Genomic DNA, 1153433 nt, shown 5'->3' with positions numbered 1-1153433 from the left:
TGGTTAGGTTTATTTCTAGGTATCTTATGGTTTGGGGTGCAATTGTAAATAGGATAGACTCCTTGATTTCTTTCTTCTGTCTTGCTATTGGTGTATAGAAATGCAACTCATTTCTGTACGTTAATTTTATATCCTGACACTTTCCTGAATTCCTGTATGAGTTCTAGCAGTTTGGGAGTGGTGTCTTTTGAATTTTCTACATAAAGTATCATATCACTGGGAAAGAGAGAGAGTTTAACTTCTTCTTTGCAATTTGGATGATTTTATCTCCTTTTGTTGTCTGATTGTTGAGGCTAGGACTTCTAGTACTATGTTGAATATCAGTGGAGATAGTGGACAACCCTGCCATGTTCCTGACCTTAGCGGAAAAGCTCTCAGTTTTTCTCCATTGAGAATGAAATTCACTGTGGGTTTTTCATAGGTGGCTGTGAGGACATTGAGTCATGTACCCTTTATCCCTACACTGTGAAGTGTTTTGATCAAGAAAGCATGCTGTACTTTGTCAAATGCTTTTTCAGGATCTATTGAGAGTATCATGTGGTTCTTGTTCTTTCTTTTATTAATGTATTGTATCACACTGATTGATTTCTGGATGTAGAACCAACCTGGCAGCCCAGGAAATCCCACTTGGTCATGGTGAATAATCCTTTTAATGTACTGTTGGATACTATTGGCTAGTATTTTGGTGAGAATTTTTGCATCCGTGTTCATCAAAGATATTGGTCTGTAATTCTCTTTTTTGATGAGGTTTTTGTCTGGTTTTGGGATCAAGGTATGCTTGCCTGATAAAATGAGTTTGGAAGTTTTCCTTCCATTTCTATTTTTTGGAACAGTTTCAGGAGAATAGGTATTAATTTTTCTTTAAATATGTGGTAGAATCCCCATGGGAAGCCATCTGGCCCCGAGCTCTTGTTTGTTGGGAGATTTTAGATGACTGCTTCAATCTCCTTATGGGTTATGGGTCTGTTCAGGTTTTCTATTTCTTTCTGGTTCAGTTTTGGTAGTTTATATGTCTCTAGGAATGCATCCATTTCTTCCAGATTGTCTAATTTGCTGGCGTATAGTTGCTCATAATATGTTCTTATAAGCGTTTGTATTTCTTTGGTGCTGGTTGTGATCTCTCCTCTTTCATTCATGATTTTATTTATTTGGGTCCTTTCTCTTTTCTTTTTGGTAAGTCTGGTCAGAGGTTTATCAATCTTATTAATTCTTTCAAAGAACCAGATCCTAGTTTCATTAATTTGTTCTATTGGTTTTTTGGTTTCTATTTCATTGATTTCTGTTCTGATCTTTATGATTTCTCTTCTCCTGCTGAATTGAGGCTTTCTTTGCTGTTCTTTCTCCAGCTACTTTAGGTAGAGGGTTCGGTTGTGTATTTGAGACCTTTCTTATTTCTTGAGAAAGGCTTATATCACTATTTATGTTCCTCACAGGAGTGCCTTTGCTGTGTCCCACAGATTTTGAAAAGTTGTGTTTTCATTATCATTTGTTTCCATGAATTTTTTCAATTCTTCTTCAATTTCCTGGTTGACTCATTCATTCTTTAGTAGGATGCTCTTTAACCTCCATGCATTTGGATTCTTTCCAACTTTACTCTTGTGATTGAGTTTTAGCTTCAGAGCACTGTGGTCTGAAAATATGCAGGGAATGATCCTAATCTTTTGTTACCAGTTGAGACCTGATTCGTGACCCAGGATGTGATCTATTCTGGAGAATGTTCCATGTGCACTAGAGAAGAATGTGTATTCTGTTGCTTTGGATGGAATGTTCTGAATGTATCTGTGATATCCATCTGGTCCAGTGTGACTTTTAAGGCTTTTTTTTTTTCCTTGTTGATCTTTTGCTTGGATGATCTGTCCATTTCAGAGGGGGTGTTAAAGTCCCCTACTATTATTGTATTATTATCAACATATTACTATGATTTTGTTATTAATTGGTTTATATAGTTTGCTGCTCTATATATAGGGGCATAAATATTTAAAATTGTTAGATCTTCTTGTTGGACAGACCCTTTGAGTATGACATAGTGTCCTTCCTCATCTCTATTTATAGTCTTTGGCTTAATATCCAATTTATCTAATATAAAGGATTGGTACCCCGGCTTTCTTTAAATGTCCATTGGCATAGTAAATTGTTTTCCACCCCCTCACTTTAAATCTGGAGGTGCCTTTGGGCCTAAAATTAGTTTCTTGTAGATGGCATATTGATGGGATTTGGTTTTTTATCCATTCTGATACCCGGTATCTTTCAATTGCAGCATTGAGCCCATTTACATTCAAGGTAACTATTGAAAGTTATGAATTTAGTGCCATTGTATTGCCTGTAAGGTGACTGTTACTGTATATTGTCTCTGTTTCTTTCTGGTCCACTACTTTTAGGCTCTCTCTTTGCTTAGATGACAACTTGTAATATTTTCTGTAGGGCTGGTTTGGTGTATACAAATTCTTTTAGTTTTGTTTGTCCTGGAAGCTTTTTTTTTTTTTTTTTTAAGATTTTATTTATTTATTTGACAGAGAGAGAGATCACAAGTAGGCAGAGAGGCAGGCAGAGAGAGAGGGAGAAGCAGTCTCCCCACTGAGCAGAGAGCCTGATGTGGGGCTCGATCCCAGGATGCCGAGATCATGATCTGAGCCGAAAGCAGCAGCTCAATCCACTGAGCCACCCAGGTGCCCCTGTCCTGGAAGCCTTTTATCTCTTTTTCTATTGTCAATGATAGCCTAGCTGTATATAGTATTCTTGCCTTCATATTTTTCTCATTTAGTCTTCTGAATACATCATGCCAGTTCTTTCTGGCCTGCCAGATCTCTGTGGATTGAACTGCTGTCAGTCTAATATTTTTACCATTGTATGTTACAGACTTTCTTGTCTCAGGCTGCTTTCAGGATTTTATCTTTGTCAGTAAGACTTGTAAGTTTTACTATTAGATGACAGGGTGTGGACCTATTTTTATTGATTTTGAGGTGGGTTCTCTGTGCCTCCTGGATTTTGATGCTTGTTCACTTTGCCATATTAGGGAAATTCGCTACAATAATTTGCTCCAATAGACCTTCTGCCCCCCTCTCTCTTTCTTTTTCTTCTGGAATCCCAATTATTCTTATATTGTTTTGTCTTTGGTAAAACTTATCTCTCGAATTCTCTCCTCATGGTCCTGTAGTTATTTGTCTCTTTTTTGCTCAGCTTCTTTATTCTCCATCATTTTGTCTTTATATCACTAATTCTTTCTTCTGCCTCATTTGTCAAAGCAGTAAGAGCCTCCTTTTTTTTTGTAATTGTATGTCATTAATAGTTTTATGATTTCAGCTTGGTTAATTTAGTTCTTTTATTTCTCCAGAAAGGGCTTTTATTTTTCCAGACAGAGTTTCTCTAATATCTTCCATGCCTTTTTCAAGCCCAGCTAGCACCTTGAGAACCACCATTCTGAACTCTAGATCTTACATATTACCAATGTCTGTATTTATTAGGTCCCTAGCCTTTGGTACTGCCTCTTGTTCTTTTTTTTTTTTGTGTGTGTGTGTGTGTGATGAGTTTTTCTGCCTTGTAATTTTATCCAGATAAGAATATGTGAACAAGAGAATAAAATACTAAAAGAGTGGCAAAGACCCCAGAAAAATGTAAGCTATCCAAATCAGAAGATACTCCAAATCTGGGGTAGAAGAAAGGGGGTAAAAAGAAGTTTAAAAAAAATTTAAAAATTTATATATATAAATATATACATATCTATGTATATATTTATATATTTGACTGGTGAATAGAACAGAGCCACCCACTTGATTTTGCTATATTTTTGTCTCTCAAAACTTTTAAGAAAGAAAAACTTATATATTTATATATATATTTATATATTTGACTGGTGAATAGAACAGAGCCACCCACTTGATTTTGGTATATTTTGGTCTCTCAAAACTTTTAAGAAAGAAAAACTTATATATTTATATATATATTTATATATTTGACTGGTGAATAGAACAGAGCCACCCACTTGATTTTGGTATATTTTGGTCTCTCAAAACTTCTAAGAAAGAAAAACTTATATATTTATATATATATATATTTATAAATATATATTGATATAAATATTAATATATATTATATATAATTATATATATTATTATATATAATATATAATAATATTATTCACAATATATAAAATTATAATTAATACAAGTATAAATTATATTAATTAATATAATCAATTATAATATAATTAATATATAATATTAATATATATAATTTATATATTATATATATTATATAAATATAATATGTTTATAATATATATATTATAAATATATATATTTATATATATAAATAAATAAAAGTAAGGGAAAACATGATAAAGGGATAGAATACGACTGTAAAGATGAAGATTAAAAAAAATTCTAAAAAAGGAATTGATGAGGTAAGTTGGTTGGAAAAAGAAAGAAAAAGAAAGTGGAGGGAATTTGCTCAGGCTGAAGTCTGGAACAAAGCCCTGTACTAGATTTAGGGTATATTTTGATCTATTAGAAGGAATTGTATCCCAAAAATTTTTTAGAAGAAAAAACCCTATATGTATACAAAAAATAAAGTTAGATACAATGAAAGATAAAATATGATTATAATAATGAAGGTTTAAAAAGAGTTTTTTTTAGAAAGGTATTGTTAAGATAAACTAGTTAAAAAAAAACAAATGAAGAAAGAAGAAAAGATAAAAAAAATTAACTTCACAAGACTGGAGTCATGGGAAGAAAGCCATGAATTCCGTACTTTGCTTTCCCCTCCTCTGGAATTCTGCTATTCTCCTTAATCAGTGAGTTTGGTCTTTTCTGGATGTTCTTGGTGATCTTCTAGGTGAGGGGCCTGTTGTAGTGATCTCAAATGTCTTTGGCTGAGTTGGAACTGCACCACCCTTGCCAGGGGCCGGGATAAGTTATCTGCTCGGGTTCGCTTTTGGGAGCTTTTGTTCCCTGAACAATTTCCATAGAGCTCTGGAGGATGTGAGTGAAAGTGGCAGCCTCCCAATCTCCAGCCGAGAGGAGCCAAGAGCTCAGCACCCCACTTCTCATTGTGCCCTTGGAGAAAATAGTTCAATCACTCCCATCTCCCTTGTCTCTCACCACGCTCTGAGCTCACCCTGCCTGTGACCTGTGTCTCTGGCACACAGCCTTGTTTGGAGTCTCCAAACCCAGCAGATTCCTGATGCTCTGCTCTTCTGGCAGATGAAGGTGGGTGTCCCCGGATCTGTCACTTGTGGGGTCGCTGCTTAAAGAACTTTGGTCTGACTTTGCCATGTATCATGGTTTAAGGTAACCCCAAGCTGAGAGCTCACTCCTTGGCTCTGTCTCTGAAGTTGGCTTCCCTGGTCTGATACCTGCTCTGAGAGCTCTGCTACTCTCAGACACCCCGATCCTTCTGTGGACCCTTCTGTGGGACCTGAGACCACACTCTGGAGCCATGTCCCTCAGTGGAGCAGACTTGTAAAAGTTTGAATTTTGTGCTCCGTTGTTCCACTGCTTGCCGGGAGCCGGCCCCTCCCCCTGCAGTCTATCTTCCCGTCCCTTTCAGATTCACTTCTCCTCACATCCTACCTTTCAGAAAGTGGTCAGTTTTCTGTTTCTAGAATTGCTGCTTCTCTTCAGTCTCCTGTTGGGTTTGTAGGTGTTCAGAATGGTTTGACAACCATCTAGCTGGCCTCCTGCGACCTGATGTCATCTCAGTCTGCTACTCCTCTGCCATCCTGACTCCTCGCTGAAGAGACTTCCAAGAAAAGTATTAAAGAGTGATTTGGTTCCTCCTGACAGCTTATAGTAAAATGTGAAAGGACAGAGATTAATTGAAGAAGGAATTGCTGAAAAAAATAAAACAGAACTTGATGATTGGGAACATTTTCAAGCTATCTATATTGGAAAAACTGAGAAATCATATAATGAAGAAAACACCATGGGTGTGTCTACACTTTAAGTTAATAAAGAGCTTATGGGATCCTACAAGCAGAAGCACTGCCATTTTGAACCAAAGGAAGCAGAGGTGGGACCAACTGAAAAAGGTTTTTGGACTTCTTGGATTTCAGATTTCACAGTATGTGATACTAGAGCTAGTCTAACTGTGAACACGTGTTGTTCTTCAAGAAGAGGGAAATATTACTCTGAAGGAGATTCAGAGAGAATCAGGGCCACTACCTCCGTTTAAGTGGAGGTAGATCCATGAAAATGGCATCAGGTATGTCCGGAAGTAACAAATAAGTTGCATGATTAAGTGACACAAATAGGATTAAGAAAATAAGAGAGGTATGCCAGACTATCCAGTCTACCTTGTCTACTAAAGCATTTGACCACATAACTATCTTCAAACTTTATATATATACATATATATGTGTATGTATAGATATGTGCATGTATGTGTATATACGTATATATATATACACACACACACATACACACACACTTTATATATATCATATAGCATATAATTACTTTTATGTGATTTTCAAGAATGTAGAAATTAATCTACAGCAATAGGAATAAGAACAGTGGCTTTTGTTAGGAGATAATCAATTGGAAAAAGAAAACCAAAGCTACTTTGAATCTATAATTTAGGGTGGTATCATTGGAATTGTTCTGCATAGAGAAAGAAGAGAAAATGCTTAAGAAATTGATTATTCTAATGTAAAAATATAATATAGAATTGGACCACTTCTTTACCTATACAATAAAAACCATTCAGGTATATTTAATATTTAGATATAAAACACAAAACATAATTTTCATACTTTAGAATAAAAAGAAATCAGTTTTTCACATAGTCTGGTAAGTGGATAAACCAGTAAGGAATAGCTAAATGAAAGTGGCTAGATTAAAAATAAAAACTGTCCAAACTAATGCATCATCCCCAAGGAAAAAGTAAAATCACAGACTAGAGAAATATACTTGTGACATATATAACTAACAGTGGATGAATGAGCAGAATGCATTTTTTTAAAATCCCCAACAAATTAATAAGAGAATAACTAAATAGAAAATGGGTAAAGGTTATTAACAATTCACAAAAGTGACTAAAGAACATAAGAAATTATGGTAAGCTATGAATAGTCACTAAAGTGAACATTAAACAAGAGTAAGATACAATTCAGCTTCCAGCAGATGTGGGAAATATATAAAATCTGCCAATATCAAGCACTGGTGAGAAGTAGCTCAAGAAATTCTCACTTGTGGTGATGATATAAATTGGTGTAATAACCCTTGAGGATGTTTTTTAAAAATCTGATAAAAAGCATATTCTACACTTGTAAAACCCTTGCATACTTTCATTTGGAAGATTATTCTAATGTTTATTGTGGAATTGTTTGTACCAGAAAAATCGGAGGCAACTATAATATGAGAATAACTATATCCAGGCATATATATTTGCATAATTAATTATTTAGAAAAATGACAGAGAATGAACTCATGCTACACATGCACATGAAATGGATACATCTGAAACCACGCTTTAAAAAAAAAGCCAATTGCAGCATAATATCATGGGTATGATATATGTCAGCTTTAAAAAGCACTGTAATTGGCATACTCTGTTGGAGACCCATACATATGTAATATAATTCTAAAATGCATGGTTATGAAGGAAATGCACTGCCTTCTTGGTTGAGTTTGTTATTGAGATGACAAATGATGAGAATAAATGTGATGTGGAGCATTACACAACACTTCAACTGTGTCTGTCATATTTTTGTTCTCAAAAAAGGAAGTTCTGACCACATATGACAAATGTTAGCATTCAGTAAACTTGGGTATAGGCACATGGGGCTCTGTTACACTATCTTCTTCTACGTATGGATCAAATATTTCTTTAAAAGATTACGTAAGAAATAAATCACCACCAACAAAATAAAACGTGGTACAACTGAATCAGAATCTAGACCTTTTAACTCTCAATATTGAATCACAGGGAGTAAGAAATTCAGGAATCAAATATGCACCCAGACCCAGGCGATAGCATGGAATAGAAAAATAGGTACTACAAATGGTAAAGAACATATAATCAATCTACATGGGCTCACATACATTCTTAGGTAGTAAATTTTGAGGCTGAAAAAAAGAAAACTATTAAATAAAATAGAAAAATTTTAGCTAGAAATTTTTTAGTTAGAGAAAGATTTTGGTTCTTCTTTAAATTTACAACTCAAGAATTAAGGAAATAAAAGCATTGTAAGTTTTAGAAAAAATGTTCTAAAATCATGGCAGAAAATTTTATAGATTTATATAATAAAACTTTTTTTTCTAAATAATATCACATCACACCTCATTAAGTTCTTGAACTTAACTTTCTGCTTTAGATTTACTGCTTCCTTTACTTTTGACATTCAAAATGAATGGAAATTAATAAAACAGCAGCCTGCTGACACACACAGTATTTCTTTCCTCCTCCATACAAATGTGGTTTAATATGAGTTTCAATCTAAAAGTCAAATGGCATTACACTAAGTTTAAATCATATGATTTTTGTTTTGAAGACAAAACTTTCAATCTATTTAAATACAAGGCTAAAAATGTCAATAATTCTGAAGATAAGACTAATCGTTTAAATGGTGGTGAATCAAGAAGTCTAACAGACCACAAGTTAGAAATGACAATTAGATGTCATCTTACTTGGCAGTTTCACTTTTAATACTGCTATGAAATGAATGAAATACTGTGTTTCCATATTTAACATTATAGGTGGAAAAGGATATACATTGAAAGGAAACTACCAGCAGTGTCCACAGTTGCCAGTATTACTTCACTGAAGAGATTTTTCTCTTTAAAATTGAAACAAGTGTGACCAAATTCGTGTTCTGTAAGAAGTATGAAACAGCTAAACGACAAAAGAGATCTTTGAATATTTATTAATTTTTCTCCCATATTTAATGTGTTGCCTTATGAAAGAAAAAGGAAAACTATTTATAAGAAGAGGACAGTATTGAATAGCCATTAGAGTTCTGAGAAACTTTGGTGAATCTTTAAAATCTGGAAGCTGCAAGTGAAGGCACAGGAGTGAAGTGGGATTAGTACAAAGATAAGGAGAACGTGGAGAGATGGAGAAAATGGGGCACCACACATAGAAAACTCAATCCAGTTGCTACTGTGCCACCTCAGCTGTATAATTTTCTGTATTGCCCATCTTCTCTAAACTTACTTTATTTGGTTGATAAATGCAGTAAAATGCTTTTTTATCTTATCTCACAGGGTTTCCAGATGGTTGCTATAATTGTTCAGTGATAATTTATATGGAAATATCAACATATTTTGAAAGCCACATGGTGTTTTGCACAAATGGAGATTAATATAATTTTAATCTCTTGTGTTTCTGGACACCTGTCAAATACACAAAAGTAAATAATATGCTTAGGAACAAAGCTATTGGGTTTAGTCGATGAATCGTACAATATAGTTAGGTAAGGGAGGAATTTGTTTTAAATCACGTTAAGCAGACTTCATTAAGGGGCAAGGATCATCAGGGTGACTACATATATGTTGTTATCAGGATGCTGAAGATCTGAGAAACAAGAATGTTTCCTGATGCTAATCTTTTGGACTTGCACATTCAAATATTGGTAAATTCTACTGAATAGGACTAGAAACAAACTTGATTTCAAACTCGTAGCCACTTACTGTTTCTATCACCTTGAGTGAAATTACTTGGCTCTTGAGTTCTATATTTTCAAATCTCAACAATTAAGATGCTAATAAGAATGACAATAATACTAGCAGCATGAGAAGCTAACAATGAATGCTGATTATAGCCGGTCCTGTATTCAGTGTTTTCTGTATGGAATAATCGTGTACAAGGTTGGGAAGAATGAAGAATATTATATATACAAAAGATTGCCTATACTTCAATACATACATGTACTAAATAAAAGGCAGTCATATTTTTTAAAATCAATTTGAGAAAGGCGAAGCATAGAATGGTGGCTGTGTTATTTGGCTTTGAAGTAAACAGATAAGGATTTGAATTCTGAGTCTGAACCAAAGTAGGTTATTTTAACATAATTAACTTGTATAAGCCTCAGTTTTCTTAGTTCCAAAAGATGAATAATAATAGCAGTGAGGCAGGAATGTTACATGATTTTTATAATGTTGATTTTTCATAATATTTCATAAAGATGAAAATAAATATTTGTACTTTATGTAAATGTGTATCTTTTTTCAGGTTCTAGATTTTGAAACACTTTGGAAAAAGTCAAAGAGCAGCATTGGACCAAATTCTGTTTGTATTGGGTATTATTTTGGAAGTTCTAAATAATGTTTTTTGTAATGTGATAAATTACTTAAGATAGGCAGTTTCATTTAAAATCAATAGTACTTTGTTTTCAATTCATTTTTAGACATATGACTTTAAAAATAGATGTATTTGTCAGTTCATTCTTTAATGATTTCTTAAACTCGCATAAATATTCATTTAAAAAATTTTTAATGAATATCACAGAAAAATTATTTGGAGAAAGAAAGTAAGATAATTTTCAACTTAATATTAATTCTTTACTACTCCAACTAAGACAGATAGTGTTTTCAACAAATGGTATAAAAACTAAAAGTAGAACACATGATATGTACCGAGGTGTACTTGTGCAGTTCAGTCATTTGAATATCTCAGCAGTCCAGAATCAAGTGTAATTAAGAGATAAGCTCAACCAGACTTCTGGTTGCAGATTGTACAATTGGAAACCCATCTGGAGTGCTCTGAGTATTGAACAATGATTGTTGGTCCATGTACATAGGTGCACAGTACAGAGAGTGACAGATTGACTCATTTGGCTAATAAGGAAAAAAATTCTAGTGGAGTAAAATCATGTTTATTTCAATTTCTAAATTAAAAAATACATTTTGATCATTTGAATGTATACAAGATGTAGAATACTCTGCTACCTGCTATTTTAAAAACAAGTATTGAGAGGTAAATCAAATATAGACCTGGTGCTTACCCTTGAGAATTTTCCTTTAGAGATAGATAACATTTGTGCAGACACCAAAAATAAAATATATAAAAGATGAGGACATGTAGGCAGTCAGGCAATCCTGGAAATAATTTTAAAGATGTTTCCTCTGGCCCAAAATCTGTACCAGAGTTTAGTGATATGTCACTATTGATGTAGTAGGCTATTAGTCAAAGTGAATTGACTGAAGCATGGATCATCAGAAAGACAATTTCCAGGGGGGAAAATGCACATCCAAGCATTATCCTTTCTTTCTTCTTCTTTTTTTTTTTCTTGGTGTCAGATCATTATAAAATGTTTCCAAAGCCTTCTTTCTATGCTTCTCCCAATCTTTATGCCTGAAATTTATTTCCTGCTTTGTATGCTGATTGACTCCCTGGATTTATGAAGTTAGGGGACTTCCTGCCAATGTGCCATTCATTCATAAAACGAGTATTTGTTACTTCTTCCTATTTGTGAGTTTCTAAGCCAGAAATTTAAAATAAGATACAGCCCTTGCCCTATCAAACTCAGAGTCTTACTATTTTTACTGAAGAGTAGAGAAGAAAGACAGTAGAGATGCTGAGAATGGAGTCAGATAAATTTTTACATAGAAGAGTTCTTTTTGTTTTCTTTAATAGCTGAGTATCGCTCCTTAGTAAGAGAATTTTAGAGAAATCTATTTTTCTAAAAGTTTCCAAGCTTAAAATTCATAATCTCTGAAGTACCTGTGAAACTGCAAGTAATTTAACATAGTTGGAACATAGGAGTTTTGAGGAGAGGCAGGATATAAAGGCTGAAATAAGTTCAGAGCATATATTAGTTTGAGCATATATTAGTTTGTTATTGCTGCTGTAAAATACTATCACAATGAAATGACATAGATTTACTATCTTAGAAATCTTTAGTTTGATGCTGAAGCTCACATTAAGGTTTCTGCAGGACTACTTTTCTTTGTGGGGTCTTAGGGATGAATCCATTCCCTTACTCACTTGTGTTGCATGTAGCAGTTTCTTATAGTTGTAGGGCTATGGTCCTTGTTTCCTGGTTGGCTGTCAGCTCTAGAGGTTGCCCATATCCCTTTGGCTCAAGACCTTTCTCCAGCTTCAAAGCTGCCAATGGTTGTCTAAGTCTTCATCATACTTAGAGTCTCTTCTGTCCCTATTTCCCCCTGTTGGTGTCTCTGAGAGTGCCTTCTGTTTTCTTTTCCACTCTTCCAGGTCCATTCAATTTCACCAATTCCACATGGAAAATCCGGGATAATTCTTTAGCAAAAGGTCAGCTGATTAGTAACCTTATGGGGTAAAGCTATAAGGAAAATGCATGAGAAACATGAGGATTGGAAAAGAGAATTTTTTGAAAATATGGTGTAAAAATGTGGTATAAAGTTAAGTGAATCAACAACATATGAGAAAACTCACCAAAGTGCTGGATAAAAGATCAATTTATGGCCATTAATAGCACTTTTTTGTAGCAGCAGAATAAACTAATAAACATTATTTAAGCAAATATAACTCAAAATAACAACAAAAACATTAAATGCCTAGCAGCCAAAATAAAGAGCTAACACTTTTATAGAGTAAATTGCAACTATAATAAAATCATAAAATACAAAAAGCCATAATAATAGATTTAAATAAATAGAAAAGTATACTATACACAGGTATGAATAGCAACAATTATGTATCTAATATGTCAGTTCCTTCCGGAATAACACACATTATCAGTACAATCAAAGTAAGATTTCAGGTTGAGCAACTGAGTTTCCTGAGACATTTGACAGTCTTATTCTAAAATGGATATGAAAGTACCCTGTTGCAGGTCAACATTGATAAGATAAGGAAAGATACTCTTGCTGACAAATATTGATGTGTTTTGAGAAACCATAGTAGTAAATTAGTACAAAAACAAGGAATTGACTAGGAGAACAAAATGGAAAACACAGAAACATATGTGTATATGAGAAACATACATGTTTATATGAGATATGGTTTATTACAGATGGGGTAAGGATGAGTTATTAATTAGGTAGTGTTGAGAAAACTAATGACTCATTCTATGGAGAAGAGTGCAGCTGTATCACTATTTTATTCCAAATGATGTTGCACTTGAAGTGTATTAATGTCCTCAAGTACAAGGAAAAAAAGTATAAAGATAATAGAAAATAATTAGGAAGAGCTTTCAATATTACCAAGGGGTGAGAAGAACTTCCTAAGTGAGACCTAAAAAGCACAGCAGACAAGATCATGAGAAAACAGATTTGATAATACACACACAAATGTTTTAAATTATCTTCACTGACATTCCCTATAACCAAAGTTATAGATAATAACCAATAAGCAACCAATGAACAATTTCTAAATATCTTCCAAATATTTAAAATGAAAACAAAATATTAATAATATAGATAAGAAAGTGCTGTAATTATAGGACAATAAAAAGAAAAGAAAGTGTATTTCAAGAATAAAACTGACACAGGGGCACCTGGGTGGCTCAGTGGGTTAAAGCCTCTGCCTTCGGCTCAGGTCATGGTCTCAGGGTCCTCGGATCGAGCCCCGCATCCGGCTGTCTGCTCAGCAGGGAGCCTACTTCCTCCTCTCTCTCTGCTTGCCTCTCTGCCTACTTGTGATCTCTGTCTGTCAAATAAATAAATAAAATCTTAAAAAAAAAAAAGAATAAAACTGACACAGAAATGAACAGTAAGTTTACAAAAGTTATAGCCCAGCAGCTGTGTAAACTTTCTAAGTAGTCGGGAAAAAAAGCAAATTAAAGCAAATTGAAAATGTTTAGATGTGGATACAAATTACTGGTGACAAGGCTGTGAAGAAAGGGAATCCTTGACAGTATCTAGGGAAATTAAGCATGCATAACCTTTAAGATTTAGTGATCCTAATCCTGAATGATGTGTTCCCAAAGGAAAAAAAAAAAAATTAGAGGACTTGAGAAGACGTATAACAAGGTGTTCATGAAAACGGTTTGCCATCACAATGTGTCTGTCTCTAAGTATATAAAAAATATATAGTAAAGCAGAAGTAGTAAAAGGAAAGAGACCACAGTACATACAGCACATGTTGCTCTTAGCCAAAGAAATAGACAAAGTAGAAAAAAGTAATTTGGCTATGGTTCTATGCTAATTTTTATATCAAGGGACTAATAAAAGCTAAACTCACAAATCCCAGTGGGAGTTTATGAAAACAGATGGAACTAGCTCTGTCACAATTCATAGTGAGCCCAGTTAGTCCTCAAACCCATCCTTTGGTTATTTCCCTACTTGCTGACTACATCAGATTCTATGACTCCAGAACACCTTGCCTCCTTACTAGTATGGTTTTATATAATCTCTATAGTAACACCCAACCTACTTTGGTCATTTTTCTAAAAAGGTAGACATTTATAGAATACTAACACTTTCAGAGTTTATACCAAGTCTTGCAAAGGGTTGATTTTGTGAGCTCTGCTGAATTGTCACAGATGGTGGTTGAGAAGAGAAGAATATCCTTGAGGTTATCCACTGTAGGATACTGTTTATCAATGATTATTGGTGAACATGAGTTCTTTTTTCCCCCTGTCCTCCCACTGATATGACACTGCCATTTCCCTACCCATCAAAACTAACTTAATAAGGAGAACCTGATTAGACAAATATAATTTTTAGATCTTTATTGTTCTGTAGATCTCTGATTATATATTGAGGTCTCTCTATTTTTCTCTCTCTCTACATATGTATATCCATATATAATCAGAGACCTACAAACAATAAAGATACCAGTGAGAAGTATATTCAGAAGATAAATGTAGACTTATTTAAAATTATTGTCATCTACGTAATGAGATTTTGGTAATTGTGGCACAGTCTTGAGGATCATGAAATGTGTATTAAATCTGTTATTTAATTTTCTTTATTTTGGTTCATTTGTTCTGTCAGATAAAAACTTTATTATTTTGCAAAGTTTGATTAATAAATAACAATACTTTAATTATTTCCCTAAAACTATAATGTATTCAGATTTTATTTTATTTATTTATTTTTTGCAGAACCTATAATCTTTTTGTTGTTGTTGTTGTTTTTCATTTCCAGTAGTGCATTTTTTGTCAAGAAATTTATTAACCTTTACAAACACTATTTTCACTCATTCATAAAAAATGATTTATGAAACAAGATGGGATTGGGAGGGAGACAAACCATAAATGACTCTTAATCTCACAAAACAAACTGGGGGTTGCTGGGGGGAGGTGGGATTGGGAGAGGGGGAGCGGGCTATGGACATTGGGGAGGGGAGGCGAACCATAAGAGACTATGGACTCTGAAAAACAACCTGAGGGTTTTGAAGGGTCAGGGGTGGGAGGTTGGGGGAACAGGTGGTGGGTGATGGGGAGGGCACGTTTTGCATGGAGCACTGGGTGTTGTGCAAAAAGAATGAATACTGTTACGCTGAAAAAATTAATAAAAAGGGAAAAAAAATGATTTATGATTAAATCTGTAATAAAACCATATAACGTTCATCACTGCATTCAGTAAGCCCAGTTTCATCCATGGAACATAATAAACCACTTTAAAACAGCAGTTTTCATTCACATCATATATGGCTGTCAAATTAAAAGTATCTCTTATAATAGGCTGTTATCCAAGAAATCCATTTCACTTCACGTTATGTGCTGAGACTGACGGATGGATCGATTCCCTTAGAATCTGAAAGTAGATTCTGCCCCTTGATATAACCCTTTTCAATGTCTCTCAAACAAGTTTCACAACAGGAAAGTATTTGTGAGCAGAGAAATCAAATTCAGGAGGAACCTTACATTCCTTTTTGTGTCCTCCTGCCAATAACTTCATGACCACAAAGTTGGGTTTGCCAACCTTTAAAATTCTATTGACCTCATGGTCTGGGTTTGGGATATTTTCCAGGATCATTTCTGCTTGCTGAAAGTGCTTACTAGCTGCCACATACAGTTCTGGAGACTGAGGAGGAGGGCTGTATTTATTGAGGTCAGACATTTCCTTGAACTGCAGATAGTGCACTGGCGGTGTCATTACACTGTTGAATGGAGCAAATCTGTGCTCATATCGAACTTGCTCACTATCAAGCTCAAACTTGGGTTTTCGTACTTTGCCATCCATGTCAAATGCTACCATGGTTTTAAACATCCCAGCACACATGTTCTGATATGCCTGGCTCATTGTAATCTCTCGGCTCAAGGGGCGAACTTTCTTCTATTTTTTTTTTGTTTGTTTGTTTTTTTACTGCTCCGGCCTTTCTGCTGCTCTTCCATGATCCTTTCCTCTGCCATCTGAGAGCCATCAGCACGACTTAAAGTCGACATCAACCACGCATAAAGGAATTCTGAGAGATACCAATATATGTAGTAGTACTCGTGCATGCTGTAGAGCTCCAATTCAAAGCCACTCAGAAGATACTAGATCATAATTCGAAGGTTATGATAAAGGACCCAGGTACCTAAACAGGCCAAATGTTGCCTTTGGGGTTCCTGTTTCAACAGCATAGTATGAAGGGCTGCATCAACCTTCTCTGCCTCATCCTGCAAGGTAGCAAATTCCTCAAGAATATGACCAAGCTTATCTCTCTGTCGAGCCCTATTATGTCCATGGATCTGTATAACACTACAGAAGGGCCGAACACAGTGAGTAACAAAGGAGTCAATACAGTCCTTCGCCTGGTGATTATTATACAGGCAGCACTTTGGGGAGAGCACCGGAGGACTGACAAAAGACCGGAGTGCATCCTTCACCATGTCTTGCATGAGATGGGTTCCAAAGACCTTTTTGTTATCCACCAAGAAAGTGGTTTGCAATAGAGATATTGAAAGAACACAAGGTGATTGTTCACTAAATTCACAGAAAAAATCCAGGATACAATGTAAATTTGTTAAATTGACCACCTCACAAACAAACAGTTTTTATTCTATTAATCTTGCAAAATAGTTGACCATTTCTTCCCTTTTAATTATTTTTGCATATCGAGGGAAGGTAGGTGGAAGTAGCCTCTGGTTAACAAGGGGCTCAAAACCCATCATAATTGGATGATCTCCTTTTGTAGTATCATTGTGAGCCTGGATGCCATGATGCAATGAATTATGAATGGCAGAAAGAAGATCTGCTGCTTGAACCATCAATTTTTGAGCTTCTGCAACAGCACTGGTCTCTTTCTTAGTAAAGGCTATAAGCACAGTCAGTAACACTCGAGTGAATTTCACTCTGCTGAATATGGCTAAACACTGTTGGTGTTCTAGTTCTTCTAGATCTCTTTCTTCTCCTTGTTGACTTCGAGTACTCTTTACTCTTCTTTGCATGCCATCCTCCACATCTTTTAGCATGCCTGTAACTCGAAGGTCTGTCACACTGTTAGCCATTTTAAATCCATAAGTCATTGATTGAAAATCTTCCTCTTCAAAAACAGCAGCTTTATTTACTTTTTCCCTTGCAATGTCACAGATTTTCAGGATTCCCAGAGCAAAAGCTTTCATGGCAGGATCTTCTATAAAGTCTGGATTATGAATGTAAAGGCACGTAAATACTGTCTGTGCCAAGGAATGGCCTTCTAATCATGTTATCAAACAGCAAAAGCAAGTATCCATTATCCCTATCAATTCAGGCAAGGTGAGGTCTTTAATTTTAATGGTGCCATCCTTGATAGCTTGTTCAAAATTGAGAACTTTTCGATTAACTTGGTTTCCAATCATGCCAGCATCCATCTTGGGATCCATCATTTCAATGGCAGACATGGCTTCAAAAAGACCAAATAGCTTATCATGAAGCAGTTCTCCCAATTTTAATTCTCGACAAGCTTCTTCAAAATCTTGGGTTATGTCCACCCAGCTTGTATTGCTTTTTTCCATCTTTTCTGGTATACTGAGCTCCCATCCCGAATCATCATCTTCTACAGAAGCTTTCATGACCATACTGCCTACTTCTCCCGTAGCCACCCGCGCCGCCACGAACCGTCCAGACCGCGGAAATAATGATGCCCCAGAACCTATAATCTGATATTTAGAAAACCCTAAAGACTTTACCAAAAAAAGTGAGAACTTATAAATAAATTCAGTAAAATTGCAGAGCATAAAATCTATACCATTTCTCTCCATTTTTAACAAACTACCAAAAGAATTAAGAAAATAATTCCATTTATAATTGATCAAAGGAATAAAGTATCTAGGAATAAATTTAACCAAGGAAGTGAAAGATCTGTCTCCTAAAATGTGTATACAATTGATAAAGAAATTGGAAATAATTTGAAAGACACTCTGTGCTCATAGATTGAAATAATTAAGATTTGTTAAATGTCTATATTACCTTAAGCTATCTGTAGATGAAATGAAATCCCTATCAAGTACCAAGCAGCATTTTTAAATCAAAATAAAACAATGTTAAAATCGGCCAAGAACAACCAAGATCCTAAATAGCTGAAGCAATCTTTTTTCTTTCTTTCTTTTTTTTTTTTAAATTTCTTTTCAGTGTTCCAGAATTCATTGTTTATGCACCACATCCAGTGCTCCATGCAATACGTCCCCTCCATAATACTCACCACCACGCTCACCTACCCTCCCACCTCGCCCCCCCAAAGCCCTCAGATTGTTTCCCAGAGTCCACAGTCTCTCATCGTTCATCTCCCCCTCCAATTTCCCCCAACTCCCTTATCCTCTCCAGGTCCCCATATCCTCCGTGTTATTCCTATGCTCCACAAATAAGTGAAACCATATGATAATTGACTCTCTCTGCTTCACTTATTTTAACAAAGCTTCAACATTTAAATTATCATGAATAATTCAGCATGTTTTTAACTAAGCATGCTCATAAACAGTAAAAGGACTTTGCTAGTTTTTGCAGAAAATCTCATAATTAAGAGAATGGCAATTTACTACATCTGTATCAGGATTCTTAGGTAGCATGCCGATAAATATACTAATTTTAAGAAGATAATGTAGGGGTGCCTGGGTGGCTCAGTCAGATAAAAGCTCTTTTATCTCTCCCTCTTTGTATAAGGGCATCAATCCCATCATGAGGGCTCTACACTCAGGACCTAATCTAACCCTTACTACCACCCAAACACCATCACATTGGGGATTAGGGGGCCAACATATCAAATTTTTGGTGTGAAACAAACTTTCAATCCCTGAGCCTTCATGAGAAAAAAAAATGGAAGTAAAAGATGTTAAAAGCACTCTCTTTTGGACAATATGCACTTTGAGGCTGTCATTTTCTTTATGCTCTCAAATGCAATTTAGAACAATCAGGCCATCACATACTTCTTGCATAAAGGCTAGGAAGAATTTATAATAGGTATTAGGTAACTTATTCATAGAAACAACTGGAGGGTTGGATAGTGTCTAAAAGCACATGGAAAAAATGGTATGATTGTATAACTTGGATGAAAAATTAGAATCTTTTTCCTTACCTTTCAATCCAGAATAAGTCCTTTCTTTTAAAGAAGTTTTTGTAAACTACTGCATAGATAAGAATGTTGTTAAATGGAGACAATTGCTTATTATTAAGATATTTTACTATTAATAAAAAAGATAGTAACAAGACCACTCATTTGTTCACTTTTCTATTGTATATAGTAGTCAAGATTCATCCAGTAGTGGAATTAAAAATAAAGAATTTCTCTAAATTGAGCTATGTGAGTATATATATATATACATTTTTTTTCATTAAGAAAATGTGGTTTTATCTTTTTGTTGTTGTTTATTAAAGGGTGGCTTCCTTAGGAAACTTCATAAAGAAATTTATCATTTCTGTGCTCTAATGAATAGATGGTTTTTTGGTCAAAGAACCAGCAGCTTTTTAAATATTTTGATATATTAAGTTGATATAATATACATTTAAATGAAATCTTTATTGAGACAATTGTATAACTGCATGCAGTTTTAAGAGTTTATTGTTAGAGGTTGAACGAAGAGATCGTGAGTATGTCTCACCCAGTTTCCACCAATGAAATTTGCAAACCTGTAATATCACAAACAAGTTATTGACATTGATACATTTTACTGACCTTATTCAAATTTCCCCCTTTTTACTTGTACTTGTGTGTGTGTGTGTGTGTGTGTGTCTAAGACCTATACAATTTTACCATATATCTAGGTCCATATATCCTCAGTCAGGACACTGAAAATTTCATCATCAAAAGGATCCCTCATTTTGTCCTTAAATGACCACACCTACCCTGACACCCACTTTTTGTCTCTAACTACTGAAATCCACAAATCTGTTCATTATTTCTCAGATTGTTTCATTGCAAATGTTATATAAGTGCAATTACATAGTGTGTAAAATTTTGTGTTGGTTCCCCATCCCCACCTCATGATTCATCCAAGGTGTCATATATTATGAATTCCTTTCCTTTTTTTTAAAAAAAAGTTTTTTTGTTAATTTTTTGGTATACATACAGCACAAGTTTGCTTAAAGATCAGTCTATTCACCTGTTGAAAGATGCCTCAAGTGTTCACATTTTGCAATTAGAAATAAGGCTACTACTATGTACATTGATGTATGGGTATTTGTGAGAACATAATTCTCATTTCTTTGGGATAAATGCCAAAGACTACAGATTCAGGATCATATAGTAATTGTAGAACTTTTGAAACTGTTTCCCACACTGGGTGTACCATTTTACATTTCGAATAGTAATGTATGAGTGATCCATTCTTTCCTCATCCTTTCTGGCCTTGGGGATTTTTCACTATTTTTTTTTTAACCATTCTAATGGGTTCATAATGATTATCTCCTTGTGGGTTTGGTATGCCTTTACCTGATGGCTACATCTTTTCATGGGCTTATTTGCTATTTGTATATTCTTTTTTTTTTTTTCATTTTGTACATTTTATTTATTTTTTATTTTTTTCTTTTTTTTTTTTTGTTTATTTGTTTATTTACAGCATAACAGTGTTCATTGTTTTGGCATCACACCCAGTGCTCCATGCGGTAACTGCCCTCCCTACTACCCACCACCTGGTTCCTCAACCTCCCACCCCCCCCCACCCCTTCAAAACCCTCTGGTTTTTTTCAGAGTCCATAGTCTCTCATGGTTCATCTCCCCTTCCAGTTTCCCTCAACTCCCTCTCCTCTCCATCTCCACATGTCCTCCATGTTATTTGTTATGCTCCACAAATAAGTGAGACCATGTGATACTTGACTCTCTCTGCTTGACTTATTTCGCTCAGCATAATTTCTTCCAGTCCCGTCCATGTTGCTACAAAAGTTGGGTATTCATCCTTTCTGATGGAGGCATAATACTCCATTGTGTATATGGACCACATCTTCCTTATCCATTCATCTGCTGAAGGGCATCTTGGTTCTTTCCACAGTTTGGCGGCCGTAGCCATTGCTGCAATAAACATTGGGGTACAGATGGCCCTTCTTTTCACTACATCTGTATCTTTGGGGTAAAGACCCAGCAGGGCAATTGCAGGGTCATAGGGAAGCTCTATTCTTAATTTCTTCAGGAATCTCCACACTGTTCTCCAAAGTGGCTGCACTAACTTGCATTCCCACCAACAGTGTAAGAGGGTTCCCCTTTCTCCACATCCTCTCCAACACACGTTGTTTCCTGTCTTGCTAATTTTGCCCATTCTAACTGGTGTTAGGTGGTATCTCAATGTGGTTTTAATTTGAATCTCCCTGATGGCTAGTGATGATGAACATTTTTTCATGTGTCTGATAGCTCTGATCACCAAGACAGCGTGGTACTGGCATAAAAACAGACACATAGACCAGTGGAATAGAGTCGAGAGCCCAGATATGGACCCTCAACTCTATGGTGAAATAATCTTCGACAAAACAGGAAAAAATATTCAATGGAAAAAAGACAGTCTCTTCAATAAATGGTGCTGGGAAAACTGGACAGCCATATGTAGAAGAATGAAACTCGAGCATTCTCTTACACCGTACACAAAGATAAACTCGAAATGGATAAAAGACCTCAATGTGAGACAGGAATCTATCAGAATCCTAGAGGAGAACATAGGCAGTAACCTCTTCGATATCAGCCACAGCAACTTCTTTCAAGATATGTCTCCAAAGGCCAAGGAAACAAAAGCAAAAATGAACTTTTGGGACTTCATCAAGATCAAAAGCTTCTGCACAGCAAAGGAAACAGTCAACAAAACAAAAAGGCAACCCACGGAATGGGAGAAGATATTTGCAAATGACAGTACAGACAATAGGTTGATATCCAGGATCTATAAAGAACTTCTCAAACTCAACACACACAAAACAGATAATCATATCAAAAAATGGGCAGAAGATATGAACAGACACTTCTCCAACGAAGACATACAAATGGCTATTTGTATATTCTTTTCTGTGAAATGTCCTTCATATTTTTTTTGCCCACTTTATAGTTGTTTTTTTTTTTCCTTTTAACTGTTGAGTTTTGAGTTTTTAACATATAGATACTAGTGTTTTTTTGAGTGTGTGGTTTGCTTATATTTTCTCTCAATCTGAGGCTTGTCTTTTTATCCTTTTCTCATAAATTTCCTGAAACATTTTAATTTTGAAGAGACTCAATTAATCAACTTTTCATTTTGTGGATCATGTTTCTGGTATCATGTGAAAATGCTTTGCATAGGGCTAGATATCAAACATTTTCTTTTGTGTTTTTTCATAAAAGTTTTGTACTTTTACACCTTTCTTTTAAGTACAAGATATCTTTTGGGTTACTTATTGTAACCCAATGTGAGATTTAGACTGAGATATTTGTTCATTTTTTTTCACTTTGGGTATCCAGTTTTTCCAACTCTTTTTGAAAAGGCTATCCTTCCTCTATTGAACATCTTTGGCAAGTCTGCATTTTCGTCAAACATCAGTTGAGTATATCTGCTAGGGTGTATTTCTGGATCCTCTGTTATGTTCCAGGAATCTATGTTTCTATCCCTTTAACACTACCACACAGTCTTTATTACTACACCTAGGTAGTAGGTTTTATTATCAGGTTTCTTTGAAATACAGTGATTTACTTTTGTTGTTGTTGTTGTTATGATGAAGACTATTATTATATAGCTGGTCTAGAATAAGCTCATCTATGTTCATTACAATCCATATTAGGATATTGATAGGAACTGTATTAACCCTACAAAGCAATTTGACATTTTTGAACACTGTTTGCCTCTCCATTTATTTAGATCTTTGATTTCTCTCATCAGCTTTTTATAACTACTAGTTTATGATTAGTATGTAAGTATAGTATGTAGATCCTTATATATCTGTTGTTAAGCATGTAATTAAGTATTTCATTCCTTTGGTGCCTTTGTTAATTACATTTTTCATTTTAGGTTCTGCATATTCATTCTTAAAGAAATATGACTGGTTTTATGTTGATCTTTGTATCCTGAAACCTGCTGAAAACCTTTGGCTTTTTTTCCAGTCTTCCTTTTCCATTTGATCTGGTAGAATTTTTTGGTTGGCTCTACATAGATAGTCATATCATCTGCATATTTGTTTATCCCTTTCCAATCTGTATTTTTTAAATTTATTTTCATTGCTCTATTTCAGTGGCTAACTTTTCCAGAACTATGCTGAGTAAGAGTGGAGAGAACAGCCATCTTTGTCTGTTTCTGATCTTAGGGGGAAACTATTCAGTCTTTCACCATTAAAAATGATAGTATTTATAACATTTTTTTGTAGATGTAATTTATCAATTTGCTGTCATTCATTTCTATTCCTAACTTGGTGATTTTATTTTTTAATCATGAATGGGTATTGGATTTTGTCAAATGCTTTACTATGTCACTTGACAGGGTCATATGGTTTTTCTTTTTCAAATTGTTTGTATGTGGTTTTTTTTGCATTGTTAAATTTCACTTGGTCATTGTATATGTTGCTGGATTTGGTTTCCTAGTGTTTTGTTGATGATTTTTATATCTGAGTTCAAAAGAGTTGTTGAATAATGTGATAACTTTGTTGGGTTGTGTATCAGATCCCATATAATGAATTGTTAAGGAATATTTTCTTACACACTGAAACATTTTGTGTAATTGTTGCTAATTCTTCTACATGTATTTGGTAGAATTTTCCAGTGGAATTATCTAGGCCTATATATTTATTTTTTGGTTTTCTTAAATTATGAATTCAATTTATTTCATAGCAATAAAGTTATTGAAATTATTCCTTTTAGTTTGCTTAAGATTTGGTATCGTGACTCTCACAGAATTTGTTTATTGAAATCAGATCTTTTTGAAATAAATGAATAAATAGAATGAATAAAAATGGCAAATCAGACATAATACAACTATAAGGCTGTTTTGGTTGTTACTAAAATTTTCAACTATAAAGAATTGATAAAACTTTTAGCTTAAAATTTCTATTTCCATAGCTAGTTAACTTGGTAAGTCAAGCCACCGCTTCAACTGAGGACAAGTAGAAAAGCTAGTAAGATATTTTAAAATCTGCCCCTTATGGCATGAAAATTAATAGTTATACATAAGATAGCAGTAAACAAAAAACCCAGTCATATCCCAGCATGTATTGTTCAGGAAAAAAAATGTGCTCACGGAAAATGTTATTGATAACCAATATTTTATATAAGAGACTGAAGATAAAATAAATGAATATTAAAGTAATTGGAAGATATAAGGAAAATAAAAATAAATTAAAAAACCTTAGGCACACTATATCCAAATGTGTCCACACATTTTTAAAATTCTAAAAAGGGAGAGAGGATTTATTTATGTATTTATTTATTTATTATGTTCAGTTAGGCAACATATAGTGCATCATTAGTTTTTGATGTAGTGTTCAGTGACTCATTAGTAGCATGTAACACCCAGTGTTCATCACAACATGTGCCTTCCTTAATACCCATCACCTGGCTACCTCATTCCTCATTGTCTCCCTTCTGTAACCCTCAGTTTGATTCTTAGAGTCCACAGTGTCTCATGATTTATGTCTCTCTCTTATTTCTTCCCATTTAGTTTTCCATCCCTTCCTCTATGGTCCTCCACTCTGTTCCTATGTTCCACTAAAGAACAGTTATGAAAGAAATTGAGGAAGACACAAAGAGATGGAAAAACATTCCATGCTCATGGATTGGAAGAATAAACACTGTTAAAATATCTATGCTGCCCAGAGCAATCTACACTTTCAATGCATCCCTGTCAAAATACCATTGACATTTTTCATAGAGCTGGAAAAAATAATCTTAAAATTTGTATGGAAGAAGACCCTGAACTGCCAAGGGAATGTTGAAAAAGAAAACAAAAGATGGGGGCATCACAATGCCTGACTTCAAGCTTTATTACAAAGCTGTGATCATCAAGGCAGCATGGTATTGGCAAAAAACAGACACATAAATCAGTGGAACAGAGTAGAGACCCCAGAAATGGACCATCAACTCTATGGCCAACTAATCTATGATGAAGCAGGAAAGAACATCCAATGGAAAAAAGAGTCTCTTCAATAAATGGTGCTGGAAAAACAGAAGAGTCACTTGCAGAAGAATGAAACTGGACCATTCTATTACACCATACACAAAGATAAACTCAAAATTGATGAACGAGCTCAATGTGAAACAAGAATCCATCAAAATCCTAGAGGAGGCCACAGTCTCTCACAGTTCATCTCCCACTCTAATTTCTCCCCCTTCATTTTTCCCTTCTTCTAATGCCCTCCATGCTATTCCTTATATTCCACAAATAAGTGAAACCATATGATCACTGATTTTCTCTGTTTGACTTATTTCACTTAGCATAATCTCCTCCAGTCCCATCCATGGTGATGCAAAAGTTGGGAATGCATCTTTTCTGATGGCTGCGTAATTTTCCATTTTAGAAGGGGTGGTGGTGGAGGGATGAGTGAACCTTGTGATGGGTGTTAAGGAGGACACATATTGCATGGAGCACTGAGTGTTATACACAAATAATGAATCATGTAACACTACATCAAAAACTAATGATGTACTGTGTGGTGACTAACATAACATAGTTAAAAAAAAATCCTAGAGGAGAACATAGGTCGTAACCTCTTCAACATCAGCCAAAGCAACTTCTTTCAAGACACGTCTCTAAAGGCAAGGGAAACAAAAGCAAAAATGAGCTTTTGGGAGAGGGGATATAAACTACAATAACTCATGTCTCAAACATAACCAGGACAAAAAGAATAATACAAATGTTAATGTACATATAAGTAGGGATGTTAACCTCCAAGATAAGCAGAGCCTGTCTGGAATTCACATTAGTTTGTAGAGTCAGACAGTGATTATTTAAAAAAAAAAAAAAAGAAAAAAAAAAAGAAAAAAAAATCCAGAATATCAGGTGTCTAGCTAGGACAGAACAATGTTAATTCATCATAGTCTACTGTGAAGGCAGTAATACTTAAAACAGAAATGAAAGATGGCACATCCATGTGCTGTTTTCTGGGCACTTCCTTGAAATAGGTTTAAAATTGCCCTTGACCCCAGGTAACAGTCTCAGGAAGGCATTAATATAAGAAGTCATTTGGAATGGGACATAGTAAGTGGAGAAAATTGTGAGTCCTGCAGAAACAAGAGAGAGTACAGAATCAGAAATCAACCCTCTTTTTTTTTTTTTAATGACATTTTCTCTCAATGAAGCCCAATTTCACTATACCAACAAAAGAGGTTCTTTTTGTTTGTTTGTTTGTTTGTTTGTTTTAAAAGACAAACATTCATTCCTTTTGAATGAAGATCCTAGAAAGGAACTCAGAACCTTCAAGCCTCCTCCCAATGGAGACATATCTGTTACAGCCAGTTTAGAAAAATTCAAAGCTTTGCATAATGAGCACAAATATCAGGAATCCCCCCAAAATAACTATTATGAGAATAGAATAGGCAGAATCAAAATGTTATTATCTGGTTAAAGTGCTTATGATAAATCAATCAAAAGCAAAGAAAAATACACTATACACTATAATTTAGAGTATTCAATATAAATTAAACAATATTGGAAATACTTTGAAGAAATGAGATAACTCCTTAAGTCAAAAGTGTGTACAAAGTGGACAAAACCAGAAAACTTGGGGCACCTGGGTGTCTCAGTTGGTTAAGGCTCTGCCTTCGGCTCTCTGCACCCATGCCTACCTGCCTCTCTGCCTACTTGTGATCTCTGTCAAATAAATAAATAAAATATAAAAAAAAAAAACAGAAAACTTTGAATACAAATTATTGGCAGAACTCAGTAAAGAATGACAACTGAAATACATTATCATTTTATAAATGGTGATTAAATTAGAATGCCCAAAGGAAAATAAAGTTTAATGAATGTATAGCAAGAGACATTAAGAAATGAAAACATTAAGAAAACAAAAACAAAATGAAAATAAAAGGATCAGAAGATATAGATATAAAAGATAAGCAGATTCTGACATGTACATAATTAGAATCTCAAACAAAAATAAAACATGTTTTGGAGAGGAAGGGGTGGAGGGTTGTGTGAGCCTGGTGGTGGGTATTAAGGAGGGCACGTAGTGCATGGAGCATGGTGTGGTGCATAAACAAAGAATGCTGGAACACTGAAAAGAAATAAAATAAAATGAAATAAAATAAAATGGAAAAAAATAAAGCAGAGATGAAAAATAGAAAAAAAACCAGAACATGAAAGAAATTAGTATTTTAACTATGATTCAAGAAAATTTCTGAAAATTAAAGTCCTGAAACTATTAATTGATGTTTACCCAGAGAAGCTGACATTGAACAATGAACTCTGTGATATTCTAGAGGACTTTTAGACATTAAGGAAATGAAGAAAAATATTTATGGGGCCTACATGCAAAAAAGAAGCAAGTTTGTTTGTTTGTTTGTTTCTTTTTTTTTTTGAAGCAAGTTACTTTCTGAGGAGGAAAAATAAAACAACACATGTTGGGATCAGGCATCTAGAAAATAATGGAAAAATTAAGACAACAGTGGAGTGTGGTTCAATAAATTCAAAGACAGGAAGTATGAGTCAATAATTTTATAGCTAGGCTATAAAGGATATAAAAATACAGTTTAATACCTATAAAAACTCTTGCAATAATGTAAACATGAAAATGCATAATATACTAAAGGACGAGTATCATCTAACCTAGAAGTGATTAGTAAACATTAGCTAAAGAACTGTCAATGAGACAAAAACAAGGTTGTGACAAAAAATTTACAAATGTCATCTATGCCAAAAAATGGAAGTAGAAGGAAAAAAGAAAATAGGAAAGTAGAAAAACTCATTGTTGAATAGATGAAAGTCAACTCAACTAATAGAAGCTTATTAAAGAAGAATAAAAAGAGTTAATAAGTGAGAGATAGTTCATATATTCTAAAGTGGAAATAAACTAATAGAAGCTTCACCAAAGGGGAAAAAAAGAATTAAAGGTATAATGAAATATATTGATAAGAAAGTAACTCCAAAGGCCATAATAAAAGTTTTCATTGTTTCAAAATAAATAAAAAATTAGTGATGAAATGCACCACCTCAAGAAAGAAGCACATATATCCCTCACCTTCTCCCCTGCCTCTATTTCTATCCCCCCAGTATTAATTATGGAATAATGGAAATAGAAAGTATAAAAACAGACAATAATGCAGTGTTAAGTATAGTCATATCAGACATGTCAATAACTACAAATGGATTTAAACACCCATGAAAAGGAAAAGTTATAAAAGATTAGTGAAAGATTTTTTTCCAGAAAAAAATCTGCAACTCTGTTATGAAACATGGGAAACACCTGTTTTAAAAATATGCTTCAGAAATGACATAAAAAGGAGAGAGATCTATAGGTAGAAATAGATGAGAGAAAGAGATTGAGAGAGACGCAAAGAGATAGAAGAGAAATGGAAATACTAAGCAGATTTTTAGGATCCAGGCCTCAACACATTAAAGTAGACAAAGAAGATCTTTATGATACAAAATGATGCAATTGACAATAAAGTGGAAAACCAACAAAGGTGTAACAGGCATTATTATGTATGTACCAAGTAACACAGTCACTATTTTTTTTCTAAAACATATTCAGGGAGAAATAGAAGAAAAACTTTAGGGACATTTCAGTTATTTCAAGTTTGTGTTAAAAAACCTCAAGTAGGCAAATAAGTAAGCATATAAAAGGTCTAACCAATATCAAAAGTACGTATAATATGGAAAATATCAAATATTATACCCTAATAATAACTCTTTATGTAAAAAAACAAATAGAACATCTAGTAAATGTATCATAATGTTGAAAACATTATTAACAATGAAATCATTATAAACAACACTTTTCAATCAAGATTTAATAAGACTAGAGATCAGTAACAAAATTGAAAAGATCCTTAACCTGGAATTTATATATTTTTTTTTTTGTTAGGTTAGGTTTATCATGGGTCTGTGGTCTAAATGTGTACTCTTCCCTCTAAAATTTATATGTAGAAGCCCTAGCCCCCAAGGTGATGGTAGTAGAAAGTAGATCCATGGAGAGGTGTTTAGACCATAAGAGCAGACCCTTTTAAATGGGATTAGTTCCTTTATAAAATAAGCCCTACAGAGGCCCCCTGACCCTCCTACCACCTTCAGTACACAGCAAAAAGATGCCATCTCAGAACCAGGAAGTAGGTCCTTGCCATCTACTGAATCTGCCAAACCACGAACTTGGACTTCCCAGCCTCCAGAATTGTGAGAAGTGTTTGTGGTTTATAAGCTATTTAGTGTATGTTGTTTTGTTATAGCAGTCCAAACAGACTAAGATATATGGTATAATTACATACAGTAAAATCCACGTTTTTAGGTGTACATTTCCATGAATTTTAATTTTGATAAAATCCAATCTATCACATTTTCTTTTATGATTCATATATTTTACATCCTAAGATTTTTTGCCAAACTAAAAGCTGCAAAATATTATTTTTTAAAATAGTTATAGGTCTAATGTTTAAACCTATGATGATATTAATATTTGAATATTATGTAAGACAAATACATTTTCATTATTTTGCATATCTATACCTACATGTTTCAGCACTATTTAAAGAAAGTCATTCCTTTATCCATTAAATTGCTTAGGTATGTGTATCAGAAATCAATTAGCCGAATACATATGGGTCTATATTTTGAGTTCATCTCTGTTCAGTTCCTTTCCTTCTTTAGATGATCTCAATTCTCTCATATTTTATTATACATATAGAGACAAACCAGATGGCAGCTTAACACTGTGCCTAGAAACCCCATTAGGTAGCTCACTCAGTTCAGTAAGTGTATTTCTATTCTCTATATTATTGCAGATGATACTGTTGCTAAATATTCTGCTACTGCATAACAGAGATCCTCCTTCCTCAGGTTTCCAGTGAGAGTTTTCACACTTCCTTATAAGCCCTCACTTCAACATTCTCAAAGTTTATAAAATTATACAGTTTCTTCAAGGGTCTTGATGCTTTCACAAACACTTTCCTTAAACATTTTTTAGCTTCTCTATCCACTCCAATAGTTTAGGATTTTGTTATGCTGCTGTAACAGCCACTCCCACCACCAAACCAGGTGTTCATTGTGTATAGCTTTTAAAGTAGTTGCCTTAAAACATAGTGACTTAAAACAGAAAACGTGGATTAGCTAAGATTTCCGTAGGTCAAAAATTCAGAAGCTTGACTGAGTGATTCTGACCCAGGGTCTTACATTCGGTTGCAGTTAAGATCTTAATCAGGGCTGCAGTCATCTCAAGGATTGACTGGGACTAGAGGATCCTCTTCCAAGCTCACTTACATGGGACTTGCCAGGAAATATGATTTCCTTGCTGACCATCTCCAATCAGTCCTCTCATAGGGCTGATTGGTTGACCTCACAAAATGATAGCTAGTTTTCCACAGAGTAGTGGTCCAAGAGAGAGAAAGGAACATCCTGCAGTGTCTTTCATGATTCAGTCTCCAAAGTGATGCACTATTACTTCCACCATATTTTATTCATTAGAAACCAATCACTGAGTCAGTGTACACATTGAAGAGATGGGAGTGAAACTCCACCTATTAATGGAAAGAGTCAAAGTTAAGCTGTACCTATTGACGGAAAGAGAGTTAAATAATTTGTGGACATATTTTAAAATAACTACAAGGCAGAAAGTAGAATATATATATACAAGTTGAATGCTATGGCAGGAATGTCACAGGTACATCTGGATAGAGGGATGTGAACATACTGCAGGAGTTTACCTAGATTGGGAGGTGCTGTATTTGGGGACATGGAAACTAGATAAGACAGTTTGTTCTGGGAGGCAATTAAAATGGGCATTAAATAATAATAAATATTATTTCTTTTAGTTCAAATCCTTAAAAGGATGGCAAATTCCTGAAATTATTTCAGTTTGCTTGCTTTAGGGAATATTCAGCTCATGGTGAAAAGGAACACAAGTTTTTTCTATCTTAGATTTCTCTTGAGCTCAAAAGCATCATTGAATAGAAAACAAACACACAGAAAAAAAAAAGAATAAAGCTAAAACATACAGAAAGTGATACTTAAGAACCAAAATCTGTCGGGATAAATAATTTGTATTTTGATACAGTCCATCTTACATGATTCATTTCTCCCAAAAGTTTCTTATGTACGGTGAAACAGCTAAGATTATTGTGGCTTGAGCAAAAATAGTACAGTGGCTACTCATGCACAGGAATAATAATACTGATGATAATTCTAGAGATAGCCTAGCATATTGAGCTGAATACTTATGTGCTAGGTACTCTGATAAGCAATTTATATTCATTGCCTCATTTAATTATCCCCCCAAATCACATGAGATTGATGCAACAAGGAAGCAATTATTTTCCTTAGGAGAATTACATTCTGGACTACGTTAATATACATTGATAAGACTCCAATCCCCTGAAGTTTGTCTTAGCACTGGGTTTTTTTTATTTACTTTCTATTTATTATTAATATTTTAATTGATTTAAGGTCTAGTGATTATGATGATGATGATTAAGAATTATCTAGTTTTTGCACTCACTGAATCTGCTCTTTAAAGAAAACTGATTATTATCATTTTAGGCAGTTAGAAATAAAACAATTATGCAAAAGTTTTACACAATAAGAGGAAGAAATTGACTTTTCTAGTGTTTGAACTATGTACTGGTAAACCATTTCTCTTAATTCAGATTTAGTTTCTCCTATTTAGACTAAATTAATTAATTAACTTATTTATTTATTTATTGTTTTCAATTAATTGCCCAAGACTTAGCTGACTTACATAGAGCAATGACAGTGCCATTTGTAAGAAGGTTAATCTTTTTCTCAATTCTAGAATATACATTTCATATATGAAAATTTGTATTAACTTCAAAATATTATTCAAATATAAAAGTACTGTCAAAGTATTCCATCCCTGCTATAACACATCTAAGGAAATACTGTTTTCATTATTTTCTTATGATTGGAAGGTACATGCTAATTACAGAACTGAGAGAACATGAAAAAGGAACTCAACAAGGAAATATTTAGAAATTTCCAAGGTTAACAATCTCCCGTATGTTTCTGCTTATATCCATAACTATGTAAAAATACATACATATATATATACACATATATACAAATATATAAACACATGTTTTTGAAAAATAAAATCATACTATATAATTTTATATCATTTAAGGTTTTTATCAAAAATGTTTCCCTGTACTAGTAAACATTTTTTCAAAACATAATTTTGGAAACTGCAAAGCATTCTTGAAAATATACATGCTACTCTTAATTTATTTTCGTGTTGTTGACAGTATAATTAATGAAAACTGACCATTTAAGACACTGGAATATACTTTAAGGGAATTCATGGTGTTGATATATGAGCACAGTGGGATGTCTTCTTAATATATTCCTCAAGAGAATTCATCAGCGTTCTTTATGATTGGACTTCTAGTTCCCTAAGGTTCTATTTTTTACTGGGAAATGTTTTAATATCTAGCAAGCAATTATAATAGCACTATCATAGTACCTGAGGCATTTAATCACACATGATTCTACCCTTTTCCCCCCACTATATCTGAATTATCGTTGTGAGGAAAAAAAATTTTTATTCTCAGCATGACTGCAATAAAACGAGTGAAAAAAAGTAATATAAAAAATTGAGTAGAAAGGACCTGGAAAGAGCAATAGAAATTGCACCTGGATTTAGGGGATTAGTTTCTACTCCCTGTTGAGTACTTAAATAGTTTTGTGCCCTGGGGAAAGTCACTTAAATTTTCTAGACCTCTGACTCCCCCTCTGATAATTTATCTTAAATAGTAATTTTTTTCTCTGAAAATTTTAATTTATCTTTAAAGGGGGAATAAATGACTCAATTGATGTAATCTTATTTCCAAGTGATCTATCTGAAACCAGGTAAAATTTACATGAATTAATTCCACATACTAGATAAGTTTAAGATTTTATTTACTTACTTATTTGAGAAAGGAGAAAGAGAGAGTGAGCAGGGGAAGGGGCAGAGAGAGAAAGAGAGAATCTTAAGCAGACTCCAGGCTGAACCTGTAGCCTGAAACAGGGCTTGATCTCAGGATCCTGAGGTCATGACCTGAGCCAAAATCAAGAGTCAGATGGTTAATCAACGGAGCCACCAAATGCCCCTTACTACTGAGTTGTTTCTTTTTTATGATTCGAGTCTGAGTCTGAGTTCTTGATATAATTTGTTGTCATCCATGGTCAGATATCAGAGCATTCTTCCAAATGTTATTTTTCTACAATTAACTGCACTAAACTCAATACATTTTGTAAAATATACAGTAAATACTCCCATTAACGTATTTTTATATGAATGTTAGAATTACACTTTTATCTAAATAATCCATTTCATATTGATCAGAAGTATGTTTAAATTAGAAATCAATTTAGGTAGAGTTTGTGTTATTATAATATTGAGTCCCACATGATTAGAATTTTAAAATTGCTCTGATTAAAAGAGTCTCTTAAATCTAATATTTTCACCTCTCAGAAGATTCACTGAACAAAAAGAGACTTTCCTGCCAACAGGACTAGTCCAGCTTGTTTTGTATGAGTAGAGAAATGAGAAGGAGCTTGCCTGATAATATTAAACCAGTGTGATGTTGGCCCCTGAATAAAAGCTGAGATCAAAGAAACAGAGATAAGAATCTACAAACCACAAGTCTGACATTAATAGTAAAATAATTAAATATTCAAAAATGAAACTGGGGCAATTTTTAGATACTTGGATCTAAACCAAAGTTATACTCTCTTTTTTTCAACTTTATCAAAATGAGTTCAAAGGGAATCAAAGTTAAAACAACATTATTTAGGAGTACCTGGGTGGCTCAGTTGGTTAAGCATCCAGCTCTTGATCCTCAGTTCAGGTTTTGATCTCAGAGCCAGGAGTTTAAGCCCCACTGTCAGGCTACACAGCACGGAGTTGGGCTCCACAGCATGGAGTCTACTTAAAAAAAAAAAATTCCAAAAAATAAGAGTATTTATAAATGTAAAATAAAACATCACAATTATTGGAAAAAGTTTTTTACGTATTTTTTATTATTACTATGCTACAGAATTACTTTCTAAGCAAAGCACAAAGAATAAAAATACATAAAGAATAAAAGTGGTGTATTTGACAGCAAAAGCTACTATCATCAAAATACAAGAGAGAAAGTCAAAGGTAAGATAAGAAAAACTAAAGAAAGCAAGTGCATCACAGCCAGTAAGCCATCACAGGTGAATGATGAGGTCAGTGTATTTAACAAGTAAGGAGACTTTATACGTAGTTAAAAATTTATGCATGATAAAGGAAAAATGACATAGATATGAAATAGATTAATTAGAAAACATATAAAGGCAAATAAACATATGTAATGTGTTTAACCACACTTGTAACAAGCACAAGCAAATCAAAGAAAAATATGATATATAACTTTTACCTGCAAAATTTCTATTATAAATGCTGTGGAACACTATCAAAGATTGCAGTGCCAAAGCATAAACTTTCTTTAATCCCATTTATCATCAAAAGCCTTCAAAATTCATGGCTTTTTTCCCCCAGTAGTCCACTTTTAGCAGTTTATCTTCAGCTAATAATGGGCAAGTGTGAAAAGGTGTGGATATAAAGACGTATTGGGGCAGCTTATACTAGTGAAAAATTGGAACTTAAAAGTGGTTTTCAATAGAAGACTGGTTAAATTATTCATGGCGTATTTAAAAGGAAAGCTGCAGTGGCCAAAATGGTGAAAATAAATTTATATGTTCATTAACAAGCAAGAATGAATACAATATATGCTTTCAGTACATCTAGTTATTTTTTATGTTGTTTATTGACTATACATTTAAATGGACCAGATTTAGATCCACTTGTTTCCCCTTAAACAATGTTGCTATAAATGCCACTTTATGAAAAGCCCTGTTAGTATGGACACACACACAACACATTTACAAAAATATAAATAAATTTTCTGTCATTTTTTTTTACAGTGTAAGGTAGTTGACAAAATTTTTCTATTAGTGTTTAAATTAATATGAATAGATGAGCGGTTATAGGAGGTCATTTTAGAAGGGAATATTAAACATTATGAAATAAGCAAGTCATTTATATAATTTAATAAATATTATAATTTAGGCCAATTTCAAGGAAATTAGACAAAGAATAATTTTAAGATATTACTGATATCTCCTATGTGCATTATGTATTTACTAAATGAACACTTATAGATGTGAAATTTTATATACTTCAGCCTGTTAATAAGTTGTCTTTAGACTGCATAAACACAAGCTCTTTTTTTTTTTGTAAGATTTTTTTTTTTAAATTTATTTATTTGACAGAGAGAGGCAGATAGAGAGGCAGGCCCAGAGAGAGAGAGAGGGAAACAGGCTCCCTGCTGAGCAGAGAGCCCGATGTGGGACTCAATCCCAGGACCCTGAGATCATGACCTGAGCCAAAGGCAGCGGCTTAACCCATTGAGCCACCCAGGTGCCCACAAGCTCTTTTTTTTAATTAAGATTTTATTTATTTATTTGATTGACAGAGATCACAAGTAGGCAGAGAGCGAGAGGAGGAAGCCTGCTGAGCAGAGAGCCTGATGCGGGGCTCCATCCCAGAACCCTGGAATCATGACCTGAGCTGAAGGCAGAGGCTTTAACTCACTGAGCCACCCAGGCATCCCAAACACAAGCTCTTTTTGATGCTTCTGGGACTAAATATCTCTTAGATGATGTTCAAAGTTATTTAGCCTTATAGTAAATTTCACAGCGAGCTGAACATTGTAAATTAGTTAAGTAATTGTATATTCATTTATATGCCTCTGACATTTCATTAAATCCTGTGTGGTGAAGTTTATATTTTAAAAAGGATACTTCTGGAGTGGACTTGAAATTCATTGCTGCTAAGGGGGGGAAAAAGTTTGAGTGGGAGTTAACTATTTTCGCACTTTTCACAGTCTGCTTTTTCTAGTAATGATACTTGAAATATGTTCGCTTAAATTCTTGGTTTGCACGTATGTCTCAGAAGTAGGGAAATTCCAACCTGGGTATACCTATCTAAAGTATTTTAAATATTTATCATTTTAAACAGCTGATGTTGGGTGTTGAGTCAGATAACTGAACAAGCTGTTGAAGAGCACTTGTTGACTACAGCAGGAATGAGTGTAAGATCAGAGACATGTGAGGTCCATCTACTTCAAGATGGAAGAATAAGGTGAGGAGAAAGACCAAAGAAGACGACACATAGAGGAGGCTTGACTGCCACCTTATCACTTTTTAAAAATGTTGTCAAATATTTGCTATCTAAATCTGTTACTGTGTAAGGTGTCCACAGCTTTCAAAGGGACTGCAACCACCCTGCTCTTTTTCTTTCAGTTTAGCCCTGGGTGGTAAAATGGACCCAACTGCGTAGTGCTGCTGGCAAAGCTGATTTGGTGACTATTTATAAAAACATCATGTAAGTTTTATAGCACAATGGAGGTGTTCTGCCCTTTATGTCTTTGTCTCCTGGATAGATACTTGTTTTTGGTTTTATTTTATTTTAAAGATGTATTTATTATAGAAAGAGAGAGAAAGAGAGTGTGTGAGTGGGGGAAGGGGCAGAGGCAGAGGGAGTGTCTCAAGCAGATTCCATGCCCAGCATAGAGTGCAGCTAGAGATGGCACCTCCATATCAGGACCCTGAGATCATGACCTGAGCCAAAAATCAAGAGTCTGCTATGACAGCTTGAGCCTCCACCCCACGCACCTCAAGCATTAACTCTTAATCCACATAAAAACCCCATGAAGTAGAAACCATTATTATCCACATTTCACAGATGAGAAGATTGCTATATAAATTGTCAGAGTGGGACAGCTGGGTGGCTCAGTGAGTTAAATAGCCACCTCTTGATTTAGCTCAGGGTGTGATTTCAGGGTCAGTGGGGGGGGGTCTGCTTAAGATTCTCTCCCTCTGTCCCTCCCACTGCTTGTGCATGTGTGTGCTCTCTCTCACTCACTCTCTGTCAAATGGATGGATAAATCTTTAACAAAAATTGTCAGAGTATATGAAGTCCTAGTTTCTTATCCTTTGAAGTCTATGCTGCCTCTTCAAATAATGAATTTTTTAAAGAAAAAAAGTCATTTTTGCTATTTATTCATCTTTAAACTTTTCTGGATTTTTTTAATTTAATTCTTTTTAATAAACATATAATGAATTTTTATTCCCAGGGCTACACTTCTGTGAATTGCCAGGTTTACACACTTCACAACACTCTCCATAGCACATACCTCAACCCCACCATCCTTCCCTGACACCCCTCCCCCCAGCAACCCTCAGTTTGTTTTGTGAGATTAAGAGTCACTTATGGTTTGTCTCCCTCCCAATCCCATCTTGTTTCATTTATTCTTTTCCTAACTCCCCAACCCCCCCCATGTTGCAACTCCACTTCCTCATATCAGGGAGATCATATGATAGTTGTCTTTCTCCGATTGACTTATTTCACTAAGCATGATACGCTCTAGTTCCATCCACGTTGTCACAAATGGCAAGATTTCATTTCTTTTGATGGCTGCATAGTATTCCATTGTATATATATACCACATCTTCTTTATCCATTCATCTGTTGATGGACATCCAGGTTCTTTCCATAGTTCAGCTATTGTAGACATTGCTGCTATAATCATTCGGGTGCACATGCCCCTTTGGATCAACTTTTGTATCTTTAGGGTAAATACCCAGTAGTGCAATTGCTGGGTCATAGGGTAGTTCTATTTTCAACTTTTTGAGGAACCTCCATGCTGTTTTCCAGAGTGGTTGCACCTGCTTGCATTCCCATCAACAGTGTAGGAAGGTTCCCCTTTCTCCACATCCTCGCCAGCATCTGTCATTTCCTGACTTGTTAATTTTAGCCCTTCTGACTGGTGTGAAGTGATATCTCATTGTGGTTTTGATTTGTATTTCCCTGATGCCGAGTGATGTGGAGCACTTTTTCATGTGTCTGTTGGCCATCTGGATGTCTTCTTTGCGGAAATGTCTGTTCATGTCCTCTGCCTATTTCTTGATTGGATTATTTGTTCTTTGGGTGTTGAGATCGCTAAGTTCTTTATAGATTTTGGATACTAGCCCTTTATATGATAGGTCATTTGCAAATATATTCTCCCATTCTGTCAGTTGTCTTTTGGTTTTGTTAACTGTTTCCTTTGCTGTGCAAAAGCTTTTGATCTTGATGAAATCCCAATAGTTCATTTTTGCCCTTGCTTCCCTTGCCTTTGGCAATGCTCCTAGGAAGATGTTGCTGCGGCTGAGGTCGAAGAGGTTGCTGCCTCTTTTGGCATTTTGATGGATTTTGATGGATTCCTTTCTCACATTGAGGTCTTTCATCCATTTTGAGTCTGTTTTGTGTGTGGTGTACGGAAATGGTCCAATTTCATTTTTCTTCATGTGGCTGTCCAATTTTCCCAGCACCATTTATTGAAGAGGCTGTCTTTTTTCCATTGGACATTCTTTCCTGCTTTGTCGAAGATTAGTTGACCATAGAGTTGAGGGTCGATTTCTGGGCTCTCTATTCTGTTCCATTGATCTATGTGTTTATTTTTGTGCCAGTACCATACTGTCTTGATGATGACAGCTTTGTAATAGAGCTTGAAGTCCAGAATTGTGATGCCACCAACTTTGGGTTTCTTTTTCAATATTCCTTTGGCTATTCAAGGTCTTTTCTGGTTCCATATAAATTTTAGGATTATTCGTTCCATTTATTGGAAAAAGAAATGGGTGGGATTTTGATAGGGATTGCATTTAATGTGTAGATTGCTTTAGGTAGCATAGACATTTTCACAGTTTTATCCTTCCAATCCAGAAGCATGGAATATTTTTCCATTTCTTTGTGTCTTCCTCAATTTCTTTCATGAATACTTTATAGTTTTCTGAGTACAGATTCTTAGCATCTTTGGTTAGGTTTATTCCTAGGTATCTTATAGTTTTGGGTGCAATTGTAAATGGGATTGACTCCTTAATTTCTCTTTCTTCTGTCTTGTTATTGGTGTAGAGAAATGCAACTGATTTCTGTGCATTGATTTTATATCCTGACACTTTACTAAATTCCTGTACAAGTTCTAGCAGTTTTGGAGTGGAGTCTTTTGGGTTTTCCACCTATAGTATCATATCATCTGTGTAGAGTGATAGTTTGACTTCTTCTTTGCCAATTTGGATGCCTTTAATTTCTTTTTGTTGTCTGATTGCTGAGGCTAGGACTTCTAGTACTATGTCGAATAGCAGTGGTGAGAAATGGACATCCCTGCCGTGTTCCTGACCTTAACGGAAAAGCTTTCAGTTTTTCTCAATTGTGAATGATATTTGTGGTAGGTTTTTCATAGATGGCTTTGATAATATTGAGGTATGTGCCCTCTATCCCTACACTTTGAAGAGTTTTGATCAGGAAGGGATGCTGTACTTTGTCAAATGCTTTTTCAGCATCTATTGAGAGTATCATATGGTTCTTATTCTTTCTTTTATTAATGTGTTGTATCACATTGATTGATTTGCAGATGTTGAACCAACTTGCAGCCCTGGAATAAATCCCACTTGGTCATGGTGAATAATTCTTTTCATGTACTGTTGAATCCTATTGGCTAGTATTTTGGTGAGAATTTTCACATCTGTGTTCATCAAGGATATTGGTCTGTAGTTCTCTTTTTTGATGGGATCCTTGTCTGATTTTGAGATCAAGGTGATGCTGGCTTCATAAAATGAGTTTGGAAGTTTTCCTTCCATTTCTATTTTTTGGAACAGTTTCAGGAGAATAGGAATTAATTCTTCTCTAAATGTTTGGTAGAATTCCCCTGGGAAGCCATCTGGCCCTGGGCTTTTGTTTGATTGGAGATTTTTGATGACTGTTTCAATCTCCTTACTGGTTATGGGCCTGTTCAGGTTTTCTATTTCTTCCTGGTTTAGTTGTGCTAGTTTATATATCTCGTCTCTAGGAATGCATCCATTTCTTCCAGATTGTCAAAATTGTTTGTGCATAGTTGCTCATAATATGTTCTTATAAATGTTTGTATTTCTTTGGTAGGCAGCTATGCTCACCACTATACCACCAACGCTGTTCTTATAAATGTTTGTATTTCTTTGGTGTTGTTTGTGATCTCTCCTCTGTCACTCATGATTTTATTTTTTGGGTCCTTTCTCTTTTCTTTTTGATAAGTTTGACCAGGGGCTTATCGATCTCATTAATTCTTTCAAAGAACCAGCTCCTTGTTTCCTTGATTTGTATATCCCACATGCCTTCTTTTTATATGGTGCATCAAAACCAGATATGGTAAAAGTATAGTCTTAAAAAATAACAAGAAGGCATAAGACTAAAAACAAATAAATGATGGTCAAGGGAAGTACAAAATTGATTCTGAATTTATTTACACACTCTGGGGGATATACAAAGCTTATCATATTTTTAGTGCAGAATAATATACTTGGGAGAAAAAAAAATCCTAACTCTTCTGAAAACCCAGACCTCATCATCCTTTGATAATGAATGGAAAGATAACCTTATGACTATTTCAGCTACAAGAGAGACTCTTTTGAGACCATAATACTCACAATCTATGCACTCTAAAATATAGCTTCCTTTTTTTTTTTTCTGGGCTCATTCATTCACACATTTACAATTCATAATTTGAAACGCACATTTCAGATGAGTTCCAATCCTCCTGACACTGTCACCCATCACTACACTCCCCAAGATAATCCTGGAAATTGTTCAGATCCAGCAGTCACCTGTCATACCAAATACCTTGTGTTGAACTGGGATGTTTGAGATTAGACAGTTCCAGCTGTATCTCTGACTCCATTATCTTTTTTACATCCTAATGGCAGACATTAGGGGATTTCCTTTCTGGCTTTCTGGTGTTTTATTGTCTGTTTGTTATTATTCCTTCCCCCTACATTTTCCAGTATGGAATCTATTTGCTTTTGTATTGGCTATTTGTCATCTTTCAGTAAATTCTAGTTTAACCACATAATTCTAAAACAATCTTAGTCTGAAAATCACCAAGTATTTAATATGTTTTGAGTCTTAGTACATGGTTGGTATTTGTTAAAGTTACATGTAACAGCATTCTCAAATTTGAGGGTGTAATTTTCTATGTTTGACTTTTGGGAGATCAGGTTTGTTAAATTTTTTGAACTTTTTTTATTATTTGCCTTTCAGTTTATTTGATGGATCACTTAAAGATGGATTACATTAAGTGAAAGTTAATCACTACTTTTTTTCCTCCACCTGAGTAACATATAGATCTTAGAATCAATTACATGAGATCACTGTCGTACTATTTAATGCTATTATTTCCAGGATCTTAATTCCACATTTAAGTTTTTCTTCTGACTTAGTCATTATTATTTTTTATCTTATCTGTGTTCAATTTTTTCTTTGAGGAGAGGATTCTTTAGAAGTTATTTCAGTGAAGATATTGGTGATAACTCTTTAAGTTTTATTTGTCCTAGAATCCCTTGTTCATCTAATTTCTTGCTCTTGAAGATACTTACATTCAAAATTCTAGTTGGCAAATTTGCTCAGGTCTTTGAAGAACCTTACTCAACTGTAGATTCAGTTTTTCCTCTTTTAAACTTTTCTCTCTATAATTGCAATTATTTGTGTGTTCCCCACCTTTAATTTTTTTTTTCTTTCTTTTGGGTGTTTACCAGTTTAATTTTGATGTGTTTAGGAGTGATTTCCTTCTTTATTATGCCTGGAATTTGTGAAGCTTCCTGAATCTGGTGTTATATGTTATTTTTCTCTTAAATATTTCCACTCCACACCCTCCTTGTTTATGTTTTGTTTGTTAGTCTTTCTTCTGAATTTTTTTAGTTTCTTCCATTTCATTACTTTTAAATTCTCATATTTTTCCTACTCCTATTTATTGCAATCTATTGTGAAGAAATGTACAGATCTATTTCCTAATGTATTACTGCATCAGTTATATCTAAACAGATGCTTAACCCGTTTTATTTTTTTAATTTGATTATTGCATGTTTCATATCTGGAAATTATATTTCTCTTTAAATTCTATCACTTAATGGCATATTACTTTATCATTCTTTCAGTTTCCCCTAATATTTTATAATGTATAGTTTACATTTTTCATCTATAGCCAATGTTTTTATTTCCTGGAGTTTGACAAAGTTCTAATTCAGTTGTTTGTTGTTTCCCCTGACTCTTTTTCATGGGGTTTTTCTTTTTGTACATTTTGTGATTTAGAATTGTGACTTTGTATTTTGTTGCTTTCATCAGTGGAAATCCTGTGAAATCCAGTTTGAAGAGTTTATAGTGGTGGAGCCTGGAACTGTTGGTTTTGGCTTGAGTCATGATTTCAGGGTTGTGAGATGGAGCCCCAGGTGGGGCTCCATGCTCCGCACAGAGTCTACCTGAGATGCTCTCCATCTCCATCTCCCTCCCCCTCTGCTCCTCCCCTCACTCAGGCTTGCTCTTTCTCTCTCTCTAAAATGAATGAATGAATAAGTGAATAAATAAATAAATAAATAAATAAATAACATCTTTAAAAAAGCATATCCTTGCAATTGTTATGTTTTCTTGCTTCTAGCCAGTGATTTAGGAATTAGGTGGTACAATAGTACATTTTGTTGCTAATATTCTAGATTCTTATTTGAATGATCACATAGGTGGTAGTTTGAAACTCTGAATCTGAAGACAGCCCTGTGATTTTGAGTTCTTAGAGGAGAATTATTATTATTTTTTTCTAATCAAGATCTCAGGTCAAGATAGACCTGCTTTAATCTCACTTCCCTTTTCCTATAGGCAGGTTTATTTTGTAATCCCCCTTTAATTTGTCCTGTAGATGCTGGGTATCCTGCTTTGGCTCAGGTGGCCCCAAAGCATTATCTTCCAAACTTGCATGGCCATTAAACTACCAGCAAAATCCCCAAGAGGAGCTGAAGTATATTCAGGGGCTTAGCTCTGTAACTTTTAGCATACTCTTTATTTTTGGTTCCTGGGAACTTTACTTCTTTAAAAATTCTCCTATTATTTAAGAAAATGTTTGCTAAATGTTTTTAGTAGTTTTTAAAATGTGTATATCTGTAGCTGTTACCTGAGTCTCTATCTCTTAAGGAATCCACTTTTCTTTAAGCTCACTCCAGTAGGAATTTTTACTTATTCTTATGTATCCCAACATAGAGTCAGGAGGAGAATTTTCATTCATCTGTTCTTGGAGCACCTGGGTGGCTCAGTCAGTTGAGTGTCTGATTCTTGATTCTGGCTCAGGTCATATTCTCAAGGTTGGAGATTGAGCCCTGTGTCAGGCTCTCAGTTCAGCACAGAGTCTGCTTGAGATTCTCTCTCTCCGTCTGCCCCTCCCCCAGCTCTCTAAATTAATTAATTAATTAATGTAAACATTTTTCATTCATCTGTTCTTCTAACCTTCTTCCCAGCCATTAACCTTCCAACCTCCTATCAAAGCTCCCTACTTGGAACCCATCTGACTAAGTCAACATAGTGATAGTATTAGTATTAGTTGTATTAGTAAGAGTAACAATAATAATAGTGTATCTAATATTAATCTAGGTAAGATTCTATGCACCTTGCACATACTGATTCATTTAATATAAGTAATAATCATATTACTGTTTCCATATCACAAAGAATCTAAGGTATGGAGTGAGTAAATAATGTCAAGAAAATTAATGATAAAGTCAAGACTTGAATCTAGGAAATCTGTTTTCAGAGCCTCTGATCATAATTGTTCTATGGGTTTTACTCCCCCACATTCTATTTTTTTCCCAAGACTAATTGATATGTAGTATCTGGTTCACCTGCTTCATCTTAAAACCAACTCTTTCATAATTACAAAATTTCAAAATATTTGGGACAACCCATCCAAAATACTAGGAAGGTGTCCATGGGCTTTTTTTCAGTATCAATAATTTTTACTTCCATTTTACTTCAACTACTTATGTCAAAGTTTCCATTGTGAACATTATTATTATTATTATTAATTTTAATTTTTTTGCTGTTCCCTCCTCTAGAACCTTAAACTCTAAACATGTTCTGTTATTGTGCCATATCTTTTAATATGTTATTCACAACAAACCTGTCATTTGAGAGAGATGTCTACATGAAGTTTTCAGAACTATCTGTACCTTAGTTTCCTCATCTGCAACATAATGCTCTTTCCCCAAATATTTATGACCTAAATAAGATAGTATGTGTAAAGCTGTACCATAAGTCCTAGATAATGGTTCTGATTAAAAGTCTAAATGTACTCCTTATTAAATGGTAAATTCTCTCATAGCCCTTTGGCTGTATCACAATCTTTTCTTCATTCATTGGCCAATTCTGGTTTCTTACAGCAATTATTTCTTTAATTATCTAGCTTATATAATTTACTTGCTTATTGTCTGACATTGTCAGCAGAAAGCCATCAGTGTTACAGCATAAAAAGCAACTGTTAACAACCACACCAACTGGTTAATGAACAGAACTAATGTTTTAAAGAATGTTTTGCATTGTAGCATGATAGATGTTATATACAGGTATTTATTATTTTTCATTCAAGTTTTAGTAAATTGTTTGAAAGTTAGGGCATGGTATGTTTTATAGTCTTCCCCTTCTGAAAATAGTGGCAAATAGCTATCTATAGCTGGTGTTGTGTGTCTGGTTGTCAGGAGCACATTATTAACATTAATGGGTCCATGTATTTGGAAAAGGGTCAAAATTATAAAGAAATTTTACATTAGTAAAGGACATGACCCTGTATCTGGTTTTCTGTAACATATCATTGAGGATTATCATGTTTTTTTCCTAATAAATGTTTAATAATTTGAGAATTGTGAAATATTTGCTTGGCACGAAAGTTGTTCTTTTCTTTTTTCTTTTCTTTTTTTTTTTTTTTTACAGAATTTATTTATTTATTTGACAGAGAGAGGTCACAAGTAGGCAGAGAGGCAGGCAGAAGGAGAGGGGGAAGCAGGCTCCCCACTAAGCAGAGACCCCGATGCGGGGCTCGACCCCAGGACCCTGAGATCATGACCTGAGCTGAAGGCAGAAGCTTAACCAACTGAGCCACCCAGGCACCCCTCTTTTCTTTTTTCTTAAGATTTTATTTACTTATTTGACAGAAACAGAGAGATCACAAGTAGACAGAGGCAGGCAGAGAGAGAGAGGGAAGCAGGCTCCCTGCTGAGCAGAGAGCCCGATGTGGGACTCGATCCCAGGACCCTGGGATCATGCCTTGAGCTGAAGGCAGAGGCTTTTAACCAACTGAGCCATCCAGGTGTCCCAAAAGTTGTTCTTTTTTTTTTTATAATAAAGTCAAATATTTATGGCAAATATATCTTAATATTTAAAAATAGTTTAAAATCTCTATATTTGTAATCAGAAGTACTTGTGTAACTTAATTACTGCAGTTAATTAGATAAAAGTAAGAAAAATAATCAAATTGTATTTTTTACTTGATTTATGTGGCATAACACAGGTCTGTTTAAAAATTTTGACATCGATAATATACCAGCTTATATTGAATTTTAATAATATGGATTAGATTTGATGCTACTTACCTTATATGCAGAGGGAATAATGGGAGCATTTTGGTAAATACAGTGAATACCAGGAGAATTGAATCCCTGATCATTGATTTATTCATTTATCATAAAATTTTATTCTCATTTTATAATTGCTATTACCCATGTCTAAGCAGAAAAAGAATATCAAGTAATGGGCTTATGGAGAGTTTGAAAAAAATGCAGAAACTATTTTTACCAATTACCAGCATAAGCGTTTAATTTACAAGTACTCATACTTCAGTTTAACAGGCTTGAATGTGTCAAGTCATAACAGGAATCCAACCCCTCAATTCAAATATTCTTAAAATTACTCTGGAGGTGTTAGTAATGCCAGCATTTTACCTATTTATTTATTTATTTATTTATTCATCTATCTATCTATCTATCTATCATCTTTCTATCTATCGTCATCATCTATATCTATCTATTTAAATTTATACCTGCAGGGATATTTGGTCTTCTACTCCCTAGGTGGTTTTATTTTGTGATGTGAGATAAAAAGACTATCTGAACTGCATATTTTACTCCTTCCTGAGGAAGAAGCTAACCTGATTAAAATCTTGTCTACTGTACTTTCAGGAATGTCACTTCTTGTTTGCTCTTCTTATAGTGTTATACACATACCTAACAGAAAGGGAATAAAAGAACCTGGCAATTATTTTTATTTTTGTAAAGTGTAGCTTTTTTTAATGGCTTATAGTCTACAGTTTAATTTCCAGTTTGTTCTTGTAACTTAAAATTGGTCAGCAAAAAAAATAAATAAATAAATAAAATAAAATTGGTCAGCTAATGATATCCCATTACAACTGATGTTGATAATAACAATGAAGGTAGGATCTTAATATTTTTCCTTTTCATTGTTAATTAATATATTAAATCCAAATTCCAGGGGAGTGTATATCTGTGGCAAAGTAAGAAACTGCATTTGAATGAGGCATATATAAAGCTGTTAAGATTGAATCATATATTTCTGTGCATTTTATGTCCATCAAAGTTAGAACAGTTTTAGGCTTAAATTGATTTTCTGATATTCGAATAAAGTGGTCATCAGTTTAATCAGGTCTGTGTTTAGGCAGAGACCCATATCTATAATTAGATATTGCTGTTTTTGCCTTACATTTTGTGACGTATCTAGTTTGTTTGAAGTTGAACAGTGTTGCATTCACATAAAACATTATTTTTGGATTATTTATTGAACCTGCATAGTCCCTCTAAATGTAGATATTTCTGACAGCAAATACACTTATCTGCAATTCCTGTAAGTATGGTAATGATAGATAAAATACTAAATGCAACGTGTGCGATACATTTTTAAATCAATCTCAACTTTTCTACTTGTGAACCCTAGCCCTCACAGAAAGACACTGTTGCTTAGACTAGAGCTGTTTCTTGGGATTCTTTTGACAATATCATAGCTGTATGCCCTTGGGGAATTTGTGGTTGCATGCAAAATTTGTTTGAGCAACACATCTTTTATTTAAATTTTTATTTATTTTTTTCAGAGTTCCAAAATTCATTGTTCATGCACCACACCCAGTGCTCCATGCAATACGTGCCCTCCATAATACCCACCATCAGCCCCACCCAACCCCCCACCCCTCTCCCCTCCAAAACCCTCAGTTTGTTTCTCAGAATCCACAGTCTCTCATGGTTCATCTCCCCCTCCAATTTCCCCCAATTCACTTCTCCTGTCCATCTCCCAATGTCTACCATGTTAGTCTTAGTCCTTATGCTCCACAAGTAAGTGAAACCATATGGTAATTGACTCTTTCTGCTTGACTTATTTCATTCAGCATAATCTCTTCCAGTTCCATCCATGTTGATACAAAAGTTGGGTATCCAACCTTTCTGATGGAGGCATAATACTCCAATGTATATATGGACCATATTGTCTTTATCCATTTATCTGTTGAAGGGCATCTTGGTTCTTTCCACAGTTGGGTGAGTGTGGCCATTGCTGCTTTGAACATTGGGGTGTACAGATGGCTGTACCCAGATCTGTATCTTGGGGTAAATACCCAGTAATACAATTGAAGGGTAGTTCTATTTTTAATAGAATAGAAATAGAATAGAAAATAAGAATAGAATAGAAAATAAGAAAAATAAGGTAGTTCCATTTTTAATTTTTTGAAGAATGTCCCCACTGTTTTCCAAAGTGACTGCACCAACTTGCATTCCCACCAACAGTGTAAGAGGGTTCCCCTTTCTCCACATCCTCTCCAGCACTTGTTTACTGTCTTGTTGATTTTGTCCATTCTAACTGGTGTAAGGTGGTATCTCAATGTGGTTTTGATTTGACTCTCCCTGATGGCTAATGATGGTGAACGTTTTTTCATGTGTCTTTTAGCCATTTGTATGTCTTCATTGGAGAAGTGTCTGTTCATGTCTTCTATTTTTTTGACGTGATTATCTGTTTTGTGTGTGTTGAGTTTGAGGAATTCTTTATAGATCTTGGATATCAGCCCTTTGTCTGTAGTGTCGTTTGTGAATATCTTCTCCCATTCCATGGGTTGCCTTTTTGTTTTGTTTTGTTGACTGTTTTCTTTGCTGTACAGAAGCTTTTGATCTTGATGAAGTCCCAAAAGATCATTTTCACTTTGTTTCATTTGCCTTTGGAGACATACCTTGAAAGAAGTTGCTGTGGCTGATGTTGAAGAGGTTACTGCCTATGTTTGCCTTTAGGATTTTATACCTAAATTTTTTAAAATGTTATTTGTAAGCAATTTATTAAACTTAGATAGGTCTAAAAAAGATTCAGAGTTTCTGCTGTTGTATATATTTGTCCTTTGAAAATGATCTTAAAATTCAATATAGGTAAACTCAAAAGTTTTTAAATGCAGTCAACATTTTGAAAGAAAATAATTTTTAATAAAACAGAAGAAATACTTGATGAAAACCTTACATTTACACTAGACTACAGTGTTTTGAGAGGAAGAATTATTATTGAGTTTTATATTCCTATTAATAGCTCCTTCAGCATCCTACATATAGTTGCAAGAAAATGAAGGTATTTATAGGGTATTATGGGCCTCATTTTTGTTTATCATTTTCTTTCTTTACATTATTATTATTATTCTTTTAGATTTTATTTATTTGACAGGGAGAGATCATAAGTAGATAGAGAGGCAGGCAGAGAGAGAGAGAAGCAGGCTCTGCTCAGCAGAGAGCCCAATGCGGGACTCGATCCCAGGACCCCAAGATCATGACCTGAGCCGAAGGCAGCGGCTTAACCCACTGAGCCACCCAGGAGCCCCTCTTTACATTATTTTTTAGGTCTGGCTTATTTTTTCATTTGAGACAGGATATTGAGGCAGATTACATTCATGGTCATTATTTCATTTACCACCTAATCATGAAAGAAGAATTTACATCTCCATTCCAGATTTCTCTTTTGAATTGCATACTTATATAGCCAATAGATTTTTCCAACTTATCTCTAGAATATCTCAACAGTACCTCGCATTCACTATAGATGAAACTTACCCCATGAATAAGAGACATTGAGAAAGTATTTTTCATTTCAGTGAAAGAAACCTTAATCAACTGTTGTTCAAGTCAGAAGCCTTATAATCTTGATGATGGTCTGCTTATAGAACAAGTAGTCTGTTACCAAATCCACACTATTTGATTTTCCAAATATCTCTCAAGAAATCAGCTTCTTACCACTTATGATACCACTACACTAGTTCAATGTTTCATCAGAGCAGATCTCTTCCTAAAGATAAGTCTCCAAATTAGTTTTCTCATGTCTACATGTCTCATTCAATATGGTCACTGAACTCATACCAGAGAGATTACATCAAAACTGCAAATCTGAAAATGTCAGTGCTCTTCTTCCTACCCCAAAGCTTTCTTATAGTTCAGAGTATAAAAATTCAAATTTTATATGGTTTCAAAATTCTATTTCATTGAGCCAATTTATTTTCCATGTGATCTTTTTGTTTTAACTATAACAACCTCTTAGCAGTTTCTCAAAAATGTTGAAACCAGTGCCACTTCAAGTCCATGAAATACTGCTCTATTCTCTCCCTACATGGCTACTTTTGCTCCTTCCTCTTGGTTAATTCCTACTTGACCTTTAGTTTGCAGCTCAGTGTTACTTTCTCAAAAGAGACTTCATTAAGCCTAAGACTAAACTTTATCCCCTAGTTATATGGCCATATAGTTCCTTGCAATTTTCTTTCATAGCACTTACCATAGTTTACAATTTAAAGTTTGTCATTATGTAAATACTCTCTGTTTACTACACTACTAAGTTTTATATGACCTAGAGTCATATCTTTTTTCCCATGATTGAATTTTTGGCCACAACTGATTGCCTGAAATCAACAAATATAAGTTGACTGACAAATGTTTTGCCAGAACAATAATCTTGAACTTTTATTGCTTTAATACCCATTCACAGCTACCCACACACCATGATTTCCAAAATATTAGTGACTGTGGTTCTGAGATTGGGTCTGTGGATCCCAGCAACCTACAGAGTTATCATTATTAGATTACTTACCTGTGATTGTACCAGTAAGAATATAATCAAGTGGTTTTCTCTTTTCTTTCATATTGCTTTTTTCTGAAATCACTGCTTTATCCTCTTTATGTCAGCATAGAACCATATGTCCTGTAAAAGTTATCACTCTGCACTTGATATGTTTCTTCCATTTAATTTTCAAAATGGAAATATTTTGTTTAAAAAAAGAAGAAAGAAGCTTAAGAGTTCAGAAGGAATAAAAAAGCAAGTTACAAATTGTGCATGTTATTACTTGATTAATATTCTTGTGAGATATTCTCCTAAATAATCAGATCCCAAACCAATTTTCTACGTGAACTACACAGTGAAGGTCACAGAAAATGTCCTTAAAGTTCTATTCCTATCTCACAGTGGTAAAAAGAGGGCAGTGCGTTGTGATGCAGATTTGCTGCAGTGTTCAGCCTAGTTCTCTAGCAGGCAGTTTCCCATGAATATCATTATCCTGCTCATAAAAAGAGGCATACCTAGTAATGGGTAAAACACTACCCACAGTAAGATGAAAGCCCTCACAGCTAGCAAACCCAATTACCTGACATTTGAATGTTTGGGAATTACCAACAGGTGCAAGGAAGCAAGACAATAAGGATATTAGGTGACAGTTTAAAGAATTAGGAAGAGAGTTTAGTATTAACCACTGAGAGATGCTGAAGGGAGCTTGATATTTGGCAAAGGTTATAATTTGAGAGCTACAATAAAATATCAAAGACTATGGAAATGAGTGTACTATTTAGAAGCAGTATCAAGAACAAGTCTTAAAGGTCTTTCCCTTTTAAAAAAAGGTAACATGCAATAAATGGGGCAATTTCCTATTTTTATGTTCTTTCAGGGAAAAGTCTTGAAGTGAAAATATATGTTCTTTATACCATTCAATATATGTTGTATTATGGCAGTGGTTTAATACCAAGTTGGAATTCTCAAAATAAAGGTAGATGCACATTTAATTTGTAACTGAATTACTTTCAGTGACATTTATTTTTATTATTTTTTAAGATTTTTATTTATTTATTTGACAGACAGAGATCACAAGTAGACAGAGAGTCAGGCAGAGAGAGAGAGAGAGAGAGAGAGGAGGAAGCAGGCTCCCCGCTTGAGCAGAGAGCCCAATGCGGGGCTCGATCCCAGGACCCTGAGATCATGACCTGAGCGAAGGCAGAGGCCTTAAACCACTGAGCCGCCCAGGTGCCCCCAGTGACATTTATTTTTATAACTTAATGTCAGTTATGTTCAGTTGACCCTGAACAACATGAGGGTTATTGGCACTGACCTACTGTCATACATATAACATATACATATATGTCATACATGTAACTTCAACTCCCTAAAAACTTGACTACTAATAGCTTACTGGCAGACTTACTGATAACATGAAGTCAATTAGCATATATTCTGTATGTGTATTATGTACTGTATTCTTTTTTTTTAAAGATTTTATTTATTCATTTGACAGACAGAGATCACAAGTAGGCAGAGAGATAGGCAGAGAGAGAGGAAGGGGAGCAGGCTCCCTGCTGAGCAGAGAGCCAGATTTGGGGCTCGATCCCAGGACCCTGAGATCATGACCTGAGCTGAAGGCAGAGGCTTTAACCCACTGAGTCACCCAGGCACACCTATGTACTGTATTCTTATATTAAAAGAAGCTATTGAAAAATATAATATTATTAAGAAAATGATAAGGAAGATAAAGTACATTGTGCAATACTGTACACTATCAACAAAAATCCACATAAAAGTGGACTCATGTAATTCAGTCCTGTGTTGTTCAAAGGTCAACTGTATTAAATTATAAAGACTATTAATAAATAACTTTTATCATAGCAAGAAAAATAAAATTTAGACCTAAAAATATGTAAACTTTGAATGAATATTAAACATTCAAGATTCTGACTTGCATTAAGTTCACACATGATTTTAATAGGAATATGCCAAAATAAACCTTCTTTATTTTTCTGTTTTTTATATTGTGTTATGTTATTCACCATAAAATACCTCATTAGTTTTTGATGCAGTGTTCCAAGATTCATTGTTTATGTATAACACCCAGTGCTCCATGCAATACGTGCCCTCCTTAATACCCACCACCAGGTTCACCCCTTCCCCCACTCTCCTCCCCTCTAAAACCCTCACTTTGTTTCTCAGAGTCCAAAGTCTCCCATGGCTCCAAAATAGACATTTTATATCTCATATTTTGTCATTGTGAACATTCTTAGGTTACTAATATTAAAAAGGCTACTAATTTAGATGTTAATATCCCTTATCGGTATTTTAAAAGTCAGTGATTATTACCTATTTTAAACTTTAGCCGTGTTGCTATAAAGAATTTTCATGTATTTTTCTGAATATATAATGTCACAATGATTTTGGAGAATAAAAGAATAATTATAAAATTTTGACAAAATATAAAATAAGACTACCTGAGGACTCTGCTGAGTAAATAAATATAGGGAGAATTTGGAAAGGAGTTCAGTTTTAAAGGAAGTGACCACATGAATATGTTTCCTGTTTTACAGAGCAGGTAGCTAAAACATCGATAGAAAGTATAGCTGCATTTTTTGATCGAAGAACCCGGATACCCCTCTCCCCACAGCACACACACACATACACACGCACGCACACACACACACACACACACACACACACACACACACAGACACACAGAGGAGTCTGGGAATCAGGGTTGCCAAAGAGTGACCAGGAGATCTGGGAAGGAAAGAAACTGTAAATTCTGTGTAGGAGTTTGCCAACATTATATATATTTGCAGAGAAAAATGAAAGTAGTCTTATTTGAGATCTGAGCTCCTCTATACCAAAGGTTCCATAGATTTGTGGTCCAGCTTAGATTTTTGCTGGACAAAAACATTAACTCTCTTCAGAACAAAATAAAAATAATTACAGACACCCACAATACAATGTTCACAATGTTCAAATACAATCCCAAATTACTTGATGTATAAAAAGCCAGGTTAATGGAATAATTTTCTCAAGGAAAGAAAAGGAGCATGCACTGAAAATGACTCAGATGTTGACAGTATTAGAAAAAAACTTTAAAGCAGCTCTTAGTATTTGTTACTGAGGTAAGTAAACTAAATTCAGAACATTTCATCAAAGAAATAGAAAATATTCTTTTAAATGGAAAATATAGAATGGAAAAATGCAGTCTCAACATATTTAGAGACAGAGCTTAATAGCAGGAAGAAAATGTCAGAGGAAAGGTTCAACAAGTTTGAAGAAAGATTGGTAGTGAAAATATCAGCCAATCTGAAAAAGAGAGAGAAAAATTAATGAATAAGATGTTCAGAGCCCCTGGCACAGGTAGGGTACTTTTCCCCAATAGGCTTTGACCATTTTAGTCATTCATTTATCTACATACGGGTAATTGAAGTGCCAAAAGGAAAAAAAAATGAGAGAACTGAGCATGGAAAATGTTTGTATGAATAATTGCTGAATATGCCTAAATTTGGAGAAAACATAAATTTATAGATTTATGAAACTTTGCAAAATCCAAGCAGAATGAATTACACACACACACACACAAACACACACACACACCAAGTTCATTACAGTTAGACCACTAAATACCAGCATTAAGAAAATTTCTTGAAATCAATTCGAAAAAGAATTACACATTAAAAATGAAGGAACGATAATTCCGTGTGTGTGTGTGTGTGTGTGTGTGTGTGTAGGAACAATGATCTCTGACTTCAGGACAAAGACCATGGAGGCAGAAAAGAGTAACAAAAAATTGTAATGCTAAAATTAAAAAAACAAAAGTGAAATAAATTTTAACAGAGTAAATCTAAGAGAAACTGTTGATGCCAGATCCAGCCTGCAAAAGAGACATGTTGAGTACATTTCTTAAGGCTGAATTAATTATTCCAGAGGTAAATTCTAATCTTCAGGAATGAATAATGAAAATAATAAATGGTAAATATCTTGTGAATATAAATATAAACATATATAAACAAATGTATATATGAAACTATACCTATGAAAATAAAAACACACTTTTAAAAAAGAGTAACAGATCAATTTTTTAAAGTGTTTAATTCCAGTATAGTATGCATACAGTGTTGTAGTAGTTTTAGATGTACCATGTAGTGATTCAACAATTACTTTCATCACTCAGTGCTCATCATGATAAGTGTACTCTTAATCTCCTTCATCTATTCCACTCCTTTCCCTACCCACCTACTTGCTGATAACCATCCGTCTGTTCTCTATAGTTAAGGGCATATTATGGTTTGTGCCTTTTTGTTGTTGTTGTTCATTTTCCCCCTGAACAAGGATACCAGTGTGGGGCTCAATCCCAGAACCCTGCATGACCTGAGCTGAAGAGAGATGCTTACCTGACTGAGCCCCAGGGCCCCTGAAGTATTTGTTAAAAAAGTTGGTTTTAAGTTCCTTATAGATTTAAGTGAAATTTTAAAAAAGACTGGCAGTACAATGATTTATTTATTTTTTTTAAAGATTTTATTTATTTATTTGACAGACAGAGATCACAGGTAGGCAGAGAGGCAGACAGAGAGAGAGGAAGGGAAGCAGGCTCCTTGCTGAGCAGAGAGCCTGATGCGGGGCTCGATCCCAGAACCCTGGGATCATGACCTAAGCCGAAGGCAGAGGCTTTAACCCACTGAGCCACCCAGGCGCCCCTGTACAATGATTTTTTTTTTTAAGATTTTATTTATTTATTTGACAGAGAGAGATCACAAGTAGGCAGAGAGGCAGGCAGAGAGAGAGGAGGAAGCAGGCTCCCTGCCGAGCAGAGAGCCCGATGCGGGGCTTGATCCCAGGACCCTGAGATCATGACTTGAGCCGAAGGCAGTGGCTTAATCCACTGAGACACCCAGGCGCCCCCCAGTACAATGATTTAATGAAGATGTGAAGCACCTAGGACTCCTATATTGATGATAAAAATGTAAATTACACACCAGTTTGGAAAATGGTTTGGTAATTTCTTAAAATGGTTTAGTAATTTCTTAAAATGCTAAGAAAATAACCTACCAAATAAGCCAGCAATTTTACCCCTAGTTATTTACACAAGAGACATAAAAAGTTTTGTCTACACAAAGACTTGTTTTTTTTTTTTTTTTTTTTTAGATTTTTTATTTATTTATTTGACAGATAGAGATCACAAGTAGGGAGAGAGGCAGGTATAGAGAGAGAGAGAGAGGAGGAAGCAGGCTCCCGGCCAAGCGGAGAGCCCGATGCGGGGCTCGATCCCAGGATGCTGGGATCATGACCTGAGCGAAAGGCAGAGGCTTAACCCACTGACCCACCCAGGCGCCCCTCTACACAAAGACTTGTAAATGAGTATTGATAGGAGATTTATCCATAATAGCCAAACCTGAAAAAACCCTGATGCTTCAACTAATGAATGGATGGAATGACTATGGGATACCCATGTAATGGAACAATAGGGATAAAGTGACCAGTCTCTGAAACAAGCCAAGGCAGAGATGAAACCTCAAAATCATCATGCTGCCTAGTAGATGTTACATGAGTGAATGGCGAATCACTAATTCTACTCCTGAGACCAATATTACACTTTATTTTAACTAACTAGAATTTAAATAAAAACTTGAAAAAATAAAAATAAATAAAATTTAAAAAATCACTATGTTTCTGAAAAGAAGTCAGATATATATAAAATTTTAGAAAGTTCAATCTAATTTATAGTGAATGAAAGACAACTAGTAGTTCGTTATGGCTGGGATGGAGGAAAGAGTAAAGAGTGATGAGGCATAAGGGATCTTTGTATCTTGAATCCAGTGGTGGTTTTATAGTAGTACACAATTTTTAACACTCACCACATTTTTAATTTTAAATGGATGCAGTTTGCTATATATAGTTTATATCTTAATAAAGTTCATAAAATGAAAGTTACATGAGAAGATACATTATTTACAAGTGAACCTAATTTGGGAAGATGTTCTTAACATAAGTGGATGCAATATAGAGAACTATTTTTGTGGTTCATTCTGTTCTAGTATTTGAAAAAAATTTTGATGAGTAACAGTCCAGTAAGTTCTTGTGAGATAAAATCTGGCCTGCTACAATTTTGAGACTAGGGTTGTGTATTGATTTCACTTTTAATAAAAAAAGGTCAATTTTTGTAACAATCAGAGTGCATTCCAGAAACAAATCACTAGCTGATTTTAAAAATTACAGATTAATTAACCATTAACAAGGAATTGGACTATTATTAGTTAGTAAAATGGCTCCTTGATAAAGAGAAGTCTGAGGAAGATAGGAATAGCTTTATAGGGATAGGTAGTAGCAGGATCGTGTGGAATAATATCTGATGGTAAGAATATCCTTACTTCATTACTTTGGACAGCAGATAAAGACAATAGAACAGTATACCAATTGTGAATAAACAATACACAGTCTAATTTCATTTTACATGGGAATTTTATCTTAATTTATTAACAGCTTGTCTTAATTCTTTATTTATTGTATTTCCATAAACAGAACAGATGGACATTTGACAGCACAGCAGCTGATTTTCAAATTTATGCACAAATGCTTTCTAGTTTTTCTTAGGTATAGCTAATTTCATTCTTATAGGGAGCCTTATATTTCTAGTTTTTAATATTACTTTCCATGGAGAAAAAAGATATATTCTGTTACACATTGTTTTATGTACTAAAGTAGAGAAGTTGTTTGCTTTCCTATAGCTACAGAATCCTGTCCTTAAGAGATCTCATGTAATGTAATCTCATGGCCCTATATTATATACCTGATTCCATTAAACTTGTCAAGCACAACAGTAGTTCTTTATCAAGTTCCTAAATGGGCTTCCTATTTCCATTACTCTCTTTTATTTTAAACCTAGACTTTCATATTCCAATTTATGTATGTTATTAGACAACATTACCTCATGTTAATTGGGATCAATATTTGACTGGTTAAGGGAAAACATTGGCTCTAGCAGGAGATACTTAACAAAGTTACAAACATTGTTTTAAAATTTAAAAAATAAAAAAGTAAATCCTTTCAATAATCTCTCCTAATGTTGCCTAATATGCTTTACCATTTCCAAAGTACATCCATAGGATGTCATCTAAAATATTCACTTGGGTTGTTTAAAGCACAGCATAATTCTAAAGACAAAAATAAAGTAATCTGAATTCAGAGTCATTCTAAACTTCCATTATTTTTCTGTAGTATTTTATAATTTTTGTCTTTCTGGTACATTTAGTTATATTTTTAGTAACTTGCTTTTATACTATAAATACAAAGCCAGTAACATTTACAGAACGTAGAGGACTTCAAGAAAATTGTAATTTTCTTTTTTTTTTTTTTTAAACTTCCTTCCATTGGCTTAAGCACTATTTATTTAAACTATATGATACAATTATATGTACAACTAACTTACATGATAACAAACAAAATAGAATTATGGTAAGCATATATTTCATTACATAGAACAGTTTTTCCCAAGCATACTAAAGGGTAACCTAAAGAATGTCAGCATTAGATACAGGTAAGTGCATGAATAGTGGTAAAAATGACAAAGTTTTTTGAGCTGAAATTGCTTTTCAGAGTTTCTGTTGACTTACAATTCCTGTTCCACTATACTACTGACTAAACTAGCCACTAACACACATAATGAGTATCTGCAAATATTAGCAGTACGAAGATATACAGCATGTTTTAGTGGGAAAAGTACTAATTTCAGAAATATTTACTTAACTATACGCCCATATAAACATTTGCCCAACAATATATTTAATCTCTTCTTGTTTACAGGGATCTGGGCTAAACATTGGGGATATGTAAAGAAGTAAAAAAATTCAAAACCTGGGTAGTTTCAAGTCCAGTTTCACTTACTAAATGAATGATCTGGAAAAAAAATCTAATCTTCAATGATTTTTTTTTTCTAAGATAGAAAGTATACATAGATCTGGTGAAAAGTAAATGAGTTAGTATGAGAATGGGCAACTCACAAATATTAATATAAATAATTGTTGGCAATACCTGTTTTTCTTAGTACACTGAGTTTTTAAAATGATGATCAGTATAGGTAAAGAGAAACAAAAACAATAAATGAGAGACAAGTAAGGACAATTTCAAAATATATGCAGAATTAGGAGACATTGAGCAAATATGAAGAATTAGAACACCACTTGGCCTTTAAAATACATTCTTGAAATTTCTGAAAGAGTTTGAGGGAGTCAGTTTAAGTTGCCTTGGTAAGCATTTTGTTAGTTTTGTTTTTATGTTTCTCAGATTTTTATTTTTATTTTATGTTTATATTTATTTTTATTTATGTTTCTCAGATATGATATAATTAATTATATTTAGAGGTAAACTTATAAGCATTGAAGAGAGGAATCACAAAAATTCCCTGGATACATAAAATGAAGGCTTTATTAAGTTGAGCTAACAAAATGTTACTTAAGCTAACCCGGGGTTTAATCTATTAAAACTTTCAAACTACTTAGCATTCATTAACTTAAATATAAAAGTTAATTACCAGAGACTGTTTTTTAGCTATTCTCCCCTGAAAACGCCACCCACGTGATCATAGGTGATAAAGAAAGGATGGATAATTCAAATCTACCGATAAGTCATAATTTTATTTCTTGGTAAAAACACTTCACATTTATTTCAGTTTTTACTATATTAAATTGGACTACATTTATTTTCAAAGTAATGTTTCAGGGGCACCTACGTGGCTCAGTTGGTCAAGCATCTGCTTTCTGCTCAGGTCATGATCCCATGGTCCTAGGATTGAATTCTGCATCAGACTCCCTGTACAGTGGAGAGACTGCTTCTCCCTTTCCCTCTCCTGCTCCCTTTGCTTGTTCTCTCTCTGTCAAATAAATTAATAAAATCTTAAAAAAAAATAATGACTCAATGTAAGCCTTCTGATAAAATGCTAATAGAGGAATATATACTGTTTGCTAGAAGTACATACCTTAAGTTTTAGCCAAAAACTGCTGTTGTGTAATTTATTTAATTTTCTGCATTTATAAGTTTTAGGGTCAAAGTTTTGGAATTTTAATTTCTTTCATTCATTTTAAGCTAATATTTTACCTATAGAAAATAATTTTATTCTACTATGTCCATAACAGATGACGTTGGTCTAGTAAGTAGAATAAGACAAGTGTAACAGAGGCAAGAATTGAATATGATGGGGTACATGTTAGATAATCATGTTTGTCAGGAATGTGTTTAAGTATATACAATAATTAAATCTGGAAAAGGAATTAATACATTTATTAAACATATATTCATAGACAGCTGTCCATGTGTCAGACACTTTTCTATACGCTGGAGATAAAAACAGTGAATGAAATGCACACACAAACACACACACAATTCCTTTCCTTAAGGATATTTTATTTTTGTTGTTTTATGAATTCAGGCTGATAAGTAGTAGGAAAAGAGAATATTGGAAATAGAACCTTCAGCAGGTTGTAGGTGATTTAAACCAATCTTATGGAACTGGATTCATTCAGGAACGGACAGATAGAAGTCCAACTCAGGCAAATACACAAGGTCAGCTTCCAAAGGCTAAAAATAATGGAGCAGGATAAAGGGAGAAAGAATGCTGCACAAATAAGGAGTAATGAACTGGTGGAAAATAATAAGTGCTAGATGCTTATGCTTCAGTCTTATTCCTGTCAGTGAATGAAAATTCACAGTGAAGCAAAGCTTACCACTAAGCTTTCTCCATGACAGAAGCAGCTGTATGGCAAGGGGACAGAATCAACTTGGCATGCTTGAACGTGGAAAAAAAAAAATACACACCTTCTTCCTTCAACCTATCTTCTAAAAATTGATTGTTCTGGATCATTTACTTTCTTATTTAAGATAATAAATTTTTTATTTTGTTTTAATTATCATTATAGAAAATTATAAAATATGCCAACTTTGTTTTTCTGTTATCAAAGATATGGAATTAGCATTTATTTCCGCCTTATGTCAAAGCAGGCTAAAATTACTATGAAAGCTAATTCATCCATAAAAGACTACAACTAAATAATATGAAACTCGGCCTTGGAGGTTCTAGGGTAAGACAAGATTCACTTTGTCCTTCAGATTGTTGCTTTTGTACAAACGTGACATTTTGGTTGGAATTTGCGTTTGACAGCTCTGTAATGTAATTTTCCAGAATGTGTTGAAGTGGAACCAAATGTCATTGGCTTCATTCAGTAGATTTTCTGCCTGATGGAAAACACCATTACTATTCTATTTATTTTTACAACCAATGAAAAAATTGATTATTTTGATTTGTGGAGTTTGTTTATACATAATTTTCCAGGAGATAAAGACCATATATTAGCCCTATTTATATATGTCCACCATTGAACATTAATTTACTTTGGCCTGTAAGAAAGTGCCTATGTTTAGTTTCATTTTAGCGTTACTTGCACTAGCAGTTAACAGGTAGCATATTGGCTTAAGAAGTATATGTGAATGGGGGGAGAATTCTGTGGAATAATTTAAAAGGTGTTTATGTAAAATTTATCCATAAGTACAGAGAATGAAAAAAAGGATTTTATAATATAAAACCAATTCATAATTTGAGAGTAGAAATAAAGCTTAGTCAAATACAACTGCCAAGTGAAAAAACACTGGCTCCTTGGGTACAGTCCTATTGGAGAAAAGGAGGGTTAAGGCTGGGGTTATAGGAGCTCAGAGGTCAGATATAGGTCATGATGTAGGTCAGAATCACACATCTGGAAAAAAAAAAAAAGATCTATAAGTTGTAGGTATTGGAATAAAGAAGCCCAGCCAGACATGAATTTTTGTTTTGTTTTGTTTTATTTTTAACACTAGTTAACTTGAAATCAGTATTTTAAAGTAAAACATTACTTAACTTTTTCTATCAGATTAATCAAAGTTACCTACTTTTATGACTCTAGGGAAGCTGTGACAACTTAGAAAAGAGGTTACTGGGGTGCCTGGGTGCTCAGTCAGTTAAGTCTTGGATTCTTGGTTTCAGCTCAGACTCAGATCATGATCTCAGGGTCCTGGGATGGAGCCCAGTGTAAGTCTACACACTTGGCATGGAGTCTGCTGTCCCTCTCCCTACCCCTTTGTTCCTCCCCTAGCTCATGAACTCATTCTCTCTCTCAAATAAATAAATAGAGTCTTAAAAAAGAAAAGAAAAGAAAAAAGAAAAGAAAAGAAAAAGGCTAAACTGGACACTACTGTAATTTTTTATTTTTTAAAATGCATATTGCTTTTATATCTCTTTTTCCATAATAAAAGGAGGAGAATCTCTCTTACCATGCAAAGTGTAATGTTAATTAAACTGTCTAGCATATTGACCTTGAGAATAAAATAATTTATTAGTATAAGAGAAATCTAAACCACAGCGAGTTTGTGATTTTCAATATATAGACTTAAATTCTTTATTTGCATTTGTCTCCTAACAATACTTTTCAGCATGAAGGTAATATATGTATGTAGATAAGAAATCAGGATGCTGAAATGGTAGGTGGGGAATGGAAATCTTAGAACTTCAACACAAAAGTCCACCATCTGATACAATATTGATTGTTTTGCATAGCAAGAGGATAGACATAAGATGTTAGAACAAAAGGTATTGTGAATCAAGTACCTGCACTATTTCCTGTGGTCCCAGACTATACCTATACATGGCCAAGTTTCTATTATTAATTTTCTTGCTTATCACTAGGAAATATGACAAATATTGTAAGAACCTCCTCTTACTTCTCAAGACTATCTTAATCAGCAGCTAGCTTTTCATGGGAGGTCATTTGAAAATGAACTGGGCTGCGGATCTTTTTATAGTATGACACATTCACTTTGCTTGAATCAGAGCTGTCTTTGTTTCCTTCTTCTAATGCATTATACATATAAAATGGTCTCAACTTGTCCAGACCTGTGAAAGTTGTTCGTGTGGCAATTGAGGCAGAGATTGGATGGATGCCTTGCAAGCCACTGAATACCAGTGATTGCTGGCAACCACCAGAAGCCAGAAAGAGGCAAGGAAGGATCTTCTAGAACCTTAAAGATAGAGCATGGCTCTGCCACCTCTATTTTAGGCCTATACGTTCCAGAATTGTGAGAGAGTTAATGTCTGCTGTTTTAAGCCACCAAGTCTGTGGTACTTTGTTACTATAGCCCTAAAAAACTAAAAGAATGTGCTACAGTGAAACACCTCCAGGCATAAAACAGAATACACTACTGACATATAATAAAGCATGGATGAATTTCAAAATACTATGCTAATAGAAAGAAAGCAAACTCAAAAATCACATACCGCATGATTTCAGTTATATGAAATGTCTGCCTATAAAAGCAGAAAGTAGATTAACAGTTTTCTGGAGCTATGGAGAAATTGAATGATTCTGATGATTGCACAACTCTGTAAACTTACTAGTTTCTATAACTTATTAATTATAATTTCTATAACTTCTAAATTTACTAATAATTACTGAATTGCATATCTATAGAAGTAAATGTTATGGTATGTATTTTATACCTCAATAAAGTTCTATTAAGTAAAAAGAAAAAAAAAAGATACTGTGAAGAACAGTGAAGGAAGAAATTAAGTGAAAGAGTGGTGGCCCTTGAGAATATAAACAGGAGTGATGGCATTGGGGAAAAAAGGATCTATAAATCCAGAATATTTATTTTTACCCTGGACATACTTCCAGGTTTTCTTTTTTTTTTTTCCCCATTTTATTTATTTTTTCAGCGTAACAGTATTCATTCTTTTTGCACAACACCCAGTGCTCCATGCAAAACGTGCCCTCCCCATTACCCACCACCTGTTCCCCCAACCTCCCACCCCTGACCCTTCAAAACCCTCAGGTTGTTTTTCAGAGTCCATAGTCCCTTATGGTTCGCCTCCCCTTCCAAATTTTTTTTTTTTAATAAACATATAATGTATTTTTATCCCCAGGGGTACAGGTCTGTGAATCGCCAGGCTTACACACTTCACAGCACTCACGATAGCACTTACCCTCCCCAATGTCCATAGCCCCCTCCCCCTCTCCCAATTCCACCTCCCCCCAACAACCCCCAGTTTGTTTTGTGAGATTAAGAGTCATTTATGGTTTGTCTCCCTCCATAGTGATCCGAAGGGGCATGTGTACCCGAATGTTTATAGCAGCAATGTCTACAATAGCCAAACTATGGAAAGAACCTAGATGTCCATCAACAGATGAATGGATAAAGAAGATGTGGTATATATACACAATGGAATACTATGCAGCCATCAAAAGAAATGAAATCATGCCATTTGCGACGACGTGGATGGAACTAGAGCATATCATGCTTAGTGAAATAAGTCAATCGGAGAAAGACAACTATCATATGATCTCCCTGATATGAGGACATGGAGAAGCAACATGGGGGGGTAGGGGGATAGGAGAAGAATAAATGAAACCAGGTTTTCTTTTTAATTATTAAAAACACATGTTCCATTTTTATATGTATGGTGTAATTGCAGAATAGATTGGGGAATTACAGAAGAGCAACAGGGAATTAATAACAGAGCTTAAATACTTTAACCTGTCTGTACCAGCCTGGACCTCAGGTTCCGATAATTCATTTAAAGAGTACTAGGTAATCTCAAACAACTTTTGCTGTTTTTTCTTTTTTTTTTAAAGAATTTATTTATTTATTTGAGAGAGACAGGGAGCAAACACAAGTTGGGGGGCAGAGGGAGTGGGAGAAGCAGGCTCCCCCGTGAGCAGGGAGCCTGATGTAGGACTTGATCCCAGGACCTTAGGATCATAACCAGAGCCAAAGGCAGGTGCTTAACCGATTGAGTCACCCAGGCATCCCAACTTTTGCTATTTCAGTAAGCATATTATAAATCACAATTCTGTTATAAGGACTTTTACATTTTATATGTTTATGTACTTTTAGATGCAATTACGTTAACTCCCTGTTGTGACAGCGTTTCTCTAGTGTTTAACATTTCTAATGATATATGTTTTGACTAATAGAAAAGTTAGTAAATTACTACTTGACACAGCTATTGTTTAATCAAAGATACTCTTAAGTACCTAATGTCTTCTATGAGAAGAATGGAATGAAATTATGGTGGTAAATAATTTGGGAACAATTATTTTAATTTACATACAGCATTGTTTACTATGTCAAATGTGTCAAACATATACAGAAGGGGAAGACAGTGATAAGTAATAAATAGGGTGTTGGCAACATACTTGTACCAAGATATTATGGAAACTATTAATCTTTTACAACCATTAAATATAAGTATAACTGACAACATATAATTTAATATATATTTTCAAATATAATAATGTAAACATAGACTCTCATTAATCTGACTAAATAAAATGATTTATAAGATCTAAGCAAGGTTTATATTACCTTAATTTTTTGAATGAAGACTTGCAGAATGCAAACCAAAGTTCATTCATTTTCTACATTCAGTATTTTCTCTTTAAAACAGAAAAAGTGTTATTTTCAGTACTACAAAATTATTGCTATGTATAGTTCTATGTAGGATTTACATAAAATATATAAATAAAAACAGTAATTTCAGCAATATTAAATATTTTTCATGAAAAGATTGTGAAATGAGTTTTATAGCACTCAATACAAAAAGAAATCAAGAATATTTTAACCACTTACCATATATCTTTCATTATTTTGAACATAGGGCTGTCATTTATTACATACCAATTTGCTGTAAAATCTGGAGCATAATAAAATCTCTTATATGGGATGAGAGTGTTCTGGGGTGGTACATAAAAGCAATCACACATCCTGTCAGCTAGATAAACAAGGGGGAGTTTTCCCCAGTTTATCAATATTAAATGTGAAGCACGATTTACGTAAGATCCTTCATATCCTTTACTTTCCATGTTTGCTTATTTGATATACTTGTTCTTTAAAACAATAACTTTTGCTTACTTTTTACTAACCTCTTCCTCTGATGCAATCTGTAAGTTGGCCTCAAATACAAACTGCTCTCTATGTTCTTTTCAGCTCTCTATTTTACATATATTCATATACAATAAGTTTATTTATATTAAGTCAGTTCAGCAAAAACTCCATTCAGTTTTATAAAGATATATATTGGCCACATAATTTTAAGTGTATGTTGACACCATATAAAACAATTTTTTTAAAAGATTTTATTCACTCATTTGACAGACAGAGATCACAAGTAGGCAGAGAGATAGGCAGAGAGAGAGGCAGAGAGAGAAGGGAGGAAGCAGGCTCCCTGCTGAGCAGAGAGCCCTATGCGGGGCTCGATCCCAGGATCCTGGGATCATGACCTGAGCCGAAGGCAGAGGATTTAACCCACTGAGCCACCCAGGCACCCCCAAACAATTTTTTTAAATTGAAGTAGAGTTGACATACAATATTATTTTAGTTATACAACATACTGATTCAACATTTATATATATTACAAAATGATCTACTGAATAAACTGAGTTATCATCTGTCATCATACGTAGTTATTGCAATATTACTATTATTCCCTATGCTGTACTTTATATTCTTAAAACTTATTTATGTTATAACTGGAAATTGTACTTCTGAATCCCATTGACTTTTTTCTTCCACTCCCTAAACCCCAATCCTCTGGCAACCACCCATTTTGAAATTTATCTCTGTATTTCTGAGTCTGTTTCTCTTTTGTTTCATGTGTCCATTGTTTTGTTTTTCGATTCTGCATATAAATTAAATTGTACAATATTTCTCTCTGACTTAGTCCATCCAGGTTGTTGCAAATGGCAAATTTCCTTCTTTTTTATTTCTGAGTAATATTCCTGTGTGTGTGTGTGTGTGTGTGTTTGTGTGTGTGTCTGTACGTGCCCCACATCTTCTTTATCCATTTACCTCTTAATGGACATCTTAGGTCAGTTCTGTATCTTGGCTAATGTTAATAGTGCTGCAATAAACATAAGTGTACATATATTTGCTTTGTATAAATAGGTGAGTTTTTATCTTCTCTGGATAAATACCTAGAAGCAGACTTGCCAGATCATATGGTATTTTTATTCTAAATATTTTGAAGAATCTCCATAACATTTTTCATAGTGGTTGCACCAATTTACATTCCCACCAAAAGTGCATGAGTGTTCTCCTTTCTCCACATTCTTGCCAACATTTGTTATTTATTATAGACATTTTGACAGGTGTGAGGTGATGTCTCATTGTGGTTTTGATTTGCATTTCCTTGATGACTAGGGATGAGCATCTTTTCATGTGTCTGCTGACCATCTGTTTGGCTTTGGAAAAATGTCCATTCAGGTCTTCAGCCCATTTTAAAATCAGATTGTTTATTTGTTTACTTACTTATTAACATTTGTTTTTGGTGTTCAGAGTTCTTTATATATTTTGGGTAATAACCTGATATCAGTTATACCATTTGCCAGTATCTTCTCTCATGTAGTAGATTGCTTTTTCATTTTGTTGATGGTTTTCTTCACTGTACAAAACCTTTTAGTTTGATGTACTCATGTTTTTGCCCCTCCCTGAGGGCATAGATACAAAAGAAAAAAAAAAAAGTCCTGCCAAGACCAATGTCCAGGAGAGTACTGCTTAAGTTTTCCTTAGAAACCTTATGATTTCAGGTCTTTAATCTGTTTTTAGTTAATTTTTGTATATGGGATATATGTCTAAAAAGTGGTTTAGTTATATTCTTTTTCATGTAGCTATCTAATTTTGTCTGCACCATTTATTGAAGAGACTTTCTTTTCCTTTTTGTATATTCTTGACTCTTTTGTCATATATTGTTAGCTATACAAGCATGCGTTTTTTCCCTTGGATTTTCTGTTCCATTATATTGATCTATATATCTGTTTTTTTTTATTACTGTTTCAATTATTACAGCTTTGTAGTATAGTTTGAAATCTGAGATCATGATACCTTCAGTTTTGTCCTTCTTTCTCAAGATTACATTGGCTGTTCTGAGTTTTCATTAGTTCCATACTAATTTCTGGATTTTTTTGTTCTAACTATGTGAAAAATGCCATCTGTATTTTGATAAGAGTCGCACTGCATCTGTAGATTGCTTTGGGTAGCATGGTCATTTAAACAATATTAATTCTTCCAATCCATGAATATGGTATATCTTTCTATTTATTTTTGATGTCTTCAATTTTTTTTAAGATTTCTTTATTTTAGAGAAAGAAAGAATGTCCACAAAAGTAAGGTGAAGGACAGAAGGAGAGAATCTTCAAGGAAATTCCCCACTGAACACAGAGCTGAACATTGGGCTCAATCTCACAGCCCATGAGATCACGACCTGAGCTGAATCCAAAAGTAAGACACTCAACTGACTGAACCAGCCAGGCACCCCTGTTGTCTTCAGTTTCTTTCATCACAGTGCATCGTAGTTTTCAGAGTAGAGGTTTTTCATCTCCTTAGTTAAATTTATTTCTAGGTTTTTTTTTTTAATGTAATTGTAAATGGGCACTTAATGAATTTCTCTTTCTGATAGTTTGTTATTAGTATATAAAAATGTAACAGATTCTTGTATATTAATTTTGTATACTGCAACTTTGCTGAATTTATATTAGTTCTAATAGTAGTTTGGTGGCATCTTTAAGGTATTCTCTATATACTATCATATCATCTGCAAATGTGACACTTTCACTTTTTCTTTGCCAATTTGGATGCTTTTTATTTCTCTTTCTTGTCTGACTGCTGTGGCTAGGATTAAAAATGGTGAGAGTGGACATTCTCTTGTTTTAGATCTTAGAGGAGATGCTTTTCACCATGAGTATGATATTAGTTGTTGTTTTGTCATATGTAGCTTTTATTTTGTTGAGGTATGATCCTTATATACCCACTTTGTTGACAGTTCTTTTTAAATATTTTATTTATTTATTTGTGAGAGAGAGAGGGAGAGAGAGAGTGAGCGCACAAGTAGGGGGAGCAGCAAGCAGAGAGAAACAGGCTTCCTGCTGGTCAAGGAGCCCAATCAGGACTTGATCCCAGAACCCTGGGATCATGACCTGAGCTGAAGACAGCCATTTAACTGACTGAGCCACCCAGGCATCCCTGTTGAAAGTTAGATTGATTGGTTGGTTGGTTGGTTGGTTGATTTATGTATTTGTTTGTTTGTTTGTTTGTTTATTATCATGAGTAGCTATTGTATTTTGTCAAATGCTTTTTTTTTCCATCTACTGAGATAATTATTGATTTTTATACTTTATTTTGCTCATGTGGTGGATCATACTGATTTATGTATGTTAAATATTCCTTGTTCCTTGTCATAAATCCCACTGGATCATGGTGTATGATCCTTTCAGTGTATTGTTGAATTTTGTTTGGTAATATTTTATTACCTTTTTTTTTTGCCTCTGTGTTCATCAGGGATACTCATCTGTAATTTTCCTTGTTTGCAATATCATTTGTCTGGTTTTGGTATAATTCCTTTTTCTTCAATTTTTTGGAATAGTTTGAGAAGAATAGATATTAACTCTTCTTTAAATGTTTGGTAGGGTTAACCTGTGAAGCCCTCTGTTCTTGGACTTTTGTTTGTTGGGAGTTACTTGATTGCCAATTCAATTTTATTACTTTTAATAGATCTGGTCATGTTTTCTATTTCTTATTTCCTGCTTCTTGAAGTAAACTTGTGTTGTTATGAACTACACTGTTAGAACTGTTTTTGCTGTATTCTATAAATTTTGAAATGCTGCATGGCCATTTTCATTTGTCTCAAGGAATTTTTTGATTTCCTTTTCAATTTCTTCATTGACCCATTGTTTTTTTGGTAGCATGTTGTTTAGCCTTCATATGTTTGTGTTTCTTTTTTTCCAATTTTTTTCTTGTAGTTGATTTCCAGTTTCATACTAAAATACAATTTAACTCCAATGGTGGTTGGGGCAGTTTTGCACATGATAGCAATACAATTAGAAGAAATTAGATATAAAAGTTGCTATAAACATAAGGAGGACATTTCATAGAGTTATTGTGTAGGTAAAGAGAAATTAAAGGTCATATTTTACATAATGTTGAAATATTTAAGGGTATTAATATCCATAGAGAAAGAAAAGTTAATAAAACCTCTTGGCAATATGATTATAGTCTATAAATTGCTAATCTGATGTGCAGACAGCAGCTGTGTCACTTTGCTGGGAGGTCAAGGAGCTGCAACCACTTTTTTTTTTTTCCCCTGCTTGAAGGAGAAGGCAAATGGCTGGCCAGCTAGTCTACTGCCACCAAAGAATTTTATAAACAAACACTTTGTGTGGGCACAGATGAATGAGAAAAAAAGAGAGATATTATGTTTCTAAGTTTGCAGTTTCTGGCTTATTACATTGAAATACATCATTTTGCAGCATGGTATGACTTGGAGAGTTGTTCTAGAAAAGGATCTAGTAATCACTTGAAAAACCATTATATGATCTCTAAAGTCTCTTCTGGTTCAAAACATTCTAAAACTTCATGCTTTTTGCTTTATACACACACACACACACACACACACACACACACACTATACATATGAAAATTTAAAAATTACAGTAGAGTAGTTTGAGAAGTTTTTCACAAATATAATGTTCTAGTTCACTATCAAATATTTCTTCAAAAGTATTCCCTTTTTCTTTTTCTTTTTTTTTTTACTCTTTTTCTTAAACATGAGAAAATATAAACACTACATTTGATGACTTTCTTTACAATAATGAAATAATCAAAAAATAAAAACAATAAAATAATTTAAAATAGGACATTTCATTAGAAACTGTCAAAGAGACAATGAACTGAGAAAGTTGCATAAGTAATTAAATAATCATATAAATTGTGATCCATACAAAGTAATAACTCACTTATATACACTTAGATTATAAAAACAACTTTAATATGCATATAATGAAGTCATTCATTCAGTTGAATTTTAATGAGAAATATTTTAATAAAAAATACTTCATTTTACAATACTTAAACATTATCATATGAGAACACTTCTTTTTTCACTTACTTTACTACATATGTGCCTTTGTATTTGTTTAAATTTTTAGAAGCTGCCATTTAGGGAGTAGTTTAGAAGCAGTAAGGAAAGACCAAAGTACATTAATTCCAAGATTGAAATAGTTCTGTTTAAGGATCTAACCATTACTCACTGTGTTCTTTATCCTACCTCCTCTTCATTTTATTTTCCTTATTTTCTCTTTGTCTCTCTGTCTCTCTTTTTCTTTGTGTTCTTTTTATGGAATACATAAGAACTCCATTTAAAAATAAAAACAACAGGGGCGCCTGGGTGGCTCAGTGGGTTAAAGCCTCTGCCTTTCGCTCAGGTCATGATCCCAGGGTCCAGGGATCGAGCCCCGCATTGGGCTCTCTGCTTGGCGGGGAGCCTGCTTCCTCCTCTCTCTCTCTCTCTGCCTACCTCTCTCCCTACTTGTGATCTCTATCTGTCAAAAAAAATAAAATTAAATTAAAAAAAATAAAAATAAAAAAATAAAAACAACAATGCATCTATTATTGCTCCATTTTGAATGGTATTCTCCTCACAGTCTCTAGCAATTACATATAGCAAATTATTTAATTTCAGAATGACCCAGTAATAAGCATCATATATCTTAGCTTTATTGTTAAGAACCTGAATACGAAATGGCAAAAGCAGACACAGCATGTATTCTACAACTGTGGTATGCAACTTTTCTCATATGCTTTGCTTTCCCTTTACACTTGCAAATTGGATAAAGGCAGCCATAGGTGTTTTGACAGCTAATTAAATGTGAATTTGTGCATTTATATGTCAGCTTACTACTACTATTTGTAGAAATAAGATAGAATTTGTATAATTTGTACAGAAATACTTTAAATTCAGTTACTTACAATTCTGATTTTAGGATGCATACTGAAACATTCAAATTGAAATTTCTATTGTGTATGTGTATGTGCATGCATATATATTATCTATGCACTTACTGCCTGTTTGAAAGTATACCTTATATATCCCACATAGCAACAAATCTGTGGGGAGCAAATAATGTTAGTTTGAAAATAAATTTGAAGGCCCTAGCTTTTTAATTATTCTTAGCCTTTGCGTTTTGTAAAATTCTTATGGAAAGTATGTACTGTAGGGCTTTTAGAATACTTGTGAGAAAACATCGTTCTTACTCTATTGGAGTTGCATTATCTTGGGTTAGTCACAGAGACTGTGAGTAATAATCCAGCCTTTTGAGTTATGATGGGAGATGCAAGTGACCCAGGATAATGTATTTATTAAAATACACAGTAAAACTGATCCCTAATTCAACAAAATATTTTAGATTTTAAACAGCCTATATTTTAACTGTGCACTTTACATTTTGCATTTCCCTATAAAGTTGATCATAAAATATATGGAAAATAAAAGTAACATAAGGTAACCATAAAAAGAGGAGTAGGGGTTTAAAATGGGGCATCAGTTAGGACAATAAAGGTGCATAATGTAAATCCAATATAAACAAAGAATAGACCTTAAATTTGGCTCTAACTTTTGGAAATTAAAATGAAATGAGAAATTGAACAGATTGGTAATGCACAATGACAGAAAAATATAAAGAAACCAATTGTTCATCTTAAGGTGAAAATTACTTTTTTTTTTCTTGAAGTTACCTGTAAAAAGAATATCACTGTAATTAGCAATGCCTTTAACAGTACGATTATAATTAACATTAAAATTTGTCTTCTAACTTTCCTCAAAAAAATGTTAATGAAATTCCCATTACATTCAACAAAAACATTAACCAAAGGGGCAACCATATAAGGCAAAATCAAGCTCTCTGCTGGCTGGGTTAAATTTTTTTGTAGAAGCTTACCAAATATCTTTCTATCATTTCATTTCTTTTTAAGATTATTTATTTATTTGAAAGAGAGAGAGAAAGAAAGAGAGAGCCCAGAGGGAGACTGAGTGGGAGAAGCAGACTCCCCACTGAGCAGAAAGCCTGATGGAGGGCTCCATCCCAAGACCCTGAGATCATGACCTGAGCCGAAGGCAGATGCTTGGCAGACTGAGCTACCCAGGCACCCCTCTTTCTCTCATTTCTTCATAAATACTATTATTTCTCAAATATTTTATATTATATACAAATGTATTCACAATAATTTGTTAATTTTCTGAACTGATTTTAGTTAAATAGTTCCCTAAATTACCTTTCAGAAAGCACTCATGTTATTTGGATAATATTTCCCATCCTGCCAGTACTCTGAAGGGAAGTTATTGGTCTTAAGCAGATAACTCTTACATACTTTTAGCTAAAAAGAGAGATTCAGGAAGAGGCATGCTTCCTGAGCAAAACCTGTGAGAAATTATGATGCTTGCTGAGATTTTGTGACAGAGTTACATGTTTTCCTTTTAAAAACAAATTTAGATGTATATCTTTTTGATATATTGTCACTAATTTTCATTACCACCATATGGAATCTGAAAATGACTCCCTCCTAATGTAGGACAAAGGCACCATTGGCTCTAATGTTATGTTTGGTAATCTACTAGAAACATGGAACTGATTACTGGTAACTTACATAAGTGAGCACATTCCCTTCTGCCATCAGTTAGTTTTTTTTGTTGTTGTTTTTTTTCCCTATAATTTATGTTTAAAAGTTCAATACTTACAAAGCAGTATATACACAAGGTAAAAATTTAAAGGGTAAAAATGGAATCAGAATACAAAGTAAATAGTTTTCTAACCCTGTTTTTTTCAACTCAGTTCTCTACCACAGGGGCAAAAATTTTTAAGACATTGTGTATGCATTCAAAAATATTCTATATATATACAAACAAATATGTTTATATTTAATTTATTACACAAATAGTAACATGTTCTACACTCTTTTTCTTTCAAATTCTTTCACCAAAAAAAAAGTATCTTGGAAATTCATCCGTATTATAGAAAAAGATTGTCTCATTTGTTTAATGACTTTGTAACTTATATAACCAATTCTCTAGAAAAGTCTGGTTAACTGATCTAATCTTTTGCTACTATATATAATGATGCAGTGAATAGCCTCATATATACATTGTTTTGTGCAGTTGAAAATATTCATAGATATGTGTGTATGTATGTGCATTATCTTGTGTCATTTTTATACATACCTGCCATTTATATACATACACACACACATAAAAAATTGTCTTCCATAGTGATTATACTAATTTGTTCTTTTACCAACAATTTATGAAAATACTAGTTTTCCTCTCCAACACAGTGTTTTACCAACTTTTGAAACTGATCATCTGAGAAATTAAACCACTAATTGAAATTTTTTTTTATTTTGAATAACATAAAATTTTCCTATCTTCCGGTCATTTAAATTTCTTGGTTTGTAAACTAACTATATATTATTTGCCAAATTTTATTAGATAGTTAATCTTTATTAGTTTTTCTTATATTTTTAAGAACGGATTGTGGAAATCACCCTTTTGTTGTAAGTTGCAAATTTGCACCAGTGTTTTGTTTCCTCATTTTGTATATGAAGTTTTTCTCCATAAAGATTTTAAAATTTGGATTCATTTCAAGCTAAGTTTAAATTTTCATTTGTTTTGTCTTTTGTGTGTGTTGCAATTTATAGTATATTTTGAAAGCCTTTTCCATTCCAAATTCCAAAAAAAACTTATATGAAATTAATTCTTGTTTCCTTTTATAAAATTTACATCTTTGATATACCTGATAATAAATCTGATAAAAGGTAGGAGGTATAGATCAACTTATTTTCCCAGAAAACTACTAAGTAATTAGCATTATTTTAAAAATGTTCTGCTTGTACCCCATGACTATGAAATCACATTTTGATATATTCTACATTTTCTCATCCATTTCTTGCTTCTTTTTCATGTTATGATACCACCATGACGATTTAATAATTTGAATAGTATTATATGATATTTATTATCTAGCAAGTGTCATCCTACATCATCTACTATTACTATTTGTCATTTGCTATTGTCATAATTTATATTTTCTAGTTTGTATTATTTATAAAGTTTGAAATCAACTAATATGTTCTCTAGGTAAGAGAAAGCATAGGTGTTTTTATTGGGATCTCTTAATATGTATACTAATTTAATTTATAATTGTTAATTTAAATATTAATTTAATTATATTTATTGTAGTTCTTTATTTTTTCCAACAATATGGTAGACCCTTTTTGTTTAAATATTCTTTCAGTTTCACACATCCCCATTTTAAAGTTTCTTTATACCTCAGTCACATAGGGGATATGTTTACGCTTGGATATTATTGTTTTTATTTTTTTAAAGATTTTATCTATTTATTTGACAGACAGAGATCACAAGTAGGCAGAGAGGCAGGCAGAGAGAGAGGAAGGGAAGCAGGCTCCCCGCTGAGCAGAGAGCCCGATGTGGGGCCCGATCCCAGGACCCTGAGATCATGACCTGAGCCGAAGGCAGAGGCTTTAACCCACTGAGCCACCCAGGTACCCCAAGAACCTTGTTTTTAAAAAAACAACGTTGTAGGTAGAATTCTAAGATGACTCACAGTTAACATCTACCTCATATAATCCCTCCCACATTTGCATTGAACCTGTGAATGTGTTGCGCTATCAATACCATGAGTATATTACCTTACATGGCAGAGGGGAGATTATCCTTGGGTGGACCTGATTTACCAGACAAGCCCTTTAGAAACGGAACTTCCTCTAGCTGGTCATAGAAGAGAAAAGTCAGTTATTTGCAGCACCAGAAGGATTTGACACTCTGTTGCTGGCTTGAAGATGAACAGGGTCAGCAAGTAATGACTCATGGGTCACCTTAAGGGACTGAGAGTGGTCCCTGGCCTACAGCCAGCAAGAAAACAGGGACTTCAATAAGATAACCACAAGGAACAGAACTATACGAATAACAGATATGAGCTCAGACAAGTATCCTGAGATTTCAAATGAGGATTCAGCAAGTTGACATCCTGATTTCAGTCTGAGCAGAGAATCCAGCTGTGCTGTGCCAGACTGACAAACAGAACTATGTGCTAATAAGTAGTGCTTTATAAGCCACAAAATTTGTGTTAATTTGTTATACTTCAATAGAAAACAAATACAGGCATGTATATCCATTTTATCTTCTAACGGGCTGTTATTTGTTACTCATTTTCTTTATTTTTCTTCCAGATCACTTCATTTAATCACCTCATAATTAACTAAAGGGGGAAAAATCAGTTTTTGTTCTTCAGTTTTTCAGGAAAATAAGCATAGCTTCTGCAAGTAAGAGTGAATTTGCCTTTTCTTTTCCATTTAAGATTTTTTTGTCTTGTTCGACATTTTTAACTGTTATTACAAAATAATTTTACCTTATAAAAGTAATTGCAGACATTCTTATACTAGATGCTCTTTTGAGCCCTCTCTATGTTAGGCTTTTATAGTGAACTCCTGAAACTTGCAGCCTGAGAGCTTTAACGGCTGTAGGAAGACTGCAGTCATTACGCAGGGCCTGGCATAAGTGTTGAGGATTATTATTACTTTCCTCTTGCTGCTATAACAAATTACCCCAAACTTAGTGGCTTCACCAATACAAATGTATTATCTTACAGTTATCTAGGTCAAAATCTGAAACAGACACACTGGGCTTGAAAGCAATTGGCAAGATTGTGCTCATTTCCAGAGTCTCTGGGGCATGAAGGATTTCCTTGCCTTTCCAGCTTGTAGAGGCTGCCTTCAACTTGGGCTCATGTCCTCTTTGCTCTAAAGTTAGCAAAGGTTGATTTTGCCCTTCTTACATCAGATCACTTTGACCTGACTTCTGCCTCCCTCTACTGACTTTAAGTCTTTTGTGATTACTTTGGACCCAGATGTACAATGGAGGGTAATCTTATTTTAAGACCAGTTGATTAGCAACTTCAATTCCATCTTCAATGTTAATTCTCTTTGCCATGTTACCTACGATATTCACAGAGTTGAAGATTAAGATATGGACATCTTGGAAGGGGTATTACTCTGCCTAGAAAAAAGATGCATTCCAGCTTCCCTTCTCCTTGGATAGTACAACTTGAAGATCTGGTCTTCATTATCATCACAGGTTACAAGTAGGACTGAACTTCAATTGCACCCATTCATTTTCTCAGTGTTCTCAAATCTATGTCTAAAATCTTTTTTCCCCTTTGTTGGGATGAAAGACTTACCTGAAACAATTAGTAGCATACATGACCTTAGGAAATAGAGTCTTGTGATAGAATTCTAGAATGAGATTACTCAATGGTCAAATGGTAACAAGGAATTAATAGTCTATTGTAACTGGGTGATGATTATGTGTAATAAATATAAACATCACCAATTATAAAGATTTTTACTGGAGCATGAGATACAAAGATGGAAGGGGATGCATTTTCATGTAGTAGATGAGGAACTTGAAAGTTAAGGGAGGAGTGGTAATTATAAGGATTGAGAGGTTGTTTGCCAGTTGTTAATGGCAGTAAATACTTTGAATGAAGAAAATAACAGTTCTGACATCAGTAGACGCTCAATCCAGGGCACAGTGTGAAAGCTGAAAGGCTCTCATTGCTCTGTTGAAAGAGGCACTCATCTCCTACAGGCAGGTGGCACACTATGATAGAAAACAGATTCAGGATTTGAAAGTAAATGTGGTGGAATTATGAAGGAAGCTAAATTTAAGTCTCCCACTCCTGTACTAAAACCTTATGGAAAAGAGAACTTAGAGACCTGGGATTGGTATTGGAGGAAATGCTTGAGAACCTTGAATTCACAAATCTTCAAAATGTTCTGGATTGGCAGAAATGATCCCTTCCCCCTTTCTAAAGGAAAGGTGTTTCATTGCCTGGAACTATGCAAAGCTCTCATCTGAGAAAGGTGTCTCGATTATGCTTATTCCCTTCATGATTTCCCGCTGTCTTTGCTGTTTCTACATTAATAGCAAGAGTGAAGCTTCAACATCAGCTGGCCATAACACATTGCCCCTGCTATGAGAGGAGAACTACTCATCACAGAACTAATGCATGTGGTTATTATACTGGCAGGAACTGCAAGATAATGCCTGGGAGTGGATTTTAATGAGGCTGGACTAGTGAGGGAAAAATATAAGAATGGATGGGGAAGTTTATCAATAGGGGGGCATTCTCTCATGACTCAAAGTTGAACATATTGTCAAGGATTCCTGAAGTTATAATATGCATCTGGAACAACTATTTGAAACTTGGAAATGATGATGTTTACAGTAAATGAGTTGGAGCTGCCATCCTCAGCAGAGTAGAGATTATCAGTTCATATGGCTTTGAGATGAATTTGCTATCTAAGACCCAAAAACCTGGTAGCTGAGAAGAATTCCCAAGATCATCCGGAAAGCACTCCTGCACAAAAAGATAAGAAATGTACTAGTGAGGAAGGCATTAACATTATCTGAAAAACTTAGTGGTGACTGTTCTCTGTGGGCAAGTATTGATTATAAGATAACAGCTTTGAATTTGTCTACAAAACACTAGGAAGACTAGGTAGGAACACTAGGACTCTGGAATAGCAGAAGCCAGGTGTTAGCATATAACCATTAGATGCAAGATGACCTTAATAAAATAATAAGTAGAAATACCAGAATGATAATCCATGTGGACCTTAACCACAGGCATCACTGACAGTGATGGGAGACCATATTGTTGCTTACTAGAGACAAAATAGATGGTCAATTACATTGTTGTTTGATGTAGATAACCAGAAAAGACTAAGAGTAAATGAATGTGAAGGAGATGTTAAATGTGACAACGAATAAGCACTGTCATTTGAGAGTTTTCTAGACTTTATTTCTCAGCCTAGAGCCCATTGATTGAACTGGAGGCCAGGTACTACTAAGGAAGTATCAAAAGGTCATAACAAGGATATACAATCACTGCTCTAACTCTTCTCTCAAGGGACCTACGCCCATTTGTGAGAGTACCTATCCATCAGGAAAAGAAAACATTGAACTTTCATATACTGTTGTATGAAAGAACTGAGTTGACATTAATATCAGGGAAACCAAAATAAAACTATGCTCTTTCCCAAAAAAGGCCAGGTGATAGAATAAAAGGGATAAAGCCATCTTATCATAGGTCCAGTGGGTCTACTGAAGAATCTGATCCCTTTTTACCCCAGACCTGATTTTACTCAACCACAGAATCATCACATATGTTCTCTGACTCATGAAGTAAAACCCATTATAATAAAAAAAGCCAATGAGAAATTCCTGAAACTGTGTCCTTTCCTTCACCCTAGACTGGTACAAAATGATAAATCAGAAGCAAGTCTTCATTTCAGTTTGAATAGCAAGGATCAGTACCATGTTCAGAGAATTAAAGGATTTAAGGGTGGTAGTCACCATCATATCATCTAATTTATAAAACTAATTTATGGTTTTAATATTTATGGAAACTGAAAGAATTGTATGCAGGTAAAGTGGACCTATATTTAATTTTAACTAAGTGGTAATTCTGATGGTAGCTGCTGTCCAAAGTTAGCATTAATTAATTAATTAATCTTTTTTTTAGAGAGCGAGAGAGAGTGGATGAGTGAGTGGGGTGAAGCTGGGGGAAGGGCAGAGGGAGAATCTTAAGTAGGTTCCATAGTCAGCAGAAGCCCGACATGCAGCTCAAACTCAGGATCTTGAGTTCATGACCTAAGCTGAAATCAAGAGTCAGATGTTTAACTGAGCCACACAGGCACTCCACACCTTTTTTTTTTTTTTTTTAAGATATTATTTATTTAACAGACAGAGATCACAAGTAGGCAGAGAGGCAGGCAGAGAGAGAGGGGGAAGCAGGCTCCCTGCCAAATAGAGAACCGGATTCGAGGCTCTATCCCAGGACCCTGAGATCATGACCTGAGCCAAAGTCAGAGGCTTAACCCACTGAGCCACCCAGGCACCCCACACATTTTTACTTTTTAAATAAATAATAAAAAAATCAACTCAGACTCTGGAATTTGCTATTAATCTAGCAAATATTCTCTTTATAATTTCCATAACAAAAAGAGAATCAGAAAGAGTTCTCACCTGAGATATATAGAAAAACAAGCAAACAAACAAACAAAAAAACCTCTCTTAAATATAGAGAACAACCTGGTGGCTACCAGATGGGCAGTGGGTGGAAAATGGCTGAAATAGATAAAGGGGGTTAAGAGAACACTTACTGTGATGAGCACTGAGTAATGTATAGAATGGTGGAATCATTATATTATACACCTGACTCTAATATAATGCTGTATGTTAATTATACCCCAATAAAAATAACTTAAAATATATACATTTACAATTTTCACCCAGGTTATGATAACTCTCCTACTCTGCTATGAATTTGGATAGTTGCAAAAAAAACAAAACAAAACAAAACCAAACCCTTATGGTCCAAAGTATACTGTCTGGCCTTTTTCAAAGACAGTTTGTTTCCTCTTTTCTAGTATATGCTGGAACATCCTCTCTAAGGTAATGAGAAATTATTTCAACTTGCAAGTCCATTAAAAAGAACACAAAGCTCTCTGAGCCTCTTGGCATTTTGAAGGTAATATATAACTCACTTAGTCATACCACTTCAGCCCATTTATTAGGTGAATCATAAAGCTACAAATTTTGAATGGGGACTAGCAAGAGAGTGTTCTGCTGCACATTCAGGCTGATGTTCAAATGACTGCAGTTTAGTCCATATGACCCAGCAGATGCCAGAAGTATAGAAGGAATATAAGGGCAGCATGTGCACTCTCTGGCCAGCCTAAATAGGAGAGTTGCAGGGTATGAATATACCCCGGGGTGTGATTCAAAGTCATGCTGCTGCAGCAAAAAACCGTTCATCATTTCCGTACACGTTTTGCATGGAGCACTGGGTGTTGTGCAAAAAGAATGAATACTGTTACGCTGAAAAAATAAATAAAATGGAAAAAAATAAATAAGTAAAACCTTTTTTAAAAATTATGAAATATTCAGGTTTGATAGGCCATGACAGACTTAAAGACCTGGAATGGGGCAGAAGTAAATACTACACACAGAGCAAATCCGGGTCAGGGGTGCGACGATACTCCTTGTACTGGCTGTAGTTTTGCAGCTCCTGCCCATTTAAAATTAATTCCAAATAAAAACTCGGTTTAAAAAAAAAAAAAAAAAAACCGTTCATCATTTGAAAATCAGCTCCTGATAAGCTATTTGGCCCTAGTAAACACTCTGTGTGACTTTCACATGTGATTTGATTGTGTCCAGAGTTGGGCACCATGAGCTGCACTTTGTAAGTTCCATCATTTCACAAGCTTGAGTAGGAATAGCAGCAGTCTCTTATAAAATGGAATTGGTACACACACTCAGGATAAGGTGCAAGCAGATTCAGAAGAATAATTCATTTTCAGAAAAAGAAGAGCAGCCCATCCTGACACCTATCCCTGTTACCTAATGCCTCTATTCTGGCTAATACTATAGACATCAGGTAGGATTTCCTACAAACAGAGGAGGAAACACCCAAAACAGCTTCTCTGTATACTAAAGTGAACTGAAAATAGACTGTGACTCCAACACAGCTCCACATAGTGGTGGCCTCAAAATGCAATATGAGAGGAATTCCAAATGTTTCAACTGGTCACCAACTCAATAAAGAGAAAGAAGTGGCCAAAGATAAGCACATACATTGACTCCCAAATACCAGGAAATTGCCTGATTGGATTTTTAGAGTCCTTAAAGTGCAGAGGTCTGGAAGGTTTGATGCTAGACCCATGGAATTTAGGACACTATGTAAAGATCTTAGGGTTTCTTATCAGGGCTCATCAGCCAGGAGACTTTCAGCTGTAGTAGCAGCTAAATGGACTTCTATGCTAGAGAGACATGGTAGTTTCACCACGTATGTGAAGAACGGAATCTACTGCTGAGCCTTTGAAATGATTCTGTTCCTTAGGAGACCAACCAGCTCTTGATATCAAGTTGATTTTATTAGCCGTCTATTATCGTAGAGATGGAAGTAATTCACCTTTACTGGGATTGATAGACATTCTGGTTTTAGCTTTGCCTTCTTACCTGACATGATAGCAGAGCCTTGTGAAACTCTAAAAGTACCTGACTTATTGACATAGAGTGTTACAGAAGAATACCTTGGACAAAGAGACTACTTTGTAAGAAAGAAGATGCAGCAGTTGGCTTATTGTTTTTGGGATCCGTTTTTTCCATTTAAACATTAGAATACTTTCTTTATAACTTTATATGGAATATGGCAGCCTGAAAGAATATTCTTTCAGAAGAATATTCTTCTTCTGAAAGGTTCATTACTTAAGGGGTGACACTTTGCATAACTGAGCAAGTCATATATATTCTGAGCCAATGGCCATTTTATGTTGCTATGATTTCAACAACTAAATTATGCTGATCCATAAAAAAAATTTAGAAGATAGTGTTATGTCTGCCTCCTCTAACCATTGATCCCAGTGATACCATTTTAGAAAAAATATATATAGGAATTAGGTTTCCAGAGTTTCCGGTTCTTAGAGGATAGATGCGGCAACCAGGCATAGCAAGGGTAGAAAGTGAGGGGAACACGTGAATTGTTCATTCCTGACAGATATATTTTTTATCACTGAAATTGTTTAGAATTGCTGGTGATTGTTGATAATAAAAAAATAAAAAAATAATAAAAAGTAATAAATAAATTAACTAGTTAATTATTGTTTTTGAGTTTTATACAATGCACCCTCTTACTGTCTGAACCTAGGAAAGGACACTTCCAAAACCTTTCTCCTTGGCACACCATTGGTTCACAGTGAAGTTTTCACTAAACCTGAAGCAGAGACTGCCACCTGATCATTTTGCAGTCCTCATGCCTCTGGACCAACAAGCAAAAAAGCAAGTTTCTGTTCAGGCAGTAATAGTTCATTGTGGGTTTTATAAGTAGATAGGGTTTGATTCTTTAGTGTGGGGGGCAGGAAGAATTATGTCTAAAAATCAGGGCACCCACTGAGCAGATGCCTCCTATTGTTTCATGTCCAGAGTTAATCATTAACAGACAAATGCAGGAACCAGGTCCTGACAGGGACACAACAGCCAGAGGCTAAACTCTTCAGGAATAAAAGTCAAGGTTTCTACATGAGAAGAACAACCAGACTGAGCACTGGCAGAGTGGGAGGGAAAATACAGAATGTGTAGTAGAAGAGGGAGATGATGTTTACAAATTCCAAATCTGGAACCAACTACAGCAATTATATCTATAGGTATAGCTTCTATCTCTAATTCCTTTGTAAGTATTTTTTTAATCAAAAAATTCTGACTGGCTGCTACCTTGATAAATAAATGATAGAATGGAATAAATGTATTATGGGGACATGAGTGGATCTCAGATATGCAAAGAATGGAGTGTAAAAGCATTATCAGAACTAAATAGTCACATACTTGCTTCTTAATATAATCATCTAAGACTTTATATGGACTTAAATATTCACCTCACTATAGGATCATGCTCAGCCACGGATGGGCCAGGATACAATTGCTAAAGACTTATTGTGCTTAAAAGAAGCCCCCAACTAATGGCAGATAAGAACTGGTGTATAAATACCCCAGCTTCCTTACTGTGGTAGGCAGATTAATCCTTTGCTCCCATCCCAAGATATACCTATCCTAGTCACTGGAAATGATGAATGTATTGGTACATGGCAGGGAGAAATTAAGGGTGCCAATGAAATGAAGGTTGCTAATCAGCTGACTTGAAAGGTTATCCTGGATTATCCAGATAGGCCCATTTTAATGACAAGAATCCTTTAAATGTGGGAGAGAGAGGAAAACGTGTCAAAATGATGTGATTGGAGAAAGACCAGCCAGTGCTGCCTTTGAGGATGGGAGGCACAGCAAAGGAATGGAGAGAGCTTCAGAAGTTGGAAAAAGCAAGGAAAAAATTCTCCTCTCAGCTGCCAGACTTGGAAACAGAGCCAATACCTTGATTATAGTCCAGCAAAATCCATTTTGGACAACTGACTTTCAGGACTGTAAAATAATAATTTTGTGTTGTTGAAAGTTTCTATGTTTATAGTAATTAATTATGGCAGCAATAGGAAGGAATATACTCTCCCTTTTTGCAAAACAGCTCTGAGGCTTGCATATTATCTCCTATCGGTGTCATTGTATAAGCTTGGCATTTGCTCTCCCTCCATTGGCTCCCTTCCTATTGCAGTTATATTTCCACTCTGCACTACTGATACTTCCTGGGATTACCTGCCAAATAAACTACTTACTTTTCAATCCCAGTTTCAGGGACTAATTCTGGGCAATTTGCCTCACAACAGAAGTTATTTATTTATTTATTTATTTTCTTTAAAGAGAGATAGATAGATCACAAGTAGGCAGAGAGGCAGGCAGAGAGAGAGGGGGAAGCAGGCTGCCTGCTGACCAGAGAGCCCCATGCGGGGCTTGATCTGAAGACCCTGAGATCATGACCTGAGTCGAAGGCAGAGGCTTAATCCACTCAGCCAGCCAGGCGCCCCTATTTTTTTTTTTTTTTATCTTTAGTGAAAATATTTGTTATTTCGTCTAAAACATGATGCGAGCTTTGTGGGTTGTTTTGAATCTTGCAATCTTAAATGTTCTAACTGAAACAAATCACTACCATGATATAGGGTGTTGCAAGTGAGAGTATCCCCCAACCCCCCACACCATCCCCCCATCGGTGGCATTGGTTGAATGAGAGATATGGTGGAGAACATTTCTGAGAGTTAGAAATCCTTATTCTAAGATACAAATGGATGTTAAACTTTAATATAACTTGGAAGTCAAAAAATGTGTCTACCAAGATCACAGCCATAGCAGACTTAAAGATGAAATCTAGATATAATCTATTGGCTAAATCTATTGGCTGCTTATTGTACCCTTCATAAAGATTCTCTCTGATTGTGTATGTGTGTGTGCGCAAATTTTTACTTAAAAAATAATGGCCTGTCAGTAATGCTCCATAAGTTTGCAAGTTCTAAGACAAGTCCAGACATCCCTAACCAGATGTAAAGAAAGTGGAGCACAAAATGCAGATTCTCCAAGAGTCATCTATTTCCAGCTTCTATCTGGTCATGAAGTATGGTGTATAAGAAAAAATTTCCCAGAGAGTAGATTTAGAAAAATGAAAGAAAATGCCATGAAAAATACGGCAGTGATCTGTGTTGTTTCTTCTCTTTTCTTTCTAGATAGATCTGCCGACTTCAGTCATCACGTTCATTTTCCAACACAATGAATGGGCTATGTCACAGGGGAAAGAGTTGATTACACCTGCCATTTATGCATTGGCTGCTGTACCCAGTTATCTATCAATAGATCTCTCTATACATCATCATCATTTTCTTCAATATTTCTTATCTTTGTTCTCTGGAAAACCTTAAAACGGGCAATTTTTCATTTTCATCAACCGAAAATATAGGCTAATCTTGGTATCATTCTGTTTGCATTTTAGTTGTTTCTGTAATAAGTGATGATTATGTCAATAAGAAAAAAGAAAGGTCTGAGAAATTGGAGACAGGATGGAAGAAGAAAAATTAATTTCCCTTAAGCCTCATTTACTTTGTAGTATTTGGCAACTTTAGGAATAATACAATATCAACTCCAGACTAAGATGCCAGAGAAGGACAAAGATTTTTTGTTGGTACACCTTGATACATTATATTTTAGGGAAGTTGTACTGTAAGGAGAATTCATTCAGCTTTATTTTTCTAGTCCAGTATACTATAGGGGTTTGTACTTTATGCAATAATGATTGAAATTCAACTTCCCTTCATGTCTTGTGAGCATGTTTTCTTTACAGCTCTCCTAGTAATGACTAAAACTTTTCTTTTAGAAAATTGGAAAACTATAACTTAACCCTTTAAATGATAAATATAAAACCCTAGAAGATATACGCAGCATTCTATAACATAAACCATTATTTGGAATATTTTTCTATAAATTATATATTAGTTATGTATAAAATGTAATTAACTAGTTAATGTTATAAATGTCACATTGTCATTCATTGAATTGAATTCCTAGATGGCATAAAAAGTGAGGCTTGTAAATGACCCCTTTATTTATCGAGATTCTAATTACTGGGGCACCTGGGTGGCTCAGTATGTAAAGCATCTGCCACTTGGTTTTGACTCAGGTCGTGATCTCAGGGTCATGGGACTGAGCCCTGTATCAGGCTCTGTGCTCAGCACAGAGTCTGCTTGTCCCTCTCTCTCTGCTTTTCCTCGTGCTCTCTGTGCTCTCTCATGCACTCTCTTGCCCTCTCTCCTTCTATCTCTAAAGTGAATAAATTAAAAAAGAAAATCTTTAAAATAATTCTAATTACTACCTTTTGCTATTGGTTTTAAAAAATTATTAAAAGAAAAATTGTTTCATTTTACTGTGCTGTACAAATAATTAGCTCCTTAGCTTAAAATTAGAATCTCGTGTAAGAACAGAACATTAAATCTAATCTACACCCCATATTTCACTGTCACTGATAATCCCCCACCCTCCCACTTTCCAAACATTTCTTGCTCATAATCTACCAGAGTTACTTCCATTTCTGTCATGGGAAGACTATAACTTGCATACGGAGGTATTGCTTTGTTGTAATGGGATAGTAATTGTTAGATAAATATTACTCTGTGTAATAGGCATTGGTTATTTTCTAATTAAAAATTGAACCTTCTGGGGCGCCTGGGTGGCTCAGTGGGTTAAGCCGCTGCCTTCGGCTCAGGTCATGATCTTGGGGTCCTGGGATCGAGTCCCGTGTCGGGCTCTCTGCTCGGCAGGGAGCCTGCTTCCCTCTCTCTCTCTCTCTCTGCCTGCCTCTCTGCCTCCTTGTGGTCTCTGTCTGTCAAATAAATAAATAAATAATTTTAAAAAAATTGAACCTTCATTACTGTTGCTTTAAAACTGCTAGGTTCTTTAAAAATCTATTGAGGTGACTGAGAACTGAGGGACATGAAATTCTTTGAAGAAAAAAAAGTACCTTGCAGAAATGGTCCCAAAGTAAAATAGGTGATCATTCACTTAGCTATGTTTATAGCTTAGTTGGAGATATGGCAATGAGCTGGGTGAATTACTTAAATTTTCTAATAGGCTTTATTTGACTCACAGGTAACAGAGAAATAAGTAAAACCCTTCTTTGTGGAGTAATTGTTAAGTGTTAAATAATGTATTTAAAGTTCTGAGGCTTTAAATTCCATGCCTGCTGTAGAATAAGCACACAAAACTTCTTCACAGGTAGGCTGTTATTATTAGGCTATTTTATATATTACACTTATATAATGTTATATGTAATAGACAAATATATTTCTCACATGACATAATATTAGATATTAAGTATAGATTAAATATATTATATTTAGATATTAACATAATATAAATATAATCTTTTTTTGGTATTTGTATGTATGTATTTATTTATTTATTTATTTATTTTCAGTGTAACAGTACTCATTGTTTTTGCACCACACCCAGTGCTCCATGCAGTACGTGCCCTCCCTATTACCCTCCACCTGGTTCCCCAACCTCCCACCCCCCGCCCCTTCAAAACCCTCAGGTTGTTTTTCAGAGTCCATAGTCTCTCATAGTTCATCTCCCCAAATATAATCTTTTTTAACAACTGATTTTTCTCTCGAATTCAAATGATAGCAAATTCAAATTCCCCAAACAGTGTCTTTCATTTATTTTGAACTCTAGTCCTCTTAATCAATAAAGAGTCAAATAAGGAACCTGACATAGACCTTGGCATACACTAAATGCTCAACAAATTTTAGCTTTATCAAAATCACCCTCACTGCTTTGTTTCTTGTAGCTCAAGTTTTGTCAACATAGACTGTGTCTTATGTTTGTTCTTCCACAAACATACATGCCCTCACACCTTTCTCCAAAGTTGCAAGGAAGAAGGGTAATACTAATTTATTTACTTTGGGGTCACTATCTTCTTTTTACATTCTCTTCCTCTGGCATAACACTTTTTTTCTAATCAATATTATTTTCAGCATCTTCTAAATTTTTTTAAATATTTTATTTATTTGACAGAGAGAAATCACAACTAGGCAGAGAGGCAGGCAAAGAGAGAGGAGGAAGCAGGCTCCCCACGGAGCAGAGAGCCCGATGCGGGGCTCGATCCCAGGACTCTGGGATCATGACCTGAGCCGAAGGCAGAGGCTTTAACCCACTGAGCCACCCAGGCCCCCCAGCATCTTCTAAATTTATTTTCCCCTCTGACCAATATGCCTAGGAAATCTTCCATAATTCATGGACTGTTTATGCTTAACCACATTACAAATTTATTAATAAAACAATTATGCATTATAACGATTAGGCCATTTTTTGTGCATTCCTTTCCAAATAGTGACAAAAATCTGTCAGTGTCTGTTTCATATGCTTTTTAGAGTGCATTCGAAGTCATTTGCTCAGATTTTTTCCTGAATGCTTCCTAATTTTTCTTGATTAATTTTAGATTAATTTTAATTTTAGATATAAACAGAATGAGATATCTCCTCTGTTCAAAGAAATGTTATTTACCATAAAAGCAGAACATGCAATAGCTGGTTGAAGAGAACTTATAATGAAGAATTATAACATCATAAGCAGAAAGATTTTCTTTCTTACTCACTTCTTTTGGTTTTTGGAACTAGTGTGCATTTCCTTTGAAAACCAATTGGGTGGCAGAGAGAGCATAAGCTATATTAGATCCTACTATACTGGAATTGGATCCATTTGGAATTCTGGCCCTGCCTTCCCTAACTGGAGGAACTTAGACAATTTATTTAACTTTCCTGGGCTCCAGTTTTCTCATATGTAGAATGGGTATGATATAGATGCATCTACCTTCTAAGATTTTTCTGTTTTTCTTTAATTGTATAATGTTTGTAAAAGACAACACAATGCCAGGGCATATAATAACACTTGTTGCAACTCTGAAGTGATTTGTCAGCTAGGAAAAACAAAAACAAAAACTGCTTATTTCACAGTGTATCAATAATTTTCCAGGCAACCACTTGGACTGACATTTTCTGTGCCTTTGAATTCACTGGAGCTCACACATGAGCTTAAGTTTCCCATATATTTTTGTAAATAATTATCCTAAGAATTACTTCCCTAACTTTAAAGTGCTAGCAAAATAAACAAACAAACAAACAAAAACACTATATTTTTTTAAAGTAATCTCTGTACCCAGTGTAGGGTTCAAACTCACAACCTCGAGATCAAGAGTGGCATGCTCTAATGATTGAGCCAGCCAGGTGCCCCATCACTAATTTTTTTTTTTTTAAAGATTTTTATTTATTTATTTGACAGAGAGAGACCACAAGCAGGCAGAGAGGCAGGCAGAGAGAGAGAGAGAGAGGGAAGCAGGCTCCCTGCTGAGCAGAGAGCCCGACGCGGGACTCGATCCCAGGACCCTGAGATCATGACCGGAGCAGAAGGCAGCGGCTCAGCCCACCGAGCCACCCAGGCGCCCCCCCCAACACTAATTTTTAAAAGACTTCCCATACTGAAAGATAATATTAAATTTGAAGTACGAAGTAGGAAAAAACTACAAAGTAGAATAATGAAAGAAAAACATTTCCTTTATATTTCACAAAAGTAGAAATTGGAAATCTTCAGATGTCCCTGAATGGTAAAATGTGCTTCGTGTTTGTGTGTGTGTGTGTGTGTGTGTGTGTGTGTGTGTGTGAGAGAGACAGAGAGAGAGAGACAGAGAGAGCATATGTGTCTTTTCTTTCTTTTTTTTTTTTAAGATTTTATTTATGTATTTGAGGGAGAGAATGAGAGAGAGAGGGAGAGAGAGAGCATGAGAAGGGGAAGGGTCAGAGGGAGAGGCAGGCTCCCCACTGAGCAGGGAGCCAGATGCAGGACTTGACACTGGGACTCCAAGATCATGACCTGAGCTGAAGGCAGTCGCTCAACCAACAGAGCCACCAGGGCACCTGTGTGTCTTACTTTTAAGACACTTACTTGAGATGTAAGACAGATTTGGTTCTATAAAAACAAAACAGGCAGATGTAAAGCATGGGTAAATAGTGATGAAAATTCAAATTGCAGGTTGAATGCCACTAACTATCTCAATTAGATTTTTTTCTGAAAATTTTAACTCCACAAAATTTTTTTTAAATTAAATATTATAGAAAAGTATAAATGTAAAATTACACAAACTTGGGACTGCTGTGATTTCAGGTAAGGATGGCAGTGAGGATACAAAACTCTGTCATCTACTCACACTTTCTGCTCTTTCCCCAACAAAAAAGATGTGCAAACAGAAAACATGATGCTTAACGGACAAGAAGCTGAGTTAAGAAAGCAGAATGAAGGATCCATGGGTGGTTCAGTCAGTTGAGTGTCTGCCTTCAGGTTGGGTCATAATCCCAGGGTCCTGAGGTCAAGTCCCACATTGAGCTCTCTACTCAGGCTGGGAGCCTGCTTCCCCCTCTCCCTCTCCTGCTCTCTCTCTGTCAATAAATAAATAAAATCTTAAAAAAAAAAAAAAAGAAAGTAGAATTATGAAAGTCAAAGTAAAAATAGAGTACAATGCTTAGTACTTTGTCCCAAAATTCTCTTTGAAATATTTTTTTTGTGGTCCTTAAGGGTTTCTCAGTTTAGTGCTGTGTGTCTTGGAAACATATTTAAAACTTTTCAGTTTTTTAGGAACACAGACATGCACATACACAACGAGGGATAGAAAGTTTCAGGTTTTAACTCACTCATATTTTTGTTTTGGATGTTTGAGGTTATGCTGGGTTACATGAATTGAGAATGCTGACTAATTGGGGAGTGTTTCAGGCCATTGTTCTGCCTTAAAAGATAAGGCAAATAGATCTCATATTTCATTCCTAAAACAGACAAACCAAGCAACCGAAACAAAACCTACCTCTTCCTCCATACACTGTAAATCTGAGTGAGAATGCATTTTTCTTACTGCATTTGGATGTCTCGCAGTTCCTTTTTAGTTTTTAATTACTTGGCCAAATTCCCTCTGAGTATTCTGAGTCAGGTTTACATTGTTCATTTTTAAGGCCTAAACTTATCTTGTCTTAGAATGAATGGTAAAATGGGACTCCATGCTCTCTAAAGTCTATTCTAGTACTAACATTTCATGATTCTAAGTTTTTATATTACTTTATTTATTGGGTAACAAAACAATATATATGACTGTAAAAGATACCATATTTTCCCAATGTCTAAATCAGTGCTTTCCTATAAAACTTGTTGCTCATTAATTTTTTTGAGGGGATATTATTTATTTATGTAATTTCTTTCAGAACAAACATGCAAACATATTACTGCTTTACATGAATGTTGTTATTAGTTATTCATGAATATCATTCTACATGATCTATTACTCTTAATAGGGGATTGTCTGTCATCCAAAACAGAGGCAAGGAAGGGAAATCATTCTGCTTTCCTATATTTATATCTTTATTGCTCAGAAACATTTATAGTCTAATGAAGAAAATATTTTTTAAATCCATTTTTTATGGTCTTTTCTTCAGAGTTTGATATACATTCCCTTTTGTACAATCGGTAAAAACCAGACCCATTTCTTGTACCTTATAAATTGGTATTCCTATTATGTTCACTGTCTTAGAGGAATAAACTACTAGTGAATAATAAGGAAGGCATTCAGTTTCAGCTGCTAATAGTTAAGACCTTAGCTCTGCTGTTTAATAGCTATCTGTTAACAAGTTACTCATTTTCTTTTTGCTTTGTTGTTTATTCATAAACAATGCTAATGACAAGATGTATTTCAAATGTTTTTTCCTCCTAAAAGGAGTAAATTAGTTTATAAATATAATGTACTTAGGCTGTTTCTGGAATATAGTAAGTATCCAGTAAATATGTAGCATTATCATCAACCTATTTGCCTGTGGATTAAAGATGTACATTCTATCTTAGAGATGTATGAAAAATTAGAGCTTTGTTTATTTCTGCAACTAATGTTTTCTCTTATGTGTCACCCTTCCAATCCCCCACCTAGCTAATTGTAGAAAAAACAAAATATATAAATATTTGTTGCTTTTTAATTAACTTTAAGTGTCAATTCTTCCTTTTGCATTTCTTATTTTAAATAGACTGACTTACGGGCACCTGGGTGGCTCAGTTCATTGAATGTCTACCTTGGCTCAAGTCATTATGGTCCCAGGGCCTGGAACTGACCCCTACAATGGGCTCCCTGCTCAGCAGAGAGTCTGCTTCTCCCTTTCCCTCTGCTTTCCCCCATCACATGCTCTCTTGTGCTTTCTCAAATAAATAACTAGAATCTTAATTTTTTTTTTAATTTAAAAATAAATAAATAGACTTCACTGAAGTAGCTCAGGGTCTTTTAAATGTCAGTTTGCTTACTACCCCCCTTCCATCTCCCCCATTCCCAAAATGTCAAAAGAGTATATGAGGTATTTATTCTCATGGCAAGGGAGAGAAGAAGACATCTGTGCTGATTGTAGAGGAATTTGTGTTGTCATCTTTTAAGAGGTGTTTTGTCTGTGATCATCTTTGAACTGAGAGCTGTTAGATATAACTTGTTCCATATAACTTTGGGGTTCTATGTTACACCTATGGTAGAAGACCATTATGTCTTTGGTATTCAAAGTTGCCCCCCTCACTGAAGCTTCTTTTTTTTGTCCCAGACATTTACAAGGCCACCAAGACATTTACAAGACACCATCTTTACATCTTCACAGAAAGGCAACCTGGATCTTACAGATCCTCTGCACATCACAGACAGGTCTTGGAAAACCTTAATCAATATTATACTTACGTTTATCTAACATAGGATTTTTAGCACAGCCAACACTGTGCTCCTCCAGAGGCTTTGTAATCTCTTCTAGCTATGGGGGAGGAAGCAGACTTGTAGTCCCCAAATATTTTTCCATTTCTAAAATCACCATTTCTAAGTTTGTGCCCTAAAGGAGAATCTAAGAGGTAAGTTTTTGGTGGCAAGAGCCTCACATCTTTCATTTTTGTGATACTTTTATTTCCTCTTTACTTTCTGATGCTATCTATTCTCTTCTCCCAGGATTGTTAAGACTTATAGCATATATTTAATGGCAGAATGTCTAATTTACATGGAAGGTATGTTTATTTGTAGCCTCAACCTAACCAAAGTTATCCTTTCTACTCTAGACACTGTGAAAGAGCCCTTGCTCAGCAATCGCTCTTTACTCATCAGATACCATATTCTATTTATTCTGCATCACATATATCTCTGGGGTCTCCTTGCTCCATCCATTGCATTTGTCATTGCCTTATCACAAGACTGCATTAGATCTTAACTAGGTTATTGCACTCATGATATTGTCACTAATCTACTTTAATGCATCTGTTTACCAAGCAATCTATCTAACTTGCTTAACTACCTATCAGGTACAGAGAGGAAAACTGACATAAGTACAGATAAATGCCCGGCTAGTAACATAAATGTAATAGAGAGCAAGGAATGCACATTTTACCTTAAAAGAGTAAGCATTATTCAGCTCCTCATGCAAAATTGTTAAAAGAATAGTGTTGCTAGATCTTTCGATTTTTCAAGATAAGATTGGGGTTGGTTATTGTGAGAAATTCCTCAATGTCTGTTGATAACTAAATCAGAAATTGTTAAACTAAGACATTAAAATATCTGCAGTTAAAATTCAGCCCAAGAGTAACCAGTTGTCAAAATCCAGCATGCAGAATAAAGTGGCCTTATTCTTGCAACTTCAATCTACACTTACAAAACCTCTTGCATCATTCCCTAACATATATATTCAACACTAAAATTAAACTGAATCCTTTACTGTTCTTGTACTTATTTGTGTATACCTGATTTTATATGTGTTGATCTTTTTGTCTACAATGTATTCCTCCTGGCAGAATTCCCTTTAATGTATTAAGACTGAAGTCAATGATTGTCTCCTAGTAGTCATGTTAACCAGCTCTTTATCTGGGCTTCTAAGATAATTTCCTATGAAGTTTTATTATATAACAACATTTATTTTGGAGAGTTATCTAATTATCACTTCACTAAACTATTAATACTTCAAGGCAGGGACCAGCCATATTCTCTATTTCCAAACTTTCAAAGAACATCCAATATAGAGAAAAAATACTCATCATGACAGAGAACAGATCTCCTGTGATGCTTGAACATACACTAATGCCTTAGAAGTGCTACTCTTCCTGACAGCCCTAGAGTAAGCCTTAACCTGTCGTGTTTGTTCATGCTGTCCCCATCCCCACCCTGACCATGTAGCACTAGTCTGTAAGTTCTAGCACTTTTCATAATGCATTTGTATCTCATTTTCTTTCCCACTGCCAACACCCTAGTTTAGTCCCCAAATTACCTCCCTTATTCCAAGTTGCCCATCTCCTCTACGATATTGTTAGGCTACACCTCTGCTCAATAATCTTTCTTGGCCCTAAACTCATCTCTAATGATAACTTAACCTTTTCTTGGTCCAGGACTACAGCATAAAATTGTACAGATCATTTTCTGCATAAAATCCTCTCTTTGAAGAAGTACTAGCAGGGTCAAAGTGCACCTTAGAATTAGTTATGTCACCTAAAAAGAAAAATCTTCTCTATTTAGTCTATGCAAAGGGAATATTTTTATCTAATAACTTGGGAAGGGGAATAAATTGCAATTTATCAATGTGGTAGGATAAAATTATTAAATTTACATAATAGTGTAACATGTATAGCCATGGGAATCTATTTTTACTGAATTCCTATCTTTTTCTCCAAGTATTTTCCCCCTTTCCTATTTTTTTGAGGTATAATTTGCATATAATGAAAGGTACAGATATTAAGTGAATAATTCAGTAAGTTTGGGTCTATGAATAAACAATACTCCAGTCAACACGTATAACATGTCTATCAATTTACATCACTCGCTTGCACTCCCTTCTAATAAATCCCCATCTTCCATGGAAAATCATTAGTCTGATTTCTATTACTGCAAATAATTTTACCTGTTATTCTTTATAAATAGAAATAATACAATATATATTTTTTAGGTCTAGTTTCTCTCATTCAGGATAATATTTTTGAGACTTGCCCCTGTGTTTTATTTATTAATAGTTCAATCCTTTTGATTGCTGTGTAGAATTTCATTAGATGAATTTACTAAAATTTACTTATCCATTCTCCTATTGAAAAGCATTAGAATTGTTTCCAGATTGGGGTTCTTAGGAATTAAGCTGCTGTAAACATTTTTCTATGAATCTTTTGTGGATATATTTTCATTTCTCTGGAGTAAAAACCTAGGAGTAGAATTGCTAGAGTATAGGGAAGGTTCAAGTTTATTGTATGAGAATGTACCCAACAGTTTTCAAAAGTGATTGGATCATTTGGTATTTACACATATAGTGTATCAGAGTTAAGTTTCTCTACATGCCTACCACCAACTCTTGATGTCAGTATTTCTAATTTTAGTCACACTAGTTGGGGTGATTTTGTACTTAAAATTTTAGTAGTCATTCGCCCAATGATCAGTGATATTTATCACTTTCAATATGTCTTTATCAAGTCTTTCATAAATTATCTACTTTTTCCATTTTAAAATATTATCTTCTATTTTTATTATACAAATAATATCTAAAAATTTTGTGTATTTTGATTATATATTATTTAGAAAAACTTTATTCTCCTCTTATATGTGTTTCTTTACTCTCTCACACTACTACCAGATTCATAACACTTCTGATACCAGATAGGTGTCCTAGAATTCAACTCAATTCTGATATTATCTACCTGGACATATAGTGTTAGATCCCACAGTTTAAGTGTTCAATCTTACAAGACTAACCCACCTTGAAACTTCAGATCCCAATTGCAAGTCCAGGTTGTCACCTGTGCTTCTGACCCCCTTCTTGAGTTCCATTAATTTGTGACAGTGGCTCACAGAATGCAGAGAGATGTTTTACTTACTATATTACTGGTTTATCACAAAAGGATAAATCTTAGGAATAGCAAGATGGAAGAGATGCATAGAGTAAGGTATAGGGAAAGGGTGCAGAGCTTCCATGCTCTCTGAGCCTGTGCCACTTACCCTGAACTTTCACGTGTTCACTAACCTGGAAGCCCTCTAGACATCATCCTCTTGGGTTTTGATGGAAAATTCATTACATAGGCATGATTGATTAAATCATTGGCCATTGGTAATTGAGCTGAATTCTAGCTTCTTTCCCCTCCCAGGAGTTTGGATGTGGGATTGAAAGTTTCAATATTCTTTTTGAAAAAAAAAAAATTATTTATTTATTTTAGAGGGAGAGGAAGAGAGCAAAGGGAGGGACAGAGGGAGAGGAAGAGGGAGAATCTCAAGCACATTCCGTGCTGAGTGGGGAGTTGGATGCAGGGCTTGATCCAGGACCCTGAGATCATGATCTGAGCCAAAATCAAGAGTTATACACCTATCTGATTGAGCCACCCAGATGCCCCTTAAAGTTCCAATATCGTAATTATTCTGTATTTTTTAAGATTTCGTTTATTTATTTGAGAGAGACCAAGTACACCAAGCAGAGGGGAGGGGCAGAGAGATAGGGAGAAGCAGACTCCCTACTGAGCAGGGAGCCTGAGGTAGGACTCAATTCCAGGACTTTAAGATCATGACCTAAGCCTAAGGCAGATGCTTAACCAACTGAACCACCCCAGGTGCCCCATCTAATTGTTCTAATTATTCAGTTGGTTCCCCTTGCCACAGGTCATTGCCATAAGTCACCTCGTTAACATAACAAAAGTAAACTTTATTGCTCTAATTAGAGGAAATTCCAAGATTTTAGCAGCTCTTTGCCAGGAATAGAGACAGACCAAATACATATTTCTTATAATATAAAAATAAAGTTATATATATTTTTACTTAATGTCTTTTGATGAGAAGTTTTTAGTTAAAATAAAGTAAATTTTGTAATATTCTTTATTTTATGGTAGTGCTTTTCATATTCACCCTAAAAAATCTAAAAAATTCTTAACCTTACCCCAAAGTTGGAAAAGTATTTTCTTTTATTTTTTAAAAGATTTTATTTATTTGAGAGAGTGAGAGAGACAGAGTTCAAGAAGGGGGAGGGTCAGAGGACCTCTGAACACTGGGACACCAGTGCTGGACTCGATGCTGGGATTCGATCCCTGGACTCTATCTTGGGATTCTGGGATCATGACCTGACCAAAGGCAGATGATAAATTGACTGAGCCACCCAGGCACCCAGAAAAGTATTTTTTAAGTCTTGTACTAGAATCTTTATAGTTTCGGTTTTATTATTAATCTGATGATCCATCTTGAATCAATTTTGTGTATAACAAAAGGTAGAAATTACGGTATATGTTTCATGTACTCATCCTTTTTCTCCAATAGATTTTTGCTGCTGTTATTGTGTTTGATTTCCATTTTTATTGTTGTTTAATGGTCTTGTAACTTTTAACAAAAATCTTAGGCTTTCAATATGTAATGTTATTTTGGCTGTTCTGTTTTGTTCTATTGACCTACGTGTCTATGTTTTTCCTAATATTACACTGTTTTATTTATTGTAATTTCTTAAGAAGTTTATCTACCTTTGCGGTTATATGAATTTATGTTTTATTCAATTTTTTTTCTTCTTTTGTGATTATATTAGGTATTTGTATTTTGTTATAAATTTTACAGTCATCTTATTAATTTCTACCCCCCGAAAAGAAAAAAAATATCTGTGGGGATATGGTCAGGATTTTGTTGAATCTATAGATCAATTTTGGGGGAATTAACATCTTAACTAGACTTCATAGCCTTATTTATGAGTGTATATAACTTTTTAAGGTCTTAGGTTTTTCTCAACAGTGTTCAGAATCTCAACAGTGTTCAATGTAGAGGTCTGTAATAACATATTTTGATACATTTATTTGTAATTATATTATGAGTTTTAAGTGTGATTTTTTAAAAAGAGATTGTATTTATTTATTGACAGAGAGCACACAAGCAGGAGGAGTCATAGAGGAAGAGGGAGAAGCAGGCTCCCCACTGAGCAGGGAGCTCCATGCAGGACTCTATCCTAGCACCCTGGGATCATGATCCAAGCCCAAGGCAGATGCTTAACCTACTGAACCACCCAGACACCCCCATATTATGTTATATTGATTGCTATAATAAATAGCATTATTTTAAATTGAATTTAAGATTTTTTTGTTTATACATACAAAACTTATATTATTGTCCTTTTTTTTTTTTGCTGATGTTTGTGTATTAATCTTATGTGCTGCTGCCTAGATAAATTGACTATTTAACTTGGGTAAATTTTCTTTAATTTTTAGAATTCTCTTTTCATATTTTCATTTTTATTTTTTGTTTCAGTGTTTTTTGTTCTACTATAATACCATTTCTTTTTCTTTAATTTTATTTTATTTAAAATTTTTCAGTGTTCCAAAATTCATTGTTTATGCACCACACCCACTGCTCCATGCAATATGTGCCCTCCATAATACCCACCACCAGGCTCACCCAACCCCCACCCTTCTCCCTTCCAAAACCCTCAGTTCGTTTCTCAGAGTCCACAGTCTCTCATGGTTTGTCTCCCCCTCCAGTTTCCCCCAACTCACTTCTCTCCATCTGACAACATCCTCCGTGTTATTCCTTATGCTCCACAAGCAAGTGAAACCATATGATACTTGACTCTCTCTGCTTGACTTAGTTCACTCAGCATAATCAACTCTAGTCCTGTCCATGTTGATACAAAAGTTGGGTATTAATCCTTTCTGATGGAGGCATAATATTCCATTGTATATAAGGATCATATTTTCTTTATCCATTCATCCGTTGAAGGGCATCTTGGTTCTATCCACAGTTTGGCGACTGTGGCCATTGCTGCTTTGAACATTGGGGTATAGATGGCCCTTCTTTTCACTACATCTGTATCTTTGAGGTTAATTCTCAGTAGTGCAATTGCAGGGTCATAGGATAGCTCCATTTTTAATTTTTTGAAGAATCTCCACACTGTTTTCCAAAGTGACTGCACTAACTTGCATTCCCACCAACAGTAAGAGGGTTCCCCTTTCTCCACATCCTCTCCAACACTTATTGTTCACTGTTTTGTTGATTTTGACCATTCTAACTGGTGTAAGGTGATATCTCAATGTGGTTTTGATTTGAATTTCCCTGATGGCTAATGATGATGAACATTTTTTCATGTGTCTGTTAAAATTTGTATGTCGTCTTTGGAGAAGTGTCTCTTCATGTCTTCTCCCCATTTTTTGACATGATTATCTGTTTTGTGTGTGTTGAATTTGAGGAGTTCTTTATAGATCTTGTATATCAGCTCTTTGTCTGTAGGTCATTTGCAAATATCTTCTCCCATTCTGTGGGATGCCTCTTTGTTTTGTTGACTGTTTCCTTTGCTGTGCAGAAGCTTTTGATTTTTTTTTTTTTTTTTTTATTTAACAGAGAGAGAGAGAGAGAGATCACAATAGGCAGAGAGGCAGGCAGAGAGAGAGGGGAAGCAGGCTCCTTGATGAGCATCGAGCCCGATGCGGGGCTCGATCCCAGGACCCTGAAATCATGACCTGAGCCGAAGGCAGAGGTTTAACCCACTGAGCCACCCAGGGACCCCAAAGCTTTTGATCTTGATGAAGTCCCAAAAGTTCATTTTCATTTTTGTTTCATTGTCTTTGGAGACATACCTTAAAACAAATTGCTGTAGCCAATGTCGAAGAGATTACTGCCTATATTCTCCTCTAGGATTTTTCCATCTTGAGTTTATCTTTCTGTATGGTGTAAGAGAATGGTCGAGTTTCATTCTTCTACATGTGGCTGTCCAATTTTTCCCAGCACCATTTATTGAAGAGACTGTCTTTTTTCCACTATATGTTTCCTACTATATCGAAGATTCTTTGACCATCAAGTTGAGGGTCCATATCTGGGCTGTCTACTCTGTTCCACTGGTCTATGAGTCTGTTTTTGTGCCAGTACCAGGCTGTCTTGATGATCACAGCTTTGTAGTAATCAGGCAATGTGATGCCCACAGTTTTGTTTTACTTTTTCAATATTTCCTTAGCAATTCAAAGTCTCTTCTGGTTCCATACAAATTTTAGGATTGTTGGTTGTAGCTCTTTGAAAAATGCCAGTGGAATTTTGATCAGAATGGCATTGAAAGTATAGATTGCTCTAGGCAGTATAAACATTTTAACAATGTTTATTCTTCTGATCCATGAGCATGGAATGGTCTTCCATCTTTTTGTGTCTTCTTCAATTTCTTTTATGAATATTCTGTAGTTCCTCGAGTACAGATCCTTTACCTCTTTGGTTAGGTTTATTCCCAGGTATCTTATGGTTCTTGGTGCTATATTAAATGGAATCGATTCTCTGATTTCCCTTCAGGTATTTTCATTGTTACTGTATAAGAAAGCAACTGATTTCTGCACATTGATTTTGTATCCTGCCACATTACTGAATTGCTATGTGAGTTCTAACAGTTTGGGGGTGGAGTCTTTTGGGTTCTCCATATAAAGTATCAGGTATCTGTGAAGAGAGAGAGTTTGACTTCTTCTTCGCCAATTTGAATACTTTTATTTCTTTTTGTTGTCTGATTGTTGTTGCTAGGACTTCTAGTACTATGTTGAACAACAGTGGTGAAAGTGGACATTCTTGTCATGTTCCTCATCTCAACGGGAAGGCTGTCAGCTTTTCCCCATTGAGGATTATAATCACTGTGGGTTTTTCATAGATGGATTTTATGAAGTTGAGAAATATTCTCTCAATCCCTATACTTTAATCATTTTAATCAGAAACGGATGCTGTATCTTGTCAAATGCTTTTCTCCATCAATAGAGAGGACCATGTGGTTCTTTTCTCTCCCTTATTGATTTGTTCTATCGTATTGATTGATTTGAAAATGTTGAGCCACCCTTACATGCCATGGGTAAATCCCACCTGGTCATGGTGCATAATATTTTTAATGTACTGTTGGATCCTGTTAGCTAGATTGTTGTTGAGAATTTTAGCATCCATATTCATCAGGGATATTGGTCTGAAATTTCCTTTTTGTTGGGGTCTTTGCCTGGTTTGGGATCAGGGTAAACCTGGCTTCATAAAAAGAGTCTGAAAGTTTTCCTTCTGTTTCTATTTGTTGAAACAGCTTCAGGAGAATAGGTATTATTTCTTCTTTGAATGTTTGGTAGAATTCTCCAGGGAATCTATCAGGTCCTGGGCTCTTGTTTTTTGGGAGATTTTTGATCACTGTTTCAGTATCATTACTAAATATTGGTCCATTCAGGTTGTCAGTTTCTTCCTGAATTCAGTTTTGAAAGTTTATAGGTTTCTAGGAATGTATCCATTTCATCTAGGTTGCTTAACTTATTGACATATAACTGTTGATAATAATTTCTGATGATTATTTCTATTTCCTTGGTGTTAGTTGTGATCTCTCCCTTTTCATTTATAATTTTATTAATTTGGGACATCTCTCTTTTCTTTTGAATTAGTTTGGCCAATGGTTTATCGATCTTATTGATTCTTTCAAGAACCAGCTTCTAGTTTCGTTGATATGTTCTACTGTATCTCTGGCTTCTATCTCATTGATCTCTGCTCTAATCTTGATTATTTCTCTTCTTGTGTGTGGGGTTGGCTTAATTTGTTGTTGATTCTCCAGTTCTTTAAGGTGTTAAGAGAGCTGGTGTATTCTGGATTTTTCAATTTTTTTGACAGAGGCTTGGGTCTGAGAATATGCAAGGAATAATCTCAGTCTTTTGGTATTGGTTGAGCCCTGATTTGTGACGCAGTATGTGGTCTATTTTAGAGAAAGTTTCATGTGCATTTGAGAAGAATGAGTATTTTGTTGTTTTAGGGTGGAATGTTCTGTATATATCTATGAGGTCCATCTGATCCAATGTGTCATTAAGTGCTCTATGTTTCTTTATTGATTTTCTGCTTGGATTATCTGTCTATTACTGAGAGTGGCATGTTAAGATCCCCTACTATTAATGTATTCATATCAATATGACTCTTTATCTTCATTAAAAGTTGTCTTATGTAGTTGGCTTCTCCTGTATTGGGGGCATAAATATTTACAATTGTTAGATCTTCTTGGTGTAAAGACCCTTTAAGAATGATGTAGTGTCCTTTATCTCTGACTACAGTCTTTAGTTTAAAATCTAATTTATCTGATATAAGAATTTCTATCCCAGCTTTCTTTTGAGGCCCATTGGCATAAAAGATGCTTCACTTTCACATCCTTTCACTTTCAGTCTGGATGTATCCTTAGGTTCAAAATGGGTCTCTTGTAGACAACATATGGATGGGTCCTGTTGTTTTATGCAATCTGCAACCCTGTGCCATTTTATGGGAACATTTAGGCCTTCACATTGAGTGTGGTTATTGAGAGATACATTTTTATTGACATAATGTTGCTTGTGAAGTTCTTGTTTCTATAGATTGTCTCTGAAAATTTCTGTTCTGTGACACTCTTGGGTTCTTTCTTCTTTTATAGAACCCCGCTTAATATTTCTTATAGTGAAGGCTTGGTGGTCACATATTGTTGTAAACCTTGCCAGTCTTGGAAGCTCTTTTTGTTTCAAGTTTTTATTTAAATTCTAGTTAGTTAAAATATACTGTAATATTGGTTCAGGAGCAGAATTTAGTGATGCATCACTTATACATAACACCCAGTGCTTCTTAGAAGTGCTTTCCTTAATATCCTTCACCCATCGAGCCCATCCCTCCCACCCACCTCCCCTCCAGCAACCCTCTGTTTGTCCTCTATACTTTATAGTCTCTATGAAAAAAAATGCATTTTATTTTTTTAAGAGTTTAATTTATTTGAGAAGGGGGAGGGTCAGAAGGACAAGAAGACTTCTTGCTGAGTGGGGCTCTGCTCAATGAAATGAGCCACCCAGACACCCCAAAAAAATCATTTTAAATATGTTTCTTTTTGTTTGTTTGTTTCATCATATTTTATTGGTTGGATTCCAGTACAATGTGTAATAGAAGTAGTGATAATATATCTTTGCGTTTTAGGGAGAAAGCGTTCTATATTTTAACATCTTACTATTAGCTTTAATTTATTTCAGTTTAATTTTTTAATAGATTTTTTAAAATCAGATTGAAGATAAATATTTGTTCCTAGTTTGCTAATAGCTTCATACTAATTGGGGAGTAAGATCACATGATTTTTCAGTTTTGTTAATCTGGTAAATTACACTGTTTTCCTAAGCTAAAATAAGCTTTCAATCCAGAGATAAACCCCACTGGCTCATGATGTATATCATCTTATATATTGCCAGATTTTCCTTGCTAATGTTATTAGGCATTTTGACCTCTTTCTTTATAAGGAATATTGACAGGCATTTTGTTCCTTTTGGTGTCCTGGTCAAGTTCATGCTGTTTTCAGGTTTGGCCTTTTCAAATAAGAAAGTATTTCTTCTCATTTATTATTCAAAGATTCTGTGGGAAATCATTATTCATTTTTCCATACATATATAAAATCAACCAGTGAAGCCATCTGGGCTTTGAATTTTCTTCAAAAAGTCTTCCTTTCTCTTTGACTTGGTTTTTGATTGTTTGCTTTTAATTTACAAATTGAATTTCTTTAAAATATGCCTAGTTCAGTTTCTTCCTTTCTTAGTTTTGATAAATTTGTCTTTCAAGGAAATGGCCTATTTCATCTAAGTGGTTTATTCTGGGATGAAATTTTTCTTCGGTTCTCTTCTTATCCTTGACTTGCATATAAAATTTCTTCTTTCATTCTTGATATTAGAAATGTTTTTCTTTATTTCTTGATTAGTCTTTTTAAAGTTTATGAGTTGTATTCATCTCTTTTAAAGAACCACCTTTTGCTTTATTAATTTTCCCATCATTACTCCTTTTTATTGATTTCATTTATTGATTCATTTATTGATTCATTGATTTCAGCTCTTTATTTTCTTTCTTCTAACTTCTCTGGACTTAAGTTGCTCCTTTTCACTCCTTTCTAGGATTATTTCATTAATTTTAATCATTTTTTCCTAATATAAAAATTTCATTTATAGCTAAGAATTTTCCTTTGAACACTATTCTACTGCATTTTTTAAAAAACTTAATTTAATTTTTTTATTAGCATATAATGTATTGTTTGCTTCAGGGATAAAGGTCTGTGAATCATAAGTCTTACACAATTCACAGTATTCATCATAGCCCATATCTTCCCCACTGTCCATAATTCAGCCATCCTATCCCTCCCCCACCACTCCCAGCAATCCTCAGTTTGTTTCCAGAGATTAAGAGTCTTTTTATGGTTTGTCTCCCTCCCTGGCCCTATCTTGTTTCATTTTTTCCCCTCCCTACCTCCCAAAAGCCATCACCCTGCCTCTCAAATTCCTCATATCAGAGAGATCATATGATAATTGTCTTTCTCTGACTGACTTATTTTGCTCAGCATAATACCCTCTAGTTCCATCCACATGCTTGCAAATGGGAAGATTTCATATTTTTGATGCCTACATAGTATTCTATGTATATACAACATACATAGTATTGTATGTATATACAACATCTTCTTTATCCATTCATCTATTGGTGGACATCTAGGTTCTTTCCATAGTTTGGCTATTGTGGACATTGTTGCTATAAACATTTGGATGCATGTGCCCCTTTGGATCACTACATTTTTTTCTTTAGGGTCAATATCCAATAGTGTGATTGCTGGGTCATAAGTTAGCTCTATTTTCAACTTTTTGAGGAACTTCCATACTGTTTTTCTGGATTAACTCCACCAGCTTGCATTCCCACCAAAAGCACAGAAAGGTTTTCCTTTCTCTGCATCCTCGCCAACATCTTGTGGTTTCCTGAACTGTTAATTTTAGCCATTCTGACTGGTGTGAGGTGGTATCTCACTGTGGTTTTGATTTGTATTTGCCTGATGTCAAGTGATATTCAGCACTTTTTCATGTGTGTGTTGGCCATCTGGAGGTCTTTGCAGAAATGTCTGTTCAGGGCCGCCTGGGTGGTTCAGTGGGTTAAAGCCTCTGCCTTGGGCTCCAGTCATGATCCCAGGTTCTTGGGATTGAGTCCCACATCGGATTCTCTGCTCTGTGGGGAGCCTGCTTCCTCCTCTCTCTGCCTGCCTCTCTGCCTATTTGTGATCTCTGTCTGTCAAATAAATAAATAAAATCTTAAAAAAAAAAGAAATGTCTGATCATGTCTTCTGCCTATTTGATTGGATTATTTGTTCTTTGAGGGTTGAATTTGTTAAGTTCTTTATAGATTTTGGATACTAGCCTTTTTGAAAATTAAAAAGATTTTTAAAAAGGTTTTGATAAAATAGTTATTTTTTTTCCATTTTATTTATTTTTTCAGCGTAACAGTATTCATTCTTTTTGCACAACACCCAGTGCTCCATGCAAAACGCGCCCTCCCCATTACCCACCACCTGTTCCCCCAACCTCCCACCCCTGACCCTTCAAAACCCTCAGGTTGCCCCAACCTCCCACCCCTGACCCTTCAAAACCCTCAGGTTGTTTTTCAGAGTCCATAGTCTCTTATGGTTCGCCTCCCCTCCCCAATGTCCATAGCCCACTCCCCCTCTCCCAATCCCACCTCCCCCCAGATAAAATAGTTAAAAACATTAAAACAAGAAAGAGGAAAAATTTAAAAAATAGAATAAGAAAAAAATATTTTAAAAGTTTAACTTTGAAAGACTAAAGAATCATGGGGAAAAAGACATGAATTCTATGTGCTATATTCCCATAGCTCTGATGTTTTGCAGTTCTCATTGATCGGTGTACTTGGTTTTGCCTGGATGTTCTTATTGATCTTTTGGGGGAGGAGCCTGTTGCAATGATTCCCAAATGTTTTTGTCCAAGGTGGAATTGCTCTGTCCTTGCCAGATACCAGGCTAAGTAATCTGCCCAGTTTTGCTATTGGGAGCTTTTGTTCCCCAAACACTTTCCGTACAGCTTTGGAGGATGGGAATGAATATGGAGGCCTCTCAGTCTCCAGCCCCTTAGGAGCTGAGAGCTTGGGGCCTCACTCCTCAATGCACCCTCAGAGAAAAGGAGTCAATCATTCCTCTCTCCCTTATCTCCGGCTGCACTCCATGCTCTCCAAGCCTGTAACTGAGTGTTTCTATCTCTGGCACATGGCCGTGTTTGGAGTCTCCAAACCAAGCATATTCCTGCTGTGCACTCCCATGCCACTCCCTTTGGGGGGAGGAAGGTAAATCTCCCTGGATCTGCCTCTTGTAGGGTCCCCACTCAAATATTAGTGGCTCAGCTGTGCTGGGGATCACAGTTCATGGCATCCCCAAGCTAAGAGCCCACTCCTTGGCTCCATCTTGCATCTGGATTCCCTGCTCTAATACCTGGGATCTCTGCTATGCTCAGGTACTCCCAGTCTTTCTTTCTTCCTTTCTTTCTTTCTTTCTTTCTTTCTTTCTTTCTTTCTTTCTTTCATATTTTTATTTATTTGACAGAGATCATAAGTAGGCAGAGAGGCAGGCAGAGAGAGAGGGGGAAGCAGGCTCCCTGCTGAGCAGAAAGTCTGATGTGGGGCTTGATCCCAGGACCCTGAGATCATGACCTGAGCTGAAGGCAGAGGCTTAACCCACTGAGTCACCCAGGCGCCCCACCCCCAGTCTTTCTCTGACCCCAAGGAACCTGAGACCACACTGTCCCCACAAGGGCTCTACCTCCGGCTTACCTCTGGAGTGATGTTCCTAAGTGGAGCAGACTTCCAAAAGTTCTGATTTTGTGCTCTGCTGCTCTACCACTTTCAGGGAGCTGGCCCCTCCCCTCATGATCTATCTGTCCATATATCGCCTCAGATTCACTTCTCTGCATGTCCTATCTTCCAGAAAGTGGTCGGTTTTCTGTTCCTAGAAATTCTGCTCTTCTTCTCTTTAATCTCCTGTTAAGTTTGTAGGGATTCAGAATGGTTTGGTAACTATCTAGCTGGACTTCTGGGCCCTGATGATAATTAGGTCGTACTCCTACTCCTCCACCATCTTGCTCCTCCTTTTCTACTGCATTCTATAAATTTTTATCTTTGTGTTTAAATTTCTATTCAAGTTGAAGTGATTTCTATTTCTCCTTGTGTTTTTCTTCTTTGGCATTTGATTTATATAGAAGTATGTGGTTAATTTCCAAATAATTGTGGATTTTCTAGATATCTTAATGTGATTTATTTATTATTATTTTTAAATTTTAATCAATTAATTATTTATTTTTAATGTGGTGGGGAGAGGAATGACAGAAGGAGAATCAGAGAGAGAATCTTAGGCAGGCTCTGTGCCCAGTGCAGAGCCAGACACAGGGCATGGCCTTACAACCCTGAGATCATAACCTGAACCAAAATCAAGAGTTGGATGCTTAACTGGCTGAGCCACCCAGGTGCCCTCTTATTGTGATTTTTAATTTAATTATGTGTGATCAGAAAATATGCTCTGTAAGATCTCAATCTTATAAAATTTATTCAGGTTTATCTAATGGTCTAGCATGTGGTTTCTATCTTAAAGAGTGGTCAATATACAATTGAAAAAAATGTGTATTCTGTGATTATTTGATGTCACATTCTATAAATATCAATTACATAAAGTTAGTTGCCCAGGTAATATGCTCAAGAACTCATGCCTATTAAAAGTCAGTGTCAGGTTTTATACCGACATGGTTTAAGATCTGAAGCAAATGTGCGTGGATGGGACCCATCTTTGATTTTTCACAAACATTGCAGCAATCTCTTTAGAAGTGAGATAGAGACTGATGTAAGAGCTCTGATTTATCCTGTTAACCTGCCAATGCCTTCACTAGGTCTGTATAAAGTTATTAAAGTGTTAGTCCTTGGTTACTACTATAGGCATACTATCCTTAAATAAAAGATTAGATAAATAACCAATGTAAATGCCATTTTAGTCATTAAAATTCCACACAGCAAAATATCTTGTCATTATCTCAGTGAGTAATATACTCCAGTGTCTTCATGTATATCATAAAACAGAGTAAAATGAATAATGGATATATTCCCCTTAATGCTATTGCTGCAATTTAAATTCCTATTTAATGACATGAATAGGAGCACATTTCTGTGCATAAAATAGTAAAATGTCAGATTATAGCTCAACAAAGAGCAGTATTATTATTTAAAGGGAAATTAATGAATCATTCAAATAGCATATTTTTTTCACATTTGTTTTCTATTTGAATTATTTCTTCCTACTCAAAGAACAGAACCAGTATATCCTACATCTCTCAGCATAACGTTCCACTGGAATGGTTAAAGGATATATTTTAACAAATTTTTGTTTAGAGATAATTTTTCTTGATTCTGACCATGATAAGACTCTTCCATTACTTTTCAAGATGCTACTAATAAACTAAAAATGGAGTATAAAAGCAAAAGTTTCCTATTCTTTATCCTTTAGCAACAAAAATCTTACAAGTATATAATATCAAAATCTCCCACAAAACAACAGCCCTAAAATGACAACCTAGTATACACAAGTTGGAGTTACTACACTACAAAAATAGCAAAAAACAAAATGTTCACAGATCCCAAATACAGTATCCCAAGGCATACTGTATTCTGTTTATGTCTTAAATAGAACATTAAATGCCTATCTGCAAAAGAAATCCATAGCACTCAATCTAAGTAAAGACATTTCCACGGAAACATTATAAAATCTAGTGAAACCTATTGCTGCGAAGTCACCTAGAATGAAGTAGCAACTTTGAAAAATTTTTTATGAAGTTTTCTTTTGTAAAGCTTTTTATTTTATGTGGGAAACTTTTACCAGTAGCTTTCTTTCTTCTGTGTTCCTCCTTTCTCTAAGAAATGTTCAGAAAGCATTGTAAATTCTATATAGTAAGATAGTTCTCTAAGTCACTGATATATTTCAAAATTTGTAAATGCATTGCTACTCATGAAAACACTGGTTGCATAAATGTATTTTTTTTAATTTTAAGTACTGATCATGAATATTTTCTTAGAAATATATATTAAACAATGCATGTGGTATCAGCAAAAGAGTATATGCACTTTTAATTTATTACTTTGAGCATTATTACTCGGATTTGGGTGAAAAGTGGACTAATAATTTCTAAGGTACATTTGAGAACTGATGAATATGTGCATATTTAGAGTCATAGAAAGTAGTCATGATCTAAGTAATTGTCAGCTGTGTGTCATTTTGTATGATTATGTTATCTGTCAGAGTCAGACACTCAGAAGTTATTTTTAGAGAATTTGGGGGAAGTAAATGACCTCATTGTTTTTTGTGTTTGAATTATTTTTTAACATATCTGTTAATTACCATATACTTATTCAACTTGGAGGGTGCCATTGCTATGTTTCTAAGGGAAGACTCCACAATGAAAAATATTAATCAGTCAGAACCACTTTAAAAGTGCTGGGGTCTAAGCTTATGTGAGTCTTTAGAAAGAATGATACTACCCTGACTTCCCAAATATGGCAAGACCAGGTGGAGGTTTGTTTGTTTGTTTTTTCTTTAATTGATTTGACCCCTAACATATTAAGAAGGCTTGTAGCCTGATGTTTAATGAGAATGTGACCTAACATGAGTGCCAAATGATTTTTTTTTAAATTTTATTTATTTGACAGAAAGAGATCGTAAGTAGGCAGAGAGGCAGACAGAGAGAGTGAGAGGGAAGCAGGCTCCCTGCTGAGCAGGGAGCCCGATGTGGGACTCGATCCCAGGACCCTGAGATCATGACCTGAGCCGAAGGCAGCAGCTTAAACCACTGAGCCACCCAGGTGCCCCAAAATGATTTTTTTTTAAAGACTAATTTCTAAATCTCAAAAGCTGGTATGATTTCTGTCACAGAAAAAGTTCATTTTGATTTTTTGAAAAAAATACATTAATTAACCAAAAATCTAAAAAAAAATTGTAATCTTCAAAGAATCCTGGGTCAGTAAATAAATATTATTGTACCAGTTTTGTAGATGAGGTATTGGTAGTATTAACTAATTTTTTGGAACTGTCATAGAAAATTAGAACTATTGCTAGTAGATAAAGATAATACTCCAAGTATATACATTTTCATCTGAGATGAATAATAAAATTTTATATTTGGATACAATTATATCAACCATCAACTATTAATTTTTTAAAGATCTTATTTGTTTATTTGACAGATAGGGAGAGATCACAAATAGGCAGAGAGGCAGGCAGAGAGAGAGAGAGGGTGAAGCAGGCTCCGTGCTGAGCAGAGAGTCTGATGCAGGGCTCAATCCCAGAACCCTTACATCACGATCTTAGCTGATGGGCTTTACCCGCTGAGTCTCCCAGGCACCCCCAAAATATTCATTTTCATACAATGTTCAACTGTGTATTATAATATTGGTCTTCAAATGTTTTTCTACTAACACCTTAAAATAATTTTGTAATGCTATGAAGCACCTCATACATTTTTAAATTGACATCTATTATTTTTCATCATAAGTTTAAATAGTTGCAAAAAACTTTCTTCTAGCATACTTTGTATTGTATATGCACATTAAATACATTTTCCTTGAAATTGTGAAGCTGCAGATTTCTTATTGAACTTATAGATAATGTCACAGAGTTACTTAATAGGCAAAGTAAACCTTCATTGCCAAACAAACCAGCCAAGTTAGTCTGTCATGAGGAAAAAATCAGAACTCATTTTCTATCCAGATAAGCCTGCTAATAGTCAAGCCCTAGACAACCATAGGACTTTAGTAATCTCATTGTAATGTAATCCTTAGCTTGAGGCAGTAGCCTGAATAAATAAATCACATTCTTGGCACAAATCCTTCCTTAAAATTCAAGTATTCTTTCACAAGGGAGATTGCCATTAGTGTAATCTGGAAGTTTTGACATGGAAAATGCATTTTTACCAAGTGGTTAGGTGACAGAGAGGGACAAATCTCTTCTGAAAAGTGGGGGAATGCCTACTGTGAAAGAGGAGGGAACAAATAGACATAAATCATGGCATGTTTTCAGACAGACCACTTGTTGGAAATTATACATTTGAAAGGTGAGAATCTAGATATAGATTTTTTAAAAATTTATTTGCAGCTGTACCACAATATATATGCTCCTTCATGCTTTTGCAAACCCGCTTTAAGGACTGGTGCATTATATCTAACATACACTTTAAATTTCCACTCTCAAGAGTAATTTTAATTAAATCTGTCAATTTATTATCTTTTAAAATTGGCTTATGTAGATTGTAAAATCCGAATTCACATTAAAATTTGAAAAAAAAAAAAGGTATAAGCAAGATGTAAAAGACAAACACAGTGGGCCTTAGTGTGCTAGTAAATTAAAGATTATCCCACCACACAACAAAACCCTATTTTTAGTGCTTCCCATGATGTAAATACTCATACTATAATCAATTTCAAGCTATCAAGTGAGAAGTTATGAAATAATGCACAGTGGCACTCCATTTTATACTATCTTCAACTTACTGACATAATATATATATACATGACCTCAAGCACTTAAACTTCAATTACTTCAGTGAGAGTAAATAGCTATTAATGATTAAAAAAGGAAGTGATGAGTCTTGAGTATTCCTCTTTCTTTTTGACATCATTTAATTATATGTTCATATAGGGTTTTTTTTTTAATGTCAAGTAGATTTTCAAAAGTTTTTAGGGATAGGAATATAACATTTATGGGGCTCTACATTACTTCAAGTCTAATGCAGAATCTTCTACCCCATAGGTTTTGCTATATTCCCAGTGACTAAAAAATAGTACAATTATAATATTAAAATGTTAAAAACAAATTTTAATAATTGTTATGTTTAATAACCAGCTTTAAAATTCCTGAAAATTTATGTGCTCTCATGAGCTGGTTTGTAAATAGACAGTAATAGTCAGTTTGTATTTCTTACCTTCTTGAGGAACGTAAAGCTATTTACCTGCTAAGAATAGCTAACACAGCCCAGATAGGCAGTCTAAAATATGGGTGGATGGATGAAAGATACAGCTTTATTTTTGAACTGAGGCTGAAAAACATGGGATGAATCTAATGCACCTGACATTAGATTGAGATGACACCTCACTATTAAAAACCCTTTATCATATACCCTTTAAATAAGCAGTTATCAATATAAAAGTGATTAAATATCATATATTATTGTGAATCCAATAACCTTGTGAATGAAACAAAAAACAAAATCAAAATCAGTGGTAATTCCTGCTAATGCAATAAGGCAAGAAAAGGAAATAAGAAATATATAAATTGTGAAGGAAGACCAAAAATATTTTTGTTTGCAGATAACACGATCATCTATGTAGAAAAACAAACAAACAAAAATGACAAAAGAACTCTTGAAATTAATAAGTAGTTGCAGCAAGGTTACAGGATACAAGGTTAATACATAAAAGTCAATTGCATTCCTACACTCTAATAATGGAGAGGTGGAATTTGAAATTTAAACATAATACCATTTATATTAATACCCAGGAAGGTTAAATATATAGATATAAACCTAATAAAACATGTATAAGATCATACGGACCCAACTATGAGAGTATCATGAACAAAATTAAGTAACAAAGTAAAGGGAGAGATATTTCATGTTCATGTATAGAGAGGGTCAATATTGTTAAGATGTCAATTCCTCTCAGTTTGATATATAATTGAACACAATTCCAAAATCCCAGAAAGTTTTATTGATGTTAACAACTGATTTTGAAGTTTATATTGAAAGGCAAAATACTCAGTATAACTAACACAATATTGAAGATAAACAAAGTTGGAGGATTCATGCCACCCAAATTCAAGATTTACTATAAACCTACAATAATTGATACTGTGGTATTGGAGTACTATAGACAAATAAGTCAGAACAGAATCTCATAAGTAACAGAACAGATATCTCATAAGTAGATTTTAATAAACATAGTCAACTGATCTTTGACATAGGACCCACAGACATACAATGAAGCAGAGTGTGCTTCAGTTCAAAAAATTTGTGAATTTTCCAGCTTTCTTTTTGTTCTTGATTTCTAACTTCATCCCACTGTGCAGAGGAGATATTTTGTATAACTTTTTTGAAATCTATTGATACTTGATGTGTGGCCCAACAATTGGTCTATTCTAGAAAATGTCCCATGTGCCCTAGAGAATAATGTGTATGCTGTGGTTGTTGGGTAGAATATTCTGTATATGTCTATTAGACTCAGCTAGTTCATTATGTTGGTCAAGTTCTATGTTTCCTTATTTATCTTCTGTCTGGTTGTAGCATCCATTACTGAGAATGGGAAATTGCCCTTTTCTCCCTTCAATTCTATCAATTATTGCTTCATATATTTTGATGATCAGTTATTAGATGCATAAATATTTGTAATTGTTATAACTTCTTTCTATATTGAACATTTTATTAACATATAATATCCTTCTTTTTCTTATAAACTTTTTTGATTCAAAGTCTATTTTATCTGATTTTGGTATAGCCATTCCTGCTCTCTTTTGGTTACTATTTATGTGGATATCTATTTTCCATTCTTCCACTTTCATTCTATTTTTTGTTTGTATCTAATGTGAGTCTCTTGCAGGCAGCATGTAATTGGATCATATTTTTTAATCCATTCTGTTTATATTGGAGAGTTTAATCCATTTATATTTAAAGTTACTTCTAATAAGGAGGTACTTCTATCATTTTGTTACTTGTTTTCCTCATGTCTTCAACAATTTTTGTCCCTCATATCTGACATTACTGTCTTTATCTGTTCTTAGTTGATTTTCTATTATTAACATATAATGCATTAGCCTTAGGATACAGGTCTGTGAATTGCCAGGTTTGCACTTCACAGCAGTCACCATAGCACATATCTTCCACAGTGACCATAACCCAGTCACCCTCTCCCTACCCTCCTCCTCCTCCTGGCAAGCCTCAGTTTGTTTTGTGAGATTAAGAGTCTCTTATGGTTTGTCTCCCTCCCAATCATATCTTGATTCATTTATTCCTTTCCTACCCCACAAACACCTCACATTGCCCCTCAACTTCCTCATATCAGGGAGATCATATGATAATTGTCTTTCTCTGACTGACTTATTTTGCTCAGCACAATACCCTCTAGTTCCATCCATGTCGTTGCAAATGGCAAGATTTCATTTCATTTGATGGCTGCATAGTATTCCATTGTATATGCACACAACATCTTTATTCATTCATCTGTTGATGGACATCTAGGTTCTTTCCATAGTTTGGCTATTGGAGACATTGCTGCTATTAACTTTCAGATGCACATGCCCCTTTAGATCATTACATTAGTATCTTTGGGTAATATCCAGTAGTGTGATTGGTGGGTCATAGGGTAGTTCTATTTTCAACTTTTTGAGGAAACTCCATGCTGTTTTCCAGAGTGGATGCACCAGCTTGCATTCCCATCAACACTGTAGGAGGGTTCCCTTTTCTTTGCATCCTCACAAAAATCTGTCATTTCCTGACTTGTTAATTTTAGCCATTCTGAGTGGTGGAAGGTGGTATCTCACTGTGGTTTTGATTTGTATTTCTCTGATGCCAAATGATGTGGAGCACTTTTTCATGTGTCTGTTGGCCATCTGGATGTCTTCTTTGCAGAAATGTCCATTCATGTCTTCTGCCTATTTGATTGGATTATTTGTTCTCTGAGGGTTGAATTTATTAAGTTCTTTATAGATTTTGGATACTAGCCCTTTATCTGATATGTCATTTGAAAATATCTTCTCCCATTCTATCAGTTGTCTTTTGGTTTGGTTTACTGTTTCCTTTGCTGTGCAAAAGTTTTAATCTTGATGAAGTCCCAATAGTTCATTTTTGCCCTTGCTTTCCTTGCCTTTGGCAATGTTCCTAGAAAGAAGTTGCTGTGGCTGAGGTCAAAGAGGTTACTGCCTGTGTTCTCCTCAAGGATTTTGATGGATTCCTGTTTCACATTGAGGTCCTTCATCCATTTGGAGTCTATTTTTGTGTGTGGTGTAAGGAAATGGTCCAGTTGCATTTTTCTACATGTGGTTGCCCAATTTTCCCAACACCATTTGTTGAAGAGACTCTCTTTTTTTTCCAATGGACATTCTTTCCTGATTTGTCAAAGATTAGTTGACCATAATGTTGAGGGTCTATTTCTGGGCTTTCTATTCTGTTCGATTGATCTATGTGTCTGTTTTTGTGCCAGTACCATACTGTGTTTCTTTGTAATAGAGCTTGAAGTCCGGAATTGTGATGCCACCAACTTTGGCTTTCTTTTTCAACATTCCTCTGGCTATTCAATCTCTTCTCTGGTTCCATATAAATTTTAAAATTATTTGTTTCATTTCTTTGAAAAAAATTGATGGTATTTTGATAGGAATTGCACTAAATGTGTAGATTGCTTTAAGTGGCATAAACATTTTCACAATATTTGTTTTTCCAATCCATGAGCATGGAACATTTTCCCATTTCTTTGTGTCTTCCTCAATCTCTTTCATGAGTACTTTATAGTTTTCTGAATACAGCTTCTTTGCCTCTTTGGTTAGGTTTTTTCCTAGGTATCTTATGGTTTTGAGTACAATTATAAATGGGATAGACTCCTTGATTTCTCTTTCTTCTGTCTTGCTGTTGGTGTATAGAAATGCATCTGGCTTCTGTACATTGAGTTCACATCCTGAAACTTTGCTGAATTCCTGTATGAGTTCTAGCAGATTTGGAGTGGAGTCTGGGTTTTCTATATAAAGATCATATCATCTGCGAAGAATGATAGTTTGACTATTTCTTTGCTAATTTGGATGCCTTTTATTTCTTTTTGTTGTCTGATTTTTGAGGCTAGGACTTCTAGTACTATGTTGAATAGCAGTGGTAATAATGGACATCCCTGCCGTGTTCCTGACCTTAGGGGAAAAGCTCAGTTTTTCTCCATTGAGAATAATATTCGCTGTGGGTTTTTCATAGATGGCTTTGATGATATTGAGGTATGTACCCTTTATCCCTACACTTTGAAGAGTTTTGGTCAAGAAAGGATGATGTACTTTTTTTCAGCATCTATTGAGATATCATATGATTTTTGTTCTTTCTTTTATTAATGTATTGTATCACATTGATTGATTTGCAGATGTTGAACCAAACTTACAGGCATGGAATAAATCCCACTTGGTCGTGGTGAATAATCCTTTTAATGTACTGTTGGATGCTATTGGCTAGTATTCTGTTGAGAATTTTTGCATCTGTTTTCATCAAGGATATTGGTCTGAAATTCTCTTTTTGGTGGGGTTTTTGTCTGGTTTTGGGATCAAGGTAATGCTGGCCTCATAAAATGAGTTTGGAAGTTTTCCTGCCATTTCTAATTTTTTGGAACAGTTTCAGAAGAATAGGAATTAGTTCTTTAAATGTTTGGTAGAATTCCCCTGGGAAGCTGTCTGGCCCTGAGCTCTTCTTTGTTGGGAGATTTTAGATGACTGCTTCAATCTCCTTACTGGTTATGGGTCTGTTCAGGTTTTCTATTTATTCCTGGTTCAGTTTTGGCAGTTTATATGTCTCTAGGAATGCATCCATTTCTTCCAGATTGTCAAATTTGCTAGTGTATAGTTGCTCATAATATGTTCTTATAATTGTATTTCTTTGGTGCTGGTTGTGATCTCTCCTCTTTCATTCATGATTTTATTTATTTGTGTCCTTTCTCTTTTCTTTTTGATATATCTGGCCAGGGGTTTATCAATCTTATTAATTCTTTCAAAGAACCAGCTCCTAGTTTCATTGATTTGTTCTACTGTTTTTTGGTTTCTATTTCATTGATTTCTTTTTTTTTTTATCTTTATGATTTCTCTTCTCCTGATGAGTTGAGGCTTTCTTTGCTGTTCTTTCTCCAGCTCCTTTAGGTAGAGGGCTAGGGTGTGTATTTGAGACCTTTCTTATTTCTTGAGAAACGCTTGTATCACCATATATTTTCCTCTCAGAAGTGCCTTTGCAGTGTCCCACAGATTTTGAACAGTTTTGTTTTCATTATCATTTGTTTCCATGAATTTTTTCAATTCTTCTTTAATTTCCTGGTTGACCCATTCATTCTTTAGCAGGATGCTGTTTAGTCTCCATGTATTTGGGTTCTTTTCAACTTTCCTCTTGGAATTGAGTTCTATCTTCAGAGCACTGTGGTCTGAAAATATGCCGGGAATGGATCCCAAAATTTTGGTACCAGTTAAGAACTGATTTGTGACCCAGGATGTGATCTATTCTGAAGAATGTTCCATGTGCACTAGAGAATAATGTGTGTTCTGTTGCTTTGGGATGGAATGCTCTGAATATATCTGCGATGTCCATCTGTTCCAGTGTGTCATTTAAGGCCTTTACTTCCTTGTTGATCTTTTGCTTAGATGCTTTGTCCTTTTCAGTAAGGGGGGTGTTGAAGTCCCCTACTATTATTGTATTATTATCAATGTGTTTCCATGATTTTGTTATTAATTGGTTTATATAGTTTGTGACTCCTGATCTAAGGGCATAGACATTGAAAATTGTTAGATCTTCTTGTTGGACAGACCCTTTGAGTATGATATAGTGTCCTTCCTCATCTCTTTTTATAATCTTTGGTTTAATATCCAATTTATCTAATATAAGGATTGCCACCCTAGCTTTCTTTAAATGTCCATTGGCATGGTAAATTGTTTTGCACCCCCTCACTTTAAATCCAGTGGTGTCTTTGGGCCTAAAATTAGTTTCTTGTAGACAGCATATTGATGGGATTTGGTTTTTTATCCATTCTGATACCCTGTATCTTTCAATTGTGGCATTGAGCCCATTTACATTCAAGGTAAATATTGAGAGAGATGAATTTTGTGCCATTGTATTGCCTGTAAGGTGACTATTACTGTATATTGTCTCTGTTCCTTTCTGGTCTACTACTTTTAGGCTCTCTCTTTGCTTAGAAGACACCATTCAATATTTCCTGTAGAGCTGGTTTGGTGTTGGCAAATTCTTTTAGTTTTTTTTTTGTCCTGGAAGCTTTTTATCTATCCTTCTATTTTCAGTGATAGCCTGGCTGGATATAGTATTCTTGGCTGCATGTTTTTCTCATTTAGTGCTCTGAATATATCATGCCAGTTCTTTCTGTCCTGCCAGATCTCTGTGGAATAGTATACTGCCAATCTTATATTTTTACCTTTGTATGTTACCGACTTCTTTTCCTGAGCTGCTTTCAGGATTTTCTCTTTGTCACTAAGCTTGTAAATTTTACTATTAGATGATGGGGTGTGGACCTATTCTTATTGATTTTGAGGGGAGTTCTCTGTGCCTCCCGGATTTTGATGCTTGTTCCCTTTGCCATATTAGGGAAATTCTCTACAATAATTCAATAATACAATATATTTTAATAATAATATAATAATATAGAATATATAGTAAAATAATATAATAGTAATTTAATAATATTAAATATATATTTAATCATATATATATATAAAATAAGGGTAAACACAATGAAGAGATGGAATATGATTGTAAAGATGAAAATTTAAAAAAAAATTAAAAAGTTGATAAGATGAGTTGGTAGAGAAAAGAAAGAAAAAGAATGTGGAGAGAATTTGCTCAGGCTGGAGACCAGAACTAGAACAAAGCCCCATGCTAGATTTAGGGTATATCTTTATCTATTAGAAGAAATTGTATCCCAAAATTTTTTAGAAGAAAAGATTCTATGTGTATACAGAAAATAAAGTTAGACACAATGAAGGATAAGACATGACTGTAATAATGAAGACTTGAAAGTTTTTTTATGAAAGTTATTGTTAAGAAAAACTAGTTAAGAAATATTAAAAGAGGAAAGAGCAAAAGTTAAAAAATTAGAATAAGAAAAAATAAAATTGGAAAAGTAATTAACTTTGCAAAACTGAAGAATCGTGGAGAGAAAGCCATGAATTTCATGCTTTACTTTCTCCTTCCCTGGAATTCTGCTGTTCTCCTTGATAAGTGAGCTTGGTCTGGGCAGGATTTCTTGCTGATCTTCTGGGGGAGGGGCCTGTTGTAGTGATTCTCAAGTGTCTTTGCCCTAGGCAGAATTGCACTGCACTTGCCAGGGGCTGGGCTAAGTTATCTATTCGGGTTCACTCTCGGGAGCTTTTGTTCCTTGAATGATTTCCGTAGAATTCTGGAGGACGGGAATGAAAATGGCAGCCTCACAATATCTGGCCTGGAGGAGCCAAGAGCTCAGCACCCCACTCCTCAGTGCACACTCAGAGAATAGCGCTCAATCACTCCCATCTCCCTGGCCTTAGGCTGCATGCCAAGCTCACCTGTCCTTGACCGAGTGTCTCTCTCTCTGGCACACAGCCCTGCTTGGAGTTTCCAAACCCAGCAGATCACTGCCGCTCTTCCAGGGAGGTCTCCCCGGATCTGCCACTTGTGGGGTCCCTGCTCAAGGAGCATTGGCCTAACTGTGCCACAGATCACAGTTTGAGGTAACTCTGAGCTGAGAGCTCATTTCTTGGCTCCTTCTCTGTAGCCAGCTTCCCTGCTTTAATACCTGTGAGCTCTGTGATACTCAGACACCCCCGACCCTTTAGTGACCCCACAGGACTTGAGACCACGCTGTCCCTGCCAGGGCTCCAGCCCCACTTAGCCTCTGGTGCAATGTCCCTCAGTGGAGCAGACTTTTAAAAGTTCGGAGTTTGTGCTCAGTTTCTCCACTGCTTACCAGGAGCTGGCCCTTCCTCCCATGGTCTATCTTCCTGTCACCTTGGTTTCACTTCTCCACAGGTCCTACCTTTCAGAAAGTGGTTGATTTTCTGTTTCTAGAATTGTTGCTCTTCTTCTCTTTGATCTCCTGTTGGATTTGTAAATGTTCAGAATGGTTTAATAAGCTATCTAACTGATCTCCTGCTACCTGAAGTCATCTCAGTCTGTTACTTCTCCACCATCTTCACTCCTCCCTTTGTTGATTTTTTAATGATATATTTAATAATAGTTTCTCATTTCATTGTGTATATATTCTATAGTGGTTATCTTTGTAGTTACGATAGAGAATACACTTAACATTCTCAAGTTGTAATACTCTATTTTAGATTTATACCAGCTTAATTTCAATAACATGCAAAAACTCTGTTCTTTCATAGCTCCATCTCCACTCTTCCAAGTTATTGATATTACAAAATTCCATCCTTTATACATTGTGTGTTCTAAAGTATAAACTAATGATTCTTTTAAAACGTTAGCCTCTTGGGGTGCCTGGGTGGCTCAGCGGGTTAAAGCCTCTGCCTTCGGCTCAGGTCATGATCCCAGGGTTCTGGGATCAAGCCCCACATCGGGCTCTCTGCTCTGTGGACAGCCTGCTTCCTCTTCTCTCTCTCTGCCTGCCTCTCTGCCTACTTGTGATCTCTGTCTGTCAAATAAATAAATAAAATCTTAAAAAAAAAAAGTGGTTCCCCCTGCTATCCTCTCTCAGAGCAACTTACACTTTAAAACGTTAGCCTCTTAAGTTATGTAGAAAGCAAAATGTAAATTTATAAACCAAAGTTGCAGTAATACCAGTTTTAGACTAATTATTCTTTAATGTGTTTTTTTCTTACATAATGTACAAATCAAAAAGTAGAGTGGCAGATCTGTTATAATACTAGCTTTTAGAAGAAAGGGCAACTCTCTTACACTGTTGGTGGTAATGCAAGTTAGTTCAGCCACTCTGAAAAACAGTATGAAACTTCCTCAAAAAGTTAAAAACAGAGCTACACTACAACCCAGCCTTTGCACTATTAAGTATTGATCCCAAAGTTAAAAATGTAGTAATCTGAAGGGGACTTGCACTCCAATGTTTATAGCAGCAATGTCCATAATAGCCAAACCATGGAAAGAGCTCAGATGTCCATGAATAGATGGACATGAACAGATGAGTAGATAAAGAAGATGTGGTATATATACACAATGGAATACTACTCAGCCATCAAAAAATGAAATCTGGCCATTTGCAATGATGTGGTTGGAACTGGAGGGCATTTTGCTAAGGGAAATAAGTCAATAAGAGAAGGAATTATCATATGATCTCACTCATATGTGGAATTTAAGAAACAAAACAGGATCATAGGGGAAAGTAGAGAAAAATAAAATAAGATAAAATCAGAGAAGGAGACAAACCATAAGAGACTCTTAATCAGGAAACAAACTGAGGGTTGCTGGAGGGAAGGGTAAGGGATGATGGATTACAGAAAACATATGATATAATGAGCACTGGATATTATATAAAATTGATGAATCACTGAACTCTAACTCTGAAACTAATAATATACTATATGTTAATTAATTGGATTTAAATTAAAACAAATAATGCTAAATAAATTAATAATACTAGCTTTTTAAAAAAATTTATTTTTTTCAGTGTTCCAAAATTCATTGTTTATGCACCACACCCAATGCTCCATGCAATACCATGCCCTCCTTAATACCCACCACCAGGCTCACCCCACTCCCCACTGCGTGCCTCCAAAACCCTCAGCTTGTTTCTCAGAGTCCACAGTCTCTCATGGTTTGTCTCCCCCTCTGATTTCCCCCAACTCACTTCTCTTCTCCATCTCCCAATGTCTTCCGTGTTATTCTTTGTTCTCCACAAATAAGTGAAACCATATAATGAAATGCTAGCTTTTATAATTGTCCATGCTTATACCTTTACTGAGATATTTATTTCTTCATTATACTTCAGGTTACTGTCTAAGGACCTTTCATTTCAACCAGGGGGATTCCCTTTAGCAGTTCTTTCAAGGAGTCTAACAGACTCCCTCCGCTTATGTTTATCTGAGAATGTCTTTTCTTTCTTTCTTTTCTTTTTTTTTTTTTCCTTAATCTGATAATGTATTTTGTCCCTCACTTTAGGACAGTATTTCCAGATACAGGTTCTTGGTTGGCAGTTTTATTCCTTTAGCAGTCTGCACATATCAGGTAACTGCTTCTGGCTTCCAAAGTTTTCTGATGAACAAATTGCTAATTGTTGTTTTGAGGATCTCCTCTATGTCATGAGTCCATTCTGTCTTGGTGTTTTCAAGAGTCTCTTGAAACTTTCTTTGGCTTGCAAAATTTTGATTATAGTGTGTCTTGATATGGGTCTCTTTGAGTTCATCTTACTTGGAATTCATTGAGTTTGTTTAATGTTTATTTTCATGTTTTTAATCAAACTAGAAAAGTTTTCAGCCATTGATTCATTAAGTATTTGCTATGTCTTTTCCTCTCTTCTTCTTCTAGGACTCCTACAATGCATGCATATATTGATTGGTTTGATGTGCATGTCCCCTAGGATATATTGACCATTTTCACTTTTTCACTTCAGTCTTTTCCTGTTTTCAAGCTCAATTTTTTACTGTCCTATCTTCAAGTTTGCTAATTCTTTTTCTGCCATTTAAAATCTGCTTTTGAATCCTTCTAATGATTTTTTTAAAAATTTCAGCTATTGTACTTTAAAGTTCTGGAATTTGGGGGGATTCTTTTTAGGGTTTCTATCTCTTTCTGATATTTCCATTTCAGAGATTATTTTCTTTAAAATTTCCACTTCTTCCTTTAGTTATCTGATCATCTTTTAAGACTCTATTCAGGCACTTGTTTTTAGTCTTTGTCTTTTATATTGACCTGTCATCAATTCTTCTACAGGCAATTTCTGCTTTTCTGTTTGCTCACTTATTTTTGAATAGGTTAAACTTTATTTCTTTTTATGCCTTATGATTTTTGTTGAAAAGTATATATTTGACTATAATAAAGTGACAAATCAGGAAGCCTGAGCCTGCCCCTTTACCTGGTCATTTGTGGTGACTTTCTAGTTTCTCCTGTATAAGTAGTTGCTTCTGAATGTCCACATCTTTAATATCTGGCTCTCAATACAAAACAAAACAAAACAAAAGTGGAGGAGTTGACAAAAGGGGTATTGATTCTTTAAATCCCTTGGAAGTCACTTCAGCCAGAGGGAGAGGGGATGGAAACACTGGGTGAGGTTCAACAATGGTTATCTGCCCTTTTCGCACCTCCGAGGTCAGAAGCAGCAATCAACATCAAAGCATAAATCCCTAGTATTTAAAGACAGAATCCTTTTAGTCCACCCTGACTCCCTCAGGCTGATTGCAGGATACTCTAAGAACACACACAGTTCTGCCTGCTGTAGAACTGAGGGGTAGCAGATGGGTGATTTTACTATGCCGGAACTCAAATTGCCTATAGGTTTCATTCCACACATTTCCTTGAAAGTTGCAAGCCTTGACTATACTTGGGATCTCCAATATAGTTACCACAGGTAGATCTTGTCTTGCAATTGCTGTCTAGGTGGAGATACATACAGATTCATTCCCAGTGCTCCTTACTCAATTTTCCCAGAACCCTCTCCTTTGAATGATCTATCCTGGTGTTTGACAAGAAATCTGGGCACCATCGATTAACTAAGTTGACATGTAAACTTAAGCATCACAGACTCCAACCAAGCAAATCTTAAAATCAAAGTCCAGTGGCTATTATTTCAGTAGTTTTTAGATGAAATTTATGTGTGTTGGACAGCACTCTTACAGCCTATCCATAGAAAGAATGTAAAAAAAAAAAATTGGGTATTTTCTACAAGATAGATTTCCTATGAAATTCCAGGTAGAATTGTTTAAAATTGTCCCAAAGAGGTTCACTGGAGTGACCTTGGAATCTTAACATAGTTTCTGGGTGGAGTACATTACCAAAGAAACAATGAAGTGGTGCAGGAAGCCAAAAAGAAAGAGATTGCTGACTTGCTTTAGAAACAAACCTTTTGAAAGAAAGTGTCAGCTTTGTTTTTCTGTCAGATCCAAAGACTATGAGTAGGTTTATGAAATAACAAATTAAGAACATCTTAGTTCCCCCTTATGTTTCCATTTTCCCCTGCTTCATTGCAGAGAGTTCAGAGAGACTATGAGAATCCAATGAGAGGAGTGATTCAGCAAAGAAAGTAGATAGAAAAAAGAAGTCATCTAGAATTTTCTTGCTGAAGCAAACTCCTGTTGCATGAGCAAGAGTAGCTACAGTCTTACATAAGGTTGCAATCTTGAATAGTAAGTGTGACTGGACCTAGGTATTGAATCAGATCCATATTTATGTCTTCAAGATATTATAAACTGCTTTGTGTATTAATCATGACTAGTCAGAGAAGGGGCATGAGCCTTTACCCAAGGGAAGAAGAACTTGTTCCACTTTATGCGTTTGAAAATTAGGGTAGGGAAAAAAGAGAGAGAGAGAAACCTTTCTGATTACAAAATATGAATCATGTGCTCAACATAAAATACAAATTTAAATGAGAATGTTTAAAAATAATAACCCATGTTACCATATATATAATTTATAACTGTACAAAATTAAAAACAACAAACAGGGGTGCCTGGGTTGCTCAGTGGGTTAAAGCCTCTGCCCTAGGTTCAGCTCATGATCCCAGGGTCCTTGGATCCAGCCCCACATCGGGCTCTCTGCTCAGTAGGGAGCCTGCTTCCTCCTCTCTCTCTGCCTGCCTCTCTGCCTACTTGTGATCTCTGTCTATCAAATAAATAAATAAAATCCTTTAAAAAACAAACAAACAAACAAAAACCAATAAAAAACAAGAAAGACATGGGAAAATCTAAAAAAATTGTTAAAAGGGAAAAAATAGTTGCACTTATTAAACCTTCCCCCACAAATCTAGCTAATTTATGAGGAATTGTGTAAAATTGTTCAATATTTAAATCTTTTAAATGTTCATTTCTTTTGACTCAACTATATACCAATTATAAACGTTTACCTATTTTATGTTCATTTGTTCTTCAGATTATAAAAACAAAATTTGTTATTTTAAATGAGACAGTCATGTGCTTCTGTATTATTAAATAAATGGGACTAAATTTGACTCAATGAATGTTACAAAATAAATTTACAATGGAAATAACAGTAAATTATATATAAAATTTTCTCATTATTTTTTATTATAATCCACATTTTGTAATATAAATTATAATGCTCTCTAGACAGAGTAGCAATAAAAAACATGAAAAAAGAAGAAAAATAGTGTGGAATTTTGGCAGAAAATACTATTGTAAACATGGATACATGTACAAAACTCATATCCCACATTGCTTACATTGGAAGAACATTATCACACACAATCTTTAATATTTTATATTATTGTTTCTTAATTCTGTGTAATACTCCATACTCTGACATTGCTGGGCAGAATGGATTGTCTATACATTTCCAAAGAAGAAAAATCAACTATTTGGAGAAAATATGTACAAGTTTGAGAAGGTCCTTGGGCTTAGCAATTGTCAGTTTTCCTGAACTGACCTAAAGTCATCCACTAGAATCTCATATGTCCTATCAGGATATGATTATAATATCATGCTGCTAAATAAATGTTTCCTATCAGCTTCAGTGAGTTCTCGCCTACTAGTCATCTTCCTGATTTCCACTTTCAAAGTGTGATGTACTCAACAAGCTTAAAAATGGTCAAGGTTACTAAATAAATGGTCTTTGGAGATGGATGCTGGAGTGGACAATCAAATTTTGACAGCAGAAAATGAAATACCTCAGATTTCTGACAAGTGAGCACTATTCACATAAACTTCTTAGGGTGTTAAGTTGCTGGAAGAATATCATCAACTGGAAACACAATTTTTATTTTAGCCTTTTTATTATTACCATCAGTTAACTGTTATACCTGAGTTTTTGTGTCTGAGAGACTACCAAGGAGCCAACACCAATGCAATCACATGCTTGGGCCCAAGTATACCTGACACAGCAGAGTAGGGACTTGGACCCCAAGCTTAGTTAAGGCAGGGGTATTTATGGGTTCCTGTTACTAAAGCAGGGTGGGGATTCCTGTTACTAAAGCAGGGTGGGGGTTTCTGGAACCAAAGCAGGGTGGGGCTTCTTGTTACTAGAGCAGGGTGGGGGTCTCTGGAACCAAAGCAGGGTGGGGGTTTCTGGAACTAAAGCAGGGTGGGGGTTCTTGTTACTAAAACAGGGTGGGGTCCTTAGAACTAAAGTAAAGTAATGGAAAGTTCAGCCCTTGGGCACAGGGGTCTGAGATGGCTGCCAGAGCTAAGATGGCTGTACTTATGCTAAGGCTAATCCTGAGGTGGGATGGCCTTAATTATTCTTGGCTTCCACATAACAACTCTTTAAGAATTAGTATGCATCTACATTACAAGGAGCATAGTGGTATTAAACTGGAATGGAAAACCCAGCACTATTTCCATATCATTTCTACTACAACATTCACAATAATGTACTTTTTCGTACAATGTGAAATCTTTTTCTCAATAGATTTAGAAGACTTGGTATAGGTCTGTTCTGCTAAGCTAACAAATATGAGTGCTTAATAAATATACCCAGACAAAAAAGATCTTTTATGTCTCTTGCCATATCATTTCTCCATCCACAAAGAAGGGTTACTATGAATTCAGTTTCAAGGACATTACAGTGAACTCAGTGTTTGAATCTTAAAATTTTTAATAAGGCTGTACTGTCAGTGCTCATGAAATTAGTTCCCTTCACTTTCTTGCTTTTTTATGATCAAAATGGTAAAGACTAGCACTACTCATTTAATAGACCAAGGTGATTTCTTTCGGGAAGAAATATTTTATCTTCACTCAGCATCAAGCACAGGCATTTCTGTGTGATCAGAGGTTTAGAGGGTGCAGCTTCAGCCTACTCTGGTAGCCATCAAGGCCCATTTAGCTATTTTAGTTGCTTGATTTTTCTTCCTGACTAGTGGTGTTAACCCTTTTTATCCCACTGACGTGTTACTTTCTCTTATTTGAATTTGTATTTTGGAGGTTGTGGTGCATGTGGGTGCAAGAAGGAGAAGATTCTTACACTAAAGGATATAAAAAAATAGATTAGAGGAAAATGTAATGCTTTTAAGAGAACATACTGCTTTTCATATTTCCTTATACTTGGCAAACTGTCATTTTCAGAGTCAGGACAAAAAACATCATTATAAAAAATTAAAATTTGTGGGGCATCTGGGTGGCTCAGCAGGTTAAGCTTCTGCCTTCAGCTCAGGTCATGATTTCAGGGTCCTGGGATCAAGCCCCACATTGGGCTCTTTGTTCAGCAGGGCGTCTGCTTCCCCCCTTCTCTCTCTGCCTGCCTTTCTGACTACTTGTGATCTATCAAATAAATAAATAAGTAAAATCTTTTAAAAACATTAAAATTTGTTTGTCTGAAAGCTAAAGAGAAAATTAGGTTGAGTGTGAGACTGAAAATTATTAGAAATTTTCTAATTTGATTAGATTTAGATTTAGACATTGATTTGCTTAAGAAAAGATATGTACTAAGGGAGAAAGTCATGACTTTTATGAATTTATAATTTTTATATTTTCAAGTTGATGTTTGTTACACATTTGAATTAAATTTATAACAATTTTGAAATGTATTTGAGGAGTGTAGTCAAATTTTAAAAATTAGGAAAGATGTGGAAATTTTTTAAACAATAGTTTGGTAATCATACCACTTGCAAAGGTATTTTATCAATCCATATACATAAAGCTTATTTAAACTGTTCTACTCAGCTGTAAGTTCTTTTCTGAACTATAAACTCCTTTAGGGCAGGATATATGTCAAAATTGTCTCCATAGCCTTGCTAGTACATTCTTCAAAGCCTTGTACTTACCAATTCTCCTCTGTAATATCTTGAATGAGTAAATGAATAAAATGTCAGCTTTCAAAATATCAAAAATCACAAGACATCCTCTGTCAAACATAAAAATGGCAAAATATAAATAATACAATAATACAACATATATGCAACTTCTGATAAATTATAGTTATCTGGATGTATGTAATTTAGAATAGATTTAGAAAATTAGGTAGAAAACTATACTTCAGGTCATTTAAATCAAATATAATTTTTAAAAAGCATGAAAAAATTTTAAATCAAATATTTAAGTTGAAATTATGTGCCTGGGAAATTTATTCTCAATTATCAGAATGACATAGAATTATTTGCAGATCAACCAGGCATTTTATTTTAAATTTGAAGATGGGACAGCATGCAATAGAAGAATAATTCAAAAACAAGGTATGATTTTAGGCACTCCTATTCAATGAATCATTTTTATGACAAAAATTATAATAAGCTAAGTTGGTATAAAATCCATCTCTTTTAACAAGGCAAGAAAATAGTATTAAATTATACCATCCTCATTACAAACCTAAGTCAGTCACTTCACATTATTTTTTGCTCAGGTTGATATGTGCATTCATAGTCATTGCCAGACTTCCATTACTAACTTTCCTTGTCATTTATCATTAGCGTAGGATAGAAAGCCAAAAAAAAAAAAAAAAAAACAACAAAAAAAAGCCCTAACGTGATAAGGAATATATAAACGAAATATAAAAAGTAAAATGAAGTGTTTCCAATAATATTCATTGCATATTCTGCTATAAGTTGAGGAAGATGATTATTTCTTTCATTTTTTCCCTTTCTAATAATATTATAATACAACCCACATGGGAAATATCCTAATAAGATATTATTAAACAATGTATGATCATGCAGCAATTATAAATTAGTAAAGTAAATTAAAATTTAGCCTCTTACCACAGTGCTTATCTCAGAACTCACGGAAACGGCAAAAAAAAAAAAAAAAAAGAACTTTGACTCCAGGCTGAAGTGAGGTTATACTATGTGGGGAACTGAAGCCTGAACCTGTGCCACTTTCTATTAGTGAGGCCTATTATCCTGAGAGCTATCACCTTTAGTTCATTAAGCTTTCTACTTAGATCAAAGCTAATCCTTAGAAGGCTGGGATAGAGACAAATTTTGTAAATATCTGGAAAAGCCATAGGGCTCAGTTAGCAATATAGGCTCTTTGAGGTGGTCTTTATCTTTATCCAGCATGATGGCCTAATTTCTTCCCCAAATGAAGTACTGTCTTTCCACATCTTTAGCTATCAAACCCACGGGGTTATTCTACTAGTTGCTGCAAAACCAGCAAAATGAATTTTAAGGAAAAGAGTAAAGTACAACAATGAAGCACCTAGATCTTCTGTTTAGTGTTCATAAAAATACCTCTTGGATTTTCAAAGAAAAATCAATTATACCATGAAAAGGAGGATATTTAGCCAAATTAAGAATAAGACTGAATTGTCATAACTGCATTTAAACTCAGAATTATGGTCTTTTGTAAGAAGGTTGTTAATTGCACTATGTAGAAATCAAAACATAAAATTAATCTTAACCTCTAAATTAAGAGGGGCACATAGTCAATGATATTGCAACCAGGATATAATAAGAATGCACATAGCAATTAGACCAAAGCCCAGTGTGTACTCTAGTCAAGATATTAGTCAATATTAAGAAAGTAGAGAAATCATCACCCGCAAGTGTGGATTTTCCTTAAAGTGCGGGGGAAAAAAAACTAATAGTCTTGAAAATGAAAGTATTTCCCATTAAAACTGAAGCATTTTGATCATGTTAGATGTTTTTGATTAGTTCTCAGTATCTCCTATGTGCCTTGCTCTACAGAAAGGTGATGTTAAAAACTAGAATTTTCCACACTCTCTTGCTGGATGTTCTGGATGCAAACTAATTTTTACCAATTTTATGAACTCAACAGATTGATGAAACAGAAGGAAAGCTGATGCCATCTTACTGGTGTTTTGATTTTTTTTTAAGATTTTTATTTATTTATTTGACAGACAGAGATCACAAGTAGGCAGAGAGGCAGGCAGAGAGAGAGGAGGAAGCAGGCTCCCTGCAGCAGAGAGCCCAATGTGGGGGCTCGATCCCAGGACCCTAGGATCATGACCTGAGCCGAAGGCAGAGGCTTTAACCCACTGAGCCACCCAGGCGCCCCTGGCATTTTGATTTTTGTCTAGCAAGAAAAGCCTATGAGGACATAGGTGTCTCCCTATTCTAGTCAATATCTCTGTGGACATGGAAGACAACTGCAGGTTCTGTGGCAGATCCTGGTTTTCTTCTCCCTAGATCAATAGCTTCAGCAATGGCCACCTAATTCCCACTAGCCTTTCCAATGATTTTGTTAAATCCCTGGATTAAATGTTTTTCAGTTTAAAATGCCTAGAATAGTTTTGTTTCCTGGATTAAAGCCTAACTGATATAAGCATAGGGAAAAAACAAAAAGAAATGAGGAATACAGCATAATTTGCTTCATAGTCCAGAACAATCGTAATTATTCTGCAGAACAAGCTAGGTTTACTTGTGGAACTGCCAGAGGTTCCAGGCATGTAAGCACAACAACAAAGTCTTTTTCAATATCCTGGTCTCATTATTTCAAAAGGCATAGCTCAAGCTCTATACAGTCACTATGTAACCATTAAATCTGAATTTTTTTCCCCTCAATCATTAAGTGAACAATTTGAACATGTCTTCAACATCACCTCCCATGAGATCCATTCTTTTAGAAACAGCAAAATGAAAGAAACAGGCCATTAAAAATTGTAGAGAAAAGAGTATTAAGCATGTATCACTGAGAAATGCAACATTTTTTTAAAAAGAAAGGGATCGTAGAAAAGTGCAGAGACTAAGTTTGTATCACTGAAAAATTCTACATCTTGAAAACAGAGAAAAATTTAAATCACTGATTATAGTTGTTAAAGGAAACAGAAACCAGAAACCACTGATTACATTTCTTATGTGAATCTTCTGGATTAATTTAAGAAAAAAAATCAACAATTTTTAGCAAATGATATGATAGTCAAAACTGTCAAGCAACATTAAGGAAAGCTCTACTCAGCAAAATCATTCAGACATAAGCTGAAGGACAAGATACCATCTCAATTTTTTCAATAGTTTGAAAATACATACATATGTATATGCATACATATATAAATACATAAATATATGCATGCTAATAAGGTGCTATTATCTATCAAATAAGTATTTTGTCCAGCAAGTGACATACATGCTTTTTGCTCACAATCCTTGGCCAGAAGTAGATCAGGGACTGCCTAAGAGAAAAGGAGGCCCTAGCTACTATTCTTGCAAATATCAGACAAAGGCACAACCATGAAGAGTTGGAAAACATGCACCTTACAAATGCACCAGGCACTCTACAAGTCACTGATATTTTTTTTTCTACCTGTTGTACTCCCTCTACAATTTACTGGCAGGTCTATTCTGATGTGGGTCAATTACTGATTAATTTTTTTGCTTGTTTGTCTGAAGGATAGTTTCACTGCAATTAGAGTTCTGAGATGATAGCTTATCATCTTTTAGCATTTAAAAAATGTTCTACCATGTTTTCTTCTGTTAAGAAGTCAAATTCAATCATATTGTTTCCTTTGAATTTTATTTCCCCAAGTTTATTTTCTCAACCAATTTCAAAGGACATAAAGCATACAGAGTGGATCTATGAAGTAGAATTAAGCTAGAAGTGAGTAACAAAAATAAAACTAGGTAACATGATACTTGGAAATTAAACAATATACTTCTACATATCTCATGGGTCAAAGAACAAATGATAGATATTAAATAATACTTTGAAATGAATGTTGATAAAAATATTTTTAGTTAAAACTTGACTGTTGTAGCTAAACAAAGCTTTGGAAAGATAATCTCTTTAAAGCATATAATAGAAAATATGACAAAATCAATGAGTTAAGCATTCTTCTTAAAAATTTGGAAAAATATTATTTTTCTTTGTGTGTGTGTGTGTGTGTGTTTGTTTTAAGAGAGAGAGAGAGTGCATATGCAGGGGGAGGGGCAGAGGGAGAGGGAGAGAGAATCTTAATCAGGCTCCACACCCAGCATAGAGCCTGATATGGGATTGGATCTTAGGACCCTGAAAATATGAATGACCTGATCTGAAATTAAGTCTGACATGGAACTGACTGAGCCTCCTAGGCACCTCTTTTTTGTTTTGACAATTTTTTTATTTGCGTATCGTTGGCTCACAATATTACATTAATTTAAGGGGTACAACTTAGTGATTTGAGATATTTATACATTATGCTGTGTTCACCACAAATGTAGCTACCATCTCTGTCCCATTGCATTGCCATTACAGTATTGTTGACTGTGCTCCTTATACTGTACCTTTTATTCTCATGGTTTATTCATTCTATAACTGGCAGCCTGTATACCTCTCTATCCTTCACCCACTTTGGCTAAGGGCCTATATACCTCTCCAAGGCAACCATAAGTTTGGTCTTTATGGTCTGAAAAGAAAGAGCAAACTAGGAAAAGTGTGGAAAGAATGAAATAATAGCAAAATGGAAAAAGTGTGGAAAAAAATGACAGTATGTAATTGGTAGATTTACTGTAGACAGAAACATACTACAGTTATTAAACTAAAATTGTTTTTTGAGATTAATAAAATTGCTGCATCCATAGGAACACATCAGGAAATGTATAGAGAAGGTATACATAAACTAATGCATGAATGAAACTAGTATTTAAAAAGTTACAATAGAACCTATAGCTATTATAATATTAATAAAGTAGTTCTATAAAAAACAATCTGGGATAAATTTGAGCAATAGAAATGTAATGAACACATTCCTAGATAAACAAGTATAACTAAAACTGACAAAAAGAAATAAAGACTGAATACACGCATATACACACAGACCTCTCAAAATGCACACACATGCAATCCATAATTTCTTACCAAAAAAACTCTAAGCTCAAATGACATGGTGAATACAACTTGGCATCATAATAGTATTTGAGATAAAGGAAGCTGAGAAAAAGTGTTCCAAGTCCCAGTCACCTCCTACCTCGTATTGGGAGAAATACCTGTTCACATAAAGATGCTGTCAAATTAAATAGAGAAGAAGAGCATGGTAGTCTAGGTTCAAATATAAGCTGGCTATTGTATTTATGTGTACATTAGTGGTGAGGAGTAAGTGAATTAAAATACTGAATGCACATATGATAGCACACTTAAAATTTCCAATATATATTCCTTTCAGGGACCTAATAAACTGCATCTTTGGAACTGTGAAGAGATTTGGACTATACAAAATTTGAAGTTTAATAAAGTTATGAAACAGAATCATCTTAATATCACATTTAAAGTGAGCCACTTATATGTAAATATATAGAAAGATTAAAAGTAAAGGTTTTATTTTTATCAAATTTATAGAAAAAGAAAATAAAAGGATTATAACCGACCAACTCTATATTATGTTTTTCTTCTCCTCCTCCTTCTTCTTCTTTAGTTTCCATTTCCTTTTCATGATTTTGGATTGATGGCCTTATTTATTTAGTGCTTTTTCTGTAAACAAAATAACACAAATTATATTTAGGAATTTCTTAATATTGAGCTATGTGAGTTTTAGAAATTGTTATGTAGTGTTTGCACTGGCGTTATTTGCTCTTTTTTCTTTTAATTTAAATTTGAAAATTCAAAAAGAAGTAATCATGCTACTTAAACCTTAAAATGCATATCCAATTATTCAACGTACACTTAATGAGAGTTTATGTCTAGTACAGTGCTAAGTAAAAATAAGGAATTAACATAGTCCTGGGGCGCCTGGGTGGCTCAGTTGATTAAGCATCTGCTTCAGCTAGGTCATGATCCTGGGGTCCTTGGATGGAGCCCCGTGTTGTGTTTCCTGCTTGGTAGGGATTCCCCTTCTCCCTCTGCCTCTACCACTCCCTGCCACTCACGCTTTCTCTCTTTCTCTCAAATAAATAAATAAATCTTTAAAAAAAAATAAATTAACATGGTCCTCAACATCAAAGGGCTTGCAGAATATAAGGGGTACTAATAAAAATTATAAATAACAAATAACACCACAAAAATATTTAAAAACTATTTAAAATTCAAATTTTATGGATTTTTTTTTCATTAACCATATATATATTTTTAAAGATTTTATTTATTTATTTGACACAGAGAGATCACAAGTAGGCCGAGAGGCAGGCAGAGAGAGAGGAGAGAGGGAAGCAGGCTCCCCGCTGAGCAGAAAGCCTAATGCGGGGCTGATCCCAGGACCCTGAGATCATGACCTGAGCTGAAGAGAGAGGCTTAATGCACTGAGCCACTCAGGCGCCCCTCATTAACCATATTTCATAGATAAAATTGAATAAATTAAAATTGAAATGAGTAGGGTACATTCAATGTCTATAATTGATACCACAATTCAAGGAATAACACATTCAGTATCTTATGACTTATTTAGAAAAATATATTATAAAATCCTCAAAAAGAAAAAGAAGAAATCAAAGAAAGTCAAGAAATCAAAAATTTAATTTTTTCAAGATACAGTATTTAATCTCAATTCCAAAATAAGAAATTAGTAAAAAAAAAAGTACTATTTTATATAACATTTGATTCAAAGGAGGAATTAAAAACACAAAAACAGAAAACTTAGAAAATAATATAAATGCAAATGTGAAGTGGCAATGTATGAGACTCTAAAAGTGAGAATTCTTGAGCGAATTCACTTATAAATGATCTTTAAAAAGAAGCATTAAATAAACATAGTGGGCTACTGTGATTTTGCAAGTAGAATTGAAAATAACCCAAAAGAAAATATGAATGTGATAAAGATAAAATTAGAAATATACACATACAGTAATATAAAATATAATGAAACATCTAAATTCTTATGAGAACCATCAAAATATATAAAGACTGTGAATTTAATGTAAAGAATCGTGACAAGAAGCAGAAACAGCAATATTTTAATAAAGTAGAATTAGGAAAATAAAATGATGAAGCCTGGGTAGTCTACACTTGATGAAGTTGATAGTGTCAATGTAATATATTCTTTCATTTGTTTTTATAATTCAAATTGGTAGTAACCTAGATTTCCAACAATAGCACTCCAGAGTAATTATTTAGCAGTTAAAAATAAAAAATAAGAATGTGCAAATTAGATACTAATTCTTATAATTTTACAATAACCTTTGGTTAGTGTTAAGTTCCTCTTGAAAATCAATAAAATATTTAAAAATAATTAAGTTTCAGGTAAGTATTCACCTACCTCTTCAGAATCAATGCATATCTAAACATTGTGTACCATCCATACCTAACTACTTCTTGAAATATATACAAAGACTCTTTTCTTACTCTTTTGTTCAGAAAAGTTGCTTATTTTCTTGTCATTAATAAGTATAACATATTTTCTGTATTAGAATCATTATTACTAGACTATTAATGGGAATATTAATTATAATTATGGAACACTTGCAATGTGTCAACAGTACTAAAATTGTATAGAATAGAAAATATCATTTTAAATATTTAAGATTTCCCATATTTAATTCTTACAACAACTTTGAGATTGTTACTATTAATTTCCACATTTTACAAATAAGAAAACTGTTGCAGGGAAGATAGTTAACATACCCAAGGTTATAATGTTCTTAAACACCAAAGATATTGCTCGAAACCAGATTTGTCTGCCTTTGAGTTCTGTGGTCTTAACCACCATAGCATGTTGGCTTGCCCACCTACCTTTTATTGCTTTCCTCAGTTTTCATGACAAGTATCTATGATGCTGTATTAAATAACAGCTTATTTCTAAATAGAAACAACCAAAGTAACTTTTTTTTTAAAGATTTTATTTATTTGACAGATGGAGATCACAAGTAGGCAGAGAAGCAGGCAGAGAGAAAGGAGGAAGCAGGCACCCTGTTGAGCAGAGAGCCCGACGCAGGGCTCAATTCCAGGACCCCAGGACCATGACCTGAGCCTAACGCAGGGGCTTCAACCCATTGAACCACCCAGGCACCCCCAAAGTAACTTTTTCATCCAAATCAGTTGCACAGAACTTGAAAGAAAAAGATAAATTGACAAGATAAACTACATATGTAGTTTATGTGAAGCCATTCCAGATCAAACTCCATACTTTTCAAGTATCCAAGCAGTACCATACTTAAGTGAAACTTGCTTTTTCCCAACCTAGTGACCTTACAACTAGCCTCAGTGAGTCTGGTTTGGGCTTTCGGTATTAATATCCTTCTTTTCTTTCTCTCTGTCTCTTTCTTTTCCTTTCTCTTCATGCACACACACATGCACACACACTCAACACATATGCATATATAAACTAAATATGCACACACATACACCCATATACATATATATGTATATTCTATGCATATGTATACATATATGTATATGTATACATGTATACGTATATATGTATATGTATATATACATATGTATATATGTATATGTATATGTGTATATATACATATATATATTCTTTTTCATCTATTAGATTATGTAGTGATCTTTGAATATGACCGAATATACTGAATAAATTCTGAACATTAGAAGGCTCTGTTGCCCATAGGATGGAGCTATATACCCTTATGAATTAAGTAGCCCTGTAAAGGAATCTCATATTTTTTGAGTGCTAACAACAGACCAGGCATGATACTGTCTGGCAAATGTAGATATGAGGCAGGGTTTTAATGTCCTTTTATTTATTTTATTTTTTAATGTGTTATGTTAGTCACCATACAGTAGATTATTAGATTATGATGTAGTATTCCATGATTCACAGTTTGCATGTAACACCCAGTGCTCCATGCAATCTGTGCCTTCCTTAGTACCATCACCAGGCTCACACATTCCTCACTCCCCTCCCTTCTAAGGTCCATAGTCTCTCACGGTTCATCTCCCACTCTGATTTCTCCCCTTTCATCTTTCCCTTCTCCTAATGTCCTCCATGCTCTTCCTTATGTTCCACAAATAAGTGAAACCATATGATAAGTGGCTTTCTCTGTTTGACTTATTTCACTTAGCATAATCTCCTCCAGTCCCATCCATATTGATGCAAAAGTTGGGTATTCATCCTTTCTGATTGCTGAGTAAAATTCCATTGTGTATATGGACCACATCTTCTTTATCCATTTGTCTGTTGAAGGGCATCTTGGCTCCTTCCACGTTTTGGCTACTGTGGTAGTGCCCTTTTATAAATGAAGACATTAAGTTTTACAAAATTAGGAGAACTGACTAGGGCCACAGCCAGTTAATAATAGAATTAATGTTTAAATTCTGGACTAATCCAAATATTTTTTCTACTAATATCTTATACATAGAGGGAATGTGCATGTGGGAGTCAAAAAACTTTGTAGTTGAAAATAAAGAAACTTTTCTCAACTGCTCTAATATTATTTAACATTGTTGAGAGAATCAAAAGTTCTCACGTGTGTGCAGAATGTTGTTTGTTAGTGACATTCATGAACTCAGGCTGCTTCACTGCATCACAGAGCTTTTCCAACAGTCCAAATCACCTTCCGTCATAAGTTTTACCCCGGCATTGATAGGACATTGCTATCTTAAATGCACCAAGAGAATCACCATCTCCCTATTTTCTCCTATGCTTTACACATGTGCAGGGCAGTACCAAATTTTTTTTTTTTTTTTTTTTTTTTGGTCTCTTCTTTACACTTCCTACTTTTTTACTGGAGGAAGACAACTGGCTTTGTAAACATCAGACTCACATTAGAGCTCTGTATTTTCTTCCAATTTCTCTTTATTTTACTAAAATTCTGGTAATCCCTATTATGCACTGTTTACCAACACCTCTCGTCATTCTAATTTATTCTTTAACCACCACCCACTGTTACCATTTTGTTTTTCTCATCCAATGCTGAGAATATTTCCCCATTTTGTTTTATCAGGCAGAGAATGAAATCACAAACTTAAAGACATCTTTCAATTCACAGCTTCTCCTTTTATGTGAGAGAGGAACTTGTACATGTCTGAACTATGGGAAGATCTTATTTGTATTCCTCTTGTGCTGAGCAGTTCCCTGCAGAGTCCTGAACAATCAATTGTATATCTCAGCAGAGACTAGCAATGCTCCTCCCATATCTGACATTTGGTTGATTATCTTACAGAATGTCCTTGTATCATTTTCTATTCTTGTTGATGAAATATCTGACAAATTGTGTCCCTGTTCTATTCTTTTCATTCTTTTTCTCATTATTATTTAGATGAGGAACATGACATAAGCTAAATTTTTTATATAATTTTTCCCTCTTTGTATCAATGGTAAACTATATTTCCTTTTGTGTGTGATTTTCCCAACATATTTGGATTCTGTCTAAACTTGTGATGATTGTTTAATGTGATACAGAATAAAGAATATATCTAAGCCAAAGGCAGACACTTAACAACTGAGCCACCCTCGTGCCCCAAGCATATATCTAGATAATTTAAAGTAAGCACTTAAAATATTAATACTTCAGGTAACTCCCTCATGGGATCATTTATTTCCTCCTTCAGCTAGACCAGGAAAGATTATTAAATTGGTAACAAAGTGCAGTTATCTTTCTGTGGCTTCCTTTAATATCTGCTAACAGTTATATGTAAATGTATCTTATTTAGATTGGAAAGCTTTTTTACTTCCCTTGATAATTCTAAGAAGTAAAATATTATTCAAGGAAACAAACATATGTCACTTCATATTTAAACAGAGAAAAGTATTTAGAAATTTATTATAAAAATCCATCAATTTTAATGAGATGTGGGGCTCGATCCCATGACCCTGGGATCATGACCTGAGCCGAAGGCAGAGGCTTTAACCCACTGAGCCACCCACGCACCCCACTGTTATGAATTTGTTAAACTAACACTTATTAAGTGGAGAACATGGTGCTAGATGTTTATTAAATGACCACAAGAGGAACTGAAGCTTATTACTCAGTCCTGGAGAAAGAACACTGCATGCTTCAAGGGGCCACATGTATGGTCAAGTCAGAAGGCAGAGAGAGAGAGAAAGAGAGAGACAGAACTTGGGGCATGTGCCTTTATGAGGATCCATGGTTGGAGTGTTTGGGGATTCCCAGGCTAAAGAGAGATTAATCAATTCAAACCAATAAAAGTATGGTTTTCATAAGCTCCATGGGGTCTTATCCAAGGGGAACATAAGCAGAAGGTTTTGGGAGGCAGGGGAGATTGTTGTTCACAAGGGCTATTGAGGAAGCCCTATCAGGAGCTTGCATTTGCTTGTGATTCTGTGGGTTTTTATCCAGAGATATGCTTGCATGAGGGGCTAGTATTAGTTCAAGGTCCTTGCAGTCCACTTGGCTAAACAAAATGGTGTCCGAGACAGCAGTATCATGAAATAGCTTATATAAACACTCAACAGTGATAAAATGAGTGTGGTTTATGTGGAGGGAGAAAAATGGAGGAAGTAAACTTGAAGCAAAAGTTTGTAGATTATGCGGAAGGCAATGTGCGTACATGTTAGGAGATTCTAAGAGGAGTTGGGACAGGAGATATGGAAGGAAGAAATTAGTTTAATTTTAGTTTGTGTTTTTTTTTTTTTCTTTCTTCTTTTCCAGGAAACCTTGAGATTTGGGGTAATGAAAAGTTCCATGGGCAGCTCAGGAAAGGTTAGATGCTAAAATAACATCATCAGATATAATTGATGATTGAATCAATTCGGTGATATTTGCTCAGTTTTCCTGAGGTGAAAGTAGAGAGAAGTAAAGACAGAAGTCTTGAGAAAAACTTAACACTATATCAAGTAAGACATTAACATAAATATCTACATAAAACTGTATTTAAACTATTTCACAGAATTAAACAAAATGAAACATGATATTTAAATTATAACTGTGGCTGGCACATTAAAAATATTTCAACACTATCATTAATATAATCATCATCATTATTATTTAAATAAACTATGCTTATTATCTATAAGTCTGAAAGTATTTTAGGTTGCTAGACCATCATATTTTTTAATAAAACTTTTGTGTTAGGGTTATTTTACATTTACAGAAAAATGAGAAGATGGTATAAAGAGTTTCCATATATTTCATTCTCTGTCTCTTCTGTTATTAAATCTTACATCACAATGTTATATCTGTCTCAGCACGAATTAATATGTTATATTAATTATAATTTATAAATTAAAATATTTTCTTTGCTCTTCTTTAATATCCTTTCACTTTAGTTATATTTCCCTGGGCTTCTTTTAACTGTGCCAGTTTATCAGACTTTTCCTATTTCTGATGACCTGGACCTTCTTGAGGTATGCTGGTCAGATATTTTGTGGAATGTCTGATGTATTTTTAATGGTTAGATTGAAGTTATGGAGGTGCCTATGTGGCTTAGTCAATTGAGCATCTGCCTTCAGCTCAGGTCATGATCCCAGGGTTCTGGTATCAGTCCTAACATCTGGTTTCCTGATCAGTGGGAAATTATAGAGTTTGAGAAAGAACACAGATAAAGTGCTATTTTCATTGCATCATACCAAGGATACATAATTTGAACCTGATTTTTACTGTTGATATTGACTTTGATCACATAGTTTTGCAGTGTTTACAAAGTTTCTTCATTGTAATTACTCACTCTTTTTTCCCCTATGGAAACTTTAGAAGAAAGTCACTATGCAAAGTCAACCATTAGGGAGTGGGGAGTTATACTTCTCTTTCTTGAGAACAGAGTATCTATACAAATCCTGTGGAATTCTGTATGAGACATTTGCCTTTTCTCCCATATTTACTTATTTATCTAATTATATAAGCATGGACTAAATTATGTGGTTTTTTTTATCATATTTTTGCTTGCTGGTACTAAGAGGGGCTTCTGGATCATCTTGTACATTTTTTACTTAGTCCTAAAATCAGCCATTCCTCAAGGATCCCTAGTTCCTTTTGTTGAGGAAAGGTATTAGAAACCAATTCTGTGTGCTATATGTGTTTATTGCTCTAGATGTGTTATTGCTTTTACACTTTCTCAGATAATAGAACAAAAATATTTATGCAAATATTGATCTGAATGTATATGCCTATCTATATTTCTATGTGTACTCATTTATATCTATATTGAGCTAAAAATAAATTCATGTTGATATCTCTAGCTCGAATCTGTTACCAACTAGATTATTCTAGCTTCCACTCCTTTTTTTCTCCTGAAGTTTTGGAATCCAACAATGAGAAATATGGCTTCCATTATTCAGCATCCATTTTCATGGTTGTTAAATTCCAGTATATATCTATATATATATTTTTAATTTTTTTGTTATATATATATTTTTTTTTAATTTATCCAGTATATATCTATAATAGTAGCAGAATTGTGAACCTGAATCCCTGTGGAAAACCACTATATCAACTAAAGCATAGTGCTTGTTTCAGTCTTAAGAAATTTTGATCATACTAAAAGTTACTTAGATTAACCTTTACCCTTTACCCACATCTTTTTCAGGGAGGTCATTTTATATATTTGTATATAAAATTTTGTATATTATTTTCACAAAAATTATTTTAAAATAATTTTTTCTATTTTTATTTTATTTTATTTCTTTTCAGTGTTCCAAAATTCACTGTTTATGCACCACACCCAGTACTCCATGCAATGTGTACCCTCCATAATACCGACCACCAGGCTGGCCCAACCCTCCACCTTCCTCCCTTCCAAAATACTCAGTTTGTTTCTCAGAGCCCACAGTCCCTAATGGTTTGTCTCCCCCTCCAGTTTCCTCCAACTCACTTCTACTCTCCATCTCCCAGTGTCCACTTTGTTATTCCTTATGTTCCACAAGTAAGTGAAACCATATGATACTTGACTCTCTCTGCTTAACTTATTTCACTCAGCATAATCTCTTCTAGTCCCATCCATGTTGATATAAAAGTTGGGTATTCATCTTTTCTGATGTAGGCATAATACTCTATTCCATATATGGGCCATATCTTCTTTATCCATTCATCCATTGAAGGGCATCTTGGTTCTTTCCACAGTTTGGCGACTGTGCCCATTGCTGCTTTGAACATTGGGGTACAGGTGGCCCTTCTTTTCACTACATCTCTATCTTTGGGGTAAATTCTCAGTAGTGCAATTGCGGGATCATAGGGTAGCTCTATTTTTAATTTTTTGAAGAATCTCCACACTGTTTTCCAAAGTGACTGTACCAACTTGCATTCCCACCAATAGTGTAACAGGGTTCCCCTTTGTCCGCAAGCATCTCCAACACATGTTGTTTACTGTCTTAATTTTGGCCATTCTAACTGGTGTAAGGTGGTATTTCAATGTGGTTTTGATTTGAATTTCCCTGATGGTTAATGATGATGAACATTTTTTCATGTGTCTGTTAGCCCTTTGTATATCTTCTTTGGGAAAGTGTCTGTTCATGTCTTCTGCCCATTTTTTTAAAAATTTTATTTATTTGACAGACGGAGATCACAAGTAGGCAGATAGGCAGAGAGAGGAGGAAGCAGGCTCCATGCTGAACAGAGAGCCTGATGCGTTCTGCCCATTTTTTGACATGATTATCTGTTTTGTGTGTGTTGAGTTTGAGGTGTTCTTTATAGATCTTGGATATCAGCCGTTTGTCTGTAGTGTCATTTGCTAATATCTTCTCCCATTCCGTGGGTTGCTTCTTTGTTTTGTTGACTACTTCCTTTGCTGTGCAGAAGCTTTTGATCTTGATGAAGTCCTGAAAGTTCATTTTCACTTTTGTTTCCTTTGCCTTTGGAAACATACCTTGAAAGAATTTGCTGTGGCCAATGTTGAAGAGGTTACTGCCTATGTTTTCATCTAGGATTTTGATAAATTCCTGCCTCACATTGAGGTCTTTTGTACATCTTGAGTTTATCTTTGTGTATGGTGTAAGAGAATGGTCGAGTTTCATTCTACATGTAGCTGTCAAACTTTCCCAGCACCATTTATTGAAGAGACTGTCTTTTTCCCACTGTATATTTTTTCCTGCTTTTTCGAAGATTAGTTGACCATGGAGTTGAGGGTCCATATCTGGGCTCTCTATTCTGTTCCACTGGTCTATGTGTCTGTTTTTGTGCCAATACAGTGCTGTCTTGGTGATCACAGCTTTGTAGTAAAGCTTGAAATCAGGCAATGTGATGTCCCCAGTTTTGTTTTTCTTTTTTTTTTTTTCCCTTTTTATTAATTTTTTCAGCGTAACAGTATTCATTCTTTTTGCACAACACCCAGTGCTCCATGCAAAACGTGCCCTCCCCATCACCCACCACCTGTTCCCCCAACCTCCCACCCCTGACCCTTCAAAACCCTCAGGTTGTTTTTCAGAGTCCATAGTCTCTTATGGTTCGCCTCCCCTCCCCAATGTCCATAGCCCGCTCCCCCTCTCCCAATCCCACCTCCCCCCAGCAACCCCCAGTTTGTTTTGTGAGATTAAGAGTCATTTATGGTTTGTCTCCCTCCCAATCCCATCTTGTTTCATTTATTCTTCTCCTATCCCCCTACCCCCCCATGTTGCTTCTCCATGTCCTCATATCAGGGAGATCATATGATAGTTGTCTTTCTCCAATTGACTTATTTCACTAAGCATGATACGCTCTAGTTCCATCCACGTCGTCGCAAATGGCAAGATTTCATTTCTTTTGATGGCTGCATAGTATTCCATTGTGTATATATACCACATCTTCTTTATCCATTCATCTGTTGATGGACATCTAGGTTCTTTCCATAGTCTGGCTATTGTAGACATTGCTGCTATAAACATTCGGGTACACGTGCCCCTTCGGATCACTATGTTTGTATCTTTAGGGTAAATACCCAGTAGTGTTTTTCTTTTTCAATATTTCCTTAGCAATTCGGTGTCTCTTCTGGTTCCATACAAATTTTAGGATTGTTTGCTCCAGCTCTTTGAAAAATGCTGGTGGAATTTTGATCAGGATGGTATTGAAAGTATAGATTGCTCTGGGCAGTATAGACAACAATGTTTATTCTTCTGATCCATGAACATGGAATGGTCTTCCATCCTTTGTGTCTTCTTCAATTTCTTTCATGAGTGTTCTTTGGTTCCTTGAGTACAGATCCTTTACATCTTTGTTTAGGTTTATTCCCAGGTAGGTATCTTATGCTTCTCGGTGCTATAGTAAATGGAATTGATTCTCTGATTTCTCTTTCTATATTTTCATTGTTAGTGTATAAAGATAATTCTTAAATACACGTACAAATGATTCATATTTTTTGAAGAAAGAAAATAAAAACATTATTAATAAGTTTGAATAACTGCAATTATAAAATGATGCTTTTTTCAAAGGCAAAAAAAAGATACATCTTTTAATCCATCTTTTAAAGATATTCATTTAGTATTATTTTAAAACTTCTTCACAGGGTGAAAATAATTTTGTATATGTGCTGCCAAAGCAAGCATATGAACATAATTTTGTAATTATTTTAGTTAAATATTACTTATTCAAATCATTTTTCAAATATTTAAAGAAGGAAAAACAATTTAAAGATGGTCATAGTCTTTATATTAAAATTTCCACACATTTCTAAGGTTTTCTGCAACTAAAAATAAAATTCTAAATATCTTGAGAAATGCAAGCCAATTTACAGTGTCTCTAGACAAATCTGATGTATCTCATTTGTTTAGATTACCAGTCAACATTTTGGACAAACTAAATAAACTGAATCTTCTGAGATTGCACTACCAAACTTAACCAAATAACAGCCCTCTGTCTATAAAAATCTGTTAAAATAGTCTTCTATATAGAAAGAAGATAAACATACTTATTTTATCATTTCATAGTATCTTTCAAGTACCTTTTTAAATAAACTTACTTTGTTTAAATTCACTTGGTTAACATATAGTTTATTATTGGTTTCAGATGTAGATTCAAGCAATTCATCAATTGATTCTAATACCCAGTGCTCATTATATTATGTGCCCTCCTTAATGCCCATCACCTTGTTACCCCAATCCTCCCAGGCACCTCCCCTCCAGCAACTCTGTTTGTTTCTTATACTTAACAGTCTCATATGGTTTGATCTCAATCTCTGATTTCATCTTATTTTTCCCTCTTTTTAACAAGAATACTTTGAAACTGACTATAATAAATTTCTAAGCATTTGAACTTTGTTGCTTTCCATAGCATAGAATTTTTCCTCATCAGTACCCATTTTTGACTTATTACTCTATTGAAATCTTACTTATTCCTTGAAAAACAGTATCTGGAGTAGGAAACCCAGGAATAAAAACTAAAGTAGGGGCGCTTGGGTGGCTCAGTGGGTTAAACCCTCTGCCTTCAGCTCAGGTTGTGATCCCAGGGTCCAGGGATTGAGCCCCACATTGTGATCTCTGCTCAGCGGGGAGCCTGCTTCCTCCTCTCTCTCTCTCTCTTTGCCTTCCTCTCTGCCTACTTGTGATCTCTGTCTGTCAAATAAATAAATAAAATCTTAAAAGAAAAACAAAACAAAACAACAACAACAACAACAAAAAACCCCTAAGGTATAGTGGGGAAAACCATTACCATAAAGTTGTGAAAATCTGTGCTCCAGACCTGGATTTTTCACTAAACTGCTTGTGATCTTGAGCTCTTCCCATAACACTTTGTCTCTGCTTCTTCATTTAAAAGTTATTTGGTTTAAGGACGCCTGGGTGGCTCAGTTGGTTAAGCAGCTGCCTTCCGCTCAGGTCATGATCCCAGCGTCTTGGGATCAAGTCCCACGTCAGGCTTCGTGCTCGGCGGGGAGCCTGCTTCTCTCTCTGTCTCTGCCTGCCACTCTGTCTACCTGTGTTCACTCTCGCTCTTTCTCTCTCTGACAAATAAATAAATAAAATCTTTAAAAAAAAAGTTATTTGGTTTATAGGTGATCTAATGAATGCTCTAATATCAGTATTATGTTATTTCCTATAAAAAACTACTACTCTCTTCTAATCATACCTAAATACATGTATAAAATGTGAAATGATTCCTCAGAACAAAATAATATGGAAAACAGCTGAAAAAAAATCTTATCAATTCCTTTCCTTGAAAAATCATTGTCCCTAAAATTTTATAAAAATCAATGTAAGAATTGGTTGAAATTAAAATAATAATTGTAATTCTAAATATTGATCTGATTGTTAACCAAATCTTATCCACACACAATGTAACCCAATAACCCAAGTTTGTTTTACTAGAATAAGTTATCTGTTCTCAGTACAAGAACTGCTCCATAAATGTGTTTGGAAATAACAAGCAGAAGTTGCAGAACAATTTAGAGAATGACATCTCAATAAATCATTTAAGACTCTGCTCTTGATGCAGAGTTTGCTTAAGAGTCAGCTTTTTACAACCCTGTAGTTCTAAATATACCATATTCTCATTCTTCAAAGCTCAATTGCACAGAAAATGTAAGTGTGTATTTATAGCCCCTTGCTTAGTACCCTAGCTATTAATCATCCAGCCCATGTGTCTCAAGCATCTTGGCCCACTTGTCCTCATAGTTATGCATGCTAAGCCTTTTCAAACACACCTGTCCAGGTGGGAACCTCCATCAAATGCTTCCATACTTGGCTTTACACATGGTATTCCTTATGACTGTAATTACTCTGTTTCCATTTCCTTATCTGGATGATTTATAAATATTTAATAAAATCATGTATTCTCTGCATCTCACCACTGCTTTGGAGATTAACTTAATTATTTGTTTCTGATTCCAGAGTAGGATTTTACTCATATCTCTATGTTCCACATCATCTATTGTTGAGTTATGAGGTCTCTCCCTTCTAGATTGTTCTTTCTTTAAGACCAGGGACAATGTTTTATTTTATTTGATATTACCCACACTTAACCAAACTGAGTAATCACTCAGTTAAATGCCTCCTAACTGAATCAGTTCTTAAGCCAGTTTCTTAAAGGATGTGGACCACAGTCCTTCCTCCCCACCCCATGCTGCCCCAAATCCTAGGTTTATAGATTGGCCGTTCACAATACACTTATGCTTTAAAAGTTGAAGCAGGCTCTTCATGAAAAGTAAAGGGAATTTTGATTGAACTGATTTTGATTTATATCTTTGTTTTGGCTCTTATTAGTAAGTTGACCTTGAAAAAAATAGCTTACATCTTATGAGACTCAGATTCCTTATTTTTAAATAATTAAATGGAAATAATTATATCCATGTTGCTAGAGATTTGAATGGAATAGAAAATTACAACCCCCCTATATGCGAGGCAGAGAGTGAATACTAATTCCTTTCTTCATATGCTCAATTTAAAGCTTAGATTACATTCTAAAATATTTAAATAATGTATGAGGTTTGTACATAAGTTGCATAATCATACAAAACTATATGCAATCAAGTTTTTTGATGTTAATTTATTTTATTTTATTCTAAAAGTGGATGCATTACCACAACTATATGGTCAATTAATCTTTGACAAAGGAAGAAAGAATATCCAATGGAAAAAAGAGTCTTTCAACTAATGGTGTTGGGAAAACTGGACAGCAATAGACAAGAGAATGAAAATGGACCATTTATGGATTAAAGACCTAAACCTGAGGCAGGAAACCATTAACATCCTGAAGGAGAACACAGACAGCAACTTCTTTGACATTAGCCATAGCAGCTTCTTACTAGGTCTCCTGAGGCAAAGGAAATAAAAACAAAATTAAACTATTGGGACTACATCAAAATAAAAAGTCTCTGCACAGAGAAGGCAATGATCAACAAACGTAAAAGGCAACCTACAGAATAGAAGAAGATATTTGCAAACAACATATCTGGTAAAAGATTAGTATCCAAAGTCTTAAAGAACTTACCAAACGCAACACCCAAACAAACAAATAATCCAATTAAAAAATGGATGGAAGGCATAAATAGACATTTCCCCAAAGAAGACATACAGATGGCCAACAGACATAGGAAAAGATTCTCAAGATCACTCATCATCAGAGAAATACAAATCAAAACTATAATAAAGTATCACCTCACACCTGTTAGAATGGCTAAAATTAATAACACAAGAAAGAACAGATGTTGGTAAGGATGCAGAGAAAGGGGAACACTTATACAGTGTTGGTGGGAATGCAAACTGGTGAAACCACTCTAGAAAACATTATGGAGTTTCCTCAAAAATTAAACTCGCCTATCTTCTAACTATTGAACTACTAGGTACTTACTCAAAGGATACAAAAATACTAATTTGATGGGACTTAAGCACACTGTTTATAGCAGCATTACTTACAATAGCCAAATTATGGAAAGAGCCCAAATGTCCATCAACTGGTGAATGGATAAAGAAGTTGTGGTATGTATATATACATATAATGGAATATGACTTAGCCATAAAATAGAATGAAGTCTTGCCATTCGCAAAGATGTGGATGGAGCTAGAGAGTATTATGTTAAGTAAAATAAGTTAGAGAAAGACAAATACCACATGCTTTCACTCATATGTGAAATTTAAGAACAAAAGAAACAAACAGTGGGTGAGGAAAAAAAAAAAGAGAGAGAGAGAGGCAAACCAAGCAACAGATCCTCAAATATAGAGAACAAACTGATTGTTACCAGAGGGGAGGTAACCTCAAATTTACCATGTCTGAAGCAAAACTCCCCTCCAAATCTGCTTGTCCTTCACTCTTCTCAATTTATGTAAATAACTATATTTTCTTACCAGCAGCTTATGCCCAATTTTGAAGTCATCTTTGAGTCTTCTTTCTGTATGTTCATATGTAATCTGTCAGGAAACTGTCTGTGCTCTCAGATACATTCACTGTGCAACAACATTCCGTCATGTCTATGCTAACATCTAGTCAAACCCATATTTCCTCTCCTTTGCATTTTTGTATTAGCTTTGTAATTGGTTTACCTTTGTCTGCCTTGTACTACTGCAGTCTACTCTCTCTCTCTCTCTCTTTTTTTTTTTTTTAAGATTTATTCACTTATTTTAGACAAAGAGAAAGAGAATGCAAGGAGGAAGAGGCAGAGAAAGAAGAAGAGAGAGAATCTTAAGAAGGTTCCATGTCCAGCCTAGAGCTCCACTTGGGGCTCAATCTCACAACCCTGAGATCATAACACTGAGATCACGACCTGAGCTGGAACCAATTCTCAGGCACTTAACTGAGGGCATCACCCAAGCGCCCCAACTGCAGTCTCCTCTTAACACAACAGTCAGATGATCTGTAAAGTCTAAATCATAATACTATCACTTCTGTGTTCAAAACTATCTAATCCCACCAGTAATATACTTGTAGTCAGCGTTAGATTTATTTAGCTTGGAGTCATCAAGACAAAATGCACATCAGAGGAAGCCTGGGGAGTCTAAGATAGGGTTTACAAAGAGGACCTTGTAAGATTCTAAGGAAGAATTGGGAAGCAAGGATCTGTTTCAAATTAGATACTGTTAATAAGCAGCATGATTCAGCAATTGGGTATCTTGGTAATCTTTGTTCCAAAAACAGAAAAAAATATTTGAGGCTGGTAAGAAAGCAATCATATCTAACACAAACTTAACTGTCTTATAACTGTGATCAGCTCTTGACTCTGTTCTTTTAGAAACTTTGTTGAGACGATAGGAAAGGAAAGACCACTTCCTAGTAGTACTGATTTTCACCTTCTCAGGACATTATCCACTCATTTTTGGCAAAAACCAGTGTTATCACAGTGAACTACAAGGCTTCGATAAATTCTCTCACACCTTACTTTATTTCTGCTACTTTAGTCACTTTCTATGCACACTTGCTTCTTTATTCTTTCTGCAATAACCAAGTGTACTCATCTTTTTATTTGATATTCTTCTGCCAGGAACACTTTACTTCAGGACATATAGATAGTTTACTTATTCTCCTTCAGTTCTTCACTCAAACATCATGTCCTCAGTATTGTTTTCATGGCTACACTATTTTAAACATGACAAATCTCACCCTACAAATATTCTCTATCTTCCTTTCTTGTCGTATTTTTGTTCTTAATAACACATTGTAGAACCTGGGTTGCTATAGACTTTACATATTTCTTTTGTTTATTTCCTCCTTACATGTACTAGAATCTATATTCCATGGAGGAAGGCATTTTTGTCTGTGTTCTTCATTGATGCACCTAGTGCCAAAAGCAGTGCCAAGCACAAAGTAGAAGTTCATAAAAATGGGTTCCAAGAAAACAGTGAGTAGCATATTGTTTTTTCTGAAATTTTTAATCATAATTGTAGACTTAAACAGGTTAAGGTTACTAAGAGTTCTACTTTAATAACATTTCTCATGATCATTTAAACAATGACCAAATTTTTTTCAGCATTACATTAATGCTGAAATTAGAATTAAAAAATAAATAGCCCAAACATGGTAAAAACAGAATGGCTTAAGGAGTTTAATATGAACTTTGTGGAAAGGAATTTTAGGAAATCAAAGTGCATAAGGAGACTGAAAAAGTATCTTGATTTTTTTTTAAATCAGGTAAACATAATAATGGGCAGCCTTATGCATAAATGCAGTGATGTTTTCTGATTATTACATTAAAATATAAGTTGGCCATAATATGAACAATGATTGGAAAAGACTGAGATAAAAAGCAAAAAATCAATTAGGGGATTAGTACATAGTCAAAATAATAAAAAAAAAGTTAATAGATAATGTAGGCAAGATCTAAAACAACACAAAATGGGGAATTATGAAAGATTTTAGAGGCAGAATTGATTTGGCTTATGAAACGACAGATATGAAATAAAAAAGGAGGGGATTACAGAAGATTAATGAATTATGGCTTGTAATCTAGGTCTATGGAAGAGCCATATGGAGGTACTCTGGTATGCCTGCGTGTGTGTGCATGTGTGTGTGTGTGTGTGTGTGTGTGTGTGAAAATCCAGAGAAATTTCCATAAGATTTTTTATTTTTCAAGTGGAATGATCACCCAGAAAAGACTAGGAACCTTTGTGCCAACACATGTGATATGTTATTTTGTGAGGAGATGAATGAACAGATGGTATCTTGTTTGGGATAGGAGGCGTGGGGAGATGGGCAGGCCAAGATGATCACTGCTTGTAGTTAAAAATGTTTGATTTTTCTATAGCACAATATCTTGGTGGCATATCTAGTAGCAAAGGTAAATAGTGGTATTAATGACATGAAGTGCCAAATGAAGACTAAAATTTGACAATTATCGATGCATGCAGAAATTTTTTACTTCCTGTAGGACACTTATTTTATGGACATTTATTGTACATTAACTATCAAGTAGGTTCCAAAAATTAACTTTTCTGTTTTGAATTGAAGAAAATATCCCCATTCAACACATAACAATAAGTGTATTACATTTAAAAAAAAAACTAAAGATACAAAGAACTTTTAATCACAGAAATTTAGGTGATTTTTGCATATACATTTGTACCACTGATTTGTTTTATTCCTTCAGAACGGTTAAATAAATGTTTATGCTTTTAAACTGAACGACCTTTACAAAATCTTTAATAAATTATAACTAATGCCAAAATTTGTAGCCTAATAAGAATTCATGTATACATGCAATTCACTAATAAGCATAATTCACATTATATCAGACAAAGAAAAGGAAACAAAAAGAGATTCATAAAAGTTGCTTGGGGGAGGGGGAGCGGGCTATGGACATTGGGGAGGGGAAGCGAACCATAAGAGACTATGGACTCTGAAAAACAACCTGAGGGTTTTGAAGGGTCAGGGGTGGGAGGTTGGGGCAACCTGAGGGTTTTGAAGGGTCAGGGGTGGGAGGTTGGGGGAACAGGTGGTGGGTAATGGAGAGGGCACGTTTTGCATGGAGCACTGGGTGTTGTGCAAAAAGAATGAATACTGTTACGCTGAAAAAATAAATAAAATGAGAAAAAAAAAAAAAAAAAAAAAAAAAAAAAAAAAAAAAAAAAAGTTGCTTGGGCTCTCAAGCCTACATTACAACAACCCTGGGAGCATGAAGACTGCATAAGGCCTTTAATATGTCAAATAAAATACCATCTCAGAAAGATCAATATGAGCAAAACACTCATTAGCAGTAACAAAATCCTCATGTAAACAGCTTTAAATAAAACAGTAAAGGGCATTAGAAAACAAGGGAAAAAGTTTGATCATTGTCTTACATAGGTGACTATGATTCAAGTTTTCTGCTCAAAATGAGGAAACTGGTGTTAACTTTATTTTTGTTACTTTGTGAAAAATTTATTCACATAAGCAGTTAGAATTTGCTTCATTTTCCAAATTAACTTCATTTCCTAACATCAGAAGTTCTTTGACGATAGCTTCTCTTTTTTTCTAACAGCTTTATTGTGATACAATTGCATATTATAAAGTTTGTCTTTGTAAAGTGTACAGTTTAGTGCTTTTGAGTGTATTCACTGTCTAGTATCAGAAGATGTTATCCGTCTACAAAGAAACCTTGTACATAAGAGCAGCCAGTCCCCATTACCCCCTCTCCTAGCTCCTCATTACTATTATTTTCTTGTCTTGGGTTTTGTATACTAGATATACCTATAAATGTAATTGCATAATATTTTGTTTTTCATTATTGGTTCCTTTCACTTAGCACAATATTTTCAATATCCATTCTTGTTGTAGAATATGTCCATCCTTAATTTCTTTTTTGTTAAATAGTATTTTTTCATAGAGCTATACCAATTTTTAAATTTATTCATCAGTTATTAATATTTTGTCTTATTTTATTTTTAGGTCATTAAAATACTGCTGTTTTTAATTTGTGTACAAATTTTTGCCTAAGTGCATAATTTCAATTCTCTTGGTTATATATTTAGAAATGGGTCATATGGTAATACTGTAGTTAGCTTATTTTTCAGCTGTATGAGCGTTCTAGTTTTCCACATCTTCAATAACACTTGTTGCTTTGCCCCCCCCTTTTTAAATATCTTCATTTGTGATTAAGTGGTATCTCATTGATATTTTGCTTTACATTTCTCTAGTGACTAATTACGTTGAGCATCCTTTCATGTTTATATAAGTTATTTGTCTGTCTTCTTTGAAGAAGTGTCCACTTTAACTTTTTGCCCACATTTGACTTAGCTTTTTATTGTTGAGTTTGAAGTATTCATTATATATTTTGGATACTGGTGCCTTATCAGGGATATGATTTGTGAGAACTTTCACTCATTTAATTTGCTATATTTTCACTTCCATTTGTCCTGTGAATTACAAAAGTTTTAATTTTGAAGGAGTTGAATTGACCTGTTTATTTGTTGCTAGCACGTTTGGTTTCCTACCTAAGATACTGTTATGCAATCTGAGGTCATGATAACTTATTTCTGTTTTCTTCTAAGTTAGTAGTTTAGCTTCTACAATTAGATATATTATGTATTTTGAGTTAATTTTTACATTTGGCCTAAAATATGGGTGTGGGTCCAGTTGTTTTGGTGTTTGGTCATGTGTCTTGATACGTAGTTGTCCAGCACCATTCATTGAACAGACTATTCTTTCCACAATGAAATCACCCTGATTCCTGATACTCTGATAGTCAAAAGTTGATGAGAGTTATTTTAAGCATTTCCCTCTTGGCTTTCGGTACTGTTCCACTGATGTATATTTCTACTCTTTTTTATCCCCTTCAACTTTTAAAGGGCCTAATTTATTTATTTATATTTTAAAGCCATAATTCATATATTATGCATATATATGTGTGTGTATATATATGTATACATATATATATATATATATTTCAGGTGTACAATAGAGTGATCCAACAATTCTACACATTATGCAGTATTCAATAATTCGCAACACCTATTTCATCCATCCCTCTTGTTTGCTTCCCCTCTAGTAACCATCAGTTTGTTCTCTATAGTTAAGAGTCTGTTTTTTAGTTTGTCTCCTTTTTCCCTGTTCATTTGTTTTGTTTCCTATATTTCTGACATTTCTGTTCTTAATCCAGAACCTCTCTGCTTTATTACCATAGCTTTATAGTAAGTTTTGATATAAAGAACTATGGGCCCACTTATTTTGTTCTTTAAAAGATTGTTTTGGCACCTGGGGAGCTCAGTTGATTAAGTGTCTGACCCTTGGTTTTGGCTCAAGTCATGATCTCAAGGTCATGAGATGGAGCCTGGTTTCAGATTCTGCTTGTCCTTCTCCCTTTGCTCCTTTCTTCAGTCATTCTCATACTATCTTGCTTGACCCTCTTTAAATATTTGATTAGAAATCACCAGTGAAGCCATCTGGGCCTGGATTTTATTTGTGAGAAGTTTTTTGATTATTAACTCTATGTCAGATTTTTTTTTAACATCTTCTTTGTCAGTTTTCATCATCTAGGAATTTGTCCATTTCATGTGGATTGTTTCATATGGTAACATACTATTAATTGTTCATAGTCTTTGCTTATAATCCTTTTTTTTTTTTTTTTTTTTTTTTCTTATTTTATTTATTTTTTCAGCGTAACAGTATTCATTCTTTTTGCACAACACCCAGTGCTCCATGCAAAACGTGCCCTCCCCATTACCCACCACCTGTTCCCCCAACCTCCCACCCCTGACCCTTCAAAACCCTCAGGTTGCCCCAACCTCCCACCCCTGACCCTTCAAAACCCTCAGGTTGTTTTTCAGAGTCCATAGTCTCTTATGGTTCGCTTATAATCCTTTTTTATTTCACAGAGAATGCCCTCTCAATCTCTGTTTTCTTCTCAGTGAATCCAGTTAAAACTTTGTCAACTCTTTATTTTCAAAGAACAAACTTTAGTTGTTGTAATCATCCCTCAGAACAACATACTGCTTAAAATACAACCTATGAGAAATTATACTAGTTACCAAGCATGCTTAGATATAACCTTAAGGAAAACATGTACTGGCAATAGGCCTCTGGAGGAGAGGATGATAGACGTTTTTGGAGTGAGACTGGGGATTCCTGGCTCAGTCAGGACTGAATGCCACCTGCTTCATTTTTCCATTCTCTCCCTTCCCCAGAGAGTATCATCAGATAGTCAGACAATCTTTTCATTTGGGCTTGCTCACTATAGGTCATGTACTATATGACCAGACATGTTTTTCCTTTCTTCTTACATATGTTCAAGACTCATGGTCAATGTGTAATCTACTCTGGCTTTGTTGATTGTTACTCACTTTCTAATAAATATGAGACTGAGGAGTTATTTGGGGTGACTGTCTTTTCTACTGTTGCCCTCTCCTCCCATTCTCTTGCAGCTCACTTGTTTGTGCCTCATTCTTCTCCCTGTGCCATCGGGAGGTGGCAAATTATGATGTTTAATTTTATAGTTTTTCTCTTCTGGTTTTCTTTTATTTCTACTCTTATATTTATTATCCCTTTCCTTTAATTTGCTTCTCTTTTTCTAGTTTCTTAAGATGAAATCTTAGATTATTGATTTTAGATCTATCTTTTTTTAAATGTAAGTGTTTACAGCTACAAATTTCCCTCTAACCACTGCTTTAGCTACATCCTATAATTTTATTATGACATGTTGTCCTTTATATTCATGTGAAAATATTTTCTATTTTCTTTTGTGATTTATTTTTGACCCATTGATTAACTAGGACCATGTACTTTGAACCTCAAAAAAATTATGATTTGTTTCTAATTTAATTTTATTCTGGTCAGAGAATATACTTTTTTAATGATGTACATAAATTTCAATTTCATGTGGTCTTTCAAAGGCTTAACAATCTAGTTTATTTTTGAGAATGTTTCATGTGAACTTGGGAAGAATTTGTTTTCTGTTTTTTCTAAGTTCTGTGGTCTATAAATTTAAGTCTAGCTGGCTTATAGTGCTACTCAAGTCTTCCACTTCTTTGATGACTTTCTAATTTGCTTATATATTATCAAAAGTGGGGTACTTAATTATCTAATAATTATTATTAAATTGTATATTTCTCTTTTCAAAAATGTCAAAGCTAAAATAAGTTAATACTTTATAATGGATCATAAGAATAACAATCATTGGCACCAAGGGATTGTTATATTTCTTTGAAGGATCAGGTAATTCTTTTTGTTTGTTCATTTGTTGTTTTATTCAAATATAATTAATATATAACAGTATATTAGTATTGGGTGTACAATGTAGTGATTCAACAATTCTATACATTACTCAGTGCTTATCATGATAAATGTACTTTTAATTCCCTTTACCTGTTTCACCCATCCTCCCTCCTGCTTCCCTTCTGGTAACCACCAGTTTGTTCTCTATATTTAAGAATCTGGTTTTTTGTTTGTCTCTTTTTTTCTTTGTTCATCTGTTTCTTACATCCCACATATAAGTGAAATCATATGGTATTCGTCTTTCTCTGACTGACTTATTTCACTTAACATTATACCGTAAAGATCCATCCATGTCACTGCAAATAATAAGATTTCATTCTTTTTACGGCTGATTAATATTCCATTATATATATACCACTTCTTCTTTATTCATTCATCTATGGATGGACATTTGGTCTACTTCCATAATTTGGGTATTATAAATAATGCTGCAATAATCATAGGGGTGCATTTATCCCTTTGAATTGCTAGTTTTGTATTCTTTGGGTAAATAGCCAGTAATGCAATTACCAAATCATAGGGTAGTTCTATTTTTCACTTTTTGAGGAAGCTCCATACTGTTTTTCACAGTGATTTCATCAGTTTACATCTGCACCAACAATGCACAAGGGTTCCTTTTTCTCCATATTCTCACCAACCCCTGTTGTTCCTTGTTTTTTTTTTTTTTTAATTTTGTTTTATTTTAGTGATTCTAACAGGTGTGAGGTGATATCTCACAGTTATTTTGATCCACATTTCCCTGATGATGAGTTGAGCATCTTTTAATGTGTCTATTGGCCATCTGTATATCTTTTTGGAAAAAATATCTATTCATGTTCTATGCTTTGTTTTAATTGGTTTATGTTCTATTTTGGTCTTGAGTTGTATAAGTTTTTATATATTTTGGATATTAACCTTTTATCTGATACCTTCTCTCATTCAGGAGATTTTTTTGTCTTATTGATTGTTTCTTATGTTGTGCAAAAGCTTTTTATTTTGATGTAGTTCCAATAGTTTATTTTTGCTTTTGTTTCTCTTGCCAAAGGAGACACATCTAGAAATATGTTTCTATGGCTAATGTCAAAGAGAATACTGCCTGTGTTTTCTTCTAGGCATTTTATGGTTTTAGGTCTCATATTAGGTCTTTCATCCATTTTGAGTTTATTTTTGTGTATAATGTAAAAAAAGTTGTCCAGTTTCATCTTTTTGCATGTAGCTGTCCAGTGTTCCCAGCATTTGTCAGACTGTCTTTTTCCCTTTGTCTATTTTTGCCTCCTTTGTTGTAGATTAATTGACCATAAAAGCATAGATCTATTTCTGTTCCATTGTCTTTATCTATTTTTTTGTGTCAGTACCATACTGCTTTTAATCAGGTAATGCTTTTTAAAAGACCTTTATATATTCATCTTAAAAAATAATCCTAGACAATGTGGTAATTATTTCACAATATAAACATATATCTATCTCTATGTTGTACACCTGAAACTAATACAAAGTTATATGTCAATTCTATGTCAATTTAAAAAAATAAATGAATAAACAGGGAATGGAAAAATGTAAAAAATATCTTTTAAAGAGTATCTAATATGCTGTTTTAAAATTATATGTTCACCTATTTGTTAATAACCTAGACATCTAAATCTTTAGCTATTGTGACATAAACGTTAAGTATATATAAGCCACATATCTATTTCTCTCGACTGGACTGTTATAAAAGCAAACAAACTACCTAACAAATGCTTGTAATTATGTTGTTACCCAGTTACCTAACATTTTATTCATCACTCAAAAGACCTTTAACTTTTTCAATAAAGTAATGTTCTTAATTTCTACAGAACTAATTCCAAACTTCTTGTTCTATTTTGAAACACTTATATTTACCCCAATACCAATTCTCCTCATGTTTCCTTAAAGAACTGGTAGTATCTTTACTGCTCACATATATATATTTTAAACCTTTTGTCTAAAAAGTAATAAACACAGATTTAGTCATAGATAAAATTTGCACCTTCTTTTCAAGGATAATGTGATGTAATTTTTGAAGCTAGACTTTAATTCCTTCTAATCTGGATTAATTTTACACCTCAGAGTTTGGGCGTCATTCTTTTTGACTGATTATATAGCTTTCTAATTGAAATTGAGAAGTACTAGGTTAGATGAATGGTGAGAAAATTAAAAACCTCTCTTTCCTTACACTTTTCCTCCTTGTCAACTTGCTGAAAATATTTCCAAGAGAAAGATGAATAGATGAGAAATGATTAGCTTTACTATTCTACTAAGAAAGAGTCAAGCTCATAAAAAATAACTTGCAAAACTGTGAGGTCATCACCTTTTTAGCATGTTCTAGTTTTAATAAGGCAGAAGCATAGAAGAATAACACTTAGATTTTAAATAGCTAAAAGCATTCATTATTACATTTTTTTTTTCTTGGAAAGCAGAAAATGTGTGGTACACGGTTAAAACAACAACCCTGTTTTATGAGTTCTGATGCATTTTTAAGTATAGCCACATCATTGTTTGGCTGATGTTGAAATACAATTTTTATATCTAGAAATTAGAATCATTGTCATTCTTAAGAAGCTTTTCTCGAAAATATTTAGCAAAATTTTTCAAATAGAAATAGCACTGCTTTTAAAAGAATTATAGTAGCTCTTTAATTTATCTCAATGTAGCACACCTGATATATAAAAAAAGTCTTTTATAGAATACTTTTAAAATGTGGATGAAATTATGTCCACCAAACTTTCAACTTATGTCACTTCTAGCGATATATCCTAAAAGTGCATTTCCTTATTTTTTTTTTTAAGATTTGATTTATTTATTTGAGTGAGAGAATGCATGCACCATGAGGACGAGCAGATTCTGCTGACTGCAGAGCCTGACTCAGGGCTTAGTCCCATTACCCTGAGATCATGGCCTGAGCCAAAATTAAGAGTGTGACATTTACGTGACTGAGCTACCTAGGTGGCCCCTAAGATTCACTTCTATGATTACAAAAAATTCAGATGCACAGGACACCTGGGTGGCTCAGTGTGTTATGCCTCTGCAGGTCATGATCCCAGAGTCCTGGGATCAAGGTCCACATCGGGCTCTCTGCTCAGCGGGGAGACTGTTTGCCCCTCTCTCTCTGCCTACCTCTCTTTCTACTTGTGATCTCTCTCTCTCTTTCTCTGTCAAATAAATAAATAAAAATCTTTAAAAAAAATTCAGGGGCACAAAGTTATTCTTTGGACTATCTGGAATCACAAAATACTGAAAACAAACTAACTGCTGTTTAAGGAAAAGTGGTTGAGTAACCTATGCTACATTTATACAATGGAACATCTATAAAAAATCATATACATTTTTTATTCTATAAAAAATCTATACATCTATAAAAAAGAATGAGAAAGATTTCTGTGAACTAATATCAAGTAATTTCCAAGATATGCTGCTAAGTAAAAAAAAAAAAAATCAAACCATGAATGAGTATTTATAATGTGTTAATCTCTCTGTAACAAAACTTAAGTGGATGTCACAAATGCATATGGCTGCTTATTTGTGACAAATGAAAAAAAAATGATAAATACAAACCAGAGACTAAAGAGAATTTTTAGTTATATGGGAGTTAGTGGGAAAAAGATGATGGAAAGAAAGTAGAATGGGAATATTACAGCAAGGATGAGAGGGAAATGACACTTTTTAAAATATACCTTTTTGTATTGTTCTGTCTCTTAGAACCATAAGAATAGTTTGTAGACATTTCACATACTCTAAGAATTAAATAATTCAAAATAAATGGGATTAAAGAAAATTCAAAATGGAATAAAAGTCCAAAGAAATGGAACTAACTTTATAATAAGCAAATAAAATATCCACATTGAAGGAGTGGGAAAGGAAAGAACTAACTTACGTAACTTTGGACAACAATATCTTGGATGGATGTTGTAAGACTAACACAAAAAGAATCATAAATACTGCAGTCTTATCAGTAAATTTATTTCTCACAACTTGGAAACAATTATATCTGTACACTAGAATTAAAGTAATAAGTAAATACATTGTAGATACTTAGACTTGAGCTTGACAATATTGGGAAAGATACAAATAAGGAAAATGGGAAGGGCCAATATTAATCTTGTGTACTGGATTAGAATCCATGGTCTCAGTATGAACATGTATTTTTAGATAGCTGATGGATAGATTTTAGATACATAGGTAGATAGATATTTATATGGATATAATAGATATAGGTATGGATATAAATATGAGTATGGGATAGATACACAAGTACAAAAATACAGGAGTGTGTATATTGTGCCTTAGTGTGTGTGTGTGTGTGTGTGTGTGTGTGTGTGTGTGTGTGTGTTTATTAGCCTGAACACTGAGAGAACCTAGAAATAATGACTTCTCATAGTAAAATTAATGTTTAAGGCCTTTGCTTGATTTCTAAATACTATTATTTAAAAAAGAAAGAAACCTGGACATCTTGCAGAAGTGTTTGATTACAAGTCTGGGACAGAAAAAAAAAATACAAGAAGTTATAGAAGATGAACATAGTTGTGGGACCACAGGGAAAAGAAATATTAGAAAGGAAGAAAGGGATGGAGGAAGGGAGAAGGAAATAGAAGAGGGAGGGAATAGGGGAAAATGGAAAAGAGAGGGAATTTGGTAAAAGAACACAGGATAACAGTTAGTTATCCAAAATACTAAATAAATGTTGATGTCTTTAAATCATAACCCATAGAGTCAAATAAAATTTCTCAGCCCATACAGATATAAATGAATAATCAGTTAAATAAATACTTAGAAAGAAAGACAGTTTTCACTTTTAGAATTGCAGTTAACAAATGTAAAAAAAAAGACAAATTAAAGCAACCATTAGGCAAAAACCTTAGTAATCATATGCACACCAGATCCAATCATGAATACTAATATTAGCAAAAATTTGAAGAAAAACAACAAACAATCTCCCTCAAAATATATGTTAAATAAGCAGGGAAAGCTAGTAACTTTAGAATAGAGAGATAAACCAAAAACTACCTTAAGAGAGTGATGAAGGTCAACATCATCATTAATAAGATATATGACATCCTATATCTCAAAATTTGATGCAAAGAAATGGTACAACCTCATTTTGTTATTCTTTAAAAAAAATGTAAAAACTTCACCCACTCATAAAAAATTAGACAAACATAGAGCAAAGGCCATTCATTAATATAAGTGAACAGGGGCACCAGAGTGGCTCAGCTGGTTGAGTATCTGACTCTTGGTTTTGGCTCAGGTCATGATCTCAAGGGTTCTGGGATCAAGCCCCACTTGGCTATGCTCAACAGGGAGTCTGATTGAAGATTATCTCCCTCTGCCCCTCCCCCCACTCATGCTCATGCTCTCTCTCTTTCTCTCTGTGTGTCTCTCTCTCACAAATAAAAAAATAAATAAGCCTTTAAAAAAATAACTGAAAATAATCTTCAAAACTGTGGAAGTGTGGGGCACCTGGGTGCCTCAAGTTAAGTGGCCAACTCTTGATTTGGTCTCCAATCATGACCTCAGGGTGGTGAGATAAAGCCCTGCATGGACCTCTGTACTCATTGGGGAGTCTGCTTGAGATTTGTTCCCTCCCCTCTGCCCTTCCACCTACTGTTTTTCTCTTCCTCTTTCTTTCTCTTTAAAATAAATAAATAAGTAAGTAAATAAATAAATCTTTCTTTTCTCTTTCTCTTTCCCTTTAAAATAAATAAATAAATAAATAAATAAATCTTTTTTAAAAAATGTGAAAATGTGAAAAACAAGGAAGGACAGAGGAAAAGTTATAGACTGCAAGAAAGGAACATGCTTTCCTGCTAGGATCCTTGAACATTTAAAAAAAAGGGGACTTTAGTGCAAAGCTGTTGAAGCCAAATAATATTTTGGAGTTAGACAGTAGTATTATACTAATGTAAATTTCCTGTTTTGGACAATTATAGTTATTTAAGATGTTAACTAGAGAAGGAGGCTTGATGAAGGATTTATAAAAACCCTACTATTTTTACTGCTCTTCTGTAAGTTTAAAGTTAATCCAAAATATAAACTAAAAAAAAAAAAATCAAAAAGAGGAGAAAAAGAAAAGTCATAAATCTAGGCAAAAAACTGACATTTATTTGGTCTTATTTGCTTTCTCTAGGGAGCCGAGAGCCATGTGTTTACTGAGTTTTTATTTAAGAGATGAAAGATGTCCTGGGTAAACAGTCAAAGCAGGGAAAGAACCAGACATTATACAGGCATATCTCATTTTATTGTGCTTCATTTTATTACACTTTACAGAAGCTTTGCTTTTTACAATGAAGATTTCTGGCAACCTTGTGTAGAGCAAGTCTGTTAGCAGCACCATTTTTCCAAAAGCATTTCCTCACTTCATGTGTCTATGTCACATGTGGTAATTCTCATGATATTTCAAATTTTTCATTATTTCACTTGTTATGGTGATCTGTGAGGAGTGATCTTCGATGTTCCTGCTACAATTGTTTTGGGGTGCCATCTTGTATGGAATGCCCATACAAGATGACAAATTTAATCGATCAATGTGTGTGTTCTGACTGCTCCACCAATTAGCTATTCTCCATCTCTCCTTCTCCTGCAGCCATTCTATTCCCCGAGATAAAACAATATTGAAATTAGGCCACTTAAAAACTCTATAATGACCTCTAAGTATTCATGTGAGTGGAAGAGTCACACATCTCTCATTTTAAGTCAAAAGCTAGACATGATTAAGCTTAGTGAGGAAAGGATGTCAAAAACAAAGATCAGCTTAAAGCTAGGCCTCTTGCACTTCTTGTGCCAGTTAGTCAAGTTGTGTATTCAAAGGAAAAGTTCTCAAAGAAAGTTTAAAGTGCTACTTTAGTAAACTTATGGATAATAAAAATCAAAACAGCCATATTGCTGATATGGAGAAAGTTCTGCGTGGTCTGGATAGAAAATCAAATCAGCCACAATATTCCCTTTAGTCAAAGTCTCATCCAGACCAAGCTCTTAACTTTCTTCAATTTTTGTGAAAGCTGAGAAGAAGAAGAAGAAGAAGAAGAAGAAGAAGAAGAAGAAGAAGAAGAAGAAGAAGAAGAAGAAGAAGAAGAAGAAGAAGATCATGATTAAAGCTAGCAGAAGTTAGTTCAGAAGATTTAAGAAGAGAAGTCATCTCTGTATCAGAAAGGTGCAAGCTGGAGCAGCAAGTTCTGATGTGGAAGCTGCAGCAAGTTATTCAGAAGATCCAGCTCAAAGAACTGATGAAAGTGGACATACTGAACAACAGATTTGCAGGCTATACAGAACAGTCTTAAACTGGAAGAAGATGAAATCTAGGATTTTTCACAGCTACAGAAAGTCACTCCCTGGCTTCAAAGCTTCAAAGGACAGGCTAATTCTCCTGTTAGGGGATAAGGCAGCTGGTTACTTTGAAGATTTTATTTATTTTTTTATTTATGAATGACTGAGAGAGAGAGGAATGAGAGTACACATGGGAAACAGACAGAGGGAGAAGAACAAGGAGATTCTGCACCATGCATGGAGCCTCATGTGGGGCTCAGCCTAGGGCTCCGTGTGGGGCTCCATCTGAAGACCCATGAAATCATGATCTCAGCTGAAATCAAGAAGACGTTCAATCAGCTGAGCCACCCAGGTGCCCTGCAGCTGGTTACTTTAAGTTTGGAGCCAGTGCTCATCTCCTATTATGAAAATCCTAGGGCCTTCAGAAACATGTTAAATCTACTGTGCCTGTCCTCTATCAATGCAATTGCAAGGCCTGGGTGACGGCACATCTTTCTACAACATGGTTTACTGAATAGTTTAATTCTGTTGAGACCTACTGCTCAGTAAAAAGATTCTTTTCAAAATATGATTGTTTATTGATAATTCATTCTCCTGGTCACCCAAGAACTCTAATGGAGATGGAAAATGAGGTTAAATTTGCTTTCATGGCTGCTACCATGACATGCATCCTATAGCCTCTAGATTTAGGAGTCATTTTAAGTCTTACTATTTAAGACCTACAGTTCATAAGGGTATAGATGCCATAGATAGTGATTCCTCTGATGGACCTGGGCAAAGTAAATTGAAAAGTTTCTGGAAGGGATTCACCATTCTAGATGTCATTAAGAATATTTGTGATTCATAGGAATAGGTCAAAATATCAATTTAAGAGGAGTTTTGAAGAAGTTGACCTTAATCCCCATGGATGACTTTGAGGGGTTCAAGATTTCAGTGGAAGAAGTAACTGCAGATGTGGTGGGTATGGCAAGAGAACTAGAATTAGGAGTGGAAATCAAACATGTGACTGAATTACTGCAACCTCATGATCAAACTTGGGCAGATGAGATGGTTCTTACAGCCGAGTGAAGAAAGAGGTTTTTTTGTTTTGTTTTGTTTTTTGAGATGGAATCTACCTCTGATGAAGACCTTGTGAGGATTGTTGAAATGACAACAAAGGATTGAGAATAATGCACAACCTTAGTTGATAACACAGCAGCAGGGTTTGAGAAGATTGGCAACTTTACCCACAGTAGAACTTCTTTCAAAATGAGAGTCAAACACCATTGCATGCTACAGAGAATTCGCATATGAAAGAAAAAGTCAATGTGGCTAACTTTGTTATTGTATTTTAAAAAATTGCCACAGCTATCCTGACTTTCTAGCAATCACTACCCTGAGCAGTCAGCAGTCAGCAGCCATCTGCATTGAGGCAAGATACTCCACCAGCAAAAACATTATGATTCACTGAAAGCTCAAATGTTAATTAGCATTTTTAAACAATAAAACATCTTTTAGATATGTACATCGGCAGCTTTTAAAGATATGCTACTACATACTTAATAAACTCATATAGTGTAAACACAAATTTTATATGCAATGGGAAGCCAAAAATTAATTAGGATCACTATATTTCAATATTTGGTATATTAGGGTAGTCTGAAACCCTCAATATCTCTGAGATATGCCTGTATCATAAAGTTTTATCACTTAAACAGGAGTACTAGATAACTTTGCATACTTCATAGGGGGATAGTGGTGATATTTTCCTGCCTCTGCTTTGTTTGTGGGTGGGTGGAAAACAAAAACAAATAAACAAAATAAAGACTCAAACAACACAAAGAAAAGTGGGGGAAAAAATCTGACCTCATGCAGTTCTCACAATGAGAAATGTCAAGAAATGTCAACAGAAGAAATTTAAAGTGGCCTCAAGTTGATAATATCCAAAGCTCCTGACACAACTAGACACTTTTAAAATATAGGCCTGAAAGAATTGAGAGATAGATGTACAAGAACAACACCAAAAAGAAGTAAAACAATACAAAAATTGCAAATAACCTTGGAAACAAAGCACTTAAAATGAGAACCAACAGATATGTATATTTTATTTTATTTATTATTATTTTTTAAAGATTTTATTTATTTGTCAGAGAGAGAAAGAGCACAAGCAGGGAGAACAGCAGGCAGTGGGAGAAGCAGAAGGAGCCCCACGTGGGACTTGATCCCAGGATCCCAGGATTATGACCTGAGCTAAAGGCAGATGCCTAGCCAACTGAGCCCCCCAGGCATCCCTGTAGAGTATATTTTAAATGCAAAATATATTTTAATTATGTAAATTACATAAAAATATAAAATATAAAACACACACTTGATATATTCAGACAATGAAATATTATCCATGCAAAAGGGAATTGAGCTATCAAGTCATCAAAAGACACAGAGAAACTTTAAATGCATATTGCTAAGTGAAGGAAACCAATCTGAAAGGGCTATATACTGTATGATTCTAACTGTATGATATTCTTGAAAAGTTAAACTGTGGAGATAGTTAAAAGATCAATGGTTGCCAGGGATTTGGGGTGAGAGATGAATAGACAGAGCACAGAGCATTCTTAGGGCAATGAAACTACTCTCTGTGATAATACAAACGTAGAGATATGTCACTATAAATTTGTTCTTACCCATAGAATGTACAACACCCACATAATGTACACCATAGACTCCAGGTGCTAATGATGTGTCATTTTAGGATCACCGGTTGTTACACATTGCCACTCTAGCCCAGGATTTTGATATTGGGAAATATTGCAAATGTAGAGGCAAAGGGAATGGGAAATCTCTTTAATTTCCTCTCAATTTTGCTATGAACTTAAAATAACTTTATAAAATTAAATTCTCTCTTAAAATTATTTGATGTGTTCAGAGACATAAGAGATAACCTTGAAAGTACAATAAAGGATGAAATAGGTATCAAAAAGATAAGATAATTTTGAAAAATCATCAAATAGAACTCTAATAAACTCTAATAAAACTGAAAATAAGCTCTTAAAATGAATAATCCAGTAGGTTTGACCAAGAGAGAACTAGTGAAGTAATTACACAGGAAGAATGATGATATAATTTGTGGACATCAGAAAAATAAAGATTTCAGGCAAAACCATCCAAAATTTTACATGATATATGGAAAATTACATTTAAGAAATTCTAGTGTTAGCTGTGGTGTGTGGTTCAGTGGGAGAATAGCAATACTCAAGAGAGTCCTCTTTCTATGGTCTACTATAATGATGAAGCTAATGAAGGCAATATATGGGTGTTGTAACAGTGGAGAGGCTATGGATGAAAAGAATGTGGAAGCCATTTTGAAAAAGACTTCAATGTTTGAGCTAATTAATAGGGTTTTGCAGCACTTTCTTTTGATTATTTGTCTGTATTAATTAAATTAGAAAAATTTTAAAAGATACTATACTAAATCATATTAGAGGATGCTTAACTACCACACATTTAGGGATGTGGTTGGCCAAATTTTAATGATTCTGTTGTTAAAATGCAGATACTAGGTCACTTAACTCAGTATCTGCAGCATTTCCAGGATGCATATGTAATTTTGCAAGAAATAGGAAAATCACTCATTCCAACAAAGGAAGTATACACATTCCACCATTAAAATAAATATATACCAATGGCACTAACAAATTTAACTGCCCAAACTTCTGTGGTTAGCATTGTTTGGAATATGGCTTGAAAATAATTTTTCATTCTTCATCTGTGAGATGAACGAGGTCCTATTTATAAATCAAAGATAAAATAAAGTTGGTTTTTCTAAATCTATCAAGTATTTATTCAGTAAAGATTATACAGCAGTTGTCAGCATGGAATGTAATGCCATCAACAAAAAAAATACCATCAACAAAATCTGGTTTACCAATTGTACATAACTATCCTAGGACAATACACATAGAAAGTGTCAAACCTAGAATTAAAAAAAAATAAATAAAATCTTAAACCACGATAAAACTATATTCCTTTCACTACACAATGTTGCCCCTCCAGCTGTTCTACCAATTCACATATTCAGTTACTATACATCTATACATTACTTGGAAAACAAGTCTACATTTCATGCTTGTTCCCATTGTATTCTGATGCAATTGAAACATCAAGCATAATTTAACTTCCCTCTAATTTCAAATTTAAGACAAAAATAGAGAAACTCTTATTGTCTTCTGAATAAACAATATTAGAATACTCCTTTAGTTAAAAAAAAATTGTAAGAGACTCTTAATCTCAGGAAACAAACTGAGGATTGCTGAGGGTTGGGGTGGGGAAGAGATTGGGCGGCTGGGTGATGGACATTGGGGAGAGTATGTGCTATGGTAACTCCGTGAACTGTGTAAGACTGATGACTCACAGACCTGTACTGTTGGGGCAAATAATACTTAATATGTTAATTTAAAAAAAATCAAAATGGTTGCTCTTTGCTGGTGAAGTAACATATAGCACCTGCACTGTGACCACTCATAATTAGTTCCCAAACTAACTTTTGTATTGTCCAGGGCCTGTCATACTCACACATTCCACAGTGAATTCATAAGCAATCCATGAAGTCATTATTCTTTCTAAGGTTGGACAGCACTTAACCTAATACATTCCTTCTTATCTTTGAATTACTGGTTCTTTATCTCCTAAGTCAACCAGTTCAGATGATCCTTTTCCCATATTTTAAAAATATTTAAGAACTTAGGTCATTACCCAACATGTTTTTTTTAAGATTTTTTTTATTTTTTTTAAATTTTTTATTAATTTATTTATTTTTTCAGCGTAACAGTATTCATTGTTTTTGCACAACACCCAGTGCTCCATGCAACACGTGCCCTCCCTATTACCCACCACCTGGTTCCCCCAACCTCCCACCCCCGCCCCTTCAAAACCCCCAGGTTGTTTCTCAGAGTCCATAGTCTCTCATGGTTCGCCTCCCCTTCCAACTTCCCTAGATAAGATTTTATTTTTAAGTAATCTCTGTACCCAACATGGGGCTCAAACTACAAAACCCAAAGTCAAGAATCACATGCTCCAACAACTGAGCCAGCCAGGTGCCCCATTACCCATGTTTTGTATAGCTAGATAACCAGAGGTCAGGCATTGGCCACCTAGATACTAGAGATAAAACAAGAATGAAATTTTTTGGAAAAAAGTAAAGTATTATTTATTTAATTCATTTTAATTTAAAACATTAGAAGCATTGAGAACTAAGGTATTATATTTATTTAAAAAAAAAACAAAAACAAAAAAAAACTTACCAAGGGTAGCATCAGCAGTCTTTGCCTTTTTTTCATTATATAACAAATTACAAAGGAATTATCTTTCATATGCCTTTCTATACTTGTATCTGCTTCCAAACATTTTATGCTATGTGTTTCAAAGCCATGGAATACCTTCTAGAGTGTCTTTAATGTGAAGTTTTTGCCAGTGTCACTCCCTGTGGGACATCTTCATCCTTTTCAACACAATAATGTTCCTTATTGATGTCCATATGTTCACTTGTCTAACTTTGTTTAGTCAATCTGGCAGCATAACTAGAGTCTCCTGAAGAGTGCCATTGTCAACATTCCCACACCCCACTCTTTCTCATATAATTCCACTTGTGTTTGATGTGAATTTTATTTCTGGTCGATTTATCATTTTTCTTTCTTTTCTTTTTCTTTTTTTCTTTCTTTTTTTTTTTTTTTTTGCTGTATTTTCATATTTGTGGGCCAACTTCCTTTTTTATCATCCATGTTGGAAAACGTCACTGGGGTTTATAATGGGGAGGAAAGGAGACAATCCAGCTACACACTCTGAAGACAGTGTGTGAACTGATTAACATGCACAAAGACCAGTTCCTTTTAGACTTCAAGAGAACAGTGGCATAAGTGCTCACAGATCCCTTTATGTATCTATTATTTGCTTACTGACTTGTGGACTAAAGAGGTGGCAATGAATTTTGTACTTCACCATTTCTCATATGTAATGCTCAACGGTAACTAAAAATTGGACCATGTTGTTAGAAGATTTGCATTATTTAACTACACCATAATCATTCAAATTCATCCTTCTCAGAGTCATTTAAAGCCAATTGTTGGCTGTAATTTCTACAGCAGAAAGGAATGTGAGATACAGTAAAAATGTAATATTTCATAAACAGTTTCCAATAGAGATTAATAAACAGGATATTTATAAAATCTTGATGAGATTACTATGCTATATGTGTGCCTATAGAGAGCAGAACAGTGATTTCAAAAGTTGAATACAATTAGTATATGTTGATTACTTCACTTTTGATGTAATAAGATTACTATAGTTACTAGCAGTCAAATAGTATTAAAAATAGTATGTAGGGGCGCCTGCGTGGCTCAGTGGGTTGGGGCCTCTGCCTTTGGCTCTGGTGGTGATCCTGGGGTCCTGGGATTGGGCCCCGCGTTGGGCTCTCTTCTTGGCGGGGAGCCTACTTCCCTTCCTCTCTCTCTGTGTGCCTCTCTGCCAACTTGTGATCTCTGTCAAATAAATAAATAAAATCTTAAAAAAAATGTATGTATTCAACTCATAAAAATCAAAACAATCTGTATTTTTAAGCGAGTTAAGGCTAAAACTGTAACTGCCTATCATGGATTAATTAACTAGAATATTTTGATGACATTGATGGCAGCTTTCTTATAGTCTAGTTAATAAGTGAGAATACATTGACACTAAAATCTTAATTGATCTTTCAATAGGGTATACACTATTAAATACATCATACTGCTCATACTCAAAAATTCATTTAAATCATTGGCCATATAAGGTTTCTCTAAGTGTGCAACAGCTTGTATGTATTCCTAATTAAAATTTTTGTTTTCTCCTCTCAAAAATCTACTTAGTCATAAAATACACTCATGTAATAATTGCTAACTCTTCATAAAATACACATCTTTAGTATCAAAAAGCCTTTTATGTATGAGTTGTAAAACAATATACAGAAATATTGTTTAGTAAAAACAGTTGTTTCAGTTGAAATGTGGTAGGATCAGGCATGTGAAAGACATTTCGTGCCTTTGTTTTAAATTGGCTTGGTTTAAATTCAGCATGATATATTACCACAGATAATATTTGCTGGAAAAATTAACAAGCTGAAGGTCAGAAAGAGAATGGGAAGCTCCTCCACGCAGAAGGGTGTGCAGCAGTTAGGAACTATAATGGGACAGTAGGGATTTGCAGTAATGAGGATTTAGCCCTTTTACTCTATCTTCTACTTACAGTCTTTTCAGCAAGTTATGTGTAGACTAGTGGGCCCAGGCAGTCAGGATTTAGCTGCTACCTGTGAGGATACAGTCCTGGCACTTGGTGTAAGTGACAGCCTCTGTACCCTGTGAGCACAAGCTATTTACTATTCCTATGAGATGTGGTGGCTGAAGTGGACTCTGGCAGAATATGGGTGAGACAGGGTAGTTCCAGCTATTTTTATGTAAATCAAGGCACAAAGGAGATAAGGAAGAAGGAGAAATGCAGAAGCAACTTCCTTTCTTTTCATCTTTATCTGTTCTTGTCTGCATCACTCCAGAACCACCAGCTCCCCCCAGCTTCTGGCTTCATTTGTCTTGTAAGAACTAGGCTCCCATAATCTTCTGAAAGTGCCAGGCTCAAGTAATTGGTGTTCCTTTTATAGCCACCTGAACCCCAGATCTGAGGGGCTGCTTCTCTGAGATCTTGATGTACCTAAAGTTATTTTAATCAGTGAAGTTTGAATTTGATCTAATAAATACTGTACTTAAAATACATTAAGGAGTTGGAAATTATGTGTGTGTGGGTGGGTGTGTGTGTAGAGTTTATTCAATAACAATTTAGGGATGTAAAAATTGGTACCAAAGCATCAGATGAAAGAATAGAAATGAAATTCTTTTGGGAAATAAATGTAAGGGGGGCAGTAGACACATTTTTAACAAACCTTACTGAATTACTCAACACTTCAAAGTAAATACAGGTTATACTTAGACACTTTGATAAAAATAAAAACTAAAATATCAATTCAGGAAACTAATTGCAAACAATAAAGTTTAATTACCCTAAATAACAGGAAATAAAATATTAAATATAATAATCTAGAACATATTCCCATTGAATTAAAAAATAAGATTCTGTTAGCTGTTCTTAATAATACTTTTAGAACTATTGGGCTGGGGGGAACTTAGCTAATACTATAAAACAAGAAAATTTTCAAATTAGCACATTGTGAGAAAGTAGCTAAAAACCAGGTTGTATATTACGATTTTATAATCACAGTCAACCAAACAGCAAACACAATACAATTGCAAATGCTTATGCATACAACACCTTGGTCAGAGCTGTTAACATTGTCTTTACTTCAATTGAGTTATGTCTAATTTTGGAACTACCCATGTTAAATTTAACCATCACTTGACAGACCTTCAAGAAAAAGCATACTATGACTTGACAGTGAAACAAAAAAGCTTGGGAACAGTAGTGGGTGCTTACATCTGATATAGTAAAACATACTTATTGTTTGAATAATGTCTTACAAGGGAAAAACACAACAGTCTATGGGACTTGAGAAAAGAAGAAACACTCTGATACCTACAACTATGTTATAGTTTGTCATTTATATATAAGCCAAATGATGTCCTATTATAAGCTATGTGGTATAAGAGAAGAGAAATTGCCTACTCCTTGGAATAGATGAAAAAAAACTGAGAGAGTTGACCAATTTATGACTTGTATATCACTCTTGTCAAAGAAACCAATATCAATTTGATAGAAAGTTCCTGCTCCTTTTGAACAGACTATTTAACTTCCAGAAATACATGATTCAAATGAGAAAAGGTGAAATTAGGGATTCAGAAATGGCATTCTGAAAAAAGCTTTAGTGTACGTCAGCATTCCCAGAAAGTATGTTGCCAGTCCTAAAGATATCAAGATCATCACCAGAGGTTACAAAAACTATTACTTCATTGTGATTTTATTATTATGTATAATTTTAAGCTGCAGAAGAATTAGGCCATCCCCAAAGATTTTATCATGAGGGGAAAAAAGTTTGGATAAATGCTGAAAAGGAAAAGTAGGCAAATGTAATAAGAAATAGTCATAGAAAATATAATTAACACTATGTTTAATAATTGAATTTGTATTCAAAATATTTCCCACAGTTAAAACTGTAGGGTAAAATGGTTCAAATGTTGATTTCTGTGTAATATTTAAGGATGAGGAATTATCTTTGAAAAACTCATAGGAAAAGAATACTACCAAACTCATACATATTATAAAGCCAACTTTACTCTCTTTTTAAAGTTGGGATGGGCATTACAGGGAAAGAAGAGGACACAGAATTTTTTACCATATAGCAAATTAAATTTGGCAACACACAAAAATATGATACAACATGACAAAATATACAAAGATTAAATCATATTTTAATGTTTCAAATTTAATTAAAATATTTCATCACACTGAAAAAAGGAGGAGGAGGAGGAGGAAGAGGAGAAGAAGGAGGAGGAGGAGAAACAACCATAGCCATTAAGTACTGAATGACAAGTGATTACATTTAAAACAACCACACATTTTCACTTTTAACAGTTCAAACTATAATTGTGCCAATTCTGGAGAGAGAGAGAATCCAGGTGCTTCTTATTTTTCGGATTGTGCAGCAGAAATAGAGAAAAAAAGGTTTAAAAATGTCTATACCTATTTCTATGTAGATAGATATAGACACTCAGATTTGAAAAAATTTGGAAAATATATTTCCCCACTAATTTTATAGGTCAAAAGACATTATGTAGTTAATATTTTTGTGTGTGTGTTTAAATTTACTTAAATTTACCCCATACACAATTGAGATTCTTTATCTATGGACTTATATCCTATCAGTCATAATAATGTGTAGTATTAACTTATGTTTTTCTTTGCCATTTGTTAAAATAGTATAGTGTGTGGAGTATGGACCCAAATCTCAGTCCACATTGTGCAAACTTAGGCAAATTAAACATACTCTTTTTCTTCAGCTTTCTCGTCTGTACAAAGGGATAGATCAGTACCCACAGGGAAAAAAACACAAAATAAATGTTAGTTATTTTTAGGTTTAAATACACACTCTTATTATTTCTTTAAAATATTGCATTATTATTGTTCTTTTTTTAATATATGACTGAGAGAAAATGTTATCTTCTTAGCATAATGTTTAGAAAAGGGAATGCTTTTGTTCAATGTTTGTTTAATAAATGATTTATCAATTCTTCTGGGTATATTTGTTCTCATCACATAGAAAATGTCAAGAGTTGGCTTCTGAATATTAGATAATAAAATGATCACACCAGCTTTCAGGAAAGTTTGAATTAACATGAAGGTAGTGTTTGAATACAATGTCTGACCTTCCTACTTAGTACAACTCCAAAGCATCAACCTCATGGGTATGATTCCATGCACACACAAATACTTATCTACAATGACACAATTCCTCTCTAAGTAAACATTAAGTCAAAATAGGAATATCCTAGCATCAGCAAAATGTAGACTAAGACTAAGTAATTTTTTTTCACAATTTAAAAGTTTAATCACCTTGATCGGTAGATCACAAAAATTTGTAAACATTTCAATAAATCATCAAAGAGGTCTCCAAAATGAACAAATGTACTATATAGTAGACTTAGGAATGAATTGAAATATCATTTTTTAACATTTTGGCAAAAAAAGATAAGGGTAATAATGGGCTCAGTAATAAAGTGGATATTCAGACAGTGAAAAATCCCTAATTACCCTCAACTTCATTAGCCCACTTAAAGGCCTTAATTTCTTTTATGATACAACATGTATCATAAAATCTTCAATATCCTGAACTATGATTCAGTAATCTATCTATATAGATTCAGTAATCCATTACATAGATGTATAATGGATACTGTTTAATGTTTAATTGAGAGTGGAAGAAACAAACGAAAAGTTAAATGTGACTTCTTTATTACTTATTAAATGAAATCAGTTCATGCTAATTTTGAATATAACCTCAACAATAGATTTTTATAATGCTTCTTCTCTTTTCAGAATGGAAGCTTTTGAGCTACTACTTGTGGTTGAATGGTTGTGAATCATATGCCAATTTAGGAAAACATAAACAAATATCCTTCATGAATACCTTTCTCTTTGTCTACTAATAACAAAAATGTCTCATTATTACAATTGGAAATGTTCATTTCAAAAGTGAAAATACTTTTTTGTAAAGTAGTAGTAATATTAAAATAATCACGTCAGATAATGTAATAAGATCCATCTGTGTCTGAGCAGATTATTGCCTATAGAACATTGGTTTTCTTTATTCCAGTATCTATATAAAGTATCACCACACTCATTTTCTGAACATGAAATAGTGAGAACTAGTCACATTACCTTTATTTCCATATGAGGGATTTCTAGAAAATACTTACCTAGAAAGTATCACTATAATTTAGAAAGTCACTAATAAATCAAAATTATTTTACAGAATTTCAAGAGAGCCTTCTTGATGCCCTATATTTGAGAAGGCCAGGTAAGGTGGTCTTGGCTCGATGCTCAGTTTTGCTTTGTTTTCTTTTTTTCGCAAGGTTGGATTGTTCTTACTAAATTTGAGATTCTGTGTAGAAAGGAATCAAATACCAAAATTACTTACAAAGACTTTTCTGTTCTTGAGTATCATGATGTATCCGAAGTGTCCTCAGACTTGTAATGAAGGCAGCAAAGACAAGCCATAGACCTAAAATTCCCTAAAGACCTAAATAAAAGAGGGACAATCTGAAGGAGATGTGGTTTCTACACATGGACCTGATCAGTAAGGACATCTTGCAACTGTTACTATAAATTCCTGTGAAATGCTTGATGGGGTTAGGGATGGGTATTGGATAAGTGACCAGAATAAGACAACAGAAGCCAGAGTATACAGCACATACTCCCTTACTAAGGAAGTTTAGCCTTATTTGAAATTCCAAACAAGTCATTCCATGTGACTTTTGTTCTCCAAGTAGGTTGAACTACTTCTAATAGTTACTTTAATAATTAGATTTAAAATTCTGCCATATGTACTCATTTGTGGAATTTAAGAAACAAGACGAACAAGTGAAGGGAAAAAAGAGAGGGAGAGAGGCAAGCCAAAAAACAGGCTTCTTACTATAGAAAACAAACTGATGGTTACCGGGGGGGGGGAGGTTTAAAAAGTATTGGGATAAAATCTCAGATTTATATCTGGAGTGTGTTATTCTGCATATACTTACCATAATAATTATAAACTTTGATTCAGAAAATATAAATTTTAAGAATTCTTAGCTTAAAAATATGAAACTGGAGAATTCTTATAGAGAATTTCAACTAATGCAATTCTGGGTAATGGGCTTTTTATTGTACTAATTCCACTTTTTGTGCTAAATTTGACTTCTATTTAATGAAGGTAGTTTCAAGAATATAATTTGACCCAAGGGATCTTAGGCTTTTTTTTTTTTTTTCCAAAGTAGGCTCACCTAACATGGTGCCCACTGCAAGGGTTGACCTTATGACCCCAAGATCAAGACCTGAGCTGAGATCAAGAGTAGGAGGCTTAACCGACTGAGCCACCCAGGTACCCCAAGGGATTTTGGATTTTTTTTTTACAAGATTATAAGAAACTGATCACTATTTCAGGTGTCATTGATTTGGAACTTGTGATAATGAAGAGAGGAATGGGCTAAAGCTGCTTTGCTACTAAGAGAAGGTTTTCAACAAATAGCACTTGAAACTAACTATAAGGTATTCAAATGACTCAACTGTATGCAGTTAAGAACATTCTAATATTTTAAAATATTAATCACAGAAGCATTAGTATAAAATGCTTGACATATACATTAGAGTAGATTTGACAAGGAGTTACAAAAGATTATATTTTTCTTTAGTGAAGAAAACACAGTTGTTTGAGTGGGTTCTACAGATTAGTACCTAGAATATATACCTTATTTCTAATTTGTTGTGAGTATTTGAGGGAGAATGTCCATCATCAGATGAATAGTGATAAATCTTACTAAGTTTAAACTATTATCATACAGTTTACTAACCATAAATATAATGATGATTGAAATAATTAAACAAAAATAAGGCATTCAAAAATCTCTTTACTACAAAAATATAGGACTGTATCATTGTGAACTAATAATCCATTAATATGTACATAGTGACATAAAAATTAAAACAGGAAAAATAAGACACTGGAATTAATTTTTATTCTATTATATCAAATGACTAAGGAAACAAGAAGAGGTGAAAAATATCATTACTACTACCCCATTTAGTTCAATAAATTAAAATATAGAAAACAGCTTTGCGCAGTGGCAGTATTGTAGCCAATGAGGTTTATCCGAGGCGTGATTATTGCTAATTGAAAATATCGGAAACAGACTCTTACTAATATGATTTTTAACTGTAGAAAATGTCTGAATATAGACCAGATTCATAACACACTAAAAGTATAATTCAAATTAGATCAAATTTATTTCCTTGGAGACTATTTTCAATAAATCTCCTTATGAAATAACAAATTAATTATAGGATTAATAGCAGAATATCCTTTTGACATATGCCAGAGATATTCCTGTATGCAAGTGTTTATTTTTAACTTCCTAATCAAGATATAATTTAACATGACTGTAACTGTGATGAAGGAGGCATCAAGTATGTAATTAAAAGATAAGTCTTTTAGAGACACAAATTCTTAATTCTTAAGGAAAACATAATATAATTTAATTTGATACAAATTTACATTTTTACTTTATTCATATAATATTGTTAAAAACAGTAATGCGTTTGTGCATATTCCAATGCTAAAACAACAAAAAACCCCAATGTGTTAAAAAGAGATTATGTGTACATGCATCCAAAAATTACAGTATTATTGATCTAGTTTTGGATTTACCAAAGTTAAAGGGCAAAATTAAATAATAATAATTTCTACAGAGGTGCCTGGGTGGCTCAGTGGGTTAAGCCTCTGCCTTCAGCTCAGGTCATGATCTCAGGATCCTGGGATTGAGCCCCACATCGGGCTGTCTGCTCAGTGGGGAGCCTGCTTCCCCCTCTCTCTCTGCCTGCCTCTCTGCCTACTTGTGATCTCTCTCTGTCAAATAAATAAACAAAATCTTTAAAAAAAAAATTCTACAGAAACTTAGTCAACTTATTTCATTTTTTTAAATTATTTATTTATTTATTTGAGAAAGAGAGAAAGAGAGCATAGAAGAGAGTGAGAGGGAGAAGCACTCTGCTGAGCAGGGAACCCACAACCCTGACATGAAGACCTGAGCCCAAGGCAGATGTTTAATTGACTGAGCCACCCAGGTGCTCCTCAAGTTCTTTTAAACACACTAGTTAATTATCATTTAATAGTGTCAACAAGAGTAAAACTTCCTACATGGCACAATTAGCAGTATTCTGTATTGAGAATATTCTGTATTTTTAAAAGACATTTACTGAAGAAGATGGATGGTAACATTGTGCATCTGGTATGTTTCATGTATTTACATACTCTTTCATCTTGTTCTCCCGAAAACCTGGAGTTAAGAATCCATAATTCACTGATGTGAAAATCGAGGTGAGTAGTAGGGACATGAAGTAATTCAGCTAGTCTGAAAAGGATGTGAAAATTTTTGAATAGAAAAGTAGGTTGTGGGGAATGATGGGTCGTTTGTGGCTGTGGGTAGAATGACCATACTTCTCCATCCAGCCAGAACAATCCTGGTTTCCACCTGTTGCCTGAGAGTGATTATTAATCATTCTTCTCTCACTCTTAAATGTCTTCCAGTTTGGATGACAGATTATATGATCACTGGAGCAATGAGGAACCATGACAGGCTTTTTAGTGTGATAATGACATGATGAGGTCTATGCTCAAGAAAGATTAATCTAAAACAATGTATACATGGGAATGGAGAGAAGACAGACCTGAAGCAGAGAAACTGATTAGGGGTCCACTTCCATCATCTCAGGAAATGTACCGAAAATCTGAATTAGGACAGGGAAAATGGAAAGGAAATAATTGATATTACAAACTGAATGGAGCAATGTTGCAGATATAAAATAAATAGGACACAGATGCTAAATGCTAATTATGAGAGAGAGTGAGGAATTAACAGTAATTACAAGGTTCAGATCCTGAGTAACTGGGAATATGATGCTGCTAACATGTGGAAGGCATTGTGATTGCATTCTTGGCCTAAGAGCATTTTTATTTATCTTTTATCTTTTTTTTTTTTTTGAGAAGCCTGCTTCAATTATAATGGATTTTCTAACTTGGTATTTTCCTGTAAATTATTCCACTCCAGATACTAAGATGACAGTTTATATTTGTCTGCAGAATTTCTAGCTATATAGGTCACTTTTATGTGTACGGTTGATTTTAAAAACTGTATTAACATAGAAACTCATATTCTCTAATATTTTCACAATTGATTTTTCTTTCATTTGTCTATATTATCTTGCATGGCAAGCCCTGCTCCCCTAGCACAAACAGTAATTTTTTATAAGTTGCTATGATTTCTCTCATATTTTCCCCACACAATTTACATTATATATAATGAGGTTAGAAGCCCTAGGTTACTATGATCAAGTACTCGAAGTAAATGATGCTGATATACTCTATATTACATTAAAAAATCAGGGAAATCATACTAACCGGTAAATATTAGTGATGTGCCAGGTTTATCAATAAAGTTTTAAAAGTGGTTCTGAGAATAAAACATGTTCTCATGGTTTGCTAGCAATCGCTGACATTACCTTGCTTGGAGATACATCACCCCATCTCTGCCTTCATGTTTACATGGTGATTTCCTGTGTATGTCTTTCTCTGTATCCGAGTTTCCTTTTTTAAAAATTTTTTATTTATTTTTTATTTTTTTTATGAACATATAATGTATTTTTATCCCCAGGGGTACAGGTCTGTGAATTGCCAGGTTTACACACTTCACAGCACTCACCATAGCATATACCCTCCCCAATGTCCATAACCCCACCCCCCTCTCCCTACCCCCATCCTCCCAGCAACCTTCAGTTTGTTTTGTGAGATTAAGAGTCACTTATGGTTTGTCTCCCTCCCAATCCCATCTTGTTTCATTTATTCTTCTCCTACCCCCCTAACCCCCATTGCAACCCCCCTCCTCATATCAGGGAGGTCATAGGATAGTTGTCTTTCTCCGATTGACTTATTTCACTAAGCATGATACCCTCTAGTTCCATCCACGTCATCGCAAATGGCAAGATTTCATTTCTTTTGATGGCTGCATAGTATTCCATTGTGTATATATACCACCTCTTCTTTATCCATTCATCTGTTGATGGACATCTAGGTTCTTTCCTATTGTAGACATTGCTGCTATAAACATTCGGGTGCACGTGCCCCTTCAGATCACTACGTTTGTATCTTTAGGGTAAATACCCAGTAGTGTAATTGCTGGGTCATAGGGTAGCTCTATCTTCAACATTTTGAGGAACCTCCATGCTGTTTTCCAGAGTGGTTGCACCAGCTTGCATTCCCACCAACAGTGGAGGAGGGTTCCCCTTTCTCTGCATCCTGGCCAGCATCTGTCATTTCCTGCCTTGTTAATTTTAGCCATTCTGACTGGTGTGAGGTGATATCTCATTGTGGTTTTGATTTGTATTTCCCTGATGCCGAGTGATGTGGAGCACTTTTTCATGTGTCTGTTGGCCATCTGGATGTCTTCTTTGCAGAAATGTCTGTTCATGCTTCTGCCCATTTCTTGATTGGATTATTTGTTCTTTGGGTGTTGAGTTTGCTAAGTTCCTTATAGATTTTGGATACTAGCCCTTTATCTGATATGTCATTTGCAAATATCTTCTCCCATTCTGTCAGTTGTCTTTTGGTTTTGTTAACTGTTTCCTTTGCTGTGCAAAAGCTTTTGATCTTGATGAATTCCCAATAGTTCATTTTTGCTCTTGCTTCCCTTGCCTGGACAAACAACAACTGAAAGAGTTTGCAAACACCAAACCAGCTCTACAGGAAATATTGAAAGGGGTCCTCTAAGCAACGAGTTTCCTTTTTTTTAAAAGGACAGTAGTCATATTGGATTAAAGACAGCATAATGACCTTCTTTTACGTTGGTCACCTCTATGAAGACCCTACCTCCAAATAAGGTCACGTTCTGAGGTAGTAGGAGTTAAGACTCCAACATATCTTTTTTTAGAAGATACATTTCAATCCAAAACACTGCTGGCTCATCATTGTAAACAACCCCTGTATTAAACTCTTCAAACTACTCAATTTGAGTGTTCCACCTGATTTCCTGACAGAATTCTTGCCAGAAGCAGAAAATTAACAACTGTCCTCGAATATATGATATCGCATGTATTGAAGTATGATGACTACCTATTTTCAGGTCAGGAATGTCAAAAGAGAATATTATTTATTTCCCATGTGTGAATGCATGTTTAGAGTAAGGTCATTTCAGTTACAGATACCCAAGTATAAAAAAAAAAAAATCAAGATTCTTTCGCCTTGGTTTAAATAAAATTCTTTAGCAAATTTTACAAATTACCATAACAAAATTCGTGGAATTTTTGAAGCAGACAAGAATATGTTTTTAAACCATGCTTCTATATATTTTTGTAAGTCAAAGATATAGTAAATAACTTCCAGTACTCAGCTCTTTTTGCCTGATCATATACCTTTTGACTAATGTGAAGCATCTGGTATGATATTAGTCTTAATAATCCTCATAGCTTTCTCATTCAATATTATTGAGACATTTACTACAAAACACTGAAACAGAGAACTGATCATTTAGCAAACATTAAGCAACTGCTGCCTTTTGTATGGTACAGTACTAGTAGTAGTAGTAGTAGAACTACAAGAGCTATTTGTAGTCAAACAAATGTGGGAGGAATGGCGATGCCAAGAGTTAGAATGGAGCATGGTATTTCCTGCATGATGAAAAATTGTTCCAGTTGAAGGAAAAATGGGATCACTTTTTCACAGAGTGAGGGTGGTGATGATACTTATGGAAATGTGTATGGAATAGAAATGGCAATGGTTGGGCCACCTGGGTGGCTCAGAGGGTTAAAACCTCTGCCTTCCGCTCAGGTCATGAGCTCAGGGTCCTGGGATAAAGCCCAGAGTTGGGCTCTCTGCTGAGCAGGGAGCCTGCTTCTCCTCTCCCTTTGCCTCTCCCCACTTTCATGCCCCCCCAATAAGTAAATAAAATCTTTAAAAAATAAAATAAATGCTAAATTGATTTTTACTTTATATTTTGGAAAATAAAAAAAGAAGAAAGAGGAAAAGAGTAGTTAGCTTTAAGTTCTGTTTTGCTGAGATCCTTAATCTACTCATCTGTATCTGGAATCCTGACAAAAGAAGGATTGTACACATTCTAAATGTTTACAGTTTTTGTAGGAATGTCCTAATTCTTAGAAGATGCCAGGTATTATTCTGCCATTTCCTTTGCACACTTGTTTAAATTCCTGCTTCTGGGAAACAGGAAAATGAGCATGTGTCAAAGCAGTGGTAAAATGCTCTAGATAACAAGACTGCCTAAGAGATAGAGGGAAGAAGCAGTGAGGGTCAGGAGTTCATGGAAGTCATGGCTGAATCAGGAGAGACAGAGAAAATTGCACCCTTACAGAAAAAGGGAAATATAACTTTAACATTATGAATAAAAAGAAGGAAGAAATAAAAGTAGGAAAAATGGAAAAGAAGAGAATTTATATACTAGCTTGAGAAAAATTCAATGGGAAGAATGAATTTCAGTGAATGAACTGGATGTAAGGTGAAGATGATGATGCTAAACCTGGGAAGCATGACATTTTGTTGTCCAGTAACTCAAATCAGGAGTTACCTTGATCTTTTAATTGAGGTTGACAGCATTCTTTGCCACGGAAGAGAGGAACATAATTGATGAAAGAATCATGTACTCATTTAGGCAATGACCAGTCAATAATCATAGAGATTACTCTAAACTAGGCAATGAATCTGGATCTTAGTGGACATTCTATGTAGCCAGCCATTTGTGTCCTTTCCTTCATTGTTTCTGTTGTCCTTAAATCCTCATATACAGAACCACTGGTATTGTATCTATTAGCCTCTATTTAGGAATCTGAAAGGTAGAAAATAAACCAATGATATCAGCTTCCTCCAATTATGAGGTTAAAAATTACTGTGATCCTGGGACACCTGGGTGGCTCAGTAGGTTAAGTGTCTGCCCAGGCTCAAGTCATGATCCCAGTGTCCTGGGATCCAGCCCCACATCTGTATCTCTCTTCAGCAGGGAGCCTGCTTCTCCCTCTTCTGCTCCCTCTGTCTACTGCCCCGCTGCTTGTGCTTGTGCTGGCGCTCTCGCGCTCTCTCTCTCTGTGTCAAATAAATAGATAAAATCTTTTAAAAAAATATTGTGATCCTCAAATCTATATGCTAGTGATTCATTATTAATAAATACACACACACACACACACACACACACACACACACACACATGCTATCTGGACATAGGCTCTGGGAAATCTCTGATACAATAGAAGTACCTATAAACCTTCTATAAACCTTTGGAATCAAATCTATCTTAAGCCACCTTCCCCTAGTCTCACCCATGGAAACAAAACAGAACAAAACAAAGTAACAAAAAATACTGCATTGATCAAGCGGTAAACCTGGACTTCTGCCTCAGAGAGACAACTTGTAACTATCAATATGGAGGGTGAAAAAGTTACTTTTTGGATCAAGACAGACTTAGATGTGAAGGGCAATTTTAATCCTTTCTAGATACAATACATCATCATTATTATTATTATTATATTATCATTAATTTTCTTTTTGAATATAGTTGACATACAATGTCACATTAGTTTCAGGTATGCTAACCACAGTGTAGCTACTATCTGCCTCCTTACATCACCGTTAAAATATCACTAACTGGGAGCACCTGGGTGGTTCAGTCAGTCCAGTGTCTGCCCTCGGCTTGGGTCATGATCCCAGCGTCCTGGGATCCAGCCCCACTTTGGGGGGGGGGGGGTCCCTGCTCAGCAGGAAGCCTGCTATCCCTCTCCCTCTGCCTGCAGCTACCCCTGTTTAAAAAAAAATCATTAACTATATTCCATATTCTGTGTCTTTTATTCCTGTGACCTATTCATTCCATAACTGGAAACTGTATCTTTCACTCCTCTTCACTTGTTTTGCCCAACCACTAGCAGTCATCAATTTGCTCTCTGTATTTATAGTTCTGATTCTGCTTTTTGCTTGTTTATTCATTTGTTGTGGTGGTGGTTTTAGATTACACTTAAGAGTGAAATCGAACGGTATTTGTCTTTCTAGTATGACTTATTTCACTTAGCATAATACCCTCTAGATCCACGCATGTTGTCTCAAATGGTACAATCTCATTCTTTTTTATGGATGCATAATATTTCTGTATGTGGGTTGTGGGAGGTTGAGTGTGTGGGTGTGGTGTGTATGGGTGTGTGTACATGCCACATCTTTTTTTTTTTTTAGGATTTTATTTATTTATTTATCAGAGAGAGAGAGCACAAGCAGGGGGAGCTGCAGGCAGAGGGGGAGAGAGAAGCAGGCTTCCTGCTGAGCAAAGGTCTGACGTGGGACTTGATCCCAGGACTCTGGGATCATGACGTGAGCCAAAGGCAGATGCTTAACCAACTGAGCCACCCAGGTGTCCCCATGCCACACCTTTCTTATCCATTCATCTATTGATGGACACAGGTTGCTGCCATATCTTGGCAATTGTAAATAATGCTGCAATAAGCATGGGGGGACCATGTTTTTTTCAAGTTAGTGTTTTCATTTTCTTTGGGTAAATACCCAAGAGTGGAATAGTTGGATCATATGATAATACTATTTTTTAATTTTCTCAGAAACCCTCAAACTGTTTTCCACAGTGGCTGTACCAACTGACATTCCTACCCACATTATATAAGGGCTCCTTTTTCTTTAACCTAATAGTTTTCTCTCCTAAGACAGGGATAAATTTGAGGATGAACTTTTTAAAATTATAGGTAAAAGATATAACAAAAATTGCTATCTTAAGTATTTTTAAGTGTACAGTTTAGCAGTGTTAACTATTTTCATTTTGTTGTATGAGAGATCTCTAAAATATTTTCATTGGAAAACTGGAACTCTAAACCCACTGAACAAGAATTCCCCATTTCCCCATCATCCAGGCCCCTGGAAACCACCATTCTATATTGTATTTCTAAAGTTTGACTATTTTGGTTACCTAAGATAAGTGGAATCATCTTGTGTTTGTTTTGTGTGACTAGCTTAGTTCACTTAGCATAATGTCCTCAAGGTTCATCCATGAAGTAACACGTGACAGGATTTCTTTCTCTTTTTTTTTTCCCCATTTTATTTATTTTTTTCAGCATAACAGTATTCATTGTTTTTGCACAACACCGAGTGCTCAATGCAAAACGTGCCCTCCCTATTACCCACCACCTGTTCACCCAACCTCCCACCCCTGACCCTTCAAAACCCTCAGGTTGTTTTTCAGAGTCCATAGTCTCTTATGGTTCGCCTCCCCTCCCCAATGTCCATAGCCCCCTCCCCCTCTCCCAATCCCACCTTCCCCCAGCAACCCCCAGTTTGTTTTGTGAGATTAAGAGTCACTTATGGTTTGTCTCCCTCCCAATCCCATCTTGTTTCATTTATTCTTCTCCTATCCCCCTAACCCCCCATGTTGCTTCTCCATGTCCTCATATCAGGGAGATCATATGATAGTTGTCTTTCTCCGATTGACTTATTTCACTAAGCATGATACGCTCTAGTTCCATCCACGTCATCGCAAATGGCAAGATTTCGTTTCTTTTGATGGCTGCATAGTATTCCATTGTGTATATATACCACCTCTTCTTTATCCATTCATCTGTTGATGGACATCTAGGTTCTTTCCATAGTTTGGCTATTGTAGACATTGCTGCTATAAACATTTGGGTACACGTGCCCCTTCGGATCACTACGTCTGTATCTTTAGGGTAAATACCCAGTAGTGCAATTGCTGGGTCATAGGGTAGTTCTATTTTCAACATTTTGAGGAACCTCCATGCTGTTTTCCAGAGTGGTTGCACCAGCTTGCATTCCCACCAACAGTGGAGGAGGGTTCCCCTTTCTCCGCATCCTCGCCAGCATCTGTCATTTCCTGACTTGTTAATTTTAGCCATTCTGACGGGTGTGAGGTGATATCTCATTGTGGTTTTGATTTGTATTTCCCTGATGCCGAGTGACGTGGAGCACTTTTTCATGTGTCTGTTGGCCATCTGGATGTCTTCTTTGCAGAAATGTCTGTTCATGTCCTCTGCCCATTTCTTGATTGGATTGTTTGTTCTTTGGGTGTTGAGTTTGCTAAGTTCCTTATAGATTTTGGATATTAGCCCTTTATCTGATATGTCGTTTGCAAATATCTTCTCCCATTCTGTCAGTTGTCTTTTGGTTTTGTTAACTGTTTCCTTTGCTGTGCAAAAGCTTTTGATCTTGATGAAATCCCAATAGTTCATTTTTGCCCTTGCTTCCCTTGCCTTTGCCGTTGTTCCTAGGAAGATGTTGCTACGGCTGAGGTCGAAGAAGTTGCTGCCTGCATTCTCCTCAAGGATTTTGATGGATTCCTTTCTCACATTGAGGTCCTTCATCCATTTGGAATCTATTTCCGTGTGTGGTGTAAGGAAGTGGTCCAATTTCATTTTTCTGCATGTGGCTGTCCAATTTTCCCAGCACCATTTATTGAAGAGGCTGTCTTTTTTCCATTGGACATTCTTTCCTGCTTCGTCGAAGATTAGTTGACCATAGAGTTGAGGGTCGATTTCTGGGCTCTTTATTCTGTTCCACTGATCTATGTGTCTGTTTTTGTGCCAGTACCATGTTGTCTTGATGATGACAGCTTTGTAATAGAGCTTGAAGTCCAGAATTGTGATGCCACCCACTTTGGCTTTCTTTTTCAATATTCCTTTGGCTATTCGAGGTCTTTTCTGGTTCCACATAAATTTGAGGATTATTTGTTCCATTTCTTTGAAAAAAATGGATGGTATTTTGATAGGGATTGCATTAAATGTGTAGATTGCTTTAGGTAGCATAGACATTTTCACAATATTTATTCTTCCAATCCAGGAGCATGGAACATTTTTCCATTTCTTTGTGTCTTCCTCAATTTCTTTCATGAGTACTTTATAATTTTCTGTGTATAGATTCTTAGCCTCTTTGGTTAGGTTTATTCCTAGGTATCTTATAGTTTTGGGTACTATTGTAAATGGGATTGACTCCTTAATTTCTCTTTCTTCTGTCTTGTTGTTGGTGTACAGAAATGCAACTGATTTCTGTGCATTGGTTTTATATCCTGACACTTTACTGAATTCCTGTACAAGTTCTAGCAGTTTTGGAGTGGCGTCTTTTGGGTTTTCCACATATAGTATCATATCATCTGCGAAGAGTGATAGTTTGACTTCTTCTTTACCAATTTGGATGCCTTTAATTTCTTTTTGTTGTCTGATTGCTGAGGCTAGGACTTCTAGTACTATGTTGAATAGCAGTGGTGATAATGGACATCCCTGCCGTGTTCCTGACCTTAACGGAAAAGCTTTCAGTTTTTCTCCATTGAGAATGATATTTGCGGTGGGCTTTTCATAGATGGCTTTGATAATATTGAGGTATGTGCCCTCTATCCCTACACTTTGAAGAGTTTTGATCAGGAAGGGATGCTGTACTTTGTCAAATGCTTTTTCAGCATCTACTGAGAGTGATACTTTCAATAGATTTCTTTCTCTTTTAAGGCTGAACACATTCCCATAGTATATATATAACACATTTTTTAAATCCATTAATTTATTGGTTGATAATTTGAGCTGTTTCTATTTCTTGATTATTGTGAATAATACTGCCGTGAACATGGATGTTAAGTATCTCTTAGAGATCTTGTTTTCAATTCTTTTGGGTATCTACCTGAAAGTGAAATTGCTAAATTATATGGTGATTCCATTTTTATTTAGTTTTTAATTTTTTTATAAATTATTTATTTATTTATTTGACAGAGATCACAAGTAGGCAGAGAGGCAGGCAGAGAGAGAGAGAGGAGGAAGCAGGCTCCCTGCGAGCAGAGAGCCCGATGTGGGGCTCAATCCCAGGACCCTGAGATCATGACCTGAGCCGAAGGGCAGAGACTTTAACCCACTGAGCCACCCAGGTGCCCCATGATTCCATTTTTAATTTGTTGAGGGACCTCAGGTGTTTTCCAGAGCAACTGTTCCATTTTACACTTCTACTGACAGTGCATGAGGGCTCCAACAAGGAACCCAACATTTTTACATCCTTGCAAACATATATTTTCTGGGTTTTGGGTTTGTTTGTTGTTTTTGATGGTGGCTGTCTTAGCAGGTCTGATGTAGTATCTCATTGTAGTCTGTATTTGCATTTCTGTAATGGTTAATGATGTTGAGCATTTTTCAAATGCTTGCTGGCCACTTGGATATCTTCTTGGAGAAATGTCTATTTGAATCCTTTGCCCATTTTTAATAGACTTTTTATTTTTTTGTTGTTGAGCAGTAGGAATTATTTATACTTTCTAGATATTAAGCCCTGATCAGATACATGATATTCAGATATTGTCTCTCATTTTGTAAATATTTCCATTCAGTTGATTGTTTTCTTTCATATGTAGAAATTTTTAAGTTCGATATACTTTCATTTGTCAATTTTTGCTTTTATTGTCTGTGTTTTTGATACCATATCCAATAACTCATTGTTAACTCCAGTATCATGAAGCTTTTCCTTATGTTTTCTTCTAGGACACTTTGTAGTCTTACACTGAGGTTTTTAATCAATTTCAATTTAATTTTTATATATGATATAAGGGTCCAACTTTTTTTTTTTTTTTTTTTTTTGCTTGTGGATATCCAGTTTTCTTACTTTCTCAACACCATTTGCTGAAGAGACTGTCCTTTTCCATAGTGTGATTTTAGAATCCTTGTTGATGATCATTTGACCATTTGTGTAAGAGTTTATTTCTGGGATTTCTGTGGTACTCCAGTGGTCTATATAGTCCATTTTTATGCCAGTATCACATTGTTTTGATAGTTATAACTTTTGTATAACTTTGTAATATGTTTTGAAGTCAGGATATGTGAGGTCTCCAACTTTTTTCTTTTTCAAGATTGTTTTGGTTATTCAGTGTCTTTTGAAATTCTGTATAAGTTTTAGGATTTTTTTATATTTCTGCAAAAAAAAAATTCCATTGGGATTTTGATAGGGATTATATTCAACCCATAGATCTTCTTGGGTAGGAAAGGCATCTTATAAAAATTAAGCCTCTAATTTAAAAAAAATAGTATATATTTTATTTATTTTTATATCTTTTAACTTTTTCCATCAATATTTTGTAGTTTTCGCTACACAAATCTTTTGCCTCCTTGGTTATATTTATTCCTAAGTATTTTATTGTTTTTTGGTGGCATTGTAAATGGATTGTTTTCGTATTCTTCTCAGATTGTTTATTGTTAGTATATAGAAACACAGATTAATTTTGCCTATTGATTTTGTATCCTGAAACTTTCAGTATTTGTCTATTAGTTCTAAGAGTTTGTTTGTGTGAAATATAAGATTTTCCACATATAAGATTATATCATTTGCAAATGGAGGTATTTTTTCTTTTCCTTTCAAATTTGGATGCTTTTCTTTTCTCTCTCGCTCTCTCTCTCTTTTTTTTTTTTCTTGACTAATTGCTCTGGCTAGAACTCCCAGTACTGTGATAAATGAAAGTGGCAAGAATGGGCATCCTTGCCTTGTTCTTGATCTCTGAGGAAAAATTTCAGTCTTTAACCATTAAGTATGGTGTTACCTATGAACTTTCCACATGTGGCTTTTATTACACTGCTGCAGTTTTATTCTATTCCTAGCTTCACTAGAGTTTTTATTACAAAAGGGTGTTGAATTTTGTCAAATTTTTCTTACATTAATTAGGATGATAAGATGATTTTTGTCCTTTATTATGTTACTATAGTATACTACATTAGTTGATTTTTATATGTTGACCCATCCTCATATTCCAGGAATAAATCCTACTTGGTCATGGTGTATAACCCTTTTAATATACTATTAATGTATTTTTTCCTATAGTCACTTCTCACCTGACATATGGTAATAGCCTTCTAACAGTTTTCCCTACATACAGTTATCTCCTCTTAAAGACAACTCTTCATTTAACCATCAGAGAATTTTTAAGATGTTAACCAAATTTTTTTCCCAAAATCTTTCAATGGTTTCCCATCAAAATCAGTACCAACGGGCACCTTGGTGGCTCAGTCATTAAACATTTGCCTTCAGTTCTCATCATGATTCCAAGATCCAGCCCAACATCAGTTTCCCTGCTCAGCAGGGAGTCTGCTTCTCCCTCTGCCCCTCCCCTTGACATGCCCTCTTGCTCTCTTTCATATAAAATCTTAAAAATCAGTACCAAACATAATTATAATGGGTCACAAGGCTCTACATCGCTGGCCCACCTGCCTCTCTGAGCTTAATCCAATCTTGCCATACTCACTTTCCTTAGCATTTCTTTCTTTCTTTCTTTTTCTTTTTCTTTCTTTCTTTCTTTTTTTTTTTTTTTTTTTTTGGTCCTTTTTATCCCTTCTACATGGAAAACTTTTTCCAAATATTTTTAGGACTCTTTTATTCCTCTTTACTAATGTTCAAATATTTATTTTATTTGGAAGCTTACTTTGGACATTCTATCTGAAATGTATCATCCTTTTCTCTTTATGCTTATATCAACTATTTTTCATAATTCTTATAACTATAGTATAATATGTCATATTATAATAATATGGATTTTTAGAATAAGTTTCTCCCCTACTATAAAATAAAAATGTGAACTCTTTTTTCTTTTGTCATTACTGCAACCCTAGGCCTATTATAACACCGACCCAAAGAGACGCTCAAAATATATTTCTGTAAAACTTAGAGTAATAAAGCAAATAATAAAATCCCTCCTTTACATTTCACATCAAGCTATTCCTCTAAAATCCAGTTTCCTTATTTTAGCATCACTTGTATGATGAGTCAATCTAATTCATGTGTATATTTCAGCTTGGTATAGCTGTAAATGTAACTTAGAAGCAAACTAAAATATTTTCTTTCATATTTGAAAATAGACTTGAAACATGGTTAAAGCTGAATTGCTGTCCAGTCATCTGTCTTTGTCAAAGTATTTTACAAAAATGTTAAGGTTGGAACAAATGTAATGAACATTTGTAGGAAAAAATATGAACTTCTGTAATAGATGAGGTGGAGCATGTTGAGAATCCCCAGCTCAGACTTAATTAGGATTGATTAAATGTTAAAATGATAATGAAACAAGGGAACTGGAACTATTAATTGAACACAAAGATAGGTAATAAGGCAGTTTGTCTGTGAACCCAAACTGAGGAAGCAGCTCTGTGAAGTCACCTAAGTACTCTAGGACATGCATTGTATAGCTAAGTGAACCTTGTCACTTGCCTAGTAAGTGTATAAAACAGTGTGCCAGTAATAAGGCCTGATTTGAAGTAAAAATAAATAAATAACCAAACATAACATTGAATTATATGTACACTGAGTTGTTGCTTAAGTCTAAGGCATTTGACTACTTTAATGTTCTTTCGTAAATTTTGTTTACTAGTTTGTCTTGATATTTTATGCTCAATAGTAAGCATAGCAAATAGAACATATTAATCTTCAAAACTCATTTTAAAATATGTTATTTCTTTTTTTCATAGCTTTTAATTTCTTTCTTACATTTCACTGGCTAATGGAACACTTTTATTTATTCTGTATAAAATGTCCTCATAGAACTATTTTCAATAATTTAAGCCACATTCTGTAAAATAAATAATAATAAAGAATTCTTTTGGCTAAGGTTTTATGATACAATTTAGTAACATTGTATTGCTATTCCTAATTGCTATGCACCATTGAGGATAATTTAAACACAATTGTTTTCATGTATAACATCTACATTGTTCTAAATTTCTATTTTTATAAAAATTACATTAGCTTGATCTCTATTTTTATATAAAACAACCTAATCTATATATAGTATTTAAATCCTATAATACAAAAATATTTATTTTATTCACCACATGTTTTCTTCTATTACTAGATTATACATATTTTAAATATCTCAAATATTGTCTGTTGATTGTTGCTTTCATTAAGCAAGATACAGTTTTTATCATTTTTAAATGACAAAAGGAGTACTATATTGATAGAAGTTAAAGTTTTCTGATTTCCCTACTGCTTTTAAGCAAAACCATTCAACAAACACAATAATTTCAACCAATAAATCATCAGTGATTACATGGTTGGAGTATCACTCAACCTAAACATTACTATTTAATTATTTGAAATGGGCATATAAATAGCCTGTACGTAATAGTAATGTTTTTTTTTTTTTATATCTGTCTGAAAACTTAGGTATGCATTTTCTTAGTTTTTTGGAATCTTATAAGTTGTGTCATTAACAAAATAGTGGTAAAGGGGAACTGAATATATATCCATGTAAGACTAAAAAGTATTTTTTTGTCAGTGGTTTTCATGTGAGTTTAGTTTAAAATTTCTGTACTTCAGTCTAAATCTGAAGCATATATACTTGAGTTATCCCAGTTTATATCCTTCTTTCCTACATTTACCAAGGATAAGTATAGACTAAGAATCAATAAAATACTTTGCAGAGTAAGATAAGACAGCTAAGGCAATGTCAGGAGCTTGAAACTTAAGAATCAAACTGCATATTGTTTACTTTCAGATGAAGAATTTTCTATCCACTGTTCTTAGAAACTGACATACCATTTTTTAAATTCCTGAACTACCTATAGAATATTAAATAACCATTTGTTAGATAATTAATTGGGCATAATTAAAATTCCAGTGATCTGAAGACATTGGTAAAATAAATATTGTAAACTATTTTAAGAAAATATAACATTCTTGAAATAAACTACCAAATTATGATGCTAAAACTCTTATTGACAAGGTAAAATAATATTTTAGGAAATATTGAATTCGGGGGAAAATGTTCAGACTTTTGTTCTCTGAGCAGCTATTTATTGGACTTTTCCTACCTGCCAACTTGTGTCTAGATGAAGATATAGATGTGAGCAATAAAAGAAGGCCAAACTCTCATTTAGTGATAGACAACAGCACAGAAAAGCTAAAATACACAGGTTTATAGATGGTGTGTTTATTGTGAGCCAGAAATTCACATCACATCATTGATACCAAATTTATAAATCCTAGTTTTTTAATGGATATCAAATGTATAAATTCTAGTTTTTTCTTCCTAGGGTAATCACTACCTAGTGGTTAGAGAGAGGAATTTAAAAAGAAATAAAACAAACAAGCAAAAAAAACTTTGCATAAAGTCAAAATGCACATCATGAAAGATGTCTCCAGTGGTCTAAAGGAAGAAAATGTCACAAACAGTTTGCAAATAAGACAAAGTTTTGTGAAAGAAATAGCATTCAGTATACTCTTGAAGAATAGGTAGATTTTGAAAAAGTTAAAAGGTGTAGTAAGTGAATGTGTTGTCAAATATATTACTGCATTTATTCAATAAATATATATTGAGCACTTATACTAAAGGCAGCTCTCTGCACCCAGAATACAGGTACAAACAAGTTGGGTTTTACACTTGATTAGCTAACATTCAAGCAAAAGAAAACATAATATTGAGGAATGAGTAAATGAATAAATGAATGATCTATTTTCAAACGTGACTATATCCTATGAAGAACAAGTCGCAGTGTAATTGTTAAAAGTTCGTAGTGTTGAGTATTGGTAGACAGCAAAAGGCCACTTCATGGAGCTAAATGTTAGGTCTCAGCCATAGGGAAATCTGGGAGAACAGAATTTGGGAAATGGGAGTATTGATTATTGAGATACTAAAATGAATATAAGCTTCACATGTTCAAAGAGCAAGATTGCCACAGTAATTGAAACACAGTGAAGATACGGGCAGGGGTAAAGTTTGACATCAAAGATGTGAGTGCCAATGTGGAAAGACCTATAAACGATGCTTAGTAATTTAGTTTAAGCAAAGAAGGGACATAATGTGACATATATATTTTAAAAAATAACTGTAGAAAATACATTTTATATATTATATGTGTGGAAAATATACTTTAAAGGAGTTAAGAGAGTAAGAGATCAGTTAGGCAACCGGACAACGGGAGATGATAGATGATACCTAATATAGATGAAGGTAGGTTGGACTAAGGTGTGAGCCAGTGACAAAATAAACTTAAGAAGCTCAGTGAAACTTGTGCTGTCCATTTTTAATATAATTTTAATTGAGGTATTAAGGCAAAACCAGGAGTTTTTATTTAATTTAGTAGACAATAGTAACTCTCAAGGTTTTTCATTGTTGTTATTGGTGTGGCTGTTCTATTTTATTTCTTCTACTTCAATGTGTTAACTCTTCATTTTTCAAAAGAAGTTATCAAGTAAAGCTTTATTAATACCTTGTTGAAATTAAATTGCATAAAGTCTATACAGTTCTTTAGAAATTTCACGGGGTTATTGTTGTTTTCCCTGACTTGTTCTTAGTTTACACATGATTTTCACTTTTTTTTGGTCTTCACTCTTATTATTTTTATGATAACTATTATCTTTTTACTTGAGCTTCATGATTCAGGACTCAGAGTCATATGCCTTACCAAATATCTGCAGTTAAATAACTCGCTGTTAACTAAAACACAACATGTCCCAAATCAAATTCATCTATCCTATTGAAATCTTATCTTTTCGTGATCCTTTTCTTATTGAATGGCACCTCCATTCATCAGTTAAAGCTCAAAACCTGGTTGCTTCGCTTTTAAGTTCCTTGTATCCTAACTTAGATGTCACTTTCTTCAGGGAGAATTCCTAATTCCACACTTTGCAGTCTTTTTTTCTTCTCCCCCTCTTGCAGTCTTAATGAGGCTATTATTTTATCTTTCCTCTTCTAGTCCACTCTCAATGTACACATTGTTTTTCCCCTATTACATGTCACCATTTAGAAATTTGGAAACTCTCAAATTTATGGACTTACAGAATTAAGCATATTAAGTATTGATTCTATACTATGAGCCACAAATGGGCTGAGATTAGGAATCCCATATTGAAATCTTTCATGAGCTTTGCATACAAAACAGGATACATGCTTAAATATGTAATTACACGTAATATAATAAAACAGTAACTTTGAGGAAATGAAAGATGCAGTTGACCATTATGTTGGGATGCTTGATAAAGACCGCAAAGAAGAAATAAATAAAAAAAAAATTTAAAGACTGTCAAGAGTGGAATTGGGAATTCTTTCTGAAGAAAATGACATCCAAGTTGGGATACAAAGAACACAAAAGTTAAGCAACCAGGTTTTGAGGTATTAATTCTGATGAATGGAAGTACCATTCAATAAGAAAAAGATCATAAAAAGAGAAGATTTTCAGTGAGATAGATGAATTAATTGGATTTGGGATAGGTTGTGTTTTAGTTACTTGTGTATTTAACTGTAGATGTTTAGTAAGGCATATGAATTTGAGCCCCGAATCAGGTCAACAAAATGTAGAGGGTTGTGGTAAGAGTGTATGTAGGATAACTGAAAAGAGTAGAATTTGATCCCTGAAAAACAACATTCCAGAATGGCAGAAAAGGAAAAGTCATGAGGACAAAAGAAGGGGAGAAGGAGGGCGGGAGTGGAGGAGAGAAGGAAAAATAAGGGATAGGACATGAGAAGGAAAGCAAAGAGAAAGAGAAAAAACTGAAAATAATCAGGCAATTTGTTTAAAACAGGAAGGTACAGTGTCACAGAAGCCAAATAAAGACTGTTTCAATGCAGGATTGATTAACAGAGTTGAATGATTCTGAGAGCTCAGGACAGGAAAAAATATCCTTGAGATTGAAAAAGGGAATATGGTCCTGACCAGAGCAATTTCCAAGGACTATATGGAGCAGACATTTTAAAGATGACAGTATTTGGAGGATTACGTAGAAGAGGAAAAAGAGAGATAATAATTGGATACAACTTCTAAAAAGAAACTCGTTTTTGTTTCATTTGATTCTCTTCCATGACCCTTATGCACCCCATGCTTTTCTAGACTGGATTATTTTATAAACCATAAAACCTGGGTGGCTCAGTGGGTTTAAAGCCTCTGCCTTCAGCTCAGGTCATGATCCCAGGGCCCTGGAATAAAGCCCTGCATAGGGCTCTCTGCTCAATGAGGAGCCTGCTTCCCTTCCTCTCTCTCTGCCTGCCTCTCTGCCTACTTGTGATCTCTGTCTGTCAAATAAATAAATAAAATCTTAAAAAAAAAAAAAAAACAACCAGCCCCATTTTTTTTTTCATGCTCCCTGTCTTCTTTTGCACTTTCCCACTCTTCCTGGAATACATTTTCTCACCTGTGAACCAATTTCTTTTTGCTCCAAATGTAAGTGCTTATCCCCTAACTCTTTTTTCATACCTCAACAAAACAATTTGAAATTCTGAGGGTTTTGGAAATATACTATGGTGGTAAAGTGGAAAGATTTTCTGAATGATACTTGGATTAATTCTGGTGTGTTTCACTAACTAGATCTTCAGTAATGGAATAATTAATTTACTTCTCTGCAGTCAACTGTAAATTGGTGATTATAATAGTAAACTCAGAGGGTCATAGAGAGTTATAAAACAAACAAATTTAAAGGTCTTAACAATGGTTTATACAAACTATTTTCTGATTTAATGTTAGTTTTTTCCCTATAAATTTTCTTAGCACTCTAGATAAAATTCTTTGGACATTATGAAGTAGTTAGTTTTCATCAAAACAATTTCATCAAAACTAGTATCAGTATGAGTCTGGGAGGGAAAAAAGGGGACTTAACAAAACTAGATAAGCTCACTAGATAAGCTTCAAAAAGTAAGGACACTTGAAAGCTGTGATTGAACCATATGGTCAAGTCACAGTAGTCAAAAAAACAAGTTATTCACCACCAATTTTAGGCAGATAGTATAGGATAATATGCAATTTAAACAGCTGTTGCTGAGTCAGGTGGGTAGAATATGGAAGTAGAAAATACAGGCAGGCAATACTCTGAAATCTATATATCTGGGAGCATTGTCATGGACAATACCAACAATACCAACAACAATCCTTCTGAATGAGTTTTAAGGGCAGAACTTTAGTCTCTTGTAGAAATATCTGTAAGGCTTACACTAGACTGGGATGATTCTAGGCACATTACCCTATTTTGATACTTGTCACATTGTAGTGTAATAACTTGGATGGACCTTGTTTATGGTACTATATGTTATTTTTTGTATCTCTAACTTCCAGCATTTTTGTTTCAGAGTAGAAAACTGACTTGTGTTTGTTGAATGGATAATTAAAGGGATACTTGGAAATTACCCCTAAAGAAGAGGTTTCATTCTTATTTTGGATAGAAGTTGGTAGGTGGAAATGAAATCCTTAATTGAGAGATCATGAGCCATTCCAAAGCCTAGAAAAGAAGTCAAATAATTAGCTCTAGAAAAATGTTTCTAGGTCAGAATGATAGAAACTTGTTCAAATCAATACAGGGCTACTTTATTTTGCTCACTTACCTAAACTTATTTTAGGATAGACAGAAAGAAGATGAGATTTATTCCATTTAATTCCAAAGAAATATGAAACCTAGGGAATAAATAAATCTATAATCTGAGGAGATCTGTGACATTCATGTAGGAAACTAGAGATGTCAGCTAATGTTTAACTAAAGTGTCCTGAGGGATTGATGCATATATAACTATTTCAAAATAAACTCAATTGTTGTTATTCATTAATTAGCTTAAACTATTTATGTGTGGTAACAGACTAAAGAAATCTCAAATATCAGAGACCTGAAGCACATTTCACATCTTAGTGGCCTAAAATAACCAAGGTTTATTTCCTCCTCATGTTTTGTGCCCATAATGAATCAGTATATATTAATCAGGGTTTTCCAAAGAAACAGAACCAATAGGATTTGATAGATCAATAGATAGATCGACAGATAATTTATTATAGGAATTGGATCACGCAATTACGGAGATTAAGAAGTTTCATAATCTGCTGTCTGCATGGTAGAGAACCAGGAAAGCTGCTGGTATAATTTAGTTTGAGTGCAAATGTCTGAGAATCAGAATATGTGGGAGGGCAATGGTTTAAATCTTGAGTTCAAAAGCAGGATGGGCAGAAGATGGATATTCCAGCTCAAATAGAGGGTGATTTTGCCTTTCCTCCTTTTTGTTCTATTGATGCCATCAGTAAATTGGGTGATGCCAGCACATTGGTAAGGGAGATTCTACCAACTTAAATGCTAATCTCTTCTGGAAATACTTTCACACACACAGCCCCAGAAAAAATGTTTTACCAGCTATCGGGGCATCCCTTACCCCAGTCAAACTGACACACAAAATTAACCATCACAGTCAGCAAATGCTTCTCAGTTCACAGTTGCCCCTTAGGAATCCAGACTAACTGAGCAGCCACTTATCTTAGATGTTGCCAATTTCTTTGACAGAGAAAAAGGAACTCTGCAGGATCTTGCTATTCTCGGCCCAGAAGTGACATGTGTCATTTCTATTCATAATCCTTTGTACAGAAGTGGGCACATGGCTCTATTCAACCACTGGAGACCACAAAGTGTGATTCAGACACATTCACAGGAGGGAAGTTGGGATTATTCAGTGAGCAGCATTAATAAATACAAAAGAAGTATATTGTAAAATCATAATCTGTTACATGGACTGTTTTCAAGTTTCTTTTTTGACAATATTTGTTTAAATTAAAAAATTTCCACATAATATTAATAAACAACAGAAATAGGCATTAATGGAGTGAGACTTCAAGAAAAGTAATGTATATATATACATCTCCATTTGGTCCCTAGCATATTTCCTCCCAGACAATGCTAGTACCATTCTTGGGAACCAACTGAGACAGCTGCTTTGGCTCATATGCCCTGGAAGAATCTTACATATAAGCGAAATCAGCAATAATTGTTCATTTCACCAAACTCTACTTCTCTTTCAGGATTCATCACTTTACATGCGGTATTTTACCAAATTTTAACCTGCGATATTTTATATATCCTTCTAATACTTGTGATTTCTCTTTTAGTGTATCTTATAATTTTAGTTATGGCATCATTACTTTATATACTATTAAATATATAGTATATTTATATTATATACTACACTCATCCACATACATACACACAGATGCTAGACCTTAAGTTCTAGATCCTTCTCTATTATTTCTCATTGTTGTGCTTAATGTCTAGGAAGTAGCTGTTTGGGTAAAATTACTTCTCCATTTTGCCAAATATATTTTTTCCTAACAGTATATTTCCTTACATATTATAATCCTTCTCAACTGGAGACTTATAACAATATTCTCATTATCTTTTTACATTACTCTCTCAGAGAACAAGAGAACATATGTTGCTGTGTGTGTTCCTTTTGAAATTCAAAAGAATAATTATTTAGACACTCCTAAAATATTCAGAAGTTTAAATAAAATACTGAGGGAAGCTAATCCAGTGACATACTGATTTTAAGAGACAATGTAAATTTTGAAAATGTTGAAATGCAAATACTTTATTACAAAATTTTAAAAGTCTAATTCCTATACCATATTAGTTTTCATGTATTTGCAAGACACTTTAAATCCAACAATAAACACTAAACATTTCCATCATAAATTCTTTATCAGCATGTATTTAAATTATTATTTTGAAACACAGAACTCTAGGGTTCACACTGCTTTACTCATTCTCACATGTAATACTAACATTGACCAATAGATGCCCTAAGAGATCTCTTAAACACAGGAATTCAAAGAATTAAAATCACCTATTTGAGAATCAGTGCTTCTTATGCTTTATTTTCATAGTTCAGTTTTCATTACAGTTGTAAAATGGTACAATATTTTTAGATCCTAGATTCTTAAGATTACCAAATTCCAAATTACCTGCCCCAAACACTGATGATTAAAATAATAGAGGAAAGCTGAGGAAACTTTTCCAGAATTGCTTTTAAAACTACAGTGAAGGCAGAGATACATCTGATCCACTTAGATTAATGATTTCTAATTTCAACAAATACTGACAACACTATAGTGTGTAACTATAACTCTCAGGTTAATTTAATCATAGAAGATTAGGTTGAGTTGTAAAGGATTTGCTCAGATGAATTAGCTGATACATTTGGATTTTTCAGATTTTACTACAATTTCTATTATTTTCTATAACATTGCTATTAGCAGAGAGTGCATTGAGTTGATTAATGGAAGGTATTTTAATTATAGTTCTCTACATCTAGATATTTTTAACATTGAAGTTTATTCATAAGAAAAATATAACTTAAATTTTTTTATTATATAAATCTGGGAAACTAGAACTCTGTTGTTTTCTCTCCACCTTCAGTTTATATAAAAAAATTCCCAGATTTTTTTTTATTAATCCAATTATTTTTGTCTAGGCTTATGTCCATATCTGCCATCTTCCTAATGAGGCTATCCCAAATTGTATAGACAAGTGGGAATATAAAAACAATTCTTAATTTATTTAATTACATTTACTTTAAAAATATTTTCTTAATTCTTCATTTCAGAGCAACATATTCTGGGCCATCCCTATGAGCCTGAGAATTCTGTGCATGGACATATTGGTAGAGACTGTTCTTATAGAGAAGTTTTTCCCATTGTTTTCAGATTGGGACAGAAAAAGTAAATATTCCTTACCAAGCTGAAATAAGAAAGACAAAATATAGCTCTGGGGGAAATTCATAGTGCTATCATTTGGAAGTCAGAAAGAGTATGTCTAAAAAGAGTTATTAGATGAGGAATATAAAAGTACATGGAAACTCATGTTTCTACTACCTAGAGTAGGTAACACAAACATGAGTCTGGTAAATCTATTATTTTTCATTTCCCTTGATATGCTTATGTAAAGAGGCAGCTTTATTTTTTTCCTTCAGTGTAGAAGATAAAACTTAGCAAGTTCAAGATCCATGTTTATCATAAGAAAAATATTATGTTTACAGGTCTCTCCACACTTGACAGCCACAGTACATACCATTCATTGTAGTCTACAGTGGTCCTTTGGCCCATAAGTACTTAATTCTGAATTTAAATTCAGAATTTAATTTGACTCAAGTTATTAATGATAATTAGTGATGATAATAAGCCCCAGATTACTGATGATAATGAACAAATCTAGTCCTTAAAATCCAACCAAATTTCTCTGTTAAATGTTATTTTAGCTTTCAAGTTAAGTGGCGTTTCTTGAAAAATGTTCTATTCTTTCTCACTTTAATATTACCTCAATACAGATTAACATCAACCAATTTTTTGAACTTATAACTTTTGTTCATATTATGCACTTGCCAAGTTCTTGTACAATTTGAAAATTCCATTTACATAGGAATTAAAGAGTTCATATATGCATTGATGTGAGAATTCAAGGTATAGAATAAAGAGTTATAGCCAAGCTTCAGCACGGTATTTCTGTAAAGTGACCTCAATCCTTTATGAAATGTACCATTTTGATGGTAGGGTCATGATTAAAAATTATAAGAATAGTCTTATTTTTGTGTGTTTTCCCGTGAGTTTAAGTAAATATTAATAAGAAAAGAACTAACTTTTATACCATTCAGCATAAATGTAATAATCTTTTATGTGAAACACAATGCCTATACTATAATAGACAATGGAGATAAACATAATCTGAATTTGCAACATATACTGAAATTCTTAAAAATTAAGCTAATATGGGGCGCCTGGGTGGTTCAGTGGGTTAAGCTGCTGCCTTCGGCTCAGGTCCTGATCTCAGGGTCCTGGAATCGAGTCCCGCATCGGGCTCTCTGCTCAGCAGGGAGCCTGCTTCCCTCTCTCTCTCTGCCTGCCTCTCTATCTCCTTGTGATCTCTCTCTGTCAAATAAATAAATAAAATCTTTAAAAAAAAGTTAAGCTAATATAATCTCATCAAAGCACGTAGTTGATTGCAAATACCACTGAGGTAAAAAAAATGTGTGTGTGTGTGTGTGTGTGTGTGAGTGTGTATGTGTTCAACTCAATAGTGTTCTTCAGTCTGTAACTTTAGATATTAGAATTGAGGTTTTGATTCTTTTTTTTAAAGATTTTATTTATTTATTTGACAGAGATCACAAGTAGGCAGAGAGGCAGGTAGAGAGAGTGATAGGGAAGCAGGCTCCCCGCCAAGCAGAGAGCCCGATGAGGGGCTCCATCCCAGGACCCTGAGACCATGACCTGAGCTGAAGGGAGAGGCTTAACCCATTGAGCCACCCAGGTGCCCGGAGGTTTTGGTTCTTATATCTTAAAGCTTATGTACATATTTTAAAGAAAATATATTTGAAAATTCTCTTCAGTGCACGTCCCCTCACATACACATAAAGTGCTTTTAAGATGGAAATTCTGCATTAGCTAAGATGTGTAGATATAAACACATAGAATCAATACTCCAACACTCTTAAATACTGTATTTAAATATCCTAGAACACAACAGACATATATCACTAATAAACATTTTATTAATATAATGTTAAAATAAAAGATGGGTAGAGAGAAGTTCGTAAGAATGTAAAGCTTAGAAAGAAGTAAGGGAAGAAGTAATGGATGTAGGAAGAAAAACAGTAGAAGTAAGGGAAGAAAAATATATTTTCAAGTGTCATATATTCAAATAATGTGGCAAAACACTGCATATCTGGTTTTTGGAACTGTTATTAAAAAGCTAAAAACCAAGAGCATATATTAAATTTCAGGAATTATTTTTTCCTAAGAACTAATTTTTAAGTGTAGGTTTCATGTTTGAAAAACACTATGTGCATATGTGTCAGGAGGAAAGCACAATTATATGGAAGCTCACCTTGCAAGAGGTCAAAATCTCTAAGATAGATACATTTTGTGCTTATGTTATAATTTTATGACTCTTTAATTAAGGAAGACTTGGTCATTTGTGATATTTTTTCTGATTTTTTTCCTGGGCCTTGCTTTATTTTGATCTCCCAAAATTAAGAGTGAAAATTATTTACCATAAAGTAGTGAATATGGGCTTTTCAAAATAAGCATATTCTTAATTCACAGCAAACCTCCTCATAATTGATGCAAAAAGAGAAATTAACAAGGCATACACTGTTATTATCTTTAGAGTATTTATATTTCTGATATACTACAAATACATTAGAATAATTATAATTTGAAAAGGAGCTTGCAAAATTTGATGATGTTACAGAAGCCCAAAAATAAAGAAGCAAAAAGCAATATGATTAAAAGGTAAATCTTATATACAAGTATAAATACACACTCACAAGGCAACAACACAATGAGCTTCATAGTTTCTGTGTATTACATTTTAATATGTTCATGTAAATTACTTAAATTAAAATCCCTAAGTACATGTTGGTCATTCAGCTTTAAGATATTTTCCTTGTTCATATTTACTTAATATTTTAGTCATCTTTCCCACGACAATTTACAACTAAAAATCCACCTAATGACTTTGCATGCATTACATTTTATTGTTGCTTTACAATTATTTAAATATCCTAAACAGTAATTATAAGTATATGTGAAGATATTGTAATATTGCTTATATAAAAGTAACTAACAGACTCCTCCAGTCCTCTCTTAATTTCATTCTGGATAGGTAAAATTTATTTTTTTGACTTCTTTTAACCTCATCTTTTGTCCCAGTTACTCATCTTCTTTGCACACCTCCCAAACTAATTACCCTAAGGTACAATTTTCACAGTCTTTGTAACCAGATGCCAATTTATCTTACCTAAGGGGAAGGTTCTTGAGATCTTGAATTCTATCACAGTATCACTGTAGTATAGAAATTTATGAAGTTTTAAAATTCTACTGTAGAATCACAGGATGACAGATATGTAAGAAACTTTAGAGATAATTTAGTACAATAAAATCCTCAAATTTTACAAATGTTGAATATGATGTAGCAGTTTAAATAACTAGATCTTGGTCAAACAGCTAATTTAGGACAGAATAAAACCGAGAATCTCTTAGGAAGATTCAGTCCTCCTAGTTCTATTTTTTTTTCTTATATTTTCTCCTCTGCCCCTGACACAGTAAGAAAAATGGTTTCTCTTTTTTTTTCATATTTGAAACATTTGAAACATATTTGTTTTTCCGTTTTATCCCCCTAGGCTTTTGAATAATATTATGCTTGCCTTAATTTAATTCATAGCCCCAAACAATAGATTACTGAAGTGAACTGAAAAATAGTGTCTATTAAACAGCATATGACACGGGCTTTGGTGAAATTTTATAAGAATTTTTATAATGCACGCAATATATTTTACAGTGAACTTTTAAGTTTTCTTGCCATTTTGGCATGCTGACATGAAGCAGACCAAAATATGCCATGTGACATTTCTAAAAGAAGCATGACATATGTGCTTTGATCAGCCTAAGTACAGGATATTCATTGTAATTATAATTGTAGAATGCCCTTCTACCCCTAAGTATTATCTTTTATGCCCTACCATGGTGTCTGACACCATTATAAAATCACTTTGGGAACTGAAGTGCTTTTGGGATGTGTGTGTGTGTGTGTGTGTGTGTGTGTGTGTGTGTGTAATGAGCAGTGCAAAAAGTCATTGCACTAGTTATTTATATATTTATATAAAATCAATAGCAGTCAGAGGAGAATAAAATATTGCAGATTACCTGGAATGCAGCCATTACAGCCTAGATATGTTGGGGGATACTCCCAGGGAACTGAATATTTAGGGAAGGAACTGACAAATGCTTTAACAATGCTGGAAAGGAAAGTTTATGTGGATGCAAAGGAGAAAAAAGATGTTCCCTCAGAAGCAAAACTATTGTTTTTTTTTTCTCAATTTAGCTAACTAACTTTCAGGAAAGGATTTGGGTAAATATATCCACACAATAAATATTCTTCCTCAAGTAATTTCTTAAATACTGCAGAAAATCAATTTTATTAATTATGTTTCTTGATAGAAAAATAAACAAGTGTACTTATTTCATCAAAACCCCTGAAAACACTCATGAGTGGATACAGTGCAGAATTATATTAGACTCTGGGAATATCAGGGTATGTATTTTGATGGAAAACAATGTATTGATTGTTATGACATTATTTGAATAAATAACTTCGTTTATGAAAATATTTTTATCCAACTTAAGAAAATTTGGGCTTAATTTTATTTTCCCATTTCTTTGTACAAGTAAGTCCTGATGGCTGTAGGTGAGACATGTGGACAGGATGTGAATAATGACCTTTATAGATGACTGATTGCTTCAGTTCACTAAAAGTGTTTGTTTACAAGTTTAAGCAGTCAGAAATCTGGCATAGCAGCCCCCCTTTCTCTTGCTGTCAAGGCCCTTAGAGCCTCAAAGGAACAAGAAACATCACATACACTGAGAGGATTGCTAAAGGCTATGAAATGCTTCCAGCATACCCCATCTTTCATAGAACAATTGATATATTAGACATAATAAATATTACATAACCTTCAGGATTTTGGCAGCGGAAGTTGAAGCCGAGAACTTTCACTTTTTTCATTATTAAATGATTTTTTTAAACCCTGGAATCTCTTACTTCACATAGCTTGATGATGTATTTAAATCATAAGAATGAAGAGAGAAGATTCCATAGATTTTATAAGAACACGTGAATACCTGATATATACTAAACAGCATTCACATAAAAAATAAGAAAAAATTTATTTGCGAATGATAAGCATAGCCAGTTTTTACATTTTCTTCCAGTGCTCAGAGCATTTTTTTTCCCCCTCCAGGACAAGTTTCTGCTGCAGCGACTCCCTCTAGCAGCTCCGTGAACCGAAGAAAGGGAACGGAACACCAAACCCATCCTTTCCAGTAAACAAATGGTAGGGAGCAGGAGGAAAGTTTGGCCAGGGAGATCAAAAGGAGCGGGGATTTTTTTTTTTTTTTTTTTTGAAGTGGTTGGATGGATTCATTCCAAACCCAAGTCCCTTCTCCTCCCGCTTCCCCAGCCTCTCCTCTCAGTGCTCCTTTGCCCCCACCCTCCGCCCCTGCTTTCTGCCAGAGCTGTGCCAGCAGCGATCTTTAGAGCGCACAGAAACGGCAGTCCAAGCGAAGGGAGAAGCTCAGGCCACGCCAAAAGCATTTAGTTTATTCAGGACCGATCATGAAGTCCAATGAAACCAACGTTGGTCAATAACCAGGATTTTGTCGTCTCATTGCCTCAGCTGACCCTAGCAGTAAGCCCAGTCAGAGGGGCCGCCCCGCACCTCTCAGGGAGTTGATATGCAAAATAGTTACGTCAGATGATGGGGGCGGGGCACGCCCGGGTTGAGTGGCAGCAGCTTTTGCTGAGGGAGGAGGCGCGAGAATCAGCCTGGTTCAGTGACTGAGACAAACTGGAGGTGAGAGGAGCTGGTGCTGTCCACTGCGCTGTCGGTGCTGAACCTGGGACTCGAGCGGACGGGTTGCTCTAGCACCTCGAGGCAACGCCCTCTTGCACTCTCTGTGCCCTGCGGGACCCGCTTCACCAGCAGGATCATATCAACTTGACAAAGGAGTGTGGTATCCGACGTGGGAGAGAGTCCTCTGTTTGCCACCTAGGCTCCCGTTCAAGCGTGACTTTGGAGATTTCTATAGTTTTAGACCAAACTATTTTCCTCTTTTCCCAGCTGAAACGATCTTTTAGCGTTTTTTAAACTATTGTTATTATTGTGATTTATATATCCACACCGTTTAGGAATCTTTCTGGGAGACTTTTTTGACTCTTAAAATAAGGTAAGAAAAAGAATATTATAAATTATTACAAATGGGGGGGAATGCAGAGTACTATACAAAAATTTAAAAAGCAAGTTGTGATTTTTATAATTTGAAACGGGACTTTTGGCAATGATTGCAATAATTATTTTAATAATTACTACTACTATTTTTATTACAAGAACATCAGTTGGTGATTAAGCACTGAATCCTAGAGGGAAGTTGAGGTTGTGTGTGTGTGTGTGTGAAGTTAATGTCATCAGGTTACATCCTGGTTTATAAATATAAATATTTGTAGAGCAACACTTCAAGCATGGCTCGAGAAACAAACATTCAATGCAAACCCCAAATATGTTAGTAAATTACATTAAATAAATCAACCAACAAGTTGTTTAAAACAAATGTAATCCTAAAAAAATATTTGAGTGGATTAATCTCTGATTAATCAAGATTACTTCTGAGATCTATGGCATAGACTGCAAAGTACAGAGCTCTCTTAACATTTTTGGAGGGGCGGTGGGAGGGATAAGAGCATTTATACCATGTTGGGTGCATTAGATATGTTATTATGCAGTAGATCCAAATAAAACTTGTGAAACTCAGTCTCTGAGAATTCTACACCCCAAGGTCATGTGTATTTCCAAGTTGGGGGCTGTTTATTCTGCTATTGACTAGTAAATGTCTTCCCCTCCCCACCCACTCAGGTTATAGGTGGATGTAAATGGGAAGCTCCGATTTAATAATACAGTATTAGCTTGTATTATAGCCACTACTGCTGTTGGTAATTGAATGGAACTGGGAAGCGTGGGTTGGGAAAATGTCTCGCTATTTCAGCAATGTTTAACCTCTTGCATGTTTAACAGAGAGCTTTTCTCTACTTAGGAGATTTTCTTTTGAAGCTATGTTCCTTTTGTCAATTGGCAGTGTGTTTTGAGTGTGTATGAAGAAAGAATTCAGTACAGAAAACCACTGAACAGTACTTCTCATAGTGAACAATTACTAAATGATGGAAGTTAACTGTGCTCTGTGTATTTCTTATTACTATTCATGACTTTATTTGACAGGCATGTTGTTTGTCTGAAAAATAGAATTATTAATTTTCATTTATGTCATTTAGTGACATCAGATTAAGGATAAATGATGGCTGGAAAAATATAGAGGTGAGGTTTACCTTCCAGGGAGAGAGTTCAGGTTGCAACTAGACATCCTATCTTAATAGGAACATGTAAAATATAAGCTGCTTCAGACTTAATAAGTATCATTCAACTGACTAGGGCTATGTTTTTCCGCAACTCAAGAGTATGCTAATTTAAGTGTATATATTTGGCTTTTAAAATTATCATAAAAATTTCTGCTCTAGTTGCATTACACTTACCAAGTATGAACTTTAGCTTTAAAGTTTATGACTTAAAATAGTTCCTCTGCATAGAGATTTTTCATTTTATTTACAGCACAGTCCTACATGAGAGTGATTGTTACAAGAAATGGATATTATTTCAAACACTACAGGCTAAATGTAAACCTCCTTAAGTTGTTCTCATCTTTTATCCTGAGCAGATTGTTCTTTGTAGGATTCCTGTCAGTCATGTGATCTTACATTAAATATTGATACAAAATTTTTAAACACTGAACAGGTAGAGAGGCAAAGGAGGATATATGAAACACTGGGCCATGAAACTCCTACCATACATCCTCCTTTAAATTAATTTAGAATAATTATTTTCTTCAATACATTTTGAAATTTTCTTTTTAAAACTATATGAGTATAAGCACTCAGACTATGGAATTTCAAATGGCTTCTTTTAATTTCAGTTTTCTTTTCTTTACTGAAATATCAATGTATTTTTAATTTTATAACTTACTGGAAAGGCAAGAACAGAAATAAACACTATGCTCACCTAAATGTATTTCAGTATCTCATTGATTTCTTTTTGCATAAAGTTTTCTAAGATGTGTATCTTCGTTTGAGTATAAACAGTTCCCCTGAACTAGCAGTATCAGGAATTCTTTCAGATGAAGTTTAGTGTTGTCACAGTGAGATGGTTAAGCACTAAAATCAAAGTATGCTATTGTCAATCATGAAACTAGTAAAGTAGTTTCAGTGAGATTGAAAATTTAAAATATTAGAAACATTTTTCATGTTTTTTTTTACATTATTAGCTTTTATATCTTAGTTCTGAGGTAAGGTAAAATTAGATAATTAGATGACCATGATAAGCCCAAACTTAGCACATTGGGGATGCTGTTTGGATACAGAATACGACTCTTACTGTAAACAAATAAAATTGCCAACTTTGAGGACACCTATCAAAGATATTCAAATGTGGTGACTCTTCATAAATTTTTTGCTACACAAAAAAATGACCATATTTTGGAGTTACAACTTGTCCATGTGATATTCAAAGGAATATTCAATAGCACTATAGATAGCCTGCTAAAGCATGAATTCATTTCATTGCATAGGTACTATAAGTACATGCAGCAATTTTTACTCCAAGATGATGAAGTTTTACCAAATGTATAGAAAATTACTGAACTAATATAATTACATGTCACATGACAAGCTCAAGTTGTCTTTCTTAATTGCATCTTGTTTCTTAAAACACAGTGAGCTTGTCAAAACTTTAAAAATGATATTGCTGGATAGATGTCTTTTTTTCTTATAGATAAGATGAATAACTATGCAATTTGATAATATTTAAGACAAAGATGAAACCGTTGTTTTTTTTAAAAAATCTATTAACTACCATGTACAGTAGAGAATTAAAGAAAATAATAGTAAACCAGAAATGTGTTAAAAAGTTTTAGGGGACTGACTTTTTAAAAGTAATTTTTAAATTATATTTAAGATATATGCAAATTATAGTTTACTGAGAATTTTCTTTGAATAATAGCAATTTTTCATGTTTAATTCTCATTTATCAATGAGACCAAAACACTTTCAATAATATATTTCTATCAATTCTGCCCCAAACCCAATCCCCCTAATAACTCTAGTATTTTTACTACTTAATGTATTATAAAGTTCTAAACACTCTTCTGAACTAACAGGCCAGGAAAAATGCTTCCTGTAGTTAACATTATTGTAACAGCCATGTGACCAATTATCTTACCAAACATACTTAATCACCTTCTGCTTCAACACCTCCATTGTCCTTTGGGCATAGAGTATAAGGTGAACTGTGGGGTCCCTTGTGGAAAATCCTAATTTTCCCATTAAATTGGTCACCACACCACACAACTAAACAATTGGTCCCTTTGTGCTTTAATCACCTTAGTATTGAGGAAGTTAATATTAGTATAGCAGATGAGAGAGTATTTTTGATAAATTCATAATTCCAAGGAGTTTTAATATGGGTTTTTTTAGAGACAGTATTAAATAATAGTATGAGTGTGTGATATAATGAGTATGTGTATGTGTACACTGTGTGCACAGTGTGTGTGTGTGTATACATATATATTTCTTGGTGTACTCTACCACAAACCTGCAGTGGGAATGATCTTGAACAAGCAAGTTCAAGAAATGCTACTTAATGCAAAAAAATTTACTTAACAAGCTATAATGCAATATAGATTTTTGTAACAAATGTGTCTTTTTGTTGTTATTTTTATTTAGGCTGTTATGCTTTAGTACACACCAATTTTTTGCCATGAAAATGTCATTCATAAGTTCTCGTGGTATGATTGGCAAGGGAAGGGACATTGGAAATGAAAATTTGCCAGAAATAAGCAGCAGAATTGATGTGTACGTAATGAAGGCTTTATAGTACCACATTGATTCTGAAAAAAAATGAGTGCTGATAAAGGATTTGAAAGTTTCTACCTCTAAAAGAGATACATCGGGTTTACTTCATATACAATTTTGGGTAATAAGCTATGCACTTCTAAGGGATACAGTGGAATATCCTTATACCTAAGATATTTTGATTCCTTGCATAGATGTTGTAAAATGTGGGAAGAAGAGCAGCTTAACTCTGAACTTTCTTGCTTTAAAACCAAGTAATTAATATTAATTTAATGTAGCTTTTGGTATCAAATTATGTAAATCTCTAAAGCAAAGTAGTTGCTTCGTGAGTTCATTTGCATGTCAATACGGAGAATATTATTCCAACTCATAACTGGTTCATAGCACTGCTAGCAATTCTAAAACACAACGCAAAAGATTTGAAAATACTTTTCTCGTTCAGTTTTATTTAAATATATCTATTGTAATTGACAGTTAAGAGAAACTTACCTTAGTGATATTTTTTCTGTGTTAGTAGCACTAAGGTAGCAATTAAAACATACATACAGTAGCAATTAAAACATACAAGTCTGAACTACATTCCCCAAAGGTGATGATGAAATGGAAATAATTTGCCTTTCATGATTGGACCACTTCCACAAAACACATTAGGTAGTGTTCTAATGACCATCAAGGCTTTATCTTTTATAATTTCTAAAACCCTCAAAGTAAAGGTGTTTTACTAACATGAAGTGGCTAATGTCCCCATGTACTCTGTAGATATTCCCTCTTTTCTCAAACTATAGTAATTGCTATATATATATATATATATATATATATATATATATAGCAATTGCTATATATATATATATAGCAATTGCTATATATATATATATATATATATATATATATATATATATATATATAGTGATCCTGACATCAACCAGACTCTGAACTGCCTCATTTAGGATTAAGGAGGGGGGTTCAATTCATCTTTCCAAAGAAAGAAAGAGAGTGATTTGCTACTAATAAACACATTTGCTGTCTCACAGTAAATTGTGTATTGATACTTGAGCATAAAGTTTTTGAGCCTGGAGGCTTGCTTATGATAAGAAGAAGACAGAAAGAGATACCATTCAAAGTATATATATATATATACACACACACACATATATATAAATATAATTCAAATATATGTACTTATATATTTTACTCATATTAGTCTATTTTATTTACATTAAGTCTAACATTTGTATAACTGAAAAATTCATATTGTCCTCATTTGAGAAATGAGAAAGCAGATGCTCAGATCAAAATTGTATGCCTCTGGGGCACCTGGGTGGCTCAGTGGGTTAAGCCGCTGCCTTCAGCTCAGGTCATGATCTCAGGGTCCTGGGATCGAGTCCCGCATCTGGCTCTCTGCTCAGCGGAGAGCCTGCTTCCCTTCCTCTCTCTCCGCCTGCCTCTCTTGTGATTTCTCTCTGTCAAATAAATAAATAAAATCTTAAAAAAAAAAATTGTATGCCTCTCCAGGCTCTGATCCCACAACTAGGACACAGGTGGATTAGACAATCATACCTAACTCATCCTTTTTGCAGCTATAATGTGCACTTCCAGCACCTCTGTTTAGCTCAAATATTCAACTGGGTGTGTCTTACTTAAAACAATGCATTTCCTATGAGACTTTCTTTACTAAACGTGAATCCACCTTTACTCTTTCCCCAAGTCCTTTCCTTAATTATTAAGTTATATAGAAATGATTTTATGGCATTTATTTTTTAGTATACACACTTTAGAATGCACAAAGGTTTTAAGAAGTTTTTCCTTTGTATTTAATATTAGAAAGATGCTATATTATTTGATCTCATTGACCATTAATAGCAGTAGGGACAGACAATATTTCCCTTTCTAAGTTAAATAGAGTAAGAACAGTAGAATACACTTTAATGTGTCCAGAGAGTTCTAGGTTCCCCAGCTAAAAAGTCCTACTGAATATCAAATACAAAGACATCTTGAACTTCAGCCCACTTCCAGCAATTACCACTTGTGTTCTGTTCAAACCTTCAGACTAGTTAGCTACTGATATTTTAAATAGACTGTGAGATGAAATAAAGCAATCAAAATAAAAAGAGGTAGTCTAAAGTGGGTTCTTGAACACTTAGGAAACACTAAATACTGCATGTATTGTTTTTTAACTCTATTTGAGGTAGGAAGGGAAACATTGACCACTAGTTGATGCTCTTTGTTTTCATAGGGGATTAAGCCCACTGAGTAGGAGAAGAGGTGAATACTGCGGGCCATAATTATAACACACTTCCCAGGTGAGCCACAGAGTTGCATCAGATTCCCTAGTGAATCCTCATTACCCAGGTTTTGGATTGTCCTTATTAAATGGATCCCAAAGGAGATAGAAAAGTTTGATTTATAAAGGAAATTAAAGCGTGAAAGACAATACGGCTTTTATTAAATATTTTACATATCAGTTAGCAATATTGGTGTTTTACTTTTGAAATGAAGCCTGGTATAAAAGTTTTTTATCTTGACATTTCTGCACCATTTTGTACACTATTCATTTGACTCACTGTTCCTCATTCTCTGTGGAGCCCTGCAGGAAGTCTGTTCACTCCAACAGTTACAATTATTCTCTCTTCATAGATATCTTCCAAATATATAGCTCTGGCCCAGATCTGAACTCCATTAATGTATTTACAAAGGTCTGCTGGACATTTTAACTCTGATTTCATGGTGACAGCACAAACTCCATGAACTTATCATCTCATCCTTAATGTGGTCTCCCATCCTAATTTTTTTTGCCTGTCAGTCAGTAATGACACACTTTCCTATTCACCTAGGTCTGAAAAACTCACAGGTGTTTTAAACATACATCATTCTTGCTATACTATATGCAGGGACTCCCCAAGTTTTGACATTCTTCCCTTTGTTATATAACTTTACCTAATTCCTATTTGCTATTCCCTCATCTTACCACTTTTACCTTGACCCACACTATCCCATCTCAATAGAAATCTTTTCGACACTCTCTACATTGATCTCCCTGATTCTTATTTCTTCCTGCAGTGACAATAACAGATGAAAAAAATAGAAAGTAAATTTTTTTTAGCAATTCATAGTGTGTCATATAATATGCTAAGTATTTATAAACATCATTACATTCTATATGCGCAACACCATATGAGGTAGATAGCAAAAGACCAAAGCTTAAAGAGTGACATTGCCCACAGAGTTGGGACTCAGACCAAGCTCTGTCTGAAACCAGCTGCCTGATTAGTATCACTATTCTCACTGATACAGACTTCATACCTCTTCTAGATTCCTCTCAGTTAAAGTAAGCTTTTAAATGTCACTGTGTTCTTCAGAAATCATCAGTGGATCTCTACTTTTTGCTATATTAAGTTGAAATTCTCTATTTGTTGTTGTTATTGGTTCTATAGCCTGGGAGTAATCAATTTGATTTTCAATTTTCTCGTGTGTGCAATGCACGTATGTAAAACAGAGATAGATCAAAATATAAAGTATGATTCCTTTCCTCTGTACAAAACCAGTGTCCTGTATGCACTGTTGTGTGTTCAAGAATATCCACCTACATCTCACTTCTTTATTTCCAGCCAAGTTTTTTAATAATATAAGAGCACATTGTGCTCATGTGTGCTTTCCAGAGGCTCCAGTTTTTGTTGAAATTAATGTCAAGTCAGCATCACCTTGGATATCACCAAGATATGTATTTTTTTTCACATGTATATATTTGTTTTCTATTGTTGTGTAAAAATTGCCATAACCTCAGTGGTTTAAGCATTTATTATCTCTGTTTCCATGAGTCACAAGTCTGGGTTCAAACTAGCTGGATCCTCTGCTCAGAATCTCACATCAAGTTTTCAGCCAGAAGTGGGCTCTTATTTGAGACCCAGGTTCCTCTTCTAAGATCACTGGTCATCGGTAAGATTTTTTTTTTCCTCCCTCCCTCCCTCCCTTTTCTCTTTCTTTCTTTTTCTTTTCTTTCTTTTCAGCTCAGAATCCATGAAAGTTTATTTTGTCAAGGCCAGATAAAAATTTTACTGATTCCTTCAGTTTCTGATCTATAAATCTGCTTTTAAAGGTTCCACCTCATTAGGTCAGGTCCAACTACAATAATCCCCTTTTTGATAACATAAGGTTAGCTGACTTGGAACCTTAATTATGTCTTTTTTTTTTTTTTTTTTTTTTTTTTTTTTAGTTTATGTTTTCTATTTATTTATTTTTTTTTCAGCGTAACAGTATTCATTCTTTTTGCACAACACCCAGTGCTCCATGCAAAACGTGCCCTCCCCATCACCCACCACCTGTTCCCCCAACCTCCCACCCCTGACCCTTCAAAACCCTCAGGTTGTTTTTCAGAGTCCATAGTCTCTTATGGTTCGCCTCCCCTCCCCAATGTCCATAGCCCCCTCCCCCTCTCCCAATCCCACCTCCCCCCAGCAACCCCCAGTTTGTTTTGTGAGATTAAGAGTCATTTATGGTTTGTCTCCCTCCCAATCCCATCTTGTTTCATTTATTCATCTTAAATCTCTCCTCCTTTCCATATAATGTAATAACCACAAGAATACTGTATCACTTTGTCATTTTCCATTGGTCAAAAGCAAGTTAAATGTTCTACCTACACACAAGATGAGGGGATTATACAAGACTGTGGGTCATTGGGATGCATGTAAGAATTCTGCCTACTATACCTAACTCAAGTTCTGCTTGAACCTTAGAACCTTTTCTCTATTGCTGTTGTGCCACTAATCTCCAGCGTTTATGACCTGAACTATGCAATGAACAGTCTGGTGTGACTTTTGGATTTTTTATGTGCCTTAGGTTGTTCTTCCTAATTAACCTTAAGGTCTTTTTAAAGGAAGAACCCTAGGAATTCCTTCCATGTGTGCAAAACTTTGTGGTTTAAAATTACTTAATTTACATATTATACAACCCTCATTGAAGTTTATCCTTTATGTCTGCCTTTATTATGTTTTGTACACATAATTTATGCTCATGGATTGGTTAATGTTTTTAGATTCTAGGTTTTGTTAATCTATTCTGTTTTTATTTATTTATTTATTTTTGCCTTTGGTCTCTGACGAATTGAAAACCACACAAAGGGACGTGGAGATGCAACATGGGGGGTTAGGGGGATAGGAGAAGAATAAATGAAACAAGATGGGATCGGGAGGGAGACAAACCATAAGTGACTCTTAATCTCACAAAACAACTGGGGGTTGTTGGGGGGAGGTGGGGTTGGGAGAGGGGGACGGGGGTTATGGACATTGGGGAGGGTATGTGCTATGGTGAGTGCTGTGAAGTGTGTAAACCTGGCGATTCACAGACCTGTACCCCTGGGGATAAAAATACATTATATGTTTATAAAAAAAAAAAGAAAGAAAACCACACAAAGGGTTTATTTATTTATGAAACATAGAATCTTTCCATTCAAATCAGGGATTTATACTTATTATGCTTTATATATTATGTAGAAAGTGAAAATGATATTGCATTTCTTATTTTAAATATGCAATAAATTTATATTTACTTTGAAAGAAAATCTTTATATTTTAAAAGAATGTCATCTTCAAAAGAATATCACATTTATGATACTAATAATTTTGTTCTTATTTATTTGGTCTAAAAATTGGTAAATATTTAGGTAATTATTTTTATTTACATTTATTATACAAAAAATTTTATTGCACTTATATCTTTTATAGTTTTTATACAATTATGGTAATTTTATCTTGACAAAAGCTAAAAGCTAAAGAAAATTAACTAGTATATCAATTCAATTTTAAATTTAGTAAACATTAACTTTCTTAAAAACATTAAAACATTTAATATAAAATAATCATTTCAATAAATATAATTATGTGCTTACTGTGCTTCAGGTGCCCTTTTGGGTGCTGGGAATTGAGTGAGAATGATACAAAGTTCCCACCCTACTCTTCCTGTGGAAAGACAGACAAGAAGCAAACTAATATAGACAGAAGTTCATGTCTTAGTGATAAATGTCACAATCAAAAGTTAAACAGGTAAAGGTTTACTAAGGAATAAAAGTGGTATCTAAGGTAGGGGTTATCTTGGGTGCCAACTCTGTCATTCTGTGTTACCCATTAAGTAGTTTCGGATAAACTGACATTCCTTATGGATATTGTGAATAATGTTGCAATGAATGTGAGGATGAAGTTATCTCTTTGAGATGCTGCTTTTAATTTTTTGGGTAAATAGCCAGAAAGAGTTGGATCAGTGGATAATATGATATTTATATTCTAAACTTTTAAGGAATGTCCATACTGTTTTCCATAGTGCCTGTATCATTTTACATTTCTGCCAACAATGCGCAGGATTATTGCTTTTTGCTTTTATTTTTTTCTTGTTGGATAATAGACCTCCTAACAGGTGTGAGGTGATAGCTCATAGTGGTTTCAATCTGCATTTCCCTGATGATTAGTGATGTTGAACAACTTTTCATGTACTGTTGGCCATTTATATGTGTTCTTTAGCATATCTCTTCCATTCATGAATGTCAAATTATTGTCAAAATCCAAAGGCTCCCATCATGATGAAAATTATTATATTTTTTAAATTTTTGATTTTTTTTTTGGTTAGTGAAAATTAGCATCCTTCTTTGCTTGGCACTACAGTATGTTTGAAATGTGTTATTTAGATTAATTTTTCCTTCCACCTTTAAATACACTATAGAGAGCAGATATTACAACCAAATTCTGGGACTTGAAGCTAATTTCTGAAAACTAGTTTGTACTCTGTGCATTGTATAGCTTATTTGTTCAGAACTTCACATTCTTTCATAGAAAACTTAAGGGCTTTAAAATCTATGTTCCTTTGAGGCAATGATCCAGTGAGCTGGTATTTATGTCAAGTGATTCATTATCCTAGACACTATAGCATTATTAGGGGAAGAGAAATGCTTAGCATGCCTTTTGCGTTTGTGCACATGCTTGAGAAACCACAGTGTTTGTTAAAAAGTATGACATCATGGGACCATGTAAGGAAAATGCAAAAGAAATGTGATCTAGATACATCCACAACTTTATGAAATAAATACAGCAATTAGATGCACAACATCTCAGTCCTTTGGAAGAATCTCAAAAGTTGGTGCATTTACAAAAAAACAAAAAGTATGACTTGAAAGAACTTGCACAAATTGTGGCAATACTTTCCTTAAATTACTTCTTTTGGTGACATTTCTCATAAAGTTATAATTAACTGAGCTAAAAAAAATTTAAAAATGAAGAGAAAAAAAATTCTAGAAATGCTTTGCCTTTTAAGTCTATATATTTACAATTAATGACAACAAAGATTTAAAATAAATACCCTCTATGTTTATTTTCTTTGGACAATTGTCCTATTTTTTATTTACTGAAGCCTGAGGATGGGGAAAATCTTTCATTGAGTTTGTTTTCCTGTCTGTGCACAAGTAGTACAATTTAATTGATAATGTCTGGAGTAGAATTCTGTGCCCAGCTGTGAAAACGACTCTTGATCTTAGCACTCGATTGGACATCTTGACAACTACATATGTTTTGTTAAAAATCTCTGTCAGGTTAACAACTGTCTAAAAATCAGTAGAGGGAGCTCAAGAAGGCATTTAGGATATTTTGATACTACCTTTCTATGTCACTATGCTTTCCCTCAAAAATTGTCTTTTTCATATGTAGGGAATGACTGTATCTTTAAGTGCAACATAACTTTTTTGAAATTGTGAGATTCATGATTATTTAAACACTTAAAGAAGCTTCACCATTTCTCCCAATTTTGGGGGGGTCCTATTTGTTATAGAAGGTAAACATGTTTGATTTATAAATTGTTGGAACACGATAAAGACCCCACTCTCTGATAGCAAATCTTTCCTGCCCCAGTTTTTAGATCTTAGCACAGGGTCCTTGAACCAGAAAAAAGAACATTAGAAATAGATGCCTAGGATGCTTTAATGCTTTAATACTATAAAGCATTAGTTGGCTTAAATTAAATCTGTGATAGTCTTTTAAAGATTTTATTTATTTATTTGACAGAGAGAGTACAAGGACGGAGAGAGGCAGGGAGAGGGAGAAGCAGGCTTCCTGTTGAGCAAGGAGCCTGATGCAGGAATCAATCCCAGGACCCTGGGATCATGACCTGAGCTGAAGGCAGATGCTTAACTGAATGAGCCACCCAGGTGGCCCAAATCTGTGATAGCCTTAAGAATAAGTTGGGTCCTATCCGAAAATGTTACTGGTTAGCTTAGATATTCTGGAATTTAAACATAGGTTTGTGTTCTAGCCGGGACCTGTGGCAGCATCCTTCTAAACTTCCAAAAACCAAAAAGCACAAAGGTAGAGGACATCCATCTTTAGAAATTCCTAAGCAGTTCTGATGTTTTCAATTAGCAATTTCATACTGAGAGTCAAGTCCCATTTTTATATATTTCATAAATTTGAAATTAGGAACTCTCAGGTTGTTTTTGATTGGGACTTGCTCCACAATTTTCCAGAGTTTTTCTGAAAATATAAAACTTGGTAATTTAAAACATTTTTTCAAAATAAAATTTTAGTTTTTTTTTTCTCTGCATCAGAAAGTATTAAATATATCCCAAAGGTTCAACTGAAAACTTAGCATGGATTTTTAAGAATGAGTTATTATATAGCAGCATTCTTGAAAAAGAAGGCAAATTTTTTTACTAGTAGCTTTTTTTTTTTAAGATTTTATTTATTTATTTGAGAGAGAGAAAGAGGATGAGAAAGAGAGAGTATGAGAGGAGAGAGGTCACATGCAGACTCCTTGCCGAGCAGGGAACCTGATGTGGGACTTGATCCCAGGACTCCAGGATCATGACCTAAGTCAAAGGCAGTTGCTTAACCAACTGAGCCACCCAGGCACCCCATATTCGTAACTTCTTAACATGGTTTCAGTGTGATAGTATTATTCTGTCCTGACTAATGATAAATTAATAGATTCTTTCCTTTCATAATGACATTTTTTTAAATTAGTTGCCATTTTCCATAGGACAGTTAAATTTAATAGTAATATATATGATGTATTGAGATCATATTAAACATGCATTTTAGTAAAATTTACATACTATTAATTGTTTGCATGCAGTTTTTATATGAATGTTGAATGATGTATAAACTTTGATAAGGTATATTTAAAATCCATTTGAAGCTTTTATTGTTATTTTAAAATTTCCCCAGAAGTTGAATTACTTGGTAAAATCAACTGATTATACTTAAGTTTAGAAATGGCTACTGCTATATTATTTTCTATAATGATTACAATAGATTTAAGCTAGTAATGCTTGAGATATTTGATCATAGTGTTACATCTTATGATTCTGATAATTTAACAGCAAAAACGGTGTGGGCTCTAGGACTATATATTAAGAATTCTATAATTTTAGTCATATTTTCCATGCAAGCTGATTTTTTTCAGTGTTTAAGGTCTTAAATAAAAATACATTAGGCCCACCACATTTTTCTAGAAAGCACTTGGGTTTCTCAAGTAGGTAAGATTTCTTCAAATTGACTCATGTCTTGAATATCTAAGATTCTAAGCAAAGATAGTGTACCAGTGCAATACTGATTACTCATTATTTTTTTATAAAGAAATTCTACAGTTTTGCAAAAGCAAAATCACCATGCATTAAAACTTTCCCTAATTTAAAGGAAAATAAAACTAGATTTACTTACTTGTTTATTTATTTTAAAGATTTTATTTATTTATTTGACAGACTGAGATCACAAGTATGGAGAGAAGCAGGCAGAGAGAGAGGAGGAAGCCGGCTCCCTGCTGAGCAGAGACCCCCCCCCACCCCCATGCGGGGTTAGATCCCAGCACCCTGGGATCATGACCTGAGCTGAAGGCAGAGGCTTTAACCCACTGAGCCACCCAGGCACCCTTAAAACCAGATTTATTAATGTAATCTTATCTGTGTTCTTCATTCAATTCTTATCATTAAATAAGGGAGTATCAGGACTTCTATTTCTGATATATTTGAAATATTTTATCTTAGAAATATGTCAGACTAGACATTATATTGAAACTGACTTACAAATTAAGTAAAATCATAAGGTGTTGTTTTTATAGGAACAAAAATATTTTTTAAAATGTAATTATTTTTCTAATAAAAATTAAATGTGTATGTATCTATACTAATGTATATAAATATATAGAAAAATTAACTGAATCTATATTGACTTTTCAGAAGGAGGAATCTTTATTATCATCTAATTTAATAATGAGAAAACAGAGATTAAACCATTTAATTTTAATTGAGGTTAGACTCAACTGTGTATGGAGTTCATTCCAGTCACTGCACACTTCCAGATTTTTGTGTATAATCCTGAACAAGATACTTTCAGACATTTCATTTTGGGGGTAGAGTTGTACTTGTGAATGTTAGAAGTCTGTTTTTGAACCTTATATCTGTAATCATATGATGAAGGTACATACAGAAGGCTTTGATTTTTAATTTGCAGTATTTTTCCTGACAAACTTTGGTAGAGTAATGTCAAACACTTTTTTTAAATATATATGCTTTTCAGGCTGGGTAATACATGTGGTACTTCTTCAGAGTTTACCCTTTGTAATCCTTACAGCACTTAGAATTTCAAATTATATAAGTTGTATTCACTTGTACAGTGGCTTGGTAGTCATTCCTCCAGAAATATAAGTGAATAATGCCTGACTCAAAAATCCAAAGTATGGTACTAAATCACATGGATCTCAAGAAATTTCAGATCATTTTTTGGCTACCTTGTGGAATACTTTTATATGCTTAAGATAAAAATGATTATCTTTGGGGCTTTGGAAGGTGAACTACATACATGAGGATTTATTGTAGATAGTGAATAATCATGTTTACCTTAAAATAAGTACTATTCTATTTTATATTATATTTATTTATATTTATATGTGATATATCCGCTAAAATCCCCAAGTACATTGAAATTTTTATACCTACTAATATGTCGATAAGAACATTTTCTTTTCTTTTTTTTTTTTAAAGATTTTATTCATTTATTTGACAGAGAGAGATCACAAGTAGATAGAGAGGCAGGCAGAGAGAGAGAAAGGGAAGCAGGCTCCCTGCTGATCAGAGAGCCTGATGTGGGACTCGATTCCAGGACCCTGAGATCATGACCTGAGCTGAAGGCAGGGGCTTAACCCACTGAGCCACCCACGCGCCCGATAAGTACATTTTCAATGGAATGTTGCATTGATGTATTAGAAGTTGATAAGCCACTAGAGTCATTCACATACTAAATGTAATGGTTGAAAATGCAATAGAGTTCTAACTAACTGGAGACATAAAAGGAATTAGTATGACACAATAATTATCACACTAAAAAATACTAATAGTGCATCTTATCTCATTTTATTTTGAACTGTGTCTGAGAATTTTTTAATGATACACTTACTGTGTTTACCTGAGGGTTAACTAGTATGGAACAATCTTTTACAAACTCATTTAGAATGGTAAAGTTCTGATAGTTTCAATTTTCAAGTACATATGTATTTAGTTTTAGTTATCAAATTTAGCTTAATGTTGACCAGTAATCTGCCATATTCTAAGTAAGTCAGATTGTGATTTAGGTAATGAGGGTGGGTCAGTCATACAGGTACAAATGCCTGTCACTTACCTAAGTGGTCTATATAGTTAGAACATTAATTTTGTAAATACAAATGAATAAGAAATAGACAAACTAAGGAAACAGTATAAATAATAAAAAATTCTCCTAGAAAACCTCTTCAGAGAAAGGATAGTAGATTGATATCAAATAGAATTTTAACTTAAATGATGCATAAAAATATGAATTCAATTTGTAGTTTTCACTCTATTTTTTATTTTCTCATAGCAATAGAAAAAATTTATAATTTTGTACTACAAAGCAATCTTACAGCTTTTATTATAGGACCATTTGGAAAAACTAAGCATCAAAGAACCACCATAGTTTTAAAATCCAGTTTTTGCTTGTTGTTGTGAAAACAGCTTCATGTCAAATGTTTCTTAATGTTAGACTTGATGGGTATTATTTTAAAAGAAACATTTCAATGTTAAGTGAGGCAGAGTGACCTAAAAAGATGTTTGGAAACTAATTGCCAGATAAGAATATTTACAAAATTTTGAAAAAGTGAAAATTAGAAAATTAGTGAAATCACAGTTAAGAAGGGTCTAGAGAAGCATTATAACTAAATGTAATGTGATGTCCTCAATGATATCTTAGAAAAGGAAAAAGACATTAGGTAAAACTAAAGAAGTCAGAATAAAGTATGGACTTTATTAACTTTGATTGATTTTCTAATTGTGACAAATGTAGCATACTAATATAAGATGTTTACAATAGGGGATCGAGTGTTGGCTGGCTACATGGCTATCTAACATAGGATATGTACTATTTATGCAACCTTCTGCAACCTAAAATGTATAAAATGAGCTAGACATTAAGATAATATAAAACAAAGCTATTTTTAGCTATAAAGCAAAGCTATGTTTAGCTATAAACATAGTGATTTATTTTATGGGTAGTTAGTAATTTTATGGTAGAAAATCACAGATCTGAACATTTGTTTTTGCTCCTCTTTATAAGGAACATGGGAATTATAACAGAATGTCATCATTAAGGAATTTATTTTAGAAAGGAAACTTTATATTTGATTTTTCAAAAAAAATAGATTCACCCCAAAATTTTAGTTACTTCAGTTAAAGAGGAACCATTCTTTAGATACATCAGTGAGGATGACGATGATAGATAGATAGATAGATATACAGAGACACACAGAGAGAGATGGAGATGATATAGATATATAGATAGCCCCATTCAAGTACAAGAAAGAAAATAACATTACATGCTTAATAGGTTAAGGTCTGAATTCCAGAAAATCATTATAATTTCCTTCACTATAATGCTATATGAATAAGGAATTATTATAATTTGATGTATTTCAGTAACAAAAAAATAAAAATTTTAGTTACTATAGTGCAATTGTAACATATTTTTAGTTCATTTATCTCTATGTTAAAATATAGCATAAACTACTATTTCAATGTATATTCACAAAAATTTAGTGCAAAAATATCTCACATAAAAATTCATCTTTTGGGGGGTGCCAGGGAGCCACAGTTAGTTAAGCCAGACTCGGTTTTGGACCAGGCCATGATCTCAGGATTCTGAGATTGAGCCCCACTTCTAGCTCCCTGCTAGAGTTTCCCTTTCCCTCTGCTCCTCCCCTCCATGCTTGCCTCTCTTTCTCAAATAAATAAATAAATCTTTTTTAAAAAATCACTTTTTAAGAAAGTTTAGGAAATTCAGTACAGTCTCACCACCAGCCTTTAAGAATCATAATACATCGGGGTGCCTGGGTGGCTCAGTGGGTTAAAGCCTCTGCCTTTGGCTCGGGTCATGATCTCAGGGTTCTTGGATCGAGCCCCATATGGGGCTCTCTGCTCAGCGGGGAGCCTGCTTCCTCCTCTCTCTCCTCTCTCTGCCTACCTCTCTGCCTACTTGTGATCTCTGTCTGTCAAATAACTAAATAAAATCTTTAAAAAAAAAAAAGAATCATAATACATTTTTGGGTGTTAAAAGCTTTACAATGCAAAAGGGTCTAAGGGGCAACTGGGTGGCTCAGTTGGTAGAGCATGCAACTCTTGATCCTGGGGTCATGAGTTCAAGTTCCACATTGGGAGTTCAGTTTTGTTAAAAAAGAAAAAGATCTTGAAGTATGGTAGAAATTATTATTTCTCACCAATTTTATTTAATTCACTTTACTATTTGAGCATATACAAAGATTACGCTGTCTCATCCTCTTGAAGTTAGGTGTGTTCATGTGACTTGTTTGGCCAGTGAAAAGGGAGTAGACCTAATAGGAGAACTCCTATCTGTCAGTGTTTAATAGCTGGTGCCCGATTATCTATGTTTTCTTCCCCTGCAATGGCATATCCTGATGCTCATGTTGAGTGACGGTGTCCTAAGATGGGGAACTCTTTGCCAGGTCATTTTTATTTATTTATTTATTTATTTTAGTAATTCCACAAAAAGACTTTTTTCCTGCCAACTTAATGGATATATAGCACAGGCAAATATTTACTTTGAAAAAAATAGGTTTCTGAGATTTGGAATTCTTTGTGGTATAATATGGGCAATCTAGACTATAAATATTATATAAAAACCTCTATAAACTTGCCTTTTTAAAGATATTTTGAAAATAAAGTTTTATTTCTGTCATACTTACCAACACTGTTCTATAAGCATTTTGCCCTAAATATTTCTAAATAGGCATTTTAATTTTCATTTCTTAAAACCCATTAAAAAGTTGAGATAATTATAACACTTCCATTTCATTATTTGTTAAAAAATAAATTCCAATTTTATGTGTATATCTATATATGTAAATATGTATGTTTGTATGGATTTGCATTTGTGTGTTTGTGTGTGTGAGTGTGTGTGTACGGGTGCTAGATGTGGGTTTATTCAAAATGCTATTGTATTATACAGAAATTTGTATTTTTTAAAGAATTTTTCAGAATTCTCACTTCTTAATTTAAAAACTATAACAATAATTCTGTGTGGATATCTGCTCTTTAGAATTAACTTTGCATTCTAAAACATATACTTTGCGGCGCCTGGGTGGCTCAGTGGGTTAAAGCCTCTGCTTTTGGCTCAGGTCATGATCCCAGAGTCCTGGGATGGAGCCCCGCATCAGGCTCTCTGCTCCGTAGGGAGCCTGCTTCCTCCTCTCTCTGCCTGCCCCTCTGCCTACTTGTGATCTTTGTCTGTCAAATAAATAAATAAAATCTTTAAAAAATTAAAATTAAAATTAAAAAATAAAGCATATACTTTTATAAGCTTTGTTATAAGAAAATTCCAAAACAAAGAAATGGATTTATAAAAATAAGTTTAACAAACAATATTACAATAATATGTGTACAGTATATCAGATTTTACCTAATTCTTTTTGCTTTTCTGCATTGGTTCCTTGAAGAAATATGAATTCACTTTTTTCCTATTGATCATTATACATGTCTAATCAAATTTTCAAAATAACCATGATGTTTTTGATGTTTACAACCTCATCATGATGAAGCACAGCTTGAATTGGTGTCATTTTCCAGAGCTGACAAAGTTATTTAAAAAATTAAGTTGAGTTTGATTCCATACTAATCACACAGTCTGAGTGATTGTATGCAACATAGTACACTCTGACATGTTTGATTGTAATGAATGGAATACAGCTCAAATAGTAACGTAGAAATGAATTTCCATTTGGAATAGCCTTGTGGGAGAAAAGTTCAAATTAAATCCTCTTAGTGCATTAAAATGCAAATATAAGAAGGCAATCCAATTGAGTTACATCGATAATAGAACATATAACACAAATGGAAATTCCTCCCAAATAATTAAGTTATAGCTATATAAATCACTGATGTGTGCATTTGAATTTTGTTCCTTTCGTGCATGCTTGAAAGTTCATTAACTTTGCATCACATTAGAATTCGTTTTGTTTATCTCCTTCAGACCAGTCACTAGGCAAGTCCTTTACCCCACTGAGGCCAGTGAAGGCCCTTTGCTGCATTTCATTGCATTCAAAGTCCAATAACTTTGAAATTCTAAGCTTTGAACTCTGTCAGCAGGTTCTGTTTTAGACATAATTATGGACCTTCCAAAACTGGGTCATCATCCTGATAGTTTCAATGTCTTGAATTTTCTCAGTAAATAATTTTGACTCCAAAATAGGCAGATATTGTGAGAATAATAATGTTTACACACCAATTGTGTAATCTTGAGAAAAAACAAAAAGCTTTAGAGAAATTCTTCTTAGAAACTGTAAAAGCAAGCACTTCCGTGTGTGTGTATATGTGTGTGTGTGTGTGTGTGTGTGTGTCTTTTAGAAGTCAGATAAAATGTCATCTTAGCTGTTGGGATTTGAGATTCTAAGGCTTAGTCTTTTAAAGTGTGTATGATGATTCAAAGATTCAAGTACTTAAAAAATATGCAACTTATAATCACCATGAAAGCCAAGGAATACTTGAAGTAAGAAGAGAAAAATGGAAAGGAAATAATATGCTTTGGACATTTAAATCAGTAATGCCAGTTATATGCAATTAAGAAGGAGCATTTATGGTTTTTTGACCACTAAACATATATAAGATTGTCTTTGGTACAAATTCTGATCTTGAAAAAGAATAATCTGCTCCCAGATTTAAATTCTATAAGGGGCACTGGAAGGTAACAATGTGAGCTTATAATTAAAATTTTAAAATAAAATAACTGAATTAAATCAAGTTAAATTTGATGTATAAAACATATATGAATGCCTTGCTACAAATCAAGCTATAGTCAATAACTTTTGAAAGTGGATTTTTTTGGATCATTGTAACTTAGTATCTTATAGTCGAAACAAAATGACCCAATTAAGTATAATTTGCAGATGGTTAATTATGAAAAGTGTAGGTGTTGTTTGAGTTAATGTATCTAATGTTATCTATCACTGGATATCAGTATGTGTGTTTTGTTTTGTTTTAGCAGAACATAGCCTGTTTTAAGAAACTGTTAAACAGCTATAGACATTGCATTTGAGTCTTTAACTGATTGTGCCAATCAGAGAAATAGTTCAAGGATGAAGTAGTTGACGCTCATTAAAAATCAGAATACTAATAGTTGTCATTATTTCAGAGCCCAATATGTGTCAGTGCAAATTGTCAGGTGTATGCATACATTATCTTATTTAATTCAACAACAGCCTCATAAGATGGTATGATTGCACAGGTGAAAGCTAAAGTAGAGAGAGGCTTAAATAATATGACTAATGTTTATTATTAATAATTGACAAAAGTCAAAATCAAGTTTATGCATGTCTGAATGCATAGGAATGATAATGCTTATTCTTTCATTTTCTACTTAAAAAAACTTTGGAACATACCAATTTCTGTATCACATCTTCTCTTAGTTCTCAAGGACATTGCTCTAAGGATTCTTCCTCACTCTTTCAGCCTCATCAGTAAGTTCTGCTTTACTGGATTATTTTTATCAGCATAAAAGAACAATGTACTTTTTCCTATCTTCAAAATCAACAAACAAGGAAAAACACCTTTGACCATGATTATGTTTCATCTATTTCTCTCCTTTGTTTTGTGGCAAAATTCTTTGCAAATTTCTACCACTCTATCAAATTTCTCTCTTTAAATGTGTCTTCTCTTGAATCTACTTTATTGTTCTCTGAAATCTATCACAAAGTGAGCAATATCCTGCATATTACAAAATGCATGGCTTAGGTTTAGTCTTCAGTATGTTTGAACTATTCCATGTTTCCTTATTGTCTATCATTTCATCCTTCAAACTTTTTCATCACATCCAAACCTAGTCCTCTTTCAGGGATTTTTAGATGTCTTGCCACTTTTTATTTCCATATGCAATGTAAAATCAGCTTATCAAGTTCTGTAAAGAACCTCAATTGGATTTTCATTGGAATTGCACTGATTCTATAGCTCAGTTTGAGGAATAGTGGTATATTAATGATGGAGAATTCTCCTTTCCAAAATATAGTCAATGTTGCCATCTATTTACTTTGTTTGATGTTTTCAGTAAAATATTTAAGTTTCTTCTATAAAGGAGTTTTCTTTATATTTTATTGATACTCTAAATCTTAACTTAAAAAATACATTTTCTAACTCAATGTTATGACCTAAGAGTTACAATTTTATGCTGCATGTGGACTTTTTCTTTTGTTTCAGCAAATTATTTATTCTAAGAATAAAAATGCATTTGGCAATTTCTATATGGATAGTCACATAACTAAGTAGACTTTTGCCTTAACTTTCCGGTTATAGGTTTTATTTTATTTTATTTTTTTAAAGATTTTATTTGTTTATTTGACAGGCAAAGATCACAAGTAGGCAGAGAGGCAGGCAGGTAGAGAGGGGGAAGCAGGCTTCCCACTGAGCAGAGAGCCCAATGTGGGGCTAGATCCCAGGACCCTGGGACCATGACCCGAGCCGAAGGCAGAGGCTTTAATCCACTGACCACCCAGGTGCCCCTATAGGTTTTATTTTATTTTTACTTTTTAATTGCATTGACTAGGACTCCAGTACAATCCTTAATATAATTGATAATAGCAGCATATTTTAGTTGCTGATCTTATTAGGGATTATTTCAGTAAGTATGACATTCTTAATATTTTTTTAAAAATTGGATGTCCTTTTTTAGGATAAGTAGTTTCCATATATTCTTAGTTTGCTAAGAGTTTTTATCATGCATTATTTTAAATTTAATAAAGGGAATTATATCTGCGTGTACTAAAATGAGCTCCAGTATTTGTATCAATGGTCTTGAATCTTTAAATGTGCTGTTATAATACATACTAATCAAATTAATTAGTTTGTTAACTACTTAATTGAAGTTTAACTCTGAAGTGTTCTTTATAGGACACCATGATTTATGAAAAAAACTGCTTCATATTTAAATTAGTGCTAGTTTGTTGAAGTGCATATATTATTTAGTACATTTAAGAGAGAGGAGGCTTATGTTATATTTATTTATATTCATATCTACTATGTGAATGTGTGTAGAACTGACCCTTGAACAACACGAGTTTGATTTGAATGAATCCACTTATATGTGGACTTTAAATTTTATTATTATTATTTTGATTTATTTAGAGAGAGAGCACGCTAGTGGGGAGAGGGGCTGAAGGAGAGGGAGAGAGACAATCTCAAGCAGACTCTTCCCTGAGCACAGAGCTGGACATGGGGCTTGATCTCATAACCTAAAGGTCATGACCTGAGATGAAATCAAGAATTAGTCACTTGACCGACCACCCAGGCACCCCATATATGGATTTTTTGGTAATGCATGTTAAAATTAGGGGGCACATCGGGCGCCTGGGTGGCTCAGTGGGTTAAAGCCTCTGCCTTCGGCTCAGGTCATGATCTCAGGGTCCTGGGATCGAGCCCCGCATCGGGCTCTCTGCTCCACGGGGAGCCTGCTTCCTCCTCTCTCTCTGCCTGCCTCTCTGCCTACTTGTGATATCTGTCTGTCAAACAAATAAAATCTTTAAAAAAAAAAATTAGGGGGCACATCTTATAATTATTCCCTATGTAGAAAATGCCCACCAGCTTTTATTTATTTTTTGATGGGAGAATTATGATAATAGCTATTGACTTATAGCCAGCATAGAAAAGTAGATGAGAAAAAGTTAAATTATATTTTAAACATGTTTCTTCATTGTTTGGTATACTCTATTTTTTAAGATCTTATTTTGCTTTGTACCCACTATATGCAACTGGGTTTCATTTATTTATTTATAGCAGTCTATTTCAAAGTTTAATCACAAGTCTATTTATCCCTTAATATATTCTTTTTTTAAAAAAGTAGGAATTATTAAGAATATTTAAGAAACCTTGTATATTACAGCTTCCTCTTGGAGTTTCTGATATACTTTATCGTACTGAAGTCCCTGAGAAATCTTTTATGAAATTATTTTTTATATCAGCTTCCCTAAATTTTATTTGACCATCTAAGTCTGTTTCCTTCTTATATAAACCCAACTAATATATCCCTAGTATTCTGCAGAATGCATTTTGGAAAGCATAGTTTGGGGTAAGAAATAAATAATTTTTCACTAAAACTTTAAGTTAGATTACTTCCTTTTGGTATATAAATGGCTATATTCACAGGCTAGATTTTCTGGTGTAGAGTTATAGCTGTTTGTATCTTGTTTGGCTTATTAATCCAATTAGTATATTACTGTAGAGTTCTGTTTAGTTTTTTGGGTTAATACTCTAACCAAGTCCCTGTTTCAAGGAATTTTTATATCCACAACTTCCCCAACTCAAGAGATACAAAACCTAAACTTGACAGACTCTCAGTAAATAATTTGGTTTGCTGCTGCATTTACCTCAAAAGTAATTATCAAGGACATGTCTCTTGACTGTCTTCAATCTGTCTTTTTTTTTTTTTCTTTTTCACTTTAACTAGGATCTTAACATCTCTCAAAGCCAACCCCACTTCAGTTATGATTATTTCTTGAAGACCTCACAGAAAGATGGAGTTGTTTTTAGGGAAGCGAGAGGGTAATTTTTTTGGCTTAGAACATGTTGCTTCTGAGATGCATATGTATCCAAGTTTAAAACTACAATAAACAGATACATTTATGAATCTGACAAGGGAATATCTCTGATGGATATTGATTTAGGAAAGATAACAACTGAAATCACAAGATTACATGGAGAGCCAGATAGATTGGAAAGATGAAGATGTTGACCAGAAAGTCACTGGTTTTGAAAGTAAAGAAGAACAAGAGAAAAATGAAAGAGATTTTAAACACCTTTCTAGATAAGTAATGGAAAATCTGTAAGAGTTATTGCCGTAAAATAAAATGGAGGTATTGTTTGAAGATGAGGAATATGATTGTTTATTCAACAAACTATCCAGGGACTTATGTGCCACGCACTCTACTAGCACTAGACCACAAAGGTAAATAGGATGGGAAGATCCCTGACCTCATAGAGTTTGAAATACATAATGCCACCCAAAAATTTAGGGAAAGCCAAGGCAGATAAGAAAGTATAAAGAGGTTTTCATTAAAATTAGCAACAATGAGTATGTAAGAGACTCAGTGAGATAAGTTTTTGTGGAATAGAAGGGGAAGAAGTAATAGTTAAATGGGTTGAACTGTAAGGCATTTATTTTAAACTATATGCATATGAAAAGATTGAAATACACCAAAATATTAAGCATCTTCACTCTGGACTGTGGAATTACAAGTAATTTTTATTCTGTTTTCTCTCATATGCATTTTATAAATGCCTACAATCAAGACACATCTGTTTTATAATAAGAAAAATTATTTTAGAAATGAACTGTGGTCTAATGATTATTGTTAATTAAATTTTAAATGTAAATGTAATAAAAGTATAACATTTACTTGGATAATAATATGATAAATATGAAGAAATTAAATAAAATGATTCAAATACTGACAACAAAACCTCGGTAAACTTACTTTGAGGACTTCATTATTCTGATTGGCTCCATAATGATCTAATTAAGTCGATAATTGCCAAAACTCACGTTGTTTTAGGCTGACAACACGTATCTACCAAAAAACTAGAGATGCTTGGACTGCTAGAAGTTTTTAAAAAGTGAAAAGCAAAGCATTAATTTATATAGCTACTAAGTTGGCACATGCTAATGCTTTCAAAATGTAGAATAGCTTCAATTCCCACCAGTTTAGCAGCTGACATGATTATGTACATGAATCCTCTAGGAAATTGAAGAAACAGTAATAACAAGCCCAGTTAACAAGAGAAGAAAAGGACTGCCTGGCTGACTGTCTAAGTTTCCTGTGTTAACACTGATTATAAACATCAGTGGTGGTAAACACAGCCATTCCATGAGATTGAGCTGTGAACATTTATGGGAAAATGAGATCAGCAGCTATGATTCCATTCTATTAAAACAACTCCTCTGAGGCCTGTGGAGGATAATACCTTTGTTATTCTCCCTTCCCTTCAGCATGGGAAAGGGCTATGGAATTAAAATTTCCAGGAGCTAAATGAGAAGGGGTTATATTGTTAATTTCTTCCAATGTTTTTGTATTGTTAGAAAAATACACCTTGGAAACCAATGAACTACTAAGTTCTTTTATATTTGTTTTGTTTTCTTTCAGATACTTTTGCAAACAAATTAAAGCATTTTTGAAATATTCTCAGGTGGTTTTCCATGTCATTTAATAGAAAAGAGTGTGTAATTGCTAGCCTGAAGCTCATCAACCAATTATGGATTAAAATATACCTTGCGAGATGGGAAACTTCAGGGGCAAGATAATCACATATTTTAAAATTGATTATTGAGTATTACTGAGTACACCTCTAAGTCCCCTGACTTTAATTTATTCTCCCCCAAAACACTTCCAAGAGGCCTCCGTGGCCTGAGATACCATTGCGCTTAAAATTCTCAGGATTATTCTTATTTCTCAATATTACAGTACAGTGTGCAAGAGGTAGACTTGTGAGAAAATCAACTGTACATAAGGAAGAGGGAAGAGAGTGGAAACTATGGATTAGAAATCAGAATTCTGAGCTCCAGGAGACCCAAAGATCATTCATTCCACATCCCATGGCTGATCAAAACACATCAAAACAATTTCAATGATCTCCCTAACATGACACAAAGCTGGGGCACCACCAGAAGTTCTTCTAGCCATAAGGATTCGTTGCACTTCCAAAGTAAGCACAGTAAGTCTGTTTCCTTTAGAGAGAGACAAAGAAGCCAGAGAACCTGGGAGACTGGCCAGTGGCCCTAGGCCCCTGGTGAAAGTCAGTCATGCCACAGAAAAAGGGGCTTAATGTGTATTGTGATCTCCACCCCTTTATATTTTAAAGCTGCTTATGTAAATTTCTTAAAAGGAACTTTACGGCAGCAGCTATCACAAATATGGCAAGATTCATAGGTCCAAGGGAACTACTTTGACAGAGTTTCGTTTTTTTTCACTTTTCAAATACTCAGGGAATCTCCCACCAGCTGAAACACTGATCTAGTCTGAGAAAGGGCTACATTTTAAAGAGAATGTTTTCCGGGAACCTGGGTGGCTCAGTCATTAATTGTCTGCCTTCGGCTCAGGTTATGATCCCGGAGTCCTGGGATCGAGCCCCCATCGGGCTCCCTGCTCAGGGGGAACCTGCTTCTCCCTCTCCCACTGCTTATCTGCCTGCTTGTGCTCTCTCACTTTCTCTGTCAAATAAATAAATAAAATCTTTAAAAAAAATAAAAATAAATAAAGTGAATGTTTTCAGTATTTACATGAAAATAAGATGGTACAGGCCTTCAAAAGGAAAAGAGTGAGAGGAAGGAAGGGGCAGAGGAAGTACAGGGAGTTGGGGTGGGGGGAAAGCCATCCATAAACAAGGGCACATGTCAATTTCTTCTTCATATGCTGTGGAAAAGATAAGTAAGGAACCATAGAGCTGATATTGACCTTACATACTCTCTGTATAACCTTGAGGTGGTACTCATCTACTTGTTGTCTGTTGCTCAGTTGTACACTTTGCAAACCAGATTTCCAATACTCCCTTACTTGCAGTGTTTTTGAGAATCACAAATGCTGTTAAAAGCTCAAATGCATGTAAAAATATATTAAGTTCAACCCTAAGCTTTTGAGCAACTATTTGAATTATGTTACCACTACTTCTCTGCTACATAGTGAAATGATTTTGATCAATTTCTAATAATGAAACAAAAATCAGATTTTAAAAAAATAGTTACATTCTCTTAACAGTGTCTAAGAGATCACAGGTCAACAATCTTGGGGGACCAAACAACTTTCTCCTCTAGAAGATAAGAAGGAATTAGTTCCTCCTGCAAAGCATATGGCGAAATCTCAACAAAAAAATATAAATAAATATCTGCAATTGCCTTGATTGTGAATTCTCCTTTATACTTCTGAAGATGGTTTCTTATGCCACCTACGGCAAAGATGCCTTATCTCTAAACTCGGGAACAGTTGTTTTTAATACCACTAACGATTTCATCTCCTGTTAGAAAGATTATATTTTTAAAAATTATTATTGAAGAATAGTTGACACACAATGTTACATTAGTTCCAGATGTGTGACATAGTGATTCCACAAGTATATATGTCCATACTATGTTTGCCACATGCATAGTTACTGTTGGTCATTATGCAACAATATCCTAGTACCATTGACTATATTTCCTGTGTCATACCATTTGCCCCATGATTTATTTCTTCATTCTATAACTGGAAGCCTATTCCTCTCACCCCCATTCACCCTTTTTGCCCCTTTCTCTACCTTCCATCCCTCTGGCAAAAGGAGAGATTAATTTTAAAAATTTTAATGTGCACAATATTTTGCCTCTGTAGTCTCAACATGTTTTCCCCCACTGGCCCCTAGCCCTGTAAATGAGAGTATTGAAAGAAATACAATTGTGCCTACCCCTGCTAAGATTAAGAACAAAACCAGTATTCAGGCACTAAAATATCACACTCATTTTCATTAATGAAATAAAAAACAAACGAACAAACAAACAAATAAATAAATACTCTGCTAAGCCTTGGAATGCAAGTACAACTGATGTGCTTTGAGGTTAATCTGTTTCCTAAAGCAGTGCTTCACAGGTGTGAGGTTTGTAGTCCCAGTGTTGGGATTCCTCTGTGATGCCTGTTTAAAATGCAGATACTTGGATTTTCTCTAAGACCTCTGGAATCAGAATCTCTCTGGTGGGGCCTAATATTCTTTTGCCCACCAGAATCTGACAGCTGTAGACATAGTGTAAGTTCTGCTGTTTTAGGAGTGCAGAGAAAGGGAAGCCAAAGGCTAGGAAACTCAGTGAGCTGGAAACTGGCACAGAATAACGTCATTATGGACACCCCTGGGCCCTCTCATTATGCCTGCCATTTTTTACTTTTATTCTCTTGCTGCTTGCATCCTTCCAGCCCAGGGAACCTTCTCTCAGTAAGAAGCTCCTGCTGTAGAAGGTAGTCTCCAATTCCATGGGATAATTTTATGTCATTGTGACATTTGATTACTATAATTTTTGGAAATAGAGTTGAATGGCTTAGCCACATCCTCAGAGAATCACAGTACATTTTTTAGAACATGACTTCAATTTGAAATGATGCCACCAGATGGCCAACTTTAGAGAAGATCAAATGAACTGTCCTTCAGTGGCCATAGAGTCCCAAATTCTAAAATGTAGTTGCTTTTGATATTAAGCAATGTGACCTTGTTATAACCGCAATCTATCTATCTATCTATATATATATATTTTTTTTTTTGCTGTGTGAGTGCAAACGAGTTACTATAGTGGATTAATTCTTTTATTATAACATATTCATGGAGCTCTATTAGTCCACAAATAATGGAACACCTTACTGTATCTCTCCAAGGAAAAATCGTGCTCCATGATTACTTAAATTACCTAGATGATGTCTGAGATTCTAATTCTACGTAAGGAGTGACTGCAGTAATGTGTCCCTGCTTGTTTAGGTATGTTCTTAAATCTTCTAGTGGGATTATATTATGGTTACCATGGCAGACAATAGTACATAAACCCATTGGATCACCACATTTGCAGTGAGCATAATCCAAATTGTATTCTAATTCAAATGATATATTTACATAGGCTATAAGTCTTTGCACTAGAAAATGTGGCTCTGTGATACAATAATGATGTTTAAAAGTACTTTCCTTTTTACACTTAATATGATTCATATATGTAATAAGAAACATGCCTTAAAGTTACCACAATGGTAGGATTGACATGCATGTATTAATACAGAGTAATATGTGTGTCTAAGGGAATAAGTCATATAAATAAGCAGGGAAATAGTTTCAATGCATAATTATTTACCATATTTAGTGCTTTATGCCATATTTACATTATGGAAATGTTGATAAGGTGAAGATTTAAAAGTATATAGCCAGTGCCTGTTGCATAGTGCATTGATAATTAGAATCCTTGGTTTTTGGTTATCATGCATAGCCAGAATCCAGATCTTTCATCAGTGTAGTCATCTTGGACAAATCACTACACATCAGTCTAAGTTGCCTTGTTTGAATTGTTCATATAACCTACTCAACATAAAGTCTACAATAAATAATAATTCAACAAATTTTTGTTATTGTTACTAATTTTTTATTTTTAAAATAAAAAATATTTAATTTTTATTGTTTTCACTATGTAGGCCCTGACATATTTGGAAGGGCTTTTTCTATAGTTCTCTATGAGGTGACACAGCTTATTTAAACACAAAACTAGGGGAAAAAAAAAACCACATTCACTCGGAGTTTTTCCTTATTTAATGTCGACTATCAGTCATTTGAAAAAATCTGATTGTAAAGATAATTAGCTTTTGTTTACACAGGTCACGGAAATTTAGTTCATGCACTTTCCTAATCAGTTGCGTAGGAAGTGCTTACCATGTTCAGTCTTGATTGAGCTTGTTTTAAAAGACTGTAATTTTCAAACCCACGAACCTATTTATTATGCATTTGATGAAGGGTGAATTTATAGTTATGATGAAACATTTTGTACAGGTAATACTATACTTACAGATATGGTATATTCTTCCTTCTGAAGAATAAACTTTTATAGACACTGAAAACCCTACCCACAGTTAAAGTTTCTCAAAGACCAGACATTGATGATTTTTTCCTAAACTCTTTGTCAGATGGTCAGGTAAAGCAGAATACAGTCATTTTACAAGACCTTCAGTTTGTTGCCTCAAAGGGCAGGGTGATTTCAGAAAATAAAAAGGTTCAATACCTGTATGGACTTTATCCCGCTAGGTTCTTACAATTCTATTGCTTCGTATTTTTAATCTCACTGTATTGTCTTCATAAAATATATTTATAGCGCTAGCGTGTTGCCTCTTAAAAAAAAAAAAAAACACATTTTAAATCTTGTGAAGAGTAAATCCAAAAGGAATTGATGGTTTTGTTTGATTAAGCTCTTCCTCTCCTCCCTTCATAACAGACATGTCATTGAGCACTATTTCTGAGGCTATAAAATTTGGAAAATTATTATTTTTTTAAATGTAGCACTTGTGTAGATATTTATACAAAAATGTATTATTTAAGTTACATTAAATTATTTAATGCAAAGTAACTGTTTTTTTCCTTTTTGTATTCATTTTATTTTGTTTTTTACATGGAGATGAGAGACGCCCCCCCCTTTTTTTTGAGAGATGCCTTTCCTTATTAATACTGCCATGATACAGTTTGATGCCAATTTTGAAAATTTTTTTTTTAATATTTTATTTATTTGACAGAGAGAAATCACAACAAGGCAGAGAGGCAGGCAGAGAGAGAGGAGGAAGCAGGCTCCCTGCGGAGCAGAGAGCCTGATGCGGGGCTCGATCCAAAGACCCTGAGATCATGACCTGAGCCGAAGGCAGAGGCTTTAACCCACTGAGCCACCCAGGCGCCCCCCAATTTTGAAAAATTTCACAATCACACAACATTGGGTTAAGATTCTCAGTGACAGACTATAAATAATATTCTTTTTTATTTTTGATTATTATGTGTCTGTTGATGACTATGCTTTAATTAAGAATTTGTTATGCGGGCGCCTGGGTGGCTCAGTGGGTTAAGCTGCTGCCTTTGGCTCAGGTCATGATCTAGGGGTCCTGGGATCGAGTCCCGCATCGGGCTCTCTGCTCAGCGGGGAGCCTGCTTCACTCTCTCTCTCTCTCTGCCTGCCTCTCTGCCTCCTTGTGATCTCTCTCTGTCAAATAAATAAATAAAGTCTTAAAAAAAAAAAAAGAATTTGTTATGCAACATTGAAGGTATCATCAAAAGTTTTTTTTATTACTTTTGCTAAGAATGTGAAAACTTGCAGAGATTTACTTGGAAATCGTAAATTCCAACAATTCTCTGGGAGACATTTTCTTTCTTTCTTGATTTTTAAAGATTTTATTTATTTATTTGACAGAGAGAGAGATCACAGGTATGCAGAGCGGCAGGAGGGGTGGGGGGGAAGCAGGCTCCCCGCTGAGCAGAAAGCCTGATGCTATTATTAGCTAAGTACCATCAGAGTTCAGCTCATGATACTGACTCTTTTCCCTCATCTGTGAGAAATGACTTTGGACTACATAATTCTAATGTATCTTTCAAATATAAAATTCTAGTTTTTCAGGTTTCATGAGTCTGGATTTACGTTGGCATTAGATTAGATTTAGCATATTAATTACTTGTAGTAATTAATTGCTCTGTAGTTTTTGAAAATTAATACAAATAGAGGGATATGTTGAAAAAATAAATTTGTAAGACTCTCCTTAGTGGATCATTTGAATTATTTCCAGGGTTGTAGATCAAATCAAGTTATGATTTTCAAAAGTTCTCATCCATTTTTACCACCCCAGCATTTTTGTTAGTGTAAGAATTTAATAATAATATATCAATTCTTGTCTAATATTTATAAAAGACTCCACTGAGATTGACACTTCTTTTCCCTCTCAGATTTCCTGGTTATATGGCCTTATAGCATGTATACATTAGTGTTTTGGTATTTACATTTGTATTTTTAAGAGCTTAATAGTGCAAAAAAATTCCACTTAACTTTTATCATGAAAAAGTTAATGAAAATGCTACTAAATTTATCTAAGTAAATTAGAAAACCAAATGGTTTCAAGATATATGTACTCATTAAATGACTTGCAAATGGTATTTCTGTGAGTTCCATTTTTTTTGAATTCTTGACAACTCAATTTTTTTTTAATTTACTTAATAATTAGTTAATATTGGTTCTATCCTTGCAAGTCCGATAGTTACAGATAGATTACATTGTGAGCATGCCTTAGGCACTCTCAAAAACAAGCAAAACCCCATTTCCTTATTTATCTCGTGAGGGTATTCCTCAGCATAAAACATATAATAATTAAAACAAAAAGGGCAATATCAAAGAGGCATACTTTTGTGGATAAGCAGAAGGTGTTGGTGGCAAAAGCCAGGTTTATATAGGGAAACTGGTAAAGTTCCCTGGAGAGTAAGTTTTTTTGGTTAATGGGAAAGAACTTCCCAGGCAGATTCTTGGGAGGTGCTGGAACGAAGCTGTTTGAATTCAGGGTTTAAGTTAGTATTGTTTTGAGATGGAGGAAAAAAGATTGGTCAGTGCTGCAAATTAAATAAAGTTTTGCATTGAGAGAGGGGACTGCTTTAAAAAAAAAGAAACCCTCATGATCAGGCAAGCTAATCACAAGCTTGATGACTTACTGCACTGCTCTCAGCATAATAACATGGAAGAAGCCCAAAGCTGCCAGTACTAGACTGGGGAGGTAGAATGAGGCACAACCAAACATCCATTTCATCTTGGGCACATGCATGCACACACATCCAACAACATGACAAATAAAGAAGTAAATGCATAACTGAACGTGATTATGTTCCAGAAGAAATGCTATTTAAGAAAAAGGATTGACAATTTTTTAAATAAATACATTGAGGAGCATCAAGTAGATAAGTCATAATGTCCAAAAATAATACATTATAAAATGAAATCAGAGTTAACCAAGTAAAAATAATAACACTTTTAAAGGACAAAATAATTTGAAATCTTGGCAAACATACCTATAAGCATTTAACTAAAAGTTAAATGGAGAAGTTAACACACTAGGTTATACAGAAAAACAAAAAATGATGAATTGTAGAATACTACTGAGAAATTTATCAAGAATAAAGTGCTAAAAATAAGTAAATTTAACAAGAACGGTGTTAAAAGCTACTAAGGAAAAAGAACACATTCCCTACAAAGGAATGGCAATTAGATTAACAGAAGTCTTTTCGTTAAATTAATATAAGCCACAGAACATCTGAAAGTGTTGGAGAGAAAGTATTACCAATTTAAGTTTGCTTACCTATCTAAAATAGGATTTGATATTAAGAGTAAGATGAGATTTTAAGACACAATTTGCCTGTTAATGACCCACACTGAAATATTTTAGAAAGGTTTTCCTCAACATAGAAGCAAACTATTAGAAATGTATGGTGTGCAACGAACAAATGGCAAATACAAAAGTTAAATTAACTGTTGACATTAAGTGTAATCTAATTATCTTATTGTCTTTTAAAAGTGAGGCTATTATTATCACTAATTTCATATAAGGTCTTATATTTTGGAAACATGTTGAAAGCTTAAGAATTTTTTTGTTCAGAGGAAAGTCATATTGAATATTTTAGACAGGAGAAATTCATCTTCAGCTTCTAAATAAAGTGAGAAAGAAGGGAATGTATTAAAATTACATTCAGTCTAAAAGAAAGTATGAAAAGAAACAAAGTAAAGATATACAACGGTTAAAAAATAACAACACACATATATGAAATAAAAAAGCTAATTGTAGGGATGTTAGAATATATCAATAATCTTAATAAATGTAAAACTATTATATTCACCTACTAAGGACAGATGTTCATAAAGGTAAACAAAAACATCATGTGCTGCTTTGAAAGTAAATACCTAAAGTAAATCACACTGGCAGTCTAGAGTAAATGCAAACTTATATATGAATCACAACAAGCTCTGATGAAGAACTTTATATGCTCATTTTTAAAATGGATATGGAAGAGAGAAGAACCAAAGGTTTTCCTTACTCTATATCAAGAATTGTTATCAGCGGGCTCAGTGGGTTAAAGCCTCCGCCTTCCGCTCAGGTCAGGATCCTAGGGTCCTGGGATCAAGCCACGCATTGGGCTCTCTGCTCAGCAGGGAGCCTGCTTCCCCCTCTCTGTCTGCCTGTCTGCCTGCTTGTGATCTCTGTCTGTCAAATAAATAAATAAAATCTTAAAAAAAAAAAAGAATTGTTATCAGAGTCTAGTAATTAAAGTCTGTACTATCTGCATAGAAATAAAGAGGTTAATTGGATCAAATAGAGAATTTAAAAACATAACCATGATACAGGGAAACACAACCTTTAATCAAGACATAGTTATAAACCGGCTAAAGTTCTTAAAAAAAAACTTTGTTTGAGGGACACCTGGGTGGCTCAGTTGGCTAAATAACTGCCTTCCGCTCAGGTCAAGGTCCCAGGGTCCTGGGATTGAGTCCCACACCCGGCTCCCCCTGCTCTGTGGGGAGCCTGCCTCTCTCTCTCCCTGCCACTCCCCCTGCTTGTGCTCTCTGTCAAATGAATAAATAAAATCGTTAATTTTTTTTTTTTTTAGTTACGAAGAATACAAGTAAAGGTAAAAATAAAATTCAAATACAAAAAAAATTAAAAAAAATAAAATACAAGAAAAATAAAATAAAATCTTTCCCCCATGAGATGCTTCCAAATTAATTCCAGATCTGGAAAAAACTGTAGTGAAAAACTATACATGAAAATATATGTATGAGAATATTTTTATGAAAGGGAAGTTTTCTATTTAAATATTTGTTTTATTATGCACCATTAAACAATAAATAATATAAATTATAATTAGAAATTATATATATATATAAAGCAGACATAGAAAATATAATTAAAATTTTATTTAAAAAGAAATAAGAAGTTCAGAAGCCAAAGTTGAGGGGACACTATGACCCCTGAGTTAGTTTCCCTTTATGTTTTATAGGCAATTACGCCCCCTTGGGGTTGGCCTCAGCTATTTTTGTGTTTACTGCAGAACAATAAGTGGGCTGAGTCAAGCTTGTAGCTTGCTCTTTCAAGAAAAGTAATGAAATAAAAGAAGCATTTAAGTGTGCTTGAGGGAAGTTTTGATAGATTTTCTAGATACCACCCAGTATTTTCTTGGCTGCTCTCTGGGTGTTCAAGAAGCCATTTTGCAATAGATTCCCTTATTAAAGAAGCTTGAGAGGCATTTCTCTCAGCCTCCAGCAGCAAGGAATAATTATGGTCATTTCTGGTTCTAATTCCATGAGAATGGAGGAAGGGAGATAAATTTTACTGGCAATCTTGAGCCCAGCCAGTTCTACTGGGAGTTTGATATTCATTACCCAGAAAAGAAAAATTGGACAACCAAAGTTGCTAAAAAAAAAAAAAAAAAAAAAAAAAAATTGGTTGTCAGGGTTACAGGATTTTTGCAGAATTGAAAGTGTCCTGAAGCAGGCCATCTGAGGTTTGGATGTTGGTACTAAATGTTGTTACCTGCCTTTAGACTAGACACAGTATCCAGATGGAGTTGCAAGCAAATACCAATTCTACATGGGTAAATTCCATGAAGTATTTGCCCCTAAATTTAATTAGGAAGAGGCACCCCCAAAGATCTCATATGTGAAATTCCCAGAAATCAAACTGATACCTGTCCCTTGCCTGTATTTTCTCCTCAAAACATTTGCTTTAAAAGATGTAGACCTTGGGAGGTTGATAAGGATGCATTACCTGGATTCACAAGTCTAGTCTACCTAAATTAATGGATTTTGTCTTGATAGATTGTTACCAAGAATGTGAAAGCACATAGTATACTTTGCCTGGAGCACCTAAATATCCAATAAGCACCTTTTACTGTTAATCATAAAATATCACATTACTGCTCTTTGTTTTTCATCTTCAGTTTCCTGTCTTTCAAACCCTATTAAAATTTTTTTTTTCTTAAATCCAACATTTTACCTGTCGTTTATTTTCTAAATCTCAAACACTGGTATAAAATAAAATTCAGGTTCTCTTATGTCACTGAGAACTAACTCAACTTCTGCTGCATGTTTGCTCATAACTCAGGTTTTAATCCCCAGTCACCATCGGCCACATAACTAGCTAGTACAGTTTCTGTTAATTCCTGTTAGACATTTCTTGGAAAGTTTCAACTAATCTTGTCTACTGGCAGTGAACTGAAGTCATCTTCAGTTGACTTAGCTATTTACTTTTATGCCTGGTTTACCCACTGCTTTCTCTATTTTTCATGAAAACACGGAGATTTTGCTTTTGAGAAACTTTGTGAAAATCCTCATGGTAGAACTATGTCACACTAATCCATTTTCCCTCTTTCCCTTCCACATCATGGTGGCCTAGACCTCTCCTTCTGGGGAAGCATTAGGTTGTTCTGGAAAATATTCTGGGTCTCCATGACTTCTGCTACTAACTGTGGACTCCGTCCTTGGATTTTCCCCATATATGTCTGAATATGAAGTAGAATACTTCTGAGATTCAGCTGACCTAAATGAATGGACAAGTTTTCCCCATGGCATTTCAGTTTTAAATACAGAAGAAATTAAGTTTTTCCCTGTGCAGCACTTCATTGTTAAACTGTGACAGATTTTTTTCCTGTACAATAAGTGTAGTCCCTGATTTAAAGAACATAGGCTGCTAGAAATCCCGGTATGGAATAGGATGAATTTAAAATCTGACATTGACAAAATTGCAATGATTTTTTTTTTAATAGCAAATAAAATCTGTAACATAGTACCTTTGGGATTTTAGACAGAGTCAATCCTAAGAGCTGCATTCTTCCTTAATTTACATTTTAAGTGCTCATCAAGGTAGAAGGCAATGAATTCAGAAGACAGTGCCTATAATGATTTTCTCTTCTCTTGAACTAGGGCAATATCCTCAAGGTCATATAATGTATTATTATTTTTTAAACTTTAAAGCATCGTTTTTTGTATTTTGTCAGGCAAACTTGCCACTACAGCTTAGATACAAACTAAGGTAATAGGACTTTAACACCAAACAGAACATGAAATTACTTATCGTTAACTAACATTTTGCAAAGTGCAATAAAGTTACATCCAGAGTGTTTATGAGAAAAAAACAAAACAAACAATGATCAATGTGATTGATTAGTTTTAGTTTCCATGATTACTTCCAGCTGGTACTTACTTTGAAAAGAAAAAAAAATATATATATATATATTTATAACTCTCCCTTTATATTGCCATGACATATAGATGTTGTTCCTTAAATTTTTCTTGAGAATACAAATTAGAAGACAAAGAAGAAAATGAACTTTATCATTGATTAATGTTTTTTTTTTCTTTTTTAAATTTAATAAACAAAACCTGTAAGATACAAGCTTTAGAAAAGCAGATGAATGAAAGAGAGTGGGAAAAGTGACTTCAGAAGGATGGGTAGGCAGGTGAAGGGAAATCATGAGAATTTTGTGTGACAGAAGCTAAAAGGAAGAGAGGTCAAGTAAAGTGGTCACTTTCTTGAGAGCAGTTTCAATGGATTAGTTTGGTAGAAGCTGAATTATAGTGGATTGAGACTTAAAGAGCAATTGTTAAAAAAATCAGTTTATAGACACAGCCACAGGTAGAATCTTTATCTTTTGACTTTAGCTATTGTTCTTTCTGTTACAGCACTCTGCCGCTCAGCATTGAAAATACTTTGGTACAGTTTTTACAAATGAATGTTTTCAGGTTATCAACCACAAGAAGCAAATTGCCTGTTTCATGTCAGATTTCTCTGAAATTGAGCTAAAATTGAGAAATTCATCATGTCAAATAAACTGTATACAAAAATATAGGAACAATATTGCAGTTGCTCTTTTTTGAGTTTTCACACGTGAGGCAGGGGGACTTACAGTCCAGAAAAGCTAAGTGCTTCATACTATGTTGGTCATATTAGTACATGCTTTTCACCAGTCATTTTGCCCCATGTTACAGACTGTGGCTTTCAGCAAGGTGGGAAATCTATGCCCTTTTAAAAAAATTTTTCCCTTTTAGGTGTGCATACCAACATATATAATCCACAATATTGTACCAAATTTATTTAAAAATAACTCCATTCTATTCACTTTTCTTAAATTTAATTTTTTCAGTGTTCCAAGATTCATTGTTTATGCACCACACCCAGTGCTCCATGCAATACCTGCCCTCCTTACTACCCATCACCAGACCCTCCTATCTCCCCATCCGCCTCCCCTCCAAAACCCTCAGTTTGTTTCTCAGAATCCAAAGTCTCTCATGGTTCTTCTCCCCCTCTCCCAACTCACTTCTCTTCTTTACCCCATGTCCTCTGTGTTATTCCTTATGCTCCACAAGTAGGAGAAACATATGATACTTGACTCTCTCTGCTTGACTTATTTCACTCAGCATAATCTCCAGTCCAGTCCATGTTGATACAAAAGTTGGGTATTCATCCTTTCTGATGGAGGCATAATACTCCTTTGTATTGTATTGTAAATCTATTCATTTTGAAGAAGAAACTGACAACAGATGGTTTGATAAACTGTAAATAAATAATTGCATAAATTTTATTTTTTAATACCATCTACTGAAGGTCATCATAAAAACTGATATATGGAATTAATTTAATTTCAGCCTACACATAATATACGTTTTTGCTATAGAATCACAAATGTATTGTAAAGTCAAGTCTGGGGACCTTTTTTGGGAGATAGAATATGAGTCATGGGTCACTGTATGTTGTCTTGTTTTTCCGCCTCAGTTTGAAGCACCAGTACTTACAATTTGAAGTTCAGGCTACCATAAGGTTATATAATTTAATAAAATTCCTTGGTAAAGTCAGCTAGACCCAAAGTTTCATTCTGTTCCACAGTTGTCAAACACACTATATCCTGTACTGTATATAGCCATCCATATACAACTATAAACATCTATAAGGTTATGTAACTATATCTCTCACAAATTTTATATATATTTGTGAAAATTATTTATTTATATAAAAGTACATATTTATTTATATATAATAAATATATATATAAAACTACTATATCACTACAATTATAAAGCACTGCTATAACCAGCTATATATAACTTTAACCATAGCCATATATAACTATCTTCCCAGTGAAGAGTGTTGTGAAAAAATAAATGTACAAAGCAAAAAAAAAAAAAAAAAATTCTGAAAATTCTACTTAATCCATATGATTTTGTAGAGGTGGTGATGCTGATGTCCTTTCTGTTGGCTTTTGGAAACTCTAGAGAGTAGTAAATACAAAGTTGTTGGGGTTCACAGAACTATGGCTTCTAAACAGTGCCTTAGACACTGAAAGCAATTGAATGTGTGTGTCCTTTCTTTCCACAGTGAATGGATTCTAGTCAAATATATTGTAGCATTTAAAAGAAAAATATTACATTTGAAATCAGTGACATTCCAGGCCCATGACTACCTTCATCATGGCGCCACTGGTTATTCTTGCTGCTTATCATATTCTTCCCATATAAACAGAAGGGGTTACACTACATCTCTAATACGATTTTCAGTTCTGTTATCTTATATTCAATGTTGTAGTTAAATTTTTTACTTTAAAAATGGTTTTAGTGCACTAGAAGTATTCATAGTTTTGTATAAATATTGCAGCATAAATTATTTTAATAAATAAATAAAATAAAAAATAAAGATTGCAGCATAAATAGTTTTGTAAAGCAAAGATAGCTTTGGGAAACAAATATTTACCACCCAACATGCTTTTCATGATGTGGGATTTTCATTTTTTTAAAGCAGAGTACACACATCTTTTTTTTTTTTTTAAATTAAATGGAATTCAGTGTGAATACTTTCTCCTAATGCAAGCTTAAATTATTATACATTTCACACTACAGTCCTTCCAAAATGCCAATGAATATATTTTATCTATATTTAGCTTCCTTCTTTTTCAAGTTAAGCTGGCTATTGAAAGGTATAATTGGTGAGAAGCTGGACAGTTTTTGTTCATCCAAATTAATGACTTAGATGTCATTGAAATAGAAGTTCCTCCTTTGAACGTTAAATTAATTTGATGTTCATCATTCTTATTATTTCACAATTATAATTCTATTCTTATCTCAGATGTTAAAAAAAGTGTGCTGCACATATTAACATCTTTCAACAAGGTATGACATTTAAAATTTTTAGTCTCTTTCACAATATAAACCAATAACATAGGGTTAAGAACTAAAGAAACTTCCATTTTTATGTATGTGTCCGTATAGAATTGAAAGACACTTACTCCTGCAGTATGGACATAGAAGTCACATAGCTATTGCTCTCTCATCATCCCTGCCTTTGTTTGTTGTATCTGCACTTGCATTGATCCAAAGTGAATGTAAAGGAAAACTTCTCTCTTCCGGTAGTTTTCAGTCTGATTAAGTAGTTGTTTGCTGTCTATGGTTACTACTTGTACAGGTTTTTCTTCTGTATCTGTGTCATTATGTGTGTTTTAAAGGTAGACTTATATGACAGAACCATGGGTCAAATTTGAGTGGAGTCAGCCTTGGATTTAGATACCAGTTTTGACAATGACCAGCTTTCTGAACTTGGACACTTTATCCTGTTACATTTCTCTTTCGTTATATTTAGTTCAATATAAGCACTAATACTTACCAGAAAAAATATTTTTGGATAATTAAGTACTATATGGTGCTCTCCTAATATGTTTAGTAGGATATGCATGATCTATTTTTCCCTTACTGTTCTCCAGTATGGTCCTACAGCATGAAGGCAGTGACTTGCAGCTGTTTTTGTATTGTTTTTAATTATGCTTGTTAGAATGAACATTTGAGGATGGAACAATCATTAGGAGAATCCATTGCTCTCATAAGGGTAATTAACTGCTAGGTAGAAAGAATCTACTTCTGTGATAGGGAGAATCCATTGCCCATAATGGAAGTAGATTCTTTAGAAATTTTTTTTCCTAAGAGAAGTGTTAAATTAGAATTCAACTACAGAGTTCGAAGTAGTAGGTATGAAGTTAAAGTGGGTCAAAAGATAAAAACAGTTACTCAACAGATTTGCTCATAGAAAATATTCTTTTACTTCTTTTAGTCTCTCAGGTCCTTCCAATTTCAGTTAAGCTAAAGGAATGAAAAACTCAGTCCTTGACAAGGGAAGCTTTTCTACATGAACTTCCCACTAAAAACCTGGTTTTGATCCAGGTGTAAAAGAAAGGCCTTTTGTAATAACAGCCACTTGAATTCTAGATTGATTTCATAGTCAGTTTTAATGAATATTTTCAATTACATGAAGACTATTAAGAATCCCTTAATGTATACCTACTATTTCAAATTAATTACTTATCACCATTAATTTATTCCTTCATTTATCTATCTAAAAATATTTATTGAGCTCATGCTGTCTGCCAGGTACTGCTCTAATTCACACAGGTAATTAACAAAGTCCTGTCTTTATGGAGCTAACATTCTGGTTGGAAATGGAGAATAAACAAACGAGTAGAAATATAGCATGCCAGATGAGAAGAGCTATGACTTCCAGTCATTCCATTTCAATGAAAATTTCCATGCATCTTTTTCTCCAAACTTAAAACTTCACTATTTTCATTTTCTCTATCTCCTAGCAGCATTTGATCTTCTGTTTTGAATAAAACTGCCTGAGAACTTGGTCTTTGGACCTCTTCTCTTCTCCAATTTCTTCCTATCTCATACCTAGATGACATATAAATGCTAAGAACTCCAAACAGGTATATCTAACCCATGCCTCTTTGCTGAACTTCAGGTTCCTATATTCCATGACTACTTAACATCTCCAGTAGGACTACCAAAAGGTCTCTCAAAAAAGTAATACTAGTTTTCTCCCTCAAACCTGTTCTTCCTCATATCCTTTTCCAGATCAATAAATCTACTCAGAAGCAATAATCTGGTACAGATGCTAGACTATATAGGGTCATAAATCCCTTCCTACAGATGAGGCCCAAGTAATGCAATTGGTTTTGCTTAGGTTATACAGTGTGACAGAGTAGGTTAGAAGTCAATTTCTCTGTCTCACAGAATTATAGAATACCAAAAAGGAAAAGGGGACTAGTAATCATTTAGGCCACTTCTCTATTAGAGAAGAGAACAAAGATTTGTGGAATTTAAGAAACTCAGAGATTGTGATAGAACCAGTTTAATGTATACACACACACACGCACACACACACACGCACACACACACACACACACACACACATATAAATCTTAAATCAGTAATCAGCAGTACAAGGTGAAAAGACACATGAGAGACAAGTGTAAAAATTGCAGCAGAGAGCAGTCAAGTCCAGGCAAAACTGACAGGGAAGATTTCACCAAGGAAGTGGCTGGAACTATCTTGAAAGACCTACAGTAGTTTTCTAGGCTGGAGTGAGAGGCAGTGAGAGCACTCAAGGAGAAACCCTCAGATACTTGACTTCTCTGCGACATTTGATAATGTTGTGGATTTGCTTCACCTTGACATTCTTTTCATTTGTATGCATGATACCACAGTTTTCTTCCCCATCTCAAATGCTGTATTTCATTCCTAAGGCAGTACTTTAACACTCTTAGTTTGTTTTCCCAAGTGAGGAGAGATTCTAGAGAATGTGTAAACAAATCAAAATCCCTGAAATTTGAATCTACTAAATCATATAACTAGTCTAAATCCTACTGCCATGAGTTGCACAGCATGTTACACCATATGGTGAATAAAATAGTTTGATTCAAAGATAAACATTATTTTTTGAACAAGAGAAACCTTTCTCCATTCCCCTTACTATTTTCAAGTGTAACTTTGTTAAATCTAATGTTAAGCAGATACTTTTTAGATTTGCAAACATTTTGTTTTCTCTAAGATAATAACGAGGTTGTTTTCTGATGCTTCCATATAAATGTTGAGGTTGTAAGGAAAAGTCATAGGATCATTATTGCACCATCTGTTCCAGCTGGTTTTGTTTTAGTCACGTGCTTTTCAGTGTTCTTATGAGCTATCAACAAACTGCCAATTAATTATGAAAACCTAACACGTTATCAGAGGTTATAGTACTGAGAAAGTGAGATCATGAGTCAGTATATCATGAGATTGATTACTACTGATTTATAATTTCCAGAACAACTTTTGGGAAGGAGTGAATTTTTAAAGACATAATAATGACATCTTTGGATCCTGTAGCTGAGGAGAAATAAGAAAATGATAATTATTTTCTGAGCGTCCATCAAAAAGTGTCTTCTTTTTATTTAGGTTGCTAATTGATGGCTATCTAATTGGATTCAATTATTTTTCTTAGTAATATTTTAATGAAGAAAATCTTGCAAGGTAGCCATTCACAGAAGATAAATGAAGAAACTTGTCTTTGTTTTTTTGTCTTTTCTAACACTTACTGCTGAGCTCAATGCCTTTTTTGCAGTAGAAATCAGGGCTCTCCCCGCTCCCCCCAAAAGTAGCTGACCTTTTTAAAAGAGATTTAATTAATTGATTAGTTAATTAATTAATCTGAGAGAGAGTAGGGGAGGAGCAGAGGGAGATGAAGAGATAGAGAATCTCAAGCAGAGTCTTCACCTAGCGCAGAGCTGACTCAGGGCTCGATCTCATGACCCTGAGATCTTGACCTGAGCGGAAACCAGGAGTTGGATGCTCAACTGACAAAGCCACCCAGGTGCCCCGGTATCTGACTTTTAATATCAGTTGTTTCATTTTTTCTGTGACACCAGATAAATCACTCCAGTTGTCTGATAGCTTTTGATGAGATAAAAAATATATATATTTATTTTTATATTTTAAATTTTTATAAAACGTATTAATAAGAAATTTTAGTCATGAAAAATATAGGATTATCAATGAAAAATTAATCATGGTTATTAATATGAGAAGTATATTAAAATAGTATAAATAAGTTGTATATAATACACTGAAGATTTGCATGTTGACTTGTTACCAACTTTTTGTGAAATTTCTTAAAGCAGACATTTCTAGGTTATTGCTTTTTGGCAGAAAAAATACTTCAGGAGATTATTGATCTAATTATCAATGTGTGGAAGTTTTCTCACCCAAAATTTGTGAGAATTTTTTGTCATCTATTAAAATTAAGTAATTGTTTATTTAATCTATATTTTATAGTATATGAAATATTTGTAGCTGTGTGGAATATATGTGTGTGTGAATGTGTGTGTGTGTGGTGGGGGAGAGAGCAAGAGAGGACAGAAAAATAAAAACCCTTAAATGAGTTGCTTAAGAAATTTATGACCCAACCTTTACCCTGTTAAAATGAGACAAGGTTGTTGCCATGCCTCTTTCCTACCTTTCCTGTTTGACAACCGAAGAAACATAGTATTCAGAACCCCTAGAAAATATCCCTTCAGCTGAGCTGGTCCTGTTTGCTTTATTCTTGGGCTCTATCTTAGATTTAAAATATTCCATCCAGTTGTCTTATAAACAAATATTTACCTCTGAGAGAAGTATTAGACTATACATCAAAATGACAGCAAAGGGATGGATTGCAAATGAAATTATTTAGTTTTCTGGTTCAGTTTCAGATGTTTTGTAGTGGTAGTGAAATAGAAATTGCATTCAATATTGTCAGAATGCAAGAAAACGCAATCGTTTTTTTTTTTGCTCTTGAGTGCAGAATGACATTCACTTATGCATTCATTTATTGAGTGTCTAGTAAGTACCAGACAATTTGCTAGGCCCAGATGATATAATGCTGAAAAAAACAAACAAACAAAAAACCAACCACCAGATCCCTGTATTCATGAAGTTTGAAGGAGAAGAGAGATATATAATGTAGTTAAGAAGTCCAACATTATTTAAATAATCATATTAATGATGTATAATTACAAATAGTTGTTCTGAAATGAAGGAAAACTGATCTATGAGCATGAGTAATTAAGAAATGTAGCTCAAGCTTGATATTATGGGAAAGATTCTTAAGAGATACGTCTGATATATGAAGGTCTTTGGGAGATAAATGGGGGTGGGAAAAGGTATACTTCCAGTAGAAGGAAGTAAGGTACACAAGTCTTATAGTGAGAATGGACCAAGTTCAGAGAACTAAATGAAGGTCAATGTGGCTGGAGAGCAGTTCTCTAGAAGAGAAAAACATTCAGAGCCTAGACTTTGTGGGCACTTGCAGGATAGGTCAAAGGATTTTGGTTTTTATCTTAAGGGTAAATGAGTATATCCTAAAGTTATTAGCAAGGGCAATGAAGTCATAATATTTGCCTTTGGCATGACCATGCGGGCTATTATATAGGGAATGATTCAGGGTGCATAAGCATGAATGGGGATGGCCAGTAAGGTTGTGCTTGGGGCAGTTTAGGGGAGATGTGGTGGTGATAGTGTGAACTCAGGTTTTGACAGTAGACCGGAAAGAAACTGATTTTGGGAGATACATTTTGAAGGCAGAACTAACAGAGCTTAGGGATGGGTTTAGTATGAAAGTTAAGGGAGTCAAACCTGTCTCTTCATTTCTGGATTGACTAAATAGGCGAATGAAAATCTGGGAGAGGGTGATTTTATGTGGGGCTTGTATACCATGAGCTGTTTTTGAAATATACATGTGCCTGACTCTTCTAATCTGGAGACTGGATGAGAAGCAATGATGCAAATGTTCCCCCTGCTATCCCAAACTACAGCATTCCTATGTATTCTTTCATAAGAAAAAAAAAAAGCATAGAAAGAAGCAATCACCATTAATTTATATGGAAAATTTTTGAGTGTTCTCACACTCCCCTCTTAGGCTTTTCTGATACCTTAGGACACCTCTTACTACTGGATGCCAAAATAAATCCAGATAAAACACAGATGCTCACAGGCACAGTTCAAAATCCTGGTGGCTTGGTGCTGAGATGCTGAGTGTAGTTCTCCCTGGGAAGGAGCTTGGCAGGGCAACACTCTCTACTCCACCCTCCTGAGGCATGCTGCTTCTGGGCTGACTTCAAAACAAATGCTGAGCACTATTTTTTTTTCTCATCTTTTTTGTTTGTTTGTTTGTTTGTTTTTGTGAAAACAAAAATCCTTTTCAGATTTCTTTTGGGTAGTAAAAACAGGTACTGCTAGTGTAGTTGTTCCTTAAAAACAAAGTGGTCTAAAAGCACGAGGTAGCTGTAATTAAAATGATAGATGATTTACTCTTCTCCTATCCCCCTACCCCCCCATGTTGCTTCTCCATGTCCTCATATCAGGGAGATCATATGATAGTTGTCTTTCTCCGATTGACTTATTTCACTAAGCATGATACGCTCTAGTTCCATCCACGTCGTCACAAATGGCATGATTTCATTTCTTTTGATGGCTGCATAGTATTCCATTGTGTATATGAAACAAGATGGGATTGGGAGGGAGACAAGCCATAAATGACTCTTAATCTCACAAAACAAACTGGGGGTTGCTGGGGGGAGGTGGGATTGGGAGAGGGGGAGCGGGCTATGGACATTGGGGAGGGGAGGCGAACCATAAAAGAGACTATGTACTCTGAAAAACAACCTGAGGGTTTTGAAGGGTCAGGGGTGGGAGGTTGGGGCAACCTGAGGGTTTTGAAGGGTCAGGGGTGGGAGGTTGGGGGAACAGGTGGTGGGTAATGGGGAGGGCACGTTTTGCATGGAGCACTGGGTGTTGTGCAAAAAGAATGAATACTGTTACACTGAAAAAATAAATAAAATGAATAATTGGTTCATCAAAAAAAAAAAAAACGATAGATGATGTTGAAATGTCTGGCTGGATGGAGGGAGCAGGTAAGTGGCTAAGAATGAAGTTTGATAAGCTATAATATTTAATGGTGAAGCAAAAATGGTTAATATTAAATGGTGAAAGCAAAGTGGGATGAACCTACACAAGGACTGAGAAATTTTCATAAATTCTAGAGAAACAGAAGAGAGGGGTATCTTAAACACCAAGTAAAGTGACCATTTCTTGAAACAAAAAAATATTACTCTTTTTTAAAATAAACATATAATGCATTATTTGTTTTGGGAGTACAGATCTGTGAATCATCACTCTTACCAAAGAAATGTTACTTTGATAGAGTGATAGAGATAGAAACATGCTTGAGTGAACTAGTTTCAGAAATTAGCTAGAATGATATACACAACTCTTTCAGAATATTCAGGAAGTAGAGGAGAGGAATTATCTTAAAACCTGGGCGATTTGACATCTTTAAAGATGGAAGTTAATAACTGGGTGGGGACGTTTAGACAACAGTAACTATCAGGGTTAATTAATTGGTTAAGTTTCTCAAGAAGTCAGATGTACAGAACAGGGGGAGAAAGAGAGTCTTTATTGTCACAATAGGGACAAAGATATGTTGGTGAAAGTGGTAAAATGGGATATGATTTAATTCAAAGCATAGATTTATTTTTTGGAAGAGGGCTTAGAGTTTATATAATAAATTCATGCCATTTTATAATTTCTCTGATATATTTAAAGACACAGAGCAGTGGACAGACTCACATGGCTTTTAGCTTAAAACATTATTAAGAAAATTTTAGGAAAATATTCTTTTAGATAGTATTGGGAAAATGTATTCATAACTCAGTATAACCCTCTGCCTAATTTTTGTTGTACCTCAGTTTATTAAGTACCTACCATGGAAGACCACCTTGTCAAACTCTTACCAGCCTTTGCTAGTGAATTATAATAGCTATAGTTTTATTAAGTGTTATTCATCAAATGTACTCAAAAATAAGTTCAAGATTTATAAGTATGTTGATAATTGTACTCTGTATGGATGCTTAGAAATTTAGCCATGGTTTAAAGTTTTGTTTTGTTTTTCATTTTCTTTCAACTTAATTTTAAAATATTTTTTAAAAGATTTTATTTATTTATTTGAGAGAGAGAGAATGAGAGAGAGAGAGAGAGAGAAAGCATGAGAAGTGGGAGGGTCAGAGGGAGAAGCAGACTCCCTACCGAGCAGGGAACCAGATGTAGGACTCGAACCCGGGACTCCAGGATCATGCCCTGAGCCGAACTGAGCCACCCAGGCATCTCTAACTTCATTTTAATTAATTCTCCTCCATACCTTTTGATTGGCATTTATATCTCTATGTATTTAATGTTGTGTAAGGCTGTGTGAGTGAACAAAACAGTGTTTATTATGATCAAGGGTATCATAATCTTTGTTTGGAGGTGCTTACCTATTATGGATTCAGTTGACAATTGCCTATAAGTTTTGATTAGATCTGTGGAGATTTCTATGCACTACTGAATACTTCTTGAAGAATTTTTTCAATATATAAAGCATTTTCTGATTACTTCCAATGCTAATTTTCACAGGTGAGAACCAATGAGAATGTTTAAGTGCTGGTCAGCAGTTTTGATTCTTGGATTTATTTTCCTGGAGTCAGAAGGAAGGCCAACCAAAGAAGCAGGATATGGCCTTCAATCCTACCAACCTCTAATCAGATTGCGACACAAGGTACAGTCAGCATTCTGAATTTGCTCACAGTGCCTAACAATTATGAACTGAACTATTAGGTGTCTGCTTTATTATTCACTTAGGAGCACTTATTGCAGTATATGCCTTCAGAATATAATTTCTGTATAAAAGTGCACATTTTAAAACATGAAATTGTAGCAATTAGGAAATTTGTAATTTGGGGAATTAAATATTTCTTAAAGTATAGAGATGGCTCGTTGAAAAAAATCATTAAAATTTACATTAAATCATGGTAATAGTGACATAAAAATAAGTAAATATGTTAAGACCCTATCAACTAGACAGACTAGATAGTTTCTATTATTCCCATATTAAATTTAGAACTTTTTAAACTAAAACATTGTTATGTTTTTTAATTTGAAGTAAAAGTAAACAAAAAAGATGTCCATACCATCTGGAGTTATATAGGCTGGTAAATAAATTAGTATTTATGGAAATCATTAGATGTTTTAATTTCATAAAATATCATAATTTTAAGTTTTTAATATTGAGGAAATACTTCACTTCCTTATGTTAAATATTTTCAAGTATAAAATAAATGGGCTTTAGGCATACTATAAATTACATAATGTACTGACATTAATTAAGCTGGTACTTTTATTTTAATAATAGGGCAACTTTAATATAAAGTAGCTATTTTTTCAATAAAATTAAAAGTTTATAATACATTTTGATTTTCATTGAAAGTAGGAATCAAGACTAATTGTGGAATCAATATTAATTATGGGGAAAATATATCACTTAAAATTTCTTGCTATTTGTCTTAAAAAAAACTTGAAATAAATATAAGCACAGTTGGCCCCTCAACAATATTAAGTGTTAGGGATGCTGGTCCCTGCATAGTTGAAAATCCATGCATAATTTTTTTTTAAGATTTTCTTTATTTATATGACAGAGAGAGAGCGTGAGAGAGCACAAGTGGGGGGGTGTCAGGCAGAGGCAGAGGGAGAAGCAGGCTCTCTGTTGAGCAGAGAGTCAACATGGGGCTAAGTCCCAGGACCCTGGGATCATGACCTTGTGCCCCACACATAACTTTGACCTCCAATTCTTAAATATTAATAGCTTACTGTTGACTGAATTCTTACTGATAATATAAATAATGAACACATATTTTGTATATTATGTGTGTTATATAGTATATTCTCACAATAAAGTAAGCAAGAGAAAAGAAAATGTTATTGAAAATTATAAGGAAGAAAAAATACATTTACAGTACAGTACCATATTAATTTAAAAAATTGTGTGTAAGCGAACCATTCAGTTCAGACCTGTGTTGTACACATACATGTATAATATGCATATGTTTACATTGCATCTGTACACATGGCATATATTTTGCTGAAATTCTTTCATATTTTAATGTTTTGATAAAATCACTAACCTTGACTGGAAATTTTATGTGCCAGATCATAGGGTAAATTCTTAAATGTACTATTTTATTTAATCTCCAAAATAGTATTATAAAGATGTACTTTTTTCATTTAATATATGAAAAGTCATAATTTTTAGAAATGTTAAGGGATTTTATGAATGCCTACATTTATGAATATATTAATTGACTAAGGTAACATGCAGTATAGGTTTGATAGCCAGAAATAAATAAAATAAGTAAAATATTGAAATATACTTCAATTACAAAAATCATTATTGAAATTTAGTCACATGTAAATGTAAGTAAGTTTCTGGATAAATGCAGCTGGAGAATTAACGTTGTTTCACTATCTTTCAGTTATCATTTGTGTCCCCTACCTCATAGACTAACAATCAGTTTTATCCTAGTCCAAAGCATAGAGATAAGAACTCATTTATGAATACTCTCAAAACATTCATACAATATATTGGCTCATTTTGTTGCATACCAATGAATATGTATTCTGTGCTATTTGTCTACCCTAAGTTATGTGTCTTGAGGTCAGGAACTATGCCTTTTTAATCCTTTCATTCCTGATGCTGTGAACATAATAGATACGGTTTAATTGTCTCCGTGGCAGAAAAATGATGGCAGAATGTATGGCTATGCAGTTTTTATTATTCTCCTGCTAAATATAATACCACAGGTTTTTATGTGCCAGTGTGCATTTATAAACAAACTATTTCGAATTAAATTTGGATGTTGAAGATAAATTATCATGCATTGCAGTGAGATTTAGTAAACCTTTATTTAAAAAAATTTTTTTAAAGATTTTATTTATTTATTTGACAGAGATCACAAGTAGGCAGAGAGGGCAGGGGAAAGCAGGCTCCCTGCTGAGCAGAAAGCCCAATGCGGGGCTTGATCTTAGGACCTTGGGATCATGACCTGAGCCGAAGGCAGAGGCTTTAACCCACTGAGCCACCCAGGTGACCCTTTAGTAAACCTTTAAAGAAAAGAAACAACATAATGAATTAAGCCTATTTTAGAAACTCTAATAATCACCAAAAATGATCGAAGTTACCTCCCAATTTCTTCCATGTCTGTGGCTCTTACCTCTGAATAGTTAAAGGTAATACATGATTATTGGTATTTAAAAGCAGAGCGGTAGAATGTTAGTATACCTAACTACCAAATGATTTAAGACAGAGGTAAAATTAAGCTATTAAAGTCATTTGTGAAAGTGTGTGTGTGAAAGCTTGTATTTGACAAGAGTAAAGAAGTACCCAGAGTCATGCAAGTCCCTATCAAAACCTCACCAAGTACTTTCCGCTCACTAGCAACATACTCATGCAACGGGGCTCATATGCAACCTTATTGGTGAAGCCTCCCCAAACTGTAATTAGAAATAGAACAGTCACAGACATTTCTTATCTCCCTTTTGAAATATATTTTCACCATTTGTCATGGTTATATGATATATTTTATATATATATATGTATATATATGTGTGTTGTGTGTATATATATGTATGTATGTATATATATGTGTGTGTGTGTGTGTATATATATATATATATGATTTGTTTATTTGTTTTTTGGATGGTTCCTTCCTTCCATTATGATGTGAACTACTACTTATCTTGCTATGCCATAACACCTAGAAGTGTGTTTGGCACATAATCAACACTTCATAAGTACATATGGAATTAATGATTCCATCTGCTGACTAGAATAAGCTGAAATCATATATATATCTGATATATAATTATATTATATAGTTTATTACAATGAATAATACATTAATTAGGTATAATTAGTTCTGTTTATGAGAGTAAAATCAACAGAACAACATGTAATAAAATATTCAAAATAAATTATTTTAATATCATTACAAAGATAAATTCCCTATTCTTTGTTATTTTTTAACCTTCAGTTTCATTAAAATTGCAAAGAATATGTCTATATTTTTGTAAGACTTAGGGAATGGATAAGAAGATTGTCTATTTGGATTAAACTCCACTGTTTTGAATATATTTATTGACTAGAAAACAATAAAATAAAATAAATAATACATATGATAGATCTTGATATATATTAGCTATTTTCCACACTTTTCCCAGAGAAGTGTCAGTGCTTTGGGTGTGAACAAATAAACGTTTAGAACTCATGTTTACCAAATATTTGCATGCCAACTGTATAATGTATCCTCTCTGGGGACCAAAAAGTGAAATGTGGTTTATTTGTCAGATTACATAGAAATGTTGTAGATTTAAATATAAATATATATATGTACACATTTATATCATTTACAACTCAAGTACACATAAATGTGACTGAAAACATGTTTGTGTCACAAATATGAATACCATATACATCCATCATGTTAATTAAAGAAATTGTAATTATAGTCCACAGTATGTCTGAAGGAGTTGATCATGTGTTTCACCTTTGTGTTTATCCAACAGGCATTTATGGAATATCAAATGTAGGAATGTAGTAGCTATATTGTATACATTAGGTCTTTTAATTATTGAATATTCCTAAGTGCTTTTATAGTTTTTCCACAGATGAGGAAACAGGAGTTCCCAAATATATAGTAATTTCTAATGCCACGTATCTAGAAAGTTAGAGGAAGGATTTAGGATTTAATAAAAGAGACAAAATACTTTTTAAAAAAGATTTTGTTTATTTATTTGACAGACAGAGATCACAAGTAGGCAGAGAGGCAGGCAGAGAGAGAGGAAGGGGGGCAGGCTCCCTGCCGAGCAGAAAGCCCGATGCGGGGCTTGATCCCACGACCCTGGGATCATGACCTGAGCCGAAGGCAGAGGCTTTAACCCACTGAGCCACCCAGGAGCCCCAAAAGACTAAATACTTAATGCAGCATATGCAATAAGAACTTTTCATAGTAATTTGACCTATGTACCATATATTTCCTATTCTCCCTACATTTTTATCACATGTAGGAAGATGGGATTCTATGTCTCTTTGTGGTTAGATGGGACTGTGTGTCTAGTTGTGGCCAATGAGTTAAGAGAAGTGCCATAGAATGCATTTGGGCTGAATATTTGATCATAATTATAAAATGTTCCTGAACTCTCTTTTTCATCTAGCATTAAAAACAGCATCTGTTCAAGGTAGTGATTGCTTAATCATCCCAAGTTTCTAAATAACTAGGATTAGTAAAATACCCTGGCAATTAGTGATTGTCTTGAAATGTGAAATGAGAGGGAGAAAAAAACAAAACAAAACACTTCTGTTTTAAACTGCGGAGATTGGGAGTTGCTAACTCCACATTGACTGTAGCCCATCCTCACCAATAAAGACAGATCTAGAACTTAGACTCACATCACCTCATCAGAAATCCTGGGCTCCTTCTCTGGGCCATCTTGGCTTCTTGTTTCATTTCTACTCTTCAGATTTTTCTTACCCTCTTTTCTCTACTTCTATTTTGTCTCTACTACTTGCTGGGTCGTAATGGCCCATCACAATGTAACTTCCTGTTGTATTTACAACCCTGCAATAGACATGTCCTGATATTCTAGCATATTGTCCCATACTCTGATTGATTGGCTATGAATCCTGTTAGAAACAGGAATATATATGTATGTATATATATATATATATATATATATATATATAATGTATATATCTTACATCGCTTTTCTCACATCACACCCATCACACTGCTGCATTGTCTGCTGCTGATGGTAATCAAAGTCAGGCTTGAAAGGTGTTATGAAGACAATAGGAATGTTCTTTGAGTATACCTAGTGGGACCACTTAGAGACCTTAAAATTTTTACACCTTTATGTGACCAGGGAATGCTATGTCCATTTTATGGTACAAAGCTACACATGCAAACCTAAAGTACCCTGTGATTTCTTTACCTTCTGAATCAAAATGTTTGTCTATGAGAGTAGTTACTGTGCAAATGGGCAAAGAGCTGTCATAGCTTAATAAGTCTAGAGAGTGTTGCTATGCCCCATTGTACAGTATAATTCAAAGACATCATTTGTGGGAGATGATTTTTGACTTTTGGTATAAAAGAATGATAGCTGTGAATTGGTGAAGAGTGGCAGAAGAGAACTCTAGGGAAAGAGAGAAACATTAAACAATACATCAAAACCATGACCGCTTAGAGCCTGCAAACCTTGAGGCAAACCCAGGAGCACTATTTCCTGACTGAGAAAAAATTGTACCCTTCTATCTGAAACCTCTGACTGCTTGCAGCATGTTCAAGGGAAGGCCCTTAACATGTTAATATATTTTTGTGGAGGTCAGGAAGCAATTTGGCACACTATCTAAGAGCAAAAATGATGCCGATGAAGGGAGTGAAAGACTACTGGTCAAATAATTAAATATTAAAGACTGTACTGATTAATATATATGTTGATATATTTATCCCATATTCATCATAGTGGTTGAATATTATTAATAAATCTCAGATTTTTTTTTCTAATCAAGGAAGTTATGTTTGAAAAATCAGAACATTTTTGAAATTTTATTTTTGAGAAATGGGATTTTGGTATTAATTGAGCTAGTTCCTGCAGCCCAGTTTCCACAAGGCAGGATAAATAGGACCAGGTTCCACCAGCACATACCACCAGGAATGTTACCTGATCTCCGAGCTGAAGGACACCAGCTTTACTGCATGGGCCATGAGCCTGCCTGTTCTTTGCACCCAAGGAAGACATTATCTCTATACTAGACGGTAAGCATTCCTGTTCTTCATTGTGAATGGAGATACAATCTCTCTCTTCTAAGGCTGTAAAGACACTTGCTCTTCTCTCCAGAGAGAGACATTATCTGTGAGTTTCAAGGAAGTTTTTTAAACAAAAGCCTTGAACAAATAGTCCAGAGCACATGGCAGTCAGTGTCTTGGTTCATGAGGCCTCAGAACTATGAAGCGCCATCAGGGCTCCCTCATGCACATGGAGAGGACCACCTTTAACAGGAGATGAGAGTTGCCATCAGGTATATCTATGGAAGGCCCAAATTAAAGCTGTGTGTGCTTCAAAGTTGATTTGTACACTAAATACATGGTACATGGTTGTAGCTTCATCCTGCTTTTTGCCTGGTTAACCTTGTCTTTTCTGGAACTTTAAGGGGAAAAAATATTTTGCTCACCTTTGGATGTGTTGCATGCATATTTTTTCCTTCAAACCAGGGGGAATTTGATAAACTGGGGGAAATTGGCATGCCAGGGACTGAATCATTTTGCTTAACGAAATAAGTAAACAAAGGGATATATCTGCCTTCTAAAATTCTTAAGATGAAGACATACTACAGAAAATTGTCATTTAATCTCTTCAAGAATGAATTCTCAAAGCAGAACTATTATTATTGTTTTGTAGGGTGGTGTGCAAAAAGGATGCTCCCTTACACTTCTCCGACTCTACATTAAACTGTTGTTGTAAAGATTTAACAGTAGCTATCGCTTGAAAAAATAGAGCTACTTTCCATTGAAGATTTAAAGTTTTGAAATATTAAAGATGTGATGTTTTAGTATTCTATTTACACCCATTCACAAAGTATAATAAAGTATACAAATAAAGTCAAATTTATATAGTACATTAAAGCCAAGCTTGTCAGGATTTCAGAAAACTCTACTTATGTGTCACCCTTGGGCACATATCATGCTTTCTACCATCCCAGTATAGATTTTCAAGTGATTTAATGGTGCTTCCTTTTATCCAATGCCATAATTTAAAAAGATTACCCCGATATTTAAAAAGCAGCTTTACCCCTGTTTTTCTGAACGTTGATCCATCTATGCTGATCAAGAAACACCAGAATATTAGGACCTAGGTGCTATGAAATAAATTTGTCATTACTGTTCATTTTCTTTAGATTGAGTTCCAAAGCTTCCTTATCTTTAGATCTAATTGTCTTTTCTCACCATTTTTGTCAAAAGGATGTTAGCTACATCATATAAGTTTGCTAGAAAAACAAACTATTAACACACCTTCATTATCTTCTAATTAAGCACATTATGCTACCTTCTACCTAAAAAATAAAATAAATTAAATATAGGTATGTTGTTTTAACATGATTCAGTGTGGCTATGCTAAACTGTAGATGTAGGAAAAAAGGCTGTGAGTTAGCAGGTGAATGAAGTAAAAATACATTTATCTAATCATTAATATTAATGTATTGCAAGCTAACATTTACATTCACTACCTCAATGTGTAAATTAATTATGTTGTTTTGTACATCTTTAATTATTAAAATTCTACTGTGAATTCAATTGGCAAAGCTGTATATTATAAATGAAAGAGAATATCCTGATTTATGAGCTTGACATTCAGCATGTCTAAACGATAAACTCCCTATGGTATATGAGCCACAATTGGAAAGTGTGGTATTATTTTTAACTAATATTACTTACTGGTTATTTTGGGTATCAGTTCCCTGTATATGAGCTGAGAGTTAGGTTTTTAGAGTCATATGATAGTAGAAAAGACTCATTCCATTTAAAAATATGTATACATATAATACAGATAAGAAAGCTGAGGGCCTGGGAGGCAAAGTTCTTCACTGTAGTTCATACAGGTGGGTGTTGCTCAGCTAAGATTAGAACCTGGGTTTCCCATCATCCAAAACAGTTCCGTTTTCCTTTAACATACTGCCCCCTTAAATTAACATCTTTCTTCGAGTCCAGTTTTTGATCAGCAAAAACATGTATTCACTCATTATTTCAACAAGTATCTCTTAAGTAGCTGCTACACACAAGAGACTGAACAAAATGATTCAAATTAAATTCTTAAGTACATATGTTGGTTTGCCTATGATTATTGGTGAAGTAAACATCTCAAATGAACTGACTGAAAATACAGTAAAAGACCTTATTTAATACCCAGCAAGGGGACCAGCCTTCAGGGACAAGCAGAGTTTGCTTCATAGGGTCTAGTCTACAGGGAAATAAATGGGGGTGACTGTGCATATTTGCCAGACAAGGTACTGGGAAAAACTTGCTTGTTTAAGATGTTGAACTAGTCACCAGGCTGTCTGAAAGTGATTGCGAATTTATCAGTTGGATGGGTTAAACAACAGCCCATTCAGATATGGGGCTGTCATTCATTACACTAACAATTGGTAGAAATAACGAACAAAAACCAAATGTCTATTTTCAACATTCTGTCAAAAGTTTGCTTACATATATTATAATAGATGCTGGCATTGTGGTTTTGTTTTCTCCTGAGGTAGAGGCCTCTTTCTCAATTTTTTCTCAATTTTAATAGGCTTCCCCCCCAAATAATTCCTTTTTAATTCCAAATAATTTAATTAATTAATTAATTAATTTAATTTGAGTGTGGTTGACACACAATGTTATATTAGTTTCAGGTGTACAGCACAGTGATTCAACAACCTATATGTTATGCTATGCACATCTCTATTTCTAGAGCAGTTTGAGCCGAGAGTTTAGAGGACCTATATTCCTCTTGGCACCACACCTGTACATCCCCTCCTCCACTATCAACAATTTGCAGGATATTTTGCCAATGAGCTTTAAAATCTTTTATAAAGACCTCACAAAAACAAGTGTTCTGACAATGCTGAAACAGATAATTAAACAAATACAACAACATAAAGTTTTAAGGTATATTATTTAAAGTAATATAAACACTTCTCTTCATTGTGTAAAGGTACAAAAAATTTTTGAAGGGAATTATGTATCCCTTATGTTTTAGTTTTCCCAAATTTTGGAATGAAATTTTAAGCATACAGCAAATTTCAATGAACTATATAGTGAATACCCATGTAACCAAAACCTAGGTAAATATTTTATTATGCTTGGTTCTCACATATATATGTTTGTTTGTGTGTATCACCATCCCTCTTTTCATTTATTTATCTATCCTATTTTTTATTCATGTCAAATTATATTATAGACATTAAGTTTTTCTTTCTTAAATATTTTGGTACATATCATTAAATTAGAGTTAAATATTTATTTAGAGGTGTTTTTTTTTTTTTCGTTTGAGATATGTTTCATACTCAATGGAAAGGCCCAATCTTAAACCTTTATTTTAATTTTGACAAATGTGTATACTTCTCCAATAAACATCAAAATACAATTGTATCAAGATATTGAAAGTCATCCCCACCCCCCACCGAAAGTTGCCGCATGTCTCTTCCCTGTCAATCTCTGACTCCCTCATTCACTTTGAGCCAGCAATGTCCTGATATTATTTACCATAGTATAATTCTGTTTTGAAGTTTCATGTACATGGGATCATGCCATACATGCAGATTTGTGTAATATTTGTTCACTAAAAATAATGTTATTGATATTAATTTATATTATTGTTTCTCAATAGTGTAGTCCCTTTTATTGCTGAGTATCATTTTATCATATGAATGTATCACAGTTTTTTTTTTATTTTTAAATCCATTTCCTGTGGATAAAACCTGGTTGGAACTCTTATGAATGAAGTGTCTATGAACATTCTTGTACAAATTTTTTTGGTTATATATTTTCATTTTCCTTGGGTTAATAGTTATTAGTGGATTGCTGGTTTGTAAGTTTGGTATTTTTTCCCTTAAAAAGAAACCCCCATGGAGCACCTGGGTGGCTCAGTGGGTCCATCTCTTGATTTTGGCTCAGGTCGTGATCTCAGGGATTGGACGACCTCGGGCTCCACGCTCAGTGGGGAGCCTGCTTGAGGATTCTCTCTCCCTCTATACTTCCCTCTACACGTTCTCTCTCTCAAATAAACAAATACATCTTTAAAAAAGAAGAGAAAAGAAACCATCAGATATTCTTCTAAACAAGATGTACAATTTTACATTCTCAACAGAAATGTATAAAATTTCCAGTTACTTTACATTTATGCAAGTTTTGCTGTTTTCTGTTTTTAATTTTAGCCATTCTGAAGAGTGGTATTTATTGTAGTTTTAATACAATTTTAAAAAATTATTTATTTATTTGACAGAGAGAGATCACAAGTAGGCAGAGAGACAGGCAGAGTGAGAGTGAAGGAAGCAGGCTTGCCACTGAGCAGAGAGCCCGGTATGGGGCTCTATCCCACGACCCTGAGATCATGACCTGATCTGAAGGCAAAGGCTTTAATTCACTGAGTCACCCAGGTGCCCCTATAATTTGTTTTTTATTCAAACTTTTTTGATGACTAGTGGTGACATTGAGAATTTTTTCATTTGTGCACTATTCATAAATTTTGTTAATGGAGTGTCCAGAATTGTTTGCTTTTTTTGTAATTTTGTTTTTGTTTTTATTTTACTGTCATTCAGATGCTTTATATTTCCTCAGTGCTTCAAAAATATGTGATTATTTTATGGAAATATTTATATCACTGTTAAATTTTAAACTACAAATAGCCACTGTTGGAGTCTTTAGTGTGATTTTATCAAAAAAAATGTGAAGACAATAAAAAAAAGTCTTCCTCTGGACAGAGTTATAAATGTTTAACTAAACAAATAATAATAATAATAATCAAAAGCTATAACAATGCAAATTAGATGTGACTAAATAATGCTATATTTTATTATAATGCATCTGAAGATATACATAGATATACTTTTAAAATTATGTACATTTAGGATTATATATTATATAATTATATATTAATATATAAAAATACATGTAATTTAAAATATCACATTTATTTCACTCATGTTTCATTTTTAACAAATTTAGGAACTTATCTATTGCAGTTAGTTTATGAGCCACTTAAGCTAATTAGTCACACCCAATTTAAAATCTAAAAAAATATTTTCCTAGTATATCATCTCTATAACTCAATTCTGTGATATTAACAACATGCAAACCAGAAATGGCAGAATTAACATTGACAAGAAGGAATTAAAACTCCAGTTAGGAAAAGAAAGAATAAAAGGACATATAAATACTGTAATGAGAAAATATCTCCTGCTTTATCACATTATATTAGAGTTTTAACAAGTCTTAAAAATAAAGTGCTATTTCATCTTTGAAAAATAAGTCAGCAAAGGATATTTAATCCTACTGGGTTCTACATTCCTGTCAGTACCATAGGTATGTAGCAAGTGTTAATATAACTTCAATAATACATCACTAATTGTATCAATTCTGTTTCATCAAGTGAATATTGTTAAGTTTTTTATTTTTGTATTTATTCTCTAAGTTTATTTTGGATTTATAGATGTTTAAGAATATATACGAATAAATTTTATAACTTTTTTCAAGTTTTTTATTTAAATTCCAGTTAACATACAGTGTAATATCAGTTTCAGGTGTGCAATATAGTGATTCAGCAATTCCATGTACTACCTGGTACTCATCACAAGTGCTCTCCTTAATCCCCATCATCTGTTTAACCCATCCCCCCTGCAAACCTCCCCTCCTGCAACCCTCAGTATATTCTCTATAATAAAGAGTTGTTTTTTGTTATTCCTCTCTTTCCATCCCCCATTCATTTTTTTTGTTTCTTAAATTCTACATATGAGTGAAATCATATGGTATTTGTCTTTCTATGACTGGCTTACTTTGCTTAGCATAATACTCTAGCTCCATCCACATCTTTGCAAATGGCAAGATTTAAATCTTTTTCATGGATGAGTAATATTCCACTCTCTGTGTGTGTGTGTGTGTGTGTGTGTGTGCGCACATAGGTGTACATATATATAACCATATTGTTTTCCAGAGTCGCTGCACCAGTTTGCATTCCCACCAACAGGCAGGACAGTTCCCCTTTCTCCATATCCTTGTTAACCCTTGTTTCTTGTGTTGTTGGTTTTAGCTCTTCTGACAGTTGTGAGTTGCTATGTCATTGTAGTTTTGATTTTTATTTCCCTGATGATCTCTGATATTGAACATCTTTTCATGTGTATGTTGGCCATCTGTCTTCTTTGGAGAATGTCAATTCATGTCTTCTCTTCATTTTTAAATTGAATTATCTGTTTTTTGAGTTTTGAGTTTTATAAATTCTTCATATATTTGGATACTAACCCTTTATCAGATACATCATTTGCAAATGTCTTCTCCCATTCTGTAGGTTGCCTTTTAGTTTTGTTGATTATTTCCTTTATTGTAAAAAAGCTTTTTATTTTGATGAAGTCCCAATAGTTCATTTTTGCTTTTGTTTCCCTTGCCTCAGGAGACATATCTAGAAAGAAGTTTCTATGGCTAATGTCAAAGAGGTTACTGCCTGTGTTCTGCTCTAGGATTTTTATGGCTTCAGGTCTCACATATAGGTCTTTAATTCATTTTTAATTGATTTGTGTGTATGGTATAAGAAAGAGTTCCAGTTTCATGCTTTTGTATGTTGATGTCCAGGAGTATTTATTTGTTTATTTTTTAAATATTTTATTTATTTATTTTGACAGAGAGGGATCACAAGTAGGCAGAGAGGCAGGCAGAGAGAGGGGGAAGCAGGCTTCCCGCTGAGCAGAGAGCCCGATGTGGGGCTCAATCCCAGGACCCTGAGACCATGACCTGAGCCGAAGGCAGAGGCTTAAGCCGCTGAGTTACCCAGGTGCCCCAAGGAGCATTTATTTTTTGAAGATACTTTTTCTCATTGGATTTTCTTTCCTGCTTTTTCAAAGATTAATGGATGATACAGTTGTAAGTTCATTTCTGGGTTTTCTATTCTGTTCCATTGATCTATAGGTCTGTTTTTGTTCCATACCATACTGTTTTGATCACTACAGGTTTATAATGTAACTTGAAGTCTGGAATTGTGATGCCTCCAGTTTTGTTTTTCTTTTTCAAGGATACCTTGGTTATTCAGTTTTTGTGGTTCCATACAAATTTGAGGATACTTAGTATGTTCTAGCTATGTGAAAATGTTGTTGGTATTTTGATAGGGATTACATTAAATGTATAGATTGCTTTGGGTAGTATTGACATTTTAACATGTGTCCTTCCAGTATATGACTATGGAATGTTTTTCCATTTCTTTGTGTCCTCTTCAATTTCTTTCATCAATTTGATAGATTTCAGAGTACAGGTCTTTTACCTTTTTGATTATGTTTATCCCTATGTATCTTATTGTTTTTGGTACAATTGTAAATGTGATCCATTTCTCAATTTCTCTTTCTGCTGCTTTGTTATTGGTATAGAGAAATGCAACAGATTTCTGTATGTTGATTTTGTATGCTGCAACTACACTGTTTTGTTTTTCAGTTCTAGAAGTTTTCTGGTGGAATCTTCTGGGTTTTCCACATAGAGTATCATGTCATCTACAGCTAGTGAGTTTGACTTCTTCCTTGCTGATCTGGATGCCTTTTATTTCTTTTTCTTTCCTGAATTTTATAACTTATTAAGCTTATTTCTGCTTAGGCAATATTATTTTGAAAAAAAATTAAGGCTACAATGTCCATGGAATTATTTCTTTCCTTTGAATGGAGAACATATATTAATCAGGTACTAGAGGTGCTACAGGAAAGAGTATGTAGACATCTCTGAGTGACTGTACCAGATTACTAGTTTCCATTCCATTTTATGCTTAGCTTATTGTTACAAGGATATGATCAAGAGATAATACATGAAAATGGAAGGCAAGCAGAAGGTTGAACAGAAGGCCCTCCTTATTCTACTCCCTTTATACCTAGAACATTTCTGATTTATTTTTATATTTATTTTGAGTTATAAACAGTTTCATTTGGATAAAATATGCTTGTTGAATAATAAAAATTATATATTTAAATAGGTGGTCTTAATTATCTAGTGATTTTGTGAATTATGATTTCAAGTGTTTTAGCTAGTTCCAGAACTCAATTTTTTTTTTTTTTTAAGATTTAGTATTTATTTGAGAGGGAGAGAGGGAGAGCAGAGGGGAGAGGTGGGGAAAGGCAGAGAAAGAATCTCAAGCTGACTCTCTGCTGAGCACAGAGCTTGATGCAGTGCTCAATCCCATGACCCTGAGATCATGACTGAGCTGAAATCTAGAGTCAGATATGTTACATAGACTGAGCTTCCTATGTGCCCCCCAAACTCAAATTTACCCCCAAGGATGAAGATGAACTAAAACTAAATATGTTTTAATTAATTAAGTAACTGATTAATTAATTATATATATATATAGAGAGAGAATGTGCAAACAGAGGGCAGGGAGAAGGAGAGAGGTAATTTTTTTCTTAAGATATTATTTATTTATTTGAGAGAACACAGAGCAAGAGAGAGACAGCAAGAGTGAGGTGGGGGGGGGAGGTAGAGGGAGAAGCAGACTCCATGCTTATCAGAGAGCCAGCTGGGGCTCCCAGGATCCTGAGATTATGACCTCATAAGCCAAAGACAGACCTGAGCCACCCAGGTACCCCGAGAGAGGGAGAGAGAAAGAGAATCTGAAGCAGGCTCTGCTTAAATAACTAATGTGCCAAATAACCATGTGTTCTCAAAGAAAAAAAAAAGCCAGCAACAATAACAATACCTTTTAGTTCTCCCTGTGGAATCTCAGCCATTGTTTAAGTCCATCATTATAATAAAACCAGCCTCTTTAAAACATAAATAGAGTTGGTTTTGTGCTATAGTTCAAATGCTGTTGCTGTGTCTAGTATCCCTCTTTTTGGAAAACTGTTCCATAAGATCTTATGATTTTTACTTTTGATTGATAAAGTCCCTTATTCACCTCTCAGAAGTCCATATTCATTGCCCTTGAGAACATTATTTCTGTGAAATATTCTGCTGAAAATGGATTCTAATGACCAAGTCATTTGGTGAAAACTGCATAGTATGCTTCTGTGGAAATCTACAATGCACAGGAGCATATTAAAGTCTGAGAAATATTCTAAACTTTGCTTAACCTAGAAATTCCCAACTAAATGGACTATAGAAAATCTTGAACGCCTTCTGGTATTGTAGGAAACACAATTTGGGGAACTATACTCCAGTGGCTTTAGAATTAATTGTTGCTATACACAACAGCCAGTTATGACTTCTCTTGAAACTAACAATATTAAAGATCTGACTTGCTATCATTTTATAGTTATAATGATAAAGTATTATGAATCCATTTTTGCTCTTTTTTATCAGTCTCTATTTTAGGGTTTATTTTTCTAGAAAGGGAATGTTGACATTATAGTTTAAGAATTATGATACATATATCTTTTCAAATTAATGTTTTTGTTTCCTTTAAATCACATGCTATGTATTAATCACCATTCTTCAAATCTTGGTATCAGTAATTAGGCTGTATTCTTAAATTAAAATATCAAAATACACCAATTTTTATAATTTTAATTGAGGTAACTTAGTTGCAGTGAAGTATACAGATCGTCACTGTACACTTAAATATATTTTTACATATTTGCAGTACCACCACTGAGAATGATACAAAATATTTCCTTCAATCCAGGAGTTTCCTTTTGTCAAGTCTAATCAATGCCATCTCCTGAAGGTAACCACTATCCCAGAATTTTTGTAATGAATCAATTTTCTTTTTAAACTCCACATATAAATTGGATCCTGCTACAGGTGTTCTTTCACATATGGCTTTTTGTTTGTTTATTTTGCTAAACACCATGTGATGTTTATCCACATTGATAAATGTAACAGAAACCTATTGTTTTTAGTACTCTATAGTGCCCTATTACAAAAAATCCACAACTTGTTATGCATTCTATTAATGATGGATATTCGAGACTAATATGACATCCTTACATATGCCTTTTGTTGGACATATGCATTTATTCCTCTTGAACTGTAATTGTAAGATCATGGGGTTGGCATATATTTAGCTTTACTAGATAATACCAAGAGTTTTCCAAAATGTTTGTATCAACATATTTGTTTTGTAAAATATTTCAGAATGACATAGTGATTATTTTAATTCTAGGTTTTTCTTTTGTCTACCTCGATGGAAAAAAATGAGGTGCGAGCAGATGTTATATTATTGTTGCTGCTGACTAATGGTTGAACAAAACAATTACAGGATGATCAAGTGACTGAATATTCTGCTTTCAAGAAAAAAAAATACTAAAATTGAGGCTCCAAAATTTCTTATTTATTCCATTTTTGAAAGTTTAGTACAATGTGAATTAGTATTCAGTGTCTGACTCAAAAAAAGACTTATTCTTCCATCGCAAATTTACTAATTATAAAAAAAATCACAGAACTATGAGTTTAAATTTTTCTTAAAGTTATTTTCCCTTCTTGACATGTGAGGAAACTTAACGATTTAAGCTTCCTACAGTTTTTGTACATAATGTAAACACCAACGTTCTTATTATCTACTTATTTAATATAAATCTCTCACGTATGGCATTTTATATTTATATTCTTCAAAGTGAAGTGCTTCAAGCAGTTTCCATCTCTCCTCAATCCCTAGTAAGACTGAATTCAACATTTTATTTTTGTAGTGTTTATTGATAAGTAGCAAAATAGGACTTTACTATAGAAAACTTTATATCTCTGAGAAGAATATTTACCATTAGAAAGCATAATACTTTATAGGTGAGAAGTCTGGAATTTCTCAGCACATATTTGACCTGTTACCTAGTAGTTTGTCACAATTCTGAAGGCTGGAAAGTGAAATATCAAAGTGCCAGTAGATCTGGTGTCTGGTGTCTACTGGTTCATAGACAACAGTCTTCTTACTATGTCATCCAATGGCCAAGACAGAGATTGAGGAAGCAAACTTGCTCATATTTCTTTTAATAAAAGAGCCAGTCCCATTTATGAGGGCCCCATCTTCATGGCCTAATTCCCACCCATATCCTGCACCTCCAAATACCATTAAACTGGGGATGCAGCATGAACATATGGATTTGAGGGAAGGGACACACAGATATCAGTCCATAGCAATGATCTGAAAATTAGTGCCATCGTTGTGTTCTTGCTGTTATCAGGAGCATAAGCCATATGAAATGAAATTCTGGCAACAGAAGATCATCTGTTCTGGCAATAGATTCTACTGACTCTTAGCAGAAAACTTGTATTTAGTATCCTTATGATGAAACAGTACACAAACCTGTACAAGAAGATTGTATATTTCTGTCAAATTTGTTTCTTTTTAACAATAAAAAATATTTCAAGAAAGCAATTATAGGTAGAGGGTGATTCTAAGGGCCTCTAAAGCAATGGTTATCAATCTTGACTGCATATTAGAATCACCTAGGAGCATATAAACATGCAGATGTCTTGTCCATTCCCTTAGGAAATTAAATCAGAGCTTCTGGGATTAGGTCTCAGACATGGATGTTTATAAAGTTTCCTGGATGATTCTAAAGTGCAGTCGGGGTAGACAACCACTGTGCAAATGGCTTAGAAATATTGAAAATTCTATATGAATTATAAGATTTTACGTTCTTTCCCCATGTATTCTTATTATATATCATATAAGATATATGTTATATAAGCTATGTAAGATATATGTCTTATAAGAATATATGGAGACAGAATATAGAATTATTATACGATAAGAACATATGGGAAGAAAAGAATATATGGAAAAAGGGTATAAAATTGTATATACAGATATATATGATATATATAATTTGAATAATACCAGCAAATAAAAATATTTTTGTACAAAAGTAAACCCACTCTGGTGAAAATTTTGTAATGCTTGTGAATTTTCTTAGTGCTGTAGGTGTTGGAAGACTAAAGATAATAATGCAACATTAAGCAGATAGAATATTAATGTGGAATGCATGAAGTAAGAAGTTGACTATAATATGTTTATGACATTAGCAGAGGAAAATAAAATCTATAATCTGTCAAGCCACAAACAAGACCTGGGAGAATGAAGCCCAAACAAATAATAAGAACAGAACTTCCAGAGGGAATGTTTGGATCATCCCTTTAATTAACATCAATTTAATTGCAAGGTTGGCTGAGGGAAAATGCTTAGAGACTTTTAATGGCAACTTATGGTGAAAGAAATCCCATAAGAAGCTAACCCCTTTGTTTAGGATAGGGTGGTTCTGTTTGTAGTTAGGAAAGTATCTGGTTTAAGCCACAACTGGTAGGAGTTGAAGATTATGAAACACATGCCTATCTAAGGCTTAGATGCTTAAAATCTTCCAATATTAATATACTTTTATTTAAGTATGTATTAATACAGAGATTTGACAGTATATAGTACTTACGCCTTCAAGGAGATAATGTATTCACCAAAATCTTGAGGTAACTTCAGGGTGCAATGGAAGTGCATGGGATGGTCGTTCAACCTGTTTTTTTGAAAGGTGGCATAAATGAAGAAATAACTTGGGAAGAAAAAATGTTGGTGTTACTTCGTAAAAAGAAGGGATGAAAGTGTTCTAAGCAGCAGGAAAGATATATCTGTCCAAAAACTCTGAAAATGGGTTCAGTGTTTTCAAGAACTAATGTATTTTATATAGGGAAATGACTCAGTTAAAAAAGTAAGGAGCAGGGAGGTGATAGAGGATACTATATAAGCAGTAATAAGACTTTTGAATTTTAGTATAGGATTGACAAGGAGCCAATGGAAAGACTTTAAGAAGGAATAACAAATTAATTTTATATACTTTAAAGATTAGAAATATTTTGCTAATTTTTAGGGTAACATAATTTTGTAAAGAAGCTAATTTTTACCATGCTTCAGTGAATCATACTTTGGAAAGGCTAGCTATTCTGCACAATGATCTGGGACTCAAACTACAGTTGTGAAGATAGGAACTTAACCTGCTTGACAATTGGCAGTGATGTTACAAATCTAATTCCTTAAAAAGTTCAGAAAGTATGACTCAGAATCAACTCAATCAACATCCCCTGGGAGCTTGTTAGAGATATGAATTCTCAGATCCCACCCAGATCTGCTAAATCAGTCTTCCTGGTAATTCTAACTCATGATAAAATTTGAAAACTCTTGCTTAAAGGGAAAAGCATAAGTGAAAATGTTGCAGTTTTCTTCACATGAGGATTTTAAGATAACAATGTAATTCCCTTTCCCCAACATAACAAATAATAATTTCTAATAATAAGTGTCTAAGAATTTAAGTCATAATTATTCCTTCTCTTAACATAAAATAGTTGGCTTATGTTATATTATATCTTTCAGATATATTAAAGATCATCCAGTTTACCAGATGATTATCCTTTTCTAGATTGAATGCTCTGAAACCTGCCTGTTAGAAAGTCATTCTACTTGTACTGTTACTTTGAGTAACTTGCAACCACCTGTAAGTGGGTGAAACTACTCATTGCAACTTTGAAAATATGCTATTTTGAACTGAAATCTATGTCCTTGTAGCTTTCAATTACTGGTGCTAATTTAGCCTTGCAGATTTTTCATAAAGCATCTAATATCCTCTCCACAGAGAAGCCCTTGAAATATTTGAACATGGCTGTCATAACCCCTGAAATTCTCTATTCCTCAAGCTAAAAATCTCTTGTTTGGTTAACCATTTTTCATATGACTTTGGCTTCAAATTCCTGTGTTCTTAACTATGCTGATTGGAGTTCATTTTATCCCTTCCCTGTGAAATGTGGTGTCCGGACTAAAACTCACTTCTCTAGGTGCGATCTTCCTCTAACTAAACTCAAACTTACTTCTGGATGTGACATTTGTATCAAAATATTGAGTTATTAATAATGAACTAGTTGTTTCTTTTCCTTTTTCCCCCCATCTTACTAAAGACCATCCGCATTAGGTACTCCAGAATCTACAATTCAAAATCTAATTTTGTGGGTTCCCTCCACCTTGTGGCTTTTGTTTGTTTAAGGGGAAATGTTTTTCCCACCTTGTTGTAAGTCTGTCTGTTTTATTATGAATTTGGTAGACCTTGTATATTGAGAATTAAGCCAGTACCTCACTTTTATTTTCATTAAAGATCAAAAATCCAGTTTTATACATTTTTCTATTTTCATTCATTTTATTCTCAAATCAATATATCATTTTGTATATGCCTAAGACAATTACTACAATTTAGAAAATATTGATTCAGCTGTTGATATTAAAAATGTGAATAATTATTCAAGTAAATGCAAGGCACTGAGTTGTTCTAGAATCAACCTATGTAATTCAGCATTCCTTAATGATATTATAAAATGTATTCATTACTTTACCAAAATGAAGATAAGGGGAAATAAAGGGAAAATAAAAAATTAATATATAGTAACTTTTACTCAACCCATTCTGCTTATTATAGAATCTCAGCTTCTATGTGTCCATCATTCAATAATCGCTTTTTAAAAAATTGTTTGAAATTAAATTTAAACTTTTCTGTCTGTGATTCTATAAGTCTGTATTTTATTTTGTTTTGTTTTTGGAGGGGAGAGAATGGAAAGGATGGGATTCACTTAGACCACTAAGTTTGAACTTGACTGAAATAGGAATGTTAGTTTTTATAATTCTTTTAGTATTCCTGGGCTTTTACCCTTTATGAATATTTTTCTAAGATTTCATTCTCTTGATTGAACACAAAATGAAGCAAAAGCAAATTGAAGATGTTTTCTTTCTGCATGACAATCATGACAAAACAATAGACGTGTTATTTGCTTGATTTTCTCCAAATAAAAGCAAAATTATAAACCAATAAATAGCCAAATGGATTTTTCTCACCCAAACTTTGATTAATTGGAGTAATCTTATGTAGGCCACTATAAGAAATTATCACTGAAGTGTTTCATTTGGGCAGAAATTGCATTGCTTTTAAAATTCTCTTATTCAAAGAAAATAAAAAAATTGGTTCATTTCCTCTGAGCAGCAGTAAGGTAGTCATGATGGTGAAGAACCTGAGAATCTGGAGAAAGTTCTAAAAATCTCTGAGCAGGGATCCTGCTTTTCCCCTCTCTCTTTCTGCCTGCCTCTCTGCCTGTTTGTGATCTCTGTCAAATAAATGGATAAAAATCTTTAAAAAAATATTTTATTTATTTATTTGACAGAGAAAGCACAGTAGAGAGAGTGGCAGACAGAGGGAGAGGGAGAAAAAGGCTCCCTGCTCAGCAGGGAGGTTAATGTGGGACTGGATCCCAGGACCCTGGGAACATACACGAGCTGAAGGCAGATGCTCAGCCTACTAAGACAACCAGACACTCCAGAATGCTGAATTTTATATACTCACACTACTACATTTATTCATAGATTTACTCAGATTTGGAGCACTAGTAAATTAAGTACATATAAACACAACTGAAAGAAATTTTCTATCAGAAACAAGTTATGTTAAAATCTCCAAACAATGATTATCTTGATAATTCACAGGATAATGTGCAATGCTAAAGTATTATTGACAAATTTGAATTTAACAAATATTCAGATATACTTTATTCCATTTTCTTTAATTATAAAACATTGCTGAAATATTAACTTAATCTTTTAGAATCTTAAATTATGTCACTGTTTTCTTAAATGGAAGTGTTTGTTGAATACATAGGAATGAAATTTTGAGGTCTTTGAAGAAAGATAAAAATCTATAGCTCTCAGATCAATAAACATTTTAAAAGACATAGGGAAACCAAAACTAAATCCCCGAGGCAAAAGACATTTGGAATAAACCACAAAAATTGCCACAAGTTCAGCATTAAAAAAGTAATAAAAAAGGAATTACATTTTAGATAGTGTCAATTTTCAAAAGCATCCCACAGAGATATAAGCCATAATGCTTAAAAAATAAATATATAATAGCATCCCACATAGTCAGTTTGCCAGAACTGAAAGTTTTACAAATATTCTATATATTGTTAATGTTGCCAGTGGAATACTAGGTCAGGATGTAATTGAGTAAACAACATCCATTATCAAAACTGAAGCTGGAGAAAGAACAGCATAGGTAAATTTGGGGATATTTAAGAAGGAGAAGGGAGAAGGAAAGAACGAATGTATATGGGAAGTGCAATGATGTAAAGGAGAGAAAAAATTGGAGTATGTTTCCTCTAATTTATGTTATGTTAGTTTTAGAGTTAGCCTGGTGCCATGTGAAATTAGATATGCGAAGCACATATTTTGATAATGATTGAGTAAAGAACACATTAAATTTATTAATTATTAAGGAAAAGAGGGAAAAGTATATTAAATATTGCATGCCTACTTTGACAATGCCCTGAAGCTAATAACAGATTCAGTTTCAGAGACCACCTGCTAAACATGCTGTAAATTTTTTTTCAAAACACAGATTATGTTTACACTCTTGTTACTTTGCTTCAGGAGCCCTATTTAATGGAAATATGATAGTTTGTGATGTAAATTAAATTGTGAAATTTTGTAGAACAAGATCACATAGAATATGAGTTGTATATCTTAAAGGTATCCAGTCCAAAGTCCAGTATTTTAGTGTCCAGGAGACTGAATCCTTAGAAATAGAATAAACCGTCACCCAGGTAACAGAACTATTCAATGGCAGGGCCACCAGGAACAGGCAGGGATTCTGGCTGTCCCATTTCATCTACACAAGTACTGTTCTTTCTTTCTCATGCTCCATCCCTGATAACATTCCCTATTAATGACTCAGTTGATTTAATACCTGGCTAATGATAACGATCATATAAGTGTGTGTGGGTGGGTATATGATCATTATATAATATATCTATAATATATATTATATAATATATATAGATATATAATATATTATATTATATATAGATATTATATAATATCTATTATATATAATTATATATTATATAATATATATTATAGATATATTCTATATAATTATGTAGAATAATTATATATATTATATATAATATATTATTACATAGAATATATGTAATTATATATTATAGAGTATAATATATATTATAGAGTATAATATATTATATATTATAGAGTATATTATAGAGTATAGCGCTGTGCTATAGTTAAATATCATATATGTAATATATGATACATTATATGATGTATGTATTATATATGATATAATATATCTTATAATATATAATTGTATATTATATATATTATATAATGATCATATACACACCCACACACATATATATGATTGTTATAATATATATGATATATATGATATATATTTCATATATATGATCATATGATATATATCATATATATTATATTATATTATATTATATATAATGATCATATACACACACACACCCACAGAGATTATACATTACTCTGCCTAATGTAATTATGAGAAAATAAGAAATACCTGGTTGATTTTGTTCAGAAATTATAAAGATCAGTATATTTTTTCTAAGCTTTCCTTATATTGAACCTGAAAATAATCTATTTTATTTATTTTAAGTGACAGTAATTTTTAAATATTTATTGGATATTTAAATTTTCTTTGTTACTTTTCCTGATAGGTATTTTAACTTTTATTAGTTTATAGGAATTATTGCAATATTAAAGACATTTAATCTTTCAGCCTTCTTTCTTTTTTTTTTAAGATTTTATTTATTTATTGTCAGAGAGAAAGAGAGAGAGAGAGCACAAACGCAGGCCGAAAGGCAGAGAGAGAAGCAGACTCCCTGTTGAGCAAGGAGCCCGATGGGGGATTCAATCCCAGGACCCTGGGATCGTGACCTGAGCCCAAGGCAGCGGCTTAACCCACTGAGCCACCCAGGCATCCCTCAGTCCTATTTCTTACAGAAATTTTTCTAGTCTGTTAAATAGCTTCAAAGTCTTTTAGTGAATAGCATTTTTAGTGATGAGAATTCAAAATATTTATTGTTCACACTAAATTCCTTTATGTTTTAAAAATATTTTGTCCTATTTACATAGGAATGATTCCCAGTATTTCAGTCCTTATGACAACTGTTATTTGTTAAGAGGTTTTTGTTTTTGTTTTTCCTATGTTGGCACTGTGCTATAGTTAAATATTATTCTGGAATATTTATCCTAGAATTAATACAATTTTATAATTTGCATTTACATTTGAAAGGGTAAATATACATTCCAAAATGTTTGGAATACCTTTTGTTGTTTTTGTGTTGATTTTGGGGTCAGAAATCCATTTCTTTTATCCAAACTATTAACCACCTTTTTAACTTTTATTTATAAGTGATTCATATTTTCCAACCTCTTTGAATGCTATTTAATGTTATAAATTATACTGCCAGATAAACATGATTCCAGGAAATAATATTCTAAATGTTCAAAAATAAATATGGTATGAGCATTTACCAATCAGAAGGACTGTTGTATGGATTTATCAGCTAATAGTTAACCCTGGGAAACTGTACCTAAAATTTGTAATTTATACCATTCATGTGTCTGTTTACTCTGGGATCGGTGCAATAGCTTTATTTACCATAGCTTTATGATATACTTTAATACCCCAATGGACACACATCCACCTTGCTATAATTCATTTTCAGAATGCTTTCTACCTATTGACACTTCCTTCTATGAATATTTTGGACTAATTGACTTACAGAATGATTGATCGATATATTGCATTAAAACTAATAATTAACTTGTTCTTACATCAAACATTTGTTTACAGCCATGTCAGTCAGTTTTACTTTGAGAAGAATTATCATCTTATAATGAATTTAACTTTTTCCAAGAGGAAATAAAATATTTCTCAATTAACCTCCTTTTATATCTCTTAGCAATGTTTCACAGTTCTCCTGATATTGGTGCTGCACATTTTGTGAAGTTGATTTCTAAGACTTTCATATTTTCTTCTACTGGACATTGGTGGTCTGTTTTGGTAACATTTTGAACATTAAAATTATATTTCTTTAAATTATTCCTTGCAAGGGTATAAAGATCTAGATTTTTTTTTTTAAAGATTTTTTTATTTTATTTATTTGACAGAGAGAGAGATCACAAGTAGGCAGAGAGGCAGGCAGAGAGAGAGGGAGAAACAGGCTCCCTGCAGAGCAGAGAGCCCGACGCGGAGCTCGATTCCAGGACCCTGAGATCATGACCCGAGCCGAAGTCAGTGGCTTAATCCACTGAGCCACCCAGGCGCCCCTAAAGATCTAGATTTTTTGCAGTTACTTTTGTTCTTGGATTCTCCTATTGGTTCTGTACATTTTTCATTGAAAATCTTTCTAGGGAGAAAATCTCTTCCTATCAGATGAGTTTCACCTGCATTGACTCATTTATTTCTTTCAACAAAGTTCTCTTATCTTGAACTAGCTATTAGAAAGGCAATATTTTATATCCTAAAGCTAAACTATCTCAATTTCTTCATGCTTTAAATTAGGTGATTTATATAACATTCATTTCTGAGAGAATTAGAGCATTTCATGTAGTAATGATATGAATTCTCCATTTGAAGACTTTCATTACACTTGCTTAGCCATTAAATACAAGACAGTCATCAAATAAATGTTAGTAGGCATATGTTTTCTTGCATGTTCCCAATAGAACTACCTTAAATCAGTATTGGAAAAGAAATGCCCACCCATTTTGTTCAAAATGTGAAAAGGAGGATGGCTCAGTTGGTTAAGTGTCTGCTTTTAGCTCATGTCATGATCTCAGGGTCCTGGGATCAAGCTCAGAAGGGAACTTGCTTATCCCTCTGCTTCCACTGCTCCCCTGCTTGTGCTCTCTCTCTCCCTCTCTCTGTCAAATAAATAAAATTTTTTTCTAAATGTAAAAAGGAATAAAATAGTATATTATCTCTGACATGAATATCTTTATTATAAGCCCTTTTTCAAACAAATGTATCACAAAACACTTGCCATTGAGTAAACACTAAATACTGGCAGCAACTTTTCCTGATATTACCCATTTAGCAGGCTTATACAAATCTCACTATGTGGTGCCTTCAGAATTTTCATTTAGCATTCTATTTGATATTGATTTACTTTGTAGTATGTGCTGAAGCATTTTATCAGTGGTTAGTTTCTGAGTGTGTTTGGATGTCACATGAAATTGAAAGAATACTTTGTTTTGTCTCAAAAAAAAAGAAAAGGAAAAAATATATGTATATTTTATGTGTCTTGGGCTTGGATAGGTATGGATTAAATTTAATATGGTAGTAACATCAAAAGACTTATATATTTAATATGCTGGGAGCCATAAGTTCCCACAAATTGATGTGTCAATGTTTAGGACTTAAAAATTCAAATGATTCTGGAAACTAAATAAGTGACAAAAATGAAAAAATTGGGCCTGATGAGTATTGTAGGAAACTAGAATACTTAAAAAAATATAGATAATCACAAATACTGTCTTTATGGCAGATTTTGAAAAGAATAATGACCTCATTTAGCCTAAAATTGGACAAAGAATAAATCAAATAAAATTAAGAATATAGAATTTATAAAGTAAAACAAAAATTGATATGCTAGACGTAAAAGTCAATAGAATAGGTAAATATATCCAAATCTCTTTCTTTAACTTACTAGGAAAATATGTTGTCCCCTTTTAAGCCTTACCAGTAAATAAGTGAGCAATAGTAGGAAATATCAGGAGAGATCTAAAGAATCATAAGCAATTTTTAACAGGAATTCAGTTACAGAAATTTGAAAATTAAGATAAAGGCAAATTTTTAAAATCAACTAAAATGAAGGTGGAAAACTTATTCTCCAACTACTAGAAAAGAGATTGGAAAGGAAATTAGAGATTAACATTGATAAAGGGACCAGAACCAGATAGCTCCGCAGCTGAGCTTTCTATCTATCTAGCTTCACAACTACTTAATTTTTAAAAACCAGGTAATGTCAATGGTATTAAAATAATTCAGTTTTTCACCCTGGTGTAAAATACCTCCATTGTTAAATGTTGAAATTAACTCAAATTTTATTAAATATTCTGGGCTCAAAATAATTTTGTCGAATATATTGATTACTTGAAATGTTATGTCATTGGGACTTGGGGTTGCTTATTGATTACCAAACTCTGTTTGGGAATCTTGGAGGTATATATTCTCGCCAATTTTTCTGCCTAAGAAAAGTGTGTGCGTGTGTGTGTGTGTGTGTGTGTGTGTGTGTGTGTACGCGCGCGCTCGCGTGTGCGCATGCGTAGAGAGACGGAGAGAAATGGAGAAAGGAAAGAGGATTAAGTGACCTTTTTTCCTGGTTCTGTTTTCATATTAGAGACTTCTTTTTTAGGTTATGGTATCTATGGGCAACTAGATGACATGGTATAAATGGGCCCTAGTTTACCAAATGATTATGTTGACTCTACAGTGTTGTAAAATAATACATGGAAGTGGCCTCCTTAGAAATAAAGAAGAGTCTAACAACTTCTCTAGAGCCTGACCCCACTGAGAAAAGTGTCAGCTTTGTTTCCCACCTCAATGTATTTTGCTTTTGGGAGAGCAAAGAGAAAAGATGAACTGTTTTCACTTTCTATATATATTTGATTTACCTGAGTTGTGTTCACTGATAAAGAGAATCACTTTACAAATTGGCCTTTTACTAACCGATTGCTGGGCCAGAAATAAATGGGAACTAAACTGTCCTTACTGGATACCTGCTTCTGATCTGCTTCATTAGCAGAGGACCCTCTCCAGTGGCCCTTTGAATCCTAGTCACTGTGATCCATTATATTATGTGAGCTGTGATCTACCTACCTGTTAAGAGCATTTTGGTGCCACTGATCCAGGAAAACTCTGGTTTTGTATATACTCCAATATTGCTAGTCTTTTAGATGCTGCTATTAGATGAGAAGTGATTAAATATTCATCTTTAAGAAATTACAATGCTTCCTACAGTGAAGATTAGTTAGAGGGTAGGCATAAAGATATTCACTAAAATTAACTTTCTAGATTAATCTAGTGTTATATTTCAATCTCAGAATTTCAGTTCTTATTTTGGAAAAAAATAAGTCCTGTGGACATAATTTGTACAGACTAATATTGTCTAAAGCAACAAGGATTATATATGCTCAGTTGATAGCAATGCTTTTAAATTTTGACAATTAAAATACCTTAGGGTTCTTTCAGTCAGTTTTTTTTGGTTTTTTTTTTTTTTTTTTTTTTTTTTTTTTTTTAGGAATCACCAGGTAAACAATTATGCTCTACAAGTCCCTATATTTAATCCACTGCACAAAATTTGTTAAATTCACATTAAAAACTTCAATAGCAGAAAACTTTAGCAAATTTGAAAGCACGAGTAATTTTGCTTAGATTCACTTTCAAATTATTGATACTTAAACTAAAAAGTAATAATATAGAAACAAGATAATGAAATGAACCATATAATACAAGAAAGTAGAAAAACTTTGGGAAATTGATTGTTTTATAATTAATTTAGAGGAAAATGCCAATCTATGATACATTTATAAAGAATATACTTTGTAACACTTTATAAAATGTCTAGAATGGGATGCCTGGGTGGCTCAGTTGGTTAAGTACCCACCTTCAGCTGAGGTCATGATCCCAGGGTCCTGGGATGGAGTCCCGCATCGGGCTCCTTTCTCAGTGCGGAGCCTGCTTCTCTCTCTGCCTCTGCCTGCCACTCTACCTGCTTGTGCTCTCTCTCTTTCTCTGACTAATAAATAAATAAATCTTTAAAAAAAAAAATGTCTAGAATGAACCTCTCCTATAGAATTTTCCAGATTAGTGCTTTTATTTTAGTACTTACAGAGTAATGAACAGCAGATTCTCCCTCCGATAACCCTTTTAATTTGTCAATACACAGTTTTGTGTACAGAGGGAAAATACCTCTTTAAAACACTGTAGCCATCCCTAGAAAAAATAAAAAAATAAAAAATAAAACCCTCCAGTGATCATCTTATGCCCTGCATAATGAGATTTAATTATTCTTTGCAGTTTTAGGACACACATTACATATATTAACAGAATAAATCCTCATACAATGCACCATAGAAAAGTATAATGAAAAATATAAGTAAAATGATCTTTAAAAGTGATTGAAATAAGTTGTATTTGAAGGGGCTCGGGGAACCTGACACACATAGACAACCTCAATACCATGTTGTTTGAAGAGATGTTGCCCAGGTAGTGAGAATTAAGACAGATTATGGAGGTCCATGTAGATCAGCAAAAAAAAAAGAAAAAAAAAGAAAGAAAAAAATTCTAGCATTCTAGGGAGAGGGGTACATTTTTTCCTGACTGCAATTTGTATCATTTTACTTTTGGAAAAAGTTCTGACACCTTTGAGAATATACACATTGCCTTTTTTGTCAACTAATATCATCTCTTGTCTGCTATAATCCCTTAATCATTGTTTTCCTGAAGTGTATACTGTACTCATCGCTTCAACTAGTGTAATGTGTTCCTAAAGCTGACAATTTCTTGTTCCTTCAATCACATATTAGTATTATATTAAATCCAAAGAACACTTCATTATCTTAAAATTTCTTTCCTATTTTATTGTACTGTATGTTGTTATTAGGCAATTTTTTCTCCTATTCTTTCATTTTTCTTAAATGAATTGAATTTACCTAAATTCTGCTCCAATTCTCATTTACATAATTTTTCTCTTTGGAAATTTAAATGCTTTGAAGTTGCCCTGAAGAATTCACCAATTAAAGTGTGGGGCATCTGGGTGGCTCAATCTGTTAAGCACTGGACTCTTGGTTTGGCTCAGGTCATGATCTCTGGGTGAAGGGATCAAGCCCCAAGTCAGGCTCTGCACTCGTTGAGTTTGTATCAGATTCTTTCTCCAACCCCCTCTGCCCCTCTCTCCTTGCTCTCTCTCTCTCTCCCACTCAAATAAATAAATAAAAATTAAAAAAAAAATTCACTTATCCAAATATTTATACATGCAAGTTTAGGAATAAGTAAACATGAATACATCCTTATTATAGTTTTGTTGATTTTTTTAAAACTTTCAAACACATAGAACAGTACAGAGATCTATGTACTAGAAACTCATATACTCATAACCATATAAGGAGACACTAATGCTTTTCCAGGTTGCTTTCGTATTTCTGTTCATAAAAAAAATAGAAAAAAAAACCTATATTTACCTAAAGACCCTCTCTCCATTCCCCTCCCTTCTCTTCTTCTTCTCCAGAAGTTCTTTTCCCTATAGTGTAATGCAACTAATCATCTTACAACACAAATCCATATACTTGGAAGGAGACACACTGAGTTCTTTTAGTCATGGAAGGCATCTTGAAATGGAAGGCATCATTGAGATGATAATTAATTCAGTCATACTCTCAACTTGGTGTGCTCTCGCCTTAAAGCTAAATTAGAAAGTTAACCATAATCCATATGCCTTATGTAAAATCATAGAAGAAAGGTAGATTAATTTAAAAAAATTGTTGATATTTACAGGAAGCACAGGATAGAGCAAAGCAGGAAATACAGGTAGTTTCTATAGTCTATAATTTTTAGCCGATAACGATATCATGGTTGGTGCTTTTAAAAACCTTCCTCTGTTAACTGTTTCATGTTTTCTGGATCCCTTGATGATATTTCAGTCAATAGAGTCCCTTTGGTATTGTTTTCTCCAGTAAGCTGGGCTCTAACTTCTTTTCTGAAGGTCCTGAGTCTTAAGTGATTTTTTAAAAATCTGTATTAGGTTGTTATAGCCTTCTTTGAATATTTGGCAATGCATATGAAAATACTGAGTTAGTCCAAAGGACCTTCTGCGTTTCAGACAGCTGTTTTGTGCCTGCAGCCCTGTTCCCTTGATAATCATAATCAGTCTTCTTATTTTCAGATATATAGTTGTCAAGTAGCAATTTAAACATCCAATTCAATGAAAGAATTTTTTGTGCCTTAGTGAGAGAATTTCTCCCTTGAATACGAAAATAACACAGCTTGAAGTTAGAAAAATAATGAACAAAAATTTGAGAATAGATTATTAAGTATAATAGTAAGAAATACTTCTCCCATTTTTATTCCTTTGTTCCCTGGTAGTCTGATAAATGAGAGAACAGCATCATATGTCAGTTCTCAATTGATAATATCTATTTCATCTTGAACCATTAATTCACAAACAATTGTTTCCTTCTATTGGGTAACATAACTAAACACTCAATAAAATAAACTTTGAACTTATCTATAAAGTCAGGTGCTTCTGAATATTAGGATTCACGGTAAGGTCAGTGAATTTCATAGTTATGGTAATCATTTCTCTTACATGAAAATTAGTTATTTGGTCCAAAATAATATTATGTAGGATATATAGTAATGAATAAGGCATTGGTGACTCTAAAGAAGGTGACAACTTCAAAACTACTGCTGACAGGAAAGTTAAATCTATATCCAGATTACTGTTTATTCCAGTGTGGAAAATATCTACAAACTTCATAATGAAATCTGAATGATATAATTAACCTACCCCAGGTAATTGGCTGGTGCATCTAGATACAGATGACATATTAGAGACTTAAAAGTCAATTTCTTCTTTGGCATAACCACAGAACTTTTCAAGGGTGCTGGTGATCAACTCAATGCCTTTATAAAGAGTTCACACTCTGATCTTGAGGGGGCATCATTACAGAGCCTGATTATGTACTTTAAGATAAGTCTATTCTAACTTTAGTACACTTTGAGTGTTTTATTTAGTCTTTTGGACTATATAAAAAAATTTAGGACTTGAAACATTATTCAGTATAAGGCACTGATGAGTATTCTACTTTTGGTCAATAAATCAAGCAAAATAATCAACTGTCATATTCTGAAGGTAATCTAATAAATCAGAACATTCATAATTATATCCATATTGATAAATATGGTCTAATCTAGTCATTTTCTTTCCTATGTAGGTCATCATTATTAGATTTCATTTCCACATGTGCCATCCAGGTTTCTGCTGGTATAAATTAGCAACATCTTACAATTATTTTTATGTGTTAGTTACTTCCTCTTTAGTGAGATTTTGTTATTGTTCCCTCTGGGGCATATGGATCTGACACTTAGGGATAGGAAGGGGGTGGAAAAATATTGGTATGTCATTGTAAAATAACTATTACAAGTGAGGTTACTATAATGTCTTTAAGCATCCCTGGAGTAGTTGAATTTGACTTATAGAGTTGATTTTTGGCAAGGGAGGTACTATACTGTATACCTGAAACTATCTATTTGGGCCCATTCTAAATTTTAGAGACCTACTTCCACTTACTTGTCACATTTAACTTTTGTATGAGAGGCATGCCTTAGATCCTCATGGAGATCACAGCTGGATACTGAAATGCTAATTCTGGTCACCTCAACTCTATCTATCACTCAATATCACACATTGCTTTCTAACAACAGCAGGATAAGGAAGGTGGCCTGTGCTACAGCAATTTTGTTCCAAGTCTCATGCAAGTGCATCTAATTGGAGAACCCAATTCACATTCAAACCCTCATGGGAAAGAAAGTTTGGGAACTATAAATATTATATTTCCTATCTATCCAACCAACAGTATGGACAGGAGGTTGAAAAGAAAACTATAAATTGTTCAAGAGAACTATAAATAGTCTTGATATAAATATCAAGAGAACTATAAATATTATATTTCCTATTTATCCAACCAACATAGTGGACAGGAAGTTGAAAAATCAAGAGGCTCTGATACAACGTGTGGGAAACATCCCTCTGGAAATCTTTTGCTTTTTATTCTGTCTGGCACCTTAACAATATCTAGCCAGGACCAAACCTACCCTGGTGGGCTTATAGTTGTTATTATGTGTTTTCAGAGATTTCCTCAATCCCCTGGAAATCAGAGACAGTTGCCTTGATTTCTTCATGCTCCAGTGGAGACTATATATATATGTGTGTGTGTGTGTATTTATATATAACTATATATAATTTATAAAATTATATATAAATTATATATAATATATAAAATTATATATACATATATAATTATATATATGTGTGTGTGTGTATATATGTGTGTGTGTGTGTGTGTGTGTGTGTATAGATATATAAAAATTTTCCCCCTAGTTCAGATTTTCATTAATCGTATAGCCCACTGAAGGTGTAGATTTTTTGGAATCATCACAGATATGAACCAGTTTTTGGAAGGCCAAAGCTTTATCTCCTGCTTCATATGGGTAATATATTTCAAGCCCCAGAATTGCCATACCAGCATCTTATGGAATGTGCAGTATTCATCTCGAGTCTTGCAAATTGATTTTCATTTTCCTATTTGTTTCTAGTACCATTTGTTTCTCTCTTTCTTTCTTGAAAGCTCAGATATGCATTCAAATAAAATTTCTTGTGTTTTTTTCCAGAATGTCTAACTGTTCTCTGCAGGGCTGTGTGTGTGTGTGTGTGTGTGAGAGAGAGAGAGAGAGAGAAAGAGAGAGACAGATTACTGAAGCTAGGAGCCAAATTAACTTTATTGTAATCATTTCATCCCACTTAGTGTTGCCTGGTAAATTTCCTTCATCAGAGATATATATGTGTGTATATATATACACACATATATATATGTATACACACACACACACACATATATATATACACATATCCCATTTTTGTTTGATGGGAAATTGGTAGTTTTCCCTATAGCTTTCTCCGAAAAATGTTTTCTTAATTTTATTACTAGATTACTTGATATCGATTTCCAGTAACAAATTATTTTCTTTATCAGCTTTGGACCATTTCTCATTTACATATGGGACAAGTCAAGGGAAGGCAGGCTCTAAAACTTCTTACTTGCAACATGAATTCCTTGGAAATATCTGCTGAAATAATTTCCGATCTACCTAAAGATGAAAATAATGGCTTCCTTTTATTATTAGTATTTTTTGTTGACCTCTGATGCTGGTTATTTTGCCATAATTAAAGAGATAAAGGAAAAATACAGGGGATTTGCTTACAGAGAGTTTATAAAATGGTAAGATAATAATTCTAATAATATATAGTAGGTGCACAGTAGGAAGAACAATTTAGTCATATTTTATGGAATTTAATTTTTTTAATAATAATAACCTATTGTTTTTTTTAAAGATTTTATTTATTTATTTGTCAGAGAGAGAGAGACAGAGAGAGAAAGATCACAAGTAGGCAGAGAGCCAGGCAGAGGCAGAGGGAGAAGCAGGATCCCTGCCGAGCAAGGAGCCCGATATGGGACTCGATCCCAGGACGCTGGGATCATGACCCGAGCCGAAGGCAGCAGCTTAACCAAACTGAGCCACCCAGGCGTCCCTATGGAATTTAATTTTTAATAATTAAGGTAATATCTATATATGAAAGTTAATTCAAAAGATATTCATTAACCCTTGGTACGTGGTACCATTGGTATTTCATATGAAATTTACACTCTTTACTGAAAAAATCCTTTGGTTATAATTATAAAATCCACACAGATAAATTTAGGAAGGAACAAAAAATTCATAATAAAGGAAATAAAACATAGTAAGCTTTGCTAAGAATACCATCATTTAAATGATAAATACTCAAAGGAAACTGCACAAACATGATCATGAAAAATAATAAATATAAGTGATAGAAAAGTGATTTTAAAATCTCCTTAGGAAAGGAAGAATGATAAATCTATAAATTGCTAAATGGTAAGCAAAATACTTGTGTTTGGGGAATTACTTGATGTCACTAAAGGCATAATTTAGAATCACCTAAAATTGGAAAATAGCTGTGTGTAATCCAGCTGATTTTATAAAGGGCTAATTGTGCTGAACTAATTTAATTTCCTTTATAATAGGATAAGAGTTTTCATAAGCGAGGGCCAACTGAGACTTAGAAATATAAGTAAAAAAGGTAGATTTTAGCAGATAAGCCTTCTCACTGAAAAGCTAAAATTTATAAAATGCATCGTGTTTATTTTTTAAATGTATTGGCTCAAGAATCTCAGATTTCTCTAGAGGTAGCAGTATTGCTTTGCCAAAACTTGAGAACACTACAAACATTGCCTGATCTATCCTAATTTTGAAGGGAAGGAGTACAGCAAAAATATTTAATTTTACATATGTGATACAAGAAGAAGCAGAACATTTTATTTAGAACCATTAATTTCCCGACAATTTTACCTACTTGTATCTTATAACGGCAAAAATTAATTAACATAGTGAACTATAATACAACAAATATTCATTTTTTATACTTGCTATTATGTCAAATATTTTCTATATACTTTTTAATTATACCATGTTTTCAAAGTACAACACTTATGTCCTATGCTATGCTGCTTCTTTGAATATTTCTTGATGTAAAATTTTTCTATTTTTGTAAAGATTAAAGATATATCACAAATAAATATATCATAGTTTGTCTTTATATAAATAGCTTTGCTGTGATGTTTGCAACTTAATCAAATATTTTACTAAAAGAAACAAAGTAACAAGAGAAAATTAGTTTCCTAAACTGGTTAATAATGTTAAAGAAGTTATTCTTTTTTAAATCAATATGATATTATTATATTAAATTTATACCCATAAAACACACACATGCACATGATAGTGTAATAATAAACAATCATTTATTAGTACCATGCATTTTTAGATTCTGTATTAGGGTTCTCCAGGGAAATGGAACCAGTAGGTTGTATATTTTGACAGAGATTTATTACAAGGAATTGGCTCACATGATTTAAGGCTGATAAGTATTAAGTCAGCAGGGTTGAGTCAGTAAGCTAGAGACTTAGGAGAGCTGGTAGTGTAGTTCAGAGTCTGAAGGCGTGAGAACCTGAAGAACTGATAGAATTGTTCCTGTACAAATTTTAATAGGCTTGAGAACCAGAAAAATCCAATGTTTCAGTTCAAGTCTGAAGGTAAGAAAAAGCAAATGTCCCAGATCTAAGGGAATCAGGCAGGAGAAATTCTCTTTTCTTTGGGGAGGGTAGGCCCTTTTGTTCTATTTAGGTCTTCAACTGATTGGATAAGGCCCACCTGCCTTAAGAAGGGCCGTCGTTTTTTTTTTTTTAATTTTTTACTTATTTCTTATATTTTTATAAATATATAATGTATTTTTATCCCCAGGGGTACATGTCTGTGAATCGCCAGGTTTACACACTTCACGGCACTCACAATACCACATACCATCCCCAATGTCCATAACCCCCTTCCCCTCTCCCAACTCCACCTCCCACCAGCAACCCCCAGTTTGTTTTGTGAGACTAAGAGTCTCTTATGCTTTGTCTCCCTCCCAATCCCATCTCGTTTCATTTATGCTTCTCCTATCCTCCTAAACCCCCATGTTGCATCTCCACGTCCTCATATCAGGGAGATCATAGGATAGTTGTCTTTCTCCGATTGACTTATTTCACTAAGCATGATACCCTCTAGTTCCATCCACGTTGTCGCAAATGGCAAGATTTCATTTCTTTTGATGGCTGCATAGTATTTCATTGTGTATATATACCACCTCTTCTTTATCCATTCATCTGTTGATGGACATCTAGGTTCTTTCCATAGTTTGGCTATTGTAGACATTGCTGCTATAAACATTCAGGTGCACATGACCCTTCAGATAACTATGTTTGTATCTTTAGGGTAAATACCCAGTAGTGCAATTGCTGGGTCATAAAGTAGTTCTATTTTCAACATTTTGAGGAACCTCCATGCTGTTTTCCAGAGTGGTTGCACCAGCTTGCATTCCCACCAAAAGGGTAGGAGGGTTCCCCTTTCTCCGCATCCTCGCCAGCATCTGTCATTCCCTGACTTGTTAATTTTAGCCATTCTGACTGGTGTGAGGTGACATCTCATTGTGGTTTTGATTTGTATTTCCATGATGCCGAGTGATGTGGAGCACTTTTTCATGTGTCTGTTGGCCATCTGGATGTCTTCTTTGCAGAAATGTCTGTTCATGTCCTCTGCCCATTTCTTGATTGGATTGTTTGTTCTTTGGGTGTTGAGTTTGCTAAGTTCCTTATATTTTTGGACACTAGCCGTTTATCTGATATGTCGTTTTCAAATATCTTCTCCCATTCTGTCAGTTGTCTTTTGGTTTTGTTAACTGTTTCCTTTGCTGTGCAAAAGCTTTTGATCTTGATGAATTCCCAATAGTTCATTTTTGCCCTTGCTTCCCTTGCCTTTGCCGATGTTCCTAGGAAGATGTTGCTATGGCTGAGGTCAAAGAGGTTTCTGCCTGTGTTCTCCTCAAGGATGTTGATGGATTCCTTATTGACATTGAGGTCCTTCATCCATTTTGAGTCTATTTTTGTGTGTGATGTAAGGAAATGGTCCAATTTCATTTTTCTGCATGTGGCTGTCCAATTTTCCCAGCACCATTTATTGAAGAGGCTGTCTTTTTTCCCTTGGACATTCTTTCCTGCTTTGTCGAAGATTAGTTGACCATAGAGTTGAGGGTCTATTTCTGGGCTTTCTATTCTGTCCCATTGATCTATGTGTCTGTTTTTGTGCCAGTACCATGCTCTCTTGATGATGACAGCCTTGTAATAGAGCTTGAAGTCTGAAATTGTGATGCCGCCAACTTTGACTTTCTTTATCAATATTCCTTTGGCTATTCGAGGTCTTTTCTGATTCCATATAAAATTTAGGATTATTTGTTCCATTTCTTTAAAAAAAATGGGTGGTATTTTGATAAGGATTGCATTAAATGTGTAGATTGCTTTAGGTAGCATAGACATTTTCACAATATTTATTCTTCCTATCCAGAAGCATGGAACATTTTTCCATTTCTTTGTGTCTTCCTCAATTTCTTTCATGAGTACTTTATAGTTTTCTGCATATAGATTCTTAGCCTCTTTGGTTAGGTTTATTCCTAGGTATCGTATAGTTTTGGGTGCAAATGCAAATGGGATTGACACCTCAATTTCTCTTTCTTCTGTCTTGTTGTTGGTGTAGAGAAATGCAACGGATTTCTGTGCATTGATTTTATATCCTGACACTTTACTGAATTCCTGCAAGTTCTTGCAGTTTTGGAGTGGAGTCTTTTGGGTTTTCCACATTCAGTATCGTATCATCTGCAAAGAGTGATAGTTTGACTTCTTCTTTGCCGATTTGGATGCCTTTAATTTCTTTTTGTTGTCTGATTGCTGAGGCTAGGACTTCTAGTACTAATTGAATAGCAGTGGTGATAATGGACATCCCTGCCGTGTTCCTGACCTTAACAGAAAAGATTTCAGTTTTGCTCCATTGAGAATGATATTTACTGTGCATTCTTCATAGATGGCTTTGATAATATTGAGGTATGTGCCCTCTATCCCTACACTTTGAAGAGTTATGATCAGGAAGGGATGCTGTACTTTGTCAAATGCTTTTTCAGCATCAATTTAGAGTATCCTATGGTTCTTGTTCTTTCTTTTATTAATGTGTTGTATCACATGGATTGATTTGCGGATGTTGAACCAACCTTGCAGGCCTGGAATAAATGTCACTTGGTCGTGGTGAATAATCCTTTTAATGTACTGTTGAATCCTATTGGCTAGTATTTTGGTGAGAATTTTTGCATCTGTGTTCATCAAGGATATTGGTCTGTAGTTCTCTTTTTTGGTGGGATCCTTGTCTGGTTTTGGGATCAAAGTGATGCTGGCCTCATAAAATGAGTTTGGAAGTTTTCCTTCCATTTCTAATTTTTGGAACAGTTTCAGGAGAATGGGAATTAGTTCTTCTTTAAATGTTTGGTAGAATTCCCCTGGGAAGCCATCTGGCCCTGGGCTTTTGTTTGTTTGGAGATTTTTGATGACTGTTTCAATCTCCTTACTGGTTATTGGCCTGTTCAGGTTTTCTATTTCTTCCTGGTTCAGTTGTGGTAGTTTATATGTCTCTAGGAATGCATCCATTTCTTCCAGGTTGTCAAATTTGTTGGTGTAGAGTTTCTCATAGTATGTTCTTAAAATTGTCTGTATTTCTTTGGTGTTAGCTGTGATCTCTCCTCTTTCATTCATAATTTTATTTATTTGGGTCCTTTCTCTTTTCTTTTTGATAAGTCTGGCCAGGGGTGTATCAATCTTATTGATTCCTTCAAAGAACCAGCTCCTAGTTTCATTGATTTTTCTTTTTTTTTTTTTTTTTGTTTTGTATTTCATTGATTTCTGCTCTGATCTTTATGATTTCTCTTCTCCTGCTGGGTTTAGGGTTTCTTTCTTGTTCTTTCTCCAGCTCCTTTACGTGTAGGGTTAGGTTGTGTACTTGAGACCTTTCTTGTCTCTTGAGAAAGCTTGTACCACTATATATTTTCCTCTCAGGACTGCCTTTGCTGTGTCTCACAGATTTTGAACCGTTGTGTTTTCATTATCATTTGTTTCCATGAATTTTTTCAATTCTTCTTTAATTTCCTGCTTGACCCAATCATTCTTTAGAAGGATGCTGTTTAGTCTCCATGTATTTGGGTTCTTTCCAGCTTTCCTCTTGTGATTGAGTTCTAGCTTCAGAGCATTGTGGTCTGAAAATATGCAGGGAATGATCCTAATCTTTTGATACCGGTTGAGACCTGATTTGTGACCCAGGATGTGATCTATTCTGGAGAAGGTTCCATGTGCACTAGAGAAGAATGTGTATTCTGTTGCTTTGGGATGAAATGTTCTGAATATATCTGTGATATCCATCTGGTGCAGTGTGTCATTTAAGGCCTTTCTTTCCTTGTTGATCTTTTGCTTGGATGATCTGACATTTCAGGAGTGTCAGGAGTGAGGGGAGTGTTAAAGTCCCCTACTATTATTGTATTATTATTGATGTGTTTCTTTGATTTTGTTATTAATTGGTTTATATAGCTGGCTGCTCCCACGTTAGGGGCATAGATATTTAAAATTGTTAGATCTTCTTCTTGGACAGACCCTTTGAGTATGATATAGTGTCCTTCCTCATCTCTTCTTATAGTCTTTGTCTTAAAATCTAATTGATCTGATATAAGAATTGCCACCCCAACTTTCTTCTGATGCCCATTAGCATGGTAAATTGTTTTCAACCCCCTCACTTTAAATCTGGAGGTGTCTTCGCATCTAAAATGAGTTTCTTGTAGGCAACATATAGATGGGTTTTGTTTTTTTATCCATTCTAATACTCTGTGTCTTTTGATTGGGGCATTTAGCCCATTAACATTCAGGGTAACTTTTGAGAGATATGAATTAGTGCCATTATATTACCTATAAGGTGATTGTTACTGTATATTGTCTCTGTACCTTTCTGATCTACTACTTTTAGGCTCTCTCTTTGCTTAGAGGACCGCTTTCAATATTTCCTGTAGAGCTGGTTTGGTGTTTGCAAATTCTTTCAGTTTTTGTTTGTCCTGGAAGTTTTTAATCTCTCCTTTTATTTTCAGTGATAGCCTAGCTGGATAGAGTATTCTTGGCTGCATGTTTTTCTCATTTAGTGTTCTGAATATATCATGCCAGTTCTTTCTGGCCTGCCAGGTCTCTGTGGATAAGTCTGCTGACAATCTAATATTTTTACCATTGTATGTTACAGACTTCTTTTCCCGGGCTGCTTTCAGGATTTTCTCTTTGTCACTAAGACTTGTAAATTTTACTATTAGGTGACGGGGTTTGGGCCTATTCTTGTTAAATTTGAGGGGGGTTCTCTGCATCTCCTGGATTTTGATGCTTGTTCCCTTTGCCATAATAGGGAAATTCTCTCCAATAATTCTCTCCAATATACCATCTGCTCCCCTCTCTGTTTCTTCTTCTTCTGGAATCCCAATTATTCTAATGTTGTTTCATCTTATGATGTCACTTATCTCTTGAATTCTCCCCTTGTGGTCTAGTCACTGTTTGTCCCTCTTTACCTCAGCTTCTTTATTCTCTGTCATTTGGTCTTCTATATCACTAATTCTTCCTTCTGCCTCATTTATCCTAGCAGTGAGAGCCTCCATTTTTTATTGCACCTCATTAATAACTTTTTTTTATTTCAACTTGGTTAGATTTTAGTTCTTTTATTTCTTCAGAAAGGCTTTTATATCTCCAGAGAGGGTTTCCCTAATATCTTTCATGCCTTTTTCGAGCCTGGGTAGAACCTTAAGAATCGTCATTGTGAACTCTAGATCTGACATATTACCAATGTCTGTGTTGATTAGGTCCCTAGCCTTCGGTACTGTCTCCTATTCTTTTGTTTGTGGTGATTTTTTCCACCTTGTCATTTTGTCCAGATAAGAGGATATGAAGGATCAAATAGAATACTAAAAGGGTGGCAAAGATCCCAGAAAAACACGCTGTAACCAAACCAGATGAGACCCCAAATCGTGGGGGGCGGGGGGGGGGAGAAAGGGGATAAAAAAAGGTTCAGAAAAAAAAAAGAAAAAAATTTAAAAAAGAAAGAAAATAAAGAATAAATATAAAAAATAAAGAAAAAATATATATTTTAGATAAACTAGTAAAAAAACGCTAAAAAAGAAAGGGGTAAAAGTTTTAAAAAATTTAACAGAAGAAGAAAAAAAATTGAAAAAAAAATGAATTAACCACAAGACTAAAGAATCATGGGGAGAAAGCTATGAGTTCCGTGCTTTGCTTTCTCCTCCTCTGGAATTCTGCTGCTGTCCTAGGTATTGAACCTGCTTTCCTTGATAGATGAACTTTGTCCTGGCTGGTTATTTTGTTGATCTTCTGGGGGAGGGGCCTGTTGTAGTGACTCTCAAGTGTCTTTGTCTGAGGCGGAATTGCACCACCCTTACCGGGGGCTGGACTAAGTAATCCACTCGGGTTCTCTTTTGGGAGCTTTTGTTCCCTGAACGCTTTCGTAGAGTTCCAGAGGACGGGAATGATAATGGTGGCCTCCCAGTCTCCCGCCCAGATGAGCCGAGAGCCCGGGGCCCCACCCCTCAGTGCACCCCCAGAGAATAGCACCCAATCACTCCCGTATCCCCAGCTTCCAGCCGCGCTCTGAGCTCACCCAGCCTGCTGTTTTCATTCATATATATATTCATATATATATATATATATATATGCCCATGTGCATATCATTCCCATTGTTTTTTGTTCTTTAATTGTAGATCCATATTTCTGACTAGTATTGTTTCCTTCTGCCTAGAAGACTTATGTTAACATTTTTTTAGTGAATGAGTCATTTCAGCATAAAGGATAGAATGGGGAAAAATAGGTGTATATTATTGTAAGGTTCTCTTATAGAAGACATAGGTAATATGACTTGATGGTAGATATGTTCAAGCTGTGCATATCCCCCTATAACCAATAAAAATTTTTAAAAGGTGAAAGAGTTGTAGCTAATAAGCTAAGAATGGAGTTAACTTGGAGTGGAATATAAACCAAAATGAGAAACATAAAACTATAAAACTTATAGAAGAAAACATAGAACACTTAGGAGACCTTGGATATGGTGATGACTTTTTAATTACAACACCAAAGGCACATTCCATGAAATAAAATTGATAAACTGAACTTCATTAAAATTAGAATCTGTGCTCTTCAAAAGACTGTCAAAAGAATGAGAAAACAAGGCACATACTGGGAGAGATATTTGCAAAAGACATATCTGATAAAGGGCTTATATCCAAATATTCAAGAATTCTTGAAAGTCATCAATTCGGGGGGCCTGGGTGGCTCAGAGGGTTAAGCCTCTGCCTTTGGTTCAGGTCATCATCCCAGGGTCCTGGGATCTAGCCCGCATCTGGCTCTCTACTCTGCAGGGAACCTGCTTCTCCCTCTCTCTGTCTGCTTCTCTGCCCACTTGTGATCTCTGTCAACCAAATAAATAAAATCTTAAAAAAAAAAGAAAAGAAAGTCACCAATTAGAAAACAAACAACCCAATTAAAAATGATAAACTATCTGAAAAGACACCCTACCAAAGAAGATAAACAGATGGCAAATCAGTATATGAAAAGATGTTCAATTAATCCAAAAGGAGGGAAAAAAATAAGAAAGCAATCAAACAACAGAAAGGATAAATGCAAAAAATAGTGAGATAAATTCAAATCTGAATACATTAGTGATCACATTAAATATAAATTGTCAAAAATTATAGTTCAAAGGTAAAGATTGTCATCATTGGATTAAAAAGCAATAATTATATGCCGCCTATAAAATGCAATTTAAATATAAATATCCAAATAGATTAAAAGTTAAATGATAGAAAAATGTATCCCATGGTAACATTAATTAAAGAAAAAAGCTAGACTAGCAATATTATAAGCAGAAAAATTTAGAGGTCTCCAGACAAAGAGAGATAAAACTTTGACAGAAGAAAAGTCATTTTAGACCCCCAGCTATTCCCCACCCCCACCATTCTATGCCCTACAGGGGTCTACTTGCCTCAGTACACTCCTTACAGAATTTCCAAGGAGGTGTCAGAATCACAAAGAAATGCAAAATCCCAATAGTTAAGGATTTGTAGAGAACAGAGAGAATGCAACAGCTAACACTGCCAGAATTACAAAGAGATGCTAAACCCAAATAGTTAAGGATTTGAAGGGAACAGAGGCTAACAGTCTCTACCAGACCAGGAAATATCTTCCAGTAAATAACCTAACTATATCAGAGACAATAAATCAGTGATAAAACACCCAGTGCTGTTTCAAAGCTAAGCAAGACAATAGTGATCCCAAGACTCTACCTGATTTATACCAGCTCTCAGAATGTGACCAAAGGCCTTTCCCCTCGTCTGACAGTTACCTCTGCTTTATGTTATTATTAAAATCTCTGCTCAAGAAGGAGCACAAGCTTCATTAATATAGCATAAGATGCCTGTATCAGCATGTTTTCTAAATATGGGTGAGCATAAAGGCAGGGTGAACCTGCCTTTATGTGTTGTGACAAAACTTCTTTTCTGAGTGTTCATTCTAACCCTAAATAAAAGGAACCCATTCATCCCTCAGGAAGTCATGACTTGGCTTTGGTAGTTAGTTCGTATGAGGTCCTCATTTATTGCAAACAGTTTCCTTTGTGTGGCAATTCTACCTGGTGTAATCTGTCTACCTGTTACTCATCAAAGAGAGAACTCAGGTTAGTTCAGTTGCAATATCACTGTGAGACAAAGCTGATTTCAGGGTCAAGCAGATTACTGCTGATAAAGTCATTTCATAATGATAAAGGGGTCAATTTATCAAGAGGGAAGAAAATCCTTAATATTCAAGTGTCTACAAATGAAGCTTCCAAATATATAAAGCAAAAAGCGAGAAGGAAAGAGAGGAAGACACTTTTTATTAGTAATTGGTTCACAGCATTATGGAGGCTAAGTCCCAAGGTCTGCAGTTGGCAAGCTGGAGGACCAGGAACTCAAGAAGAGCCAGTGTTTCAGTTTCAGTCTGAAGGCTGGTAAAGACCCATATCCCAGGCCAAGTAGTGAGGCAGGTGGATTTCCCTCTTATTCCAGCCTTTTTTTTTTTTTTTTTAAGATTTTATTTATTTATTTGAGAGAGAGTGTGTGAGAGAGAGAACGAGCATGAGAAGTGGGAGGTCAGAGGGAGAAGCAGACTCCCTGCCCCGCAGGGAGCCCGATAGGGGACTCGATCCCGGGACTCCAGGATCATGACCTGAGCCGAAGGCAGTCGCTTAACCAACTGAGCCACCCAGGCGTCCCTTATTCCAGCCTTTTTATTCTATTTAGTTCTTCAACTGATTGATGAGGTCAGACATATCAGGGAGAATAATCTGCTTTATTCAGTTCACCAGTTTAAATGTTATTCTCATGTAGAAATACCCTCACCCAGAATAATGTTTGAACAAATGTCTGGACACTCTATGGCCCAGACATTTTGATACATAATATTAACCATCACATGTGCCATCTGCTGATAAATGTTCACCTCTTCTACTAACAAGCCAGATACTAACAGCAAAATATACAGGTACTCAAGGGTTAGCTTTTTTGGGGGTGGGGGGAAGGGCAGAAGGAAGAGAGAGAGAGAATTCTAAGAGGCTCCATGCCCAGTTTGGAGCCCAGCCACTGTGTCACAACCCTGAGATCATGACCTGAGCCGAAATCAAGAGTTTGGTGCTTAATTGACTGAACCACCAGGTGCACCACAAAGGTTACTTTTGATCAAGAAATTTTCCTCAATAAATAATACTCCTATTTTAAGAACAACTAGGCTGAGGATGAGCAGAAAGGCGTATGAGCATAGCAAAAACTGTTACAGATATTTAGACAGGAAGGCCAAGAGAAGGAGAATGAAAAGACCCCAATGGAAAAATAGCTGAATAATGAAGAAAGAAAGGAAAGATAGAAAAATGTAATTAAGGTAAATACTGTGCAGGAGAAAAGAAAGCATTTATATTTCTCGATTTCCTGGTCTTTTTTTTTTTTTTAAAGATTTTATTTATTTGTTTGTCAGAGAGAGAAAGAACACAAGTAGGCAGAGAGGTAGGCAGAGGCAGAGGGAGAAGCAGGCTCCCTGCCGAGCAAGGAGGCCGATATGGGACTCAATCCCAGGATGCTGGGATCATGACCTGAGCCGAAGGCAGCCGCTTAACCAACTGAGCCACCCAGGTGTCCCGTCCTGGTCTGTTTTTTATTAATCTGCATGATGAAACATAGATTTAGAAAGTTTACACAAGTCTCTGAGAAGAAGAACGTCGGACAGGAAAAAAAAAAAAACACTTTCAAGGAGAGTTTAATTTTAAGAATTCACTTCATAAGTAATGAGAATAGCTTCCTAGAAAAGTCTCATCAAGTGGGAACCTTGTTTAATTCCAGAGAGAAATTAAAGGAACATATCTGTCCAAATATAAATCTCTCAGAGTAAGGCATTTGCTGTTTTAGAAGAGTACAAAAATTCATTTTTTAAAGAGACCACAGTTAGTTTTGATCAAATAGTAACAAATCAACAATATTTTAGAAAAATGCCAAATTTAAGATAACTAAGTCTTCCATTAGTAATGATATAAGTTGTTTATCTTAGAAAGTAGCACCTAAATTTAGAACTTTTACTATGCGTCATAAGATTTGAAAGGATGGTTTTACTGTGTGTTTTTTTTTTTTTAATTTCAGTATAAAGTATTTTAGGTGATACAGCACATTGGTCAATACAGGCTATCAGTAAAACTCAGGAAGCCATTAAAGTAGGTCTTTGGAAATTACAATGAAATCATTGTTTTATATCTGGAAAACAGGAATGAGAAAATTCTCTTATGTAAAAAGAAGTTTATAACAACTTCATTGAAAGAGGTTTTGCTATGCAAAACTATGTGCATTCAAGTTTAAAAATAGATAGAAAACAAGTATTTCCAAAACTTGTTCATAATTTTACAGATGAGATAAATGAGAAAACAGAGAGAAAATAATGGAACAAGACAATAAAAGCAAACAGTAATAACCACGATGTAGTTAAAAGACTAATCCCAGGAACATTAAGGACACTGGTGATTAAATGATGATGTTAAAATGTAACAGTGGAATTAGCAGAGTCAGTAAGATAATGAAAGGGCATTCAGAATATATCTTGACGAACTAAGGGAAAATGCCCAATTTAAAATAGTAGCATATAGGGACACCTGGGTGGCTTCAATCAGTTAAGCATTGAACTCTTGATTTTGGCTCAGGTCATATCTCAGAGTCATGAGGTCTCACCCCGAATTGGGGTCTATGCTGGACATGGAGCCTGCTTAAGATTCTCTCCCTCCCTCTTCTTCTGCCCCTACCCAACCTCCACACCCACCGCTCTTGTTCTTTTTCTTTGACACACACACAATAGTAGCATTATAATGCAAATATTAAAGAGGTGAATTTTATGAAGTTAAGGTACTATCATATCAGTATCATTAATAAGAAACTGGATAGAATTTAGATATGACAATATCTTGTTTTATAGAGAAACTTGATTTGAGGACCATTTGTAACCCTTATGAAAAGAGAATCACATGATTTGTCATTACTTTTATTAGAAAACATGAAGGAATTTGAAAAAAATTGCTTAGTATGGGCAAAAAAACTGTTATCCAACTAAATTGTATAAGTAAAAATACATTTTATAAACATTATACAAGTAAGCTTTATTTTATCCTCCCTTTTAATTACAAAGAGGTGTTATGAGGAAAACAATAAAAATATTATTCAATATTTAATTATAATAACAATTCTAAATTGATTTCTTATTTAGAAGATATATGACAATGGATATGAAACAAGGGCAGGAAATGTCAGATTGTGTGAATATAAATTGTTAGAAGAAATGTAAAAAAGAAAAAATATTAAGTTTTTATTTCAGGCATTTATTAAAGCAGATAAAGCAGGCACAGTGTTGAATAGGAAAGATTTTGTTTCTTTTGCGAAATTCTAATAGAAATTGAACTAAGCAAAAAACAACATAAGGATTCTGAATCTCAAGGAAGTGTTAAAAATGCCTATTTCTGTCTATATGGCTTGTCTGCCTACTGTATCTCCATGCTTGAAATAAGATGACTCAACTACCACTTAGAATTCGTATCAGAGACAGCAGTAAGTTCATGATAAGATAAACAATTGGTTTCTGTTTGCTTCATCTATTATGAAAATGTCAAATTTGTATAAATGTGGCTAACCAGAAATAATATGTGCTATATATCAATTAAGATGTTTGACTTCATGCATATAATTCAGGTAGAGTTTAGAAAACACTTCCTCATTAAGTAGTCATTTTAATAAAAAACTAGAAAATAAAATCTCAAAATACTGAGTCATTTATTTCTTTAATGCTTTGAAACATATTCTTGAGAGGGACACACTAAGTAGATTCACCATTTTAATTTTTTAAGCCAGTTAAAAAACAAAATTAAAATTCCATGCCTTTAAATACTATCATACTTACTAAATAGAGGAATTACAGGGAATCGATGGCATGTTTAATGATAATTTCATTTTGTTATACTGGTATATCATATCAGTTCCTAGCCCTTATCTGTCTATCTATGAATCACGTCCAGGGAAGGTGCTTTATGGGCATGTGACCTATATGATTGCTTGAAACCCCATGCTAGGCTAGGCCACATGTTTGGGTTTATACCATACCATCACTATTTTGAAATTCTTAATAATTTCTGAGCAAGGGGCCTTGTGCTTTCATTTACACAGAGCCCTGCCAATTACATGGCTGATCCTGTCTCTAGGCCATAGATACCACCTTCCTTTATTTTAGGGAGTCCTAGGGTGACAGTAGCTTCTCTGTGCTGTTGCTGTGGCTTTTGCCTTTCCATGAGAGCACAAATGGCAGTAGGAAGGATGTTGTTGCTCACTGCTCCTGACATCAGTTTTCAACTGAGTGCCTGAGGTTTGTTGTCTGTTGACCTGGAATGGAGAGAATGACTCTTCACATATCACACCTTATTCCAAAGCAGACTCTCAGGAAATCACTCATCAAAGCAGAGCCTTTGGATTTATCATTCCCTTTGTTACTCTTGGGGAGGGTGGGCAGTGATGTGGCCTCGCTCCATTACCTTGGTGGCTGTTCTTTTGCCTTTCATTTTTTCTCACATTCCTCTATCTTATATTTCTTTGTCCCTTTTCTGTGTTCCTTTTATTTTTTACTTCCTCCTTTTCTATTGTGGCATCTTCTTACCTTTTATCTTGAACTAGAACCCTTCATTTTACTTCCAGCAAAACAAAAACAAAACAAGCAAGAAAAATAACAATTCAAACCATCAAAGCATATAAACTCATGGATAATAGATCTTCAGAAGAGGAAGAACATTGCTCCAATATTCAAAAATATTCAAGACCCAATTTAGTCACAGGAAAGTTACTTTGTTACAGGAGCATACATGGAATTTTAAGTGTTTCCTAGATAAATATAAACCGAAAGTTAACGAGTACTTAAAAGGGGAGTATTTTAATTCTCCATAATATTTCAGAAAGTGTTAGTTTTATATATGATGATTTATTGGTTCCAAGCAACAGTGGTCACTCAAGTAAACCCATGTCCCACTTAATAAAAAGGATCATATGGTGTATTCATTTGCTAGACTGCTGTAATAAAATATCATAAACTGTGTGGCTGAGAACAACAGAAATGGATTGACCAGCACTTTTGAAGGCCAAGGGTCTGAGATCTTAAAGGAAAATCTGTTCAGTCCTTTCTCTGGAGGTTTGCTTGCAATCTTCAGCATTTCTTGTAAATGATCTTCTTTCTATATCTTCATATCATATTCCTTGTGTACATGTCTCTGCCTGTCCAAGTTTTCCAGGCCACCAGTAATATTGGATTGGGTCTACCCTAATGACTCCATTTTAACTTGATTATCTTTGTAAAGGCTCTCTCTCCAATTAAGGTCACATTGAGAAGTACTAGGGTTTAGAACCTCAACATATGCACACAATTCAATCTATGATACATGTCAGCATACATAGAAAAGAGGGAAAGGAATACAAGGTGTATAATGGAAAAGACTTATATCTTATTACAATGTGGAGTAACCTTATTTTAAAGGAAATCACTAATAGAAAAACCTTAGGTTCACAAATATGTAGTGAAATATTTTATCATTCCTAGTCTCCAATTCATAATTTGGATTCTGAGAAACTGAATATGACTATATTGAAACAAGAGTATCTCTTTCAGAAATTTTGCTAATTTAGATAGTTTTACCAGTAAAAGAACAGTTAATTTTTATGATGTTAAAGTGTGGTCAGATATGTTGAAAAAGAGTCTTAATTTTTTTTCAAAAATGTGTAAAGTTCTCAAATAAGATACATGATGTATCTCATGAGGAAATATCTTTTTTTTAAAGATTTATTTATGTATTTTAGACAGGTAGAGCGTGAGTGTGCGGGGTGGGGGGGAGGTGCAAAGGGAGAGGTTCTTCATGCAGGCCTGCCAAGCACATAGTTTGATGCGGGGGCTTGATCCCATGACACATGAGATCATGACCTGAACTGAAACCCGGAGTTGGATGCTTAACTGACAGCGATTCAGGCACGCCAAGAAATATGGCAAAAATAGGCAAAAACCAAAATTAATAAAAATTAAGTATCAATCCAGAAAAATTAAAAAAATGTAATATGGACAAAGCCTATAAACCAAAGAAGAACCAATGTAGTACCTAGAGTTCTTATATTCTGAAAAGAGAGGCTAGGGTATAAACTGATTCAAGAAGTAAAACAAAACCATTGCAATCCGAGCCAATTGAGAAACTCCCAAGATTAAGGAGAAATTCTTTTCAAAAGCAAAATTGTCAAGATGGAATAGGGTAGAGTTGCAAACTTATCTGGCCTATGGCTACAAATTTTATTTTATTTTATTTTTTTAGGCACATTAAAAGTCAGTAGTTTAAAACCATTCCTTTTTAGCTATGAGTTAAAAATGAAGTAATTGCACATCAAACAGGAAGAAAAATCTTAACTATCACATTTTTCAATATTGATACTATAAAAGGAGAATTTCAATCCTCAGTATTTTAGAAAAAGTGGCCAGAAGGGATATTTCCATTGCACTGTGAGGACTTTTAGAGTGTCTTGATGTGCCTAAACATGGGATCTCAGACACTTGGAAACTGTTTTATGGTTGAAGACTTCACATTGTAGCCTTGCAATCTTTTGCTTTACAGTCATTTGCTGATTTAGGTTGACATAGTAGTCTAAATAGCCTGTCCTATTCTGTCTTTACAGATGGGAGGACAGCTTAGAAGAACAATGCTTATTGAAACATGACATAATTTCAGATATAACTAAGATCTAAAAATGACCAATATCAGAAACAGAAGTAAATGGATGTTATCTAATAAATAGATAACTGCATAAATAAAATTTTTAAAATGTATTTAGAAGTTTAGAAGTTTGTATTTAGAAGTTATAGATATGTACATAACAAAGTTGGCTTTATTCTTATCAGAAACTAATCAGAATACTCTGAAATTTATTTGAGAAAGCCAATCACTATTCCAAAACTCAAAGAAGATACTGTGAAATTATAGAGCCTCTCCTACACTGTGACATGCATAGTTATACCGGTTTATCCACAGATTTGCATATAAATCTAACATGAGTCCACTATTATTTCTAAAATTTTACAACCAAATATTTCAGCTAAATTTTTAAGAAACTTATGGAGTGAAAGACGTTTAGGGACCAGAAAAAAATAGCAGAACTGAAAATAAGGAATTAATTTAATCCCAAATAAACAAGATGACTGCAACCTTCAATTGTGGTATGTTTTTATTCCATACTTCCAATTTAATCTTGAAAAAACTATAAGAAATGGATCCCATGAAGAATTTATTTTAAAGATATTTTAGACGAAGTATAAGGAATCAATTCACTTCTCTTAAAGTGGAATCCAGGGAAGTCTGTGGTTTAACAAGTTCCCCAGTGATTCTTATGCACACTAAAATTGGAGAAATTTGAAACTTTTTCCAGACCTGTGACCTTTATTCAGAAGTCAGGCTCCTGTGTGTGTTTCTGATCTCTTAACCTTGATCTTTTTTGCAGCCCATCTTTCCCCACAGTCCACTTAAATTTTGAGCATGATCCTGCTTTGTCTTCCTCATGTTTATAGATATAACTGTTTATTTACCTAAGTTATAGATTATGCTATTTATAGACAGTATTATTAGCATTCTCATTCCACTGTGACTCTTGACTTTTCTTAACCTTTGTGATTGTTTGCACACTGACATAACAGATTAATATGTTAAATAGTATTTGAAACAGAATGTGGTTTTTACATTGTACTTGAAAATGCTGATGATATTTAATAGACCTGGTAATTTTATTTCAACTTCTCAGTTTCCAAGATGAGGCTGTAATTTAGAGATTTAAACCTAATATGATTTAATTTATTGAAACTTAATAAATCTAATAAATTGAAAATGTGAATGTTTGAACACAACCACAACACTAACGTATAAGAATGTATGACTTCTATATATGATGTTCAATAACTAATATTTCAGTTTTACAAACAGAAAATTTTTGACTATTAATAAGTATCAAATATTAAAACATGACTCCCAGGTTTTCCCCTTTCCTCTTTCACTCCTGTTGTATACCAATATTAGGCACTCAAAATTTGTTGGGATTTAAATATCAAATAGTTTTAGACTGTCTCAAGCTTCTGATACTTTTTCAGACTTTCAGAAAATTTAGCTATTACTTAAAAGATACACATGTAGCCCTTTGACTAATAAGTTTAAATGTTACAAGATCTCTATGATATTTTAAAAGGATTTCAATTATTTTGAAATGTTATTTCTTTTCTTAAATTTAAAATGAATTAAATCACACCTGTTGAAAGGACTAATAATTAGTGAACTTGCTTTCCAATACAATTATGCCATTCCTTTTGGATGTAATAAGAAGTTATATCATGAAAAGCCTATAGGCTCATTGATTTTTTTTTTCCTTTGCCTCTTAACTAAGGGCATATTGTGAATATAGCACACATTCTTTTGACTCTACTCTTTGATACAAGTAGTATATCCTCCTTGTATTAGTTTAGAAATTTAACTCTAAATGTGGGATGTCAATTCTAAATTGTATAACAACATAAAAAATTTTCTAATCTAGCTTTGTCCCTAACTCTTGGAAAATGAGTTTGGTTCCCCATCACTGATGTCAAGTCAAAGAGCAAACTATATGGGTTCTTCCTCTATCAATACCCTCACCATTATATATCTCACTACCTACACCCATACTCACAATCATGGTATATTATACCTAATCTAGCCTATAACCATGAATGAAATCAATTGGAAATGCACACACATGTGCAGTTGGTAAAATACTAGAATTTTCTTATAACTTCTATAAAACATCACACTAAGAATGCATTTGTGGTATACTACCTTGTTATTGCCAATACCCCAGCATTGTATCTTTCAAGTAAAAAATATTAAATACAAAGTGAAATTAAAGCTAAATTTAAAAGACCAATTGTAGGATGATTTAATAAACTCGTGGGTGCATTTCTATTGTCTCTTTAAGCAAAATAGTCCAAGAAATCATAAATATATTTAATTTTGCATATTACATTGTGCATAATGCCAAAAACATTAACAATAATAGAAAATTATAAATTTTAAATCTTCTTAAAATTAGTTTTTACCAGTCTGGATTATTGTCAAATTATTCTTTTGCTTTAATTTGAGCTCAGGTTTTTGTTTTGCTTTGTTTTGTTTTTGTTTCTTTTTCCTGGTGACCTAGTGGCAGAGGATATAAAGACTATCAGGATTGTAGCCATCTATGAGAAGAGCTCTTGAGAAAAATCTAGATTAAAAAGGAATAAGCAGAGGGAAAGCTTTTACAATCCTACTCCAAAGCTATGATTTAGTGAAATGAGGTTCCTGGAATTTAAAGATTAGATAAAAATAGAAGCTGCTTGTCAGCTCCTTTCAGCCACAGTGCTAATCAGGCAGGTGGGCCACAAACTCCATCTGGGTTGTTCTGTCCCCTCAGGACCTATTTGCAACCTGCTGTACACAGGTCTTTTTTAAGCATCAGTTTAAATCATATGCCTGTGCAGTCACACCATACCAAATGTCTGCATGTATCTATACAATTTTCTCTATGATAATAAAATTAACAGCTGTTTTAAGCAAATTATATTTTATTAGTTTATTCCTATTTGTCATTTAGATAAGTTTTCTTTCCTTTTAACTTAGTAGAAAATATTTCTGATGTACAATAATGTATAAAAGTAATTGAATAAAACTCTATGAATCCAACACCAAAGAAAGAAATAATTTTTAGCTCCTCCAAAGCTCCCCCAATCATATTCTTTACCTGATTAACTCTTCAAAAAAAAAAAAAAAAGCTTTCTTGATTTTGTTTTAAGCGCCCCATCATGTATTTTATCAGTTTAATATATATGGATATTTTGATAATAAATAATAGTGAGTTTGCATGTTATGAAACTTTATAAATTGTAACATATTATTTATTCATAGTGATTCCTATAGTTTTAATTAATTTATTTATTCTAGAATTAATGCTCCACATATAAATATGTCACATTTGCCATATGAAGGATAGTTTGTTTCACAGTTTTGTTATTACAAAGAGTATTATTAGGAGCATCTTTAGACATTTTTACAAGTGCAAATATGCAGAAATTATTCTGGGATACATTATTAAAAGTAGGCTTGTTATCTCATAGGTTATTTGTATATTCAAGCATAACTGATACTCACAAATGACTCTAAGAAATTTTCTCAATTTTCCCAAATGACAATATTTTTTTTAAAGATTTTATTTATTTATTTGACAGACAGATCACAAGTAGGTAGAGAGGCAGGCAGAGAGAGAGGAGGAAGCAGGCTCCCCACTGAGCGGAGAGCCTGATGTGGGGCTCGATCCCAGGACAATGGGATCATGACCTGAGCTGAAGGCAGAGGCTTTAAACCTACTGAGCCACCCAGGTGCCCCTTTCCTCAATTTATATCCAGTAATCCCAATGTTTGAATTTTGGGACAGCATAGTTACTCTATTGTTCCCTCCACTGACATATATTTATTTTTAAAGATTTATTTATTTGTTTGATAGAGAGAGTATATGTATGTGAGTGGGCAGAGGGCCAGAAGCAGAGTGAGAGGGAGGGAATCTCAAGCAGACTCCCCATTGAGCGTGGAGAAGCCTGATGTGTGATTCAGTCTCATGCCCCTGAGATCATAACCTGAGACAAAACTAAGAGTCAGATATTCAACCAATTGAGCTACCCAGGCACCACCACATCTATTTTGTAAGTTTGGAGTCCGTGATTTTGTTCTGTTTATTTGTCTTCAGGAACCTCAAGAAACATTAGCCAAAGGCATTAATTTCCAGACATGAAAACTTCTCTGCTGTAAAGGATGTTAAGGCACTATCAAAGTAGAAACATTTTGCTTCTTGAGGTTTTTTTGGCCATAAAGTAGTACAAATTTGCACTCCAAATCCTTTTGAGGGCATGCCAATGGTCATAAATACTAAGGAAAATACATTTCCCCCACTACAACTCAGGATAGAAATCAGACATTCTTGTATTGCTGCATTTTGCCCAAAGAGTTATTTTGTTTATTTGTAAGATTTTATTTTTTTTCTACAACATAAGTGTACTCCACATTCCCTATTTCTTCCATCCCCCTTCTCCCCCCCAATCCCTGCTAACCATTAGTTTGTTCTCCATAATCCAGAGTCTGTTACTTGGTTTGTCTCTCTTCTTTTTCTTTTGTTGGTTTTCTTTACTAAATTCCACACATGAGTGAGATATGGTATTTGTGTTTCTCTGACTGACTTATCTCAATTAGCATTGTATTTTTTAGCTTCATCCATGTTGTTGCAAAAAGCAAGATTTCAATCTTTTTTATGACTAAATAATATTCCAACCTGTGTATGTATGTGTGTGTGTGTATATATATATATCTTCCTTATCTGTTCATCTATGGATGGACACTTGGGCTGCTTCCACAATATGGCTATTGTAAATAATACCACTATAAACATAGGGATGTGTGTATCCTTTTGAATTTGAATTATTGTTTTTATATTCTTAGGGAAAATAACTAGTAGTGCTATTACTAGATCATCATTCTATTTTTAAGTTTTTGAGGAACCTCCATACTGTTTTCACAATAGCTGCACCAGCTTGCATTTCCACCAACGCATGTGAATGTTCCTTTTTATCCACATCCTCACCAACAGTTGCCATTTCTTGTGTTTTTGAATTTAGCCATTCTGACAGGTGTGAGGGGATAGCTCACTGGAGTTTTAATTTGCATTTTACTGATGATCAGTGGTGTTGACCATCTTTTTATGTGTCTGCTGGTCATCTGCATATCTTTTTTGGAGAAATGTCTGTTCATATCTTCTGTTCATATTTATTTGGATTATTTGTTTTTGGGGTATTGAGTCATATCTGTTCTTTATGTATTTTGAATACTAACCCCTTTCAAATATGTCATTGACAAATATCTTCTCCCATTCAGTAGGTTGCCTTTTAATTTTGTTGATTGTTTCCCTTGCTATGCTTTTCATTTTGATGCAATCCCAATAGTTTATTTTTGCTTTTATTTCCTTTGCCTCAGGAGACATGTCTTAAAAAACTTTGCTATGGCCCATATCACATGGCCAAAGCCTCTCTTCAAGGGCTTTTATGGTTTCAGGTCTTTGCCTATTTTGAGTTTGTTTTTGCTAGGTAATGGAAGTGCTCCAGTTTCATTCTTTTGTATGCTGTTGTTCAGTTTTCCCAACACCATTTGTTAAAAAGACTGTTTTCTCCCATTTTATATTCATTCATCATTTGTGAAAGATTAATTGACCGTATAATTGTGGGTTTATTTCTGGGTTTTATATTCGATTCCATTGATCTATGGGTCTGTTTTTAGGCCAGTACCATATTGTTTTAATTACTACCACTTTTTAGTGTAACTTGAAATCTGGAATTGTGATACGTCCAGTTTTATTTTGCTTTTTCAAGGTTGCTTTGTCTATTTGGGATCTTTTGTGGTACCATACAAATTTTAGGATTGTTTGTTCTAGCTCTGTGAAGAAATGCTATTGGTATTTTGATACGGATTACATTAAATGTATAGATAGCTTTGAGTAGTATAGACATTTTAAGACTATTTGTTTTTCCAACTCATGAGCATGGAATATCTTTCTATTTCTTTGCATCATCTTGAGTTTCTCTCACCAGTATTTTATAGTTTTCAGAATATGGGTCTTTCACCTTTTTCATTAAGTTAATTCCTAGATATTTTGTTGTTTTGGTACAATTGTAAATGGGATTGTTTTCTTAATTTCACATTCTGCTGCTTCATTATTAGTGTATGCAACAGATTTCTGTACATTATTTTGTATACCTTACTGAATTAATTTATCAGTTGTAGTAGTTTTTAAGTGGAATATTTAGGATTTTCTATATATAGTATCATAATATCTGCCAATAATGACAACTTCACTTCTTACTTCCCAATTTGGATGCCTTTTATTTCTTTATGATATCTAATTTCTGTGGCTGGGACCTCCAGCACCATGTTGAATAAAAGTGGTGAGAATGGACATCCTTGTCTTGCTCCTGACCTTAGGGGAAAAACTCTCTGATGTTGGCTGTGGGTTTTTCATACAAGGCCTTTATTATGTTGAGGTATATTCTCTTTAGACATACTTTGCAAAGGGTTTTTATCATGAATGGATGTTGTACTTTGTCAAATGCTTTTCCTGTATTTATTGAAAGGGTCACATGGTCTTATCCTTTCTCTTATTGATGTGATGTATCACACTTATTGTTTTGTGAGTATTGAACCATCCTCGCATCCCAGGAATAAATCCCAATTGATCATGGTATATCATTTTTTAAATATATTGTTGGATTTGATTTGCTAAATATTTTGTTGAGGATTTTTTGTGTCTATATTCATGAGAGATATTGGCCTATAGTTCTCTTTTTTTCAGTGGTGTTTTATCTGGTTTTGATATCAGGGTGATCCTGGTTTCATAGAATGGATTTGGAAGTGCCCTTTCTCTTGTATGCCAATGATGTTATTTAAACAAAAATTTATTTATGTAACATTCCTGTTTGAACTCCATACAAGATGGTTAAAACATATCCTTTAAGTGCCTGGTATCATCATCTGGTGAAATGAATTATCTACTTTATTTTTATTTATAACTACTTACAGATGTATGTGTGTATCATCATCTAACACTCCATCTTCTTCATCTTCATTCTCTACTTAACTCTTGCCCTTATTGTCAACCATTTTATTTGATGACTGATTTTTTAAATATATATTCCTATATTCTTATATTTTCTCACGCTTTTGTATTTCAAATTCACATTAATAGTATTGCTTTCATTCTCATGCCATTAATTTTTTACTCAATACTTTGTTTTTAAGATTTTTCCTTGTTATTTGATTATTGCTTCTAATTGTTGAGTCCTGATATTTACAAACCAAATTATCTAGTGATGACCACATCAATTGCCAGTAGTACCCTTTACCACAAACAATGTTGTGATCATCATCCTCCCCCCCTTACTCCTTATGAAACTTATAAGAATTTCTAATATTTTATAATACATGGATTGCAGGGGATTATTGCTATTTGATTGTTCAAGTCTTACACCAAAAACAGTGAATATTTTATATGTTTTTTAATTTTTTTAAAAATTTCCTAATACACAAAACATTTGCTCCCTGAATGTCTCGTGGAATTTATCCACAAAGGTTTTGGGGTGTGGGTATTTGCAAAGAGATTTTTCATGGCCATTTTAGCCATTTTTCTTTTGTTTTTGTGCTACTGTTTTTACATTTTACTTATCTATGCAAGGTTTCTTATTCTTGTGCCATTCTGGTATTTTTAATTTTTTCAGAATTGCATCATTTACATCTAAGATTATTAGATGATATTTATTAGAATATAACATTTGCCCTTTACATTAAATTACTGCTTTCTATATTTCTAATTTTTTACATACCACATTCTACTTACTCTAACAGTCTACCTTTTATTTTCAAATTCAGTCTTGGGAAAGATTTGTCAGGGAGAGCTTATTAATCTCAACAAAAAAGAAAATCTTAATTGAAATTGTATTTCTATTCTTCATTTATTTTTGCTCCCTATTTCCTGGATGTTTATTCTTTTGTTTCTTTCTGTTTATGCTGTTACTATCTTTTAACCTCTGAAGTTAAATTCTTAGTTTATATTTTATAACTTTTCCTGTTTCCTGGTAATTAAAGCTATAAATTTCCCACAAATATTGTGTTCCCAGAGTTCCATGACTTTTGTCATGCAGTACTTTCTTTTGCTTCCATCTAAGTATTTCAGAATTTACTGTTGGTTTTCTTGTTAATCAAAGGATCACTTAGTAATCTAATATTTATATTCTAACTGTAGGGTACTAATTTTAGTATCCTTATGATACTATTTTAATATTACTGAATATTATCTGATAAATTATATGCACAATTTTGCTATTTTATAGTATTTTTATTGTTTTTGTTATTGAGTTATTATTAACATACAATGTTTCAGGTGCACAACATAGAAATTTAATATTTTTATATATTATGAAATGATCAACTTGATAGTTCTAGTTACTCTGTCACTACACAAAGTTACTATAACATTATTGAGTATATTCCTATGCTGTAAATTGCATTCCTATGACAATTCTTTTATAACTAGAAGTTTCTACCTTTTAATCACTTCATCTATTTTGTCTATCTCCCCTTCACCATACTGCCAGCAACCACTGATTTGCTTTCTGTGTCCACAAATCTCTTTCTTTATGTTTTTTGTTTGTTTGTTTTGTTTTTAGATCAATGGACTTTTTTTGGTCATTGTTTTAGATTCCACGTATAAACTAAGTTATATGTTATTTATTTTTCTCTGCCTAACTTATTTCACTTAGCATAAGATCCTCTAGGTCCATGATGCTGCAAATGGCAAGATTTCTTTCTTTTTTATGGCTGAGTAATATTCCATTGTGTATGCATATATCACATCTTCCTTATCCACTCATCTTTTGACAGATGCTTAGGTTGGTTCCATATCTTGGCTATTATTAATAATGTTGCAGTGAACATTTAGCTACATTAACTCTTTCAGAGTTAATGTCTTTGTTTTCTTTGGATAAATATCCAGATGTTGAATTACTGAATTATATTGTAGTTCTATTTTTAATATTTTGAGGAATTTCTATACTGTTTTTTTAGAGACTAAAACAATTTAATATTCCCACCAAGAGAACAACAGGGTTCGCTTTTCTCCATAGCCTCACCAATGCGTGTTATTTCTTGTCTTTTTGATAACAGCCATTCTGATAAATGTGGTGTGGTATCTCATTATAATTTGATTTTCATATCTCTGATGATTACTGGTGTTGACTATTTTTTCATGTGTCTGTTGGATATCTGTATGTCTTCTTGGAAAAATGACTATTTAGATCCATGGTCCATTTTTTAATCAGGTGGTTTTATTGTTGTTTTTATTGTTGTTATTTAGTTGTATGGGTTTTTCATATACTTTAGATATCATCTTCCTCTCAGATATATCACTTGCAAGTATCTTCTCCCATTTGTTAAGTTCCTTTTCATTTGGTTGATTTTTTTTTCCTGTATAAAAGCTTTTAGTTTGGAATAACCCCATTGTTTATTTTTACTGGACTGAGGAGACATATCCAAAAAAAAAAATATTGTTAAAACTTATGTCAAAAAGCTAACTGCTTATGTTTTCTTCTGAGAGCTTTGAGGTTTCAGGTGTTACAACTCTTTAATCTGTTTTGTGTTTATTTTTTTATATGTTTTGAGAAGGCGATCCAGTTTCATTCTTTTGCTGTCCAGGTTTCTCAACACCATTTATTGAGGAGATTGTATTTCCCTTGTATTCTCTTGACTCCTTTGCCATAGATTAGTTGACCATAACAGGGTTTTATTTCTTGGGTCTCTATTCTGTTCTGTGATCTATATGTTTTTGTGCTAGTATCATTCTCTTTTGATTATTATAGGTGTGTAGTATAGTTTGAAATGGGGGAGCATGATACCTCCAACTTTGTTCTTCTTTCTCAAGATTGCTTTTTTTTTCTTTATTCTTTTGGGGTTTCATATGAATTTTAGGTTTATTTCTTCTAGTTTTGTGACAAATGTTATGGGCATTTTGATAGGAATTGCATTAACTGTGTAGATTCCTGGTGTGATAAAGACAATTTTATAAAATTAATACCTCCAATTCATGAGCACAGTATATATTTTCATTTATTTTTGTTGTCTTCAATTAGTTTCATCAATGTCTCATACTTTTCAATATATGAATCTTTCAATTTCTTGATTAAATTTATTCCTAGGCATTTTTTTTAAAGATTTTATTTATTTATTTAACAGACAGAGATCACAAGTAGGTAGAGGCAGGCAGAGGGAGATGAGGAAGCAGGCTCCCTGCTGAGCAAAGAGCCTGATGCAGGACTCAATCCCAGGACCCTGAGATCATGACCTGAGCCAAAGGCAGAGGCTTTAACCTACTGAGCCATCCAGGTACCCTCTTTTAACATTTTTTAGCTAGTTTACCTTAACCATACTAAAAAAAAAAAAAAAAAAAAAAAATTTCCCAGTGTAACAGTATTTATTGTTTTTGCACGACACTCAGTGCTCCATGCAATATATGCCCTCCCTATTACCCACCACCTGGTTCCTCAACCTCCCAACCCCCACCCCTTCAAAACCCTCAGATTTTTTTTTTTTATTTCTTCAGGATTCAATCTTGGAAGATTATGTTTCTAATAATTTATCCATTTATTCTAGATTGTCTATTTGTTGGCATATAATTGTTATACTATTCTTTCCTAATTCTTTGTATATCTCTGCTATTAGTTGTAATTTCTTCTCTTTCATTTCTGATTTTACTCATTTGGGATTTCTTCTTTACAGAATCTGTCTGTAAGCCTATTGATTTTGTTTCTTTTTTCAAAGAACCAGTTCTTAGTTTCATTGTTCTTTCCTATTGTATTTTTTTTCCATTTTATTTATTTTTTCAGCGTAACATTATTCATTCTTTTTGCACAACACCCAGTGCTCCATGCAAAACGTGCCCTCCCCATTACCCACCACCTGTTCCCCCAACCTCCCACCCCTGACCCTTCAAAACACTCAGGTTGTTTTTCAGAGTCCATAGTCTCTTATGGTTCGCCTCCCCTCCCCAATGTCCATAGCCCGCTCCCCCTCTCCCAATCCCACCTCCCCCCAGCAGCCCCCAGTTTGTTTTGTGAGATTAAGAGTCATTTATGGTTTAGTCTCTATTTCATCTTTATCCACCCTGATTTGTATTGTTTTCCTTTTTCTACTACCTTTGGGCTTCACTTTTTTCCTTTTAGTAGTTCCTTTAAGTGTAAAGTTAGTGTTTATTTGAGATTTTCTTGTTTCTTGAGGTAGGCTTGTATTGCAATGAACTCCTTCTTTGAACTGTTTTTGCTGTGTCCCAAAGATTTTAGAATGTTGTATTTTCAATTGGATTTATTTAATGTATTTTTAAATTTTCTCTTTGGTTCATCTATTGATCCATTGTTTAATAGCATGTTGTTTAATCTCCACATATTTGTGGTTTTTTTCCAGTTTTCTTTTATAATTGATTTCTAGCTTCATACTGTTTTTCTTATAATTGATTTCTAATTTCATCCTATTGTGCTTGGAAAAGATGCTTGATATGATTTCAGTCTTTTTAAATATATCAAGACTTGTTTTATGGCCTAGCATGTGATTTCTCCTAGAGAATGTTCCTTGTGCATTTGAAGAAGATATAAATTCTTCTATTTTGGTTGGAATGTTCTGTGTATATCTGTTAAGTCCATCTGGTCTAATGTGTCATTTAAGGCTAATGTTTCCTTACTGATTTTCTGTGGAACAATCTATCCATTGATGTAAATTAGAGGTTAAAGTCCCCCATTATTATTGTATTGTTGTCAATTTACCACTTCTCGATGGTTTTATGCCTTTATCATTTTGTAATTTCCTTCTTTTTCTGTTATTATAGTTTTGTTTTAAACTCTATTTTGTCTTATATGAGTATAACTACACCAGATTTCTTTTTGGTTCCATGTGTTTAGAATAAGTTTTCTATCCCATCACTTTCAGTGTGTGTATGTCCTTCTTTTGAAGTGAGTATCTTGTTGGAAGTATATAGATGAGTCTTGGTTTTTTGTTTGACACTCTGTATGTCCTTTGATTGGAGAATTTAGTCCATTTACATTTAAAGTAATTATCATAGATATGTACTTATTGCTATTTTGGTCATTGTTTTCTGGCTGTTTTTGTAGTTCCTCTCTGTTCCTCTCTTTTCTTTCTCTTTTCTCTTGTAGTTTGATTGTTTTCTTCAATGAAATGTCTAGAATCCTTTATTTTTTTCTTTTGTGTATTTGCTATAAGTTGTGTGTGTGTGTGTTTGTGTAGTTAACATGAAGTACACATAGAACATATAAAATCTCATGTACATAACAGTCTCTTTTAATTTGATAGTAATTTTGAACCCATCCAAAGTTTTATATTTTTGCCCCCCATTTTATATTTTTGATGACATGTGTTGCATCTTTTTATTTTACATATCTCTTAACTAGTTACTGTGTTTTTTTAAAGGTTTTATTTATTTATCTGAGAAAGTGAGACAGAGTATGAATGGGGTGGAAGGGCAGAGGTAGAGGGAGAGGTAGAAGCAGACTCCTGGCTGAACAGGGAACCCAACTCAGGGCTCAATCTCAGAACCTTGAGATCATGACCTGAGCAGAGGGAGACTCTTAACTGACTGAGCAGCCCAGGCACTCCTCCCTTAACTAATTACCATATTTTTAATTAATTTTATAAATTTTGTCTTTTACTCTTTATACTTGTTCTATAAATGATTGATCTACTGCCTTTATTACTTATTTAACTTTTCTGATGTGTGTTTTGACTTTCATATGTTTTCTTAATTAACTAGTGCTTTTTCTTCTCCGCTTGGAGAGGTCCTTTTAATGTTTTTTTGTAAAGCTAGTTTAGTGATGACGAACTCCTTTAGATTTTGCTTACCTGGAAAATTCTTTATCTCTCCTTCAATTCTGAATGATAACCTTGCTGGGTAGAGACTTTTTGGTGGCTTTTGTTTTCTTTTTTCCATTTCAGGTTTTGGAATACATCATGCCACTCACTTTTAGTTTAAAATATTTTTGCTCAGAAATCTGCTGGTAGCCATATGGGGTTTTCTTTATACATAATATATAACTTTTCTCTTATTGCTTTTAAGATTTTTTTTTCATTATTCTTAATTTTGCCATATAAATATAATGTCTCTTGATTTGTTTTTCTTTCTTCAGATAAATAAATTTGTTTTCATCTTATTTAGAATCTTTTGTCTTTTTGGACCTGGTAATTTCTTTCCCTAAGTTAGAGGGAGTTACTTCTTCAAATAATTTTTTCTGACTTTTTCTTTTTCATCTGGGACCTATGGGACCTATAGTATAAATGTTACTCTGCCTGATGTTTTCCCAGGGGTCCCTAAAGATTTCCTCATTTCTTTTTTTTTTTTTTACGATTTTATATATTTATATATTTGACAGAGAAAGAGAGAGACAGTGAGAGAGGGAACACAAGCAGGGGGAGTGGGAGAGAGAGAAGCTGGCTCTCCATTGAGCAGAGGACCTGATGCAGTGCTCAATACCAGGACACTGGGATCATGATCTCAGCCAAAGTTAGACGCTTAAGGACTGAGCCATCCAGGTGTCCCTCCTCATTTCTTTTAAATTCTTATTTATTTATTTTTTTTTAATTTTCTGCTCTGTCTGGGTATTTTCCATTGCTCTATCTTACTGCTTACTGATGCAGTAAGCTTCTATTTCATCCATTCTATTGTTGAACTACTCTAATGCATTTTTCAGTTCAGTCATAATTTTTTGGTACTTCTTAGTATTTTCTTTCTCTTTTTTTAAAGTATTCTCTTTTTTTTTTTCCATTTTATTTATTTTTTCAGCGTAACAGTATTCATTCTTTTTGCACAACACCCAGTGCTCCATGCAAAACGTGCCCTCCCCATTACCCACCACCTGTTCCCCCAACCTCCCACCCCTGATCCTTCAAAACCCTCAGGTTGTTTTTCAGAGTCCATAGTCTCTTCTCTGTGTTCTTTCATTTTTTCTCCTGAGATCAGGGAGCATCTTTATGACAATTACTTTGGAATTTTTATCAGTGAGGGTGGGACTCAGGGGGCTTGCCTCACCCATTTAGGTCTCAGCTGCTGAGAAAAGAAGGCAGGGCTCAATAATCCTGGTTGTGTCTCGGTCTCTGGGTGGGTTGAGCAGTACTCAGGTACACATCCAGCATGCAGCACAGGATCGGTGTGAAATGGTATGGATAGTGCATACTTTCCATATACTAGCAGACTAGAGGGAGGTCACCAAAAATGATGCTTGTGACTCCAAACACCAGCCAGTTAGAATGAGATTGCAAAAATGGTGTCTACCAATGCTTCCACCCCTAGAAAAGTTTCCATAAAACTTTTTTTATGGAAACCACCATAAAATTAGTAAGTTTTTTTCCAGAAACCACCGTAAAATTAGTAAGTTGGTCCTTTTTCTTGCAGCCTAGGCACTTGTCAATCTGTTTCTCTTGTGCTGGTTGTCAGGGTGAGTAGATTTGAATATAAGCCCTTGAAGAGTGGAATTTTTATCCTCTATAGTTCTATCATTCTCCTAGTCTTCATCTCTGTTGATGTTGAAAACCAGAGGTTTTTGGGATTTGCCTTTCTGGCACTGTCCCTCAAGATCAGGGTGCCTGATGTCTTTAATTCTCAAGGAAGGGGTCCATTTTTTTTTTGGATCCCTCTTGATTGTGGGGTCACCTCATTTGGGATGGTGTCCTGGATGAAGCTATGTCTTTGCTTCTCCTACCCTTATTGATTTGTCTCTTTTTTCTTTCATTATGAAGGTGCTATTAATCTAGTTCTCAGGCTGTTTTCAGAGGAAAATTACCCCATATGTAAAAGCAAGATTTTTGTGTCAGTGGAAGGTGAGTTTAGGATCTCCCTAGGCTGCCATCTTGAACCCTTCCTTCTGTCTTATAAAGCTTCCTTTAATGCATTCAGTTGTTTGCGCTTTTTTTTTTAAGATTTTATTTATTTGACAAAGAGAGATCACAAGTAGGCAGAGAGGCAGGCAGAGAGAGAGAGAGGGAAGCAGGTTCCCTGCCAAGCAGAAAGCCTGATGTGGAACTCGATCCCAGGACCCTGAGATCATGACCTGAGCTGAAGGCAGTGACTTAACCCACTGAGCCACCCAGGTACCCTAATGCATTCAGTTTTAATGCATTTAAGTTTTTGTAAATGTCACATATGTGGCTTAAAATAATGATATTTTTCTTTATTGAGTATAAGCTTTTTATATAATTGCTCAAGCTGATTCTCTGTAGAACTCTTAATACAGATTATTCTTTATCCTTCACTTGAATTTTCTGTTTCTGGGAGGTTGTTAAAAAATGCAACATAACTTGGTCTATTTGTTTGTGTGTGTCTGCATGTGTATAATCATTTTATATAATAATTTATATATTAATTTAGTGTTGAGTCTGTTATTGGATGAAAATATATTGATGATAGTTATATCTTCTCATTTTATAGTTGCTATTAAGACCAGATATTTTTTCCCTAAATCTCTTACAATATTTGTCATATTTTTATCTGCATTTCATCTCAGATTTTAGTATGAGATATTGCATAAAATATATTCTGTTTTTACTTATATATGGGTATACTTAATACAAATATGTATATTTGGGATTACTTGTATATAAATATATTTATACATATATGCTTTTGTCCTTTTAAGTACTTCTTGAAGATGACATATTGCTAGACCTTATTTTTGACCCTTTGGAGTTTTATTTATTTTTTATTATTAACATATAATATGTTATTTGTTTCTGGGGTACAGGTCTGTAAGACTCATTAGAGTTTTAAAAAGTGAATTTAGACCACTTAGTACAATTACATTTGGTTTTGAAAAGGGAATTTATAGTTATTTGGGGCTGGATAGATGTATAAGTGAGAGCAGATCTCCAAAAGTTTCTATTAATTTGATATCCAGCCACTTTTCATAAGTCTTCTACACTAGTGATGACAATCTTTTTTTTTTTTTTTTTTTAAAGATTTTATTTATTTATTTGACAGAGAGAGATCACAAGTAGGCAGAGAGGCAGGCAGAGAGAGTGAGAGGGAAGCAGGCTCCCTGCCGAGCAGAGAGCCCGATGTGGGACTCGATCCCAGGACCCTGAGATCATGACCTGAGCCGAAGGCAGCGGCTTAAACCACTGAGCCACCCAGGCGCCCCTAGTGATGACAATCTTTGATATTCCCAATAGATTTTACTTTTTTTGGACCCTGTAACTCAGAGGCTGGCTTTTTCAGAACATTTAGTTTATATTAGCATAGCTTAATAGCCCCAATACTTTTGTGTTACTTATTATTATTGTTTTGTTATTTATAATTTTCTTGGTGACCTAAATATTTTGGTGACTTGAAATCCATAAAAGCTGTGGAAAGAATATTATATGTTTATAAATTCAAAATATTTTAACTGTCAGATTGGAATATATGTGTGTGTGGATGTGTTTATATGTGTGTGTATTGCAAAATGTACTTATGAAGTATGCATTTTCCTAAAAGAGGAGAAAATAATGCTGACAGCAGTGAAGGAATCAGATGAATTATGCACCACCCAAAATGTTTCTTTGTCTACAACATCTTATTGAGTATCACCCATATAAACTGTTCTGAGATTTAATTTTTTCTGTATGTTACATACGTTTTAGTCCTTAGAGTAGATTGTAAGTTTTTTGAGGGAAGAGGTTTTGACATCAACAACTGTAAATAGAAGGTGATGTCAGCAAGATGGAGGGCAAGGAGGGCCCAGTGCAATAAAAATAGCAAATAAACTGATGAAAAATAGCTCTGGGAAAGCTCTGGACTGTAATGAAAAAAGAGCAGAAATCTTTTGGAGCTCAAAAACTGAGAGTGGCCACAAAGAAAAGTATAGTAAGCATTTTACTTCCATCACTATGTTCTCAAGTCCAGAGCATCTCAACATTGAGAGATCCCTTGGAAAGATTTTACACCATGTGGAAAAACAGTGTATTTGTCAACTATTCTTCAATAAAATTGAAAAAAAGTAAATAATTGTAAACATAATGCCATAGGCCTCACTCACCTTTCAGTAAAAATTAGTTTGATATTATAATAGCTGCTACCACCCACCTACCCAAGAAGGACTGAAAATCCTATCAAATATTCTTTTACTTATTTTAGGGATATCTCACTTGGGAATTCATCTTTTTAAAAATGGCAGTTTAATCCATGGTTTTGGCTCTGATCTCATGTTAATCACATTTGCTTGAAAATGGTGCTGTAGACACTATGGTTATCATCCCCTAGAGCCCTCCATGAAACCATAGGTTAAGGATATAAGTAGGTGAAGCTAGATCAGGACTTTTGGTCACCTCAGTGAGATAATATATGTAAAGAACTTAAACCTTTCTTGCCATGTAGTAAGACTAATATGTGTCTTAATCTTCCTCTCCTTTCCCTTCCCCTCAGTCTCCACTCTCCCTTCTAGTGTCCTCTCCCTCCTTTCTCTATTTTTATTCCCAAGCCTTAATCTTTTCATAGACACTTGCAACCAATTGATCCATCCATTGGATAAGCAATGGTTGCATTTATGCTTAGAGACCATCTATTGACCTCTGTTGTGCTTATCTTTCCTAGGAAGTCCCTTCTTTGCCTGTGCCCAGAGTATCCTATACTTTGGGATACTTGGCTGTAAGTCTTTATATTTTCTAAATTGCAAGATGTAAATATTTTTGTACAAAGTATATTTTCAATATACTTTGTTATACTTTAATATACTTTGTTAGTTATTGGTAGTCTCAGTAAAGTTTATATTACTAGAAAAAGTATACTATGCTCCATTGGAAATTTAAAAATCAAATCATTAGATTCTTTTTTTTTTTAACGATTTTATTTATTTATTTGACAGAGAGAGATCACAAGTAGGCAGAGAGGCAGGCAGAGAGAGAGGAAGGGAAGCAGGCTCCTCATTGAGCAGAGAGCCCTATGCAGGGCTTTATTCCAGGACCCTGGGATCATGACCTGAGCTGAAGCCAGAGCCTTTAACCTACTGAGCCACCCAGGTGCCCAAATTATTAGATTCTTATAACAAAAATAACTTAAGATCCATTTAGAGACTTAATAAGTTATAAATTGAAATCTATTGAGGGATAAACATAAAATGGAGAGAATTATAATGCAAATGGTGCATTTTAAATACACAAGTTCACTAATTTCTATGTCAAAATCATTATTAATTAGTAATTTATATTTCTATTTATTCCAAATCCTTTAATTAGTGATTTGTGTTAGGAATATCATCATTATTTTTCACACTCCAAAAACACACTGTGAAAACTGTTATAATAATTTTGGCATGTTTATTTAATTTATATGGCTCTTTACCAAATAGCTTTAGGTATAACACTTAAGTGGGTATAAATTTTCTTCTGGAAATGGGAGAGAAGTTTCTTGAATATATTTTTATATAATCCTCATGTTTAAAGAAGTATGTAGTTGAGCTATGCTTACCTATTCACTATTTCTCCCAAAGAACTAAATATTTTATAATTCTGTGCCTTTGCACAGCTTAATACTCTTTCCCACAGCAAATTAGTTATACTTTTTCTTTGCTGAAACAACAATTTTCATGGTGAATTCTCCCTTTGCCCCAAACTCAGCATAAACAATTGTTCCTCCTATTCTTGTTTCCAGATCATCCTATAAAATTTTATCAGTGTGTTATAATTAACAACTATCAGTCTCCCCAGATAGAATCTGAGATAAAAAAATTTACATTACCTATCCTTCATTCCTATTTTATAGTGTAATTCTGGCCATGTATATTCCAAACAGACTTGTATTCAAGGAGTGAGTTAATATGTTAACACCTTGTTAAAGTAGTAACATGATCATAAGATTAATATGTTCTAATTATACTTCGAATTTCTTCACATATTAATGAGATAAATGGATAAAGCCAGTTATAATGTCTATCAATTTAAAAAACATAATTAACTCATTTTAGAAAAAATAATATTTCAAAAAATAAGTGTCTCTTTTAGATGTTTCCATATTAATGCTTAATATCCTTCACAGTGAAATATTAGCTATAATACAGAACTAAAATTGTCAAAAACTATTTATTTTTTATTTGCTTTTTTCCATTTCAAAATTATAGCCTCAGAAAAAGTGGCCCATCAATATATATTAATTTTAGATTTTCCCATATTTCCACTCAAAGTCTAATAACGAAACAATGATGCTGTAAGAAGGGACTACAGAATTATCACTTTTATTTTAAGATTGTAAGTTAAGTCAAAGAACATTTTTTTCCTTGTGATTTTTAAATCCTCAAATCTTATCCACTGTAAAACAAATAAGTAATTTTATACTTTATATGGAGAGGAGTACTCATATATATGTGTATCATGTATGGAGTTTTTAGTGAGTACTTTCTCCTTTGACTATTTTAATTGAGTATTTGCATTATTTTCTATCTAATATGTTTCACTACCGAATTCCTCAATGTCTGCAGGTTTTTTTTTTTTTTTTGCCCTAAATGCCCATAATTCCTTCACTTACGTATATCCTGCTCATCTTTTAAGATCCAGTTTGTTTATGTTTTTCATGAGTGTATGAACCAAAGATGTCTTTTGTGATACATTTGAAAATTTTTATCGATTGTATTTGATGCAATATCTGGTGATAGTTTATGCATACATCTTAGCCACTTAACTTAAATACACATTTAAAAAATCAGAAAAAATTATTTCTGATGTTTACATTTAGATTTACACCAGGAATGTAATTATATATTTCCCATAATATAATAGATTTTATTTTAAATGTAAATACATATAAATTTCCATCATAAAACTTCTAAAATTTAAGATTAAAATTATAATATATGTAACAAAAGCATAATATAAATATTTTTAAATATGGATTTGATTTATAAGTAAATTCAGTTCTAGTTTGATTCTTTTTTTTTTAATTCCAGTGCATATCTCTTGTTACCTTGCTTAGGGACTTCAGAATTTAAAGTAACACTGAAGATATCCATCAATCCAATAACAAGTTCTTTTCATTTTTTTTCCTTAAAATCACATAAACATATCAAATATAATATGAATCTACAATAAGAAGAAACTACGATTTTGACATTGGAATTAATGACCTCACATCAACATATTAAGCCAAATAAGAAGTAGCTCTAGATTGACAATCTATAGCTTTTACAGGTCATGTTTTGAATATCTCTATATTTATATAGATATATTTATATCTATATCTATCCATATCAATCTGAATAATATATAATATAGCATACATTTATAATCAAATTACACATATGCTATATATTACCAATATGTGTAATATTTCTTTAAAATTTAAAAAAATTGCATACTTTTTCATGGAAAGATGAAATCTATTAGTTGTCCAACTGGAATAACATTCTTAATAATACCTTCTAGAGTGATAAAATTCTGTCCTTAAGTGGTACTAGCAACCTATGCATTAGTGTTATTATAGTATTGTTTGCCTAGATGCTTTAGGACCCCTGCATCTTATTTTAGAAGACTTATTTTAGAATTACTGTGTACCCCAATGTGACTTAATTTTACACAAGTTTAGCTAAGTTCCATTTATCATCTTGTATTTTTTTAATATTTGAGACATTCTGTTATACAAGCATGTGTTCTTTCTGAATCCACACTACTGACCAGACTGTCTTTGTCAGTCTTTATCATATGGTCTGCAAAGATCTATTTACTCATTTCTACCATTGAGCTGGATTTCATAGAGTCTATTTATGTAATTAACATAGCACTTTGGGATTCTTCCAAGAAGTGGTGTAGTACAAAGTAAAAAACAAATGGTTTGCTATTATTTAATTTTGATATGTAGCCAAAATATATTTCTTATTTTAAGACAGGATCAATTTATCAGAAAATCTTTTGAAAGAATATTAAAATTGAGTTATACCAAGTGATTGGCATTCTACCATAGCAGACAAGATCTAAGTTTTCTTAATGTAGGAATGTTTTTCAAATGTATCATAAAGACAGGATAACAAATCTTTCTGACCTCTTAGGAGATTTCACATAATTAAATAATCACAATTTTCTCCTTAACATTTCCCTATTTAAAAAATTAACATTTAGGGCGCCTGGGTGGCTCAGTGGTTTAAAGCCTCTGCCTTCGGCTCGGGTCGTGATCCCAGGGTCCTGGAATCGAGCCCCACATCGGGCTCTCTGCTGTGCAGGGAGCCTTCTTCCTCCTCTCTCTCTGCCTGCCTCTCTGCCTAGTTGTGATTTCTCTCTGTCAAATAAATAAAATATTTTTAAAAAATTAACATTTAAAACATGAAGTAATAGTTTATAAAATAAAATTGAAAAAATATATTGCTGGGTGAATAATGCAACGTTTTAGTCATAGAAGCAAGTTGGAATAGTTATTACTTTGAAAATCCTAAATAATGTTTATTGAATACCTACTGTCATAGTATTTTATTTTTTTATTATTTTTTAATATTTTATTCATTTATTCATTTATTTGACACAGAGAGAGAGAGACTGAGAGAGAGAGATCATGAGCAGGGGCAAGGGGTAGAGGGAGAAGCAGACTGCCAGCTGAGCAGGGAGCCCAATGTGGGACTCGATCCCAGGACCCTGGGATCACGACCTGAACTGAAGGCATACTCTCAGCTGACTGAGCAACCATGGCACCCTGCTGACATGGTTCTAATACAAGTTTTGCAGTGAATGAAGTAGTTTATACTTACTTTTTTCTTTGCAGCTTTGTTATTCTCAGTCCATTAATTAATTTCTATTTTTTCTTTACATACATGCTTCTTGAACATTTCCAGTTTGTAGAATATTTAAGAATATTTTCATTGGTAATTTATGACTATATATAATTGTATAAATACAGAATTAGGTTTTAAGAAAAAATATATCAGTGAGTATTAAACTTATTTGCCTATAATTAAAGTAAGGCTAATATCAATATCATACAAACTTATGATGGCAAATCTGAATTAAGATTTTGACAATACCAACTTGTCCTACTCACCTACTCTCACAAAAACAATGCATTTATAATCTTCTCTACCTCTTTAAATATCTGAGAAATCATCCTACTTCACCACTCATCTGACTTTCCTTCTAATAGATAAAGAAAACAATCCTCACAGACTAAATTTTTAAAATTAATCATATCAAACCTGTAATCGTTTGCATCTATGACCCCACTTTTCTGTGTCCACCTGTTATATAGCAGGAGCTGGTTTTTCTCCTATCTAAATGTTTCCACTTATGTTCTGTGTCACATTCAATAACCTTATGAAATCCATCATATCATCTCTCCCTTTTATCATAATCCTCTCCATTTCTATTATTTATCTCCCATCATTTATACATTCTCAATTCTTATTGATTTAAATGATATAAAACTAAAGATGAAATGCAGAGATGAACAAAAAACAAACATGATACTTGCATGAATTTCACTTAATCTCCAGACACACACCGCACCAGGCCTTTCTTTCCTATTTATTTTTCTCCCGTTACATTTTTATTAGATCATACATTTCTCAATTTCCCTCTTTTTCCTTGAGTAACTTGTTTTACTTCCAAACATATAACACCACAAAAATGTTTTTCTTTGAAGTCAATGATTCCATCTGTGCCTTTTTTTTTTTTTTTTTTTTTTTTTAAGAGAGGAAGAGAAGAGAGAGAGCGAGAAAATGCTAGTGGTGGTAGGGGAGGAGGTTCAGAGGGAGAGGGAGAAAAAGAATCTTAAGCAGGCTCCACACACAGTGCAGCGCCCAAGGCTGGACTGTAGCTCAGGACCCCGAGATCATGACCTGATCTGCAACCAAGAGTCAAACGCTTAACTGACTGATCACCCAGGCACCACATACCACTTTTTCTAATGGACATTGCCTTGGATATAATCATCTTTGATCTGTCAGAAGAACTCTGTGCTATTGAAAACCTCCTCCTACATGATATATTCCCTGAATTTTTATGATTCTATGCTATTTTATTTTTTTCTCCAGTAGCCTATCTTTCTATTCTCTTCTGTTGGCTAATTCACTTTATATTTTTCTTATATTGTTTCCAATACTTAGTTCTAGATCATTCAACTCTACTATGTGTTCTCCAGATGCAATACTGATGATTTATACACATGGTGGTGATTTCTAAATTTATATGTCTTGCTGAAATAGCTCTCATGAGTTCCAGACATTTTAACCATCTGCCTACTTTGCATCCTCAGAGTGATATTTAAAGTAAAATCAAAGTCAGCATGTTCAAACATCAAACCCATGAAAAATTCAGACTCTTTACTCTTAAAAGAGGGGGTAGACAAGGATTACTTTAAGTGTCTGAGCAACTAGAAGGAGGAAGAGATGAGGAAGATGAAGAAGATGAGAAAGATGGCCAAAGAAGTAAGGGAAGATCAGAAGTTCAGTTTTGGATGTGATAAGTAAGCTATTATTAGATATCCAAGTAGAAATGTCAAAAATGAAGTAAAATACATAAGGCTAAAGTTCAATGGTAAAAAATGGCTAGAGATATAAATTTACGAGTCCTTAAGAAAAGGATAGTATTTAAGGCCAGAAGACTTGATAAGATCACCAAAGCGGTGAAGTATATATGGAAGAAAGGTAAGGGCTCAATGTCTAGGAAACCAGGCTTTAGAAGTTCAGGGGAGGAGGCATCAGTAAAGCAGATAGGAAAGAGGTGGCCAGACAAACAAGAGAAAAGTTCACAGAGTGAGGCAGTATTAAAAATCAAGTAATGAAGTATAAAGGTGTTTTTTTTCTTTTTTGCACATCTTTCTCATCTTACAGGCAACTTCATCCTTAGAGTGACTGAAATCCTTGAAATCACCCTCATCTATCCTGCATCTCATATCCCAAATTTATACTATTGACAATTCTAACTGATATTCCAACTGCACTGCTACCACACTGTTCTATGCCATTTTTGCTTCCCACCTGGATTACTGCAATTCCCTTTCCACTGGTCCCTCTAATTTTGTCCTTGCCCTGTTAAACTCATTTTTAATAGCCAGAATGATTCTTCCTAAATGCAGCTCAGCTAATGTTATTCCTCTGAGAAGAAACTTTCAATGTTTTCTCAGCTGTCTCAGTGTAAGAACCAAAGATCTAACAAATGCTCCAGGTGCTAATCTATCTGAACCTTATTGGCTCCCTCATTGCATTTCCTATTAAACTCCCCTTACTCAGTCTAGTCTAATCACACTGGCCTCCTTGGTAGTTTTGACAATGCCAAGAAGTTTTGTACCTCGGGAAGTGTGCGAATTTTTTAAGCTCCTAGCATATATTTTCCCCAGATAAATCCTCAGAATATCCTCTCATTTCATTCAAAATTTTATTCAAAAGTCAGGGTTTTTTTTTGTTTGTTTGTTTTTTTAATTTATTTATTTGACACACAGAGAGAGATCACAAGTAGGCAGAGAGAGAGAGGAAGAAGCAGGCTTCCTGCTGAGCAGAGAGCCCAATGCAGGGCTCGATCCCAGGACCCTGAGATCATGACCTGAGCTGAAGGCAAAGGCTTAACCCACTGAGCCACCCAGGTGCCCCCAAAAGTCAGTTTTATCAGTAGATTACATTTGGGCACTTTCCATAATTTGGCTATTGTTGATAATCCTGCTATAAGAAGTAGGGTGCTGGTACCCCTTTGAATTTGTATTTTTGTACACTTTGGGCAAATACAAGTAGTACAATGCTGGGTCATAGGGTAGTTGTATTTTTTTTTAATTTTTTTTAAATATTTTATTTATTTATTTGACAGAGAGAGATCACAAGTAGGCAGAGAGGCAGGCAGAGAGAGAGAGAGAGGGAAGCAGGCTCCCTGCTGAGCAGAGAGCCCCATGCGGGACTCGATCCCAGGACCCTGAGATCATGACCTGAGCCGAAGGCAGCGGCTTAACCCACTGAGCCACCCAGGCGCCCCGGGTAGTTGTATTTTTAACTTTTGAGGAACCTCCATACTGTTTTCCAGAGTCACTCTTGCCATTTGCAATGACAGGGCTGGAGCTAGAGTGTATTATGCTAAATGAAATAAGTCAGTCAGAGAAAGACGGATACCACATGATTTCACTCGTGTAGAAATTTAAGAAATAGAAATAATAAGTGAAATAGGGGGGAAAAAAGACAGGGAGGCAATCTATAAAATACTCTCATCTAGAACAAACTCTCATCTAGAACATTCTCATCAGAGAACAAACTGAAGATTGCTGGAGGGGAGGTGGGCAGGGGAATAAGCTAAATGGGTGAAGGATATTAAGGAAGGCACTTGTGATGAGCACTCGGTGTTATATGTAAGTGATGAACCACTAAATTCAACTCCTGAACCTAATAATACAGTATATGTTAACTAAAATTGGAATAAAAACTTGAAACATAAAGTCATTTTGTCATTGTAGAACCATGTAAAATTGCAGTCACTTACTCTAAAACTACCTTCTGTGTTAGATCTTTTTTCTCAATAGAATTTTTTTAAACATTTATGCAGTATGTTATTTTAAGGACACTTTTTTGTTTTGTTTATTTATTTTTTTGGTTTCATTTCATTTCATTTTTGTGTTGTTCATCCTTTGTAGCCTGATCACCTGGAGAAGTGTCTGGAACATAAAAGCAGTCTATATATATTTACTCAAAGAATAAAGGACTAAATGAGTGAATGAATGAATGATGAAAGAAAAGGAGAGAGGACAGAGAGACAGATTTTTTTTTCATTAGTAAATATCTCTTTGGAAAGCTTAAGTTTGTTTATTCTATATCAAGAATGGATAATTTATTTTTAAATCAAGTAATTTCTATTTAAATTTTAGTTTTAATGAACAACAGCTACTCTAAATTAAAAATAAATCAGGACTGTTAAAAAGAAATTAATTAACAAAGGACTGTACAGGACTCAAAACAAAAGCTAGATAAATTAGGACAAGTGAAGTAGCACACAAAGTGTTAGAGTTTAATAGAATCATACATTGGATAATTGTGTTCCATAAATATACATTTGTCAATATGCATTTTTGTTCTCAAATCTGACTCTGAGATTAATGCTTGCAGCAAAATAAATTCTTTGTATTTTTCACTATTTTGTATCAATATTTATTGTATCATATTTGTATGATATTGTATCAATATTGTATCATAAATTGTATCATAAATTGTATCAATATTTATTGGCATTTATACAATTCTGAAGTTCTATTTATATATATATCTGTCATTTTTATTAGAAATGTGTTTCATAATTATTTTTAGTGTGAGGCCCTGAAACATACATAGAGAAAACTGTGCTTGAATATTAACTGAGAAATTATAGAGAGCACAATTTCTACTTAAAAACTTGAAAGCAAGCTAATTCTTTTGGGGTTGCCTGGTAACTAATAAGGAGTATGTCAAATTGAAAGACAGGTCTGACTGAAGCAGCCTTTGAATAAATAATAGAATTGTTGTCAACTTTAGCCTTCAAGTAGTGAGGAGGGACCAATTCTTAGTTAAAGTGAAGGAAGGCAGTTGAAATGTCTTTTGTGGTCTTTTAGTGAATTGTCCACTGTTTGCCCTTAAACTTTTTTCCTCACCAAGAATTTCAATACAGAGATGTTGAAAGTAAATTCTGAAGACATCACTCAATATCTGTTGAAATTAAATGAAATGGCTTAAGGCATTTGAGAGGCATTGAGAGGTATTATTTACTATTCATTACCATTTATTTTGAATCCATGGTAATATAATGTATTAGTTTCTCAAAGAAGTATATGTGCAGCAGGAATGATTACTACTCTGATAAAAGATTGGACAGAAGTGTTTTTTTAAGTTGAGATTTGTGTTACAGTTGACTCCAGGGTATATGTAGTACAAAATATCTTGACAAGTCTTTAGTTACCATGATCTGTTCTATCAGGCTGTTGATCACATACTCAGAGATTTTGACCTATTTCTTTTTAATTCCAGCAGGAAAAGAGTCAAGACACTTCAAGAATCAAAGGTAAGCAATGACTGTTTTAAGATCATAGTTTCATAAATTCATATAAGGATAGAAGAAGAAAAAATTTGATTCAGTTTTGAAAATATAGCTAAAAATGAGAAAACATTAAGAACTCAAAATCTTCAATATGGTTTTAAAGCCATTGTCAGACTTGTGGGAATCCTGCAAGGTCACTGGGGATCCTCCACTGAGATTTCCTTTCTTCATATAGTGCTATTGGAAATTTCAACATAATTTTCTCTTAACTCTCTGAGTTGTTCTCGTGGAATTCCTCCATCAGTATTGTCCATAAGAGTTAGTATTTTGTTTTATCTATGATTTAGCAGATGAACTTTTAAAAATATGTCTCATGGGAAACCATGTATTTAATCACTGCTATCTCATTTTATTTTCTATGAAAAAGCAAGACAATAAATGTTAAAATTTGATGGTAGCTAAATGGTATAGTCAAGTCTAGTCAGACATAGGGAAACTGTTTTCCCCACAATATTATTATGTTTTGATGTTTATTATTGCTCTAGATAGATTATATCCTATAGTAAAATATTTCATTAATTTGTGTGCCTGCTGATTATATAGTGAAATTTAACAATTTTTTCCTTGGTTAATCCTTCTGGGCTCTCCCTTCATGTCCTGGCCCTTCTTATTGTACAAGTTGGATATCCTCACCCATCTATCCCTTTCTGGTAGTATTTAGTCACAAGCCTGACTATGGAATGAAGGATGATTTCCCTATTTCATTGCATCCGTTTTGCATAGAAAGTTAGGTTTATTTTTACTTTTTTTCTTTCATTTTTTAGAGTTCTACAAAACCAAAGCAAACCAAAATAATAATAAAAAGTTACCAAGTTTACACATACTTCTGAAAAGATGAAAGGCAGTTATTCTTTTGAGGGTCTCTAAATTGACAATATCCGTCTTGCTTATTAAAAACAAATCTGAACATAATCTCTGCACATTTCTCTGCAACCAACTGAATTACACAATTTGTTTTCCATGTTCAGTCATCTGTGTGTGCCTGTATCACTGAAGAATGTGAAAAGACATACTTTTTTATTTTGCTAGGTATATTTTATTCAAATGAATTATGTTAAGACTGCCCTTCCAAGGATTCCCAAACTGTGTGTGTTCTTTTTCAGCGAACTGAAGTATGTCTTGTTATTTTATATGTGAAATTATTACACTTATTTATCCTCAAAGCACTCATATTAACTCAAAGTTTCATACCTTTGTGTTGCAAAGGGAATTTCTATTCCAAGATGGGCTGTATGGTGTGCATTTAAATGATATATACATTTTAAGCATACTGAGTACACATCTTCCTTCTCAAGAAGGGTCCCAGTATTTCAGGTTAATCTTAAATCATATTTATAATTCTGTTATAGTTGAAATAAGTTTAGTATAGCTTTCTTCTTGATGCTATATTGTCTTGAGACATATAAATCCTATCATCTGAAGTACTAGAAATTATGTTTTTTCAACTACTGCCTAGGAACATGTTTTCTTTTATAATGTAATAAAATTTCAAGATGATGCTTGTCACTTCTTTTAAGTGGCTGACACATGTCTCAGAACTCTCACATTATGGTTTCTAGGCTACTGAGTTCTAAGTAAATCAGAGACATACCATTTTGTCAGGACCTGTTCCCTAACTCTACTTAAACTCAGTATTTTTCTTGACTTCTTATGGGAATCATCTTGAAATGTTGTTTTACTGAAAAATATAAATGATCACTAAAATTGTCTTTAGGGGCACGTGGGTGGCCCAGTCGGTTAAGTGTCTGCCTTCAACTCAGGTCATGATCTCGGGTCCTGGGATAGAGCACCATATCAGGCTCCCTGTTCAATGGGGAGTCTGCTTCTCTCTCTCCTTTACCTTCTGCTTATGCTCTTGCTCTCGCCCACATAAATCATCAAATAAAATCTTTTAGAAAGTCTTTAAATGTCAATATTTAAAAAAAAAGAATAAAAGTAAGAGCTTATCCATTCATAGAAAAATTCTGAAAATGAAGTATTGTACATATTTCGGTAACTAATGATTGAAATGTGAATTATGTCCTCACTTGACATTAATAATGAATTTTCAAGTAATAATTCCCTAGACTTCCTGATCAGAACATGTTTATTACATGGTTAGCAAGGTATGCAAAGGAAGTCTTTAATCATCTAATTTTCTGCATTCTGGACCTATTCCTGCTTATGACAGCAATCCCACCTACATTGTACCAGTGACCTGAAATCACATTAATGCACAAAGCAGTCCAATGAAAATTGACCAGTCTTTCCTCTGTGTACATGGAAATATACGTTGAAATGTTTGGAATTATATATACATATATATAATTTTATATATATATATATATATATATATACACATATATACATATAGAATTCAACTAACAAAATAAATTTTGGTTCAATAGTTAGTAAACCATCGAATTCTCAATTGATTTTCATGTTTAGATTGCCTATTGTTAAATGAGTTAGAGCCTAACCTATATTAGCACACAATTTTGAGGTTTACAGTTGTTAGGATGTCCTTTATTAAAATTACATTGACAATTATAGCAGGAAAATAAAGATAGTCTTAACAAGTTTAGAAGAATGACAAACTATTCAGAAAGCTCTATTTCACATTGCTTTTCAGTGATATTACAAATATATTATGTTTTAAAATCCATTAAGAATTTGATAAATACTATTAGGAAATAATTTTCTTTGAAAAACAGTTCTAATATAAGGCCACAAGTCAGTTATCTCTACAAATATTTCTCAGGGGAGTATTTTAATTTGTGATTTGTTTATTCATTTATATTTAAGATCATTTCTCTATAGTTCTCAGTGATAAATCAGTAACAGTACTTGACAAAAACTGAAATGATTCTTATTTTACAAAAAGCTTAAAAATTCTGTCAGCTTAGTCAAGTTTTTAATTTTCCAAAAGTAATTTACAATGCTTACTATAGTCAGAAGGATAATATCACTGTGGAAAGTTTGCATATGATTATGCTGTAGTGTGCTCCTGAGTATCTGCTTAATTCTCGCTCTGTCATTAAAAGAATGTTTGTCCCTTCACCAAAAAGATTCAGTTCTTTTATAATGAAAATTTCCCTTCCTCTCTTTTCAAGGGAGACTCTTGGCTCTTCTCATTCAGAAGTGATAATAAAATATATTCCCCTTATATTGCTAGTTACATGTTAGGAGACAAAAGTTGGCTCCCTAATAGACACTTATATGGTATATTATTGACCTTTTTTTTTTCTTTTACCATAACACATGCTATTGACATCTATCTTTTGTTAAGTATCTACTAGATGTCAGACACTGGGCTGAGCTTTTTACATTACATACATTACATATATTACATAATTACATATATGTAATTACAATACATTACATATATTACCTCATTGTAATCCTCAAACACATATTATAAGGTAAGATTTAGCATTCAAACATGCCAGCACATTGAGAAATCACATCAAAAGTAAATAATTCGAACAATATTATCATTTTGTCCTATTTTTAAATGGGTCATGTTTTATTTAACCATTTTACCAATTATATATCAGGTACATTTAGCATGTTGTTATTAGCAATGTTTTAGACATTTTCATGGATTTGATATATATAAATTTTATTATTCATACACTATTTTTCTTGATGTTATGGCATTACAAATATTTCCCCTACTGCCAATTTGTATAAATACTGCTCAGGGCTTTGTAACATTAAGAAAATTTTGATAATAATAAATGTGGTATAGTAATGTTCTAGGGGCCAGGTGTGAGAATTGTGCCAGCTTGTGCAATAAAGGCTTGTGATCTTTGACAAATGACTTAACCCTCTAGAAGTAATTTCTCTTTTATAGTTTATATTAACAAAACATACCCTATGATATCAAATGTCCTTTCACATATATAAAATTCTAATGCTTATACTTCCATAAAGACATTGGACAATGCTATTATTACAAACATTCTTAATTCTAAATAGGTTCTACATGGCAAATATTATGTCTTATACATTTGTGTATAAGGAAAAGGTAAGCTGCACAATTGTTCTCCCTGTGGTACATACGTACATTCTTGTATATAGTGAACAAGGAAGAACACTATTATGTTAAGATCTTACCTAATCAAATTAAAGATGTGTGTTTGGGACAATAAATGATATTAAAATACTATGGAGCCTGTAGTTTTTACATGTAAACATACACACACACACATACATATGCATGCTGTTTACTTTTATACAGCCATGCATTCAGATTCTCTTTTATTTCCAAAATTGCCAGTTGAGGGCACTGAAAGTGATCTGATACATGCAGGGATATCTAGACATAGATATAGAGATAGAGAAATAATATGTGTGTGTGTGTATGTGTATATATATCCATGTTATATATATTATATTATCCATGTATTTTATTATGTATTATATGTAATGTATATTATATTAATTTATATTATATTATTTGTATATATCTGTGCCATATATACATAGATATATATCTCTATTGACATAAAATTAAAAAATTATATACATATATATATGTGTGTGTGTGTATATATATGTATGTGTATGTGTGTGTATGTGTGTGTGTGTGTGTGTGTGTGTGTGTATAATTGGAATGCTAATAAACTCCTAACCTGGGTTGCCTGACTATTCAGAGCTCTTTTCACTAGAATAATCTTACAGAGCTCTTGACATACATTGACATTAACTCACTTCTTCCAGGTTAGGTAACTAGTCAAGAACAGTCATTGGGTAGGAATAGACCTTCAAACTTGTATTCCTGAAAGCTACTGGACACATTAATTAACAAATGAAACTATCATGTAAAACTGAAAGATGGTAATTCTTATATATGAGAGTTTTATGGGACTCCCTCTAAATGTTAGATGTCTTTCTGTTTAGGAAATAAGATATAGCCAGTAGAATACTAATGCTTGAAATGGAGACTGTTACCACTATAGAAATTCAGAATTGCTGTATTTTTAATAAATTACAGTATCGGGGCACCTGGGTGGCTCAGTGGGTTAAGCCGCTGCCTTCGGCTCAGGTCATGATCCCAGGGTCCTGGGATCGAGCCCCACATCGGGCTCTCTGCTCAGCGGGAAGCCTGTTTCCTCCTCCTCTCTCTCTCTCTCTGCCTGCTTGTGATCTCTATCTGTCAAATAAATAAATAAAATCTTTAAAAAAAAATAATAAATTACAGTATCATACTAATGAATGTTAGGTTTTTTTGGTATTCAGTTTATAAAGCTATTGCTGAGAAAAATAATTGTAGGATTTACAAAAACTGTGGTTTTTGTCTATCGTTTTCAACAGTTATAATCCTTAGAAGGTTTAAGTATCTAAAAGGCAGGAAAACTCACTTCTAGAAAATGTCAACCAAAGAATTGTTTTGTTTATTTATTTGTTTGTTTTTGTCAAAGAGTTATGCTAGATAAACCCCAGGCTAGTGGACTTACAGCAATCTGGTGATAATAATTATTGAAAAATAATTAAATGCTATAAAAACATGTAAGAGAGTGATAATATTTTTATAATAGAATATACCTTGTTTTATTACACTTCACTTTGTGCTTCACAGATACTGTTTTTTGTTTTGTTTTGTTTTTTACAAATTAAAGGTTTATAGCAACGCTGTATTGAGCAAGTCTATTGGCACCACTTTTCCAACAGCCTTTGCTCACCTTGTGTAATATTTTGGTAATTCTTGTAGTATGTCAAATTTTTTCATGATTATTGTATTTGTCATGGTGATCTGCAATCAGCGATCACATCTCACTGAAAGCTCAGATGATTTAGTATTTTTTTAGCAATGAACTATTTTTTTTTAAAGATTGCATTTATTTATTTGAGAGAGAGAGAGAGAGCATGAGGAGGGAGGAGGGGGAGAGGCAGCAGCAGACTTCCTGCTAATCAGGGAGTCTGATGTGGTACTCAAACCTAGGACCCTGGGATCCTGACCTGAGCCAACACCAGATGCTTATCCAACTGAGCCACCTAGGTGCCCAACAAACTATTTTTTAATTAAAATATGTACTTTGTTTCTTCAGACATGCTATTGCACTGTTAATAAACTACAGTATAGTGTAAACATGACTTTTGCTTGAACTGAGGAATTAAAAAATTAATTTGACTCACTGTACTGTAACATTTATTTGCTTTATTGTGGTGGTCTGGAAATTAACCCACTGTATCTCTGAGGTATGCCTGACATGTTATAACATAGCAACTGAATTATATCAAAAAATTCTATTTTCACTCTATTTTATTAAAACTACACTTTTAAAATTAATTGGGGGCAAATGTATTCTCATGAATGATTATAGGTTACCTTATTGCAAAATATCAATGTCCTATATGGACCACTTCTTCATTTATAATTGACTAACAACTCTTTAATTATTAATATGGGCATATTGCATATTTCAATCCATTTAATTTTACACCCAAAAAAATTATAAGTATGAAATGACTGCTGAAAAAGAGATAAATTAAAAATGTAATTTCCAGTTACTATGAATACATTGCCATACTTTAATGATTTTATTAGATGAAGTTGTTACATTTATGATTTTTTATTATTAAAAATGGTCATAATTCTTTATCTGAGTGGTGTTTTGTGATAATGTGAGTTTAAAAATAAAAATAATAATACATAGATGCAAATTCTAGAAGCCAATTACTATCATCATGATAGTATTCCTTACTTTGACAAACTTTCAAAAATAAAACAATTTCAGTTCTAATGTATAACTCTATACATTAGAGTTATAGAAAAATATAACTTATTTTTCTATAGAAAAATATAACTTAATAGATATATAGTCATTGTAAATACTCTAAATGATGCTCCCAAATATCCTACTAAATAACTTCTAAGTAGTATAGATTTCAATATGAGTAATAACTTTTCTCAGGGAATTAAGATGATATTTGTTATCCATTCTTTAAACTCCATTTGACCAACTCGGTACAATTTGAAATGATTGTGGTGCATGGCAAACAGGAAGACAAACCACTTCACTACCTAATGATGCTATTATCATCACCCAAAAGAGGTGTCAGAAAGTATCTGATTCTCTATTTCTCGTTTATGCCATGAAGGGCTCATTTTTTTTTTTTTTAAGATTTTATTTATTTGACAGAGAGAAATCGCAAGAGAGGCAGGCAGAGAGAGAGGAAGGGAAGCAGGCTCTCGGCTGAGCAGAGAGCCCGATGCGGGACTCGATCCCAGGACCCTGAGATCATGACCTGAGCCGAAGGCAGCGGCTTAACCCACTGAGCCACCCAGGCGCCCCATGGGCTCATTTTATATTATATGAAACACATCACCCCTCTCCCCATTTTGCATACATTCTCTAGCTTTTAAAAGGATACTAATAAATCATCTTGTCTAATAGATCATTTATTTTGGTTTCAGGGTGATTAATTTTGCCACTCAATTTGCCCACCAGGAGGCATTACTAACTAAAAGAAATGGTCCTTTGTTGATACTGGGAAAACAACCCAAAACACCTAATTTTTTAAATAAAATAATTTAAAAAATAATAATCCAATGCTGAATGTATTATCAAATTAATATTGTTCAGGTTTTTCTTTATATAACTCAATATTTTATATACCTGTACACTAACATCTCAGCATTGATTTTTTCAATCACCAACACAAAATATTTTTATTATTTAGACTTTGCAGAGCTAAATATTTCTAAAGTTTTTAAAAATCTGAAACAGTTGAATGCCATGTTTCAAGATAAATGAAGTAACATTAACCAAAATGTGTTGATGGTTTCATTTATTTAGTTTAATGAAATCACTTCACTTAGCTGCAATGGATGGCCTTAGTGAAAGAGTAATTCTTGAAATTGTTTTGAACATTATATATCTTTTTTGGCCAAAATCCCTGCTTTATCTACCAATGAAAAACTATCAGTTTTCCTTTTTACTTTGTTTCCTCACTTTCTATAAACATGAAATTTGATTTTATTAAAGAGACTATATTTACTTAGTTTTAAAATTATGTTTCGGAGCACCTGGGTGGCTCAGTGGGTTAAGCCTCTGCCTTTGGTTCAGGTCATGATCTCAGGGTCCTGGGATCAAGCCCCATATCAGGCTCTCTGCTTAGCAGGGAGCTTGCTTCCCCCCTTTCTCTGCTTGCATCTCTGCCTACTTGTGATCTCTCTCTCTGTCAAATAAATAAATAAAATCTTAAAAAAAAAATAAAAAAATATACGTTTCTTCTTTCTTCCCATTTAATGTAATAATATGTTAATGATTTTGTAATTATTTGATTTTTTAATTATAAAGTTAGAGATTTTATATAAAATAAGTTGTTACTCTGTGATGTTATACTCAGTGACTCCTATGAGGTGAAATAGACATACAATTCTTTGTCTAAAACTGTGATAGATAAGTCAATTTGGAGTTTTACTTACTATGTTAAAGGCCAAATAATTTCCCTTTTAAATAATTATAAGATGCATTTTGTAGTTTTAATTTTTAAACGGGTAACTTTTTTTCAATTACTTAGGTAGCTAGATATAACTATTTTTATTGGAAAATTCATGCCATCCTACAAAAATAATATCATTGTTTCTTAAATTCTTGGTGCATGCAATCCTTATCCAGGAGACACTGGAAAATAAGGGAAAATTTTGGCCATATGCATTTTGATGCTGCAAAATTTTTATATAGTCCTTTAGTGATGCCTATCTTTGCATCATTAAGCATTTTCATTGTATTTGATCAAGGATCTATTTTCCCCCATCACAGACCTTTCAAGAAACAGTTATTTTGATTCAGAGCACTAAAATTATAAGAACCACATTCTGAAAACTACTGATTTGTGTAATACTTTTTAAAAGATCTATCACAGGGTTTAGACTCAGCATAGCTAGGATCAGTTATTTACAAAATTCCTGAGAAGAAAGTCTGGAATAATAAAAATAAAACAAAACAAAACAAAAAAACAAAAAACAAACCCAGAGTGTCTCTTTTTTCAAGACATGCAGAAATGCAAGAGATACAGGGAAAATTGTCTCTTAGAGCAGTTAGAATGGTAGGGGTTTGGAAAAACCTACTCAATAAACATTTTTAACTCTACTACCACTGCCACCACCATCATCATCATTCAGAGTGTTTTTCTCTTCCCCTTGGTTCTCCTCTGGGGTGCAAGTGATGTAAAGTATAGCAACTGCACAGGTCTCTTGTTTATAGCCTCTCTGTTGATGTTTCATGGAAGGGTACATGTTTCTGAACTTGCTTCTAGGGTAGAAGAACTGCATATGTATATAGGAGATAGATGCATGGAGAAAAACAATGACATTTTTTCTCTTTATAATGTTAATGCACGGTCGTTTTGAAAGTCACATTCAGAGAGTGAAAAATAATTACAGTAATTCATGATTGTTGTATAAATAATAAGTGCCAGCCACCTCATTACAAATGGTAAGATACTAAGTTTCTTTGCTGGCTAATACACCAAATGTTAATTAATTAAATTTAAATTTAAAATAATAATAATAATAATGATAAGTGCCAGGCCCTGAGTAAAGTTCTTCACTTGACTTATCTTGACTATATATATGTAACATTTATGAGTACTTCCTTATTGTCAGGTCTTCTGCTCATTGCTTTCTACATATTATTTAATATAACCCTCAGAAGAATTTTATATACTTCAAAGAGAATAAATTTTGCTGTCAACCCATCTTTCTAAAAATGACCATCATTACCATTTTGGTATATGTGAACTCAAACATTTTTTACATATGCATATATTTCAGCGAAACAAAACAAAACAAAAAACAACAACCAAAAAAAAAAAAAAAACCAAAACAAACCCCACCAACAACTTTGTATTCTTTTGGAAGTGTTAATGGATAGCCTTGTATCTGAAAAGTTTGCAAATGCTTTGTGATGGATACCATGAATTGTTCACTCAACAACCATTTCAAACACCAATTAGCATACTTTCTTTTTATAGACTTTTTATAGAATCCAGTAAATTAAAAGCTACATTTCCCAGATTTCCTTACAGTTCGCCTTCTGGATATGTTTTAGATTCTTCCCATCACATTTCATACCAGCATGGCCTTTTATGAAATTCTTATTATAAAGCAAGCACAGTTTTGGGGAAACAACTTTTCCTTCACAGTCAATGGTGAAGGCAGTGTGGTTCTGAACCCAGCAACTAGGGTGACAGTTTCCTTGTGTATTTGTCCTGGTAATCGCAGAGGTAGTGAGCCTTTTGTTACTACAGGTCTGTGGTGGGATTTTAGAAGTTGTTTCAACGAGTTCAATATACAACCCTTTCTTTCAATCCTGAACCATTTTCTATATCCTTTAATATATCTCTTTTACTTAAATAGGGCAGAATCTTTTGTCTCTAACAAAGAGCCTTGATCCATGTGTTGTTCCGTCCTAGGATTACAACAACTAGGGACCTGATATGATGAGTGTAAGCAAGCAAACCTATCTGCAAGGCAGAAGCCCTCAGTGACAGCCAGGGGGCAAATGTTGTTATGCTCAAATTACAGAGCAAGCAGGCATTGTTCAGGCACATAGTAAAACCAGGTGGTCCTATCTCCCTTGCAAGCAAAACAGTAGAGAATTCTTAAGTCAGAAGTCGTTGTGGTTCATACAGTTGCTTATTCAAACTATTCATACTCTTGTGTTGAGTATCAGCTGTGTGCCAGACACAGTTCTAGGCACTGGAGAGATGGTAGTGGGCAAACCAGGAGAAATATTCTGCCTTCCTGGATCTTAGATTGTAGTTCGTAGGAAATCTGCCCATAGCACAGGATGGTTGGTATCTTCAAAGAACAGCTAAAATCTCATGAAAAACACAGACAACTTTTCTTCTCTGCTTGTCTTCTTACCATCTCCTCTCTCTTCTTTACCTCAGCACCTCTCTAAAATTTAGAGTAAGACATCGGTACCCCAGGGGATGAGGCAGGTAGGTAAAGAGAAAGTGATAAATTAGAGTCAACTTGAGGAAGGATAAACTCCCTCTCTGAGAAGTTTAACTGCTGCTACATCTGATATAAACCCCTCCTCCCAGACCTTCAGACTTTAGCAAGAAATAATTTCTGATTAACCAAAATATGTGTTTTTTAATCTTGCCCCCAAATCTCTTCCCAACAATTCAAAATCGGGGATTAAGTGGCAATTTTCATGATGTGATTCTCATGAATCCTTAAGAGGAAAGAACTGCATGTCATTTTTGGGGTTTATTTGGTCTTCAATTAAATATTCTCTGAGGGAAATGAAGCAGCAATGCTTTCATAGGATGACTTAGAGCACACAGCTGTTGGGCTTATGGTTTACCACAGAGGTGTTGTTACTTATCTTAGTTTCTATGTGATAATCTTTCTGCTTTATTATGTACATTTTTATCCTCTCACAGGCATAGTAGAACATTATTACCCCAGTATAATTTTTAATAAATAAGGTTTTAAATTTTTCCTTGAAAAATCTTGATGTGGAAGATACTATGTATAAAATCATATGAATATATAATATATAAATCTTATATATATAATATATGTATATATAAATGCTATATATAAATGTTAACATTAAATGCTAATAAATAATATACAGCATATATCATATGATGCTTATCATATCATATAAATGATATAATTAATGCCATCATAATATTAAGTGATCATAGATGTGATTTATTTTACATTTGTGTATTTTTTTTGTTGTATTTGTGTACAGACTTGAAAGGAGAGCTGATATATATCAATCTTTTACCATGAACCACACATCTATTTATTTTATTTTTTTAGATCATTGTATCTATAAAAAAGATCTGAGAAGTAGGCATCATTTTATATGTATTGAAAATTAATCTTGAAGGTTAAATAATTCATTGAATATTATCCAGCTAATAAGTACTTAATTTAAAATAAAGGTACTGCTTTTACCTGGTATTGTCATTCTGTTATACATCCTGTTGTATGTGAAATTTTCTATTTTTGGGTAAATCTATATATGAGAATATGTTCATTGCTTGCAAATGCATTGTAAACAATATAAACTACATTGTTGAAAGATGGAAAGTCTTGTCCCCTCAAACACTAAATAAATAAGTTATTTAAATAACAGAATTCAAATGAAAAAATCATGCTTTATAGCCAATAAAAAAGTGCACAGGTTGGACAAATTAAATGGGAGATAAACATAAACCTTTGTCCCAAAATAGAGAATTTAATTGTCCTATGATTTAAATAAATGAAAGGTTTATTTTATTTATGGGGAACCTGATAAGGCAATAATCACTTGGTTCAATCAGCAAAGGGCACATACTAAATACATGCTGAAAAAGTGTAACTTTTACTGGAAATGTTTTTTTGGTTTGTTTGTTCTTTGTGTAGTTTGTTGATGCTATTGTTGTCCGATGAGAAGTACCTTCATTCTCTTTTTTGTCCAGTTAAAATACTCAAGTCATAATGCCGTCTGATTAGGTCACACTACCTAGGTGAAATCTGACTTTAACTTTCACTAGCCATGGAACTAGGCAAATTAGCTCATTAGTTTAAGTCTTATTTTCCTTTGCCTTAATGAGGGACAATCAAGGGCACTCATCTAATTAGCCTGATGTGAGGATTTACTGTGATAATGTATGGAAGTGTCTGGAAAAGTTTCAGCATGTAGTTGAAACCTTATAACTGTTAGTTTAAATACTACTATACATTATTGAGTGATCTGACATATGAATTAAGATTTGGGGAATTGTTCAATGCCTATACTGTGAATTATCTTGGAGAGGAGTAGAAAATATCTGTCATAAGGAAAACGATTCTTTCCACATTCATATCATTCACAGCAGTAAACTTAATCATCTACTTTTTTCTAAATATTGGATTTAATTTTGATGAAACAGATTTTTTTCAACAACTTAAGTCATTAGTTTTACCTATACTGTGAGTTTATCCATAGTATTTGTGTTCTATGGCCCTTGTTAATCAGGAGATGAATGTTAAGTATTATTTATTTAAATTGAGAAAAAGTATAAATGATATATTTTTTCATTTTCTCTATAAATTTTCTCATTTATAATTTGGGTTTTTTATAAGTTTTTTTGAGGGTCAAATAAGATAATGAATGTAATAATACATAAAAAGTACTTAGCACATTACCTGGAATCTCATAGGTATTCAATTAATCTTAGATAAGCCTAAATAAAATTATAGTTTATGAATATATATAGATAACTGTATATGTAAAATATAGATTTAGTATTATATATAGTAAATATGTACAATCCATAATAATTTCAATAGGCATCTACAAAGTGAAATAAAATTAAAATAAATGGTATTTTTACACATATATTCTTATATATGTAGAGGTGTAAAATTAAACTACTTTCTACCTTTGGAGAAGCTACTTATAACGCACGCTCACACACAAAACTAGTTTCTTTATGGTTAAAATCAGAACTTAGATAGGTTTTGTATCTCTGTTAAAACACTGGAAGTGTATTTTTCATAAAAGTTTTTCGTGAGTGCTGTGAAGTGTGTAAACCTGGCGATTCACAGACCTGTACCCCTGGAGATAAAAATACATTATATGTTTATTAAAAAAAAAAAATTTGGAAGGGGAGGCGAACCATAAGAGACTATGGACTCTGAAAAACAACCTGAGGGTTTTGAAGGGTCAGGGGTGGGAGGTTGGGGGAACAGGTGGTGGGTAATAGGGAGGGCACGTTTTGCATGGAGCACTGGGTGTTGTGCAAAAACAATGAATACTGTTACGCTGAAAAAATAAATGAAATTAAAAAAAAAGTAAGTAAGTTAAAAAAAAAAGTTTTTCAGGAAATATTTGTAAATAAATGATGAATGAACTAGTAGCCATATTCAGTTACAAAATGTCAGTATAATTTTATATAAGAGCATTTCATGCAATCCATAATGAATTATTTAGAATATTTCTAATTAGTAATGTGATACATTATTTTTTCTCAAAATTAATTACTTTCACTAGTGTTCTTTGTTAAACAGTAGCAAATATATTACTTTTTCAGTTATCTTTTTCAGTGTATAATCTAGGCAAGCAACACAGATAGTTTATTTTTAGCTTTTTGTATTTATGGTCATGCATAGTTTTCAGGTAATTTCAAGAGCTGAGGTTTGCAAGTGAGGAGGCACACATTTTCATAATGAATTTAAAAAAAATGAATGGGTATGTATGTCGTATGTTTAACTAAATTCTGTTTTTATTTTTTAATTTTTTTATTAACATATAATGTATTATTAGCCCCAGGGATAATAATTCACAGGCCCGTGAATTGCCAGGTTTGCAAACTTCACACTCACCATAGCATATACCTTCCCCAATGTCCATAACCCAACCACCCTCTCCCGATGTTCAGTTAAATTTGTAACAAGTAATGTAAAAATTGTGATCAGTGGAAAACTTTTTATTTATAAGAAAATTTAAGGATGATATGTGTATTACCAAAATTTAATTTTCCGCAGTGGAAGGAAAATACGTGACTTATCATTAAAAAATTACAAATCTTAGATGCAGAGAAAAAAGCCTTCTTCATGGCTGACTCACAAAGTCAAATTTGCAGTCCAAAACCAATTTGTGATAACATTAAAGAGCTCTAGAACCAACAATAGGAAGTTGTTTAAATGTTGGATTGGGATAAAGGTTTTTACATATCAGTGGAGTAATTACTGCAGCAATGCAAAAAAGAAAAAATGTGAACAAGTTAGACTTTTAACAGATTATTTATTTTCATGTTCCGTTATTGAAGATATTTTTCAATATGGAATTGATGGAGATAGGAGTGAAAAAGGCAGCTCTATCCACAATGAAATGAAAGAAAGGAAATTATGTTACTACCTCACTATGAAGGATTAACACTGGAGACCCTAAAGAACAGGAACTGGGTCCAAGCTTATTTAGAATGCCTTCTCAAGTTTTTGGGAATGTAAGAAAGAACACTGAGTTAGCAGATGGCATTGATATATTTTTAATTTTTTATTTAAGGAAGTGTAAAACTACTGGACACAAAACAGAAATATTAAGCAGATAGGCAACAAAAAATATGGTAATCTGACTTTAATATCAATAACAGCAAAGTGAGGAATGATCTAGATTGCATTTATGATTTCCATTATGTGCTAAAATATATCAGCAAGAAAATCTTACAATATTTAAGAGTTATTTTTACCCTATATGCTGCAAAATAAGAAAACAATTATTCACAAATGAAATGATTATTGAATTACTGTCACAAATTAATACAATATTAGGTGTCAATAGGATTTTTGGGAATTAATAAAAAACAATATTCTAACAACAGAAACCTACAAAGTTTGGCTCAACCTGTACTAATTTGCAGTCTTCCTTAATATGTGTTTTAAATGGACCCCACTCTAAATTTTGTGGGGCATGTGCCAGGAGCACAAATAAAGCATTTCAGCCACTACCACCACACCTTGGTTTGTTCCTTTCTTCTTCTTTTATACATAATTGCATGCCCTTTTTTTATCCTTCCACCTCTCAGAAAAATTTTAAAAACAATATGCCCTGAGAAGTGACCTGGGCAGGTCCAAGAAGCAGGCTTAGAGTCATTGTTAGGGAGTTCTGGGGTCCAATCACCATGAGTAAGGCCTGGAAGAGAGCAAGATACATACTTGGACATAGCCCCAAGAACTGCTTGCCTTGCAAGAGATGAACAACATAAGGAGGGCCAGAATGCAAGGGGCTCATGACGGTAACACACTGCCTACTCCCAGTTAGTACTGCTTTAGAAGGGGGAATGAAAGGGAAAATACCACTTAGAAAGGGCACAGTGAGTAGGGAAATCTGAATTAGAGGAAGCTAAGGAAAGTGGACTACACTTAGAAGAACAATGGTTTCCATGAGATAAACCCACATTTTGAAAAACTTCAGAGTTTGATGACCTATTATTAAATCATTCTACATTAGGAAAAAGTGCTATCCACTGTTATCCCATTCTTCAAAGTATTTTACAGTTCTTGATGACCACATTCTCTGTTGATTTTATTAGGCTGACTTAGGAAGTGGTCTGCTGTCAGTATGAAAATGAATTAATTATTTAAAAAGCACACAAGATCGGGTGCCTGGGTGGCTCAGTTGATTAGGCATCTGCCGCCGGCTCAGGTGGGCCCACGGGCTCCTTGCTCAGCAGGGAGCCTGCTTTTCCCTCTCCCTCTGCCACTCTCCCTATCTGTGTTCTCTGTGTGTGTGTGTGTGTGTGTGTGTCAAATAAATAAATACAATCTTTTAAAAAATGCATAAAATCATGTGCCTGGTGGCTTTGGTATTCTAGATGAGCCCACTTTAAAACGCTCAAAAGTGCAGTAGACACTATATGTTGGGTCAATGGCTTCATTGCATATCTGACACAAGTTCCTCTTTACATGGTCATCTCTCAGGTAACATATCTTTTATAATAATTTTAGTGTGATGTAATAGAATTCAGAAACATTAGGAGATACTTCATCAGAGAAAAATGCTTTCACTTTACTGGAGGGCTTTGTGTCTTCAGTGAATTTATCTGAAAACAAAGCAAACAAAACCAAGGTCAGGTAGAGATGTTGCAAAGAGTTTGGCTATAGTCTGGTCATTCAGGAAAGAACATGCTGGCAGATAGTCTACAGGATAACAGCATACAGCCCATCTGGTGTGTGGTCTGCACACCGCAGGCCCTATGATCTCAGTCACAGCAGGAACATCCCACACAGAGTAACTACATGGGCACCTGCGAAGACTGACTCGAAGGGACATTTCCTAAAGAATAGGAGGAGAGAAAACTTCCACACTCTCCATCTAGATTGGTTTTAGCTTTACTTTTAAACATTTAACTAAATTACTAAACCTATGTTCAATATGCAGTGTGTGCATCCTCATTGAAATTTATCAGGACAGTTACAGGACTTCATGAAATCAAAACCCCAGCAACAACCAGGGCTCCTGATGTCTTGGGGTTAGTGTAGATTCTGTCCCCAGAAGATGCCGAAATGAGTCAGAAAAAAATAGCTTTAACTCTAAGACGATTCCCTCCAAACTGAAAATTCATTCCAATTCTCTCACACTTCCTAAACTATGCCCAGCCATGTTGTGAGCTATGTTTCATCCAAAATTCTATATTAAGATTATGTAACATTATAAAGATACTCCAAAGAACGCCAACACCACAGAGACACTCAAACATAATTATAAATCTCATTCTTATTTGAAGCCTGGGAAAGCCATTAGAGAAACTTAATTGGAAAACTAAATTCCCATGTAAGCTAAAATCCAAAGACACTAAAATCCAAAGGAATTAAAACACCCCAAAATCAATTATTGAACCCCTTTAAATCCAAAGAAAATAGAATGTTCCCTACTTTTCATCATACTCAGCATGCACCCTAGGGGAAGCCAGAGCCCGCCTGTAATGCAACTGCTTTCAGCACAGTCTGGGCATCTGTTTTCCACAGGGTTACTGTGGTTCTCTCACAAACTCAGAATCTCAATTAGATCAATATCAGGTCTGATGTGCCTTTCTTTTAGAGAGCCTGAAGATTATCATGGTCTGTATTCCTAGGCAATACATTTTGTAAAGAAGCTTATTTCTAGAATGCAGACCAAGTTATTCCACTCAGAATCATATTTGTAGAGCCTAGGACTTAGGTTTGGCAAAGACCCAAATGGAAGCTCAGTGTTATCTGAAGAAATGAAGATAGAGCCCGAAAATAAGCTTTGTTTCACCTGCTCTAGAATGCCACTTTATTAATGTCAGTTGCCCACACCTATGAACTTAAATAATTTCAACCAGAAGAAGACTGTGATCAAGAGGTTAAGTATGGCACAGTATTTACCATATCCGGGAGAAAAGTAAGCTCTGGTGAACACTCTCTCCTTTCTCATTAAGGGCCGAGACATGATAATTTTCTCTTGAAGTTTGGAATTATACGGTAAAATGGTTTTAGAGAGTATTAATTTACATAGCTTTCTTCCTCATCCAGCATATTGAACATCTTTTAATTTTCTGTCAACCAAATTTCCTTTAACATGAGAACCTTTGAAAAGGTTTATGTGCAACCATTTAGTGGTGAGGATATCCCCAGCAACTGAGGATTAAAGGATAAAGTAGAGAGAAAGAGAGATGTTGGAGAGCCATAGATGACAGTATTCTAGCAAGCTGGTCATCCACACTTCATAATAAGCTAGTTATTTGGTCTCAAAGGACATCTTTAGTGAAACCATATGAAAGTACTCTATCTTCAAATAATCCATCCATGGGAAAGAAGGGAGAAGAATTTATCTGAACTTATCCACTGACCTCCATTAGGCAAACTCGTCAAGAGATGTGAACTGCCCCTCCCTTCCAGACGCCTAGGTGTGTATGCGGAGCTCAATCTGGTGCCTTGGTGTACAGTGTGTAGTATGGCATGACATATTATTGATGCAAATGCATGAACATCAGAGAAAAAGGGCAAGAACCAGTGGCTCTGCCAAGGACAATGGCCAGTTGCACCATGACCAGGAAACAGCTAAGTTGGTGTTTGAGTCCCTCAGTCAGAAACCAAATCAAGCAGGCATATCTGGAGCAAGGACTAACACCAAATCGGGTACCTTTGCGTTTTCTTGGAGCCCTGTGTTTCCAGCCCACCAATGCTGCAACGATTGCAATCTTTTTAGTGACCAAGACTCCAGTCTCTCTTGTGGACTAACATTTATGGAACCTGGCCACAGGGAGCTCATTATACTGCCTTGTTACTGCAGAATTGTTCAGACCTATGAAACTACTCTCACGGGAAGATTTTACTCCTATTTATGTTCTAACGTGACTCTCAGAAGATTCGCAACTTTAACCTACTGTTAATGCTTCAGAGTTTGCACTAAGAACACAGTGTGGACAATAGGGCTGCCATGAGTTCTTCAGGTCTCTCTCATCCCTCTTATTTTGAGTGTTTTAGATCTAGAGTGTTATTTCTAGTTGATTTTTTTTAATTCAATTATGGAAGATAACTTCTATTGTTTTATTTTCCTACTCTTTCTCTTCTCCTTTTAGAAAGGCCATTAGTAACCTATTTATTATAAAGTTGGTCTTTTTCCTTGTCTACCATGTTTAAAAAGAAAAAAAAAAGGCAAGCTGTTTCCTGGCTCTAAATGCTTTGCTCCTTGCCATCCTTATGTTTCTGTTTCAGATTTTGTTTTAGGATTTTAAACTCTGTATATTCTGACTCTTCCAAATGCACCCATTGTTCAAGCAAATCTTGTGTACTTCGACTTTCTTGGTTTGGACAATCCCACCCAGGAAATATTGTCATCTAACCACAGCATGGGCCGAATCTATCATCATCCCATCTGCCTTCCTGTCATATGCTTCATTTTTATTATGCTTTCATTTAGGATCTCAGTTCTACACATTGATCATGCATGTCCTCCCAAGGCAGATAAAATTCCTGGATAGCCAACTAAATGTAACTTCATTACCTAAAATTATTTTATTCCTTTTCAAATCTCAGGCATATGGATTAACTTCATGAATTCAAGCTTGGTTCTTCTACCATTTCCTCTTTAGCCTTGAAAGCAAAATGAAATTTCAAGCATCAAACTTAAGCCTGACAATCATAATTTAAAATCAGAACCTCTTTAGTATGATGCAGCATGCTTGGAATCCAGCTGCTTTGCAGTCTAAAAGTCATTCCCTGTAGACAAGACTGAAAAGCACAGTGCAAATGACAAATAACTTGCTCTGCTTTTTAAAGTGTAGTGGTAGGTATATGGCAAGATTCCCTTTCCTGCACAACTAAACTTTTCCTGGAATTAAGCCTGATGGCTCAGGCCTCTGTAGCCCCCTAGTGGCATTACCCAGACACCACTGTCTTCACACCTGCACTGAGGGGCTGCAAGTGACAGACTGCCCTCAGAGCCAGGATTCAACAGGATTACCCCTTTACTGAGGCCTGTGAGGCTTTTGAGTGTGCTCTGGAATTTTCTGCCTAAAGAGAGTGCATTTTGGTTTCAGAGATCCACGTGGCTTCTATTTTGGTCAATTCCAGAATGCCCAGTACCTTATCAAGGTCAGTGCACCTTCCCTTAAGGCCTGGCATTTGCAGGCATGTCTTTGTATCTCTTTTAGAAATTGCCCATGGACAAACCCTTCATAAGCTGCAATGACCAGCCAAGGTAGAAAAATAAGCACAAGTGCTTGATTAAGGCTGTTGACAACCTAAAATTCATTTGCATAACCTAGTCAAAGCCTCTACAAAAGCAAAATGCCCCTTGTTTACTATTGTGTGAAGTAAAACCACGTGTGATGATCCTAAGTTGTAAAATAAAAACCGTGGAGAGCAGAAGTAATAATAATAATCATAAAAAAAAAACAGAAAACAAACCAACAAACAAAATCAAACACAAAAAAGAAGTAAAACAGAACAAGCCCAAAATTCAACTGTCACGTCAATTCTGCTTTCTCTTAAGGATGGATGCAAGGGAGCAGAAAGAAACCAGGAGTAGCATGTGTTATATTAATGGAGTTCCTCTATATGGAGAGAATATCAGGAGAGGAGGAAGATCTTTCTGCTTCGTCTCTACTCCCTGGTCTTCAACACTGTCAGTCTCTAACTCTCAGGAGAACAAATTCACTCCTGAAATGGACTGAATGTTTGAAGTATGACAGACACTTGTGAAGCTATTCCGAGAAGTTTTATTTTACTGGATAAGATTCATAATACTATAATACTCAAAAATTCTAATAACACATTATACCACATTGAAGAAGGTGGTGAAAAACATGATTCCCCATCCATTCTGGGAAAAAGTCTATAAGTTTCCAATTTAATATTATTAAGTGCTCAGATATTTGACATTCACTTGAAGTGCATTTGATGTATCTAAGTTTCTTCCTATATAATTTAACTAAGAGATAAAATAAATCTTCCTATGAGATTTTCAAGTTTTGTCAAATCAGGATTTTCCTATCAAAACTCAGAAAAGTTGAATTAAAATTCATATGCTTAGGATGGCTTTGTTTTAGGTAATATTATTCTACAGATTTTTTTAATTGAAGAAATAATTGGAATGTTTTGAATGATGGATTTTTGGGTCACAGTGTTTCATTTTAACTCTGATTTTCTGTTATCACTAATAATCCATGTTCACTTGAAGAATTTTTGTATCTCAAGAAGGATATTTGAGATTGCATTAAGGTAAGAGAATCAAGTGTTGAATAACCTGAAGTTGAGCTAATGTTACTAAAATTTAGTACTTGCACTTCTAGGAAATCACCAAGATCTCTGCGGGTAGCATATTCCTCAGGATAAACTGCATTTTTCCTTTGCCCTAAACTGAAAGGTGATACGGAAGTTTATGTCTCTCTTCATTCTGCTGCCTTCCAGAGATACCCCCACGGAGGACTGATGCACGTTGTATATCAATATTTGATGTGTGCTGGAGAGTGCTTTTCTGGCTATTACCCTTTGAACACAGTGCATCACACAGGGATTTAGAATCTATATACTTGCTGAACATCAACCTAAGTGCAAAGTACTCACCGAGGCATACCAAAGACACAAACTCATGAAATATTTTACCTGTCCTCTAGAAGCTTGTGAGGAGTTTATTGCACAAATTCAAGTCAGATCTTTCAGTACATAACCTAATGTAACCCTGGGGGCGAAAATCTTAATGATTTGATGATGAAAAGAACAAAAGCTTCAGCACACAAAAGTGACTCTTACTTTCTGACTTGAGAGTTCCCCTAACTCTGAACCTCCAAATTCCAGGCATCATTGTGTTCTAGTTTTTGCTGTCATGCATGGTTCCCATAACAATATAGCTTGGTAAAAAGACAGTGAAACAAATGTTTTCTTCCTTCTTGGGAGCAACTATAATCTGATCTGGTGTTTTTGACTTTTACTGTGCTATAGAACATTCCTCAAATGTGATTAATTTAAATGGTACTACCATATGGCCCAGCAATACAATTCTTAGGTATATATCCAAGAGAAATAAAAATACACATACGGACAAAACTTGTATGCAAATGTTCTTAACAGCATTACTCCTAATAGGAAAACATTCAAAATAATCCAGATGCTCACCAACTCATAAGCAGATGAACAAATTTGTATAATGTAGTGGGATATTATTCTGTAATAAAAAAGGAATGAAGTACTGATGTATGTTACAACATGGATGGATGAACCTTGAAAACAGTGTATGACATGAAAAAAGCCATACATAAAAGGCCATACATTGTCTGCTTGCATTTATATGGAATGTCCAGAGTTGGAAAATTTATAAAGACAGAAAGTGAATTAGCCATTAATTAGGGAGAAGTATGAGAAGAGGTGGAGATTGACTGCTGCTGGGTTTGGGGTTTCTTTTCAGGGTAACAAAAATGTTCTAGATTGTAGTGATGGTTGTACAACCCTGTGAATATATTAGAAAACATTGAATTGTGTACTTCAAATGGGTGAACTGTATTCTGTGAGAATTGTTTCTCATATGTTCCTCCAGCATTTTTTCTCCTTAGCATGATGATCATTATTATATAGGACTGTATTTCTTCTTTAACTTTTCTATGATCTTTAGCATTAATGCATCACCATCTTAGGGTGCTTTGACAAATTTATAATTTTATAGGCATATAAGGGCCTTAGAAAATGGAGAAATAGGTGTGAGACATATTGCAAGATACAACTTTGTTATATTGAAATAGTGTTGCCTGGTAAACTCCCAAGTTTGGTGTGTTGAATTTTATAAAAGTGAATTAACCTGCAAGTAGGAACAAAGCATCAAGAAATGGTTCAGAATGACCACTTATATTTATATTCTAAACTAGTAAAAATATAATAGGAAAGTTGTCAAAAAGCGTAATAGGTTCTATTTCTTAAAACAAAACAAAACAAATACCAAGAAAATTTGTCTAAAATTGCAAGTCAAAAACCCAAATCAAACAATAGCATGCTTCTTTTCATCTTTACACACCTAAGTTTTAGAAAACTGGTCAGAAGTGTGTTAAGTTGAATGAGTATTTCTATGGTGTCCGTAGGAAGAAACAAAATACTAAATGATATCGAAATCTTTGTAAAGCCACAGAGTAATGTAAGAATAAAAAAATAATTCTTGTTTCCTGTGCATAGCAGTTTTATTATTCTTATTTTTATGCCACCTATTAGCTTCAAGTCTGTGAGTTAATGCTTTTAAATATTATTAATTATATATTAAGATGTATTATTTTCTCTTCTATCATCTACTGGCAATTTAAAGGGCAATCAGAGCTCACATATAAACTTGAAATATGAATCTAAGGAGTGCTTTTTGGGGTGGTATATTTTACAGTTGTAGCCTGCATTATGCAGGTTTCTACTGAAACAATTATTGTAGTCATTTTGTGCTCTTGCCTTTTCATACAACTGCTGCATTTCATTAACAATTAAGGTCATATTCTGGTTCATTCTAACTATATTCCTTTGCCCTTACCCCAGATCCTAGCATGCTATTAATAGTGCCAGCTCTGGTTAACGTTTACATCAGACTTGAGAGGAGATATTACAGTGAAGTGCAAATTAAAGCCTGCTAAAATGCTGCTGCCAACAATTATATTGGGGCACAAGCACATTTTTCATTTATTTCAATGGGTCACATTAGCAAGGCTGCATGCCACATTATCATAAAAGGTGGACCAGGCTGTCGGTTCTGATTATTGTTAAAAGAATGGCATTCTAAGAAGGCTTTGCTAAAAGAGAACACATCCATTGCTAACTAGTAGTTTAAAGGTATATAATTATTGGACACTTTTCGTAGAATGTTAGAAGCTTCTGTCAATCAAAGGTCAATTTTTTATTTCCCTCCTTTTATTTATTTTTTTCTTTTCAATTTAATTTCTCTACAAAATTAAATCCCTTTATGTAAGCTAAATAGATGGAAGAGAAAAAGTCTTTTATTTCAATTGCTTCCTGAATAGCTGATCCTGTTTAATTTAAAATACTACAATACAAATTACTATCCTAGTGGAGGATTATGTAAATCGAGCCCAAGTTTAGGCAATTTATCCTCCATAGTAAATGTTAAAAAAAAAAAAAGAAAAAAAAAAAAAGGATGACCTAAAATCATTCAAGCTTCAGGAAATTAGAACCCAACACTTTTTTTTTTTTCAATCTAATTAATTGTCTTTTGGGTAAAGATCTCTATCTATTGGAACATGGATGGAAATTGTATTTAAAAACTCATTTTTTTTATTCCTATATAATATGTGCAAGCATCATAGTGATTTTGTCATTGTTTCTACAGAACAGGAAATTCAGATATGATTTTTATGTTCCTGTCAGGAGAAGAGTGTATGAATTACAAACCATCTCTATATTAAAACAAAATTAAAGATGACTTTCCTATTGAATTATCATTAATCATATAACCACCCTTTACCAAATAGCACTCTGTCTTACCAAAATGAGTTGAACCCAAATATTTGAAAACATGAAAAGATACTGTTAGAAATGAGTAATGGATCTTAAAGTCAGATTTTTAACTTTTTTTCACTCTGTCCAAGCCTTGTCATGGCACTATGGTTCCTTGATCATCTAACCATTACTACCACTATGTAGAACACTTGTATTTGCTTTATGCTATACCAATTTTTTTTTTAATTTTGTAAAAATAAAGGTGAAGACAGTTGGAAAGAGTTATCTCATTCACGGTCATTATGTTAATCCAAATACTCTGAGTTTAAATGTTCAACAATATACTTACAACCAATTTCTTATTATATACAATTTTCATAATATATTTTATTTTATTTTTTTTTAATTATTTATCTTTGTTCATGATTTATGTTGAGTATTCATTACCTTCTTTTTTTTTTTTTTAAAGATTTTATTTATATATTTGACAGATAGAGATTTCAAGCAGGCAGAGAGGCAGGCAGAGAGAGAGAGGAGGAAGCAGGCTCCCCACAGAGCAGAGAGCCCGATGCGGGGCTCGATCCCAGGACCCTGAGATCATGACCTGAGCCGAAGACAGCGGCTTAATCCACTGAGCCACCCAGGTGCCCCCATAATATATTTTAAATGAATATCTTATTATAACATATTTTGTATAAGCAAATAAATAAATATCAAGTTTACAATTTGATGTATACTGCATCACTAAATAGAATATTATCAAAGCCCCCTAAGCTCCTCCCATGCCACCCTCTGTCCCGTCACTAGCAAGTTTAAAAGTTAGACATGACTGTTCTAAAATTGAGTTGAATTGTACCTGTCTTTACCATATAGAAGTGACATAATCTAATTATTTCATGATCAACAGTCTAAGATATTTATTACACTTGTTGCCCAAAGCTGTATTTTGTTCATTTTTATTGCTATTTAGTATTACACTGTATGAACTTACCATGATGTACCTCACCCACTGTGCTGATGACCAGTATTTGGCTAATACAGAGCAGGGATTCAAACCCAATTTTGTCTGTCTTTTGAACCTGTACTATTTCTTCTACACTTTTACTTCTTTGAAAATAAGTCAACTATGATGAAATATTGTACTATGGGCATTGCAGAGTTAACACAAGGAGATAAACATAGCCATACTACGAAACTTACCCAACCACAAAAAATATTTCAATACTAATATTTTTCCCCCAAATCTAAGTATTCCAAAAGCTGGTGTTCTTATATATGTTTATTGTACACTTTTCAGTATTGCAATTTTAGTAAAGATTTCATTTATTTGTTTGAGATAGAAATAGACAAAGGAGAGCAGGAGCACCTATGGAGGGCAGGGGTAGAGGGAGAGGAGCAGGGAAACCAAGGGGGCCTCAATCCCAGGACCCTGGGATCATCACCTGAGTTGAAGGCAGATGTTTATCTGACTGAGCCACCCAAGGGCTACTATACCGTAATTTTATTTGAAAAATACTCTTTCTTGAATTTAAAATATCTTGGTATATATAATGCTTATATATACTATGATTCTTTATAACGGCTGCATATCAAGAACTTCAGAATGTTGAGTGGAAGAATTATCTCTTTCATTTCCTTCTTTATAATAACTAATATGTTATCAACCACTGATGAAATAGGTTGGCTAGTTGTGAGCCTGGCAACAAGTTACAGATAAATGGGGTTATGTCCTTAAATTTCTTGGTGACTAAGCATCTGAAAGTAAGATTCTGATTAGCTATGAGAAAGTCAAAATATTCCAAGGACTGGAACTATATGGTAACTAACAGATAATATACACATCTATATTTTTAATTTAAAAATACTGATCCAATAATGTAAAGATTTTGGCAATCCCCTTCCATAACTATGAGACTATTGTATTGTTTTTGCCACTGTGCATTGTTTGAAAAAAAAAAAGCCACAAAAATAGAAAATTACAATATTGCAAATAGGATCCATAGGAATGGAATAATTTTCAAAGCAGGAAATCCTACTTGAAAAACAACATGAGCATGGCAAAATAAAAGAAATTGTGTTGGCTTCTTATTAAGCCACTTAGGGAAGTGAATAATACTGGGACTTAGAAAATATGATTTATTGCTTGTTACCAAAAGAATATGACTTCTAATTCTTGAATAGTCATTCTGCTGTAGAACCATAAGAAAATTGACTTTAATCATATTTTCTTGCTTATAAAATGATAACATATAAAATTTCCTTACAAGAAACCCAGAGGACATGTATAATCTAATATATTTTATGTAATTGGATATTTGATATAAATTATTCATTTATCTGGTTCTCATTTTTTAAGCACCACAATTCTTGGTTATTTACCAGTTTAACTTTCCAAATGAAGGTCAGAAAATTATTTTTTAAAACTATACTATTACTTCAATTTCTTCCATTTCCTGTGAATTTACAGGAGTTCTTGGTTATAAATTATATTTAGAATAAACACTAATTGTGTTTAGAAGAAAACTTTTTAAATATTTAGTCAGGATAGAAATGTTATCAATAGTAAAATTAAATGTTGTGTCATAATAATTACAGGAATCTACCCCCCAAATATAAATCATATGCAATTATAATTATAGTTTTATAGTGGGACACTATAGAAAATCACTATCATAGTTTTTTTATATTATGCAACAATAAAAGCTTATGTTAAATTTGATATATGCAATGAAAACTGGTAATGCTTAGTATTTATATATATCTGCCACCAGTTAATTGAATGTGTTTGTCTTGGGAGGAGGAATGTGTGTGTGCATATACACAACGTGAGACTAAAACATGAAAACAGCACAACTCAGAATTAAAATTCCACAAATAGCAGCAGAAGAAGCAGTGTACAAGGGAATAAGAAACTGGGTTTCTGGGTTTAAATCCCATTTTAGCCACTTACTGAAAGGCCTCCTCTGCCTCAGTGGAGGTATAAATAGTACCTATCCCACAGTGACACACTGAAGGTTAAATGTGAGAAAATGCGTACAAGGATTTAGAATTGTACCTGACACTTAATACCAATATCAGTGTTTCTTCACTTACCAAAACAGGTGAGGTGAAGGAATTAAAAGAGGAAAGAACTAATGTTTTTAGGATTCTCATCCCAAAATTCTTTGTTTTCTGTATTTCTCCCCCATTTCTTTCACTGACATTAAAGACCTCTCAAACTGAAGGTTCTTGGGCTCCCACATCCATCTCAATACTCTCCTCATTTAACTCTCTCTCAGGCAATCTTATTCAATCACATGATTTTATCTACCACTCATCTGTTTTATCTGTTTATATTAAATAATGCAATAATACAGACAAGCTACCAATAATATAGTAATATATAGGACATGACTCATTTAAGTTATGGTTTAGTAATAAAGACATAAAATAAACATGTAAGCTAAAGGTTTTATAGAAACATTAAACATAAACATAAGGGTGTAACCTAATCAGAGAATGGAATGCTTCTGTGTGGAATTTTTATTTAAAGTTGTATAAAGGATATAGCAGGAATGTACTTTAATGCAATAAAAGCCATATATGACAAGCCCACAAATAACATCATATTTAACAGTAAAAAGTGGAAAGCTTTTCTTCTAAGATTAGGAAAAAGACAAGGATACCCACTCTTGCCATTTTTATTTAATATAGTACAGGAAGTTCTAGCCAGAGCAATTATGCAAGAAAAAGGAATAAAAGATATTGAAATCAGAAAGGAAGAAGTGAAACTTCTGTCCCTGTTCACAGATACCATACTATACAGAAAACCCTAAAGACTCAACCAAAAAGCTATTAAAATTAATAAATGAATCCAGTGAAATTGCTGAATACAAAATCAATACATGGACATCAGTTATATTTCTATACACTAACAACAAACTATCAGAAAGAGAAATTTAGAAAATAATCCCCTTTACACTCTCATCTAATTCAATGTTAATCTCTTCTGGAAATACCTTCAAAACACCCAGAAATAGTATTTTTTTTAAAGATTTTATTTATGTATTTGACAGACAGAGATCACAAATAGGCAGAGAGGCAGGCAGAGAGAGAGGAGGAAGCAGGCTCCCCACTGAGCAGAGAACCCGATGTGGGGCTTGATCCCAGAACCCTGGGACCATGATCCGAGCCGAAGGCAGAGGCTTTAACCTACGCTGAGCCACCCAGGTTCCCCCAGAAATAGTATTTAATCTGCGCATCCCATAGCCAGTCAAATTGGCACATGAAATTAATCATGTCCAGTTTGCCTTTGTCAGCTTAACACCTATATGCATTTCAACCCATACTTGATCTCTACATAAAGACAGTAGCAAAGCTGTAATTCCACCTAAAAGGACAACTGTGCTGCATAAAACTGAAATGCACTAATTCCTTTCCCCAAAGAGAAGTTAAAAATCATTGAGTGGTGTTTGCTTTTCTCTTTGATATCCTGTTATATAAATAACATCAATATATTTTATGTTATTTGATAAGGGGATAAGAAAATAGAGAAAGCAAAGATATGATGGGTAGATAGACACATAAATATATTCATAGCAAAATAGGGAGAAAATAGTTATTTCTGTAACTGGTCAGATGATCACAGCTAGTATTTGTAACTACCTTCCTTCATTATTCATTCTGTGTTCCCTTTGCCTTTAGCAAGCACCTCAGTGGGGTGGCCCAGGTTCCTACCTGGGCCATTAATAGTACTTCTTGGATTGGGTTGTGGTTTTACCATTGACCTTAATCACAGAGCATGATGATACTAAGTGATGATTTAAGGCATCTCTTATATTCCAGACACACTCTTTATTCAATTGTGGAGTAGTAATTCAATTTCTCCTTCATTCTCAAGACCAGTCATGCCAGCTAATATTGTACCTTCCTTCTTACCCTGTTGATTCAGTGGCATGAGAAACCCAAAGTGCCAGTTGGTGGTTTTAACTTCCAGTTCAATGGACTCATTATTGTGTCTCCTAGTGGAAGCTTATCTCCCTCTAGACTGAGACATTGAGACCTGAAGAGCACAAGGTGATGGCAACTGGAAGCAAAAATTTTGCCAGTGCATCAATAAGGGTAATGGTGAGTGGTGCCACATCTATTTTCAGCTCTTAATTCCTAAACCTATAAATTATGGCTCTGGAAAAAATAGCACCATATATCAGATGACGTTTCAGAGCATATACAGTCTTCTGGTGAGCGTTGCCTCCATCCTACAAGATATTAGCACCTGGATTTTGTATCTGAGTCCTCAAAGGGCCATCCCACTATTCTTCCAAGCCAACTGCTTCATGATGAGGGGGAACATGGTAAGACCAGTGAATTCTTGCTGTGAAATAAGTTGGATCAGAAGCAATAACATGTGGCATGCATGATAGTGAATAAGGCATTCTATAAGTCCTTGTTTTGGCAGAAGCATTATTACATGATAGAGAAGGCAAATCCTTATTTAAAGTAAGTAGCTATTCTAGTAAAAACAAAATGTGACCCCTTCCATATTGGATGCGGCCTGGTGTAATCAGCCTGCCACCAGAAAGTTGACTGATCGCCACAGAGAATAGTGTGGATTGGGAGTGCGGCTCAGTGTTGGTTTCTATTGCTGGCAGAAAGGACGTCCAGCTATGGCCACCCCCAGGTCAGCTTTGATGAGTGGAAGTCCATATTACTGACCCCATCCCTACCACTATGGCCATGTTTTTCATGAGCTAATTGGGTAATGATAAAGGTGCTGGGCAAGAGGTTAATTGTAGTTTAATCCAAATCCAGAGTATATACAATAATTTTATCTTCCTGATTATTAAAATACTCTTCTACTGAGGTCACCCTTTAATGAGTATTCATATGAGACACAAATGTCTTCATATTTTTTGCCTATTTGCAAAAGTCCATCTATGTAACTCTGACCTAATTTTTTTTTGTAACCAATTTTTCAGTAATTATCATCTGAAGTCTTTGATCATTTAGTCAAACCATTAGCCATAGTCCACAAATTAGTCTATAAACACATATGACCATTTCTTCTTCCAAGCAAAGTGTACAGCCAGGTGAACTTCTCAAAGTTTTTTTTCCACTGGGAAAATTCGCCTTAGTCCTATTCCTCAGGGATGTCCCCGAAAGAGGCTGTATTACTTTAGCTATCTACTTTAGGGTAGTGCCTGCATATTCCAGTGAACCATCTGTAAATCAGGCCCAAGTTTTCTCTTCCTATGTCAACATATGATAGGAAACTGCCCATGAGGCTATAGGTGCAGGCTGGTAAAGAGAAGACAATGTAGTAAGCCTGGGATCCATGGGTGCTTGAGCTACCTTCCCATAAAACTTGTACCTTCAGGGTTCACTTGGTCCGATTCAAGTACATATCACTCCATTTAATGATGTAATGTTTCTGTGTATGCTCAACTTTATGACATGGTGGATCAGGTAACACACAGTTTATGATGGGTATCCCAGGTCACACAGTAACTTTGTGACCCATGGTTAAATTTTAGTCTCTAGTAAAGCCAAGTAGATTTCAAGAGTTGTCTCGCAAAAGAAGAGTAGTCCTTTGTGGATGATGGCAGGGCCTTGTTTCCAAATCCTAAAAGCCCGCACTGTGAGTCACTTATAAGGACCTTCCAAAGCCTCCAAACAGCATTGCTATCTGCCACTAAGACTTGAAGCACTAGTGCATCTTCTGGATTATATAGCTCAAGTGGTGGATCAGCTTTATAGATTACCTGACCTCCACAAGCTTTTTTCTGACTGTGGGCCATGGTGACCTTTTGAGTCTTATGAAATTATTGTCAGTGCAGACCCAGTATCCAGTCATCCCTGGAAAGTCTGATTATTTCCTTTTCCCTGATAGAAAGTTATCTGAGCTGTAGGTCCCTTTGGGAAAAGGTAGGGGAAAGATTAACAGTAAAAATTTTCAATAGTGTCCTTCCTCAAGGTGACCTGGATTCCTCATCATTCCAGGAGTTAGGACACTGTAAATTATCTCAAGTCTAGGAATTGATTGAGGTCCCATGGCTCTCTGTTTTTATGATTCAGGTTGGACTTTTGTTCACTTGAACTAGAACTTTTTTTTGCTTATATAGATCAAGTAAGGACTTAGTAAGCTTCCTATCTCATTTATAGGAACACAATAACCAACTCACCAGAGCCACAGTCTGCATAAGTTGGGTTATTCTGATTGCTGCTTTGACTCTGCTGTCCATTACAGTAACCATGTTCACCTTGCCTTTGGGAGTTGAGTGCTGCCACTAGGCCCCTGCCACCCCAGGATGCAATTACTCCTATCATATTTAGGTTTCCCAATTCAGAAACTATGGTTCCCATATGAAGTCTCTTCTACAGAGAAATGTTATCACAGAGTTCTTCAAGGATATCAGGACTTTCCTCACAAATCTATTCTTCCCAGCATCAGTAAAAGATATGTCTTCTAGAACCTTTCCATTGTAACATTTCAATCTTCCTTTGAATCCCTTTTTCTACATTAAACCAAGGCATGTCTGGCATTTCTGATTCACTCATGGAGGGGCCACCTGTTGGTCCATGTTTCAACCAACCAAACAACCAAACTTTTAGAGCCCTTTCTAACTCTGACCATCAATGTGTAATCTCTTCTTAGTGAGCCCAGGTCAATAAATTCAGCCTTGTTCAACCTTATGCTCTGTCACTGTTATCTCCCACCCTTAATATCTATGCCCACACATGTTCTGCAGATATCTGTCTGTATACACTAGAAAACTCAAGTTGTTCTTTTGGAGTATAACACACCTCCTTGTGTATCACATTTTGTGCCTCGCCTTTCGGGGCTTGTTGGGACATGAGTGTAGTTAAGGTTTAAAGGCAGAAAAGGTGTGGTGACGGGTGGTACTAGGAAGAATTAGGATTGTCTTGTAGGAGGCAGCTATTAATGTAGAGTTAATCCCCTCCCCCAGCTACATAGCTTGAATGACCAATGATATTTTAGGTCATTTATGTAATGTTTGAGTTGGAAATTCAAATCCCAGAACTCATCCTTTTCTTTTACCACTTTGTCCGATGACATGAAGGAGCAACAAACCAATGTCACTGTTTTCATCAGTTTAAAAAAAAAAAGTTTGAAAGTATCATACACTGAATCTCCTAGCTCAGAGGTAGGGGGATGAGTGAGCCTGGTGATGGGTATAAAGGAGGGCACAGGTTGCATGGAGCACTGGGTATTTTACACAAACAATGAATCATGGAACACTACATCAAAAAATAATGATGTACTGTATGGTGATAACATAACATAATAAAAATAAAATAACATAAAGGGTAGTATCACTACAGGTCACTCTTAAAAAAAAAAATCTCCTAGCTCTTTGTTTTTTATAAGTAGTTGATTAGGAGTATCCTGTAAAATGTGTAGATATGGGGTGACTGGGTGTCTCAGTGGGTTAAAGCCTCTGCCTTCGGCTCAGGTCATGATCCCAGGGTTCTGGGATCCAGCCCCGCATCGGGCTTTCTGCTCAGCGGGGAGCCTGCTTCCCCCTCTCTCTCTCTGCCTGCCTCTGAGCCTGCTCTCTCTCTCTGTCTGTCAAATAAATAAATAAAATCTTTAAATAAAATAAAATAAAATGTGTAGATATTTTGCACATCTCTATGAACAGTTCATGCCATTGACTATTAGTATCCCTTTACTGCTGAAACATAGTCCTGAGTGTCTTTAAACTTAATCAGATTGGACAGTCAACTGGAAATCTCAAAAACCAATTTAGAAAACCCATTCTTACATAATTATGGAGGCGGAGGGGTTGAATAATCTGTTATTTGCAAGCTGGAGACCCAGGAAAGCCATGGTATAATTAATTCTGAGTCCAAAGTCTTGAGAACCAGAGGAGTCGGTGGTATAAATTCCAGTCCAAGGACAGGAGAATGAGATGATGCCCTAGCTCAAACAATAAGGTAGAAAAAATAGGTGAATTCTTCCTTTCTCCCTCTTTTTTTGTGTTCAGGCCTTCAGTGGGTTGGATGGTGCTACTCCCATTGAGAAAGGCAATCTACTAAATCCACAAATTCAAATGCTAATCTCATCTGGAAACACCTTCAGAGACATTCTGAAAAGTAGTATTTAATCTGACACCCCATGACTAGTCATGTTGATACATAAAATTAACTATCACAAGAAGTTTATTTCAAATAGTGATTCTTCCCATAAAATAATTAACACAATGTGATTTAACTAAAAAAAGGAAAGAAAAGGAGATGTGTGATGTTTTAAGTAAATCTCCTCTGAAATTATTTTCAAATGGAATTTTTGAGTTAGTTTGTGAGTTATAACTATTTAATGGAGTAGGCATTCTCATTAATTATAAAAGTTGTATATAAAATCATAAAATGCCAATCTCTGAGTTTGTGATAGAGCTGATTTAAATATAGAATTTTTGTATACCATCAACTAAGGTATAATATTCCTATAAAAATGTTGAATTTGTAACAATTGATCAAACCAAATAATGATATGCCTTTTAACAAATGAGTAGGTGTTTTCAACTCTATCTTACAACCATATAAAATTATGATTATCTTTGTAATAATTTTTTTGTCCTAATGGACAGACAGTGTCTCCTTATACTTCCTTAAACTCTGACAATATCTGAAATGATATATCCAATTAGGTATAGAATTTTAAATAAAAATGAAGGGAAAGAAGAATAAATCATTTTTCTTAATCTGCATCAAAGCAGTTAAGACAATGAGCATTTCTGGCTTTGGCACTACTGCAGTGAAAATACTGGTTGGGGTGTAAAAATAATACTGGGCTTGAATCCTGGTGCTAACATTTAGCAATGATGTTATGATTTCCTGAAGTACTGAACATGTTACTAAATGTAGCATTTAGTAACCCACAGTTACTGAATGTTATCCATGTATATACACAGGCATACAAACATAAGTGCCCTATGCCTATATTATTTTTTTAAAGATTTTATTTATTTATTTGTCAGAGAGAGAGGGAGAGAGGGAGCACAAGCAGAAGGAGTGGCAGGCAAAGGGAGAAGTAGACTTCCCACTGAGCAAGGAGCCTGATGTGGGATTCAGTCCCAGAACCCTGGGATCATGACCTGAGCCAAAAGTAGATGTTTAACCGATTGAGTCACCCAGGTGTTCCTAGTCTTATACTCTTATCAGGAGACTTCATTCAGTGTATTATGCAGTTGACAGCTCACAACAGATAAATATGTTCACTATCATACATTTCATGTATAATGAGGAAAGTGAAAAATCATACTATGCAATGTGTCTAAGATCTAATGGCCACCAAATGACTGAGTTGTGATTCAAATTCATGACTATGTGGTTCTTATCTGCTATTCAGCAATGCTTCATTTTCTCAGTCCTTAGTACTTACTGTGTTCTCAGTTCTACTTCATATCTATGACGTTCTTCATGTATACAAGAGGAAATATTACCTATCACCTTTCCACGCATGTTGTTAAAAATAAAGATGATAAGCAGACACACACACTTACGAAATACTGGGGTTTACACCTATAATTATTTTAACTGGATTGTAGTCTTACATTGTGTCCAATACACTTTAAAACTTGCTGAGGAGCTTCCCTCTTTAAAAATGATTGTGATAAAGATAATAAAGTTCAGTATTCAGTTCCAGGCCTGTAGTAGGTAGATAGTAACAAGTAGCTACTAATTCTTATTTGTTAGTTATTGTGAAACTAAATTAAGATTTTAAAATTTCAGGACTTATCATTATTGTTTGATATTTTGGGGGATCAAATTAAAAAATGAGTTTATTGATCCACTTAGTTTAAAATATATAGTTTCTAATAGATCTGAATCAATGGAATATCAAGTTAAATTGTCTATATACAATTCTATGCTACTTGTACTAACCTCTTTCCAACACTTCTAGTTTTGATAACTTTGGAAGCATTTCCAGGCATATTCTGACCCCCTCCCTTTTCTGTCTCTCTATTTTGGTGTTCCCTTATTTTGTACCAAGGGCTATAATTTCTACTTTACATCTACTTCCACACCCCTGTAAGACAGTTTATAATTATGACCTCCTTATAGAAAGTAAAAGGATGAATTTTAGTAAGAGCTTCTCAATCCCAATTAGACTAGCAAGGTCATTTTACAAAGGTGGTTTTGCACAATAAATCCAAGAATACTACCTTAGCTTCCACATATATGGAAGTTTGCAGAAGTTTACACTTTAAAAAAATACAACAAATATGGCATTTTTAGTTCTTTTAAGTTTATAAGTAGTACAATTTTTTAAAAAAGGAAAATATTCAGTCTTCCAATTTTAAAGTATGAACTATTGAACCTATGGATACTTGTATCTTTGTGCCCGGCAGGCATCAGTGTAAGCACATGGATTTTGGCTGATGCTGCCAAAAGTCAAACCTCTTGACATCTGTTCTCCTGATAGCCCCTAAGCAAAAGGACTTCAAATCCAATATATCAAATCAGCTTATCAGAATCAATTTCAATCTTCAATCATTTAGTGTGGGCTGGCCTTATGATGCTTGAAATATCCAGCAAAAACCGTTACTTGCATTGAAAAAACTACTTGTTTTATCTGGGAAATCAGAGCTGGATTTGACTTCTGAAATCTTTGCTAACGTTTGACTAGACTAAAGGTGACTGTAATGGTTTTCACATGAATTATCTAGACAAGGAGGATGAAAACTCTGCTTTTTACGTCATTATTCATGTAGGCTACTAAATTTATAAAATTTATGGGTTATACTTGAATTTTTCATTTCTAAAATTAACATGTAACTGAGGCATAAATGAAATTTGTTGGCTATCATGATATTAATTCAGCCACATTAAAATGTTTTATCCGAATGATCATTTGTGCATGCATACATAATGCATTGTAATTTTCCCAGAAGAGTGTAATTCTCTTATTAGACTTTTTTAGACAATCTATTTGCTGATTAGTACAAATATCTTAGTGGCACCATGAAGTGTTTACTATACACAGTTAATTAGAAAGAGATTTACTATACACAAAAGAAGATAATTTCAAAGTGAATTTGTTTTCTCATTAATTATCAATTTATATGACGAGATTAAAGTTAATATTCTATTTTCAGTGTTTAACTTTACTTTCAGGGGATTGCTTGTTTTTTTTTGGTATTTTAAATATCCAGGTATTATGTAACTTTTGGTCCTCGTGGCACAGCATTTATCTATACAGATAATATATTTTTAATTAAAGCATATAATCTTTATATAAAATAGCTAACTTCATATTACTTTCAGAGTGGAAATAAAATAAATTAATGTTTTTATAAATAACCTTTATTAAAACATGAGCATGTCTGAGAACTTGAAATGTAGCAATAATTTGTTATTGATATTTTGGATATTGGACATGCTTTTCATAGTTTATTTTGATCAATATATGTTACCTATTATTTTTATAGACAATAGAAAAATCGTATATGCTCTTTCTTTTTAGAGTATATCATATTCTTATATTTTTAGCACCATAATGAATCCAAAGCTCTAACCTCTACCGTCTTTGACATCATCCCAGACATTTCTGAAAACATTGTTTTAATTTAAATAATATTTTCAGCCCATTGATTTCTTCTTCCCGGATCTTGAATAATTCTTGATCGGAAGCCTCATTCCTTTAATGAAGGTAGTATATGGTAACATAATAATCACAGGTGTATCATCTGATTTGGTTATTAGTTACTGGCAGGGCTGCACCCCTGGTAATTGTTATTTCAGAGACTGAGTAGGAAAATTTCAAAGTCATGAGTGCTTGCCAATATTTTCGATCTAATTATAGCCTCATTTATTTTCTTATGTTGCTCTGTAAAGGTTTTTCTCAAGCACTTCACAACTGGCTTTGCATCTAAGCTGTCAGGTGATATTTTGTTCTCATTTGTGTATTTTTAATTTTTTCCCTAAAATTAAGATAGCCAGAAGAATTAGAATATTTTAAAATAGCTTGTACATGTAGCTGATTTTTTTAAATGCCTATCTTGGATTATATAACCTTTTGTAAGTTTCATCTAGTTATATGACATTGTGGTAATAAACTTATACACCAGAGTAGAAGTCACAAAAACCTGTCATTCATAGAACATTGTGCTTAAAAACCAGTGCAGTTCACAGAAAATTGTAGGTAATTTACCTAATAAAAAAACACAGTTTATGAATAAAGCCAGAATCAGAATTCAAAAAAGCTATTGATCATCCACAACCTTGACCAAATAATTGGGAATATTTTTAGAGTTGTATGCTAAAAACTAAATTTTCTACAAAATAAAGTAATATAACATTTATGTAGAAATGCAACTATAAAACAGAAGCAATATAAGAAAAAATTTAGAATCTAATATTTTATTATAGATATTTCATCTTAATAATTAAACTGTTATAATTTATTTAGTAACATACTAAAAATTATTTATTTCACTTGTACTGGTAAAATGACTCTGCAAACTTATTTTCTAACATGCCACTTTTTTTGGAATAATAGTGTTCATTAGCGCATTTGTTCAGGGTTAATCACTTGAACAACTGACGAATAATTTTTTACAACTTTATATTCCTTTGAAAAATATTTTTGTTTAGGGATGCCTGGGTGGCTTGGTGGGTTAGCTTCTGCCTTCAGCTCAGGTCATGATCTCAGGGTCCTGGGATCGAGCCCCACATGGGGCTCTCTGCTCGGCAGGGAGCCTGCTTCCTCCTGTCTCTCTGCCTGCCTCTGCCTACTTGTGATCTCTCTCTCTCTCTGTCAAATAAATAAATAAAATATTAAAAAAAAAGAAAAATATTTTTGTTTAATAAGTAAATACAATAGTACATAGTTCTTTGTGCAATTTATGTTATATAGAAGGAGAAGCTACAACCTAACTATTTAAGGCCCTGTTTGCATGAATGAATCAATTGACTGAATTGACTGGTTATTCACCCAAAAGCAATTCAATCAAATACTCTTTTAGCTACATATATTGAATAGTTATTATAAAACAAATTTCAGTAGATACTTGTTAAAAATGGCAAAATTTTATGTAGGACCCTTGCAATAGAAACCTCAAACTCAACTCCCGTAAAGCAAAAGGTAAGAGGGCTGTATGTAAATGATGGAGTGAAGTAATGGGAAAGTACTGAAGAATCTCCCAGGGAAGTTGGTCAATGGGACTCAGCCATTTGCATTTGCTAATGTTGCTTATCAAAGTTAGGCCCCTACCTTCTGGAAGTGAGTAGGAGATAAGGACACTAACTTTGTTGATGATGACATTTTAAAGAGGTAGCTCCCGGGTCCTTCAAAAAGACATTTCTTGACCACTTTCTTACATTATACAAAAATAAATTCAAAATGGATTAAAGACCTAAATGTGAGACAGGAAACTATTAAAATCCTAGAGAACATAAGTATTATCCTCTTTGACAACCACCATAGTGACTTTTTACTGGATATGTCTCCTAAGGCAAGGGAAACAAAAGCAAAAATAAACTACTGGGACTTTATAAAAATAAACACTTCTGCACAGCAGTTAGTCAACAAAACTAAAAGGGGACCTACTGAATGGGAGAAGATATTTGCAAATGACATATCTGATAAAGGGTTAGTATCTAAAAAATATAGAGAACATATAAAACTCAACACCCAAAAACCAAATAATCCAATTTAAAAATGGACAGCAGATATGAATAGATGTTTTTCCAAAGAGGACATACAGATGGCCAAAAGGCATGTGAAAAGATGCTCAACATCACTTATCATCAAAGAAATAAAAGTCAAAATTGCAATGATATGTCAACTCACATGTGTCAGAATGACTAAAATCAAAACCACAAGAAACAACAGGTTTGGCAAGGATGCAGAGAAAGGGGAACCCTCTTACACTGTTGGTAAGAATGCAAACTGGTACAGCACTCTGGAAAACAGTATGGGATCTCCTCAAAAAGTTAAAAATAGTACTACCCTACTATCCAGCAATTACACTACTAGATATTTACTCAACAAATACAAAAATACTCTTTCAAAGGTAAAATGAATGCCAATGTTTATAGCATCATTACTTAAAGTACCCAAATTATGGAAAGAACCCAAATGTCCATCAATTGATGAATGGATAAAGAAGAGGTTGTGTATATATACAATGGAATATTACTCATCCATAACAAAGAATGAAATTTTGCCATTTGCAATAATATGGGTGGAGCTAGAGAGTTTAAGCGAAGTGAAATAATTCAGAGAAAAACAAATACCCTATGATTTTTCGTATGTGGTGTTTAAGAAACAAAACAAATGAGCAAAGGGACCAAAAAAAGAGAGATAGTGGCAACCCAAGAATCAGACTCAATAACAGAGAATAAACTGATGGTTACCAGAGGGGAGATGGATAGAGGAATGAGGGAAATATGGGATGGGGATTAAGAAGGGCACTTGTTGTGATGAGCATGGGGTGTCTATAGAAATGTTGAATTACTAAATTGTATACCCAACTAATGTTACACTGTTTGTTAACTAACTGGAATTTCCATAAAACTTTAAAGGGAAAAAAAAATAGAATCTCTTCCATTGGGCAGCTTTAGATAAAAGATTGTGACTGACATCCATTATTTATTTATTTTCTTTTTTTTTTTTTAAAGATTTTATTTATTAATTTTGACAGAGAGAGATCACAAGTAGGCAGAGAGGCAGACAGAGAGAGTGAGAGGGAAGCAGGCTCCCTTCAGTGCAGAGAGCCTGACGTGGGACTCGATCCCAGGACCCTGAGATCATGACCTGAGCCGAAGGCAGCGGCTTAAACCACTGAGCCACCCAGGCGCCCCTTTATTTATTTTCTTTGTATGATTTTTTTTAAGATTTTATTTATTTATTTGACAGAGAGAGAGATCACAAAAAGGCAGAGAGGCAGACAGAGAGAGAGAGGGAAGCAGGCTCCCCCTGAGAAGCGAGCCAGATGCGGGTCTCTATCCCAAGACTCTGGGATCATGACCTGAGCTGAAGGCAGAGGCTTAACCCACTGAGCTACCCAGTGCCCCAATATTTTTTTTAAGTTTATTTTTTAATTTTTTAAATTTTTTCAGTGTTCCAAGATTCATTGTTCTTGCCTGGTTCTAACTGGAGGTATCAAGACAACTGTTGCTTCATTCCTGAACATGGGGCATAGTATAGGCCCTATGATCTACACTTACATTCATACACTTACATGTATGTGCACACACACACATGTGCACACATTGTTAAGTATAGAGACTTAAAAAACTGTCATTTACAGTATGGTTTATTTGACTTTCTTTCAACTGAAATATCCATTTGCAAGGAACATATATACATACATAAGGCTGTATATATATATATGCTATAAATGCAGAATATATTTGAAATTTACATAGGTTGCCTACATTCTTTAGGGATTGAGATTGTGTTTATCCTGTGTTTATCTTGTATTCCTTCCTCAGTGCTTCATGTAAGTTATTCTTTTGTCAATTGTATCCATTTGCACTACTCATCCTTGATATATTCTGAAACTAATAAGGAAAATCTATTAAAACATAAAACTTTTATATGAAAAAATAAATTGTTTAATTCATCAAATAAGTCCTGTGATGAAAATTATGTTTCTAAATATATTTATATTTCTAATCTGAAGACTTCTTTAGCTCAAAATAATTCTAAAAATTTAACTTATGTACTTTATTTGCTCCTCAAAAAAGTAATAATAAAAAGTTAAATAAACCACTGTAAAGATATAAATTAATACAATATACAGACAATATACATTTGTCTGACTCATCCCATGAAAGATCTAATTAGCATGTGTTTTGACTGTACTCACATAAATTTTATTGGAGTGGTGATTTCACACTTTAAATATAATTGCCTACTAAAACGTGGTACATATTTTTAACCATAAAAATAAGATTCCCCTGTCATAACAACTCTCCCAAGAGAATGATTTTTGCAAGGTTAAAAATATTTTCTAATTAGCAATAGATATTCTTCTTGAAGTACAGTTGAATTCCTTATTTATAATCAAACGTTCAAGACACACAAAAATATAGCCATTCAGTACAATAATTGTAGAAAGCACATAAAGTTGGCAGATTTATCAAGCAATAATCTGAGCCAGTGGTTCCATAGTGGGGGGGGGGGGTAGTGCACAGCAGGTGATACGCAAAAGGGTGAATTTGCATTCCAGAGGAAAAGAAAAAAAAGATCCTGTAGGGCAAAGGCTATTGAACGGTTTTAAATATAATCATTTTTATATCTCCAAAGAAACACATCAGCAGCTATGTGGAATATGGATGAAACAAAGGAAACAGAAAAGGCAGGTGAAGGGGAGGCTTGTGAGAAATACGAATTCCTAAGTTATGACAATAGCAATGAAGTTCGACTGGAGTGGAAGTTAGATTCGATGGTAACATTTGGATGGGAGAGGACAGGAAGAGATGGTGCAGGGCACAAAAGCGGCGGATGTCCACTGAACATTGTGAAGGTGAATCTTGGAAGGAAAGCACATTCTAGAGAGAAAAATTATTTCACTGGTGATCAACCCTAGTTTAAAGAGCCTACCGGATACCCACAGATGTCAGATAATTCATGGCTAGGATGTGGCTTGGCCATACACAGGATATATTACATTGGGCTGTTTATGTAATATGTCTGAGTCTCAGATCCCTTTCTGCATAATGGAGGTTGTAGGTGCTAATTCATACAGTTGTTCTCAGGATTGAATTTGTTAGCAAAAGTTACCTTTTTCCAAGTGCCAGCCTTTAACTCTCTGGCACTTCGGGGCCTTGGTTAGCAAGTAATTTTAACCGCCTTAGCTCTTGTGTATTTCTCTCTCTCTAAGAAAGTGGTTTCAGGTCCATCTGAGGTGACTGCTGTTTAAGAGTACCAGGTGGTCTTTTTAGGAAAATAGCAGACCTTAAGTTTCTGATAGGTTGTCTGAAGTGTGGTATGGGTGGCCAGAGAGTTCTTTTGGCTAACTGAAAGCAGTGTGTTTTCATTAGATATCAAAGGGAATATATATCCAAATATCAAAAACTCACTACATGTTAAATACTTTGGGAACTGTCAACATATTGAGGGAAATATTTAGAAAATGCTAATTAACAATTTATTAACAACTTAGTGGTTTATTCTATTTTATGTATTTGATGTGATACAGTATCTTCTGTACAAAAGTACTGATGCTGATTGCTCATTACGGTATTCCTAAGTGCTGACAAATTGGTAACTCTGGTCCATCTGTTTAAGACTGATAAGAATAATCTTCCCCTTATGTACTAAGGGAGCATTTGTTCAGAGAAGGTAGGTCACCTAAAGGATATAGGTGATACATAAAGTCGTGACACATTAATAGCAAGTCAAGTACAGGCTTTAGTGGTAGGCCGTCTGGTTTGGAATCCTCATAACATTGTCTCTCCCACTATGTGAAATTGGACAAGTCACTTTCTCACTTTTTTTATTGGTAAAAGCACAGAATTCCAAAATTATCTATAGATTGGTTATCAGTAACCCATGCTGTGCATATGAAAGTATGTGTAATCTTACACAGTTTCCTTGGTGTATGATGTATAAAATATCAATATTATTTTGTCATCATAATTTTTTTAAGCTAGAGTAAGAATTTGATTTCTCTCCCTAAATTTGCATCCCAACAGAGTAGCCCTCTTTAAATAACATGTAATTTTAATGCACAAATTGCTAACATTTTGAGTGAATTATGTATTCCAAATAAAACAACTACCTTACCCACAGACATCTGTACACCACACACAAACACATGCACATACACAACACACACATACACACACATTTACAAAACCTGCAAATCAGGTCAAAGTAAATGTAATGTTAATTTTATTCACCGCCACTCCTGCCTTACCCCAACCTACACAAAACAGCATTCCATGAAAGACATTCTTAATTTCAAAAGTCAAGTTTATTTAAAAAGTCTTTCTCTGGTGAGCCTGTAATAAAGTGTGACAAAATCCTATAATCACACAGCTTTGAAGTTTTGGATTTCCCTACACACTGAAAGCGAATGGTTTATTGTTTTTCCATTTACTTTTAACTAGTTTACTTTTGACTATTATTAAGATTAAAACTCATGCAAAGGTACATTTATTGTGTCTATTGAGAAAGACATGAGTTTGCAGTTTTAAATCATATTCTGTTTTTTCAAATATTATGTACTTTCAAGTATTTTTTTTCCTTTTTTTAAGTTGACTTGTTGCTATTTAGTAATAAAGTTGACTCATAAGCCTTTCCTTCTTTTTTTCTTTCTTTCTTTGAAGCATAATCTACTAAGAGCCTCTGAAATGAATTCTGGAAATGAATTTATATAATGGTATCATGATTTTTTTTTCAGTTTGTGCACCAATCATATCACTGAATTATTAAAAAAAATTGTTGACAAATTTTGAAAAATATTCTTTTATATCTGCCATCCAAGCATGGAATGACCACTTGATATCAAAGGTAGAAAACGAAACATACATACCATTTGTGGGACATATTGAAAAATATCTGTACATGAACGTCTAAAAACTTCTCAGATTTTTCTATCCAAAGTAGAATACATCATCTTGCTGTCTTTCCCTTCTCAATTAATGGCCACTCGTTCCTTTCATGTGTTCAGTCAAATCTTGCAACCAACTTAGATTCTTTTCTTTCACTCAGTCACTTTCTTGGGAAATCTTAGTCTTAGTATTTATATTATAATCTTAGTCTTTATATTCTATATATTCTACATATTGGGGGCCTGGGTGGCTCAGTCGGTTAGGTGTCTGCCTTGAACTCATGATCTCAGGGTCCTGGGATCAGCCCTGAATGGGGCTCTCTGCTCAGTGGAGCCTTTGCTTCTCCCTCTCCTTCCACCCCTTCCCCTTGCTCCTCGGTGCTCTCTTTCTCTCTCACTTGCTCTTGCTCTCTCACTCTATATCAGATAAATAAATAAAATCTTAAAAACAACAAAAAAACATCTCAGAGCTCTGAGTTGCCCCACGAATTTATTGCAGCTGTGTTAGTACAAACCACAATCACCTCTCCTGAGCTTACCCCAATTAGCTTTTCTTGTGCCTGACCTTTCCTTCCTTCAAACGCTTTCCAATTCAGCAGCCAGAGTGTTTAAGATGAAGCCGCTGCCCTGCTCAGTCCACTCCCAGAGTTCTCCACTGGGCTCTGCAGGAAGGCCACATCTACTCCCAAGGTCTTGCAGGACTTGCCTCCCTGCCTTTTCTCCCTTACCACAAGCCTATTCTCTTTTCTTTCATCCTGTTCCTGCCACGCCATTCCCCTGGGGACCCTTTTCTTAAAAACGGAAACTTCCTATTCTCTCACTTCCTCTCTTCTATCCCTGTTTTTCTCTTCCTTCATGGCCTTAATCACAGTCTAACAAACTAAATATTTTGTTGGTTTATCCTGTTTCTTGTCCACCTCCTCACTAAAATGTGAGCTATCTGAAGGCAGGGATTCCATCTGTGTGGGTCACTGTTGTACACCCTGCTTTTAGAATATTAGTAAAATAATGGATCTTTGATGAATATTTTTTAAGTGGTCACTAATATAGAGGCTTGACTTATATTTACATTTAAAAATATTTGATAGACTACGTGAGGAATTAGTCCACATAAGTATCTGCCAACAGAAACACTAAAATGACCAAGTGAGAGAGAAGACATGCAGAGTTGAGGAGACCTGGTGCTTAGCCACTGACATGATTTTATAATGTTAGTATTCTGTGTTCTCTAGGAGCTCAGTTCTTTCTGCTTTCCCAAAGTTCAATTATCCTAGGTAGAAGGTTGGATGCAGATTATTAAATAACATTGATTATGCACTAGGTATTAGACAAATCAATTGCATTATGTGAGCTATTTTATATTAAAATGAAATAAAAAAATATATGAAACTAAAACATGGTATTTCCAGTTTGAATGTCTTCATAGCCCTTTTATTTTTAAGTCTTGGTAGTATTTTCAAATCAAATAACAGTGTAATAAATTTTCTTTGGGAAGTTAATATTAGGAATTTAGAACACATGTAGAGGGTTTTCATTGTTTTGCTTTGTTTTTGTTTTTGTTTTTTACAAAGTCTATTTCCATTCTCTCACTTCTGGGACTCCATTGTTAACATCCTGTTAGTAGCTGCTGTATTTTGACCTGTAAGTCAGTGGAGATAGCAAGTTTGGACATGCATGTCTAATACCCAAACTAGAAGGAGTAATTACTTGGTAGCTGTGATTCAATTTAAAGTTTTGTGGGTTGTAGCTCATAAATTTCATTCACTAGAAAGAGTTTAGAAGTAAGTTGTTGATTCAGTCATTTCTGACTAAAGCTATGATGCTTCATAAAGAGCTAAACTAAAAATGTTTGTACAAGAAAATAACAAGATAATGGCTAAATAGCCTTTCAGTGTAGTATTTATGTTCTTTTCATCCTATGAATTTTCATATCTAATTGTATCATCCATTGTATTTTTTAATGAACTATAATGAAAAAAATATATAATGGTAATAGAGTTTTCATGTATATAAGTTAATGGTAAATTTATAAAAGAAGAATAATTGAGGGGTACCAGGTGACTTATTCTGTTAAGCGTCTGATTGTTGGTTTCAGCCCAGGTCAGGTTCTCAGAGTTGTGAGATTCAGCCCCACATCAGGCTCCATGCTCAGTGCAGAGTCAGCTTGGCTCTCCCCCTGCTTTCCTTCTGTTTCTCCCTTCCCCCACTTGTTCTCTCTCTGTCTCTCTCAAATAACTAATAAATGAAATAGAATAATTTATATCTTTTATTCTATTTTCAGTTACTATGTTGCATTTTTTATTATATATATATTCTTTTAATAATTTATTCACATTTATTCATTAATTTTATTGATAATGATTTTATAACACTATTTTTAAGGTGCATCAAAGGAACCCCCAAAATAAACAAAACTGAGCAGCTTTGTTACAAAAGTGTTTAGATAATGAAGATTTTTTTTTTTTTTTATTTATCTGACAGACAGAGATCACAAGTAGGCAGAGAGGCAGGCAGAGAGAGAGGGGGGAAGCAGGCTCCCTGCTGAGCAGAGAGCCCTATGCGGGGCTCGATCCCAGGACCCTGGGATCATGACCTGAGCTGAAGGCAGAGGCTTTAACCCGCTGAGCCACCCAGGTGCCCCAAGATAAAGAAGATATTTTATATATAGTCTAATATATCTCTCTTGCAAAAATATAACTTATTTTGTAGGGTTCTTTTGTATTTTGTAGTTTTATTGCAATATGAGGTTCACATGGAAACTGCTTTAAGATTGTATAAAGGTCTAATTTTCTAAAAGAGAGTTGACTAAATAAACACCCAGCATCACTAGTTTGAATAGAAACCATTAGTCTGTGTAGCATGTAAACTTCATCTTGTTTTATTTTGAGTATTTAAATTTTACTTTAAAAGTATGGGAAGAGATTATCTAAAGTTATTTTCTATATACCTAAGTCTTTTCAATATGCTTTAGTAATAACACTGAGATATAACTAAATTATTGGTATTGGTAAAATATACATATATTTTTTAATGACATGCATACAATATTATTGTTTCTATACAGAGTAATTCCACTGTATTTTTGCCTTTTCCAGGATGTCATTTATTTAGAATCATACAGTATGTAACCTTTTTAGACTAGTTTCTCTTACTCGATAATATGCATATAATTTTCCTCCATGTCTTTTCATGACTGAATAGCTCATTTCTTTTTAGGGCTGAATAATATTCCATTGTTGGGATATACAACAATTTATAAATCTATACACCTAGTGAAGGACATCTTGGTTTCTTCCAAGTTTTAGTAATTATGAATAAAACTAGTGTAAACATTCATGGGCATTTTCTATGAGTCTGACAACATATTCTCATGTATAACCATGACCAACATAATCAAGGGAAATATGAGTAAATATCTTTATATATCTACCTTTATATTTCTATCTACCCATACACATATACTTGAAATGTATCATTGTCATTTATTTTCATTCACAGAGCTATTTAGCATCCTGTAAACACCACCAAAATCAAGGTACTGAACAGATCCATTACCCAGTAATAACCTGTAATGCCTGTCCTTCATAATCAGATCATCCCCACAACCTCTGCCAATCGCAGACTTGTTTTTCTGACCTTATACATTCTCCTTTTCTGGAGTAACCTATGAATGGAATCATGCAGTATATATCCTTTTGAGATTGGACTGGAACTTTTACTGTCTAATGCATTTAACATTTCAATAAAATAGCATTTGTTTTTTATTTGTCAGAGTACCTATATATAAGTCTATTTTTAGTCAGCCATATTTCTTTAAGTTTTGAATCCATAGCTATGCTTTAGCTACTATTTGAAACATGATATGTCTATGTTCATGAAGTGTAAAACATGTGATATTTTTAACAATATCTTGATTGAAATGTGCTAGGATATTTTTCTCATTTAAACATTAAATACTCTAATTGAGTATTATATTTCCAGAGCATACTGATTCCTTGGTTTACAATTGGCTGAACTTTTCTCTTCTCTTCTCTATTTATTCAGAGGGAGGAAGTTTTTCATGTGCTAGTTTGTCTTTTTGAGAAGTCAATTGCAACCTTAGGCTTTCTTGCTTTGGATTGCCTGAGAAACATTGAGACAGGAGGTCTGTTTATTTCTTCCAAGCCTTTGTTGTATTGGCAGTGACTGCCATTTTCCAGTTGTCTATTTTATTTCTCAAGTTCTGTAAATTGTTTGAAGGTTAGCAGAATCAGAGATTCAAGTAGAATACACCCTTGGCATAGGAGGTATGAAGGTCATTGCTGCATTCCACAAAATGATTATAGTTTCCCATCAGACACTTTTCAATCTGATCCACTTGCTATCAGAAAAGTCAATATTTGCATTCTGTTGAATATGCATAACCACTAGTGTTTGAAGAAAGGGCTACTTGATATATGCACTTCTATGATTATCTTGTTTGCATTCACAAGAAATTATCTGAAAATCCTCTAATCATTCAAAGACTTGCTGTAAGGGGTTATTTCATTATTAGAATTAGTTCTACTGCAACTTTAAGCGAAACTGACTTAGCATTTTATATTGCATAATTTAAAGTAAACCGTGAGGAAAGGGAAAATTTAAATAACTAAAAAATAACTTCTTTATTCATAAAATTTCAGATGTATATATGGAAAGAACTGTTCAAAATTTTCATATTTCTGATTTTTAAAATCTCAAATGTATACATTGAAGGAGGTCATTTTCCCGGGGAGGGGGGCATATTTTAATAAATCCAATTATCTTCTACTAAAAGTATAACATGGCAGTTTTTTATTAATAAATTACTTTTCATGCTTTTTTCTATAGAGTTTTCTTCATTTAGGGATTTTAGTATCTTTTTGAGAATTATTAACTGTCATTATAATTCATTTACATATATTCTGGATTTTTGTTGTTATTGTTTTACCCTGTATCAGGGCAGGTGATCCATTTTTTGTTGTCAGTCATTCTGGGAGTTTAAACTGTGGGAATACATTTGCTTACTTGGTTATCTTTGACTTTCCCATTCTAAGCCTCCTATTTTGTGGTTTGTAACCTATGAAAACAAAAAAATCTTGTAATTACCTCCTTAACACCAAATTTTTCTACCTTGTCTAGGTCCTATTTCCTTTCCAGTTTTGTGAAATCAAAGAAAATACTAAACTTTATCTGAAATGGGGAGCATATTTCAACTCTCATGACTTACCTCTGTTTTTCTTTTAGTAGTATCTGAATTCATTTATTCTCTTGCTATAAAATATGTAGAACGCTTTGTATCTTCAGTTTGAAATTTTAAACTGAAATAACTGAGAAGTAGGTTCTTTAATTCTCTGACACTCGTTTTCTAAGTTTGTAAAATGATGAAGTTTGACTAGGTAAATTCTAATTTTTATTATGACATGGCAGTCTGTGTTTTATTGATCTCTCAAAGTCAAACTAAAGGTGGCAAATCTCTTGCTTAGAGGATATTTTCATGGAAGGCATGCTCAAGTATAGAGTCTTTCACTGAGAACTCAAAGTCTTGCAAATTAGAATTTGTTGGAGCCACTGAGTAGGAATATTTCTCCAGATTCTGATTTACTCTGTTAGGCTTCCTAAGCCGCCTGGATTCTCTTTTCGTGTAATATTTAAGTTGTTACTTAAGAATGATAAATTTGGGGGGCGCCTGGGTGGCTCAGTGGGTTAAGCTGCTGCCTTCGGCTCAGGTCATGATCTCAGGGTCCTGGGATTGAGTCCTGCATCGGGCTCTCTGCTCAGCAGGGATCCTGCTTCCCTCTCTCTCTCTCTGCCTGCCTCTCTGCCTACTTGTGATCTCTCTCTGTCAAATAAATAAATAAAATCTTTAAAAAAAATAATGATAAATTTACTCTTGTATTTAGGAAGTTTCTTCTCCTTCCCTTACTGTTCCAAAATATCTTCTTCACAACTTCCTTAACTGTTTCTGAAAATCCACTAGAGGAGCTATGTTTATTTGGGTTATAGAACTGCTTTTGTGAAGATGAACAAATGAAAGCAATCATTACTACCATCATCATGACCTGGGAGGTATAGAAGAGAAAGATATAAGTAATAAAAAAAAGAAACTGGCTTATTTTTTTAAAACAGGTTTTCTGTACATGAAAGTTAATGGATTAACTTTGATACATCAAAACTAGGTGTAGGGCAGGGGATAAACTGGGACAGGCGTAGGAGATTCAGGGAATGTATACTTCCTTGGAATGACTGCTTCTAGCTTCCTCTGTCAATACCTATTTTACAACTTTTAATTTTCAAATATATCTTTAGGATTTAAATTCTAAGGCTTATGACCAGTCTGTGACAAGATTCCCCAAACTTCAAGTGTTAATTAAATCTGTCAAATAACAAAAATTGAACTAAGTTTTAAAGATCTAATTGGTTTCAACGAACAATTCATGAATCAAGCAACATACCATCTAGCAAGTAGAAAGGATCATCAAAGGGCTACAGGAAGGGAAAGATTTTTTTTTTTATTTTAAATTTATTTATTTTTTTCAGCATAACAGTATTCATTGTTTTTGCACAACACCCAGTGCTCCATGCAATACGTGCCCTCCCTATTACCCGCCACCTGTTCCCCCAACCTCCCACCCCCGCCCCTTCAAAACCCTCAAGTTGTTTTTCCGAGTCCATAGTCTCTTATGGTTCGCCTCTCAGGAAGGGAAAGATTTTTAAAGGTTAAACAACAACAACAAAAGGATTATTTTGGCCAAGGTCTCCTCCTTTGAGGGGACAGTGAATCTTATTATGTGGATTACCTCATCAGCAGTGACCAGGAAATTCCAGACTGACCAGTTAAGATAACATTCTTGGGGAATGTTGAAATTGCAGTTAGGATAGGTATTAAATCCCGGTTTTGGTGACATGTGCCTGCCACAAGTTACTCTGTTTTGGGCCTGTGGTTTATTTTTTAATAAATCTCATGGTTGTCTCCAGCAGTTACTTGAGCAAGAAGAGCAGGCCAGAGCCATAAATGTTAACTGTGGTCCTTGTATCCAGCCTTCTAAAATCTTAGTCACAATCATGTTATGTTTCCTACTTTTCAGAAAAAGTATTTTTTGGTAATATTTTGTATTTTAATTTGTATTTGTAAAATATTTGTAATATTTTGAAGTGAAAACTTTTACCTCCACTCTCCATTCTGTTATCTTAGTACAAACTAAATTTGATCAAAAATGCTCCTATATTTCAAGAAATTGTGAAACCTCCAAATTATTAATTTTCAAAACTAGATTAATCTGTACATCTTTCCTTCTAATTTCTTTAATCATTCATTCTTTAAATAAATATTTACTTGATGTTTACAACATACCATAATCTTTGGTAAATACTAAGATTACAATTGTCATAGGCCTCATTCCCTACCTCCAGAGACCTTATATTTCAACAACAAAGATGTATAAAAATAGCTGTGTGAGGCAATCATATTAGTACAAAAGTCAAAAGTGTGTATGTAGTACACATGTACATGTAGTACAAAAAAGGAGCTTGGAGGAGCATGGTCACATTTGTCAATTAAAAATGTGAAATGCGGGACACCTGGGTGGCTCAGCAAGTTAAAGCCTCTGCCTTCGGCTCAGGTCATGATCTCAAGGTCCTGGGATCGAGCCCCGCATCGGGCTCTCTGCTCGGCAAGGAGCCTGCTTCCTCCTCTCTCTCTGCCTGCCTCTCTGCCAACTTGTGATCTCTGTCAAATAAATAAATAAAATCTTTAAAAAAAAAAAAATGTGAAACGCTTTGGTTGTCTGGGTGGCTCAGTCAGTTAAGTGTCCTAGTCTTGATTTTGGCTATGGTCATGATCTTGGGGTCATGGGATTGAGCCCCACATTGGGGCTCTGTGCTGAGCGTGAAGCCTGCTTAGGATTCTTTCTCCTCCTTTCTCTAAAAACAAACAAACACACAGGCAGATGAACAAAAACATTAATAGCCTTATAAAGAGGTGACAAACTATGATAGATACATATGCTAAGACTAAGTGGTGGAGGAAAGTAGTTTCATGGAAGACTTATGTCTCAAGGGAATGAATGTCAAAATAATGTTTGTTTTATTTAAAAAAATTACATGTTCAAACTATAAATATACATGGGGTGCAGAAAAGTGGATAATAAATATTTTATATGCAAATGTTCATGAAATTACCCTTTGCTCAATAATTTTGATGCCATTCAACTTAAGAAAAACATAATGGGCCATCAAAACCCATTATTACGTGCCTACAGAATGGTATACAGGTATTTAAAAGTATAGTTCTAGTCAACGTTAAATTTATGTATACAACCAAGATGTTTAGCTAGTCTTTATTTCAGTGAGGTTTTGAGTCAATTATATTTTTAAGAAAGTTATTTTATTCAAAAACACACATTCACTTATGTCAACAACTGAAATTTGTGGTGAAACTATGCAGTATTAACAATGGTATAATTGGGTAAACCACAAATTTGTCTTATAAAAAATACAAAGTTTTCAAAATAAATACACCCTATTTCCTTTCTTTTTCCTTTCCTTTCCTTTTCTTTTTTTGGTTTACCAATCAATGATGTACTAAACCTTGATTAATTGAATTTAAATAAAATAAAATAAAATACACCCTATTTCTTAAAATGATTTATAACTAACATTATTTCAATAGAGTGTTTCATAAAGTTGCCAAAATGTTAATATCCTTGACAATGAGATTAAAGAATTTTAAAACATGTTTTATTTTATAATGAGATGTGAAAACAGTGAATCTAATCAATCTTAATGGTACTTTTGGTTTATATGGTGACTATTGTTAGTATTATTTTAATCATTTGGAAATGACTGAGGATCTGGAAATTAAAGTCAGTTAAAAATAGTGAATAGCATTATAGAAACTTGCTTGTAAATGGAATGAGATTATTTCTAGGGTTCTCTTTTTATTTGTCCTTATTAAATTTTATCTAAAAATAATTGGCAGAATAAATAATAAATGTGTAACATTCATTTTGTAGGTGGTACTGATTATTGGCATAGTATCTGTAATATAAATAAAATTAAGTATATGTCAAAAAAAAGTGAAGTGAAACCTGTAGCAGAAAAACTTACAGCAAAAGAAAAAAAAAATAAAGATATGTAGTAGGTGCATTTGAAAGTATATAATACTGATTAATTGCTAATTGATTTCTCCTTACATATTACTTGATTAGAAAAAAAGGTTTTGGTAATTTGACTCTAAAAATTAAAAAATATGGAGAAACACAAATATTAAATAGCATGATATGGAAAATAGAATTTAAATTTCTTTTGTAATACTATAGGATATTACAATATTTACTATAATTCTTTTAAACTTCATTATGGAAGATTTAAGGAAATATGTTTATCAGAAGTAAAAGGATTTAGGCCTTGGATATTTTGTTGAAGAATAAAAAATATAAGAGAATGGTATTATATGACAGTTGACCATGCACTCACTTTGTGAGGGGATTTTCTATAGATACAGTCATATACAAGAGGTAAACAATGAGAGTATACTTTAATCCAAACAATATAGTTTTGTGTCCTGAGGTTTCAAGAAGTTTGCTTTGCATGTCCCAGGGTTGTCTTGGAGAAAGGCATAATACTGGAAAACAAACAAATTAATAAGATATATTTCACATTTTTTTTGGTTGTATAAATAAGTATCATGGTTCCTAATTTTAATCATCTTTCTGCCCTTTCCATGAAATTTATAGATATTTAAAACTCTCTTAGAGAAGACACATACTTTACATTAGTGCTAAAATAACTAGTATGAATCTCAAACCACAGACACAAGGATTAAAAATGCACTTATAATTGATATGAATGATGCATGTCCATAAGCGTTCATTCTTCCCCATACTGTAAAAGTCTCCTTGAAATTTTTTCCCCTTGTTTTGTCCTAATTTTTCAGTGCAATTCATGCAAAAACTAGCATGGTCCTGAATCCTTTTGTTAACTTACTACTTGCTGTAATAATATCCTCCTTTAAAAAAAAAAAAAAAAAGATTAAAATGAAAAAACATAGTATTTGAGTTAGGCTGGAATAACATAACATTGTAGAGGCTTCCAAAACCTAGGGAATGCACTGTATATTTTGATGGTATTGAGTACAAATGTAGTATCTTTTATTCATAATGCAGTATCTTAAACAATGCTATAATATAGTTAATATGTTGTTAGCAATATCAAATTCCTAAGAAGTTAAAAAAAAAAAACTACACAGACTAACAAGTCGCCCATAATTATTTCTTAATGAATTAATGACTGAAGAAACTGGCAGTTTATTTTGTAAATTTTCTTAATTTATTATCAAAGTAGACCATAATAGAATATGAAAGCCCATGATTATTGTGCATATAAAGGAATTCTATATTTTTCCATGTTACATATGGAACACCGCTGAAGCATTATTCAAATATTATTAATACTAAGAGAGATAGTCTTTTACAGGTATAGGACAGTTATTCCTAAGCAAAAGAGTATATAATAAAATACAAACATGGATGTATAAAAGTTAGTAGAACTCAGTAAAAAGGCAGGAGTAGGAGACCATTCATTTTTCTTTTTAAATATTTATTTATTTATTTACTTATTTATTTATTTCAGAGGGGGAGAGAGAGAGAGAGAGAAAGTATGCACACACACGGGCCAGGGGAGGGGCAGAGGAAGAGGGATAAAGAATCCTTAAGCAGACTCCCTTCTAAACCCGGAGACCAACAAGGACCTTGAACACAAGACCCCAAGATCATGATATTATTGAGCCAGCAGCTCAACCCACTGAGTCACCCAGGTACCCTAAGCATTCATTTTCCCAAGTGCATCTTGTTTCCCTTGTCAGTCTCTGTGTTGCAGAAAAAGACAATTATACATACAGAACCATTCTGTTTTCTAAAACGAAGTGCTTTTTGTCCTTCAGTAGACACTTTTACAATATTGGTCTCGACTTTTGTGGATACTGTTGGTAGAGGAGGGCCCACAACTATTTTCAAAACCAAGACTTAATTCCAAATAATCAATCAGTTGGGCAGATCCCTTTTGTGTAATTCATTCTCACAAGGTGACTTCCTCACCCAACTTCTTTTCTTCCCAGACCAGGTCTCAAATCTGTTGTGGCTTTGTTGTTATTTATGAAGTCATGTGTAATATTTGAAAATCACAGCCTAAACTTCAACAAAATTGCTGTAGCTAAAATTTGATTCTGAGTACCCACTAGAGGCATAAGCATCATAAGGCAGGCTCTAAAATTCCAGTAATCAGGGAGAAATAAATCAAAATTAATGAACTTGTTTTGTTGAAGATTTTATAAAAGTTAGATACAACTTACTTCAAAATGTATCTATTTCTAACTGAAGAAAACCAGGACCAACTTAAAGGTACCTATAGAATTTTATATAAATCAATTGTGTTTGCAATTATTATATAAATATGTCATTTAAATGTATAAAGGGTATGTTAACTTTTAAGAGTTCATTATTTATAAACACCAAAATATCAAGTTGAAGCCTATTCCAAGGACTTGAGAGACAAAATCCAAACATTTGTTACAAAGTATCATCAAGATGAACTAGTCGTGTGCTCTGAAGTGAAACTTTAATTGTATATAATAAGGAAAGATAAGGAAGTAATGGCATATAACCAGGGTGAAAGAGGAAAATATGGGAGAAATATGACATACATATTTATATTTGTATATTTAATATATATTTATTTAATTTATACATACACATACATTATATATATATGTATAAAAGTGTGATGTTTTATACCAGTTACCTACACCTCCAGAATTACACAAAAAATTCTGAATTAAACAATATCCTGAGAATATGAAAGTTTCACATTTTTGGTATAGCATATCAAAAGGCAGAGTTTTGCTAGATAATCTATGGAAGTCTTCTCACTACTCTGATTTCTCATTGGAAAGTTACTATAAACTGCAAGATCATCATTATAACAGTAAAACATTTTCATTATCTTTTAATGGATCTAACTTCTGGGTTAGAATGTGCACTGTGCATGGTAGTGAATTTCAATTGAGGATACTAGAATTTTATATCTGTATTTTAGTAAGGAGGTAACAAACGTGTTTTAGTTAGTTGTCTCATCAAATCTTTTCCTATACTGACATTTTAGAAAATGTGTATCTTAGAACTATAAAATGTTTTGATTTTGGCATAAAAAAAAGAGCAAAGATTTTATACATGCTAAGTTTGTCAAAAATTACTAGAATAAGGTACAATCATTTACACCTTTATTAAATGATACGGTGTTAGTTTCTTTCTTTAAATAACAATTATTATAATAAATTATATAATAATTATAATAATTAATAATATTTTCAGAAGGTTCAAGCTCCTTGAATAAATGAATTTATAGAAAAAGCTAGAGTATAAAAATACCACTCACTTTCCCCATAATTTCCATATGATACAGATGATGAATGAGGAACAAGAGATTAAACAAAAAATTGTAAGTAAACAAAAAGAAGAAAGAGAAGATGAAAATGTAGGGAAGGAGTTACAGTTAGCAAAGAAAGAAATAAATGGGAGAGGGGAAGATAAACAGCTATGTTTAGGAATAAGGGAAAAGAAGGAACAAGTGCCATGGATATAATTTGTCATTTGTTTTTTGGTCTTAAGCAGCTGCTCTTTCCCAGTGTTTCTTTCTAAATCCACCTGTCTCTGGGCGATTTATACAGTCCTTAAACTTTCTTCTTTCTTTTCTGATGGGAAATGATTCAAGTATATTTCTCTAGAAAATGTTTTGGCCTTTAAATAAAAAAAATGTATAATGTTGGATTTGCATGAAGGAATTTATATGAAATCATCATTTTTTAAAAATATACATTCCTTAGCTCTGTCTTCAATAGGACTAGAACAATCAATTGCAGTAAGACAGAAAATATATAGAGCCCATATCCTGATTTTTTTTTATAGATCTTTTATTTATTTGACAGACAGAGATCACAAGTAGGCAGAGAGGCAGGCAGAGAGAGAGTGGAGGAAGCAGGCTTCCTGCCTAGCAGGAAACCTGATGTGGGGCTCGATCCCAGGACCCTGGGATCATGACCTGAGCTGAAGGCAGAGGCTTAACCCACTGAGCCACCCAGGCGCCCCCCTGATTTTTAAATACCATTTCCCACTATCATGGATCAGAGAAATGTGTGATTCCTGGTCTGGGCATCAATGAATACGCTATTAGTACAGAAAGCAAAGAATTGCTTAAAGACAATAGGGTCATGTCCAAAAAAACTAAGATTTAGTATCTTAAGGTTATCTACTTGTTCAATTTGAGATAATTTAAGTTTCGAAAAGAATTATGATAGAAATGAATATAATAATATATTAAATAAGAAATCTTGGAATTCATAATGACTGATTAAAAAAAACAAGAAGGAGGGTAGAGAGGTTTTTGTTTTGTTTTTAGGGTAAGTTAATATAAAGGGGGGAAGCAAATTTAGAGAATCACTATTTTTCAAACCCCAAAGTAATTACTAAATGAAGTAAAGGTTGTCAGCATTTGCTACATTCCAAGTTAATGCAGTCTTATGTTGCAATATATACAAAGAACATTTATTTCTCCCTCATGTGTTTCTCATTCTCCTGGTCAGTGGCTATCTGAGTCACAATTTTTATTTCATGGTGAAAGACAAGAGTGCAAAAGGATAAGCACAATTTGGCAAGGACATTTCAAACCTCTGTTTTCATCACATCCACTGACATCTCATTGCCACAGCAAGCTACACAACCAGTCCACAGCCAAAAAGAAGGGATAAACACTTCCTTTTTTTTTTTTTTAAGATTTTTATTTATTTATTACTGAGAGAGCATGTGAGGCCATAAGTGGGGGGAGGGGCAGAAGGAGAGGGAGAAGCAGACTCCCCCTGGACAGGGAGCCCAATGAGGAGCTCAATCTCAGGACCCTGAGGTCATGAACTGAGCAGAATGCAGCTGCTTAACTGGCTGAGCCACCCACGTGCCCCAGAAATAGATCATTCTTCTATATTTATCTATCACAGATTAGATAAATCTAACTAATTAATAGTCTGAAAGCTTGGTGGACATCAGGATATTTATATTCAAATACTACAAATGGATTACTTTTTTGGTTCAGAGAGAAAAATAATAATTCAGGGAAGACATCTTGCCATCACCATTTAAGTGATAAAATCAACCTATTATGTATCTTCTAAGATGATGTAATAAGTACATAAATAACCTGTATGGTAAACTTGTCCAAAAAAAAGTACTTAACTTTAACTTAAATTAACTATGAGAAATCAATAGGCAAATCGAGAATGTAAAATATTCTAGAAGACAAGCGGCATATAGTTTTCAAAACACACTAGAAGATGGGGCTATTACTGTGAAGGGAAAGAAATTAAGGAGTCATACAATGAAACAGAAGATATGCCGCTTGATTGGATCTTAGGTTTAAAAAATCAAGGATACTTTGGAAAACTTATGGTGTGAACTCTATATTCCATGATATCATAAACTTATATCAATTTCATATGGTGTTATAATAATGCTGTATTATATAGAAGACCATCCCTATTCTTGGGAGATACATGCTGAAATAATTAGGGGTGAAATTCATGACATCTCTGGCTTATTTTCAAATGCATTAGATAGATAGGTAGAATAGATGCATGGATGAATAGATAAAATAGGACAAATGTACTGAAATTTAAAATTGTCTTTATATTGTGAATAAATAAGACATTATGAGTGATGTATTATTTTTTGCATGTAAATAAAACATATCAATTGCCTTAATGTGATTATCCATAGATGTCCACTAAATAATTTTCTGCTTTTGGTCATTTTGTGTGTGTGTGTGTGGTTAATGAGAGTTATTTTAATACTTTTGAAAACGTTAACATATAATCAATAGCTTCATGAAATAGTTATAGAGTATATGCATATAGGTATACATTTGCATATTTTATAGTTTAATTTACTTAAATGAGGCATTAATATTATAGTTTATGTCTAGAAAATTGTCATGATTTGTGTGTTGTTAATAAGAAGTCTATTAGCCATTCCTTTTTTTTTTTCCTTTTTTTTTTTTTTTTAAATAAACATATAATGTATTTTTATCCCCGGGGTACAGGTCTGTGAATCTCTAGGTTTACACACTTCACAGCACTCATGATAGCACATACCCTCCCCAATGTCCATAACCCCCTCCCCTCGCCCAACTCCACCTCACCCCAGCAACCCCCAATTTGTTTGGTGAGATTAAGAGTCATTTATGGTTTGTCTCCCTCCCAATCCCATCTTGTTTCATTTATTCTTCTCCTATCCCCCTAACCCCCAATGTTGCATCTCCACGTCCTCATATCAGGAAGATCATAGGATAGATGTCTTTCTCCGATTGACTTATTTCACTAAGCATAATACCCTCTAGTTCCATCCACGTCGTCGCAAATGGCAAGATTTCATTTCTTTTGATGGCTGCATAGTATTCCATTGTGTATATATACCACTTCATCCTTATCCATTCATCTGTTGATGGACATCTAGGTTCTTTCCATAGTTTGGCTACTGTAGACATTGCTGCTATAAACATTCGGGTGCATGTGCCCCTTCGGATCACTACGTTTGTATCTTTAGGGTAAATACCCAGTAGTACAATTGCTGGGTCATAGGGTAGATCTATTTTCAGCATTTTGAGGAACCTCCATGCTGTTTTCCAGAGTGGTTGCACCAGCTTGCATTCCCACCAACAATGTAGGAGGGTTCACCTTTCTCCGCATCCTTGCTAGCAACTCTCATTTCCTGACTTGTTAATTTTAGCCATTCTGACTGGTGTGAGTTGAGATCTCATTGTGGTTTTGATTTGTATTTCCCTGATGCCGAGTGACGAGGAGCACTTTTTCATGTGTCTGTTGACCATCTGGATGTCTTCTTTGCAGAAATGTCTGTTCATGTCCTCTGCCCATTTCTTGATTGGATTGTTTGTTCTTTGGGTGTTGAGTTTGCTAAGTTCCTTATAGATTTTGGATACTAGTCCTTTATCTGATATGTCATTTGCAAATATCTTCTCCCATTCTGTCAGTTGTCTTTTGGTTTTGTTAAATGTTTCCTTTGCTGTGCAAAAGCTTTTGGTCTTGATGAAATCCCAATAGTTCATTTTTGCCCTTGCTTCCCTTGCCTTTGGCGATGTTCCTAGGAAGATGTTGCTGCAGCTGAGGTCGAAGAAGTTGCTGCCTGCGTTCTCCTCAAGGATTTTGATGGATTCCTTTCTTACATTGAGGTCCTTCATCCATTTTGAGTCTATTTTCATGTGTGGTGTAAGGAAATGATCCAATTTCTTTTTTCTTCATGTGGCTGTCCAATTTTCCCAGTACCATTTATTGAAGAGGCTGTCTTTTTTCCATTGGACATTCTTTCCTGCTTTGTCGAAAATTAGTTGACCATAGAGTTGAGGGTCTATTTCTGGGCTCTCTATTCTGTCGCATTGATCTATGTGTCTGTTTTTGTGCCAGTACCATGCTGTCTTGATGATGACAGCTTTGTAATAGAGCTTGAAATCTGGAATTGTGATGCCACCAACTTTGGCTTTCTTTTTCAATATTCCTTTGGCAATTCGAGGTCTTTTCTGGTTCCGTATATATTTTAGGACTATTTGTTCCATTTCTTTGAAAAAAATGGATGGTATTTTGATAGGGATTGCATTAAATGTGTAGATTGCTTTAGGTAGCATGGACATTTTCACAATATTTATTCTTCCAATCCAGGAGCATGGAACATTTTTCCATTTCTTTGTGTCTTCCTCAATTTCTTTCATGAGTACTTTATAGTTTTCTGCATATAGATTCTTAGCCTCTTTGGTTAGGTTTATTCCTAGGTATCTTATAGTTTTGGGTGCAATTGTAAATGGGATTGACTCCTTAATTTCTCTTTCTTCTGTCTTGTTGTTGGTGTACAGAAATGCAACTGATTTCTGTGCATTGATTTTATATGCTGACACTTTACTGAATTCCTGTACAAGTTCTAGCAGTTTTGGAGTGGAGTCTTTTGGGTTTTCCACATATAGTATCATGTCATCTGTGAAGAGTGATAGTTTGACTTCTTCCTTGCCAATTTGGATGCCTTTAATTTCTTTTTGTTGTCTGATTGCTGAGGCTAGGACTTCTAGTACTATGTTGAATAGCAGTGGTGATAATGGACATCCCTGCCGTGTTCCTGACCTTAACGGAAAAGCTTTCAGTTTTTCTCCATTGAGAATGATATTTGTGGTGGGCTTTTCATAGATGGCTTTGATAATATTGAGGTATGTGCCCTCTATCCCTACACTTTGAAGAGTTTTGATCAGGAAGGGATGCTGTACTTTGTCAAATGCTTTTTCAGCATCATGATTGAGAGTATCCTATGATTCTTGTTCTTTCTTTTATTAATGTGTTCTATCACATTGATTGATTTGTGGATGTTGAACCAACCTTGGAGCCCTGGAATAAATCCCACTTGGTTGTGGTGAATAATCCTTTTAATGTATTGTTGAATCCTATTGGCTAGTATTTTGGTGAGAATTTTTGCATCTGTGTTCATCAAGGATATTGGTCTGTCGTTCTCTTTTTTGGTGGGATCCTTGTCTGGTTTTGGGATCAAGGTGATGCTGGCCTCATAAAATGAGTTTGGAAGTTTTCCTTCCATTTCTAATTTTTGGAACAGTTTCAGGAGAATAGGAATTAGTTCTTCTTTAAATGTTTGGTAGAATTCCCCTGGGAAGCCATCTGGCCCTGGGCTTTTGTTTGTTTGGAGATTTTTGATGACTGTTTCAACCTCCTTACTGGTTATGGGCCTGTTCAGGTTTTCTATTTCTTCTTGGTTCAGTTGTGGTAGTTTATATGTCTCTAGGAATGCATTCATTTCTTCCAGATTGTCATATTTGTTGGCGTAGAGTTGCTCATAGTATGTTCTTTTAATTGTCTGTATTTCTTTGGTGTTAGTGGTGATCTCTCCTCTTTCATTTAAGATTTTATTTATTTGGGTCCTTTCTCTTTTCTTTTTGATGAGTCTGGCCAGGGGGTTATCAATCTTATTGATTCTTTCAAATAACCAGCTCCTAGTTTCATTGATTTTTTTCTTTTCTTTTTTTTTTTTTTTTTTTTGGTTTCTATTTCATTGATTTCTGCTCTGATCTTTATGATTTCTCTTCTCCTGCTGTGTTTAGGGTTTCTTTCTTGTTCTTTCTCCAGCTCCTTTAGGTGTAAGGTTAGGTTGTGTACTTGAGACCTTTCTTGTCTCTTGAGAAATTCTTGTACCGCTATATATTTTCCTCTCAGGACTGCCTTTGCTGTGTCCCACAGATTTTGAACCGTTGTGTTTTCATTATCATTTGTTTCCATGAATTTTTTCAATTCTTCTTTAATTTCCTGGTTGACCCATTCATTCCTTACAAGGATGCAGTTTAGTCTCCATGTATTTGGGTTCTTTCCAGCTTTCCTCTTGTGATTGAGTTCTAGCTTCAGAACATTGTGATCTGAAAATATGCAAGGAATGATCCCAATATATTGATACTGGTTGAGACCTGATTTGTGACCCAGGATGTGATCTATTCTGGAGAAGGTTCCATGTGCACTAGAGAAGAATGTGTATTCTGTTGCTTTGGGATGAAATGTTCTGAATATATCTGTGATGTCCATCTGGTCCAGTGTGTCATTTAAGGCCTTTCTTTCCTTGTTGATCTTTTTCTTGGATGATCTGCCCATTTCAGTGAGGGGAGTGTTCAAGTCCCCTACTATTATTGTATATTATTGATGTGTTTCTTTGATTTTGTTATTAATTGGTTTATATAGTTGGCTGCTCCCACATTAGGGGAGTAGATATTTAAAATGGTTAGATCTTCTTGTTGGACAGACCCTTTGAGTATGATATAGTGTCTTTCCTCATCTCTTATTATAGTCTTTAGCTGAAAATCTAATTGATCTGATATAAAGATTGCCACCCCAGCTTTCTTCTGATGCCCATTAGCATGGTAAATTGTTTTCCACCCCCTCACTTTAAATATGGAGGTGTCTTCGTGTCTAAAATGAGTTTCTTGTAGGCAACATATAGATGGGTTTTGTTTTTTTATACATTCTGATACCCTGTGTCTTTTGATTGGGGCATTTAGACCATTAACATTCAGGGTAACTATTGAGAGATATGAATTTAGTGCCATTATTAGCCTGTAAGGTGACTGTTACAGTATATTGTCTCTGTACCTTTGCTTAGAGGACCCCTTTCAATATTTCCTGTAGAGCTGGTTTGGTGTTTGCATATTCTTTCAGTTTTTGTTTGTCCTGGAAGCTTTTTATTTCTCCTTCTATTTTCAATGATAACCTAGCTGGATAGAGTATTCTTGGCTGCATGTTTTTCTCGTTTAGTGCTCTGAATATATCATGCCAGCTCTTTCTGGCCTGCCAGGTCTCTGTGGATAAGTCTGCTGACAATCTAATATTTTTACCATTGTATGTTACAGACTTCTTTTCCGAGCTGCTTTCAGGATTTTCTCTTTGTCACTAAGACTTGTAAATTTTACTATTAGGTGATGGGTTGTGGACCTATTCTTGTTAATTTTGAGGGGGGTTCTCTGCACCTCCTGGATTTTGATGCTTGTTCCCTTTGCCATATTAGGGAAATTCTCTCCAATAATTCTTTCCAACAGACCTTCTGCTCTCCTCTCTCTTTCTTCTTCTTCTGGAATCCCAATTATTCTAATGTTGTTTCATCTTATTGTGTCACTTATCTCTCGAATTCTCCCCTCGTGGTCCAGTCGCTGTTTGTCTCTCTTTTGCTTGGCTTCTTTATTCTCTGTCATTCGGTCTTCTAGATCACTAATTCTTTCTTCTGCCTCATTTATGCTAGCAGTGAGAGCCTCCATTTTTTATTGCACCTCATTAATAGCTTTTTTGATTTCAACTTGGTTAGACTTTAGTTCTTTAATTTCTCCAGAAAGGGCCTTTATATCTCCAGAGAGGGTTTCTCTAATATCTTCCATGCCTTTTTCAAGCCTGGCTAGAACCTTCAGAATCATCATTCTGAACTCTTGAACTGACATATTACCAATGTCTGTGTTGATTAGGTCCCTAGCCTTCAGTACTGCCTCTTGTTCTTTTGTTTGTGGTGATTTTTTCCACCTTGTCATTTTGTCCAGATAAGAGGATATGAAGGATCAAGTAAAATACTAACAGGGTGGCAAAGACCCCCCAAAAATGCGCTGTAACCAAATCAGAAGAGACCCCAAATTGTGGGGGGGGGAGAGAAAGTGGATAAAAAGAGGTTCAGAAAAAAAAGAAAAAAGTTTAAAAAATAAAACAAATAAAGAAAAAATATAAAAAAGAAAGAAAAAAATATATATTTTAGATAAACTAGTCAAAAAACGTTAAAAAAGAAAAGGGTAAAAGTTTTAAAAAATTTAGCAGAAGAAGAAAAAAAAAGAAATAAAAAAAATTGAATTAACCACAAGACTAAAGAATCATGGGGAAAAAGCCATGAGTTCCGTGCTTTGCTTTCTCCTCCTCTGGAATTCTACTGCTGTGTTAGGTATTGAACCTGCTTTCCTTGATAGATGAACTTCATCCTGGCTGGATATTTTGTTGATCTTCTGGGGGAGGGGCCTGTTGTAGTGACTCTCAAATGTCTTTGCCCAAGGTGGAATTGCACTGCCCTTACCGCAGGCAGGACTAAGTAATTGGCTCGGGGTCGCTTTTGGGAGCTTCTGTTCCCTGAATGCTTTCCGTAGAGTTCCGGAGGACAGGAATGAAAATGGCCGCCTCCCAGTCTCTGGCCCGGAGTAGCCGAGAGCTCGGGGCCCCACTCCTCAGTGCGCCCCCAGAGGACAGCACCCAATCACTCCCGTATCCCCAGCCTCCAGCCGCACTCCGAGCTCACCCAGCCCGTGACCAGTTCAAGGTAAGCCCGAGCTGAGAGCTCAGTCCTCGGCTCTGTCTCTGTAGCCGGCTTCTCCATTCTAACACCTGTGAGCTCTGCAACACTCCAACACCCCCGATCCTTCTGTGACCCTGCGGGACCTGGGGCCACGCTAACCCCACGTGGGCTTCAGCCCGGTTTAGTCTCTGGAGCAATGTCCCTCAGTGGAACAGACCTTTTTAAAAGTCCTGATTTTGTACTCCATTGCTCAGCCGCTTGCCGGGAGCCAGCCCCTCCCCCCGTGGTCTATCTTCCCATCATTTTAGGTTCACTTCTCCGCCAGTCCTACCTTTCAGAAAGTGGTTGATTTTCTGTTTCTAGAATTGCTGTTCTTCTTCTCTTCGATCTCCCATTGGATTTGTATGTATTTGCAATGTTTAGAGAAGCTATCGAGCTGATCTCCTGCTACCTGATGTAGTCTCAGCCTGCTACTTCTCCGCCATCTTGACTCCTCCTCCTATTAGCCATTACTTTTAATGATTATTATATATAAACTACATTTAACAAAAAACAATAGATTACCTTTGGAGGTTTATGATTTAAATAAAAATGGAAAGGCCAATGCTATTAGTTTCATTTTGATACTGTTGGGACAATAACATGAGTAATAAATGGATTCAGCATTGTCAACATTTGGATTCTGCATTTGATGACAGCATCAAAATAACTTGCAGATTTTATATGGTAATTCCTTGTGGTAATATAAAAATGCACATAAGCTTTAAGGATTTTCCATCCTTATTTGGGATATAGATTAATAAAAATATCATGTTGATAGAGCCTCCTCCTGGTTGACCTAATTCTGCTTTTTTGAATTATGGCCCATCATAAAGAGATGATGGGTTCACTTGCAATTGAAACTTTATAACTTTAGGACTTTACAACTGCTCTTCTCTAAATGAAGAAAATGAAGATAACTCTAATAGTCACTGAGGAAACCAGAAAAATGGTGTTCATTTCCAGAGAAACAAAGGTTGAATCATGAAAACTTGGTCTTGGATGAATTTGTAATTCTCATATGTCTAGAAGACTTTCTTCTGTTTCATAGGTTCCTTGAGGCCTATGAGCTCATGCAAATTTCTCAAACCCAGATATATCTTTTTTTTTAAATTTTGTTTATTTACTTGACAAACAGAGATCACAAGTAGGCAAAAAGGCAGACAGAGAGAGAGGAAGGGAAACAAGAGAGCAGAAAGCCTGATGTGGGACTTGATCCCAGGACCCTGGGATCTGACCTGAGCAAAAGGCAGAGGCTTTAACCCACTGAGCCACCCACGCACCACAAACCTAGATATATCTTAAAATGACCTGATAAATGTTCAAAAAAACTACTCATATCTGGATTCCACGCAAAGAAAATTTGATATTTATTTATCAATATATAGAGAAACCATTTATTCCATTCCTTCTTTATCAGCTCTTGTGAAAATCTTGAATTAGTTACTCTTAATACAAAGACCATGGAAAGAGATACTTTTGTGATTAGATGCAGTAAAGAAATCAATAAGTAGCCATACCAATCTCCCTTATCCATAATCTCCAATCTTTACAGCAAAGGAAAATATGTTCCTAGTCTGAAGTGTTCAACTTGAGATAAAACGTGGGTGAAAATGAAATGCGGTTAATGAAGTAATCATTAACTGACTCTGATTTGGTCCATGCCTTTATTTAATTGTTTGGTGGCAAAAGTTGGGTCTCAGTACAATACACACAGTGAAGATTTTCCCTTGACTCTTTTTATCGGTGGATAAAAATCCATCCTTGGTGGATCTTACTTCCCTAACATTACCACAGTAAGGGTACTTCATATTGTACTGAATTGCATTTTTGAGGAATGTAAACACTTTCGGGTGGGATATATCTGAATACTTACTTTGTACTATGTCTAAGACTAGATGCTTTCCACACAAACTCATTTTATCTTCAGTATACCTTAAGGGTTATATAAATATAATGTAAAGTATTTTTATTGCTAATGAAGAATTCTTCACTTGTGAAGAAACTGAAGTTTTATTGATTTTATTTCTACAATATTTTGAAATACTTTATTTTCCCATGAATTAAGGATCCCTCTTAATTTTATGCTATTTGTAAAATAAATGTGTATTATTTCCAGTTTCTCTTACATGTTATAGAATATTCTGTCCTAGAACCCAGTGATATTTTTACAGACACTGCAGCTTCATTTAACACTGTTTATGACAAAAATCACCTTTCTTTTCTATGTTTATATCTCAGCATTTAAAACCCTCATGAAACACAACTTTCATTAAGTAATGTAAGATATGGGACACTTTAGCAAATGATCTTCTGACTTTGACTACATGACAGTAAATGGATCTGAAAAATCTTCTCAAAGGAGAATGATCAGACTGGAGACTTAGATCAAGGCACAGATGAGAGATTTTTAGGTTCTATTGAGGAAATATCATTGGGGTGCTTGGGTGGCTCAGTAGGTTAAGCATCTGTCTTCAGCTCAGGTCATGATCTCAGGGATCTGGGATTGAGCCCCACCTCAGGCTCCCTGCTCAGTGTGGAGCCTGCTTCTCCTCTCCTACTCCTTCTGCTTGTGCTCTCTCTCTCTTTTTCAAATAAATAAATAAATAAGTCTTTAAAAAAACTTATTAAAGAAGGAAGGATTTTAAACAGTTTGTGGAAAAAGAGAAGGTATTATGATCAGATTTGCATTTTGTACAAATAGTTGTTGCTGAGTAGAGGAGAATATTTTGGTCAGTGCTGAGGAGAGGCTTTTAAAACAGTAGTGCAGGGACTCTTGGCTGTCAAGTCAGTTAAGTGTCTTGATCCCAGGGTCCTGGGATTGAGTCCCATATCGTGCTCCTCTCCATCTGCCTGCGCTCTCTCTCTCTCACTCATGCTCTCTCTGACAAATAAAATCTTTGGAAAAACAACAACAACAACATATTAATAGTCCATGTGAAAGTGATGGTAATTGTATTATTTATTTGTAATGATGAAGTATCACAGGCAAAGGAGCTTATAATGAAATACATTTTTTATCTAACAATTTCTGTGAGTCGAAAGCTGAGCTGGGGTCTCTGCACCTGGATCTCTCACATGTGAGGTATAAAGCATGGCTGGAGTCTCATCTGAAACTTCAAAGGGGGAAGGATCCACTTATAAGCTCACTCTGTTGTTGATAGCATTTAGTTTCCTGAGGTATTAGAAGCCTGTTTGAATGAGGACATTGGTTTCTGGCTGTCTTTTAGTCAGAGCGTCTCATCTTCAGTTGCTTGCCACATGTCTCTCCATAGGGCAGCTCCCAAAAAGGGAACTTGCTTCAGCAAAGTAGGCAGGGGAAAGAGACTGCTAGTGAGACAGATGTTGGCGTCTTATGACATCCCAAAACTTTTCTCATACTCTATTGTTAAGAAACAAGTCATAGTTTCCTCCCACAGTTAAGCAGGGAGTGGAGGGCAGAGAGGAGGAATTACACAAGTGAGTGAATTCCAGCAGGAAGGGACCATTGAAGACCATCTTAGAGTCTGTGTCCTACCGTATCTTTGACTTGATACAGTTACTATGGTGTATGGAGAATAGTATAGAAGAATTTTTGAGATTATTTAATAGTATCCTCAACTTGGCAATGAATTGGATGGGTAAGAGTAGGGGAAAGATTTCAAGAATATTCAGCAATCAGTTGGAGGAAAAATGCTGGTATTTACTGATATATAAATCAATGTTTATTTCTGTGACTGCTTATTTGGATTTTTTGTTTAAGACATGCACAGCTTATAGCTAGAGTTTTTGCATTATGTCAATTGATAGACTATGACTGTTGCCTTTTGCATTCTTACATTTAAACTCAGGAAATTTATAGTTTTTAAAGAGGAAATCCATGTTATTTATTTCAATATTTTCCTCAAGAATCTTAAGGCAATCAAAATTCTTATTCTATTATCCCGGTCACCTCATTATAGTGTATTCATGTATGAAGATGGTTCTTGGGTTCCTTAGGGAGAATATTTCTGAATATAATTGTTAGCTTACATCATCCAGGATTATATAAAATATGTTAGAAACCTTAAAAATAGCTTAGGAATACTTTAATGTAGGATTTGTAAAATTAATTTCTTGTATATTAAACTAGGACTATATGGTATTTCTGCTATTTCCACTTGTGACCTATTAAAAAGAGCATTTTTATGTAGTTCAATATGACATTACACTGCAAGGATCATTGCCAATTTGTTATCTGATTTGAGAACTCCACTCTCTCATGAAACTCCATTCTGAGTCATTTTATATCAGCAAAATATAAAAAAATAAGTGTTTCATGTTTACCACTGCTATTATTACATTATGGCAGTAATTGATATATGCATTAGTAGAAAGCTATTATTGTTTCCTAGTAAAATAATTCACAGGCCCAGGTGGAAAAATCATTTCTTAATGATGAACTAGCTCTCTTTTTATGTAATTACATCACTTACAGAGAGTACACAAATGAAATAGAATCCATACCAGGTATTAACTCTAATTTCTACATGATTCGCTTGAATTTCATTGTTCAAATATAACTGATAAACTCAGAGTTGCTTGGAATATAAATTAATTTTCAACCATCTATTGAAATCATGTTATTCTTTTTACATTTCAGAGGTTGTATTATGAATATTTGAATGCATTACCATAGGGATTTTATTTCTAATATTCTGTCTTTAATGGTCTTTTCCTTAAACCAGGATTAAATTTGTGCCTTTTAGAAAACTTTCTGCTCAGTTTTCCAGCCTGAGAGAGTTTTTGTACAGGATGAAAAATCTCTTGTTTATCATTGTACAGATGCAGTCTCCATAAGGCAACATTTTGCTTTTTTCCTCTTAGTTCAATCTGGGCACCAGATTCTTGAAAATTTAAATAATATAATCTTATGTGAATTAAGCCTTTTTAAAAAAATAATTTCTCTTGAAGGACATGTAATGTGCCCTAATGAATCTTTAGTTGTCACCACAATATTGCATTTCAAAACATTTAGTGCATAAGTCTCTATTCTTCTTATCGCTCTTTTCTTCCTAAATCCAAACTCAACTCACAGATATTCTGAATCAGTTAAGGTGCTTCTACACTGCAAAGTTCAATTACAATCTTGAAAAATATTATTATTGATATAGTCAACATAAACTTGCTAAATATAGAATATATTTTGGGATTTTATATTTTTAGTATTTTTAAAATCTGTTCTTAAGCTTTTTTTTTTTATTTCTATTACCATGATATTGTTTCAGGTCCTCATTATCTACATCTGAACTATTTTATTAAACCAGTTGTATTTCACTCTCTCCCCCTCAAAGACATTGTCTACATTTTACAACTATTCTTATTGTTTTAATCACATAATCTTCCTGAATTTCCATCAAACCCCGTCCAAATTTCTTAGCCTTACATGTGAGAGTCTGGTCCTCACCAATTTCTCCAGCCCATGGCCTCTCTTTCTCTGCACTGATACTTACACTATAGGAATAATGAACTAATTACATTTTTTTTAAACACACACCATACCATTTCTCTCCTCTAGTCTTCCTTCCTCTGTATGTATTACTAGTCATCATTACCACCTCCCTTATTCATTTTTTTTCCTCCTCTTCCTTTCCCTCCTCCTTCAGTTGGGCTAATCACTCATTCCTCCAAAGAAAGACTTTACTCATGCTGAGACCAAGTTCTTCCTCTTCTGTCGCTACAGCATCCTATAATACTTCTATATTAGCAGGTGTTCTCTTTCTTCATTCTACTGGAAATAAAGGTGTATCATATAATTGGTTGTATTTTTGATTCAATGAAATAGGGGAAGACATAGTACTAGGTTTTGAGGAGTATTTTGTGTCATTGTATTTTCCTTCTCTAAGCCTAGCTGTGTGCTTGGCCAAAAGTATAGCAACTTGATTTCTTCCAAAGCAAAAGTCTAAATTGATATTTTTATCTTTACGTACTCCCTAACGAAGTCTGCTATTTGTCTTCCTTTTTTCAAAGATTGATTTATTTATTTACAGAAGAGAGAGAAGGGGTGTGGCAGGGGGGCAGAGGGAGAAGATGAGAGAGAATCTCAAGCAGATTCCCTGCTAAGTGCAGGGCACAGCACAGGACTTCACTGGAGCCGAAATCAAGTCGAACGTTTAACTGACTGAGCCACCAAAGCACCCCTGTTTGTCCTTCGATAAACTAAATCATTTACACGATCCCATAGATATGTTGCTGTCCTAATTTACATAGTCTTAACATTCAACTTTCATTTGTATTTCCCCCCAAATGCTGCAAATCACAACCAAATAATGCTGGTTATTATTTTTATTGTGCGTTTCTTTCTTTGGGGACAGGAATCTATTTATTGCTTTGGTCCCATCCTCTGCTCTTTTGAACACACTATCCTACAGACTATAAACATAATCTTAATTATTATCATTTTACTCTTTATTCCAAATCGTTGACTCACCAATGCTTTAAGGTAGGCTTTTGTTAGGAGAGACAGGATATTCATATGATATATTGATCATTTTCTCAAACTTTCACTGCTTGTTTCACTTTACCAACATCTGTATCAACATAGCCCATACGCCAGCTTGTTCCTCTTTATGTCTTCAACCATTCTATTGATGCTATAATGAAGTATGTCCTCTGTGCATATGTTATTCTTTCATCTATTACAGGCTGAGTTTCTTAAAGAACTAACTGTGATATTCAATTAAGTATCTTCTGTATCTGTGATTTTAGCTACTCTCTCCCAACGACACATATGGCCCAAATACATTAAAATATTTCTTTATAAATCATTTCTTTCAAATGCATTTCTTTCAAAATGAAGTATATTTGGACTTCAAAATGAAGTATATTTGTGATTTGGTGTTATTTCATATTTTTAGATTACAGAGGAAATGCTTGCCAAATTTGTGTATATCTTGAAATTCTGATAGAAAATAAACTAGGTAAATATTTTGTAGCCTTAAGCATGTTGACATCTTGGCAAAGCAGTTTTAGTATAACCAGATAAAATATGTTAGTTTAAGCACTTGGTGAACAGAACAACTTGAGAAATGTAGAGAAGGCAAACAATGAAGTAGCAGAAGAAAGACTGAATTAGACTATTTGTACATACTTAATAGGTCACATAGCAGAATAGGTAAACTGAAAACTGCACTTTCTACCAACACTAAATACAGAGTAATATTTTGACATATAGGTAGGCCTAACTTCCAAGATCATATAACCTCCCTTCCCCACTCCTGGAAATTGTACAGATAATGCCAGTCAACATGGTAAAATATTTCACAGACAACTCATAAATTCCTGGTCTTCAGACATTTCTTTTGAAGGTAAAATAGTCTGTGTGTGTATGTGTGTGTGTATGTGTGTGTTATGGGTGTTAGGGGAAACATAGTTGTTGTCTTTCCTTATTTAAAATCCGTTATGACAAGAGGGATTGTTCCTCTTTTAGTAACCAACAGGTTTTTGTGTTTTTTTAGGACTTTATGTATTTATTTGAGAGAGAGGGAGAGAGAGAAGAATACCCAACAGGATTAATAAGCAGAGGCTAAGTGAATATATTCTGCTCCTTATAAATATTAGCTTTAAATAATTGGGATGCTAGAGACAAACTTAGATATGTTATTGCTTGTTAGAACAGGTGTTCAAACATATATGGAATAATTGCTTGGCTGAAAAGCTTTGGGGAAGATTAATATATCAAATGAATGGCTTGTTTTAGAGTGTCTTTGAGGTCCCTTCTAAACCTCAGATTACCTATTAAAAAAAAAATTTCTCTTCCCAAGTGGCCAGTTTAAATATTAAATAGGAAACACCTGTCCTAAATTTCTGGTATAAGAAAAATCTAATATTTTACTTTATATTTCTGTGGGTAGTATGTAATACTACATGTATAAAATAATGTATTTATTTGATTTATAAATACACTGTTTTTCAAGTACATGTGTTTTTACCTTTCATAGACTATATTACTTATTTCAATGGTAATAATGACATTTTTTAAGAAGACTATGTTTATATTTTATACTTGCATTTAATATTACCCACGTACTTAACATAATAGTGAAGGTATATTTCTCCCTTAACCAAGTTTTTCTAAAATTTTGCCAGACACTGAACTCTCCTTGTATCCTATCCTATCTTAGTGTATCATGTAGGATTAAGAGCAACATATTTTACAGATGAAACATGTGCAGATTGATAAACTAATTACCCATAGCCCCTCAATTATAAGAGGGTATTTTTTAAAAATCAGAAGTACACCAAACACTTGTTCTTAACAATTACATTATGTTTTATTTGGTTTTATTTTTTATTTTTTAAAGATTTTCTTATCTACATATTTGAGAGAGAGAGTGTGAGCAACAGAAAGTAAGAAGAAAGTAAGAGCACAGGAACCAAAGGAGGGCAGAGAAGCATACTCCCTTCTGAGTAGGGAGACTGATGTGGTACTGGATCCCAGGACCTTGGGATCATGACCTGATCCTACGGCAGAAGCTTAACCAATAGAACCACCCAGGCACCCAACAATTACATTGTGTTTTAAACAAACAAATAACAACAACAAAGTAGCATTTATTTTCTTTTTGAAATATCCATAAGTACAAAAGATATTGAAGGCAAACTCTTGGAAAGTTCTTTAGTTTATTTTCAACACAAAATATTCTCTTTACTAAAATTGTCTGGAAGAAGATATTTCTTTAAATATAAAGGGCTGAGATTCCCTATTACCATTTTCAATAATTTCTATTAACCTTAAAAAGTAGGGGAAAAAACCCTTTTTATTTTCAGAATAAAAATTTAAATTGGGAGCCTCTTTAAACCAACTACTTCCAGTGATTAATGATTTAAAAAAAGAAAAGTTAACTTATTCTACATAAACTGTGACTCCATTAATAACAGTTTGAGGATGATTTTGTTCTGCTTTTAATTTAAAACACTTTTCAATTTAATACAAAAGTTATCTTTAGTTCCTTATATCATTTAACGAATCAACAACTTACAAATTTATTTTATATAATTGAATATTTTTTCTCCATCCCTTAGAGCTAGGACCATCCTGTTTTTACTTTTTTTCTTCTTAATGTTTTTCCCCTCCTTCCCTTCTCTCTCCTGCTTCTTCTTGCTTCCTTTCTTCCCCTTCCTTCCTCTTTCTCTCCTTTTCTTGGGAGGGGGGAGATATTTTTTTGAGGAAAGTATAGATTTTATTGATGGTATGAAGGTGGCCTTCTTATCTTGTTTCAATAAATATTTAAGATGATTGAAAAGCAAATTCTATAAGATGGAGTTTCTCAACAGTACATGACAGAAACATGTCAAATTTCCCTCAAAACTGTGATTGTAAGCTGGAAAATTTTAAGATGGATATAACTAGATAACTCTCTCAGCTAAACTAAAGCCAAAGGTTTTCTTCAAATTCCTATATTTAGATAATTCTATAATGTGGTTTAACTATGAGATATTTTTTGCATGTTTGAGATATAAAATCTCAAATTATTAATCAACTTTGTATGAATCTGTTACTTGTAAAAATTAAATATTGAGAGGATTACCTAAAACAACAACTTTAATTTTAAAATAGTTTATCTGTATCACCTTTAGCACAGTCAATAATCTGGTTAGAAACATGAAACGATGAAATATGAGAATGTTTATATATATAATAAATTATTCTTATTCATAGAATGAATAAATTTATTCAAAAATTGTTATGGAATCATTCAAATATAAATCAAGAGAGGGAGTACTAGAATGTACTATATTTTGTTGTATTTTAGTGATGTAATTCCTGACTTTAGAGAGCATACTCTAGTTTTTTATCAATGACATTTTGAACTCATGAGGCTAGGCTAGTAACTGATTCTATAGAATAAAAGGCTGGAGGGGAAATAGAAAACAAGTCTGTTAATCCTATATTATTTTTATGTGGAGAGGGTTAACAGGATTTTTATGGCAAAGTTAGTTGTGACCAAGTCCATCCTGTTTAAAAAATATTTTCACTGAAAAATTAGATTTTTTTTGCATGTCAAGCAATGAGTAGGCCATTAAATGAAATTAAATATAATTTTATAAGGATGAAGTAAAAGTACCCAAATAAAATCATGATGGCAAGGAAGATGTTCTTTATTAGTTTGCTTAGGCTGCCATAGCAAAGTACCCCAAACAGAGTGGCTTGAATAACAGAAATTTAACTGTCCATTCTCCTGTTGAATTTTCAAGCAAGTGCTTATAAATATTACAGTTTTGCCCAGTCCAAAGGTTTGGCCCGGTTCAAAACAAACCAAAAAAATACAAAACAAAATGCAGTTTCTCTGCATTGGCCACTCAAGCTCTGTTTTAAAATAGCTCCAGAATGGGGTGCCTGGGTGGCTCAGTTGTTAAGCACTTGCCTTTGGCTCAGGTTGTGATCCCAGGATCCTGGGATCAAGCCCCTCATCAGGCTCTCTGCTTGGTAGGAAGCCTGCTTCTCCCTCCCCCTGCTTGTGTTCCCTCTCTCGCTGCGTCTCTCTCTGAAGTAAATAAAAATCTTTAAAAAAAAAAAAACGTTCCAGTCTTGTCTTTTTTTCAAAAAAGGAATAAAAAGTGATGGCCTCCTCAGAAGATATATAGGTCATGTTTTTTTCCAAATTTATTTCTACTGGGCATAGCAAATGCATATCTCAAGACAAATCCTATCTGGACTTACATAAACTCTGAATGACCACTTATTTGCTCTTTTTCTCTCTCTCCCTTTCCCAAACCCCCCACACAAATTAAATGAACAATTAATTACATAAAAAGTGAAAGTGAACAATACCAAGAAATATTAATTCTCTCTCTAGTTCAGACAAAAATCCTATTTACTATTCCAAGGGGAAGTTACCAAAACTCTTTGAGCCTCTCTTGGGGTCAAATGAAATTGCTACAAGATATACTCCCTATAATATGTAAAGGTAGATCTATTCTCTAGTCCTATAAATTTGAGACACTTGAAAAGTGTCTGGAGGGTATCCATATGCTTGAGATTCTGAATATAATTTTAAAAGGGACCACAGATATTGAATGGAAGTTAAGGTCAAGTAACAAAGGTAATAGGCCCATTCGAGATATGAAGGATTAAGGTGTAATAAAAAATTCTACATTCCCATGAATAAACATGTGTTTAAAAATATTCAAAACAATTAATGTATGCTTACTAATAGTCAATTCTCCTTTAGATGTTATAATGCTTTAGGGGATATCTTAATAGTTTTACATTGACTCTAGTTGTTTCCTTGTAATTAGATAAGCATTATACTACTCTAGAATAAAATGAAACAGTGTAATGATGAACCAACAGTTAAGGATGGTCTTATTTGTTACAGAGAAATTATTAGCTTTTCTAGGAGCTCAGAAGAAAAAAATCGGAGAAATAGTGACCACATGTGTTATAAAATTAGGAAATGTTTTATTCCAAATGTAACTGTTATAACTAGAAGCCAAAATTCGTGTTTCACAAATTTCTATTACTATCCTGCTGTGTTCTAGAAGGCAAACACAGGAAGCTATTAATATTTATAGACTAAGAATGAGGGAAACATTATAAATTAAATATTACCTGTTTTCATAGAAGAGCGCATTAAACTGACCAAAATCTGGCGGACGATTTCCTATGGTAACAGAAAAACAAGAACCACAGGGGGTCTTTAAAACAGTTAACCTTCCATATTACTAAATCTCTCACATTACTACATGCAAGAGCCTGAGATTTCTTGATAAATAATAAATAGCTAATCCCTAGAATTTCAGCTAAAACTTTGTATTCTTTAATGTAGCTTCATTATACTATGTGGCTTTCCTCTCAAAATCTACAAGTAACTTGTAAACCATATTTAAGGAGTGCTGCAAAGCTCTGTAGAGTCTAATAAAGATTTTGATGAATTGGTTGTTAATTAAATAATTAAAACCCAATATCAGTGAGCTGAAGTGTGAAGATGTCATTTTCTGCTAGAGGTGAAATCTGACTTGAAATTTTCCACCTCAGTCAAATGATTGCCAATCAAGAACATACTCTCAGAGATATTCTTCAAATTATTATAAAAGCCACCTTCAGTACAGAGTCTTTACTTGATATCCATCATATTTCAGGGTCACACTAGAATTCAATAGAGATGAAATTCATTGCAAGTGTGAATAGTTAGTATTGAGCATTCATAAAATTTAAATAAGACTAGAGAAAAAAAGGATACTACGTAGAGTTATCTTTCTTGAAATCTTTTATCCTAATAATAATAAAAAACTGTCATAATTTAAAATTCATGGAGATATATTATTATATGAAAGTGCTCTCCTATCACTATTGCAACCAATTTCCAAAGTGTTTTAGTAAGTTCAGAAGCTATTTAAATCACTTATCAGTATATTTTACAATTGGCCATGTGGCAAGTGTGAGTGGGAAAAATGCCTTAAATTTGTTCAACATAACACAGTATCATGATAATACTTAGGAAAGGCCATTAATTGGTAATAATAAGTTTGCACTTCGTGTTGAAAACAATACTTAGCCAAATTTCTGTGAAAAATATAAACTTTAGGAACTCTTTCTATTGAATTACATCAATCTCTTGCAAAAGTCAGACATTAGAAATGGAGAGTTTGTAGAATCATACAATTAAAAAACCTCATATTTTACGATACGATTTTCTTTGTATGACTGTTCAAGTATAAATCCTAATTTAAGTTTCTGCAATATAATGTTTTACCCTTTATTTTTCTATTTTTTTTATTTCTTATTTTTTCTATAAACATATAATGTATTTTTATCCCCAGGGGTACAGGTCTGTGAATTGCCAGGTTTACACACTTCACAGCACTCACGATAGCACATACCCTCCCCAATGTCCATAACCCCCCTCCCCCTCTCCCAACCCCACCTCCCCCCAGAAACCCCTAGTTTGTTTTGTGAGATTAAGAGTCACTTATGGTTTGTCTCCCTCCCAATCCCATCTTGTTTCATTTATTCTTCTCCTATCCCCCTAACCCCCATGTTGCATCTCCACATCCTCATATCAGGGAGATCATATGATAGTTGTCTTTATCCAATTGACTTATTTCACTAAGCATGATACCCTCTAGTTCCACCCATATTGTCGCAAATGGCAAGATTTCATTTCTTTTGATGGCTGCATAGTATTCCATTGTGTATATATACCACCTCTTCTTTATCCATTCATCTGTTGATGGACATCTAGGTTCTTTCCATAGTTTGGCTATTGTAGACATTGCTGCTATAAACATTCGGGTACACGTGCCCCTTCGGATCACTATGTTTGTATCTTTAGGGTAAATACCCTGTAGTGCAATTGCTGGGTCATAGGGTAGTTCTATTTAACTTTTAGAGGAATCTCCATGCTGTTTTCCAGAGTGGTTGCACCAGCTTGCATTCCCACCAACAGTGGAGGAGGGTTCCCCTTTCTCCACATCCTCGCCAGCATCTGTCATTTCCTGACTTGTTAATTTTAGCCATTCTGACTGGGGTGAGGTGGTATCTCATTGTGGTTTTGATTTGTATTTCCCTGATGCCGAGTGAGGTGGAACACTTTTTCATGTGTCTGTTGGCCATCTGGATGTCTTCTTTGCAGAAATGTCTGTTCATGTCCTCTGCCCATTTCTTGATTGGATTGTTTGTTCTTTGGGTGTTGAGTTTGCTAAGTTCCTTATAGATTTTGGACACTAGCCCTTTATCTGATATGTCATTTGCAAATATCTTCTCCCATTCTGTCAGTTGTCTTTTGGTCTTGTTAACTGTTTCCTTTACTGTGCAAAAGCTTTTGATCTTGATGAAATCCCAATAGTTCATTTTTGCCCTTGCTTCCCTTGCCTTTGGCAAGGTTCCTAGGAAGACATTGCTGTGGCTCAAGTCTAAGATGTTGCTGCCTGTGTTCTCCTCAAGGATTTTGATGGATTCCTTTCTCACATTGAGGTCCTTCATCCATTTTGAGTCTATTTTCCTGTGTGGTGTAAGGAAGTGGTACAATTTCATTTTTCTGCATGTGGCTGTACAATTTTCCCAGCACCATTTATTGAAGAGGCTGTCTTTTTTCCATTGGACATTCTTTCCTGCTTTGTCAAAAATTAGTTGACCATAGAGTTGAGGGTCTATTTCTGGGCTCTCTATTCTGTCCCATTGATCTATGTGTCTGTTTTTGTGCCAGTACCATACTGTCTTGATGATGACAGCTTTGTTATAGAACTTGAAGTCCGGAATTGTGATGCCGCCAACTTTGGCTTTCTTTTTCAATGTTCCTTTGGCTATTCGAGGTCTTTTCTGGTTCCATATACATTTTAGGACTATTTGTTCCATTTCTTTGAAAAAAATGGATGGTATTTTGATAGGGATTGCATTAAATGTGTAGATTGCTTTAGGTAGCATGACATTTTCACAATATTTATTCTTCCAATCCAGGAGCATGGAACATTTTTCCATTTCTTTGTGTCTTCCTCAATTTCTTTCATGAGTACTTTATAGTTTTCTGCATATAGATTCTTAGCCTCTTTGATTAGGTTTATTCCTAGGTATCTTATAGTTTTGGGTGCAATTGTAAATGGGATTGACTCCTTAATTTCTCTTTCTTCTGTCTTGTTGTTGGTGTACAGAAATGCAACTGATTTCTGTGCATTGATTTTATATCCTGACACTTTACTGAATTCCTGTACAAGTTCTAGCAGTTTTGGAGTGGAGTCTTTTGGGTTTTCCACATATAGTATCACATCATCTGCGAAGAGTGATAGTTGGACTTCTTCTTTGCCTATTCGGATGCCTTTGATTTCTTTTTGTTTCTGATTGCTGAGGCTAAGACTTCTAGTACTATGTTGAATAGCAGTGGTGATAATGGACATCCCTGCCGTGTTCCTGACCTTAACGGAAAAGCTTTCAGTTTTTCTCCATTGAGAATGATATTTGCGGTGGGCTTTTCATAGATGGCTTTGATAATATTGAGGTATGTGCCCTCTATCCCTACACTTTGAAGAGTTTTGATCAGGAAGGGAAGCTGTACTTTGTCAAATGCTTTTTCAGCATCAGTTTAGAGTATCCTATGGTTCTTGTTCTTTCTTTTATTAATGTGTTGTATCACATTGATTGATTTGCGGATGTTGAACCAACCTTGGAGCCCTGCAATAAATCCCATTTGGTCGTGGTGAATAATACTTTTAATGTACTGTTGAATCCTATTGGCTAGTATTTTGGTGAGAATTTTTGCATCTGTGTTCATCAAGGATATTGGTCTGTAGTTCTCTTTTTTGGTGGGATCCTTGTCTAGTTTTGGGATCAAGGTGATGCTGGGCTCATAAAATGAGTTTGGAAGTTTTCCTTCCATTTCTATTTTTTGGAACAGTTTCAGGAGAATAGGAATGAGTTCTTCTTTAAATGTTTGGTAGAATTCCCCTGGGAAGCCGTCTGGCCCTGGGCTTTTGTTTGTTTGGAGAATTTGATGACTGTTTCAATCTCCTTACTGGTTATGGGCCTTTTCAGGTTTTCTATTTCTTCTTTGTTCAGTTGTGGTAGTTTATATGTCTCTAGGAATGCATCCATTTGTTCCAGATTGTCAAATCTGTTGGCGTAGATTTTCTCATAGTATGTTCTTATAATTGTCTGTATTTCTTTGGTGTTAGTTGTGATCTCTCCTCTGTCATTCATGATTTTATTTATTTGGGTCCTTTCTCTTTTCTTTTTGATGAGTCTGGCCAGGGGTTTATCAATCTTATTGATTCCTTCAAAGAACCAGATCTTAGTTTCATTGACTTTTTCTTTTTTCTTTTTTTTTTTTTTTTTTGGTTTCTATTTCATTGATTTCTGCTCTGTTCTTTATGATTTCGCTTCTCCTGCTGGGTTTAGGGTTTCTTTCTTGTTCTTTCTCCAGCTCCTTTAGATGTAGGGTTAGGTTCTGTACTTGAGAAAGGCTTGTACCACTATATATTTTCCTCTCAGGACTGCCTTTGCTGTGTCCCACAAATTTTGAACATTGTGTTTCCATTATCATTTGTTTCCATGAATTTGTTCAATTCTTCTTTAATTTCCTGGTTGACCCATTCATTCCTTACAAGGATGCAGTTTAGTCTCCATGTATTTGGGTTCTTTCCAGCTTTTCTCTTGTGATTGAGTTCTAGCTTCAGAGCGTTGTGATCTGAAAATATGCAGGGAATGATCCTAATCTTTTGATACCAGTTGAGACCTGATTTGTGACCCAGGATGTGATCTATTCTGGAGAATGTTCCATGTGCACTAGAGAAGGATGTGTATTCTGTTGCTTTGGGATGAAATGTTCTGAATATATCTGTGATGTCCATCTGGTCCAGTGTGTCATTTAAGGCCTTTCTTTCCTTGTTGATCTTTTGCTTGGATGATCTGATATTTCAGTGAGGGGAGTGTTCAAGTCCCCTACTATTATTGTATATTATTGATGTGTTTCTTTGATTTTGTTATTAATTGGTTTATATAGCTGGCTGCTCCCATGTTAGGGGCATAGATATTTAAAATGGTTAGATCTTCTTGTTAGATAGACCCTTTGAGTATGATAAGTGTCCTTCCTCATCTCTTATTATAGTCTTTGTCTTAAAATCTACTTGATCTGATATAAGGATTGCCACCCCAAATTTATTCTGATGCCCATTAGCATGGTAAATTGTTTTCCACCCCCTCACTTTAAATCTGGAGGTGTCTTCGTGCTTAAAATGAGTTTCATGTAGGCAACATATAGATGGGTTTTGTTTTTTTATCCATTCTGATACCCTGTGTCTTTTGATTGGGGCATTTAGCCCGTTAACATTCAGGGTAACTATCGAGAGATATGAATTTAGTGCCATTATTAGCCTGTAAGGTGATTGTTACTGTATATTGTCTCTGTACCTTTCTGATTTACACTTTTAGGCTCTCTCTTTGCTTAGAGGACCGCTTTCAATATTTCCTGTAGAGCTGGTTTGGTGTTTGCAAATTCTTTCACTTTTTGTTTGTCCTGGAAGCTTTTTATTTCTCCTTCTATTTTCAATGATAGCCTAACTGGATAGAGTATTCTTGGCTGTATGTTTTTCTCGTTTAGTGCTCGGAATATATCATGCCAGCTCTTTCTGGCCTGCCAGGTCTCTGTGGATAAGTCTGCTGACAATCTAATATTTTTACCATTGTATGTTACAGACTTCTTTTCCCAGGCTGCTTTCAGGATTTTCTCTTTGTCACTAAGACTTGTAAATTTTACTATTAGGTGATGGGTTGTGGACCTATTCTTGTTAATTTTGAGGGGGGTTCTCTGCACCTCCTGGATTTTGATGCTTGTTCCCTTTGCCATATTAGGGAAATTCTCTCCAATAATTCTTTCCAACAGACCTTCTGCTCTCCTCTCTCTTTCTTCTTCTTCTGGAATCCCAATTATTCTAATGTTGTTTCTTCTTATGGTGTCACTTATCTCTCAAATTCTCCCCTCATGGTCCTGTAGCTGTTTGTCCGTCTTTTGCTCAGCTTCATTCTTCTCTGTCATTTGGTCTTCTATAGCACTAATTCTTTCTTCTTCCTCATTTATCCTAGCAGTGAGAGACTCCATTTTTGATTGCACCTCATTAATAGATTTTTTTATTTCAACTTGTTTAGATTTTAGTTCTTTAATTTCTCCAAAAAGGGCTTTTATATCTCCAGAGAGGTTTTCTCTAATATCTTCCATGCCTCTTTTGAGCCTGGCTAGAACCTTCAGAATCGTCATTCTGAACTCTTGATTTGACATATTACCAATGTCTATGTTGGGGCATAAATATCTATGCCCCTAACGTGGGAGCATAGCCTTCAGTACTGCCTCTTGTTCTTTTGTTTGTGGTGATTTTTTCGCGCCTTGGCATTTTGTCCAGATAAGAGGATATGAAGGATCAAATGAAATACTAAAAGAGTGGCAAAGACCCCAGAAAAATGCACTGTAACCAAATCAGAAGAGACCCCAAATTGTGGGGGGGAGAAAGGGGATAAAAAGAGGTTCAGAAAAAAAAGGAAAAAATTTAAAAAATTAAACAAATAAAGAAAAAAATAAAAAAAGAAAGAAAAAATATATATTTTTAGATAAACTTGTCAAAAACATTAAAAAGAAAAGGGTAAAAGTTTTTAAAAATTTAGCAGAAGAAGATGGGATTGGGAGGGAGACAAACCATAAATGACTCTTAATCTCACAAAACAAACTGGGGGTTGCTGGGGGGAGGTGGGATTGGGAGAGGGGGTGCGGGCTATGGACATTGGGGAGGGGAGGCGAACCATAAGAGACTATGGACTCTGAAAAACAACCTGAGGGTTTTGAAGGGTCAGGGGTGGGAGGTTGGGGGAACAGGTGGTGGGTGATGGGGAGGGCACGTTTTGCATGGAGCACTGGGTGTTGTGCAAAAAGAATGAATACTGTTACGCTGAAAAAAAAATAAATAAATAAAAAGGGAAAAAAAAAAAAAAAAAAAAACAAAAAACACCCAAACAAAACAAAACAAAACAAAAAAAAAAAAAAAAAAAAAAAAAAATTTAGCAGAAGAAAAAAGAAAGAAAAAAAATTGAAAAAAGAAATTGAATTAACCGCAAGACTAAAGAATCATGCGGAGAAAGCCATGAGTTCCATGCTTTGCTTTTTCCTCCTCTGGAATTCCGCTGCTGTCCTACGTATTGAACCTGCTTTCCGTGATAGATGTACTTCGTTCTGGCTGGATATTTTGTTGATCTTCTGGGGGAGGGGCCTGTTGTAGTGACTCTCAAATGTCTTTGCCCAAGGCAGAATTGCACCACCCTTACCGGGGGCTGGACTAAATAATCCGCTCGGGTTCGCTTTTGGGAGCTTCTGTTCCCTGAACGCTTTCCGTAGAGTTCCGGAGGATGGGAATGAAAATGGCAGCCTCCCAGTCTCTGGCCCGGAGGAGCCAAGAGCCCAGGGCCCCACTCCTCAGTGCGCCCGCAGAGGACAGCACCCAATCACTCCCATATCCCCAGCCTCCAGCCGCGCTCTGAGCTCACACAGCCTGCGACCGGTTCAAGGTAACCCCGAGCTGAGAGTTCAGTCCTCAGCTCTGTCTCTGTAGCCAGCTTCTCTGTTCTAACACCTGCGAGCTCTGCGACACTCCGACACCCCTGATCCTTCTGTGACCCTGCGGGACCTGGGGCCACGCTGACCCTGCGTGGGCTTCACCCCGGTTTAGCCTCTAGAGCAATGTCCCACAGTGGAACAGACTTTTTAAAGTCCTGATTTTGTGCTCCATTGCTCAGCCGCTTGCCGGGAGCCGGCCCCTCCCCCCACGGTCTATCTTCCCGTCATTTTGGATTCTTTTCTCCACCAGTCCTACCTTTCCAAAAGTGGTTGATTTTCTGTTTCTAGAATTGCTGTTCTTCTTCTCTTCAATCTCCCTTTGGATTTGTAGGTGTTTGCAATGTTTAGATAAGCTATCGAGCTGATCTCCTGCTACCTGATGTAGTCTCAGCCTGCTCCTTCTCCGCCATCTTGACTCCTCAATGTTTTACCCTTTAAAGATGAAAATGTATTAGAGGGTAGTTAAATTATCTAAGGAAGAGCTGATGTTACTGTAGTATTTTAGTAGCAACAAGCATTATGCCTAATAAATTGTAACCCTGCAAAGGAGGAAAATAACTTTGAAGACTGTTTTGATTTCTATTTAAATAAGAACTCAAAATCAACTTTTTAAAAACATGCTACTCCTAAGTATATACAGTATATGCAAGATTTCAGAAAAAAAGTATCATGTTATCAAAAAACATTTTTGATATCTTGAAAGTGACTATGAACTTGCTGAAACAAAGAAAGACCTCCTATTTTACATTTATTTTGAATTCATTTAAAAGAAAGTACAAGAAGAAAAATAGAAACAATCATCTACTATATTCAGATGTCTTGCATAATATTTTACTTTAATGATTTCATTTAAATTTACCACAAATCTGTGAGTTATTGTATTTCTTCTCTATTAGTAGTAAATTGGGCTGAACAGAATGCAGCTAGCAAGTGGCATAGCTGGCATTCGAGCTTAGTTAAATCCCAAACTTATGCTTCCTCTTTCATAATAAGACCTACCTCTCAAAGTACAGTATACAACACACACATACACACATTTATTTCCTCTCTTGAAATATCCTTGTAAATTAAAACATTCCTTAACTGGGTTCTAAACTTTAGCAAAATTTACATATGTACAAACAGCATTTCAAATAATTATATATAGTAACCAAACAATGCTGGTTAATTACATACACACACTTAATGAAAATACATATTACTCTTGCTGATAAGATTCAGTTTTTAGAGAAATGGCCACTTTTATCTATAATTATAATGGGGGGGCTAGTTGAGAGAATGGGAAAATGGATTCTGATCTCCAAATCGCATGTCTAGAATATAAAATTTTTACATCAATTTCCCTCAATTGGAAAATGAATGTGTTTAAATGATAGTCCTTCAAGTGCCTTAAGAAGTGAAAGTCCTTTAGTTCTATGGACATGCCTGAAATTGCAGTTAGTAATTATCTAAATAGCGATTTAAAGAGTATTAAGGGTTCAGCTAATAAGCTGTCTCAGTGCCCAAATTAAATTTAATTCATGGGTCCTGCCCTAAGGAACTTAAAAGACAGGGCATCAACTTATGAAAATTAAAAGACAGATAATCAACAGTAAAGGTAATAATAAAAGATGCTATCATACAATGCCTGTAATTCATTTCAAATGAGCAGTATGGGCAATTATTCCTCCAAGTTCATAGGAAGGTACAAATTAGTATATTGGAGCATTACAAAGAGGGAAAGAGATTTATTAGGTCTCAAAAAAGGAAGCCTTAGCTATAGTAGTAAGCAGAAAAGACTTTCAAATTCATATCAAAATAATTACACATTGACAACGATGTTAGGTTCTTAGATGAAATATTTAAAAGAACAAGTGGGACTCATTCTTAGGGAGCTTACAATCTATTTAGGGATGTTTATAGAAATAGTCAAATTTTATTGTGTAACTTTCTTAATATTTTAATATAGTAAAATGTTATTAAATTTGAGAGTACACAAATACTTAAATGATTCATTTATTAGATTTTACTCACATTTGACTATTTGACTTTTTCTGTGAATGTTTGGGGCCCAATTTTCATAAAACAAATTGATTCTATTGCAATAAATATCAATATTCTGTGCATTAATGCATAATAACATACATTGCTACATTTAGTGTAAAACAAATGTCAGACTAGTTGGTAGAGAATTAACTTATTTAAATAAAAACTTATTTAAAAGTTTAAAAAACTTTTAATTGGGACAATTAAATAAATAAATTCTAAGTTTCAGTGTATGTTTTATGGATTTTAAAATTGCTTTGGTGGAATTAGTCCATAAAATAAAAATAAGGACCATGATACAATTGTTAAATGAAGTTGGTAGGAAGAATTTTTTTTATTAGTATTCAAGTACCAATTGACTTCTACAATATGTAAAAAAAAATTAGCTATCACCAAATTATCACCAAATCATCAACTTTGGAGACATTGATATTGTTCTGTTCTATGGAGAAATCTTTGCTAACAGTTTTGGGGATGGGAAGAGAATTCACAAGGTTAAGATAATTTTAATTTAGTAGGAAATTATGGTTATTTAATAAAGAGAAAATGTACTTCAGAATTCAATCTTTATATATATAAAATATTAACATATATTCCCTTCCAGGGTAAAATGATGAATATAACATTATTTATTTGCTTATTATTTCTTTGGGGCCAAATGTACCCGTTAAGCTGGTAATGATGCAATGGTATCATTTAAAATTTTAAGATCTTTTATAACCAAAGTTATCTCTTAGACTTTGCTTTCCTTTTGAAAATAAAGAGCAAAATAGAACTAATTAAAAACATATAAGCCATATAATCAAAGGAATATATATAAGAAAGCTTCATCAAGTAGTTATATTTAATTAGATATACATGTAAGGTGATAATGAAAGCTTAAAATTTTTTCTTATTCAGGGCGCCTGGCTAACTCAGTTGGAGCATGTGACCCTTGAGCTAGTAGTTGCGAGTTTGAGACCCACACTGGTGTAGAGATTACTTAAAAATAAAATCTCAAAAAAAAACAAACAAACTTTTCATATACAAATGAATTCACTGCATTTCTTAATTTGTTTTCATCAAGGGTTGGTGAATCTTCACAATTTGAGTTGTTAACTTAGTTTTCCCATTCATATCTGAATCTATTAAAATTATTTTTGTTTTAAACGTTCTTCTCAGAATTTCTTACTATTTTAATGCTATGTCAGGCTTGCATTTTTTTGGAAAATAGGTACTTCAGCAGTAGGTTCATTTCTGTCCATATATATATGTGTGTATATATAGCATAAAGTATAAATAATTATTTAGTAATAAATATTTAATTATTTAATGGTAGATATTTAATTATTCAATATTGTTTAATAATATTTACTTATTATTTTAAAATAAATTAATCAATAATAAATAGTATTATTAAATAAATATTTAATAATAATTTAATTTAGCAAAATATCTTAATAATAAATAATAATAGGTACAGCTAATATATAACAAAATATGTATACTTTATTATATAGGGAGATTTCATTGGTTAAAGTATATTAAAATTCTAAGGATGCCTGGGTGGCTCAGTATGTTAAGCATTTGCCTTCAACTCACATCATGATCTTGGGTTTCTGGGATCAAGGCCCACATTGGGCTCTCTGCTGAACTGCTTCTACCTCTCTCCTTCTGTCCCCCCACTCATGCTCTCTCTCTATGTCAAATAAATAAATTAAATCTTTAAAAAATAAAATAAAATTCTGTATATCACCATCTGCCTATTTCTGTTTTAGCATAGAACTAAATATTGGAAAAACAAACTAATTGAACATTCAAGTGCCAAACTTATTTTTACTTAACTACATTGTAGTTAATAAATGTATAATCTGCTTTCTTTTATTTGATTTGGTATTTCAATGTGATTTTAGTTTGGGGTTTGGGAATACTTTGAAATGCTAGCTTTCTCATGCTGAGCATACAAGAAGCCAGAATTGGTCTTCTGTGTAAACTGTTCCCTGGATGTAAATTTAAAACATGGTTCATTCTTCTAGGCAACCAGGACACCACTTAGTGAATTACTGTTTGTGTTAAAGGCCAATTCAATAGCACACCTCTGAATTAGCTTTCTCAGACAGCCAATTCTCACCCAATAAATTGTGAGGCACAGAACTCTGAAGGATGAAACATTATTGAAAAAAGAATCTCCAAGACCATTTATATACCAAGAAACATCTCTAAATAGATGACATTTCTCACACATATATGCTACTTTTTGTTACTGTAATAACAATAATGTAATAATTGTTGAGATAATTAAAATATACTAATTTACTAATATACTAATTTAAAAGCTTGACTGAACTCCTTGCCATTGTTAACCATTTTTAATCATTATTAGAAGTTCTGTCATATAAGCATCTACATATTTTTAATATGAAAGAGTAGTCATCATGCACTAAATAGTTAAAATGAAAAATAAAATCTGTAAATTAAATCATTACATCTATATTAAAATGTAGGATATTGTGCAACTTAGAATCAAGTAAATGGGCATACTTCTTTGAGAGAAAAGTCTTTCTTCACCATAACATAATAAAATTGTCATCTTAAATAAAATAAAGGCTATGTAAGAATAAGAATTTAAACCCTATGACAAAAACTGTGCTTCCAGCCAAGATGAAGAACCAGGAGGAGGGTTCAGCCTCCTAAATGTAAGGACTAGAAAATCAGGACAAAATATATGACTTTTTTTTTTTTTTCCTAAGAACTTGGTCCTCAGGGAACAAAGGCCAGTGATCCCCGAGTGACCAAAAATCAACAATGTGAGGACTATTCTCTGGCTGGAAAGTTTACGTATCATGGCCAACTGAAAGTTCAAGAAACCAGAGAAAAGATTTAATGTGTTAACTAGAAATATGGAAGATTTAACTAGGACCCAAATTGACCTTCTAAAGCTGAGAACCACAAGGCCTAATATGAAAAATGCAATGGAGGGATTGACAGCAAATCAGACTGCAGAGGAAAAGATTGCTCACATTGAATATATATTAATGAAAATTATCCAAAATATAACAAAGGTAGAAATTGGATTTTAAAAAATATTAAGAACATCATTGAGCTCTAAGGCAACTTCAGGCAGCCTAATATATGTGTAAATATATGAGTCCTAGAAATGCTATGTAATTGGAGCCCAGAAAATTATTTTTCAAATTTGATAAAAATTGTAAACTAACATATCCATGAAACTCAACAATCCCTAAAGCCTGGAAAAATAAAAGTAAGTGTGTACGTATGTCAAAAATTAGAGTTGAATTTTTAAAGCTTATATGTTATACTTCAAAGCTGTTAAAAAATTACAAGCATACCATATAATGGTTATCTTAAATATGTTATTTCAGGTAGTAGGACTTACTTTATTTTGGCTGCTTTAGGGCAGCCTTTTCTCTCTCCACATGTCTTTCTCATTCCTTTAGTTGCTATTCTGGGCATGTTTTCATTCATTAAGAAGCAAGAGAAACAAAAGAACAAGACTTTTCAAGTCTCTGTTTGCATCTTGATTTCTAAAAATTCTGTTAGCTAAAGAAAGACATGAATAAGAGGAGCAAAACATGACCTACTTGTTTTGAGGACTGATATGAGAGTTTAAGTACTACAACCACAATATAAAATGGAAGAATAATATGTTTATGCAAATGTTTGGATTTATGCAAATGTAAATAGTGCTATATGACATGTGTTTATACACAGTTTTTAAATTATGTTCATTCACAGAATTAAAAACTGAAAAAAACTACCATTCCATCTACCCATTCAATCCAACTATATATTTTCAGAATTTTTTTTAACTGTTGTTTTTATAGGCCAAGAATATCTTTTTATCTTTGCAAAACAGTTCATAAAAAGCTAATTTAATTTTGTTAAATTACATACTTTATATAACCAGTCCTTTCCCCATGGATATTTTTCACTATTAAAAACAATATTGTGGGGCGCCTGGGTGGCTCAGTGGTTTGGGCCACTGCCTTCGGCTCAGGTCATGATCTCAGGGTCCTGGGATCGAGTCCCGCATCGGGCTCTCTGCTCGGCAGGGAGCCTGCTTCCCTCTCACTCTCTCTGCTTGCCTCTCTGCCTACTTGTGATCTCTCTCTGTCAAATAAATAAATAAAATCTTAAAAAAAAAAAAAAACAATATTGTGACAAATTCCCTCATGCTTATGCTGATAAAGCTGTTATCATTTTTTTCTGTCAAGAGAGGAAAAGAAATTTTGCTTATAGACTGTATGTATTTAAAATTTTGCTAAGTAGTACCACATCACTCTAATAAATAGTACCAACTTAAATGTGTCATTATTTGAGAAATGCCAGTTTAAATACATTTTCTTCAAAATTTAGTGTTAACACCTTTTAAAATTTTAGCCAGTCTGATAGATCAGTTTGCATTATTTTGCATGCCTTTATTTGAAAGTGTCAACTTTTTTCACATTGACTTAATGTGTCCTCTTATGCATTATTTGGTGGCATCTCTTTCATCATTTTTCACTAAATTATCTTAACATTTGCTTGTAAGAATGATTTATATATTGCAGATACTAATCCTTTGTGTTTTATGTGTCATACATATTTTTTCTCTTTTTGTATTTTTTGAAATACAGAAATATCGAAATTTCTTTTGCTAAAATCTGTCAATGTCCTCCTTTGTAACTTTGGAGATTGGATGCTTTCATGCATTCCTAAGTATTATTTTTTGTTTCATAGTACATATAAAGTCATTTTGTGTGTCACGTATTAATTTTCACATATTTTGTCTATATTTCAATTTTTTTCTCATTTTTTATTAAGCAACCTCCAGATTTACATTTTTAGAGAGCTAGACTTTTTGGTATTCTATTTACTTTAGAAATTCATTTATTTCTATTTTACTATTCATTCCTTTCTCAGTTCTACTTAGTTCAGTTGGCCATTTGTAATCTAAATCTTTATATAGACTTAAATGAATAAGAGGCTTCATTTGTGTTTCCTGGTAATAACAAAATAGTCAGCTGTGACAACAGCTTCACTATGACGTCAGTCTCCCAAGCTCTTTCTCTTTCTGTTATTCTCATGAGAATGTTATTCGCATTCTTCCAGTTTCAAGGCTTCTGCACTTTCAGGCACTTTCAGGCATTGCTCTGTGTTCCAATAAATAAAGAAGGGTAAAATACAAGCATCTATGTTATTGGTCAAACTTTTAATTCTCTTATCTCTCTCTTATTAATCAAAACCATGTCACATGAGCACCCCAACTGCAGGGGTTCCAAATCCTGAATATCCTAAGTTTGACTCATACACTCCAAATGCAGGTTCTGTTGGCAGAAGAACAGCCTTTTTAGGCTTTTTAGGCTGTTCTTAGCTAGGCTAAGAACTTAAGCTTAGCCTTCTTTTTGTGTATGTGTGTGTGTTTAAATTTATTTATTTTTTCAACGTAACAGTATTCATTGTTTTTGCACAGCACCCAGTGCTCCATGCAAAACGTGCCCTCCCTATTACCCACCACCTGGTTCCCCCAACCTCCCATCCCCGCCCCTTCAAAACCCTCAGGTTGTTTTTCAGAGTCCATAGTCTCTTATGGTTCGCCTCAGAGAGAGTCAAGTATCATATGGTTTCACTTATTTGTGGAGAAGGAAGTTAAGCTTAGCCTTCTTAACTAGGCTGCTAGTCACGTGTCCTTTGCTAGTTGTATATTTTCTGGAGATTCCCTCTTAATATGCTTTGTTATTTAATATTTATTTGCATGCAAAAAACAATAAATACTTGCTTATTTATATATGAAATTATAATCATATAAATGAAATACTTAGGTTAATTTATTTCCAGATTTTCACTGAATATTAAGGATATAAGGATAAACATTTCCCTTTGTGTGCTATTTCTACATCTTCTGAGTATTGTTATACAGTGCTATTGCTTTGCATTGATTCCTCAAAAGTTCTAATTTTAGTTTTTATTTTTATTTAATGCAAGATTTATTGAGAATGGAGTTTTTGGTTTTATTTAAATTATTTACTTGAACATTCTTTTTATTATTATTATTAATTTACCTTTTAATCATCTTGAGATCTAATAATACTATATGAAGGAATTCAGGCCTCTACTTAATTAAGGGGCCATGTGTGTGTGTGTGTGTGTGTGTGTGTGTGTGTGTGTGTGTGTGTTTAGGTATGTAATTATTTTAACTGTTCCTTGTATATAAAAGAAGTTCACTTTTTTGATAGTATCTCTCTCTTTCTCTCTGTTTCTCTCTCCCAGGAATAAATATTGCCTGTAGAAAATTATACATTTTATAATTTTTTAAAATATTTTTTATTTTAAGTAATATCTACACCCAAAATGGGGTTCAAACTCAACCCTGAGATTAAGAGTCGCATGCTTCACCAACTGAGTCAGCCTGACTCCCTATATTTTATAATTTGACTCATAAATTAAAACCACAATACTCAAAATACTTTGATATCAATTGTGGCATAAAATTTCCAGAAGAAAATGTTAGAATGTGGGAGTATGTCTTTCTTTTATTTTTATGCCTTTTGTTTTTGAGTAAATTTTCCTCATGTATTTAATTATATTTTCAGTGTTTTAACATGTATTATGTTTTCATTACATATTAAAACTTTTATCATCATGAAATGTTGCCTCTTTTCCCATTTGCTATCTGGCCCTAAATTCCACATTATCTAACTTTAGTCCTTTCACTTCTTATTTTGTTTATTATATCCTTTTTAATTTTTAATTTGCCTATGATATTTATTGAGATATATTTTAAGTGATGGACTAATAGACATACATATGTATATATACGTATATTTATATATGTGTATATATATTGATATATGTATGTGTGTATATGTGTACATATATGTGCATGTGTGTATATATATGCTAATTAATTAATTAATTTTTTAAAAGATTTTATTTATTTATTTGACAGAGTGAGATTACAAATAGAGAGGCAGGCAGAGAGAGAGAGAAGGAAGCAGGCTCCCGCTGAGCAAAGAACCCGATGTGGGACTCGATCTCAGGACCCTGAGATCGTGACCTGAGCCGAAGGCAGCGGCTTAACGCACTGAGCCACCCAGGCGCCCAAATTAATTAATTTTTTAAAGCAGACTCCACACCCAATGTGTGGTTGGACTTGACCTCGAGATCAAGAGTCACATGCCCTACCAATTGAGCCAGCCAGGTGCCCCTACACATATAAATGGTAGACATATTTAAATGATAACTTACTGATTTCACTTCCAGGAGAAATATGTAATGTGTTTGACGTAAGTTAATAAAACAGTGTAAAAAGAAGTAAGAAAGGAAAGATGGAATTGCTTTACAGGAATTTAAAACCCAGGCTTGTAATGATGATGATAGATAGATAGATAGATGTAGATAGACAGATAGATAGATAGAGATGGATGCATAGATACATTTCACACACACAGAGACACAAATAAACATGGATACTTCATATGTAGACTCCAACATATAACATATGGCTTGAAGATATCAATAGAATGAGAGCTGAATTTATAGGCACTAATTTCCAAGTAGTTTATAAAAGTATCTGTGCTAACTATACATTGCAAGAAACTGGAGGCATTTGGTTTATGGATAATTTTGGATTTTATATTTTTATTTGTGTCTTGGTTTCAACCTACAAAATTATAGCAATCAAAACAACATGATACTAGGATAAAATCAGACACATATACCAATAGAACAAAATCAATAACCCAGAAATAATCCCACAAATATATGGTAAACTAGTATTTGACAAGGGAATCAAAATACTCAGTGGGGAAAATATAGTCTCTTCAATAAAAGATATGGGGAGAATTGGATATTCACATGCAAAAGAATTAAATTGAACACTTACCGTACAGTATACACAAAAGTTAACTTCAATTGATTTAAAATATAAATGTAAGACCTGACAGCACAAAATTTCTGGAAGGAAACAAGGAAAAATCTCAAAGTATTGGCAAAGATTTTTTAGATATGACAACAAACCACAAGCAACAAAGTAAAAAACTTCAAGTGGAATTATATCATATTTAAAAGCTTCTGCAGAGAAAAAAAAATCAACACAATGAAAGGGCAATTTACAGAACGGGAAAAATATTTGATAAGATACTAATATCCAAAATATATAAGGGACTCCTATAATACAATAACAAAAATTAGCAAATAATCCAGTACAAATGTGCAAATGACCTGAATAGACATTTTTTCTAAAGAAGATATACAAATGGAAAACCTACCAACAGCCAACAGGAACTTGAAAAGATGTTCAGCATCACTAATTATTAGGGAAATGCAAATCAAAGCCACTATGAGATATCATCTCACACTGTTAGAATGACTATTATCAAAAAGATGAGATTACTGCTGGCAAGGATGTGGAGAAAAGAGAACCCTTTTGCAGTGTTGGTGAGGATGTTAATTGGTACAGCAGTCATTATGGGAAACAGTATGGAGGTTCCTCAAAAGTTAAAAATAAAACTACTGTATAATCCAGCAATCCCATTTCTGGTTATGTATATGAAAGAAGGAAATTGTTTTCTCAAGAAGATATATGCAATCCACTCCTATGTTCACTGCAGCATTATTCACAATAGCCAAGATGTGGAAACAATCTCAGTACATGTTGACAGCCAAATGAATAATGAAAATGTGATAGGTAGACATGGTTTAATGTATACATATACATGTGAAGGAATCCTCTTCAGCCATAGAAAAGGAAGAAAGTCTTGCCATCTGTGAGATGAATGGACCTTGAGATAATTATGCTAAGTGTAATAAGCCAGAAAAAGACAAACAGACAAAACACTGTGCTGTATAATTTCACTTATATGGGAATCTAGACAAGTCAAATTCATAGAAACAGAGGGTAGCATGGTGGTTGCCAGAACCAGGAGGTTGGGAAAAATGGGAAGATGATTGTTAGAGGGCACAGATTTTCATTTATAAGATAGACATGTTCAGGGGTATATAATGTATAGCATGGTGACTGCAGTTAACAATATTGTGTTATATACTTGAAATTTGCTGAGAATATAAATCTCAAGTGTTATCTCCTGGCCCCTACCACCACATGCATACAAATAGTAACTATGTGAGGTGAAAATTGTGTTAACTAACTTTGCTTTAGTAATCATCCCATGATATGTAATCATTTGATAATGCTCTTTTTATGTTTTAAATATTATCTTATTATTAATATTATTATTATTATTATAATGTTTTTCTGTAATATAGCTGAATCTTATGGTCATTTTACATTATTCTCTGATATATAGCACTTAACTGAAAAATGAACATTAATATTCAGTGGACCATCTAATATATAATATCTCAGTAACTTATATTGCATCATCAATACCAAATTATTTTAGTTATTACTGTTATAAATAATGGATATAAATTACTTATTCTTTGGCAATATAAAGCTCATATAAATGCACTTTTTAAAAGTGTTCCCAGATCTACCAAGTTTTATACCTCATATTGAAAACAGTTGAAAATCATTAGGAAAAAGAAATTGTGGGATAATTATGGGGCTTGAAATATACAAAATGAAATAATCTTGTTTTTGTTCCCTCTGAATTGAAATTATTTCTACCCAGTTTTTTAAAAGATATGTTTGGTAATTCTGTGGTGACCTAAAATTGTGCAATTTTATTAAAGTAACATAAAATTATTGTTATTTGACTCTATTGAGGCAAAACTATCTACTTAAAGTACGTCAGTTCTGTTAAATATGTGATGGATTCGTGAATTGAATTCACAAAGACCCATACAGCTTATAAGCCAGCAGTGTCCCTAATACACTGTCTACATACATAAAATAAAGGTCCTAAAGGTAAATTTTCCCATATTTCATAATATATCAAATAACATAAGCATAATTTGCCACAAAGTAATGGAATATAGAGTTAAATTTTGAAGTTATAAATAAAAAGTTGTAGAATAATTTTTTTTATAGTTATCCAATGAGTTCATTTTAAAGTTAATAGAAAGACTTGTGACATTTATTCTTGAAGTTGTATACTTGAATTGAATCCACAGACTCACGCATATTACAGATTAGAGGGCAAATCTTCTAAATACAGAGAGCAAACAGCCATATTTTTTAAGGTTTGGTGTAAAGGACCTCCTTAGATTGCCTGTGATAATACATTCTTAAGGGATAAAAGGAAATAAAATAACCCTGTGATAAGCCATCCATCTTCAGGACCTTCAGGCAGATAAATGTCTAAATCCTTCCTAAGAGTTGTATCTTGTATTCATGAAGATAAGGAACCTTGCCTTGAGCCAAAAGTAAATGGTCATATAATTTAATGTATGCTTAGCTCTCAATAAACGCATCATATTTTTGTACATGGTTATGTTTTTAATAAAATGATAGTTCTTAAAGTTATGACTGTAATGTCTAAATTTGATTTACATAAAGATATTTTCAGAAGCAGTTAATGGTAAGATTCCATTTACCTGACCTGATCAAAATTAAAAAGTATCCTTTAACACTGTGATCATTTTATTCCTTTATTGTGCCTAGTCATTTCTTATGTGTTTGTTAAATGAATAAATGAATTCAATTAATGCATTAATTTTTTAATTAACCTAAGACATTAACCATATTTATTTCCAAAATCATGTAGAATCTTTCACTGTATAAGAATGTTCATGTTTAAAAAATGAGATAATTTCTTAAACATTAAAAAAAAGATAATTTCTTAAACTTTCTAAGTTACTATATGTTACATGAAATAAACCTTAACTAGAAGCTTTAGATGTTTTTCAAGACTTGGCCAAGAGCACTATGCAGTATTATTATTATTATTATTATTATAAGATGAGTTAAGCTATTTTTCAATGACCCCAGATCAGTCTGTAATGATCACTTGAAAACTACTACATCATATTCTCCCTTCTTTCCCTTGTCCAGATTTTTATCTTCTCTCACTTTCCATCTCTAGTTCTACTGAGACATATTTTTCAATAAGGTCAAAAATAGAACTATTGATTGTGTCTGACAAGTGTTAAAAGTATATTTTCTGTTAAAAAGAAAGAGAACAATACCTAAAAGTCTAATCAAAGCTAGTGAGATGGATGGTGTTACATTAGAAAGGAAGATCCATTATTTCTCCACGTACATCTCTTAACCCCTCAGTTATTTGTTATATTTCTGTAAAGCGTTCTTTTTTCAGAGATAATTTTTATTTTAACATTCTATCAAGGAACTTATATTTCATTACCTTCCGTGAGTAAACATATAATGCCTTAAAGGCTATATATTACAACCAAATAAGGAATCAGTCAATTTGTCTATACATACATCTAAATCTTTCTTATAAAATGTGAAGCTCTTCTTGATATAACTGAGTTGAGAATTATGTTGATAAAGACATTTCTAAGAAAAGTCATTATTTTCCCAATGTTATTTTTCTAAAAAAATGTAATTCTCTTTTAAAAATAAACTGTATTCCCATGTAAAGACATAATGCTATATGAAAATTCCCATGTACAAAATAGATAAATTTAAAATCTCAAAATGTATTTCAATAATTTTTCAGGAAAATGTGTTATGAAATTCTTTAGTCAAAAGTTCTAGATCTCAACACATGATGTTATTTGACTTTTAAACCTTATATATACTATTATTTTTAATTTATCTAATATTAATAACTAAGTTAATTTTGATGATAAGCCTTCAGGTGAGAATTACTACACACTTAATATCAAACATGGCAGACTTCTGCTTCTGAGTAAGACATAGAATGTTTCAAGAGAACATCACTTTTACTTTGATAATGAGAAAAAAAACTAGATAACCGACAAAATCATAGTTTTAACAACCCATTAGAGAAATGAGGATGCAAGAAACTTTAATGAATGAAAATGTATGAAACAACAAGAGCCTCCTAGGGGAAAAAGAGTCTCAAGTCTGCTTTTATCCCTGGTGGAGTGGATGGAGGGGGAGGAATTCACCAGAGAATGGGGTAAGGAGAAAGAAGCCAAAATGAAAATACAATAGTAGTAGTAGTAATAGTAGAAGTAGTAGCAACAGCAGCAGCAGTAATGGTGGCCAAGTGGTGTCTGGCATGATGATTTAGAATCCTGAGGAGCTCCACCCTCTAAGCAAGTCTTCATCTACTTCCCATCTCTCCAAATTCTTCAGCGAGACCTGGAGATGGAACCAAAGGCTAAAGACAGCAGACGAGTGCCTAGAGAGAACTTTCCTGAGGCATTTGGAATACACTGGAGACTGAGGGCAGGTCAGGATAACTGAGGGAAACCAAAATGAGGCTTCCTGGGCCTTCAGGAACACGGAGGCTAAGGCTGTTGAACACTGTGGGAGGGAAAAACAATTAAGATAAACTCCATGGAGGTAAACATTCTTGAAACTATCAGGCAGGGTTGCTATACTGTGTAGCTCCTGAACTGAAGTAATATCCCTGAGAAGACACAATGTGCCTGTATCCTAAGAATGTGACAGAATAGGAAACTTTAGAAAAAAATTTCCAATGAATTCATTTCCAATGAATGCTGGACCACAGCCTTTCAAAGGGTAAGCTCAGGGCAGCAGGGCAGAGAAGAGCAAGCAAGAGACAACACCTGAATATCTTATGGACAGAAGTAGGAGTAGATAGCAAATAGAATTTCTTATAACGCAAAGAGCTGAGAACCAGGTCTCCTGTGGTTTAGAGTGTTGGTTCTGTGTGTAAATCAACAAAGAGATTTTTACAGTGTCCTTGGTAGTAAGATCCCATGCCAAACTGAAGTAATGAACTTCATCAGTACTGAACTCAGTCTAAGCATTAGTCTAGCCTAGAATTTCTCAACAATGTATTTATTGTCTCAGAGGCTCACATTATTGTTCAGAAAGAGAAAGGATTTGCCCTTTTCTGGAACTAATATTATTAGTTCTGGAACTAATATTATTTCTTTCATTCTCTTTCTAATTTTTTTTATCTTATGAAAGGAGCCATAAAATATAACATAATCAAGGGATGAAACCATTAATTGAGAACAATGTAGAGATGGCCTAAATATTAGCATTATCAAACAGAATTTTAAAAATCTTCAGTAAATATGTTGAAATATATAGCTGAAGAGAAAATAACTTGAGTGAACAGAGGAAGAAATGAAGCAGAGAATGTCAACTATTTTTAAAAATCCAAATGGAGATTTTAAGAAAGACAAATTTCAGTTTGGATATCAGAAAAAAAATATGGATGCAAGAAAGGAAAGAATCAGAGAATTTGAATAGTGACTTTAAAGATGATCTAAACTGAAGCACACAGAATATAATACAAAATATAATACAAATATAATACAAAATATAATACAAAATATAACTATAGACAGAACATTTTGAGACCTTTTGTACAATAAGATATATTCTATATATGTAAACTTGAGCTCCAGAAGAAAAAAAGAAGATTGGAATAGGAAAAAAAAAATGAAGATATGATTGCTAAGATTCTCAAAATTTGGAAAAGTACTTGTAGACTCAAGTTCTCAGCAGGCATTATGGAGGAGGAAAAAAAATGAAACCATACACAGCTATATCAAAGTCAAATTGAAGCAAATCAAGTATAAAGAGAATATTTGTAAAAACAAAAACAAAAAACAAACAAACAGGAAAACGACAACAAAAATGAACTAAAAAAAAAAAAAAACTGTGTAGACACAACAGTAACTCCCCAAAGATATCCATATGTCAATCTCTAAAACCTGTGAATACCTTACTTTATGTGGCTAAGGAACTTTGAAGATGACCTTAAGAGAAGGATATGGATATGGGAAGATTATCCTGGATTATTTGGTAGGCTCAATATAATCACAAAGGTCCTCCTTCCAAAGGAAAAAGTGAAACAAAAGCCTGAGGGTCTGAGAAGAGGAAAGCTGAGAACAGAGAAGAGAGATATTTGAAGATGTTGTGTTGCTGGTTTTATTTATTTATTTATTTATTTATTTATTTACTTACTTACTTACTTACTTACTTTTAAAAGATTTTATTTATTTATTTGACAGACAGAGATCACAAGTAGGCAGAGAGACAGGGGTAGGGGGAAGCAGACTCCCCACTGAGCAGAGAGCCCGACGTGGGGCTCAATCCCAGGACCCTGAGATCATGACCTGAGCTGAAGGCAGAGGCTTTAACCCACTGAGCCACCCAGGCACCCCATGTTGCTGGTTTTAAAGACAAAGGAAGGGACCACAACCAAGGAAATGCAGGCAGTCTCTAGAGGATGCAAAAGACAGATACTCCCCTACACCCTCCAGAAGAAACACAGTACTGCCAATGGTTAAATTTTAGCTCAATAGGTTTGAACTTCTACTTCCAGAATCTTTTTTTTTTCATTTTGTATCAATTTTATTATGTTTTCAAAGTTTTATCTTATTTTTTCAGTGTTCCAAGATTGTTTATGCACCACACCCAGTGCTCCATGTAATACATGCCCTCCTTAATATCCATCACCAAGCTCACCTATCCCCCACACCCCTCCCTTCCAAAACCCTCAGTTTGTTTCTCAGAGTCCACAATCTCTCATGAATCATCTCCGGCTCCCCTGATTTCCCCCAGTTTCACTATTCTTTCCTTCTCCTAATGTCCTCCATGTTATTTATTATGTTCCACAGGTAAATGAAACCATATAATTGACTTTCTCTGCTTGACTTATTTCACTCAGCATAATCTCCTCTAGTACCATCCAGTCCCGTTGATACAAAAGTTGGGTATCCATCCTTTCTGATGGAGGCGTAATATTTGAATGTATATATGGACCATATCTTCTTTAACCATTAGTCTGTTGAAGGGCATCTTGGCTCATTCCACAGTTTGGCTGTTGTAGCCACTGCTGCTATGAATATTGGGTTACAGGTGGCCCTTCTTTTCACTACATCTGTATCTTTGGGGTAAATACCCAGTAGTGCAATTGCAGGGTCATAGGGAAGCTCTATTTTTAATTTCTTAAGGAATCTCCACACTGCTTTCCAAAGTGGCTGCCACCATCCTGCATTCCTGCCAACAGTGTGAGAGGGCTCCCCTTTCTCCACATCCTCTCCTATACTTGTTGTTTCTGGTGTAGTTAATTTTGGCCATTTTAACTGGTGTAAGGTGGTATCTCAATGTGATTTTGATTTGAATATCCCTGGTATATTTGAGTCACCCAGTTTGTGGTAATTTGTCACAGTGTTAATAAGAGTAATATAATCTACCAAAGGAGATTGTATACCACAGATCATATTGAAAAATGTATTGTATACCACAGATCATATTAGAAAATGGTAAGAAGAGAAAAAATGACAAAATTTTCAACAGAAAGAATGCAATTAAGAATGTGGAGGAAAAACATCTTTAAAAGGCCAAATTCAAAAAAAATAAATAAATAAAAATTCAGTAACTAATAAACTGCCTATCCAGAATTCAATTTTTAGTAAAAATACCACTCAAAAAAATGTAAAAAACAAAGACACTTTCAGAAGGATGAAAAAATGAAAACAACAACAACTTTCTTTCCTACAGATCTACATTACAAGAATTATTAAAATAACAGAAACAATAGCAACAAAGTTTTACAGGTTGAAGGATAATTGTATTTGATCAAAACCTAGATTTCAGAGACAAAATAATGAAGAGTATTAGAATCAATCTTTTTCTTTTTTACTTAGAAGATAAAACAGCATTTAAAATTGCTTTACCATAAATTTAACAAAGCAGTGAAAGACCTCTCTATAGAAAACTTAAATAATGGAAAAGCATACCACATTAATGGATTGAGAAACTTAATTTTATTATACTGCTTACTCTTCCATATCAATCTATAGATATAAATAAAGCTCAAAATCCTAAAAGACAGTTTGTTGGTTTGTTTTTTTCTTTCATTTCAATATGATTCTAAAAATATATATATGGAAATACAACAAATTTGAGCTGAACAAAACTATTTTGAGAGAAAAAAATGAAATGAAACAAAATGCTATAGCCTTCACTCTACCTCTTAATTTTGATATAGGCAAGAATATCTTATTAGCACACAAAAAGCAAAATAAAAAAAAGACAAACTAATTAACAGAACTTTATAGAAAATAAATTTATATTCATTAGAAGATCCCATTAAAGAAATTAATTGGCATAAAACCCCAGAATAGGATACACACCATATATATATATCTGCCAAAGGAGTATATACAGAACTTAAAAAATATCACTATAAAATTATATATGATCCAATAAATATGGACAAAAAGCTGTTGAATAGAAACTGAAAAATGAACATACAGATGTCCGATAACTACATTAAAAGATGCTTATCATCATCATTGATCAGGAAAATTACAATGAATATAACTATGAGACACCATTGCACATCTATTAGAAAAGTCAAATTCAGAGGGATGATAATATGATTTAACAAAGATGTAGCACATGTGGAACTCACATGTGAGTGTAAAATAAGTTACATTGAATAATAGCTTGGTAATATTTTATAAAATTTAATATACATCTATCTTATGACAAAGAAATTCCCCACTAAATATTTATTTAATAAATGAAAACATAGTTCCAAAAATGTGTGTCCATAAATGTTCATCACAGCCTTGTTCATAATAGCTCCAAACAGGAAAACACGTAATTGTCCACAGAAGAGTAGATAAGTAGATATTAATATATTTATATAATAGAATACCACTTATCATTACAAATGGAAGAAAAGATATGGAAACATGGATAATTCTTTAAAAAAAAAAAAAAAGCCTCGAATGAAAGATGCCAAACACGAAAGAAAACATAGGGCATGTCTGATTTCATGAAGTCCAAAGAAGACGAAGTTTTCTATGGTGAAAGAAATCAGTTGTATTTATGACTTTTGGGGTCTTAAATACATTTACCTTGATGATGGGTTTTTCTTCCAATTGCAAAAAATTAGAATTAAAAAAATATATATAGGGGCGCCTGGGTGGCTCAGTGGGTTAAAGCCTCTGCCTTCAGCTCAGGTCATGATCTCAGGGTCCTAGGATTGAGCCCCGCATGGGGCTCTCTGCTCAGCAGGGAGCCTGCTTCTCTTCCTCTCTCTCTCTCTGCCTGCCTCTCTGCCTACTTGTGATCATTGTCAAATAAATAAAATCTTTAAAATATATATATATACACACACACACAAACACATTTACACCTTATGACTCTTCTGGTGTAATGACAAAAATAGTAATAAATTTGGCTTAAAACTTATTTTTCTTTCCTGATTTAAAATAAAACATTTCCATGGGCACCAAAGAGTAGAGAGAGCACCAAGCAGTATGTCTTGAATGATGCTTCTGCCTGAAGTTGGGAGTTGAGCTTGGAATTGACAAGACAGATCAGAAGTGAGCTTGATGTCGATGGAAATATTATATATAAAGGTAGTGTTGAAGTGTGTAAGATTGTCAACACTCCATAACTTGAGATCTATGCATTTTCTAATATATAAATTTGATCTCAAAACAAGCTAAGTATATAAATCAAATACCCAAATTCAAATTTATCATATGCCCAAATATATGCCTAAAGAAAATTATAATAATGGGTGACATTAGAAATTAATTCTTGCCTTCCTGAAAGACCATTTTATCCCTCATGGCTCTGTGCTTCTTATCCCAGATCTTCCAAGAAATGTTAAAGCCTCACAAAGTCCATGCTTTTGGTCCAGTTTAATATTGTCTGTGTGTATTTAATATGATCTTTTCAGAGTGGAGACCAGTGGCTTAATCCTTATAATTTAGCAGAACTAAACAATAATAAATAATTTAAAAGGAATTTTTCTGTACTTCTCTTTTTCAAGACAGAAAATGTGATACTCTTTTTTTTTTTTTTTGGTCCTATAATACTTATTTTTAGAAATTGCCCTGGTCAAACTGATAAGGCTTTGTAACAACCTGCTTGAGCTTTTTTATAAAGAAGGGAAGTGTATGCCACTCAGCTGACCTATCAGATTACCCCTTTTTCTAGATGAATAGATTAATCAGGCATGGACATCTGATCCAATTGGGACCAGTTAGAATTCTTTTGAAGAGGTTGATATCCCAAATGATGGCTATAACTTCTATTTTTATAAATGGTGGTTAGCCCCATGTAAGTCTACAGACACTTGGAATCACCATTGCTGCTGTGTGGAAGGACTACTGCAGAAAATGACACCAACAGCAAGGAAAACAGTTTTAGAGGAAAAAAAAAAGATTCATGATGGCATTGAAGAGTATTTGAAAAGAGCATGTCTAATATTAGAAACAACCTTGGGCTTTGAGTTGCAAGGGCCAGAGATTCTCTTTTGTGTAGAATGAAAGGAAGGCCATGCACATTTCTACATAATTTTTCTGTCTCTTTTCTTGCAAGAATTGTTAGAAATATAATCTTGTTTATAGCTATAATTATCATTAACTATTTATAATAAATTTGGCATTGAAATATAACACACATGGCATATTAAATTTTAAACTTAAATAAGACATATACAAAAATACTAGTATGAACAATAATTTATGTTTATTTATATGTTTATGCACATTCATATGGGTATAAATAAATGGCATTCATGGGTAAGATATATTAACATATTTGTCATCTATATATTGTTTAAAAATGAAGTTAGCTTTTCTCGGCTAAGTACATTTGCATTTTAATTTTTCAGAAGATCCTAAATTTCTATGGTATATTTTATAAACTTTTGCAGGTAAAATTTTAAAACAATATGAAGCAGAACTAAGCAACCATGTAGATATATCAACAGAAATAAACATGTGTGGCTTTGTGATGTTATTAGGAGGAAAATTTCTTAGACAAAGAAGGCTAAAAGATAACCTATTAGTCCTTGAACATTTTTGTGTGTGCTCTGTACTTCCACATCCATTATGTATATTAGAGTAGGGTTTATATATATATTTTTAATATATTTATTTATCTTTTCAGTGTAACAGTATTCATTGTTTTTGCACAACACCCAGTGCTCCATGCAAAACGTGCCCTCCCTATTACCCACCACCTGTTCCCCCAACCTCCCATCCCTGACCCTTCAAAACCCTCAGGTTGTTTTTCAGAGTCCATAGTCTCTTATGGTTCGTCTCCCCTCCCCAATGTCCATAGCCCCCTCCCCCTCTCCCAATCCCACCTCCCCCCAGCAACCCCCAGTTTGTTTTGTGAGATTAAGAGTCATTTATGGTTTGTCTCCCTCCCAATCCCATCTTGTTTCATTTATTCTTCTCCTATCCCCCTAACCCCCCATGTTGCTTCTCCATGTCCTCATATCAGGGAGATCATATGATAGTTGTCTTTCTCCGATTGACTTATTTCACAAAGCATGATACGCTCTAGTTCCATCCACGTCGTCGCAAATGGCAAGATTTCATTTCTTTTGATGGCTGCATAGTATTCCATTGTGTATATATACCACCTCTTCTTTATCCATTCATCTGTTGATGGACATCTAGGTTCTTTCCATAGTTTGGCTATTGTAGACATTGCTGCTATAAACATTCGGGTACACGTGCCCCTTCGGATCACTACGTCTGTATCTTTAGGGTAAATACCCAGTAGTGTGATTGCTGGGTCATAAGGTAGCTCTATTTTCAACTTTTTGGGGAACCTCCATACTGTTTTCCAGAGTGGCTCCACCCGCTTGCATTCCCACCAGCAATGTATGATGGTTCCCCTTTCTTTGCATCCTCACCAACATCTGTCATTTCCTGACTGGTTAATTTTAGCCATTCAGACTGGTGTGAGGTGGTGTCTCACTGTGGTTTTGCTTTGAATTTCCCTGATGCTGAGTGATGTGGAACACTTTTTCATGAGTCTGTTAACCATTTGGATGTCTTTACAGAAATGTCTGTTCATGTCTTCTGTTCATTTCTTGACTAGACTCTTTGTTCTCTGGGGGTTGAGTTTGATAAGTTCTTTATAGATTTTGGATACTAGCCCTTTATCTGATATGTCATTTGCAAATATTTTTTCCCATTTTGTCAGTCATCTTTTGGTTTTGTTGACTGTTTCCTTTGCTGTGCAAAAGGTTTCAATCTTAATGAAGTCCCAATAGATCATTTTTGCCCTTGCTTCCCTTGCCTTTGGTGATGTTTCTAGAAAAAGTTGCTGTGGCTGAGGTCAAAGACATTGCTTCCTGTGTTCTCCTCAAGGATTTTGACGGATTCCTGTCTCACATTGAAGTCTTTCATCCATTTTGAGTCTATTTTTGTGTCTGGTGTAAGAAAATGGTTCAGTTTCATTTTTCTGCACGTGGATGTCCAATTTTCCCAACACCATTTGTTGAAGAGACTGTCTTTTTTCCATCAGATATTCTTCCCTGCTTTGCTGAAGATTAGTTAGCCATAGAATTGAGGGTCCATTTCTGGGTTTTCTGTTCTTTTCCACCACTGTCTTGGTGATTACAACTTTTAAGAGAGCTTGCAGTCTGGAATTGTGATGCCACCAACTTTGGGTTTCCTTTTCAACATTCCTCTGGGTATTTGGGGTCTTTTCTTGTTCCATATAAATTTTAGGATTATTTGTTCCATTTCTTTGAAAAAAGTGGATGGTATTTTGATAGGGATTGCATTAAATGTGTAGATGGCTTTAGGTAGCATACACATTTTCACAATATGTGTTCTTCAATCCATGAGCATGGAACACTTTCCATTTCTTTGTGTCTTCCTCAATTTCTTTCATGAGTACTTTATAGTTTTCTGAGTACAGATTCTTGAATCTTTGGTTGGGTTTATTCCTAGGTATCTTATGGTTTGGGGTGCAATTGTAAAAGGGATCAAATCCTTAATTTCTCTTTCTTCTGTCTTATTGTTGGTGTATAGAAATGTAACCAGTTTCTGTGCATTGATTTCATATCCTGGCACTTTTCTGAATTCCTGGATGAGTTCTAGCAGTTTTGGAGTGGAGTCTTTTGGGTTTTCCACATAAAGTATCATATTATCTGCAAAGAGTGAGAGTTTGACTTCTTTGCTGACTTGGATGCCTTTTATTTCTTTTTGTTGTCTGATTGCTGAGGCTAGGATTTCTAGTACTATGCTGAATAGCAGTGGTGATAGTGGACAGCTCTGCCATGTTCCTGATCTTAAGGAAAAAGCTCTCAGTTGTTGTTTTTTCCCCCCATTGAGAATGATATTCACTGTGGGTTTTTCATAAACGGCTGGTATGATATTGAGGTATCATGCAAGCACTATCCCTCTATCCCTACACTATCCCTACCCTGTGAAGAGTTTTGATCAGAAAAGGATGCTATACTTTGTCCAATGTTTTTTCAGCATCTATTGAGAGTATGATATGATTCTTCTTCTTTTATTAATGTATTGTACCACATTGAATGATTTGTGGATGTTGAACTAAACTTGCAGTCTGGAAATAAATCCCACTTGATCATGGTGAATAATCCTTTTAATGTACTGTTGGATCCTATAGACTATTATTTTGGTGAGAATTTTTGCATCCATGTTCATCAGGGATATTGGTCTGTAATTCTTTTTGATGGGGTCTTTGGTTTGGGGATCAAGGTCATGCTGGCTTCATAAAATGAGTTTGAAAGTTTTCCTTCCATTTCTATTTTTATTTTTTTTTGAAACAGTTTCTGCAGAATAGTTGTTAATTCTTTTTTAAATGTTTGGTAGAATTCTCCTGAGAAGCCATCTGACTCTGGGCTCCTGTTTGTTGGGAGATATTTGATTACTCCTCAATTTCCTTACTGGTTATGGGTCTGTTCAGGTTTTCTATTTCTTCCAGTTCATTTTTGGTAGTTTATACATCTCTAGGAATGCATCCATTTCTTCCAGATTGTCAAATTTTGCTGGTGTATAGTTTCTCATAATATGTTCTTATAATTGTTTGTATTTCTTTGATGTTGGGTGTGATCTCTCCCCTTTCATTCATGATTGTATTAATTTGGGTCCTTACTGCTTTCTTTTTGATAAGTCTGGCCTGGGGTTTATCAATCTTATTAATTCTTTCAAAGAACAAACTCTCAGTTTCATTGATCTGTTCTACTGTTCTTTTGGTTTCTATTTCCTTGATTTCTGCTCTGATCTTTATTATTTCTCTTCTACTGCTGGGGTTAGGTTTTCTTTGCTGTTCTTTATCCAGCTCCTTTAGGTGTAGGGTTAGGTTTTGTATCTGAGATCTTTCTTGTTTCTTGGGAAAGGCTTGCATTGCTATATACTTTCCTCTCAGGACCACCTTTGCTGTGTCCCAAAGAGTTTGAACAGTTGTGTTTTCATCTTCATTTGTTTCCATGAATTTTTAAAATTCTTCTTAAATTTCCTGGTTGACCCATTCATTCTTTAGTAGGAAACTCTAGCCTCCATGTATTTGAGTTTTTTCCAATTTCCCTTTTGTGGTTGCATTCTAGTTTCAAAGCACTGTGGTCTGCAAATATGCAGGAAATAATCCCAGTCTTTTGGTACTGGTTGAGACCTGATTCGTGACCCAGGATATGATCTATTCTGGAGAATGTTGCCTGTGCACTAGAGAAGAATGTGTATTTGATTGCTTTGGGATGGAATGTTCTGAATATATCTGTGATGTTATGATGTCCATCTGGTCCAGTGTGTCATTTAAAGCCTTTAATTTCTTGTTGAGTTTTTGCTTAGATGATCTGTCATTTCAGTGAGGGGGGTGTTAAAATCCTCTACTATTATTGTATTATTGTTGATGTATTTCTTTGATTTCATTATTAAGTGGTTTATATAATTGGCTGATCCCATGTTAGAGGCATAGATATTTAAAATTATTAGATCTTCTTGTTGGACAGACCCTTTAAGTATGGTATAGTGTCCTTCCTCATCTCTTATTATAGTCTTTGGCTTAAAATCTAATTGATCTGATATATGGATTGCCACCCCAGCTTTCTTTTCATGCCCATTAGCATGGTAAATTGTTTTCCACCCCCTCACTTTAAGTCTAATCCATATTTCAAGTCCCTTTGTCAAACTGGATTATACTATACAGGGAGGAATATATGGTGAGTTTGTAAAGAAACCTTTGACAAACTTAGGTTATATGCTTTTTGTGTAAGTATATACCAAAAATTATTTTATTTGTATAAATTTTAATATTCATAGCATTGATTAGAACAGAAAAAAATTTGCAAAATTTTAAAGAAAATTATAATATGACAATGTTCAAAAATATTCCAAAAAATGTATTTCACTCTTTTCTTCTCTCTCTTTCCCTTTCCACTTTGAGGTCATCTCTCATTTTGCTCTTAGTTTTCTGACTCAACTCGAAGAATGTTGTAACATGATGCACCAGGATTTCTTGATTCCACATCTGTAGTTTATGGATTTGGGAAAGGAAAAAGAGATGTGGATGGGATTCTTCCTCATGTAAAGGAAATCTAATAATTAGCAGTTTTGGTGTTTGACCATGGATAAATTCTAGGAGGAAAAGATTCCAGATATGCATATGAGATAGCAGTTGGCTTTGGAAAAGAATATAATAGTTGCTCATTTTTTGACTAAGCAGAAGCCTTTAGTCTTCAGTTTTTACAGGATTATTTTAATAGCAACAACAAAATTTTTTTTGATATAGAAAGTACATTTTCTTCGATAAAACTAAAAGTGTCACCTGAGATAAACACTATGGAAAGACAGAACTGTGCTAGTTTCCCTATCCCTGCTCATTGAACATTTGGGAATTTTCTACCAAAAAAAAAAAAATCTCCCTACTTCTAGCATCATATCTACTAACCAAATTATAAAGTCAGTAGTATCAAATTTTATATCATTAACTTAACCAGCATTATTTTGCTAAAATAAAATTATTTTCAAAATGATACATGATACCATGACAGTAGCTCTGAGTATAAAATACGTATGTTCACTTTTATAAAGCAACTTTTCTACCTAGTTTCTCTATTTATACAGCTATATGATACTTATTACTCTAGCATTCTGTGACACCATGTGGCCTTGTTTGACTAAAACACATACTAAATTCTTTATGTCTGCTTCCATACTTTTCTAATTAGCCAAGAAGAGCAAATCAATTACTTCACCATTATCTTATTTCACGATGTCAAATACATCTTATTTTATGAAACAATATAAGATAATGTTTTCATTTTTGAAATTGCTGTTCAATTTTTGTAAAATAGACATTTGTTTTTTAAATTGGCAAAAATATTTCAACATGAGTTCTGAGGCTAAGACACGTGATTACTGGCGGTTGATATTAGGGTTTACAAGTATAATGATAACCATAATTAAATTCTGGAGTCTTTTTGCAAAATAGGTAGATTATGTTGTATCAGCAAGCAACTTTTTAGCTATAAAGACATTAAATTTCAGAATGAAATATAAGTTTATGTAGTGAACCCAAGAGTTTCATATCAAGATCGATAGAATGTAGAAGCTGATATTTGTCATTTCAGAGAAAGGAGCAATTAATTTATACATCAGAAGACTGGAAAGTAAGAAGTTGTAATCCTGAAGAAAGAATGAAGCCTTAAATTGATTCTCTGGCTGTTAAGAGACCCAGAAAAAGTCCAAAACTCCAATCCTCAATGTAAGACACTGGAAAAAGAAAATCAATTCTATTTATGAGAAGTTGATGAAAAGGAAAATTTAAAAAAAGAATAGTTAAAGAGTAGGTAAAGATAGAGAATTTATGGTGGGAAATAACCAACAAAAAACTTTAGGACTTCTGGGAATGTGATTGAAGTAATAGTCCCAAGAGATATGAATCAGTAATTTTTGAGATTTTTTTCAAAATGTGTCAATCATCTAAATGATCATAAAAGAAAACACTTGAGCAAAATAAATGGGAAGAAATTCCACTTTAACCATAGCCGGTTAAAACTACAAAAATAACCAGAATACCTTAAAATTAATGACAACTATGCTATAACCATGTTTCTCATCAGCATTAAAAAAAAAAAAAAAAGGGCTATAATAGGGGCACCAGAGTGGCTCAGTCAGTTAAGCATCCCAGTCTTGATTTTCACTCAGGTTATGATCTCAGAGTCTTAAGATTGAGTCCTGTATTGGTCTTCCATTCAGCCAGAAGTAACCTTCTAATTCTCTCTCTCTCTCTCCTTCTGTCCTTCCTCCTACTCCCCCCCCAAATAAATTAATTAATACATAAATACATTTTAATGTTAATTAATACATAAATACATTTAATTATTAAAATAATAATAATAGCTAGCCACAATGGAAACTTTGGGTACTATTGTAATCTTAACAATATTTAGTCTTCAAATCCATCAACATAGAATATCTTTTTATTGAAGTTGTATCAACCTAAATAGGTCATTTTAAATTTTAGCATTGTGTTTCATTTCTATTGTGTAAGGAAATTAAATAAATATTCAAACAAGTAGCCTTATAACCGTAACTTTGTTTTAGGTGTTATGGAGAAAAGGCAGAGTTCTACAAAAGTACGTTGGCACTGATGCCCAGTGGTGGAATTATGTTAGTCGTTAAGTAAAGACAGATGTAAAAGAAGGGTGTGAATGAAAGTCTCTTTGATGAGAAGCCATGTAATGTGAAACCTGTGTGTTGAGTGGGAGTTAGACAAAGAATGTTGTGTGTTGGTAGGGAGATTAAATAATTTTAAAGAGATCACCATATTAGAATATCTAAAGGACCAGGGAATTTGCAGTAAGGCAGGAGTCAGGGCTGTAGTATGAACCAAGTATTGAAATGCAGCAGACCTATGGGCAGAGAGGTCTTTGAATTTTTTTGCTTCGCATTTTTCTGTTCCCTAACTCCAGCTCTCAGAAATAAGTCAAAGCAGAAATATCTCTGTGGAGAGAAAGAGGTGTCCTCAGGAGGAGGATATGGAGAGGAGAGCAGGTACAGGGACAGCATCAGCACAAGGTCCTTTGTCCTTCAGAATTTTATAGTGCTTTATGGACTTTTTGATTTCCCTGTTACTGCTGGGAAATCAGAAGCTGTTCTGTTTCCTAATCCACGTTGTGTTACTGAACACTTTTTTTCTTCTCTTTGGGAGCTTGTAAAAAAAATCTCTTTGTTTCCAATATTTTTAAATTTCACAATGTCATTGTATTTGTCTATTCTAATTTTCTTTTACTGTTATTCTAATTTCTTGACAGTGAACACTGTCAATTTGGAGATAAATGTCCTTAGTTCTGGGAAATATTTTAATAATTTTATTATTTCCTACCATCTGTTTTTCTTCCCTCTCCATCTGGACCTTCTATTATTTAGACTTTGGAATTCTGGAAGTGGTATCCATTTTGCTTTAAAGTTTTATCTTTTTTTATGTGTTATTTTTTCTATTTATTTTCTGTTAAGTTTTTCTTAACTTTCTTATTCAGATTTCCTCTTGAAGTTTTTAATTAACTATCAGAGTCTTAAATTCCAATAACTGTTTTGGTTTTTTTAAAAAAAAATCTTCTTGCTCTTATTTTAGGGATTAACTATTATCTTTTATTTCTATCAGAATATAAATTACAGGTTTGGTTTGGTTTGATTTTTGTGGTATTTTTCTCTCTGCACTTTCTCATTGCACACTATCTTTGTATGTGTTTATTTTGGCTTTATTATCCATGTTAGACAGTTTAATCAGATGTCTAGTAAATGTTGGCTTTCTGCTTCAGATCATAAGAGAGACATCAAAAAGCTGACTTGGAATTTCTGAGTACTGGGTAAGGTTTTTCAACTGTAAGTTTCTCTGTGAGTCCCTGGGGTGGATCAATTTTAGGGAACTCCCAATAGTAGGTTATACATCCCTCAGAGAAGAATCTCTGAATCACCTGCTTGAGGGCTATGCTTATGATTGCTAATATTTTTGCATGGTTCTAGGATTGAACGTATTGTGGGGAGAGAACTTTTCTTCACTGCATTCAACATTCAGTATTCTTCAGATACCATATAATATGACAATGTGGACAGGAAATCTTCAAAAGAAGAAATACGGTCATAAGATCCAAAGTTAAACTGTTGGCCACATTTTTGTTGGAGAACATTTTCTGTAATATCAACAATATGGTACCATGCTAGTGAATCATTAAGCGCTAAGTGGAGTTTGTGGGATAGCCTGAGAGGTTATCTTGTTAAATATTGTTCCAGTGAGTATTAAATAGCACATGAGCTTTGGATTGCTACTCTTTTGAAAATCTCCTTTTTTGGTTATCCATTAGAATGAAATAAAATAACAACAATAACAACAGCAGTAATAATATTGATGTTAATAACAACAAACAGTAGTACGGTACTTATTAACAGACAGGTAGTATTTTAAGGTCTTTATATGCATTAATTTATAATAAGTCTATGAAATGAAGTAAGTTTTATTACCATCTCCATTTTGCAGATGAGAGAACTCAAGTAAAAAGAAACCAAGAAAAGTTTCAAGATCATATGAACAGATACTGATGGAGCCAGGTTTTATACTCAGGCAGTGGGACTCCAGGTCCAATGCTCCTAACCACTAATGAGCAAATACTTTTTTTTTTTAATAAATTACAAGTTCTTTTATGACTAAAGGTGAATGTACTCTACGTTTGTGAAAAACTTTCCAAAATCCAAATTGCTATAATTCCAACTCACCCTTCTATATATACTTTTTTCCTTATATTCATTCAGGTTATCACCTATCATTTTATATAGATGACAGTCAAATTCATTAAGCTTTCTATTAAGCTCAAGTTTTACTTTTCCAGTTGTCTATAATACATATCTCCTATATATAACATCAGAATTCTAAAATACAATAGGAACAAAATCCAGGCAAAATGATGTAATGTTTGAAGATGTGAGTTTGAAGCCTGGTGTCATTGCTTACCAACTGTGTGACCCAGGACATGATAAGTAACAATTTTAGCTATTTTCTTTTTTATTTGTAAAACAGAAAATGAATAAAACTTAGTTCATAGTTCACAAAGATTAAGAAAGGGAAAATAGGAAAATGCTTTAGTTCTTATTTGTAAATGATAGTTATTAGAAAAGAAACTTAGTTTGTAGGTGTTTCTCTGTTTCAGAGCTACCACTCAAAGAACTACATAGAAAAAAACATATTGGTGCTTTTAATGTAATTTTTAAAATATATGGTGGGTAATTACCTAAAAATAAATTATTTGAGAAAAGATATCATAAGTTCTGTTAGCTTTCTTTCATTGGGACAATGATAAGGATTAACTTACCACTTTAGGAAATTTTCATTCTGAAACTACTTGTAAGGTTCATGTAAAAATGATACAACAGCCAAGTTTTGTGGGACATAAAATGTTGCTCTTTTGTCTTCCCATGCTCTTTTCTAACCAATTTCCACCTGTCAAAATCCTAGCCAATTTTTTTAACTTTTTGATCAAATATGACTTCTCTTAGAAAGCTTTTGTTATTTCTTTTTTTTTTTAAGATTTTATTTATTTATTTGACAGAGAGAGAGATCACAAGTAGGCAGAGAGGCAGGCAGAGAGAGAGGAGGAAACAGGCTCCCTGCGGAGCAGAGAGCCTGATGCGGGGCTCGATCCCAGGACCCTGAGATCATGACCTGAGCCAAAGGCAGCGGCTTAATCCACTGAGCCACCCAGGTGCCCCGCTTTTGTTATTTCTTTCCCTCAAAATAAATCTCCTGCTCTAAAATTTCATATCATTTTGTATCTTCCATGAGATAGGGCTTTTTATTTTACGTTATAAATATTTATGTTTTAATTATCTCATATCCTTTTTAAAACATAAGGTCCTGGGGTGCCTGGGTGGCTCAGTGGTTAAGCCTCTGCCTTCGACTCAGGTCATGATCCCAGGGTCCTTGGATCGAGCCCCACATCAGGTTCTCTGTTCAGCAGGGAGCCTGCCTCCCCCTTTCTCTCTGCCTGTCTCTCTGCCTACTTGTGATCTCTCTTGGTCAAATAAATAAATAAAATCTTTAAAAAAGAAACAAAACATAAGGTTCTTTGGAGACTAAATACAAATGACATGTATGTTAGCATACTATCTAGGACTTGGCTGGTCATCTTTTTGTAGAGAGTTCTGTAACATAACCTCTACATCCAAGGAAGAGAAGACAGGCAGAGGAAAGAAGCAAGGACAGTCACCGAGTTAGAAAAACTATACAATATCAGTCCGATGAGATCCTGTGGCACTGGTGCCTAAAAGGCATCATGAGAGAGAAACCCTTGGAAAAGAGTATCAGTGCCAGGTATGTTGGCAGGGTAGGGAAAGTGAGTTGCCAGATCATGAAATAACTTCTAAATTTACACCAAATCTGCCATATCTGTCTGCCAGTGGTGTAAAATGGAAAAGCAATAATATTTAAGCCAATTATACATGATATAAAGGTGTATGCACAAGGTTAGATTGTTTATTGAGATTTTTCTTGCTTCTTGAGGTGGGACTGTATTGCTGTATATAATGAGCTATCTTTTTATAACTGTCAGAATGGCTAAAATCAACAACAATTAAAAAAAAACAATAGGTGTTGGGTGAGGATGTGGAGTTAGAGGAATGAAACTTCTTGCACTGCTGGTGGGGCTACAAACTGGTGCAGCCAATCTGGAAAACAGTATGGAGTTCCTCAAAAAATTAAGAATAGAACTACCCCCAAATCCAGCAATTTTATTACTAGATATCTACAAAAAGGATACAAAAATATTCATTCAAAGAGATATATACACCTTGGTGTTTATAGCAGCATTACCTGTAATAACTAAATTATGGAAACAGCACAAGTGTCCATCTACTCACTGATGAATGGATAAAGAAGTGATAGAAGTGACATATGTGTGTGTGTGTGTGTGTGTGTGTTTGGCTTCAGTTTTGATAGTTTGTAACGTACACACAATGAAATATTACTGAGCTATGAAAAAGAATAAAATCTTGCCTTTTGCAATAGGGATAGAGCTAGAGAATATTCTGCTGATTGAAATAAATCAGAGAAAAAGATAATATGTGGAATTTAAGAAACAAAACAAACAAGCAACTGAAAAAAAAAAAAAAAAGCAAACAGAGGGGGAGGCAAACCAACCCCACTGATGGTTATCAGAGGAGGAAGTGGGTGGAGGGATGGGTTAAAGAGGTGACAGGGATTAAGGAGAGTGCGCTCATTGGGATGAGCACTGGTTGTTTTATGAAGTGTTGAGTCACTGTATTGTGTACCTGAAACTAATATTACACTGTATGTTCCTTAATTGAAATTTAAATAAGAACTTAGAAAAATTTAAATAAGATTTTAAAACAAATATATTAACAATTCTATATGACAATCATTTTTTGTTAGGAAAATTAGTTTTAAGCTATGAAAATTATATTTCTGCTATATACAGCTTAATTTTTGGGCACATGAAAAAAGCACATATATATTAGAGCTTCTTAATATAAAGGAAATAATAAATAGTAACTTAAAAAAATAGAACCTCAAGACCTTGGCAATTTTACATATAAAAATTCTCTTGTTATTTTAGTGGATAGAAAGAGAGTTCTTATTTTCTATATGTATTAGAGAAACATCATGATGGATTGTCATTTCAGCTGGAAGAGAATATGCTAGACTTAACTCTGTGACTATACGTGATATTAAAGTACTAAAACAATTTACCAGGCAAGAACTCAGAAAACTGCCTTTTTTCGTATCTGTACTCTGTTCTTTGTACCTTATTTGCAGTACTTTCTTATAGTTGCTTCTGCTTTTCATACATTCAAATCCTTCTACCACATCATCCTCATCAGTATCATGGTGAGTATCTGTGCATGTCAAATCCTTTCACCACACTTAACAAGTAGAACTATTACTCTGAATAGTGTCATAGTCTTACTTTCCCACTCTTCTATGTGAGATGACCAAATATTGATGAAAAATAATACAATAATGTAAATTGATGCAATTAAGATATTTGAATTCCACCTTCAATTGTGTTATTTTAATCCAGAACCCATTATTTATTGTGCTTATTGTTATTATTATTCAAGAATATTGAGACTGTTAAGAATTTCTTCGACTGCTTAAAATGCTATTCAAAAAGCTATCTTTATTTATAACTACTTCTAAACTCTTTCTTCTAATATTCAAAGCTACTCTTTTTGCCTCCTTTCGTTATGTCTAATACTGTACTGCTCCATAAATTGATTTTCTTATAGCTTTTCTTATAGTCCTTGTTCTGATTCACATTAGTTCCACAAAGGCCAGGCTGGTAGCTTCCTGACTATTGTTTCTTTTCTATCCAGCATATCGGATCTTTCTTAAAACTATAAAATACCAGCTTCCACTGGCAGAGTAGAACACCCCTAACATAGCCTTTAGGGCTGTTAATTATAATACTTTTCTAATATGCTAACCACATCTTCTAACAATCTCTGCATTCTTATAACATGGAATCATTGTGTTCATATATCCACACCTTTGTTCAAAATCTCATTTTTGGATTCTCTTCTTTACATGACTAATTCCCATACAGTGCCGGCCTTTTCTCCTCCAGAATGCTTTCTAGAACCCTACTGGTCTGGATTGCGAGTCCTTCCATTATAAGGTGGTGACATAATACATTTGAGGTAGTATTCTTTTATTTCCTCCTTGAACTTTGTCCAGTTCAAGCTGTGGATTGAACCTGTGTCTGTTACCTCTAAGATGTTAAGTGCATGAAAAACCAAAAAACCTGCTTTTATTCCAAACACCTACATCAGGGGAACTGACAGAATTCAGAAGATAAAGTTTATGAAAAAAATTGTATAGGAAGTAGATTTAAGCCAGAGTTGATGGAGGGGAGAAATAAGTGGTTTGTTGAAAGAAATGAGTTGATGCGAGTAGAGTGTCTTGTGTTTTGATTGTTTTTTTTTTTTTTTCCTTTTCTTTCTTTCTTTTTTTTTTTTTTTAATGTGAAAAGAATTTGAGTGACTATGGGAATAGGAGTTAGACTTGTAAGGTAATGAACCGTGTATTCTGAACTTGACATCAAGTGTATTTGATCTCTCATGCTTTGCTGTTTCAGAAAGCCCTCCCTTACATTGACTTACACCCGCAAAGAGGAAAAAAAACAAACTCTAAAAACGGCAGAGATTGAAGTTTTATAACTTAATCATGGAAGTATAGTGTCCTGGATGTGGTAATAAATTGATTTTTAGGAAACAAAGGCTTTTTTTTGCAAATAGTGGATGATCAAGTTCTGTTGATGGTGGATATATTTGTGTGTTTTGGGAGGAGCGGATATATAGGAACTCTTGTACTTTCAATTTTTTCCCAAATTTTTATTGTTGTCAAATACATATAAAATTACCTTTTTAACCATTGTTAAGTGTATAACCCAGTGGCTAACTATGCAACCATCACCACCACACTTCAGAATTCTTCAAATCTCTTTTCATCTTGCAAAACTGAAGCTATACCCATTAAGCAACAATTCCCCATTCCCCTCCCCCAGACTATTGTCAAACTACATCCTAGTTTATGTCTGCATGATTTTGATTCCCTAGGGATCTCATAATCGGAATCATATTGTATTTGCCTTTTTGTGATTATGGAAGTCTGTACTTCCACACAATTTTGTTATGAACCTAAAAATGCTCAAAAAATAAAGTCTATTAGTTAAAAACATAAAGTCACTTCTTACAAAGAAAAATATTTTTTCTCTTTTTAAATGATTTTAATTATTTATTTGAGAGAGAGAGAGAGAGAGCTCACAAATGTGTAGGAGGGGCAGAGGGAGAGGGAGAAGCATATCCCAGCCTAACCAACTGAGCCACTCAGGCACACCAAGAAAAATAATTTTTCAAAGAAATGAAGCATATTAAAAGCAATTTATTGAAGTAGATTTTAAATTTGAAACTTTTAAGGTCTAAAAGCAATATTCTTCTAGCAGTCATTCTTACAGTTCTAATAGAAATTTCTGTCTTTTCTCCCTCAATTCCTATTGGCAATTTGGCTGGTCTGACTCCAGCAATCAGCATTATAATTAATCTTTAGGTTTTGTACCCAGATCTACCCTTCCATTACAATGTTTGACCTTCACTTTAAGTATTTTATTTTGTTATTTAATATTCTTCTTCTTCTTCTTCTTCTTCTTCTTCTTCTTCTTCTTCTTCTTCTCCTTCTTTTAGATTTATTTATTTAAGAGAGAGAGAAAGAGCACAAGCAAGGGGTAGAGGCAGAGGGAGGAGGAGTAGCAGGCACCCCGTGAAGCAGGGAGACTGATGAGGGGCTGGATCCTAGGACTGTGGGATCATGACTTGAGCTGGAGGCAAATGCTTAACCAAAGGAGTCAGCCAGGAAGCCATAGTCATTTAGTATTCTTTATCAAGTGTGAAAATATCTACATTGTTTGAGAATAATCCACCTACAGCTTTAATTTTTTAAATAAATAAGAAATAAGATATTTTTAAAGTTTTGTGTTTATTCCAAAGCCTGAAATACTTCAAGTATCACAGATGATTGAGCATATGTCTTTACTCTCATTGCATATACTCCTATAAAATAAAGCTTTTATGTTATGTCTGCTAATTGATTTATTTTCTTATTTGCTATATCGATCAACATCATTTATAGAAGACAGTAGCAGCCATTAAACAAAATAAATACTTCTTTCCTTTAATATTGCTCAAAATCTTTACAGAACTAAAATATCTAAACATAAATGTTTTGTTTTTAATTGTCACTGCTATCTAAAGGAAAGGTCTCAAATGTCATATACACACCTATGATCAATCTATCTGTTTCTCAAGTTATCTGTCTACTAGCATATCTCTAATGCATTGCATTCCTAACTACTAAAGGAAAGTATTATCAAGTAAGATTTAGCTTCCAAACATTTCCATGATCTAAATAAATCACAGAGAAGATGAGAATATTTTTATTTGCTAAAGTGTATAAACACAAGTTCTCAACAGGATAGAAATATTAAGTTATTAGAGAAATCGTGACTCCTAGATGGGACACGAGAAGAATAAAATTAATGATGAGGAAACATTTTTGTGTGCTTTGTTGTCAAGGTCACTAGTTGGGGTGAAAGATTTCTGAGAATGCATCTTAACCTCTTTCAGTGTTCTGCTGTTGGAATTATACTACTGTTGAGAACATCAAACAAGAAGTAAATAACTGTTAGCATATTAGCTTGGGATAACTTCTTAAAACAACACATCAAAAATCACCTGTGCTGGCAAAAATTTCTTTGATTTAAACAGAAACTATATTTTGGATGGTTAGAACTTAACTGAATTCCTGGTTTTTGTTTTGTTTTGTTTTATTTATCTTTTTTCATATTTACTTCTTTTAAAATCAATCTGATTGCAGAATTACATGAAGGTGCTTACAGAAGTCCAAAGGACTGTCTAAAATAAGATGGGGAAGTTTCCAAATTCACTGGAGTATAGACATGTGACCATTTAAACTGCCTTTCAGTAGTGGTGCACTGGGCAAACTATCATTCATGCAGACTTATTTTGATCGACTTCACAAAGCAGCAGCAAGATATACATATCTCAATCATTAAAGGTCATGAAAAGATCATTATTATTATCCTCATTTTATTTATTCATTAAATAATACTTCCAGAGTTTCTTCTTTGTTCTAGTTAGAGAAACTGAGGCACACCAATTTTAACTAATTGCCTAAAAATTGCACTTATAGTGACTGTTGGAATACAAATTAAAGGACTCTAATTTCATGATCCATTGTTGTAATTATTAACATGATAAAAAATATAAATAATATATATAATTATATATATATATATAATTATATATATATATAAAATATAAATAATATAAATAAAAAATATAAAAAATATAATGAAAAATCTTAAAAAAGAGAAATTAGAAAATCTAAGTGAAAAAATTTCACATTTTATATGGCTGAGGCTGTTTTTAGAATATGAAAATATTTAAACTGGATAATTATATGATTACTTAATGTAGGTGAGTTTACATAGGAAGCCTTTTAGAGAAAACTTATTAATATATTTCTCAGATAACAGCTTTTATTAAAATCAAAATCGTGTTTTGCCAAGCATTCTTAAATGAAGGGATTAGATGAGAGTAAATCTGAAGATAATTTATTACTTCCCTCTTATCTAACTATTTGAGTATCAGGCCTGAAAGACATTACAACCTGGATGAGGTCAGACAAATAGGTAATAGAAAAGCAAAGACTCTAACCCTTTTCTCTAGCCAAAAATCTTCTGTTTTGTTTAACAAATCAAAGTTAACTTAATACTCATATTTTGGACTCTAGCATTATACATTTTTATGAGACAATTAACACCTCAAATAACTCGGCATTCTAAATTAATTATGCTTATATTCCACTGGAATCATTAGAGGTAGTCATTAGCATATCAATATCTGTTTTTTTCCTTCCTCTGCTGTTCCTATTTTCAATTCAGTATCAGTCTGTTTCCTACTTTGTCTATCCCTAGAGCAGCCTTCTGAATGTCTAACCCATTTTTAAGACATAACCTCAACTGCGACAGGATACATTGCTTGTGAGGTTTTTTTTTTGTTTTTTTTTTTGTTTTCTTTTGTTTTGTTTATTTGTTTATTTACAGCATAACAGTGTTCATTGTTTTGGCATCACACCCAGTGCTCCATGCAGTAAGTGCCCTCCCTATTACCCACCACCTGGTTCCTCAACCTTTCCCCCCCTCCCCCCCGCCCCTTCAAAACCCTCTGGTTGTTTTTCAGAGTCCATAGTCTCTCATGGTTCATCTCCCCTTCCCGTTTCCCTCAACTCCCTCTCCTCTCCATCTCCCCATGTCCTCCATGTTATTTGTTATGCTCCACAAATAAGTGAGACCATATGATACTTGACTCTCTCTGCTTGACTTATTTCGCTCAGCATAATCTCTTCCAGTCCCGTCCATGTTGCTACAAAAGTTGGGTATTCATCCTTTCTGATGGAGGCATAATACTCCATTGTGTATATGTACCACATCTTCCTTATCCATTCATCCCCTGAAGGGCATCTTGGTTCTTTCCACAGTTTGGCGACCGTACCCATTGCTGCTATAAACATTAGGGTACAGATGGCCCTTCTTTTCACTACATCTGTATCTTTGGGGTAAATACCCAGCAGTGCAATTGCAGGGTCATAGGGAAGCTCTATTCTTAATTTCTTCAGGAGTCTCCACACTGTTCTCCAAAGTGGCTGCACTAACTTGCATTCCCACCAACAGTGTAAGAGGGTTCCCCTTTCTCCACATCCTCTCCAACACATGTTGTTTCCTGTCTTGCTAATTTTGGCCATTCTAACTGGTGTCAGGTGGTATCTCAATGTGGTTTTAATTTGAATCTCCCTGATGGCTAGTGATGATGAACATTTTTTCATGTGTCTGATAGCCATTTGTATGTCTTCGTTGGAGAAGTGTCTGTTCATATCTTCTGCCCATTTTTTGATATGATTATCTGTTTTTTGTGTGTTGAGTTTGAGAAGTTCTTTATAGATCCTGGATATCAACCTTTTGTCTGTACTGTCATTTGCAAATATCTTCTCCCATTCCGTGGGTTGCCTTTTTGTTTTGTTGACTGTTTCCTTTGTTGTGCAGAAGCTTTTGATCTTGATGAAGTCCCAAAAGTTCATTTTTGCTTTTGTTTCCTTGGCCTTTGGAGACATATCTTGAAAGAAGTTGCTGTGGCTGATATCGAAGAGGTTACTGCCTATGTTCTCCTCTAGGATTCTGATAGATTCCTGTCTCACATTGAGGTCTTTTATCCATTTCGAGTTTATCTTTGTGTACGGTGTAAGAGAATGGTCGAGTTTCATTCTTCTACATATCTCTGTCCAGTTTTCCCAGCACCATTTATTGAAGAGACTGTCTTTTTTCCATTGAATATTTTTTCCCTATAAGAGAAGAGAGAAGAACCACATGGTCCTCTCAATTGATGCAGAAAAAGCATTTGACAAAATCCAGCATCTGTTCCTGATGAAAACGCTTCAAAGTATAGGGATAGAGGGAACATTCCTGAACGTCATAAAATCTATCTATGAAAGACCCACAGCAAATATCATCCTCAATGGGAAAAAGCTTGCAGCCTTCCCGTTGAGATCAGGAACACGACAAGGATGCCCACTCTCACCACTCTTGTTCAACATAGTATTAGAAGTTCTAGCAACGGCAATCAGACAACAAAGAGAAATAAAAGGTATCCAAATTGGCAAGGAAGAAGTCAAACTCTCTCTCTTCGCAGATGACATGATTCTTTATATGGAAAACCCCAAAGACTCCACCCCCAAACTACTAGAACTCATACAGCAATTCAGTAACGTGGCAGGATACAAAGTCAATGTACAGAAATCAGTGACTTTCTTATACACGAACAATGAAAATACAGAAAGGGAAATTAGGGAATCGATTCCATTTACTATAGCACCAAGAACCATAAGATACCTGGGAATAAACCTAACCAAAGAGGTAAAGGACCTGTACTCGAGGAACTACAGAACACTCATGAAAGAAATTGAAGAAGACACAAAAAGATGGAAGACTGCTCCATGCTCTTGGATTGGAAGAATAAACATTGTTAAAATGTCTATACTGCCTAGAGCAATCTATACTTTTAATGCCATTCCGATCAAAATTCCACCGATATTTTTCAACGAGCTGGAGCAAATAATCCTAAAATTTGTATGGAATCAGAAGAGACCCCGAATTGCTAAGGAAATGTTGAAAAACATAAACAAAACTGGCGGCATCACGTTACCCGATTTCAAGCTTTACTACAAAGCTGTGATCACCAAGACAGGGTGGTACTGGCATAAAAACAGACACATAGACCAGTGGAATAGAGTGGAGAGCCCAGATATGGACCCTCAACTCTATGGTGCTTGTGAGATTTTACCTGTTACTATCCATCTCACTCTCCTTTGTGCCCCTAAATCTTTACCTCACTACTTTGACACACTCAAATTCTGCCATATGCCCTTTGTGAGGCACTAAAAAAAGTGTCAACAATTATTCTTTTCGTCTATCCTATAGCAAGTAACATAGTATCTTGCAAATAATGTTTATTAAAGTTTATTTCAATTTACATCAAATCTATATTAGTACTGTTTGATAAATTGCATATTTCATATATAAATGACTTGAAGAGGAGTGCGTCATGATTGGGAATCTGAAAAGACCATCTTTAGAATTCTATAGAATTATTTTGCTTTATAACTTGGTGTCTTTTATCTTTTAAGGTTTCATCTTAGTTTTAAATCTGAGGAGTTTTTATAATGCTCTGAAGGCATAGAATTTATAAAATGATGTAAGTGTTAAATATACAACACTCTTTTTGGAACAAATGTTATTTTATCAAGTTATGAGAGAGCAGGATATAAGTTCTTGATTAAAATTCATTTAGTGTGTCATCTGACTGAATGTACTTAAAAGAAATCTTTGACATGTTGATCAGATTAAATTGATTTAATCTCAGCTGAAACTTAAGTTCAGCGTTAGTCATGGATAATTACTGTCAGAAAGGATATGTTCTAGCTATTCATTTACATAATATGAGCCTTCTTTTGGATTGCATATGAATTAATTAAATTTCCTTTAATTGTAGCAACTACATGCAACATGCAGCTTCTAGCCAGTTCATTAACTTCTAGAAAATGTCCAATATCCTAATACAAATCTCTGAACTGGAGTACAGGCTTTGAGAGGAAAAAATTAAGAAGAAAGACTCTAGGAATGCAATTCACCAACCTAGATATATGAGAAATGACTTCATTTTTAGCAGAGCATCCTCCCCAAAATGAAAACTACTAATTCAGTTAGCCAACTCATTTGTAACTAAAATGTAAAATGATCAGACTTTCAGTAAACATTAGACTCATTACTTGACAGTAAAAAATTATTCTCTTGATAAATCTTAAACTATTTGATGGCAAAAAAACAAAACAAAACTTAGAATTAGATAGTAAGAACACAAAGGAAATATAAGGTATACAAGTATGTGAGTCAGATTCCTGACAGTCACATCCTGGGCTCTATAAACGTTAGATCAACAATTGGCATAAATCTGGCATAAGGATGAGGAAAAATATTTTCCAAATTGAAATCAGTCATTATTTTACAGTCACAATTGAAATAAGTTTGGACTTTTTAAAAAATGGACTGCATTGAACATTAGAAAGCAATAATGCCAAGAGAAAACTTTGCCCAGTATTATATCCACCTAGCTGTTTGTTTTTCTCTATCTTTTCTTCGTTAATTCTAAATACTTGCATTATTTTATGCTTCTAATCATAACTAACCTTCTCATCTTTTCCCTTTAAGAACATTACCTAATTATTTACCTAACCTTTTCCTTGTGTTATGTTTATTTTAAGTATAAAGTAGAATTTCAATAAATCAAAGACCCTGAAGTATGATCCCAGAAACAACAGTGTAATCATTACATGAGAACTTGGAAATATAAATTTTGGGCTACACATAGTCTAGATCACTGAATCAAAAACTCTGAGGTGGCTTGGAGGCAGAACCAATGTTTTAACAACTACACTAGGCCACTTTAATGCATGCCAGATTTTAGGAACTACCACATTATGTATATTTTACAAAATTTACTAAAATATTTCAGTGAGGTATCATATAAAATAACACTATATCGAGAAGATTTATTCAGAAAATCATGTATCTTTTTATTTATTTTTTTTTAATTTTATAGATTGTTTTCTCAATAATTGGAACGTGGTATCAAAGTTCAAATACTTAAAAATTGCTTTTGAGAAGATTTATTTCAATTTATACCGCTATTAAAAGACATGCTTTAAAAAAAACCATAGTTGATAGTATTGGTCTTTTCTTTTTGTAATATTAAATTTGCTACACTCCATCTGGTAATACAAGTACATATATAGTAAAGTAAATTCCTTTATAGGTTTCATTTAAAAACAAATAAATATGATTTTTTAAATACTTGTGCAATTGTATATATCTGTCCGTATGAAAATTAATCTTTAAAAAGGTAGTTATAATAATAATAATAATAGGCAATTGAATGGAGTTTTACATGTGCCAAGCCCTTTAATTTTGATAATCCTATGAGAATATGGTATTATTCCTATTTTACAAACGAGGAAACTCGGATGTTTAGGTACTTGCCCAAGGTCCTAAAGGTTGTAACTAATGGGGTTATGTTTTTAACTCTGGATCAGAATCTGTATTCTTAATTATTATGTTGTCATTATGTGGAGAGATGGTTTTAAATCAACAAGCTAAAATTATACACTAAATATCTAAGAAAATTACTGTAGTATATTACCTCACAAATCTTTTCATATGTGTATGTATATGCATATACATACACACATACATATGTATTTATATGTATATATTATATCTGTGTATTTTTATATCATATCTGTGTGTTATTATATCTGTGTGTGTCTATAAATACATATACTTATATATAAATATATAAAAATAGATATTATATATAGTATCTATTTTAATATATCTTATAATTAAATATATATTTATAATTAATATATTAAAATATATAATTTAAATTAATTAAATTAAATTAAAATATATGTATATATATTTAGTTTACTGATTTTTTTTACTTTCCAGTCAGATAAATTCTCAAAGGAGAAAAGCCAAATCTGTCTTAAAAGTGTAGTGATTCAAGCTGATTAGTTTGGTTTTAGTACAAGACTGCTGGATCTACTTACTCTTTTCTGATGCCAATGGAGATTGTTAAACTGAATATGTAGCAATAAAATTGAATTCTTCATGATTTATTCACTTAGTTAAGAAATGTATTTGTGATTGTCCAGTGGCAAAGGTCAAACAAGAAAAGATCAGCTACCAGAACCCACCAAGAAGTTTTCAAGGCACAATTATTTCCCATTCTTATTTCTTGCTTTATATACATACATGTCATTTTTCCTACTATTAATGTAAAAATTGACATTTATTTAACATTCATTATATGACAGGGAAGTGATTCCTGTGGATTCTTACATGTAATATTTTGTACAACTTTAGGAGGGAGTCCATACTATTACCATCAGTAACAGATGGAACAACTTGGCACAAAGAAGTAATTTGTCCAAAGACATATAGCTAATAAATGGTAAATCAGTATTTGAACTCAGGCAGTTCAGTTTTGGAGATCATGTTCTTAAGGACCACACTACTCATTGGAGAGGGTGAAAAGAGCTCCACCACAGGGGAATAGGAGGGAAAGACATTCAGAGTGTTTTCAAAAGGTCATCTACCTGTCTAATACAAGTCTCTTTCGTACTGAGAACAACTGAACCCTGATTATATTATATTTCTCCTAGACTTTTCCTTATTTCATATTTTGACATGTGCATATTATTTAAACATATGAATGCAAATGATTTTCCTCTTCTTTGTCTTCAGGATTCCTGATTCAGGATGGCGCTCTGGGGTCTTGTGAAAATAAATACTGTGGTTTGGGAAGGCACTGTGTCATCAGCAGAGAGACAGGGCAACCAGAATGTGCCTGTATGGACGTTTGCAAGAGACACTACAAACCTGTGTGTGGATCTGATGGAGAATTTTATGAAAACCACTGTGAGGTGCATAGAGCTGCTTGCCTGAAAAAGCAAAAGATTACCATTGTTCACAACGAAGACTGCTTCTTTAAAGGTAAATACGGGGTGAACCTAAAGTGTCACCGTCTATTCCTTTCCTTCTCTCAACTACTGCCTTAAAGTTTAAACTGTAGCATGATTTCATATCAGCAAGTATTTAAAAAGGGAAAGAAAAAAAATGTGAGTTTAATTATATCAATAAGCAGTAAGTATATAGAAATGTGCATGGACACAATTCTGAATCTCAATTATGAGTACAAAGTTGGCCAAAATATGACTCAAATTTAATATAGCTTACAGCATTGCACCATATGGCTTCCCAATCATGGCAGTTATCTTAGGACACAGGGAGGCCAATTCAGCCAACAGGCCAAATCTACCCAGTGAAAAGCACCTGGAGTGGAATTGAGTGAGTAGTGAATGCCAAGCCATGCTGTGATAACATCTAATTTCTTCCTGATTAAAAACGATGGGTTTCAGTTTGCACCACCTAATTTGGGTCAGATGGAACCCATAAGTGTCCATTGAAATAACTCTGAAGAACTCTGCTAAATTTAAATAGTAAATGTGGGATTACAACAACCTAAAACCTAAAAATATTGATATTTATTTTCATGGTACCCAAAACCATTGGTTACTGTTTGTGAAAACGTATTGCTGAATTAGTAATTTTAGAAATTATTTTAATATGCTATATAAGTACATAAATTATTGAACATTTCTAATGTTATTTATTCATAAGTCCATTTTGTCTTTGTTTCTACTGGAGAAAATATTTGCTTATTTATAGTCAAAACCCAGACTGAAATTCTGAGATGTTAAATATACAGAACATTCAAATAAGTTAGTGATCAACCTGATTTCTAATCTTCACTTGGTTCCCATCCCATTTTTTCCTAACTTTCCTCAAGTTTATTTACACTTAAGACTTGTCTGATATTAAGTAAAATGGCTAAAAAATTTCCTTTCTCAAACATGGTAGAATAAATAAAATATTTCCAAGGTGACAATAAAATGATATACAGAGCTTTTCAAATGATATAAGGTGCAATACTCTGTAGTCAGTGTGGCTATTAAAAGCCCATTGATACAATTGAAGTAAAATGATAATAGTTTCTTTATGATGGTGAACTATGTGCACCTTGAATTTACGCACAGAGTATTTTATGATATCAGGTTCTCTTCTTGTACAGAAAGAATAGCATATGTTTTGGTTTCAAGTTCAATTTATTTCCTTCTTCTATCAAATCTATTTTATAATTAACTAAAATTAATTCTATTAGCAATGTGCTTTAAAACTCATGGAAGAGTATTTGTGTGTGTGTGTGTGTGTATGTATTTATTCTGTCATTTTGACCTAAGATGGTACAGTAACAATATTGCTCTCCCACTGATGCATGACATCATACAACTATATACATAATATTCTATTAAGGTAATTTAGATACATTCTCAAAAGGAGGTTTTGTCCAACTGACACCCAGCAATCAATTATGTGGAAACATGTGATATTAGATATCATGTGAGAAAAAAAAATTTGGTATATTCTAATGTTCAACTTTATTGCTGGATGCTTATGCATAATACAAACCAATGTGTATATCAGCACGGACATAAATGAACTGGATATAGCTAGGACTCTTGTCTGCCCTATGAGTTCACAAAACAATAATTTGAAAAACTTCGTGTTTCAGACTTATACCGAGTATATTAATCAAATTTATTGATTTTTTTCAAAAGACTTTCTCATCATATATAAGTCAAAATGCTTCCTTAACTAATTACACCTAGTATTAAAATTTCATTTATATTATCTGGGTTAGTTACCAAGGGTTTATGCATTACTCAGGTCTCAGAATTTGTGTCTTTGGATTATTTATTTTGGGATTTTGCCTAACACATGTATACCTCACAAAAGGAATTTATTTCAGCAGAAAGGAACTAAGTGATATACAACCAAACAATAAGTTACCTGTCTTATTGGTGTGCAGTTGACCGAGTTTAAGGTGCAAAACAAGATTCATGACAGCTAAACGCCTGACATGGTTGGTTGTCATGGCCCAAGTTAATCCTTGTGATTATGAACTTTATTTTCTGTAGAATGTCTGCAATTATATGATGACCCAAATATTAAGAACTTAAATTATTAAAATATTAAGTTCAAGAACTGCTAAAAACCTATGTTTAAATTTTTAATAGAAAAAAATCAAAACAAACTAACAGAATGAGTTTTCCTCCAAAAAAAATTTGTGTTTTAGATCTAATAAAAGGTAATTATGCAAACCTTAGAATAAGAGTCATCAAACAAGAAACCAACGGCCAAACTCAGGTTATAGTCCATTTTTTTTAAAAACAATGTGTTATTGGTACAGAGTCACAGCCATTTATTTAGGAATTTCCTTTGGATGCTTTTGCCAAATGAAAGGAGATTTGAGTATTTATAACAGAGATAGTATGGTCTGCAAAGCATAAAAAACATTTTGTCTGGATCTTCCCATAAAAATTTGTTAACATCTGCTATAAAAGATTACCAGTGCCTTAAAATTAATTTTTAAAAATACTGAAAGATCTTCTCTATATCTTCTTGGCTATGGTGTTAAATATAGGGACGTACTCATGTGTTACATTACATTAAACTCATATCTGCACACAAATGGTTACATGTAAAACAGGAAATCTGAGTAAGATCAGTGGGTAGTGTTAAAGATGATATCCTCGTTATGATTTAGTACTAAAGTTTTCAAAACCTTACTATTGGTAGAACTGAGTAAAGAGTACATAGAATCTCTATTTCTTACAACCTCATATGACTCTACAGTTATCTCAAAATAAAAAGAGTTTAATAAGAAAAACTACTGAAAATATGAGCAAATACTTAAGATAATTTTAAAGATAGTATGGTTTACATTATCCATTAATTATTTCAACTTTAAGGTTAAGTCCTATTTTACATATCAAATGTATCAGGTTAATGTTTGTTACTTATATTAAACCTATTAAAATGAATTATATCTGTACAATCATGTTTACTGATTGTATTAAAATTAAGATTAGAGTTCAAGTTAGGGAGATTTATATCTATATTTACTTTTGCATCTTTATATCTATGTATATATCTATACATATAACTGTATCTATATCTCTCCCTTCTACTGTATGTGTTAATATTTAAACACCTCAGTAGTATGCTTAGCACTTGCTATTACTAACTCTTAAATAGAGACAAGGATTCACTAAGAATTTTCTTTAGTGATTTATGATTTGCGGAACCATAAATAAAACATATAATAGATCTAAGAATATAGCATCTTTAAATTTATTTCTATTCACATTTCTGTGATTACAAAGAAACTGACTGTAATAGGATACAGAATATTACAGTATTTTTTTACTGGCACCAAAAACTTTAAGATGATACTTGGCATATGTTGGGGAGGAAAAAAGGTTTTCTATATTTCTATTCTTCTGGCTGGCCTAATAATCAGTTTGACATGAGAGAGGTGAGAGGAGAAAAAAATATTCAATTACATATACATGGGGATCCATAAGAAAATGAGACTCATTGACAGGGAATTGAGGTTTATATGCATCCTGAAGTAAGAAGAGGGTAAGGGTCTGGACTTCAAACTGGAGAAGACAATCCACAGGGAGGTGGAACTGCAGAAGTTTGGTAAACAAATGTTTGCCATGTCTTGCTGAGAAGTTTTCCTTATGTTACCAAAAAAACAAAAGCAAACAAAAAAAAAACCTGTAATAAATACTACTGGTACAGGCCCCTTATCTCAATTCTTTTAGGCAGCTGAGGGGGAGGACGGGACCAGAAAGGTCTTTGTGTGTCTGTAGGGCCTTTGTTGTCTTCAAATAAGATTGTCTGGAAATAATCCTCATGCCAAAATGACACATTCTGAGGTGAACTGTATGAACCCCATCACATAGCATAAACATTCTATTTTTGTGTAAGGCCCAGCTGTTCCTTGTGATAGCAGTTTTGGCTTAAAGTCATTTCCCATCCCCACTCTACCCCCAAAGGGCTTCTAGCTTCTGCAATTCATGTCACTAATAACAAATATAATTTTCTCTCACCCTGACTCCAGGTCTGTCTGTCTTACACAGCAGAATTTACTTACTTAGACAATAGATATAAGCTAGAGTAAGAAACTCAAGATATAACTTATGACAAAATGAGTAAGGAATTAAACCTTTTATGAGAAAGTCAATTGAACAGAAACCCTTTTGCCATTTACTGTGCTGAGAATAAAACCACCATAAAAGCAAATGTTCTGTGCACTTAAATGTGCATCACAAACAATAACAGCTTGGGAAATATGGTTTTTATGGCTATATGTGCACTATTTGAATGAGATCTGACATTGTGTTCTTTTTCTTTGGTATGATCTGGAGAGACATTCGTATTCCATTTTTTAATTGGTTCATTTACCTGATTTTTTTTAAAAGATTTTATTTATTATTTATTTGACAGACAGAGATCACAAGTAGGCAGAGAGGCAGGCAGAGAGAGAGGAAGGGAAGCAGGCTCCCTGCTGAGCAGAGAGCCCGACACGGGGCTCGATCCCATGACCCTGGGATCATGACCTGAGCCGAAGGCAGAGGCTTTAACCCACTGAGCCACCCAGTTGCCCCAATTTTTTTTTTTTCTTTTTAAGATAGGATTCCAGAACTTGAGCTAGAAAACTAGGCTGTCAATGATACAATGCTATTTTAAAATTTAACTGTAATTATTATTTTTTTATTTTTTAAATTTATTTATTTTTTTCAGCGTAACAGTATTCATTGTTTTTGCACAACACCCAGTGCAAGCTGGTGCAACCACTCTGGAAAACAGCATGGAGGTTCCTCAAAATGTTGAAAATGGAACTACCCTATTACCCAGCAATTGCACTACTGGGTATTTACCCTAAAGATATAACTGTAATTATTTTGTTAAAACACATGGAATTTTAGATTACCTGTTCTTTTTTTGAAGGAAGGCTTTGTAAAGTTTCTATTTTATGTTTGTCTTTTATGCCATTTCATGAAAAATAGTAATCTTGATAAATATTTAAACTGTGGAAAGTTAACAACTAGATATGTGTTTGTTTGCTTTGGTTTGGGTTTTGAGCAGTATTAGCTAAGTGAAACTGCAGGATGGTAGTGAAATTAATGAATTTGACAAGTACTAATGTGCCCTCCTTAAGACCATAACATACACACAGATGCTCTAGATCTCTTGAATGCTCTCAGCACAGACAACATCAAAACCAATTTGATTAATCCCTGGAATTGGGGTAGATTTACAGTAAAACTTTCTGAATTTGGTGTTATGAAATTGACTGAGTTGTGTTTCACTTTCAAAATTTATCTCACATTTAACATTTAATTAAAGTTAATATAGTTTTGTTGCAGCTCTAATCAAAATATGAAATATAGAATTCTGTGCATTGCTCATTATATCTGTAGAAATCATTGTAATGTGTACACTCAGAAAGTTACCATTTGTTATTAAAATAATACCAAATGTTCATTTCTCCTCTGATTTTTTAAAATTCTATAAAGGACTCTGTAGACATTATGTATTATATGGGCTTTTTATATTTAAAAATTTATTTTAAAATAGTTTTATAGATAGATGGTGGATAAATGAGATTTTACATATAATATGAAAATAATCTAAAAGAAAGAGATTTGGATATTGACTACTTAACAAATACATTAAAAAATATTACCAGAAAGAAAGAGAGAGAGAGAGAATACAGGTGATAATAATAGTAATTTGATTATGATTTATTTCAAAACACTTTCACAGTGTTTATTATTATTAGTGTTTTTTATTGTTTCATCATAATAACAAGCCAGTGTTTTATAAAGAAGGCAAGATTAAGACTTTAAAAATGGCCTGCAAAACACTTGCATAGCAAGTTAATGTCACTTTGTTAAGAACCAAGGGATTCTGTCTTCTTTAGTGCATGTATGCTCCAAATATTCTGCTGAAATATATACCATGATATCTTACTTGCCTAAGATTTTTAAAACTTTACTTTTAATAGTGATTTCCATGAACATGTGACATTATTTAGAAACATTCTTGCTCACTGTGGTATTTTGAAGGATTGATTAAGTAACACATTTGATATAGTTCTAAGCCAACTGAAGAACATAGTAACAGATAATAATTTTTTAAGACTGTAACTTTTATACAATAACTCTGAACATTTGATTGCAACAAATTCTCAAATTTGAATCTGTAAAGCCACATATATTTTCTTTTAGGTTTATATTAGTTTATAATCTTGCATCAAAAAACTCTGGTTAAATTACTACATTACTGAATTTGCCAGGTTATAACAGGTTAAATATGGTAGTACATTTCTGATTGTAGGTAAGACTACTTAAAGAACAAATAACTAACTTGAATTTAGAAATATATTTATTATTAATTTCTTGGTTGACACTTGAAGAGCTATCTTATAATAATCTTCCTCACAGATTTTGTTTAGGCTGATTTTGCTTATCTTATGCAATAAATAGAATACCTATTAGATAGGTGACAATGTTATTTTATTCCCCTACCCTCTTCAAAACCCAAAACTTTAGAAATTAAGTGCATTTCTTGATGCATTTAATTTTACCAAAATTTCCCTTTTGTTTCCTGTTATAAGAATTTAATTTAACATTAAAAAACATGGATAGTCTTGTTTTTATGTATTTTCATGTGATACAATTTTTCTTCAGTTTCAAGTTATAGAATAAATATTTTTGTTTAACATTTTAGTGTTAAACTAAGCACTTTCAGGTGCAGGTAGATGGACCTATTTTATGATGTAAAAGTTGTTCTTATCTGGTTGCATATGTATATATGCACATACGTTCAAATGTACAGATGCAACCAGATAAGAACATGTTTTCATGTTTTCTATGATTATATGAACATTCCATTAGTAGCTATAAGCACAATATCCAATAATGACAAAAATGAGAACATTTTATACCTTTTATTAGTTCAAATATTTTTTCTTCTATCTTGAGACTATTGAAATATTTTATCAGTCATTACCAGTCACTGACACCTTCACTTATAATGTTTATTTTCTCAGTATCGTATTTTCAAATGCAGAATATGACATTTCTGTACCTTACCAAGTGAAGAACATTTTTTACAACCATTATTTTTTTAATGCAGTTAAAAATCTTCTCTTTAATATTTCTTTGCAAAATAGGATGATGAAAAACTTTGCATTGATTACATTCAGTATATATAATAGGGGATAAAATGTTCTAGAAAATGCAACTGAAAAATTTCCTCTATTAGGCTGATTTATATTTCACTTTTAAAATCCTTTCTGAGTGGGTGGTGCCTGGGTGGCTCAGCCAGCTAAGTGTCCAACTCCTGATTTTTGCTCAGGTCATGATCTCAGGGTGATAAGATCGAGCCCTGTATTATGCTTTGTACTGGATGTGGAGTTTGGTTAAGATTCTTTCTCTCCCTATCCCTTTGTTCCTCCCCTGCATACTCTCTGTCTCTCATAAATAAATAGATAAATAGATAAAAAGAAAGATAAATAATAAAATCCTTTCTGAGGGGTGTCTTTAGGTACTTTAGAGGACATTTGAAAAACCTATTAATAATGAAAATTTTAAACCAATTTGGAAAAGTGGGAAAAGTGAGAAGTTTTGCTTATGGTTATCATCTAGATAATTATGTGAAAATAGTATATGAAGGGAACCACATTGAGGAAAGGAGATTTGACATTTTCCAGGACAATGTAAGGCATAGGTAATCAACGGTGTTGCTCTTTTGATAACTGGTTAAGAAAGTATAAGGAATTTCAATTAATAAAAAATATAATTAATTTAATGCAGGTAATATGCAGTTTGTTTTTAGTTCATGACACCACATCATCTGGCGATAAATTACTTAGCAACTTCATGGTTACAATAGAGGGTGGTGTGTACTCAGACAAATGTGAAGCATTTCATGTGTTCCTCTATGTGATAATAACTTTAAAGACTTGTTTCTATATGTTTCTTTGATCAATATATGAATTTCCAGTGATTTGTAGAATGTCTCTCTAAAAGTCTCCCACCAAAATCTAGGTATGAGTTGTGATTACATTTTGTCAGTATTTTTTTTTACTCTTGATGACAGGTAAAGAGATGTTGGATGAGAATTTGTTAGTACAGAAAAGTAAGGGGTAAGTTAACAAGCAATTAGTATCTAGTTGTAGTTACCCAAAAAGAGATAGATGACAGTAGTCTGAATCACGATGACCGCAGTGCCATTGGCAGTCAAAGTTGTCTGGCTATCTGACATATTTTGCCGTGAAGTGGACATGGAGTTTATGGGAATTAAGAAAAAATAAGCTAACCTCAAAAAAGAAAATTTGAGGAGTCATTTATCGAAGTGTGAAACACTGGGGGACTCACACTTTTGAAAATGGATGTGAGGGGAAAATATATACACATACATATGCATTTAAGGTTAGTTAAATTTAAATCCCTTTTAGACAAGCAAGGAAAATGCCATTTATTTAGTGGAATATGAGTCAAGAAATCAAAGGAAAATTTGGAGGAAGATATGTACATATAGGATTTGTTAGTATACTAATAAAGAGACAAGGCAAAGGACTCTGTAGTTGAGATAAACTAGAGAAGGAGAGCACATTGGGAAGCAAAGAGGGCACGGATGGAAGTCTATTGTACTTCAACCTTCAGGGGTCAAGAGATGGAGAAAGACAGGTAAACCAGACATATGCATAGTCTGCAATGACAGGGGTGAGAAATCAGGAGAGTATAGATATATAGAAACTAATTAAGAAAGGGTTTCATGGAGGACAGTATAATTAGCTGCATTAATGTTGGTGAAATCAGGTATGATGGAAATTAGGAAATGACCATTGCTTTAGCTAACTTGGTTAAGAGAGTCTGTAAGAGAAAATAGGAACCGAAGAAGTAAGATAACAAGCACTTTCCAGAAAGCTCTAAAGAGGAGCAGATACGTATAGTGGTCAGGAGAGAGAGACATGTGGATAGGAATAAGGGAAAAGAAAGAGAGAAATTTTATAGGGTAAGAGAAAGTGGAGGTAGCTGTCACAACAGAAGCATTGAATAGGCCAGAGAGAATGGGCTCCAATGGACAAGGGTTATATTTGTCTTTAGATGAGAGCTTGGATTCTTCATCCATTAAATAGATAAGGATTGGAAAACTAAGTACTTTTAGGTGCAGGTAGATGGACCTATTTTATGATGTAAAAGTTGTTCTTATTTGGTTGCATATGTATATATGCACATACATTGAAATGTACAGATGCAACCAGGTAAGAACACATTATGTCTTATATATTTCACTTATTTCAAATATATTTCATATATTTCTTATATGAAATAAGAAATGAAGCATCAGTTGAAAGTGACAGAGGAAAAGGTTTTGGAGATTTGAGAAAAACAAACAAAAGAGTTCATGAAAAAAATGAAGGCAATGAGAGAAAAAATTAAGGAAATATGGTAGGATTTCCAGCAGTTTTGAAGAACTATATATCTCTGCTCATAAATTTAAAGAGAGTAGTCTTCTGTGGTTGTGTATTTTTCTACAAATATAGTCAGCTGCTTAGATAAAGGCATTGAACAGATGAAAAATTCGGTTTAATCAGGACTTTTTCCACCCAGGAAAGAATTATACGTAAGAGTCCAAAGTCATATTTTCCATATATTTCAAAGGCAGTATGATTATGTTATCTCTGCTCTTTTTTGTATACCTCCTCTAATATCCAGAAATCCCCTGGTGGGTATCTTTTGCCTCAGCTTGCATATAGACAAGAATGAATTCCCCAACCACTTCTACATTCTGGAAATTGTAACACGTATTTTGGCTTAACTTCCTTATGCTAACATTCAGTTTACATCTGTGCCTCTTGGTCAAAATTTCCAGTAATGGAATCTGTTTAAACTAGTTAGCCAAGTCATACCTTTCCACGATCTTTGGAAAGCATATAGGCCTATAATAGCTATTTTATTTCAATGACTCTCTACCTCTCTGATCAATTAGCAGTCACTGTGATGGGCATGATATTTATGACTATATCTATCTATATCATCTATATCTATATTTATATCTATATAGATATAAATAGATATTTTTGGATAAAAGAGGGACAATTGGAAGGTGACTCTCCAAAATAGAGTGTGGGTGGGAAATTACCTTGAAACATATCTAACATAAGATCACTTTATTATTAATTCTGTAAGTCAATGTTTTTGACAGTGGAAACTGCTTTGTTTAGCTAAGCAAATCATTTGAAAATTTGAGGCAGCTCAAAATATCCTACATAATGTGTCTACATTTAAACATATTCAATTTTTTATATGCTTAAATTCAAGCTGCCAATAATGTTGGAATATAGACTAATTTAATGTGGATATTTCTGGGGTTGTTGACATTAAATTCATTTTTGAAATTTTTTTCCTAAAAGAAGATGAAAGTGTTACTAAAAATTCAGAAAGATGCATGAGCATTTGATGAATTTAATTGATAATTAATGTAATTAATTGAAAGGAACAATATTACATGTGCTTGATTTTTATAAATGCTCAAAATGTTACATTCTTGTCAAAAGACTTCAGATAATAATTAATATAAAATACCTGTAGAAACAAAATATATATATAATATATATACACACACACACACCATGGATTGGTATGTATGAGCAAATATGATTTTTTTAGCCATTCGCAGTGATTATATATTGACACGTAATCCTGTGGCAGAGCCACTCTTAATGCTGTGTCCAAAATGTAGATGACAAAGTTGTTACTTTTGCTACCTGGGTGGGATGAGTAGCTAGACAAATCAATTAATGACCAATGGTGATTTCCATAATTTCTGGACTCATGAGGTTAGAATAACATCTATACCTAATATTCAAGAACATGAAATTATTCTGTGTCAAAACAATCCCATTTGCCTTTTGTTTAAGTGAAACATTTTTTTTTTCCCCTCATCGAGTATATGTGCCACATTACATTCAATTGTCTACGGACATTTGGTTGTTTTTTTTGTTTGTTTGTTTGTTTTTTCTTGGCAGTTTATTGAGTATGAAGTCCAAGTTAAAAGAGAGATCAGGGATCCCTGGGAAATGTATCCAGCAAGAGATAAGAATCAAATTTAGAAAAACAATGACAGGGAAGTTAGAACTGAGAAGCAATGTGTGGAGAGCTAGTTTTGCCTTCTCATCCTGTATGTTAACTCCTGCAGCTTCCGAAGGTACTGCATATTGTTCTAATTGGCAGACAGTGTTTCTTTATAAGCATTTATATCTTCAGCCCAAGTTCGCTCTAACAACCTAGAAGATACTGGCCATTCACTCTACTTTCAGAAAAGTGACGATATCAAGTAAGGTGTAGTAATATAGTCCACCCTGAGCTTAATGGATGCCTATAAAAATCCAGAGAACCTAATGCTGCATATGTAGTACATGGCGTATTTTGACTAAGGGAATATTCCAAGGAGGACAAAGACATTTGGGGCTATTTATTGACATTTTATCTCTGGTCATTAGACCTTTATCTGCTCCCAAACAAGCATAGAATATTAACTCTAGAACTCTAGCTTTGAGGTGGAGTTGTTATGCCTTACCAAAGCTCATCATTTCTTTTGTGTATCCCCACATTAACATATTTCCAAAACAAGCACATGTGCATAAATTAATTATATAAGAAAAAAATGACTATTGTTTAATTTTCACTCAAAAAACACTGGTAGGTTCGCATCTACTGCACTTTTAGTGAAACACAAAGAACCTGTAGGTTGGTATAGAATGTGTTTTCCAGTATTCAGAATAATAACTATGACATTTAGCTGTGATGACAGTCTACAAAACATAAGAGTAGGATTTGGGGGTTTAATTAAATTTATGTCAAAATTACTTCCAAATCCCAGGGAAAAATATGCTTGAATAATACAGCACATGTTTTGGCCTTTAAAAATTTTAACAAGTGGAAACATTTACATGACACATTGGCACAATCTCCATAGCTCAGAAACAGCTAGTGTACAGCATAGCAACAGTTTTGTTCATTAGTTCCATGGTAAACACGCACACCGACTCCTGTATAAATTTGTCAAGGCTGTGTCTACCTCCACAGGAAGTAGCAGGCATGGAAGTGAGTTTCATCTCCACATATCAATAAATATATGAAAGAAATATTATGCCATGCCCTTTCTATGTAATTCTAATTATTTCAACATCAGAATACCACAACAAACAAACAAATAAATATCTTATTTGGACATCCAGACATGATACAGCAAACAATAGGGAGGGGAAGCTTAGTATATTTGACCTCAGGTTATCTTAAATATTTAGAAAATTTACTTGTGGATACAGAAAATGTTTTGTTACTCAAAGCCTCTTGTCACCCTGTCCTCCCCAGTCCTCCTTGCCTCCCAGCCCAAAGGATTCCACTGTTCTCTGAGACTTGAAACCAAGGGCCCTGACAAGGAAAAAAAAAAGTTATTACACTGTGACTTTTGGAAGAGGCCAAGGCATCAGCCGCATTTATAACCCAATCTCCTGATCCTCTTCTTAAGAAAAGGTCAGAAGGAACAAATTGTTAAATTAATAGAAAGCAGTCTCTATTCCATCCTTATTTCCAATCAAATTAAAATGAGTGGATCAATGTGAGCTAGAGCCTTGAGCTATTTCAAGGATGTATCTTCTTACCAAAGTGCTTAACCTGAATTCCTTTGTTTTTGTCATTCTACTGTTGTCATTTTTCCTATCCTGGGTATCATCAGTCTCATTACTTCCTCTTGTCACTGACAGCTAGGAATAAAGAAGGAAAAGATAGTTGTTATTAATGGTATCAGTGAGCATTCGTAGGGTATGACTTGGCTGGTTTCTTGTAATTTTCTTGGGCCACTTAAGTACATGTTCTCCTCAAGACACTCAAGTCTTTTTTTTTTTAATTCTGATTTTTTTCTTTTCTTTTTTTTTTTTAAAGATTTTATTCATTTATTTGACAGACAGAGATCACAGGTGTGCAGAGAGGCAGGCAGAGAGAGAGAGAGGAGGAAGCAGGCTTCCCACCAAGCAGAGAGCCCGATGCGGGGCTCCATCCCAGGACCCTGGGATCATGACCTGAGCCGAAGGCAGAGGCTTAACCCACTGAGCCACCCAGGTGCTCCTCAAGTCTTTTTTCCTACTCTTCTATCACAGAATCTGTGTCTTTTATACTCACTCAGGAGTTTGTAATTTTGATTCTTTGAACTTATATCAGGTCTGCACATGTTGGGCTCTAATTTCAGTGTTCATATGGCAACATCACAGGTTAAAACATTGTCGAAACGCAGGTTCCCTGGAAACTTTCCGTCTCAGCCACCTTCTGGATCAAAAAAGAAAGCCTCTCTCACAAACCTCTCCATTCCTCCTCTTCTGCTTGGTTGTGTTTTAAAGGTCCAGTGTCCTCTACAGTCAATAAATCTCAACCAGGATACTGCTAGTCCACTTCATCAGGGTGTTTTCCTTTTGAACATCCGTGGTAAAGGTTATGCCTTTCATTCTTACCCACCTGTACATCCTCAGTGTCTCACATCAACAGAGAAAACAGTGTTTTGTGGGAGGTTTTCTTCTTCTTTTTTTCCTTCACATATTCACTAATTTTTATTATAATCCTCTTTCAAAATAAATGTGGTTTGTGAGCTTTGTATTCATACTTTAAAAAGAGGCCACTCAAGGGTATTTTTTCCTGATCACAGAACCTCTGTGACTGGTAGCAGCATCTCTAGGTAAACACACGAAGTTCAGGTATTTCTGACCCAGTACTTATTATACATGAAGTTTCATTACAGATAGATTTTATTTTCCACCAAATTTGTCTATGATAATTATATAAGTTAAACAATATTTTTAATTTTAAAGGAGCTACAATGTAAAAGAACATATCCTATAAAATGAAAATTACTTAGCAAAATGATCATTTTCTCTTAATTTATTATAAAGTGAATTTTTATATATCGTCTTTTTTTGTTTTTTTTTTAAAGATTTTATTTATTTATTTGACAGAGAGAGATCCCAAGTAGACAGCGAGGCAGGCAGAAAGAGAGAGAGAGGAAGCAGGCTCGCTGCTGAGCAGAGAGCCCGATGCGGGACTCGATCCCAGGACCCTGAGATCATGACCTGAGCCGAAGGCAGCAGCTTAATCCACTGAGCCACCCAGGTGCCCAATATATCAAGTTTTTTAAAGGACAATATCACCCAACTGCTTATTATTGTAATAGACATATAATAAATTTGTAATAGGAGACAGGAATTAAGTTATTCAAGTATAAATTGAGAAATAAAAGCTATATGTACTTATATACATGTTTATATGAAATTATAAAATGTATAGTAATAGTGTTAATCTTTATTGTTCCACATTTATAACAATAGAACAATAACTTTTTCAAAGACTGCCACCCACATATACTGATATGTCTCAATACTTGACTGGCTGAGGATCCAGTGATTTTTAACATGAAATATCAAATTAAATGAGCAGGTATGTTAATATTGGTATTAACACTCAAGTCATTATTTTTTTATGGGGTGAAAATGTGTATGTAACTCATGGGATTTTTTGTGGTCTTTGGTTTTCTCAGACTAACATATAGTCATCCTTCACTGGTCTGAGTTTCTGTGAATACTAAACATGCCCTCAGCTCTTTAAAATAAAAAGAACTTTAGGAATGCCTGGGTGGCTCAGTTGCTTAAGTGTTCGCCTTCAGCTCAGGTCATGATCCCTGGGTCCTGGTATGGAGTCCCATATTGGACTCCCTGCCCAGTGGGGATCCTGCTTCTTACTCTGCCTGCTGCTCCCCCTGCTTGTACTCTCTCTCTCTCTCTGATAAACAAACAAACAAATAAATAAAAATCTTAAAAAAAAGATTTAAAAATACTGGTGGAACTTTGATTGGGATGGCATTGAAAGTATAGATTGCTCTGGGCATTATAAACATTTTAACAACGTTTATTTTTCCAATCCATGAGCATGGAATGCTTTTCCATCTTTTTGTGTCTTCCCCAATTCCTTTCATGAGTGCTCTGTAGTTCCTCGAGTACAGATCCTTTACCTCTTTGGTTAGCTTTATTCCAAGGTATCTTCTGGTTCTTGGAGCTATAGTAAATGGAATCAATTCTCTAATTTCCCTTTCTATATTTTCATTGTTAGTGTATAAGAAAGCAAATGATTTCTGTGCATTGATTTTGTGTCCTGTCACATTACTGTATCCTGCCACATACTTGCTGTATGAGTCCTAGTAATTTGCTTGGAATCAGAAAAGAGCATGACTCACTAAGGAGATATTGAAAAAGGAAAGCAAAGCTGGGTGTATCACGTTGCCTGATTTCAAGTTTTACTACAAAGCTGTGATCACCAAGACAGCATGGTACTGGCACAAAAACAGACACATAGACCAGTGGAGCAAAGTAGAGAACCCAGATATGGACCCTCAACTCTATGGTCAAATAATCTTTGACAAGCAGGAAAAAATATCCATTGGAATAAAGACAGTCACTTCAATAAACGGTGCTGGGAAAATTGGACAGCTATGTATAGAAAAATGAAACTCAACCATTCTCTCACACCATATACAAACCTGAAATGGATGAAAGACCTCAATGTGAGGCAGGAATATATCAAAATCCTAGAGGAGAACATGGGCAGTAACCTGTTTGACATCGGCCACTGCTACTTCCTTCAAGGTACATCTCCATGGGCAAAGGAAACAAAAGCAAAAATGAACTTTTGGAACTTCATCAAGATCAAAAGCTTCTGCACAACAAAGGAAACAGTCAACAGAACAAAGAAGCAACCTTCAGAATGGGAGAAGATATTCAAAATGACACTACAGACAAAGGGCTGATATCCAAGATCTATAATGAACTCCTCAAACTCAACACCCAAAAAAACAGATAATCATGTCAAAAAATGGGCAGAAGACATAAACCGACACTTCTCCAAAGAAGACATACAAATGGCTAGCAAACACATGAAAATATGTTCATCATCATTAGCCATCAGGGAAATTCTAAACAAAACCACAATGAGATATCACCTTATACCAGTAAGAATGGCCAAAATTAACAGGACAGGAAACAACAAGTGTTGGAGAGGATGTGGAGAAAGGGGAACCCTCTTACACTATTGGTGGGAATGCAAGTTGGTGCAGCCACTTTGGAAAACAGTGTGGCGATTCCTTAAGAAATTAAAAATAAATCTACCCTATGACCCTGCAATTGCACTATGGGTATTTACCCCAAAGGTACAGACGTAGTGAAAAGAAGGGCCATCTGTACTCCAATGTTCATAGCAGCAATGGCCACAGTCGCCAAACTGTGGATAGAGCCAAGATGCCCTTCAACAGACAAATGGATAAAGAAAATATGGTCCATATATACAATGGACTGTTGTGCCTCCATCAGAAAGGATGAATATCCAACTTTTGTATCAACATGGACAGGATTAGGGGAGATTATGCTGAGTGAAATAGGTCAAGCAGAGAAAGTCAATTATCATAGGGTTTCGCTTACTTGTGGAGCATAAGGAATAACATGGAGAACATTAGGAGAAGGAAAGGAAAAGTGAATTGGGGTAAATCGGAGGAGGAGACAAAACATGAATGACTGCGGACTCTGAGGAACAAACTGAGGGTTTGGGAGAGGAGGGGGTTGGGGGGGATGGATGAGCCTGGTGGTGTGTATTAAAAAGGACATGTATTGCATGGAGCACTGGATGTGGTACATAAACAATGAATCTTGGAGCACTGAAAAAAAATTAAGATGTTAAGAAAAAGATTTGAAAAATAAATAAAAATTTTAAAAAATAATTTTATATAAATTGAACACTTAGTATTGCTTTGCATGAATTATTTAAAATAAAGTTTTAACAATAAATTTTCTTATTCTGCAAAAAAGAAAAAAGAGATATTTTAAGTAATTGGCTCTTAGCACTTGCATAAATTAAATTGTGAGCCAATTTAAGAATGATCCTCTTGAATCCTTCACCGTGTTAAGGAAAAATCATCATATTCATGTTGTACACCTGTAATTTCATGCTAAGATTGATACTAAACTGCCAAGTCATGTAAGTTTAAAAGTGACAGAATTGGGGCCCCTGGGTAGCTCAGTCGACGGGATATCTGATTGTTGATTTCTGCTCAGGTCATGATCTCAGGGTCATGAGATCTAGACCTATATCAGGATCCATGCTCAGAGAGACTGCTTGAGATTCTCTCTCTCCTTTTCCCTCTGCCCCTCCTCCATTCGTGCATGAATAAATAAATAAATAAATAGGGAAAATCTTTGAAAAATAAAAGTGACAGAATTCATCAGGATTTTGTCTGCTTGTGAATCTAAGTTAATGGGTATGGAAATTGTAATGAAAGTTGAGAAAACTTATTTCTTGAAGTTTTAGAATTTAAAACTATCAACAAAAGTGAGCATTTTTTCTTCATGTAGGACTTTTCTTATGCATATTAGGATATTGAGGAAGTTTTTCTTTTTCTTGACTTTTTTCTCCAAAAATTTGGCCCGAGTTTGTCTAGCAATACTGTTTCTATCACTGTCATAAAGTTGCCTTTCACATTCTGCGATCTTTACATGATTGAGGCAAAGATTGATGACTTGGAAGATAAATGAAGGGCCCAGAGTAACACTTTAAGGGTCTGTGTGGCCAAGATATGCAGGATCTGAATTTTAGTTAGTGATTGATACATGCATGTTAGGATTTTGGGGAAGAAAAGACAAAGTATGCTTTGAGAAAATGTACATACTATTTCCTGAAGAGAGACTTCTTGCCTATAGCTACCCACCCCTCCCCACACATGCCCCACGCCCTCAGTAAAACGCTAATGTCTACTTTGGGGGGAAATCCAGTGTGACATCAATAATTGAGCTATCTGGCTTTTGATAAGAATTTAAGAATATTGAGGTATCTTGCTGAAAATTCATGATGTGTGACTGTAGTTGTTAAAAAAAAACACATTCTACTAACGGTTTATTATAGTTACAACAAGGATGTTTTAATTCATTGTAACTAAAATGGAGTAGGAGTAAAGAAAAAATAAATGAAAGGATGGTTTCACATAATAATAATTGAGGAAATGAATAAAAAAAGGCTTCTCATTTTTCTTATTTTTTGGGACAAAGGTGTAACAGCTTTTGAGGGGTCTAGAAAAAGAAAGTTCTTAAAAATTATCTCTTTATGCCAGAAGGAAATGAAAATTAAGGTTGAATAGAACACTTGGGAGCAGTCACATCAATAGTGTCTTTTAAAATGTGTTGAAAGTGCTGGCACATAAAATAGGAGGAAAAGTTATAGAAGACTTAATAATCTGATCAAAAGTAAAAAAATGAATGAACTACATGAAAAAAAATGTTAGAGCTTGGGATTTGATATCCTGTAGGAATAAGACCTATTTAAACCATCACATTAAAAATCTGAAAAGGTGTTTAATACAGTCTACTGTCAACTCTCACTAGGGTGAGTAGCCTGACTTTGCTGATTAATTAGACCTCACCGTTCAAACATCTCAAAGCAGTTATCAAAATCTTAATATTGGTGAGCAAGTTAGCAAAATGTAAGAAAGCAGATATGAGAGTAGCAAGGATTAAGTATATTCACAAAATGTATTCTTTTGGAAATACAAATTTCTTTTGGAAAAAGAAAAGCTTTATACATTAATCCTTTCATCCATACTTTAGTAAGACACAAATTCATTGAAGATGAAGGAAAAAAAATCACTGTTACATTTAGATTTAGCCTTATTGCCTTTATCTATTTTTTAAATAGACATATGTTCCTTTCGTGACCATTTAAATATTATGTATTAAAAAAATCTCTACTACTGTAGCACACAGAGAAAAATAATTTGGCTAAGGCTTATTAACACATGAAACTTGTCTATGGGATTCTTCATCTTCTTTTAGTGGACTTGAATAATTGTTTATCAGATTAGATATCATATGATTTTATATATCAAATGGATTTTACAGAGTGTCTTTTAGGTAGGTTCAATAATCACTAACCATTAAAAACTAGGCAAAATACTGTCATGCATAACTTATAATTGGTAACCATGTTAAGTTGGTAGGTACTTTAAAGGACTGAGAACAATTAAACTTATCAGAGTACATGTAACAGAGGATATATAAATTTAGAAACTAAAGATAAGACTGGAAATATTCCACATATATACTCATCTTTAGTGGGGGTAATTTATGTAAACCTAGTCTTACCCTAGGTTTTTATTTTCCTAACTACATACCCATTTCAAAGATCAGAATAAAATTTATACAATACAAAATTATGTTACTCTCTCTCTGAAAACACCCCACATGCATTTTGATACTTCAAACAAAATACAATGGCTTAGCCACAATGTAGGTTTCATGTGTCTGATCAATATCCATATCAATGACCATCCTCTTTTAGAAGTTTTTCTTTCTTTTTTTAAAAGATTTTATTTATTTGACAAACAGAGATCACAAATAGGCAGAGAGGCAGGTAGAGAGAGAGGAAGGGAAGCAGATTCCTTGCCGAGCAGAGAGCCCGATGCAGGGCTTAATCCCTGGACCCTAGGATCATGACCTGAGCCCAAGGGAGAAGCTTTAAGCCACTGAGACCCTAGAAGTCTTTCTAAATGCTTACTCATTTCAGCCTTCAAGTCTATTTTCATTGACACTGAAACACAGCAAGCTCATTCCTATCTAAGAACGTTTACATTTCCCATTTTTGGACTACTGATAATATTCTTCCTCAGATGAGTGAGTGGCTCATTCCCTTATTCCATTCAGCTCCCATATACCACCTCTTCACAGGATGCTCTTTATAACATATCTTTGATACATTCTTCAAAATACATGAAGTGTTCTGTACTTAATTTTTAAAATACAACCATTTTAAGTATGCATTTGAAACTTTGCCAGAAATGTGACTATCAATTTATGTCTTCTTTTTTTTTTTTGGCAGGCTTCACTACCAAGATATAATCTCAGTGAGGGTAGGGACATCTTGTAGATCATCTATGGCAAGTCTAGAATTGAGAGACCACTCAGTTAATATGTGATGAATGAAGGAATGAAGGAATGAATGAGCACATATTCAAAACTATCCCTTCAGATGTCTTTAATAATGATAATAAAAGTGGTGTAGGAATAAATGAATAAATGACTGACTGATTTCTAAAGAGTTAAATAACACAGATAGTATTGAACATATTTAACTATTCCTATGACCTTCTTACAATTGAGAATTGTGCTAACTCATCACAAAGAACCAGACAAACACCACAGTTCTGTTTTGACTATATTTGCATCTTCTTAAGTTTCAAGGTATACACAGATACCTTTAGCAAGGCTCAGTGTCCACCCATTGCTATCCTTATTAAGGGTCTTCTGTTCTTTCTGAGAATTCATTTTTAGTCAGTTTTTTGGTGGTTCCTGCTACACCCTATGCTTCACTTATTATGTAGTTTTGTTCTGTGACTCTCCAAATGTGTCTTCTGTGGACAACATGACATGCTTGTTCAACTACTTTTTAAAGCTGAGATTTTCTAAACTCACTCTATAGGCTCACTTTTGCATTCCTGGATTCAGAATTTGATGGTAATGCTGTTAACATTTTTTTTTAATGTGGAATTTCTTATCGGCAGGTAGCTTTGGTGTTTTTTGTTGTTGTTGTTTTTTTTTCCCACAAAACTCTGGTTACACCAAAGAAGGGATTTACTTGCCTTTGGTTTATTTACCTATTGACATTTACCTATTACCATACTGTCTGTTTTTCTGTTTTTATTTTTCCCCATGAAAATGACATTTCATGAAGTCAGAGACATTTTTTTTTCATCAGGATGTCTTCAAACCATTGAATAGTATCCAACAGATGGCAGATGTTCAATAAATAAACATTGGCTTGAATAGCTAGATGAATAGGAAGAGAGAAGCTTCCTGGAAGTTCTACTGTGACTGGCAGAGAAATTTTAGGCCTTCTAATGACACCTATGTTTGAATGTATCTTTTAATAACAGACTTCAGAATTGAAAGAAAGATCCAATGGATTTAATTGAGCAAATAATATGAAATTAGTGGTATATACAATTAAAATTGCATGAGTAGAATACAGCTGGATACAGGGGTTCTAATAATATCCTAGTGTGTCCATTGTCCATGTCCTGCCTCTGTTCTCCTCTGCATCAACTCTACCTGAGAGGCAGGAAGTAGACATCCCAGCAGACATTTTCTCATATGTCTGCAGCACCTTGTGATTTCGTTTTTCCTAGTTTCCTGTCCAGTGGAAAGGTAGCTTCTCTTTCACGTAAATTCCAATTAGAATGTCATAGTTGACAGCGTTGGGTTATATATTATCACTGATTCTTTGCCTACCGCCTCATTCCCTATGCCAGGCATGCTTCGAACATTAAAGATGGAATTACTCCATCCAAAAGGTTACAGAAGGGAGAAAGAGTATGTTCCTAAAAGAAAACTGTAGTGTAAGTGGCTGAAGAAAAGGGGCAGAGATTGAGCAGTGATGGACACCTCAATCAAGGAGATAAGCAGGTGGCAAGCAGCATAAGAAAAGATGCTAGGGGCTCCTGGGTGGCTCAGTGGGTTAAGCCTCTGCCTTCAGCTCAGGTCATGATCTCAGGGTGCTGGGATTGAGCCCCGCATCAGTCTCTCTGCTCAGTGGGGAGCCCGCTTTCCCCTCTTCTCTGCCTGCCTCTGCTTACTTTTGATCTCTCTCTCTCTGTCAAATAAATAAAATCTTTAAAAAAAATAAATAAAATCTTTAAAAAAAAAGATGCTAAACATCATTTTTCATTTGGAAATTGCAAATATATATAACAATTAGATACTAATACATGCCTATTAGAATGACTAAAATAAATAAACAAATACACCCTCAAACTGACAATAACAATGGTGATTTGTTTCTAAAGGACTTGACATAAATTTGTGTTCAACATAAAATAGAACCCTTTGAATTTGCTGTCACATAGTGACTTTTGCATTGTTAAAAAAATAATAAGAATTATACTTCACACTTGAGACCTTGTAGTAATTAAAATCTCAAGACTGAATTACACTTTCTTGCAATCTGAATATAAGATTGAATTACTTTCTGTATCTGTGCAGGTAAGCGTAGACCCGATTTATTGCTGGTAATCGTATTCAATTGTAGATTCACACTCTGAATATTCAAATTTAAACACATCTTAATAATTGTTGAAAGTCTCCTGAGAACTATTATCTGATCTAAAAAAATAGGAAAGAATAGTTTGGGCTGACAGATGCAGGTTTTAAAAACATAAATGTAGACCAGCCAGAAATGTACCCTACTGTTATAATATCCAGTGCTTCAACATTTCAAACTCTCTGACCACAAATAGTTGACAGTTTGGCAGTTTCTTACAAAACCAAACATGCTCTTACCATATGACCTAGGTATTTGTCCACTTGAGTTGAAAACTTAAGTCCACAAAAACAACAAACGCTGCACACAAATATTTATAGCAGCTTTATTGACAGTTGCCTCAAACTGGAAGTAATCAAGATATCTTTTAATGGGTGAATGGATAGAGTACCATATCTTAATGATAAATGCATATATGCATATATAATATAAATATGAATATAAGATATGGATCAAAATTTTAATATATAATACTTATATTTGTTTCATATATTTTAATTATACAAATGATAATATATCTATACTATATAAAATGTTATATATTATATATACTTTTAACATGAATACCATAATATCGATAAAAGACAATGAATATATATGATATATGCATATAAATAATGTATACTTATATATAAACATAAACAAATTAAATGAACTATCAAGCCACAAAAAGGCTTGATGGAACCTTAAATGCAGATTAAGTTAAAAAGCTACACACTGCATGATTCCAACCATATGACATTCTGAAAAAGGCAAAACTATTGAGACACTAAAAAGACTAGTGTTTGTCAAGTACATAAGATGAAAGGAAAAATAAATGGGGGGAAACCAAGGGGATTTTTAGAGATTACATTATGCATTTACCAAAACCCATAGAGCTGTACAACACAAATAGTGAACCTTAATGTAAATTATATTTGGTTAATAATAAGGTGTCATTATCAGTTCATTAATTGTAACAGATACACTAAAATAAGGCCAGATGTTAATAATATAAAAAATATAGGAGTTGGTGAGTAAAAGAATCTCTTTGCACTATGAAATTTCTCTGTAGACATCAACTTTTCTAAATATTTAGCCTATTAATTAAAACAATAACAACAGCTTTTCACTGTAAGTTATAGCAATCTTACCACAAAGAACTTAGGAACCTTAGTTACACAGTGAATATACACCAAAAAATGAATGACTTACTTTTAAAAATATATATGCCATTTGAATATATATTACTTAGTATTCCCCCAGTTACCTATTACAAATAAATTGAATGAAATATATAACTTATTCCTCCAATAATATTATTTCACAAAGAGTATAACCCAGTTGAATCCTAATGTTTGATGTTTTCCTTTTTTTAAAGATATTTAATTTTAACATATGTTTACTATTTTGAAAAGTTTATTTTATATATATATATGATTCCACATGCCAATGGAATCCTTAACACCTAAGGAAAAATAATTAACACATTTCAGGGTGTATAATTGATTGATGTTTTCACACTGGAATTAAACATGTGGAATATAAATATAGCACAATAAAATCTCTATCATCCAAAAAGTCTTAAGGGAATAAAAAAAATTATGGAATTGTGTAGATGCCCCATTATCTAATTAAATATTTTTTTAAATTTATTTGACAGACAGAGATTACAAATAGTCAGAGAGGCAGGCAGAGAGAGAGGAGGAAGCAGGCTCTCCATGAAACAGAAAGCCCGATGTGGGGCCCGATCCCAGGACTCTGGGATCATGACCTGAACCGAAGACAGAGGCTTTAAACCACTGAGCCACCCAGGCGCCCCCCCCCCACGATTATCTAATTAGAAAAAAATTAGTATTTTTTCAGGTTTAAGATTTTGAAATTTTCATGTTTTATCACCTTTTATGCAGCTGCAGCATTATTAAATGAAAACTCCATTATATATAATTATTAATATTTATTGTGAAAAGAAAACCAATTCTTAATATGATATAAAACAAAACCAAAGATTTTACTTTTATCAGTTGCATTAAACTGCTTTAATACTAATTAGGGTATGTGGGCAGTGGGGTGGGAAACATCTCTCCAGCATTTAAATTAAAACTTTCATAAAACATTAATATATTAGTGGAGGTCAATTAGGAAAGTACTACCTGACAATCAAGGTTAACATGAACACTTTAGGAAATAATATTATCAGTTCTAAGCCTAAGAAATTGCTTATATTTACCGTTTTCACCTACAAAACAATTTTGTTTGTTTCAGTCTAACTTGCATCATTTTTATCATTAAAGAATGAAATAGTTCAAGTAGCAAAACAAGAAGATGTCAAAAGATGTCTATATTATTATTAGCATTAACTTTGAGAGTTTAGCATTATTATTGAATTCAGAGGTCGTGACAATATATCAAAAATATTGTCTATACTGATATTTAATGATTATCTAGACACATACTGATACTGTGTATCGACTGTTTATTTCCATGACCATATAGATGGAGGAGGAAAACAATTTTGTGATTACTCTTTTGTGATTCAGGTGGCTGTTCTGTACAATATTATCAGATATCTAAGGGAAAATAATATAGGAAGAAAAGCAGTAGATGTGTTCCTCTGTATTTTTGTTTGTTGCTCACCAGAAAATGTGAGCTCTGGATTCCAGGATACTCCTTCTGAGACCCGCCATTGCCACTTAGAAGCCAGTGACCCTCTGGTCAATGATTAAGACAAGCAAAAAGTATTGTGACATGTAAAAATAATTCTAATAGTCTGTATTGAGGACTAAATGACATTATGTGTAAACACTTTTATTATAGTAGCTGACATAAAGTTAAGCACACCCTAAAGTAAATTAAAATAATTAATGTCATTATTTTCTTTTTTGCTCTTTGCTCTATTTCTGCTCTTATATATCATAGATAGCATCACAGTTACACCTGCTTTGGATGGAGTCTCAGGCAACTCCAAAAACTGAATAAATTTAACTTCACATTTCTCTGTTTAAGATAGCTCCAGACTTAAACTCAGAAGATTGGATTCAGTTTCTGTCCTTGCTACTTATTAACAGTGTGGAAAGTCTTGCAACTTAATTGAGCTCCTCAATTAAATGGGAATCATAAATCTCACTTTAAACCTGTTGCAAATAAAAGAACATGACACATAATGGTTTTTGTTTTTAATTAATGCTTCTTTGAGAGGTAGAAAGAACTGCAGCAATAGAGTTTTTTCTAATTTAAGTAGAAAAAAAGGACTTTTTTGGATTTTAAGAGTTTATTTATTTGACAGACAGATCACAACTAGGCAGAGAGGCAGACAGAGAGAGAGAGAGGGAAGCAGGCTCCCTGCTGAACAGAGAGCCAGATTCGGGGCTCGATCCCAGGACCCTGGCATCATGACTTGAGCTGAAGGCAGAGGCTTAACCCACTGAGCCATCCAGGTGCTCCTGTTTTTTGTTTGTTTTTAAGATTTGTTTATTTGTTTTAGAGAGAGAGTTCGGGGGGAGAGGCAGAGAGGGAGAGAGAGAATCTCAGAGGCAGAGAGGGAGAGAGAGAATCTCAAGCAGACTCCATGCTGAGCACAGAGCCTTAAGGGGAGCTCAATCTCACTACCATGAGATCACGACCTGAGCCAAAAAAAAAGTCAGATGCTCACTGGACTGCACCACCTAAGCACTGGAGAAAAGACTTTTCTAATATACAATATTGAAATGTTATAATGGAATTCAGAGGAGCTAAGTGGATAGAAGAAAGGACGCTGGAGTCTGATTACACCTGGTTGTTGTGCTCCTGTTCCTTCTTAGCTGTGAGATCTTGGGCAAGTTTGCCAACATTCAACTCAGACTTTTCTTATCTGGAAAATGGAGATAGCAATACTTACCCCACACAGCTGTTGTGTTGGCTGAGCACTCTCTAAGAGTGGAGCTCACAAATCACAGCCCTTGTCACATAGTAAGTACCCTGTACATGCAAGCTATCATTATAATTGATTTCTCTAAGCATTGATTTATTTGTGGCAAGTACTGATATAGCCAAGAGAGCTTTACTAAATAATGTGCATGTTCTTGAAGAAAATAATTTCCTGTCTTAGAGAAGTTTCCTATACAACATGGGATATAGTATAAATACGCATCACATGTGCATGCATGTGTCATAAATATATTGTGAAAAAGCATATGCATCTTTGTCCACAGGCAGACACACAGAAATGACCAAGAAATGTTGTGTGTGTGTGTGTGTGTGTGTGTGTGTGTGTGTGAGTTGCCCAAATACTACACTAAAATGGACGCTGATAGAGGTCCAGTAATAAGGAGAACATGGACTAAGAAGAATTCTGACTTTTCTAAAGTCAGAGCTAATATTTGATAATGTAATGGAGAGGAACTGGAACTCTGGAGTCAGGGAGGCCTGACATTAATCCATGCTCTACCTCCTACTGTGTAATTTTATCCGAACACTCATCTCAGACTTAAATTTCCACATCTGTGGACATAACTTTGAGTCAGATTAGTAATATCCTCTTCGTGTAAAATTCTATAACTGAGAACGTATACTAGCCTCTGACTTCATTAAGGTTATACTGCAGCCTCCATAGAAAAACATCCCTGTTTTTCTACAATGGATAGAGTTTAAGCTCTGCAGGCATTCCTTGGGAAATTCTGACTAACAAGCTTGTGAGAGTAAAAAGTTGGTTTTACCCTCCAGTCTGGAACATCATTAAAATATTTAGGTGCTGGTATTATTGAATCTTTAGAGAAAGAAAAACTACAATTAATAAAAATTGCTGATGTCAATTTAGAGCACCGGAAATTCTTAAGTGTGATTTCTAAGGGATTACTGTTCGTATTATAAATCAGTCAGCAGTATGTTGGGCTCATTTGTTCTGTTTTAATGGACCTTATATAGCTTCTCAGGAATTATCCTCTTAACAGAGAACCCAGTAAATATCCAGTGTTCAGAAACAGCTTTGAATTACCTGATAAGAAAACAAAAGTATATATCTGCTTATTTTTTTACTAGGCAAAGGCATTTGGGGTTTTCTTTCTCTATTGTTTTATTTAATTGGAAATATTATGAAAGCATTCTGGTAATTTCAGCAGTTTGGCTGTTAAGGATTATGTGATGGGTTTAGCTTACATTGACGACATTAGAAAAATGAAGCAAAACCATAATCAAAGAATTATGGTAAGATGACAAGTTTAAAATATCAGAATGGAATATAGAACTTGAAAACAATCTTTCCAATGTTAAAAGCTAATTATGACTTAGAAGTTCCATTATCTATCTTAAATTTAAAACAACTGCTAAGTGGATAATTTCTTTGTTATTTAGCCATTCGAGTTCTCTTTGATAAAGGTCCTTGCCATCCAAACGGAACATAAAGATTTTATTGGTCTCTAATGATGCCAACTACAGCTGTACAATCATCATTTTAGACTCCAAGCTCTGTCTGCTCTTAGATCTGCTATCACTTGATCACAATAGCAGAAGTATCTTTAAGTGTATTTGTTTAACCAGATGGTAAATGGCTGTACTGGGATTACATCAATCTTTTTTACTGTATGACTAAGTGTTAAAACAGAAATTTGAGCTACGGTGGCAAAACACAGACTTATGTCATACAAAAAATAGTTTTTCTTCATTTATTGCAAGAAGATATGAATATTTACAGCATAAGAGTACAATATTGTGGAAAATATTTTTATAATATGTACTTAAATATATGAATAATACTTTTAGTAAATATTTAAGTAAAGCATAAAATATTGCTATGAAATATTATGCAATGCCTTGCATATTTTTTCAAAAGGAAACCTAAAGAATTTTTACTTGCTATATTCTTCTTTTATTGTTAATTTATTGCAATGGTAGACTGAGAAATCATTATACTCAAAGCATTTTAATTTTCTACATATAAATAATGACATCTCACATTTGTAAAAGTTAGCAAATAAACTTATAGTGTGATATGTGAATTATTAGGAGTTTACAGTAAGTACTTGTAGGTGATTCAGAGTTAAGTCCTCAAATTTGAAAAGCTGTAGAGAATATGCACATAGATATATTCAATATATATTTAAGCCTATAGAATTCTACATGGTTTATATATTTTGAGACAGGTAGGACTAAAATCTCTGTGGCAAAGATAAAACTTTGGTGGTGTTCTTTTTTATCATTTATGTTTTTTAATTTAAATTCAATTAATTAACATATAATGTATTATTGGTTTCAGAGGTAGAGGTCAGTGATTCATCAGTCTTATATAACACCCAGTGCTCATTACATTATGTACCCTCCTTAATGTCCAGAACCCAGTTACCCCATCCTCTCACCCACCTCCAGCGACCTTCAGTCTGTTTCCTATGATTAAGAGTCTCTTACAGTTTGTCTCTCTCTCTGATTTCATCTTGTATTGTTTTTTTCCTCTCTTCCCTTATCATCTTCTGTTTTGTTTCTTAAATTCCACATGACTGAAATCACATAATTGTTTTTCTCTGATTGACATTTCACTTAACATAATACTCTATAGTTCCATCTACATTGTTACAAATGGCAATATTTCATTTTTGATGGCCGAGTAATATTCTATTGTATGTGACACACACACATCTTCTTTATCCATTCATCTGTCGATGGACATCTGGGCTCTTTCCATAGTTCGGAGATTGTGGACATTGCTGCTATAAACATTGGGGCACAGGTGCCCCTTTGGATCAATACATTTGTATCTTTGGGGTATATACCTCATAGTGCCATTGCTAGGTTTTGGGGAACTCTATTTTCAACTTTTTAAGTAACCACCATACCGTTTTCCGGAGTGGCTATACCAGTTTGCATTCCCACCAACAGTGTAATGGAGGTCCCTTTCTCTATATCCCTGCCCATATCTGTCATTTCCTGACTTGTTAACTTGAATTATGACTGTTGTGAGGTAGTATTTCATTGTGGTTTTGAGTTGTATTATTTCCCTGATGCTAAATGATGTTGAGCATTTTTTTTTTTCATGTCTGTTGGCCATTTATATGTCATCTTTGGAGAAGTGTCTATGTCTTCTGCCCATTTCTTGATTAGATTATTAGTTCTTTGGGTATTAAATTTGTTAAGTTCTTTATAGATTTTGGAGACTAGCCCTTTATCTGATAAGATGTTTGCAAATATCTTCTTACATTCTGTCCTTTGTTTTTCGGTTTTGTTAACTGTTTCCTTTGTTGTGCAAAAGCTTTTTATCTTGATTAAGTCCTAATGGTTCATTCTTGCCTTTGTTTCTCTTGCCCTTAGAAGCATATCTAGCAAGCAGTTGCTGTGGCCAAAGTCACAGAGGTTGTTGACTGTGTTCTCTATGATATTGATGGGGTGCTGTTCTATAGTAAGAAGTAGGAAATGAAACATTTACAAAATGTTAAATAAACTTAAAAACTTTTGTCCCTTTTTTTTAAACTGGACTAATAGAAGTATAATATAATGGCAAATGAATGTATCTTGAATTATGTTAATAACTAACATAATATGACCAGTAATTTTTATTCCCACATAACTAAATGAACATCCAGCTTCAATAGATCTGTCATTGCAAATGAAAGCAGATTTAAGGTGAAGAGTTAGTAGAAAATGAGAAGGTTATTCGTGGTCCAATTAAAGTCTAAGCTGGTAGTTGTTCAAATAATAAAGTGATTGAAATAAAAGCACAGGGGCGCCTGGGTTGCTCAGTGGGTTAAGCCTCTGCCTTTGGCTCAGGTCATGATCCCAGGGTCCTGGGATTGAGCCCCACATCAGGCTCTCTGCTCAGCGGGAGCCTGCTTCCTCCTCTCTCTCTGCCTGCCTCTCTGCCTGCTTGTGATCTCTGTCTGTCAAATGAATTGATGAAATCTTTAAAAAAAAAAAAAGAAAGAAAAGAAAGAAAAGCACAGCAATTTATAATCATAGGATACTGGAGTGTGAGATATTGGAGAACAAGCATATATCAGAAAAACAAAATACAAGATGCATCCATGAACATGGATAGCTAATGTGGACTGGAAGTAAAACTTCTCAAATATGAGGGAGTCAAGGAAAATTGAAATTACACTGCCACTTAAAGCTGGTCATTCAAAGAGGCTTCTCTGATGGCAGAAAATCGTGTTGAAGGGAAAGATTAATACTGTTTAAGCCTTGACTTGTGAAAGAAAGTAGCAGGCATTTATGAGGTAAATAAGAGAAACACTACATACCTTTTTTCTTCCTGCTGGGCATAAAAAGGTCTTTAATCATCAGGACACACTCAGATTTTGGCAACATTACTAAAGGCATACTTTAAAAGTTGGATATAATGGAATCCCTCCCTGACTGAATGAGTTGTGCAACATTAGTATTTCAGGATATGAGTAGCCCAAAGATGGAATAATTTATTTTTCAAAGTTTTCCCAAAGTAATTGATAACACATCTAAAATTTATTGATTTTTAATTATATGGCTGCAAGTGTGATTTTGCCTAAAATTCAAAACATCATCATAAGTTGAGGGTATTATCCACATTTACTTATGAGAGATTATTCCATTTATGAGAGATCAAGTACTTACTACAAGATCAAGAGCTAGTAATTTGAGTAAGTAGAGAAATAGAGATTTGAAATCAGATATGTGAACCATCTTTTTGCATTACTAATATTCTTATACCAGACTACTTCTCTAGCAAGCAAAGTGTCTTTTCCTGACTTTGCCCTGATATTTCTGCAAATAGAAAAATGTGTTGTCTCTAAAGAAAAGAAAAGAACTTTCTGAATTCTCTTAATCCAATTCTGGGTGTGTAAAAGAACAATTACAAAACTAAGGAAATAAAATTCTAAAATAAGGAGTAAATTCCTCAAGAATGGCATAAAAATAGTGAATGAATTAAACAGGGAAATTTTTGATCAAATAAAACAAATAAATCAAAACAGAATAAATAAAGAGTAAATAAATACTTTACAAGCTGCAGGGACGTATTGAGAACTAAAAATACAAATATGGAAAGAATCTTAATTAATGAAGATAAAAAATCAAACTGATTAAAGTGATTAGGAAACCACAGTATTTTAAACTGATAAGTATGTCAGATTTTTTTTTCCGGCTCTTGTCCCTAAATTCTATCTTCCAAGTTTTTATTTAAATTCTAGTTAGTTAACACACAGTTTAATATTAGTTTCATGTGTAGGATCCAATGATTCATCAGTTATATACAAAACCCAGTGTTTATCACAACAAATGCTCTCATTAATACCCATTACCCAAGAATGTCAGATTGTAATGGAGGAAGCTCAGGCAACTCTAGTTACTTTATCTATGGACTCAACATTATCAGTGGCCCTACTTGTCAATAGTTGCTTTGCACTTAAAGGCACAGCATATAATTTTATTGTTCAACTGAAGGAAAGTGACAGATAGAAAAAAAATGAGGGACACAGATGGATATTATTTATTCTAATATAAGTCTTTCTATGATTTTGAATAACTGATTTTTATAAATCATTTTACTGGTTCCAAAGTATTTCCATACATCTTTTTCTTAATTTATGCCAAATGATCCTAGACATAAAAGAACAGATACATTTTTCTTAAGAAGATTTGTTTCATAGTGTTAGTTAATAGGGAAATAAGATTTATTCTAAGGCTCATTCAAATTGAATTTGTGATGTTTGACTTCATCTTATATCTAAACTTTAATATGCCATCAACCATAGCTTAATAAAGTGCATCTATTAAGTGCCAATCAGGCAAATAGTGGCATGTGAGCCTCCTTGGTTTATTTTTTTAATTTTTTTTTTACTTTTTAGAGAGAGAGAGAGCAAGGGAATGTGTGTGCAGAGGGGAGGGGCAGAGGGAAAGGGAGAGAGAAAATCCTAGGCATGCTCCATGCTCAGTGCAGAGCCCAGTGCAGGTCTCGATCTCAGGACTGTGAGACCATGACCTGAGCCAAAATCAAGTGTCACATACCTAATCAACTGGACTACCCAGGTGCCCCTGAACTTCTGTTGTTTTATACCTTAACAGAGATCATTGGAACTGATTATAATTATGTTGTACAGATGGATTCATTTCCATTTGCTGACACAGACAGCAAAGAGGGACAAAAATGGATTATTTTCTAAATTTTATATTATTCAGAACCATATCAACTAGAATCTCCCCTTGATTGTGTGTGTTACTGACACTAACTTTCTTACTTGCTGATATACTTCAAAAAATTATGAGATCAGGGGGTGCCTGAAAAATTTAGAAATTTAGAAATGCAGTGATTTTTTGTTGTTGTTGTCTTCTTTCCTTGTTTTGTCATTGTATATACACTTCTTCAAGGCTTAATTTGTCCGTGGAATACAAAATGGAGTTAGATTCCCAAAACTCAGTTATACCATAAAAATGTATTGAGGAAAAAAAATGGCTCAAGTGTCTTCCCTTGTTTACTTTTACTCATCATCCAAATTATATAAATACAAATCAAATATGATTTTAGCTCTGTTTATTTTTTTTATTTCCAGCTCATGACAATTTAAATGGCAAGTTTTATAAAAATAATTCTTGTGCATGTTGAAATGCATTGATTTAGACTATACTGCACCCTTCAAGTTATTATACTCAATAATTTTGTTGATAATAACTGCCTTTTACTTTGAACATTTTGGGGAATAGCTGTCAATCAAATATGTTCCCCTAATGGTTATTTATATCATGTGCACTGATCGCTCTTCTTCAGTCATAGAAATTACTCAAATATTTAAAATTGAGATGAGCTGCAAAGACAATCATGAAATAATTCACCTAAAACTTTATCCTGAATTTTTTAGTTTTCAATTGCAGAAATTGAATTCTAACTATATTGTTAACATCTCAAAATATGACAAAGATCAGTTAAAGATTTTTAAAAATGGGTGGCAGGAACACTCATTTAACTGAGATAAAGACATCCCTGTCTTACTACTGTGTCTGAAAACTATTGACTACCCACAATCTTAAATTCAACTATTATTTGTAAATTAAAATTCTATAGTTTCCATTTATCATAGCATCTTTTAAGGATAAAGGTAATTTAAAATCAGAAGGGACTATAATCCAAGTTTCAGTTTCAAATTCTACCTGCAACTTTATAACTGACTAGATACAGAAACAGTGTGGGAGTGCTTGGGTGGTTCAGTTGGTTAAGCTTCTGCCTTTGGCCCAGGTAATGATCCCAGGGTCCTGGGATTGAGCCCCACATTGAGCCTTGCACTGGGCTTCTTGCTCAGCAAGGAGCCTGCTTCTCCCTCTCCTTCTGCCTACCTCCCTGCCTGCTTGTGCTCTCTCTCTCTCTTTCTCTGTCACATTAAATAAGTGAAGTCTTAAAAAAAAAAAAAAAGAAAGAAAGAAAGAAAAATTATGTATCTTCTCGCTACTGTTTTGTAGAGTGGTTGGTTATTTGCTATATAATTTTCATAATATACTTCTCTTTTAATTAAAAAAAGTGCTTAGTAAGCTGACGAGAGATAGGGAGACTTCTGTTAACAGTTTAATACTTTCGGAATATTCTCGTCATAGATACAACACACACACATATATGTATATGACATAGATATAAACAATTTCTTCCATTTGTTCAGGGCAGAAGATGAAGTTGATAAGGACCTATGGCAGTGGTGGCGTAATGACCTCTCTAGAGTTTTTTTTTTAAAGATATTATTTATTTATTTGACAGACAGAGATCTCAAGTAGATGGAGAGGCAGGCAGAGAGAGAGAGGAGGAAGCAGACTCCCCACTGAGCAGAGAGCCCGATGCAGGGCTCGATCCCAGGACCCTGAGATCATGACCTGAGCAGAAGGCAGAGGTTTAACCCACTGAGCCATCCAGGTGCCCCTCTCTAGAGATTTTTAATTTAAGTGGAAAAAAAATATGTTTGAGAAATGTGGTCTTATCTAAATATCTTAAAAATGATACATTTATTTAAAATGCATTTTGTTTATAGATATATCTCATTCCTGGAACATTAGATTTTACATAAAAGATGCCTCTTATTAATGAATGACCAATTAAAATGGTATTTTATATGTTTAAGGTACATAAATTCTATTGTTTAAACTTATTTCTATGCTCTTTTACTTTCGATGGAAGGTGACCTTCCTTTTATATTGCATTTTACTCCATTGTGCATAGACATTTCCTAGGAAACAGAATGGAGGAAAAGAAGAAGGAAAGGAGACTTGCTTCTGAAACTGATAGTGGACACGTTGTATAGATCTCTTGTCTCAGTCTTTCACATCTGCTACCTCATAAGATCCCCAAAATATTTCTATCAATGTAGATGAGATAGATGCAGACTGAGAATCATGGAGATCAAATCTTATCCTAAGTTCCTCATCTAATAAGAATCAAGTTTAACTATAATTCTTGCCTGTAAGCCTGAAATTCAGCATTCTCTCCTTCCATCTTTTCATTTTAGTTTCTAATGGAGACAGAATGATGCCTGACAAAAACTACTTAAATATATTAAAACAATCAGAAATTCAAAGGAATTTCAAAAATTCTGAGCCCTAAGCATAAGTTCACAGAATTAAAAATATTGAGTACATTCTGAAATATGTAAAATTTTCTCTTATAAATATCAGAGAAATCTCAGAGAAATAGTCAAAGAAGTGAGGAAAGAAATTATGATACAGAACAAAGAATGATGCATCCTCCACTGTGAGCAAGCTCTTGTCATGCTTTGGAAATCTCTTGCTTTACTGGCAACATCATTAGTTAATGTCAGGGACAGTCTTGGACATACCAACCTCTCATCTCTGGCCCTAGGGAGCTTAATATATCCCTTGGTTTACCAGCACCTGTTTTTGACCCATAATGAATTTTTATCTCAGTTTAATTCATTTTTTTAGTAATAAGCTCTTCATAAAATTTGATTTCAATTAAATGCTAACACAGTCCATGATTTTTAAATCTGATATTAGTCATACTGAAACATTTCATTATCCCAGAGGGTTATTTTTCTTTCCTCTTCTCATTATAACACATATCAAGGGCAATTTTTATTTTTATTTAGATTTTAAATTACTTAGCAAACAGCTTCATGAGACCATTATAGGACTCGTAATGATGACAGAGTTAATGTGACATTAAGAAATGAAATGGATAATTTATATATACTTAATACAACAAAATAAATTGCTGATATATTAGGAACTTAAAGAATAATTTGTTACTGATTCTTAAGTCATTGTGTCTTGTTCAACCTAGTTTCCTTATTTCTAATCAGTTCAAAATAAATCCTTACTGACATTATCAATGGGGAGTTAAGGAATTTATGCTGTTATTTTCTTAAGAGTATTTTTAGAGCGGTTTTAAGTTTGCAGTAAAATTGAGCTGATAGTACAGAGAGTGCCCATGTTCCTCTTGGTACCATGGCTGGGCAGCCTCCCCTACTAGCAATATCCTATACCAGAGTAGTACATTTGTTACAATCCAGAGACCTACACTCACCTGTCATTATCATTATCATCCAGAATCCATGATTTACCTTAGAATTCACCCTTGCTGTTTTACACTTCATAGATTTTGACAAATGCGTAATAACCTGTATCCACCACTGTAGTGTCACCTATAATAGTTACATTGTTGTCTGGACTCTGCCTGTTCTCCACCCCCCCCATCCCTGGCAATCACTAATCTTTTTTTCTGTTTCCATAGTTTTTCCAGAATGTCAGTTAGGTGGATTCATATTGTATGCAACCTTTTCAAATTTGCTTCTTTTAATTGATATTATGCATTTAAGATTTCTTCTTGTCTTGTTATGGCTTGAGAGCTCATTTCTTTAAAGCACCAGGTAATGTTCTGTTGTCTGGGATGTATCCATTTACCCACAGAAGGTTATTTGCTGCTTTCAAGTTTTGGAAATTATAAATAAAGCTGCTATAAACTTTTGTGCACAGGAATTTTGTGGACATCAGTTTGTTTATTCTCTTATTGTTAAAATTTAAGAGTTCCTTATAGATTTTAGATAACAGTTTTTTTTGAGATGTGTTTCTTGTAAATCTTTCTCCTAGTCTATAGCTTGTCTTCTCATTTCCTTGATACTGTCTTTTTGCAGAACTGAAGTTTCTAATTTGAGTGAAATTCACATTCTTTATTTCTTTCATAGATCACGGCTTTGGGGGTTGTAACAAAAGGCCATTGCCATATCCAAGGTTATCTTGATTTACTCCTATGACATCTTTAAGAGTTTCATTGTTTTACATCTTACATTTACATTCATAGTCCATAGTTCATTTTTTAGTTAATTTTAGTGAAGCTTGGAAGGTCTGTGTCCAGATTTTTTTTTTTTTTTTACATGTGGGTGTTCAGTGTTTCCAGCACTGTTTGTTGAAAAGACATCTTTTTTTCCATCATATTGTCTTTGTTCCTTTATAAAGATCATCTGTGGGGGCTCCTAGGTGGCTCAGTGGGTTGGGGCTTCTGCCTTCAGCTCAGGTCATGGTCCCAGATGCTGGGGTTGAGCCCCGCATGAGGCTTTCTGCTCTGCGGGGAATCTTCCTCCCCCCACCCCCCCCCACCTGCCTCTCTGCCTACTTGTGATTTCTGTCTGTCAAATAAATAAATAGAATCTTTAAAAAAAAAAAAAAAAGATCATCTGTGTTAGTTAGATGGGTCTCTCCCTGAGCATTCTAGTCTCTTGCATTGATCTACTTGTCTTTTCTTTACCAATACCACACTGTCTTAATTACTGAAGCTTTACAATAGGTCTAGGAATCAGGTTGTCAGGCCTCATCTTCTTCAATATTGTGTTGTCTACTTTGGGTCTTTTACCTTTTCATATAAACTTTGATCCATTCTGTCAATATTTACCAAATAACTTGCTGGAATTTTCATTGGTATATCATTGAACCTATGAATCACATTGGGAAGAATGGACATATTTATAATATTAAAGGTTCCTATCCATGAATATCTCTTCATTTTTTTAGTTATTCTTTAGTAAATTTATTGTAGTTTTATAGCTTTCCTAAGTATTTCATTTTTGAGGTGTTAATGTAAATTATATCGTGCTTTAATTTCAAACTTGTTCATTGCTATTACTTAAGAAAGTGATTGACTTTTATAATCTACATTTCTGCGACTTGCTAGAATGACTTATTTGTTCCATATTGTTTGTAGATTCTTTCAGATTTTCTATACAGATGATCATGTCATCTTCGAACAAAGACAGTTTATGTTTTTCTACCCAATCTTATTTCCTTTCCTATGTTATTGCATTGTTAGGAATTCTAGTATGACATTTAGTAGTGGTAATAGGAGTCATCTTGCCTTGTTCTTGATCTTAGTGGCAAAGTTTCTCACCATTAAGTATGATGTTAGTGATAGATTTTTGGTAGATAATTTTAAGTTGAGTAAGTTCTTCTCCTTTACTAGTTTCCTGAGAGGTGTGTGGGTTTTGTTTTGTTTTTTTTTTTAATCATGAATAGGTGTTGGATTTTGTCAAGAACTTTTTCTTCATTTATTGATATGATCATTTTCTTCTTTAGCTCATTTATTCATGAGAGATACTGATTTGTTGCTTTCTTTTCTTGTAATATCTTTGTCTGGTTTTGGTTTTAGGGTAATGCTGGCCTCACAGAATGAGTTAGGAGTCCTGCTTATATAAGCTCTGAAAGACTGTATAAAATTAATATAGTTTCTTCCTTGAAAATTTTCAGCAATGAATATATATGGGCCTTGTCCTTTCTGTTTTGAAACATTTAAAATTATTGATTCAATTTTTTAGATCTATAACTACTCACATTGCTTATTTGTTCTTGTGTGAATCGTGGCAGATTATAACTTTCAATTTGGTGGGCCAATTGCTGTTCATAGTATTACTTTATTACCATTTTAATATCCATGGGATTTGTAGAAATAGCTTTCATTTCTGATGGTATTAATATGTGTCCTTTCTTCTCTCCCTCTTTCTTGCTCTCATTTTTCTATTTCTCTCTTTCTCTTTTCCCTAAGCCTGGATGGGAACTTACTGATTTTATTCATCTTTTCAAAGAACTAGCTTTGGTTTCTTTGATTTTCTCTATTGATTTTCTTTTTTTTTTTTTAAGATTTATTTACTTATTTGAGAGAAGGGAAAGAGAGAGAGAAGAGAGAGAATCTTAAATAGGCTCCATAACAGCGCTCAGCACAAAGTCAACCTGGGGCTCCAGCCCAGGACCCTGAAATCATGACCTGAGCCTAAATCAAAAGTAGGAAGCTTAAACAACTGAGCCCCCCAGATGCCCCCATTGTTTTCAATTTCTTTGATGGCTGCATTATTTTTATTATTATTTCTTTTCTTCTGCTTAATTTAGATTTAATTTGCTCTTTTTGTCAAATGGTTCAAATTTCTAGTTATGAGTAAGTTCTGAAGACCTAGTTTCCTGAAGTAGAAACTTAGGTTATTGATTTTAGATATTTCTTCTTCACTATTATCTGCACCCAATGGTATGACTATCCCCCTAGAAACTCTCCATCTCCTTTTATGAGGAAATATTATTCAGAAGCCAAAGATAAATAATGCACAATAAGAGAACTATAGGTTACATCTCTAATGAACACACACACACACACACACACACACACACAAATTCCAAACAAAATACTAGCCAACCAAAATTAACAGCACATTAAAAGATCATACAACATGATCAAGTAGGGTTTATCCCTGACATCCAAGGATGGGTCAACATATGCATATCAATAAACTTGATATATCACATTCATAGAATGGAGAATAAAAATCAGAAAAAAAGAGCCCCCCAAAACACCTATATATATGTAGTCAAATGATATTTGATAAGAGAGCTAGGAATACTCAATGGAAAAAGAATAGTCTCTTCAAGAAATAGTTTTAGGAAAACAGGATATTCACATGCAAAAGAATGAAATTGAAATCCTAGCTTATACCATTCACAAAAATTAACTCAAAATTGATTTTAAAAAGAAGCCTACCTTAAATAAGCCATGAAACCATGAAAATACTAAAAGAAAATAGAGAAAAAGCTCCTTGACATTATCTTAGCAATGATTTGCTTGGATATGATAGCAAAAACAGAGTAAAAAGACATTAAAGGGAACTATATCAAATTGTAAAGTGCTGCACAGTAAAAAAACAAAACAAAACAAAAAACAAAGACAAAACACACACACACACACACACAAAATGAAGAGACAACCTAAACAATGGGAGGATATATTTGCAAATCATATATAAGTGGTTAATATTCAAAATATATAAGGAATGCCTACAACTCAAAAATACTAATAATCTGATTTTTCAGATGGGCAGAGAATTTATTTTTTATTATTTATTTATTTTTAAGATTTTATTTATTTGACAGAGAGAAAGAGCACAAGTAGGCAGAGAGAAAGAGGGAGAAGCAGGCTCCCCACTGAACAGAGAGCCCAATGGGGGACTCAATCACAGAACCCTGAGACCATGACCTGAGCAGAAGGCAGAGGTCCAACCCACTGAATCACCCAGGCACTCCTGGGCAGAGAATTTAAATAGACATTATTGGGATGCCTGGGTGGCTCAGTCAGTTAAGCGGCTGCCTTCTGCTCAGGTCATGATCCCAGCGTCCTGGGATCGAGTCCCACATTGGGCTCCTTGCTCCATGGGGAGCCTTCATCTCCCTCTGCGTCTGCCTGTCACTCTGCCTGCCTGTACTCTGTCTCTCTGACAAATAAATAAAATCTTAAAAAAAAAAAAATTTACATAGACATTATTCCAAAGAAGACATAAAAAGGCCAGTGAGGGGGCGCCTGGGTGGCTCAGTGGGTTAAAGCCTTTGCCTTCGGCTTGGGTCATGATCCCAGGGTCCTGGAATCAAGCCCGGCATCAGGCTCTCTGCTCTGCTGGGAGCCTGCTTCCTCCTCTCTCTCTGTCTGCCTCTCTGCCTAGTTGTGATTTCTCTCTGTCAAATAAATAAAATATTTAAAAAAAAAAAGGCCAATAAGTACATAAAAAGGCACTGAACACTGCTAAGCATGATGGAATGCAAATCAAAGCCACAATGTGATATCACCTCACACCTGTTTAGAATGACTGTTATCAAAAATAAATGAGATAACAAGTGTTTGCAAGGCTGTGAAGGAAGGAGAATGCTTGTGCACTACCGATGGAATTATAAATCAATACAGTCACTATGGAAAAGAGTATAGTAGGTCCTCAAATAACAAATATCAATCAAGCAATCTACCATATGATCTAGTAATCCCACTTCTGGGTGTGTAACCAAAGGAAATGAAATCACTGTCTCGAAGAGATATCTTCATCTTAATGTTTATTGCAGTAGTATTCATAAAACAAAACATGGAAACAACCAAAAGGTGTTTCAGTGGATGATCGGATAAGGGGAATGTGATATTTTCTGTGATTTGTGGCAACATGGATGGAGCTTGAGGGCATTGTGCTCAATGAAATAAATCAGAGAAAGAAAAATTCTGTATGATATCACTCATATGTATGTGGAATCTAACAAAAACCAAACTTCTAGAAACAAAGTGTAGAACATTACTGTATTATATATTTGGAATTTGCTGAAAAAGTTAATCTTAAATATCTTCACTATAATGAGAGGATGGAAGTGTTAACTAACCTTATTTGGTAATCATTTTACAATTTATGCATGTATCAAATCATTACATTGTATACCTTAAATTTATATGATGTTATGTATCTATTATATCTCAGTAAATCTGGAGTAAAAACTCTCTATGCACTGCTTTAAGAGCATTGCACACATTTTGATAAGCTGTATTTTCATTTTCATTTAGTTCAAAATTTTGTCTTGAAATTTATTCTTTGATCCAAGTGTTCTTTAGAATTATGTCGTTAATCTCCAAGTTCTTTAGAACTATGTTGTTAATCTCCAAGTTATCTTTCATTTATTGGTTTGTGGTTTAATCCTGCTATGGTCCAGGAGCAGACATTGTATGACTTCTGTATTTTTAAATTGGTTAAGGTGTGTTTAATGGACTAGAATGTGATATATTGTGTTGAATGTTCCCCAAATGCTTAAGAAATTTGTTTATTCTGCTGCTTTGGATGAAGTAGTCTGTGGATGTCAATTATATCCAGTTGATTGATGTTCTTGAGGTCAACTATGTCCTTACTGAATATTTGTCTGTTGGATTTATTTCTTATAGTGGGGTTTTGAGGTCTCCAGCTTTGATAGTGGATTCATATTTTTCCTTGTATCCTATCAGTTTTTGCCTCACAGAATGTGATGCTCTTTTGTTAGGTGCACTCATATTAAGGATTATTATGTCTTCTTGGAGAATTGACCACTTCATCATGACATGGCCTTCTTTTTTTTTTTTTTTTTTTTGACAGAGAGAGATCACAAGCAGGCAGAGAGGCAGGCAGAGAGAGAGGGGAAAGCAGGCTCCCTGCTGAGCAGAGAGCCCGATGTGGGGCTCAATCCCAGGACCCTGAGCTCATGACCCGAGCCGAAGGCAGAGGCCCAACCCACTGAGCCACCCAGGCTTCCCATGACATGGCCTTCTTTATTCCTGACAGCTTTCCTTAATATAAAGTCTCTCCTGTCTGAAGTTAATATAGCTATCCCTGCCCTCTCTTGATTAGTGTTAACATAGTATATTTTTCTCCATCCATTTAGTTTTTTTAATCATATTTGTCTGAATTTAATAAATTGAAGAAGAGGAATAAGCTTATTACTTAGTATCATTGATATTACCTCAGGTAGCTGAGAGGTTAGACACAAAATTGCTATTTTTCATGAGAAGCTATTCAGTACTATTTAATTATTACATTGATAAATTTTTTTTCTGGTGTTGATTTTATGTTTAATTTTAATTCCACTATAATTAACATATAGCATTGTACTAATTTCAGGTAAGCAATACAGTGATTCAACAATTGTATACATTATTCAGTGCTCATCACAATAAATGTACTTTTAATCTGCTTCACTGATTTTACTCATCTCCCTCCTCACTTACCCTCAGGTAACCACCAGTTTGTTATCTATAGTTAAGAGTCTGAGTTTTTGTTTGTTTGCCTGGTTGGTTTTGTTTTTTTGTTTTGTTTTGTTTTTTTGTTTTGTTTTTCAGTTTGTCTTTATTTCTTCATTTATTTGTTTTGTTTCTTAAAATCACATATAAGTGAAATCATATAGTATTTGTCTTTCTCTTAATGACTTCTATAACTTAACAGTTTGCACTCCAGATTCCTCCATATTATTGCAAATGGCAAGATTTTGTTCTTTTAAGGCTAATATTCCATCATGTGTGTGCATATATATATATATATATATATATATATATATGCACACACATGCATATATATATACATATATATATGTATATATATACTGCATCTTCTTTATCCATTCATCTATTGATGGACACTTAGGCACTCAGGTTGCTTTCATAATTTAGCTATTACAAATAATGCCATAGTAAACATAGGGGTGCATATATCTTTTCTTTGTAGTTTCAAGGTTTTGTTTAATTTCCAGTTAGTTAACATACAGTGTAATATTAGTTTCATTGTAGAATTTAGTGATTTATCACTTACATACAATAACCAGTGCTCATCACAAGTGTCTTCTTTAACACCCATGACCCATTGAACTCATCATCCTGCCCACCTCCCAGCAACTCTCAGTTTGTTCTCTATAGATAAAGTCCATTTTATGGTTTGTCTTTCTTTTTATCCCCCACCATGTCATCTGTATTGTTTCTTAAACACCACATATGAGTGAAATCATATGGTATTTCTCTTTCTTTGACTGACTTATTTAATTTAGCATAATACTCTCTAGCTCCATCCACATTGTTGCAAATGACAATATTTCATCTTTTTTATGGCTGAGTAATATTTCATTCATATGTACATATATACATATATATGTGCATGTATATATATGTGTGTGTATGTGTGTGTGTGTATATATATGACTTCTTATTTATCTGTTCATAAGTTGATGGACATTTGGGCTCTTTCCACCATTTGGTTATTGTTGATAATGCTGTTATAATGGTATTGAGGTACATGCATCCCTTTGAATTAGTATTTTTGTATCCTTTGGGTAAATATATAGTAGTGCAGTTGCTGGGCTGTATGGTAGTTCTATTTTTAACTTTTTGAGGAATCTTCGTACTATTTTCCAGAGTGGTTGTACCAGTTTGCATTCCCACCTATAGTGTGAGAGGGTTCCCCTTTCTCCACATCCTTTCCAACATCTGTTGTTTCCTGTGTTGTTCATTTTAACCATTCTGATAGGTGTGACATGATATCTCATTGTGGTTTTGAGATTTTTTTTGAATTGGTGTTTTTGTATTGTTTGAGTAAATACTCAATAGTGCAATTATTGGACATATGGTATTTTTATTTTTAATTTTTTGAGGAACTTCTATACTGTTTTCCACAGTGGCCGCATCAGTTTGCATTCTCTCCAACAGTGCATAAGGGTTCTTTTTCTTCCACATCCTAGCCAACACTTGCTGTCCTTGTGTTTTTCATTTCAGCCATTCTGACAGGTTTGGGGTGGTATCTCATTGTGGTTTTGATTTGCATTTCTCTGATAATTAATGATGTTGAGCATCTTTTCATACGTCTGTTGACCATCTGGATGTCTTCTTTGGAGAATTATCCATTCATGTCTTCTGCCCATTTTTAAATAGGATTATTTTTGTCTTTGGGGTATTCAGTTGTATAAAGTCTTTATATATTTTGAATACTAACCCTTTATCTGAATTATCATTTACAAATATTTTTTTCCATTCAGTATGTCATCTTTTAGTTTTGTTGACTGTTTTCTTCATCGTGCAGAAGCTTTTAATTTTAATCCTTTACTTTTAATCTATGTATGGTTTTATATTTTAAAATGGTTTTCTTATAAGCAACATATAGTTGGGCCTTGTTTTTTGGTCTTCTCTGACAATTACTACATTTCAGTTGGTAGATTTAGATTCCTGACATTTGAAGTAATTTTGATATATTTGGATTTCACACTTACCATATTTGTTACTGTCATCTATATGTTGCCTTTGTTCTCTGTTTCTTTTTTTCTTCTCCCACTCTTTTGCTGCCTTGATTTTATTTAAGCATTTTATATAATTCTTATTTCTTTTCTTTTCATAGCATATAGGTTATACTTCTTTTCCCCCCTTTTTTAGTATTTGTCCTAGAGTTAACAATATACAATTACAGCCAACCAAGTGCACTTTTATATACCACTTCCAAGTAATGTTAATAAGTTATAAAATCAAAATGATCCTACTTCCTCCCTCCCATCCTTTGTATCATTGCTGTAATTCATTTCCTCATGTACAAGCATATATATATGATATATACATAAACATACATAATCAAATCCTTTTTTGTATTATTTCAGACAAGTTATTATCTGTTGGACAACTTAAGAATAAGAAAAACAAAAGTTTTCATTTTATTTTTTTATTTAGTCCTTTTTGATACCTTGCTTTTATCATGTAGATCCAAGATGCTGATCTTTATAATTTTCCTTCTCTCTAAAGAACTACTTTCAACATTTATTGCAAAGTGGATCTGTTGACAAGAGATTTCTTCAATTTTTGTTTGTCTGAGAGTCTTTATTTCTCCTTCAGTTTTGAAAGATAATTTTGCAAGGTGCAGAATTCTAGGTTGATGGATTGTTTTTCTCTCAACTCTAAATAAATCACTTCACACCCCTTGTTGTATGGTTTCTGAGAAGTTATCAAATATAATTTCTATCTTTGTTCCTCTGTAGGAAAGGTGTCTCTACACACACACCTTATTTCAGGGTTGTTGTTGTTGTTTCTTTTTTTCTTTTTCTTTGATGTTTTGTAATTTGAAAATGATATGCCTAGGTCTAGGGTTTCCCTTACTTCCTCTCCTCCTCTTTCTCCCACCTCTTCTCCTTCTTTCTTCTTCTTCTTTTCCTTCTTATTTATTTTGCTTAGTATTCCCTGAGAGTCCTGGATCTGTAATTAGGTATCTGTCATTAATTTAGGGAAATTCTTAGTCATTCATTGTTTCAAATATTCTGCTCTTTTTTCTAGTTCTTTTCCATCTGGTGTTCCCATTATGTATACATTACACATTTTTTGTATTTGTCCCACAGTCCTTGGATATTGTACAGTCTGTTCCTTTTTTTTTTTAAATTATTTGTTTACTTTCCTTTTTAGTTTTTGAGGATTCTAGTGACATAACCTCCAGCTCAGAGAATTTTTTATTCTTCAGCCATGTCCAGGATATTAATAAACCCATCAAAGGCATTCTTCATTTCTGTCACAGTGTTTCTTAAACTCTAGAAATTCATTTTGTTTCTTAGGATTTCTATTTCTCTGCTTAAACTGCCCATCTGTTTTTGTATTCTGTCTATTTTATCCATTAGAGCCCTTAACATATTAATCATAGTTGCTTTAAATTTCTGGTCTGATAATCACATTTCTGCCATGTGTGATTATGCTATTTCTTCTATATCTTCCACTTCTGTTTTTTATTTGTAAGTATGCCATGTAAATTTTGTAAAATAGTTTTTGTAAAATTTTGTAAAAAAATTTGTAAAACAGACATGATGTACAATGCACTGGGTAAAGAGAAGTGCTATAATTAAGCCCTTAGTAATGTGGAAGAATAATCTAGAAGGAAGAAAATCTTCTATACTCCTCTGATAAGGCCTCAGGCTTCTAGAGAATCTTTGCCTCTGGATTATCAACCTCACATATGCCTCTCAGTTTTTCCCCTTTTCTTAGGTTGGAGAGGATGGTTACAGTGGGCTAAAGTTGGGTAATTCTTTTCTGCAGGTTATTAGGATCTGATAAAACCCCAGTAGACTGGGCTATCCTTAAACAGTTGATTGTGAGGACAAACATTATTAAGAAGAACAGAATGATTTCCCATTATTTCAAAGTGGTTGTTCCCCCGCCACCCTCCCCAATACTGGAAGCATGGGGGAGTTTTTCACCAATATTTACTGTGAAAATCTGGTAAAGCTCCTACAGATAAAACTCACAAAAAAGCCTCCCTATTTGTGGGTATCCTGGAAGTTTTTAACTCTCAAACTTGTCTACAGTCAGCCTCAGCAACTTACCATTACAGCTTAAATTTTGGTTTTTGTGTTTTTTTGGCACTCCCTTGGTAGCTTCTGCTGGTGAGTCTCTGCTCTAGAAAACTGTGACTCCCTACACTTGCCTGTCTGTCTTCCCAATCTGGAGGTAGCAATTTGCTTGGTATCCTCCCTTCTCTAACAGATCCAGAAAGAGTTGTGGATTTTTCAATCTGTTCAACTTTTGACTTGCTTTTAGGACAGAGTGGTGACTTCCAAGCTCCTTAAAAGAGGGACTAGAAACCAGAAGTCTATATATCCTGGTTTAAAATTTATCTTTCACCTCTTGTTTTCCATTTCAATATTGTATTCTAAGCAGGAAGGAAATAATCACACTCCCCTGAATATTATGTGCTTTCCAAACATCCAAAACACATTTTTAATGGCCTTTACCACAAATAGATCATTCAGTAGTGTTCTCACTGAAAATCCATAATTCAGTATTGACCCAAACAGGATAATACATGGAGCATGCTGGAGTGGTATCTTTTGGAGCCAAAATGAAACCAAACTATTTATACATTTCAGTGAACCATTTGGCAGTGAGCCTCATATATGGTTAATCAGAGAATTCTACTGATAATGCTGTCTACTCCTTTATGTAGAGTCTGTAGCTCTTTCCTCAACTGGAAAGATAAGTTGAGTTCTGTAAAATGATGATTCCACTATAAATGGAAATTGAAATGTATAGAAGAAAAAAAGATTAAACATGCTTAAAATCATTTTTATTTTTAATTAGTTTTTTTGATCTATCTAAATCAGAAATATCCTAGATATGGTATTCTTATTCATCATTATTTAAAGTTTTTATGTTTTCTTAATAAAGAACTTGCCATGATTACTTCAGATTTATGGATAATAGCTTTGGGTTGAAACATTTAGTCTGGATTTTTAACATAATACTATTGGGATAAATGACTATAAAATAGCAAACAGATAAGAAAATTCTTAGTTAAAAGAGATGCCAAAAGCTGTATGAATGTTTTCAATTTTCCAAATATTACAATTTCATTTTGGTACAGCAGATAAAGTTTCCAAATAATCTCATTTCAGGAATTAGTTGAGGATTTATGGTTTTCAAGTAGGAGGTCACTAGTGATTTGAGAAAATCCTGAATTAGAAAGGAACAATTTAGGATAAGACAAATGATCAGCTTAAAGTCCATTACTGTTGGCTTAGGTCTTACAAGATGAAAATAAATCTCTGTATTTCTGATTGCTGTCTTCAGAATCAAGGAATCTTGCAGGAGAAACCAAATAGAGAAAAAAGTATTTTCTGACCCTGACTACAACACAGGATACCGTGTTGCATGTGTAACACCTATTGTGACTGTAATCAAGCCAGATGGCCTGAGATAAGCCAGTGAAAGAGAAAGGAGTTTTCTTTCACAAAAGGAAACTTCAAACAAAACAAAAGGGCAGTGACCTGAGTCCTTTGCCACTGTTCGGAGAATGTCTGGACTTGTGCACTTCTTCACCAGGGGTATTTTGAACAACAGATGGGGTTCAAATGTCAGGATCAGAAAAATCAGCATTTATTTAATGATTTCTAAAACTTTAAAGTGAATGAGAAAGATAGTTGTTTGTATACATTTTGTTTTGTATGTTACTGTCTTTTTAAAAAATATTTTATTTATTTATTTGATAGAGAGATCACAAGCAGGCAGAGAGGCAGGCAGAGAGAGAGGGAAGAAGCAGGCTCCCTGCTGAGCAGAGAGCCCCATGCGGGGCTCAATCCTGGGACCCTGGGATCAGGACCTGAGCCGAAGGCAGAGGCTTTAACCCACTGAGCCACCAAGGAGCCCCTGTGTGTTACTGTCTTATATGGTGTTCCAGGTAATTAGTATAGTGTGCTCTTAAAAATATAAAAGTACTTGCCAAATACTTTTGAATCCCCAAGTCCTGAAGTTTACTGCTGCCACTTCAGTACATAATTACTCTTACCCTAAGAAAAACTGTGTATGGATGTGCAGTGCGTGTGCATAGTGAGTAAACAGCAGAACGCTGAGTTGAAATAGAGTTAACATACTATTGGCTGGATATACTAAAGAGCTAAATTATTTGCTCTTACCAATCAGAGTTGTTAAAATTAACTTCCATTCCCCAGCAATATCGCAGATTACTATATCATAGAACATTATAAAGTTAATGTTTTAAAATTTTACAGAGTCAGATTTACTTTTAAAATTTTGAGCACAGTCCTATGAGTTGTAATGCATTTAGAGATTTGTGTAACCACCTTCACTATCAGGATCCAGAGGAGTTCCCTTATGCACCCCATATTCCCTTGCTCACTCTTTGTTGTCACATCTTCTTCCTACCCCAACCTGAGGACAACCACTCATCACTTTCCCTACAGTTTCCCTATAGTTTTGTCTTTCTCAGAATGTCATATAAATGGAATTATAAGGTATGGGACCATTGAAACTGGCATCTTTCACCAGCATAATGCCTTCAAGATTCATTTATGCTGCTTTGTATTGCAATGGTTTGTTTCTTTTTATTGTTGAATAGTATTCCATCATATGGCTTTGCAATCTGTTTATGCATTTATCCACCAAAGGAGAGTTAGGCTGTTTTGAGTTTTTGGTGAATAAGAATAAAGAATTTATAAACATTTGTGTACAGGCTTTTACATGGACATCAGTATCTATTTCTCCAAACTAAATACCTAGTAAGGATTTGCTAGGTCATATGGTAAGTGTGTGTTTAACTTACTAAGAAACTGCCTGGTTACCAGTGTTTATACTATTTTACAGTTTAGCAATATATGAATGTTTGCCTAATATATTTTTTAAAAAGACAAATATTAGATAGGTGAGTCAAGGTTCTGTTATATTTAATAGTTCTGTTTTGTGTTTAATCGAAGTGGTAGACAGAATAATGGGCTCCAAAAGATATTTAGGACCTAATCTATAAAAACAAGAAATATTACCACACATGGAAAAAGGTCTTTGCCCATGGGATTAAGGAACTTGAGGAGATCTATTGGAATGGTTAACAAATAGTAATTAACAATTAATGAAAATTAACATTTAGGCAGTTCAGAATCAGACAGAAGAAACATTCTATTCTTTCTGTAGAACTAATATTCTAGTGAGAGAGAGTAGTCTAGAAGGAAATAAATAAATATTAAATATAATAGTGGTAAGTATAAGAAAAAGAGTTATTTTTAGGATAGGAAAGTGTCCTAGGGTTGCAAGTTTTTGGATGGTCCATCACATAAGATGACATTTGAGCAGAGAACTGAATGAAGTGAGGTACGCTAGTCATGTGACAATACAAGAAAAGTAAGTTCACTGCAAAATGGAAAGCTACTGAAAAAGTTCTGAGGTAAAAAATATATGGCATATGTCAGGAAATTACTCCACGGTCTGTATGACTGGAGAAGAGTGAAGAGGAGGTTGAACAGAGATGATGTTGGAGGTCTGCCTGAGATGAGCTCTTGCAGAGACCTCCACGCTTTCCTGAACAGTCTGTATTTATCCCTTTATGTGAGAGAAAGTCCCTGAAATGCTTTGCCTAGGGAAGTATAGTGAATAGATTCACACAGCTGACTCTTGAACAACCCAAAAGTTAGGGTCGCCAACCCACAGCAAAATTGAAGCCCCTGTGTAAGTTTTGACTTTCCACAAACTTTACTAAATAGCCTACTATTGGCCCAGAAACTGTACCAATAAATAAAGTCAATGAACACTTATTTATTGTTGTATGTATTATAACTTATATCCTTTAAAATCTTTTTTATTTTTTTTTAAGATTTTATTTATTTATTTGACAGACAGAAATGACAAGTAGGCAGAGAGGCAGGCAGAGAGAGGGGTAAGCATGCTCGCCACTGAGCAGAGAGCCCGATGTGGGGCTCTATCCCAGGACCCTAGGATCATGACCTGAGCCAAAGGCAGAGGCTTTAACCCACTGAGCCACCCAGGTGCCCCATATCTTATATTCTTACAATAAAGTAAGCTGGAGAAAAGAAAATGTTTAACAAAATCATGAGGAAGAGAAAATACATTTACAGTCCTATACTGTACAGTATACCCAATCCACACAGTTCTAACCTATGTTATTATGATAACTAATTTGCAACTTGAGGAGAGTGAAAGGAAGGGGCCCAGGTAAGAAGCTATTAAAAGTCTATTCACTAGGTGAGAAATGAGGTTGGCTTGAAGCACTGTGATAGCAGTGGGGTGAGAAGAATTTCTTGGGTTCTGAATATAATTTGCTAGTAAATCCAATGAGATTTGCTGCTGTTGGTCTAATACGGGGTGAGCTTGGAGTGAGACAAAGATAAAATCAAAGTTTCAGACCTCAGAAATCAGCTAGCTATTTCTCAACCAAGGAAAGACTGTAAAAGAACAAATTCAGGAAAGGGAGAAAGCCACAGTTTGCATTTTAGAGTGAATATTACATATTCAAATGAAAGTTTTGAATGGGCAATTCAAAATATAAATCTAATATTTAGGGAAGAGATCATCATTGCAGAAAAAATTGAGAATCACCACAAAATATAAATTTCTGGATCCAGTAACATCATCTGTAAGTTTAGGGTGTTAATATCCATGTTAAAAAATCAATGGCAAAATTCTTAGATTTTATAGAGAGAAGAAGTTTCTAGAATTTGTTATCATTCTCATTAATTTCATTTAAATTTATATCCATAGGAATGGACATTAAAATTGAAGAAAATATAGGGACACCTGGGTGGCTCGGTTGGTTAAATGTTGGACTTCAGTTCAGGTCATGATCTCAGGTTCCTGAGATTGAGACCCATGTGGGGCTCCCTGCTTAGCAGGGACTCTGCTTTCCCCTCTCCCTGTGCTCCCCACACTGTGCAGTCTCTCTCAAATAAATAAATAATAAATAAAATCTTTTAAATATAGAAAGGTGTTTAAATACAAATAGAGATATATTTAACAAAACTGAGCATTGGATTAAATTGTTAGCAAATTACTCAGGACAAGAATATTATTAAATATTTTTTTTAAGTAGTGAAGTATGGAAAATTTAAATGTTTATTTAAGGTAGAATTATTTTCCCACTTACTGGATAAAAATATATTTCTCCACTATATTAATGATGTAATTGTATGTAAACAGAAATATAGACACACTATTACATGTGCTTCTTATTTATAATAGTGTCATCCATTTTGTGCAATAACATATAGGAGAAAGTGATGATGGTTTTATATAAGAAATTTAAATAACCTAACTACTGTAATTTTCAAAAAATATTGAAATTATTATAAAGTGAATTTTTTTATTAGTAGCGACTTTATTTATTTATTTTTAAGATTTTATTTTTATTTATTTGACAGACAGAGATCACAAGTAGGCAGAGAGGCAAGCAGAGAGAAAGGAAGGGAAGCAGGCGCCCTGAGGAGCAGAGAGCCAGATGAGGGGCTCAACCCCAGGATCCTGGGATCATAACCTGAGCTGAAGGCAGAGGTTTTAACCCACTGAGCCACCCAGGCGCCCCTAGTTGCCACTTTAAATGACAATGCATTTAAACATTGTACTGGAACATAAACATTTTTGTTGTTGTTGTTTTTAGTTAAGATTTATTTTATGATATGAATATTTTAGCAGCCCTAGAGTGCTATTCAAATAAAGATAATTATTGGTGCAACTAACATAAAAGTTATACAAAGACATACCGTAGTACCCCAATCATCTCTTGAAACTTCTTTCTTTATTTAATGTTTTTTCATTGATCAAATGTACTTTAATATTTCCTCCTGGTGATAATTTTAAAAATGGGTTCAAAAATTATTTGAATGCCATATACACATCCTGTAAAATATTCAAAACAGAACCATAAATTTGCCTACTGAAATATCTTTAAGGAGGAGTCAAGATGGTGGAGAAGTAGCAGGCTGAAACTACATCAGGTAGCAGGAGATCAGCTCCATAGCTTATCTAAACATTGCAAACACCTACAAATCCAATGGGAGATCGAAGAGAAGAAGAACAGCAACTCTAGAAACAGAAAATCAACCACTTTCTGAAAGGTAGGACTGGCGGAGAAGTGAATCTAAAACGACGGGAAGATAGACCGCGGGGGAAGGGGCCGGCTCCAGGCAAGCAGCGGAGGAATGGAGCACAAAATCAGGACTTTTAAAAGTCTGTTCCACTGAGGGACATTGCTCCAGAGGCTAACCCAGGGTGAAGCCCACGCGGGGTCAGCGTGGCCGCAGGTCCCGCAGGGTCACAGAAGGATCGGGGGTGTCGGAGTGTCGCAGAGCTCCCAGTTATTAGAACGGAGAAGCCGGCTACAGAGACAGAGCCGAAGACTGAGATCTCAGCTCGGAGTTACCTTGAACTGGTCCCGGGCTGGGTGAGCTCGGAGCGCGGCTAGAGGCTGGGGATACGGGAGTGATTGGGTGCTATCCTCTGGGGGCGCACTGAGGAGTGGGGCCCCAGGCTCACGGCTACTCTGGGCCGGAGACTAGGAGGCCGCCATTTTCATTCCCGTCCTCTGGAACTCTACGGAAAGCGTTCAGGGAACAGAAGCTCCCAAAAGCGAACCCAAGCCGATTACTTAGTCCGGCCGCCGGTAAGGGCGGTGCAATCCCGCATCGGGCAAAACACTTGAGAGTCACTACAACAGGCCCCTCCCCCAGAAGATCAACAAAATATCCAGCCAGGACGAAGTTCATCTATCAAGGAAAGTAGGTTCAACTCCTAAGAAAGCAGCGCAATTCCAGAGGAGGAGAAAGCGAAGCACAGAACTCATGGCTTTCTCCCCATGATTCTTTAGTCTTGCGGCTACTTCAATTTTTTTATTTTTCTTTTTTCTTTTTTCAATTTTTTTCTTTTTTCTTCTTCTGCTAAATTTTTTAAAACTTTTACCCTTTTCTTTTTTAACGTTTTTTGACTAGTTTATCTAAATATATATATATTTTCTTTCTTTTTTTATATTTTTTCTTTATTCGTTTTATTTTTTAAATTTTTTTCTTTTTTTTTTTCTGAACCTCTTTTTATCCCCTTTCTCCCCCCCACAATTTGGGGTCTCTTCTCATTTGGTTACAGCGCATTTTTCTGGGGTCTTTGCCACCCTTTTAGTATTTTATTTGCCTCCTTCATATCCTCTTATCTGGACAAAATGACAAGGCAGAAAAAATCACCACAAACAAAAGAACAAGAGACAGTACCGAAGGCTAGGGACCTAATCAACACAGACATTGGTAATATGTCAGATCAAGAGTTCAGAATGATGATTCTGAACATTCTAGCCGGGCTTGAAAAAGGCATGGAAGATATTACAGAAACCCTCTCTGGAGAGCTTAAAGCCCTTTCTGGAGAAATTAAAGAACTAAAATCTAACCAAGTTGAAATCAAAAAAGCTATTAATGAGGTGCAATCAAAAATGGAGGCTCTCACTGCTAGGATCAATGAGGCAGAAGAAAGAATTAGTGATATAGAAGACCAAATGACAGAGAATAAAGAAGCCGAACAAAAGAGGGACAAACAGCTACTGGACCATGAGGGGAGAATTCGAGAGATAAGTGACACCATAAGATGAAACAACATTAGAATAATTGGGATTCCAGAAGAAGAAGAAACAGAGAAGGGAGCAGAAGCTCTATTGGAGAGAATTATTGGAGAGAATTTCCCTAATATGGCAAAGGGAACAAGCATCAAAATCCAGGAGATGCAGAGAACCCCCCTCAAAGTCAACAAGAATAGGTCCACACCCCGTCACCTAATAGTAAAATTTACAAGTCTTAGTGACAAAGAGAAAATCCTGAAAGCAGCCCGAGAAAAGAAGTCTGTAACATACAATGGTAAAAATATTAGATTGGCAGCAGACTTATCCACAGAGACCTGGCAGGCCAGGAAGAGCTGGCATGATATATTCAGAGCACTAAACGAGAAAAACATGCAGCCAAGAATACTCTATCCAGCTAGGCTATCATTGAAAATAGAAGGAGAGATAAAAAGCTCTCAGGACAAACAAAAACTGAAAGAATTTGCAAACACCAAACCAGCTCTACAGGAAATATTGAAAGGAGTCCTCTAAGCAAAGAGAGAGCCTGAAAGTAGTAGATCAGAAAGGTACAGAGACAATATACAGTAACAGTCACCTTACAGGCTAATAATGGCACTAAATTCATATCTCTCAATAGTTACCCTGAATGTTAATGGGCTAAATGCCCCAATCAAAAGACACAGGGTATCAGAATGGATAAAAAAACAAAACCCATCAGTATGTTGCCTACAAGAAACTCATTTTAGATGCGAAGACATCTCCAGATTTAAAGTGAGGGGGTGGAAAACAATTCACCATGCTAATGGGCATCAGAAGAAAGCTGGGGTGGCAATCCTTATATCAGATCAATTAGATTTTAAGCCAAAGACTATATTAAGAGATGAGGAAGGACACTATATCCTACTCAAAGGGTCTGTCCAACAAGAAGATCTAACCATTTTAAATATCTATGCCCCTAACGTGGGAGCAGCCAACTATATCAACCAATTAATAACAAAATCAAAGAAACACATCAATAATAATACAATAATAGTAGGGGACTTTAACACTCCCCTCACTGAAATGGACAGATCATCCAAGCAAAAGATCAACAAGGAAATAAAGGCCTTAAATGACACACTGGACCAGATGGACATCACAGATATATTCAGAACATTTCATCCCAAAGCAACAGAATACACATTCTTCTCTAGTGCACATGGAACCTTCTCCAGAATAGATCACATCCTGGGTCACAAATCAGGTCTCAACCGGTATCAAAAGATTGGGATCATTCCCTGCATATTTTCAGACCACAATGCTCTGAAGCTAGAACTCAATCACAAGAGGAAAGCTGGAAAGAACCCAAATACATGGAGTCTAAACAGCATCCTTCTAAAGAATGAATGGGTCAACCAGGAAATTAAAGAAGAACTGAAAAAATTCATGGAAACAAATGATAATGAAAACACAACAGTTCAAAATCTATGGGACACAGCAAAGGCAGTCCTGAGAGGAAAATATATAGCGGTACAAGCCTTTCTCAAGAAACAAGAAAGGTCTCAAGTACACAACCTAACCCTACACGTAAAGGAGCTGGAGAAAGAACAAGAAAGAAACCCTAAACCCAGCAGGAGAAGAGAAATCATAAAGATCAGAGCAGAAATCAATGAAATAGAAACAAAAAAAAAAAAAATAGAAAAAATCAATGAAACTAGGAGCTGTTTCTTTGGAAGAATCAATAAGACTGATAAACCCCTGGCCAGACTCATCAAAAAGAAAAGAGAAAGGACCCAAATCAATAAAATCATGAATGAAAGAGGAGAGATCACAACTAACACCAAAGAAATACAGACAATTATAAGAACATACTATGAGCAACTCTACGCCAACAAATTGGACAATCTGGAAGAAATGGATGCATTCCTAGAGACATATAAACTACCACAACTGAACCAGGAAGAAATAGAAAACCTGAACAGGCCCATAACCAGTAAGGAGATTGAAACAGTCATCCAAAATCTCCAAACAAACAAAAGCCCAGGGCCAGACGGCTTCCCAGGGGAATTCTACCAAACATTTAAAGAAGAATTCATTCCTATTCTCCTGAAACTGTTCCAAAAAATAAAAATGGAAGGAAAACTTCCAAAATCATTCTATGAGGCCAGCATCACCTTGATCCCAAAACCAGACAAGGATCCCACCAAAAAAGAGAACTACAGACCAATATCCTTGATGAACACAGATGCAAAAATTCTCGCCAAAATACTAGCCAATAGAATTCAACAGTACATTAAAAGGATTATTCACCACGATCAAGTGGGATTTATTCCAGGGCTGCAGGTTGGTTCAACATCTGCAAATCAATCAATGTGATAGAACACATTAATAAAAGAAAGAACAAGAACCATAGGATACTCTCAATAGATGCTGAAAAAGCATTTGACAAAGTACAGCATCCCTTCCTGATCAAAAGTCTTCAAAGTGTAGGGATAGAGGGCACATACCTCAATATTATCAAAGCCATCTATGAAAAACCCACCGCAAATATCATTCTCAATGGAGAAAAACTGAAAGCTTTTCCACTAAGGTCAGGAACACGGCAGGGATGTCCATTATCACCACTGCTATTCAACATAGTACTAGAAGTCCTAGCCTCAGCAATCAGACAACAAAAAGAAATTAAAGGCATCCAAATTGGTAAAGAAGAAGTCAAACTATCACTCTTCGCAGATGATATGATACTATATGTGGAAAACGCAAAAGACTCCACTCCAAAACTGCTAGAACTTGTACAGGAATTCAGTAAAGTGTCAGGATATAAAATCAATGCACAGAAATCAGTTGCATTTCTGTACACCAACAACAAGACAGAAGAAAGAGAAATTAAGGAGTCAATCCCATTTACAATTGCACCCAAAACTATAAGATACCTAGGAATAAACCTAACCAAAGAGGCTAAGAATCTATACACAGAAAATTATAAAGTACTCATGAAAGAAATTGAGGAAGACACAAAGAAATGGAAAAATGTTCCATGCTCCTGGATTGGAAGAATAAATATTGTGAAAATGTCCATGCTACCTAAAGCAATCTACACATTTAATGCAATCCCTATCAAAATACCATCCATTTTTTTCAAAGAAATGGAACAAATAATCCTCAAATTTATATGGAACCAGAAAAGACCTCGAATAGCCAAAGGAATATGGAAAAAGAAAGCCAAAGTTGGTGGCATCACAATTCCGGACTTCAAGCTCTATTACAAAGCTGTCGTCATCAAGACAACATGGTACTGGCACAAAAACAGACACATAGATCAGTGGAACAGAATAGAGAGTCCAGAAATCGACCCTCAACTCTATGGTCAACTAATCTTCGACAAAGCAGGAAAGAATGTCCAATGGAAAAAAGACAGCTTCTTCAATAAATGGTGCTGGGAAAATTGTACAGCCACATGCAGAAAAATGAAATTGGACCACTTCCTTACACCACACACGAAAATAGACTCCAAATGGATGAAGGACCTCAATGTGAGAAAGGAATCCATCAAAATCCTTGAGGAGAATGCAGGCAGCAACCTCTTCGACCTCAGCCGTAGCAACATCTTCCTTGGAACAACGGCAAAGGCAAGGGAAGCAAGGGCAACAATGAACTATTGGGATTTCATCAAGATCAAAAGCTTTTGCACAGCAAAGGAAACAGTTAACAAAACCAAAAGACAACTGACAGAATGGGAGAAGATATTTGCAAACGACATATCAGATAAAGGGCTAGTATCCAAAATCTATAAGGAACGTAGCAAACTCAACACCCAAAGAACAAACAATCCAATCAAGAAATGGGCAGAGGACATGAACAGACATTTCTGGAAAGAAGACATCCAGATGGCCAACAGACACATGAAAAAGTGCTCCACGTCACTCGGCATCAGGGAAATACAAATCAAAACCACAATGAGATATCACCTCACACCAGTCAGAATGGCTAAAATTAACAAGTCAGGAAATGACAGATGCTGGCGAGGTTGCGGAGAAAGGGGAACCCTCCTCCACTGTTGGTGGGAATGCAAGCTGGTGCAACCACTCTGGAAAACAGCATGGAGGTTCCTCAAAATGTTGAAAATAGAACTACCCTATGACCCAGCAATTGCACTACTGGGTATTTACCCTAAAGATACAGACGTAGTGATCCGAAGGGGCACGTGTACCCGAATGTTTATAGCAGCAATGTCTACAATAGCCAAACTATGGAAAGAACCTAGATGTCCATCAACAGATGAATGGATAAAGAAGAGGTGGTATATATACACAATGGAATACTATGCAGCCATCAAAAGAAATGAAATCTTGCCATTTGCGACGACGTGGATGGAACTAGAGCGTATCATGCTTAGTGAAATAAGTTAATCAGAGAAAGACAACTATCATATGATCTCCCTGATATGAGGACATGGAGAAGCAACATGGGGGGTTAGGGGGATAGGAGAAGAATAAATGAAACAAGATGGGATTGGGAGGGAGACAAACCATAAATGACTCTTAATCTCACAAAACAACCTGGGGGTTGCTGGGGGGAGGTGGGATTGGGAGAGGGGGAGGGGGCTATGGACATTGGGGAGGGGAGGCGAACCATAAGAGACTATGGACTCTGAAAAACAACCTGAGGGTTTTGAAGGGTCAGGGGTGGGAGGTTGGGGGAACAGGTGGTGGGTAATAGGGAGGGCACGTTTTGCATGGAGCACTGGGTGTTGTGCAAAAACAATGAATACTCTTATGCTGAAAAAAATAAATAAAATGGGAAAAAAAAAAGAAATATCTTTAAGAATATTTTTGATGATTTATTTAATAATTCAAAGACTGCGTTTATATAGAATGATAGTTATTTTTGCTTGGATTTATTTCTAAAATTCTGTGGTTTTAATTAAAATATTTAATTTGTAACAAATTCATAAAAAATTTCATATTTTCATATCTTTACAGTTTTATGAGTAGTGTTATACCAGAAATGAGAAGATACAAATGAATTGAACATTTCTAGAATAGAAAAGGAACGACTTCCAGTTGTGGCTACGTGATGCAATAAATAACATGAATAACCATCCATATCAAACATAATGTCCCAAATGTCACATAAAAACCCAAAACACCTTTGTAAATCAATTAGTTAAATGACAAAAAAAAAGGCAATTGCTTTCTTTCACAATCCATAATGAAATGAAATAAAAATATATCTGCTTTTCAGAGGAAGCCATAAATAACTGTCTGTCTTAATCTTGGCAACAGGTAGGGAAGAAGAAAATACTCTTAAAAGTTATTATTACAAACTATCTCTCCATTGAGATTCTGGTTTCAATTCACATAATAACCACACTATGAAAAACATCAGTGACTCCATTTTAAATGGGATTTAGGATGGTAGTGCCAGGAAATGCAAACAAGACAAAGACTTTCTTTACAAACATTCACCTTAGGCCTCTACGCAGTTCCACAGAGTAAAAATAAATAAATAAATAAAAATAAAAAAGGCAAATATAACACCTATTTCAAAAAATATTGTTTACATAATGTAATAAGAGAACTTGAGTGAGAACCAAGAGAATAAGATATGGTGTAATCATCTCTGCAGATATACAAAATCAAATAAGTATTTTTAATACATATATAAAGAAAAAAGTTATGAAGCATAATAAAAGAAGAACAGAAGCCTATAAAATGAGCAAGCAGTTTTTAAAATTAAGTAGAAATAATAGAATCTATACAGTATATATATATGTGTGTGTATGTATATACACATTACATATACATATACATACGTATATATTCTGGTTAAATGATACATATGCTATCCAACCAGGAAGCTGAATAGTATAAATTCTTGAACAGTACTTTCTCAATCAAATCCTTTCAGAAAAGTGAGCAGGAACATGAAATTTTATTAAGATCTTGAGTGGATTCTTTAGCATTCTTAAAGCCACCACATTAGACTTATGAAAGGTCTTTTTGGAATAAATAAACTTTGTTTTTCTACAAAGCAATATATTTTGTTGTGAATAAAATGTGCAGTTGTTAAGGGGAGCCTGGGTGGCTCAGCTGGTTAAGCATCTGACCCTTGGTTTCCGCTCAAGTCATGATCTCAGGGTCATGAGACCCAAGCCCTGTGTTGGGATCTGCACTCAGTGTGGAATCTGCTTGTCTTTCTCCCTCTGATCCTCTCCCCTCTTGCACTTTCTTTCCAGCATCTCTGTTTTTCTTTTTAAGTGTTGCTTTTTTTTTTTAATTATGTTGTCACTCTAAAAGAAATGAATAAATTCTTTTAAAAAAATGTGTAGTTGTCAAATGGACAATCAGTAATAGTTTTGTGGTTAAAAAGTTAATCTTATTACCTTCTTGAAAGAATAATAATAATGATTGTAATAATAGCCTTCAGACGGTGCATTTATGATTGCCAGACACTTTTCTGTGTGCTCTTCAAGAATGAAATGACTAGCTTCATGCAAACACTTTATAAGACAGACACGATATTTATCTCTGTCTTACAAATAAGAGAAGTAAGGTATATTTTATTTATTTATTTTTTAAAATATTATTTGTTTATTTGACAGAGAGAGAGGTCACAAGTAGGCAGAGAGGCAGGCAGAGAGAGAGAGGGAGAAACAGGCTCCTCACTGAGCAGAGAGCCTGATGCGGGGCTCAATCCCTGGACCCTGAGATCATGACCCAAGCCGAAGGCAGAGGCCTAAACCACTGAGCCACCCAGGCGCCCCAAGAGAAGTAAGGTATATTTTAACCTGCCCACAGTCACACAGATAACAGAAGCAAGAATCATGATTTAAACCTGTTGCTTAGTCACAAATGCAACTTACATACTCATTGTATTAAAAAACAAATCAGTTTGGAAAGTGGATAATCTGCTTGCAGGTGGTCAAATAAACCTTTAACAAGCATTTGTTAAACTTTCCATAGCTAAGGCTTTTCCCTGAAAATGGAGATTATTAATCCCTGGGTAGTACATAGTATATTGGGAAATGTTATGATGATCATATGTAGAAATAGATGAAGGATTATATTATGCATAATATATTTAGTAACTGTCCATTATCATTACAGCACTGCCTTTTGAAATTTTTGGGAAAATTTGCAAACAATGAGAGTTCTAATAATTTTTTTTTTAAATCACAGATAAAAATTTTCAATACTAAATTTCCTACAAATTAAGAATTCATTTATCTATAAAATAAACTCAGAAATTGTTATTGATTTTGAAAGTTGAAAGTAGTTAAATAAACCTATGGAAAATTTTCTTTACTGAGAATGCAAAGATGTACAGATTTCAGCTAACATCTGTTACGTTCTACATTCATTACGTGGGGTAAAACTATATTAATGGTTTACAGCATGTGCTAATAAATCTCATTATAGAAATTCTTTATAATACCAAACGACTATAATTCATTCATAAAGCCATTTGCTTTTATGAATTGGATAGTTGTACATCACTTGTTTTAAAGATTAATTAGATATTTGTATAAAAATTGATTGTTCTTGACTTAGAAAAATTAATGTGGATATAGTGTTTCTCTTCTATGTCCATGATTTTCAAAGATGTGGCTACACATATGTTTTTAAATATAAATTAAATTATAATTTATTTTTAAGTAAGATTACTGCTTTAAAACATATTTATGAAAAAAATTATGCATCAAGTTTTACTCTCTCTTGTGTCTGTCATTCCTTTTAGGCTTGTTTTCATTGTGTGAAAAATTTGACCCATTTAGTACACTTGATTAGCATCCAGCTGTCTGAAATGTTTCTCAAGCAGAAAATTGTTTGCAAAAATAAAGACAGAAAAGGAATTAATATGTATTGAGCACCTGTAATGTGTCTAATGCTTAGCTTACTTTAATTAATTGAACGAATCCTAATAAAACTTGTAAGTATTGTTAGCCTTATATTACAGAAACAATCATGGCTCAGAGAGGTTAAGTGATTTTTATTAATCCATTAAGAATTTATTGAGGGCCAAGTATATGACAGACATTTCTTCTTCCAGACATTTGGAATACATTGCTTAACAGAAAAAGAAAAATGTCCTGCATGCATGAACACTATGCTGTGATAGAAAATAGGCAAGGCCAAGATCAGAAAGCAGTTTTTTCTGTTTTGTTTTGTTTTGTTTTTTAAGATTTTATGTATTTACTTGCGAGAGAGAGAGAGAGAAAGAGAGAGAGAGAGAGAGAGACAGCATTAGCAAGGGGAGGGAGAGGGACAAGCAGACTCCTTGCTGAGTAGGGAGTCTGATGTGGAGCTCGATCCCAAGATCCCAAGAGTCTAAGTCAGACTTAGTCTCAGATCCCTGAGTCTAAGTCAGATGCTTAATGGACTGAGCCACACAGGCTCCCCTAGAATACTTAGGTTGAAAGTAGTGCAACCTAAAGGTGGTGAACAAATACATGACCTCTCTTACATCGTTTAGTCTAGGAAGGGAGGTAGGAAGTGAGGTCATCAGAAACCCCACACTCTCCCGATCTCTTTTCTCTGTTGTTTCTGCTATAAGAGATTCCCCTTGCAGCCTTAAAGTGAGTGTTTGTATTTATCAGAGCTACAAGACTTCTCGTTCACCTTCAGTGAGAGGATAAAAAATGGGGAAAGGGAGATGGAAGGAGAGGGGAGGGAGAAAGAGATTGAGGAGAAGGGAAGGGGTAGAAGAGGATAAGGCAGAGACTTTACTCTGAAATATAATTTTGCATGTAAGTCCAATCATATCAACTTAAGCTACATATAATCTGGACAAATACCTATCTAGGAGAATGCCATGTGCTGATATCTTAGAACTGGCACAGTTCCTAGGATATTCATGATTGGTTATTAGGTCATGGTTTCTCAAGCTTTGCAGTATTGATATTTAGAGTTAGAACATTCTTTGTTATGAAAGGCTCTCCTGTGCATTGTAGGAGGTTGTCAGCATCCCTGATCTCCACTTATTAGATGCCAGTAACACTTCTAAGATTGTGACTACCAGGAAGGTCTTCAGACATTGTTAAAAATTCTCTGGAGAGCAAACTCGCAATTGGTTGTGAATCACTGCTGTTAGAATAATCAGAACTTAGACCTGGACATGTGGGATGGGTGGTGGAAGTCAGCATGTCAACAATAGCAGCATTATTTCTCTTTCTCTAATAAAGAAACTGAGACTTAGATAAGAAGCTTGTTGTGATTGCATGACTAGCAATCTGAGATCTGCCTAAAAATGAAGCCAATATTCTAATAACTTTAATATATTTTCCCTCCTTAATAGTCATCACTCTCTAAGTATATTTTATGTTCTAAAACATTTTCATGTAATTACTACATTCTTCCTCACAGCTGCCCAGTGAAATAAGCATCATTCATTATCTTTTCAGAGTCAGATCATTACTGCATGAGATGATTGAGAATACGAGGGTAGCACTGTCAAAATCTCCCCGGGAGACCAAAGAAGGTTGTTAAAGGGGATGATAGTTTGTGAGACTAGAGGACTAAGTATGGCCTGGAACATATCAAAAAAGGCCATACCAAGAAGAAGGTCTAGGTCTAGCATTTGCAAATAGACACAATTGTGAGAGGGTGTTTCATTAAGGAATTATCAGGATTTATTGCAGAGAGATTGTACATAAGAGAAGGTGCTTGGAAGAGGCAGATGTATAACGACCTACATCATGCTAATGGGTTTGGATACTATCCATTTGGTGAAAAGGAGTCACTGAAGGAATATGAACAAAAAATTAATAATAGTATCAAGTTGTTAGAAAATCATTTTGACAATATTGTGGAAATTAGATTTCTGAAGGAGATGGGGATAATTTGACAGAGAGAATAAGAAGCTTCAGACAGGAAAAGGTAAAGGGCGATAAGCACCTAAACTAAAATGACAGTGGAATTGAAGAAAAAGCCAAGTTCTAGGCAGACTGAGAAAAGATATATAATAGATACTATATAATTTGAAATAGTAAAAGAGAAACAAAGTAACACCCAGATTTTTGGTTTGGCCGTCTAATTTGTACAATACAATGATAATGAGATATCATGGGGGGAAAAAATGGTTGTGGAGAAGGCGAGGGCTGTTAAGAAGGCACGTGGTCATAGACAATGAATAGGAGGAGGAATGGAGAACTTTCTCATGATATAATCTTGTCTCATTTGAAACACTATGTTCATTTATCACCCTAATTTTTTAAAAAAGGTATTACAGTTAAAATTATGCAATTTCTGCCTATATATGTAGAAATGTAAATATACGTAATATACATATAATCACATATATATATTTGGATAGAGTTTGGGTTGGTTACCTTTAGCATTTTTTGATGCAGTTTTTGTTTATGTGATGTAGTTCATAGGGTACTATAGGCAGAAATTTGTATTGTGCTTCTCTCACTTTGCATTATATTATATGTAAATCCCTATAACCAATATTTCATCTTCTCTAAGTTTTGCACTATAAAATCCTGAAGTAAATATCTTAAGTATGATTTTTTTTTTCTGTATGTAGAACTCTTTCCTAAGGATAAGGTTTGGTTAGTTTATAGAACCAAAGTTTATGGATACCTATTGTTCCTATTCTGTATCACTTCCTTTCTTTTATAAAGGACTTTATTAAATTATTTTCACACAAATAATATTTCATTATCCCATATACTTTTCTCCATGTCAAACATTAACACAATTATTTTTCATTGCTTAAATGATAGCCAATATTTATATGCAAAAAATGTATATATGAATTTTTTTCTGTATTTTATTAGTTCTGAAGTAAAGCACAATTTCCACATATATTTAAAATATCTATATTTCTCAATGTTTAAGTTGCCTGCTCATGTTTTTGTTCAAATGTCCATGTGTCTTTCACATAGAAAGTGCTCATTAAGTTAATTAGTAATTAATGATTTGAGACATGTAAATTAAATATATTAATACTGTGTATTACTTAGGTCATTAATTTTAAAAGGGTATATTATCTATTTAGAGAAATAGATTATAAATAAAAGATAATTTCAAGATGACAATTAAGCAGGAAAATAGAATAATATTGTAAAATTCACAATGATTATGTATATAAATTAAAAGTCATATGGATGAAACTGAGACCACTTAATAAGTGCCCTCAAATAATAAAGCAAAAGGCTGGGATTTTAACTAAAGCCTAGAATACCTCATACTATTTCTGTCTCTCTCTCCTCCTGAATTAACAATAAACTTCAGTATTTCCAGAGGCAAATAAGAAAAGGCGAAAAGACATTTTATTAGCTAAGTATAAATCACACTTGATGCTTGCCTTCATGGTCTTCTCCGTTCTTCTTAGAGCTTAAGACTGGGTGAAAAAAATTGCCATTTAGTTGCATAACACAAATTAACAAATGTGAAAATCACCATTTTCCTGATTTTTATCTTCCTTTATTTGCCCAACTGCAATATACTGCAAAATGGGTTAATTTGGTATTAGTCCTGTACAGTGGGAAGTAACAATTAGATATTTGAAAATTACTGAAAGAACTTTAATATATAGGAAAGAAAATGTGTATGTAACTAAATATGTTTTATATTTTAATTTAATCACTACATTTTGTCACCATAAAGTATAATTTCATTACATTGCAACTGATGTTATGGCTACATTGAAAAATGCTTCATTTTTTAGGTACTATATGCTAAGTGTCAAAATATTGTAGAGACCCGTTTTTTGTCGGTTTCTCTTTCTCACTTTCCAGCTTTTTCTAGGATAATAGTTGATTCTCATCTAATGTTATGCTAATTTCTTTGGTCCTCTTACATAAATCCATACGTTTCACCCTTATTATTATGCATCTATATGTGTCTATGGTTCCTGTAACATTCTACAACCCATTATCTTATGTTTTATTGCCGGACATCTATTCTGAGTGATTTCACCATTATTACAAATATAGTACAACCAAAATCGAACTCATTACTCACCCTTGTTAATATTTTTAAAACAATTTCACTCTGATTTATTGCACTAGCTTCCTACCTTTCCTCCTACATTCAACTTGGCTTATTCCATTCATTATTAATAACTGTCTCTACCTTAATCTATATACCTAGCTCTGGACTAATTGTTACATGTATGTCATCTAATCCTCACAACTTGTGAGATGTCATGATACCCCCATTATATTGATGGATAAACTGAGTGTCACGTGTCTTAGATGGCTTATCTATAGTCACCTAGGCAGTCAGAGTCAGGGATGGGATTTGAGGTCTGGTCCACATGACTCCAAATCCTGAACCTGGCTGCCAACTACATATTACTGCCAGAATGAAGCTGAAATAAATGTTATTCCTCTTCATAACAGCCTTCCGTGACTCCCACAGTGTCCTCAGAATTCCATAGTGCCCTCGTTCGTTGGATTAAAAGGCATTTCAGGATCTACCTCGAAGGAATCTGTTTCTAAAAGATGAGTACGAAATACTTTGTTCCATAGCAAACTAACCCACAGGAAAATAAAGGTTGATATAGTTCCTGGACTCTTCAGGGGGCAGAGGAGGTCTGTCTAAATAGAATTCGTATTCTCCACTGGAGTCATAACAAATTTTAATTAAAAACAAAACAAAACAAAAACCAAAAACCAAACAAAACAAAACAAAAAACCCGGAGGCTTTTCTTTCTTGCACTGATAAAATTATGGTTGAAAGACACGGCTTGCAATGTGGAGCCTAATGGTCCTGAAAATCCTGACCACAGAATTCACCAGCCCCATCCCAGCGGTGCTGACATCCTTCTCCTGCAGAATGCAAGCTCCTGCCTGAGGAGCTGAGTAGGCTCGCTGCTGGCAAATGTACAGATCCCAGGGGAAAAGTGAGTGGAGCTGTGACAAGTTTGCCAAATTATACTTTGTAGATTTACAAACAAGATAAAGAACTCTACTTCCCAAGAGTGGACCAGGTAGGAATGAGAGGGTGAGGTAAATCGCTTCTCATGGAAATCAAGAACTAGAAAAAGCAAACACTCTTATCCCTCTTACCCGGGCTGAATTTCTCCAATACCCTTCTTTTTGTTTGCTCGCGTCATATGCAATCTGTCAATTCTGCTGCCAGCATGCCTCGCACATCTCATTCAGCCTCTCAGTGTCCTCTACTTCTGTTGTTGTAACTACTGCAACAACCTCTAACTGATTCTTCTGCTTTTCCCTTTCTTATTCTGTGCCGGCTTTCTCCCTGAGCTGAATACAGACATTCATCCACCTACAAGTGTTGATGCTGAAACCCCTTGATCAAACAAACAAACAAACAAACAAAGCTGATCTGTCATCACCTGTAACAAAAATCCGTCTGCAATCCAAGGTTTCTATCCTCTGACATCAACGACCTGTTCTATTATCATTATTCACTGTTTACCTCAAACAAGATCATTTATTTATCCCTAAGCACAACCATTCATTTCCTGAGACGATGCCCCTTGATTGTTTTTCCTATATACCTGTAACAATGCAACAACATAGAGATTTTGTATTTATATTGAAATATGAATACTTAAATGTCATAACCGACAGAAAAATGGCAGGCTGCTTTGTTGCATATAGATGAGGAGTAGGGATTTCTGTAAATGAGCTTGATGTGTATTTAGGGATTATTACATATGAGAGCCAATTTAATCAAGTCCAATTGTGGCATTACCACAACATTTGGTACCGAGAGTATTTTGTAGTGAATGGAGAATTTATGACACACACTGTCTTCACTCATTCGTAGCTTTATCACCTTTAATTTTCAGAGTTTAAATTACAATAAAAGTGCATTTGTAAATTCTCTACTTACTTTCCGAAAAGAGGAAAAGGACAGCAACTTAGATTTTCCAAGTTCTTTGCAATTTCCAATCCTCTTATACTGGCTTCTTGTAGATTATTCCTGCACACATTGAGTACGGTATCTGCACACATTGAGTATTGTATCTACACACATTAAATATTGATATTACATGCTTGATTTTGGCTGTGATGTTATTACTTCTTTAAAATTGACATTCCAGCCAAGTGTTGAACTCCTTTTACTGTACCCAAGCTTAATTGCCTAATAATTATAGATTCAAGTCTTTCGTTTTCGCTCATAAGCATAATGATTATTTTTTCTCTTTGTTGTATTCTATTTTACTTTTGAAAACAAAAATGAAATACCACTACTTTTAAAAAAGGAATGCATTTCATAAGGTTTTCAAAAGTATATTTTATCTATACATAATTAAATGAATTATTTAAAATGTTTTTTCTATAGTATTTATCAAATGGGCATTATTTGCATAAAGAATTCATTCCCATTGACAGTTGATTTGATCTCTGTATTATAGTTCCTTCTAAAGTAGGAAATTGAATTCTCCTGCGTATGCTATGTCAGTTTTACCAGGTAAAGAAAGACTAATGATGTCAGATTACTTTTCAGTGGGATAGAATGAACTAAATTTGCATCAAGGGAGAAATGATTTCTTAGCCACAGACACATGCATTGATCAGATTGTCTGTGAGTAGTTTATTCTATGTATTTATATATTTTCTTTCCATCTTGCTGTCAACTACTATTATACCACATTCATCATCAGAGAATTAAGGGAGAAAGCCACTTCCAAGGACTACTTGAAATGAGTTGAAGTTTGCCCACTAAATCCTCCAACTGCTTCTCTAACAAGAATCCAGAAGGAAGAGTCAAACTATGCATGAAAAATATGATACTATCTGAATTTTTTTCTCCAAAAATTGGCCTGCTGAAGTTCTGGTATCATATTTGAATGAGGATTAATATCAGAATGATTCTTTTTTTTTCTTTAATTTGAATGGTGTCATCAAACTATCATTTAGAATTTCTGACAAGAAAAGAAAATTACCTGCTTGCGGAACTAGTAAATAGGCGATACCAACACAAATATTTACAAATATAACACACAAATCACTGAACAAAGAAATGGTATTTAAGAATACTCATTTGTAATATTGTCTTCAATGTTCTATTTTTGAGAACTATAATATGTTGTGTTGGTGAAGCGGAGGATAGTAATAAATGCATAATATCCATCCAAGATCTCCTGGGCTATAAAGCAAATAACTTGCACTGTTGCAGATATATACCTGAGTATTTATCCATTGCTAAACAATACTCTGTTAGCATTTCTTGCAGTGTGGGTCTTGTAAATATAATAGTATTATGAGATGCTCTATGGAAAACAAGGAAGGCAAACACATGTTAGAAATGTTATATAATGTATACCCTTCTTAGAGTTTCACCAGACAGAATATAAGTGCACAAAACAAGAGGAATTATTAAATTAAGTTTTATCTATTCCCAGAGTATTTTAGAGGCCCATTATTACTACCTCGATTTATGTTACTATTACCTTTAACACAAATTCTTCTTAATTCAGCTTCTTGTCCCCATTTCTAAGCCCCTGGAAACTTTCTCTACCATAAAGCAAAATTGACTAATATAAAAAGGCAAATCTGACCCTAGTATTTCTTAATTCCTCAAAGCCTCCCTATGCTTTTCTTTTAATATCCGAACTCCTTAAATTGACATGCAATAACATTATTCTTCATTCAACTTCATCTCTCACCTTTAGCTCTGCATTTCAGCCAAACTTGGTTTTTGATCCCATACTCCCTTAAACACCCTGGAAAGCACTGCTGTTTCCTCACTGCTGTCTCTCTTACATTTAACACATTCTTCTCATACTGTAGCCCTTAATTTAATTGGCACTTAATCTTCAAAGTCTTCCTTGACACCCCACCTTAACCTCTCATTCTGGGTTCCTTTTCCCTCCAACATGTCCCATAGCCCTCTGCACCTGCATATTATAGTTTTAATTGTTGGATATGACCGTCTGCTTCTGTAAGCCTAGCAATGGTAGGAAACAGGCCTGTCTCATTCATTATTTATCCTCAGCAGTTAGTGTTATGCCCTTTACATAGCTGACTTCCCCCCTCCCAAGTTTTTATTTAAATTCCAGTTAGTTAACATACATTGTAATATCAGTTTCAGGTATAGAATTCTGTGATTCATCATTTACATACAATACCCTGTGCTGATCACAAGTGCCCTCCTTAACACCCATCGCCTATTTCACCCACCTCCCCTCTGGTAGCCAACAGATTTTTCCCCATAGTTAAGAGTCTGTTTCTTGGTTTTCTTCCTATGTTCATTTGTTTTGTTTCCTAAATTTCACATATGAGTGAAATCATACAGTATTTGTCATTCCCTGACTTATTTCACTTATGGTAATACACTCTAGCTCTATCCATATTTTTGTATTTGCCAAGATTTCGTTCTTTTTGATGGCTGAGTAATTTTCCAGTGGTGTTGGATGTGTGTGTGTGTATATCTTTATCCATTCATCAGCTGATGAACTTTTGGGTTCTTTCCATTTGGACATCTTAATTTGAATTCATTTCCTAAAGTTTTGAAATTGAACAAGTGTAGCTGTTAAAGTAACAAAAATAATTTAGAAATGTTAGGGAAAAAAACAAAAGATCTCTGAATTAGAAGTTCATATTTTAGAGTAAGATTGTAGAAAACAACTTTAGATAGTTATCATTAAATAAGATTACAAAGAGATTTAGGTAACTAGATGAGGAATTTAATAAATGTACTAAAGGTTTAAATAAAATGTTGGAAGTTTTTGAACATGGATATAACCTAGTGAAATACATTTTACCAAGGTTAGTCTGGTGGTGAGAGGTATGGTTAATCAAAAAGATAAGTTCAAGAGCTGAGAGAGCACATATGAGGTTTGCAAATTAACATTTCTGTAAGCCTTAAGAATGGTAATGCAATGTGAAAGAGGGGAGAAGTACCCATCCACTCCTCTAGGATAGAAATGAAGGCAATGGGGAACTTTGTACTATAAGATTGTATGCAGGTACCAGAGTAAGAAGTTAAGCGTTTTGCTTTGATAGGCCAAATGTTCCAAGTAGTGGAGGTAATATCATCTTCAAAGGACTAGGACACAGTATTATGAAAGCTTCCTGGAGGGAGTAGAAATTAGAGGGAGACCTGACAAGGAATACCTAAAAAGTCTACTGATCAACATTTCTCTGAATGGAAATGAGAAACCACGAATTTGCAAACCCACTAATTAAAATTTTTATAAGATTTTATCCCTCAGTGTTCAACTACTCCCATAGACATGGAGAATGAAAGATACATAAGTGTTTTATAGATTGGGGTTTGCTAAGAATTTGTGGCCCAAAGCAGAATCAAAGGAAATAAAACTCTAAGCAAGAGAGAAGCTCCACGAGATATCAAGGAAAGAGACAACAGAGAGAAAAGCCAGGAGCAATACACTCCTCTAAGAGTGGAAGACATGACCATGAACTAGACATCTCAATGTATTCACGAAGCAGAACCAGTAGAATGAAAATGGTGGAGGGGGTCAATTTCGTGGTCTGGGAATGAGAATGATAATTGCAGTTAGAGAGGTGAAGCAGTTCAAGTCAGTATCTATGGAAGAAAGTAGTCAAAGTAGACCGGAGGTCAAAGTATTTTATGGGATTTTTTGCTAGTATCTGTTTACTACAATGGAAGCTGATTTGCATAATGACAAAGATCATGTCTGCCTTTGCTACTATACTATCCTTGCTGCCTATCAGAGTACCTTGAAATAGCAAATGCTCCCTAACTAAGCCTTTTGTGAAAGTGAATGATGCAAATAAATCAAGGACTTTTAGTTTAATGTATGAATAGCTGCCCAGAAGACTTTAAATTTTGTGGTTGCCTTAAAGTTAGACTAGCAGCCCCTTTGTCACCAACACTGATTGGTAGTTGACAAAAATAGGAAGAGGAAATAGAATAGGTGACAGAAACAGATAGCAGGAGCTTCCATATAAATGAGTGGGAAAAATAGGAGAAGATACAAGAAGGAGAGGCTTACTTACTCACTCAATAAATATTTATTGGCTTTCCACTGTCTGCAAGGTCCTGATATGAAGAATAATTTGTAAATATAACAGACACAGTTCCTGCCCTTCTCTCACATTCATAGCGGGGATATGAACCTTACATTATTACATTAAATTATTAAATTAAAACTCAAGTAATTAAGACAGAGACAGATGCATTAAAAGATACTTATGTAGGCTTGCAGAGAAATAACCAGTACGAAGATATATTTACACTGAGTAATGAAGATCAAGCAGCAGTTAGATTTATAAGAGGGATGGAGGTGGCCTGGGAGGAGGTAGCATTCCAGGCAGATAAGTATAATGCAGCAGTTAAGAATGTTACAAATAATCAACCCCCACCCAAATTGTCTTTTGGAGATGTTAAGGGAAAAAATTCTTAATGGATTGAAATATATTTTCACTAAGGTGCTTAGACCAAAATACAGAAACTATTGTTACTCCGTTCTTCCCTTTTTATCTCACATTCGATCTATCATCGGCTCTTAATAGAAACATCTTCCAAATACATATCCAATTTGAGAATCTGATCAATTCTTATCATGTCTTCCATTGCAAGTCACTTTCATCTCTCTCCTGTACTGTAATAGTAGGTTTTTAAATACTGCTCCTCTGCTTCCAGCTTTTACATCAGGTGATCTTGTACAAAGGTAAGTCAGACCATACCACTGCCACTCATGATCATCCCAACCAATAACTTCTCAACTACTCTGAGAGTAAATTCTAAATTCTAGGCAATGATCTACAAAGATGAGATATCGGGCTTCTATCTTAATCGCAGAATTTTTTTTTTTTTTTTTTGCTCTGGATGTATTATCTTTATTTTTTTTATTATTACTAACATTTAATGTATTATTTCTTTATTCTATTCTTTAACATGCAAAACTAATTCTGGCCTCAGGACCTTGAGGACTCTTCCCCCACCCTCTTTCCTCAGGTGTTTGACAGTTGCCTTTCTCCTGTCAGTCAGGCTTCTGGACTTATTTATGTCTTCTGTCTTTACTGCCCAACAAAACTTTCAATCCTCCTTCTGGGTTTTATTCTCCATGATACTTACTAATATTTGAATTTACGTTACTTATTTACCGGAGGATACACATATATACTCATTCATAAATACACAAGCATGCAAATAAATAATAGATACACAGATAGAAAGAGAAACAGTCTTTCTTCCACATTAGAATATACACTCCACTAAGAGACACAAGTCTTTGGCTGCTTTATTCACTCTTGTATCTCAAGGTCAAGAACTGTATCTAGTCCAGTGTATACTTAATAATTGGTTGATGAATGCACTTGATTAAACCAAAGGGTATTTCAAAATGGCTTTTTAAAAATGGCTATTTTAATGTAGACCTTCCTAAAATCATTATTTTCTTAATTTTATAATTAAATATTTATTAATATTTCCAAATATCAGTATATTTAAAATATACCTTTGAAAACTACGCATTTTTTTGGTTGTGATAGTCTCCATTCCCTTAAGCACACATATTTGCCCACCACTATACCTTTCTCTATGCTGTTCCTCCTTCTTTCCTACCAAGACATTAGGCCTGAATTATCTCTTAAGGAAAATTCATCCTCCTTGTGATCCATGAGAATTTTCCCATCCTCCAAATGAAAGTAATTCGCTCTTCCTTCAGCATTAAAATATTTTGCCTATGTTTTCATTAGTTATTAGTTCTTTACTATAGATAGATTAGTTACTGTGGCTTATATGGTGTTCCTATAAGACTGTAAGCTTCTTTACTATAGATAGATTAGTTACTGTGGCTTATATGGTGTTCCTATAAGACTGTAAGCTTCTTGAAGGCATGATGCAGAAAAACATTTAAAAACAAAACAAGCAAACAGCAAGATTTTGAATATCTTACTTTTTATCCTCCTGTTAAGACTTAATTCCTTGTTCGAACCTTAAGGTTGGGCCTTTAGTGCCTTTGCCTGCCCTCTGTTGAATCAACCCTTCCTGATACAGCCAAATTAATACATGGTTTTATATATACAAATATCTACCAAAAAAAAAATCCATTGACCTGACATTTCATTTAGTTTTTGAAATGTCTATTTTACCAATCTAAGTGGAAAAATTAAATATGTTATTAAATTAATTTCAGTGTAATATGAATAGCACAATGATCCAATTGCTGTATGACCGGTAAACAAAGTACAGAACAATATTTGAAGTAGATGTTTTACTTTTTCCATAAATTTCAAATATAGTCGTAGAACCAAGTACTGTGCCTCTTTATCTTTTCCTGCACTTCCTATATTTTTTTGGTATTGATGTGATGAATAATTAGGAGCAGATTTCTATGCATTTCTGTGAATTTCCAAACTATAAATTCTGAAACAAATGTGATTCAGTTCTCTGATTGCAAACAAGTGCACATTATATTGAAATAAATGAGTCTTTTTATGCTCAAAGGAGAGGTTTGTTTTGTTTCCATGTATTCCTTATGGACCAGAATATATAATTTTCTTCTATTGTGAAATTTCCAGGGAATACAGAGTAACTCTGAATAAACCCATTAGAAAGCTCTCCAAAGATACCTTATGGCAATGTTACCCTATGTTTACATAGCCCAGGGCATAAAACTTCGCTAATCTTAATCTTTGTATTTATTGCAATATAATTAATTTACCCCAAATAGCACAATTAGGGCTTAATCAGACTGTCTTCTCTTTAGTATTATCGCCTTGGGTCAGATTTCTGAGAACATTCTCAATCTTCTCTTCCAAACTGTAGAATTTAATGGTAACAAAAGACTAGAAGGAAAAAGACAAAACAAAATCCACAACTATATTCCTCAGGGGGGAAAAAAAGATTGATTTTAGCTACAGTGTTATTTCCATGTTAATTATTAATTATTATCAGGTTTAGATTTAGAAAAATGATTGGGCTTTTCTGTTAGTTTGGTTTGAATATTTTCAAAATCACCTTCTGAGTTTTAGTAATATGTTTGAGGTTACATCTATATGGTAACTATATGCCTATTTCTTTAAATAGACATATATAACACACATTGCATTTTATTTTTTTTAAGATTTTATTTATTTATTTGACAGAGAGATCACAAGTAGGCAGAGAGGCAGGCAGAGAGAGAGAGGGGAAGCAGGCTCCCTGCTGAGCACAGAGCCTGATGCGGGGCTCGATCCCAGGACCCTGAGACCATGAACTGAGCTGAAGGCAGAGGCTTAACCCACTGAGCCACCCAGGCGCCCCCATATTGAATTTTATATATTACAGTTTATATCGTTCATTATGTCTTACAATTTTTTTGAATATTTATCATGACCCCTAGACTTTCATTAAAGCCAGCTACTATTTTACACAGTAGCTTTTCCTCACCCATTCATTTCTAATATTTCTCATTTGAATCACATTCTCTGACTCAAGAAGTCCATGCTTGTCTATAAAATTGGTGTTTTTGTTAGAGTAACATTTGTAATCCCCATGGAGAATTAAAACCTCCCATCACCATTTGATTTGATATTAAATCAAGTATCTTTTGTTCTCTTAGGTTTCTGAAGAGTCATTCTCAATGAATGTGAATGATTATAATCAAAACCCCTGTCAAGAGGAATTATTATGTAGGGACTCCCCAGCAGTCCACGGCACTCATCCAGAGAACTAATACTGCCCTTTCCTCTATGCTGAGTGCTGAGACTGTCTACTGGAAGACTCATTCAACACCACAAGTTCCTTCCTAGGACTGAATGTACTCATTTGGGCAATGCAGATTCTCAATTCAGAAGTGAATGTTAGTCATCTTTTTCCTTTCCTTAATGAAAAATAGAACTGTTCAAATCATGCTGAGCTACTCCCATCAACAGCCTCCTTCCTAGGGTTCCAGTATGTCTTTCTCTTCACATCCCAGACAGCCTATCCTCACCCAACTCTGAGTTCCAGAATAAATTTGTGTTTAACTCTAAACTCATCACTACAAAGAAATGTATACAGGTTCTGATCTACATTTATAAATATGTCTTCTGATGGTAGTTTTCTTACTTTCTGTCTTGTAATGTGGATTTAAAATATATATATATATATATATTTATTTATTTATTTGAGAGAGAGCACAAGAGAGCATGAGAGAGAGCACAGGGGGGCAGGTAAGAAGATGCCTGCTGAGTGGGGAGCCCCACACTGGCTTGATCGCAGGACCCTGGGATCATGACCTGAGATGAAGGCAGACATTTAGCTGATTGAGCCATGCAGGTGCCCCTAATATGGATTATTTTATTCAAACCTCATCCTAAGCATATAAAATAAAGATTATCATTTTCATTGAATTAGTGAGGTAAGTCTCAACAATATAAGTTAATGTTACACAGACAGTGAGTTGTAGAACCTAGTCTTTTTTCTTTTTTTTTTAAATTAGCATATAATGTATTATTTGCCCAAGGGTACACAGGTCTATGAATCATTAGACTTACACATTTCACAGCATTCACCATAGTACATACCCTACTCAATATCCATAGCCCGGCCACCCTATCCCTACTCCCCACACCCCCTAGTAACCCTCAGTTTGTTTCATGAGATTAAGAGTCTTTTATGGTTTGTCTCCCTCCAGATCCCATATTGTTTCATTTATTCTTTTCCAACCCCCCAAACCCCCCATGTTGCATCTCCACTTACTCATATCAGGGAGATCATATGATAGTTGTCTTTCTCCAACTGACTTATTTCACTAAGCATGATACCCTCTAGTTCCATCCACGTTGTCGCAAATGGCAAGATTTCATTTCTTTTGATGGCTGCATAGTATTCCATTGTGTATATATACCACCTCTTCTTTATCCATTCATCTGTTGATGGACATCTAGGTTCCTTCCTTAGTTTGACTATTGTGGACATTGCTGCTTTAAACATTCGGGTGCACATGCCCCTTCGGATCACTACATTTGTATCCTTAGAGTAAATACCCAGTAGTGCAATTGCTGGGTCATAAGGTAGTTCTATTTTCAACTTTTTGAAGAACCTCCATGCTGTTTTCCAGAGTGGTTACATCAGCTTACATTTCCACCAACAGTGTAGGAGGGTTCCCCTTTCTCCTCATCCTCGCCAGCATCTGTCATTCCCTGACTTGTTAATTTTAGCCATTTGACTGGTGTGAGGTGGTATCTCCTTGTGGTTTTGATTTGTATTTCCCTGATGCTGAGTGATGTGAAGCACTTTTTCATGTGTCTGTTGGCCATCTGGATGTCTTCTTTGCAGAAATGTCTGTTCATGTCCTCTGCCCATTTCTTGATTGGATTGTTTGTTCTTTGGGTGTTGAGTTTGCTAAGTTCCTTATAGATTTTGGACACTAGCCCCTTATCTGATATATTGTTTGCAAATATCTTCTCCCATTCTGTCAGTTGTCTTTTGGTTTTGTTAACTGTTTCCTTTGCTGTGCAAAAGCTTTTGATCTTGATGAAATCCCAATAGTTCATTTTTGCCCTTGATTCCCTTGCCTTTGGCGATGTTCCTAGGAAGATGTTGCTGTGGCTCAGGTCTAAGAGGTTGCTGCCTGTGTTCTCCTCGATGATTTTGATGGATTCTTTCCCACATTGAGGTCCTTCATCCATTTGGAGTCTATTTTCGTGTGTGGTGTAAGGAAATGGTCCAATTTCATTTTTCTGCATGTGGCCGTCCAATTTTCCCAGCACCATTTATTGAAGAGGCTGTCTTGTTTCCATTGGACATTCTTTCTTGCTTTGTCGAAGATTAGTTGACCATAGAGTTGAAGGTCTATTTTTGGGCTCTCTATTCTGTTCCATTGATCGATGTGTCTGTTTTTGTGCCAGTACCATGCTGTCTTGATGATGACAGGTTTGTAATAGAGCTTGAAGTCCGGAATTATGATGCCACCAACTTTGGCTTTCTTTTTCAATATTCCTTTGGCTATTCAAGGTGTTTTCTGGTTCCATAAAATTTTAGGATTATTTGTTCCATTTCTTTGAAAAAAAATGGATGGGATTTTGATAGGGATTGCATTAAATGTGTAGATTGCTTTAGGTAGCATAGACATTTTCACAATATTTATTCTTCCAGGGACGCCTGGGTGACTCAGTAGGTTAAAGCCTTTGCCTTTGGCTCAGGTCATGATCCCAGGGTCCTGGGATCGAGCCCCACATCGGGTTCTCTGCTCAGCGGGGAGCCTGCTTCCTCCTCTCTCTGCCTGCCTCTCTGCCTACTTGTGACCTCTGTCTGTCAAATAAATAAATAAATAATCTTTTAAAAATATTTATTCTTCCAATCCAGGAGCATGGAACATTTTTCCATTTCCTTGTGTCTTCATCAATTTCTTTCATGACTACTTTATAGTTTTCTGAGTATAGATTCTTTGCCTCTTTGGTTAGGTTTATTCCTAGGTGTCTTATGTTTTTGGGTGCAACTGTAAATAGGATTGACTCCGTAATTTCTCATTCTTCTGTCTTGTTGTTGGTGTAGAGAAATACAACTGATTTCTGTGCATTGATTTTATATCCTGACACTTTACTGAATTCCTGTACAAGTTCTAGCAGTTTTGGAGTGGAGACTTTTGGGTTTTCCACATATAGTATCATATCATCTGTGAAGAGTGATAGTTGGACTTCTTCTTTGCCGATTTGGATGCCTTTAATTTCTTTTTGTTGTCTGATTGCTGAGGCTAGGACTACTAGTACTATGTTGAATAACAGTGGTGATAATGTACATGTTCCTGATAATGCCGTGTTCCTGATCTTAGCAGAAAACTTTCAGTTTTTCTATATTGAGAATGATATTTGCGGTAGGTTTTTCATAGATGGCTTTGATAATATTGAGGTATGTGCCCTCTATCCCTATACTTTGAAGAGTTTTGATCAGGAAGGGATGCTGTACTTTGTCAAGTGCTTTTTCAGCATCTATTGAGAGTGCATATGGTTCTTGTTCTTTCTTTTATTAATGTGTTGTATCACATTGATTGATTTGCGGATGTTGAACCAACCTTGCAGCCCTGGAATAAATCCCACTTGGTCGTGGTGAATAATCCTTTTAATGTACTGTTGAATCCTATTGGCTAGTATTTTGGTGAGAATTTTCTATCTGTGTTCATCAAGGATATTGGTCTATAGTTCTCTTTTTTGATAGGATCCTGGTCTGGTTTTGGGATCAAGGTGATGCTGGCCTCATCAAATGAATTTGGAAGTTTCCCTTCCATTTCTATTTTTTGGAACAGTTTCAGGAAAATCGGAATTAGTTTTTCTTTAAATGTTTGGTAGAATTCCCCTAGGAAGCCGTCTGGCCCTGCGCTTTTGTTTGCTTGGAGATTTTTGATGACTGTTTCAATCTCCTTACTGGTTATGGGTCTGTTCAGGTTTTCTATTTCTTCCTGGTTCAGTTTTGGCAGTGTATATGTCTCTAGGAATACATCCATTTCTTCCAGATTGTCAAATTTGTTGTTGTAGAGTTTCTCATGGTATGTTCTTATAATTGTTTGTATTTCTTTGGTGTTAGTTGTGATCTCTCCTCTTTCATTCATGATTTTATTTATTTGGGTCCTTTCTCTTTTCTTTTTGATAAGTCTGGCCAGGAGTTTATCTATCTTACTAATTCTTTTGAAGAACCAACTCCAAGTTTCATTGATTTGTTCTATTGTTTTTTTGTTTTCTATTTCATTGATTTCTGCTCTGATCTTTATGATTTCTCTTCTCCTACTGGGTTTAGGCTTTCTTTGTTGTTATTTCTCCAGTTCCTTTAGTTGTAGGCTTAGGTTGTGTACTTGAGACCTTTCTTGTTTCTTGAGAAAGGCTTGTACCACTATATATTTTCCTCTCAGGATTGCCTTTGCTGTGTCCCACAGATTTTAAACCTTTGTGTTTTCATTATCATTTGTTTCCATGAATTTTTTCAATTCTTCTTTAATTTCCTGGTTGACCCATCATTCTTTAGAAGGATGCTGTTTAGTCCCCATGTATTTGGGTTATTTCCAAATTTCCTCTTGTGATTGAGTTCTAGCTTCAGAGCATTGTGGTCTGAAAAAATGCAGGAAATGATCCCAATCTTTTGATACCAGTTGAGACCTGATTTAGGACCCAGGATGTGATCTATTCTGGAGAAGGTTCCATGTGCACTAGAGAAGAATGTGTATTCTGTTGCTTTGGGATGAAATGTTCTGAATATATCTGTGATGTCCATCTGGTCCAGTGTGTCATTTAAGGCCTTTCTTTCCTTGGTGATCTCTTGCTTGGATGATCTGTCCATTTCAGTGAGGGGAGTGTTAAAGTCTCCTACAATTTTTGTATTATGGTCTATGTGTTTCTTTGATTTTGTTATTAATTGGTTTATATTGTTGGCTGCTCCCATGTTAGGGGCATAGATATTTAAAATTGTTAGATCTTCTTGTTAGACAGACCTTTTGAGTATGATATAGTGTCCTTCCTCATCTCTTATTATAGTCTTTGGCTTAAAATCTAATTCTTCTGATAAAAGTATTGCCACCCCAGCTTTCTTCTGATGTCCATTAGCATGGTAAATTGTTTTCCATCCCCTCACTTTAAATCTGGAGGTTTCTTCGGGTCTAAAATGAGTTTCTTGTAGGCAACATATTGATAGGTTTTGTTTTTTTAACCATTCTGATACCCTGTGTCTTTTGATTGGGGCATTTAGCCCATTAACATTCAGGGTAACTATTGAGAGATACAAATTTAGTCCCATTGTATTGCCTGTAAGGTGATAGTTACTGTATATTGTCTTTGTACCTTTCTGATCTACTACTTTTAGGCTCTCTCTTTGCTTAGAGGGCCCCTTTCAATATTTTCTGTAGCACTAGTTCGGTGTTTGCAAATTCTTTCAGTTTTTGTTTGTCCTGAGAGCTTTTTATCGACTCACAAATATTTATTTAGCAACTACTGTGTTGAGTCAGGTACAAATTTGTCACTAATCCCTTTATAAAGGCAATGGTAGATTGTAATACATTTAATATATTTCTTTTCCCTTAAACAGTGATGGCAGTTCTCATCACATGACTTGCAACATCTCTCAAGCGTCAATGATTATACTTCCACACCCTAATGAACTCAGAAAGTCTAATACTTGCCTTCATCATTTTAAGGGAAGCAAAAGTGATATATGTGTCACATTTTTAGTAGATTAAAAACTGATTCATGGTTTGCCAACACTCTTTTTACCTAACTCTGTCATGAGAACCAGAAAATTTCCAGGTAGAGGTAGCATCAGAACTTTGGCCCCCAAATGATGATGATATACAGCACAGCCTTATCTAACTCACTGTGAGCATATAGCAAGGGCTTTTCTGAATTTTTTTGCACTGCAGGAAAACGTATCCTCTCCCAACTATTTAACAAGGAAATTAAGTTATATATAATATACAAATTATGTAAATATACATATGATATTAATTTCTTGAAATCTCATAGCACATGCTAGTATATTAAACACTAATAACTCATTAAGGATTGTTTATCTAGTATATTTAAAAAAAATGATGGGACTCATTTTTTTGAAGTTCCTATTACAGAAAAATAGTTTGGGATAATATTAACTTAGAAGAATGATGAAAGATTTAAATAATGAAAATATCATTTCAAAAATGGTAATCCTTTACCTTCTAAATCAAAACTAAAATAACCAAGAAATCAGGATTCTGAAAATTATAAGGCAAATGAACATTTCATGGTAGCTATTATATTTATGGAAAACCTAATTATATCTGAGATCATTTTAATGGATTATTCTTGGAAAAAATTATATTTCTGATAAATACTGAGTCATTTTAGTGTCTTCACATTACTGTAATTTTGCAATACTACAAGATTTCCCTTTCCTTAAAATATCAAGGAAAAATAAAATTGTACATATTTTTAGGTATTTCTTGAAATTTTTTAGGCAGAAATGATTTTAATATTACGCTGAAATGAAAATTTTAAAGTTATTGTTACAAATACTAAGGTAAACCTGGAAGTCATTTTGGTCTTTACTGCAATTCCACTTAAATAGAGAGAAAGAAAAAACAAAATTAAAAATAAAACAAAACAAAACAACCCAACTTTCTGGAAAAGCCAATAGCAGTGAATCTAGAGGTATCTTGATTCTAGAGTCCATAAACTCTGGTGCTTGAGAGAGCAAGCTCTAGAGCAAGGTTGACTGGCATTAAATTTCAGCTCTGCCACTTTAGTATCTATGCGACCTTGAGCAAGTTACTTAACCATCCTGGGTGTGAGCTTCCTTGTTTATAAAATGAGGATGGTAATAATAGCTCCCTTGTGAAAGAGTCGTATTAACTGGGCTAACCCAACGCTTAGAACAATAGCTTGTACATTGGATTTACTCAATAAAAGTTATTATAATCATGAGAAGGATTGCCAATTCATCATTCTCTCTATAATGATTCTCTAATAAAACTTTGGATTAAACTTTGTACAGACATTTGTTTTGTTTTTTGCCCTCATAGTGATGTTTTCTAAATATTCCCTTCAATATAGTTAGTGTTCTGAACACAGATAAAAGTAATATAACTATCTTAACATTAAATTTTTTTTCACTTTTAAAAAAAATTGTGTGATTTTTAAAGCAATCATTCTATAATACTGTCAAATATCTCCTACCTGTTGTCTGATGTAATAACAGAGTCTAATGTAGATTAGTAGAATACTCAAATATGACTTGAAATCTAGGGGCAATAGTTAAATATAAATTTCAAATGATATTCAGATGACACATGTACATATTAATTTATTTTTATCAGCATCTCTTTAGTTTCTTAATTAGGTTAAAAAAAGCAGTAGACTGCTGACTCAGTAATACTAGACTTCATGGTTATGCAGTGAAATGGTATTGGTAGCAGAGAAGAATATGCTTAGGTTCTAATCCTCCATTCAACTTTGACTAGCCTATTGACTTAGATAAATACTCGAACTGTCAGTACCTCTGTTTCATCATCTTACAATGTCAATAATATAAAAACTACTTGATTTAGTATTTAGTATTTTTTTAAGATTTTATTTATTTATTTTTCAGAGAGAGAGAGGGCACCAGTTGGGGAGCGTTAGGCAGAGGGAGAAGCAGGCTCCCTGCTGAGCAAGGAGCCTGATGGAAACTCCATTCCAGAACCTGGGATCATGACCTGAGTGGAAAGCAGACAGTTTAGCAACTGAGCCACCCCAGTGTCCCTTGGTATAGTACTTTTAAGAACAAAATGAAACAATGAAAATGAAAGTCTTTGAGAATGAATCATGGTCAGTTAACAATTGTAAATCCTCTTCATGGATATCTATGGAGTAAAAGTTGGTATCTGTATAGCATTTGAAGTCATTATTATTAGTGTTTTAGGACTAATGAAAAATTACAAATGCCTTATACCTTAATTAGTAAACTAACTTTATGTTCAAGAGTTACGAATTTATGTGTAGATGTTTATGATGCAATGACAAGAATTTGTGCCACAAACTTAAATACTAAATTGCTACTTATATGTTTATAGAGTTTAATAGTAAAATGCATAATTTGGAGGGTTTTTTTAATTGCATTTAATAAATTTTGTTAGTTAACCTACAGTGCAATATTTGTTTCTTGGGGGGTGCCTGGGTGGCTCAGTTGATTAAGTGTCTGCCTTTGGCTTGGATCATGATCCTGAGGTCCTGGGATTGAGCCCCACCTGAGGTTCCCTGCTCAGTGAGGAATGTGCTTCTCCCTTTCCCTCTGCCTCTGCCCCTGCTTGTGCTCTCTCTCTCTTTTAAATAAATAAAGTCTTTAAAAAAAATATTGGTTTCTGGAGTAGTGCTTGATCATTTACATAAAACACCCAGTGCTGATCACAACAAATACAGTTTTTAATACCCATCTAGCCCTTCCCTCATCTCCCTCCCTCCATCAACCCTTAGTTTATTTTCTATCATTAAGAGTAACCTACGGCTTTTTTCCCTCTCCTTTTTTCCTTTTTCCCCTTTCCGTATGTTCATCTGTTTTCTTTTTAAATTCCACATATGAGTAAGATCATATGGTATTTGTCTTTCTTTGACTGACTTATTTCACTTAGCATAATGTAGTTTAGCTCTTGCAAATGGCAAAATTTCATTCTTTTGATGGCTGACTAATATTCGTGTGTGTGTGTGTGTGTGTGTGTGAATCAATGGAAATTTGGGTTCTCTCCATAGTTTGTCCATTCTACTGGTTCTGTTTGTTTGTTTGTTTCTATATCGTTTATTCCTGCTCTAATCTTTATTATTTCCTTTCTTTTGTTGGCTTTAGGCTTTATTTGCTGTTTTCTAGCTCCTTTAGGTTCAAGGTTAGATCATGTATTTGAGACTTTTCTTGCTTCTTCAGGTAGTCCTGTATTGCTGTATACTTTCCTCTTTCAACCAATTTTGCTATATCCCAAAGGTTTTGGACTGTTGTGCTTTCATTTCCATTTGCCTCCATGTATTTTCTTACTTCTTCTTTAATTTCCTGGTTAACCTGTTCATTCTATAGTAGGATGTTTTTTAACCTCCATGTATTTGTGATCCTTCTAATTTTTTTCTTGTGGTTGACTTCAAGTTTCATAGCGTTGTGGTCTGACACCTCAATCTTTTTGTACTTATTGAGGGTCAATTTGTGACCCAGTATGTGATCTGTTCTGGAGAATGTTCCATGTGCACTCGAAAAGAATGTAAAATGACACAATTTTGAACAAAAGAGTCATTTGAAATACAGACTGATTAAAATGCATTTATTTTTGTTTTTTATTTAATTACAGAAAATAATTTAAAGATTGGTCCAATAATAATAAAACTGTAAACTAGAAATTACATGTCCTTTGCCTCAGTACACATGCACACACACACACGCACATACTCATTCACTGTCCTTAACATCAGATAAAACACTCAAAGATGCTTGTAAAGAATAACATTACAAATCTGTGAAGTAATTAAACAGTGGACCATATAATAAACTAATATACATCACCTATCAAATGAAAATCTATACATGTTGACATTTCTGAAAACATGTCTGAATTTGTCTTTTGCAATTATATTTGAATCCTAAAGTAAAAGTGTACAATATAGTTAATGGTGACAATTATGTTTTCTTCAAAGTAGAACTCTTTCATGCCTTATTTCATGTGAGTAAGATGAGTGGTCAACCTTGATAATATCACTTTCAGTCACAAATGCAATACTCTATTAATGAATGAGATTGATTTTCCAGTATGACTCGTAAGTTGGTCCAGAAGACAGCTTCTAAGTACTCTGAAGCCTGAAAAGACACACAATATTCATGCTTTTTTTTTTTAATTTCATTTATTTACTTGACAGACAGAGAGGCAGGCAGAGAGGGTAGGGGGAAGCTGGCTCCTTGCTGAACAGAGAGCCTGATGTGGGGCTTGATCCCAGGACCTTAGGATCATGACCTGAGCTGAAGACAGAGGCTCTAACCCACTGAGCCACCCAGGCACCCCTCATGCTTGTTTTAAGAGCACATTACTTCCTCACAGCAGGAAAAGACAGCATGAATAAAAAGAAACAACAGGTCTTAGTTAAAATAAAACTCAGAAAAAATAATGCTGCTTTCACTTGGATTTAAAGATATTTAAGAGTTAATTATTATAGTTAAAAAGATTATATTAATCTCATCGCTTGTGGTACTAAAGTACATTATTTTCTCAAGCATGCATTTGAAGATCTGGGCATTGAACTCAGGAAAGAAAAGCATGGTTAAATTCACCTGAACAGCGTTTCTTGTTGTTTTATGATCTGTTTCTTTTGTCAGTGTGTGTGTCTATTTCATTATACTTTTAATGCAAAATCAAGGAACAGATTTCTAGGTAAGTTATTACTACCTAATTTTTAATATCCTAAGACAATGAGGATAAGTAGTACAACAGAGTTGTCTAAATTATAGGATAGTTATTCAACCCTTTAAGTGGATAACCACAAAGTATATAAAAGAGGCCTCTGGAAAAATTAAGTAATAAATAATAATAATATTAATTAAACTTATCAATCCTGAGAAAGAAGAATAAAGCTGAAGGCATCACACTTCTGGATTTGAAACTATTACAAAGCTATACTAATCAAAACCATATGGTACTATGGTAAAAACAGGCACATAGATCAATGAAACAGAATTGAGAGCCCAGAAATAAACCCAACCATACACAGTCAATTTGACAAGAAAGCCAGGAAAACTCATCAGTGAAAGGGCAGTCTCCTTAATAAATGGTGTTAGAAAAACTGGGTGTACACATGCCAAAGAGTGGAACCTCTTTCTTATACCACACACAAATATTAACTATTATTTATAGGGGCGCCTGGGTGGCTTAGTCAGTCAAGAGCATCTGCCTTTAGTTCAGATCATGATCCCAGGCTCCTGGGATCGAACCCCACATGAGGCTCCCTGCTCAGCAGAGGGTCTGCTTTTCTGCCCTTTGCTTGTGCTCTCGCTCTCTGTCTGCCTCTCAAATAAATAAACAATTAAATAAAATCTTAAAAAATGGATATTTATAAAGAATAACTTAGGAGATGGAGATACTGTTAAACAGAAGAGGTGAGACCACCATTCTCACAGAGCTTTTATTTAGATGAGACAGTATAGGCAATCAATCATTCAATCATAGGTGATGTTACCTGCTGTTCCTAATTCTTTAAAAGAGTTATTTTAAGAATAGAAAAGTGACCAGTGCAGTAGGAACATTGTGAATAAGAGCACATTTAATATTTTAGTATATATTCTTCTGCTTGGCTCTTCAATAACTGTTTTTGATGCTGATAAGGCTTTGGCATCCACTCAATGGGCCTAAAGATCTGCTCCCAGCAGGGTGGCATGTCTCTTCATATTTGAATGTACGTTGGCGCTGAAGGATGTGAGGCTGTCTTCACAGTGAGCTTTGGGGAAAACACAAAGGGGCTTTTGCATGGTGTCAACTGTAGGACTTCAGCAGAATGAGGACACCTTGTGACATCAATATAAATAGCTGCGAATTGACAGCTGGTACCAAGTAATCAAAAACAGGTGGCTAAATGTGAACTGAAATGTGATGGTGATTATTGTATTTTGAAGGTACAGTCTGTGAATCTTCCTTTGTGTAATCAGGATGGCTATTTGCATTATAAACACTATAGGCTCATTCCAAACCATATCTGTGACTTCACCAAGTCAGATTCCATACTTGCTTATATAATTTCAAACATCTGTTCTTTTATACATTCATATATATAGTCATGGAGAATGAACTATGAGTCCAAAAGTGGTCTTCTACAAATGAACACTAGTAAAATTGTCCTTATAAAATAAAATTAAACACAAATATCCTCATCTAAAATAAAATATGTATCTCTTCATACTTGATAAATGGGATACATAAAAACATACTACTTAATAATTACTGTTTCAAGTCTATCATCTTTTTTAAGTCTAACTTCAACCTTACACCTAATTAATGTCACTAAATAGTTATATATTCCCTTAACAATGCACTATGTTCAAAAAAATCTATTAACAAAGTGTTTGAGATGACTAATTGAGACTTACTCTTGAGAATGGAAATCTTAATATTTTTGGTGTTCAATTTTTTATCCAAATAAGAGAAAACTTTATTACACATTGAGCAATTGACACACAAATTCTGTACAGAGTATGGCAGTAATAATGGATATGTAGATATAGATCCAGCACAATCCTTTCTGAATTTTTTTAAAACCTGAGTTTCGTTTTTTTCATTTTTTTCTCCTTTCCAAGTTAATCAATCATATTGAAAATATGAATAAGCTTATTATCCTAATTCTTAATTTCCCAGTCACATCTCAATCTCTATTTTCCTTGTGCTCCCAAGAATACATGGAATTCACTATCCCTTAGTTCAGCCAATGCTGCTAAATACAATGGATGCTTTTAAGTCATTAAAAAAAGAGAATTCTACCAATTACATGATTGAACAATAAAAATATCAACATCATCAGAAATATTAAAACTCTATTAAACTTTAGGTTTTATAATAACATAGTTTTGTTGGAATTACATTCCAAACTCAAAAGTTCCCAGTATTCTGTTATCCAAAATTCCAGCCTTTATTCAGTGCTTTCCTCTCTCTATGATTTTCTGAAGCAAGTCCATATATCATCTGCCCTTATATTTTCTTTTAAAAATTGTATTATTGATGTAAAATTTAGATACAATGACACATACTAACCTAAGTGGTTAGTTCCTTGACAAATGTGTATACTATGTAATCAAGAGTCCAATCAAGATAGAGAATATGTGCATTACTCCAGAATAGTCTTTTATTCTTCTTTCTAGTTAAGCCTTCTTTCTTAGCCATTGGTCTTGTTCATTCTTAAGTACTAGTTCTTAGTTCTCTCTCTCACACACATATACATACAACACTCTCTTTTTCTCTCCCTTCCTCTCTCAATCCCTCCCTCCCTCTTTTTCTCTATCTCTGCTCTCTCTCTGGTCATTCTGTGAGAAATTTAATCATTCCATTAATATTCAAAAGAAATAACCTTTGGCTTTTAAATTCTATTATATGATTTCCATTTTTTGAGTTTACTTTTATTATTATTTTTTCTACATACTTAGGTTACTTTTTTTTTCTTTTTTCCAACTTCTTAAGATGAAATTATATCATTGAATTTAAACTTCTTCTTTTTCCTTCTATAAACATTTAAATATCTAGGTTTTTCCTATAACCAGAATACTAAGATCCCTAAGCAACAGAACTTATAATAGCTAAAACAGTCTTTATAAAAAAAATAAATTGGGAAAATGATCTTAGCTTATATTAAGACTGGGTTCAATGGCAGAGCCACAGACACATACACTAAGAGAACAGAGTAGAAAAACACCACTCCCCAAATACACATACACACCAACATAAATCTCACAACTAAATTTAAGATGTAAAACTATAAAACTGTTAGGAAAAATTAGGCAAAAATCTTCAGGACTTAGAATTTAAAAAAAATTTCTTATACACAAACCAAAATCATGATTCATGAAAGAAAAAAGTGATAAATGTAACTTTATAAAAATTTTTTAAAATGTCTACTCTAAGGAAGCTCATGAGACCAGGATAAAAAGTACAAGTTACAGAATGGTAGAATATATTTGCAAATTACATATCCAACAAAGGACAAGCACTTAGAAATACAAAGAATGCTCAAAATTCAACAATAAAAATAAACAATCCAATGAAATTTTAAGATAACAAAAGACATGAACAGACATTTCACAAAAAAATATATTCAAATAAACACATGAAAAGATGTTCAGCACCACTAGTCATCAGGGATATGCAAATTAAAACTGCAAGGAGCTATCATTGCAGACATATCAGAATGGTTAAAATAAAAAATAATGACAACATGAATTCTGGTGAGGATGCAAGAAACTTGGATCACTTACACATTGTTGGATGGAATATAAAATGGAATAGCCACTCTAGAAAACAGTTTGACAATGTCTTATAAAACAGAATGCCTAATAACCATATATTGTGGACATATATTGTGGTTTTATCCTTCCCAAATTCATATGTAGAAACCCTAACCTCCCGTATGATTGCACTGGGAGATGAGTTCTCTAAAGACTTGAATAATTTTAAATGAGGCCATAAGAATGGAACCCTGATCCAACAAGATTAGTGTTTTTGTAAGAAGAGACATCAGAGAGCATGCCATTTCTCTCCCTGTGCATGTATACATACGAGCACACAGGGAGAAGATAGCCATCTGCAACACAAGTGCTGAGCTTTCGTCAGACAACAATCCTGCTGGCACCTTGATCATGGCCTTTCCACCTCGAGAAATGTGAGAAAATAAATTTCTGTTGTTTAAGCCACCTGGTTTGTGGAATTTGTTCCCACAGCCTTAGCCAACCAATATACTGTACAACCCAGCAATTGCACTGTTGTTCATTTATTGTAGCGAAATGAAGCTTATGCTCGCACAAAGTCTGTAAACAAATATTTCAGTTTTATTTGTAAAAACCAACAACTGGAACTGACCCAGATAGCCTTCAACAGGTGAATGGTGGAACAAACTGTGGTCCATACATACCATGGAATACTATTCAGCAATAAAAATGAGGATAGAAACCAGGATAAATCTCCAGGATAAAAAACAACATAAAGAACTTAAACCTTATATACTGCAATATTTTTATTTACATAACAGTTTCAAATGATGAAATTTTAGAACTGGAAGACAGTTTTTGTTTGCCAGTGGGTAGGTCTGTAGTGAGATGGGGGGGAAGGGAGGTGAAGGGTGTTGGGTGTGGGGATAAAACTGCATCACATGTTAGTGCATCACACTTTTAGTATTGGATCTCTTCCTTGCCTAGACTGTGGTAGTGCATCCAAACCTGCACAAGTGATAATATTGTGTAGTACTTACACACACACACACACACACACACACACACACAATTATATGTAAGTATAACTGGTAAAAATAAGTAAAATCTGAGTAAGATAGGTGGATTGTAATAATGTTAATATAGTAGTTGTGGTATTATACTATAAATTTGTAAAATGTTATCAGTAGGGGAAATAGGACAAAGTATACCAGGGGATCTCTTTATTATTTATTACAAATGCATGTGAATTTCAATTATCTCCAAAATCAATTTCAATTAAAAAATAAAGATTCCATGGCTCTATGATCACTAATTGTGCCATAAAGTTGCCTTTCACGAACAATTTCTAAATGTAGAGAACTGGTTACACATCTATCATCAGTACAAGGATAGAGGAATGGAACATGTTGGATATGGAAAAATTTTCAAAGTAAGGAAGAGAGTTTTGAGAAATTTAATTTCTGAATGATTTGAGTTAGAAGATTTCTCTTTCCCTTTCTGTTATTCAGGGAAAATTTCATGTTGGTTGCTGGAATAAGACAGTGGTGGTACAAGCCATGGACTGCATGCTGGTCCAAGGTGGAATACAGTTTGGAAGGAGGTTTCTTTTTTTTTTTTTTTTTTAATTATTTATTTATTTATTTGACAGAGAGAGATCACAAGTAGGCAGAGAGGCAGGCAGAGAGAGTGAGAGGGAAGCAGGCTCCCTGCCAAGCAGAGAGCCCGATGCGGGGCTCGATCCCAGGACCCTGAGATCATGACCTGAGCCGAAGGCAGTGGCTTAAACCACTGAGCCACCCAGGCGCCCCTGGAAGGAGGTTTCAATTTCAGAGTGCTATGACTGGTAAAGTGCAAGTAATGCTGTGTGTGTAAATGCTGAATATCCTTTGCTTGACAGAGAGCAAAAGAGGGAAGAAAAAAAAAGGTCCCAATGTGTAATCTTTGTTAAAACAAACAAACAAACAAACAAAACCCCTTGAGTTGTAACTTTTGCTGATTTTGGTTGTGTAGATATCCCCACCATGGTCAATTTTAGCTACCAATGGGTTGTAGTTACTGAGCTGGTGCTAAGAACATGACAGTTGACTCTTCTGATCTGGTAGGAGCTGGCTCAAGCAAGAAAGAATGAGTAGTAGAAGTAGAAACAAGGGGGTGCGTGGGTGGCTCAGTTGGTTAAGCAACTGTTTTCTGCTTGGGTCATGATCCTGGAGTCCTGGAATCGAGTCCCACATCAGACTCTGCTTCTCCCTCTGACCTCTCCCCTCTCATTCTCTCTCTCTCAAATAAATTTAAAAAATCTTGAAAAAAAAATAGAAACAAGGTACTTTCAGCAGTATTATGAAGAGGTTGTACAAAACTGAGGACCTGGTTCAGTGATGTCCTCATATGTTTGCAAAGGTAGAGATGATTCCATGCAAAGTAACCTGTGGTTACAATTTCCTTTTTATTGAACTTGATCTGAAAGAAAATAAATCTTTCCCATATGACCTCTTTTTTATTATACCTACATATTTTTAAATGGGTGTTGGAAGATTCTTTACCGTTACTCAGAAAAACTCCCAAGTTCACTTTGATAAAGGAATACTGCCTTCTATTAGAGCCAGTTGAGAATGACTGATTTTTCCCCATATCTATGGTTCTATATATAACTTGGTGTAGAAAAAACAAACAAAAGAAGTTATGGATCAAAAACAAGATTTTTGTGCAGTAGAAGCTGAAGAGCCAAGAAGCACCCTCCTTTTAAACGTAAGAATAGTACATATCTCTATATTTTTTGGAAATACAAATTTATTTCTATTAATTATATTTTTATTCTTCTAACTTCATTTTACTTTCTGAAAATGATAAAGTTTTATAAGTCCTTTATATTTTCTCTTTCTCTCCTCTTTTTTAGTATTAACTTTCACTCCTATTCTCTAGAAGTTTTACTCCTTTGCTCAATTTTTCTCTCTTTTCTTCTCTATTTACTCAAGAACTCTTTTTATTTTCTTTACTCGCCTTCATTGTTACTGAAAAACAGTGTTTGTTGTAGCAGTACAAGTGGGAAAAAAAAACTAAGTAAAAAAACAGTAGAATGCATTTGTCTTCTACATAAGCCTTGTATCTTCCAACATAAATGCTAACATATTATTCTAAACATTTTAATATTTATTCAGCTCAAGTCCACTGTAAGTATCAATGAAAATAATTATTCAACACAGAGTAGAAAAGCTCTGGGCTCCCTTTCTCCCATTGAAACACTGATTCAGGGGCACCTGGTGGCTCAGTGGGTTAAACCTCTGCCTTGGGCCCAGGTCATGATCTCAGGGTCCTGGGATCAAGCCCCACATTGGACTCTCTGCTGAGCAAGGAGCCTGCTTCCCCTCCCTCTCTGCTTGCCTCTCTGTCTGCTTGTGATCTCTCTCTCTATGTCAAATAAATAAAATCTTAAAAAACAAAAAACAACAACAACAAAAAAAAAACACTGATTCAACAACAATTCATAGATAAATTTCCTTCGTTAGAAAATCCAGAATTGAAATTGAATGGCTCCTGCATACTGGGTAAATGTGAAATTAGGCTAACCAAAAAAGGTAGGAAGATTCAGCACATCCTCTTTCCAGAGGATATCCCTGTCCCTGTGTAACAACCTATAATCAGGAAGAGAAGCCTTAGCTCCCAGATCCTCCCAGAAGAAGGAGATTGGTTCACTTGTTTGGTATCACAAACTTTCTTTATGGGCTCACAGGACTGGCTTCTATCTTACCCTTTTGTGGTTCTGATGGAATCCACATAGTCTAGTACCTTGTAGAGAATGAAGACCAGTGTCTCGGGGTAGTAGAAGCCATGCATACTCCCTTCTGTTCAGCACAGAGCAAACAGATGAAAAATCCTAGTTCTCAGATTCTCCCTGGGGAGGGAAAGAGTTGACTGTCACTTGTCTTGCCAGTCTTGGAGCTCTGATAGCCCCACCATAATCTAGCCCTAAGAGTAGCTTCGGCTGGGAGAGACTATAGATTCATCCTCATCCCCCAACAAGATCCCAGCCACCCACCCTCATCCCTGCCCTGAGCACAGAGCAAAAAGACCAAAAAAAAAAAAAAAAAAAAAAAGAAAAAAAAGTCCCAGTTCTCATCTTCCTCCTAGGGAGGAAAGAGTTGATCAATGTGTCTAACATCCCGCCTTCTCCTGGACTCCCGAAAGAACTAGCACCAGTCTTACAATCTTTACTGCTTTTGTGTTAACAGAAGAATGAAAATAACCACTTATAAATTTGTAACATAATTTTGTTAAGGCTTTTGAATATTTTAATAGCACAAAAGTGCCAAGCAACTTAATATATTGTGAGAAAGTGTTTTATTATAAAATAAGTTTTTCTCTAAAAATATGAGTAACCCAAAATTGAAACTTCAAGGTAGATAATTGCAATAGAAATAAAGTATATGTTAAATATAAGTAAATTGTAATTATAAAATAAAATATAAAATAATATCAAGTATTAATATTCTAATATTTAATAACGTGTTTAACATATTCATAAACATTATCAGTAATGATTTAATAATAAATATATAGGAAATAAAATTGATAAAATATTTAATAGATATGTTTAATAAAATATTAACTAAATTACTATATATTTTAAGTTATAAACAAAGTAATAAAGTAAAATCATAAAATATGTGTGTTTTATTCATGTAATCAGTAATAACATGACACTATGCTTCTAGGTGCAATCTTTATGTGGAGTAGTACATTTCTTAACGTGAGCATTTATTTTATTTAAGTTCTTTAATTTTTCTTTTGGAATTTGAAATGTGTACAATTGCAAAAAGAATGAGCAAATAAAACCAGTTGAAGGCCACTGTGTATATAGAGAGGGAAAGAAAGGTGGAAACTCACATGTTTTCATCCACTTCTTAAGTGTGCCAAGACCACATCTCTTGGTACCTATGGTTTCCTCTGGACCGCTGACCACACAGGGTAGTCATTGGAAAAACATATGGATTACAATCACATGTAGCTCAGGACCACATGATGACATCCCCAAAGAAATAACATCATTTTCTGAGTGACCAGTAATGATTAGCTGTATTGTATTCTGAGACAATGCTGTCTTTATTACATTGTTCACATCCATTCCAATCCAGACCTAAATTACCACTCTCATTAAGGCCGTAATGCTTCCCAGTTTTTATAGTAGCATTTACACGCCATCTCTGCATCACTCAAAATCTATTCCACTTCTCTGACATTTTAAATTTCTTATCTGTATTTCTAGTTGAATTGTCATGGACAGATGTTTCTAGGCACTTAATGATATTATTTTTTGATATAAGTAACCAGTTCTGAGGAAAGATGATAACATTCACCAATGTTTTATCACTTAATAATCCTCTCTTAGGTGGATAAAATATAGAAATAAAAAAAATTCAATAAAAATTATTTTTTTCATACATAGAATTATAGAGAGACATACACATAAACATATGCAGTTTTCCATCTTTATCATTATTTGATAATACCCAGAGGGTGGTATTATTTTAGCTTTCTGTTTGTTTACTTGTTTATTTTGCTTTACTTTTACTTGGAATTTTTTCCTGAAGTACTGTTACGTGTGTGTCTGTATGTGTGTGGGTGGGTGTGTATCCTGGATATATTTTCTTCAATCCACCCCTGCTTTCTAAAATAAAAAATAACACACAATATTAAAATCATGAAATAAAGGGAAGGAATTCTTTTAAGCAGATAGATATCAAGTATAAAATAGTTAACATTCTGGGGCGCCTGGGTGGCTCAGTGGGTTGTCCTCTGCCTTCGGCTCAGGTCACGATCTCAGAGTTCTGGGATGGAGCCCCGCATCGGGCTCTCTGCTCAGTGGAGAACCTGCTTCCCTTCCTCTCTCTCTGCCTGCCTCTCTGCCTACTTGTAATCTATCAAATAAATAAATAAATAAATCTAAAAAAATAAAAGTTAACATTCTGTGACCTCCATAATGAGATATTAGTATTTATTTTATTGACCCTAAAGTCAATAATATATGCATTTTATAGAAGAAGAGGTATTCATAATTTCAGGTGGGTCAGCATTGCTTCTATGTGTAGATAAAAGGGCATTACATGCATAATGGAGAAAATGCATACATTTCATTGACCATAGAATGTGGTTTTAACCATATTCATAGCTTGCAGTAAAAGCTAACCATTATAAAATATTTTTGTTTTTCTTTATGGTATTTCAAATACTAAGGTTTGTTGTGTAATTGGACTCTTCATGAATCATAGATGTACAAAGATAGGACCTCATAGATTAAATAGTGTGACCTTTTTATTAATGATATGAAAAGGCTTTGTCTAGTTTAAAATACCTTGTTTAATTTCTTTATTTCAATTTCTGGCTGTCTCTTTAACTAAAACTAATGCAATGCCATCTACTCCAAAAATCCACTGAAACATCTTTCCCTAATATTAAAGGCATCATACTTAGTTGTGCTATAAACCAGGCATTTTTCAGAAATGGATTGATACAACTTTTTATAGCATTTGAAATTCTTAGCACTCTATATATCTAGAAATTCTCAGTGGTATTATTTTCCCTATTTCCTTCAATGTTTCTTTCACTACATCTTATTCTCTTTCATGGGTTCCTATTTTTTTTACCTTTGGTCTTAAGAAAGGGTCTTTCTCAGATACCTTACTTAGTGATCTTCCTTTACACAATTTATTCTCTATTTGGATGACCTCAACATCACTTTTGCTGAGATATAAAGAATTTTCTATTCATTTTATTCCCTGTCTTCAAACAAATAATAATTTTCTCCGTGACTTCAGCTACATTTACATTTTACTTAACTTTTTTTGAAACTTCGTCCTGAGTTTCCAGGTTCATAGGTCCAGCTACATATTTAGCACCTGCAGTTAGAGGCCAGACAGATGTATCTCACACTTAGTAAATCCACAAATGACTCAGTATCATTTCACAAAAATTGTCCCTCTTCCTTTTTTTTTTTTTTTTGTATCTCAAAGAATGGAATCAATATATCTACTTGATTATTCAGGAAATAAGAAAATATTCCAAATTCATTTTAAAAAAGTTCTTTCTGACCCTTAAACATACCATAATTATATCTTCTTTTTTACATGCCCAGTCTCACCCTTCATTTTAATACCTGAAAAATGTTTCTAAAGAAGACAAAATTTTACAATATCTCAAATATTCCTCCAGAACAACCTATTCTCAACACTGCTTCTGGAGTACTTTTTTAATGTCCAAATTTGCTTATATAATAGCCTTACAATGCCATCTGCAAGCCAATGCCATTTTAAAATCGCCTCCAAACTTCTTAGAAGAGTATATTAAGACTCTCCATGAGCTCTCATTATCCACCAGACTCCATCAGCAGCTTCTACCTGAGGGATAATGCACTATATGCAGGTGTAGGAATGCATCTTACTTATTATCAGTTTCATAAAATTCTACTTGTCTTCTGGCTCTCTGGTATAACTCACTCTCCTCATAAAATACACCAACACACTGTCCTATGTTACAGTTCGTTTGTTTAGTTCAGTTCTCATCTTGTCTATAAAATTTTCCCTTGTCTTTATCCTGAGATGGTTAGTCATCCCCTCACCTAAAGAGTCATCAAGACTTATAAATGTATACTATGCTTAAAATTGTCGTGATTCTATGTTGGTGTTTGTATTGGTTTGTTTATATGTGGGAATTTCTACTAGCCTTACTAACATACATCTTTCCTCTCTATATTACCTGCTTTTGGCACATACTAAGGAGGAGGCATTAAGAATCTGTTGAATGAAAAAAAAAAAAAAAAAGAATCTGTTGAATGTAATAGTCTTAATATAGCAAATATGTCTTACTGTTATCCAGTCACCTAATAGGTCAGTAAAGTCACAGTCATTACTATACTAGTTTTATAAAATATGTTTTTCATCAAATTGTCTCAAAACCCTAAGAATATTTATTTTTATTTTTTAGAATGACATATATATCTATTAATATGCTATTCACATAAATGAAACAAGATGGGATTGGGAGGGAGACAAACCATAAATGACTCTTAATCTCACAAAACAAACTGGGGGTTGCTGGGGGGAGGTGGGATTGGGAGAGGGGGAGCGGGCTATGGACATTGGGGAGGGGAGGCGAACCATAAGAGACTATGGACTCTGAAAAACAACCTGAGGGTTTTGAAGGGTCAGGGGTGGGAGGTTGGGGGAACAGGTGGTGGGTGATGGGGAGGGCACGTTTTGCATGGAGCACTGGGTGTTGTGCAAAAAGAATGAATACTGTTACGCTGAAAAAAAAAAAAAAAAAAAGGTACTTAGGATGAGCACTAGTTTTTTTAAGTTTTGTATGTAAGTAATGAATCACTGAATTCTACTCCTGAAACAAACATTGCTCTGTATGTTAACTAAGTAAAATTTAAATAAAAATTTTTTAAAAATTAAAAAAAAAACAAAAAAAAAACATATATATTACTAACACAACAGAAGTTAATGAATGACACTGCTTAAAGAGATATTCATAAACAGTTCTTGTTTTTAAAATGAAAATCATGTGAAAATGCATATTAGAATAAACTACTTGGGGTGTCTGGGTGGTTCAGTCACTAAGCATCTGCCTTCAGCTCAGGTCATGATCACAGAGTCCTGAGACTGAGCCACAACGGGCTCCCTGTTCAGCAGTGAGCTTGCCTCTCTCTCTCCCATTCCCCCTGCTTGTGTTCCCTCTCTCACTGTCTATCTTACTGTCAAATAAATAAAATCTTAAAAAAAAAGAATAAAATACTATATTGAATTAGAATATATAAGAAATTTAACTCTATCTTTTGATCTCAAATATAACTTTTTGGAATCATAGCATATTTTAATGTTTTTATATGAGTCATATGTACTTCCTAATAGTAGAGAGAGTAATCCTAGAAATTTAAAACTTTCCACTTTATTTCAAATTTTGTATTATTTCCTCCTGAAAAATGACACAAAAGAACACACTCAGGTGATGAAAATGTCAGTTTAAAAACCAAGCAGATGGTGCTTGCTTGTCTTATCAGATGCATAGTATGAGGTATGTTTCAAAGGGGAAAATTGCATTAAAGGGTCCAAATAAGAATTTACAGTATGTCCACTGATAGATATTTGGGAATGACTAAAAGAGCCAAATGCTTCTTAATGCTAAGTCATGCACATCACATTTAAACTTTTGGAGAACATGTAAAAATTGTTATTTTCAAATATGTTTAGCATCATAGCTATTTGTTACCAAAAGGGACACATATGCTACCTGATACCACTTTTGCCCTCAAAATTACAATGCCACATCATAGGGGTTGGAGATATTTTAATATGTTTTCTAACCTTATTACCCCCATTCCAACTTTTGGACATGACTCTGGTTAAATGATTTGAGGAAATTATTGATTTATTTATTGATTCATTCATTCACTCATTCATTTATTCGTTTAGGTTTCTCTTCAAGATTTTTTGAAGACTTTAATATTCTAATGTCATGGTGTCCCTGTGAGAGACTATACAATTACTGCTTCCCAAACATTGTTAAAGAGACACTTTTCATTTAACTTTATGTTTTTGAAACATACAGGGACAGCTTGAGTTTAACATTAATGATACTAATGCTTTCACTTTATAGACAAAGAATCTCAAGACCAAAGATTTTAAGACCTTCTCTCGACTATAAAACAAAGAAACACAGAGGCTAGGATTGTCTTCACTCATAATCAAATGTTTTACCCACTGCAAAACTATGCCTGCAAACACAATTTCATGTTTATCAAAATTTTTAGTTTAAGGAGGGTAAAGAAAGCATGGTCAAGTTGAATGTTTTCAACAAACACAATAGATATTCAATTTTTTAAAAATTCAATTATAGATATCTTTACTTTTAATTCTTACTATCCTCTTAAGAACTAAGAAAGTATATCATAACAGAGAGCAAAGTATCTGGAAGTAATTGGCAACAAGTTCATTTATTTTCAAAGGGCACATCTTTGAGTTTTCTAGGTTTTCAAAAGGGCAAAAAAAAAAGTGTCTGAAAATAATTGGCCAATTGTTCTCTATACTATAATTGAAGACCTTAAGTAACCATACAAAGAATCATGTTTGCACAATATCACATGTTTTTACCTACGTTTAATCTCAATGAATGCTATTACATCAGTCAAAAATTTCATAGATACTTGTTCTTTATTTAATCAGTTGTATTTATATCACATATATTTTTAAAACCCTTCAAAACAATAGGATAATTCAGGAATTCTACTGGATCTTTGCTTTCTAGTTTTTATTCATCTTAAAAAATGCTTCTGATTCTAGCCTTTCAGTGTTATAAACTTAATTATTGCTCTTTCCTTGTGAACAAAATTGCAAAATGTGTTGGTTCCTTATCATTGTTGCATACAATCATTTAAGGAAAATTGGCAGGATGTATCTGAGATTTTTGGCTCTGTGGTTTGAAGACAATCTGCATACGCTTGTGTAAAGGCAGGTGGCAAAATGTGAATCCAAAACTATATCCATTATGTTCATTTACTTTACCATTTAGAAAGCACAGATGTTAACTATATAACAACAAGGTGGTTTTTATTGTAATCACCTGCTGTTAGGGTCCCTCCTGGCACAGTAGCCAAATGGATTCTTGTTTCCTTCTCATTTACAAGGTGTTTGTTATTTGATGGCTCAAAACAAAACTGGATATCATTTTTCATTCATAAGATATGCTTAAAACAAGATAATTTTGAAGAAAATTTTGTGTAACTTTGAATTGCATACTATCATAGTTAATTGTATACATTCATCATAATGTGATTTGTATTGATTTTCAGCTTGAAAATTTTGTTCTATCTTGGCTTGTCTTTTGATTTGCTATTGTTTGGCAGAATTCTTTCTATTCACTGACAATCCTGAAAATGATTATTTGATTCTTTTTTCCTTCAGCTTTCACCTCCCAAATGGAAAATTTTAATATTTTCTTGTGTTACTATCTAATTAAAATTGATATTTTAAGGAGCTTTTGCTCTTGAATATCAGAATACACATAAATATACAGTCCTAAGCAAATACTTATGTAATATATTAAAAATATCATATATATAATGCATACATATATTACAAGGATTTTTTTCATTAATATACTACCCAGAAGTTTTAGTCTCAAAGAAATAATTTATCTAAAATAAAGACTCTGATCCTAGAGGTAGCATCCACTTGCCTTCCCTCTCATTGTGTCTAATGTAACTAAAACTTTTTTAACTCTTTGTTCAATTTTCCCTCTTTGAAGTTAATTTATTTCTCAAGTATTCTTTTTTTTTTTTTTATTTGACAGAGAGAGAGATCACAAGTAGGCAGAGAGGCAGGCAGAGAGAGAGGAGGAAGCAGGCTCCCCGCAGAGCAGAGAGCCCGATGCGGGGCTCGATCCCAGGACCCTGAGATCATGACCTGAGCCGAAGGCAGTGACTTAATCCACTGAGCCACCCAGGCACCCCTATTTCTCAAGTATTCTAAACTCACCACCATTGACACCTACAAAGTACATTGTTCTAAAAGTTCATTCTCTCATTACTTCACTCTTCACCTGAGGCCTATTGAAGGATAGGACTTCATATTTTGCTTTTACTACCACAGTTTTTGACATATCTTTGTACTGAAATGAATTGATCCTGTCCATAGTCAGGACAAATCAAAATATTTGTCTCTACTCTCTATTGATTTCCCTTCCTGGTTGCATGTATATCACATTTATAAGAGGTTGTAAAAACTAACAAGCATGTGTTATAATAATGATATATGATAAATACAATGGCTAACATAAAATGAGATACAAAAATGGATAGATTTATTCAACCAGTCAATAAAAATGTATTGAACATCTATCATTTGCTAAATATAAGTAAACTCTGGCCTGCAACAATTAATGATATATGACTCCACACTCAGAGAATATTTAGTCTAATGGAAGAAATCACAGATTCTAAAATTGTGAGATAATTTTTCTAAATGCCTTTTTTGTAATTAAAAAAAAACCAACTCCTCCAAAATAGAACATTAAAAAAATAAGAATCTTAATATGGCCCAGGAGAACCTACCAAATCTTCATTGTTCTTTAATTAAACCTGTTTTTAATCAAATGCCATTATACAAAAAAAAGTTTATAAATATACACATTTTCTATTTGTAAAGCGTTTGTTTTGTAAATCAACCTTTGAATTCTAATAATTAAGAATAACTGAAATATCATTGCATTAATTACTGAATGTTTAGAGTGCTATAACAAATGAAAATATTGTGATGGCTCAAATATGATATAAAAACCAAAACATGTGTCTAAAGCAGTTCTCCATGTAGTAATTCAGGGACCAAAGATTCTTCCATTTTATGGCTTCATCTTCAACATATGTCTTCAAAGGACAATGAGCAACAGGGATCACTTACTGGTCCAGGACTCTAGAATCATCACATATCACTTCTGCTCATTTTCCATTGTCTAAATCTCTGTCATTCAACCAACCATGCTACAGGAAACACTGAAAAATGCACACCGCCATGAATCTGGGAAGAAAAAGAAATCAGTTTGGCAATGAACACAGGCAGTAACCTCTTTGATACTGGCCTTAGCGTCTTCTTTCTAGATATGTCTACTTAGGCAAGGGAGACAAAAACAAACATAAACTATTGGGACTTTATCAAAATAAAAAGCTTCAATCAACAAAATCACATCAACAAAATCAAAAGGTAACCTACAGACTGGGAGAAGTTTTTGCAAATGACATATCTAATAAAGAGTTAGTATCTAAAATATATAAAGAACTTATAAAACTCAACACTCCCCCCAAAATAATCCAATCAAAAAATGAGCAGAAGACATGAACAGACATTTCTCCAAAGAAGACATCTTGATGACCAATAGACACATGAAAAGATGCTCAATATCACTGATCTTCAGGGAAATACAAATTGAAGCTACAATGAGATATCAACTTACACCTATCAAAATAGCTAAAGTCAACAACACAAGAAACAACAGGAATTGGCAAGAATGTGGAAAAAGAAGAAACCTCTTATATTATTGGAGGGAATGCAAACTGATACAGCCATTGTGGAAAATAATATCGAGGTTCCTGAAGAAGTTAAAAATAGATCCACCAGTTGCACTACTATTTACCCAAAAAATACACAAATACTAATTCAAAGGGATACATGTACTGCAATGTTTATAGCAGCATTACGTATAATACCCAAATTATGGGAACAGCCCAAGTGTCCATCCAGAGATGAATGGATAAAGAAGAAGTTGCACTACACACACACACACACACACACACACACACACACACACACACACACAGAGGAATATTATTCAGTCATAAAAAAGAATGAAATCTTGTCATTTGCAACAACATGGATGGATCTAAAGAATATAATGCCAAGTGAAATAGATCAGTCAAAGAAGAACAAATGACATGATTTCACTCAGATGTGACATTTAAGAAACAAAACAAATGAGCAAAGGAACAAAAGAAGAGAGAGGCAAACCAAGAAACAAACTCTTAACTACAGAGAACAAACTGATGGTTATCAGATGGGAGATGGGTGTGGGGATGGTGTGATGGGGATTAAGGAGGGCACTTGTGATGAATACTGGATGTTGCATGAAAGTGTTGAATCACTATATTGTACACTTGAAACTAATACTACACTCTTTAACTTGAGTTTAAATAAAAACTCAAAAGATTTTAAACGAATTCTAAAAATAAACAGCTATTTGTTATGTGTCTCAAAGACCAATTTTTCAATTGAAGTGTGTGTGTGTAGGTGTGTAAATGTATTAAAATGCATACATATTGGAATTAATCCTTAAAATATACCTATTTGAATACTGAGAATCGGAAAAAGTTCTTGATGATGATTCTGAATTTCCTTTTTATTCTTCCTTTGATTGTTTTTATTATTGTTCTTCCTTAAATATGGGGGGGAGGGATACAGAATAAATCACTTCCTATAATCTTTAGCTTCCAATAATACTCTATAATCTTATTTCTAAGTTATAAAATATTTATATATCAGTTGATACTACTCAAAACAGTAGACAATGTAAGAGGAAAATTATGGTAAATTTTTGTAAATAGTTTGTTCCTCTGTGTTATTGAGAACAACCTTTGGCAAGCTTCAGGAGATAAATATTTTTCACTTTAAACACATCCAATAGTAGAACAAAAGATTAGAGACTCCAGCACTTTACGTCAGTGCCCTTTAGAGAAAAATGCTCTGTAAGTTTTAAAAAAGTACTCAAAAGACTCTACTTTGCATTATGACCAACCCTTCAAATAGTATCAGTTTTTGATATTGCATGGAGGTTCCTCAAAATGTTGAAAATAGAACTACCCTATGACCCAGCAATTGCACTACTGGGTATTTACCCTAAAGATACAAACGCAGTGATCCAAAGGGGCACGTGTACCCGAATGTTTATAGCAGCAATGTCTACAATAGCCAAACTATGGAAAGAAACTAGATGTCCATCAACACATGAATGGATAAAGAAGAGGTGGTATATATACACAGTGGAATAATATGCAGCCATCAAAAAAAAAGATATAGACGTAACATTTTGAAAAATAATTGACTCAGAAGATGTGAGCTAAATTACTGCTAAGTTACTATTATTGAAACGTATGATTAAATCATAGATTTCTCATGCTGACTTTATTAGAATATGGTATTTATACTTAATTTTGAAAGGACACTGCTACAATTAAAATGCATTTTAAAATGATCAAAACTGATATTTTATTTCCTTTTCTCATTCACAATTTCCTTCCATCTGATGCAATGACTTGAAAATAAATTACAGTGTATCTGATTGATGTACTTTTGCTAAAAAGGTCACACTCATTTTGGAATGCTTGAAATTTACAGAGAGAGACAGATAGAAGATAAAAACTGGAAACTGAAGATTAATTTTGTGAAACTATAAGCCCTCTTTATGTTAGTTACACAAAATAAAATTTCAGGGAAGTATCTTAACTATCATTGTATAAAATAAAAGGAATCAACTCAGAGAACAAATTACCTGTTGTTTGCTTGTAAGTTATTTGACAAAGAAAGCTATTACTTATTTCCAGTACACATTTTAACTCTCCATGAATACCGAAAAATTCTAGTCTTTCAGTTCTTATAATGAAACACAAAGAAATGTGTTTTTTAACCAAAAACATTATCAAGTTGGTAATTATTATTAGATAAATACATTACTTCATATATTAAAATATAAAAAATAAGGTTAATAGTATATTTTATTGCAGTAAAAAATGAATGCATATGTACCATAGCATAGCCATTTAGATTGTTTAAAATATGCTATAAGCTTTTCTTTACTTCAGCATATGCTTTTTTTTTTTTTTTTTTTGCCTTTCATCATTAAACAAGGGTTTTATGAAGCTTCAAGTGCATTTGGAAAACAGGAATTACTCAAGGTGTAAAAAAAAAAATCTAGCATATATGGAAGTAACAGTTTTCTTGGAAAACCAAATATATCCAGCAAAAATAACAGGTAGACAGATAAAAAGACACTTATCAGTAGATATAAAAATCATATAGCAGAGGTTGTTACTGGGCAGAGTTTCTTCAGTTTTGGAGTAGTTCTCATTAGCTCAAACTACACTGAAATTTTAGAAGGCCTTCAAAGAAAGAGGGATGATTCCTTGACTAATAATGTATTATTCTAAGATTCATAATGCAAATTTAGATCAGAATATTTGAGAATTTAAAAATAATTTTGATCCAAGACCCTTTCATCTGAAAGTAAACACACACACACACACACACACACACACGAGTCCTTCACATTTAATTTTTAAGTATGTTATGTGGTCAGCACCATTTAAATTTCTATAAAAGTTGGAAGTAGGTGTTTTAAAAATACATTTAACAAAACTATTATTCAATAAGTGTGTGAAGCAATTGTAGCAAAACCAATAACATAATGAAAGTCAGCAATCTTTTAAAACTATATATAGAAAAATGTTACTAAGAAATATACTAAATTATGTGTTGTATATATTAATCTTTCAACAATGTTGAAACCATTCATATTTGAGGTATGAATATAGTATAAAATGACTCCTATTTAGAACAGCTCTTTTAATAATCCTAATTGGATAATCAAATTGACTTAATTTATTTGGGCATCAGAATAAACAGGCATTTGTATTAGGATATAAGGGATATAAGTGATTAGGATATAAGTGACAAATAGATCTTGTTTAGGACAATTAAATTACTAGAGTAACAATAATAAATGGTAAACAACAATAATAAATGAGTAAACAACAATAAATGGTTGTATTCATGGAGATAAAATTCTAGGCAAATATTTGCTATATATAGAATAATATGTAATATTCTCTCTATATAGAAATTCTATATATTCTATATATATTATAAGGAGAGTACTATTTTTATACCTAGGGTATAAATATTTACATAATTAAATATTATCTTTATCTCCAGGTAGATATGTCATCAATGAAAAGACACAACATACTATTTTCCAGGCATATGCAAATAATTATCAGCTGAAATTATCCATATTTCTCACATGATATTGTCAACAGTCTGAACTAAGACACTATGATTCCTCAAAGTATCACATAATGGTGTACCAAAGGGAAATTCTGTTGTATATGCTAATTTTCTCTCTAATTTCATGATTGTTATCCTTCTTTACCTTCTCTCTCTCCTTCCTTTCTTCCCTCTACTCATCTTTGTGCATATTTGTATATTCACCCATCTTTTACTTTCCCAAATTTTTGCCTTTTTTCCTTCTCTTACTTTTGCCTTTTACTGTCATTGCTTTCTTTTTACCTCTTTCTTTATCCTCAGTCATTTGCTGATCTGCTTTTTTCTTTGCAAGCCTTCATTAATTCTTCATTACGTAGAGAAATTTCTTTATTGTCTAGGTGCTTTAAATAAAATTTGTGTTTTTAATTTAGCTAACATAAAAAAGAGAGGAAGAATTAAAATAAGATATGCCTTGTACTTGAACTTCATTCCTTTTTAGTTTTGTAAGGGTCAGAGATCTTGTTGAAAACTTTTTCTTTAATTCCCAATTCCTCATATAAAAGAATAAAATAATCATGATCTTACCATGTATAATTAGCATACATTATCTCCTTTATACTCTGCTAGCAACGATTTTTAAGGAAGGCATATTTATGAAATACGAAAGCTAAAAATTTATTTCTAGATGTGTTCTATTTTTGAAAAGTAATATGGTGCTCTACAATATACCAGTATATACCTCACAAAATATTGAGGGTCCAGCGGAGATAAAAACCAACTAGCCATTCTCATAACAACCTCAAAATGAAAGTTAGGATTCAAAGAAATTGACCAACTTTCTCATCAGTGCATAAGTGGCTGATCCTGAGGTCCATATTCTTTCCCACTAGAACATGCCACCTCTAGTAACATTTTATTAAGTACAAATCTCTTAATTGTTCACAGTTTAGCATATTTATTAAACGTGGCCTTAAGGTAATCTTATGAGATTCTAAAGAATCTTCCATTTTCCTATAACTCCATGCCCTTCATCCTGTCAAAAGACCTGACAGAGTCCATGACTCATCTAAACAGTATCATTAACTTGAGAAAAACTTTTCTACTCGTTCTTATGACTTCTAAAACAGAATCATTTTTGGTGAGATTTGGTATCTTGTTTGGATGAAATTATTCCCTTACATCTAAACATTCACATCTATGTTTACTCAATAAAATACCTACTAGAGTATCCTTCATAAGCAGCATGAAGAATAACAAAGGCTGGGCTCATCTTATTGAAAATGTAGAATAGGATAGTAGTGAAATACGATAAAATAGAATTTTTCTTTGGCACACTGCTCCTTAGTGATGTTCTGAGGAATCATATCTCAGTTTGGGCTGCTATAACAAAAATACCAAGACTAGAAGTCTTAAATAAGACATATAATTCTCACAGTTTTGATGGTGGGAAGTTCAAGATCAAAATGCCAGCAGATTCAATATCTGGTCAGTGCTCCTCTTCCTTTACAGACAGCCACTTTCTTGCTGTCACCATATATAGGAGAGCAGGGGAGGGAAGTGGGATCATTTTATAACGGGACTATTCTCTTTCATGAGGGCTTCACTCACATCTAATTACCTCTCAAAGACCTCACCTCATACACCAATGACATTGGATTAGGGTTTCTACATATGAATTTAAGGGAGAGAGATTACAAACATTCAATTCATAACACATTGTAACAATAGCAAACTATTAATGAGAGCCTCCTGTGAGCCAAATAGTACTTAAAATCCTCAAAATATCAATGTTTAGTCATTAGAACCACAGGAGATCATTTTGTTTTCTTTTTATGTATTTTTGTTTTCTCACTCTCAGATGGGAAAGTTGAGACACAAAGAAGTTAAAAGATTCACACAAAGTCACACACCTAAGAAATGGCAGAGCTGAGTTTTATTCCCAGTGTGGTCCCAGAGCTCAACTCTTGTCATCGCTTCATAGTACTTGGATAAGTACTTGTACCTGGTTCTATGATCAGACAAAGAAAATGGAGAAAGATATGTTTATGTGATCCTCTTTTGAAAACACATAGTGCCCTTTTAAAAGGCCCAAAAATCCCTTTACAGATAATTACTTCAGTATCTCCTCAATGTCTTTGTCCCACAAACTTTTCTTTAATGAAGCATATATTAATATTTTATAGAACTAATGTTTCCTAAAATATAATTTGGGAACAAATCTCTATAATAGCTGTTGAATTTTTCAGCTACCTTGTGATTTTATGTAGTTTGATATAAAAACAGAGTTTCTACAATTCTGAAAGATAAATATTTCTTAGTAATATTTATATTATATCCAAAGATTTCCCAGTGATCATTATCAAGTGTTACTTCAACATTTAACACACTGGTTAGAAATACCTATAGGGTAGTAATAGAACTGCTGTTAAGAATAGTGATCCTCAAAGCATTTAACTTATAATCAGTGAGGCAGACCCATGAGCCAATTGGTGATATTGATTTATTTTAGATAAATTCTATGTTTATACTGAATTTCTTAAATATTTGATTGTGAAGCATATTGCATATAACATTAAATTTTAGGTGAATTGTGTATGAAATTTGCTGATTTACAACAGAATAATGGGATCACAGTACAGTATTATGTTTGTAGTGGTTTCATAGATTAACCATGATTAATGACATATTTTTATTTTTTAAGCCCTGTCTTGATTTTAACATCAAGTAGGATTTTGGGTCAAAGTTTCATTTGTGATTTCATCTCCATGTTTTCAGACTTATTGTACACTATGCAAAATTCACTCTCTTCTCAGTAAAGTCATTTTAAGATTAACTCCGTAGCTTGTTTCAGCAAAAGCTGAGTGAAGGAAATTTAGATTCAATTGTAGTGTATGTAGAAAGTCCATTAAAATGCTGTCACAATGTTCAAGTCACTCAATAATTCAAGTGCTTGGCATGTACGTGAAAGGAAAACATTAAAAAACTCATTATAAAATAATGTTATAATTTGATTATCCTGAAAGAAAATTCATGTGGTTTATAATTTTTAACTCTCTCATGTTTTGACTTCAGTGAAATTGTACTTGTTCAATCATTTTTGGGACTGCATTGTTCCGTCTTTGAGTGCTCCTGCTTCTCTCATTCTTCCTTTCAAGCAATCAAAAAGTATTCTTCAAGATACTGCCCATAAGTCGCATCTCCTCTCTATATTTTAACTTCATATTATGGATTTATAAAAATGTGGGGAGGATAAAAATAGGTCCCAAAGGTTTTTGAAGATAGGGGAGAAAATTCAAGTGAAATGTGTAGAACAGGGTTGACACAGTTACATAGTGAGTGTTCATGCCTTCAGATGGTAACTACTCTTAGTGTTATCAAGTGCTTAAATCACTTAATCTCAAAAGTTATAATTGTTTTTGTTATTGGTACATCTAATCACCTTCTCTATACTAAGAAGTTTATATAAATTACTGTCATTATTACATTATATAAATTATATATCAATTTTATTATAATTATGTAAACAAATTAAGTTTAGAACATATAATAATGTAAATAAATTAAGTTTAGAACATATAATTATGTAAATAAATTAAGTTTAGAATCAATGAAATAAATGTGGTCTTTCTCACTGAGACCTAAGCCATATATTTAAAGTTACACTGGTAGTAGAATTTGAAATCATAATCTATTTATGTCTAGCTATACATTTTAACATTGTAGGAAATTAAAACCTTTTACCATAACACAACCACCAATTTAATGTCTCTGGTCAGAATCATTCTCTCAGACCGTGGTCCTGAATTTTCAATTTCCTGTTGACATTTCTATAGCTATCTTTCTTGGTTACTCAAGCAAATGCACTCAACACTAGGGCTATCTTCTCATATAACATTTATTTTTCTCCTCTTGCATTTCCTATTTTATTAGTTTTATTATCATTGCACATATTTTAGTTTTAGAAGCTTGAAGTAATAACAATAATTAAATATTAATTTGTGTTGATTTATTTCTATGTGCCATGTGTTGTGTTAGGTACTTCATAAGTATTATCTCATTCTGTCCTGCAACACCATCATGGTTTAAATTTTCATATTATTCTCATTTACAGATGTTTAACTGAGTCTTAGAGAGCTTATCTGACTTGCCCAGAATCACCAATTTGCAAGCAATTAAATTTTGAGTTAAACCTACACACCCTAACTCCAGAGCCAATAAATTAGTGATCAAAAATATTTGACTCTATAGAGTTCATTTTTAAGAGAAAGACCTAAGTACATCCACATTATTGTGTGACCATCTTTACCATCCATATCTGGAATTCTTTTTTTATTTCTCAACCAAAACTCTGTGCCCATTAATCTTCCACTAATCCTCCATTTCCCTCTCCCCTCTGCCTTGGCAACCACCATTCTACTATTTATTTCTTTTAATGTGACTACTCTAAGTACTGTATATAAATGGAATCATGCAATATTTGTCCTTTTGTAACTCGCTTATTTCACTTACTAGAATAACATCTTTAAAGTTCTTCCATGCTGTAGCATGTATCAGATTTTTTTTTTGGCCTTTTTTAAAGCCAAATAATATTCCATTGGATGGATATACCACATTTTGATTATTCACTGATGGACCAGGTCACTTGAGCTGCTTTTACCTCTTCACTATTGTAAGTAATGCTGCAGATATCTTTTTGATCTGAGATCCTGTTTTCAGCTCTTTCAAATATGAATTGCTAGATCATATGGTAGTTCTATTAATAATTTTTTGAAGAACAGCCAGAATGTTTTCCATAGAGGGATGCATCATTTTGCACTCCACCAGTAGTGCACAAGAGTTCTAAGTTCACCACATCTAGCCACAACTTTAGTTGTATGTGTATGTGTGTTTTTATTGTAGCCATCCTAATGGGTATAAGGTAATATTGTGATCTTGATTTTCAGTTCCCTAAAGATTATTTTGTTGAGCATCTTTTCATTGCTTGTTAGCCATTTCTGTTTCCAAAGGGAAATGTCTATTAAAGTCATTTACCCATTTTTTTTAAGTGAGGTTATTTTTGTTGTTATTAGGTTATAGGAGTTCTTTGTAAATTCTGGATATTAATGCCTTATCAGATATATTATTTGCAATTTTTTCTCATTCAGGTTTTCTTTTCACTCTGTTGATTGTGTTTTTTGATGCACTAACTTAATTTTGATACAGTCCATTTTATCTGTTTTTACACTCTTTGTGCTTTTGTTGTCGTATAAAAGAAATCATTGCCAAATCCTGTATCATGAAGCTTTTCCCCATGTTTCTTCTGAGTTTTATAGTTTTAGGTCTTACATTTATGTCTTCGATCCATTTGGAGTTTTTTTTTTTTAAGATTTTATTTATTTATTTGACAGAGAGAGATCACATGTAGGCAGAGAGGCAGGCAGAGAGAGAGGGAAGCAGGGTCCCTGCTGAGCAGAGAGCCTGATGCGGGCCTTGATCCCAGGACCCTGAGATGATGACCTGAGTCAAAGGCAGAGGCCTTAACCCACTGAGTCACCCAGGTGCCCCCTTTCTGGTTTTTATATATGCTTATTAATCTGTTCTTTCTTAACCTTAATTTCTACAGCTCTTATTCCCATTAATAATCAAACATAGATATGATTACCCTTTATCTATATTTCTATTTATCTATCATCATTAATCACCTATCATCTATATATCTAGTACAGTATATAAAATATATATGGACCCTCCTTGAACCCATCTCTCTCTTGACTATTGAACTTTTTAGCCCTTTCATAGTTACTCTTGACTGTTTCTACTGCCTCTAACCAACTCAGGTGCTAACTATAATTTTGTCTTACCCCCACTCTTCCAAGGCATTTTTAGATCATCTGTGATTTGCTTCTTGCTATGTCTGATAGCCATTTTCCATCTTTTTCTTTCTGAGATTCAACATCCACCCTTCATTGCTAAACATTTTTTCAAGCACTCCTCACTTGAATTGAACCATTCCTTTTTCCTCAAACTACTTTTGAGACTTCTCTGAGTCCTTGACAGACTATATGACTGATGGTGGTATGGCAGTGGAAGAAATGGGCACAAATAAGAACATACTCCATAGAAACATTTTATATACCTTAATGTTAAGAGTGTTCATCCAAGTGCTACCATTACTTATTGTATAACTTGAGAAAATCTCTTATTTCTCTTGGCTTTGTTTCTCATCTATAAAGCATAGTTTAATAATTATACCAATCTTTTTTTAGGATTAAATGAGTTAAAATATGCGTAAGTACTTCAATAGTGCTGTGCAAATAATGTAAAAAAGAAAAAAAACAAAAAAACACTTAAATGTCTTAAAATTCCTTCATAGTTTTCATGGTTGACTACACATTCCCGTCCCATCTCTTCTGGTACTTAAAAACCGAACAATTAATCTTTTTTTTTTTCCTATTAAGAAATGGAATTTCATTTTTGAAATATACATTAGGCATACCTCTTTGAAAACCCTTAGCCATCTGTTCTGATCAACAAATTTTATTAAATATCTAATAATTTTTATTTAAAAGGTGATAAAAAGCAACCCATAAATTTAAGAATTACCTCATAAGTAGGAAAAGTATGATTTTTTTAAAAAGATTTTATTTATTTATTTGACAGACAGAGATCACAAGCAAGCAGAGAGGCAGGCAGAGAGAGAGGAGGAAGCAGGGTCCTCACTGAGCAGAGAGCCTGATGTGGGGCTCGATTCCAGTACCCTGGGATCATGACCTGAGCTGAAGGCAGAGGCTTTAACCCACTAAGCCACCCAGGCACCCCGATTGTTGTTTTTTATTTTGAAGAAAAATGATAATTGTACAGAAAGCATTTGGTCTTATTAGGAACGGCTCAATATATATTTTGATACATGATATTTTTAATGAACTGCAATGAGTACTTAGAGTATGAAAATAAAGTGTAACAAACACTTTAATTGTGAAAAAACACTATATGTAAAATAACTAATAACATATCTATGATAAGTAGAAACACTCCTCCACTTTTAAAGATATCTACATCCAGGGGTGCCTGGGTGGCTCAGTCAGTTGAGTGTCTGACTCTTGATTTCAGCTCAGATCATGATCCTAGAGTCATGGGACTGAGCCCTATGTTGGACTCTGTGCTCAGTAGGGAGTCTACTTGGGATTCTCTCTCTTTTCCTCTCCTTCTGGCCTTCCCCCAACTCTCTAAAATAAATAATTAAATCTTTAAAAAAATGAGTGTGTTAATATGTTTTATGAGAAAATGAACATTACTGATGTAGTTATGGTTAGGGACTTAAAGATAAAATCTCCTGCATTATCTTGATAGAGTTAACTAATCACAAGAGCCCTTAAAAGCAGAGAGATTAGTTTGGTGAAGCCAAGAATCTACAGAAAGGAACATCAGAGAGATTTGAAGTATAAGAAAGATTGAACATGCTATTGATGGTTCTGAGATTTAGGAAACCCCATGTACATACCATAGACAGGGCCTTTGGAGCTAAAGGTAACAGCAAGGAAACTTCAGTCCTACAATTTCAGGACTAAAGTTAGCCAACATCTGCATGAGCTTCAATATGAATCTATCATAGAGCTTATAGGAAGGAATGCAACCCAACTGACATTCTGACTTTAAGCCTTGAGAAACTCAAAACAAAGGACCCAGATGAACTACAATACACCCAAATGTTTGACCTAGAGAAACTGTGAAATAATAAATCTGAGTTGTTTCAAATGTCTCTTAGTATTGATTTGTTAAGACAGCAATTGGAAATTAACAATCATTTTATTACTATAATTGGTATATAACTTATTAATCAGTATTTTTGCATATAGAAAATTATCCGTGCATGCAAAGTTATTTGTATGATAAAAATGACCTCCACCATCATAAATATTTTTGAATATGTTGAAATTTGAAACTGAAATTTGGCTATTATGAAGTCAGTAACAGGATATTTGATCATCAGTGTTTTACAGACTCACAGATATTAAAAGACTGTGCAGATTGTATATTATCTCTCTTCAAGAAGTTACAACCTATTAAATTCCAATGTTTTATTTATATGGGTCCTTTTAAATGGATTTGAAGCATGACTCTGAAGCTTATTATGCTAGAAGATTAATTTTACCCAGTTAATCAATCACGAAGTCAGTGATAAACACTGAGCAGTATCATGCACAGAAATAGAATAAAGGTTTAGGGAATTTTCAGAATGCCTTATGCAGAAATCATGTAGTATTCTTCTCAATACAGCAGCAAATTAAATCACTTCTGAATTTGTAAACCAACAAGTATAAAACATACCAGGTACTAGGATACCAGGAAGGCTCAGAGATCAATATATGTGTCTTCTGCCTTAATTATCTCTGGAGATTCTTACCATAATAATAGAAGAAAAACAACTTTGCTCAGGTAGTAAATTATGAAATTTTAAAAATTCTTTTCAAGCTATTGCTGCAAAATATATTCAATCACTCTGTCTTCAAGTGTGAATCTCAGGAAACATCCTTCTATTAAATAATGCCATGGACATCATTAATGATGGAACAGAATTTTCTTTTTTTTTAATCTTCCCATCCACATATGAATGGAATTTTTCTTCAACAACAGCATTTGTATTCTTTGTTTCTTATGTTCTAGCAGCAGCAATACATGAATTAAAGACACTCTGACACATAGTGCTTGTGAGGCTTTAATTTTTACTTACGATACAGCTGAGCATCTTAGGTATTGATCTGATAATAAAGATAATTAACACCATGAGATTTAGAAGGATGGAACATACAGGCTTAGCAAAACTGTGCATCTAGTAAAGTTTATTATCTCTTTTTACCTAACTCAACGGATGGTTATCAGAGTAGAGCAAAGTGAGAGTTCCACATCATTTCCCCTAAGTGTATTGCCTATCTTATCATTTGTCAGAGTCCTTTGGTCTGGAAAATTGTAAATGGGCTCACTGTGTTAGATTCAGAAAAATATTATCAATACACACTCACACACACACACAGTACCATTAAAACAACTGGTTTTAGAAATGCTTAGACCTCAGTGACTAAGTGTTGTGGAGAGCAGTTAGCTTTCTTCATTTCATGAAGAAAGACTTGTTTAATCACATAACAGAAGTAATATAGGTATGATGTAGCTGCATCTTCAAGTTCATGTTAAGGGAGAATCCAAAGAATCCATTCTTTTCCTAATAAAGAAAATAGTAAAGTTCAACCAAGATGGCCTTCTTTCAATGTAAAGAATAGCACACCACTTAAATAATTCAAACGTATGCACAGACATAGACATGAGACTTTTTGATGACTGCATGATTGTATTCTACTGTCATAAACTTAGTGCCATCGTAAAGCAACATTCAATCCTTGAATTCTGTGCAAACAAGGAGAAAGACATCTTTAAAGAATGTCATATCTTGCAGTTTATTTGCTGGGGAGAGGGAAGAACGTTAGTACTAGAGGCACAACAGGAATCTCTTTTTAGTCTGTCTTTCATACATTTCAATCACAGCTCATCTGGTGTTCAAGAAATTTGATGGAATGCCTGCCATGTAGAGACATTTTTGTCCAAAGGCTTTTTTAATTATTATTATACATACCATATTAGCTAGGTAAGATACTTACAAATATTTATATAATAGCATAGTAATGAATGATATATTCAACTACAGTTTCAGAAGAATGTATCAGTGATACTGAAAATTCTGATTACAGTATTTTTTAAACTGAATGCTGTGCTGGATAAGAGATTTTAAATCTGAGACTTAGAATGTCTTCAAAGAGGAGAGGATTTTGCTTTTCCATTAGGAACACAGAGTGATAAAAACAGAAGGATCTCTTGATATTGCAGAAATGATTCTTTCTCATATTTCTCTGACAAGGTTTTCCTATAAAGACAATCCTAGACCCCAGGAAAGCATAAATCTGAGAAAGACTGTCAGTTTCCATTCACTTATCCACAAAATAAATGTGCATTGAATGACTACATAAACCCAAATGGTATCCCTACTGTTTGCCAATCATGTTGCATACCAGCTGTGAAAAGATTAAAAGGAATAATATAGTTCATATAGGAAATGTATAGTTTGTTCATCACTCTTGTCCTCCCAGAAACATTCCAACCCCTCTCCCCACAAGAAATGCATCAGTAACAAAAATCTACGCACTTAGATATTTACAAAAGTTTTTCTTTTTTTAAGTGGGACTGCAAAAATGCTGCTTTATTTATTTTTTGTCTCCATAATGTGACAAGTGTAGCACTTTTCATCACCTAATATCAATCCCCGCAGCTGCTTAATGAAACATAGCCACTACCATTTATCATTATTTTCTAACAGTTCTCAGTATTTCCAAATTCCTATCCAATGAAACTAAATTCACATTGACTATGATAACTTTATCAACTACTTAAAAATATGACCAAAACATAGTTCACAGTAGTCACTGTTTCTTTTATCAGGAATTGTTTGGACTTTTCTGAGAATTACATGAAATATTTGTTTATATTAAAGGTGTTTATACTACCTGAAGAGCAACCTATAATGATATTCGTGCTTCTGCAATTTATGTTCACGTGTAAAAAATTATTTTCTGTGACAATTTCTGAATTAAAATATGATTGAAGCTTAAAGGAAGTGAACTTTTAAAATTTCTAATTGCTATTTGAGTCGCTTAGAAGTGCTAATTTACCAAAGTTTTATCCCAACAAAAATTCAAATTAAAAGTTAGCATTACTTAAGAGGTAAAGAAATCAGGGCAATTTTGTCTCAATTCAGGGAAAAAGATAGTCTTTGTATATTCATTTCCATCTGCCAGCTTGAAGATTTTCTTTTTTAAAAGTTTCTTTTAAAATTTAAATGTAGTTCCCAAGAAGAATTTAAAATGTCCTTTGACATAAACACGGAAAGGTGAAAACTGGCCAGGCCACCTGGGGACTGCTGCTGAGGGAGGCAGTTCTGGTTCCTCCATGGTAAAGGAAGAAACAAAGGGGCATCTGGAAATGTTCCCCTTAGTCTCATCTTGAAGAGGTGCTTCTCTCTGGCTTAAGCTGGTTTTGTGTATTATTTACTTTATTTATCCCATTAAATGAGATTGAAAATTAGAGGCAAAATTTATGACATAAGCCTTTTCTCCTGAACCATTTGCTTAAAAATAACAGGTAAACTAATTATGTTTTTTTTCCAGATCCTAAGAGATTACATCCATAAAGCTTAGGAACAAACAAGATGAAGATAGGAAAGGGATTTTTATCTCAGGGCCAAAAAGAAAATGTATAATTAGTGCTTTAAGATGAGACATCACTATTTCAATGATCAGTTAGCCAAGTCTAATCTTAGCCTGTCTATGGCATTCTGTACTACATCTGTATGATATGGTAATCTAAATTTGAACAGATGTCCTAAATGTTATGTCAATATTTGAATTGCTGTTATGGCTATGAATGAATATTACTTTGTAAACATCCTTATTTTAAGAGGCTTGAATCATAGCACAGTGATTAAATACACAGACTCTGGAGTTTAATTGCCTGATTTTATAACCCAACTCCAGTATTCCCTGACTATATCTCTTTTGGAGACTTGCTCAACACCCTATTGCCATGGTTTGCCCATCCATGAAAGAGAAGTAATATTTATCTCATAAAATAGCTGCAAGGATTAAATGTGTTAATATTCAGTTTGAGATCCTGTAACATGATGAACATTCAATTATAATTGTTTGTTGTTATTCATGTATACATTTGGTCTTCCTTTCACATTTCCTTTCTGGAGTCGGGCAAAGTACATTGCACTAAGATGTTGACTATGAGAATGAGATGAAAAGTAGAGTATAGGGATAGAAAGAAAAGCCATTTGAGTCAGGCATCTCTTTGATTCTACTATTAAAATAGCTCATGTAAAAAAATTTCTATTTTATTCCATGGTTTAACTTGCAAGCATCAGAACATCATTAAGATAGTATCTTCAAACTGAATTAATATCACTAGTCTCTACCCAAAATATTTGTAAATAGAGTATCATATTTGTTTACTCTCTCTTAGCTCACTCATCACTATGGTGATGTACTCTGTTTACATTAAAAGGAGAATCTAAATCTAACATTGTAGGGGAGGGAGTCCGTTATGTGTCATAAACTGTGGTGAGCTCTTTACATATAATTTAATCATTTCAAAAATGCATAAGTTAGTTTTTGATATTTGATATTTAGTATAAATTAAAGAACACTAAGATATAGAAAGAGCCAATGACTAACTCACATGTCCACAGCTAGCATAAATTGGAGTTAAGTTCATAACCTAGGCACCTTCTTTTAGTAATTGAGAACACTAATTTAAAAATATATGGTCTCAATATCCAACCGAATCTAGGGTTCACTTTTTTGAGCTTTCATTTGAGTTTTATTGTAAAGATTTTACAGTCCATCATAATTTCTCTCAGGTGTCTTGTCTGTGTAAATCCCACCCACGCCCCACCTCTGGCTGTGCAATTTCCACTTTTCTTTCCCTTTCACACAGTTTAGAATTTCAAATTTCTTTAATGTGTTTTCTTTATTAACTCAGATTATTACAATAAAACACTTAGCATTTGGCATGCCAGGCTACACTAAAAATTAGGCTTAGGCTCTTCTCCAATGTACTTAAACTTCCTGTTTTTTATATTTCCAAATGGGCCTCTTAACTGGATTATATCGTTGTGAGTAAAATCAGGTGTTCATCAAACTTGAGTGTTCATCTGAATTACCTGAAGAACTTTCTGCAACACACACTGTTGAGCCATACACCCAGACTTTCTGATTTGGAATGTATGAATTGACGCCGAGAATTTGCATTTGGGCTACAAAGTGAGTGACCACTGGTATAGACTAATATAGTATATTTTAAAAATTCTTTCAATCACTTTGTTCCCATGAATCCTGAATACTTTTTAAAAATTATTATAACATTATTTTTAAACTTTGACAAAATTCTAACTACCTATGTTAGTTAGGGATTGGTAAAATTTTGATTCTAAGACTATTGTTTTTCCTTCTCCAATTTTTTGGGTGTTTCTATATTTTACAGACTAAAGGAAACATTAGTGGAACAAGAAACTATAGTCAATTTTGTCAGTTACAAATGTCTAACATCATTCACTATCATTTAGCAGTTTCTACAGTAATACAAACTCTTAGTCAAACTACCTAAAAGTCAAATTCCAGGTTACCATTCCTGAAATCTGTCACCCTGATGAAATTACTTAACCTCTGTGTGCCACAGTTTCCTAATCTAAAAAAGGGAAATAATAGTAGCATCCGTTCTATTTGGTAGTTTTAGTATCATATAGATTAATATGTGAAAGGAAATTCGAAATATTTACAGTGAGGGATATAGGAGTTTTAACTTATCTTTGATGGTGGTATTATGCTTTACATAATGTCAAATATTTTTGCTTGCAGAGTTTATTAACTGATAAAGTGTGATAAACATAACCACCAAGGATCAAATGGAATTCAAATCTCAGCTTAACATGTTTTGCATTAGTTCTATATTTTTAATTCAACGATAATATTCTTGGAAATGTTATGGTTGAAATATTTCCCACACAAAAGCCTCAAAAATACTATATTAATAAAGCAACAAATAGGCTTTGCTACTTACGAGAAAATGAATTTCTTATTCTTGAGAATATTGCATTCATTAAAAAACCTATTTCAAATTCTTCAATGAACACAACACTTATAAAACAGCATACAGAATCCACCTTTTGTTTTAAAACCAATTTTTTTCTAATAGTGTTCTTTGAACTTTATAATTAAAATACAATCATATAATCATCAAATGGATCAACTTTTTGGCAAAATATGTATTTCTAATTTTGTAGAAGACTTGTCATTTTTATGCAAGAATAGCTAATAGTGCTAGTGTGGTAAAGAGTAGTGTTTTACCTGATTAAAACCAAATTAACATAAGCAAACTACTCTAGGAAAGTTAAATGCTGTACTGAATATCATTAGGCAATTCCCAGAATGTTATAGCCCCATTTATAATAATTTTATTATGTGTATGGACATTTAAACAATTTGAGTGAAACATAATGCTTACTCTGCGTCTTCAGTATGCTTTTTGTACCATGACCCTGCTGAACAGACAATATGAAATCTTTGCTAAAAGAAAAGGAGTAACCAATAAGCAGATAGCTCTCAGGAATCTCAAGTATTTGAACTATGCTAGAAGTGAGGTTGGTGAGTTGATGAAAGGCAGGGCTGCATCACATTTTTCTGTCTGGATTTAATATAGAAAGGAAGGGTAAGGCATTTAAAAGTTTTTTTGTTTTTTTTTTTTTTTTTTTTTTTTTATCTGAAGTATTTTCTCTTTTTATTTATTTTTTTTCCCCCTTTTATTAATTTTTTCAGCGTAACAGTATTCATTCTTTTTGCACAACACCCAGTGCTCCATGCAAAACGTGCCCTCCCCATCACCCACCACCTGTTCCCCCAACCTCCCACCCCTGACCCTTCAAAACCCTCAGGTTGTGTTGGGGAGGGGAGGCGAACCATAAGAGACTATGGACTCTGAAAGGCATTTAAAAGTTTTAAGCAGAAAGCACCTGATAATGTTAATTTATAGATTAACAGTAATTAGACTGAAGTTGCCAAGATGAAATTAAAGAGGGCTGCAAGTTAGGCAATTAAGAAATTAATGTTAGAATCAGGGGCACCTAGGTGACTCTGTTGGTTAAGCCTCTGCCTTCGATTCTGGTCATGATCCCAGGGTCCTGGGATCCAGCCCCCCATCTGGCTCTCTGCTCAGCAGGGAGCCTGCTTCCTCCTCTTTCTCTCTGCCTGACTCTCTGACTACTTGTGATCTCTCTCTCTCTCTCTGTTGGATAAATAAATAAAATCTTTAAAAAAAAAAAAGTGAAAGCAATCCAAGCGTCTAATGATAGATGAATGGATAAGCAAAATGTGGTATGCACGCGCGCGTGCGCGCACACACACACACACACACTCACATACACACACTGGAATAACGGACTATTATTCAGCCTTAGAAGGGAAGGAGGTTCCCTGCTCAGTGGAGAGTCCGCTTCTCCCTCTTCCTCTGCCTCTCCTCCCTGCTTCTGTTCTCTCTCTCTCTCTCTCTCAAATAAATAAATCTTTAAAAAGAAAATAAATTAATGCTCGAATCAGATGAATAACAGAGTCCTGAGCTAACTGACCAGCTAGTATGGATGGAGAAATATAATAGACATTAAGAAGGAAAGGAGGAAGAAATCTAATGAGATTAAACATTTACCTCCTCACCTCCTAAGGACTCTAATAAAATGAGAATAAAATAATCTCATAAAAGAGTTGGACCATTAATGAAAGGAATCTTAAATAAATTTCTCAAAGACACAGAAAAGAATAAAACATATTTCTACAATAAACTTATATGATAAAATACTGAGGGCAAGCACTGCAATAAAAAGAGAAAGAGCATATAGATTCCAAATCAGTAACAGGAAAATGGTAAAATAAAAACAAAACAAATAAAATTTATCCGAAAAGAAGACATACAAAAGCGAACAATGGTGAACACAATAAAAGTTACGGAAACAAATTTAAAGACACTGATCATCATAATAGTCCATTCAGACTGCTATAACAAAATATCACAGACTGAGTGGTTTATAAACAACAATTTTTTTTTTTCTTACAATTCTGGAGGTTGGAAAGTTCAAGATTACAGCACTGACAGATTCAGTGTTTGGTGAGGGGTTCCTCATTCATAAACAGCTGTTTTTCTACTATGTCCTCCTAAGGCAGAAAGGCTTAGGGTCTCTTTTATAACAGCATTAATCCCATTCATAAGGGTTTCACTTTTATGACCTACACATCTCCCAAAGGCCCTATCTCCTAATACCATTACACTGAGTAGTGGAAATTCAACATAGGAATTTTGAGGGGACACAAACATTCAGAACATAACAATAATAAATATAAGTGGAGTTATCTTACCAATTAAAAGAAAGAGAATGTCAGATTCTTAAAATATATTTATATGAGATTAGGATGAACATAATACTGTCTTAAAGGTAATTGGATCATTTAGGGCAGAATTAGTAACTAAGATTGTCAGATAAATTACAATGTGGTATTTGGGAATATGTATGCCAAAAAATTTGTTCGTTACTTATCTGAAAATTTTTTTTAAGATTTTACTTATTTGACACAGAGAGAGGGAATACAAGCAGGGGAAGCGGGAGAGGGAGAAGCAGGCTTCCTGTGGAGCAGGGAGTCTAATGTGGGGCTTGATCCCAGGAGGCTGGGATCATGACCTGAGCCAAAAGCAGACACTTAATGACTAAGCCACCCAGGCGCCCCTACTTATCCGAAATTCTAAATTAACTGGCTGTTCTTCATTTTTATGTCCTAATGGTGGCAATTCTAGTAAAAACTGAAATTTTCATATGCTGCACTTTTTTTAAAGATTTTATTTATTGTTTATTTATTTATTTAGAGTGTATACATAAGCTGAGGGAAGGGCAGAGGAAGAGGAAGAGAGAACCCAAACAGGCTCTGTGCTTATGCTAACCATGTAACTCAATTCAGGGCTTAATCTCACAACCATGAGATCATGGGCCTGAACTAAAACCAAGAGTCAGAAGCTCAGCTGACTGCGCTATCAGGTGCCCCTCATTTACTTCACTCTTTTAGTCATTTCTATTCTTCCTCAAAGAAGATGTTAAGATATTCAACAAACATTTAGTAAGCAAATAGATGTTAGCACTGAGGAAGGTAGTGAAAATACAAATATATATTTGTATACAAAATACAAATTTTGTATTTGTGTGTGTGTATAATAAGATAGATGTAGTTGTAGATAGCTTCTTGAATAAGCCGGTCTGAGTTTACCTGATTATAGTAATAAAATATTAAGCCGTGTACACAGTGGAAGAATGGGGGAAAGTATGACAACATACTGGTATTTAGTTTATGACAATGTATTAAAATATTATTTTGTATAAAACCTAGTTCAGAGTGCCTGGGTGGCTCAGTGGGTTAAGCCTCTGCCTTTGGTTCTGGTCATGATCTCAGAGTGCTGAGATCAAGCCCCACATTGGGCTCTCTGCTCAGCAGGGAGCCTGCTCCCCTTCCTCTCTCTCTGCCTGCCTCTCTGCCTACTTGTGATCTCTCTCTCTGTCAAATAAATAAATAAAATCTTAAAAAAAAAGATTTTATTTATTATTTATTTGACAGAGATCACAAGTGGTCAGAGAGGCAGGCAGAGAAGCAGGGGGATCCAGGCTCCCCTCTGAGCAGAGAGCCCAATATGGGGCTTGATCCCAGGACTCTGGGATCATGACCTGAGCCGAAGGCAGAAGCTTTAACCCACTGAGCCACCCAGGCGCCCCAATAAATAAAATTTTTAAAAAAATAATAAATCCTAGTTCAAGAGTTTGTGAATGGTATAAAATGAATCATAAATGATCCTTACCATCAGCATATCATAGTCCAAAAGAGGTGGGAAAATGTCATATTTTGAAAAATATAATGTAGGTGGCTCACTCATTTAAGCCTCTGACTTCAGCTCAGGTCGTGGTTTCTGGGTCCTGGGATGGAGCCCTACATCGGGCTCCTTGCTCAGTAGGGAGTCTGCTTGTCCCTTTGTCCCTCCCCCTGCTTGTTTTCTCTCTCTCTCTCTCAAATAAATAAAATCCTTAAAATTTAAAAATTAAAAGGTAAAATGAGAGAGATAGTGAGCAAGAAAGAGAGAAATAGAATAAATGTGATTCATACAAAGTACTATAGAAGTTTCAAGGGAGAAACAAACTTAGGGCCCAGGTAGGGCCTCTATGTTTCTGAGCCATAAGGACTAGGGATATTTCTTAGGTTGCCCCTAGGCTGGATGAAACTTAGAATGCAAATCATTGACAAAAGCATATTTTTCTTCAGATTTACAAATTTAACTCAGATTTATCATACAGAAATCATAAAAAGCCCTGAATGCTCAAGACATTTTTCTGTTGCATAAGCTACTAGGCCCATGTGTGTGAAGAAACAACTAGGAGATCATGGCCTAGATTTAGCACTAATGCCAAGTCTGCTTTTCCTCTTTTTTTTTTTAAAGATTTTATTTATTTATTTGACAGACAGAGATCACAAGTAGGCAGAGAGGCAGGCAGAGGGAGAAGAGGAAGCAGGCTCCCTGCTGAGCAGTGGGCCCACTGAGCCACCCAGGGATATGGTTATAATCTACTTTATTAAAACTCTGAAACAGTGGTTCACCACCTTGGATGTATGTATGAATCACCTGAAGTGCTTTTTAAAAATATTGATGTCCCATCCCACCACAGATCAATTAAATTGGACTCTGAGAAAGAGGCCCAGGTATTACTTGTTTTAATGCTCCTCAGGTGGCTGTAATATGAAACACACACTAAAAGCTGCTGCTTCCAAGAGTCCTATTTTCTCATTTAGTACACCTTAAAAGCAACTTCAAGCTGTGACAACAATACTCTTTGGAGTCTGAATTACCTGTTTGTCTAGCTTTCCTGACCATCCCCAGTAGACAAACAGCAGATCTTTCTTATGTTCACAAGTTAATATAATACCAAATTTATCCTGACTACATTTAACAAAATGCTTTTCCCTAAAACAACCCCTCTTGACCAAGAGGTTACTTCAATAAAAGTAAAAGGTCTGGTCTACCCTTTTATGACAATACAGAAAATCAATGACTTTCCTGGAATATATATGATATAGTAGCCTTCCTTCATTCTGACACTATCCCTTAGTTTTAAATAAAACATTAGTTTATCACACCACTCTGAAATGGGTTTACATGACAAGTTAAAGGAGCTTTTGAATTAAGATTTTTTAAAAAAAATGGTGCTTTTGAATTCAGTATTGAATGTATCTGTATCTATGTGGTTTTTTTTTGTTGTTGTTGTTGTTTTTGTTTTTTTCTGTTTCCCAAAAATGCCACACTTAGATTTCAGGAAAAGAGCCAAAAAACATATTGATATCTATCTATGCTATTTCATTATTCTATACACCAGGGGTCAGCAAGCTATGGCCCACTGCCTGCTTTGGTATATAATGTTTCATTGGAATGCACCCATAACAATTTGTTCACGTACTGCCTATGTCTGCTTTTGCCCTAAGATAACAAAGCTGAGTGGTGGTAACAGAAACGGCATGGGCCAGAAAGCCTTAATTATTAACTCTCTGGCTCTTTACAGAAGAAGTTTGTCCAAACCTGCTATAGATTTTTAAAAAATCTATTACTTAAGATAACCTGGCATAACGAATTCCCTCACATAGGTCTTTGACAATTCCCTGTAATAAACAAAGAAGGGAAATGGGTTATTTGTGAAACAAGTTTATTCCTCAGTGTGAAATTATCTTTCACTTTCTCTCTTTTTTCTCTCCATCACCCATCCTCTTTTCCCTTACCCTGTTTATTTTATTGTGTTGTGCTGTGTTTTTTGCTTTTTTCCCCCCTTCTACGATACAATTTCCCATCTTTCTTGGACTATTTAAAAAGCTATACTTCCTTGGACTTTTAAAACAATTGCCTTCTTTCCAGAAATCAAATGCTGAATTTTCTTTGCTTCCCTTGAGAATATTTTACCAGGGTGAGAAACATCATTTAAGGATGATTTAAAGATTTATTAAAATAAAATAAAAATTCAGATCATGCCTCACATAACTTTCTATTTAGTCTTTAAACCTGGCAGAATACCAAAAAGATGGGTCTGTCCGAGGGACCTGGTCTTGAATCAAGTATTGGGTACAGCCAAAATGCTGTCATAGTTTAATACATGTTAAATATTTAATTAACTTGTTATTTATGAGGGACTTAGGCAGATGTTATAATCAGTCCAAGGAAGCCAAAGAGCCACATGCTTACACGGAGTAAACAATTGTGGAAATGCACTTACAGGTACACATGAATCTGGCTTTATCCACAAAAGAGGGGAGAGAAATCAATTGAATTTCTTCCAGTCAGAATTCATTTGCAAGTTCATAGACAAGAATTACTTTTCATTGGTATCAGTTATCTACAATTTACAGAATAGTAAAGTATTTCAAAGGCAGTGAAAGACTAGTCAGATAACCCTAAAAGTCGTTATAAATAATGAATGATTTTCTATTGTAGACACCTAATAATTTCTTTGCTCATTCCAAACTTATTTACTAAACTGTAGTACTAGAACTCAATATGTGGCCTGAACAACATTAAAATCATACAAAAGGAAAATCCGTAGGTATAAACTATATAAGCTACTCTTATTATTTTAATTATGGAACCAAGAAGAAACCAATTTAATTGAAGAAAAGAAAATATTACTAAACCATTATATATTGTTTCAATAATATCTACATGGACATTTACAAATATAGGTTTATGAATATCAATGCATGTAATATTCAAAGAAAAGGTATTTTTTGTTTTTGCTGCTCATAATAGGTAACTAAATCAAGAAAATAAGTAAGAATTTTAGAGTTAATGTAAAGGCAAACATTATGGTTTTTCTTTTTCTTTAGAAATTAGAAAGTCAGGCATTGTTTTAAAATATATTTATCGAATAATTTTGCAACTTATTTGTAAAAGTATTGTCTTTAAAAATAAGGAGTTTAATTCATCATCTGTAAACACACGAGAAGGACAACTACTTAAGTAATCATCTTTTACTATTTATTCATAATGTGAAAATTAGGAACTTTTCATCTCTATTGACTTCAGAAATTTCGCACAATTAAATGTTTTTTTTCTTGTGTAATGTATTCATAGCTCATATGCTTTTAAGTAGTAGCAAAATTAACATGAGACTAGTCAATTTAATGAAGAATTAACCTTTTACTGTATAAAGTTATCTTGAACTTACCTTCAATAAAGTAGCCTGTAGGCTTTTTCTAAACATTACTCAATACCCTGTCAAAGGAATATAATAAGCATTATTACTCATATAAATATAACTGCAGATTTTGCTTTATGCAGACACAAACACACATGCTTGCATATAGTGCAAATAAAAATGTCAGCTGAATTTCACAGTAAACTTTGCATTTCAGAGAAAGGCAGTATCTCTTATCCGTATATTCTTTCACATAATTTGTAGTAGTTAGTCAGTTTCTCCATTTTGAGGAAATAGAATTTAGTGTATAAAGTTATATAATGAAATTGTCTTCATTTCTTCTCCACCAAACTACTGAGTGCTTTAGCAGTCTCTTTTTAAGAAGTCTGTCTCTTAATATTCCTTGAAAATGTGTGTGATCATGGTTTGACCATTTCCACCTTCACTTCACATGTTACAAGTGTCCTCCTTTATTTTTGTTTGTTTCAAGTTTTTACTTAAATACTAGTTAGTTAACATATATGTAATACTAGTTTCAAGAGTAGAATTTGGTAATTTATCACTTACATATGATATCTGTGTTCATCACAACAAGTGCCCTTCTTTATCAGTCATACTTCAACTGCAATGTATTTGTCAATGACTCATTAGTCCAATTTATCAAACAGTTTTTTCCTTCTGAAATATAAAGCTTCTGAATTTATGTTTCCTTTTCCCTCATTGAGACCTCTATCAGGATAATCCAAAATTACCTCAAACTCATTTGATTTAAAAGTTAATTTATCATTTCCTCTATATATATTTGTTCACTGTCTTACGGGCCCAATTTCACAGTCATACAGTCTACACATAATGTAGAAACCTTCCAGTCCTCCTATTTACAATGCTTATATATTTTGTCCTCTTTCTTTTCTATTTCCTAAGTATTTTTGGTCAAGATGATGATGAGCTATTGTTAAAACATGAGGTAAATTCATGAGGCACCGAGATGATGTAGTTGTTTAAGTGTCCAACTCTTGGTTTCAGCTCAGGTCATGATCTCAAGGTCATGGAGTGTTGGGCTCCACACTCAGTGTGGAGTCTGCTTAAAACTCTTTATCTCTCTCTCTCTGTCCTTCCCCCCAGTCTTTCTCTCTCTCTCAAGTAAATTAATTAAAAAACAAAAAAACATGATGTATATCCATAAGAAATTGCATGACTAAATGGATACTTGTTTCTTATCTTGTGTGACTAAGTATGTGTGAGTTAAGAGAAAATGTCAAATAGTGTCATATTTCTATGATAATATGTAATGCTGAGTAACTGAATAGTTAAAATTTATAATCTTTCAGATACTAAAACAATGAGCATTGCATAAAGGTTATATATAACCAAATGTTTTTAATATATAATACTTTATGTACAAGTTATTGAAATTTCAGACAAACATAGGGTCCACTTTGGAAATACTCTGAAGAATCGTTATGTAGTAGAGAATGACAGATACATGTCTAGTTGAAGAAGTCCTTTCTTGACCATTTAACTACTTAACTACTAAAACTGGACTGATTTGAAAACACAAAGTAATTGTCTTCTACAGAGGGACACACATTTCTATTTGTTCATTTGGTTGGTTTGGGGCAGTTGGAAGTAAGTAATGCTAGCATCCATGCTATGACCAATCAATATATAAAATATCATAGGACCTTTATAGAATAATATCTCCTGAAGTTCAGCTGTGCTTTAAAGTAATAATGACAATAACATATAGTTGTTGCTACTATAGAGACAAGACTTTTGCATATTGCATCTATTTAGATAAATTATTTATACATGAGCATTGTATTGAGATATAATATCCAATCAGCTGATACTACTGACCCACATACAATATATACAAGAAATCTTTTCCCAAATCCAAAAAGCTATAAATTTGTATATATTATATATTTTATATTATATATCATATATATACTTACATATGTATATATATAAAAACCCACTCCCAGATTGAACCTATATGAAAGTGTCTATCATAAATCACTATCAACACTATGAACATTGTTGTTGTGATGTTTAATATATGATAATAGGTGAATATTTACAGTTAGTTAGAATTGGATTTATTCGGAACTAATATTTATTTGGAACGAATATTTCTTGTTACATTTGATAGGATAAGACACAGCCACAAGTTGATGCCCATTCATTACTATTATCTCTTCTGTTTGCTTGGCAAAAAATAATGAATACATTATATAAAGAATATATATATATATATATAATGTATATATATATAGAGAGAGTGATCACAGACAAACATCCTGTATTCATTATCACTTCTGTAATTTTCTGTTAAATGAGACAAAGAGTAGTGGAGTTACTAGGAAGCAAGATGTATATGAACTCTCGACTTTATTCAGGTTATTTAGTGACCAGAAAAAGATATATACTTATGTTCATAACTAGAATTTTAACACCAAACTGTCCAAAGGACCCAGGGCTTATGGAAAATTTCAGGAAGAAATTAACTCAACTTCAAACTTCAAATTTCTACTCTAGATAAATTTAGCATTAAAATCAATGCTTAAGGAAGAGTACTATAGTCCTATAAAAGTGCATTTCTGGATTTGTCCCAGACCAAAGTATTAGTGCTCAATGCCTGTTTGATTTACATTTCCCATGTGAAAGTATTACAGTTTTTCTCTGTGGTTTACCAAGCTTGCCTGTAATTGTATCACCATTTGATTTACATTTTTTGAAATTGTGAGCATACAAAATCATAATGTTTAGATAGGCTTGGTAAGTCACTCATGTCATTATTAGATAGTGCCCCTAATGATTGTTGTGGAAATTAAAAATCCTACCAAGGAAAAGACCTTTCTATCCTAATATAGGAGACAAAAAATATTTATTATTGAATATGTATATCAGATTTCACGCATGTAGACAGTCCTCAGAATACTAAATTCTTGACAGAATTTCACACAAATTTGTAGAATAAGAAAAGAAAAAAAGAGTTAAGCTTCTCTATCTTCTCAATTGACAAATAGATACAAACTTGTGAGTTCTGTATACTTCATGGGAAACTTGGGAGTTGATTTCTGAGAGATGGCCTTACAATCCTAGGGTTAGAATTTTCTTAGCCTTTCATGTAATGTCAAATGTCAAGCCTATTATTGGGCTTATTATGCTTTCAATGATATGGTATGGTAATTGTTCTTACTTCATAGGATCATTATAAAGATTGAAAGTTAGCTGTAAAATACTTAGAACAGTGCCAGCACACAATTGCCATATAAATATTGGTTTAGAAATCATTATATGACTATGGCTTCACAGATATGAATAGCATATCCTTTATAACACCAATACAAACTAATTTTTTCATTGGCAACCACATATTTGAGTGATGTGATAAAATTCTGGGGAAAGATTATTTAGGGTTCAAAAGTACTAAGAGATCTATTTCCACTGGAGCTACATGAGACCAAGTTTTGACTATATTTTCTGCAGGGATAGATTTGCTTTGTAGTCTGGTTAATTTTAAATGATTTGGTCAAATTCTTTAAAAATTAAGCAATTTTTACTTAAGCAATCTTTGCTTTGAGAAGTAATATAAATATAGGTAGCATAAATGATAATCAATAACCTTCATAAAACACAGACTACCACAAGAATTATGTTATATGTTATAATATTTGAGGCAATAATGCACGAATATTTTAACAATTTAATTATAAGATTGTAATAAGATACAAGTACTTACATATCCTGTATAAAATATTTGTAGATAAGTTGCCAGAAAAAAAATTAAGTAGGAAAAAGTTAATTCATAAATGTTTTAACAGCACTAACTTTCATATGCTGTATGGGAGGCATGATTTCTCATATGAAACTTATTACATCTTCTTGATTTTTACTATAAAAATAATGCCTTAAAAAGCTGTTAAATTCCTGAATCAATAAAATAACACATTTAGCCAATTTCATGATCATTAATATTATAAGTTGTATCTACTTCAGGTAAGAGAAATATCCATTTTCCATTTTGTTCTCCAAGCTTTCTAGGTTATCAATTCCACCACTGTATTGTGCTGTTTCGTTTTCTTTTTTTTTTAACATCAATACTCTCTGCATCTTTATAACATGTGATTGTGTTTGTGAGGATGATGAATGATGAAAGTGATAGTAAGTAACGGCTGAGCTGAGCACTTACTCCAACGTGTGTCACTTTTGAAGAGTATAGTTGGAAACAGATTAGTGTGCCTAATCTGACCTCTCAAAGGCATTTTAATCAGTGTTCTCTCAGGATTAAGAGAGCAAAGTGATCTGGTTACTAGAGAACTTTTGAAATACTAATATACAATCATATTTGCCAAACTAGAAAGCCAAACCCTTTTAAAAATACAGCTTATTAACTTAAAAAAATTGCCCGTAAAACAGCAAGATGCCACCAGATATGTATTAGATGGCAAATATCCAGAAAAACCCAGCAAATGCCAGTGAGGATGTATAACAACAGGAACTCTTAAACGTTGCTGATGGGAATACAAAATGGTACAGCCACTTTGGAAGACGGCTTAGTGTTTTCTCACAAAACAACATATTTTACCATATTATCTAGCAATTATGCTTTTTGGTACTTATCCAAAAGAGCTGAAAACTCAGGCCACATAAATATCTGAACATGGATGTTTATAGCAGCTTTAATCATAAACTCCAAAACTCAGAAACATTCTTCAGTAGATAAATGGATAAATAAACTGTGGTGAATGCAGACAATGAAATATAATTGAACACTAAAAGCAAGTGAATTCTCAATCCATGAGAAAACATGGAAGAATATTAAATGTTTATTTTTAAGTGAAAGAAGGCAAGCTTAGAACACTACATTCTGTTTGATTTCTAATGGACTTTTAGTGTTTCCCTGATTGTTGTAGGATATTGATAGTGGGGGAGTCGGCAGGGTGGTGGGAGGCAGGGTATATGGAAAATCTTTACTTTCTCTCAGTTTAGCTGTGAACCTAAAACTACTCTAGAGAATAAAGTGTATTCTTTAAAAAAATTCTCTGCCTCAAACCAAGAAACAGATTCTTAACTATAAAAAACAAACTGACACTTCCCAAAGAGAGAGTGGGTGGGGGATGGGTAAAATAGGTGATGGGTGTTCTGGAAGGCACTTGGGATGAGCACTGGGTGTTGCATGGAAGTGCTGAGTCACTACATTGTACACCCAAATTACTATTACACTGTATGCTAGCTAATTGGAATTTAAATAAAAATTTAAAAATAAAATTCCCTGCGTCTAGGAGAAAATCACAGCTCCTAAAATGTACTAAATTGTTGCAGTGCCTGGGTGGTTCAGTCAGTTGGGTGACTGACTTTAGATTTCAGCTTAGGTCATTGTCTCAGTGTTGTGAATTCGAGCCCTGCACCAGACAACATGTGGAGCCTACTTAAAAGAAAAAAAAAAAAAAGTACTAAGTTGTGAAATGGTATGTTTACATGTGTTTGTCTTAGTGAATTCCCAAAATTAGAATAGTATCTGAAACATAATAAACTTACATTAATTTTGTGTAGAACTAATATATTTTTAATATGAACATTTAAGTAGAGTTCACGTATCACAAAAATATTTATACCCTTACCTTTTTAAATAGATCTTCCAGTTAAAGATTTAAGTCTGTTTTAATTCTGTTCAGACAACATTTTTTTTTTAAGATTTTATTCATTTATTTGACAGACAGAGATCACAAGTAGGCAGAGAGACAGGCAGAGAGAGAAGGGAAGGAGGCTCCCTGCTGAGCAGAGAGCCCCATGCGGGGCTGGATCCCAGGACCCTGGGATCAGGACCAGAGCCAAAGGCAGAGGCTTTAACCCACTGAGCTACCCAGGCGCCCCCAGACAACTTTTAATAAAGATGATTTATGTGTCCTTCACGCACAGTTTAACAACTTACAGATTAACATAATTATAATAGTTTTCCATGTTTAATATGATTCATATATACACATCAAATCAAACATACTAAGGTTTTAACATATTCCTTATGCTATAAATATAAAATATTTTTCTAAAAATATGTGAAAGGATTTTATTAACAATTATTGAACAGTTTGAGAAAAACACTTCTAATATATATCCTAATAAATGGATAGAATTAGTACTAAAATAAAAATATTCAATTTTTATTCTTTGAATATCTAAGATTTCAGCTTATAGTAGGATAAAATTAATCATATTCTAAATATAAATGGCAAGAAGAAAAATCATATTCTTATAAACTTAGATTTCAATATTTTTGTGTTGAAGGGAATAGGTAATTTTTATTGATGGATGCTTGGAGAGAAGGATAAACGTATAATTTCAAAAGATAAAAACAGACTTTGAAAAACATAATAAATACATAAATGATATAATCTGTAAATTTAAGCACTTACCCCGTACTGAAACAGATGCTTGTACTATAGGATATATAAAATGTAATTATCTTTGGTTCTGTAGAAACTTGGAGAAGCACTGCCAACTACACAGGTGCAGCCATTTGAATGTCAGAGAGTCTGCATCTTTCCCAGCCCCCTAAGACCAGCTGGATTTTAACTGCCCTTAGAATGTCTCTAAATCAAGAATTGGCACAGCCCCAGGATTCATGGGAAGGATGATGCTATAGATACCATCAAATAGGCATCTCATTTGTCTTGTTCTCAGTGTCTAGAACAGGAACAGCAGAGGAGATTTCTTACTTGTCATCCAGAATAGGAGGTAAATCCAGGAAAATATTTATTTCCCTTAGCTACACCAATCTAACACTCCCTGTTGATGAAGATTTGAGAAAGGAATCTTATCAAAGCAGACAAATAAAAATTTCTTACCTTCCTGCCTGACATTATTCATGGATGAGTCCATGATTTCTAAATATCTATTAATTGATTTTCATTTCTAAATATCTATCCTTCTTCATTAGTAATTCTAGTACTTTTTCTTCCATTAAAAAGTTAGTAAATATTTAATATTTCCAAATGTTCACTGTTTTTGTTCCTTAACCCACTGTAAAAAGAACTCTGCTCTATTTAGAAGATATTTGAAAATGTCATGTTCGATTAAGGGTCAGTATTCAAAATGTATAAAGGATTTATACAAATCACACCCAAGAAACAAATGATCTAATTAACAATGGACTGAAGACATGAAGAGACATTTCTCCAAAGAAGACATACAGATGGCCAATAGATACGTGAAAAGATGTTCAACATCACTTGTCATCAGGGAAATGCAAACTGAAACGACACTGAGATATCACCTAATACCTGTCCGAATGGCTAAAATGAAAATGCTAGAAACAAGTGTTGGTGAGGATATGGAGTAAAAGGAACACTTACTCACAGTTGGTAAGAATGCAAACTGGTGCAGCCACTCCAGAAAAGAATATGGAGTTTCTTCAAAAACTTAAAAATAAAACTACCCTCTGATCCAGTAATTTCACTACTGGATTTACCCCAAAACTTACAAAACAGTAATTTACCCCCCAAAATACAAAAAACAGTAATTCAAAAAGAAACATGCATCCCTATGTTTATGGCATTATTAATTATAATAACCAAATTACAAAAGCAGTCCAACTGTATATCAATAAATGAATGAATAAAGATGTGAGATATATATATATTTTCAACACATATATTCAGTAATTATATTATTTCAATATTTATATTATATCAATATAAATATTGAATATTTTTTAGCCATAAAAGAATAAAATCTTGTAATTTACAATGACATGAATATAGCTATAGAGTATAATGTTAAAAGAAATAAGTCAAAGAAAGACAAATATCATATTATTTCATTCATATGTGGAGTTAAAGTAACAAAACAAAGGAAAAAGAGAGAAAGGAAAAACAAACAAACAAACAAACAAACAAACAAACAGACTCTGAACTACAGAGAACAAACCAATGGTTACCAGAAGGGAGGTGGATGGGGGAGTGGGGGAATAGGTGATGGGGATTAAGGAGTGCACTTGTCCTGACGAGGACTGGGTGATTTGTGGAAGCGTTGAATCACTATATTGTACACTTAAAATTAACATAGCACTGTATGCTAAATATACTGTAATTAAAATAAAATAAAACAAAATAGAAGAAAATATGAATTCTAGTGGAAAAGAGGTCTGTAATGAAAAAGGAGATTCTAGGGGCACCTGGTGGTTCAGTAGATTCTTGTGTCAGATTCTTGTTTTTGGCTCACGGTTGTGGAATCAAGCCTCACATCAGGCTCTACACTCAGTGGGGAGTGTGCTTGGGACTCTCTCTCCCCCTCTACCTTTGCTCCTCTTCCCTACTCTCTTTCTCTCTCTCTCTAAAATAAATAAATAAATCTTTTTAAAAAAGAGATTCTAAATTTTAAAAAAAGAATTTTACTCAATTTATTTACTAACATTTTTCTTTACGGTCACCAATTACTTACAATTTAAGGAATTCAATGAGTGTATTTTATTATTTATCTTACTTTTACTCTGAAAATTTGACATTTCATCATATCCCCTTTCTTGAAAACTTCTCCCTTTAGCTTCCTCTTCAGTACTTTCTTATTGCCTGCAACTTCTCAGGTAGTCCGTTTTCTTTTTTCCTTTATGAGTTCTTTTTTCTCTATTTGCCTATAGTTTATTATTATGCTTATCTTTCACTTTACAAATAATCCTTGGACAAATGTACTGAATCACATATGTAAGTTGATTTTAAAACTCAGTTCTGGGGATGCCTGGGTGCCCTAGTAGGTTAAGCCTCTGCCTTTGGCTCAGGTCATGATCTCATGATCCTGGGATGGAGCCCCACATCAGGCTCTTTGCTCAGCAGGGAGCCTGCTTCCCCTACTCTCTCTCTCTGCCTGTCTCTCTGCCTCCTTGTGATTTCTGTCTGTCAAATAAATAAATAAAATCTTAAAAAAAATAAAATTCAGTTCTGAAGATGAGAGAAGTAGAGAATAAAGGGCAAAAGAGATACTGCTTGTATATAAAAATCATTCCATTCCTTTCTAGCTCTATAACTTTGAACAAATTAATTTCTCAATGCCTTAATTCCTTGTCTATAAAATGGTGATAATTGCATTGTCTTTCTTTTGGGACTGTTGTGAGAGTTAACTGATTTAACACATATAAAGTTCCTGACACATAGGAAATCTGCTTTACATATCACTTGTTGTTAATAGCAGATGTTCCCATTTATTACTAAAAACCTATGACAGAAATTTTATTAAATCTATAAATTCCACGAAGTTTTATGTGATTTTATAACTACTTCTTATACATTTCCATAGACTATAAATCCTTAACTACAATGCTTTTATTTTTATTTTCTTTGGATTGCCAACAACCACTTGAATTTTCAAGGAAATTTACAAGTTGGGAAGTGAAAGTATTAATAGAGATCATTATGATGATCACATTACTCAATTAGATCAAAATTAACAACTCACACTGTATCCTCTTCCCTCAAATTGTAAATATTAGTTAAATATTTCTCAGCATTTAAACCCTAGTTCCAATTGCCTCTCACCAGCATTCTGATCTCCACATTGCCTGGGACCTAGGTCAACATCCCCAAACTCCATCCTACTCACTGTTAGTCAGATGAAAGGAAATACAGACCCAAAGTCAAATACAGAAATCCTGGGTAGTGCTATTGGAATAGTCTATGATGCTTTTCCCCATTCTTTTATCACATATTCCTCTCTCTTCCTGATGCATGCACATGTGTACACAAACACACTCACAGGCATGCACATGTTTTAAATCTTTTTTTGTGCCACTTTCATGGACACCAAAATTGCTACCTATCCCTCTAGACTTGATTACTTCTCTCTTTTGTCAGTGATTTCTTTGCTATTATGAGAACGTTCTCAGTATTATCATTTTTTTAAACTGAGAATAGAATAATGCAAAATTGACTTAATCTGCAGCACAAACTTTACATTTTATTGTAAAAAAAAACGTTCTTGACAGGATTGCTAAACACTAAAATTGCCGAACAACAGTAGTTATTTCGCTGTCTTTGAAAAATAAGACAGTCTCTCATCTCTCTGGAAGAGATTGTTTTCCATCTTGTCTTGAAAGAGAATGAGATTTCAAATATTGTTTTTCAACTCCGTGCTGTTCCGACATATATTTAAAAATCTTCAGAAATCTTTTAAGATTGTAGATTCTGTGAAAGCCTAATTGTCAAAATTGACAACAATTATAAAGTTAGTACTTTCTGTAAAAATGTGTTCTAAAAATTCTTGGCTAATATAATAGCTACTTTTTCACTTACGAGTCACATTAGGCACTGTATTTTCTATAATACATTTTATATCACATTTCCTATCAGTGGTATATACTACTTTTCAATGTACTACTTAAAGACATTATCATGGGAACCAGTGTAAGAAAAATCCTTTCTAAAATAATTGTGTGATGATATTAGAGCAATTGCAGTTATTTTTGAAGACATTAAGCTAAGCAATTATTATCCCTAACTTTGATGTTGCCAGTATTGTCCCATTACTTTATGGGAAATACTGAAAGTCTGTGATGCATTGTTAGTTCAGTGAACTTACACGTCATTTGTGGAGATAAAATTTGTAAAGTTAGAACTTCAAGATAAAAATGCAAACATATATCATGTTATATGCTGTGTGCTCTAAGAAGATAGATAAATGAATATCAGAAAGAGAAAGACTTATAAGAATACAAATATGAGCTTAGTATCAAGAAGAGAATTTTTAAAAATGCAAACACACACACACACACACACACACACACAAGCTTCTTTAAAATAAATTCAAATATACAAAGGATACTTCCAGTTAAAAATATGCTATCCTATTTTGATACCAGGTATATATGAGTTCAAGTGCAAAATCCAACACAATCTTCTCCATGTCCTCATATCAGGGAGATCATATGATAGTTGTCTTTCTCCACATGGGGGGTTAGGGGGATAGGAGAAGAATAAATGAAACAAGATGGGATTGGGAGGAAGACAAACCATAAATGACTCTTAATCTCACAAAACAAACTGGGGTTTGCTGGGGGGAGGTGGGATTGGGAGAGGGGGAGGTGGCTATGGACATTGGGGAGGGTATGTGCTATCGTGAGTGCTGTGAAGTGTGTAAACCCGGCGATTCACAGACCTGTACCCCTGGGGATAAAAATACATTATATGTTTATTAAAAAAAAAAATTGGAAGGGGAGGCGAACCATAATAGACTATGGACTCTGAAAAACAACCTGAGGGTTTTGAAGGGTCAGGGGTGGGAGGTTGGGGGAACAGGTGGTGGGTAATAGGGAGGGCATGTTTTGCATGGAGCACTGGGTGTTGTGCAAAAACAATGAATACTGTTACACTGAAAAAATAAATAAAATGGAAAAAAAAAAATCCAACACAATCTAACCCTTTGCCTTGAGCAAGTCATTTCATCTCCTTGTGCTTCAAAACCTGCGAACTATCCATATGAGAATGTATAGTGAGGATTAAAATTAAGATAATGTATTTAAACAATTGGAGCTATCGTGTTTTTCTATTGCTCCTCATAGAACCAATTACTTTGGCATAGAGAAAACACACGGTAAATATGTTGTTAGTAGATACGATACAAATGAAAGTTTTCTATCTAACCCTGAAAATTTGATAGTCCAAAGTTAAAAAGTTATTTTAACTTTGTATGAATTGTAAAGTATTCAAAGTAGGAAGAGAAAAATCATGTACCAAGTATGTTATTTTTAAAGATAACGGCTTCTTAACATTAATATAATATATATTAATATATATATTAATTATATATAATTAATATAATGCATGATTTCTTTTCAATAACATTGCTTTTAAAATAACTTAGTTCTTTTGTTACAGGAAATAACTGCAAGGCCACTGAATACAGCAAGATGAAAAATATGCTTTTAGATTTACAAAATCAAAAATATATTACACAAGAAAATGAAAACCCTAACGGTGATGACATATCTTGGAAGAAGTTGTTGGTGGATCGAATGTTTAAATATTTTGATGCTGACAGTAATGGACTTGTAGATATTAATGAACTAACTCAGGTATGATTCATGATTGAATTAACAAGTTTATTTAAATGTATCATGTACAATACTTTTACATCTGTGTGAATTTATTCTGTATTAATAAAATATATGTTTAATATGTATTATTTGAGAGTGTGGACAAAACATACTTTTAAAAGCAACATTTGATTACTGTTAAAGAACAAAGATTCAACTGAGTAAATTTTAAAGATTTAATTGGCTTTATTAAACAAAATTGAATTGGGCAATATCCCATTTGGCAAATAGAGGGGTGCTGGGGCAGTTGTACAAGATGGAAAGTTTTTGTAGAAGGAGAGTGGGACAGGAAAATTATTATCAAAAGAGAAAATTTGTTCCAGACAAGGTCACTTTTCCTTAGGGGAAAAGCATGGGCTATTATCATGTAGATTACATCATCTTCTTTTGGGGGCCGGAAAGGGCCCAGGTTGTAGACTCATTAGTGCTGATTGAAAAATTCATGATGGACTATTAAGACTACATTTCTGGAAGAGGTTGAACTACAATTAGTTTATTAGCTTATTATAATTTAGCTTATTAAGACATGGCCTAAGTGATGCCATTTTAAGATTTTTTGTTTGTTTGGTTTTTGGGTTTTGGTGTTGTTTTTCTTTTAACACTATTCTATCAGCAATAAAATTTCAAGTAACATTTATATGATATTTTGTAGTTTAAAAAATAGTAACTTCTTTAGATAGATTTCTATACCTTAAATACCTAAAGGGATCACTAGTTCTTTATCTTACAAAATGTGTTAAGAGATCTTCAGATCTACTCTGGAACTTTTGTAATGTTTGTCTATCAGTCAATGAGAACTTGTGTACCCAATCTTTAGGGGAATTATTCATCAGAAGTTAAGCACATCTATAAAATAATGTAAGTAAATCATTTAGGAAGGTACTAAATTACTTTGTTTCAATAACCAAAGATTAATTAGGATTCAGTCAATTTAGGTCAAGTATTTAGTCCACCTTATTAAATTTCATTTATTTGAAAATTGTCACCAAAATGAAACATGTAATGAGAAACCAATTACTAAAGAGACTATTTGAATAAACAAAGGTCTATTTAGATCATTTTGGAAAAACAGAAATGCTTTTATGTGTGTGTCATGGAGAAAGACTAGTTTGAAGGAAAACTCTCAGATTTAAGAAACTTAACTAGTTGTAGAAAGTAATAGAAATGTAAAATAGGAGAAACAAGATTTCTCCAAAAATTACACAGGTTTTGGGGAATAATGAAGAAAAGAAGCCAATCTAGGGTGAACAATCTAGGAAAATGGTGATAAGACTGAGGAATTTTGCTGACTTCTTGATAATCCCTATAGTGACTATATTGAGGTGAATTTTGCAGCAGTACTTAGCAGTTAATACAGTTAATAAAAAAAAATCCAGTAGTCTATAACGTCATGTCATTCATCTTTCATGGTTAATTTTATGGTTTATTTTAAAAATCTGACATTGTGGAATATTGGTTTTATTCTGCAAAGATTTCTAAGCTTTGGAATAGTATAACTTAGTTTAGAACTTTATATCAAAGTAACTTTGTAAGTAAATTGATTACAGTTCTTGTCATTCTAGTTAATTAAAATATATATCATTTTCATTATCTTCTTTAATCCAGTCTGCATTTATTGACTTGTTACTAAATTCAGGCATTGGGATTTAAAGAATCAAACTCTGGAATTTTAGGTAAAATTAATTAAATAAAATAAATTTAAAAATTAAAAAAAGTAAAATTAATTAAATTTTATAATTAAAATACCTATGTTATCATTTACCTCATCATTTATTTTTCAAGAAAGAAAATCTGTAGAATTTTATATTTATAGTAATGATAAGAAATTACTAGTTAATTAAAATGAATTTATAACTGAGGCATATCACTTTGATCTACATGGACTTGACATATCAGACTATATTATGCTTATTGCTTTTGTTTTTATTTTATATGTTCTATATGTAATATAATATATGTATTATGTATGTAATATATATATTATTTCTATATATATTAGTTTTATTAACATATCTACACCATTGTAACCATTGATTTGACCGAATCCGATTATTATCATAGTAGCTCCATCTAAATACAAGTGGAAACTTCTCCTCACTAGAAAATAGCAGTGACAGCACTTCAGTTATACCTGTTTCAAGTTTCTGCCACACCAAGTTTGTATTTATTTCCTAGGGCAGCCTTAACAAAATAGTGCAAAGTGGGTTTCTAAATCAACCTTTCTCTCCATTCAGCATCTAAAATCAAAGAGTTGGCTATACTATGCTCTCTCTGAAATATCTGGAAGAAGATTCTCGCTTGTCTCTTTCAGTTTCTGGCAGTGTTAGGCATTCCTTGGCACTCATTGGCTTGTAATAACATCCTTCTGCTTCTATAGTTACATAGCATACTCTCTGTGTGCCTGTCTTCCCAACACCTTGCCTTTTCTAAAGAACAGAGTCATATTGGATTAAGGAGCCACTCTACTCCAGTATGACCTCATTTTAAGTTATCCAATTACATCTTAAACAGCCCTATTTCCAAAAGTATATTACATTCTGAGGCACCAGGATTAAGACTTCAAAATATCTTTTAAGAAGATACAACTCAACCCATAATAAAGTTCATCTGCTACAAAATTAATTTTGTTTTCTCTGTTTCCCTTGCTTTGGATTTACTGTATGTCTGAAAAGTGCTCTTCCAATTCATCTGAAAGTTATCCTCAGAAACTTTATATTCAGAAACTTCAGAAACTCTTTTGTATCTTGGTTCTCCATGAGGTACATGCAAGGAAAGTTCTGGGAGGTTTACTAAAATCCTTCTGAATACATCCCATACCACATTAAGTCATTTCCACTTTCAGCAGTGTATTGTGAAAATATCAGTACCTCATCTGTCCGTAATCAACTATGAAATAAAAAAGGAGAACAACAACAACAGAAGATTATAACAAACACGCTTGAAAAAATGGAATGGGTGCCTGGGTGGCTCAGTTGGTTAAGCAACTGCCTTCGGCTCAGGACTTGATCCTGGAATACCAGGATTAAATTTTGCATCGGGCTCCCAGCTCCACAGGGAGTCTGCTTCTCCCTCTGACCTTTTCCTCTTTCTTGCTCTCTCTCTCTCAAATAAATGAATAAAATCTTAAGGAGAAAAAGGAAAAAGAAAAGATAGTATGAATACCTAGATATGTATAGCACAGGTATTGTTTTTGACTTGCGTATTTTGGGGTTACAGTTATTCTTTAAGAACTTTTTGCTAAATATAACCAATAATAAATACGGCTTTATTAATAAACTTAGAAACATATAATATCATAATTTAAAATGGAATTTTGAAATAATTTAACTTAGAAGGATAAAAAGGGAAAGGATCTTAATGGTGTCTTTTATAATTTACAGGCTATTATTAGCAGAAATATAATACATAGCTCTAAGATACTGGCAGTGACAAGGAAAAATTAAAGAATATAATTTGGCTTTGAGGTTTTGCAATTGCAGCATGAAAGCTGGCTGCATACATTCTATTTTTATTCCACATAATGAATATATATTCTAGAATTTTTCTTGCAGATTTTCAAGTAAATTAGAACATACAGGCCTTTCTAGTTGAGAGTGAAAATGAATAAAAAATGTAGTAGATTAAAGGAATAGGATCCTTAGTATCACAGCTAACAATTTGTCACAGCAAGAAAATATTTGCTAAAATAAACTGACCACTTATAGAAATAAATCTTGTTCAATACATCTCTTCAACACTCTACCTTAACATAAACATCTGTAACTGCACATTTCATCCTTCAGTTTGAGGCTCATTTTGTATATTGAAAATACCCAATTACAAGATATAAATTTATAGCAAATTGAAATTTTAGATTTTCAAAAGCATTGTGTTTTACTAAGTTAATATATTCAATGATAGTGCACTGGTAGATTTGCCATTGGTAACAGAGGATCGGAAGAGTTAAAAAAGGTAATAACAGAAGAAAAGAGATCAACAAAGATTAAGATGACATATGCATTTCAAAAGATCAAAAGAGAATGTTACAAATGGAAAGGCATGAGTGGTTCTAAATTGATAAAGTCCTAGAATACTCTTTTCAAAATAATCTTTTTTATGACCAAAGTGTAGTAGATAAGAACTTTGATTATAGAGCCTGGGTTCAAATCGCATCTTTACTACTTCCTACCTCTGAACCTTTGGCCAGTTACTTAAACTTTCTGTGACTCAATTTTCCTTTCTATATATTGGCAAAACTACTAGTCCTAACTGTGTAAATTTGATATAAAATTTATATCATTTACAATATATATGTTTCTTAGGAACATGATTAGCACACAGAAAATACAGTGTGTTAGCTATAATTATATTTTCAAAGCTAACTTTAATGTGATGACACAGATGATAATGTAAGTAAAGAGGGCACATATACTTAAGTTATTGAATTGGATAATTGGATAATATTTCCATTATGATCATCCCCCTTTGCATTTTTTTTAATGCTTACACTTGGATGATAGGTGGTAACAACTTAAATACCATTAGGTCATAGCCATTATGACCCAGAAATCTATATACACATTACTAAACATGCAAAAATTTTAATACCAACTTTTATAATGAAAAGAAAAATGGTCTGGGGTATCTGTTGGCTCAGTCAGTTGAGCATCCAACTCTCAATTTCAACTCAGGTCATGATCTCAGGGCGGGGATGGAGTTTGTGTTGGACTCCAGGCTCAGCAGGGAGTGTGCCTGAAATTCTCTGTCTTCCTCTTACTCTGCCCTTCCCCCACCCCATGCACACGCACATTTTCCATTTTCTCTCTCTCTCTCTCTCTTTCTCAAATAAATAAATAAAATATTTAAAAAAAAATAAAGAGGCGTGCCTAGGTGGTTCATTTAGTTAAGTGTCTGACTCTTCGTTTTGAGTCAGATCATGATCTCACGGTCATGAGGTTGAGCCCAAGTGGGGGTCCCTGCTCAGTGGAGAGTCAGCTTGAAAATTCTCTCCCTCTCCCCCTTCCCCCATTGACTCATTCTTTCTCTCTCTCTCTCTCTAAAATAAACATTAAAAAATTTTTAAAAAAGAAAGAAATAAAGTTTCCCGCAAAAGAAGAGAAATAATTTTGGTTTTCCCAAGAAATTAGAAAAAATAAATGATGGCATGTTTTTATTTTGCTCATCTCATTTGAAGTACTTACATATTTGTTAGCATGAATTGTTAAATCCTGAGTACTATGCTATAGTAACTAATAGTAATATTATTAATAATAGTAACGATACTTATTTTATTGCTATAATCTAGATGTCTATGTCCCCTTTGTGCTTCTTTTTGAACTCCACAAAAATTTTATGCATATATATGTATAATAATATATATATGTAAAATATATATATTTGCAAGAAGCAATGTGGACTTGCTTGAAGATGTGTAAGGGAGATATAGGGTGTTTACATCACAAATTACTTAAATCCCAAATTGAAATCCAGTTTAGATGAAGCGTTTTGTACACTTTTCCTTTCCTTGTGCTCTGTCCATGGTGTGCTTTGCATTTCCTACACCATAGATTCAGTGCCTAAATCTATCTCTCAGCCTGGGGCTCCAAATTCTTTATCATGTAAAACAGTATGTTCTATTTTATATTCTCCTGAATTTTTATGACCATACATCACGTTCCACAGTTGCCAATATCTATCCTTTTTAAAAAACTAATGACAGGTTATAGGATATAATACCAACATCAAAAACCAGTATGTATCATATTCTTCTCTTTAAGAGAAATACATCATCAGTCTTTGAAATGTAAGGAAATTCCTAGCCTCTGTCTTGTGCCTTACTTTTTATACTCTCAGAACCTAATTAAGTCCCATATCTCTCTCTTTCCTCAAGTGTATGACCCACTTTCAGCCTTTGGGTGAGGATTTCTGTTCCCCAAATGATATGGAGATGGATGGTAGGGAAAGTGTGTTATTTATAAACTTTTTGTTTTATAGAAACAGAACAGATTACCATTGACTCCTTCCCATATAAAAGTCTTAATTACTGTATGACAAAGGTAGTATTTCAATCACATTTAAATATTTTTTGTGCATTTTGTCTTTAAATATCGATCCTTTCTTTATGTAAAACAGGTAAATGGGCACTTATTTTGTTGTAGAGGTCTGTATCTTTTCTTAGATCCATGCTATAGTGTCTGGATTCCATTCACAATGAGATTATTAAACTGAGTAGTTCCTGCTGGTAACTAATTCTGTATACTAAAGGTAAAACCAAATGTGCCTTTTTCTGAAGACTGTTTTGATAAAGTGTGAAACCTTATTTGTTTGGTGTTCTACCTTAGCTCAACTCCCCACTTCTAAGCAAATTTCTGAGGTTCATCTCTATTATCTGTATCTCTCTCTTTTTCTTTTCCTAAATTATCTTCCCCAAAAGTGAGAACTTGATGCTATCTTTGCTATCTTTGGATCTATGGTGAAATCTGAGCTTTACTGATGTTTGCTTCAGTGAAAATCATTCTTATAACAATATGCCCCAAATTGGATTATCATATTCCAATGTATGATTCATACAATAATAGCTTACTGCAAAAGCCTCAACAAACATAAAAGTATATTTTTGCATAGCATGATCACAAACCTGATATCTCTCCCAAGTGTTTTATATATATGATTAGTGTAGTCAGGTGCTCAGCCACATAGTAACATATTTGTGGCTTTCAAAACATATTTTCCCTACAACAGACCTGAATGTGTGATGCTTGAAATAAAGACTTCAGGATGAAGTGACCTAAGGTATGAATATATTCCTCCTGGCCAGTCTAGCATATAGGGAAATGTCACTAGGAGTATGAAGGTTAATGATCATTTATTGTTTTAAAAAAAAAATGTTGGGGGGTGGCTCAGAATAGTTCTGGGTGGTTTATTCATATGTATAGTGGAACCACTGGGGATATTAAAAGAGTTAAAGTAGGCAAAAAGATTGTGAATCAGCAGCTAAATTTATTTGTGAATTATGCGGAGAGAATGGAAGAGAATTATGTATTTGAATGGCCTGAGATTCAAAGAAGTAGGTCCTCTCTCTTTCTCTCTCCATCTATCCATCCATCCATCTCTCATTTTTTATCTATCTAATGAAGACAAGTTTAGGAAGCAGAAAAAATCCAGAAGTGCCAAGAGGGAGCCATTGAGTTATTGACCATCTTCCTTGCTGAGATAGAATGGATATGAGAGAAAAATTGGCTTCCGATTGTTAAAAATATTAGACAAATTGTTTTCTTAAGGGATAGCCAGAATTTCTTAAAGTTAATGTGATGAAGAACATGTTTTTATAAGAAATGGAAGATAAAAGAGAGTTTTCTGATCAGAGTTCAGGATTTCCAGAGGTCGCTATGTTGGATTTGAGTTGGAAAGGAATAGAAATTGAGTCAGAGAAAGAAATGTGCATAGCAATATGGGGAAACTTGGATTTCATAGGGTCACAGAGCTAAAGCAGGGTATGAAACACAAAGGAAATTGTCCAGATTGTCCCTTAGAGGGGAATGGACAACTTTGTCTTGCACTGTGGTCTCAAATGTTGGGTCTTTAGGGTAAGATGAAGGGACGCATAAGCAGATTTCACCTGGCAGAATGGCACCCTTGAATTTGTTAGCAGTGTTGAAAGGTAAGCTGAGGCATATTAAAATTTTAAGAATTTATTTGAGCAAAAATTTATTTGAATTGGGCTGTGCCAAACTAGCAGTGGTTAAGATGCATTCCACTGAGGGGAGCTAAGGGAAAACTTTTCTAGAGAAAAGGAGAAAGCAAAGTAAGGAAATCATTGATTGGCTATTGCTTAAAGCATACTTGGCTATTTGTGATTGGTTGTCAGTTTTGAAAATTGAGGCATTTACAGGCTTAGATTTTGGGTTGTTTATGTAGAGGCCAGAGCATTAGATCCAACTCAGTCTAATGGCTTCTTTGTTTAACTTAATAGCAGTAAACATAGGGTTCTTAAAGTGAAATAGTGCTAATAGCTTGGAAAATCTACTTCTTCGGCCTCTCCCTATTTCATAAAATAACCACCCTTGGAATTTAAGTAAGCAAAATCATTCCCTTGTGATTCTGAGTTTAAATAAGCAGCTGTATTGAGTATATTGATTTAGCTCTTTCTTCATTTAGATTCTGTCATCTTAATAAGCTGATTCACATTAGGCATGCATATTAGAATGAAATATTTCCCTAATGTGCACACATGCCAACTCTTTATTAAAATAATAAAAAGAACTACTTGTTCGCAGGATTTAGATTATTATGTTATACATATTTGACTTAAAAAGCTATTTGCTCAATGACTACCATATGTGAATACATTTACAAAATTAAATAAAAAGCAAGAATAAATAAGACCAGATATTTTAAAGCTATTAGAATGGGCATGGCAATGATGTTTTTGCCACTTTTGTGCATACAATTTTCTTTAAAAATTATTAGAGCTGTTATATAGGGAATGGACAATTAATCTTTATTTTGAGTTGATGAAGCCTATTACAATTTTAAAGATTTTTTAAAAGGTTCTGGTATCTAGTCAACATATTTATTTACTATAAGAATGGTAAGAATTGTTTTGTCCAATAGATAAAAAGCTATTTTAGTGGGAACAAACTAAATGCAAATAAACAAGCTCTTGTCTGGATAGAGAAGGGAAATAAGTGAGGACTTCCAGGGAATGCCATGGTAATTAATCCTATTTAACATTTTAAAGCCCCATAAACCTTCTGGTAGATGAAATAAGGTAGCAGAAACCAGTTGTTTGACTTAGAATGGTAGTGGCAATGCCAGTAGGTAGATCTTCCTAGTACTGGCAATTTTCTTTCAAATGCTAAAGATTTCAGAAGGGTAATAACAGCAACAGTTAGCACTTACCAGAGGAAGGTAAGGCTTGTGATTGTTTAGTTGCAGCTTGAGGCTACAATTAAGAAACAGGACTTTCAATCCTATCTGGAAACATTAACAAAGAATTTCAAGTATTCTTTTTTTTTTTTTTTTTTTTAATGCTCTTCATAATATGCACAAGACAATTGGGACATTATTAAAAAATTGTTTTTAAAAATTTTAAGCATATCATTTATAGAATCTTTCCCTTGGAATATTATTATGCATTTAAAAACGGGGAATTCACATTCAGAAAATCCCTGTGAGCCATATAGAATGCCTTAAAAATAAAATATTTTTCTTCCCATTAATGTTATCTCTTCAGCAGGTCCTTCAAAAGAATTAATTTTGACCCTATTGATTTTTTAAATGCTACAAAACCTAAAAAAGAACTTAAAAGATGTTAATTAATTTTTATGTAAATCTTTTCTTGTAATACACCTAGTTCAGGATAGCATCAGTTATATATAATTAAACAATTATAATCTGTAATGTTAATTATTTACTCTCTGTCCTTTCACTTTGTCTATTTTTTGGAACACTGTTGACAATCTGTAATTATCTTGTGTGTTTAATTATTTGATTTCCTGTTCCCACTTATCTTCTCCAGAAAATTAATTCCATGAGGACAAAGGCTATGTCATTCTTATTTACTACCATATCTCCAACCCCTAGCACAGTTCTTGGTACATGTTTGTTGTTAAAAAGGGAAAGACAAAAGGAGGGGGGAAGGGTGAGGGGAGAAGCAGAAAGGTAGTGTACAAGGAGATGTTCAGAGAATCAAGTAGTAGAGAAGCCAACCCATCCATATCAAGTGTGTAGGAGAAGCTTAAGGATAATGCTTGAAGAATACATATTTCTAACAAAGTATATTTATTTCCTGACCCCTCAGGCTTTGATGCAATTTGTCAAGCAGAGAGTGAATATAACTTCTTCTCCTCAACTTCACATATCCACACATCTCCACAGCAGGGAGACAATCCTCTCCACCCACCTCTGGCATTTTCTTTTTTTCTTTCCAGTTTTATTTGTCCTCAAATAAGTTATTGTCTGGTATACAATATATTTTACTTATATATTTATTTTTTCCCCCTTTGATAGCATATAAGTTATACATGGGAGGGATCTTTGTCTGTCTCGTTTTCAGAATCTAGGAATCTGGCACACAGTAGATAGTCAAAAATGATTTGTTGAATAGATACCTAAATAAACAAATGAAAGAGAATAATAAGGAGAATAGTTTACTTTGGGAGAACCAGGTGTTTTGTTTTTATTTTTGTTTTTGTTGTTGTTGTTTTGAACAAAAAAGAATATAATACGAAAACACTGAATTATCCCTGAGTTATTACAATTCCTCATGCAACCTTGACAGTTCTATTGCTTTGAAATTAAATATGTATCCCCTCTGGAATGCTGTGTATCTGACCTCCCTGGATGACATACATTCTACTAATACTTCTATTTTGTCATACTGACTCTAATCTCTGTGGAACCCAAGATTCATGAAACTTGATTTTTGATCATTAAAGAATGTGAGACTCTTTAATTGTCTTTTAACCTTAGAGAGTTCACCAAACACTGGTATATTTGGGAAAAACACTCAATATTTTACAGTAGATAACAAATGAAATTATGAGTTATCTCCTTCATTAAAGCTTCATTGTAGGATATGTAGGATATATGTAGAATATATCCTACATATATATATATATATATATATATTTATATATTTATTTATTTATTTATTTTCCCCACAATATAGTCAGTGAGTGTGGCTCTGTCATGATCACCAGGTCAAAAATAACACATGTGTTTTGGGAGCCTAGATGGGGAAGATTTCGGGATCAGTGCCTGACATAAAGAAAGGAAATGCTGGCAGCTTTGAAAGCCCTAAAAGTTTGGATCCCTGTGTCAAAGAATGCTTAATGCATTACTGTACACTTGGGAAGGAAATCTGCTTACTTTCCTGCAGACAGACACTTTGATAAGCTTATCAAAATTCTACATACCTAAAGCAATTGATCCATTGAATGAAAGGTCATAGGAAAGTATCCCTCTCTTTTGGAATACCCCAGACTGTACACAGATCCATTAGGAAACCTAAAGGGCAGAAGAAGTTACTAGGAAATATGTTTTAAGTAGGCTGTTTTTTGACCAAAAAATGGAATAAGTGAAGAAAATATGTACTTGAAATATTGATGATAAGAATCACGTCTCTCCTGTACATGGACATGGTCCAATTAGGTGAACAGAGTTGGGGTTTTTTGCTTTTCGTTTTTGGCTTTAAAAAAACTTCTAGCCAGTACCATTTGTTTTGCTAAGGCACACTCATTAAAACACATCCAGTTTAACTTGTACAATCATGATCAAACAAAGTCCAAGATCAAATCAAGTTCTGTCTAGTCTTATGCTGGCATTCAGGAAAAAAAGGTAGAAGTTCATTCTCTTTGTCTAATACATGACTTAATCTGAGTAAGCTATTAAAATAGAAAATATGAAACAGAAAATGATGAAGATTTTTCTCCAGGTTTTTCCATCTCCTTCTCTTTATGAACATGTATGAGAATAAAAACCACTAAAATATATCCTTAAAATACGTGACCAAAACCTGGTGTCACGGCATCCTTAAAAATCACTGCAATGCTTGCATTGCAGTTCTTTAGGAAGAGCCTCGTGAAGTCAGATGAAATACGCCGCGCCCCTACCACCAGGGAAAAAGTCATTTTCCATGATCTAACAAATAACAGATGGAGAATGACTGAGAGCTCTGTTGCTTTCTAAATAGAAAAGCAGTATTAGCTTTCTCACTAGGCTTATAGGAGAGATGGTTTCAGCCATGAGGTAGTTTTGTTAATCCCTCCAGCTGGACTGTGCAAGAGTGTAGGGTTTAATACTCACTCTCAACAGTATCTATTTATATGGATCAATTAAAGCAGATAAATGTTTTGCCTGCTTCCACCCCCAAGGCAGCAAATAGAACTTCACCAATGAAATGTGAATACATTACACAAGAGTAGATAACTCAGTATATTGTGAAAGTTCTGTTTGGTTATGCTCAGGTGGCTGGGACTGGAGGGGGCTGGAGGCTCTAGTGACCCTTATGCTAAGCTCCATCCTCAGAGCTACCTCTACAGCTCATCCATGCTCAGGTGTAACGGAACTTTTAACATGGGACTGTTCCCAAAAGGGTTATTAAAAAAGTAGTTCAATAGTATCTGAGAATCTTTAGAAGTTGGTATCGCTCATCTGCCATCGATCTAACAAAGAAAGTCTGAAGCATACTGCTTTCTCAAAAACAGTAATACATTGTGAATACACAGCAGTGCCTGTGCATGCTGGTGTGGAAATCAGCAGTGAATTGTTTGACTAAGAAGCACGTTACATTAATTTTTTTCTTTTTTACTTTAAACGATTTACTTTGGAGTGCACATTATGTGTGGTCTTGCATCTAACTATGTGAGTGTGTGTGCGCACGTTTATGGACATGCATGCGTGTGTGTGTGTGTGTGTGTGTGTGTGTGTGTGTAATCTTCAGGGTAGCCATGAGAGATAAATGTTGCTATCTGCAATTTCTAATTGAGGAAATGTTCAATGGTTTGCCAGAAATTATAGAAGTGGCCTTGGCAGGAGCAGAACCCAGACTTGGCTGACTTCAAGAGCCTGCATTTTGTGGTTACATGGCATCGCCTTTTAAAAAACACGCACTATAATGTGAAATACTCCCTCTGTATGTGGGAGACCATGAAAAGCCATGAACATAGCTCTGCAGCCCCCCAGAAGGACAGGAATGTTTGAAAAGTCTTGAGGAGCTCTTTTTTTGGAGAGGCAACAGAGCAGTAGAATATACAAAAGCTACAGCCTCAGTCCATAGGACAGAGCACAGAGTAGAAAGGCAGTTTGATGATTTTTCTCACTCACACTTGGGTAGATTTTCATCATCAATTGGAGCATTAATTCTCTCTGGCTCCTGGAAACAGCTATTTGCTTAATAGCCCTTTTGTGACCCAGGGAGTTTATGCACAATCCCAAACGGCTTAACTTCCAGCTGAGGAGGAGTTTAGGCAGAGGAAAAAAAAAAAAAAAAAAAAAAAAAAACAAAAAATACCTAACTTCGTTTTTCACAAATAATTTGAAGATGAAAATTGGAACAATCTCACTATTTTTGTTGAGAAAGAGTCCTGTTTTATTTTGACAGAGGTCACTGAGACATAGGAGGCAATTTTCATGTGGAGATATTTCCTTGAGTCATTGTAAATGGAGCAAAGAAAATGAGTAAAATACAAAATGTCCTTGTAAAGTTCAGATTTTTCTGGGTCCTACTGTGAAATTTTTGTATTAGAAAGTTTGGACTAAATTCTAAGTACCTATCTGAACTTTTTAACTTTTTAATCTTTGGAATGGTTAAAAATAATTGTCCAGTAACTGAAAATCTGGATTTTTCATAGGTTCAGTTATTTGCCCTACTGCAGACTTAAAATGATCTATTAAATGATTATTATGTATAATGAATTGTGCTATAGAAATGTTAAGAAGGTTATAATTGTATGGCTTCATTATCCTGTCAGGTGATAAAACAGGAAGAACTTGGCAAGGATCTTTCTGATTGTACTTTGTATGATCTACTGAAATACGATGATTTTAACTCTGACAAGCACCTGGCTCTTGAAGAACTTTATAGAACATTCCGTGAGTATAATATTCATTCTCTAATTCTTTATTCTTTTTCCTATTTCTTTTTTTTTTTCCATTTTATTTATTTTTTCAGCGTAACAGTATTCATTCTTTTTGCACAACACCCAGTGCTCCATGCAAAACGTGCCCTCCCCATTACCCACCACCTGTTCCCCCAACCTCCCACCCCTGACCCTTCAAAACCCTCAGGTTGTTTTTCAGAGTCCATAGTCTCTTATGGTTTACACAATACTGTGTGTTTGCTTGATCTCAGAGTACAAATTGTTTTTTTAAGAGAAGTGATATATAAGTAAGATAATTTAAGTACTTAAATGTTGTTGAAATATATGTAAAAGCTAAGGAGTTTAATGATTCTAAAATGAAAACTGGGAATACTTGATAACCCTAGATATCCGTTCTTACTGATTTTCATTGAAAATATTAATTCCACAATGTTCTTTCTAAGGTTTGGAGAAGGAGCAGGACTTGACTGGCTTTCACTATATGTCAAAACCAATTTAATTATTTTCACGGTGACTTTTTTGTTTTTACACTATTGGGAAACTAAAGCAGATTCCTAGATAGAGTTTGCATTATGTTAACAAGCATAGGAATGGAAAAATTGTATTTATGTTAAGGTGTTTGGTATAATGTTAAGGTACTTTGGAATAATTTATATATATTTCAATTGCTTAAAGACTTCTTAAAATTGACTATATGTGCTTTATAGAAGGGAGTTATGAAGATGATCTGGCTTTAAAAAGTTACATACTAGGTTATTCTTTAAAAATAATTCAAAGAGGAAAGACTAGGAGACAAAAACGAGAAAGGAAAGATATAGGAGATGTATGTAAAAATTAAATTAATTGGTTGGTGTTTGAAAATCACCAAAGAATCAAAGTTCAAAAGGATTTAATTTAGCACTGAAACCAGTATTTTTTATATCTATCTATCATCTATCTATTGATCATCTATCTATCTTTAATATGTTATACGTATACAGATGTATATATCACTTTCCAGAAAGGCAGGAAATAATATATGTGCTTGGTGTGAAAAAATCTCCTTTGAATTATACCTCTGCCGTCTATCTGTAGTCTACTATTAGAGAAATTACTTAAACTTCTGAAAATTCACATAAACAAGGATAGTAATTTTCTTGTCATATGATAATTTTATGTTAAACATTAAATTATATGGTATGTAATATTTAGTGCAAGTAAAACAATATATATGAAATAGTTGCAGGTTACAAAGTTTTAAGGCAAGATATCAGTGTGCTCTTCAGATTTAATCAAATTTAATTTCCATTTTAGATTAAAAAGCAGGATAACAAGGGAGGACAACTCCATAAACTGTTAATCCCCTAAAAGTATGTCACAAGGTGAAACTATATTTCAAAGTTAACAACAAGAAAGCAGTATTATGGGGCGCCTGGGTGGCTCAGTGGGTTAAGCCGCTGCCTTCGGCTCAGGTCATGATCTCGGGGTTCTGGGATCGAGTCCCGCATCGGGCTCTCTGCTCGGCAGGGAGCCTGCTTCCCTCTCTCTCTCTCTGCCTGCCTCTCTGTCTATTATGACCTCTCTCTGTCAAATAAATAAATAAAATCTTAAAAAAAAAAAAAGAAAGCAGTATTATTATTCTGTGTTTGTATGAAGAAATTGAAGTACAGAGAAGTTAAGAACTAAGTGTCTGAGTTTATTATTAAACCTCTGTCAGACAATGAAGTATATGTGTTTTCCACAGAACTTCACTCCATAATAATCATTAGTTTGTGTGCTCAAGGCAAGGAGAAGGTATTATGGTTTATCAAGAAAGAAATTATATTTATATTATTTTATATTTATATTATATTAATACAGTCCTATTATTAAAGACTATATATATATACACATATATACTAGACTAGATACATAAAGACTAGATACAAGATAGAAGGGATAAACATCATAAAAAGACCTGCATAAAATATTAAGTGAATTGAGAAAATACTCTCCAGTTTGGGAAATCAAGGAGACTTTTTGAAGGTGGTAGCTTTTGAATTAGTCTCCAGGATGAGTGGATATGGGCTTTGGTCAGTAGGAGATGGGGAACTGGACAAAAAGAAAGCAAAAATAAAAACTCAAATGTGTGACAAACCAGGGTATTTGTAGAAACCAATTCAACTGCAAGATCTGTTCCAGGTATGAAATTCTATGAAAATATATCAATTATTATTACTATTTTACTAAATTGTTTTGTGAAACAAGCAGTCTAATCTACTAACTCCAATCCCTCACCCTTAAACTGTGTAGATGCATGAATTTGACTAAGTAAAAGTGATTGAAACTTGTAGCAAGAGCAAAAAATATTTTTAATGGTATGCAATTGATCAAGCATCATAAGATAAATGGCTATTTGTGTAGAATTTTTATTTAAAATACAGTTATTATTGAGATGAAATGGTAGAGCTAGAAACTAAAACAAAAAAAATAATGTCTAAATAATATGTTATTTTTAAGACAGCACTGCAAAGACTGAATAATGATCCCCGGCAATATCAGTAAACAAGAATCTTGTCCAGAATACAGCTGCTTGCACTTATCCTAGGGAAAAAAATGATACTGCATTTTGAGATATGATTTGATGTTGCTAAGGAAAGCAAGGTGGATCAGCTTATTGTTGTTCTGATAAAGAAAATTCTGCAACTCAGAAATCTGTATCATCAATAAAAGTATTCAATAGAGAAATAGTTAAGTTTTGTCTATGAAGGGGCTAAATTATATACTAGGAACTGTTGAAGTTGAAAGGGAAAAAAATCTATATGATTTGGGTTCACTATTAGAAAGTAATATGTAACAATTTTATGGAACTTATTTATAGTAAATGCAATGAACTTAATGAATATTGTAATGTTTTTGCCATTAGGTCAAAATTATGTATAACACAAAAGGTCTACATTTTTAATATTCTAAGTCATAAAGAGATATTAGGTAATGAAAGCAATTGGCAATCAGCAATCATATTATGATCTTTTTTCTTTTCGTATAATCGCAAAACTATCCCTTAACAATGATAAAATGATGTTCACATAATCATTTAGAGAAGATAATGTTTTTCTAAGTAATGCTGGAATTATATGGAAGATTTTAATATTCTTTCTGGTCTCACCAAGTAATTTTCTGGGAAATATTCCATTTTCAGTGTTTCACTAATTTAAACAGGTCATCAAACTATACAATGATTCCTCAGAGATAGCAGAATTAATCTGTATGGATTGTGTCTGCCTTAATAAGACATATTTATACATCTTCAATAGGAGATATGTATCTATTTCTTTCTTTCCATCTGTTATAATACTTCATAACTGAACCCACTTTGGTTTTGTGAAGTTTAGTGACAGGCTTTTTATAATGGTGTGTTTCTAAAAGCCACTGTGTTATAAAATATTAAGATAATTTCATGAGTAAAAATATGTAATGATAGTGAGAAAACCAATCTATTAAAAAACCATGTATTAAGTACTCCTGTGTATAGGGTACTATGATAGTTAAATCAACGTAAAAATTATTTTTCTTTCCCTTAGGAGTATATGCTCACAGACAGATTATGATAAAAATGACAGATTTAGTATGGGTTAATATATACACATATATATATATATGCATATATATATATGTGTATATATTTGCATCCAGAATGAGTCCCCCCAGATAGTTCCTAAAAACAAACCCCAGAAACCTAAAAAGTCCCTAAATGAAGATACAAAGGCATAAACTGAGTCTGGAGAAGTTAAAAAAATAAAAATAAAATACTTCTCTTGATCCATTAATTATTTGCTGGTCGATACAGATTTTTGGAGTCTAGTTTATCATTCTTCCTGCCATATAAAAGTGGAAGAAAGTAAAGTAAAAGGTAATGTACAAACAAGAAAAGGTTAATGGTAAAAAATACCACATCATCAACTGTATAAGGTTTTCTGTAAAATAGCCTTTTTTTCTCTTTTTGGATAAGATGAATATTTTAATATTTTCCAACAGGCATTGGATGGTATTCTTAGTTTTTTTCTCCAGAATTTTTGGCATTATTTAAAAGGTACTTAAAATAAATCCTCAGTGTGAATATCAAATATGTTAAATTATGCCTTGTTTGATTAACAAACTTGGAAATCTATTTAATGGGATCAAATAAATTTTAAATGAGGTCAGTGACATAGTTTTGCATACTTAGAGGAAATACTAAATCCTCTGGTCAGATGGTGAACACCTTTCACCCAGGCATTTTGTTGTCTTGAATATTTTCAGTAAAATGTGTAGACTTTTCAGTGCAAAGGTCTCCTGTACAATTAAAAATGAGTCAACAGTGTCATTATTAATCACAAGGACTTGGATTAACATACAAAGAACCAGCACTTTATTTTCTTCCCATTCAAAATTAAATTAAAATGTTTGATTGTTTGATTTACATGGAGCTCTATATTTTCACTTTAAATCTAGGTAAATCCAAATGATTTGCCATCAAACATGACCATACACTGAATTAAGGCATCCAGTTTCAAAAGTGATATTCAGATAAATGTTCATGTTTACTTATTTTTGTAGTCAAACTCAATTAAGATGATAAAGTGCCATGATAGGATTATTGATTTTAGGAATTGTTTTTATTTCTAGCTAGCAAAAAGTGGTGCAAGTGGCTATCCAGAAAAGAACATTTTTTGAAAATGTTTTCTATGTACTTTATTTTCTTAAATTATAAGTTAAGTTATAAATTGAAAGTTAAATTATAAATTGTTTTGACTCTAGTTCCAAGTCTTAAAATTATATGAAGTGAGGATTTTGCTATTCTGGTAGATTCTTGAAATTCGATTAAACTCTTATGAGTTGTAGTTCCCCAAACCATATACATGTATTTCAAAATATATATGTATTCTAGTAGTTCAAGTTCTAATGTCACACTTAAATAAATCTCTATCAATTCAATATTATCTTTATGTGTGGAAGGATCCAAAAAAAGATGTGTTTCTACTAGGTAAAATAGTTTTTTGCAAGTGTAATGCATCGACTGTGAGCATTTATATTGAAACTGATTGCATAATAATTTTCTCTCCTTTCTTAAAAAGAATAATTAGTATTCTGAAACTTAAAAATACTAAAAAAAAAATGGAACACTTATTTTAAATTGCCTAACTATTCATGATTATACTCAAAATGTCATCTCTCTTTATATAAAACACTCTTAATGGGATATAGTTTTGGTAATGACATTATAAGGAAAAAATCATTTTCTAGGAAATCACAATTGCTATAATAAAAATATTACTTATTGGAACCATCTAATAATCAGAGAAATGAAATATGAATATTATGTTAATATTCATAGATATTGGATCATTAGTATATGAAAGACCTTTTTGAAAAAATTAGCAGAGTTTAGTGAGAATTAAGACTCTTACAGTAATATAGGTTAAAGGTGATAGGGCCAGGACTAAAGGAACAATATAATTGTTATATTCTCTGTATAATAATACAGAGAAGTGGTCATATTTGGACAATAACTTACAAGTAGAATCCTCTCAACTTGATGAGTGATTACATATGCATGGGATAGAGAAGTTAGGGTCAAGGATAATGCCTAGTTCTCTAGCTTGCATACAAAGTTAAACAATGATGCTATTAAAGTAGAGCACACAGGAAGAGAAGCAAGTTTGGGGACATATACTGAGTTAAATTTTCAACATATTGGCATATTCACATAGAAAACTTTAGTTGGAGAATATTGTGGTCTAAAGTTCAAGTGGGAGTTCAGGACCACAAATAGAGATATGGGCATATAGTTAAAATTTGATACTCAGTGGGTTAAGCCTCTGCCTTCGGCTCAGGTAATGATCTCGGGGTCCTGGAATTGAGCCCTACATTGGTCTCTCTGCTCAGTGGGGAGCCTGCTTCCCCCCCACCCCCGCCTGACTCTGCCTCCTTGTGATCTCTCTCTCTGTCAAATAAATAAAATAAAATAAAATAAAAAATTGATACTCTGGCAGGGAATGGGGTAACCAAGGTGAGTATGTAAAGAGAGAAGAGATGAGCAAAAGAGCACCCGGGAACCAAAACTTAAAATTAATTGATTAATTTAAAAACAAAACAAGCAAAGATAAAACAACACTTTGAGAGGTAGGAACTAAACCAAAGGACTACACCATCATATAATTTTAAAAATTGTTGACCAGCAATTTCCTTGACTGAGTTCAGAAGAAGAGAGTATATGACAGATAAATAAATGGCCGCTGGATTTGCCATTGGTGACTTTGGGCACAACATTTTCAGCAGAGATGTAGAGGCAGAAGCAAAAGTACGGGCAGTTGAAACATTATATGTAAAAAAGAAGACAAGTGAAAGAAAGAAAGAAAGAAAAAGAAAAAAAAGTGCTGAGCAAAGAAGCAGAGCATGCAAGCATACATCGAGTGTATATTTAGATAAAATCCAAAATAAGTAAAACTTATCTATGGTTTCAATAGTTCACATGATGGGGCCTTTGGAGGAATTGGCAGGGGATGGGGTGGGAAAATAAGGTGAGAAGAAGTCCTCTAGGATGTTCACAACATTCTACTTTTTAGCCTTACGAAAAATCCCACACTGGTTTGGGAAAGGCTATATTGACATTGATATAGCTACTATAGAATAGCCTCACACACATATCATTGTAATATGAAAACTTAGAGCAACTTTAATTGCTGGAAGAGTTGTGAAAACAATTCTTCTATGGCATACTTTGATTAAAATATCAACTCACTTGTTAGTATAATTATAATTTTCTATGTTAGAGTTTATAGATATACCCTGACAGTTTTGGTAAATAAAGCTCAGTACCACTCACTTAAAGATAATTTCCACCTTATACGACTATTGTTCTAAGTTCTTTAGACCTTACAGGGAAGGAACTGTCCAACATGATTACTGAGACACAACTTATAGACATGTATTCCAAAAGGACAAATTTTGGTTCTAAACAAAATAAATTATTTTTACATAACAACTCTGAAGAGAAAGATAAAAGGTAAAGAAATACCAATTTAAACAAACAAATAAAGTGTCTCAGATTTCCAAACTGAGTTTCCATGAATGGGATTTAGTTTTTAACAGGCTAACTGTTTAATAGTTTAAAACAATTTGAATGTAATGTATAATGTTTTCATTACTGTTTTCTGAATTCCCTACTCAAGGTTAGTCTGAGAAAATGCATTTCATTAACATTTTTCAGTTGAAATTTTCTTTTTTTTTTTTTTAATATTTTATTTATTTGAGAGAGAGAAAAGGCTCAAGCTGCGGAGGGACAGAGGGAGAAATAAGCTTCCTGTCAAACAGGGGTTTAATCTCAGGACTCTGGAATCGTGACCTGAGCTGAAGGCAGATGCTTAACCAACTGAGTGACCCAACCACCCCAGTTGAAAGTTTCTTTATAAGATTCTGCTCTGTCAATGATCCATTATAGAGGCATTTATCCACAAAGTGAAGGCTATTATATATATATAATCAAATGGTTTTTAAATATATAAGATAATCATAGATGTTTAGACAATCTTTAAAATATATATTTTTTTTATTCAAGGGTTTGGAAGCTAGTACTTAGAAAATACCTTTTTGCTAAGTGTATTTTAATATATAGTTATTATTACCTTCACATTTTTTTTATACCTGCCAGAAGCCTACCGTCTAAAGAGTTCTACCACTTTCATAGAGTGGTTACATGGGTGTAACCAGATAAAACAAGAAGTTTTAAGTAGGCCTTATCAACAACATATAGAAATCATAAGATTTAAGTCAAGTCTCTAATATTAGAGACTGTCTTGTTAAAAAAAAAGAAGAAATTAATCAAAAGGACATAAATGGATTTTTGAGTTTAATAAATTTTAAACCAAATCACATTTTAAAAGGCTGGCCAACAGACTTTGCTTTCATTAACTACCCTAATTCCGTGTCCATCCCATATCATTAACAATGACTATTTTTGTTGTTGTAGTAGTTAAAGAAAACAGAAAGGCATAAAAGAAAAATATGAATTAATTTTAATTCTATCATTCATTTATAATCACTTTGATATACACATGTACATATTTTATGAAAATGGGACTATATTAATATTATATCCTCAAGATTTATTTTAATTATACCTTAATTAAGTATGGGAACATATCTCAGTATTAACAAACGTAGCTTAACATATTTTTAATGGCCTACATTATATGAAGTCACCATAATTATAAAATTATAATCATAACAATCCATTTATTACTATTCCCAAGCTATTTTTTATTTCTCTCTTTAAAGATCAACACTCTCCATTTAACATATAATACAAGCAAAAAATGTTAGTCATCCTAATAACTTTTAATTTTCTAGTAGTCATGTTAAAAAATGAGTGAAATTGATTTTATTAACATTTTATATATCTGAACATATCAAAAATATTACTATCCACAACATATGGTCAATATGAAAATTAAGGAAATACTTTCCATTTTCTTCCTATCAACTTTCAAAATCTAACATTTACAGCATGTCTCATTTCTCATTTTGGCTAACCATATTCTGAATAGTCAGTAGTCATTGACTACCATCTTGAACAGTATAATTTTAGAGTGTTAAAAAAAATCTATCTAAAATTCCTCTCCAGTTTTTTTATAAGTAAAATTATGTTTATTCAGGGACAACACTGTCATCTATGTAGGAAATATACAGATTTTATTTGTTTATTTTTTATCATGGAGACATAATTAACATAAAATGTTATATTAAGTTCAAGTGTACAACATACTGATTTGACAATTTAGTTATTTTAAATATGTGATTAAGCACATATTCCAGTAGTAAGTAAATAACATAGTGTGAATTTCATATCTATTTTTCAGGAAACTAGAAAAATACACACTTACAGAATAAATGTAGTCATCTAAGCAAAAAAATTTCATTCTCAAAATAAGATATTTATTTTAAAAACAGAATTCAAGGGGTGCCTGGGTGGCTCAGTTGGTTGAGCGACCAACTCTTGATTTCAGCTCAGGTCATGATTTCAGGGTCATGGGATCAAGTCCTGCCTCAGGTTCCACACTCAGCATGGAGTTGGTTTGGGAATGATCTCTGTCGTGCTCCCACTGCCCCTTTCTCTGGTCATGTTCTCTCTCTAAATAAATAAATACAATCTTTAAAATGTAATAAGAAAATAAAAAGAGAATTCAATAAAATATATTTAATGCCATACACCTTAAACTAGTGCATCCCAAATGTTGTCTTATCAATGGATTATTTATTTATTTATTTATTTATTAAAATATTAATATTTATTAAATAAAATAAATATTAAATTAAATTAAATTTATTTATTTAAAATTTTATTTTTATTTAATTTATTTTTATTTAATTTATTTATTTATTTTAAAATTTATTTAAAATTTTATTTTGTTTTATTTATTTTCATTGTTCCAGAATTCATTGTTTATGCACTATACCCAGTGCTTCATGTGATACATAAACTCCATAATGGCCACCACAAGTCTCACCCAAACCCCCACCCCGTCCCTCCCAGACCCTCAGTTTCTTTCTCAGAGTCCACAGTCTCTCACAGTTTGTCTCCCCAACCAATTTCCCCCAACTCACTTCTCTCCATCTCCCAATGTCTTCCGTGTTATTCCTTACACTACACAGGTAAACCATATGATAATGGACTCTCTCTGCTTGACTTATTTCACTCAGCATAATCTCTTCCAGTCCTATCCATGTTGATACAAAAGTTGGGTATTCATCCTTTCTAATGGAGGCATAATACTCCATTGTATATATGGGCCATATCTGCTTTATCCATTTGTCCACTAAAGAGCATCTTGGTTCCTTCGTTCAGTGACTGTGGCCATTGCTACTATGAACACTGGTGTTCAGATAGCCCTTCTTTTCATTACACCAGTATCTTTGGGGTAAATACCCAGTAGTGCATTGGGTGCAAGCTTGCAAATAGTGCAAGCTCTATTTTTAATTTCTTAAGGAATCTCCACACTGTTTTCCAAAGTGGCTGCACCAACTTGCATTCCCACCAACAGTGTAAGAGGGTTCTCCTTTCTCCACACCATCTCCAACACATGTTGTTTACTGTCTTGTTAATTTTGGCCATTCTAACTGGTGTAAGTTAATATCTCAGTGTGGTTTTGATTTGAATTTCCCTGATGACTAATGATGATGAACATTTTTTCATGTGTCTATTAGCCATTTGTATGTCTTCTTTGGAGAAGTGTCTGTTCATGCCTTCTGCCAATTTTTTGATATGATTATCTGTTTTGTGTGTGTTGAGTTTGAGGAGTTTTTTTTTTTAAGATTTTATTTATTGATTTGACAGAGAGAGATCACAAGGCAGAGAGGTAGGTGGGGTGGGGGTGGGGAAGCAGGCTGCTGAGTAGAGAACCTGATACTCGATCCCAGGACCCTGAGATCATGACCTGAGCCTAAGGCAGAGGCTTAACCCACTGAGCCACCCAGGTGCCCCTGATGAGTTCTTTATAGATCTTGGATATCAGCCCTTTGTAGTGTTATTTGTGAATATCTTCTCTCATTCTATGGGTTGCCTCCTTGCTTTGTTGACTGTTTCCTTTGCTGTGCAGAAGCTTTTGATCTTGATGAAGTCCCAAAAGTACAATATTGCTTTTGTTTCCTTTGCCTTTGGAGATATATCGTGAAAGAAGCTGCTGTGGCTGATGTTGAAGAGGTTACTGCCTATGTCCTCCTCCAGGATTTTGATAGATTTCTGACTCATGTTGAAGTCTTTTAGCCATTTCGAGTTTATCTTTGTGTATGGTGTAAGAGAATGGTTGAGTTTCATTCTTCTACACATAGCTGTCCAATTTTCCCAGTACCATTTATTGAAGAGACTGTCTTTTTTCCACTGTATATTTTTTCCTGCTTTTTTAAAGATTATTTGGCCATAGAGTTGAGGGTCCATATCTGGACTTGCTACTCTGTTCCACTGGTCTATATGTCTATGTCTTTTTTTTTTTTTTTTTTTTTTTTTTTGCCAGTACCATGCTGTATTGTAGTACAGTACTACCAGCTCTGTAGTGAAGCTTCAAATCAGGCAACATGATACTCCCAGTTTTGTTTCTCTTTTTCAGCATTTCCTTAGCAATCTGGGGTCCCTTCTTGTTCCATACAAATTTTAGGATTGTTTGTTCCATCTCTTTGAAAAATGCCTTTGGAATGTTGATCAGGATGGCATTGAAAGTACAGATTGCTCTAGGCAATATAGACATTTTAACAACGTTTGTTCTTCCAAATCATGAGCATGGAATGCTCTTCCATCTTTTTTTTTTTAAATATTTTATTTATTTGACAGAGAGAAATCACAACTAGGCAGAGAGGCAGGCAGAGAGAGAGGAGGAAGCAGGCTCCCTGCGGAGCAGAGAACCCGATGTGGGGCTCGATCCCAGGACCCTGGGATCATGACCTGAGCCGAAGGCAGAGGCTTTAACCCACTGAGCCACTAAGGTGCCCCCTCTTCCATCTTTTTGTCTTCAATTTCTTTCATGAATTTTCTGCGGTTCCTTGAGTACGGATCCTTTACCTCTTTGGTTAGGTTTATTCCCAGGTAACTTCTGGTTCTTGGTGCTATAGTAAATGGAATAGATTCTCTCATTTCCCTTTCTATTTTTTCATTGTTAGTGTACAAGAAAACAACTATTTCTGTACATTGATTTTGTATCCTGCCACATTGGAGAATTGCTATACGAGTTCTAGTAGTTTGGGGGTAGAATCTTTTGGGTTTTCCATATTGTCATTTGCTAAAAGAGAGTCTGGTTACTTCATTGCCAATTTGAATATGTTTTATTTCTTTTTGTTGTCTGATAGCTGCTGCTAGGACTTCTAGTACTATGTTGAATAAGAGTGGTGAGAGTGGGCATTCTTGTGTTCCTGATCTCAATGGGAAGGCTGTTAGCTTTTCTCCATAGAGGATGATATTTGCTGTGGGTTTTTCATGGATAGACTTAATGAAGTTGAGGAATATTCCCTCTATCCCTATACTTTGAACCATTTTAATCAAGAATGAATGCTGTATCTTATCAAATGTTTTTTCTGCGTCAATTGAGAGGACCATGTGTGTCTTCTCTCTTCTCTTATTGATTTGTTCTATTACATTGATTGATTTGTGAATGTTGAACCACCCTTACATCCCATTGATAAATCCCACCTGATAATCCTAGTCATGGTGGATAATCTTTTTAATGTAGAGTTAGATCTTGCCAGCCCTTTCTTGCTTACCAGGTTTCTGTGGACAGGTCTGACATTATTCTGATAGACTTTCCTCTGTACCTAAGGAATCTCTTCTCCTTAGCTGCTCTCAAGAGCTCCTGCCTAAAATTATGATTCATGAGTTTCACAATCATGTGTCTCGAGGTCGTTCTAGAATCTATGACCTTGGGGGGTTATCTTTCTGCCTCTAGGACATGAACACTGGTTCTATTCCCAGATTGGGAAAATTTCATCAAGAATTTGTTCTACTATATCTTCTAGTCTTCTTTCTTTCTTCTCCCCCTCAGGGATACCAGTAAGTCTGCCATCAGAAAATTCATGGCATCATTAATTTCCCTAATTCAGTTTTCATGGCTTCTAAACTGTTTGTACCAGGCCTCCTCCTGATCCTTTTTCTCTACCAGTTTGTCCTGTAGATCACTAAGTCTGTCTTCTGCCTAAGTTACCCTAGCTGTTAGGAAACTTAGATTAGATTGGATCACATTGGTAGCATTTTCAACTTCGTCCCAGGTGGCTTTCACTTCTGCCCTAATAGATTCCATGTTGTCATTAATGGTTTTCTCCAACCTAGCCATTGCCTGGATAATTTTTTACCCTGAATTCCCTTTCCAACATGCTGTTTATGTCCATATCCAATAGCTCTGATGGGAGGGCACAGTCTCCTAGTTTTTCCTCTGTTGGTTGTTCCTCCTCCTAGTCATTTTGGTGAGAGGTGGTTGAAGGGTTGTGTAGCTGAATATATCAACCACGATCCAGGCAAGGTGCACCATGGAATGCTTCTGAGCAATTGGAAGTCACCACAAAAAGAAAGAAAAAAGAGAAAAAGAGAGAGACATAAGAGACAGAGAGAGAGAGAGAGAGAGAAGACCCAGCAAGAATGGGCCCAGAGGTAAGATTTATAAGGGATATAAGAAAAAAAAATGGAGAAAAGAAAGGCCGATAAAAGTAAATGCCAAGAAAGAAAAAGAACCCAGCCAAAGTGAACCCAGGGATAAGATTTATATAATACCAGAGCAAAAACAAATACACAGAAACACTGACAGAAGAATAAGGTGGGAGGGTGGTTATAAATTCTCAATGTGGATGAGGAAGGTTATTTTGATTCTTCCTGGTTGTATCATGATATCTTTGTTAAAGGATTCAATTTTCCAGAGATAAAGGAAGATTAAAACTGTTTATATAGAGGGATAGTATTGATTAGGGAAAGAGTATTACCTTGAAGCTTATCTCTATATGTATATTAAAAAAAAATAGAAAAGCAAAAGAAAAGCACAGGTACATGTATGAAAAAAGTTCAAGTTAAAAGGTTATTATGGAAATTATATTGAACTTTTAGTTGTAATGGTAAATAGGTTAAAAAATTAAAAAGAATGAGAATAATGAGAGTGAATTAAAAATAAAAGTTCATCTATGAAATATACAAGTTTTAGGGCAATACCAGGAGCTTAGCATCTTCTTTTCCCCTAATATTGGGGTTTTACAGTTTTATGGCGACTCTGTGGTGGTTGTCCTCTTGTTCTTTCAGCAGGCTTTCTGGGGAAGAGGCCTGCTGTGTTGTTTTTCAGGCAGTCTTGCTTGGGTTGAGTATTCCTGCCCCCTATCAAGGGGCTGGGTTCTGTGGAAACAAGTTTTTCAGACTTTTGTTCTCTGGAGGTTTTAGTTCTTTGGTGGCTTTTCGCAGCTTTTTGGAGGTTTAGTGGAAAGCAAACTGCATCCAGACCTCTGTCTCAGAGAGTCAGAGAGAAACCTCAGTCTGCTCTCCTCTGGGTGGTCCAGAACACACAGACTCCCCCTCTGAAAACTTCACTGAGCCATGCAACCTCCTATAGGCAGCACACGTCCCCAGCCACCATCTTAGGGGTTGCCCGAAATGCCTGCTTGTCTCTGCACCCCCATGCTACTAAAATCATGAGTGATATTGGTCCAGGGAGCCTGCTTCCATTGGCTGCTTTTGCTGGGACTGCTGTCTTGGGTCCAGACCGCTGGAGAGATCCCAACCAGGGAAAGCGTGCTGAGATTTTCAAGCCTGGGCTGCAAGTGTTCACACTCTGCCAGTCCTAGAGACCACTGGCTAGTGCCCACATGGAGCTCTGTCAGGGAAGTGTGGGAAGGATCTCTCTCAGGGGAGTGTGCATGCAGAGTGCAAAAGGCTGTGGTTCTAGAGAGCGTTGGCTGGCATCCCCACCAGATTCTCTTATGTGTGCCAGTGGCTTAGGGACCACAGTCTGGAGGCTTCACTGCGTTCTCTCTGGCATGGGTTGTCGCTGGCGGTGGCCGTCCTGTATCTGTGGGCTTAGGCCCATGACTGCCCGATTCCATCAGTTTCCCTTAAGATCTTTTGCTCTTTTTGAGTGCTTTTAAACAGACTCCAAGTTAATGCTGGTCCCCAATCACAGGACACTCTTGTGTGGGGCATTACTTTCCAATGGGTTGCTTCTGGTGGCTCCTTCCTCCTTCTGTTTATCCTCTCATATCAGTCAGATTCCCACTCTGCTTTACCTCTCTACTAGAGTCTTCTGACCCCATAGAAATCCAGAAGTGTATAATCCTACATCTCAAGCTGATTTCATGGGTGTTCAGAGTGTTCTGGTAGATAATTAGCTCACTTTAGGGGACCAGTTGAAACAGGGTCTCTTACTTCTCTGTCATCTTGCCCCTGTCAATGGATCATTTAAATTAGATATCCCCTACTCACAGTTAGCACCTTTCTATTTTATTAATTTGTAATATCTCATTCTTAAGGACTACTTTTCCCCCATCTGCTTTAAAACAAATGCACCAATCATGTATGTCTTCCAGTGAGAAGCTGTTCAGTGTGAGAATTAAAGGTATTACTAGTCTGAGTTATTTCAGTACAACACTAAACAGTGTTTAGTGTTTCAGGAAGCCGGTAAAACTTTATATATGGCAAGGATTAATGTTTATATCCAGTTTTTTTTTTTTTTTTTAAGTATTGAAAACAGCTCCAAGTATTTTTACCTCTGAGAACCCTAGGGGATTTAGTGTACTACACTAAATATAACTTAATATCCTTTAATGCATAGGAGTTACTGAAATATTTTTTAGTGCATAGGGTCATCACAATAAAAAAATTCATGTACATATGTAAGTGCTTATGTTAACAAGATATGTGCAAAATATCTCTTAACATGCGTTATAGTAATTCAGTGCTGATACTTTGTATGGCAGTGCCTTTTATAGATATTCCAAAGGAGTAATAAATTACTTTTTAACAAACATTTTAAGAATTGACAGGATAAATTAATACACATCCATCTTTACACTTTTATAGAAGTAATTAATTTGGTGAATATTGCCTATACAAACTATATATATATATATATATGTGACAGATTTTCATTTCTTTTTTTTTTTTAAAGATTTTATTTGTTTATCTGACAGAGAGAGAGAGAGATCCCAAGTAGGCAGAGCAGCAGGCAGAGACAGAGGGGGAAGCAGGCTCTCTGCTAAGCAGAGAGCCCGATGTGGGGCTCAATCCCAGGACCCTGAGCTCATGACCCGAGCCGAAGGCAGAGGCCCAACCCACTGAGCCACCCAAGCGTCCCCATATTTTCATTTCTTAAAGAAATTCTATTACAGTTCTCTCTCTTACTTTATGATAGACCTCTAATTCTGCAGTGTTATTTGATGAATGAATATTTAGCATAATCTACTACCATCATTATTAGCAAATTTTGGAATGATGATTTTTTTATAAAAACTATATGTCTTGAAATTTTAATGAATATTTGTTGTATTGTTAGGTGATGATTTTAAAATAGATTGAAATTAAATAAATTTCTTAACAAGAAGGAAAGGAGACATTTTACTAAGTGCTGTTTAGCTGACTGATTTTGGATTTTGTGAGGCATTGAATATGGTATATCATCTGCAATGTACTGACCGAGAAATGTGTACATTCTAATGGAAATTTTTCCTATAAAAAGGAAGGAAATTTCAGTAAACTTCAGTAAACTTGTTATTGGTCATTTAAGTAATATAAAGAGACTCTTATTGGTGGTAACCAAATAGGAAGAAAAAAAATTATGATGTTTCAAGTATTACAGATTGCAAATCATCTTGAGAGGCAATGCACATTTATTGCAACTATCTGGAGGACATTGATGGACTAATATTTCTTCTGACTATTGGTTTCATCCACCATTAATGATAGTAATGTATTATTAAGTAAATAGGGGAATTAAACATTTTAGTGGATGATATATTGTACTTGGTCTATTCCCAAAAGGTAAATAATTTCACTTAAAAATAAAAATTAAAAAGACAAGGTAGGATAGAAGGAGGGGAAAGTGAGACAGAGAGACAGACAGAGACAAAAGAAAGAAGACAGCGAAGAGAGACTAAAGAAAGAAGAAAGTCAGGCAAAGAAGAGTAAGTGAGACTTATTTTATGTAAGTATTTTGTAGTTTGAAGCTTAGCTGTGCAATAATCCACTGACACATTTTTACATATTAAGATTAATATTTCAAGTCAAAAATATTAACATTATACACAACAACCAATATTTGTTATGCTCATGTGACATTATCAAGGCTCCTTGCTACAAATAAAGAGAGATATGAAAGTTTCTCTTCTCAACTTTAGAAAATTAAACAGAAAAATAACTATTACAAAATAATATGGCATGGAGTAAAAGAGACTTGTATAAAATACAACATATAAAATAAAACGAAAAAGAGACCACTCTCAGGAATGGATTCTCAGCAGATATACCAGCTGAACTAGCCTATTCTCTGTATAGGAGTTGTGGAGAAGAAAGAGCAACCAGGTGCTTTTCTGCTGGGCAAAACACATCAGCAAAGACTGAGGTGTGGGAAATTGCAAGCACTGTGATAATGAAAGAGTTGGAAATGCAAAGGGGGAATTACTGAAAAAAGAAGCTTAGGATGAAGGTAGGGGCTAGGGCTTGAAATTCCATAATATTATAGAGAAACCAAGATACTGTAGTGACAGGCAATACACTGGCAGCAATATGGAATGATCAGGTCTAAATTTGGAAGGATCACTTAGAAAGCTGAAAGCAAAATGTGGTTAAGAAACAAGATTGGGGGCACCTGGATGGCTCAGTTGGTTAAGCGACTGCCTTCAGCTCAGGTCATGATCCCACAGTTCCGAGATCAAGTCCCGCATCAGGCGCTCAGCTCCATGGGAAGTCTGCTTCTCCCTGTGACCTTCTCCTCTCTCATACTCTCTCTCACTCTCTCTCTCTCAAATGGATAAATAAAATTAAAAAAAAAACCAAAAAACAAGATTCATAGATTAGTGCAATCAATGGTTGTTGAAGTCAGTGATAACATTTTTAGAAATTTTGCTATCTAGTTGATATCACATTGAAAACTGGAAATTAGCCCATGGTAGGACATTGACCAATGCTACAAATGACAGTCCTACCCCTTGAGCCCACCCCACCTCTGCTCAGAGATCTGGTTTTCTTTTTTTCTTTTTTCTTTTTTTTTAATTTTTATTTATTTATTTGACAAACAGAGATCACAAGTAGGCAGAGAAGCAGGCAGAGAGAAAGGAGGAAGCAGGCTCCCCACTAAGCAGAGAGCTTGATGCGGGGCTCGATCCCAGGACCCTGGGATCATGACCTGAGCTGAAGGCAGAGGCCTGAACCCACTGAGCCACCCAGGTGCCCCGAGATCTGGTTTTCTTAAATATTTGCTAGAACACTGCTGACTAAAGGCTGCAAGTTGCTAGTGATAAATTTGAAGGATTGAACAAGGATAGTTGGATAATTAAGAAGATGCAGATTAAAAAAAAAAATTTAAAGAAGTGACCCAAAACACTTGGTAAAGGGTAAGGCTGACAATTCCTAGAAAAGAACCTAAGAATATATACATTTTGCAATCTAAAATTAGTATTAGTAATAATTGTATCAACAAGGTTGCTATGATTTGCAAAAGACATCTAAATAAATTAATTGGTGACAATTCTTGTTTTGTTCAACTTCACATTCAAAAATATTCTCATTATCTCTGGAAATCTTAATGTGATATTTTATTATAGTAGAAATAATTTATATATGTGATGTAATAGATTCTGGATAATGGAAAGGAGTCGTGAGCAATTTGTTACAAAATTTTTGAACTACTCAAGTAAAAAGAAATATATTAACTTTTTTCTTACTGATGAAAAATGGACCTTGAAATGATATCAAACTAAATTAGTTTAGTGAACTAAAGCTTTGAACCAGTGATTGTTTAACGATATATGTACAATTCATTTCCATTGACACAATTCATTTTATCGGAATCATCTTTTATAAGAATTTCCTGTATTAACATTCTGAAAAATCACATAAGTGACAGCTTAACATTTCTTTTAATGATTGAATCTTTGCTATAATATATGAAGTAGTAATATTTTCTTTTGATATCCAGAGTTTATCTTACTGCCGTATTGAGGTTGTTTTTTTTTTTTTGTACTTATGAGTTGACACATTCCTTATATGAAGGATATTATTTTTATGAAGTCTCATTAAAAGTGCAGGTTATTTTCCTGTCCTTTGTAGATATTTTGACACTCAACTAAAAATCTATGATTAAATATTTAACACCTTTTAACTATGTTTAAACAACACATGAAAGTGCCATATACACCATTCCTCTATATATCCACTTGCTATTATCACCCTATATTGTTAACTGAACAGCTTCATATTAATACCATGTTTGGAAAAGATTTTATATTAGCACAGAATTCCTAGACTTTATAACTTAAAAAGTAACATTTTAATATAACAATAGATGTACAAAATAAACTGTGCCTGTAAAAGATTTTCATGTGAAATTTCACTGCTTCTTTAGTCTGTGTTTTTTCTGTCTTTTGGGACTTATGAACTTTTTCATGTTTTGATTTCAAACGACTCATCAAGTTATTACTTGCTGAAGTATTAGTGTATTTGAGACATTATTGTAGCTCAAGGAAATAGTAGGATTTATCAATTTTAATTGAAGTCCTTCCTTAAAATCCAGGCTTTGTGGTCACTTTTTAAGACATTTAAGTAGAGAATTTCATTCTTATCTCCAGAAACTACTCATGTTGCTGCTGCTAGATCCAATAAAGCAGAATAGTTCCAACTGATATTTCCTATCCCAGATCATAACTCATGTTATAACTTGCATCACTTGGCTTTTTACTTTTTTTTTTTAATGCATGGACAGATTTTTGAAAAAATACTGAAACCAAAAATTGAGACTTTCTTTCTAATAGTATGTAACTATCACCACAAAAACAGTTATCAGTCCAAAGAATATACTTATATTTAGAAGAAATATAGTTCTAAAAGTGTTAGTGTATTTAAACTGAAAGAGTTTTATGAACAACTTTATCAGGATTTTCTTTCAATTTTAGCTGAGATGTGATATCAGAGTGTTGAGAACTGACCTGCCAATTTGATCATTAAGAACTATTAGTTTTCTTGTAAAGAGCATAAGAGACCTCAGATGGTTAGAGATGGATGAATGTCTAGTCAGCTCCCTGATAGAAAGTGCTTGCCTTGTTGCCAGGTGGCATTTTATATAAATGTTGATATGTATGGTGGCATTTGGTATGAGATTTCCTTTCACTTTTCATCATACTTTCATAAATAGAGAAAGATATAATGTGAATGGAGTTAGATCATCATTGTTACTAATCCATGATATAATGTCTCTTTTTTAAAGATTTTAGTCATTTATTTGACAGAGAGTGAAAGAGCCCAAGCAGGGAGAGTGGAAAGCTGAGGTATCCCCACTGAGCAGGGAGCCCAACTGGGACTCAATCCCAGGACCCTAGGATCATGACTTGAGCTGAAGGCAGATGCTTAACTGACTGAGCCACCCAGTCCCCCATGTTATAACTGTATAGAAAATATAACCCAACATTATAATAATTGAAGAAAGATACACAGTGTGTCAGCTTTGACTGAATCAATTCATTGGAACACAAAATATGCCTATAGGAATTGAATGCATAATTAAATCACAGTTATAAATTTGTGTTGCAAATTGATTTCTTAAATTGGATAGGAATCTCAGGGAGTGTTACTGTCCAGAAGAGTCTGCACAATGATGTGCTCATTCCTTATGCTGCACTGGCCATATGCTTTTACTTCTTTAGATTATAATGTGAACAAAGTATCTATTAGTGAAAGAATGGAATACTTTTCTACAAAACTTGTACTTGTCATATTTTTGTAATAGTGACAGAATTTGCACCTGGCTGAGCATAACAGATTAAACAGTTCTGAATTTATCAGCAAGCTAGCAGGTAAATTTACACACTGGATTCTACTAGAAGAGAGAATAGAAACATGTTTGACTCCAAAAAGTCTGCTACTTTTTTGAAAACTAGGTTCCAGTTAAAACATTATCTCAGATGCAACAGCATAATTCTTCATCTTGAAAAACTTGTGACTATTATTATACTCATCTATCCATTCCACAAGCAACCTGTGAATTTGCAATTTTAAAAACAAAGCATCTTTGTATTAATTTTTATTTGTAAATGTTTCTGAGATTATGGAGAAAGAAGTTGCAAATGTGGTAGATTTAAAATATATCTGCAAGACAGTCCATATTCATGTACTAGAAGACTTAATGAAGTTAAGATGTCAATACCATCCAAGTGATCTGCAGATGCAATGCAATTCCTATAAACATCTTGATAGTGGGTTGTTGTTCTTATTTTGTTGTTTTGTTTTGTTTGTTTTTTTGTAGAAATAGAAAAATCCATGTAAAAATTCATGTAGAATTTCAAGAGACCCTGAATAGCCAAAATGCTCTCTTGATAAAGGAGAAAATTGGGGGGCGCCTGGGTGGCTCAGTGGGTTAAAGCCTCTGCCTTTCGCTCGGGTCATGATCCCAGGGTCCTGGGATCGAGCCCCGCATCGGGCTCTCTGCTTGGCGGGGAGCCTGCTTCCTCCTCTCTCTCTCTCTGCCTACCTCTCTCCCTACTTGTGATCTCTATCTGTCAAAAAAATAAAATTAAATTAAAAAAAAAAGGAGAAAATTGGAGTTCTCATACTTCCTGATTTTAAAGCTTAATATAAAGTCTCATCGTCAAAGTAGTGCAGCACTGACATAAGGACAGACATATGGAATAAAATAGATGGCCCAGAAACAAACTCTCACATACGTGGTCAAATGATTTTCAACAAGAACACCAAAGTCATTCAATGGGTAAAGGATAGTTTTTGAACAAATCGTGTTCAGAAAACTGAGTATCCACATAACAAGAAAAAAAAAAAAAAAAGTTGGATCCTTAACTTACACCACTCTAAAAAAACCCAAAAAACAATAGACAAACAAACAAAAAACCCTGATAATGGATCAATAACTTTAAAGTAAGAACTAAAATTACAAAAATATTTGAAGAAAACAGGGGGAAAGCATATGACATTGGATTGGGCAATGATTTTTTGGCTATGATAGAGCGAAGGAAAAAAAAGTAAATTGGACTTCATCAAAGAATACTATGAATAGAGTGAAAAGAGAACCCAGGGAATGGTAGAAAATATTTGTAAATCGTTTCTCTGATAAGAAGTTAATATCCAGAATATATAAAGAACCCTTACTATTCAACAGCAACAACAACAACTACAAAAAATAATGACTCAATTAACTAAAAAATGGGTTAAGTGTTCACATAGATATTTTTCTAAAGAAGATATACATATGGTGAGTAGGCACATAAAAAGATACTCATTATGACTAATCTTTCAGGAAATACCAATCAAACCCACAATAAAGTACTCTCTCATGCCCATTAGGATGATTATTATATAAAACAAAATAAGACAAGAAATAAATATCAATGAGTATGTGGGAAAATGAGAAATTTGCTGGAGGGAATCTAAATAGTACAGCTGCTATGGAAAATGATAGGTAGTTCCTCAGAAAATAAACATAAAATTACCATATAATCCAGCCATCCCACTTCTGGGCATATATTCGAAAGAATTGAAAGCTAAGACTTCAGAGATATTTGTATACCTATGTTCATAATAGAATTATTCAAAATAGGAGATATGGAAGCAACCCAAGTGTCCATCGATGGATGAATGGATGAACAAAATGTGGTATATATGTATAATGGGATATTATTCAACCTCAAGAAGCAAGGAAACACTGACACATCCTTCAAGTTGATGAAACTTGAAGATATTATATTAAGTGAAATAAGTCAGTGACCAAAGGATAAATATTGTATGATTATACTTCTATGAAATACCTAAATTCATAGAGACAAAAAGGATGGTTGTTTTCAGGAACTAGGACAGGGGAAAATTGGTGGTTGGTGTATAATGACGGAATGGATAACGATGAAAGTCTCACAACAGCGTGAATGTATTCAATACCACAAAAGTGTAGATTTAATAATGATCAAAATGGTAAATTTTACATTATGTATACTTAGTAACAATTTCAAAAGATAATAAAAATAAATATATCCACAAATACTTTGTAATGTGTATGCAGATAATCAAAGGACATAGTGATTTTTATTATCAATATTTTTATTTACTGAGTAGAATGGAAAATTTACTACTATTGCCCTAGGTGCCCAAGAAGTATTAACTATCCAGTATGAGTCTATTTTGTTTATTTTACTTGATTGACATCAATTAGTGCATTGCCATAACTCCCCAGGGAACAGTGACAGGTTACACATTCTAGACAAATCCATCTTTTTTTTTTTTAAAGATTTATTTATTTATTTATTTATTTGACAGATAGAGAGTACAAGTAGGCAGAGAGGTAGGCAGAGAGAGAGAGGAGGAAGCAGGCTATCCGCTAAGCAGAGAGCCCGATGCGGAGCTCGATCCCAGGACCCTGGGATCATGACCCGGGCTGAAGGCAGAGGCTTTAACCTGCTGAGCCACCCAGGTGCCCCCAAATCCATCTTTTTACTTGCATTCGTACTCATCTTTTCTTCATTATCTCTAGTTATAAGGAAACACATCCACCTTTAATCCTTGGTAATGTTTCTTACACCTGTTCTCTGTGTCCATTTTTTATTCTTACATTTTTTAAGACCTGAGTCTAAAAATTATTCCTTCTCTGTAGTATACCTCTGATTTCTCACAGTATGATGGCTACCTGGCATTAATAATTTTAAGGACTTTAAGTTTCTTTCCCATTACACAGCACGTTTTCTTCCAGCTGCCATCCTATTTGTATCCCTTATCCAGACTTACAGTTGCTTATAATCATGGTTCCTTTGCTTACCTCAAAACCTTGTTCCCATGTCTCCTCCTCTCCAGGGAATCTGTTCTTGCCAGGGGGAACATTAACTTGCTTGTCGCTAGACCCAATGAAATACTGTTAGCTCTATTTAATCTGTTGTCTCCTTAGTATGTAAGATTGCCTTACTATTCCCTCCAACTTAAATTCTTGCTCTCCTTGCTCTTTCAGTTACTATATTTTCAGATAATCTATCAATTTCTGGTCACTCCCATTAATTAAGTTCCTTCATATGAAGGTGAAGATTTCTCATAGTTCTTCCCTATGACTTTTTCTTCTCATATAACCCACCCTCCTTTAGGGATTATATCTACATGTTGTCATAGTGTAATAAATATATCCCCAGACTTGAATTATTAGAACTACAGCCATCCTTGGCCCACTGACTGCTGTTACTTGGATTCTCTTCTTGCACTTCAATACCATTTGGTCAAACCTAAATTCACTGTTTGTGTCCTGTCAAAGGCTACTCCTCTCTGTGTATCTTTCTCAGAGCATGACATGGCTTTTTACCAAATTGCTAAAGCATTAAAAATATATTCTCCCCTTTGCCCTTGTTCCTCAAAGAATAAAAAAAAAAAAAAATCCATGTTGAATCTCTCCCCTAAAAAATTTAAAATCTAGTCCTTTCTCTCTATGCTGTCTACAAGTCTCAGACCACCATAATTTCTAAACAAATAATATAACAGCTTTCTAGGTGATCTTCCTGCATCCATTGTTGCCTCTTCCTAATCAACTCCCTTTACCAGAATATGCTTCCTAAAATGCAAAGCTCATCCTGAAATCATTTTTAACGTCCTCCCAATCCTCTCAAGTTATCAAATATACCCTCCTAAACAAGTTGATCTCTAACATAACTAGTCCTCATAGCCTAATGGTAGTCAGAGTTTTTGGTTTGCTTGTTTGTTTTTGTTGCTTCTTTGTTTGTTTTCTCACAAGCTATAAACTTACCAACTTACTCTCCATGAATACCACATTTCTTCTTTCTTTTTTTGAAACTCAGTGTTTAGTCACCTTAAGTCATAACACTGATCCACACTTACTTTAATTGAAACTCATTCTGCCTTCATGTCCCACTTCAATCCCAGTCCCTAGGGTGTGTTTAGTGGATTTGCATAAATATTCCTGTACTAACTCATACTAATCCCTATACTTATCACAGTCTTTTATAATTCCATTTATTTTTCTAAATTTTGTTTGGTTGTAAGATCCATTTGATCAGGAATATTATCTGTATTTGCTTTCTATTGCTTCCATAATAAATTACCATAAATATACAGGCTTGAAACAACCCAAGATGATTATCTTGAAGTATGATAGGTAGAAAGTCTGACAGGTATCACTGGGCTAAAATCAAGGTATCAGTGACAAGGTTGCATCCCTTCTGGATATCCTGGAATAGAATCTGTTTCCTTGTTTTCTTCTTAAGACCATCACATTCCTTGATGTATAGCTCCATTTGTCTGTCATCGAGGTCCACAACTTTGGGTCAAGTCTCCCTCAAGCTGTCACCTTCCTGATTGTCTCCTTTTTGGCCTCCACCCTTCCACTTATAAAGACCCTTGTGATTACATTGCCCCTCTCCAAATATTCCAGGATAACTTTCCCATTTAAAGGTCAGTTGATTAGTAATCTTAATTCCAACTGCAATTTAAATTCCGCTTTGCCATGTAATCTAACATATTCACAGATTCTGAGGATTAGGATGTAGACATTTTTTTAGGTCAGGGGTACCACACAATCTAAATAGGTAATGTGTTCTGAATACATGTTTTATGAACGAAACAATCAGTGAATGAATTTCAAGATATCAAATACAAAATGATAATTTGGGTAGAAAATTAATGTTAATGCAATATTTATGAAAACCATTGCACAGACGTAACTCTACTGTATGGATCAGTAATTGTGGTATGGTGTAAATAGCATGGAAATTAAAAACAAAATACTATAATTATCTGTCAGCCCTGCTTCTTATTACTCTTGATTTGAGAAAAGTTAATTTATCTTTCTACGAATCAGGTTTTTGTGTATGTATGTGTTGTATTGCTTTGTTTACTACTTGAAACATGGAAAGTAAAACAGGGCTTGAATGCTTATCCAATAAAAACATAAAAATCAAATTAGATAGTATGGTTTAAAACTCTTCTTAAACCTTTTTACATTTTTAGAATATTGTCAATCAAAGCCTAAAAGAGCTGTTATCTTATTTTAGATATCTTAATTGCTATCTGGGATTGTCTTTGATTCATCTTTGGAACTTAAATTTTGGGATTCTTTAAGTTTTAGGGTAGTCTACAAAAAACACAAGAAAATAATTTTCTTGCTTCTGTGGAGCCCATATGATTCTAGTTTCTTCCTCCTCTCCTCCTCCTCCTCCTCCTCCTTCTTTCTCTTCTTCTTTTTTTTGTAAGTATACCAGTTTGGATACTTATGTTTTAAATACATGCTTAAATATTGAACTGCGGAAATAGATATTTTTTCACTTATTTAAAACTACTCCCATGCTGGGGCACTGGGTGGCTCAGTCAATTAAGCATCTACCTGCAGCTCAGGTCATGATCTCAGGGTCCTGGGATGGAGCCCTGTGCTCCCTCCTCAGCAGGGAGTCTGCTTCTCCCTCTCCCTCTGCCCCTCTCCTCCCCTCCCTCTCTTTCTCAAATAAATAAATAAAACTCTTAAAAATAAATAAAACAAAACTACCTCCATGTCTATCCTCCCTTCCCTTTACATTTGAACACCTATTTTTCCCATATCTAGGACATCAGTCTCTGACTCTGGGTCCTTCTCTTAGTGTGTGCCAATAGTTGCACTGAGTTCTGAGGTGATTCCTGTTCTTGCCCTTCTCTAGCTATAATCACTCCCCATTTAAGTCAGCTTTGTTAAAAATGGCTGGACTCAGTGTGTAGAAAATTTGGTAGTTAAATGAGTAACGAACATTTTGAGCATAAAGTGATATTAACTAGTTATATTGGTTTGCTAGAGTTACCATAAAAATATCACAGATTTGATGACTTCAACAACAGAAATTTATTGTCTCATGGTTCTGGATACTGGAAGCCTAAGATACAAGTTTTAGGCAGTTTAGTTCCTTCTGAGGGCTGAATGGAAGCTCTGTTTCAGGTCTCTCTCCTTGACTTGTAGATAGTTATCTTCATGTTCAAATGACATTTTCTCTATATGCATGTGCCTGTCTCCAAATGCCTCCTTTTTATAAAGACATCAGTAATAAAGGATCAGGGCCCACTCTAACGACCACTTAGAAACTATTAGCATCAGCCAAATCCTGTTTTCGAATAAGGTCACATTTTCAGGTACTGGGAGTTAATTTCAACATATGTATTTGACAGGGATACAAGTCAACCCATAACACAAGTAGTTTAATTAGAACATTTTTAATAATTGAAGCATATAAATTATTCATACATAAAGATGAATATAGTTGTTAGAATTTTCCTATACAAATAGTGTCTTGAGTGAAATTTGGAGAGGAATGCTATTCTCTGTAAATTTTAAAAAATAATAGAGCACTTATAAATGAGCTTGATTGCAACTTATACCATTAAGGAAACTGTGCAAGTGATTTAACCAAAATATGCAAATAAACAAGAGTAGTCAGAAAAAAACAAGGAGAGTGTTTTAAGTATTATCAAAAACATGCAAGTAATCAAAGGCTTATTTTGTACTTTAATATTTTGTTAAGCCAAACAGTTTTGATTTTGCATACAATTTTCCAAGTAGGTAAAGTATTATTATTTGAATTTGATCAACACCAATTAATTTGATTATCTTGTAGGTAAGTGTTCCCATCGTATTTTTGTTCATTTTTATATGTTTCAGCATAATACAAGCTACACTTTGATCACATATTATTATATTAATTATCTTTGTCCCTGGAGCATTTCCAATGTCAGTTTTTTTTTTAAATTTTTATTTTACCCTTATTCATCTAATATTTTTTTTCAATGTGATATCTGGAAGAGTGAATGAACATACTCTCCCCACATTCATTCTTGATCCTTCTTATTTTGTCATTGAGAGAAGTTAATATTAAGTATATTATGAGCTACTATTTCACAATTATTGACCCAAATCGAATACATTATAAAAGCTTTTAGGTTTTTAAAAGTCACCAACATAAGCTGATGCATTGTTGGAATTCTTTAGAGGTTAAGAGCTACTTTTGAACACAAGAACTTTGATTAATGGACCAACTCTCTCTTACTTTCTCAGATAAAATTGACATTCAGAAGAAAACTACATATCCAGAAAATGTAGTTTGTAAGTCATGTATTCGATATAACAAGAAAAAAAATTCTAATAATTTTTATCAGATAAATAATGGCCTTCCTCTTTAAAATATTATGTTCCTGATTATTCAGAAAACCACCAAAAAAAAAAAAACAACTCATTTTTTATTCACAGTCTAAATCTATATGTTCACCTGCTCATCATATGCTCAAAAAAAGAAAGTCTTAAATTTTTGATCTTTAAGTTTACTCATAATCGTCATATTTAAATGCATCATACTTGGCCATTGTTAAACTTCAAGTTATAAAACATGTTATGAAGTAGTTATTTCAGAAAAAGCTGGAAATTGCCCTTATTTTTCTATCATTTTAAAAACCTATCAATGGGTAGAGGTCCACATTGGTGTTATCAACCATAAAAAAAAATGAATTTAACAATGTTTTCTAGTTTGAAAACAAATATATAAATTTTGCTTAACTGGAAGTTTGGCTATCTTTGACTCTTGATCTTCCTTTGATTCTTTTAATTTAACATAAAATATGCCAAAAATAATGTTTGAGAGCTACTTCCTGTTTGTGCCTAACTGGTAATAAAAAGACCTGAAAGATAGAACATGAATTTTTTTTTGTATTATTATTGCAGAGTGAATTTATAAGGTAGAACAGTTGTTTTATAAGAACAGTTGTCCCACATTCTGTGATCTCTCCTGCTCTTCCTGCCCTACTGTAGGATCAAATTCTTTTTTCAAGTCATCATTATGATTGCATGTGTCTACATCAGTATGAAACCACAAAAGTCTATTGATGGCTACACTTTGTTTCCTTTCCTTACCCTTTCCTTTTTTTCCACAAAGCTAACACACAGTGCTTTGTGGACATGCTAGGTAATCATAAAGGGTGAGGTTCAGTAAAGAGAATTAAAAATTGAAATAGAAAAAAGTTAAAACCTGAATTTGAAATCTGACATTTTCCATAAACCAAAGATTACACCTACACAGAATTAATAGTGATACTTTCATTGATTTGTCTGGTCACTAACCCTCCTTGTCTTCCTATTCTCTAATTAGTGTTTCTTTAGGAAATTTTCTCTTTTTTCTGAAAACCATTTTGTTATTCATGACTCAACTTTTGGCAATCTAAATCCCACAGGGTCATCTGGAGCAGTAATGTACACTGTAAATTTGGTTTCTTTGACTACTGTATACCATTAACTTGAGGTGCAGATGTGACTTTTTATAATTTAGATTTTCCCAAACCAGCAACTTAATCTAACACACACACACACAACCCCTAGATACGAGTAGGCTTTTATAGCCACAGACATTCTCGCCAAGCCCACTCTAAACCCATACAGAAGAATATGTTCCTAACTACCTCTAATTTGCAGGACAGATTCTCTCATAATCACTTTCAGATTATGCACCCCTTCCACTGGCTCTGTAGAAATAGGAAGAAAACTCTCCTAATGACTGTTCCTTTGCTGCACACTAGGGAAAAATGAAAATTATTTTACATAATCAATATTATTTTCTTTACTTGTCTCCTTAGAGGGCTATAAGGGTTCTACTTTTTCAATTACATTTGATTGTCCAGTAGCAAATTGTTATCTATAAGATTGAGGGAGGAAATAAAATAGATATATTTTATGTACTTCAAAATATATTAAATTGTATTAATAAAGACCAAATTGGTAGACTTCAGTGGTAGATTCACTCAATTAAATAGATAGCTTTAGGGGAGTTTCATTTCATCTACACAGTAAATTTATGTAATAATACTGCTTTTTCTTAAGTGAGAACACCTGTAATAATGTGAGTTTTTACTAATACAAAATGGTAGTAAAGCATGAGCTAGATGGCACAACTAATTTGCAAAGATTTCCACAACATCAAACATGTTTATGTTGGTAATTGTAAGCAAAAACATGCTGTAATCAAAAGTACTATGAGGAAATTATAACAGAAGGTTTTTGTTTGCTTTTGTTTTTGTTTTTTGCTTGTTTGTTTTTATACTGGGGAATTTATACATTTAGTTACATGCATTCAAAAATGCTCAGGGACCAGTAGTTTTAAATTGTCTTCCTAATTGTCTTTGTTGAGATCATTCTTATTTTAACAAGTAAAATTATAAGTTTTACTATACAAACTATAAATTCTGAATAAAATATAACACTTTCTTAAAAAATGTATGGCATTAACAGATTCCGTTAGACTTTAGTTAATTGATCTTCTCAGAATTTGATAATAACCAACAGGAAAATCACCTATTTTAAAAATTATGTATTTTACTTAATTTTTCTAGATTTAATTTAAAGAGTGACTACTTGGTAAGCAAAAAATATTTTATTTTCTCATAAAATTGAAGGGAATTTAGCGAATGGGTCTTGAGACAACCACATTCATTTATGATACACATAGTTAACTATTTTATTTTTCAGTGAGGCACATTTCAAAAATTCAATAAGTGTATATTCTTAAACTGTCAACCTAAACAGAGATCACAGAAATTTGAATCAAAATCATAACACCTATATTTAAACAGTAATGAAAATGAGGCCTAGACATAAGAGATAAGTTGTCTAATTTTTCAGAAGTCATTAATATCATCCACTGAAACTTGGTTACAACGGTCTGGATGCTAAGTTCATGCTTCCGTTGGACACTAAAATGTTTTTTCAAGGTAGCAAATCTTCTACCTATCTATTGTGAATTATACAAAATGAAACTGCTCTGAAAATGTTATATTACCATTGCAAAAAGAGCTTTAAATAATGTTGGTTATATTATCGGCACCTAAGTTTTACTTCTTTTGTTGACTGAAAATCTGATTAATATTTATAAAATACATATTTATGAAAGTGCTTATATGAGTATAATACTGAAAAGAAAAATTACATTTTACCCAGTAAAATAAATTTATATTAACATTCTTTAATTCTCAAAGATCTGTTCATAATTTCCCACTGAATGTATAATATAGATTAGTAGATTGAAATGTAGATTGAAAATGAAATTCAAAAATATTATTCATTGAAACAAATAAATTGGGGGGAGGAGTCAAGATGGCAGAGAAGTAGCAGGCTGAGACTACACCAGGTAGCAGGAGATCAGCTCGATAGCTTATCTAAACATTCCAAACACCTACAAATCCAACGGGAGATCGAAGAGAAGAACAGCAATTCTAGAAACAGAAAATCAACCACTTTCTGAAAGGTAGGACTGGCAGAGAAGTGAATCTAAAACAACGGGAAGATAGACCGTGGGGGGAGGGGCCGGCTCCCGGCAAGCGGCTGAGCAATGGAGCACAAAATCAGGACTTTTAAAAGTCTGTCCCACTGAGGGACGGTGCTCCAGAGGCTAAACCGGGGTGAGGCCCACGCGAGGTCAGCATGGCCCCAGGTCCCGCAGGGTCACAGAAGGATCGGGGGTGTCAGAGTGTCGCAGAGCTCACAGGTGTTAGAACGGAGAAGCCGGCTACAGAGACAGAGCCGAGGACTGAACACTCAGCTTGGGGTTACCTTGAACTGGTCGCGGGCTGGGTGAGCACGGAGCATGGCTGGAGGCTGGGGATACGGGAGTGATTGGGTGCTGCCCTCTGGGGGCGCACTGAGGAGTGGGGCCCCGGGCTCTCGGCTCCTCTGGGCCGGAGATTAGGAGGCTGCCATTTTCATTCCCATTATCCAGAACTCTACGGAAAGTGTTCAGGGAACAGAAGCTCTGAAAAGCAAACCCCAACGAATTACTTAGTCCGGCCCCCGGTAAGGGCGGTGCAATTTTGCCTAGGGCAAAGACACTTGAGATTCACTACAACAGGCCAGAACAACAAAATATCCAGCCAGTACAAAGTTCATTGATCAAGGAAAACAGGTTCAATACCTAAGACAGCAGCGGAATTCCAATGGAGGAGAAAGCAAAGCACGGAACTCATGGTTTTCTCCCCATGATTATTTAGTCTTGTGGTTAATTCAATTTTTTTCTCAATTTTTTTTTCTTTTTTCTTCTTCTGCTAAATTTTTTAAAACTTTTACCCTTTTCTTTTTAACGTTTTTTGACTAGTTTATCTAAAATATATATATTTTTCTTTCTTTTTTAATATATTTTTTTATTTGTTTTATTTTTTAAACTTTTTTCTTTTTTTTCTGAACCTCTTTTTATCCCCTTTCTCTCCCACTCCCACAATTTGTGGTCTCTTCTGATTTAGTTACAGCGCATTTTTCTGGGGTCTTTGCCACTCTTTTACTATTTTATTTGATCCTTCATATCCTCTTATCTGGACAAAATGACAAGGCAGAAAAAATCACCACAAACAAAAGAACAAGAGGCAGTACCAAAGGCTAGGGACCTAATCAACACAGACATTGGTAATATGTCAGATCAAGAGTTCAGAATGACGATTCTGAACGTTCTAGCTGGGCTCGAAAAAGGCATGGAAGATATTAGAGAAACCCTCTCTGGAGATATAAAAGCCCTTTCTGGAGAAATTAAAGAACTAAAATCTAACCAAGTTGAAATCAAAAAAGCTATTAATGAGGTGCAATCAAAAATGGAGGCTCTCACTGCTAGGATAAATGAGGCAGAAGAAAGAATTAGTGATCTAGAAGCCCAAATGACAGAGAATAAGAAACCAAGCAAAAGAAGGACAAATAGCTACTGGACCACGAGGGGAGAATTCGAGAGATAAGTGACACCATAAGACAAAACAACATTAGAATTATTGGGATTCCAGAAGAAGAAGAAACAGAGAGGGGAGCAGAAGGTCTATTGGAGAGAATTATTGGAGAGAACTTTCCTAATATGGCAAAGGGAACAAGCATCAAAATCCAGGAGGTGCAGAGAACCCCCCTCAAAGTCAAAAAGAATAGGTCCACACCCCGTCACTTAATAGTAAAATTTACAAGTCTTAGTGACAAAAAGAAAATCCTGAAAGCAGCCTGGAAAAGAAGTCTGTAACATACAATGGTAAAAATATTAGATTGGCAGCAGACTTATCCACAGAGACCTGGCAGGCCAGAAAGAGCTGGCATGATACATTCAGAGCACTCAATGAGAAAAACATGCAGCCAAGAATACTATATCCAGCTAGGCTATCATTGAAAATAGAAGGAGAGATAAAAAGCTTCCAGGACAAACAAAAACTGAAAGAATTTGCAAACACCAAACCAGCTCTACAGGAAATATTGAAAGGGGTCCTCTAAGCAAAGAGAGAGCCTAAAAGTAGTAGATCAGAAAGGTACAGAGACAGTATACAGTAACAGTCACCTTACAGGCTAATAATGGCACTAAATTCATATCTCTCAATAGTTACCCTGAATGATAACGGGCTAAATGCCCCAATCAAAAGACATAGGGTATCAGAATGGATAAAGAAACAAAACCCATCAATATGTTGCCTACAAGAAACTCATTTTAGACGCTAAGACACCTCCAGATTTAAAGTGAGGGGGTGGAAAACAATTCACCATGCTAATGGGCATCAGAAGAAAGCTGGGGTGGCAATCCTTATATCAGATCAATTAGATTTTAAGCCAAAGACTATATTAAGAGATGAGGAAGGACACTATATCATACTCAAAGGGTATGTCCAACAAGAAGATCTAACAATTTTAAATATCTATGCCCCTAACGTGGGAGCAGCCAACTATATCAACCAATTAATAACAAAATCAAAGAAACACATCAATAATAATACAATAATAGTAGGGGATTTTAACACTCCCCTCACTGAAATGAACAGATCATCCAAGCAAAAGATCAACAATGAAAGAAAGGCCTTAAATGACACACTGGACCAGATGGACATCACAGATATATTCAGAACATTTCATCCCAAAGCAACAGAATACACATTCTTCTCTAGTGCACATGGAACATTCTCCAGAATAGATCACATCTTCTATCCTAAATCAGGTCTCAATCGGTATCAAAAGATTAGGATCATTCCCTGCATACTTTCAGATCACAACGCTCTGAAGCTAGAACTCAATCACAAGAGGAAAGCTGGAAAGAACCCAAATACATGGAGACTAAACAGCATCCTTCTAAAGAATGAATGGGTCAACCAGGAAATTAAAGAAGAATTGAAAAAATTCATGGAAACAAATGATAATGAAAACACAATGGTTCAAAATCTGTGGGACACAGTAAAGGCAGTCCTGAGAGGAAAATATATAGTGATACAAGCCTTTCTCAAGAAACAAGAAAGGTCTCAAGTACACAACCTAACCCTACATTTAAAGGAGCTGGAGAAAGAACAAGAAAGAAACCCTAAACCCAGCAGGAGAAGAGAAATCATAACGATCAGAGCAGAAATCAATGAAATAGAAACCAAAAAAACACTAGAAATAATCAATGAAACTAGGAGATGGTTCTTTGAAAGAATCAAGAAGATTGTTAAACCCCTGGCCAGACTTATCAAAAAGAAAAGAGAAAGGACCCAAATAAATAAAATCATGAATGAAAGAAGAGAGATCACAACTAACACCAAAGAAATACAGACAATTATAAGAACATACTATGAGCAACTCTACGCCAACAAATTTGACAATCTGGAAGAAATGGATGCATTCCTTGAGACATATAAACTACCACAACTGAACCAGGAAGACATAGAAAACCTGAACAGGCCCATAACCTGTAAGGAGGTTGAAACAGTCATCAAAAATCTCCAGACAAACAAAAGCCCAGGGCCAGACGGCTTCCCAGGGGAATTCTACCAAACATTTAAAGAAGAACTAATTCCTATTCTCCTGAAACTGTTCCAAAAAATAGAAATGGAAGGAAAACTTCCAAACTCATTTTATGAGGCCAGCATTACCTTGATCCCAAAACCAGACAAGGATCCCATCAAAAAAGAGAACTACAGACCAATATCCTTGATGAAAACGGATGCAAAAATTCTCACCAAAGTACTAGCCAATAGGATTCAACAGTACATTAAAAGGATTATTCACCACGATCAAGTGGGATTTATTCCAGGGCTGCTGGGTTGGTTCAACATCCGCAAATCAATCAATGTGATAGGACACATTATTAAAAGAAAGAACAAGAACCTTATGAACTCTCAATAGATGCTGAAAAAGCATTTGACAAAGTAGAGCATCCCTTCCTGATCAAAACTCTTCAGAGTATAGTGATAGAGGGCACATACCTCAATATTATCAAAGCCATCTATGAAAAACCCACCGCAAATATCATTCTCAATGGAGAAAAACTGAAAGCTTTTCCGTTAAGTTCAGGAACACGGCAGGGATGTCCATTATCACCACTGCTATTAAACATAGTACTAGAAGTCCTAGCCTCAGCAATCAGACAACAAAAAGAAATTAAATGCATCCAAATAGGCAAAGAAGTCAAACTATCACTCTTTGCAGATGATATGATAGTATATGTGGAAAACCCAAAAAACTCCACTCCAAAACTCCTCGACCTTGTACAGGAATTCAGTAACGTGTCAGGATATAAAATCAATGCACACAAATCAGTTGCATTTCTCTACACCAACAACAAGACAGAAGAAAGAGAAATTAAGGAGTCAATCCCATTTACAATTGCACCCAAAACTATAAGATACCTAGGAATAAACCTAACCAAAGAGGCTAAGAATCTATATGCAGAAAACTATAAAGTACTCATGAAAGAAATTGAGGAAGACACAAAGAAATGGAAAAATGTTCCATGCTCCTGGATTGGAAGAATAAATATTGTGAAAATGTCCATGCTACCTAAAGCAATCTACACATTTAATGCAATCCCTATCAAAATCCCATCCATTTTTTTGAAAGAAATGGAACAAATAATCCTAAAATTTATATGGAACCAGAAAAGACCTCGAATACACAAAGGAATATTGAAAAAGAAAGCCAACGTTGGTGGCATCACAATACCGGACTTCAAGCTCTATTATAAAGCTGTCGTCATCAAGACAACATGGTAGTGGCACAAAAACAGACACATAGATCAATGGAACAGAATAGAGAGCCCAGAAATAGACCCTCAACTCTATGGTCAACTAATTTTGGACAAAGCAGGAAAGAATGTCCAATGGAAAAAAGACAGCCTCTGCAATAAATGGTACTGGGAAAATTGGACAGCCACATGCAAAAAAATGAAATTGGACCACTTCCTTTCTCTGCACATTAAAATAGACTCAAAATGGATGAAGGACCTCAATTTGAGAAAGGAATCCATCAAAATCCTTGAGGAGAACACAGGCAGCAACCTCTTCAACCTCAGCTGCAGCAACATCTTCCTAGGAACATCGGCAAAGGCAAGGGAAGCAGGGGCAAAAATGAACTATTGGGATTTCATCAAGATCAAAAGCTTTTGCACAGCAAAGGAAACAGTTATCAAAACCAAAAGACAACTGACAGAATGGGAGAAGATATTTGCAACGACATATCATATAAAGGGCTAGTATCCAAAATCTATAAGGAACTTAGGAAACTCAACACCCAAAGAACAAACAATCCAATCAAGAAATGGGCAGAGGACATGAACAGACATTTCTGCAAAGAAGACATCCAGATGGCCAACAGACACATGAAAAAGTGCTCCACGTCACTCGGCATCAGGGAAATACAAATCAAACCACAATGAGATATCACCTCACACCAGTCAGAATGGCTAAAATTAACAAGTCAGGAAATGAGAGATGCTGGTGAGGATGCGGAGAAAGGGGAACCCTCCTACACTGTTGGTGGGATTGCAAGCTGATGTAACCACTCTGGAAAACTGCATGGAGGTTCCTCAAAAAGTTGAAAATAGAACTACCCTCTGACCCAGCAATTGCACTACTGGGTATTTACCCTAAATATACAAACGTAGTGATCTGAAGGGGCACGTGCACCTGAATGTTTATAGCAGCAATATCTACAGTAGCCAAACTATGGAAAGAACCTAGATGTCCATCATCAGATGAATGGATAAAGAAGACGTGGTATATATACACAATGGAATACTATGCAGCCATCAAAAAAATGAAATCTTGCCATTTGCGACAACGTGGATGGAACTAGAGGTTATCATGCTTCGTGAAATAAGTCAATCGGAGAAAGACAACTATCATATGATCTCCCTGATATGAGGATGTGAAGATGCAACATGGGGGTTTAGGGGGATAGGAGAAGAATACATGAAACAAGATGGGATTGGGAGGGAGACAAACCATAAATGACTCTTAATCTCACAAAACAAACTGGGGGTTGCTGGTGGGAGGTGGGGTTGGGAGAGGGGGAGGGAGTTATGGACATTGGGTTGGGTATGTGCTATCGTGAGTGCTGTGAAGTGTGTAAACCTGGTGATTCACAGACCTGTACCCCGGGGATAAAAATACATTATATGTTTATTAAAAAAAAAAAAAAAAGAAAGGATGAATACCCAACTTTTGTAGCAACATGGATGGGACTGGAGTTGATTGTGCTGAGTGAAATAAGTCAAGCAGAGAGAGTCAAGTATCATATGGTTTCACTTATTTGTGGAGCATAACAAATGACATGGAGGACATTGGGAGATGGAGAGGAGAAGGAAGTTGGGGGAAATTGGAAGGGGAGGCGAACCATGAGAGACTATAGACTCTGAGAAACAACCTGGGGGTTTTGAAGGGGCGGGGGTGGGAGGTTGAGGGAACCAGTTGGTGGGTAATAGGGAGGGCATGTGTTGTATGGAGCACTGGGTGTTGTGCAAAAACAATTAATACTGTTACGCTGAAAAAATAAATAAATTAATTAAAAAATATATTATTCATTTACTTTAAAGAAAAGAGAAAAGGAAAAGGAAAGGGAATCTATGTATTTACTTTTCATTGCTGAATGACCTTGAGACAGTTGTTTAAAAAAAACGGAAATCATGGGGCGCCTGGGTGGCTCAGTGGGTTAAAGCCTCTGCCTTCGGCTCAGGTCATAATCCCGGGATCCTGGGATCGAGCCCCGAATCTGGTTCTCTGCTCAGCAGGGAGCCTGCTTCCTCCTCTCTCTCTGCCTGCCTCTCTGCCTACTTGAAATCTCTGTCTGTCAAATAAATAAATAAAATCTTTAAAAAAAAAAACAGAAATCATAATACTAATCTTTAAATGTACAGTTTAGACTAGGTAATTCCTACAGTTCCCTACATTTCTAAAAGAAGTACCAACTTTCCATATATACAAGAAAATATAATCAGATGTTTTAATAAATTTTAATTACAAAATGAGATAAACAATCAGAAAATATGGTAATTTTACTAATATTATAAATATAAAAATAATTATAATTCTTATATGCAGCAGTGATAAAATCTCACAATCTGGATATAGGAGAGTACATCACCACCTGCTGAAAGGCATTTAAAAAGCCCTTTAGGAATCCATAGAATACAATAAGGCAAGAAAGAGACTTGAAAGACATACAGATTAGCAATGAAGTAAGGCAGTCTTTATTTGAAAACAACACTATCATCCTAAGAAATCTACCCAAAAAAAGAAAAAAAGAAGTAATAAGTTAGTTTTACAAAGACACAGGATATTATGCCAGTTATATAAAACTTACTTGATTTCAATAAACTAGCTACAATCAATTGAATTTAAAATTTTAAAAAATATATCCACAATAGCAACAAAAATATTTAGAATAATAACAAAAAATGTGACCTATGTTAGAGACAAGTCTGATAAGAGATGCACAAAATCTGTGCACTGAAAATCACACTTACAATGAGAGACCTATCATGAAGACAAATGAATTAGAGAAGTTGAACATGTTCAGGAAATAACAGATGTTAATGTTATTGAAATTGGTCTATGGATCAATACAAACCAAAGCAAAATCCTAGGAGGATTTTTAGTAAAAAATCAAAAGCCTTTATATGGAAGTAACATGTACTTAGCATACCCAAACTATTTTTTTTTAAAGAAGAAGAAAACTGGGGAATTTACATCTAATTTTAAAATACTTTATAAAGCTATAGTAATAACAACAGTGTGGTATGTGTATAAAGATAGATTTACAGAAAAATGGAATAGAAAAATACAGTCAAGGAGTAGCTCATTATAAGAGCAGTTGATTTTTGACAAAGATGTTAAGGCTGTATAATAAAGAAAGAACAGTCTTTTCAATAAATGGTATTGGAACATACACATAGGCAAAACAAATCATTAAATTTCCATCCTTATGACACACCACAGGCTAAAATTAACTTAAAATTGATCCTTGACTTAAATTTAAGAGCTGAAATTATAAAAATTCAAAGAGAAAATATAGAATAAAATTTTACTTACCTTGGGCTGGTAAAGTTTTCTTTAATATACATATAAATACCAATCACAAAATTAAAAAAAAATTGGTGTCATCAAAATCACAACTTCCATTTATCAAAAAATAACATTACAAAAATGAAAAGACAACTACAGAATGAAACACATTTTTCAAACCATATATCTAACAAGGTCATTATCTAGAAATTATAAAGAATTCTACCAATCTAATAATAGGAAGAAAAACTCAATTTTAAAAATGGATAAATAAAAAGAAACAAGAGGGGTACGTGTTTAGTACAGTGGGTAAACCTCAGCCTTCAGCTCAGGTCATGATCTCAGGGTCCTGGGATCAAGCCCCACATCAGGATCTCTGCTCAGTGGGGAGCCTGCTTCCTCCTCTCTCTGCCTACTTGTGATCTCTGTCTGTCAAATAAATAAATAAAAATCTTTAAAAAAAGAAAAAGAAATAACAAGCATGTCACTAAAGAAGATACACAAATGACAAATTAACGTGAAAATTTTTTTTTTTTTAAGATTTTATTTATTGAGAGAGAGTGAAAGAATGCATGCGTGCATGGGTAAGCGTAGGGGCAGAGGAACAAGCAGAGTCCCCGCTGAGCTAGACCATTCTTGGGCTCAATCCTGGGACCCTGAGATCATGATCTGAGCCAAAGTCAAACGCTTAGCCAACTGAACCACCCAGATGCCCTAATGTGAAAAATTTTCAATACCCTTAATTATTAGGGAGATGAAAATTAAAGGCACAATGAGATGTTGCTATACTCTTACTAGAATAGCTAAAATTACAGATTGACTCTAAGTGTTGACAAAAATATGGAGCAGCTGATATTCTCATACACAGCTGACTGGAATGGGTAATGGAATAACCACTTTGGAAAACAGGAAGCTTCTCAAAAGTTAAACATACAACTGCTTTACAACCCTACCTAGCAGGTAGTAAAAATGAAATAATATGCCACACAAATACTTGTACTTAGGTGGGTTTTTATTTTATTTTATTCTATTTTCAGTGTTCCAAAATTCATTGTTTATGTACCACACCCAGTGCTCCATGCAATGTGTGCCCTCCATAATACCCACCACCAGACTCACTACCCCTCCCAAAACTTTCAGTTTGTTTCTCAGAATCCACAGTCTCTCATGGTGTGTTTCTCCCTCTGATTTCCCCCAACCCACTTCTCCTCTCCATCTCCCAATGTCGTCTGTGTTATTTCTTATGTTCCACAAGTAAGTGAAACCATACGATAATTGACTTTCTCTGCTTGATTTATTTCACTCAGGAAACAACTCAAATGTCTATCAATTGGTAAATGGATGAGAAAATTATGGAATGTCCACAAAAAAAGAATGACTCTGAGAATAAAAATTCATAAAATATTTATACACAATGAGATGGATAAATCAAAATGATTATGGATTTATATAGAGAAGTTCAGACAAAAAATAGTACATACTTGACAAACTAATCTATAGTAACAGAAAGAGAGACAGTGTTGGCCTGAGAATAGTATAAAGATGAATAGGGAAAGTGCAAGGAAAGGGTTACAAGGGGGCATTAAATACTTTTGGGGTGATAGTTATGTTTATTGTCTTGAATGTGGTGATGTTTTCAGGGTGTGTGTACACATTAAAACTCATCTAATTATACACTTAAACACACGTAGTTTCTTTCTTTCTCCACCCCCCCCCGCCTTAATTTCGATATGAATCTAAAACAGTCTTTAAAAAACCTTTATGGGTAGCCTGGGTGGCTCCAGTAGTTTAAGCATTAGACTCTTGATTTTGGCTCAGGTCATGATCTCAGGGTTGTGGGATGGAGCCGGTTACAGCCCCACAGTGGGTGTGGAGCCTACTTGAGATTCTCCTTCTGTACCCCCACCCTCTCCCTTTTTTTAAAAACAAACAAACAAAAACCCAAAACCAAAACAAACAAACAAAAACAGTAATAGATGACCTTAAAGTTTATATGCACACACACATACACACATGTATTTCCTTTGCATGGGCACTAGCAACTTGATGTTTTGCTAGTTTTGGGAGAGACACTTACATCCTCACCAAAATTCTCAGTTTCTTCTATTTTGGTGACAATGTTAGAGTTTTCATTAACAATTTTCACTTATCTAGCATAAGATTCCCAGCTCAGCGTTGAGCTGCAAATCTGAAATCCTTCCAAATTCATGTGAAAGCAAGAAAATGGAAATTAATGTTGAGTCAAAATCTGTGAATAGTAGACCCATATTCTGGCTAATGAGGCAATGCATCATTTCCAAGAAAGGTTTAGATGTGTGCAAATCCTGCTGAAGGAGATGTCAAAGGTCGACAACTGAAGATGGATTCCTGACAGCCACCAACTCTTACTACTCACTTTTTATAAGAAGGTAGCAGACATCTTTTAAGGATACCATCTTAGGTATCCTTAGGTATTGATTTGTGCAATCCATTCTTTATGGAAAGTTATTTTAAATATACCTTAAATAAAATTAAAATTCATTTTAAATTAATACAATAGACAACATGAAAATAAAATGGAAAATATTTCCTTCCAGAAGAACTTATTTTAGATTAAGATACTGAATAATATTTTGTCCTTCACATTTGTTGTATATGAGTTCAGAAGAGAACTATGTACGTAAAAAAAATATTTCAGGGGTGCCTGGGTGGCTCAGTGGGTTAAAGCCTCTGCCTTCAGCTCGGGTCATGATCTCAGGGTCCTGGGATCGAGTCCAGCATCGGGCTCTCTGCTCAGCAGGGAGCCTTCTTCCTCCTCTCTCCTCTCTGCCTGCCTCTCTGCCTACTTGTGATCTCTGTCTATCAAATAAATAAATAAAATCTTTAAAAAAATATATTTCAAAAGAGTTCCTATTTATAATTCCTTGGACACTATATTCTATCAACAAATTTTCCAATATAATATAGATCCTTTATAATTCTTGAAAGAATAAATGTTTCATGCAAAGCTCTTCTATCATGTGACTCTGTATCTACAACACACACACACACACACAGAGAAATGAAACTGGAAAACACAGAAACTGAACAAGATTGTCACAAATTGTATTCACAGGCATGACTAGAACTGACATAAAATAGTAAAAGCATTCATCTTGAAACACAAACATAGACCACAGATACACAATCCCAATGAATCCTGATTTAGAGTATTCTAGGCTGAAATTACTCCTAAATTTTTGTGAATAACAAACATATACAGAAAAATACTATAGTGTTACATCTACACATAGATGGGGTAATAATGATGTTGCCTTCTTACTCTAGAAGTTCATCACCCCATTATCTCTGGATCTTCTGTGTAGTGAAGCAGAACCTATAACACCTCCATCCATCACTGCCATCTTTCTATACCTGAAATTACTTGAAATTCAGTTTTAATCATGGACCGCCTGCTACCACCCAACTTCATCAGAAATGCCAGTAGAAAAAAATGAATAGTTTTACATAGAAGAGTAAGTTTTGGGGTGTTTTCATTTCAGATGTGAAGGAATTCATTTCTTCCATAGTTTTGTACCTGATTTTCATAATTCAGAATTGTCTTTCCCTAAAATATCTATTTTTTTCTTCCTTCCAAATCTTTAAGTCATGGAAAATAATACAAGGAGGTAAATCATTATGTCACTGAACATGATGAAGTGGTAATTGCCATCCTTTTTAAGACCGTTGGGCTAGAAAGATCAGGTATGAGGGCAGAGTTATTCAGAACTGTGTGTTTAAAACCCATGAAGCTTCAAATCTGACATGCTCAGCATCATAAAGTATCCTCAACTGCCTCTACACCTTTTGGCCCTACACACTTCTAAACTTTTACTTACAGGAAACTGACGGGTAGAGGACAGTAAAACATTCATTTTATGGGAGTTATTTGGGGGTTGTAAAAGTGGAGGAGGTGTCGAGTAGGCACTAAAACTTTCTTGCACCTGAATTTTATGAAAACACTTTGGTATTCTGGCCACACTCCCTGAGAGGATATCTCAAGTTGGAAGGAGGCAGCAGGGGCTCCATCTTATTTAAAGTAAACGACAAGAAGGCACCTGTGAAAAACACAGGCTGTTCTCTGAACTGAGAAGAGACATGTAGAGCCAGGTGTCTAATAAGTTGTCTTGTGTAGTGATGGTAGGTTCACTATGCTTTTGTGGCAAACTTCTGGGATTTTAGAGACCATTCTCAGATTGGCGATGGGGCAGGTGCCCAAGACTGCTGTGAATGAGCTGAAGTAGCAGCAATGTTAACTGAAGGTAGCCATGTAATCTCATCATGTTAGGGAAGACTCCTAAAATAATCTCTGTTTAAAGTGTTACTAGAAGGGCGCCTGGGTGGCTCAGTGGGTTGCGCCGCTGCCTTCGGCTCGGGTCGTGATCTCGGGGTCCTGGGATCGAGTCCCGCATCAAGCTCTCTGCTCAGCGGCGAGCCTGCTTCCCTCTCTCTCTCTCTCTGCCTGCCTGTCTGCTTGTGATCTCTCTCTGTCAAATAAATAAATAAAATCTTAAAAAAAAATAAAATAAAATAAAGTGTTACTAGAAGATCTAAAGGGACATTATCTACGGTTAACAGTAGTATCATGTACTACCCACTTTTTTTTTCATATACTTCTCACTTACATAGTAGTTCTCCAAGGCTTAGTCATTTTTCTTATCTTAATTATATCTAAAATTTGTGTTTTATTGTATAGTTTTCATAAGGATAGCTTACCTGGTGTATATTACCGAATCGTGCCTCTGAGGTAGTTTAAACTTGTCTTTGTCATCTGAACTTGTATTCAGTAATTATTGTTTTGTTAAGTCAGTGGGATACTCAAGGTGAAATAAAATGTGTATCTTGGCTTATCTTTCATGAGTGGTTAGAATTTCTTATTATCTTGACATCATAATTTTATTAGTGCTACCTAAATTCTTAGGAATATCACAAGTTAGTACGTAAATACTAGTTTTCTACTGCTGCCATAATGGATTAAATTTAACAGTTTAAAACAACTATTTATTATCCCACAATTCCGTACGTCAGAAGTCTTGGTACAGTGTTGTTCGGTTGGGTCCTCTGTGTCAGTCACAAGGCTGAAATCAAGTTGTAGGGACGGCTGCGGTCTTTCTGGAGGCCTTGGGATGATCTGCTTCCCCATTCAGGTTGTTGGCTTCATTTAGTTTTTTGCAGTTGAAGGACGGAGGCCTCCATTTCCTTCCTGGCTGTCAGTCTTGGGCCAGTTTTTGCTCCAAGATCTATCCACATTCATTTTCATGTTTTCCATGTAGCCTCCCCTCCAGCAATGGGCAGTTGAGTCCCTCTCCTACTTCCGTTTCTGCTGAGTATCTCCAACTCCAGATGAAGGATGTTCTTGCTTTTAAGGAGTTATGTGAATAGATTGGGCCCTCCTGGATCTAGGATAAATTCTTTGTTTTAAGGGCAGCACATTGATTACCTCTGCAAGGCCCCTTTGCATAATGTATTCACCAGGTTCTGGGGATTAGGACACAGCATCTTTGGAGGATAATTACTCTGCCTACTCCAGCATGGCATAGCATTCTGACCTAAATCCCGAGATGTATTTCGTGCATCTACTGTGTAAACACTACGTTCCACTTCACTAGCTTGAGCTCTACATACAGCCAGGTATCTTCTTTGTAGATAATCATGCCTGGTGCATCTGCTACAGTGATGTTTTAAAGTGCTTAAGACTCCAAAGCTAGGGCTTGATGAAACTGATTAGTTCATCTAGGTATTCCCCCCATGGGTAGTGCGCTGATATCCAGAGGAGCTTCCGGATGGAGATAACCATGGTAGCAGAAGCAGATTTTTTCCTAAAACTCCAGGCTTTGTTGACTGTATGTCATCAGCCCAAAACACACATCCATTCACGGTGACTTTCTCTCTTGGACCCTTTTGTGACAGCATACCAGAGTGGCATTCAAACTCTTCAGAGATTATGATAACCTCGACTTTAGAATGAGCGTTCTAACCTGCCAATTGCTTTCTTAGCTCTCTTCTTACTTCCTGTGCCAATTTACCCATTCTCCTTTGCAATCAGTTTTCTCTATGTTCATGCAGGCAAAGCATTGTCTGATAACTCGGACTGCTGATCTACTACTTTTTGCCCTCGTTTGATTTTCTGTTTTTAATACCTCCCTAGGCATTGTTACAACTGTGTGCCCTTTCTCATTCCTGTGTGGCACACTAAAGAGACTGATAGAGGCTAAGTGGTGGTGAAAATCTAAGCAATGGTGCAGTTACATTATAGAATGCCAGCAAAGATACCTGCAATCAGAGAGCGAATGAAAAGCCTTTACTAGTGGGGGCAAGTTTTCAGTACCTGGGAGTTCCGGCCAAGTCTTCTCTCTCTATAAATATTTTGTGAGGGGAGAAGGAAAGGGAAAGAGACAGAGACTATTGTATGGTGTGTGTATGTGTGTGTGTGTGTGGTGTTTGTGTGTGTAGACATATGTTATTGGACAGTTGGACAGTTACAAATGCCATGTGGAGTGTATTGGGCAGTTACAACATTCCCATTCAATTCTTTGAGACAGAAGCGGATCAACGTAGACTTGGCTCCAACATGTACCTTCCTTTATCTTCCTTATTTTTCCAAAGCCTATTACTTTTTCTGTGACTAATTCATTTGTCCTGTGGGATATATGACTTCAATTATATATGCCCCCATCTTTATCCGTGACTCCCTTCTTTTTTTTTTTTTTTAAGATTTTATTTATTTATTTGACAGAGAGAGAGATCACAAGTAGGCAGAGAGGCAGGCAGAGAGAGAGGAGGAAGCAGGCTCCCCGCGGAGCAGAGAGCCCGACGCGGGGCTCGAACCCAGGACCCTGAGATCATGACCTGAGCCGAAGGCAGCGGCTTAATCCACTGAGCCACCCAGGCGCCCCCCGTGACTCCCTTCTAAGCTCAAATCCATATATGCACACGCACACACACACACGCACACACACACACACACACACACATAGAGTTTGATAAATTGCTATACGTGTTCCCTTGAATGACATCTTAAATCCAAAATAAACCAACTTTCTCAGCATCTCTTCCAAGCCACTGTTCCTCCCTTATTTCTTCTATGCAGTTAAGCACAGTTTTCCAGGCCCAGATCTTTGCACTGCTCGGAACGAATTATTTCCCTGGCTTCCACAATCAGTTATCAACAATAAAATTTTCCTTCACTAAAATATCTCTCAAAAATGCCCCCTTTCTATCTACATTTTTCCTAATTGATTAATCTTATAGCATTTATTGCTTAGATTATTGCAAAGTATCCTAATTATTTTCAAGCTCTAATCGTTAAGCTGCCAACAGGGTGATATTTGTAAATTTCAAAACTGTTACTATCTTGCTATAAATCCCAAAATGGCTTTCGGTGACTTTGGGAATCAAGCTGAGGCTTATGCTGTCTTCTGTGCTGAACTTTTGAGCATCATTTTATTTGCTTTGCTCTTTTTTCCTACTTGTAACACTTTTCATTCTCACAGATTTTGACTCAACACATTTGGAACTTGCCATGCTTTGTTTTCAACCATGGTTTTTAAAAAGCTACTCTCTTGACCCTTCAAAACCCTCAGGTTGTTTTTCAGAGTCCATAGTCTCTTATGGTTCGCCTCCCCTCCCCAATGTCCATAGCCCGCTCCCCCTCAGGGGTGGGAGGTTGGGGGAACAGGTGGTGGGTAATGGGGAGGGCACGTTTTGCATGGAGCACTGGGTGTTGTGCAAAAAGAATGAATACTGTTACGCTGAAAAAATAAATAAAATGGAAAAAAAAAAAGAAAAAAAAAAAAAGCTACTCTCTTCCTTGAACACATTTCCCTCTCCTGTGTCTCATTCAAGTTTTGCAAAACTAAGAAGTTACCTTCTTCAGAAAGCCTTCTCTTATATTTACAATTTTATTTGTGCTGCTTCTGTGCTGCTATTTTAACAAGTAGAGGCTAATGCTGAGGTGAACAGTGGAAGGGGCATAAGTATTAGAATGACGTGTGTTTTCAACCCACGATGGACAATATATTAGATTAGAAAAAAACTTCTATACATTTTCATATAAATACCCAGGGGTCAGGAGCAGAGACAAAAGCCATCAGGGAACAAATGAAAACTGCAAAAACTCTTCAGCAGTTTGGCAGGTTAGTCATTCAGTAAAGTGACTGAGGTGAATAGCTATTCATCAAATTGGCCAGGCTTCCTGTATTCAATAATTTACATCCCTTCTGAAACTACCAAAGCAGAATCACATGGGGGCTACCTGCAGCTAGAGGTGTTTCCTATCCCAGTTGAATCTAAATTAAGAGTAAATATGTTGACCCATAATCTCTCTCTCTCTCTCTCTCTCTAATTTTGGTGCCCTACTTGGGAAAGACTAGCAGCAATTCAAATCATTTCAAAATATATTGATACAAAGAATAACTAAAGGCAACTATTATTTCAAAATATAGAGTATTATGATGTAAATAAAGAAGTCTGTTGTCAAAAACCCTTTATAAGGTCAGGCAACAGCAGGATCCCTCACTTGGGTAAATCATCTGCTACCTCAAACTTCACCTTTGATTAAGTACAGAAGTATTTTATTTACCTCCTACAGCAACATCATAAGTGACAGGCAATACCTCTGACAGCAATAGCGTAAAAAAAAATAGTGTAAAAAAATAGCGTAAAATACATGCTAATTTGAGTAGGTGAGAAAACATACTTGACATAATCCAAAAACTTTTGTGATAGAAACACTCAACAACTAGAAGTAAGGGGGAACTTCCTAAATCTGATTGATAAAGGATATCTTTGAAAAACCCACAGCAAACATCATACTTAATATGAAAGACTGAATGGTTTCTTCCCAAGACCAGGAAAAAGAAACAATGTTTTTTAATACTTCTTTTCAATATCATACAGAAGGTTGGGGTGGATGTGGATTGACTAACAATAGGTAAGGCGTTTCTTTTTGGAATTGTAGAAATGTTCTAAAATTGATCGTGGTGTATAAATCCTAAAAAAAAATAAAATTGATTGTGGTGATGGTTGCATGCCTCCATGAATATACTTAAAAAAACGTTGAATTGTACACTTGAAATGGGTGAATTGAATTGTTTTATGGTATATGAATTATATCTCAATAAAGGTGCTTTAAAAAGTAATACATATAGAGCTAAGATCTGTTATAATGAAAAAAAAAATGTTGATAAGCATTCTTAAAGTCAGCTAGTTAAATCCTTTGACCATGGGGCGCCTGGGTGGCTCAGTCCTTAAGTGTCTGCTCAGGTCATGATCCCAGGGTCCTGGGTTTGAGCCCCGCATCAGGAGACTGATGAGGAAGGAAGCCTGCTTCTCCCTCTCTCATTCCCCCTGCTTGTGTTCTCTCTCTCGCTGTGTCTCTATCAAATAAATAAGAAAAAAAAAAAAAAAACTTAAAAAAAAAAATTTGACCATTATGTTAACCCTCCCAGTAGTGACTGCTGGAACCACTATAGATTTCCCACAGACAATGAAGGTTCCCTCACAAAATTAATTCAGGACTGATGGAGTTTGAAAACCAAAATCAGAGAATCGATGCCAGTGTTTGCCTAACATGTGTTTGTTTTCAAATCATACACGGTTGCCTTGTCCAAATGCAGTAAGTATTTAATAATACAATGTAGAATTAATTAATATAGGGATTAAGTCTGAACACCCCCTAAGCAACCTTGTGATTTAAAGGAGTACCTCTTGGGTGCCTGGTTGGCACTTTAAAGGAATAGTTAAACAACTACCTTTGGCCCAGGCCATGATCTTGGAGTCCCAGGATCCAGTCCCATATCAGGTTCCCTGCTCAGTGAGGAGTCTGCTTCTCCCTCTGACCCTCCCCCCTCTCATGCTTTCTCTCTCTCTTTCAAATAAATAAATAAATAAATAAAGTTGTTCTTTAAACAAACAAACAAACAACACACACACACACACAAAGGAGGACCTCTTTTCTGGCTAACATTCTATAAATAAGATATAATTGTACAATAAATTATGGATAATAATAGTTAATAATGTGAGGGGAAAATCCAAATACCAAAACCCATTTTACTCATATGCATGTTATTACACTTCTGCCTACGGATGTGGAGGTGACACTGCAAAAACAGTCGAGATGTGGAAATTTCAAAAGGTCTTTCTCAGACCATCTTCAGTAGAGGCAGTTATGTCAAATGGTGTTTCCTGGTTAAGTAGTTAGAGATATGTTGAGTAATTCAAGGTCACATGGGTTTCTTTGTTTTGTGATATTACTGTGAAAAGGTAATAGTCACTAAAACACTCACAAAAATTTTTTTTCACAGATTCATAGAACAGCCTTACATTATTCAAGTGTAAAAATATCGCTTGCTTTAAAAAAGGAGGAAAACATGAATAGAAACTGAAATCCCACAAACCAATGAGAAAAATATTGATTATCCATTTGAAATAACACACACACACACACATGCACACATGCACACATTCTTCCTTAGATATATCTTCACAGATGTTTAGAGTTTTTCATTAATTATTTTCTATATGGTATTTCATATTTTTTCTCTTAACATTTAAAAATAAGCATATTTTCATGTAAATTTATTTTTATTTTTGGTAGCTTTTTTTTTTTCTGTAATACATTGTATTTCATTAATCCACTATCAATGGCTTTGGAATGTTTTCTGTTTTCTCCACTTGGAATTGTTTATTAAAGAACATGCATATCGGGGGCACCTGGGTGGCTCAGTGGGTTAAATCCTCTGCCTTCAGCTCAGATCATGATCCCAGGGTCCTGGGATGGAGCCCCACATCGGGCCCTCTTGCTCAGCAGGGAGCCTGCTTTCCACCTCCAGCTCCTGCCCCGCCTGCCTCTCTGCCTACTTGTGATCTCCATCTGTCAAATAAATAAGATCTTTAAAAGAAAAAAAAAAAAAAGAATATGCATGATAACTTTTTGACTTTTAATGCTAGATGGCTCCCCAGAAATATACCCTTTCCACTCCTGAGGAATGATTACCTTTTACCCATAACTTTTTGGAAATTGTGCTGCCACTTTTTTTTAACTTACCACATTTATAAATATTTAAAACAATCTCATCATTTTTTATTTCTTTTATTTACTAGTGAGCTAAAAAGAATTTCCTATTTGTTGGTCACTTACATTCCTACTTTAGAACTATTGCCTTGGGGTACCTGAGAGGCTCAGTGGGTAAAATCTTCTGCCTTCAGCTCAGGTCATGATCTCAGGGTCCTGGGATGGAGCCCCGCATCAGGCTTTCTGCTCAGCAAGCAGCCTGCTTCCCCTTTTCTCTTCGCCTATTTGTGATCTCTGTCTGCCAAATAAATAAATAAAATCTTAAAAAAAAAAAATAGCATTTCCTTCGTTCCCAAAACTTTGTTTGGAAAAGCTTTTTCAGGAGATTCACATCCAAAGGGAGGACTCAGAGGGCATGCAGAAACTCATTAAAGTGTGAGAAATGGATGGAGGTCACCTCAAACAAAGAGAATATAAATCAAAACCCCAAATTCTCCTTCAGAACCAGAATACACATAAGAACGTTGCATTCTTGGGGCTCCTGGGTGGCTCAGTGGGTTAAGCCTCTGCCTTTTGCTCAGGTCATGATCTCAGGGTCCTGGGATCAAGCCCTGCATTGGGCTCTCTGCTCAGCAGGAAGCCTGCTTCCTCTCTCTCTCTCTCTGCCTGCCTCTCTGCCTACTTGAAATCTCTGTCTGTCAAATAAATAAATAAAATCTTAAAAAAAAAAAAACCAAAAAACAAAAAACATTGCATTCTGAGTCCTGTGTTGTGACTGTTGTTTTCAGTTAAAAGTGTACTCAGTCTTCCTTAATGCTACATTCATGTTCTACTTAATGTTCAGACATAAAACATTTCATAATCAATTTACACAATGAAGTCTATTGTGAGGAATAAAAAAGAAAAAGAAAAAATGGCATTTGAATCTCTTAATCCTTTAAAAAAATCTTCTAATCCACTAGGCTGTCTCTTATAATGAATGCTCACAGCATGACCAGGATTTGCTGGGCTGCTGACTATATCCTTGCTCCTTGCTTTTTTGTCTAACACTGTAGTCTGCTGAGTTTTGTGGCTCTCCCAATGTCACCTTTACATACTAACCAGTCTCTTCTAGATAGAAGAAAAACAGAAAAAAATACCAGCTCTAATTAAAAATGTTTGTTTTTAGACACAAGCCATAATTTCTGCACTGGGAGAAATAAAGTTTGCTTTGTGCTTTGTTGATTATAGAGGCAAACAGGTGCAGCTTGATTTTAGTAGATAAATTGGGATTTTTTTTTTTTTTTCAAAGAAAGCCTGAGGGTTATTTCCTCTATCGCACATGTACTAGGTATTAAGACTAGCAATTTTAATGTCAATCTCAATATACCTGTTTCTTTCCAGGTTTGAAGACTATTTAATAAAGAATAAATTTAGAGTTTACTAATTTAAAGCAACACTATTTTGTAGTAAAACGACTAGATAGAATGTTAGAACAAGCAACTGATGATTTTTGATTATTTAAAATAAATAATGTCGCTCTATTATACACACAATCAGGATCGTTGGAGCAAGAAATAGATGTTTTAAGGAGGGTAGGAAGAGAAAAGGGAGAAAAATGCCCTGAGAACTTATTTGTCAAGCTTGTAACATAAATGTAGGTTTTTCCTTCCATTGGAAAATGAAAGCCAAAGTGCAAAAGGGGCATTGGGATGATCTAGGAAAAACTGATTATGTACAACCATTATTTCACTTACAGAAAGGCAATTTCAAGAACTTCAGAAAGCAAAACAATTTTGTCTAATGTCCAAGTATTTGATAAAAGCTGAGTCTTCTCTTGTTTAGTGAAATACTCTCTTCATTTGGCTTCCTACAGACATATTCTGCAGTTTTGCTTGTTTCCAATTTTACTGGTTACTTGTTCTCATATTTTTACTGGATGTTTTTCATCTTCTTGACTTTTACACAGTAGAGTACAGAAGTATTCACAACTCAGAATATTCATGTGAGCTCCTCACTCTGTTAACTCCTGTTCCATGGTTTAAAATACCACCCGAAAGTTCATTGTTTCCATTTTATACTTCCAATGTCAACCCCTCTTTTAAATGTCAACTCAATATCTCCACTTGGATGTTTATAGGTACCTAAACATAATATTTACCAAATCTTCTCCATTTCCAGTCATTACCCATCTAGGGGAACAACAATTCCATTTGTCTAAATATTCAAAGCAAAGTTTTAAAAGTTATCCTTGATTTTCCTTTCTCACCTATTTTATATCCAATCAAAAGATGTGTTCTAACTCTGATATATGTATCTGAATGAGTTCTAGCCTGGACTACTACCGAAACCACCTTTCTAATTTACCACTTCCATTTCCTGCTCTGCCCTTATTCCATAGAGTAGTCTCTACAGAGGAACTCCATTAAAAAGTAAATAATTAGTTTCTTATCACACTCAAAATCAAATCCAAAATTCTTAACAAGGTTTTGCACAACATAATGACTGTTAATCCTTGACTACCCCTCTACCTTGGGTACTTCCTCTACTCATCTTCTCAGTGCATTGATCTCCATGCTGAACCTTGACCGTAGGGAGCAAGCTCCTGCCTTAAAAATTTTCTACTTGCGGGACGCCTGGGTGGCTCAGTGGGTTAAGCCGCTGCCTTCAGCTCAGGTCATGATCCCAGGGTCCTGGGATCGAGTCTCGCATGGCCTCCTTGCTTGGCAGGGAGCCTGCTTCTCTCTCCACCTCTGCCTGCCTCTCTGCCTGCCTGTGTGCTCTCTCTCTCTACTTCTCTTTAAAAAAAAAAAAAAAAAAAAAATTTCTACTTGCTGTATTCCCTTTATCTAGTAACACTGTCTCCTCCCCACCACATCATAGATGCGCACATAACTTGTTCTTTACTGCATTCAGATCTCTCTTATTTTTCATCACATCCAACAGGTCTTTTTCCCCAACTATCCTATAAATAATGGCACTTTATCAGTCTCTTACTTTACCTTCCTTCATATAATCTCCAGATAATAGCTTATGTACTTTTCAGTCTTCTTCCTCCACCCTCCCACCTAACCCAATAGAATGGCAAGCTCTTTAAGACTTTAGGTATTTCATTCACCTCTTTAACTCAGCACCGAACACAAACCTGGAAAGGATTGATATATGGTACTTGTTAAATGAATTAATAAATGAGATTTATTACTAAAGTCTAAAAAAGAGATTATTCTGATTTTACTCAACTCAGGGCAGTGAGGATAGAGATGTGGAAAGAATAATTTAGTGAAGACTTTGAAATTCCCATGAAAGCCACTAGAAATCCAATGTTTATATTCTGAAAATATTGATCTACCAATAATCCTTGTACAAAGTTTCACTAATAGTGGCATCAAAAACAAAACTCTGAAACTTTAAATGGTTAAATGTTGAGCTGGGTTTTTTTTTAAGTTTTTGTTTGTTTGTTTTTAATTCATTTAACAGACAGAGATCACAAGTAAGCAGAGAGGCAGGCAGAGAGAGAGGAAAGGAAGCAGACTCCCTGCTGAGAGAGAGCCCAGATGCTGGGCTTGATCCCAGGACCCCCAGGATCCCAGGATCCCAGGATTATGACCTGAGCTGAAGGCAGAGGCTTTAACCCACTGAGCCACCCAGGTGCGGCAAATATTGAGCTGTTTATCTCGGGTCAGGAAGGGAGTGGTCCCAGTCCCACTTGTCAGGTGTTTTCTCACTTCCAATGGACAACCTCTGAGCTTTTTCTTGCAATGCAAGGTCTTCTGGAATTATATTTTGAGGACCATGACCTCATGGACTAGGATGGAAGACATACTATATCAGAAAAAGAAAGTGAAAAACGTAAAAAAACATCATGCCATGTAGACAAGCTTTTCATTGGAATAAAGCTACTTAACTTGGCAGAAAATTTCCACTCCTCTTTTGGCAAAGATTATGCAAAAGAAAAAAAAAAAAGTAGTGAGGGAATTTTAAAATAGTTTGCAAAGGGATAGTCTAAAAGAACATAATCAGGTATCATTATACCCGTGAGCGAGGGGTCAAAGTAATTGAATTTATAAAAAGACACAGAGGATATCTGGTGAATTAAATTATAATTAGAGTGATAACATCTTATACATGATATGGATGCAAATATAAATGAAAAAAAAAAAAGACTTCTAAGATGTCTTTTTCTTTCAATTCTTTCTGGAATAACATGTCTAGCTTCTTCTTCCTTGCCTTAAGGATTATGTGGGTGTCTGGGATTAGTTCCCAGAAATGTTAATATTGCTTTATTTTCATCTTCTCATTGATGTGAAAACACAGCTGGGAAATTAAATGCAAATGCAAACATTTTCCTTAGCAAGTTTCTTTCTACTCTTGTAAAAATTTCTTGTATCTATTTGTTTTAATGATTAATCCTATTCAACAGTTGTCATTAAGTTTTAATTAATTCACAACATGAAATTGATTTAAAATGATTAGTTGGGTCATCTCAGTCTTTTTTAGAATATTGCTTTCCAGACAATTCTTGCCTATAAAATTATTGAATTTCAAATAATTTTCTCTCCTACACTATAGATGAATCTCATTTGATGTTCAGCTCACATTTTGTATATCTCCTTTTAGTTCACTTTAGGTGATTTTCCCTACCAGTGTTTCCAGTACCTTTAAATATTCTGATGTATGTAAATTGCAGTGATGTATTTCCTTATAATGGTACTGCTGATCTATCTATATGCAGAACTAACCCTGTGGCACTTAACTAGCTACTTCCTCCATCCAGACAATTTCCATTTTAATCATTCTCACAGCTTTTATTCACTTAAATATATTGAATTATATTCTTGGCTAAACTATTTTTTAAATGGCATATCTCATAAGGCATGATTGATTAGCTTTTTAAGCTAAATATAATAAATGTCACTAGGAGAAAATCATGGAAGCATGTTAATCCTTTGGGTCACTAGAATGCCATTAAGGCTTCTGGGCCCTGAAGAGCTATTGTTAAAGCTGTCTTAATGAGAAATACTTAGTAGGAGCTATAGGTGACTTTTTGTAAGTGTCAGCCTCACATGTATAGAAAGCCAGCTGCATTGCTTTCTAGAGAATACATAATTCCATAAGAATAGAAATCTGCAAGGCCAAGTCATCCAAGTGGCCAGCCAGAAAGTACATTTCTGAATAAGGAGGCATCTTTATAATTTATGAGAACATGTAAGATATATTTTTTTCCTGATGAAACGTTATTCGTAAAGAAATGAGAAAATGTATACATATAAAGCTTTTCAGTTAATAGTCAGGATTATAAACACATATGATTAGCAGCTCCCCCATGCACCAAAATATGTGAGGATAAGAATACCTCAACCAAAATTTAGATTGATAAGAGATCTATTGGCAGAATATTGAAGGATTAGCCACTGACTACAAAACTGATTGGTTGGATGAGAAAAACTATCAGTGGACAACTTATGCTTTTTATAACACAGGCAATTTGTTCTTCTCCCTCTCTCTGTCTTTTAAGTAGGAGATGAAGGATCTGTATCAGACAAAATACTAGGCAGGGTATAACATCTTTAAGGGTGTTAAAATCAAAACCAGGGAACCTGGGTGGCTCAGTGGGTTAAAGCCTCTGCCTTCGGCCCAGGTCATGGTCCCAGGGTCCTGGGATCGAGCCCCGCATCAGGCTCTCTGCTCAGCAGGGAGCCTGCTTCCCCTCCTCTCTCCCTCTGGCTGCCTCTCTGCCTACATATGATCTCTGTCTGTCAAATAAATAAATAAAATTAAAAAAAAAAAATCAAAACCAAATGAAGACCAACCTTGAAAATTCCCTGAACAGACAAAACCAGTTTAGCCACACAAACAAAACTTAATTTAGCTTATTTTGCAAGACTAATCTGACCTGGGTCATTTCTTGCTTATACTTCTGGAAATCATGAGTAAAACATAGACTGTTTCCCAAGATTGATATGAAGTAACCACTGACCAATTCCCCATAATTTAAGAAAATTCTAATATTATACCCAATTACTGTGAAGAATAAACAATCACAGCTCTCTCACTGTAGTAAGCTTCTTTATACTCCTGAGCCTCATTCCACATTTTGGTTTGAGTGCTCCAATTTGCAAACTGTCTTTTTAGTGTGTACATAATAAACTGTTGCTAATTACTACTGTGATGACTTTTTGGTTTTATTTAAGTTATTTCTGAACTTTTGACAAAAGCATTCTAATTATTTTTTTAAAGACATTTAGTTTAAAGAGGACGCGGAGAGGTAGAGAAGGGGAGTCTTAAGCAGATTTTGCACTGAGGCAGGGCTCAATCTCACGACCCTGAGATCAAGACCTGAGCCTAAACTAGGAGTCGGAGGCTAAACTAACTGAGCTCCCCAAGTGCCCCTCTACATCTTATAATGTCTTTAGTTTTTAATTCTTTCATATACATATATTACCTATTCACATGCATATGTATATGTGTGAATGTTCTGTCCATTATGGAATATTTTCATTAAGTTATACCATTTATTTTGTATGGGATATGATAAATTTTCTTGACCTATACACATAGGTATTATTTCTCAATTGTTCACCACTAAAATATTCGTTGTTTTCATCAGCTCCCCTTAGCCTTAAAGTTTCCCATATTCTGTTCTAAAGAATGTTATTCACCCTAGATACTGCTATGGAGATCCGTTTTCCTTGTGGTTTGCCTCTCCCCTTGGCAGAATTTCTATGCTGTTGCACTGGTCCTAGTGGTGAGAATAGCAGCCTATTTCCCTCTGAGTGACACTCCAGTTCTCTGAGTGATTTATTGGGTTGGGTTTGTTGCCTTGATTGTCTTGCCTTGTGTCTTCTAAGGTGAGGTTTTCACCTGATGTGTGAGTACAGATGAATGCAATTGAGCCTAGCATTCTTGCATCCTAGCAGTGGCGACTGGGTAAAGAAGGGGCACCTGGGTGGCTCAGCGGGTTAAAGCCTCTGCCTTCAGCTCAGGTCATGATCCCAGAGTCCTGGGATCGAGCCCCGCATCGGCCTCTCTGCTCAGCGGGGAAGCATGCTTCCTCCTCTCTCTCTCTCTGCCTGCCACTCTGCCTACTTGTGATCTCTATCTGTCAAATGGATAAATCATTAAAAAAAAAAAAAAAAAGAAGGGTATTCAGGTTTCCCACCCATGCTTGTCTGGAAAAGCGCCTCTCTACTATGGAGCTGAAGGAAAGGAGAAGAGATGATAGCCTTCCTCTCCCAGGAAGAAACTAGCTCTAGACTTCTAGTTGGGGCAGGAGGCAGGGACATTTCTTTGTTGCATATATCCAGTGTAGAGCTTCCATCTTTATGAGATCAGAAAAGAGGGAAGAGGTCTTGGCTCAAATGCCACAGCCTGTCTCTGGTTTTACAGATATTTAGATTTCCTGATCTCCTAGAATAAGTGTATCTCCATTTGCTATAAGCCTTTAGGACAATTAGAAAGCATTCATTTTTTTAATGATTTTTTTTTTAACCAGTAATAACCATTACTGTTTTTGTGAAGTGTATCTGTTTTTATGAGGTAGGAGTCCATGGACCTCTCATACTACCATTCCTGAGGTGTTTTCCTTGCACATTTAAAAATAGTAATTAGGAAAACACAGAAAGGAGGGAAGTAAATGTGTCAATGTATCTCATAATTTTTATATATCTGTAATATGTATGAGTTTAATTTATCTTAAAGAAATAAAGTTATAATAATATAGAAATAAAGTTCAATATTTTATGCAGAAGACTGGTATAAATGAATATAGGATTCAATTATCTGTCAGATAACTCAACAAACTATTGTTTAATAATAAAACCACACTTATACACTCACATGCATATTTGCACATCACAAATAGTTTATGGAAGAAATTATTGTGCCTGTTATTTTTATCATCCATAATCTCTGTATTCTTTTAGTTCTAAAACCCGTATTTTATATCAACACATTGGTTCTCAAACTCAAGCAATTATCAGAATCTCCTGGGTAATGTATTAAAAACCAGATTGCTAAGTCTCATTACAGGAGTTCCTCACTGAATAGGTGTGAGGTATGGCTGAGAATTTGCATTTTTAAGACAAACTTTGAGAAGGATTATTCCAGAGAACTACCTTTTCTCTCACCCTTAGTTCCTGAGGCAGATAGTAACCCAGATGTGGCCCATGTGAAGATCACATTTTTCCTCCACAGTTATGGGGACATGACTCAATAAATACCATTGACATGAGATAACTCTTGAACTATTTGGAGAAAGGCAAATGTTTTGTTTTGTTTTGTTTTAAGTATTACAGTTTTTATTTATTTATTTATGTATTATTATTTTAAGTATGGTTAAATACAGTGTTTTATTTGTTTTGATTTTAGGTGCACAACAGCTATTTGACAATTCTATAGATCATTATTCTCATTAAAATGTTAATATTGTTTTCTGCTTCCTGTTCCACTCTAGAGATTCAAAAATAAATCAATGAAATATAATCAACTTTTAAATTTGCTAATTCAATATCACATTTATGTCCTATGTATTTGAGAATTTATTATATCTCTTATTGATTTCTTTTCTTTTCCTAGCATGTATTCTGTGAAAAACCTTTTAACAAATGGAAGCTAATACAATTTAAATAATTCATTTGATAAATAATAAATAATTTATTTGCTGACACACTGAGGTTATTTTAAAAGTAAGATTCATTTCTCCAAACTTATATTTCATTTATCTAGGTCTTTGAAATTATGGATCAAAATAGATTTTTAAAAATTCCTATGAAATATGTTAAAAATTAAATTGGTATATGTAAGATAATAAAAGTGGAATAAATTTGTATTTATAAAATAAAAGTTTCCTCAGCCAACTGAAATTGTTTGAGCTATATTATGAAAAATAACCACAGATTCATTCGAGGTAAAATAGTAGCAAATTTTTGTGCCAGTATAGATTATAAATTGTCAATGCATATTGGATTTTTCATATATTTATATAATATTATAGCTGTTGTGATAAATGCAATAAGAAAAAGCAAATTAGCAAATTATTAGCATTATTTTGCTTTTGACATTTCATAAATATTCTGAGTAATATTGTACATAGTTTTATGTAAATTTAACATATAAAAATATCTATTCAGAAGAAATATTCCTAATATATATTTCCATAGATCTAGAATTGGCATCATGTTTGTGCCTGGTAGGCAAGTAATAACATGAAACTCTTTCTTTCATTCTGTTATGCAATTCATCTTCCTTTCCCCAATTACTACATTTATATATATATATATATGTATATATATACATATATATATATAATATCACTGGAAATGGGGGAAAATGTTAGAAACAAAGTCATATCCTCACAAAAAAGCAAACATAAAATGATGAGGGTTTTTTGGAAAACTTTAAAAATGTATGTAAATGACCTTAAAAGATGTAAGTAAGAAATACCATCTCTAAACAATGCATAACGCTTGAAATAGCTTTAAGCGGACGTTCAACAGTAGAATCACTTACCTCTGACTCAGGGCTTACACTTGTTCAGGTTTTTTGTGGATTTCTTATTTTGATTTTTGTGTGTGTGTTGTTAATATCTTTAGTGTATTGGAATATGATTAATGGCACATTAAGTATGGAAATATTATCCTAAAAAGGAGCGTTATTTAGGATATATTGAGTGCAAATATAAACTGTAAAACAAATACCTCTTATTTTAAGTAAATCCTAAGTAAAGAAGTGACACAATACAAAGGATTAATTATTTTATATAAGCTTAAACTTTGAGAGGTCTTATACATTTCTCAAGTAGACAAAGGTAAAAAAATGTAATAGAGAAGATATATAGACATATTATAAAGGAAACAAGAGTTATAGTCTTTTTTTTTTTTTTTTGCCTCTGAATTTGGGACAGGACCCTGGGTGCCTTCAGTGTTGAATTGTTAAAGAGGAAGATAGAAAATGTCTAACTTTTCTTTTAACTATAAAATTCCTCATTGTAATAATATGTGCTCACTCAGCGTTCTACAATCTGCAATTTTGCAGGCAGGCATTAAAGTTCTGTAATTGATCAAGTATACCTTTACAAAACTTAAAATGTGGTTTTGTGGGGGAAATGAGTATCTTTTACTTTCTACTGTTTTCTTCCTCTTGTCTTTTTTCTCTATTTCAATGTTATCAGGTTTAAACCCCAAGTATCAAGGAAACAAAGGCACTATCTAAAGACCAAATATTGTCAGAGATATTTTTGTCCTTTGTACAAAAGAATATATTCTCTTATTTTAATCATTTAAAAATTAGTAATGCTTGTTCTCCACTGTGTGATAAAAATTAAATTTACAAAATTTGTTATGTTAGCAAATTAATATGTTCACAAATTAAATATTTTTATAAATCACTATATTTGGTATAATGACATTAAAATAGTGAGGGGGCGCCTGAGTGGCTCAGTGGGTTAAAGCCTCTGCCTTCGGCTCAGGTCACGATCCCAGAGTCCTGGGATCGAGTCCCACCTCGGGCTCTCTGCTCAGCAGGGAGCCTGCTTCCTCCTCTCTCTGCCTGCTTGTGATCTCTGTCTGTCAAATAAATAAATAAATCTTTAAAAAAAATAAAATAAAATAGTGAGGTTTTATGAGGAAACATTGAAGTAAGATCTTAAATTAAATTGTTTCATTTTCATTAGTAAGTTAGATTATATATAGAGAAGTATTATACGTAGGACCTACTTCAACTTTTATGCTTTAAAAATTTTTATGCCATTGAGGCATTTGTAATGAGTGAAATACATTTTCTTTTTTTTTCAAAGATTTATTTAATTTTGAGAGAGAGAGTGCACATGTGCACACGTCAAGGCCCGGGGAGGGGCAGAGGAAGAGGAAAAATCCAAGCCAACTTTGCAATGAGCACAGAGCCCAATGCAGGGTTTGATCTCACTACCCTAAGATAATGACCTGAGCTGAAACCAAGAGTCAAAGCCTTGATGGACTGAGACACTCAGGCACACTGAGTGAAATATTTTCAAAGTTTTATAGTATTTTCTCTTTTCAAGTCATATATCTTCTAATAAATGTATTGTCATAATTTACAAATTTATTAGTAACAAAATAACCGAGTCATTAACTGCATAAACAGGATTTTTTCAAGAATGCATGTCTAGCTTCTATAATGGGAATTTGGCCAAGAAATTAGGTTTAAAATTCATTTCAATACAAAGTTCTTCTGATGTGTGAAAATTAAATTTCTTGCTTGAGAAGTGAAAAGTATCATGTAAGTATTGGTAATTATACTCAATTTGTATTTCTAGAAAAGTACTCTCTCTGAACAAATTAATTTATAGAAAGAAACAAATTAATTTTTTTGTGGAGATGTTTTGGTTAAATAAATACATTAGAATAGGTATATAGTAAAATGAGTAATATTGTAGAATGAACTACAATCTATAAAAGTAATATTTATTTAAGAATTGAGGGGCACTTGGGTGGCTCAGTTGTTAAACATCTGCCTTCAGCTTGGGTCATGATCCCAGGGTACTGGGATTGAGCCCAGCACTGGGCTCAGTGCTCAGTAGAAGGCCGCTTCTCCGTCTCCCTCTCCCCTGGCTTGTGTTCCCTTTCTTGCTGTCAAATAGAAAAATAAAATCTAAAAAACAAACAAAACAAAACAAAGCAAAAACCGGTGTGTGTAGATACTTCACTATTATTCCAAGTCTCATTTTAGTGAAATATTGCTCTACTAGCTATTTGATATTGCTAATGAAATGATTTCAGTCTGCAAAGACTAATTTTGAGGACCCCAAGTTCCTTAACTTTCTATAAGCTAATACATGTTAATTATTAAACTACTGTTTTTACCTAGTGCTTTTATAGATGTTGTTGGTTAAGCCTCAACAGGTGCCAGTGAAATAAGATTTTTTTTTTCTTTTTTTGGTCCATCCTTATCTGATTTTAAATTAAACCCAACTCACTGATGTGAAGCCAATGATTCATGATAAATAGCTCCATAAACCTATTATTCCAAAGAGAGAGAGAGAGAGAGAGAGTAAAAAGTGGAATCCTTTCACCTCTATTAAATATAATTGCTGTTATAATCCTCATTAAACCAAAATTTAAAAAAAATGTTTTTTAATGATAAAGTTTTTTACATACCTTTTAACTTTTGGTATTCACAGGAAACCTGTAAAGAAAGCTGGCAAGACAGGTGTTCTTTTATTATTTTGTAAGTGAGTAAACTGAATTCCAAAGATGGGATTTGACCAAATCACAGAGCACAAAGCAGTCCAGGCACAGACTTGGAATTCAGACCAAGGCCTTTTGACTTTAGGTCAAAAAATGAATTTCCTTCATGATTTCCTAATATTGTGCTTATTGTCCTTTCCAACTGAAACTTAGATAATTTAAATCATAGATATTTCTATGAATATTATACATTTTTTCCCTTGTGGCTTCCTAATGAGGCTAATGCAGGCCAGCTGGGCCAGAGGATCCAGAGGGGGGTCCCACACGACGTGCCAGGAGGGGTCATTGGCTTCATGCAGGATGGAAATCAAATGCAAGCCAGAAAAAGTGAAAGAGAGTTTATTGACTAGGGTGAGTGGCAGGTGCAGAATAGCAGATGGACGGCCCAGGATACTTGGGAAGGAAAGGAGAATAAGTCTTGTTGCTTGGGGCTGGGGGTTTACATTGGAAAAGAATCTAGGGTATGTGTTTCTTCAGGAATCCATGATAGGGTCCAATCAAAGGTGATTATCAGGTGAACAATAAGCATTTTTCCATAAATTGCAGAAGGTAAAGATATTGATGCCAGCATCAGCCCAGGTTTGTCTGGAACATGTTTCAGCCCAGGTTTGTCTGGAACATGTTTGGGATCTGGCTTTTCTTAGGTATATTCAGGTGTTTGGGGTCTGGGACAAATCTCAGAGAATGACTAACTTCCTTGCTTCCCCCTTGAAGTGGGAACATAGCTTCTTTGGCTTATGCAGAGGCAAAATATGGAACGTGAGTAAATGGGGTCTAGCAGAACACAATAGAGATTGAGACTTTCTAAAATGGAGTTCCTTCAGCTTTCTTACTTCAGGGCCACTCTTTTCTTTCAAAATTAATACGTCTTCTGTTAATTTTTGTTTCATTTTGCTAATAATACATATAAATATATTTTTGTAAAGAAAAATTCCCATACTTCATAAAAATAAATATTTTCATCTTCTCTAATCTGTTGTCACAAACAAGTTTTGTTCAACATTCATTTAATATCTGTCCACTTTGTTCTTGATGTAGAGGTAGAAATATAAATATATGTAAGTTCATTTAAAAAATAGGAAGGGTCAGGGGTGGGAGGTTGGGGGAACAGGTGGTGGGTAATGGGGAGGGCACGTTTTGCATGGAGCACTGGGTGTTGTGCAAAAAGAATGAATACTGTTACACTGAAAAAATAAATAAAATGGAAATACTTAAAAAAAATAAAATAAAAAATAAAAAAAAATAAAAACAAAAAAAAAACCCAGAAAAAAAAAATAGGAATATAGAGTTACAAATATACATAAGATGTTATATCTGTATCTGAGGAATGTAGCATTTATTGGGAAAGATTATTGCAAATTATACAATTTTGAGATGTAATAAAATATTTAAATATTTAATTGTATCTGAAGTTCAAGGAAGGCTTGTACAAGAGATAGATTACTGCTTGAAGAATGTTACGTAATGTCTGAAAAAAAAGTAAGTTAGATAAGAAAGTTCCAGACACAAAAAGCCCAGAAAAACAAACCTCTAGTGGATCATGTTGAGAAAGAAGACAGTCTCAGACCTGAGAGAGGTAATTTTATGTATTTGTGGGGACTTTGTTGTGTCATATGATTAACATTAACAAAGGGTAGCATTACTGAAAATCAAATTAAGCAGCTGATTCTGATAGAATTTGTCTTTAAACTACTTAAGTAAACATCAGTCTGTATTGAGCCAAGATTCGATTCTTTTCTTTCTTTCTTTCTTTCTTTCTTTCTTTCTTTCTTTCTTTCTTTCGGTACCCAGTTTACTAGCATTTTTAATGATCTGGTCTTCCTATAAAAATAATTTGTCAGAAAAGAAATCTTGAATTGTCTTTCTCGGACATTAGTCCCTTTTCTCAGGTTTGTAATAAAACTTTGACAAGAGTTAGCAATCAGTTTTTCCAAGATTTATTTTTAAATTCCCATAGTGCATTTTCATAGGGTTTTAACACTATACTGAGATTTTTTTTTATTTTTTATTTTTTTAAATATTTTATTTATTTGACAGACAGAGATCACAAGTAGGCAGAGAGGCAGGCAGAGAGAGAGAGGAAGGGAAGCAGGCTCCCTGCTGAGCAGAGAGCCCGATGCGGGGCTCGATCCCAGGACCCTGGGATCATGACCTGAGCTGAAGGCAGAGGCTTTAACCTACTGAGCCACCCAGGCGCCCCGAGATTTTTTTTTTTTTAATGGTTGAATATGCTTAGAAAATTGTGGGTTGGATAAAAAAATAGGGATTTATTTGCTATGAAAACCTTTTTTTTATTTTGTATAAATAAATATTTATTTATTTGTGCTTATAATATATAAAGGGAAAAATACATTTTCAAGTTCAAAGAAGAGGAAGATCTATGACTGAAATGAGGTAGAGCTGGATCATTGTCTATATTATCAATCTTAATATTATAGCAGGTAATTGAAAAATTGACTTACATTTTATGAAGGTCTGTCTATGGATTCATCATTCATTTAATACATTTAATATTACATATTAAAAAGTATATGTAACCTCTGTAAGTGGTTCAGCAACATGAAGTCTGAGATTTTCAGAACCTATTTCCTGCCTGGAAAGTAGAGTAATGCCAGTAAGAATCAGTGTCCCACAAGGCAACTCATCAAAAGGTTATTGTTAATAAAGGTCCACACATGTGGAGGGAATAAAATTGTTTCAGTTGAAGGAAGTGAAAGAGATATGGGGTTTTTGTTTCAAGAGGTGTTACCTGGCCCTAACGATGGTTTTGAACCTCTGGAATAGGATGATACAGCCCATGAGGTAAAGTCTACCAGGAACAAAACTGTAATCAAACAGTTTAGTAACTTGCTGCAACAAGGAAGAATATCGCCAGCTAGGGCTACCATAACAAAAGAGCACGGCCTGGGTGGCTTAAACAACAAGAATGTATTTTCTCACCGGTCTAGAGACTAGAATTCCGAGATCAAAGTGTCAGCAGGTTTGGTTTCTCCTGAATTCTTTCTCCCTGTTTATAGATGTCTCCCTCTCCATGTGGCCTCACACAATTGTCAACTCTGTGTATGAACATCTCTGGTGTCTCACTGTCTGTTTGTATGGATACAGATAATAATGGATTAAGGCCCCTTCCTAGTGGCCTCATTTCAATGTATTTACATTTTCATATGCCTATCTCCAAATATATATTCAAATATATATATCCAAATATACATTCTGAAGTACTGGAGGTTAGGGCTTCAACATATAAATTGAGGACACAATTCAGTCCATAACAACTATGTATCAGTTGTTTTTCTGAGGAAGGACTGGAGGAAGTGGAGTTCAGCTTTGTATCTTTTTGATGGAAGCAAGAACCACAGGGTGGATATGAAGACATTGGTGGTATGACAGAAGAAGTCACTCAATAAAAGGTGGCTGTTTTAAGCATTCTATGGTAGGGGTGGTCTGGGGCGGGGGGCGGGGGCGGGAATTGTTACCTTTGGAGACATTCATAGCTATGGTTGTTTACACAGTCTCATAATCAGCAGGATTGATTTCATTCTTTTATTCTAGGATGTCACAAAAAATAAAATGCAGAGTATAGAAGTCCTGAGTTTACCCTGTAATGGCATTCTGGGATGGCATTCTTTTCTTGGGAATGATTGTGTGGCTGCTCATAGATAAATGGCCACTAATAAATTGTTATATCCCTGGGAGCTTCCTAAAGGACTCCATGCCAAAGCACGGCGCTGAGGAATTCGAAATGTTGGAAAAGGCAACTTCAAATAGACTTCAAATGAGCTAGACTGACCTATTAATAAAAAAATAAATGATTATAAATGAATATATAATACATGATTATATAAACTATGTAATTAATGTTCCTATCATCCTCATCAGCTGCAGGCACTTAAACTTTCATTTGACTCAAGGAGATTTTTAAATTCCAAAGTGATTTTATTTGCATCCTTAGTATCATGCAACAATTAATTCCAATGGTATAAAGTGGCTTATATTTTATTTTGTAAATCAAGGAAAACCATTATTAGTTTTTTTTTTTTTACTAACATATAATGTATTATTTGTTTCAGGGGTACAGGTCTGTGATTCATCAGTCTTACACAATTCACAGCCCTTAATGATTTTAAATAGGAGGATGCCATGGTCAACTTTTCAAGACTCCTCTAGTACCACCAATTTCAGAATCTATTTCTGCCTACTTTGAAACATATTAAATATGTACTAAGGAAGAATGTAATATACTATGACATGAATAACTCATACAATATCTTATAAAATACATCATTGTAAATAAGCATATTAACATATTTATATGTAGGTAATGCATTTATAATATCAATCCAATCACCATTACAACTATTTCTTATACCAAGCATCGAAGCATAAAGCCATTTTTGAACTGTGACCTAACATTTGGTTATTCCATACACAGAGTATTCAAACATAGTATGAATATCATATCAAAATGAATCACATCACAACTATTTAAGTCAAATCATAGTCCTCTAACCACCTGCTCATATAATAAAATCTTGAACTTGAATGAGAGAGACAATGTGAAGAATTTGCTTAAAGCATTACCATTTGTAAGAATAAATGGTCATTGTGAAAGTACAGAGTGATACAGGTATCTCCTCCTTTCCAAAAGCTTGCATTGGGCCACTTCACTTTTACAAAAGACATGCTTTAGTCCTTGCTTTTGCTGATTGAAAGAAGCCCCCAAAGGATTTTTCACTTTTTTGAAGAAAGGCATTACAATACTAAGGTAAGTCTTTTGTGAAAATGAAGTTACCTAACACGTCAGAAAGTGGGAGATAGTCTAGCTTTTTGTCACTTTTTTTTTATGAAATGTTTTATAGGTGTGTTTTACTGTTTGGATAACAGGGAAACCTGTATTGTTTGTAAAGTCACACCTTGTTTTACCTAAAACTTGTATCGATTTTATACTAGATGATAAAACTATAATTTACAAGTTTCTTCTCAATTCTTACAATCAGATATTAAAATAATTTTCATTTTAGAAAAAAATAATTGCTTTAGTTGTATTTGAAAATGTTGTATCAGGAAGATGTTTTGATTACATTTAAAATTTTTCTGAGTGAGAATACCATTTAAAACATTTAAGAAAATGCAAAAAATTAATTCCACTGAATTCCAAGTATCTTTGTAACCCATATGAATAGAAATTAAAACTATTAATAACAAATATCCCATTAAAGTACATATTTTTTCTTTTATTGATACTTTGATGCATCAAGATGCATCAAATCATGCATATGCATATGATCAAATAGTCATTAAACTTGAAACATAGCCTGTAGAATAAAGGTAATTTTTACAATTTTAAAAGGTGATTGATTTTGGGGAGTGCCTGCCTTCAGGTCAGATCATGATCCCAGGGTTCTGGGATGGAGCCCTGCATCAGGATTCCTGCTCGGGGAGTCTGCTTCTTCCTTTCCCTCTGCCCCTGGTTGTGCTCACTCTATCTTTCTCAAATAAATAAATAAAATCTTTTTTAAAAAGTTGGTTGCTTTTAAATTACATTCTAAAGAGGCAAACCAAATGAATGCAAACTTAATTTAATCTTAACACCAGATATAAAGAATATGTCTCATTACAGTTTTATTGGTTTAGAATTTTAGCATTATTTTTGAGGAAACAATGAAATAAAACTCGAAAAAGAAATAAGAAGTTCCAAATCACATCATTGTTAATAGAATATATAATTGAATATGTAATTAAAACATACATTTTATGTAGAAATCTTTTATTTTATAATTAGTAACATGTTATATACATTATAAAAATATGCATATAAATGTACAAATTAACATAAATTTTGTAATTGTACTCTATAGAAGTTCAGTATGTCATGCAGTACAAATGAATTGGCCAAAATTACACTCATTTTCCATACCTTAAATGTGAATTTATTAATGTGTTTCTTGCAGATCATCTTTGTTAAATAAGGAAAATCTATGCCTGAGAGTATCCTGCAACTTAGCAGATTCCAAGTTATCACAACACAGGCTGTTGCTTGGGAAAAAAAACATTGCTCTCTTTCCACAAAACACATGGGGTGAAAATTGGGGAAGGAAAAATGCAGACCACTTTTGTCTTGCCTTTGAGCTTTAAAGACTAATCATTTCATGTGATTAGCACTAAGTAGCACATACTAAATGTTCAACAAATGTTGAATAATGTACGATTAATAGTAAAAATATTTCTATAACTTATTTACATGTACTATCATCTTATTATGTATGCATTATAGGTTGCAGTAAAGCATAATTCAAAAATGAAAACAAAATTTAATACTTTTTATTTTTATGTATTTAAATTTCAAAATTTTAGAGGTGAAAAGAATTATGGAGATCATAATGCCTTTATACTAAAATGAAAGAAGCAAAGTTTTTAAATATTAAATGTTATGTCAAAATCTCTCAGCTACTTAAGGACAGACCTCGAACTTGAAGCTGTTTCTTGATCCTTTGCTATTCTTTCTGCTTTTCACAGTTCTTTTATTGCTTTTTGGAGTTTTAGACTGTTTCATCAAATTACTTCTTCAGTTCATTCTCTTTCATTCCTCAATTTCCTCTAAACTTGCATTACTGTTATGAATTTCAGTTTTTCTAGACTTTCCTATTGATTGTTTTTCATTATTCATTTCAAAATTGCCCTCTGTAAAACCACAGAAGATGGTAGAACAAGAAGATCACAGAGATCTTCCTGCCACTAAAACAACTATTGAACTGACAAGAATTGTCAAAATCAATGATTTCAGGCCTCTGGATTCCAATCAAACAATTGTAGTGTGCAGGAGAATGCCTGATGAATACAAAGGCTGATAAAGTGTGAGGAATTTTATCATTTCACATAGTAGCCACGGTTCCTATTACCAAGTTCCAGGGTAGGTAGCTACTGTGTGAATGGCAGCACACATTCCTAGTATGGGTTGCTGGTGAGTGTGGACAATACATATATTATCTTATAGAGATCAGAAGTACCATGTTAATTTGCCTGTTGGTTTGCTGGGGTTTGGGGCGTAGGTTGGCTCAAGTGGCTTCCTAATTAGCATTTGTAAAAATAATTTAAAGAAATAGAAAACAACTTTATTTTTTCTGACTGTACAGATAATAGAACAAAGATTTCAGTGATCACACGTGATAAAAAGTAGTCTTTGCAGGGGTGGGGGGTATTTCAAAAAGTCGCTAAACACATGGACCACTGCAGCCCTCAACAAGTAATATCAGTAATCTCTGGGGAGAGAGGAGAATGTGATTTACAAACTTACTCTATTACGATATTAAACATATCCAGGTCTCAACAACAACAAAAAATATAAAATAGCAAAGGAAACAGGAAAATATATCCCATTAATAAGAAGAAACAAAATGTCAGAAATCTCTGAAAAAGCCCAGATACTAAATTTGTTAATGAAGACTTTAAATAAACCACTTGAAAGTTGTTCAAAGAGCTGAAGGAAACCATGAAGAAAGAAATAAAAGTAAATCAGGAGAATGGTGTATGAAAAAGTAGGGACTATCAGTAAGAGATAGAAATTGTAAAAAGACAACAAATAGAATTTTTGTAGTTGAAAAGTTGGAAAGTAACTCTTTTTTTTGCTTCTTAAACTCTTTAAAAAATGAATTTATGAAACAATAAGTATAAATCTATGTGAATAGCTATACAATGTATAAATATGTATTTGTGACAATATCAGCATGAAGCAGTGGAGGAAAGAGCTGAGAGGAGTAGAGTTAATTTCTGATATTGAAACTACTTTGGTATCAGTTCAAACTTGATTGTATAAATTTAGAACATTAAAATATGGGAATCAAAATATGGGAATGAAAAGGGAATCAATATAATTCACAGTGTACAAGTTCACAGAGCAAATTCATAAGTGCAATTCATGAGTGCACAAAAAAGGCACTAAACACAAGAGAAGACAAAAATAGAGGAAATGAAGGACAAAATGAGTCTAATATATACAGAAACCAAACAGCAAAATAGCAGAGGTCCTTCTTTATCTGTAATTATGTTAAATGAAAGCAGACTAAACTCTCAAGTTAAAGGCAGAGACTGGTGGAATGGATTCGAAAAACACAGTCAACTCTATATTGTTTATAAGAGACTAGAAGATTTAAAAAACATGAGTATGTTGAAAGTGAAAGGATGGAAAAAAAATGTTCCATGTTACTATTTGGTAACCAGGAGAGAGCTGAGATTGCTATATCAATATTTGACAATAGAGATTTTATATCAAAATGTGTTATAGGAGATAAGGAATGGTTTTATATACTAATAAAAGTGTCAATTCATCAAAATGATATAATACTTATAAATGTATATACAACAAACAATAGAATCCCAACATACATGAAACAAACATTGATAGAATTAAAGAGATAGATAGTTATAAAATATGTGTCTATAGTATCGTTGGAGTTAAAAAATACTCTCAAATAACAGTAGGTTAGAAAATTAATACACTCTCAGACAACAGTAGGTTAGAAAAAAAAAAAACACTAGATGAATAAAAACTAAAACACACATACCATAAGTGCCTTTTGTCATGTAAAGAAAGTCCCCATCCATTCCTAGTTCAGTGAGTGTTTTTATCATGAAAACGTACTGAATTTTGTCAAATGCTTTTTCTATATCCTTTCCACAGAATGAACAAAAGTTACCTTAGGAAGAAAAAAAATAGTTTATTCCTATAGAGTTTATTCCATAATAGAGCTTATAATACATGGAAAAAGCAAAATCTGTCCTGCTATTTCAGGAAAGTGAAGAAAACATTCTTAAGCAAGCTACACTTTTTTCAACTCATATTAGTTATGCCCTGTTTACATACACTTAACTTATACCAAAAAGATGTAGTATGAACAGATATATATAGTTATCTGTGCCTAATGACATAAATTCTTTCCAACAAAACCTAGTGCTACATGAAATGAAGTAGTTCATGACTCCTGTAACTTGTTTATTTTGAAATTAATTAATCATAATTAGGCTAATAACATCAGTAAGAAATGATGATAGAAAAAGTCAATTATTATTTGCAAATGATGTAATTGTATGTCAAGAAAACCTAAAGATCTCCATTAAAAAGCATTTAATTGAGAAGGCTTTTGAGTTCAAGAAAGATACACAAGCAGTACTATTCTTGATTATAGTGCAATAAATGTTTAGAAAATACAGTGAAAAAAAGCTACCATTCACTGCATCAACAATATAATTAAATATTTCCTATTAACTTATTCATAAAAGTATAGTAACTATAAGAGGGAATATCCCAAGAATTACAAGTATTATTAAAATATTTTTGTAAGAGAGAAACCATAACATTTTTGAAAGATGTCATTAAATTGGCAAGCAAGATAAATGTAGCTCCTGTCACTCTACAAACTTATTATGATATTAGTGACTATATTCTCTTTACTTTTTATCCCCGTGATGTATATATTTTATAACTTGAAGTTTATACGTCTTAATCCCCTGGACTATTTTGCCTACCACCCACCCTCTGGCAACCATCAGTTGGTTCTCTATATTTGTGAGTATCTTATTTTTTAGTTGTTCGTTTTTTTTGTTTGCTTTTTGCATCCCACATTTAAGTGAAATCATATGGCATTTGTCTTTCTCTGTTTGACTTATTTCATTTATCATAATAACCTCTAGGCCCATCTGCATCATGGCAAATGACAAGATCTCATTCTTTTTTTATGGCTAATATTCTATTGTGTGTGTATAACACATTTTCTTTATGCATTTATCTATTGAAGGACACTTAAGCTGCTTCCATGTCTCGGCTATTGTAAATAATGTTGTAATAAACATAGAGATGTATATATCTTTTCAAATTAGTGTTTTTATTTTCTCCAGATAATGAATAATTTTTTCTATACAGTTTTATTTTTCTGTTTTTCCCATGCATTATAAAAATCATGCACTGAATATGTTTCATATATAAAATTATAAAAGTATTAAAATGTGGAGACAATAATAGAATTTATATATGTATATATAATCTTTGTATAATTTAGTTTTCTTTTATAAAAGTAATTTGACAATATATATCAGGAGTGTTAAACATTCTTATTAATTTGACCTATTATTAATTTTGTGTCAGTCTTTTTCCTAATACGATTTTATATTTCTCAAAATCTGTGATATAGTTTTTTGTTCTTGTGACTTTTCCTTTTATAAAACAGAAACCAAAAATAGTGTCCTAAAGTATTTGTTTGCAGTCCCGGTATGTAAACAGGTTTTAGTAGAGTCATTCCTGTTGTATGAAGATGATTTTTAATTTATGCACGCATGCCTGCACACACACACCCACACATACACCCAGAGACGATTTTATTTGAATCATAGGACCCAGGGCTGGACTTAGCTGTTCCATTAATTGATTTCCATAGTTAGTCTTTCATGTAATGAAACTTTTGCTTTGACTATAATTCAGTTTGATTTTTGGACTGCATCTACACATTATTACCATTTGCAGTGTTACACTTCACTGAACTGAATGATTTAATGTGTTTTTCTTTAGTGCCAGAGAGGGACTGACAAACAGGAGAGAGTAGAAAACATGGAATTCCTTTGAATCTTGCTATTTTCAGTCTTTCAGGGACTCATATTTTTCAAGACTTCATCAGGCCACTGTTAGCATGTGCTCTGAATTTTGTACTTTATTATTTGCAAATTTCTTATGTGGCAAAATAGTTGCTTTTCCAGAGGTCTTCTCCCAGGGATATTTAGAAATTTAGAAATACGTATGAAATTTTGCATTTTATAATATTCTCCCTCCCATTTTTTTCTCACTTAATAGAAAGATAAAACATTGGGATGCCTGGGTGGCTCAGTCCGTTAAGCGTCTGCCTGCGGCACAGGTCATGATCCCAAGATCCTAGGACAGAGTCTCATATCAGGCTCTTGCTCAGCAGGGAGCCTGCTTCCTGAATATTATATTCCTGAATATAATCAGGAATACAAATGTAAATATCTGAGCCTTGGTGAAACGTTACTTAGTATTTTCTGGGAAAGAAGGTCTGTAACTATAGGACCATTTCTGTCTGTTTCAAAAATGTATCCCTCACACCAGAAGAGTAGCCAGCATATAGTATGTGCCAGTAACTATCATCAATGAAGGAAGAAAGATAGCATATTGGTTTATTATTTTTATTTTCTCAATGAGTGAATGCTGATTCTAAACTTCTAAGCTCATTTGGGTTATTTTCTATGCATTTAATAAATATTTATTAATAATTACACTATGTATTAGGCATAGTCCTTCTTCAATAACTCCATTTTCTTGCATTTCATCGTTTCTACTCTACATTTGCACCCTTTTCCCAATACTTGATTCAATATAACACAGTGGTAACTAGCACTGTTCCAGAAGCTAGGAGTGGGATTGCTAGGTTCAAATCTCAGCTCTACCACTTACGCACTGTATGACCAAGATGAGTTACACAATTATTCCCAACTTCAGTGTCCCTAACTTTCAAAATGGAATAATAATTCTAACACATATGATTTTTGAGGATTAAATAAATAAAAAACAGTAAATTATGGAAAAGAGTATGTAGCACAAAGTCAATCAATGCTCAATGTATGTTAGCAAATATCACTTGTGAAAATCATAATTTACTAAAACCCTTAATTCCTACATATTAATATCCAGTGCTTTTGTATGCTTCCCTTTATTTTCTCTAATTTAAATTTTATGCTATTAATTTTCAAATTTTATGTCATCTTTGCTCCACTACTTATACAACTGTGTGGCCTTGAAAAATTACTTAACATCTCTAAATATAACAGTAAAACGAAGATAGTAACAATACTTCAAATTTCCTTGAGTGCTCAATACTAGATAATTTAATACAATGTCTGGTGTGCATTCAATAACATCTGGCTACTAAAATTATTGTTGTTTTAAAATGATTATTTGTTTGCTAAAAATAAACTCTGAGTATATGGATAAAAAGTTAATAATCCTCTTCGTCTACTACAAGATATATTTCATTTAGTTTTTACTTCACTGTCATGTAGCAAAAATTCTCTCCCACAATAATCCATAGTTAATCTCCAAAAGGAGTTCTCTAACCAATACTCTTCAATTTGTTTGTTTCTCTTGGCATCCCTTCTGTGTATTACCTTACATTTATCTAAATTAAATCTCATCCTGTATTGCTGTTTTCCCATATCTTACTTTTCATCACTCTGAAACTTTTCTCCATCTTCCACTGGTTTTACAGTTTATTTTGAAAATATATCTGTAGCTTTGATAAATGCATACTCTTCTTTTGTTGATCAAATGTAATGATAGAGTCCTCTCTGAATTCAACTTGACTCATTTAATTATTACATTCTCTTTCTATATTCTCAATGATTTATTTGTGTAATTTATATTATCAGCAGTAGTAGCAATAATGATTAAAGCAGGACCTGAAAGAAAGAGGGCCTTAGAAACTTCAGAGATTGGTTTACTGTTCTTTTGTTACATTTGCTCAGCCCAAATGTCTGCAAATTGGGACTAAAGATTGTTGTGAATATTCTTGATGAGAGAAAACCAAGACAGCATATTTACAGTTATTCCCTTCACACCCCCCACCCGCCAATTTTCCTACCTTTAATTAATTTTATTGATTTCTATGAGGGCAGTTTGTGATTTCTATCCAAGGTCCTATAACAAGAAAGTGCTAGAGTCAGAATTTAAATTTAGAATCACACCGGGAGCCAGTTAATACTTTTCTAATGTGATTTGTTCTTTATAATCATATCATACAAATTAGTTTATATTGGCTATATGCCACAAAACAAGGTCATATTTCATATGTAATAATATATTACATGCTGTTAAGCCTAATATTTTTTCAATTCTTCCTCTTTTGAAAAAATATGAATTTTATCATTCATATAAAACATATATTAGTAACTTCTAAAGATTTTCTATCATACAGCATCATATTAGTATAAATTACATCATGATTCTAGGTTTTGTTTTGTTTTTAAACTATTCCTTAAAAGCACATTTATATAAGTATTTTGCAGCAATGCAACATGCCTTCAGGGAAACTAATATATATTTCTTATCTCACTAGAATTGTTTGTACTCCAAAGAAAATTACCACATACAAGTTTATGTTTTTATGGTACACAGTAAATTCCTGCTTCTTAAAACTACCAAATTAGGATTTTGATAAATAAAAAAAATGGATTATATAAAAATGCTTTCTTTAACTGTGCTAATTACAGAGCTTTACCTTTACGAACATAAGAGGAATTAGCTAAGAGTATCAGTGTGTTCCTGAGTGTTGCTATTTTAACAAAATGGTGAGCTAAATGTCTGGATTATCTAATATTAAATTGATAATTAAGTGGTACTGGGAAAATATTGTGCTCTGTTGTTCATTTGTATTCCAAGTTCCAGAATAAATGAAATTCTAGTAAGTATGTATTTAGAGACTATGATTTGACATTCTTTATATACCAAGTTCAAAAATAAATAATACCTATATCAGTTTATCAAATTTTCATGCAGGGAATAACACTAATGAAATGCCTCCCACATATTTTTAAACAATGTATATTATTTTATTAATATTGAGCAATTACATAATTATCAATTATTACATTTTTAACTTTTTTACTGAAGTGATTAGAAGCATATCTGTTTAGAGTTATATCTATATGGGGAAACGAAATATTTATGAAGTGTCCTTCTGTATCTACAGTCTTGTATCTATACCTTTCTTTCTATTTTTGTGATGTTAGTTTTGTAACAGATATCTCAGCTGAGTAAATCAGAAATTATAAAGTTGATCTCAGATACTGTGGCACAAGACTTCTGTATGGGAGAGAGGGGTTTTGTTTCCTGTGGAGTCCCAGAAGTACGGCAAAAGCACTGGGTGCTCAATTTCCGAAGGGTCCTTCCAAGGATAAGATTTATATGCATCCCTCTGTTAAATGGACTGGTACTCGTCTTGACTGAAATGTTTCTTTATCAAAATTAATAGTCCCCCTTTTGCCTTCTGTATATTGATTGCCTTTGTAACCTAACCCAAGTCTGCATGATAGAGACCAAAGCCAATCCCTGAGACATCAGGGATGCAACAAGGGAAGAGTTTATCTGAGAGGCATCCAGGAGAGGGAAGACAAAGCTCAAAATCTGCCTCCCCAAATGGGAAGAGAAGGAGTTTTTTGTTTTGTTTTGTTTTTATAATCATAGGCATTGAGATTATATACATATTGATGAAATTTAGGACTCTTCATGAGGAAAGATAGAGCAAGCACACTGAGCAAACATATGTGTATGTATGTCCTATGTTCACTTCGGGGGTGGCAACAGCACCAAAATGAGGCAAGGTTCAGTCCCTGACTTCAGGAAGGTATCTCAGGACAGGGAGAAGGGGCTACGGGCAGGCTCTGAGAGCTGGGGTCTTGGACTTATTACCTTGAGTAAAGAATGCAGAGCCTTGCTTATTCCTAGGCTGGAAACATATCAGTTGACTTTGAGTCCAGGCTTCTGTAGAGATAGCTGGGGAGTTTATTAACAGGGCCTGAAAAGACCAATAGTTAATTAGGGGAAAACAGTTCTCTGAGAAACAAGCTTTGAACTTTCTAGTATTCCAACCTCATTAAATCTATGGAGCATGTTTTCACCTTTGTTACATTTTTCTTATAAAATGTAATAATTTTATTACATTTTTATACATTTTATAAAATGTAATAATTTTCTTACATTTATTACAATAACGTCACTGACTTCTAGTGCTTCTAGTGCTTCTAACTCGGTCACTAGTTATCTCTTTAATATATGACACCTCAATCAAATAAGCCTATCAGGGAGCCCTTGGTATGGTGACATATTATGACAGCAGTGCCTGGCCCTGCAGTGTTGCTGGAGAAAATCCAAATATGCTGCTGGACCAGGCAGGTCTGGTAGTTGTGTGTTGGAGCAATTTTTTTTTTTCTAAGGCAAATGCAAATATAAAAGAGATGTGGATCATTCAAATTAATTACATCAAAGGCTAGGGTAGCCTTGAAGAAAAGAAACCAGCGAGTAGTAAGATGAATCTGCTGTGTCAAATCTTTTCATTATTTTCTTTCCTCATTGCTGTTCTTTCCACCCATGTTTTCTTCCCAAAGGAATTCTTTCAGTTACAACATTAATGCTGTAAAATGTTAGTTTAGTATCCTGCCAAATATATATTTGCATTAAAAAATTTCCATTAATAGTGAAAACCTATAGAGTGCTTTTTATGCATTACTCGTTCAGTGTCTTTTACTAAATATTATCCAACCAAAACAAAATCATTCTTGTTGATAATGCTACATGAAACATACTGTTTGTACCTTAAAATAGCTTCAAATCTAAGTGAATTAGATTATAAAGTTTAAAGCAGGGATTGGGTGGGTTCAGTCAGTTAAGCTTCTGATTTTTGATATTGGCTCAGGTCGTGATTTCAGGGTGGGGAGATCAAACCCTGCATAGGGTGCCCCGCTCAGCACAGAGCCTGCTTAAGATGCTCTTTCCTTCTCTTTCTGCTCCTCCTACTCAAGCTCTGTCTCTCTCTTTCAAATAAACCGAGTTGAAAAAAAAAATGTTAAAATACAATTGAATTTTTCTTTGACATTTTATAAATATATATTGAAATATTATACTAATTTCATATAACTTTTTAAAATTTATTATTTATTTTTTATTTTTTAATAGACATATAATGTCTTTTTATCCCCAGGGGTACAGGTCTGTGAATCACCAGGTTTACACACTTCGCAGCACTCACCATAGCACATACCCTCCCCAGTGTCCATAACCCCACTCCTCCTCTCCCAACCCCCCTCCCCCCAGCAAACTTCAGTTTGTTTTGTGAAATTAAGAGTCACTTATGGTTTGTCTCCCTCCCAATCTCATCTTGTTTCATTTCTTCTTCTCCTATCCCCCTAGCCCCCCATGTTGCATCTCCACTTCCTCATATCAGGGAGATCATATTATACTTGCCTTTCTCCGATTATCTTATTTCACTAAGCATGATACCCTCTAGTTCCATCCACTCGTCGCAAATGGAAAGATTTCATTTCTTTTGATGGCTGTATAGTATTCCATTGTATATATACCACCTCTTCTTTATCCATTCATCTGTTGATGGACATCTAGGTTCTTGCCATAGTTTGGCTATTGTAGACATTGCTGCTATAAACATTCGGGTGCACGTGCCCCTTTGGATCACTACGTTTGTATCTTTAGGGTAAATACCCAGTAGTGCAATTGCTGGGTCATAGGGTAGTTCTATTTTCAACATTTTGAGGAACCTCCATGCTGTTTTCCAGAGTGGTTACACCAGCTTGCATTCCCACCAACAGTGGAGGAGGGTTCCCCTTTCTCCGCATCCTTGCCAGCATCTGTCATTTCCTGACTTGTTAATTTTAGCCATTCTGACTGATATCTCATTGTGAGATATCTCATTGTGTGAGGTGATATCTCATTGTGGTTTTGATTTGTATTTCCCTGATGCCGAGTGACGTGGAGCACTTTTTCATGTGGCTGTTGGCCATCTGGATGTCTTTGCAGAAATGTCTGTTCATGTCCTCTGCCCATTTCTTGATTGGATTATTTGTTCTTTGGGTGTTGAGTTTCCTAAGTTCCTTATAGATTTTGGACACTAGCCCTGTATCATATATGTCATTTGCAAATATCTTCTCCCATTCTGTCAGTTGTTTTTTGGTTTTGTTAACTATTTCCTTTGCTGTGCAAAAGCTTTTGATCTTGATGAAATCGCAATAGTTCAGTTTGCCCTTGATTCCCTTGCCTTTGGCGATGTTCCTAGGAAGATGTTGCTGTGACTGAGGTCGAAGAGGTTGCTGCCTGCATTCTCCTCAAGGATTTTGATGGATTCTTTCTCACACTGAGGTCCTTCATCCATTTTGAGTCTATTTTCGTGTGTGGTGTAAGGAAGTGGTCCAATTTCATTTTTGTGCATGTGGCTGTCCAATTTTCCCAGCACCATTTATTGAAGAGGCTGTCTCTTTTCCATTGGATATTCTTTCCTGCTTTGTGGAAGATGAGGTGACCATAGAGTTGAGAGTCTATTTCTGGGCTTTCTATTCTGTTCCATTGATCTATGTGTCTGTTTTTGTGCCAGTACCATGATGTCTTGATGATAGCTTTGTAATAGAGCTTGAAGTCCGGAATTGTGATGCCACCAACTTGGCTATCTTTTTCAATTTTCCTTTGGCTATTCAAGGTCTTTTCTGGTTCCATACAAATTTTAGGATTATTTGTTCCATTTCTTTGAAAAAAATGGATGGGATTTTGATAGGGATTGCATTAAATGTGTAGATCGCTTTAGGTAGCATCGACATTTTCACAATATTTATTCTTCCAATCCAGGAGCATGGAACATTTTTCCATTTCTTTGTGTCTTCCTCAATTTCTTTCGTGAGTACTTTATAGTTTTCTGCATAAAGATTCTTAGCCTCTTTGGTTAGGTTTATTCCTAGGTATCTTACAGTTTTGGGTGCAATTGTAAATGGGATTGAAACCTAAATTTCTCTTTCCTCTGTCTTGTTGTTGGTGTAGAGAAATGCAACTGATTTCTGTGCATTGATTTTATATCCTGACACTTTACTGAATTCCTGGACAAGTTCTAGCAGTTTTGGAGTCAAGTCTTTTGGGTTTTCCACATATACTATCATATCATCTGCGAATAGTGATAGTTTGACTTCTTCTTTGCCTATGTGGATGCCTTTAATTTCCTTTTGTTGTCTGATTGATGAGGCTAGGACTTTAGAACTATGTTGAATAGCAGTGGTGATAATGGACATCCCTGCCGTGTTCCTGACCTTAGCAGAAAAGCTTTCAGTTTTTCTCCATTGAGAATGATATTTGCGGTGGGTTTTTCATAGATGGCTTTGATAATACTGAGGTATGTGCCCTCTATCCCTACACTTTGAAGAGTTTTGATCAGGAAGGGGTGCTGTACTTTGTCAAATGCTTTTTCAGCATCTATTGAGATTATCATGTGGTTCTTGTTCTTTCTTTTATTAATGTGTTGTATCACATTGATTGATTTGCAGATGTTGAACCAACCTTGCAGCCCTGGAATAAATAACACTTGGTGGTGGTGAATAATCCTTTTAATGTACTGTTGAATCCTATTGGCTAGTATTTTGCTGAGATTTTTTGCACGTGTGTTCATCAAGGATATTGGTTTGTAGTTCTCTTTTTTGGTGGGACCCTTGTCTGGTTTTGGTATCAAGGTGATGCTGGCCTCATAAAATGAGCTTGGAAGTTTTCCTTCCATTTCTATTTTTTGGAACAGTTTCAGGAGAATAGGAATTAGTTCTTCTTTAAATGTTTGGTAGAATTCCCCTGGGAAGCCATCTGGCCCTGGACTTTGGTTTGTTTGGAGATTTATTTATTTATTTATTTATTTGACAGAGAGAGATCACAAGTAGATAGAGAGGCAGGCAGAGAGAGAGAGAGGGAAGCAGGCTCGCCACTGAGCAGAGAGCCCGATGCGGGGCTCGATCCAGGACCCTGAGTTCATGACCTGAGCCGAAGGCAGTGGCTTAACTCACTGAGCCACCCAGGCGCCCCTGTTTGGAGATTTTTGATGACTGTTTCAATCTCCTTACTTGTTATGGGCCTGTTCAGGTTTTCCATTTCTTCCTGGTTCAGTTGTGGTAGTTTATATGTCTCTAGGAATGCGTCCATTTCTTCCAGATTGTCCAATTTGTTGGCGTAGAGTTGCTCATCGTATGTTCTTATAATTGTCTGTATTTCTTTGGTGTTAGTTGTGATCTCTCCTCTTTCATTCATGATTTTATTTATTTGGGTCCTTTCTCTTTTCTTTTTGATAAGTCTGGCCAGGGATTTATCAGTTTTATTAATTCTTTCAAAGAACCAGCTCCTAGTTTCATTGATTTTTTCTATTGTTTTTTTGGTTTCTATTTCATTGATTTCTGCTCTGATCTTTATGATTTCTCTTCTCCTGCTGGGTTTAGGGTTTCTTTCTTGTTCTTTCTCCAGCTCCTTTAGGTGTAGGGTTAGGTTGTGTACTTGAGACCTTTCTTGTTTCTTGAGAAAGGCTTGTACCGCTATATATTTCCCTTTCAGGACTGCCTTTGCTGTGTCCCACAGAATTTGAAACGTTGTGCTTTCATTATCATTTGTTTCCATGAATTTTTTCAATTCTTCTTTAATTTCCTGGTTGACCCATTCATTCTTTAGAAGGATGCTGTTTAGTCTCCATGTATTTGGGTTCTTTCCAAATTTCCTCTTGTGATTGAGTTGAGCTTCAGAGCATTGTGGTCTGAAAATATGCAGGGATTGATCCCAATCTTTTGATACCAGTTGAGACCTGATTTATGACAGAGGATGTGATCTATTCTGGAGAATGTTCCATGTGCACTAGAGAAGAATGTGTATTCTGTTGCTTTGGGATGAAATGTTCTGAATATATCTGTGATGTCCATCTGGTCCAGTGTGTCATTTAAGGCCTTTCTTTCCTTGTTGATCCTCTGCTTGGATGATCTGTCCATTTCTGTGAGAGGAGTGTTAACGTCCCCTACTATTATTGTATTATTATTGATGTGTTTCTTATTTTGTTATTAATTGGTTTATATAGTTGGTTGCTTCCATGTTAGGGGCATAGATATTTAAAATTGTTAGATCTTCTTGTTGGACAGACCCTTTGAATATGATATAGTGTCCTCCCTCATCTGTTATTATAGACTGTCTGAAAATCTAATTGATCTGATATAAGGATTGCCACCCCAGCTTTCTTCTAATGCCCATTAGCATGGTAAATTGTTTTCTACCCCCTCACTTTAAATCTGGAGGTGTCTTCAGGTTGAAAATGAGTTTCTTGTAGGCAACATATTGATGGGTTTTGGTTTTTTATCCATTCTGATACCCTGTGTCTTTTGATTGGGTCATTTAGCCCATTACCATTCAGGGTAACTATTGAGAGATATGAATTTAGTGCCATTATTAGCCTGTAAGGTGAGTGTTACTGTATATTGTCTCTGTTACTTTTTGATCTACTACTTTTAGGCTCTCCCTTTGAATATTTCCTGTAGAGCTGGTTTGGTTTTTGCAAATTCTTTCAGTTTTTGTTTGTCCTGAGAGCTTTTTATCTCTCCTTCTATTTTCAATGATAGCCTAGCTGGATATAGTATTCTTGGCTGTATGTTTTTCTTGTTTATTGCTCTGAATATATCATGCCAGCTCTTTCTGGCCGGCCAGGTCTCTGTGGATAAGTCTGCTGACAACCTAATATTTTTACCATTGTATGTTACAGACTTCTTTTCCCGGGCTGCTTTCAGGATTTTCTCTTTGTCACTAAGACTTGTAAATTTTACTATTAAGTGACGGGGTGTGGACCTATTCTTGTTGATTTTGAGGGGTTTTCTCTGTACCTCCTGGATTTTGATGCTTGTTCCCTTTGCCATATTAGGGAAATTCTCTCCAATAATTCTCTCCAATATACCTTCTGCTCCCCTCTCTCTTTCTTCTTCTGGAATCCCAATTATTCTATTGTTGTTTCGTCTTGTGTCACTTATCTCTCGAATTCTCCCCTTGTGGTCTAGTAGCTGTTTGTCCCTCTTTTGGTCAGCTTCTTTATTCTCTGTCATTTCGTCTTCGATATCACTAATTCTTTCTTCTGCCTCATTTATCCTAGCAGTGAGAGCCTCCATTTTTAATTGCACCTCATTAATAGCTTTTTTGATTTCAACTTGGTCAGATTTTAGTTCTTTTATTTCTCCTGAAAGGGCTTTAAGCTCTCCAGAGAGTGTTTCTCTAATATCTCCATGCCTTTTTTGAGCCCAGCTGGAACCTTAAGAATCGTCATACTGAACTCTAGATCTGACATATTACCAATGTCTGCATTGATTAGGTCCCTAACCATCGGTACTGCCTCTTGTTTTTTTTTTTTTTTTAGTGAATTTTTCAGCCTTGTCATTTTGTCCAGGTAAGAGTATATGAAGGAGCAAGTAAAATATTAAAAGGGTGGCAAAGACCCCAGAAAAATGCACTTTATCCAAATCAGAAGAGACCCCAAATCGTAGGGGGGGGGGGAGAAAGGGGATAAAAAGAGGTTCAGAAAAAAAAAAGAAAACAATTAAAAAAAGAAAACAAATAAAGAAAAAATATTAAAAATGAAAGAAAAAATGTATATATTAGATAAACTAGTTAAAACACGTTAAAAAAGAAAAGGGTAAAAGTTTTAAAAAATTTAGCAGAAGATGAAAAAAGAAAGAAAAAAAATTGAATTAACCACAAGACTAAAGAGTCATGGGGAGTAAGCCATGAGTTCCATGCTTTGCTTTCTCCTCCTCTGGAATTCTGATGCTGTCCTATGTATTGAACCTGCTTTCCTATTAGATGAACTTCGTCCTGGCTGGATTTTTTGTTGATCTTCTGGGGGAGGGGCCTGTTGTAGTGACTCGCAATTGTGTTTGCCCGAGGCGGAATTGCACCGCCCTTACCGGGGTCCAGACTAAGTAACCGGCTCGGGTTCGCTTTCGGGAGCTTTTGTTCCCTGAAGGCTTTCTGTAGAGTTCCGGAGGACGGGAATGAAAATGGCAGCCTCCCAGTCTCCGGCCCGGAGGAGCTGAGAGCTCAGGGCCCCACTCCTCAGTGCGCCCCCAGAGAACAGCGCCCATTCACTCTCATATCCCCAGCCTCCAGCCGCGCTCCAAGTGCACCCAGCCTGAGACCGGTTCAAGGTAACCCCGAGCTGAGAGCTCAGTCCTCGGTACTGTCTCTGTCGCCGGCTTCCCCGTTCTAATACCTGCGAGCTCTGGGACACTCCGACACCCCCGATCCTTCCGTGACCCTGGGAGACCTGGGGCCACGCTGACCCCCATGGGCTTCACCCTGGTTTAGCCTCTGGAGCAATGTCCCTCAGTGGAACAGACTTTTAAAAGTCCTGATTTTGTGCCCCAGCCATTTTGGATTCACTTCTCCGCCAGTCCTACCTTTCAGAAAGTGGTTGATTTTCTGTTTCTAGAATTGCTGTTCTTCTTCTCTTGGATCTCCCGCTGGATTTGTAGGTCTTTGCAATATTTAGATAAGCTATCTAGCTGATCTCCTGCTACCTGATTTAGTCTCAGCCTGCTACTTCTCCACCATCTTGACTCCTCCCAATTTCATATAATTTTTAAAGCAAGTTGTCTTTTTTCATGAATTTAAAATAAATAGAAAATATATTCTCAAACATAATTACTTAAAATAGAAAGAGATGTTAATTGATAAATTATGTATTTTCTATCACAAATTTGTATAGAAAACTCAGACTTAAATATAAAAATAGTGACATTTGACAATTAGCACATGTTTGTCACAAAGAAATAAATATAGTGTCAGAGGTTGGAATTCATCAGTATTGTGAGTTTGACCCAATCTTTTACCTATTTAACTAAAAAAAAAAAAAAATGCATGCTTTACTTGTTTGTCATATGATGCTATAATAATCAATTTTACTATTTAAGAATTACTAAAAAACCTTTTTGGATTTACTTGAGCAGCTTCTTTTAAAAAGAAATATGTTTAAATTTTTTAGTCAGTACTGTTGACAAAATTTGCTTAAATAAGCAGGGTGAAGACATAGTACTTTAGTAAAATCTCCAACAAAATTGAGAAACTTATTGCAAATATCAAACTGACATAAAAGACTGAGATTTTTGCATGAAAACGCCACAAAATGTAGATTTTGACATTTATTATACTGAATCCTTTTTCTCAAATAATGTGCTTTAGCAATTAGGAGATTTATACATATAGAATTTCAATTAAAGCCATGCAAGTTCTAATTTACATAAGCACATTTCAGTTTATATCATTTAAATCTAGTACATTAATTTTAGTTGTCAATATATAGAGTATATATTTAAACTTACTGGGTAAAGTACATCATTGTTCACTTCTCTTCTTTGTTTTGATGATGAAGATAAATGACCCTAAATCTGGGTTCTTGGGCTTTAAGACAGTGTTTGATTTGCTGGAGAGCTTCCAGTTGTCCTGTATTTACCTAGGATTTGTAAGGACTTGTAGTTTCCAGGTAGTGATAGTGCTTAAAATTATGCCCAGAAGTTCCTAAGAGAAGTATGTATTTAAAGTAATTTAAATTACATTCATATGCAGAGAAGACAGATTCCTAGCTTTATAAGTGATATAAAACCATTATTGTATAGCAACAATCATAAGCTTGTAAAAATCCTTAAATTTATGGCTTTTGGGGGTATAGGTGAAAACAAATGAGAGCAATCTCTTTTTCTTCAATCTAGTCCTCTCCAGAATGATAGACCATAAATAAATGTCACTCATCCTCTCAATTAATACTTTGTAAACTCCCTGTGCTTAAGTGGGATTGGGAAATAGGAAGTAAAGGTAAGCAAATACCATGATTTTTTTCAGAAAAGGAAAACTGATGTCTGATTTCAATGAATAACTGCACCCCACAAGTTAAAAAGGCAAGGAAGACTACTGCAATAGGGGGAATGACTGAACTCAACTCCACTGAAACAAAAGGCAGACGAGTTATGAAGCACCAGGGTGAGCAAATTGAAAGGTACTGAAGGGCAATAGGGTAGAGAAGATGGTGGTCAACTTGAGGACACCAAGCATGTCCCCTCCATGGCAATAACTGGAGTTAGCCTCACACCCTCTCACAGAGACTGCCTTAAGAACACCATCTTCCCTGATGATTAAATTTCAAAGGGATGTCTCTAAGGTCCTTGAGAAAGGCGTTCCTAGGTGGTATAACCTGCTGGAGGCTGGGAGAATATTTACATCTCAAAGGGGCAGAGAAGGAACTTACAATAGCAATTTTTCAAAGCAAATGCTCTAAGAAGAGAAATGTCAGAGCCCTATAATTTCTACAGGTTTTGTCTCAAGTTTAGTTAAACTGAATCTGTCTTTGTTGATGTAGGTCCCTTTGATTTCTTATTGAGAAAGTGGTGGCAGAGTTGACAAGGGTTCCTTAGAAGGTTTTCCTTCTCCGAAGTATTTCTGCTAAGCCTTTTGGTGTTTAAAGACACATTTGAATTAAAATGTTCCCTATTAAAATGTAAATTCTCTCTTGGAAATCAGGCTTGTTCACAGATTACTACTGTGAATGACTTACATGGGATAATCAGATTGCTTTCCTTCTGGCTGAGAAATGTGTCCTGAGAATTAGTATTATGATTGGATGTTAAAAAGAGAGAAGAAATGATCATTGTTCTACATGATAAACTTGGAGAAGATGGACCCAGGATGATGTTACTATCTGAAACAAGAAATTTGTATTTGGTCAGGACAAACTTGACTCACTTTTACATTTTGTTTTGTACTTTAAGAGTAGCAATTGTCATAGTTATTAGAGAAACTCATCCTTTCCTTATTTATAGAAGCTTCAAAGATGATAAAAAATACAGTGGTAGCTTACAAATTCACCCGTATATAAATGGGAACAATATTCATGTATTCTCTAAGTAATTATTTTATGCTTAGTGTTCTGAACCTGGAATATGAGCAAGAATCCAATAGATCACGTTTAAATAACTAATGCATGTTAAAGGGATATAAACCATGCAAAGTAGTATTTTAATGAGTAGGCAACTTTGCATAGAAGGTCAGAGAATAAATATTTTAGGCTTAACCATACCATAAGATTTCTGTAACAACTATTCAGCTTTACCTATGTAACTGAAATCAGACAAAGACGATACAGTAGTAAATGAATATTGCTGTGTTCCAATACAAATTTACTTACAAAAACAACTGGTGGGCCTGATTTAGTGCATGGGCATCATTTGCCCAGGACTATGGGAACATTTCCTGAGGTAAAGGAGGCTCTTATATACTCAACTCTTTTATAACCTACCTGAGTTAATGCTCTAGTTGCAAACATATGGTGATTTGCATGACATAAAACAAAACAAAACAGGAGGCTAAGGGCTAAGAATTTGTCAGTAAACTTGAAAGTGACAAGAAAAAGAAAGGTTCTCTAGACAGAAATGTCTTTAGAGTTGAAAAGGGCAATTCATTAGCTGATTAGAGCTTGACTAGCTTGAGAATAGCCGACTCCCTTTTTTGTAATTTTCTGTTCATCAATCTTGAGAAGCTTTTGACCTGTGCATTAGAAGGGAGATTCCCAGGCTTAGAGCTGACACTACTTACTAAACCTGATGCTTTCCCAATTGTAAATGAATAAATTGGTATTCAGTATAAACAAAGGTATCCTGTGATTTTGATTAGCTCAGTCAATCCCCAATAGCTTAATTAATTCTGGATGAATTGTTAAATTTGTTTCTGAATTTGCATAGCTGAGACACAGTCTTCTGAAGCTATGAAGAGCTGCCAAAATGAACAGCCAATGTTCAATTCCTTATCTTTCACATCTATTTGCTGAACATAATAGGGAGACTCCAACTCTGTAAAACTTCATAGTGTAGGCTAATGCTCTGGATCCCAGTTTCAGTTTTATCAATTAATAGCAGTGTGTTATGGCAAACAGCAATCTCCTTTACCTGAATTGTTTTAATTAGGCAAACAATATTAAAATCTTTTTCAGTCTGAAATGTTCAGAAACCTAGCGTACACTGCATGGAGGGAATAGTTCATTTAGCTCTGTCTGACTGACTGTAATCTAAAAAATAGTGAAAAAATTTCAGTTTATTAAAGACAGAGCAAATAATGTGCCATTTGATTGACTCTAACATTAATGTCCTGGGGTTTCCTTGAGATAACTTGAAGGAAAAAACACAGGTTAACATTCTTTCCTTATATCCGTAATAGCTTTTTAACACACCACTGAACACACTGTTAACATACAGGAAATAGACAGTGATTAGCTGATTGCTTTGCCTTGACTGACAAATGAGGATTCACAGCAAACTCTTCATGTTAGATTCTTTCCTCCATATGTCTGTGCAATTTCTCCTCCCAATTTGCTACACTGAATTTCATTTGTAAGTGATCACACTGAAACTTTTCAAAGATTATTAGAGATAGTGAATTTATTCAGTATTTCATGTATTCAGTAATTTAGGCATTTAGAGAATAATATCAAATTTTCTCAAATCACACACGGTATTTATATCACAAATTGTACAGGAAAAAGATACTTGATTACTTCAACATTTCATTATATTTTTCATGATTTTCGAAGGTAGGAGAGTGATTATCATTATGTTCAATAGCCTTTTCTTAGCCTGCATATTAAGTACAACATAAAAGATACTTTGTTTGTATGTAAGAGTAGAACAAAAATAGAGCCTAAGTTGCCTTGTGGGTCATGAGCATGGGTTTTTCTTCTCATGCTTATGTAATATCTATGAAAATTAAACCAATAGAATTTATATAAGTAGTGCCCTTTTCCAAAGCGAACATAATTCCTAAGCATGGTAAAACGGTGCCTATCTTAACCTACAAGTACTTCAATAGGTCTCCTCTAGTAGAGAGAGGTGTGGCATATCCAGAATTTACTAGAGACCACGCACGGTAGTATTTTAAGATATCATATCTTATCTTCATAGTATTTATAAGAGCTAGCTATCATCCTTATTGTAAAGATGGAAAAATTGAGACTCACACAGTTTAAATAACTTGTCAAAAGAAGTCTTCGAAAGAGTGTGCATTAGAGATCAAACTGAGGCAAGCATCCCAGTGATGTCACAAATTTGAGTCTTGTTGATGATATTGTCTCAAGGTTTCCAAATTATAATGTTAAAATTAACTTGATTAATTTGAATGACCACCTAGTTCTCTCTGGATACAATTTTTGTTAGGTCAAATTTCAAAAGGAAACTATTATTCATTAGAAAGAATTATTTTCCAAATTACTGGTGTTATACATATCACTGAATGAATAGGCTTATTCTTCACATATTCCAGTTTAAATTCAACTGTATATAATTTATTTGAAAGAGAGAAATTAAGTAAAATTGAACAGAAATGTTGAATGGTAATTGCACTGCATTTTTAAGATCACAGAAGGAATATCAAAATCATAAATTAAAAGAAAAGAAAATATGACTTACTATTGTTAACATTTAAAATGTCTTGAAGTATTATCAAAATACAGTCCTGTCTATAATGCTGTATTGTCCTTATTATGGAGCTATAGAGAGATTAAAAAATGAAATTCCAATTTTGTACAAGAACTTTTGCTTCATTGTCATACAGAAAAATCTCCTACTGAAGTCTTTTTTTTTTTTTAATATCTTCCCATAACTTTAAATCCCTCCAATGACATAAGAAGAAATGATGTTTTTGTTTTAACTAACTGCTGAATATGTACGGTTTTGATTTTAGGTTCTTCTGGTTTCTCTCAGAAGTCATGGCAGAAATAATTCCATTTTCACTTGTATTCTTAGAATATTCCTGTCTAGCGGGTCTTTTTCTTCAGGATAAACTTAGGAATTTTTTTTTTTCTATTCTATTCTTTTCCTCACCAGATTCTTTTCTCCCAATTTAGACCTCTCTTTTTTCCCCCCTCCCCTCTAATCCAATATATTAAAGGCATCTTCATAATATATGCATTGCTACCTCTGGTATATATATATTTTTAATAACACCTAAACACTCTTATACTCTAGGCTTCTGCAAGACTCATGGCTAACTTGGAAACATTAATTGGCAGGGCAAGTTTGTGTAGATGAGGCTTTATTTACTAATTAAGAAAGAAAGTATATATATGAATTTACACTCTTTTTCAAGGAATGTAACAATTTCTGTTGCTTTATATTCTTTCAATACTTATCACTAGACTTTTTAATTTATGCCATTCTGAAAGTTTTGGCTTAAATTTGCATCTCTCTGATTACACACACAGTTAAATACTTTTTCAGATTTTCTTAAGCCATATGGATTAACTAATTCATGGAATATTTGTTCAAGTATTTGGTTGGTGGTTCTTTGAAATTGTCTTTTACTTATTAATTTTTAGGAGATCATTATTAATTTTCTATCTGAGATCTTTGTTAGTTTTATGAATTTATTTTCCTGCTTGGTGCCTTGCATTTTTGTTCTTTTAAAAGTACATTTTGAGGAATAAGTGATCTAAATTATGATGTGGTTAAACATATAAATCATTTCCCTTGAGGTGAGTTCATTGCTGTTGTTGTTATTGTTATCTGTTTTTTGTCTGTTTGTTTGTTTTGGTTTTAGTGTACATTTTTATGTGTATGTGTGCTTTGAAAAATCTTTCTCTGCCCAGGAACATGAAGATAGTCTTCTATATTATCAGGCACTTTGAAGTAACAAAGTTTAATGTTAAACTTTAACACTTACATTTAAACACCTTCTTTGCTCTCCTTTCCTTCACGCATCTTTGAGCTCCCATCTAAGAGCATTTTCCTTCTGCCAGAAGAATATCCTATAGAGTTTACCTTGAGACAAGTTTACTAGAGATGAATTTCTAATTGTTTTTAAAAATATATTTATTTTAATTTTTATTTATGTATATAAAATTCTAAGATTGATTTTATTTTGTTTCATCACTTAGAAGATAGCATGCTGCTAGCTTCTTGTTCCTATTTTTGTCGGTGACACCAGTTACTTTTCTGGCTCTACTTGCTATAAAGTCAATCTGTATTTTCTTATTTACATAATTTTAAGGATTTTCTTTCTCTTTGATTTTTTTTTCAATTTTAGCACTAAGTGTCTAGGTGTAAATCATTGTAGTTTTTCATTTGCTTTGCTAGACATTTGATGATCTTTAATTTATTGATTGGCATCTTTCAATATTTATGGAAAATCCTCAGATCCTATGTCTTCAAATATTAGTTCTGTTTCATTTTCTTTGTTTTCTCCTTCTGCGAGTTTCACATGAAACTATTTTTGTTACCCTCACCTGTATTTTTAAATCTTCATCCTTCTATGTTTCATTGGGTAATATTTCTTTTAATCTCTTCCTTAGTTTAGTCATTAACTTTTCTGCTGTGTCTAATCTGTTCTTAAGCATGTCAATTTAATTCTTATTTCAATTATTACATTTTCTACTTATATAATTTCTATTTGGCTCTTTCATGAATTTATAATGTTTGTAGATGGTTTATTTAAAGTCTTTGTCAAGTTTTCTGAACAGATTTTATTTTCATAAACAATTAATTTTATAATCCTGGTAGTTTATTACTATTGTATCCTCTTTCTGCTTATTCTCATCACAGTCTTCTGTGTATGCCATGTTATCTTTGACATTTTATTAAGAATTGCTTGTAATAATGATTAGATGACTAGGATGATACTATCTTACTATAGAGGAGAAGATTTTATATTTTACAAGACACTTAGATAAAAGTGAGCTGCAGTCCATATTCACTTGCATAGTGAGGCATCCTAAAGTCCTAGCAGAGTGAAGGTGGTAGTCCATTACTGTACCCATCCCATATGCCTGAAGGAGCAAAAAGGCACCAAAGGGCATTTAAACCTCAGTCATCTTCTCTAGTTGAAAAAATTCCCAAAGCACTAAGTGACTCAAGGTGAAATCTTATGTCTCTAAGTTCTAGTTCTGGTCAAGATACAGACAGGGCAGTTCTTCACTGTCTTATTATCTCTTTCATGAGATAAGAATGAAAAGAATAAGTCTTTAATATATTGTTTTAAGAATAGTATTTGTATTTATTCCAGGTCTGTTTGTTATTTGTTTGTTGCTGTGTTACTTCTTCAGTGGAAGAGTTACTCCAAATTACCCAATCCATTGCTATCAAAGGAATGTTTCTCAAACTCTTTTTAATTTCTTTTGTTTTATTTTTGCAACACACATTCTGATATAACATATAATAGTGTACAGATAAGCAATTCTAGACGTTTGATCACAGTAAGTTAGTATATATCTTGACATGTCTAAATTGGGTAAAAAATAATATTTATTTTGAAATCACATATTTCTTGACAAAAGATACCATCAGAATTTTCAAATTAGTTAAGGGGTGTGTCATTGAATAAGTGTGGTTTTATTATGAGAATATTCAATAATTCCACTTGGGATTTCCATCTTTTTTGGTGTGTGATACATTTCTGACTTAAGTATTTTATTTTATCTGTTTTTTTTTTTTAAAGATTTTATTTGTTTATTTGACAAAGGGAGATCACAAGTAGATAGAGAGGCAGGCAGAGAGAGAGAGAGGGAAGCAGGCTCCCTGCTTTTATCTGTTTTTAATTAGTAGTTACTTTTAATGGAGTAGAGAAGGGAAAAATACATGTAATTTGAAAATGTTATTGATAAAATTTCTTCATATTTCATTCCTATAATAATAGTTATGTGTAATTAGGGCAATAAGATTAAAACAAGTATTCAAATATTCAGAATAAATAGGTACTTAGGAATTTCAAAAGAACAGAATCTTGTTTATGATAAATTAAATTTTTCTGATGATTTTAAATGAATTTATTTTAATCAAATTACTACAATCATCTTGTTTTTAATTGGTGTTTCACAAATATTCATATTATTTTATTCCTTTTTGTACTTTTTTAGAACACATACTACTTTTACCCATGTTCCTATTACTGTTTCTATCACCTAGCTGCTATTAGAATAAATGCTTCAAAAATACTTACCTGCTGTGGTTGAAGTTGGACTCAACTGTATTTGTCTCTCTAGCTTTGGATTCTGCTAAAGAGACTAAACAATTTTCATTACTTTGAAAGCAAGCTCTTAATATTCCTCTAAGGCAAGTTGTGAAAATGAAAAAAGTACAGAAAGTGTTCCACTCTTTTTTTGCTTCTTCTCTTCACCAAGTAACCAAAAGAAAAATCTGATCTAGAGATGGCATTAGTAGTCTTCATAACATGAGATTATAGGAAACACCACAGCTAGAGCTCTGATCTCTTTCCTTGGATACTGAAAGGTCCTCCAATAGGACACAAAGCTCATAGGTCAAAAGAAATACTGAAGTGTTTCAAAAAACTTAGTACCATCTGTTATACCTAGTCTATATATTTTTATGCTTTTATCTTTGTTCAAGACATCAACTAACTCTTGATATCATGCAATACATGATTTTACTTAAAGAAGACTCTTCATATGTGCATTATCATTGGACCTGAAAGGATGGAAGAGAGTACTAAAATGGTAGATCTTATTTTCTGCAAAGCAGCTGTCTGTACATAACTAGCATAAGATGTAGATAGAATGTTATAGAATGAAATATGCTATCATTAATGTATACCCATGAAAATATAGATTAATACTGATTAATAAGAAATTAAATTTTCAATATTTATCCTGGAAACTCATTTCTAAAGTGATAACTGTGAACACTAAATATACACAAACACTCAGAGGCAACCAGCCTACACTAATATCACTTGAAATAAATCTTAAGTTGGCTTATGAATTGATTTGTAGATTTTGTTTTAGGTTGTTAATGCGTTTCTAGACATAATCACCATTTTGTTATAAAATACAAATCTGATATGCTTTATGTGTACTTTCTCCACCATTAAAGCATGTTTGATGAAAGTTAGAATATAAGAATAAAAGTCTTTAATATTAGTGAATGCATGTGATTAAATCTTTCCTTTTTAATAACTATCAAGAAGACTAGTAAAGATAAGCATGACAATTTTGTAGGTAAAAGACATCTTGCTGCTGCATTTACTTAAGGAAAAAAAGCACTTAAATTTGAGAAGTAGCAAGTGAACATAATTGGCTTTGTGCATGTAGTCCTATATGATATATCAGGGAAGAGGAGAAATATATATGTAGCATGAAATATGCAGGAAAAATTCTAGAGTTTTCAAAATACACATCATTATTTAACAATACATATTACTGAGATAGTTTTTTAAAATAATTTCAAAATGTAATCTCCAAATTAAAGAAAAACTTTTTTACTGTGCAAGTTAATATGCCCTGGGTGAATAGTAATTCTTATTTCTCATTATGTATCCTCTCAAAGAAATTACATTTTAGAAAGATGTCCCACATTGTTATGCCAAATCTCAGCATTTACTCTAACATGTTCATATTATCTAATTAGCATTGTTAGTGTATAACTACTAAAAGCGCAACTAATTTCAATGGCCTGAGATCTAATACCAGACACAGGAGGTTAGTGAAGAGATTCCAAGGTGACTTAGTAGCAATTGTATTTCTAAATGTCAGAATAGCCAATGCTAACCTGCTGATTTTAGAACCAGATGTCCCATTATTTCTTTTCTTTTTTTTTTTTTAAGATTTTATTTGTTTATTTGACAGACAGAGATCACAAGTAGGCAGAGAGGCAGGCAGAGAGAGAGGGGGAAGCAGGCTCCCCGCTGAGCAGAGAGCCGGATGCAGGGCTCAATACCAGGACCCTGAGATCACGACCTGAGCCGAAGGCAGTGGCTTAACCCACTGAGCCACCCAGGCGCCCCAAGTCCCATTATTTCTTGCATGATTTTATGATAAGCCAGAAGTTGGAATTCAGAAATGTTAATAAAAAATTATTAATAATCCTTATAATAGTCTACACGATGTTATTACTTTTGTAATTCTCCCTTTTTCTATAGGTTTGTAATATTAAAATAAAAAAGACCTAGGGACACCTTGGTGGCTCAGTTGGTTAAACATCCAACTCTTGACTTTAGCTTAGGTCACAATCTCAGGGTTATGTTATTGAGTCCCATGTTGGGGTCCATCCTTATCACAGAGTCTCCTTGAGATTCTCTCTCTCCCCTCTCCCTCTGCTCCTACCTCCCTCATTCTCTCTCTCAAATAAATAAATACAATGTTAGAAAAAAAAGAAACACTGTGTCTGCAAATTTCAAATACTTTTTATGCCCAATTGGCCAAATGTATTTTAGTGGTTTTATAGAAAGAAAGAAAAAGAAAGAAAGAGTATGAGTACTAAAAGAAAAGAAGATTAAGCATATTGCTTATGTTTTTTGCTCAAGAAACATTGAAATAAAATATGAATATTGATAAGTATCATAAGGGAACATTAGGGTGCCAATACAAATGACTGAGCAAGGTCCTTGTTACCCATTTGTATCATTTCTATAAGTGATGTCATGACAAAAAGAATAAACTTGGGTTGAGTCTCTCCCATAGGGTTTTTCAGTTTCAAAGGCAAGCCCACCCACTTCTTTAACAACACGAAACACTGCTCCTTAAGTCATTAAGGCTTTTAGATTTAGGCACTAGATCTTATACAACAAGTAAAAGTCAGTTTATTTCATTTATATTCATCAGCTAATTGTGTGGAAGACAGGGCTCATGACAACAGAGATCATTTAATGTTAATGCTTACCATGTGGTTGTGGGGGATTGTATGTTCAATTCTGGTCTTTCAATACAAAAATGTATGCTATTTTTGACATGACAATTTGTGATGGTACCAAAAAATAAAGTAACTGTTTATTGAATAGTTACATCCTATAAAATGTATTTGATTGGCATTTATCTTTCTTCTCGAGAGGACATAGGATTCAGAAAGAGAGAGAAAGAAGGTAGAAATGTGAAAGAAAACGAGAGGAGTTTGCGGGGGCGGGGCACAGCAAAGATTGCAACTGATACATATCTATTGCAAATTTAAAAGCCGCCACTTTCCTGTACTCAATGCCCCCATGAAACATATCATCAATAACAAAAAAGAAACAGAAGACAATCATTGGTCCCCCTCCCACCACCATGGAAAGTTCATTTCAGAATACTAATTTGTGATATTTTAACTTGGCTAAGATTGAGCAAAGTTAAAATGCAAAACTCAGAGTAGAAAAGTTAGTGTCTCTGAATGTCAACTGATGAGACATGGGTGAAAACTTGTAGGATTATCCAGTCACATCTCATGAAAATGCACAATGACAGACTTGCTAATTCCCATAATTGGTAAAGATTGTCTGAAAACAGAAAAGGAAATTCAGATCCAGATTTCATAATATATTTTCTGGTTTGGCATAATTATTAGTAGAAATGTGTTGAAGAGTTAAAAATATTATGTTTAACTTTAAAATTTAAGGATTAGGAAGCAACTGTACTATACCAACACTGACTGATAAAGGCAGCTGACAGAATTTCACTTAATTGCTATTTGGTTGGTGAACTTCAGTTTTTCCTTTGTCAACTTCCAAATAAATCTTATCCCTTTAGAGTAAATTTATGTTTCCCAGCATAATGATGCATTTTACCCATTCAGCTATGCTAGTGTTCTCTGAACCCAGCCAGCAATGATCTCACCTCACCTACAATATAAATCTATCAGTGAATAAACAACATCATTTTTATTTCAATGCCGATGTCACACTACATGTCGATTTGGCAGTTAAATAATTTATCTCTCTTTTGGGTGCAATCTGCCAGGCTTATTATAACTCTACTTCTGATATTCATTTTATGTTTAATAGTTCTTTGCCTCATGAGGATGCTTGTCAATCAATTAAATTGAAATGTCATTCTGACCTTTTATTGGAAACAATTTATTCTTTTTTTTCATTTCATCACAAGCTTTTTTTCCATTTTATTCAAACTAAAAGCCTTAATTACTAGTATTCAGAAACTTTGTACTAATTAACCTTATGAAACTACATGCTCATCAACATTACTGACACTTTATCTTTACAGAGGTTATCCAGTTGAATCTGCCTGAGGATCAGAAACTAAGCATTACAGCGACAACTGTGGGACAGAGTGCTGTTTTGAGCTGTGCCATTCAGGGGGCCCTGAGACCCCCTATCATCTGGAAAAGGAACAATATTATTCTAAATAATTTAGATTTGGAAGACATCAATGTGAGTACTAAATAGACGTTGCTTTATAATTTGCGTATTTCACGTGCTCTAATCCAGACTTTGTGAAGTCTGAAGAGCTTAATGAATATTGGACATAGAGTAGAAGAGTATTAGTGGAACATTGTCATTTCCACACTACTGACTGGGAGGTGCACCATAGATCATTTGAAATTATCCAAATCATGTGAGTAGATGTGGTAAGCAGGTTATAGAGCACTGTATTTGTGAGATCATATCAACTTAAACCAATTCTGTCTGATTGTCAGAATTTCTACAGTTATCAACAATTAATCTTTTTGTATTTGCTATTATGGTTGAGCAATAGCCTAAAGCTTGTGAGGTATTAGATTGGATAAGGGCAGTTTTTGCTTCAGATAATTCATAGTGTATTAGAAATAATAAACATTAATCAAGCAATAAATGGTTTATTTTCTAGAATAAAATTGTATAAATTTCTCCACTGAGGTTCACACCCAGAGACTCAGAATCTTAAACTCAATTTGAAAGGGTACAGCTTTGAAAATGAAACAGAAACAGGGTATTCATCTGTTCCTTCCATGCTGTGTTCCAAGTGAGAGTTAAAAAGTATACATCATCCTAGATGATGAAATGAAGTAAAAATTGTGTGTGATGGGATGCCCATGGAAATGACATAGCGCAATCCTTTGTCTTAGTGATTTGGGGATTTTATGATCTCTATGCATGTAAATTTTAGTTATTTTTTTATTATTGCTCATGAAAGCCATCACCTATTTGCTCATTCTTTGTTGCTTCATATAGAACTTCCAAACCACAGGTCCAAGAGTCACTCGTATGTATTATATCTTACTAAATATTCTTGTTTAATGTCCTCAAGTGATTCAAAACAGAAGATTTCCAACTGTAATTTTTTATTTAATAATTTTTTCTAAATTTGTTTACATCTGTGAAATTTCTTCAGAAAGTATATGGAGATTAATACTTAATTCCTGTGACACTAAGAACACTGTGCATTAGAATAGCTATAATCTCAGCAGTATTCAACAATCTTTGAGAGACATTGATATGCTTTTATGTTGTTATGTCTACATTTTATTTTTTATTTTCTACCTTAATTCCTACTATCAAGTTTTCCACTGTTATGTCCAGATGACCATGTATTCTATGGGGCTCTGGTTTGAATACCTCAAAATAAGCTCATTTGAATTGTTTCAGTAAGGAAGGGTATGTTATGAATAATCTGTGGAAAAATTGTAAACATGGGCACATTTTTGTGCCTGTATCTTGTAAGTTATTTTGTTTACTTCCTAACTTCTGACTGTTCTAGAAAATTGAAATTTTTAAGAAAAGGATTATAAATAAGTTTGGTGTCTAAAATATATGTAAGCACTAGATAAATTCAGGCATCAATAAATTGACTTTTATTGGATAAAGTTATTTTGGTTACATTTAATAGAGCAGATAAATTTTGAGAATTTTAAAGACATTTTTAAGATTTAGAAAGTTTCAATTTTATTACAAGGCATATTTGAATAAATCAGACAAGCATTCCTAACCTATAGTATACATATAACTTCCAGCATTCCAAATGAAACTGCAGGGATATCTTTAAAAGGGATATTTATGTAATTTCCCTATATACTACTGGTGTTTTCATTTAAATACATTTACCAATATAACTAAAGGGTGAAATAAAAGTTACAAAATGTTACATTATATTTTGTTTTATACTTGCTCCTGCTTTTAAAATAAAATAAGGACTTCACCATGTAAATTATCTATTTATAGCTATCCATCTGTGTATAGAATTTATAGTTTATTACAATTAACAAACTATATACTTTTTATACATAGAACTGTATTAAATATAATAAATTATTATATAGTCTACCATATATTATACTATATATTTATTATAAACTATTTATTATATAGTTTATTATATATGTGTGTGTGCATATGTATATATAAACATATAGAAAGAGAAAGAAAGCGTCTCTAGTGGACATTTGATATGTTATCTGATTACTTAACATCTTTCAAACAACTCTTCAAATATTTTGGCAATGCTTTGGTTCTTTGCTTTTCCAAGCTAGAAACCAAAGTCTTACTTAATTAGATTTCTTTGCAATTAGGGAACAGATATGTGAATAAGACATTAACAAAGACACTGCTCAACAATTCATTTTGTAAGAAAGAACAGGGAATCACAGATGCTTTACAAAATGAACTCAACGCACCCATCCCTCCTCATGAGTGCTGTGGCAGCAGATCCTAGTTACAAGGACATCGGTGATAAATGTTCTGGAGTTGGTCAGTGTTCAGCTTCAGTTGCATCTTCATGGGTCTCCGCATGTGGCTTGTGCTTTTTTCCTGGCTTCTCATTTCCTAGGGATGACACTCAGTTCTGGATATCCTATGATCTCCCTAATATCTTCATTAAATGACCTTCCTGCTTAAAACTGGCAAGAATGGGTTCTAGTGTTTGCCCCTGAGAATGTTGTCTAAATAATTTTATGAGTTTAATATGTTAAGAAACATCTATAATCGTATCTTCTTAAAATGTATGTTTCATCATTACATATACATATACATTACATATATACTTTGGATGACCTTACTATTCTAAAGTACATTTTTTTGTTTATAAGCAAAAAGGACATTCAAAATTTCCAGATATGAATCGGTTTTTTATCCAATTAGTATATATTTGTCCTCACAAGAGTGGGTTTGATTCCCATTAAATTATCTAAAGTTAAAATTATAAGTGTTTTCATGTCAAAGGAAATCAATGACAATTTTCAATATTCTTCTTGATTCTTTAATATATATTAGGTAGGACTTAACATATGTTTACCTAGAAAATATATAAATACTTTCTGATTGCAAAAGATTAAAATAATATAGATTTATTTTTTAAAAGCATGATTACCCCTCCTTTTTTATATCTACTTATTCCCATTCTTAAGTGTAAAAGAATCCTATGAGTACATTTTTAATCTTTTTTCCATGCATTACAAATATAATTGTATTTATTTAATAAGATAGATTCATATTAATTGTCATTGTCACTACTTCATTACCTTATCAGCCCTAAAGACAACTCCATGAAGCAGGGAAACTTTTTTTTTTTTTTTTTCCCAGCAGGGAAGCTTACCCTCCTTTGCATATGTGGGGATTTATGCTAAAAGAGTTGTTTCTCCAAGGTTGTTGAATGAATAAGTGTTATAGTTGGGATGTTTATATGGCATGATTGACTCTAGTTCTTGAGCTTTGCCACTGCACGGAAGTGAGATGGTCTCATTTTCTACTACCTTTTGCAAAATGTATCCCAAATAATTCTGGCCCCTATACATTGCAAATAGGTTTTATATTCTCTGCTATTATGTGTGGGACTGACTGATATTCACTTGATATTAGGAGCCTTTCATTTGACCTGTTTTCTGTTTTATACCAAATGAATAAAAGAACATTCCTGAACTATGAGAGGCAGTGACATAGTGGTTTACAAAATGGGCTGGGGATTCAGACTGTCTGGATTTCAATTAGTATTCAGTCTCTTGGGAGTGTTGTGTCCTCAAGGTACTTAACCTGCTTATGCCCAGCTTCTTTATCTGTAACTGAAGATAACAGTAGAATGAACCCATTTTTGCATGAGAGCTAATGAGATAAAGCATTTTAAAACTGGTAACATTATGAGTCATAGTGTAAATCTTCAGTTAAACTAGGTTCTTTGCTTTCTCTTCTTTCTTGTCCTCCTCCTCCCCAACTCTTCCTCTTTTTCCTCTTCTTCCTAATACAGGTTTCAACAGCACAGAAAAACTCAACCTGCCTAAAATAACAGGGATTCAATGTTAGGGATTCAGTGTTTGGGAACTAACAGGAAATGCCTCCACCAAATTTATTCCAATTATAGTCACTGAAACGGGAATTTTTTTTTTTTTTTCCAATACAGTTTTAGGAGTCATGCTGACTTAACTTCCTATTAGCAATCTTGTAATAATCTTCGCTCTAGAGAAATGCCATTAAATTCACTCAGCTACTGTATTTTCATATATTTACCCACACATATGTGTCCTCAGTCCTCTTTCTGCCCAAGTTCTTGCAATAGGTAATTGGTTTACTTTGATTTGGATGGAACGTGGCATATAAACCACAATTCTGGCATTATTATGATTGAGCTTGAGTCCTAATCCTGGTTTGATGAACTATGACCAGGGGATGCAGATGTGGAGATATGAGGTTCAGAACATGACTCTCCTGTTGACTTTCTCTTTAGCTGGTTTTTAGATTCCAAAACTAGATTCCTAGTTTTGCCACTTATTAGCTATGCAATCACAATGAATTAATTGAACCAATTTAAGTTATAGTCTCTTCATCTATAAAAGAAGGGATTGTCATAAAATTCAATGGTGCATACCATTGAACATAAAATATAAGTTATTTGTCTTATTACTATCAGTAGCTTGATTCAATATGGCATCATTGGTCATGCTTAATAACAAATGTAAAGCCCTATGAAAATATTATTTTGAAATAGCCTGATGTAATGTATATTATCATGACTTTCAGAACTTTAAAGGTAGACTTGGTAGATAAAATGCAGAACTCACAGATACATTTAGATTTCAGATATACAATAAATATTTTTTTCATAATAAGTATGCACAGAATATTGCATAGGATATACTTCATACAAGAATCATTCTTGTCTGTCTGAAATTCAACTTTAATTAGGTGCTGCATTTTATTTACTATGTCTGGCATTTTTTACATTTCATGTAAAGTATTTAACCCAATTTGACATGAAAGTCAAATTGGGAGACAAACCATAAATGACTCTTAATCTCACAAAACAAACTGGGGGTTGCTGGGGGGAGGTGGGATTGGGAGAGGGGGAGCGGGCTATGGACATTGGGGAGGGGAGGCGAACCATAAGAGACTATGGACTCTGAAAAACAACCTGAGGGTTTTGAAGGGTCAGGGGTGGGAGGTTGGGGGAACAGGTGGTGGGTGATGGGGAGGGCACGTTTTGCATGGAGCACTGGGTGTTGTGCAAAAAAATGAATACTGTTACGCTGAAAAAATTAATAAAAAGGGAAAAAAAATATTGCATGAAACCATTTTCTTACAAATGATCCTGTGGATTACATCACTGAGATTAAAAATTGGAACTGTTAAAAGTTCATGTGACTTTAATGCATTGGTTTTGTAGATTCCTTATTTTTTCCCATCTTAACATTCGTTCTGTGATTTTTGTTTCCTTTACATCCGTCTAACCTGTTAGTAATTGTACCTCACACTGAGAAGAGGCTAGGGAGAATAGTAGATTAAATTCAAAGGAGTTTATTCTTTCATAAAATGTACTTTCCATATCTCACATGATTGCTCCATGAAGCATCTGGACCTCAATCTTCTATCTTCTTTTCTGGTATTCCAAGAGGATAGCTTTTATCTTTAAGGTCATCTCAGGATCAAGCGGGCTGTTGGAGCTCCAGCCACCAATCTATATTCCGTCATTCTACAGTCCGTGTCCACAGCAGTACAAAGCAGGTAGAAGATAAAGGAATTTATTCCTGGAAGTCCTGCAACTGTTTATGGGTCACCAATGAGCGATAACTCTAATAACTGTACTAGGGAGACTGGTAAATACCACTGTTTAGCTAGTTGTACTGCTCAGCCTTCAGTTACAAAGGAGGAACAGGACATCAATCTCTATTTCTCTATCCATGGCCATCTAAGAGGATAGAAGATGTTCTACTTTTTTCTTTATAGTCTGTTTTGTTTTGTTTTTCAGCATTGATTAAATATGATTATCCATCTGAATTCAAATCTGAGCAGTTCTGCACACCAACTCTGTTCCTTTGGTAGTTTTATCAGTCCTCAAGTTATTTGATTGTGTATTTTGTACTAGTAGGCCTCTCCTTAAATAGTCTACTAAGATTTATTTATTTATTTATTTATATTATTCAATGTGGGGTTTTTTGCTCATTCTTTTTTAAAAAAATTATTTAAGTTCAAGCAATTAGCATATAGTGTCTTATTAGTTTCAGAGGTAGAGTTCAGTGGTTCATCAGTTTTTCTGATTATTTTTAAGATAGTTCTATCCCTGTTGCTTATTTGAAGCAATTCTCACCATGTACAGCTAACATCCATTTAAAGCAAAGTGTTCTCTTGAAACATGGTAAGTCACTCAGAGACAATAAAACAGTTGAAATAATCACTTTAATTCAAATCAGAATCCCAATTTTAAGTGTGGCCGTTTGCACATTAGTTTTTGTTTGTTTTTTGTTTGGTTGGTTTTTTTCAATGCTTGATTTCCTAATATATATGTAGCTGGCAAAACTAGCACTGAGAGGGGCACTGGGTGGTTCAGTGGGTTAAAGCCTCTGCCTTTGTCTTAGGTCATGATCCCAGGGTCCTGGGATAAAGCCCTGCATCGGGCTCTCTGCTCAGCGGGGAGCCTGCTTCTCCCCTTTCTCTCTCTGCCGGCCTCTCTGCCTACTTGTAACCTCTGTCTTTCAAATACATAAAATCTTAAAAATAAAAAAAAACTAGCACCGAGAGATAGCATATCATAGCATAATCAATAAATTTTATCAAAATTAAAATGTTAATAAAAATTTATTATTAGTTTTATTTTAATATGTCTGGGTGTTTAAAGTCATTAAATGCTTAATATATAAACTACTATACCTTATTCTGCTTAAAAAAATGTTTCAAAATATGTACTGAACTTCAAATTTAAAAATCAAGTCTCCAAGTCATACTTCATTCCTAAAGACTGAAAGAAATGATTTTAGTAGTAGAGAATTATGACTCTGTTACTCAGTTTTAATACAGCATTGTGAGGATATAACTTTTTCCCTTAAATCTATGAATTTTAAAGTTCTCATATATATAAAAGGAACATTTTTACCCTTTAGGCTATTCATTGATAACAGAACCCAAATTATGTCACCAATAAAAACAGTTTAGTTAGCAAGATTTCATTTCAACTTTTTAGAAACCTATAGTGTTCTATTTTAATATGGAACATATTGGAGTATAACATCAACACCAGTTATTAAAAAGGAAGTTATCGACTTTTTTCTTCTCTAGACTATAAACAATCCATTTCTTTTTTCCCCTTAACTAAAAATGTAGACATTTAATGTTTGTAATATAATACATCATTCACCATGTAATTTTGATCACTAATTTATTTTTAATATAAGCCTGAGGCCATTGTTGACTCTTAAAATCCAAGGGGAATTTGAGAATATTTATGATTCAAAATCTTCCAAGCCAAAGAAAGCAAGGAGCATTAGCAAGGCTAAAGATGTTGGATTTCTTCCACAAATATCAAACATGCAACATGCATTCATTTTCCACCTGTAACCTACATAGTTGTTAAATTGGTGAATTTGCATGTGATCACAAACATTACCTAATAGCATGCTGCTTGAATATTATTTTGGAAACAAGGTTTCCAGGACCTTGATGGGGCTAGCTATTGTTGAGGAAACATCATATATTACTGTCTAGTAAACCCATGGTCATGAGACCCTTCAGATGTATATTAGTGGGTCATATACTTGGAGGATGATTGCTAACATGTATCTTTGAAGTAAACATAAAGGAAGTTTTCAAAGGAATTTTTGTATGTTAGATTTATAGGATCCTGGGGATTGGGCTTGGATTGTGTTTTGCTCTTGGCAAAGTATTAAAACTGAGGCAGCTAAGTTCCTAGAGGAATGTCACCCTGCCTGTTTCAAGGACTTGTCAGTGGGCTATAAGTAGTAAGGAAATGTAATTCTTCTTTTTCCTTTGTTTCCCAAATCAAAATCCAGACCAATTATCTTCATCCCCAAACCTGCAACATTTGCAGTGTTTCCTATTCCATTTTAATGTAGCTAGAAAACTGAGTCCTGGTCAAGGTCTCTCTCAATTTGTCCCTCAGATCTGATCTATAAAACCTTGTGAATTTAACTTTTTTATTTATCTTAAATCTCTTCTGTCATCTCATTTCCACCATGGCTGCCTTATTTAAGCTCTTACCATGTCTCACCTTCAAACTTGATCCTTTCCTACTAAGACTGCCCCTCCATTAAACCTGCAGTTCCTATTACAGGCAGAGGGAGCCTCATAAAATTATATTTGGCCATTGTGCATTCCTCTTTAAAATTCTCTAATGGCTGCTTGTAGCTTTCATGAGAAAAAGAAGTTTCAAATTATTTAGCTTATTCTGGAAAGCCTATTTCTTTATTAATTCTTGGTACTATTCATATATATTCATTCTTTTCTATAACCCCTCTGAACACTAGTTGTTTTCTGACTATTAAGTTGTGTTATTAGTACCATTCTCAAACACATTCTTCTCTCTACTGGAAGACCTTCCCCTATCTTTTTTTAATTTATCTAAGTCCAGTGCATTCTTTACAAATAGATAAATGCTTCTTATGCCCAAATTCTTTTTTTTTTTCAAAGTTCTTTGTCTCACAATTACCATACTTGTTGCTTCATAATATAGCTATTAACATCCTTGCTGTTCTTCTCCAGAAACTCTGAGCTCAGGGACAATTACATATTCAATTTTGGGTTATGATGTTATAGCCCTGTACTGACACCTAGGAGATAATAAAATTTAAATGTGCAAATAACAAATGACATAGTGATATTTCTAATATTCACAATTATTCATTGTTGAGTTTATTTGTAGACTTTTTATATTCAACATCTTGTTAGGGATTTTTATTTACTTACTATAGCCACATGCAGGATTATCAATCAACTGATATTTATTGGCCATCGTTTAAGTCTAACACAGCTCAACAATATCTGGATTCCATTTTTTTAATAACAGTTCTCATTAAGCATATTGATTTTTTACTACAGTTTCAATTTAATCTCATATAATATGCAATAAAGGGAGAAGAAAAAGATGAGAGGCAACACATATTTGGTCATTGTTTAATCTTCATGGATTAAACAAATATTGCTTTAACTAGTACACTTTTCCAGACACTCAGTTAAATGCTGAGGGTATACCTATAAGGGACACCACTCCAGTTTGAAAATCTCACAGATAGAAGGAATCAAAAATAAATACAACTGCATTATATTTAATAATACAGTATGCAAGTTTCATAAATGCAGATCTTCCTCAACTTACGGTGGGGTACAGCCGATAAAACCAAAGTAAATTGAAATTATCTTAAGTGGAAAATACATTTAACTAACCTACTGAATATCATAGCTTAGCCCAGCCTACTGTAAATTCACTCCAAACGCTTACAGGAGCCTACAGTTAGGCAAACTCATCTTATATAAAGCCTATTTGATAATGAAGTGGTGAACAGCCCATGTAATTTACTGAAAACAGCACTGAAAGTGAAAAACAAAGTGGCTGTATGTGTGCAGAATGATTTTAAGTGTATGGGTTGTTTGTCCTTATGGTTGCATGTTTGACTTGGAGCTGTGGCTCACCGCTGCTGCCCCATATCACCAGAGAATATTAAAATGGCACAGTGCTAGCCCGGAAAACATCAAACTTAAAATTTGAAGTACAGTGTCTACAAGATGTGTATTGCTTTCACACCATGGTGAAGTTGAAAAATCGTAAGTTGGAGGCCATCTATATATATATTTGTTTAATTTATATGCAAATATATAAAGAATAGTAAAGGGAAGTCAAATTTAAGTTGCAGAATCACAGAAGACTTCTAAGAATACACTAGACTTGCAGTGGAGATAAGAACTAGGTGAAGGAGTGGCAGACAAGTATTCCGAATAAGAGTACAGCAGGCTTGAGGTAGCATGGTATAGTTAATGGAGTTATGTATAAGAGTTAGCAAAAATAATAGGTTAATAAAGGGCTTCAAATTATTAATATACTGATAAAGAGTTTAAGTATATTAAATAAAATGAGGTTTTTGCATTTGATTGTAGAGGTTTACATTTATACTTAACAACATATAATGCAATGATATACCTAATGCCAGTTGATCTTACAGACCTCCTAAAAAGCTTGTAAGAGCTATATATTGCTACCTAGTTTATTTTAAAAAAACTCATGGGAAATTCTATGGTAGAATTGCTTCACAGCCACCAACAATCATAAGGTTCAAGATAAAAATCTTCTTATATAATTTAAGGCATAATAGGTGGAGATTATTTACTATAGAAAGGCAACTCATCACTTTAACATTGTTAATTCTTTTTTTTTTTTAAAGATTTTATTTTATTTTTTGACAGATAGAGATCACAAGTAGGGAGAGAGGCAGGCAGAGAGAGAGAGAGGAGGAAGCAGGCTCCCTGCCAAGCAGAGAGCCCGATGCGGGGCTCGATCCCAGGACCCTGGGATCATGACCTGAGCGAAAGGCAGAGGCTTTAACCCACTGAGCCACCCAGGCGCCCCTTAATTGTTAATTCTTACTTTATTTTTCTTTCTCCTTTTGTGCAAGAAGCAAAAGTTACAGTTTAATCTAAAGAAATAGTATCATTGATATCTCTGTCTTGTAACAGTATTCATATATGTCATCAACATTATCATTCTGAGTACTCAGTGTTTTAGAGAGGGAAATTTAAGAAGATTATTAGAAGTAATTAGCCAAAAAGAAAAGAAGTTGTAAAATCCAATTTTGTTGTTCCCTCAAGGATTTGTTATTTCATTTCTATTCAATTAGCAGGATTTTGACAGAAGTTGGGAATTTATCATATATTTTCTTTCTAACAGTATACACTATTAAAATAAGACAAAAACACTACTAATAAAGAACACTTAAAAAAACTTTTTTGAAAAAAAAAAAAACTTTTTTGTTCATTCGAGGAACTTGATACAGAGGTATGTGAAATCAGTTATATTAGGAAGCATGTTAATTGGCAATTGTTTACACATTACTGTTTTTCCTACTGAAAATAAATTATATTTATGATAGATAACTCTAGTAAACATTCTTAAATTTATATAACCAATGTTCAAATATATTTATGCTGACATTATTGGGATTTATAAGACCTTCTTTCAAGGGGGAAAATGCATTGTGATTTTATAACTTTTGTCTAAAAATAATTAACTAGCTATTGTCCCAAAGACAAATATTAATTCCTTCTTTATTTTATTCATTTCTATTCTACTATGGCATAAGTAAGTCTAACTATTTAGCTGGATTGTGATCCTTCGACAACTTACCAATGAATGTTTACAAAGTTAACAAAGAAGTATGAGTTAATAGCAGGGGACATATTATATGGTCTATGATCCTTGAGTTTATAGATATAAGAGTTATTTTAATTAGTGGCAAGAAAAACTGGCATCAAAAATAAAGACAATCTTCAGTGTATGAAGTGAATAAGGACAATATAATTTTTAGAGTGAAACAAACCGGGCTAACCCTGATTGCAAGATGTTATGATGTTGTTTCATATTTTGGGTTAGGGTAAACACGTGGGGGGTTTCTTCTGCCTGATGGTCTAGAGTCAATTGCTTGGGACTATGTGTGTTACAAAGATATATAATAATGACATCTTTCAAGACCATCTTGATGTATGGGCTAATACTTCCACCTAAAGATTACTCAATTCTCTAGGGTTGTAATTTGTCCATTAACTATTTATTAGGTCACAGACTCTATGAATATACATGTGAATGCAAATGATTTCTGTTCTATGGAAAAGATAACTCCAAAATAATTATTAACCACTTTGTGTTAAACTTCACAAACTTACATTAGCATGCCTTACCCAAATGATATAAATATCTTCTGTTCCAATGGACTTTAAGCTATGTTTACCATCTTTCTGGTTCCCTCATTAATGAGATAAAAAATATTTGTTTCCTGTTAATTTTATATGTTTATTAGAATTGCATTTTAACTCTTTTAAAGTTATAGTTCAACAGTGTTTTAAGCTCCAAGCATCTACGGTTCCTATAGACTCCAGCACGATATTTTGGTAAAATGTGCTATTTGTTTCCAGCAAGTTAGCTGAATAAAAGAAGGAGCTATTATTTATACTATTTAGTGATAAAATTCTGCATGGAAACAGCATTTTTTTTTTCTTCTTTGTGGGGTGGGTAGAAGGAATTTAATTGCCTCTGCTGTGTTGAAACATTAGAGACTTTAACATAATCCCTGGCCCAAAAGAGAGATGCACCCATGAAACAGTGAAATTATTGCTCTGTCAGTTTCTTGGTAATTGAATGTTGGCAAGGCATGAAATCTCTCTAAGTCACAACTTTTTTATTTGTAAAGAAAATAAAAGATCTTCCAGCAACTTACCTTACAGATTTGTGAAAAATTCTATTAAATGAAACATACATCTTCAAATTAACATAAGATAGGTGGTAAAAACTTAATAAGATTTAGTTCTTCTTCCTTCACAGGAATATTTACTCCATTCATTCCTTTTGTCCTCACTAAAATTCCCTTGTTCATTTGCTAATAAAATTTTATCCTATTATATCTGAATATTTTATTAAACAAAGAACTGAAAAATCAACTTTTGAATAAATTAGAAGTATATATAACACCAATGAATATTTCATAAGAAAATGTAATATTCACCTTCTAAATGAAAAACACAAAATTAATTGTCAAGAAAATGTTCTTTTTATTTCAGACTCTTAATATTACATGTAATGTGTTTTTCTTGACACAAACAGAGTGGAATATGCAAGTTATAATCTGGTGAAGAATACCCAAAAGAATACAATTACATTAACAGAAAGATATAGTTGGTCATGTAATTTACTTAGAAAAGAAATCTTATTAACCTCTAAATGATAGCAATTTTCAAGACTTTGAAACAGTACACACCTATCTCTGAATATACCATTGCAACCATGTTTCCTTGAATCTACTATCCTCTAAAAAAAAATACAAAAAAAAAAAGTAACCTTTGTGCAGTGGAATGGCAATCAGTTAAAATGTGTTGTTTTTGTTGCAGTTGAAGTTGACCTTGTCACACACTAAAATAAATCTTATATGAGCCAACTAAAAATTCAATATATTTCTAAATTGGAGGTAGCTTTAAATGAGAGAAATTAGGCTACAATAAATCAAGAATAAATCGAAACTTAAAAGGAAATGCCTAAGTTCCCGCTTAAATAATATGCTGAAATTCCTTATACAATTTGCTTTAATTACCAAGTTTATTCAGGTAGAAGTTCAAATTTGAAGCTATACTTCTTAAATGAATAATTAATATAAACTTTTTTTTATTATTGAAGTTGTCTAGTCTGTGATAATTGTGTAATCCTAAGAAGGCTATGAGGTACTTTGAATAATACTTATGTCGTTAAATAAATGAAACAACAAAGCATCAAGTATCAAATTACTGTTGTGGGTCACATGTGGGTCATTCTATGATTGAAAGAGGAAAAGATTATGAATTGTGGACCAAAATATTGATGGGGAAGTTCACACTTTGGCCTTAAAGAATCAAGAGAAACAGAATAATTCTAAACAGTATGCAGAAACTTCAGTTAGAAGAACATTTTATGAAGGCAGATATGGACAAATAATATTCAGGAAACTTGGAATCAACCAGCTCCATTGCCATAGTGACTCTTAGTAGAAGATAACAGTGGGGAATGAGATTTTCTTGACTCTAAATCAATACTGAAAAATGCCTGGGTCTATCTGATAATATTAATTTGGCCTGTAAGGAATTCATTTGCTTAAGTTTTGCTTATGTGTTTGTTATTGAGCAAATATGTACAGAAATGTTGGGGAAAGACAATATGACATTTTGTGTCAGATTCTTATTAATATAACAGGTACAGGTTACAAGTGAAGGTCTGTCTCTTTCACAAATGCACAAGAAGCTATGTTCTGTCAACAAATCAGGGAATAAGCAGAAACAAAATAGGACTCAAAAGCTTGGGTCCTAGTAACTATTGTGTAGTACTATTAATACTATATAGTACCTAGTACTATTGGTAAAAATGGAAGACTCTTGTGAGTTAGTTTCTTGTTGGAATTAAAATATGGTTTATATATTTATAAATGTTTATATATATATTTATATTTGTATACTTATGTTGACTTTGAAGTCATCCTCTAAAAGATGTTCTACAGGACGTCCTATAGAAAACATATGTAGGGGTGCCTGGGTGGCTCAGTCATTAAGCATCTGCCTTCAGCTCAGGTCATGATCCCGGAGTCCTGGAATCAAGCCCTGCATCGGGCTCTCTGCTTGGCGGGAAGCCTATTTTCCCCTCTCCCACTCCCCCTGCTTGTGTTCCCTCTCTCACTGTGTCTGTCAAATAAATAAAATCTTAAAAAAAAGAAAAAATAAAATGTGTAGTTTGAAGACACAAGATTTATTGTTCATATTTATAAAAATTTAACCAAGTGTAAAATGATTCATACATTCAATCACTGTTACTTGCTGTCTTGGAGATCCTTCAAGTTTCCAGTTCCAGTTCCAGTTTCATGATTGCTATAATTGAGTTTCAGTTTTATCTTAAGAAATCTACTTATATCGTCTCTTATACTTACAATGAGATAGGTATCAATATCCCAGTGTTATGACAAGAAAGACTCAAAGAAGTTAGATAACTTCAAGGGCTGAGTTGAGCTGGAGCTTCCTCAGCTGCTATGTGTCATAGAAACTGGTTGACAGAACAAGCCAAAATGACAGTAACATGCAAGTCTTCAGTTGCTTAGTGTAAAAATATAAGCAAGAGCCTAAATTAAATGCAATGCCAAGTCTCTTACTGTTCCATTTTTCTCCGTGAAATGACACCAGTCAAGGGTCAAATTGATCAGTGCAGACATGGTTAATTGCTAGCTAAAATGCAGTAATTGCCTCACTCCCAAGAGAAGTTGAACAAAAGGATCCTGCAGTTTTATGGACTTGGGTCGAGGAGGGAAGGGATGATTAAGGGCTAGGAGTGACAAAGTGCTAAATACTGAGTCCAGAGTAGAAAAAATATCTTCCAGTCCCTGCCCCCACCCTTTTCCCCATAAAGAGGTCTCAGCAGAGGTGCCTGTCAGAGGTGCTTCTGAGAGAGGTTCCTGATGCAGGTACCTAATGGAGGTGCTTGGGACAGTAATATAGATAAGAGCATGTCTGGCCAAGTTCTTGACTGTAACCTTCTATAGAGATGGCAGTGCCTGGGCTGTGCTCCAAGTCTGGTGTGGGAAAGGCAGCTTTCCCTTGCAAGGTCTGCCAGGCAGAACCTTTGCTACTGCCTGTGGTCAGACCTGAAAGATCACACATTGATTTCTGACCAGGAAACAGACTCCTCAATAATTTGGGCATAAACTGATTCAACCCAAAACTTATACCTTAGCTTGAAAAAAAAAATCAATTTTCTTCTACTTAAGATCGCTCTCCTCATCAAAAACATTTTTTGTAAGTTGCCTATATAATGATTTCCTATAATCTCTTGTAATTTTACTATTCCTTACTAATAAAATATAAGTTTGGAAATATTTGCTACAACTTGGAATAGAAAACAGAGCTGGAGTAGAGATGTAGATGGTAGTCCCATAAGCTACTTGAAAATGATGAAAGGAGGAAGAAATTCCTTGTGTGAGACCTATGTTAGACATGCATAGGCTTCTACTACCCTGATGTACCCTAAAGAATTACTGATCTATAGAAATAAAACAAACTTAGATTTTACTAATGATTCATTGATATCATGTCTTTCTACTTTGTCTAACACATATTATATATATGTTGCCTTATCTCCCTCACTATATTCCAAGGTTTTTGCTCATTGGCAGTGCTTCTCAGTGAAAATACTGTGCACCATACAATAACCAAAGTGATACCTTCATTGGAAGTTCCCAATAAACACTATTGAGTTGGATATACTAAGGAATCAATAAGATACAGAGCTTTATTGGTCCTTGAGACCAGTGACTTTTTTTTTTTTTTTTTTTTTTTGCACACCCAGGTAGCAGAATAACATGGCTGTCCATTAGTAGTCTGAATCTTGACATCAGAAATGAGTAAGTGACAAAAAGTAATCAAGGGCTTAAGATTGGCACAGCTAACATGATAGGAATTTAAAGGAATAAATTACTAATTAGAAATGAAGGTTTCAGATTGAGATGCATTATAAAATTAAAACTTAGATTTCATTGGGATTTAACATTACCCCTAATGGACTAAAGTGATTTCCAATGTCCTTTTTGGCATCTCTTTGCACATTAAAAGTAATATGGCTGTCATTCATCTTTGGATAATCTGAGGAAGTAAAATGATTATACTTTGAAATTATGTTTTATATAGTAATTTTTCTTTAAGCATAATTTAAAAACTGGAGCTGCCAATTGTATGTTTCCTTTAAGCAGTTTTTATACTTGTGATCATGTTTCTGATTGGAGTGTGACATTTCCACCAAAAGAAAGCCTTTAGACTCATCAGGGCCTATTGATATTTTAAGTTCAATTTGCTGTGTTTTTGCAACAATTTCCTACAACTAAAATATTCTCCATAATTCAAATCATAGAGATTATAGATTTTCAAATCTAATCAGTAAAATAAAAACATGTTAGGGAAATCAACATTTTTTTTTTAAAGATTTTATTTATTTATTTGACAGAGAGAGATCACAAGTAGGCAGAGAGGCAGGCAGAGAGAGTGAGAGGGAAGCAGGCCCCCTGCCGAGCAGAGAGCCCGATGCGGGGCTCGATCCCAGGACCCTGAGATCATGACCCGAGCCGAAGGCAGCGGCTTAAACCACTGAGCCACCCAGGCGCCCCGAAATCAACATTTTTTGAGTGCCTATCACATGATAGACTCAGTGCTAAAGAATAGTTATACTAAATTGCTTCATTCAATCACGATATCCAATCATGATTATTCAAATTCAGTAAGGAAAGGTGCTCCCCAATTAATGTATGAGAAACTGAAGCTAACACACTGATTTAACCAAAATCATACAAAGGGGGCCATAAGTAAAGCCAGAATTAAGAACCAGATTTGGGGGGCGCCTGGGTGGCTCAGTGGATTAGGCCACTGCCTTCGGCTCAGGTCATGATCTCAGGGTCCTGGGATCGAGCCCCGCATCGGGCTCTCTGCTCCGCGGGGAGCCTGCTTCCTCCTCTCTCTCTGCCTGCCTCTCTGCCTACTTGTGATCTCTCTCTCTGTCGAATAAATAAATAAAAAAAATTAAAAAAAAAAAAAAAAAAAAAAGAACCAGATTTGGTGTTTGCTTGGCAGTGCATAAAACTAAGTTGGAATGGCATAGGGATTAGAATGTCCCTGGTGCAAGAATGACACACAAATACGTGAAGCTTTCCACTTAAAAAAAAACAAACAAACAAATTTGTTGGTTCCTAAGTCATATCATTTTTGTCTATATACAAATGTTTCTATTCATGCCTAATCTTCCTTGTGTATTACATTTGAATCAAAAATGAGTTATTTTGTTATATGTTGCCATCATAAAAATATTCCAATCTCTATCTGTGTAATAGTATTAGTATAAATTCAGAATTTTTATAATAATTTATATTTCAGATGTGAAATTATGTTTTATTGTCTATAGAATAGAAATGCTATTTCTTTAGTCAATCCCATTTTAATATTCCAGAAACATATTTGATAATGTCCAGTTTTCATGTAGAAAATTATCTGATTATATACTATTCATGCCGTAGGTGCTATAGTAATATATATAAAAATATGGTGAATTATGAAAAGTTAATTCAATGTAATTAACCATTAAGTTTTCTGAGGGTCAATATTTTGCACAGAGATATCTGATAAGAACATTTCCTAAAATTATTATAAAATACTACTATTAAAAACTGATAAATATGGAAAAATGGTTAATTTATTAAGACTATAATTTTCATGTGATTAAAGAGAACTTTTTGAAGGCTATCATTTCCATATGATGGATATTTTATTGTGCTTACCCATTAGTGAAAAATACTGCATGCTATTGACAATCATAGAGTTAGGACTGCTGTTCCCTTACTTGGCTCCAACTGCAGCTGCTGTGATATGGGCCAAAGAGGCCCCACACAGCTTACATGTTATTCATCGCAACACCTGCTTTTCTGCTTTTTCCAGTCTAGACAGCATCAGGCTTCTGCATAAGACTGCAACTAAAATTTTGTATACAGCAAATATGTCCATAGAACAGACACTGATACAGATTAGAACTAAGAATACTTATTTTAATCTTGCAATAACATCAGTCTTTCTTGTTCTAGATGCTTAACTTACTGCAGAGTATTAGATGACATTTTGTTTGACAAGCAGTGCAAAGTTTTCTATTGAGAAAGGGAGTTCTACTATAAGCACTTTAATGAGCACACAGAAATTAATTAACTTATATTGAAGGATGAAAGTTTTTAATGTTCTGTGGTTAAAAACAACAGACACCTTAACTATAAAGAATAAACTGATAGTTGCCAGAGATGAGGGCATGGGTGAAACAGGTGATGGATAGGATTTAAGGAGTGTACTTGTGATGACCACTGGGGGTTGTATGGAAGTGTTCAATCACTATATTGTACACGTGAAACTAATATTACACTGGAATTTAATAAAACTAACTGGAATTTAAATAAAAATGTGGGGAAAAATAAAAGTATTTTTAAAAAAGAAGAAAAAAGGGGAAAACAATAGAAAACTATTACTATAAATCTGTAGCTCTATTCATAATATAAAGCAACTTTTAATAAGTATCTATATATAAGAATGAAAAAATACATTACAAAATCATCAAATTGGAAGTGCATGTAACTTTGTATCCCCTCTAATTATTCTATGAATTATTATATCAGAAGATATCCTGAATTTCAATCTTTAAAATGAATTACATTATTATAGCTATGGATATATGAAGAGAAAAAGACATGAAGAGAAAAATTAAAATATCAAAATCAAAGTGCTTCTCTCTGGATTTCAGGATAGGAAGTCATTTAGGCTTTTAAAACTTCACATGTAGTCCTATTAATATAAAAAAGTGGGGAGGATCAAATTTAGTGCCATGAATTATGGAGTAGAGGTCCACATTTCAATTTGGCAGACAGGGGAAACTCAAAATATGAATGGAGTTACTGCTGTTATCCTTTAGTAATTGCTTCAAATGTATTTTCTTAATTAGTAATAACTACCTTATCTCTTATGAGGAAGCATTTATCTTCTCCACTGTCTTTGCCTTATGTAAAATAGTATGTAATCAGTATTGGAAAATTTCACTTTTGTACATTCATCCTTGTAATCTTTCTCATCACTTAAAAATTTCTCTTGCAAATTTGATTGCCTAAGAGCTTATGTGAATTTAATTAAAGAGAAATAATAAATTTTTGATGTATAAGCAAGTCCTTGGGAGTTCTACCATGTCAAATATCTCAAATATATTAAATTAAGACTTTCCAAGCAAAGCGTTCAAGATATTCTGGAAAGTCTCCTCTTAGAGGTTGTACTTAATGAGGAAAAGTGATAGCCTTCTTTAACAGAAGCAATAGCCTTCATTAACAGAAATGAAGAGATATTTATAATTGACTTGAAATATATCATGCCAGAAATCAATCTTTTGAGATATGAAATACATTAGTATGATTATCTTTTTCTTTTTTTTTAAATTTATTTCTTCTTTTGTGAACCATGTCAGACACACATAAATACATGTACTATTAAAAACTGAAATTAAAACTAATTTAAAGTAAACTCTTACCAAAAATTATACAGGGGTGCCTGGGTGGCTTAGTTGGTTAAGGGTCCAACTCTTGGTTTCAGCTCAGGTCATGATCTCATGGGTTGTAGGATTGAGTCCTTGTGGGGCTCACCCTCAGCGGGGAGTTGGCTTAAAGATTCTTTCCCTCTGCCACTCCCCCAGCTCATGCTCCCTCCCAAAATAAATAAATAAATCTTTTTAAAACATTACATAGGAAATTGTTTCATTGTTAACATAACACTTCACTATATTCTGACGAACAGGGACTTCATTTAACCAATATAAAAACTATAAATAATCTTGAACAATCATAATATATTTTATAAGGAGTTCAGGTATAATAAAAAAATTTAAATTTTTTAAATGCATGATCATTTGCTGGTTGTTTATTTAATTTAATTCCTCAGGAATGTTGAAATAAAAATGGAGTAATTTGAATGAATGTATGTTTATAAATTGTGAGGATTTTAAAATTAAAAAACAAAATAAAAATTCTCCTTTTAGTCATGGTTTTATCATTTTTGTTAGTGCACTTGAGAATGAGAACAATGGTTTCATTAATATAATTTCTAATTGGATCCAGTATCTTATAAAATAAAACATGGGCCAAGAAGTTGAGAAAATTCCTACGGTCTAGGTTACATTCCAGATGTAACTTAAGGTACAACTGTGTTTGTGTGTATTTACTTATAATTTTAACTGCCACCACCCCTTGTGATGCTTGATATTTCTGTGAACATATCAGAAAACTCTAGAAATAAAGCTAGGAATGGAACTGAGGTTTGTGCCTCAAAAATCTATTCATATGTTTAAAAAAGAGCACTTTAAGTGTTGATCTAAACAATATTTCTCATGCTGAAGATGTAAGTGTCTGAGTTACATGTATTTTCACCTGACACTTCATTGAAACTTCATAATTTGGTCCTAACATCAGTGAATACTGGCATGGCTCTTTCTTTCCTATCTCTGCTTTTATTTCTTTCCCTTGACTTAACTGTACCTTTTAGAAACTCCAGTACAATGTGGAATGAAAGTGATGATAATGGGAATTTTTTTCTTCTTACAAGTCTCTAAAGGAAGCTTTAAGGCTTTGACCCTTAAATACAATGTTTACTTGAGGCATTTTGAATATCTTTTGGCAGATAAAGGATGTTTATTTTATTCTGAATGTTCCGAAAATGTTACCATTGGTGATTTTTAACAAATGTGTTATTTTTTCAGCAGTTATTAGGATGGTCTTATGAATTTTCTCTTTTAATCTTTCACTGTAAGTTGATATTTATAAAATCTACCAACCTCAGTTTCCTGAATAAAGCATCTTTGGCATGATTTATTGTCATGACCAAGATATCCCTTATCAGATTGAGGTAGTTATCTTCTGCTCCTAGTATTCAGAGCATTTTATCATTAATAAGAGTTGAAAATTGTCCAGAAATTTTTTCTTCATTTATTAAGGTGATAATGCTGTTCTGATAATTTAGGAGATTATGTTGTATTAAGGTTTAACTAACTTCCAGTTATTCCTGGAATAACTACTTGGTCATACTCTAGGATCCTTTATATATTATCATTTACATATGTTGCTACTTTCAAGTACTAATAATTTTTTCCATTTAATTTTATTTCTTTCCAGCATTCATTGTTTATGCACCACACCCAGTCTCCACGCAATATGTGCCCTCCATAATACCCACCACCTCAAGTAGTAATATTTTAATAAATATTATTATGTCTATATTTAGGAAAGTCTATCATTTTTCTATTCTAGTAATGTTTTTGTCATTCTGTGATAGCAAGGTTTTTCTGAGTTCATAATGTCTATTGAGGTGTGCCTTCTTCTACTTATGGAAGAGTCTGTGTAAGATTGGTATATTAGTTCATTAGTTGCACTAGTAAAAATATCTAAACTCTGAACTTTCTTCGTGGGGGAAGATTTTGATAATAAATACAATTTTTGAGAGACATAGAGCTATTCATATTTTCTATTTCATCTCCTGTTGATTGACTTGAGTGATTTTTTTAAGCAATTTGTCAAGTATTCTAAATTCCTATTTTTTAATTTATTGACATAAAAGTGTTATGGAAAACATGAATTTATTATAGGGGCACTTGGGTGTCTCAGCCAGTTAAGCATCTGCCTTTAGCTCAGGTCATGATCCCAAGGTCCTGGCATCAAACCCCAAGTCAGGCTCCCTGTTCAGTAGGGAGCTGGTTCCCCCCTCCCTCTACCCATCCCCCCTCAATGCTTGCTCTCTCTCTTTCTTTCTCTCTCTTTCAAATAAAGCAATAAAATCTTTAAAAAATGACTTTTTATAATTTTGAATGTCTTTAGCAGCTGTAATAATAGCATCTATTTAATTTTGATATAAGAGGTGTTGTCTTTGATCAATTTTATGAATCTTTTCAAATACTAAATTTTGCTTTGCTAATTTTTCTGTTTTTATTATATTGGTTGCTGTTTTTGTCTTTATTTATTTTCCCTTCTATTTAATATGGATTTAATTTGCTTATATATTCTATCTCCTTAAAGTGTGATCTTATCTAATTTAAGCTAAATTTTTCTTACTTTCCTATATACCATTTAAATATACATGCATCATATTAGCTGCAACCCACACATTTTGAAATCCTATATTTTAATTATCATTTACCTTGAAACATTTTCTAAGTTGTGTTTTTGGTGATATATATATATCACCAAAAACACAACTTAGAAAATACACACACACACACACACACACACATACATGTGTATATATATAATATATAATGTGGTATATATACTATAATATCATATATGATTTATATTGTATAGATTTATATTTATATATTATATATAATATTTTATATACTATAGCAACTTATATATGATATATTTATTACTTATGTGTTTATTTTCATCCTGAAGAACCTCTTTTAGTATTTTTATACAGTAAATAAGCTTGCAATTCTCCATTTTGTTTATCTGAACATGTCTCTACTCTTCATCTAGAAAGGTTATTTTTATAAGATATATAATTCTGTGCTCATAATTTTATTTTCACTTCCTTTCATAATACAAAGATTCCATTCTATTGTTTTCTGGCCTCTTTTTCTTATTTTGTATTCTAGCTAATAAGAATGAAGTAGTCAATCCCATTATTGTTTACTATATGTAGTATGTTACCCCCACCCCCCCGCCTGCTTTAAACATTTCCTCTTTATCTTTTAATTTCACAGTTTGACTATAATGTGCCTGGGTATCATTATTGCTTGCTTTACATTTATCAAGTTTCATTTATTTAGTTTCTTCGATTCATAAGTTGATATTGTCTTTTAAATTTGGGGCCAGTAAATACTTTTTTCTATTCCTATTTCCTCTCTTCTCTCTGTTGGTATTAAAATTGCATATGTATTTTTCAAAAAGATTTTACTTATTTATTTGAGAGAGAGAGAGAGAGAGAGTGAGAGAGAGAGAGCATGAGAGGAAAGAGGTCAGCAGAAGAAGCAGACTCACTGCAGAGCAGAGAGCCCAATGTGGGACTTGATCCTGGGATTCCAGGTTCATGACCTGAGCTAAAGCCGGTCACTTGAACTAAGCCATCCAGGCACCCAAAAATTGCATATATTTTTACACTGTTATTTTTTCCACAGGTCTCCAGGACCCTGTTAAATTTTATTTAATGCTTTTTTCTCTTTATTTTTCTGAAAGCATAATTTCTATTTAAATGCATTTAAGTTAGGGGCGCCTGGGTGGCTCAGTGGGTTAAAGCCTCTGCCTTCGGCTCAGGTCATGATCCTGGGGTCCTGGGATCGAGCCCCACATTGGGCTCTCTGCTCCGCGGGGAGCCTGCTTCCTCCTCTCTCTCTGCCTGCCTCTCTGCCTAGTTGTGATTTCTCTCTGTCAAATAAATAAAATATAAAAAAAAAAATAAAAATAAATAAATGCATTTAAGTTACTGATGCTTCCCTAGGAATTATCAATCTGATGCTAATTCTATTTGATAGTTAACTATTTAATTCTATATGTTGACTTTTCAGTTCTTATTTTTGTTTTAATTTGGAGTTTTTGTTACAGAAATGTATGCACACACACACACACACATAGGATTGCAGCTGAAATTATTTTTCTTGTCATTCCTTATTTTCCTTTGACTCTTTGATTATATTTATGATATCTTATGTAAAGTCCTTATTTACTTACTGCATATTTAGGTCATCTAAGTGTCAGTTTTTATTGACAGATTTTTTTTTTTTTCCCCTTGAGTTTGGTCATCTTTTTCTATTTGCCTATCTGGTTAATTTTTCACTGGGTAGTGGACAATAAGAAAAATATGTATGGACACTCTGGATTCTTTTTTCTTCCTCTGAAGAGATTCCACCCCCCCCCCCCCATAGGCAGTTATGTGAGCAGTCTCAAATTCCAAACTCTCTTGCCTTAGGCAGTAGTGAGAAGTTCAACTCAGTTTCCCCTACATAAGCATAGTCCAAAGTGGAAGTTATTAAAGGGACTTAGACATAGGAAGAAACAATTGCCTTGAGAATGCAACTGAAGTATTGGGGACAGGGGATTAAAAAATAGATATTGTAGCATTCCAAGTAAATATAAAAAGTCAAAACTAAGGTTGTAGTAGAGTAGAAAGTGTTATGTTGTGGTTTTTTTTGTTTTTGTTTTTGTTTTTGACTGCTCAGCATTTCTTTATCTTCGTAGATTTCCATCTCCATGGATCTGTGTCCCTGCATTTGGATGAAATTGACTTCATTCTTAGTTGTAGATGGAGCACACATAACTTAGTCTATTCATCAAAACATGCAGTCAACGCCAATCCTAGGTTTTGGATGAAATGATCAATCTGTTGAGCTCTTTTTATAAAGACATACTACGGAGGTCATATCTTGAGAAATTCTGTTATGGAAGCTATCACGTGCATAGAGTCAGCTTAAAAATGAAAATATCATATTAAAAACCTGAACAGAGTTATAGAAACAAGAAAATATCATATCTTGATGAAATCAATTGATATCCAGGATCCATTTGTACCCAGAGGTAATTTCTAAGTGTTAACATGGATATTAACAGAATATCTGAGAAAATGGAGGAAGGAAAATGCAGTGAAAATGTCTGAAAAACATTGTGATCAAAATAATTAGGAAATAAAGTAGAAATTGTCCCTCATTACACATTGTCTTAACTAGGGGTTGAATGCAACTACAAATAACAGAAAACTCAAAAACCAGTGCCTTAAATAAATAAGGAGGTGTTTATCTTTCATGGGCAGGCTGGGATTTGGAATGATTGATCAGCTATGGCATCAGGAACCAGGCTTCTCCATTTCTCATTCTGTACCTTCCTTTGTGAGAGTTGTTGCACTTTAGATATCATGTAGCCATTTTAGGTGAATAAATAAAGAAAGTGGAGGAGGAAAGGCTAACAAACTTCCTAATATCTCACTTGGATAACTTAATCTTTTGACTAATTTTTAATTTTTGCTTCTACATCAGATAATGCCATAATAAAAAAGGGCTTGACATGAACATTGCATAAGCCAGTAAATAGGGGGTTTTAAACATGCTGGAGATAAAGGAAGACATTTTAATTTTTTTAATTTTTTAATTTTTTTAAGATTTTTCAATTTATTTGAGAGAGAGACCACTGGAGAGAGAGAGAGAGGGAGGGAGAGAGAGAGAGAGAGAGAGAGAGTAAGTGCAAGTGGAGGGCAGAGGGAGAAGCAGGCTTCCCTCTGAACAGGGAGCCCAACATGGGGCTCTATCTCAGGACTCTGGGATCATGACTGAGCTGAAGGCAGACACTTAACTGACTCAGCCACCCAGGCACTCCAAAGGAGGACATTTTAGAAAAGGAATGACAAAAGGAAATGTGAGAAAGTATAGATATGAAAACTATTTCCTTTGTGGAAATGAAGGGGAGTTAGTTTGCTTGTTTTCCATTAAGAAAGGCAAAAACAGGGCAGCCTGGGTGGCTCAGTGGGTTAAACCTCTGCCTTTGGCTTCCGTCATGATCCCAGGGTCCTGGGATAGAGCCCCGCATCTCGATCTCTGCTCAGCAGGGAGACTGTTTCCCCCCCTCTCTCTACCTGCCTTTCTGCCTACTTATGACCTTTCTCAAAAATAAATAAATTAAAAAAAGAAAAAGAAAGAAAGGCAAATGCAAAAGTATATGGAGAGTGTCTTAAAAATTATTATATGTTAAAAATCACTCTGGAAGATTTTAATTATGATGTGCTTTATCCTTTCCAAGATCTAATGAGTAGCTGGGCTGGAAAAAGTAATCTATGTTTTTAAACAAGCACTCATTGAGATTCTGATATAAGTGATATGCACATTACATTAAAAAATAACAGGAGTATATTTTAAACAAAAGGAGAAAAGATACAAGAGCACTACTACATCTTCTCTGTAAAGTGGATAAAATTTTTCTATGTCTATCATGATAGTTTCTTGAGTGAGGCTTGAGGATTGAGAAAAATTAAAAAAGAAATTGTGGACACTGTGTTAGGAAATCACAAGATGAATATAGCTTTGTTTAGATGGGTAGTGACTTAAATCATTCTGGTCCATGTTTATCCAGCCACATGCTACAGTCTAGTGTTCACAACAAAAATCAAAATGATTTAGTCTAAGAGTATTGTTGGACTATAATAATGCAAACTTAGTTTCTTAAATATCAGACGACCTATCTTAAGTAAAAAACAAATAAGATGGTTATAACTTTTAAACTTAAACTTGTTTACGTGCATTCCTAATGTATACTTTGCATTGCAAACTGCATAAATTTTAAACAGTAATGAATATGTTACAATGCTCCCTTCCATAAACACATATACTAAAATTGGAATGATACAGTGAAGATTACCAATCCCAAGCAGACTCCACACCGAGTGCAGAGCCTGATGTGGGGCTGAATCTCATGACCCTGAGATCAACAGCTGAGCTGAAATCAAGAGTCAGTTGCCCAAACGACTGAGCCACCCTGGTGCCCCAGTAACATTTTGTTCTTAATCATGATTTGTGTACTGAGCTAAGGCAATATAGGTCCTTTTCTGACCTTTACTTGAGCGTAATCTAGACTGAGATTTGGAGCCTCTTTCTTCTTTGTCAAATGAAGATGATGAACTTTCAGACATGAAATTAAGTTTGAAAGTGTTTAGATTGGTTCTCTCCACATTTTCTAATAATAAAGCAATAAAATCTGAAGATACAGTTAGTAAGAAAATGAAAAAAGAAAAAGAAAGAATGGAGAATTTATTGCTCTTTTTAAAGTCAGATTACCGGCATTAAGAATATATGATTGCTGAGCAGCAAATAGAATCCAAACAATTTTAAAACTTGGCTTAATAAAATAATTTTTACAAAAGGAAGCTAAGTGTGTTACATTTAAAAAATGTATTGCTATGGTAGCCTAGTAAAAAGTTTATATATACACGATTATGGAAAATGTTGATGATGCTGGAAGTATACTGATAGTGTAAATATAGGTAGAACTGAAGAATGGAGAATATTTGTACCATTTAGTTATAATGTTTATTTGATCTAAGGAAGGTAATTAAATCCCATTGTCACTTCTTTTTTTTTTAAGATTTAAACAAATATTTATTTGACAGAGAGAGAGAGATCACAAGCAGGCAGAGAGGCAGGCAGAGAGAGAGGAAGGGAAGCAGGCTCCCCGCTGAGCAGAGAGCCCAATGCGGGGCTCAGTCCCAGACCCTGAGATCATGACCTGAGCTGAAGGCAGAGGCTTAACCCACTGAACCACCCAGGCACCCCTCCATTGTCACTTATTCTTAACATTTCTTACTGTGCTACATGGGTTGATAATCTTACAATGAAATAATTAATATCTTATTAGATAACAAAAGTATTGCATGATTCTTTAAATGTTTTTCATGTGTAAGATTTTGATATTTAAAGAGGTGAAAAAATCAGAAACTTTTTACCCTAAATATAATTACATTTTAAAAAAATTTGTTTGTATATAGCTTTTTGTCTAAATCTGAAAGGAGTACATGGATTCCTAATTATTCAGGATATTTCTATCCTTTAATCTCACCTGACTGCTTCATCTTTGTTCATTGATTATAGTTTCTATTATCCAATAAATCTCTCTATAATTGATGTTCCATAAGAGATAGTAACAGACACCTGATTTCAATCCTATATCTCAGCTGGAGTTCTCTTCTACTCCCATATTTTTGAGATTGTCGACATCAGATGATGAAAAGGTGTTGATGAATATGCACAGATTATGAATACTTAGTCCCTGGGAATAAATTTAGTTTAAACATAGTGTATTGTATAATGGATGGAATATAGAAATGATTTGCTATCAGAGTATAGATAAAAGGTTTATTAGTGAGAATAGATTGTTGGAATATAATTATAAAGACAATGATTGTGATTACTTGCAATTTACCAGAAACTACATGTGCATGTATCATAAAACATAACATTTTTATTCTTACTGATCAGTGAAGCTAGTTTAACTTGTGAAATGGAACACAAGGGTACAGAAAGGAATCTAAGTCCTTCCTAGGGTTCTGATTGCAAAATCCTTGCTCTTGTCACTCTGCCAAATGCCTTCTTTGCTTCTACTTAAATGAATGCCTATTTTGTGATGGATAGTACACTAAAGATTTACTGACCTAAACTTATTTAATCAAAATAAATTCAGTTTTACTAACCTTAGTTTAAAGGTGAGGAAATTAAGATTCGAGGAGTCTAACTTTCTCAGGATCATATAATTATTAAACATCAGATCATTCAGTTCATACTAGAACAAGCCTGGGAAGTTTATCAGAACCAATACAGAATAATTAAGGTATAATATATATAGTAATTTTATTAATTTTATTTTTTATAATTCTAAGACAAGATAATTGTTAAATAACAATGTCAAAATATCACAGGAAAGATAAGTCTTATCTGATGTAAAATCCACACTGTGATGTTTCCACTCTAAGGAGTTTAATAAAATGCAACAAGAGTATTTTAAATAGCAATTATTGAATACAAGCCCATACCATTTTTTGAAATTTAAGTACTCAGCTATTTTCTTTCTTTAAACATAAGAAGAATTTGGGGATGTAATATATAAGGATTAAATAATAAAATAAACATAAAAATGATTTGATTAGTCAATGATATATGAAGTATAATTGAGCTACATTAATAGTTCCTGTTTTGCATATTTTATGTTTGTTTCAATTCAAAGTCTTCACAGAAAACTAATATTTTATTTTATTTAAAGATTTTATTTATTTATTTGACAGAGAGAGATCACAAGTAGGCAGAGAGGCAGGCAGAGAGAGTGAGAGGGAAGCAGGCTCCCTGCCGAGCAGAGAGCCCAATGCGGGACTTGATCCCAGGACCCTGAGATCATGACCTGAGCCGAAGGCAGCGGCTTAAACCACTGAGCCACCCAGGCGCCCCAGAAAACTAATATTTTAAACATGACCTTCAGACTTAATTGTATTTTTTGCACTCTCTATATTTATATTGTTAGTTCGCTGACCAGATATGTTTCAGAAAAGTTAAATGTGAAACAAAATTTGTAATTTATAATTTAAAAGATACTGAGGGAATGTATTCTTTAAAGGAGAGCTCAGATGAGTATTTTTGATATGTAAATAAAACTTTTGCACATGGGCGCATCTGAGTGGCACCGTAGGTTAAGCATCTTCTTTCAGCTCAGGTCATGATCCTAGAGACTTGGGATCTAAGTCCTAGCCCAGTGGGTCTCCCTACTCAGTGGGGAGGCTGCTTCTCCTTCTGCCTGCTGCTCCCCCTGCTTGTGTTGTCTTTCTTTCTCTCAAATAAATAAATAAAAATCTTTTAAAAGTACCCCACAACTTTTTTCATATGGGTTTACCTATATGTTTTCTTAAACTGGATACTATTTAAAGAAGTCATGGAATTTGTCTTCTGGTCTCCTTGTTTTCCCACTGTGCTCGGTAGTCTTCCTATCCCTGGGTCTTTGTTTTTTATCATCAGTATCATCATCTAGTGAGCACATATATCATTAGGCCACCACATTAAGTGTTGGGAGTATTATACTAGATGCCGCATTAGTGAATCTTCACATATTAGTTCTAGTTTCCAAGAAAATTTGTGATTATATTTTGAGTTCAATAGATAAAATTTCTATCAGGCTTGGTTAAAAGATTTGTTAATACCTTAATTAGCTCCAAGCTTGTTTGAAATTCAGTACTCAATTTTAAGGTATAATTCTTAAACCATGTAATATTAAAATAACAAGACACCAATAATACTTATGGTACAGTTGCAGTGTTGCCGACATACTTGTAAGTATATGTTACAAAAGGAATCGATCTTATAACATGGTGGTTATACTAACATTCCTGTTTCGTAGATGAAAATTCTGAGACAAGAAGAGGTGTGTGACTTGTCTTCTTCACGTAATTCTTGCTTTTATTACAGATTCTACTTCAACACCTTTCCCTTTAGCCCCCAGTCCCTAAACACTGTTAACCAGCTTCTCTCAGTTCAGAAGCAGGAATTTCCTCTGAAGCTTTATAGCTTCATATGCCCTCATTGAAGTAATGTCCTAAAAAGATATTGTGTCTTCCCTACTTCTAAACTGCAAGTGAACTACATGACCTTTTATCTTTGTTAAAAGAATCTAGAAAATCACATCACAAATTTATGTTAATATGCCAGTGGGTGCACTAATGAATATCACAATGGTAGAACATAGTAGTGTGGATTTCAAGCACCAAATTCATTCATCCTGATCACACACTAGTTCTGATGAAGGGCAAAATAGAGAAATCTGACTTTTCTAGCCTTATAAATGCCACTGATTTTATTTTACTTTAAAATAAATCCTTGTTCTTTTATTACTTTGCCATTGCTACATACTGTTTATTATCCTGAAAACAGTAGGTATAAAAAATATTTTCTCTTAAAAATATGGATACAGTATTTCCATTTATTAAATTACCTTTATGTATATTTTATTGCTTTTATTTTATTCTAAAGTAACATTAAAGTTGTACTTTGTTTTTTGATTTTGTATTTATTTTCTTCTCGTATTTCCCAACTAAGTGAAGTTCTGCATTAGAAGTTAATTATCTGAGGGCACAGAAAGTGAGGAATCTCTTTATTCTCTTGGCTTCCTACACATTGCTGGCTTTATTTTTACATTTCTGGCTGATCCTCAGTCTTTTTGTTTGCCAACTCGTCCTCTACTAACAACCTTTAGACTTCGGCAGTGCCAGCTTTAATCCCCTTCTCTTGTCTCCAGAAGAACTCATCCAGCCCAAAGTAAGTGCTATGACATTCACAAAATTAACTTCAGTGTCTCTGGCATTTGAGGCTTTGAGTTTTAGCATCTTGCTTTTCTTTTTTTTTTTTTTTTTTTCTTTTTTTTTTTGGCCCTTCTCAAGGCTGGTTCCTTTTCAAGTTTGTAGTTGTATTAGTAAGGTATGCCCTCATAGGGAGGCCTTGCATGACCATTTTGTCCAAAGTAATTTTTCCAGGCTAATTTTTCCCTAAAATTCTGTGCTCAGAAATTAGCTCTTTCATGTGTTTACTGTTTAATTCTTCTCACTGTAATTATGTTTCTTGATAGCAGGCGATTTTTTGGTGAGTTGGTTCGCCTTTATATACACAGGACCTTGAATACTGTATATTCCCTAGTGGGTATTTCATAAATATTTATAATGGATAGAAAAATTCATTTATAAATAAAAACATATAACATATTACTAACTCCTAGCTAATTTTCAATAGAGGCCAGAGTTACTATAACAGTGTTTATAGTAAGTTATAAATAACTATTTGTTAGATAAACACATGCAAGGTTAAAGAAGAAATTTAAAGAGATAAAAATTGACACCTCCTGCTCTGGTGGAGAGCCTGCATCTTCCCACCTCCAAGCTCCCCATGTGTCAGCTGAGGCCTCTGTTCTAATCATGTCACCATTCATCCTTTCCTCTCCCCAGTGCTGTTTCCCTCACACTCTCACAGGTGTTGCTCCAGAGAACATTCCTGAAGGAGCCTCAGAGTGTATTCCTGGGGAAGTCTGGTCTAAGACCATTTTTTTAAAGAGATACAATCCTTGGGGCACCTGGATGGCTCAGTTGGTTGAACAACTGACTCTTGGTTTCGGCTTAGGTCTTGATCTCCTGGGTTGTGAGATTGAGCTCTGTGTTGGACTCTGTGCTCAGTGGGGAATCTGCTTGAAGATTCTCTCCCTCTGCCCTTCCTCCTACTTAGGTACACTCTCTTTCTCAAATAAATAAATAAATCCTTAAAAAAAAAAAAAAAGATATACTCCTACCCCATGGAGTCCACACCTTAATGGAAAGGCGTACCATACCACACATTAATTATTAAGACATGTCCAAATGTTCTCAGACTCACGTGGGAGTTGTGGATTGTGTGCGGGACTGGTCAGTGCCTTCACCAGACCACTACGTCCTGTGTTGCTCCCAGGAAGTGGGAGATCAGGTCACCTCAGCGCAGAAGCGTGGTGCTGAGCTGTGGCTGCCTGCCTCTCTGGCCACTGAAGAAAAAGTGCCTTCTCCTCACTTCTCTCCCTCCCTTCCCACTTCTCCCTCTCCCCACCTACTAACCAGGAATATCACACCAGTGCAGAGCAGAATGGAAGATCACTTCCCTCCGTTTTTCCTTGATGGTTAGGAAATCCACACTCAGACTGAGAATCTAAGAATCACTCGGCTGCTCCTCCCAGTGGTAGCTGAGTAGCTGGAGCATCCCACCACATCTTATATTTGTGCCCATTTTCCCAGCTGCATCAGGAAATCACTCCCTCATTCTCTACCAGGCCAGAGCAATGGTAAATCCCTTCACAATGTCACTATTGTTTTTTGCTTCTTTTATTGTATCTACTGGGCTTTCAACAGCAAGCACCTGCCTATAGGTAACACCTTCTGAAAAACAATCAAGCCTACCAGGAAAGGTTGGCTCAAGCTCTGGGCCCTGCTGCTTTCTAGCAGTAGGAATTCATCTCTTTGAGTCTCAGTTTTCTCATCTGTTTAATGCCGATCATCTTGCCCACTGCCCAGGAATTTTGTGAGCTTGTGAAAGGTGATCCACATCAGTAACCCACCACAGCCTGGCATGCAGTCTCCTCCAATTATACTCAAACCTGCCCTGCCTGCACCAGGGTTATGTGCATATGTCTCATTTTCAGAGGGCATCCCATCGCATAAGTTTTAAAGACATCTAGGAAAGAGCATTTACCTTCTAGTGCTTAAATGCCACTTCCCCTACCTTGGCTTTACAGGCATCTTGGAATGGGCGTGGTATCCCCAGTTGTGCTAGATACCCTTCCTCCATTATCTCTGTCCTCTCTATAGACTCTGCTCTCATAACTTGACTTAGAGATGTTTCTGCTGTTTCTTCATCAGTGGCTAAAAGCCTGCCATACTTGACCGTCATGGCATCTCCGATTCAATGTCTTGTTCTCAGTCAACACTTTAAGTGGTCCACAGCTCTCACTTGGGACACATTATCCCATTGATGCCATACCTGATGCAATTGGTCTATGTTTTCCTTCTAAGCCAACACAAGGTCCTCACTTAGAAGATTAGTTATAATGGCTGTCATATGTTCTGTGCCAGCCTAAAGGGGAAAAAAAAAAAAATATATCTCAATTTTCTTGATAAAGTATTAATGATTGAATTACAAAAAAGAAAAACCCTTTAGGTGATGAATTAAATAACTGACTGATATTAGGAAGTTATATTTATATACATATATATTTGTTATCTCTTGATCTCACCTACTCTATCACCTTGGGCAAATTATTTGGATCTTCTGTGTCCATTTATTCCTTGATAGAATAAATATCTGAATTGAGCTATCTTACAAATAATTTTATATACTTCTTTCATAATATTAGAACTTAATTATGATGGCTGTTTGGTCTTATGAATGAGAAAGAGCCTATAGAAAATAGAAGACAGGCATAGTCAATTTTTTATTATATCTGCACCTGAAATTATCATGCAGAAACTACAACACATGAAAATCTCTGCAGAGAAAGTTCATCCACAACCAAAGTATAAATGAAACAAATTACAGAAGAAAGTGATTTAAGTTAGTAATTCCATATAAATATGAAAGCAAGCTGTCTTATCATTTTCAGAATGAAATTTGTGGCAGAGTCTTCATCTTCAATTTCAACCCCTTATCATTTGATTTCTAATGTTGGTTTCCATGGCATGAGCAATGTACTGTCCCCACTGATATGATCCTTCCCACTCTCTTGTTTAAAGCAGGCTTGCACTAGATTTGGAAATCTGGATTGCATTTACTGACCTCAGCCATGCAATCACCTCACATTTCTCACATTTAGAGCAAAATTGGGCTGAAACAGGGATAGAATCAGTTTTCTTCTGAGGCTAATAGCACATGTTGGGAAAGGAAAAGAGATAAAAGTGATTTTTGATGTTGTACATAATGTACACCTCTAAATCATCTTAATCACTGCTGCCAGCTTAAGCATTCTGTAATAAAACTGTAGTTCTATGATTAGAGCATATGTAAGTCTCACACATCCAACAGAGCACTTGACAAATGTGCAACATGATTGACTCTAGAAATATAATCCAAATGAAGGAAAGCCAACATTCAACATTTTTGAGACCACATATTGTTATCTCTTTGTTATTAGCAAGAAGAGTTTCAATAAGCCAGTGCATTTTTTAATTGGTGTAATACTTAATGGGCCCAAGTTTACCTATTGAAATAAAAATGTTCTGACACATGCATGTATAACTCTGATAACATCAACAAAATGATTATTTCAAAGAATAAACTGCAAGATCTGCATTAATCTGAGAAGAGACATTAGAAAACAATTTTCCCTTTAATATTTTTGCATGTCTTCTGAACAGAGGCACTGATGGTTTTTGTTCTCGGCTGTATCTGTAAGGGTATTGGTATAGTATATGGTCTTTGAAAACAGAAATAGTGTCTACCTCCAGAGTTCAGGTTTGCTTGCAGTCTGCAGCACTGACCCAGGCTGCTCTGCCTTGCTCCGGTAAGGCTGAAAGGGCAAGGGAAACTGATGCAAGTGGGAGGCTCATACTGCTTTCTGCACCACCTGTAAGAAGGACCTTTGTCTCTGACCCAGGAATCTCATGTCTTCTGTCTGCATTCACAAAATTAGAGCAGGCTTACATATTAGCTTGTAAGGAGGAAAAAATAAATAGGCCATTCAAGTTCTTGACAGCTTGAACTAATAGAATCCTGCAAACTAACCGCATGACATATCAGAATTGAATTTAATTTCCATAACCATCTTTAAATAAAATATTTGCCATGGAATCCAATGAAATCAATAATTTAAGGTTTAAGAATATTGTTGGTTGTGAAATAAAATAAATCTAAATGGCAACACCTGATGATCTATCACTTAATAAAAAATATAGTCAAAGGTAAAATAAACTTGTTTTCAGCATGACATATTTTTAAATGTTATTTATGATAAATAATTTTCCAAATAAAAGCCTGGGAAATTTAAAAAAGGGAAATTACTGTTTTTTTAAATTAACACATTAAAATGCCCATTGCATACTTCCTATATTCCAGACACTGTGGTACATGCTGAATAAATGTAGTGAACTACATACTATCTGTCTTCATGGATAAGAGATCGATCATTAAAAGTAGCCACACAAAATTTAAAAGCTAATAACAATTACACTAAAAATTAAGAATAAAAAGCACAGAGTGATATGACAGATTATAGAAAGGAGACCTAATTTATGTTATCAAATGAGATTTAATGTAATATCTCAAGGATTATATGAAATATTCTGAAAGGTGTATGCCAAGCAGTAGGTATGAGGACTGCAGGGTGGAAAAGATCCTGGACTGCTGGAAAGAAACCAAAGAGACTGTGGGTAGAGCCTGATGGCAGAAGACAAGACTGGGGAAGCAATCAGATATTCTTTTTTGATATAAAATCTAAAACTCTCACATGACATTTTCTAGTAGTGCACCACATGTCTTTTTTCTCCTACAAATGTTAACATGAGGTGTAAAATGCTTTTATTTTTTAATTTAATTTCATTTTTTAAAGATTTCATTTATTTTTGAGAGAGGATGAGAGAGAATGTGCACCCACACAAGTGGAGAGAGAGAGAGGGAGAGTCTGAAGCAGACTCTTCTCTGAGAACACAGCCAGAGAAGGGGCTCAATCCCATCACCAGGAGACCAAGACCTGAGCCAAAATCAAGAGTCTGATGTTTGACTGAGTCACCCAGGTGCCCCTGGATGTCAAATGTTTTTAAAAAAAGACACACTAATTATTTGAGATTCATTGTCTCAAATGACTTCTTCCTTCTTGATAATTTTAGAAATGTGTAAAAAATTTCCAAATGAGGAAGTACAGCGTTACTTCCAGTTACTCTTTTCTTTCCAATTGTTCTCTGAATGTGAAACTATCATCTGAACAATGAAGCTATCTGACCCTATGTAGCCCAAAGAAAAGAAACAGAAAAGTAGTTCCTCTGAACAGAATAAAAAATATTAAAGTTCTTAAAAAAGGACTTCAGAACACTTTAATTTTACCTACTGTGTGAAAAATATACTGATGGTTGATGTTGGAATGAACTGTTAGAAATAATTATAAAGTTTTATTCCTTGTTGCTTTAACAACTTTATCTTCCATTTGGAAACCTGCAATGCATGTAAAGTTAGATGTGTCAATATACCAACTATGAATTCCTTATCATTAAGAGGATCATGGTCTCACATTTTACTGTCATTTACAAAGTGTTTTCCAAAACAGCATTTTATTTTCTTCTTATATCTGCTTGTGAGATAAAGTGAACAAATGTTTTCATTCCCATTCTGCATATTTGGAAAATGAAGATTGGAGAAAAGAAATAATTTTCAAATTTCGTAAAATCAGTCTGTGACAAAAATTTTTTTCAAATCTGAGTTTTGATTTTTCAAAAAGTTGATGATTTATGTAAATAATTAGAATTGAAATGTGAACAAAAGTAACAACAAGGCTTCTCTAAGAACCACAGATTTGGTGGGAAAAGTATGCATGTGTGGATATCTAATATCATCCAACAAAGCTGAAGAAAGCAGAAAGAATAAATAGAAAGAAAAATAAACATTTCAAGATGATAAATCATCAAATCCTATAAATTCTATAAATATCTTTGTTCTACATGAGCATACATTGAATTAGAGAGTTGAAAACTTTTTTTTTTAAGGTTAGAAGTAAAGAACCATCTTTATTCAGGTCCTCAATACCGATTTTATGTTTTCCTTTGTGATTAGTTAAAAGGAAATTATCCCTTCCCATAAGACATCAGAAAGGACAGCTAGGTAGTCTTTGTTGGAGATTCAAGGCGTCTTGTAAAGAGGAGTTACCTAATAAACATTTCTAGAAAAAGTAAATTGTTTTAGAGAAGGTATTGTATGCTCTTCATTTTTTAAAGTCTTCTTTATTCTTATCTCAGAAACAGACAGCATTAATATGAAAAAAAAAGTCATTGTTTTGAATAGGATCTACATTTTATCTATATTTTAGCAGTGGTATGTGCAATTAGCAGAACAATACTTCCCGTTCTCTCCTAACTTATCAGAGACAGCTGTGCAGTAAGAAAGGCATCATCTAAATGCACACAGAAAAAAACTTCAGTAATTAATGTCTCATATACACAATATTTCCTTAACTAATCATGAAATCATAAGGTCCTTTCCCAAAGTTTTCAGAATGATTCAGAACGTGAGACTGCCCACTTTTGTGCAGCTCTTCATCATTACTAACTCACTGACAGTCATCAAACTTGGTATGTTACTTAATAACAACCTGGGGTTTAGTTCACACATAGTGAAACAGAAAGTCTACCCTGAATTTCTTGAATTATAACCTTTATATTGTAAAAGATTTCCAAATGATTTTAATTCTTTCTTTTTAAAAAAGATTTTATTTATTTATTTGAGATACAGAGAGAGAGAAAGAACACAAGCAGGGGGAGGGGCAGAGGGAGAAGCAGGTTCCCCGCTGAGCAGAGAAACCCTCCCTCCCCGTGAGGGACTCAATCCTGGGACCCTGGTTCATGAACTGAGCAAAAGGCAGACACTTAACCAACCAAACCACCCAGGTGTCCTCCAAATGATTTTAAAAACATCTTTTATTCAAACCTTGCAAACTTTCTTAAGAATGTTACTATTGTATATTTAATAAATTAATTTAATTTTTCATCAATTATTTAGCACACTCAACATTCGTAGATTTTACATTTAAGCTCTTAACTCATCTTAAGTAATTTTAAAGTTCATGGTATATAATATTCTGCATTTTGATTATAATGCAATTTAGATTTATAATCTCTCATTGCTGATATGAAGAAAAATGTTCTCTAGCTATTGAGAAACCCAAGTGACCACTTCATATAAAAATCTCAGTGTAGCTTTTTGGTTATTATTCAGTTTGCTTGTGCAGTAACTCTAGTGAAGTGCTATGAACATAATTTCTTAAGAAAACAAAACAGAATTCTAATAATTAAGATAATCAAGAGGATATCTAATAATACAACTAATTATATAATTAATAATTATATAATATATAATTAAATAATATATAATATATAATAATTATATAATTAATAATTAATATAATCAAGAGGAAACTTCAGCCAGGGGTAAGGAATTACACTAAGCAGACATTGCTACATGACACATTATTCCAAAGTTTAATGAATTAAAATCACCACCATTCAGTATTCCTTGCAAGGTTTTGGGTTGGCTTGGAGGTCCTGCTGATCTAGATTGAACTACACTGACCTTTCTAAATTATCTCACTCCTAAATCATAAACTTGTGTGTAAGTTAAGAACTGCTTCGTCTTGAATGGCCTCAGTTGGGATCATTAGCTCTACTCCATGTGTTGTCTCACTTTCTTGTAGGCTAATTTCAGTTTCTGCTCTTGTTGATGGCAAGGATCCAAGAGAGAGCAGGACAGGGCATGGAACAGGGCAAGCAGAAATGTACTTTCCTTTCTTCACTGCCTCTGCTTGCATCACATTTGCTAACATCAGTTAGCCAGAGGAAATTACACAGCAAAACTCATAGAATAGAGCAAAGGGCATTGTTTAGAAATGCAATCAGTTGAGGCCATCAATGAAATCAGTCTACCACAAAAGGGGATTCTTATGTTAACAACAATGTTAAAATGACCCACTTTCTAAGATATGGAGTGATTTTCCACTGAAGAGCAAAGACAATTCAATTTTCGGTTTTGAGGAAGAGTTGGGTGGTTCTCCAACTAGTAAATTTCATTGAAGGACAAGAACTTAGTGAATGAAATGGGTCATTTGGTTTTTACCATAAAATAATGAATACTGTTGGCAGCAGCTTCTTGATATATAATGGGTTATCTTCATTTAGAGGAAAAATAGGAAACATCCAAGAAATCAGAAAAGAACCTGCTTTGAATGACTGACAACTCTTTACTTCCAAAATAAACTCATTCTTCAATTCTTTTTCAACAAACCTTTATTTAGGGCCTGGAAAGAAAAATATTCTCAATTCAGAGCATTTCAATTAAATAGACATTTACAAAAGAGAGACATATTCGTCAATAGGGCTGAGTACATGGATTCTGTGGAGTGCTATGTACAGGTACTAATAATCAGAAATTTAACTTTGCAACATAGATATTGTATTTTAAGCATTTTTATTAAAATATAAAAAATGTTACAGACAAGTGCATAAACCATAAATTTACAGCTTGATGAGTTTTCACAAATTGAAATTAATAATGTCGCTAGCTCTGGGATACATTTGAATTTATTTTTCTGTATGTTATCTCCTCTCTTTCCCTTACTGGTGAATGATTAGGATAGAAAGTGTGTGCAGTGCAAAACATGTGGTTTGTAGTAGACCAGACAGCTGACTATTTGCCTAATTTGGCATTTTCTTGAGAAAATTGATGTACTAGTTATAGATGCATCTTCTCTCCTCTCTAATCACCCTTAAATGAAAGTTCTGCAATAATATATGTGTAAACATTTCTCTGGTGGCAGATGGCATGCTTTGTTAGTAGAGGAGACTAGAAGAACACTAGAGTGGAAGGTTTTTCTTCCAAGTTCTGGTGTGTATTTCTTGGCAGACTCCTGTACTATGTGCAAATTTCTTAGTGTCTAGGATTCATGAAACTCCTGGCTTAGTCCCTTGGCTCTAAAAGTTGTGATTTATAGCAGCTCATGGTAGTTCCCATGAGCAGATTTCGCCAGCAACACCGTTAAGTGGCTTTTCAGTAGGAGGTTCCAGCAGAGTACCTCCTATGAACATTTTCTCCTATAAAAGCTTTCCAGCGGCAGTGAATTTTTCTACTCTCTAATGAGCCATAGACATTCCCACCCTCTACAAAGAGGTCCAGGTGTCAACAATGCAGGAGAGGAGTCTCTTCCTTAGGCTTTCTATCTTGTCTCTTGGAACAATGGTTGCTCCTATACCCGTTATTCCCATATTGTTTAGAGTTCCCTTTATAGTAGATAATCACTCATTACTCTAATTCACTGTTACAGTTAGGAATTTCTAATTGACATTTCCATGCTCAAATTATTGTGTGGTTTCTGCCTCTTGGTTGGTTTTTGAATCACGTGTTTGCTTTCTTCTGGTTCCCAGAGTTCTTCTGATTCAAGACTGATAATCCATGGAAATAATGCTAAGTGGATTTTTGTATAACGTTATTTGGTGATTTGGGGGCACCTGGGTGGCTCAATGGGTTAAGCCTCTGCCTTCGGCTCAGGTCATGATCTCAGCGCCCTGGGATCGAGCACCACATTGGGCTCTCTGCTCAGTGGGGAGCCTGCCTCCCACTCTCTCTCTGCCTGCCTCTCTACCTACTCGTGATCTCTGGCTTTCAAATAAATAATAAATAAAAATCTAAAACAAAACAAAACAAAACAAGAATAGTTAGATGGTGCAATAAGAAACTTAGAAACTGGACCCACTTTCCACTTCAGCTCAGGTCGTGATCTCAGGGTCCTGGGAGCTAGCCCTGCATAGGGCTCTCTGCTCAGCAGGGGGCCCGTTTCCCCCTCCCCCTCTGCCTGTCTCTCTGCCTACTTGTGATCTCTCGCTCTATGTCAAATAAATAAATAAATAAATAAAATCTTAAAAAATATATTTGGTGATTTAATCCAAGAAATTTAAAATATCTATCAACGAATATTGAACATAATTTAACTGAATATTAAAATCAACCCAAACTATATTGGGAAGATAATTATCAAAATTGTATTGAAAATAAGAAGTGAATGCTATTGAAAATAATTAGAAATGAATATTACTTAGGTACAAATACCAAGAGATGATGAGTATTATGATTTAAATAGCATCATTTCTGTTAATATTGTATGTGTTTTTATTTATATATGCTCATACAATTAATTGATTGATATTTGCAATGTTATAGATGACTCAGTCGTCCAACTTTCCTTGGCCAGGCAAAGAGAACTTCTTTCATTTTATGTTGGAGAATCCATATTGTTACCTCACTTCTCTGATTTTTCTTAACCTCTCTGGTAGATCATTCACTCCTCTACAACATACATAATTTTTTTTTTTCCAGATAGTTGATAATTTTACTCTGGTTATACTTGGTCTCAAAAATCTCAGATGATTTCCATTTCTTAAAGATGATTATATATATATATTTTTTTCTTTTTTCTGACAACTTTTAGCTTTTCTCCTTATCTTTGGTCTTCAGCAGTATCAATATATTTCCAGGGGTTTTTTTTTTGTTTGTTTTTTTAATCTGTCATTTTTGGAAAATTCCTGACTATTCATTTGCAAGTATTATTTTTTTCTTTCTATTCTCCCTCCTTTTTTTTCCCCCACATCTAGGATTCCCATTATATATATTTCTTTTATTTAATTTTATTTTTTCAGTGTTCCAAGATCATTATTTATGCACCACACCCATTACACGTATTTTAGACTGATATTGGCCTATATCTCTTGGATATTTCATTTTCTTTCTCCATTTTATTTCACTAATTTCCTGTGTGTGTTTCCACTTGAGTAAAGTCTATTGACCTATATTCAAGTTCACCGAGTCTTTCTTTGGATGCGTCAGGCATACTGATGAGCCTGTCAAAAACACTCTTCATCTTTGTTATTATGTGTGTGTTTAAATTTATTTCCAGCATGTCCTTTGACACTTTATTGATTCTATTTCTCTGCTGAAATTACCCATCTATTCACGAATGTCTTCAAGTTTTTCCACTAGAGCCTGTGACATATTAATCATAGTTATTTTATCCACTATCTGATTTTCCTAACAATAGATTTGTATTTGAGATTAGTTCTATTTATTGTTTTGTCTCTCAACAGCAGATCATTTTTCCTTTCAATTTTGTGTGCCTCATAATTTTTAGTTGAAATCCACATAGTTCTGTGTGGGGTAGTAGAGACCAAGGTAAATAGTATTTATGCCTGGGAATAGGCACGACTCTTTCTCTGCTAAGCCTTCATTGAGGAGTTGAGCCACGTTTGTTTTCTTGGTTGCAATCATTATCTTCAATGCACCACCAGCTTCAGGTCCCTCAACTGGCATTTTTTGGTTAGGGTGGGAACTAGACTGATTATCTGAGAAAATTCTTGATTGTGTTCTGTCCACCATCTGTTTTAGACTTTTCCTGTGAGCTGGGTGACTCAGAGAAGCTGTCTCTCTATGCTCTTGTCCCTCTATTAGTGGTATTCAGTTATTGTGTTATTGCTTATTTCCTGGTTCTTGGTCTAGCCTAGGTGGTAAGGAGCAAGAAAGAATTTTATATATATATATATATATGTATATATATATATATATATATTTTTTTTTTTTCCTCATTCAACTTTAGCTTTAGGCTGTTCATGTGTCTCTGAGTCTTTTGAGTGGAGTTTTCTCAGTGATCCTGCCTGTGCCCAGTGGTAAGGGATCTTTAATTTTCTGGAAGTAGGAGGATTTCTTTCCTTTCTCCCTTTCCCAACTAGTAAGTTTTCACTCACTGAAAATGACAGGATTTGCTGCCTTTCTTCAGCAGTTTAAAACTTTTTCCCCCTTGGGAGAAGACTCCAGGCAAGAATTGTTGATTTTTTTTCCTCAGCAGCAGAACTGCATTATGTTACATAACTTAGAACTACACTTTGAGAGATGCTTTCCCTGATCTCTACTGCCCCCAGTTTTTTTCATGAACAAATAGTGAGGTCCACAGAGAAGAGGCTCCAAGTGTTTGTGCTCCCAAGGTTCTATACTCAAAATTGTGTATGTTCAACTTGTAGTAATCCATTAAAAATCACTTTTTTTTTTTTAAACACTCATTTTTATGGCAGCCTTGTTTTCTTCCAGTGCTGGGGTCTAGTTGGGTGAATGCTTATGCCTTGTCTCTTTCTGGAGGCTCATTCCAGCTTAATCAGATTTTACCCTAGTCAGTTGCCTTTGAAGTCAGCACTCTAATAAGCTCAAGAACACAGGACGATTTTACAGATTCTCCAGCTTCTTATTGTTTGGATAGATGTGACACTCTTTCCATTTTTTTATTCTAAGATGGAGCCAGACCTTTGTAATATACATTATTAATTCACTAATTATATCCAAATCACCAGGATTCCAGGAACTTTTGGGTATTATGTTATTAATATTTTTGATGAAATCAAATTAAAGTTGCCTCTCTTTCAGAATGCCAGAATATAGTTTAGCATCTAAATGTTTATTTTTTCCATTAAAGTTTTAAGAAGTAAAATTCCAGTCTATTTAGAAGGAATAAGGAGACTTGGAACTTTCTACATACACTTAGGGGAAGCTATATATTTTGAAGTATGTGATTTAAGATCTAGTAGAATTTTTTATTGAGCTGGTTGTCTTATATTTCAATATTACATATACCCAAGGGAGTATACAACTTAAAGCAAAATGATGCACTGGTAATTATACACTTAATAACCATTTTAGAAATACAGCATCTACAAGTTTGAAACCCCTCCCTATTATAGGTTTTTTCCTATAATAGGCTCCTCCCTATTATAGTTTCCTTTTTCTGTAGGTATAACTCTTACCATGAGTTATATGTTAAATAGCTCTTTGCTATTTTTTAAATTGTTTTGTCATAAATGTATATAATATATATATATAATATTGTTTATTTCTACATGCTTGAATTTTACATAAATTGAGTCATATTGTATTTCATATATATTTGCCATTGTTTTTGGGGATTTATCTATATTTATGTCTGTATCCATAAAGCATGGACTTTCCCTTTTTTTTAAGATTTTATTTTTTTATTTGAGAGAGTGCGAGAAGGAGAAAGGAGAGAGACAAGCAGACTCTGCACTGGAGCCTGATGCAGGGCTCAATGCAGGGCTCCATCTCAGGATCCTGAGATCATGACCTAAGCTGAAATCAAGTCAGTGGCTTATCTGACTGAACCAACTAGGCATGCCTTTAAAGCCTGGACTTACAGAACTTGGACTCTAGAGCCAGATAGCCTAGTTTTGAATACTGTATCATTAACAAAATAGTCTTCATAGATAAGTTACTTCATCTTTTTGACTTCTGTTTGTTTGTGTGTAAAACATAGTATTGCCAAAATATAAAGAATTAGTAGAATCAGGGGTGGTTCAATGTTGTATGACCTTGAAGTTTTTTTTTTTAATTAATTTATTTTTTTCAGCATAACAGTATTCATTGTTTTTGCACAACACCCAGTGCTCCATGCAATACGTGCCCTCCCTATTACCCACCACCTGGTTCTGCCAACCTCCCACCCCCACCCCTTCAAAACCCTCAGGTTGTGTTTCAGAGTCCATAGTCTCTTATGGTTCACCTCCCCTTCCAATTTTTTTTTTTTTATAAACATATAATGTATTTTTATCCCCAGGGGTACAGGTCTGTGAATCACCAGGTTTACACACTTCACAGCACTCACGATAGCACATACCCTCCCAATGTCCATAATCCCCTCCCCCTCTCCCAACCCCACCTCTCCCTAGCAACCCCCAGTTTGTTTTGTGAAATTAAGAGTCATTTATGGTTTGTCTCCCTCCCAATCCCATCTTGTTTCATTTATTCTTCTCCTATCCCCCTAACCCCCACGTTGCATCTCCATGTCCTCATATCAGGGAGATCATATGATAGTTGTCTTTCTCCGATTGACTTATTTCACGAAGCATGATACCCTCTAGTTCCATCCACGTCGTCGCAAATGGCAAGATTTCATTTCTTTTGATGGCTGCATAGTATTCCATTGTGTATATATACCACATCTTCTTTGTCCATTCATCTGTTGATGGACATCTAGGTTCTTTCCATAGTTTGGCTATTGCAGACATTGCTGCTATAAACATTCGGGTACACGTGCCCCTTCGGATCACTGCATTTGTATCTTTATGGTAAATACCCAGTAGTGCAATTGCTGGGTCATAGGGTAGTTCTATTTTCAACATTTTGAGGAACCTCCATGCTGTTTTCCAGAGTGGTTGCACCAGCTTGCAAAGAAATGGAACAAATAATCCTAAAATTTTTATGGAACCAGAAAAGACCTCAAATAGCCAAAGGAATATTGAAAAAGAAAGCCAAAGTTGGTGGCAACACAATTCCGGACTTCAAGCTCTATTACAAAGCTGTCATCATCAAGACAGCATGGTACTGGCACAAAAACAGACACATAGATCAATGGAACAGAATAAAGAGCCCAGATATAGACCCTCAACTCTATGACCTTGAAGTTTTAAAGCACCTACATTTTGAAGGTGCTCTATTTCAGAATTGAATACAAATTATAAATAGAAATTAAATACAAACTTGGATATTTATTACAATAAGTAATCAAAAACAATTCAACATAGTTGTAAATTTTATAGAAACACATAATATAAACACATTGTAGGGTTGTTTTCAGATCCTTAGAAAGGGCTTGAACAAATGAAGGGCCCTGAAACTTAATCTTTATCAGCTTCATGGCAAATCTGTCTCCCTATTATGTTAAATCCTTTGAATAGTAGTTCTATGAGAATGATAGATGTTTTTAATTTATCTTATTACTTATTATAGCTTATTATTATCTATATTATATCTTATTACTTATATCAATGGACAATTTTTGTAGGTCTCCTTTTTTTTTATTGAAGAATGATTGACATGCACTGGATGTACAACATAGTGATTCACTATTTGTATACATTACAAAATCATGACTACAACAGGGCTAGCTACCAGCTATCACCATATGAAGTTGTTATAATATTACTGACATTTATCCTATGTTGCAAATTATGTCCTCTTGTTTTATTTATTTTATAACTGAAGTTTGTGCCACTTAATGTCCTTCACTTCATTCACCTGTCTCCCATCTCCCTCCCCTCTGGCAACCATCAGTTTGCAATCAGTATCAGAGTCTGTTTCTGTTTTGCCTTATTTGTTCATTTGTTTTTTAGATTCCACATATAAATAGAGTCATATGGTGCTTGTTTATACCTCTCTGACTCATTTCACTTAGCATAATGCCTTCTAGGTTCATCCATGGTATTACAAATGACAAGATTTCATTCTTTTTTTATGTGTGAGGAATATTCCATTGTATATACATACCACATCTTCTTTATCCTTTTCTCTGTTAATAGACATTTAGGTTACTTCCATATCTTGGCAATCATAAATATGCTACAGTAAACACAGGGGTGCTTTTATCTTTTCAAATTAGTGCAGGGTTATTTTCTTCAGTGAAATAAAGTATGTTTAATCTAATTATTCACACATACATCAAATAATACTGTTACACATGGCTTTCATAATTTTGGTTTTGGTTTTCTCACCCAAGAATGCAGTTGGTTGACTTTTTGCTTATCAACTTGAAATAATAATTTCAGTCCACCCTAGGTTACTTATTTTCTAGTGTATCTTTTTAAATTAACACATGAAATGACTGACTTTAGGGGAAAAAAGGATTTGAAAAATAATGCATTTAACAAACTAAATTTATATTATCAGATTTCATATTTCACTTTTGTATTTATTGTTGATAGATTAATATCCAATAGACTAGTGAGAAACTGCCATAGTTCTTAGAAAAATCACATAAATCATGAGATCATAGTACTTCATCCATTTCAATATGTAGATGTTTTCTTAAATTACTTTTATTGCTATTTTATTAAAATATATTTTATATGTAAAAAAAGCTAGGAAAATAGCTTGCACGAGATTACAAAGTAAAAACCCACTAGCGTAATCAGCATTACAAATTACTATAATGTGAATATGTATCAAAGCAATGAATATTACATTGAAAATCTCATTTAAAGTATAGTAACATTGGTACCATGCAATTTAGAACTATGGAGAACATAATATGAAATAGGAAACTAAGTTTTAAATTTCAAAGTTACCATTTTTTAATGAATGGGATTTTCTTTCAGATTGGAACAAATGCTTGTGCTTAAATACAGGTCTGAATTTCAGTTGTTATGCTCTGGTATAATTATCCCTGATGTGTGCTGCCCTGCATATTCAGGGTGATCAATGCTTGTCATTTATAAGTTGTTAAATCTTTTAATTTTTACTCTTACATAATTGATTATAGACAACATAGTAGCCATAAAATTTTTTGGAAATTTTAGAAATGTGCTGCAGATTTTCTTTTTAACTACAACTCTCTTCCTTTCTGCTTTGAAAGGATATAAATAATCAATTCAACAAAATAAATGATTTCACTTTTTTCTATTGACTTTCCAGACATCAGTGCCTTGAGGCAACTTTTTAATTTTGTAGAGGCTCATGAAGATTTAATAACTGAAGAAGTATTTATAGCATGTCTATTGGCATTAAAATTATAAAGGTATAATGGGGGCCCAGAATAAGTGCAAGATTTTGTCCCTGAATTCTAAGACTGTATTTTAATGCCATAATTCTCAACCATGACTGTGTATAAAAATTGCACATTTGATTTAAGATTAGAAAAATGGTGAGAAAAGACTTGAGAAGGGGACACAAATATTCAGACCATAGGAGTTGGTAACCCCAAACTTAAAATCAGGGTGTTTCAGTTTTCTTATATTTAAAATGGGACTAACAGTAGTGGTTTTGAAAGAAGAGTGTATAAAGGATGAAATTTGGTAATTTATATAATTATTTAGCATAGCACTTGACATATTTAAGGGATCCATAAATATTCATTGGGCTTGATATTAGTGTAGTGAAAAGATCCATGCCTTACTCAAAGTGATGAGAGAATATTAAAGTCTTGTTTATACAGAAACACTGTCTGAAAAGGTGATTATAAGTTGTATATTGAAAGAAACTGAGACTAGAAGATTTTGCTTCCATTTAAAAGAAAGAGGAAAAAAACATAAGCAAAGACATATATAAACTAGAAGGGGTCACACATATGCTAATTTAGAAAATATTCTAAGTTAAAGCAATTTCATGTTGCAGAATAACACATAGCATTAAGATACTTTAAATAAACATTCTCAAAGTTATATTCTCTGGTAATTTTCATACCGTTAGGCAAACGACTCTTGATTGTAGCAGACAAGAAAGAGTCATGCTTTCTAGGTACCTATGTAGAACAACACATGGAAAGTTTATTTCAGATTTTATGGAGACTTTAAAAAGTATTTTTTTTGAAAATATACTTTATGAGATCTAATTACAGTTTGGCATACATGAATATAAAAATAATTGCAAATAACAAGTATGCTTTGAGTTTTTACAATTACTTCCAGTTACTCTTGTCCAGTGAAGGGATTCATTTCTGTTCTGATTTGGTCTCCAAGATTTGTTCTGCTTATGATGAATCTTTCTCATATGTGCTTGCCCCCCACCTGCTTGTTTACTTTATGCATACTAGATATCTTACTATCATATCTTAGGTTATCAGCCGTTAGTTTTGGGTCATAATCTTTTGCAAAATATTTTGTAACTCTGATCAGTATTAGTTGATTTCTACAGAAGTTTGGCTTCTCCATATTTTATCCTGCTTCATATCAACTGTCTGCTTCAGTGTTAACTAGAATCACAGCTTCAGGTTTATACTTGGCATTTCCATTCTCTAACTAAAGTGCGCTGCCCTAAGAGTTAGCAGTGTTTTTAGTGATGGCCTTCCATGACACAGGGAGTTTTATCACACATGTGTGTCACAGAGTGACTCCCCTGTTGGGGTTCAAGTTCTAAATCCTCTCCTATTGTGCAGGTCATGAGGCTTTCTCTGTAGCTTTGCGAAAGCTCTCCCCGACAGCTTTGAAATGTGGTATGATTAATCTCATATGATGTCGAAGAATTTTATCTGACAGTTATTAAAGAAATAGTATTCTTCAGCTAAATGACTTGATGGTCAGAGCATACATTATGTTTCTTCCTTCTTTCCTGCCAGTCCTTTTCTCCACCTCCCCCCTTCTCTTCCTTCCTGCCCCTCTCCTCTTTATTCTCATTCTTCTCTCTTACTTTATTCATCCTTTCCGTCTCCTTCCTTCTGTTTCTTCCTGTCTTGATTCAGAATGCATTTACCTTATTTTCAGATCCAGGTTCAATATCTTCATAGTAATTTTCTTGATTGCAATCAATCTGCATGAGTATCAGTTAGAGGAAAATTATTTTTATAAGAAATGAACATGGTATGAATATAGCTAAAGTCTGAAACATGCAAGGTGTATTTTTTGAGCACTGCTATGTGAATACTGGTAAGTCACTAGGTACTATGAGATTTTAAAGATACATGGATATTTATTTATTTATTTATTATGTTCAGTTAGCCAACATACAGTATGTCATTAGTTTTTGATGTGGCATTCAATGATTCATTGTGTATAACACCTATTGTTCATCACAGTTACAAATGAGGAAGGGGGTTTCTTGACAAAATGCTACTGATACAATTAGTTATAGTTTAGAAAAAATGTAAAGATGAATGCTTAGTTCTTTAAAAGCTAAAAAGGAAATGTTGAGAGATTAAAATGTAATTTTATAAACAAAGAAATGAGAAAGAAATGTTGGGAAATATTTATATTAAATCAGAATAAAAAGGCCTTTCTAATCATGAAGTTGATATAAGGAAAGAACAATTTTCAAACCAAGTTATTATACACAAAAGATAAAGAATACACTAAAAATTTAGGGAATGAATGATAGCAAACTCCAAAGTTAAAAGTTGGAAAAAAACAATAAATGAGTAATTCCTTTTTTTTTTTTTTAGATTATTTATTTATTTTAGAGAGAGAGCACACAAGCAAGAGTTGGGGCAGAGAGAGAGAGAGAAACTCAAGCAGACTCCCCACTGATCATGTGGGGCTTGATTTAAAGACCTTGAGATCATGATCTGAGTCTAAATCAAGAGTTAGCCTCTTAACTGACGGAGCCACCAAGGTGCCCATCAAACAATTCTTAAAGACTAAATCTTAACTGTTACCACATACATAAAAATATTTTACTAGTATTTGTGGTAGAAGATGTTGAAACTTTGCCAATTACATCTTGAGAAGACTGAGTTCAACAGCACCTTTATAGTCATCCTCATTTTCTGCTGTTGAGAAAGGAAAGAGACATAGCTGTTGGCTTGTTTTATTTTATTTATTTTTAAAGATTTTTTTAAATTTATTTGAGAGAGAGAGAGGGAAAACATGAGTGGGGGAAGAAGAAGGAGAAGCAGACTCTCCAGTAAGCAGGGAGTCCAATGTGGGATTCAATCCCAGGACCCTGTGACCATGACCCAAGCTAAAGGCTGATGCTTAACCAACTGAGTCACCCAGGCGGCCCATGGCTGTTGACTTATTTTAAGTGTTGCTGTCTTTTGACTTAAGTCTCAGATCTTTAAGCTTTACTTCTTTCTTTTCCAGAGGTGCTCTCATTATATTTCTAGCCTTTTTTTCTTCAGACTTAACAGCGTAATTGACTTTGCTTGGGGCATTTTATCTTAACTTTCTTCTTTGTTTCTCTTTTCCTGTCCTTATCCCTACTTGAGTTTGTGATTGACAAGGAAGGCATCATAAGTAGGGGTTTAAAGCACAGCCTCCAGAGTAAGCCTACCTTGTTTCAAATCCTAGCTCTACTAATTAGGGGCCAAGAGAAACTAAGGAGATCACTTAACATCTTAGTGTCTGCTGCTATAACGTGAGAGGAATTTCGTAGATTCTCTTTAGTAGACTCATAGGTTTGTTACATGGATCAAATATGTCAATATTTTTGAATTAATTAGAGAAGTATCTGACATATAATCACTATATAAATAGGGATTAAAATACATTTTTTAAATATTTTGCGTATATATAACCTGTGGTTTATTTTCTTTTTTTTAAGGCTTACACTGTTTTATAATGCAAAAGTGTTTATTCTTTACATAAGCATATTTTGGTCATTCTTTCTTTATTTCTAAATTTTTATACTAAATTAAGATTCTTTTGGCCAAAGTGATATGCGGTTTTATTTTAACACATATCCATTATATGTTAAAAATATATATATATATAAAATATCTAAATATTCTATATATAACTTATTTCAGTAACAGATTTATTGAAATATAATCTTCATAAATTAAACCCTTTAAAAATGTCTAGTTCAGTGGGTCTTAGTATTTTCTGAAAATTGTGCAGCCATAGTGGCTATCAAAGTTTAGTATATTTTCATCACTCCTAAAAGACTCCATATTTACTAGCATTCATTTCCTATCACTCCATCCCCTCAGCTCCTGGTAACCATTAATCTATTTTCTATTTCTATGGATTTAGCCATTCCAGACATTCCATATGAGTAGACTCATACAATTTTTGCCTTTTTGAGTTTGGTTTCTTTGATTTAACATAATGTTTTCGACATTCATTCATTCTGTAGTATATATCAGGACTTTATTCTTTTGTATTGACAAACAATATTCTATTATATATAAATATATCACTTTGTGTTTATCCATTCATCAATTGATAGGTATTTGAGTTTTTTCACTATTTGGTTAATATGAGTCATGCTACTATGAACGTTCATGTACAAGCTTTTTGTTGTTGTTGTTCCTTTGGGTATATGCCTAGGAATCAAATTGCTTTAGACATATGAGACTCTATTTAAGGAAGTTTAACTTTCAACTCTGTTAACGTTTTTAAGTTTTTGAGGAACTGCCAAAACTGTTATTCCAGTAGATATCCCATTTAATATTCTCCTCAGCAATGTTTGAAGGTTCCAACTTTCCCACATCCTCTTCCACAATTGTTACTATCTTTTTTATTTTAGCCATCTTAGTAAGTGTGAAGTGGTATTTCATAGTGGTTTTTATTTATCTTTCCCTAATGACTAATGATGTTGATTTTCCTTATATGTGCCTATTGCTCATTTGTAATTCATTTTTGATAAATATTTACTTAAATTCTTTGCTCATTGTTTTAACAGAATTGCTTTTCCTTTTATTATTCAGCTATACATATATAAAAAATATAAAGTAAAAATAAATAAATAAATAAAATAAAAAAAAATATATATATTTTTCCTAGATGCAAGCCCTTACAAGGTGAATAATTTGTAAATATTTTCTCCCGTTTTATTGGAGATCTTTTCACTTTCTTGATAGTATCTCTTGGGAAGCACAGATTTTTAATTTTGATGAAGGAGAGTTTGTTTTTACTCAGTTTCTTATATTTAGTTACTGAAATCTTCACTCAGTTTAGTGATGAGCTAATGATTAAACAGATATTTAATTAAATGTGTTGAGTCAATTAGTGTTCTAGACTTGGCCACGGTGCTCTCTTTCTGTTTTGTGTTATGCACTCAATACTCCCATAGGCAGTTATAAGTCTGCCTTAGCCTTCACTTTCTGTCTGTGCAGGACTTCAAAGCCAATCAGAGACAAGAGATTAGTGATTCTCTTCCTAATTCCTATACACACACACAGAAATACACACACACACACACACACACACACACACCTCTTTTGAGCATGCACACAGTCTTGCACATTTTTATGGCCTTCTAGATTCCCAGAAATACACAAATCTTTTCATATGCCCCTATTGCTATCTCATTTCCATTTTTCCTTTAAAATTTTTGTTGGTTGGTTGGTTTGGTTTGGTTTGGTTTGGTGCACCTATTTTTATCTCCAATCAGTATCTCCAACATAATAAGCTGTAAGGCCTTTTCAATAAAGGCCTTAGGGATAGGACTGTTTACACAGATTGAGCTTAAAGTCTTGCTCAAATAAAAAGGAAGTCACAAAAATGGAACTTTTCAGGGGGCTGCTAGATAAGTCAAATGGTGACAGTTCTCCAGGGATGGGAACTTGGAGGAGCTGCAAACCCTTTTCCCCCGTTCCAGTGTGTGCTAGGATGATGATTTTCATAGCAGGCAGAATTACAAAGCTGATGGTTCAAGGCATCCATGCAGCTGTGGAGAGAGGGATGCCACGAATCTCTTTGTTCTTATTGGGATTCAGCAATATTTTGGAGTAAATGCTCTATAGATTGGTGCAAACTCTTTTTATCTATTTCACTGTTCTGAAAAGTTGGTTTTGACAAGTGCTGCTGTGTATTCATTGCCTTTATGGAAGAAAAGATTTTCTAACGTTTGCTGTTCTAGAGGTGCTCCTTGGTTTGATTTTGATAGTGTGAGATTTTTCTCTTTCTTTTTTCCAAAATGGTCATACATTTGTCTCCATAGATTTGAAATAGTATGGCTATTTTGTTCTAATATATTGATTGTCCCTGAGGTTTATCAAAAATCACATTCTATCAATTTGACTATAAATGTTATCATTTTTTCTGAGTAAATATATAATAAAAGGATATAAAAATTAATAGAAAATTACTAATGTAAAGAATATAATTAGGATCTATTTATTTTAGCTGCAAATAAGAAAAAAGTCATTTTAAAACTTTATTAATTCAAAAAGGTATAGCCATCCCCTTTTATCCTCAGGAGTTATGTTCCAAGACCCCAATGGAATGCCTGAAACTGTGTATAGTATCAAATCCTATATATATTCTATGTTTTTACTATACACACATACCTATGATAGAATTCAATTTATAAATTAAGCATAGTAAGAGCTTAACAACAATAATAATAAAATAGAAAAATATACTGTAATAAAAGCTATGTGAATGTGGTCTCTTTCAAGATCTCTTATTGTATTGTACATCATGGTACTTCTTATAATGATATGAGATGATAAAATACCTCCATGATGAGATAAAGCAAGGTGAATGATGTAGACTTTGTGATTTAGCATGAAGCTACTATTGACCTTCTGATGATACATCAGAAGGTTAATCATCTACTTCCAAACTGCAGTTGACTATGGGTAACTGAACCTGGGGAAAACAGAACCATGGATAAGGGGAGACTGCTGTAACCTAAATTAGAAAAAAAAATGTGGAAATTGAGTGACTCTATATATAAACTCATATAATTCAAATAAATACTAAAAAAGCTGCATGTATGAGTAAAATTATACTTTTTTAAACAAAACATGTCTTGAGAATACGGTAATTATAGGTCTTCTAACTCCATAAGACTAACAATGATTATTTTGATAATTTAGGGGGAGGGGGTTATGGACATTGGGGAGGGTATGTGCTATCGTGAGTGCTGTGAAGTGTGTAAACCTGGTGATTCACAGACCTGTACCCATGGGGATAAAAATACATTATATGTTTATTAAAAAAAAAACAAACAACAAAAAACAAAACAAAACAATATTTTAGTCTATTTGCTTTGCTCTTGAATACACTAAAAAAAAGGTGAATTGTTAAAATACATTTTAAATACAAAGATCTCATTTGATTTCAATTTATTTTATTTTATTTCTATAGGACTATGGAGATGATGGGTCCTTGTATATTACTAAGGTTACCACAACTCACATGGGCAATTATACCTGCTATGCAGATGGCTATGAACAAGTCTTTCAAACTCACATCTTCCAAGTAAATGGTAAGAAATGTGGTGTTGATATCATTGCTTTATGCTTCACTATGTATTCAAAGAACATCGGAGTTGATTAGGAAGGCAAGTTTTCAATTTTTTTAGTTTGGACAAGCCTCAGTTTTTTTTTGTTTGTTTGTTTGTTTTGAAACTTATTGTTAATGTAAAACCTTTTTCAATTAAAAAAGAAACGGGTAGTTGGATGGATAAATGCTATAAATTTTACCACTTTTCTCATCATGAAATAGTACAGAGTAACTCATTCTAATTGAAAATTAAAGCATAAAAAACTTAAATTACTTTCTGAAATTTAAATATCAACAATTAGGCAACCATATGAGTTTTAGAAATTGAAAAAATTAAGCACCTTGAAATTTTAATCAGATTATCTGGTTGATCTTAATGATACTAAAAAACTGCTATTTATGTACATCAAATGTTATACTCTTAATTGTTAATTTAGTGGCTGTGATCATTGGCCATGTAGGCTGATACTCTATTTCCTTAAGATTTTTTATTTATTTAATTTATTAATTTAGTTTATTCATTGGGAGAGAAAGAGAGCATGTGGTTGGGGGGGGTGCAGAGGGAGAGAGAAGGAGAAGCTGATTCCTGGTGAGCAGGAAGCTGGACTCAGACTTAATCCCAGGACCTCGAGATCATAACATGAGTTAAAAGCAGATGCTTAACTGACTAAGGCACCCAGGTGCCCCTGATAGTATTCTTATAATCAGAGGTTTTTTTTTTTTTCTTTTCCTGATTTAATTCAAATTTTAGCTATTTAGTTCAATTGATGACATAGGATTGTATGTATGATACATTAATTCATACTGATTCACTTCCATATTGTGTGTGTGTGTGTGTATAACTTTATGATTTTTTTTTAAGATTTTATTTATTTATTTGATAGAGATCACAAGTAGGCAGAGGCAGGCAGGCAGAGAGAGTGGGGGAAGCAGTCTTCCTGCTGAGCAGAGAGCCCGATGCGGGACTCAATCCCAGGACACTGAGATCATGACCCAAGCTGAAGGCAGAGGCTTTAACCCACTGAGCCACCCAGGTACCCCTAACTTTATGATTTACAAAAGGAAACAAACTTACTTGGCTTGTCATAGGAACAGCAAGATGGCTTGTGTGGTTTGTATGAATTAAAAGGGGACTGACAGATATGAGCTTGGTGAGGTAGCCCGGGGTCAGATCACATAGATCCCTGGAGACCTAATTAAATATTTGGATTCCCACCCTAAGTATAATGTGGGAAGCTATCAAAGTATTTAGTGTACTAAATGGCATATTCTGTTTTGTTTTAAAATGACTGGAAGTATTGAGATCTGTTCAAATATTTTAATAGTCTAGGGAAGGGATAACAGTGGCTAAAAATATGTTAATGATGAAGAGTAAAAAGTAGTTAAATTTAGTATATTTACTGAAAGTAGATCTGATAATATTACTGAGGAATGGCATGTAAATATAAAACAGAATTAAAAAAAAATAAACCCATTAAATTTGAAACATTTAGATATATCTTTATAACATTAACTGAAAATAGAAGAAGCACATTTGGAGACTGAGATCAAATATATATATATATATATATATATATATATATATATGGACAAATTAACTTCAATATAATTTCTAGATGGAAATCAAGTATGCAATTTAGTATGTAAGTATGGAAATCAGAGGAGAGTGACAACCTAAAGTTGTATATTTAGATAATATCAATGTGTATAAACTGTATTTAAAGCCATAAGTTTGATCTTGATGAGGTCACCTTAGGAATGAGTATAAATATTCATATTGAGGATTAAGCCTTGGAGCTAAAGTTAACAAGTGGAGAAAAGAAGACTTAGAATGAGCACCTTGTGATGGAAAGTGTGTCCTGAGAAATCAATTAAAATGTACTGAAAAAAGTTTGAGAAGATTGGAGAGTTGATGGTTTGACTGTTGGGGGCACTCAATAGAAGCAGATCTAGGCCTTGGTTTCTAAAGCAAACCTAGTTGTAACTACCAATAGGTCAAGGCTTGGAAGCAAACTTTCAAGGACACCAATGAAGAGAGCATACAAGGTACAAAGGACGGGATGCATGCTACTCCCAGTGGTCTTAGATGTTTGGAGTTGGACTTTGGATACAGCAATTGTACCTGAGGATGCACAATCTTGGGAGGACAGAACAAGCCTGTTTGGGGGATGTTCTCTACCTAGATGCGGCATCCTGGGGAAATGGTTGTTTTTGCAAATCTGGTTCTTACCTTCCTCTTTGTTGTAACTGTTTATAGACTAATGGCCTCTTTGACAAAACTAAAGCTCTGAGCCATTTATTTGTTTTGTGAGAGATTCTCTCACAAAGAATCTTTGTTTTGTTTGGTTCACAATTAGTTCTGTCTTTTATATTCACTCCCAGTTCTAGTTCTCTTAGTCTAAGGACCAGCTGGTTGAGTTCTTAGTAGTCTGTAGAGTAATGCATGGTTCATGTTCTAGCAGCATCAGAATCACATGAAAAAATTATCAAAAGCGTAGAACTCTGGATTCCACTAACACTTTCTGGAACTTGATTTGAATACAGCACTTTGGCAAGCTTCCTAGGTAATTGTGATGCTTGGTAAAGCATGAGAACCATTTCAAATAACTGTTCTTTAGGCATTTCTGTTCCCCATTCATGTCTGAAGCAGGCTTCTTGCAGAACTTACTCATTTTCAGGCTCCAGCTGGGAAGCCCAGTAAGAAGGTTTTGAGCCAAACTGCAGGCCTTCGTGTTGCAAGATGTGCCCTGGACAGTACTGGAGAAATGCACCTTCCCTATTTTATCCCCACCTTGTGAATGAACTGCTTCCTCTCTGATCACAAGGTTTTTCTGAAGATGGAAATTGAGAATGTGGGAACCATGAAGTCTCAGCCACAGAGCTATGACCACCGGTCTCAGCATTATGAATTAATTTAGAGGACTTCAATATAAGCATTGACTGCTGCTGAGAGTTAATGCTTTCTCTCTTCTAGAAACAGATCCCTGAACCTGGGAGAAAAACCCTTCTCTTTCCAGTTACCTCCTACTACATTTAATCTGCTCCAAAATTCTTTGTATAAATGTTTTTATGAAGGTGCGGGGTTTGCAAAGAGGGAAAATGATGACATTACTGCTGAACATTGGTTGAGACTGAACAGAGAGAGAACTGCAGTAGATAGAGAGTGCTGTGGAGTTAAAGTAGGGGGATTTTATAAAAATTGTGGATATGATGCTCTTTTACGCTGATGTGAATAATCTGGTAAAGAGGAAATGCAGATCATTTAAGAGGGAAAAAAGGGAAAATTGCAGTAGTCAAGTTTGTAAAACGTTGATGTAATTAGTACACACATTGAAGGATTGGTCTTTGGAAGATGAATAGTTAATCTGTTGAAACAGGGAGCAAGACAGACTGGGAACAGATGCTCAGGGTGGAAACATGAGGAAATAATCCTCTTCGCATTGCTTGGATTTCTTCAGTGCAGCCAGGAATACCAACTATTGAAAGTGAGGAGTTTGTAAGAGCTGGTTTGAGCAGAGGAAGGGAGACAAAATAATTATCTTGCAGATCAGGAGGGTGATAGAAATAGCAGCTGATAGTTGGTATGTCAGGCAGATCTTTAGGTGTCCTTGAGGTGATAAATACTAGTATGTTTTCCTTCAGTTGTGGTGCATTTGCAATCATACAAAGAAGAGATTTGGGTGTGCATTTGCAATCATAGAAAGAAGAGATTTGGGTTAAACCAGCATTTTATTTTGTCAGGTGAGTAAGTGGAAGAGAGACAGGCATGAGGAAAATAATCAAGTTTACAAGAGAATTATTGTAATGCTGGGCCACAGAAGAAGTGGTAAGGTAAGGAAAGGGGTAGGTAAGGAAAACAGTGAGACCATGAGATATGTGAAATGAACTAAAATAGCGACTGGTGTTTCCAAGTTGATCAAGTACTTCTAAAATGGGGTGCTAGAACCAGCAAAATGCAGTTCCTTCCCTCAAAGCACTTTCTTAAGGCATCTGGCAATTTCTCTTTATCAGAAACACGTTTAATTAGGTCAAGTTTCTACAAAAGAATGCATGAACCACTAAGGTTTGATAGGTGTTCAGGGAGCCAGCTGTTCTAAATCTAACTTGCCAGTTCTATTCTTAGTTGAAAAGGAGAAATGAAGTGAAGAATAACATTAATTCATCAACATCAACCACAGTGGATCAAAACTTTGTTCTATGGCATCTTTATCAAGGAGGGAAAATAATAAGTACATTTCAAGGATCATCTTTAATATTTAAACCTATTTGAAGAAACCAGAAAGCAAGTAGAAAATGTATTGTATGTATATCAGTAAGAGATAACCTTTGGGCATGATAACAAAGACCCCAAGTCACGGGGGCTTAAAGAAGATACTGCTGTGTTTTCTTACATGTAAAAGAAGCCCAGATAAGGCACTTCAAAAGGCAACTCCATCATGTCATCATTATCCTTTGCTTCCCCTACCATGGTGAGAACATGGTTTCCATTCTCTGTGTCATCCCATGTTTTCCAAATGGCAGTGGAAATTCCAATTATCATGTTCATATTTCAACAAGGAAAAAGGAAAAAAGAGGGAGGAAAAATAACACCAGTAACCTGAGAGAGCACTTTTGAAATAACTTTAATGGAAGTAACAACAGTAACTTCCATTGACCCTCTCTAAATGCAGAGATTTAAGTATATTTCTTTGGCCTTATTGTTTTGCCATCCACAACAATTAAGGGTTCAATTACTTAAAAAAAGGAATAAATATTGGATAGGTCAGTGGCCAGCTTTGTTACAAAAATGTCTGGTGTACCAAAACATTTTGCAAAACAGTAGTAGAACAATGACACTTTATAAAATTACTTAGAAATGGTAGGATTAGCTGTAAAACATCAGCGGAACAAATAATTTGCTAAACAAGTGATTTCTTTTGTGTGTGTGTGTTTTCCTTTCCTTTGGTTTTGTCATGTTTTATATTTGTAATAATAACTTTAAGTGTGTATTTTATGTATAAATAAGTAGAATAAACTTGAGATCACTCAGAATATTATTATACGCCAATAGCAGAGGAATAGTTAGGAATGAGCTGTGACACTGGAAAAATACAATGAAAATGCAAATCAGATTAGCCAAATGACACATTTATAAACCAAATAAATCTCTAAACTGGTTTGACTCATTTTCTATACTTCATCCACTTTTCAGAAAGGGTTAAAAAGGCCTTTAGAAAATTAAGTTTTCACAGAAAACTTAACATATTTATCTGAGCAATTTTTCAATTAGTAATAAAAATAAAATATATCATCGATTACCATAAAAAGCTCTGAAAATACCACAAGTTATTGGAATTTGTGAAAGTGTTTTTGAAGTGCAAAGTCTATTTAAATATCCCAGGGTGCAAGCCAAATAAGTCTATCAATAGTCCTGTTTCTTTTCAAACAATGCAAAATTAGATTATTGAAATATGAGAGTGCTTCTGTGTCCTTGTCAGAAGAAACATTATGTATAAATCAAAGGAGCTTGACTCTGCCAGCGGAATTCATTTCATGCTTTTTCTTTTCTTTTTACATAAAGCAAATCGTCTTTAGATCTTCAGCTTATGAAACAGAACGTTTGAAATTTTAAAAGTCATTCAGTGTTTACACTACCCTCTGGGCAGAAAGCTTGTCCATATTCACAATAGACCTATAATGTATGCTGTAATGTCCCTCTCGTTCATATTGTTTAAGACTTACACATAATATCAAGTGGATTCTTTTTTTTTCCTGCCCTTGTCAGAAATGTGTGCACAAATTTGCTGGTTTTATAGGATGTCTATATAGAACACCCCATTTTTCTCCTTCGAAGTTTGAAAACATCTAAAAGAAGACACTAGAGCCAGAGGTATAGGTATGGAAACTTCACCTCCATTACTGACAAAGCTGTTTAGAGAAGGTGGCTTAAGTCTGGGCAACAATGGCCTCCTTTGTCTTGCATCATAGACTTGAACTTCCTTCTCCAGTCACAGGCAGCCTTCCCTGCCAAGGTTTCTGTATAGCCAAAATGCAAATGGGAATAAAACCTTGCTGCAAGCAGTAAGATCCAGAAAGCAGGTGGTAAGAGGCTTACATTCCCCCTTCTCTTCCTCCCTGGATGAGCAGGGAAAGGATGAGAAAGAAAAGCCTTGAAGGTTACTCTGACTCAGAGATTCTCTGTAGTTCTTCGGCAAACAGCATCTGCAGCTCCTTTTCAAGGCAAATTCTCAGACTTGCACCCACAGCTACCAAATCAGAAACTCTGTGCCTGATGGAGAGTGATCCATGTTTTAACAAACTCCTCATATTCTGACCATGTTTCAGAATCACTGCTCTAGAAATGTTAATCCTTAAAGACCTGAGAAGTGGACTATGTGTTCCTTCCTCATACCCTCTAGCTTTCTTCTCTTAATTTCGACTTGAAACTAAGCTCACAGTGATCTTGGGAAGTGGCTCTCTCTTAAGGGGTGGGATCAGCCATGTATCAAATCAGTCATCCCTCTCAAGAGGTCTGGCAGCAGACATGTTGATGTTGGTGTCTTGCCCAAAACCTACCTAGCTAGGCCTTCTCAACTGTGGTGGACATCCCCTGATGGCTTGATGCTACAGGAATGTGTCCCAAACCACTCTTCTAAGAATTTTATTTGACACAGGAAGCTTTATCAGCTGAACTCGAGGCAGTCTAAATGTGCCAGGGATTTAATGTCTTACACGGACAGTCCTTAACCAGTGAGGGACACAAGTGAAAAAGTAAGGACTTCCTTCCTTCTTTCTTTCTCTCTCTTTCTTTTCCTATTCCTTTCTCTTTTTCTCTCTCTCTCTTTCTTTTCTTTCTCTTTCTCTCTCTCTTCTTCCTTCCTTTCTCCTTCTTTCCTTCCCTCCTTTCCTTTCCTTTCCTTCCCCTCCCTTCTCCTCCCCTCCCCTCTCCTTCCTTCCCCTTTTTTTCTTCTTTATCTTTTCTTTCCCTTTTTATTTTTTCTTTTCTTTCTTTTCTATTTTTCTTGCATCCATCTTACCTTTCTGATCTCTAGCTTATGCTTTCTGGGATCACGTCCCAAATCAGCAACATGAACCTAAGTTCTTTTCTCAAAGCTGCTTTTGGGGACAGTCACATTTAAGAATGTCCTTACGTTGATAATAAATGTCCTTTGGTAGCTCCCCCTGCAAGCTACTGATAGGCACCATATGTTTGCTTCGAGAAGGCTTTGAAATATGATTGAACATTGTATTAATTAATAGAGTCCAGAGTCTGAAAATTCTGTACCTACTATTCTCCATGCTAAATTATGTCCAGTTACACTGTTCGATAGAGCTCTTCAGAGCCTCTGCAGTTATATTAAATCTTGACATTAAGACACTACAATTATGTAATAGCAAGAGCATATACATGCTCAAACTTTAATATGTAATCTAATTATTAAATTCCCACCAAGAAATAAAACTTCAAAGAAATAAATCCAAAGTAATTAATATACAAAATTAAAGTATACTGCCCTTGCAACATAAAATCTAGAGAAAGTCCAGATGTTTTAATTACAAGTAAAGTTCAAGACTCAAATTCTTCCTCTAGTTCTTATTTTATTTCCTTTTGGTGAGAGAGGTCCTTGAAAAGTTTATGGTTTTGGTATAAATTCAACATCTTTATCTTGGGCTAATTCTCATTCGATTTAAGTGTATCATCTTGCTATTTATTTTCAAATGGTCACATCTATTCTTATTATTTCCTTGTATTTTCTTTCTGTTGGATTGCATAACTTTTAGAATTCTATTTTATCTTCAGGATGGACTTGTCAGCTATATCTATTTGCTTAATTTTTTTAAGTGTGGCTGTAAGCTATATTTGCAATATGCAACTTTATCCTATCACCACGTATCTTCAAATAATATTTTATTACTTCACATTTAAAATAAAAACCTTAAAACAGAAATCTTAGGTCCCTTCCTTTCCATCCTTTGTGATAATACTGTTAAATATTTTATTTCTATGTATGTTACAAACTCTATAACACATTGTTTTATTTCTGCTTTTAGTAAGTAAATATTCTGGCGCAACCAGGTGGTTCAGTTGGTTGAGTGTCTGACTCTTGATTACAGCTAAGGTCATGATCTCAGAGTTGTGGGTTTGAGTCCTGAGTGGGGCTCTGCACTCAGCAGAAGTCTGCTTGAGATGCTCCTTCTCTTTCTGCCCCTCCCCCCACTCACCCATGCACACATAATAAATATGTAAATCTTTAAAAGGTGGCACCTGGGTGGCTCAGTGCTTTAAAGCCTCTGCCTTTGGCTCAGGTCATGATCCCAGAGTCCTGGGATCTAGCCCTGCACTGGGCTCTCTGCTCAGCAGGGAGCCTGCTTCCTCCTCTCTCTCTGCCTGCTTCTCTGTCTACTTGTGATCTCTGACTGTCAGATAAATAAATTTAAAAAAAAAAATCTTTAAGTCTTTAAAAGAATAAGTAAATATTCTTCAAAGATATTATTTTTTAAAAAGAAGAGACAAACTTTTACTGTTTTTGATCCTCCTCATTCATTTATGTAAATCCAAATTTCTCCATTTTCTTTTAGCCTAATAAACATTTTTTCAACAATTTTATCAGCAATTTGGTTGTGGAAAGGTATTTTTCCCCCTTCATTTAAGAACATTTCTGCTGGATATTGAAATTTAGGAAGGCAGTTTCTGTTTTCTGCTTTTCTTTCAATATTTTACTGATGTTGCATTATATTCTGGCTTGTAGGCTTTAATGCTTTATAAAAGAGAAGTCACTTATATCTCTTGTCTTTTCTTTTCTTTTTTTTTTTTTTTTAAATTTTCCTCTGGAAGCTTTTTAAGGTTTTCATTTTTCACTGGGTTTCAGCAATTTAATTATTAATATGCTTTGATTCTGTTTTCTCTACTTGTATTTATCCTGTAGGGATTATTCAACTTCTTGGAATTTGGGATATACATTTTTAGTAAATTTGGAAAAAAAAAAACGGCCATCATTTTTAAGTAGATTCCTGCTTTCTCTCTCCACTAGGAATTCAAGTACAGATATGCATGGCTGCTTGACATTTTTCTATAGGCTACTAAAATCAGTTTTATTTGTTTCCCTCTTCATGCTTTGTCCCCATTATACTTCAGTTGAGATAGTTTTTACTGCTCTGACTTCAAAGTCACAAATCTGTTTTGCTGCATGTATAATTTGACATTAAACCCAACCAAAGTATTTTAAAGATATACTTCAGATACCGTATTTTTCAATTTCAGATTTTGATTGTTTTTTATGACCTCCATTTTTCTCCTTGATTGTGTTCATGTTTCCCCTTAAATATTTGAATCTATCTATACCAGATATTTTGAAGATCATTTCATGGTCTTTGAAATTTTGTATCTTTTTCTATTGATCAATATTTTTCTTGCATATGAGTCATATTTTCCTTCTCACATCTGTCTTCTGTTGTTGTTGTTTGTTTTTGTTTTAGATGATGGAAATTGGTGAGAGAGATTTGTGGGATTCCTTTTAGAAGTGTTTCTTTGACATTAGCATATCTGTTAGACCTTATTTGAAGCTTTCTTTTTAATTCAATTTGAGTATCTCTAGAGTAAACTTTACACTAAGGTTTGCTTCACTATTTTCCTAAGATGTAGTGTTTCTGGGGTCTCTATGAGGTGTTTAATGAAGTTCCTTTAATCTGTTTTTGGTTTTTTGATTTTTGGTTGTTTGTTTGTTTTCTATTAGGTCTCTCTAGTTGGGAGTCTGATGAATCTAACTTATATGTCACCTATCCTTGAGTAAGCTCTTGAAGTTTTTAAATTTATAGCTCCCTAGTAGTAGTTCTTTCTATAGTCATTGAACTTTGCATGACTTTGTGGTGTTTCATCCTATGGTTTGAACTGAAGCCCCAACAGAAACCTGATTCAGATTCATGTAGCTTTTTCTTTCTTTCTTTCTTTTTTTTAAATATTTTGTTTATTTATTTGACAGAGAGAGTGGTCACAAGTAGGCAGAGAGGCAGGCAGAGAGAGAGGGAGAAACAGGCTCCCCACTGAGCAGAGAGCCCGATGCGGGGCTCGATCCCAGGACCCTGAGATCACGTCCTGAGCCGAAGGCAGAGGCTTAAACCGCTGAGCCACCCAGGAACCCCCATGTAGCTTTTTCTATCACTACATACTTCTGTCCTTTCTGGCACTCTTCCTACAAATTCCAGGTCTCAAGTTTCCCTGAATTCCAGGAAATGGAATGAATTTCCTTTCAGTTTTGAGCAAGACCCTTCAATTCCTCTGCCTCATATCAACAAAAACTAAATGTCTCTAGGGAGAAAACTGAGGAAATTATAAGCTCAACCCATTTTCTTCTTTTTTCTCCCCCCCCCCCCCACCCAGGGATCATGATCTTCTGCTGATGGTTTTGCAACATTTGATAATGATTGTTTCATATTGGCTCTATTTATCTATAACAGAGGCTTATCTGTTCTACATTTTCTATCATGACCTTATATCTCATATGAACCATTTTTTTTTTCTTTCTCCAAATTTTTATTTCAATTGCAGTTAGTTAACATACAGTGTATTATTACCTTCAGGTATAGAATTTGGTGACTCATCACTTACATACAATAGCCAGTGCCCATCACAACAAGTTCACTCCTTAATACTCATCACTTATTTAACCCATCCCTCCACCCACCTTCCCTCTGGTAACCATCAGTTTGTTTTCTATTGTTAAGAGTCTGTTTTATGCTTTGCCTCTCTCTGGTCTTTTTTTTTTTTTTTCTATGTTCATTTGTTTTGTTTATTAAACTACATATATGAGTGAAATCATGTGGTATTTGTCTTTCTCTGACTGACTTATTTTGCTTAGCATAATACACTCTAGCTCCATCCATGTTGTTGCAAATGGCAAGATTTCATTCTTTTTGATGGCCAAGTAATATTCCACCGTGTGTGTGTGTGTGTGTGTGTGTGTGTGTGTGTGTACCACTTCTTCTTCATCCATCGTCAGTTGATGGACATGGGCTTTTGCGCTCTTCCCATAAAATGACTATTGTTGATAATGTTGCTATAAACATCAGGGTGCCCTTTTGAATCTGTATTTTTGTATCCTTTGGATAAATACCCAGTAGTGCAACTGCTGTATCATAAGATAGTTCTAGTTTTAACTATTTGAAGATATTCCATACTGTTTTCCAGAGTGGCTGCACAAGTTTACATTGCTGCCAACAAGAGTAAGGGGGTTCACAGGAACCATTTTTTAAAAGACTGAGAGGTTTTGTTAGTTAAAGTCAAGCTTTCTCACAACCCTTATTTGTAAACCTTCTGAAAGTTGGTAGACATGGCTGATGCTGACAGCACCAACACTATGTGAAATAAATTTAGAAATTTTGAGGAATGCTTGTTTTGTTCTCAATGTCCAGTACTTAATTCTGCCACAAGTAGAGCAGGCACTCAGTAGTACATGAAGAGAGGAGAATGAACAACAATAACAATAGCAACCACAAAAACAACAGCAACAACAGCAGCAACAGATTATGTTTTGGCTGTAGTGGAATATGAGTCTTCCTATATCAATTTCTCAAGGCTAAAGAAATTATTCTGAATTGATCATAACTACCCCAAAATAGGTTAATTTTGTGATTACATGTGAAGAAGAGATTGTTATATGCCAAATAATTTTCTACAGCTTTCTTCAGTGATAAAGGCCCACTTTCAGCCAGTTTCATGACTACTCACCTAAAAGTATCTTTCCCAGATGTCTTTGAAGCTAAGTATTGCCCTGTAACAAGCTTTTTGCTAATGGAGTATGCTAATAACTAATGTGCTTAATGCCTGGAGTTTGTTTATTATTTATTTATTTATGATTTATTTATGATTTTATTTATTTGAGAGAAAGAGTGTACAAACAGGATGAGTGGCAGACAGAGGGAGAAACAGGCTCCCCACTGATCAGGGAGCCCAATGTGGGACTAGATCACAGGATGCTGGTATCATGACCTGAGTCAAAGGCAGACACTTAACGAACTGAACCACCGAGGTGCCCCTAATGTCTGGATTTTAACATATATAAGGGAAGTTATGTGCTTTCCTTTCTCTTTTTCTTTGTTTCTCTTTATTGGACTATGGATCTAATAGTGGCAGCTGAGGAGATAATGTTGAATTGAGAGAAAGGAAATGATGTTTTAAAGTTAGCAGAAGAAAAAAAATTTCCTGGTCATGGAAGGCTTAATAATATCTTCAGAAAAGATATTCACATCCTAATCCCTGGAACTCGTGAATCTTACCTAATACGGCTTTTGAGGAGAGTTACATATGTGGTTAAGCTAAGGAGCTTGAGTTGGAGATATTATCCAGGTAGGTTCTAAATATATAAGCACCCGCACACAAATGAGGCAAAAAAGTCAAAGAAGGAAATGGGACCCATGATAACAAAAGGAAGTGGTTGGAGTGATTTGATAAAGGGGTCATGGTCCAAGAAATGCAGGTGGTTTCAAGAACCCAGAAATAACAATGGGAAGATTTCCCCTAAGACTCGAGAATGAACGAGCCGTGCCAGCACTTTGACTTCATTTCCCTAAAATTGTTTTTGGACTTTTAGACTCTAGAAGTTTAAGAGAATAAATTTTTGTTCCTTTAAGACACTAACCCTGTAGTAATTGTTTCAGCAACACTGAATTTTGTAACAAGATCAAGTTACCAAATTAACCTTTCACCATTTCAAGGACTTACATTTGGTTTAAGTCGCTGTCTTTGGGTCTCCTTGTTATAACAACATCCACACTGTCAAGCCACCATACCATTTTATGACTACGCTAACAGAAGTTGTATCTTATTTAAGCCATGACTTTATTGTGGCTCTGTTACATCAGGTCAACCAGTATTTTATCTTTATTTATCAGGTTTATTGTCATTTCTCCTACAGTCCAACTGCAGACTGGTAGAGAGGCTCTCTTTGATGTATTCAGTGATTCAGGATCCTTCTATCTATAGGCCACAGTATTATGTAAGACCATGCTACTGCCATGGCCTTGTTACAGTCTATGAACTTTCTCTGAACTGTTATCCATCCATGAAATAAAGTATAGAAATTATTAGTAACCTCAAAAATATTTTTATAGTAATTGCATATTTCTACACCGTCTATGTAAAGGATCCTCTTACCTGGTAACTATAGCTTTGAAAGAAAAAAAAAAAAAAATCTCCTGATGAGTTTGAGAATCACTTCCCTAAAGCCTTGGGATCCTCCAGTAGAGCCTCTGCTTTGTTTGTTTGTTTGTTTGTTTGTTGTTTGTCTGTTTGTTTAGCAGATAACAGAGGAGACAGCACTTTAAGGATTGTGTAGGAGGCTTATAGGGTGGGCCTTGTAGCAGGTAGCCCTTTTGCCTACTTACTAGGATTCACAATTAGTACATTCTGTTGTAAGGGAGTTTGAGAAAGAGAGGCTGGCTCTGGGTTCAGAACGAAACGGTAATACTTATAGTGTGCATCCAGCCTGATTTTGTCGCGAGAACACAATGCTCGTAAGCTTTCTGGGAGAAAGACTAAGTGGTGTAGAGTGCTACCTCTTTAAGAAAATATTTAGGACAATCATATTGTCTCTGGGGAATAGGCGTTTTTGGAACCAGTGCCACATGAAGTTACTTGTATTTGTGAAACCAGGTCCACAAGTATTTCACCAAGGCCCCACATTGCTTCAGCTGACATATAGCCTTTAGCTGATTCTGAAACTAAAATTGAGATTAATGTTTCTGAAAACTATGCCTTCAGGGGACTACTGGTGACCTTAACTTCACCATGAGCTCTACACTGTGTCATTTCCTCAGCTTGGAAGGATTGCAGACCTTGTGTAGTATGTATTTCTATTACATTTTTTCCTGCTCTATTGCTCTCTTTCTCTTTAGTTGTTCCATTATTTATTTCAGGAGTGTTCACCAACTTCATTATCGTCTTAATTTGGACTCTCCCTTTTCCTCTGGCAGGGCAGTATGCTAGAAAAAAGTGTCTTCCTTCTTCTTTATTGCTCTCTGCCTTTGGGCCCAAACATTTTGTTCTTGTGTGTTTCTTTATAGGTTGTCCTGTGGGATCTTTCACAGGGAGAGATTTGAAAATATCGCATCTGGATCTGCCAAAAACATTCACAGTCCAGACAAATATTGTCCACCTTCTCCTTCTTGATTCAAGTAATCCCAGCCAGAGGTTCTTCTTCCATTGGAACAGTATCTAACCTGTGTCCGGACATGATCCTCAATATTTTGCCTAGATTCCTTTTAGCATGTTTCCTCTTCACTCTGTTTTCCCTCAGAATCTTTTTTTCCATAGATTTCCTGGTCATGTGCCCTGAGTTGCGGAGGATAGCTCCATGGCCACCTGCAGTGACTGTTATTTTGAATTACAGCCAGGGATGCTATGAGAATCTGATACTTCTCTTCTGCCCTTCTAATATTTTTTTCCCCCGCAGTCAGTGTAAACACTTGATAGATATCTGTGAGATATTATTCTCATTGCTGTGTATTGCCAACTTACTATGATCATTCCTATTCTTGTGTATCCCTAATTTTACCTTTGTGGGATCAGCTCGTGTCCCGACTGTGCTTAAAATCCTATCGTGGCCCCCAGGGTCACTCAGATTGAAAGCCAGTCTTTCAAAGCCCATCAAAACACTGAATATTCTGATTTTTATGTCATCTTCCTATTCTGCTACTCTTCCTTTTGCAAACTTCACTCCAGCTGCATTAAATGCTCTTTTTGTCTTTAAGTATAGGAAGCATTTTCAGTTGGCTATTCCCTCTGCCTAAAGATACTTTCCAGATGCCCACCAGGCTCAGTTCCAACCTCCTTCAACTCTTTGGTTAAATGTTCCTTTTTTTTAATGAAACCTATGCAGACTACACAATTTAAAATTATAACTAATCCCACCCTCCCACTTGCAGTCACTCTCAACTTTATTTATCGATAGTGCTATTACCCTCTAATAACTTCACACATCCTAACATATTATTTATGTTATTTTTTCTGTTATATTTTAATATCCTTGAAATAGGGATACGTTCTACATTCTAGGGTTATAAGAACCAATGTGTCTATTAAACTGGAAGCAATTTTCTCTTTGTTATTAATATATGTTATAGCATCTTAGACTTAAGGCAAATTACTTTTTTAATATGTTCATAGTTTATTTTTGGTCTATTTTTACCAGAGGAGATTATTTCTCTGTCTGCCTGTCTGCTTTTTGGTACCCAGAATGAAGCCATTTGCTGATTAAATACATAAGAATGATAAATAAATGTTCCCTTTTTTTCCTAGTTCAAGATCCCTTTGAGGAATCATTCTACTCTGCTTTCTTAGATTTTTCCATTCTTTTCAGGGTCAGATGGCTGGGGGGACTACCTATGGTTTTATTAAATAGACAACTAAAACATTCCTCGGTTTTTAATGATACCCTTTTTAGGAGCTGGCTGTAGGTGACATGTGCTTATGCATGTGTGTCTGCGTGTGTATACATTGGACTTCAAGATCTGATTTTTCCTTTCATATCAGTCTGCTCTGTCCTCTAAGATGTCCTCCTAAGTTAATCTCTCTTTTCCAGTTTAATCAGTCTTCTTTTCTTTTGTTTTAATTTGTTGCTATTCATGTCTTGATAGAAAATGAAAGGATATTTTTTAATGGCTTCTGTTCCTCCTGACATCCTAAGCAAACCTAATTCTTAGAGACAGTGGGGGTATGGAAGTTTAATTTCCAGTTTAGGTTTTTAGTTGGCAGTATTTTCACCGGCAGTTGATATTCTATCCAGCCCTTGAGATTTATTTCTCTAGAATAAAGATAAGATACTTTTTTTATTTTGCATTTGTCTGTTAAAAAAATATATCATCTTTCTTTGGGTCAAGACACACTATAGATCCCTGAAATCTAAAGCCATGATCAGAGTTTATATAATTAAGGAATCCAGAGTACTTGTGACCACTATCAGTGGGATGGTACTTAAGTCTTTGAGAAAGCTTCCCTTTTTGTAACAAAAAAGTAGTTAATGGGATTTGGGTAGTCAATTTAGTATTGCCTACCTAGGTATGCCACTAATAATATAAAGGAATAACCTGTACTTAGGGCTTTATAACACTAATGGAATTAGCTGCCTATGCATTAGGGGAAAAAAAGCAAAACAAAACAACAAAAACCCTTCCTACAGACATGGTTGAGAAACACAGCAAAAGCCACTTACTGATACATAAAAAGGATTTACCTTTACTTTGCCTTTGATTAAAATACCCGACCAAAGTGCACCTGTGTAATTCAAAATTGAATTATGACAGCCTATACAAACAGGGTGACCTGCTTCTTAAGGTCTGTCTTTGTTAGACACAGTTCTGCCTACATAAACACAGCTATTCATTTATGGGGGAAAAAAGTCACCCAATGGGATCAAATCTAATTAGCCGGTATTTATTGAAGCTTAAGGCCTAAAGCCACTTGCTAAGGCTGCAGCATATGGAAACCTACTTTCCTACTCTCTCTCTTCTCTCTCTCTCTATAAAATCACCCTGAAAGCATGTACTATCTAAGTTACCCTCCAGAGCTATTTCAAAAGCTGTGATTCCTCCTGGTGTTATTATGTCAACAAAACTTTGCTCTATAAATTTGTCAAAGTTTCCCAAGGAATCAGATGTTGAGCATCTAAGAGATGGTAAATATCCCCAGTTTCTTCCCCTCCTGATCTGATCTTCAGAAACAATTGAGAGAAAGATAGTGAGTTATATAAATGTCAGCATATCATTGTGGAAAACCTGCTTAGAGAATGTGTTTGAGATCTATGACAATTGTTTAATTTCCATAATTTAATATGCTTAATAACTCATGAACATTGCTATAGGCCTCAGCACAGGGAAACAAAGCCGAGACCTGATTTTCCCCAGAGCAGAACAACACACATCCTCTTTACACACAGACCCCAGATGTGAGAAGAAAGAACTGAACCAGCTCAGTCTTTCTTCAAGTATGCCAAGCCAATACTTCCTCCGTCCTCCTACTTGTGGACTTTTGGAAGTCTTGCAAGAGATACAGTCATCTCCATGAACCAGAGTTACTTGGAGTCTTTTGTTAATAGGAGCAAATCTCTCAGGTAGATGACTCATTCTCCGATACTATTGTTTTGTATTCATCCACGATTGACTCAGACCTAAATTTATTTGGCCAGAACTCTTTTTAGGGTATAAGTGAATGTATTCATGGACTTTCATGGGTGAGCGAATGTACTAAATCTTATTTTTAAATGCTACAAAATTATCTTTCTTCATAAAATTATAATGATTATTTCGACAGGCCCATTTAGATTAGCACGACCTAGTTCACTGGGCTGGTTTACATTTGTCCATAGAAGTGCTGTTTCATAGAAGATTTCTGTGTATACAAGTACTAGGTAATGTTACAAAACACTCATGAGGTGGCCAGCACTTAAAGAACAGTATAATGACTAATTAATGTAATGACACTTGTATAACAAGAGAGTTGAAAGAAGGTTAATGTGATAATGAGGCTTATTTGATCTTAAAGATTTAGCATGAAGGAGCTCTCAAGATAGCTTAATTAGATTTTAAGCACCTTTTGCAATTTGCATGTGTACTTGTTAATCCATATGTTCTAAAAATAAATTTTACTTCATTTAAATTAATGAATTTGTTCATTCTCTTCCATTCTGCTGGTTTACTGTTATTGGCGATGGTGTTTCCCTGAATTTTTCATTTGATATATGTATTATTTACAATTATTTCTTTCATATTCTGCTTAAATTGCAGTTCAATCCAAAATAATAAGATGTTTTAAATTATGAAACAATAGCTTAGTATAACGCAGGCAGTTACGGCCAGTCATGACTGGACCCATTTAACTCCTTTATATGTCATTTAGTATACCATATTACACCGTACAATATATCAGTAAATATGATTTCATTATTTGATACCTGTATCATTTTTAAACTTGGCCAAATGGAAAGAACATTTTAGAAATTATTTAACAATCAAATAGGACATCATTTGTAGCAGTAATTCAGTTAATTGTAGACAGTTTCTGATATCTTGGGAAAGTAGAGAATTACATTTTCACATTCTGTATTTTGGCTTTGAGGAGTTCTCCAAATTAATACCTCTTTATGCTTTTCTTATGAGTGATGGTTGTAATTCATTTACATGATTTTTACTACCCAGTCCTTTTTTTTTTTTCTTCAATGCAGTTTACTCTTGTAGCACATTACTTCTTGAAGCCATCAGGGTCTGAGTATAGGCATGGGTGGGCCTCCCATTTTCTCTGACCTCATTCAGATCCATTTGCTAAGGCTCAGATTGTGTTCCACGTTCATGTGCAGTAGCCACAAGCATTGTAGCTCTCAGTAATTTCTTTCACCTTAGACATTCTGCCTTGCCACACGCGCGCTCACACACACACACACACATACACACACACACATATTTTTTCATTGGAAGCAATTAGGTTGATTTTCATAGCATCTTTCTTTAGGGTCTTGATGTATATGGAGCTTTGCAATTAGATATCCAAAGAACGAGGGCCATGTTTCATAAATTCTTTTTTTCCTATAGGCTGAATTTTGTACTTTGCAGATAGGACACAGTAAGCAGTTATATATTGATTTATTTTGCTTGTTGAACTGGAAACTTTTTTGTTTAAGGTTTTATTTATTTATCTGAAAGAGAGAGAGATCACATGTAGGCACAGAGGCAGGTAGAGAGAGAGGGAGAAGCAGGCTCCCTGCCAAGCAGAGAGGCTAATACAGGCTCAATCCCAGGACCCTGAGATCATGACCTGAGCGGAAGGCAGAGGCTTAACCCACTGAGTCACCCAGGCACCCTGGAAACTTTTTTTTTTTTTAATATACTAAAAAATAATCAACTAAATGACCGTGGGCTGATAAAGATTGGCCACTCTACATGTACCATGGTATTTGTATCTCCATATACATTTGACCCTTGAACAATGTGGAGGTTAGGGGTGCCAACAATCTTATAGTTGAAAATCTGTGTATAGCTTTTGACTCCCCCAAAACCAATAACAACCAATAGACTACCATTGACTGCAAACCTTACTGATAACATAAGCCATTAGTTAACACATATTTTGCATGTTATGTTTATATACTGCATTCTTACAAAAAAGTAGGCTACAGAAAAGAAAATTTTATTAAGAAAACCATAAGGAAGAGAAAATACATTTATAGTACTGTACTGTATTTACCAGAAAAATTTGCATATAAAGAGACCTATGCAATTCAAACCTGTGATCTTCAAGGATCAGCTGCATAGTAGTCTCACAATGATGAAAGCAGTGTTTGGATTAAACTCACAGTAGAAAATGTCATTAATTAAATGTGGTGGTATAAGCACGGACATAGCTCCTACCCATGCTTCTTGAAATTCGTGTGTCAGACAAATCCAAAAAGTTTGTGTAAGGTGCAAAGAAGAACTTTTCCAAATTGAGTCCATGAACACATCTTAGCTTGAGTACATTTTCTTTTAGTAGCAGGATTGCCATCATTTACATAAATAATTTTAGATGAGAGGGGCACCTGGGTGGTTCAGTGGGTTAAAGTCTCTGCCTTCGGCTCAGGTCATGATCCCAGCGTCCTGGGATCGAGCCCCGCATCGGGCTCTCTGCTCAGTGGAGAGCCTGCTTCCCTTCCTCTATCTCTCTGCCTGCCTCTCTGCCTACTTGTGATCTCTGTCTGTCAAATAAATAATAAAATCTTTAAAAAAATAATTTTAGATGAGAGCCAAAAAGAAAGGTGTGGTCATACAATAGCACTTTTTCTTCAGAAATCTACATATACATTTATGGCAGTATATTTATGGAGATTATATTAAGGACAAGGTGGTTTCAATTTAGTTGAGATGATGAAGCAAGCATACTTCTAGAAGTTTAATGCCATAAATAAAGACTCTATATTGACCACATGCTAAAAGATGTTGTTGTTACTTGCTAGTTATGATGAATATGATGATGGTGATAGACAAGATAAGCTAAAAGAAAATGAGAAGACAGTATAGATTTGAAGGCTCTGATTATTTTACTGTTCATAAGGCAGCCTGAGAAGTTCTCTTTTGCTTCTGACTCCAGCTAACACAAATTAGCTTAAGTAGCTTTGCCAGAGATTAAGCAAAGGGAATGCTCTACACTAACATCTAGAATAGTGACTTGAGAGGCTTCATGACAGAATACAGATTATTTTACCTGTCATATAGTTGCACAAGGGATTAACAATAGAAAATAGATCCTTTGTGACTATCAGCAGGGCTTTATCATGATTCATAGGTGATATATGCCATCAAATTTTAAAAGTTTCCTCTAAATCACTTTTTAAGACCACTGATTATTTTAAAATAAAAGCAAGTAATAGGCAAAACACCCAATGATAGTACTACTCCCAATAAATACAACAGTCCCTTTTCTCACAAATGCTAAGTCAGAATGTCTTAAAAATAAAAATAAAAATAAAATATTTCTTAGGAAGTATCTGGGAAATTTTATGGATGATAACAAGCATTTTACAGTAATTATCACAGTTTTAAAAACTATATTAGTTTTAAAAGTGAATATTTTAAAGTAATACATCAATTGTGTCAATATAATAGTAATTGTTTGCTGAAAGTAAGCCTCTAGAAGGAATACTTCTAGAAGGAATACAAATAATGTGTTATTTGATCAACTGACAGATTTTAGCGAATATTTTAAGGTATATATAGTGCAGCAAAAAAAAAAAAGTGGTAAATAGTAGTGCCATCTATTGATAAAACTGAAAACTACAGTTTCCTTTTAAGAAAAACTAAGAACTTATAGGAATATGTTTCCAAAAAAAAAAATTCTTTATTGTTGCGATTATTTTAAATTATTATTGTATCACATGAAGTACTGCACCTGTGTTAAAAATAATAATTGTGTGAATGTGTGTGTATATGTATGTGTGTATATGTATGTCTTTATGTGTGTACAATTAATAATGTTATACTTCACATAATAAACACTGGTTATTGATTTAAGTTTAGTTAGGCTGTTATCCAATTGAATAAAATAAATTTAATCACTGAAGAAAATTAACTTTAATATTATACACTTTTTCCGCTAAAAAATTAGGCAATAAATAACTATACGGTAGTGATGAATCATTGTTTCTTTTTTGTTTATTCTAATTTAATACGCAGAAAATACTTTAACACATAAAAATTTGAATATTTACCTTTTAGCATACTACTATGACCATTTTAATATTTCTTTTTCTTTTCAATTTTGGTTTGATTATATATAGTAACAGACTACTGTTTAAAAAACTTTTAAATTAGATTAGCTAGTCTAAATAATTCTAAATTATACTTTCAATTTTTCCAATTTGTTATAGTACACCTGGATAGAACAGTCTATGTCCTTTCTGGCCAAACTATCACAGATGACACAGAATAGTTTAGGAGAGCTAGATTTTTAAAAAATCTGTACTAATTAAGGGGCAATACTACAGATAGGAAAGAAGGAGAAGGCAGTGGTAATATCCTTTGACCTCTAGGGTTTGATTGGATTATATGTTGCAGGTAACACATGCCAGAACATTAACAGGTACGGCAGAGAAAGCAATGGATTAACAAGAGCAGAAACAATAAAAACAAACACAACCTTAATAGGGAGGAACTAAAATGGAGGCTGAAGTGAAACCAGGGCCAACTTCGGCATGCTATTATGGTGATAGAATATAAAGAATGTTAGAATATAAAGAATATAAAGATGTTATCAAGCTGTTTATTCATTTATTCATATCACATTTATTACATATTACATATGTAATTTATCTATTTTTATAATTGTAGATGAGATCTATTTTATACTATGCTGGATGCTGAGGACCCAATAGTGAATTAATGATAATTATATTCTTTGAAGTGCTTTCTGTCATTCTCTATGCTATTTCAAGTTCTCATTAAATACAGCACTTGGGTGGTTCAGTCGATTAAGCGACTGCCTTCAGCTCAGGTCATTATCCCAGAGTCAGAGGATCAAGCCCCAAATCAGACTCCCTGCTCAGTGGGGAGACTGCTACTCCCTTCCCTGCTCATGCTTACTCCTCTCTCTTTCTCTCTCTCTCTCCCCCTCAGTCTCTCTCTCTCTCAAATAAATAAATAAAACTTTTAAAAAATTAAAAAAAAATACAAGCACCTTCTCCTCAAGAACTTTGCTTTTTTATATATCATTAGTGACATTGTAAAAAATAGAGAAATATAGTACAAGCAAAATTTGAATGGGACTACAAAGTTGCAATAACTAAGGTGGTGTTATACTCATATTGAATAGACATATAGGTCAATGAAGCAGAACTGGGGGAATTGAAGAGAGGAAAATAGATGTATATTGGAGGAGAACAAGGAAAAATACAAACCTTTGAGCATGGACTGGAATTCACAAGATTGGCCGAATACCCATGTCAGTTCTCACTTCCTCCAACCTCAATGAGGTGAGAGTTGAGATTCTGATCTCTGTTGAACAGAACCAAATGCACACCAAGCCCAGAATTTACCAAGCTGAAGGAAAGGGGAGCAGTTGCAGGCCTGGCTGCTGCTCTTCATCACCAACATCTGAGCCCCAGATAAGCAGCACTGTGTGGCTACAAGATCACATAAGGACCCTTTCCCAACTTTCAGAATGGCTTTTGGTTTACTTCTGCCCAACAAACCTCAGGCAAAATTAAACTAACTCTTATTAAAAAAAACCCCAAGACCAAAAAACAATCTCTTATCCACCTACTTTAATTGGAAAAATACAAGAAAGGGAATTCTTGGATATGTAGTTCAGCCTAGCTGCATTGAGACACTTAAGCCACTAATATTTTATTTATTTTACCTTACTTTATTTATTTTAGTTTCATTTAGTTTAGTTTATTTATTTTACTTTATTTGTTATTTTATTTTTAGTTATTTTATTTATTTTACTTTTTCTTCACACAGATGATAATGTACTGTCCTTACTGTTCTCCTTTTCATTTTTTCTTTTGTTTAAGCTATAATTTTTAAAAAGATTTTATTTATTTATTTGAGAGAGTGAGACACAGAGAGAGAGCACAGTCAGGGGGAATGGAAGGGGGAGAAGCAGGAAGCAGGCTCCCCACTGAGCAGAGAGCCTGATGTGGGGCTCAATTCCTGGACCCCAGGATCAGAACCTGAGCCAAAGGCAGACGCTTAACCAACTGAGCCACCCAGGCTCCCCTAAGCTATAATTCTTATATCATAATTCACTCTTTTAAAGTGCACAATTCAGTGTGGTGTTTTTTGTTTTTTTTTTTTTCAGTATATTCCTAGAGCTCTTCAACCATCACCCCTATCTAATTCCAGAGCATTTTTACCATCACAAAAAGTAACCCTATACCAATTAGTGGCCATTTGGCATTTACCCTCAATCCTCTAGCACCAGGCAACCACTAATCTAATTTCTATTTCTATAGATTTGCCTATTGTGGTACTTTAAAACTATCTTTCCTCCTTCACTGTCTGTCTTGAGGAATTCAGAATCCAGAATCAGACAGGAAAACAATAGCCTGAGAGGCTGTTTACTCAGTTCATACAATTAAATTGTGTAAGGTCAAACTTCTGTAACAAGATAAATCCATATATATATATAGAGAGAGAGAGAGAGAAAGAGAGAGAGAGAGATGTATATAAGTGTATGTAAGTAGCTATGCATATATAGTTGGATGTAGGTAGCTATGCACATATGGTTGGATAATATATTGTCTATCATATATATGACAGCATATAATATATATTATCATAATAGTATATAAATGTAATATCTCTGTCAAAATGCATGAGAAACTGGTAACTTTTGTTAGCTGCTTCTGGAGAGAAGAAACCTAGATAACTGGGAGGTAGAGCTGTAAGGGAGACTTTTCACAGTACATTCTTTGTATCTTTTGAATTTTCTATCAAGTGAATATATTGTCTATTTAAAAAATAATGAGGTGGACATTCTGTCCTGGAGGTAGGGGTAGGGAGACCCATCCAGGGGCAGGGAGACCCACCCTTACCCGCATACTGTGGCTGGAAGCCTAATAAAAATGGGGAATCACTAATCTGTTCTTGCTTTCTATAATGAGTTATTCTGAGAATGTTATATAAATAGAATTATACAGTATATGTCCTTTTGGGACTGGCTTTTTTCCCCCATTGAGTACAATTTTCTGGAGATTCATCTATGTTGTAGGTTTCAATAGTTGTTCTTTTTTATTTTTTTAAATAGTATTTCATGATGTGAATATACTAGAGTTTGTTTATTCATTTACCTGTTGAAAGATATTTGGCTGATTCCAGTTATTTTCTATCACAAGTAACACTGCAAAAAGTATTCATATAGAGGTTTTTATATGAACACAAATTTTCATTTCTCTGGGATAAATACTCGGGAATTTAATTGCTAAGTCATATGGTAATATGATAAGTCATAGTTTCATGAGTTTTTTTTTTTTTTAAGAAACTGACAGAGAGTTTGTACCATTGGACAGTATCACTAACAATGCGTGAGGGATTATGTTTTATTGTATCTTGGCCAACATTTGGTATTATCACTGTTTTTATTTCAGTCATTCTGATATGTGTAGTGAAATCATATTGTCATATTAATTTGCATTTATGTAATGGCTAATGAAACCAAACATCTTTTCATGTGATTACTTGCCATCTGTATATCATCTCCGATAAAATGTCCTGGTGTATTGTTTAACCATTTTCTAATTTAATTCCTTGTTTGTTTATTTGTTTGTTTTTTACTGTTGAGTTTTGATGATTATTTAGTTTTTTTTGTATATCTGTTTTGTAAAGACTTTGTCCCAAGCTGTAACTTGTCTCTTTTTTTTAAATTTTTATTTTTTAAATTTATTTTCAGTGTTCCAGAATTCATTGTTCATGCACCAGTGCTCCATGCAGTACGTGCCCTCCATAATACCCACCACCAGTTCACCCAACCTCCTACCCCCTGCCCCCCAAAATCCTAGATTGTTTTTCAGAGTCCACAGTCTCTCATGGTTCGTCTCCCCCTTCAATTTCCCCCAACTCCCTTCTCCTCTCCATCTCCCCATGTCCTCCGTGTTATTCCTTATGCTCCACAAATAAGTGACACCATATGATAATTGACTCTCTCTGCTTGATCTATTTCACTCAGCATAATCTCTTCCAGTCCTGTCCATGTTGATACAAAAGTTGGGTATTCATCCTTTCTGATGGAGACATAATACTCCAATGTATATATGGACCACATCTTCCTTATCCATTCATCTGTTGAAGGATATCTTGGTTATTTCCACAGAAAGAACCAAGAACATTGGTCATTGCTGCTATGAACATTGGGGTACAAATGGCCCTTCAATTCAAGATATAACTTGACTACATCAGTATCTTTGGTGTAAATACCCAGTAGAGCAATTTCAGGGTCACAGGGAAGCTCTATTTTTAATTTCTTAAGGAATTTCCACAATGCTTTCCAAAGTGGCTGCACCAACTTGCATTTCCCCCAATAGTGTAAGAGGTTTCTGCTTTCTCCACATGACTAATGATGATGAACATTTTTTCATGTGTCTGTTTGTAGCTTAATCCATTTCATGGGCTTTTTTTCTAGAGCAAAAGTTTTAAATTTTGTTGTGGTCGATTCGTCTTTTTTTTTTTTTTTAATGAATAGTTCTTTTATGTCAAATCTAAGAATTTTTTGCTGATTCCTAGGTAGTGAAGAATTTTTCCTACGCATTTTCTTAAACTTTTACAGTTTTATATTCTGCAGTTTTGAATACATTTTAAGTTAATTTTTGTATAGGGTGTGAGATGTGAATCAATGATAATGCCATTACAGAAGGATAATAAATTAACACTAGCAAAAGAGAAAATACTATGGGTATGACCTAATAGGTAGCAGGCAAAGGAAGGGATGACACCATTCTGTCAAATTGGACCATCTCTGCTATAGTCGCAAACCTGCTTCTTTCCTGGACAACCCATAGATTTCTAAATTCTAATCCCTAAATAGACCAGAAAGATAAAAGTATTCCTCTTTCCATGATGTGTTTGAGTTAGTGTTTTTGCTGGTCTGGTCTTGTCTTTTCCAGGTTTGAGAGTGGATGTGAGGAGCAAAAAAGAAGTGAAGAAAAAAAATTCTAAAACTCTGTTTTAGATAGAGGTGATCTTATGTCCTGAGTTAGGAGTAGATGTTACTTAATTCTTAGATATAACTTGACAAATAAGATTTTCATAAGACAGTTAAAGATGAGAATTTCATGAAAGAATGGAAGAAGAAGGAATAAAAAGGAACTTTATTGGTGCTGTATAGGTAAGAAAAAGTCAGAAAAAATGGGGAAACAGCAACATGTATAATGCAAGTATAAATTTGATGAAAAATTAAAACAAATATCATGTGTATTACAATTGATATATGTGGTTTGAACTCATGCTTCACATTTAATGTTTGGATAAAAAAAAATCAACTGTGTGATAGTTGCAAGAAAAACCTAAAAAGAAATGACAAAACCATATTGATGATAAAGTGATTGGTCAATACATGTGGTAACAAACAAAAAAAATGAAATCAATGGTAGTGTACTTATATTTGCTAAAGTTTTATTTATGCTAAACCCATTGGCTAGAATAAAGAAAAATATTTTCCCATAGTGAAAACATACAAAGGAACATGTAAGAGTTAAAAACTTCTATGTGCCAAGTATATACATTAAAATTTCAACAAGCAAATTATAAAAATGAAAGGATTATTTGATAAACCTATAATGCTAGTGAGGTTTTTAATGTATAGTTAGAAAAAAATTTGACAGATTAATTGAATAAAATCTAAGTGAAAGTAAACAATATTATAGTAACTCAATGAATATGTCTGAGATATACATGTTGTGTTTAGATTATAGGTAGAAAGATGGATGGCTGGATGGATGTAGTATTAGTGATGTCATATATACTTTTTTCCCATATATATCCATATCAAATATATATATATAATATATAATGCTGAAAAGTAGTTGAAATGTAACTGAAAAAATTAATATACCATGATGTACTTAAATACCAAAGCAATCAGCCTGTACCTTACAATGCTTACTTTTAAAATGCCAACTAATAAAATGGATATTTCCTTTAACATCTAAACAAGCCAGGGCTATTATCTGTTTATTCAGGACTATAATTCATTATCCATTTCCACTATTATCCAAATTGACTTGGAATTTAAACATATAAACATTACAAGATAGACTATATCTATATCTATATCTATATCTATATATATCTATCTGCAGATGATATGATGGTTTACTTCTGAATCCCAAGAGATCAAATTCTAAAAGCTTTCTTACTAAAAGAAAATTAGGGCTCATAGACACTTTACTTATGAATATATATAGAATATATATAAAGAGATTTTCCATTAACAACAATAAGCAGATGTTAAAAAAGTAGAAAAAAATTCAGATTCTACTAAAGGACTCAAAAATAATATAAACAAATGGAACAATATACTACATTCTTAGATTGAGAGATATTCAATATTAAAATAACTGCACAGCTTCTTTAATTATAAGTTCAATTCAATTTCAACAAGAATTCCAAGAATCTGTTTTCCTTTCTTTTCTCTGTTTCTTTTCTTTCTTCTTTCCTTCCTCCCTACATCTCTCTTTTCTTTTCATTCACTCCCCCTACTTCTCCCCTCCCACTTCTTTTAATAAAAGAAGAAATGAGGGAAAAAAAACTGATAAAATGGACGCTAGTGTGCATGAATTTGTTCTAAGGGACAGTAAAACAATTTAAATCTACACTAACCAAATTATATAGTACAGATTCTTGAGGTGAATAAAATACCAAAAAAAAGATGCAGTCAGTAAATATGTTAGATAGTTTAAAGTATGAAAATATATGTGCATATATATGATATGTAAAATAAAAATAAACACTTAAATGTATGATGAAAATATATACTTTGTTGAAAAATTATACACAGTGTGGTGAAGAAAGGCTAATTATTGAGAATATATTGTTTCATTCCTGAATGATGTATAAAAAATAAGTCACTGAAAGAAAATTATGTTTCTTCACACATTACATAAAAATGTTTCCCAGAAACTGGATTGTAAACTATATTGTAATCTAATTAGAAATATAATTGTGTTAAAAAGAAAAATAAATTTAGGGTGTTTATTGTTAAGGAAAATATTTATTTAACTGAGGATGGCAGTGTGTGTATATTTTTCTCTAGCAAACAAGAAATCCAGTAGTAATAAAGGAGATGTTTTATGGGCTACTGTAAGCAAAAATATTTTGTATTGCAGTTACTCAAAATACACTCGATAAAATATTTACAACACAAATAAGGGATAAAGGATTATTATACATTTCTCTAGATGAATATTCTTATATATTAACAAGAAAAAATTGGGTAAAAGCTATGAACAGGCCATTCATGGAAGGAATCAAAATAACTAATGAGTATAGGAAAACACATTCAAGTAGCAAACAATGAAATTCAATTTATTTAAAATAAGGAACCATTTGCCAAATTTAAATGATTAATAATACCCATTTAAGGTGAATTTGTGGCAAACAGACCCTCCCATACGTGGTTAGTTTTGAAAGAAGGGATTTCTACAAAATGTTAGCATAGTAATCTAACATTCAATTTTAAATGCATGTACTTTTCAATGTAGCAATTTTTCTTTGATTCAGCTAATCTGAAAAATTGAAAGCAAGAGTAGTATGTAGGTACAAGAATGGTTTTTATATACAGTTGGATAAAATAGTGTGAAATTTGACCTGAAACATCATTAATATTGATGAATAAATTATCATATACTCTTATGGCAAAAACTATTTATCTATTAAAACAATAAATTTATTTACATGTATTGTCCTCAAATATGTCTAAGATGTCTAAAATGAAAAACATCCAAAGTAAGATACAGAAAAGAGGTTCGTATTTGAGAAATATATACGTGCATGTATATTGTGTAAAGATAGAGGTGAAACATGGGGTGTCTGGGTGGCTCAGTGGATTAAGCCGCTGCCTTCGGCTCAGGTCCTGATCTCAGGGTCCTGGGATCGAGCCCCGCATCGGGCTCTCTGCTCAGTGGGGAGCCTGTTTCTCCCTCTCTCTCTGCCTGCCTCTCTGCCTACTTGTGATCTCTCTCCCTGTCAAATGAATAAATAAAATCTTTAAAAAAAAAAAAAGATAGAGGTGAAACTTAAAGTACACTGAAAGATTAAAACTGGTCATTTCAAAAATCTGTGGTGAGAGAGACAATTAATATTTTATATGCTTCCTCTTATAATGTGTTTTAATAATGAATAACAGTGTATTAAGATATCAATAACGAAAAAAATTAGGGCCAACATGAATGAGTAATTTCTATTTTACAACATTTTAAATGGCTTTTCTACATACATGATCTCTTTCTTTTTCAAAAATCCTTGAGGCAATTATTTCTAATATGCTAATTTTATGACTGACAAAAACAAGACTCAGAAAGCTTAAGAAGTTTCTAACTACAGGTGCTTTACATGCTGAACATGGGCCTCAAACTCTGATTGGTCTGGCTTCATGTGGTTCATGGATTTAGCAGATGAAACAGGGATAGATTCTGATAATAGATCCTGTATAAGATGAAATTATTAGGTTTTGACCAGAGAGGAAAAAGCTTTGTCATTGCCCATTAAGTAAGGGGATATTCTAAAAATTATCAAATGCATTAAGTCTAAAATAGCATAGTCCTCCTCTGTGGGAGTTAGCAAGTTTTTATGTATGTCATGAAAGTCTTTCTTTTTTACAAATGAAAAAAACTTAAAATAAAAATCCTAGTCAATATAAAAATGAAAAATTTAAGCAATTGTTTTAATAAGGCATTGTCATATATTTTCTCTTTGTTTAATAAGGATTACACTTAATGTGATTTTTGCATAGTTTTTAAGGCTACAGTTTTGCTTGTAGTTTTATAACAAAGACTTTTTTGACAGTTGTTGAGTAAAATATGGGTAAAATAATGTTTGCTTAAAACAAAGCTTACTGCCATTTGCAACTAGAGGGTATAATGCTAAGTGAAGTAAGTCAGAGAAAGACAAATACCATATGCTTTCACTCATATGTGGAATTTAAGAAACAACTGATGAACATAGGGAAAAGGAAGTAAAAATAAAATAGTATAAAAACAGAGAGGGAGACAAGCCATAAAAGACTTAACTCTAGGAAATAAACTGAGGGCTGGGGGAGGGGAGGTGGGAGGTGAGAGGCAGGATGGGGGTAATTGGGTGATGGCATTAAGGAGGGGAAGAGCTTGTTGGGAACTTGTTGGGATGAGCACTGGGTGTTATATCCAACTGGATGAATCAATAAATTCTACCCCCAAACTAGTAATACACTATATGTTAACTAACTTGAATTTAAATAAAAACTAACAAACAACAACAAAATAAAGCTTAGTGCTGTTTCATTGAAGACTGCCTTTTTCAGATGAACTATCTGTACATTTTTAGTAAATTAATATTTTGGTTTAGAATTACATGACTATCTCTGGGGCACCTGAGTGGCTTAGTGGGTTAAGCTCTGCCTTTGGCTCAGGTCATGATCTCAGGGTCCTGGGATCGAGCCCCACATCCGGCTCTCTGTTCAGCAGGGAGCCTGCTTCCCCCTCTCTCTGCCTGCCTCTCTGCCTACTTGTAATCTCTGTCAAATAAACAAATAAAATATTTAAAAAAAAAGAGAATTACATGACTATCTCTAATTATGGTAGGTTGCATTTATAATTCCTATCAAAAAGTTCATTCTGAAATTAGGAAATTATATTTATAATCCCCAGTGTGTTAGCACTGTTATAACTATAGATGAATTTAACCTTCTAAACTTACAGAATTTTTTTTACCTTTTACATAAAGTAGGTGCAATAAAACAATCCCTGAGAAAAATTATTGAATATTTGTAATTATCATCATCTACTCTATTGAAAAGAACTTCACCATTTGCCTCAACAGTATTATCATAAATTCATGTCTCTCCATTTCTATCTTCAAGACATTTTATATTTTAAAATGCCATCACATTATTTCATCATAACATTTATTTTTCAAATGAAGGAACAGGCACAGCAAGTATTGGAGTAAATCTCCCCAAATCATTCAGTTCCAAGTTGTGACCTAAGATCTACCTCTTGAGTATAGTAATCCTACCTGATACAAAGTGTTCTATATTTTATGGTCTTACATGTTTTGAAAGTTCTTCCATTTCTTATACAAATGGTGGAAAAAGATAAGTCTAGCTAGACTAATAGCTTTAAGGAAAGTTGTGCTTTTTGTCACACATTTTAATATCACAAAGACATATTTTTTCTGTATCTTTTGAAGTTTTAACTAATGCAATTGTTTCCCTTACTCTCCAGTCACAAAAACTGCCTTTTTATAGGGTATGTGTGTATTAAATAGCCAATGAGCTACAAATGTGATTGAAGAGTTTAAAAGATTCGCTTGACCTGTTTAGAATTCTTTTAGCGGCAGCTTTGAATAAATCTAGTTATATATTATATTTAGATAGGGCTTATATTTACATCCATTTTTAAACGATTTTATTTATTTATTTGACAGAGAGAGAGACCACAAGTAGGCAGAGAGACAGACAGACTGAGAGAGAGAGAGAGGAGGAAGCAGACTCCCTGCTGAACAGAGAGCCCATAGTGGATCTCGATCCCAGGACCCGGAAATCAGGACCTGAGCTGAAGGCAGAAGCTTAACCCACTGAGCCACCCAGATGCCCCTATATTTACATCTTAAACATTAAGCAAGTTTGCAAAATGTGTCTTGCTTCCATTTCCCTTTCTCTAATACTGGCAGCTATGGTTTACCAATTACAGCTAGTCTACCCCATTGAACCCATACATGGGTTTAGGCCACTTCCAATCTGGATCTCTAAAAAGTCCATTTCTACTAATCAATTGGTATTGACTAGTGAAATTACATACATTTATCATTTCTCCTATTAAGTCTCAGTCATTCTGCATCTAATAGCAAAAATATGATTTCTGGAACCTGAAGTGTGTGAGCTACACCACCTAATATTTCAACTTGCCATACATTGTTTCTTTTAATCAATTTAATTCTAGGAAGGGTTTCAACCTTTATAAATGGGGAATCTGAGACCTAGAGAAATTAGATATTTTATCCCTTAGAGCATAGAGTGTTAGAAATACATTCAGATTTTCAGGTGTGTATGAGGAGAAGTTACTATAATGTATCTACTCAATACTCCCTGCCTCAAATAATTAATTTGATATCTTCTGAAAATTTGTTTAAATTAAATATATATTAAATATAACATCTAAGAAAAAAACAGTAACCATCATGTGCCAGACATTAAATTATTTTTTTCATTGGTTCTTTTTTCATAGATTTAGAAAATCAACATTCTATATTATTACCTTGAATGCTTTGGCTATATTTTATCTTAGAGAACATTTCTATAAATGATGGCCTTTGACATTTTTTAAAAATTAAGGATTAAAAGGGCCACTAACTTTAAGGATTGGTAGAATAGGTCTAAGTTCATTAAACTAGGATAGACTGCTGTCCCTTTCAAAAATAGCTTAAAAAGTTGTGATCTGTTAAAATACTGTAGGATATATAGGAAGACCCAGTAGAAAAATCACAAAAGTTTATGAGCATAAGTATATTCTTGTTAATTTATATTTTGCCTCCAACATTTGTTGCATCTTCTACATTTTTATGAAGCCTGCAATAATGTGATCAGAGAGTTTTGTAATATTGACAAGAGGCAGTGTGAAAGTCATGAATATAAAAAGACTGCTTTGGGACAAAGTTAAAGAGAAATTGATGGCTTTAATAATGTCAGAGACAAAAGGCATTGGACAAGCTCAGTAGCGTTTAAAATATTTATTAAACTCTGTGTGTAATTTTTCATAGGAAAGTTGCTTTAATGACAAAGGAAGTCATAATACAAACAGAACAATCCAGATGCCGCTGTGAGTCAGCACTACTTCAGAGGCATTTATATTCTTACCCTCAAGCTTTCTTAGAACCTCCTCTAACAGTTGCAGCTGTGTGAATAATTTGTGGAAGAGCAGTGATAGAATCCTTCAAAAGAATATAAGATAATAGTGTTGAGAAAAAAAAAACAATATTTATTTGTTTACATACCAGTGACCTGACAATTCACCTTAAATTCATTTTTGTGTTCAGTTAGGTTACAGTCACTGTATTGGTTCAGTGATCTCTGCTTCCTGACTCAAAAATCAGGTTTGCAAAGTATGCAGGTTATGCTGTTTTTATACATTCTGGAACAGTGCAGCGATTTCTAAAGAAAAATCACAGAATGAAAGTGAAAGAATGAAAAATCAGGGCTTAGTATTATAGATAGCTATATTTTTCATAAGATCATTTCTAATACTAGATTAGAAAGATGATTAGATTGTATTAGGTACTTCCTACTATTGAGAAAACACTTATTTTTGATACAATGGAGTTATTATAGATCTTTAAGAAATATATCCACCAACCTTAGTACCAAGTTTTATATGTACTAATATTATTCAATACTTTATGGTTTTGAGCTGATAAATCTTCAGAACTGATTCCATAAAGACCCCAAAGTTTCCAGGAAGAAAGACCTAGAATAATACACCAGTTATATTGTATTTTCTTTAGCTGAACTGCTTTTTTGATTCTAAACTTAATATTTACTATCAGAACCCCATTTTTTATTTCATTTTATTTTATTTAATTTTTCAGTGTTCCAGAATTCATTGCTTATGTACTACACCCAGTGGTCCATGCAATACAGGCCCTCCATAATACCCATCAGGCTCACCCAGCCCCACATCCTCCTCCCCTCCAAAACCCTCAGTTTGTTTATCAGAGTCCACAGTCTCTCATGGTTTGTCTCCCCCTCCAATTTCCCCCAACTCACTTCTCCCCTCCATCTCTCAGTGTCCTCCATGTTATTCCTTATGCTTCACAAGTAAGTAAGTGAAAGCATATGATAATTGACTCTCTCTGCTTGAATTATTTCATTCAGCATAATCAACTCCAGTCCTGTCCATGTTGATACAAAAGTTGGGTATTCATCCTTTCTGATGGAGGCATAATATTCCATTGTATATATGGACTGTTTCTTCTTTTTTTTTTTTTTTTTTTTTTTTTTTTTTAATTTTTTTTTTTTCTCATTTTATTTATTTTTCAGCGTAACAGTATTCATTCTTTTTGCACAACACCCAGTGCTCCATGCAAAACGTGCCCTCTCCATTACCCACCACCTGTTCCCCCAACCTCCCACCCCTGACCCTTCAAAACCCTCAGGTTGCCCCAACCTCCCACCCCTGACCCTTCAAAACCCTCAGAGGTTGTTTTTCAGAGTCCATAGTCTCTTATGGTTCGCTTCCCCTCCCCAATGTCCATAGCCCGCTCCCCCTCCCCCAATCCCACCTCCCCGCAGCAACCGGACTGTTTCTTCTTTATCCATTCGTCTGTTGAAGAGCATCTTGGTTCTTTCCACAGTTTGGCGACCATGGCCATTGCTGCTATGGACATTGGGGTACAGATGGCCCTTCTTTTCACTGCATCTGTATCTTTGGGGTAAATACCCAGTAGTGCAATTGCAGGGTCATAGGGAAGCTCTATTTTTAATTTCTTAAGGAATCTCCACAGTTTTCCAAAGTGGCTGCACCAACTTGCATTCCCACCAACAGTGTAAGAGGGTTCCGCTTTCTCCACATCCTCTCCAACACTTGTTGTTTACTGTCTTGTTGATTTTGGCCATTCTAACTGGTGTAACGTGATATCTCAATGTGGTTTTGATTTGAATCTCCGTGATGGCTAATGATGATGAACATCTTCATGTGTCTGATAGCCATTTGTATGTCTTCTTTGGAGAAGTGTCTGCAGAACCCCATTTTCATTTTAATTTCTATAACAAGTTAAAAAGTATTACCTTAAGTATGTATTCTTAGAGCAACTAGTCCTTCGTATACAGTATCTTATTATTTATAATTTATGCTCTAAGAACCATTAGGTAAATTAAATGCAGATTTATTATATCAGTTTAATACAGTCATATGATGATATTTATCTTACCTGGCTTATGGAAAGAAACAGTTCAGTTTCCTTGAAATATTGTAACCATTTGAGATGAATTATTAATACCTCTCCAAATTACTATAAATGCACTGATAGTTACTTGACCTTCACATTTTAAAATATAATTTTCAAGGACCTCAAATATACCTTATATATAATGGCTAAAACACTTAATTCAGATTTTATATTTAGATTCCAAGTCAACAAATTCCAGTAGTTATGTGTATGGGAACATTTATTTTATGATTGGTACAATATAATACAATCTAGGCTAAGAATCCATTTTTCCAGTGTTTATTTGGCTAATTTCAAAGCCTGAGCTCAATACCCAATCAACATGTTAGTGTATAAAACAGAGCATGTAAGAGATGGAAAGAGAAAGACATTTACCATAATATGCTACACACAGAAGTTGCTCAATAAATATTTGTATATTATCCTAAAATTCAGAATAAACAGATCATATTTTATATGTTTCTTAAATTTTAGTAATAAATAAAATTTATGTATTTACATCCTTTCATATATTTTCCATTTTAAGTGACAAAAACTTATTTGGTTATATTTTATAGGATGCTATTGAACAATATACAATAATCTCTACTTACATAGATATCATTTGACTTTATTAGATAATATCATATCAAATAAACTGCTTCAAGAGCAATTTTGGCGAGACATTGGATATCCTTAGGAAATTTTAAGTACATAGACACTTACGTTTAAATATTACCTTTTGCTTGAGATATTGAGAGCCTTATTTAAATATTTTCATGGTAGCACATGCAGATTGGATTGTAAATCCAATGTGAAAATGCTTTGATCGTTTTCATCAGTTTCTTTATTCATGCAATAGCAACAGCAAGGAAAGACAAGTTCATAGAGTGCACCTCCTAACTAAAAATGACTGTAACAAATGGCTTGAAATGTTCTCTGGAGGATTATTGACTTTTTAATTCAGGTTGCCATCAATCCTCATTTATATTTCATAATATGTATCCCGGGAAAAATAACCTATTTTTAAATGTGTAGCTTGTCACTGAGGTTAAATAGTTGTTAGGCCAATCACTTATCCTTCAATTTTGTGTAATTTAAGAGATATTTTTAGACCATCACTTGATACCAAAATACTAAGCATATTACATGAGTATTATTATTTTTCCAAAATATGATAGTGTCTATTTGGGTATAAAAGTTCAATGTGGCAAAAATTATTATTCATTGTTTTCCTTTCAGTTCACATGCAAATGTGTCAATAAAGTAGAAACAACTAGGAACGCAGGGGAAATTAAATATCTTATTTGAAAAGTTCTTCTTAGGGGAGTATCAGTTACAGTATAGGAGACCCATATAATATCTACATTTTTAAATATAAGTGATGTAGAATCTATTGTTATCATTGAGTTGATTGATGTGCTTCATTTCAAACTAATTTCGATATACTTAGGTCATCTCAGTGTTTTGCTATTCCAAAGAATGTTGCAAGAAACCTTGGTCCTTGCTTTAGCTGTAAGTTTTGTGGCAAGATACATTTTCTTCTATTAAATGTTTATTGAGAGAGTAGTTTTCCATTTTGGCACTCTATGTAAGTCTTTTTAAAAAAAACTCATCTCCTAACTCCTGACTTGTTAAGAGATTAGAGATTAGGTCTGATTATTTGAAAAAAGTCTCTTTTACTCCAGATCTTATGGTAATGTGGTTTCGCTGGAAATATATTATTCTATCTCTTTAAAAAGTTATTTACTTGAGCCTCCAATATAATAAAATGATACAAAAAAATACTCTGTCCTTTTAGATGTATACCAAAGCCTAAATATGTGCTCTATGTTACTAAGAAAGTATATGAAGAAATTTTATGAGGACTATTTTTGAAAATATATTTGATATTTCAAAATACACCATTTAAGTAGTCCTCAAGGTTAAAAAAAAATCAGAGCCTGGTTTTACTCCTATTATTGTTGTGGATGTTTGTGTATATTGCATTTGTTCTGACTTATATTTAGGAGAGGGTGAAAGGATACAGCAAAAATCTAGTGCTTAGAACTTTGGAAGTTTATTACTTTTCTGTTCCAGAAACGATTAAAGGCAATTCACAAAGCAAAGACCCAGCTTTGATTTGAAAGGATTACTGGGCATTTCTGAGTACCACTTCCTTCCCTTTGTCTCCATGTTAGTGCTGATACGAGTCCAGTTTAGAATCTCTAGTGTATAGCCAAAATGAACGTGCCAGTAGGATGATATGCGTATCTGTAGTCCAATTGTGGCTTCAACTAGTCTCTTGGTTTGAATTGCTTTTATAACTTCAGTAAATCTAGAAGGCTGACGTTTATTCGTTAGTCGATCTAACTTGTGTATACAATTGCTAGAAAAAACAGTGGTGAAATTAACTTGGGTCTCAAGTCGAGAGCCTAAAGAGAGTCTCAGTCTGATTTTTGACTTTGCATCTTTGACAGGCATTCCATTGGGTGAAAAATAAAAGAAATCAGGCACTTCAAAGTATATTAGTTAACCAAAGAGCAGGATGGTCACGATGAACATTTCTGTCTATTGTCTTTTGCTAAGATAGCTTCAGCAGAAAATTCTTGCACTGAGAACCAGGATGTTTCTCCTTATTTACCAAGTCATATTCTTACTAAGGAAAATGCAGAGTGCATATGTTCTCATGGTCATTCTAAATAACAAATGCTAAAGCGTGAGTGTGAATAAAATATATGTGTAACATGTCTGTAATACGCATTTTGTGGAACACTTTTTGCTCTATAGTGCTTTTGTCACTCAACTATGTAAGGGGATATAAAGATTAAATAAGGCAAAACCTCTTCAACCAAGAAACTTACTATATATATTAGCTAACAATAAATTATCCTAAAACTTAGTGGCTTAAACCAACAAACATTTTTTTTTAATCTTATGAGATAATAACAGGAAAATAGAGATATGAGGTAATAAGTAGAGAAATAAGGCAACTAAGGAATTTGAGAACAACTTAGCCAGGTTGATCCCTGTATTAGACCTTTCTGAGGTTGCAGTTTCTTTGGAAAATGCATATTTATGTACTCTGGCCATTTTTTAATTGCTTTTTCTGTTAAAGTGCATCAGTTCATTGTATATTTCAGATATTGACCACTATCAGATAATCTGGTTTACAAATAATTTCTCCCATTCTGTAGGTTCCCTTTCCATTATGTTGACAGTTTCCTTTGCTATGGAGAGGGAGTGGTTTGCCCTTTGTTCCTGGGTTATAACAGCTCAGTATATATTCTGGATACTACTATGTTATCAGATAAAATCTGCAAATATTGTTTTAATCTGTGAGTTGTATATATACTTTCTTAATAGTGTGTGTCCTTTGATGCACCCCAAATTTTAATTTTGATGAGGTTCAATTTATTGATCTTTCTTTTGTTGCTTGGGTTTTGGGGTAATAGCTAAGAAAACATAGTAAAACACAAGTTCAGAAATATTTACCTTTATGTTTTCTTCTAAGTGTTTTATTATTTTAGCTCCTACATTTAGGTTTTTTATTAATTTTGAGTTAATTTTTATATAAGTTGTGAGGTAGGAGTTCATGTTCATTCTTTTGTATATGGATGTTGTTTCAGCATCAGTTCTTGAAAAGACTATTTCTTGGCATTTATGTTAAAATCAATTAATCATAGAATAATAGGTTTTTTTCTGCATTCCCAACTCAATGCTATTTCATAGATTTAAGTTTTTTCCTTATGCCAGGACCATATTGTTTTGATTCCTATATATATACTATACACATAGTTTATAGTATATTTGGAAATTGAGAGGTATGAGACCTCCAGTGTTACTACTTTTCAAGGTTGTTTTGGTTATTCCAGGGGTCCCTTGTGATTCTATAGAAATCTGAGGATTAGTGCTTCCATTTCTGCAAAAAGAAAAAAAATGCAGTTGGAATTTTCATAAGGATTACATTGTATTTATGGATCAATTTTGTAGAGTATTATCATCTTACAATTCTTACCATTTCTTACTATCCTACTAATTAATTATTTCAGTTCATAAACTCGTGACTTTTCATTAATTTTTTTTAAATATACTTCAACTCATTTTTCAGTGTTCAGTGTGAAAGTCTTGCACCTCCTTGGTGAAATTTATTTCTAAATATTTTATTTTTTGGATGCTTCTGTAAATGTAGTTGTTATCTTGATCCTTTATATATGCTATGGTAAGGAAAAGATTTTCATTGTTCCTCATTTTTATATTCATTTACTTATTTATACAATTGAATTCTTTTTTTTTTAAGATTGTATTTATTTATTTGACAGAGAGAAAGATCACAAGTAGGCAGAGAGGCAGACAGAGAGAGAGAGGGAAGCAGGCTCCCTGCTGAGCAGAGAGCCTGATGCGGGGCTCGATCCCAGGACCCTGAGATCATGACCTGAGCCGAAGGCAGAGGCTTAACCCACTGAGCCACCCAGGTGCCCCTACAATTGAATTCTTTAAGTCTTTTTTAATTCCTTATATTTTTTAAATAATTGCTCCTTATTTTAATGCTCAAATTTTCTCATATTTGACAAATAAGAGTCCCTTTAAATTGGCTTCTGTATTTTTTTTTTTAATGTTTCTGTCATACTTTGCAACTTCTCTTATTACCAACTCAGATTGTATTTTTCCTGGCATAGTCTCAGAGTAAACTTTATGCACTAAAGGTTACTGGTACAGTTAAAGGTAACTGGTACATTTTTGCAGATGATGATATTTGGAAACTAAGATCTATAGAAATATATATCATTAAAATATATAATTAACAATTTTCTCATATTGCAATTTTTAGAAATTCAAAGAATATGGCTTACTAATTCAATTTTTTTCCCCCATTTCTTCTTGTAGTCCCTCCAGTAATCCGGGTGTATCCAGAGAGTCAGGCTCGAGAACCTGGGGTAACTGCAAGTCTCAGGTGTCATGCAGAGGGGATACCAAACCCTGAGCTTGGCTGGCTCAAGAATGGAATTGATATAACACCAAAGCTGTCCAAACAACTCACACTTCAAGGTGCTTTTTATTTGCACTTTTTCCTCTTAAATGACTGTGCAGAAATTTTATACTGAAATTTATAACAGAGTTTACATGATTTGAAAAAAAAAAAGGCTAGTTAATGGCGACCAAATGTCATGTATATAAAAAAAAATAGCTGTTCTTAAGACATTTTATTTGAAATAGAGTCCATTAGTATTTTTTTGTGTTTTAAATAGTAATGTTGTCATAATAATTAGTTATGCTATTATTTTGGCAATAAGTAAAATATTATATTATGTATCTTTTAAGTAATTGTTCTATGAATTATAGAAGAAATGCTGAACAGAATAAATGGATTTCTTCATAGAATACATTTTGAAGGAATCATTTAAATATTTAAATCATACTTTAAAAACGAATCCTAGAGTTTCAATAGTATAGAATCCCTTAGTGAATATTTTGTAGCATAACTTGAAAATGAAGAAAGAAAAAATGTTACTAAATATGTTTCACACTTACATTGTTTGAAAGGTATTTAGTGTTATTATTGAATTTTAACATATGAAATATTCAAAGTTTGAATAGTCTAATATGGAACAGAATTATTATACAGATTATAATAATAATGAATATGTGGTAAGTAGAAAACAAAACAAAAAATCTTTGTAATGCCAAATACCTAAATAATGCAAAAGTAGTTGCATATATGCTGATTATACTAGTAAGTTTAAAAATGTATAAATCTTATTTCTGCCATCAAGAGTAGAACATGACGAGTCATTTTACTGGAGTGTCTGTTGTATGACACTATATTCTTTATTGCATGCTTTAAATTCCTTTGATTCATACTACAAGTGAATATATTTTCATTGTTGCATTATTTGCATAAGCATAGACTTTACTTCTTATTACATTTTAATAGTGAATGTTTCGATATATGTTTTTAAATATATCTTTTTGAAATATTTACTGTTTTATTTTTATAAGTCAGAAATGATATATAAAAGTAATTGTGACCTTTAAAACCTAGATCCTACAAATCTCTGTATTAGTAGAAGTAAATTCAAGGAATTTGCATGTTTACATCTACCGATTACACCTTTAGTGTCTATAATCTTAGAAAAGGATTGATCTGATTAACAGAAATTAAAGTGAAGAAAGTCCTAATTAGTTTCTGATTTTGTCATCTCTTGCCCATTTAATAGCAGTAAACTGTATTGGATGAGCATATTATATCTTTGTTTCTAGGAATACACAGAAAGGCACATATGAGGGGCTGATTACACTCCAGATTCAATAGTGAAAGGGTGGGGGCCCTTGTAAGGTAGCTATTATCAATTTTTTTTTTTTTTAATGAGGAAATCACTGAAGTTTTGTTAGAATGAAAAATGAAGAGTGGAGACCGCAACCTAAGAGATAAATCTGGGTGCATAGGCATGTGAAATCCCTGTGGCTTTCCGTATGATTACACGTTACCAAATACTATAGTTTAATTATCCATTTATTCAACAAATGCTTAGTTAGCATTTATATGTAAGGTCTAAGTCTAGGCATGGACTGAATACATCAATGGATGGGATGATATGTTAATGAGAGGAAGTAAAATCCTAGAAAAGCAGAAATGTTTAATTAGAAGGAAAATCATGATAAATAACACAAAGAGACTAAAAATCAGCAAAATGCAAGAGAAAAAGGTGATCCTACATAAAAGAAAGCAAAGTATGGGAAAGAGTTCAACAATATCAAATGCACAGAAAGGTCGAGGACAGTCACTGAAATGTATTCATGGGTCAGGTGATTAGTTTGACCTTTTGACATTTAGGAAACAGTATTCATAGCCATCAGTTTTCCTAGGTTTAGAAGTGAGGAGGTAAGAAAGTATAAAAATCTCTTCAGATTTCGAAAGGAAGACAAAAGAAAAGGTAGTTGCTCTTGATTAACAAATCCTATTAGGATTAGGACAAATGATAATTTTTTTCTTCTTAGAGCACTGAGTTGAAGAAATCCTAAGAGAGAAAAAATATGTGCAGATAATGGAGGTGGGGAACGATGACCAAATAACTGTAGAAATCATAAAGAAAAGAAGGGACATTTTCTTTGGAAAGAAACAGAGAGCTTCTTTTGAGAAGTAAATACATGTGAAGTTGTAGATGGAAATAGGAAGTTGACTTTACTTGTTTTCTCAGTTTTGAGTGGAATATAATTGACAGCATTGTGTAAGTTTAAGGTATAAAATGTGATGATTTAATAAGGATATATACTGCAAAATGATTTGGGTTTACTTGCTAATTACATGTATGCACTTCATGATTTAAAAACAAGGTCACTTGCTTAGGGTGAGAAGTTAGTATTAGGATGGGAAACGTCAAACAGAGTAAAGATTTGAAATAAAAACAGAACAGAAAATGAAAGGCATATACCTGTCAAGGTCAAGTGAAGTGAATACCAAGTAGCATGGAACATCCTGCAAATTGAGAACTGTGAATTTGTGAATTTGCTTATGTAGTTGTCTCTTACTGTACTCAGAAAAATAGATGCAGAGACAATAAGTGCAGAGATACGTCCACTTTTTCTAGTTTTGGCAGTTGGTAAGGTATATATGTCAGAATGATAAATGGATGAGGAAATTGCTAGTTCTGGCAATAGAGTAGAAAATATCTAGCAATGGCAGATTATGTAGCAAAGGAGGAAGACAGTTGGAGCATGTAGGTTAGGGGGACGTACAACAATATTGAGAAGAGAACATTTGAAGAAGGAGTAAATTGACTTTGATATTTAAAAAAAATCTGGAGAATTTAGGTTGCTAAGTGCGTGGTTCTTTTAATCTTTTTTTTTTTTTAAGATTTTATTTATTTATTTGACAGAGAGAGAGGTCACAAGTAGGCAGAGAGGCAGGCAGAGAGAGAGGAGGAAGCAGGCTCCCTGCAGAGCAGAGAGCCCGATGCGGGGCTCAATCCCAGGACCCTGAGATCATGACCGGAGCCGAAGGTAGCGGCTTAATCCACTGAGCCACCTAGGCGCCCCTAAGTGCGTGGTTCTTAAGAGAAAGTGTGTTCTTTGGAGAGAGCCATATTTCATGCAAAACAAGAAGCTGATGCAGGCTTTAAAATAGTGTGTTTAAGGGATCTGCAAACTAAGGCCCACAGGCCAAATCTGGGAAACCACCCATTTTGTAAATAAAGCCGCTTGGGGGGCTTTTTTTTTTTTTTTTTTTTTTTTTTTTTTTTTGCTTTTGTCTTTAGAACACAGCCATACTCATGTTTTAAAATATTTTTCATGGCTGCTTTCATGCTGCTGTGACAGAGGTGAGTAGTGTTAAAGATACTTTATGGCCTACAAAGCGTATCTACCCAGCCTTTAATGGGAAAACAAAACCAAAAAAGCACCCACAACCCAAAAACAAATGGTCAACCTTCTGTTTTGGAGTAGTGATTCTCAACAATGGATGGGGGAATGGAGTTGAGCAATACCATCTGTAATGTGAGAAAAAGGTTCAAGTTATCCGAATCATTATTCCTCCCCCAAACACTCACTGCCTCTCCATATCCCACTCACATCCCTTGAGAGCCATTGGCATTCCCAAGGTCTTTTTCCCATTGGTTTTCTATCTTCTTTCCCCAAACAGGGTTATGGATTATTTCATCACTTACTGTTTTAAATAGTCATATTACTCTCTGTTACACATGATGTATGGTGTTCTAGTGATTGGATAATATGAAACAAACACACACAGAAACAAAGAAAGAATGAAAATAAAGTAAAAGAGAGAGAGAGAGAGAGAGAGAAAGAAACCTAAACAAATGAGCACAATGAACACTGAATTTTGGAGTCTGATAGGTGTCTAGCCCTTATGTTTTGAATTGAGTGATTTCCATAAGATCAATCTATGAGTTTCTGATTCTGCTTCTGAAAATTATGAATTATTTAGGACAATTAAGAAATATAATATGTTAAGATACCTTGTATATTTCCAACACAGTTAGTGGTTAATTATGCTCTGATTTTTACATTAGGGAATCAGGTTTTAGCTTAAGAAGCTATTTTATTAAGAGTTATATTCATCATAGCATTCTTCATAATAGTGTTAAGTCTTAATGAGGGGATTTACTATTTTAAAGATAAAACTACTAAAGTAGATCCATCTAATGAATTACTATGGTGCCATTAAGAATATGTATTTTTTAAATAACGTGTGTGTCTTGAATGAAGAACTGGAAAGTAAAAAAAAAAAAAAAGTTATCTTACCAAGATTGAAAAATTGAGCTAATTATTCTCTTAATCCTTTGGTTGTAAACTGATTGTATCAATTTATGATTGTATATCGGTATATCAATACTGACTATATCATTATAATATTGTTTATGGATATTTCTGGTAAAAGACTGAAATCTTACAGACAAATCACGTGTTATTACCTTTCTTCTTTTTTCTTTTAAGATTTTATTTATTTATTTGACAGACAGAGATCACAAGTAGGCAGAGAGGCAGGCAGAGAGAGAGAAAGGGAAGCAGACTCCCTGCTGAGCAGAGAGCCCGATGCGGGACTCGATCCCAGCACCCTGGGATCATGACCTGAGACGAAGGCAGAGGCTTTAACCCACTGAGCCACCCAGGCGTCCTACCTTTCTGTTTTCCTTACTTAATACCTTCCTTACCTTATAATTCCAGATGTATAATATGGTCTCAATAATGTACCTAATAAGTGGCAATTGTACTATATTTCATGATGTAGCTCACTGAATTTCTTTATGAAAAGTCTTTTTATCCATATTCTCCTGTGTATGAACCATATTGCTATTATTTTAAAATTTTGTAAAGTGGATTCTGAATACTAAAAATAAATATATAAGTGGAATTATAGTCATCAATATGAAATACATATGAAATGTGGGAAATAGGAAATAAAGATAAAATATGAAGCTTATGCATTTGACATAGAGTTTTGGGCTCTCTTAATAGAATGACAACACAGTTTATGAACACTTGAATGATTTTGGAATAATTTGGCATGCCTCCAAAGTGTGGAAGTAGGAAGGAAAACAGTTTAATTAGGACAAGCTAAGAGAACTGCTTGACTGTGTAATCGGAAAGCACTGTACCAAAACTGAAATCATAGTTTACAAGTTGCATTTGCTTTCTGTTTTCAGCAAATGGCAGTGAGGTTCATATAAGCAATGTGCGCTATGAAGATACAGGAGCATACACTTGTATCGCCAAGAATGAAGCAGGAGTGGATGAAGACATCTCTTCTCTTTTTGTGGAAGATTCTGCTAGAAAGACCCGTATGTATACACCTACAGTGCACTTATGCACACACGTTGTATTCCACTTTACAATTAGGCTTTTTTTTCCAAAAAGCAAAAGCACCAGAAAATTTGGCAAAATGAAGAATGCATTAAAAAAATTTCAAGCATAAGAAGGATAAAAATCTTAAAATATTAAAATCAGATTTAAGAATTAAACAAGCTTATGAAATTTTTAATACAACACTAGAATGATTTTATTTCCTTTGTAAGAATGTCCACTATATTTCAGGTCCTGTCTTCCCATTCACACATAGAAGAATTTACTTTCCCCCCAAAACCCCTCTCCCAAATGACATGGGCATTTCAAGGTTCCAAAGTACAGCAAACAGGGATCTTACAGGTTTAATAAATTCATGTCTTTCTTTTTCTCTCAGTTGCCTTGCAGGCAGTGGTTCATGAGCCCTAGAGCAGGGCTTCTCTACAGTAAGCCCTGTGGTTACTGCCACCGTAAGACACTTACCCTAAGACATCAATCCCTGGGGTGTTTTCTCCATTTAGGGCTAGAAGTTCTTTGCCATTGCTGTACATGTTTCCCAGGTATACCATGTAATAAGAAAAAAGTGTATCATTCTTTAAAAAAAAATTATTACCTAGTGAAAGAAGTATGGATAAGGTAGGGATGATACAGACGGATTTTTAGTTACAGCTTAGTTATAGCTAAATTACTTGGGACTCAAAAAAAAAATAAATTACTTGGGACTCAAAGTCCTCTTATAGCATGTATCAAATAAACGTCCAGTGGACATCCCACAGACACTTTCTTTCCTCAGTCTGCATATGCCACAGTTTGATTGTTTTAGGAGTGGGTCTGGATGTATTTGGCATGACTATTTTCTTTGCTTCTCAGTCTGATTTGTTATATTCATTTACAAGTCTTATTAATCTAATTTATTGCAAGGGCCCTGATATTTGGAGGACTCAAGTTAGGCATGCTTATTTCTCTGAACCAAGTTTTTAAACAAGGGTAAAGCATTGTCTTGGAATCTTATTTCTCTTTAAATCAGTGAGTACATGACATATTAGTGGATCCGATGGGGAAGAAGGATCTTATCTAACTCCTGACTACCAATGTATCTTTGTCTATATTTGGTCTGCCTTGAACAATGATTGTTACAAACAAATATTTAAAAGGAAAATTCTTAAGGTAGAAAAACAGAAAAGAAAGATGAATTTAATAACCTGGATATGGTCAACCATAATTTGTCTACTCCTTTTATATATTTCTGCCAAATACCAATTTGCAATTCACTTTTTGTTAAAAAACAACTTTAGGAGACAAGTAATTGGATACTTTGGCTTTCTTTGTCCTTTATGATGACGTTTGTGACACATTTTAATTTCAACTTTCTATTCTGATTTTCTTTTACTGTTGGTCAAGTACTTTTTAATCTATTTCCTTAGTTACAGGATTAAAATACTTAGCCAGAGTTCCTTTAATGGGTGAATCACGTAGTATTTACCAGCATGTAAATTTAAGGATTATTTTAAGGAAGATTTAATATAATTCTATTCATAAACAGTCATATGAATGTTTGTTTAATTATAAACAGTTTCTGAAATCATGTTTTTATTTTATTTTACTTATTACTTTAAGCTTTTAGGTCAAAATAATACATTTTAAAAATTATTTTCATTAACATATAATATAGTATTTGCCCCAGGTCTGTGAATCATCAGACTTACACATTTCACAGCACTCACCATAGCACATACCCTCCCCAGTGTCCGTAACCCAACCACCCTCTCACTACCCTCCCACCCTCCAGCAACCCTCAGTTTGTTTTGTGAGATTAAAAGTGTCTTATGGTTTGTCTCCTTCCCGATCCCATCTTGTTTCATTTTTTTCCTTCCCTACCCCCAAACCCCCTGCTCTACCTCTCAAATTCTTCATATCAGAGAAATCATATGATAACTGTATTTTTCTGATTGACTTATTTCGCTTAGCATAATACCCTCTAGTTCCATCCACATTGTTGCAAATGGCAAGATTTCATTTCTTTTGATGGTTGCATAGTATTCCATTGTGTGTGTGTGTGTGTGTGTGTGTGTGTGTGTATGTGTGTGTATATATACTACATCTTCTTTATCCATTTTTAATAATTTTTGAGATTGTATGGTATTAAATTTTTGAGATTGCATGGTATTAAAATAAAAAATAACATTTTTTAAGTTTTAGTAATTCAGGCCTTCCTTACTACATCTATATTTATAGAACTTTCAAAGTCATGTTATAGGAAAATAGAAGTGAAAGATTTGGAGCATTTTGTTCCTAAGTCTGGATGTAAATTATTTATAGATGTTCCGTATGTATTTAAACTATGTAACATTTTCAAAGAGAAAGGGAGAAAACTAGGGGGTGCTTGGGTGGTTCAGTCAGTTAAGTGTCTGCCTTAGTTAAGGTAATGATCCCAGGGTTCTGGGATTGAGCCCCACATGGGGTTCCCTACTCAGTGGGAGTATCTCATTCCTGCTTCTCCCCTCAACCCTGCTCATTCTCTCTCTCTTTCTCTCTCAAATAAATAAAATCTTTAAAAAAAATGAGAGAGCAAACTAACAGATTTCATTTTTTAACTTAATTAACTCATTTATTTTGGTAAGAGCTCAGCATAAATTCTGTCTTCTTAAGTTTTTAAGTGCATGACATTTTATTGTTAACTATAGACAGTGGGTTGTGTAACAGATCTCTGGAGCTTGTTCATCTTGTATAACTTTGACTTTATACGCACTGAATAACTCTTCATTTTTCCCTCCTCCACATCACCTCACAACCACCATTCTATTTTGTTTCTATAATATTGACTCTTTTAGATAGTTCATATAAGTACAATTTCACAGTCTTTGTATTTCTGTGGCTGTCTTGCTTCAATTAGCATAATGTCTTTCAGGTCCATATATGTTGTCATAAATGGTAGGATTTCCTTCTTTTTAAGTTGAAATGATATTCCATTGTATGTATATACAATGTTTTCTTTATCCATTCATTTGTCGAAGGATATTTGAGTTGTTTCCATATGTTGGCTATTGTGAATGATGTTGCAATGAATGTATGAGTACAGATAGCTCTTTGATCATGATTTCAGTTCTTTTGGTTATATTCCCAGAAATTGGGTTACTGGATCATATGATAGCTGCATTTTTTTTTTTTTTTGAGGTACCTCTATGTTTTTCATAATGACTATACCATTTTTCATTACCACCAACATGGCACAAAGGTTACAATTTCTCCACATCTTTGCCCATACTTTTATTTTTGTTATAATAATAACCATCCCAACAAGTGTGAGATAATATCTCATTGCAGTTTTGATTTGCATTTCTGATGCTCAGTGAAAATGTTTTCTTGCATTCCATAGGTTGACTTTTCACTCTCTTAGTTGTTGTTGATATGAACACACCCATTTTGGAATTATATGCACATAATTAAAATCTGAATAATACTAAATGAGCAAACTTAGCAGAATATTAGGAGCCACAGAAAAGAAGAAACTGAAATGTAAGAATGTCTGTGTGGTAGCAGACAAGTTTTCCTTGGGATGTCTCCTAGTACTCAATAAACTGTCAGAATCCTGTATAACAAAAACAAAATGAAAATCAAATGGAGATCACATTAGAGAAAGGTGTTGGCTTTTTTTTTTTTTTTTTTAAAGATTTTATTTATTTATTTGACAGAGAGAGATCATAAGTAGGCAGAGAGGCAGACAGAGAGAGTGAGAGGGAAGCAGGCTCACCGCTGAGCAGAGAGCCCGATGTGGGACTCGATCCCAGGACCCTGAGATCATGACCTGAGCCGAAGGCAGCAGCTTAAACCACTGAGCCACCCAGGCGTCCCGGTGTTGGCTTTTGTAACCTACTTCTTAAGGATTGCTCCGGGTTCTCTTCTAGTAATTCCACGGACAAAGACCAATATTGGTTATACAAAATGCATTTTGGATAGGTAGATATTTTCAAAAAAGCCAAAGGAAACAGTCACAGAGCCATCAGTGATTCTTTCATCTTCTTATCTGCACTTACTAAAAAATTACTGACTGGTCTGCATTCATGAAAAATAAATTCACAGGTCATTTTGCCTTTCAGTAATGATGGGATACAACATGCATCCAAAACAGCAGATTGCTATCACCGAAGAGCACGAACTTTGCCATTAGACATGAATTAGAGTCATTGTACTTCCACATAATAGTTCTATGATTTGGAGCTATTACATAACTTCTCTGAGCTCTAATTTCTTTATCTGTAATGATCTGGTATGAATATTAAATCACTAAGGGATATCTGTGTAGATATTATAAAGCACTCTCCATAGTGCTACACATAAAGTAGCTCTTCCTCCACTTTATGCTTATTTTATGAAAGTAATTATTTATTCCTTGCAAGAAACATGCACAAAAGTTGTTCTTTAAAAACCCTGGAGAATCTAGTAATTGTTAGAAATTAGAGTTCCTAAAATGAATGATACATAGAGACAAATAGAGATTGATCCAGATATTAAGATAGATGTAGAGATAAGAGGGAGAGAGAGAGAGAGAGAGAGAGATGAGTATATATAGACATCTATGCAATTACATATCCAAATATAAAAATCATTATTTCATTTTACATTAAAACAATTTGACTCAAGTGATTAGAGAATACATTTTTCCTTTAATATAGCTATTAAGATATTTTAATTAATATCGTCACCAGAGTCCACTTTTGTCACAGAATAAAAACAAAAGCTACACTTTACTTCTCTTTACACCAGTCAGTTTATATTCTTACTACATTTTTTTAAATTTTATTTTATTATTTTTTTCAGTATTCCAAAATTCATTGTTTAAGTACCACACCCAATACTCCACGCAATACACCCAAACCTCCATAATACCCACCATCAGGCTCATCCCCTACTCCACCTCCCAAACCTTCAGTTTGTCTCGCAGAGTCCACAGTCTCTCATGGTTTGTCTCCCCTTCCGATTTTCCCCAACTCCTCCTCTCCATCTCCCAATATCCTCCATGTAATACCTTATGCTCCACAAGTAAGTGAAACCATATGATAATTGAGTCTCTCTGCTTGACTTATTTCATTCAGCATAATCAACTCTAGTCCTGTCCATGTTGATACAAAAGTTGGGTATTCATCCTTTCTGATGGAGGCATAATATTTCATTGTATATAGGGACCATATCTTCTTTATCCATTTATATGTTGAAGAGAATCTTGGTTCTTTCCACAGTTTGGCCATGTGGCCATTGCTGCTATGGACATTGGGGTACAGATGGCCCTTCTTTTCACTACATCTGTATCTTTGGGGTAAATATCCAGTAGTGCAATTGCACGGTCATAGGGAAGCTCTATTTTTAATTTCTTAAGGAATCTCCACAGTTTTCCAAAGTGGCTGCACCAACTTGCATTCCCACCAACAGTGTAAGAGGGTTCTGCTTTCTCCATGTCCTCTCCAACACTTGCTGTTTACTGTCTTGTTGGTTTTGGCCATTCTAACTAGTGTAAGGTGATATCTCAATGTGGTTTTGATTTGAATCTCCCTGATGGCTAATGATGATGAACATTTTTTCATGTCTCTGTTAACCATTTGTATGTCTTCTTTGGAGAAGTGTCTGTTCATGTCTTCTGCCCATTTTTTAATGTGATTATCTGTTTTGTGTGTGTTGAGTTTGAGGACTTCTTTATAGATCTTGGATATCAGCCTTTTGTCTGTAGTGTCATTTGCGAATATCTTCTCCCATTTTGTTGATTGCCTCTTTCTTTTGTTGACTATTTCCTTTGTTGTGCAGAAGCTTTTGATCTTGATGAAGTCCCAAAAGTTCATTTTCATTTTGTTTCATTTGCCTTTGGAGACATAGCTTGAACGAAGTTTCTGTGGCCGATGTCAAAGAGGTTACTGACTATCTTCTCTAGGATTTTGATAGATTCCTCCTTCACATTGAGGTTTTTTTTTAATCCATTCTGAGTTTATCTTTGGGTATGGTGTAAGAGAATGGTCAAGTGTCATTCTTCTACACATAGCTGTCCAATTTCCCTATCGCCATTTATTGAAGAGACTGAGTTTTTCCACTAGATATTTTTTCCTGCTTCATCAAATGTTCTTTGATCATAGAGTTGCAGGTCCATATCTAGGCTCTCTGCTCTGTTCCACTGGTCTATGTGTCTGTTTTGGTGCCAGTACCATGCTGTCTTGGTGATCACAGCTTTGTAAAAGCTGTAAAAGCTTGAAATCAGGCAACGTGATGCCCCCAGTTTTGTTTCTCTTTTTCAATATTTCCTTAGCAATTCGGGGTCCCTTCTTTTTCCACACAAATTTTAGGATTGTTTGTTCTAGCTCTTTGAAAAATGCTGGTGGAATTTTGATCAGGATGGCATTGAAAGTGTAGATTGCTCTAGGCAGTATAGACATTTTGACAATGGTTATTCTTCCAATCCATGCTCATAGAATGTTCTTCCATCTTTTTGTATATTCTTCAATTTCTTTCATGATTGTTCTGTAATTCCTCAAGTACAGATCCTTTACCTTTTTGGTTAGGTTTATTCCCAGGTATCTTATGGTTCTTGGTGCTATAGTAAATGGAATAAATTCTCTCATTTCTCTTTCTATTTTTTCTTTGTTAGTGTATAAGAGAACAACTGATTTCTGTGCATTAATTTTATATCTTGCCATATTACTGAATTGCTATATGAGTTCTAGTAGTTTGGGGGTAGAGTCTTTTGAGTTTTCCATATGAAGTATCATGTCATCTGCAAAGAGAGAGGGTTTGACTTCTTCTTTGCCAGTTTGAATACATTTTATTCCTTTTATTCCTTCTGACTGCTTTGCTAGGACTTCTAGTACTATGTTGAACAACAATGGTGAGAGTGGACATCCTTTTCGTGTTCCTGATCTCAAAGGAAAGGCTGTCAGCTTTTCCCCATTGAGGATGATATTCGCTATGGGTTTTTCAGGGATAGATTTTATGAAGTTGAGGAATGTTCCTTCTGTCCCTGTACTTTGAACCGTTTTAATCAGGAATGGATGCTGTATCTTGTCTAAAGCATTTTCCGCATCAATTGAGAGGACCATGTGGTTCTTTTCTCTTCTCTTACTGATTTGTTCTATCACATTGATTGATTTGCAAATGTTGGACCACCCTTGAATCCCATGGATAAATCCTACCTGGTCATGGTGGATAAACTTTTTAATGTACTGTTGGATCCTATTAGCTAGGGTCTTGTTGAGAATCTTGGCATCCATATTCATCAGAGATAATAGTCTGAATTCTACTTATTGGTGGGGTCTTTGCCTGGTTTGGGGATCAGGGTAATGCTGGCTTCATAAAAAGAGTCTGGAAGTTTTCCTTCTGTTGCTATCTTTTAAACAGGTTCAGGAGAATAGGTATTATTTCTTCTTTGAATGTTTGGTAGAATTCTCCAGGGAATCCGTCAGGTCCTGGGCTCTTGTTTTCTGGGAGGTTTTTGATCACAGCCTCAATCTCATTACTAGATATTGGTCTATTCAGGTTGTCAATGTCTTCCTGATTCAGTTTTGGAAGTTTATAGGTTTTTAAGAATGCATCCATTTCATCTAGGTTGCTTAACTTATTGGCATATAACTGTTAGTAATAATTTCTGATGATTGTTTCTATTTCCTTGGTGTTAGATGTGATCTTTCCCCTTTCATTCATAATTTTATTAATTTAGGTCCTCTTCCTTTTCTTTTGGATTAGTTTGGTCAATGGTTTATCAATCTAATTGATTCTTCCAAAACAAAACACCTTCTAAGTTTCATTGATGTGTTCTACTATATCCCTAGTTTCTATCTCATTGATCTCTGCTCTACTCTTGATTATTTCCCTTCTTGTGTGTGGAGTTGGCTTAATTTGTAGTTGATTCTCCAGTTCTTTAAGGTGTAACAAGAGCTGATTTATTCTGGCTTTTTCTTTTTTTTTTTCTTTCTTTCTTTTTTTTTTTTTTTTTTCTTGAGGGAGGCTTGGATAACTACGTATCTCCCTCTAGGACCACCTTTGCTGTATCCCATAGGTTTTGGTAAAGTATCTTCATTCCTTTTGGTTTTCATGAATTGTTTAAGTTCTTCTTTGATTTTCTGGTTGATCCAAGCATTCTTAATCAGGGTGGTCTTTAGCTTCCAAGTGTTTGAATTCCTTCCAAACTTTTTCTTGTGGTCGAATTTCAGTTTCAAAGCATTGTGGTCTGAGTATATGCAGAGAGTAATATCAGTCTTTTGGTATTGGTTGAGCCTTTCTTTGTGACCCAAAATATGGTCTTTTCTGAAGAAAGATCCATGTGCATTTGAAAAGAATAAGTATTCTCTTGTTTTAGGGTGGAATGTTTTGTATATATCTATGAGGTCCATCTGGTCCAATGTGTCATTCAATGCACTTGTTTCTTTATTGATTTTCTGCTTGCATGATCTGTTTTTTACTGAAAGTGGGGTGTTAAGATCACCTACTATGAATGCATTCATCTCGATATGAATATCTTACTAACAGTTGTTTTTTGTAGTTGGCTGCTCCCATATTGGGGGCATAAATATTTACAATTTTTAGATCTTCTTGGTGGATAGACCGTTCAAGAATGATGTAGTGTCCTTTTTATCTCTGACTACAGTCTCTAGTTTAAAATCTAATTTATCTGATATGAGAATCACTACCCCACTCTCTTTTGAGGCCCAGTGGCATGTTAGATGCTTCTCTATCCCTTCACTTTCAGTCTGGATGTAGCCTTAGGTTCCAAATAGGTCTCTTGTAGACAACATATGGACGGGTCCTGTTGTTTTATCCAATCTACAACCCTGTGCCATTTTATGGGAGTGTTTAGGTCATTCATGTTGAGAATGATTATTGAAAATTATGTTTTTTATTGACAGCACATTGCCTGTGAAGTCCTTTTTTCTATTATTGTCTGTGTTAATTTCTGTTCTACGACACTCTTGAGTTCTTTCTTCTTTTATCGAACCCCCCCTAATATTTCTTGTAGTTGCCAGCTTGGTGAGCACATACTCTTTTAAACCTTGCCAGTCTTAGAAGTTCTTTATCTCTCCATCCATTTTGAATGTCAGCCTTGCTGGATAAAGTATTCTTGACTGCATGTTCTTCTCATTTAGTGCCCTGAATATGTCTTGCCAGAACTTTCTGGTTTGCCAAGTTTCTGTGGACAGGTCTGACATTATTCTGATGGACCTTCCTCTGTATGTAAGGAATCTCTTCCCCCTAGCTGCTTTTAAGAGCTCTTGTCTAAAATTATTTTTCACCAGTTTCACAATAACATGTCTGGAGGTCTTTCTAGATTCATCTATCCTGGGAGGAGGATGGTCTTTCTGCCTCTAGGACATGAACACTAGTTCCATTCCCCAGACTGGGAAAATTTTCATGGGGAATTTGTTCAACTATATCTTCTAGTCTTCTTTCTTTTCTCCTCTTCCTCAGGGATCCCGAAAATTCTGACATTGGAATGTTTCATAGAGTAATTTTATTTCTCTAATTCTACTTTCATGGCTTCCAAGCTGTTTGTTCCAGGCCTCCTCCTGATCCTTTTTTTCTATCAGTTTCTCCTCTAGATCACTAATTCTGTCTTCTGCCTTGGTTACCCTAGCTGTTAGGGAATTTAGGTTAGATTGGTACTCATTGACAGCATTTTTTACCTTCTTCCTGGGCAATTTTCACTTCTGCCTTAATTGATTCAATACTGTCATTAATGGTTTTCTCCAACCTAGCTGTTGCCTGGTTAATTGTTACCCTGAATTCCCTTTCCAAAATACTGTTTATGTCCATATCCAATAGCTCTGGTGGAGAGGGCACATTCTCTTGATTTTTCCTCTGTTGGTTGTTCCTCCTTCTAGTCATTTTGATGAGAGGTGGTTGAGGAATATGTAGCTGAATATATCAACCATGATCCAGGCAAGGTGCACCCTGGAATGCTTCTGAGCAATCAAAGTCACCATCAAAAAGTAAGGAAAAAAAGAGAGAGAGAGAAATAGAGAGATAGAGAAAAACATAAGACCCAGCTAGAATATGCCCTAGCGATAAGATTTATAAGGTATGTAAACAAATCGGACAAAAAAAAAAAAAAAAAAAAAAACAACAAAAGTAAATGACAAGAAAAAAAATCAGCCAACATGAACCCCAAGGATGAGATTTATATAATACCAGAACAACAACAATTATACAGGAACACTGACAGAAGAAAAAGATGGTAAGGTGGTTATAAATCCTGGATGTGAGCAAGGAAGTTTATTTTGATTCTTCCTGGGTGTATCTTGATATCTTTGTTAAAGGATTCAAATTTCCAGAGATAAAGGGAGATTAAAACTCGTTTATATATAGGGGTAATATTGATTAGGGAAAGAGGATTACCTTGAAGCTTATATCTATATGTATATTTAAAAAAAATAGAAAAGAAAAAGAGGGATGCCTGGGTAGCTAAGTGGGTTAAACCTCTGTCTTTAGCTTAGGTCATGATCCCAGGGTCCTGGGATCGAGCCCCACATTGGACTCTCTGCTCAGCGGGGAGATCTCCCCCTCTCTCTCTGCCTGCCTCTCTGCCTACTTGTGATCTCTCTCTGTCAAATAAATAAGTAAAATCTTTGAAAAAGAAAAATACAGGAATATGTATGAAAGAAGTTCAAGTTTAAAGATTATTATGGAATACATTGTATTAAACCTCTAGTTGCAATGGTAATTAGGTTAAAAAAAAAAAGAACAGTGAGAACGAATTGAAAATAAAAGTTGTATCTATGTAATATACTGGTTTTAGGGCAATACCAGGAGCTTAATATATTGTTTTCCCCTGATATTGGGGTTTTACAGTTTTATAGGGACCCTGTGGTGGTTGTCCTCTCATTCTTTTGACTGCCTTTCTGGGGGAGGGCCTGCTGTATTGTTTTTCATTCAGTTTTGCTTGGATTGAGTCTTCCTGCTCCCTATCAAGGGGCTAGGCTTTGTGGAAACTGGTTTTAAGTTTTTGTTCTCTGGAAGTTTTTGTTCTTTGGCAGCTTTTTGCAGCTTTTTGGAGGTTTAGTGGAAAGCAAACTGCACCCAAACCTCCGTCTCAGAGAGAAGCCTCAGTCTGTTCCCCTTTGGGTGGTCCAGAACACACCGACTCCCCCTCTGCAATCTCTGCTGAACCGTGCAACCTCCCATAGGCAGTGCACGTTCCCAGCTACCATCTCAGGGGTTGCCCAAAGCGCCCACCTGTCCCTTCACCCCTGTGCCAAAACCACAAGTGATAATGGTCCAGGGAACCCACTTCCAGTGGCTGCCTTTGCTGGAACTGCTGTCTGCGGTTGTCCCTTCAAGTCAGCGCTGGAAGTGTTCAGACTCTTGGCCATTCCTAGAGACACTGGCTAGTGCCCACACGGAGCACTCTCAGGCATGATTGAGGAGCGTGGTTCAGACTGTGGTCACGCAGTGAGCACAGAGTGCAAAAGGCTTGGTTCTAGAGAGTGCCCACCAGATTCCCTCAAGCTGTGCAACACTGGGGCCTCTGGGACCAGGAACTGGAGGCTCTGGGCCCAGGAACTGGAGGCTCTGCTGCCGCACTCTCCCTGGCATGGGTAGTCTCTGGCAGTGGCCATTCTGGATCCGTGACTTTAGGCCCATGCCCATGACCACCCAATTCCACCAGTTGCCCTTTCAGATCTTTTGCTCTTTTTGAGTGCTCTTAACCAGACTCCAAGTCAATGCTGGTCCCCAATCATAGGGCACTTTCATATTGGGGTATTACTTTCCAATAGGTTGCTTCTGGTGACTCCCTCCCCCTTCTATTTATTCTTCGATATAAGTCCAATCATTCCCAGTATGCTTTACCTGTCCACTGATGTCTTCTGCCCTCACAGAGATTCAGAAGTGTATATTCCTACATCTGAGGCTGGTTTCATGGATGTTCAGAGTTTTCTGGGTAGATAATTAGCTCACTTTAGGGGATCAGTTGAAACAGGGTCTCCTACTTCTCGACCATCTTGCCCCTCCTCCTCCTCCTATTACATTTTAAAATTCTTCTGTTAAGTTTTCTGTTTTCTTTTCTTTTTTTTTTTTTTTGAAAAGAGAGAAGAGAGGTATTGAATTCCATATAGACAGTTATAAATGTGGGGGAAGACTTAGAACTTCTGGACTAAATGACACAACAGTCTTACGTTGTTTAGCCACAGTTTCAGAGCAATCATCCGTTATTTTCTACATAATAGAGCAGTCATAGTAGTATCAATCACATTTTTTCCCCCTTATACTACATTTCCCAGCAGGATGATATTGTTGAGTGAACAATTCATGCAAAGCATCATATGACTAAGGAGTTTATGTTTTGCTTGTAACCTAATCTTTGAATTGGAAAACCTTGAGTTACAGTGCCCAACTTTGTCAAAAACCGCATGAAGTTTTCTCATATGACAAATTGAACTACAAAAGAGTACTTCAGAGTAATCTCATTTACAGGTACATTAGGGATAGGGTTTGAGAACTAAGATTTAATGGGGTGATATACAGGGAGGATTTAAATGTAAAGAAGAGTAGAAATGGGCCAGAGGGGATTACACCAGATGATATGAAATATATGAGGGGGTTTTAGGCAGAGGTAAATGTTATTCATTTGAAAACGGCTTGCAAGTGGCATAAGCACTTGATACATTTCCATTCCCAAGCGGAGTTCAATTCCCAGATGATAATAATTCATCTTCAGGATTAAGGGAAATGAAAAGCAGTGTGAGTGTAGGCTGCTATTGAAAGCTTTTAAACTACTGGCTGCATTAAGCACTGAGCACAGATTATATCACACCTTACTAGGATTTTAGTAAAGGATATGATTAATCTAGCTTAATGTAAATATTAGAACAAAATGTCAGAATATATTGTAATAGTATATATAACTTTACTTTTTATCATTGTCACAGTCAGCATTATATTTGGAAATACAGAGCCATTACAACCATCCTTATTTTAGAATTAACTTCAGTAAATTAATATTAGTTGACAATTATAAAATAAATTAATTATAAGATTTTCTAAAACAATATTTTAAATGTGTTAACTTCAACAAGATTACTTGAAATACAAGTACATAAATATAAAATGCTAATGTAAATTAGTAATATTACAAAAATACAATGACTAATTAATAATACATGGACTTTAGAAATATGATAAAATGTAGACATTCATACCTAAATATTTCAAAAGATAACGTAAATGTTTAAGATGTGTTTGCCTATTTTGGAAGTACAGGAAAGGGACTTTGAGAACTTCTTTGGAGGTTCTAGCCGGGGAGGACAGCTACTCCTACACCCTTGACCAAAACAACCCACCTTGATAAGGTCATCCTTTTCCACTGGGGGTGCAGCTTAGGAAGGATGCACATGTAGCAGACAAGGAGGAAAGGGACACGTGCCTAGCCAGTCAGATCAGCCGAGTCAGATCACCCTGGCAGTCAATTGGGTGACAGAGAGCCAGATTGCCTACACCTGAAACTAATAGTACACTGTATGTTAACTAAGTAGAATTTAAATAAAAACATGTCAAAAAATAAAAAGAAACTTTAAAAAAGTTGAGGATAGAACCTTAAAATAGATTAAAACATGGTCTTTTTATATATAAACAGTTTGAGTATGGTATTGCAAACTTTGAAGATAGAATATATTCTGATAATATAGAAAAATTAACTCTAGACTTCATTTATTCATTTTTATTACTTTATTATTATTTTTTTAATTTTAAGTAGGCTCCACACCCGACATAGGGCTTGAACTCAAGACCTTTAGATTAAGAGTCCATGCTGTACGACTGAGCAAGCCAAGCACCCCTTTACTTCCTATTTTTAAAGAATAGAGAATACCTATTTCAAAAGGGCAGTTGTATCAAATTTTTAAAAAATATTTATTTATTTGAGAGAGAAAGTGTGTGTGTGAATGGGGGAGGGGTAAAAGGAGAGGGAGAGGGAGAATCCTCAAGTGTACGCCTAGCTGAGCCCAGAGCCAATGTAGACTAGTTCCCAGGAACCTGAGACTGTGACCTGAGCCAAAATCAAGAGCTGGGTTAGCTGACTGAGCCACCCAGGTGCCCCAGGACAGTTGTATAGATTTAATGAGATCATTTAAGCAGAATCTTATTGATGTCTTTAAAGGCTAGAAAGATAATATAAGTAGATGATCATAGTCTGTAAACAGGTACAGGTGAAGCCAAATGCAGCTGTCATCAATTAATTATATTTATATACTCAACCAATGTGAGATAGATAGAATAATTAGGAATAAGAAAAGTCTATAGTTAAAGATAAGGTGTGTCTATGATAACAAGCATGAAATTTTAATCCTGATCATTAGAAGCTAAGTGCTTGAATCAAAAATAATCAAATTAAAAAAAAAAGAATTCATTCAGGAAGAATGAAATAAATCAATAAGAAAAAAATTCACTTTTTAAATTTAACATTCACTGAATATTATTCAGCAGAGAAGTTATACTAAAAACATTTAAAGCAGAATGAACAATTCATATACATTTTGAAAAGTCTCCAAGCCTATTTATTTAATATTTGTCACAGACCTTTACGTATCAGTAAGCTTAGTGTGAAATAAAATGCACTTAGGATAATCAGACTCATGTCAAGGTTAACTGTGCTTGATAAGCAGTTATTATTTTATGAGCGTTTATCATTTATCATAAATTCTAATATTCATAGTCTCAATTTGCCCAATGACATTGTCACATCCTGTGGAGGAACTTGTTCCATAAATCTTTTCATCTGTTGACCCAGAACACACTGAAATTATCTGCCTTGTGATTTCCATATCTGAAGGCTGTATTTTTAAAATAAAATCCTTTTCAATGTCATTAAATAGATCTGTCTAACACATTGCTATTCCATTTTTGCACAACAGTAGAGACTTGTTATCTAACAAGATGCTATGTGATCTGAATGTCATCGGATTGACAGGTTTACAACAATCCTAAGCAATCAGGCATCTCTTTTGCCTACAAAACAAAGTAAGACTCAAAGCTTTCTTATTGTGATTTATTGTGCACATTTCGTCTGCCAGGCATTATATACCTTCATTGGAATATTCTCATCTCATCTCATATTACACAATGCCAATTTGCCTAATTTATTTGATAATAAATTAGGCATGCAATGGTGACATCTTATTTATATTACTTCAGGCATGCAGACTAAATAAGCTTCTATACAGTGACAGTGCTGGGTATAAAATCTCTATGACACTCTTAGAAAATCTACATATTAGTATTTTGTTGGTGGTGGTCAGGTAAGAATGTTAGAACTCACTTTAAAATTCTATAATTCCAGGAACGCCTGGGTGGCTCAGTTGGTTAAGCGGCTGCCTTCGGCTCAGGTCATGATCCCAGCGTCCTGGGATCGAGTCCCACATCGGGCTCCGTGCTCGGCGGGGAGCCTGCTTCTCTCTCTGTCTCTGCCTGCCACTCTGTCTGCCTGTGCTCACTCTCTCTCTCTCTAACAAATAAATAAATAAAATCTTTAAAAAAAAAAAAACCTTTAAAATTCTATAATTCCAGAGGCTTTAAGCTTTGTGATTCCTTTGCAAAATAATTGTGCACTTATTTCAAAAAGAACTTAGAATTATCATCTCTTTGTGATTTTCTTAGAATTCTCTGATACAGGAATTCGGATGGAAAACAGTGTAAATGTGTGAAACATTACTAAAATAAATGTGCCCTTCAAATGCACAGGCTCTGGGGTGAGGGACTGCAGTGACTTACCTTCTTCAAGTTTTATAAAATCTAATTTATGCCACACATTTTTATCAACTGTCTGCAGAACCGGATTACACATTTGTGTGTCCTGTTGTCCTCTGTTTGTCCAGATCTCTGAATTCTGATTATGAGATGAATATTCCAGGAAGAGTGGGTCCGTTTTATTATTGTTCTGCCTCTTTATTTGCTTTACTTTTCAACTTAGTACACATTTCCATACCTGTGTTACATATGAAATGTAACACTACATATGAAATGTTATTAAAAATGAAAGTCCTTGGGATGCCTGGGTGGCTCAGTGGGTTAAAGCCTCTGCCTTCGGCTCAGGTTATGATTCCGAGGTCCTGGGATCAAGCCCCGCATGGGCCTCTCTGCTCAGTGGGGAGCCTGCTTCCTCCTCTCTACCTGCCTGCCTCTCTGTCTACTTGTGATCTCTGTCTGTCAAATAAATAAATAAAATCTTTAAAAAAATATATAAATCTTTTTTAAAATTAAAGTCCTTAAAAAACCATTTTCTATTTCATGCAATAAACTTGAGTGTCAATATAGATATCTTTGCCCTATATTGATTTATCTAATACATATCTTTATACTAAACTCTGGTATAAACAATAATAAAATTTTTGGAAAAATTCTAGTAATAGTGAAATTTTAATAGAAAATAAATTATTAGTGAATAAAATATTTCTGTTTTTACCTCAAACTTTTTAAAATTTTTTTTCAAACTTTTTTCAATAGGAAGTCAAAATGTTTCTAGAGACATTTTGGATTCAGATGAATGAGAGTACTATAGAATAAACAAAAATGATATCTTTTCCAATTTAATTATTATAATGAAATTTGACTAAAGACTGCATATATATAGATAGAGATATATAAACATACTATATATATTACAACTAATAATGTATAAATTACAATCATACTAATGTTAATATCAAAGTGTAATTTTAGGATATATTTCAAAAGCAGAGTAAACATTGGAAGAAACAATATGATTATGTTAAAATTAAGAAGTTGTGATCATAAAATTTACTACCAAGAAATTGTCAATACAAATACCTGATAAGAATTTAGTCCCATAGGCAGATAGATAGACAGATGTTAATGAAACAACCCAAAAGAAAACTAGAGCATAATTTTAAAAAGAGCTTTCAGAGACAAGAAAAATAAATAAGTAAAATGGCAATATATATCATGACAAGATGTTACTCCTCATTAGGTGTCAAGGAAAAAGATCTTATAACCAGAGAGAAATGTCATTTTGCATGCACTAGAGTACCAAAAGTTAAAACACTGCATAATACCAAGACTTGGTGCGATTTGAAAAAATAGGAATCATTACACATTGTTAGTACTACTGTCATCTTTACACCTTTTGGAAAGCACTTTGGCATCATTATCTATTAGAGTTGATTTCACATGTAACTTGGGAGCCAGCAATCGCATGTATTAAAGAAACATTGAATTGCCATTCTTTCAGAAGTTATTTAAGAAGAACCTGCCATGTACTTAATATTTTTTACAGTTTGTAATTTCTTTTTATATCTGCCTTTTAATTCCATCCATATTTCCATGACAACTGAACTAAATTTAAATATTTTTTACAATGGCTGTAATTTAAATGTGTGTGAAGCTGGTAACCTTCCCATGTGCATGAATGTCAGTATTACTTCAAACTTAGCTACTCCTTTCTTAATTATCTATTAGGAAAGGGACATTTACAAAATTTATAGTGAATAAGAGGTTTCATTGTAAGGAGAACAAAGAAATCTATAGGGAACAATAGTTTGTTCATTCATGCTTTCACTTATTAAATATTTACTGAAGTAACAAACACAAAACAAACATGTTGCTAGCATGCTGTTAATAGTTCTCTACTTTCAGAAAGACTGTAGTTTAGTGCAAGTAGAAGAAACTATAATGCATGACAAAACAAAGTAATTGTTGCACTAAGCAACATTACTCAGGAATGATAGGATTGCAGGCACAGAAACAACAATTTCCAACCGAGTTGCATGGCGTAGCCCTTCCTTATTGAGGTGATGATATTTGAGCTGATATTTGGTGGCTACCATGATTCTTCCATAGTTGGACACTTAAAAGTATGTCAAACTCAGAGAACCATCATAAAGTACATGGTAGGTTTCATGAACTTTGTGTAATATAATATAACACCATAAAAATGTTTGCTGGGAATTTACAATATACATAGTGAGAACAAATCGTTGGGTAGAACCAAACTAAAGAAGGCTTTGAACTGAATGAAAAAGTCAGATTAAGAGTGACTTAGATGCTATGTTTCTTCAAAGGGAAAATTTCTCTATGTATTCATTATTCAGAGATCACAATAAGCATTTTTTTGCTAGGTTTTATTTTAACATATAGGGGACATTTGACTTGTTTTTTATTGGGTAGAATTTAACCAAAATTCTAATTCCCAGCTTAGTTTATAAGACAAACAAGCTTGTATTTAATCTCAAGACAGAACGTGTATTGTGAAAACTCATTACAGCATGCTGGTGGAACATAATTAATGTGAGCATTCGATGCAAGGTTGAATTATCTCCCTTTATCCATCTTTTCAAGAGTATTTGGCATAATAGCATTTCCCAAAAGTAGGGAAATGGTTCATCAGCTTATTTGAACTTCTAAGAAGAAAACCAGAGCATTCATAAAGTATTATTTTTCATAATAAATAATCATATTAAAATAGTTAAGGACTAAAATTATGCCTTAGGCGGCTTATGCCTATTAATTTGTAACCATTAAATTACAGCAAAACTGACACTGGAAAGAGTCTATTATGATAATAGACAGAAGATAATCTACCATCAACTTAATGCTTTTGTGGCCCCTGAGCAATCTGTACTTCACCCTGATATAAATATGGTTGGTAGGATGTTGGCCAGATAAACAATTCTGGCTACAGCTTAATATGAAAACATTTTATGTGATACGTTAAAAAGTGGTTGTTCTGTTTCTCAATCTATTTTTCAAACATTATTATTTTACCCCAGACTATGTGATTAGCCTCTTATATTTTGAACAAGTGCTTGCTTTATTTTGCCTTTTTAGATTAAGCTATTATAGAAATTAACTCAATCAGAGACATTTGCAGATGTAACATTTTAATGTATCCAATGCTATAAAATACTTAGCACAGTGTCTAACACATAATGAAGGCTCAATAAGTATTTGTTCTGATTACCATTATTAGTATTATTTGGGGTCAGTGATTATTAAGCTTAAATTTTTCTTAAATATTGAACAATGGATAAAAATTATGAAAATGGGTAAAAAAAAATGGGTAAATGTGCCAGTGCCATAAACTTGATTTGGGCCCATTCAAGAAAGAATTCCAACTAGACATCTCAGATTTAATTTTAGTAGCAAAATACTTTGAAATTCAGATATATTTAGAAATTCCTTACATTTTTATTAACAAGTGAGGCAACTATTTGTTTACTCTTGTATCTTATATATTCTATCACTTTTTTGTGAAGCTAAATTCTGTTTTTGATTCCCATCCTAACCTTTTATCCTTGAGTTTGAAAAAATGCTCCTAGAACATAAAATTTCAGAGTTTCATTCAAGTCTGATAATTATCTTTGGTGCTGCTTTTGGGAGAGTATGGGAAGAGAGATAAGTTTCATAGAGAATATTAGTAAAAAAAAAAAAATATATATATATATATGAATGTGTTCTTATATAGTATCCTACAAGTCATGCCTCACCACTTTTTATTTTCATGAGTGAGCAATGATTAAAGGTTCCACGTGTGCAGAGTCACTGTGATATCAGGAGGTCTCGGTGCCAACGTTCATTCTTACCACAGCCACAGGTGGCTACACTGCTGCTACTTGGCCTAGTTTTGTGTTTGTTTTTTTTTTTTCTCTCCCTGTAACTTCTCTGCTGAACATCTTTGGCCTCATTCCCTTTTCTCCATGTCAGTAATTGCGGCTGCTAGAGTATCACTGCTGTCTGTTGTCTGTTCTGCCCTTCTTCAGTGTTGACAATGGAAGGAAGAACAGGCAGCTGGCATTGTTCTTATTAATATAGAATCTTCATGGAATAGGGGTGGAGATGGGAAAGAAAAGGAGAGAGGAAAGACAGGACTGAAGGAGAACAGACCACTTTATTCCTTTTGATTCTCCAGCATTTGTTTCTCTGTTGTAACAGTTGTTAAGTAGTGATCCCGCTCCCCGAGGTAGGAATGATGTTTCAAGCAGAGAAGACAGTGTGTGTTAGAATTATGTGGCTGATAATTACAATTCCTACTCTTTCTTTGTGGTGGCAGGATACATTCTTGCTTCCTTTACTCAGTCTTCATGCTTTAATTTCCCCTTCTCACATGAAGAGAAAGAATTGTGGTTCTCAAGCTTCTTTACAGGCATTTAAAACAGTAATGACAATATTTCCATGGAGAAGATACGAGGCTTCTGGAAGATTAGAGATTTAAATAAAATTATGATCCGGATTTTAATGGAACAATGTAAGAAGCATGTTAACCAATTCAGGGAAAAAAGAACTGGGGACGACTGGAGACGTTTTTCTGGTTTCATTATATTTTCCTCTTTAAATAAATTATTGAACCACTTCTTAGTTTATCACATTAGAAACACATGTTTCACTTAGTTCATCTCAATGATATTTTAAAAACACGTGAGTAAAATCCAAGAGTTAGAAGCATATCTACTGAGAATTTTAGGAAAACATAGACTACTAAGTGACAGTACCATGGAGAGCTGAGAACAAAATCAGGAGTTATGATGTTGTTTTAGGCAGAAGCTGCCATTCCTTTCCCACTAATGCAAGCAAAATCAAAATGATAATTTTTTGAGCAGGTACTACATTCACAATTAAGTCAAAGAGAAGGAAAACTATCCCAGGAGGGAAAAAACACTTAGAGGGACCTCAAGCTAAAGTTGAATTGGCCAGTGCAAACCAATCTGATTTGACAGGATAACTCTCAATCAACAAAGTGGACATACAGTGTCCCATGAACCCGTCTTGGAACCCTCAGGATACTTTCTAATTTAAGATCACAAATGCTTCCGTGATTAAACTGAAATTCTTTTATAAAACATGATTAGTTTCTAATTTTCCAATTAACATTTTTACGTCAAAACTCTCACTGCATAACACAGATATCTGGGTTCTCTATCATGAAATTGTAGAAGAGCTAAGATATATTTAAAATACTTTGGGGAAAATGAATTCAGTTATAGAATTAGTCATCCCTTTAATCCCATTACATGAGAACTTTTAAAAAAGATTTTATTTATTTATTTTGAGAGAGAGAGGAAAGAGAGGAGAGAGAAAGCGAGCATGAGCAGGGGGGAGGGGCAAGGAGAGGGAGAAGCAGTGTCCCCAGCTGAATAAAGACCCTATTGTGGGGCTGGATCCCAGGAACCCCCAATCATGAACGGGGAGCCAAAGGTAGACACTTAACTGATTGAGCTATCCAGGCATCCTTTCATGTGACCTTATTGTTATAGAATGGAAATGGAGCAGATTGAGAATATCACATTTTACATTTTTGTAACAGAGTGCAAACTCTGGTACTTATTGTGTTTAAAAACAAATAAAAAGCAATAGGAAATTCACTTTAATCAACACAATGTAAAAGTTTAAGCAATTACAAGAGACAAATTTGAATTTATGTCAGAACTTGTCATTGGTCTGCTAAGGCTTTTAATACTTGATATTTGGAAAAGAATATTTCAGGGACTGTTGGGGAGAGTCCCTTAGGTAAATAGGTTAAATATGTGTTATGCAACTCTGTGTACACACAAACATTATTTTATTTTTCTTAATTAAAAAGACAAGATGTATAGGCTAATTTTTGCTGCAAGTTACTTCATATTTGAGTCACAATATCAAGTTCTTACCTTTGAAGTTATGCTTGGGAAAAATGTGCTTCTGTTTTCCAAAAAGATATGTGTCCATATGCATACAAACATATGTGTCGCATGGATGCATACATGAGGTTGTATGAGTATGTGTTAGTCACTGTTCTAAGCAATTTAAAATTTTTATCTCATGGAATTCTCATAAAAGCCTTATACTGTCTAATTTGTCTGCATATTTCATGTAATTTCTTTAGAAATCTGTTCTAAGAAGAAGTTAACCTCTGTTAACTTAAATCAGCTTATTTTATGTCGTTTTCTACATGAACACTTTCTCAGACAGTATAAAGTCCATTTTTTTTTCCTTTCATCCTGTGACTGCTAGAAATTTCAGATGACAAGTTTATAGCCGACTACAGCAGTTATTCGTTTGGATGTCTGATGCCTTTTATTGCACTGCTACTAATCTCTTTTATAATATCTTTAAAGCTGAGCAGTTTTAACTGAATTATAAACTATGTGTTTATCCAAAATTCTTAACTATCAAGAGACTTAATTTAATTTAACTTGAGATTTGTAATTATAATTTGTAATTTCCCTCATAAAATATTTACCTAACAACCTTTATCTTATTAATAAGTGATGTTTTAAAGTAGGAATTTCCTTCAAAAATTTTGTATCTCTTATTTTACTCTGTATTTAAATATAATTCTATTTATATGTTAGCATAAATATATTAAGTAGATATTTAAAAATTAAGTAGTGAGAAATTCAGAAAATGAGAGAAGTAATGAAAATTATTAGCGGGGTACCAGAATAGCTCAGGCGGTTAAGCATATGACTCTGGGTTTTGACTCAGGTCACAGTCTCATGGGTTTTGAGGTCTAGCTTGATGCTCAGTGGGGATTCTGCCTGAAGATTGGCTCCTTCTGCCCCTCCCCCCACCCTTGTTCTCTCCCCCCTTCCTCCCTCTTTATAAAACAAATAAATAAATCTTAAAAAATATTAGAAATAATACCCTTTTATAAAAATTAGGTGGCACTGAAATAGCTTCAAATTCTGCCATTTTTCATTGTTTCCTTACACAAAATGCTAATTAATATCTAAGTAGGCTTCTATTTTTCTAATTACTTTGTTCTCTCAAATGATAATAAGGAGAATCCTCTGATAGCCCTAATGATAGCCCTAATGATAGGTTAAGATATACTTTTATGCAATGTTTTGTTTGGCAACATTTCTATTAATTTAATTTCTATAGGTATGATTGATTATCTTGAGTTTTACTTAGGATATATATATATATATATATATAACTACATAGCCAAGACCTATTGAGCAATTAATTATGTGTCATGTACTATTTAAAATATTTAATAATCATTTTATTTTGTAATTCTCTAGTCAACCATTTGGTGTATTTTCTAGCTGAGGGAGTTAAAGCGAAAGAGGAAGTAACTTTGCTTGCCACCTACTTAAAAACCGTAGTATATATGAGCAAGTTAGAATGCAAAGATTTTCCCGTGTATCTGCAGCTATTCACTACAATTGTTTAATATTGCCACTGTTTATTGTTAATCATGTAAAAATGACAATCAATCATTCGTGTGAAGAATTATCAAAATCAAGTCACTTCCTGACAGTTGTGGGTTTAGAATTTCTATTAAGAAAAGCTCAGGTGTTGGCAGTGTTCCTGGGAGGATGTTAGCTAGAAAATTTTTCTTGAGTTATGTTTGCTTAGTAAGCAAACTGTTACACTATGTGTAATGCTGTTACACTAACATTCCCTGGTGTCCAAGATAATCCTAATAATCCTCCTCTTTCTGTGATACACATCCTTGTATTATTTTCCCACACTGAAATAGATCAGTTTTCTATCACACGTAGAGTAGGGTAGAGGTGAAGGTATATGACTTCTGAAGCCAGGTCAAAAAGGGCATTATGGCTTCAGCCTTGCTATCATGGGTCACTCATTTGGGGGAAGCCAACTGTCAGTATGTGAGAACATGTCAGCCGCCTTGGGGAGAGTCCCATATGTAAAGAACTGGGGCTTTCTGCCAAAGCCAGCACTAAATTGGCAGTCATTCAAGTGAGTCACCTCAGAAGTGGGTCTTCCAGCCCAAGTTAAGCCCTCAGATAACTAGAGCCTCATGAGATACCCCAAATCAGAATGCTTCTAGCCAAGCCACTACCACAAATACCATAACTGTTTTTTGTTTTTTTAAGCCGCTAAGTCTTGAGATAATGTTTTATGCATCAGGCAATAACTACTGGAAATATTGGTTACTTGATTTGCTATTGGAAGGAAAGACGGATATTGTATTTTTAAAGTTTGTTCATATTCATGTATTTATTTATCTATTTATTTATGTATTTAAGTAATCACTACACCCATTGTGGTGCTCGAATTCTTGACCCTGAGATCAAGAGTCACTTTCTCTTCTGACTGAGCCAGCCAGGTTCCTGGAAAGATGGATATGATTTTTATTTGTTTTGTGTTGTGGTTTTAATCTTTTGCCATGGCAGAAGTTCTTACATTGTCTTGGTTTCACTCAGGCTATTTGGTTGCCAGAAGTAGGTTCTCTATTTGGTTAAGTATAGGTTATTTTTAAATTGATGTGATTGTTGAACTGGCAATGTGAAGCAGTCTGGGATGTATCCTCATTCAGAACCCAGAAACTGATGTTCCATAGACAACTTCCGACTCTCTCTCTTCATGGAAGAGTCCCTTTTGCAATTTTGAGTTATCTTCATTTTCACAAATCAGTAGGGGCCCTGACTCTACATCATGGTGTCATTTGCTATGCATTCTTACAATTCTGGTTCTCTGTGCTCCCCATTTTTTAACATGATTTCTTGACTCAAATTATCCCTGAAAAGAATCTGATTATCCCATTTCATCCGTTTGTAGAAATTAGAACCACAGATTCCTGGCCAATTTCTGAGTCATATTCCCTAATGTTAGCTGGACGCTCTAGCCTAATCACCTAATGTTAGACACTAGGTTGGGAATCTTTGTAGTCAGAGGGGAGAATCATATGCAATCAGTGCCCAACAAATGTCAGTTTTACTTGAAAGTGGCTTCGAATTTGGCACATGGCAGGCAATGTACTTGACATATCTTACATAGCTTTCCATCCTAAAAATAGTATATTCTAAATGTCTCATTTCATTCTCCATATGCACATTCAAAGAAATTTCAGCTACCATAATACTAACCATACATTTTTTAGATACATTAAATTTTTATTTACATTTTCTTTTAACATTGCCCTTTTCCATTTGCCTTCTGAAGTTAAGTCAACGTCTTAAATCCAAAAGGAGAAAAAGACATCTAACTAAAATGTTATCCTTACATAAATGCAGTTTATAAAAAAAATGTTTTCCACCAGTGAAAACCTTGCACTTTCAAAGACAAGGACAAGCAAAAACTTATTTAATTGCAAAGCCAACCAGTTTCAATGTGAGTGAGTAAAATATCTGTTCAGTGCTATAGCATGTTGCTATGTAGTTAATCATCTTTTGCTGTTACTTATATAACATTCAACTCTTCACATATATTTCCACATACAGATAGCATATTTAACATGAGATCCATCACTTTGAATGTAATCACAAGTCCCTAATATATAAAATAAGGCACTTTATTTAAAAGGGGTTTCATAGAAGATTCTTTCACTGGTGTCCAGACATCTGTTTCTTTGAACCCATTTTCATTATAAGGCATATGTTATCTTCAGAAATAATTTTATATTTCAATTAAGTTATGAATAAATATTAAATTACTGGGTGTCTGCAATTTTGAGGGGTTTGTTGTCCAATTATAAATAAAAGATTTCAGAACAGAAATTTCATTTATGCTGTATTAAGGGCATAGTAATAGGATTCTATAAGTACAGAAAAAACAGCTTCTTTAGCTCAGACTCTCTTTTACAGGATAGCTACAGATTAAAAAAAAAATAATAAGCTGGTTTAAAGGAGAATGAGAGGGAAATTAAGTGAAGACTTCTGGTAAGGGTATTACTGTCAGATTTAACATATGGGTAAACATATCTCATTATGTTATAAACATATCTCTGCCTGCCTCTCTGCCTACTTGTGATCTCTCTCTCTGTCAAATAAATAAATAAAATCTTAAAAAAAAAAAAAGTAAATATTCATTACAAAACCTCAGACCCTGAGAGTATGTTGGAAAAGAACTATTTTTAAAATGTTTCAATCAGGGGCGCCTGGGTGGCTCAGTGGGTTAAGCCTCTGCCTTCAGCTCAGGTCATGATCTCAGGGTCCTGGGATTGAGCCCCGCATTGGGCTCTCTGCTCAGCAGGGAGCCTGCTTCACCTCTGTCTCTGCCTGCCTCTCTGCCTACTTGTGATCTATCAAATAAATAAATAAAATCTTAAAAAAAAAGTTTCAATCAGGGACTTTCCAAAATGGTAGAGGAGTAGGAGACTTTAGTTTTGTCTGGTCCCAGGAATTCAGCTGGATAGCTATCAAATCATTCTGAACACCTGTGAACTCAACTGGAGATCGAAGAAAATAATTGTTAAATGCAAACAAAACTCATCAGGATATTAAAGGTTGATCATGGACAGGTACCCCTTTGGAATGAAGGAATGTATTGGTAAGAATTTAGTTAAGAAATTTAATTAACTTAATGTACTTTATTAGTATATCAAGTGAGAAAAAGGAATGTAATTTAACTAAACAATTGTAATCTGATAAGGTGTGTTGCCTATTACTAAGTATAATCTAAATACTGTTAGTGACTGAACAAACTATAAGTAGGGGATATTTTGCTAAGTGATATCAGACAAAGAAAGACAAATACCACGTGATTTCACTTATATGTTGAATCTAAAAAATAAATGAACAAGCAAACAAAACAAACTGACTCGTGAATACAGAAAATAAACTGGTGGTTGCTAGAAGGAAGGGGAGGAGGATAGGTGGAATAAACAAATATGATTAAATGGTACAAACTTATGGTTATAAAATAAACTATAATAATTATTGTAATTATATGAATAGAAAATCAGACACTTTCTGCAAGAATGACAAGATGGAAAAACTCACCTTAGATTAGCACTGACTGCCAGGGACCTAATCAATATGGAAACAAGATGTCAGAACTAGAGCTCAGCATCATAATTATAAAGATACTACCTGGGATTGAAAAAAGAATCCCTTTCTGGATAAATAAAAGAACCCAAATCTAATCAAGTCAAAATTAATAAGGCTATTAATGAAATACAATAAAAAAGTGAAGGATCTAATTGTTAGTATAAATGAGGCAGAAGAGAGAATTAGTGACATAGAAGGGAAAATGATGGAGAATAAAGAAGCTGGGAAAAAAAAAAAAAGAGAGATAAATAACTCCTGGATCATGAGGGGAGAATTTGAGAGATAAATGATACCATAAAGTGAAACAATATTAGAATAATTGGGATCCCAGAAGAAAAGGAAAGAGAGAAGCAGAAGGTTTATTGGAGCACATACAGTTGAGAATTTCCCTAATCTGGGGAAGGAAACAGACATTCAAGTCCAGAGGTAGGGAACTCCTGCAAAATCACTAAAAATAGGTCAACACTTCAACACATAATAGTGAAACTTGCAAATCTTAGAGACAAAGAGAAAACCCTGAAAGCAGCTCAGGACAAGAGGTCCATAACCAACAAGGGTAGAAACATTAGACTGGCAGCAGGCCTATCCACAGAGACCTGGCAGGGCAGAAAGGTCTGGCATGATATATTCAGGGTGCTACATGACAAAAATATGCAACCAAGAATACTTTATTCAGCAAAGCTGTTATTTATTCAAAATAGAAGGAGAGAGGAAAAGCTTTCAGGAAAAACAGAAACTAAAAGAATTTGTGGTCATTAACCTAGCCTGGCAAGAAATATTTTTTTCAAAATATTTTATTTGTTTATTTGACAGAGATAACAAGTAGGCAGAGAGGCAGGCAGAGAGAGAGGGGGAAACAGGCTCTCCACTGAGCAGAGCGCCTGATGCAGGGCTCGATCCCAGGAACCTGAGATCATGACCTGAGCTGAAGGCAGAGGCTTTAACACACTGAGCCACCCAGGTGCCCCTTGGCAAGAAATATTAAAGGGAATTTTTTAAGCAGACTTAAAAAAGAGGGGGAGGGGGAGAAAGACGCCCCCCCAAAAAAAGACTAGAAAGGAACAGAGATAGTATACAGAAACAGTGACTTTACAGGTAATACAGTGGAACTAAATTCATATCCTTCAGTAGTTACTCTGAAAGTAAATGAGCTAAATGCCTCAATCAAAAGACACAGGTATCAGAATGGATTTGAAAAGCAAGATCCATGGATATGTTGTCTGCAAGAGACTTGTTTTGGAACCAAAGACACCTCTAGTTTGAGAGTGAGGGGGTGAGAAATAATTTATCATGTTTAAAAACTCCAAAAGAAAGCTGGGGTGGCCATCTTTATATCAGACAAATTAGATTTTAAGACAAAGATTGTAGTAGGGAATGAAGAGAGACCCTATATCCTATATAAAGGGTCTATCCAACAAGGTCTAACAATTGTAAATATTTATGCCCCTAATATGGGAGCAATGAATTTTATGAACCAATTAATCACTGAATAAAAAAATAAAAACCCACATTGATAATAATACACTAATAGTAGGAGACTTTAACACCCCACTCACTGCAATGGACAATTCATCTAAGCAGAAGAAAAACAAGGAAACAAGGGCTTTGAATAACACTGGACTAGATGGACTTCAGATGTATACAGAGCATTCCATCTTAAAACAACAGAATACACATTTTTCTCAAGGGCACATGGAACATTCTCCAGCATAGATCACATACTAGATTCCAAATCATGTCTCAACTGATATCAAGAGACTGAGATTATTTCCTGCATATTTTCAGACCACTGTGTTTTGAAACAAGAACTTAATAGGAAGAGGAAATTTGGAAGAAACTTGAATACTTGGAGGTTAAAGAGCATCCTACTGAAGAATGAATGGGTCATCCAGGAAATTAAAGAAGAATTTAAAATTTCATGGAAACAAATGAAAATGAAAACACAACTATTCAAAATCTTTGGGATGCAGCAAAAGCAGTCCTAAGAGGGAAGTACATAGCAATATAAGCTTTTCTCAAAAAATAAGAAAGGTCTCAAATACACAAGCTAACTTTATACCTAAATGAACTAGAGAAAGAACAGCAAAGAAAGTCTAAACCAAGCAAGAGAAGAGAAATAATAAATGTTAGAGCAGAAATCAATGAAACAGAAACCAAAAAATCAGTAGACCAGATCAATGAAACTAGAAGCTGATTCTTGGAAAGAACTAATAATATTCTTTATTAGTGGATTAGAATCTTAATAAGATTCTTTATAGTGGCTTATCAAAGCCACTGGCCAGACTTATCAAAAAGAAACAAAACCCAAATTAACAAAATTGTGAATGACGGAGGACAGATCTTGACCAACACCAAGGAAATACAAACAATCTTAAGAACATAATATGAGCAAATATATGCCAACAAATTAGGCAATCTGGAAGAAATAGATACAATCCTAGAAATTTATAAACTACCAAAACTCAATTAGGAAGAAATAGAAAATCTGAACAGACCCAAAATCATCAGGGAAATTGAAGCAGTCATCAAAAATCTCCCAACAAACAAGACCCCAGACTGGGCTGGATGGCTTCCTAGGAGAATTCTACCAAATATTTAGAGAACTGATAGCTATTCTTATGAAGGTGTTTCCAAAAATAGAAATGGAAGGAAAACTTACAAACTCATTCTATGAGGCCAGCATTCCATTGATCCCCAAATCAGCCAAAGACCAAAACAAAAAGGAAAATTACAGACCATTATCCCTGATGAACATAATGCAAAAATTCTCACCAAGATACTACCTAATAGATACAACAGTACATTAAAAGGATTATTCACCACAACTAAGCAGGATTTATTCCTGTGTTGCAAGCGTTGTTCAACATCAACAAATCAATGTGATACACTATATTAATAAAGAATGGTTATGATCCTCTCAATAGATGCAGGAAAAACATTTCACAAAGTACAACATCCTTTCTTGATTAAAACTCTTCACAGTTTAGGGATAGAAAGAACATACCTCAGTATCATAAAGGCCATCTACGAAAAGCCTACAGTGAATATTATTCTTTTTTTTTCTTTTTTTTTTTAAGATTTTATTTATTTGACAGACAGAGATCACAAGTAGGCAGAGAGCCAAGCAGAGAGAGAGAGAGAAGAGGAAGCAGGCTCCCTGCCGAGCAGAGAGCCTGATGTGGGACTCGATCCCAGGACCCTGAGATCATGATCTGAGCTGAAGGCAGAGGCTTAACCCACTGAGCCACCCAGGCACCCCGAATATTATTCTTAATAAGAAAAACTGAGAGCTTTTCCCCTATGGACAGGGATGTCCACTCTTACCACTGTTTTTCAACATAGTACTAGAAGTCACAGCCTCAATAATAAGACAACAACAACAACAACAACAACAACAACAACAGCAACAACAAGTCATCCAAATCAACAAAGAAGAAATAAAAATCTCACTCTTCAGAGATGACATGATACTCTATGTGGAAAACCCAAGATACTCCACCCCAAAATTGCAAGAACTCATTCAATAATTCACCAAGGTGATAGGATATAAAATCAATGCACCAAAATCAGTTGAATTTCTATACACTGACAATGAGACAGAAGAAAGAAAAATTGAGGAGCTGATCCCATTTATAATTGCACCAAAACCTATAAGATACCAAGAAATAAACCTAATCAAGGAGGCAAAGGTACTCTACTCAGAAAATTATAGAATGCTCTTGAAAGGAATTGTGGAAGACACAGAGAAATGGAAAAATTTTCCATGCTCATGGATTGGAAGAACAAATATTGTGAAAATGTCCATGCTACCTAGAGCATTCTATACATTCAAAGCAATCCTTATCAAAATACCATCAACTTTTCTCACAGAGCTGGAACAAATAATCCTAAAATTTGTATGGAACCAGAAAACACCTTGAATAGCTAAAGGAATATTGAAAAAGAAAATCAAAGCTGGTGACATCACAATCCCAGATTTCAAGCTCTATTACAAAGCTGTAATCATCAAGACAGTACAGTACTGGTGCAAAAACACATCAATCAATGGAGCAAAATAGAGAACTCAAAGGGGACTCTCAACTCTATGGTCAAGTTATCTTTGACAAAGCAGGAAAGAATATCCAATAGAAAAAAGACAGTCTCTTCAACAAATTGTCCTGGGAAAATTAGACAGCCACTTGCAGAAAAAATGAAACTAGACCATTTTCTTACACTACACAAAATGGACTCAAAATGGATTAAAGACCTAAATGTAAGACAGGAATCCATTAAAATTGTAAAGGAAAATACAGGTAGCAAACTCTGTGACCTCAGCTGCAGCAAATTCTTACTAGGCATGTTTCTAAATGCAAGGGAAATAAAGGCAAAAATGAACTATTGGGACTTCATCAAGACAAAAAGCTTTTGCATAGCAAAGGAAACAGTCGACAAAACCAAAAGACAGTTGACAAAATGGGAGAAGATATTTGCAAATGACATATCAAATAAAGGACTGGTATCCATAATCTCTGAAGAACTTATTTAATTCAACACTCAAAGAACAAATAATCCAATCAAGAATGGGCAGAAGCATGAACAGACATTTTCCCAAAGAATACATACAAATGAACAAACACATGAAAAAATGCTCAGTATCACTTGGCATCAGGGAAATACAAACCCAAACTACAATGAGATATCATCTTACACCGGTCAGAATGGCCAAAATTAAAAAGACAAGAAGCAACAAGTGTTGGTGAGGATGCAGAGAAAAGGGGACACTTTTATGCTTTTGGTGGGAATGCAAGCTGATATAAGACTCTGGAAAACATTATGGAGGTTCCTCAAAAAGTTGAAAATAGAGCTACCTTATGACATAGCAATTGCACTACTAGGTATTTACCCCAAAGATACAAATGTAGGGATCTGGAGGGGCACCTTCACCCCAGTGCTTCTTGCAACAATGTTCACAATAGCCAAACTGTGGAAAAAAAGATGTCCATTGAAAGATGAATGGATAAAGAAGATGTGGTATGTATATAATGGGATATTAATCAGCCATCAAAAAAGAAATCTTTCTTTTTGCAACACATGGATGGAACTAGAGGGTATTATGCTAGAGAAAAAAAATCAATCATAGAAAGACAATTATATGATCTCACTCATATGTGGAATTTAGGAGACAAGACAGGGTCATAAAGGAAGGGAGGAAGAAATAAAACAACATTATCAGAGGGAGACAAACCATAAGATACTCTTAATCATAGGGGAAAAAACTCTTGCTGGAGGGGAAGGCAGTGGAGGGATAGGGTAACTGGTGATGGATATTAAGGACAGCACATAATATAATGAGCACTGGATATTATATGACTGATAAGTCACTAAACTCTAGCTCTGAAACTAATAATAAACTACATGTTAATTATCTGAATTCAAATAAAAAATGTTTCAATCAGTACCATGGTTATTTTTATTCATTTTTTCTTCATTTCAGTTTGGATATTTATATTTCCTTGAATTTTTTGAGTGAAATCCAGATTACAAAATTTATTAGCAAAAATTCTACATTAAAGTGATGAATCACTAAATTCTATTCCAGAAACTAATATTATACTGTATGTTAAATAACTATAATTTAGTTTTTTAAAAGATTTTATTTATTTATTTGACAGACAGAGATCACAATTAGGCAGAAAGGCAGGCAGAGAGAGAGAGGTGGGGGAACAGTCTCCCTGATGAGCAGAGAGTCCGATGCAGGTCTCAGTCCCAGGACCCTGAGATCATGACCTGAGCTGAAGGTGGAGGCTTCACCCACTGAGCCATGCAGGAGCCCCTAAATAACTGTAATTTAAATAAAAACTTGAAAATACAAAAAAAAACTACATTAATTTAAAATCATAGCAATAGTCACTCCTTCTATCTTCCGTGTCTCTCCATTTCTTTCCCTTTTTTCTTCCTCCTGGTTTTGGTTCCACTTCTGTTTTCTCTCATCATTTTTCCTCTTTCTATTTTGCTCAATAATGCATCAATCAAGTCTCCATTTTATCTCTTGGCCAAAACTCTTTAGGTCCACATGTTGAATGTTCATTTTGTTGTCTTATATGAATCACAATCATATTTTATTATTTAGTTATTTTTAAAGATTTTATTTATTTATTTTAGGCAGAGAGAGAGAGAGAGAGAGAGAGAGATCATTGGGGAGTTGAAGAGGGAGAGCGAAAGACTCTTAATCAGACTCTGCACCAAGTGTGGAGCCTGATGTGGGGTTCCATCTCGCAACCCCGAGATCAGAGCCAAAACCAAGAGTTGGACATTAACCTATTGCACCAACCAGCTACCCCATATTTGATTAAAAAAATTAATTTGTGGAAGAATTTTGTGTATTTAAACACATTTCATGGATTTTCATATTTATTTTATTGTCTGAAAATGTTTAAACTATGCTGATTGGAATATACCTACATAATAGAGAAAGACTTTTCATTTTCTAGTTTATTTTGTGACCACTCTTGAAAATTTTTCCAGAAAATCTGAAAAACACTTATGTTTTTATAGTTCAACATTCTGTTTGTATAGTACAACACTCATTATGAAACTACTAATTCAGTCTTAATAATTATATTATTTAAACTTTGTCTTTTTTCTTTTACTTTTTCAAATACTGAGAATGATAATGTAACAAAATAAAATATGACTGTGGATTTATCAATTTTGTATCCAGTCCTAATAGATTTTGCTTTATATTTTAATATGATGGTTTTAGTTTATATAATATTAATTTCAATATGAAGTGCTTTGAATTTTACCTTGTTTGATGTCAATATCACAAACTATGTATTTTTTGTTACTTTCTCATAAATGATTGCCTATCTTAAAAATATCTCTGTCCTTAACTCCTTTAAACTGGCAGGGCTTTGGTATACCACTAAGGTTTGTGCAGGCTTTTTCTTCTCTCTAGAAACCTATCCTTACAATTCTCACTTGGTTCACTCTAATTCATCTTGCATCCTTCACCTTTGGTAATTCATCTGCTAAAAGCATTCCCAGTACTGTTCCTCTCTTTTATAACCCATTAAATGTGTGATTTAAAATTTTTTCTCTGTTGTGTGGTGAATAATATTTTTTTCCTCAATTAGAATATAAACTCTATTAACAAAGAGAATGGGCCTGCATAATCTGTGTATTGTATCACTGAATGCAATGTCTGATACATAGTAGGTGCTCAGTCAGTACTCCCTAAGCAAATGAATGGAGATATGAGGAAACATATATCTGTTGCATTTCTTTTTTTAATAAAACAGTTAAAAAGAGAGAGAGAGAGAGAGAGAGAGAGAAGTCATGGCTCAGCCTTTCCTGAACCTACAGAGGAAAATTTACTTTCTTCTGCATTGTGTACAAAAGACTTTCTTGATCTACTCATGAAAAAATTCTCTGACCCCATCTTCTATCAGTTTTGCTCTCAGACATACACAATTACTTAAATTTCTCTGAATACAGTAATTCCCCCTCAGGCAGAGAATATGTTCCAAGTCCCCCAGTGGATGCATGAAACTACTTATGTACTACACTCCCTATATGCTGTTTTTTTCTCTTATACATGCATACCTATGATTAATTTTATTTTATAAATTAGGCACAGTAAAATATTGACCATAATAACTAATAAAAATATTTATAATAATATGCTATAATAAAAGTTATGTGAATAAACACTCTCTCTCTCATTGTACTGTACTTACCTTTCTTCTTGCGATGATGTGAGATGATAAAATGCCCCTGTGATGAGACGAAGTGAATGACGTAGGCACTGTGACTACTATTGACATTCTGATGAAACTTTAGGAACAGGATCATCTATTTCCAGACTGAGGTTAACTGCTGATAACTGAGGTCTGTGTCCTTTCCTTGCAAATAGGATCTATCATTTTCATACTCATTTCAAGAACACTGTAGACAACAAGAAGAGCACCACAAAATGTTTTGAAGGGATGAATGTTATTTTACAAAAAATTATTTTTTAAATGTTTAGCAGGTTTTGAAACTGGATACTTGGGCCTTCAGCCTCCAGCTAGGAACTTTGGACTATAGTCTTGGCTCTGCGTCATTCATCAGGGGTTCAGTTAAAAAAAAAAAGTGATTGTGCTTTAATATGGTTAAAATATTCAGGGTATACTTAGATGAAATTTTGTATCAGTTACACTTTCTCTTGACATATTATTTTGCTTTGAAAACAGAATTTGGGCGAATTTGAATTAGTAATGGAGGCAGACAGTTCTCTGAGAGTATTTCTAATTGGTATTTTTTTCTTTATTTCTATCTCAATATTTTAACCCTATTGATTTAATCTCTACATAGTATTTAATATACCCATTGTCCAGAATCAATTTAATATGAATCATTATTGTGTATTGAACTACACATTATTGTGCATTTAGATATATTTCATTGTCTGGTTTAAAAAGTGACAACATATATTACTTAAAAATAAGTTATGTCTGTGTTCAAAATTCATTATTTATCAACTCTTCTTGCTCAGTAATATTGCATATTGTATAAGAATATTACATATTGTTATTACTGAGAATTTAAAAAACATTTTTTTCAGTTAACAACTTTTAACTATACTGTCTTAAATAAATAGTTTTAACTACCAGTGTTTGTTCTAAAGATGTATTTTAATAACATAAACTAAATATCCCATTCTTTCCAGTGATGCATAAAATGTTCTTTGTTTATTAATAAAAATCTTTATTCCTAAGAATTGGCAATTTTAAGAAATGAAAAGAGCATCATTAGCTAGTACCAGAATTTTGCTGTTTTGTTAATTCAAAGTAGTTTGTTGAATTTACCATCACTTTTATGTACATGTTCTATCCTAGAGATTGTGACCTCTTTAATAGTTATTTATATTATTATGCAATTGAATCTCTATTTACTCATTTTTCTTTCTCTCCTTTTCCTTTAACATGCTGCAGTAGCTAACATATTATGGAGAGAAGAAGGTACTAAATTCCATTCTTTTTATATTGTGATTATTTTGCCTAATTTTAGTGGATTTGTTGAATATCAGTTTTAATAATTATCTTATTCATTTTTATGTTAACTCAATATTTTTGTTTGATTGTAAATTGATATTCTTTTTTAAACATGATACCATTAGAAATATTTACTACTTTTATCAGTTTGATTTATTATTGATGTATAATCAGTAAAGTACATTATAATATATTGAAATACTTTTAAGAATTTAAAATTAAGTCAGGGGCGCCTGGGTGGCTCAGTGGGTTAAGCCGCTGCCTTCGGCTCAGGTCATGATCTCAGAGTCCTGGGATCGAGTCCCGCATCGGGTTCTCTGCTCAGCAGGGAGCCTGCTTCCCTCTCTCTCTCTCTCTGCCTGCCTCTCTGTCTACTTGTGATCTCTCTCTGTCAAATAAATAAAATAAAAAATCTTAAAAAAAAAAGAATTTAAAATTAAGTCAAAGAAATAAAAGCAAACTTAAACATAACTTCCATAATAAACCCTGGTTTAGATTAGGAAAAAAAAAAACTTTAAAAACCATTGCCTTGTCAAGGGAACGTAATAAATTAAGAAAATGGGTTGTAAACTTGAAGGGCTTAGTTTCAAATCTAGTCTCCACCACTGTATAACTGAAGGCCTCTTTATGTCTCAATTTGCTAATCTTAAAAATAAGGATAGTCTTGGGGCCCCTGGGTGGCTCAGTGGGTTAAAGCCTCTGCCTTCGGCTCAGGTCATGATCCTAGGGTCCAGGGATTGAGCCCCGCGTCAGGCTCTCTGCTCAGCAGGGAGCCTGCTTCCTCCTCTCTCTCTCTGCCTGCCTCTCTGCCTACTTGTAATTTCTGTCTTTCAAATAAATAAATAAAATCTTTTAAAAAAAATAAGGATAGTCTTTAATACTCAGTAGGGCTGCTACCAGTTCCTTAAATATAGGCTACATTCTATAAACAGTATCCACTTCCATTTTTCATTATTATTATTTTTCTTATTTGTGAAGACTGGGGAGAATGTGTTTCACCAGGCACTCACACACTTTAGATAAATTTTTAGAAGTAAAATGTAATAAGTCGCCATTACTGTTCTGGTAAGCAGGGATCAAAATATTGCCTTATCCATCTTAGATAAACTTTTTCTTCCCTGATTATAGTTTCCCATATCAACTGGAGTCACTGCCACCTCTGAGGGTCCTATCTCGTAAGCCTCAAGTAATTTGAGAATTGAAGCATCTCAGTTTTGTTCTCAATGATGAGGCACACCACCTTTTCTCCCCTTGGTATCTGTTGCTTCTGAAATCCTTTGTATAGGCTTCTTCAAAGTCTGGTTTACTAAAGACATTCTGATATGACTACACCTTCTCATTTTATTATTTTTTTTAAAAGATCTTATTTATTTATTTTACAGACAGAGATCGCAAGTAGGCAGAGAGACAGGCAGAGAGAGAGGAAGGGAAGCAGTCTCCCCACTGAGCAGAGAGCCCGATGCAGGGCTTGATCCCAGGACTCTGGGATCATGACCCACGCTGAAGGCAGAGGCTTTAACCCACTGAGCCACCCAGGTGCCCTGACTATGCCTTCTCATTTTAATCCACTTAGATATTTCACATTTGAACATACAGATGTAGTCATTGCAAAACCAGCACTAATATATCTGTTAAACAACATTTCTTTACACCCTCTTCCCTCTTCAGATCAAACAAATATATCTCTGCTCATTTTAAAAATTGATTTCATGCTATTGTAATGGAAGGAACAAAACCCCAAATAATCAGAGACCAGGTAGCACAGATCTGGCTTTGCTGGTTAATTGATGGTGAAAATTAGATATGTTATTTTACTTCTCTGAGCCAGAATTTTCTAATGCATTGCTTAAAATACAGCTGGCACTCTCCTTATAAAATTGTGATATATAAATGTCCTTAAAGCATGTGAAACAATGCTTTCTCGTAATTTGACTGATAATAACCATGAAAATTATTATTTTACAATTTTAATATGTAATAATAATATTACATTATTCTGCCTACCTTTAAAAATATGAGATCTCCAGATTAATTAAAATCACCCTGAGATTCATTACATGAAACCATTTTTATCTATTTAATATTTTCTTCTGTTAGTTTTTTCAACATGTATACTCTCAATAATTATTCTCCATCATCTCCATTAATGATTTGCTTACTCTTCATAACTTTGTTTGACAGAGAATATGTCCTTGAGAAATAATCATTATTTAGTATATTTTGCAGATAAGCTTAAAACATATATAATAAATGTCTTTGGGTAAAGTTTTTAAATATTTTATTTCATGTGCAATTATCATCAGGGTCCTTTGTTGTTTCTTAGAATACACAAGATTTAACATAATATATTTGAGAGAACAATATGACTGATTTAGATTCATAGGCATCTGTAAATTATTTTTTTACAATGCCACACTTATTGGCAAGGCATTACAATTAGAAATGATTACATATAATAATAGTAATGGTAGCCAGAGATAATAGAGCTGCTTGAGGAATCACCAAATCTTAACAGTGTATACAATTATTTCATAAAAAGTAATTAAACTAATAGCTAACTAAAGCTTCCAAAAATTTTTTTACCTTTACTTTTAAAAGATAAAATAATAACAAGGATGAACTGCATAATTCCAAGATCTATTTTTATCTCTGTAATAATAACGTTTTCTGTTTGCATGCTTGGCTCTTTACCATGACCAAGAGAAATTTATTCCAACAGTGGAGTCCCAATCTCGAGCATTCTAAGATAAATCTTGGAAAGAGAGTTAGAAATTATAAACCTTTTATAATGCCATTGTACTTATATGCAAGTATTAAAACCATGAAATTTGGGCACCTGGGTGGCTCAGCGTGTTGAGCCGCTGCCTTTGGCTCAGGTCATGATCTCAGGGGTCCTGGGATCGAGTCCCACATCGGGCTCTCTGCTTGGCAGGGAGCCTGCTTCCCTCTCTCTCTCTCTCTGCCTGCCTCTCTGTCTACTTGTGATCTCTCTCTCTTTCGCTGTCAAATAAATAAGTGAAATCTTAAAAAAAAAAAAAAAAAAGAAACTTTGTTTAACTGAAAAATTATTTTTTAAACATGAGCATCAGAATCTAGCTTAGGCAGGATTTTGTAATCTAAATCTATTTTACTGAATTTAATATGTATTATCTTAGGAATCATATGGATTTTTAAGCTTGAAACACAGCGTTCTCTACTTCTCTGGGTTCTTCCAGTTCTTTTCTAGTCATCATTGTGGTTTGCAGGTGTGTGGAAAGACATTGTTAAGAAAGGAAACATGTCACTCATTTATTGACAAATATTTTAAAGAGCCCATTAAATGTAAAGTACTTTGAAAATACTGGAATTATAAAGATAGGACTATCTTAGAGAAAATTTTGATTTAGTAAATTAAAATCTTAATCATTCTTACTAATAACTAATTTAATTATATGAGTGGAAATCACACATTAAAAGATCCACTATTTGGTTTCCTTCTACAATATTTTTTATAATCTTGTAATAAAATATAATCTAATGAAATACATCTTAAAGTTTATTTAGTGGACAAAAGTTAAGGAATATATTATATGGTCTAACTTAATCACACATGTTTTGATTTAGATAAACACCAAATTAAAGAACTTTAAGCCATTTTACTCACTGATGAATTAATCTTAACTTTTAAATATGTTAAATTCAGTTCCAAGGAGAGATGTAAGATGGTTCACTATATAGCATAACATTTCCTAAATCTGTTATAAATGGAATTATTTTGATGAATATCTTTAGGATCAATATTGAATAAAGACTATTTTGGGAAAAACTGTATGGTTATGACTAATTTGAAAATCAAAAAAAATTCTGTGTTTATAAAAATTGAATGCCTCTTCTATTCTTTGTAAATATTTATGAATCTATTCACATGAAAATATAGAAATGATTGAGGTAAACATTATATTAGTCAGGCTCATTTACACCTACCAATACAAAATGCAAATAGAATTTGCAGGGAAATCTTAAAACAAGAATTACATTTTAAACCATAATCTGATTAACTTTGTGATCTATAACGTCATCAAAGTGGGGAAAAGGGGATATGGCAAGCAGGTCAGCTTTTAACTTCTTCAGCCTGAAATTATTCACATTTCATTGACCAGACTATTCAACATTGCAAGGGAGGTTAAGACTAATATATACCAGCTTTGTGAGTTCCATAAGTTTCTCATAAATTTATTTTTAGAGAAAAATAATGCTGGTTCTCAGGACCAGATTACTATCTCACAGTAATATTGATGAATTATTTAAAATGAAAAAGAATTTTCAGAGCGTAGGCTTCTGAATGCATCAAACTTAGAAAGTCATAGCATTCTGGAGAGGTAGAGACCATGCCTTCTAATGGTCAGTACATGATGCCAATTAAATAGTAATCAAGTTCTCGGTATTTTCATTAGCCAGGCCGCTATCATTGCTTTAAATGATAACATCAACCTAACATACTTAGTTCCTATATTCTTCCATTAAAACAATTTTCAAATCAAAATTGTGATCTGGCAAGAAATACACATTTGCAGATATGTGTGTATATACATGCACATAAATATGTATATATACATGCTAGATCTAAACATACATACACACATGAATACATATATAATTTTATATATGATTCCATCTAACATTAATTATATAGCAGAAATACTCCATTATGTTATAACCTTTGCTATGTTATTTGTTAAGTGTGAAATTAACAATGCAGATTTTCATTCAGCTTTTTCAGCATATCTTTGGAAGTGCAGGAAATGGTATACTGACTCAAAGGACTGGTTTTAGGTAATATCACTCTGACCAAGCAAATAGTACCCAATTGCTTGATTAGTAGTGGCTAGTAAAGAGCTTGAGACAACCATTTACCTTCTAGCAAGAATGAAATAGTAAGTTTTATTTTAGTTGCACATAATAATTTAAAGATCTTATTGAAGTGCAGTGGAATGATGCTACTTTGTGTGTAAAGTTTTTGCTCTAAAGACAAAAATACAAAACATGGGGGGCGCCTGGGTGGCTCAGTGGGTTAAGGCCTCTGCCTTCGGCTCAGGTCATGGTCCCAGGGTCCTGGGATCGAGCCCCGCATCGGGCTCTCTGCTTGGCGGGGAGCCTGCTTCCTCCTCTCTCTCTGCCTGCCTCTCTGCCTAGTTGTGATTTCTCTCTGTCAAAGAAATAAAAATTAAAAAAAAAAACAAAACAAAACATGAGAATATTCATTAACCAACACTATTTCCTCTGCTAAATTATTCAAGATGAGAAATGCAATATGGATTGTCTATCTACTTTTGCCTATATTTTTCATTAGCTAGAAAAAAAGATTTTTTTTCCAGATTTCAAAAAAAAATGAGTTTAGGATCTCTTAAAAGTGAAAAGAATAAAATCAACTAATGAAGGACTTTATAACACTAAAATTTATTGAATTATCTTCTATCGATTATCAAATCACTGCATCATATGATTATACTTTGCTCTTAGCCACAACTTAAATCTTAAAGCAGTAGCAATTTAGGTCAGAGGAAGACAAACATCACCACAAAATATATTACTAACTATTTTTTGTTATTGTTGTCCATCCAGTAATCAGAAATTAACTGACTTTCATCACTAATACAAATTAAGTAATATATGTGCTAAATAGAAGATATAACATCATTGTATTATCACAGTATGCTGTTATTCATGAACAACTATCCTAAAGGATTGAGACAGACATGTGCATTACATACATTTTTCTCAGACCATTTCACGTGTTTAAAGGTGCAGTATTGATTAGAAAATCCTCTGGGAAATACTTCCCTCTTACAAGACCGCAAGTAATTCTTGCTTGCATCCTTTCTCTGTAGAGAAAGAAAAACAAAGCAAAAAGAAAGCTCATAAGGAACAAATTATGGATCACTTTCTGGAGCCACTATACTCCATTAGATTAACAATCGACCCGGAAAAGACAAAGTATGTGTGTCTGTCTTCACCAGTGATGAAAAAAGAAACTAGAGGCAGCACATATTGCTGATTCTTACTGTGATGAGAGTGGTGAAGCTTTTAACTGGAGCCAGGAACTTTTGTAATGTCCTGCAATACAATGCATGAATGAGGCAAGAACTGTAATTGAAACCTACATTGTTATTAAACTTTTCAGGACTCAGAACCCCTCTGCATTCTTCAAAATTACTAAGAACTCGAAAGTTTTGTTTATTCATTTGTTTGTTTATTGTTTATTTGTTTACCTATATTTACCATATTAAAAATAAAAGTAAAAAATTAAAGATATTTATTTATTAATTCATTGAAAATAACCATAGTAAATTCATTTATAAGTACCCATAAGTAGCACAGTTTTAAAGCTATATATTTTTTTTAAACGAAGAGATTCACATTGTCTTGTATTTTGAAGATCTTTTTAATGTCTGAGTGAATAGAAGATGCTGGATGCCTATATCTGCTTATTCAATGAATTGTTGTGATATCACTCATTACATCATATGTTATGTAGCCTGTCAAAGGTACACTCTACATCTGGAAGAATCTAATTTGTGAGAATGAGAGAGAAAAGTGCAAATTGCACCTTAGTATTATTATGAAAATTGTTTTGACTTTGCAGACGCTCTGTAAGGATCAACTATGAGAATTGCCTACTAGGATATGAAGCTGATCTTTTTATTATGATAATTTTTTATTTTTTTATAAACATGAAGTTGATCTTTTAGCAGGCTCATAGATTCATAGAATTTGAAATGTAGCAATAGAAAGCTGAATCATAGAAAAAAATGATCATTAAAAACTGAAATGTAGCAATGTATCTCACAGTATAGATTTGAGGAAAACATGGAAACAGAAACCAAAATCTGGTTATATACCATTACACCATTCTTTTTTCTACTAATGTTTAAAAGAAGAGATAACGTAAGTCATAAAAATAGTGACAGTACCCAGTACCATTTTTTGAAAATTTTACTAAGTGCCAGTCACTGTGCTAAATGTTTTACTTTCTCCATCAAATTTGATTCTTACAATAGCTGCATGATGTAAGTATAATTATCATCTCCGAACTTGTGATGGGGAAATTATGACATAGACTGATAACTTTCCCATGGTACAACACAGTTCTAGATCCATGATTGGACTCTCAGCTGTTCGAACCCAGAGAATGGAGTTTATCTCTCTGTAACATTCTCCCATTTAAAAAAAAAAAAAAGTTCAGACATGGAAACATAACAGTTATAGTGAGCATACACTAAGACATTATTATTTTGTTTGTAACTAAAGTTAATGAATTCTCCAAATGAAAATCTACATGTGTCTTTAATTTCCGACATTTTCATTATCAGGTAATTTATATTATTCTGTGCCCAGTGTAATTATTTTATACGGCAGTAAATTTAAAAAGAAGCACATCTGTAGCATATATTCAGATCATAAATTCTGCTGCTAAAACCCACAGAAAACTTGATTTAAAAAAATCTCTCTAGCCAAGCGGCACCTGTGTGACTCAGTCAGTTAAGTATCTGCCTTTGGCTCAGGTCATGATCCCAGGGTTCCAACATCCAGGCCCCCCTATGGGCTCCCTGCTCAGAGGGGAGTCTACTTCTCCCTCTCCCCTTTCCCTTCCCCTATTCATGCTTGTTTTTTCTCTCTTTCTCAAATGAATAAATAAAATCTTTATAGAAAAAAAAAAAATCTTCCTAGCCAAAAAAAAAAAAAAAAGGGCAAGCATGTGTCTTGTGGGTAGAGAGGAGGAACTCATAAATGGTTCTAAGGGTATACATAAAATTTTAATTCACAGCAGATTGACTAAAAAATAGTTACTTATTTTATAATTATTATTTTACCTAATATATTTATGTATGGTATTTTGTTGTCATTACTATTCATCAACACTGAAAAACTATATTTCCACTGAAAAAAATAAGGTTCAAAAACAAAGTAAACCTTATATAATGAAATCTGTATTACTTCAATAACCCATAATCTGGAAAGTAGTCCATGCTTCGTAAAAATGCTGAATGTGTAAGTCATAAAAAGTAAGAAAACAGACTTCAGATTTGAACATGTGATTTGGATGGATTAAATGGGTTTTAGAGGAAAATACAGCTCAGAAATTTCTTCAGTGAAACCATGCAGTGGAATTCCACTGACTGTAGTTTGTACATATTATGGTAAATAACATAATGAAAGTATCCATTTGAATAAGGACAGAAATATTTCACCACACTTCAAACAGTCTGGACTTAGAGTATTTGTCAGGTTGAAGCACATTTGAATTCCTAATTGGGGAGCAAAATTTTGCAGCAGCTGAAGGGAGGGAGAGTCATGTTCATTAAAAATTTTAGAAGCTTTGTAATGATCATCGAACATAGTGTGTAACTGGCACGGCTGAAAACTAGCACCACATTGAGACCTGGTTGTGTTCCCAAGTTTCAACCACCAATAATGTTAAATTGAGAGTCACTGACATGTAGCACATGTCAGTCCTATATTAATGTTGACATGGAAGCTTGGTGATAAGAATCAATTGTTTTTGGGGGCACCTGGGTGGCTCAGTGGATTAAAGCCTCTGCCTTCGGCTCAGGTCACGATCTCAGAGTCCTGGGATCAAGCCCTGCATCGGGCTCTCTGCTTGGCGGGGAGCCTGCTTCCTCCTCTCTCTGCCTGCCTCTCTGCCTACTTGTGATCTCTCTCTGTCGGATAGATAAATAAAGTCTTTGGAAAAAAAAAAAAAGAATCAATTGTTTTTGAATAAAAACTGACGTTTTAAAAGTTTTATCCTTTGGGCATAGAACTTATATTCCTTGATGCATAATTATAATAAATAAGAGCTGACAACTACGAAATTTATTTTTTTGAAAAATATGACTTGAATTAGTTTTTGCCACTTCTATTGTTCAGGACTATTCCATCATAATGTAGTGCTCCCTGGAACTATAATATGTAATTAACCGATAAAGATTGCATGTTTTAAACTATGAGTACTATATAATATTTATAAAACAATAAGATATGTCAAAACAATCTGGAGTCACTTAAAATGCATAAACATATTAGATGGAAATAATTTCATGTGCTAAAAGAAAATTATAACCACTATGTGTAAACATCAACAAAATCATAATTATGCTTAAACACATTTCTCTCTAAATCATAAATATAGATGGATATATGACTCAATGGACAAAATTGGAGACTTTTGTATTAACTAGGTACATATTTAATAAGAGTAAATATGGTTTATATTGAAAAATATTTTTATGAATCAGTACACCTTTATTGTGGTCCTCAGGCTTGACTTAATAAATCTTGCAGGTATTATCAATCAAAATGAAAATGATACTTGGGGAATTTTTTGTATTTAAATAAATTCTTTCTTTGTATTGATATTTTCAGAATTTAAACCTTTTAAGCAGCAATGGTTTGGCTTTCAAACTACCAAGATTAGAATACCATTACTTATCTTTTAAAAAACACATGCTATCCTTTAATTGTATATACTATAGTTAGACTGAATAAATATGATTGTACAAACCAGTACAGCTGGGCAAAGGATCAACTGAGGATTAGAAAAGGAAGGGCTGTATGCACTTAGGTCTGGCCATGTTGGAACAAAGCAGAACCAGAAGAGACATAGAAAACAGGTGGAATAAATGAAAATCCCCAGGCGCAGACATCAGTTAACACCAACTGCATTCCAGGTGACAAATTTGTAGCATCCTGCACCCATTACATGTGGCTTGAAAAAGTAAGTGAGGTGAGTTTCTGAGATACCATACACCCAGATCTGTAGTGTGAACAAAATTAGAAATATGATTTAAATCATTCATTCAGATTTTTCTAAGACCGTAAATTAATTCAAGTTTTAAAGTATAGAAATGGATCCTAAATTTTGTTGGTATAAAATTGAAATATAAGACCTCTATGTAGGATTATATTTACAAAAGCTATTTTGGAAAATATACATTCTTCAAAATCTGGAGGACTTGGTCTTTTTGCTTTTAATAGTCTTTATGTAAACTATATTTCTACAAAAAGAAAAATTCTATTTTCCCTGAGGAACTCTAATAAAAATATACAGTAAGTATAATTCTTCAAAAATTTTTTTTATTCCTTAGTCAACACTTAAATTAAGTGGGGGATGGTCTCAGACATAATTTATGTATTAGAGAGTTTACTATTTTCATTTTTATCTGAAATATGTATTGAATTATATTAAATCACTGAATTGCAGATTAGGGAGAATAAAGTAGAATATCTGCATAATATCAGAAAGTTGCTTTGGTGTACGGTAAAGGCTTCATATGGTTTGCTTTATTAACATTACACAACTTTACAAATTGATCTCCTGCTGGTATTATGAGGAACACTGAGTTTGGTTTGTAAAGATTTCTGATAATTTTATTTTGAACTTTTGAATGTGTTTTTATTCCTAAGGTCTGGGAATTGGAAACATGTTCTATGTTTTTTATGAAGATGGAATCAAAGTGATACAACCCATAGAATGTGAATTTCAGAGGCACATTAAACCTAGTGAAAAGCTCCTTGGATTTCAGGCAAGTATTTAAAAACTTCCTTTGCAGTTTTATGGGGCAGTTTTTGTTAAGTAGAATAATATTTCAGAAACACAAGGAAATCCATGCATATATGAGATGTTCGGGGAGGAGAATATTAAAATTGTGATAGGGGCTGTTATTCTATGCCAGTTTAATATTTGAGAAAGAAAAGTGATATATTGTGGATTCCTAGTTACTTGTTCTAATTAAAGTAAAGACAATAGAAGTGAAATGTGTAAGATCAACACAGTATAGTAAGTTTACCTACTCCTTAATTTAGGATGTTTTACATATGGGTAGGCAATGGATACTTTAACAAAATGAAAGAAAAAGCATGCATATAATCTGATGGGAAATTGAGGTCTATTAGTTGCTTTATAAAGATGGACTTCTTTTTATTTTTCATCTCATTTTTATGAGGTCTCAATGGAATGAATACTTTAGATTTATATACAAAAGCATTAGTTTTTTTTTATTTATTTATATGTACATTACCCATCCAGAAAGATTTTTTTTTATGTGAAATATTGGTACAGGATTCAGAAAATAAAATGAAATTTAACAAAATGGGTATTGTTATATAGATTATATAGAGACAATATTTTAATAAGATAATAAATTATAATTATTTTATATTATCATAACTATATGTATCTCTTCACATAAACATGTGTACACCAAAATATGTAATATTAAATTATCTATGTTATTTATGTATTCCCATACACGTTTGGACATGAACCAAACACCCAATATAAGATAAAATATTGGTAGACCTCATCATGGACCCTCTCTTGATACTCATTTTTAAGGTTGGTATGGCCGTGAGACATGAGTAAAATAAATATTTAATGCCACAATTTAGATTTCTTATTTTTATTCTTTTTTTTAATTTCTTATTTTTTTCTATAAACATATAATGTATATTTATCCCCAGGGGTACAGGTCTGTGAATCGCCAGGTTTACACACTTCACAGCACTCACCATAGCACATACTCTCCCCAATGTCCATAACCCCCTACCCCCTCTCCCAACCCCATCTCCCCCCAGCAACCCCCAGTTTGTTTTGTGAGATTAAGAGTCACTTATACTTTGTCTCCCTCCCAATCCCATCTTGTTTCATTTATTCTTCTCCTATCCCCCAACCCCCATGTTGCATCTCCACGTCCTCATATCAGGGAGATCATATGATAGTTGTCTTTTTCTGATTGACTTATTTTACTAAGCATGATACCCTCTAGTTCCACCCACATTGTCGCAAATGGCAAGATTTCATTTCTTTTGATGGCTGCATACTATTCCATTGTATATATATACCACCTCTTCTTTATCCATTCATCTGTTGATGGACATCTAGGTTCTTGCCATAGTTTGGCTATTGTAGACATTCCTGCTATAAACATTCAGGTGCACGTGCCCCTTTGGATCACTACGTTTGTATCTTTAGGGTAAATACCCAGTAGTGCAATGCTGGGTCATAGGGTAGTTCTATTTTCAACATTTTGAGGAACCTCCATGCTGTTTTCCAGAGTGGTTGCATGAGCTTGCATTCCCACCAACAGTGGAGGAGGGTTCCCCTTTCTCCGCATCCTCGCCAGCATCTGTCATTTCCTGACTTGTTAATTTTAGCCATTCTGACTGGTGTGAAGTGATATCTCATTGTAGTTTTGATTTGTACTTCCCTGATGCCCAGTGATGTGGAGCACATTTTCATGTGTCTCTTGGCCATCTGGATGTCTTCTTTGCAGAAATGTCTGTTCATGTCCTCTGCCCATTTCTTGATTGGGTTGTTTGTTCTTTGGGTGTTGAGCTTGCTAAGTCCCTTATAGATTTTGGACACTAGCCCTTTATCTGATATGTCATTTGCAAATATCTTCTCCCTTTCTGTCAGTTGTTTTTTGGTTTTGTTAACTGTTTCCTTTGCTGTGCAAAAGCTTTTGATCTTGATGAAATCCCAATAGTTCACTTTTGCCCTTACTTCCCTTGCCTTTGCCGATGTTCCTAGGAAGATGTTGCTGCAGCTGAGGTTGAAGAGGTTGCTGCCTGTGTTCTCCTCAAGGTTTTTGATGGACTCTTTTCTCACATTGAGGTCCTTCATCCATTTTGAGTCTATTTTCGTGTGTGGTGTAAGGAAGTGGTCCAATTTCATTTTTCTGCATGTGGCTGTCCAATTTTCCCAGCACCATTTATTGAAGAGGCTGTCTTTTTTCCATTGGACATTCTTTCCTGCTTTGTCGAAGATGAGTTGACCATAGAGTTGAGGGTCTATTTCTGGGCTCTCTATTCTGTTCCATTGATCTATGTGTCTGTTTTTGTGCCAGTACCATGCTGTCTTGATGATGACAGCTTTGTCATAGAGCTTGAAGTCCGGAATTGGGATGCCACCCACTTTGGCTTTCTTTTTCAGTATTCCTTTGGCTATTCGAGGTCTTTTCTGGTTCCATAAAATTTTAGGATTATTTGTTCCATTTCTTTGAAAAAAATGGATGGGATTTTGATAGGGATTGCATTAAATGTGTAGATTGCTTTAGGTAGCATCGACATTTTCACAATATTTATTCTTTCAATCCAGGAGCATGGAACATTTTTCCATTTCTTTGTGTCTTCCTCAATTTCTTTCTTGAGTACTTTATAGTTTTCTGCATATAGATTCTTAGCCTCTTTGGTTAGGTTTATTCCTAGGTATCTTACAGTTTTGGGTGCAATTGTAAATGGGACTGACTCCTTAATTTCTCTTTCTTCTGACTTGTTGTGGTGTAGAGAAATGCAACTGATTTCTGTGCATTGATTTTATATCCTGACACTTTACTGAATTCCTGTACAAGTTCTAGCAGTTTTGGAGTGGAGCCTTTTAAGTTTTCCACAAATAGTATCATATCATCTGCGAAGAGTGATAGTTTGACTTCTTCTTTGCCGATTTGGATGCCTTTGATTTCCTTTTGTTGTCTGATTGCTGAGGCTAGGACTTCTAGTACTATGTTGAATAGCAGTGGTGATAATGGACATCTCTGCCGTGTTCCTGACCTTAACGGAAAAGCTTTCAGTTTTTCTCCATTGAGAGTGATATTTGTGGTGGGTTTTTCATAGATGGCTTTGATAATATTGAGGTATGTGCCCTCTATCCCTACACTTTGAAGAGTTTTGATCAGGAAGGGATGCTGTACTTTGTAAAATGCTTTTTCAGCATCATGATTGAGAGTATCCTATGGTTCTTGTTCTTTCTTTCATTAATGTGTTCTATCACATTGATTGATTTGCGGATGTTGAACCAACCTTGCAGCCCTGGAACAAATTCCACTTGGTCGTGGTGAATAATCCTTTTAATGTACTGTTGAATCCTATTGGCTCGTATTTTGGTGAGAATTTTTGCATCTGTGTTGAGCAAGGATATTGGTCTGTCGTTCTCTTTTTTGGTGGGATCCTTGTCTGGTTTTGGGATCAAGGTGATGCTGGTCTCATAAAATGAGTTTGGAATTTTTCCTTCCATTTCTATTTTTTGGAACAGTTTCAGGAGAATAGGAATTAGTTCTTCTTTAAATGTTTGGTAGAATTCCCCTGGGAAGCCGTCTGGCCCTGGGCTTTTGTTTGTTTGGAGATTTTTGATGACTGTTTCAACCTCCTTACTGGTTATGGGCCTGTTCAGGTTTTCTATTTCTTCCTGGTTCCGTTGTGGTAGTTTATATGTCTCTAGGAATGCATTCATTTCTTCCAGATTGTCAAATTTATTGGCGTAGAGTTGCTCATAGTATGTTCTTATAATTGTCTGTATTTCTTTGGTGTTAGTTGTGATCTCTCCTCTTTCATTCATGATTTTATTTATTTGGGTCCTTTCTCTTTTCTTTTTGATAAGTCTGGCCAGGGATTTATCAATCTTATTAATTCTTTCAAAGAACCAGCTCCTAGTTTCGTTCATTTGTTCTATTGTTTTTTTGGTTTCTATTTCATTGATTTCTGCTCTGATCTTTATGATTTGTCTTCTCCTGCTGGGTTTAGGGTTTCTTTCTTGTTCTCTCTTCAGCTCCTTTACGTGTAGGGTTAAGTTGTGTACTTGAGACCTTTCTTGTTTCTTGAGAAAGGCTTGTACCACTATATATTTTCCTCTCAGGACTGCCTTTGCTGTGTCCCACAGACTTTGAACCGTTGTGTTTTCATTATCATTTGTTTCCATGAATTTTTTCACTTCTTCTTTAATTTTCTGGTTGACCCATTCATTCTTTAGCAGGATGCTGTTTAGTCTCCATGTATTTGGATTCTTTCCAAATTTCCTCTTGTGATTGAGTTCTAGCTTCAGAGTCTTGTGGTCTGAAAATATGCAGGGAATGACCCCAATCTTTTGATACCGGTTGAGACCTGATTTAGGACCCAGGATGTGATCTATTCTGGAGAAGGTTCCATGTGCACTAGAGAAGAATGTGTATTCTGTTGCTTTGGGATGAAATGTTCTGAATATATCTGTGATGTCCATCTGGTCCAGTGTGTCATTTAAGGCCTTTCTTTCCTTGTTGATCTTCTGCTTTCATAATCTGTCCATTTCAGTGAGGGGAGTTTTAAAGTCCCCTACTATTATTGTATTATTATTCATGTGTTTCTTTGATTTTGTTATTAATTGGTTTATATATTTGGCTGCTCCCATGTTAGGGGCATAGATATTTAAAATTGTTAGAACTTCTTGTTGGACAGACCCTTTGAGTAGGATATAGTGTCCTTCCTCATCTCTTATTATAGTTTTTGGCTTAAAATCTAATTGATCTGATAAAGGATTGGCACCCCAGCTTTCTTCTGATGCCCATTAGCATGGTAAATTGTTTTCCACCCCCTCACTTTAAATCTGGAGGTGTCTTCGCATCTAAAATGAGTTTCTTGTGGACAACATATAGATGGGTTTTGTTTTTTTATCCATTCTGATCCCCTGTGTTTTTGATTGGGGCATTTAGCCCAGTAACATTCAGGGCAACTATCGAGAGATATCAATTTAGTGCCATTATTAGCCTGTAAGATGATTGTTACTGTATATTGTCTCTGTACCTTTCTGATCTACTACTTTTAGGATCTCTCTTTGCTTAGAGGACCCATTTCAATATTTCCTGTAGAGCTGGTTTGGTGTTTGCAAATTCTTTCAGTTTTTGTTTGTCCTGAGAGCTTTTTATCTCTCCTTCTATTTTCAATGATAGCCTAGCTGGATAGAGTATTCTTGGCTGCATGTTTTTCTTGTTTAGTGCTCTGAATATCATGCCAGCTCTTTTTGGCCTGCCAGGTCTCTGTGGATAAGTCTGCTGCCAACCTAATATTTTTACCATTGTATGTTACAGACTTTTGTTCCCGGGCTGCTTTCAAGATTTTCTCTTTTCACTAAGACTTGTAAATTTTACCATTAGGTCACGGGGTGTGGACCTATTCTTGTTGACTTTGAAGGGGGTTCTCTGCACCTCCTGGATTTTGATGCTTGTTCCCTTTGCCATATTAGGGAAATTCTCTCCAATAATTCTCTCCAATAGACCTTCTGATCCCCTCTCTCTTTCTTCTTCTTCTGGAATCCCAATTATTATAATGTTGTTTCGTCTTATGGTGTCATTTATCTCTCGAATTCTCCCCTTGTGGTCCAGTAGCTGTTTGTCCCTCTTTTACTCAGCTTCTTTATTCTCTGTCATTTGGTCTTCTATATCACTAATTCTTTCTTCTGCCTCATTTATCCTAGCAGTGAGAGCCTCCATTTTTGATTGCACCTCATTAATAGCTTTTTGGATTTCAACTTGGTTAGACTTTAGTTCTTTAATTTCTCCAGAAAGGGCTTTTATATCTCCAGAGAGGGTTTCTCTAATATCTTTCATGCCTTTTTCGAGCCCGGGTAGAACTTCAAGAATCGTCATTCTGAACTCTATATCAGACATATTACCAATGTCTGTATTGATTAGGTCCCTAGCCTTCGGTACTGCCTCTTGTTCTTTTGTTTGTGGTGATTTTATCCGCCTTGTCATTTTGTCCAGAAGAGAGGATATGAAGGATCAAATAAAATACTAAAAGGGTGGCAAATACCCCAGAAAAATTTGTTGTAACCAAATCAGAAAGGATCCCAAATTGTGGGGGGGGGAGAAAGGGGATAAAAAGAGGTTCAGAAAAAAAAGAAAAAAATTTAAAAAATAAAACAAATAAAGAAAAAATATATATTTTAGATAAACTAGTCAAAAAACGTTAAAAAAGAAAAGGGTTTAAGTTTTTAAAAAATTTATCAGAAGAAGAAAAAGAAAGAAAAAATATTGAAAAAAAAAATTGAGTTAACCGCAAGACTAAAGAATCATAGGGAGAAAGGAATGAGTTCCGTGCTTTGCTTTCTCCTCCTCTGGAATTCCGCTGCTGTTTTAGGTATTGAACCTGCTTTCCTTGATAGATGAACTTCGTCCTGGCTGGATATTTTGTTGATCTTCTGGGGGAGGGGCCTGTTGTAGTGACTTTCAAGTGTCTTTGCCCAAGGTGGAATTGCACCGCCTTTACTGGGGGCCAGACTAAGTAATCCACTTGGGTTCGCTTTTAGGAGTTTCTGTTCCCTGAAAACTTTCCGTAGAGTTCCGGAAGACAGGAATGAAAATGGCGGACTCCCAGTCTCTGGCCTGGAGGAGCCGAGAGCCCGGGGCCCCACTCCTCAGTGTGCCCCCAGAGGACAGTACCCAATCACTCCCGTATCCCTAGCCTCCAGTCATGCTCTGAGCTCACCCAGCCCACGACCAGTTCACGGTAACCCCGAGCTGAGAGTTCAGTCCTCGGCTCTGTCTCTGTAGCCAGCTTCTCCGTTCTAACACCTGCAAGCTCTGCAACACTCCGACACCCCCGATCCTTCTGTGACCCTGCGGGACCTGGGGCCACGGTGACCCTGTGTGGGCTTCACCCTGGTTTAGCCTCTGGAGCGATGTCCCTCAGTGGAACAGACTTTTAAAAGTCCTGATTTTGTGCTCCGTTGCTCCGCCGCTTGCCGGGAGCTGGCCCCTCCCCCCGTGGCCTATCTTCTCGTCGTTTTGGATTCTCTTCTCCGCCAGTCCTACCTTTCAGAAAGTGGTTGATTTTTTGTTTCTAGAATTGCTGTTCTTCTTCTCTTCGATCTCCCATTGAATTTGTAGGTGTTTGCAATGTTTAGATAAGGTATCAAGCTGATCTCCTGCTACCTGATATAGTCTCAGCCTGCTACTTCTCCGCCATCTTGACTCCTCCCCCCATTATTTAGATTTCTTATTTTGAAGTCCTATTTTCAAACTGGCCACTGTTGTTGTATATTGATAGATGGAGACAACAATTTATACCTTAGATCTATGCCCTAAAATAAGAAGAAAAAAAGTATATGGGTAAGATAAGATAGTCCAGCTTCTCTCCAGATATTCTATAGTAAAAAGACCTCTTACTTGAAAGAAAGGAAACAATTTAACTCAATATGTCTATTATTGTTTAAAAGAAATGAAACCATTTTGGGGTACATGGGTGGCTCAGTTAGTTAAGCATCAAACTCTTGGTTTTTGCTCAAGTCATGATCTCATGGGTCATGAGCTGGAGCCCCATGCTGGGCTTTCCACTTAGCAGGAAGTCTGCTTGAAGTTTCTCACCCTCTGCCCCTCCCCACACTGATGTATGCTCATGTGTTCTCTCTCACTGTCTCTTAAATAAATAAATAAAACTTTAAGATAAAATAAAATAGAATAATAAGATAAAAACAAATGAAACCATGTTTAATTTAAAAATATTTGTTATAATATAAATTGCTAAATGGAATTATTATCATTTTTGCTGTTATGGTTTAATAAGTCAGAAAATATTTTAAATTGCACATATAACTTTGTTTTGTTTTATAATCATATAACTGAGACCATCTTGAATAAAGTACATATGTGTATGTAAATAAATAAATGCATATATGAAAATATAAATATTTGCTTATGATAAAGCAAATCATACAATTTTATACCACATTCGTATTTTCATAAAAGCATTATGGATGAAAAATCTGGGCTAATTCACAGATATAGGAAATGTAGCATCAAAATGATTTGAATCAAAGTAAAATAATTTTGTAGGAGAATATATCTCTGAGTCTTACAGGACCAGCAGTTTTGTAGCTGACACAGATGTGTTGGTCATATCACAGAGCTTGAAACTTCAGTTATTAACTAATAAGATAATCTGTGAAACCTTTACTTTTCATCATAAAACTGTCATGTCATGAATTTGATTTGAAAGTTTAAAGACAAAGAATTTTCTTCCAGAGTACTAGAATTATACCATTAACCAGTACTCTGCAAACCATTAACCAGTACTCTGCAATTCAATGTTGAAGATTGTGCTTTTTCAGAACATTTTTTGGTGGCTGTGGTTGAGTTAATTTAACTATTTGGAATCTAAAGCTGAAAAAGGAAGCAAAAACTTGATGTGACACTGACATGTCTGGACAATAGGGATGACTTACCTGAATTCCTCTTTCTTTAAAGCTTTTGAATACATAGGCTTCTCCTAAAACAACTGAAGTAGAAATCACATAGGATTATGTATATCTATCTATCTCTATATATCTGGCTATATATAGTGAGAAATTACATACATACATATATCTATAAATTATATATGATTTTCTCTAAAAATTAAAAATTAAAGTGAAAACCAAACCCCATGATAGCAGTTTTCAATCATTTCCTTCAACCTGTGAACCCCTTATCTGGAAGCATACATCAACAGTATGTCAAAGCCAGGATAGTTACAAAGAACTAATTTATTGCATCAGATTTTCCAAATCACAGCCTATGGAAATCTTATATTCATCCTACATATGAGTTTATGCTAAGAATGCATAATTCAAAAATGAAAGAAAGTATGTTAGCTTACCTATATTATATAAAACAAAAATTTACAAAAATTAATATTCTAATGGAAGAATAAGCAAAAAGAGTAAGAAACATCAGATTTATACTTTTGAGAACAAATATCAATGTTTTTTTAAAATTTTTTTTAAAGACTGATTTATTTATTTTAGAGATAGAGAGAGAGAGACAACATGAATGGTGAGAGGGGCAGAGGGAGAGGGAGAGCATCTTCAAGCAGACTCTCCACTGAGGGCAGAGTCCAACATGAGTCTGAATCTCATGACACTGAGACATGACCTGAGCCGAAATCAAAAGTTGGCCCCTTAACTGAGTGAGCTAACCAGGTGCCCCAAATGTATGTTCTTTAAGTTATGGTCTTTCTATTGCTTTGGATGTTGAAATTGCAACAGACATTCATTTCAGCTGACCAATATATATTTTTAAAGCATTAGGAATAATATTGAAAATTGTGACTTATCTAAAACTATGTCCTACTTATAATTGTTAAATGCAGACTATAGAGACATTCTATGAATACCAACAAAGAAAGATATTTCCCATGTAACTAACATAGCCCATATATATATGAAATAAAGACTACAACAAGTAAACTTTTATTTCATATTGCTCTGTTATTTTTTATTCCTAAATAATTATTTCTTATGCGAAGCTATTTTATTTTCTGTTTAAACACAAGAGAGATGTCAATTTCAGAGTGTGTAAGCTATCTGGTGTTACATTTCTAGATTTACATTTCTAATTATAAAATAATGTCCTGAGGAAATTTTTGAGTATTATGTAAAGAGAAAGCTTTTCTCCAGAGAAACAGAATCAATAGAATTAATATCTGTATATATATCTATCACTATCTTTATCCCCATCTCCATCTATCTCTGTCTCTGTCTTTCTCTCTCTCTATTTTTTTATTACAAGAAATTGTCTCAGGTGATGGCGGGTGGGGTGGCAAGTCTGAAACCTCTAGGTTGGGAACAGCCAGCAGGAAATTCAGGTAAGACTGAATGCTATAGACTGGAGTCTGAAATCCACAGATGAGGCAAATAGACCGGAAATTCAGACACAAGCTCCTATTGAAGCCTTGAGTTAACAATCTGTAGACAGACTGGAAACTCAAGCAGATTTCTGTGTGGAAATCTTCAGAAAGAAATCCTTTGTCTTTGGAAAAACTCATTCTTAAATATTAAGGCCTTTAATCTATTAGATGAGGCCTACTCATGTTATAGAAGATGATCTGTTTTGTAAAGAACAATTGTGTTAATCACCTCTAAACAACCTCACAGCAACATCTTGACTGGTGCTTGCCCAAACAATAGAACACCATAGCCTAGTCATAGCCTAGTTAATATACAAAGTTAACCGTCACATCTTAATATCTCTTTTGGTCAAGGGCCTATTTATTTCATGATTGTATTCCCAACATTTGGTGTACAGTGCCTTGCGCATGGCAGATAGTCAAACAATATTTGTTAAATGAATTTAATGAAAATTCCATTGCTTAGAGCCTCCATTCTTTTATGCATTCTCGAAGTTTAAACACATATGTCTAATTTCTTCCTCACCTTAATATTGTTCCTTACTTTACAATTCCCACAAAACAGTGTTCTTCTTACGTGTTTGTGAAAATTGTTTCATAGAATAATTTACCAATAAATTGTTCAGCATAAATATAACCTCATGGTCTATTTAATTCAGGATCACATAGTCAAAATGTACTGTGCAAATATACTGTATAAGATAGTTTGGAGTTCTATTACAGGAAAAAGAAAACTACTTCCTTGCGATTTTATAGAAGATAAATCTCTTGAGCAAGAGTAGTGGAAATGAGTCTATTGAAATTATTTTTTCCCATGAAACGATTAAACATGAATATAATATTTTTCAAAGTCATTGCTGATATTATGAAAATGGCAATGCAATTTCCAATATAACTCATTAGTTAGTAACATTTGGATAAAAACTGGAATACTTGGAATGTAGAATTTTCCATCAAACCTCTCAGAAGATGCTATTTGCTTGCTTTAAATAAAAATTCAATTTTGGTGCAATGTCAGATTACATCGGGTTTCAGCTTTTGATAGTGAGTTGGTGAGGATTCATGCAACATGATTTAGTTATACTTTCATCACTTTTTTCTTTTTTGTTATATAGCCTTACTAGATAAGACTCTTGCTATATTTATCCTAGTTGTACACATGATTTCATCTTGTCCCGTACAGTATGAACTTCAAGCAAATAGAATTCCCTCCCAGACTTATGAAGGCAAACTGAAAAGGGTTGAAAAAAATGTTTAAATTGCAGACTCAGGATAACGGGCTTTTCCAAGATGACTCTTTTCTTTTCCTCTAGGTTTCACCTATGTAGTCATCTTTAACTACTATTCTTTTACTTTTTTAATATTTTTTTATTCCATTCCTTCTGTGTTTGCTTATTAGAGCTCTAGCTGTTGTTCTTCATGTACACCATAGTGCTCTTTATTTTTTCATGGGTACTAGAAGAGCTTAAATGACAATCCCATGTATCTTATCGTGCACAGGTCTTATATCTGGAGACATGAAAGTTTTATTACTAGTTTTAATGGTGATTTCAATGGTGCTGAACTGCTGGGGAATGCACTTTCTATAGGAAGTCTGATGTGAATCACCTCTAAAATGTCTCTTTTCTAGGTTTGGAATTCCCACATATGAAAATTACTTTACTTTTATAAATAAATACTACCAGAACTCTATTAGAATGGAATTCGTCCTTAGGAACAGATTATGTACAGTGTTCAGTATACTTAGATATCAAGAAATTGAAGCTGAAATTAGAAATAGGCAAACACAACAGTGCACATTTCTTTCTCTGTTGGTGCTCTCCCTTACCTCAAGCGCTACAGCTTTCTGGGCATTCAGCCATTCCCTTACTTAATCCTTCCACATTTCCTTTTTCATCATTTCATTCTGTTTCTTATTCAATTACCGTTTCTCCAAACTCTGTCCACAAAAATATTGGTTAAAACCCCAGTCCCTTTAGGGGCACCTGAGTGGCTCTGTGGGTTAAGCCTCTGCCTTCGGCTCAGGTCATGATCTCAGGGTCCTGGGATCAAGCTCCGGATCGGACTCTCTGTTCAGCGGGGACCCTGCTTCCCCCTACCCCTCTGCCTACTTGTGATCTCAGTCTCTCTCTAATAAATAAATAAAATCTTTAAAAAAAAAAAAAAACCAGTCCCTTTAAGTGACACAGACCATTTCCTCATGAAGCCACTGAACAAGCTTTTGAATTCAATGCCGACTGTACATTTCAGAGAGGAGTGTTTCCCCACTTACTCTTTTCTCAGTGGGCCTCTATTTCTGCAAGGTTTATCTTAAAAAGAGTTTAGAATGATAAAGATTTCAGCTTTTGTCCCTTAGTGGTTGCAGTGATGTCCTGCAAAGAACTTCCTAAAGAGTAATGTAAACTACCTTGTTTCTTAGTAGATTAGTCTGTGGGTGTTGAGAGAAATAAAATTTATGACATCGGTCTTTGAAGCCCTAAGCCTGAAGAGGCCTTAAGCTTGAAGTTTAAAAATCTAGTGTTTTAAAATTCTTACACTGTGCTTCTTACAGTCTATAAGTATGTAAACTTGACGGGAGAACAACAATGGGAAACATGTGAATTGTGCAACAGCCGTGTTAATGGATTTGAGTAACAGGTGATTTTATATAAGAAAGCAGATAAAGTCTTCTTCAAGAATTATTAATGAGAACCACCCAAGTAATTTAGATAATTATGATCAGAATGCTGCATATGTCTTAGGCAATCCTTTGTCATTTTGAAACACTTTTTTTTTACATGAGAAATAAGGACTCACTATACACATACAAGTGCATTCTATGCACTTCAGAAAGAAATATGTTCATAGTAATTTAGAATTTTCAATGAAAATTGCTTAAGGATAAAATTGAAGTTTAACTTATAAAAATCATTCATTCAGACATCCTTACACATGAAAACTTTTCACTTGAAATTTATAAAATCACATCAATTTATCTTAAATAGATCTTAAACTACAGTTCTGGTCTAAGATTTAGTTTTACTCACAACAGAAGTACCAATTCCTTTTTCCAAAGTAATAGATTTGCATGATAAAATAAAATAATGCAAAAAAGCATAGATAAAAATTATTAGTTTCTTTCTTCATGTCTCCCTATTCCCAGTCCCACTGTATGCAATTAATTACATTTATTACTTTACATTTATTCACTTTAAAGATTATGCTCAGTAGTGGTAGCTCTTGAATTATATTTTCCGTTGGTGTTTCTTTACAGATGATAATAATTTTGCTTACGCATTTCTTAAATTTTCCTCTTTCTAAATATTTTGACAATTATGTAATAATTTTAATGCTTTGGGCATTAGATTTATAATTCTAATGATTTATTTAAATCTTTGTCCTTGTTTTTCTTGAAATTTCCTAAAATTTCTATGTAACTTTATTTTTCCAAGCTGTTGCTTGATTTCTTATTGTTTATATCTTATATTTCAAATATAGTAGTCAAAACTGCAATTTAACACCAAAGGTTGGTAAAGGTTGATCATTCCTTTAATATCATTTTCGTATTTCAGATAGATCATAAATCTCACTTCGCACAATTTAAGAGGTTGTGTAGAAAGAAAAACAACAGCAAATTGTACTTTATTAACTGTTTGAATGCTTAAAAAAAAAAGTATTGCTGAAAGAATTTAAAATGACAATTTTGCATTTTTCCATATACTTCTCATATAATGATCTTATATGTTTCTCAGATGAAAACTGGAGATACAACTATCTAATAAGAATTAAAAAAAAAACAAAACTTAAACTTCAAAATTATTGTTTATCTCCTAACTATTTAAGATAGTAATTCATTACCCATTAAAACTCCTTTTTTTGTATTTGAGTAATTTGTCTTCAAAATTTTATTTAAACAGTTTTAGAGGACACACAGTAAATTAAAGACAAACCTAAAGTTCATCTTGGACTTGCCAAACAACACAGCAATCTTTCCATTCCCTTTTGAAATCTCATCTGTGCAGTGCTAAAGAAAATGGAACACAAGCCACTATCCAGTGGCACAACTACTAACAGTATAAGCTGCCCAATATCACCACCAAAGTGTTTCTTATTTCAGAAACTGGATCCATTTACTACTCTATCTTCAGTGTTCTTTCTTCCATCTCGAAAAAGACCCTAAGTGTCCCTTCTACCTCACCTCGATTTTGAGATGAAAAATGTACTCCCTGAGTTAAGGGCAGAAGAAAATGGGCTTAGCATATTTAAAAATCTATATACTAGTATCATTTTCATTGAAGAATAGTAACTTTTAATGAGAAAGTCACAGGGATAAGAGGTGAAGCACAGGGAATACAGTCAATGGTATTGGAAGAGTGTTGTAGATGATGGATGGTAGCTACGCCTGTGGTGAACACAGCATAATGTCAGAAAATTTCAAGTCACTGCATTGTGCACCTGATGCCAGTGTAACATAGTGTATCTACTGGACTTCATTTAAAAAGAAGTAACTGTTTAATGTGTAATGTTCAGCATATAGTTATCTACTAATATAATTTCTTAAAAGTGTATTTTTTTACTGATATCTTATGAAATTATTTGAAAAACTTAAAGGTAGAATAAAATAATAGCAGATCTGCTTAAATAATCTATATACATTTTAGGGGATTTGCATTGAACTAAATTGCAGAGGCATTTTTGGTGAATTCTCTATATGGTTTTCATGTTATTACTCAAGAATATTTCTGAAACTGATAGTGTGGCAGAACTCCTATCTAATTCATCAGTAAGAAAGAGACAACACAAAATACAATTCTGTGGGCAATATAAAAAGTAAAAATTTATTTTCAAAGAGAAACGACAAAGAAAATGTACCTTTAGTTTGTATTTTCTTACTTATAACGAAGGTAGTTATTTTGTAACATAACATTTATTTCTAAACATTTGCAGAATATGCTTTAAAATGAGTCTGTTTTCATGGCTTTTATTTAACTGATACAAACATAACAAAATACATAGGTGTATAAATTATTTGGTCAGTATTTTTTCACTATAGTAAGAAGTAGACTATAAGGTCATTTGCAATAATAATTAAACAATAAATAATATAAATCATATTAAAATAATTTTTAATAGTCTTTCATTTAATTTTTGATTTTTAATTTTTTTTAATTTTTAATTTCAAATTATTTTTTAATTTAATTTTTAATAATTTTTAAAAGAATACTCACTTAAAAGGTAAAGTGTAATGTTATTCAGTATAGATATTCTGATGTGGAACAGATTTATGTGTGTGTTAGAATAAGGCTTAAAAATAGAAATGCATATAGTTATCCTATAAACAGCTTTATACTTTGTGAAGATAAATCTATCACCCTTCAAAATAATTCGTTTCAGTAAATAGTCTTGCAAAAATTATTATGCCTGTCTTCCACATAAGGCACTTATGTGCTGGACAATATGGGAAGATGGAAGAACTCGATCAAAATGACATGTCACCATCTGCATTGTGAGATTATGTGTTACAGAAAAAAGCTCAATTCCTAAATGATATTACACAGTGTTTAACCAAATGTAGATACTCCCACAACTGTAAAATTAACTCAGTTTATGCTTTTAGATCAACACTACTTGAATAGTTACAAGGTAAAGTAAGGTATTCACAGGAAGAGATTACAAATGCATTTTTTTAAAAGGTAATCAATAAAACCTGTGTTGCTCAACTAATGTCTCTAAAAAGAAAAATTAGTAAAATGCGCATTATCAAATAGCATGCATTGCTACTAAAAAAAGAGAGAGAGAGAGAGATGACCATTTAAAGAAGGAAAAGAGGTGTTATATTGTTTTTGATATTCTCTCATTACAACTGTTCAATCCTTTTCCTTAAAAGTTTAACTTTGTTTCCTCTTTATCTTATGGCCTTATAATGATAATAAATGATTTAATTTACTCCATTTTAATATAAGAATTTCAAAGCATCAAAGTAAATTAATCCAAAGAGATTCCTTACAATGTCTTCTAAAAGCAAGCAATTGTATTTTGATAGATTTCATTTCTCTGTGCTCTGATCATATTACTTAAAGCAATTACAGATTTCAAAATAAATAATACCTATGAAGTAGATAATCAGTAAGGCAAAGGAAATGAGCGCCACAAGTTGGACTAAAGTTAAAAAACTCAAGTTCAGTTTTGGGAGCCATGTTTTAAAACCACATTAACAAATTATCATTAATATTTGAAGGACTTTTATGTAAAATTTAGGATAAAATGAATTGTTTCAAGAACAAGAACCATATGATATTCTCAATAGATGCTGAAAAAGCATTTTACAAAGTACAACATCCTTTCCTGATCAAAACTCTCCAAATTATAGGGATAGAAGCTACATACCTCAATATCATTAAAGCCACCTATGAAAAACCCACCACGAATATCATTCTCAATGGAGAAAAACTGAAAGCTTTTCTGCTAAGGTCAGGAACACGACAGGGATGTCCATTATCACCACTGCTATTCAACATAGTAATAGAAGTCCTAGCTTAGCAATCAGACAACAAAAGAAATTAAAGGCATCCAAATCAGCAAAGAAGTCAAACTATCCCTCTTTGCAGATGAAATGATACTATATGTGGAAAACCCAAAAGAATCCACTTCAAATCTGCTAGAAGTTGTATAGGAATTCAGTAAAGTGTCAGGATATAAAATCAATGCATAAAAATCAGTTGCATTTCTTTACACCAACAACAAGACAGAAGAAAGAGAAAATAAGGAGTCAGTCCCATTTACAATTGCACCCAAAGCCATACGATACCTAGGAATAAACCTAACCAAAGAGGCAAAGAATCTATACTCAGAAAACTATAAAGTACTCATGAAAGAAATTGAGGAAGACACAAAGAAATGGAAAAATGTTCCATGCTCCCGGATTGGAAGAACAAATATTGTGAAAATGTCTATGCTACCTAAAGCAATCTACACATTTAATGCAATCCCTATCAAAATACCATCCATTTTTTTCAAAGAAATAGAACAAATAATCCTAAAATTTATATGGAACCAGAAAAGACCTTGAATAGCCAGAGGAATACTGAAAAAGAAAGTCAAAGTTGGTGGAATCACAACTCCAGACTTCAAGCTCTATTACAAAGCTGTCATCATCAAGACAACATGGTACTGGCACAAAAACAGACACATAGATCAATGGACCAGAATAGAGAGCCCAGAAATAGACCCTCAACTCTATGGTCAACTAATCTTCGACAAAGCAGGAAAGAATGTTCAATGGAAAAAAGACAGCCTCTTCAATAAATGGTGCTGGGAAAATTGGACAGCCACATGAAGAAAAATGAAATTGGACCACTTCCTTACACCACACACGAAAATAGATTCAAAATGGATGAAGGACCTCAATGTGAGAAAGGAATCCATCAAAATCCTTGAGGAGAATGCAGGCAGCAACCTCTTCGACCTCAGCTGCAGCAACTTCTTCCTAGGAACATCGGCAAAGGCAAGGGAAGCAAGGGCAAAAATGAACTATTGGGACTCCATCAAGATCAGAAGCTTTTGCACAGCAAAGGAAACAGTTAACAAAACTAAAAGACAACTGACAGAATGGGAGAAGATATTTGCAAATGACATATCAGATAAAGGGCTTGTATCTAAAATCTATAAAGAACTTAGCAAACTCAACAACCGAAAACAAATAATCCCATCAAGAAATGGGCACAGGAGGGGGCGCCTGGGTGGCTCAGCGGGTTAAGCCTCTGCCTTCAGCTCAGGTCATGATCTCAGGGTCCTGGGATCGAGCCCCTGCATGGGGCTCTCTGCTCAGCAGGGAGCCTACTTCCTCCTGTCTCTCTACCTGCCCCTTGCCTACTTGTGATCTCTCTCTCTCTCTGTCAAATAAATAAATAAAATCTTTAAAAAAAAAAAAGAAAAAAGAAATGGGCACAGGATGTGAACAAAAATTTCTGCAAAGAAGACATCCAGATGGACAACAGACACATGAAAAAATGTGCCACATCACTCAGCATCAAGAAAATACAGATCAAAACCACAATAAGATACCACCTTACAGCAGTCAGAATGGCTAAAATGAACAAGTCAGGGAATGACAGATGCTGGTGAAGATGCAGAGAAAGGGGAAACCTCCTACACTGTTGGTGGGAATGCAAGACTAGGTATCCAACTGTCAGAAAAATTGTACAAGGGGATGTGTTCATTTGGCATTTAAAGAAATGTTTAATTGATCTTTTTATTGATGAATCTTCTAATCAATAGTTGGAAGGGACTATTTGAACAGGTATTTTCTGCTGCTACTTAAAGAAACTAGAGTATAGAACATATTATAAAGAAATAAACCCCATATTCCCATGACATTCATTAGTATTCATAATGATGTCATGATTATGAGTTTTTCATTATTTTAAAGAAATGTTTACATACTATAGCTCATCTTGTTTGCTCTCATTCATTCTTTCTGTCTTCTTTTCCTTTCCTTTTCTTTTTTTTTTCTGGTCAGTTAACCTCGTTTTATTTGATAAGGAAAAAATTTGTTAATCTTTTTTTTTCCCACTAGCTAACCACCTTACTAATTGTGTTTTGTAAAACAAAGTCAGAAAAGATGATTATTACTTTTATGCAAATCAAATCTTCATTATGTGTCTCCAAAACATTATGGAAAATTGGAAAACAAAATGTAAAAATATGTAGGCTATTATAGTTCATGAAATATAGCCCCTAGAAAATTTTGCATATGAAAATAACAGGTATGGAACACCTAGGTGGCTCAGTAGGTTGCACATCTGCCTTCAGCTCACATGGTCTTGGGATCATAGGATGGAGCCCTGCATGCATCTCCCTTCTGATTCTCCCTGTCCCCCTCCCCCTCCACCCTGCTCATTCTCTCTCTCTCTCTCTCTCTTTCTCTCTCAAATAAATAAATAAAATATTTAAGAAAATGAAATAACAAGTAACATCATTGATCACTTGAACATTTCATACATGATTTTATTTAATGTGCATAATAATCCCATGTGATAGGTAATATTGTTATACCACTGCAGTAAATGAGGGTCAAAAGGAGTATTTACACCACTAATGTGAATGTAAACCTGGACATGACCTCTAGGTCTGGTTGACTTCAAGGACTATTTTCATAACCTCTCTAATACACTGTCCCTAAAGAAACTGGTTCTCAATTTATGACAGTGTAATGTTTTCAACTCCATTTTTATTATAACACTAAAAGTCATAAATACAATCTTCTTATGTTAAAATAATTGAAAATTTCTGTAATGTTTTCTTTGTACTTTTGATATACTAGAATCAAAATCATGCTGTATGATGGCTTTCTAAGATAGGCCAAATTAAGGCAAATCACCTCCTGCATTTCCATGACTACCTATGCTTTGACTAATATGAGCTAGACTCTTTATACACTTTAATATATGAAATGGCAAATAGAATTAGATAGATTAATATATGTAATTATAGAAAAAAAACAGTTGTATTGCTCAGGTATAAGCAGTAATCGCAGTTAAAAGTTGATGAAAGTATTTAAACTTCAGGTCTTTCTTTTTTTAAAAAAAAATCCACTGATATTAAATTAATAATACATTATTGTAAAATCTCATTTTTTTTTAAATATTGTAAAACCTGTTTTACAGGTTTCATCAGAGTATACTGTTTTTGGTGTATTCAAAAAAGCTTAACCCTGATTACATTAATTTCCAGATGGCTATGAAAAATATCCTAGGAATCCCAACCTAGACATCCCATATAGTACAAAAGAAACTTTGTTTCATTTGTCTTGATTCATGATAACTTGAACGAAATCTCATTGAGAATAATTATTTGTATTCTATTGATTAAGTGAACACTATTTTTTAAAGTGTTTCATTATTTACTCTTCTATATTTCTCAGTAGACTCAGATTATGGCAGTTTGGATTTTAAAAAGAGAGAGACAGAAAAGAAAGCTCAAAATCAGTTGTTTCTTAAAGTATTGGGGGGAAGAATCACTTTGGTTTTTGTTCAATCTATTTCTTTAACTAGTAAGTATTTTTCATTCCAAGAAACATTCCAGACAATTTTGACAACACCCAAACTGATCTAAATCCTGTTCATAAAGATAAGTTTACTGATCATAGGAACACATGACTATTATGGCAATGTCAAATTACTATAAAATCTTCTAAATGTTTATTTTCAATTTCTGTATTATTCTCAGCTTGGTAACAAATGATATGCCAACTGGCAGCTGTTCGCAGACAACATTTTGAATAGTGCTGTTCTAAAATTCAATTTTTCAATCATTCTGGATGACATGGCATGACTGAGAAGTATACACTTTTGACTTTTTTTTTCCTACAATAAGTGATATTTAAACAAGTATTTACTGTGGACATATCGTATCTTTACTAGTGTTTGGAAAAATGTAAAAATATGGGAAGAGCAAAGGCTAACATTTTAACTGATGATGATAGTACAGGGTTATATGCCAAGTTTTGTGGCACAAAATGTAAATATAATAGAAGTTTAGACAAGAAGAAAATCAGGAAGACCAAAAGTCACATAGGTATTGGAAATATGATGGCCAAATGTACATTGAAAATAATTTGATTAATAAAATGTGTGGTATGCTCTTTAATGTCTGTGGAAAATCATTGGTTTTTATGAAATTTTGATGTGAATATTCTAGCTAGAACTGACTATTTGTTGGAAAATAATGAAGATCGTGTTATACATTTTGAATAAGATTTTTGCAATTTCTTTCTTTCTTCCTTTTTTTTTCTTCCTCAAAGTCCCTCTACTCCTACCAACTCTCAATTACTGCCAAAGAAGGGAACTGTCATGACAGTCTTAAGAACATGACTGGTAGAGAAGCAGAAAAATTTATCAATGCAGAACTACTAAAATCAAAGTATTTTCAATAATTAGTGACCAGATCAGTAAGGCAACCAGGTCTACGATATACCTAAAAATTTTCAAACTTAAATGCTACATATTGATCAGAATATCAAACCATCTTTCTCTCATTCTTTGACTTAATATACATGTACAATAGTTCAGAACTACCTACCTAGGAGTGTGTATCTACCACTGTTGGGTGAATCCACGTGCTGCCAAAATCAGTGCCTAAACTGGGTGAATACATGTTAGATCACCTTATATGTTACATATTTATTTCTGCCTTTTTAAATAATACTAATGCCAGTTTATTTTTATTCAAGTTCTGTGTATTGCTTACTGTATTTATAATCCAAATTATGCAAAAGATCAGATATTTACTTTTCTGTATAACTTTAGAGAACTCTAATCTATTTGTATTTAATTACCTAGCCTTTTTTGTGCTTTTGTTTCCTGTGCTCCTAGGCCTGGCATTCCTTAGATTGTTGTCTACTTCTAAACAAGATATTTTATATACCAACCATACTTATATTCTGTATATAGCCTTATACATGATTATTATTATTAATTTTACTCTTTATTTTATCACTCGATAGTCTTTCTTTTATTTTATGGAATTGTTTAGGTTGTTTTTTTTATAAAGTTTCCTAATATAAACCAAACCTTATATATCTTTACATAGATAATGTCTGTCTATATTATCTGTGTACTTCTCCCTCTCTGTCATCTATCTATCCTCTATCTATAATTTATTTACGTGTGCTCATGTATGTCTATGTGTACTTCATCTTTTTTTTTCTATTTAGTTTTTAATTACCTTTAATATAGTATACTTTTTTTTTTTACTTTATTTCAAATTGTTCATTTAACAGATTTTTTTCTATGAAGAGACTGATAGAGGAGGGAAGGCCTGGTGATTGACAGTCACAGATTAATCTCTTTGTATCATTTAACCATGATTACAACCAGGCAGTAAGAGTGAGTGTACTCCTGACTCACCTGGGTGGCTCAGTTGGTCTTTATTTTGGCTCAGGTCATGTTCTCAGGGTCATGAGCTCAAGCCTTGCCTTGGGATTTGGGCTAGACATGGAACTTCCTTAAGATTCTCTCCCCCCCTGTCCCACAGCCTCTCCCAACCCCCTCTCTAAATTAAATCAATAAATAAAAACGAATGCACTCTGAGAGGAATTTAATGTAAAGGCAATAGAGTAGAAAACCAAAGTCTGAGGCTTACCTCTCCTGGATCATAAATAAGGAACATAACATAAAAAAGCCACTATGACAGAATTTCACTAATAAGATTTAAATGATAACTAGGATAGGGAAATATTCAAGAATGAGATCAACAACACTTTATTCTGCAAAGGTTCAGATAGGAAGTATTTTAGGCTTTACAGTCCACAGGATCTTTATCTGCCATTATAGCATGAAAATGGTCATAGACAATATTTAAATCAATGGATTTGGCTTTGTTCCAATAAACATTTATGTAAATTTGAATTGAATTCTATATAATGGTTACATGTCACAAAGTAGAATTCCTTTGATTTTTGTTTGGACCATTAAGAATGCAAAAAACGTTCTCAGTTTTTGGACCATATACCAGAAAAGGCAATGGTATGAATTTGGCCTGGAGCCATTGTTGGCTGATTTTTACCTTGCAAGAATGAAAGAATAGTTTAGGAAGAATAAATATCTGAATCACCAAATTCATCAGAAACTATAAGCAACTTGAGAGCAGGCATTCTCGTATATTCATAGTTTTATTTCCAAATATAGTTTTCACACTATCTTTCACATAGTAAGTACTCAATAAGTGCTTCCCAACAAGAAGTAAAGACTAATGACTGGAAATTCTGAGGCCACTGGTGATCTCTCCTGTTTTGAAAGAGAGAGGATGATGAAAACTGTTTGAAGTATGAACAATTTAGACTGAAAGGTCAGGAAATGGTAAATTTCTAGACAGCTTGTTTAGTGTCTGAAGAGAATTGAATGATTGGAAGGGAAAGAAGATAAAATCAAGTAATGTTTTGTTATTCTTTCTTCTTAAATTGCAAGCAAAATGTTGACATTTGAATACTTGGAGACATGACTACAATGACAAATTAAATACAGGACAGATCTTTCTGAAGGCAAAGGACAGTGGACAAATCTATGATTGGAGAGAAGGTTGAGAGGAGGGGATAATGATAGAAACTGAGTTGGATACAAGGAAAATGGAGGTGCTTGTGACAAATAACATTTGTCCCCGACATGAATGACAGAATATGTGCTGAAAGAGAGATTGTGAGGAAGAAGAGGACAGAGGCATGGGAATTTGGAGATTTGAGGGAAATGCTTTTTTTTTTAAAGATTTTATTTATTTCTTTATTTGGAGGAGAGAGAGAGAGAGATTGAATGAGGGGAAGGGCAGAGGGAGAGAATCTTCTCAAGCAGACTCCCCACTAAGTGTGAGTCCAACTTGGAGCTCAGTCCCGCCACCTGGAGATCATGACTTGAGCTGAAACCAAGAGTTGGAGGCCTTGGACTGAGCCACCCAAGCATCCTGTAAAATGTGTTTTTAATAGTCAATCAATACAATAAATAAAAATGGCAATGTCCTGTAGAAGATCAATGCATACATCCACCTAGCTGACCTACTTATTTTCAGCAATTAGATATCATCAGCATTATTTTAAACGTTAAATCCAAACTAATATCATCACTAGAAACATCCTGTTTGCCTTTAAAATTTTGGAAAGAGATAATGTATACACAGGATGTAATTAAATATGGAAATTACCTAAAGGGAGAGAGATAATTTCTAACTATGAACTAGAATTTTCTTTTTCTTATTGACTCTCACCCTTATTAGTTCTAATATCTTATTAATTCCTTTTACTCTAAATTGTGGTACACATTTCTATAAAAAGTGATTTAATTAAACTTCTTGATATAATTCCTCATCATTTTCCTCATCAGTATGTATTATCTTAATTTTATTTCGCATCCTTGGTTTTTTTGAGCTCATCTTTTATCTCATTAAATGCCTAGTGCATGTGAAAAGCATTCCTCTAAAATTCCCATCCATAGAAGTAAATATTAATCTATGTAATCTGAAAAAATAAAAGTGCCATTGTAAAATGGAACCTAATAGACTATAATCAGAAATAATGGCATAAAGTGAAGCAAAGAAAACTCAGGGTGGCTGTCAGGAAACTTTTAATGGCTTTGTAAAAATGATTGTGAGTCTGATCAGGGACATCTTATGGAGACAGCATACAAATAGGAAATAATTCCCAGCAGAGCAGTTTATTTTACTGTTGAATCGTTTTGTAGCAAACAAAGGGGTGGAAATTGCTCCTGGTTCAGCAGTTGTTTCGCTGACAGTTAGGTGTCAGGTCACTCACACTTCCTATTATTTTGGCAGATTTTGTTGGTAGCTTTTACACAACAGCAAAGATTTTATAAACAATATCCCTATGTTCAGAGCCTTTCATCAACCTTAGATCCCACTATTTTTTCCCCACATATTCATGCCTCTGAAGTACATATTTTATATTGTGCTAGATTCTCACAAAATATGTCCTTGTCAAAGATATTTAATATATTTCTGAAGCAATATTTTTGGCATAGAAAGTAATGTTTCAGTGAATTGATGAGCGAAACTGTTTTGTGCATGTGCTGAGGACAGAGTTCAGGTTTGTGCTCCTGCTTGAGGGTCCCGTGGACATGACTCAGGATGACCCTACTGGTAATTGTTTTAAAATGATTGTGGTACATCCCATGTACTGGAGTTAATTTTCTACCGCCAGAACTACCAGAATCATGCATTAGATGTTTAGTTTTTAATTTGTTTGGTTATGTTCTGGAAGCCTGGGAATAACATGTACTGTTTAAAGGAAGACACTATCATATGTTCCGGGTGTTTTGACAGTGCGTGACAACTTCTGGATTGAATCTTAAAAATCAGTGGTCACTCCAGACTCTCCCTTGAATCATATCTGAAATTTGGAGAACAAAAACAGCAGACCACACACTGAGCTCTCATTCCAAAGTGCTCTGGTTTCTGTATTATTTTCTAAATTTTAAGCAAAGAGAAAAACCACCTACTATGTTTGTGCTCCTTCCAAAGGTGTTATTATGGTATATCCATTTTAATTACTATATGTCAAATGTGATTTGCTGTCAGTATTATCTTTAAAAGAAATGCTTAGTAGTGTTGATGATGTAAGCTTTGTTAATTGTAGTTTGTGATTATTAAATACAAATGGTGAATGGAATCTCTGCTGAAAAGAAATGTTTTTATTTGAATTAGAGAAGGAGAGTGTTCTAATTTAACAGTTACTAACTGGAGTATACAAATCAATAAATTAGATATTAGTAATCAGTGATCATACCTAAATCATAAGACAAATGAAACACTAGAATCATTACACACATATTTTATGTGTAGATAAACAAATCTCTCTTCTTAGTGGTTTTCTAACTATAGGTAAAGTGAGAAAATTACAAAACAAAAAGACCATTGAATAAAAGAAAAACCTGAAAGACAAATAATGGGCTAAATGATGTTTCTTCCATTGTGATGTGTCTACCAGCACAGATCACTGGGCCGATGCATCCCTTCAACATTCACTTATTAACAAAATTCAGGATAGGAGGAAATAGAAGTGTGTGTGTGTGTGTGTGTGTTTTGTTTTGTTTTTGTCTCATTTATGGCAGTCTGGCACAAACAATATAATATTCAATTTGTTATGGGTGAAGAAGTAGAATAATAATCTGCTTGGACATATTAAAAGATTTTATAAAATTTGACCTTGATAAAAATTGAAAAATAAAATAAGCCTTCTGAATAACTACCTTTTTATAATTTTTCGAAGCCTCTGATTCTCCACAAATTAGACAACTTTCAATCACTTCTGGTAGATTTGGTAGCTTTTGAAAAGATCAAGGACAGGGCATGAGGGCAGCCACTGATGTGATAACCTCTAAATATACTCCACTGTGACATTTAATGTCTGGCAAAGAAGCTTGAGATTGGAGGATTTGAGAGAAAACTTTGAATTTATTATCTATTTCTGAAGTTACTGAGTTATAAACGAGATAGTAACATATGAAGAGGCTATATCCTATTAGAAATAAGTAATTAAGAGCCTGATGAAATTTATATCAAAGGGTTATTTCCATTGATTTACATTTAAGGGAATTGTTTTAATTTAGCACACACACTCTCTCTCTGTGTATGTGTGTGTGTATATATATATACATATATGTTTAATTTTGTTGCTGAAAGTAATAAAGCATCAAACATTAATTTTGCTTCTAATATGCCATATCCATGTTAATTTAAAATATTCACTTTTCCCCTCTTTTCTAAATTATAGGATGAAGTCTGTCCCAAAGCTGAAGGAGATGAAGTTCAGAGGTGTGTGTGGGCCTCAGCTGTTAATGTCAAAGACAAGTTCATTTATGTTGCACAGCCAACTCTGGACAGAGTCCTCATTGTTGATGTGCAGTCACAAAAAGTTGTTCAGGTATGAATGATCCCTGCTTTTGAAGGTGATTTTTAAAACATTATTTACTTTTTGGCAATTCTTTACCAGGTAACTTGTACATTGCTATCTGATTGTCATTGATGACTTGTTTTATTACTTGGATAACTAGATAATGTACGCATTTTCTGCAAAATTTCCTCTTAGCCTGTTGCTTGAGTTTAATGAATTAAAAAAATTTAATTTTTCTTATTTTTAAAAATTAGATTCCATAAACACATCATAATATTAACATGATTAGTTCCACAAAAATCAACCTCAGATTTATTTATTCTGTTTAGAGCTAGGAGAGTTCCAGTCAGATGCTAATTAAGGTATTCCTAGTTACCATTCCAGAAACAGTATTATTTCCTCCTTACTTGATTCTTAACAAAAGCCAAGATAATAGTAGACTGTTAGATAATAATAATTTAGTAGGTTTTACTGTAGTAGTAAAACAAGGAATATGTACATAGGTCAATGACAGAGAAAAAAAAATCCAAATAAACATTGTCATGGTCATGGTTATAAAAAAACATTCTGGTTTGAGTCCCCAAATGTTTCATTCCCAGTTCTTTCCAAAGTTGTTTCACTTCGGCAGTCTCTTTGTACTCCATTGCACAACAGCCAGGAATGGTATGGGATTTGTTTCTAGGTGGCCTGGCTATATAGTAACTGGGCCCTTGACTCTTACCATAATCTCTTGCTTCTCAGATCAGAGGAAAGAAACTTAAAACAGCTTTATTAGATATGCATAATCCACCAAATGGGATTAATAATTGTAAATATCTCGTAAAGTTGTATTTAGAATTAACGTAATGCATATAAAACATTTATAGCAGATCTTGGCATATAGAAGTGATTTACATCTACTTACTATCAAAGTTTCTGAGAGACACTAGAAGTTAACCATTCCTTATATTTACCAAGATCTTTTTTGCATCCATATGGGTTTGAAATCAAATATTGAAGTAACACCTCTAATGATTCCTGACTAGAACTACAAAAAGTGGCAATAAGTTCAAAGTTAGGGCTTTTCATTCTGAGAGTCCTTCACAGCTTCACATGATATCATCCAATCATCCATCTGTCTATCGATCCACTCTTTGTATACTTACTAATTGCCTACTATGGATATGTTTGGTATGGCAAATAAAAGAGTGAAAAGTGTTTCTCCTGAAAAACTCTGTTATCTCTGGTTTTACAAATTTATAATGGATATTTAATCTAATGGTTCAGTTTCTAATAAGATAGTGACTGGTATAATCATGAGGAAAAGGATCAGTAACTGTTCTACTAGAAAACTTCTCTAAGGCCTCTAGGGTTGCATGATTCACATATATATCCAGTCTGATGGTTCAGTATCCACCTTGAGAATATATATTTTTCTGTGTATTTCACCTCTTATGTCTGAGATTGCTGGATGTTGACCAAATTAATTTGATCTTGATTTCAGCTATAACATAGGTGATCAAATTATAGGCATTGGGTTTAGGATTATTTAGACTCTATAGCCAGCAGGTTAAAATTAGAAGTATGTTTCAGAAATAATCAAATTGGTCTTTAAATTTTGTTTTCAAACTAGAAATCTATGCTAATTATGTATTGCCTACTAGATACTCAAAAGTGAGAAAAACTAATATCATTTATCTTCATATCATTTCCATCTTCAGACAACAGTATACAATTTAAAATTAATTTAAAAATTAAAATTAGTAGAAAATATTGATAATGAAATGTAAAAGTCACATAAATTATATTATTTTTCAAAGTGCCTCTAATTGCTATGAAATACCAGGAGAATGTAAAAGATAATATATAATGCTAAAATATTTTTAAAAATCATGTTTATGATATCATCATTATTATGGAGTATTTTTAGATAAAAATCTAACATTTACTTTTTTATAGGCTAGAAAATTGGACCTCAGTCCAAATGAGTTCTTCTTATGATCTTATTAAAATAATAATGATGTTTTACTACTCCTTCTAATCCTTAACTGTTCATAGATAATCATTATGCGTATTTATGCCACCATAAATAAACATTGACTGATTTTGAATATTACATCAGTGGAAATATATAGCATTCACTATTTGTATCTGGCTACTTTGCTCTACATTATAATTATAAGATCATTTTGTTTAAATGTAGGTGTAGTGTTATTCTTTCTTTGCTGGAGAGAAATAAATTAGAGTTAATTATTATTTGTTGAATCTCATTTGAAAATTCACCTAAATTTATTTAAGACCATAAAGTCAATACTCATGGGGCTTTTGTGGTCATGCAAGGACATGAACAGAGTGGTTAAAAATTTGTCACCCAACATACACGTTTCTAGCTAAAGTTGAATAAGAAGAGACTGCATTCTTGTGTCAGTTTTTAGACTGTAAACAAGTGTCCTTTTCATGGTCTTTTTAGTAGTATGTGGTTTGCATTTTTGTGCTTTTGTTGGCAACTCTGTTGCTTAAAATGGCGCCTAAGTACAGTGTTGAAATGCATGTGCAAGAAGACTGTGATGTACGTAATGGTAAGTTTCATTCAGCCATGAGTCCTAGTGCTATTTGGCCACAAGTTCAATGTTAATTAATGAACAATATATATTAAATAAAGTGTCTTTGAACAGAAACACATATGAAACAGAGTTATCTATTGAGCAGTTGATGACAATCTGGAGACCAGAGGCTCAAAGAAACCTAAGTATGTATTTCCCCTAGGAGCAATGGGTCAGTATTCAGAAACTCAGTATTAGCGGTTACTTTATAGAAACAGCTACTACTGATAAATAATAGTCTATAAATGAAGTTGCAAGAAATAGTAAAAAAAGTTACTTCATACTGATTCTCTGATACAATGTTAAGCTAATTACTAATAGCAACCATATAAATGTAAAATATTAATATCAATATCAAGTAATATTGATAATCATGATTAAATATGTTGAATCCAGATAAGGCTGTGTTTTTAGGGAATTTTGCTCCTTAATTAAAATTAAGATTAAATTAGATTAATTTAACCAGATAATTTTAGAACTTAGCTCAAGAAAAGGAGAATAATCTGAATGCAAGAAGTATAAGGATATGTATATAGAGACACAAAGGAATTAATGTATAAAGGTAAAATTAAGTTATTGAAAAAACTAATCAAAAGGAAGCTGGGAATTTTTGCAAAAAAATAAGGACAAAAGCATGATTAACACTATTAGAATTGAGTAAAAGCATATAACCACACTCCTAGCAGAGAGTAAAAGAAACTAAGAAATTATTAAGGTAAAAAATTATGGTACTGAATTTTAAAAGCAAAATGGGAAAGAACAAATTAAAGGGAAAATATGTTAATATCATGTAACCAAAATAGGAATAAAAAAGGAATCTTGATTTGAAAGTTCTAAAACAAAACAACAAAAAAAATTCTGTCCCAGATGGGTTTAGTGGTGAAAGCTGACGTGGTACTGATTTCCTACTTTACTCACTCTGGGTAGAGCCTCTGCATATTCTCAGATTTTCTATTACCAAAGACAAATCATAAGCTTCTCTCCATGCATCTTGCCCCACACCACCATTTATCAGCCTATTGCCTCACTTCCTATGGCTACCTTCTATTTGGAGAACAGTGGGAACCAAGAATAACGTACTACATTTGTTCCTATTGTCAGGAAAACGTGAAAACTTAAACCGTGGCACAAAAAGGCAGAGTGTCATGGGGTTACTTGCACAGCTCTGGCGAGATATGTGATGGAGTTGAATATTATCCTTTTGTCAATAAAAAGGAAAGGTTTTGAATTATAGGGGCTACTGAATACCTTACTGGAAAGAAGGGAAGTGAAAGTGCAGCTGCAGTGATTTGGGACATTCTGCAACAATCTGTTCTGTAGAAATGCAGAGATCATATTGTTTATAAAATGAAAATTTCCATACTGGGTAGAATCAGTTTCCTGTTCTTACTGATAGGAATACTAGTTCTTGAAATCTATTGCTAACTGTAAACATCAACCTAAAATTTTAGATCTATTCCACAAAAGATTATCTTTTTAAAAAACTAAAATTTTCTAGGTTTTAATTTGTTTGAGTTTTCACTTTCAAACCCATGTATAATTTCAGTCTGTGAGCTCTTTAGATAATGAATTCCATGTGTCTACTTACCTGCTGGGTGAAAGAACACTGCCTTATATTTATCTTAACATAACTTAGAATCTGTGAATTTTAGTCCTCAAAAGTACACGCTTGAAGGTGAATTATAAATATCCTAGTGCTCTATTTTCATACTTGAAAATATCTCATTTCTTAGAATTATAAATTCCCTCAAGGTTTTCCCAATTTAAAAACAGCATTATAGATTTTGCAGATTTAGATATTGAACCCTCTGTTTTATAAATTAACAATCCAAGAAGTTCAAATTTTTAAACTATTTAAAGAAAGAACATTTCTAGCTACTTAAAAGACTATATTGAAACAACAACAACTTTGTGATTTAAAGCTCTACTTATTGGGGTGCCTGGGTGGTTCAGTGGGTTAAGCCTCTGCCTTTGGCTCAGGTCATGGTCTCAGGGTCCTGCCATTGAGCCCTATATGGAGCCCTGTATTGGGTGCTCTGCTCAACTGCCTCCCCCCCTCTCTCTGACTGCCTCTCTGCCTACTTTTGATCTCTCTCTCTGTCAAATAAATAAATAAAATCTTTTTAAAAATGAATACAGCTGTATTTATCTGCAAGGACAGAACACACTCAAAGTCAACTGCCAAGTACGAAGTTAATTTTATAAAAAGTTAAATATTCTTTCTCAACTTGACCACTTTTCTCAACTGAGGCTAGGTTTAAGTCAGTCTTTTTTGCATCCAAGTGAAGTTATACTTCCTGATTGTGTGCTGTAGGAATTTATTTCTTTCTTTCAAACCTGAGTGTATTATACAGAAACAGCTAAGAATATTAACTATAACAGAAATTTAGTTAACCTTCTCCCAAACATGATAGAAAATGCCATGGAATTTTCTCTGATGTAGATACAGAAAAGGAACAATGAAGTCCAAAATCAATCTTGAAGAAAAAAAAAGAAAGAAAAGAGACAAAAAAGAACACTACTATTATTTAACTTTGATCTTTCAAGCTTTATTTTTCAATCTAATTAAAGTAGATCCCTAATGTTTTATTCTGACCTTATCTAAGAAATCGTATTTCTTACTACTTCTTTTTCATGCAAATACATGCAAAACAATACATGCAAAAGACTATGTGGATTGGCAGTAAATGTGCATTTAAGGTTAAAAATTTAAAGATTTGGAACACCTTTGTTACATTTTATTATTAAAATGACAAATATTCTCTTGACAACATGATATTTTAGAGAATTCATGATAAAATATTACCATTAGACTATATTTGTTTTCAGTGGATGCAATGATGCCATTTTTATATTTTCATCTGAAGCTTAAAATATAAAAGGTCACAATGTTTTAATGGAATCAGTAAGGTTGCTATTGCTTCAGCCATCAAATGTGTATTGCCTTTCTTACTGTGGAATTTTTGTCAGAGTGGCAGGCAGGTGATATTTGGCTGTATTAAAGACTGACTGGTAAACAACTGACCTCATTTTGTCTTCTGTGGAGTAAAATCAGGTTCTGCTTGGATGCCAAAGTGGCTTGTGACACCTCGGGAGTATTCTTAAGTGTCACAAGCAGTCTCCTCGAGCCATTAACACATTATCTTGAGAATCGACATCATTAGTTTAAATTAGGTTCACTTAATTAGCCAGCTGGTACTCTCCTTGTCAGGCTGATAAACAAGCTGTGCTTCACTGTTCCTTCTTGTTAAGACCAAACCCCAAGTTTTGTTTATCTTTGTTGCTATTATCAGTGTAGATGTTTATAGATTATCAGTACCAGATGCAACTGGTCCATGATCATTATAGTGTATACTTTAAATTTTTCTATTTGTCTCGTTTTCTCAAGAAACACTGATAAATTTGTGTAATACTGGGTAGTTGGGGATTATGAAGGAGTTAAGATTTGTGGATTGATAAAAATGAAAAAAACCCTTATAACATATGTAAATTATATGCTCAAGCAATGTTTTAAAATATTAAATAAAAACATTTTATTGATATCTTTATAAAGTTATAAATAATACCTTTTTATTATTACATTATATAATGTATTTTAAACATTTAAGGAAGGAATAGAAGAAGTTAATTCAACATGACAATATAACACTCCAAAAATGGTTCTTATATAGAAAGTTAAGAAGTGGATTTTCAGACCTGAATATGTAGATCACTACTATTTATTAATTATAATAACAACACATTGTAATTTGAAAGATATTTCTTAAAGTGTTTAAAAGATCAATTCATTTTTGAAAATAAGAATGTGGCTTAATTATCTGAATATCACAAGGCCAAGCAAATACCACTGTGTACAGAAAACCATAGTGTTTATGATACTGGAGAGAAATTTCCAACCTATAGTATCAGAATCTTTAATTTAAACAAATCTTATGGAGTCATTTGATAGATCCAAACTGATTCTCTTTGTTCTATTATGGCCGGAATTTGAATGACCTGCTACAAATAAATCTCATTCCCATAGGCTTCTCAAGGCAAAGTCTGAAAACAAGTTTCCTAGCAAAGTAATATCCGTAGTTAAATACGAATCTATGCAAAGTACTAGATGAACAATCTATATAGGTTAATTCTGAGATGGAAGATGAATATATATGGAATATTTTCTTATAATCCCATATTCTTGAATGTTGTTATTCGATTTATATCATTTCTTCTTGATAAATTGTTGGGTGGCTGTAGGAGAAAACAAAACAAAACAAAAAACTATATACACTAGTGGTCGCCAAAATGGAATGAAAGATGCTGACTTGTGAGAGAGAAATACTAGGATATCATTAATATGTGTATTTATCTTAAAAAAAATCATATTACATTTTATAATTTCTTAATATGTGGACCAACATGGGCATCCTACATCATCTGTATGTTGAATACTGATGTAATGCTCGGTGGACAGGAGGACACCTGAAGACGAAAGTGGGAGTTTTACAATAAGAGGGAATCAATATTGGTACTTCACTTTTATCAAAGGAGGTAACAGTATTGCATACCTCAACACAAAAGTTGTTACGAAGATTAAATTAAAATAATTTGTATTTGTAAAACATTAAAAAACTGCTCTGTTCATAATAAGCATGGCACCGAATATAATTGTCTTTCTTAAATAAAATAATAATGATGTTCTTAATAATAATAAGTTTTGGAACACTGTTTAATTTTGCAATTTGCTTTTCCCAGTCATGTGGATTTAAAGTCCCATTAGTTGTATGTTGAATACTGCTATTTAAAAGGTATTGTTCTAAGTGCATAGGTTATATTATTGACTTAAATAAGCAGGAAAAAAAGCTGCTTTCTTGGAACCTAGAATCCATAGATGAAGATAGACATTGAAAAATAGGAATAATAAACATGCAAATTATACAATATGTGATCAGGTGGTAAGTGCTTTAGAAAAGGTAAAACAGGGACACCTGGGTGGCTCAGTGGGTTAAAGCCTCTGCCTTCGGCTCGGGTCATGATCCCAGAGTCCTGGGATCGAGCCCCGCGTCGGGCTCTCTGCTCAGCAGGGAGCCTGCTTCCTCCTCTCTCTCTGTCTGCCTCTCTGCCTACTTGTGATCGCTTTCTCTCTGTCAAATAAATAAATAAAATATTAAAAAAAAAAAAAGAAAAGGTAAAACAATGTTGTAAGACCAGGTGGAATTGGGAAAGCTATGGATGAGAAGATGTTTACCAAGTGAAGGCTGGTTACAGCCCGAAGCATGATGATCAGACTGGCCTCACTGGGAATGGGAGTTCTGAGCAGTGAACATGTTGAGGAAGCAGACACTGGGCTATCTAGGGGAAGACCGTTCAGGAGATAAGTCCTCTGGAAAGCAGAAGTGTGGCTGGCATGCTGGATGAGCAGCAGGGGGCCCAGAGCACCCCACTGGAGTAGCAGGTGAAGGGATCAGAGAAAGAAGACAGAAGGGGCAGGTCAGCCAGGGTGTGGTAGTCATTCGAAGGACTTCTGTCTTTATTCCGAGGGAAATGGAAAGACGTTTTAGACGCTGTCTAATGCTTACCAAAAAATAAAAATCATTTTAACAAATCTGTTGAGAAAGGTGATGAGTATATATAAATTTAAAAGGTAGAAACCATGTGATGAGAGTTGAGAGGATAGAGGCTCTGCTCTTGATGGTATCAGGTAAGGTACTGCCGAGGTCAGTATTTAGAAGGCAGATAGAATTCAGTTTCCTGAGAATGTGAGGCATGGGAGAGAGAGGGCAGTCAAGGATAAGAGAATCTTTACAATGCCTTTCATAAAATGTGGAGAAAACTTAAACTATTTATAACACAGAGACAGGATTAATTGTGGCAAGAAAAATAATATTTTAAGTATCAAATATAGGGTCTTTCTCTTTTATAAAAGCTAATGGTCTAAACTTACTCATCATTTAAAGTAATTTCCAGAGTGTACTAACAGGTATTTTGTGAAATCCAATACATGAAATTAATTCCTTTCAAAAGTTGACAATATAAGTAGGAAAATATCTATTTATTTGGCTGAAGATTGGGTATGGCAAGATTATCCTGAAGATGGTTGTTTGGAAATATTTCTGTCTTTGTTACATGATCTTGTTGCTGAAAACCATGTAAATGTTCCCTCAGTAAAATGTGTTATATCTGCACACTTGAAAAGTTGTAAACAGATTTTTTTCCCCTAAGAGTTAAACATTTTCCAAATAAAGTATGTCAGATGTATTTTTCTTCATTTTTTTTTAAATTTTTTTTCCCATTTTATTTATTTTTTCAGCGTAACAGTATTCATTCTTTTTGCACAACACCCAGTGCTCCATGCAAAACGTGCCCTCCCCATTACCCACCACCTGTTCCCCCAACCTTTTTCTTCATTTTTGATCTGCATATCTTTTTCAGTTCTGGTGAACTATTATAACCAAAAACGAAAATATATTGAATTTAATACCAAACCTCTGAAACGCTGAGAGACAAAAATGTTCAAACGTTTTGGAGACCACTGAGCAGATATTTTTCAAAATCAGACACTGTTTTGAAAATTGATATTTTTCTCTTTCAAATACGTATATCTTAATTATTTGAAGGCATTTATTCATGGACTGCTTTTTGACATCTCCTGGAACATATTCTCATCAGTTAACTTTAAAAAATAGTCTCTGTCTTCCCATGTATAAAACTATTCATACTTAAAGGCTCAATCAAAGCATCACCTCCTCCCCTTACCCTTCATCCAGCTTCGTACTTCTTCCTCTGCACTTTCCTGGCATTTGGTCCTTTTTTTTTATTTTGTGACTGGGCACCTAGCTATTTTAAGTTCTTCCACCCTCTAGCCTCTAACTCTTTAAGGACCAAGATGGGATTGGGAGGGAGACAAACCATAAATGACTCTTAATCTCACAAAACAAACTGGGGGTTGCTGGGGGGAGGTGGGATTGGGAGAGGGGGAGCGGGCTATGGACATTGGGGAGGGGAGGCGAACCATAAGAGACTATGGACTCTGAAAAACAACCTGAGGGTTTTGAAGGGTCAGGGGTGGGAGGTTGGGGGAACAGGTGGTGGGTAATGGGGAGGGCACGTTTTGCATGGAGCACTGGGTGTTGTGCAAAAAGAATGAATACTGTTACGCTGAAAAAATAAATAAAATGGAAAAAAAAAAAAAACTCTTTAAGGACCTAGACTGTGTTTATTTACTTTCTAAGTCTCAGATTCTTCATTTGCTAAATAAAGGTACTGAATCTCTAAACTTTAAAAAACACTATGAGGCTATTGTCATGAAAATGCCTCTAGTTCAATTAGCTTTTCTGACAGTAATAGTATTTCCATGGCACACCACAGAAAAGCTTAGTAACTTCCTGAGGTATTGTTATTTTACTTTTTTTTCCCCCCACTTAAGTGAGGACCCTAAAATTCACAGTCGGCTTCAGAATGCATGCTCGTAAGCATGGTGTATTCTGCTGTTCACTGGTTCTTGGCTGGGTCTGTACTGCTTATACAAATGATACTGCATATATTTGGGCCCTTGGATTCCTTCCACCTTCCAAAAGAGAAAAAGTCCAAAGAATGACATAACAGTGAGGTCTTTGTTACTATTGCTTTTGTTGTTGAACTATTTTATCGTTAGCATTTTAAAGACCTAGAGATTGTTTTTAAGCTGCATGCAAAATAGGGTTACTGTTATAATCACGTACAGAGCAAGTTTTACATACAAAGGGGAAAATATGAAAAATCAAAGGAATCTTATTGCTTTGTTATTAATGATTGCACTTTTTCTATATACACATGGAAATTATTGATGAGTACATGAAGAATTTAAATGAAACTTCTGACATTCACTGGATTACAATTAACAAAACACCAAACTATTTCTTAAGCAATAAAGCTGTTTAATTATCCCAAATAACCTCATCTAGAGACAGTTACTCTAGGTTTGTGCAGCAACTCAAGGCTGTTATGGAAAATTCATTCTCCTTTCATTTTTCTCCTGCCAAATCCTCAAAGTGTTGTGTGGCTTTTCCTTCTTAAGCTTATTGTTTCAGGCCTCAAAATGACTTTGGAAATGAAGGCTTAGTATTGTTATATGACAGCATTCAAAGCAGGAAAAAAGAGAAACTGTGGCATAGTATCATTATCAAAAATGATATCATCATTTAATCCTTATCATCATGTTAATCCTTATCATGTATAAATGAGACTAGGTCATGTGACCACGGGAGCCACTTGAGAGGCTGGGAAACTTGGCATTTGTGAAAGGGGAATAGGCTTAAATCTCTGGTGCTCACCAAGTGAGCTACCTTCCCTGAGAAAGTTGTTGGCCACAAGATCCCAAAACAACATAAGGGCTCTATTAGCCAGGAAGAAAGTCAGGAAGACATTAATACAGAAATGTTTAAGTACGCATTTTCAGAAATTAAATAATTAATTCAGTAATCCAAGAGTATTGCGAATTTTAAATAGATAAAATCCAGGGCAAGGCTTTTGAAAATAAATACTTTAGTAAGACTAAGTTTGCCAACATTTAGCTAAAATATGAACCTTCACATGTTCAACCACAACTGTACTTTACCTTTAACACACTGAGAAGAGGATTACATTATGAACTAGGACTTGGGAAATTCTCTAAGGATATTCAACAGAGCTTCAGAAAGAAATGCTTTCAATATTGAATAAAGGTAGTGTTATTGAATACAATTTGTTTCATGTTATAAAATTAGAAAAATATACATAAAGAACTACTACAGGAAATTACTTAAAAAAGGTATTAGCTTGAAATATAAATAGCTTGAAATTAAGGTGAGCGAAATAACTTCCTGGCAGCAATTTGTTTTCTGGAAGTTTTGTTTTAAGTAAATGCTAAATATTATAAATAGTAGCAGAAAAACACATTTACCATATCAAGGATGGTTAAAAATGTATTTCTTTCTTTCTGTGATTTTAGATTTCTCATTAAGGAAATTAAATTAGGTAATCTGTCATTAGGGTTATCACTGTATATCAGACTTAGGCATTTTAGCACTATAGATGGCCAAATCCTATGCCCAGCATTAGAATGAAAAAAATCCTAATAGTATAAACATAGTTCTTACCTGTGTTCAACAATTGAATAAAATATACATATTAATCATTTATATATCTTAAGTTCCTAAATAACTTCTCCACGGACACCCAATTTGCATAGGTAATAAAGGAACATAACACTATATAAAATTGTGCAAAAACATGCTGGGTAAAGTATCATATTTCCAAATTAGAAAAATCAAGGTTTAGAAAAATCAGAAAATTGGCAACATAAATTTTTAATTTGGTATCTAAACTCTTGTGTTCTTTCATAATTTCTGGCATAGTTTTAAACTAATATTTCAGTCTGAAAACATTTTTTTTTCAACTCCCATTTATTACAGGCAGTAAGCACAGACCCTGTACCAGTTAAATTACACTATGACAAATCACATGATCAGGTCTGGGTGCTGAGCTGGGGTACCATGGAAAAGACTTCCCCAACACTGCAGGTAAGCACATTTCAGTATATTTGAGAAAACTGTGATATTTAAACCTTTAGTTATCTCATTGGATATTCATAACTATTCGAGAGTGATCTTCATCTGAGGACTGTACTTTTTTTTTTTTAATTTTTTTTTTAAGATTTTATTTATTTATTTGACAGAGAGAGATCATAAGTAGGCGGAGAGGCAGGCAGAGAGAGTGAGAGGGAAGCAGGCTCCCTGCCGAGCAGAGAGCCCGATGTGGGACTCGATCCCAGGACCCTGAGATCATGACCTGAGCCGAAGGCAGCGGCTTAAACCACTGAGCCACCCAGGCGCCCCTGAGGACTGTACTTTAATCACTTCGAGATCTGCATAGAAAAGGGTGAAGAAGTTAATACACAAGTACTTGTTTGGATGGAAAATATTGCAGGTCATTCTTTTCAAAGTTTAGACTATATGCAAACAGAAAAACCAATGATAGGAAAACCGATGCCATCAGTGAAAAATAGTAATAATTTGTCTTTCAACAATTACCTGCCTCCCTCCAGTTTTCATGAGAATTTTCTTGTTTCCATCTCTTTTTTCAAAATGGGGCATGTGAGCTAGAGACCAGTCTCAAGGCAGATCTCTATTTTTCTACAGACAGATAGTATGATCTTATCTGAGAACAGACTCATTTCTAATTGGGGAACAAGTGGTATAATCTTTGTGGAATTTGCTTATGTTTTAAAGTTGTTTATATAGAACTTGACAGAGGAAAAATTATATATTTTGACAATGTCTCTTTGGCACAGTTTCAATTGTTGGAGTTAAAATTTAACAGAAAACTGAGAGGGAATGAGAAGGAACATTTGTCCCTGAAAATGTTTTATCTATATCTCAGACTACTTTGTGATTATACCATGGCTGTGAACATTCCTCTTCTTACAAATCATTAAACTTTGGCTGGTTTTCAGTAAGTCAATTGAGTGCCATGTTTTTTATTTTAATCCATTGTCACTACCAATACCTTAAGTGTTTTCAAAAGATTTTTAGTTTTGCAATATTTAACTTACAAAAGACAGTACTATGGAAATCTTTTAAAAGAACTATCAGAATGAAGATTCCTATTATATTTCATTAGAAATATAATTTGAAACATCTAACATGTAATAGTATTTCAGTTATCTATTGTGGCAAATCTAATCACCCTAAAATTTGATGTGTTAAATAGAATTAAAGAATGACTTACTACCCATAGTTTTGTGGTTCAGCAATCTGGGCAGTTTGTGGGCATAATTGCGGAATACTCAGATGACCACACTCATCTTATTACAGTAGGTTGGTAGTTCAAAATAGCTTCACCCCACGTCCTTTGTGTATTAGTGGGGTGGCTTAGGTCTACTGCATGTGCCTGGTCATCCTTTAGACTGGCATGTCAGCATGGTGGTTCTAGGGTATAAGAGAGTGGAAGTTGTGAGGCTAATTAAGATGTAGGCATTAGAATTCTCATTAAGTCACTTCCACCACAATTTCTTGTTGTTGTTGTTTTTTGTTTTGTTTTTTAACTTTTTTTTTTATGTTCAGTTAGCCATTGTATAGTACATCATTAGTTTTTGATGTAGTGTTCCATGATTCGTTAGTTATATATAACACGCAGTGTTCATCATACCATGTCCCCTCCTTAATACCCATCACCCTGTCATCCCTTCCCCCTACCTTTCTCCTCTCTGAAACCCTCAGATTGTTTTCTTGGGTCCGTAATCCCTCATGGTTCTTTCCCCTCTCTGATTTCTCCCCCTTAAGATTTCCCTCCCTTTCCCTATGGTTCTCTGTGCTACTGGTTGTGTTCCACATATGAGTGAGATGATATGATGATTATCTTTCTCTGCTTGACTTAACTTTACTTTAAAAAATCCCCTCCAGTTCCATCCATGTTGACACAAATAGTGGGTATTCATCTTTTCTGGTGGTTGAGTAATATTCCAGTGCATATATGTACCATATCTTCTTTATCCATTCATCTGCTGAAGGGCATCTCGGCTCCTTCCACAGGTTGGCTCTTGTAGACAGGGCTGCTATGAACATTGGGGTGCATGTGCCCCTTCTTATCACTTCGTCTGTATCATTGGGGTAAATACCTAGTAGTGTAATTGCTGGGTCATAGGGTAGCTCTATTCTTAACATCTTGAGGAACTTCCTACTCTTTTCCAAAGTGGCTGTACCATCTTGCATTCCCACCAACAGTGTAAGAGGATTCCCTTTTCTCCACATCCTCACCAACATTTTTTGTTGGTGTTTTGTTAATTTTGTTGTCGTTGTTGTTATTTTTCCTGTTTTGTTAATTTTGTTGTCGTTGTTGTTATTGTTAATTTTTGCCATTTTGTTAATTTTGTTAACGTTGTTAACAACGTTTTGTTAATTTTGTTGTCGTTGTTGTTATTGTTAATTTTTGCCATTCTCACTGGCATAAGGTGGTATCTCATTGTGGTTTTGATTTGTATTTCCCTGATGGCTAATGATGTTGAGCATTTTTGTGTGTGTCTATTAGACATTTGTCTTCTTTAGAGAAGTGTCTGTTCATGTCTTCTGCCCATTTTTTGACTGGGTTATTTGTTTTTTGAATGAGTTTGAGAAGTTTTTTTTATAAATCTTGGATACCAGCCTTTTATTTGTAATGTCATTTGCAAATATCATCTCCCATTCCATGGGCTGCCTTTTAGTTTTGTCGACTGTTTCCTTTGCTGTGCAGAAAATTTTATCTTGATGAAGTCCCAAAAGCTCATTTTTGCTTTTGTTTCACTTGCCTTTGGAAACATGTCTTGAAAGAACTTACTGTGGCCAGTGTTGAAGAGGTTACTGCCTATGTTCTCCTCTATGATTTTGATGGATTCTTGTCTCACATTGAGGTCTTTCATCCATTTAGAGTTTATCTTTGTATATGGTGTAAGAGAATGGTCCAATTTCATTCTTCTGCATGTGGCTACACAATTTTCCCAGCACCACTTATTGAAGAGATTTTCTTCCATTGGATTTTTTTTTTCCTGATTTGTCAAAGATTAGTTGACCATAGAGTTGAGGGAACATTTATGGAGTTTCTATTCTGTTCCATTGGTCTATGTGTCTGTTTTTGTGCCAATACCACCACAACTTCTTGATCAAAGCAGGTCACACTGACTGCCTAGTTTCAAGAGGGTGAAGTAACAGAGCTCATCTTTTGATGGAAAGAATATAGTCTTCATCTATCATTACAATATGGTAATATTGTCTAGTTATTGATATTTTGTACTTAAATCCTGACAAGATAGAAAGGTCAATATATATGATTTTTAAAAAAAATAACTTATGAATTATATTTAATTCTATTACCTTTAAAATAAAATAAACACAGCTTATAAAAGTTTATATATATTTTTTTTTTCCTTTAAAGTTGTGTGAATTTTCAATATAGCATATTCTTTGGAACTGAGTCCTTCTCCTCCCCTTTGGTATTTGCTACTTTGATAGATTAATAGCTTCTCAGTGTTGTAAATCTTCCATAAAGCACTTTAGGCAAACTCCTTTAATATCATACAGAAAGGGAGAAAAAGTCTTTGAAAAGGTGTTAAGTAACTTTCCACACATTATTCAGCCATTTAAAAATGGGTTCTTTATCTCTGAAAGTCTAATAATAATACGTTTTTAAGATTTAATGAATTTTTAAAATATTTGCTGGGTAGAGGGAAAGGTGAGTCTCACAAGAGATGTAAATAATATAAATGTAAAATAAAATGTAAGAATTGATAAGTACTCTTAAAATAGTACATATAGTAAGATTTATTTTCATAAAATAACATTTATAACAAATAACAAATACATACACATATATATGTGACAGATTAGATAAGATAATATATAGATAGTTAGACAGACTGACAGGAAACACAGGGTCTCTGGATCAGAGAACAGACCATTTCTTACTTAGGAGCATGCTAGTGTTTATACTCCAGCCCCCATCCTAAGGGTGACGTGGTGAGAGACTAATGTTACCCTGTATGAATATGAATAGCACATTTGCACTAGCAGGAGAAGAAACCTGGAATTATGTATCTCAGAAGTTTTTTTTGTTTTTGTTTTTGTTTTTTTTAGACTGTTGGCATATCAGTCTATCCTCTCATGACAGATAGAGATTGTTATACTCTGAAATGCAAATTTTATCCAATCAGTATGCTAGAATGTCAGTCTCGGAATTAAGTCTCTATTTCTCTCAGGTGCAATACTCCACCTTTATCTTCCAAGGCATTTTTGCTATGCCATCATCCTTTCTCCAACTTTGCTAGAGCTCTTTGCTCAGAAAGACCTGACTCAGCAGAAATATCAGAATATTCAGGATGATTGTCTTCCAACAAGATTATCAGGAAACATTTGCAAAAGGAAATGGAGTCTAAGATTTATTTGACAAGAGAAACAGACTTTCCTTTGGTGAAATCAAAATCACCCAACCAAAACATGGGCAGAATCCCATTTTTGCTCAAGTGTCCTTGTGCTATGTTGAAAGATCAGACTAGAACTAGAGACATTGATGCTAGGTTGTGATGAGTAGTTAGGCAGTAAATTTTTGTCCTAATGTAGTATATAATAATGGTCACTGAAACCTATCAAGATCAAAAGTCCTATGTATACTTCTACTTTGTGTTTTCATTTTGACTATAATCCAATCTATACATCTTTGTCAATTATGGAAGCAAAATATATTATTTTCTGTGATATTTATAATTAATAAAAACCCATAAACTGTCATGATAGGTGTATAAGACAGTGATTTTCCAATTAGTGTTCTCAGATGAATTCTCAAAGATTTATCATAGTTATTTTTTTCCTTTTTAAAAGACATCTATGCCTTATGAAAATTTAAGACATGCTATTCTAAAAGTCATGTGACTCTCATTTGCACAGTTTTACTATCCATATGTAATGTCTTTTCAAATGCACAAAATTAGAGAAGAAATGTCCCCAGGAAACAACTTGGAATAAAGTCTTTACACCTTGCTGTTGGCCAGGATGTAGGCCCCAGCCAGATGGGGTGACAGTGGGACATGGCAGCTGTGGGTTTGTGGAAGACATCACACATGGAGGAACCAGCAGCAGGATGTAATTAGGAATGAATCAAGGATTGTCGTAAGATTGGGCCTGTTGATTAAGGTGCATTATAGATCAACCTGTGCATCCTTGTTGTTAGTCAGCTCAGTCCTGAATCTGACAGTCCACTACATCTTGTTCACCTGCAGCAGTGAGAAGGACCTAGAACCATCAGGGAACAAAGTCCAGACTGAGAAGAACTGAGGAAGTGGCATCGCATCTTTTACAACCTAGGACTGTGCCAAACACAAAGGAGATGCTCAGATGCTTAATATACCTTCATTGGCATAAAATATTTTTGCATCAGTAAGGTTGGGATACATTATAGTGTTGTTTGAGTATTCAATTATGTGATGCCTGTAGACTGCTGAGAACACATAATTGGCATGTAACAAGCTCTTAGTAAATATTATTATTGCTGTCGTCAGTCTCAGTATTATTATTAATTTCAAATACATGTGCATGAATTTCAGAGCTAGGAACCCCTATACAAACTAGGGGAAGAAAATTTGAGGAATTCCTTTTCCATTACTTCTGTTGATCTTTATTAAAATCTTATAGACATGAATGGCTAAAATCCACTGAAAACGTCCTCACTGACATTCCTTAATAAAATAGGTATGGTATCTTTAAAGCTTTTATTAAAGACTTTGGTTCTCTCTTCCTCTGGGCACACGATAGGCTCCTTTTGTTTGGGTGGAGCCATATGATTAGTTCTGGCAAATGTGTTCTGTTGTCAGTGGAAACAGTCAAGGTAGTTGGCTGCTCGTTCAGCATGGGATACTAAGTGAAACAGTAGATACCTCACCAAAACCCTCTGGGAAAATAATGGGTGTAAGATGAAATCTTCAAGCCTCTAAGACTTTAGTATTTTTTTCTATTTTTTTTTTAACCACAACGTAACTGAGTCTATCCTGTTATAATCAGCTATTTTCATTGAAAAGGCAATTTCCAGGGGAACTCAATGAAAGCACACTCATATGAGTGAAGAAAAATTAGCTATTCAGAAAAAAAAAAATCAAAGTGCTACTTACTTCTGTCATAAAAACCAAAAACTGCGTTTTGAGGGAGGAAAGTAATTACCTTAAGAGAGTCAGTCAATTATTTAGGAGGTTTAATTTGATAACCATATATAGAACGGACTTAAAAGGGGAGAAATAAAGACAGAAAGTGCTTTAAAAGGCTAACACAGAACAATGGTTGGCCGGCAGGAACAATAGAAAAAAAATGGAGAGGTGTGAAAAATCTGAAGAAAGAACTGATAGAATTTGGTGCATAATGGGATACAAGGAATAAAAGAATTTAAATGTAGTGATCTTTTCTTTAATGGACTATAAAGGTTTTATTTATTTTTTATTAATTTTTTAAGATTTTATTTATTTTTTTGACAGAGGGAGGGAGATCACAAGTAGGCAGAGAGGCAGGCAGAGAGAGAGGAAGGCAGGCTCCCCACTCAGCAGAGAGCCCAGTGCGGGGTTTGATCCCAGGATCCTGAGATCGTGACCTGAACTGAAGACAGAGGCTTAACCCACTGAGCCACCCCAGCACCCTGGACTATAAAGATTTTAAAAACCAATTAATGATGACTAAGACGAAGAAATGCCTTTGATTAGAACTTACTTAAATCTGGGGCACCTGGGTGACTCAGTTTGGTTAAGCATCCAACTCCTGGTTTTCACTCAGGTCAGGATCTCTGAGATGGAGCCCATGTTGGGCTTCATGCTCAGCAGGGAGCCGGCTCAAGATTGTCTCTCTCTCCTTTTCCTCTTCCCCACTTCTCACTCTCTCTTCTCTAAACAAATTTAAAAAAATAATAATAATAAATAATAACTTACTGACATTTGTTACTTTCAATTTATAGGAGGAAAAATATTATAATTTAATCTATTCTAAAGTTGCTAAGAACTAAAATGATTTCATATGATTTGTTTTGGAGTTTTCAGTTTTATTCCCAGCTGTGTTCTATATTAGAAGTTTTTTTTTGTTTGTTTCATTTTTTTTTCTGTTACACTTCCACAAAGCTGAAGAAAGAAAAACCTGTAATACTTGCTTTTATTTATTCCACATTACTGTATTCAATATACTATCATCAACTCCACAAAGCTGAAGAAAGAAAGAATGGAAGGAAGGAAGGAAGGAAGGAAAGGAGGGAGGGAGAGATAGGAGCAAGAAATAAAGAAAGAGAAGCAAGCAACCAATAATCTCATTTATATCATGTGTACGGTTGTTTTATTTTTCTCATTATAGCAAGGTTAATGCTTTTATAATACAGAAGTTGTTTCTACCTATTTTATAATTTAGGCAGAAATTATTCAAGACAAATCAGCTCTATTTTTTATTTCTTTAGAAAAAACAAATTTCTATGTTGAAAATAAGAAAACAATTACAAAAATCCAATTTCCTTAATGATATACTAACTTTGAGATGGCAGTAAAGAGTCTCTGAAACATTTCCTGATTTGTTTCATCTCTAAACAAAATTAATGTTAGTACTATCAAGGGAATGCACTGGCAATGTCTAACTCTACTATGCTCTGTTCAGGTGATTACGCTGGCCAGCGGGAATGTGCCACACCATACTATTCACACCCAGCCTGTGGGAAAGCAGTTTGACCGAGTGGATGATTTTTTTATTCCTACTACAACACTCATCATCACCCACATAAGGTAAATGCTAAATGAGTGATCAACTTTTAGATTTCTCTTTGGTTTTGATAGGAAGCCAGGGGAAGTCATAAAAAACGAAACACGTTTCTGTTATACACAGATACACACCTAATTGCACATGATTTACCTTGTCTCATCTGCTTGATGAACTTTTATTTATCAACATTAGTAATGAACTTCCTGTCATGTATTTCTTTGTATGCCTCAAAAAGGAGCGAATTTTAAACGATCAGTTGCTTTTTTAAATCAATTTTATAGTTAATATTTTTGCAAATTGTCATTGGAGTTTTCTTATTAGGCTTTTGTAAAATGCTGACATTCGACCTTGGCATGATGAAAGAAACACTTTCAGAGAAATCCATTCAAATATTATAATGACATTCCTCTTATAGAAATGAGTATAAAACTGTACTGGAAGCATATAGTAAATTGAAATGAAATGTTTGAGGCCTACACTTTGAAGAAACATGGTGTGTTCTATCCTTGGATGTATTTATAAGAGGTGAAAAGATAATTACTTCTAATGACGTCACTCCAAAGTGCCATAGAAGAGTTTAAATGCTTGACAGAGAGAGACAGAATATATCATAATTTCAAGTACTATATATTTTGATAATTTACTGAAAAACTTTTAAAGTACCACCTAGCAATGTTAGTGAATTTGAACCAAAGTAACATTTTGTTGTGTTTCTCAAGTAAATTATATTGAGAGAGTGTTACAGAATTTGAGACTATTTTCTGATGCTGGGCTTGGTATATATTTCCAGGCCAGGAAGAAGGTCTGACACATAATACGTGTTTAATTAATATGAGTTTCCTTCCTCTGACCCCTCATCACATTAATATACTTTTCTCTCAGATTGCTACACTCTCGTTTCAAATAATTTATATCTCAAATGTCTGAAAAGATCCTGGACAAGCGTCAGGATTTTATATCCTAAGTGCCTAAAAACTGGTAGGCTCTTAATTCATGTTTCTCACAGGAATGGAAATAAAGAAGAAAGTGCTATGCTATTTCCTAAACCAGACTATGTATAAGACTGAGAGAATTACATAGCATTAAGGGAACTGTATTTCTTATGTACTGAATTTCCTAGCATCTAACATGGTATCAGAGATGCAACAAGTACTGTATTAAGTGCCCATGAATTATGTGGAAACAGTAAATACAAGTAATAAGTACTTATATCTCCTGTCAGATCAAAGCCTGAAGGTCCCAGCAACAACATTTGCCATTGGCTATTGTGAATTTAGCCAGTTTACTTCATTTCTTTCTGAGGGCTGGAATGGAATAATGTTTAAATATTAAGTTGCGGGTGCCTGGGTGGCTCATTCAGTTAAGCATCTGCCTTTAGCTCAGGTCATGATCCCAGGATCCTGGGATGGAGTCCCAGCTTGGGTTCTCTGCTGAGAAGGGTGTCTGCTTCTCCCTCCACCTCTGCCCCATCCCCCTGCGTGTACTCTCTCTCTTTCTCTGTCAAATATACAAATAAAATCTTCAAAAAAAATCGAAAAAAATTTAAGTTGCCCATAATCATGATGTAGATACTACTCATAATCCACACTGTAGCAGGGGCTTCCTGTGAACAGTGACAATTTTGCTAAAGGCTTGTATTTTTACCTGCTTAACTTCTCATTTTTTTCTACATTTTTCTCCCTTTTCAATGTCTATAATTCTTAGGGTTGTTTAATCTAGTCTGTAAAGTAAATCAAGACTGAGGAATTTAAGAGAACCAAAATTATTTTATCCATCTATATTAAAAAACAAGCTTGTAGCTTAAAAAATAATCAATCTTCACAAAATTTAGAAAGTTGGTCACTTTTTAAAACAGCTTAAAATTTTCAGCTTTTTAAAAATTTTTGGATCTTTATGTCCCTCATTTTTAATTGAAATATAGTTGACATATGATGCTATATTAATTTCAATTGTACAACATAGTGTTTTGCAATGCTTGCCATGGTAAGTATAGTTACCACCTGTTACCATACATAAATACCACAATATTTTTGACTATATTTTCTGTTAGTACTTCTTAATCCCCTTCACCTGCTTTACCCATCCCCCTCTTTGTCCCCTCCCCTGCAACCACATTTACTCTTTGTATTTATGATTCTGTTTGTTCATTTTGTTTTGCTTTTTAGATTCCATATATAAGTGAAATCATTTGATATTTGTCCTTGTTTGACTTACTTCACTTAGAGTAGCCTCTAGGTCCATTCATGTTGTCATAAAAGACTCCATTTGTTTTAATGGTTGAGTAATATTCCATTGTATGGAATGTGTGTGTGTGTTTGTGTGTATACATGTGTTTCATATCTTTTTTATCCATTTTGAATAACCTGAGAAATTTTAATTTCAGAAAACTCATTTATATTTAAAAATTATCTGAGAAAGAAGGACTGATTCTATGCACTCATTCAGTTCCTCAGTGAATTCCTTCCCATTTCTTGAGAGACACAGTCCAGACCACATGCAATTATTCCTATTTTTAAGTGTAAGTGTTGCCTAAGCGAGCACACATACAGTTATTCCCATTTTATCCTATGGAATGGCACTTTAATAGTAAAAAGAATCCCTTTTTGGTTTTATGTATTCCTTCCTTCTCTGTAGGAATCAGAAGAGTACCTGTAGCCCTAGGCTGAGGATATACCAGATACAATGATGCCATACTTCCTCTGATCTAAATCAAAATGGTCTTTAAACTATTGAGTTCTGGTTACTGGACTCAGTTACAGCTTGTGTCCCTGCCTTACACTCTCTTGAATATGCATGCTTACCAGGGGATACTAACTCTAGACTAGGACGCAGCCATTCTTTAAGATATGGATATGTGAGCCCCAACTGTGAAGTCACTTTGGTTTAATGAAACTAAACTTCCTGGAAGATAAGAGAAGATGTATTACAATCCTGTCTCCCCAAAGTGCTAGCTACCTACTCAGCTTCTGAAAGAGACTGACTAAATACTTATTGACTAAAACTTTGCTTTTAAAAGGTTATTAAAATTCTAGCATATGTATTTTTAATATTGAGTGTGAGTTGCTTAATATCCACTTCTCCAATTGTTTAGGGAAAACTTAAATTACTTGATATTTAGCTAATAACACAGATGGTACTCTGATGTTTATTGAAATATATTGATTTAAATCACTCTATAATTATGTTTTTTTGTTTTTAAAGTAAGAGTAAAGAAATTATACCTTATATTCTGTTAATTTTCATAAAAACATCCATCAAATATTTAATAAGTGATGTACTTTTCATATTAGTAATTCATAGCACATTTCAGTTAACTGGCAATATATATTAAATAGATACTCATTTTTCAGACTTGTAGTTAATAAAGAATTTTCTTTAAAAACCTTAAACTCCACCAAGTAATTAATTAATCATAAATCATAGTTCTAAATTTGAAGAGATTATGCAGTGCAAAAAGAATGTGTTTTGTAATGACATGAGAAATATAAATTTCTTATATGAGGAATTTCAATTTGGATTTTTATCTTCTTCTATATACAAATATATCCAGGAAGGAAAAATTGAAAGAAACTATTAAAAATGAAAATGCATGTATAATTCTCAGAAGAATCAGTTATGTCTATTTAATGTGTAAAAATTGAAATAATAATTCATTTTCTTTTTTAAGCACAAGTGCTCTACAAATGTAAAGGAAAATGTTTCATTATTGTACTCATAACTTGTATCCAGAGTGCTAAGTTACTATAATATCATTACATGCAAGTAGATATGTGAAAGATATAGTTCTACTCCTCTTACGTTTTTTATGATATGGATAATGCATGGGGGATTTAGTAATTTTTGCATCAGTTTTTTAATTAGCTAGAGATTAAAAAGTAATTTCAAAACAATTTCTTTTTTTCCAGAAAAATTATTGTATTGTAATGGTTATATTCTCTTCAAAGCAACTAAATCTCATAAAGAATGGACATTTACATAATTGATTGTGTTTCATTTTTGGTACTATTCTGAAGAGAAAAAATTTAAATGCCAATTTCTTATTGTGATATATGTAAAGATTACAACTTACTGTGTAAATGCTACTATAATTAGCATAGGAAATGAAAACCACAGGTTTGGCAGTGATTTATTGCATTATCGTGTGTTTATTTTTAAAATATTTCCTTGTGTAAGTTTAGAGGGGTGAGGAGAATTGAGAAAATGAGAGGAGAAGCTAATGAGATGAAAGATATTCAAGCAATAAATGGCAAAGTGTTTCCATTGGACTCTCCCTGAAAATACTTCAATAATTTTTCCAAAGAATGATTTATTTTTGGTAGTGGGATGATGAAAGTGAGAATTACTTAAGGGCAAGCGTGGTTGAGAGCAAGGAAACTTGATAAAGCTTAGTGGACGATACCAAGAATTCTAGGAAGTACAAGGTATGACAAATGCAAGAATTAGCAGAAGTCTTTCTGAGAGCTTTTGTCTTGCTATGAATAAAATTAGTGGAAAGATAAGGAAGGGGGGAACAACTAGATATTTTCACCTACATTACAAAGGCACAGCTAATATTCAGGTTCTTTAGGGCTCTAAGAAATTATTTAAATTTTCACTGACTAAAATAATACCTTTGATACAATTTAAATTTTTTTTTTTTTTAATATATTTGACAGACAGAGATCACAAGTAGGCAGAGAGGCAGGCAGAGAGAGAGAGAGGAGGAAGCAGGCCCCCTGCCAAGCAGAGAGCCCGATGCGGGGCTCGATCCCAGGACTCTGGGATCATGACCTGAGCTGAAGGCAGAGGCTTAACCCACTGAGCCACCCAGGCGCCCCTACAATTTTAAATAGATAAAATACATGAAGAAAAATTGTTTTATAGCCTGACCCTTGTAACATCTACAAATCATGTGTCTTGCATTTCCTGTCCCCTCTGAAGTTGACTGCAACTACAGACAAGTTTAATCCCATCTAGTTCACCTGGCACAGAGGAAACTTAGTAAAAAAAAGAAGGAAGTTATTTCTGACTTATGTGTTACTTCAGGAGTAGTGCTATGATAGAAAGGGAAGATAACAACTTCAATGATGCTATTTGAGATTCTTCAAAAGGCTTGTCTATACTTGACATCACCTCCAACACCAGCATTTGGTAATATTGTCTGGAATTTAAACTACTCTTGTTACTTTGGGTTATATTTCTCTAGAAATCTACCTTTAAAGTGCTCCTATTTCTTGAAAGGAAAATGGAGGGGCAGTTCAGAAATTTGACATTTTTCTTATTGGCATTTTTATTTGTGGGTTGATTGGTTGATTATGTAGTCTCTTAAAATTAATGTTTGAACTTGGGAGGATGTGTGTGTGTGTGTGTGTGTGTGTGTGTGTGTATTTATTTCAATCTATGATCTCAAATTGGGTAATTCAGGAATTTCATGGAAAGTGGACCTCAGTGTTACTCTTCAGTTCTGGTGGGCTAGAAAGGCAGTTTTAAGACCCTCAAAAGTCAAATGAGTGAGAAGAATGTAATGTAAGAGGGTTGCAGACAAATGTGGAATAAGGGACTCACGGCTTATCCTGTTCCAGATGAGTCATAATTCCTCCCCGCCCAACGGCTATGGCTCCACTGTAAAGGATGAAGAAAGCTGAAATAACAAGTAGCGGGCACCATTCTGGGAGTCTGGAGAGAGGTCTATAGCGCTCCTTTTCTGTTATAAATTACAGCAAGGAAATGATTAAGAAGGGATTGGGTTTGATTTATGTTTCCTTGAAGCTTCTCCAAGGGAAAAATAAACATTCTGTGAAAGTGAAAGTTAAAGTAAAGTATATCATTCTTCCTCATATTTTATCAAATCTGTTAAAGCAAAATTATATATATGGCTAGCCACTTATCAAGACAACCCTACACGTGTGACTTGATTCATGGACAGGCCAGGTGTATGGAGATACAATGTCAGCAGCAAAATTGCCTGGGTAACTGAAATCCTGGCACATCAGAAATTGAAAATATCAGTTGTTCAATCCTTTTTAGGAAAAATATAAACTCAGGATGATAAGCAACAATCAAAATTGTTTCAAAAATGGTTCTTAGATAAAGATCTCACAAAATCACAGTTCAGTGAGGTTCTTTTTTTTTCTTAACCCCATTCATCCTTATATGCTAATTTCTCCCACAAAGAAATAAACTAACAAACTATAAGGATTCTAAATAAACCAGGAGTGGGAGCTCTCTGTATTCTCACATATAGTGAATACCTGAAACATTTATGAATTCTGAAACTATGATCTTCTCTTCTCCCGGCATCACTGAGATTTATCATTGCCCTCATTGCCCACACAAACACAAACTCTAGATGGTCAGGACCTGCAATATCTTGGGACCTTTACATTTCCAGAGCATAGTGCACTATTGAAAAACAGAAGACATTCATAAGTTGCTTATTAAACACAGTGCATATGTATATGTTTGTGAGTGTGTATGCAATACATATACAAATCATGTTGGCAAACTTTCCAGCCTTTTTATATGGGTGCACAGTTTCTTCTACATAAGCTCTTGAAGACAGAGAGATAGAGAGCACAAGTAGGCAGAGTGGCAGGCAGAGGGAGAGGGGAGAACCAGGCTCTCTGCTGAGCAGGGAACATGACGTGGGGCTCAATCCCGGGATCCCAGGATCATGACCTGAGCCGTAGGCAGCTGCATAGCCGACTATGCCACCCAGATGCCCCTAAACATACTTATTTTTAAAGAAGTAAACATGGGGCACCTGGGTGGCTCAGCCATTGGACATCTGCCTTCAGCTCAGGTCCTGGGATCCAGCCCTGCATCCGGCTCTTTGCTCAGCAGGAACCCTGCTTCTCCCTCTCCCACTATCCCTGCTTGTGTTCCCTCTTTGCTGTGTCTCTTTCTGTCAAATAAATGAATAAATTCTTTAAAAAAAAGAAGAGGAAGTAAACACAACCTCCAAGGATCTGTAATGTTATTCTCCTTTTTCATTTTGGTTTATTGGATTTACTTTTTTATTTTCCACTTTCTTAAGCATATTTGTGTAGCTAACACATTGAGTATAAAGTGCTTAGACAGAAAACCGTTGAGTGCTTACAGCCAAGTGTTGCGTGTGTATGTGCCTCTGTGTGTGTGTGTGTGTGTGTGTTCAGTTTGTTATTTTCATTATTTCTTGAGTTAGAGAACACTGTCTGCTTCCCTGCTTGATCTCTGCCCTATATTAATAGGTCTCTGCACTATCTGAGTCCTGTAAAAAAGAATCTAGTGTCCAAGAAGGCCAACTCCTCTTTTGGCAGAATATACACTTAGCCAGATTAGAAGGCCATATTAGCTATGAATCTTTTTTTTTTTTTTTTAGTTGTATGGGTAAATGAGACTGGATTTAAGGAGCAAACTATATTTAAAATATGAGGATCTCATTATTTTTTAAAAAGGCAAAGTTTTATACAGGTGTTATTAGTAGACTCCAAGCTTTAAGATTTAATAAAGCCCCTAAGTAGATTCATTCTACGACATTTTTTACTGAAGAAATCAATGGAGCACTAATAATGTGTAATTTAGAAACACTCTACATTGCAAATCTGCCTCTTGAGTTTTATTATGCAAAGAAAAATAGCTCTTGCTTCTCTCAGAGGTCCTTATGCTAACTCATCAAGGTGTTCAGTAAAACACAAGGCTGTCCATTTGACAGGACCCAGAATCTTAGGAGGCAGGTTTGGGGTATACATAGCAAATTTGTATGGTCTTTTTTTTTTTTTTTCCTTTGTCACATATGATTTTAAGTTTTGCTGGAAATTGTAAATCAAAGTTATTTTACCTTAAATGAGTAAATGATATGGTTGTATAGATTACTTCACTTTTTTGCTTGGTAGTAAAAACAAACTCAGATAACAATTAAGGTTATTAAAGAAAAATACCAAAAGTTAAAATACAATACAATATATCAAGAGAGGGGCAAAACTCATCCTGAGAACCTAACTAATTTCTTATGTGAATTCTTATGTGCACTACACGACCTATTTCATACATCTATTTAATAGATTATAGTATTTTGATTCATGTGTATAAGACATTAACTAGTTCTCAAAAATGTGTATACAAAAGAATAATGTATATTGGGGTTTCTTTTTTTTTAATATTTTATTTATTTAACAGAGAGAAATTACAACTAGGCAGAGAGGCAGGCAGAGAGAGAGGAGGAAGCAGGCTCCCTGCGGAGCAGAGAGCCCGACGTGGGGCTCGATCCCAGGACCCTGAGATCATGACCTGAGCCGAAGGCAGTGGCTTAATCCACTGAGCCACCCAGGCGCCCCTATATTGGGGTTTCTAATCTTTCTATCTGAAGTGGTTTTGTTATTATTCTGTTAAAAGTTGATATATTTTACCATAGTATCTTATTTTATGAATTCATTAATTTTTTTATGAAATATTTTATTAAAATGCTAAAACTTAACATACACATATCATAACTTTAACAAAAATTCTTTTTTGAATGAAAGACTCTTACTGCAGTTCAGTAGAGCAATATAGTTGAAAATAAATAATTTTATCTTTGAATATTATGTAAAGTCAATAGAACTGTGGTCAATAGAACTTTTTTTTTGAAATTTTCTGTGAATGTGACTAAACACACATATATATATGTATGTGTATATATATATACACACACACACATCACGTCTCAATTTTGTTTAATTATAAAAGCTTATTTTAAATGTACAACTAGTGGTAGTAGTGGGAGGTGTCTTTAGATGGACAACATGTGGCACTGATACTCTATTTACAATGATTTAAGACTGTAAAAAATATCCATTGTGAATTCACACAAGTTCATATTTTATAACATTTTTTAAAAGATTTTATTTATTTATTTAGAGACAGAGAGAGAGAGAAAGAGAGAGAACTCCTACTAGAGTGAGTGGTGCCAGAGTGGAGGGAGGGGCAGAGGGGCTGAGGGAGAAAGAGAATCCCAAGCAGACTCCCTGATGAGCATGGAGCCCAAGGCATGGCTCAGTCTCACAGCCCTGAGATCGAGACCTGAACCAAAACCAAGTCAGATGCTTAACCAGCTGAGCCACTCATGTGCTCCTGTGCCATTCTAATTTAGTTGTAAATCTGTGGACTTGGCCTCACTACGGCTATCCATGTAAGAAAAAGGTATTGGTTATTGTAAGCCAATCAAATATATTTAGACAAATGTATTCCTTTTCTTCATTTAAATTAACAACCACTTGTTCTGTAGCAGTGTTTCATCTCTTTTTTTTTTTTTTTCTCATTTTATTTTTTTCAGCGTAACAGTATTCATTCTTTTTGCACAACACCCAGTGCTCCATGCAAAACGTGCCCTCTCCATTACCCACCACCTGTTCCCCCAACCTCCCACCCCTGACCCTTCAAAACCCTCAGGTTGTTTTTCAGAGTCCATAGTCTCTTATGGTTCGCTTCCCCTCCCCAATGTCCATAGCCCGCTCCCCCTCCCCCAATCCCACCTCCCCGCAGCAACCCCCAGTTTGTTTTGTGAGATTAAGAGTCATTTATGGTTTGTCTCCCTCCCAATCCCATCTTGTTTCATTTATTCTTCTCCTATCTCCTACCCCCCCATGTTGCTTCTCCATGTCCTCACATCAGGGAGATCATATGATAGTTGTCTTTCTCCGATTGACTTATTTCACTAAGCATGATACGCTCTAGTTCCATCCACGTCGTCGCAAATGGCAAGATTTCATTTCTTTTGATGGCTGCATAGTATTCCATTGTGTATATATACCACATCTTCTTTATCCATTCATCTGTTGATGGACATCTAGGTTCTTTCCATAGTCTGGCTATTGTAGACATTGCTGCTATAAACATTCGGGTACACGTGCCCCTTCGGATCACTATGTTTGTATCTTTAGGGTAAATACCCAGTAGTGCAATTGCTGGGTCATAGGGTAGTTCTATTTTCAACATTTTGAGGAACCTCCATGCTGTTTTCCAGAGTGGTTGCACCAGCTTGCATTCCCACCAACAGTGGAGGAGGGTTCCCCTTTCTCCACATCCTCTCCAGCATCTGTCATTTCCTGACTTGTTAATTTTAGCCATTCTGACTGGTGTGAGGTGATATCTCATTGCAGGGTCGGGCCTGGTTAGTACTTGGATGGGAGTGTTTCATCTCTTGCTTCTCTTTGTGAAAAAGAAATCCTGCAGCAAAATTTCAGGTTTTAAAATTCCTTGGTTTTAAAGATTTGATTCAAGCAAAAATGAAGTATGTGACAGGATGTCAGAGAGCCTTTAAAAGGTACTGTAGGGGCGCCTGGGTGGCTCAGTGGATTAAGCCGCTGCCTTCGGCTCAGGTCATGATCTCAGGGTCCTGGGATCGAGCCCTGCATCGGGCTCTCTGCTCTGCAGGGAGACTGCTTCCTCCTCTCTCTCTGCCTGCCTCTCTGCCTACTTGTGATCTCTCTCTCTGTCAAATAAATAAATAAAATCTTAAAAAAAAAAAAGGTACTGTAACAGAAAAACCCACCAAATTAGTAGATATATGGAGAAACTGCCTATTAGGTCTCATATATCATCAATCATGAATGGAAATACTCAACATAACTACCTGAGTAGATTAAGAACATTAGGCAACAAATATCAAACTGCTAGGGTTTTATCTTTTGGTGTATACACTAACACCTTGTAGGATACAAAAAACCTACAAAATGGATTGAAATAGACAGCTTCAGGTGAGATAAAAATGACAGTTGCCTTAAATGATTTTTAAAACTGCTAGCTGGTTTAGTTATGGTTAAAATCTCTGTATTGGTTTAGACTGAGATTAGCTGAAGTTTTCTACACTATAGAAAATTTTCCTTTCCTACCTTCCCATTTTTCTGTTATTTGGGAGGTGGATAATGAATCTTTATAGATTTTTTTTTCTATATTCACAACTGGTTTTTAAGGAAAACAGTATGAAATTACAGTAATTCCTTTGTTGGTCATAACGTAGAAGCTTATATTTATGCTTATGTAGTTTGAATGCATAAATATAGTTTTTAGTTCTTTGAAACAAAAGGAAATCAGGGTTTGCATGTGCTATGAAAGTAGTGGCTGATTTATATAAGTAAGCCAAGAAAATCCTAAAATAACCTAGATTTTCGTCTCATAATGTAAATCAAGATTATTCATCAATTTTGAGTGATAGAAAACATTTTTTATGTTTTTAGTTAAAGTATACATTGTTTAAATTCTGCTTAAAAACGCAGCTGTACAAATACAAAGTAATAGAATATTTGGAACATATGTAGAATTTTTATTAAAAAGCTTGAAAAACTCATTTAATAATATGTGAAAATAATTTGAAAATAGATTATTAGTTTATATAAGAAAATGATGTTAAGAAACACTTTTAATAGATCATAGGTACACATATCTTTATGTTGACTAAACATGCTTTCCTGATTCTTTATATACAGCCTTAATTTTGTTTGGTAATTTTTTTTTATTTGTTTATTTGTTTATTTACAGCATAACAGTGTTCATTGTTTTGGCATCACACCCAGTGCTCCATGCAGTACGTGCCCTCCCTATTACCCACCACCTGGTTCCTCAACCTCCCACCCCACCCCCCTGCCCCTTCAAAACCCTCTGGTTGTTGGTTGTTTTTCAGAGTCCATAGTCTCTCATGGTTCATCTCCCCTTCCAGTTTCCCTCAACTCCCTCTCCTCTCCATCTCCCCATGTCCTCCATGTTATTTGTTATGCTCCACAAATAAGTGAGACCATATGATACTTGACTCTCTCTGCTTGACTTATTTCACTCAGCATAATTTCTTCCAGTCCCGTCCATGTTGCTACAAAAGTTGGGTATTCATTCTTTCTGATGGAGGCATAATACTCCATTGTGTATATGGACCACATCTTCCTTATCCATTCATCCGTTGAAGGGCATCTTGGTTCTTTCCACAGTTTGGCGACCGTAGCCATTGCTTCAATAAACATTGAGGTACAGATGGCACTTCTTTTCACTACATCTGTATCTTTGGGGTAAATACCCAGCAGTGCAATTGCAGGGTCATAGGGAAGCTCTATTCTTAATTTCTTCAGGAGTCTCCACACTGTTCTCCAAAGTGGCTGCACTAACTTGCATTCCCACCAACAGTGTAAGAGGGTTCCCCTTTCTCCACATCCTCTCCAACACACGTTGTTTCCTGTCTTGCTAATTTTGGCCATTCTAACTGGTGTCAGGTAGTATCTCAATGTTGTTTTAATTTGAATCTCCCTGATGGCTAGTGATGATGAACATTTTTTCATGTGTCTGATAGCCATTTGTATGTCTTCATTGGAGAAGTGTCTGTTCATATCTTCTGCCCATTTTTTGATATGATTATCTGTTTTGTGTGTGTTGAGTTTGAGAAGTTCTTTATAGATCCTGGATATCAACCTTTTGTCTGTACTGTCATTTGCAAATATCTTCTCCCATTCCGTGGGTTGCCTTTTTGTTTTGTGGACTGTTTCCTTTGCTGTGCAGAAACTTTTGATCTTGATGAAGTCCCAAAAGTTCATTTTTGCTTTTGTTTCCTTGGCCTTTGGAGACATATCTTGAAAGAAGTTGCTGTGGCTGATATCGAAGAGGTTACTGCCTATGTTCTCCTCTAGGATTCTGATAGATTCCTGTCTCACGTTGAAGTCCTTTATCCATTTCGAGTTTATCTTTGTGTACGGTGTAAGAGAATGGTCGAGTTTCATTCTTCTACATATCGCTGTCCAGTTTTCCCAGCACCATTTATTGAAGAGACTGTCTTTTTTCCATTGAATATTTTTTCCGGTTTTGTCGAAGATTATTTCACCATAGAGTTGAGGGTCCATATCTGGGCTCTCCACTCTATTCCACTAGTCTATGTGTCTGTTTTTATGCCAGTACCACACTGTCTTGGTGATCACAGCTTTGTAGTAAAGCTTGAAATCGGGTAACGTGATGTCGCCAGTTTTGTTTTTGTTTTTCAACATTTCCTTAGCAATTCGGGGTCTCTTCTGATTCCATACAAATTTTAGGATTATTTGCTCCAGCTCTTTGAAAAATACTGGTGGAATTTTGATCGGAATGGCATTAAAAGTATAGATTGCTCTAGGCAGTATAGACATTTTAACAATGTTTATTCTTCCAATCCAAGAGCATGGAATGGTCTTCCATCTTTTTGTGTCTTCTTCAATTTCTTTCATGAGTGTTCTGTAGTTCCTCGAGTACAGGTCCTTTACCTCTTTGGTTAAGTTTATTCCCAGGTATCTTATGGTTCTTGGTGCTATAGTAAATGGAATCGATTCTCTAATATCCCTTTCTGTATTTTCATTGTTAATGTATAAGAAAGCCACTGATTTCTGTACATTGACTTTGTATCCTGCCACGTTACTGAATTGCTGTATGAGTTCTAGTAGTTTGGGGGTGGAGTCTTTGGGGTTTTCCATATAAAGAATCATGTCATCTGCGAAGAGAGAGAGTTTGACTTCTTCCTTGCCAATTTGGATACCTTTTATTTCTCTTTGTTGTCTGATTGCCGTTGCTAGAACTTCTAATACTATGTTGAACAAGAGTGGTGAGAGTGGGCATCCTTGTCGTGTTCCTGATCTCAACGGGAAGGCTGCAAGCTTTTTCCCATTGAGGATGATATTTGCTGTGGGTCTTTCATAGATAGATTTTTTTTTTTTTTTTTTTTTTTTTAAAGATTTATTTATTTGACAGATAGAGATTACAAGTAGGCAGAGAGGCAGGCAGAGAGAGAGAGAGGAGGAAGCAGGTTCTGCGCTAAGCAGAGAGCCTGATGCGGGGCTCGATCCCAGGACCCTGGGATCATGACCTGAGCTGAAGGCAGAGGCTTTAACCCGCTGAGCCACCCAGGCGCCCCTCATAGATAGATTTTATGAAGTTCAGGAATGTTCCCTCTATCCCTATACTTTGAAGCGTTTTCATCAGGAACAGATGCTGGATTTTGTCAAATGCTTTTTCTGCATCAATTGAGAGGACCATGTGGTTCTTCTCTCTTCTCTTATTGATTTGTTCTATCACATTGATTGATTTGCGAATGTTGAACCAAACTTGCAACCCAGGGATGAATTAGACCTGGTCATGGTGGATAATCTTTTGAATGTGCTGCTGGATCCTGTTTGCTAGGATCTTGTTGAGAATCTTTGCATCCATATTCCTCAGTGATATTGGTCTGAAATTCTCCTTTTTGGTAGGGTCTTTGCCTGGTTTGGGGATCAGGGTAATGCTGGCTTCATAAAAAGAGTCTGGAAGTTTTCCTTCTGCTTCAATTTTTTGGAACAGCTTCAGGAGAATTGGTGTTATTTCTTCTTTGAAAGTTTGGTAGAATTCCCCAGGGAATCCGTCAGGTCCTGGGCTCTTGCTTCAATCTCATTACTAGATATCGGTCTATTCAGGTTGTCAATTTCTTCCTGGTTCAATTTTGGGAGTTTGTTGTTTTCCAGGAATGCATCCATTTCATCTAGGTTGCTTAGCTTATTGGCATATAACTGTTGGTAATAATTTCTGATGATTGTTTCTATTTCCTTGGTGTTTGTTGTGATCTCTCCCTTTTCATTCATAATTTTATTAATTTGGGCTTTCTCTCTTTTCTTTTGGATTAGTGTGGACAATGGTTAACCGATCTTATTGATTCTTTCAAAAAATCAGCTTCTAGTTCCATTGATACGTTCTATTGTATCAATGGTTTCTACCTCATTGATCTCTGCTCTAATCTAGATTATTTCCCTTCTTGCATGTGGAGTTGGTTTGATTTGTTGTTGATTCTCCAGTTCTTTAAGGTGTAGAGACAGCTGGTGTATTCTGGATTTTTCAATGTTTTTGAGGGAGGCTTGGATGGCTATGTATTTCCCCCTTAGAACCGCCTTTGCTGTATCCCATAGGTTTTGGACCGAAGTGTCTTCATTCTCATTGGTTTTCATGAATTGTTTAAGTTCATCTTTGATCTCCTGGTTGATCCAAGCATTCTTAAGCAAGGTGGTCTTTAGCTTCCAGGTGTTTGAGTTCCTTCTGAACTTTTCCTTGTGATTGAGTTCCAGTTTCAAAGCATTGTGATCTGAGAATATGCAGGGAATAATGTCAGTCTTTTGGTATCGGTTGAGTCCTGCTTTGTGACCCAGTATGTGGTCTATTCTGGAGAAGGTTCCATGTGCACATGAAAAGAATGAGTATTCTGTTGTTTTAGGGTGGAATGTTTTGTATAAGTCGATGAGGTACATCTGGTCCAATGTTTCATTCAATGTTCTTATTTCTTTATTAATTTTCTGCTTCGATGATCTGTCTATTTCTGAGAGAGGCGTATTAAGATCTCCTACTATTATTGTATTCATATCAATATGACTCCTTACCTTGATTAATAGTTTTCTTATGTAATTGGGTGCTCCCATATTGGGGGCATAGATATTCACAATTGTTAGATCATCTTGGCGGATAGTCCCTTTAAGAATTATGTAGTGTCCTTCTGTATCTCTGACTACAGTCTTTAGTTTAAAATCTAATTTATCTGATATGAGAATCGCTACTCCAGCCTTCTTTTGAGGCCCATTGACATGAAAGATGCTTCTCCATCCCTTCACTTTCAGTCTGGGTGTATCCTTAGGTTCAAAATGGGTCTCTTGTAGACAACATATGGATGGGTCCTGTCGTTTTATCCAATCTGCAACCCTGTGTCGTTTTATGGGTGCATTTAGGCCATTCACATTGAGAGTGATTATTGAGAGATAGGTTTTTATTGACATCGTGTTGCCTTTGAAGTCTTTCTGTCTGTAGATTGTTTCTATATTTCTGTTCAATGATATTCTTAGGATTTTTTCTCTTTTATAGGACCCCCCTTAATATTTCCTGCAGTGTTGGCTTGGTGGTTGCATAGTCTTTTAAGCCTTGCTGGTCTTGGAAACTCTTTATCTCTCCATCCATTTTAAATGTCAGTCTTGCTGGATAGAGTATTCTTGGTTGCATGTTCTTCTCATTTAGTACTCTGAATATATTTTGCCAGCCCTTCCTGGCTTTCCAGGTCTCTGTGGAAAGGTCTGACGTTATTCTAATGGGCTTTCCTCTGTACATAAGGAGCTTTTTTGTCCTAGCTGCTTTTAAGAGGGTCTCTCTTGAAACATAATTCCTCATTCTAACTATAAGATGTCGTGAGGACTTTCGAGAATTTAAAATCTTGGGAGGAGATCTCTCTGCCTCTAGTACATGAACGTTGTTTCCATTCGTGAGATTAGGAAAATTTTCATAGACAACTTCTTCCACTATATCTTCTAGACTTCTTTCTTTTTCCTCCCCTTCAGGGATTCCAATAATTCTGACGTTGGAACGTTTCATGGCATCGTTTATTTCCCTGATTCTGTTTTCGTGGCTTCTGAGCTGTTTGTTCCAGGCTTCCTCCTGATCCTTTTTCTCTATCTGTTTGTCCTCCAGATCACTAATTCTATCTTCTGTGTCAGTTACCCTAGCTTTTAGAGAATTTAGATTAGATTGGAACTCATTGAGAGCATTTTGAACATCATCCCTGGTGGCTTTCAGTTCTGCCCTAATCAATTCTGTTTGGTCATCCATGGCTTTCTCCAACCTAGCTATTGCCTGGATAATTTTTAGTCTAAATTCCTTTTCTGACATATTGTCTATGTTGATAGCCATTAGCTCTGTTGCAGAAGGCCCATCCTCTGTATTTTTCTTCTGTTGGGTATTCCTCCTCCTAGTCATTTTGGAAATAGATGACTGAATAGATGCAGCTGGACTTATCGATTGTGGTGCAGTCAATGTGCACCCTGGAATGCTTCTGTGCAATCAGGATTCCCCATCCAAATGAGAGAAAAAAGAAAAGAAAAAGAAATGGAGAAGAAGAAAGAAAAAAAAAAAGGGGGAAAGAAAAAAGGAAAAAAAAAAGAGAGAGAGAGAGAGAGAGATAGGAAAAAAAGGGAAGATAAAAGAGAAGGCTCAGCCCAAATGGGCCACAAGATAAGATTTATGAAGTATACAAACAAAAACAGACAAACAAAAAGACTGATAAAAGTATATGACAAGAGAAAAAAAAAATATATATATATAAGCAAAAAAAAAGGGAAGAACCTCATCAGAAAGAACCCCAAGTATAAGATTTATATATTATCAGGACAAACACAAATTCACAGAAACACTGACAGAAGGAAAAATTGGGAGAGTGGTTATAAATTCTCAGTGTGGGTGAGGAAGGTTATTTTGATTCTTCCTGAAGGTATCTTGATGTTTTTGTTAAAGGACTCAACTTTCCTAAGTTACAGGGGGATTAGAAACTGGTTTGCCTATAGGGGTAGCATTGATTGGGGAAAGGGGATTACCTTGAAGTTTAACTCTATATGTATAGTAGAAAATAAAAATTAAAAAAGAATAAACTAGACTAAACTAAGTTAAAATTAAAAAAGAATTAAAAAATAGAAAAGCAAAAGAAAAACATGGGTGTATGTATCAAAAAGTTCAGGTTAGAAGGTTATTAAAGAATTTGATGTACTGGACATCTCAGTGTGGTGGTAAATACATTAAAAAATTATCTGTATGTATAAAAAAAAAAGAACCAGAATATTGGTAAAGAGTTAAAAATAAAAGTTGTATTTATGAAGTAGTGGTGGTTGTTCTCTTGTAGTCTTTTTTTTTTTTTTTTCTTCCTTCCTGGTTGGTTTTCTGGGGGAGGGGCCTGCCACGTGGATTTTCAGACAATGATGTTCCCTGAGTTAGGTCCTCCCGCTCCCCTCAAGGGGGTGAGCTCTGGGGAAACTGTTTTTTTCAGCCTTTTGTTCTCTGGGGGTTTTTATGTTCTTTCATCTGCTTTCTCTTGCCTTGACAGCTTTTGATGGTTTTTGGAGGTTTAGAGGAGAGCAAACTGCACCCCGACCTCCCTCTCAGAGAGAAGCCCCAGAATGTTTTGGAAAAGCTGCTGGCTGAGTCGGTTCTGAGTCACTGTCCCTGGGGATGCAGGAGCTCCTTGTTGTACCCAAAACCAGGGCAGCGGTGGCTGTCTAGGCAGCTCCAGACCGCCAGAGAGGTTCTGAGCAGAGATCGCACACTGAGATTTTCCCGCTGTCCCGGGCTGGGAATGTCTGGTTTTTCCGGATGCCAGAGCTCCAGGCTAGCACCTATGAGCACGTATCCCAAAGGAGGGTGTGGGATGCGCGCGTTTCAGGATTGCCGTCTGGCCAGGCTCCCAGCCCCTCACGGGAGCCAGACCCCACTCGTTCTCGGACGCGCTGGCGTTCAGGCGCACTGGCGGCTCAGGAAAGGAGACCTGATTTCTCTGCCGCACTCTCTCTGGCTCAGCACCAGGGGAGGCTGTCCTGGGCCGGGGGACTTAGGTCCCTGACCCTAACCGCCCAGGTTCCCACTATTACTCTCCGCGATCCTTTGCTCTTTGTTTTTTGAGTGCTTTCAACCAGACTCCAAGTTAATGCTGGTCCCCAGACGCAGAGCACTCTCATGTTGGGGTATTACTTTCCAATCAGTCACCTCTGGTGGCTCCCTCCCCCTTTTGTTTATCCTCTGATATCAGTCTGCCGCTCCCAGTCTGCTTTACCTGCCCCTGGCGTCTTCTGCTCCTGTAGAGATCCAGATGTGTATCTGTTTGGTAATTTTTGACATCAAAATCCCTATTTCCATCTAAATTATTATTTGCATTGGGATATAACGGAATCTAGTTCAGAGAGATTGTTGGATACAAATGATTTTTTAAAAATAGACTTAAAGTGGAATAGAAATTATTTAGCAATAGTCCTTTTAGATATACATTTGACAACTTAGTATTTTTTGTTTTGTGAATTAAGAGATATACTTCATGGCTATCATTACAAGAGGCTTTATGAAAAGAGAGGTCACATTAACCTATCTGTTACATTTATCATTTCCTGAATCCAGTCTGTCACCATCAAAGATATATTAATAATCTTTTTGATACTTTTCCCACTTACCAAATTTTGGCTTGCTCCATTTGCCATCTTTAAAAATTTTTAAATGCATGAAAACACTTTTGAACATCCATATGTGGGTCTACAGAAAGCAGATAAATTATATTTATGCTTCCAATTCATGAAGTCATTATTAAAATTTCAAATTCATCAGGAAACATTGTTCTTTATTGTGTTTATACAAGTGAAGTACACACAATAACATTATATTTAATTGTAAGTTGTTAATGTAAATAGTTTAAAGAGAGTCACTTTTTAATTATGACAGACTCATAATGATTTCCTAAAAGTTATGCACAGGAATAAATCACAAATTTGAATTTTAGCAGGAAATAAAGCAATGAAAATGTTAAGGAGAAGAGAACTAGGTATATGAGAAAATTATTAGAAATACAGGAAATACACTACCACTTATTCATATTGTCTAATAGTTTCATGAGTAATTTCCATCTTTTCTCTTTTCCTATGTATAATAGTCATTTAAAGTGGTTCTCTATAATTTTATTTTAATATAGAAGCAAAACCTGATTTTCTAAAGTTAAGTCAGAGTTTACTGTATCATTTACATACCCTCCAGTTGTATTGTTGGTTACAGTTTTTGTTCTTATTACTATGGTTGTTATATAATATGTTAAGAGTAATGAGGAAACATTGAGCACTTACTCTATGCCAGAAAGTGAGCTCAGAGTTTTTATGCACTGACTCATTTAGAACTAGCAGCTATGTAAATTTTTATCACTATTCTACATATGGTGAATCACTTAACTAATAAGTATTGGAACCAGCTATAAACTCCATTCTGTCTAAATTTAGTTTCTTAGCACTTAATACATTTTAGTGTTCAAGTCTTTTTCTCACTTTTAGGGTAAAACCTAATGACTGATATCCTCTATAAATTATCTCACACTTACCTTTAACACATTTTCTCTTATCTCTGCTACAACAAAACTCGCCTCCTCACAACAAACTTACACCATATTTTCTCACCTATCTGAATTAATTTGCAGAATGCCCTGTTTCTTCATTGTCTGCTTAACAAGCCCTTCAGGGCTTATCTCAAAGCCACCTTTTATAAAATTTGTTATAATCTCCCTAATTGGAATCCCCTTGACATTCTGAATTTTTGCTATTTCTCATTTGTGTTGAGACTCACACAGACCTAAGTTGGAAAGTAGCTCTTCAGATCCTTTGGGGCCTTTAGCACAGTATTTAATTTTGCTTAGATCAGTTTGATTTTCCTTTTCCACAAGTAAATGATTTCAGAAGGGACAGAGAAAAAAATATGATGTGGTGTCTACAGTCCCTACAGACTCTACAGTAATTTTTGCTGTCTGTTCATGTCTATGTCTATTTATGTAATGTCTATTTATTAATCTGCTCCTTTCTGCTCTCATGACATAGCCTTAAGCTGAGCTTCCTTATGTCCCACCTTGCTAATATAAGGAGTTCTTGACTATTTCTCCATACTTCTTGTTTTCTCCATACTTGAACTCAATAAACAGAGAATCTTACGTTCCTTTTTTGAATTCCTAGCTATGGTACTATCGTTCTGCACTGAAAAGAAAAAAAAAATTTAACATATTTCTTACTACATTTAAGTTAAAGTTAAGCTACACCTAAGCCACTTCCTAAGTGTGTGATCTGCAGACACCTAGGGTCCAGCCAGTGTCAACTGAGTAGCTCTTGTACTTCCCTGCTTCCACTTAACCCTTCATTTTCTCTAAAGTATTCTTTATGATTTTGATTTAGAACCTCTTAATTTATGCCAATTTATTGACCAAACTCAAGTGCATTCTGAGTCATGCAACTTTTTCTATTGCTTTGTCATTTATGATAGTACTCTACTTAAAATTTACTTCTTGTTAAGGCATCAACCAATTGTTATTTTTATTTCATTCATTCATTCAATACAGTTGAACTGTTCACATAGTAGACACTATTCTAGATTCTAATAGGAGCATGAGTACAGATTTTTGTCTTAATTTCCCATAGTATATTCAACAGTTAATAAAAAAAATAAAAAATACATTTTTTTTAGAATGTATTTATTTCACAGTGAGAGAGAGCACAGATGTGGGGAGAGGCAGAGGAGGAGGGAGGGAGAGTCTCAAGTAGACTCCAGTCTGAGTGTGGAGCCCAACACAGGGCTGGATCTTGTAACCCTGAGATCATGATCAAAGTCAAGTGTTGGGTGCTTAACCAACTTGGCCACCCAGGTGGGTGTATTTTTTAAAAGGAACTGGTTTTGGAATGGTAAGAATATAGGTTCAAATTCAGATGCTACCACTTACTACAATGTGATTTTAAGTAAATTAAACTTTGTAAAAGACATTTTAAAAAATTGTCTGCTAAGGATATGTATCTCATCCAGAAATGTTGCTTGTTTCAAGTGTTAGTTTATCTTTGATTTACTGGAATAATTTTGTTACCTTATTCATCCCCCAAGCTCCCACCCCTGTCACCTACAGCTTTACACAATATATGTCCCTACTTAGGTGAACTGACATCTATTTTTAAAATATTTGTGTTCTTTCTTTTTCTCTTCCTTAGAGCAGTGGGACCCTCTGTTAAAGTCTATAATGTAAATGAAATAAATGCCATACTACCCAGGTTAATTAAATGGAGATGGGTGGGGATGGTGGAAGGAGAAAGCCTGACCCACTCAACTTCACTTTCATTTCTTCCCTGCTTCTGTATGCAGACTCCAAATTCTATCAAGGCAAATTATTTTTAATTATCTGCTAGAGGTTCACCCTGCCCTCTTCTTAGGCCTGTGTCTTTTGCCTGCCTTGCTTCACTTACTAACCAAAGAGGAAGAGCACCTGAGACAGGCATAGACAAGTAAGTCCCCAGATTCTCTCTGGCCCCAATAATTAGTGTAGACATGGTGTATAACCCATTCTGAATTCATATGTTATAATGAATACTTTTTCTGGGACTTTCTGAAAAGAGACTTGATTTTGTGTGTAGACTGGTCTAGGAGATATAGAGCTTACAGCAGTTACTTTCACACCATGTGAAGCCTAGACCTGAAATCAATATAGAAGAGGGAAGAGACAATACACTAAGAAAAAATATGATCTATATTACATTACTGTAGACCAAATTTCAGCTATACTTGCACTGGTTCTAGAATTCCATCTGTATGAAATCCCACATTTTTGTGGTTTAAAGTCTGGATTGAATATCCTATTATTTACAGATGTAAGAGTAGGTTTTCTTATGTCTAAAATATGCATATTACCCACTTCACACTCTTTTGAGTTGATTGAAGGATCTTGTGCAATTCCTGGCACACAAAAGGTGATTAACAAATGCTATTTTCCTATTCCCTTGAGTTGATGAATTTCTTATCACAGTAAGTTATTATAACCCTAGCAGTTATACTAATTAGCACTCAATAAATATTTGTTTAAAAATAGTGCGCTTAGAGGGGTCTGGGTGACTCAGTCAGCTAAGCATTTACTTGACTCTTGGTTTCTGCTCAGGTCGTGATCTTAGGGTCATATGATCCAGCCCCCTGTGGGGCTCCATGCTCAGGGCAGAGTCTGCTTGAGACGCTATCCCTTTTTCTCAACCCCTCCCTCCCTATAAATAAACAAATAAATAAATAAATCTTTAAAAAAATGTAACACACTTAGTATTGTTTCTCTGTCTGTCTAGCATGGTGATTCTGCATAAAAGAAAAAAAGGGCCATGAGTCAAGTCCCAGTTTGTATCTTACTAAAAACTTCTCTATGGTATTAGTGCTGTGGAGGCAGGGAGTTTCTGTTTATCAGCCACTTGTGTAACACCTTAAGAAGATGACTCAGTTTGGGGCACCTGGGTGGCTCAGTGGGTTAAAGCCTCTGCCTTCTGCTCAGGTCGTGATCCCAGGGTCCTAAGATCGAGCTCCGCATAGGGCTTTCTTCTCAGCGGGGAACCTGCCTTCTCCTCTCTCTCTGCCTGCCTCTCTGCCTACTTGTGATCTCTGTCAAATAAATAAAAATAAAATCTTGAAAAAAAAGAAGACGACTCAGTTTGAAGATATTTGGACAACTAACGCTAAAGTAACGCTAAAGAGTATCGCTAAAACTATAGGGTTTCATCTGTAGAGGTTTCCTCAGAGTCCCTTAAATTACAGGTTATAAGAAAGGCCATTGTTTTTCAGTCTAGATATCTATATCTATGGTTTGCACAAATCCACATTTTCTCTAAGTGCTAAGAAGAGAAATTTCCCTAGGACTTTCTCAAAGGGAAGCTTGTTATTTCTTTTAGGATTTGAGAGAAACTTGTGATTAAACAAAACCTGAACTCTGGGAATGTTACAGTTCTTCTAAGTTTTAGAGAATCTATTTTTCCCCTCTCTTGGGTAGATTTCATTATAAATCTCCTAGAATGTTTGTTTGAAATTTATGTCTTTCGTGAGATTCTGAAAATATTCTAGAGATGTTTACTCAGAGATTTTTTTTTTTTTTTCTGGTTCAAAGCAGTGTGTATTGGAGTGGATATTTCAGTAGGTGTCTCACTTTTAATTTAGCATCAGCCTCGTTCATAACAGGGGCAACTGGGTGGCTCAGTCATTAAGCATCTGTCTTGGGTTCAGGTCATGATCCCAGGGTCCTGAGATTGAGCCCTGTGTGGGGTTCCTTGCTCAACCAGAAGCCTGCTTCTCCCTCTCCCACTCCCCTTGCTTGTGTTCCCTCTCTCACTGTTACTCTCTGTCAAATAAAAAAAAAAATCTTAAAAAAAAACCTGATTTATAACAATACTGAATAATTGGTAAGTTTTATAAGTAAGTTAGAACCCTAACTACCCCATGGCTAATATTTCTCCTAAGAGTGTAGTTCTTTTCTTTGAATTTATCAAATTGTAACACTACAAAGAAGAATATCATCTGAGGTGGACGTTCAGTATATTTATTAAATACCTTATAAAGCTCAGGAAGCTTTGGGTTTTTGCTCATTTTAATTTAGATTTTTAGTATTGGTGTTCTAGAGAAAGCAATTCATACTCTTCTGCAAATAAGATATAGGAAGAAGTTCAAAACCAAGTATAGTTTTGGTTTTTTGGCAATCATGAGGACCAATGATTCACATAACTCCTGTGGATAGCTGTATTGAGTAGCTCATCTCTGGAGAGAAATATTTCAAGTAAAATAATCCTGTAATAAAGATTACGTGGAAGAATTCTGAATAAATACCTGTTAAATGAAATACTGGAGACTTTTTTAAAGTGTCAAAGCAATCAAATGATAAGCCTGCAGGCTTATTACCTGAAGACCATCAAGCAGGTCAATGTTTGAACACTCTCAAATTTATTACTTTTTACTAGGAATATCAGTAATACTCAAAATGAATTAATAAAGAATCACTCATAGTTATTTCTATTATGTCCAGTATGTGCCACTATAAACGTCAGTCCTATGTATAGTTCATTTAGACCTTTTGAAGTAAAACATCATTAGTGGTTGAAATCAGAGCCATGACAGAGTCCTCCATTTTCGCAAGGACGAAAGGCAAAATGTGGTAAAAACAAGAACCTCTAAAATAAAAAAAATCATGAAGATGTACTAAATGGCAGGTCCAGAGGCACATCAGTATTTTATACAGAATGAACAAACCACCGACATAGTAGATGTTCATTAGGAAACTCAGAACACCATGAGGAAAACAGCACAAAACCTCAGTCTGTTGGAAAATGAGGTTGTCAGAGACTTTCTGTAGGTATAGTGGGAAAGAAAATAAAACACTTCATCAACAAGTCCACATATGTGATTACTCTCACTGTGTTAGCTGCAGTAAATAGATGATAGATGACAGATAGATAGACAGACAGAAAGACATATAGATAGATGATAGAGTGGAGCAAAGGTCTGTACATCAACGAATCTCTTACATGTTCAGTGATGACATGTTTATTTTCATACCCCCTAGAAGCATCATGTGTATTCTTTTTTTCTACTCAAGAAAAGAAAAATTAATAAAATCAAGAGTAGCCCTGTCATTGTGAGGTGAATTGCAAAGTCATCTTATTTTTTCCATGACTCTCATAGCAGATATTGTATTGTTTGACATTATCTATTTCTGTCAGGACCTATAGATTCTGAAAATGGCAATAATCTATGTTCAATCACTTATAGAAATATGCCAGACTGTAGTATCAAGAAATGCCTCTCTCAGAGCCAGCTCATTTTGGTCATTACTTGGAGAACTTTTCTGATAATCTTTAGATGCACTAAAGGATATCTTGATAACTTTTACGTGCACAACTTAATTTTTGACTAATACCAATTTAAAAGAGTCATTTGGTTTCAAATCACTCTGTATGTACACGTATTTTACACATGCACGTATGTGTGTGTGTGTTAAATAATCAGAGTTTGCATTAACAAAGTGGATACCAGGTTGTCATGCATTCCAATTGGCTGGTGCCTGTGACCTATCAGATGTCAGATATTTTTAATATCACTTCAGAAATAACTGATGTCTATCGAATGCTTAATCTGTGAAGGGAATGTTTTATCTTGTGCATATTTTAGCCTATTACTAATCAGAACAACTGCACTAATTCAATTTCATGCATTAAGAAAACACTCATGGAGAACTTACATGGCTTACTCAACATCACGCAAGTTATTACATGATGGAGCTGGGACACAAAGCTACATAGTGTGGTGAAAGCACTGCATTTGAGTGTTCTTAAACTCTTTCCTCCTGAGGGGCCCCAAGTGACCCACTTCCCCAACACATATACACACACAATTAACCTCCACTTAAAATGTCTCCTTTGTTTATTTTGTGGAGAGATTTCGCACAGTCTACCGTTCAGTCAGATATATTTCTGAAATTTGTTTTATGGGACGCTTTTTGAGAGACGTTCATTAATGCACAAACAGTGGCATACCATGTTAAAAGACATTGAATCAATGAAATTATATTGATTTGAATGTGTGCTTTATAATAATTAGGTAGTGCTATGTTCTGGTGTTTTCAGTGCTCAAAAATGACTTCCAATCAAAAGAAAACAAGCTCATTCCTTATTTTAATCATCATCTATGAGCTTTCTGTATAGCTGCCAGTGTGTTAAATACTCTAAAAATAGTCTTTGTACTCACTATCCAAATAGTTCTGGGAAAACTTTAGAAAGAATAAAATATATACTTCAATTTCAAGTATGAGAGACAGGAATTACTATAAAATAGATTTTCATTTCTGATTTATTATATCGGGGTAGAGTGCTTGTCTCTTCGAAAAACATTCCTTCATACAAGATAATTAAATACTCTGTAAACATATTTAGGCATCTGGAATATCATAGTTCATTACATTAAAGTCATCAATTTAATTTTACTTTTGAACCCTTGTCCAGTAATGGTATACCTTAATTCAATTCAGTTATCTTTTGTTCATTATGAATTATAGAGCTGGAAAATAATTCCTGGTGTTCTTTAGACTTTTATAAATATTCCCCCCATGGGACATTGGGAAAATGCCATTCTGTAGCCATATAAAATGGTAATTGGGCAGTCTAGCTTTTTAAATCATCGGCAAGACATAAAGGGTAATTAAAAAGCAACATATGAAAGATTTTAGGTAAAATCCTTTTCTTGAATGTATATTCATTTTTACCATCAATACATCCAGTACAATAAGCTGTTCACTTATTTCTAAGTAGCAGTTGTTATTTTCTCCCAGTACTTTGTGGACATAAAAGAAAAAGGAAAAAAAAAATACCTAAGTATAGTCATTGGCCCACTTAAAGATAAATGTGAAAAATCTCAAACGGACAGATGGGGCTCACAGGCAGAGAATCACTTCAGATGCCTCAACATTATCTTATTTTTATAGACAGCTATTTGAGTTAAATTTCCTTACTTCCACAGACTGTTAAAAGCATTTTTCTTCACCCTCCATTCCTTTAATGAAACTCCATTCTCCTTCTTGTAGGCTATTTTTCCACGCGTGCCTGAGTCTTCTTATTCTAAACAGACTTGATATGTGTGGGGCTGCGAAGTGGGAGTTGTTTGCCTCTCCCATTTTTGCCCACAGGATCATCTACAGACAACTGGTCCTTCATTACCATGAGAAAAAGACCTGAGATCCCCTGTAGAAATGTATAATCCTTCATCTCAGTTGAATCACTTCCACTTCTTAGTGCTACCTAAGAACATCTAAATCACCCTTTAACAACAATTACTGTTTAAAAACCTCAGTGGGTACCTTCCTCTCCATGTCCTGTCCAGCCATGTGACTTCTGCCTCAGTGTGGACTACTCACCCACCATACTTCACACTTTCACAAGATCAACCAGTGCTATTGATTCTATCTCTAAAATATAATCTAATTTGTCTAATAATTGTCCCTATTGCTCATATTGCCAGTTCTTGCTTCAAATATGACAATAGTACCTATTATCTTTACAAGAAATACCAGAATATTTTTCATGGGATTAAAGATGTTTGTGACCTAGATTTTTCAATTTTTCTTCATCCTCACCATCAGCTACTTCCTAATATTTATCTGGGCTTCAGGCAAACTGCTCCCAGTGCCTCTATTGTGTCCGTCTCACCGATGCTGCAATGTGTCTACACTTCATCTCCTCTGTGGGAACTATTGTAGTCCCTGATAATTGTAATGGAATTCTATGCAAGTTTCTATGATGGCAGAACTCATTTTTTTTCAAAAACTATTTGTTTACGTAGTTGTCTTCCCTATGAGAATAAGAGAGAATAAGATCCCTAATAACAGAATCATAATAATCATTGTATTGTTTTACCTAACACATAGCTCATGGCCTGGCACATAAATGCTCAGTAAGGGAATGATTAAATATAATTAGTAGAAGCTACTTGTACAGACTTCAAAAACTTTCCTCTGCAAACTTGAAATTACTTGGGGAAAGACTCTTTGTCTCTATCTCAAAAGAAGCTAGTAATTCTTATTAATCTTAGTGAAGGAATTATTCCAATTTTCTGATGGGTTTAATCTGACCATCTGCAGATAAACGTAGGCATAGGTGGAGGAGTTTGATTCAGAAATCATTAACACATATGTTCTCATCAAGTTCTTCATAACCTGGTAAAATAGTTTAATATATAAATATAGTTTAAGGCATAATGGTAAGTGCTATCATGGAGGTAGTGTCAAGACATTTCTAATGGAAGTGAAGGACACACTCATTGCAGAAAGGTTAGAGAGTTGGCAGTAGCAATGATGCATGCAGTCGGTTTTAAAGAAAAAAAGAAAGCAAAGCTTGGGACATGAAAATGCTAGCACATATTTTGTATGGAAAATAAACATCAGCTCACTCATTCAGTAAACACTTAGGAATGGTTATTAGATCAGGCAAGTGGGTGGCAATAGCCAAAATCCGCCAAAGAGTTGGAAGAATCTAGGAGGATATATAGATCCCTTGAGAACTGAAGGAATAAACAGAATGGACTTGTCTAGATCTTTATTCTATCTTCAGGGTTTTCGGCGGGTACATCCTCTTACGGAGACTGGTGGGCTGGTAAAATACTCCTCCAACTGAAAGCATTCTGTTGTATCTTCTGTAAGAAGTGCTAACCAATCCAGACATGTTCTTAAATTTTTGACTTCATTAAAAAATAAGTGTCTTTTTGCTTGTGTCAAATGGAGAATATCTATCAACCATTGTTACTCTGAGATAGCTATGAAAAGTTGCATAGCTTGTCATACTGAACAAGGGGAAAAACATGAGGAAATTTATTACTGGTAGAGGAAATGCCATGTTAATTAAAAAAATAAGAATAGCATGCTTACTTTTATAATCAGAAGAAAAATACACTTAAAAACTTGTTTTGATTCCTTTGGGGACATCCCATTGGTTCTGTATGGTAGAAGCATAAAGTGTGACATTCATTGACCGATTTGAATAGCTTTTTTGAGAGTTGCCAAGGAACAGTCTAGTTTTGACTATTTAGTATGAGGACTGAACATCTGGTGTAATAATAATTTATTACTTCCATTGAAATTTTGTCACATTCATGATATGGCTTATTGTAATTGGACATTATTTTTACATATCCTCTATATGTACGTACATGTCTTATTCCGGGTCTTTTGTAAAGTAGACACCAAGCAGAAATGTGTTGTGCCTGTCTGACCCTGAGTGAAGAAGAATGAAAAGAAAGGAAGTGAGGGGCACCTGGGTGGCTCAGTTAAATGTTGATTAGTTAAGCTTGATTACAGGACCCTAAGCTGAAAAACCTTCAGCTCAGGGTCCTGAAATCGAGCCCCACACAGGGCTCCCTGTCTAGTAGGGAGTCTGCTTCTTCCACTTACCCCTGCTCCTGCTGTCTCCATCACTCTCTCTGAAATAAAATAAATGAAATCTTATTTAAAAAAAAAAAAAAAAAGGGAGTCTGGGTGAAACATCCTAGACTCCCAGAGTCTGCAGAAGATTGAACAGTGCTGTTGGAAGTCCTAGAGCCAAAATCCCCATTCAGAGAAGCCTCTTGTATGGTAGAAATGGGTCTGCTTTCCCATCAGTACTACCCTCCAACACTGGCTCAGAGCAGCATGTGGAAAACATGGTTAGGTCACAAATACAGCTATAGATTTCCAAGCACAGCAGCTGAGACCCTTAGTCAATTAGGGTCCCCATAGGAGAAGAACTGATGATCTTATTTTCATGGCTGGCACAGCATGGGACATGGATCATACAGAAATCAATAGTCAGCAAGGGCTTAATAAAATTAGTTAAATTAATTTAAATTAAAAGTAACAATAAAAATGGGGACTATCTTTCTAAGGAAGCATATTGAGATCTAGGTAAAATTTTAAAGTTAACTTCTACTATTGAACATTTAGTATCCAATTTAGGAGTTTCCTAATTTCTAGCTAATCTCTATTTTGTATATTTATAATATCTGCATATTAGCAATGCTTGGTTTTCTCTCATAGATAATACATTATTTGTATTTTAATCTCAACAATAGATGTAGACTTTTAAATCTATTTTATGAACCTTTGACATGATTTATCCTTAACATGATCTTTGCTAAAGAATATAAATCCTTTCAAAAACCATTTTATGATGAATTCATAAACTGAATTCAACTGAGACAGTTGGCAAATATTTTAAGTGTGGTTAGAGATCATTAAGTAACTAGTAAATTTTATGTAAATTATTTTTAAGTCACTCATAGCTAGAGATCAGAGAAAGAATGGTTGTTTTATTCCTCTTGATAAATAAAATAAATATTTACCTTCTTAAATTGAAAGATTTATGCCCTCAAGCTTGGAAAGGGAAAGGGGCATGTAATGAGAGTAAACTTGGAATAATTCCTATGAAAAATGCCCACCTCCATATACCTGCCTACAAGGTTCTGTCTTTTGTTTAAAATTCACATCACATTGTGTCTTTTAGCTTTGAGGAATTTTTTCCCAGATGTTTCAGCACCATTCTGTAGCTACATCTGTATTGTTCTGTCCATTTTCTGTGTTCTCAAAGCTGATATGATTACAGCTACTGTAGCACTTATAATATCGTATTTTATATCATAGAATTGTATCTTTGCATTCTAGAAATTAAACTTCTAGATTTTAATAGAATTTGTTAAACTGTTCACTTACTGTAGTACCTAATAGATAATTGTTGTTAAATATTATTTGGGTAGAATTACTGTATATGTATGTTAATCAAATTCAGTAAATTTAATATCTACATATAATAAAAATATGTAGCTACAAAAATGTTTATAAGTTACAGAAGACAATATTATTCAAATAGTATACACTGAGATACTACCTAGAAGGTGGTAGATTTTCTTCCTTAAATATCTTTTTCTGGCACTTTCTGTTGGTTTAGAATTTTCAATCACTACTAAATAAGTAATCTTTATTTTTCTTTATGCATTAATTTAAATATATACCTATTATATTATTATATTATATATCTATCTATCTCTATCTTTTTTTTTTTTAACCTTATAAGCTCTACTCACAATCATCTCCCTCCTGAGAGGGGAATACAATAGAATTTAAGAACATAGGCTCTAATCCAAGCTCTTCAGTAACCAAACTGTGTGACTTCAGGTATATCCTTTAATTTCAGTGGGTTTCAAGATTTTCATCTGTGAAATGAAGGGACTGAACCAGATCATGTTTAAAGTTCCTTCAGTTCTAAAGCAAACTCAAGGTCTTAAGATTGCCTCAGACCAGAACATCTGGCTCTCTGCTGTTCTCTCTAATGCCTTGTGATATTATAGAAGAATTACAAAGTATTAATCATTCTCTCAAAGGAGGCCAAACAATCTTTGGAATAGGAACTTCCTGGGCAATTAATACCTATTAAAATATAATACATAATTATTCAAAAATCAGTGATATCTATAGCACAGCGGAACTCACCATATTGTCAAGTACAGTCTTAACTACAAATAAATCCTAGCTCAGTTCAACTTATTCCTGTCACATTCCACACACCCCAGAATCTTTGGATTGGTATTTTACATACCTTAATGTAGTTAATATCTAATTATGGAAAACATGAACAAGATAATAACATTCTATGATATAAAAATGGTTTTCTTTCCTTGCTATAGTTTCTAACTTTAGTGTCTGCCTCTTAAAAAGTTCCAAAATTATATAATCTTTTTGTCTTTTTAAATTTCTTAAAATTGAAGTTCATTTGCAGAGTGTATATCTGCCCCTTTCTGACTTAATTTCCAATCTCTACACTTAGAGACTGGATGTTTACAAAATCGTATCACCATACTAAGTCCTGGACAAAAAGAAAACAAGAAAGAAGATTTCATATATGTAATATATGAAAAAAAGAGATAGAATGGGAAAACAATACAATACCAAGGAAATCAATTTTTTTTTAAAATTTTAGATAAGAGGTATAAACTTTCTTTAAATAAATGAAAATGCAAGTCTTCTAAAGACACTACTTAGGAAATTTTCTCCCTGCCCCTCAAAAATGAAAAACTTATGCGGGATAGACTATATGCCTTCAGGACATTATATCGTTAACTGTCATCCTCTATTTCCCAGTAAATAGTCAGTAAATAGTTTGATTACATTAACACCCTATTTCCAATTACAAAATAATTATATTAAAGCTACTTTAGGAATTACTCTTACTGCCTGGGTAATCTGGGCAATTTTTTAACTTCAACATGAACATTATCTCCTCTCTACCCTCCATCTGATGATAAACCATAAAAAATACTAGAAAATATCAAACCCTGTCCACTGCCTCAGATCACCTTCAGTTTGACTCTGGTTCAATTATTGATGTGTCCATGCTCAGGACTAAGGCATCGCATTTGGAAATGAGGGAATTTTCATCTTTGCCTCTACCTGTCCAGTCATCACAATAATAGGAAGCTCATTTCAGTGATGTATTAGTCTTGGTAAATTCAAGCTAGTAGTGGGGCACCTGGGTGGTTCAGTCAGCTGAGCGTCCATCTCTTGGTTTCAGTTCAGGTCATGGTCTCAGGGTCCTGGGATTGAGCCTTGTGTTGGGCTCCACACTTCATTGGGAGTCTACTTGAGGAGTGTCTCTTTCTCTCTCCATCTTCCTCTGCCACTCCCCCACTCTCTTTCTCTCTCTATCCCTAAAATAAATAAATCTTCAAAAGAAATTCAAGCTAATAATGAATGAAAAATATAGTAGAAAGAATACTGGTACTTCAAAAACAGTAGATAGAAAAATCCAAACATACAAGGCCAACGAAAGCAATTAAGAGGATTATTCACATTACAGAAAGACTCAGTTATTTATTTTTTTTTTAAGATTTTATTTATTTAACAGAGATCACAAGTAGGCACAGAGGAGGGGGAAGTAGGCTTCCTGCTGAGCAGAGAGCCTGATGCGGGGCTTGATCCAAGGACCCTGAGACAGTGACCTGAGCTGAAGGCAGAGGCTTAACCCACTGAGCCACCGAGGTGCCCCAATTGTTTCTTAAGGTAGATAGCATTTCTGAGATAAATTATGATATACATTTTACCAAAAATTATTCTTTACATCATTTTTCAGGAGAATATTTTCATGAAATACTTAAAGAAAGAACATAATATTTTATTTCATTCTGAAATCAAAGCTAAACTCTATATATTTATTTATTTATTTATTTATTACTAGCCAGACCTGATCTTGGAGAGCACTTTCCATATGAGGGAAGTGGTGATTGTCCCATATGCCTTTGAAATCTGTTTTGTGTAAAAAAATGGAGTTTTGAGCCTCATCAATTTTTAAACACAAAGAAGTACTTGACATACCGTAGTGAAAAAAAGTTATAGTCCCTCATTATTAATTTACAGATCAGCTGTTCAAGCAAAATTGTTTCTGAATTTATAGCAAACTAAAAGGAGCATAAAAATTATTTCTTCCTTGTGGTCTCCATAAACAGCTTTAACAGGGACTAGGTAATAAGTGCAATATAAATGCCTTTCCAAATAGATAAGTGAAGCTGTGATCAGATTGTAATCTGCTGCAAATGTATTTTCAGGCTGTAGGTCCTTTCCAAGGGAGCACTATGCCTTCATTCGTAGTCTCCTTTTCAAAGAAAGAAGTGTATCACATTACAGTTGGATTTATTTTTGAAAAATAAAATATATTCTCTAGGGCTCTTTGAAGGGTAGTATTTAGGCATCCTGCCAGGAATGCTCAAATTGCTTCTTTTATTCATTTGTTTGTTTTTTGGTTGCAAAGTCAGCCAGGGGAAATCAAGGGAACATATTATAGGCGGTCCTAAGGCCTAGTCTAGATGCTCATTTTTCCTTGGTGTTTTCTCTGCTTTTCCAACTGCATTTTTATAAACTTCTAGATTTGGGGGCACCTGGGTGGCTCAGTCAATTAATTATCTAACTCTTGATATTGCACTCAGGTCATGATCCCAGGGTACTGGAATGGAGCCCTGTATTAGGCTCCTTGCTTAGTGGGGATTCTGCTTCTTCCTCTACCTCTGCTCCTCCCCCTACTTGTGCTCCCTCTCTCTCTCTCAAATATATAAATAAATAACATGTTTTAAAATTAAAAAAAGAAACTAGTAAAGTATGCCATATAAAAGTTGATATTTTACAATTAGAAAATTATTTTGCTTCATATGTGTAGATAAATATATATGACTGAGACAAAAGAAAATAGGAGGCTGAATGAAAAGCAAAGAGGTCATAAAGTATGAAAAATATGTTTAGTGTTAGAACAGTAATATGTCTTTAATGCCATTGATAACAAGCAGCAAACTAATGTTCTTCAGCCTACTCTTTTTTTTTTCACTTTTTTAAAAAATTTCTTTTCAGCGTAACAATATTCATTGTTTTTGCACAACACCCAGTGCTCCATGCAATACGTGCCCTCTCTATTACCTACCACCTGGTTCCCCCAACCTCCCACCCCCTGCCCCTTCAAAACCCTCAGGTTGTTTTTCAGAGTCCATAGTCTCTCATGGTTCACCTCCCCTTCCAATTTCCCTCAACTCCCTTCTCTCCATCTCCCCATGTCCTCCATGTTTTTTGTTCTGCTCCACAAATAAGTGAAACCATATGATACTTGACTCTCTCTGCTTGACTTATTTCACTCAGCATAATCTCTTCCAGTCCCGTCCATGTTGCTACAAAAGTTGGGTATTCATCCTTTCTGATGGAGGCATAATACTCCATCGTGTATATGGACCACATCTTCCTTATCCATTCCAGCCTACTCTTCTTTTGAGGGATTATTTGTATACTGTAGATTATCCTGGAAGCTTTACATGAAGTAGATTGAAATGTGATTGAGAACATGTTTGAGAGAAGTTTAGAAAGCTATCACAAGAATAATGCATGAGATGATGAGTATCTTTTACGTAAAGCTTCTGTGTTAGAGACTAACAGTACACACACATCTAGTAGCCCAAGACTTCCCTCTCAGGGAACTTAGAAACAGAATGAAATATATGACTCTGCTTTACTCTTCAGTTTTGTGATGCAAAGTAGCTTATACTTTCTGTTTTACACTATGCTGCTTATTTCGTCCCCCGTATTTGAAACGTGTTCTCCTCCTCCTTCATCTGATCACAATTTTCCAACATTGACTTTATTTCCATCAGTAAGGCATTCATAATCTCCATCAGTCTGTATAAATTGCTCATTTTCTAATGTAATTTTGTGTCTAATTATAACACTTAATACATTATATTAATTTGTGTATTCATTAGTGTCTCTTTAAATATTCATTGAACAAACATATATGGGAGTAAGTGTGTGCAAGTACAATTTTGTTTGTGTTACATGAATTTATTCAGTCCTCACAAAACCCTTATAAATAGATGTCATTGGTAGTCCCATCTTACAGGGAAAAAAACTAGATTGGTGAGGGCTACACAGTCATATGGGATGGTGGGATTTGAAGCTAGAAAGCTTAGTGTCCAGGTCCAAATTGTTAATCCTAGACTCTACACTTCTCAGGAACAGTGACTGTTCCATGTTCTGTGATGTATTTCTAGTACCCAGATCACTTTCTGTATGGAACATCATGAGAAGAGTGGGTCAGAAATTTGGGAGGGTGCCTGGGTGGCTCAGTCAGTTAGGTGTCCAACTCCTAATCACAGCTCAGGTCTTGATCTCAGGGTCATGAGTTCAAGCCCTGTATTGGGCTTTGGAGCCTACTTAAAAATAAAGTTGAAAAATGATGTAACATATTAGACAAATTAGTAACTATAAACCAGCTGGAGTAAAAAGATGGCATTATTAAAAATTAGTAGGATATATGGCACACATTACTTTCTGTGTGGCTGAATTGTTCTGATTATAAGAGAGAGAAAAGTTCACTCAGTTTGAATGATCATTAAGAGTTGTGGATTTTTGAACAAAATTTGCTAGAGTTAAAACAAACAAACCAGTTAAATATCTACTAGATATGCTGCTTCAAATTCTGGCTACTGTTAAAATTTAAAATAGGCAATATTTATGTTTGTTAAAATTGACTTTATATAAAGAGATGCTGTCCAATGCACAGATTTTAGTATAATGTATTGAATATTGAAAGTAAGCATGGGATTCCTTTGGGAAATGGGCAATTTACATAGCCCAGAAAGGCCACCAATGTTGGTTATGATTTTATGCAGAATATTTTTTAAAACTTACAGAAATTAATTTAGAAGTGTTGGTGAATCCACACTTTGTACGTAACTAAAGCTATGACATGATGAGAGAACAAGAAATTATTTCAATTATATTAAAATAAAATGACCAAATAACTTGGGAGCAAAATCTTCAGTAGAAATGAACAGAAAAGGCTTGTGTGAAATATAACAATTTAAAAATTGTTAATTGCACCAACAGATCAAAAGAGTTAAATGGAAGGTCACTGGCTCCATTAATTCTCTAAACCAAATTGTTTATTCTATAATAAGCCATGAAAACTGGACAATATACTTAATCTTTCATAGTCATCAGAAGAAAAGAGCTGGATTCAATGACCCTACCCTCAAATAAACCTTTTACATTTTTCTCTTAGAGGAATAATAATATAATTATGCATTATACTAGATCATTGTACTTTAGGGAAAATCATTTTTTAGTCCATGTATTAATGCTGATGGATTGGGATTGAAATCTCATCAACTAATAAAGATATAGAATCAGGCTTAATGTAAGCATAAGCTCGTATGTTTGAATGTGATAAACAGAAATATTTCTCCATATGGCATTTCTAAGTATCTGAGCACTAAGCTCTCTGAATAAAGAAGTGATCTGCGCAGGCCATCCATCACTCACCCACCGATTGTAGACATAAATTAAAGAATAACATCAAAGCAAATTAGCAACTGTTGCTCTGAAATGCTAGTTAACTCTCATAAAGCAACTTGTATCTTTTTGAGTAGGTAAAAGGTGAAGAATTATTTTAAAGCCAAAGTAGCTAAGTGAATCTCAAAAGAAAGTGAGCAGAGAAGAAAACCTGCTGAGGGAAAAAAAAAAAAAAAATCAGAGCTCTTAAATATGTTTATCTTTCCTATTCAGGGCAATGATCTAAATTCTTGAAAAGAAACTGGTGACTTATTTTTGCATTATTTGTAATTTTAATATATGTTCTCAATATTTTGCAATTATCGTTAATGATAATAGCTGTAATTACTAAGTGCCTACAAATATCAGACTTTGTACATGTATTTTCTCTAATATTCACTGGTTTGTATTATTAGAATATATAACAAAGAGAAGAACCAAAGCTGAAATAAAGTAACTTATTCAAAATTACACAAGAACAATACTCAAATTCATGTGACTCCAAAACACACCTTTTTACTATATAATCATGAGGAACTTGAACTGGAATATTGTTCCACATTAGAACTCGTACAGTATTTAAAGGAAAGAAATAATAAGTCTGAATTATTTTTCAATCTTATTTTCAATCTTATTTTTCAATATTATTTTCCACATGCAGAAAAAAATGTTCAGTTAATACTATTCTGGGATTGCTGGTGTGGTGTTATTATGGTCTTATTTTATTTGTTTTCTAAATCTTTTCTTGCTTCCCTCCCTCTCACATCATTTTTCTCCTTTTTTTGAGGAGTTTAAATAATAAATCTTAGACAACTACCTAGGTTTTCTTTCTATAAAAAATATAAGGTATGAAAAGATTTAAGATACCTGACTGATATTCCCATGGTAAATAAATGACTCCTTTTCACTAAATACTAAAATATCTCAAAGGTTCTAGATGTGTGGTTGACTCAGAGAATCTATAAATGCAAACATTAATAATGTATTTTTTTTATTTCTTTCAGGTGAATAAGCTAAATTACATAGGTATTGTTTTCTTTTGTTTCTGTATCTAATGACTATTATGGTCTTTTATAGGATGCTTCTGTTTTTATTGTTTGCTTCCTCCAACCATTAACTAAAATTAAGAATGGGACCAAGGATGTGATAAAACTGATATTTGATTCAAATGTGCCACAAGTCAGGGATAGCATTGTTTGATATTATCAATGTTGTCCTGAGTTAGACTGAGTCAGCAGTTCCTACTCCTCTTTTGCTATTGGTTTTAGCTTAGCCATCAATTAACATTTGGATTTAGATTGTTTGTTTTTTTAACTTTGGAGGTGAAATGCACATTACACAAAATTAAACATTTCAAAATGTACAATTCATAGTATTAATATATTCAGAATGCTGTGCCACCATCACCTCCTGTTTAAAAATATTCCAAATTTTTTTTCATTGTCTCTAAAGGAGAACCTGTACCTACTAAGCAATCATTTCCCATTCCCCCTTGCCTCAGTCCTTAAAAACCACTAATATACTTTCTGTCTGTTGTATTTACTTTTTTATATTACCTATAAATGGAATATATTTCATACTGATTGTATCATTGACTATGGAACATTTTGTATCTGGTTTCTTTAGCATAGATTAATATTTTCCAGGTTCACCCAGATTTTGGTTGAATATTCCATTACATGAATATATTACTTTTGTTTATCCATTTATTTGTTCATGGACATGAGTTATTGCTACATTTTGGATATTGAGAATAGTGCTGCTATGAATACTTTTGCACAGGTTTTTGTTTGAATACCTATCTACAGTTTTAGAGGGATATATATCTAGAAATAGAATTCCTGGATCCTATGATAATTTCATGTTTAACTTTTTGAGAAATCGCCAAACTGTTTTCTTCAGTGTTGCACCATCTTACATTCCCACCAGAAAGGCATGAGTTCCAATTTTCCCACATCCTTGTCAACATTTGTTATTATTCATCTCTTTGATGATAGTCTTCCTAATGAGTATTAAATGGTTTTTCATTGTGGGCTGATTTGCAATTCTAATGTTTAATGATATTGAACACCTTATTAGTGCTTGTTGGTCATTTGTATATCTTCATTGGAGAAATTTCTGTTTAAGTCTTTTGTCCATTTTTAAATTGGGTTGTTTGTCCTTTTTGCTCTTAAATTCTTAGAGTTCTGTATTTATTCTGGATACTAGACAACATCAGATAGATGATTCAAAAAAATTTTTCTGGTCATATCCAAGAATCTATCACTATATCTGAGATCATGAAGAATTATACCTAAGTTACCTTCTAAGATTTTTATAGTTACAGATCTTACTTGTTTCTTTATTTCATTTTTAGTTACCTTTTATATATGGCATGAAGAAGGGAACCAACTTCATTCTTTTGCAAGTGGATATAAATTTTTCATAGCACTATTTGTTGAAGAGACTATCCTACCCAATTGAATAGGCTTAGTATCATTGAAAAAAATAAATTAGCCATAGAAGTATTGCCATAGTTTTTGACTCACAATACCCTTCTATTGGCTACAACTTTATCCTTATGATGGAACTGCACAGTAGTGAATAAAGTAGGTATTTAGTAAGTTTTGAAATCAGGAAATCTGAGTCTGACATCTTTGTTCTTCTCTTGCAAGTTTATTGCCTATTTTGGAAACCTCGCAATCTCACGTGAATATTAGGTTTGTCTCTTCCATTCCTGCGAAAAAAGTCTATTGGGATTTTGCTGGGGATTGCACTGAATCTCTGGATCACTTTGAGGAGAACTGCCATTTTAGCAATACGATGTATTTTAGGCTATGTCCAAAAATGACTTTCCACTTATTTAACCTTCTATAAAGTCTGTGAGTAATGCTTTGTGGTTTTCAATGTGAAAGTCTTTCAGTGTTGAAACTCTTATTCTTAGGCATTTTATTATTATTATTATTATGCAATTGTAAATGAAACAATTCCATTTTCAGATTGTTTATTGCTAGCATATAGAATACAACAGAGTTTTGAATGTTGATCTTGTATCTGCAATTTTGCTGAATTTATTAGTATTGATAGTGTGTTTGTGTATGTGTGTGTATTCTTTAGGAATTTTTTACATATAATAACAAGGCATCTTTGAATTAAGATAGTTTTACTTCTTTTCCAATTTGAATGTGTTTCTTTTTTTTTTTTTTTTAAAGAATGCCTTATAGTTCTGGCTTGAAAATCCAAAATAATATTGAATAGAAGTGACGAAAATAGACACCCTTGGGGCATTTGGCTGGCTCCTTAGTTAAGACTCCTCTTCTTGGTTTTGGCTCAGGTCATGATCTCATGGGTAGTGAGATTGAGCCACATGTTGGACTCCAGGCTCAGTGGGTAGTCTGCTTGAAGATTCTCTTCTTTTGGCCCTCCCAGTTCTTTCTCTCTCTCAAATAAAATAAATCTTTAAAAAGTAGGCATCCTTATTTTATCCCTGATCTCAGAGGGAAGGTTTTGGTGACAATTGGTGTGATGTTAGCTTTAGGTTTTTCATAAATATCTTTTATCAAATTAAAAAAGATTTATTTTTCTTATTAATTTGCTAAGTGCTTTTATCAGGAAAGAGTGTTAGATTTTATGAAATGCATTTTTTTCTGTATCAATTTTAATGACCATGACCCCCTTTATTCCATTAATTGTATATATACAATTGTATATATGTATATGTACATATATATATGTATATATGTAATGTATACAATATATACAATAATTGTAGACAATTATATTGAATGAGCTTTTCATAATAAACTACATTTTCAGTCTTAAGATTAATTCGCTGGCTGATGGTATATAACCCTTTTACTATGCTTGTAGATTTGGTTTGGTAGTATTTCATTGAGAATTTTTCCATGTACACTTAAAGAGATATTGCTTTGTAATTTTCTTCTTTCCCTCCCTCCCTCCTTCCCTTCTTCTTGCCCCCTATCCCTCCCACCTTCTGTCCCCTTCCTCCCTCCCTTCTTTCCTTCCTCCTTTCTCTCTCTCTCTCTCTTTCTTTCCTTTCTTCTTTCTCCTTTCTTTCATATTTTGACTTCAGTACAGGGTAATGATGGTCTTTAATATGTAAGGCCTTTTAATATGCCTTGATGATGGAAGAAGTCCACTACTTTTGTGGAAGATCTTTAGGAACATTGGTGTTAATGTTTCCTCAAATATTTAGTAGAATTTACCAATGAAGCCTTTGGCCCTGGACTTTTCTTTCTTGGGAGGCTTTTAATTACTGATTCAGTCTCTTTACTAGTTATATGTCTTTTTGATTTTCTGTTTTTCCTTGAGTGAGTTTTGGAAGCTGGTGTTCTTTAGGAATTTATCCATATAATCTAATTTATCTATGTTATCTAATTTGTTGACCTATAATTGTTCATAGTATTCTTTTTAATTATTTTTAATTCTCTAAGGTCAGTAGTACCATCCCACTTTCATTATTGATTTAGAATATGGTATTTTCTGTTTTTCAGTTTACTAAAATATTTTTCACTTTTTATACTTTTCAAAGAATCAATTTTTTGTTAAATATTATTTTGTTGAACAATAGAAAATTGTTTTCATATTCTCTATATCTTCACCTCTCACTGTTATTTACTTCTGTTGGTTTTAGATTTGGTTTGCTCTTTCCTTTTTAGTTCTTAAAGTGCAAAGTTTGGTGATCATTTGGAAATCTTTCTTCTGAAAAAAAAAAATTGGTAAGATACCAGTAAAAAAGTGCAGGAAAATAACCCACTTTTGATACATTTCAGTATCAGTAAACTAGATCATGTCTTCTACAATAATTAGTTGGTCTTTAAATATTTAAAAACTTCCTCAAATTTATTGATCTCAATATTTCTTCTTGCTTTTCATACAAAAATAAATTGCATAAGTTCTGTGAAAACAGCAAGAAAATCTTCTCATAAAGCTCAAAAACTAGGAAGTTCTATAGAAAGAATTAATAGTACTTTTAGTGATGTTGAGGTGTTTAGAGGATTCAATATTTTGATTGTCATTTATATTTGTTAATTATTAATACTCCTGGGAAGTACAAATCATGATTTTGATTTTGTACCTAGGATGGCATATTGGATGGTGTAAGTGGGATTTGATTCTACATCATCAGAGTTCGCTAAAGGAGGTATTGACCATTACGAAGCAAATACTAGATTAGGCTCAGTCCAAAAATCTAACATAGAAGGGGGAGTATGAAGTGTACCCAAAACCAACACAAGGAGAAAAAAGAGGCTAGGAAAAGAGCCAAAGAGAGCTCCAAATTCTTTCTTCACAGGAACAAATCTTTTTTTTTTTTTCCATTTTATTTATTTTTTCAGCGTAACAGTATTCATTCTTTTTGCACAACACCCAGTGCTCCATGCAAAACGTGCCCTCCCCATTACCCACCACCTGTTCCCCCAACCTCCCACCCCTGACCCTTCAAAACCCTCAGGTTGTTTTTCAGAGTCCATAGTCTCTTATGGTTCGCCTCCCCTTCCAATTTTTTTTTAATAAACATATAATGTATTTTTATCCCCAGGGGTACAGGTCTGTTAATCGCCAGGTTTACACACTTCACAGCACTCATGATAGCACATACCCTCCCCAATGTCCATAACCCCCTCCCCCTCTCCCAACCCCACCTCCCCCCAGCAACCCCCAGTTTGTTTTGTGAGACTAAGAGTCATTTATGGTTTGTCTCCCTCCCAATTCCATCTTGTTTCATTTATTCTTCTCCTATCCCCCTAACCCCCCATGTTGCATCTCCATGTCCTCATATCAGGGAGATCATATAATAGTTGTCTTTCTCCGATTGACTTATTTCACAAAGCATGATACCCTCTAGTTCCATCCACGTTGTCGCAAATGGCAAGATTTCATTTCTTTTGATGGCTGCATAGTATTCCATTGTGTATATATACCACATCTTCTGTATCCATTCATCTGTTGATGGACATCTAGGTTCTTTCCATAGTTTGGCTATTGAGGCTAAACCGGGGTGAAAAATAACTTCTAATTAACATTGTGGAATGATGTCTTCAGAGAACGTTTTCCTATTTCCAATTTTTCCATTCAGTTATATTCTGCTGTATCTTCTGTTAATATCACAACTGCAAGCATTTTCTCCAGACAAACTTTTAGTCTCATTCTAGCATGCAAAGTCTTTGGAAAAATTATAGATCATAACATCTCACATTGATCTAATATTCAGCTACTATGTCATTATTATACTATGAATTTATTGTTCCATTATCTCTTTGTGTGATTCAGTATAGGTATTCTTTGCATTTGCACATTTTTTCATTTAATTTTAACATCAAAGCGTACTCTGGTATTTTCCAAATTTGTTTCAGTATGTCTGTATTTCTTTGTAGATTAAGTCTTTACATAGATGAATTTTTAGTGAGGCATGAAACACAGTCTGTTTATTTATTTATTATTTTAGTTCCAGTGTACTTGACATACAGTGTTATATTAATTTCAAGTGTACACTATAGTGATCCAGCAGTTCCATATATTACTCAGCACTCATCAAGATTAGTGTGCTCTTAATCTCTGTCACCTATATCACCCACCCCCCACACCCCTCCCCTCTGGTAACCTCTGTTTGTTCTTTGTAGTTAAGAGTCCATTTTTTGCTTTGTCTGTCTCTCTCTCTCTCTCTCTTCTTCTTAATGTGTTCATTTGTTTTTTTTTTTTTTCTTAAATTCCACATACAAATGAAACCATATTGTATTTGTCTTTCTCTGACTTTGCTTAACATTACACTCTCTAGATCTGCTCATATTCTTGCAAATGGCAAGACTTCATTCTTTTTTGTAATGTCTGAATCGTATTTCATTGTATATATATACCACATCTTCTTTATCCATTCATCTATTGATGGACACTTGGGTTGCTTCCATAGTTTGGTTATTGTAAATAATGCTTCAGTAAACATAATAATTCATATAGCTCTTCAAATTCATGGGGTTTTTTTTTTTTCATATTCTTTGGGCAAATACCCAGTAGTGCAATTACTAAACTGTAGAGTTGTTGCTTTTAACTTTGTGAGGAACCTCCATAATGTCTTCCAAAGTGGCTGCCTCAGTTTGTATTCCTACCAACAGTGTAAGAGGTTTCCTTTTTTTCCACATCCTTATCAATACATCTCCACATCCTTATCAATACAACTATTCATTGAGATTTTAACCATTCTGACAGGTGTGAGGTGATATTTCATTGTAGTTTTGATTCACACTTCCCTGATAATGACAATTGATGTTGAACATCTTTTCATGTGTCTGTTGGCTTTCTGGATGTCTTCCTTGGAGAGAAGTTTGTTCATGTCTTCTGCCCATTTTAATTGGATTATTTGTTTTTTTTTTGTTTTTTTTTTTTGCTGTTGAGTTGTGTAAGTTCTTTATATGTTTCTGATCTTAACCTTTTACCAGATATGTCACTTAGAAATATCTTGTCCCATTCAATAGGTTGTCTTTTAGTTTTGTTGGTTATTTCCTTTGTTGTACAGATCTTTTTATTTTGATGTAGTCCCCCAAATTTATTTTTGCTTGTGCTTCTCTTGTCTCAAGAGATGTATCTAGAAAGACGTTGCTATGGCCAATGTCAGAGAAATTACTGTTTGTGCTCTCTTCTAGGATTTCTATAGTTTCAGGTCTCACATTTAGGTCTTTAATGCATTTTGTGTTTATTTCTGTGTATGGTGTAAGAAAGTGGTCCAGTTTCATTCTTTTGCATGTAGCTGTCTAGTTTTCCCAAAACCATTTGTTGAAGAGATTGTCTTTTTCCCCATTGAATATTCTTGCCCCTTTTGTTGAAAATTAGTTAACTATATATAATGGTGAGTTTGAGATCTGTACTTTGTTTAGACACCTAGTAAATGTATATTCAAGAATGAAATAATGAACAATTATCATGAGGATGGCCTGAGCTTTTAATCTAGATGCCATAAATAGTGTTTTATTTCTATTAATATACAGAAAATAAAAAATATATTTGTCATTACAAAAAATCACTATGTTCATTGACCAAAAATTGCAAACTTAAGTTTCAGTCTCTAAACTTGACCAAAGTCAAACTTTGGGTGTTATCTTCAGTGCATGCATGGCCTTTGTTTATTTTATTTTTAATGGTTTAATCATATTATTCACATAATATTGTGCTCTTTTCATATAACTTTACTGAGTAGACATTAATTCTAAATTAGTGTTTTATATTCCCAACATGGGTAGTCTATTGTATCATGTCTGCGTCACTATTTAATATTCACTTATGTATGGGCTCTTGGGTTGTTTATACATCTTTACTACTATACATAATAATATTATGAATATATTTGTACATAAAATTTTATTCATATTTATTATTATACTCTCAGGATAGCCAATTGGAAAATGAATTACTGCTAAAAGGGTAGAGATATGTGAAGGAACTTTGATTCCAATTACTAATTATTTTCCATATGCAAGTTACAGTGTCACTAACAAATTTAGTGCCAATTTCATGGAATACTTTAACATTATGTATTCCTAATTTACTAAATGAACTTGATGTATCACTGTTCTAATTTTGTTTGGTAGAAAAATAATGGGACTGCATGTTTTCTGTATTATTTTGATACATACATGCTGTATTAAAACCATAAAGAAGTTAATATAGTAATATGTACAAATCTCCTATAAGCACTCAGCACTTTTCTTTTTAGAAGACTAGACATATTGGTGTGTAACCTCCCAGTCCATTTCTTCTAGCATTTACATATAAATGCATTAAATATATAGTACTCTTTTCAATCTGGTATGTACTTCTTTAAACATTAACTGTTTTGGAGATACCAGTATCAAGAGGTAATATCAAATTATTCTCTAAAAAGCCCAAGGGTAACTATGCTTCCACCAGTAGTATGTGAGAGAACATATTTGATCACATCCTTATCAGTGTTGGGTTTAAACACACTTTATCACTGTGGATAATGTAGATTGCTAAAAATAAATATCACATTCTTTTGGGTTTTAACTTAATTCACCTAATTCTTTATGAAGTTTTAAAAGTTTGATGTTAAATGCCATTAATTCTCCCCTCTTGTGAGGAATAACTATTTGGTAGCTATTTTTTCTTTTTAGTATTTTGCTTTTTCTGATTTTAGTAATTTCTTATACAGTCAGAATATTGACTTTTTCTGTTATATTTGCTCATTTTATAGTTTGCATTAACCATTGTTTGTTTATTTAAAAATGTAGTCACTTTTATCAAGCTTCACTTCTAGACTTCTAGAATATGGGATCTTGCTTAAAAAGGTATCATCTTCTTCAATATTTAAATACTTGATGTTTTAATGCTGTTATAATATTGCTGTTTAATACTGATTGGTTGTTATTATTATTTTATCATAATTTCAACCCTTTCATCTCTCTAGATACTACTTTGTGTAAAAAATGAGTTATACATACATTTTTCTGACATAGCTGATTATCTAAAAATATTATATAGCTTATATCTTCTCTACAGATTTCAATAACAATCTTTATTGTATTTTTAATTTTCACATATCATATGAGTCTGCTTCCAAAATTTTTATTCTATTCCACCAATATTTTTATGTATTGCTGAAACACCACTGGATCAAGGCCGGTTTTGAAATGTGTATTTTATTTTATTTTATTTATTTTGTGAAATGTGTATTTTAAAAATAAGAGGAATGTACTAGCCACTGCAATGAAAAATATGAAGACAAGTAGGTTAGAAATTGCAAAGGGGAGGGGCGCCTGGGTGGCTCAGTGAGTTAGGCCTCTGCCTTCGGCTCAGGTCATGGTCTCAGGGTCCTGGGATCGAGTCTCGCATTGGGCTCTCCACTAGGCATGGAGCCTGCTTCCTCCTCTCTCTCTCTCTCTTTGCCTGCCTCTCTGCCTACTTGTGATCCCTCTCTGTTGAATAAATAAAATCTTAAAAAAAAAAAAAGAAATTGCAAAGGGGAGGTAAATTATTCATCTCTAAAAATGCTATGATTGAATATAAGTAACACTAGAATACCAGCTAAAAACCTATTAGGAAAATAGAATAATCCAAATGTTAAGGGGCACAAAAGCAATAGTTAGATATTAATAATTTTATTAATAAAAACACACAGAAGATATAATGGAAAAACGAATCCATTAATATTAGCAAGCAAAAGGTAAAATATCTATGAATATATCTAAGAACAAATCAATTTTTCTTGTTAAAGCAATTATATGAATCAAATAACTAAAAATATATATCATTATTTTAAAATATTATAACCTGGTTAATATGTAAATGTAATAAACCCCCTCAAATATATCGACATTTTAAAATTAGATAGGCTGATTCTAAAATGTAAGATAAAAGTACTAATCATGTTCTAACTTGATAAACTGAAAAGTTTATAGAACATCACACAAACTCAACAATAGCCAATAAATTTTGAGGAAAAAAATTGTTAGATTCATTCTCCTGGATATTTATGCATATTATATAGGTTCAATGAATAAAATAGTGCAACATGTATCTGTGATGAAAGAAATAGAACAACGGATATAGACTAAATGCCAAGTGACATTCCAAGTCAGTAGAAAGTGATGTACCATCCAATAAAATTGGAGCTAAAAGGTATCTATCTTAAGAATAATTTTTAAAAAGGGGGGGCACCTGGGTGTCTTAGTTGGTTAAGCATCTACCATGAGCTCAGGTCATGATCCCAGGGTCCTGGGATGGAGCCTCGAATCTGGCTCTTGGCTCAGGGGGAAGCCTGCTTCTCCCTCTCCTTCTATCCCTCCTCCTATTGTGCTCTCTTACCTGTTCTCTCTCTCTCAAATAAATAAATAAAATCTTTAAAAAAATAGTTAAAAAAAAAAAAAACCAGTTGAACCACTACCTTATATGATTGATTGTTATACTAATGAGTTTCAATGTCTGTGGGTAGTTCCCTTGCACTCTGACCACGGGCATGTGATTTCTTTATGTTTATGCAACATAAGCAAACATGAGTCAAGCAGACTTGACAAAAGCTTTCCCTATTAGAACTTTGCAGTCACCTGTAAAAGAAATCTTGTGAGTGTCCCTGAGGAGAGAAAACCACATGGATAGAGGAAGGCTTACCCATCCCAGGCTTCCTTGTTTAGTTCAGCCACCAACCAACCCCCAGTTTAATGAGGCCACATGAGTACACATATTAAGGAAGCTGATTAAGTAAAATATGGCAGATCATACCATCGATTTCTGATGAATGACTATAAGTAGTACAGTAAAAATGCACAGAGCAACATGAATATATCTTTTAAAAATATCGTGTGAAAGAAAAAAGATACAATATGAGATACATATCATATATACTGTCATTTGTATGAATGAAAAATGCAAACAAACAAACAAAAATCCTCCCCTTTCTCTTACTCTTGCGTACCTGAGAACACACACAGATTAATAAAAGTAAAAAAAAAAAAAAAATCCAGATAAGTTTTTAAAGATATATTACAAACCCTTAGTCTGTTAAGTAGCAATTACTCAAGCAGCTTTGCTCTTACCTGAAAAAAAAATGCAGAAGCAATGGGAAATAATAAAACAATCGCTGGTATTAATCATGTGCATAACTTTTACCACATGATTTCTCAGTTTTGCTAATTTAACAAAATACCACAGACTGGGTGGTTTAAACAACGGAAGTTTCTTTCTCACAGTTTCAGAGGTTGGGATGTCAGGAATCAGAGTGCCAACATGTTTGGATTCTGGTGAGAGCCCTCTTCCTGGATTATGCCTGATTGCTGCCTTAAACTGTGTCTCTCATGGCAGAGAGAGAAAGAGAGAGAGAGAGATCATATCTTCATGTCTCTTCTAGGAAGGGCACCAGTTCCATTCACAAGGGCTCTACCCTCATGACTTTAATTCCCTCCCCCAAATTTCCACCTCCAAATAACATCATTTTGGGAATTAGACCTTCAACATAAAAATTTGAGGTATGGGGGAGACATAATTCAGTCATAGCTTCCCACTCCTGGTCACTCAAAATTCATATCTTTCTCACATGAAAAAAACCATTTATTTTATCCAAGAGTCCAAAGGTCTTAACTAGTTCCAGCATCAATTCTAAAGTTGAACATCCAAAATCTTATCTAAATGTCATCCAAATTGGATATGGGAAAGACTCAGGTCTGATTCACACTGAAGCAAAATTCCTTTCTAGCTATGAACCTATGAAATCAAATGTATTATGTACTTCCAAAATAAAATGGTGGGGCAGGCAGAAGATAGACATCCTACTCCAAAAGGGAGAAATAAGAGAGGAAAAAGTGATGATAAGTCTGAAATAAGTCTAAAATCTAGCAAAGCAACCTCTATGAGATTTTAAGGCTTGAGAATAATTCTCTGACTTGATGTTCTGACTTCCAGCCCCACTGCAGTTGTGCTCTTGCCCCGACAGCTCTGCATGGTGAGGGTTTCATTTCCAAGGCTCTGGGTGATGTCTCGACCCTTTTAAAATTGAGACAACAGCCCTAATAATCACTGAATCATCTTAGAATCATTTTTCCTTTATCTTGAAGAATAATGCACATTCGCAGATATAGAGCTGTGTGGTCTTATCCTATAAAATTCAAGAAGTCCAGCAACCTTCCTTCATTCCATTCTCTCTTTGTCTCCTCCAGTTCAAACTGGCAGTCTCCCTGCTGGGTGACTGATTAGTTCTGTGGTTCACAACATGCTAATATCCTTATCAAACAGCTGGTCTTCCACACTGGTAATGTTCTTTTCTGAGTATGCTTTCCCTCCCTTCTTTTTTTTGGTATTATAGACAGGCTAAGATCTCTCCAAATCTTTATGTTCTTGTTCCTTTTGCATAACAATTCCTCCTTCAATCTATTTCTTTCTGCTTCCATTTTACTAAAAGCAATCAGGAGGAACCAAATCACTTCTTCAACACTTTGCTTTTAAATCTCAGCTAAAATGCAATTTCATCATTCTCACTTTCTACTTTCCACAAAACACCAGAAATAACACAGTTTAACTAAATCCTCTGTTGCTTTATAGTAAGGATATGTCTTTCCTCCAGTTTCTGATAACATATCCCCCATGGACATCTAAGACCTCATCAGAATGTCCTTTACCAGCCACATTTCTATAATCTGTTCATGATTATTTATGTACTCTTTAGGAAGATAAAGGCTTCCTCTCCAGCTCTCTCCTTTCATTTCTGAGCTCTCACCGAGGTCACTTTTAGTGACCCCAACCCAATAATATTGGCTTTTTCTAACATGCATCTCAAAACGCCTCCAGCCCCTATGCCTTCTCTGGTTCCAAAGCCTCATCCACACTTTCAGAAAACTGTTGTAGCAGCACCTCATTTCTGGTACCAATGATGTTTTAGTCAGTTCAGGCTGCTTTAACAAACTATCACAGACAGGATGGCTTAAACAACAGAAATGTATTTATCAGGGTTCTGGAGGCTAGGATGTCAGAGATCAGGATGTTAACCTGTTTAAATTCTGGAGAGAGTCTTCCTTCTAGTTTGCAGAATGCCATCATCTTACTCTGTCCACACACGCCAGAGAGAGAAAGAGAGAGAAAGAGAGAGAGAGAGAGATCATCTCTCTTATGTCTCTTCTTTTAAGGGCACTAATCTAATCCATGAAGGCTCAGCTCCATAACCTAATTTCTTTCCAAAGGCCCCACCTCCAAATGCCATTACAGTGGGATTTGAACTTCAACATATGAATTTGTTGGGGGCTTGAGGGGGTGAGGATGCAAACATTTAGTACATAGCAATTATTAAAAATATTTTACCAGTAACTAAAGGTAAGGGACGTTTTCTGAAACATTACAGGAAGTAAGAAAATGCTATCACTTTAGGGGGGAAAATAAATCAAGAATGCTTTCTCGCAGCTTGGAAAATTACACAAATTTCCTTTATCCATTGTCACGTGATCCCAATTAGGAACTAAACATATATGCCACAATCATCACTCCATATAGCTCTGTATCTTCACTGGAATTGAGCTTTCCAAGACTCTTTGGCCAAGGAAATCTGTGGTTGCTGTTTTGCATTTCTATTCCCAGGTGCACATTCCACCCTTCTCCACCTTGCTTTCTATCCCAGAAGGCTGGCTAATAGGGCTTCTGGTTGGTTGGGCCAATGAAAAGCCTGAATGGAGATTGCATGAAGAAGGAACATGAGACCAGAGTGTAGAATACCCCCTACCTTCCCACTCTTTATCCCCTCACTCCCCACCATGTGTGCTGTTTTGTAGGTGACCAGCTATTTCTTTAGATCACAGGTAACAAAACACCACAAGACACATCTCTCCACATAACTCCCTTCTACCAGATAGAGCAGTGACGACAGCTTCACTGTTACTCTCCACATATTACTGCACTTTCCTGCAGTTTCTATTTCACTGTAAACAGTCTCTTTATCATACCCTCCTTGATTTATTCTAATTGAAATTTATTCCTTTCCTTCTGGGATCCAGACTAATATAAACTCTCTCTTCACGTGAAAGCGTCGCATAACTGAAATGTAAATTAGTAGCTGAAACAGAGATGTAGCTACACCCATCCTTCCTCTCATCTTTGAAGAGGCTCCCTAAACACTTTTTGAAAGTCAGGGCATCCAATTATAAGCACGCCTCTGCTCGACTATAATTACCTTAAGGATAGGAGCCATGTATTTCCTTTCTATTTCCTTCATAAGGTTGTACAAAGTGTGCTGCACATAGCAGCTTGTGAATAATACTGAATTGGGTCACATGATGTCTGGAACCCAGCTCATGACAGACCTAGTTCCCTGCTGCATTTTTTCCACCCGTCATTTCAGTTTGCCAGGTATGCAATGGTCACTTTGGTAGTGTTTTTTTTGATTCACATATTTTGTTCTTGCCTTTGTTTTAACCTTCCTTTTGTATTTCCACTTCTGTGCTCACAAATTATTTCCCATTCTTCTAATTACTATCTCCACTTCTACAATGTCATCCCTGTTGCATTTGCCAATTCCTGTATAAAACATGCCTGGATTAGAAAAATGGGTACGATCCATGAGGCTCCTCTTCTCAGATTTTCATGTGTTTTTCCAAAATCAGGTCAGAAGTGTAAGCAATCTTTTAAAATGCCATCTGAAAACATACTTGTCAGGTTTTCTTTTCTTTCTTTTTTTCCCCCTAAGCTCTTAAGTTCTTCAAAAAGAGGTGGAAGACTTTGGTTTTTGAAATATGGTCTGTAGTGTACACAGTGTGCACAGAAGTCTTAATAAATCTTTTTTTTTTTTAATGTCCTGGCCACTAGAAGTGATATGCTTTTAAGTACTGTATTAATTCTGTTGAGCCATTAGACATCTGCGCATTTATGTTTCAATTTGGCCTACAGATCCAAACAATACAATACCAGAGAAGGAGGAAAATAGGGAATTTAGTATTCAGAAACACAGTCTACTTTTTAAAGAAAAAATTTCTAAAACTGAAAGTAGGGAAAGTAACGTTAAAATCTCCAATGTAGAATTTCTATAATATACTTATAAAAGGCAGGTAGGAGGCATCCTGTGGCTTATTTTAGCTTTTCCAACCTATGTTTTGAAAACAGAGAACTTCAAAGTAGTATGATCTCTCAAATACATCTAAGCATTAGGTCTATTCAGAAACTGTCCTTGCTCTGGTTGTAAATCTTCACTAAATGTGTCAATTCTATTTCTCTGTGCCTCCCATCTCCCGAATATGAATGTGACCACTGTTTATGAACAGGTATGTTTTACTGGGCTATTTATGTGAAGTTCAGATAAAAACGAAATCCTCTGGTACTTGTGTAGGAATAGCATTCAATCTTTTCCTACAAGGGTCAGTCTGGGATAATAGAAAACAACTAAATATAAAGGAATTCATCAACTAGTGAATGATGGCTCATGTCAGATTTATGCTTTGCATCCATGAAAACTCTCTTTCAGCTGTAACATAATGGAAGATATCATTTCAACAGCACATTGCATATGTGAGTTTATATATTAATTATATGGAGAAGAGGTTATAATTTGTTTCTTTTCTGTTAAGTATCTCTTACCTTCCAATTGGAAAAACATGATAACTATAATCCAGTTAGAAAAACAGGGTCTTAATAATCTTGCTCATTATTATTATGAAACACTAAGTACTAGATCATAAGTTTTAGATGTAGATTTTCACAAGTAAAATCCCATTACAAGTAATTCCTAGGGCTGTTAAAGTTATTCTGTCCTGGAATTTCATATTTTCTATTATTAAGACATCAGAAAAGTTTTGGGAAATGCTTTTGTCTTAGGTGTGGATTGCAGCAGTGTTGCTTTTATTACAGGATAGCGTGTCTGAGTAATCCCATGTTCAGACACCTCCAATATGCGGGGACATAGCTCAGTGGTAGAGCATTTGACGGCATATACACCCAGTCTTGCATTTACCACTTCTCATTTGCCTCCATTGATATACACAGAAGTGCTTGTTTTAAAATTTAGGGAGGTTCAGAAGATAGGGTGTGAGGAAAGAGGTCATGTACAGATGGAGAGGGAGAATCCGGAACACTTCCCAGCTGGTAGTATGGGGGTTGATCTCAGTGGGTAAATACTGAAAGTCGGCAGTTAAGAGAGTTGTTCAGGTGAGAATTTTTGAGGACTCTGGGGAAAGGCCATACTATATTAAGACTCAGGAGATGAAAAAAAATTGTTATTGTGCAAATGTTATGAGACTCTTTCACACCAAACTTTGGAGTGTTAACACTGTTGGCACTGATCATGGCAAATTAATACAGGTTATCAATTGCCATTATAGGATTCTTTGAGTAGCATCTCCGAAAGCAGAATCGGGGTAGAATAACATGGCAGATGCTAGGAGTGACAAAAACTGGGAAATTGCTCTGAAAGTTTCTCTGTGACCAGACCCAATCAGGAATTGAGCAAGAGATATGGGGAAATCAGTCATTACTCAGATGCAAGGAATGCACGTGGTCTTGTGTGACGTGGTCTTCGAGCAGCTCTTCAATAGACTTCATAGTATTCCAGCCATGCTTCTCTCTAAATACCTGTTCTTTTCCCCTCTCTGCCAAATAACTTCTTTTGCAAGTCTCTTGAATTGCCATGATATAAGCTCTGATTGCAATTCTCCATGTCGTTAGATATCCATGTCTTAAAGTCTGCCTCAAAGTTTCCTGTTACTCTAAGTGAAAATTCTTGAGTAAGACAGGTATCTATTTCAAATCCCATCCTCTGTGCCGAGGTCAAAATCACCCAGCAAACCATGGCTTACTGCTTCATGTCCTCAGTGAGAATTGCCGCAGCACTTCTAAAGAAGATGGAGTGAGCTAGACTGCCTTCCTTCTTAACAATGTGAGAGATTTGGTAATTGGGTAAAGGGTGTACTAGCCATAGATCCTGTTGTCAGTAGTGAGAGCAAGAATAAAAATGTGGATTTCTATTACAAGTGTGATATCTGCTGAATATGCAAGGGGAAAAATCCTGCCACATTGGAGTAACACAATGTGCTTATTTAAAACAAACAAACAAACAAACAAACAAAAAAAAAAAAAAAAAAACTGGGAATACTGGCTATACAGAAAAACTCATAATTTGTTTCTGTTCTTCCCATTTATGAATTGTAATAATCTGTAGTCCCATAGGAAATATCATATTGGGTTCATAAGGGGAAAATTTTGTTACTTAAGGTATAAAGCATAGGCAAGTTCTGTTTATTGACAATGTGCTGTTTACCTGATAACACACATTTAACTTCTATACTCCAAGCAAGGTAATACTTTTGTCTTTTTTCTTCTAACGAAGGAATTTAAACTCATGGAAGTCAAGGACTTTACATAATGTCAGCTATCCATTATATCGAAAAACTGAACACGAAACTAAATCACCCTGGGTTGAAAATTTTTACTGCTTCCAAAATAAGAAGTTCCCTTGTATGAATCACTTCAGGACCTTACCTTAAAGTACAAAAGGAGTAATTAAAGTTGAACTTCTTAAAATCTTTATTTTAAGTTAGATTGATTACACTTCAGAAAAATAAAATAATTTGTAAATGAAAAACATTGCCCTGATTCTCCTCACCAAGTCCAGCAACAAATCCACACAATGCCGTTACCAAGGGGGTTACACTTTCCTAGCTTTATTCATTTCCTAGTGAAAGAAGTGATTCCGGGCGCCTGGGTGGCTCAGTGAATTAAGCCGCTGCCTTCGGCTCAGGTCATGATCTCAAGGTCCTGGGATCTAGTCCCACATTGGGCTCTCTGCTCGGCAGGGAGCCTGCTTCCTCCTCTCTCTCTGCCTGCCTCTCTGCCTGCTTGTGATCTCTCTCTGTCAAATAAATAAATAAAATCTTAAAAAAAAAAAAAAGAAAGAAGTGATTCCAAGAGTAAGTTTTTTAACTCTCATTTCTTACAGTCTGCAACTTCCTATACATATTCTGACAAATATTAGACAAACTATGTTAGACTTGGTCCGGGGCAGGATTTTATTATACTAAGCAGGCATTGAAGTTGAGAGCCTCGTAAATATTAATCACAGACTAATGAACAGTGGGAGATTTTTGAATATCAATCTGTACTAGGGGGAAATTTTGAATTAGAGACATCACTTCCTACCCAATAAATCAGTAGTGAAAAATTGAAGGCATCCTCATGCATCTGCTTATGTAGCTAGATCTCTAGTCCTAAAGGAGCATGCAGCATGGATGCCAAAATAGATGTGATTTTTTCGGCCCACATGGAGGTTTTGCATTTTTAACTGGACCTTCTCTTAAAATTTTAATTACCTTCAAAAGAAGCTGGATTATATCACAGAAAACTTGAGTGCATTCTTCAGTATTAGAGTTAAAATAGTTCAAGAGTAGTTAAAGCTTGTCACATTCTTCTTCATTAGCATTCACAAACCATTGCCCAAAGGGACTGGAAGATTCAAGGTTAAAAGAGGAGCTGAAACGCCAAAACTTGATTGGCTTGTTGCTTTTATTAAATGTGCATATTACTGCTTTTGTCTCTGGGAACATGTACAATGTGTAACATAAAAGAAAGATAGTATTTTCCATCATTATTCAAAATCTCATAAATAATACCAGATACAATCATATACATATTTCTGTATCCTTAATGATTGTCCATTAATGGAAAAACTATCCCTTTACAGTAATCAGAGTTGATTATTTATTAAGACAAGTATGAGAGTGTATAGTGATATCTAGGATTTTATGATATCTTTGAGGTTGACAAAAAATCATGGGATGCAGTTTTTGGTTTGAGGGATTTTTTTATTATTATTCTCTAATATTCAGGTAGAATTTAAAACTTGTGCTAGGCATTAATATTTTAATAGAAACATGTGGAAGTGATTTTTAATAGTACAAATTCTTCTTCATACCATTATGATCAAATGAAAATGTTATCCTAAATAGGTATGATGGGAGCTGTGTTTATGGAAATGACACAAACAGTTTTTAAGGACACAGGAAAAGAGAAAGATCGAGGAATTGAACTAGAAATTGCACATGTCATTCTGAAATACACCAGAAATATTATTTTCAAAATGATTACTTTATTCCATCTCCTGTAAATAGAAAAAGCAATAATCACTAAGTTAAATGATATTATGTAAGATGCTATAATTAAACATTAATCACTAAGTTTTCTGTTTTTATTACTGAAATTCCCAGAATCATTGAGAGCAGGGAGAGTTATGTTGATCTACGATATAGTCCCAGTGCCTCATATTCAGTAGATGTTCGATAAATGTTTTTCAAAAAATTTAAAGGAGTAAGTGTACATTGTAGTTTTTCTTTTGTATGGCTGTTGTAATCTCTCTAAAGACAACAAATAGTTTTCTCACAAATGTTTACATTAGCTAAAATTGTAATATGGGGTTTCCCAACTATAGTAATATAATAACATAGAAGCAGTTACAACTTTACATCTATTTCAGTAAAATTTCTGCGGATGCACTTGTCGCCTTCCACAATTACACCACAAAGACTGATTTTTTTAGAACATTCATCTTATACTTTCTATAATATTAAACATGAGTTTATTTGAGGGGCTTGCCATATGCTTATATTTGAAATTTTAAGGAGCTGTTACCCTGAGTTCATTATATTTATGTATTATGGGTAGAAATGGTTATTTTTACATAAATAAAATTTTGTGTAAGGATTAGCATATTAAATGAATTGCACAGGTGACAATAACATAACAGGTTACCTTTAGAGTTTCTGTTTTACTGTGCCACAAGTCATCTTATGTTTAATTTTTTTTTCATTTATGAGCACATTCAGTATAACAATGGACCCCCCCTTTTTTATGGCATCTTTGAAAATACTAGTTTGTGTTTTAATAGATATTATTAAGGGAAACAAAAGTAAGTGTCCTTCACAATTTTATTGGCCAGTATCCATTTTGGATGTAATTTTCTATACTACTCTCCATCTCATTTTATCTTATTTAACTTATTTTATCTTATAACTAGTGTTATAAGTCATAGTTACAAAATATATTATACTTGTCACAGGGACTTAAAATAATTTGCAACTAGAATTCAGGACAAACACTTTGAAAAGCACAGAAATAATTAAAGAGACTACCAAAACAAATAAGAAATATTTATTTTTAAAATAACTTTAACAGAAAAAATCATAAATCTTTAAGGTTCATTGTTGTTCAGTATAAGATAATGAATATAATGCAGGTGTGTTGCTAAAAATGATAATGTATGTATAGCAAGGTTGTAAAATGTAACCTGTATTTAAAACTTAAAATAAAAAGTGTTAAATCATAAAACTAGTTAATCAAGGCATTCTTAAATCTAATAAATAGAAGTTTAATAGTTCTATATAAAAACAACAACAACAACAACAACAAAAACAAAACAAAAAAACTCTCAGATGAAAATGAGAAAGATGTGGATAATTGTCTGGTAATGAGTGTCATACTTTTTGGATGGTTTTAGGACAAAATAAGAAGTAAATGAAGTGAGTATAATAGATACATATTCAAGTCTTTTATTCTTGTTGACTTTAATAGCAGTAAACTAATCTTATTCAATATCAGAAGGATTAGAGACTCACAAAATAATGTTTACCTTTTTATGTATGGTAAAAGTAAAATGTGTTGTTCCAATTAACTTGATATATTGCTTTTAATTATTTTGTTTTCTACACCATGAGTTACAATTGTTTGGCTATAATGAAAAAATGACCTAGAGAAAGGAGGTGAAAGGAACACAATTTAAAGTTTAATTCTAACACGATGGTGACACAAATTGCTGCATAGCTTGACAATTAATGCCTAGACTAGTGATGACCCTTTCCACCTGTCCACAATACATATTCATACGGGAACCACTCTGTAGTTTCCTGTCTAACTTTGGTTTTCATCTTTTCAGGTTTGGATTTATTCTTCATAAAGATGAAGCTGCACTACAAAAAATTGATCTTGAAACCATGTCATACATCAAGACAATTAACTTGATGGACTATAAGTGCATTCCTCAGTCATTGGCGTATACACATTTGGGAGGATACTACTTTATTGGCTGCAAACCTGACAGCACTGGGGCAGTACCACCACAGCTTATGGTGGATGGTGTAACCGACTCAGTCATTGGATTCAATAGTGATGTGACAGGCACTCCATATGTCTCTCCAGACGGGCACTATCTTGTCAGCATTAATGATGTGAAAGGTCTTGTAAGGGTCCAGTACATTACCATCAGAGGAGAAATACAAGAGGCTTTTGATATTCACACAAATCTGCACATATCTGATCTGGCATTTCAGCCATCCTTTACTGAAGCCCACCAATACAACATCTATGGTAGTTCAAGCACACAGACTGATGTGCTCTTTGTTGAGCTCTCCTCTGGGAAGGTTAAGATGATAAAGAGTCTTAAGGAACCACTCAAGGCAGAAGAATGGCCTTGGAACCAGAAGAACAGGCAAATCCAGGACAGTGGCTTGTTTGGTCAATACCTGATGACACCTTCCAAGGACTCTCTCTTTATACTAGATGGACGACTCAATAAGTTAAACTGTGAGATCACTGAAGTTGAGAAAGGAAATACAGTCATTTGGGTTGGAGATGCCTAGGGGCCCTTTTAGATAACTATTGAATAAAGAGTTTTCCAGTGCATTGCACTTAATCCATTGTTTAAATTTACAGCTTAACTTTTCAAGATGACACCCTAGTCAAGCATAAGTTACTTGGTTGGCCAATGAAATAGATTTTTTTTTTTTTTTTGGCGAAGATACACACAATTAGTAATACTGATTAATTAGAAATACTTAAAACAACATTAAGACATTTTAAGCTAATAAAATAGAAATTTAAATACATAAAAAATAACTGCAGGGAATTTCAGATGACTTTAAGCACTATTTCATTTTGGGGGTGGCTTATCTCTTTTTCTTTTCTCTGTCTTTTGGTATGCTTAAACTAAAAATAAAAAGGTGTTGTGGAACCTTAAAATTCTTACTTCAAAATATTCTGTCCCATCCACTGTTTATAATCTTTTGTGCCTTGAAGGGAATGTCACAAGAGGAAAAGGTAGGCTAAATGCTGCATATGGAACATCCCCATAACTATAAATCTTTTGTCATTAAAAGAGAAAAGTTTAACATCTCTTGCACTAAATCCTGTCTTTGACACTATTTTAAACCTCAGCAAAATATCACTTGAAGGCATAAGTTGGCCTTAGGTTGTATACAGGTAACAAACTCTATTTGATGCTTAACTATATGGTCTGCAGCATGCTATGGAAAATGAGGAGGAAGGGAGGAAAAATAATTATGGAAAAATGTTTGCAGTGTATTCTCTACTCATTTTGCTTTTAATCATTGGAGTACATTGTATTTTAATGCAAGTTTGTCTCGGATGTCAACTGCTTACAAATGTTTATTATTAGCAGAATATGTTTCTTTCTTTTCATCTAGTCCAGTGTTGAAACAGCAGGAAATTTCAGTTTTAAAAAAGAAGTATCATTTGTGTCTGCTAAAAGTAAACCACATATAGGGAAATTAACGCGAGGGAGAAAATACTGGCTAGAGAACTGATTAGTGGTTTAGGAGAATTAGTAGCAGAAATTGAGAGTAAGGGATAACTCCACAGTGGTGAGTAAAGACACAATTTACTCTTGCATTGGCAATTTAAACATAACACATCAAGGAACTTCATTTCTTAAGAATTTTCCTAAATGAGTTCTGCTCAATTCCTGAATAATCCTTAAATGACCCTCTCATTGACTGTGTGTATGGATTGAAACCTAACTAATTCTCTTATTTGAGACACTGTATAGAAAAAAAAAAAAATGATTGCTTCTTTTTTTTTTTTTTTTTTTTAGAAGGGCAAATAAAAGGCTAGTAGAATTGGATTAAAACTAGAGAGCTGGTTTATTGAAATAAGCAGTTAATTATCTAGGCTTAAAGTAATAGCTTACATGTTTGGAGAATCTTTTTACTTATTTTTTTTTAATTGTTGCTAAAAATGCTAATGGGCTGTTGAAATGACCTCCGTTTACTGAAGGTAATCCAATAGGTCTTTTTTAAATACAAATTTTACTCAAGTTTAAATTGTATAAAACTGCTTAGAAACCTGAAATTTTATAGTGTGTGTAATATCTTATGTATATATAGCATCCTGAGCTGTGTGATACAGTAGATTTCTTTTTAGCTTAAGGAAACATTATGGGAAGTAGATTTAATAAACTACCAGCTTATGTTTCTACTTACCTGCTTTCCTTTTTAGCAATTTTCTCCCTTGTGAACATGAACCATATAAAGTGTCTAATGATTTACTGTAAGTCCATCTCATACATCCTTCTTTGGTAGCTTACACCATGTGGATGCTTTGTCTGTAGACATTGCTTGATAAAAAGAGAATAAACCTCTTAAATTTTAACCCTTGAGAGTCCAGTCAATGTTTTAATGTGCACACCGATGTTTTGTTTTGTTTCCCAGTGCTTCCAACATAGTCTGGTGTTCTGCATTATTTTGAAAGTTGATCTGATGGGGTAGAGGGCAAGTAAAATGAGATCAATCAAGGAAAGACCTTTTGTTTTGTCTTTTTATATAAAATATAAATTGTGCTGCAAATAATAATCTCATCAATAATGTGGGTAGGTCTAAAACCTGAAAGTTTAGAAAAAACAGGACAGGGGAACCTGGTTGGCTCTGTTGGTCTGACCGGCTCAGGTCATGATCTCAGGGTCCTGGGTTGAGCCCTGCATAGGGCTCCATATCCATGGGGAGTCTGCTTCTCTCTCTCCCTCTGCCCCTTTCTCTGCCTCTCTCCTGCTTGTGCTCTTTCTCTCTGTGTCTTAAACAAATAAAATCTTTAAAAAAAAAAAGGAAAAACCAGGATAAAATTATGAGGTGACTGTAAACAAACAAAAACAAAACTCTAACATCAAATAGTAGATTTGTAATAAGCAGGGGCAAAGTGAAGCAACAGCAATGCCAGGCACTGGAATGAGAAAAGATGGGAAATGGAGAATGGAAATAGGATGTGGGAGGTCCTTGATGGAGAACCTCGACCTTGACCAAGAAGAAGTAAAAGTTTTATGTAAAGGAGGTGATATAGATAAGGCAAGAAAATAGGTTACAATCAGATTGTAGAGGGAAGGAGGTGAAGAATGCAAAAACAAAACAAAATAAAACAAAAACATATCAGGGAGATCATATGATAGTTGTCTTTCTCCGATTGACTTATTTCACTAAGCATGATACCCTCTAGTTCCATCCACATTGTCGCAAATGGCAAGATTTCATTTCTTTTGATGGCTGCTTAGTATTCCATTGTGTATATATACCACATCTTCTTTATCCATTCATCTGTTGATGGACATCTAGGTTCTTTCCATAGTCTGGCTATTGTAGACATTGCTGCTATAAACATTCAAGCAACATGGGGGGGGTAGGGGGAAAGGAGAAGAATAAATGAAACAAGATGGGATTGGGAGGGAGACAAACCATAAATGACTCTTAATCTCACAAAACAAACTGGGGGTTCCTGGGGGGAGGTGGGATTGGGAGAGGGGGAGCGGGCTATGGACATTGGGGAGGGGAGGCGAACCATAAGAGACTATGGACTCTGAAAAACAACCTGAGGGTTTTGAAGGGTCAGGGGTGGGAGGTTGGGGCAACCTGAGGGTTTTGAAGGGTCAAGGGTGGGAGGTTGGGGGAACAGGTGGTGGGTAATGGGGAGGGCACGTTTTGCATGGAGCACTGGGTGTTGTGCAAAAAGAATGAATACTGTTACGCTGAAAAAATAAATTAAAAAAAAAAAATAAAAAAATTAAAAAAAATAAAAAAAAATTAAAAAAAAACAAAATGAACAATTTAAAGAATTTGGATATAATCCAAGTAATAGGGACTCAGTGGTTTTTAAAAAGAGAAATGGCATTGGAAACAACACTTTTAAAGTGTATTATTTTGAAATAGAATGAAGATTTGAAGAAAAGGGAAATTGGGGGCAGAGCTACTGCAACAAGGTGAGTTTATGGTTTTTAATACAATTAAATTAAAAGTATATATTATGAACCAGGGCATATTAAGGAACCAGACATGAATAAGTATGAGACATAATAAAAAGAGATAAACATGAGCAGTCTCATATATGACATCATTGATAAACACAGGAAAGCCATGAAAGAGAAACAGATTGGGGTCAGAGAATAAGTATTTAGATAATATTTTAAGTAATAATATTAGACGATGGAATATATTCCCAGAGAAGTGTCATCATGCATAATAAACCAACTATATTCTGTCTAATTATATCTATGTAAAGTTGAAACACTTTTTAAAAAAATGCAATTTAGATCTTATCACCTTTCTGATCCGCACCCAAAAATTCTTCACAGGGTTTTCTTTTGAGAAATAAATTAGTTTGCCTGGATTTTACATTCGCTAGTGAGGATTTTATAGGATGAAACAGTATGTTTAGTCATATCTGACAATTTATCATATTATGCAAATTTTAAAGTGAGAAAAATTTTAAGAATACTGCTATGATCGAAATCAATACAAGACAAAAATGGACAACCCAACATTACAACCTTGAAAAGTCACCAGGTTTACTTCTAATATCACTTGTTCATCCATCTACCATTTATGTGTTCCTGTATGAATGGAAAAAGAGAACAAAAGCAGCACCTTATCAAAAACCTATCTTTACTTTCTTTCCAAAAACACAGTAGTATTGTTTACCTCTCCTGGGAAATTTCATACATGGAAATGTATTCTGAAAGTCATGCTATAAAATTTCTTGTCTGTATTTTTAAGTTGTGGTAACTTTTCCCATCTTCTCAGAAGACTAAATCTTAACCAGACCATATGAGCATATTTTTGTTTGTTTGTTTGCAATTAATAAATTATCTAGTCCTATTAGTAATTGGAAAAGCACTTAGATTTTTAGTAATATTCATCAGCAAAATGTATGTTTCTCTGTGGTATTTAATGAGTACACCATAGCTATTTTACAGTGATTTATAGCTACACTTGGTGAATTAGAAAAGTTTTAATTGTTCTTTTTTACTTGAGTGTAGTAATGATAAAATTCTCAATGTTTGGAGATTCGTGTTTAGATACATAATTAAATTTTATATGTAGTACATTTGGCTGAAATTGAGAAAGAACATACTAAAACACAAAATATTTCTGTTTTAGTGTTTGATAAACATTTTGAAGACTGTCTGCAAGTACACATTTAACCACTTAGAATCAAAATTGTTTCAGTGTAAATTAAAAATGTCTGTTATTCATGTGTATAAATTATTTTTACACTTCCAATTTTTCATTTCCAAAGAAAATCACAGTGTTCTTTCAAACCTGGATCTAAATACTTGTTCAGTACTATGAAGTCCAAGTGAAAATCTCATGATAATCAAGATAGGGACTCAACATACGTGAAATTATATAGCTATTTGAAATCATCACTGAATTACTTTAGTGTGTTTCAGCTTACCCACCTACTTTCAAATCAGTTTTCCTCCTGATTTAAATTCTTTACTATGGTCAGAACTATTAGCAAAGAGTAGCATAGCATTCAATATTTGAGCTTGTAAACAAAATATAATTCATGACTTTCTCTAGATCAATAAACATCCTTTGGATGCACTAATTTTTCTTGAGGGAAATAATATAAATTGAGCACAAGTAAATATACAGATATAAAGTATTATATTAACATACAGAATATTAATTTTGCATAATTAAAAAATGTTGACAGAAATATATGATTTCATCTTGTTTATTTTGGTGCAACTGTGCTGTGTGCCATGCAGTTTTACAAGTTGCAGCAACTAGACACCTCACTCTGTGTGTGTGTGTGTGTGTGTGTGTGTGTGTGTGTGTTCATTGGGCCTATACAAAACTGGAAGCATATCTGGAAATATTAGAGAAATATTATAAATTTTAATATCCAGACATATCTTATTAGTATTTTAGAATGTCTGTTAGATCTAGAATGACATGATTGATTGTCAAAGTATTTAAAAGTATAAACTACATAGAAGTAAGGAATATCAAAGAAACAAAATAGTAATGAGACTTGATTCTTGAGACTATTAGATCAAGTAAATTAAAAATATATATACATAGGATCTGAATAATGTAATATTAATATTTAATAAATGAATCTATGTGTATATACACACATATAAATATATACATTTATATACATATATACATCACTTCCTTGATTTTTTGAAACTACTAGTACATTTTAAAATCAATTAAAAACATACATTTAATAAAGAAAATAATTTTTCATTCTTTTTTATGGTCAAGTAATATTCCATCGTGTGTGTGTGTGTGTGTGTGTGTGTGTGTGTGTGTACACACCACTTTTTCTTTATCCATTCTTCAGTTGGTGGACACTTGGAATGTTTTCATAATTTGGCTACTGTAGATAATCCTAACCAGAAACAGCAAGATGTATTTAACTCTTTGCATTAATATATGAATTAAGATTTTTGTGTTCTTTGGGTGACTACCTAATGGTGCATAGGATCATAGGGTAGTTCTATTTTTAACTTTATGAGGAACCTTCATAATACTCTTTTCCAGAGAAGCTGCACCAGTTTGCATTCCCACCAACAATGCAAAAGGATTCCCTTTCTCCACATCCTCATCAACACCTTGTTTCTTATGTTGTTGATTTGAGCTATTCTGACAGACATGAAGTAATACCTCATTGTAGTTTTGATTTGTACTTCCCTGATGATCAGTAATGTTGAGCATCTTTTCACTTGTCTGTTAGCCATCTGTATGTCTTCTTTTGAAAATGTCTATTTGTGTCTTCTGCCCATTATTTAATTGGATAAGCTAGCGAGTATGATACTAAGTAAAATAAGTCAGTCAGAGACAAATACTACATGATTTCATTCATGTGTTGAATTTAAGAAACATAAAAAGAGTAAAGGGAAAAAAGAGAGAGAAAGAAACCAAGACAGTTACTCTTAATGATAGAGAACAAAATGGTGGTTACCAGAGGGGAAGTAGGTAGGGGATGAGTTAAATAAAGGATGGTGATTAAGGAGTGCGCTTGTAATGAGAACTAGGTGTTGTATGTGTTGAGGTACTATATTGTACACCTGAAATTAGTATAACACTGTATATTAACTAACTTGAATTTAAATAAAAACTTGAAAAAAAAAACAAAATAGTGCAGAAAACATCCTCAATCCATTTGGAAAAAACTGAGAAATAGCCAAAATTTGCCATCACTTAAGAGGTTATAAGTATATAAATAAATAAGCATAGACATTATACAAGTATTCAAAAACAACACTAAAGAAAAAATCAAATTGAGATATGCACAATCTAGATTCTCTATATAATAATAAAAATGAAAACAATATACTTCAAAAATAATGTGAAGATTCTGATATCGCTTAGAAAGTACAAATATGCTAAGAAAGTCATTGCCCCTCTAGTAAAAAGGAAAAGTTGGACAAGTCAACAATATTATAATTTCACCTAAACATATTATAGATCTAGAGTTGCAAGTTCACCAAGTTATCTAATATCTAATGAGGAACAAAGAACTACCTAGCTCTTGGCATGGCACAGGATAAAGAGGTGGCCACCATAAAAGTAGAAATAGTTGCTCCCTACTCTTCGAGTGACACTCTAGCTTTATGAGCAAGGCAATGGATGGAAGATGGTAGCCTCTGTTCCTCTAAACTTACTTCTCCGGTCCTGGAACTTTCTTAAAATTGTCTACATGGAACTTCATGATGTAACATCCAGTTAGCTCTCTGATCACTTGATCACCCCTCTAGAACTTTTTCCCACAATCATTCATCTGCAGTCATGTAGCTTCCTTTCTTTTCTTTTGAAAGACTACTCCTGACATGGCATTTTACAGATGTTGTTTCTTCCATCTATGATATACAGTCTCCAGATATTTTCATGAATTGTTTATTTACTCTCTTCAGATGGATGTTTACTAGTGAGATTTGCTGACTATCCTATTTAAAATTTGAAATCATCTTCCAAATTATGCTCATCTACCTTTGCTGATATGCATTTCCATTATATATTAGTACCTAACATGCTATAAAATTCATTGTGTATTTATTTATTATCTGTATAACCCCATTCAACACATACACATGATACAACCAAGTGAGAGCAAGGACTTTTGTCTCTCTTGTTTATATCATATCCAGAAAAGGGCTTGGAATGTGGTAGGTATGTATTAGGCAGTCAATAAACATATGTGAGACAATTGAATTGTTGTTTTAATTGAGCTCAAAATATTTTTTGTCTCTATAGAATATGTGTTTAACTTTTTGAGAATCTCAAATCATAATGTTAAAAAGCATGCCTTGAATGTTATTAAACTGTGATAATTAACTGTAGCAACATTCTGGCAGGTGTTTTCTATTTAATATTCTTTAATTCTCTAAAGTATTAGAGCTAATAAACATATAATGAACATTTGGATAGATGATGTATTTTAAACATTTGCTATCTCAAATGTAATTGCTTATGTAAACATGATGTTTGTTATGTTAAAGATTAGTCCCTTTCAGGTATTATTAAACTCTAAATTAATATATATCATCTTTTAGTTATTTATAGAAGCAGATTGTCCTTTATATATTAACCTTGCCACAAGAAGCATGCTTACATAAAATAAAGGATTCTGCATCTATGGTATCTTAAAGAAATATCAGTGTATTTGTGGATGATGATTATATTTCTGTTTCAAGATTAATTTATGGGATGTCTGGATGGCTCAGTCGTTTAAGTGTCTGCATTCACCTTAGGTTATGATCTCAGGGTCCTGGGATCGAGCCCCACGTGGGCTCTCTTCTCAGTGGGAAGTCTGCTTCACCCTCACACTCTCCCTCTGTGCTTTCCCTCACTCTCTCTCAAATAAATAAAATCTTAAAAAAAAGACTAACTTAATGAAATCAAAAGTATATCACTCCTTGTTGAAAGCAAATACAATTTTATTTAAATTTTATTGTTTGATGAATTTATACTTTCTGTAATATCCAAACTGATAGAACTTGTCTCTAATTGCTCTTACTCATGTGTTCTGCATAAAACTAATATTTCCTTCCATTGTTAGCTCAATGTTTATTTTTGCCAATATTATTAGTTATGATTTCTTGAACTGAGTATTACCATCCAGAAAGACCATACTAATTAAAGAAAATTATAGTTAAAGGTAAGTAAATGTACATATTATATTTGAAATGCTAAACTATGTTATTTATAAGTTATATTTTTGAATTCTCTTAGACTATTCTCAGACAAAATTAAGGAGAATTTGGGACAAAGAAATTAAACCATTATTATATTATATTATATTAATATTTATCTAAATTATATTTGTTTTATTATATTTACCTAAATATAATATTTATCTAAATATAATTTATTATACATTTTTTACCTTTTAAAACCAAGCCAAGATGTTTAATAATCTAAGTCTAGTAGAAATTCATATGCTTCAGAGAATTATGGAAGGTGAATATATTCATATATTCAGTAAGGTATGAAGGAAAGTCAGCTAAAGATCTAAGGTAAACAAAGGTAATTTCAGAAGTTAATAATATTACATTATAAAATTTTTAAAAATAGCATTACTAGTAATGGTATAAGGTATTAAATTGATTCATAAAATTCATTAAATTGATTCCAGGTTACACTATAAGATGTTCTGCCATGTTGTTTGTATTAAGCCTGTAATCACAGTGGTACTGGAGAAGAGTCCTTTTATCAGAAAAAAATTATTTAAATTAAAAGTAGTTTCTTGTTTACTACTGACTGAGACTAAACACTTGCCCATGGAGGACAAAGTTACTATATGACTTAAATTGTGCATTATGAAATGGATATTACCTAACATGTTGAACCAAAAACTGGATATTCATATTACCCCACTCATACAGAAGAAAAATCTATGCCAGTCTAGGCAAATTGAAAACACTGGATTTGCTTGACTTTGCCTGAACTTACTTGCAAGTTAGAGTTTCAGGAAAATTGAGGGAATTCAAAAAAACCAAAAACTAATACCAGCCTAGTGTCAACCAGGGAAAATTGAGTCACAGTTCTCACTCCCAATTCCAGAGCAGTACCAGATATTTTGCACAAGAGAAGCAGGCCATAAGAATAGATAGTTCCAAAATTATCCTCAGAAGAACTGACATTTTTGGAAAGAGAATGTGATGAATTGAGCTTGGAGACCTCTCTTACAAACAATAAAAATTTGGATTATAAGCAACTAGGTGGCGCTAAGAATTTACAAGGTACATTGTATACCAGCTAATTTATGAGAAAGAATTAGAGTTTCCTCAAAAAAAATTAAATCAAAACTACATATGATCCAGCAATTCCACTTCTGGGTATTTATCAAAGAAAATGAAATCACCATCTCAAAGAGATAGTTCACTGCAGCATTATTTACAGCAGACAAGGTATGGAAAATACTTAATGTCCATAAGTGGATGAATAGATGAAGAAACTCTGATACACACACAATGGGATAATAGGAATATTACTGGATCACAAAAAAGAAGGAAATACTGTTATTTGTGACAATGTGGGTGGATTGTGACATTATGCTAAGTGAAATAAATCAGAGAAAAACCTTATGTGATTTCACATTTATGTAGAATCCAAAAAAAAGCTGAATTCATAGAACCAGAATATATAGTTATTGCCAGTGGCTTGACGTGGAGGAATGGGGGTAAATGAGGAGATGAGGGTACAAACTTGTATTTATCAGTGAATAAATTCCAGGTTCTAATGTACAGTAAGGTGACTATAACTAACAATCATGTATTGTATACCTGAACATCCTATGAGAGTAGATCTTAAATGTTCCCACCATAACAGCAACAACAAAAAAATCATAAGAGGTGTGGGGTGTGCTAACGAATCATATGGTAATAAATATTTTATACACCTTAAACTTACACAATGTATTATGTCAATTATATCTCAATAAAGGTGTAAAAACAAACAAGATATAAACATGACCAGTAAGCCCTTGAAAATCTACTGACTATCACCAGCTACCAGAGAAATGCCATTAAAAACCATAATGAGATTCCAGTTCACACCAACTAGAATATTAACAAAAAGAAAAGGACACCTGTCAGGGTAGACTTGAAGAAATTAGAATGGATTCATACTGCTGGCGGGAATAGAAGTTGTTATAGACACTTGGGAAAACAGCTGAAAATAAAGTATTTTACTGATGTATTGATCACAGAATTACCAAATGACTCAAAGATTCCACTTCTAGAGTTATATCCAAGTAACTTAAAACATAGGTCCACACAAAATCATATACATGATTGTCCATTGCAGTATTATTCTAACCAGAAGGTGGAAACACTTAAATGTTTAGCACCTGTTGAATGGATAATTTTCATAGGGTATATCCCAAGTAAGTAAATATCATGCATAAAAGAATGAATATTGGTAAGTAAATATCATGCATAAAAGAATGAATATTGCTACATGCTTTAACATGGATGAATTTTGAAAGCATTAGGCAAATTAAGTGATATTGATCATGAAGACCATATCTTGAATAATTCCAATCATGTGAAATTTCCAAAATGCAAATCTATGGAGATAGAAAAACTCATTAGTGGTTGGCAGGTGGTGGGGGGGGAGTTGGAGGGACTTAGAAGGAGTGACTTCTAATGGCCATCGACTTTTTTTTTTGGGGGGTGATAAAAACATTCTGCAGTTCATTGTAATGGTAATTGCACAACTCCACTATATACTAAAACTATTGATTTATTCACTTAAGTGACAGAATTATGGCATTTGAAATATATCTCCCTGAAGCTGTTACATTAAAAAAATCAAAATATGATGGAAATGGAAGGAGAAATATTCAGATAACAAGATTTCTTGGGAGAAAATTCCAAGAAATTTATGAAAAAGTTTCTATAACTGATAAATGAAATCAGTATGTTCATGGAATACAAGATCGATACATACAAGTCAATTGCATTTTTATGTATTTACAGTGAACAACTGGAGACTGAAATTAAAGATGCAATACCACGTACAACTGCTCCAGAGAAAATGAAATATTAGGTATAAATCTAACAACACATGTATAGGGCCTATAAGATGAAAATAAAATACTGAAGAAAAGAGTCAAAGAAGTTATAAATACTACAAGAGGCATATTATTTTTATTGATTGGAAGATACGCCACAGTAAAGATGTCAATTCTCCTTAATTGATTACAGATTTAACACAGTTATCAAACGCTCAGTAATTTTTGGTAGAGATAAACTTATCCTAAAATTTTTATTAAAAATTCCTTAAGACATAAAAGAAAAAAAAATAATTGAGAGGAACCATTCTTGCTAGTATGAAGGCTTACTCTATATCTGGAATAATTAAGAGAACGTGGTACCTTTGGAGGGAATGACAGAGATAAATGTAATAGAATACAGAAACTAGAATTAATTTTTGACATAGGGACAAAACAATTTAATTTAGGAGAGTAATCTTTCAACAAGTTGTGCTAGAGTACCTGGACAGCTATTGGCAAAAAATGAACCTCTGACACTTTATATAAAAATGGATAATGGATTACATATGTAACATAATACTATGAAACTTCAAAAAAATAGAACAAAGTATTTGGGGCCTAGGACTAGGAAAAACATCTCCGACTTAACACCAAAATCATGATCCATAAAAGGAAAATTTGATAAACTGAAACCATTGAAACTTAAATTTTCTCTGTTAAAAACTCTTTGATGAAAAAATAATTTACTGGGAAAAAATATTTGCAGATACTAAATCTGACAAAGGGCTCATATACAAAATATGTAAAGAATTCTTAAAACTCAATGTTAGTAAAACAAACAATACCATTAGAAAATGAGGAGAATGATGTGAACAGATATTTCACAAAGGGGATAAATGGATGATAAATAAGCATATGGAAAGATGTTCCACATCATTAGCCTTTACAAAAATACAAATGAAAATCACGATATTACTACATAGCTATCAGAATGGCTAAATTAAAAAATAGCAATACCCCCCAGTGCTGGTGAAGATGTGTTGTTGCTGGTAACTCATACACTGCTGGCTTGAATGTAAAATGGAAGAGTAATCCAAGAAAAGAGTTTGGCAGTTTCTTTTAGAACTAAAAATGTTCTTAATAAATTATCCAAGAATTGCAGTTTGGCCTTTATTCCAGAGATACATGAAGAAACTTGTACATAATCACACAAAACAGGAGAGTTCTTTAATGTTCTTCAATGGGTGAATAGCTCAACAAACTGTGGAACTTCCATATCATGGAGTATTCTTTAGCAATAAAAAAGATCTAACTATTGATATATACAAGAACCTGAATGACCTTCAGGAAAATTATGCTGAGTGAACAAAGGCATCATAAAACAACATATATAATGTGATTTTGTTTATATATAAACATTTGTTAAATTATATAATTATATAGATAGGGATGAATTTTGATTGTCATGGTGGGGAGTGGGATAAAATGAACTTGGCTATAACATAAGGGAATCGTGTGATGGTGTAGTTAAGTATCCTTAAGGACAGTGTTTACACTAAGCTACACATGGGTAAAATTGCATAAAGCTACACACATATGTACATACACATACACACTACTGCTGAAATCTGAATAAACTGCATTTTGAATCAAGGTAATTTCCTGTCTTTGATATTTTACTATAGTATGCAAGATGTTAAAATTGGTAGAGCCTGGATGGAGAATACACAGGACTTTACTATGTATGTTTTTGAAATTTCCTATGAATCTGTAATTCTTTCAAAGTTAAGTATTTTTAAAAGTTGAATTTTTAGAGGCACCTGTGTGGCTCAGTCTGTTAAGCATCTGTTTTCGGCTCAGGTCATGATCCCAGGGTCCTGGGGTGGAGCCTTGCATCAGGCTCCCTTCTCAGCAGAGAGCTCTGCTGTATCCCCTGCTTGTGTGCTTTCTCTCTCTCCCTCTGTCAGATAAATAAAATCTTAAGAAAAAAGTTGAATTTTTACTGAAATAGGGTACTAAATTTATATGAATGTCAATTTTTAAGGATGTAGTAAATAAACTATATATTTGCTGGTTATGAAAACTTTGGTTTATAATCCAGTCCCACAAATTCTTATTTTGTGATATATCTGTGGGAGTAAGTGTCACTATGAAGTATAACTATGTTCCTAAGGAGATAGAAACAAAAGCAGGAAGTTGCTGTGCTATTTATATTATTTTTTAAACCATATTTTTAAATGAAATTCTGTGTAGGAAGTCAAATATGTTAAGTAGAAGGAACTTGTAGAAATATTTAATTTGATATGAAACTGTTCCAAAAAATAGAAATGGAAGGAAAACTTCCAAACTCATGTTATGAGGCCAGCATCACCTTGATCCCAAAACCAGACAAGGATCCCACCAAAAAAGAGAACTACAGACCAATACTCTTGATGAACACAGATGCAAAAATTCTCACCAAAATACTAGCCAATAGGATTCAACAGTACATTAAAAGGATTATTCACCACGATCAAGTGGGATTTATTCCAGGGCTGCAGGGTTGGTTCAACATCTGCAAATCAATCAATGTGATAGAACACATTAATAAAAGAAAGAACAAGAACCATATGGTATTCTCAATAGATGCTGAAAAGGCATTTGACAAAGTACAGCATCCCTTCCTGATCAAAACTCTTCAAAGTGTAGGGATAGAGGGCACATACCTCAATATTATCAAAGCCATCTATGAAAAACCCACCGCAAATATCATTCTCAATGGAGAACAACTGAAAGCTTTTCCGCTAAGGTCAGGAACACGGCAGGGATGTCCATTATCACCACTGCTATTCAACATAGTACTAGAAGTCCTAGCCTCAGCAATCAGACAACAAAAAGAAATTAAAGGCATCCAAATCGGCAAAGAAGAAGTCAAACTATGACTCTTCTCAGATGATATGATACTATATGTGGAAAACCCAAAAGACTCCACTCCAAAACTGCTAAAACTTGTACAGGAATTCAGTAATGTGTCAGAATATAAAATCAATGCACAGAAATCAGTTGCATTTCTGTACACCAACAACAAGGTAGAAGAAAGAGAAATTAAGGAGTCAATCCCATTTACAATTGCACCCGAAACTATAAGATACCTAGGAAAAAACCTAACCAAAGAGGCTAAGAATCTATACCAGAAAATTATAAAGTACTCATGAAAGAAATTGAGGAAGACACAAAGAAATGGAAAAATGTTCCATGCTCCTGGAATTGAAGAATAAATATTGTGAAAATGTCAATGCTACCTAAAGCAATCTACACATTTAATGCAATCTCTATCAAAATACCATCCATTTTTTTCAAAGAAATGGAACAAATAATCCTAAAATTTATATGGAACCAGAAAAGACCTCGAATAGCCAAAGGAATCTTGAAAAAGAAAGCGAAAGTTGGTGGCATCACAATTCCGGACTTCAAGCTCTATTACAAAGCTGTCATCATCAAGACAGCATGGTACTGGCACAAAAAACAGACACATAGATAAGTGGAACAGAATAGAGAGCCCAGAAATAGACCCTCAACTCTATGGTCAACTAATCTTCGACAAAGCAGGAAAGAATGTCCAATGGAAAAAAGACAGCCTCTTCAATAAATGGTGCTGGGAAAATTGGACAGCCACATGCAGAAAAATGAAATTGGACCACTTCCTTACACCACACACGAAAATAGACTCCAAATGGATGAAGGACCTCAATGTGAGAAAGGAATCCATCAAAATCCTTGAGGAGAACGCAGGCAGCAACCTCTTCGACCTCAGCCACAGTAACATCTTCCTAGAAACAACGGCAAAGGCAAGGGAAGCAAGGGCAAAAATGAACTATTGGGATTTCATCAAGATCAAAAGCTTTTGCAGAACAAAGGAAACAGTTAACAAAACCAAAAGACAACTGACAGAATGGGAGAAGATATTTGCAAACGACACATCAGATAAAGGGCTAGTATCCAAAATCTATAAGGAACTTAGCAAACTCAACACCCAAAGAACAAACAATCCAATCAAGAAATGGGCAGAGGACATGAACAGACATTTCTGCAAAGAAGACATCCAGATGGCCAACAGACACATGAAAAAGTGCTCCACGTCACTCGGCATCAGGGAAATACAAATCAAAACCACAATGAGATACCACCTCACACCAGTCAGAATGGCTAAAATTAACAAGTCAGGAAATGACAGATGCTGGCGAGGATGCAGAGAAAGGGGAACCCTCCTCCACTGTTGGTGGGAATGCAAGCTGGTGCAACCACTCTGGAAAACAGCATGGAGTTTCCTCAAAATGTTGAAAATAGAACTACCCTATGACCCAGCAATTGCACTACTGGGTATTTACCCTAAAGATACAAACATAGTGATCCGAAGGGGCACGTGTACCTGAATGTTTATAGCAGGAATGTCTACAATAGCCAAACTATGGAAAGAACCTAGATGTCCATCAACAGATGAATGGATAAAGAAGAGGTGGCATATATACACAATGGAATACTATGCAGCCATCAAAAGAAATGAAATCTTGCCATTTGTGATGACGTGGATGGAACTAGAGGGTATCATGCTTAGTGAAAAAAGTCAATCGGAGAAAGACAGCTATCATATGATCTCCCTGATACGAGGACATGGAGAAGCAACATGGGGGATTAGGAGGATAGGAGAAGAATAAATGAAACAAGATGGGATTGGGAGGGAGACAAACCATAAATGACTCTTAATCTCACAAAACAAACTGGGGGTTGCTGGGGGGAGGTGGGGTTGGGAGAGGGGGAGGGGGTTATGGACATTGGGCATGGTATGTGCTATCGTGAGTGCTGTGGAGTGTGTAAACCTGGCGATTCACAGACCTGTACCCCTGGGGATAAAAATACATTATATGTTTATATAAAAAAAAAATTGGAAGGGGAGGCAAACCATAAGAGACTATGGACTCTGAAAAACAACCTGAGGGTTTTGAAGGGTCAGGGGTGGGAGGTAGGGGAACAGGTGGTGGGTAATAGGGAGTGCATGTTTTGCATGGAGCACTGGGTGTTGTGCAAACAATGAATACTGTTACGCTGAAAAAATAAATAAATTAATTAAAAAAAAGAAATATTTAATTTGATATGAGTTGTAGCCATCAGCAAACATAATCTTTCGATCTATGCCATCCTAAAGAACATTCTGCACTAATGGAAGAATTCTATACTATCATTGTCCAATATGTAGCCACTAGCCATCTATGGTGGGTAGTATAACTGAGGAACAAAATTTTTAATTTAATAAAATTAAGTGACGGTTTTAGAAAGGAGGAGAGTGGGGGATGGGTTGGCGCACTGTTGGGTATTAAGGAGGGTACATATTGCATGGAGCACTGGGTGTTATACGCAAACTATGAATCATGGACCACTACATCAAAAAACAATGATGTACTGTTTGGTGACTAACATGACATAATAAAAATTAAAAATATAAATAAATAAATAAATGAAATATTTTAAAAATTCTTTAAAAATTAAAAAAAATAAAAAAGTTCAGTTTCAGCTGCATGTGACTAGTGCCTACCATATTTGATAGAACCAGCCCTTCAAAATTCTAGTTTTTAAAAATACAGTGGAAACAATCCTTTTATTTACTTATTTATTTATTTTTAAGATTTAAAAAAAATAACATATATGCTTTATTTGTTTCAGGAGTACAGGCCTGTGGTTCTCAGTCTTACATAATTCAGAGCGCTCTCCATAGCACATATGTATATAACACAAAGCACATACCCTTTTAACGTAGCACATAGTATATATATCACTTCTAATTTACAGTGTTTTTTCCTACCACTTCTCTATGTAATCCTTATTGGGCCGTAATCTCTTTGGAATTTTTTATCTATCTTTGAAATGAAAAAATTAGACCACTAAGCTCCCTTGTTTCCTTATCTATCTCACATCTCACTGTTTCTGTTTTATTTAAAATATTGACGTCTGCCTGTGTTGCCTGGTATACCGTTTCCCCCAGTCTCAGTTGGCTCATATAAATAACACTTTTCAATACAAATCAGACTGAAGCCCAGGGGATGAGAGAACAAGGCTCTCTCATCATGTGGAAGCTGAGCTGTTAGAAGTGGTGCTTCTCTCAACCAGCTGAATCACAGAGGTGTAAATGTGCTTTCTCTCACTAAACCACCATCTTCGGAGAGGCTGAGAAGCTGACAGGCAGTGGGTGGCAACAAGCTGTCTGACAAGACAGATTTGCAGTGCATACCTCAAGTGATACGATTATAGAAAAGAAAACATTAAAAAAAATCAAATTAGTGTCAGTCCTGTGGTTCTTTCAAGCTAGAGGAGGAATTGCCTGAAGTTACCTGTTTTACAGGAGATTTAACAAAGTAACAACACTGGCAATCTTAGCTTGCAAAGATTAGAACAGGCTTTATTTGATCTGGCAGGACATCTTCTTACTGAGAAAGTTCTTTGGGATTTAGTTCAATTAAATTAATAAATGCATGCTGCCTCTGAATCAGATTCTGTGTGTTACCAGGGAACAAAGATAAATGAGATACTATCACCATCCCTAGAAATTTTCAATCCAATGAGGAATAAACAACCAAATAAAATAAATATTTTGAGACTGATTTGGCAGCTTTTTAACTTTATCAGTGCAATCATTTGAGTTTGTGTTTTGCAGCACTGCTAGTTTGGGCAGCTTGCTAACAAGATGCTATATGAGCGTGAGGTTATCATGTTTTATATAATAACATAACTCCCCCCAATATTTACCAAATGGTAAATATTTACTCTAGGAACATATGGACATTGTCTATATTAGCAGCCTGACTTTTTACCAGAAGAATCCACTGTGTCCTTAGCTACATCAACCTTCTAATCTTCAAATGCTGCTTTTTTGTGCTGCTTTGGTTTTTTGTTCATCCATTTATGAAATATTTATCAAGTACCAGTTATGGCTAGGTTCTGTTCTAGGTGCTAGCTAAACAGGAACAAAAAAGGCAAAGATCTTTCTTTCTTCCTTCCTTCCTTCCTTCCTTTCTTTTTCCTTCTTTTCTTTTCTTTTTCTTTCTTAGAGAGAGAGAGAAGTAGTGCACACCTGTGTGTGGGTGAGGAAGAGGGGCAAAGGAGAGAGAGAATCTTAAGCATGCTCCACATCCAACATGAAGCCTGTCGTGGAGCTCTATCCCATGACCCTGGGTCATGACCAGAACCCAAATCAAAAGTCAGACGCTTAACTGACTGAGACACACAGATGCCCCCTACAAAAGACAAAGACTTTTCCTGAAGGGGGTTTGTATAGTGGGGGTGAAGCAGGGAATTAGGAGGACAAAATTCTTTTCTTTGAGTTCTTGCCCCATGTCTTCTGCTAGTCATGGTGGCTTCAATTCCCACTTCTATTTTCTATGTATTATTATGTATCCCTTTCCAGATGATTCTATCATTTCTCCATTTTTTCACTGTAGCTTTCAGTGTACAGGAGTTCTGAGGAAAGCATATAAGTCAGAAACACACCTATACACAAACAAACTGACTCAGTTAAAACACAGAAGATGTATGAAGGTTCATAACACTAACCTGGAAACTTTAATCCACAGCAACCAATGCCCTTTTTATCAAGTTTGGCACACTATCCACAATGCATCTTAGAGGCAATGGATATCTTCTAAGTGCAAATGTCCTACCCTAGTTCAAGAAAGTCAGTAAACAACAGTATGACTTTCCACCCAACACTGAATTTCAAAAAGTCACAGCATAAATGAGTCAGCATAAATAATGTGATCAGATATGATAGATTCAAAAATTTTATATTTAACAATTTACTTAAACAGGTTGAGTGCTAAATATAGGCCATGCAAGTGCCTAACAGATTGTTAGCCAGACTCTCAGAGACATTTGAGTGCGATGTGACTCTTGTTCTAACTCTATAGCTCTGAGTTCAAGAACACACTTGGACAGGGTTTTATTCACTTCAGAATCTACAGATGGCAAAGGAAGAATGTATTCAAGCCTGTGTCCTTTGCCTTCCCTCACCCTGTAGTCAAATGGGACACAGCACCTCCCTGATACTCATGAGGTATGTAGTGCGTTTCAGATCTTGCTCTGTGCTACAGTAGCTCTCTACCCTTGTATGTAGAAGGCTGAGTTTTCATGGCCCATTTGAACATCCTGGAGATATAATGTGCCTCTCCCTCACATTATTATTTTCCTGAACAGATGAGGATTTTTAAGTTTTAAGAACTTTATACCACTATCGCGTATGAAAAATGGTACTTCTCTCTGTCACATATTCTGACGGCACTGACTTAAGTGTAGTTTAAATGATTTGCCATGGAAACCGTAAACCACTAGAGTAAATCTCAGTGGAAAGATCCCAGGGTGATAAAGGGAGTGGATTTTGGTAAGAACATATGATGCTTGATTGATTGAATGTATCCCCTGTGACTCAGACACTAAGATATATGATGGCAAGTAGAATTATCAGTGGATTATGAAGACTTATCTGTTAGAGGTCTGCCTCATTAGATTACATTAGAATTTTTAAAAGAAAAAAATTATTGCATTTCCCTAGTTATTGTTAACTCCTCCGTAGAAGATTGAGATGATGGGATTTGGACAGATACCATGGAGGAGACTCCTGAGCTCTGTGGATTATGCCATTAGTTCTAAACATGGACACTAGAGGCTGGCTGTAACCTTAGACAGCTATGGGACTGTAGTGGTGAACAAATCAAAAATGAAAGAAGAGGTTAAAAATGTCTAGTATGATCTCTGTTCTGAGAGACACAGCACAGACAGTGAGGTGGGAATTATAACCAAATGTTAAAACCTTGCTGATGTATGGAATGAAAAGTCGTGGGAAATCTGAAACAGTATTGGCTCTAAGAAAGACCTTAGGGAATATGATTTCTAACTAATGAAGTGGTATATGTAAAATATTAGGGTATAAGAATAATGGCAAATTCTTACATAACTCTTTATAGGCACTCTATTATATGCTTTAAGTATTTTAATTGTTTTAATGCTCATGACAACTCTATGAAGTAGGTACTATTACAACTCACTTTACTGAGGAAAACAAAGTGCAGTAAGATTAACTAACTTGGGCAAAGTCATGCAGCTAATAAAAGGTAGAGCTAGACTATGAACCCAGGATGTTTGTCTCCAAAGTCCATGCTTTTAATCACTGGAATAGTGGAAGCTCGGCTAGATGCAGGACAATGGCATGCTGTTATTGATCTTGTTCATGCTAGCTTTTCCCAGTCTATTGTAAAACACAGTCAGGAAGAGTTTCCATTGACTTGGAAAAATACTGAATACACCCTTAATGTATTATCAAAGCAATAGGTGAGTCCCACTTTAATGATATTAATTCTGCATGAAGAAGTATAATCTGTCATGGCAGATCTTGATAATCACCACCTGTACCCAAATAAATTGTATTGATGATATAATGTACATGTATTGGTGATATAATGTACTGCATGTGCACTGCACGACTGGGGACTGAAACTTTCTCCTCACCCATGCCTGTGAGTTCTCTGTGTGGGCACTAGCCAGTGTGCGTTAGGACTGGCCAAGAGTCTCAACACTCCCAGCCCAGGCTTGAAAGTCTCAGTGTGCTATCTCTGGTTTATCACAGTCCTGGCAAAGACAGCCACTGAAAGTAGGCTCCCTGGACCAATATTGCTTGTGGTTTTAGTGGCATGGGGTGCAGGGACAAATGGGGGTGCTTTTTGTGACCCCTGAGACAGTGGCTGAGGGCAAGCATTGCCTATAGGAGGTTGCATGGCTCAATGAAGTTTGCAAAGGGGAAGTATGTGTGTTCTGGACCACTGAGAGGGGAGCAGACTGAGGCTTCTCTCTAAGAAGGAGGTCTGGGTGCAGTTTGCTTTCCACTAAATCTCTGAAAAGCTGCAAAAAGTCACCAAAGAACAAAAACCTCCAGAGAGCAAAAGCCTGAAAAACCAGCTTCAACAGAACCTAGCCCCTTAAGAGGGAGCAGGGCACTCAACCCAAGCAAGATTGACAGAAAAACAATGTGGCAGTCCCCTCCCCCTAAAAGCCAGCTGAAACAATGAGAGGACAACCATCACAGTGTCCACATAAAACTGTAAAACCCTAGTATCAGGAGAAAAGAAAATATTAAGCTCCCAGCATTTTCCTAAAACCCATGTATTTCATAGATAAAACTCTTTTTTTTTTAAGACTTTATTTATTTATTTGACAGAGAGAGATCACAAGTAGGCAGAGAGACAGGCAGAGGGCAGGGAGGGGGGAAGCAGGCTCCCTGCTGAGCAGAGAGCCCAACGTGGGGCTCGATCCCAGGACCCTGGGATCATGAACTGAGCTGAAGACAGAGGCTTTAACCCACTGAGCCACCCAGGCACTCCAGATACAAGTTTTATCTTTAATTTGTTCCCACTATTCTCATTCTATTTATTTTTTTTAACCTTTTTACAATTACAAGAGGTTCAATACAACAGATTCCATTATAACCTTTTAACTTGAACTTTTTTCAGACATATACCTAGTTTTTTCTTTTGCTTTTCTATTTTTTTAATATACATATAGATATAAGCTTCACGATAATACTCTTTCCCTAATCAATACTACCCTTATATATAAACCAGTTTTAATCTCCCTTTATCTTTGGAAAATTGAGTCCCTTAACAAAGATATCAAGATACACCCAGGCAGAATCAAAATAACCTTCCTCCCCACATTGAGGATTTAAAAGCACCCTCCCATCTTTTTATTCTGCCAGTGTTTCTTTGTATTTGTTTTTGTTCTGATATTATATAAATCTTATCCTTGGGATTCATTTTGGCTGGGTTCTTCTTTTTTTGTTTGTTTTTCTTTGTCATTTACTTTTGTTGGTCTTTTTGTCTGTTTTTTTTTTTTTAAATATTTTATTTATTTGACAGAGAGAAATCACAACTAGGCAGAGAGGCAGGCAGAGAGAGAAGAGGAAGCAGGCTCCCCGCAGAGCAGAGAGCCTGATGTGGGGCTCGATCCCAGGACCCTGGGATCATGACCTGAGCCGAAGGCAGAGGCTTTAACCCACTGAGCCACCCAGGTGCCCCTGTTTGTCTGTTTTTGTTTGTATATCTTATAAATCTTAATTTGGGGCCCATTCTGGCTGGGTCTTCTCTCTCTCTCTCTCTCTCTTTTTTTTTTCCTGTCTCTCTTTCTCTCTCTATTTTTTTTCTTTCTTTTTGGTGGTGACATTCGATTCCTCAGACGAATTCCAGGGTACACCTTGTCTGAATCACATTTGATATACTCAGCTACACATCCCCTCAACCACCTCTCACCAAAATGACTAGGAAGAGGAAAAATGAAAAATTCAGAGACTGTGTCCTCTCCATCAGAGCTATGGGATATGGACATAAGCAATATGTCAGAAAGGGAATTCAGGGTAACAATTATCCAGGCAATGGCTAGGTTGGAAAAAACCATTAATGACAACTTGGAATCAATTAAGGCAGGAGTGAAAGCAGCCCAAGAAGAAGGTAAAAATGCTATCAATGAGTTCCAATATAATCTAAATCCTCTAACAGCTAGGGTAAATGAAGCAGAAGATAGATTAGTGATCTAGAGGACAAACTGATAGAGAAAAAGGATCAGGAGGAGGCCTGCAACAAACAGTTCAGAAACCATGAAAACAGAATTAGGGAAATAAATGTCACCATGAAATGTTCCAACATTAGAATTATTGGAATCCCTGAGGGGGAGGAGAAAGAAAGAATACTAGAAGAAACAGTTGATCAAATTCTCCATGGAAATTATCCCAATTTAGGGAATGGAACCAGTGTTCATCTCCTTGAGGCAGAAAGATCTCCCCCCAAGATCATAAAATCTAGAAAATCCTCCAGAAACCTCATTGTGAAGCTGACAAATCATAATTTTGGACAGGAGACCTTGAGAGAAGCTAGGGAGAAGAGATTCCTTACCTATAGAGGAAGATCCATCAAAATAATGTCAGAACTATCCACAGAAAATGACTAAGACTAGAAAGGGCTGGAAAGACATATTCAGGGCACTAAATGAGAAGAACATGCAGCCAAGAATACTTTATTCAACAAGGCTGACATTCAAAATGGATGGTGAGATAAAGAGCTTCCAAGACCGGCAAGGTTTAAAAGAGTATGTGGCCACCAAGATGGCACTACAAGAAATACTAAGTGAGGTTCTATAAAAGAAGAAAGAACCCAAGAATGTCATAGGACATAAATTTATAGAGACAATCTATAGAAACAAAGACTTCAAAGGCAACATATGTCAATAAAAACGTATCTTTCAATGATCACTCTCAATGTGAATGGCCTAAAAGCTCCCATAAAAATGGCACAAGGTTGCAGATTGGATAAAATGACAAGCCCCATCTGTATGTTGTCTACAGGAGACCCATTTTGAACCTAGGATACATACAGACTAAAAGTGAAGGGATGGAGAAGGATTTTTCATGCCAATGAAAAATGGGTCCAAAAGAAAGCTGGGGGAGTGATTCTCATATCAGATAAATTAGATTTTAAACTAAAGACTGTAGTCAGAGATAAAGAAGGACACTACATTATTCCTAAAGGGTCTATCCACCAAGAAGGTCTAACAATTGTAAATATTTATGTCCCCAAAACAGGAGCAGCCAACTACATAAGACAACTGTTAATCAAGGTAAAAAGTCATATTGATATGAATACATTAATAGTAGGGGATCTTAACATGCCACTCTCAGTAATAGACAGATCATCCAAGCAGAAAATCAATAAAGAAACAAGAGTATTGAATGACACATTGGGCCAGATGGACATCATAGAAATATACAGAACATTCCATCCTAAAACATTAAGAATACTCATTCCTCTCAAGTGCACATGGAAATTTTTCCAGAATAAATCACATACTGGGTCACAAATCAGGACTCAACCGATAGCAAAAGATTGAGATTATTTTCTGCATATACTCAGACCACAATGCTTTGAAACTGGAACTCAACCACAAGACAAAGTTTGGAAGGAATTCAAAACTTGGAAGCTAAAGACCACCTTGCTTAAGAATGTTTGGATCAACTAGGAAATCAAAGAATGAAACAATTCATGGAAACCAATGAGAATGAAGAGACTTTGGTCCAAAACATATGAGATACAGCAAAGGCAGTCCTTAAGGGAGAAATGCCTAGCCATCCAACTGTCCCTCAAAAAAAAATTGAAAAATCCAGAATACATCAGCTCTTTTTACACCTTAAAGAACTGGAGAGACAACAACAAATTAAGCCAACCCCACATACAAGAATGGAAATAATCAATATTAGAGCAAAGATCAATGAGATAGAAACTAGGATTCAGTAGAACACATCAATGAAACTAGAAGCTGTTTTTCTGAAAGAATCAATAAGATCATTAAACCACTGGCCAAACTAATCCAAAAGAAAAGAGAGAGGACTCAAATTAATAAAATTATGAATGAAGAGGGAGAGATCACGACTACACCAAGGAAATAGAAACAATCATCATAAATTATTACCAATAGTTTTATGTCAATAAGTTAAGCAACCTAGATGAAATGGATGCATTCCTGGAAACTATAAACTTCCAAAACTGAATCAGGAAGCATTGACAAACTGAATAGACCAATATCTAGTAATGATATTGAGGCAGTGATCAAAAACCTCCCAAAAACAAGATCCCAGGATGTGACGGATTTCCTAAAGAATTCTACCAAACATTAAAAGAAGAAATAATACCTATTCTCCTGAAGTTGTTTCAAAAAATAGAAACAGAAGGAAAACTTCCAGACTCTTTATGAAGCCAACATTACATTGATCCCCAAACCAGGCAAAGACACCACCAAAATGGAGAATTTATGACCAATATCCCTGATGGATATGGATGTTAAGATTCTCAACAAGATCCTAGTTAATAGGATTAAACAGTACATTAAAATGATTATCCATCATGACCAGGTGGAATTTACCCATGGGATGCAAGGGTGGGTTAATTAATCAATGTGATAGAAGAAATCACTAAGAGAAGAGAGAAGAACCACCTGTTCCTCTCAATCGATGGAGAAAAAACATTTGACAGGATACACCATCCATTCTTAATTAATACCCTTCAAAGTACAGGGATACAGGGAACATTCTTCAGCTTCATAAAATCTATGAAAAACCCACAGCAAATATCATCCTTAATGGGGAAAAGCTGACAGCCTTCCCTTTGAGATCAGGCATACAACAAGGATGGCCACTCTCACCATTCTTGTTCAACATAGTATTAGAAGCCCTAGCAACAGCAATTAGAAAACAAAGAGAAATAAAATGTATTCAAGTTGGCAATGAAGAAGTCAAACTCTCCCTCTTCACAGATGACATGATACTTTATATGGAAAACCCAAAAGACTCCACCCCCAAACTACTAAAACTCATACAGCAATTCAGGAATGTGGCAGGATACAAAATTGATGTACAGAAATCAGTTGCTTTCTTACACACTAACAATGAAACTATATAAAGAGAAATTAGAGAACCGATTCCATTTACCATAGCACCAAGAACCATAAGCTACTTGGGAATAAACCTAACCAATGAGGTAAAGGATCTGTACTCTAAGAACTGCAGAACACTCATGAAAGAAATTGAAGAAGACAGAAAAAGATGGAAGAGCATTCCATGAGCATGGATTGGAAGAATAAACATTGTCAAAATGTCTATACTGCCTAAAGCCATCTATACTTTCAATGCCATCCCAATCAAAATTCCACCAGCATTTTTCAAACAGCTGTAACAAACAATCCTAAAATTTGTGTGGAACCAGAAGAGACCCCAAATTGCTAAGGAAATGTTGAAAAAGAGAAACAAACCTGGGGGTATCACGTTGACTGATTTTAAGCTTTACTACAAAGCTGTGATCACCAAGACAGCATGGTACTGCCATTAAAAACAAACACATAGACTAGTGGAACAGAGTAGATAGCCCAGATATGGGGCTGAGTTATCTCAGAGTTGAGATATCTCAACTCTATGGTCAAATAATCTTAGAAAAAGCAGGAAATATATCCAGTGTGTGGGGCGGGTGGCCAGGGGCAATCTCTTCAATAAATGGTGCTGGAAAAATTGGACAGCTACATGTAGAAGAATGACACTTGACCATTCTCTTACACCATACACAAAGATAAACTTGAAATGGATAAAAGACCTCAAGGTGAGGCAGGAATCTATGAAAATCATAAAGGAGAACATAGGCAGTAACCTCTTCAACATCAGCCACAACAACTTCTTTCAAGCTATGTCTCCAAAGGCAAAGGAAACAAAATGAAAATGAACTTTTGGGACTTCATCAAGCTCAAACGCTTCTGCACAGCAAAGGAAACAATCAAGAAAACATAGAGGTATCCAACAGAATGAGAGAAGATATTTGCAAATGACATTACAGACAAAGGCTGATATCCAAGATCTATAAAGATCTTCAAACTCAACACACACTAAACAGATAATCATGTCAAAAAATGGGCAGCAGACATGAACAGACACTTCTCCAAAGAAGACATACAAATTGCTAACAGACACATGAAAAAATGTTCGTCATCATTAGCCATCAGGGAGATTCAAATCAAAACCACATCCAGATACCACCTTACACCAGTTAGAATGGCCAAAATTAATAAGACAGTAAACAACATGTGTTGGAGAGGATGTGGAGAAAGGGGAACCTTCTTCCACTGTTGGTGGGAATGCAAGTTGGTGCAGTCACTTTGGAAACAGTGTGCAGATTCCTTAAGAAATCAAAAAGAGAGCTACTCTATGATCCTGCAATTACACTATTGGTATTTATCCCAAAGATACAGATGTAGTGAAAAGAAGGGCCATCTGTACCCCAATGTTCATAGCAGCAATGGCCACAGTCACCAAACTATGGAAAGAAGCAAGATGCTCTCCAATAGACAAATGGTTAAGGAAGATGTGGTCCATATATACTATGGAGTATTATGCATCCATCAGAAAGGATGAATACCTAAATTTGTATCAACCGGGACGGGCCTGGAAGAGATTATGCTGAGTGAAATAAGTCAAACAGAGAGAGTCAAGTATCATATGGTTTCACTTACTTATGTAGCATAAGGAATAACACAGAGGACATTGGAAGATGGAGAGGAGAATTGAGTTGGGGGAAATTGGAGGGAGAGAAAAACAATGAGAGACTGTGTACTCTGAGAAACATGCTGAGGGTTTTGGAGGGGAGGGAGGTGGGGGGGTTGGTTGAGCCTGATGGTGGGTATTATGGAGGGCACCTATTGCATGGAGTACTGGGTGTGGTGCATAAATAATGAATTCTGTAACACTGAAAATAAAATAAAATGAAAAAAAAAGAGAAGAGAAAAGAAAAAGTATATGCAATAATATATAAAAGAGCCCAGGAGGAATCCGAAATTTCCAAGTAAGTGCAGTGGATACCTTCTTGGCCTACAACATCCTTTATCCTCCCTCATGTCTGTGTTCTGAGAGAATGACCCAGATGGAGTCAATCACTGGACTCTCCAGTCCTTTGGTATTCACCATGGGAACCAGAATACCATACAGAAGACAGGAAACAAAAATGAAACAAACAATACAGTATAGGTTAACTAAAAAAATTAAAAAAATAAAAAATAAAATAAAAGGAATCCAAAGTCAAGACAACAAACAAACAAAAAACCCAGGATACTTGTTTTTCTGGCTCCCTGTCTACCGCAATATTGTTAAAGGACATGGCTTGAGTCAGAAAGACTTCTCCACGCAACTCTTTGTTTCTAGTCACTGCTCCCCTGCCTTTCCATTCATGCCCAGTGGGGTCTCCCTGATGGTACTATTTTTGGAGTAGGACACCATCCTTTCTTGCTATTTCTAATTCACTCCCACACCTTTCAATGTGCAAACTTTCTTCTAATTGTAACATGACTGTCTGTTTCTTTCAGGGCCCTGACTTATATAGAAAGGAATTAGAAAAGGCCTAAGGAAAATAGAAACTCAAGATGAGAGTTTAGTTTGGTTTTTCTCATTTCAATGAGACTAATAGGACTTAAAAAATATATTTATTTATTTGAGAGAGACAGCAGAGAGCACAAGCAGGGAGAAGGAGAGAGAATAGTGAGAGGTGCAGAGGGAGAGGGAGAAGCAGACTCCCCACTGAGCAGGGAGCCTGATTTTAGGTTATGTCCCAGGACCCTGAGATCATGACCTAAGCCAAAGGCAGATGCTTAACTGACTGAGCCACCCAGGCACCCTGAGATTAATAGGATTCTTAAATGGTACTGAACAACTCCATAAAAATAGTTGGTTTTATTATCAGCAAGTGTTCTCAGACACATTATCAAATACAATAGAAGTTTCAAGAAAAACAAATCCTATTTATCTCACTTTGGTTCATAAGTTAGCTGTATTACTAAATCACTGATATGTTGATTAGAGAAGCATATTACAATAAACCTACTTAGTTTTTGTTTTATTTTTTTCTTAATAATGCTATTCCTTTCGGGGCGCCTGGGTGGCTCAGTGGGTTAAAGCCTCTGCCTTCAGCTCAGGTCATGATCCCAGGGTCCTGGGATCGAGCCCCGCATCGGGCTCTCTGCTCAGCGGGGGGCCTGCTTCCTCCTCTCTCTCTGCCTACTTGTGATCTCTGTCTGTCATATAAATAAATAAAAATCTTAAAAAATAATAATAATGCTATTCCTTTCTTCCTTCATTAGCAAGAATTGTTGGTAGCTCTGAGCCTTCCTTTTGAGTCTGTCCTACTTTGCTCAAGATCTTTCCCTCTCCAGTTCTAGAGGTTAATGACCTACTATTTTGATAATTGACTCTACTAAACTTAGTCATAAAACAAGGACATCCAAAAGCCCCCAAATTCTAAAAATAGTAACATTTTAAAGCCCTTATATAGTAAGTTGAATTTGCTCACCTAAACATCTCAAATTCTAAACCCTGGAATTTACAAATGTTAAATGATTTGGAAAAATGTTCTTGAAGACCCAAATAAGTTAAGAATATTGAGATGGGGAAATAGCTCTGGATTGTCTCAGTAGGCACTAAAAGTCATCACGATGTTCTTATAAAATAGAAGTAGGTTTCACACAGAGGATACAATGTAGGTGATGTGAGGATAAAGTCAGGGATATGGCCACAAACCCAGGAATGCTGGGGCAGCACCAGAAGACAGAATAGAAAAGAAATAGCTTGTTCCATAGAGCTCCCAGAAAGAATGTGGACCTACCAAACTTACCTAGCTAGAGAATTCCAGTTTTCTGAACTGAGAGAATAAACTGCTGTTTTAAACTACTGGATTCATGATTGTTTACTAAAGCAGCCATGGGAAGCAGATACACCCTTATTATGTGTTAAGTACCATTCTGTGCACTGTTTTTGAATAAAATAAGGTACTTAGGAAAACTCTAAAAAGTATGTGACAAATGACAAATTCATTTAACTATGAACTGTAAAGTGAGAGTAGACTGCCCAGTCTTCTCCCATTTATTTCTCTCCTTATACATAAGACTCTGCTTGTTATTACTTGTTATTACTTCTCTCACACATTTTTAGATATCAGTCTTTTGAATATTTATTTCATTTGGTACTTGCATTTATTCATTCCTTACTTTGGATAAAATAAGACCAAAGTTTTCCCAATAAATGGCATTTGATTTCCCGATCTCCCAAACCAAAGAATCAGAATTTTGTAATTGCAAAAACTACCACTGACAAAATTTTTCTGACATTTTTCAACAAAAGCAATATTAAAAATCTTTGTAAATATATTTTTTTAAAGATTGTATTTATTTATTTTTCAGAGAGAGTGAGCACAGGCAGACAGAGTGGCAGGCAGAGGCAGAGGGAAAAGCAGGCTCCCTGCTGAGCAAGGAGCCAGATGTGGGACTGGATCCCAGGACACTGGGATCATGACCTGAGCCAAAGGCAGCCGCTTAAGCAACTGAGCCACTCAGGTGTCCCTGTAAATATTTTCTAACTGTAGTAAATATGTTGATAAAAATGCCATAAAGTTAACCATTTTAAAAGCTCTTAAAGAAAGAGAAATCGTACAAACTTTGATTTTATGACAACTGATATAACATCAGATTGAGTAAAAGATGTTGTGAACAATTACACTGTAAACTGGTAAGGCCTACATAAATGAAAAATCTTTTCCTTTACATTTTCTTTTCTTTATCATTAGCAGTTTTCTAGCCCACCAGGATTTCGAAACTCCCAAATTTCAGGACAATTAGACAAGTACATGATTGGAAATTGAAAGACTCCTCAGCATTTTGTTTTTGCTTTCTTTTTCTCCTTTTGGTAAGGTTAAATATACATATATATATATATATAAAAGGTGGAGAAGGGAAAGATACTCTTTTTTGGGGGGAGGAAGATAGTCTTAGTAACTTTTTCTTATGAGCTCTTAATAATAGTATCATTATAGTAACCTCTTTCAGAATTTTAATGTAGATTTAACAAATAAGAAGCAAATTGTTTTGAATTATTTTAAAATCCCATTTACTAATATCAGCAAACTCTACTCATCTTAAATCAGGTGAAATCTCACTTCTTTGTAAGTAGACTATGTTTATCCTTCTTCATAGCTTTTGTTGCTTGATATATGTTATCATTTTGTCAGCATTTAAATAGTCCCATGCTTCAAGCTTTTTTCTTTTATTAATATTAAGCTAATATGAGCAAATACTTCCCTCAGGAAGGCTGAGAAAATCAGTGTACTCAAATATTTTAAGTAATACTTGGTATTCTTACTTTTTTTTAGCTACACCAGACCATATAATTGCTTTTGCTGAATTTTCTGTCCCTAACTTTCTAAATTTCTGCTTTGAATGTTGTTTGGAGCAAGCTTGAGGAAAACTTTGAAATAATGGATTGTGATGTTCATAAAGCAAAGCAACACTTCCTAATATTTTAAGATCGAATAATAGATATCCCTAATCTGGATGAAACCTAAAATTCCCAGTTTGCCAAGGCCACATAGTGAGAATATGACTGAACTAGTATTTGACCTCTGGTGCCCATCACTCTTGAGTAAAGTGCATTGGACTTTGGTATGATAAGTAGACATAGTCAAAATGGTAATACAGACTTTTTGTTTGTTTGTTTGTTTGTTTTTGCAATGAGTTATCCCTTTGCAATAATTTTAGAGCATGGATGTTCTTTTTAAAATTTATTTTGGTAATATTTCTTGTACAGATTTATATCATGTAGTTTTTTTACCATTAAAATCTAGCAATACATAGCTGGAACTATTTTCATCATACCTTTGTTTTCTGTTTCCAACTTAGCACAATAACATATTAGTTTTGCAAATAATAATGAAATCTACACATTTCATTTACTCATTTATTCCACATTTATTTATTGGCTATTACATCCATAGCGCTGAACTTGTTAACATTCAGGGAGTATAGCGATAAATTAGAGCCTCTGCTTTCTTAGTTGGGAAATAGAAGAGACACATTTAATACTAAGAAACAATATCCTGAGTGCTATAATAGCTATGTAAACAAATTCTGCCAGGGACATAGAAGGGATAGTGATTAAAGGCCTTATAATTGAATAGTACCCTATAGATTTCTTGGCACCATCACATGCACTGGTTTATTTAATCCCTACAACAATTCAATGAGGTAGTTAATGCAGATATTATTTTTAATACTTAACAAGGGAAGAAAATGTTAAGTTTCCAAAGTATTGAGATTCCAATGGAAACAGCTGGACTCTCATAATAAAAGATTTATTTCTGCTTTTACATTACCTATTTTTTATCTTTGATATCTAAATTTAAAACCACAGAAATGCTCTTCTTATTTCAATTTAAAATAGTGAGTAGTAAAATATATTAAGCCTTGCTAGATGAATACCTATGAATAACAACAAAAATGATGTAAGGCAACCATTCAATCTAGGAAGTGTCAGAAAGAACGAAGTGCATGGCATTGTGAAAACTACCTTGTGTAATTTTGAGAAGAAAAAAATGAACATGAGATAGATATTCAGAATGATAATTAGAAAAAAATCACTTCTGAACAGCTTCCATATGTGCCTGCCTGAAGGCAAGAAGCTAGATCAGGTAGTCTCCCAGGATCCTGTTTTCCTTTCTCCCTAGAACCTAAGTCAAGCTCTGTAAGAACCTTTGGCATCAGGTACATAAATTCTTTAAGCCACTTGGGTGCTGTTTTGAGCATTATACATGCACTGCAAGTGCTAATGTTCCTCTCTAAGTGCCTAATTTACTCTCAGGCAGGGACTTGAGTGCACAGAAGAACAAAATTACGCAGTTGGCTTAAACCTTGTAGATTCATTTTCACTAATGGAGTGACAGCATGTAAAAGCAAAAAAAAAAAAAAAAAAAGAGAGAAAGAGAAAGAAAGAAAGAAACTAAAAGAAATATGTACAAAATAATGATGAAAATGAAAGGAGTAAATTATATTAACAAAAAGTTTGCAATTTGTATTGTAGCCTAGAGTTTTTAAGTGGCAATGAAACAGTAAAAGTAAATGATTTTTATGAAAAGGAAGGAATGGATATTAAAAGCTTGCATTTACTTTTAAAGTTATTTTGCAAATATCAACTCATTTAAGGGAAAGGAATTTATAATCCATCAAAAGAAAGAAAAAAAAGCTTTAAATAAATCATATGGAACTTTTAGAGAAACATATTAACATAAAGGATAAATATTAAAGATTAAAGTTCATAAATTTGAGGAGACATAGGGAGCATGGGAATGGTTTAAACAGAGACTTTGAGAGAAATTTTTAATATGAGTCTTATGAAATGAAACTTTTAAAGTGAAAGAGGGTCAAAAGAGTATAACAGTGTTTGACACTCAAATAGCTAGATCTGAACCCATAGGATATATGAAGCACGATCTCTAGAATATAAGATGGAGGATAAGGATGTTTTTGTCTTGATCATAGATATACATCAAGTGCCTCAGGTATATTACAAAGGGGGCTGTGACAAGAACTCTAGATCTTAAGTATTCCAAATGGAACAACCTAAAGCAATGATGTTCTGTTCATTCACAAATGAAGTGTTAAAAAAAAGAAGCTAATTACATATAACATCACTGAAGCCCACTAGCGTACACAGTCAAGACATCTTCTTGCTATCTTTCTGAAGCTGGTGTGCGTTACCTACTACACTTCCCAGGTGCCTTATTAAAGCCAGTGAATATACAAAAACAACAGGAGACACCCCATGTTTGCCTGGCCTTGGTAGCCAAAGTGCCTGGTACTCATGAACTTCAAAGTAACAATTAGATAACAATCAGAAGGACAGTTCTTGGCAGGGTACAGCACAGATAATAAAACATACCTCCAATTTTCCTGTGAAAAAGACCTATTTACGTATCCTGGAGCTTCAGCTTGACAAATAGACTCCAGGTTTCTCACACATCAATAGGCTACTGAAGAGTTCCCAGGGAATGTAAGAAGGGAGACACCATTCTTTTGCACCTCCTTGGCCTTGCTACAACTTGATAAGAACTTCCAGAAAAAGCTTTATCTGGAGTTCTTATTTTTGCCTAGGGAATATCTCCAGATTGAGAGATCTGGAAAATAGAAGGGTTAACAAGTGGGGTCTCATAGGATTGTATATATTTGAATGCTTTAAAAGTTGCTGTCTGAGTGTCTGACTTCCAATCAGTCTGGAGCTTCACACAAAATGAGATTCTTCACCTTGGAACAAGGACACATCTTAACACATCCTGAACAATTAAGACATATCAAGAATAAATCAGGTTGTTTAGACAAACACAAAGGTTTGAGAGAAAAATGGTGAACTAAGATAAGGGTGAATGTGAAATTTCATCACCAAATAAGGTCTCTCCTTCAAGACTCAAGGATATAGCTGTTTTGTGTAATACATAAAAACAAACACAAAAAGTCAAAGCAAAATGAAGAAAGAGAAAAATATGTTCCAAATGAGAGAATAATACAAAATCTCAGAAAAAGACCTTAATATGATGTAGGTAAGCAAACTACCTGATTTAAATAAATAAATAAATAAAGTAAGCCATGGCCATAAAGATGCTCACCAAACTCAGAAGAATGGATGGATACAATGAAAACTTCAACAGTGAGTTGTAAAATATAAGAAAATACCACTGAAAAATATAAAAACTGAACTGAAAAATACACTGGAGGGGTTCAACAGCAGACTGGATGAAACAGAAGAGTGGATCAATGAGCTGGAAGACAAAGGATTTTGGAACATACCCAGAGCACTAAAAAGAAAAGAGAAGGAAAAAAAAAAGTAGATGAAGATAATTTAAGAGACGTGAGAAAACATCAAACAGAATAACTTCTAAGATATGGAAAGAACGGGTGTCCAGATTCAGAATGCAGGAAGAGTCACAGATAAAATAAACTCAAAGAGAGTGACACCAAGATATAATTAAAACATGAAAAGATAGAAATAAAGAGAGAATCTTAAAACCAACAAGAGAAAAGTAACTTGCCATGTTCAAGAAAAATTCAATAAGTCTTTCAGCAGATTTTTCAGCAATAACTTTGTAGGCCAGAAGGGAGTGGCATGACATATTTAGAATGCTGAACAGGGAAACAAACAAACAAACAAACAAAAACAAAAAAACAAAAACAAAAAACAACAACAAAAATACTGCCCTTCAATAATACTCTACCTGGTCACAACTGAAGGAGGGATAAAGAGTTTTCCAGATAAGAAAAAGTCCAATCATCCACACTAACCTGGCCTTACAAGAAATGTTAAAGGGATTTGTTTAAGCTGAAAAAAAACGACACTGTTTAAAAACAAGAAAAAATATGAATGTGAAAATATCCCTTGGAAAAGTAAACATATAAAGGTGGTAGGTATAAGCTAATATGAAGATTAAATGATCAAAGTAGTAAAATAGGGAATATAGTCAATAATATTGCAATAATGTTGTATGGTGGTAAGCACTGAATAATATGTAGAATTGTTGAATCAATATGTTGTGCATTTGAAACTGATATAACATTTCATATAAATTATACTTTAATAAAAAAGTAGTAAGATTAACTAAAACCACCATAATTAGTTAAAGAATACATAAAATATAAAGAAATAAAATGAGGGGTACCTGGGTGGCTCAGTTGGTTAAGACTGTTGATTTAGTTCACGTCATGATCTCAGGGTCATGAGATTGAGCCCTGTGTCAGGCTCTGTGCTGGGTATGGGACATGTTTGAGATTCTTTCTCTTTCCCTCTCCCTCCATCTCCTCCTTCATGTTCTCTCTCTCTCTTTCTCAAAAAAAAAAAAAAAAGTAAATCTTGCATTAAAAACAAATGAGAGGGTAAGTAAAAATGTGAAGTTTTGCAATGCATTTAAATTTAAGTTTCTATCAACCTAAAATAGACTGTTATGTATATACAATGTTATATGTGAACTTCACAGTAATCACAAAACAAAAACTTATAGCAAGCACAAAAAGGGATCTAAACATAACACTAAAGAAAAACATTATAACACAAAGAAAGAAAGACAAAAAAGAAACAGAGAATAACTACAAAAACAGCCAGAAAACAATGAACAAAATGATGGTAAGTACATACCTATAAATAACTACTTCAAATGTAAATGGACTATATTCTCTAATCACAAGACACAAGACTGAATCAGGAAGAAATATAAAATCTGAGTAGAATGAATACGAATAAGGAGGTTGTATCAGTCTCAAAAACCTCCTAAAAAAACAAAAGTCCTTGACTAAAACTTTCACCAGTAAATCTAGAAATCATTGAAAAAAGATTTAATATCTATCCTTCTCAAACTTTCAAAAAACTGGAGAGAAGGGAACACTTCCAAACTCATTTTATGAGCGCAACATTATATAATACCAAAACAGGACAAAGACAGTATAAAAATAAAAGCAAAAAATCATAGCTCAATATCTTTGATAAACACAGATATAAAAATCCTCAACAAAATATTAACAAATCAAATTCAGCAATAGATTCAAAGGATCATACACCATGATCAAGTGGGTTTTATTTCATGAATGTTAGGATGGCTCAGTATCCACAAATGAATCAATGTGATACACTATGTTAATAAAATGAAAGATAAAAATTGCATGATTATTTCAAAAGATGCAGAAAAAACATTTGACAAAAAACAACATCTACTTATAAAAACTCTCAACAAAGTGGGTGCAGAGGGAAGGTACTTCAACATAATAAAGGCCATATATGACAAACTGATAGCTAATATCATGCTCAGATCAGGAACAAGACAAGGATGCTCATTCTTGCCATTTTTATACATTGATAATGGTAGCCAAAGCAATCAGATAAGAAAAATAAATAAAAGGCATCCAAATTATAAAGAAAAAAGCAAAACTGTCACCATTTGCAGTTGACATGATAATATACAGAAAATCCTAAAGACTCCACCCAAAAATTGTTAACTAGAACTGGCAAATGAATTTAATAAAGCTTCAGGATATGAAATTAATATACAAAAATCTGTTTTGTTTCAATACACTAATAATGAACTATCAGAAAGAGAAACCAAGAAAGCAATTGCACTTACAATTGTGTCAAAAAGAATAAAATACTTAGGAATAAATTTAACCAATGAGGAAAAAGACCTCTACACTGGAAAGTATAAGATAATAAAGAATTTGAAAAAAAGCCTAATAAATGGAAAGATATTCTGTGCTCATGGATTAGAATAATTAATACTCTTAAAATGTCTATACTACCTAAAGCAATCTACACATTCAAGGCAATCCCTATCAAAATTTTAATGGCAGTTTTTCACAGAACTAGAACAAGGTACCCTAAAGTTTGTATTGAACCACAAAAGACCCTAAATATCCAAAACAATCTTAAAAAATAAAAACAAAGCCCAACATATTCTCAAATTTCAAGCTATGCTCCAATGCTATAGTAATCAAAAGAGGATGGTATTGGCATAAAAACAGAAACATAAATCAATGGAACAGAATGCAGAGCTCAGAAATAAACCTGCACATGTAGTGTCAATTAATATATGACAAAAGAGGCAAGAATATACAGTGAGGAAAGTATAGTCTTTTCACTAAATCATGTTGGGAAAACTGGACAGCCACCTGTAAAAGGCTGAAACTGGAAAACTATCCCACACCACACACAAAAATATTAACTTATAATTTATAATTTATTAAAGCCAGAACTTAAATCATAACTGTTCTAAAAAAATATATATATGTATGTATATATATATATATGTGTGTGTATATATATATACAAACATGCAGTAAACTCTTTCCCATTAATCTTAGTGATTTTCTGTTTTTGTTGTTGTTTTTTGTTTGTTTGTTTGTTTGTTTTGGATCTGACTCCAAAGGCAAGGACAAAAACAAATAAGCAAACAGGACTACAACAAATTAAAAGCTTCTACACAGCAAATAAATAAATAAATAAATAAAACAATCTATGAATGGGATAAGATATTTGCAAATGATATATTCACTAAGGGGTAAGTATTAAAAATATATAAAGAATTCATAAAACTCAATCACAACAAAAATAAAAATAGAAAATCTGATTAAAAAATGGGCAGAGGATCTGAATAGGCATTTTCCCTAAGAGACATATTGATGGTCAAAAGGCACAGGAAAAGATGTTCAACATCACTAATTGTCAGGGAAATTCACATCAAAACCACAGTAAGATATCACCTTACAACTGTCAAAACAATCTATTATGCAAAAGATAAAAAATAACAACTTTTGACAAGGATGTTGAGTAAAGGAAACCCTGGTACACTGTTTTTTGGGAATGTAAGTAGGTTCAGACACTGTGGAAAACAGTATTATAATTCCTCAAAAAATGAAAAAAAAATATCATAACATCCAGCAATTCTACTTTTGGGTAGCTATCCAAAGAAAATGAAAACACTAATTCGAAAAGATATGTGCACTTCTATATTCATTGAAGCATCATTTACAATACCCAAGATATGGAAACAACCTAAATGTTCATGATAGATAGATAAAGACGATGTGATGTATATACACACACAATGGATATTGCTCAGCCATTAAAAGGAGTATAATGTTGCATTATACTCTTATATGCATTATATAAATATTATATGCATCTTATATGCATTATATAAATGCACATAATTTTTGCATTTGCAACAATGTGGATGGACTTTCAGGGTATTACATTATATGAAATAAGTAAAAAAAAAAGGCAAATATTGTATAAATTCAGTTATATGTGGAATCTAAAAAAAAACAAAACAAAACAAAACCAAGGCTCATAACTACAGGGAATAGATTGGTAGTTGCTAGTCGGATGAGGGTTGGAGTACAAAATGGGTGAAGGGGATCAAAAAGTACAAATTTTTAGTTATAAAATAAATAAGCCCTGGGGATGCAATGTACAGTAGGAGGAACATAATTAGTAAGATCATGTTAACTTTGTATGTTGACATATAGTATCTACATTAAGGGAGATGATCATGTCACAATGCATACAAATGTAAAATACAAATGTAAAAATATACATCTGAAATTAATATATTGTATATTAATTATACTTCAATAAAAGAAGCTAATTATATACAAATGTTTTAATGTTAATAGTGAAAATCAAAAAATAGATAAATTGTTTATTACAAATATTTCAAGAGAAAGTGAAATTATAAACTCTGCATAATAATGAAGAATTATTATATGAATGTTCTGAGTTCTCAGGAAAGAATTACCATTGATAGTATAAAATACATTAAAACTTAATCTTTAAGGAAAAATAACATATATTCTGTGTATATATTTGGGATTCATTAGGAATAAAACATAAAGAAAAGATCCTTGTCCTTGTGAGGCTCCCAGTTTAGCAGAGAATGACATTCAATAATAATAATTCACTAAATGGTATCTTATGGTTAGAAGATGATATGTTCCATTAAAGAAAAATAGAACAGATAAAGACATCACTAAGAGAACTATAGACCAATATCCCTGATGAAAATAGATATAAAAATTATCAATAAAATACTAGCAAACTGAATTCAATAATATATTTAAAAATAATTTACCACAATCAAGTGGGACTTATTCCTGGTTTACAAGCGTGGTTCAATATTTGCAAACTATATGATCATTTCAATGGAGCAGAAAACTCAACACCCCAAAAATGAATAATCCAATCAAAAATGGGCAGAAGACATAGACATTTCTCCAAATAAGACATCCAGATGACCAACAGACACATGAAAAGATGTTCAACATCACTGGATCATCAGGGAAATGCAAATCAAAACTACAATGAGATATCTCCTCACACCTGTCAGAATGGCTCAAATCAACAAACACAAGAAACAACAGGTATTGGTGAGAATGTGGAGAAAGGAGGACTCTCTTGCACTGTTGATGGGAATGCAACCTGGTGCAATCACTCTTGAAAACAGGATGGAGTTTCCTCAGAAAGTTAAAAATAGAGCTGCCCCATGATCCAGCAATTCCACTATTATTTATCCAAAAAATACAAAAATACTGGTCTGAAGGGATACATGCCACCTGGATGATTTAACAACATTATCTATTATGCACAATAGCCAAATTATGAAAACATCCCAGATATTCATCAACTGATAAGTGGATAAAGATGAAGTCATGTTTGTGTGTACACATATGTATACGTATATATGTATATATGCACACACAAACAAAACATACAATGGAATATTACTCAGCTACAAAAAAAGAATGAAACCTTGCCATTTCCAGCAAGTTGGTTGGAGATAGAGAATATTATATTAAGTCAGTCAGAGAAAGACAAATACCATATGATTTCATTCATAAGGAATTTAAGAAACAACACAAATGAGCAAAAGTGCGGTGAGAAAGAAAGAGACAAACCAAGAAACAGACCCTTAACTACAGAAAACAAGCTGATGGTCACCAGAAGGGAGGTGAATGGGCAGATGGGTGAAATAGGTGATGGAGATGAAGGAGGGGCACTTGTTGTAATGAGAATCAGGTGTTGTATGGAAGTGGTCAATTACTATATTGTACAGTTGAAACTAATATTACACTGTATGTTAACTAAGTAGAATTTAAATGAAAACTTAACAAAAATAGAGCAGAGTAAGGAGGGTGGTGAATCTAGGGTTCGGGTGTAAAAGTGGTTGCTTATTGGACAGGCGGGATTGACTTTGCTTAAATGACAGAAATTTATTTTCTCACAGTTTCATGGGCTGAAAGTCCAATATCAGGGTGCTAGCACTGTTGAGTTCTGATGAGGGATGTCTTCCCGGGTTTCAAATGACCACCTTCTCTCTGTGGCTTAACATGGCAGAAGGAAAAAGAATGAATTTTCTGACTTCTCTTCTTATAAGGGCACTAATCTCATTATAAGAACCCCACCCTCATGATGTCATCTAAACCCAACAATTTTTCAAAAGCCTCATTTTCAAATATCATCACACTGTAGTAGAGGGAATCAACATATAAATTGTGGGAAGATACAATTCAACCCACAGCAGGATCAGATCTTACAACGTTTTCTAAGTTCATGGTTAGGTCTTTGGCTTTTACTTTGAGTGAAATGGAGAATCATTGCTTGGCTTGGGCCAGAGAAGAAGTAAGAATTAGGTCACATTTTACAGGACCTATGCAACATCTGTTTTCTTTTCCTTTTTCTTTTTCTTTTAAATGTTATGTTAGTCACCATACAGTACATCATTAGTTTTTGATGTAGTATTCCATGATTCATTATTTACATATAACACCCAGAGTTCATTACAACATGTGCCCTCCTTAATACCCATCACTGTGCTACACCATCCTCTCATGCTCCACCCCTCTGAAAAACTCAGATTGGCTCCCAGAGTCAACAACCTTTCATGGTTCATCTCCCCTTCTGATTTCCCCCCTTCATTTTTCCCTTCTTTCCTCTAATGTCTTCTGTGCTATTCCTTATGTTCCACATATGAGTAAAACCATATGATAATTGTCTTTCTCTGCTTTACTTACTTCACTTAGCATAATCCCCTTCAGTTCCAACCATGTTGATGAAAATGGTGGATATTCATCTTTTCTGATGGTTGAGTAATATTCCAGTATATGTATGAACCACATCTTCTTTATCCATTCATCTGTTGAAGGGCATCCCAACTCCTTCCACAGTTTGGTTCTTGTGGACATTGCTGCTATGAACATTGGGGTTTATGTGCCCTTTCACTTTACTACATCTGTATCTTTGGGTAAATACCTAGTAATGCAATTGCTGGGTCATAAGGTAGCTCTATTTTTAACTTTTTGGGGAACCTTCACACTGTTTTCCAAAGTGGCTGCACCAGCTTGCATTCCTACCAACAGTGCAAGAGGGTTCCCCTTTCTTCACACCCTTGCCAAAATTTGTTGTTTCCTGTCTTGTTAATTTTTTGCCATTCTAACTGGTATAAGGTGGTATCTCAATGTAGTTTTGATTTGAAATTCCCTGATGGCTAATGATGTTGAACATTTTTTTATGTGTCTGTTAGCCATTTGTATATCTTCTTTGGAGAAGTGTCTGCTCATGTCTTCTGCGCATTTTTGACTTGATCATTTATATTTGGGTGTTGAGTTCGAGAAGTTCTTTATATATCTTGGATACAAACCTTGTATCCGTAATGACATTTGCAAATATCGCCCCCTTTCCATGGGCTGCCTTTTAGTTTTGCTGACTGTTTCCTTTTGCAGGATCTATTTTTTTAAAAAATGTTTTATTTATTTATTTGACGCAGAGAGAGGGAGAGAGAGAACACAAGTAGGCAGAGAAGCATTCAGAGAGAGAAGGAAGCAGGTTCCCTGCTGAACAGAGAGCCTGATGTGGGGCTCTATCCCAGGACCCTGAGATCATGACCTGAGCTGAAGCCAGAGGCTTAACCCACTAAACCACCCAGGCACCCTACAGTGTCTATTTTAAAAAGAGATTGTAGAGAAGACTAGAAGAACTTGAGACCTAGTGGTTATTACAGCAAATGATACTTGACACGATAACAACTCAGATCCGAGTTAAGATATTAACAGGTGAAGAGACTGAGAGAAATGGCTAAAATCTAAATGAGAACATAATTTTCAGATGGATATGTTGGTGAGAGAAAAAAGTAATTTTAGAATTTTTCTAACTGGGCAACTGAAAGAATGAAGCTATCGTGAAAATAAATCTGTAAGTTGTTAGCTTTTGTCCTAGGTTAAACCATGAGATCAATGAGATCATCAAAAGATTATTTATAAATAGAAAAAAAATAAAACTAAGAATTAACAGTAACCAGTGTTGAGAGGAACAAAAGGCATCAGAAAAGTAAGTTAGTTGAAGAATAATATAATATAGTATTCTGAACCATGTGAAAAAATGCCTTATCAATGGTACTAAATACACCAAACTTGGCTCATATGCTGTGTAAGATATTTTATTGAGAACTGATAATGTGAATGGTCAGTGTGGGTGGTATTTGTGATCTCAAGGAGGCCAATTTTTATGCAGATGTGACAGAGAGTACTCAGGGACTTCAGGATAAGGGAAAGAGATAGAAATTGGACTGAGCAAAGGAATACATCATGTCATCAAGGAGAAAGTGATTCTTGACAAGAGCTTTGAAATTAGCAATCAAGAGGAAAATGGAAAGAATGCCAGGTAGAGAGAATAGTACAGGTGAACGACTGGTGAGAAAGATCAGATCATATTTTCAAAATTGTGAGAAATTTGAGTTGGGTCCAATTTAGTGTGAGGATAGCAGCAGAAAAGTTAAATGGAAGACAGTTAATGAGTTTGACTTCTATTGTAAATGAAATATGAGGCCTGCTAAGGAACTTTATTTCAGGTAGGAATATATTTATGCACACACACACACACGCACAAACACAGAGATATAGTAGAGAGATGTGGGGGATGTGGGAGAGAGTGATCTTCATTCTTTGCATCACTTCACCACTTTGAGCAAATAAAAACTGAAAGGTATATTGCAAATTGGTCAAAAGTTGGGAATCAGAGACAGGGAGATCAGGGTTCAACTCTTATCCCATTCTACAACATTTTCTGCTCTAAATTTAACTAGAAAAATTGTGACTATTTCCCCTGACATTGCAGAATAGTATCACTATCTGAGACCATGCTAGCTAATGTAGTGTACTTACTTCAGGAAGTGTTTCATTGTATTATTTACCAAGTAATATTACTGAATTTTTAAACCAAAATGGAGTTAAATATAACTTGAACTACTGAGAGTTCACAGAAAGTAAATACACTTATTTGCCTGCATATGAGAATCATTTATGAAGAAATAAGGTTTGATGAGCCCAAGAAAGTGATGTTGTAATTATGAAACAATCAGAACTTATAAATAATTAAAATATTTTAGCCAAATTCATTGTGTGTATGCTTGTGACTGTCTGTGTATATTCAAGAGAATATACACCATCCTTACTTGTATTAGTTCAATTGAAACTTATGAGAGTAACCCTATTGCCCTTTTTTACCTTAATTAGGATGAAATTGAGTGGAGGAAAATTACAAAAAGACATTAGGTGAAAATTCATCTTAGAACCAAATGTTGTATTCAAAAATAATTTGAAGAATAAAAATTGAAATTAAATGTAGATAAAAATCACACTTTCATTAACCCATCACTTATAGTTATTATACTCAATATAATAAGCATTAATAATATAATTATTAATGAAGAATTTATCTAAGAAACAAAACATGTTCATTTGTCATTTAATCACATGGACGTGGTTTTGAGAATATTACAAAGACATATTCTATTCAGGGCTTTGTGAACTATGCGGGCACATAATACATCACAGATTTCCTCAGGCAGCACATTTTTTAATTGAGGGAGCAGCAGAAACAGGAGCTGACAATCTACAAGGCACACCTTCCTATAACATAGTAATTGAGATCTGTAAAAAAGAATGGTGTAGGGATGGTGGAAGAAGTATATTTATCTGAGCTTAAATGACAAGATTTGAATAGGTAGAACAGAAGAAACTGAACACTTCAAATCAGGAAAGTGGGTCACAGGAAATCTGGCCTGATTATTGACTAGGAAGGTAGATCCATTAGGAATGGCAGATTAACAGAAGAGAGAGCTTTGAAAAACTGGGTAACAGGTCTAGATTAAATGTGACAGAAAAAAATGGAGTCAGATTACAGTGTGTGCAGGAATGCCTTCAAAAATTGCTGTGTTTTCCAGGCAATTTTCTGCATTGTGGTTTAGAGCACAAATCAGAAAGTCCAAACAAGAAGCCACATCCATGAATCCTTAAGAAAAAAAATTTAAGCTCACTATAACAGGGGTCATCTTGCAGCGTGAAGTTGGAAAGATTGACAATTGTTAAATAAACACAATTTTTGTCTCTGCTTCCAAGTTCCCAGTACATCATTTTCTTACTGCCTTACCTCTAACAATGTTTATTTCACTTTGGTACAGCTTTCCTATTTTGACTCTGCCTGTCTCAAGGTTTTACTCTCAGACTGTAAGCTTCAGGGCAAAGACTATCAACTTCTCATTTTCCACAATGTTTGGTGTCCTGTATCCCAGTGAGAAACTGAGAATAGAAGCTGAAGAAGAAGTTAAATGAGAACTGAATTTCACCTTACTAAGCATCAAGAATCATTACTTTTTATACAAACCAAAAAAGGTGCTTATTTTAATTCATTAATCTAAAAATATATTTTATTTGCTATTATCAATAAAATAAAAAGTATTGTTATTGGAAAATCTAATGCATATCATCTAAAGAAAAGTAGAATGCAGTGTGAGAAGGCTCTTGAGAGACAGATTTCTAGCTGAATTTGGAGAGGATGTATAACTAAAACAGATGGATGGAAAGAAAAAATAAATAAATACTTTCTTGCAAAATGACGAGATCTGTGTAGGTTTGTAATTTGTCATCCTTTCTCTCCTTAATGTATTGTGCATAACCATTAGCAGCACGTTTCAGTAGGACAGATTTAAACACAGTATGTTTTGCCACGCAGAATGTGTTGCTACTTTTATGATTCCAAAATGTACTGTGCCCCCGGAACTGCAAATGTTGTCATATTAAAGCACTTGTCATTTGGATTTGCTGAAACAATAGCTTTTGCCAGAATTCGCTCTTTCTGAAAATGATTGCCTTTTAGGAGTTCTCACAAATAGATTTATTAGCTTTCACACTGAATAAACAACCAAGAGCTTGCTATGCAGATCGGCCCCAGAAGCTGTTATAGAGGATATATTTCCAACTTTTATGGCAACATCCTTTACTTTTATGTTCTACCCTCTCTCGAATTGATAAATTGAGTTTTGTTTAAAAAATACAAGAAAATGCAACAGAATCAAGCAGGACAATTTCTCCTGTTTCTTATAAACCTAATTCTTAGAGTTTCCTTGGTTTTAATGCAAACAAGCTTTTAGAGGAGCGGAAGTTTTCACGGTAAAGTTGCTAGAAATGAGAATTCAACAGGGATGGATTGAGGTGAATATAGGAATTAGTAACAAACAAGAACATCAGTATCATTTAGGAAATGTGGTGTCTCTGTAACTTTCCCCTCCCACTGGGTTTTTTGCTGATTTGTATTTCTTTCGAGGCTGTTGGTTGCTGTTCTTAAGGAATAAGTAAGCATATAGAATTTTATGACTTGAGATAGCATGCTGCTTGGGCAATTAAAATATTAAATTTTGTAAAATAAAATTCTTTAAATTACAGAGGAAACTTTAGATGTATAAAGAAAGAAAGGGAAGAGGGAATAAGTGAAAGAGAGGGAATGAAAGAGAGACAGAGAGGGAAAGAAAAATAAATTTCTAGGACCACACTAACAGATTTTCAGTATGGAAAAGGAAAGGCATATTAACTCTAGAGATGATTACATTTCACACTAGATAAAAAGTGCAGGTATTGCAGTTATGAATGCATCATATTGTGAGACTGTTCGTATAAGTAGATTTCTTACCTCTTTACACTTATATTTTTTGTAGAATGGATGAGGAGTCAGGTTACTCAGTGTGGAATACTTTTTCTTTATTTCCTGCCTGCCATGTTGTCTTGGCTGCCTGCTCCAGGGAATTCTCTTCTGAAATAGAAATAGAGTCCAAGGGGCGCCTGGGTGACTCAGTGGGTTAAGCCTCTGCCTTGGGTCAGGTCATGATCTCAGAGTCCTGGGATCAAGCCCTGCATCGGGTTCTCTGCTGAGGGGGGAACCTGCTTCCCTCTCTCTCTCTGCCTCCCTCTCTGCCTACTTGTGATCTCTGTCTGTCAAATAAATAAACAAAATCTAAAAAAAAAAAGAAAGAAAGAAATAGAACCCACGAATCTCTAGGACTGGATATATATATGGGCCTAGTGCAGTATGTTTCATATATCTCTGCAACATGTTATGTCCAAGGAAAATGTAGCACATTAAAATAACTATTTCCCATATTTTTAGTAGAAAATATGTTTTAATTAAAACAAAACAAACAAAAAAAATTGCAGTATCCTGTGACTGGAACCCTACTGGCAAAGTTGAGGTTTTGTGATATATTTTCTCCAACTTCTGTGTCTCCAGTGTATTGAAAAATAATAAAAAACATTTATTCTGAACTAAATATTTAGTCTTTTTATCTTCAGAGAAGTCTCAGCTAGGCAGGGTCAGCACAGAAGATAAGGAGAAATGAAAAACCTCTTTAGTCTGAATTACTTGGTTCTCTCCCACCCACAGGGAAATGGGATTAGTACAATAGACCTGAAATGTGTTCACCACATCTACTAGTAATGAACCCAGTGCAGTCACTATCCCAGTTGCATTCACTATCACCAGTTTCACTATCCAAAACTCAAACCCAAACTTCCTGCAATATTTAAAATTCTGGTATTACTAGTTTTTCATCATATATCCATATGTGAATCTAATAAAAGCTGTGCATCCTTGCCTTAGAAAAGGACGAACGTGTACCTCTAACCTAGACATTAACAAAAGATGCCAGGCCAAGGATCAGGAGATCTAGTTTTTGATTGACTCAGTGATTATATTCAGACATTTGGCCTCTAGGATTCAACTCTATTTCTCATAAGGGAGAATGATAACCAAGATCAGTTTGAATAAAGTATAAAAAAAAGCATATCCAAAAATAAATGTCAGTTTATATGGAAATCAGAGAAATCCAAGACAAGAAACAAAAGACCTGGTTAGTAATGATATAGATAGATGATAGATAGATAAATAGACACATACATATATACATACATACATGGCGGGTGCTGGTGTTGAGGGGAAGTGTTCAGTTTCCTGCCAAAGAACTAGAAAACTGTTCTTTACAGGATTGAGAAAATTTGTCTAAATGAAACAAACAATATAGCAACTTTGCTTAATCTGTAGTTGTTTTGTATAAATAATATAAAAAATTATTTATTTATTTATTTTTTCCATTTATTTATTTTCAGTGTTCCAAAGTTCATTGTTTATGTACCACATCCAGTGCTCCATGCAATACATGCCCTCCATAATTCAAAATTTTATATGCTGTTGGCATCTGCCTTCACATTGTTTCTAAGAACATATATTAAGGGAGAAATGAAGGGTAGGGAGGGGAAGAGACTGTTTTCACACATCTTTTACTAGAGGGACTCTCTTCTCCAGAAGTGTGAATTAGTTCCACCCAATCAATAAGCCAAATATAAAGGATTGTTGAACAAGAAATAATTAAGACTGCAAAGCAAACCAAAAGTTTATTTGGGGGTCTTTAGGAATTTGAATTCAGGAGACACAGATCCAGGGGTACCTGAAATATACTCTGAAGGGTGAGAGGGGAGACACAGAGTTTATAAAGGCAAAAATTGCAGACTTATATAAGCTGTTTTCCAAGGATTATGATTGGTGTAAGCAAAAATAATTAACATTGGTAGATACCATAATACACGTTACTATGCTAGTTTCTAGGTTGGAGTTTAGCCTCATTCTGAGGATTACAATAGGACATAGCAGTTTGTGGTTGGCACAGTCCAAAAGTTCATGTTCCATCCAGGTATGGACAGGCATAAGACTAACCTCCCCAATGGCCTGCTGACTCCATTGACATTCCTGACTTCCTTTCATATATTTCTGTTCACAGGAGAAATTGATAAATTTGTACTCTCCATATTTTTGAGCAAACTGTTTCTAGTTCGGGGCACCTGGGTGGCTCAGTGGGTTAAAGTCTCTGCCTTCGGCTCAGGTCATGATCCCAGGGTCCTGGGATCAAGCCCCGCATTGGGCTCTCTGCTCAGCGAGGAGCCTGCTTCCCCCTCTCTCTCTGCCTGGTTCCCTGCCTACTTGTGATCTCTGTCTGTCAAATAAATAAATAAAATCTTGGTTAAAAAAAAAAAAAACTGTTTCTAGTTCATGGACATTTCCCTTGCATGTTTGAGAATGCGTTATTATTATTTTTTTCCTAGTACATATTTGTTTGAGCGATGCCATTCTAGGATGTTATAAGAATAATAGCAATCACATTAGGTGGAATTCATTTAACAATTACCATGTGACAATGCCATTCTAAGCACTTTAAATTTATTAACTCACTTAACTTTACATAATCCTCAATTCATATACTTTTAAAATCCCCAGTTTAGAGGTGAGGAAACAGTGTGTGGGTTCTAAGTAGTTTATTCAAATCCCAGAACTAATGAATAGTGAAGTCAATTCTGTGCAGCATGGTTAATTCAGATGGTTCAGCTGGACTGGTTAAAACAGAAGGATTACTAAACATGTGGAATTGCCATTGCCTTTCCAACACACACACACACACACACACACACACACACACACACACACACGTATATACTATTTTTATGAGTTAATATATTTGGTAATGCCTAATTTTCTTTTGAATCTTAGCTCGGAATTCAGATTCTAAAAATGGGGTACAGTGAAAAGGAAGGTTGTTGATGAGGAAAATGTAGATATGGGCATGAGATCTGGATTTTTACTGATGGAGAGCTGAAAAATATTGGCAGGTTCTGGGCACAAATAGTGTTGGTTCAGAACCTGAAAGACCATTAACCACACAGATATGAGCATAAAGGTGGGCTACTTCCCAATTCTAAGTGGTGTGGTGTTAGCAATGTCAAGTCTCAGATCATATATGAGCATATGATAACTGTGGAGGCCAAGAAAAACAAGGCTGTACCCATCTCGAATCTAGCCCTGACATAAGTGCAGCCATCTTGATGTTCCAGATTCTTACAAACTATTTCTTGGGTTCTGACATACTTAGGTTAGCACTTTAAACAGTCCCTCTCTCCTTTAATGATTGATATAGATCCCTGGACTCAGCTGCCTCTGTCTTTCATAACTTCCCTATACATTCCCCAAATGATCAATGTTGACCCAAATAGGTAGGGACAACTCTATGCCCCTACTCAGCAGGAAGAAGTTACAGAAGATGAGACCTTCCACCTTCAATGACCTTAAAGATTGAAGGGTCAAATTTGTTCCGGGGGAAATATGGAGGCCGAGAAAATCAAGACCATCCCACCTCAGGTTTAGCCTTAGCATAAGTATAGCCATCTTAGCTCCAGCAGCCATCTCAGACCACTGTGCCCAAGGGCTGAAATTTCCCCCATCCTGCTTTAGTAACCCCCACCCTGTTTTGGTTCCAGGAAGCCCCACCCTGCTTTAGTTCCAAAGACCCCCACCCTGCTTTAGTAAGCCCCAACCTGCTTTGGTTCCAGAGACTCCCACCCTGATTTGGTTCCAGGAATACCCACCCTGGTTTAGTAACAGGAACCCATAAATACCCCTGCCTTAACTAAGCTCGGGGTCCAAGTCCCTACTCCACTGCATTGAGTATACTTGGGCCTAAGCTTAAGCATGTCACCTCGGGGTCCAAGTCCCTACTCTGCTGTGTCAGGTATACTTGGGCCTAAGCTTAAGCTTGTCGAATAAACCCTCATGTGATTGCATCGGTGTTGGCTCCTTGGTGGTCTCTCAGACACAAAAACTAGGGCACAACAATAACAATTCTTACTTGAGCATTATTCTCATCCAGGATGTAAGAAGTAGTTGTATTTGTTTATTTATATCAATAATCATTTGAAAATGTTATGAAATGGACAATTTTATTTTCACTCCATAAGGGACCTACATTAAGAGATCTAACAATTTGAAAAAATGAGCCAAGAGAGTTTATAAATCAGGCAGCTTGGCAGGAAAAACAGAAACCAAATTAGGTATTTGAAATGAAGAATTTAAGAGAATTGGTTATGCGGGTGCTGAATAAACTGAATGAGTAAAGAAACAAAAACAAAGGGGTTCCTGGGTAGCTGTTCAGTTAAGTGGCTACCTTTGGCTCATGTCATGATCCCAGGATCTTGGGTTCTAGCCCAACACAGGCTCCCTGCTCGGCCAGGAGTCTGTTTGTCCCTTTCCCTCTGCCCTGCTCATGCTCTCTCTCTCTCTCTCTCTCTGTCTCAAATAAATAAAATCTTAAAACAAAAACAAAAAACTCTGAGGTAAGCTGGGAATAACTACAAGAAGAATCTATCATCCTTATATCTGGGGGCATAAAGGGGAAATTTTGGGATTATCATAATATAGACTAGCAAGAACAGTCCTGCAGAACAAAAACTCAGAACCTCAAGGAGCAGGTGTGAATGTGCTGGGGAGGAGTTTCAATAATACTGGTCCTAGGAGAGAAAAAAGATCTGGAGGCTGGAACCAACTGTTTTTCCTGAGGTGAAGTCCACTGATAGAGGTAGTGGTGATATAAATAGCAAGCACAGGGCAGAAGGAAGACATTCTTCCCTTTGTTTACCTTAATCTCTTTACTGTGCTCCTCTCTCTTGTCAGAATGTAACAAGAAGGCAGTTGGCAGATTTTCAAACTCAGCATCATAATATAGAGATTAGCAAGGGTGACATGATGCAATGAGGTCTATACCTTAATAGTCAGGAAAATATGCTAATAGATATTTAACCTGCTTGTGATCCAGTTTTCTCATTTATGAGCTTCTGAATATTATAGTATCTACCTAAAGATGATGTTATAATTATTAAGAAGGAATATATATATATATATATATATATATATATATATATATATAACATAGTGGTATGTAGTAAGTGCTTGTTAAATGTTAACTATTAAAATGTGTTTTATTCAAAGAGTTCCCTAAAATATATGAAAGTGTGCAGGAGGTAAACAAGAAAAACTTAAAAAAAATAACTTACAATGTAGAGGATGAATAGATGAGTATTAAAGTTCTAAGAAAACTCACAAATAACCTTGAACTGACAAAGCCTATAGTGTGGTAATCAGCCATCTTCTTTGTGTGTAAGTAGTAAGCAAAGCCAGAAGACAAATCAAATGTATGAAATCTGTTGAGCAGACATTTCTAAGATATCTAAGATATTACTCATTTCTGAAGATACTGTTAAACTCAAGGAAGAGTGCTTACATAACATTCCTGTTCAAGTGACAGTTCACTGAATTGTACCTCTGAAAATCTTGTTTATTGAAGTTTGAATGCGAGAACTGACATTATATGAAGAAAAAAATAGCATGAATAAAGATCTTATACTTAATCTCAACATTGTTCTCAATACCAAGATTCTTATTTAAAAACTGGTAACTTCTTAACATTTATCATTGATCTATGTAATGGAGAACAACAAAACAAAACAGTATAATCTGTGTACTATCACATATATTTGGAGCAAACATGTGGGCTATATGAGAAGATTAGTGAAATGGTTTTATTAAACATAGTGAGCAATATTTATTTCAAGTAGTTATTTAGTCCCTGGAACAAGCAGGGAGCAAACTGCCATTTATTAAGCCTTATACTTTATATAAATTACTGCATTTAATTAGTGTTATTCCATTTCATAGATGAGCAAAAAATTTGAGAAACTTTCTCAAGATAATTATTTTTAAGTGATAAAAAAAATTATAACTGGGGGCACCTGGGTGACTCAGTGGCTTAAAGTCTCTGCCTTCGACTCAGGTCATGATCTCGGGGTCCTGGGATCAAAAGCCCTGCACTGGGCTCTCTGCTCGGCAGGGAGCCTGCTTCCCCCTCTCTCTCTCTGCCTGCCTTCTGCCTATTTGTGATCTCTGTCTGTAAATAGATAGATAAAATATTTGGGAAAGAAAAAAAATAATAACTGAAGTCACTAATCCTACTAGTTTACCATGTAGTTTGTTAGTTCATATTTTACATATCCTTAAACAATAAATATTAACTAAATACTTATTAATTTCTCATGAATTAATACACTAAAAGTAAAAAAAAATTAGCTTCATTCCTTCTTTGAAGACACATCTCTTTTTGGGAAGATATAACATATTACATAATTAGAGAAAAGAAAACTTAAATAAAAAAGCTTAGTTATTAGTGTAGATAAAAATATACTGTATTGTCAGATAATCTTAGATATTAGCTGTTACTAAAGTATTTTAGTAAGTACTCTGAGTATGAAGAAGAACTTGACTTTAAGTCTGAATAGCATTTTGACATAAACTAGGGAGAAAATCTCCCCTTGAGCTCTTGCTAATTTGTCTACAATGAAATCGGTTGAGGTATTATCAGGAATCCTTGCCTTTAGCCGGACACAATTTCACAGTGTTTGTCAAGCAAACTGTTGAGAAAGAAGAGGGCTAGTGAGTTACAGCCATATTCCTTGCTTAAGTTCTGAACCAATTGAAAGATAGGGGTTAAGACATGTGCACGTGAAAATAACAATATCAGTTTAATTATCAATAGAAATATTTAAAAATTGACTTCATAATACTAAATTCCAGAGTAGACCTACTTATTCACTGAATTACATATTTGCTGACCACCAGGAGGGATAGAGTCTTCCCTAGTAAAAGTCAAGGTTATAAAATCATGTCAGCAAAAATAACAAAGTAAGGACATTTAAAATTTTTCTTTTCCATAAAGCAGTAAGAATATCAGCCAAAAAAAGAAAAGACAGAGTCACATCCAGGCATATCATAATCAAATTGAAGAAAACCAAACACAAATAGAGAATAGGAAAAGAAGTGATTTGTCATGTGCAAGAAAAAGTGGAAAATCTGGAAAGACATACAAATATGGACATTAGTTTAGTAATCAAAGATATTCCCATAAAGAAAAGTCCAGCTTAGATGGTTTTGCTGATAAGTTCAACCAAATGTTTGAAGAAGAATTAACACAATTTCACTAGTCTCATATATATATACATATATATATATACATATATATGAGACTAGTGAAATTGTGTTAATTCTTGTATTATATACATATATATATATAATATATATATATACATATATACATGAACATATATTATTTGTTTCAGGGGTACAGGTCTGTGAATCATCAGTCTTATGCAATTCACAGCTCTCACCATAGCACATAGTGAGAATACTTCTTAATCATTCTGTAAGCCATTATTATACTGAAACCAAAACCAGATAAAAATATCACAAGAAACTACAGGCCAATATCACTTCTTAAAATAGGCACAGAAGGAGTGCCTGGGTGGCTCAGTGGATTAAAGCCTCTGCCTTTGGCTCAGGTCATGTCCTGGAATCGAGCTCCACATCTGGTTCTCTGCTCAGCAGTGAACCTTCTTCCTCCTCTCTCTCTGCCTTCCTCTCTGCCTACTTGTGATCTTTGCCTGTCGAATAAATAAATAAAATCTTTAAAAAAAAAATAGGCACAGAAATACTCAAGAAACTGTTAGCAAATCCTAGAATTTAGCAACATGTAAAACAATTATACACGGGGATCAAGTGGGATTAATTCAAGTAATGCAAGTTTGGTTCAACATCTGTTTCAGCTCTAGCTGCTATAACAAAATACTATAATCTAGTTAGGTTAAAAAATAGAAATTTATGTTTCACAGTTTTGGAGGCTGCTAGTCCAAGATCAGGATGCGATTAGTAGGTTTCTGATAAGTGTCTTCTTGGATTGAAGACCTCTATCTTTTTGCTGTGCCAACACATAGCAGAAGGATGCTAACTAGCTCTTTGGTCTTTTATAAGGGTACTAGTCTCATTCCCAAGAGCTCTAGTTTGAATCTCAATGACCTAAATGCTTCTCAGAAGTTCTGCTTCTGCATATAATCACACTGGGATTAGGGTTTCAACATATGAACGGGGGGTGGGCACAAATTTCAGTCCATTGCAATATGAAAATCATCAAAGTAAGACACCATATTAATAGAATAAAGAACAACAAAAAAGATCATCTCAAAAGATACTGGAAATATTTAACCAAATACAATACCCTTACGTTTTAAAACACTTGGGAAACCATAAATAGAAAAGAACTTCCTCAACCTGACAAAGGCCATCTATGAAAAACCCACAGCTACCATCATATTTTATGCTAAAAGACAGAGCTTTCCTCAAAAGAAAAGAGACAAGACAAGGATGTCCACTTCTATTCAACTGGCAATTTAACCTGGGCAATTAGGTAAGGAGAATTAAATGAAAGTCTTTAAAACTAGTAAGAAATTAATAAAATAATCTTTTTTCAAAGACAGGTTTTTGTATATAGAAAATCCTTAGGAACACACACACACACACACACACACACACACACACAATATTAGAGTAATAATTTTTACTTAATGAATCAGCAACATTGCATACAAGATCAACATTCAAAAATTATCTTTCAAAACTATAACAGTGAATAATATAAAAACAAAATTTAGGTAATTCAAGTTGCAATAACATCAAACAAATACTCATGAATAAATTAATCTAAAGACATGCAAAATTTGTACACTGAAAGTACAGTATCTTGCTGAAGAAAATTAAAAACCTAAAAATGGACAAATGTTTCATGTTCATGATATAGAAAACAATATTGTTAAGATATCGACAACACATAAATTGGCCTACAGATTTATCTTAATCCCCATAAAATTCCAGCTGTCTTTTTACAGAGTTTGAGAAGCTGATTCTAAAATTTATATGGAAATACAGTTGATCTAGAAAATTCAAAACTTGAAAAAGAAGAACAATTTTAGAAGATCCACAGTTTGGGACTGCAAAACAAACTGCAAAGCCAGTGTAACCAAGGCTTAAGGAGAGACCCACAGACCAATGAACTAAACTTTGGAATCCAGAAATTAACCTACGTGTTGGCTGCCAATTAATTTTTTTATAAGGTTGTCAAAGAAATTCAATGTGTAAAGAAAAGTCAACAAATGGTGCTGGGGAAACTAGATATCCACATGCAAAAGAAGAAAGTTGGATCTCTAAGTCATACCATATACAAAAAGTAATTCAAAATAGATCAGAGATCTAACTATTATAAATAAATCTATTAAAATCTTAGAATAAATTATAAGAATAAATCTTTGTGAGCTAGATTTAGATAAAATATTTTTAGATATAACAGCAAAAGCACAACAAACAGCAACAAAAACAACATATATAAATTAGGTTCATCAAAAATAAAGACTTCTGCACTCCAGAGGATCAAGAAAGTGAAGTTTATACATAGACTGGAAGAAAATATTTGCAACTCGTTTATTTGATAAGGGACTCATATCCATAAGATATAAAAAACTGTTACAATTCAATAATAATAAATATAAATTAGGCAGTTTACAAATGGGCAAAAAATTGAATAGACATTCCTCTAAATAAGATATCCAAAGAGCCAATAAGTATATAAAAATGTGCAACATGATTAATCATTAGGGAAATAAAAGTTAAAACCACACTAAAATACCACTCCCCACTCAGTAGAATGACTATAATGGGAAGGATATTTGATATCAACTGTTGATGAGAATGTGGAGGAATTGGAATCCTCATATATTGATGGTGAGACTTTAAAATTCTACAGCCACTTTGGAAAATAATTTGGCAGTTCCTTTAAGTGTAAACATAGAATTAAAATATGGCTCAGCAATTCCACTACTATGTATATGCCCAAGGCAATGAAAACATATCCACACAAAAACTTCGACATGAAGGCTCATAGCTGTGCTCTCCATAATAGTCAAAAAGTGAGAATAACTTAAATGTCTATTTACCAATTAGTGGAGAAACAAAATGTTACATATCTATACAAGGGACTATTCTTTAGCATGAAAAGAAATGAAGTACTTGTTGATATTACAACATAAATGAACCATGAAAGCATTGTGAGAAGAGAAAAGACCCATACACAAAACACCACAAATTTCATGGTTCCATTTATATGCAAGGTTCAGAACAGACAAATTCTGGAAAGAAAAAAAAAAAAGTGTTTTAGTGGTTGCTTGGGACCAGCAGTGGGGATGGTGGGGAAAGGAGAATGACTGCTAACAAATATGGGGTTTTTCTTTGAAGTAGTGAACATATTCTATAATTTGATAGTGGTACTAGTTGCAGGGCTTTGTAAATAAAATAAAACCACTAAATTGCACACTTTAAATTTGTAAATATTATATGTGAATTCTACCTCAATATAAAAAGGAACTAACACATAATAATTCAGAGTAGAATATGAATTTCCTTCAAACACCTTCAAATAGCTATTTCCTAAAAGAAATAAGGGAGTATATGGTTGAGACACACATATTAGTTTTTGCTCCCAATTTTACAAATCAAATAATTCACTTTTTGTCATGTGAAGCAGAGTGAGATATAGAGAAGAGAGACAAGATGTTATTCCCTTGAAAACATAAACCCAGGGAAAGAAGTCTCCCCTTCCCATACAAGCACATACTTTTATAGCATATATCTCAAAATATTGTTTATTAGTAGGGACTGGATTACCGCCCTCCTGAACAACTCAAGCAGATGAAATATATAAAACACTTTTCAAGACATGGACATCAGCTAATGAATCCATGAAAGTTAGGGAAAAATTGAGGGAAGACTTGACTGCCTTAGTTTATGGGCAGAGTTCTAGTCCACATCATGTGGCTTAGGACCCCAGGAAGAGCCTGAGGGTCTCCCTCAATTGGGAAGATGAAGCAGAGTTCTGTGAAGCAAAAATGGATAGTCTTCACAAGACAAATGATCAGAGAAGGGAGAACTACACAAAGACATCCAGACAGATCTGTGAAGCAAAAATGGATAGTCTTCACAAGACAAATGATCAGAGAAGGGAGAACTACACAAAGACATCCAGACAGATCTGTGGAAGATCTTTCTCAAGTCTTTAGCTGAGTTATGATCAGTGCATGTGGATAAGGTCAAGTCATGCTGGAGAGGACTCACCCAAATGGATCAGAGGGCACAAAAACATTTGAATAAATAATAGAAATATTTCAAATTTGATAAAATAAAACCATAGTTCCAAGAAGATCAAAGAATCCCAAATAAGAAACATGAAAGAAATTGCATCAAGGCATAGTTTCATTAATTATGTAAGAAAAACCATAGAGAGAAAATCTTACAGGCGGCACACAAACACAAAAAAATACATTAGTTGCAGAGAAACATCTGCATCTTTTGTTTTTTGCCTTCTTTTGTACAAAAAGAACACGACTGTTAATTTTTATTCTGTATCCAGCAAAAATATCTTTTAGTATAGATAACATTTTTCAGACATACTAAATGAAATACACCAATAACAGACTGCACTACAGAAAATGTTAAAGGATATCCTGAAGGCAAAAGAAAAACCACATTAGACAGAAACTAAATTTCAAATACAAATGAATGAAACAATGTATATATATATATGGTATTTAAGTAATGTCTATGTGCCTAATAAGAGAGCTTTAAGATAACTCTAAGCAAAAATTGATATAACTGAAAGTATAAATGGTAAAATTCTCAGTTATAGTCAGAGATTTCAGTATCTGTCTCTCAATAATTGATAAGAATTATAAAATACAGAAGATGTGAACAACACTATCAGTCAAGTAGATCTACTTGGCATTTATAGAATACTCCACTAAACAACATACACATTCTTCTCAATTGAACAGGAAACATTTAAAGATAGACTACATTATAATCCATAAAATAACATCCATGTATTTATAAGAGTAAAAGTTATGCAGAGTATGCTGCCTGATTACAACATATTTAAGTTAGCAATCTATAATAGAACAGTCCCTAGAAAACCCTCATGTAGGTGAGAATTAAATATTATGTTTCTACATAATCCATGGGTCAAAAAGGGCATCAATGGTAGAATTATAAAGTATTTTAAACTGAAAAAAATAATAGGATATCTTCTCACCTGCCACTAGAGTTACTTTTACTGAATTGCCATTAACCTGTTTTGAAGGCCTTTATAAGAAACAATTCCTCGGGGCACCTGGGTGGCTCAGTGGGTTAAAGCCTCTGCCTTCGGCTCAGGTCGTGATCCCAGGGTCCTGGGATCGAGCCCCACATCGGGCTCTCTGCTCAGCAGGGAGCCTGCTTCCTCCTCTCTCTCTCTGCCTGCCTCTCTGCCTACTTGTGATCTCTGCCTGTCAAATAAATAAAATCTTTAAAAAAAAAAAGAAAAAGAAACAATTCCTCAAGTATAAATCAGAACCATAATGAGATACCACCTTCTACCAGTCAGAATGGCTAAAATTACAAGTCAAAAACAAATGTTGGTGATGCGGAGAAGGGGGAACTCTCTTACACTGCTGGTGGGAATGAAGCTGGTACAACCACTCTGGAAAACAGTATGGATGTTTCTCAAAAAGTAAAAAATAAAGCTACTTCATTACCCAGCAATTGCACTACTAGGTAGTTACCCAAAAGATACAAACATAGTGATCTGAAGGGGCACCTGTACAAGAGCCAAACTATGGAAAGAGCCCAGCTACCCATCAAAAGATGAGTAGACTATATATATATATATATATATATATATATATATGTATATATATATCTACATATAATAGTAATATAAGAAATATTACTATATCTACATATATATATACATATATATAGTAATATTTCTTAGCCATCAAAAAAATGAAAACTTGTCATTTACAAAGATGTGGATAGACCTAGAAGATACTATACTAAGTGAAATAAATCAATCAAAGAAAGACAATTATCAAGATTTCACTCAAATGTGGAATATAAGAAACAGAACAGAGGAGCATAGGGGAAGGGAGGGAAAAATAAAACAAGATGAAATCAGAGGGACAAACCATAGAGATTTTTAACTGAAGAAAACAAGCCAAGGGTTTTTGGGAGAGAGGTGGGTGGGGGGATAGGGAAACTGGGTGATGGGCATTAAAGAGAGCACGTGATATAATGAGCACTGAGTGTTATATACAACTGATGAATCACTGAACTCTACCTCTGAAGTTAATAATACATTATATGTTAATTAATTGGATTTAAATAAAATTTAAAAAAATTAAAAATAGCACATCTAAATGTATAGTATTCAGCTAAAGTGAGACTTAGAGGGATAGTTATATAGTAAATTTACTAGAATAATGTTTTAGAAACAAAAACACTAGAAAAGAAATCTCAGGGCTCCTGGGTGGCTCAGTGGGTTAAGCATCTGCCTTTGGTTCAGGTCATGATCCTAGGGTCCTCGGATTGAGCCCCATGTCAGGCTCCCTGCTCAGCGAAAGCCTGCTTCTCCCTCTTCTCCCTGCTTGTGCTGTCTCTTGCTATCTATGTCACTATCTGTCTCATCTGTCTTTCTCTTTAAATAAATAAATAAAATCCTAAAACAAAAAAAAAAGAGAGAGAGAAACAAGAAGTCTCAGGTCAGTTGCTTCAGTTTCCAAGTTAAGCAACTAAGAAGTGAAAAGTAAGCAATAAAGCAAAAGAAATAAATTAATAAATATAAAAGGTAAATGGAATAATTAGACAACAAAAAAAATGAAACCAAAATCTATCCTATTATGGGGAAAAATTAAATTTATTAACCTCATCTCTGACTAATCAGGGAAAGAAGAAGGAAGACACAAATGACCAATATTAGCAATTAGGAGACATCAATACAAATTGTGGAGAGACTGAAAGGACAATAAGAAATTATTATGAACAAATATATACCAACATATTAAAAAATTAATGAATATATTCTTTGAAAAACTTGAACTACCAAAGTTCACAGAAGAAACGAGAGTCCGTATCTATTAAAGAAAGTAAAATTGTAATTAAAAACTACCCACAAAGAAAAGTCCACACCCTGATGGCTTCATTAATAAATGAAGCAAAGCAAACATAGGGAGAAAAAATAAAATAAAACCCTACATAAACTCTTGCAGAAAACTGAAAGGAATAACTAATTCTAAGTTCATTTTTTGAGTTTATTGCATTGATTTCAAAATTAGGTAAACACATATCAGAAACAAAAATACAGATCAGTGTACAAATGGAGCTTATCTAAAGAATAAAAAGGTAGTTTAACATTTGAATATCAATCGATGTTATTAAACATATTTAAAAAAAGCTTGCAAACTTAAACTGTATGGTCATGTCAAAAGCTGAAGGAAAATAAATTTATAATATAAGGGAACTCTCTCAACCTGATAAAGGGCATCAGTAAAAATCTATATCTCTTATGCTACCAAATAATGAAAGACCAAATACTTTGTCTTAAGACCAGGAAAAAGAAAGGTGTTTGTATTCACCATTTTTATTTACCAATGTATTGGAGATTCTTGTCAGTGCAGCAAGGGATGACCAAGGGGCAATGATTTTATCCATTTTGCCCATATAATGAAGCCACTGCATAACCCCAAAAGGATGGGTTTAGAGAACATCTGGATCAGCAAACAAACCTGCTGAGAAGCTGGGATGGTGGCACACCTGGGGAGGGCATGGAAGCTTATTGCCCTTCCCACATACTATGTTCTGTCCATCTCCTTCATCTCACTGTTCTTGAATTATATCCTTACATAATAAACTGATAAGCTAGTAAGTAACTGTTTTCCTGAGTGCTGTGAGCCCCTCTAGCAAATTAATGAGCCAGAATAGGGAGTCATGGGGAGCTCCTATTCAGAGCTGGCCAGTCATGAGCACAGGCGACAGCCAGGACTTGTGATTTGTATCTGAAGTGGAGGCATTTTGGGGACTGAGCTCTTAACCTGTGGGTTCTGATGATAACTCTGGGTAGATAGTTCAGAATGGAGTTGAACTGCAGGACCCTCAGCTAGTGTTAGAGAATTGTTGGATGTATGGGAAAATTCACATGTCTGGCTTCAGAAAAGACCTATTGAAAGTAAAGGAGAAACAGGAGAGTTTTCCCTTACATTCTGGTCATGGATGAGAAGACTAATAGAATGCTAGCAGCTTCCTTTACAAGCTTCAGCTCTTAATAATTGGTGACCAAATAAAGAGGCCCACTCAAAAGGAAGGCAAAGTAAAGACTGTCCTTAGTGAAAAACAAGCTTCAATAAGGAAAATGCATCTAAGGATGCAGTTAAGGTTTCAAACCTAGAAAATGTTTGAATGTTATTAGGAGAATAGTAACTGAGAGAAACCAACAGGGTAAACAGGGAAAGAATGGGCTTGAGTGAAGGGCATGGGAGCCTGTCAGGTGCAACAATGTCTGCGGAGCAAAAAGAATGCACACTGGGGTGGAGTGATGACCTCGAGGGACAGAACAAAACAATCCAACACCGTGGTGGCCCAGGGCAGCAATTAATTTAGAAAATATATGTATTTTTTAAAGATTTATTTATTTCAAGGAGAGAGTGAGAGAGTACGAGCAGGGAGAGGGAGAAGCAGGCTCCTCTGCTGAGCAGGGAGCCCAATGTGGGGCTCGATCCAAGGACCCTGGGTTCATGACCTGAGCTAAAGGCAGAGGCTTAACAACTGAGCCACCCAGGTGTCCCTAATTTAGAAAAGATTTAAATCTGTATGCCATCATCAAATTAAAACAAAGAAGAGTGGTATAAATGATAGCAGAGATGATAGTAACTTTCATCTCAAAAGCATTTCAGTAAATTATTATTGTAGTTAAGTAATTTAAATCACTTTAAATTGTGTATGACTATGTTCTTAACCAAATTTAATAATTCATATCTGATTGTTATTTTATGTCAATTAAAACTCCTGACATATTAGTGATATGCTTGTAGTTTGAACTTTAGGAGTAAGTTATTTCTCTTTCTGGGAATGAAGTAGTAGCCATTTGAAATTGGGTGAACTTAATCATAAAGAAAATGCTTGTGCTAGAAGACACAGAGGACCCTTGTCACAACAGCAGCCAAAAATCTGAAAAAAAAAAAAAAAAAAAAAAAAAAAAAAAAAAGATGTTTTTATTAAGGTATGGGACACAACTAACCAAATAAAGGGTTAACATTATTATTATAATTTCATTAGTAAATGTGACATTTTTCTTGAACCAGTGAAAATAAGTCCTTTTAAAATTATATGAAGATTTTTTTTTCAGTATTTAAATTTATTTATTTTTTTCAGCGTAACAGTATTCATTGTTTTTGCACAACACCCAGGGCTCCATGCAATACGTGCCCTCCCTATTACCCACCACCTGTTCCCCCAAACTCCCACTCCCAACCCTTCAAAACCCTCTGGTTGTTTTCAGAGTCCATAGTCCCTTATGGTTCGCCTCCCCTTCCAATATTTTTTTTATATAAACATATAATGTATTTTTATCCCCAGGGGTACAGGTCTGTGAATCACCAGGTTTACACACTTCACAGCACTCACAATAGCACATACCCTCCCCAATGTCCATAACACCCTCCCCCTCTCCCAACCCCACCTCCCCCCAGCAACCCCCAGTTTGTTTTGTGAGATTAAGAGTCATTTATGGTTTGTCTCCCTCCCAATCCCATCTTGTTTCATTTATTCTTCTCCTGTCCCCCTAAACCCCCATGTTGCATCACCATGTCTTCATATCAGGGAGATCATATGATAGTTGTCTTTCTCCGATTGACTTATTTCACTAAGCGTGATACCCTCTAGTTCCATCCACGTCATCGCAAATGGCAAGATTTCATTTCTTTTGATGGCTGCATAGTATTCCATTGTGTATATATACCACCTCTTCTTTATCCATTCATATGTTGATGGACATCTAGGTTCTTTCCATACTTTGGCTTTTGTAGACATTGCTGCTATAAACAATTGGGTACATGTGCCCCTTCGGATCACTATGTTTGTATCTTTAGGGTAAATACCCAGTAGTGCAATTGCTGGGTCATAAAGTAGTTCTATTTTCAACATTTTGAGGAACCTCCATGCTGTTTTCCAGAGTGGTTGCACCAGCTTGCATTCCCACTAACAGTGGAGGAGGGTTCCCCTTTCTCCGCATCCTCGCCATCATCTGTCATTTCCTGACTTGTTAATTTTAGCCATTCTGACTGGTGTGAGGTGGTATCTCATTGTCGTTTTGCTTTGTATTTCCCTGATGCCGAGTAATGTGGAGCACTTTTTCATGTGTCTGTTGGCCATCTGGATGTCTTCTTTGCAGAAATGTCTGTTCATGTCCTCTGCCCATTTCTTGATTGGATTGTTTGTTCTTTGGGTGTTGAGTTTGTTAAGTTCCTTATAGATTTTGGAAACTAGCCCTTTATCTGATATGTCGTTTGCAAATATCTTCTCCCATTCTGTCAGTTGTCTTTTGGTTTTGTTAACTGTTTCCTTTGCTCTGCAAAAGCTTTTGATTTTGATGAAATCCCAATAGTTCATTTTTGCCCTTGCTTCCCATGCCTTTGGCAATGTTCCTAGGAAGATGTTGCTGTGGCTGAGGTCAAAGAGGTTGGTGCCTGCGTTCTCCTCAATGATATTGATGGATTCCTTTCTCACATTGAGGTCCTTCATCCATTTGGAGTCTATTTTCATTTGGGGTGTAAGGAAGTGGCCTAATTTCATTTTTCTGAATGTGGCTGTCCAATTTTCCCAGCACCATTTATTGAAGAGGCTGTCTTTTTTTCATTGGATATTCTTTCCTGCTTTGTCGAAGATGAGTTGACCATAGAGTTGAGGGTCTATTTCTGGCTCTCTATTCTGTTCCATTGATCTATGTGTCTGTTTTTGTGCCAGTACCATGCTGTCTTGATGATGACAGCTTTGTAATAGAGCTTGAAGTCCGGAATTGTGATGCCACCAACTTTCGCTTTCTTTTTCAATATTCCTTTGGCTATTTGAAGTCTTTTCTGGTTCCATATAAATTTTAGGATTATTTGTTCCATTTCTTTGAAAAAAATGGATGGTATTTTGATAGAGATTGCATTAAATGTGTAGATTGCTTTAGGTAGCATAGACATTTTCACAATATTTATTCTTCCAATCCAGGAGCATGGAACATTTTTCCATTTCTTTGTGTCTTCCTCAATTTCTTTCATGAGTACTTTATAGTTTTCTGCATATAGATTCTTAGCCTCTTTGGTTAGGTTTATTCCTAGGTATCTTATAGTTTTGGGTGCAATTGTAAATGGGATTGACTCCTTAATTTCTCTTTCTTCAGTCTTGTTGTTGGTGTACAGAAATGCAACTGATTTCTTTGCATTGATTTTATATCCTGACACTTTACTGAATTCCTGTACAAGTTCTAGCAGTTTTGGAGTGGAATCTTTTGGGTTTTCCACATATAGTATCATATCATCTGTGAAGAGTGATAGTTTGACTTCTTCTTTGCCAATTTGGATGCCTTTGATTTCTTTTTGTTGTCTGATTGCTGAGGCTAGGACTTCTAGTACTATGTTGAATAGCAGTGGTGATAATGGACATCCCTGCCATGTTCCTGACCTTAGTGGAAAAGCTTTCAGTTTTTCTCCATTGAGAATGATATTTGCGGTGGGTTTTTCATAGATGGCTTTGATAATATTGAGGTATGTGCCCTCTATCCCTACACTTTGAAGAGTTTTGATCAGGAAGGGATGCTGTACTTTGTCAAATGCTTTTTCAGCATCTATTGAGAGTATCATATGGTTCTTGTTCTTTCTTTTATTAATGTGTTCTATCACATGGATTGATTTGCGGATGTTGAACCAACCCTGCAGCCCTGGAATAAATCTCACTTGATCGCGGTGAATAATCCTTTTAATGTACTGTTGAATCCTATTGGCTAGTATTTTGGCGAGAATTTTTGCATCTGTGTTCATCAAGGATATTGGTCTGTAGTTCTCTTTTTTGGTGGGATCCTTGTCTGGTTTTGGGATCAAGGTGATGCTGGCCTCATAAAATGAGTTTCAAAGTTTTCCTTCCATTTCTATTTTTTGGAAAAGTTTCAGGAGAATAGGAATTAGTTCTTCTTTAAATGTTCGGTAGAATTCCCCTGGGAAGCCCATCTGGCCCTGGGCTTTTGTTTGTTTGGAGATTTTGGATGACTGTTTCAATCTCCTTACTGGTTATGGGCCTGTTCATGTTTTCTATTTCTTCCTGGTTCAGTGGTGGTAGTTTATATGTCTCTAGGAATGCATCCATTTCTTCCAGATTGTCAAATTTCTTGACATACAGTTGCTCATAGCATGTTCTTATAATTGTCTGTATTTCTTTGGTGTTAGTTGTGATCTCTCCTCTTTCATTCATGATTTGATTTATTTGGGTCCTTTCTCTTTTCTTTTTGATGAGTCTGGCCAGGGGTTTATCAATCTTGTTAATTCTTTCAAAGAACAAGCTCTTCGTTTCATTGATTTTTTCTATTGTTTTTATGGTTTCTATTTCATTTATTTCTGCTCTGATTTTTATGATTTCTCTTCTCCTGCTGGGTTTAGGGTTTCTTTTTTGTTCTTTCTCCAGCTCCTTTACGTGTAGGGTTAGGTTGTGTACTTGAGACCTTTCTTGTTTCTTGAGAAAGGCTTGTACTGCTATATATTTTCCTCTCAGGACTTCCTTTGCTGTGTCCCACAGATTTTGAACCGTTGTGTTTTCATTATCATTTGTTTCCATGAATTTTTTCAATTCTTCTTTAATTTCCTGGTTGACCCATTCATTCTTTAGAAGGATGCTGTTTAGTCTCCATGTATTTGGGTTCTTTCCAGCTTTCCCCTTGTGACTGAGTTCTAGCTTCAGAGCATTGTGGTCTGAAAATATATAAGGAATGATCCTAATCTTTTGATACCAGTTGAGACCTGATTTGTGACCCAGGATGTGATCTATTCTGGAGAAGGTTCCATGTGCACTAGAGAAGAATGTGTATTCTGTTGCTTTGGGATGAAATGTTCTGAATATATCTTTGATGTCCATCTGGTCCAGTGTTTCATTTAAGGCCTTTATTTCCTTGTTGTTCTTTTGCTTGGATGATCTGTCCATTTCAGTGAGGGAGGTGTTAAAGTCCCCTACTATTATTGTATTATTATTGATGTGTTTCTTTGATTTTGGTATTAATTGGTTGATATAGTTGGCTGCTCCCATGTTAGGGACATAGATATTTAAAATTGTTAGATCTTCTTGTTGGACAGACCCTTTGAGTAGGATATAGTGTCCTTCCTCATCTCTTATGATAGTCTTTGGCTTAAAATCTAATTGATCTGATATAAGGATTGCCACCCCAGCTTTCTTCTGATGCCCATTAACATGGTAAATTGTTTTCCACCCCCTCACTTTAAATCTGGAGTTGTCTTTGTGTCTAAAATGAGTTTCTTGTAGGCAACATACTGATGGGTTTTGTTTTTTTACCCATTCTGATACCCTGTGTCTTTTGATTGGGGCATTTAGCCCATTAACATTCAGGGTAACTATTGAGAGATAGTAATTTAGTGCCATTGTATTGCCTGTAAGGTGACTGTTACTGTATATTGTCTCTGTACCTTTCTGATCTACTACATTTAGGCTCTCTCTTTGCTTAGAGGACCCCTTTCAATATTTCCTGTAGAGCTGGTTTGGTGTTTGCAACTTCTTTCAGTTTTTGTTTGTCCTGGAAGCTTTTTATCTCTCCTTCTATTTTCAATGATAGCCTAGCTGGATAGAGTATTCTTGGCTGCATGTTTTTCTCCTTTAGTGCTCTGAATATATCATGCCAGCTCTTTCTGGCCTGCCAGGTCTCTGTGGATAAGTCTGCTGCCAATCTAATATTTTTACCACTGTATGTTATAAACTTCTTTTCCCGGGCTGCTTTCAGGATTTTCTCTTTGTCACTAAGACTTGTAAATTTTACTATTAGATGATGGGGTGTGGACCTATTCTTGTTGACTTTGGGGGGGTTCTCTGCATCTTCTGGATTTTGATGCTTGTTCCCTTTGCCATATTAGGGAAATTCTCTCCAGTGATTCTCTCCAATAGACCTTCTGCTCCCCTCTCTCTTTCTTCTTCTTCTGGAATCCCAATTATTCTAATGTTGTTTTGTCTTATGGTGTCACTTATCTCTCGAATTCTCCCCTCGTGGTCCAGTAGCTGTTTGTCACTCTTTTGCTTGTCTTCTTTATTCTCTGTCATTTGGTCTTCTATATCACTAATTCTTTCTTCTGCCTCATTGATCCTAGCAGTGAGAGCCTCCATTTTTTATTGCACCTCATTAATAGCTTTTTTGATTTCTACTTGGTTAGATTTTAGTTCGTTAATTTCTCCAGAAAGGGCTTTTATATCTCCAGAGAGGGTTTCTCTAATCATCCATGCCTTTTTCAAGCCCAACTAGAACGTTCAGAATCGTCATTCTGAACTCTTGATCTGACATATTACCAATGTCTGTGTTGATTAGGTCCCTAGCCTTCAGTACTGCCTCTTGTTCTTTTGTTTGCGGTGATTTTTTCCACTTTGCCATTTTGTCCAGATAAGAGGATATGAAGGATCAAATAAAATAGTAAAAGAGTGGCAAAGACCCCAGAAAAATGTGCTGTAACCAAATCAGAAGAGACCCCAAATTGTGGGGGGGAGAAAGGGGATAAAAAGAGGTTCAGGAAAAAAAAAAAGAAAAAAAATTAAAAAAAAAAACAAAAAATTTTTAAAAAGAAAGAAAAAATATATATATATTTAGATAAACTAGTCAAAAAACGTTAAAAAGAAAGGGGTAAAAGTTTTAAAAAATTTAGTGGAAGAAGAAAAAAGAAGGAAAAAAAATTGAAAAAAGAAAAAAAAATTGAATTAACCGCAAGACTAAAGAATTATGGGGAGAAAGCCATGAGTTCCGTGCTTTGCTTTCTCCTCCTCTGGAATTCCGCTGCTGTCTTAGGAATTGAACCTGCTTTCCTTGATAGATGAACTTTGTCCTGGCTGGATATTTTGTTGATCTTCTGGGGGAGGGGCCTGTTGTAATGACTCTTAAGTGTCTTTGCCCAAGGCGGGATTGCACTGCCCTTACCCGGAGCCAGACTAAGTAATCGGCTCAGGTTCGCTTTTGGGAGCTTCTGTTCCCTGAACGCTTTCCGTAGAGTTCCGGAGGACGGGAATGAAAATGGTGGCCTCCCAGTCTCCGGCCCGGAGGAGCCGAGAGCCTGGGGTCCCACTCCTCAGTGCGCCCCCAGAGGACAGCACCCAATCTAGCCTCTAGCCGCACTCCGCGCTCACCCAGCCTGCGACCAGTTCAGAGTAACCCCGAGCTGAGAGTTCAGTCCTCGGCTCTGTCTCTGTAGCTGGCTTCTCCGTTCTAACACCTGCGAGCTCTGCGACACTCCGACACCCCCGATCCTTCTGTGACCCTGCGGGACCTGGGGCCACGCTGACCCCGCGTGGGCTTCACCCCGGTTTAGCCTCTGGAGCAAAGTCCCTTAGAGGAACAAACTTAAAAGTCCTGATTTTGTGCTCCATTGCTCCACCGCTTGCCGGGAGCCGTCCCCTCCCCCCGCAGTCTATCTTCCCGTCGCTTTAGATTCACTTCTCCGCCAGTCCTACCTTTCCGAAAGTGGTTGATTTTTTATTTCTAGAATTGCTGTTCTTCTTCTCTTTGATCTCTGTTGGATTTGTAGGTGTTTGCCATGTTTAGATAAGCTATCGAGCTGATCTCCTGCTACCTGATGTAGTCTCAGCCTGCTACTTCTCCGCCATCTTGACTCCTCCCCTCCTGAAGATTTTTTTTGACTTGTTCTTAAAGTGAAATACATTTCTCTTTATTCACCAAATAACAACAAACTGAGATGTAATTCAGTCCTTGCTAGTTAAAGAGATGAAAAACATTCACACACACACATCACACTTATATCCACACATAAACTCTAACATATTCATATTCAGAAACACACAACTAGGAGTCAAATATGCAAGTATAAACACAAAAGTTTGTGCCTTTTCTTTGAGTATCTTGTCTTACCACAGTGAAAAGGCACAAGCATTTATGGTTCTGCATTTGTATTTGTTGTGTGTTTGCATGGTTACTTATGGAAAACTGTTTATTTATAGAATATTGACATTCTTTTGTATGAAAAATCTATAGTATGAATGAAATTCCGTAGATGGAATGAAGTTCAAAGATTTATTATAGATTTGTTTTCAATATGTGTACAATAGCTTAAATTTTTTATTAAGCAGCCTATTTAAAACATCAGGAGGTCAAACATACAAAGCCTGGTTCCGTTAAAAATGAAAAAGGAGAAAAGTATCTTGAGAGAGAGTTAAAATACTTTTAAGTATATATATTAGTTTTTTTCAGAGGCTTTTCAGCATAATGTGTATCTGAACAGGGCACAATGATGTGCTTGATGATATAATCTTTTATTTAAAGCAAATAGTACTGGCCAAATGTTACCACTAAAACCTTAAAGTCAATAAATATTGTAGTAATCTCTCCAGGCACCTCATTCAATACCTTTCGTAGAAAAATATTTGTTTATAAGAGAATTTCTTATTTTTAGGATACTTAAAAACAGTATCCTAAAATACTTATAAACAGTGCATAAGATACAAAAATTAGAAAAAAAATATGTAACCTGTTTGGATAATAAACAAACCATGATAAAATAGCTTCATATTATAGTTACATTGGAAAATATTGATTAGAATGAAAAACCATTAAGTCTGATCTAAAACAAGAACAGCTGTGGCAGATATGATGCTCCTGGAACAACTGTTACTAAATACAAAATTCCTTGCTCTTGCAATTCTTAATTATGAGGGGAAAAGTGCTGCACATAAAGAAATATGGCACTGGAATGCTCAAAACTCAAAGAAAAGTGAAAATAAGGCAACTACCAAAGTAGGAGAAAATGTCAGATTTTTAAGAATATTCTGGTCTGGTTCAGTTTATATTAATAAAACTCAGTATTTATTTATTTTTAATTGATTGATAGATTGATTTGACAGAGAGAGAGAGAGACAGAGAGCACAAGCAGGCAGAGTGGTAGGCAGAGGCAGAGAAAGAAGCAGCCTCCTGGCTGAGCAAGGAGCTCGATGCAGCACTCGGTCCCAGAACCCTGGGATCATGACCTGAGCCAAAGGCAGAGGTTTAACCGACAGCCAACCAGGTGTCCCAAAACTCAGTATTTATTGAATGTTTCCTAAGGGCCAGAAAACGTGTGTAGAGCAAAGAAAAGAGTCACTTCCTATCATCAGTATAATACTGCCTTCCAGGAGGGGACTATTGGGAACAAAGTTCAGTATAACTATACTAAGGATAGTTAAAAAGAAAAGAGATTAGGGGATTCAAGAAAAAGAAAATCCTAGAGGGTTTAAAGATTACACCTAGAAGGGTCTGCAAGGCCTCTTGAATGTATGTATTAAGTCAGAAGCTATGAAGGGCCTGAGATTTTGCCTTAGTTGCAAGTTAACAAGTGAGCCTGCCTCAGTGTTATATACATAGACCCAGAATATATGAGAACCTATTGTCAGACTACAAAGACTAGTTATAATTCATGATAAAAGCAGCTCCCAGAGCCATATCTTCTATTAGTTTCGTAAACTTAGATCCCCATACAATGGTACAGTGAGGGGCAGATAAAATCTGCATATATAGTAGGGTACATTACAGGAGAGCAACTCAATTAAATTAAAATATGCTGATCTTGCCTAGGGCTGCTGGTGACCTACCCATCCTCCCCTTAAATAAGGAAGAAAGAAAAAAAAGGGCCTTATCTTTACTCTGGAAGGTAAACAAATCTCTGGAGAGGCAAAGGATAATTTACTTTCCTGAAATGATTCCTGGAAAAAAAATATATAATAAAGTTCTCTATTTTTATTATATTTGTCAGGAAACAAATGACCTTTGACCTAGGGGAAGAAACTATCTCTATCTCCCAGGGAAGATTTTCAGCAACTTTTGCTCAGAGAACCAGACCATGTGGACATATGAAATATTCATAGAGTGTTATTTACCAAAATAGCAGCTGAATTGGCTTGAAGAAATGGGAAAGCATTTTTAGATGGAAGAAGCCCTTTGAATCAAAATATCCTGCAATGCAAGACTAGGGTGTGTCTATTTAACTCATATTCTGTAGGTTTACTCAATTCAGGCTGCAGGTGGGAAGGAAGGGAGAGGTACGTGAGATGATCAGGTATAAGAAGAATAGGAGAGTCCACATTTGTGCTGATGATTCTCTCCTGGTTTTCGATGTCTTGGACTTTCAGATTTAAAAGCACTGAATGTAGGCTGCTGCTGGTAAGACATTCAGGTATGATTACTGTCGGGGTTTGATATCAAAGGAGCAAGACTGATACAAATTGAAAGTAAGACAAAGCTTTATTTTTATGCCAGGCATCAGAAACCAGACTGACTGATCAGGGCCGCCTCTGAAGAGGGTGACCCCGTCCCGATCTCACAGGCTGGTTATAGGGCATAACCGCAGACCCAAGGTACATGGCTTCTATTGTTAAGGCATTTACTCCTGGAATAGAGGCCTGGAACTGATACCAGGAACTACTGGGGCATTTAATCCTGGAATGAAGTCTTTAGATGTAAACAGCAATATGACTACCCAGGTAATATGGAGTCACTCTGGCTAAGCAGGCCCTAATAGTTAAACAGATTTTAACATTAAATCGGCCCTAACAATTACTTAAATGTCTACTAATATTGTAAACATCACCTGCAGTTTTAGGAAACAGTAGGGCTTAAGATACATAATTAGAATCCTTTACTTGGGCTTATAATTTGATAACTAGTAGTTATGATGATCTTGAAGCAAGAATTATATATATTCAAGAAGGCCTATTAGATAATGTAGCATTAAATTAGAGACTTGATTGATAAGAACAAGTCTGCTGCTTCTGGATGGTGGAATATGTATTATAATCAATGAAATTCATAACCTGAGTATAATTGCTATATTCTTTTGCTGTCCAACATGCTTTCTGAACCCAAAGAATACTGTATCAGATAATTTTAAAAAATAAATAAATAAAGATTAAGGAATCCTAGTGCTGACAGAAGCTCTGTGGAAAAGAGATGTATATTCTTATCTGGAATATTTTTTAATCTCTCTGAGAACACAGTAATGCTCCTTGGTGATAAGAGGGGTTCACTACAATGAACCAGACACCAGGTAGCCCCCTAGCACCATATTAAGAGCTCATGTTGGACTTTGCTCTTGGAAGATGACGCATTCATTCAACAGCTCTGGCAGACAAAACAGTCTCAGTGAGGGGAAGACTTTGTTATTAATCCCAGGGAAAGCCTCATCCTTGCATCAAAATTATATAATAAGTCATCTTCTCTGTGATTATTGAGACTCTCCTCCACAGTGGATGTACTTTGGTGGTCATTTATATGTGGCACAAATGCCTACACACGGGGAACCAGGGTGGCTCAGTCAGTTGGGCGTCTGCTTTCAGATCGGGTCATGATCTCAGGGTCCTGGGATAGAGCCTCCCCTGTGCTGCTTGCTCAGCTGGGAGCCTACTTCTCCCTCTTCCTCTTCCCCTCTTTGTGCTCTCTTGTTCTTGCTCTATCTGAAATAAATAAATAAAATATTCAAAAAGAATGCCTACACACTCTCCCTATTCCAAAATGTCCATCAGCATACATTTTTTCCACACATATTTGTCACCAACTTTTCAGTTTTGTTGCTTTCCAATTCTTCCCAATGAATTATTGAATGTACTGAAACTCATAAAAAATATCTATTTGATAATAGATATTGGAATTAATATTTAGGGAGTTCTTTCTTGAACTCAGTCACAATGTTAGAACTTTTTTATATTACTATAGTTTATCCTCATAAATAACGCATGGGATACCGTCATTTCCATTTTGCAGAAGAGAAAATTGCAGCTCAAGATAATTAAATATCTTACTAAGTTCACAGTAGAATCATCAACAAAATGTGTACATTAAATATGTGCATTTTTGTATGTCTACCTCAATAATGCTAAAAAAATGGTATAGCTGGAATTTAAATCAAGTTCTGACTACAAGTCCCATATTTCTGATAAAACCAACTGCCTTTGAGTCAGTTGAAATTTGATTCATTAAACTTCCTATTGTGCGTGCAGCCTACATCTGAATGTGTTCTTACATGCTTAAGAGTAGGGGTTGTACATATTATACACATCAATGCATGTAGTTTTGCAGTAATGTCTTCCCTGCTACCTTTTTTTTGGTGTTGATTTTGTGTTAGGAAATGAAGCAGAACAAAACAAAACCTCTAATTCCTCTAATACTTTCAGATTCTCATTGGCTAGAATAGGTAAGTATGGATGATCACGGGCGTTAAGCCTCAAATCATTTAATATCCTGTCCTTTGAGTCCCTTGAAACTCTTTCCCATTAAGTCATATTTTTCCAAACCAAATGTTTGTTTAGCTTAAGAGTACTTTAAAAACTATATTCTTTTCACTACCTTTATTCTATCACTTAATTATGACTTCAGCAGCTATTATTACTTGCTAGAATTTATTTATTTACCTCAAAACTAAGGATCAGCTTTCTTCTCTAGAAAACACAACCACAAACAATCCATAATGACTTCCTTGAAGTCTAAAATAGAAGAGAATGAGCAAACCAATAATACCGATAAGGAATTACAAGTGGAGAGGCAAGGTTAAATACAACCTACTAGGTCTAAGAATATAAATGACAAAAAAGATCCGGCCAACCTCTGCTGTACTCTATTGATCTTTCTCATAGTCTCTTTAATTCACCATTGGGTAGTCTTATTTTTACTCACTTAGATAAATACTAATACGTGTATGTATACTTTATGCTATACATTATGCCAGGCAAGTGCAAATAGACTGAGTTTAGGCCCTCAATGAACTTTAGTGGTAACAAAAAACCCTGAAGCTTTTTTTTTTCCTTTTTTTTCTTTTAGTGTATCTGCACAAATTAGCAGTTGAGAAAAATACCTGAGCTTACATTTTGGAGACTATTAGTCCTTCTGCAAAATACACATATTCATTTTACTACTACTCAAAGAATAAACTTAACATCAGTGTTCTTCTAACAGAACTCCTATTAATTAAATCTTAGGAGATTTAATGAAGACTATTTCATATTATCATTTCCTTAACTTCTTGGGACACGTCAGCATTTGGCTGTTCAGTACTCCATGTAATTCCTGGAAGAAAATCTAGATTTCTCTTACCTCTTGTCACCTTCCTGGTAGCTTCTCTATACCACTTGCCTTTACCTTCTTACCTGAAAAACTCCTGCTCAATACTAAGGTATCAAATTGAAAAACAACTCCTTGGCATAGCACACACATCTGTAGCACATCAACCAAACCTTTGACACTTCAGGCTTATTTTCTCACTCTTCTCACCTTGATCTTTTTTTTTCTTTTTTCTTTTTTCTTCAGTAAAGGTAACTGGTTCGAGGTCACCATGCAATTTTCTGAAAAACTATTTTCTAAATAAAAAATAGTTTGGTGTTCTAATCTGACTCCCCATAAAAAAAGCTTTCTGCCCTTAGCAAAGTAATTCTTACAATATTTTTGGAATACAATTGTAATACAACAGGATGAAACAAATCATAACAGCGCCATTTGAAATTTTACATAATACTTCAAGAAAATGGTGCTACCACTTTCTCTCACATGCAAATAGTAACTCTGCAGAGATGATAGGTATGCTAGTTAGCTTGATTTGGCGATCTTTCTACAAGATATACATGTATCAATACATCAAATTGTTCATCTTAAATATACAGCATTTCTAATAAAGTTGTTAAAGTTTGAAAAAGAACATTAAAAATTTTAAGAGAAAATTGTGTTAAACACTTCTAGAATAGAGATAAAGATTCTTTTTTCTGTGGTTAAATGTATTCCAATTATGTTGAAATACTAGGCATTCTGTAATTACTATTGAGTTTTTGACAGATTATATCCCCTCAACTTCAAGTTGCTAGTACTCCTTACGGCCAGTATTCTTTCATACACAATTTCCTTCAGCACTGAATGACCTTCTCCTATATTTTGCTTGCTTTCCTTTAAGGTATATGTTCTTCATATCTGAGATTCAGATTAAATTGTTTCCTCATGAAATTATTTTCTCTCTGGTTGAGTTGGTCACGCAACTTGTATTTATGGATCATTTCCTATGTGGTAAGTAAATGCTACATCATGAAGTTAATAAATACAAATAATAAAGACTATGTCCTAAAGAAGCAAGGAAACAGTAATCATAATGCCATATGCTAATGTCAACAACAGACTTAAAGTGGGATAGGCACAGGAAAAGGAAAAAAAAAAAGGTTTTTTTTTTGTTCTTTCTTTATTGAACAGTATATTGGTAACTTGTTTCAAACCTCCTATTTTGCATATAGCAAAAGCATTATCTTACTCATTTTTACCCCCAACTTTATATAACTGTAGGCCAATAAATATATTTTTTAAAAAGCAATGAAAATTATATCACTGGAAGTACTGAAAGAGTATCAGGATGACATATAAGAAATATTGTAGAAAATAATTTTCTAAAAAATAGAGTTTTAAACTAGGTAATTTCTCTGGTTCCTTGCATTTCTTCCGATTCATGCTTCATTTTCAGAATTACCTTTCCCCTGTAAATTTATTTTTCTTTTTCTGCCTATGCTGAAAATTGTCTGACAACTTTGTTCACTTAGGGATAGCTTTTCAGATATTAATAAACATTCTCACATCTTATTAATGTTTGAGAATTATCACAAACATGCAAAAGTCATTAGAGACTTTGCTTTTGAGAACTGCCACTATATTTTTGGCACTGGATGACCAAATAAAGGTTGAACACAGTTATTCTCTTTCATTAAAATGCTCCCTCAAAGATCACTGTGGATCAGAAGTTTACCTATTGACAAGTTGCAAAATATGTTTAGACGTCAGTCATATTCCATCTCACTTTTTTCTGTTATCAGTACAAATTATGGAGGATGCTGTAAACTATCAACATGCTCAGCATAAGTGTATTTATTCAATGTGTTGTTTCTACATCTATCTTCTGCTACCATAGAAGCTCCTTGTACAGGTGTAATTCTCACACATTGTCTTAATAGGTAAACTTAAAGAGAAGTAAAACAATTACATAACTTATTCAATGTAGAACAATATGAATCCTCATCTATGGTAATAATGATACACACCATCTCATGAAAAATGAAATTAATATGAAAATAAAAAGTAACCATAATTATGAAAATAATGAGTGTTATCCATAAGTTGGAAATTACAAAATAAGTGCATGGAGAGTTACATTTGAAATAGACTTTAGAATTGCAAGAAATATTTGTGATGATATTCTGTTTTACTCAGCTCCAGAATCTCTTGCTCTTGACAAAGGAGACTGAGAAAAGAAAAAAGTTCACAACTGAATTATTCAACATAGTTAGCACTTGGACCTATGCCTTTTGATTCCATATTGATTTTTCATTCTATTAGAATCAAAACTGAGAGAATACAACATTTAGAAGCTATCAGTCTATAATTTAAAGAATAAATAATAACTGCTATTTAAAAAAATAATTCATGTTTACAATATTAATAAGAGAAACATTATTTGGTGATTATTTAATAGTAGCTTATTAATTTATAATAGAATGATTTGGACAGTGTTATAACTTCTGGGTTCAGTATCACTATAGAATATTATGCCATCTCAAAAGTACAAAATTTATAGTTACAACACAAAAATCGATGGACTATTGTTCTCAATTTAGCAGTCATTTTTTAGTTCATAATATTGTTCAGGTTGTAAAATTTAAAGACAGAACTGGAAAAAAATTTGGTACTAAAAAATAAGAACACAGCTATATTGATACAGTTTTCAAAGTAAGAAGTTTCAATTAATATGCTTCAAATTAAAGTCAGATATGAACAAAGTACAGAGTATGATAAACAGCTAACTTTTATTATCAATTTAAAATCTTTAAACATTTATAATTTTCATATTTCGTATTGGTTTTCAGAAGTGTAGTACTTACTTCAGGAGTCTTGTAGGATCCTGCAATTGCACAAAAGAGTGTGAATTTACATTCTATTATTTTGAAAGACTGGACTTGTCAGCAAAACACTGCAACTTACAGGCAACTCTACTGATGAGGTATAAATAAACAGTCCTCTACCTTTCATAAAGTCCTCTACTACTACTAAACTCTACTGATGAGGTATAAATAAACAGTCCTCTACCTTTCATACCTTGCCATTCATGAGAGACAGGTTATAGACATTTCTATGAATGATAGAACTGAGAAATGTCATTAGTTAAGTACATGATATATATGGAATATCCCCAAACATAAAAAAGATAGCATTTACAGAAGCATGGTTTGATAATAATGCAAGATGATGCACACCAAAGCAGTAAATAAATGATGAAATACTTTCAAGCCACATAAAATAAATAAATTTTAACAATAAAACCTTTCTCCTCTGTTTGGAAGGAGTAATCAAATAATAGGAGAGGCAGCACAGTTCTGCTGGAACTATCTGAGAGTATTAATACACCCACAACTGTTACATTATCTAGGACTTGTTCTACTGAGATTCTTAAATGGTTTCATGATAATATCAGATGATATTAAATAGACCTGTGCATGTGACAAAATTAATTAACACATTTTGCTTGTTTTAGTTAATGTTTGTGATTTGCATGCATGGACAGTTTCTTTCATGATATACGGCTAAAATAGATATTGAACAATTCTCCATATTTTTTAAATTACTGGATTTCAGATCAAAGTAGATGTGTTAGCATTTACTGCAATGGAAACTATGGCTTTCTCCTTTCCCTTAATGTTATTTAATATGAGCATTTTGTAAACATACACATTGTGCCACTACTAAATTTCCCCAGTATATTTGGTCACTGTCCTTGTTAATTTTAGTAAGTCTCTCATAAGATCGAAAAACTGCACTTCCATTGATATGCCCTAGATGCTACTATATGTAAAAATAGAGAAATCTGCATCACATTTTTTTGTACATTTTTTAGAACTAGAGTTCAAGGGATAGAGAACATGAAATGCCAGAATAAGAGGGAAGAGTGTGAACTCCAAGGACAGTAAATTTCAGGCCTGATAGTAGTAAACAGTGTTTACTGAGAATGTTTAATACGTCAAGTAGTACACAATGGCAAACAGAAATACATAGTTTCATATTGTTCATTAAAAAAAAATTCTTCTGTTTGGCTTTGGCATTTTCATGGAATTAAGGTCAGAGGAATAAGGAATAAAGTATTAAATTTAAAAACAAATCATCTTAGTTGTACCCATTTATAATGTTGGTTTTAATGATGTCACAAATACTACATCACAGGATAACGCATTATATAAGTTTTTATGTTAAGTTTTCTATATCTTTGGTGTGCTCATTTTGGGTGCATAGTTATTTTTAATCAGGGTCAATTTTATAGTTTCAAAGAAATTTCAAAGAAACCATTAAAAAAATCCCATTTGGTACTTCCACAGCACTAATACATAATTCCCCATGGTACATATAAAACTTGATTTGTAGTCTTTACCTAAAAACCTGTTCCAGCTCCCATTTTCTCTGACTCATGAATGAAAAGTTCTTAATTAACTACTTTTCACCCTGAACATATTTATCCATCAATCATGCATTGAATAATTTTGCCCTATTGATAATTCTTCTTTACAGCTCTTGAATATTGCTGCTTCTCTTTTTACTCACTATCCTTACTTTAGTTCAGAGCACATTTTTCCACATGGAATTTTTAACATTTTCTTGCATCTTGAATTTAGACTTAACCCATTTTAATTAAGAGGTTAAAGAGTCTTTTCAAAGTATTGATCCACTATTGTTACTCTTCTGATTTTAACCTATAAAAGTGCCTGTCTTTACAAAACATCACAATTCTTTAATATGGCCAAAAAAAGTCATCATCTAACTTTAGGTTGTATTTACAAGCTTCTATATCACTGTCTCTTCCTTCCTTTTCCCAACTAGCTTTGTCTAGATAACTCCTACTTCTTGAGGTCTAGCATTGGTCACTTCTCTCTGAAGTCCTTCAACCATCTAGCACTTGTTCAAATGTCCTTCCTTTGTACTTCTCCAGAATTTAAATTCCCTTCACAGTAGCATCTACCACATTCTATTATTACTTTTAATTTATATGAATTCCACAGGGCCCTAAGCTTCTTAAAGACAAATTTCTGTCTTACTCACTTTTTTACGTCCATTACTAGCCCAGTATCACACAAAGAAACAACTCAAAACTATGCGCTTAATTGAGTGGATACATTGGAGATGTTCTGTGGAATATCATATAAAAATTTAATGAGAGGCAGTTTTGACATAATATATAACACAAAATAATTATATAATTATAATTAATACAAATTACATATTGTGTTTTATGTTTCATATGTCTGGCAGTAACCTATGTGAAATAGCTAAAGTACAGCTAGAAGATTGTAAATAACTTTAAACATATATAAGTTAAAGACTTATAAGTTAAAGACTGCATAGGTAAGAACATAGAATTCTAGGTCATTATTTATTGTGTGTCTATTTATCTTAATTATGTATTTTATTTATACTAAGTTAATTTATATTTTTCTCATATAAAGTCTAAAATTGGTGTTTCTAAAAGAGATAATTCAAGGGGCAAGACAGCCCCACTTTTTTAGGCCCATTATCTTCAACATGTGATTTTCAAGGTTGTCATGCATATCTCAATTAAGCTTACAGAAAGGAGAAATTATGAAGGATGTACATGGGATGATTTTAGAGGCCAGTTATATAAGTGATTCACATAAATTCTGCTTATATTTTATTGGTTATATTGGCTATAACTCAATTAAGGAAGTTAGCAAATACTGTAGCTGGTTCTCCAAGAAGAGGAAATGGGTTTAATAAATATGATTCTGTCTCTGCCACAGTCAACCCATCTGGTCACAAAATACCAGATTCACTCATGGCCCTATATATAGGCCAGACAGAATTAATCCTTTTCCATAGAACATAGACTAAGACATTCAATTACTATGCCCAACTTAAAGTTCAAGATCTCTAGACAATCCATTTGGTCTTGGTAAGTTCCTAATTGTCTGATAACATATAAACAAAAGACATTTTATCTGATTTTCACATCTCAGTTTCCAAAACTGAGAAACAGGGTCTGAACAACCATAATAAAAAAATATCATTTGGAAAAGTGGAGAATGGAAGACAACTTGAAATCACTTTTCCAGAGAAATAATAAAATCCTACAGGCCAAGTATTGTTAAGATTTCTTTGGTGCAGAATCACCTTAATGAGACTCTCCTTAATTTTCCTCTTATACATTGTTCTTCATAATTGCTGGCTTTTTAAAATTCCTTTCTTCCTTCCTTCCTCCCTTCCTTCTCTCCTTCCTTCTTTCCTTCCTTTCTATTGGAGATGAAGAAAGGGGCAGAGAGAGGGGAAGAAAGAGAATCCCAAGCAGGCTCCTCACCCAGTGCAAAGTCTGACATAGGGTTTAATCTCATGACCCTGAGATCATGACGAGCTGAAATTAAGTGTTGGACCCTTAACTGACTGAGCCACGCAGGCACCCCTTTTCTTTCTGAGAAATATTTCCTTGTTTGTTACTCTCCAAAGCTACACCTGAAGTGGGTATAATGTGGAGAAAATGACCTATTTGATAGTGTAGAGTTTTCACAATGTTCTTCCCGCTTGTACAACTCTGAACATCAAGAATTGATTTGAAGAGAAAAAAAAGTCAAAAGGTTTTTTTAAATCCATATTTGTTGTTTCCTTGAAAAAAAATTTCCCTCAAGATGTAGTAGGTTTTGGATCTGTTTGCTTGTAGGCATTTCATATGTGCCAATAAATTCACACAAAGTCCTCTTGGTGCATAATTCTTGGGTACAATTCATTTATTTGTTTGTTAATCTTACGCTCCTTTTCCCACTTAATTTTGGCCAATTTGAAGTAGACTGATGGGAGATTCAGATGCGTCCATATTAGCTTCAGTGATCATTGTCTTTGGACTGGACATGTTCAATTAGGGAGTATTATTGAATCTTTATTGCTAACTTTTTTCCAACGTAGTATCTTTTTACTTAGGTCCAAAAGGGGTTGGTGGCTTTTCCAAACCTAAATTGTATTTCTATATTTTCTTTATTTATATCTATACTTGAAACCAGTCAATTCTTGCTTGATCTCATATCTTAATCTTGATAAAAGCTGCTATTCGTAGCTAATATATAGTATATTTGTCTTAACTCCATTTTTCTGAAATCATGCTTAGTGAGCACACAATCTATTTTGAAAATTTTCAACAATTTTATATGAAATAATTTTACTGAGCATTTTTTGATTATCTAACACAGAACATCAATTATCACAGCTTTACAATTTGTAATTATGTATTCTTTTTTTTACCACTTGTCATCCAACCACTAAACCAAATACTTTAGGTGCCTATAAAGGCAGCAATTCATTTCCAGTTACCAGTTTTGGAATAAACTTATGTAATGCTAGCTGCTGTAATACATATATGGACTCAAACATGAGTGAGATTTATTTATTATTTGGGTAAATTCCAAGACTGCTGTTCTTAACTGGTCTGTCTTCCTTCCTAGTACTAATTTACAAATCAGGATTTCTTTTATCTTGAGTCTATGTGCTTTTCAACTCTTGGGAATTCATGCACATTAGATCATGCCAGAAGAAAGGGGGAAAAAAAAAAACAAACACAGAGGATGCTGTACAGGAAGTCACATGGCCTAGAAATAGTATCTGACACTTGTACTTACTGTCTGTTGCTCAATCACACTGAGCGACCATATCTAACAACACTGTAATCTAGCCATTCATCTAGGAAGAAGAATAAACAGTTTTGTATGCATTTTCATATCAGCACATAATTCAATAAATAAATATGGTTTCAAGTTCCTTCAGAGAGAAATTCTGCTTTTCTAACATACCATCTGTGTAATACTGGGAAAGAAGGCTTGCAAGTTTGGAAAGATATTTTAGATCATTACATACAACTGTATTCTGAGGAGGAAACTGGCAACAAGAAAAATTTGAGGAAGTGATGATGGATATATAAACCACATTTTTTTTTAAGCTTTTATTTATTTATTTGTCAGAGAGAGAGAGAGAGTGAGAGAGCAAGCACAGGCAGACAGAGTGGCAGGCAGAGGCAGAGGGAGAAGCAGGCTCCCTGCCAAGCAAGGAGCCCGATATGAGACTCAATCCCAGGACGATGGGATCATGACCTGAGCCACCCAGGCATCCCTATAAACCACATTATTAACCAAGAAAGTGTGCCAGGAGAATCAACATACAGTTATTTGAAAAATGAAAGTGAATGTTTAGGAAAAACACAAAAAATAATCCTTCCAGATATGGTTTGACATTAAAACATATCAATTGATCTGCATTTTTTTTATTTTAGAAAATAAAATCATTGAAATTTAATTTTTTGTTTTAGAAAAAAATTAATGCAAAAAAAGAAACCTATTTTTGGACACAGTGAACACATTCTGTATAGATTCACCACTGCATTATACATGTACCTGTTTTGTTGACTCAAAGATGGAATGAGTGGTTCTGGACTTGCACTGAAATAAATGAGTGATGAAAAGAGTGTGTGGATATTGTGGTTTAAATCATGCAAAACTTTTAACTGTTACTCATTATATATTTCTCCAAAATGCCAAGGTGGTATGGCATGGGAGGAATTATTTTGAAGCATATTTTAAATCAAAGACATGTAAATAATTTTTTTTTTTTTTTTTCAAAATAGTATTCCTCCAGCAGTACGTCTGGATAATGCCATGACTATGCACATTTAAGCTGTACAGATATATTTTTATGCTCTGAGGCTTTTCATTTACTATTATTACTACTCATTATTATTTTCAAATTATATCATCTAACAAAGATTTTTTAAATTAAAAAGTGTAATGGCAAGCAGTTGTATTTTCTGATTCTCAAAATAATATATGAAGGAGAATAATTTGGGCTATAATTAATTTCAGGTTGCCCAAAGGAGTAAGAGAAAATTAGTTTGTGTTGTGAATATTCTTTTCATGCACATTGTATTTTAAATTCTTTTTCATCTAGGCACTTCTCATTAGAATAAATATAATTAGTGTGTAGTTATTATTTTTAAAGTTTACATTTCCTTTAGATACATTTGAAATTAAAGTATATTTTGAATTTAATTAGGATGTAGAATGAACACCTTGCCATTATAATTGTTTCTCTTTCATATTTGTTGTCAAAAAAATGAGCAATTGTTGGTAACTTGTTTATTTCTATTTCAGATAGGCCAATTAAAGCAACATAGTCAACAATTTCCTGCTTTTGTGTTTTTACACTTAGTTTTCATTGGCATTTGGAAAGAACATGACACTGAAATTTAAAGCCATAAAAGAAAGCCCTATAGAGTTGAGAACACTTGAAAATAGCATGATAGATCAGAAGTAGCCACAAACAGAGGAAGGAAACTCTCCCTTAGAGGATCTTAAAAGCAAGCGAAAACAAATGCATAAACAAGATAAAAATAATGTGTTCAAAGTCATCTGAAGAATTCAGCATTGTTTTTGGAACAATCTGAGGAACTCTGATAGATTTTAAATGGGCATGTCATTTTGAAACTTGAAGACAAACAACTTTAGAGTTGAATTTTGTTTGGTAGCCATCTTCCCCCAAATTTATTCTTGGCCTTAAAAAATAAATAAATAAAATGGCTTTAAGGTTAGAAATCTGCAACCTGATGATTCCAATATTCCAATTTTGCTAGGCTCATCACTAAAAGCCTGTTGACCTCAGAAGTGCTCTACTCCAACCATAGTGATTTTACCTTTCTTTTAAAATCATGTAGTTTTTGATACTTGCAGGCCTACAGGCTTTTCCAAGCTCAGTATGACTGGCGTTTTGTGGCATTCTTTTTTTTTTTTTTTTTTTTAACTCTTTAATTAATTTATTTATTTTTTCAGTGTAACAGTATTCATTGTTTTTGCACAATTGTGGCATTCTTCAGAGTACACAACAATATGTTTTTTTTTTTCTCTCATGTCAAAGTTAAATGGCTGGTGTTAATTTTCTTTAACAAAGTCTCTCTGAGCAGGATTTATCTTGGAATTGTTTAGAGTGGTCATGTCAATAAACAATTTTTACTCAACTGTGCTCTCAGTGCTCAAGAATTAAATGACACCCTATATGCCGTATTAAATAGAACAGTTGTATGACCTACTGCAAAATGTTTGAGGGAGGAAGAGGAGTATTTTGAAGTATAAAATTTCACTGTCAGTGATGGCCAGAACTCAACTAGTGATCATAATAGTATTAGAGCCCTCCAATTTTCAATAATTTCTTCTTCCCCATAATATATTACAGAAAGTGGGTGGAAGATTAAAAGGAATAAGATTTATGTTGTGAATTAAGGGGTTTTTTTTCCCCTTGATTCTTTGTATGTTGATGGACTACAGATCACATCTATATGCAAATAATTGTGTCATACTTAACCATGTCCTAAAAACAAATTGTAAAGTATTCCACCTCTTGCTCTATATGGTTTTTATGTAGAATTCAAAGGGAAAAACAAAAGCAATAGGAAAACACAAACTTTACCAAAATTAAGAAAATAAAAGAATAAAAACATAGGCTCTTTAGATTTCATGATTCAGTTGAAGTTTTATGGGTTATTGTATGCCCTAATTAGACAAAAATTACCTGATGGAATTTTACTTAGTTTCATTAAAAAAAAAATACCTTTTATTATAGTGCTGTAGCATGGTTAGTATTAGAGTAGAAGGGTAAAAAAGTAGTGGATTGAAAATAAAACTTTTATAACAGAACAACCATGATAAAAAAAGAGATGTATACTGACTTTTTATCACAAGCCAGTCAATTCAAAAACACTTCTCTTGAAAGGAAGTCTTGGAATAGGAAAACATGTCTATAAAGTACATAAAATATATATGTAATATATAATGCTATTTCCTGAAAGACTTATTGGTGTAAATAATATGGGCAGATTTGAACACTAAAACAATTTCTTCCAGACCAAAATGCACAGGCATGCGCATGGAAAATAAGACATATGAAAATATTCAAAGTTACCCACCCAGTCAAGATTTAAATACAGAGCAACACATAGAAATATTATAATATGACAAGAGGAACACTTCATTGTGACAAAATGTTCCTTTTTTTTACTATAATAGGTAGAATGGGATATATTCTTATTTTATCTGTAGAAATTAAATTGAGTATTTATGTTAGGTAGAGTACTGCCTCCCTCCAAAGAGATCCACATCCAATCTGCAGAACCTGTGAATGTTAGATTTTGTGGCAAAGAAGAATCAAGGTACAGATGGGATTAAGTCTTCTAATTAAATGACCTTGTAACAGACAATCCATTCTGCATTATCTGGATGAGCTCAATGTAATCACAAGTGTCCTTAAAATGGAAAGGGAATTGAGGAAGAAAAAACAAAAGATTGCAGCTGTGCCGGCTTTTAAGATGGAAAAATGGGCCACAAACCTAAGAAATACAGGCCACCTCTAAAAGATTAAAAAGCAAAGGATTGGGTTCTGTCCTGGAGCTTTGAGAAGTGATCCTACCTCAAGGACAACTTGACTTTAGTTCACTGAAATTCATTTGGGGTTTCTACACTCCTAATTATAAGATAATAAATTTGTATTGTTTAAGCCACTAAATTTGTGGTGATTTATTACATTCAGAAACTAATAAAGATTTGGATAGCTTTCTACCCAGAATTTTCAAAATCCTCCCTTATCCAAATATTTATGACTATCCAGTTTAATTTTCTCTATAATATTATGTCAGAAAAAATTAAAATGTTGACCTACTGCAGGTAATGTAATTACTTAACAGTTACATCTGAGATTTAGAAACACATAAATGTACTCAAGTTTATGATCTATAAACTTTTAGTTAGCCTTTCTATTTATGTTTAGACACTGAGGTTAATATATATTTTGTTTTTTTACATGAAGATTACCATTCTGGATGAAATTTTAGACTTTACCAAGAATTGTAACTTATTTACATGTAATAACCACTTATATATTCCAGCTATTGTTCTAAACATACATGCCACAACTCATGTAATTCTCACAACAATCCTCTAAATTTATTTACTCCTGTCCCTTTTAAAAGAGGATCCTAGAGTACGGTGTCAGCAACTTAACTAATGTCATTAACTTAAAAAATATTGTGGCTTCCTTTGCTGTGTAGAAGCTTTTTATCATTGAGCATTATATCAAAAACCAATGATGTATTATGCCTTGGCTAATGGAATTTAAATAATAATAAAAAAAGAAGATGCCCAATTTCTGTAACCAGAGAAAATGTTTTCAAAACGTTAAAAAAAATTGTGTGGTTAGAATTAAACGCAGAGAGTCTGACTCTAGCTTGACTGACATGAAAGCCATACACACAGTATTACCTAGCTATTGCTAGTTATTGCTGTGTGAATGTATAACAAAGAATCTCCAAAGTTGATGGTTTGCAGTAACAAATATTTGTTTTCCTGGCTTATGGATCTTAGGTTGGATGAAGTTTGGCTGATCTTAACTAGACATATTTGGTTTTAGCAGGGCTCAGCTGAGACTCTAGGCTTCTCGTTTGTTTATCTTCACTCTGCAGACCAACAGTTACCAGATTATATTCTTTTCATGGCAGTGGTAGAAGCCTCGATGACCAACCAAACAAAAGGTCATTTTGAAACATCTGTTTACTTCACATCTACTAACACTTTATTGTCCAAGTGAGTTGGATAATCAATGAGATGGTAATGCATACTCTGCCTGCTCTACTGATAACAACTACAAAGGCAAATCACAAAACTGCGTGGAAGTGTATTTAATTACAGAGAGATAGTGGAGGCTTGGGAACAATTACCAAATCTAACATAAACTCTCTTACATCAACTCTCTATTTCCACTTTTGGCATTTTAATTTGTTTTTCTCTATAGTCAAGTGTTCTTTATATTTCGTTTTACTCATAAAGGAAAGGTTTTAAGCTGAACACTTTAACAATACCTCAGTCAAGTCTCAAAGGATTCAAATGTATTTTATCAAGTTTTAACTCTCACAAAAATCCTGGAGGAGTGATTAATCTTTTCATTATAAAGTTCCAGTGAGACAGAAGGAAAGCATTCTTCATATTCATGTCTCTCTTTGGTCTTCTGAATGAAAGTTGAGTGATGTTAAAAATAGGGGGGGGGTGGGGGGGGGTGGGAGGTTGAGGAACCAGGTTGTGGGTAATAGGGAGGGCACGTACTGCATGGAGCACTGGGTGTGATGCCAAAACAATGAACACTGTTATGCTGTAAATAAACAAATGAAAATAAATTAAAAAAAAAAGAAAAAAAATATATTTTTGCCATTGTTTTCTTATTTACTGAGATTTGCATATTTTTAGTATTTTATACTTTTTAAAACTTATTTTAGACTTCTTTTAAATAGTTTACTCTAATTATAAGTGCTATTTTGAAAAACAAATACATGTCTATTTTGGAGAGAATACAAACAACTGACTTGTAGCCTGACCATTTGAAGCTTATGTTCTTCTTGCATACCATCTCTATTCATAGAAAAATGAATGAATTAAAGTATGTGTATGGAAATGTTTAGAGAGTTTATTCTAGATTGTGTGTTAAAGAAATTTAAATTTTTTTCTGATTTTATTTTAATATTTCAAACATTTACATTAATTTTTACATATGCACATATAATTTTATCATAAAATAAAAATATGTTTAGATAATGCAATTAAACCAGGTGGGTAGCATTATTCATATCATACAAATATATTAAATAAATTTATAAATAACTTTGCTGTTTAATTTCCTGGCCTTATTTAATATGTATTTATTTCTTCAATAGGATTTTGCCTTTTTTTATCAAACTGGTAATCCTCAATGAAATAATTTTCCAACTCTGTTTGAATGTCTGTTGTATCATAAAGTGCTCAATTATGACCCAAACTAGAAGTAGGAAAATGTCTTTCAAACCACAGATAATTAAGAAGCAGAAATAAAAGGATGTCATTCTCAATGACAGATTAAAGTTCAAGTGGAAGCGGATATGTCTTATAGTATATACTTTTTAAAGTGATTACTAATGTATAATTACAGAAACATGTTTCCTTGAGATAAGTTTATAATAATTAATTATATTGAATTATAGAGAATACTTCCCATCCCACATATTTTTTGAGACAAATATGACAGCAACTAAATGAAAATTTCATAATCTATGCTTTGATTTAAATAAATCAGACTTAGAAGACCCAGGAAAACATTTGGATGTTCTTTTTGTTGTCTTATGTTGCAAATTAAATACAAATGCTTTCTATATTTTATTTAAATCACTCTCTAGGTTTTCTCATAGAAAGAGCGATATTAAATTTGACTTGCCGAATGTGCAGAAAAGAAGTGTTTCAGACAGTTAGACCCTGAGTAAAAATAAAGGCCCCTTAGGAAAACACTCAGCATGACAGTTTGAGAACTCCTCTTCTTTATTCTAAAACTTTATTCTAAAAACTACCTGAGAGATTTGCTTTCCCTACTCATACTTACATCTTATTGGTGTTATGATAGACATTCTTAAATACTCAGTGGAACAAGGTGTTTGACTTTATTTCATCCCAGTAATCCTTTTTTTAGACACTAGAATTATGATAGAGCTTTTTGCTTTATATGAAAGCCTTAGAAAAACCTTGTGTTGGCTTCTTCTATGTTTTCTGAAAACAAAACATTACCATTTTTGAATGGTAGCATGAAAGACATATAGTGCTATAAAGGATGCTATTATTTACATATTATTTTTTATAATTGGATTTTTTGTTTGTTTCATGGTATAGTTTATTAATTTTTGTTAGAAAAGAGTTTTAGATTATTTTAATTGAGATATGAGACATATTACATTATATTAGTTTCAAGTATACAACAAAATGATTTGATGTTTGTATATATTATGAAATGATTACTACAATAAGTTTAGCTAATCTTCCATTACCATATATAGTAATACAATTTTCTTTTTGCGGTAAGAACTTTTAAGTTCTATACTCTTAGCAACTTTCAAACATACAATTACAGTGTTATTAACTATTGTCACTTCTTAATTAAATTTTCATTTTTATTACTTCATGGCATTAGCATTTGTAATAAAGCTTACACACCTCACAGGTATGAATGTAATGGTGACAATAATGGAAGCAATGGAAAATAATATTTTAAATGGAAAAAATCATAGAAAACCTCATAAATGTGTTCATAGTGATAAAATGTAGTATTTTATATTGTTTCCAAATAAAATAAAGTTCTCATACATAAGATCAGAATTAAAAAATTTCAAAATAATCTAGAAATATATGTAGAGATACATACATGTACATATGTATGTGTGTGTGTCTGTGCGTGTGTGTGTATATACATATATATCCTCAATGAAGAATTATATATATATATATATATATATATATATATATATATATATTCTGTAGTGGTGCCAGTGTCTATTTTAAGTTCATTGTGTAATAGTAACTAAATAACATTTTGAGGTAGACTTGAGAAGTTCTTCTTTTATTTTTTTAACCAGGGAAAATGAAGGCACAGATATAGGTTAAATACAATTTCCTGGCTGAAAGGTCAAATTTCATCAGTATTGCAGCCTGATTACAAGACAACCCCAGACTAGATTTCCAATAATTTTTATTTGTGTCCAATGTTTTATTAGTATCCCATTCAATGTTTGAAGTAAAGCAGAGACCAAGTTGTGGTGAAATTTCAGTAATTTTCCTTAATGAAGTTTTCAAAACTATTCCCCTTTTTAGAACCTTTTTTAGGGAAAGAAATTGAACACCACTTCTATTTATTTTCCTGGTGGCAGTTTCTATAGGTAACATTGATGAATCAGCCAAATACTGTTTTGTCCTTGATTTCATTAATTGTATCAGTTATTAAGTTCACAAACTTTATTTGTTTTATAAACAAAATATTTTGTAGATCATCCATATTTATTTTTTAAATTTCTCTTTAAATTCTCAAAATCAGTAAATTTTTATAGAAATATTTCATGAGCTTTAATATTCATAACTTATTTAGCATCACAGTGGAACCCTTATGAATTTGCTATGATATACCTACCCCCTAACTGAAAGTGTAAAACTAACATGTAATTTAATATAAAATGAATCAAAAGATAAGCATCCTACATTGCTGTCATCCATAAGCAGAGACTTTATGTTACAAGTGACAGGGAAAGAAAAGGAGGTAAACCATAAGAGAATAAACTGAGGGTTGCTGGAAAGAAGGTGTGTCGGGGGATGGTTAAATAGGTGATGGGTATTAAAGATGGGTATTAAGGATATAAGGATTAAGGATCATAAGTATTATGATGAACACTGGGTCTTCTATGTAAGTGATGAATCATCAAGTTCTATACCCGAAACTAATATTACATTGTATGTTAACTAACTGGAATTTAAATGAAAACTTAAAAAAGAAAAAAAAAAAAGTAGCGGTCTGTAAAAAATCAGAGAATATTAGAAATCCAATCACATGAAGTTATTTTTTGAATAGTTAAGGATACTCACAACTGATATGTAACCCTTAAAAGTATAGTTTTTTAAGCTTGTTATATCAAGTTTAAATCAGTTTAAACTCTATGATGCCTTTTACTACCTCTTATCACTAGATGAGCAAGAATGATTTGCCAGCAACTGATGTAGCTCCCTACTGAGGGTCCTACTGTCAGATTCTCACGAAGAAGACCATTTGAAACAGCTAAGTGAACCATGGAGTCGCTATGTGTGGAAGATTTCTTACACTGATTATTGAAACTTTGAGGAATTTGATTCATTACATCATTTTTGTTCTTTAAACACTAAGTTTTCTATGGATTTTTATTTAGAATCCATGAAGTGTGTTGTTAAAAAATAATAAAGCAAGTAACAGTCTGAACTAATCAATGAATAGCTTTATTTTTATTGGATTCTTTAGTTTCAAAGTGGTTTTTTTTTTTTGCTTGCTTATTTACTTATTTAATTTTGATGTGGCATTTTAATTTAATTTAGTTTTTTATTTTAATTTAATTTAGTTTTCATTTATAGCCCTCACCTATTGACACTCAACCTTTTTGTTAAATTATGTTTCTATTTGGGATAAGGTATTTGTAACCACTTAAAGAGGCAATCCAAATTGTTTCTGGATAACACTGACTCGGGAAATGCAGTTACAGCTTTCCTAAGAGTGAGGCGAGGACATAAAAACATAGAAAAAAAAATTGTAAGTAATATAAAATTTGCATCAATTTATAAGTATTTCCCACTTTCCAAACTCATTTCATATCATTAAGGTACATCTTATTTCTTTAAGTAGCTCTAAAACTTTAATTTTATAGTAAGAACAAATATCCACAACTTCCTGTCAGGTGTATTAACTGTTTCAAAATCACTGACAATGTTAGAGCCAGATTATCCTATAAAAGTAGTTTAGAAGTATAAATTTTGTGTTTAATAACTGTTTCTCAAAAGGTTTATTCCCGATAATTTTTATTTAATATATATCTTTAATATGATTTTTCAAAAGTTTTAATATTTCTTATATCAAGCAAGCTCTCCATCTAAATAATTTTATGATGGGGGCAGGACACAACTCTTCAAGCTATACCATGGCAATTATTTTTACTTGTCTGAATAAATGGAAGAGAAAAACTCATATTTTTCAGGAGATGAAGATGTACTTTTTTCAACTGAAACCTTCTGCTAACACAATCACTGTGATATTTGGCAAAATATTTTGTCAAAGCAATCCTTTGCTCATCCAAATCCAAACAAACAAACAAACAAACAAAAAGCAAATAATGCCATGACTTATACATAATTTATATAACTGAAGAAGAATAAATAGGCAAATAATGTCATTAAATTATGAAGTATTAAATACTCAACAATATTCAAGAACAGAATGTATTAATTTATTCACTCATTCTGTCATATGTTCATCCATTTATTTAATGACCAAATATCAATCACCTACTCTGTACTAGGCACATTTTTTACTGTTGGGGATATAGTGGTGAGCAAGACTGAACAGCGCCTGATACCATAACATTTAGTCACGTGTTGAGAAGAAGGATAAAACAAACAAGTAATAATATGGATTTCTATGAAAAATCCTATGAAAAGATATAATCAATGTCATACAGATTTACATTATGGTTAAGGATGTTGTATAGCCCTACCTTAGGAGGGGGAACATTGTCCAGAATTAATGTATGAGGGTGACCCAAATATATAGAGCTAAGTGAAGAAGCCAAATATGTAAAGAGTTAAGTGAAGCTAAAACAGCACATAAAAAGTACATATAAAGTCAAAGAAGATATGTCTGAAGAACCAACAGAAGATCATGTTCTATTTTGAAAAGCCTGAAGGGGCACCTGGGTGGCTCAGTGGGTTAAAGCCTCTGCCTTCCACTCAGGTCATGATCTCAGGGTCCTGGGATCAAGCCCCACATTGGGCTCTCGGCTCAGCGGGGAGTCTGCTTCCTCCTCTCTCTCTGCCTGCCTCTCTGACTACTTGTGATCTGTCAAATGAATAAATAAAAATCTTAAAAAAAAAAAAAAAGCCTGAAGAGGTTGACAGAAGCCAGAACATTCATGGTATGTGTGTTTGTGTATGTGTGTATAGAACAATAATTTGTTTCCTTATAATAAACAATGAAACAATATTATAAAAATCAAATATTTATTAATTTTAATGTTTCTATTATGATCAAGTGACTATCCACATAAATGATACAACATGCAGAGGTAAGATTTTACTCTCAGTATTGAAAATGAAAACTAGCATTTATTTAGTACATATTGGCTGCTAGTCATTCTAAATGTTTTAAATTATTTTTATTCATGACAACTCTGAGAGATAGCTGTTGTCACTATTCACTTTACATATAAGAAAAAAAATGCCAAGGAGATTTCAATATCTTGTCCAGAGTACCACTAAAAGTGGCAAAGGCAGGTTTTGAACCCAGCCCACCTGACCTGAATGTTTCTGCTTATTCTCCTTATTTTCTTTCTCTTTTCTCTTTTCCCTCATCCTTTTGTGTGAATATGGATAAAATTATTCAAAAAAGTTTACAATATTTCAAGATTTAATAATTAAATACCTATCATCACCACTAAACATTACATAAAATATTAACATTGCAATCAAATTCCTCAATGGTTCTGTTCTGAAAGATCTTCTTTCACCTCTCTGTCCAAGATAATCATCCAAAATACTATTAGTTATCCCCTTATATTATTTCATAGTGTTACAGCATAAGTATGCATTTTTTATTAATTTTAAGTTTTTTCCCACAGTTGATCTTCATTTCAATGTAGTATTCACATATACTCTTCCATGACTTGACATTTTTCATTAAACATCTTTTTAGGTTTATATATATATATTTTCTTTTTTAAAGATTTTATTTATTTATTTGACAGAGAGAGATCACAAGTAAGCAGAGAGGCAGGCAGAGAGAGTGAGAGGGAAGCAGGCTCCCTGCCGAGCAGAGAGCCTGATGCGGGACTTGATCCCAGGACCCTGAGATCATGACCTGAGCCGAAGGCAGCGGCTTAAACCACTGAGCCACCCAGGCGCCCGTAGGTTTATATATATTAATGCATATAAAAGAAGCTCATTATTTTACACTATTGAATGTATTTTGTTGTATAAATCTATAAACTTTATCCATTCAAATATGAATAAACATTTGGTTCTTGCAGTGTTTTGCTTTTATAAATAATACTGGTATGTGCCTTTTTGTATGTATCTATTGGCACAGATATGCAAGAATATTTCTAAGAATAAAATTGCATATCTGTAACTTACTTTGGTAATCCCAAATTGCTTTCTAAAGTGTGTATCTCTATTTATATTCTGCCTAAATTATCTATTGTCCTATTCTTTACTAACAACTGTTATTTCTCCAAAACAATTTTTGGTGTATGTTTTGTTTTTTAAACTGGCAAAAATGAAATGGTATTCAATTCAGTGATTTTAGTTTGTATTTTCCAGATTAATAATTGAAAATGGTTTTTATCTTTATTATTGGGTTATAATTTTTCTGTTGTGAAAAATTTGACCATAACTTTAGCCCAATGACTTTAGCTTGTGTTTCTTTTATCAATATGTGGGAAACAATGTATTCTGATACTACAACTTTTGAAATTATATATAAGGCTAATATTTTCTCCCAGTTTATGTTGTGCCTTTTCATCTCTTATGTGTTTCTTTTTTCCTAAAAAGGCTACACATAACAAATGTATCAGTCCTTATTTTTATGATGAATGAATTTGAATGAAATGAAATGATGAATGAAATGAAACAATGAATGAAATGAATTTGGGCCTAAGAAATCCCTTCCTAGGCCCAAATTCATTTAAAGATATTCTCATTTGGAGAAAATTTTTAAATTTTACTTTTCATATTTAAGTTCTAAATCTATCTGAAAGTTGTTGGATTTTTTTTTTATGTGTGACATAGAATTAAATTAGGAGGATGGAATTTAAAGAATTTAAAATAATGGGAAAAGAAAGAATAAAATCTATTTAGAAACAGTGGGTGGGGGACGCCTGGGTGGCTCAGTGGATTAAGCCGCTGCCTTCGGCTCAGGTCATGATCTCAGGGTCCTGGGATCCAGCCCGCATCGGGCTCTCTGCTCTTCAGGGAGCCTGCTTCCTCCTCTCTCTCTGCCTGCCTCTCTGCCTACTTGTGATCTCTCTCTCTGTCAAATAAATAAATAAAATCTTAAAAAAAAACCCAAAAAACAGTGGGTGGATTATTTAGACTAAGTTAATGGTTATTTTAAGAGACTTCAAAAGTATTCCAGAAAGATGAGCAGTAACATATAGTAGTGATCTTTAATATGGTATGAGGAATTACAACTTTTTACACTATAACATATGGTGGTTTTGAGTAGGCCACTTTATAAGTAAACATACAGGAAGGAAAATTGAATCATCTGCAAATTTAATTTGAATAAAACTAAATTAGAGATAAATCAAAGAGCTGTCCTAAAATTCAGGAAAAAAAGATATTGACAGTGAAATTAGAAACCAAAAAAAAAAAAGTAAGAAAACTAAACAAGAAAGCAATTTCTAATAAAGCATACAGTGATGAATGAGTATATATTTATGATAAGAAATAATATTTGTTTACCAGGTCTAAAGGCCATGTGAACAGAAGAATAGAAGTTCAATTAAGTAAGAGCCAAGGATATTTGCCTGAAGTGATTTGTGGCTAATATTAAGAGAAGAAAGGAGAGTAGAGAAATTGTGGTAGAGAGTTAATTAAAAGATAAATGTCATAAGTGTTGAATGGTATAAAACCTTGATGAAACTTTTAAATATCTGTGTGGTGATTATCTTTTTTTTTTTCCTTGAAAAAACCAAAGGCAGAAATTCTCAACTATTTGAAAATAGTATAAAGATGTAATAATAGTTAAGGTAAAAATCTTCATGTGGCTAATGTTGCAAAGTTTAAGCAGAAGACCTACTATAGTGAAGCATCTAACAGACATATCTACAGCAAGATTGTAAGTAGCATTCCTCAAATCTATGTGAACCACTTGTTATACAGCATTAATAAGAAATTTGAAATATTAATGTTTATGAATATAAATTTGATTGTCTTAATAAAAAAGATTTATTTATTTGAGAGAGTGAGAAAAGAGCGTGAGCAGGAAGAAGGAGAAGAAGACTCCCCACCGAGCAGGAAGCCTGATGTGTGGCTCCATCCCACGACTCTGGGACCAGAAGCTGAGCTGAAGGCAGATGCTTAACTAAGGCACCCAGGTGGCCCTGATTGGCTTAATGGCTAAGAGCAAGAAAAAAAAAAAGAACTAATAGAAACTTCTGGTTTTTACTTATGCATGTAAGGGGCTTGAGTTTGCCGCTCTGTTCTAACAAATAAAAAGTTGAATAGACTGAAAAAATAACAGTGCTTCTCAAATCTCTAACAGAGATGAGGGAACGGAGAAAATGCCATCCCCCAAGACTGGTGACAAACAGGAGAATACAGTTCACCAGAGCAGAGATTCACAAGCAGAAAACTCTGATGGGATAAAAAAAATATGAATTATTATTAACAAATTATTGGAGGCTGAGAGAGGACAAGCATGAACATTAAAAACTCCAGTGGGTCCAGTTGTGGAAGGTCCTTCCTTTTGTAAGTTTTGCCTCCAAAACATTGGTGAAGGTCTCACAGCAAATGTTGGAGAAAATCCCCTCATACTTCCAGCAGCAGAAGGGAAAAGGAACCATTTTGAAATATGCCAGATCACCATTATTCTTAAAACATTCTGCCCTCAGGAAAAGAAATAGTTAATCAGATCCTAACCAGAACAGAACAGATTTTATTATATATACATATATTTAGAGCAGTGTTAGGTTCACATCAACCTTGACAAGTAGGTGCAGAGATTCCCATGTGCCACCTGCCCCACAGAAATACAAACTAATCCCCCATTATCAATATCCTATACCAGAGTAGTACATTATTACAAGTGATGAACCTATATTACAATCATAATTCCCCAGAGTCCACAGTTTACCTGACAGTTCACTTTTAGAGTTGTACATTCTATTTGAACAAATGTATGACTGATACCCACCTTGTTAGTATCATACAGAATTTTTTCACTGCCCTAAAAATTCTGTGTGCTTTGTTTTGTTTTGTTCTGTGTGCTTTTTAAAAAGAACTAATAACTGGTCTAACCACATCTAAGTAGGGTATAGCGTTTTCTATAAACGATGTAATTCACTGATGATTATCTATCCCAGTGAGAGAAAATGTGAATGTGTTTAAAATAAAAACAAATCTGGACATAGACAAGTAAAAACTATATTTTTAAAAGACTTGCAATACAGAGAAAGCTCTGATCTTATTAATTTGCCAGCATCTCAAACTCAAACAAATAAAAAAGGCTTTTCTTTTATATAAATGCATAAGCAGGGCCAGCAGGGACTCTGTGAGAGAGGAGGTCAAGTAGTGTGAATGCACAAGTGGTAAATCAGTGTACATCTATAAGTAATGTTTGCTTGTATGCTCAGCTGATTCTCAGAATGAGCTGATCAGGAGGAATGTTCTGCATCTAGTGCTTTAGTGCTTGCCCAAATGTGGAGGCAAGCCAAAGTTTAGGAGCCTGTGAATTGGTCAAGCCAAAGTTCGGTGGACAAATTTAAGGCAGCTGTGAGCACCTGGTCAAGAGGTGATAAAGAAAGGTGACAAAGATTTGTATTTAGAAACAACATGTGTCCAGTCTGAGATCTTTACTGTGAAATTAAACAATGAGGTCCATGAGGTGTAGGTCTTTGAAATGAAGGAATCAAAAAGTCTTTGTTTCCTAGTACAGATTTCCAGAAAGTAAGATTCTCATTTATAGAATTTGTGGTCATATCTGTCTACACATTGTATTTATTTGTTTGTTATTTGACTCTTGAGATTTTAATCATACTTCATTGATCTGAGGAAGCTTCATGGATCCAGACATTTTCCATCCATAATTTGAATAAATTAATGTAAAATAAGTGTGGTACAAGTTATTGCATGTATATATATATATATATATATATATGTACTTATATATATGTACATATATATATAATAGAAATCTAGATTAACTCAAGAAAATGCAATGTATGTGATTTCTATAGAACTTAGAAAGAAAAAATCATGACTTATAAACATGAAGAGATTATTGTCACAGCCTGTGTGACAAATCGACCAGGAAGCGTGAGGGTAAGAGGCTGGTGAAAAGAAATTAAAGAGACAAAGAGATGGGGGCAGGAGGAGCATAGGGGATGATTTCCACCAATGCCGAGTTTATTCAAGGCAGCAAGGCATTATATAGCCAGCAATAACTACTTTTAACTGATTACAAAAGAATTTACTACATGCACAAAAAACCCTCCAGACTTCCCTATTATCTACTTCTCACAGTCTAAATGCAGACTCTCCAAGGCCAGCGGTCTCTGTCTTCAGATAATTCCTTAACCAGCTGCACTGACTCCAAAGTAACTCAAAACATACAAGAAGTAACAACAAACCTGAGAGTGATTCATAAGCTGTGCTGGAACAGCAAGGACCAGTTATGAATTTATGACCCCAACCAAATTGCTCTCATCTAACAAGTAAATGTGTGGGAAATCGTGTAGGCAAGTGCACAACACATAGCACAGACCCTTTCTCAGTGCTACTCAACTTTTCATCCTAAACCTTTTGTTAGGCTATTTGGACTTTAAAGGAGACACAAGTCAGGGTCTGGTTTGGTCCTCGTCTCAAGCCTTATCGCAGCCTCCCACAGATTATATCTAAATTTCTAGTTTAAGGATGATTTTTTAAACATCTTTTGAATTTTTCAGTTAAAGATGTGTTTCTTGAAACCTTTAGAATTAAAAGCTTTCACAAAAACATGAATCAGATGCCTTTTTTATAGAATTAGAATCTAGTTTTGATAGTCATTTGAATTTGCTTTGAATGAGGGCTTTTTTCATATTCTCTCTGTGGGTATGAACATAAATATTTTAGCTTTTGAAATTGTGAAACAGGGATACTACAAATGTCATAGTCTATGTGCAAAACTAAAATGCAGTATATAACCTCACTACAGCGTTTGCACTTCAGATTTCCTTCTCTGTTCATTCCTTTAACTTCATTTACATTCAAAATGTAGTGAAGATGCATGTTATATTATAGTAACCTTCAATTCAGTCAAAATTCAATTCAAACTGGAGCCTCAGTGTTTGTTCTATGAATGGGCATTGACCTTCTCTTTGTGTTAATGTGCTATTTTAATATCACCAATGTCCTATAATACACAATTTATAATTTATACATCTTTGAGGGTTTCACACAATCATATATTTAGTTTCACACAATCATATATTTAGTTGATCCAAGAAATCTCAGTTCAAATGAATACAGAAAGATAGTCAAACCAGGTTAAGAAATAAGCTGTACAGGGTCAAATTCTCTCTAAGGAAAAAAAAATCAGAAAAAAATCTAATTTAACAGACAGAAAGAAAATGGTCATATTTACTTCAAGAGAAATTATCATTCCAATGGGAATACTTCATTCAAACTGAATAGACAGAATTTACTGGAGTTTAATTTTATTCATAATATAATGAATAGGAATTATAATGTACAATTCTAAATGTAATAAACCTTGGTCTGAATTGAGATGAAATAGATTAAAATAGAAATAGTGTTTCATTGAAGAAAACCAATATCTAAGAAGAGACTCTAATATAATTAAAAATATAAGACTCCTCTAGAAATGGCATATATTCTTTTTAAATTTAGGTATTGGTTGAGACTGCAAAGAGTTTGGAAAGGTGCAGTATTGTGAAATGCCCTGACTATTTTATTCTCAACTAAATGGGTATTAGAGTTTTGGCTAAACATGGATAGATATTGTCTTTAAAAAACACAAAACAAAGCAAAACAAGGGGAGCCTGGGTGGCTCAGTGGGTTAAGCCTCTGTCTTTGGCTCAGGTTAAGATCTCGGGTCCTGGGATTGAGCCCTGCATTGGGCTTTCTGCTCAGTGGGGAGCCTGCTTCCCTCTCTCTCTCTGCCTGCCCTTCTGCCTAATTGGGATCTCTCTCATTCTGTTAAATAAATAAATAAAATCTTAAAAAAAAAAACCAAAAACAAAAAACAAAAAATACAAGATAGGCATGTAAACAGAGTTAGATTTCTGTGATGATTTATCTAATCAAAAGAGATAGGAATGGGGGAGCCTGGGTGGCTCAGTCAGTTAAGTATCTGCCTTCAGGTCAGGTCATCATCTCAGGTTCCTAGGATCAAGCTGCACATCAGGCTCCCTGCTCAGACGGGGTTCAGCTTCTCCCTTTGCCTCTGCCTGCTGCTCCCCCTGCTTGCACTCTCTCTCTCTCTCTGTTAAATAAATAAATAAATAATCTGGAAAAAAAAAGATATAGGTATGGTTATACAGGCCTGGAAACATAGAATAAGTCTAGAAATACAGTAAAGAGCTGACCTGGATAAAATCTATTTGGCATGTAATGAGAGAATAACTAAAGTAACTATGTAGAGAAAAATATAACAGGAAATAGGATAAGTGATATTTATTCAGCAACTACTATATGCTTGTTTTGTTAAAAACCTGATGTTCCTTATATCAAATTTTCACAAGTCATTTTGAAAAGTATTATTATGCCAATTTCAAAGATTAGGAAATTAATGTCCATAGAGATGAAATGGTTAGCTAGAAAGTGCTAATACAGGTATTCACACCTAAGTCTTGCTCCTAAAATCAGGTGTTTTTTACTACCTAATACAGTATGATTATAGAATGAAGATGAATAGGACAGTTTTAGTAATGAAGACTAAGGATTATGAAAGTATTATATGGGTTCATTTTTTTAAAGATTTTATTTATTTATTTGACAGAGAGAGAGATAACAAGTAGGCAGAGAGGCAGGCAGGTGGGGGGGGGAGCAGGCTCCCCACTGAGCAGAGAGCCTGATGTGGGGCTCAATCCCAGGACCCTGAGATCATGACCTTAGTCAACACTGAGGCTTAACCCACTGAGCCACCCAGGTGGCCTGGGTACAGTTTTTAAATAAATTGAGTGTTAAAAATAAATGAAGCTGTCTCATAGAATTTCTTTGAAAATGTATAGCCATGTTGAGAAATGTTAAGATGCAAAATATTTTTAAGAATTACCCAAATAGGGACCAGAGGGGGAGGGGCTGGCTCCCGGCAAGTGGCAGAGCAATGGAGCACAAAATCAGGACTTTTAAAAGTCTGTTCCTCTAAGGGACTGTGCTCCAGAGGCTAAACCGGGGTGAAGCCCATGTGGGGTCAGCATGGCCCCAGGTCCTGCAGGGTCACAGAAGGATCGGGGGTGTCAGAGGGTCACAGAGCTCGCAAGAATTAGAATGGGGAAGCCAGCTACAGAGACAGAGCCAAGGACTGAGCTCTCAGCTCTGGGTTAACTTGAACCGGTCACAGTCTGGGTGAGCTCGGAGCACAGCCAGAGGCCGGGGATACGGGAGTGATTGGGCGCTGTTCTCTGGGGTGCACTGAGGAGTGGGGCCCAGGGCTCTCGGCTCCTCTGGGCCAGAGACTGGGAGGCCATCAATTTCATTCCTGTCCTCCAGAACTCTACAGAAAGCATTCAGGGAACAAAAGCTCCTGAAAGCGAATCTGAGCTGATTACTTAGGCTGGCCCCTGGTAAGGGTGCTGCAATTCCACCTCGGGCAAAGACACTTGAGAGTCACTACAACAGGCCCCTCCCATAGAAGATCAACAAAAAATCCAGCAAGGACAAAGTTCATCTACCAAGGAAAGCAGGTTCAATACCAAGGACAGCATTGGAATTCCAGAGGAGGAGAAAGCAAAGCACAGAATTCATGGCTTTCTCCCCATGATTCTTTAGTCTTGAGGTTAATTTAATTTTTTTTTCAATTTTTTTCCTTCTTCTGCTAATTTTTTTAAACTTTTATCCTTTTCTTTTTTAACGTTTTTTAAATAGTTTATCATATATATATATATATTTCTTTCTTTTTTTTATATTTTTTCTTTATTTCTTTCCTTTTTTAAATTTTTTCTTTTTTTCTCTGAACCACTTTTTGACCCCTTTCTCCCTCCACGATTTGGGGCTTCTTCTGATTTGGTTAAACTGCATTTTTCTGGGGTCTTTGCCACTCTTTTAGTATTTTACTTGCTCCTTCATATACTCTTATCTGGACAAAATTCACACACAAAAAAAAACAAACAAAACAAAACAAAACAAACAAACAAAAAAACAAACAAAAAAAAAACAAGAGGCAGTACTGAAGGCTAGGGACCTAATCAATACAGACATTGGTAATATGTCAGATCTAGAGTTCAGAATGATGATTCTGAAGGTTCTAGCCGGGCTCAAAAAAGGCATGGAAGATATTAGAGAAAACCTCTCTGGAGATATAAAATCCCTTTCTGGAGAAATTAAAGAACTAAAATATGACCAAGTTGAAATCAAAAAAGCTATTAATGAGGTCAATCAAAAATGGAGGCTCTCGGGGCGCCTGGATGGCTCAGTGGGTTAAAGCCTCTGCCTTCGGCTCAGGTCATGATCTCAGGGTCCTGGGATCGAGCCCCACATCAGGTTCTCTGCTCTGCAGGGAGCCTGCTTCCTTTCCTCTCTCTCTCTGCCTGCCTCTCTGCCTAGTTGTGATTTCTCTCTGTCAAATAAATAAAATATTAAAAAAAAATGGAAGCTCTCACTGCTAGGATAAATGAGGCAGAAGAAAGAATTATTGATATAGAAGACCAAATGACAGAGAATAAAGAAGCTGAGCAAAAGAGGGACAAACAGCTACTGAACCATGAGGGGAGAATTCAAGAGATAAGTGACACCATAAGAAGAAACAACATTAGAATAATTGACATTCCAGAAGAAGAAGAAAGAGAGAGGGGAGCAGAAGGTCTATTGGAGAGAATTATTGGAGAGAATTTTCCTAATATGGCAAAGGGAACAAGCATCAAAATCCAGGAGGTGCAGAGAACCCCCCTCAAAGTCAACAAGAATAGGTCCACACCCTGTCACCTAATAGTAAAATTTACAAGTCTTAGTGACAAAGAGAAAATCCTGAAAGCAGCCTGGGAAAAGAAGTCTATAACATACAATGGTAAAAATATTAGATTGGCAGCAGACTTATCCACAGAGACCTGGCAGGCCGAAAGAGCTGGCATGATATATTCAGAGCACTAAACGAGAAAAACATGCAGCCAAGAATACTCTATCCAGCTAGGCTATCATTGAAAATAGAAGGAGAGATAAAAATCTTCCAGGACAAACAAAAACTGAAAGAAGTTGCAAACACCAAACCAGCTCTACAGGAAATATTGAAAGGGGTCCTCTAAGCAAAGAGAGAGCCTAAAAGTAGTAGATCAGAAAAGAACAGAGACAATATACAGTAACAGTCACCTTACAGGCAATACAATGGCACTAAATTCATATCTCTCAATAGTTACCCTGAATGTTAATGGGCTAAATGCCCCAATCAAAAGACACAGGGTATCAGAATGGGTAAAAAAACAAAACCCATCAGTATGTTGCCTACAAGAAACTCATTTTAGACGCAAAGACAACTCCAGATTTAAAGTGAGGGGGTGAAGGGGCACCTGGGTGGCTCAGTGGTTGAAGCCTCTGCCTTCGGCTCATTTCATGATCTCAGGGTACTGGGATCGAGCACCGCATCGGGCTCTCTGCTCAGTGGGGAGACTCTTTCTCCCTCTCTCTCTGCCTGCCTCTCTGCCTACTTGTGACCTCTCTCTCTCTGACAAATAAATAAATAAAATATTAAAAAAAAATAAGGTGAGGAGGTGGAAAACAATTTACCATGCTAATGGGCATTAGAAGAAAGCTGGGGTGGCAATCCTTATATCAGATCAATTAGATTTTAAGCCAAAGACTCTAATCAGAGATGAGGAAGAACACTATATTATACTCAAAGGGTCTGTCCAACAAGAAGATCTAACAATTTTAAGTATCTATGCCCCTAACATGGGAGCAGCCAACTATATAAACCAATTAATAACAAAATCAAAGAAACACATCAATAATAATAAAATAATAGTAGTGGACTTTAAAACTCCCCTCATTGAAATGGACAGGTCATCCAAGTAAAAGATCAACAAGGAAATAAGGGCCTTAAATGACCACTGGACCAGATGGACATCACAGATATATTCAGAACATTTCATCCCAAAGCAACAGAACACACATTCTTCTCTAGTGCACATGGAACATTCTCCAGAATAGATCACATCCTGGGTCACAAATCAGGTCTCAACTGGTATCAAAAGATTAGGATCATTCCCTGTATATTTTCAGACCACAATGCTCTGAAGCTAGAACTCAATCACAAGAGGAAAGCTGGAAAGAACCCAAATACATGGAGACTAAACAGCATCCTGCTAAAGAATGAATGGGTCAGCCAGGAAATTAAAGAAGAATTGAAAAAATTCATGGAAACAAATGATAATGAAAACACAATGGTTCAAAATCTGTGGGACACAGCAAAGGCAGTCCTGAGAGGAAAATATATAGCAACACAAGGCTTTCTCAAGAAACAAGACAGGTCTCAAGTACACAACCTAACCCTACACGTAAAGGAGCTGGAGAAAGAACAAGAAAGAAACCCTAAACCCAGCAGGAGAAGAGAAATCATAAAGATCAGAGCAGAAATCAATGAAATAGAAACCAAAAAAACAATAAAACAAATCAACGAAACTAGGAGCTGGTTCTTTGAAAGAATTAATAAGATTGATAAACCCCTGGCCAGACTTATCAAAAAGAAAAGAGAAAGGACCCAAATTAATAAAATCATGAATGAAAGAGGAGAGATCACAACTAACACCAAAGAAATACAGACAATTATAAGAACGTACTATGAGCAACTCTACGCCAACAAATTTGAAAACCTGGAAGAAATGAATGTGTTCCTAGAGACATATAAACTACCACAACCGAACCAGGACGAAATAGAAAACCTGAACAGTCCCATAACTAGTAAGGAGATTGAAACAGTCATCAAAAATCTCCAAACAAAGCCCAGGGCCAGACGGCTTCCCAGGGGAATTCTACCAAACATTTAAAGAAGAATTAATTCCTATTCTCCTGAAACTGTTCCAAAAAATAGAAATGGAAGGAAAACTTCTAAACTCATTTTATGAGGCAAGCATCACCTGGTACCAAAACCAGGCAAGGTTCCCACCAATAAAGAGAACTACTGACCAATAACCTTGATGAACACAGATGCAAAAATTCTCACCAAAATACTAACCAATAGGATTCAATGATACATTATAAGAATTATTCACCATGACCAAGTAGGATTTATTCCAGGGCTGCAAGATTGGTTCAACATCTGCAAATCAATCAATGTGATAGAACACATTAATAAAAGAAAGAACAAGAACCATATGATACTCTCAATAGATGCTGAAAAAGCATTTGACAAACTACAGCATCCTTTCTTGATCAAAACTCTTCAAAGTGTAGGGATAGAGGGCACATACCTCAATATTATCAAAGCCATCTATGAAAAACCCACCGCAAATATCATTCTCAATGTAGAAAAACTGAAAGCTTTTCTGTCAAGGTTAGGAACACGGCAGGAATGTCCATTATCATCACTGCTATTCAACATAGTACCAGAAGGCCTAGCCTCAGCAATCAGGAAACAAAAGGAAATTAAGGGCATCCAAATCGGCAAGAAGAAGTCACACTATCACTCTTCGCAGACGATATGATATTATATGTGGAAAACCCAAAAGCTTCCACTCCAAAACTGCTAGAACTTGTACAGGAATTCAGTAAAGTGTCAGGATATAAAATCAATGCATTTCTGTACACCAACAAAAAGACAGAAGAAAGAGAAATTAAGGAGTCAATCCCATTTACAATTGCACCCAAAACTCTAAAATACCTAGGAATAAACCTAACCAAAGAGACTAAGAATCTATATGCAGAAAATTATAAAGTACTCATGAAAGAAACTGAGGAAGACACAAAGAAATGGAAAAATGTTCCATGCTCCTGGATTGGAAGAATAAATATTGTGAAAATGTCTATGCTACCTAAAGCAATCTACACATTTAATGCAATCCCTATCAAAATACCATCCATTTTTTTCAAAGAAATGGAACAAATAATCCTGAAATTTATATGGAACCAGAAAAGACCTCGAATAGTCAAAGGAATATTGAAAAAGAAAGCGAAAGTTGGTGGCATCACAATTCCGGACTTCAAGCTCTATTACAAAGCTGTCATTATCAAGACAGCATGGTACTAGCACAAAAACAGACACATAGATCAATGGGACAGAATAGAGAGCCCAGAAATAGACCCTCAACTCTATGGTCAACTCATCTTCGACAAAGCAGGAAAGAATGTCAATGGAAAAAGACAACCTCTTCAAAAAATGGTGCTGGGAAAATTGGACAGCCACATGCAGAAAAATGAAATTGGACAACTTCCTTACACCACACATGAAAATAGACTCAAAATGGATGAAGGACCTCAATGTGAGAAAGGAATCCATCTAAATCCTTGAGGATTTAGTTAGCAACCTGTTCGACCTCAGCCGCAGTAACATCTTCCTAGGAACAACGGCAAAGGCAAGGGAAGCAAGGGCAAAAGTGAACTATTGGGATTTCATCAAGATCAAAAGCTTTTGCACAACAAAGGAAACAGTTAACAAACCAAAAGACCACTGACAGATTGGGAGAGGATATTTGCAAACGACATATCAGATAAAGGGCTAGTGTCCAAAATCTATAAGGGACTTAGCAAACTCAACACCCAAAGAACAAATAATCCAATCAAGAAATGGGCAGAGGACATGAACAGACATTTCTGCAAAGAAGACATCCAGATGACCAACAGACACATGAAAAAGTGCTCCACACCACTCGGCATCAGGGAAATACAAATCAAACCACAATGAGATATCACCTCACACTAGTCAGAATGGCTAAAATTAACAAGTCTGGAAATGACAGATGCTGGCGAGGATGCAAGAAAGGGGAACCCTCCTACCCTGTTGGTGGGAATGCAAGCTGGTGCAACCACTCTGGAAAACAGCATGGAGGTTCCTCAAAATGTTGAAAATAGAACTACCCTATGACCCAGCAATTGCACTACTGGGTATTTACCCTAAAGATACAAACGTAGTGATCCGAAGGGGCACGTGCACCTGAATGTTTATAGCATAGCCAAACTATGGATAGAACCTAGATATCCATCAACAGATGAATGCATAAAGAAGGTGTGGTATACCATTGTATGTTACAGACTTCTTTTCTCGGGCTGCTTTCAGGATTTTCTCTTTGTCACTAAGACTTGTAAATTTTACTATTAGGTGGGAGACAAACCATAAATGACTCTTAATCTCACAAAACAAACTGGGGTTGCTGGGGGGAGGTGGGATTGGGAGAGGGGGAGGGGGCTATGGACATTGGGGAGTGTAAGTGCTATCGTGAGTGCTGTGAAGTGTGTAAACCTGGCGATTCACAGACCTGTATCCCTGGGGATAAAAATACATTATATGTTTATTAAAAAAAAAAATTTGGAAGGGGAGGTGAACCATAAGAGACTATGGACTCTGAAAAACAACCTGAGGGTTTTGAAGGGTCAGGGGTGGGAGGTTGGGGGAACAGGTGGTGGGTAATGGGGAGGGCACGTTTTGCATGGAGCACTGGGTGTTGTGCAAAAACAATGAATACTGTTACGCTGAAAAAATAAATAAAATGGAAAAAAAAAAGAAAGTGTGGTATATATACACAATGGAATACTATACAGCCATCAGAAGAAATGAAATCTTGCCATTTGTGATGATGTGGATGGAACTAGAGGGTATCATGCTTAGCGAAATAAGTCAATTGGAGAAAGACAACTATCATATGATCTCCCTGATATGAGGACGTGGAGATGCAACATGGGGGGTTAGGGGGATAGGAGAAGAATAAGTGAAACTAGATGGGATTGGGAGGGAGACAAACCATAAGTGACTCTTATTCTCACAAAACAAACTGAGGGCTGCGGGGGGAGGTGGGTTTGGGAGAAGGGTATTGGGGTTATGGACATTGGGGAGGGTATGTGCTATGGTGAGTGCTGCGAAGTGTGTAAACCTTGCAATTCACAGACCTGTACCCCTGGGGATAAAAAATACTTTATATGTTTATAAAAAAATAAGAAATAAATAAAAAATTAAAAAAAAAGAATTACCCTAATAAATTGATGCTTGATGGCAAGAAAACAAATAAGGTGTCTAGAGCTGTGCTATCCATATGATAGCAAATAATCAAATGTGGCTATAGATCCCTTAAAATTTGGCAAGTGAGTCCGAAGTACTGAATTTTAAGTTTTGTTCATTTTAATTAATCTAAGCCTCAATTTAAAAACTGATATTCTACTCAGGTATTGGAAAAACCTTACATATATGCTAATTCTGGTATTAAGTTTATTTTTTCAGTTGAAAATTTGATGGTTTCTGTGAAAGTTACATTTTATATGTCAACTTGTTTAGACTATATTACCCAGTCTATAAAAATGTTTTTAGACATTTAAGATTGTTTAAAGTTATTTAATCAAATAATACTCTAGGGGTAGCTATGAAAGTATTTTGTAGATGTAGTAAATATCTATAATCTGTTCACTCTTAAGTAGGGGAAATTACCTTCTATAATGTGGAAGAGCTTTATCCAATAAATCTAAACATTTTAAGAGCCAGAATCCAGGTGTTCCAGAGAAGAAGAAATTCGGCCTCAAGACCACAGCATCTACTCTTATTTGAATTTTCAGCCTGCTAGTCTTTTTTAAAGATTTCAGACTTACTGACTGCTACCATCCAATGACTCAGTTCCTGAAGATACACATTTTAATATATACATTGTTTTATATAAAATGTTTTACTTAAACAAATATTCTGATTAATTGCTTGTATTCAAAATACATAAAAAATTCTTAATACTTAATGATAACAAAATGAACACAAATAAAAATGGGCAAAGATCTGAATAAACACCTCATCAAGACAATATACAGAAAACAAGTATATAAAAAGATACCAAAATATTCTGTCATTAGGGATCTACAGATTAAGTAATAAGGTACTTAACATTGATTGAATGACTAAAACTTAAAAAACTGACAATACCAAATGCTGATGAGTATATGAAACAGCAGAACCTCTCATGCATTGTGGGTGGAAATGCTAACTGGTATACCATTAAGGGGATTGGGCAGTTTTTTTCAAAGTGAAACATGACATTAACTTGTAATCCAGCATTTGCACACCTAGGTATTTACTTAACTAATTTGAAAACACTTGTCTACACAGAAACCTGAAAATGTATTTATAACAGCTTTATTCATAATTGCCAAAGCTTGAGTACAACCAAAATATCCTCCAATAGTTAAGTAGATAAACTTTGGTACATCTATTTAAATACATGTGTAAACCTTAAATGGATTTGTTAAGTGAAAGAAGCCAGTCTATAAATGCTAAATACCGTGTAATTCCAATTAGATGGATTTCTTGAAAAGGCAAAATTATAGTCAGTAAAATGATCAGTGGTTTCCAGGAGTTTAGAAGGGCAGTAACAAAAGTTTAAATATGTAAAATTTGGGGATTTGGGGGGTGTTGAAACTATTCTGACAGTGTAATGATGGATCCACAGTATTTTGCATTTTTTAAAAATCCGTAGACATTTACAGTAGAAAGAGTGGATCTTTATGTAAGCAAATTCTAAAAGATCACTTAGGAAATTGAGAGAATCATAGAAAGGAATTCATACTCTGACAAGAGAATCTAATTGAAATGCCTAATTTGGAATTCCAAATATATGCAATACCCTCAGTATGAAGGAAGATGGAAGGGCTGACCTAAGTAACTTTAGAAACAAGGGCATCTATAAGATTGAAAGCCCAAATAACTGCATATAAGCACTATATTTTATTTGCTAAAGTTGGTTCCTCCAGCAATACAGGTTAAGAACTCTGATATTGTTATAAATGTATACTGAAAATGTATAATTAAATATATAAACAGTTGATGGTAGGAGCTAGATTTCTCACTGTTGAAGCATGAATTAAGGGGTAAGTCAACACTGAGGCTACAGTCATCCACATGGCAATGGAATAAATTTGGAGAGTATGAATTCATATTCAGCTTAATATAAATATGGTAGTTACATATAGACATTTTAGATATATATTAACAGAGGTTAATATAGACACATATACTAATTGATTATGTAAATCAGTTAATGTAATACATTATAATAATAGGAAAAAACCCTCAAGAACCTTATTATACTCTCAATTAACATAAAAAATATTTGGCAAAATCCAAATCCTTTCCTGAGGAAATAATCAACAAACTAATAATAGAAGGAAATTTCATCAACCTGATAAACAGCATTTACAAAACCCTATAGCTAACACCAAATTAATGTGAAAAACTAGATGGTTTCCTCTTAAGATAAGAAATGAGACAAATATCTGCTACTTATCTCCCGAGTATACCAACGCCTGTACTCATATGTCATAATTTATTACACAGAGACCTTGATCAATTTTCCCTTCCACAAGATATACCACTAGTCTACTACATTGATGGCATTATGCTGTTTGAACCCAGTGACTGGGAAGTAACCACTGCTTTAGACTTACTGGCAAGAGTTTCACATGCCAGATGTTGAGAAATAATTCTGAGAAAAACTTAGTGATTTATACCTCAGTAAAATTTCTAGGGGGCCAGTGGTGTGGAACATGTTGAGGTATCTTTCTCTCTCTCTTTCTTTTTTTAGAGAGAGAGAGAATCTTAAGCAGAATCCGTGTGTGAAACCCAATATAGGGCTCAATCTCGGAACTCTGAAATCATGACTAAATGTTTAATCTACTAAGCACACAGGCATCCCTTGAGATAGCTCTTCTGAGGTGAAAGATAAATAGTTGCATTTAACATTTCCTATAACCCCAAAATAGACACAAAAACTACTGGGCCTCTCTGAATTTTGAAGGCAATGAATTCCTCATCTGGATATGCTACTCTGGCTCATTTACTAAGTCACTAAAAAACTCCTACTTTTGAGTGGGTCCCAGACCAAAAGAAGGTTTGTAAGAGATCTGGGCTGCTACACAAGCTCCTCTTCTACTTGGGCCATATAATCCACTCAGTCCAATGGTGGAATGTCCTTTTGAATATGTAGACTATGCCAGCTGGGTAGCAATAGCTTGCAGGGCAGTGGCAGGTTTCCCTAAAAGGTTGAATATGCTTTGAATTTTTTGTGTAATACATGCTGATCCACTAACAAAATTTTAATTTCCTGTCCCTATGGCTTTATGTTTTGTGGGTCCAGTGATGTTAGTTACAAAGGAAGAACTCTTGCATCAAGAAACACATTGATTATTTGAACTGTAAGTAAAAACGCCACCCATCTACTTTGGAATCCACCTGTCTATGCATCAGTAGGCAGAGAAATATATTCCTATATGGCTGACTCTGATCACTAAGGGTAAACTGGGCTGCTTGCTACTCAAGGGGGCACATGGGTAGCTCAGTCATTAAGCGTCTACTTTCAAGTCAGGTCATGAGCACAGAGTCCTGGGATTGAGCCCTGCATTAGGTTCCCTGTTCAGTGGAGAGCTTGCTTCTCCCTCTCTCTCTCTGCCCCTCCTCTCTGCTTATGTTATTTCCCTCTCATTCCATCTCAAATAAATAAATAATATCTTTTTTTTATTTATAAAAAGGAAGAGTATGTCTGAAATACAGGAGATTTCTTGGGGTGTCTCTTGGCACTGCCATGCTTCATGACTAAAAGTAATGCAGAAAATGCTTCTAGGGAAGGAGAGAAGATGGTAGAAGAGTAGGGGATCTGAATTTCATCTGGTCTTTTGAATTCAACTAGATATGTATCAAGTCATTCTGAACACCTGTGAATTCAACCTGGAATGTAAGAAAAGAATTGCCGGGATTCTACAAATTGAAAAGTGACCACATTTTGCAAGGTAGGAAATGTAAAGAAATGAATCTAAGGGGATATATAGGAAGATAAAAGAGGGTGGGAGTGAGCCTTCATAAGCTGGTTATTAGAAAATGATACAACAGCAGAGTGCAAAATTGGAACTTTTAGAAGTCCACTCCTATGAGAGATGTTCCTACCTGAAAGATGTTCAGGTGGCAAAGCAAGGCAGACTCATAGGTGAGACAGTGCGGTCTCAGGTTTCCTGGAGTCACAGAAAGAATGGGGGTCCCTAGTTGGCAGAGTTGCCAAGCGGTGGAGTGGGGAAACCAACTACAATCAGCAAGACTGGGAGGGGGCTCTTAGCTCAGTTTGCCATAAAGTGAGAACCAGGGCACTATTAGGCAATTGCACTCAGAGAAACTCCTATATATCCCCTCAGATTCACTTCTCTGCATTTCCTACCCTGTAAGCAGCAGAAATGTAGGGACCCCCCCTCCTTCTCCTGGGAGGAAATGCATGAGTACTTACATGATCCTGGTGACAGACCCCCTTGGCAGGGGCCCTGAAAGTGGAAAAACCACATCAACCCCGTCCCTCCCTTGAGAGGATTGGTGCAGGCGTGCACTGCAGGAGACTGTAGAGTTTGGTGCACACAAAAAGGATTGACTTAGTTCTCTGAGGGTTCACTGAAGAGTGGGGGCTATGATCTTTCAGCTCCAGGGCTGGAGATGGGTTGCAACCATTATTTATTCTTTATTTTATTTTATTTTTTTCAACCTTTAAAGCAGCACAGAAAGTATTCAGGAAACAAAAGCCACATAGAGTCACCTGAAGCAGCTTACACTGAACCTGACCCCCTGGCAAGGGGCAGTGCAACTTTGTGCAAGCAAAGACACCCGAGGATCAGTGCAACAGCCCCTTCCCCAAGAAGATCATCAGGAACATCAGCCAAATAACAAGTTTATGGATCACTCAGAATTGAAAAAATCCCGTCCCAGGGGAAAATAGTGTATAGAATTTGAGTTTTTTGTTTTTGTTTTTGTTTTCTCATGAGTCTTTAGTCTTTCAGTTCAATATTTTCTTTTTCTATTTCCTTTTCAACTAGTTTCTCATTTTATCAAGCCTTTGTTTTTAAGTCTTTTTTAAAAAATTTTCATATTTACCTTTATATTTTATACATATATTCTTTATGTTTGCCTTCTTTCACTGTATTCAATTTCATAGGGGATTTAGTGTCTTCTTTTTTTTTTTTTTCCTTCATTTTATTTATTTTTTTCAGTGTGATTTAGTGTCTTCTAATGAACAGACCAAAATACACCCAGGACCAAGTGGATCACCCTGTTTTGTCCACCTGGCAGATTAAATTCTCTCTTTTTTCCTTTTTTCTTTTTTGGTTCTTGACCACTCCAGATTTGTCTAGTGTATATTTCGTTGTGTCCTCTTGTGTCCACCTAGGAGATTACATTCTCTTCTTTTTCCTTTTTTCTTTTTTGGTTCCTGACCACTTCAGATTTGTCTAGTGTGTATTTCATTGGGGCCATGTTTGACATTTTTGATTTTGTCTTTTCATTCATCTCTTCTTTGTTGGACAAATGACTAGAAGGATAAAGTCACAGCAAAATAAAGAACCAGAGGTAATACTTTCTTCCATAGATCTAATTGATATGGATATAAGTAAATGTCAGAAATTGAATTGAGAATAATGATTATAAAGTTACCACCTGGGCTTGAGAAAAGCATTAAGACACTACAGAATGCTTTAGAGCAGAAGTAAAGCTTAATCAGGCCAAAATTAAAAATGTTTTAACTGAGATGGAGTCTAAAATATATGCTCTAACAGCCAGGGTAAATGTGGCAGAAGAGAGAGTAAGTGACAGGGAAGACAAAATGATGGGGAAAAAGTAAGCTGAAGAAAAGACAGGTAAAACAACTAATGGATCATGAGGGAAGCTTTGAAAAATCGGTAATATTATAAAGTGAAACAATGTTAAAATTATCGGGGTCCCAGAGGAAGAAGAAAGATACAAAAAAATAGGAACTATTTTGGAGCAAATCATAGCTGAGAACTTCCCTAATCTGGGGAAGGAAACAGGCATTCAAGTCCTGGAGACGCAGAGAACCCCCCTCAAAATTAATAAAAATTGGTCAACACTCTGATATATAATAGTGAAGCTTGCAAATTTCAGAGATAAAGAGAAAATCCTGAAAGCAACTTGGGACAAGAGGTCCTCAGCCTACAGGGGCAGAAACATAAGACTGGAAACAGATCTATCCACAGAGATCTGGTAGGCCAGAAAAGGCTGTAAAAATATATTCAGCATATAAATGCAAAAAAAAAAAAAATGCAACCAAGAATACCTTATCCAGTCAAGTTATCATTTAGGATAGAAGGAGAGAAGAAGAGCTTCCAAGACAACCAGAATCTGAAAGACTTGTGATCACTAAACCAGCCCTACAAGAAATATTAAAAGGGATACTGTAAGAGAAGAGAGAGCCCAAAAGTAACATAAATGAGAAAGAAACAGGAACAATCTACAGAAACAGAAACTTTACAGGTAATACAATGACACTAAATTCATATCTTTCAATAGTTACTCTGAATGAAAGTGGGCTAAATTTTCCAATCAAAAGACACAGGACAACAAATTGGATTAAAAAGAAAGACCCATCCATATGCTGTCTACAAGAGATTCACTTTAGACCCCAAATCACCTCTAGGTTGAAAGTGAGGAAGTGGGAAAGCATTTATCAATCTAATGGACATCAAAAGACAGCTGGGGGAACTATTGTTATATAAGACAAATTAGATTTTAAACAAAAGACTGTAGAAAGGGATGAAAAGAGACATTATATCATATGTAAAGTGTCTATCCAACAAGAAAATGTGATAATTATAAATATTTATGCTCCTAACTTGAAAGCAGCTAATTATGTAAACCAATGAATAACAAAATTAAAGAAACACATTGATATTAATACTAGAATAGTAGGGAACTTTACACCCCACTCACAGCAATGGGCAGATCATCTAAGAAGATAATTAACAAGGAAATAAGGTCTCTGAATGACACACTGAACAAGATGGACTTCACAGATATGCAGAGCATTCTATCCTAAAGCAACAGAATACGCATTCTTCTGGAGGGCTCATGGGACATTCTCCAGAATAAATCACATACAGGGTCACAAATCAAGTCTCAACTGGTACCAAAAGATTGGGATTATTCCCCGCATACTTTTGGACCACAATGCTTTGAAACTTGAGTTAAATCACAAGAGAATATTTGGAAGAAACTCAAATACTTGTAGGTTACAGAGCATCCTACTAAAGAATGAATGGGTCAACCAGGAAATTAAAGAATTAAAGAAGAATTTTAAAAATTCATGGAAATAAATGAAAATGAAACACAACTTTTCAGAATCTTTGGGTGCAGCAAAGACAGTCATTAGAGGGAAATACATAGAAATACAAGTCTTTCTCAAGAAACAAAAAAGTCTCAGATATACAACCTAACCTACACCTAAAGGAGCTGGAGAAAAAACAGCAAATAAAGACTAATCCCAGTAGAAGAAGAGACATAATAAAGATTAGAGCAGAAGTCAACGAAATAGAAACCAAAGGAACAGTAGAAGAGGTCAACAAAACTAGGAGCTGATTCATTGAAATAATTGATAAGATTGATAAGCCCCTGGCCAGACTTATCACAAAGAGAAAGGACCCAGATTAATAAAATTATGAATGAAAGAGGAGAAATCTCAAGCAACACCAAAGAAATACAAACAATTTTAAGAACATGTTATGAGCAGCTACATGTCAGCAATTAGGCAATCTGGAAGAAATAGATGCATTCCTAGAAACTTTTGAACTTCCAAGACTGAACCAGGAAGAAATGGAAAACCTGAAGAGACCCATAATTAGCAAGGAAATTGAAGCAGTCATCAAAAATCTCCCAACAAATAAGAGCCCAGGCAGGGCTGGATGGCTTCCAAGGGGAATTCTACCAAACACTTAAAGAAGAACTAATATTCTGAAACTGTTTCAAAAAATAGAAATAGAAGGAAAACTTACAAACTTGGTCTATGAAGCCAGCATTCTCTTGATCCCAAAACCAAAGACCCCACCAAAAAACAGAATTCCAGACTAATATCCCTGATGAATATGGATGCCAGAATCTCATCAAGATACTAACCAATAAAATCCAACAGTATATTAAAATGGCTATTTACAACAACCAAGTAGAATTTATTCCTGGGCTGCAAGTATGTTTCAACATCCCAAATAAATCAATGTGATACACTAAATTAATAAAATAAAAGATAAGAGCCATATGACCCTCTCAATTGATGCAGAAAAAAAAATTGAAGAAAAAAATGCAGCATCCTTTCTCGATTAAAGCTCTCCACAGTGTAGGAATAGAAGGAACATACTTCAGTTTTGTAAAAGCCATATATAAAAAGCCTGTAGCAAGTATCATTCTCAATGGGGAAAAACTGAGAACCTTTCCCCTAAGGTCAGGAAAATGACAGGGATGCCCACTCTTACCACTGTTGTTCAAAATCTTACTAGAAGTCCTAACCTCAACAACTAGACAACAGAAAGAAATAAAAGGTTTTCAAATTGTCCAAGAAGAAATAAAACTCTCACTCTTTGCAGATCATATGATACTTTATGTGGAAAACTCAAAAGACTCGGCCCCAAAATTGCTAGAACTCACACAATTCAGCAATATGACAAGATACAAAATCAATGCACAGAAATCAGTTGCATTTCTATATGCTAACAATGAGACAGAAGAAAGAGATATTAAGGAATTGATTCCATTTATAATTCCACCATAAACCGTATAATACCTATGAATAAACCAAAGAAGTAAAAAATCTATACTTTAAAAACTATAGAACACTTATGAAAGAAATGGAAAAAAAAAACCTTTCCATATTCATGGATTGAAAGAATAAAAATTATTAAAATGTCTATGCTATCCAGAGACATCTACATATTCAAAGAAATCCCTATCAAAATACCACTGACATTTTTTACAGAACTGGAACAAATAATCCTAAAATTTGTATAGAACCAGAAAAGACACTGAGTAGCTAGAGGAATGTTGAAAAAGAAGAGCAACTTTCTTAGGATCACAATCCTGGACTTCAAGTTCGATTATAAAAGCTGTAATCATCAAGACAGTCTGGTACTGGCACAAAAACAGACACATAGATCAATCAAATGGAATAGAGAACCCAGAAATGAACCCTCAACTGTATGGTCAACTAATCTTCAACAAAGAAGATAAAAATAGCCAATAGAAAAGACAGTCTTTTACACAAATTGTGTTGGGAAAATTGGACAGCCACATGTCAAAGAATGAAACTGAACCATTTTCACAAAGATAAGCTCATACACAAAGATAAGCTCAAAATGGATTAAACACCTAAATGTGAGATAGGAATCCATCAGAATCCTAAAAGAGAAAACAGGGAGAAACCTCTTCAGCCTCAGTTGCTGAAACTTCTTGCTCAACACATCTCTAAAGGCAAGGGAAACAGAAGCAAAAAATAAGCTATTGGGACTTCATCAAGATAAAAAGCTTCTGCACAGCAAAGGAAACAGTCCACAAAAGTAAAAGATAATCTATGGAATGAGAGAAGGTATTTGCAAATGACAAACCAGAAAAGGACTCGTATTGAAGATCTATGAAGAATTTATCATACACAACACCCAAAAAATCCAGTCAAGATATGAACAGACATTTCTCCAAAGACTACATACAAATGACCAACAGATACACGAGAAAATGCTCTACATCACTCGCCATCATGGAAATACAAATCAAAACTAAAATAAGATTACACCTCACACCAGTCAGAATAGCTAAAATTAACAAGTCATGAAACAACAGATGTTGGAAAGAATGCAGAGAAAAGGGAAACCCCCTACTCCCACATACACTGTTGGTGGGAATGCAAACTGGTACAGCCATTCTGGAAACGTTTTTGGAGTTCCCTTAAGAAATTAAAAATAGAATTTCCCTAGGATCCAGTAATTGTAGTACTAAGTATTTACCTCAAAGATACAAGCGTAATGATCTGAAGGGGCACCTGCACCTCAATAATTATAGTAGCAATGTCCACAGTAACCAAACTGTGGAAAGAGCCAAGAATTCCATTGATAGGGTATGGATAAAGAAGATGTGTGGTATATACACATTGGAATTTTATTCAGCCATAAAAAAGGATAAATACTTACCACTTACATTGATGTGAATGGAACTGGAGGGTACTATACTGAGCTAAATCAGTCAATCAGAGAAAGACAATTATCATGTGATTTCATTCATAGGTGGAATATAAGAAAAAGCACAGAGGATCTTAGGGGAAGTGAAGGAAAACTGAATGGTGATCATCAGAGAGAAACACAAACCATGAGAGGTTCTTAACTATAGAAAACAGACTGAGGGTTGCTGGAGGGGAGGTTGGTGATGAGCATTAAGGAGGGTGCAGGTGTGATGAGCACTGGGTGTCATATGTGACTGATTATTGAAGTCTACATCTGAAATTAATGATATACTATTATATGTTGGCTGGTTGAATTACAATGGTGGGAATTAAAAAAAAGAAATAAAATCAATGGAAAATTACAACTCAAAACAAGCAGGACTACTTATGGTTCATCTATTTAAGAAGTGAAATTTAGGTCACCCCACCAACTAAAGAACCACAAATAGCTTAAATTATTTATGACAGAAAATGGAATATCAAATCAATAATAGAAAAAGATGGTTATAAAAGCCAGCTATAACCACATGCAAGGTGCATTAGACTAAGACTATAATTACTATGAGTATTTCTTCCTTATTTTGTTATGAATATGTTTGTGTATTTGTGTATGTGATATTCATCAGATATATATGCTTTCTTCTCAGTCCTTTATCATACAACATAAGATGTGTTTATAATAGTTAACATCACAAAATGTGTTATCTATATGAGAAGAGTGAACATCATCCAAGAACTTTGCTTTTTCTTTTGGGAAAAGGGTTAATACATTTTTGGTCATATTTGCATTGGTTTACCATGTTGTGTGGAAATGTGACTTTGCTATTGTCATTACTTATAGATTAATTATAGTTTACAGAGATGTGTATGGGTATTATATTGACAAGTATTGGAAGGTAATGATTATTTTGATTTTCCAGCTTGGTTAGTCCATAGCACCAAGGTATTTGACCACACATCAATTTATTCTTTGGTGTGAAGGTATTTTGTATATGTGGTTAATATTTATAATCAGCATATTTTCAGTAAAGGTGATTACAAAAATCAGTTGTACATCTGTACACTTGGAGTGAACATTCCGAAAAGACAATCAAGACATTTCCTCTTATAAAAGCAACAAAAAGAATAAACTACATAGGGATAAATTTAACATAAGAAATGAAAAAAATATTCTCTACACTAAAAAACAATGTTGTAAGAACTTAAAGAGATTACAAATAAATGGAAGAGTATTTCATATTCATGTATTGGTAAACCCAATACTGTTAAAATGACAATACTTTCAAATTAGTCTATGGCTTTGGTGCAATCCCTAAAAGAATATCAGCTGATATATCAGTTTTCCTGTAAATCTAAATCTGTCCTAAAAAATATATCTATTTTTTTTAAAAGATATTTTATTTATTTTTTAATGTGGCTAGTAGAATTGGAAAATATATATGTGGCTCACATTATATTTTTATTAGAGACTGCTGACCAAAGGTCATATAGAAAACCTAAGTGTTTGTGGCCTTCTGCATAGGCTGTAAGCTTGAGAGACTTGCACTTTCAGATCATTCCAGAAGAGTGAATGTCTATACTGAGGGTAACTGATTAACATGAAAGAATCTGGAAAAATTAAAAATAAAAACCCCAAAAAACAGAAGAGTTTTTCTTTCATTACCTTAGTCTCCCAAAGATGGGGGAAAATCAAACAAAAAAAGCAAATTATAATGGATTCTAAAATATGAAAGAATCCACAATTTAGAATTTACTTCAAGAACTTTAATCTATCACTTCATAGAATCACTTTTTTTTTAAAGATTTTATTTATTTATTTGACAGAGAGAGATCACAAGTAGATAGAGAGGCAGGCAGAGAGAGAGAGGGGAAAGCAGGCTCCCTGCTGAGCAGAGAGCCTGATGCGGTACTCGATCGCAGGACCCCGAGATCATGACCTGAGCCGAAGACAGTGGCTTAACCCACTGAGCCACCCAGGCGTCCCCATAGAATCACTTTTAATAAGTGAATAATTAAAATATATTGCACAATAATCAACTTTGTCAAAATATCAGACATACTAGAACTTAGAATGTTATTTATTTTAGAACTCACTTTGGTTCCTTTTCTTGGAAGGGAAATCCCTCAAGGTCAGCAATTTTGAGAATCATAATTTAGCATTTCTTTTCATTCAGTATATTATTAATCAGATGTGACTTATAAAGTGCAGGAATATGACAAATATATTTTCTATGGCCTAGAGTTTTTGGTCTATATACTGAACAGCTTTGAGTACTTTGTCATTTATAGTATCTTTTCTTTGAAGTATTTTATTTCCTTATATTTGTGGTCCAAATGCTTTAGAGGCTCAAGTATCATAACAATTTATACACACACACACACACACACACACACACACATTTCCATTAACATTCATTGAGTGAAAACTCATGTTTAGTAAGTGATTTAAGTGGTTAATTTTGAAAACACATGAGACTTGTTTATGTGGCCATTGGTTGTGTGAGCCTTAAATTATGTGACAAATTTCTTCTGATTACTACCTGGTCCATCTCTCTTCAACACTCTTACCATCTCCTTCTCTACCCACTCTCAACTCCTATATATCTTTAACTGTCACCTCTTCCCTTCAATGCACATCTGTATTTTCAAAGTATCATCACTTATTTTCTCAGCCAAACTCCCTTGAATATTAGAATAAATTTGTCTGAAGAATCTTAAAAAAATAAATTTATTTAGCACAAATAATTTTAAACAACTGCTTGCTCCTGTCAGTATCCCTGACATGGCCTTCAATTTCTAACAGTTATTTGCTATATAGGCATACTTCAGAGACATTGTAGGTTTTGTTCCAGACCACCACAATAAAGCAAATATTGCAGTAGAGGGGGTCAAATGATTTTTTTGTTTGTTTTCTACTGCATGTAAAAGTTTATAAATGTTTAAACTATACTACAATCTATTAAGTGTGCAATAGCATTATGTCTTAAAAAAGTATACATAACAAGTAAAAATAACACTAAAAATGCTAAAGAATCATTAAAATGTGACACAGAGGTATGAAATGAGCAAAGCTGTTGGAAATGGTACAGATTTGTTGGATGCAGAGTTGCCACAAAACTTCAATCTGTAAAAAACACAGTAGCTGCAATAAAATGATATATGTTGTACATGTCTATCTTAGGCAGCTTGACTACTGCATGCCCAAGTTCACATGGTTAGAAAATGGTGGGAATTAAAAAATGGTCACTTCAGTCAACTTTTAATGCCATTTCATTAGTAACTGCACCAAAGCAAGAAACTACCTAACATCTACTGTAATGATATAAGTTGGATAAAGTGACATACTGTAAAAATGAGAAGAATTACATAAGGCCAACAGGTCCCTTGGAATAATCAATAAATGTAGCAGTATACTACATTTTCAACCATTTGTACTATCATTTATTCTTACTTGAAGGTTGCATCATGTCTCACCATACCACAACAACAGTAATTAAAGGAGAAGGGGCAAGAACTTGCAATGTGCCTACACACTCACCAGACAGGTTAAGGGCAGTATTTGTAGTTTGAAAAAGCTCCACAAGTTTTTCTGATATGCATCTAGATAGAAAGTGATTTTGTTGAGAATCTCTTCTCAGGGTTGAACACTAAAGTTCCCCGAGTTTCTATTTTACTCAGGTGACTTACATTTTTTTAAGAAGTCTTTCCTGTGAGCCAGATCAAATTAATATATTACTCACGATGCCTGTCTGTGAAGTTATCCTCTGCTGCCTTCAGTGCAAGTTTTACTTAAGCCACAAATATATTTGTAAATTAAAAAAAATAAATAAATAACAGACATACACAACAGAAAAGACCAAGACACTTAGATGTCACCCAAAAAGATTTTTAAATCTTTTTAGTTTAAAATCTTATTTTATTTTAAATTTATTTAAAATTATTTTAATCTAAATTTATAAATAAATAAAATTAATTTATTTTAAAAATTTTAAAAAGATTTTAAATCTTTTAAAATATTATGTTCTGCATTTTTTCTAAAACTATTACATTACATTTGACATATTATATCATAAATTAATGCTTCTTGTAAGATGTATGAATAGTAGAGTTTATTGCATTTACTGCTTAGTTTTTATTGAGTCATGACTAATATAACATTATATTTGTTTCAGAATATACAGTGTAATGATTCAAAATGTGTACATATTGCAAAATAATCATTACAATAAGTAGTTAACAAATCTCATAAATAAGTAGTTAATAAAATCTTTTTTTTCTTTCTATTGGAACTTTCAAGATCCACTCTCCTAAATACTTTTAAAATGCAATAAAGTATTATTAATTATAATCACCATACTATACATTATATCACCTTGAAGTACTCATTTTATAACTGGAAATTTGTACCTTTGTCATATTTATGCATTTCTCCAATTCTACTCCTTGCCCAAGGCAACCACCAATCTGTTCTCTATATAAATAAGCTTGTTTTTTGTTTCTTTGTTTGTTCTTAGATTTCACATATAAGTGAGATCACATAGTATTTATCTTTTTCTCCCTCACTTATTTCACTTAGTGTAAAGCCCTTGAGGTCCATCCATGTTGTTGAAAATGGTAAGATTTCACTCTTTTTTATGACTAAGGAATATTTCACTGTGTATATATATTTCACATTTTCTTTACCCATTCATCTATTGATGGACAGTAGGTTGCTGCCATGTTTTGGTTTTTGTATATAATGCTATAATAAACATGGGATGTGTATCTTTTAAAGTTAGTTTTCATTTTCTTTAAATACCAGGAAAGGGATTTGCTGGATCATATGGTAGTTTTATTCTTAAATTTTTTTTAAGATTTTATTTTTTGAGAGAGAGAGTGTGAGTGAGAGACAGCATGAAAGGGGAGAAGGTCAGAGGGAGAAGAAGACTCCCCATGAAGCTGGGAGCCCTATGGGGGACTTGATCCTGAGACTCCAGAATCATGACCTGAGCTGAAAGCAGTGGCTTAATCAACTGAGCAGCCAAGGCTCCATTTTTTTTTTTTTTAAGATTTTATGTATTTATTTATCGCAGAGAGAGAGAAATAGAGAGAGAGAGCGCACAAGCAGGGGAGTGGCAGAGGGAGAGGAAGAAGCAAGCTCTCCCCTGAGCAGGGAGCCAGATGTGGGACTGGATCCCAGGACCCTGGGATCATGACCTGAGCTGAAGGCAGCTGCTTAACCAAATGAGCCACTCTGGCATCCCTATTCTTAATTTTTTCAGGAGGCTCCATACTGATTCCCAGAGTGGCTGCACCAATTTACATTTCCACCAACAGTGCATAAGGTTTCTCTTTCCCCACATCCTTGCCAACACTTGTTATTTCTTGTCCTTTTTAAAAAAATAATAGCCATTCTTAACAAGTGTGAAATTTTGGTTTTGATTTTCATTTCTCTGATGATTAATAATGTTACCTAGAGTCATCTGTGCCTTCTTTGGAAAAGTGTATATTCATGTTGCCTGCCCATTTTTTTAATCAGATTTTTTTTTTGTCATTGACTTGTGTGAGTTCTTTATATTTTTAGATATTAACCATTTATCAGACATAATTTGCAAATACTTTTTTTTTTTTTTTCCTTTTCAGTAGGTTGCTTTTCATTTTGTTGATGGCTTCCTTTGCCATGCACATTTTTAGTTTGGTGTAACCCCACTTGTTTTATTTGTTTGTTTGTATATTTGTTTGTTTTGTTTTGTTGCCTAAAGTTATTTTTAGATTGCCAGAGTCCAAGTTACAAATGATTACATTATATTAACAGTGGATTTCTTTGTTTGACATTTAGGTATGGATAAAATATATGGGTGGCCTAGCCATAATGGTAATAAGTAATAGATTAAAGAATAAAAATGCTCCTGAATTCTAACTTCTAGTTTAAACTAAGTGGAATTTAGATTTTTAAAGAGTCACAATTCAGAATATCTTTTTTAAAATTATATATCACTATGCAGTTCAATTATTTCTAGAAATTTCCCTTAAGAATATATTTAAATCATGTTCATCCTTTTGGAAGAATGCTTACCTTTCAAATAACTTTATTTACTTTAAAGATAGTTTGATGTTTTATTTGTTTTTTAAGAATATTATAAGCTTTATGTTGACATAGTTAACTTTCAAGATAAGTTTTATAATTAAATGAAATTATGAGAGAATCTATCATTTCATAAGGCACTATCTTTTGAGACATATTACTGAATTAAGTGTATGAAATCTGGGCTTGTTATGGACTCCTAGAACTACAGAATTTCAGGGCTTATACACAATCATATAAATTATTTTCTTAATTAAATTATTAAAAATAGGAAAGGAAGATCAAGAAAGTAATATTTACACAGGATTTTTTAAATTATGGAAATATTTTTGTAGTAATGGGTACTCATATACAACTATTAAGCATTCATTTATTTTACATATTTTTTATTCAATATGTTTTCCTATTTTATAATTTTTTACTTATTATTGGTGTGTCAGCAAAATTAACTCCCAGTATGCAAAATATATCTTAGACACAAATAGTACTCATTATAGTTGATAGCCGTTAATATATTGTGGAGTATAAAAAAGGGGATTTTCTTTTCATTAAAAAAATATGTGTGCAAATAGGTATTCTAGACAAGAAGACATCTAATGTTTCTTTATCCCATGTTTCTGATTTATGTAAACTTCTGGGGAAGCTGTTTTCATTGAAATAGCAAATCAAGAAGATTTGTTGAGAAATCAAAAACTAGAAAATCTATAAAGAGTTTGTGTGCTGTAGAACAGCTTGAAGATCCTTTTAATTGATATTTCTTTTACTCCTAGCATATGAAGTAGTCTGATACTATCGGTTGATAATTATTTAGCTTCATATAAACTTCCAATTGTTCAGGATAAAAAGCTACACATCCAGAAAAATGTGCCTAAGTCAGTTTTTATATGCTTGAAAACCATATCTCTTGCTCTCAAGGAGTGGAAGATTTATGAGATCTATGGAAAATGACAGAAAAGGAAAACTGAAATGCTTTCATCATGACCCAGAGAGAAAAAGTTGGCTTTCAGACTTCAATGTTTAGAAAAGGGGAAAAAGCAAATGGGATCCAGTAGTAAAAAGACAGATGAAGATAATTTCATCTGGAAGGGAGGCCATGTTTGGCAGAACAATATGGTATTGCAGAGCTGTACTATTTCCAAGAAGTGATACTTAACTCTGACTTGGTTGGGGTAGCACTGGAAAGCTGAACAGACCCATTAAAATGATTGAGTTATGGTACAGTTAGAAGATAGGTGATAAGCAATGCTTGGAATCAAGAGATAGCCTGCTTAGAACAGTTCCACTATTGAAGGAGCACAATTTGGAGGAGAGTGACAAAAGGAAGATTGTGTATCAAGGCTCTGACCTGCTTGCTTTTGATTGGTGTAGTACCAGATTTGAACACCTAAGTACTGAGCAAGGATATCAAGGGTGGATGAAGTCTAGTTATACTGATGTAGTAATATGTCAATGGGACAGGTAGTGATTAAAGAGAGAAAGAAAGACAGTGGACTGAACCAGGGCTTTCCTGCACACCAAATACCAGGTCTTCAGCAAGATTAATTGCAGAGCCTATCAGCTGCTGAATATGAGATTGCCAGTGTATTGACTACTTTGCTTAGGATATGGGCAGATTGAGCCTTTAAGTTAATAAACTTAAATATATATATATATATATTTTTTTTTAATTTTAATTTTTTTAAATTTTAAATTTTTAATTTTTTTAAAAAAATTTTAAGTTAATAAACTTAAAAAAAAGTGTGAAAAGCCAAGGAGTAAAGTAAGTTTGGATACCATATTCTGAATTAAATAAGCCAATCAAAAATTAAATGATTAATATTAAACATAAATAAAACATTATAGTGGTAGGAAATAAACAGATAATAGACCAGTTTTCCACAAATAACTGATTTATTTTAAATAATTTTCCCTATTTGTTTCCTTTTTTTTTTAAATTGTAGAATCAAAAATACCTACCTTGGTGAGAATTACTATCACATTACCTTTAAATAACTACAAATGTAATTGTTGAAAGTAACTCATAGTTGCTGATTAGGAGTAATGCAATGTTTGCACATGACTCATCTTATTTCTAAGTGCAGATGATTTGGGGAAATTGAGCAAGACCATACAAAGTTTTAAGGCAAGCCCTACTATTCATGTTCTCAGGTTACCTTGATATTTGAAACTATACAATCATAATCTCACAATCCAACCTGGTATGTTTTCTATTCCAAATCAAGTGGATATTATATTACAATGTTGTAATTCAGTTTCTACTATGGTGTTTTATTAGGATTCCAGTGTAAGCATAATCAAATAAAGATTCTAGGAGGTACCTGAGTATCTGTCAGCATATAATATAAGAAACAGTATAAGAATCCACTTAAGGTATTTCAACTAACAAAAAATTTAATACAAGAAATTTTGTGGTTATAATATTGACTGAATGGCTAGAGATGCAGAATGTAAGGAATCTTCAGGTACATATCCTCTATGCTTGTCTCATATCTATGAAACTTAAAGCTAAATACAAAAATATGGAATCTTCTACAAATATTCATACATGTCAGATTTTGATTTCCAGACATTAAAAATGCAAATGCAAAATGGTCTAAGTTAAAGTTTCTTTCAAATTCCATGAGTGTGTTCTTTATTTCTAAAATTTAAATAGATACATAACTCTAATTTCAAAGGAGAATAACAAATGCTGCTTCTGCTCCCTAACCACTGTAATACAAGAGGAAGGTAAGGGTTGAAGAGTTGAAAATATCTGATAAATTCCATTTGGTTTATGCAGCACTACATATAGGACTGTTTTCTGGGAGAGACACCAGTTATGGTCAGTTCACATTTGAAAGGCAGCTCAATAAACTGTAAATGTGCTAGTTTGTTTAGCAATCACCATTAAGTGTGTCAAGATTATTTCCAAATGGTTAGTTGATTCCACTAGGATGAAAGGATTTCTATTTTAATAACAAATGGATTACTTTCAAATTGTGTTTAGGAATTAAACATGAGTTCTAAAATAATATGTAATACCACTATAAGGAAATGATAAAATAACAAATATGGTAAGATATATATTGATTAACACATATATTTATTTTATGATATATTAGCAGTCTTCTTGTTTAGTGGTTCATTTCTCTTTTATCAAGAATTTTCTAAGTATTTTAGCAAAAAGTAGCTAAAGGCAATGTTCTGCTCTGTCCCAGTTTTCTGTTTTGTCACTCTGTCCTTGGAATCTCTATTGTCCTCCCAAACGAGTAATTTTCTTCTGAGGAAGTGGTACTTAAAAGTTATTGGTCCCAGGGTCTATCAGATACCTTACACACTTATTTCTTTTCTTTTTTTAAACATATTTTTATTTTTTTTTAAGATTTAATTTATTTATTTGACACACAGAGAGAGAGAGATCACAAGTAGGCAGAGAAGCAGGCAGAGAGAGAGGGGAAGCAGGCTCCCTGCTGAGCAGAGAGCCCAATGCAGGACTTGATCCCAGGACTCTGAGATCATGACCTGAGCCTTAGGTGCAGGTTTAACTCTCTGAGCCACCCAGGTTCTCCCCTACACACTTATTTTTTTAAGTTGTAATAATTGCTACTTTCCTTAAGTTCTTGATGCTATTACAACTGATTGCTTTTTTCATCTGTCTTAGTCTCCTTACATTTGTTTATTCATTCTTTATGTTTAACTGCTAAGTGCAAGACACTTCCTCTGTCTAGTTAGGAAAACCATTCTTTAATCATTTGTCATTTGCTTTTGACATGTTACACTGTTCTATATTGGAGTCAGTCAATACGGGCCATACTTTTAAAGTAGAGTCAAAAGCTATACTTATATAAATACCAAGGTTTTGGTCAAAATTGGTTGGATTTAATCAAGTTAAAATGTTGCCTATCTCCTCTACTGAATATGTGCCATTCTGTATGTCTTTCTCAGGTTGTATTCTCTCTTTGTGAAACTTCCTCTTCTAAAGGCTGGTTTTAGACAACTAGGTATTTGAAGGGGCCAAAATATTGGTCATGGTTTGTGGTCTTATGATTTGGTTTATCTGGAAAAAATATTTTCCAGAATCTTCTTCCTTGTATGGTTCTAGGTGAGAGTTGGTCAAAAGATTTGGAAAACAGAAAAGAAGCAGAGGAGCATTACTGAAGAATGTCACACATCCATGGGTTTCAACTTCCCTTTGATCTCTAGCTCTTCTTTCAGATTGTTGAACTTGTTGAACAACAGAAGCCCTAAGCTCACCAGCATATGCTTAGCTGTGGACAGAGGTAGCAATTTCCCATATATCTCACCACAAGTTTCTTCTTCCCAAGCCCACTGATGGGGGCAGAAATACTTGTCTTTGCAGGCTGGCTAATTAGTGACTGACTTCTTTTTTTGTAATGTCCCCTTCCAGGCTTTGGCTGTCCAACTTTCGTCCACAAATGTAAAGGCTCAAATTAGTATAGTAAATCCTTACCTAATCACACCCATTGTGACTCTGCTTGCCTCACTAAATCCTGACTGAAAACCCAGGCTGTATAAACATGGTGTTAACATCTTAATATATCTTATTTTCTCACCAAACCACATACATGAACTATTTTTACTAGTTTAGAATCTTGACTACACAGGACTCATTTCTACTGACTTCATATCTCCGTTGATATAAGCTTTCTTGTATACACAGATGCTTAAGTTCTGATGACTTATTTCATTTTTACTTTCAATATTTTTAGAAAAGCAATTCACTCCTATGACACAATTAAGCATGGTAAGGAAATTTTCAGTAAGATTAGTCACTCTAGAAAAATCAGATCACTTCTTCTGTGATTTATTTATTTATTTTTGTTAATTTTCTCATCTCCCTTTTTTAAACCACTCCCCTTTCTAAGAACTATAGACTAAGAAGTAATTACATAAAAAAGCACCTAGACCACAAAATGGTATAACACAAAAATAGACTCAAAATGGATGAACGACCTCAATGTGGGACAGGAATCCATCACAATCCTTGAGGAGAACATGGGCAGCAACTTTTTTGATCTCAGCCACAGCACATCTTCTTAGAAATATTCCCAAAGGCAAGGGAAGCAAGGGTAAAAATGAATTATTGGGACTTCATCTAGATAAAAGGCTTTTGCACAGCAAAGGAAACAGTCAACAAAACCAAAAGACAAGTGACAGAATGGGAGAAGATATTTGCAAATGGCATTTCATATAAAGAGCTAGCATCAAAATCTATAAAGAACTTAAAAAACTCAACACCCAAAAACAAATAATCTAATCAAGAAATGAGCAGAAGACAGGTCATGATCTCAGGGTCCTGGGATCGAGTCCTGCATCAGGCTCTCTGCTCAGCAGGGAGCCTGCTTCCCCCACTCTCTCTCTGCCTTCCTCTCTGCCTACTTATGATCTCTGTCAAATAAATAAATAAAATCTTAAAAAAAAAATGAGCAGAAGACATGAACAGACACCTCTGCAAAGAAGACATCCAGATGGCCAACAGACACATGAAAAAGTGCTCCACATCACTTGGCATCAGGGAAATACAAATCAAAACCACAATGAGATACCACCTCACATCAGTCAGAATGGTTAAAATTAACAAGTCAGGGAATGACAGATGCTGGAGAGGATGCAGAGAAGGGGAAATCATCCTATACCATTGGTGGGAATGCAAACTGGTGCAGCCATTCTCGAAAATAGCATGGAGTTTCCTCAAAAAGTTGAAAATAGAGCTATCCTATGACCCAGCAATCACACTACTGGGTATTTACCCTAAAGATACAAATGTAGTAAGCCGAAGGGGCACATGCACCCAAATGTTTATAGCAGCAATGTCCACAATAGCCAAATTACAGGAAGAACCTAGATGTCCATTAGTAGATAAGTGGATAAAGAAAATGTGGTATATATACACAATGGAATACTATGCAGCCATTAAAAGAAAAAATCTTGCCATTTGCAATGATGTGGCTGGAACTAGAGAGTATTATGCTAAGCGAAATAAGTCAATCAGAAAAAGACAATTATCATATGATCTCTTGATATGAGAAATTTGAGAGGCACAGAGGGAGCTCATTGGGGGAAGGGAGGGAAAAAATGAAACAAGATGGGACCAGGGAGGAAGACAACCCATAAGAGTCTCTTAATCTCATGAAACAAACTGAGGGTTGCTGAAGAAGAGGGGGTTGAGAGGGATGGGGTGACTGGGTTATGGATATTGGGGAGGATATGTGCTGTGGTGTGTGCTATGAATTGTGTAAGACTGATGATTCATGGACCTCTACCCCTGAATCAAATAATACATTATATGTTAATAAAAAAAATTCTAAATATATGTAACTTGACTTCCCTTTGTTATTGCCATAGCCTAAATACTTGTAGTCAATAAAAGCAGTTAACTCTTTTCAGTTTTACTGCTTAAAGTTTTTCCACGCTAATAAGCTGGCAGGTACAGCAAGAGACTATTATCCATATGTTTTTGTTAACTTTTTTTTTCCTAATAGTATCAAGGTGCTATGTGTTACAATCGCTATCTGAAATTACAGCAACTATTATAAGACTACATCTGATTCAAATACTATGCTTTTTTCTCAAGAGATTAGAAGCAATATAAATAGGATACGTCCTGCTCAAGTATAACATAGAGATCTCTTTATAAAGAGTTTCGTATTAATATGTACAGCGAAAATTATACTAAGTGCATATTAAGAACTCAATCAAGGACCTGTGTTGTGTTTTTATAATAAACTTCTCTAACCAAAATAAAGATGAGATATCTGATGGTCATTAACACTCATTTACTGATACACTGTAAGTTTGTCATATTCCATATGCCTTGGCAAACCAACTAACAGGAGGTTAAAGAAGATACATGTTCAGTGTCTTTATTAACATCTGAGAAGAATACTTTGGAAGAATCTTTTTTTTTAATATTTTATTTATTTATTTGACAGAGAGAGATCACAAGTAGGTAGAGAGGCAGGCAGAGAGAGAGAGAGAAGCAGGCTCTCTGACAAGCAGAAAGCCTGATGCGGGACTCGATCCCAGGACCCTGAGATCATGACCTGAGCCGAAGACAGTGACTTAACCCACTGAGCCACCCAGGCGCCCTACTTTGGAAGAATCTTGATCAGAGGGATCAGATAACTATATAACTTGTCTTTTATATGCTACTTTAAAAAAAAAACTACATTTACAAAAAGGCCAAAATGGCAAGGACAGTGATTAGCTCTTTGAGCCAAATTTCTTGCTTTTCTCCTTAAGTAAGAGCTGTTCTTGCCAAAATATATGTGTTCCAATGGCATTCTTCATTTAGAAATACAGATGATACCTAATGTGGGTGATAATGGAGTAAACAATTTTCTAGAAGGTAACCAACATTTTAAAATCCATATATATAGAGAGAGAGACAGAGAGAGAGAGGGAGAGAGAGATAGGACTTAAGTATATATAGTTATATATATAACCATATAGTTTTATATATCTATCTATATATATAGATAGATAGATAGATAGATAGATAGATAGATAGATGACTTAACTAAGACAGCTTAGGGTGAGGGGTGTCCATTTTTTAAAAATCAAAACAGCCAGGAAAACTAACTTTTCTTCTCAGATGATGTTCCTGGAATTCTACATTTAAGTTTAATTCCTTTTACATTAGATAAAAATTTTAATTTATAACAGACAGAATCTCAATAAATCTTGTTTACACAAATAGAGTATATTTTGACATAAGTAAACCGAAAAATCCAGGAGTCTTCTGGCTTCAAGTACAACTGAATTTTGGTAAAAGTATTGACATTAGGTCTATATTTCTCTTTTTGTTCATATCTTTGATCATAAAGAGAGGACCTCTTCCCAAATGGTAGTCAAGGAATGAATAATTATTTTGTGTCTTGACCAACTCTCATTCTTATACCGAAAACAATGACTGTGATCAAGAGTATAGAAAGGTCCATTCTGGATTCAGTGCCTACCTCTAGTGCAAGATAGAGAATCAATTCAACTGAATAACATCTATTGTAAAGAATCTAGACTTAAACTACAAGTAATTAGATATATTAGAATATAATTCGTAAACATTTTGCTTTTATCATGAACAATGAAATTTTTAAACTATCTAAAGTACAAAAAACAAAACAAAACAAAACAAACAAACAAAAAACTAAAGTACAAATGTTGCAAGGAGAAGCTAGACAATAAGCAGTGGATGTTACAGAAATATATAATATAATACAAGTTTAATGTATAATTAGAATATTAAGTGGTTTCTGAGAATTACATCTTTTCATCTTTGAACAATTTCAAGGCAGTGAATTTCTCTATTCTCTTGGAAAATTTCTTTGGGGATAATCTTACAAGATTATTTTCAAATTTCCTTGAAATTATTTAAATATCACTTAACCTTACTTTTTTTTTTTTCTGTTTCCTAAGAGACCTAGGCCTGTCAACTCTCCAATGCTAAATATCACTGATCTTCCTAAAACCCACTATGTTTCAATATAAAGATCAGAAACGAATTGAAGTCTATTATTAAACAGTTCTTTCAAAGCATTATATAAATGAGCTTTCTTAGTCACCCCCCACCCAAAATGGAGGGAAAAAACAAACATTCATTGAAACTGAAATTAGAAAAAACAAAAACAAATAAACAACAACAACAAAAAAAACACCTCTGTTCCCCACTCCCCTCCACCCCCCCAAATTGGGAAAAACACAGTTCTTCCCTGCTGTGCGTCTTTATCCCTGTAAGTGTCTCCTTTACTACTTACACAAATCACACTTCTGGTCAACAAATGTGTGTGGGGGGGGTTTCCCCACAAGAGCAAGCAATTCTTGGACACCAAATAGGGCGTCAACTCAATTCTGACACTATGTACATGAAGATGGCATCAGATCCCACAGGTTAACAGCTCAGTCCCATAAGACTGTGCTTTATTTCCCCTTACTTCAGATCCCGGTCACAATGATCAAACAACTATAAGTTGGAGGTTCCAATGATATCCTCCTCAGGTTTGATTAATTTGCTAAAGTGGCTCACAAAACTCAGGGAAAAATCTATTTACATTCACCAGTTTATTAAAGGCTATGATAAAGAATATAGATAAACAGTCAGATGAAGAGATTCATAAGGTGAATTTGGGGAGGTTCTTGAGTATTGAAGCTACTGTTCCCATGGAGTTGAGGTGTGTGAACCCCCTGGTGTGTATGTGTTCACCAATTGGAAGCTCTCTGAATCCAATTCCCTGCTTTTGGGATTTTGCAGAGGCTTCCTCACACATGCATGACCAATTAACTTCATTTCCAATTCCTCACTCTCCTGGAGGATGAGGGGTAGGGTGCTGAAAGTTCCAGGCTTCTTATCATAGTTGGGTCTTTCTTGGGATCAGCCGCCATCCAGGAGCCATCTCAGAGTCACCTTAATGAACAAAAGATGTTGCCAGTGCTCTTATGTAGGAAATTACAAGGGTTTTTAGAGGTCTGTGCCAGAAAGAAAATAACTTCCTTATTTGGATTAGAGAAATAAAAACAGACTTATCTGAATGCTTGTTATTTTTTCAGCAATGGCTTAGAAAAAAATCTTATCCTTATCTCCAGTCTATGTATGTGTAGTAAAAGTAATTTTTGTATGTTAACCTTTCATAGGGTTTCTGTGAGTCTGAAGTTAGGTAGGAAGTGATTTACTGTCTACCAACTTCAGATTCTGAATCTTTATTTTGTTTAATGGAATTGATAAGAAAAATGGGTCTCTTTTGGCTTTTTCTTCCTTTCCTATTTCCTTCCTACTTCACCTCGGCAGAGATTTATCTGTAGGCACAAAAAGGAGTATGTATATGAACTGCAGTTGTACTTATCTCCCTCTGAGGTCAGTCTAGTGTATGCTTTTCCTTCTGTAACAATTAAAGAATAGATTGATCGTAGATGCATGATAATGAATGATGTGGAGGAAGCTATTATTTTTACAAACTGCAAAAAGTATTTGGAGACAGGTGATGATTACTCTAGTTAGATGATAAAAACCAAAGTAACTTAATCTTCAATTACAAAGATATGTAAACTTAAAAAGTAAAAATTATAAATGTGTTATTTATTGAAATATCCCAAACTATCTTTGAATTAGCTAAGTCAAAGAAAATAAACTTTAAAAGAAAACGTAATCTTTAAATATACTGATATATCACATTTTGCCTTAAAAATATCTACTTTAATTTAGACCAAAGACATTTTCTAAATGACCTAGTAGAATACAAGAAAAAGAGAAAGCTTCCAGAAGTTCCCTCAGGCTGTTTCTTTTCACTTCACCCTGCCGTTTTCCCTTTCTTAATATAATTATCCCTTACCAAATTGCCAGATCTGCAATTAGTAGTCTCCCAAATTTTCAAAGCATTTTGATTCCTTTTTGCATTGTTACACAATAAGATGCAAAAAAGAAAAGAAAATTTAAAAAAAAAGAAAAGAAAAGAAAAAAAGCTGCACTTTTTTTTAAATTATGGATGGGTTTTATTTTCTTTATTTTTAGAAGATCTTATTTATTTATTTATTTATTTGACAAAGACAGCGAGAGAGAGAGAAAGAGAGAGAGAACAAGCAGGGAGAGGCAGCAGAGGGAGAGGGAGAAGCAGGCTCTCCACTGAGCAGGGAGCCTGATGTGGGGGCTTGATCCCAGGATCCTGGGATCGTGACCTGAGCAGAAGGCTTAACACCTTAAAAACTGAGCCACCCAGGCACCCTAGAAGTTGCACTTTTCTATATAAATAGAAGGATTAGGCCTCAGTCACACTGTCACATTTAATAATTTAGTCTCTCTGATTTAGACAAAGAATAAGACAACTCTCAGTTGACAATAGTAGTATGTAAGGGATTACTGTACATTGTTGCTCTTACTTCATCTGGTGGTCTATATTTAAAATACCTTGAGATATTTATTTAAATTGGAAACATGTAAATATTCTTCATCTTGGAATATTTGAGGATATTTTGGTACAGCCATAGGCTGGTATCACATGCATTCATGATTATTATAGTTAATAATTTTAAATAACTTTGAACACAAGTACTTTTAAATATTGCATAAAAATATCCAACATGAAAGATAAACTATATGATATGTAAAATATCTAAAACATACATATGTTTAAAATAAAACCTAGGAAGAAAAAAACAAAAATAATAATACAGTTTGTATCTAGGTTATATGACTAAGTTACTTTTATTTTTCATTTTTATAAGGGGCACCTGGGTGGCTCAGTCAGTTATGTGGCCAATTCCTGGTTGTGACTCAGGTCATGCATGTTCTTAGGGTACTGGGATCAAGTCCTACATTGGGCCCCATCCTCAGTGTGGAATTTGCTTGAGATTCTCTCCCTCTCCTTCTGCCCCACCCCTACTTGTGCTCTCCCTCTCCTTCTATCTCAAATAAATAAATACATTTTTAAAAAAATTGGAATTATGCACATCATGTTAAATACACTGGAAATAAAAAAGCAGACATTTGATACTCAGATGTAGGAAAAGTTATGAAAAAGTTGTTCAACTTACAGCATGCTATAATTTATATTTGGATATACAAGGTGAAAATGTTGATGAAGATTTTAATTTATCTAAATAGATCATTACAGATATTTTAATCCAAATCTCATTTGATAAAAGAGTTAACTTTAATAAAGTTTATTAAATTGCCCAAAGTTAGATTGTTATTTGATGCTATAAGTGGGGGGGGGGACTTGTTTTCTGGACTAGTTGAGTAATTCTGTATGTACTGTATTCAATTTAATTTGAATAAGAAGAGTACAAAAAGGTAAATTGCAGCCTAGAGAATAATTTTTTATATTAATGAATTGCTGAAGCTATATTAATAAGGGGAGAATTCCTGAAGCTGAATAAAGTGTTTAATCATTTGTTTCAGAAAATTGTATTTTTTTAGTGGGGATGTTATACCTTGTAGTAGGAAGTTAATGGGTTTGAAATGAGTTAAACTGATATGGGAAGCCCAATTATACTACTGAATATCAATGTGACCTTGAGTGAGTTACTAAGAGTCTCTGAAACTGATTTTACTTTGAAAATGAGCATGGTAATTCCTATCATGTGAGATATATATGAGTATTAAATGACATATAAAGTTTCTTAATACATCTTGAAGACATTCCATAACTGTCATTTTTCTTCCTAGTTCATTACCTTGTATGTATTCAGTGATTCATTCATACATTTGTTTATTCATATATGCCAGACATTTTAATAGATTTTTAAAATACAACCCCAAAAAGGGGGGGGGGCCCTCTGGGTGGTGACTGACTGTTGATTTTAGCTCAGGTCATGATCTTAGAATTGTGAGATAGAGCCCTGCATCAGGCTGCAATCTCAGCAGGAGTCTGCTTGAGATTCTTTCCCTCTCCCTCTGCCCCTCCTCCCACTTAGGCTCAAAGAATCAAATGACATAGGAACTCTCTGGATTTTCTTGTCTTTCCATTGCTGATACTAGAATTTTAAACATTGCTGTTTACATAATATGGGACAATTGATAGACAGAATAAAAAATGAATAAAACTGAATAAAAATTAAGCAGTTAGATTCCATCGGACTACCTTAAAATATGAATTTCATACATTCTTTGAAAAAGAGATATTTAATATCTCAAATATTGTTCTATATAATTGTGAATTTTAAAGTGAATGAATTTAGAGTGAGTTTTGGAATGATGGAAAGCTTCAATAACATTCACAATAACTAAAAATATTTTAGAAATAATCTTCATTAAAGAAAGTTTATGGTCAGTGATATTTGATTACTTTAAACTTGATGACATAAGTGCAAATCTTTACAAATGTAATTCAAATCAGTATCCATAATCTCTCTCTACCTCTTTATTTTTCTCTGAATTTGTTTCTCCAGAATTTTATTTCCTTGTTTTTATCTGCTTTAATTTATCTGAATGTAAATACCTATTTTTCTCTATCTTATTCAAAGTCCATGACTCTTCATCTTTCTTTTTTATCTTTCTATTCCTCTCAACTTCCTGTTCATTTTGTATCTTACTCAATAGACAACATTTTTGTCTCTGATTACCTTTCTTATTATTGTTGTATTTCCCCTGTCCTCTTCTGTTCCTTCTCTCTTCACTATCTAATAAGTAATGATAACAGCTGATAGCTGTCATATGTAGAACATTTACTATGTGTAAAACAGCTAAGAACATACATGAAATAATTTTAATTGTGTATTATTATTTTTACCACTTCAGAGGTTTCAAATTAAGGCTTAGAGAAGAAAGTGAACCAATTAATTTTACAGAGTAATTAAGCAAGGAAATGATGATGGCACAGTGGTCAGTTGAGAATATCCAACATCCTTCTTCAGTTGTATGCTGCGTGAATGGGCAAGATTGTCATGGCATTTGCTCTTTTTTTTCTATCCCCTATGCATTTAAAGCCAGTAATGAGGTTTATTATACTTTGACTCTTAGAAATAGTGACAAAATAACATTTTAAAATAGATGCTGATAATGGTCATTTGCAATGCAAAAGAATATATCCTGCTAAAAACACACTTTTCATTGTATTCCCGAGCTAACAGGAAATTAAAAGACTGAGGAAAAGAGAGACAGAGAAAGAGAGACTGACTTGAGGTAGAAAAATGAAATCTGCGAAGAAGTCATATCAACTGAAAAGGCAAGAGGAAGCAAATACTAACACAAATTATCCCAAAGAAAAGAATGCTGATAGCAACAGTGAGACTAAGCATTTAGGCAGTGAATAAAGCAGAGCAGCAGAACCTGAAACTCTCAGAGTCATTCAGAGGAGTTGGAAGGGGGATATTGTGGTTCTGGTCAGGAGTGACCTTTGACTTCTAGGAGAAGCAAATGTAAATTTCTCTTAAGACACAGAATTTGAGCACTGGGTGTGGTGCAAAAACAATGAACACTGTTATGCTGAAAAGAAAGTAAAAAAAAAAAAAAAAAGACCTAAAAAAACCACAAAAAACCAAAAAAAAACCACAAAAACCCCACAGAATTTGAAAATTAGACCCCAAAGTCGACCTAGGTACTCAAAGAGCAAGCATCAAAGAGTTAAGAATAAAACACTGTGTGTGCATCTAGTAATGTCTCCAGGCTGAACTGGTATTCTTAACATCTATAATTCAATACATACCATGATTTTTAATATCCTTACTCTGTTTTATGTATCGATAAATAAAATATTTGTACTGTGGTTATTAAAATAAAATTCACTTAAACATATTTTTGAAAACATCTATTCTCAAATGTGAGATTTGCGTGTTCTTTGATGTTAAAAAGTGTTGTTTTTAATCTGAATCTGGTTTATATGCAGGTTTAATTATACTAGTTCTTTCTAATTTAGCTTGAGTTATTTGAATGCAAAACTTTAGGGATAATTTGTGTTTGACACTGATGTAAATTGCTTCTAGGCTCCCCTCCTAGCAACTCTGTTTACACCCCTAACTTTTATTAGAAGCTATTAGGGCTAATTAAAGAAACAGACTTAATTTTCCTTTCAAACTCTGAATCAGTAGAAGCTCCAGGTGTTATTGCTACTGAATATTTCCTGTTATTATTGAAAAGGGAAAAAAATTACTCTCATAAGCAATATCATTAGATTTCAGTATATGATATAATCATGACTAAATTGTACCATTTGGAAGAAGGTTATATGAGCCTCTTTGTTGAAGAGGAATCAAATACTCCCTATCATTTTTATTTCTTTTTTGTTAAGATTTTTTTAAATGATAGATGTGGTTTATAAATTTGCCATAGCTATGGAAATCTATCCTCAGCACAAACTAATTTGAAAGAATTCATAGCTTTTATCGTGGATCACTATATTTTGAGTAAATTTTTAAAACAGAAAAAAAGAAAAAAAAACAACTTTTCAAGCGGTGATTTTAAATTTTCACCAGAATGCCAAACTAAATTTGTTCTACGTAGATGAATGATTTTATGATGATTCTGTATCTTACCTTCTTTGCTGTAGAATCAGGGTTACACTAGTGAAATCAGAGTGAGGAAATAGGAAGTTGAATTCTTCTCTCCTGGAGTCCAAATCTGAGCATTGAAAGTCTAGTTCAATACCATCAGTAAAGATATAGCAATATTTTGCCATCAACAGCTAGGAGATCCTGAAATTCACCTCTTAGGGCAAAAAACTAGCATCAAAATCTTCCAGAAGATGATTTCATTCTAAACTTTTATTATTATTTTTGCTATTATTATTTAATAAAGATTATATTGAAACTGTAAATCAATTTAGAGAATTTTGCCATGGCAAGAATAGTCTTCTGATTCGTAAATATGTGATCCTTTCCCATTAGTTTGATATTTAAAAAAAAAAAACATTTTTTAAAGTTAAAAATTGAAAATTTCAATAATAATATTTGGTAGTTTTCAATGGACAAGATTTTTGCTATTTGCTAAACTTTTTTCCAAGTATTATATTTTTGATACTATTATAAGTAGAATGGTTTCATTTTTGGATTTTTCATTGCCATTTTATAAAAGTACAAATAATTTTTGGATATTGAACTTATTTTCTGTAAACTGACTGACTTATTAGTCCTAATAGTGTTTTCGTCGCTTTCTTGGAATTTTCTATACACAGGTTAATATGCATCACATTATAGGTGAATAGAAATAGAGATAGCTTACTTCTTCCTTCCTAATCTGGAGATTTTTAAAAATTTATTTTGCCCAGTTTCCCTGTATAGAATTTCTAATACAACCTTAAACAGAAGAGGTGAGAGTGGAAGTTTTTGTCTTGCTCTCTACTGACAGGGAGACCTTCAGTCTTTAATTTTTTTTTTTTTTTTAAGATTTTATTTATTTGACAGAGAGAGAGAGAGAGATCACAAGTAGGCAGAGAGGCAGGCAGAGAGAGAGGGGGAAGCAGGCTCCCTGCTGAGCAGAGAGCCCGATGCGGGGCTTGATCCCAGGACCCTGAGATCATGACCTGAGCGGAAGGCAGAGGCTTAACCCACTGAGCCACCCAGGCGCCCCTTCAGTCTTTAAACATTATTTGTTTTCTGTGGGGAATCTATTAATGGCTTTAACTGGGTTAAGGAAGTCTCCTATTTTTAGTCTGTTAAGTGTTTATCAGTAAAAGGTGCTATATTTTGTCAAAACCTGTTTTCCTGCATCTCTTGAGAAAATCATGAAGATCTTGTATTTTATTCTATAATATAGTGTATTACATTGACTGATATTTAGGGGAGGTCAAACTTGCATTTTTATGGTCAATTCTACTTCATCAAGAAATAGCCCTCTGATACACTGCTGGATTTGGTTGCTAGCATCTTGTTAGTATGCTGTCTCTATTCTTAAAGGATGTTGCCCTGTATTTTCCTTTTCTTTTAATAACTTTGTCTTGTTTTGGCATCAGGGTTATAATGGCCCATAAAATTAGTGGAAAACTGTTTACTGCTCTTATATTTTGGAGATATTTTGTATACTATTCATATTAAAATATTCTTTGAATGTTTGTTGGAGTTAACCATTGAAGGCATCTTGTGGGAATTTTCAAAATTATTAATTCAATTTCTTTACATTTTATAGAAATATTCAGATTTTCTATTTCTTATTGATTAAGTTATGATTGTTTCTAGCATTTTTTTCTGTTTTCTCTTAGTTTTAATACATGTATTTTATAAATATGTATATTATAATTATGAATATTATATATGTATAAATTTGGTACATTATTGTTCATAGTATTTCCTCATATTTTTTATCTTTATCAAGTTAGTAAAGATGTTCCCTCTTTTGTTCCTGATATGAGGAATTTAAATCTTTCCTTTTCCTTGGTCAGTCAAGCTAATATTTTGTCAATGTTGTTCATTTTTTTCCAAGCTCTAACTATTGCTTTTATAGGTTTTCACTATTTTTTTCTATTTTCCATTTCATTTATTTTTGCCCTAATCTATTTTACTACCTTTCTTCTGGTTGTTTTGAGTTTATCTTACTCTTTATTTTATATTTTGCTCAGGTGAAAGGGTTACATTTTTAATCTTTACTTCATTTTAGTACTGGTGTTTATAGCTGTTTCACTTTAAGAAACACTTAAGCTGCATTCCATAATCTTGGTATTTGTATTGTGGTATTTCATTTTCTTTCATGAAAAAGTACAGCTGAATTTTCCCAAGGGTTTATTCACTGACCCATTAGGTTTTCAGTTTTTTAAAAAGTTTCCACATATTTATGAGTTTCCCAAATTTCCTTTTGCTACTTAGTACTATTATGGTCAGGGCACATATTTTAGATAATATCAATCCTTTTAAGATTATTGAGATTTATTATGTGGTTTAGCATATGGTATATTCTAAAGAATCGTCCATACTGATTTGAGAAGACTGCATCTTCTGCTGTTGTTGGGTGAAATGTTCTCTAGATGTCTTCTAGTTATATTTGATTTATAGTTTTGGTGAAGTCTTTTCTGACTTTGTATTCTTCCACCTATTTGTTCTACTCATTATTGAAAGTAGGATATTTAAACTCCAACTGTTGTTGAATTTTCCATGCTTTTTTCAATTCTCTCTGTATTTGCTCTATGCATTTTAGAACCTTGTTATTAGCTACATACTGTTCATAACTGCTATATCTCCCTAATGCTTTGATCCTTTTATTATTCAAAATGTCATCCTTTGGTACTAAAAACATTTTTTCTTAAATTTTATTTGGTCTGATATTAGCAGTCACTAAAGCTCTCTTTTGTTTCTTATTTGTATGGCATACATTTTTCTGCCCTTTAATTCAATCTATCATTCTCTACCCTCCCATGTATTATCTTTGTCATACAATTACATCTTCATACATTATATCCCACTAATAAATGTTTTATAATTATTTGCTTTATGCAGTTGTTTTTTGAGTCAAATAGTTGAAGAAAAATGTAAAATGTAAACACACATATTGTCTTTCCTGCTTACTTAAGTTGTTATCTTTGTCTTCACCTTATATCCTTTTTTTTTGATAGATTGAAGTTACTTTCATGTGTTATTCCAGTCTGAAGGACTAATTTTAGAGTTTCTTATAATGCACATCTCCTAGCAATAAGTTCATTCATTTTTTAAAAATTTTATCTTTATTTTCACTTTTGAAGAATTGCTTGCTGGGTATAGAATTCTTTGGTGATGGTTCTTTTCTTTCAGCAGTTTGAATATGTCACCCAACTGTTTTCTTACTTCCATGACTTTTATAAGTCTGCTATTCTTCTTACTGAGAATCCTTTACCTTCCTTTAGTCATTTAGACATGATTACCTTTAGTTCTCTGAACATATATATTTTTTTAAAGATTTTATTTATTTATTTGACAGAGAGAGATCACAAGTAGGCAGAGAGGCAGGCAGAGAGAGTGAGAGGGAAGCAGGCTCCCTGCTGAGCAGAGAGCCTTATGCGGGGCTCGATCCCAGGACCCAGAGATCATGACCTGAGCCGAAGGCAGCGGCTTAAACCACTGAGCCACCCAGGCGCCCCTGAACATATTTTTATTCCTTAAAATCTTTCTCTGATAAGTCCAACATCTGTCCTTCGTCATCAAGTTATTCACTTGATAGGAAAAAAAAAAAAAAAAAAATAGTTTCTAGTATTTTTTGAAAAATGTTTTTTTAAAAGCTGAATGTGACAAACAATATGGGTTTGGCAAGTATGGGTATTGCTTTCCCTCCCACCCCCGTTTTTATTGGTGTTGACTTTGTTGATTTTTTTGCTGTTTCTTTAGTGACCTTCCTGAACTAATTCTATAAAGTCTGTATTCCCTGACATTTATGGCTACTGAAGTCTCTGCTCATTTACATTAGTGGTTAGATAATGATTGGACAGATTTCCTTAAATGCCTTGAATCAATAAGTCTCCCAGATTTTGTCAACATGCTTTTTGATGGGGCCATGTTCAGTGCCTCTGTATGCAGTTTGCAGCTCTGCTTTACCTTTCATTTCCTGCTTGCACAGAGCCTCAAAATTAGCCACAAGTGAAACATCCATGTATTTGGGATTTTCTAGGCATGCAACATCCTTGCGCATGCACATGGACTTTTAGATAGCTAGAAAAAATGAGGAGCTTTTCAAAACCACTATGGACATCTTATTGCTCATATTTTCCTTAAAAAAAAAAGATTTTATCTATTTATTTGAGAGAGGGAAAGAGAAAGCATGAGTGGGGATAGGGGGAAAGAGAGAAGCAGACACCTGCTGAGCATGGAGCTAAATGCAGGGCTTGATCTCAGGACCCCATGATCATGACCTGAACTGAAGGCAGATGTTTAATTGACTGAACCACCCAAGCACCCCACCTCATATTGTTCTTAAAATATTTTACTTCCTTTTTGTTTGGGTCAATGTTGTTTGTCTTTGCTTTAGTCTACTCTGATGTTCAATAATTGTCACTATAATTTTTAATTAGCTCCTTGAGGGAGAGAACTTTTTCCACTGAGCAAGCTCAGACTGGGCCTAAGAATGAGACTTTTATAGGGTTCTGACATACATGTCAAATACTGCCCATTTTCTGGGGATGAGGATTTTGGATGAGCTGCATACTAGGCTTCTCCCCTCTGATTACTAAAACCAATTACTAGTTTTCACAGCTTTCATGTTGTAAGGTTGACATTTGAAAGGTTACTATGAATTTAGGGAAGGGAGTTGGGGATAGAACAAGTTAAAAATGTTAAAAACTGTCTCTTACAAAATATTAGTTGTTAGTACTGAATAACCACTCCTCAGATTATTGAAAGCCTTTAGATAAATCCAAAGTCTTGAGTTGATTTCAACACTTTCTGTCAGTTTTGTCTTGGTTTTTATGGAGAGCTAGATTTTTTTTTTTTTTGAGATGTAGATTTCGAAGGGCCTTCCTCTGCCATTCTGAAAATATTGCTTTTCTCCTGAACATTTTATAACTGCATGTAACCTGAGTAATTTCTGTTTGTTGAAATGTATGCCATTAAATGTTTTAAGGCTTTCTCTCCATTTTAAATTTAGATAGGCTTTTTTTTTTCAGGAAATTTAATGTCTAAATTTTAAGAGTAATTCACTAGGTCCCCACCCAAATTGCTATAATTATATATATATATATATATTTATTATATATATGTATATAATATAATTTATATATATATATAAATATATAGCTTTTATGCATGCAAAATAATACATTTATATTCAATATGAAATAATCTGTTACATACCTATGTATATACTCACCCATATATTTATTTTAAGCAAATATTTATTGAGCAATCAAAATATTCTAGACAATGGTCAAACCAGCTGTCATTACCCCAATAGATTTTATATTCTATATTTTCAAGTAGATCATCGATGATGTTGGAAAATTCTTCTTTTGTCTAGATTTTGTTTTTCATTTCATAGAAAGGTCAAGGTATAGCTTCATTTTCAGTTTTGGTATTAAAGTTTAAAATATAAATGTTCTATATGCTCAGAAATTAAATGCTCACTATACAAAAAATACATAATATGTAATCCCTGTTGAGGCTGTATCCTATGTCAATGTCTCTTACAGTTGAATCAGGTATGACCTATTTAAATAATAATCAAATTATCGTGAACACCCTCTTCCACAAATAGTTTTATTGAAATATTAAATGTAATAATACTTTACATATAAACTCTTATGGTTTCTATGCAGCTATAAAAGCAAAACATATTTATAGATTAAATATTAATATAACTATAGAAACAATTAAATTTAGTTCATTAATTAAATGTTATGAAAGATATGCTGAAACCATATTCTTGATAGAAGCTCAACTATGATATTGATATCTACAGCACAAGGTTTTTTTTTTTTTTCAGGTTTGTCATATCTGGAATTATGAGTGACATGTGATGCTTCAATTCTTCTGCATTTTTATAAAATTTGAAATACTGCAGTAGCTTCCTTTGTACTCATGATAACATAATGAAGCCTTCATTTGACATAAAAGCATTATTTTATGTCATATTTTTACTGATCATTTATCATTTATCTTTGTAACTTAAAGTAGGACCACTTGTCTCCAAGATAGTTAATAGCATATCAAATATGAACACTGAAATTATATTGCAATGCTCAGTTATAATAACCAGCTGATCCAGATTATTTTTTTAAAGATTTTATTTATTTATTTGACAGACACAGATCACAAGTAGGCAGAGAGGCAGGCAGAGAGAGAGGAGGAAGCAGGCTCCCTGCTGAGCAGAAAGCCCCATGCGGGGCTCGATCCCAGGACCCTGGGATCATGACCTGAACCAAAGGCAGAGACTTTAACCCCCCTAGCCACCCAGACGCCCCTTTGATCCAGATTATTATAGCAAATATCAGAGAGAAGTCATCTCCTTCTCCATGCTATGTCATACTATAAAACTTCTAAAAATCTGAGCTGGATTTTCATCCATGGACATAGAATGAGTCCCAAGAAATGTTGCTATCTGTAAAGGTAATATTGAGTAATATTAAGCTCTATTTAATTTTTACATAATATAATAATGTATTATATATTAGATATTATGTACATTATATATGAATAAATTTTTCACACACATAAAATATCTGTAATTATAAACTCCAATCTGTAAGCTGCTTTTATTATTTCACTGTTAGAGAATGCAAGCGTGTAGAGGAGCTGAAGAATTATTTTTATTTATTGTTTTTGTACACTCAAATAATGATTATTATCTGTTTATACTACAAATATCTATGTATAAAGAAAGCATATGTTTTAACTCTACCATATTAGGAAGTTTAGGACAAGTATTAGATATAATTTTTCTAAATACATATTGATAAAATTAGTACTCAAATGAGTGGTTAGATAGTAGACATTAGTAATGAGATTCTGTGTTAAATTAACCTGATGTGGAAAAGTACCAAATAACTGAACCTTAATACATCACAAAAAGCAACGTTTTCCTTTCCTTTATTTTATTATTTTTTTAAGATTTTATTTATTTCTCAAAGAGAGAGCAAGCAACAATGGGCAGCAGTGGGCAGAGGAGAAGCAAGCCTCCTGCTGAGCAAGGAGCCTGATATGGGACTTGATCCCAAACCCTGGGATCAAGACCTGGGCCAAAGGCAGATGCTTAACCAACTGAGCCACCCATGAATCCTTGTTTTCCTATTCTTTAAAAATTAAACTATAAACTCAAATAATTGAAGTTTATTTTGAAATCTAAAATAACTTTTAAAGAAAGTTACAGTGTAAATTAAAATAATTGAAATTTACTTTAGATTTCAGGTCTGGTACCATAGAAATACTCAGTGTGTTTGGTTCAGAATCTGAACATTTAATTAATTTCAGGTAAGATAGAATCATCCCATGCAAAATTATTTATTAAGAAACCACAACTTCTAATACAAGAATATATGATTTTGTGTCTTATGTGATAGAAAGAGCCTACTGCTTTACAGATAGCAGGTGAACTCATTCTCTGTTTAATATTGTCTTCATAAACTACTAGATCATTCTGTTACCTGTCAGATCTCTTTGTCACAGAGAGTTCAAAACCTAAGCCATAACTTTTTGTTTTCATAATGTTCATGCAAACATGGGATAACTTAGCATAATACAACATATGTATAGATAACTATAACTTTGTGCTTCTTTTCTCAGTAAAATTAATTCCTGAGTTTTTTTCTTGAAAATGTACTCCCTATTTTATCTTTAAGTAATAATTTATAATATTTATATAATAATGTAAATTTTAACTATATATATATGCGTTTAGAAGATTTATCTTACTTTTGTGTTATTTACATATAAAAGTGGATGTTTAGACCTTATATTCCCTCAAAACAACAACCCTTGAAAAGGAGCCCATTATTTCTTTCAGTCTTCTACATAGGAAAATCTTAACTTATTTTGATGAACTAAATTCCTAATATCAAAGAGAAAAATATAGAACCCTGGAAGCAAGACATAACACATTAGAATTCTCTATTCCTAGTAGAATTTTGATAGCTACTTCTTTATACAGGGAATAATTTGAATATCCAGAGCATACATTTATACCACCTTTTGATGTCTTCCCTTAATTTAACTCAACATCCTCCAGCTTCCATGTGTATAAGACATAATGTACAAGGTCACATTCAAAAACTGGAGTAAAAATTTATGTGATACAAGGTAAGTAAAATACTAAACTTTTAGTTTGATATTATACCCACCTATTTGCCCAATATTTTATTACAAAAATTTTTATAAATACAGAAAAGTTGAAGAAATAGTATAATAAACACTATTCTACCACCTACCTAGTTTTACCTATATTTGATTACAATATATATTTTAATATATTTACTTCATTTCACTGTGTAATGTAGTAGATCTTTTGTTGTTACTGGATCACTTGAGAGTAAGTTGGAACATCATGACATTTTACTACACTTTCCTCAAAATGTGTTTCTCTCTTTAAAAAAAAATTATGGGGCGCCTGGGTGGCTCAGTGGGTTAAGCCGCTGCCTTCGGCTCAGGTCATGATCTCAGGGTCCTGGGATCGAGTCCCGCATCAGGCTCTCTGCTCAGCAGCGAGCCTGCTTCCCTCTCTCTCTCTCTGCCTGCCTCTCTGTCTACTTGTGATCTCTCTCTGCCAAATAAATAAATAAAATCTTAAAAAAAAAATTATGTATGCATGTAGGCATTTAAAGGGAGAGCGGCGGAGGGAGGGGTGACAGAGAATCTCGAGAAGACTCTGGGCTAAATATGGAGCCCTTCTCAGGGCTCAGTCTCACAACCTTGGGATTATGACCTGAGTAGAAATCAAAAGTCAGATGCTTAGCTGACTGAACCATCCAGGCACCCCACTCTCCTCCTTAATCACTCTGCCATTCATACAGATTTTCCAGTCTATGACAATATTAATACCATGAACTGAATTCTTTCAGATAGTACAAAGAGACAGTGTTCCCAAGATTTTTTAGTCTGAAAACAGATATCGTGAAAATAGGCTACATAATTTAGGATTGACGAAGCAAAAATTAATAACCTAGGACTAAATGGACTAAAAGCAAACTTGTAAAATTTGTAATAGTGTATGTTAAAGATCCACTTATATTTTCTTTATCTTCAACTCACAATTTATTGATTATGATGCAAACAGACATTAAGTATTTATTTACATAATATCTTTTTCCAACTAAGACACAAATTTAAAATTATTTTGCTAAAATTATTATTGATGTGTAAGTGAATGAATTCTCAGGAAAAACACTGAATACTTTAGTTAAGAATGAGGAGTCTTAATTGACTCTTTATAAAATAGTTCAAAACAGTAGCAACAATATTTAAATATTTTCCAACATGCCTCACTATGTTCCATTACATTGTTTTGTTTATTTATTCATTTGTTTTGCTTCATAGACTGCATGTGAGTGAAATCATATGGCATTTGCCTTATGGCAGTCTGACTTATTTCACTTAGCATAATACCTTCTAAGTCCATTGCTGCTGTTGTAAATGGCAGAAAAAAAACCTCATCTATTTATGGCTGAGTAATACTCATTGTATATATATATACCACATCTTCTTTATCTGTTCATCCATCAGTGGACACTTTGATTGCTTCTGTATTTTAGCTATGGTAAATAGTGCTACAGTAAACATAGTGATGTAGTTATCTTTTTAAAAAAAGTGTTTTCATTTCCTTTGGATAATATCCAGTAGTAGAATTATTGAATCATATGGTATATCTATTTTATTTTTATTTATTTATTAAACAGATAATGTATTATTTGCCCCAGGGGTACAGATCTGTGAATCATCAGGCTTACACATTTCATAGCACTCACCATAGCACATACCTTCCCCAATGTCCATAACCCAGCCACCCCATCCCTACCCTCCCTACCCAAGCAACCCTCAGTTTGTTTTGTGAGATTAAGGGTCTCTTATGGTTGTTTCCCTCCCCATCCCATCTTGTTTCATCTTTTCCTTCTCTACCCCCATGACCCTCTGCCCCGTCTCTCAAATTCCTCATATCAGAGAGATCATATGATAATTGTCTTTCTCTGATTGACTTACTTTGCTAGCATAATATTCTCTAGTTCCATCCACATCATTGCAAATGGCAAGATTTTGTTTCTTTCGATGGTGGCATAGTATTCCATTGTATATATATACCATATCTTTTTTAATCCATTCATCTGCTGATGGACATCTAGGCTCTTTCCACAGTTTGGCTATTGTGGACATTGCTGTTATAAATATTCAGGTGCACGTGCCCCTTTGGACCATTACATTTGTATCTTTAGGGTATATACCCAGTAGTGCGATTGCTGGGTTGTAGGGTAGCTCTACTTTCAACTTTTTGAGGAACCTCCGTGCTATTTTTCAGAGCGGCTGCACCAGCTTGCATTCCCACCAATGGTGTAGGAGGGTTCCCCTTTCTCTGCATCCTTGCCAGCATCTGTCATTCCCTGACTTATTAATTTAGCCATTCTGAGTGGTGTGAGGTGCTATCTCATTGTGGTTTTGATTTGTATTTTTCTGATGCTGCACTCAGCATCAGAAAAAAAAGTGTGGAGCACTTTTTCATGGGTCTGTTGGCCATCTGGATCTTCTTTGCAGAAATATCTGTACATGTCCTCTGCCCATTTCTTGATTGGATTATTTGTTCTTTGGGTGTTGAGTTTGATAAGTTCTTTGTAGATTTTTGGATACTAGCCCTTTATCTGATATGCCATTTGTGAACCTCTTCTCCCATTCTGTTGGTCATCTTTTGGTTTTGTTGACTGTTTCCTTTGCTGTGAAAAAGCTTTTTGTCTTGATAAAGTCCCTGTAGATCATTTTTGCCCTTGCTTTCCTCCACTTTGGTGGTGTTTCTAGGAAGAAGTTGCTGTGGCCGAGGTCAAAGAGATTGCTGCCCATGTTATTCTCAAGAATTTTGATGGATTCTTGTCCCACATTGAGGTCTTTCATCCATTTTGAGTCTATTTTTATGTGTGGTGTAAGAAAATGGTCCAGTTTCATTCTTCTACATGTGGCTGTCCAATTTTCCCAACACCATTTGTTGAAGAGACTGTCTTTTTTTCCATTGGACATTCTTGCCTGCTTTGTCAAAGATTAATTGACCATAGAGCTGAGGGTCCATTTCTGGGCTCTCTATTCTGTTGCATTGAATTATATGTCCGTTTTCATGCCAACACCATAGTGTCTTGATGATTACAGCTTTGTAATAGAGCTTGAAATCTGGATTTGTGATACTACCAACTTTGGCTTTCTTTTTCAACATTTCTCTGGCTATTTGGGGTCTTGTTCCATATAAATTTTAAGATTAAGGAGGGCATAGATTGCATGGAGCACTGGGTGTGGTGCATAAACAATGAATTTTGGAACACACACACAAATAAAGTTAAATCAAATTAAAAAAAGAAAATTATAAAACGACACTTAAAAATAAATTTTAAGATTATTACAATTGCACCCCAAACCGTAAGATACCTAGATATAAGCTTAACCAAAGAGGCAAAGAATCTGTACTCAGAAAACTATAAAGTACTCATGAAAGAAATTGGGGAAGATAAAAAGAAATGAAAAAAATATTCCATGTTCATGGATTGGAATAACGAATATTGTGAAAATGGCTATGGTATTTCTATATTTAATATTGTGAGAAATCTCTAAACTGTTTTCCACGGTGGCTGTACCAGTTTACATTCCCACCAACAGTGTAGGAGATTTCTTTTTTCTCCACATTCTCACCAACACTTGTTATTTCTTGTCTTTTTTATTTTAACAATTCTGACAGGTATAAGGTGATATTTCACTGTGGTTTTGATTTGCATTTCCCTGATGATTAGTGATGTTCAACATCTTTTCATGTGTTTGTTGGCCGTACGTATGTTTTCTTTAAAAAAAAAAGTTTATTCAGGGGCTCTGCCTGTTTTTTAATTAGATTGTTTGTTTTTGGTGTTAAGCTGTGTAAATTCTTTATATATTTTAGATATTAATCCATTATTAGATATATCATGTATAATTATCTTCTCCCATTCAGTAGGTTGCCTTCTTGACAAAGGAAGCAAGAATATACAATGGGGAAAAAATAGTTTCTTCCATAAATGGTGCTGGGAAAACTGAACAGCTAAGAGTACAAGAATGAAACTGGGCCACCCTTTAATACCATACACAAGAATAAACTCAAAATGGATTAAAGACCTAAACAGGAGATAACCTGAAACCATAAAATCCTAGAAGAAAAGATAAGCAGTGATTTCTTTGACATCAGCCACTGCAATATTTTTTCTAGATATGTCTCCTAAGGCAAGGAAAACAAAGCAAAATCAACTATTGGATGCATCAAAATAAAAAGCTTTTGTTTAGCAAATGGAACCATCGATAAAACAAAAAGGCAACCTACCAAGTGGGAGAAGATATATTCCTTTATTTTTGATGACCGTGTAATTATTTGCTTCAGTTTAAGAATACATCGCTTTCCTCAAATGACATAATTGGATATATCAAATATAACTAAATTTATATACAGTGTAACTAAACTGTGTTAGAAATCCTATTAATTAGTATGGTACCTATCACTGTAAGATCTTAGTACTCATTTAAAAATAATATTTATAAAATCTTACCAGGAAACTGGCCTATTATCTGCTTTAGACTTAGTGGAATGGTAGGGTTAAGGTATTAAAGAATATCATCTTCTGGCAGGACAAGAATATTGGCAACACTGATATTTTTTAAAGAAAAGAAAATACTTTTATAGGTATTGTAGGTGAAACAGAAGAGTTGGTATCAATGGTTCTTGGCTTCTTATCTTTTTAATGTAACATTATGTCAAAAAGATATAAACACAATAGTAATACTTGAGCATTGTCATTTTCATGACAGAAATGCCTGTACTACATTTACTATTGAACAAATATAATTTTTATTCAAATAGAATTTTCCTACATTAGTACGGAGTTCCAGTATCACATTTACAACTCTTTTTGACCTATATAAAAATACTGTTTTTATTAACCATTATTTGTCTTATTTATCAATAGGAGTAAAGAAATCTTTGAGAATGTGAATGTGAGTATGACTTTAAGTGAAATTCCTTGAAGTCAGACAAGAGATAATCAATGTAATTGTGATTAAAATAGCCTGTTAGGCAAGCTGCTGAGTAGTAAGTCAGTTCTCCTAGGATTTCTAAAAGTAATCTCAAATCAAATTTGCAGCTTTCTTTCAACGTTACACACATAAAAATCTTGCTGAGTGATGAATACCATGGCTCTTTAGGTTTTTGCACCTGCTTTGAAAGGATAGTAAAGGCCCAAATATAATTATTGTAGGCACTTGAAATTTCTCACCTGTGAAAGACAAAATGCTGCAGTAAGTAAAAGTCCTCAGAGACCACTATAAAAGGTTCATTTGCAAATAAGCTCAAGTGCCTAAGAGAGAACTTTTAAGGTATAGGAAAATTTTTGATATTTGAATTTTTTGTATTACCATAGCAGTTGTGAGAAAAAAATGATTTTTCTTTTTGGATATTTCTTTAGGAAGTCACAGTTCTTTAAAGATAAATAACATCTTGGGGCGCCTGGGTGGCTCAGTGGATTAAGCCGCTGCCTTCGGCTCAGGTCATGATCTCAGGGTCCTGGGATCGAGCCCCGCATCGGGCTCTCTGCTCCGCGGGGAGCCTGCTTCCTCCTCTCTCTCTGCCTGCCTCTCTGCCTACTTGTGATCTCTCTCTCTGTCAAATAAATAAATAAAATCTTTAAAAAAAAAAGATAAATAACATCTTTAAAACCTTATATCTCAATAAAAGCTACAGATTAGTAAAAATGAAAATTAAAGAAGAAATTAGAAACTTTTAAGATAAAAATCTCATTGTATGACATCATTATTTTGAGTACTTAATAGAATTTTGAGCTTTCTGGCAATTAACTCTCCATCTCTTCTAATGTCAAACATCTTAATTGTATTGCATGCAAGGTTTTCCATTATTAGGTCCATCCTTACATATTTGCTATTTTTTTAATCTTTCCAATCTCAACTTTGGGTTGCCTGCCAAACTTGTTTTCTCTTACTTCCACACTACTTTAATTCTCATTTATATTTTTGGCACCTTTTATTTTATAAGACTTATTAAGATTAAATAACTAAATGCACAATTATCTGGTTAAGTCTGTTTCTACCTCAGAAATGTAAGTTCCCTGATGTTAAGGACCTTTCTTTGCTAATGCTTCTTCTAAATGCCAATCACATTCCCTTATATATAGAGAATTCTTAAGCAATCTCACATTAAGGATACGTAGTTATATCATCATACACAGATATCCCATTGCAAAAGATATCCAGCAAAAATCACTAGAAATGAAGAAAGTGATACCTGTGAGACCCTTCATTATTTTATGGTGGTAAAAGTTGGCTGGTGATTAGACTTTTTTCACTTTGAGTAAAAATGTCTTATTTGTCTTTATTCGTTCAGCACAATTCAAAAATGCATATGCATTGAACATGAAAAATGTATTTTAGCAGTGTTTGAACATTTAAAAAAAAGTATTTTCGCAGTGTTACTCAAGCTAATGATTAGGCTTATGTTAAAAATTTTCCTTATCTAGTCCTGAAAGACGACCATAGTTGAGGGCAGCTTCAACTCATATTACACATAAATGCTGATTTATGATATTGAGTAAAAAGAATAGTAATATTGAAAAGAATCCTAACTCCCTTCACATTGATATTCCTTTAACTTTATAATGTATGTTTGTAAATGGGTGCTTACTGCAATTTATATTTGTTGTGGAACAGAAATTAAACTTATTGGAAATACATTATTCTTTTATTTTAAATCACCACAATAATAGAAGCTGACTGGCTTACATAAACCGGTAAGGTGCCTTTGCTATCAATAATTAGTCTTCTATATTTAAAGAAAACAAGTTGGAAGATAAGAAGTGTTTTTTTAAAATTATGTTATTTTAATAGATTGCATCAAGGAAATTTGTCTGTCCAGTTGGTCTTTTCCGTGGTGACATAACTTGTTATAGTTTGAAGTTTGATTACTGAGTCTAGACTGGTGTCTGAGCTGTGACCAGACTGACTCAGGAGTATCAAGTTACACTAAGCAAATACTAAGAGAACAATATATAGTATATGATTATAAGGAGCCCAGAAACCTTTGACTATTGCTTCATAAATTACCACTCTGTAATAAAAAAAAAAAACCAAAACAAAAAAACTACACTGAAATTTATATGATCATGAAATGTATTTGAAAAGCATTGTCACAAGGAAAATATTAAGTGACATTAACCAATGCCAACAATGATAACTTGAGAAAGCTGTCCCTTCAAGAGAAGCGACTGTACCATCTGGAGCAACTGAGCACGGCACTGCATCTTCCAAAGAGTAACAGACATATATTGACAGGGCATTTTTTACAAAAGTCCATTTTTTAGGACCTGTGAATACAGTCTCATTTTTACTAATAAAAGTTTTCGCTTAAAATGTATACTTATCATGAAATAAATGACACTGGCCTTACAACTTGAGGATAGCTTAATAAAGAAACCTTTGAAAATGTTGCAGGTGGGAATATGAAAAACCAGTAATGAATAGAAAGGGAGTCTTGGTTTGCAATAAGGAAATCCACCCCACACCTGAAGATATCGGAACCTGGACAGATTAGTAGCTTTCATTAAAACAACTTAACCCATCTGCAGCAATCTTACAGGAATGTATTCAGGAGAAATATTCCATGACTGACTAAATTCCCACCTGCTTATTTCTTGCTAGTACTTCTTGCTAGTTCAGTTAGATGCCAAGTGCAAGGAGCTCCTTTGATGCATTCCATAAACATTTGTTTCCTTGGCTCAGAGCACCAGAGAGAAGAGTGCAAGGTGGATTCTGTGAAGCAGAGAGGTACACAACCCATACAAATAAATCTGGTGAAGCTATACTTACTAAAATGATCATGTAAAACAGACTATACCTTAGACACCTGGATTAGAATAAGGCTATTCAAAATCCATTTTAGTGAACAATTTATATATTATTATTTAGCTTCAGTCATTTTACTAAAGGGCTGATCTCATTCACTCTGTCAGTTTTTCCAAATTGCATTATTAGAAGACAACCTTTATTTTCCTTATGTCTTCCTCTATATACCAATTAAAATTTCCACAGCTTCACGTTAGGAAATCACACACACACACACACACACACACATACACACACACTCTACACAAACCTAGAGTTTGCATATGTTTCATTCCATTATTTTGATTAGACAATTGTCCCTTTACTGTGTTCCCCCACCTTTATGTGAGCAAACCCATTAGTCTGTCAGTCATTGACTGCATACCTGTTAATATATGTTCTCATTGTAGTGATTGCATTTCAAGCATAGCTGAATTTTGTTTTTCTTCGTAATGTCCTTCACTTTCCATTTACTATTGGCTCTGCAGTGGTATTATTTCTCTGACAAACACGAGGCAATTGTGAATGTGGAGACAAGGTTTTCACTTCCACTATTCCAAACAAAGGATCAAAATCAACTTTGCTTTTAGTGGGATTTGAAGGAAGCATTACCTTGCACTTTGTGTCTTGAAAATGCTACTAACCAGTTCACAAACGCTGTCATTACTGACAGAGTAGGTAATACACAGATCTGATGTTATCATTAACATTCAGTGATATTTTTCCAGGTGAGAATATATTTGTAAAATGTAGGTTCTAAGGGGGCGCCTGGGTGGCTCAGTGGATTAAGCTGCTGCCTTCGGCTCAGGTCATGATCTCAGGGTCCTGGGATCTAGTCCCACATCGGGCTCTCTGCTCGGCAGGGAGCCTGCTTCCTCCTCTCTCTCTGCCTGCCTCTCTGCCTGCTTGTGATCTCTCTCTGTCAAATAAATAAATAAAATCTTTAAAAAAAAATGTAGGTTCTAAGAATAAGATAAATTTTCTTTCATTCTCAGTGACATTATTGATGACACAAGATATATTTGTGAATTTCTGTTAGCTTTGTTACTCCCTGCCTTTAGGAATCCACAGATATAGGGCTGCTCCTAATTTATTCTTTCATCATTCATACTCATCAACAGAAAACTTTGGACACATATGGCTTATCTAAGGGATTTCTCATTCATCCTAACTTTCCCAGCTCCCCTTTCATGGGAAACCTGCCCAGGGAAGCCATAATCAGCCATTGAACTGTGGTCCCATTTCTCTAAACGAAGGATGGTTAGTTTTCTTCCTAGATGTGCTGCTTCTTTTCGGTAATTTTCTGCCAGTTATCTCTGAAATCAGAGTCCATGGGAGCTCTCTTTAGCCGGCTTGCAACACTCCTTCATCTTGTTCTATAAAAGATGGATTTCTTATATTTTTGTTTCCTTGTGGTACTAGACAATTTGAGACAAGGAAGGGAGCATTCCATTTATACTCTACAATGTAACTACTAAATAAGTTTTTTTGGGGGAGGGGCTGTTGTTATCCTGTACTGAGTCCAATAAAAGTATGTCAGTACATTAAGGCTAAAACTAACAATAAATGAAAAGTAAATTCTGTGCGCAGTGCAGAAAACACTATTAGTAGTGTTTCAGTATAGTCTTTTCCTTAGAGCAAAATCATCTTCAAATATGTAATCCAGGAATAACTAGAGAAAATTAGAGGAATAGGAGAGGGAGGAGACTCTCTGAGTGGCAGAATGGAGAGTGGTCAGAAACATGCAAAGTGGGTGTAGGTCAGTTTTAACTATATTATTTTTATTAACATACACAACGTAATTTTGGTTGTTTGTTGAACAAATAATTATTATCTAGATATTTTTGCATGACACTGATAAGGTAAATAAGAGATATAAAAGTGAAAATACCCTGTCTTTTGATGAGTTTTCACTTAGTAGGAGAGAGGAGCTAATTTTTGTGAAAGGCAAAAAAAATCCTTGTCATTAAAAAAAGAAAAGGGATCCGGCCCCTCCCCCCGCTGTCCATCAACAGATGAATGGATAAAGAAGATGTGGTATATATACACAATGGAATACTATGCAGCCATCAAAAGAAATGAAATCTTGCCATTTGTGATGACGTGGATGGAACTAGAGAGTATCATGCTTAGTGAAATAAGTCAATCGGAGAAAGACAACTATCATATGATCTCCCTGATATGAGGACATGGAGAAGCAACATGGGGGGTTAGGGGGATAGGAGAAGAATAAATGAAACAAGATGGGAGTGGGAGGGAGACAAACCATAAATGACTCTTAGTCTCACAAAACAAACTGGGGGTTGCTGGGGGGAGGTGGGATTGGGAGAGGGGGAGCGGGCTATGGACATTGGGGAGGGGAGGCGAACCATAAGAGACTATGGACTCTGAAAAACAACCTGAGGGTTTTGAAGGGTCAGGGGTGGGAGGTTGGGGGAACAGGTGGTGGGTAATAGGGAGGGCACGTTTTGCATGGAGCACTGGGTGTTGTGCAAAAACAATGAATACTGTTATGCTGAAAAAAATAAATAAAATGGGAAAAAAAAATCCAATATATCAAAAAAAAAAAAAAAAAGAAAAGGGTACACTGTGTTACATGCATCTTGAACATGGAAGGAACGCTTTATTAAAGAGTTGGCTCTTGAAAGTACGAATTATTCAAAACAAGGAAGGGCCAAAATGCTCCCGAAAGAAGAAAGAGCATGGGTGATGAGAAAATACATATAAGAAGAAAGTAAATAACTTCAGCTGAAGCAGAGAAAATATGAAAGACAGTCATTGAAAAAAAGTTTGGATAGTTTAGTAGAAACTCTTGAAGTCTATGCAAAGTTATTTTATCCCTTTCTTTAGCCAGTGTTAAAAAAATGCTACAAAATACAAAGGCAGTTTTAATTAATGAGGTCAATTAATAAGGTTTTCTTTGAACAATTCTAAGTTTCTAAATTATTTGCTTCTTTTTCAAATCTTCTGAAATAAAATAGACCTGAAACTACCTTACCTGTACAGTTTTCCAGAGGATGATAACTTCCACCTAGGTGCAATGTTAGGAATTCTAACTTGTTCGGTTTTCCATGGATGAACAAGAAGAATAAATGCTCTGAACTTTTGCTGTGTTGTTGCTCATCTCTTGAAGATATGTATGAAAATTCTTATGTTTTCACTCTGTTATTACCTCCATTAGGGCTTTCCATGAGTAATTAGAAAAATTCTGACCATGCTGTACAAAGAGTATATGATGGTAAATTTGCAGTGAAGCTAATAAAACTCAAACTTTGCACCTTTCACTTGTGTAGGATTCTTCCAGAGCCCAGGATGAGCTTTGGGTATTTATTCAAGCAATATTATGTTTGTTTTGTTTTGTTTTGTTTTTTGTAAAATTTGCCAAAGTAAGATTTCAAATGCAATTGTTAAAGTCTACTACCTCTTAAAGGTTCATTTTACCATTTTCATCTTTTTTTTTTCACACTGGCTAATACCGGACTAAATGTAGGCACTTTTGAAGGCATCACTGAAGGAACATTGAATTGAAGAATCTTTGCTTTTGGTTTTGGAGGATATATCTCCAGTGTTTGCAATGTATGGTTGGCCACCACCAGTTCGGGAACTGTCCCTCGCTGTGCTGACTCAGCTAGCATTCTGACAGAAGTTCACCATGCAAATGTGATCTGCAGTACCTGGCTTGAGAGTTACATGAATAGTGTAGGAGAAAAAAAATTATAGATATGGATCCAGAAATAGTGTCATGGAAAACTGATGTAATCATGAGCTGTGTAAATTGTTAGGTGTATTATTCACTTCATTGATTCTTAGAAGAAATAGTCTCTCCTGTGTGGTTATATATATCATTAATTCATTTTCACTATTGTATGAGATACTTAGGTAGGTTGGTAAAAAGATGAAGGTATATAGATAGATGATAAATAGATAATTTGAGAGTTTGTCAAGAATTGTGTGATACTGAAATCATCAAAATTCATGGGTTCTTGTGGCACAAACCATATTCAGTATTTCAAATAGTGAGTGTGCCTATATATGGGAGTAACATATTATATACATTTCAATGTATTTAATACATTTGATTGCATTTAGCATGCTTCATATGTTTCCCTGACGAACTTTGGCACTCCCAAAAGAAACAGCGTGCAAAATTGCTTCTGTGGTGGAAAATGCCCTGAAGATACAAATACTACAGTGACAGAAGTCTTACACATATAAACAAACAAGCAAAAAATACACAATATTTAAATAATTTTAATGTACATTTCTTAATGGATTTTTTTGTAGCTTAATACACAGTGGCAAATTATAAATACTTTGAACTATTCTTGTGCATGCCTTGGTTTCAGAATAATTTTAAATATTTTCACAATAATTTAGCCTAAAAAACTTAAAATCTAACTGAAAAGAATCATCCTAATGGAAGCCAAAAATAAATAAGTTAAAGGCTGCCAGAAACATCAAAATATCAAATATTTATTGATTTTGTTTGTATCTTTTAGCAGGCAGTTAACTTGATTTGACTCCAACAGAAAACTGCCTTGCGAAGCAGCTCAAATCTAAGTTCAATTTTTTAATGCTTAGCTGCTTAGTGTCTGTTCCATGTAAGTAGAGCCCAAGGGTAACCCAGATATTTAGACAGAATTGATACACAGATTTCAGGGCTCTCCTTTGGCTCTCTTCTTGGGATTTCTCTCACCATTCAGCTCTGTAGTTGTCTCAAACTCTATACACTTTTGTTCATGCCAGAAAGACTTCACATTTTCTTTTGAAGATGTAGCTATAGCCTGCCTCAGGCTAAAAGCCGTAAAAACTAGAAACTCACCAAGAGACACTCCTTTCATTCAAGTGCTGCACAGAGCCTGCCTGCATTTTGTTCACTCTCCAGTATCTTCAGATAGCTGCTTTTAGTATTTAATCTAGAGTTTATTGGTTATCTGCAAAAGGTTGCTCCTGTAAGAGCTTTTATGATAAAGCCTAAGTGTAGATTCTTCTCAGTCTTTTGATTAAGAGCCTAACAGGTTTCTTTTCTCTCTCTCTCTCTCTTTTAAGATTTTTCTTATTTATTTAGACAGAGAGAGAGAGAGAGAGAGAGAGAGAGAGAGAATACAAGCAGAGGGAGTGGGGGAGGGAGAAGCAGGCTTCCTGAGGAGTGGGGAACCTGATAAGGGGCTCAATCCTAGTACCTTGGATCAAGACCTGAGCTGAAGGCTGAAGCTTCAGGACTGAGCCACCCTGGCACCCTGAGCCTAGCAGGTTTCTGATTCTTCAGAGTTAACAGATTATAGAAGATTCCACTCTATCCCTCTGAGGCCTTGAATTTAACTCCTTGTCCTCACCCTACACATTTTCACAATCTGATTTATGTTTTGAGGCAGGGACTCACTGTGCTTGTGTGGCCAGCATTTCTTGAGTCCCCCACACCCTGTATCAGTTGGACTTTGTTTCTTAAGCACTGTGAAACCATGGGTGAGTTCACTTTGTCTTTCTGGCCCTGACATCTAGCCTCACATGCCACCCTAAAATTCATTATATGTGCTGGAGTAAATCTGGCTTGTATTATGGTTTGACTAATTTCCAAACTGTTAAGGTAGTCCCAGGTAAGATATGAACAAATACTCAGTAAAAAACATACACAGATGGCAAATAATCATAGGAAATTATGCTCAAATCATATATTAGGGAACTGCAAATTAAATAACAGTGAGATACCACTACATGCCTATTAGAATGACTAATATCCAAAACACTAATAACATCAAATACTAGTGAGGATGTGGAGTGACAAGAACTCTTATTCATTATGCCAGTAGGAATACAAACTGTCTGCCACTTTGTATTGTCACAATACAAACTTTGCCAGAGGGAACTGACAATCTCTTATAAAGGTGAACATACTCTTACCCTATGATCCAGTAATTATATTTCTTGGTATGAGTTGAAAACTTATGACCACACAAGAATCTACACATGATCTTTATAGTAGCTTTATTCATAATTGCCCAAACGTGGAAGCCATCAAGATATACTTCAATAGGTGAATATGTAAACAAGCTACACACATCCACAGAATGGAACATTATTCAGTAATTAAAAACAAAACAAAACAAAACAAAAACAAGCTCTTGAGCCATGAGAAAGCATGGAGAAAACTTAAAAACATATTGCTAAGTGAAAGAACCCAATCTGACAATGCTACATGCTATATGATTACAACTATTTGATATACTGGAAAAGGCAAAACTATAGCAATAGTAAAAAGATCTGTAGATTCCAGAGGTTGTGGAAGAGAGGTAAAGAATGAATAGGTGAAAGACAGGGGATTTTTAGGGCACTGAAACTATCCTGTATAATGGTACTTCAGTGCTGGATTCATGACATTATATATTAGGCAAAACCCATAGAACTGTATGCCAGAGGTGAATCCTAAGAAAAACTGTAGATTTCAATTAATAATGACGTATCGATAATTGTTCATCGGTTTTAGCAAAGGCACCACCAATTCAAGATGTTAATAATATGGGAAACTGGGCAGGTAAAGGAGTATATAGAACTTACTCTACTCTTTTTTCCAATCCTTCTGTAGACCTAAAATTGTTCAAAGAAAGAAAAATCTATGAATTAAAAAAAATAGTAAACTGCAAAAAAATTGATTTCTGTTATATTTTTCCTACTTTATCAGGGATGTTCGCCAATCACATCCTCCTACATCTTATTCATATGCGGAAGTCTCAAGAAAGGAGAATTTGAAAGTGATACTTCAATAAGTTAACCTATGGTAGACTTTGAAGTCTTATTTTCTGCAAATTAAATGGCTTGTACACAAGCACTGTGTAAGTACTCTTCACAAAATGAGAACAGACATTTGGAGCATCTGACTTTTTCACCGTTAAAATCTTACTGCATTATACTACCTAAAATCTACTGATTTCAGTTCATGGAACATTAGGCCAGGAGTCTAGTTGTGTCTTGAATACTTAAATCTGAGGTTGTGATTATAGACTATGTAGCATAGAAACAATATTTAACAGTAGGCATATACAGTATTTTTAATACACTTCAGTTTTTGTAAGTTTTGGATTTACAGAAAATTTGAGAAGAGAGTATAGCGTTCTCATTATAACCTTTACAGTTTTCCCCTAATATTAACATCACATATTAGAATGTTACATTTGTTATAATCCTTTAACCAACATCAATATGCTATGATTAACTAAGGTCTGTAGTTCACTCAGATATCCTTGGTTCTTATCTACTGATCTTTTACTGTTCCAGGATTTTATCCAAGATATACCATATATAGTTTTCACATCGTCTTGGGATCCTTTCGTATGTGACTGATTCTCACACATTCTTTGTATTTTCTGACCTTGACAGTTTTAGTGCTGATCATATGTAGAAGTTATTTCTGTTGGAGTTTTCTGATGTTTTCTTCTCATAACTATACTGAGATTGTGAGGCTTTGTGAGGAAAATCACTGAGGTAAAGTGCCATTTTCATCATATCATATTGGGGAAACATATTAACAACACAATTTACAATTGTTGCTATTGATTTTGATCACCTAACTGATGTAGTATTTGTTAGGTTTCGCCACTGCAAAGTTACTTTTTCCTCAAACCCTGGTTTTTCCATACTGTACTCTTTGGAGGAAAGTCATGATGTACAGCTTGCACTAAGAAATTGAGAGCTATGTTTTACTTACTTGAGGGTGAGATATCTATATGAATTATTTTGAATTCTCCTGCATGAGAGATTTGTCTTTCCTCACCCATTTATTTATTTTTCAATGTTATTTATATCAGCATGGATTCATGGATATTTGATTTATAATTTAGGTTAAAATCCAATGCACTTTATTTAATTTTTTTAAGGATGTTTGTTTGTTTAGAGACAACACAAGCAGGAAGCAGGACAGATAGAAAGGGAGAGAATTTCCAGCAGATTCCACACTGAGCACAGAGTACGATGCAGGGCTCCATCCCAGGACCTGGAAATCAGGACCTGAGCTGAAATCAAGAGTAGGACACTTAACCAACCAAGCCACCCAGGCTCCTCAACTCTGTTTAATCTTTGATTAAATTTTCACAGCTTGATTATTGAGAGCTCTTTCAGTTGTCCCTTGTGCCCCTTTGACTTTCTCGACTCAGTGTCTTGTTGTCATTTGTATGGTTCTTGAGTAATTATTTTCTGCCACTGTAAGATGCTCCCAGGCTCATTTTATATATTCCCCATCCCAGATCCTAGACTGGGTTGTATCTCTAATAAGCTCTGGTAACTTTTACTGGATAATGGTATTATAATCTAAGATCTGCCTGCTGGATGTGCTCATTGTTACTGGGGTGTCATATTTTTAAGTCATCTATAGCATTTTTATATGAGTAACAAAAAAGATGTTACTATAAAAATGAGTTATATTACTATAAAAATGATACAATATTAGAACTAAAAGCCAAAATTGAAACTCAAGAATAAAACAAAATAAGGAGGTATGGAGTAGCTAGTTGAAACACAAATTTTAGAGAAAGTCCTTTAACTAATGAATGGGCAGGTGGGGAGTTGTTTGTGTCCTTGATTAGTGGAGTTTGGTTCATTTTAAAAGCAGAAACTGCATCAAACTTTGGTTACAGTGATATAAAGATAACACCTAAAATTAGATAATTGCTTTCTGCATTATAGTATCTCTAAGATGACTCATTTTGCCAATAATTCTCTCTAGATGCCTAAGAGCAGAATTGCATATAATTTGAAATTCTAAGAATCTGTCAAATCACCCTGATCATACTATTGTCAATGCGAATTTGTGACCCAATCTATTCACTTTGAAACAAGAATGACTGAGATTATTCTGATCCCTTTAGTCACTTCTAAAGCATACATAATTTTCAAACAATACACAAGTTGGTCAGGAATGTATTTAAGAAATGTATTACTAACAGATTAGTTTAGAAAATAAGGCAATGCTAGGTAAGTTTTTATGAATTATTTATTACATAACATTTATTTTCAATTCTTAGTAACAACTAATAGTAGAAAGAAATTTTTAAAAAAGAGACACTTTCTAAAGCTGCTCAGTAAAATTGTTATAAATGAGAAAATGATTGCCGTATCACAATTTTAAATCTGGAAACCACCAGAATTGACTGATAAAAATAAAACTCACAATTGGAGAAAAAATAAATAGAAAATAAAACTGAAAGTGTACGAAAGTACATACTCTAAAATTAGAATTTGTTTAAAACTTAGAAGAATGAGAGGTTTTGATGGAATATATTATCTGTGAAATGTGATCCAGAAATAATAAACTTCTTTGTATGAATGAGCCAAAAACAATATTCACAATGGTACCAATTGTAACTGATCAAAATTGGCATGAATCAAAACTTCTTATTGAATATTCATTTGAGAGTTAATTTGCAACTAAGTGATCCTAAATGACAAATTGGAGTAAAATTATGAAGAAAATGTATTTAGTTACATTTTTAAGAAAAATATAATCGAATCTACCTAATGGAATTTAGCTACAAAAAATAATTTTCCCTCCAGCATTCAAACTGTTTACATTATTTTGGAAAACAAAACATTAGTTTTCATGTTTACATTAAACATTTTGTGCAACAAAACATTAAAGTCAATATGTCCACTAAAGATGTAAAAAGTAGATTTTGAAACGTTTTGGATTCAGAGCTGCCTATAGGTCAACAAAAAAATCCATTAAAGCTACATTATCTGAAGTGATTTTCCTCATTGGAATAATTTCTCTACTCAGAATTTCTTAATGCTATTGGTTTCATTTGGATTTTTGTTTCTAGAATCACAACATCTAGTTTAAACATGTTGAAATTAAAGAAAAAATTACATTTATCTTAAGGAATTTAGTATAAAACTTCTAGGGATCAACTTTAGAATAGAAATAAGTAAGTACTGAAGTAAATCTATCTATTTTGCATGTTATAAAGAATAAAATGAGACTGTTGAAGTGTACTGAAACAAATAGGTAAGAAAAAACTGGAATCATTTAGGTTTTGGCTGAATTAAAACCAGCTTTAGCATTTAAACTTATAGGCAGAGTCTGGATTCATCTAACAATATTACATGCATATTGTTTATTTTCTAGGAGCTGAGAAATTGTTATGTTTATTAATTATGCAGATATTTAGAAACAAAGATGGAAACTCATAATGAAAAATAAAATAATATTCTTGCATACATTTTTGTGATTTGTTGATTACTAAACAGTTGAAAGTCAGAAAAAAATAATTTCCCAAGAAGTTTACTCTATGATGTAATTTTTCTAGGGGGTATTCAAGCCATTATTTGCAAATACCATCAATTCATGTTTTCATTCAAACAATGCCATCTATTAATTTCTATGTGTATTATGTATCCTGCTTTAGTTACTAATTTAACAGAATGTTTTATTTTTAGTATACAAAATGTATACATATAATATGTTAAATTATGATTTCTCTTCCACTCTTCCAAAAAATACAGGCTTTTTGCAAATATATATTCATTCTTATTGTCATCAGTTAAACATGTTTATTCTTCCTCTTTAATTGCTATTACATATAACACATAGGCCATGAGTGTGGGCTCAATAGTAAGTCAGATAAAGAGTTGTATTTTCTTAAACTATTTCCACACAAAGGAGAATTATTTTCATAGTATTTAGAATAGTAATGAATCACTATAATAAAGACAATTACATTTTCTGGGATTTTTTATTTTTTTTTGGCAGTAGTTTCATAGGGCCATATGGATAGTTCTATTTTTTATTTATTTTTTATTTCTTTGGCTTCAGCCTCTGTTGTTTCCCTTTTCCCCTTAAGGATGCATTAGATTTTATTTATAATATTTCAAGCAGCTTTGGGTCCAATGAACTATTGCAACTCTATAGCTCTGACAATAACTAAAACTTTTCTCACCCTGGAATGGCAGGTAAGTGTGAATATATATTCATGATCTAATGAATCTACAATCATGTTTATGTTCCAGCTGTTTGCTTTTTGTCTGCTGCTGTGATATATCTGGCTCTGAATTTTCTCTTGCTTTTTATTAACTCTCTTGGAAAAAGAAAAAAGAAAAAATCAGCAGGATGGGAAAAGAGTCTTCTGATAAAAGTAAAGTTCTGACATTATAACTTTACAAATATATACGTGCCATGATGAAACTCAATATTCTATGTATACCAAATACAGCAACTACATTTATTTTTATATGCTAACTTATTTTATATGGAGATTTTTGTAAATATGCAATTTGTAACTACAAATAAATAAAACTGATTATCATAAAAACATTTTGGTGTTTTCTTCAATGCACAAGCAAAGCTTACCTAAGTTATGCAGTTTCAGTATGTCCCTTATTCCATTTTCCACAGTCTACTTCTCTAATTTTCTGATCTCAACATAATACAGAGTTTCACAAACTTGCTAATATCTTAATTGAATGTGCTGAAACCCCAGTAAATGCATTTGCTGTGTTCATTATAACTGAAATGGTAAAAATTAAAATGGAAGTGCTAATCTATTAGACCAAAACCTTGAAGATTAAACTAAAACCAGTTTGAGATCTACATACAGTTATTTAAAAATTATAGATGTAAGTGTATTTGCTCAGATTCCCACCTAGCCCAGACTGTGGAAACATCACCTACCCACTCCAGAGTAAATTCTAGGAGGCTAACATTTTCATGGCTGCCTCAGTTTCTAGTGTATTAATTACAGAAGAAAGCCAGCCACATGGAAATATAGTAGGTACACTAGCCCTCCCTCCCTTAGGATTTGGCAGCTGTGGTGTAGTGAACATTGAACAACTGTCTCCTTGTTTCACTGACTGGTAAAACACTCTTCCCAATGCAAAAAGGGGAAAAAATGGTTCTAAGCTGTTCATTAATTAATCCATTGATTCAACAAGTATTTAATGAACACTTGCTAAGAAAGATACTTTACAAGATTTTAAGAATTCACTAGAGAGACCACAATAACTAATTCTCTTTCCTTGTGATCCAATGTGTGCCACAAACTTAAAAACTTAAAAAGAGTATCTTAATAACTATTTTTTATGACTTGAATGGGTCCTGGAAATACAACACCTACCAAATGACTTTCTTTTTTTTTTCTTTTTTTCCATATATATATATATATATATATATATATATATATGTTTATTTTCTACATAGGCTACCAATTTCACTTTACGAATTTTCAAAGTCCCTTTTTCTGTTACCAATATTACTTATTTTCTATAGAAATCATTTTCACTCTCGTATTTACTTCAGGTGAATAATCGTGGGACCTTCCTTCTACCTCCAATTCTTCAATTTTGTTTTTACTTTTTTCTACATTCTGAAACTGACTTTCATTACACAAGAAATATGAGTAAAGAATCATATGATTTTATTAATTTTGCTACAAATATTATGAAGAAAGAGATAATGATATGGATACTTGACAAAGAATTAATTTGGCTTTCTGCTTAATTGAAACCAATTTTTATTATATTTCATTTTCCAAATGTGTAATTGGAATTCTTGATTGAATAACCCATCTATATATTTCTAATTTTAAAATCAAGACACAAATTTTAAAATTGCAGGTGCTATATATAATGCAAGTTCAATTTTTAATATTTGTTCTCTAATTTAATCTAAACATATCTAATTTTGATTATTTTGTTGGAATAGATTTTTAAAAGAGGTAATTTGAGATTATTTGGCATTTAATGCTTAATTTTTGTAAAAGTGAGTCTATGGATTGTATTTTCACTAGCATCACATGGGGCTGCCTGTTTTACTCCTTCCAGGCTCTTACCTATATCATAAATTGATCCCAGTGTAATTTTAAAAAATCTAAGCATTATTTGATTGCTGGTGTGAATAAATAAATTTTCATGTAGTGTAGAATTTTTTATCGAGTATGTTATCTGCTTTCTTATTATTTTATATATAATGTAGTGACGCTTTTTAAAGGAAAAATAGAAAGGTTTTAACAAAATGCAGCTATTTCCCACTGCTATCATCTTCCAACTTCTATTATTGCAATTTCCTTTGATTCTTTCGGGTTAGTCTTTTGTTAGTTACCACTGTATATCAAATTAATGTTTTTTCATATGTGCTTGGCTTATCAATTTTAGATAGTAGCTATTAATTTACATCATAATAGATGAGAACTTAGCTCATCTGTATCATCTTGCACCTTTCCTCGTCCCAACCATCTTTCTACTGTATTTCAATCCCTATTTTAATTTCTTTACTGGTTGCTCAAAAATTTTAAATAACATTACATTCATATTTTTACTACTTTCAGCTATCATTTGACTCCTCTTTTGAAACATTATGAAAGACATTGTATTTATGTGAAAGCTTTCATTGTGGATCCAAGTAACATATTTTAGAAATAAGTCTTTTCTTATAAACTTTTAAAGAGTTAATAATTTATGTTTTTAATGAAATACATATCTATATATTAGACAATTATTTTCCCAAACTTTCCAATTAATGTAGTCCTATTGAGTTTTCTCTATTAGCTGAAAACACCTCCCTTCACTCTCTAGACTTCTACTCCAATATGCTATTTACTTTCCTAGCCTATCAGCTGCCATTCTCTGTTGCTTTTCTGGTTTTGGATCCTAGTTTTCTCTTTTCTTGATTCATCCCTTCATTTGCTGTGGCATATCCTTACTGCAACAAGTTTATGCAATAAAACGTTTTGAGTCCTCTTAAGATTTAAAAATGCATCTATTTTACCCATACAATTGATTGACAAATTAGCTATGTATAACACTTTAAAATATAGTAATGTTTATAACAATTTGACAATTCTTGAACACTTAATTATCTTTAGGCACTATCCTAATTGTTTTACATGCATTAACTCATTTAATCTTCAAAACAATCTTCTGAAGTTGGGACTATTATTGTCTTAAGTATAAGAGGTATAAACAGAAAATTTCAGTAATGCACTGAGATTCCCATAACTAATAAATGGTATGGGCAAACTCTAGAAGTGTTATCCCAGAAACATTCATTCTCCCACATTCTCCATCATTCCATTTCCTTCTTTGATAAAGGCCCAGAGGATTTGTTTTGGCAGGATATACCCACTTCTATTCCTTCAACATAGCTATTCAAGCATGCTTTCTAACCAAAAATCTAGGGTTTTTAAAAAATTCTCAAATATGGTTTAATACTCTTCTCCATTTCTATACATCATAGCATGAAGATTTTGCTGCTTAGAGGCTGTAGAGAATGTGAACGCTATGCTTTTCACCCCCTCTTGTTTATGTGTTTGTACATGTGAGTATAATACATACCAGTGTATATTGATACACACATCAATGTAGGCATGTATATTCGGTGTGTGTGTGTGCATGCGTGCATGTGTTACACATAATATATGTGTTACACACAATATATGTGTTACACACACACTCAGGAGAACACATTGGTTAAAAAATACAAAAAACCATGAGAGACTATGGACTCTGAAAAACAACCAGAGGGTTATGAAGGGGCGGCGGGGTGGTGGGGGGTGGGGTGGGAGGTTGAGGAACCAGGTGGTGGGTAATAGGGAGGGCACGTACTGCATGGAGCACTGGGTGTGATGCCAAAACAATGAACACTGTTATGCTGTAAATAAACAAATAAAAATAAATAAATAAATAAATAAATAAATAACAAACAAACAAACAAAAAAATGGGGTGCCTGGGTGGCTCAGTGGATTAAGGCCTCTGCCTTTGGCTCAGGTCATGATCCCAGGGTCCTAGGATTGAGCCCAGCATCAAGGTCTATGCTCAGTGGGGAGCCTACTTCCCCTCTTCTCTCTCTGCCTACTTGTGATCTATCTCTGTTAAGTAAATAAAATCTTTTAAAAAAATAAAAAAAACTCATCATTTCCAAACTTAAATAATAAAAATTAAACTACAAAAGAAGTTGCATCCTCTAAATATCATGTGAAACAACAAACATACAGAGAAATATAAATTTAAACCTGATTTATCTGGTTTTGTCATATCACATTATAACCCATTTACCAATGGCATTTTTTTTTTAATTATGCCATATAACCTTTCCAGAGAAAATTTGATTTGTGAGAAAAAGCCAGTTTCTTTGGATATATTTAGCTTTCTCATCTCTTCATCTTTAATACTCTCAAGTCAAAAATGTTCTTTCTCAAGATTCAGAATTTATATTATGTAAGTGAGATAAAAGGCAAGATAACTAATGCTGTTGTTAAGGTAGTGCGGTTAATAATTTCTATATTTCCCCTATTTTTTTAATAGAATGTTAGCTCTCTTTTCTCTATTAGTGTTTTCAAGATATTCTATTAGTCTTTTGGCACTCTACACATTTTTTGCAAAAATGTGGGTGCACTTTAGTTTTATATGTTGTTCAGGATATGTTCTGTTTCCTTTGGATTCATATCTTTTGTGCATTTTCTTTTTTGGAGTAGGGGGCAGAGGGACATAGAAAATCCTAAGCAGGCTCCTCACCCAGTGCAGAGCCCCATGAGGAGCTTGATCTCATGACCCTGAGATCATGAACTGAGCAGAAATCATGAGTTAGAGCTTAACCAACTGAGCCCAGGCACACCTCTTATATGAATGTTCAATCTTTGCCTCTTTAAAGGTTGAATATTCCACAGCTTTTTTTTCCAATTTCTTTTCCTGAAAGTGTTTCAACACTTTTAATCATATTATAATCATAATCAGTGAACTTGAATAAGTTTCATAAGGTTTGAAAAAAAAGTGGCATTGAAGAAATGTTAATTGACATTCCCCAAATTGAAACAAAAAGGAAAATAGAAAAGAAAATGAAAAAGAAAAAAATACTTAAGAAGTAAAGAAAAAATTATAGAACATATTGCTGCTACTCAATATCAAATGGTTTAACATGCATGTAACTGAAAATTCAGGAGTAGAAAAGTAATGGTCAGATTATCTGAAAAAATAATGACAGAAATTACAAAAATTGTGAAAAATAGCTAAACATATTTCCAAGAAGCTAGATAGCATCAAGCATCTATTAATTTTTTTAAAGTAAAAGGAAAAATTAAAATTTGCTAGACACATTATATTCAACTCAAGAGAAAGAGAGAAAGAGATAGATTAAAAATATTCTGAAGGTAGCTAGGAAAAAAGACACCTTATATATGGAGGAACAGACATAAGAATTAAAGTCTTCTTGTTAAAAATTATACGTGAAAATGAGTGAACTGAAATATTTAGTGTTGAAAAAAATAAAAGAAAATCTACTAACCTAGATTCCTTGAAAATTGTCATCCTTCATTTTCTTTCTATCTTCCAAAACTGAAGGAGAAAAACAAGCTTTATCAGCTAAAGTAAAACAGAAAGAATTCATTATAGGCAAACATATACTGTAAGAAAAATTAACAAAAGTTCTTTAGGCAGAAGGAATACAGTCAACTTATATCACATGAATGATTGTGTGATAGAGTTCATCTGCACAAGCCATGGAGAGTGCTAGAAATGGCAAAAAAAAAAAGGAGGAATAAATTCATTTTTTTAATGTTTAATCTTTCTAAAAGTTAATTGACTGTTAATAATTATTATCATTATTTCCAAAGCAATAATAATATATTGGTGTTTACAGCATATCTAAAGATGTAACATATATCACTAGTACCAAAAAAGATGGGAAGCAGAAAGTGTGAGTTTGCTATTGTAAGGTTCTTATACTATGTATGAAGAACCATAATATTATTTTAAAGTAAATTATGGTTGATTAAAGATGTAGATTATATATCCTAAGGTTATATCTTAATTTTTAAAAGTTGTATAAATAATAAGTCAATAGTGGACAAGAAATGTAATTATAAAAATACCTAATAAATCTAAATATATCACTTTCATAAATGAGAAGAATAGTGATATAGTACCTCTAGAATCACTTCATAATTTCTGCTAAATCAAAGGGATTTAGGGATTCTTTTTTAAAGATTTTATTTATTTATTCAACAGAGAAAGAGAGATCACAAGTCAGCAGAGGATCAGGCGCGTGGGTGGGGGGGTGGGTAGCAGTCTCCCCGCTGAGCAGAGAGCCCAATGTGGGGCTCAATCCCAGGACCCTGGGATCATGACCTGAGCAGAAAGCAGAGGCTTTAACCCACTGAGCCACCCAGGCGGATTTAGAGATTTTTTTTTTTTTAAAGATAATTGTATCATGGTTACATTAAGTCATTAAAAAAGTCTCAGAATTTTTTTTTTTTTTTAATGAGAAAGAAACTAACTATAAGCAGACCATAGTGCCTCCAGAGCTTGCCATTCTTAGTTTTCGTTTAGGCATCCAGCACACATACCCGTTCTGTCTTTAATCTCCCTAGTTTCTTTCTTAGGTGTACTTCTTTCTCACTGACTGATGATAAATCGCTATCATTGTTCCTTTTGTTATTTATAAATGGGATTAGATTGAGTTTTTCTCCCAGTGGAAACTCTAATTGCAATGAATATAGTTTTCTGTTCTCCCAGAAATGACATGAAGGATCTGTCTTTTTCCTTAATTGAAGACTTCAGGGCACCTGTCTTTGTCATGCAGTCACCAAAAAAGTACTCAGATGTCTATAGCTATTAGATCATAACACATACACAAAATAATCATCTGTTGTTTATCACACAGTAAATAAATCTTCATTTAGTACATATAAAAGGCACTTATGTAATAATACCATTTTCTCTTACTCTATTGATTCTGTAAATGTAATGAAAATTCATCACTCTATGTTATAAAATCTGGAAAACACTTCATTATTTTGATTTTAAAAAAGTCAAATACTAACTAAGAATATAATAATAAATTCTATTTATGCCAAATCTTTATCTTCTCTGAAACGAGATCAGATCTGGCCCAATATTTTTTCTGATCAATTGAATATTTATGCCAATATATACTTCACAGTTGCCTGAGGTAGGTGTTAAATGGAATGGAAAAAGGGAAGATTCCACTTGAGGGGAGAATGAGTCAAAATAACTTGGAAGCTGGGTAGCAAAGATACAGAAAATCTATAGCTACCTACAGAAGTGAAACAGCAAGTAAAATAAATAGTCCGAACACATTTTAGACTTGCTTTTAAGTGGATATTTCCTACATTTCATTATGACATGAATGTTTAAAAAGTTTACTATGTTTTTTTTAAAATTTTATGACTATTCAAGATATTTTCTTTTAGTGCTACCTTATACTCTAGACCCGTAACAATCTAGTGATTATACATATATATAATATGCATTATATAAGTCACACACACTTACACATGTATACATATATACTCATACTATGTAATTTATAGACCTTACATTAAATATATTAATAATACATATTATATATAACTATATGTACCAACTATACATATGTCCAATTATGGACATTTTTAGCATTTATTGTGATATAAACCAAGGTTTTGGTTGTTTTTTTTTTAACTATTCATCACCAAAAACCTGGATAGTATTTCTTTTTTTTTTTTTTTTTTTTTTTTTTTTTTTTTTTTTTTTTCCCCCTTTTATTAATTTTTTCAGCGTAACAGTATTCATTCTTTTTGCACAACACCCAGTGCTCCATGCAAAACGTGCCCTCCCCATCACCCACCACCTGTTCCCCCAACCTCCCACCCCTGACCCTTCAAAACCCTCAGGTTGTTTTTCAGAGTCCATAGTCTCTTATGGTTCGCCTCCCCTCCCCAATGTCCATAGCCCGCTCCCCCTCTCCCAATTTCTGCTTGTGACATATCCTCCATTACTTCCCAGAAATCTTTCTCTATAATGTCAACCTGAATAACCTCATCTGGGCAATTTTTTTGATGCTGCACATATAAAACAAAACTCCTAATAATTCCAAATCTATATCTCATTCTGTCCTTGGAACCAAAGTCGTCTGACCTCTCCACTGAGATTGCACTAAAAGCTAAAATAAATATGTTTAGATCTGAAGACATCTTTTCTCTCCAAACGTCCACTCTCATGCTTGTGAATTGTCCGGTCTCTTTAATCATCCAGGTTGGAAACTCAGAAACCTTGATTCCTTCATCTGTCACAAGCCTGATCATCTACCAGAATCTGTGAATTCTCTTCCTTACTTAATTTTGCATTCCTCTTCTTCCCTCCTTTTCCACTGCCCCAAGTCCTGTTATTCTCCTATTATTATCTAAATATACAGATTTGATTCCCAATTGCACTTCTTCCTTGTACTTTCACAAACCTTCAACCATCTACACACTACCAAAATAATTTCTCTAAGATACAAACATATTTTAATATTTCAATAGCAGTACATTGTTATAATATATAAGTACCTGACTTAAAACTTAGAGCCTTTTGGAATTTGGCTGGTGCCATCTCCCAGTGACTCATTTGCCTTCTCTGTCCTTACTTCTTTCCTCACTGTTCATTCAGAAAAATATCCCATATCATTTTGTGTCTCACTGACATTACATGTGCTCTTTTCTCTACCTGGGTCATGCTTCTTCCCTTCTTCATCCAACCGCTTCCAATCTATCTTTCAAAGCACCTACTGTAGTGATTCAGCTTGACCCAGGCTGATGGCAAATCTTCTCTCCCTTCCTGAATACAGAGTACACAGTGTGACCTTATCATCCTGCACACTTCACACTCCCGCAGTCATTGACATCTTTGTTTCCTTTTCTCTCTGGGATATAATATCCTTTAAGCCAGTATCTATCTTCTTCAATTATAACCATTTAGCAACTAGCATAGTGCCTGACAGATAAAAAGATTTTAAAATAATGCTACAGGTTACAGACCATTTTCCTTACATCTTACTTTAAAAAAAAAACTTAGTCTCCTAGGAGGAGTCAAGATGGCAGAGAAGTAGCAGGCTGAGACTACATCAGGTAGCAGGAGATCAGCTCGATAGCTTATCTAAACATTGCAAACACCTACAAATCCAACGGGAGCTCAAAGAGAAGAAGAAAAGCAATTGTAGAAACAGAAAATCAACCACTTTCTGAAAGTTTATCTAAATATATATATTTTTTCTTTCTTTTTTATATTTTTTCTTTATTTGTTTTATTTTTTTAAATTTTTTCTTTTTTTTCTGAACCTCTTTTTATCTCCTTTCTCCCACCCACAATTTGGGGTCTCTTCTAATTTGGTTACAGCACATTTTTCTGGGGTCTTTGCCATCCTTTTAGTATTTTATTTGATCCTTCATATCCTCTTATCTGGACAAAATGACAAGGCGGAAAAAATCACCACAAACAAAAGAACAAGAGGCAGTACCGAAGGCTAGGGACCTAATCAACACAGACATTGGTAATATGTCAGATCAAGAGTTCAGAATGACGATTCTGAACGTTCTAGTTGGGCTTGAAAAGGCATGGAAGATATTAGAGAAACCCTCTCTGGAGATATAAAAGCCCTTTCTGGAGAAATTAAAGAACTAAAATCTAACAAAGTAGAAATCAAAAAAGCTATTAATGAGGTGCAATCAAAAAATGGAGGCTCTCACTGCTAGGATAAATGAGGCAGAAGATAGAATTAGTGATATAGAAGACCAAATGACAGAGAATGAAGAAGCCGAGCAAAAGAGGGCCAAACAGCTACTGGACCACGAGGGGAGAATTCGAGAGATAAGTGACACCATAAGACTAAACAACATTAGAATAATTGGGATTCCAGAAGAAGAAGAAAGAGAGGGGAGCAGAAGGTCTATTGGAGAGAATTATTGGAGAGAATTTCCCTAATATGGCAAAGGGAACAAACATCAAAATCCAGGAGATGCAGAGAACCCCCCCAAAGTCAACAAGAATAGGTCCACACCCTGTCACCTAATAGTAAAATTTACAAGTCTTAGTGACAAAGAGAAAATCCTGAAAGCAGCCCGGGAAAAGAAGTCTATAACATACAGTGGTAAAAATATTAGATTGACAGCAGACATATCCACAGAGACCTGGCAGGCCAGAAAGAGCTGGCATGATATATTCAGAGCACTAAACAAGAAAAACATGCAGCCAAGAATACTCTATCCAGCTAGGCTATCATTGAAAATAGAAGGAGAGATAAAAAGCTTCCAGGACAAACAAAAACTGAAAGAAGTTGCAAACACCAAACCAGCTCTACAGGAAATATTGAAAGGGGTCCTCTAAGCAAAGAGAGAGCCTAAATGTAGTAGATCAGAAAGGTACAGAGACAATATACAGTAACAGTCACCTTACAGGCTAATAATGGCACTCAATACATATCTCTCAATAGTTACCCTGAATGTTAATGGGCTAAATGCCCCAATCAAAAGACACAGGGTATCAGAATGGATAAAAAAAAAACAAAACTAATCAGTATGTTGCCTACAAGAAACTCATTTTAGATGCGAAGACACCTCCAGATTTAAAGTGAGGGGGTGGAAAACCATTTACCATGCTAATGGGCATCAGAACAAAGCTGGGGTGGCAATCCTTATATCAGATCAATTAGATTTTAAGCCAAAGACTATCATAAGAGATGAGGAAGGACACTATATCCTACTCAAAGGGTCTGTCCAACAAGAAGATCTAACAATTTTAAATATCTATGCCCTTAACGTGGGAGCAGCCAACTATATGAACCAATTAATAACAAAATCAAAGAAATACATCAATAATAATACAATAATAGTAGGGGACTTTAACACCCCCCCTCACTGAAATGGACAGATCATCCAAGCAAAAGAACAACAAGGAAATAAAGGCCTTAAATGACACACTGGACCAGATGGACATCACAGATACATTCAGAACATTGCATCCCAAAGCAACAGAATACACATTCTTCTCTAGTGCACATGGAACCTTGTCCAGAATAGATCACATCCTGGGTCACAAATCAGGTCTCAACAGGTACCAAAAGATTAGGATCATTCCCTGCATATTTTCAGACCACAATGCTCTGAAGTTAGAACTCAATCACAAGAGGAAAGCTGGAAAGAACCCAAATACATGGAGACTAAACAGCATCCTTCTAAAGAATGAATGGGTCAACCAGGAAATTAAAGAAGAATTGAAAAAATTCATGGAAACAAATGATAATGAAAACACAATGGTTCAAAATCTGTGGGACACAGCAAAGGCAGTCCTGAGAGGAAAATATATAGCGGTACAAGCCTTTCTCAAGAAACAAGAAAGGTCTCAAGTACACAACCTAACCCTACACCTAAAGGAGCTGGAGAAAGAACAAGAAAGAAACCCTAAACCCAGCAGGAGAAGAGAAATCATAAAGATCAGAGCAGAAATCAATGAAATAGAAACCAAAAAAAAAACAATAGAAAAAATCAATAAAACTAGGAGCTGGTTCTTTGAAAGAATCAAGAAGATTGATAAACCCCTGGCCAGACTCATCAAAAAGAAAAGAGAAAGGACCCAACTAAATAAAATCATGAATGAAAGAGGAGAGATCAAAACTAACATCAAAGAAATACAGACAGTTATAAGAACATACTATAAGCAACTCTACACCAACAAATTTGACAATCTGGAAGAAATGGATGCATTCCTAGAGACATATAAACTACCACAACTGAACCAGGAAGACATAGAAAACCTGAACAGGCCCATAATCAGTAAGGCGATTGAAACAGTCATCAAAAATCTCCAAACAAACAAAAGCCCAGGGCCAGACGGCTTCCCAGGGGAATTCTACCAAACATTTAAGGAAGAACTAATTCCTATTCTCCTGAAACTGTTCCAAAAAATAGAAATGGAAGGAAAACTTCCAAACTCATTTTATGAGGCCAGCATCACCTTGATCCCAAAACCAGACAAGGATCCCACCAAAAAAGAGAACTACAGACCAATATCCTTGATGAACACAGACGCAAAAATTCTCGCCAAAATACTAGCCAATAGGATTCAACAGTACATTAAAAGGATTATTCACCACGATCAAGTGGGATTTATTCCAGGGCTGCAGGGTTGGTTCAACATCCACAAATCAATCAATGTGATACAATACAATAAAAGAAAGAAGAAGAACCATATGATACTCTCAATAGATGCTGAAAAAGCATTTGACAAAGTACAGCATCCCTTCCAGATCCAAACTCTTCAAAGTGTAGGGATAGAGGGCACATACCTCAATATTATCAAAGCCATCTATGAAAAACCCACTGCAAATATCATTCTCAATGGAGAACAACTGAAAGCTTTTCCGCTAAGGTCAGGAACACGGCAGGGATGTCCATTATCACCACTGCTATTCAACATAGTACTAGAAGTCCTAGCCTCAGCAATCAGACAACAAAAGGAAATTAAAAGTATCCAAATTGGCAAAGAAGAAGTCACACTATCACTCTTCGCAGATGATATGATACTATATGTGGAAAACCCAAAAGACTCCACTCCAAAACTGCTAGAACTTGTACAGGAATTCAGTAAAGTGTCAGGATATAAAATCAATGCACAGAAATCAGTTGCATTTCTGTACACCAACAACAAGACAGAAGAAAGAGAAACTAAGGAGTCAATCCCATTTACAATTGCACCCAAAACTATAAGATACCTAGGAATTAACCTAACCAAAGAGGCTAAGAATCTATATGCAGAAAACTATAAAGTACTCATGAAAGAAATTGAGGAAGACACAAAGAAATGGAAAAATGTTCCATGCTCCTGGATTGGAAGCATAAATATTGTGAAAATGTCTATGCTACCTAAAGCAATCTGCATATTTAATGCAATTCCTATGAAAATACCATACATCTTTTTCAAAGAAATGGAACAAATAATCCTAAAATTTATATGGAACCAGAAAAGACCTCGAATAGCCAAAGGAATACTGAAAAAGAAAGCCAAAGTGGGTGGCATCACAATTCTGGACTTCAAGCTCTATTACAAAGCTGTCATCATCAAGACAGCATGGTACTGGCACAAAAACAGACACATAGATCAATGGAACAGAATAGAGAGCCCAGAAATAGACCCTCAACTCTATGGTCAACTAATCTTCGACAAAGCAGGAAAGAATGTCCAATGGAAAAAAGACAGCCTCTTCAATAAATGGTGCTGGGAAAATTGGACAGCCACATGCAGAAAAATGAAGTTGGACCACTTCCTTACACCACACATGAAAATAGACTCAAAATGGATGAAGGACCTCAATGTGAGAAAGCAATCCATCAAAATCCTTGAGGAGAACACAGGCAGCAACCTCTTCAACCTCAGCTGTAGCAACATCTTCTTAGGAACATCGGCAAAGGCAAGGGAAGCAAGGGCAAAAATGAACTATTGGGATTTCATCAAGATCAAAAGCTTTTGCAGAACAAAGGAAACAGTTAACAAAACCAAAAGACAGCTGACAGAATGGGAGAAGATATTTGCAAAGGACATATCAGATAAAGGGCTAGTATCCAAAATCTATAAGGGACTTAGCAAGCTCAACGCCCAAAGAACAAACAACCCAATCAAGAAATGGGCAGAGGACATGAACAGACATTTCTGCAAGGAAGACATCCAGATGGCCAACAGACACATGAAAATGTGCTCCACGTCACTCGGCATCAGGGAAATACAAATCAAAACCACAATGAGATATCACCTCACACCAGTCAGAATGGCTAAAATTAACAAGTCAGGAAATGAGAGATGCTGGTGAGGATGCGGAGAAAGGGGAACCCTCCTACACTGTTGGTGGGAATGCAAGCTGGTGCAACCACTCTGGAAAACAGCATGGAGGTTCCTCAAAATGTTGAAAATAAAACTACCCTATGACCCAGAATTGCACTACTGGGTATTTACCCTAAAGATACAAACACAGTGATCTGAAGCGGCATGTGTACCCGAATGTTTATAGCAGCAATGTCCACAATAGCTAAACTACGGAAAGAACCTAGATGTCCATCAACAGATGAATGGATAAAGAAGAGGTGGTATATATACACAATGGAATACTATGCAGCCATCAAAAGAAATGAAATCTTGCCATTTGCGACGACGTGGATCGAACTAGAGGGTATCATGCTTAGTGAAATAAGTCAATCGGAGAAAGACAACTATCATATGATCTCCCTGATATGAGGACATGGAGATGCAACATGGGGGGTTAGGGGGATAGGAGAAGAATAAATGAAACAAGATGGGATTGGGAGGGAGACAAACCATAAATGACTCTTAATCTCACAAAACACACTAGGGGTTGCTGGGGGAAGGTGGGGTTGGGAGAGGGGGAGGGGTTATGGACATTGGGGAGTTTATGTGCTATGGTGAGTCCTGTGAAGTGAGTAAACCTGGCGATTCACAGACCTGTACCCCTGGGGATAAAAATACATTATATGTTTATAAAAAAAAAAAATTGGAAGACGAGGCGAACCATAAGAGACTATGGACTCTGAAAAACAACCTGAGGTTTTGAAGGGTCGGGTGTGGGAGTTTGGGGGAACAGGTTGTGGGTAATATGGAGGGCACGTATTGCATGGAGCACTGGGTGTTGTGCAAAAACAATGAACACTGTTATGCTGAAAAAATAAATAAATTTAAAGATCTCAAAAAACAAAAACAAAAACAAAAAAAACTTAGTCTCCTAGAAGCAATAATATGGCCAAGGTCACAATGCAAACAAATCAAAAAGCCTAATTTAAATTTAATTTTCTCTGCGGCAAGTCCAGAAAATTCTTGTCTACTGTTGTAAACAAAGTATTAAAGAAATATGCCCAATTAAAATGGGCATTCTTTCTATACTTACTTTTGAGGATGTAGTTGACACTGATATTCCAGGTATTTCCTGCTTATGTGAAATTATTACAATGGGGAAAATAAATTATTTTTGTATAATGTTATGAATATTGGGTGTTCACTTTGTAGTCATTATATCAGTAGTGATTATTAACTATTCTATCCTAATGAATTGTTTATTTTATTTATGAACACAAATGTTTGAGGGATAAAAATAATTTATCCTTTTATTTATTAAGCTCTGCAATTAAAATATTTTAGCTAAATCCTGCTATCCTGGAGAAGTTTAGTGTTACCTTATACTGAGAAAGACAAACACCGTGAATCCCCTCACATGTGGAATCAGAAAAAAAAAGATGAATAAACAAACAAAAAGAGAAACAGACTTATAAACACAGAGAATATGGGGGTGATGGGCAAAATGGGTTAAAGGAAGTGAGAGATACAGGCTTCCAGTTATGCAACGAATAAGTTATGGGAATGAATGGCATAGCACAAGGAATATAGTCAGTGTTACTGTAATAGCATTGTATGATACAGGATGGTAACCAAAGGATAATGTATAGAGAAGCTAAATCACTATGTCTTACACCTGAAACTAATGTAACATTGTGTGTTACTTTATAAACTGTACTTAATAAAAAATAAAAAGAACTGGTTTCATTTGCTGTGAGCATCGGGTATTGTATGGAAGTGTTGCATCATGATATTGTACACCTCAAATTAATATTACACTGTTAACTAACTGGAATTTAAATAAAAGCTTAAAATAAAAAAGAACTGATGTTGACCTTGCAAACTTTCTTTCTGTAAGTTCTTCTAAAAGTCTTTTGACTTCTGTGTTAAAACATTATTCTTGGGGCGCCTGGGTGGCTCAGTGGGTTAGGCCGCTGCCTTCGGCTCAGGTCATGATCTCGGGGTCCTGGGATCGAGTCCCGCTTCGGGCTCTCTGCTCAGCAGGGAGCCTGCTTCCCTCTCTCTCTCTCTCTCTCTCTGCCTGCCTCTCTATCTACTTGTGATCTCTCTCTATCAAATAAATAAATAATCTTTAAAAAAAAAAAACATTATTCTTGGGGTGCCAGGGTGGCTCAGTGGGTTAAAGCCTCTGTCTTCAGCTCAGGTCATGATCTCAGGGTCCTGGGATCGAGGCCTGCATCAGGCTCTCTGCTCATCAGGAGCCTGCTTCCCCATCTCTCTCTACTTGCCTCTCTGCCTACTTGTGATCTCTGTCTGTCAAACAGATAAATAAAGTCTTTTAAAAAATATTCCTTATTTAGGCATATGAATATTATATCTTTACACACTTAGAAATGTTCTAAAATCATACACTAGCTGATTTGTTTTGTGGTGCTCTTGGCTTAAATATATTCCTTTATGTACAATTTTTCTTTCAGTAAAGATTTAGCATAGCTATGTATTCAAATAAATATTCTCAAATTTCATTAATTTTTAAAATATACCATCACCATTGTTTTGATCAACAGATAAAAAACAGATAAATTATTTTATGAGATATTTTAGAAGATTTTATGTAATTTAGGAAATGTATTTTTATAATTTGACTGCATATATAAATAGGAAATAATTTTATATAAAATATTAATCATACATAAGGACATAGCTGCAAAATATAGTTTAAAGGAATATACCAAGCAAAGTATCTGTACACACCAACTTCAAGGGTAAGTCTAAACCTGTTTAAACAGATAAAAGAATTATATGTACTACTTTTTTATTCTGTCAACTTTGACTAAAATTTTTAATGCATGGTAAGAATAGAAAACAACCTCCGTAGAGATATTAAACCTGGGAAGGAGGATGGGGTTAATAATAAAAAGAGGGGGCGCCTGGGTGGCTCAGTGGGTTAAAGCCTCTGCCTTCGGCTCAGGTCATGATCCCAGGCTCCTGGGATTGAGCCCCGCATCGGGATCTCTGCTCCGCGGGGAGCCTGCTTCCTCCTCTCTCTCTGCCTGCCTCTCTGCCTAGTTGTGATTTCTCTCTGTCAAATAAATAAAAAAATATTAAAAAAAAATAATAAAAAGAGGACACCTAACTTTCACTGTATATCAAAGTAAGTGGTTGGTGGGTGGGAGGTGGAAGTAACCTCTAACGTAGGCAAATAGCACCAGAAGATACTTTGCTATGTGCCTATTATCCCAATCTTTTTTCCCCAGCTTTACTGGGATATAATGGACATAAAACGTAGTATAAGTTTAGGGTGCACATGTAATGATTACAACAATAAACACAACCATCACCTAACATAGTAATAATTTTAGTGTGTTTATGTGATATGCATTTTTAAATCTTTCTTTAAGCAACTTTCAAATATACAATACAGTATGTTTTCTGCGGCATCATTCTCTTATAACTAGAATTCTGTACCCCCTGACTACCTTCACCCATAATCCCTACCTCACATCTCTACCCACTCTTGACCTTGGCAACCACCAATCTGTTCTTCAGTATTTTTGCAGTTAAACATGTCCATATTAATTAATTTGAAGCAGTGTAATTTCAATAGAATTTGTGTTTACTTTCCAGTTTAATTAGATATGCTAGAAATACATTATGTCTCCCCATTTTTTCAAATGGTGAGTTTATTCTGACGTCCTAAATATGTGGCTTGGCTTCTAGCTTTGGGTCTCAGGCTATGGAAGTAGGGAAGAGGAAGCACATGATATGGACACATCTATCCTCCTCAATTTCATTGGTCCCATGCTAACTAAGCACAACGCCATACCTAGTGGCCAGGAAATACAGTCTCTGTTTTAGTGTCAACATTACCAACTGCAAGTCAGGGATTTTTAAAAAATAGAAGAAAGAAAATAAGAACAGATGCTAAGATGTAGGTAAAAATGCACCATAGCTTTCTTGAATGCTATTTTTCCCACAAGTAGATCTATTTCATCACTCTTTCCAAGACTGAACTCCTCATGTCCCTATGGGCAGTATCCAGCTTAATTTTTAGGATCTCCGGGTGATGTGCAGTAAGTATTCTCTATTAGGTCATACTCTGGCTACTTTTTCCCTGATAACCTTAAAAAAATATCTGTCCTTCCACAGCTAATGTACAATGATGGAACAAAAATATAATTAACCTACTAAAGTTTCCATTTGGAATAAGGAAGAATGCTGCAATAGTTATGAAGAGTGAATTTGCTCTGATAAAATTTCCCCATTGTAAAAGGGCTAAATTTACATTTTGCCTTCAGCATTAGCATTCTTCAACTGCGGCATGGCAGAGGGTCTATGCTTTCACAAACTCAGATGTTCTGTCATTTTTAATATATGGTCCTGTAATATCAGCCTGCTATTAGCTATGTCAGAAAGCCACAAGGTGGAAAGAGTTTGGAGTAATCTGTGGAAATTTTCTTGTGCCAGCCTTAGACATTGTATCCCTCACCTCTGCTCACATGTTAGCAGAGAAAACTTAATCACAAAGGAAGGTTAACTGAAAATGAAGCTAGGAAATTTTAGCTTTCTTTAGTCAGGCATCCATATACTTAGCTTCCAAAGCTGAAGGGGAATAGGAGTCTTGTTAGTCAACCAGGACTTTCTTCCTGAATGGAATACATACATCAGTCGGTTGTCCACAAGAGTCCAAAACTCCTGCCAGTCAGAAAATGTGGACAATCCCAGACCTGAGAGAAGTAAATTTCTTGGTAAGCCCATCTGCCCAAAACTGTTTATGCCCTCTGTGAGGAATTTCTCTGGCCATCCTTTATTAGGAGGTCATTCTGTTGCATAGCTTATTTTCTGCCAGTGCAAGATTTGGAGTTCCCGAAAGGAAACTTCAAGATGAGGACTTGGGTCCAGAATGTTTAGGACAAAGTAATGCCGAGGAGTCCAAATGAGGAAAGTGAAACAAGGAAGTGAGAAAAGTAAAAAAGCATCCGAAAAGGAGCCCCATGGGAACTGTGAGCAACTGGGGCTCAATTCCACCCTGGATTCCAGAGAAACTACACAAGGATGGTCCCTAAATTGCCTCAACAGGAACTGTTTCACCAGAAGCATTTATCCTTTCAGACCCTAGGTGTTGAGCTTTGTTCTCAGGATCTTCAGGCTTTTAATCCCACTTCCAGTTTCCTCCCGTTCTTTATTGTTGCTATTCACTGCAGCGTCAGCTCCCAGTTTGTGGAGAGAGACAGTGAATGGTAAAGGAGTCTAATGGAAATTGACTTCCATAGCTGCAAGTGAACTCAGAGATGGAGTAGGTATATGATCTGTCACATTGGCTTTCAGAATTTAAGCTTGTGGTTTCTTTCGCAGTAAACTCCCTAAAACACTTACTATGGTTCTTACTGATTTGTTTCTAAATCTCTCCAAGTTAAAGTAATCATAACAAACAATTGCCAAATCTCATATTAGAAGGGACTATACACAGTCCTGCTGTGGCTCCCTTTTCCCTCTGATGGGAACGCTTATTCACATACTCCTATTGATCAGGTTAAGAGACTCCATTCATATTTTAGCTGCCTATCAATTTCCTTGTGTTGTGGGGTGATTCTATTGGCTTATTGGTAGTATTAAATCTCTACTTAATTCTTACTTTCTTAAACTCCAGCAAAGATCGTGACATACCTGAGAGGCTTACTTTCCTTAGCATCATGACTAGGATCTCTATCCATGACCTCTACCTGGAACATGACTGGGAAAATACTGACAAAGGGATGAATTGCCTTTCTTAAGTAGCTTGCCCTGAAGACTTCTTAAGTCTCTGTACAGCTGGCAGCAACATGAAGTCATCCATACTACTCAAAGAAATAATGGAACCTAGTAAAATATTCTTTAAATACCATGATCATATTGCCTTGTTCATCAGAGTCTAAGATGCATTGTCATATACTTTGGCCCTATTAAAAGATACTGTCTTATTATTTTAAAATTCTCAATGTTCTTGGGAAAGAAACCAAGTGCTGGGGTTTCAGAGGGATCACCAATCAATTATATCCCTTCATTTTATGTATTATGGTAATATTTAATGTAAAAGGTCAGTGATTTCACATCTTAAAAAAGTATACTCTTTCTTATTGTTTATTAGTCCTCACTCCATTTCTTAACAAGGAGACAACAACACTAAACAAGGAAACGTATATTAAGACAAGAACTGAAAACTAAGTGCAATGAATAACCAAATTTTCTGTCCCAAATGGTATAATCTCTGTCTTTTTTAACTGTTACCAAATTGATTGGGTTCATATGTTATGGATTTTGAACAATTGAAGAAGAATGATTGACATTGACTACCACTCATTTCTGTTAGTTATTGCTTTGATAGATCCAAGCAATAAATTCTTGAAACTTTGACTCATTTAAACTTTTAAGTTTGATAATACTTTGGAGAAGTATATATATAGTTTTCTGTCTGTAATATTGGTGGTGTGACAATATGTGTCACATTAACTCTATGGACTTTAAAAAAATTGTATGAAGTCAGAGTGTTGGATTCTAAATTTTGAGACTCTAAAGGAATCATACCCTCTCAATGAGGAGCAGCAAGGCTCAAGAGGCTCGAGAGACCCCAACACTACCTAGGCATCAGATGTCTCATTTTTCAAATGTAGACCTTGAAAGAATTAAGTTAACGCTAATTATTCCTATTTTTTAATTGGCTTTCTTAGTTTTATTTTTAATTCAATTTTTCAGTTTGGGATTATATAAGAGAAATAAGACCATGATAAAAGAAAATAAAGAACTCTTAAGCATTGGTAATAAAATAAGAGAGAAATTAAATAATGATCCCTAGGAAAGGTCATCAAATGCATCCTTTAACTCATATCTGTGAGTTCTATCAATTTATCAATAGGGAAGTGATTGCAAACATAAGTGCATAGAATAAAATCTCTTATACAGTAAAAAGCCATTGCTGCATGGTATACTTATAACTTATAATTATGTGAATATTTTCTCTGTAATTTAAATGTCAGGATAAAGAGGAAAATGCATATATAATTATCTAAATAATAGATCTGAATAAATTTAAGATTTTACATTATAATTAACATAACAACTCAATTGCACAAAACAAAATGAAACCAAAACAAATGATTAGAAACCAAGCAAAGGACCCAAATAACATTTTTCTAAAAAAGACGTATGAATGGTCAACAGATATATGGAAAGGTGCTCAACATCACTAATCATCAGGAAGTGCAAATCAACATCATAGTGAAATATCACCTCAAACTTGCTAGGATCGCTAGGATCAAAAAAATAATAATGAACAAGTGTTGACAAAGATGAGGAGAAAAAGGAACCCTCTACACTGTTGATGGGAATATAAGTTGATACAGCTATATGGAATACAGGATGTAAGTTTCTCAAAACACTAAAAACAGAGCTATCATATGACCCAGCATTCCTTCTTCTAGGTATATATACAAAGGAAATGAAATAAATACTTCAAAGAGATAACTGCACTCCCATGTTTATTTCAGTATTATTCACAATAGCCAAGATATGGAACCCTACATGTCTGTTGACAGATGAATAAAGAACTGAACTTGTGGTGTACACACACACACACACACACACACACACATACATAATTCTTTATCAAAAAAACAAGAGATGCTGCCATTTGCAACAACATGGATAAAACTGGAGGACACTATGCTAAGTGAAACAAGCCACACACGGGAAAAAATAATTGTATGATCTCACTTATATGTAGAATCTAAGTGATACATAGAAATAAAGCAGAATTATGGTTGTCAGGAGAGAAGAGGTAGAAGAAATGGGGAGATGTTGATCAAAGAGAATAAAATGCCAGTTACGAGGGATCAATAAGCCTAGAAATCTATTTCCTTCTGCCTAAGGAAATCACTTGTAATTCTACCATGAGAGATAACAGCTGATAATATTTTGATGTATGGACTTTCAGACGTTTTTAATGCACATGCATATATATATAAAATCATATTATAGTAATGCTATTTTCATGTCATCATCTGTCTATTTTAAAAATATCATCTTCATAAATAGCCCCATTGAATTTTATTTTATAGATATGGTCCAATATCATCACCTTGAACCCAATTTTGTTATCATTGTTTATGCCTTTAGACTCCCTTCACTCATTTCTCCTACCTGCCATCCCGTCTCTGGTAACCTCTGTATCTGTGAACTTGCCTTGTTTTTAAAGAGTCCACATAGGAGAGAGATCATATGGTATTTATCTTTCTCTGTCTGACTTGTTTCTTTTAGTAGGTCCACCCATGTTTTCACAAATGTCAAAATTTTATTATTTTTTAATGGCTGAATGATATCTCATTGTATATATAAATTTATATATCCTAATTTCTTTATTCCTTTATCCATTGAGCAGAGTCCTTTCTTCTGAACTGTGCGCACCCAACTGAATCCTCTTAACAATGAATTGAGTCTTCTCTCTCTTTTCTCATGATGAGTCTAGCAAAAGGACTGTCAATTTTGTTTATTTAAAGAACCAGCTCTTTGTTTCATTGATTTTCTCTATTGACTTTTATATCTTTATTTCATTTAGGTTTTTTTTTTTTTCTGTTCTTTGTTATTTCCTTCCTTCTACTAACTTTAGGTTTCATTTGTTCTTCTTTTCTGTTTCTTGAGGTGTGAAGATGGATTGCTTATTTGAGACTTCTTGCTTCTTGAGGTAGATATTTACCACTGTGTACTTTCCTCTTAAGAACTGCTTTTGCTGCAACTTATAAATCTTAGCATGTTACATTTTCACTTTTTTTGGTCTTAATGTATTTTATGACTTTCCTTTTAATTTCTTCTTTGATCCACTGGTCAAATTCCAGTAGCATATTGCTCAGTAACATGTTGTTTCATGCCCACGTACTTGTGAATTTTCCAACTTTCTTCATGTAATTAATTTCAGGTGTTATAACATTGTGGTTGGAAAAGATGCTTGACATTTTCAATCCCCTTAAATTCACTGACTTGTTTTGTAGCCTAACCTGTGAAGTATACTGGAAAACATTCCAGGTGCACTTGAGAACAGTGTATATTCTGTTGCTTTTTGAACTGAATGTTCTATAAATATCTATTAAGTACATCTGGTCTAATGTGTAGGCTGATGTTTCCTTATTGATTATCTGTCTGAATAATCTATACATTGATGCAAGTGAGATATTAAAATTCCCTGCTATTATTGTATTGCTGTTTATTTCTTCATTATTCACAATAGCCAAGATATGGAAAACTTCTCCATTGACAGAAAAAGACAGCACTACAATGAGTTTGTTAATAGCTGCTTTCTAAATTTATGTGCTCCTATGTTGGATGCATAAATATTTAGACATATACATCCTTTTGTTACATGGCCTCTTGCTTAATTGACCCCTTTATCATTATGTGCTACCTATCTTTGTCTTTTATTACAGTCATTGTTTTAAAGTCTATTATACCTAAGTATATCTACACCAGCTATACTAATGTACAGCATGGTGACTATATATAAAAACATCATGCTATACACCTTAAATATATATAATTTCTTTCTTTTATTAAAGATTTTTATTATTTATTTGACAGATAGAGATCACAAGTAGGCAGAGAGGCAGGCAGAAAGAAAGAGAGGAGGAAGCAGGCTCCCTGTACACATCAGGATGTGGGGCTTGATCCCAGGACCTTGGGAACATGACCTGAGCCGAAGCCAGAAGCTTTAACCCACTGAGCCACCCAGGCACCCCTATATATAATTTCTATTAAAAATAACATTAAAAATAAAACCATGACATCTTTGAATTAGTCAATGTCTACAAATATTTTTCTTGTATGCAATATCAAGGATTATAAAAATAAGGGGAAAAAAGGGTAGTGCACTAGAAAACATAAGTTGATTTGATCTTTATTTTAGAACTGAGTAGAAAAAATATCCATTTTAGGAAAAACTGGGCAGTAATTTAGAGCAAATTATATTGATGTGTGTTAAATATTCAGATCAGTATGAATAGCGTTCACGATTCAATGCATGATCTCTTTAGACTTCTTTCCTATCTGTAATCATTGCCCCAAATTCTATTTTCCTTCCCATTCTCTCCTGTTACGGTATTTTTTTCCACCAATCTCAAATGAAGCCCAACTTTTACCTTTTATTTAGTACCTGACTTCTAATTTAGAACATGTGAGGTTTCTCTTGCTCTTTCAGCAATAACTTAATGACATTTGTCTATAAACTATCAAAATATTAGGTTTTGTTTATATTATTCATAGTCACAACACCCATAATTCTCCTAATACTATGTAATTCATGTTGGAAAAAATGTAAAAATTGATATATTCACAAAAGATATTAAACGATGGTAAATAAATACTAATAAACATAGGTTTGGCACCATTGTTTATAAATATCTACTAAGTTTCTTTCTTTAAACAACATACTTAAAAATGTGGTTGCAATGTAAAGTAATTCATCAGGAAAGTCTATAGATATAATTTAACTTTTAGCTACTGACTTAGGTACAGAATAGAAATATTTCAAAAACAATGCAAATATCTAAGCTGTTATAGTGAAAATGTGCATGGCAGTAAGAACTGACATAGATTCCGTACAGCTCAAACCATAAAGTATATATTAATCTACTAGAAATTTTCAAATGGTCACTAGTATGTCTTTTGAAAATTACTATTGATGATATTTGCAACTCCTGTGGATTGAATAGAGCCAATAAAATACAACATTTTTATACAGAAAAGACGAAATAATATGAAAATAACACTTTGTGAGGTACTAAATAGAAAATGTTAGCACTTATTTCTTTAAATAAAAGTGATATTAATGGTAAAGAAAAAGGTGATTATAACTACACTTTTAAGATTTTGAAACATGTTTTGATACTATAATAGATATGTGTGAAGTCTTTGAATATAAATTAAGATAATTATGTGACAATACATATTTTTAAATTTGCAAAACATCAGCCTTTGCTAAGAATACCTAAGGCAAAATGCTATAACAAAGTCACATTTAGTAAAATGTAAGATACATTAAAACTAACAAAAAACAGTAATAAAATAAAACAGTATATAATCAGGATAATTCTGGCCAATGTTCTAGTAGATATTAAGGTTTTCTATGATTTTATCTTATTCAATTCAAGTATCATTATATCTTAAGTGTTTTCTATTTCATTTTTTTCCCATATAATCAAAATGATTTGCAGAATGGCTTTCTTTTATTCTCTCATCTTTTCTTTCTTTTCCTTTTACCTGTTTTTATTTTAAAATTACTGCCTCCCAGAAGCAAATATAGAATATATATATATTATATATATATATATTTATATATATATATATTATATATATATATTTATATATATATATATAATATATATATATATATATATATATTTTGGGAACTGTGATATTATATGGCTTGTATAAGTACCGGAGGAGTAAGAAAACCATATAGAGGTATATGTATGTATAATAATTTTCTTTACTGTTAAGTGAACTGTGTGTATACATATATGTTATACACATACTATATATATATATGTATATATAGTTTATTATCCTCTCTTGTGACTTTACTCATAGGAACCTTCAGAAATTGTCTCATTATTAAAGGGTTAATCTTTTTTAAAATTTTTATTAAGATATAATGTATTATTTGTTTCAGGGATAATCTTTTTTTTTTTTAAGATTTTATTTATTTATTTGACAGACAGAGATCACAAGTAGGCCAAGAGGCAGGTAGAGAGAGGAGGAAGCAGGCTCCCTGCTGAGCAGAGAGCTCCATGCGGGGCTCTACCCAAGGCCCTGGGATCATGACCTGAGCCAAAGGCAGAGGCTTTAACCCACTGAGCCACCCAGGCAGCCCACAGATAATCTTTTTGACTGTTGTTTGTTATTTTGACATTTCCATTTCCCAGAAAATATTCCTATACTAAAAACTCTACCAAACAATATGCTTATATTGCTTCTATTTCTTTTTTCTGTTCAGTGCCTCACTTACCTTCTTTTTCTTTTATTTTATTTTTTAAAAAATTCTATTTATTTATTTGAGAGAGACAGAGGACAAGCCAAGGAGGGACAGGACAAACAGACTCCTGCTGAGCTTAAAGTCTTATGTGGGACTGGATACCAGGACCCTGAGATCAGGACCTGAACCAAAAATCAAGATTCCATCCATAACCCACTGAGTCACCCAGGCACCCACTCACTTACCTTTCTAGTCAACATCTTTGCTCCATTTGCTGTTGCATCCTCAAAAAAGAGTTATCTTAGTGTATTCTGGTGAAAAATGTCTGGTTTTTCTCTCCTGTTTTTGGACTAAAAGGGGGTCTTAGGAAAACCATTCCTCAGGATTTGAAGGTTCTATTTTTTTTATGATGAGTTTGGAAATTTGGGGAAACTACAGAACCCATATATCTACTTTCAAAATAGGGGGTAAAAGCCGCATTGTTTTTATTGTTAAATGAAAATGGAATTTTATCTGCCTTCTGTAGTCCTGCTACAGTTTTTTTTTTTTTTAATCCTGATTTCTGATCTTGGAAACCATGATCTGTGGTTTATGGATCATAAGAATTGTTGCGTGTTTCAAATTATGCAACTGTGTGTGCAACTGAAGCGTGTTTTAGTTGTAAGCATTAATTTTTTGTTTTTTACTTTGCTTCTGGATTAACTGTAATGCTTTAAAAAATTGTATGAATGGTAATGCCAGCTTAATTTTTAACATTGTGTACATTGTGTCTATTTTTTCTAAGCCTTAAGATAGTGAAAATTGATGATTACCAAGCCAACACCAGGATGACTCAGACATCATCAAAAGAAAAAAAATAGAAAGAAATAACTATTTATTATTAATGGCATATGGAAGAACACATACAACTGGATTAGGGAGGTTAAAAAAAAAAACACAACAGAGCATATTGGACAATCTGCAGAGTAGAATTTATTATTAGACCTGTGGAGCAAAGCATAAGAAAGCACATATGGATACAAAAACTCACAGACCCAGGATAAGACACATAATCACTTCTAAATCAATCAAAAGATTTGTCATCTCCCCAAAATACACAAATTGTCTGTTGAAAATAATGACTGCAGAATTAGCTTGGGCACACTACAGGAACCAACAAATAATTATCATATTGTTCTTTTGATTAATCTTAGAAACTGAGTAAAGTTACATTTCCTGATTAAGAGGTCATGACAAAATGCTCTATGGACAAACACAAGGGGACATTTTAATAACATATGTCTTGACCTTTTACACTTTAGTGCTAATTCTGAGGTTTTTACCAATAGCCATATTCTCTCAGGTTTATCAAGTGTGTTGAATCATGGTAAAGGAAAGGAAAAAAAGAAGGAAAGAAGAAGAAAGAAAGAAAGAGAAGGAGTGAAGAAAAAAGGCAAGGAGGAAGGAAAGAAAAAAAAGAAAAAAAGAAAAAAGAAAAATCCCTTTCTAGTTTTAAGGAACTTTGATTAAAAAGTGAAGATTCAAGTAATTTTGATTTCTATGAAGATTATAATGAAACTGGAGAAAATATGGAACTAAAGATTGTTATTTTTTTCAAATAAAAACTAAACATTGCTCCTCTATCTGCATGGTTGGCAGACAACACAGATATAAATTTTGGCAAATCCCACTTATTCTATAAACTTATTTTTTTTAATTTTATATATTTATTTATTTATTTGTCAGAGATCAAGACAGAGAGAGAGAAGAAGAAGGGGGAGTGGCAGGCAGAGAGAGAAGGCTCCCCGCTGAACAAGGAGCCCACTGGGGACCTTGATCCCAGGAACCTGGGATCATGACCTGAGCCAAAGGCAAATACTTAACCAACTGAACCAGCCAGGCACCCTACTTTATAAACTTCTTACCAAATAAATGAAGAGCTCCACTTGCTAAATAGCCTGCATATCTTGTGTGCAGCCTTGTATGTAGCCTGAGATCAGACCTGAGCCAAAATCAAAAACAAGATGCTCAACTGAATGACCCGCCCAGGCACCCTTATTTCTCTCCTTTTAAAAAGCTAATGTAATTTATCATATCAATACTAATAATATGGTCTATAAAATTTAATAATATATATTGTACTTTAATTTTTGACAAGTGTTTTTATATATGATATATTACTATAATTATTCTTTTGATTGCATTTCCAATTCTGAAGTATATACTTAAATATTTATGTTAAGATCTCTGTAGATCTAATACATGTATTCAGCAAAGTTGCAGGATATAAAATCTATGGGCAGAAATCTATTGCATTTCTATATACCAATAATAAAGCAGCAGAAAAAGAAATCAAAGAATCAATCCAATTTGCAATTGTATCAAAAGCCAGAAAATACCTAGGAATAAACCTGATCAAAGAAGTGAAAGACCTGTATGCTGAAAACTATGGAACACTTATGAAAGAAATTGGAGAAGACACAAAGAAATGGAAAAACCCTGTATGGTCAAGGATTAGGAGAAGAAATATTGTTAAAATGTCTATGCTGCCCAAAGTAATCTATACATTCAATCAGTCCTTATCAAGATAACACCAGCATTTTTCATAGAGCTAGGACAAACAATTCTAAAATTTGTGTGGAACCAAAAAAGACCCCAAATAGCCAAAGGAATGTTGAAAAAGAAAAGTAAAGTGGGAGGCATCATAATTCCAGACTTCAATCTGCTTTACAAAGCTGTAGTGATCAAGACAGTATGGTACTGGCACAAAAACAGACATATAGGTCAGTGGAGCAGACTAGAGAACCCAGAAATGGACCCACAGCTATATGGTCTACTAATCTTTGACAAAGAAGGAAAGAATATCCAAAGGAAAAAAGACAGTTTCCCAAATGATGTTGGGAAAACTAGACAGTGACATGCAGAAGAATAAAACTGGGCCATACCCAAGAATAAATTCAAAATGGATTAAAGATCTAAACATGACACAGGAAACCACAAAGTTCTACAGAAGAAAAATGCAGTAACCTCTTTGACCTCAGCCTCAACAACTTCTTATTAGGCATGTCTCCAGAGGCAAATGAAACAAAGCAAAAATGAAGTATTGGGACTTCATCAAGATAAGAAACTTCTGCACAGTGAAGGAAACAATCAACAAGACTACAGAAGCAATAAACAGTGTGGGAGAAGATATGTGCAAATGACATAGCTAATAAAGGGTTAGTATCAAAAATCTATAAAGAACTTACCAAAATCAACACCCAAAAAAACAAACAATCCAGTTAAGAAATGGACAGAAGACAAGAATAGACTTATTTTCCCAAAGAATGCATCTGAAAGCTAACAGACACATAAAAAGATGCCCAACATCATTCATCATCAGGGAAATATAAATCAAAATCATGATGAGTTACCACTCCACACTGGTCAGAATAGCGAAAATTAACACAAGAAACAATAGGTATTGGTGCACAGAAAGGGGAATCCTCTTGCACTGTTGGTGGAAATTCAAACTGGTGCAACCAATCTGAAGAACTGCATGGCCATTCCTCAAAAAGTTCAAAAATAGAACTACCTTTTGATCCAGAAATTGCACTACTATGTATTTACCCAAAGGATACAGAAATACAGATTTGAAGGTGTCTATTCCCCCGAATGTCTATAGCAGCATTATCAATAATAGCTAAACTATGGAGAGAGCCCAATGTCCATTAGCTGATGAATGAATAAAGAATATGTGGAAATCACCCAGACATAAAAAAGAAAAGAAATCTTGCCATATGCAGCAATACAGATGGAGCTAGACTATGTTATGCTAAGTGAAATAAGCGCATCAGAGAAAGACAAATATCATACAATCTCACTCATATGTGAAATCTAAGAAAGAAAACAGATGAACATATGAGAAGCAGGAAAAGAAAAAAAGGATAGAGGGAGGTAGGTGGGGGAAGGACCACAACAACAATACAATACAAAACAGCCAATACCTGTTGTTTCTTATGTTAATTTTCGC

The 1153433-nt window shown here is 34.3% G+C and overlaps 1 protein-coding gene, 1 long non-coding RNA gene, 1 other non-coding gene and 1 pseudogene across 5 annotated transcripts; 2 read left to right on the top strand and 2 right to left on the bottom strand.

Moving 5' to 3' along the window:
• Positions 1 to 15521: 15521 nt before the first annotated feature.
• On the bottom strand, positions 15522 to 17887 carry LOC123936709 (annotated as a pseudogene).
• Positions 17888 to 175177: 157290 nt separating this feature from the next.
• Positions 175178 to 175312, top strand: LOC123937690. The gene has a single exon (XR_006817520.1). It is a non-coding gene; the product is annotated as a U4 spliceosomal RNA (small nuclear RNA).
• A 28943-nt stretch (positions 175313 to 204255) lies between these two features.
• FSTL5 (follistatin like 5) lies at positions 204256 to 957804 on the top strand. 3 transcript variants are annotated; one of them, XM_045984612.1, is made up of 16 exons: positions 204256 to 204631; positions 252701 to 252842; positions 330197 to 330227; positions 457431 to 457679; positions 595886 to 596082; positions 609558 to 609678; positions 706431 to 706597; positions 761000 to 761120; positions 801107 to 801268; positions 806380 to 806514; positions 842166 to 842192; positions 852669 to 852787; positions 878926 to 879075; positions 891041 to 891148; positions 898763 to 898887; positions 956896 to 957804. In XM_045984612.1, exons 2-16 carry the CDS (start codon positions 252711 to 252713, stop codon positions 957596 to 957598), a joined length of 2547 nt encoding a protein of 848 aa, XP_045840568.1. In that variant the 5' UTR covers positions 204256 to 204631; positions 252701 to 252710; the 3' UTR covers positions 957599 to 957804. The 3 variants fall into 3 exon arrangements, with proteins under 3 accessions (XP_045840568.1, XP_045840549.1, XP_045840557.1); XM_045984593.1 differs by having other exon boundaries at positions 330194 to 330227; XM_045984601.1 differs by lacking the exon at positions 204256 to 204631 and adding an exon at positions 205219 to 205237 and having other exon boundaries at positions 330194 to 330227.
• On the bottom strand, positions 542404 to 551551 carry LOC123929211. The gene is made up of 3 exons (XR_006815899.1): positions 551493 to 551551; positions 550357 to 550500; positions 542404 to 542513 (listed from the first exon to the last, which is right to left on the bottom strand). It is a non-coding gene; the product is annotated as an uncharacterized LOC123929211 (long non-coding RNA).
• Positions 957805 to 1153433: the final 195629 nt, after the last annotated feature.

The sequence above is a fragment of the Meles meles genome, chromosome 2 (genome assembly GCF_922984935.1).
Source record: "Meles meles chromosome 2, mMelMel3.1 paternal haplotype, whole genome shotgun sequence".
In the NCBI taxonomy this organism is placed as follows: Eukaryota; Metazoa; Chordata; class Mammalia; order Carnivora; family Mustelidae; genus Meles; species Meles meles.
Note: the sequence above shows the minus strand (reverse complement) of the source record. Positions and strands in the feature narration are given on the sequence as shown.

What these genes read in the sequence shown, in the direction of transcription:
- FSTL5 (XM_045984593.1), top strand. Translation starts at nt 252,711, where the DNA reads ATGAGAATGTTTAAGTGCTGGTCAGCAGTTTTGATTCTTGGATTTATT. An exon ending in TAGATTTGGAAGACATCAAT is followed by an intron (nt 706,598 to 760,999) that starts GTGAGTACTAAA and finishes TTATTTCTATAG; the next exon opens with GACTATGGAGATGATGGGTC. An exon ending in AGACTTCCCCAACACTGCAG is followed by an intron (nt 891,149 to 898,762) that starts GTAAGCACATTT and finishes TGCTCTGTTCAG; the next exon opens with GTGATTACGCTGGCCAGCGG.